Genomic DNA, 966848 nt, shown 5'->3' on the forward strand with positions numbered 1-966848 from the left:
TCAGTTAGGTTCTTTAACCTTTATTTCTACACGATTTTTAAAATATATTCTAGCAGAGATATTTCGTATTAGGTATATTCGGGAAAATATTGTCTGGAAAACCACAGTTCCACCATAATTATGTATTATTTTTATTCACAAAGGGCTAAAACTATTTGTAACAACACATTATAAGGATAATAATTGGATACTAGCTGTTGTGAAATCTAAAGAAAGTTGTGTTCAAAAATTCACAGTTGAAGAGATTAGAAGAATTACGTTGGGCGATCTATCATTTGGGGCTATATCCATTTGTGAATTTCGATCGAGTTTTAGAGAATCGATTTTAGAGAATATACTCCAAAAATGTTGAGTTGAGCCGGCATACAGTTTTAAAGAAGTTAGCGTCTTTGTAAGAATTTTTTAACGTTTAATTGGCTCTCTCAATAAGATCTGAAGTACAAACTTTTTCACAAAAATCAAAATTTTGACTATTCTATTTCGATTGGACATAATTTTTAGCAGAAAAATCTTCTTCACTGCCAGATACCTTTGTTTGGAGGTCCGTCTGGTTATTGGCTACGGGATCAATGGTATCCGTTCCCTTTTTTAAATATTTCTTGAATAAAAAAATGTACGCATTTATTTGATTTGAAAGTGAATATAACATAAATTGAGCTTATTTAACAGCCATGACGTAATTATAGTTCAAACGTACAGCACGAATTTTTTTTATAATAATGCTATTATAGACAGGATAAAAATATAAAAAAATTTGAAGGAACTTTTGGCAAAAAAAGCTGGCTATAACAAAAATACATATCTTGTATCAGTCTCTCATGTCCTGCTTACTGATTGAAATATTATATATGATAAAGCTTTTTAGTATTGAGTAAGAGATAAAATTTAATGATACCTTCCTAAACCAGAAATCATTAGAAAAGTGAACAGCTTTACTGGTTAAGTGGTGAGCTGAGTTATAGAGGATTTACCTATTATTTTATAACAAGAACTTCATGCAAGGCACGTGAGTACTTGATAATTCCGGATTTGTCGAGTCCTCTTACCGTTTTGCTCTTCCCTTTCAGTAGTCCATATATTATATATCACAACTTTTGAATCCCAGAAAATTGTCGTCATCAGCCTTTTGGCTTATAGGGCAGTCTTAGTTTTCATCAGGGCATGGGGAAGTCTACTGCTTCGACTCATCCTTGGTGTGTACCAGTTAATCTATCTTTCGTTGAGGGCCATAAAATGACTCAGACATAGACATGAGACCATGTTCAAGCTAGTTAAAGGAATTTTTGACAGTCACCTATGAAGGATAAAAACCATTGTGTACAATACCCAAGCGAACTTTGATTTCACTGCACGTCATCTCTTCCAAAAATAAGAATCGGATCACCAACTGAAATTGCTCTTTTTTCCTTTTTAAAAGAACACGCTCTTCTGCTGAAATTATTTAAGTACAAGAATATACTACACGAATGATGGTTTCTTTGTCTCCGTGAAGCTAAGTACTTATCGTAGAAGAGTGCCTTCTTGGAGCTAGAAATTAAACCAATCAAGAAGAGATTGCTAAAAGTTCTACAACTTTACCATTTATGTCACGTTTACACTTTATATTACAAATACAAATCGTAGTATATTCTACAGTTTTCAATTCGTCCAAGAATTCTTCAGCACTTGACCTTTGAGGGTAAATTAGGTATTTCCAAAAATTGTAAATTTAATAATGACAATGATATGTCAAAGTTTGTAGTCAACTTTTGGTTGCTTACTCAATTAAATAACTTTTCCTTTCTAGTGCTGATATTCCCTTAATATATAGGCAAGTTGCAGGCGGGTAGTTTTCAATTGAGTTAAAAACTGACACCCATTTCAGCAGGTTCAAATGAGTATGTGTGCAGTGACATATTATTATGTCAAATTAATGCGCCTAGCAACTTTTCTTAAATAAAATTTTCCTGGAAACTTTAAAGTATTTCTTTTGGAAAATAAGTTTCCCTACTTTCTCCTGCCATATCCCTTTAGGACATTTCAAATATTACGCAACATTTCATTGCAAATATCTCCTCCAAAATGCTAATGTTAGCAATACTTTGCTGAGTGAAATTGTAATGCCAACTACCTGGGGACATTTTCGCACTTTTGCGTGCCGTTATGCGCCTCTAAGTGTGTGTATCCTGTGCTCTATTGTTGGATGAAAATATATAGCGATGTGAAAGTATTTTTCTAATCCCTGTAGGATAAAAACGTATTATCGTACTACTATTTTTTCTTAGGAAGACAAAAAGTGGAAACATGCTTCAAATACTCCTACGAGGGTTCCGAAGTCAATGTTTCCTATTATGGAAATTTAAGGCCTCATATATTAGGCGTAGTAAAAAGAAATCCATTACTTTTGCAGAAAATTGAATTCTTTAACTATTACTTTTCGTATCCAGCCTAATTCAAATAATCCATGGCGATTTCTATTATTTGATCGATTTATTCGATAATTGATCCTCCAGAGCGTGGTGCATCTTTGACATCGAAATTACCGGAACGGAATCGACGAAACCAATATTGCGTATGATTTGCTGTATCTAACGCCATTTAGCCGAACCCGATCGGAATTATAGCACGCGAGATACAGATAAATAACGCCATCTATTGGAAAAATAATGGATTTCTGTTTGATTACAATTTTCCAAAATTATACTGAGGATACTAGTTTTCACGTCTTCTTCTTTTAACTAAATTTCGAATAAATTGTCTGTCGCGTTATATGAAGTAATATTCAACATTTTAAAATGTCAAATCACTACCATTGCTTCAAAGTTCAATATGTTAGGGACCCATATTTAAGTTTTAAAATCTGGTTAATTTAAAACGTAGTCGTTTTCTTTATGAATAACATACCTAATTAAGTCTAGAAAGTTGGAGCTATTGGAATTCCGATCTAATTTCATATCTTCCTTGAAAGCCATTGCCTTATCCAAGGGACGTGAAAAAGGCAACGTTTTTACTTGTTTAACAGTCTCTGAGGATTATTTTTCTAGCTTTGGACTTCAACACTTGATGTCGACCAGCTTTCTAGCACCATTTAGGCTTTTCATACCTCCGGTTGTTGTGGAAAACTATCTTGTTATCTTTACCTTCTTTCACCGCTTTATTCGCATAACAAGGGACTCAAAAAAGTACTTTTATTTTTTTAATTTTGATAGATTCCAGTTTTTTGAGCTACTAATATTATAATTAACAGTTGAAATCTTCTTTATCTGATATATATTATATTACCTTTTTTCGCGAGATCTTGTGGTCTAAAGATTTTTTAAAGTAGGCATCGTCCCGCCCTCTAAATTGTTAGATGTGCGTATCTTCCAAACTACGAAAGCCAAGTTTGCTGAGAAAAAGCCTTTTTAGCATCTTTTCATACTTGTATAATGTGAAAATGGTTGAAATCAAACAATAACCACAGCCACACCCCATATAACAGGACGGCAGGAAAGAGCATTATTGGGCTGGTACTGCCCACTTTTAGGTAAAATTCTTTATCTCAATAACTTTTTACCAATCTCAACCAAATTTGTCAATTATTAGTATTGTACACTATGGAAGTGGACGAAATCGGTTAACAACCACGGCTACTTCCCATATACAAAACTTATAAATTCCTTATTATACAGTATACATATAAAACATTAATGAAGTTATTATAGTAAAACTTTGCACAAATAGTGTCCTCAAGGCATTTAATCATACGCCCAAAAACTGTCGGAATCGGACCATAACCTATCAAGCACACATACGCCATATTTGTGGACACCAGTGCATATGGCTGATTTTTTTACGAACTTAACGGCCTGTGAGTTCTAAAATTGAAATTCGGGGATAATATTTTTGTAACAACAGCATGGCCTTGTGCCAAAAATTAGTAAAATCAGGTGAATACTTTCTTTAGCGCCCATATGCCAAATATAAATATATTCGAACTTACGGTTGACTTTATATCGCATCTATAGGTCAATATGCAAAAACTCTTATAGAAATTCCGAAAGGATCTCTTTCTTATAACAGTGTAAATTCATGCATGTAAGCAATGGATGTAATACTATCTACTTTTAATAAAAAATATACGAAAATCCGTATATCAATTTACCTAGCGAGAGTATATAATGTTCGGTTACACTCAAACTTAGCCTCTCCTTACTTGTTTCTTGTTTTTTTTATCAAACCGGCTCTGATTTGATCTGATGGTACGGTTGTTAAAGGTTGTTAGTAAGTCTGTAAACTTTAGATTTAAGGTCATATTTTGGTTTTATAGCGAAACCCCAATAATAGGATTCTACACGGGTAGCTGAAACATGTGTTTTGTTTTGCCGGAAAGCGCCTAAAACTGGATATCAAGTGCTGTCAAAGTGTCGAGAACATCGTCATATCGGTATTTGTCTTGTTTACTTTAGAGATCCAAGATGCTTTAACATTAGTATTAAGATGGTTTACCTTGTCAACTTCGACAAATGGCCAGTTGGATTAATGGTCGGACTTCAAGACACTATTAATCACTATCAAATAAGGAAACGTTTACAACTAGTGAAAAGAGAAATTCGCTCTTGTTATTTACCTCTTACCAGAACTGGCTATTGCGCAAGTGTTGGTGAGTACACAGAGAGCTTTCCTTAAAAAACAGCTATCAATTAAAAGATTTTTTTGCGAATTTCTGAAGTTATTGAACCCTTTTTTCCAAAGCTTAGTTTCCCTGCAGGGTCACTTAGTTACACTCATACAATGCCGGCGTGAATATTGCCAACAAAACAAGAAACTTTTCACATCGAGGATACAATTTGTGCCAAAGGGAATTAGGCATTTTCAGTGTCTACCACACATTCATACACAAGCTTCGCATTTCAAAAAACTGACGCACTCAACCAGCTGCCAATAGAATTTTTTAGTTAAAAGATTTCAAAGTAAAACAAAATTTCGCAATAGAAACGTACGGTTTTTTTTCACAACAATACAAAACTGAACGGCTCAAGTTCAGTGCAAAGAGTCTACACTCATTACATCAAGCCAGTTGGCAGCGCTTTCCAACTACTTTTCACCAATTGCCACTTCAGCGTGTGTCTTAACTGTTAACACTCAACTCGACCCGTTGCTCCCACGGCAAATCCCAGTTGTTCATTTTCACTTCACTCAACAACGGCATTTCTTATTTTTATTTTATTGTTACTTTGCTGCTGTTGTTTTTGTATTCTATTATTGTAAAGGTTTCTTTAAATTCAAATGAGTTGTAAATTATTTGCCTGCCAACAATAGAGTTCCTTACTTACTACTCTCTGGTGCTTTACTCGTTGACTCCTTTTGTGCAACTATTGTCTGCTAGTTGTTGTTGTTGCGTGGCGTGTATTTGTTAGTTTGTGGTCCTCAGTATGGTAATTATTGTTGCTGACTTGTTGGTGATTTGTTTTGTTATTACTATTTGTGTTGCTGTCTGGAGATGTATTGTGTTGTCAACAACAAATTGGTATTTTGTTGTGGTGTAAGTGGCATTTGTTGAAGTAACTTCAGTTAGTGTGCGAAGGATAATACGAAGAGATGGTTTTAGTTTCTTCGTTAGTAAGTGAATTGTCATCAGCAGTTGGATTTTTACTTAGTTTTTGGATTAAATAAAACCAATATCGAGCACATAATACACATACAGAATTTTAGTGTAAAAAACAATTTTCGAAACCCAATCCTGTTTAAAAAAATTCCATTATATTCCTTGGCTTTAAAAACAGTTTTTGAGTTGCATGCTTCTAAAGTGTATCTGCTCAGTTCAAGCAGCTCATTTAATTTTATGGATTTTGTAAGCACGCAAAAATGTAACCAAAATCTTCCATAAGAGTATGGGCACAATTCCAATTGTTGCGCGATGGCGGATCTCGGGTTCATTCGGATTTTTTTATACGCTACTACTACATCAACAATAACGTCTTCGGTGCGCACTGTACGGCGTCTCTGATGATGCGCATTATCCACTAGAGTAAACTTGGTGCGAAACCGACTCGAAGAACCGGATGCTGGGCGGTTATGTGGACCGAATAATGGACGCAGCGCGTGACGCGTCGTTGGAAGCGAACCATTATTTTGATAATAAATTTACACAATTTGCAAAAGTTGTTCCGGAATTAGTCTGTTTATTATAAAATGGCGAACTAAACTGAGTATAAATTTGGTAATAGTATAACAAAAACAACCAAGTCCGTTACTTTAAAGTGTCTCAGACGTTTCCTTCTGGTTTAAATATGGTGGCCAACTTAGGGTATAATGAGGCGAGACGCTCCATAGCAAAATGTTTACAAAATATGTATGATCTTTTTGGGAAACATCCCCAATCTGTTCACAGAGTTAAATTTGAGGTGAGAAAAACAACAGTTTTTGAAACCCAATGGTAATGGTGTAAAAAGTCTCAGCATATTCTTTGACTTTATTGCAGAGTTTTCTACCAAAAGTCTATGCTCAGACCATTCTCATACCTGATCTACATTGAAGAAAATCAATGTTGTGCTGTTGAAGCGCCAGAATTCTGCCGAGTTGACAGTCCTTGGCCGGAAAAAATCCGGGTCTGTTCCGGTTACGTAGGCCCGACTGTTATAGGAACAGATCGGAGAAAATCAATCTCAAAGTATGCTTTAAATTAATAATAATTCACACTAAACCTCTAGATCGGTTGAATTAACTCAAAACGTTAAGTAATCGGAAGAATTACTGTTTATTATTAAATTAAATTAGTAACTGATATCATAGAGTAATTCATAACACATCAAGTAATGAACTTGTAAACCATTTTATATTAAATTAGTATGTTCTAGTTTTGTAGAATACCATTTAGCCGGATTGTGACTGATTGTTGAGTCCAACACTAAGCAAAAACAAGAAAAAACTTTAACTACGGTTGCACCGAAGCTATAATACCCTTCACAAATACAAAGGTTCCATACAAGAACTTGATTCAGATCGTTCAATTTGTATGGTAGCTATATGATATAGTGATCTGATCTGAACAGTTTCATCGAAGAATACATTGTCGCGTTAGGAAATTTCTCTTGCCAAATTTCGTGAAGATATTACGTCAAATAAAAATTTCCCATACAGGCACTTGATTCCGATTGTTCAGTTTGTATGGCAGCTATAGCTAATATAGCATGGTCTGATATCGGCCGTTTCAACAAATGAGCAGCTTCGTCGTGAGGAAAGGACAGGTGTAAAATTTCAGATCGATAGCTTAAAAACTGAGGGACTAGTTTGGATATATACAGACAGACGACCAGAATTTTATAGGATCTCCGACGTTTCCTTCAGGTTGTTACAAACTACGTGGCAATCTTAACACACCCTGTTAAGGGTATAACTATTGTTCAGACTTCTTGAAATCAAGGATTCACATTTATATTATCTGTTATCTGATTGTGTAAACTCACCTTTCAAGTTAGTAGAGATTATACTACTTACTCCGGAAAAAATCACCACTCATATGTGCACATTAGATTAAGTCAGTTGATGATGGTACATACTCTTTACGACACTGTTTGGCTTTGTCTGCTTCGAAATGGATTACTAATATCACTTAATTATGACGGCATAAAATAATAATTATTTTCGTTGAATACGTAGGGCAGAGATTTTTTCCAGGCGAGTAGTGCTTGACTATTCAGGTTATATTATAAGATTTAATAAAAGCAACAACATTATTTATCCAGTAGATGGTTTTAGTATTCTGTATCTCGAATTGTACAAGTGCGAACGGGTTACTCTATAGAACGTTAGAAAAAAAAAGAAAACAAATTTTCAGTTCTAGATGGTCACCAGCGATGAAAAAATATGCAATCTTTTTCAGCCAAGCGGCCTGATGCGCAATTTCGGTTTTGTCTATTTCGGTATTTTTGATGCCAAAGATGCATCACGCTCTAGAAGGCCAATTGTGGAAAATAACGATAAAATAATTAAAATCGGACTGGACGACCGTCACGTAACCACTATTTCGATTGACGCTAAGTTGTGGGTTTCTTCTTACAAGACCTAATATATCAGGTTACATGAAGTTAGTTGATAACGGTACGTACTCTTTACGACCTAAACTATAATCGATAGGGGTTTGTTTGCAGAACTTTTTTGAAATGTATTGCTAGTATCGCGTTTCTTTTAAATGACACAATAATTATTTTCGTTGAATAAAGTTTCTCTATAAAAATCTAATACTGAGTGTGTCAATTGAGAACACTACTACAATTCGAAATATTCATTCAAGACCAGAAAAGAAGGTAGTTTTTACCAAACGAAGAATAGTTAACAATTCAAGGCGCTGCAATCGGCAATATTGACTGTCAGTGATATCTCATGAAGTTTAAAGAGATACACTTTACGCTTAAAGTAAAGAGTATTTTTTAAATTCTAAATTTTTTAAAGAAGTACATTTCACGTTAAAAATTCCTTATACGATTTTCGTACCTTTTTTCTCTTTCTAAATCAACTGAAAAAACAAACCTTTCCAACGATTCGAGGGAGTCAGAGATATGAATTATCTTACGTAACAGTAAATGTGACTTAGTAAACATGTGTACACACACACGTATACATACATATGTGTGAGTACGTGTCATGCTTGCCTTGGGGGCATTGCAAAAGTGTCAGTGGCGTACATGCAACCAAAGGCCTTTGTTGACACATTTCCGCTGCCACAAACACATGCATTCGCACGCCTACATACAAACATATACGAGGTATGTTCTAAAGAAAAGGTGAATTTGAATTTTTTTGAGAAGTACTTATTTATTCATCAATATCTATTTTGTCTCCTTCAAAGTAAACCCTCTCGAATACAATACACTTATGCCAACGATTTTCCAATACTCGAAGCACTTTTGAAATGCGATTTTCGGTATGACCTTTACCTCTTTCTTCGATTATGACGTGATTTCATCAATTGTGTCAAAACGGTTTCCATTTTTGGGAATAAGAAAAAGTCGCAGGGACCAGTTGTGACCCGTTCATTCAACAACTCCTGAGCGATACTTATGTGTCATTGCTTTTCCTCAACATTTAGCAATTGCGGAACAAACTTGGCTGCCCACGTTTCATGCCTAAAACATTCAAAAATAAATTTTTTCACTGTTTTGATGGTTTCTTCGCTTGCTGACGTTGTCGCACCTCCATGTTCATCGACACCAACATCATCTCGGCCTTCTGTAAAGCGCTTGTAAAATTTATAAGCACTTTTTTGAGACAAAGTTGAACACACCTCGTACACATATATATTTTTTCACATTTACAGGCGGCGAATAAAAATATGCGCAGAGGCAAAAGGCAAACAGTTAGGCATATAGATATCAATAAGTCAGTTACATGTGAGGAAGAGAGAGCGTGTATTGTACTTTTTGAAATGTTTGAACGGATATAGAAAAGCCATTTTTCTTCATTTTATTTGCGAAGCGTGATTTTGTGTTATTGTTCTTTCTCCATTTTCTTTTTTTTAGCTTGGGTTCCCTTTCCCAACTCATTGAGGGAGCATAAATTATTGGAAACAGCCTGAAGGTGGGTTCTTTGACACAGTTTTCGGTTGCCAGTACAAATGAGTATGGTTTTGGGAGGGAGTATTTGTTTTTTTTAAAAGCTACTTAGTAGAAAGTAGACCAATATTTGCAAGAAAGTTAAAAATAAATTTGGAGATTTTATTGATTATGATAAATACTCCCTTTTTTAAGTTTATTGAATACTTTAGAATTTAAGCAAGTTTCAAGTACTTTACAATAATATTCATACCTACGTATATTCGACGTAAAAAACAATAATTTTCCATCAGAGCAAAGCTCTCATCTCATCTTGAAAGACCAGTTAAAAACTATTTGGAAAACAGCGGCTGGGTAGTTTTATCTCACCCGCCTTATAGCCTAGACCTTGCTCTATCTGACTATCGTTTTTTTCCGCCCGATGCAGAACGCCCACACTGGAATACAGTTCAGGGTATTTAAAGTAATGTAATTTAATATAAAAACATATAATACAACTTAATTTAATATATAAATATTTAATTTCAGAAAAATCTGTTCAAATATATACAGAATTTTTAAAACTTTAGAAAAAATTTAATTCTACACTTCTAGCAAACTACATTACTTTGCTTATAGCCAGCTACTTCTTAGTTAAAACAATTTCTTCACTCGACGTTGAATATGCATATTAATCGAATTAACTTACAAATATATATGCGCATTCACGCTCCTCAGCTTGGTGAGCACAACAATATATGCTTACTTAATATATTGGTGGGTATACATGAGACAAGGAAGATGTATGCATTGCGCACATTGCACCATCAAAATCACTTAGAATTGCAAATTCATCATTTTGTTGCGAGTGTGGCTACCGAAGTACGGCGCCATCCGATATACTAGAGTTTTGTTGCATATTAAACTAACGTTTATTGTCACTTTTGTTTGTGGCTGCATGCAAATATTGTCGCAGCTAATCAGAAAACAAAATGGAATTGTGCAACTTGCTGTCAAAATGTCCTGTTATATGGCGAAGTGTGCAACTATGACACTTTGCACTGGACTTTTGACATTTGCCAGCACTGACACGACTCGACGACAATGAGCAGACGGCGAGCAGTGCAGGCTACGAACAGGGCAGACATTGGTTGACTCTGCTGAAGATTACAAGCATACTCAAATAAGTTAGTTGGTGGAAAGTTGTGGTTGAGTTGAATGAGGATAAGAATTTAATTCCTTTATGGCTGCCACAAATTTGCATTCGTTTTTGTTGTATGCAAAATTTGAAATGACATTAAAGCTTATACTTGCAAGCTTTAAAAGCTTTATTTTTTTTTTGCCATCAATTGAGTTAATATTTTCCGGTAGCTTGATAAAACCAGCTACGGCCACACTAAAAGTTATTTTGCGCACGCATGCATGAAATTCTACGCAGCTGCTGTCATAACTTGCCCTCTAATTAACTGTTAATCCAACATTATTAGCGTATTTTTAAATTAATTTAATTAGCACAGTGAAAAACTCCACCCGCACACCACTCTCTTCAGCTACCTAAACCAAGGCGCAATCGTATAATCCCGCAATTCGCTTTAACACACCCTTTGCCCACATTCCTGTAATTAATTTAGTGTTTGTCGAGCCATCACGTCATTGCGGCAACTCCATGTTACGTATACGCCAGCGTGCATGAAAAATTTCTATTTTCGTTTTTTGATTGTTTAAGAGAAACTGTGTATGCATGACTTTGCAGATAATTTTTTTTATTATTTTTTATTGGTTTAATGTTTGCGTGCCATTTATATTGTAATAAATGCCTTTTGCTGTGCTACATATGTTTACGTGTTTTGTTTGGAGTAGCAGATAAACACTTTTATTCGTGGTACAATTCTAGTTAATTAATTGTGAATAGGTGTTTATTTACAATTTTTATTAAATTTTTATTTAAATTTTTAAAATTTAAATTACAATTCCGTATGAAAAATATTATTGCTGATTAAATATTTCAACATTTTAAATTTTCATATTGAAATTCATGAACTTGGTGATCATAAATTTTTGAAAATTTTCAAATAATTATACATGTTTACATTTTTCAAATGGGTTACAACTTCATAAATTAAAAATTTTGTAATAATAATTTCTTTTGTATCCATATTATGCTGTTTTTAGGCTTCAGAATAGATCATTTACCGAATATAAATATATAAGGTCTAGTAAAAAGAAATCAATTGAAGAAATTTTACCAATAGAGGGCTTTAGTAATTTGTATCTCTCATTATATAAATGATAGCTTTATGGTATTGAAAAGATAAAATCACGCACTAAAAAGCTTCTCAGATAGTTTAGCGATTGCCTGACTCAATATTGTTTCAGCTCGCGTCAAATATGGATACCAGTAAAGAGAGAACACGATACAATTTACACTTTGCTTCGTTAAAGGCGAAAATGAAAGCCGACGGGGCTGATACTGTAATAGTCAATCACCCAATTTTGGCTACGTTGATTCCGTTTCGGTAATTTTTTCGTCAAAGCTACGCTCTGGAAGGCCAATATCGTCAGAAACCGTTTGAAATATTTTATATAAAGCTGTATGGATGCCACACGAGTTTACGCAAGAAAACCTCATAGACCCAATTTCCATCTGCTAGTCGCTGCTGAATCGCAACAAAATCGATTCTTTTCTGAAACGGATGGTTAGTTCTGATGAAAAGTAACTCACTTACGGCAACGCCAAGTGGTCGAATTACGGTGAGCCAGCGCAAACGATGATCAAGCCTAGATTGATGGAAAGGAAAGTTATGCCATGTGTTTAAAGGGATTAGCAGGAAATCATTTACAATGAGCTGTGGAATTGTGTTCCATCAGGACAGCGCCAGACCACACATATCGATAGTGACTCGCTAGAAGCTCCCGGAATTGGTTTGCGACGTTCTTATGCCTCCACCTTAAAGTCCGAACATGGCACCAGATGATTATTATCTGTTTTTGTCTATGGTGAATGATTTCCTGGTGAAAAATTCGCCTCAAAAAAGGTTGTGAAACTGGATTATCTCAGTTTTTTGCCAATGGATTTATTTTTACTGAACCAAAAATTATTCGAAAAGAGGGAACTAAAACCATAAATATATTATTTTAAAGTTCCAGTACTTAATCATTAAAAACTTTGCGTATACAAGTTCCTATACGTGTTTTTGTAAGACAAAACATCACTGCACCCTTTGCTGAATTGTTTTAGCCTTAGAAAAGAACACATGGACACGTTTATCGTTTCAGTAAAAAGTTATTTTGGTTTGCAACACAAAATGAACAGCTGTGGCTTTGTTAAGACTTCCTAGAAGATATCCCTTAGACACCGAGACTTCAGTTTTACGAAAAATTAGAGGTTAGCCGCTGAACTTCGCTACGCAAAACAAAATATTCACTAAAGCAAATCACTAAAAATAAAGAGGTTCATTTTACTTATTGTTCTCCTGGGCGTACGAATTCGAAGTTTTCTACGGAACAACCGAAAAATATATTACCGCTGAGTAAAATACTGTACGCTTTATAAAGAATAAAACTATTTAGCTATTTGTAACAGTCTGGTAATTTTTTTGTCATTATTGCAGTCAAATTTTACAAAATTTAAAAAACCCATATATTAATATAATTTTTCTGAATATGAAATATTTTATTCTATTTAGCTTGGTGTTGAATACAGTCCTATTTACACACCATTATTTTGTAAAGATTTTTTTACCCTTTGACGCAGTTTTTTTATACTTTAATTTTTTAACGAAGTTAAAATTAATGTCCATCGCAATCAAAGCAATGTAGGCAAAGATCATTTCAGTTTTCAAGAATTATATACTAGAACTTTTGAGCCAAATTGGTTGGTATGGAATTTCACCACAATTAAAATCAACATTTAGTTGTCATTTGAACATTATCTGTATAATGAAACCCATGCCATCGAAAGGACAATTTAGTGTCATTGAATTTGATAGTCTACTACCCTAATGCTATAACTAATAACGATATATAGAAACTATAAAAGCCTATTAGGATTTGTAAGATATTTCTACTTTAGTGCCATCTATCGTACATATTTGTGATTTTTGTTTTATGTGATAAATAAATATCGTTCCGGTTATGTAGACCCGACTGTCGTGTCATACTGCTGTTATTTGAAGATAGCTGAAATTATTTGACACCTTTCTTTGATTCACTAAATTTTGGAGAGAGGAGAATCGATTAAAGAACCGATATGCATACAATTGAACGTCATAGTTATTCAGTGATACAGTAGTACAAAGTTGTACTGTATTTTTTTTCTGGATCTTTTTGTTGCTTTCTAATGAAAATTTTATGTCATGATAGAATAACTAAACTATATAAGAAGTCAGTAGATAAATGTCAAAAGCAAGATAGATTATATACTTGTAATATAGTATAGTAAAAAATATTAAATAAGTGTGGTAACCATACTCCAGCATATAGGTACATATGGTATTTGTAAGCTCAAGCCATGGAATACATATTTGTATAAGGTTTTGAACTCAAATTGATTGTATCTTAAATTTTTTAAACAGGTGGTAACTCTTTAAATAAAAGTTTTTTTTTAATTTGTATACTATTCTTACGATATACCTCCTTCTGCCTGGCTAATATGAGTATGTATTCATCGCCTAATTTTCCAACCATATTCTTCCCCTAATGCGTTCTTGTATCACTTAAGAATATCCTTTTTATTATGTACTTATCATAATAATTTCTCCGTTTTATGCTGAAAGCAAATTCACTTAATCGTACCTTAAGTGAAAATCATTATAAATATCTGTGGTTAAAGAAATGTTACTGAAGCTACTCGTCGCAGGATGAAACTGAAAACTGGCTGCAGCTGTGTGTGAGCGTGAGCAAGAAAATAATTGAAAATCAAATTAAATTTTATATTGTTCAGTTATTCTTTTGTAAGTGTGTTTAGGTGTACATATTGCGTTGGTGTTATAATTTTGTTTTGAAGCAGTCTCCAAATATGGTGAGTAAAAGCGAAAGAGAAGTTACGTGAGTATCAGGAGTAATTATGAGATTAATATAGGCATGAGCAGCTAAGATAAAATTATAATTGTAATGACAAGAAAGGTAGTAATACAATTTTTTTTACGTTAAATATTGGTTTATATCTTTTTGTTATTAAAAATAGTTGAATATAGATAAATGTTGGAAAAATCATTTGATGTATTATATGTATAGTATAATCTCGGGGGTAAACCTTTTCTTTGATTTCTTACTAGCCGTCTTAAGTATTTTGATATTTTAGTCCACTTAGAATTTCAGCAGAATCCTTCCAGAATTCTTACATATGAGTGTAACGGTAGTTTAAAATTAAAAATTTCCCGGGTTCAGAGAGTCTGGCAAACGTTGGTCAGCAATGAGCACATGTGCGGTAGGGAAATGTTTCTAGCCCACGAGTGGAGCTTAGGAGATTTATTTAGTTATTCAATACATGATTTTAGCAAGATAATGCAGTGAGGCTAAAGACTTTAGAAGTAGTATGTATCGGCCTACTATAGCTTATTGCTGAGGTACAAGCTTAATGAAGTACTTGTATGGAAAGCTTTTCATTTGTGCTTCTGTGCAACCGAAGTTAACGATTTTTTTTGCTTTTGGAATAAAGGGTTCAGTTGTTAGCATTTCAGTGAAGAAACCGTAAATAATCTAAGACACTACTTTAGGTATATAGATTTAAAACTCCATAACTCTATACGAAATCGATTACAACATTGGTCTACAGTTGTTTTGGTGCCCTAGATACGAGTATAAGATCGATTTTGGATATTTATGTGCCCACATTTCATGAAACTATCAATAGTTTTGTAAGATTTTTTCTCGTTTATATTTTTATCTTTATTTCCATTTTACACTACAAAAATCAGAAAACATGAAACCAAATAACATATACATTTATTATATCAGTTTTATTAAAAAAAAAAATAAGGATACATTTCAGTAAACAGAGAGAACTGCACCGATATATGGTGTTCATTGTTTCTGAGTAGTCTATGCGAATTACTTTTGAAACGAAAGCGAAATTGTCATTGAGTAAAACAGCACAATTTGTATACTGTAATTCTTAATATCTCCACGTTTGATTAATAATTTCATGATCTCAAGAATCTCAATCTAAGAATTTGGTATTAGTTGTTTAGAGCATGAAAGCTCGTTCAACTCGTCTCTTCATCCTGATCATTTATATATATATAACCCTATATCTAACTCGATTAGTTTTAGGTGATACAAACAACCGTTAGGTGAACAAAACTATTATACTCTGTAGCAACAGGTTGCGAGAGTATAAAAATACCAGATATACAATGAATACAATTCCTTAAAAGAATTCCGAATGGGTCTAAGTTTGGGTGTAATCCTCACTCATTATAGTAATACGAAAATAAAGAGTTTTATATACGTATAGAAAAACCGCGGTGGGACCAAATCGATTCTGTTATCTTCTCTTTTATTGTAAAGTATATTATAAAACGCATTTATGAGAGTGGCTATAAGTTCAGTACATACTTAGAGGTGTTAATTATATATAGGTAGAATCGAACCAACAATTAGCATAAGTAATTAAACTAGAGACAGAATAATCTACACAACTTTAATTAGAGCTTCACATAACTTTTTCTATTAAAGTTAAAAATGTTATAGTTTTCCAGAGTAAATCAATTAAGCAATTAAACTTTTTATCATTATTCGTCTTAATATCATACATAATCATACTGTAGACACTTTGTGCAAGTTGACTCAGCTACCAGTGAGATAACTTTTTCATATACTGAGAATTTAAATCAAAAGAATTCGCTATCGATAATTTTCATATAAAATTTGCTTGAAAATGCAATATAATAGAGATTACTATTAATTCCATAAGGAGTAGTCAGCTTCAGATAATTTTTGATAAGGTAATATATATAGAGCTTATTCTAAACACTAAACTTTCGCGAAACCTATTAAGTAGTTGAGAATTTTCTTACGGATGTTGTGAAGCTTTAATAGTTGGTTGTTTTGGAAGTGGGTCATTCCTTGTCAAATAGTTGGACGCGATCCGCACCGAATAAATTTTGGTGGAAAGTTTTGTCTTATCATAAAACAAAGTTCTGCCAAAGGAAAAAATGTTAAAAAATTTTTCCTAAGAGCCATGCAAAATTGAAAATTTGACGGTTTTTTCGATTTTATGAGTTTATTAATTTAATTTCAGAAACTACTGTATATTAAATAAAGAACACTGGTACGTTTTCAGAGGACACATAGAAGTATGGAGAAAAAATTGTTTTGAACAAAAATTTTAAAAACTACCAAACTACCTTAAAAAATTTTGAATTTTTTCAAAATCGTAAAAAGTAACCATAACATTCAAAGAAATTTTTTCGTTTCAAAGACATGAATTTCGAAATTTCGCACAAATGGTGCCCTTAAGGTATTAAATTTCACGCACAAAAATTGTCGAAGTCGGACTTTAACTTTTTAAGGGGACAGACATCTTTAACATCGAAATTATCGGAACGGAATCGATATTCAATATTGCGCATAATTGGCTGTTACAGTAACAGAACCATAAACCCCATTCACATTTTCAGCCGATTATCGAAGATAAACTGTAAAATATATCTATTTTCTCTTTGCTACTTTGACGCGCGCTCAAACAAAACTGAATAAACCAATAACAAAATTGTCAGAAAAAATTTTTTAGTACAAAATACCATCTATCTAGTCATCTAGTCGGACCCTATCGGACTTATACAACGCGAGATACAGATAAATAACGCCATCTATTGGAAAAATAATGAAATAGGAACTCCCGGTTGACCTTATGCCGCCTCTATCGGTCAATATGTAAAAAATCTTAATGAAATAAAGAAATAATCTGTTTCTAATAAAAGTGTACCCTTTTGCCTAAAATGGCTAATATAAGGGATTAGACCCTAGTCCCTAGTCTTCATATACCGAATATACAGATTTTCAAACATCGGTTTGACCTTATACCTTATATAATATTTATATTGGATAATATGTGAGGTATCTTAATGAAGTTCAGTGAGCCTATATTTCTGGTAATGATATGTTGTAATACAGTAACTGCTTCCGTAGCCTCCATATTCCTAATATAAGAAAATCGATAAGCCTTATATACGTATTTCAAATTTCCGGTTGACTTTATACCGTATATATCGCACAATTTATCTTACATATCTTAGCAAAATTAAGTGAAAGTGGATATGTTATAGTTAATGCCAAAAATGTGCGATATCGATCCTTGAATTGCCCCAGCTACCATTATACTTGTATATAATATTACTTGTATAATAAATTTCATTAGACGATAATGAAAGTGAGATTTCCCACTCGATTATGAATTAAGTTAGATGGATCTTACCACGCTTTAATCTCTTAAGGGCTTTAAAAACAACAACAAATGACTCCGAGAACTATATGTAAGTATATTTTACAAGCGTTGTGGAGATACCACTTTAAAGTAGTGAAGAAAGCACAATGACTAAATCGGCTAAATCTGATCCGAAAATCAGTTTGCTAGTAAAATAACGGTATTTATATGTATTTGTGCGTATGTGTTACATCGTATATTAATTATCTTCTGCCTACGCTAACATTTGTTGCTGTCCTTCGTTTTTATACCTTTACGGGGTTATATCCACTTGTGATTTTCAAAAAATCCACTTTTTTTGCATATTTATCAAAAGTACTTAGTATATTTGAGAATACTATCCGAAAATTGAAGTCGATTCAATAAATAGTTTGGAAGCGTTTTTCTTGAAACGTTGCTTTCAGAGTCGTTGAGGAAAATTTCTCCAAAACCAATCGACTTGAAATTTTCACACGACCTTTTTTGATATATTTAACAGGTAATGATCTAAGAAACTAAATGTTTAATAATAATTCCGAATTTTTCAGGTCAATTTACAATATAAATGTAATAATATAAAACGACGTTTTTGGGATACTGTCAATAATTTAAATTTTGACTAGTCCTTTGATTATAATCTGTATTCATCTATAATGATAATATAATTTTTTAATTTTAATTGTTAATTAATTTTAAGAAGAAAAATTTTTCTCACCGCCAGACACCTTTTTTTCGAAGGTTCTCCAAGAGATCAGCTACGTGAACTTAAGTGTGCAAAATTTTTCTGTAAAAGTTCCCTTTATTTATTTATTTCTTAAATAACATGTCGATTCAAAAAAAAATAAACAACAAAAATCACTAAAAAGGTGTTTTTTGTATGTATGTATATATATAATTTGCTTCCATATTAGGAAATGGTTAAAAAACCAGAAGATGATTTATGTATAGGAATGTGACTTTATTATATATTAGTATGAAACCAGCATTCAAATGATTTTGAATAAAAAAGAAGTGGGTGTACAAATTGAGAGTGATTTCGATTGCCGCATATGTATGTATGTATTATAGATAACTATGCACACATACATATTTATGTCTGCATTTCCATAGCAACTCTTACATAAGAGCAGCTCTGCAACTAGTCATGCTGCTTATGCTGCTCAGCTTAGCTTTGCACTGTTATTTCCAATGCCGCCTTGAAATTCGAGAATAAAAGTTAAATAACCTGATTTCAAACAAGGTTTGCCAAGCGCGCAAGAAGGAATACCAAAACAAATGAAATGAAAAGCAACAATAAAAAATGTGAATTTTGAGACAAGCATATTTAAACGGGTGTGTTTGTGTGTCGGTTGCCGGTTAGCATGCATTGGCGTATGACCTCAGCGCACTAATAAATACCGGCAAATACTGGGAAATATTTAATGGCAACCGAACATGTTGTGCAAACACGTGTTAATACAAGTTCGCTGCTCGACACCAACATGTTCGTGGACTTATGTGCGTAGATTTGTAGAAATTCCGATGCAATCGCCAAAATACTGGCTTAAGTATCTCGTAGATAGTATTTTGTGGCTATGGAGTATATACACACACACCCATACATATCGACAAACAAACTCCGGTTGTGCGTTGTGTTGCGACTCATGGATCACTCGCTAGCCTGTCTGGCGGTCTGCTTCGCATGTAGGAGCTTCAGCGCTACTAAAGTTAGTCAACAACGAACAGCACTCGTGGATAGTTGTTTGCTTGCGGTATTTTTATAATTTTTTATTCGAAAGTTGCTCGGCGCAAACTAACTGAGAATTTTGGTTTGGATTTGTTTATGAATACGGTTAGGAAAAACGACAATAACGCGAGTGCGAAACGGCAAAAGTGAAACGTGATTTTGTTATTTTATTTAAATGGTAATTGAAAAATTAGAATTAAACAGAAAAAAATTTACTAAATAACGGTACAACTTACCTATTTAAGTAATTACTGCTCTCTTTGGCCTGCTAGCGTTATACATACATATATGTGTGTTTGAATGTGTGCCTATTTGTTAATGGGAACGATTTGATTAAAAAGTTGATGGAAGTGATTGAATATTTGTGTGGCACAGTGTTGATTGCAATGTAAATTCACTTGCAAACGCAATGCATATGAACAAGCGCGAGTTGCAAGTGGTGCGTGAATGCAGAGTTGGATTTGTAATTCAGTGCTTGCTGAAATAATTAAGCAATAATCAAGCGCTTAGTGGAAGAACAAGAAATTATTTGTGAAATATTTTAAATGAAAGATATTACATTATTAACATTTATATCCATATATTGTACACTACATTAATTAATTTAAAAATTATATCTTCATAAAATATGAACGAATAAAAACAAGAGTTCAAATTTATTAATCTAACTTACAAAAGAGAAGAAAAAAGTATTTGTTAATTAAACAGAAAAAAAAACGTTTACTTCGGCTGCATCGAATCTATAATAAATACTCTTAACAGGTGCTATTTTTTAGCATAAAAAGGTGTAAAAAGATCTTTATCTTGATTATGCTCGATCAGTTTGTGTTGCAACCATTTGCTATAGTGGTCCGATCTGAAAAATTTGTACAGACATGAGGGTATTGCTTGGGATAATAAGCCGTACCAACTTTCCTGAAAATATCTTGTCAAATAAAAAAATTTTTCATGCAAGAACTTTATTTGGATCGGTCAGTTTGTATGGCAACTATATGCCGTAGTGGTCCGATCTAAATAATTTGTTCGGTGATTGTAGCGTCGCATTGAGCAATAATCCTTGCCGAATTTCGTGAAGATATCTCGTCAGAAAAGAAAGTTTTACATACAAGGATTTGATTTTGATCAGTCAGTTTGTGTGGCACCTACATGTTAAAGTAATTCGATCTTTACATTTGCTTCAGAGACTATGACCTTGCTTCGATCGTTCAGTCTTAGGCAGCTAAATGTTATAGTAGTTGGATCTGAATAATTGGTTCGGAAATTATACCGTTGTATTAGACTTGGTATCTTCTTAAATAAAATAACATTTCTTATAGGAACTTGATTCTTATCGTTCATTTTGTATTATAGCCATATGCTTTAGTGGGTTGATCTGAACAATTTGTTCGTATATTGTAGCGTAGCCTTGGACAATATTTATGCTAAATTCTGTGAAGAGATTTTGTCAAATAAAAAAGTTTTCTATAACAATACGACAACATTATTTTCACCGTTCAGTTTGTATGGCAGCTATATGCCATAGTGGATCGATACCGGCGTGTGCAAAATTTCAGGTTTACATACAAGTATATATGTCTATTGCAGTTAGAGCGTCTAATTGGATTTTATAAATTTTGGAATATTGTTCAAAAGGTATAGTAAAGTAAAAAAGGGATTTATAAGAAGATAATTTTTAGTAGACTTTATAATACTTCATATTTTTTGTATAAGCATTATATGGGAGATAGACTTACAAATATATATATATTTATATTTATAATTCCTGAGTTCATATGCTCCACATTATTTCTTAACATTGATTTCAATATTTTTCAGTTGAAATCTAAAGCTTTCGCACTTTCTGAAACTGAATGCTATGACTCTCCAGTTGACACTCTGTTGGAATATTTTGAAGTACCTTGGCTTTAAATAAAAACTCTGAAATGTCTAAATCCGAAATATTTAGTAAGATCAATCTTCGATAATACTAGATCATTACCAAAATGAATAATATCTTCTTAAAACTGACATTGTTTTCAAAACCGATTTCTGTTAACACTGTGCAACAGCTAAGGTCAATTAAACCAAGTTTTTTGTGCAGAACAATGAAATGTTTCCTCTTGTGGGAAAACGTCAGTCTTTTTTGGTTTAAAGGTATTGGACACAGAAAATTTAAAATATTTTAAATGATCATGATGAAATGTTTTATTACCATTAATAGAGTTTTTTGAGATTTTTGCATACGAGGAATCTGAATCTGCAATGAAAATCAACGTTAGGGTGCATTCAAGGGTAAAAACAAAAACATTTTTTCATAATAATACAAAAACTTGATTAAAGGTCGCATGAGATCGTTCCATTGAAAATTTTTGGAAAAAAGTTATAATCTAAACTTTATATTTTTGACAATACATACATATATTTGCTATTATATATGATTCTTGTAATAAATCAGAAATACGTACAAACATATATACACTTAAAATAGTCTTTACATTTTTTAATTCAAAAAAATCCTTTTAAAATTTTTGGTTATGTTCCAATTTACACTAGTAAAAATTAAAAATAAAAAAATTTCATACATTCAAAACTATTAATATTTTCTTAAATTTTTTCAATTTGAAAGTAACGCAAACTACAGTTTCTATAAAAAATATTTAAAATCATTCTTTACAAAAAAAAAAAATTAATTGGTTACGAAATTATTTGTTTTGTAGTTATTTATAAGCGCAGGTAATTAAAATTTGTTTGGCATTTAATTAAATGTTTTATAGCTGAGACTTCAATTTTTTTAACTAAAAAATCTTAGTTATCGTTATTTGTTTAACATCAATTGAAAGTTTTATTCTTATTAATAATATAATGCAATTTTTTAATTCTTTCATTTTCAGAAATTTTTGTATACAAAAATAAGTTGACAAAACTAATTCATTTGAAAAATCAATTATTGTTTACAAAATAATGATTGACTAGAAAATAATTTTTTCTCCAGTTATTTATTAATGTTTTTGATTTTTTTAGAAACATTGAAATTTTATTTTTTAATTTCAATTTATAAATTTATTTTAAAAATAATTTCTATTAAAAATTTTTTATACCTAAATTAATTTTTATTTAGTAATAAAATATTTATTTAAATAAATTAAATTTGTTTCAAATGTATTTCTTTCTGTTCATTGTTTTTTATATACGTTTACATATGTCTGAGCTTATTACAATTTTTTTTTTGGTATTTCTGGATTTGTGTTTTACTTAAAACTTAAATTCTTTATTAAAAAATTTAAACGAAGTTAAAGAATATCTTAAACTATTAAACTAAAGATTTTAATTTTAAACTCAAACTCAATTTAAGAAGCTTAAATAAACGTTCAAATTAAAAATTTAAACACTTTTGTGAAATTATATATATAAAACAGTTGATTTTATGTATTAACTTAGCTAATGTTACAGGGCAGTTTAAGGGAATATATCCACTTGCAAGTCTGCGGCTTTTTATTCAATAAATTACTTAAAAAAACTGCATTTAAAAAATTTAATATTCTTTTATAATCGGTGCTTCATTTTGAAAAATTTTGGATACCATCGATCACGTAACCGATTTCCAGGAGAACTTACGAAAGAAGCTGTCAGGAAAAATTTTCTGCTTAAAATTAGCTCAAATCCAAAATATAAAAAAATGTATTTGTTACTACTGATGAATATAGGCAATGTGTAAAGAAATAATTAAAAATGCGTAAAAATGTCGGATTCTCAAAAAAGGCGTTTTTGTGAAAAAATGTACATTTCTGAGTAGCTTAAAAAATAGAGATTAGTTTCAAAAATATTTTTTCTTCAATCATTACCTGACAAATATATCAAAGTATCTCCGAAACTATATGCCAGATAAAACATATGTATATATGTGTAAAAAAAAACGATTTTAAGAAATTCTCAACTGGAGGCAACCTCTTAAGCTTAACTCCTTTTCAAAAAATTCCATTGTCCACCTTCTGCATGAGCTGTTCAATGAATCAGTGGCTTTTTGTATTATTTATTATTTGTTTGTTTCCCTTTTAAAGAGCGGCGATTGTGTTGCATGAAGGAAGCACGCTGAATGACATGTGTGGAATTGTAAGCAAAAATATTGAAATTCCATATGGGTTTCCTCCGACACGCAAAACAAATGATGAGTGTGGCATAGAATGCATATGCGAAGTTATAAACATAGATAAATAAATATATTTATAAATATACTTGTACAATTTAGTATGTGCATATATACATACAGTTAAAGACAATTAATGGCGAAAAGTGGTAAAGAATTTCAGTAAAACACACACATATACTCACATACGTACATTTAGAAGGTGAGCAAGAAAAGGAAAAGCAAATGTGCGAATCAGCAGGCAGAAGTATGCGTTATGCAACAACACAACCACCCACAAAACTACAAGCATACGAACATTTAAATATAATATTAACGTGCTTGCCGTCATTTAACGTTCAACATACATAGAAACACTCATTTATACCATTCTACATTAACATGCATATGTATGCATGTATGCGTGTGTGTGTGTGTAGCGCGCATAAACACATTGAGCGTCGAATTATTGGACAGCGCGTAAACCTACGAGAATGTTGCTCAATGTGCAGCGAACTGAAGCATGAACGCCTGCATCCACATATTTATGTATTTGTGTGTATGGGTGCGCGTTGGAGTGATTGCTTGTATGCCCAAATCTCTGAAGGAGAAGCATGGGCTTGCACTGCGAAGATAGTTGAAAAAGCAGATAAGAAAAATGTTATGCAGAAATATAAAAAACAACAACAAAACAAGAGAAACCCACAAGAACAACAACAAAAATTTTAAATTACAACAAAACAACAGCAATAAAAATAACAGCAACAAAATTAAGACAACAGCAACCAAAACTAAAAGTCACAACACAACAATAAAACTGAAAATTACTAAAAACAATCAAATATACAACAACAACAAAATTGTCTAGAAAAAAGTTAAAAAAACAGATTAAGGAGCATTAAAGCAATGCATATACACCTACATATATACTTTTATCTGTATGTATGTACATACAACATACATATGTATATGCTGGCAACAAATTTTGAAGACAGCTCAATATGAAAAAGAATCTCGAAAATGATATGCCATAAAGTAATGGTAAAAAACAGCAAACCCGATTGCAAGCGAAGAAGACTTGTTTTTTAGGCCTGTCTGCTGGTGGCATAGCACCATGCCCATATCAAGCCAAGCACTTACAGTTATACATATATACATACATACATACAAGTACTTACCATATCAGTTCGCTGGTTTTGTGAGCACATTGTAGCATACTTGTTTCTGGAGTCTTGAGAGTCCGTTTGGTGTTGTAAAACCGGTTCTGCTAATCAATGGGGCTCTAATGATCGCTGCAATTGTCTGTAAAGCGATTTTTGTTTGACTGAAGAATGAAGAAGAAAAAGAGTTAATATGATGAGTTTTGTTGATTTTAAGTTAAGGTAACAATAACTATAGCCATACAAACACACATACATACTCCCATGCTTCAAAAATGTGCTCACATTAAAGAATTCCTTAAGTTTAGGTAGTAACTGCGGCCTTATAAGAGTGTCAGGCATAAAGAAAAAATTCTTGTGCTATAACTTAGGCAGTTGTAGGTATGACATTATGAATATGAAAATTAATTTTTGGCACGTTTTCAAGCATTAGTCGAAAGCTTCGCGTAATTTTCATAATACTTCTTTGACTTCAGCCATTTGTGGAGCCCTAATATTGGTTAGTTGCTGTTAATATAGCCAAAGGAGTGCTATTGTTTGAGTCATAACACATTGGGTTTTTAGGTACATTTTAGTCATGGTTTATTAGGCATATATAATGTTAAGATTCATTTGAAAAATGTCATGACGGTATTTTGTTAACTTTCTACAAAGATTTATGACATGCCATATATGGAATACGATTTTTGATTTGGTACAGTTATTTCAAAGAAAATATTATTTGAATTTTATCGGTGCAATATCGGATTAAATTTTATTCATATTTATATATGGGTAGGTGTAAGGTATACTTATTTTTTCATTTCTTAAAATTCTTTTAAAAAACATTAATTTTCAAGAAACCAGCGTATAGAAAAATATTATTAGCAATGAATTTAAAATCTTTAAATATAACGAAATTATAATACCCTTCACAGGTGCATTTCTTACAGTATATGGTTAAGGGTATAAACATCTTTTTGTCTTGATTTAAATCTCTTTCAAAACACTTTTATAGGTGTGATACACTGCATTCCTTACATAAGTCAGTTAGCAATTTAGAATTCCAATTAGCAAAATTCTTGAAATATTACTTGAATTAATTAAATTGTTTCTCAAGGAACTTATAAATTCTTAATTGCGTCAATTAGCAACTTCAAATTTCAATTAGCAAATTTTTAAAGTGCTAGTTGACTAAAGTGAGGTGTTTCCAAAGCATATCCTTAATTGAGCCAATTAGCAATTAAAATTTCGGTAAGCAAAATTTTTAAATGTTAATTGACTATGTTAAAGCGATTTATGGAGCACCTATAAGTCTTTAATTAAGTCAATCAACAATAACAATTTTTAAGTAGGAAGTTTTCATAATACGTATTGACTAAATTAAAGATATTTCTAGAACGCTTTTAAGTCATTAATTGAGTCTATATGCAGTTTCAGAATTCAATTAGCAAACTTGCGAAATGCTAATTTACCAAATCAAAGAGTTTTCTAAAGCAGCTGTAAGTTTTTAATTGAGCTAATTAGCAATTTCAGTAAGAAAATTATCGAAATGCAATTGACTAAATTAGAGGGTTGTTTAGATCATCTGTAAGTTCTTAATTGAGTCAATAAGCTATTTTAAATTTAAATTATAAAGTTTTCGTAACATTTCGACTAAAAACAGGGTTTTCTTAAGTGCCTAAAATCTTTACTTGAGTCAATTAGTAAATTTTCGCAATGCTTATTGACTAAATTAGAGTGATTTCTAAAGGTCCTCTATTTTCTATAGCTTGGATCAGAAAAGTGTGCCTGGCCGTACTTAGGACAACCTTAAAATTGGCAGCTAAGTTTAAGGAAGTTCAGGCAGATAATACTTTTTGGTATCCCGTTGTAGACTTTAGCAATTTTCTCGCAAAACGGAATCTGATATGAAATCTTTCATATGAAAGAGTTTTCTCTTTTTATATAGTAGAGTTCATAAAATTGTTGAGTTGTAAAATTGTAAAATGGTGTATTTCATATATTCGAAACACTTTCAAATAGGCAAACCTCGAATTGAAAAATGGTTGTTTGTTTAATGCAAAGTAATTTAAAATATTGTGTCACTTGGTTTTCAAATATCAGAGTAAAATTATGTAGAAGGTATTCCAATAAAAGTGATATGTTGAAAAAAAACACACACACTTATTATTAGGGAAATTCAAATGTTGTTTTTATTTTTGATGTACAATCGATGCAATTAAGATCTAAATATAACATCATTCAAATGGTCTCCATGACTTCTTTTGTAGGACCGAATTCGATGAACCCAATTTTAGAGTACTGTTTCCACTAAATCAAGTCGTATGTCCTGAATAGCAAATTCAATATTGACTCCAAAAGCTTCAAGATATTCTTGTTTATTACTAAAGACCAATGACTTCAAATAAACCCACAAGAAGTAGTCTAATGGTATTAAATCACAAACTTTTTGGAGGTCATTCAATGTCACAATTTCTTGAAATTATCGAATCTCCAAACTTTTTTCGGAATAATTCGGTTGGTGCTGTGTGGCACATAACCCCGTTTTGTTGGAACCAGGTTATCATCGATATATGTATACCGTTTTTCATTTACAGTAACGGTGTCACCGGCTTCATTTCAAAAGAAGTACGGACCGATGACTTCACCAGACCAAAAATCACACCAAACTGTCAATTTAGGTAAATGTTATGGTTGATCATGAATAATTTGTGGATTTTTTTCGCACCAGATTCTTCAACAATTCGACGAATGGCGAGCACAAGTACGACCATAAAATGGAAATAGCGCATGAAAAGTTGCAATTGGAGAACGATTATTTTGATAATAAAATTGAATTATTTGTAAACAATGTTCTTCCATATATCTTTCCGTGATGAAATTGTAAAAATGACTAAATACAATGAAAAAATAGTTCAAATCATGACACATTAAAAGTGACCGAAACGAGGCTTAGAAATCGTATCATTCCTATTGGAAAAGCCGATATATAAACATTACTTTACTCTAACGGTAGTGTAGCTATTATATAATAAATTCTTTTTTCGAGTTTTCGAATTTATAAAGAATAAGTATTTAAACTGACTATTATGTATTTGAATGAAAACTAAAGTTTTTTCACACATTTTTAAAAGTTCGTAACTCTATTTAAAATGTTAAATATTTCAGTCGCTTTCATAAAAAAGATTAAAATGTGAAAATATACCATATACATTTGGGGGTAATTTTTTAATATTATTTCCAAATATATAAGTATTAAATTCCTTTTGTTTGTTTTTCTTTCTTTGCAGGAAAACAGTGAAAGTGATTTCAATGGTATCGAAATTGTTTTTCACCTTAAAAAAATAAAAAATAATGAATTAAATATTAGAAAAGAGTGAGAAGTGGGAAAACGTATTGATATTAAAGAGTATTATAAGTATTAATGAAAATAAATGAATTAATTTAATCAACGAAGAAAATTCAATTAGTAAATATAATTCAAAAATAAATATACTTAAATAAAATTATAACTTAGAAAATCAACGAAAAATCAATTAGCAAAACCATAAACATAAATAGTATTGCATTAAGGATAAAAATTATCAATTAATATATTAAAAATATTTGTAGACCCAGATATTAAAAAGAAATATTATCCAAACAAACTGCAGTGTAGTAAAATATCCAGTAATTCTACAAAATTACCATAATAACGCGATTAAAACCAAACCACACTTGAATACGCTTTGAGAAATTCCAGTGAAATTATTCAACCAAAAATGCTCGTCAGCTCCAACAACAACACTGCGAACAGCAACAGCTACAATCAGCATAGCAACAGCAGTCACAGCATGACTACAACCAATTCAACGTCCACATCCACACCCACACCAGGTTGCTCCTCGACATCTTCCAATCATACATTATTGGAACCAACAGCCGCTTGGGCACAACTGTCCAATGCAGGCAACTCAGCGTCTTCTTTAGCTGTGGCAGCTGTTGGAGGCGGCCCGGGCGGCTCGAGGCCACCATCACGTGCGCCCTCGATTTTGGATAGCCCCACCTTGGCGCGCGTGGAACGTGCACGCTTACGCCTTGAAGCGACGACGTTGCAACAGCAGCAACAACAACATCAGCAAATGTACTCAAACGGCAGTAGTAGCGGCAGCAATGCAACTACTCTGAATAGAGAGGGCAGCTTGGAGCGGAGCATTCTGGATCCGAAGGTAAGCGAGGACTAGATAATTAAAGAGAAATTCATTATATATATATCATTATATACATATTTTTTTTTATAAATTGAATATTATTTAAGTGAAATTATTTGAATTTCTTTCCTTAGATTTTTTTATAAAACTACTTATATTCGGGAAGTATTTTGAATGTGTAGAATCTGTAGGCAAATAATTTTAAACATAATAATTGAAGAGATAATCATTATTTTTATGTTTATTTATTCTTTTTTATAAATTAAAGAATATTTTAATTAAAATATTTCGATAATATTTTCTTTAGATATTTTTTTCTGAAAACTACAATGTATGCGAAAAATATTACAAAAGTGTTGATTTGGAGAAAAGTAGTATGTTATACAACAAAATTTACATTTTATTTATAAAATAAATATTTTCATTTCTGAAACAAAGAAAATCCAATACTAATATGAATTCCTTAATAAGTAATTTTAAAATTAATTTATAATATAGTCAGAAAAATATTTTTTATTCAATTTTTTTTTGTTTTTAATATTTTTCATTAAAATTATTTCGAAAACAAGTTTGAAGTCGCTGAAAGCTTTATAGGTAGTGATTCATAAAAAGTTCTCATTTTATTTCAATGGCGAATACCATTATTCGGTCAAGCATATATGACAGATGCTATAATGGTTAAAATCTTCAAAAAAAAAAAAACTAATTTTAAAATATTGTTTTTTTTTCAAGAATGTTTTTTCAAGAAAATGTTTAAAAATTAAAATTCCTATCAAAAAGTATAATGCATTTATGCATGAAATTAGTCATAAGAAAATTTGGCTCCCTGCAGATTTTTTTGTCGGTTTAATTGCAATGATTCACGTTTATACTTACGGACTGTATTCAAGTATTTATTATTATGAAATATAGAGACTCTTAAGCGGTTTCTTTTCTCATGTTGATAATAATTATGGAAATTTATAGGACTTGGCGTGAATGACAAATGCATCACATAGAGTTTTGGCAAGTAATAATAAAAATACCAATGCATCATATACATTGAAAAATTACAACATTTTGAAATTTGGAGAAATAGTTTGCAAAAAAAAATGTCTGTAATTATCCTTCTTGCAGAGTTAATCATACTTTGTCTTAGAGCTTAGTAAAGCTTGAAGACTAAAATTGAAGAACTGGAATTGGTTTTTGGTAAAAAATTGCGCTAATTATACATATGTAAATTCAATTTAATAAAAAAGGAATTTTTCATCTTAATTAAAAGAGAAACTTATATCAAATAGCGAGAACTTTGACCTCATGTTCATTTTTTACAACAAATATAAGGAATTGAGAGGAGTAGGATTTAAAAAACGATTAATATTTTTTTTTTTTAACCACCCTAATGTACATAACAAAATAAATATTTAAATGCAATTCCGAAAATTTAGATTGAAAATCAAATGGAAACATTTGACAGGCTCAAATAATATTTAATTTTCGAAGCACGCTAGGTACATTATTCATACATACATATATAAGAAATATGTAAAATTAAGTAAGAAAGGTAAAACATATAGTTTGTACCATATTTTTATACAAAAATACTTTATAAACATTTTTATGCAAAACAAAATTAATTTTAGTTTAATTTTTCCAATAGTGTATCAAAAACTTTTATTTTATAGTTGAGAAATTTAGACTTCTGTTTTAGTAAGCATAATAAAAGTTTGTTCGCTTTCATTTGACGAATTGCATTTTAAGAACAAAAGAAGGAAAGTGAAATTTCTAAGACCCGTAGCATGTTATATAATTTAAATAATGCTATAAGTTATGAAAAATATAATAATATATATTTCACTGAATATTACTTTTACAAAGGATATTCTTTCAAAGGTTAGACTTTCCGAACGAGGCAGCTGTTAAACCAATTATCAAAGCAGCTGTTAAAATGTGACACCTGGGTTTGACATTTCTGTTCCGTAGAACAAAGTTTAATACTGCCGAGATTTATCTCAAAAAATCAACTTCTGTAGTGTATTACTAGCCAATGGGAAACAAATATTCGGAATGGTATTAGTGTTAAGGCTGGCTAAGTTGGAAGCAGTGGTGTAAAATTTTACTGATGGACCTAATAAGGTGAGATTCTCAAAATTCTGATCAAATGCTCGGAAAGTAGTGAGTTTGCCACAAAGTTTGTAAACCCATAAGGAGATATCGGAGACCCTATAAAATATAGATATAAATGATCAGTATATGGTATACGTGAACTAGTCTGCCCAGTTTTTGAGATATCAGTCTGAAATTTTGCATAAATCCTATCCTCCCCAAGAAACTTATCATTTGTTGAAACCGCCGATATTGAACTACTACAGCACATATACTTATGTGTGTACGAGTATATGTAGCTGTCATACAAACTAAACGATCAAAATCTAGTCCTTGTGACTTTTTTCTTGTTTATATATTTTTTGCTTTTAACCTTCTCGTCTTATTTAACTTTTGACATTCTATTCCAATTCGCTCGCATTTAAAAATATGGTAAGGCTTAAATATGATTTCAATAATCACATTATTTATGATAAACCAGATTAGTGTTGCTATTAGGCTTTATAAGATTTTAATATTTAATAGAAAAGGTTGAAATATATGCTAAAATGAATTCATAGGCAAGCTTTATTTGTATTAATACAAAATACTAATATTAACTGAAAATGATTTAAAAAATTATGAAAAATCACATTGTTCAAAATTAAGATGAATTTTATGATTTTTATTGATTTTCCGCGAAACAAAAATTTAATTCAAATTAGTAAAATAAAAAACTACTTACATAAAACGGCAGAAATGCTAATTCCACAAATATATCAACGGAAGCAAATTTTTCATTGTCAAATTTATTTACAACAAAAATAGAGAATATACTCGTACATATGAGTAGTACACACATAAATAAATACCTATACTACAAATAGTTCCGCTAGAAATAGCTCAAAGTAATCACAAAAAACTAACAAAATAAACGGAAAATATTCAAAAATTGCTAGCAAACAGCTGTTTTACAGTTAGGGACTAAACAAATGTTTAACACAGAAAACAAAATCACAGCAAAGCAAAGAAAAATCTAAGCATTAAAATCTAAATAAAAATAAATTTATGTGAATTATTGTGTTAGCTGCTTTTATGTGTTTGTGCGTCGTTTCTATATGACCACGAATTATATGTATATATAGATCTACATATGAAAGCAAACTAATCTAATGCGTTGTTTTTGCTGCGCTGGTAAACAATAAAGTGAATAATAACAAAATAAAAGTTCTCGCAACCCGGCTTTACATTTGGCCAGCAATGTGAGTCAGTATGCCAAATGGTCACGCTCTGAACGCAGCATAAAACATAAACATAAACATGTATGTATATTAAAATGTACATAAGTATGCATATGCAGCTGATAGTGCATATAAAAATACATATATATTACAATACCCTAAATAACTAAATAAAAAATTAAAGAATCTTATTCCTACAAGAAACTTCTGATGAGTTCACCAATGCACTCACATTGTTGATGTCAGTACTGACGACAGTTTACTTGTCAACTGACCCACACTGTTATTCTTAAACAGACACATCTTCGAATTATATTGCTTACATGTGTAAGAATGAAATAGTTAAATCCTTTAGTAGCATTAAATTCGGTTGCACCGAAGCAATAATACTCTTCACAGAACTTGATTCGGATCGATATATTTGTAAGGTAACTATATGATATAGTGATCTGATCTGAACCTTCGGAGATTGCATTATTGTCTTAGAAAATAATTCATGCTAAATTTTATGAAGATATGACGTCAAATGAAAAAGTTTCCCATACAAGCACTTGATTCCGATCACTCAGTTTGTATGGCAGCTATATGCGATAGTGGTCCGATATTGGCCGTTCCGACAAATGAGCAGCATCTTGGGGAGAAAAGGACGAGTGCAAAATTTCAGATCGATAGCTTAAAAACTGAGGGACTAGTATAAGTATAAGACGGACGGGCGGACGGACAGACAGTCGGGCATGGCTCAATCAACTCTGCTCATCATGTATACATTTTATAGATTCTCCGACGTTTTCTTCTAGGTGTCACAACCTTCGTGGCAAACTTAATATACCCTGTTCAGGTTATAATGACTGTCTATGTTGATGATTGTAAAAACAAAAAAACTTGTATCAACACTAATTATCATTTTTTATCTCTTATCTCTTTGCGCAAAAGCAACCCTGTCAAAAGGGGACATATAAAATTCCATATAAGTTTCTCAACAACTGCGCAAAACAATTTTTACTGTTCTTCTTGCCACAAACGATTTCCATTTGCATTTTTAAATTCAGAAATATTCACTGATTGGGAAAAGACGTACGCAGAGCTATTGAGAGGAGGAGATGGAATCAAGTGAAAATTTCTTTTCATATTTTATTATATAATTACTAGGCGCCCTCCGCTGCGCTCCGGGACGCTCGCTTCGCTCGCTCGCCTACGTCCGCTCCTCGCCGAGCGCGAGCTAGCTCGCTCTTATGTTAGTTGATTCTCGACAGCAGCAGAAAACTTTTATATATAATAGAGAGATATTTTTTGTTGCATTCCTTTTTTTATTTATGTATATTATTATTACTAATTTTGATTAAAAGTTTAAAATTTATTCAAGAAATAAAAATTATATTTTTCACTTGTGGTAGACAGTCATAACTGATAAAGGACAGCTTTGATGGATTTATGGTCAGCAATGACTCAAAAAAAGGCATGATAGTGAGCAGCATGGATATATATAGTGAATCTATTCCGAATACCCATTTGTTAAAGAAAGATGCAAACTCACAAACATATAAGTATTTGTGTACATCAGTTTTCGCACAAGGCTCTTAAGAAAATGATAGAAACTTTGTTCTGTGCGCTGAAAAAATTTTTTCAGCTGTGACAGTCATATGACTGATAAAACCTCACTAATAATTATGAACATATGTATACATTTCTGTTTGTATAACACAAGAATTAAAATTATTTTCGTTATAAATGTACATTTCTCATGTATTGAATCATACGAAAAAAATGTCTGTAACTGCATTTATTATACATATAATTTTTGCATTCGTTTTTTGTGGTCGCTGACCCTTCATAAGAATGTTTATATGTTTTTGCTTACAAATTTATTAGCATATGTTTACATTTTGCGTACGAAGCGATTAGATATATTACCAAACTAGCGACCCGCCCCGTCTTTGCACGGGTGCAATACTGATACTAAATACACTACAGAAAAACTGTGAAAGTTGTTTATGGGTATAAGCTATATAGCCTATGTTACTCACTGAAAAAATTATTAAAATCGATCCAGTAGTTTTGATTTATTTATTACTGCCCGTGGCCCGCACGGATTAAATTTGGATTAAACAATTTCCCTCTCCCTAAACCATGAAGATTTCCTGCTATCTTTGGAATATCTAAATGCATACACTATATTTTTACTTACATATTTACTTTTTACATTTTTACCTATTTATTATACTCTCCCAACCTGTTGCTACAGAGTATAATAGTTTTGTTCACCTAACGGTTGTTTGTATCACCTAAAACTAATTGAGTTAGATATAGGGTTATGTATATATGTATAAATGATCAGGATGAAGAGACGAGTTGAAATTCGGGTGACTGTCTGTCCGTCCGTCCGTCTGTGCAAGCTGTAACTTGAGTAAAAATTGAGATATCTTTATGAAACTTGGTAGACATGTTTCATGGTACCGTGAGACGGTTGGTATTGCAGATGGGCGTAATCGGACCACTGCCACGCCCACAAAACGCCATTAATCAAAAACAAATAACTTGCCATAACTAAGCTCCGCAATAAGATACAAGACTGTTATTTGGTACACAGGATCACATTAGGGAGGGGCATCTGCAGTTAAAATTTGTTTTTTAAAAGTGGGCGTGGTCCCGCCTCTAATAGGTTTAATGTGCATATCTCCTAAACCGCTAACGCTATAATAACAAAATTCACTGGAAGCAAATGTTTTTAGCACTTCTATTGACGGTGTGAAAATAGTTGAAATCGGGTGGCAACTCCGCCCACTCCCCATTTAACGGTACTGTTAAAAACTACTTAAAGCGCGATAAATCAAGCACTAAACACGCCAGAGACATTAAATTTTATCTCTGAGATGGTATAAGATGACTTTATAGGAACCGCGTTCAAAATTAGACAGTGGGCGTGGCACAGCCCACTTTTAGGTGAAACCCCATATCTTGAGATCTGCTTAACCGATTTCAACCAAATTCGGTGCGTAACGTTCTTTTCATGTTTCTATGTCATAGTGCGAAAATGGGCGAAATCGGATTACAACCACGCCTATTTTCCATATGACACCATTTTAAATACCACTTGATTCTTTCACTTTCCACTATGCAAATCAAGCAACAATGATTATATCGGCGTAAAACTTTGCGTGAATAATACGATTAAAGTATGCCACTGTTTGACCAAAAATTGTTGAGATTTTGACCCTTCGATTTATCAATGGTCATTGCAAAAGATGTTTTCACTATCATACAATTACTTATCGTAACTGACTTATAATTATTGATACGTTGTCGCACTGAAAAGCACGTTCTCATTAAGTACTGTTATTTTCCTCGCTAGAGAGCTCCGAAAATAAACTCGTCCGATCGCTACTCAATTCATGCTATAGGGAGAACTGCGGTCTCCGACGCGCTATTTATACGCACGCTCTCGCTGCCCCGGCCGATCGGTACCGCCGCAAACGCTATGTCCCGCAGCTTTTTAATCTGTAATATCTTCGAAAATATTCATTTAAATCATATTTTGTAAAGGGCTATATAGATCTAAATTAAGTCAACAATGTATTAAAGATATTTATTGTATTAAAATCACTTCGAAAATTAGCAATTTTTTGTCGTAAACAGTAAATGACAAAAAAAAAGTTATTGTGAGATATCCTGAAGAGATAGATACATATATACCATCGCGGAGTTTTCTGTAGACTGTTTCAACCTTAAACAAAACGGTATTTTTTCACTACTTAATGCATGTCATAATACCTATAAACCTTTCTCTTCAATCACTCTATCTATTGAAAAACCGCATCAAAATCCGTTGCGTAGTTTTAAAGATTTAAGCATACATAGGGATATAGAGACAGAGAAAGCGACTTTGTTTTATACTATGTATTGGTGTGTAACAGACAATTGTAGTAAAAACAAGACGGAAAATCAAATAAATTAATAACATTAATACAATTTAATGCTTGCAATATTAAATAAATAAGATCTGAATAGATTGAAAACGAGCTTGATGCAAAATGCAAATCAAATTTGCAGATAAATTTAAGGTTAAGATTTGCGAATAAAAATATGAAATGGTGCAAATAATTGGGTAGAAAATGTTTATATTTATTGCAAAAAAATGTCAACCATTTAACTTACATATTATATATATAATGAATTGAAAGTTTTGGTTAGCTTAAAATGGGAGCAAATGCTCATGTTTTCTACATACAATTCATATTTTCCTATGGAAGGTACTAAACAAAAGATTCGATATGTAGACAATATTCAGGAAATATCAGATGAATTTAGTGATCAGAGCGAGTAGCAAAAGAAGGCACAACATTAAATATTATTTCGCTAGGAATTTAACAACACTGGCTGGACATTGTGTACGCCACTTTCTGCTGCCAAATGTATGTTCCATTTTATTTCAAGTTGGTATTTAGAAAAACGCTATTCATTATACTTGTAGACTTACACTATATTATTTTCCACCAACCTCACTGAAAAATGTCAACTATACACATTGCAGTTTTCTTTTGCAAGCGTTTTCCTCTGTCTTAGGTAGGTAGGTAGAGTAGATGTCTGACGACGCGCCTAGGCCCTTAGGAGGCCCATTATGAAAACACCGGGACTAAAATCTTCTCACTCTATTATTTCCTCTCTGACCTACACTGTGCTCTTGATGAAGTTCATCAATACAAAAAGTTGTAACTGTGCAACCTCTGAGATTGTCTGCTGGCATGCCTGCCAATTAGATGATGATCTAAGTGATCAGTGATCTGTTAGCACTCCTATTGGGTGTTCTTACGTGAATCCTTTTTAGTTTTAATAGTCTATATTCTATTCATGTCACATTTGCCTGTTTGTTGAGCAAGTTAGGGTTTGACTCAACCCAGATTCAGCTATATATATGTAGCTATAATATGTCTGTCAATCAAATATCTAAAGTAACCAGAGGCATATAAATTTCCTCTTTCTCGGAGTCTAATTGTAGAGTGAAGCCTGCTATGCTTAGTTCGTTTGCTTTACAGCTACCATGGACATCACTATGTCCTGAAACCCATTGCATGTTTATCGTAAAATAGAATGTTAAATGACTAAGAGATCAAGGAATTCTTTCACTATCTTTGATGAAACTCTAAGATACAAAGCCGCTTGGCCAATTGTATATATAAATATATACTTTGTTGTTAGCACACTATTTGTCAGAGCAAGAATATTTTCTTTAATTGCTGTAATAACCATGAGCTCTCTTTCGTTAGCATTAATTTACTGTATACGAGCACTTACAAATTGGTTTGGAAACAGATTTTTACCTTTTTCGAAGTACATATAAGGAAGATTGCTCAGTACAGAACCAGCTGGGCGGAATTTATACACTATTCATATACGAGTTCAATTAAAATTACTTTGATCAATCAAAACCATATGGACCTAGCTAGTCGAATTACAACGATTATATTTTTGACTAATTGTTGTTAACCAGTTGAGCAGCTGTATTCAATATTATGATGACCTTATACCAAATAGTAATAGTTATAGATTACGAAGAACTACTTTTACTCCAAATACAACTATATCTAATACAGAAAGCATTTGGATTGAGTATTGCAGGTTAAGCCGAAATGGTGAATATTATATAAATCATGGGTTGATATTTTAAATAAGATCTCAAGTATTTTTGAAGACTAGAGGCATCGCCGTTACATAAATTTTGTATGATTGGAGAAAGAGTAAGGGATTTCTCTCGACGAGCTGGAAAATTATAATTTTTTGTATATACTTTGAGCTCACTAAACTTATATACTTGAAGATAGTGTAATATATTATATTACAGATTTTTTCAGTAGTCTTTTATTATCTAGTTTACGAGGGAACATATAACAAACATCAAAAGAGGAACACTGAAATGGAAGAAGAAAGATATCAGTCATAAACTTTATGTTATCAGTTAGTCACGAAAGGACTCCCATTTAAATAATCAAAATCGGAATATACTCACATTAGGCGAGACGGATCTGGGTGCAAGTTTGATGCAGGCCCTGGTCAGGTTATGATTACACTGTATTGTGTTGAGCTTTGAGAGTTTTGAAGTAGAAGCATATTGAGAAGTTTGCCTCAAACAGTCCTGATGGTCATATGTTCACACAATCAGTATCTCTTAAGAGAAAATATGAAAAACAGACTGCATTTTCTCACAATTTTCACCGATTTTGTGGTAAGAAATATATATTTTAAAGAAATAGTCGAATTAACAAACGAAACTACATTCCAAAAAACGGTTATAAAGTGCAAAGTTGCAACACGCACACATACATACCTACTTGTATGTATTGTAGTATATACAAGCAGTCACATAATTGCATTTAACAGCACAGTAATAAAATGTAGCGAAGAAGCAAAAAACAATGCGATAAGCAAACATGCAACTGCAAAATCGAGGCCAAAAGGGCAGTCAACTGGCACAGCAAACTAGCGCAATTTATCATCGGACATTTCCTCTTAATTTCTAAATATCCGCCACACAGCCGCGGTGGCATCACCAATAGCAACGAACGCGTGTAATTTGGTGGGCGGCGTGCGAAGGGCCGGACCTCGTTGCGCGGTTAAGCTATTAAACTGCTACGCTTGGAAAATGAAATCTGTGGCAAGTGGAATGTCTGTGTGACGGTGTATGTATTTGTATGTATGTATGTGGAGCGATTTAGCAGTTCATGTTGTTGTTGCTGCTTCTTGCTTTTCCCTCTATATGCGCTTGAATTGAAATTAATTGCCCCTGCCCTCGATATACATTTACATATATATGTATATATATATATAAGTATAAATATTTGTATGTCAGGTGCTCTTATTTAGATTTTTACAAGTTTTAATGTACAAATTTCTCCCCAGAGATTTTAAACGCTTTCCCACTGTAATCATGGTGTGGCGCGCATTTGGTTGTACCTTGAATTGGGTAAATTAAGTTTGCCACAAAGTTTGTAGCACCCAGAAGGAAGCATCGGATACCCTATAAAAGGCTGTTTGAGATATCTATCTGAAATTTTGCACACGTCCTCTTCTCCCCAAGAACTGACCGATGAAAATCAAATTCTTATTTTGACTCCTTTGTGAATATGAAGGGTATTATAGCTTCGGTGCCATCAAAATTAATGTGTTTTCTTATATGCATATATTTATTTTTTTCGGTTTTTTGTGCTTTCCAAATTTTTAACTTTTAGCTGAAACTTTCGCAGAAAGTTCACTTTTAATATGCAGCGCATTACAGTCGTTTGTACTTTTAGCCTACTTTGTCGAGTTTTTAATAAAATTTTTGTTTTTTCTTACTTTTTTTATGTGTTTTTTTAAAGTTTTTCTTTTCTCTTTTTTTTTACTTTTTGCACTAAATTGGATTTTTTTTATAGAAATTAGCTTTTTTCCAGCAAGTAGCAATTTTCTCGCAACGTTTTGCTCTGCTGCACAAAAAACTGTAACTTTATCAAAACTTCCAGATTTTTAACTTTTTTCTATCGAAACACATAACAAACGGCAAAAGTTGCATGCCGCACACAAAAAAATATATTATCGATTTTTAACTTGGCTAAAAGCTAAATCTTTGTTAGCTATGAATTTTATGCAGTCGGGTCCTTGGTAGCATGGCATAAAGTAGAAAGGCTAAGTGCAGGCTTTGTACATGCATATACATAAACAGATAGATTTATATATATCTATAAAGTTATACACTAGGGAGGTACTAAAATCTATAAAACGGGCATTTCTTCACCGTGAACGAGTATATTTGTGATGGCCATTTCAATTTCGATCGATTGGAGAAAGCACTTCAAATTGAGCGTTCACTTTGGCAGCTATATGCTATAGGGGTTCGATCCCAATATTTTGTTCGGATATTGTACCGTTGACTTGAAAAATAATTCATGCTTAATTTACTTTATCAAATAAAGAAGTTTAGTTCAGTTTATCTAGTAGCCATAAGCTATAGTAGCCCGATCAGAACAATATCTTTGGAGATTGTTGCGAGGCCTTGGGTAATAATCTGTTCCGAATTTTGTGAAGATACCTTTTAAAACAAAAAATATTTTATACAAGGACTTGAGTTTGATCGTTCGTTTGTATATCAGCTATATGCTATAGTAGTCCGATATCAGCGGTTGTGACAAAAGAATAGTTTTTTGAGGAGAAAAAGCCGTGAACAAAATTTCAGATCGATATAACAAAAACTGAGGGGCTAGTTCTCTTAGGCTTAGACGATGTAAATTGAAAATAATATTTGCCACATTTAAGAATCACCCTAAAAAACATTATCCTTCTAGATATGTACTTTCTATATACATGGGTATACATACAATATTTACAACCTCATAATGTAACCTTAAACACATATACTCTCATATAGTCACATAGGAAATTGAAAATTGCCCACATGCACACACTTAGTAGATACTCGTATGTAGATAGATGTATATGTAAATACTTGTAAGTATGATTGTATGCACATAGGTTTGTGTAGCAGCCGTGCACAAACATTACTAAATCTATAATGCTTGGCTAAGATATTGCAATGAAAAGCTTCGCTTTGGCAGCGAACTCAATTCACAAACTGAATTTATTAGTTGTATTATATTTGGCTGGTAGCCTGTTTGCTCTTGATTGTGTAATCATGGTGTCCTAGTTGCCTTGTACATTGAAATTTAGCGGTGAACTATAGTAAAGCTAGTAAGTAATTTTATGTATTGTATGTACATACATACATCGAATCCACAAATGGCTTTTATGCACGCATTAGCGTGATGCCTCTGGTAAAAGTTCGAAAGAGAAAGAGTAGAAAGCGATATGGCGAGCCTTGAACAAAGCAAACATGGTTGAAGAAATGGAGACGGAGGCGGCGTATATGTATATATATAAAAGTGCAGAGGTTTATTTAAAAAAAATACATAAGAAAATACCTACCATATATACAATATTATATTCTTATATTTATAAACAATTGGGTTAGGCTAAGATGGAATAGTCTGGTAGTCTAATGAGTCACGCATAGACCAATTTTGATCCTTTGCTATACCATATGGAGTTCTGTTATGCAGTTCCTTTCGGATGTCCTTTCTTGACGCGAATTTAAACTCTGTGTCCTCACTAATGATACCTTTTCCAATGTCTCATACCGTGCGACCCCCAAATGGTTAAAGCATTGCCTTGCCAGTGGGGCAAGTGCATAAGAGATGCTCTATGGCATTATGCGCCTGATGCCTTGCGTTAAAAATTTGGGTAGCAGTTCAACTTTATTATCGGCAGGTGATTCCAGAAGGAATATGAGCTATGTAGACTAACATGTTTAATAACAATGAAAATATTAATATGACTGACCAGATAAGAAATCGTACATGCTGAAAAGTCCAAAAAGGGATATACAGCGTCTACCAATAGGGATCACGTGATTGTGATAGCTCGTGATGGCCATGTTTGTTTACGGATCATGTTTCACGTCTAAACATGGGCACATTGCGTAAACAATTTGGTAACTAAATTATTTGTTCTAGGAGTATGTTAATTGAACATCAACCAGCAACATGCGAGTAGCTCAAATACAACATGCAGAGTACTATAGACGGAATTCCAGCCGAAATGCTGCACCGGGTCATCAAAAACTGGTATAAACTTAATTTTGAGTGTTTTATTTAATGTTATCATCACGTCGTTCTTGTTGGTTGAGCGATAGCCAAGGGCCAAGCCTTCCGTCCTGAGTCCACAGATTACTTTGCTGTTTAGATCAGCTAGTTCATTTTCAGCTACCCCTTTTATGACTTGGCACCTAGATGAGGTATACGCGGTTGTAGACTGATTAGGCTGTTCAGCCGTTCTATAGATCCCTACACCAAAGCAATTAAAGAAAGCTCTTTCAAAGCTTTTTTTTGTTTAGACGAAAAGGTCAATAAAGTAGTTCCCATTCGTTGTAGCTCATCACTCACTTTTTGATCTAATAAGCCATTAGGCATGTATTACGATCGCGCATTCCTTATATAAAAATTCATATTCTAGGTTACCTTCTTTCTCTCTTGTTACAGTACGGGTCTACTCTCTAGCTCTAGCCATGCACTGACGAATTCAGCTATAAACTTTTATTGCGCTAAAATAAAGCTGCGAATCGAAAAAGCAACTAATGTAAATGCAACAAAGTGGCATGATCATAAAGAGTTAACAAAGAAAGAGCTTATCACTGGAACTTCAACCGCAAAACTTTGTGATTGCTTTCATAGAAGCAATATGGTGAATAGAGGAGAGTCGAATGGAAAACGACTAATATACCTTATATACGTGCTTTTATATGAAGTGTCTTCGATGCATATTGTATCCATATTCGCTCCAACATCCATACTTTAGTTCAAACACACAAAAATCTTAATCTTTTTAAAAGTTCTCGGCACAATCCTCCATGGCTGCAGTAAATCTAAAAGAAAATCTCTGTAGAAGATTTTGGCCTGCCAAAATTCGATTTTTGATCAGATCAAAAAATTGGTAAGTCATTGTACGCAGAACCATCTACAAAACATGCAGAAGATTCGAAAAATGCTAGTTCAAGAAAAACTGCTTTTTAAGATAAGCTGATAGAGCTGATGGATCGAGGAGCTACACTTTAGAAGCCTGTAACTCCAAAAATATCGAAAATACGCACTTAAATCTTGGGGGAGTACTTTTTAAAGCTATAAACTGTTAGAATTTCACACTAGGTGTGTCCTTTAAGTGTTCCAAAAGGTTTTAATGGGTTAATTCGTTCCTATTTGTATGATTTTACTTTTATGAAACAGTTAATCTCATTCCAATGTTACATTTTAATGTGATATTTGAAGAATATTCTGATGGATTTTCATGGAGAAATATTTTAAAAATATGGCAATAGTAGCAATTACTACGGAGCGTCACGGAAAATTGCGGGTGAATTGCGGTGCCACTCATAAGTAGATGCTGGATCATCTGAAATCAAAAAATCTATATAGATACTCGCTTTGCCTTAGTAAAGCTGGTAGGTTTTTGAAATTTTAATTTTTCAAAGGTATAAAATTCCCATAACTCCAGTAAATTTTTCTCCAATCGACTTCTAATTTCGACACGATTTTTTTGAGATATTATGCAGTCTTTTAAGACAAAAGTAAAATTCGTAAAAAAGGGTTAATCTTGCTTTTTCTCCAAGTACCCATGTGACTGTTGTATACATACATATGTACTTGGATTGTTGACCGCTACATTCACATTCCTCTCAGCTGATCATAATATATCTGAAGTTCAGCTACCGAAACGTCTCGTGTTGTCTTAATCAATTTTGCCGCATAATTCTGCTTGACTATATGAAAAACATACACACAAAAAATTCTTATTTGCCTTACGATTTAAGAGTTTTATTGATTTCATTTCTGTGCAGTCGATTTTTTTCCATTTTTTAATCTTAATCAATAAAAATGTGTGTTCGTATTTGCATAGCTTTTTAATATAATATAAAGCCTTTAAAGCAAGTGGCGGCCGGCTTCAAACAGAATACATTTCCTGATGATAACAACAATAAAAATCAATTTAATATGCAAATGAAAATCATAATAAAATTTGAGGCCTTACTACTAAGTGGCTACTAAAAGCTTACTCATTCATACATAATCATTCTTTGTTTGGTTTAAATTTTTTGTATATATATTCAATTGTGTTGACCGAAAATTCATTCATAAAAATGTTTGGTAAGTAACATTTGTTTATATGTACATGCGCTTTAAATTAGCATAACTATTCATACACATTTTTTGTTGTTGTACTACCATTAATTTGTCCACATTGTTCAAAATAACTGCACTAGCTGGCAGCCTGTAGGGTATATTCGAATCTATATATATGCCGACAGCCTGTTGTATTGATAGATTACAAGAAAAACTGTGAATAATTTATCCAAAGTGATTGCCCATAAAATAATATAAGAAAATATAATAGCAGAATAAAATAACAACAACAAAATACACCGGAAGTCGCAATGTGTGTAATATCAAATGGAGATGGAAAGGCAGCGTATAAAGTGCGTATGCATTTATTGATAAATAAATGCAGTTAAAAATACAAAGCAAACTGCGCGTAGAAGCAGCACATGCAACAGAAAGATAAAAGCGCACCGATCGTGAGGCAAGTGCCAAGTGTAATGCGTTGAAAATGATAAAGCTGTATAAGAATAAGAAAAAACTTTGGCTGCACCGAAGCTATAATACCCTTAATAAGTGCATTTTTGATAGCACAAAAGGGTATAAAATATCTGTACCAACTTTATTGAAGAAAACTTTGTTAAATAAAAAAGTTTTTCCTACAAGCACTAGAGTTGTTCAAAAGCTTAATTGGTCACTTCGTATGGCAGCTATATGCTATAGTTATCCGATCTGAGCAATTTCTTCAAAGATTGTATGATGTGTTGGATAATAAGCTGTGCCAAATTACGTGAAAATGTCTTTTCAAATAAAAATGTTTCGATCTAAGGACGTGAGTTTGACCGTTCACTTTTTTATGTCAGCTATATACTATAATTGTCCTTTCTGAACAGTTTGTTCGGATATTGTAGTATTGACTTTGTCAATAAATTTTGCGAATATACCTTGTCAAATAAAAAAGTTTTCCAACAACTTGAGCACGATCGGTCAGTTTATATGGCAGTTATATGCTATAGCTGTCCGATATCGATAGTCTCGACAAATAAGCAACCGAGAAAAAAACGTGCACGAAATTTCAGAGTGATATCTCAAATATAATATTAAGGGCCTAGTTAGCGGTACACAGACAGAGGGACAAGCTAAATCAGCTCAACTCGTCACGCCGATAATTTATATATGTATATACTTTATAGAGTCCCCGACATTTCTTTCTGAGTGTTACACAATTCGTAGCAAATATAAATTTAATATACTTTTATGTATTGAGTTGATGTGAAAAACGTCCACCAACGGATGGGAATTCATTATACATTAGAGGTATTAGGTTTGGACCAAGGGTCTAGAAACAATTTCATTTGTATTCAGTGCTAAACCATTTAACCAACAAAAACGGCTTACAGTCAGCTGGAAAGTTGGAAATCCTTATATAAGGTATATTGTTGGCAGCGGAAGGTCTGAGCTGACTACACTAACTCTTGTCATTGCTTAGGTATACTCAGATAACATGCTTCCGTGAACGTGTGGCCGACATATACGGCATTAGGCCTGTTAGAATAAAATATAATAAAATCGTTATAATATGTAGAATAAAGGAATTGTGGTAGTTTGTAAAGTAAATTCACACATTTTCGGTATTAAGCTATAGTATATCCAATTATCTTATATAAAGCTCACCGGAAATTTGAAATTATTAAATTAGGTATATGGAGACTACGGATATTGATCCGTTTTATCAATTTTAGGCATCAAGACATATTATATAATTACCAGATGCTCTCTGAGTTATACCAATATAACTGCCATATTAACCAAAATACGAGTATAAAGTATAAAGTCAACCTGACCATTGAAAATCCATGTATTAACCATTCGGAGATAAACATAGGATAAACGTGATTTTACAAATTTTTTAGCACCAGAGCACATAATTACCAGGAAAAGACGTTTACTAACTTTCATTATTATATCTAACAGATTTAACATACACAGGTGACCCCATATATGGTAAAAAGTACAGCCTGAATACAAGTATATTGGAAAATTACAATAATTGTATTGTAATTTGTATTATTGGTTCATACATATGTATACAAAAATGCTCGTTAGTATTGCAAATAGTTAAACACCTCGCGTTATACTATTTTTCACTAATATTCTCCAACAATTTTGTGTAGGTCGTATCATCATTTGCGAAAATTGTAAAGGTAACAGGTCTCCAATAGTATGCCAGTTTATACCGTATTTATCAATTGCAAGGAAGTCTCCATTCAAGTTGCTGAAATATAAAAGATAAAACACCACCAACGCTGATATGAAAAATTTCTTTACCTAAGATAGCAGTTTTTAAACCACCAACCACTTCTATAATATAGAGCACAATTTTTTGGATCAAGATCATTATCACGATAAGCCGTTGAAAATTTCATTCCCAAATGAAAAGTTAAGGAATCGCCAGCAGTGCCGCTGTAAGTACCCAATTCCTTCAAAACAAACTCCTCTGACTCGGAACCAATAAGAAACTTTGAATATTTTGCATAGTATGATGTGTACTTTTCATTCCTTTTTCTTAATATAATACCAATCTCCTGCTCACAGCTACTAGTGAGTGTGTGCAATTTTTCCAAACCGATCCAATAGCTTTCGTTTATGTCGCCAAATCCCATTTTATAGTAATTCCAACTTTTATAAAAATCCACTGCGTTACTTACACGCCGTTGAACAACCAACCATCCGCCTCCATCAGTGTCCTCATCACAATACACATCCACGCTGCTGAGATTAAGCTGTGGTATCTGAATTTTGTAAACACCACTCTTAGAGGTTGCAGCTGTTGCTTCTATACAACTAGACGGTGTGTATACTGGTCCTCTGAAATAAACCGTTAACAACAATGACTACTACATTAATTAGCTAATCATTTTTACTGTTTCGTAGGTGAAGGCTTTTCGATTTCCGAAGTTTTATTGTCGTTTAAGGGTTGCTTTTCGCTTTCCGACTTTTTAATGTCGGCCTTAACTTCACTACTGCGATCTTCAACGATATTATCTTCAACGACACCGACTTGGACTGCAGAATTGCAAATGCAACCGCACGCTTTACTTGATTCATTATCCTGGGCGAAGCAAAATCTGATCTGGAAAAATAAAATACAATGCAACAAAATAATGAAAGCAAAGCGCAACATTTTTCCACAAGTGTTGTGCGAACTCTTCAGCACCCGAATTAAAACTGCCACTTACTGACAAATGGACTTAATCAAGTAAAGTATTATACATATGGCTTACTTAAGATTTACATAAATGAAACTCGATATAGGTATGTATATAGCCCATACGCAAATTCAGCTGTTTATAAAAGGAATTTATAATTTGTGGGGTATTGCGATAAGAATTTTGTAACTATTTAGTGACTCAGTTTCACAAAGATGAGTTTCGAAACAAGAAAAAACGATATCTTTGGTTGTATCATAGCTATAATACCCTTCACTAATAAAAAAGTGTGCCGTACAAGGACATGATTTTGATGGTTCAATTTGTATGGCTACTATGCTATAGTTATCTGATGTGAACAATTTATTCGGGAGTTATGGCGTTGTTTTGGGTTATACTCGACTTGAGTTGATACTAGAACTTGACTTTTATTAGTCATTTTGTATGCCAGCTATATGCTATAGTTGTTCGATATCGGCGGTTGCGACAATTGAGCAGCTTCGTGAAGATAAAATGGCGTGTGCAAAAATCGATATCTTATCGATATCTAGTTCGCGTAGTTACAGAAAGATGAACATAGTCAAGTCACATCACCTGATCATATATATATATTTTTTTTTTCATACGGTCTTCGACGTTTCTTTTTGGGTGTTACAAACTCCTTGGGAAACTCAATATAACCTGTTTAGAGTATAAAGGTATAGAGTCTTGTATATGAAAATGATCAGTATGACGAGAAGACTTGATTTACGGTAGTATGTCTCTCTCTTTTCCCGTTCGTCCGTCTGCGATAACTTATGATGTAACTCATCAACAAGGGTGCTATGAAAGTTAAATTCAATACCAATTTTTACTAGGAGGAGGGTGATCCATATTCAGTTAATATTTTTTTCCAAGTTTAATATATTGAGACCGTTTATATAATATACTTTATACAAATTTCAATAAATGAAGGGTGTTTTTTTAGACATGTGGTTTTCAAGAAGAAATAAAACGCATAAAATTTAATGTTATGGCCAAGAATTTAGGTTTAATACAAAGATAATAGTTTGCCATTGTGTTTTAAAAATAATTTCGAACAATTCCCTGCCACAGTTGGCCCGTCAGCAATAACGCGTTGAGCATTCTCTTTTAAAGCGGCAATTGTCTCAAGCTTATCTGCGTAGTCCAGTGGCGTTAAATTGCACCATCTTGGAGGCCACGACGCGAGATAATGCACTCACCAAAAGCTTCTTACAATAAATTGATTATTTCTTTGGCTGTATGACATATACATAGCACCGTCTTGTTGGAACCAAAGGTCCTCCACATCAACACCCTCAAATTCAGGCACAAAAAAGCCATTGATTATTACTCTATAGCGTTCCCCAATGACTGTAACATTATAGCCAATGATTTCCTCTGCCCATAGAGCACACCAAACAGTGATTATTTGGGAATGTAACGGCGGCTCGACAATATCTTGTGGATTATCATCAATCTAAATGCGAGAATCCTATTTATTAACGTACCCATTGTGAGCTTCATCGCTGAACTGAATTTTCTTGTGAAAATCGGAATCGGTGGCCATCTCGTTTTGGGTCCACTCACCGAACGTACGACGTACTTGAAAGTCGTACAGCGTAAATTCTTGCATAAGTTGGATTTTGTAAGCCCACGAATATCGCTATATCGCCTATAAAGTGTATTGGTCCAGCACGAGTTGTATTGGGTTATGACGGATGGACTAATTAGGGTCTTCTTCGATACTTTGCTCCACCGCAGCAATAGCGTATTCGGTGCAAACTACACGGCGTCTCTGCGGATGCGCATTATCCACTAGAGTAAACGTGAAGAGAAACCGATTCATGGTTGCACTAATTACCGACTCTGCTGGGTGATTATGTCGACCGAATATTAGACGAAGCGCGCGATGCGTCGCAGGAACCGAATCATAACTTGGTAACAAATTAGCACGATTTGCAAAATATGTTTCGGAGTAAGTCTGTTTATTATGAAATGGAATTACACGATCATCTAATTTTCTTAACATATCTTACACATTTACCGATATATATATAAGCTATAAATCCAAATGGAAGTTTGGAACTCCTACATTAGGTAGTATTGACCCGATTTTATCTATTTTTGGCATCAAGACATATTACTACTTTTAGACTTTTCTACGAAGATAACTGCCATGTTGACCAATATATGAGATAAAAAGTCAACCTGAACTTTACAAATCCTTATATTAACCATATGGTGGCTTAGGGAAGCATTGATCCGATTTTACCATTTTTTAGCATCAGGGCTTACGTAGGAAGGGACGTTCACTTACTTTCATTGTTATATCTCATACATATAACATACGCAGACCGCATTTACAGCTAAAAGTGAAGTTGAATACAAGTAAGGTATATTGAAAAATTAATTGTATTGTAATTTGTAGTATTGATTAATACACTATATAAAAATGCTCGTTCGAAATGCAAATAGTTAAAATGGAAACGTGTTTCTTAAAAACCTCGATTTAAACTGTTTTTCATTAGTTTTCTCCAGCAATTTTGTGTAGGTCGTATCATCATTACCGAATATCGTAAAGGTAACTCCTTTTCAATACCATGCCAGTTTATACCGTATCTATGAATTGCATTGAAGTTTCCATTCAAGTGACTGAAATATTAAAGATAAAGCATAATATAACGCTTATATGCAAAATGTTTTTACCTATAATAGCAAAATTTAAACCACCAACCACCCTTAAATTTTTGAGCACAATTTCTATCTGGATCCTCATCATTATCACGATCAAGCGTTGTAAATTTCATTCCCAAATGATAAGTTAAGGAATCGCCAGCAGTGCCGCTATAAGTACCCAATTCCTTCAAAGCAAACTCCTCTGACTCGGAACCAATAAGAAATTTTGAATATTTTGCATAGTATACGTCGCCAGTATCTTTTTCTAGTTTTATATACAACTCCTGTTCACAGCTACTAGTGAGTGTGTGCAATTTTTCCAAACCGATCCAATAGTTTTCGTTTATGTCGCCAAATCCCAATTTATAGTAATTCCAACCTATAAAAAAATCCACTGCGTTACTTACACGCCGTTGAACAACCAACCATCCGCCTCCATCAGTGTCCTCATCACAATACACATCCACGCTGTTGAGGTTAAGCTGTGGTATCTGAATTTTGTAAACACCACTCTTAGAGGTTGCAGCTGTTGCTTCTATACAACTAGACGGTGTGTATACTGATCCTCTGAAATATACCGTTAACAACAATGACTACTACATTAATTAGCTAATCATTTTTACTGTTTCGTAGGTGAAGGCTTTTCGATTTCCGAAGTTTTATTGTCGTTTAAGGGTTGCTTTTCGCTTTCCGACTTTTTTGTGTCGGTATTAACTTCACTACTGCGATCTTTAACGATATTATCTTCAATGACACCGAGTTGGACTGCAGAATCGCAAATGCAATCGCACGCTTTACTTGATTCATTATCCTGGGCGAAGCAAAATCTGATCTGGAAAAATAAAATACAATGGAACAAAATAATGAAAGCAAAGCGCAACATTTTTCCACAAGTGTTGTGCGAACTCCTCAGCACCCGAATTAAAACTGCCACTTACTGACAAATGGTCTTAATCAAGTAAAGTATTATACATATGGTTTACTTAAGATTTACATAAATGAAACTCGATATATGTAAAGGGTGTTTTTTTATAGGCATAGAACTTTAAATTGCCATAAAACAGCGATGTTTGTTATTTATACGAAAGATAATCTTATGGCATTACATTTTAAATAGGATTTCTGGCATTTGTCCGCCACGGCTGGCTCGGATGTAGTCCAATCTGGACAATTTTCGATGACTTTTTCCATTATTTGTGGCCGTATATATAAAAAAGTGTTTGTGGCTTATGCGCATAGACCAATGAGTTTACATATCCGCACAGAAAGTAGTCGGGCGGTTTTAAATCACCAGACCTTGGAGGCCAATTCACAGGTCCAAAACGTGAAATTAGGCGGTCACCAAACGTGTCTTTCCATAAATCAATTGTGGTACGAGCTGTGTGACATGTTGCGCCGTCTTGTTGAAACCAAGTGGGAATGAAAAAGTTAGTAATTATCGCTCTATACCGATCACCATTGACTGTAACGTTCTGGCCATCATCGTTTTTGAAGAAGTACGAACCAATGATTCCACTAGCCCATAAAGTGCACCAAACAGTCAGTTTTTCTTGATGTAACGGTGTTTCGACATACACTTGAGCTTCAAGCTGACTAGCTTCACTCCAAATGCGGCAGTTTTGTTTGTTGACGTAGCTATTCAACCAGAAGTGCGCTTCATCGCATCATACGATAAAATGAACGTAGTGAGCGATACATATTCCGCACAGAACCATTATTTTCGAAATAAAATTGCACTATTTGCATGCGTTGTTCAGGCGTGAGTCTATTCATGATGAATTGTCAAACCAAACAGAGAATAAATCACTTGACAGCTGTTAAATCGGCCGCCATCTTGAACAGTAATGCCAACTTAAAGTTCCATACCTCGAAAAAAACACCCGTTATATAGCCTATATGCAAATCCAGCTGTTTATAAAAGGAATTTATCATTTGTGGGGTATTGCGATAAGAATTTTGTAACTATTTAGAGACTCAGTTTCCCAAGGATGAGGTTTACCTAAAACTAATAGAAACAAGAAAACACGGCAACTTTGGTCACAGTAGTTAGTAACACCCAAATGGAAACGTCCGAGACTTCATAAAATATATATAATTACGATCAACATGAGGAGCTAAGTCGATTTAGCCATGTCCATCTATCATATGTACGCGCACTTATCTCTCAGTTTATGAGATATCGATCTGTAATTTCGCGCAGACCCTTTTATTCTCAAAAAGCTGTTCATTTGTCGTAAACGCCGATGTGCGAACACTATAGCATAGTCTTAAATATCATGAAAACTAGCCGATTTAAATCAAGTTCTTATATGAAAGCCCTTTTTATTTTACGAGATATCTTCACGAAATGGTTAAGAGCGGATTACTATAGCATAAAGCTTTTAAACAAAGTCAACAATCAAAATTAAGACCTTGTATTGAAAACATTTTTATTTGGCAAGATATCTCCACGAAATTTAGCATGAAAATCATGACACTAATAATAGTTCTTGACCTTCGAATCGGTTGAAACTATTTGCAAAAGTCAAAACGTTGGGGATATAAAATTAAATTTATATAAAATAATATAATTATAATATCTGGCTTTAACCTCTACAGTTCGAAATCGTTGATACTATTTCCATTAGCTCTCTTCTATTCGCCAGAACTTGTACAGTGCTGAATCAAACAAACAAATAGTAGAAATTTACCAAATTTACATATCAAATGGTTAATAATTCACTCGCCCTTGCTTTATCTTTTCTCGATGGAGCGAGAAGAAAAATTGCGATTGATTATTTCACTTGACTTGATGATATTTTTATGACAGTCACTCTGTCGCACACTACTTCAGCAACAACAATTTGTTTCGCTACTTAAATTAATTCAAGCATAATAGGCCATTGATTGTTGAGCACTGATTAATTTAGCGCATCAAGAAGCGCTCTCACAATCGACAAGTAATACTTGTATTTCAAACAGTCACCAACACAAAAACGTGGACCGAATCAGCTGATACGACCTATCTAATGAGAGCGCAATGTAAATGAACACTCACCACCGCTTTTACTGTCCGTTTTTACAGACATTGCGGTAGGATATCCGCGAAAATTGGATTTTTCCCGTACGAATGTGCTGAGAGAGCAATCTCTTGCAACGCAAGGTTGCCAGTCTCGATATTTTGTAGTAATTACAAAATAAACTTGAACATATCTGAAATATTCTGAAACTAACTCAAAATCACAGTCGAATACCTTTATTTATAAATAGGTTAACTATTTTTATACAATCGCAACATGTTGCTATAGAGTATAATAGTTTTGTTCGCCTAACGGTTGTTTGTATCACCTAAAACTAATCGAGCTAGATATAGGTTTATATGTATATACTTACACATAGCCAATGAAGTCTGCGTTCACCCGACTCATATTTTTAAATGAAGTAAAAATTTAAATATGTACAATATTTCAATTCAAATTTTTTACATGTACAAGTATTTCTTTTTTATATTTTTAAGTTCAAAATGCAAAAACAAAAATGAACATTTTTATTTCCATTTTTGTGATAACGGGATTTTAGTGTAAGAACACCACTGAAGCGATAATAACAAAATTAAGTGCGGACAAATGATTTTAGCACCTCTATGAAATGACTTTATAGAAACCGCGTTCAAAATTATAGAGTGGGCGTGGCACTGCGCACTTTTAGGTGAAAACCCACATCTTGGGATCTGCTTAACCGATTTTAACCAAATTCGGTATATAACATTATTTTCATATTACTATGTTATAGTGCAAAAATTCCCATATAATACCATTTTAAATTCCATGTAATTCTTTCACTTTCCACTATGTAAATCAAGCAACAATGATTGTATCGTGGTGAAAGTAAGCCTGAATAATGTGTTTAATGTTTTCCACCTTACCTGTTAATAGTTGGATTTTAGTTTTGAGCTTTTACATTATGAAAAATTATAACTAAGAAACTCTACGTTTGAAAAATCATGTATACAAATTGAACAATGGCAACATTGGTCAAATGAAAACAAGAGAGAACAACTGATTTCTACGTTGCCACTACGGGCATAACTTTTGACAAATTTGATTTGATACGGGCTGAAAGGCGGATTGTCAGTGACTGTTTCTAGCATAGCAGTAGCGAACATTCGTTTATGTAATCATTTAAAAGATTAATTTCTGTGATTTTGTGCGTACATTTGGAGTGAATACAATAATGTTTGAATCAACGATATTTATATGTATGCTTGTATGTGTAATGTTTGAGTCATGGAATTATATACATCTATATTCATATATAGATACATACATACGCATGTAGTGCAGCAGAGCAACTTGCCATTATTCCCCATCCATTTCCTGTTTGATTTCAATAATCATTTATTGTTTATATGTGTAAACATAACTGTAAATATATACAATGACATTTTGTGTACTAATCACGAGTAAAATTGTCTACACATGTCAACGCAACAAAATGCAGCAAGCCGACAAGTCGTCAGACCTCCAACCTGCCAGCATGCTAAACGTTTCCAACGCTTTCAATTGCATCAGCGATGTCGTTTGCAGAGCAAAATTAATGCAGACACGATGCAGATAACTAAAAAACCAATCGCTTTCATATATTGTATATACATACAAACATACATAGATACTTACATAAGTAATGTACATAAGTAATTACAAAGCTGTTTCGCTTCCGGTCATTGTAACGCTGACAATGTCATGCAACGCGTTAACTGACTGACAGACGAACTGGGGAAATATTTTTTTTCGCCATTTGATTAAGTCAACACCACACAGTCTGCACGCCACCCATTTATTTAATAATTTGTTCAACTTGAATTTTTTTCCCAACAAATATTTTGTAGTTTATTGAATTTGATTATAATTTCCGTTTAATGAATTGCAGACAATTAATTTACTGCAAATGTTTGAATTGACAATCGTACCATTCACAAATGCAGAAGTTTCCTTAAAGAACTTGAATTCGATTGTTCAGTTTGTATGCTATACGATTTAGGGGTTCGATCTCGTAAATGTCTTCAGATATTGTAAGGTTGTCTTAAACATTAAGCTTTGCCAAATGTGGTCGCCAAATATAAAAAATTTTCTTACAAGATCTTTATTTGCTAAAGAGCAAAATAGTTTTGTTCACCTAACGGTTGCTTGTATCACCTAAGACTAATTGAGTTAGATATAGGGTTATATATATATAAATTATCAGGATAAAGAGACGAGTTGAAATCCTGGGGACTGTCTGTCCGTCTGTCTGTCCGTCCGTCCGTCTGTGCAAGCTGTAACTTGAGTAGAAATTTCTATACCACTGAAGCTATAATAACAAAATTCACTGAAAACCGACGCTTTTAGCCCCTCTATCGACAGTGTGAAAAGTGAAATCGGGTGACAACCCCGCCCACTCCCCATATAGCGGTACTGTTAAAAACTACAAAAGGCGCGATAAATCAAGCCCTAAGCACGCCAGAGACAATACATTTTATCTCTGGAATGGTATGAGATGACTTTATAGGAACCGACTTCAAAAGTAGACAGTGGGCGTGTCACCGCCCACTTTTAGGGGAAAACCCATATTTTGGGATCTGTTTAACCGATTTCAATCAAATTCGGTACATAACATTCTTCTCATATTTCTATGTAATAGTGCGAAAATGGGCGAACTCGGATTACAACCACGCCTATTCCCCATATAACACCATTTTAAATTCCAGCTGATTCTTTCACTTTCCACTATGCAAATCAAGCAACAATGATTGTATCGGGGTAAAACTTTGCGTGAATAAGGCGTTTAAAGTATGCCACCAAAAGTTGTCTAAATCGAACTAAAACTGTTCAAGCCCCTAGGTACTGAATATGTGGACCTCATTGCCTATAGTTGACTTTTTACCGAAAATATCAGTCAATGTGTAAGATATATAATTCATAATAATAGTATGTCTTTGTGTCAAAAATTGGTTAAATCGGATCAATACCTCTTTTAATATAAGCCAACACCTGAAGTAATTTCTAGGGTTTTGATCCTTGCAAGTTGCGAGAGTATAAAATATTCGGTTACACCTGAAGTTATAACTTGCTTACTTGTCATCATTCAATTTTTATAGAAGCTATATGCTATGGTGGTCCGATCTGAATAATTTTTTCTGCTTTATAGTGCTGCCTTATATATATAATCCAATAATCAAAATGCCAATTTCCTGAGCAAGAAATTACGTATGCAAAATTTTAGAGCGATTTCTCAAAAGCTGAGGGATAAGTTATACAGATGGGGTTATATCGACTTTGCTCGTCTGTCCGTCTGTACATAAATGAACTAGTCCGTCAGTTTTTGAAATATCGATTTAAAATTTTGCACACACCATTTTCTCATTAATGAGTTGCTTCTTTGTCGGAACCACTGATATCGGACCATTATTGCATATAGCTGTCACACAAACTGATGAGTCAAAGTCGAGTTCTTCTAAGGAAAACTTTTTTATTTAAATAGATCTTTACACGAAATTTGGCTGGAATTATTGTCCAGAATAATACTATAATCGTCGAATAAATTATTCAGATCGGACCACTATAGCATACAACTGTTACACAAACTGGTCGGTCAAACTCAAGTGCATGAACAAAAATCTTTTTTAGTTGACTAGATATTTTTATGAAATTTGACAGATTTTATTGTATAAGATAAGGCAATAATTTAGAATAAATTGTTCAGATCGGATCACTAGATCATATCATTCGAAAATAAAGTAATTTTAAGAAAAACTCGTTTTAAAGTATTTTCCGGTACTCACTTTAAAGCTTATATCAATAGAACCAGTCGGAATTTTTATTTCAAATTTGAAAACACATTTTTCAAAAGTCTTACTAAAATTTTTTTTAACAAAACGTATCGTTTTTTTTAACCATCCAAATCTACTTTTCTCCTTAATTTGTTTCGCTGGTTATTTCTTTGTAATTTTTTATTGCACCTTTTTTATTTGCCTACATTTTTTCCCACGTTTTTTGTATTTTTTGTTTGTATTTTTATGTTGGTTTTATGTTTTTTCTATGTATATTTCAATTTATTTTGTTGGTTTTTGTTAACTCCACGGTCCTTAATTAAAGCAAAAACTTACACATTAATTAGGCACAGTTCGCAGATTCTTTAGCACTGACAAAATACAAAAAAGCAACTACAACAACCGTGTCTACAATCAATGATTGCATTTTTATGTGTTTTTGGTTGGCGAGTTGCAATTAACAGAATAAAAATCCATTTCCTGTTTGGCGCTTTTGTTGCAGATAGTCGCGCTTATGTTATTAGTACATTTTTGAGAAAGAGCTTAGCGGCAATACACTTGCATACGTACATATACACATACATATATAAATATATGTATAGAAAATATTCAAAAAAAAAATAGTCTTTATGCGTTTCTTTGGCGCTACTCTTTGAGACCCCAAAACTTAATTTAGCACCAGTACAATACTTGAAGGCATGATTTGCATCTAAGTTGTAGCTTTTTACAACTTTTTCGCATTGTTTTTTGGTTTTTTTCTTTTTTGGTGGACTGGAGTGCTTACATGCTGTTAGCTAGCATGTGAGTTATGTTTTACATCGCTTTTCAATTGTTTACATTTACATATACATGCATACATATAAGGCTGTATATATACATATATGCATCTATATCTTTCCGTATATACATAAGTATATACATATGTACCTTAAATGGTTTGTATGGATATTTATTCGGTGATGTATCCGGCCAAATATTTCGTGGAAATTTATTCAACCAAACATTGTAACGGTCACGGTTCGTTTAACTTCCATTTTCTTTTCTATTGGCAAGGCTTGTTTTCGTTGGTAAGGGTTCGAAATTGTTTTCTGATGATTTCTAGTAAGACTAGTTTTTAGTAAGCAAGTGCGAAAAGAATGCGCAACACTTATAAAATTTCGCTAAAGAAATTTCATAAGACTGATAATCCCTCAACTGGCATGAGAAGAGTATACTCATTGGTTTGTTGTTGCTGGTTTAAGAGATTTTAATGGCGGTTGTTTGAAAATACCCAATAATTAGAGTTTCTTGGCTTGTTGTTGTAGTGACAGTCCCTGACCTATATAATTCCATGTCTGTTTTACTAACGTAAAGCTGACTGTTGAAAAACGTAAAAAAGGTTAGTAAAAAGAAATCAAATTTTTGTATTAAATTGAAGGTTTTATTCAGAATGAACCGATATTCGATATATAAATTAAACTCGCTGAATTCGTTAAGATTTACCATTGTTACTTTTATATCCTCGAGGGCATTCTACCTGTACTATTTTAACTAGTGTTCTTTTGTATTTCTTAAATGAGAACTGGTCTAGTAAAAATTAATTATTTTTATATTATTTCAGAAAGAATTATCGACTACATTGCTATTATTTATTTTTATTTTTTGATATTAAGATTAAAATGATTATAATTTAAGCAAAAATTATTTAAATAGAACATTGTGCATTATAGTGTGGATTTTCAACTAGAGTTGAAACATGTTACGAATATTGCCCTAAGAATCGTTTCATAAGTATGTATGACATCCTTAAATTTTGAATACAACGGTTTGCGCGTCCGATGATGTGTTTTGTGCTGGGCTTTCATAAATTCTTGAGGGCTTAAAACCATTTTCATTAGTTTATGGCACACAGGACTTATCTTTAATCAATTGCGATCTCGATCTCAATGATGGATTTTAAAACCTAACCTAACGTAATTTGGCAATTAGTAACTGGATTTCAAATGTCTTTGCAATTGAGGTTTGAATTGCTGAACATTCTTAATTGCTTTAAGGCCCATATCTGATTAGATTTTCTATACACACGGAATCAAATCGATCGATTTTTCTAGTTTGTCTACCACATTTAAAATTACAATGTTTTTGAAAGAGTATAATTTAGAAATATACTTTAATATGATGAGTAATTTATCTAATATATAATTTAATAAAATGAGTACCAAGATGGCAGTAATAAACAAGTTTTGGCCCAAAAAAGTTTAAAAAAGAACTTTCACCTAAAGTTTTAAATATTGTACAATACATTAAAGCCTTTTATCTAATATAATAATAAATAGACCCATCAAAATTTAGTTCTTGTATGGAAACGACTTTTATTTGTAAAAGCTATTATATACACCATACTTAGTTCCGGTGCAACCCAAGTTAATGTTTTTCTTGTTTTTTCTAGTATAGTAAAAAGTAGTTATGTGAGGGCACACTGGTTTTAAACTGATGAAGTGACTAGTTTACTTAAAAGTTAAATTTCTGAAATATAACCGTTTAAACATGTAACTGATATAGGTTATATCTTATGAATTAGAGAATAGAAAAAATAAAATAATAAACACTCAGCCAATGCTCACAATCACAGCAATTAATGTTCAAAAATAACAATTTGTAATTCATTAAGTCATACAAATAGTTCAAATGCTCGGCGTTATCAGCTTAAATTGGAAAAAGTCTTATCTGAAATATTTAGAAATAGTCAAAGTGAGTAACACTGTTGTGAAGTTTTTACTTAAACTAACTACTATATGTTAGGCTCTCTAGTAGATGATATCATCGCTTCTACCCTAAACTTTAAGAGCGTTAAGCGCACCGTGTAAATATGCCCATACGTAATAACGTATAAATATTTTCGCAATTACGCGATTTACTCAAAAATGTTATTTACCTAAGATATTTCATAGACGTATCGCTTATATTTTGACAATGAAATAATCGCCTTTTTAGCCATATTTGCGCTTGACAAATTCATAGCTGGCATAGATAAGCCGTGAGCTACGTGCGCACGCAATTTAATTGTTAGAGGGAATTCGTGATGCGTGATAGTTGGGGAATGCATTTAAACAAAGAATTATTAGAGTTCTTGAAATGTCACCGAAATAAAGATGGAAATATTTGGAATTGTTCGTAATTTAATGATGGTTGGTTTTGTATATATGTAACTATGTATTTAAGTAGTTTTTGAATTATCGATCTTTTTCCACCCAAAAAGTTGGTCATTTGTCAGAACCACCAATCAAGTCTTCGCGTGAAAAACTATTTCATTTGACCAGATATTTACCAATTTTGGTGTACTGATCTTTTGTATTTGTGAAGAGTATTGTGGCTTCGGTGCAATCGAAACGTTTTTTTCTTATTTTCATTAAATATATTTATTTTTCTTCCTTATTTTGACTTAAAATCGAAAAAAAACTCTAATTTTCAATCGAAAATTTTCATATCGAAATTTCAGATTTTTTTAAAAAGTCAGAAACCTTTTTTTTTTTGAAATCTCCTTTAGTGGTATAAAAAAACATATGCATTGCCATGGTAAGTTTACTTCAGAAATGCAAACAAAGACTCTACCCTAAGGTAAACAGTTTATCAGTAATACAAACAATATGATTTGAGCATTTTATCAGTCATTCATTTCCAAGCAATCATTATGAGTTCACTCTTTCTTGGCTGCAATGACTACTTTTATTTACTATATTGAGACTTGCAGCTTTTTATTATTAATTAAGAGTAGTAGATAAACGAAATTGTATGTGAATAAAATTTGTGTATTCATCGGTAGCAATTATACCCTGGCGTATAATTTAATCACAATATGAAGTTATGATTTACTCTAGACTTAATACTCATATTCCATCAAGATATAATTGGAATTATAATATTTTTTAATATTTTTCAACTACTTAACTATACAAATCAGTTTTTTAGTAAACCATCCACCTAAAATCATTTTACGATTTTTAATTGATCTAATTGTTATTATCTTAAAAGTATTCTCAACCTAATGTGGTAACGTCAAACAAGAGATTTCGTAAAAATTCCCAACAAATTTGTATTAATATTAATTATTATAAATATACAATATTTGGTAGATGAACCTTTTCGTGCAAACACAAAAATCAATTATCGGAAGAAGATCTTGAAATATATTGTAGTTAAACACAATACTCCAATCGGGAGAATGTTAGCACTTACTTCCTTGGAAATTTAATACCGCTCTCTAACAAGATTCGAATTTGCATTTGTAAAACTTAATTTCTTGTCCAATTTCAATATAACAGGCTCTATAATTTAGCTCTAATGTAAGAATTTACCGTTATTTTCAAGCAGGCAAAAGGTTGAGAGTTATTTAAACTAACGAAGAAAGTATAGAGCATTAATATTTGAGACTAAGTTTGCTGTTTAAACGTTCCATTAACGATACGAGAATACTCGTAATAAACTTCAAAACAGCTGAAGCAACCTACCTTCTGGAAAATACTATTTTCTATTAATATAATCACATCATAACGGGTTGTCATAACCATAACGACGGTTACCAATTGTGTTTTGGTCTTGATCATGACCATAAACAAATTGGTTTTCTTTGTTTCTCGATTTTTTTTTCTTCGAGACTTTTGATTCTAAAGAGTATACCACCTGACAGTATTGAATCACAATAATTTTTTTTAACTTTTCGAAAAATCTTCCAGGTTATGTATGAATGTAGGTTATACCAGTTTGTATTGTTTACACTAATTTATCTCGATTTATTTTGTTTATAATATTTATTTTGTTTTTACTACTTTATTTATTTCATACTTGTTTTTTTGTTATACTAGTTAATTTAATTTATACCAGTTTCTTTAGTTTATATTGGTTTAGTCCGTTTACATGAGTTTGGTCCTTTTATACCAACTAAGACAAGGCCAGTTAAATTCATGTATACCAGTAAATTGAATTTATACCAGTTAACTGAATTTATACCAGTTTATTTTGTTGATACCAGTTTATACGAGCTGTTTGTTTGATTCACCATTCAGCAGCAATGTTCGAATCGAGTTATATTTCATGGCAATTTTTTTATGTTAATATCCTTTTATGGAAATCTCTCTCTAAATTAATTTTCTGCATACAAAAATGTAAAAAAATTAAGCCTATATTTTATTTATGCAATTATTAAAAGAAATATTATTTTATTTCCATTTTATACAATATCAAAACAATAAACCAACAACAACAATTGGCCACAAACGTACATACATAAAATACATGGATATTTTTCATTACCAATTGGCTGCAATCATTATAAACAACAACAACAACAAATCACTTGCGTTTACTACATACAGCGGGAAGGGACAGCAGCGGCAGCGCAGCCAACGCCACCATGGCAACAAATGTGGTCGCATATGAAACGTTTATCGCACAATTCGAAAGTAAACTCGACCAGCACGTTGACATTTACACTGCCGAAAACTGATATTGGCGGCAGCAATGGCAAGTGCATGAACCTGAATGGCCTATATCCGGATAGGACGGCGTCGTTGAAGAACGCCATGTTGCATACGCATGCACATGCGCAACAAGTCCACTATAAACCTGATGTGGTATGCAAGAAGAAACTATAATCATTTCTTTTTTCTCCAATTTGCTTGGTTCTTGGTTTTCACACAATTTTATCATCTAAAAATGTATTGATTGGGTCACTGGCATTTGCTGATTGACTGGTTGTCTATTTCAATTGCTAAATGGTATATACTTGTAGATTCATTTATACACGAGGAATGGTATTTGCACATTTTCGAGTAAACACGGATAATTCTTGTAATTGGTTGTGGTTCCTTAAACTTATTGGTTGTAGTTTTTTCGAATTGCTTTGTTTTTATATTTATAGAAAAAAAAATTATCAACAAAAATTTTCTTTTCAAATATTTTTATATTGGTGGTATTTTTGATATATTAAGTTAAACAATAGTAAAATACAAAAAATAATTAATTTGGAATGCTGTTTTAGAATAGTACATTTTGCACAAAACGGTTTTTTATATTTTATATTATATTAAATTAACGGGTTATCCAAGTAGAGGTACTTTTTTCAATAGCTCTTTTTGGACAGATCACGCGTGAGTCGTGTCAAGCTGTCATATTATTTTTGTTCAGTATTGTGTGGCATTTTATAATGGAAAGACTTACGCCTGAACAACGTTTACAAATCTTTCAACTTTATTACGAAAATTAACGTTTTTAAAGAATGTGTTTCGCGAGCTTCGCTCAACTTATGGTCAACATTATTGGCCTACTGAGCATACTATTCGCAACACCATCACCCATCTTGAGACCCAGCATTCATTATTGGATAAATTCAACCGAATAGACTACGTCCCGCAATGAAGAAAATATAGCGGTCGTAGCTGACAGTGTGCATGAAGACCGTGGAGAGTCGATTCGGCGTTGTTCGCAGTAACTCGGACTGACGTATGGAACGACTTGGCGCATTTTACGTCGAGATCTTAAATTAAAAGCGTACAAACTATAGTTTGTGCAAAAACTGAAGCCGCCCGACCTTTCCAAGTAAAATCGCTTTGCTCTTTGGGCGCTTGAAAAGTTCTAAGAAGATCCAACGTAGTCGAACATAACTTTGTTCAGCGATGAGGCCCAGGTATGTCAACAAACAAACTTGACGCATTTGGGACTTGGGATGGAAGAGCTTCCATTTTATCCAGAAAAAACACGATTTGGTGTGGTTTGTGGGCCAGTGGAATCTTCGGTCCATATTTCTTCAAAAATGATGCCAGCGAGAACATAACCGTTATCGTGCCATGATAACCGACTATTTGATGCCTGAAATAGAAGCTCGTGGTATCGGCGACATTTGGTTTCAACAAGACGGCGCGCCACTTTCCACACATCGCATCAATCAATGGATTTATTGAGAGAACATTTCGGTGAGAAGATAATTTCCCGTTTTAGGGCGGTCGATTGGCCACTAGGATCGTGTGATATCGCACCATTAGACTTTTTCCTGTGGGGATATGTAAAATCCAAAGTCTCTGCAGACAATCACGCTTCGATTCAGACCTTGGAGCAAAACATCACGCGTATCATTCGCCAGTTACCCGTCGAAATGCTCGAACGAGTCATCGAAAATTAGACTAAATGGATGGACAATCTGAGACGTAGTCGCGGCCAACATTTGAAAAAGATAATCTTCAAAAAATAAATGCCAATTGATCGAATTATTTCGAATGACAATAAACATTCCCCATACAATTTGAATTTTCTGTGTTTTTTTTTTTTTAAATTGGGCACCTCGTAATGGATCACCCTTTATTTTTATCTTACAATATTTGAAAAAGTTCTTTAGTACATTTTCAAAGAATACTTTTTTTTTTATATACATACATAATTTCGGGTTGATTTATTTTAAAGGCTAAAAAAATTATTAGAAAAGAGAAATATTTCATATAAAATAAAAAAAAATTTATTGAGAATGTCCTTATACAAATCTTGCACTAAATTTTTTTATTTTTTCGACGGATATTTCCTACATATTTTAAATTATTTTATATATTATATTATATCAAAATAATTGATAAACTTATTTTCACATTTTTATACTCTCGCAACATGTTACTACAGAGTATAATATTTAGTTTTGTTCACCTAACGGTTGTTTGTATCACCCAAAACTAATCGAGTTAGATATAGGGTTATATATATATAAATGATCAGGATGAAGAGACGAGTTGAAATCCGGGTGACTGTCTGTCCGTCCGTCCGTCCGTCCGCGCAAGCTGTAACTTGAGTAAAAATTGAGATATCTTTATGAAACTTGGTACACATATTTCTTGGTACCGGTTGGTATTGCAGATGGGCGCAATCGGACTACTGCCACGCCCACAAAACGCCATTAGTCAAAAACCAACAAATTGCCATAACTAAGCTCCACAATAAGATACAAGACTGATATTTGGTACACAGGATCACATTAGAGAGCGGCATCTGCAGTTTAAATCTTTTGTAAAAAGTGGGTGTGGTCCCGCCCCTAAGAGGTTTAATGTGTATATCTCCTAAGCCGCTACAGCTATAACAACAAAATTCACTGCTGAAAACCAACGCTTTAAACACCTCTTTCGGCAGTGTGAAAATGGGTGAAATCGGTTGACAACCCCGCCCACTCCCTATATAACAGTACTGTTAAAAACTACAAAAAGCGCGATAAACCAAGCACTAAACAAGTCAGAGACATTAAATTTTATCTCTAGGATAATATGAGATGATTTTATAGGAACTAAGTTCAAAATTAGATAGTGGGCGTGACACCGCCCACTTTTAGTGGAAAACTCATATCTTGGGTTCTGCTTAACTGATTTCAACCAAATTGGGTACATAACATTCTTCTCATATTTCTATGTAATAGTGCGAAAATGGGCGAACTCGGATTACAACCACGCCTATTACTCATATAACACCATTTTTAATTGCATCTGATTCTTTCACTTTCCACTATGCAAATCAAGCAAACAATGATTATGAATCGGAGTAAAACTTTGCGCAAATAAGGCGTTTAAAGTATGCCAGCAAAAATTGTCTAAATCGAACCAAAACTGTTCAAGCCCCTAGGTACTGAATATGTGGACCCCAGTACCTATAGTAGACTTTTTACCGAAAATATCGGTCAACGTGTAAGATAAATAATTGAAATTCATATTATAAAATAAATAAATGAAACTCTCGATTATAATATGACTTTGTGTCAAAAATGGGTTGAATCCTATCAATACTTCTTTCAATATGAAATTTTGCCAACACCTGAAGTAATTTCTCGGGCTTTGATCCTTGCAAGTTGCGAGAGAATAAAATGTTCGGTTACTCCCGAACTTAGAAATTCCCTAATTGTTTACAAATAAATTTTTCCTACATAACTTAAATTTTTTGAATTGCTTCATTTTCATATTTTAGAAATTTTTTTAAGAATAAAATATGAAAATAATAAATTTGGAATGTCGTTTTAAAATTTAAAATAGTGCACAAAGTTTTGAAAAACATTTTTTTCACATTTTTTTTGACAAATTTTTTCGATATAGTTTATATTTTCTTATTTAAAATAATAGTTGTAATATAATATTGGTAGTGTTGCAGAATTAAAATGCTTTGGTAGTAATTATTTGTTTGGAACTGTAGTTATTCCTATTCCAAAATTTATTAAAATATTTTTTCATTAATTTTAAAATTATTATCATAGTAAATTTTTACACAATAGTTGTATATTCAAATTATATTCTCCCTAATAGATTTTGCACAACATTTTAAAAGCTTAGAAATAAGTGCAGTTTGAAAAGGCAGTGACTGAGTGAGTGAATGCAACACTGCTGCTATCAAATGTCGCCTGTTTATGTACCGCTATCTAATGTTTCACGAGTTACGTTAGATAGTAGAAAGCGGTAAATTTTTCAAACGAAATCGAAATCTTTTTCACTGAGCCTTAATTTAATTGAATTTTATACAAAAAATAAATAAAATAAGTATTTTGTATAAAGTAACTGCAATTTCGTTTCTTTGCTCATAATAATTTTTCACATCTCTAATTTAAAACTCAGAGAGAATAATGTTAGAAATTAATTTCTCAGCTCTTTCACAAATGTAGTTGAGTCATGAATAGGCATTATAGATATACCCTAATTAGGGAAGCATAAATACATAACAGCATTGAAAGTCCAAATTGGACAATTTTTTTAGTATAATACTTCAAAAATGCTGAAATGATTATTTAAGTATTATTTTTCTAAACTATTCCCGACTAAGAACCAAATACAACCCATTTATTAAAAGTGATTAAGATTAGTGATTAGAAGTGATTAATAATCTAAAATAATGATCTTGAGTATAAAACCCTAGGAGTTGAAGTAATAAGTGATAAAATGGCGAGTTACTCTCTGCTATCTAAATTGCCTTTACTACCAGTTTCAAAAGCAGGTCTACATAAGAACCTTACTCTTAAAGAGACTGAAATTTATCTTTAGATTAACCGCGCCCCAAATCAGTCAAAGAGCCCTATTTTAATGCCTTACTCCTGCTTTCTAACTTATTTTTAGTAACAGTTTAAAAGAAGTCCTACATTAAAGTCTTACTACTCGTCCTCTACATTATTTTAACTAGCAATTTCAAAGAGAACCCTCAATAACATATGTACATAGAAATATTCCTTCTTACCGCCTTGCAATGGTTGTAAGAGTTCTAACTGGACATTGTCCGATTGGGATTCACGCAATAAGAATGAATATCTTACCGGATGCCAGCTGCATCAGCTGTGAGTAATTCATTCGAGATATAGTAGAACTTGTCTTCAACATCGATGGAATATTAGTAAGTATAAAAGCATAATTTTGTTATCATACCTCTACTCATATCTATCTATCTATCACGACTCTGATACTGGTAGATAAGTGACAGTTCTCAAAAGGCAAGGTTCTAATGCCGTGTAAGACCAACTCTAGATTAATTATTCTGGTCAAATTTTAAAATTATAAAAAAGCAAGCTCCTCTTGGAAAAGAAAAATGGAATTCCCTGAAACCTAAAAAATCTGATGAAATTTGACCTAGTCTTAAAAAAAAATTACAGTTTAACCTATTTTAACATTCAAAGGGTGAAACAGGAACAGGAGCAGGCTTCTTCTGTAGTAATCCGCAAAGCTGGCCCAGGCCATTCAGCTTCTTCAAGGGGTGTTTCAAGTTATGTATTCTAGAGAAACGCCTAAGGTCTTGGAAAACAAGCAATACAGGGTATACCACAAAGTTACTTTGGGGTAGTGTTGATGGTGGACAGACCAAAAGGTCCCACATTCAGAAAATGGGAAAAGTGTGTTCGTCGGAATACAAAGCATGGGTGGAGGATAATGAGACGTTAGAACATTATCTATGAGAATGCCTATCCTTCAGCCGGATGAGAATGGACATATTGCACGGCTCTCAATAGCCCAATTTAGGAGACATTGGGCAGCTGGGGTGGAAAAGAATCAGTCCTGAAAAATCTTCATACTATCAATCCAGAAGCGTTTAGAGGCGACTTAAAATTGAAAGTATTGGGATAATATGAAGAAGTTAAACGGAAAATAAGGGAAAATGAAGCAACAACTCTGTTATTTCAACGATTTCTTTTAGTCTTGTTTTTTTTTAGGACAACTAGACATACATATGTAAGTATATGTATATGTACATTTGTACACACATTCTGAGCTTAACTTATTAAGTGGTAATCTTAAGGAGTGGAAAAGTTTAGTTAACCGCGTTCTATTTTACTATGTGTTATGTTATACTTCTAGCAGCTAGCTTGTGCTGAATCTAGTTTTTCCAGAGAACTGGAAGTTGTACATGCTGTTTTGAGATTCATGTGATTTTTCTTTATCTATTTACATACATACGTACTCGTATATAAACGAAACATATACTCCTATACACACATTCAGATACATATATGCATATACAAGTATTTCAGGCCAAGTAATTGTGCTTAAAATGAGCTCATGGACATGTAAACAATGTTGGTAAACAAACAGTTTATAACGGTAAAATAAACATTAATTAAAATATCACATGAACATAGAAACTTGCACACATCTTAGACTGCGTCGCGTAAAACATACAATCGTATGTGTATAATTTTAGAAGCGACAAGTTTATAGTGCACAATAATTATTTTGAAGGAAATAGAAGAGAAGAAAATGTTTGTTATGAATAACGCTAGTGACTAGCATGAGTTTCCACCCAGGTGGGAGCGTAGTTAAAAGCAGCTCTGTATAAGATTTCGAATTTCAATAAGAAGCCTCACGTAAAATCATAATAATATAAAAATATGTATTCAAAAGACAGCAGAGACTACTTTCCTAATATAACACACGCTTACCAGATGTGCTCAAAAATAATAGCTGAATAGTTTCCACGCGGTCAAAACTTCACATACTTCCGTTGCTCATATTGTACCTACATACATACATATGAACATAGTAAAAACCGTAAGTTGCGTAAGAAGCTATGGTTCTAAAACTGGTTTCGAGCCATCGATTTTAAAGTCACAATTTAGCTTTCAGAGATTATAGAAATTTACTTCAATTTTTGAGATATCCGAATAAAATTTAGTAGCAGGTGAATTTTAATATTATGCTACAATAAAGAGGAGTCCTTTTAAAAGTTGAAAAGAAGAAAGATATAATATATATTTTATTATAAAGAATTTCATAGTTGTAGGGTGTCTGACCGGTTAGTTTCCAATTTGGGCTGATGCTGTAAGGCAGAAACTCTTAACGGATGCTCATTGTCAAAGGTGTGTTTGGAAAAAGATGAGATGGAGCCTCAACACTTACTTCTTTACTGTTAATACCTAGCGATATAAGCTGAAACATCTTGGATCTCACATCTTATCCTATCCAGGTGATTTTTTATTGGTTTGAGGCCCTTGTCGATATACGAGATTCAACTACAATAATTTTCTGGCTTCAAAAAATGCTACGCCTTAACTAACTTAACTGCCACAAGATAACTAACAGCAGATCCAAGACTATTGCAATATGAGGCACAGAGAAGACTTTTTACAAGACTTTTAAAATGAGAAACATCTTGGTTGCACATTGTCTATCCATATGATTTTAATTTACGAGATCCAGCTACAGTAGTTTTTTGGCTTCAAACGAGCGTAGTTCTTTAATCAACCGAATCGTAGTACACCTGAAAATAGAAGCAAATAAAACACAAATCCGGCCAACTGCTGCTTTTGATATTAGCCTTATTATCTTGGGCTCTAGTTGAATGAAAATGAAATGCTATAATACTTGTGTGTTACAAAATAGTAGCGAATGAGTTGAAAGTAATCAGAAATTGAAGTGCGTGTCTCGTAATCCTTTATTTTCCACGTGTGCTAGGAGATTCTATCAACATAAGCCCTGCAAATTGCTGTCATAAATCTCCTAACCCAAAAATAGCAACAATGATAATAATAATATGGGAAAATTGATGAGACATGACGTCAAAAATTTTCTCGTGCCAAAAATGACTGACAGCCGACTGTCTGCCAGCCGGTCAATTGAGCGGCGCAAGCCACCGCCTCATCTCAAAAATCGAACACTACAAATGCCTTGCAAAAGCCAACACAAATTTCGCATAAACTTCGCATGTTCTTTTTAGCCGCCATTCAACTGTCAAAGACATGTTGTCTGCGCTCTCCATAATTTAATGCCACCTGCTGTCAGCAACGCAAATGGCGAAAGCCTTAAAAAGAGTTTCACTGTGCAACACGCACTCACAACAACAACAACTCTGACTATACGCGAGTTGTAATGTCAATATTTATGTTTATTTTATTACGCAAATATATTTGTATGCAAGCTTTCCATTTCGCTTGGAAATATGCTTTTCCGTTAGCTTTTCTTGTTAGCCTCTTTTGTACGTATGCAAATTTAAAGCAATTTTCGATATTTTTCCTACTCCACGCTTTTGCTTTTCGCAATTTTTCGCAACATATTTGGCACATAGTAATTTTAAATGGAGAAAAACAAAAAAAGAAAACGAAGACGCGTGTGGTTTATTTCCTTTTTATTTCTTTTGGGCAGTGATTGGATTTATACATTGCTAACTGTCTTTCTTCAGAGCTTATTGAGTTTGAGCTCTATCTTTTAGTGTGGTAGTACAATACATTGGTTTAACCAGCGACAATAACGTAGGTTCATATTGACTAAGTGGTTTGTATTTTTATATTCACGCATTATGTTGATAGAGAGTAGCAGATTAGTACATAAATTTTATCGGAAAAGCTATAGAGTTAGATATACATATGTAAATGATCAGGGCTGCGAGACGAGTTGAATCCCGAATGGCTACAGAGTGACTAGGCGAGTTGAATACCGAATGACTGTCCAGCTGTTCGTCCGTCTATCCGTCTTAGCAGGTGACGTGAGTAAATATGAATGGCTGCTCGAGACTCAGTTTGAAATTAAGCCATGAGCTTGACACTGCCAACTTTAAGGAAAAATCTAATAGATCTAGTAGCTCAGGAACTAATCGACATTAACAAGTTAAGAAGTTCAATACAAAGAACTTAAGAGGTGTTTATAGGTATACCGACACCTCAAAACTTCTACATATATAGAATATGAATCGTTGCTTCCGATGTAAGCTTCCGGCTGACGCTGTTATAAAATCTTGAATCAAAAAATCAGTTGTGTTATGTAATACAATGTTCCACCAAAAGCTTGAAGTGATTAGATTACATTTAATCTATTCTTTAGACTCGACTAGACAGTCCGTTGGAGATTTATAAAACAGCTGTTTTTGACTAGCATTTCTTCTCGCCACAACTCTATTAGATCGGCTTCGGCAGTCTCACTCCACGTTACTCTCCTATTTTTATACTCTCGCAACTTGTTGCTACAGAGTATAATAGTTTTGTTCACCTACCGGTTGTTTGTATCACCTAAAACTAATCGAGTTAGATATAGGGTTATATATATATAAATGATCAGGATGAAGAGACGAGTTGAAATCCGGGTGATCTGTCCGTCCGTCTGTGCAAGTTGTAACTAGAGTAGAAATTTAGATATCTTTATGAAACTTGGTAAACATGTTTCTTGGTACCGCAAGACGGTTGGTATTGCAGATGGGCGTAATCGGACTACTTCCACGCCCACAAAACGCCATTAGTCAAAAATAAATAAATTGCCATAACTCCATAACAAGATACAAAACTCTTATTTGGTATTCGGGATCATATTAGGGATGGGCATCTGCAGGTTAATATTTTTTGTTAAAGTAGGCGTGGTCCCGGCCCCTAATAATTTTAATGTGCATGTCTCCTATACCACTGAAGCTATTATAACAAAATTCACTCAGAAAAAATGCTTTCAGCACCACTATCGCCAGTGCGGAAATGGGTGAAATTGGGTGCCAAACCCAACCACTCCCCATATAATGGTTCTGTTAAAAACTAATAAAAGCGCGATAAATCAAGCACTTAACACGCCAGAGACATTAAATTTTATCTCAAGGATGGTATGAACTGACTTTATAGGAACCGCGTTAAAAATTAGACAGTGGACGTGGCACCGCCCAATTTTAGGTGAAAACCCATATTTTGGGATCTGCTCAACCGATTTCGGATTACAACCACGCCTATTTCCCATATAACATCATTTAAAATTCCATCTGATTCTTTCACTTTCCACTATGCAAATCAAGCAACATTGATTTTATCGGGGTAAAACTTTGCGTGAATAATACGTTTAAAGTGTGCCACCTTGTGACCAAAAATTATCTAAGTTGAACGAAAACTGTTCTAGCCCCTAGGTACTGAATATGTGGACCCTATTGCCTATAGTTGACTTTTTACCGAAAATATCGGTCAACATGAAACAAGGCGGCAAGATACACAAATAAATTTAAAACGAGTGTACCATTTGACTTTGCGAGAGTATAAAATGTTCGGGTACATCCGAACTTAGCCCTTCCTTACTTGTTGATACTACTTTCTGCCATTTTCACTTATTTACTTGATATTTCTTTAATTTTTTTACTTCTTATTTTATTTGTTTGTTTAATTTTTTTAATTTCACAGTTTGTGTTTTTGTAGTGTCTAAATCAGCTGTGAAATATGACAAACAGATGGTGTTAAATCAGAGTCGCACAGGAAGATTTCGATTGGATTAGCTTCAACTCTCTTGTTATTTTTGTATGGCGAAATCTTGCTAAAGCTAGTAGATAAGTGAGATAATCTAGTCAACAGCCTAAAACTTGTGATTAAGTGTGGGGGGGAACCTTTCATAAAAAATATATTGTATTTGTATTGCAAAAAGCTGATATTCACGAGGTCCTTTGTCGTCTAATATGAAAATTTCACTTATTACCGACTAAAAACGTTGATGTTCTTTTTTTGTGATTATTTTCAACACAACCGAAAGTAGTACTCTTGCTTTTGTGACATAAGGCCCATTTTTTCAAAAAGGTTTTTAATCTTATTCTCTTTTTACTCCAGAACTTTTTTTCTGAGAGAACTGTACAATTAAACTGCGACAATATAACAGTAATGTCAGTTGCACTTGATATAGAGGTCTATGTAGGCTCAATCTGTTTACTTTTTTTTTGTAATTTTTGATCAAAAAGTAATTTATATGTTCATCCCATGGGTCCACATCAAGTGAGTATCTACTTTGCTATAAGACACAATAAACAATAAACATCCTCGCTTCGAGATGAAACCTTCGTCATTCAAACTTACCCAAATCTAACTCTGTCACATTATCAGCTGATTGTCATGTTTGTTTTGACAACCTGTAAATTGAAAGCAACAAGTACTCTTTTTAGAATCTGTCCGCTTTATCGCTCAACTAGATACTATAAGCATGGCACTTCTTCTTAGTATTTTCAACTCTATTCAAAGTTTTATATAATGTCTAATTAGCTGTTTGTCAATAAGTATGTACTTACGTATGTAGTTGCTTGCACTTTAGATGTCAGGGAAAAGTTTGCTCTGATAAAGCCAGTTGTGTATCGTCTAGTCAGCTGATGTGAAAGCAACAAAAAAACAATTTCATGGACACTGGGTCGATGTCTTCCGCGGCAGCAATCAACTGTCTATCGGCTGAAATAACTAGTTAGTCGCATATTGTTGTTGTGCAAACCGCACTTAAGAATCATTATTCAGAATCTCAAACAACATGCGATGCCGTTGTATCGAGAGCAATGCACTGCACGGACGAGTGGACCGGTAATAATCTTATGAGCGAACACACACAAATCTGGATGCATTTACAGCTGTATGTATGAACGTGTGTGTGTGTTTGTTGTCGACTGCAATGAGTTTTGCACTGATAATAAATGTAAAAGAAATAAAACGGTGAATGTGGAAAAAGTTGAAAGCGGTGTGAATTGGCAAAGAAAGCAGAAGGCGAAATCTTCAGCTTTGATTGACAGTGATTGATATTGAATGGATTTATTGTGTACAAAGTCATGATGAGTGCTGTAAATGCAATAAACATGTGGAAACATAGTTACATGCTTCAATATTCATATAAAGGCTAGCTTATGTGTGTTATTTTAGAAGTTTGAATAAATAAGAAATTGAGATTAAAATAAAATAATACTAACAAATATATATAAAAAAAAAACGAATAATAATAATACAATTTGGAAACTTAGTTCAGTAAAAATGCAAAAAACTTAAAAAAAAATTTAAAAACCAAAAACAGTTAACCATTTAATAAATATTTTTGTCTAACTAGAGTTTCCAGATTTTCTGTATTAATATTTTTGAGCAACTAGGCAAATGATTTCAAAATTCAGCACAAAAAAATTAAAATAATATATTTTGCGAATTTTATTTTCTTTATAAATTATTTCTAAATATTTGACTCCAGGAGAATCTCTGAAAAAAGGTGTCTGACATTGAGCAAAATTTTGCTATTTAAAATAGTCTCAAATCGAAACTCCAAAAAATAATTAATTATAACAATAGATGCTATAGAAGAACTATAAAAAATTTTTGATTTTTGACAAAATAGCGGCTTCATAAATAGAAATTAGTTTTTGTGCAAATATTTACACTTCACTTATCAAAAATCGTATCCCTTCGATTATTACCTGACAATTACTTATATATAAAAATTTCCTGTGAAATTTTCAAATCGATCGGTCCAGAAACCTCTCTCACCGACGCTGAAAGCGTTTCGAGTTTTGAGTTAAAGAATGCATATAAATGAATAGGCTCATAACTCCATAGCTATTTGCGGCATTACTTCAAATTATTTTTAAATTCATAAGTAGATATAGACAAGAATTTGAATGATATCATTGTTTCATATTTTGCCATAAATTAATTATTGAAGTTTCATTTTTGTTATTGCTTCAGGCGGGTGTCTTGGCTGTAACCCTAATTTTATACAGTTGTTAATAACGCACGTCTAAAAATAGGCAATGTAGTATTTAGAAGAGCTGTCTTATGTGCCAAATTGCCATTAAGTTGTTCTTCTTTTCTCACCAAAATTTTAAGCTTTGGAGCTTTGCATTCTGCTCAAATCTCTTGTATTCTTCTATTTTTCCATTAATTTGACTAGCTTTGAGAACAATTCTGGAACTTCTTAGCATTTCTGAAGTGTTACTGGGATACTGTGATTTTTTTTGCGTTCTTTTCTATTAAAGTATATGCTCGACTTTGATGCAAGTATGTAGGTAATGCGCTCCTAATTATAGGCAATTTGAATTTTAAGAGGCACACTTAGTGTGAAATTTTGGAAAAAGTGTTTTTTTTTATTTTTTGCACACTTCGATAGTCTATACTTTTAAAAAATAACATACCGAAATTCAAATGAATATTTAAAATATTTTTGGGGATACATGTTTTTAAACTGTAGCCGCTCAGTTTAATCAGTTTAATCCGCTTCATTAGTTTATCTTTAAACGTCTTTTTCTCGAAGCAGCATTTTTTTAATTTGCTGCAGTGATTATTCGGCGACAAATAATCCAATTACTACAAATTTTTTTTATTTGATCAAAAATTGAATTACGGCAGTTCAATAACGACCAAAGTTTTGAGTCAAATTTAACCTTTTTTTTGAATACGAAGCCCCTTTGTAAATTTTGGTTCTTTTTTTTCTATCGTAGATCATTGTACAGATAATATCTTCTAGTAAAGAAGCGCTGTCGGATTCTTAAAAAAGTATTATGATTATTATTTTTTTTTTTTGGTAACCCTCATTGTGGAAATTCTTATTATTAGAAAAGCTAAATTCACCAAAATGTGTTAGTATATGCACTAAACTTTTTTATATACTTAGTTTTTATAAGGGTTATTTATATAAGTAAATTTATTCATATAAGTAAAATATATTTTGCTCAACTCATCATGGTTTATTCATATATTTTACAATATTTATCTCCTAAATTAAGTAAATTATCTCAACGAAACTACTTATCTATTTTAAGAAACAAACTATACTTATTTAATTATTATTTAGGCAAGTGGAAGTTTTTCGGTGTTAATGGCTGATAAGATCTTAGAATTTATATATACATACGTATTATTTTTGTTTTTTTTTTGCATATTTTATTATTCATTAAATCTAATCACATTTAAATCATTTTCTTATCAAAATTGTGCCTTTACTATTGAAATGATTTGCTAACATTTTCTTTTTTATCTTTTCTTTACAGGTGAGTCTCTCTACTATTTGCTAATTACTGCTAGCTAGACCAATTATACAAACTCTGTCTACACTTACTTACATTTCCAGGTTTTTATACTTACCTACAAACAAAACATAAATTATTTCCATATATAAATTAATCTCTCTTTATTATATTTTGTAAATATACTTACTTATATCAATATATATTAAGACAAACAAGGAAATATTTAAATACCTGCTCGCCTTACTGAAGGCATAGTACTGTGTATACAAAAATCATTTGCATATATGTATATACATATATATAGATGTATTTACATATACATAAATATGTACATACATATACCTATACTACACATATTTGCTCAACCTTATTTCTTAACGCACGCGAATCAAATATATCAAAGATAAAGCGTAGAAAAGACTTAAACGGCGACTACTGTCGCACATTTTTATCTCTTTCAAATACGATAAAGTAGATATGTATATAAGTACAATACATACCTACATACAAGTACATATACAGTAAGTATCTGTATGTATGCATAAATGTCTTCGCACAAATGCCGGTTTTATGTGCGCAATAATTGTGTTATTTTTTATCGTTTTCTTAATGAGTAATGTCGTGTCTTTTCTTTCAGAAATGATAACCACATTTCTATGAATGAAAGTTTATTCATTAAATACCCGTTATAATTTTAGCTGTTAGTAAGTAAGACATTTTGGAAGTCATGAAAAGTATAATTGTTTGAAGTGGTCTGCAACTTTTGACGTAGCGCACAATTGGTGTGAAGTAGAAAAAACTGGACAAAATATAAATTTTTCATTCATTTTTATAAAATTCATTTAATATAAAAATGTTTTGTACTTCAAGTTATCAGATTTTAATATTGTCTTTTTTCAAACAGGGAGCTACGAAGCAAGTGTAGATGTCTTCTAGCTCAAACAGTCACCGACATTCCTCCCTTCCGTACTTACCACTCGCATGGATCCTTGCCGCTCGTATCAAACTAAATTTGTCGAAATTTATGCCCGTAGTTGCAACGCAGAAATCAGTTGTTCTCTTTTGTTTGCATTTCACCAATGTTGCCATTGTTAGTTTTTTAGTTATAATTTTTATAATGCAAAAGCTCGAAACTAAAATCCAACTATTAAAAAAGTTTACCTATTTATAAATAAATGTATAAGACTGTGATTTTGAGTTAGTTTAAGAATATTTCAAATTTATTTAAGTTTGTTTTCTAATTACTACAAAAAATCGAGATTGACAACCCTGTATTGCAAGGGATTGGTCTCTCACTCTCAGCTCACTCATTTCTACAAGAAAAATCCAATTTTCGCGAATATCCTACCTTAAGGTCTGTGGAAGCGGACGGTAGAAACGGTGGTGAGTGTTCATTTACATTGCGCTCTCATAAGGCAGGTCGTATCAACTGATTCGGTCCACGAAATTCCGAAGTACCACTAAAATTTTTGTTTCGCTTTTCTATTAATATCTCTTTACTGTGTAATTCTCAGCTATTTTAAACAAGTTGTAGTTCAAGAGACTGCTTGTGTGCTGAACAAACCATACTTACCTTGACTAAGTTGACCTTTGCTTGGGCTTAAATGATTTCTGTAGTAAAAATTATCTGATCTGATCTTATTTGAATATTGCTTTAGATTGGGGAGTTGGAATATTTCTTTAAACTAGCTATAAAAATTATTTAATTAAAAATAATATTTTTATATAACTAGTTTATTGTACAAAAAGTTCATCGCACAAAGCATATCGTTCAAGAGAAGGTGCGCTGATAGCGCTGAATATGTACTATGAAATCGGTCTAGACCTTCGACAAAATCTTTTCGTAATTTAATGATTTCTGAATATCCCGTTGACTTTTTCCTCATATATTAAATATATCAAATGAAGCTTCTTTGCTTGAGTTTATATCACATGTTTGTATATCTCATTTGAGTTAATTAGGCTGATTTTTATACATACATCGCATTTACCAAGCAAAATATAGAAAATTTGTGTACTCGTATATATATATCTTTGACAAACTATTTTTCGAAGTAAAAACAGTTGGTGAAATAATAAATCTGCTTAAAATAGTTTTTCAGTTGCTTATGAAGAACACTAGTAAATTGAAAGCTACATATACCCTTATTTGATGAATGTAACTGCTTTATTAGTTACTATAAGTATGGTAGTTCTACTTGCTCTAACTCTCTTCGAGATTCTATATAATGTTTAATTATGTGTATATAAAGAAGTAGGTATGTATGTATGTAGGTAGTTGCTTGCACTTTAAATGTCAGGGAAAAGTTTGCTCTGGTAAAGCCAGTTGTGTATCGTCTTGTCAGCTGTTGTGAAAGCAACAATTTCATGGACACTGGGTCGATGTCTTGCCGATAGCCAGCAATCAACTGGCTGCAATAAGTAGTTAGTCGCTTGTTGTTATTATTGTTTTTGTGCAAACCGCACTAAAGAATCACTAGTCAGAATAAGAAACAACATGCGATGCCGTTTTGTCGAGAGCAATGCACTGCGCGGACGAGTGGACCGGTAATAATCATATGAGCCCTTATAAATAATATTGTATATTGTTTTTATATCGTATTAACCTTCTAAGCGAATATAATTATCATTTGAAAATTCCAGAGCTGTGTTGGATTACTTTCTCTGATATATATGATATATAATTTTTTCTATTTAGAAATTTATTGTATTATCTTGACTGAGTTTTGGCTTTTTATAGATATCTTCCAATAAAGGTGGAAAAACAAAAAAATCTAAATTCAGGTGCTTGTCTCCGAGGAAGCGATAACTTTTTATATTCATTTATAACGCGACCTTAAATATAGGCAATGCAATCTTTTAAATATTCACCTCAGAGTATTATTGCCATTTTCGGGTTTTTTCTCAATTAAAATAAATAAATAATTGTCTAATTTTCTATTTACTATCATTTAGAAATATTTAATAGTCAAAGTTTTTTTTTATTGTCAACCGTTATTATGAATATGCTCATATCTGGACGCAGCAAGAACAAACAAACGTGAAAAATTGGGATATAATTAACTTGGAAAACCAACTGGGATATAATTCACCCATCAGGGGCAGTACACATATATAAAGGGTTTTCCAATAGGGATGATATGTCTAAGTGTCGTTTCGGCCACTTTTTATATGTCATGACCTGTAATTTTTTTTCATTGTATTCAGTAATTTATTACAATTTCATCATGGAAAGATATACACAAGAACAACGTTTACAAATTATTAAATTTTATTATCAAAATAATCGTTCTCCAAATGCAACTTTTTGTGCGCTTTTGCCATTTTATGGTCGTAATAATCTTCCACCTGTGCTCGCTACTTGTATTCGTCGAATTGTTGAAAATTACGAATGTACATTTTCTTTACATAATGTTGCTGAAGACCTCAATTTGTCGATTTCAATACGTTCTCACGAATTGGGATTGTCTCAAACCACAACCTGACGGAGTTTGGGAAAGAATTTGAGCCTGCATCTATATAAAATTGTTCTCACTCAAGAACTGAAACCATTGGACCACCGCAAACATCGTGAATTTGCTGATTTCGCCTTGGAACAACTTGAAAACGATAACGATTTTTTAAGAAAATCATCTTCTCCGATGAGGCTCACTTTCATTTGATTGGTGCGGTAAATAGAAAAAACTGTCTATTTTGGTGCGAAGAAATTCCACAAATTATTCATAAAAAACCATTAGATTTACCTAAATTGACAGTTTGGTGTAGTTTTTGGCCCGGTGCAATCATCGGTCCGTACTTTTTTCGAAATGAAGCAGATGACACCGCTACTGTCAATGGAGAGCGGTATGCACCGATGACAACCAACTTCACACATCACGTGCAACAACCGAACTATTGCGAGAAAAGTTAGGAGACTCGATAATTTCAATAAATTGTGACATTGAATGGCCTCCAAAAAGTTACGATTTAACACCATTAGATTACTTCTTGTGGGGTTATTTGAAGTCATTGGTCTTTAGAAATAAACCAGACTCTCTTGATTCTTCAGAAATAAATATGCTATTCATGACATACGGTTTGATTTATTGGAGAAAGTACTCGAAATTGGGTTCATCGAATTCGTTCCTGCAAAAGAGTATCGATTGTATTTTACATTAAATAAAAAAGATTTGAATATCCTTAACAATTAGTGTATTTTTTTGTTTTTTTGAAAAAAAGGTATATTACTTTTATTGGAAAACGCTTTACTAAAGGAGGTGCCTAGTTTTCAAATATTTTACAAAACGCATTTTTTTAGACTTATTTATTGGGATTAATATATATTTATGACATATTGCGAAGGAGAAAAGGTTTATGCATTTATAATTCTTATCTTAGAAAAAAAATTAGTATCACAATGAAACTTTTTTTCTATTTTTAAAAACAAATTATTCTTCTACTTATTTTAGCATGTCAATACACTTTGGTGCTAATGGATGATAACATATTTTTACTTGTACAAATAAATCTTATAATTTTTTGAATATAATCACATTTTCTTATCAAATTCATGTCAGCATTATTAAAATTAATTACTAAAATTTTCTTTTTTGTCTTTTCATTACAATTGAGTTTCACAGCTAATTGCTAATTACTGGTAGTTAGACCAGTTACACAAACTCTGTCTACACTTACTTTCAATTCAAGGTTTTTTATTTAAACACAAACAAATCATAAATTATTTCCTTATATCAATTATTCACACTTAATCATATTTAGTAAATATCCATATAATATTCTTATCTATTAATATAAACAAGGAATGACTAAAATTGACAACATTTTCATATAATGTAATACAAATCTTTATTTAAAGCGCCATTCGCTAGACTGTTTAACAGTATCGACTTCCTATTCATAAATCTAGCTAAGCGTTTGATGCATCTCGTTTGCCACCTCCACTCGACGGCGTTTTTGTAACAGATTCCCATATTATCGTCATTAACAGAGATGGATGAACGACTCGCATGATGCAATATTTTGATGATTTTACCATCTTCACTTGCTTGTGCCCCTAAAATATTTTTGTTTTCTTATCATTCTCCAACAACATTAACCAACAGCTCTTAATTGCCATTTTAACCCCTTTTTGTCGAAGTCGGTATTAATATTACATAAATTTCATACTAAAAAAAAAAAATTATGATTAAGTAGGTGACTTGGAAAATTTAATTAATTTCTATATACACAATGCGAGGTTTTCGTCAGCAGGAAATCGGATAGATTGATATTATGTTATACTTTTTATGAAATTCGTTTTTCCTGTTCGATTATGTATAGTAAACCATATAAGAAGAAGCGAAAGCTTAATGTATCTTTAAACATTGTAAAATGAAGTTAACTCTGCCAAGCGGCGCTAACTTAGCTAAATCAAACTAGTTGTAGTATAAGCTTTTGGGAACACAAAAAAGTGAAAGCTCCAAAAAGAACAGGTCTTTCGATTGCCTTCTTGTGCTCTTTTACATATATACTATATGCGATTTTACTTCGTACTACTGCACTCGCACATGATTTTCTTTTCATCTAACCATCATACATATAGGTATGTTATATATAAGTATATACAAATATGCTTGTAAAAACAAGCTATCTTGGTAAATAAATACGCAAGCATACTAGTAGTTTTCTTGAGTGGCATACATCTGATATCCATCCGCGTCACTGATTAAATAGCCGTTTGGTTAGATGTACTAAATTGCGATTACCATGTCTCCACCTTTTAGCTAGTACACATTTTCTTTAGCACTATTTGCTGTAACTATGTTACAATTACAACAACAACTACTCCTACATATACATATATTAAATTACCTGTTTACCAGCCATCTAGCGGGTTGTACATAAGCGGGTTTATAGCTTGAGTGGTACGTAAGATGCAAGGAAAAAATAAATAAATAAATAAATTAGAGAAATTCTTACTTTTCATTAAAAAAAATTTAAAAAAAAAGTTTTTTCGACAGAATGTAATCAGCACCAAGATCGAGTTCATCCAATAATTTATCCGTTCATAAGTGATGTCTTTTAATGAAAGCCAATTTTGTAATAATGTGACATGAATATAAGAATTTTAGAAAAACTTACAATAAAACTAAGTTTGGCATCTTATAATGATGATATCTATAGCCAAAATCAGCTTTACAATTGTATTGTATATCATCCATAAATATATATACTCAAAAAACTATTTATTTTTTAAAATTGAAGATAAAATATACCAGGTGCAAGAGAATCCTAACTAGTAGATTTACTGGGTGCCGTTTTGTATTTTAAAAATGCGTTCTAATTTCTAAAATTTTTGAAGCAACATTTCTACTTTTTTTTTGATGATTGTCAAAGAAATGTGAGCATATAACTTATAAAAATTGGTTTTAGAATCTGTGATGAAAATATTGACTCAAGATCAGTGTTTGAACATCTGTCTGTTTTCGGATCGTAAGCCATACATAATGTGTGAACTAAATATCCATACCAAATTTAGCCCACACAACGCATGAAGACGCACCCTGTTAAACAAATACAACATAGAAAGAGTAAACAAGAAGAAGGAAAAACGAAACATGGCAAGCACGTAAAATCACGCCACGTAAACAACACAACAAGTATTGGTCTGCAACGGGAAAACCACGCCACTTCCAGCAACACACGCTATCCTAAGGCAACATGTTGCGAACGCGCGAGCAACCAACACACGGCTTTGAATAAAGCTAGCAGGCCGATCATTAGGCAGTCAGCACAGGACTGTAACAGCCTCTGACCGACTCAACTCTTAACTTTCGGTCGCCAACACAGTCTCCTGTGGTCCGGAATAATTTTTTTCACGGCTATACACGATGGGCGGCAAAAATATCCGAGCAGCAGGATATCGGTGTAGTCGAAGCCTACACGAGCGCCGGCAGAAACATCCGGTCGTCGTCGTGCACCCACGAGCATCAACGCACGCGGCAGAATCGTCGTCGAAGCCTACACGAGCGCCGGCAGAAGCATCCGGTCGTCGTCGTTGTAGCAGAAAACATCGACATCCAAGACACCATTTTGTAAAGTTAGACTACAATAAATAAAATGCGATTTGTAGAAAGCCCCATGGTTTACAAATTTATTGTAACGAACCCTGGACACGGCGAGTTCGTTACAATACCCTTAAGAACAAATATAGACTTGTTTCCAAAACTCAACGAAAATTATATTCTTCTTGGTTTTTCAAGAGAAAAAAGTGAAGTTTTAATTTTTAGTGATCAGCTGGTGGTGAGATGGAGCAATTCGAGCTGAAATACTAGTTATAATTAAACAAAATCTCGCTAGATGCTATAAAAAAAAAACAACGTACAACTCAACCGTGATCTAGTAGTCTAAACTAGTCGATCAATATATGACGTTAATTTGTAATCTTAGAAAACAAAAATTCCGTAAAATACCAATGAGTTCATTACAAATTATAGATGCCCGAAATAGGACTCTTTCAAAAGTACCGAATATCAGTATAATTCAGAAAGTATTTGTATAAAAGAAGATATTTAAAAATTAAATTATTTGTAGGATGTTTGTAACACCTAATAGGAAACGTTAGATACCCTTAAAAATATGTAAATAAATAATCAGCGACACGAGCTGAGTCGATTTAGCCATGTCCGTCTACCGGTCCGTCCATCTGTCTGTATATATCAGAATTAGTTTTTGAGATATCGACCAGAAATTCTGCACCCTTCCTTTTCTCATTAAGAAGCCGCTTATTTGTCGGAACGATCGATATCGGACCACTATAGCATAAAGCTGCCATGCAAACTGAAGATCGGAATTAAGTGCTTGTAAGGAAAAAGGAAAAGGGTTATTGACAAAAGCAACGGTGCAATCCGAAAGAAATTGTTCGGATCGAGTCACTACACCTGCCATATAAAATGACCGATTCAAGTTCTACTTGTAGTAACGAATCTTTTGTATTTGTGAATGGTATCATAGCTTCGGTGCTACCGAAGTTAATATTTTTTCCTGTTATTTTGATAAAAGAGTCCGTAAAACTTTCCTTAAAAAATCGTTGTCCACGTTCCTTAGCTTTTTTTTTTTTGCTTTTGCTGCCATAAGCTGGTATATTACCGACTAAGAGTCAGAAACTTTTGAAGAACCTCTATTGAAACTAAAATTTCCAATTCATATAATTTATTTTCCATTATTACTCACTGAACTAACTACTAAGCCTTTTTTTAAAGATTTTTTCACCTTCACAATAAACCGAAGAATATTGTGAAACTATACAAATGTATAATCGTAATTATGAAGGTTCAGATTCTTCCCGACTAATATAAACCTTTTTCACTGTTGGACTCTTACATTTTAAAATCGGTCTATTAATTTCTTGATGGCAAATATTTTATTTTGACTTTATTATTCAGATTCACATAAATTCTCTAATCTGCAATATATTCCACGTTTCATTATCAAAGGACATTACATCTTCTCATCTCTATTTGTTTGTCATTGGAATATAATATTCCGCTTGGTTGGTTCTGAAATATGATCTATCCTTCAACGCATATCTATCAGTAAAGAGTCACTAACTTGCAAAAATGAAGCTGAAATACCTAGAGCTTTCACAGCCATATAAAGCTCTTCGCTGCGATATGAAAGCTTTGTTGCCCTTTCAAGAGTTTATTGTCACAAGAAAGCGCAGTTCTTAAATTTACGCTTTGAGATCAGCCCTCGGAGCTTTCACACATGCTAAAGCTTTCTCTTCCAAGATTTCCGCACGAAGCTTTACTGTACTTACAATTATTTATAGGTACACTTTATGAATTAAAAAAACAATCGCTTTATTACATTTCAATTAAAATTATTGCTTTTTCTATTGACTGACCGTTTCAAACCAGCGCGACTATAAAAAGATGACGCAACTTAATTTCCATAAAATGTTTGAAATTAAATTTTTTGCATGCACTTCAATAGCTAGTTTATTATTACATTTTTTTGGTGTAACACAAGTTCAACATTCGAAATGCTAACAGCTTTCCAATTATGCAATAGATCGCATGCCGACTGCCGGCACATAACTGCAACTTTGCAATTGTAGACGCGCGTACGAACAAACATACAAACATTTCTAATCTTTACAATGTTGCTTAATTTTATGCACTGCTTTCAACATATTCCAAATATTTATACATATGTGCACGTGTGTGCTTGCGGAGATCAGTTGTCTACGAAAACAAAAGCATTGAAAGCAATGAGCTTAATTAAAAGTGCCGTAAGTGGCGCTCAGCTAATGAGTAATAAAAATGTAGCTAAACAGCATTATTCACACACTTGATCCACAGCACAACTGTTGTTGCAATAAAACAAAAACGAAATGTTGTTGGAAAAATGCAAAATAATAATTAAATTAAATAATGGACTATGCGACTACAACAACAAATATGCGTTTGAACATGCGACTTTGGGCATAAAATTAACAGCGAGCGTTTGCTAAGCTGCTTTGTAGCATTTTTGTCATTTCTGTGAGCTGCGGAAAAGCTGTCAAGTTGCTGTTAATCTCAGGTCAAAATTTTTGCTATAATTATGTAAAATTTAATTTATGCGTTGGAAAAGTTTTAATTATCAGGAAATTAAGAAATTGCGTAATTTTTCAACTCATACTAGGTTAAAAATACACTGAGGTAATGAGTGAAGGGGTTTCAAAGATATTTTACCTATATACGTACCATCTGATCAAATTTGACCCGGGCTGATAAAAAAAACTACACTTTCACAAATATTTATTATCGCCTTCAAAATAGACTCCTGAACTGACTCCGCCTCGGCTGGGGCGGCTTTCGACGTATTTTAGCCTCTCTCTCTGTCGCCAACGTAACGATTTTCGAGTGCTTTTTCTTTAACTTTTCGATGTTGTCGTTATTGACACAGATTAATGAATGACTCGCATGATTAGGTCTTAAGCAATTAGAACCGTCTCGTATTCTTTACTTGCTATACTTGTGTTTTCCTCTCTTGTGAAAAAGTTTAGATGCGGCAGCAAAACAAAAAGCTATTTATTGAAAAAAGTATATGGATAAATAATTCAATTGTTATACGAGTTTCATAGTCTCTCTGTTTCATTTGTATACCAGATTAATCCATTTATACTTTGTTTGTACATTCGGCATTATTAAAGTTCTCAGAAATCTAAGCCAACATCGATTTTTTATACCAGTCTCTATCATGTATACCAGTTTGTTCGGTTCAGCACTATTAAAGTTTTTAGCGATCGAAGGCAACATCTATGAAGTTTGTTTATGTTAGTATACCTAAATTACGATCATACCAGTTGGAAAACTTAAAACTCGTCAACGTTTAATGAATCTGGGATAGATTAGTCCATTACATTCAGTTGTTTGTTCAACCTAAATACCATTTATTTAGTGCCAATGGATTTAAGACATATTAGTAGTGGTATTATAATATATATTTAATTTTTTTGAAAAAAAAAAATATCTTTCTGATGAAAAATAACATAAATAATATTTTCTATTATGAAAACTTTTTTATCCAAATTTAACTCACACTGGTATCCGAAATGATCGAGACCTTTTTGAAAATAAAAAATATAAAAAAATTTTACAATTTTTAAATTTCGAGTAACATGCTTGCATAGTTTTGTCCAACTCCCTTAAATAAAAAATAATAAGAATTAGAAATAGGTAAAATTCTATCGCAAGCATATATTATATATATATATTTACATATACGCATTGACATAAACAAGCACTTCAAACTTTTGACAGCGCCACTAATGTTAATTAGCAGCAATTTGACAGTGAGCAGCTGTTCCTGTCTATTCGGGTATCAAGTTGCTAAATTTATTCAAACATATACTAAATGAGTGTTTAAAGTGTAAGCGTAAAAAAAAAATGATTGACCGATAGTTTTTAGGCCGTTGAAAGACGAGGCATTGAGAAATCACTTATGACATACATACATTTACATACATATACTTGTCGGGTTAATTCAAGTTCAGCTGTCACAAATGTCGGCAAATTTGTTGTGTAGCAATGATGATGAAAGCAACAAATTATTTGAGTGGAAAATATTAAGAAACAAAATATAATTACAAAAAAGAATTTACCGAAAAAATATATGAATATAAATATATGTGTGTATATATATGTATGTTATACCAATTTCTTCTGTCCACCAGAATTTAATAATATGAGTAATTTATTTTTTCGTATTTATTTCTTTTTTTCTGATTTTTTTTTGCTCTTTTATCCATTGTATCCATGGGTGAAAGTGGGTGACTTCACAGCTTCTTCGCAGAAAAGCGCAACATTATTTATTTCTTTATTTTTTGTGTGTAATTGAATACTACTCAGCATTCACTTTGTAACTCTTACAGTGCCAACATAAATATTTGACTTATAGTTAAGCCCCCGAGCATATATTACTGCTGCACTCGAGTGATTATTTAAGTACTTTCAGTCAACGCTTTGTTTTATGACTTTTTATGGTCTATTTAGCATTTATATATATGCAAATATAAAGTATAGGCATACAGTGAGATGAAATAGAGAATGGTGCGGGACCTGATTATATGTGAAGGCATGTAGGGCGCTAAAATTTAAAATCATATCCGAATGGCTTAAGAAATTTATGAGAAGCTCTCATTGTAGATAAATAATTCGAGACTTGAACGTGCGTATCAAAATTTATGGTGGCCTGTAAGCTCTCCTAATAGTAAAAACAACTCTTGAATTTTAATAGTCGGCGTGTGCGGTCCAAATTCCATTTATGCCACGTTTGCCTATTTGTTGTTCAAGTTAGGGATTGACTCCACTGAGACTCAGGTATATTCAATTTAGTATCTGCAAGTAGTCAGTAAATTCACTTACTTTCGGAGGTTAATTGTAGAGCGGTGCCTGCTCTGGCTGGTTCATCTGATTCATTGGAAACTATGAATAATATAAATATGGGATATCACTATGTCATGGAACCCATCGGTGGCTTATCGTGAAACAGGATGTTGGATCCACCAAAAGATCATATAATTCCTTCACTATCTTTGATGAAATCCTAAGAGACTTTAGTGACTTCAAAACCACTGGGCTATCTGTGTATATAAATATCTGTTTGTGAGCACAGTCCTTATCAGAACGAGAAGGCTTACTTTAATCAACGTGATCTCCCCTTGGAAGACACTGTAATATTATATGAAGTACGGTTTTACCATATACAGGATATTTTTTTTTTGCATTGAACAACATTTTTATAAGTATGATATATCAATTATTATACATACAAGTATATATAATTTTTCTATATTAGTGCTGAAGCAACTAAGAATTTTCGTTTGTTGAAAATATCCAACGCATGCGAATAAAAAAAATTTTAATTTTAGAAAAATAAATTATGTATTTAATATTTTAATATATACAAAAGTTGAATACCATGATTTTAAAATAACAATAAAATAAAATTTTTAGTTTTTTGTTAAGAAAATCAAAGATTTTAGTTTTTTTTGAAACTTTCACAAATTTTAGATTTGATCCAAATTTTTTGTTTGAAATTGAAACCAAATAATTAAATTTTTTTTAATTTTTTCAAAAGATAAAAATTAGTAATAAAAATTTTTTTTGCTATAATTACTGATTATTTCAATTTTTTCAATAAAAAATGAAACTCATATTTATGAAAAATAAATAATTAAGTTAGGTGTAAAACATCAGTTTAGATATTTTTTGTTTTTGCCATGATTTTGTTTACAAAAACATGATTTCGACATACAAAAATACTGAATGCTTTCGAATAGAAAAAGTCAATGGCTTTAGAAAAATAATTAATATTTTTTAATAATCAGAAAACCAAAAAAAAAAATAACTATGTCAATTAATTTTTTTTATGAAAATTAAAAAGTTTAAATTGAAAAATAAAATTTTTTTGAAATTAGTTTGATATTTTCAAAAATTGTACAATTAATCCAAATTTTTAAATTCAAATTCAAACGCATTAATTAAATTTTTCTAAAAATACATTGTTTCAATAGAAAAAAATATGCTTATGCTATAAATTAATATATTTTGAATGAAAAGCTTATCATTTAAATTTTTTTTTTTAATTAATAATTAATATTATTAATAAAAAATATTGTTTTGCTTTATTTTCGAATATTGAGGAATACATTTAAATTATTGTTCATTAAAATTTTAACTTTTTTTATCCAAAATTAACGTTTAAAGTTTCAAAACACATATAAAATTGAGTTAAATGGCGAGCATCAATTTTGATTATTTATGCTATGATGAAAGAAAAACATAAACTTTTTATACAGGTTTGATTTAAGTGCTATTTCGTAATTGTTTTATAATATATGTTCCACTTTAAATTTAACTTTTATATGCGTTTTAAAATATTAAAAAAAAACTTTTTTATTTAAAAAAATGTCTCTTAAGTGTTTCCGATATGATTCCAATGTATGTCCAACTGACCTTTAAATATAAGATTATTTATAAATAAAATAATTCTTTTCTTTAAGCAAAGCTTTAAATAATCATCATCACGTTATCGCTAATGAAATTAGCGCCCAGCTGAATGACAGATGTCACAAACTTATTGCTCCAACAAACAGACATGTTAACAACACACACATGCACACAATTGCTTCAGTATAAATATATACTACTACAGTTGAGCTGAAATATGTTGCATTCACATTAACAATACGCTAATTGCTCAAATGGGCATAGAAAAGTTTTTAAAAAATACGAAAAAATTTAAAGAACAAATTAGGCGTCAATGACATGAAAATAAACATACATAAATAGCACCTTATGGTAAGAAAGTCATAGCCATATATTATATTTTCAGCGGAACATTTTATATCAATTTTTATTTTGTTGTTATTTCTTTAAAAAACATTTTTTAATTTTTTTTATAATTTTTTTTCCCCTCACACACTTAGCACTAGTGTAACCATAAATATGTAGTGCAAATAGTCCGTAGCGCTCGCATGAGCTCATTAAAATATTCATAATGCAAAATTCCGTTTCAATAAGTTAGTTTGTATGCGTGTATACCATAAAGAAATTGTGGTTTTTTTTCTCAGTTGTTAACAAATCCGGTTTTTTTTTGCTTCATAAATTTTAACAATAATTAACTTGTTTAGCTCGATATACGCTTGTTTATTGCCGCATGTGATTTTTTGCCAGTTAAGCAAATTAAATTGAAGTGTTTCATTTTGGTTACTTTTGTATTGATTATTATTATTTTTTGTTTTTCGAATACAAAAACAAGTTTTATGGTTAAATTTAATAGTCTGGCATATATTTGAAAGTAAAAACAATACTCAGCGCATCTTTATATAATACATCTCTCTCAGCTGGTTTTATACTTGTAGCTATAATAATGAAATCTTCTTTGAATGATCTGACTGTTTGTCTGAAATTTTGGCGGGATTAAAGCAATTAAAATTAAAATTTTTAACACACAACGTAAATTTGGTAAGATTAAGCAATCTAAAAATGTATATCTAATATTTTCAATTAAATCAAAATCAAACAAAAAAAAACAATTTAAGAAGTAATAATTTGGTTTTAAAAACATGTAACCTTTTGAGTTTAATCAAGTTTTTTTTCTAATTTGTGCTAATTTTTTAATAAAAAATTTAAAAATAAAATATTTTCACAAATTTAAGTATTTTTTTAAACCCACTAAACATTTTATCTCAAAAAAAAATTATCAATAACTATCCGATTACATAATCATCACATTAATCATGTTTCTCAAAAAAAAAAAATAGAAATATAGAAAAATATATAATATAAATTTTTTTTTCATCACATATTTTCACAGATTAAATTTTTCTTTTCTCAGAAAAAGTCAAAATAAAAAAGTATATTTAAAAAAAACTTTATTTTACTATGGTAAATATTAAAAATTAAAAAATAAATAGAAAAATAAATAATATAGTTAAAAAAAGTTGAATTTTTTAAATACAATTTTTTTATTTATATTTTTTTTTATAAAAGATTTTTACAGATTTAAATAATTTTTACAACTCAAATATAATATTTTCCAAAACGGTTAACTTATCAATCAATAATCTTAACAAATCAATTGAGAAATTGTTTCCAATAAAAATATAAGAAATAAAAATAGAATTATTTAATTTAATTTGCAGTTTGATATTTTTTATTAATTATGTTTTATTTTCACAAAACATATATATTATTATTTGTAGAAAAATATAAAAAAACAAACACTTCAATTTTTGAAACAAAAATATCATTTGAAATATGCAATAATAAAACTTGATGTTTCAGACCGTAATAATTATATTTAATATTGAAGACCGAATTCAATGTATAACGACTTGATCTGATATCTGACAGCTATTTTTCGTTTTTTTATATTGTTGTACTTGGGGTGCTAATCCCTATGGAATTTAGTTGTCTATATTTCAAGACAAGAGGACAGATAGCCGCAAGAAAGAGTTCCCTTCTCTTCCGTCGAATAGAACCGACTGTGACGGGCTCTCCATAGAGGAGATTATAAAGTCAAGAGTTTGGGTATCAAAAAGCGACCTTAAGACATGGGTGTCCAAATATGAAATTAAATTGGAGACCCTACGAAGTCGTGGTGATCATTTCAAATCAATTACTTCAGTAAGTGTGCCCTACTTTGGCAAACACTACCCATGAACGATTTGCCAGATAACTGATGTATTGTATTTAAACATAGTTCTCTTGTTGAAAAAAGCACAAGTGCAAGAAGCAAGATTATTGTATAGTTGAACACAATTCCTCATGAACTGTTATTCTATTTTCTGTCCATCTGCTTATGCCAGCTTATACGTTTTATACCAGTTGTTGGTTCGATTCACCATTATCCTAGCCATATTGTATCGAATACAACTATTACTTATATCGAACTCATACCACTTCTTATGACTTAAGTTGACTCCAAATATTCTTTTGTTTTAATTATCTCGTATGATTTTTTGTGTCCTTTATTTTTAGCAACATTTACACCGTTTTTCTGTCACTTCGGGTTAGTGGCGCAAACACATACTTACCGTTCGCCTTAGCTGTAAAATTTTTTCTCTACTCTTGGCACGACAATAAGCCGCATAATTGCGACAACTAACAGTAATAATGTGTGGTTAAAAGAGGAAAAAATTTTTATAAGAAATTTCGAAAAAAAATATTATTTAATAAAACTAAAGTTTAACAACTATGTACGCTTTGCGGCGCGGTGTAAGGTTACTGGAGGTGAACGATTGACCTTATGACACCCACGCTGAGCCGCAAACACACGCAGCTATTAAATTTCTATTGTTTAAAAAAATTCTCTAAATAAATAAATGCTCGTGGCTTCATATAATACATATGTACAAATGTATATTTAGCGCATTTAACTGCCACATTTGTAAGTGGAATAAATTTATGTCAGCGCCGCGATTCCGGCATGAAATTAAAACGGCGTTATAAAGGTCACATAGAGATCAGCCGCAGCAGCGGCGCGAACAAGTGCTGGTGTGAGTCATTATTTAGACACTTACATATATATTGTACAATATTTTATAGTGAGATATCTATATATTCTATCAATTTCTATAATTTTGAAATAAAAATTGAATTTATGCAACTATTAAGCTTTTAGCCAGCTGCCTGTTGTTGCAGTAATACAACTCAAATGGTATTAATATATTTGTATTTTATATACATTGTTTGCGCTATAAAAATATTTACAGTTGAAACCTGCTTCCGATTAAGTCATTTTTCTCACTTTCATACGCAAATTCCACGTGCGAGTTGATTTTGCTTTTTGTTTATGTAATCAATGATTCATGTTTGCGGGTGAATCAATTTGTTGGGAGTCATCTGGCCTGCCTGCGCATCATTTTGCAAAATTTCATTTTGTCTTTTTGTATGATGACTAATACTCCCATCTTCGTGTGTTTATGTGGGTGAGTGATTTATTGAGTTACTGTTAGTGGCCATTTGTGCACATGACGGAAGACATTTAAGGAAATTTTTTTTTGGTATATATTATTTTTTTCAATATTAGAGGCTTGACTGCAATGAATGATTTGGTGAAGCTAATCTTCGGATGTCGGGGATGTTCAGTCTGTTGTTCCATTGACTCTCACATTGCTCGAACATCAGCAGCACTGTGGCTCGGGCTCTTCGCTGAGTAGTTATCATTACTTTACCCATCAAAGCAGATTTAATTTTTAATCCTAAATGTTTTCAATAAAAATTCTCAATTCTATTCATAAGTAATTTTTCTCAATTCAAGAATGCTTTGGTGGTCATTTTTATTTTCTTAGTTGACAGTTGAGTTCATAAGGTAATTTTCTTCATAATGCTTTTATATGTGACACGCACAAATTTCTGGTATTGGCATACTTAACTTACCGTCGAAAAAATAATAAAGACCAGGGTTGATAATTTTTGAAAGCCAAAAAAGTCATAGTAGGATGAAACTCACTGGAAAAGGAAGATAAAATAACAAATGAAAGCAAAAATTATTTACGGGCGATCTGAGGTCCTATGCTCCATTGGAAGATACAGAAAATGATGATGAGCTCGAGAAAAGGAAAAGAGGGGAAGTTGAATTTTTAAGAATAAAAACGGTTAATCTCGATTTCTGGCAAAAGTCCTATGGAAAAAAGTAGAAATGCAAAGTAGTAGGTTACAAAAATATCCAATATTTTTAGTGTTAATACTTTTTCACATAACCTCAAAATTTGTGTGATAATTTCAAATAACCAAATTTTTGGAATTTATTTCTTACAATTTTTTTCAAGAAAATTTGGAGTAAACTAACTTTTTTATGACCCAAACACATTGTAATTTTGTGTTTTTGTTAAACATTGGTTTTTTCCTTACTTTGACTTAATATCGAAAAAGAAATCTTCAATCGATACGAGTTTCTATATTTTTTTTTTCACTTTTTACTATTTTCAAAGCCTTCAGCACTGGTGTAACATGTCAATCTATTTCCTTATCTCAGTTTAGCATGTAATGTTATATTCTTTACCAATTTTACTTATAAAATGCTATAAGCTATCTAAAAATCTCATTACCTGGGCACGGAGTCATACAGGTATAGAAGAAATTAAGAAGCGGACGAGAAACACATCAGAATAACCCCTGTTCTGTAAGAGTAAGAGAAGATCAATAACCGCTTTAAGTCTTCTATGTGTTGATAATCGTCACAATAAATATCAAATCAAGTACTCCAAAGCAACTCCATTATTTTAAAAGCGATCAACTTCATTCACAAGACGTTAAACATTAACTTAAGAAGAACTCATTAATAACATTTACTGCATTTACTCAACTCAATATTTTAAAACAACAACATACTAGTTAAGCTGAGTAGATTTAAAATATTTTTCAGTCACAAAATTGTGTAATCGTGATTCATTTGTAGATGTAGGAATATTGCCAATCAATCAAATTACCGTTGACAGTTTTCGTCAGTTGGCAACAGGGTGCAACAGAATGTTAAATTTTTTAAATACGTAGATATACTTTAACACTCAATGAGTATTTGAAAAGATTACTCAATGAAGTGTAAATTTCAAACTAGTTAAATTTGTCAGAGACGGCTCATCAATCAATTAGTATTAGCTACATAATTACGTGGTTATTATGAATGTTGACTTTCAAACGAAGGTAAGAAAAAAATAATGAATTCTGTAAAATATGAAATGAAATTTAGACTCGTTCCATGCATGATATTCTTAGCAAGTCACTCTTTGTATTAAGTAGATACCTGACAAGTCCGCTCTCAGAGAAAGAAATAATAATTTAAGGCTCCCTTAGGTTTACCTTCGTAGTTTTAGATTTATGAGTTTTCGCGTAGTTTAAGATTTGTTGGTTGGATAGGGGATTGAATGGATAGGATCATATTTTCGATCTTTGTTTTTCAGAAACATGATAGCAACTTAATACTTCATTCCAGAACCATATTCTCGATATCTGCTCGATGGTTTGGAGACTTAATATTGTTTCTAGTTAAAATCCTTTGCAGTTCTAACATTAATTGTTGGTTCTCCAAGTCTGAATTGTAATGTGCTACCTTACATAAATGTAATTTATACATCACGGGCCGTTAAATAAACACTATAGAGTTAGGAAAAGCTTCGTTTCAATAATTGTTCAATTTGGTTGAAGAATTAACAACAATTTTAGTTTTTCTTTACATATATAAGCATTAACAAGGTAATATTTATGCTAGCATTGCTCTAAGAGTTGACAATGTCATTAGCAAAATTGTTATGGAAAGTGACGTTATTATAGTGGGCAATGTTTTGGTGTCTCCAGTGGTCAATGACAAATAATTGCTCGTGCGATTTTTCCTTTCTTGTGCTACAACAAACAACAATACGTCGCTTTCACCAACACCAATTGTAATAAATTACAATTTGGTAAGAGCAGAAGATAAACTAAAAGACAATATGATTACATACTTATAAATTAGGGTGACTCTCCAAACTACAATTAGTTATTTTTTGTAGGCTCAACTAACTTAATCCCTACCTGGGCCAAATATATACCATGTAAATTTTTGGACCGATTGGAGGCGTTTGGGAGGTATACTATAATAAAAATTTAGATTAGCCAAGGAAGACTGAATAAAATATTTTATTTTTTACCAATAGTCGAGTCGGTATATAGTAGTATCGATTAGGAGGTTTGGATCCACAAAATTAAAAAAAAAAAAAGGATTTTTAAGAACAACCCTAGGCTAGGTAGGGTAAGATTAAGAGGTCGATTCTAACAAGAATCTCACTTGAACAGTATAGCACGCTGGCCCATTGTGATACCTAAAACTTTTACACATATATTTGATCATAAGACTCTCACACGAAACACCTTAACGTAAATATTTTTTTTATATATGTACATAAAATACTGGCCCATGAAAGCTACGCAAGGACCGTTCGCAACAAAGCGAGATGACACTCTTGGTAGTAATATACACATTTAGGCACATACATATGTGTGCATGTAATTGCCCACTCACGGTTTTTTTGTCGTTTCGCGAAACACGCTTTTTTCGACAGCTACAATCGCTAAGCGTCACCAAAAATAATAATGCCACAAGAGAAGTGTCACGGCCACAAGCTCTTGTAAACACAATAGAAACAGCAATAAATGCTGTGGAATAAAACTTTATTGCCGGAACATACCCTGTGGGAATATTTATGCTAAGACAAATAGGTGGATATGAATCGTTATAACTCATGAAGTACTATAGACTAGAAAAGGACCATTTCTACTAACTTAGCCAAATAGCAGTTTATGATATACTCAAAATTATCATATGACTTTTTATTTATTCTGTTTTCTTCAATTGCATTTCGAAAAATTTGTCTATCCAATTTTTTTTTTGTTTTCAATTTAGATTGTTTAGTCTCCAGATTATCGGATTGTCTTAGATTTTAATACTTTGAAGCCTGTGCGGCACACACAGTTGAGATGATGTCAACGTTGTTTCTGGACGAAAACTTTAGCGGACTTGGGTCTTCTTTTGTAACTCGCTTACAAAAAACAAGAATTTATTTTTTACAATTTTTTTTAAGAAACTTTTCGGCATTCTGATTTTTTTTTAAATAAATATTGAAAATTTAGCCATATACTTATATGAATCAATTTGTGTAATTTAACACTGTTCTTACTGGGTAATAAATTTCCAACTACATACCTTTTTCATACTTTTTTCTACAGCCTGGTTCGCACGTCTTCAATACCATTTATAGATTTAACTTTAAGACGATTGTTATGTGTACTTCTGGAAGTTAATGATTGTGTGTCAGTTATGTACATATGTATGTACTTACCTAAGTACTGCGTAAATATGTATTACAAAAACAAAATCGTTTGTCACCCGAGATTAAGAGGTGATGTAGTGATTTCCTTAAAGACGATTGATGATTTATTTTTTTGTTTCGTGGTCGTCGTTGTTGGGTCTATGATCTGTGAAATTTTGATTTATTGTCAACAAGTAATCAATCAAAGTATTAAGTAACTGTAATTTGTAACGCTATTTTTATTAAGTTCATGCAATCAGGCACGCGTATGTGGGATTTTCCATTCTACCTAAGTATAAACAGATGTTGCAAATGATTATAAAAATTTGTTATAAAACATATTGCTACATATTATATTTATTATGTTTCAAATTGAAAATTAGATAATGTTTAATGTATTATTTTCCATATTATTAAAATTGGAACATATGTTTTGAAAAAGAAATACATTTTTCTAATAAAAATCATAGTTATTGAAATAAAAAAAATTTTGTAAAAAATAAGTAAACTTTTAACTATTTAAAAAATTACAATAAGTAAATTTATATATAAAAAAAAGTAATGAAATTATATATAAGATAAGGAAATGTATACAATTTTTAATAGAAGAAGGATTATACATATCCAACCTGAAATATTAAATAAATAAACTCGTAAAATCGGGGAACAGTGAAATTTTCAATTTCGAATAGCTCTTAGAAAAATGTTTCCAAAATTTTTTCCTTTGGCAGAACTTTGTTTTATGATAAGACAAAACTTTTTATCATTCATTCGTCCAACTATTTGTCGATTTGACATGGAATGAATCCATTTAGAAAAAAAATATTAATAGTAAACAATATAGACACATATTTCCACATCTCCAAAAATTTTAATCCCTCATCTAAAATTAATATGTTGCTCATTCTAAAAATTATCTCACGACATTTTGTACAATTGAGCAATAAAAACCCAGATTGCTCAATAATAATTTGTCAGCTTCGTTATGCCGAGACCAAAATGGCTTCAAAAAAACATATAAAGACTTAAATATCAAATTTGTCAATGGACATGCTTTTTATGGCAAGACGTCACTACAGTTTTTTGTTTTACTTTTCTATTATATTTTTGGTTTACTTTGTTTGTACTGTGAGCAGTTAATTTCCTAGAAAACCGGCTTATATATTATACTTAGTTCTTTGTATATTGAAAACATTTAAATACATTTTAATGATAAAAAATGAAAGTAAAATCTTAAGTGAGTGAAACCTTAAATAACCTAAAAGCGTTGGCAATGATTACATTAACACATAAATCAGCAACTATTGTAATATTTTGGCCGTTAATATATAAAAAAATTTAAAGTCATTAACTTGCGATTTGTACAAGTGGGTTTGAACAATTTTAACTGGTTGATTGCTTTAAAATTATTACTATTAAATATATGTAATTATAGAGACTAGATAACCAAATAAAGTGGGGCTTCTACAGTGCAACATTTTTTTTAAAAGTGGGTGTGGTTCCGCCCCCTAAGAGGTTTAATGTACATATCTCCTAAACCGCTAAAACTATAATAACAAAATTCATTCAGAAAACTGCTTTTAGCACCTCTATTGACAGTGTGGAAATGGGTGAATTTGGGTGACAAGCCCACCCACACCCCATATAACGTTTCTGTTAAAAACTACTAAAAGCGCGATAAATCAAGCACTAAACAAGCCAGAGATATTAAATTTTATCTCAGGGATGGTATGAGATGATTTTATAGGAACCGCGTTCAAAATTAGACAGTGTACGTGGCACTGCCCACTTTTAGGTGAAAACCCATATGTGAAAACTCAACTGTTCAAGCTCTAGGTACTGAATATGTGGACCCAAGTGCCTATAGTTGACTTTTTACCGAAATTATCGATCAATATGTAAGATATATAATTGATTCTAGTGTGGCAATGCTGCCGTTATATATATATAGCTATAGACTTAATGACGACGAAGTTGCAAGGTTACAAATAATAGCAATTTGAAGTTGAGAAGATAATTTCGGTTGAGAAAAGTAATAAATTTTTTTTTGGGAAAATGTTTGCTTGAAAACCTTTTTTGATGGCATTTTTGCAAAACGATACCTTTTTTTAAATAAAATTTATGTTAATATATAGTTAAGAGCTTTTTATTTTTTTTTTAATTGCTGTAGTGAAATAATTTTTGAGTAGAGTTGCCATAATATTTTGTGAATCAGAAGTCAATAGGAATTAATTTGAATAAATGAATCTCTTTTAATTGAGGTAATACCAACCAAACTGAAAATGGCTCTAGAGTTTCCATGTAATTTTTATTTAAACCAATAATAATTAATTTAAATCTCAGTATTAAAATATAAAATATAATATAAATATATTTATGGTATATGTAAATTAATTATATATGCTTACATTATATAATTATAGGGAGTTAAATAGTAAAATGTTTTTGTGAGAACCACGTATTTTTTCATAGAATTATAGACAGTAGTTACTACATATATTAAGACTCATCAATTAATAAGGGTGTTACTTATTTTTCTTAAATATGAAAAATATGGAGAAGGAAACACTGCAGAGCCTATAAAACACATATGTTTATAAATGATCAGCGTGATGAGCTGATTCGATTTAACCATGTCCAACTGTCTGTTTGTATGTACGCAAACAAGTTCCTCAGTTTTAGAGATGTGACCCTCTGATATCGGATCACTATAATTTATGGCTGTCATACAAACTGACCAATCAAAACCAAGTTATTGTATTAAAAATTTTTTTATTTGGCGAGATATATTTACAAAATTTAGCGAAAATATATTCCAAGAAAGCACTACAATCTTTGAACAAATTGATCATATCGAAATACTATGGCATAAACTGATCGATCAAAATCAAGATAAATATATTATATTACTAAGTAACCTTAATTCATTGAAAATTGTTTATATGAAACAACGTGTCTCGAAAAAAAAAGTCTGGCGGTAACAATAACATAATTGCATAAAATTCGGATTCTTTACACTTTTCGGTTTTATGCTTAATATGCTTAAATCTGTGAAAACAAAAGTGAATTGCCAAATGCAACTTTTTGGCAATTATTTTCAAATTTAAAATGCATTTTAACAGTGGAATAAATTGGCTTGGATATGCATACACATATGTATAGTAAATATGTATATGTTTGTCTGCATTGGAGTGTATATATATGTATTTTATGAATGTTTGTACATATATAAATTGTCGGTCAGAGTCAATGCCAGCGTGTGGGCAAAGCCAATTGATTTCGAAGTATTTCTCAGCGAATAATTTCGGAACTAAGCATCGCTATATAATCTGTTTGTATTTCCAATGCATTAGCACATGAGCTAACATACACAGGCGTAGAGCTTACATATTTACATATTTGTATGTATATGTGTATGACGTCTGCAGCAATTTAGTCTGCATGCGTCTTCTTGCAGCCAAAAAAACTTGTTAAATAATAATTATCGCTCTTTTGACTTGGCTTTGTTTTCGCCAGCGGCAACCGTCTACAATAGGCGTTTACCGTTTAGCCACTAGCGTAGAAAGTTAATGCCACTTCAATAAATATTTGGCGGCAAGCAGAAATACACACATACAAACCATTTTATTGCTTAGAGTATTTAAATTTCGTACGGCCTAGCAATCATTCATCATTGCAATTGCACTGGAATATATTTTACGCATTAATTTATATGTATGTGTTCGTTAGTCATGGCCTTTGGCCGCACACACAAACACACACATTTTTGGGTTAGTGGGATTGTGTGCGTACCTGCAGCGGTTCGTCGTCCAAGGATGCCTACTTAGGTCAAAAAACGGTGCCTTTAAAGCGATTGCTTGTGTTGTTGTACTATATATATGAATGTATGTATGTGTGTATTAGAATGTACGTGTATGTATGTATTCAATTTTATTGCAGCGTTTTCTTTCCATGTTTCTATGGCTTCGCATACTACATGTATTTAAGTGATTTGTTTGTCAAGGTCTTTTTCTTTGCTACATTTGTAGAAGTATCTTTTTGTATTGCTGCAAGTATAGGTATATTTAATAGGGTGGGACAATTGAAACCTTTTGCCTGAGATACCCTGAAAATATCATCCGTAATTACGAAAAATACCATACAAGAACTTGATTTTGATCGGCCAGTTTGTATGGCAACTATATGATATATATAATGATTTGATATAAAAAAAAATGTTTCGGAGATTGTATCGTTGTTTTCGTAATAATCCGTGTCAAACTTCGAAAATATATCTACTTAAATACACAAATTTTGCATACAAGGTCCTGATTCCCATCGTTCAGTTTATATGACAGCTATATACTATTTTAGTCAAATCTGAATAATTTATTCAGATATTATAGAGTTTAGATAAAGAGATAATATATGGTATAAAAATATTCTGGTCAAGTTTGAGCTCTTAATATTAATACTAACAAGTGGCGCATTGTGATTTTTTTTAAGTCGACTCATTCGAAAATTATTCGAGATCAAAGTCCAATCTTAAATGGTAACAAATAACTTTTGCAATTGTTTACATTACTTCACAAAATATTGTCTCAATCTAATTTATGTGACTTATATTATTTTTATTCGATGAATTCATAGGAAAAATATTATGTCATCGAGAACGATTGAAATATTTGTTTTGGCTCACCCTAATATATATACATATGTATAATATTGTAGGTAGTTTTCTGAAATGTATTTACACATGCCGCATGCTCTCAAGGGCGTGGGAAAATTTTGTAACAACTCATGTTGCAATTCTTTGGATGCCTCGGCGCTCCCATTGCGGAAGTATTGAACAGAGATAAATACATACATATGAGGATTTAGAATATAATATGAATGAGTATTTCGCATGATTATCGATCTCTTCTTTGATTTATTACTATATATTTCCTATATATACAATATATATATAGATACATATGTATGCACCCATTCCATATTACCCTTCGTTATAAAATGCCAAATTTTTTTTAGGAGGTTTCTTGTTCGCTGGTGGATCACCCGAAAAAATTACTAGTGAACTCATGGTGTTAGCACCTGCATTTCGTTTAATCCCTAGCGGATAAGAGACTATACTTTGTACTCGCTGCAAGCGTCTTTTATTTCCGATTTTTTTTAACTTTACTAAAACTGCGCTTAGGTAATCTTCTTAGTCGTCGGTATCTCGTTACACGATCACCGCTCGGCAGAACGTATCTTCAAAACTAAGTCCCACGAAATCCGGGCTTTCGCAAAGCGATTTTAATACAGCCAACGCCTGTCAATTCGGCAGCATTCCTCCAAATTACTTTAGGGACGATACAGCAAACACATGTTGTAAGAATTTTTTACGGTAAAAAATTTCATGGCGAAAAGATGTAGAGTTTATTCAACGTATAGTCTTGTTTAAACGGAAAATCTGAACAATATTTGTAGTAACTTCACTGTTTTTGTAGCTTTGGAGAGCAGAAGGGTTCCACAACAGATCACTGCTGATTTGCTTTATAAAAGCCTGTGTGGTTTACTGAAATTCTAAAGCTTAAGGACGGAGTATCTAGGAAGTCTATTGATAAATCCGGTTTGAGCCGAAATACGGAAAGCTCATTCACTTATAAAGAAGCTGTCCGCGCATCACAGAGATTCTTGTCTAAGCTTAAAGTTGCATTAATCAGCTAAGGTATTAGGATTGACTAATTGTTGGTTTGGACTTATTCGTTTTACCTAGAAAATGTTAGTTATAAAAGTATTTTTGCGTCTGTATCTTGAAGTTAGGGAACGCAGAGAAAGAATCCATCTGTATGGAGTTTAAGGGTAAATTAAACAGGTCTCTCAGTAGATTTTTCACTGTAGCCAGGTAAAATTTAATTTTTTTTGCTGAGATCTCGTTAGGTCCAAATAAAAATCCATTGGAGTTCCGAGAAAATTTCCTCATTGAGAAACTCACGAGTTAGTAAAGTTAATTATATTTTGTCCTTTGGGTTGAGGTATGGAGAGAGGCTCCATTTCTGTTGAGGTTAATATTCATTTAAGAGGTTATGCTTACTTGTGAGTCAGGAAAAACGTGATATTTTTTTAAAAGATATTTTATATAATACTTCCTTGTTTCCGTAACCGATCTCCAGGAGGAACTCCCAAAAAAACATCCGACGGTGAGGAAGAATTTGTGCTTAAAATTATATAAAATCAAAAAACCAATAACATTTGTTATGACAACAGTTGAATACTGGTAATGATCGAAGAACTAGACAAAATTTTGATCATTACAAAATATCGGCTTCCCAAAGAAAAAAATTTTGTTTTTGTGTAAAAATTTACACTGCAGACTTACTTTAAAAATCCAAGTTATTGTTAAAAACATTATTCCTTCGATCATTTTTTGAAAATTTAATCTAAGAAGATCGCGTGAAAATTGTATACCAATCGGCCAATCTGTTTGACGAAAATTTCATTAACAACTCTGAAAAGAGCGTTTCCAGAAAAACGCGATTTAAGTTTTGGAGCCCGATTACACTAAGTTAAAAATATATACATACATTTATGCCTAAAAACTAAATTTTTTGAAATTCACAAGGGGATACGGGTATAACCCTTGAATTGGTGGGGAGGGGGTTTAGTTTTTTTAGTGTAACTAGGAAAAACCTTTTAATTCCTACAGTTTCTTCCTTGTTAGTTCCAAATATAGTCCATTTGGATCCGGTGTATACGAAGCCCTTACTACTGCTTTCGTGTGATATATTTCGGAACCTGGGCAAAGTAACCAATTTGCAATCAGGAGCAAAGTATGATTCATCCACTGCATTTCAATTTAATTTTATAGAATTTTACGCTACTGTAATTTTAAACTACTATAATTACAGTTTGCCGCCAACTGCGTAATTCCCATTCACTATAAGCTTAGAGCAGCAAGCAACTATGTACCCTTTTAAATAATTAATACAACATGAACTCCATTATGTACACGCCCTGATGAAGGAGCGTGTGCTATAAAAGTATATAAATTTACTAACATACAGTCTTACATATTTGCCTGTTGCCACATGCATTGCAAATGCAGAAAAAACAGAGTTGTCATATATACAAACAAACAGTTAGCCGACGAACCGGAGTATAATGTAAATATTTACTTCACTTTCATGCATTTACGACGATTGTTGCTGACATTCTGTCACCGTCACCGTTGTATGATTAAATGCAGTTATTTTGCATAGACACACATATTTACACACACATGTACATACTTATTTGCATAAGAAAACATTTCCATATGCATGTTTGCGTGTGTAAATTGTATCTCTTCAAGCAGTTGTCGGTAAAGTTAAATAACAACAACAACCCTCTGCACTTTCTGTACAAACAACTGGTGCAAAAAAGTGCAATTTACTTGGGGGACACTAATTGCCAGCACTTAACAGTATACCTACACATTACTTTTTATAGTAAAAACACAAATAGTGGCAAGTCCGACTGACTTCGAACTAGTTTTGACCTGGTACTTTCCGGTCCACTTTCAATCCACTAGGAAAGTATATCATTGATAATTACACTCTTAATAGCTAGAATCGCCGATATCGGACTACTATATACGTTGCGAGTTGCTTTAGCCATCTCCGTCTGTTTGTCTGTCCGTCTGTCTGTATATATACAAACTAGTCCCTCAGTTTTTAAGCTTTCGATCTGAAATTTTGCAGTTGTCTTTTCCTTACTAAGAAGCTGCTCATTTGTCGGAACGGCCGATATCGGACCATTATTGCATATAGCTGCCATACAAACTGAACAATCGGAATCAAGTACTTGTATGGGAAACTTTTTTATTTGACGAGGTATCTTCACGAAATTTGGCATGAGTTTCTTCAAAGGCAACAATGTATTCTTCGCAAAAATTGTAGCCTTTGTATTTGTGAAGGGTATTGGAGCTTTGGTGCAACCGAAGTTAATGTTTTTTCTTGGTTTACTGTAAAGTTTTTACAAGCCTAAGGTTGAAACATCTTGGATGTCATAACTTCAGTCATTGAGCCTTTCTCAAAACAAGTTCTAGCTAGTGGTTCCATCAAAATGTTTAAAAGCTATTTCAGATATTTAGCGTGAACAACATTATCTACTGGGTAAACAATTCGGAGAAGCTTGTAACGTCTTTAAGAACTCTTAAATATAAAAACTATATAATAGTTCGTATATGCAAATATACTTGTCTCCCTGCTAAGGTACTTCTGTATTTAATAAAACTATTCTTTACTATGTATGTATGTGTGTAGCCACACCCGCCGACCGCTTCCGAGTCACTTAGTAACTTATTTCTTTGAGCTAAGTTTCTCGCTAAACGAGCAACATTCTTACAGCTGTGAATTCTGATTTTCTTTTTGTTGTTGTTGCTGGTAGTTTTGTTGTGATATTTTTATGCCTTCACTCAAGAGCCCAGCTGTAACTGCTTGATTGTGAGAATTGTGTCAGGTGAATGTGCTTTGTAGAAATTGTATACTATTTTTTTCCTCATTTTGATAGCCCAGAGTAAGAGTTCAATGCACCAACGACTTGATTAGTTAAGTTTCTGCAAAAGTTTTTTAATTTTATTTTTGGGAGTTTGCGTAATTAGGTGTAGCTCTATTTTATGCACGAGAAGTTAGAGAATTTGTTTTTTCATATAAAATAGGACTTTACGTTAAAGCTCTTACTTTTTAAATTATTTTAATTAATTTTTAGAAAAAAATTTGAAGATTTTTGGTTATTAAATGATAAAAATACATATATAAATTTAAACATTCGTAATATTTCTTAGTATTTTAAAATATATATATTTTTTTTTGCTTTAACGTTTTTAAATAATAAACAGAATTTTAGACCAAAAACAATTTTTAAGTGATAAAAATATATTCATTCATGAATTTTTAAAATTTATTAATTTTTGATTTTTTTCTTTAATATTTTTAAGTAATTGTGAACAGAATTTTAGGGCAAATAAAGGCTTTCAAAAATCTTATTGTTATTTAATTTAATTTTATTAAATTTAGTTGCTTTATTACTTTTTAAGTTTTTTAACGGAAGGTTACCCCAAAGAAATATATAAAAAATAATAGTATAAATTATTTTGTGTACTAAAAATATGTGTATATATATTCCTTAACATTTTCAATACATATTATTAAAAAAAATTTTATTTTTATTATTATTTTTTAATTATTTTTAGCTATATTTTAGATAAAATAAATATGTAGAATTAGTTTTTAAATGCTCAAAATATTTTACATATAATATATTAATAAAAGCCATTTAATATTTTTTATTAAAAATTTATTCTTTTTTGCTGTATTACATTTTAAAATATTTTTATTAGGTTATTAGACCCAATAGATGTGTGAAATATTTTTTTAGTTAATAGTTAAAAAATTTGAGGTATAAAAATATGTATATCTTTTACAATTTTTTATAATTAAAAAACAACATTTTTAGTAAAATGTTTTCTTCTTTTAAAATTTTAAATTTTTTAATCCAGTAGTTAATTAATCAAAATGTTTGTCTATTCTATTATTTCTTAATTAATTAATTGTATTTTTTTCTAAATTTTAATTATAATTTAACCCATTTTCCTACTTGCTGCCTTAGTTTTCGCTAGTATTTTCACTTTTAATTAAATTTATTGCAACCAAAAATCTTTAAAGTTGCCACTTGACAAGCAGACGGGACAACTTTTTCGCCTATGCAAACATATACAACAGTAAATTGTCGTTTTGAAAGCACTTTGCAAGAAGTTGAACGACTTTGGCCCCTTGTGCTGTTACGAGTGTCGTATATTAGAACTGAATATGGTGCAAGCGAAGTGTCATATTAATTGATATATCGTAATTTGATGATTTAATCGAGTATGTGTATATGTATGGCTGGTTAGGTTATTAAATGAATACTCTAATGCCGTTTTAATGGCTTTCTGAAACAGTTTTACAATTTCTAAAAAAATTTTTTTTTGTTCTTTTTTATTTCTTATATTATGAGTATTAGAAATATGTATATATATGGCATAAAATAAAAGAAAATAAAGTAAAATTCTGCTTAATAGGTATGTACCTTTGGATACATTTTTCGTTTAACGTTAATAGTTGGTATCTTTAACTATTCCAATAATTTTTTATGTACTTAAGAAAGAATAAAACAAACAGCGAGACAATACTTGTCTTTGATTCTAACTTCACTGTAATAATTCAAATATACTGGCGGTAGCAAACAAAAATAGAATAGAAAGAGGTATCCACTATATATTGGTAACAGAAAGTGTCAATTGTCAACATATAATATGAACAACTGTTCTCGGCTCGTTGTTAAAAATCGCTTCAAATCAAGTTTCATCCTAAATAACTATCATTAAGTTGACTTTAGCTACCCCACGGCTTCCAATTTATTAACAAAATCAAAAATCCGCTTTGTTTGCTGAATGGACTTTTATTAAGAAGAATGATCATAGGTAGAAGCATTTCTTAGTTAGTTTTAATTTCTGTGTCCAAATCTAAGTATGTAAAGATCGGACAGTAAGAAGATACCTGAGACTGTTGGTAGAAGGTCAAGTTTAGTACAAGGTCAAACACAATGAATATCTGTCGTTTTCTTGCCCACTAAGCCAATGTGCCAGTATTTCAAGCGAATGTGCTAAGTATTGCGATCAGTAGCTCAGAAAGACTCTGACAAAGACGAAATTACGAGTTTTTGTTAAACTTTTGGCCGATATACACATTTATACAAAAAGCTAAATAAAGTTGGGGCTTCGGAAATGACCGCAGCATTCATAAGCACAAATATTTCTAAACCAAACTTCATAGGAAGAAGGGAATACCTCTATATTTCCTCTCGGTAACTGGCTATCTAAAAATAATTTTTCAGACGACAGTAGATTCACTCAAAACAATTTGCTTTAATACTGACCCATCACAGTATCATAACATGCTTCCAATACCACTCTAACCAATCGATCAAGTTCTACATTCATTCTTCAATGGTAATGATATAAAATACCTAGCAGATTAATGAAAAGTAACGAACCTAGGACTAAAATAGATTCTACAACAACAAAGTAACTTGAATTCGAAAAATTTAAATAGATCCTACAACACCAAAGCAATTCAAAATGGTTGACAATTAGGTTTTTAGGTAAGATTAGAGAAATTTTAGAAAAAAAGAGGAGCACGTTTTCACATTCTTTAATCAATAGCTAGCTTGAAACGCTGCTTCGGAATTATAGGAGAACCTTATTTCAAACAATAAATATGTATTAATACTCGTATAAATAATTTAAAGTAATTACATGTATCATAATTTCAATGAACTCATTACACTTTACCTCTCTCTCGTCATCCGTTAATTATGTCGATTATTCGTGAATGACTTTCAATTTACTTATTGAAACTAAATGAGAAGTGAAAGCGTTCAGTATTGAAAGCGGTAACTGTGATGCCAAATGATACCGAAATATGAAATGTAAATTTAAAAGAATTAATTTTTTTCTCACACATGCAACATACTTTACTCCGTAGACATCCAGCTGTCGGGCATTATAAGTCTTTCGGCTCCAAATAACTATAGAAAATATGTACATTTGTTGGTAAATTACATATATTCAAGCATTTAGGTGATTGTAGGTTAGTACTCTGTAGGAAAAGAAGATGGATTAAATAGAAGTGACAACCATTCGCATTATAGTCTTACATCTTAAACGAAACTTTAACATTGGAGTCTTCTTCTGCACGTGAGTTAAAACAAACTTCTTTTTGGTGACCTGAGTTTCAATGAATCAATCATATGTATTAATTATCATGCTATATTAAAATTCGCATAGAGGGAATAACTCAAGAAATGGAGCCACATCTTTTAGCTCTGTTCCTTGTTATAACTGAAATGCAACGTCAAAAGCAACTTTCGGTTCTGGTTTACAGGCTGTCAGCAAAAGTTATTTCCCGAACTAATATTTTAAAAATGTCAATGGTTCAATCGTAGACTTAATGTACTTTTAAAAAAGCAACGCAGTTGAGTTACGGCCCATCCTGATTATTTTATTTAATCATGAGTTTCTCCTTGCTAATATCAGTATCTTAAAATTGTATATCTTAAGTTTTAATGAAAAAACAACAAATCAATGTTATTTTATTGACTTCAGCCTAAGGACGTATGATAATATGTTACTTCATTAAAGTACCAAAACATTTTGTTATTTTAGCTCTATTCGATCGACCAGTTTAATAAATTTATACTATTAGCCTCTTCGATTCGTTGCTCTCCAAGTTTTAAGGCACCGAAGGCAGATTTTACATGTTTTTATGAAATTTAATTTCCAACTAGATATTTCGCTAACGCTGATCCTACTGGGTGCTCCAATAATAAACAAACACATGTGCCATATACTCATATAGTAGTACATATATGCCACATACCTTTGGTATTATTCGAAATTTTCGTTTCACACCAAAAATGAAGGTCAAGTGCGTCATGTTGTTTGGCTTTTGTGTATTGTTTTCTGCAATCACATGTTCATACAATTGTACACATGTAGTAAAGTGTATATATATATACAAGTATAAGAGTATTAGGTATATACATATGTATATGGTAGAGCCATGTGCGCCCTTTGTCGGTACTTGTTTGAGAAAAGATTTTAGTTGGGTGTGTTTAGTGGCATTTAAGAATTGTGACAGGTGGTTGGTGCTGCTGTATTTGTATATATGTATGGTGGATTGAGCAATCGCTTAAATAATGAATTGGTTCACATTCTCTAGAAGTAAAGGACTGATGCTTATGCATTCTAAGCATTATGAGTGTGTATGACAATTTCAGTTATGTTGAAAAAATTATTCAAGACGCGACGTTATACTTTTTGATATGAAATTTACTGTAGATATAAAATCTTCCTCTTAAAATATAATGAATATAAAACGGCAAAATATTCAAATATCGTCGACTTGAAAATACCAGTTATGTTGGTAAAGTTATTCGAGACGCGATTGATATTTCATATCAAAGCAACACTCAGAATTGAAAGCTTTTGCTCATGATAAAATAAAGATAAAAAAGATAAAGTAATGTATCCAAATATAGTCGAATTTAGTGAATAAGAATTAAATTTTGTCAAATTTAGTTTATTTATCAAAACTAATTCCAGATCCGAAGTTAAATTTTATCACAAAGCTTCTGTTCGAGATAAAATAAAGTTATAAAGCAAAATACCCAAATATCGTCGACTTAAGTGAATATTGACAATTTGAGTCAAGCCGATAAAATTATTCGAGACTCGAGGTTATATTTTATACATTTGCTCACGAAAATAAAGATAAAAGATATGCTCATATTTCTATGTAAAATTTCTAAATCCTCAACTTATTCGAGACTCGCAATTGCGTTTTATAGTACTGGAGGCTTGAAGTTGCGAAAATACAAAATTATTTTTATTTTCACTCGACAGCTGAATACCCATAATGGCTTACGTCGACTTAATTAAGTTTTGATATCATGATATGTCATCTCAAAGCATTATATAAACCTTAGAGCTCAAAGCTTGCGCTCAACATAAAATGAAGATATAAAATTAGCTCATATTTCTACTCAAAAGCAAAATATCCAAATATCGTCAAGTTATTCAAGAATCGGAACTGCGATTTATAGTACTGGAGGATTCTTGTTGCGAAAAAATCAATCGACTACGTAATACCCATATCGGTCTACGTCGACTAAGTTTACAGTTATGCTGATAAAAAATAATCGAGACTAGGAGTAATATTGCTTCACAAAGCATACCTTAAAACTAGCAACTTCAATTTTCTACAAAAAAGAAAATAAACTATGCTAAAATTCTTACTCGAAACCAATACCCGCCGTTAAATCGACATAAGCCATTTTAACACATTTTCACATTTATATAAACCTTTATATAAATACTTTTTATCGCGTTAATTTTATCACTTGAAATATACACTTTGTATTGCAGTAAGCGCATATAAAATATTTCTGGGGTGCAATGCGTTAACATTCAGCAGTGATGCGGGTAAACAGGTCGCAGGCAGCCAAATATGGCAGCTTGTTAGACGGCAACAAAAAAAATTAAATAAACAACAATAATATTGTGGCAAAATGTATAAAATGCTTAAGTGAAATTGTTGTTGTTGCAAATAATTGCACTCATTAATATGCGGCAAAGTGCTTGCTGCAATTGTCATTCGAACGACATATATGGCTGGGACGGCACTAATATGGTTAAAGATATTTCGAGATATTGGGAGGCGGCCTGACAACTGCGAGCTTTATACATAACTTTGTGAAAATGCATTGTGCAAAAAAGCAAATATTTTCGCAAAGCAAAAGTAAAAGCAGAAGTAAAATATTTTGAGAAATTGTAGTGTCTTATTTGTGTAAAAGGAAAAAATATGAATATAAATTTAATTCTTTAGTCTAGACAATTAAAAAATAAAATTAAATTTATAAAAACTTTTATTTAAATAATAATTGAAATTTAAATAAATATTAAAATTAAAATTAAAATTAAAACTAAAATTTTAATTAAAATTAAGTAATTAAAGTTGTATTTTTTGAAATTAAATTCATTCATTTGAATGCTTTCAATGTTTACAATGTCTATATGTCTTTCTTGAAAGAAGACATTTTCCTCCTATTTCTACACATTTACAGTTCTCCTAATAGTCTACTTCACTATTTTACAAGCATATAAATATATATGGAAGCCCCGTTCACTATCGCAGACTCAGTTTATGGGTCTACCTTTTTCATAGCAACAGTACAACGGAACGCATGTACTAATCGGAACATCATTCCTTCAGAATTACGAACAATAAGATTCATAATCACTGTTATAAGTAAAAAAATTGTCTTGTTTTCCTCGAAAATTGTCTCTCACATCTGTCTTCTCACTGACCGTTGCAGATTATGCCAATTCATCTAAGTATTGTTTAATTTTTATCGATTCATATTCGGAATAATGTTTTGCAAAGGGTTTAAGAAAGAATTTCTCAAATTTTTATATTCTGTATATCAATCTGAAATATCATTCATCAATTTAAAATGTTTGAAATGTTCTTAACACTTATGTTATCTTGCTTTTACTGGACTGATGTTATTAAACAGAAGTTGAGGGTTATAACCTAGAAATCATAAGCCTTTTATGTGTGTAACATATTCTTTAAGCTCTAGTAGCCTTTTGCCACATCACATATAAAATATATACCTACATATATAGAAATATAAATATAGATATATATAAATACTCGTATGTGTACATCTTAAAGTCATATTTCATATGTTTGCAACATTTTAGTCACATATGCGTTTAACTAAAATACAATAGTTTTGATTTTAATCAGCATATGTGCTATCGTGTGGGTGTTCATAGACTCAACAAACTCACAAATACATATACGAGAATAATATATGTATATATATATATATACATGAACATGTATTTCATATTTTTTATTAGCCATAGATGTTACCATAAAAATTTTGCGTAGTCGAAAAATGCCGCTTTGTCTGGCGAAATACGTCAATGTTGTTGCTGTCGTATTTCTTTTTTTAATGAATACATGCAGACACATATGTGCATATAATATATACATAAGTATTAATTTTTATAGTTAATGTCGTATTGCCATTTAAGTGATTACTACTTCCGGCAGACACATGTGCGCCACGCACACACACTTAAAAACATATGTATGTATGCGAGTAGGAATTAAAAAAACACACAGAGGCGAGGGTGTATGAGTATACACACAAACAATCAGATGTACGGCTGTTTACATGTGTTATAGAGCGCCTTAATGCTTGTTACCTGCATCTCATCTTTACTAGTAAGGTTTCGAAGTAACCATATTGGAAGCAGAAGAATTTGGCTTGAAGAAACGTCGAGTTTTATTTGTGATTTTACTTTCAAGGCGATTGGTTGTTAGCGTTTGTGTGGCAGCAGAAGTGAATTAGAAGAAATAAGAAAAGTTTGTGTATGGAAATTGGAAGTGATTGGTATGAGAAATTGCAAAAACTGGAATTCGGTGTGAAAGAAGAAATTTGAATTGAAAATTTTTTTTTGTTTGTAGAAAGCGTGGCAAGGATTGCAAAGAACATTAATTTAAAAAATTAATTTAATTTCCAAAACTTTAATAAAACCATTACTTTTAAAGTAATCAAAACTCAACAAATATTTTGAAATCTAAAAAAAATATTTAAATTAATCTTTATTAAATGTATTCACAAATAATTTTTCAAAACTTTTTGAAATTTTAAATTTTATTTAAAAATCAAGTATAAACAATAATTTAGAAAAAGTAGCAAAATAAATGCTCAAATCTTTTAAAAATATGTACAGCAAATCAAAAATTAGTTCAATTAAAAAAAGAAGTGAAGCACAAAAGTATATCTAATTAAAAAAATATCAAAAATAAATTAATAATTCTGGAACTCTTTATAAAAATTATAAATATTTTGTAAATTTGAACGCCGCAGCAAGCATCTTGTTTATCGCCAATTTTGTTTAATATATTTGCACATGCAAAAGAAACACCAACTATACACCAATAAACCAAACAATTAAAAATAATTACATTTACATAAACAAAAGTTATTCTGACTGGACGCATATTTATCAAATCCCACATGCCACGCGCCAATTTGGTTTTTTTCACTCTTTGTTTATGTGTATTATTGCCAGTTCAATGCCACTGACGTCAATTGCTCGCTTGCCAAAAGCAAATTGTTACTAAACAATTGCTCATTCACTTTGTTGTTGGCGTGTTTCTGCGCTACTGTAGTGATTTTGTTTAAAATCACCAAAATAAATAAATATTATATAAAGTGCTGTGATTTAAAACACTTCCGTTAATTAAGCAGTAGTGTGAAAAAATTTGCAAACAATAAAAAAATAATATAATAATTTAAGTGTCAGTGAAATACCGAAAAAAGTAGTTAAAGAAACGGAAAGCAAACGCATGACATAAAAACTTCATTTATTGTTGTTATTATTGTTGTATATAAAATAAGTATCGTCCGCGCTGGCAACTAGATATGTCGCCAAATACATTTGTCAATCGTTTGGTATCGGTGAGTTAAAATATTACATACATACATATATATATATATACGTACAATATACAAATGTACACAGAAATATAAAAATATTGGAAAGCAAACCTTAAATTTAAATAAATTAATTCCTGTGAGCACTTCAAAAACAAGGAAGATAGATATATATAATCGATTTTTTTCTTCAAGCTTTTTTAACACCACAAATTTTGCAAAATTATTTTATATCGTAATGGTATCTAATTAGCCCACGTGACTTACGATATTTGCTACTTAAATGGTAGCAGTGCCGATTTTCAAAAAATGCTACATAGAAAAAAATTTTGAAAAAATATTACTTTAATTTTTTTTTACAAAAAAATTTAGAAAAATATTTTTTTCGACAGTAAAGATTTTTTGAAATTTCAACATACAAAAATTATTAAAACTATTATCTTTGGTTTGGAATTTTAGAAATTAAATAAATTTAATTCTGTAATCAAATTTGTTTACAATTTTGGAACACAAAACTTAATGTTTTTTTTTCAAATATCTGATACAGATTTTTTCAATTTTTTGAAAATTTCTATATGTAATCAAATTTGGTTTTATTTATACGCATATTTTAATACAATTTACACTTATCAATCTGATCACAAACATACTTGTTTCTCAAAATTAAAACAATTAGTATTTGTTAAAAAAAAAAATTATTTTCCAATTTTTAAAATTTATTAATCAAAGTTGTTAGATCACTGATTTTATTAAAAATGGCATTAAATAATATTCTACTATATTTTTATTAAACAATTATTTCTTGTATAGGTGTTTTAAATTTTTTATACAAACAAGAGAAATTATGAAAAATTAAGATATATAAATTAGAAAAGAAAAATTCGAAATCTCATATTATCTCTTCAATGGACTTTATTTATTTTTTTAAAATATTTTTCTCTTAATAATATATTTGTATGAAGGAAGCGTCGAAGGCCTTATAAAATATATAGTTATATAAATGATCAGATTGACGAAATAGTTGGTCAGTTTTTGAGATTTTTTATCTGAAATTTTGTACACATCCTTTTCTTCCTAAGAAGCTGCTCATGGGTCGGAACCGATATCGGACCACTATAGCATAAAGCTGTCATACAAACTACACGATCGGTAACCATTGCGTGTATGAAAACCTTTTTCATTTGTTCTTGTAAGGAATATTTTGTATTTGTGCAGGGTATTATAGCTTCGGTGCAACTGAAGTAAACGTTTTTTCTTGTTTTTTAATATTTTCAAGATTTTCTTGGTAACCAAACTCGTTCTATTGTAGTATCGCGAATTTATTGTTAAAAATTATGTAAAAAAAAATATTTCTTTTTAGTCTCTTAAGTGATTTGGGTTTAAAGTTAACAATATTGAATTGCTGATGTATTATAACTTTTATTAATATCTCTTAAAAAAAGAATAACTTTGACATAAAAACTACACTCGAATAGCTGAAATGAAAACTATTTCCCTTTTCGTTCTTCGAAATATTTATATATATAATTAAATTTAATGTTATGGAATTGTAAACCAGAAAATGTAGGAATTTGCAAAATTAATGGACAACGAGTATTATTTTATATTATTTTTTCAAGTTTCAATTGTAAATTTGGCTTTATAAAAAAATTAATTTTATTTTTGTTCAAATGTAGCCTATTAATTCTGCATGAGAGTTTTTTTTTCTGTTTTAAATTTTATTTTACAAATTAAATTCATTTACTCAAAGTCACGCGTTTGGTTAAAAGATTTTTTGCACGATTTTTTAGCGAATTGATTGCACAAAAATGCTTTCGATAATGTGTCCAACCAAAGGAGGCGAGTCACTGCAGTTGGATGATTTGAATTCGCCGTGACTCTGGCGCGGTTTTAATAAGTTAGAAGAGGAATAATGAAAATTACGCGCCTGTCATGTAAATAGAAGAAGGGATAAACATTTCTAAATTCTAAAAAATCTAAAAATTACATAAAATTTTTTGAAAAGCTTGCATATGTATTGGTCTGTATATATTATATACATATAAATACCTGGAATCAAGCACATGCAGATATACATATACTCCTTTTTATGTATAACAAAATATATATGATTATATATTCATGATTATATATTTTTGTACTTTTATTAAAATATTTGCTAAACGTCCTGTTACGATCACCTAAACGCATTAAATGTCATTGAGCTATTGGCAAAAATGTTTAATGATAGCTGAAATTGTCGTTACACTACAACAAAAACAAACATAAATTACACTCATTAAATATTCCACTGGTTAGTCATTGAGTTTTTGTTGGTTTGGTTTTATTATGGGAAAAGGAGGTTAATGCACATCTAATGTTGGCGCTCTACAATCCAAAAAAAGATAAAGAAATTAAAGAAAAAACACAAAAAATATTATATAAAAATACATTTGCTTAAATAAAGCATAAAGGCAATAAAAATTTTACAAACTCGGCAATTTTATAGCATTTTAATTTATATACTTTTTTTAGTTTATAACTATTAACATATTTTTCACTTTTAAAATTATTATCATTTATTTTCCAGTTTATTTCTTAAAATTTTATAACTCAAATTCCTGCTTATACTGAATTTAGTCTAAATCTTCTCCCCTTAATTTAATTATAATTATATTTTATTATTATTAAAAAAGTTTCAAAATATTTTTTTGCAAAAATTTAAACAGAAACTTTATTTATCTGAAAGTATAATATTTCTTCGCTTAATTTTACCTTTAAAATTATTTTATTTTTTTAAAAAATTTTTAAAATAATTAATTTATATTTGTAAATTTTAATAGATAACTTAGTTCAGGCTATTAACATATTTTAGTAATTAGTACATGTAAAAAAAGTTTCCTGATGGAGTCAATTAAAAACTTATCTGAGACTACCACATAAAATCTCATATAAACGTTATATTACTGCACATATATATTCTTAATCGAATAAATTGATGGAATAAATTTGAGAATTTCTGTAATTAGGAAAATTCTGAATATATAATTTACATTTATAATATATTAAACACGAACTTAACTTAGATGGTACCTTAATTAAAATATGATAATTGAGTCAATTAGTGACTTCAAAAAGTATCGTCTTATTATAGTCTTAACACGATTATTACTGGATAAAAGTTCTATAGATGGTAAACCAAATGTCAACAAGTTCAAAATGTAACTAGGTTTGAAAAAGTTATATATTGAGAATTCCTGTTTTTCTCTTCATAGTAAACTGCTATATTCCCATTCAAAAGTAACAGAAATCTCCTTACGATAATGTTATAGCATTTAATAGTACTTTACGAAAATACCTCTGATATTTAAAATTATATGTAACTCGATAAACTCCGAGTTCACTTTCAATCACGCTGTGCTTAACTCAAACACCTGCCTGTCAAGCAAGTACGATAAATACCTATACTCCCAAATATATCTACCTGTATTCTACCACCAATTACTTCTACATTTTTCTACACATAATAGTATACAATTTATCACTGTGCACAACAAGATGGAATGAGCAGCATATGCTCTCTTTTCCTCTTAAGTACGTTTAAACAAGAAAAAATGTTAACTTCGGTTGCACCGAAGCTATAATACTCTTCACAAATACAAGGGTCCTTACAAGAATGCAAGCACTTTATTCCTATAGTTCAGTTAATATGACAGCTATATGCTATAGCGATCCGATCTAAACAATTTCTTTGGATATTACATTATTGCTTTAGGAAATAATTTATGCCAAATTTCGTGAAGATATGGAGAGTGCAATATTTCAGAACAATAGCTTAAAAACCATGGGACTATTTCGTATATATACAGACAGACAGACGGGCGGACGGACATGGCTAAATCAACTCAGCTTATCATGCTGATCGTTTATGCATATATTTTATAGGGTCTCCCACGTTTCCTTCTGGCTGTTACAAACTTCGTGGCAAACTTAATATACCCTGTTCAGGGTATAAAAATAAAAGCCGAATAATTGCGATGTTTTCTAAAGCAGAGCATTCAAACAGCAAATCCTTCAGTTAATGCTGGTATAGTCTCCTGTGGTAAATCATTTCACTCACTTTACTTGACACAGCAACCCCCAGCGGGGTCACAGCTGCCACTGATTTTGTACGAATTGCTCTTTTGAATGCTTCAATGCCGTCTCATATTGTGTATTCTATTCTTTGGGCGCACTGTTGGTTTTCATTGTTATTTGGTAATAAATGATGATGCTGCCAAATATTTGTTTATGTACTACATCCTTGCAACAACAATGTGGCACAAATGAAGCGAAATATGCTAGGAATGAATGCTGTGAGTAAGTGCACGTGAATAATGAGCGGGCATAAATATGCGATTCTCTCATCAACCATATTGCTGTGTGCGTTGCGAAACTGTGGAAATTTATGAGTGGTGGGGTTAGGTGAATGCCTAAATTTGACTGAAATTATGTAAGAGAATTATGTGCGATTTTGAGGGTATATATCTATGTACATGTATTATATATTTAAATATCCTCGAGATTTTGAATAATTAAAGCTCATGCCATAGCAAATATAGCCTTAAGTACTTTGATTATGAATTTTGGAAGAATCCACTTCAACACTGCTATAGGTTGTCATCGTCACCAACACATATTACGAGTTCTTACACATCTAAATTTCATCGAAGTTCATATAAATAATAGGCTTAAAATATGGATTTCACTCTACGAAGAGAAGAAAGAGGAGTACACTCCTTCCAGAGCAGATGTCACTACGAATATATTTTGTCCGTAATTCTCAGGACTCATATTTGAGCAATTAATGTTCGTAATGTTTCTATTGTATTTTAACGAAAATAAATAAATTTATAAGTACCTATGTACCCCTGCGAAAATGATTAGCATATTATAATAGGAAAAAAAATATCTCAGGGCGACAAAATATGTCAAAACGATGTCATGCAAATATTGGCTTTACAATATACTTCATAAAATTTAGTGCTCAAACACGAAAAATGATGAGTTTATTAACATCACAACATCCTCAGCTGATTGACCTATTTTAACATAATGTAAATATTAAAATTAAAATAATACTTTATTTTAATAATATTCTCAAACTCACCTTCAGTACATCTACATTTTTTCTCTAAATCTATTGTAAATCTTTGCTAGGTAGAGTCCTTCGAATTTTAAAAGATCATCGAAAACGATAAAAGCTTTCTTTTTCCTACTTGTCCCAGAAAAGATTTAAAGTTTTGAGTAAATTTATTTTTACGCCTCACTATTTTAAAAAAAAACTTTATCTTTTAGCATCCCTAGCTGGTTCATTAGTAATAATGACGTCAGTACTCGAAACCGACAACAAGTACATCGAAGGTTCTAAACCGTAAATGTTTATTGGTTTTCAAAGAAATCCAGAACCGGATATTGGTTTTTGATTTGGGCAGGAAAAATTGTGACTGCTGTTGCTGTTCTGCACAGTACATATCGTATGTTTAGAATGACTCATGGATCAGTTTCAAGGGTTTGGAGATTGTTTATCGTTTAGATATTGCTAGAGGATTGTTCTGAAGAGATTCAAAGTACTTTGTAGATTCTAAAGCGTAAGGCTTTATTGGTTTTTATAAAAATAGAAAACTGGATATTAGCTTTCGTTTAAGGTACTCAAAATTTAGAACTACTGTAGAGTAGCGCTAAAGATATGTTATATCAAACCTCAGATTATGTCCCTGATATATGTATGTTTTTTCTCTAATACCTCATGTAAAAATTGGAAATTGTTTTTTCGTTTTGATGCTGCTAGAGGATTGTTCTGAGGAGATATTGGAGGTTTAATATTATGTATAGAATTGACAATGAAGCAGTTTTAAGGGTTCCGGTTTGAAACTCCTTTCCATAATAATTATTCCTAGAAGAAACTTCAAGGTTAGGGATATGTTCGAAGTTTTAATCAGAAGTATATTAAAAACATATTGGAATACTTCTAAACTGATTATTTACTGTTAAAAAGTCGACATACGTCAGTACATGTATTCATAAAAAAAAGTTTGTTCTTCCGTACTCCTTTTTTCCAGCAAATTACACTTAACACTCTTTACTTGTCATTCCACCTCAATATAACAAAAAATTAATTTAATTGCTCCAACAAAATATATATACACATAATAACATAACTGTAAACGCATTTCAAAAATATAAATGGTACATTTTTTCCACACAAAACTCAAACCCACTTTCAATATACTTTTTCATTACAGCAATCTCTGCTTGCCGGACGCATACCAGTCGCCTCAATGACAGGTCCAATTAAAAGAGGACTGCTATGGCAACAACGTGATCGCCTCTTTTCGCGCTGGAAGGAAAGGTAAGTGGGGAAAACAGAACAAGAAACACTAAAATAGTGGTGACATTCGTATGACTGTCGCCAAAAAGATAAAAACAAAAATGGCGGCGCCAGCAAAAAACTGAAAATCTCGGCAAAAAATAGCCATCTACAACAATAAAAAAAATGTTGGAACGTGAGATAAAGCGGCATAAAACGAATTGTCAAATAATTAAATTAGGTTCACTTTTTCCGCTGATTGTGCGCTCCAATTGTTATCGGTAGATTATAAAAAAAAATTGGAAAAGTGAAAAACGTAGCCGTACTTTTTATTTTGTTGATCCAACGATAATTAGTGACGCCCTGGGGACAGCTTAATTGCTTTATAGGATTTGGGAGTTTGGTTGCACTTGTGTCTTAATTATTTTTGGAGGCAGTAAAAAGTGGTCTGTCTGACATATCGCTACAAGTTATGTAAGGGGCTTTTGAGTGATACTTTGACATTCTCAAAATCCGGTACTTATTATTTATATAAGCTCATTGTGATAAAAAAATACTCCGAAGCGTTAATCGAATAATCGGAAATTTATTGTGGCACCTAATATCAATTCCCGTTATTTCATTAGGTTCGCCGTATATATGCCTGCCGTAATGTTTCAACCTGAGTCTTGTAAAGGCTGGGCAATGGAGAACAGAGTACCTGCATGATTTTACCTCACCTTCCCCCATAGAATTTTGACAATTAGTGTTCGATAAGATTTCGCATGTACCCGACTTTACTTTTGCGGCAGGAGGAATCTTGCGAAGAGCTAGTAGTTCAGTGGATTTCCTGCGGTCTACTTTAGGTCAGAAGATTTTCGCAGGAGCTAGTTTTTTAACTCGAATCTCAGAGGAGCTAGTTGTTAACTAGCGCCTGCTAAGTTCACGTGACGTCCAGAAGTTCAGCGTTATAATATACCTCCATTTTTAGACTACAAGGTACAATTCAGTTCCAGGACTTTTTAAAAAACGCGGCTTCTAGTGGAGCCATCTGTCTGAAATTGTTATCCCTCAATTGTGTATTCTTCAGTGTTGTCGTATAAAATTTATATAATAGCTGACTTGTATAACAGCTGAGATATCGCGCCACATGTGACATTACATTTGTAGTGTCGGTCGGTAAATGAGCATCGAACAAAGATCCAACATTAAGTTTCGTTTTAAACTTGGTAAAACTTTTACCAAAACTCATCAAATTATGAAACAAGTTTATGGCGATAATTGTCTATCCCTTAGCCGTATTCACGAGTGGCTTAAACGTTTTCAAGAGAGACGGGAGGACTTGGAAGACGACGAACGTTCGGGCCGGCCAAAAGATGTTGTGAACGAAAAAAACACGGAAATTGTGCGTGAATTCATTAAAAAAGAGCCGAAATCATCGCTTAAATATATGGAATCGGAATTATCAATATCCGCAGCGTCGATTTATCGTATTTTGACAGAAAATTTGGGCCTCAGAAAGGTTGGTGCTCGATTTGTCCCGCAGACTTTGAAACAACACGAAAAAGACCTCAGGCCGAAAAAAACTCTTCAAGAGAAGTCTAAAATCAAGTTAATGTTGATTTTTTTTATGATTCCAAGGGCATTATTCATAAAGAATTCGTCCCAACTGGGTTTGGTAGCACGTATTTGTCGCATTCGCATTGCATGATACTGCACCATCTCACCGTTCGACACTCACGACAGATTTTTGACCAAAATTCGCCTGATATGGCACCCTGCGATTTTTATTTGTTCGGAAAACTACATTTGGCCATGAAAGGAAACCGCTATGCTGACGTCGATGCCATCCAAAAGGCGACGACCGCCATCCTCAACGCTATACCGACAAATGACCTAAAAAAGTCATTCGATAACCTTCTTGAACGTGCAAAACGTTGTATTCAGGCGGAAGGAGACTATTTTGAAGGCGACCAATAAATTAAAAAAAAAAACAATTCATATTCGTTTTTAATAAAAGTCCTGAAACTTTTGAATTGCACCTTGTATATTCCATGACAATAGACCTAATTCGTATTAACTTAACCAAACTTTTCGCCTTACAGGTAATGAGAGCACATACTCTGTGCTCATTAAGTGATAGATTTTTTGAGGATCTGTGTTCAAGAGTGTTATATGTATAATCTCACAAAAGAATTTGTCTGGTGCTATTTGAGGTTAAAGTAATATCAGAAGGGCTTAACAGTTAAAAGATCAAATCCTGGCAGTATCTCTTATGGTAAAAATATTTTCCTGTTTTTTGTAGGAAAATTATAAAAAAAAATTATATTTGAAATACGTATATGGATTAAAGCGCATCTTTATGTTATAAAGACATTCAAATATCTTATTGTGGTTGATCTTCAATAATTCTTCATTTCTGATGTGAAACGTGATTCTTTTTCTACAAGTATTGTATTTCTTACTCATTGTAATTCTTTTCCTATTCCACTCTTCTATAGAGATAATTTATAATATTCATTTCATTTCCGTTATTAAATTTTTACAGGTACTTTGTGCTGACACGCGATTATCTGCATTGTTTCAAAAGAGCATCCGGTTCGGCTAATGAGCGAGCCTCTGATATGGGACAATTTATATTTAAGGTAAGTTTGAAACATTGTAAATTTATAGACTTACAGCAAAATACAGGATTATTTTTTGTTCAACTCACCTGTTAATGCACAATATCACTCAAATATGCTGTCATAATTCCTGAAATCAATCAGACAGTTAGCTGTCAGATTCCAAGTGAGCTACAGTAAAACCCTCTTAAGTGCTTTACGAAAAATTCCAGCTTTTTGACGTACTTAGGCGATTAGGGTGTAAGTACTAAGCCCATTTAAGCGGGTTCGGTACTTAAGCGGGGTTTACTGTATATACTGTTAGATATATTGTTTATAGGTTTAGTATTGAGTTAATCAGATAATATTTGGCTACATGAAAACCAGTTTTGATGATTTGAAGGTTTGAGGAATATTGATTTATTAGGGATGCATAATTTTTGCTGAGAATGAAGTATTTATATTTTGAAAAGTGAAATTCTACATAGATAATAGGTGCGGGATTAATATATTCAGGACTTCAAAGTAATATTAAAAAAAAAATTATTAGCAATGAGGAAAATACTTCGGTATTTGTAATAAAACTGAAGCTCCAAAACTTTAGGTAAGGAGTAATTTTTTAGACGTATGGTTTTCCATGAGGCAGTACTTTACTCGGAGTTTGTTAATACCCAGTTGGTTTTCCCTTTGATAATGAATAGACTAACTCCGGAATAACGTTTGCAAATTATGCAAATTTATTACCAAAATAATTGTGCGGCTCCCGGGATGCATTGCGCTCTGCGTCCATTATTCGGTCGGCTCGCCCAGCAGAGTCAGTAATTCGACCGAAAATGGATCGGTTTTGCACCATGTTTATCTAGTAGATAATGCGAATATATTTAGCTATATATTCAGATACTTTCGAGACTTTATAAAATTTACAGGATTTACGAATTTTTTTTATAAATGTACATAATGTGCAAAAATATAAATTAGCATTCAATAACGTAATAATTAGTGTTAAAAAATTTTCGGGATTGGAAGATTTCGGTTTTATGGTATTACCTTAGGGTTAAAGGATTTTGAGTAATCATGTATTTTAAAATTTTAATTTTAAATAAATTCTAGTCTGCAATTTTGCGATAGTAGCTAATTTCGGGATTGACCTACTATTTTAGCAAGAAAATTTTATTTTTACATAAACATTGCCTGTTTTCTATCATTATTTTTTTTATTTCCCACCTTCGTACAATTATTTTGTTATTTAAATGAAATGCATATTTAATGAGGCTTCTCGCAGACAAAAAGATTAGGCGTATCACACGAGGCATTCGTCCAGCGTCCAAAAGTCTTTAAACCCATTAGAATGCAGCCCTTGCCCCCAGGCGCTTCTTCGTGCTTGTTCAGCCAATGAAAATATTCTACTGGCATCTGAACGGTGTCCCATATAAATCTATTGGGATTTTCTAGATTGTTACCAGATGTCCAATAAGCGAATACAAAAGTACTGTTGGGATGTACTTTTTGGCTTTGTATAAAATCTGTAATATTATTGAAGACCGAAGTTTCAAAACAATTTTGCCCGTTTATAGAAAAATCATAAAGAAAAAAGTAAAAACAACTTACCTCTTTTATACAAATAAATAATGAATTTAACCATTTTTTCTTGTGTCTCGAAAGAAACTAGTTGCATATTTTTTTTTTCTTTACAATATTTCTTAGCGTCCTCCCATGATTTCTGTAAATGAAAAGAAGCAAACAAATACAAAATAAAGATTCAAAATTTTTAAATAAAAAATAGCTCGGGTGGTAACCACTTTATTTGTTAAATATTAGATGGACTAGTGAAGTAACTAGTCTTGTAGTATAAAAACATTTTTCACTTTTATCCTTAATTGAATTAAATCGGTACCGTTTCTAGAGACTCTACTCTTAAGCAACACGTTTGATTCTCTCCTAAATTTTATACCGCGTGCCATGGTATAAGCTTATTTTAGATAATATCAATTGCTAGACCAGACTTTACTCGAGAACTTCTCTATAATACGAATTTTAAAATTTGTGTCAAATAATCGAATCATTCTTGATCCAGTAAAAATAATGGCTCGATTTGTTTCGTACCGGATTTTATTCAATATTAATCTACAATACTTTAAGATCTCCTTATCTTGACCGATTTTTATTGTTGCGGCACGGTTGTAGAGTATCAAAAGCTCTCAGACTATAAGCATTTCGAAATTAGCTAAAATGTTTAAATAAAGGTGTATAGAACTATTTTATAAATATACTTACCATGTCATTAACAACCACGTAGTCAGCATTTTTATTAGAAAATTTATATTCGCCTAAAAATAAAGAAAGAAAACCGCAATTTTTTTAAGAGTAAAACTTGACCAGTACTTTTATGTGCTAAAAGTGTAACTAAGAAGCCTAAGACTGAGCTCACACATGAAGACTTTTGTCACTCATTATCGGCAAATTCCAGTTTGGTGTCGATCGTGTGATCGCAATGCTGAAAGAAATATGACGCGAAAGGGATAATGAACCGGTAACTCATATCACATTCTCAAATTACAGTACGTTTCATGTACACGATACATAAAAATATTTTTGATTAGCTAAATTTATCCTTTTTCATAGTTTCCAACACGAAACACGAAGTTTTTCGGGATCAATTCCGAAATCAATTATACAAACTGACCTATCAAAAAAGTTTTTGAAAGTAAACTTTTTTAGTTATCATGGATATTCTAATTTCGTTCCAACCGAAATCAACATTTTTTATTTTTTTTTTTATAAAAAGCTATACACACATTAAAAGAAATTTACACGGAATCAGACATAGATCCCTAAAAAAATATGTGACTTCTGACTTTAATATTCACCTTCTTGCGCTAAGAGGATGGCAAAATAAAATATCAAAATTAACACTTGTAATATAAAAATTTGCCGCGACATTTATATTTTTGATTTATCCTAATTCTAGTACTTGTTTAGACGAAGATGGGAGAAACACTGAGAGAGTTTTCTTGCAGTGCAACGCAATATTTATAATTTCTGATGGCGCAACCAATCTCATAAATTAGCGTTTAATTTTGATTTTTATCGGAAAATTATAAATTTTAAGGTGTGGGTAAAACAATATTATGATTCGTAATTTTAAAAAGTGTCTACCTACTATTGTTTACCTTTGCAACTGGTCGTAAGAACATGACTGTATACTATATGTAGAACTTTTGATTTCTATCTTGTAGGTATGTTTCGAATACTGCCGGACCCTAATCAATGTTTTGTAGTACAGACATTAATAGTCCTATAGATAGATAGATATACTTATTTAGACTTGATCAATGATATATGAAAGGCCCATCGACCTCTCACTTTATTGGGGTAAGCATTTGCTTTTCCCACCTTTTTGGCTTACTATTAAAATATCCTTCGCCACTTCAGCAAAAGTATTTGGAACATATATGTTATATTTTCTTGTTACGAAGCCTTAGTCGAATTCCGAAAATTATATCTGAACTAAGTGGGGGCATTTTAAATTGTATCAAGAAATTTTTTTGTGGTATTAAGAATGTATTTGCTTTATCTTATAAGAATTTCTGATTTTTATTTGGGAAATGTGAGAAAATATTACTTTTTGAGAAAGAAAGTCTCTTATACTAAAGCTACGGAGAAGCTTTGACCAATTTCAATAAATCTTAAGGTCTAGAAACAGCTAGGAAATATATATTGAGACTTCTATGGGAAATATTTTTGGATATGAAATGATGTTCGCCCCTCGCTGGAAATATATATTGAGAACTATGGGAAATATTTCTTGAGATAAAAACATGAAGGTTCTACCTCTCTGCAATCTAATCTGCTTTTTTTTTAAATATCGGACAAATATCGTTAGTTTATTTTGGATATACTTTATTTCTTTAATTCAACATAAGTACCTATATGAAATCGAAAAAAAAAATATTTAAAACTTAAACATTCTTTATATACAAGAACCAATCGCCCGTTTTTAGACCGTCGTATTCATTTTTCGCATGTCATAAAAACAATCAAACATCTTTGCACTTCAAATTATGCGCAAATCAATCAATCAATCAAAGTTATAAATAAAAACAAACCATATATTCTGCGAAAAAAGAAAACGAAGAAAAGAAAATGTTTATAAAATATTTGCTAAAGTAACAAAAACACCAAATTGGTGGCAATAACCAGCTTGTTAACAAATAACCGCGCCGCTGTCTGCTGCTTCCACACCCGGCAGACAATATTCTATTGAAGCAATTTGCCCTAAAGCGCTTGCTCAGCCAATGAACCAAGTGACTAATGCCTTTCTTCTGTTGCTCATAATATTAATTTTTTTCTTCTTCTTCATCAATATATTTCACGAAATTATTTCGTGGCCACCACTTAATTCTGATTTTATTGGGAAATAATATTTTGGTATTAAATTAATTTATTTGCTGGAGCTAACCGTTTGCTCTTGTTGAATTAAAAGGCTATGAATAAAAAAATATAATTAATCATTTAATGAATCAGGCTTGAGTTGTTGTTGTGGCTCAGATGCGCTCTGTATTTTTCTTAATTTTTTAAAAGTTATTGATATACATATAATGTAAGATAGTATGGTATAGTATTAAAATTGTTTTATTGCATGCTAATTAAAAATAGTACTACTTAATAACAAGAGGGTGATTCGATATTTAAGTTTTACTACCGACAAAAAATGTTTTAGTTTTCAGCATATCATTTAAATGATCTACTTCAGAGTAGTTGAAATTTTGATATTACAAAACTCTAGATCCACCTTGATCCAGATGTAGGCTTTAGTGAATAACTCCTTACTCGATCTAGTTCCATCATAATCGAATAATTTTTTCTACTTGATAATAAGAGACTTTGAATATAGATGAGGCAGATATTTGTAAAGCAGTTCATGTAATTTTACTATTTCAATTCTTTTTAAAATTATACTCCAAGTCGAATATTAATGACTATTTAAATCGAACTCAATTTTATTAATAATAACTTTCTATGTTTAGACAAGCGTTTTAGACCATTGAATCGAACAAATTATATCAGTTGTCCAAACAAACTGAAAGCATTTGAGAACTTCTAAATTTCGCCATAAGAAGTACTTTAATAATCCCTTATATTCGATCCAAATGTTTTTTATAAGCAACTATATATTAATTCTGTCTTTAGTTTTGAAAATCTAAAAAAAAATTTTATATTTTAATTTTCGAGAGGAAATTGATGTGTGATCCATCGCAATAATAAAACTGGTTAAACATTTTTTATAATTAAAGATAGTTCCGCTGGTCAAGAGCCAGAATTTGTGCGACTGCGAGAATCTTCTGACCCAGAGTGAACCTTAAAGATCCTCCGAAGTACTGGCTCTTAGCAAAATCTCACCGCAATGGAAGGTGTTCTGACTGGACACTGTCCAATAGGTAACTTGTCGGACGCTCTTTGTCAAATCTGTATGGAGGAAGGTGAGGTGGAAGCATCTTGTCACTTCCTCCTCTATTGCCCGGATTTTACCAAACTGATATTAAAATTAAATTAGCGAAGTTGCTGGGATAGATACCGCCTTTATAAATATGTTGTAAGCTCAAAACACTTCGTCGACCTATGTGGATTTGGGGATCCACTTTTAAAACTTTGTGCGTGACACAATGGACAAATATTTTACCAAGTGAGATCGATCGATTTCAAATCAACCTGACCTGACCTGATAATAGTCGATATTAAACTACTTATACGAATTTGAGAAATATTTTTGCTGCAGCGCCACCTAGCGGCTAGCTTTTGGTTATTATCTACATACTCTTCAATAGATATTTAATAATAAAAAGGAGTTTTATAAAAGAAAACTTTAGTTTCGTAAATATTTATCTACAAAATAATGTGTCTAACAGATTATGGACTCTAGTGGGACCCTGACTAATTGAACTTTACAAGTATACGCCATTGGTTACATCCTATCTTCAGCATTTTTGTACGAAATAATGAAAAACAAAGTACCATTTTTAAGAAGAGTTTGTCTAGCACAGACTATATACTCTAGAGAGATCGTACCTAAACATTCAGCAGAAGATTAATATTAAAAGTCTTAATAGTGTTTTCTATCTAGTCACTATTTAATAGTAAATCTCCTGTTTTTTAACTGACAAATTCACGTCTTATCGAAAGTACTATAAACATGATTTCACTAAAAATTTTGACTTCAGCAACACCTATCAGGTAGAGTTTTTATTTAACAGTTTTTTACTAATTTCAAGTTAGGTCAAAAGTATAAAAAGTCTCGATTACAGCAGAGCTACCTATTTGGTCGATCCTTATTTCAGTTATCTACATCACGTGATTATAACGGGTTATAAATTAAGTTGGAACTGACAGCGAATACGATTGTTAAAAATATTTGTCTGCAACGCCACTTATTGAGAAAAACAAGTACATTTATATATATTTACACACATATAAAGTTGTTTTACCGACATTAGCTGTATCTATTTTACAGGCAATTATTAACAAACCCACTTGTCTCGTAAGAAAAAACAGCCTGACTCATCAAGCTGTGTTGGAAAATAATTTTAGTGTTGTGCTTTTTTCCAAACGCTGAATAAGTTATTACTAAAGTTTTTGTTATTCAAATTTATCTGAAAAAATATTTAAATAAAGCCACATCCATATCAACACAGTGAAATTGCGATTTTCTATGGCCGCATGACTGACCGACGACTTTCCACCGTGACTTTTGACCGCAAGCGCGTGGCTGAGCTAAACTTGGCCTCGCGGCAGCTAAGCGACGCACAAAGTGATGCGCACATAACAAAAATAGATGTGGCAATGTACGTATGTATGTGTGTATAGATATAATGTTGACTGAAGTCGTCTTCGAATTTCACTATTACTTCTTCTACTATACATTAGTTGCCTATAACTCGAGTTGTTTTCTTATCTAGCGTTCGACGTTAATGTTCGCAACTTCGTAATATAATGTTTAGAAAGTCGAAAAACAAAAACTACAATAATAACATTAGCAATGATAAATACCCATGCGCAAAAAGGAATAACCAAAGTGTGAAGTAAAGCAAATGTTTTTGTTTGAACGCACACTAACACATACATACATACATACATGTTTTATATATATATATATATATACTAAATATATACATATGTACATAACACATTTGTTTGTGTGCAGTTCATGCTTAAAGTTATTATCACACAAATTACCTTAGTTCGCAATAAAAATGACCTCTACGAAAAAGTTGAGTTAACGCCTTCGGTCAATTCGCATGCATATGCTTTATCATATATATGTGTGTGTGTGTATTTGAATTGTTATGTGAAGAAAAACGCTGAGTTTTTCGAAAGTTTCTCTAATTTAGCCGTAATTATGGTTAATATTGGCAGTAACTTGAGGTCCATCCTCACTCTATCCTTCAATTCTCTCTATCTCTCTCTCTCTCACTCGTTATCCTATTATTATATATTATTCATGAAATTAGGAACCATAAGCAGAATTTCCGTTCTAACACCTTCACGCTTATAGGCAGTAAATACTTCAGAAGGTGTGGTAGTATGCTTTGTATTCTTCAAAGGCACTGAATTATTAAGAAAACGTCATTCAGTAAAAACGAAGGCATCACTTCGAGAGCAACAATTTAAAATAATTCGTGTTATTCGAAGTCGAACGATTCAATACTAGTATATCAAGTAACACTTTGCCCGGAATCTTATAATATGTCCCTAAAATTCTTAGATTCCTCTGAATTCGACTCACTTCATTCATTTTTAGGTAGCTACAGCATAGTTCTCTGCTTTCGCAGTTTACTGTCGTTTAATACAGAGTTCCATATATTTTTCCAAACTTTGATAAATTCCACAAAACTTAAAAAAAAATAAAACTTTTGTATTAAAACTTGTCTAATTTCTACCAAAAAACGAGTTTACGAGTATAAGACATTTAACCCTTTTTGTGACACGTCGGTTCAATCTATAAAACAGAATAGCTATAAATGGAACTTTTCTTACAAAAGAAAAAAACAAGAAACAACTTTAACTTCGGCTGCACCAAAACTAGAATACCCTTTATATAGTATAAAAATATATTTTTCTTGATTTCGATCGGACAGTTTATATGACAGCTATATGCTATAGTGGTACGACCTGAACAAATTCTTCAGAGATTATAGCAATGGCTGATAACAATGTATACCTATGCTATCTTGAAAATACCTTGTCAAATAAATACGACAACTTGAGTTGGATCGATCAGTTTGTGTGGCAGCTGTATTCTTTAGTTGTCTGATACCGGCGGTTATGACAAATGAGCAGCTTCTTGGAAATAAAGTCATATCTGATCATATCTGAGTATATACATTTAAGACATCATGGCAAACTTAGCATTTCCTGTTGAGGGTATAAAAATTGGTATTATCAGGACATTTTCTTGGAGTCTACTCTATAATCGAAAATTATCAATTATTTTACTAAGATTCATTTCTCAGCACCAAGCCATTTCTTATGATAAAACAAAAACTTTTCGAACGTGACTAACCTAATTCTGCTTTGCTTTGGTACGTATCCCCTCAAAGGAACGGCATTCTTGAGACTAATGCATTGGTTCTAACGTATTTATTTTGTTATCACCAAAATGCCAACAGGATTTGTGATATTGGCGACTTGCTTATTATAGTTTACCTTAAATTACACGAGAGTCTACCGAATGAATCTATCATGTCAGTACAATCTAATAACTATATAATTCATAAAAGACAATTTATGTATGTAATATTTTGAAATTTTTGGGGTATTAAGGCGGATTTCTACGTAGATGGGACGAAAACCTGCTGTTTTTCTAGTATTTTTTTTTCGGAAAGTATAAAAGTATAAAAGGTAACAAGAATGAAATGTTCGCACATAGTGGAAGTCCTAGCGTTCATAAATAAAATCTGAAACATAAACGAAAAATATTTTCTTAATCTGTACACTTTTTCTAACCTGGTATTATAACTAAGGAGAAAACATAAAAAAATCAAAACGTTTTGACTCTTTTTTATTACAAATTATTTTTTTAAATGAACAACTTTTAATATATTTTTTGCAAATTCTAGTACCACGAATGCAAACTCTAGATGAACATCTGTAAAACGCTCCACCGTTTGTCGATAACTTTCGTAAAAGATTTCAAAATTTTGTCGGCGTTTTTTTGAAACATGTATATGTTTGAATATGCAAGAAAATAAAACCGACTTTTTGATATCACAAGATAGAAGTTAGTTTGTAGTTTATGTTCAAAACTACTTAAAACACTGCATCTCTTTGACAGAGCAGTTCTATGATCAATATGAAATTTACATTAAGTCATTAAATTTTGAGATTAAGTTTTTTAATTGGAATTCGTGATATATTTTTTTTTTTATTTTGAGGTCATTGGTTACACAATTTGTTGATATTTTCAAGATTTTAAACTCTCTAAAAAAATTTTAATAATCATTTCCTGTTTTTACTGCCAAAATCTTAATACGGAATTTAGCAAAAATGCATTGTTATAAAAACATAATAAAAAAGATTTAATTTCAAACACTAAAAAATACTTATTTATATAACTTTTTATACATTCTCATTTTCTCATTGCCATCAAATTATTCGCTCTAAAAAATTAAAATAAACATGGACTATTTTCCCACGCAAAATAGCAAAAAAATACTGCAAAGAATTAATTGCACAGTTTGCAAAATTAGAGCAAATGCATACAAACATTTATGGGGAAATAAATGTATAATATGTATGTGCATATATGTATACAGTATGTGCATATAAGTACATATGTATATGCGTTTAATTATCCACAGTTTGGCGCTTTTCCAAGTTCAACTTTTTATTGCGTATTGACGCGATACTAAATTTCCATGCATATTCATTTAATTACTCAGAAAGCTTTATATTAATATGCCAGCTATACTTGGAGACTTTATGGGTATCTGCTTTTCATTCATAATATTTAGCTAGAAGTGCGCAATGAGGGAATTTCTTATTTTTAGAATGGTGATATGCAAACGTTTGGGAAATTTTAGACTTCATCAAAATTCAGAAAAAAAGGGCTAAGTTTCAAATAGAAACAAGTTTCGGAAACAAATAGTTTTTGAAGAAACCAATCAATTTTTTTTTTTTTATAAAAATATATGTATAGACAAAATTTTGTTGTATGAAAAATTTATAATAAAATGTTATAAAAATTACTTAAATTTTTATGAATGAAAAATTGTTTTTGTTTTATAAAATTTATTTTTTACTAAATTATGTATTTAAGTAACCTTGACACTCATACAGAATTAAAAATATAACCAAAAAAATTTAAATAAAAGGATATAATTAATATATGTGTATGCATATTTTAAATTAAGTTTTGAATTTCAGTACTTAACTGTAATACAAAATTTATTTTTACCATTCCTATTCTACTTTTATATTTTGAAATCAATTAATTGTAATTTTAAAGTTACTTTTGGTGCTTTTGTTTTACTTTTTTTACAAAAGAATTTAGATAATAAAAAATTATTTAAAAATTTCAAACATAATAGATATTAATAATTCTAAATAATATTTTGAGTCAAAAATGCCATTATTAAGATAATTTGAAAAATTCGAATGCCATTATTGAACCCTCATACATATTAAAAATTTTAAAATATATTTTAAAATACTATTTTTTATATTAAAAAATTAAATAGAAAACTTAAGGTTTAATTTGTACTACCATACTCTTTTAGATTTCAAAACAGTTAAGTTTTAAAGTAATATTTTAAGAATTTATTTATTTAACAATATATAATTAAAAAATGTTTGTTAATGTTTTGAATATCATAACTTTTAATAATTCAAAAATATAACAAAATATGTTTAAAAAAAATATTTTAAAAAAGTTCAAAATTCAGAAAATCAATTTTACTAATTTTAATTAATTAAAATTTCAGAAAAATTATTTTCAAAATTTCCATAATAAATGAATATTATTGTTTTTTAAGTTTCGATTTAAAAAGTATAATTAAATATTTTTTTAATAAATTTTTTTTTTTTTTTTTAAAACCTTTATTTAAAAACTTCGAATTTCATAGATTTTAAAAATTCTGAAGAATTATTTTCAAATTTATGTTAATAAATAATTTTTTTCATTTTTTAAATTCCTAATGTAAAAAAGTATTATGAAACAATAGATTAAAAAAAATAATTTGAAATTTTAAATGCCATTTTTATATTCTCATTGATTTTAAAAATTCAGCATTTTTTTTAAATTTTGTTAATTTTAGATTTAATGAAAGTTTTTGGGTTTTTTATTTTTAATATTTTCGGTCTTAAAAAATAACATTGAAGCAGAAATTTTTCAGATAAAAAAATATTATTAAAATGTTTGTTTAAAAATTTCGAATTTCAGTTCAAGAGCTTAATGATTTTCAAAATCAAATTGCAAAATTTCTAATATATTATTTCAACAGAAATTTTTCTTGTAAAGACCTATTGTTCAATACTTTATTTAAAAATATGCGAATTCTATAATCTATTGAAAATTTTAGAAATTCAAAGCTTTGCAAATAACTTATATCTAAGCTGTTTATTTGATTTATTTTTAAAGTTTTCGATCTTAAAAAATGATATTCATACAGAAACTTTTAAAGTAACAAAATTTTATTAAGAGCATTTTTTTTAAAATTCGAATTTCAGTTATAAAAATTTTAAAAAAAATTATTTATTAACATAAATTTGAAAATAATTCTTCAGAATTTTTAAAATCTATGAAATTCGAAGTTTTTAAATAAAGTTTTTAAAAAAAAAAAAAAAAAATTTATTAAAAAAATATTTAATTATACTTTTTAAATCGAAACTTAAAAAACAATAATATTCATTTATTATGGAAATTTTGAAAATAATTTTTCTGAAATTTTAATTAATTAAAATTAGTAAAATTGATTTTCTGAATTTTGAACTTTTTTAAAATATTTTTTTTAAACATATTTTGTTATATTTTTAAAAAAATTTTTAAATCGCATCTTATTAAATCACAAATTATTAGAACAAATTATTTTTGAGAAAAAATATTTATTTTTTTTATACTCCCGCATGACATGACGGTTGTTTGTATCACCTAAAACTAATCGAGTATAGGGTTAGATTATTAGGATGAAGAGACGAGTTGAAATCTGGGTGACTGTCTGTCCGTCCGTCCGTCCGTCCGCCCGTGCAAGCTGTAACTTGAGTAAAAATTGAGATGTCTTTATGATACTTGGTAGCCATGTTTCTTGGAACCGTGAGACGGTTGGTATTGCAGATTGGCGTAATCGGACCACTGCCACGCCCTCAAGACGCCATTAATGAAAAACAAATAAATTGCCATAACTAAGCTCCACAATACGATACAATAATGTTATTTGGTATACAGGATCACATTAGAGAAGGGCATCTGCAGTGTAAAATTGTTAAAAAGTGGGTGTGGTTCTGCCCCCTATTAGGTTTAATGTGCCGCTAATGCTGTAATAACAAAATTCCCTGAAAACAAATGCTTTGAGCATCTCTATCGACAATGTGAAAATCGGTGAAATCTATTGACAACCCTGCCCACTCCACATATAACGGTACTGTTAAAAACTACTAAAAGCGCGGTAAATCAAGCACTAAACATGCCAGAGACATTAAGTTTTATCTCTGGAATGGTACGAGATGACTTTATAGGAACCGACTTCAAAAGTAGACAGTGGGCGTGTCACCGCCCACTTTTAGGTGAAAACCCATATCTTGGGATCTGCTTAACCGATTTCAGTCAAATTCAGTACATAACATTCCTCTTATATTTCTATATTATAGTGCGAAAATGGGATTACATGCGATATCGGATTACAATCACGCCTATTTCCTAAATAACACCATTCTATATTCCATCCGATTCTTTCACTTTCGACAATGCAAATCAAGCAACAATGATTGTATCGGGGAAAAACTTAGCGTGAATAATGCTTCTAAAGTATGCCACCTTGTGACTAAAAATTGTTTAAATCGAACTAAAACTGTTTAAGCCCCTAGGTACTGAATATGTGGACCCCAATGTTGACTTTTTACCGAAAATATCGGTCAATGTGATATTATAAAATGTTCGGTTACACCCGAGCTTAGAACTTCCTTACTTGTTAATAATAATTTCCATATATGGCTTTCATAGATTTTCAAAATTTTCAATGAATATTTTCAGTGCTTAAAAGAAAGTTTTTATTTCAAAAATTCCGAAAACCAAAAAAATCATTTCTCTTAATTTCAATCATTAGTCCCAATCAAATAAAAGCTACAAATAATCAGCAATCTCGCATCTATTTAAATTTCACTCCCCACAATTTCACTGAATATCAACACTTTTGTTAACATGCCAACTGCATTAAAATCATTACATAACATATGTATATACCGACATATTTACATAATACACCATAACGTCAAAGCCTCAAATGCAGTTCTCAATCAGCAACTCAACGACTCATTCGAAACATGCGCTGATTGACAGTCTGTCAAGTGGACTAGTGTAATGGTTAAAGTTGCTGTTATTGTTGTCACTATCGATGCTTCTAATGCGGCCACAGGGGAAATCAGCAATTAGTCAAATACACAAATGAGGCTGCGTACTCGTATTGTACTCTTGGTGTATGTAACTCGGATGTTTACCGGTGGGAAAATGTTGACAAAAACAAAAAACTAAAATTCGCGGCATTTGTAAAATTATGCCACAGGAAATTGCCTCACATAGGTTAAGTGCAGTTATTATAGAAACTTAACATCTATGTGACACAATTTAGTTGGCTGTTTGAGAATCCAGTTCAATTTTTTAATATGACCAAACTTTTGAGGTTATAGAGAATTATTTATAGTAAAAATATCTCCTTCTTTTGATTAACTTGAAAGTTGTTAGCAGTAAGGATCCTCCTCCATTAATACCTAAACACTAAATATCACAGAAATTATCTACGAAATCATCTAAGGGGTGATTAGTGCTGAATTATTATTTTCCAACATTAATATATACGTAAATGAAAGAATTCCCATAAAATAAAGTTGAGATCTTCCAAGATTGATACTACAACTTCCGTAAAATTAACTTAATAATAAAAGTTATATGGAAGTCGAGTCTCATCAATATCTACGGTGTAACATTTGTATAGCGACAGCTGCAAAGGATCTACTCTATTTCTTATTAAGGTATGTTCGAGAGCAAACCGAAGTTAACTTACGAATCATTTTTAGACTCATATTTTATCCTATGTCATTCTACCGTAGTAGTTTGAAACCTTCGCAAAATTTTATCGAGGAATACTGAAAATTGACAGGCCTTTGTGCAAAAATCAATCTGTTCCGACCTTCTTTCTTGAAATTTCTTCTGAAAAAAGTTATACAACTTTTACTGGCGCCTTCTATAGCTTTAAATCAAACTATCCGTATCAAAGCCTAACACATTTAGTCAACAGTATATCCTCAAACCAATACTTTAAAGATCGAAATTCAGGAGAAAATAACTGATAAATTTTTATAAAATCCTAAATTTTGCCTCTCTCAGATCTTTTGCGGTAGACGATTTCTGGACTTAGACACCTTTGTAGTATTGGCCAGGGTGTTGGGTGGTATAGAGACCTGGTAAACGCAATAGGTCTGAAAGGCGCTGTTACTGGAGAAGTCGGAAATCTAAATGAACGAGAAGGAACTAGTAAATACAAAAAGCAAAAAGAGTTATGTATTACGAAGAAGTAAATATGGAAATATCTTATTGCCTCTCGGTCCAAAACGAAGTAATTTTGGAATTGAAATACTTCAACGAACTCCGAAAATTATTCTATAGCTAGATATAGAAAATGGAAGGAGTAAGTCGTTAAATGTAAAAAATATTACATTAATCAGATATATTTCACAAATGTATGGTGCAAATTGAGGTTTAACTCAAAAATAATGGTACTAATATTATGAAACGAAGTTAACAGAAGTTAGCGTAATATAAACTACTTTAGGCAGTAAAGGAGAGAAGAGGGAAGATCAGGGACAATTCATCCCGAGTTCGGAGTTTCCAACAATTCATAGCAATCATTACCCTGTCTTTAAAGAATTAGAAAATTTTGGAAACTATGTTTCGGTTCCAACCAATACATATCTAACAATATAGTTCAATATTCCTAAAGCCAGAAGAAAGTAAGTCTTAAAATATATCTAATAGTACTTTTTCACCATTTTATCAAAATTCGATATCTATTTCCCATCCCATCTCTATTTTCCAACTTGTGAAAAAACTGCACCCCTGCATGTTTATGTTAAAGAAGTACATATTTAAGCATATGTATAAATATTCGTAATTCTACTAGGTTTTAAGCTCTCATAATACTCCACTATCACGACTCGCTTGAACCACGCTCGACTATTGCAACACGACAAACAACTGCGCGCCTGGCAATATATTGTATTTACAGCGTGAACCGCTAATTTTCCCAAACTACAACTGTCTTTCCAGGAAATAAATATGGTCTTCAACAAAGCCAAGCCAAACAACTAAGTCATTGTATTGTTTTCTTTTGCGCGCTTTTCCCAAGATATTACCCAATCATTAGCTGAGCAAAGCAAAGCAACAGAAAAAGTTAAGAAAAAACAACTAAAAAACGTTACGAACTGCGTAACTTCATCAGCAATTCCAATTAGGAGGCCGAAACGCCAAGCAATAAACGCCAGGCACGAGAAGCGCGTTGAAATATGTATAACGGGTGGTCCATTCAGAGGTTTACTTTTGGAAAGATCAAAAAATGTGGTATAATTAAATTTTCGAAACAGCAAAGGATCCCAACTTTTATGGTACACAAAATCGTTCTGTAAATTGTTCAATCAGTTCCCACGTCCTTTTTGACAGTTGGACTCACTTGACATTAGCCTAAACATTTAATGGATTATTCACCTACTTTCCGTACTTCAATCCTGAGAAATAATCTAATGTCTGGTAGTAACAATTCCATTTTTTGCAAAATCGTAATCTGTTTACTTAGTTTCCAAGACCGTTTGACAGTATTTCTCTCTCACAAATGACTCACAGAACGTTACCCTTAAGAGCCTTAACAGTTAATGGATTATACATATACTATCCGATTCCGAGGCGGTTCACTTGTTCGACAAGGTGGTTAATAAGTCGACAACCGAACCTGCCGTATAAAGGTTCATTCAAATCAGATAAAGCTTGATTGTCTTGGATATTCGATCAGAGAAAAAGGTATACATGTCTCCATAACTTTGCAGATTAGTTGTTGTTAAGCCGTCGACATTTCGATTTTCCAAACTGAGAAGCATTAATAAAATGGCTTTCAGTTGATGAGTCCCTCGGATTTTATAATTCACTTCGGGCAGAATATTCATTCCGTGAAGTGTTGATGATCCAGCACTGATTCTCACACACTCGAGAACGGTATTTTCATCAGCTGCCAGTCCTTTAAGGTATTAACCCAGATCTGCAAAGTGGTGGCAGCCTCCGGCTAAAGCATGACAGCTTAACATGGATGTTATACATATGAACCACCCAATACCTTCTTTATTTTCACATACCTATATAGACGCTTGCAATGCTCACATTGGGTTGGGAAAACTTCAGTTTGCGCATTCGCAAAGCAATAAATCAAAATTGCAAAAATGCAGTTGATGGTACAACAAAAAGTAAATATAAATAACAAAAACAACAACAAATCCGTTGAAAGAACAGCACCAAAGTGGCAACAACTGGTGAATTGCAAACGGCAAACTTGCGAATTAGTGAACTGTGCAAACGGTGCAGACTGTGGCGCGGCTACGCTAATGAAGATGAACGCGTTTGTAATGGCCAACGCATCTATTAAATGGCTATAAATATGGCAGTGTGTAAATGAATAAATGAACGAGCCCTCGCTGAATGAAATAATGAAAGACCAGTCATAACTTAACTCCCACAATTATCAAAAGCGCAACGGGGGCTGGTTACAATGCGTGTGCGAAAGCGCAGCTTGCTACATAAATGCTGGCAAAGTTGATTGCGTGCGGGCGTTTCATTTCTTTGCGAAACTATAGTAATAAAAATAACAATAATAAATAGGCGGTGATTTTTAATGAACTCATTTTCCATCTTTCTTTTCGTTTGCAGGTGAAGCTGGTCGATGTGGAGAAGGTTGAATGGCTTAATAGGCGCTCATATAGCGCTATCGGTTTGCTGTTGGGACGTGAGGGACGAATTTTATTGCGTTGCGATAACGGTTTGGAAGATTGGTTCGAGTTGTTGGAGGTGAGTTTATCTTTATTCTTAAGTTTAAATTTTTAGAGAGAAAAATGCCTTAAGCGAGTTTGGAGGAGACTTAATTTGCCCGATCTTTCGTTTCGCGGCTTGTCCTATCGCACTGTTAGGTGCTATCCTGTCTTGCCCTTTCACTGCCGGGTGATTCCGTTTACCAGGCGGTGTCTCCGATTCACGCGACTCTGTCTAGAGATGGACGCCATGTTTGCGCCAATTGGTCTATTTGAGGCAGGAGATGCTCTTAAGTTGCTGCACGTATCACTGTCTTAAGAGAGTTTCTCTGGGGACTTGTAATCCTGGAGGTGTCTATAGTGTTTTTTAAGCTGGCACCACTCAGTTCCAACCTTCGAGGATCGTCAGGGTCACCGGAACATTCAGCTGCTGGATGAGTGGACCATCATTCTTTTTACACGCATTCTCGGTCCGTTGCGATTCACCCGAGATTCCGGTCCGCTTAACCTTTCAGAACGCGCGGTCCTCTGGCGATAGGGCATCTACGAAGCCGAACTTTCGGCTTTACTCATACCTGCATCGGAGTTGTTATTGTCCTGTTGTCGGTTTTGTATTACTATTTTAAGTCAAAGAAGAATTTTATTTCACCTCTTGAGTCTACAATTTAACACTCTCTCACAAATCCACAACCTCTCTTTTTATCACCAGGAATGCACCCTTTTCTCGAAGCAACGTCGCCACGCACTCAAAATCGCACAGGGTCCACGTTCGCGCGCCTCACTTGCCGCGCCAGTGTCACATTCCGCTTTGGAATCGCAACACTTTGGTTTGGGTAGCAGTTACTCCAGTGCTTTGGAAGACTGGCTCATGACAAATGGCAGCGGTATCGGTGGACGTAATAAAATTGCTACTGGTTGTGGTTTCGGCAGTAGTGGCACCAATCCGTTCCTTTTCTCCGATTCGGTACCAGACTTGAGTGCCTTGAGCAGCGATCATCATCAACGCACATCGGGTTATTCAACCAATCATTCCACACCACAAAAAATACCATACTCACGTCAAAACGAGAATGGCAATCATAGTCGTTATTCGAACGGTTATGCCTCGCAAAATAATTCATTCACCAATTGTCCCGGCATAAGTGGACCATTCGACTCACCACGTCGCATATTCATTAATAAAGATTTCTCATCAAATCAAGTAGTTGATGAGGAAGCCGATGATGATGAGAAAGTCGAACTGCGTCGCCCACATGCCTATGGTCACGGTGGCAAGCGTAATAATGACAATGATTTGGAGAATGGCAATGTTGTGGATGGTGAATGGTTGTATCGTAAGCCGAGAGCACCAACCGATATGCGTCACTCTGGTATGTATGAAGCAAAACACGGTATATCGGAGGGAGTTTTATTAATTTTTGTTTTTCTTTTCTTTCTGTCGCTCTTGCTCGCTCTCTTATAGTTCAACCAATGCTGCCTACTAACAACAATTACAACAATGCCAATAATACTACAAAAATTCCTGTTACCGATTTGGATCATTCGGCACATGATAGCGGTCTCGATACGCCACCGTCCACAAATCAACGTCCATCCAGTTATCGTGAGATCATCAGTCGTACACCCGTACGCGATGCCAACGAGAGCGTCGTCCGTTCATCACACGGTAATTTGCTTAATGGCAGTTTTCGCTCGAAGCAAATCACTCACCTAACAAATAATTTGAATCAAGTAAATGCTCTCCATAGCTCACATCTGAGCGTACAGGAACGTATCTTGCAAATGCGCAACGAGGAGAATCGTTGGGGCTCATTAAAATCGGATGCTAATCGTTATAGTCACAATGCTCTATATGATCAAAATAAAAATCCCTATCCGGAGAGCACTAATCAATCGCCACAGCGTACACCGTTCAAGAAACATTCACTCATCGGTTACGGTCGTTCAATTAGTCACGATACTAACGGCACAATGAACGGTAATTCACAGATGAAGGGCTCGTCCATATTGCGTGAACGTTTTCAGCATCCCGCTTTGGCGGCAATTAAAGCTTTTTACTGATAAATAGTTATGTATAACGTATTATCGATTATTTTTCTATTACAATAACAACAATAATAATAACTATTAATAATTACATCAATTATTACTATGTATGTATGTAGTAGTAGGTATGCGTTCGTTGTAAAAATAGCTAAATACTCGTAGTGAAAGCTTAAATCTAATATAATATAATCATAAATTAATAAATATGAAATCGCACAGGGTGTTTATAATTTGCGTTTAGTAGAATTGCTGATTTAATATACGAGAAGTATTTTTCTGTGATAGTTGTCAGCGATATTGAAACGAAAATTATTGTTTAATTTTTACTTTTCCTTAATGATAGAATGCCAAAAATTTAACGTAATTACAAACGCATCAATTTACGAATAAACTTGATATTAGAAATGAATAAAACTCAATCGAAGTATATTAGTTGTATAAAACAATAAAAATTTGTATTATTATTTACTTTGGAAACACTGTGATGAGTATGAAAAAAGTTTTATCAGATCGATAAAATTAAAAACTATCGGTACTCCGTAATCGCTATATGTAGTCCCGAAATTTCGGGATAGCAAAAGTGATTCGTGTCAGTATCATTATTTACTTTGACAGAATTGTGGTAAGTGTTAAATCATATTTTTTTAACAGGTTGATCAAATTTTAAAAATAGCATGAACCTGAACAATATTTTATCAGATTGGTAATTTAAAAACAAAATTCGATCCCAAAATAATATTCCTAAAATTTCGCGAACCCGAGATAACTATATGTACTTCTGAAATTCCGAAATTAATAAAAGTGTTTCGAGACTTTAAGTCTCATTAAGTATATAACTGTAATATTTGAATGTACTTCTTTTTGTAACATAATGTACTACTTTTCTGTAGGAGAAATTCGGGATAACCCCTTCAAAAAATGAGACAAGTACGTTCTGGTAATTCCTTGTATATATTATATATGGCAGCAGTGACGAGAAATGTAATTACACCTTAATATTCAATACCCTAATTATTAAATCTTTAAGCTTCTAAATATTCCCTAAAGATTCGACTAATCTCACCCCAATTATATAATATTATAAAAAAAATATTCGTTGGAGACTAATTAATACCTAATTGTAGTCTAAAGATATTTGTTGTAGACTACTTCATTTCGTATAGAGAGTACCGGGTGTGCTCTCTTTAAATATTACTCGTCCAATTCTTTGCAGGAACATCATACGAAAAGATGCCCCGATTTTATATAAAAATCCTTTACACTGTTTACACAGAATACGGATGTTTAAGATGTCTTTCGGTAAAGGTAAAAATCTACCAGAGATATTTCTTAACCAAAAAATTGTGGAATCAATTGAAGCTATAGGCTTAGCGAAGAGCTCCTAGCCAACATTGTAGATACCTGAGACCTGAGTACAAATAATATAGTAATGAGATTAGTTGAGATACATAAGAGTACATACTATTCTTTGTTTGGCAAACATCCGGCCAAAATCCTAAGTAGTATCTCTAAGCGTGGTGGAATAGCCATTTAAGTTTAGTTTAGACTGGTAAGCAAATATAGTAGAGAATTTTTCATGCTAACGAGATTTAACTAAGGAGTAGGACATATTTCAATAAATCTACTTCGAAAAGACCAACAGAAGACAAAACTTTCAAATTTGACCCCTACTTTTTCGTGAGTTAGTCAGATTTATGCTAAAATGTGACGGCATATTATCGTGGTAAAAAATCTGTTTATTTTCCTTCAACAAAACATGTCGTTCGAATTGTTCAGAACGTCCGACTAGTGTTCCTTGACCTATTTGACCCTGCGGATTGAATTCATGATGAACCCGGTAATCAAGGAAACGGTGAGCGTCACTTTGATTTTTTACCGACTTTAACGTAGTTTTGAAGGCTTGGACACATTTTTGAAGCGCCATTCGCTAGATTGTTGAACAGTTTCGAAGACATTCGCACCAGTAATAATGATGAGTTTAATGAATGTAGGGGCTTCAGCTACGTTGTCAAGCATTTCTTTTGCAACGTCGTTTTTGCAAAAGTTTCAGGTCTTTTGCTACAAGTTTGATACTCTAGCTTCATAAATTACCCAAAATGTTTTGAATCGATCCATGAGAGATGTTGAGATCTTCTGCCATATCTCTGATACCAACATCACGATTTTTAAGTTCTTTAGCTTTTTCGATGTGATCTTCATTAACAGAAGTGGATGAGTGACTCGCATGAGGCAAATTTTCGATGACTTCACGACCTTCACTGAATGATTTGTGCCACTCAAATACAAAATTTAAGAAAACATGTTTTAATATTTTTTTATGGTAAAAATACCAGAAGAATATTCGCATCGTAAAACCGCTGTCAAATACAAACTAACGAATGACATAAATAGATCAAACTTCACTCATACCAATTTAGGAAAATATTTTTTTATCGATTCGGTATACATCTGTTCAAGTTTGATCTTGAATGTAAATAGTTGACTTTTGGGGAATCTATCAGTGCTATAGTTCTTACACTATAGCCCATTGCGCTCTGAGAATATTATGTTTAGACAATAGTTTTACGGGTAAGTCTTCTCAAAATTAAAATAACGACAGATTCCGCATTTTCGGTCTGGCAGCAAATATATATAACAGTAAGTTGGTTAATGCCTCGCCCAACCTCCTTATAAGGAAATATAGATTTCTGGGTGGGTTCACATATTTAAATGATCTTTAACATTTAAAGATAGCCAACTACAATTACATGTCTTCGATATTTTTTTTGTCTTCTCCCCATCCCCTCGGCATAGAGTCCAAGGACCGTTTTGTAATTTTTCAAATAGACGGTACTAATTCCAGGAAACAATGGTTATCACCTTTTCGTGGGACAGTGCAGTTTTTCATTATCTTTGATGATATATCCCTTGAAATACTTCACAGTTTTTACAATTTTCATAATTTCGAGCGCTGTTAACACTTAGTTCTTTTAATACTTAGGCTTTCCTTACAATGAAATACTCTTCGAAGATTTTCAATACACTATTTTATAAAAAATTCGCTCTTAAAAAATTAACACCCAAACGTTACCTCAAAATTTAATTTATCTCCCAAATACCCGAAACCCCGAAACTTGTACAGACTTTTTTAAACGAAACATTTTCTATTTGAAATTTCACAATATGAATAGTTAATGTCCTTCCAAATCGAAGTTGCAAGTTGAAAAATAAGATGAATTGTCTGAAAACTCTACACACGACTGCGGAGTATCCATCTTTGCATGGATAACAATCGTATCATCATCAATAACCAGTGTTAAATGGATTGCTGACTGCAGCAAAGCGTCATGATATGTGTTTATCAAGATGAAAGGTATTATCGAGGTGGAGCTAGCACAATATGTACTTATATATGTATGTTTGTGTGTATGTAGATGCATTATAATGCCTCCGGCAGCGCAAAAAGGCGTCTTCTACAGCTCGGCAGGCGATTTTGTAAGTTGGAGCGGTGGAATGATCAGCGTTCAAGCGTAAGTAAGATTCCACTCGTTGTTAGACGCATGCTAATACTGCATTTCACAACAACAACAGGAAATATAGCTAGTGGTGTGAAAGCTTACAGCTGCTGTTTACTGGAAATTTTACATGCTCAGTGGTGACGAAGGTATGCAAAGAGGAAAATAAAGCACACGGGCATATATGTCGAGCTAAGCCGGTCCAAATGCAATTGTGCACGTTGCTGCTATTGGGGAAGTAGAACTACCCGGTGTTGTACATACATAGATACTTAGTGGTGCATGGCTGCGCATTTCGCACGTAGAAATTTGATTGAATTTTCTCGAATGATATAAATTTTTTTTTTATCATTTTGAATATTGAAGAGCACACTTAACGGTATTCAATACGCCCACACTTCACTCAAATTGTCTCACACACATCTAAAGCAATGTGTCGTTGTTGTTGATGCAAATTTTCGCAAAACTTTCAAAGTCACTTGAGCAAACAGCGACTACTTTTGTCATACTCACAAGTTTGCGCAAGCCTTCGTTCATTTAGCCGCGCTGTAATAGCTTTATTTAGTATTTTCGTCACGTTCAGCCACTTGAGCGTCAATATGATGACACCTTACACCATGCGGCGTTCTCATCGGCGGTATCGACGTGGAAATTTTGATCTAAACGTGCTGCCTAGATTACAGCGCGGCGTTAATATTTTTGCTAGGCGTTCTCTGAGCGATATTCTTGCGACGAAAAATTATTGAATTAGTATATTTTTTTCTTTTAAAGAATACTACGTTAAATAGGTGCTATTCTTCTGACTAAAAATTATGTTAACTACCTAGCTAAGCCGATCTGGTCTTAAATTTACAATGCACGTATTTAGATCTTGTTAAAACCGAGGGATTTGCAAAATTAAAGCCCTTTGTATACTCTCGCAGAACCAACATAAATTCCATCAATAATCTAAACCTTGAGATCAAGTGCAGAATAACTCTTGCCAATAGGTGATATTTGGGATCGATAGGTAATTGAGTAGCAGATTCCTCTCTCGACGAACAAAAATTACGCTATAAAATTGTCTCATCATTTCCTTCCGATTATAAGGCGAACTTTATGAGGTTTACCGCGATGGATGTAGATAAGCGCATAAAAATTCAACGAATTCGCTGGTTAGGCCATGGAAGGATCAAGGGCATTTGTGTTCTGGGCCTGGACCTACCCACGATATTCCAATATTATAGTTTTGTAAACAAAATTATTATACGTTAAGTGATCATTTGTTTTAAGGGGCACACCTAGTCTGATAGCCTAAACAAACGTCAATTTTTGGGAATTAAAAAAAAACTACTGTATCAATTATTTTGAAACTTTCAGGGTTTATTTATATATATGGTATATCAAGAATACACAGTGAAATTTTGAAAACAAAAACTTAATATTTTTTTTTAATTTTACGACATCTCCGAACGTGCTAAATAAAAAAGATTATCCACTGCTGCAGTGATTTCGTGGATGAAACATAAAAAACAAAAATGTTCTTTAAACTAGAAGATTAAATCAAGACTTGACAAAATTACGGCGTTTAAAAAAAAATTTATTTTACCCAAAATTCGATTTTTGAACAGATCAAAAAACCGATTAAGTCATTATATGTAGAATTATATACAGGAGGGAACTAAACTACTATCCTTTAAATCGCTGTAACTGATATCGAAATTTTAGTACGTTATTTTTTAAAGCTATTCACTATCGAAATATGAAAATAAAATTTCAAAATTTCACATTAGGTGTGCCTCTTAATTATTCTCTAAACTATGACTTTTGACGTATAAGTTTTGATCATAAGCTTAGACAAATCAACTACAATACATTCTAGATGACATTCTTTCAAATTTCATTAAATCGAAAAACGAAGAACGACGAAGCTTGTAGTTACTCTCCTTTTACTTATCCGTGACAGCATTTCAATTGGTATTGACGACAAAATGTTCAATTATTCTCTGTCTCACATGATTTTTCTCTTGTTACCAGTGGGATTCACACGTTGAAAGGCCTTTCATTGCAACAATTACAATACCATACACTCTAATGTATGTGCGAGCAACCTGCAGCATGTCAAGCGGGAAAAGCTCTTTAAGATATTGAACTCATCGCAACTATTGTCAAATTTACACAATGACAGATTGGCTGAATGGCATTTTGTCGTCGAAATGATAAGCAGGACGAGCATTTATCCACATGCGGTTATATGTTTGCATTTATGAGAGCGGACAGATAGACAGCTTACATGGCGTATGAGCAACAATAGACCATTAAGTGACATATAGTGTGGTAGACTCACCATTACGTTCCGTATACGGCTATACTCACTTTGATTATCTATATATATGAACTAGTGTCCTTTGGGGAAAATTAACTAAATTTATTTAAGCGTATTGTTAAGGGTTTGTAATGGAAATAAATTTTGGAGATAGCTAAGAAGCCCTTAGAGTAGTTTTTGTTACTGTTATCACTTATTTATTTTGACTTTTTATAATGTAGATAAATAAAATAAATACATATGTATTCTCGTATTGGTGTGTTGGCAGGCAAGTTTATCAAAAGCTATATTAAACTGGCGTTTTGAATTAAGCTAAGACAAAATTATAAATTGCTGAATTTATTTCTGAATAAAATATTAAACTAAGCTATGTCACCCACAACTGAATACATATGGTTACACATTCGTGGTTGTGTTTTTTGCATTAAATGAAAGGATTTATTTAGCATAGTTAGAATAATCTAATTTAGGTCAAGTACACATCGTTTTTTTCTATAACTTTTTATTTTGAAGCTAATTTCATAAGTTCACTCTCATAGAAGCCCTCGTCATTATTGGTAAAAATCTCCGACAGTCAACTTTCACGAGCTTTTCTGAGTCAAATTTTTCACCAGCTAATTCATTCACAGATAATAATCACTTGGTACGAGGACAGGACTATAAGGTGGATGAATAAGAACTTCTCAACCAAGTTCCCGTAGCTTCAGGCCAGTCACTATCAATGTGTGTGGATTCGCGTTATCCTGATGGATCTCAATTCCTTCCCTATTGCCCAATTCTGGGCGATTGCTTCTTCAGACGGTCGCATTGTTGACAAAGTAGGTCAAAAATAAGAGTTTGGTCGTAGAAAAGCAGATGCCTTGCCAATCCCACTAAACACATAGTAAAAGCTAAGCGCGATTCAGCCACGACCTTTTTACCTTAGCTCTTGTCGTTAGTGACCAATTTTTCATTACCAGTAACCATCCGCTTAAGGAATGGATTGCCTTGGTTGCGATTCAGTAGAGAATTGCAGTTGGTAATGCGATCCATACGTTAACTCGTGTAGTACCCATACATCGAGCTTCTTTTTGTATCCAGCCGTATTTAAAAGCTTCCAAGCTGTTTATTGTGTAATGCTTAGCTCCTGGGCAAAACAACGACATGGCGAACCGACTCGACGATTTCCATTCCTTTATCGATACGCTTTTCCATAGCGTGGTTTTTGACTATTGTATGGTCCTGCGAGCTGTAATCAGCCTCTTACCGATTTTGGCCACAGCGAAGTTATCTATGCCATGTATCTTTATTTGATAAAAAAGTAAAAGTTTTGGTGTTAAATATTCAAAGCACAATGAAATTTAGAGTCAATAACTGCTATGGTAACAATAAATCTGTCATCTTGTCTAAAAACCTTTCAAAGAGGTTTTCATGAAAGAAGGACGTCAAAGTAGGAAACAAATAAAGTTGGAGAGATAGTACGAGACAATGCGAGAAGAGTTATTATATTTCCAAATTCAAAAATTGTGTTATTGTAGAATGATAAATTACCCCGGAATAATTTAAAAAAATACTGTATACACCAGCTCTAAAAAGGTGGGATTTCATACGTCTTAAGCGTTATACTAAATACTATAAATTAAACCTTTATATATTTAGCTTTGTATTTTTTTTTATTAAGTGATTCTGCTGCTCAGTTTGCGCTCCAATATTTACTATTCTTATTTAATAATATTTCATTATTTTGCCTGCTTAAATCATCAGAAGCTGTCTAATTTTAATTTATTATTTTTAGATAAGTACATAAATCCACAAAAAAATCTTGTTTGGCCTAAAATACACCACAAATATTTAATAAAGAACACCATTGGCCTACATATTACTCAATGAAGTTTGCTACAGTCACGCCTAAGAAATGCGCGCCAGTAAACTTTTCACATAAATCTCTTCACGCTATTAATCAGCAGACAGGCGAGGGCACAAAAATCACTGTTCAACGCCTAAAGACAAGACAATCAATCGATAACAAGCGTTACGTTACAAACCGGGGTTGGGGCAACCGCCATCCACAGGCGTGTAAATAAATACAATTTTCAGTTAAGCGACCCTTTGTGGTGCATAAAAAACGCTTGAACTGGCAAACAAGCAGACAACCGAAAAATAATACCAAAAATCAGCACATGCTCCGCTCTTCTTATTTATCTTTGAACGAAAATCTTTAGGCATAATTTTTAAAGCACGGACGCAGTGCAAAAAAGTGTTGGTGGAAGGTGATGAGCTCATCGATGAAAGCTGGTAATAAATTTTTTTAAGAGAAAAGCATGAAGCCTTGAGCAAAATAACCGAGCAACCGGTTGTCTTTTAATGTTTTGCCGAAATAATGAACAAACTTAATATGGTAAAACAAAGTCTGCGGAGTGGGTGGTGCCGCAAGTTTAAGGTTCTTCCAACTTTGCAAATTAACTGCAGGCAAATATGCGGACTTTAAATTGGGCGAACCACAAAAAATTTAAACGGAAGTTGAGATGAAAGCAGAAATGAAAAAAAATGAAAAATAAGAGGGTCAACTACTTCATATTTTGCTTCAAACGTCTATCAGCGCTTACAATCTACCTACAACAGACTGCTTTCATTTTAAAATGGCAGAAACATCCCTTTTATTAGTGCTTACTAACTTAGTATGTTTAAAAATAAATATAAAATGCTTTTAGAGGTATATAATTGTAAGTGAGTTAGGTTAGGTTCTTTGACTAAACCCAGGAATGCTAGAGGAGTCCTTTGTGAAGCCAAAATACTACAATAGTTGGATTTTAAATCTCGAGTCTGCCTGCAAGTTCACTCCGTCAAAAGATAACAATCACTGTCCTGAACCTCAATTATATAATAAACATAGCAAACATCTAGCCTCAACCTTCTGCTGCTAACCCTACCTGTTGATAAAGAGACGCCGTCAATTAGAAGCTTTAGTATACTCTTATTCTGCGACTATCTCAATAGTTACCCAAGCCTTCACTAGTTAAGAACAAACTCAGTCATGCAAAATGCACTCGGAAACAAAGTACTTTTCGCACAATTCAAAACACTTAACATTTAAGTAGCGAGGAATAGCGCGTACCGAAAATGTTGCGTATACGCACCGTTATACAAATCGCTTTAGTAGTTTCCTTGCAGCTGCCGTAAATTTAAATTTTCCAACAACAAAAATGAAAGCAAAGCAAATAATAGCTAAAATAAAATATAACAAGAATAAAGATTTGAAAATTATAAGGATCACCAACTAAAAGCTAAAACAAAAAGCGACGCTTCCCTCTTAAGTGAAGCAACGTAAAGATTTTCACAAGACTTAAAAATAAACTAAGAAACTAAGTTGTTTGAGGAGCAAAAGCATAGCATAACGTATAAAGAGGCAAAAATATTTGTGTATGTCTGTGTGTGTGCTTACGAGTTAACGGGTATTAACACAAATACAACGTGTTGGCAATTAGCAAAGAAAATTGTAGCAGACAATTTTCCCTGCCAGCAAGCGGAAGCATCATTACACCCGTCGGTTGGCAGGTGTCATAGGTTATCACAGGTGTCTACTTTATCCGGGCATACACTCTCTGTTGCAGATAAGACTTAAGCTGGTGTTACAAACATGTATTTACTTGTAATTTTAGTCTTCGGTGAAATGCTACAATTGCTTTGGTATGTAACAAGAAACCGTTGGGAGCAGGTATACAATAAATAAAGAAGAAATTTTACGCTGCTAATTAGCTGCTGTGGAAATGGAGAAAATTATATACAATTGTTGAAAGGAAAAAATAGAATTTTTTAGTTATCGATGGGGCATTTGAGGTGAAACAAGACTTAAACTACGGATTTAAAGGTGTAAAATCATAGAGATGCAATGGGTGTGGTATATGTTAAAGCTTTAAAATAATTACAAAAGCATTGATATATAATACAATAAATAATATTAAATAAAACAATAAAAAAGTTGTTTATTCAAATTCAAAATTGCTTGACATGTTTAATTTTAAAGTGTATTATAAAGACGAAAATACTTTAAGGTTTCCGAGTATAAATCTTGAAATTTCGGGATTGCAAAAAGTTCGAAATTGGAGATAAGGTATAAATCCACAGTATGTACGCAGTTGTAGTTTTATAGTATATGTACTTGTACTTCTATATTTAATCACATTTTGAATAAAACCATATGTAGAAACGTGGGAGCTATGTGTATACAAATCTGATATCAGGAAAAAAATAATTATTTAGTTTGACGTCAAAATGAATGTCATTGATATCACTAGTATCCAACTGAAGTTATAATGAAAAAGTTGGGATTAGACTGACTAGATAAGAATCTCTTCAATTTTTGTTCTTGTAGGAGATTATTTTAATAACACCCGAAATATAAATATTTAAGTGGCAAATCTGTGAAATTTAAAAAAAAAATATTTTTTTTTTCCTTATTTCGATAGGTTATATCTTAAAAATAACATATATATTACGTATTAAATGGTATTCGAGTTACTCGCTTCTAAAATGTAACCGCTCAGTTCAGTCGGCTTCATCAGTTTATCTTATATTATACAGTAACTACTCGGAGACAAATGATGATTCATGTTCTCTGTATAGTTCTCCTTGCAATGTTCTTCTAGCTTTTTGAACTGATCAAAAATCGAAATTTAGCAGACCAAGAATGACCAACGTTTTCGGTGGTATTACATTTTTTTTAAACGCCGCTATTTTGTCAATTTTTGATTTTTATTTCGCCCGTGAGTCATTGTACGGACACTATCTTCTGGTTTCAGTTTTTTTCATTTTAAAATAATTGATACGGTAGTTGGTTTTTTGAACCTAACATGCCGCTTTTGTTTTTTGTTTTAGGTTGTCATGTAAGGTGCGCTCATTCCCATTACATTAACCCGACGGGTATTTTAACATATGATAATTGAGGTTAATGGCTCTGACTCTCTGTGATAACAAGTTCACCATTAAAAGTAAAACAGCTAAGGAATTGTCCATGCCCGGAATAGAGATATCAGTTGCGTAAAAGTTATTGCAGGAATGATAGAGATAGAGACTATGCCAATTGTTTACCGTTACTTTTTTCGGTTTGGGCTGTCACAGCTGTGATGAAGAGTGTAGAAACAATATATAAGCTGTATCGTAGTGAATTTATAGACGAGAATTTTTTTTTAATTTCGGGCCGTTTGGCAGTGTTCTACGAGTATGTAGCTCTTCTCGTTCGTAAAATCATTATGCCACGATTATTGAAGCATTGAAGACAACACAGGACTCATCTATAAATTTGATCAAAAATAAGATTGGTCAACTTATCTCAACATAGGTCACAGCCATCAGTCAATAACTTAGGCTCACTGACCAAAAAAAAGTAGTTAAGAGTAACGAGATCTCCTGTAGCTAAAAAGCTTTAAAAAGGACGCTTTAGGCCCTAATTAAGTTGGGGTGGCTAGAATTTCGTGATCTTTTTCATAATAATTATTATTTTTTATTATTTAATTTGCACGTCGTTACTCCATTACAAATTTACAGTTTGTTACAAATTGAATGCAACTTAATGAAACAAACAAATGCCTTTCATACAATATGAATGCAAAAGCGAATAAGAAATCAAAAAATATTACATAATGCGTTAAAAATTAAATTTCAGCATATTACGTTTGCAATGTATTAAAATGAAAGCAAATTTGAAAACCCCTTTCTACAAACTTATATCCACTGTACTTTGTAGAAAGTTTTTTTCTTTCGACTGAAATGATGGTGTCGCTTATCCGACATGACGCAAGACACCAAAGCAATATGAAATTCGCCGTTATTACCTACTTCCCCTCCAAGTCTTTTCGTGTTTCTATGGTGCTGTAGCTTAACTTTGTTGCTATTATTGTCTGCGTTGATGGCATTATGATTGTTTCACTTTCTCAACAAACGTGGTGCGCGTTCGCTGGCGAGAGCCCCAGTCGCAGCGCCATTGAAGAAGCGTAGTTGTTGATTTTTGAAACTTATATATACATATATGTGTTCGCTTACCTTAGAGTCATAATATTTCTTTGTATTTCTTTATTTTTCTTCATTCTGTTTGCTGTATCCTTTTGTCGCGTCGCCCCGACAAGCGTTTAACGATTATTGTTCAAATTGGCTTATTTAAAGTGAAAATGGCGAAGCGCTTATGTATTATTTGATTTTAAGTGACAGTTTGAAAAGGAAGACAAACAGTAAAAGGCAAACGTTCAAAGCTCTGGTATTATAATAGATCGTGCCTTTTATATGAGATGGAGCTAAATAAAAGATAAGATTGTAGCAAATGTAGAAGAATAGTTATAATTAAGAAATTATTATTTTCATTACTAAACTAGCAGTGAAGAGATTTGAAATGATTGCTCTTATTGTTAAATGAATGAAATAAAAGTAAATTTAAATATTTTTTTGTTTTATAGCTTTATGGAAATCTTTCTCAAAATTTTAGCAATGTTTGTCTGAATAATAATCTGATCGACTTAAAAATGTTTAAAGGACTCTGACTTAACCGAAAACTTTGAGGTAGTGACGAGAATTTAGGGGAAGATAATTTTTGAGGTTTTTATATCCTTTCTGGACGAATTTTTTTGACATAACCTTCCTAAGCTATATACAAGTGACAACAGGGATGCTATCAGAAAAAGGAAACTGATACTGCTTACTAAAGCAGATATAATCCTTATCGTGTACAACGTCACGTGCTAGAATAAAGCAACATACTGAAAGAGTCTCTGATATGGATTTTGATAGAAAGTATATAACTTTCACTCTAGTTTTGTGAAAACTAGAATGATGCAACGCTTTTCACAGATCACCATGATCTATAAATAGTTTTATGATATTTTATCATAACCGTTATCCCACACAGTTGCTTTTTGGGCACTTGTGTGGACTCTTCATTCTTCTATGACAGTTTCCGGTTCGAGAAAGCATTAACAAAAAGTCGGGTTCAGTAGCAATCATTCGAAGGATTGTTTACCCACTTCCTATCGAGATGAAGGGAATTCTTTGAATGCATTCTTTGAGTACTCTCACAAAAATAGCACTATTAGCTCCAATTTTTTTTCTCAAATTCTTACATCTATCGTGAGAACACACGCAAAGTTACAAGTCATTCTGTCAATTAATTTCTTGTTTACAAGCAATTTGAAGTTGATGTGACAGAGTCTTTTTTTAATATGGAAAAATTTAATATCGCACAATGATTAGATTCTTTGTTTTGAAAGTTTTAAGAGCAAAGAAAATTTATGAACAATTGTTAGAAGTGCCATCACCTTCAAAACGCACCGTTGAATTTTGGGCTGGTGAATTTAAATGTGGTCATACTAGGCTTGAAGACGATATACGCAAAGGACGACCAAAAACCGCAACTACACCAGAAATCATTGAGCAAGTTCATAATGTTGTTAGTTAGGATGCAAGTTTGAGTAAGCGTGATCACCATCGTATTCACCAGATTTGGCTCCCAGCGACTACTACCTCTTCAGAAACCTGAAACAATTCCTTCGTGGAAAGCGGTTTTCGTCGAATGATGAAGCTATTACAGCCGTAGACGGGTATTTTGCAGAGCTTTCGGAAAGTCATTATAGAGATGGCATAAAATTATAGGAGGATCATTGGAAGAAGTATATTGAAGTTAAGAGAGATTATATTGAATAAAAAAATATATTTCGTACCAAAAACAGTATGCTTTTCATTTAGAGCGCAGACACTTTTCAACCAACCTGATACTGTTACACCGTTTTCTTTAAAGAAGAATGGGCCACAATACACCTTTATGAAGCTGCGCAATACATGGTGACTCGTTCTAAGCGAAGTTCCGTCTTGTTGATTATTTTGGATTTGATTCACTCCATATACGGCAATTTGGCTTTTTTATGTTTTTATTTAGATCAAAATGAGCCTCTTCCGACATAAACAGGCAATTTATCAAATTATTGTATTCTTCGGTCATTTCAATCTTTTTTTGGCAAAATTACAGCCGAATAGGCAAATCTAGATGGTCTAATCGGCTTTTTATTTGAACTTAGTACGGAAACAGGTTTAAGTCATCATCAATTATCCGTTGTAATGACCGTCTGCTTCAAGTTGCGCCGATAAATTACGAATCGAGAATCTTGGATTTGCCTGAATTGACGATACAACAGCCGCAATTGTTTCTTGAACACGAACATACCGATCTCGATGGTACGGTCTACTCGCTATACTTCCAGATTCGGCAAACATGTTTAACAACCTCATAATGGTCCATCTACTTGGGGGAGTGCCGTCAAAAGCCCGTCTGAGTTCCCTTTGAACGGCAAGCATTCATTTTTAAAAAACTTAAATAATAACATCCCAAATAGAATAAAAGTAAGTCGATTACTCACACAGAAAAAAGTTATTACCGTTTGTTTTTGTAGCACAATTCGTGCTATTCTCATGGAACCAAATGTTACTTGTGCTATACAAAACCGATAATTTACAACACGCATCCTATACGTTGTTCTATAAAACGACAATTGGACTGATTGAAAGCGAGTCAGTTGACGAATTCAGTATTTCCCTGCGAATAATATGTGCACAGTTAACTACATTGTGCTTCTGTTAGTGCTGTCGCAAGATACTTTTGGCCCAAAGTGGATCGTAAGAGGTCAGTGAGCTATTCGCCCTCAGTAGGAATAGCTTTTCCCTATGTTTACGGGTTCTAGCTGGTCATAGCCCAAATAGTGTCTAGGCGGTAATGTTGGGAATCTAACCGGATGCAGTTTGATAAAACCCTTTTGAAGAAGATAAGTTGTAATATCTCATCCTTTTTAGTTATCTTGCCTTTGCTAGATCAAAGGTCAAACACCTCGGACTATCAAACTTTCAGGCTTTGTCTATTTATAAGATGTGATTAGAGTAGTTAATTGGATATTTTTGTATATTAAACTGCTGCTTATTCTGAAATTACAGAAATAAGACCAAGGAAAATTATGATGGTTTCTCCTGAAAGATATATCAGATTCGCAAACTGATTTAAATCCCAGATCTAATAAGGAATGGAAGGCCATCACAACTCACTCATCTAATACCATCACGATCTATGTGACTAAATTACACTGAATTAAAGTTAGTATAATCTTATAATAAAAACTAATTTACATGATATAATTATGTTTAAGGAAAAACGTGAATTGATCACCGAGATCCAGCGAATTTGCTCTGCCAAATTATTTTTTAATGTTATCTGAAGTGTCTGGTTAACGACGTTAAACTCCAATTGAGAGATGCCCAGTCTGCTTTGAAGGGTTTTTGGGAGTCTACTTTATCACGTACGCAAGTATTTTATTGGCACAAAGATTTCATTAAGGTCGTGAAGCGATCGGAAACATGCCTCATGCGAGTCGTCCAGCTCCCTCTGTTATTGGCGATGACATCGAAAAAGTTAAAACAAAACAGTGCTGAACAATCGCCGTGTTGGCATCGGAGAGATAGCAGGCTAGCAAAGGATCTCAACATCTATTATGCATCGCCTAAACACATGTTGTTTAAGGTTTGAGTATCAAGTGTGTCAATGCCAGAATCTTACCAAAAGACCGGAATCTTTTGCAAAAAACGACGTCGTGTAGAAGTCGCCAAAAAGGAGCTTGGCAAGTTCGTTGAGGACTTAATACTGATGACGTGACGTGTGTTTATGAACGTCGAAACTGTCCAGCAATCTAGCGAATAGCGTTCCAAAAATTAGGCAAAACCGAAAAAACAAATCAGTGAACTCCATCGCGATGCTTATAACAAGTGTTTGAAATATTGGATCAATCATATAAAAAAATTATTATTTAAACACGCCAAAAAACATTTTTTTTTGGCGAATAGTATTAATTGTGGTTCAGAGCATATGAAACACCTTTTTAAGAAATACCCTAATGCAGATATACACGGGCTATATGAAAATTTACATTGCCTTTATCTTTATAACTCATTATACACATTCGTATATAAATATGTATAATATGTATTTATAAAAGCAAGCACACACCTTCCATAATTCACAAATACCCGTCTGTTATACCGCAGCATTTCCCTCCACCATCAATAATGCTCTCTCCTCCTTACTTTATTATTTTATGCATAAAAGTCAACATGTTGCACATTAAATATTTAACAACTGCTGGTTTTATTAGGTCAAATACTATTGTGCGTTGGTTGGGCACTAGGTCAGAAAAGCTGGCCGTAAACAGCTGCTCAACATTTGGCATCTATGTGGGCTTTTCTTTCGCCTTTTGCGAGCATTTCGAGTTTATGTTTGTCTGACCTATTTACAATTTGGTGCACGTGAATTTATTGTTTTTGTTTGCATTTAATTTGTTGTTAAACATGAAAATTTTACAGCGCAACAGCTGTATTATCGTCATACACCGAGAATGGGAGCTGGAGAAATGTGAAGCGAGGTGAGCGAAATCCAAATTAGGTCGTAAACAAACAAAAGTGAGTGAACATAACGGTATTCAAGTCAATGGTCCCTCTGATGCTGTGAAAAATACGAATGAGAGCAATCTTGAGATTTTATTCAATTAAAACTTTTATAAATCTAAAACTTTTGAAGATAAAGTTCACTGTACTCGTATTTGGTTCATGCTTTCTTCGCTTAATTTTAAACGGATTATGTTTTTATTAGCGAATAAATTGAGGGATAATACTAACTAAATGTAAATAAACCAGAAAATTAACAAAAAAACACAAAAATTAATGAGTAGATTAGATTAGATTAGAATGTGAGGTTTTGCACTGCGACCTAGGGTCTATTGTGCCCTCTCCTCCCTCACATGCATTCCCAAAGTCCCAGCATCCTGAAAAATCCAAAAACTTGCTGGGTGCTATTGTGGCAATGTGATCCCTGTTCACAAAAATGGAACCGAGGGCCTTGAGCCTGCGTCTACAAATTGCGGTGCAATCTGGAATCAGGTGTTCTGGTGGTTCCGGCCCCATGTCGCAGAACCGGCAGTTGCTACAAAAAGCTATGCCCATGTTTGACAGATGTTTCTTGAGCCTGCAGTGCCCAGTATAGAGCGCGACATTGCTCTGAAGGTGGCTAGATTGAACCCTCCCAGTAGCAGTTTAGCATGACGCATCCCTGTTGCTTGTTGCCAGTGATTATCCCTGCTCACCCACCGCAATGCATGGTTCTGGCCCCATCCTTCTGAAAGCAGCAGCAGAGCGGGCGAATTCGTCTGCAAACTCGTTACCCCTTTATGTCCCGGCACCCAGATCAGGTGTACAGGGTTGCAAGCTGATAGGCGGTTAAGCCTTCCTATGCACTCCTCCACTAATAGCGATCGAATCTCATAGGCCGATATCGCTTTAAGTGCCGCTTGGCTTTCGCTGAGTATAGCGATACTCTTATTACGGTAGTTGCGTTGGAGATTTATTACTGCACACTGACTTATGGCAAATACTTTTGCCAGAAAAATGCTCGGAAAATAGCCGATGGGAATGGAAAGCTTGGTATGCGGTCCCGCAATGCCAGCTCCAATTCCTTCCAGTGTTTTCGAGCCGTCATTGTGCCACTGAATAGTGCTGCCTCTCAGCAGTTGGTCGAGTATGGAATCGCTCCAGTCCGCCGTACTACCCCTCTGCTGTCATTAGCAGCATGGTATGCTTCGCAGTCTGATTAATAACTAAATGGAGCGGTGTGAGCTCTAGCATGACCTCAAGTGCTGCGGTGGGGCAGGTGCGCATTGCCCCAGTGGCGCGACGCAGGCAAGTCTTTGCAGCTTCGATAGTTGAAAACCTATCGAAGTCTACCCTGCTTTCGATGCCCAGACCACCGCTCCATAAGTAACAATAGGCGTCACGATCATGGTGTACATCCACCTGATGATACTAGCCTTGCAACGCCAGGATCTGCCGGCCAGGCGTCTGCACACCATGAGTGCCTTTGTGGCTTTGGATAGCGTTAGCTTCACGTTCCTATACCCTGAAAGTTTTTCAAGTTCCAAGTTGACAATAAATTAAAGCAAATTCAATCCCTCTTTTTCACCTTTTTTCGGGTGATACCCACCCGGTCTCTCAAATCGCTAGCACAAAAATTTCTTTTTCGGAGATTCCTCCACTAGCACTAGCTCAGCTCTATGTATAGGGTTACTAATTGGGTGTCTCTAGATTTTTTTAAGTTTATTCTAGAATGGGATTTTACAGAATTTCTTCCAAATCTTATGATTGCACTGAAATCCGTAGCTTAATGTGAGAGGAGTTTCAGTAAATTAAAATTAATAAAAAAAAACTATTTGCGGGCAACAATGACCCAATCGCGGCTTAGCAATTTTGGTATATAAGCCATCGAACACGAGGCAATACAAAATATAAATTTCGATAAAGGTATTGCTGAGCTTTCAGCTGCCAAAGCTTGAAAGAAAAATTTTAATTGTATAACCAATCCTTTTCTGTCTTAGTTATTATTGTGTTTTGTTATTTCTTCAATATTACAAATAATAAATGATCCATGTCCTTTATAATAAAATATTAATTGATTTTTACTTTTCTTGGGGTGACACCACCAACTTCCGCACTCATTATTTTTTTATTTCTGACTATCCGAGAAGGCAGAGTCTATTTCTATTTTATTTTTTTGGGTTTTCTCTTTGGTCGGCACACCTTATTAATTTGTTCAAGCCGAGTAGCCACCCGGCACTTTCTCACCCGGTGTTTCTCCTGACCACCTTCATAAAAACCGCCTCGCACATCAACCCTACCGTCACTCTTTTAGGAGGATGATTTCGTTGCGATAATTTATAGTGTCTCACTCGAGGGACTTTTTGACTTTGGGGAGTCATTGACTTTATTCATGTTTTTAACATACTATGCATGGAATGATAGTCGCCGTATGTGGTCCTACGGCTATCTTAGTTACTCGGCCAAGGTGAGGGTTGATGCACGTCCTATTGAGGTGGTGCGTTTAGAGCCGCGCAGCGCAAAGAAGGAGTCGTCGCAAATTATACCTACCTCACCAACTTAGTGATAACGAAAGGGGAGCGTACTCTGAGGCCTGCCAGGGTTTTAACGGGTTCGACGCAACCTTGGCATTAACTCATCAGCCGTTGCTGCAGGCTGCCGCCCCTGCATACTCAAATAACAGAATACCTCGACCACCAGCCCAGGGTTCAACCAATCCATCTAATAGTTCTAAGCTAGATCCGTGCCGAGGTTCACGAGTCCATTGGTCACCCACGATACGGCCCACGTAGGCGAAACTGTTTTACATTGTAAACTTGCAAGACAAAAAATATTATAGGGGATCCTTCAGAAAAAAAATGTATTTTCCATTTTGTCATAAACGTTTTAATACTCTTGCAACATGTACAGAGTATAATATTTTTGTTCACCTAACGGTTGTTTGTATCACCTTAAACTAGCCGAGATAGAAATGGGGTTATGTATATGTAAATAATCAGGATGAGGAGACAAGTTGAAATTCGGGTGTCTGTCTGTCCATCCATCTGCCCGGTTGTCTTTGCAGGCAGTAACTTGAGTAATTCCTTGAGATATCCTAATTACTTACTAATAACTTGGTAAACTTGCCACGCCCACTCCTACTGCCACTTCCCCAATTTAACGAAAACCTATAAATTGACAAAACTAAATTATTATAATTTGGCACAGTAGAAAAAGGCAGCTGCGGGCTAAAAATTTAAAAATAAATTTGCGTGGCACTGCTCTCTAAGAGGTTTAATGTAAATATCTCCTAAACCAGTTAAGGTATAACAACCAAATTCGCTCAGGATAAATCCGTTATGCACCCCTGCACTGTAAAAATAGATGAAATCGGGTGATCACCCCGTCGACTCCCCATATAACAGTTCTGTTAAAAAATGCTCAAAGTGCAATAAATCAACAAATAAATACGCCATAAACATTAAATTTTACACTAACAAACTAACTAACTAACAAAAGGACTTTATAGAAGCCGGAAATTGACATTCCCATGTAACGTTGTGAAAAGTACAACCACTCCTACTTTCAATATAACACATTTTTAAATTCAATCTGATTCTTTCACTTTCCAGTATGCAAGTAAAGCAAAAAATGAATCGGTATAAGACTTTGCACGAATAGTGGCTTTGAGGTACGCCACCTCATTACCATAAATTGTCCAAATATTGGTCTTAAACTATTCAAGCCTACAGATACCGAACGCAGCCAACATTTTATCGAAAATATCGGTCAATCTGTGATGTATATTATAGAAATTCGATTAATTTCTTTCTGATAATAATATGCCGGTATATCAAAAAATGGCTGTATCGGGTTAATAAGTTCTTTAGCCCCCATATACTTAATAGACCTATACTACCTAACTACCGGTTGACTTTGTATCGCATGCATCAGCAAAGTAAATATAATATTATCAAAATTGACTGAATGTATAATACTGAATATACTATAGTTTTATGCCGAAAATATGTGAAATTGGTCTACAAATTACCCAAATATACTACATATGTATATACAGTTGGACAACCTTATGCACCTGAAGGAAGGTATTTTAATCTCTTTGATCCTGGGAAGTTGCAAGAGTATGAAATGTTCGGTTACACCCGAACTTATGTCTTCCTTACTTGTTAAATATTTTTCTATATTGCTTCGTTCGATAGAGAGCAACTTGACAAAACCTTTGCTGATCTAACATATTTTGCAGCCCTTGTGACTAAATATAGTCATAAAATCACTATCACAACACTTCAATTTTATGGCAAATGAATAAATAAATAATGTGAGCACATAAACTATGGGTACGACAGCGAGTGGCGATATGAGATCACGTACTTTCTCGCACATTTACTCGCGCACAATAGCCATTAATGGCGTACGCTTGTATGGCTGATAATAGGCACACACCACATGCACCGCAAGCTTAACTGTTTTTTCTGCTTCTTTCCTCTTTTTTTTTTTTTTGGTATTCCTGTGCCAACTTGCCTTCTGACGTTCTTCCGTTACCCGTCATTGTACTGCCAATCAATGCTCAGCAGCCTATCGCACAGACTTACATATAGAAGATACCATGATGGAGTGTTGAATTCGTCTTGATATCGTCGCACATATCTACTTGTAGCTACACTCAACGCTTACTAATCAAGCATTTCGGCAGACATTTTATTTGCACCAGTGCTTTATTTAATTTCGCTTCCAGCTTGAAGCAAACGAAAATGAAGAAACTTGTCACTTTAATCGCTGCTGGTTGGCCAAATGAAGACAGCTGCCAAGAAAAGCGAAATTTCGAGTATGAAACCGCTGAGGTGGCAATTATTTTTATTGCGCAAGTTTTACTAACATACAAAGCAAATGTACACACACATACAGAAATAGGTACTTTTATCCTTGTGAAAGGCAGCACAGGAGTTATTTTTGTTGTTGGCGACATTTTCATTTGGTGGAAAAATCGGCGAATTCACGTTCATTTAGCTAATGTGCGATTATGTGCATATGTCTGTGCGTATATTAGCACATTTTTGCCATTTCATTTATTATATATTTATTTTGTTAAGCGCAGAACTCAGCTAAAAAGTGAAACGTGTAATGGCGAAAAGCATATGTATGTACACATATAAACATATTTATAGAATGGCATAGTGTTCGAGAAATGCATCGCTTGTTTGAGAAGATTAAGTGGTGGTTTTACACGCTACGTGACTAAAGGTATTCATGACCGAGATAAATAGAGACACTAAAAATGGAGGAATTACACTTAAAGCGCACACGTGGCTGCAGTGATACAAAGAAAATGTGTACATATATATATAATGAAGGATATGCAAAACAATACTAAAAATCGTTTGGTAGAAATTATGAAAGTGTGGAAAATTAAGAGCAAAAGCGGTTGAACGGCAACACAAAATAAAAAATTATTTGCAATTTACATGATTTACTTTCAGTAAGCACCGTCAAAATTCTTTGTGTTTCCTGCGTTCACACGAGGACTCTTTTATCGCTCATTATCGCTAAATTTTCTGCATTTTCTTTCATATCACATTCTCACAGTTTGTAGGCTTAATTTTTATTCTTATTCACCATTTTATAAAATACTTATATTATATTATTCATATCTGTAACAACGGGTGATCCAAATAGAGACACTTTTTTCATTAACCCTTGTTGGTCATTTCATCATGGAAAGACTTTCGCCTGAACAACATTTAAGACTCGTTCAACTTTATAACGAAAATTCACGTTTTGTAAAGAAAGTGTTTACCCCGCTTCGTTTAACTTGTGGAGAACGATTCGGTGAGTAGATAATTTCATGTTTTGGGCCAGTCGATTGGCCACCATGATCGTATGAAATTACATCGAACCTTGAAATATATCATATAAAAGTCAAATTTTTCAACTTTTGGTCTCTTTGCCTTTAGTCGTCTTGCTCTCGTCTACAAAAAACCGGTTTTGGCCACAAAAGAGTCCTCGTGTGGACATAGCTTAACTCTGAATCTATTATGGGATATCCACTTGTGATTATATCCACTTGCAAAGAGACATTTAATTTAACCAATGAAATAAGAATGCGTATTTACATAATTTAATGTATATACCTTAATAATAGGTGATTCATTTTGAAAAATTTTGGATTTCCTTGATCCCGTAGGCGATCTCCAGGTGAACCTTCGAAAAAATTTGTCTGGCGGCAAGAAAGATTTTTCTGCTTAAAATTTTCTTAAAGCCAAAATCAAAAAAACATATTATTACAATAGATGAATACAGCTTATGATCGAAGGACTGGTCAAAATTTAATTTTTCAAAAAATGGCTGCTTCCCAAAACGTTGTTGTAAAATATTTTGCACTTCAAAGTGTATTAAAAAATCGAACTTATTATGAAGAATCTTATTCGTTTTCCTTCGAGCATTACCTGACAAATATACGAGTGTCTGAGAATATCGTGTGAAAATTTCAAGTTGATCGATCGAGCCGTTTCGGAAAAATTTTTTCACCGAATTTGAAAACAGTGTTTCGATAAAAACGCGTTCAAGGTTTTAAGAGCCTATTACTCTCAGATGAAAAATCTTCCAAATACGCTCATATAATCGAAACTATTAGCAGGATCAGACTTAAATTTCGGAGAATATTTTCAAATATATCTACATTCGATATGTATGAAAAAATATTTTTTTTTTAATTCGCAAGTGGTTATAATCTCTTAAACGTTATTTTGAAATGCAATTTACTACATTTTTTCTTTTAAATTTTCATTCAGCTCTTTTTGGTGTTTATTTTGGCATTTATTCTACAAACAACGTATTTATCATGCGATGCCCAATTGCTTTCAACATTACTGCCAACTGTTGCTGCAAAACAGCAGATATAAGAATACTAACTATGATAAACTCTTTGTTTGTGAGTAGTTATTATTATAAAACAATTAGCTTAATTTATCACAAAGAGAGAACTACTCCTGATATAAAAATGGAAAATATTCAGCATCATAGATCTGTGTTTGTGTGTAATCTTTAGAGTCAATGTTTAATAAACTCGAGTTTATAATAAATCAAGTGCAAACTATAGGGCTCCATACATGGAATAGGAAAATGAATGAATGAACGCCATATTTGTATAATTATACCCTGAACAGGGTTCAAGAGAAATGCTAAATAGAATAAAAGGAATGGAACAATTTGTAATATTTTTTGAATTTTGAACCTAAACCTTAAAGTCTCTTTGTATATATATTTTTAGGCATCTTGGTACATTTGATTCATTATAAGGTTGTTCCCCTTCAACAACTTGTTAAGTAACTTCGGCCTAATCTAGTAGATAAGACTTGGTTTGTTTCGTTTCCCTTCTAAATCTAAACTTTCTTCGACCCGTTTCACAACTGAGGAGATTATTTTTTTCTATTTTAGGTCAGCTGTTCTTGTGTGTCATCAGGCATCCTAGGTCCATTGCGCCGTATATGATTTGTGTTTCTTTTAAAGAAGGCTTACTATGCTTTTCATAACATTTTACTTTCTGAATCAGGAGAAAAGTTTTTTTATAGCTTACTCAAAATCAGAATCGGCATATTATTCCTCTTTCTCTCTTCAAGGTGTTCCAAAGGCTTATGTGCGAGTATATATTTACTAAAGCTAAAACAATATAGCAAGAAAACTGTTATACTCTTATATAAAGGTAAAAGTAAACCAAGGTAATCAAAATAAGATGTTTCATATAATTTTTAATTTGAGTTTGTTTCTACAACAACATAGTGTTACATTGAATCATTAGCGAGCAATTATCGCTAAGCATCTTTGTAGGGATTTTATTTTAACATTAATTCATTAATTTGTGAAAATTTTGACATTATTATTGTATATTATGTAATAGGTTAAATTAGAAAACAACCACGCCTACTTCACGTTTTAAATCAAATTTAATTTTTTCACTTCACCGAATATAAATGATGTACCAATAAAGTTATTGGAATAAAACGTTGTAAAAATAGTGCCTTCAAGGTATACCATGTTCGGTCCCAAAATTTCGAAATCGGACCATAACTGTTCAAAACCCCAGTTATCGAAAATGTGGACCTCAGTACCCATGGCTGATATTTTAACGAATATATCGGTAAATCTCTGAAATATATTGTTGAAATTCAAACGTCTGGTTTAAAGCGTGTATAATATTGAATATACTAAGTAATATGAATATAATGGATGAAATTGGTCACCTAATTACCCCATCTTCTTTATACTACATATAATTGTTTCCGTTATTTTAACATGTACCACAGTACACATGAGTTGTGGTAAAAGTTAACGCAATCAGTTCAGATCTTCTCTTAGTGAATCCGACTTTCCACCTGACGTTAAACCGTTTATGTTGGTCAATATGTGTGATATACTTGTATTAAGGAAAATTAATATGAAAAATAATTTATCTCGATTTCGGTTTAAAACTTAAAATATTTTCATTATCTGGTCGACGCTTTTCTCACGTACGCAATATTTTATTAAATTTATTATATTTGAGCTAATTCGGCTGGTTTTAGAACACAAAGCAAAATATACTATTTAAACTAATTGAATTCATGATTTATAACGTAAGTTAATAAAATACCGAATATGAGTGATATCTCTATTCACGGTTTTGTCGAATAATGAATATTCAATTCTTACGTAACATTTAATAAAAAATTTTGGCAATACCTGAAAATATGTATGCCCACGACTTTGATACTTGGAGAGTGAGAATATCGGTTCCATCAAAACTTAGCTTTCCTTACTATAACTAAAATAAATAAAAAAATTAAAATAAATTACTACATTTAGCTAACACTTTCCAGCAAGGTTGCTTCTTTAACAAACAAACAATTTTGCAGTATTCACTTGCAGCGCCTAAATGTATGTCATGCGAGCATTTAAATACTTAAATACAAACAATTCACGCGCACAACGCCAACATATGCGAATACCCAACCGTAAATATAAACAAGGGTATATTGGAGATAACAAACGCATATACTCTCCACTGCATCTCCTCTCCACAAATTTCTATAGACACATTGTGTTTGTGTCCTCCACATGCACGAAGCTGTCAATCCTTCAAAGTACATCCATGGATGAATGGATTTTTGTGAGCTTAAGTATACACGCATACTCACATAAAAATAATGTATATTTGTGCGTGTGTGTTCGCAAAAATGCTTTGCTACGTAAGCGCATATGTGTCCTGAATATTTTATTTGAATCGCTTCTTTTTGTGGCATCTCTTTTTTGTGGCTAGCCAGCAAGTTCCGTGGGCAAACTCATTTTCTCACATTACACCTTCAGTTTCTAATTTTTTTTTTCATTTTTTGCTGTTGCTGTTTGTTTGCGTAGCGGTGCGGAATTCACTCGCCAATTTTCGCATAACTGGCTGCTGTGTGGAAATTGCCATACCATACGGTCGGAGCAAACAAGCGGGTATGTGCACATGTATGCACGTTATGTAAGTGGCTGTAAATGTTTGCCTTGCCTGCGTTTTCTGTCTGAATACATTCGGTATTTGTAAGTGAATGTATTTCTGTACCGCCATTTTTTATATTTTTTATGCTATTTGGTTTACTCTTTTTAAAGCGTTAACATTATGATAGCATACTTCCAGGCGCATAGCCAAGTATTAACGCTCATTTATGGAAATGATAAAACTATTTATGGTGGAGCTCAGAAATGTACCGTGTCCATTGCTATTTCTCCTCTGTAATCATCTTCTTCCTCCTATTTTGAGAGAAGAAAGACTTTAATGAATTGTGTGGAAATGTCTGACACCAAAGACTTCAATCACTCAATCACTTTATAAATACTTGTATTATAATATATGAAGGAAACATACACACAACAAACAAATCGAAATAAAAACTTTTCTTAATCATTCATTTGAAGCAGTATAGTAATCGGGAACAAATATATACTAACCAATGCCTAAGATGTGACGAAACCTGTAACTAGTTTAACTCCATTCCATTTTGAAATTAGGTTCACAATATACCAATATGAAGATGAAGATCCTTACATATGCAATAACTTACTGGAATAATTTCAGCCAGATTGCATGTATAACCCTAAAAATTATGGTAAACTATAAATAGTCTTACCGTTCTAAACTCGGGAGGATACGGTAGTTTCTCTTTCTGTGGTTGTTGCAACTAACATTTACGAAGATAGGCCTAGTCAAGAAGTAATTTTAATTTTGACTTTGGACAGATCATAAACCTTACGGATAATATTGAATGATCGTTCACTTTCAACTTTCTGGAAAAAACGTAACGTTATATGAGTCGATGAGTCTACATTAGACATTACAGATTTTGTAAAGTAACCACTTGCCTTCAGTCACGAACGAAGTAAGCATCTTTTCAATATATCAATATCATCTGATCAATTCTGATCCGGAGTGGCCCAGTTAAACTGCGCCTGCACCCCGAATCGATCAAAAGAAATTTACCCAGTGAAGGTCGGTGTTAATGACGAAAACATCGAAAAACTTACAGAAACAGTGTTTAAGTCATTTGCAGCAGAGAGGTGGCAAAGTTCTCAACATCTCTTATGGATCGAGTCAACAAAATTTGGTTAATGACCTTAGTCTTTTGGAAAACTGACGTGGAGTATATGTCATAAAAGAGACGATTGACAACATAGGAGAGGACCCTACATTTATCAAACGCATCGTTACTGGTGACGAGACTTGTGTTAAAATAATAAAAAAAAAACAAAATTCGCTGTAGGCCACTTGCTCAGAAGCCTATTTTGAAGGCGATATTAAAGATTTGTACTGAGAACTGAAGACATAGCTCTCTTAAAATTAATTGCCTTTGTCTCATCTCTCAACATAAAATAAAAATCTCCAATAAAAAAAATATTTAACAATTATTCGCTAAATAATAATTCGACTATTTTAAAGCCAGCTTTTTATTAAGGTTTCCGAAACTTCGCTTTCTTTGTGATTCTCTCTCCCATTTGTCCTTTTTCTTTATCTTACTGTCTTTGTCCCTCCTTACGTTTTCCTGCAGGAAAATATATTCTGGCAAAGGGCCACAACGAGACTCTTCCATTTATTTCGATCTTGTGCTTACCTCTTTATTCAACTCAAACTTTACACCTTAAATATTTCCATGTCCAAATTCTTTCCCCAGGTTAGAGTGGATCGGTTTTCCTGCTGACTGCTTTGTGAATTGCACTCGATAGCGTTCCAAGTGATTGTGTCTGATCTCGTCTCAGAAAATGTCCGAGCCAAATCCATTTTCTATTGAGAATTTTGTATTAGTCCGTGTTAAAGCCGGTGACGCATCAGAAAATGCGGCAAATATGACGAAGGCATCGGTTTGTGACTTTCAGCTTTTACCTAGGTGTCAGAGGCTACGATGTGCCATATTTCGCAGCCGTATAATAGTGTGGACTTAACATTGAAGTTATATATTTATTATTAGAGATCGGGGAGCTTCAGACCGCATTGAGGATGCCGAAACCTTGCTTCTTTATGGTTCGTGACCTTCTTTATACGGTTCGTAATGTTTTTTTTTTTATCCACTGTTTACAGATATAATACTGCTTAAGAAACAAAAGCAGGAAAATATATCAGAAAATTATTCTTCTGAGAATTTTACTCATATGCACTTCAGGGATAACTTTAAAATCTATATACGAAGAAAAAAAAAGGAACCGAATACAATATATAAAAGGGAAGAACGATCATTTCGAACTGGTATCTAAGGGTAGCTAGAATATCGAATTCAGATCAATAGTGCCCGTCTAAAAATCGTTTTGACTTTCACTACAAGAAACCTATCAAAACAAAGATTTAAAAGGAGGTCAGAACATGAAATATTTTATATTCTTTTTACATTCTTAATCGATTATTACTTAGACTCTCCCTTGAAAAAATATTTTAAAGATTCTTTCTAGAAGAAGAAGTTAATCTCTAAATGTTCCATTTGTAAATAGCATTGCTTAAATTCTTCGGAATTTCTTTCTTACCCCGTTTTTTTACATATTTAAACTTCAACTAACCTCAACTACCCCACAAAAGCACTCAGGAAATTGCTTTAAACAATTGGTCGTCTCAATCGAGAATCTTATCAAATATACAATACAGCAATCAATTGGTTTTAATCAAAACCCGTCTGGCAAACGAACAAAATTGCAACAATAGCAAAAGGTGTATGAGTGAACAAAAACAGCAAATCAACAAACTTGCCAAAAGTACAAGCAATTGAAAAAGCTCTTACGAAATGCAATGTCAATGTTGCACACTTTTTGCTGGCTTACAAGCAATATATATTTGTATATTTGTGAGTATGTCTCATATATAGAATCCTTGATTATTTAAAGAAATAACCCTCTTGTTTCCCCTACGCCACACTTAGCATTTTGCCCACTATTTTTAATACATAAGAAAATTCAATTTATATATATATTTATAAATTGTTGCATTTTTCTATTGCACTGATTTCACAAAATCAAGCATTTTCATTCCATTAGCCAATTTTGTGGGAATTGTTTTGGTACGTGATTTCATTTAAGCTACCTAAATAAATCTCAGAAGCCCTCGTATTTCTCTTGAATATTTAAAGGACATGTACATATATTAGAAATATTATACAATAAACAATAAGTAAATAGAGAAATAGACACGAATATATTATATGGATTGGAAAGAGAGAGAAAACGAAAAATATATAGTTTAACACAGAGATGAAATGCTAAGAACGATATTCTATATATTCTCGCTAACTTAAAAATAAGAGAAAAAACTGATTCTCAAAGAAATCTACATATTACAATGTTTATCTGGTCAACGAAAATATTCATTAATATTGATTGAGAAAGTTATTGATCCATTTCATTTAATATTTTCCCATGTTTAGGGAAACTTTCTCACTTAGTTTCTTCAAATAAGCTCTCTCATAATACAATACACAATAACACTTTTCGAATAAACAAACATTTTAATAGTTCCAATGAAAGCCATTCTTTGATTTTGAAAATTAGCCTACCGTAGATATACCATCTATAAGGTGATTTCAAGGATGTTTAGAGATTTGATAAATTGTTGAAAAGTAAAAAAGGATTTTTAGTTGTTCCAAGCAGACTTAATGGGTGTAAAGGACATCATAATGTATAACGGTAATTCAAAATGCTTGATTAGGCTGAACATCTTACAATTGGATCCTTTACACAATTACGTAGAACCTTTCCTGGTAATAGTACAACTTTTCATAGAAATATAGTATAGGTATTTGAACTGATGGAAAACCGCTGAGCTATTATGTTAAAAACGACAGCGAGGAGATACTCCTTAACTCCTGTGAATTTCGTACACAAGGGTTTTCGTGTGTGTGAGAGAATTAAAAAGAACTGTAAAGCTTTTTTAAATATATCTTTTACCAAGATCCATTCTTTAACTGAATATTCGTAACGAGATCGGGTTGTTGTATCTATGGATTTATTCGTCGACTTTTAAACCGCACGAAACTTTCATTATATAGGAAGCGCTTCAATTTATACTACTAAAATGATATTTAATAGTACCACAAGCTTAGTTAAAATTCGTAAGATTTGTTTCATTGGAAGCGATGAAGGCAAAATCGGTTAATTCGATATCGTATATACCAATGTTCGACAGCAAGACTCCGTGATAATTTCATATACCTTTTCGCTTAAAAGATGGCAGGATATGACGACATCGTCACAATTTAGAAAATTAATTTACTTAGTAAGAACGCGAACCAGAGAAGTATTTATTATTACATGGTATTTAAATTGGTGTCACTTTCAGAAGTCATTATAAACTGGACTTCGACCAGTGATAATCTTCACTCAACACTCGGAGGGCAAGGACATTCAATTGAGATATTACAAGCATTGCTTTAAAAATACTATCTCTCTCACACACTTTCTCTCTTTGTATCTATCTTTCTGTATAACTCTTTCTTTCTGGCTTTCTCTCTCAACTTTCTTACGGAACTTGTTTGGATGAAATGAGAGCCGCAGGAGCACCTGTCCGCCCCTAGGCCATCTATAGGCCCATTATGCTTATAAGTAGTATTCAATTATGCATTGTTCAGTATCTTAGTGGATTTGACAAAATGTCTAACTTTTTTCCAGCCTAATTGCCCAATGTCTTTTAAGTTGGAATATTGAGAAATTCGGAAGACCCCGTCTCTGCCCTGTGATGACCGCTATGATGTTTTTTAATTCCCTTCTATCTAAAAGTATAATTTTTACATCCATCCGTTATAAAGTATACCCTTACTTGCTAGTATTTCAAGGGCTGAGGTGTTTCTCGAGCGTCCAATGCTTAAAACAGCACTTGAAGGAGTTGAGAGGTCCAACTCGTCTCTACATGACTGGGAACCCTTATAAGGTTCATCGAGTTCTTCACTGAAAACCTAATTATTGCTTGCTAACATAATCTTGCACAGTGAGACCTCATGCTGGCACTTGCTGCTAGAAATGGACCCAACATTAGATTAATAAATCTGCTGCAGGAGTTCCAAAATTGAAGAACCTGGGAAGCCCGGCATTCTTTGTGTTTTCTCCAGCTTAGTTTTTTATCTTGGATAACACCCAGATATTTGATAGAGCTCGAGGGTGCAATAGTCTTAACTCTTAAAGATGGGGGTTGAAAACCGGTATTTATTTTTCTTTCCTGTGAAAAGACAAATTTCTGTTTTCTCTGGATTAACAATGAGATCGTAATCCCTTGCCCGGTCGGCGGAAGTATCTTTATGAATCGGAGTAGTCGGTTCTTCCCTGAACAAAGAACTGCAAGGTCGCCGCATAGCAGCCAATCTTAAAGTTGTCCATGTCGAGGAATATTATCTCCTGGCGGGGTTCCACAATTGTTCTGTTGACCGATTATTATACTTTTCTTATCGTATATGGCTTGTCTATTATTTAGCATATGACTCAAACAGACCAACAGGTTTTGGTTAATATCAAAATAATCGACAAATGATATCAATTCAGCCCGAACCCCGGAGATTACTATGTTAAAGAAATCCAGTTGGCAAATGCCGACAACAAGTAAAAGCACAGAGAGTGACAAAGGTATTGAGCAAACGGAGCAATGATATTTAAGTCGCTTGCGCTGCCGCAATCATTGCGATATTAAATGTATTTCCTCTTATATGCTTTATTGTTATCACTGATGCTGTTGCCTTTAGTGACTGCCGTCTGATGCTAGTGTTGATGCGGCTTTGACGAGTTAAGCTGCTCAAGTATGGATTAATGCGAATGCTGGCAGACTGATAGCAGCCATCAGCTGACTGTAAAACAACAAGAAAGCGATGATGGCAACATGACGAAATATAATGAAGGGATTGCTAGCAGTTAAGCCCGCAGCAAACATAAGCAAAAGTAAGTGAGGCAAGTGAAACAAACAAGAAAAGAACGTTAACTTTTGTTATACCGAAGTTATAATACCCTTCATAAGTGCAATTCTTAAAGCATAAAAGGGTATAAAATGGTATTTATCTTGATTTCGACCATTTAGTTTATATGGCAGCTATATGCTGTAGTAGTCCGATCTAAACAATATATTCGTAGATTGTAGCGTTTGATAACATTTAATTTAAAATTACGGGAAGATATCTTGTCAAATAAAAAAAATTTCCATATATGGACTTGATTTTGATCGTTCAGTTTGTATGGCAGTTATATGATATAGCGTTCCGATATTAGCGGTCCCGACAAATGAAAAGCTTTTTGGGAAGACAAAGATGTGTACGAAACCTTAGATTGATATCTCCGAAAGTGAGAGGCTAGTTCGCATATATACAGACAGACAGGGTGATAGACGAACATGGCTACATACTTAGTGGCAATTTAATATGACCTGTTAAGGGTATAAACATAAAAAGAATGTTTGTGCAATGCAGTCGGATTAAAGAACAACAACAAAGTATTTAACAGTACTTTATTGTTTGTGTAAATATTTTTTCCTCCACTGTAAACTGATGACTGATAGCCCGCTGATGGCAGTCTAAGAAAAGTTCCGTAAAAGCAATGGCTGACTAAGTCCAAATATATGTATGAGTTTGTATGTACGAGTTAAAGGATATCAAGATACTAAGAATTTAATGTGCTAACTGGCAAAACCGCTGAAGTGAATGATGAGCTGTAATGACGGTGAGCTCAACTGGCAGCGCTGTTGACGAACACAAAAACAAAACAAAGCACACAAAAAAATTCAAATTTGTTGTTGAAGTGCGCAAATTACATGCCACACATCAACTGGCGAATAGACAACCAGACGAACAGACAGGCAGACTCCGCTGTCTATATGATCTGTTGCGTCTTTTGAGTGAGATAACGACGTATCTAGTCCTATGCGCTAACAACTGTAAGCTCACTAATACATAAGCGCACACACATGCTCAGTGAAATTCTCTAAAAATGACAGCTGTCAGGCGGTTAAGGGTTAAGGCAAATGGCTGCAAGTGTAAATAAAGGAAAAAAGTTGTCTTCAGCACTTTTTTGGTAGCTTGACGGCCGTCTACCGTTAACGGAAATGAAATTTAAAATTTCGCCGTTATTTTTTCTCTTATTTTAGTAATTGGGTGCTGGCCGCAAATTATAAATGTGGACAGCTTGTTAGCAGCGAAGTTGAGTCAAACCGATGGCTTGTAGTCTTTTGGACGGAATGTCTGCGCGCATTCAAGAAACCAACACATGTTTGAATATTTGTATTTTATAGTTGCGGTAGGTCTGTTTTTTGCGCTTCCTGTCAGACAATATAATTTCCTTTTGACGAACACATTTGGAAGCTACTCATTCTCGAGGTTTCTTTTTTCCAGTACATGTTTTGAACGACAAAGTTCTAGTTAGCTCTTATATTATCATTATTTTATATACATGTATATTTTTGTTTAATATTTCAATAAAGCTTGTAGATGACTCAAACTACGATGGTGGTACGATAAGTACTTAGTCCCGCCGCGCGTTGATATTACTATCGCAAGATAAATTTATTGTCATATAACTCAACATTGAGTCGAATACTGTCGAAATTTCAGTCGAATCGTACTCGTAGATTGAAACAAAAAGAGCAATATAGGTTGGTGGTTAATTTCTATTTCTTGTGAATCGTCAATACTAATGATGATCATCCTTCTTTTGTAATCGAGAACACCGTAAAACAGCGACTGGGTTAATCTATAGTGGTAACTGATGGTACTTCTCAGAACTGTGGGTGAGTTATTCTCATGAAAACCTCATTGGCTTCTCCCGAGGGTTACTAGAAGTCCTTCTAGAAAGCGAGGCTTTCTCATTATGATCTTTCGAGGCTGACTGATTGTTCCACTATATAAAACCTGCTGTTTGTTCTTCGAGGAACTACTTTCGACTTGGGTTGGGCCTCGGGCTTATGGACCTTCTAGGAACTACTTATGGTTTGGATTGAGTCACGAAAATTTGCACGCAATGTGTCTATGTCTTGAAGTGAAACATGACGTGGCACACCTTATTTTTTGAAATAGAAATCGGTCACGTCGATTTCATCAAATTCCGGGAAAAAATACAATGAACATCGTTTTATAACGCTCGCTATTAATGGTAACGACATTTTCTGCTTCGTTTCAAAAGAACTAAGGCCCCATAATGCCGCCATACCAGAATCTACACCAAACGATAAATTGTTGGGGTGCAATTGCGTTTCCAGAGCCACACGAAGATTTGACGAAGATTTGTTGACGCAGCCATTAAGCCAGAAATAGGCCTCATCTGAGAAGATGATTTTTCGATTACAGTAGCCACCGGAAAAAAGAAATTGCGTAATAATCTTGAACAATTTCCAAGCGTTGTAACAAATTGAAATGTTATATGATGAAATCGCAAAACTTCCTGAACACACTGACAAAATTTTGCACAAGTCCATAAACTGCCATAATCACGTCATCCCTATTGGTAGACGCTGTATTTACTAATTTACCATCTGATCAAATTTGACCCGGATTTATAAAAAAAATTCACAAATTTTATTAAACCAGTTTTCAAGATTTTTGTAGGTTATTTCTTTCATATAACTTTTTCCAATGGTTCAAAAATACAAAGCACATTTCCAAGTCTTAAGGGATTAACAGAATAAACTTCTCCTGCTTCTTTATTAATTTTATGAAAAATTGCAAGCTGAGCAACATTACATTTGTAAAAGGAAAGCTGAGCTACAAAATAGCTCTCCAGAAATAAAAAGGAATATTAAAGATATTTAAAAACTTCAAAGGCAATAAACGCAGCAAGAGAGAACCCACCGGCTACCCAACTGCGAATGAGTAACTAAGGCGACTTAGTAGGAAAATTGTAGGAAAAAAGTAAATAAAACTGCAAAGCCATTAGGGCAATAACAGCACTATTTTTGCCACATAAGTGCACATAAAATACGGTGGTTAGTAAGCTTCAAACTTTTTCCGCAACAGCACATACAAACACATACATTCGAGTACTCGTAAAAATGATGAATGGGTTGTGCAAAGGTGCGGACAGATATTAAAATTTGAATTTTAGTTTCAAAAGTTTAGAGTTGGAAAGAAAGTAATGCCTGCAGGAAGCTCAAGGTGATATATTGTATCATTTGGTAATAATTTATCTCCAACAAACACATTTACTATGGCTAAATAATGAAGAGAGATAACTTTTAGACATATGTGTGGTTCGAAATGATAAGGTAACATACGAAATGAAAAAAAAATTAAATTTTAAATTTCGAAAAAAGTCGAAATCTAGTCTGATTTCATCCCTCCATGAGATATCTTATATAACATGTTCTCTCAAGAATTATCTTTAGTTTCAAATTGAATGGGCACTAAAACTCCACGTTGATAATAATTTTTTGAAGGAAGTACTGCAATATCTACGTGCTGATATCATGAAAGAATATAGTTGAGTATATGAAGCAATAGGATTGCGTGCATTCGTAAAGTTATTTATTTATTATTACTACCGATCTATATCGATCTGAGCTAAAAATTATTAATATGAAAGGTCGGTGGGACATCCAGACTACCATACCGGTGTTGCGTAATCAATGATCGGCCGGTTGCTGCCTTGTATGTTGCCAAGAACATTTCTTTGTCCTCTCCCCAGATGATGCCGGTTAGCGACTTGAGGATTAAATCGCTGTTCTGTTCTTTAGCAATAATCGGGGTCATGTACAAATTGAAAGTGTACAGTCTGCGGAGTGAAGCTTTTAAAATCTTAGAGATGGCAATAGATGTAGATAGTCAATTCTTTTTGAACACATGCCATCTATTCCATCGTATCTTACAACCATCTATGTATGAGGAAAAGGAAATTCCCTGTGGCGGTTAAGAGAGTTTTGATATATAAATAAGAGGGGGCAGAGGACCCCACCGTGCGGAACCCCCTTTTTAAGTCTTCTAAACTTAGAATTTTTACCTTTTAATATTACGGATGATTACCGATCGCTCGTATAAATCGTGGTCCCCCTCTGGACCTGGAGAGAGCATAGGCTACTCGCTGTTTTCTAGTAACTTTATATGGTTGAATGTATCAATGGCTTTTGGAAAGTCCAATAAAACTAGAATCCCTAATCCTGTTAGAGGATGGTGGTTTTTGATTTAGACCAATTATCTGGGCGTTTATGACGGTCTGATGGTCTTGTAGGCTAGAATGATGAATGAAGATCGGTAGTAGCAAGGTTGCCGAGTTTTCTAAGTTTTAGAGGTGGGATCCCTTTTCCGATTTCTACACATCTACATAAACCACTGATTAAGGACCATGATTAGATATTTTATCCCCGTCGAGGCTTTTACATCAAAATGTTTTTGTCGTCAAGCCCGATAGATTTGGACAATTTGACCTTGTTGATCACATCTTGAACCCCATCGGTGAAAGTATGTGATTCGCAGTCTTTTACGTTTTGTACAGCCGTCAGGGAAGACATATTTTGGTCTTTTGAGTTGAAGAGTGCAATATAGAGGACTTAACAGTAGTCTTACTCACACCAGCAGAGAGTGTGTTCCACACATTTCGTCCACTTATGTTTATTTACTATTTGTCAAATCTCCAAATTTAGACCCATCCTGCGGTAATCACAGTCGCGCTCGTTTGCTTAAACTGCTGCTTTCGTACAGGAACAGGGTGAAATGAACGGTAGCAGCCGCGATTGCCTTGCGGAATTATCATTCACCAGCGATTACGTCCGTAGAAATGTAGGGCGGTGCTTTCAGTAAACTCTGTGAAGCCAACCCAGTTAGTTATGTTAAAGTTAACAAAGGTGCTTTTGTCCATACAAGCGGAGAGGTTTCTCTATCGAGATGATTATGAGCCGATTCATATCTATCATGCGATAGATGCCATAGCTCGCCAGGTTATGCTATTTATTAGACCACCGCTAGCGAACGTAATATCAGGCGAGCGTTTACAAGTGCCCACCTAGTGGAAGCTGCGTCATTCATTGTGCAAAATGTCGAATGGTCTATCTGTTCCGTCAGATCCATGCTCTCTTCATGAAGATCGGTTTTAAAGGGTCTTAGAAAAATATACCTGCGTTCATTAATACTCAATTAATAATATTACATATTATATTATTTATTCTCAAATCGAATAAATCTAAATAAGCTTATCGAAAAGCTCTCGGAATCAATACAGTGTATAAAAAGAAAAATATTTACAATAACATAGATGCACTCCAAAACTTTATACATTTTTATCTGATTTTAACAATGCAACAATTTTCTCTTTTTTTGTTGGTGCAAAACAGCGGAAGAAAACTACTCAAACTGTCACCAGCCGAAAATCTGCCAACGCGATATTGCGCAAGATTTATGTGGTGACCCAGTTCCGTTTGTTGTCGCCGCTATTGTTGCCACCAGCGGTTACCAGCGAGTCAACTACTATATTATAGCCACATTTGGATTTAACACGAGTGCACATGCACTTGAATTGCTTTTATAGCCGCTAGTCAGGCGACTAGTAGAGTAAATGAAAATCGTGATATGAGCGCATGCAATATTTTTTATGGATTTTTCGTACAACATGTTCGTAAGCCTCGTGATGAAGAGTGCGATTGCGTTAAATTGCAATATAAACAACCCTTGTGAGCTTAAATAATTTATACATAAAAAACATGGCGTACAAAAACATGACATCATACATATATGTGACTGGTATATATTGCTATAACTGTTTTTAATTTGTTATACCCTGAACATGGTGTATTATGTTTGCCAAGAAGTTTTTAACAACTATGTAGAAGAAAACCTCGAAGACCCTAAAAAGTATATATACCATATATAAACGAACAACGTGGCGAGCTGAGTCGATTTGGCCATGTCCGTCTGTCTGTATGTACACGAACTAGTCCCTCAGATCTCGAAATGTCGGTCTGACATTTTGTACATATCTGTTTCTATCCAAAAATTCGCTCATTTGTAGGAACCATCGGTATCGAACCACTATAATATTATATACACCTGATCGTTCAAAATTAAGCCCTTGTATAAAAACTTTTTGATTTTACAAGGTATCTTCAGGAAATTTGGCATGAATTATTGATGAAGGCAAGGCTATTACCACGGAAGAAGTTATTCAGATCAGACCACTATAACATAAAGCTGTCATATAAACACTCCGATCAAAATCAAGAAAAATATGTATTTTATGCTATAAGAAATTCACCTGTGAAGGGTATTATTGCCGAAGTTAACGTTTTATCTTTCAAAAAACAAATTCTCAGTGTATTTCACATTAATTCAATCTTTGCCACTTAAATTATTGTAAATGAAAATCAATAATGCAAATATAAATTAAAATGTATGTATATATGCACATATGAAAACGTGAAAATTCCCCCAACCATTTTAGTCCTTTTTAGCAATTGCAGTCAGCACGAATTTCCATATTTTCCGTTTTTTTGTCTGTCTGTAAACTTTTCCACTTTACACGAAATTCCTTTTAGCGAAAGTTGCCGTCGACATTCAACACGAATTTTAATATTAAATTATATTTTATGTGATTGCACCCGTTAAGCGTGTGATATGTTGACGGGGTATAGGTAAATGAAAGGTGTTGGCCTAAGGGTAAAGACAGTAGGCAATAAATTGTTGCCCAATTTTTCGGTAAGAATAATGAAAAGCAACAAAAAGAAGAGGTAATCAATCAGTTATTTAAGGATTCTACAGTTATATGTAACAGAGTACTTTTGCAATGTGTGCTTAAACGAAAAAAATATTTGAGTGGCTGTGGCAACCTATCCAGAAATCAGTTTCCTTGAAAACCATTACAAAAAAGACGTATGAACTTATTGTGGTAAATGGCATGTTGAAAACTTTGAAAGATTTCAGATGGAGAAAGATCCAAAGTATATTATTTTGTATATGTGTATCGTAAAGAGTTTTAGTAGAGAAATCTAGAGTATTGAACAATAATCCGTTTGGTTTATCGTCTACCTTTTAAGCGAAAAACAACAAAATTTCTGGCAAATACATTAAGGATTCTGACCCAGAGATTTTTGCAGAGATTTTTAGAGGTATATTAGTTCTAAGGTCCTAGAGACATTACTGTCAAATCAGCTGTCAAAGTAATGACATATATTTGACATTTATGCTTAGTATATACAGAATTATTATTATACCAAGGTTTTTACCTGAACAACATTTAAAAATCATCTTTACGAAACTTGGCGTACAGTATTGCTCATAGTAGTGCTATATTCTCCGAACATATCAAAACACTATAGTGTAGAGCTGCGGAACACACTTAATACTCAAAATTAAGTTAAAATTTGTTATACCTTTTTGAGCTGTAAGAAATGCACCAGTGGATTTTATTATAACTCCTTCTTTATTAGATCTTAAGAAACCTATTAACTGTTTTTTGTTGTTAAATATTGAAAATTTAAGGCTTTTCGTTAAAAAAGCTCTCGATAAAAAAGTGAGGAAGTGTACGAACGCTTATAGTAGCGAAATAAAATGAAACAAGTAAGGCAGTACTAAGTTCGGGTGTAACCGAACATTTCATACTGCTGTATTTTGTAAGGCTCAAAGCAAGGCAAATACCTTCAGGTGTGGCAAAACTTTATATTAAATGAAAAATATTGCGAAAACTTTCAACATTCGTTATTCGGCAAAATTTTGAATGGATTGCAATAAAATTTGGTATTTCATGAAATTATGTTCTAGCTCATAGACCTACTTAGTTTTATACGCATCAGCTAAAATTATATTAAATTATCTTCAAATAGGATATATGTGATATAAACTCAAACAAAGGGCTAAATTTAATACATTGAGATGATGTGGAAAACGTCAACCAGAGGATGGGAATTCATTATATTAAGAATATGAGGTTAAGACCAAGGCCAAACCTTTAATATAATTTTTTAATTTTAAAGAAAACTTGTTCACTTAATTTCATTAATGTATCACACATTTCGACCAACCCAAACGGTTTAACCCATTAAGTCGAGAAGAGTGTCCTTGGGGCGATTGTTTCAGATAGAATCTGGCGACGCTTCGTCTAAGCCGTAGTTGATCCATAGGTTCATCCCTAGACTGAAAGAGTATTCGCCAAGCATTTGCTATCGCCATATTAATCATGTAGGTAACCAAAACCCACTACCATTTTTTTCCATGAGTACCGATTCGGTACAAATAGACTTATCTATTTCATCGATGCCAGCCATGCCCTTATTATAATTTTGAAATATATGTGTGATCTGATAGAACACCCTCATCGCGCAAAAACACCTCTATATTTCCGTGAAAATCGTTCGACAAGTTAAGCAATACGTTGTCATCATCAAATTCCTCTACTTCCTCAGCGACAATAATGGGTTGTGCGGAAATTATCGCATATTCAATTGAATTGGTGACCTCTTGTAAGCCCAAAAAATTGTTACTGGAGATAAATCTTTGTCTGCGACTAGGACTTAAATATCTGGAAAATCAAGGATAAACTAAGTAACATGCACAAGTGGTCGCTATACCTGAATTGGCACAGTATTATTTTGGATATAACCAATGCTTACATTTTTATTATACTTGTATGTTCTTGCAAAGTATTGTAAATTATTTATTATTTGTTGGACTTTAAATAATAAAAGTAATATGATGTGTATTGAATCGATTTTTTGTCTGTGTGTCTTTATATGAAAATTCAGCAAGTAATTATGAATAAGCCACAAATAATAACAACATTTTTGTAATGAATATTTATACTTTCAACTAGAATGTTTAGAGCCGCAATTGTAAATGTTAAGTGTTTCCAAATTGGCACAACAACCATTTATGGGTTAGAGTCAGTTGGAAAGTTGGGGATCACTATACAGGTTATATTGTATATATATAGATATCTCAAACATTGAGCAATAAATTCGGTAAAAAGTCAACCATCGACACCGGGGGCCACATCTTCGGTATATGGGGGCTTGAATAGTTATTACCTGATTTTGTCTATTTTAAGTCATGAAATGGCATATCTTGAAGACACTCTTTCTGTAAAGTTTTATTTCGATATATTCATTAGTGATGAATTTGTATGCTGGGAAATTAAAAACTCAGATGGAAGTTAAATTTGCGCTATATAGGAAGCAGACGTGGTTTCAATCTGCACTGTAACATAGGTATGTCAGGAAAATGTTTCTTACCAAATTTAGTTGAAATCGGGCAAGTAGATCTCGTGATATGGGTTTTCATGGTGGAGGGTGCCACACCCATCGTCCAATTATTGTATTGACTGTAGACTGTACATTTATATATACTATGTGAGGAAAATATACACACTGTCGATTGGGGTACTAAAAATATTTGCATTGAGTGAAATAACAGTCTTGTACTGCCTCCTGTGTTGCCAAGGAACATGTGTACCAAGTTTCATCAAGATATCTTAATTTTTACTCAAGTTATCGATTGCATGCATAGACGGGACACAGACATAGACGGGACACAGACAGACACAGCGACAGACAACTCGTCTTTTCATCGTGATCAGTTATGTATATATACATAATTCCATATCTATCTCGATTACTTTTGAATAATACAAACAACTGTTATGAACAAAACTATTATACTCTGTGGCAAGATGTTGCAAGATTATAAAAATATATATATCCCGCAATATACATCAACCGAAGTAACTCTGCAAAACTATACTGCAACCCTCACAATTTATACCAATGTTAACAAAAAAAAGTTTGTTTAAATCATCACCGCTTTATGTACATTACCGTTACAACTCCACTCATGTTGCCGCACCGTGTGCACTTCAATACAATTCACTGCACTGCCAAGTTTGCATATTTGTTTGCTTTATATTTGTCTAACGTGGCGTATACGTGACTTGTGCCGGAGCTTTCGGCTTGAAAATGGAATTTGAAATCACTCATACGCACTGTATGACACGGCATGACACACACATGAGCAGGCAAGAGGGGAGAATAATTTAATTTACACTTTTTGTTTTCTAATAAGGCAACTAAAATTGGCGTACGGCAGAAATTCAGCTATCAAGAAATATTTTCAAGTTATTAATTAGAAACAAAAATGATTGTGGAAAATTGGAATATAAATATATATAATAAGCAAACAGCAGGTATATGTGCACAATTAAATTTTAAGTAGATATATGCATATCTACATAACAATTAGCAGTCGTAAAGAAATTTAATTACTCGGCTCCTTTCACTTTAGGCCTAATTTTTAACAGCTTTTCCTTTCACAAAGCGAGCAAAAATAATAAACGTTAAATTAATTTTCAACTGCCAAGAATATTTTATATTACATTCGTCGTAATTACACTAATTAAAGTTAGCAATGCAGATTACAAAGAAAACAAGCCAAAAGAGCGAGCCGTATTTCTTGGGCGGAGGGAAAAAGGGGCAGAGAGAAAGCATAGTTTCGCTTAAAACTATGTTAATGCGAGAAATTTAATTAGCAAAGTTGATTTCCCAGCACAAAGTAACACAAAGCAGCACTAGAATGTTGAAAGCTAAGCAAAGCAAAACTTGGCAAACTCTTTTTTTCTGATCTGCTTAGGGTTGAAATGTAGTTAAGAAATGAAAGCATTATTTTACTTTGTGTACGGACTTGTTATGAAAGCATTATTTTTATACTCTCGCAACATCTTGCTACAGAGTATAATAGTTTTGTTCACCTAAAGGTTGTTTGTATCACCTAAAACTAATCGAGTTAGATATAGAGTTATGTATATATAAATGATCAAGATGAAGAGACGAGTTGAAATCCTGGGGACTGTCTGTCCGTCCGTCCGTCTGTGCAAGCTGTAACTTGAGTAGAAATTTAGATATCTTTATAAAACTTGGTACACATATTTCTTGGTACCGGTTGGTATTGCAGATGGGCGCAATCGGAACACTGTCACGCCCATAAAACACCATTAATCAAAAACAAATAAATTACCATAACTAAGCTCCGCAATAAGATGCAAGACTGTTATTTGTTTAATGTGCATATCTCCTAAACCGCTAATGCTATAATAACAAAATTCATTGGAAGCAAATGCTTTTTTAAAAATAGTTGATATCGGGTGGCAACTCCGCCCACTCCCCATATAACGGTACTGTTAAAAACTACTAAAAGCGGGATAAATCAAGCACTAAACACGCCAAATACATTAAATTTTATCCCTGGGATGGTATAAGATGACTTAATAGGAACCGCGTTCAAAGTTAGACAGCGGGCGTGGCATAGCCCACTTTTAGGTGAAAACCCATATCTTGAGATCTGCTTAACCGATTTCAACCAAATTCGGTACATAACATTCTTCTCGTATCTCTATGTTATGGTGCGAAAATGGGTGAAATCGGGCAACCACGCCTATTTCCCATATAACACCATTTTCAATTCCATCTGATTCTTTCACTTTCCACTATGTATATCAAGCAACAATGATTATATCGGGGTAAAACTTTGCGTGAATAACGCAATTAAAGTATGCCACCTTGCGGCCAAAAATTGTCTAAATCGAACCAAAACTGTTCAAACCCCTAAGTACTAAATATGTGGACCCCAGTGCCTATAGTTGACCTTCTACCGAGAATATCAGTCAATCTACAAAGAAATCTCAAACGAGTATACCATTTGACTTTGCGAGAGTATAAAATGTTTGGTTACATCCGAACTTAGCTCTTCCTTACTTGTTAATATTGCAAGTAAGTAATGTGAAAGCAAAGCTGACAGAGTTTGTTGTTAGAAATTAAGGATAAGAAGAAAGCAAGTATGAAGTGAATAAAAATTAATAAAATATACAAATGCTCTTTTGTATCAAATTTAACTCACTAAGTTTGTTGCTATTTAAATGTTTTGACAAAAGAGTATGACTTAAAGGTAGCGAGCGGCGAAATCGCGAATCAAAAACAGCTTTTAATTGGTAATTTTATTGCGTTACATAGGGAAAAACGCGGACTTACAAAAAAAAACTACATGTTAAAACAAATCTGGCCTTCATGCCAATAGTTAATCCAATTTTCCATGCACTTGTCACAAGGCAGCTGAGATGGCTTTCAGTGCCTTTTTGGAGCGCCATTCGCTAAATTGTTGGACAATTTCGACGTCATATTCATAAAACTATGTCTCGTAACCAGTAATGATACGTTATATGAATGTAGGGTTCTCAGCTATGTTATCGCGTTTTTGCAAACGATTCAGGTATTTTTGTACTAGTCTAACATTGACACGCTTCATACTCAAAACATTAATCAACATGTGCTGAGTTGATCCACAAAGGTGTTGAGTTCCTCTGATTTCTCTCTGTCGCCCACACAACGGTTTTCAAGCCTGTTTCTGTAACTTTTTCGATGTAATCGTCGTTAACAAAGGTAAATTGGCGATTCTCAAAAGGCCAGACTTCACAAACTTCACCAAATGCTTTGTGCCACTCAAATACTTGTGTTCGGGATAAAGTATACTCCCCAAAATAGTTCTGCCGATACCAATATATTTCTCGAATATGAAACAAATCTGGCTATAATTACTGTTTTTGGTGTATATGCAAATTATAATTTGTGATAATTCTATCGAAATCGGTTGAACGACAGAACGTTTATTAGACTTGGTGTTTCTTTATATTCTCGAAAATTTACTGAGTGTTAAAATAATCTCAGACATCGAATAATATAATATTACCGTTTATTGATATTAAAGCAAGTAGACCGACTAGATACTTGAAAATTTTATTCTGTAGTTGGCACCTTTCGAACAAGGACGAAAGAAATTTACTTTTTAGCAAAATTGCACATAATGCATTAATAATAAAATAATTGAATTGTCATTTGAATTTAAAAAAAAATTATTTTGTTAAAACGAAAATCTTAATTAAAAATATTTTTAAATAATACCGGATTGAAAAATAAAAAAATTTCAATCCCAAATACACATAAACAAATATAATATATGTAAAATCTTATTTTTAATCCCAAGTTTTTTAATTAAAAAATGCTTCTTAGGAATTCGACATAGTCAGTGTTGTTTGTCTACTATTTCTTTGTTAATATGAAGACATGGTTATATTTTTTTTCATATTTAGATAGGCTGTATATTTAAAAATAATAATAGTATATTTCTCCAACAACGACTCACCAGTTTTATGAACGGTTATGAATATTAGCAGTATTTGTACAAAATGCAACTTTTTTAAAATCACCGCCATTTTGAAAATTTTCAAATTGTTTTCACCGTAGGTCTTTGTACGGACAATATCTGCTAATATAAAATATTATAGCTTGAACAGGATATATTTAGTTTGCCGCGACTTTTATAACACTCAACAGGAAACGTCGGAAACCCTATAAAGTATATATGTATATATGATCAGCGTGACGAGCTGATTTGATTTCGCCATGCCTGTCTGTCTGTCCGTCTGTATATGCCTCAGAAGTTAACGTTGTTAATTTTTTTTTTTTGGTTTCATCCACGGAGAAAGCCGGAATCACGTCCGCAATGGAGGACCTGTTTTTTAGCAGCATAGAAGATCGCGTGTAACACCAAATATTTTTAATTTTTTTGTTAAAAAAATGTAATCTGTGTTATTAAAATATATATAATATTTACTTGAAGTAAGAATCCATCATCAGCGTGGAACCACAAGCAATTACTCACACATGCAATTATAGCAATTTATTGAAAGCATGAAATGATTTCTATGAGAGTTAAGTTGTAATGTTATACATACATATGTATGTATATATTAGGGTGGGTCATAAACTAACCTATATATACAGAGAAAAAAATACCCTCGGAAGAAAAATGTGTAGCTTAATTTTAGAAGGTGTCGAAAAGCATTCAGAGCTTTCCATATAAATAACACGTATACAAATATAATTAAATAAAAAATACTATAACTATTGAACCATTCATAAATTTGTATGTGCGAATTCTTAAATCATAAATTCAGATAATTGAAAAGCTTTGAAAAGTGAATAAAATAAAAACTACAAAAAATGCGCAACATTTTTACCCATGAACTCGATAAATTAGTTGTTGGCTCACCCTAATGTATATGTATATATATATATATAATGTATGTATTATATATATATGTATAAGGGTAGTGCTAAAACGTCAAATGATGGATTTTTCCAGTCTGTCGTTATAACAGTTAAAGTATCACATATGATAGATGGTCAAGGTTCAGATTACAAAAAAATTAAATTTATTTTTATTTTCAACATCCTTTAATAACTAGTTCTAGTAATAGGTTGAACTTTTAACAAATGTATAGAAAATTGTTTTTCCCTATTTCTGTACCACCCTAATGTACATAAATACACTATTTTCACAAATTTTCACACACGTTTTATTTATTTTCAATTAAAATACTTCTCTTCACTACTACTGTTTTATAAAAACAATTCTCTCCAAATTTAAGTACCACCCTAATGAACGGAAATATACGTAATTTCTCTGCGAATTTCACCACACGTGCACACGAACTAACAGCATTATCCCTCGGTTGAACACCTTCATTTATTAACATCAAAAACTAAACAAATACTACAACTACGAGAACAATAACAACTACCATACGCCAGTGAATCGTTAATTCAAAGCATATTTCACGGCGCCTTTGCAGGTCAGTAAATAGGCAGAGATTTGTGATTTCAAGCAAAAGCAGCAGATATGCAGGTGAAATGTCTTATACGCTACATACATACACATATACATACATAAATACATAGAATATACATCCATACATATATGAGTATGTATACATACGTCGGTATGCGGTTATATGAGCAAACAAATGCGAGTAAACAAATGGCTTTAAGGATGCCATACATAGAAAGCCACACATTCCCACACATATACATATACAAGTATGCATATGCTCCTTGCATTACTTATGCTAGTGTACCTCTGTATGTGTTCATTCCAATTTGGGCTATTCGCTTCACTCCAATTACCCAGAGATAAAAGCATTATAGCATCCACATAAATAATCATATGGGACTCCACTACTCATATATATATATATATATGTATATATGTATTATTGTATAAATACCACAATAATACATACACATTAATACCCATATTAGGCACCGAAAATCCTATACATTCATATACAGTATCATGTAGTTATTTATGTCTCACCGCAGAGTATGCCAACACGGCATGTGCTTCTGGTACCAAAGTACTCATTAAGACGTTAAGTGAATTGTTAATGAACCGCTTGTTACTAAGCCACGCCAAGTACATAATTAAGCAGATTCTTCTGTGCATAACAATAAAAATTATGTATTGCGAACATGAAAGTGAGATCACAAACGCAATTTTGGTGTTAGATAAATTTTTAGATTTCCGAAAGTATTGTATTTGCTTTAAGACAAGTAATATATTATATATACGAATTGGAGACTGGCTAGACAGAAGTTCGTGAGCCTGAAAACAGTTTTTTTTCAATTCTTCAATCCCAGCAAAGTTCATCCTTCTCACTTTATCTTAATACTAATCTTTCTGCTTTTCCACTACACGAATTCGAGTTATGGGCGGAAATTTGAAGTGCTTTCCAACTTTTTGCCTCCAATTTTGAGTGTTTATTGTACTTCTCAGTTTTATTTCTCAATATCCTTGCTCTTAGGCTTATAGTGTATCAGGAAGTTGAACCGAGGATATACATTTTATGCCGACTGGTCCATTTAAACAATGCGGTAATGCTTTGAAGTATGACAACGATAGACTCGTACTAAGAAACTTAAATCTTTTACAAAAACGACGTCGAGTAGAGATCGCAAAAGAGATGCTTGGCAACGTAGCTGAGGACCTTACATTCATCAAATGCATTAATACTAGTGACGAGACGTGGGTTAATGAATATGAAAAATGATTCGAAACTGAAAAACTAAAAATGCACTAAAGGCCTATACAGATACGAGTACAGGACTTCACGATATCTATAATAATTGTATTTAAATTGCTATGGAACTTTTTTGCGAGGTCTTTCACAAAAATGTTTAGTATTCTCTTCATTGTTGAAGTATAAATAATATACTGTGCTTCAGAGTTCCTTAAATGAGAAATTCGCTCTAAACCGCCTACGTCTTCATTAACTAATGTCTGTGTCTTCCAATGACCAGACAATAAAAAAAAGTTTTAGAAAAATGCCGACTTATCTTAATATAGTCTCCTCTTAGCTCGATACACTTGACCCAGCGATTATCCTACTTGTTTATTGTAGTATTCAAAGAAAGTATTTATGGTGGTTGTAGATATCATACGGAGCAGTTCGTAGACTAGTTCAACCAATTTGACCATGATAACGGTACAGGTGACAACTGGTAATTGGTAAAAACAATTCGACATAGCTCTATGGCCGTTTTTTTCCTTTCTTCCCCTCCTTTCCCTTGCGGCCGACAAAACTTCGGATCAGATTCGCCACTGGAGTTCACTGATTCGACTGTCCAACGGCACAACTACCAATGTTTAACCTAATCGTCTTTATTTTACTCGATCTTAACTTAGTCAACCGTTTATTTTCGGGTCTCTAAAAACTGTAACATATCATTAAGCCACTTAGTGAGCGATTCCATACCCCCAGAAGATATCTGGGTATCCGGCCTTAAGAATATACATGATAATAAGGAAGGTCAATTAGAACAAAATAAAAGGTCCACGTCTTATGTCAAAAATAGAAAAAATTATCTATTTAATAGGGAGAATAAAAGTATACAGTATTTTACAGGCATAAAAACAGGTCAAGTGTCTTTTAGATAGTATGCATAAAAGTGAATCTCTAAAGTGATTATATCCGTTGCTGCGAAATTGAAGGTCAAAAAAGGACATTGAAGGGCATAATAATTTTATCGCAGTCCACAAGACCATTATCAAATAAAAGTAAAAAAGAACCATCGTCAATTTCAAATGGGTTCAGTAAAGCGATGAATGCTGTTGACAAGAAACTCTTAACTCTCATGGTAGTGTATTAAAATGATGCCTCTATCTTTGTCTAACCAACCCACCAGTCAATCGCTTGTTTATATTATATATTGTAAGTATATACATATGTAATATAAGTGTGACGATCTGAGTCAATTTTGCCACGTCCGCGTGTATGTCCGTCTTTCTGTTCTTATATACGCAAACAAGTCCCTCGGTTTTTAAGATATCGATCTGAAATTTTGCTCACATTTTTTTATCGCTAAGAAACCGCCCCTTTGCCAGAGCTGTTGTTATATGATCGCTATAGTATATAGCTCCCGTATAAACTCACCGATCAGCTTACACTCACAACAATACCGGAAAATATACACATATTTTTATATATATTTGGATGTGCAATACATTTTTTTGCTGGTTTATGTACCACTTCCGAGGACAGAGGTTGTCGTCTGGACATCTTATTGATTTATAGTTAAGTCACTAGTCGACAACCAGCGTATTTGTTCGCTGTCATTGTCAAAGCCATTGTCAATTTTGAGACATTATGATTATATATAAAGAAATTTAAATAAAAATCGAAAGTAGTTTAAAGCGACAATTTTATTGCGAAAGTTAATTTATTCACAGAAAAGCCTTTTTATTTAGCTATTTATTTATTTTAACTTTTTTTACGCTCTGTTTTTCATAAATGAAACTTTCCTCTGCACTTTCTTTCCTAATGGACAAGAAAAAGACGCGCAAAAATTTGTGCAACTTCTTGGCGCCACAGCTGCAAAAAGCAGAAATATGCAAATACAAAATTTTTTTGACTTTTGACATTTGACAGTCTGACACTTTGTCTGACAAAGCAGACTAAAGTTGTTGATTTTGAAGTGTATTTGGTATTATTTAAAAAGTTGAATTTACTGGCAAGGGAAGTGGGTAAAGTTACATATACTTTTATATCTTGATATTAACACCGAAGAGTCCAAACAGGATGATGCCCAGCCCTAGTACATATGCACATATGGTACGAATGTAAAAATAATTGTAATAAAGGAGATGTAGTATTCTACAAAACACTGGATCTTGATTAACCCTGACTAAAAAAGAGACAGAAATAATTTACATTTCCCTCACATTCCTTCTCTTATTACAAACCTTATTAAAGTGATATATCAGCTTTATAATATTATACCTTCTATATCTCGGTTTATTATGTCAATCCGTTTGATTTACTTCACTTTTTGGTGAATGTAAGTCCGCTTGATTATCTTTAAATAAAGTTTTGAAAACAGTACGCATTTTCAACAACGGACTTAAAAACTCTGAAAAAAAGAAAAAAGAGTAAAAACTTTTTAGAACAACGGCATATAATAGATAAACCATTACCGCAGTATAAACTACATACAAAAATTATACTTACATATAACAAAGAGAAGTTGGTATACTGTAACTGCCAACATTATTGGGAAAAAAACTATTTTTCGGAATGGCATAGTTATTTCTAAAATTTCTAAAAATACACGAATATTAGTTGTTCTCAGTATTAAGTTTGTACAATACTCCGGATTTTCAAAGACGGACTTGAAAAATCTGTATTAATGTGCTAATTTTTACAGATTGTGTTTATTTTAATGCATCATCTTTGTCAAGATGATACCCATGGAGCGAGAACAATATATTATACAAATTATTCGACAAGCGACTTTTTATCAGTTTTAACCGTTTTCCCCGAAAGTATGACTGCCAAGAGCCACCCTCAGTCTTGCAAAATCTGAAAAAAGAAAGTGCTTTGATGTTTCTACCTCACCTTTCTCCATACAACTTTGCAACGCAACAGAATATTCTTATGGAGATATGCCTAGGTATTCTTGGGGAAGCACCTGAACTCTTTCGGGTCTGGCTTAAGTGAGTTCAAAGTAAATTATTATAAAAGTCGAGCAGAGAGGAGCCATCGGAAAGTCCCTCGAGTATCCGGGAAACCTGTTTTAAATTCCATAGGGATTCCTTAAAATAACTTCATATATTCGTAGTTATTCGCCAATCCCCGTTAGGTGTTCCATTTGCTACATTTAATTACACTGAAATTTCACGAAAGCGGAACAAAAGCCGATTGGCTGCTATTAGCCCGAACAAACACAAAATTAATTAGCTGCGACAATACTAATAAATGTTCGTTACATCCATTCACATTCACGGCAGCTAGAAGCCAATTTCGCCTTAAGGTGGTACAATAAGACGTTGAAATTACACATAGTGACAGTTATTAGTTTGAGGCCGATAATTTTCCACATCGCAATATCATACATACCGAATATACTATATATGTATATAACATCACTCACTTCAAGGCAGATTGTAAGCGAAAATTTAATTAATTTGGGCAGTAATTGGCGTGACAGCTCAACAGTTATACATATATGAGAGAAGGCGTGAACAGGTGTATGTGTCTTTAGTTGCTTTTTCCTGGACACATAAATGCCCGAACCTCGAAAGTACAATATTTTCTAAATTAAAATATATACCTTATACAGCTCCTATCAATAGGGATGACGGGATTTTGACAGCTCTGGCCATGTTTATTTGCAGATTTGTGTCAAATTTTGTCAGTAAGGTTTGTCATTTCATCATATCATGTTTCACTTTGGTACAAATCCTCGTGTGGTTTAGGAAACGCAATTTCATACCCAAAAATTGTCAGTTGTGATGCGGACAATCTCTATTTCCAACAAGACGGAACGCCGCCTCATTTTTCACGCTTTAACATAAACACATAGCGTGCAAAGTTTGGCGACTCGTTAATTTCGAGAAATAGCCCAGTCAAATGGCCGCCAAGATCATGCGATTGGCTTACATTTTGTTCAAATCATAAGTGGCATAAAATTATCTAAATAACAAAAACACAGAATCCCTTTTAACCAAATTGTAGTGTTTTATTTCATATTAACATCACGTCGTTCTTTTTGGTAGACCCTGTATATGATTATATTCTTGAGTGTTTGTTTGAAATCAAAGGCACTACGTTAATCCCGATCTGTACTCTTAACACTGTGTGTCAACCCTAAAAAGAATTTCATTATTTATTCAGAAGTTTTCGGGTGAAATACAAGCAGCTTTCTTTCTTTCATTTATCAAAGAGTTTTTAATTATTTTACTAGAGTGATTGTGAATACTGAAAGTTTTTACAAACTACGGGACACTTTGAGTTTTGAGTTCTAGGGTCAATCACATCTACGTCGATAAATCTATCACAGATTGGTAAATTTTTTTTCAACCTAAACTCAAAACAGAAAATACACCCATTAAATCGCTACCTGAGAATACACAATACAGTTTCCGATTTGGATTCATCAAATAATGCATCGACCGGATTATTTTTCCAGTTCTGAATTGTGTAATGTTCTGCTTGCTCTAAGAATATCTTAGTCTCCCTTTTATAGAAAATGCTTTTATTATGGTTCAACATTAGAGTTATGTTACATAATCTGAATTCATGTCTAAAGTAAGACCTTGCTGACAATCGAGTGGCGTGAAATTCACCAAATACATTTTGAACCCGTTTTGATATTAACACTGCTTTACTGGAACTCGTCTTGTTCTTCTTTATCTATTTCTGGTTTATTTATTGATCATATCACATCTAGAGGATCTCTATTTAGGTCTGGCTTCCAAAAAAAAAATCGTTTAATAGGATCTAAGCTCTGAATATGCTAGTGCACAGCTCTAAAAACGAAACTTCGTCGGAATGGGCTCATTTAAAACAAACTTTAATATACAGTCCTGGATTGAACATTTTTTTACATGTGAAGAATTCTGCCAATTGCATTACATCAGCAAAATTCTCAAAGGATGGCCTCCAGGCATATTCCCTACGACAAAGTCAGTGCTTTAAATTAGCTTGTCTGCGCTGTGACAAAAGAAATTGGCTGCAAAGGCAGAGTAATTGTTGGATTGTGAACACTTTCTTTTAGCTTTCAATAAATACAAGGATAAAAAGGATAATTAATTTCTGCCTTCTGCTTAGCTTTAACAGCACTCATTATATGAGCAATGATGTAGTGATGTTTGTAAAAAATAGCGGAAATATATACTCAGAAGAGTTAGTTATATATCACGCCAATACACAATGGAATAATTCAAGTAATAATTTTGCACTAGTATATGCACGAGTATCAAAATTTTATACATTTGACCCATCAACGCTCCAAATTTCTTGACCCGTCTGAAAAATACCTGTCTGGAGGTCTGCAAAGTAAGTATCAGTCGCGGCGATATTATCCTCATTAATTTCTGCCCGATGTAGATCAAACTTTGTGAATCCGACAACGTGGACCAAGACCTTACCTTCAGAACGGGTTAGCCGAGTGAAATGCACTGTTTCTTTTCTCTAGTATGTACCAGTGGATGTATGTGTCATGACGATGACAAAACGAGGACAACCATCTTCCGCTTCCGCTTACCAGTGTTAAAAACTGATATGAAGCGGACTTATGTTTGCATTTGTTGTCTGCAGTGAGCAAACGTAGCATATATCGCGCAAAGAGATTTCTTATTCCCAATATATCTTGCAAGATATGACATATGCGGACTATTGAGCTGCCTACTGTTTCAGCTCGATCTCGTGCACTTTCAATGGGCGGTCTGCCAAATCGCACATGAGAGCTTTGGACTCATTCGGAACACCTGGTCTGGACTTATCATTTTTAAGGGTTGCCAACGAAGGAGAAGGGTCACTAAAATATAACGAATGTTTTTTTAGACTATGGCTTGCGGTCTCCAAGATCGTGTGATTTAACCGCTGCACTTTTTTTGTGGGGATATGCTAAGTCGCTTGATTGTGTATATAATCTCCAGACCATTTACACCCTGAAAGAAAATATTCGGTGCGTTATTACTGACATACAAAGTCAAAAGTGGTCGAAAAATATGCCTCTCGGATGTAATTTGTTCAGGTCAGCCGCGGCGGTGACTCTCCCGAAATCTTAAAACATAAGGGAAAACTCGTATTTTTATAATAATTCTTGGCCACAACATTAAATTATTGCGTTTTATTTCTTCTTGAAAATCACATGCCTAATAAAAACACTCTTTAGTATCCAAGCACTCTTTCATTACCACGCAACAGTAATCGGATCACCGACCGATTATCAACGGGCACGCAAGCTTTTAGACTTAGTCAAAACATAACTATTATGATTGGGTAATAGGCATATATGATAGTAAATTTGTCTTTCTATAATTTCGCCATCGAGCGGTGAGGCTAAGAACTTATCAGACCGTCCGCGTACATTTATATATTGATATATATATATATCATATACATTTGTATATATATTACATATTTAGTTCACAACACAACCCACAAAGGAATTATACAATTTACCCCCTTTTTTTTCTTTTTTAATTCATTGAAGAGCACTTTCGACCGGCACATAACTTCGTTAGCACACTTTTAGGCGCTTACGCCCGCTTTATGTACACAGGTAAGTACTTTCAACCGAGTTTTCCATATTTTCATCCGCAGGACTTTCAAGAAGTTTCCAGTGACGGCAAGTCATTAACGCTTCAATGAGTAAAAACTAAAATGGCAACGCCGCCCATTTGCATACACAACCACACACATACGTACATTTGGTACGTTGCTCATTTACCTGACGTGGTCTAGACGAACACTTAAACACGTTCTGACCAGAAGCTACTCAACAACTTACAACAAACTAGCAGCATCTCACAGTTACTGCCGGTTCTGAGATGGGCGAAGTGGGGTTGTATGAGTATAAAAAAAAGTTGGAGTAAAATGGAATGCGTGTATGTATTTTAGTTGTCACGAAAATAATAATGTGGGCATGGAAAGGGTTTTTAATGAGGGTATTTGAGCAATAAATAGACGAGCGGCACAAGGAAGTGTGATAAAAATAATTATTGAAGAAAGGTGATACCTTTTAAATAATGATGGTTATAAGATTAGTTAAATTAAAAAATAGGAGTTGAATAAAGGAGAGCTGAGAGACAATGAACGATATTTAGTCGGTTTGGTCAATAAGGATAACAAGAGTAATATTGTATATTGTACCTTGTCGAATTTCTATAATAAGCATCTCGTCTTAATATTTATTTACAATATTTATTCTTAAATTCCTTTGAAAACTAAAAGGTAATCAACCCACAAAACGAATGCTGTATATAAACGTCTCAGCTAAAGGCCAAGAGAGCTTCCAGTAGAGCCTTCTGCAAAAGTTAAGAGAGAAACCATAAATCGTCAAGGTATAGGCGCATTCTGGCGAAAAATTCTACTCCCATGGGGTATCTAAGAATGAGACTAGGGCGGGACTTCAAGCAGTGAGGAGTCGTCAAATCTACTTCTGAATGCTAACTTTGCTTAGAACTAGTACACCAAAGAAGTACAGCTTGGAAGACTTCGGGGGGGCTGTACAGTCTTCTCATCATCATACCGACTCAACTGTAACGGACGGTCAAGTTGTCATACAGCTTGTTGGCCCCATCTACGCGAACTGTATTAGATTATATCAGGTACCTAAAACGTGGTATCGTTTATATCACATCCCGAAAAAAACTCTGACCTCATTCCCACGGATTTCAGGTCCCTTATTGGGAAGAAAATATTGGAAAGATTCGTGGACTTGTACATCAGGGGTAGAATTCCGAGGGCAAGTTGTTAAGGGGCCTACCCACAGCAAAGGCATGTCGGTCGATACTGCCTTGCACGCGGTAGGCTCCATTTTCGATATCAGGAGCACCTTCATGATTGTGCAGCCGGAGGCGATAATTAAATACCTTAAAGTGGGGCCAGTGAGGCAATAAGGACATCCTGCAGAATGGGATTTTTTTCCATTTGTTTGTTTTATGGACTATTCGTTTAATGGTAGGGAGCGTGGAAACATTCAGGCACTTTCTCCTCCATTATCTAACCCTTGCAAGACTAGGGATAAACATCGCGGCAGTCATCTGGAACCGGCACAAACTGGTGAAAATTTCGAAATTGGTATTAACTCTAAAACAAATTTGTTAAAAGTCCAAGCGGTTTTCGATTTATGAGGGCCTTTATCATAAATACTTAGACGTTTTAAGTATCCCAACAGACTGACAACTGTCCTAGCGGTATCCTCACTGACTTTAGTCACAGGATCGACCTTTTTACCTAACCTCACCTATATCGCAACCTTCTCTATACTTGAGAAAGTAGCTAAGCTAAGAGATCTAATGACCATCATAAATTTAAAGTTCTATGCAATTTTATATAATTTGGAATCGGAATTATTCAATATTCATAGATTTAGAATAGTTCGAAGAATTGAAACTTTGTATCTACTTAGAAACATTTTTATAGTTCTAGTGGATGTAAGAGTTAGCGATAGCAGATTACGAGGGGGGAATGAAAGGACTGATACATTTTCTTAAAATATTTCGAAGTAATCAGCGATCTATCAACAGAGGTCCTAATGGTAAAAGCCATGAAGTTGTAAACAGAAAGCGAATCCAATATGATCTTGATATCATAAATGTTATAAAAACTATATTTTTACCTTAATAACGAGGACCCTACAGATTCTATGCAATTATCTGTTCTGTGTTTCGAAAACTAATTATTTATGATCTATATAAAGGTATTTATCCCGAATAAGAAAAGAATGTTAATTTTAGGCCAACATTTTAAAGTAACGATTATTAATGAAGACCTTAGAAACCGCTTCACTGCAGACAAATCAGATTTTACAATTATTACTTTGTTCGATGGCGCAACTGAATAGAGACTAAGCTTTGGCTGGACCTTAGTTTTTTTCTGATGCGTATGTTTATACAATTATCGGCAAATATAATAACGTAACACTGAGTAGTATCATAGACATTTTTGCGTGCATTTCTGTTCTCATGGAACTCTGAAAGACTTTTCATTTATGACTTCTGACAAGTAGGGTCAAAGGAGAGCCAAGAAATTACTCGCCAAAGAAACGAAAAATCAAAGCAAAAGAAACCATCAAGAGACATTTCGCAAAGATACATACTCGCAAATTATACACAATCTAAATTCTTATATGTATCTATATATTCGTATGTATGTACGGTGCATTTAAATCAAAGGACAGGCAAAGAAGAATGCTCAGCTGGTGAACGGTCGCCCTGAATGTCACACAATATGCAAGCAATTGATGCATGACGCCTCGAACGGCTATGTTTGAAATGCGAAGATAGCGCCAATGTAGATAAGAATAAGAAAACCACAAAATGCAATTTACTAGAACTACAAAAACAACAATACTAGTAACAGCAACGCAGCGTGTGAAATAGAAAATTAAGTAAACGACAAAAGAATTTGGGCGTTTCCTTAAACCGCTCATTATCTCAATATGCAGCCAATACTTCCGTTACCTGTGTTCGGCTATCATAGCACTTCAAGAAATTGTTGCCTGTTGCGAATCTTGTTTGCGCCGCATTAATTTAACGATGACAAGAGACTGATTGCGCGTCATATTGCTTACGAGCAGAGCAGACAAGTCCTTTAAGGTGGTGAATGGTATCTTGCTGCTTTAATGTCGCTAATGTGGCGACTATTCGCTGTAGTTTTGATTTATTATTTTCTTTCCTTCAAATATATTTGCGCATTTTGTACTTCTGTAAACAAGATGCATAATTCCAAACAGATGGGATCATCCGAAAGCTTTTCTATTCATTTGGAATCCATCTATTTAAAAAACCAGTGCTTAGACTTGACATTTCGGCAGATTTGAAGCTTAGTGAAAAGAACGAAAGAGAGTAGATGGCAACCTGTTTTGATTAGTAGTCTTTATAAATTTCGCAGTTTGTTACTGAGGGCGTTCTCTATTCTGAAAATATCTTAAGACCTACATAGGCATCATTGTATTTTATTTAAAAATTGTGTCAGTCCATTTTATTATCATATTTGGTGCCTAATCCAAACATCCAGTCAAAGTAAATCCTCCTTCACTTACCTTTTTCAATGTACAAGATACCTCCTACTCCAATGAGAAGATCTTGATTTTGCGCTTCATTCCAAGACTAGTTTCGATTTCGATTGAAACGATTCCCTTGATAAAACTAACCCTAAGATGCAAAGCTGTTGTGATGGGCTTTGAAATTGTACGTAAGAACCCGAACTCAAAACACTACGAGTACTTAAAAAAAGTATAAGATGTTTGTGTATTGTGGTGTCAGATGGGACTGAAATAAGCAACATCATATGAAGAGGTCTTTTGGTCAGGTAACTTGTTGGTTATAAGATTGATTCGAAAGGGATATAAATTTAAGCTAATGCCTGGTTCGGAATGACAAATATTTATAATCATTGATTTATCGATAGTTCATCAACTATATATGGCGCGTTTTTGATCGGAGGCACCGGTTGACCTGAAGTGATGCTGTGACCACGCGCTCTAAGCCCTCTATCTCGAAAACGGTTCACCGTATGAAAAAAAATTTTAAACAAAATTTGTAGAGAATTTTGTATTCTACAATATTGATAATAAATACCAATATCAAAAAACCCATAGGAAATGAGATATTTACAAAAAAAGCGCAAAAAACCGATTTTTGTGAACTTTGACCTTGAAATTTAATAGTTGCGTACACCCTACCATATGTAGGTTTTGAGACAACTTTTAGGGTTTCAATATACAAGTATTTACAGACTTACAGCTGGGTATCTGAATTCCGAGGTGAACTTACTATAATGACTGGACTATTAACACCTTTCCCTTGGAATGCAATCAGCCTTTACAGAGGAAGAGCTCAAGTTGTCTTGTTGGATACTGTAGGAGGTTAACCGCTTACCTATCTAGAATCTTTCGCGACATACTAAACGTATGTCCTGTATGCAAAGAGTCCCAGCATAATGCTAACCACCCGTTTGCATGGTCCATGCAGGGTTTTCTCCAAACAGGGTGCACGTACATCACTAGTTCGAAAGAATTACACTGGACCACCCAAGTTTCGATTTCTTTATTGATAATGCAGACGCCTTCAACGACAACATAATTCCTTTATTTTTACTGCAAAGAGTTTTACCCTTTGCTGCAGAATGTATTAAAAAAAGGAACGGGACAGTGAAATAGTTGTGAGAGATTCTTAGTCGGACCCACAATTTTATCCCAGTCACAATATGACGGTAAAATTTAACAATACGGATAGTTGGCGCAAAAAATATTATGTGGAACATTTCGATGTAATAAATCCACATACAAGTATACTCAGCAAATCAGTCAGCATCTTACATACGACTCTTTTCATCAACATTTGCAATTAGATTCAATCCTAAGGGACGTCTAAGCTCTTCCCTCTTCTTGACCTCCTAGTACCCCAAGTCATATTTCTCTATATTGAAATAAAAAATTCTAATTTTTGAATATAGAGATTCTTTTATCTCAAGAAGACCTCGATTATTAAATTTTTTTAAATCGTAATATCCTTGTGGAGAAACTGAATTTTTTGAAGTAACTTAGTTTTTTTTGTTGTTGTTGTAGCGAGCATTATATGTATTTACAAGTTCAATGAGTTAGACATTTTCTAATGAAAAAAAATACTGTAGTAATGTAACAGTCATAATTTCTTTTACGCAGCGATCTGATGGTATGGACGAAAAGAGGAGATCGTCGAACTCCTTTCCGCACGTAAAAAACAACTATGGACACCCCGTTATTGGACCGACCAAGCGCAGCTTCCTACGTTGTGGAACCTAAACTATTCTATTACAAAAAATGTATTTATTAATTTAAAATTATGCGACATGGTAGCACCAGCAAAACCAAATAATCGATAATATAATCGATTTTACTCATTCTCTTCTCTACGTACATAACAAATTTTGTCCTCACAATTTCTCTAGTAGCGTGAATTTTTTTATAAAACATTTCTTCTACATATGTGAATGTTAGAGGTGAAGGCGAGTAAAACAAAAATACTTTGAGATAAAACATAATTAGAAGTTTTTTTCAAAATGTCCGCTGGTTGTTCTCATTCACGCCAAAGACAATTTTTACGCTACGGCGGTAACATACAAGAATTGCGTGAGCAATTACATCAGGAAATCGAAAACAAAGCAAAACGTTGTTCCAACTCAACCTACGAATGTTCAATACCACGTGTCGATGGCTATGAATATTGTATTCGGCATATTTTACAGGATCCCTGTGGAAACTTCCGCCAATGCACTTTTAATTATGGAAACGGCCGCAAATGTGCCAATGCACTACAAAAGCATGACATAAAAAAAGATCCTGCATTGACGACGCTCTGTTTTGAACATAATCGCCAAGCGCAGCTACAGAAGACACATGCAACAGTTGGAAAATTGAAGCGCACCGATACCAATGAAGTATTGTTGAATAATTTAGCACACCACATCAATGTTGAAGATGTACAGCAGGAAGAAGCAATTGCAGAGCAAGATGAAGAAATTGATGTGGTGTCACCGCATGTGGCGCCATTTGGTATGTAGAAATTAAATACGCAAAATTGTATTGTCCTAATAATATTCAATTAAATTTCACAGTCGCATACGATCAGGTTAATAGCCTTAATGCTGCCTTATCGAACATGCAAAAGAGACGGCGCATCCTGGATTATGCATCTGATAGCAACAGCGAAGATAATGAACCACCCAGTATAAACAACACAGCGCGTGGTTATGATTTCAACGAGTCGGACGATGATAGTGCAGACTCTGCACCTGAGGATTTATTGAAGTATTTGGCAAAATGACTTATTAACTAAAAAACATTGCTAACATTACTTTTAAACACTACAGGCATGCTGGCATTTACACACGTGAAGAAGCTGTGCGTATTGCTGAAGCAAAACTCACAAAACTGCAAGGCTTGTACATTGATCAAATCAATAGTTTGCATCACACACTTAAAGAACGTCGGCGTCGCTATTTACAAACCTTGCGTAAGGAACGTGAAATGTTATGTAAGTTTGTGTTTGCAACATTCTTAAATTAAAATATTTTTTATTAATTTGAAATGATTACTACCATTCTTAGGCAGCATACATGATCAATTGAAGGACTCGCCGCGCGAACGTAAACTCTACGATCAACTTAAGGCGCTTAACACATATCATCGGCGTTATGGCGTTGAAGCAGTGCTCTATAAGAAATTCAAAGAAAAGCGTTCGCGCGCCACTGAAGGCTATGCACATAAAGGTCCAGGTTTTACTAAATGTGCCTTCTCTGAGGGTGGCGTTAAGTGCGGTGAACGTGCGATGCCATGCTGTAAATACTGCCGCAAACATATTATGGAAGACAAAAAACAAATACTTTTCCGTGCCTGTGAGGTGGAGAAGAGCGGTGTTGTGTGCCAGGAACCAATACCGTGCATCTTTGACGATGCATCGACTTGTATCTTGCATTTGGCTATACCCGCCCGCCGTCAATATATACAAAAGGTGTGTTCGTCGTAAAAAACAAAGTCTTTTTTTACCTAGTACTAAATACTCTTAATTTGCATATTGCTATGCAAAAAGTTAAATATAATGTGGTATATACCGTAAATACATTTGATGTGTGTTGAACAGGGTTGCGAATATTGCATAAACAGTAATTAAATTACATCTTTTTTATAATCCTAAAAATCTTATTTTTTAACTACAAATACCGGATTTAAAAAAATGTAATCCCAAATAGAAAAATTTTGGTTTAACAACGGCGCAACCCTGGTGTTAAACAAATTAAATAGTACTGCAAAATGCAAAATGTATTTACTAGTTTACCCTCTCAAGCTGCTTATATTTAAACAATACGTACTGATTGTATTTTTATTTGAAAGAAAAAATTATGAATATCGTTATTAAGTTTTCTAACCATTGTTTAGTTTTTTAATTTATTTTACGATTGTTGCACTGCTTTTTGATTTCATTTTGTGAAATCTTAATATTTTGTAATTGTAAATACACATTCGTTCTCCTCCATCTTACAGGATTACCCTAAATATGCTCCCGTATCGTGAAGGAGCGAAATACAGGGAAAGGGTAATTTAAGACTGTGACGTTGTGAAAGCAAAATAAACAAATGCTTAATTATAATATAAATATAATTAAATGAAATGTCCAATTAAAATGTTAATTAACATTGCTTTTACTATGGCCAATATGTTTGTGTAATGTGCGAAAAGCGTTCAAATTTAGGTACTAATTGTAATCACCAAAAGAAAACAAAAAAAAAAAGTATCAAAAGATTGCACAACCACTTAATGGAACTTAATCGTTAAGTAAATAGTGAATTTCACTATATCCATAATAATAGTTTATACCGATTACACAATATTTTTCTTTACAGAAATATGAATCGGAAACTGAAGAAGACGATGCAAAGGAAGAAACCAATTTGAAATCGCCCAGTCAAACGAATGTCAAAACGGAAAGTGCAGTTGCAACATCGCCTATACGAAAAACGGCAATTTCGCAGCGCAGTGAGCCGAAGGCCACAACCTCAAAAGCCAGTAAATAGTTTAATTGTGTGCGCCCAACTAGTTTAAGTTTCAAAATTCAATATTATGTTAAATGTTTTAAAGATATTTTTTAATATCTTACCCTGTTTTAGAAAAATTCCTTATATAAGCGTTGCAATATTTACATGACTAATAAAGTACTAGTCGATTTTAAATACCAACAATTATTTACTCAATATCGTGGAACAAAAAATTAAAAACAAAAAAATATTTGTAAGAAAATTAGCAACAAATGCCTCCCAGACAGTAGTATACTGATTATTTGAATGCTAAAAAATTTACTATATAAAAACTTTTAAATATAATTGCACAATATACATTGATCCGGCAGCCCACGGTTGCTAAAGGGAAGTGTATTTGTGGGTTAAGTTATATTAAGCGGATAATTGTCAATTTATTATTTTAAACTAAAATTTAAGCAATTAAATATTCTGAAGGAAAGAGAAATTTGTAAAACGTGCAAACCCTTAGAGGAACTAGAAAGAGCCATGGCAGTTAACCGATAGAAAGAGAAAGATTTAATTTTGTTGTTGTAGCGGCAGAATTCTGCCGAGTTGACAGTCCTTGGCCGGAATAAACCCGGGTCCGTTCCGGTTACGTAGACCCGACTGTCGTGGGAACGGAGCAGGATTTAATGTTTTCTGCCGCTACAATATCAACAATAATAGATGATCATGTGAGAAGCATTAACCAAAAATATTAGCGGAATATTTTAAGCTACTAGAATACTTTTAGTCCTTTAAAAATTTGGAGGGAATTCATTAGATTATTGTCAACAAATTGCCTGAAAATGAGTCGCTTTATTGGTATGAAGTAAAGAAAATAAAATTGCGCTCTAGTAGCACCACTAGGATCCAAGAGTAGTACAAAATAGCTATAATCGTATTACGTAGAGTTGTTAGTTTTGAAACGCATTGCAAAGTTTTTTTTGAGGAGTAAAATAAATATCGGCTCAAGTTTGGCGAATTCTTCTGTGACAACAATGTGGATAACATATGCAATTAGATTTTGCTTCTAATCGGTTAAAGAACTCGCTACCTCACAAATCACACAATAAAGTTATGGTTGAAATACAAATCTCAATTTGTTGTGACCATCAATCTATCATTAAAATGACAAGCAATACTTAGTATGCTAAAAATTACTCTTTAATATTAACAAAAAAACTAAAATAATAAACTTCTATTATTTCTGTATAAATTTTATAATAGCGTCTTTAAACTCTCTGTTAACTTCACTAAATTTTTTCAGTGACTCCGCCTTTTGCCGTTCAACTTCAATTAACTGTCTTTCATTTTCTTCGCTATGCCTTAAATACTGTATTATCTCCGTTGATAGTTCCTCGAATTTGTCAAGCACTTTCAATTGGAATTGACTTACGCCTTTCTTCTTTTTGCGCACGGTTACTGGCGTAGAAGTGCTTGCATGCGGCGATGCCGGCTGCGAAGGGACCGGTGATGCAGGTGTGGAGGGCGGTACAAACGGCGAGAGGCGTGATGCACCAGATGATTCCGCTATTGAGTAGTACATTTATATTTTAGTATTATAATGAAAATGTGATTTTTAAAAACATTGCTTACCTTGGATGGTTTCCAGTGTTGAATCGCTAAACGAGTTTACTTTGAAACGCCCGATTATTTGATGTACTCTGCCATAATGCGGCCAAGAAGATATCGTTTCACCAGATTCTAACAAATTCGCTTTCTCGATGCTGGATATATACAATATTGAAGATTAAGTTAAGTTCTTTTCTTATTAACATAAGTAATAAATAGCATATATGCACCTACCGATAACGCTGTGAAAAATTGGCCAATTTCACTTGCACCTCCCGCGCATTATATATGTAGCCCAATTTGGCTAACTCTTCTGATATTTTCTCATAAATATGCATATTTTTACGTACTCCACGGAGCTCAACTACGCGCTCTGCCCACAATTCTAGTATGGCCAACTCGGCACCCTCAGTCCAAGCTAGTCGCTTCCTTTTCGGTTTTGGCGCTTTTGGAAAGAGTAAATTTGTTCAAAATAGTAATTTTGTCATATTATTATAAATATTTATAACATTATACTATTAATTTACTCACAAGACATTTTTTCACTCTTCATATTGCTGCTTAATTAAACTAGCAATTAGCGATTGCCTTTTAATTACCCAAGCAAAGGCAAACCTTACAGAGTTGCATTCAAGATTTTATTCGATTTACATTCAATTGAATACTAATTGTGCAATGAAGTTATGCATTCTTATGCGGCAAATTGTGGAAAATTAATTTTTTTAAGCATTTTGTTAATCATATTAATTGAGTAGATTAAAGTTGTACGAATTGAAAGAAAAGTTTAATGTTTATTTGTAAAAACCGTATTTTTGTAAAACACACGGTGACATTCAAATATGCTCAGCGCAGATGCACGCACACGCTTGTCATGGAATTGCGCTTTAGAAATACTGCCATATTTTTGCGGTCAATTTTAGATATTCTTATTTCGTTGGTGTGTTTAAGCCAAAATTAAGAACTAATTTTTTATAGTTATACCATATGGCGTAGTAATAAAACACTTAATTTATTTTTATTTCTCTCCGTGAATAGATCTCGTGTTAACGCAAGAGTTATATTATGCGACCTTTGATAACAATATTAAAGGTTAAGAAGTGGTGTTTGTTAATGAAATGTTTTTTAATATTTTTATTTTTAAATCCATGATTGTTCAATCGGGTGTGTGCGAATAAAAATTTAAAAATTATTTTAAATAAAAATTTAAATAACAAATAACGGAATAACAAAATAAAAAAAAAATATGTCGAATGTTAAATCAATTATCTGTTTTAATGAATTATTTGCAACTCTGCCAATATTTATGTGAAAGTCAAAAATTTTAGAAATTGTTTTGAGAATTTTTTAAATACATAAATAAAAATAATTTGCATTTACAGGACTTATGAAACTTTTATAATCAGCCATTCATTTTGAAAAAAAATCTATTCCCTGTATACAGTAGCCGATCTGCAGGCTCTGGAGGCCTTCGAAAAGAGATGTCTGACAGCGAGGAAGATTTTTCTGTTTAATTATCTCAATATTTTGATTTATACTACATTCGATAACAAACAAAACAAAAATCGATTTTTTGAAATTCACAAGGACCTTAAACAAGACATTTTACAATATTTTTAAATAAATATCCGGTCAATTTAGTCGTGTTTTAGCTTCCGCAGGGAACGTCTCTGATTCGGTGAAAAATAAATTAATGGGAAAGTGTATTATTACAACAATCTTATCAATTTAATAAATTAGTGTATCCAATTATTTAATTTTCTTGAGGTAATAACAACTATTAAGTTACTAAGTCTGTAATAACAAATAAAAACGTTAACGTCGGTTGCACCGAAGCTATAATATTCTTCTGGGTCTCCGACGTTTTCTTCTGGGTGTTACAAACTTCGTGGCAAACTTAATATACCCTGTTCAGGGTATAAAAAGAAGCTTCTTCGTTGGCTATGCAATAAAAAGTGTAATTTTAAATGACGTCAACAGACGAGACTTTGAAAGTTAATGTTTGAGTCAGTGTCCTTAAAATTGATGAGTGTAAACACAAGAAACTTTTTAAACAGTTTAGAAGCTAATGTATGAAGAAAGTTATTGGTAGCGTTTTGAAAGCACACTAAAATATTTGTGAAAACACTGTGTGCTGCCTTAAAAAATATTAAAGTAAACTGTTGCAGTAGGCTTTAATCAGTGTTCCAATGTGAACATAAAACAGTTATAATTGCGAAGTGAATGAATAAACGTAAAAAGTGAAATAGAGTGCAAAATAAGTGAAACGGTTTGAAAGCTAGTGTATAAATTATGAAAAGTGTTGATGCCTGTTTGTTATTTTTTGTAATTGTACTAAAATATTAAAAATATGTTATATGGCTTTACATACAGATACAAAATATTCAGCGACAATCACGTAAGCAAAACAGCTACATATCGCTTTTTGAATAACTAATACTAATCATATTTGATATACAATATTATTGAATGTAGGCAGGTAGGTAAATAAAGTGGCTGTCTAACGACGCACCTAGGCCTATAGGTGGCCCATTGTGATGCTACCGGGACTAATGTTCCCTCACTCCATTGTCTCTGAACCAACCTGTGCTTTTTATGAAGTTCATCAGTATAACTAGTTTTATGTGAGAAACTTCCTGACATCGTCCTGAAATCCTCGACCGATTGCTGTGATTATTTTCCTGCATAGAGCCTTGCATTCGCATAGAAGATATTTTACAGTCTCCTGTTCTTTTAACTCCTGACAACTTCTACAATTGTCATTGCATGATCCACCTAGTCTGCTGGTATGTCTGCCAATTAGACAGTGACCTGACGGCACTACTACTAGAGTTCTTTTGTCATTCCTTTTGAATTTTAATAGGCATGTGCGGCCCATGTTCCATTCATGCCACGTTTGCATGCTTGTTGAGCCCATTGCAGGTTTATCATGAAATAGGATGTTAGATCCACTAATCCATCAAGGCATTCTCTCACTTTCTTTGACGAAGCCCTAGGAGATTTCAGTGATTTCAAGCCGCTTGGCTATCCATATATATAAATATACTCCTGGTTGTGAGCACACTTCTTGTGAGAACAACAAGGCTTTCTTTGATTATTGTGATCTCCGCTTAGAAGACACTGCAGTGGTCTGGTACGCGGAAGGTGATTTTGGTAACTAATTTCTGAAAAGACTCCCACTCGATTATCTATTTTGGACCCATCCGTATAGATGCTTATTCCTGCGTCTCTGTCCACCTTCTCCCTATCCCACTCTTCTCTAGAATATGGGGGATCGGATTTAGTTTGAATTCTATAGGATTTCGAAAATATATGGTAGTGGGTAGAAACGGGAACGTAATAAGTATCATAGAGTGCCCCTTATTACAGTCGACTAATTGGGAGAATTCAGATCAGAGTTAAGATTCAGAGAAGTGGGAATAACACATCCGTCTCGAGGTGTACCCTTTTGGACAGATCTGCACATCGTTGAAGCTCTCAGCGTTGAAATTAATGACCTGCTCGTGAGCATATCCTCAATTAGTTTTCTAAGAGGTTCAGAGATGCCCAGGCTGGATGTTATTGAAAGCACCTTCCATGTTTAAGAATGCAACTAGGGTGTATTCTTTAATCCCCAGAGATTTTTCAATCTCTGCTACCACTGAGCTTAGTGCCGTTTCTGAGAATTTTCCGTTAGAATACGCATGCTGCGAAACAGCCTGTGTTTCTGGGCTTAGTTTGTTTCTTATGTTTTTTTCTAAGATGGATCTTGTTCTGTTAACAGTAAATTATAATTTTTCACTAATCACAGTTAATATAATAGCAGAGAAAAATGTTAAGCCTTTAAGGCTCTATTTTGGATCCACGTCAGCGGACCGATTCCACATTTTCATCCAGCCAAAGACGGTTTAACATTTGACAAATTTGAGTTCATTGTAGGAAGCTAAGTAAACAAAGGGTAGCTCCCTTAAAAAGACCGTAGTTTGACAATTTACTCTGGGAGTAAGGATAAAAGAACAACTTTTCTCTGCTTTATCAAGCATGTATTTTAGTGTATAAAAGAAATTAGAAAGAACTAAGCTCGGATGCAACCAAACATTTTATACCGAACATTTATTCGCACTTGCAAAGAACAAAACCGGGGAAATACCTTCAGAAGTTGGTAAGACTTTATATTAAACTAGGGGAACTACTGCCCCGATTTAAAGCATTTTAGGCAAGAGGATATACTGTTATTTAAACGAGGAATATTCTGAATTTCATTAAGATAGGTTATTATCTGATTTTACCCATTTCACAGTGTATGAAGAAATACTAAAAAGCATTCTCAGCATGTGTGGTTGAGTTAACTACAGCGGTTTGGAAGATACTTAAAGATAGATAAAGAGTTTGGCCAACAAGTATTCCTCATTATCTTGATCCCCTGTACCAAATTACAGCTTTGTATCTTAATTTCGAGTTTAGATATGACACTTTATAGCTTTTCGTTTATACATAATACAACAAAAAATATTAAAATATATATAGGTGTAAATATCAGATTCTTTCAAAAATTGTAGTTTTTCAAAGTTTTCAAAGAAATATATTCGAATTAATATTGAGCCATATTTTATAAATTTATATAAAACATTAAATTTCTTACTGGGTAGGAGTTTTAACCACAAGTATTTATATGTATATAACGAAGTAAATGAGCGCACAAGTGAATAAATGAGTGAAACTTCAAAACAAGAAATACATGGCATAATTACTACTGGCATTTGTTGTTGTTTATTTTATTTTCAATGTATAAGGGCGTTTTACAGCTATGCTGCAACTCTTTGTTTTATTTGTGTTCTCAAATTTATTGTTTTTATTTTGATTTCGACTTTCGCATTATTTCAGCTATTGCTATTGTTTATTTTATGACACAAACAGCAAAAGTGATGTGTGTGTGCGTTCCTTTTAATTTTAATGCCAGAATACTCACAAACATACATACACACTTTTAAGCCTTTCATATTGACATGTACTTGTACTTGCATGCATGTGTGAGTGAATGCGTTTAACACTGCATGTGGCAACAATTGTTGCAAATACAATAAAACCGACATGCTCCAAACTTATCCTTGGCCCATGTGTTCAAGTAATACAGTTCATACAGGTGTATAATTTCATGGTGAACAAGTGTTGGTAGACAATATGCGCGGGCGATGCCTGTAAGCGTTCATACATATATACAAAGTTTTTTGTAGCTGTGAACTCATATAAATTTACGGTTAGTTGCATATGAGTTTAAACATACTTACATACTCACGTTTTATACTTATTTACATACCTATCACGACAGTTTAGTAGTGTAGTGTATGACAAAGATTTAGACTCGAATGCCTCAATTACTCAATTACTAGTGAAACAACACATTGAACACTCAAATTTCGCTGTCATTCTGTTGAAAAACGAAGCTTCTCCATATTTTTAATTTATTCAAGGCATCGTTATATTTATTATTTTTATTCATATTTAACTTCTAGTTACGATAGAATCAGTGCTGCCACCTTGACATTTTCTTATTACATGGTTATGAAGGACCCTGTATGCCAAAAACTTGCTAAATTTTTTTTAAGATGTAACTCACTTAATCAATTGGCTCGAAATTTTAATACATTTTTCTGGTAATAATCGAAGGAATACAATTTTATTATAATAATAATTTCAATTTTTTAACTCACTCTGAAGTGTAAGTTCACTATGTAAGTTTCACAAAAAAACGATTTTGACTAGTACTTCTGTATTCATCTATTGTTTTAATAATTTTTTGTTTTTATAATAATATTAAGTAGAAAAATCTTCCTCACCGCCAGACACCTTTTTTCGCTGTAGAGCAGGCTTTAAAAGGATCAAGGGGTTGTTAAGGTAACCAAGACTTTTTAAAGATTTATTACCGACTACTTAAGTACATTAAATTTTGTAAATGTACATTATTTTTATTTATTTGTTAAATAAAATGCCTCTTGTGGTCTTGTGGATATAAATAACTTCTTATACTATGTTCGCACCGACACAAAATTCGTGTTTTCATAGACAAAGAAGGTTTCACGCGAAAATTTGTGTTTTCATCCATACAAAACATAAAAAACACAGTTTTCGCTGAAAACCCCTTAAAAACTTACATTCCACTCATCATAATCGGTGCCTGCTCTAGTTTAATCGATATTATTAGAAGACATATTTTGCCAACCCTAAATGTCAGTTGACAATTTGTTTACATTCCATAATTGGCCCAAACGTACTCTACAAGAAACTGCTGATGAGTTCACCAATACACTCACATTTGATATGTCAGTACTGTTAATTTACATTTGCATTTTTAAATTCAGAACTATCCACTGATTGGAGAAAGACGTACGCAGAGCTATTGAGAGGAGGAGATGGCATCAAGTGAAATTTTATTTTTATATTTTCATATTTTATTATTTAATTATATATTATAACTAAGTTTGAAATTTATTAAAGAAATAAAAATTATATTATCTACTGCGCAAAAGAATTTTTCACTTCTGATAGCGTTTCAGTCATAACTGACAATTTTCAGCTATGACGGATTTATGGTCAGCAATGACTCAGAAGAAGACATGAGAGTGAGCAGTATAGATATATAGTGAATCAGTTCCGAATACCCATGCTTTAAAGAGAGATGCAAACTCACACACATACGTTTGTTTACATCAGTTTTTGCACAAGGCTATTAAGAAAATGATAGAAACTTTGTCATATTATCCGTTAGATGACCGTCACTGTTCTTGTAGGGTACATAACAAATGTAAACAAATGGAAGTGTGAGCTGTCAATGAAAACTCATCGAAAACACACAATGTCGCTCAGAACGACTTGGGTCCACAATCCACAAATTGTGTTTTCAAGAATATTTCAATTCGGTGCGAACATAGTATTAAGGGGTAAGATCCGTTTAAGATTATCTTCATTTTTTTGTTTTTCTCCAAGTGCAAATAATTTGTTCACAAGAACAGAAATTCGAAATGCATAAAATTCTCTAGCCTAACCAAAATATGTATCATTTATATTTTTTCTGAAACAAAACAAATGAATTGAAGGATTCTAGCCAAACTGCGAATCCAACTATTTAGTTTCTACCATTAAAATTGCCCAAATATCTAATGTCAATAACAGCTAACCATTCAGGGTTTTGCCACCTCTTACTTATTTTTGTGGTTTAATTTGAAATGCAAAATATACATTAGCAATTCTCGGATCATTGACGAGCTCGAGATCAACGTTTCATGCAAATAATGCAACCTCGTTTTACCAATAACTAGTTGAAGACATTCTGTTTTTAATTTGTATTTAAAAAAATATTTAAACCTCGAAAATTACATTTGTATACCATAGTACATCAATTTCTGCCCAAAAACATAAACTTGGCAACACTGAATTGAGTGCCAAGGTAAAGTAGCCCTCAAAATGCTCTCTTATCAGCAGAAAGTGAATGAAAGAAAACTCAATGAAGAAGAAAATGTTAGAAGCGACACACTTTTACATTTTATATTGAATGTAATATTGCAAACGAGGAGGGTTTGATAAGCCTGTAACTTTAGTAATAATACTAACTTTAATTGTAAAAGTACTCTAGATTATTGGTAATTATGCTTCTTCTGCTTAAGTTTTTCAATGAGTTTATTACAAAACTATTTCTGAAATTGAATGTTTTCATCAAGCCAAGTCCTTTCTAGTTGGTGTTTTCATGGACTCGTTTGTCTTTTCTCTTGCGGACTGCGCCCACTTGTAGATGAAGGGAAGATGAACAACCTTTAGGAAGAATAATAAAAGTATGAAAACTCAGAAAATGGAGTCGAATGATTAGAGAATTATTAAAACAAAAATTAAATAATATTAACTGTAAATATATCTTACGTGCGCGTTTTTTTGTTGGATTTCAGAAAAAATAATGAAACTCTTTACAATATTGAAATATGTTTATCAACAAATTTTAAATACCATTGACTTTATTAGCAACTCTCGTGAATTCCTATACAAAATTCAAGCGCTGAAGATAGCCGACAGGCAGAGAAGTGTCAGGGCTGTTTAGCTGGCGGCTAATACATCGCTGTTAAAATACGTTATTATGTTATATGTATTTATTTATTTGTGTGTGTGTGAGTCAAGTTGCTCTAACGCTTGAGAGCGGGAAATTAGCACTCAGATATATGATGTTAAGTGTGGTTGGTATTGCATTTGTTTTATACATATGTATGTATATTGAGTATTTATTAAACTTGACAGTTGTTGTTGGTGGCCTTTGAATATATATGTAAATCTTTATATACGTTTATACTCGTATGTATATATAAAAATTTGGTGACACTTGTTATTGGAGAACAGTTTTTCCACCTGGAAAACATTTCTATTTTTTTTGTTGTGTTTTTTTTATTATTTTGACACTTTTTAAAAGCTTATTTTTTTAAATTTTTATATAAAAATAATTAAATATTTCTAAATAAAAAAATAACATGAAAATAGCACATAAAACACAAATATTTTACTTTTTATACAAAGCCGAGTAATTTAGGTATTACGTATATTTTGAGGTTCTAACTGTAAGAAAAATTTCGTTTGCTTAGACGTCACTGCAATTAACCCCTTTCTAGAACATTGGGGCAAAGATTTTACGATGTTATAGAGTTACTAATTGCTGAATAAAGTGTCGCAGCAAGGCAAGCTTTAAAGATTTCCTTTAAAGGGGCGCTTTCAAAAGCACTATACTTTTATCGAATTGGAGTTGTAAAATATTTGCAGACCAGAAGCTTTATAGCTTATAAAATCATATCCTGCTAAGCTTTCAAATAAAAATATGATTTAAGGAGTTTTAACAGAGTGCAGAGAGTTTTTAGGTGTAAATTTCTTAGTTGGTCTATTCTATTGTAAAGAAAGCTTTGGAGAACTTTGTTTTCTACACCCTAGATTACAGTGCAGGACCCCAGTTTTTCTTTAGCAGCCTACTACAAACTAGTTTTGTCCTGAAAGGTGGTTTCAATGAAAACACCATTTGCACTACACCAATTGAACCTCAAAAGTAAATCAGAAATATTTTCGAACGTTTATTCTGGTTTAACTGATTTATTCCAATCTGTGCAGATATATTCCATTTTGACTCATTCTATTCCTTAAGTTTTACTATGGAAAATTGTGATTATAACCACGTAAATTCGTTGATTCCATCTTCTAGTAGTGTCTTAATCATTTCTTTTGGATACCTTACTGGTTTTTCGACGTGAGATCACTTCTCAAGTCGTAAATTAGTTCTATAAGCATACTTATATACATTTAATAAATAAGAAGTAAGATACTATCTACACATAGAAATCAAATGCTTTTACAGTTATGTAGCTTTTTCTATTTGTACCGTATTTATTAAAAGTAAACATGAACACTTCAGACTACAGCCACTTAAGAGGTTCGACACTGCGTATACGCAATGCCCAAATAAATTAGTATCTACATATGCATATATGTACATATGTACAGAGATGCATACATATATTTAATATACAAATACAAATGTCATAAAACCAAAAAAATATACAATTATTGAACAATTAATGAGTGAGATTTTAGAGTGAATAAAGAGATTTGAGTGAAAGTGCAAAAATAAACCCAACGCTGCAAAAGAGAGTGAGAGAGAAAACACTAAGAGAATATTTATTTCATGTATAAAAACATGAATACATATGAATTTTTGTGTATAATGTACTTGCACATATTTGCTTGAGAATGTGTATATGTATTTAGATGAGTTACATATAAATGTGTATTTGTAAGTTTAAAGCAGCCACTTGTGGCAGCAAGCCAAACAATGCGGGATTAAAATTAATATTTAAGGGCAAATACAATTTATTATTTCATTTCCGAAGTCTTTTAAAGATGCATAATGTTATTTATAGTTCTAGATATTGAATATTGGTTCAGGGAGTTTTATTTGAAGTCGAATGGACTTCGTACATGCAATTTTCTCTTCTCTTAATAAATGTCTTCCTAAAAAGTGTTTCTCAAAATTTTTATTTTACTTATTTTAACTTAAATATTTCTAAGTATATAATGAAACCGCAGGATTTCTTCTATGTATAGAACTCATCCATAAAAGTATTGTAGTATCCATAAAGAAGTACCTAAAATAAGTACTTATTTAAAGGTCCACTTACAAGTCTGAAAAAACATTCTATTTTTGTTTTTGAAGAAACATTAATAAAAATATGTTTCAAACAAAATTTAATGTACCTTAGTAATCGGCGTTTCACGCCCGAAAAAAGATGTCTGGCGGTGAGAAAAATTTTTCTGCTTAAAATTATCTCAAATTTAAAAACTAAACAAATCAATTATTATAATAAATACAGGTAAAGATCGAAGGACTAGTTAAAATTTTTATTTTTGACGAAGTGGCGGCTTTTCAAAAAAATAGAGTAGTTTTTTGTGAAAAAATTTACACTTCAGAGTTGTTTAAAAAATTTAAATTATCATCAGAAATTGTATTCCTTCGATGGTTATCTGATAAACATAACTAAGAAGATCTTGTGATGATTTCAAGTTGATCGGGGCAGTTTTGGAGAAACTTTCCTCACCGACTCAGCGCTTTGGAATAAACGTGTTAAAATTTTAAATTTACATGCAGATTTAAGTGAAATTCGCAAACAGTTTTTTATGCAATTATCTCGTTTGTTTTCGCTGTTAAAGCCATAATGTCCTTCAAGTTCATTCATCTTTATATTTATGTGTGTGTGTATGCAGGAAAGGAAAGGTTGCTATTAAATTTACTTATTGTCTTTGCTTTCCTTTTTCGAGTGCTTTTTGAAGCAAAGTTTAATTGAGCAATTGTTTTAGTTGCGCTCTCGCAAACAGGACACTCTCCCAGTAAAGAGGTTGTAAGAGCGTAAAAGCGCGCGCGCATTCTAAGTGCTCATTTACAAACCACTCAATTCGGCTTTGAGCGCTTCGGCGCCACCCCAAAACCCAACTCTGGTACTCGAACTGCAGTTGTTTACATTTTACCCTGCTAACCTTTGACGACCACACACTCACACATCTTTCACCACGCGCCTGAGACCCACTAACCCACTGTGTTGAGCTGTTGTTACACTTGGTCTTTATCACTGCCGATGCCAACGTTGGCTGCGCCGCGTTGCCTGGCACTTCGGAAAAGAGGCTCGCGCGTTAGCGCCTGTCAAACGACCAAACGACACATAATCGGCAGGCAGATACACAGCAATCACTTGCCTTTGGTGAAATGAAGTATGGAAGGCGCTCAGTGGCTGGCTTTTGAGTTGCAACTTGAGTGAGTTGTTTGTGATTTTGCTTATTTTTGCTGTTGCTTTTTATTACTACGGAGCAACATTTTTTAGTAGTTTCTTGTATATGTGTGTGTGTGGTCTCCACAAGAGTTGTGTGGGTGGCAACGAACCAGTAGACGAGGCAGCGCTGCTGCCATTGCATGATTTCGGTCCATGTACGGCTGGAAAGCGATGCTGAGCGCATTAAGTCGTTTGGGTACAACGAGTAAGGACGCATTTTGTGTAATGCAGCGGTTGACTACGTCGGTTTTTTGCTGTAGCACAGTAGCTTGTTTCTTGTTGTAGTTGTCGCTTGTACATACATACATACATACATGTATTAGTTGTTTAGAAGAAATTAAGAAAGCACACACACACACACACCCATGTAAGCAAGCTGTGTGCGCCTTAAGAAAGCTAGTAAGCAAGGTAGTTGTCGAAGTAGAAGCAGAAGTTGGCTAAAGTTTGAAATCTGCGTTGCATGCCTTGCACAGTCAGCGAGCAGAACGCAACAGCAAAAGTTGTTCAATTGAAAAAGTGCGAAATTTGTCAAAGCGTTTAAGTCGCGTACGCGTTCACAGTCAGGCAGCGTAGTGATTTTTGAAAATTTTTACTAAATTACCGTTATAGTGAGCATGAAAAATAATTGGAAAAAATTGTGTATTTAACAGAAAATAAACGTAACGCGTGAAATTAAAGATATTTTTTGCTTTAAAGTGCATTTAACAGCGATTTGTCGAATTTTCGTTGCATACCTCAAGGGGGTATGCTTTCTCACACATAAACAAGACTTTTAGTGCTGCAAGTTAAAACAAAATAGCAAACCAAGATTTAATACAGAAGCAATCAACGTAAATTCAACAAAAATAATTGCTGTTGTAAATTGTTCGCAAGCAAATGCGTTAATACAGTGCAATTATTAGAAAGTGAAAATTCAACATAAAATATATAAAAAATAAAAGCAAAACGTTTTCTACGAGCGTGTAGAGTGAAAACGACGACAACCTGCTGTGAAAATAAAACACGATTCCCATAATATTCCTGCGTATCCCACAATATTTCTGCTGATTTCGACAATTTCGCTGAGTTGCTGTAGCAGACCGTCTGCTGGTTCATACACACACACACATACATACACATCGATGAAAAATATTTCCAAGTGTTGCTTGGCAGCTAGATAACAGCCACTCAAGTATCTAGTCAAGTGTCGAAACTCTGTGTAAAAGCAGTGCAAGGCAGCAGCAAAGTGTAGAGCTGAAGTGTCCAACATCTTGTAAGGCAAAACGCGTGGCAGCAAGTGGCAGCAAGACGTTGGTTAGGCAGTTAGTTACGCAGTGTGTATTTGCGTGGCCTCGAATGTCTCAATCGGGCGAAAATTAAACGCTGAAAATTAAGAAAAGTCAAATTAGTGAGGAATTTAGTGCGAAATTCGTGCAAGCAAAAGTAGCGCGTGGGAAAAAAGTGAAAGTGGGAGCTGTAAAAAATATCTGGTACAAAAAATAAATAGAGATAAAAAAAAAAAAATTTTGCAACAAAAGTGCTTAAAAGTGTTATTTTTGACCAGTTTATTTAAAGAAAAATATTCAAAGGGAATTTAAAAAATTTAAATTTGAAAAATTAAACAAAATATTAGAAAACAAGTTTGATAAAATTAGAAAAAGGTCGGAAAATTATTAAAAAAATTTGAACATTTCGAAAAAAGTTTTGGAAAAATATTGAAAGCTAAATTTTAAAAACTTTCGGAAAAACTTTGAAAAACGTTTTAAAAAAATTTTTGAAACTAAATTCAAAAAGTTTTGAAAACTAAATTTTAAAAAAGTTTCGGATCAGTTTTGAATAAAATTTGAGGAAACAGAAATTAAATTGTAAAATTTCTTTAAAAAGGAAAAACAAGGAACAAAAATTAAAAAACATGGAAAATTTTTTTTAGCCAAAACTAAAAATCTTGGAAAATTAATTAATTAAAATTTCGATTAAAAAAGAGAAATTGTGAATCAAAAATTTAAAGCCTTGAAAATATAATGCAAATTTTGAAATAAAAATTAAAAATCCTTAAAAAAAATTTTAAATTTCCTTATAAAAATTATAATGTTTTTAACTTGTCGTCAGCAACATAAATCCATCGTAGCAGTCGTTTAAATTTTTTCGCAGCGATTGCAACGCTTTCACGCTGACAAAAGGAAAAGGTGTGCAAAGCAAGTAATTTCTTATAATTTTCATTTACATAAAAATTTGTGTGCATGTGTTTTTTGGCATAAATACATCCTTAGAAAAATACACACACACTTTTAAGCGAGCGAACAACTTTCAAAATTCCTGCAGCCAGCGAATTTCACAGCGTAAATAACACATTTGTCTTTTGTTTACTTTTACTTCCATTCCCATTTTTGTTTTTGGCTTGTGGTTATTTGAGTGTAAATATGCGTAGGCGTTGCGTTTTTGATTAATTACTCTCTGTGTTAGCTAAAAATAAATTGATTTGATTTATTGTTTTTTATAACTGGTAATGTGAGCAGCATTTTTGATTAAGTGCGAGATTTGTGACAGTGAAAATTTGCGTCTGCATAGTTGAAATATGAGTTGTGTTATATGTGAAAAAATATTTCGAATTAAATAAAAAAAGTGCGTGTAGTAAGATAAAAATTTAGTATGTTTTCAAATAATTGTAGGAATCACAAAAATTTAATTTTTTAATTAATTTTGCAAATTTTAATAAGACTAATTTTAATAATTGTGTATAGTAATTATTACAAATTAATAGCTCATTAATAATTAGGTTTAAAATTTAAAATAATTAATTCATTATTTAATTTTTGAATTAAAATTAGTAAAATTAATAATAATAATTAAAATAAATAATAATTTTTTTTTAAATCTCAGTGCTTTTAAAAGTAAGGTAATTTAAAATTTCAATACCTGTAGTTTTGCGGAAGCGCAAATATTTTACAAATTAAAAATTTAAACTTTTGAATTACATACAAATCTTAATTTTACAATTTTCTTAACATGAAATGACGCTTTCAAGTAAAATTTTTTTTAATTTTATTTTATAAGCTTCAAAATAAAAATGTGTTGGAATAAAATAGAAAAATTTTTTGAAATTTTTGAAATAAGTTTTGTAGGACAAAATTCGTAAAAGTTTTGAAAAAATATTTAAAAAGAAAGAAAGAAAAGAAATATCTAAAAGTTTCTAAAAATAGTTAGGAAAAGAAATTGAGGAAATATAGATTTTGAATCAAAAATTAAAAATCTTGAAAAAATATTTTAACACAAAGTTGCGAATATAGAACTGTTACTATTCAAGGCTTAAATTTTTTTTTACGAGCTTTAGTAAAAACAGATATCAAAACAAAACGAAAAAAAAACAAACGAAAAGTTAAAACAAGCCGTGAGTATAAGTATAGCATATATGTATGAGATTTTTATGGAAAAATTAACAAAGGCACAACTTATTTGTGAAAAAAAGTGATAGGCAATAAAATTTTTGAATAATTAAAAAAAGATTTAAAAAATTACAAAAAAAATATATATTCATATATTTGTAGATTTGTTTATACACAAGTTTTATTTTTTTGTTCGTATAAAATTTTTGAAGAATATTATTTCTTTAAGTTCTTTAAAATAGTGCATTTAAATTTATAATTAATTTAAAGAAAACTAAATTACTAAAAGAAAAATTCTATTTTTTTTTAATAAATAATAAAATGAATTTAAATGACAATTTTCAAATAAAGTTGAATATTTTTATACTTTAATCAATGTTAAAGAAACTTAAATTACTTGTTCTTTTATTAATTTGAATAATTAATAAAAATAAATAAAAAAATTCATAATTAGTAATAATAATATATATGAAAAAATAATAATGATTTAAAATTTGACTAACTTGGATAATTTAAATTTAGTGTGAAAAAAATATCAGAAAAAATTTGTTTTATTAAAAACTGCCAAATTTGAATATATTTTACTCTTAATAATTAATAATTTTTTGTTTAATTCAATTTTATACAAAAAATTTTTAACCATACCTGATTATAAAATAAGAAATAAATATAAATTTGTGATTGATTTTTGACTTGAGTAAAATAAAAAATTACCTGTTGATGATCTTTTTGCGAAGTCTGCTACTTAAATTTGTGTGCAAAAAATACATTTAAATTTAATAATAAAACAAGAAAAAACGTTAACTTCGGCAGAGCTGTATTTCTTAAAGCATAGAAGGGTATAAAAAGATTATTTACTGGATTTTTTTCAGTCAGTTTGTAAGGCAGATATATACTATAATAGTCCGATATCGGCGGTTTCGACAAATGAGCAGATTCTTTTAGAGAAAAGGACGTGTGCAAAATTTTTGAATGCTATCTCAAAAACTAAGGGATTAGTTCCGGTATATACAGACAGACGGACAAACAGTTTTCTATAAACATTTCGTTCAAAGCATGTTTTACATAGTTTTTTGGATTAACATTTTATTTATATTTTAGGCTAAATAATTTGAAATAAAATTTGTTTTTTAGAAAAAATTATATTTCCATATTTTAATTTAAAAAATTTGAATTTTAAAAATTCTATTTCTAAAGTAAATTAATATTTTATTTTAAATAATTTTTTTATGCTTAAAATTGTTATATTCATTAATTGTTATAATCATTTAATGAGTTTTTAATTACAGTTAGGCGAACCGAATAAATTTTCTAAACTTTCTAACCATACGCTATTGCGACCAACGTATTTTAGATACATACTTGTATACACATTTACTTGTTAGAATATTTACACACCAGTTAGTCTGCTTTGTTACTTGTTTGTACTAGTGCCTTGGGTATTGTTATCTTCTGCAATCAACTAATAATTAATTTGATACTCTGCTCTGTGGTTCGTAATTCAATGCAACGATGTGAATCGCAAAATGTGTCAATACAAACATTCGTTTATATTACATATTGATTGATGGAATTTTTGGTGGAATCCAAGCTAAACCAGAACCAGATAATTGGCTGGATTTAGTTTTAAACAAAAAATTGAATAAAATTAATGTTGAGTTTTAAAGTAATGGTGTTCGGGTGGTTCTAAATTAAAACAAGTAAGGAAGGCTTAAGTTCGGGAGTAACCGAACATTTTATACTCTTGCAACTTGCAAGAATCAAAGCCGGGGAAATACTTTCAGGTTTTGCAAAAGATAAAATAAAACATGTTGCAATAGAATTCAACATTCATTATTCGACAAAATACAATAACATCATCCTCAAATGTGATATGTGAGATATAAACTCAACCGGATTTAATATGTATATTGACGTGATGTAGAAAACGTCAACCAAAGGATGGGAATTCATTATATTATTGTAGGGATATGAGATTTATACCAAATCCTTACATATTCAGCGCTAAATCATTAATATAATTTTATAGTTTTTAAGAAAACTTGTTCACTTAATTTCATTACAATATCACACATTTTGACCATCCTAAACGGTTTATAGTCAGCTGGAAAGTTGAAAATCACTATACAGGGTGGCAGGGAAAGGTCTGAGCTAATTGCATTCACCTTTGAAATTGTTAAGGTATATTCGAGAATACATTTCCAAGCAATTTTATCAGTAAATAACTCACACACTGATCGATATATTCGGTAAAAGGTTTGTAAAAGTAACAGAAATCATTTTATGTACATATGTAGATAGGAGTAGTATCCATTTTTGGCATTAGTACATATTGCTAACGGAAAAAATACTATCTGAGTTTCATTTAAGTATTGAGGTATACCAGTATGTGAGGTATACCATCACCAAGGAGTAAAGTCAGTAGGAAACCACGCCCGCCCAATTTTGTTAAGACAACTCACAGCCACACCGATTGCACTGAAGACATAATACTCTTTACAAGTACATTTTTTTGTAACACAAAAGGGTATAAAAGATCTTTATTCTGATTCCAATCTGATAAATGAAAAGTCTTCCATACAAGCCGTTGATTCCAATCGTTCAGTTTCAGAAAATTTTCAAAATGTGAAAAGGTATATATTTTGTATGTTTTCTAACATATCAGGTATATTTAAGGAACTTTGTGCGAAGAAACATATTTTCTCTTATCTTAGAGCTCATTTTGAGATTATTAGCTCTAAAGTGAATATAAAAAACGTTTCGGAAGATGTTTTAACATATACCAACTAAAGGAAAATTGATGTAGAACTTTTAATATATACTTTTCAGTTATTTTTTTGCAGATATTATAATTAAAAATAACTAAAAAAATTTATATTTTTAAATTAAAATATTTTATGTTCATACTTACATATATTGCACATATCTATATATGAATCCATGTGTATATAGACATAATTGCACTTACTTCTAACATATGGTTATACTCCAAGGTCTACTAGTGTGCTTGTATGTATGTATGTTAGGTTGTCCGTTATTTCCCAAGTTGGTGTTGGTTTTGCAAACGTCCCCTGAACCTTCAGTTTTTTCCTTAAAAATAATTATTTAGCGAAGACAAGCTCTTTATTTTCAATTTAAACAAAATAATATTACTTTTCCCCTGTACAAGTATATAATATGTGATTTTTGATATTTTGCATTAAAAGAGTAAACTTAAAATCTAGGAAAAATTATACTCTTGCACAAAATTTTCCGCTCTACAAAAAAGTTTTGAATACTTTTTTTCATAAAACTATTCTTTTAAAAGTTATACGCAGTTGCAATTATACCGCAACCGTACTGAGTATTCATACAAGTGATTTATACATTATGTGTTGCTAAAACAGCATGGTGTACTATATGAATACAGTACATTTGATGCATAACTTTAACTGTGTATAATTTTTCACGTAATGTTTGTATGAAAAAACTTAATGAGATTTTAGAATAATATTTTTTCAAAGTTGTAGATTTATTTTATAGCAAAGGATCATATAAAATATATGGGAAAAGACAAGTGACTTAGGCACGATTTAAATTAAAAAGAACGAGCTTGTTTACATTGGATCTTTGTTTAGAGAATAAACTGAAATTTCAGAGGACGTTTGCAAAAAACAAAATAAAGAAACACAACTTGAAAAGTAATGTCATATGTACGTATGTGTATATTTATTTAGAGACTAGACGTCTACTTTTTGTACAGTAGTTAATTTCACTTGATATTGATATAAGTACTTAAATATTTCGTAGAATTTGTAACACAGCCATATATAATTATTTCTGTCTGCGCTAATAGCTGTATCTCCGCTTGTGTGTGCTGAACACCTAGCAACCAAATCAAAAATAATATATTAGCTGTAATACATATTTACACATAAATATATACATACATAATATATAAACACACGATATATGTACATATTCCTGGTTTTCAGCATTAAATTGAAATTCGTTGGAGAAAAACAAATATGAGAACGATCAAATAAAATTGCTCTTGGGTACATGACACAGCAATAAAAAGTGCACTCATCTCTTCTCTTAGCCGTTTGTGGTAAACATAGCGAATGTCTGGCAAACAGTTAAGTGAATGGGTATCTGATATGAAGATGTGTCGGTGGTTTTATGTGCTTAAAACTGTGTCACAGCTATAAAATTTAAGGGGAGAAATGTGTAAATATGTTCAGGAGATGTCTTCATAAAAATAGTAATAATGAGCTGTAAAACTTCATAACTGCGGTAATCAAAGTATTTGTGATGTTGTATTATCAAATTAAAAATAATATTGAAACTTTTCTATGAATATCTCTCTGAGTTTATATGGCAGCTAAATATTATAGTAGTCCGATCTGAACAATTTGTTCGTAGATTTTAGCATTGGCTTGGGCAATAATTCATGTCAAGTTTCATGAAGACATCTTGTCAAATAAAAAAGTTGTCTATACAAGAATTTAATTTGGATCGATCAGTTTATATGTTAGCTATATGCTAAAGTGATCGGATCTGAAAAATTTCTTCCCAGATTATACCAATGCCAAATAATTCTTTTCTATTTTATGAAGATATCTTGTCGAATAATACATTTTTCAATACCAAGACTGGATGTTGAGCGATCTGAACAAGATATTAGATTTTGTTATTTTGTTCGGAGATTGTACCGTTATTTTAGACAATAATTTATGTCGAATTTCATGAAGATATCTTGTCAAGTAAAGAAGTTTTGCGTATAAGGACTCGATTTTGATAGGTCAATTTGTAAGACATCGAAATGCTTTAGTGGTATGACCTTAACAGTTTGTTCGCGTATTATACCACTGTCCTGGGTTAAATTTCATGGCGATATTCTGACAAATAAAAAAGTTTTCCAAATAGCTATCCAGCTATATGCTATAGTATAGTAGTAGTAATAGTATTCCAAAATGGGGGATTCCGACAAATGAGCATCTTCTTGGGTAGAAAAGTACATTTGTAATATCTCAAATCAATACATCTAAAACTGAGGGAGTTCAATGGACTTATTTGGTTCTAAAAATTGTCTCTCTTACATATGGCTTAAATGTAGACTTTGTAGGTTTGCAAAATGGCAGGATTTTATTTGTGTACCCAAAATATTATAGAAATTACAATAAATATGAAGATGCTGCGATAACACTGAAATGTCTGTAGGTATGTACACTTGTAAAACTATACATAAAAAAATAATTATGTAAATATGTACATGTTCATGCATACATTTCGGCGCTTTAACTCCAGACACCCACATAAATAGGTATGAACATAAGAGGATATTGTGTTTGTACATTTGTATTGCTTATAAATAACGTATCGTCACAGACATGCAGGCATCTACACCCATTTCACTACTTTTCATATTCCAAATAATTTTTTCCCCACTGATTTTGTAGTTGTTGGGCTTCTTTTTGATATAAAAGACGTTTTGGCGAATGTTAAAAAATAATTCCATGTACGCATATAAATAAATATATATGTTTTTTGTATACAATACAATACAGTAAAAGGTAAAAACGACATAAATAAAGGGAAAAATGCAAAATTCCAATGCGCACGGTTTAACGGCTGCTAATTGATTCGCGTTTACATTGCAAATTGTGCCATTATACTTGTTGTTGTTGCTTAACAGACAGTAAGTGAACGCTTGAGCGGTTGCAGAGTGTGTCGCGTACTTCAACCTTCATTTGTTTAGGTGTATTTGTGCAAGCGTAGGCAGTGTAACCGTGTAACGGTATCACCTAACTGTAAGCTGTTAAAGCAACAGGCAAATAAGCGCCGAGAATTTATATTATATAAGCACTTCTTTATATGAGCACACCCACGTAGAAAGAAGAGAGCAGACAAAAAGGTATATACACTTCTAATCAAATTTGACCCGGACTGACAAAAAACTACATTTTCACGCAATTAAATGTAAATCTTTTTATCGCCTTCAAGATAGGCTCCTGAGCCAATACAAGCAAGGCAATCCTTAATCGAAATTTCTACATAATTTTTGTAAGCTTCGGCTAAGATGGGCAGCTTCTTCAGCGAATTTTGATTTATAAACGACATGTGTTGAGTCGAGATGTTGAGATTTTCTGCTATCTCTTTGTTGCCAAGACGACGATTTGTTCCTTTGACTGCATATCCTACATATTTGACGAACATATCTAGGAAAAACAAATTTGTTTCGGCTTGCAAGCGCAAAGGACCAGTCCCCGAAAAATTTGATCATATGATATTTTTACAGGGTCTAAGGTAATTTACAAAGGTAGTGACAATTTTCAGGACGCATTCAAAATGACGACTCAAACTTTTATTTACATTTTTGTTATAACTTTGGCAAAACAATTTATCAGAAGGTACCTTTAACTAGAGATCTATTTTTAGCTGAAAGTCTTCAAGTAAAAGTTCTACAATCCCAAATCATAAATTCTGCTAAACATTGGCTTGTTATCGTTTATTTAATTGAATATATAGTGAGCTATGTATGTAGATATGTGATATGCTCAGGATGCTTTAGAGATACATAATTAAACAACCTTTAAAAGTTTTTTACGTGACTAACGTGTGATCTTCACGATCGGTGATCAGATACAACGCCAACATAATTCAATTATCTTCAAGATGGAAATCGTACTTGAACTAATATACAGTCCTTTATTAAGCTAAGTCAACAAAGCGCATTGAGGCCAATACAAATATTACGTTTTATTTCTATTCCCACTTAACAAGAATAAAAGTATTGATTTCTACCTAGGCTTCTCCAACTGTCCGAATCTCACCTAATTTGAGTTGTTAGGGCCGTGACCAGATAAACCTCTACTATTAGGGATAATCTAATAAAAGGGGCCAAGATCTCTCTAGACCTCTTCCAAATCACTTTACGCCAAAAAGATGTAATACCTAGAGATTACAAAAGTTAGCAAATATATCCTTGGGAAAAAACAGTTTAACAGTTTTTAGAATACGATTTTATTTTAATTATATATTTATTGTTTACATTGACCCTTAATAGATTTTTCATGCTATTTTGGGCCAAACTTCCACTATGTTTGAATGAATATTGGAGGTATTGAAGGGACTTATAAAATGGTAGAAGTATTTTATAATTTTTAGAAAATACAAAAATTATTGGAAAAATTGTATGAATATTTAATAAAATGCTGAAACACGTTTTGAACGAAATATAGTTCTACTTTAAATTTATAATTTTTCTGAAAAAATTGTGATATTTTTTTAAAATCTCCAAAACAATTTGATAAATTTTTTTTTAAAACCATAATCCATTATAACGTATATAACTGTAATTGTATATAAATAAAAACAATAATATTTATATATTTTTCAATGTTTTAATATTAAAAACTAACCTTCTCTCTTATTCCGTCCTTTTCAATCACATTTCTGGTGTGTTTAACAAATAAATTTAATCTTATTTGCCTACATTTAGGCGCAATAGTAGAAAATATTAAAAATGTTGAAAATTCGATATATAAGAGATTTTTATAAAATTTAAAAACACAACAAAATTTCACCACATATTTTTACATATTTGTTTTTAATCTTGAAGTTAATTAAAAAATAAATTTTAACTCGTTTAATTGTAGTATTGAGTTTTTTTCATATCCTGAACAGAGTATATTAAGTTTGCCACATAGTTTGTAACACTCAGAAGAAAACCTAATAGGCCTTATAAAGTTGATATATACCATATATATAAATGATCAGCTGAGTCGATTTAATTATGTTCGTGTATATATACTATATACGCGAACTAGTTCCTCAGTTTTTGAGATATAGATCTGAAATTCTGCATACGTCCTTTCACCTTCAAGAAACTGCACTCTTGTATATAGCTGCCATACAAACTGATCGATATAATCAAAATAAGTATTTTGTTGTAAATATTGCAAAATTCACACTTGTTTATTTATTGTATTTAAATCTTCGTATGAGTCGATTTCTGCCGAGTTTTTTCTAACCTAAACTTCGGAATTGCCTGAAAATATAAATAGTAGTAAAATTTAGTACTTTAGGTTGCTTAAGCTAGAAGAAGCAATAAAATAAAAATATTTTTTAAGAGACTCTTCTCTCCTCTAAAAAAATGCAGTTTTTGATACAAAATATTAATTTATATATAATATATATATATGACTATTTTTCACAAATATAAGCACTTTTCCTTTACCCTCAGCCAATATTCGACACTACCATGTCGTGCAACACATAATTGCAGCGCGTGAGTGCCACAGAAACACAGCCAGACATACATACATGCCTATAAACAGCGTGTATACCGTTGCATTAAGTCTGCGTTCGTGCCAAGCCGCCAAACTGACAGCCAGGCAACCTCAGCCTCGCCTTGGTAGTCTACAAACACACACACATATATGCATATGCGTGCTGCCGTGCCTGCTCTTATTGCGCATACGTCATGTATACCCGCTTCTGCATGTGTGTATAGGCAGGTACATCGTTACAGCTTGGCATGTCTAGCTGGTTGCTGCTGATGTGTTGCCTGCATGCAATCTTTGCCTCCGTTTGTTTGCGCCGCTGACAACGTTGTAGTTTGTTTATTTATGTGCGTGCCGTTGTTGTTGTTGCGCCTGTTGCCTCATTGCTTGCTTGCTTGCCAGCTTGTTTGTTCGCTCGTTATGCCTACACATGTGAGTGTGTGTTTGTGTCTGTGTGTGTGGTATATTTTTTGTGGCGCGCCAATATATGTCGGTACGTGAGCGTCAAGTGTGCAATTTCGACTGTACTCGATATTTTCATTTCGCTGACTGCAGCATGCCATTGCCAACTGGCAGTGCCATACACACACTTACAACTGCATCTTTGTCTGCATTTCTGGCGCTTTTGAAGCGGCATCGGTTGTGGCGTGTATTGCACAATTTCCCTACTGCTTTAGCACGCCCTTCGATGTTCGCGTGTCAACATAACGCCTGCTGTTGCTCGCTGCCGCCGCGTGTTCGGCTTGCTTGTTGCATTGTGCAATTACTCGTTCAGACGAAATTAAAAATTAATTACGCTGCTGAAATTGTGCACAAAAATTGTATTTTAATTGTACTCGCGTGTGCGTCAATGCGCCTACAAGTAGGCTTGTTATCAGGCCTTTGTATGTGTGTAAGGTGTTTTGTGCGCACGCATGTGTGTGCGTAACGGCATTTAATCCGCGCTTACCAAAAATATGCATAAACTCAGCTATTTAACCGCTGCGTTGGCAGTTATAGCTATCTATCTGTGTGTCTGCTCATCAGCTTGTGTGTATATCTGGGCGTAACTTCATATTTATACCCCAAACATATACTAGGCAGTTTACAACACCCAGAAAGAAATGTCTGAAATCCCATAAAATAAATATAGATATGATCAGAGTGACTAGCTGAGTATATTTGGCCATGTCCGTTTTTCCGACTGTTTGTATAGACGCGAACTAGTCCCTCAGTTTTAATATATCGCTCTGATATTTTGCACACATACTCTTTTACCAAAGAAATTATTCATTTGTCGAAACCGTCGATATCGGATCACTATAGCATATAGCTGCTATACAAACTAAATGAACAAAATTCATTTCTTGCATGGACAACATTTTTATTTGTGGCGGGTATTATAGCTTCGGTACAACCGAAGTTAACTTGTTTTCTTTCGTTTTTTATTTACTTCTACGGCCTTCGCCAACTCAACGCGTGTATATTTCCTTTTCAAGCCTCATTTGGCGTATTTGCTTACGCGTTTTTATTGGTTGTTGCTGGTGTTGTTGCTTTTTGGTGGCATCTTTCTCTGTACACGTGTATGTTTATTTGTTGTTGTCCTTGTCGCTGTTAATCGTTCGCGCGACCCTCTTTGCAAATTGTTGCAAATTAGTTGTAATTATGTGCGACACAAAGTGGCTGGATTTATATTGCATTTCAGCTTTTGTACTTGTTGTTTTTGTTGTATTCATGTAACACTTAATTTTTCCAGCAAATGCAGATTTATTATATTACACAAGCTGCAAGGATGGATTTGTAATAATTATTCAAACATTTTTATTTCACCGGAAACCCAATCCTTTGAGCGGTTTAATTGACGATTGTTGAGCTAGCATTGTGTCATATAAGTTTTAATTAGGCATATTAATTTTTATTAAGTTCACAGAATATTTGTGTATACTGAGAATAATTTCATTTACATTTTAATTTCCTTAATAAATAACTTATTTAAGTAGGCTGTATGGAATGGATAAAATAGGTAAAGAAGATATTATTCTTATGGACGCGTTTAAGGGGTACACCTAGTGTGAAATTAAAAACAATCGATTTGTTTTCATACTGTGCTAGATTCAACCTTTGAAACTAACAGACTAAAATTTTTAAGCGATATGTGAAATAGTTTTTGAGTTTAGGCCTTCTAAAATGTAACCGCTCAGTTTAATTAGCTTTTTTAGTTTACCTTAAAACGCGATTTTCTCGAGACTACTGTTTTCAAATCTGCTGGAATGATTACTCGAAGACAAATGATCCCATCACTATACAATTTTTTTCTGTATTTTTTGTATACAGTTCTGAATACAACGGCTTCCCAGTTTTGGGTGGAATTCAACCTTTTTTTTAGATGCCGCTATTTTAAATAGTTTACAAGTATATGAAATTTTTAGTTTCTTAAACACAAAATCATTAAATAAACTTTTTTTTTATAAAATAGACGTTTCCGACATGATTAAACAGCCCAACTAAGTTTTGCAAAATTTTGAAAATTTCGTTAATTTTTTACTACTACTTTTTTGAATTCCAAAAATATATTTTATTTGAAAATCTCTCATTAATATAATTTCCTTTACATACTTGATGAGGTTAGATTAGGTTAGGTTAAAACGTCGATCCAAGAATGGGGTTCACCTTGGACAGTTAAAAATCCATTGTAAATATAAATGACTCGCAAAAATCATCAAAGCGTTTTAAGCGGGCCACATATTTATTGAAGCGACTAATATCAATTCTGGCTGTTTCACCAGTAGTATTGCCACTCATAAAGAGGCTTCACTGCGGAGAATTACTGCTACCTTAATGGCAGCCACCTCTATATGAAAAACGCAATAGTGATCCGGTAGCCATAAAACATGCGTTATGGAGAGCATTTTACTTCTAAACTTCGAGCCTCCGGTGAAAAGCCCACTGAGCCACTTTTCCAGCGACTTCCTCCCTTCCACATTTCCATCGTTATGTAAGCAGAGAAAAAGCTATGAGGAGAAACTATGCGACGCAGTGATCTAAGTTTTCAGGAAACAGTTGAAGAAAGAGACAATTTTTGAATTTTCACGCTTTGAAATTTTTGCTCCCAACTTTCCTGGGTCTTATCTGGTAAAACTTCTATCTATTTTACCAATTGACGTCCTATATTTGTATCTTTTATAATTTCTAGATTTTGAATAGCTTCATTAAATAACTTTTATTGAAATATTACTAGACTTTGAATTTTGGGTTGAAATAGACAAACCAATTCTATTAAATATATATAAATAAATATATATATTACTAATTTCATTACATAAAATCAACCTTATTCGGTAGTAATACACTAAAAGAGTCTAGACAATTACGATGACAGGCAGCTTACGGAACTAGAATAGACCCCTGCTTTTTGTGGTCAAGGATTATTGTTTTAACTATGTTTGAATCAGTAAGCTTTTTTAAGGGTCTAAAACTAATGTGTAGACTTTAAATGCGTGACTTCTCTGGCCGGTGTTTGGTTTCATATTCGATTTAGAGGTTAGGTTTCAGATCATAGAATATATACATACTGTTACTGAAATACTTCCTTTTCTGGAATATTATATAGCGTATATATATAAATTAACCTGAAAGGGTCTATGCAATTACTATGAAAGTTTGTTCTACTCTATCGAAGTAGACCCTTGTTTTAATCGCATTTTAAATGGTTTGGGATTGGCAAAGTTACTTAGAAGTCGCTTCTTTTCTCAGTTTCTCATTTTGGTTAGGTTTCATATCAGGTTTTGAAGAAATTTTTCAAATGGTCTAGGGTCTTGTTTTAATTGTGTAATAACTTAACCTCTCTGAGTTATTCATTTTTGAGTTTTTAAGGTTAAGTTTCGAGGCGGGGTTCAAAGGCAGTGATTGACTCAGGCGTAGAATCTACAATTATACCAAGGTACTTAGCTGATTGCATTTCACTGGAAATTTGCTGTAGGGCTTTATTCTGAATCAACAATAAAATTTCTTTATAGATTGTTTTAGACAAATACGACGTATTTCCACTACCAAGGTACGCATACAATTTTAAATGTTCCGCTAAAAATGCATCAAATTCAGCAAGAAGCTCTACTGTTCCAAAAAAACATCCTGATTATGGGGATCTGCTATTCGTTCTGAATTTCATCGAAATGGCAACTCTATATTACACGGTATACTAAATATATATATATATAATATATATATAGTTTTTAAAATGCTTCTTTGTTTGCTCAGATATTATTGATTATAAGTTTACTGCGGACTTAGATATTATCTAAAATAGTGTAATGTTATTTTAGTATTAATTCTTTAACCTCTATAGTTTTCATTGAGGCTAACGTGTTTCAAATTCACTAATTTAAGGTGTGACACAAGCGATCAATTATTTTTGGCATACTACGAAATGAAAAGTCAAAATTTGGAGATAAATCTATCTCTATGACTACTATTAAAGATTTGTGGAACACATCTCCTACAACTCTCTGATGATTCTTATGGAATCCTTATTTATAGAGCATGTATTAAAATTATCGAAGCTGTGAAAAGAAACAGAATCACTCATTTGAACTTTTGTTAAAAAGCTCAATTAAAGCTTTTGTTTGGCACATGTAGAGAATACAACAAAAAATATACCTATAAAATAATAGTTTTATTTTTGCGAAATAACCATTTTAAATTTAAATCACGAAACATCCGAAATAGTCCCACCAACTCACACACGTCTACTAAAATACAATATTTAAATTGATTTTAATCTTCTTCCCTCTGCTTGACAATAATTTGTTGTCACAATTGTGATAATCAAAATATTTTATTCATGGGCATGAAAATGTAAGCCTTTTTATACCGTAATAAAACTTTATCGATTTTCAACCGCAACTAACGGAATCTTCTTATCTGAATTTGGCATCATAAACATTGTATGATAATTGCAAACAAAGCTTTTTAATTAGTTCTAATTTGATTGAGTGGTATATATCGAGGACATTTCAAATTTATTCGCTAAATAAACATTTCACTCAAACATAATTTGGTATTTTAATTTACATTTGTAATAAAATATTTAAAAAATTGTGAGAGAGCAAGTAAATGTAGAGTAAAAAGAGGGGTAATATACGCACTTAGAAAAAAATATATATCCACAAAAGAACATGAAAAGTTAATTAAAATTGACATTAAGGAAAAAAAATGAAGTGTACTCGAAATAAAGTTACAAAAATTTAAAAACAAAAATAAATTAAATAACATAACATATTAAAGGTATGTATTACTTGGCTAGACCCCTGTTAGTCATGTTGCGAAACTCGGTATGCAATTTAAAAAAGCTCCCTTAGCTTTTTAAGAAGGTTCTTAAATTCTGCGACATGTCGGTTAAAATTGTAACATATTTCAAAAATAAATTTTAATTCTAATAAACTTTTAACAAAATAAATTTAAACTAAGTGAATTTATAATTTAAAAAAAAATTGCTATTCGGCGCACGCTAATGGAAGAATAAAATTACTACCGTTTTAATAAAAATTTCGATACTTTTTTAAAATTAAAGAACTTGATAAATGAAAATCGGTAACCGGAATTTTGTCACGCCTACAAAACTCAGTAGTGAAGACCACTTGTTGGCTAAACCTTCCTAAAAAATGGGCATGGCCTCTAAAGCTATATCAAAATTTATTCATAACTAATCCTGTCAATACATCCTCAGTTGGTGTGAAAATGGGTGAAGGCGGATATTAACCACGCCCTTTTCCCATATAACGTTTATGTCGAAATTTACTTAATGCGCTATAACTCAATTATAACTCAGAAATAGTTATTATTGCAGCCGAGATGGTTCCAAGGGCTTTAAAGAAACCAGTACTAAAATTTTACAATAGGTGGGGTACCACCCATCTTTAGAGTGAGAACTAAGAAACTAATAGACCAATTTCCAACAAATTTAGTGTACAACATTATTTTAGTATCGGCATGAGAACGCCTACTTCCTATATGGTGCATTGCAATTTTTAATTTCATATGATTATTTCATTTTAGAGCATATAAATCAAGAACCAATAAAGTTATCGGAATAAACTTTCCCCAAATACTACGTTTAAAATATACTATACCAGGTTATAAAAAATTTCAAATTGGACTATAAGTTTTGAAGCCCCCAGATACTGAACATGTGGACCATAGTGAAATATTGAGAAAATCCTTTCCTAATATTAATGTGGCTTTGTTTCAAAAATGGATAAAATCGAGCCAATACTTCCGCCTGATTTTAAACCATTTTAAACCATTAACATGTCAATCAGTGAGATATATTATTAAAATTTGTAGAAAATCCTTTTATGATAACAGTTTGTCTTTGTGTCAAAAATGGATAAAATCGGGTCACCACGTCCCTTGACCCGGATATATCTATCATAAATATCTTCGAACATCCGATTGATTTTGGTATAACTCATATATCGGGTCCATCTGTGAATTATCTTAATGAAGTTCAGCGAGCACCCATATACCTTATATAAGAATTACAAACTTCTAGTTGGTTTTATATCATATATATCGTATATATCGAACAATATGTAAGATATCTTAATAAAATTAGGCGAACGCATAATACCGGATATACTAAAGTTCCTTTTATTTTACTTTAATTTAGATTTAATTTTAATTTAAATATTATTTTGAATTTGACGTTAGCTGCATACTGGTAGTTATTAAAAGATAAATGTAGAGAAGTATTATAATCAGATAAACAAATTTTTGTCTTTATTTTACTTCGTTATATATTTACCCAAAATGGTTTTGTTTTACACACACATTTGTATTTGTGATTTTGATGCCGTAATTCAATAAAACCACATTCCTAAGTACACATTCAGACATTTCTTTTGCTCGAAAAAGCAAATTTAATGCACACACAGTCACATGCATGCTCGTACGCAACTTTATTGATTTAATAACTGTTTTTAACAAATTGATTTAATAAGTTAGCGAATTAGCGTGTACACGTACGCCGTTTTGTAGACATTTATTTACTCAGAAGTTGTAATTTGTGCAAAAAGTACCAAAAAAAATGGCATTAAAGAAGAAACAGATAAACAAAGCGTGAACACAGCAAACAAAAAGTAACAACAAAAAGAAAGAAATAAAGAAAAATATCGTTTAAAAAGAAACATAATCATAATGAGAAAGTCACCGCCAAAGCCAAGGCAAAGAAGCGGCCCACCATTTTCCAAACGAACAAAACGAAACAAAGTCACATGATGAAAGTTTCTGGCAAAGATGAAACAATGCGCGCCGTAAAGTATGCTAAAGCTGAGCCTTGGCAGCAGCCGCAATATATCAGCGCTGGCGGTTGTTCGCATGTGTGAGTGGGTGTATATGTCACATATCTGTATGTCACATATCTGTATGCCACATATCTTATACACTAGCGCAGTGAGCTATTGTTGTTGTTGTAATTATAGTAGAATTTCGTATTTTTTGTTGCACGCATTAATAAGTTATTTGTTGTTGTTGCATTTTCGTTGCTCAATTTCAGCTAGCGTCGCTTTCTTCTAGGTTGTTCTAGGCAAGTTTTCGTACCGACGTCGCTTCTTCTTCTTCCTCCTTCTCTACCATTTGTTTGTGCACCTTCAAGAATACTTGCGAAGCGTTAAATTTTATCAACTCTGAAGTGCGTGGTTGCCTGCGTGTGTGTGTGGTTGCAAGTGTGGCGATTTTGTGTGTGTTCGGTGATGTGTGCGGCAGCTTTGTCTGCGTTTCGCTTTGCTATTTTTTGTCGTTTTTGCTGCCTTCATCAAGTTCATTTCTCTATTGAAATGTTGTTGTTGTTGCGGAATTGTTTTTGCTGCTGTCACTCGAATTATTCGCTCACACACTCAGACCGCAGCAGCTTGTGTATTTTGCTGTCGTTGTTGTACACTTGCGGCGTTGTCGCCGGCGCGACTATGCTGACTGGCTGCTGTTGCTTTTTGATAAGACAGTTTTTTTATCTGTACTACCTCTGTTGTAACGGTAGACGCAGATATGTATTTGTAGATGTTATATAAATATACATATATACATATATATATATACATATACATATATATATATAATATATAAAAGTTAATGCGCTGCAAATACTGAGAGGCTGTGACATGATGATTGTCGCAGAACATATAGAAAGTATTTATGTATATATATACATACATATGTATATTTATGTACATATGGTATATAGTATGTATGCATGAATGTATATATATTTTAACCATTTCTCTACCCACAAAAATAAAACGCGCAAACGCAGTCTAACACTTAAACTAATACATACATATAAACAATTTTGATACTACCAATATTGTTGTTGTTATTGCTGTAACTACAGCTGACGTTCCGCAAATTCCCATCCCTTCGGAAGAGAACAAAGCTCCAAAGCTATTTTATATTTTGCAGTTTTACTATGACAGCTACAACAAAAACATGTAAAACAACACCAACAAAAATACGAAAAACAACAACAAAGAATAAAAAATATAACAACAACACCACAAACAAAAAAAAAATACAGCAAAACTAACAAAAACAACAACTACAATAAAAACCACAAAAACATGTGAAACAACAACAACACCCCAAACAACAAGTTCGGAACAACAACTCCAGCCATCAGCAGAAAAAAGGGTCCATCTTTGCTGTCTACGCACGCAATATATTTTACCGTTAACCCTCGATTGTCCAAAAAAAAACCGTAATTGTTAAGGTCGCACACGACGGAAGTCAGTCATTCAACTCGGTGTGCTACAGAATATGAAATTTTTTTTATTTATGTGTTGCGGTGTTGGCAATAATGCGCCACTAATTGGTGGAATGGGTGATGGGAGGAGTGACGTTGTACTAGAAGTTTTGGGCAATATTAATTCTGCACAATATTCGTAGAGCCATACTTTGGGAGTTTTACTGTTATGAAAATTGACATTAATAAACGAAGTTTCGGCCTATTAATTGTACGGATTGTAGAGCTATGTACTTATATATTATATAATAACTGTATATGTATATATACGCCGTATATACTATATACATTTGTTTTGTACATATATAGGTCGTTAATCTCTGTCGGAAGAATTTATTCTCTGTTCTCAGATATACTGTCACCCTCTTGCGGGTGATTGCCATTTAAGCTCACAAAATCGTAATTTGTGAGGTAATATGAGATAAATTTAGTTATAAGCCTTATGACCCTGTATTTGCAATGTATATTTGTTTTTATACATTTTATATGTTCATATAATTCTATATGAATCGAGTTTGATGACTCAAAGGCTTTTTAGAACATTTTTTTATTTAATATTTGTATTTGTATTCGTTTTCCTTTAAAAAAAAGACACACTTTTTGTATACATTCCCGCCAAGTACAATAGTTAAACCTTCCTCACGGGTTTCAAATCTTTCCACACAAATATTACATGCTAAAGGACGATGGTTAAAAAAGTTGTAAACATGCGCTAGAATGGTAAATCTGGAGAATAGGGCTTTTTTTTGCGAAAAATGGTTTTATTACCTGAGGATCTCACTGTCGCACAAGAGCTAGTTGTTGACCGAGGACAACCGAGACCAAGCTCGTTCCCATTTCAGTTTACCCGCGTTTCTACAGTACCCAAAATCTCGACAGTCTCATTTTTATCTCTCGCAACATGTTTCACAGAGTATAATAACTTTGTTTACCCAACGTAGGGTTGGTAATGCAGATGGTCGTAATTGGATCACTGCCAAGCCCACAGAACGCCATTAAACGAAAACTTATAAAGTGTCATAACTAAGCACTAAATTAGCATACAAAAGTAGAATGAATTGCTATAACGAGGAGCACCTGAGGTTTGAAAATGTTTAAAAAGTCGAGTATGCATATCTTCCGAACCACTGAACTTAACTTAACCGAATTGGCTCAGAAGAAGTCTTTTTAGCATATCACACTGTGAAAATAGGTAAAATCAGATAACAACCACGCTCACTCTCCATATAACGATTATGTTGAAAATTACTAAAAGTGTAATAACTCACTGAATAAATAAGCCACAAGCATTAAATTTCACAATCAAGATGGTAGGGAACGGCTTTATGGTAGCCGGTGTAAAAATTGGTCAATGTGTGTGGCACCGCCCACTTTTAGGTGTAAACCTATATCTCACGCACTCTTTGACCAATTTCAACCAAATTTGGTGTGTTAGGTTACTCAATTATTACTATTGTACGCTATGAAATCCGTTGACAACCACGCCTACTTCTTATACAATAAACTTTTGAATTTCATCTAATTCTTTTATTTTACATTGTACAAATCAAACATTATTGCAGTTATTAGAGTAAATCTTTGCACAAATAGTGTCCTCGCGGTATTTAATCTTACGCCCAAAAATTGTTAAAACTGGACAATAACTTTACAAGGATCTAATTACAAAATATGTGGGCAGTATTGCATACGGCTGTATTTTATTTAACATCGGTCAGTCTGTGAATTCTTGTATTGAAATTCGGGGAGTATACCAAAAATCGGTATTATCGGGTCAATATCCCATTAGCTTCCATATACCTAATATAAATGTTCCCGAACGTCCGTTAATAAAATAATCTCTCTCTAATAATAGTGTATCGTTTTGCCTGTGATTGTAAATAATAGATGCAATATTTCCTCTTATTGATTAAAATATATACGAAAATACCGTATATCACTTTACTTTTCGAAAGTACAAAATGTCCGGTTAGACCCGAACTTAAACCTTCCTAACCTATTTTACTCTATAGTTATCCATAATAAGCCTACATACCACTTTCTGATATGTAAAAAATATGAGGTTTATACTTAGTAAAACTATTGATGGAGGCTTTGCTTTGTTCTTTTCTGCACTCCGATGAGGATCAATTTGTACAAGCAGTGCCGAAATCGATCTTTCCAAGAATAACCGAATTGATATAAAATATTTATATATTAAAGATAACTGTTGTATATGAAACCGTCTACCTTTATTATATACTCGTACTTCAACAAACTGTTTCTATAATTTGTCTAAAATTGATTTGTTAACGCCGGGTACTTTAAGATGTAAATCTCCTCTAAAAGGTTGATTTATTTTAAGTCCTCGAGATATATTTGGAGACCTTACATTACACTTGTATATGAGATTATTTATATTAAATTTTCTTATATTTCAAAATTTTGAGCTCAGCAAAGATTTGAACACACTAATCACGAAATATATCAGTATGTGCAAGATGGGCAGTATCAAAAAGGTTATTAAGAAGAAACATGCTATAGTTTGCTAGAAATGTAACACTTTTTTTGGAAAGTTCTTTGATTAGGAATACAAAAATCAAAGAATTTTAAGAAAATGAGAGAGTAGATGTGAAAATTTTCAAAATTATTTGGTAAAAGCTTCAATTTCTACATGAAATCGGATAGGTTGTAATTGAATTGAAAGCATTCGGTAAGAATTGGATCCGAACTTGATGTCATTACTCTTATTCTTCTTAACTCTAGCAAGAAAACTTCTAAAAAAAAATACGTTGCTCATCATAAGGTCTAGTGATAAGATACTTATTGCCATTCCGAAAGTAATTTCAAATGCCACTCTCATATTGGCAAAAAACTGAAAGAATTTTTCACAAGCTATTCTGGAGGCGTATTTTTCACCAGCAAAATCATTCGCCATAGACAGGAGGAGGTAGTATTTTCTTGACATTATGCTCGCAACGTAAGGTGGATGCATAGGAACATCCCAAACAAGCTGCTAGAGTTTCTAGCGAATCGTTATCGATATGTCCTGATAGAACACAATTCATCTCCTATTGTCCAAAGCTGCCAGTGTTGGATAACCGCTTCTTCAGTTTGTTGACAGCTCCCAATTAAGAGTCTGGCCGTAGGGCAGGCAGCAGCTCATACTAGATGCAAATCTCACCTGCACATCCCACCAAACACATAACAAAAACTTCCTAACCATCAATCCTGGTTTGACAACTTTTTGCGTTGTCGTAAATGACCACCGCTTGAGATTGTAGTAAGTAAAGCACCAGTAACCATCTGCTTTGGGAATGTATCGATTTAGCAGAGATTCGCAGATGAAAACTCTGTTCATCTTTATTTGTGTTAACTCATGCGACACTCATATATCGAGCTTCGTTTTGAATCCAGCCTTGTTTAAATAGTTCTGAAAGGTTTTTGTGCAATTTTTTCAAGTTCCACAGTGTTTACATAACAGTCGAACTCGGTGTTTCCATTATTTTATTGATATTTTCGACAATTGGTCTACCGAAGCGTGGTGCATGTTTGAAATCAGAATTACCGGAAGGGAATCGATGGCACCAAAGTTGCTGATTTGGTATTCCGGTATCAGGACCATTACTACTATATTACATGACGTAATTTCTCATTACTAGCTTTGTTTCATCATTGACGAGTGCTTAAACAAAATGTGTCAAGAAATCACAAAGCTGACTGAGAAAATTTCTATTTACGAAATCTTATCTTTTTAAAATCATACAGCGTAACACGAACAATCTATGTGAGCGATCCAGCGAGTGCCGAAAGAGTTTTAGTGGAGGTGGAATGGTAACTTAGGATAATTGCACTAAATTCGACAAAAAAGCTCTAAAAAAAGCTTTATCTGCGTTTCGTTCTTCGGTGTCAAAGCAAACCTACGTACATTTAGAATAGTTTATAAATTCCGTGAATAATCACTTACTTATAACTTCACTGTTAGTTTCGAGATTAGAATACTTATTTTATCTTAGTTTAGGTTAATTTGCTTCCTTAGCGCCAGCAAACAGCTTACTAAAAGCAGAAATAAGAGAAAAGCGTACACTGACGAATTTTGGTTGTTAATACACTTTGATATATCATATATGTTCAGTATTATCTTCATATTCCGCATTATTTCGACATATGAAATAGCTGAACTCCTGCGTATGGTTTAAAAATTGTGCAATATGCAATTTTATGTTTCTAAAATTAATTTTCCTAATTGTTTACTTAGAGTTCACCTTTCGTTCATATGTATACAATATGTACTAACTGTATTTAGGCCTTCATAGTCTCTAGTTTCTCTCCCTATATACAATACATAAACATATATATTTTAAGCAAATTTTGCTGGTATCATTTTTACTTTTCTACGCAATAACAAAAATAATAATAATAAAACAACAAACATACAAGAACTCCAACTGACAAGCACCTACATACACACTAGAACGCCTATAATGAGTTTTTTTTTTCGTATTATAAACTCGCATACATATATAGTAAATACTCGAAAATTTCAGGTTGCTTTGCGCAATTTCCCAACTTTGCAGCAAAAATTGTTTTGTTGTGGTGAAAAAGTTGTTACCTCGATGTAGTCAATAACCAGGCGGTCAGAAAAGAAGAATGCTGAAAAAAAAGTTTAGGAATATAGCATTTTCAAGCACATTTTATAGCTGGTATTTCCATTCCATTTCTTAAGTATGGAAGAGACAATGAAAGATACCCAGAAACTATTTCAGTTTTCGTTCTACAACACTGCAGACCAGTTGTCATTCAATATATTGCCACATAGTTGAGAGTCAGAACAAGTGCCTCTGGGTAACTCATATCTCTTAGGGTAGAGAATTGCAAATTACAATCTTCATGGGAAAAATATTACGAAAGGAATGTAGAGAATAAAAAACATTATAATTATATAGCTTTCGTTAAAGATCCATAATGGCTCTGTCCGTTTTCCTTTTAAAATAAATAAATGTCTTGCTTGGTGTAAAAATCTGCTTATTTGAGGCTAGAATTATTATTTGAAGATCTGGTCGAGACTACCAGGCCCACTCGTTCTACATTTGCAGACTACTTATCACTACTACTACAGGACTTGAACTCGTGGCATGTTTCCCTTATGAAAAATTAAACTCTACTCGGTTTACGGAGTTATCAATGTTTCTGGTATCACAAAAAAATGTATTAAAAAGCTCTGACCCTGTAATTTTACTCGCATCTGTTTTCATTTGGCTCATATTTGTTGCTTTTGTGAGTTCAATGTGCCTAAGCCAATGTGTGAGCTATATCTGAGTATCTTAATATATTTGTAAACAGTGACATAAGGTTGTGGAGATTCTTAATCAAAATTATGAAGTAAGCTTGAAGTCAAGCGTGCACCAAAGTCATTGAAATCTTTGATTCTAATGAAGCCTTAGTCCATAAAGGTTTAACAGTAACGGTTCTAAAGCCCTATTTTTATTAGGGATGCAAAATAGTAATCCACTTGTTCAAAAGCTGGATGATGGATAAGAAAGTGTTTGGAATTAGGTTTGATAAGATTTTTAGTCTTATCGAATAAAAAATCCCTGAAGTGATTTGGAAGAATTCCACCGAGTTGACAATCCTTGGCCGGATAAAAATCCGTGTCCGTTCCGGTTACGTAGATCCGACTGTCGTGTCATCTACATTCCATCATCTACGGGCTGTCTTTCCATTTTACTAATTTTTAAGAGAGATAACTCCAGAAAAGTTCACTGGGTACAAAAAAGGGTTAAATATACTAACTACTCCTCTAGTTCTTCATTCAAACATCGATGCGATTCATACATACTTTTCATTTGTTAAACCCAAAGGATGTAATCGACAACAACAAGCAGGAACGAAACGACTTGACTGCCTACCTGCCCTCGGCCTCCGTTCCCTAAACACACACATATGCCCGCTTCATTCCACCTTCCTTCTCCAGCCCGACTTTTGTACTTTTAAGACTACACCTACTCCAACAACAAATATTTAACTCTCAGCGTTTTTGTATCGTTTGCCCTGTGTGTCTCTCGTCCTTTTTTGCTGCGTTTAACTGAAAACTTTTCACTTTTACTTTTCATTGAATTTGATGTGAAAAATTTTAGAGTGCAAATTTTGTCAACAAGTTTTTTTTCCAACTAAATTGTTGCGAGCCAACTAACAGATGCCAAGCTGCCAAACTGCCAGCTGCAAACTGTTGATGTGCGCTGGAAAGGCGATGTCACACGCTGCCTGTGTATTTGGATGTGTGTGTGTGTGTGTCTTGCTGGCGACGAGTGCAGTGCCGAGTGCGGAATTGAAATGAAGTGACAACAATGTTTGGATAAAAATTCCAAAACACTATTTTCTCAAATAATTTTCATCGCCAATGGCAACAACAACAACACCAAAAACAGCAACAATGACGACATATAACGTCGAAAATGCAGCAACAACTTTAATTTAAAGTTGTAGTTATCGAAACGCTTGACATACTTTTGAACTGAGGTTACGATGGCATGCCATTTTAGGTGCATACATTTGTGTGTGTGTGTATGTGTATAAATGTGTGTATGCAGCGGTATATTTGCAGGCATTTTTGTGCCAGCTGCAGGCTTAGTTATTTTCATTATATTGTGGTTGGCACATAAATAACGGCATTAGTTTCGTAATTATAATTTTCTGTGTGTATGCGTGCATTTTGTGCAAAGCTCACTTATTTTATTGCAATGCATTAAGTTTTAGATATTTGTTGAAATCCACTTTAGTTTCAAGATCATAATGACAAAAGTTGGTTGCTTTTTAATTTTAAAGCAAAACTTTTAAATAAAAGCGAATTTTTTTCATGATTTTTTGCTCTGTGTGGAATGACCCTCGATATAAAAATTCATTCCTTGCTCTTTAAAGCTCTTAGAAGATGACCAGGTCTTGGTGGTAATAACTCCATATAGAAGACATATCACCTCGTAGGAGTACGTAAACCTTATTTTTGCGCCTAAAAGCAACTCCGATACGCGAATTTTCAGTTTTTCTGATGCGGTAAATTATATGGAGTTAATTAGATTAACAATTTGGGCGGACGCCAGCTGTTACAATTGTTTCGAAGAAGATGAGGTTAGGTTTGGTTAAATGGATAATCCCCCAGGATTTCAATCAGGATGAAAATCAATCAATCCCCAAAAGATGACGGGGATCACATATGGGTTGATATTTACAGTCCTTTGTGAAGCCAGATAAAAATCCTGTAGTTGGATATTAACACTCACGAAAGCACCTTGAACATATCACAAATCTGCTTAGGTGCCTTATTTCTCTGAGTTCCAACGTATTTTTCCCTAGATCTGGCAAATGTGAGAAAATCGAAAGGTAAATGTTGAGATTATTCTCCCTCACCTTCTTCCAAGCAGCTGGTATAACTGGAATCCGGTAAAATTATCAATCTGATCGCATGAACAGTACTCAGTTAGAGCTCCTACAACTATGGCAAGGTGAAATTTTTTGAGGGTGAAGAGATCACTAGCTCTCTTACGATTCAGACTGGACCAGAAGGACCATATGACTGCACGGTTGCTGGTAGCTGACCAGCACTTGCCGGGCTAGTTTGATGCTAAACCGTCCAGTAGTGAGTCGCGCGAAGCTAGCGGAGCTCTCATCCTCTCCTATTCTGCAGCTGGTGAGACTGAAGTGCCTGACGTAGCAAGCATATGAGCCTTACAGTTTCCGGCAATATCGCTGTGACCAAACAGCCAAACTATTCTAATTATTAAGTAATATCGCCGCCCAACTATCAGAGTGAATAGTCACCTACCGCCTTCCCCTGTCCTTCCATTCTCCAGTGGGACTAATCCTAATGCTCCCTGTTATAGTTTTAACTGGACGGGTGTGTTGAAAGACAGCCACTCTACTTAGGCTCTGTTTTGCTGCAAAAGAATTTCGAGATCTAAGAAATTATGATATACATTTGTAACATATTAGTGACAGAAGACTTTGCGTAAAGTTTAATACTGTGTCTAAAGTGTCATTATTTCTAACTTATATTCATCTTGTGCCATTTAATCGGTTTTTCAAAAATGCGTTCTATCATTATGATAATACTTACTGCCTGTTTGTCACTTTTATTGCGAAATCCATTATTTTTACAAAAGATCAGGTTTTATTATATGGCATTATAAAGCTGAGGCTGGATACCAAGTGAAGATCGATTTATAGGTCGGACGCAAACGATTGTCCAGCCTGCGTTCGGTGAGATGCTATGCTGTGCGTTTGGTGAGATTGGCAGGGAATCGTCAATTATGAGGTGATCCTCTATTCTTAGCTCTTAAATCGGGCCTTTACTGTCAATTGGACTGTTTGAAGGAAGCAATCGCACAGAAGCCGCCAACTAGGTCAATAGGAGATTAATTGTAAAAGTATTCCATCGGAATAACGCCAGGTCATACACATCGATTAAGACGCACCACAAGCTCTGGGAGCTTGGGCGAAAAGTTCTTATGCTTCCACCTTATAGTCCGAACCTTGAACAAAGTGGTTACTAACTGTTCCTGTCTATGGCGAATGATATTGATGGTAAAATATTCGACTGTTACAGTTTTTGCCAACAAGAATGGTCTTAGTAGACAAACCAAGCAAGATACGTTACCACACTCTTCTCTTCATTTAAAATGAAATTTCAAATTATCCGGGATTTAAGGAATCCTTTAAAGAAATATCATAATTTTGCGGCGAGTTTTTCACTCTAACTGTACCTGTATGCCATGAAGAAGAGTTAATAATAGACCCCGTAGAGTTAATTTTGAAATAGTATAACTGTATTAAAAAACTCCTTGTTTTGCTGTTAAAAAATTCAAATATGACTTCTAAAATTATTGCTATGCCATCTCAGCATTAGAAACAACGTTTGGCCACTCCGTTTATTTCATAAGCTTTTGCCTTAGCCATCATAAACAGAAGTTTAACATTTTAGGTTTCAGCTGAGAGCACTGAGTACTAGTTTTATGCTATTTTTAATCTAACTCCCAGTCAATTCATCATACACTTACTCACCAAATACATCTGTGTACCCTTTTAAATCTGTTTGGAGCAGTTAAAAGTGTTACACACAACTACAAAAAGCTTTTACATACACATACATACATATATACGTAAAAACATTTGTTTGTATTCGTTGCTGTTTGGTAGTCGTTCGGCCGTTTTCCTTGTTATAGACATTTGCTTTGAGCTGTGGATAGGTTGTGGCAGCAGCAAAATCCAGACTAAGCACATGCAAACGCATATTCGTTTTCACCACCCCATATCAAGCTAACCAATTTAGTCCTAGTCCTTTTTTGTAGGTATGTATGTATGTGTGTATAGATGATGTTTGAGAAGGACACAAACAAACATATGCTGCTGTTGTTATGCTGTCAATTTGCTTCAAAGTCACCCAGTTTCTAAAGTGGTTAGGAATGGGTCACATTAAAGCTTGTCGAGGGTAGTAAAAGTGGTGGTAATTTACATGTTTAAATTTCCCACTGCAGCGATATGGTCTTGCACTTTATTGTGTGCTATTTTACTTGGTTTTTAAATTCTTCAGCGACTTACTTCTAAATGTTATATTGACATATTTTCGAAACACAAAAAATTGGAATGGACTGTTCGTAAGATTCCACAGCGGACGTTGGAAGGGCAAACGAAGACTTCTTTTATACATTTATTTGATTTCATTAAAAATTTATTTACTTAATTATCCACTTATTTTCCAAAATATTCTGTGTAATTTTAAACACATGGAAAAAATTTTTTAATCATCATCTGGGGAGTTAGTATAGTTATCTCACTAATTCTCAGAATTAGACGAAATTATTAACTCATCATCTGGGCGATTCATTGAAGAGCCTCACTCATTTCAAAATATATGCAGTATAAGCATAAAAAATAATTGAATTAATATTTGAATTAAATTTTTTTAAACTCTTGGAAATTGAAAATCTAATTTTTCATCTACAATTTTTGTGTAATAAAATTCCCAATTATAAGTGAATCTGTCGAACGGAAATTAGCTTAGTCGATGTTTAGTAGTAAATTGTGATTGCATAGCAACATAACTCTGGAGGCAGTGGGATCAATCCCGCGGTAATTTGAAATTGTATATTACTAACTTAGTTACAATGTAATGCAATCTTTGTGCCAAAAAACAGTTATTTATGTATTTACGAGTTTGAGGAGACATAATTACCACCGCTCCTATGGCAGTCGGGTCTACGTAACCGGAACGTATAGTCATTTCAGAACCTAGATATATTTTGATCGCTTCCTTTGATTAAAATCTTTGGTAGTGAACGAACTTATATCCCGGATTTCAGTATTTCTATTCAATATATGTGTTTTCTTGAAGTTATATTAGACTTGGTTGTATGGCTGATCCAAAAAATAAACTTAGAAGTTACTGGTAAGAGACGACCATTCAAGAGATTTACTAAAATTCCGCAATTGAACTTGTTTCTTAAAACAGCTAAACTGAAGACAGAAATTTTGAGGCGGAGTCCAGAAAGGAGAACTTGAAACCTATTTCAAAAGTCAGGCCAGCTTTCTAATTGTTTGGTTACTGGCAAGTACTTTTAGTCATACTCAAAAGCGCGGCGTACACAGTATTTTGTTTTCGAGAAGATGTATTTGGCATAGATACGCTAGCACCATGCTAGCTCTGCTCTTTACTTCGTTCACCAAAGTCAGTTTCGTTCAGTATTTCTTCTAATTGTAACCGGACAGAAAATAGAGTTTGTAGGTAGGTTAATTAGCTGGAGGAGTCGCAGGGGTATCAAACCGCAGGCGGTCGTAATTAATCCATCATCATGGATGTATGAAGCCGATATCCCGTCTCGTAAATAAATGTTTCCTTATGTGATCTCTACAATGTTACTTAGTTCCCTCTTGCCTAAAAGTATAAGATTTTCGGTCTATCCTGCAAGTACAAGGTTTGAGCAGATCTATGGCGCCTTCTGTTATGCAAAAATATTAAAAATTGTAGTTATTTAGTTTGAAGCTATATATAGATTGCAACAGGAAAAGTCTGCTTCAGTTCGTATTTCAGCTTTTGATACATCGCTGACTGGAGCAAGCATAACATCATACAAATTGATCAAATTTGAACCGTACTTGCAAAAAAAAATGTGCACATATTTTAATACAAATCTTTATTATCGCCTTCAAAATAGGCTCCTGAGCCAACACCAGCATGTCAACGCTTAATACAACCTTTCCACACAATTGTCGTCTCGTCGCCAGTAATGATGCGTTTGATGAATGTAGGGTCCTCAGCTACGTTATCAAGCATCTCATTTGCGGTATGTACTCAGATCCTTTGGTACGAGTCTAGCATTAACATACTTCATACCCAAACCATTAACAAAAATGTGTTGAGTCGATAAATAACAGATGTTAAGATCTTCTGCTATCTCTCTGATGCCAACACGCTTTTAAAGCACTGCTTCTTTAACTTTTTCTATTTTTGTCACTAACAGAAGTGGATAGACGACTCGCATTAGGCAAGTTTTCGATGATTTTACGACTTTTACTGAATGTTTTGTGATACTGCAATACTTATGTTCGTGATAAAGTGGACTTCCCAAAACACTTCTGCAACATTTTCAACGATTCCCTAGCCGCGATTCCATCGAAAACAAAACATTTCAATAAAACTCATTGTTAAAATTTTGTCCATGATAAAAATCGCCAGTGGAACTTTCTGGTCGCTAACCAAGAAATAAATTGTATCATAGGTGGGTTCAACTTTTAAAGCGTTCGGTACCAGCAATGGTTATTAGATGTAGATAAAATTTATAAGGATAGTGGTGCAGAAGTCATGTGACGACTGATTTTAGCTAAATTACCTGTCAAGACTTAAAACTCGCTACCTAATATTTTCTAAACTCGGAGATTATTATACATCGGTAAATAAAGCATACATTATACAAAATACTTTAACCAATAACTTTAATGTGCCGGTAAAAAATAGTATGAAATTCCATGAATTTCCATACATTTGCAGATAAGCACACAAACTCCTGCAACCATACATAGGCAAGTATACGAAACTGTTATTCAAGTATTTAAGTATGCAACGCCTTAGTCATGCAGCACATAATTTTCCTGGCTGACAACAAGTGTTGTCATAAATTGTCGCTTCCGCATGTGTGTGTGTGTCTTTTCTGTATTACACATTACATATTTGTGCGTCTGTGCGCGCGCATGTGTTTGCGTCTGCACACACATACGTTGGCATGATTGATAACACGCTGAGTAGACCATACTCAGATGAATATTTTTCGTAAAAAATTTTTTTGCAGTTGTTGTCAACAATAACAAAAACAAGTAAGTTTATGTAGGTGCTACATATGCTTAGGTGCGAGTACTTACATATATGCTTGTTAAATTGATTAAATGGAATTCAATTGACTTCTGCACACACACATATAATATAAAGACACACATATCACACAATGTGTATAAACACGCCGTTTAGCTGAAGAAAGTTGTCAGTATTTATTCATATATATTGCTTTTCGAAATTCTTGGATATGTGTTGGTTTGGAATGAAATTCTATTTTACCCTTCATTAGCTGAGGCAGCTGGCTCCTGCTGCTGCTGCATCATTAATTGGCTTTTATCTATGCCATACTTTTCGGAGAACAATAAATTCCATTTTATTCTTAAGATATGACAAAATAATGAAAAAGTATATTAGTTTTGTTACTACTGCATAATTTTTCAGAATATTTTGAACTTAAAGACGCAGGCCACATGCCAAATATTAAATGGGAGAGGATATTGAAAGTTTAGCAATAAGTGAAATGTTGAATACTCTTTAGACATTCGTAAAATTTTCGTCTAGTATTCACTGGACGAGAATTTTGTTGAAAGTGTTTCAAGTTATAGAGGCAAAGGTTAAGGTCAGAAGAGAACATTTTACTAAAAGGTATACGAGTATAAACAGTTTCAATTTTATGGCACCCTTTGTTGGATGTTTTTGTTAAAAGAAAAAGCAGACGCAGTCAAAAGTTTATGAGTCTCTAAACTCTAAGCCGTGTTATTAAATCTTAAACATAAAACCATAAAGAAGTACTTTCTTTTTCAAAAACCTCGTACTTATATCACACTTTGTTGAAATTTTCCATTTCCGAAAATGGCGCAAGCCGTTAGCATTTCTTGAATAAAAACATAAAATCATTTTCTTTTTCAAAGCCCTCGTATTTGTGTCACCCTGTGTTGGGACATTTAAAAACTTTTAACTGTGTGATACAGTTTCATGTATAAAAACACGGGAGAAGCATTTTGTTCTTCTATTATTTCTTCTTAATGGTGTAATAAATTTTCATGGTTAAAAACATTGGGAGAAGCAGCTTCTTTTTCAAAAGCCTGGTATATGCGTTAAGCAGTGTTTTGAAATTTTCGTCTAAAACAAGCGCAAGTTCTGAAAAGTTTGTGTAACTTGAAACTTTTAACTGTATAATAAATTTTCATGGATGTATTATTCTTTTTGTATTTGCATCACACTGCGTTGGGATTTTTTGAAAATCGAAACATTTAACTGTGTTGTAAATTTTCATGGATAAAAATTTTCGAGAAGCCTTTTATTTTTCTAAACCTTGTATTATAATTACCCTGTGTTACCAATTTTAAGTATACAAAAATAGCTTTCTTGTAATTCGAAACTTTCAGTTGTGTAAAAAAAATTCATGGATAAAATCATGGGAAAATCACTTTTTTCAGAAACCTCGTCTTTCATCCCCCAATGTTCATATTTTTCGTCTCAAAAAAATTGTGTAAGTTCGTAAAAGTTTAATAAATTAAAATCTTTGTGTAATAAATTTCTATTCTAATTCTTTTTCAAAAACCTCATATTTGTATTACCTTGTGTTGTATATTTTTGAATTTCGAAACATTTAATTGTGTTTTAAGTTCCTTAGCATAAAGTTATTTTCGCCTCAAAAAGGATGCAAGCTTAGAATTTTTTGAAACCCGAAACATTTAGCTTTTAACATAAAAATATAGGAAAAGCACTTCCTATTTCAAAAACACATTACTTGTATCACCCTGTGTTGGAGTTTTTCGTACAGGAAATGGGGTCAAATGGTTTACATTTTATTTATCAAACTCTTATCCGTGTTATAAGTCCCTAAAATAATTAGTGCGGTACTTATTTTTTAATAAATAAGAGTTGCTTTACGGTATTCTATCAAATGTGGCATTGATGTCTGTAAACCGTTTTTTATTACAGGCTCATTCCCTTATAGGTTATCTATCAAAAAAGTTGAATATTTTAAGAATTATTCATGGCTCTTGCAGAATCTCATACGTGAGCTTCCGTTTCCGGTTTGAGAAATATTCATACAACTTTCTTTGGTTTTCGTGCTCCAAATAAAATAACCCTACTTGCAAAGAGTTTTGATGCTTTGCGAACTCTAGTGTGACATTGCCGAATGACCCAAACTGTTAGGTTTGATTAGTTAAAGCCATTGGTGAATCCGTCTAACTATCACCCCAGTCGCGTCGTTGTATGTGTTCAACACTCCGCTGTAACATGGAAAAAACTACTAGACAAAACATTTATGTCTAATACAACTAAAATGCCAATAAATATCTACAAAGTTTCGCTTAAATGTCCCAACACAGTCTAGCCAAGTAAGCCAATCGCACAAAGAATTTAAGCAGTGAAGATTTATTCCATAATGCCCTTTCATTGTTGTGGTAAAACGGAGCGGAAAACTAGGTATCCTTTCCGCTATTATATAAGAACCATTTAACAATACAGTGAAAACTTAATATATGAGACAAATTGGAGAATAATTTTGTATCGATAGTCGTCAAAGAAATTATCTTTTTATATTGGAAAGAACTGACTTATTTAGGATAATAGTGAGAGGGATTCTTATAATAGATTACCCTTTAAAAAATCTGGAATATTACATACATTCGACATAGAGTAGTCGTGTGACATGTACGAGATATGGGATGTGGGAGCTGCGAGTGCTTTATTTCGCGCTAGAATGTTTCAGCGATCCAATCGGGGTTATCCCTAGGCCGAACCGAAGAATCGAGGTTAATTAAGGTAGTATAGGATTGGCTGTCGTGAAAATTGTGGAAATATGATTTTTTTCTCCGCTAAGCTGAACTACTAATAAATAGGTGGTCTAGATCGGATTAGGGAATCAAAAACTGTTATTTTGACTATAACCGTTTACAACTTGCCGCCGAGGAATACGATAAATAATATTTACCCACGTATCAGCTCCTACAGTGCAAAGTCGTAAAGCTCTCCTCAAGAACAGGTTGGAAGTAAGAAGTCAACATATTGATGGATTGGATCGAAGAAGACCCGAATGAGGTCATCCGCGCAATAATTAGACTGTGCTCTTCCACTTTATGGAAGATTTTGCTGAGAGATCGTGGTTATCGGGCTTACAAAATAAACTCGTGTAAGATTTGAAGCCGAACGACCATCAAGCGAGTCGTACGTTCGGTGGATGAGCTCAAAACGAGTTGGCCACCGCTCATTTTTACATGAAAATTTTGTTAAGCAATTATGAAGTTAACTTTTAGTTGAAAAGATACGTTAATAAACGAAATTGTCACATTTGGATTAATTATAATCCACAAACCATTGTTGAGACGTCGTTACATATTCAAAAAGTATCTGTTTGGTGTGCTCTATGGATAGGTGCATATTTCTTTAAAAAATTAAGACGGCAATAATGTTAGTCAATAAGAAAGGCTATGCAGTCATGATTATTAACTTTTTCGTGCTTGTATTGAAGGATGTTGATGTGGACGACCTTTGGTTCCAACAAGATGGCGCTACAAAAATCAATTTATTGAACCTAACTTTTGGTTCGCGCATTATCTTGGGTCATGGGTTTGTTGCGTGGCCTCCGAGATCGTGCAATTTAACACCGTTGGAATATTTTTTGTGGGGCTATGAGAAGTCGCTTGCCTACGGAGATAGATAAGTGAATATTCGGCCAAAAATTGGTACTCTCGGCTTTTGGATAGAAGCAGTTTTTATAAGCGGATGGTAGGACCAATACCGGCTGTGAATGGCCCAAGGAGGTTCGGTTTTGAAGAACTTAAAATCTCATAATGGTTCATAAGAGTTAGTATAATATGGAATTTGAAACAACTTTATGGGTTTCAGAGGACTAAATGTCGTAACTTCGGACAAAAAAGAACCAGAAAGAAAGAAGGAAACTTTGAATCGCCGTTAAAATAAATTGATGGAAGAAACTCGTTCAGAACGTTACGTGCCTCATAGATTAAAGTTAAATCAGTAAAATGTTTGGGATACGCAAACCAATTCTTATGGCTGACTTCTTATTTTTCGAGCGATAGAACAACTCAATTACAATTCTGATTAGAAAATATGTAGTGTCGTAAAAAAACGTGTGCCACGTCCTCCACATGCCTCTGTAGATGGGTTAGAGTCACGCATAAACAATTTAGCTGTGTGTGTGTGCGCCACATGCTCCGCCAATTGACAGTCTAACAGATACAAAAGCAAACCGAGGATTAGTAGTAGCCACTACTTTACGGCACTGCCGCTACGGACCAAAATAGAGTACGTGCTGGTGTGAGTATATATGTATATGTGTGTGGCGTGATTGTATACAAAGCAATAAAACGCTTAAATGGCAATTTCAAAAAACGATTTATGTTGCACGATGGCATATGGAGAAAGTACAAAAAACTGTTACAACAGCAACAGCCACAATAACACAAACATATACGCACATGATTTAAAGTAAAAGTTGGCAAACAGTGAGGCAAGTGCCTACAAAGAGGCGCAAATTTGTTGTAATAAGCGCATGTGGGCAAAAAAACGGTTGAGCATTGTAATTCTATATATTTCAAGGTGCAGACACGTTACCTATTGTGCATATGTAGCAATTGTCGCAGCAAATTCTAGCGAAAACTAAACTTTTTCCATCCCCAATAAAGCTATAAGGGCCTATATACTTATTAGTATGTGTCTGCGTGTGTATGCGCGTTGCCCCTGGAATCGAAGTAAATATAGTTCGAAGTAAAATTTCATGGCCAGAAATTGAATTGCTGTTCATTGGCATGGAAAGTGGGTTGCCACAAGCAGAACAATGTGCTTGCAACATAACTTGAGTTGAGTTGATTATGTTGCTCCCTTATTGTAATGTAATCAAAATTACAAAAAAAAATATGCTTATGAGAAGAATTTTTTTAAAAATTAATACTATAATATATATATAAACATTTTTTTTTAATTAATTCAATTTGGGGCAAACTTTTTTAAAAAATTATAAATCTTTCTTAAAGTCAAAATTTCCAAAATATTTTTTTTTGTCTAAAAATTCCATGTTTTTATAAAGCAAAAAACATTACATTTTCTAACAAAAATTTTAATTAAAATTTAATTTAATATACAGATAAATATGTATATGCAGAAGTCTTTCTAAAAATTCTTCCTATTTGGTCAAAACCTTTTAAACAGCTAAAGTTCACGAAAAAAGTAAAATAAAATATATATTTCTAAACATGCACTCAATTCAAAAAATAAAAAGTCGCTCACTTTTCTAATAAATTTTGAGTATACGGTAAAATAAATTAAGAAAAAAATTGTTTATAGGTATTCACTTAATTTAGGGAAAAACTTATTTGAAAGTTTTAAACCATTTAAAAAGTTCCAAATCTCAAAAAACCAAAATTTTGAAAGTAAAATTTTTCAAAATTCATTCCATTCAAAAACCTAAATATTAAAAGGCGCTCAATTTTCTAACAGAAAATTTTGAATCTACATAAAAATATATTCAGAAAATAATTTAAACTTAAAAAAAAATTTAAAAAAATATTAAAAAATTAAAAAAATGTTATTATTAATTTCTTAACCTCACTCAATTAAAAAACAAAACACAAACAATCATGGAAGCTTTTTTAAAAAATTTAATTAATTTTCTGAAAAAAGAATTTAAATTTCAAAATTTTAAAAGCAAAATAAGAAAGCAGAAAAGAAAAACAAGCTACACTTGCTTTGTACCGATTCTGTAGAGGACCATTTAAGTTTACGGCGCCATGAATGGAAGCAGCGTTAAAACTTTCACTCAAAGCAAATCAAAGCGAAGTCAAGTACATGAACAAAGCAATAATGTATGCCTGTGTGTATGTGTGTTTGTGTGAAAGTGCTCAATTTGCAACAATTGGCTGTTTTCAGCAGATTCCAGGCACACAAGCCTTGCTGTTTGAGCCACTGAAAATACTAGGAAGGCAGAGAAAATTCCAGCAGACTCATACATACACTCAAATGTTATTTGTACATGCTAAACAAGTGTCCCGTAAGCAGCGGGAATGAATGATGCTATAGCAACAAACACCTACGCAACAACAGGCTGCAGAAAGTAGTAGAGAAAGATGTGATAAAAGAGAGCGCGAGTTTAAATACAAAACGCACTCAAAAGCTCACAGAGTCAGGTAAAGTGATGAGAAATTTTGGGAGTGAGTGGATTTTTAGTAGAAAATATGTTTATTAAAATTTCGTTTTGGAGTAAAATTACTAAAGTGGATATAAAAAGCACTCAAGAGTAGATTGAGTACAGGGATTGAGTGTAAACTCGTTGAGCATTTTCGCATAAATAAAAAAGTAAATTTTCAACGGAAATAAAATAAATTGTAAATAATACAATTAAAATATAGTTTGAGTGAATTTACTTAAATATTTTTGAGCATAAGAAGAGAGTGCGAAAATTGAGTTGAGTGTTTTATTTCTACTTTTTTGAGTGTTAAAATTATCGTTCTGCGAGGCGAAGAGCAAGCGCTGTATGTATGCATGCTTTAACATCTATAATTGGACTTTCATTCAACAACTGGTTGGTGCTCGATTCGTGAGCGGCAATCAACGACAGAGCGGGCATGTGAGCATAAGTGCACAGCCACGCATTCCAATAGATAAAGTTGCCTCTATTTGACTTTCAAGGGAGTGTGGCGAACATACAGTTATTTATATATGTGTGGAATAGTGGCAGCGCAACGCTGGCCGCAGATGAGCTGAGCAGTGGCAGATACAAACACATAGATAATTTCAGTGATAACGATAACATGGATACACACAGACTACTGTGCTATGGAAGCCATGCAAACAAACTTAGAAGGGGTTGTGGGGAAAAGAGAATATACGTGACAACAAAAGGTATAGAGTATAGATACTGAATGGACGAAAATAAATATATGATGGGAAATTTAGAAATGTATTTAAATATGAAAATTAAAGGGGGAAAGAATTGATTATACAATATATAAACCGATTGCGCCCTTTCTTCTATACAAAATTAAGTGATGATTAGCTATAGCATTCTTGTTTATTAAAATAGTTGGCTTAGTAACCGATATACTAAATTTGACCCGGAGAGACAAAAAAAATTTTGCAGGTTCCTTTTGAGCGTGATGAGTCATAAGCCTCGGCTGCGATAGTCTTTAGTGCCTTCAGCAAATGACTTTTAATGAAATCAAAGGACTATTGGCGCGTTCATCGAGTTGGAAATTTCCATTAAAAAAAAAAAAAACCAAGCACAGGATGCCAAATCTGGCAAATACACTAGCTGAGCCATAACTTATGTTTCGTGTTTCGCCAAAAAGTCAGTCACAATCATGCTAGAATGCACTGGCGTGTTATCTTGGTGAAAAATCCATCAAATTTCTGCTTACAAATTCAATCATTTACGACGAATCGCTTCATGTAAACTCCTCATAACGACTAAGTAGTATTCCTAGTTTCAATGTAGATTCTGTGAGATGAATTCATGGTAATTCACAACACGGTAATCAAAGTGAACGATGGGCATCAGCTACATTTTCGATCGACTTTGACGAAGTTTTTTCGGGCTTACAGAAGCTTGTTCATTCGCTTTCCTATGATTCCTGACTACATTTTCTTCTAACATATATTCAATGTAGCGGCAATCCGAAAAGGAGTACTCTTCTAAAACTCTCCACCTTATTTAACAGTTCTTCCAACATAAGTTTTATATCTACTACTTGCTATGGAATTTTAGTAATAAATGTGCGTTTCGTTAATGTCCATAGTGGTTATTCAATATGTTAAAGATTTGTCTATGTTAAGCCCCTTCTCCAAATTTTTAGGAATGTTAATCAATTGATTTTCAATGGCACTTTACTTCTATAATTTTCTTTACCAGCATTTATAGTTTTCGGAAGCAAAAAGAGATCATTTCTATACAAGTGCATACCTCATTAAGTTGGAGTCTTTTTAGAAGTTTCTGACTTAAGTATTACGAAGGGAGCATACTACTTTCAGGTTGGTTTTGAAGACTTCTCTTAGTGATCCGGTTTTGACTATAAACGGGATATTTTCTGATGAGATTTACTGACCGTGTTATAAGAAGGATGAGGCAGAGGATAGCACTGTTACCTTTTTCTTCAGACTCAATATTCTCCTTAGGGGAAATTGCTGAATCCTAGGGCTCATCATATATTGTAAATAAAAACATAAAAATATATAATCCACAATAAAAAAGACTTAAACTCAAAATAACAGGAAAATGAATGAACATCACTCATCTTCACAACGGAGGTGTGAAATGCTTAAGAAAATACGTAACAGCGTGGAAAACGATTGATAAGAACACATTGAAGCATTGCCTCATCACAAGCAACAACAACGAGATCAACAACAAAGCACACTTGTGAAATCTACAAAGTAAATATGGTTGCAGCGGGAGGATGGCGACAAAAAAATAAAGGACAACGCAAATAAAAATGAAGAGCCCCGACAAAGATGACGACCGGAGACAGCGGCTGCAACGTGCGAAGAAAAAACAGCAAAAATAAAAAACTAAACAAAAAAAGAAATGTAGAAAAAGGCCAAGTCCACATGACGGCCCATCCAATCGAACAGCAATGATGAACGGACCCGGCGTCGGACAAGTTGGTGAAACTTTCTTATGACACAAATGAGAAAAGAAATGAATTGAGAAAACTGTATGCTGACCGATAAAATGTCACGCAAAAAGTTGCGCATATAGAGATAGCAAAAGTTGTATGGATGAGAAGCGTGCCTAAAAAAAAGGACAGCAACATGAGAGAAGAGATGAGACATACATTGTGTTGCAAGCGACATTTATCATAACCCATTTCATGTTGAATTGAAATTAGTTAAATATTATATAATTCTCAGGAATAGGTATGGGCTGAGATTGTAATGTTTTTAATCCGGTCATTTCGTTAAACTTCCTTACTTTTATTTAATTTTATAAAAAACGTGATATGTTGGCCGCGTTAAAAGAAATTCTGTAAAGTGAGATCCACAAATAAGATAAGCTTGGATTACCATGTTGTCGAACGTAGCCCTGGCTGTTTTACTCTACTCACATACCTTCGGGGTGGTATGGGAGGAATGGGCTCGCTGGAGAAGAGGGGCGGTGAGCTTGGATCAAACTTGCGGGGTAGGGTTGGTGGATGAGTGCACTATTTTAGGCTTTCTGACCACTGCAGCGTCTTCCAAGCGGAATTAGCTGCAGTAAAGGTAGCAATTTCTTTAGAGTGCAAATGGTTCACTTCGATAATAGGGCAACGATATTAGCCTTGAGATCGCTGATTGTACGCTCAAGACTATATATACATATATGTATAAACTACATGATTACACTGGTTTTGGCCACAGTAGTATTGCAGTCGCAAGTTCTTTCTGGCCCAGGGTAAATTGTAAGAGGTCTCGTGAGCTCTTCCCCTCATCAAATTTCATCTTGCAATAGTTGTAGGAGGTCTTGGCACGGTCCAATCGGGATTCATGCGATAATATTGATACTTTTACCGGATGCCAGTTGAATAAGCTGCTTGAAAGAAAATGAGATAGGATCATCTCAACATTTCCTACTCGAATGTCCCGCCATTACCAGATTCAGGCTGAAACACCTCGGATCTTGTACTTTTAGATATACAGGAGGAATAGGGGAAATCGAAATAACGGAGTTTTGTGATAGGTTCAAGACACTTTGTCGATACCTTCTCTATTTCCCTTATGAAATTCTATTACATCACTTCCATGAAAGTACGCTAATTAAAATACTTATACCACTGAAGTTCATAGTGGCATAAACATCTTTGAGTACACTAAAAATATCTCGATAAAAATGTTGGCTCCGAAAAGTATGCAATTTATTTTACACCTGTATTAAATTCTTCCAGTCTGAGTTAAACTTTCAATCAATATTGCGAAATGTAATTAAGTAAACTGAAAAGCTCTTAAAATAAGGTGCATTCGAAAGCACAAGAGATTAAGCATACATTCATACCCACATCGCAGTCTGCTCCCTGTTACTTTGTACGCGTTAATTATGAAACTTCTGTTGGCTATTTGAACGATTGCCGGTGGCAAAAGCGCACAAGCGGTCGAACTGATTGGATTTACTGATAAGTGTAAATGAAATGCGTGGGCGTTAAGGTTTCGGTGGTAAATTTTTTAAGCTACTATATTCCGAAGTATACCTTAAAAAGACGGTAAAATAGTTACACTTTTTTAAAAATGAAAATCTCAAGAATGCCTAGCACCAGCAGGTATGAATTGTAATAAATTGTTAGAAACATATAGCAATGTTATACTATTTTCATCAACAGATTACCGGACTTTATTCCCAAACTTTTGCTCTCGCCCCAAATGGGCATATTTTGTTTGTTTGTAACATCGAGAAGAAAATATATTTTATAAATTATCAGCGTAACAAGCTGAGACGATATAGCCATGACTGCCTGCATATACGCGAACTAGTCTCTCAGTTTTTGAGATATCGATCTGAAATTTTGCACAAATTCCATTCTTTTCAAGAAGCTGTTCCTTGTCGGAATCGTCGGTATCGTACCGCTGTAGCATATAGCTGCTACACAAACTCATCGATCAATCTCAAGTCCTTGTGTGGCAAACTTGTTTAAGAAGCGTTATAATCTTCGAATATTTTATTAAGATCGGACTACTTTAGCATTTAGCTGCCATGAAAATTTACCAATTAAAATATAGTCCTTGTATAGAAGAATTTTATATGTGAAGGGTAGTATAGCTTCGGCGCAATCAAAGTCAATTCTTTTTTCTTATTGCAATGTGAGATGAGCATCGTCAGACCGGGACGGAAAGAGAGAATCTATGTACATGCGGTAGTAGTTTTTACGGTATTTGCTACAAAGCTGTTTAAGGATAACATTACCAGCGGGTAATTTTACCGTCCCAACTATTAGCCTGTAATAAAGCTACACTCTCAGATATTTCAATATTTTTATACCCTCGCATATTTCCGTTATCCTTCTTCTAATTTTAATTCATCGACACTTAAAGCTTAGTTTTCGCGGTGGTCGCTATATCTTGTTATTAAGAGAGAAGCTATGCATATCGCCTGCCGAAGATCAATAAAAAATACGATAACAGTGTTGAAATAACTTGTAGATACTCGTTCATTTACATATCATATGAAGAACAACTCGGCGAGATATATTGAAAAGTTGTTCTTGTGAAGACAACTGGTAATGCTAGTTGACTAATATCTAAGAAAAATTGTAGGATGATCGGAAACACCAAAAACCTATGATATTTGATGTTTCGTAGGTAATTTTTTTTTCGGGAATGTTGAAATTATTATTAGTTCTTATCTATAACTGTACATTTATTTGGCTCGTACACTCATTGAGCTCTTTGATGTTTCTTTGCAGCGGGTAGAAGAACATCTCTGGTGCTGTTAGGATCAAATCAAAATGTTTCAAAATTTGTGTCAAACAGGGTTGCAAATAATGCATTAAAAATTTTTTGAATTAATATTTGAATTAAACTTTTTTTATTTTGTGATGAAATGATAAAACTTTTTCTACAAATAAGCTGAGCGTTACTAACTATTTTAAACTATGGAAATATTAAGTGGCACACCTAATGTGACAGTCAAAAGAGGCGATTTTTGAGAAAAATAGTACCTTTAAAATTTTTTTTTATATTTTTAAAGGTATAATAATAAACATTTTAAGAATACAAAGTACAATTTTTGAAGAATTATCGTTTACAACATGGCGGTGTTTTAAAAAAAGTTGAATTTTAGCCAAGTTTTTGATCGTTTTGGATTGCCAAAATTCGATTTTCGATCAGATCAAAAAAACCGGGGGGTCATTGTATGAAGAACTATACGCAAAAAACGCAGAAAGTTGGATAGTGATCGGATCATTTGTCAAGTACTGCAGCAAGCCTTTACAGATATGGAAACTGATAGAGCTCTATGAACAATCGGAAAATTTAAAAAATTGATTTTTTTTTCATTTCACACCAGGTCATGAGGTAATTTCACAGGAGGCCAAGTGAGAAATAAATACTGAGATCATTTGAATATCTGTAGATAAATTTTCTGTGCTGAGTATAAAGCCTCTGGTTTCATAACTCCGTGATACTGATGAATCCGAGTCTGATTTAAGGCATTCGTATCGCTAAAGGCTCTCGTATTGCCCAAGCATATGCTGAGTACCAAAAATTCTATCTACTTTTTAAAGTGAACTCTTCCCCAGTCAGTTCTAATTAAATATTCAAAACACTCCAGCTTTAAGCTTTTAATTTAAACACTATGCTGCAATTTTAAAAACTAAAAGACAACCATAAAATATGTGTTACAAAGCATCCGCACCGTCTAAGTAATATTATGAGCTCGTCGGTTAAGCTAATTCATTCTAGCAGAATCAACATTTTAACAGATTTTTGAATTACCCATCCCGCAGGTCAGTTGCTTTCTTAATTGCTAACGCAAAAGGGAGCTGCAGACAGAAATTAAGCGCAAGTAGTTAAAAACAAAAATAAAAGCAACACACAATAATAAAAATATACACGCATATATACATTTATATATAACAACCACTTTTACATATTTCACAGATTTTTTTGCCATTTATTCCACAAGCAGATTTTCACATTGTTTGCGGCGCTTTCGCTTCCTTTACCTTTCGTACATCCTTTAAAAAAAATGCCGAACAGTTGTTGTTTCCCATTTAACCCCCGCTCACCGTCTTCGTCGTGCATCAAACAAGTTCTTTTAGTCTGATTTTAATGTTTTGCGCGGCTGTGTTTTTGAGTCCACACACACAAATATATACATATATGCACACATAGATGGCATGAAAATAGACGTTTCACGTAGCAGCCCTAAATTTTCCACCCGCCGACTGGCTTGCAAATGCTATTAGGGCAAGTTAAATTCGTTAGTAAACTTTATTTTCAACGCCGGGTGTGTGTTGGTGTACGAGTATATGCATGCATGGCAGCGTGTAGAGGGAGCAGTTTGAGTCTCCATTTGGAGTCGGCTGCAGCTCTGTAATTCTCAAATGTTGTTTATTTACTCACTATGTATTTGTTTGGAGCAAAGCCCTGCAGACAAGTTCACTGCGAGTAGTCTGCTCGGGGTTTTATTTTCATCGGCATCAATAGTTTTCTGTTCGGGAATTACCTTTGTAGCATGGAATATTTCTTCCACGTAGAGGATCTTTACTCAGACGTTGTACTACATTTTTCTTGGCTTTGATTCGATACTTACTTACTTTTGTAAGCAATATAGATCCATGTCATGTCGGTGTAGTTGAAATGCAGGTTTTAAAACTGGTTTTTAGATTTTATTGAGTAGTTTTCTTACATAAGAAAAACAATATACGTCGAGTATAGCCTTGGGGTTTTGAACCCATCGCGGTTGGCAGTCAGCCTTTAAAAGTTAAATTTATTTAGAGTGAGCTGAAAAAGCTGCGTTCTAGGCTTTCTTTTATCCAAAAATATTAATTTAATCTGACGATACATACAATTCGTGTTAATGTTACATAAAATTTATACCTCCAAATCTGTTGTGCAGGCTGTCCCAGGGTGAGTTCTCGATACACGGCTACCTATCTTGACGTTTTGATCCACATGATAGATTTCGAGCGATAAGTATCAACGCAAAGTGGGATTTTAGTAGGCGGAGCTCCTCCGCTGCCTTTCCTATGACATAGACCTATCGACTAATGTGGGGACTGGTTCTGCATTGTTGCATATATTGTTAGCATGAATGGTTCATGGATGGTGTCAAAACACCAGCCATGTTGCTAGAGGGATCATAAACTCTCAGGATTTATGAAGAATTCAATGCAACCCTACAGCTCGGCAACCACAGGTTACCCCGAATCTGTGAACAGGGCAATCGTGCTGCAGAACTCCGAAAAAAATTTGCAAGTTTAAATCTCCATATACAGCTGTGTTCATAAAAATAGCAGTGCTCATGAGCTGCAACTTTAAACTTAATTTTATATATCAAAAAGTAAATGAATGTTCCCAAATTTAATTTTGTTTTAACTTTGTGATTATTTTAAACAAAAACAAATCAATTTATTATTCAAAATGTTAAGTTTTTTTACATTATTAATTTAAACAAAAAAGTGCTGTTTACAGCTGTTCATAAAAATAGCAGTGAGTAATGAAAACAGTGGAATTCGTTGAAAAAAACATTGTTGAACTCCAAAAACCATTTTAATTTGTTTGCTTGGGTTAGTACTTAGTCGTGTACCCATTATTTTTTATTATGGCCTGGCAACTGCGAAGCATAGAATCCACCAAGTCCTAGCAGCGCTTGACAGGGATCCGCTCCCATGATTTTTGAACAACCTTCCAATGCTGTGATCGAGATGTTGGATTTGCATTTGCAAACATCTCCCCATAGGTTTTCAATTGGATTTAAATCCGGAGACTGCGCAGGCCATGACATAAGATCGATCCGCTTTGATGCCATCCAGTTTTGACCAGTTTGCTTGTATGTTTGGGGTCGTTATCTTGTTAAAACGTCCATTTTAGTGGCATTTCCCAATTGGCATAAGGAAACATAACATTTTCTAATATGTTAACATATACAGATCGATCCATGATCCCATCAATCATGAATATAGGGCCCACTCCACTGTAAGAAAAACATGCCCATACCATAATACTCAATCCCCCGTGTTTAACTGTCTTCAAAGTGTACCTAGGACGTCTGACATTTTGTCTGGAGCCCTTTTAACCAAATAACACAATTTTACTTTCGTCACTCCATAAAATATTTCGCCACTTTGTAATGGGCCAATTAAGGTGACTTTTGGCGAACTCCAAACGTGCTTTGACATGTCTGGTGGCTAACAGTGGAACTTTTCGTGGATGGCACGCTTTGAGATTTTGTTCTTTAAGACGTCGCCGAATAGTAACGCCACTAACATTCAAGCTTAAGTCATTTTTTATCTTGCTGGACGATGCAAAAGGCGGCGCCCTGCTATATCGCACAATAGATCGGTCCTCATGAGGTGTGGTTTCACGTTGGATACCACGATTTTCGAGCATTTCTTTAAAGCTTAAAGCATTATGAATAATTTTAGCAGAACATCCACATATTTCTTGGATGTCTTTATATGTTTTTCCCGGGTTTCTTAGTTGCTCTATAATATTTCTTTTTTCAGGAGTACAATGTTTGCCCCTGCCCACTAAGTTAAAAAATATAAATGTAGTTTACTGTTTTAATAATAGTCACTAACACAAAACCACCTAATTTTTATCAATTAAACGTCTTAACAAAATTTTTTTGGCTTATCAAGATACGCACTGCTATTTTAATGAACAGCCAAAGACTGGTGCTTCTAGCAAAAAGAGTTGTTCATTTGCTTAAATCTCGCAAATCTAACGGAATTTTTTCGTTTCTTCATTATACACATTCCATTCTACAACAACAATGCGTAGACGTTGGAATAATCGTAACGGAACTTGAAAAAAAATAACATTACTTGATTGCATTTCTCGCACTGCTATTTTTGTGAACACAGCTGTATATACTTTGAACAGTCAAAGGTTTTCTTAGAGTTCCCTCAAATACTCTACCTTTTGGATCTTTGTTACTGTATACCTTCCTATGTTATGCAAAGATTTAGGCATGCGCAGAGAGTAGAAGGAAACTTCCAACTGTCTGAAAAGGCCTCAAAAATATTGTTACTCCACACATAAGTTTTATTCTGATTTTCATAGCTTTATATTTATCGGTGTTGTGAACTTTTTCCTCATATTGGTTCTTCAAAACCCTGAGTCCCTTTACACTAAAATACTATCTCAGAACAGGTTTTTAAAAATAAATATAATAACTTTCCCCGAATTTTTAATTACAAAAAAAAAAAAATAAATAATTAAATATCAATAAATATAAAATATATTAATGAGTGCAATGCTTTATTGGCAACACTGCATACGAGTAGATATCCGAAAAAATCTCACGAGATATCTGTTTAAAAGCTCGTTTGGTTTTTAAGGGTTGTGGACAGGCTAGAAGGGGTATTGTCGGATGTTAAGACTTTGTGGCCCTTTGTTACCTGGTCTAGTTTACATCATATTTGCTATCGGTATTTGGCCATTTTAAGAGGTCTGTAAGCCTATAGGTGGTCCGGAGTTCGAAATAGAATTCCAATGAACAATTTTGAGAATGTATCAAGTAAATCCAAAATATTTCTATATATGTGACAATTACTGACTTATATCAGATTCTAATTCATAAAAAATACTCTAACTAACGCTAAAATATTTGATCATTCACTATTTAAAACTCAACACCAATAACTAACCACTTACGTCGTCTGACGGAGGTCGTACGAATGTTTCCTAAGGAGAGTTTCTTAGGATGATAAACTAAAGTTATTAAAACAATAGAAGCCTTGTCAAATCAACAACAAAAGAAGTGAGCAAATCAAAAACAAATATTATTTTTTAACCTGCATATGAATCGAAAATGAAGATTTTTAAAATTTTTTAGTCAGGTGTGTGGGGGCTAGGCAAATTTTTAATCCGATTTTGTACAGTTTTGGCACCACGATACTCTCTCTAAGCTTCCAAGATAACTTTCATATGGACCGATATATTTGTCATAAAGTCAACCGGAAAAGTTACCAAAATAAGTATTGAGTTGTTAAACTAAAAACTATAAAAAAGTCCCTAGCTTTTTACACTGAATTACACTTATTTATAATCAGGAATAATTGGCTTGGTTGTAAGATATTAAGGTTTATTAAAGAGCTCATCTCAAGTACAAGGTCAATATTAAGATGAAGCTCAGATTGTGGATCAAGATTAATGTCGGGATCAAGTTCGAAAGCTAGCAGTTTTTCTAACTTATTCTGCGCAGCTTATCGAGTTAAGCGGGTTATAGATAATTAGAAATCATCAAAGTCATCAAAGCTAATTGGATTAAATCCAATTGGGTACTTACTTAAAATCCGTGTCAAAACTTTGTTACTTTAACATTACTAGTAAAATATGTCCTTTTGGAACCTATGAAACCACTATAGTAAAATATTTCCTACTGGGCTTCAGCAGGAGTCATCCTCTTTAATTTTGTTTCTTGCATTGTTCTAAGATATTTCCTACTGGGTACTTTTACTATTAGCCGCAGTGTAATAGAGAGTATAGAGAGTCTACAAAAATTATTCCATATAATTAGGGTTCGTTATGTTGGTTTATGGCGGTGCGCTTACAGCCAGTTTGTGTAACTTTTTATTCGGCATTTGTATGCATAGTATGTACACATTTTGCATTGTTTTTTATGCTGTTTAATAAATATATTTTCGTTTTCTCCCTTTAAATTATGCTCCTCATTTCGTATTTATCTTCATTTGGTTGCCTATTTCAACTACTTTTGATCATTTTGATTGCAAATTAAATTGGCATCAGTTGTCTTGCGGCCCACATAAGTTGATAACTGTAATTTCTTGCGTATCCAAAAGCAATTTGCTGCGCACATACATTTTCCAAACTAATAGATGTTCGACGGGGGCAAACTTGGAAATGGATAAAAAAGAAACAGAAAAGACGCCAAGCGAAGTAAACGAAAAGGGTAAATTTCTTATCAACTAAAATTTATTTAGTCAAGCTGTATGTTAGGCATCTACACTCTACCTCATGTTTTTTAGCTGCCAGCGGCGACAACAACAACAGTAGCAGCTACAGCTACCTTCAAGCAAAGCTTTTACGAGCACATTAAACTCATATTCAACCTTTTGTCTCCAGCTGCGTTCGGCTGTAGGCCAATGTCACTCATTTGACTTTCTGCAATAAAAAAACAAACGAAAAAGACAAGAACCGGCAGCGGTGCAGAACAGAAAAAAAAGGATTACTCAAGCAGAAAATGAAATATCCTTTTGCGTTATTTGTTAGGCTTATGGACCGCTTATACTGCGCTACTATGCCATATGTCCGTCTCTCTAAAGAAAACTAAAGAAATCGCATTCAAAAGAATAATGCCGAGGAATGGGTGTGGGTGGGCGAACCGAAAGAGGGAGAGAGGTCTTGTGCATTGAGCAACTAAAGTGGCTTAGTCGGATTACTTGTATATTTATATGATTATATGTATGTATGTGTGTATTTAAGTATGTGTGTGTGACTTTGAATCTTTGGAATTCAATTCATAAAGAAAATATCTAAGCAACTAAGTAAAATGTTATTCATACACATATGTATTATATATACAATCAGCGCCCAAGTGCTGCACTTGAGCAGGCCTTAAGCGCATTGCTGCCTAGGTACATTCGTATGCTCGTATGCTTGGCTTTCTTCAATCGTTCTTTCATTCGCAGCTTGTTGAAACACCTGTTGGCATTGAAATTCACTACATTTTTTCCATAATAAACCACTTGAGTATAATCTGAATATTTAAAATATAACAAAGTTGTGTTAGCATTTTTGTAAGTGTTGCGAAGTAAGTGGAGCTAGTTGTTGACAAATGTTTGCTAAGCTCACGCGAAGTCCAGAGGATTAGCGCTAGAGCGCAGGAAGACAACAAACACACACCTCGTTCTCAATCCGATGGAATCGGGATAAGGGCGGCCTCTCTTTCGAGATCATCGGCTTTGCCTTTTAAGTGAAATAAAGTTTGAGTAAACATTTTGACTAATAGAGAGTGTGACTACCACTGTTAAGTTCGATCTTCTTTGCAAATTTTGAAAGAGTTCTTTATAACCTCCACTTCTATCAGTCTTTAAACATTATAAGATTTTCGAGTATATTCCTGCGTTAAAACGGCCTGAGTTGGAGTTTCTAAAAATTAAGTCGAGTATTTTGTAAAAACAAATACTGCTAATAATGGCCGGTACCATACCTTACCATACTTTAAAAAAATATGGAAGTTGGCATCTTCTATATCATTTTTAAAATAAAATATCGGCCGGTGCTCTCTATATAGTTATCACACTTTTGATAGTTTCGAATATAACTGCTATATGAGAGGTGGATACAATTATTATTTGATTCCTTCATTTTCTAGTAGGCGAAAGGAAGCATTATAACCGAATTTGATTGATACAACTTTAGTAGTTCCAAGAGTATGTCAAACATATCTAATAAAGGGCGTGCCACGCTTAACTTTCGAGAGTTATGAAACCGCATTTCTAATATGAACCGGAAGGTCAGGTTTGAGTTTCGTAGCTTATTTTTTCACTGATATACGCGTTTTTTGGGCGTGGAAATTCGATTTCGCCCTTTTGCGTTACTTACCTATTCAGGTGACAAGAAAAATGCAGTAAGATTTTGTTTTTTTTATTTAAAAAACGAAAAAAGAGGTATAGCCCTGATTGAAAGTTGTTCTAATTATTTTTTGAGGATCCTGAAATTATATTGTAAATACAGGATACTACAAACTTTACCCATTAATGAATTTACCGGAATTTTGCGACCAAAACTTATGGGGCCCAAGTTATTCATGGATAAGTTATCAATAAATACAAAACCTTGTTGATCAAAGTCACTAACTAGTACCATGACCATATTAAATTCTGTGGAGGTTCTGGACTCAGGTTTAGGTCAGCTATGTTATGATGTGGGTATAGTGGAACTCTGGAGCTGAAGAAACCTCAAATAGATTTTACTAAATATTCTAGATCACTACTTACCAGCTCCTTTCATATCGTATAAGGGTCGTAAAGTTTCTCAATAACTTTCTCTTGAATACTACAAACCTTAAAGCTTTTTATCCGATAACACCAAAACAACCAGGAGACTTATAAATTGTTATTTTACAGGCTATGAATTGCATTCAATACTAGTTCAAAGTGAAAGGCATTGACATTTTAACCCCCAGAGAAATTATTTTCACTTAATCAGATAAGACAAATGCGCAATTTTTCATGCTATTTGTTATTTTCAATGAAAGTATAAAATTCTTTGCAAAAAAGTCAAGGTGTAAAGGTCACACGCTTTAACGTGTTATTGTTTACATTCACTTTACAAGTTTAACCATAAATCTTCTTCAATTTCCACGACAATATGACAATATATTTTCAAGTATTTTGCCAAGTCGGCACAAACAACGAGAAACCTTGAAATATTTGCGTTTGCTTGCGTTGAAAAGGAAGTGCAAAATGTTATGGATTTAGTGCGACGCTTTGGAGGAAGCTATTCTGCTTATACCAAGTACTTATGTGTGTTGCTACCTGCATCCGGATTGCAACTTCTTTAGTGCACTTGTGTGCCCTTGAAGAAAACTGGCTGCAGCAATGCATCGAAGAGAAGTCAAAACAACATAAACAAAACCATAAAGCATTCGACGACAATGACAGCTTTCCGATTTTGCCAATGTAGATAAGCATTCTCTAATTCTTTTGGCACATTTTAAAAATGTGGATAAAAAATTTAACTTTTTTACTTTATTTGTCACCGAATTTAAAATTATATAGTTTCATTAAATAAATATACAATTTTAAGTCATGAGCTGATATAAAGGTTTTACAGCAATAGAGCTTTTGGTAAAAGCTTGCTAAGGCTTTCATTTGGAATTTAATGCAGGTATGAAAGCTTTCCTTAATGGGATAGGTGTATAGATTTGAAGAGATAGAGAACTATACCCGGACGAAGCTATCAACATTATAGATTTGAAATGGAGCCTCTAGAGAGAGATATCATCAGTAAGCAGTACTGGAAATCAGGATTTTCGTGAAGCGTATTCTCGGGATGAACTGTTCTGTTGCCCTGGTTGGTTGGAAAAGAACTTATAGTTGATATGCATGGAAAACAATGAGCTATATTATGGAAAATGTATGCTATGAAGCACTGATTATGTTGAATATTATATTTCATCATGATGATATCGATGCATCATAACAACACTCGGTCTCATGTTGCAAGGCCGGTTAAAAATTCTTTGAAAACAGCGACCAGGAAGTTTTACCTTATTTGCTCTATTGCCCAGACTTTGCCACTCCTGAGTATCATTTGTTTCGGTAGATGCAGGATGCGCTAACTGACATACACGTTTGGTGATAAGGGATATACTTGTAAATATAAAAAAGGAGCTTTTTCAAGAGTTGTTTGGCCGCGGATTAAAGCTTATTACCAAAGTGAAAAAAAACATGAAAAATGCGTTAATCTCCCTAAATGAAAAGATTTTGCTGAGAAAAAGGTCTATTATTGAACGGTTCAAAACAGTGAATCAATAAATTGGCTTGATTCATTCTTGGCCGCCAAGCTGGTGCAGTTCTTTTGGTATGAAATGAGCTTTAAAATAAATATAAAAAAACGTTAACTTTGGTCGAAGCTAGAATACTCTTCACAAATAAAAATATTTTCATACAAGAACTTGATTTTGATCGTTCAGCTTGTATGCAGCTATATGCTATAGTAATCCGATATCAACGGTTCCGACAAATGAACAGCTTCTTGTGGGAAAAAAGGACATGTGCAAAATTTCTCAAAAACTGAGGGACTAGTTCGCGTATATTTCCTCTTGGGTGTAACAAACTTCTTGGTGGGCTTAATATACCCTGTTATGGGTATAAAAACGCACGAATATATTTATATTCCCAATAGAAAGTCAGCGTTGACCAGTATTTAATTGGGACTTCTTCAAAATATCTCTTCAAAATATCTCTACTTTGAACGTGAAAAACCGTATGTATGTAGGTTCAGCAGCTATTCTAAAAATTTGCTCGTTCTGTACAATTTAACACATTTTTCTGTTTAGAATTATATATATAGATATATTATGATATTGTAAACTGTATTAATGAACAGATATAATGCCTTGTTTACACTATAGAATAAATTTTGTTAATTTTGGGGATTTTTGATATAAAAGTAAGTTGTGCACATAATTTTTTTAAAACTCAATGTTTTAAACGGCTTTCAATATATCCAGTTCAGCAACATAATTTAAAAATATTGAAATTTCTAGTAATATAAAAATGTAATGTCGTGTTTAAACTTTGTAACAAATTTGGTTAGTTTAACTTATTATTATTTATTTTATTTCTTTATTTTTTTTAATATCTTTTCACAACACAATGGTTCAAATGACTTTGGTAAATATAATGCCACGTTTACACCATGTCATATATATTGTTATTTTTAGTGATTTTTAATATATTAACAAACTAAAAATTTAATAAAATCAATGTTCTAAACAATGATTCTATTATAGAACAATAACAACAATTATATATTTATTTGTACTGCTCATGGACCTTTGTGAATATTTAAATGCATTCAAACATTTAAAAAATGATTTGAAGCGTAAATACTGAAATTTTTATTTTAGTATTCATATTTTTTTCTCTCCTTTTCCATTTTTTCACTTCACTGTGCTGATTTAACTGCTGATTTATTTTTGCTCTTGTTTTACAAAAATCACGCGTTTGCTGGCATTGAATTCTTCACCGTTGACTTGTTTACACTATTGTTTTGCATATTCGTCATTTTTCCTCGCCGCTGCGATTTGTCATTTAGAATTTATGAGTTTGGCTTGTGATTTTCGCCTCAGCAAACATGGAAACATAAATCTTTACGTAACACAATTACGAATATTATATAAGTGTGTATGCATGTAGGTAAATAGTTAACGTTTATCAAATATTCATAAATGAAAATAAATGCATAATTTATTAATACAATAATTTTAAGAGCAGCAACAACAAGCAAATCATCAATTCAGCAATAAAATAGAATGATTTACTATTTTCTTATTCATAACGCTCTCTTTCTCTTTCTGTCTCTTCCATAGCATACAGCTCTCATCAATGCGCCTGTAAATATTGCAAACCACAAATAAATTTTGAAAATAAAAACAAACAAAAAATCATAAATCAAATGATTTAAAAACGTGCGCACAGTATGTCATAAAAAACACAGAAAATAAATTCAAATAAGCACTAAATTATTGCAAAAGCAAAACTTAAAAAAAGATAATCTATACCATAAATATCATTAAAGCATATACTCGTAAGAAATAAATCATGTGCAACCGCGTGTTCATAAAAATATAGTTGTAAATATTTAAGTCATTTGTAATGACACAAATAAATAAAAAAAAATTTTTTTGTAAAATGAAAATACATTTTTTAAACACATTTATAGCAACAACACTATACAAAAAATTCTCTCGTCAACTTTCGTCTAACGCTCTTGCAAAAAATTGCCCACAAAACCTAATTGGCTTCAAAAAATAACTCTGTAAATGCAACTCTACACACTTTTAACGAAACCACTAAATTTGAACACAAATATCTCATAAAAAGGAATCAATTAAATATCATGCTCACTAAAACTAATATTTAATTAAAAAAAAAACACTTCTCTAAAAATCATCACCTAAAAATTTTCGTTTCTTTAATAAATAAACTTAAAAAATACAACTCTCCTGTTTCATAACATAACTCTCTCTAAAGTTTAAAATTATAAAAATAATATTTCATAACTGCTCACAAATCATACGATATATCTATGCATCGATTTGCACATGCAAAATTTTCCATCATAAAATCGTAACAGAAATTATGGAACAATCATTTCAGGCATTGTGTTCTCATTTACATGTTGCTTTCAAATTAGCTAAACCACAACAAGCGGGATTTAAGTGGCAACCAGCAACAGCGCGCTCGAGTGAAAGACCACAATTGCAAAAGCAAAAGCAGGGGTTTTCAGTGTCACCAACAACAAGTGGATGATCTTGCGAAAACCACATCAACAATACACAAATTAAAAAGATTCGGAAGGTGTCGAATACATTGCAACACTGTGAGGTAAGATATCTAGCAATATATGAGATACATAAAATTTTAATTAAAAAGAATTAAGAAGAAGAAAGAAGTTATTTTTCGAAAAGTATAGTTTCATTTATAAATCCCGAAAATGATAACAAGATGGTACATTCGTTGAAGTATCAAAAACTTGTTTGCGGGAGTATTGAATTTAGAAAAGAAAACAGTTGCAGAATTTATATGTTCTGACGAATCTTAGATATTAAATTATTTATACTCTCATAATTTTATTTTTCAAAAAAGCTCCAAGTTCAAATGAAAGTCCTTCAGAATATATTAAGACATTTAAAGGTTAACAGAGTCACACTTTTCGGTAGCAACTTAATTGCTGAACATAAACTATTTCACAACATAGTTGCTTTAGCGATTCATAGAGATCACAGATCAATAAGTGTTTCAGTCATACTTTTACGATTTTTAGTGTTAGCATATGCCTTTCTTAATGCTCTGAATAAAATATTGTAACAACCTTTAGATCATAGGTAAGAGATATCCATCAAATAATTTAAACTGTGTATCTCATTACATTAAAACTTTCGGTAAAAATCATTCATTATTTTAACTACTATTCTCGAAATTTTTAATTTAATTGGGACTACTTTTGTCCTCAAAATAAAGACGATTTCGGGGATCTCATTTACAAACAGAGTAGAAATATATACTCTTGGCGTTGCCAAAACCCTTAGATGGTTCAAAAGATACTCATATATTAGCGAAGTGCCTTGAAAGATGAACAGAGAGTAAGTGCAACGATGATTACACCCCGTTTTTTCCAAACAACTTTGACAATTTGCATCGTTTGATTAGTATTTAGTATTAGTATTTTTTAGTTTGTTGACCAACGCTTACCGAACCCAAGCGAGGTTCATAGATCTAGAACTTATAGGTCAGCCGAAAACCGTATAAATACTTACAGTTAATAAATATTTTCCTTTTATCTTCAAAAGATTGAAATCAAATACTATAAATCTTTTTTCAGATATCATCAAAGATAAAGTAATGTTTTTGGTAATTTACTTTTTGACACAAATTTAATTTTGTTCCCAATCAGAGATCTTGTTCCTCTTTCTTGTTGAAACCACGTTTTCAGAATAAAGATCAACAGGCACTCTTGATGCTTTCGGTAATATTTGAAGTTCTAATGTTCCGATACAGCCGGAATAGGGTTGATTCAAAAAGTTTAATCCGGAAATTAGTAGATACAATACCTAGATATTCAAAAAGTCAGCTCTGAACATTTTTATAATAATATTTTTTTTCCCCTTTTGTGGAAATTAAAAGTGTGTTTTGTTTGATTTTTTAAAGTAAGGATTGCCACTATAAAGTATGGATTTGTATTTGCATATTAAAAAACTTTAATAAGCAAGATTTATTTAGGTCTTTCGACATCTTGTTGCCATATTGAAAATAATTTTATGATGCCACTCTCATAAAACCCTCGTCTCCAGTCCCAGTCGATTTTTACAAGTTTGTCTTGAAACGAGATTTTCAGCAAGATTATTCGCCATAGGCCGAAACAAGTAGTAATAACTTGGCGCCAGGTCCGGACTGGACTAGAAGGTGTATATATAAGGACATCTCAACGAAGCTTGTAGCGAGTCACTATTAATGTGTGTGACCTGGTGTTGCTTCAATGAAACACAATTCCTCTCCTATTGGCCAAAGCTGGTCACTTCTGGTCGATTGCTTTCTTCGGAAAGTCCAAATATTGACAGAACAGATCCGAGAAAAAATAAAATGAAAAATATATGTCTCGAGTTTATTGAACCATTTGGGGATTACAGTAAAAAAATATTTGCCAACCTTAAATTTTTACTGGGTACTTAAAATCATCAGAGTACGGACACATACGAACTAGAAATGTATGAACGAGTATATTTTCCGTGCATTTGCACGAACACATAAACTGCAATAATTAAATTTCGAGAATTTTCAAACATGTCCGGCAGATGTCAAGCGTACAATCGAGTTTAATTTCAAGCGACATGTCTACATAAGCAGATACATACATAAAACATACCATATAGGGGTAACATTTGCCGAGTGTCATAGTGGCAACTCGGCAATATTGCTGTGCAAGCGTAAAATTTAATTTAACGTAAATCCAATCAAATTCGCTAGCAGCATAATTTCGTAAAGGAGGGAGCATAGAAAACAAAAAAAGGAACAAAAAGCAAGAAACCAAAAAATCAAATAAAATAACCAAAAACCATGAAAAATGCGACGCTGCACCTATGTACGAGCATGCCACTTGGTCAAAAATCAGAGATCGCCAACTGAAAACTAAAAATGGAAAAGAAAAAACATTTCGAAAACAAGAAACTACAAGTGAGGTAATAAAAAAAGTAAAGGAGAAATGTAAAAAATTTCGAAAAATCATAGGCTCTTATTTTGGTCGATTTTAAGCGCTTTACATCGTCAACAAGCTTAGCAGCAGTAGTTGGGAGAGGCTGGAAGTTTGTGTAGATTGCCGCAGTCAGCCAATTTTCGGTTTTGCTTGCCAAGTGTAAAGAACTTAAAACATATATTCTAACCAAAAATTATGAAAAAATCGAGTACAACAATTACACTAGGATCCAACATGCTGCGAAAAACATACATATGTTTGCATGAGGGTGGTCCACATGCCTGGAACAATTTTTAAGCAATATTTTAAGCATTATGCCCTGTGACGTGACGCTCTTTCAATTCAGAACATGAAATAGATTTTTAAAAAATAGATTAAGAGACCACTAAGAGTTTTGAAAAAAAAAAAAAATTTAAGGATAAAATTTAATCAAAATTTTAAAAATTATATACATATACTATACATTAGGGTGCTTCATAAATAATGGAACAAATTAAATTTTTTATTTTCAAACTTAATCTAAACTTAGTATGGTGGTCCATAAATACAGGAGAAATTTTAAATCGGATATTTAAAATTAATCTTTATATCAAGTAGAAAATATGAGATACGAAATTTTGATTTAGAGATGCTTAAAATGGGTAGTAAAGTAATAACAATGTCGGTTCCTGACTGAAAAAAAATAATATATGTGGATATACTTAATTTATGTAGTACTAAATATTACTCTAAATCGGTACTATTGCATATATTATACACACATTTTTTTTAGCTCATACCATTTTAAATGTTGCTCATTGGTGTAAATAATATCCCTCACCAAACATGAGCCCCTTTGTTCTATTCTAAGGGGTAGCTATTTTTATTTTAGTAGAGTATTATATATTTTTGGAGCACCCTAATGTAAACAATATGTTTCGGTCCCGACTTTTAAAACATTTAAGAGGTTACGCTTAAAAAGCAGTATACTTAGAACTTTATGGAACACCCTAATATGTATATATAAATATACCAACATATACTGTTCAACTATATTTGTATTTTAGTTTCAATCATATAATTTTTTTGAGGCACCCTAATGTATAAAAGATATTTAGACAACCCTAATATGCATAAAGAAATATACAAACTTATATTGGGTTGCATTAAAGCCTTCGTTGCACAATTTCCCTGGCGCTGCATATTCTACCCACACATTGACATTGCTGTTCAAATAGTTTTCGTTCCTGCCACTCAGTGTCGACCTAGGCTAGTTGGTGAACCAGGCAACAGGAAATCCTCTGCGGCCAATGCAGTTGATAGCTTTGATTTGTTCACTTGTTATGTTATATTTACCGCTTTCTCACTCGAGTGTAGTCTGGTGTAGGTGTGTGCAAGGGTCTGTTATTTTTTTATGCCATCTCTTTTGCAATTTCCTTTACTCACTTTCAGCATTGCAAGCAGTAAAAATATCATTATCGCTTTTATCGTCATTATCTGTAGTGATTTTGTGCACCCTCGCTGTTCTTCTGCCATTTGACTTGGTCGTTTGGTGCTTCAGTGCTTCAACGATGCTCTGATCAGCAGTGAGTAGCCGATTGTTGTTGTTGCTGCTATTGCTGCGGCAGCTTGTTTTGTCATTAGTGCTGTCCTTTGCAATTCATTTAGCAGGAAATGTTGCTTGATATTGAAAGTTGTTGGCGCAAAAATAGAAATCCTTAAAAAATACTAGTACACAACTGGGGTGTGATGAGCGGGTATTTATAGCAGTGCTTTAAGCTTCGGGTTGGGTATTTTTAGTTGCAGAGTTTGAATTTGCTGAAGTAATTAGCGAATCTGTCTCATCAGAATACACAAAATGCGAGCGAAAACTCTCGGGAGTTCCAGCGTTTTAAGAACACAAAAAAAAATAACTTCCGGAAATAATTTCAAGACATATGTAACTAGATGGCATTCTCAACAATATCTAAAGAATATTATGGATATTTTAGCCACATCTTGGCAGAATTTTTTATAAAAATTACCCTTAGCCAAGTTGATTAAAAATATTACCTTAAATTTAGGTTGGGGGTTGATACTACGACCATTTTCAGTTGAACGTGTGTTTTCTACCTTCAAATCCGATGTACATGCTGCCGAGACTTGTGGATTCAACGAATGTGTTGGCGTTAAACTTGTACACATATTTTTATTAGGTTTTAACTAATTTTTCTTCAAGTAAACGCGAGCTGTTATGCAACAGCATTTCCTTTCTGCGATGAAAGTTAAGGATACCCGGCCGCGGTCGACTGAGCCTAGTTAGCTAGGAACAGAAGGTCACCTAGTCCAGTTCGGACAGTGAGTGAGGTCCGTTGAATAGGAGAGGCTATATGGTTGCTGCCCAAATATCCCTATATTAGATAGTTCTCAATATCTCTTAGTCAAACTAGAAGCATCACTTGATTGTTTATCATTGGTTTCTCCGTTTGATTTAACTAAATCAGACCGTTTTGTGACGCTTGTAACATTTTCCAATCCAAATCCATTCGGTCCAACTTCTGCACTTGGTAACAAGCTACTGGAAAGTATTGTAAAGATAAATTCCGACTCTTAAAGTTTTTTTTCATATTCTTACTTCAGCTAACACAAAACTCTTGATGAACTCTATACCTTCCTCTAAATGGATGGTAGGGCGGCGAGATCGCCCGTACTAACAAGGAAGCCTCTGCTAGAGTCATGGATACCACTAATGGAATCAGCAAATACGTTATATTTTGTTGTTATTTAAAGGTCATAAAGTCGCAATAAAAATGTTTGTCAACTCTATGTTTATCGGATTACATCAATTCGAATACGACAGAGGTAAGCATTATATCGGCAAAATATCTAGAAAGAAATATGCGAATAATCGTATTATCAATATTCAACGCATTATTGGGTTTGGAGATGCACAACAGTAATCGAGTTATATAGTAAGGCATATTCAGTCACTGTCAAAGCACTCAAACTGCTTAAGAACTTAAAGATTATAACTAGAAACTGAAGAAATAAAGGAGAAAATGTGTAAATGCTTTAAGATTTGAAAAAAAGGTATATTCTTCCTGAGCAACTTTAATGAGGAAACCAAAACTTCAGGGAAATTGCCAAGCTGACAGCTTATAAATGTTGGCAGACCTCTAACAGACACACCTACACCCACACACACAACCAACTGTCATAATCATTAACAGTTTTTTAAGACGTTTCTTTCTTCTAGTTTCACTTGTTGAAGAAAAATTTCAGTTTTTCTCTTTTTCTAGGTTTCATTTTGCGGCTTCTGTGGGCGTAAAATTTGTGTTGCAATGCTACGTCTCACTCTCGTGAGCAATGGAAATTTCATTTGAAAGCCGCAAACGCACTTACTACTAATGACAGTTGGAAAAGTGGTAGGCAGAGCGACTGAAGTGGGCGTAAAGCATTTTTATCACTGGCATATGACTTCTTTCTTTTCTTATTTGCCTCTCGTTTAATTTGCACTAAGTAGGGGTATTCATCATTTGTGTAACTATTTTACGTCATACTTACTTAGTTAGCCTGTTTTCTTAGTTGATGTACAATTTTTTGAACATGCCGCTAATGTACATTTATTTAGTTGTTGAAGTGAAGTTAGTTAAAGATTTGCTAAGTAAATAATTTATTTTGTACCCTGGACTCTTGTTCAAGAAATCGCACATATTTTTTAACTTCTTTCTGCACTTAAAAATTTTCTAAAAGACCTCAATGAATAGCTAGTTTAGCCTTCTTCGATTCGCCACTTTTTATTCGCTATATTTAAGTTATGCTCTCTTGACAAATCTGGAATATATGGAGAGCATGAAAGTAGCATAAGCGCATGTCTTCTAAAAGATACTTTCGCTTGTAAAACTTTGACTCGCTGAAGAATGTTTAAATAGCCCAATTGTTCGACGAAAAAAAATTGTTATGCAATCGAAAAAAATTAAACATAATATTCACTCGTTCACTATATTTCATTTTTCTGTATCCAAAGAAATTTCACGAGCATTCGCATTATTTTCTGGAGTTACTAAGTACTGCTCCGTTGCACTACATTAATGAGTGCAACGGGCTTCCTAAACTGGGTGCATCATTTGTGCTAGTACGGTTACGAGCAAATTTAGTGAAATAGATATATGTGGAACACAATAAAGTCGTCGAATTGCATTAAACTTAAATGAAAGAATGCCTAGCAGGTAACTGGACCTTCGACCTCTTTATCCTGCTTCTAATCATCCGCAAAAATGATTCTCGCATTCCTCTCTAGATTTTATGAAGAAGGTGAAGGAGCTACCAGCTAATGTAATGCTTGATAGAAAATTACTTTTGTTCAGAGTTCCTAAATCGTTATGAAATCTACTGTCTTTTCTGATCTTGATTACGAACAGTCACAAATCAAAAAGTGATACACAGGGTCCGCACTAAATATTGAATAACTTTCAAAAACCACCAGTCTTTATTCGAGAAATTTTATTATTTGGGTCTTTTAGAGCCTTATTTGGACTAGTTAGAATATCAATCAAGCGACCGTCTTTTTTATCCATAATAAAATTTGATAATTTTCTATTAATTTATTTTGGTATGAATGCTTGTCCTTCGCTCATCAATGATTCATGGGAAACTAAGGCAAGTTCTGCATTCTGCTTTGCTAATTACTATGTTGGTGATCTCTAACTGTCCCCTGGTCAACAAACTTCGATAAAAAATGGCGAATAGTGCTGTCACGATATTTTTTAAGAAATGCATGATGATTTCAAAGGAACACAACGACTGTTGTCAGTATAAAGTCCACCTTTCATTTCGGTGTGTTTATGTGTTGCGAAGTGATTTGTTGGAATTCATCGGTACTCAATTTAATTGGTTAGCAAATGTCAGCAGTTGTCTTCGACTCTTCATTTAAACATTTTATTTTAAATCGATTTAAGCGAGTATACGGATACCTCATTAATGTAGTGCAACGGAGAGGCCCAATATTCCCTTTCAAAGCGTTAATCGTGTCGGGCTTATCTGTGTAGACTAACAAATTCACATAACGCTGCAAATAGTCCAGCGGTGTTAAATCCTACGATCTTGGAGGTCACGCCACAGGTACAGATACAGACGTTGCCCCGTCTTGTTGGAACCAAAGATCGTCCACATCAACATCCTCCAATTCAGACAGGAAAAGTCATTAATTATGGCTCTATAGCGTTCCCAATCGACTGTAACACAATGGCCGGCGTCATTTTTGAATAAATATGAGCAAATGATTCTTACCGTCTCAACAATGGCTTGTGGTTTATCATCACTTTAAGCGCTAAAATTTTTTTTATTAACGTACTGATTCAAACAAAAGTGAGCTTCATCGCTGCACAAAGTTTTCTTGGCTGCTAAGGCTGACACAATTGCGTAAGTTTCAAAGGACCATAGTAGCACAAGGTTGCACCGCAAGTGCTGCCAGCTTGCTTGAACAACTATTATAGTTTGTTCGATTCGCTACTCTCTAGTGCTTGGGGAATCGAACACAGCTATAGTTATTTTAAATTTATATCCGTAGTAAACTATGATACATCCTGTATGTTAAGTTTCTGCTCTATAAATTTACAAAACCTTCTTTGAAAGGATGAACTGAAGATTAAAAAAAAAATGTTTGTAAATATAATATATGGGCTCCCATCGCTCAAAATAATAATACGTAACTGAGGACACTTTCTGATTAAATACCACAACTGCACGGCAATCAGACTCAAGCTATCACCTGCTGCAACTTCATTCACAATTTAACTTTCTCCAACATTTATTACCTTCTCGCAAGCAATTCACTGCAGTCTTATTTATTTCCATTCACATTTATCTGCAACTACTTAGTTTATTCGCCGGGAGACATTTCGCCCGACATTTTTCTTTAAATATAAACCCTTCCGCAATTTAGATGCTTTCTGTGCCAATTGATTTGATGTATTCTCACTTTGTGATTTCTACACAACCACAATAAACATACTTCTCAAAGCCCACTGATAAACGAGAGCACACTGTATATATGTAAAGAGATTGAATTCTTATTTTCTCTCATTTAGTTTTACCGTAGCTGTGTTGTGTCCAGTTCTTGTTGACAGCCTCGGTTGCTGGTTGTGGCAGTTTATTACGGCATATAAATAACTTTTACAAGAATACAGCAACTGAAATTCCGTATGCAAGAAAATGCAAATGTGTGTGATGTTGGTTTGTCGGCTGTGCCCTATGCAACAAATGCATTCGCTTGCAACAAGGAAATAGAATTGTTGCGGTAGAGTCCACAATCAAGTTTTGTAAAAACGGTTTTAGAAAAATTCTGCATTGTATTTATGTATGTATGTACGTATGCTTGTAAGTATGTGTACGACCTCTCACCTTTAGCTCCATTTAAATACTGAGTATGACCTTTAGATTAATTGAACCGATAGGAACAAAGGCCGGAAATGGATAAAGTGTAGGCCTGAATATAGAAGTATATTCGAGTGTCGAGAAAGCTTTAGAACAATGCGGGCACTGAATAGAAATGACACATAACCACAGCAAAGTGGCAAAGGTGTTCGTGTGCGATAGGATTGTGAAGATTTTTTAAATATTCAGTATACGAAATAACTTTTAATGGATACAAAAATTAGGTTAAACTTTAATAATGACAACAAACAAAAGAAATAACCGACCCGGAAAACAAAAATAAAACAAGTTTAGCTTCCTCATGATCTACAAAGCCCTTAACTAGAGGCATCTTGGAAATCAAAGTATTACTATATTCCAAACATCGAGAATAATTATTTAATAATAAATATATAATTCGACCGATTGGTATCCACAAGCGACTCTAAATATTCAGAGTAACTGTAAATCGAAGGGACCAAATCAGGCGGTACTAGATGCATTGAACTAAACGAAGATAGTCGAATAACAAATTTTTGGAACCATCTCGAGCCATACGGAGAATAGAGGATTAATAATTCCACAGTCTTTCCAAGTTTGCAGAAAGCGTCTAATCTTTTGACTAGCAGTGCAGCTGTTTTTATTTTAAACATTCAGAGATGATTATAACCTTCTCAGTTGTGATGTTACCTTTAAATAAAATAAATTGAATCAATACTATTTCTACTGCATACGTTTTTGTTGAGCTCTTTAGTCAAAGAGGCAAAGATGCCTGCGCCTCGAACTCCGACATTTTCCTTTTGGCAATTTTTTTTTGGTTTGGTCCATGATGAAAGTTTCGATGGTTGGCAAAATATGGGGTATGGGTCTAGTTTTCCAAAAATTCTTCGAAATCGAGTGTTTTATAGCCTTAGTGAAGAAAAAAGTGAAGCGAGAACTAATTACAATTACCTCTCAAATGAAATTACTATTTTTCTTTTTCTCTCTTCCTTTGGGGAAAACCTTTTGACAGTAAATGTTCGTCTAGGGTTCAAAAAGCGTGTGTAACCTTTAAAGATGCGTTAAATTAATGTTCTGATCAGATCTGGGTTGGTTTAGTTTTCTTGTTAAGCCTTAGGAAGGTTTACCAACGGAATCGCTGGAGCTGCAAAGCTGATGAACATTTTATATCGTCGCCATGGTAGGTGTTCTGACTGAACACTCTTGAATAGGCTCACACATAGGAAGGTTACATATCTTGTTAAATGTAAATTGCCAAATCTGTATGGATGAAGGCGAGGTGGAATCATTTAGACACTTTCTTCTCAACTATCCAGCCTTTGTTAGACAGTGGGTGAAACATCTCCGTAGACACACTTTCGACGAACCTGGCAAAGGTTCTGGGATTGATATTAGTCGCTTCAACAAATTTGTGTTAGGTGTTAAGCGCTTCGTTGATCTATGAGGGTCTGGTGATAGTTTTTCTAGGATTTTTGAGAATCACAAAGATCTGTCGTTTGCAGTTTTACAAGTGGGATCCTGCGTTACTTTTGGTGCGAGAATTGGCTTTGCGAGATACCCTAACTTTCAAAAAGATTTCGCATTGAGATACTAATAAAACAGTTTTTTTTTGTGTACATGACTATAGAAATGTGCAACTTTAAGGTGTGACTTTAAAGGTGGCGTAATTATATATAATAATCTATATTTTCGTTTTTTTTTTGATCGAAAAGAAGAATTAGTGTGAGTAGACTTAATGCTAATATTCATATAATCTTGAAGATAGCAGAAAGAGAAGGATTACTCCAGAGTCAAATTATTTAACAAAAAAAAAATCGAGTCAGGAATACTCACAATTTGCCTTCCCGGCGCCTGAAAATGTGAATAATATTTATGATCCTGATACTGTAAAAAACCTCTATCTATCTCCAGAGATAGAAAGGGGGTCATATTGACAATATCAAGCGAAAATGGTTGTAGACGAACAGTGGGCGGTCGCAAACGGTGGTCATGTTTGGTAAAAATTACAGGGTGTATTCTGCTGTGAGCTGTTCCTTGACTGCGAAACACTTGAATCGGACCTGTGCTGTACAACAATTGGACCGTCGGAAGCCGGCTGTCCCTCTGAAAGGATCAGCTTTGACCAAAAGACCGGAAACTCGATTCCATGGGACAACGCCAAGCTACACATCGATAGTGACACGCCCAAGTTTCGGAACCCTGGTGGGAAGGTCGTTATGCATCCTTCTTATATGTACTACCTCAAGGAATACTTTTGAAAATAGACAGTCCCACTTTTGACGAAGATTTCTATGAGTGGCATTATGAAATTTCCTTCAAAATAGCAACAAGTTATCGAACAAAACGGTGCATATATGACTTAATTTTGACTTTTATAACTATGTTTATATTTAATTTAATGCAAAAACCATAGGAATATATTTATCTTTGATAGACGTTATATGTGTATGGTGTATGTAGTTACACTCTATGCTAAATGACCGGATGTCAAGAACATCTTCCAAAGGCCATTAAAGAGCTGTAAAGACGATTTCTGTATATATCTAATTAAAAGCTTAAAATTCGGGAAGGTCGCATATTGCTCTCCGCAATCTATCCCTTATAAGGCGCAATATTAATGACCGAGCTAAGAAGTACATTCAAATGAGCTTGGATAAGTAACGTTTCTTTTGAAATATGGTATAACTTCAACTTGCAACTGGACAATCATTTGTTACGACAACAACCCCCACAACTTGGGCAAACTAAAGCTCAGCAGATGGCTGCTGGAACTTCTAAGCACACTTGGAGCTCGGCAACAATATTTCACATTAATTCATTTCTTAATGTATTTGTAAGTGAGTGAATCTATCAACAGAGCCCATCGGCCATGGCTTGGAGAGCGCAATACATTAACTGTATATGTATAAGTATATGTGCATGTGTTCGCAGCTCTTGATCCATTACTCATTCGCCATGCAGTGTGTCTGCTGAGATGCGAGAGTTATGATGCACGCACACAATAATACAGAAAACACACACACGCACAAGTGACTGCAAAAAGTATATCATATAACCATGCAGTTGCTTTTGGCAGCAAGCTTTTGTCAGCTAGAAGAGCAAAGTAAGAAAAGTGCTAACCACTGGACGCTTAGCTGCATGCACTTCATCATCGCTTGGGAGTTTTGTATTCGTAACTGTATTGCAGTTTTTGTCTGTATGCGTGCGGTGGGCAGAAACTGACAGCCTGCTATTGCTTATGCTAGTTGCATGTGTGCGTGTGTTTGTTATAATTCTAAATGTCAGTAATATTTTTATATGGAATATTTTCAACTTTACTTCTGCCACGCCTACGCAAATTGTTGCTGCAATGCATTTTTATAACCCAGTAAAACATTGCACAAGAATACAAGAGTTTTGAAATTGTTCATAGGAATGTGAAGTGATAGAGATCCGTTTGGAGTTAAACCAACCACAAGAAAAACGCTAACTTCGGCTGTACCGAATCTAGAATACCTGCCGCTGTATGCTATAGTGGTCCGATCTAAAAAACAAGTTTGAAGATTTTACCGTTGGCTAAAACAATAAGCCGTGCTAAATTTCGTAAAGATATCATGTATAATAAAAAAATTGTTCCATACAAGGACTCGATTTTGATAGATCAATTTGTATGACAGCTAATGCCATAGAGGTCCGATATCGACAGTCTATATCTTCTCCTCCATATACCAAATATAATGTTCTCGTTTTTGCCGCCGGACCTTATTTAACTAATATTGAGCTTACTATTTGTATTGATTTTGTATGAAAACCGATTAAATCGGTCTAAATATTCGTTCAGTCTTGAAAAATATCGAAATTATCAGTTTAGGATCTCTATTTGATGACCTTTGTACCGTGCATAGCAATCCATACTCCTGATATTATTATCATATTATGCCCTCTTACGACGAAAAAATGCTTATCTATCCGATAAACGAACATTCTTAACATTTAGTTGCAAGCGATTTCAGACCTTTCTTACTCATTTCAATTTTAATTTTTTTCACTCCGTATTAATTTTTCTCCAACTGGACCATCCTTAGGGTTGCGCTCTTTTCCATTCGCGTCCACCTCAATTGTGTACAAGTGGGCGGCTATAAGGTTTGCATTTTAACGATAATATGCGGCATGCATAACCGCCCACTTCTTGTTGTATTTGTCACATAAAAATGTATCTCATTTACATTCCACTAGCATTTACCGTTCAACAGCCGCGGCGCTTTAAACTGCTTCCGCCTCAAGTGAATGCTTAACCTGTTAGCTTCTCAACGAGACCGAGTTGTTGTTGTTGTTTATTGTATGTTAGGCTTTGTTCTAACTTGAGTAAGTGAAGCCCACGGCGGCTGCCTTCATTCATAGTCAAGTAAGCAGCGGATTTAATTTCTATCTGTTGCGCCACAAAGCGACTTTGTTTTAAGGGAAAAATTAAAATAAGAAAAAGCAGAAGAAGTAATACCAAAGGATGTAACCATAGTGAATATCAGTCTACAATACAACAAACATCCATTCTTTGTTTGTAAATCAGTTTGAAAATCATTGGTTCACTACCGAAGGCTGAGATCATTCTAAGAAATAACGGCCCGGAGATCTATAACAGCGGTGGCAAAGTAAAAAAATTATAATAAATAAGCAAAAAAAATAATATAAATATAAAATAAAAACAAGAAACAAAGTTAACTTAGGTTGCACCGAAGCTAGAATACCCTTCACACTTGAAAAATTGATTTGTGCGAAATTTCGGGGAGATACCTTTTCAAGTAAGTTAGTTTTTCTTACAAAAACTTGATTTTGATCATTCAGTTTGTATGGCCGCTATATGCTAAAGTGGTTCGATCTGAAATATTTCTTCGGAGATTGTGGGATTGTCTTCGGCAATGATTTGTGCGCAACTTTGTTTTTTCAGATCGATATTATATTTTATAGGGTCTCAGGTGTTTCCTTCTGGGTGTTACACACTTCATGGCAAACTTAATATACCTTGTTTAGGGTATAGTAAAAGAAACTAACGATAAACAAGCTGTAGCGGTATATATGGACATAAAACAATTCCTTGAGTATTGTCTTCAGATGCAACATTTTGTTGCGCTGTGTCACAATAACAACTACTGTTATGCAAGTACAAACTTGTATCTGTTGTTGCCTTCCTCATTTCCATTTCTAATATATTTATTTGCTTTTTTGTGTGCTACTGTAATATTAACCGTTGTTTTATGCATGCAAAGTGCAAGTGATATATTGCAAAATGTCCTAGTTTCCCGTTAGTTATACGTTGTTTGCTGTTTTTTGCTTGCCATTTGCTGCAGTCAAGGTGTACACTACTAACTGTGTGTTTTGTTGCAAATAATGTTGCATATTTTATGCTTGATTTGAAGTAGCAATACCTTAAGGTATGCTTAAGTTGAAAAATCAGTTTATTTATTGAAGAATTCTTTGAGCTACTTCTGAGCGTAATTTCGCATATAAATGGGTTGACTCATTGACTGGAAATTAACTGTGCCACATACTGCTGCAGGAGCCGTAAAAATTTACATGATTTATTCATAAAAAATTTATTAAGTCTTTAAGCTGTCAAACAAGTTATGAGAGACAGAGACTTTTTGGCAAAAATTTTGCCTCTGATTGAGCTAGTAGGGGAGACTTTTTTGTTTCGATCCGCTTAAAATTGAGGGTAATTTACCTCTTATAAAGAATCGGAAGTTTAATTGTTTAAAAAATTAATAGGAATGTTTTCCCAAATCATAGTGGAGTGGAAAGGAAAAATAAGTAGCTTTTCGATTGAATGAACTTGCTTACGGAGGTTTCATGTTCTTGCTTTCATCAATGGAAGTCAAATAGAAAGTCCGGGGAAAAATTACCAGTACATTACTATCTATTACGCTAATACCTCGGCTTACCTAGAAAAGCCATTACAGTTGTATATTCCGGATTGAAATTTGCAACGAAAAACTTGTAACCAGCCAGAAGTGAACTTCGGATATCCTATAAATTATATATTTAAATGACCAGCTTGACTGTCTGTCTGTTTGTACTTCCACCCGTCCTTATATTCGCGAAGTAGTCCCTCAGTATTTGATATATCGTTCTGAAATTTCGCACACGTCCCTTTCTCCTCAAGCATCTGTTTATTTGTTCGAACCGTCAACATAGAACTACTTTAACCTATAGCTTGCATACAAACTGACCAATCCAAATTAAGATATTGTATGGAAAACTTTTTTATTTGAAAAGATGTCTTCCAGAAATTTGGCAACAAGGAAAAGCTACAGTCTCAAAAGGATTGGACCAGCATTGCATATACATAGCTGATCTTCAAATTGACCTATTAAAATCAATATAATTACCATCATAAAAGATTTTTTCCTTATTAATAAAAATATTATAAAACTACCGCTGCGCAGGTCCACGTCGAATTTGTCTAACCCATGGCATGCAAATTACTTGAACGGGGATTCAGTAATGGGCAGCTTCGTTTGTCAACTGGTTATTGAGTCCAAAATTGCCTCTCTTGGTACCATTACCGAAACCATGCTGTACTATTACTAAATTTAGTTGCGACAGTTTAGTTTTAGTTAGATATATATTCTTCAAGCTTCGGAAAAGTTCGGACTACCTTAAAAGTATAAAACGATGATTTTATCATTTTTAGCCGTTACCCTTCAAACTGTTTCCATACATAGCAGTGTTTGAACCTAAATATAAGGAGTCGAACTGCAAAAGATGTAATTAAATAGTGACCTGTAGTGGCATCCAATAATGTTACGAGCTGCGATTTCAACATTTCTGAAGTCTCCACTGTTTTTCTTTAATATTCAGTGGTACCATTGATATTATATATAAAAGCAAATAATCAATAACTTTGACCAACTTCTGCCAAAGTACATAGAAACTAATCGAGCTCGTTCTTGATACGGTGAAAGACTCTCTTTTTTTCACTCTTGTCTCTAAAGAGAAGATAAACTTAGTCTCACTGTGTAATGCTATACAAGAAGGGAAAAACTGGGTTCTCAGTGGGAAACTCGGTACAAATCGTTTGGATACCCAGTCAACTAAGTAATTGCGGATTTCACTCATAGATGGCTTCAGTTGAATTTTTAGGTTTGCTGGCGTAGTCCAAATGTAAAACACATATTGTTATTTGATAGTTGGCAATTCAGCTGTCGAGCAGTACAAGAAAAGTTGTTTGATCGGTTGCGTAGTTTTCGTCATATTTAGCTTTTTTATTTTCGCAAAGGGAAAAACGCATCGCAAGCTCACAAAAAATTATGTACTGTTTATTTCGACGAAGCCATTAAAGAACGGCAGTGTCAAAATTGGTTTGCTAAATTTCGTTTTGGTAATTTTTCACTCAAAGATGAAAAACGCTCTCGTCGTCCAGTTGAAGTTGATGACGACGTAATCAAAGCAATAATCGATTCGGATCGTCACATACATGCATTGAAAATCACTTAAAACAATTTGGCTATGTTCAAAAACTCGATATATGGGTTCCTCACGAACTGAAAGAAACGCATTTAACGCAACGCATTAACAGCTGCGATTTGCTAAAGAAACGTAATGAAAATTATCCATTTTTAAAACGAATGATAACTGAGGATGAAAAATGGGTTGTTTACAACAATATCGAGCGGAAAAGATCGTGGAGCAGGCCAGGTGAACCAGCTCAAACTACATCAAAAAGCTGGTATTCATCAAAAGAAGGTTTTGTTATCAGTTTGGTGGGATTATAAAGGAATTGTCTACTTAGAAATCCTACCACCCAACCGAACGATCAATTCTGTTGTCTACATTGAACAACTAACGAAATTAAACAATGCAGTTGAAGAAAAGCGGCCCGAATTTATAAATCGAAAAAGTTGTTGTATTCCATCATGACAATGCAAGGCCACACACATCTTTGGTCACTCGGCAAAAATTATTGGAGCTTGGTTGGGATGTTTTGCCACATCCACCATATAGTCCTGACCTTGCACCATCGGATTACTTTTTGTTTCGATCTTTACAAAACTCCATGAATGGTAAAAATTTCAATAATGATGATGATGTCAAATCGTACCTGATTCAGTTTTTTGCTAATAAAAACCAGATGTTTTATGAACGTGGGATTATGATGCTGCCTGAAAGATGGCAAAAGGTCATTGATCAAAATGGGAAAAACATTACAGAATAAAGTTCCATGAAAGAATTGTCTTTGATTTTTTTTTTTTAAATCCGCAATTACTTAGTTGCCAACCTAATAAATAGAGTGAAGAGCTGCTTCAAGGGTTGTTTAAAGCAATGGACTCTAGGGGAATTTCTCAGGTCTTGGAACTCTACCAGCAGAAAGCATATCATAATATTACTTTGTGATACTGTTGATGGTGTACCCAGGATTCAGACGATTGAGGCGAGATATCTCCCACGACTAATTTATCGAATCTACTGAAAATTTCAATCTACCGCACCCTGATTGCTCCTGTGCTAACATACGCCAGCGAAACTTGAACGATATGCAAAGCTGAATAAAACAAGCTAGAAGTCGAAGTTTGAACGAACGGTGTTGCACGGAATTTTTGCAGCTGTTTGCAATGATGGCTTATGGAGGAAGCGGTATAGCCACGAGCTACAAACATTGTATGAGCACCCCGATATTGTAATAACAATTAAATTAAACAGTCCCCGGTCGACGGGCCATATTGCTCACACCGATGAAAATTATCCTCCTAAGCAAAACCTTCTGAGTAGATGCAGAAATAACAGACGAATAGGCAGACCAAAACTTAGATGGATTGATAGTGTGGACCAAGACGCTGAAGCGCTGGAACTACGATGCTGGAGAACTCAAGCAAAGGACAGATGTAATAGGCGAATTAAATTTCGAAAGCGAAGACCCGCATCGGGTTGTGGGGCTGACGATGATGATGACTGAGTAGCTGGATATGACTTATGATGACCTAAGAGCTGTCACTTGCATGCACCTCCCTTTTCAAGAAACCAACCCATCAACCAACCAGAGGATTTGATAAACAATCTCCTCTGAACTTATGTAATCTAACAGATTTGTCATTTACTAATTTCTTGCAGAATGATCATTTGTCTCATGATCATGTAAATTGTGAATTCATGATTTGAGAACATTTTTTTTATCACGCAGAGTGAAATGCAGTTTCTTATTATGATCTGTTCTTCTGTGTGTTTTTGACTTAAATGGCATCAGGACCCTCACATAGAAGTTATAGATAATTCACTGATGCCTTTGAAGTGAGGCCATCTCAGGTCGTTGTTTGGATTTAAAAAAATCTATGCCATAGAGTCATTGTCAATTAGACTATCATGAGAATATTCGCCAAGTGCGTCAACTCGCATAAGGGACCATATGCTAAGATGAGCCATCATCTCTATTTTTCCGTGAGTTCTTCTCCACTTCAGGGTTTCAATTGAATATGCTGCTAATTATTAAATTTTAAGACTATCCTTTGGGTAGTCTATGGTGGCTCACTTTCAGATTAACTATTGTAATATACATACCTGTCTCTCAAGAAGCAACAACAGAAGTTTATAAAGAACTATATCCGACAATATTCTTATTAGTAAATACTTTTTAATCTTTGGTTCTGCCCGACTCACTTTACTTGTTTTTGCTTTGATATAAAGTTCATAAAAATTTTGTTTTCCATTCCTTCTCTCTGAGTGAAAATTGAACGAGTATCCGCATATTTACATAAGTACACATGTAATTGCATTTCAGACAGACACACACATTCGCTCAAGCCTTTAAGTAAGCTTGTTTAGACTCATGTTTTTATTGGTTTTACTGGCAAGAATTTACATACTCGTTTTTAACTCGTTTGCTATTTTTAGTTTGTCAGATAAATATGGCGAGTGGGCGGCTGAGTACGCCTCTTTGCACACTTTGTGGGAGTGTGGGTTTGTGGGTCTGTGGGGCTGTGAAAATATTTAGTCATCAACAGCTGCATCCGTCCAGGCAGTTTTCAATTTAACAAGTAACCACATACACATAAACAAAAAAAATACTCATATACAGATACACCCACACAAATATTACTCTCAAATATAAACACATATACACACTTATTTCTCCAATGTCCCACAAAGTAAGCCACCAGCTATTTATCCATCCATCAATCCCTGTGTTCAATTCAAGCAAACGTTTAACGGTCTAACGAATAAGCCCTTAACTGTTATCTGTCTGTTGCTGGTGTATGTTTGTTATTTGCTGGTTGTGTTGGCTGTTTCTTTGCCCAACTGGATTTCTGCCTTTCAAATGCGATTTCACTCATGCGCCAAACGGTTTTCAATATTCTCCATTATTGCATTTACTATTTTCGGTTTCTATTTGCATTGGAAATTGATTTTTAATTTAGTTGTTCTCTCCTTTGCTTTGCATTCCATTTTTTTCCAATATTTGTTTGCTGTTTGGTTGTGGATATGTATTTTAAACCATTATATTTGCATTGCGTCTGTACCCTGTAACTCGTTTTTGGTGAGAAAAGGGTGTGTTATGGAAGTGCAAATTTTTTATAGGCATAGCTGGCATAGTCTCAGTTTTTGATATATCGATCTAAAGTTCTGAACAAATTGATTATAATCAAGTCCTTGCAAAGAAAACCTTTTTTTAATATAGGAGATATCTTCTCGAAATTTGGCACGGATTATTGCCCAATCCCTGAACAAATAATTCAAATCGAACTAATATAGCATCGTCATATAAACTGACCCACTAAAATCAAGTTCTTATTCCGAGAGGTTTTTATTTCACAAATTAACTTCATGAAATTTGGCACAAATCGAGTTGAAGTTGTTTATATCAGACAATGTGGCGAGATAGAACTAGCACAACGGTTTCACAAACCGTTGGCCGCTTACAATTTTAGATTTAGCTTAAAAAATTATGCGGACTTACGGGTTTCTTCAGGTGCCGTTGAGTCTAGAAAATATTACTGCTTGGCATGGTTTGCTTGTCGAATGTATTATTTGCCCATACTTTTAATTTACATTTTATTTTAAATGGTGCCAAAGTTAAGGTCAGTAGCTAGCTAACTAAAGAAATATATTGTGACTTTTTGGTTTCCTATTTCTGTAATAGTTTTCTAAGTATTGTATTTAGAAATACAGTATTGTTACCAGGGTAATAGTGCATCAATGTAGAATAAACCCATCATCGGACGAAATTTGTATAAATATTTGGAACTATAACTTATGAACGACAAAAGGGCGATATTACAGAAAAAATCGTTTGTAGTTCGTTTGAGTCCATTGCGTCTGCTATACACTAAAGAATAAATTTGACCCGGCCTTGTCCCTTTAAACAGCGCACGCAAGTCGAAAATTTTTTTTTTCCATATTGACGTCCGAGATTATGTTTTAAACCATAAATGTCTATGAACTACTAATGCCAAATTAATCTACACTGCAATAAATAAATAAATAAATTTTTATACCTTGAAAAAATAAACACCCTATATACGAGTATTTAGATATATACATATACTCTTCTAAATTTTTATTTACAATCCTTGCTATCACTGAAAACGAAATTAATAGCCCATAAAAGCAAAAATTTGCCACTTGTTTGCTTTTATTAACATAAAAAAATATGCTTTGATTGGCTTTGCTTATTGCGTTGCATCCCTATTTCCTCAAATGCGAAATGTCTGTAAAGTAAATAGGAATGAAAATAAACTTGCTTAAAACAATATTAGTATTTTGTCGATTTTTCAAAAGAGTTTCCTTTTACTTTTTTGTAAGCCAAATCGCATAAAATGCAATTAAAAATGCTTAGAGAGATTCCTTTAGAGCGCTTTGGCAGCTTTTTATGCAAAATACCAGTGCTGATAAAATTCGTAGTTTATCTGTTCGAAAATATGACGGATTTCGTGAATTACATATATACTTGTTTGTATTTAAAAAAAAAATTAAATAAAAGCTCTTGCCAAAAATATTTCAAATAGACTCTTACTTCGGCTCTCTGAGAGTAGGTTTCAATAGAATAACGCGTGGAAGAGATATATCGCTCTATCTCATTCACTCGTAACCCGCTTGTTGAAGTTATTTGATTTTAATGAGCCTGGAAGAACATATGGCATCAGACGAGTACTAATTCATTGAATTCAAAGCTACAGAATTGCCCTAATTCATATTAAGATCGGTTCTGTTATAATTAGTCGCCATTTACATTACTTCATAACAGTTTCAACCAGTAGAAGGCGCTTCCCTACTATCTTGAAGAGGCAAGTCTCGCTCTTTTGTTTAACTAATTAGAACGTTGGATAATGCCCAGACGCAGACTTTCTATGAGCTAACAGTTGAATTTTTTAAAATTCAGTACATTTTTTCAACTCGAGTTCAAGAAGGAGAGACTCGAGTATTTCTCAGTTGATGACTAGAGCATTTTAGATAAAATAAATTTAACCGGTTATAGACATTTGCGGGTTGACTAATAACTTACATACAAGTATATTATAAATTCCACAGGTTCCGCCATAATTGGGGATCACTTTGAGGTTCCTGTGTATTTCTTGACTGATTAATCTTATCGAAAGAACCGTTCAAAAAGGAAACAGGTAGTCTGACGCAATTCTTTTGATAAAGGTATGATCATTAAAACATCTAAATCTATCGCTTTCTTCGTTGTGTTTCAAGGATCAGATCAGAGATAAATATCATAAGATTTTGCAAACAATACTTAACTTCTGAAAGGTTTAAATACTTCCAAAATGAAATTGTATGTAAAAGACATTTTCTTGGTTAGCCATTTAGGGTTGACCGAATGATAATTTTATACCATAATTAAAAATATTAATTTATATCTCTTATGTTTTTTGAATTTTCAAAAAGTTTTACTTTTAGCTCTTAGGGTTTTTTAAGTGTTTGTTTTATTTTTCCCCAAAAAGCGCCTTGATGTATCGAGGATGGGTATATGCAGGGAAGGCTACAGCTTACCATATCGATGTGACAGATGGCTCTAGAGCTTAAAAAGTTAAAGCTTTAAATGACAATGGGATCAATAATAGTAGTTCTCATGTTTTTTTTTAAGTTTTTGTTTCAAATGCTTAGGCTTTCAAAGGGTCTAAGTTCCTCTATGGTGGTGAGGAAAGTAAAAAGCTTTAGACTAACAGGTGTCAGTTCTGCTTCTTTCATTTTATAAATATCTGATTGGAAAGCTCTGATATACGTTTGTAATTTAGGGGTTGTAAAGGTTGTTGCTTAAGAAAAGTTGTAAAATATCTGACACAATGGGTCTAATAGGCAGGGCTAATAGCTTTCGTTTTAGGGTTTCTGCTTTATGGATTTATATTCGCGTATGAATTTCAAAAAATCGATTTTTTGGGTTAATTTATCGAATATATTCCGAAAATTTGAAATTGATCCTGCAAATATGGTAGTTTTAGAGATAAGACTTTTTTGACTTAGTGTAATTTGCTCCTAAAACTTTTTTCAGAAAAATATACTTTTATTTTGAGGAAGCCGCCATATTATCTTAAAAAAATTTTTGGACTGGCCCTTCTTCCATTACCTATACTCATATGCAGCAATATTAGTTTTTATACTCTTGCAACATCTTGCTACAGAGTATAATAGTTTTGTTCACCAGACGGTTGTTTGTATCACCTCAAATAATCAAGTTAGGTATAAGGTTATCTATATGTAAATGATCAGGACGAAGAGACGAGTTGTAATCCGGGTGACTGTCTGTTCGTCCGTCCGTCTGTGTGAGCTTTAACTTGAGTAGAAATTGAGATATCTTTATGAAACTTGGTACACATGTTTCTTGGTACTGTAAGACAGTTAGTATTGCAGATGGGCTTAATCGGACCACTGCCACGCCCACAAAACGCCATTAGTCAAAAAGAAATAAATTTCCATAACTAAACTCCATAATTAGATGCAAGACTATTATTTAGTATACAGAATCACATTAGAGTGAGCCATCTGCAGTGTAAATTTTTTTAAGAAGTGCGCGAAGTCCCGCTCCCTAATAGGTTTAATGTGAAAATCTTCTAAGCCGCAAAATTCACGGAAAGCAAATGACAACACCGCCCACTCCCCATATAACGGTACTGTTAAAAACTACTAAAAGCGCGATAAATCAAGCACAATACACGCCATAGGCATTAAATTTTAGCTCTGAGATTGCATGAGATGACTTTATGCGAAGCGCGTTCAAAATTAGACAGTGGGCTGGCACCGCCCACTTCTAGGTGAAAACCCTTATCTTGGGATCTGCTTAACCGATTTCAACCAAATTCGACACATAACGTTCTTCTCATACTTGTATTTCTATGTTATAGTGCGAATATGGGCGAAATCGGATTACATCCACGCCTATTTCCCATATAACCATTTTAATTTCCATCTGATTCGTTTACTTTCCACTATGCAAATCAAGCAACAATGATTGTATCACTTTGCGTGAATAATGCGTTTGAAGTATCCCACCTTGTGACTAAAAATTTTCTAAATCGAACCAAAACTATTCAAGCCCCTAGGTACTGAATATATAAAGCCCAGTGCCAAAGCCCCATATAATAAAGTAAATAAATGAGACTCTCGATGATAGTATGTCTTTATGTCAAAATTTGGTTCAATCGGACCAATACTTCCTTTAATATAAATTTTGCCAACACCTCAAGTAATTTCCCGGGCTTTGATCCTTGCAAGTTGCAAGAGTATAAAATGTTCGGTTGCACCTGAACTTAGAACTTTCTTACTTGTTTCTTATAGATTTTTGTACTTGAGATAAATTTTAGCAGGAAATTGTCCTCTTCGCCAGATACTTTTTCAGAAGTCCTCCTGGAAATCGGCTATGAGATCAAGGGAACTAACATTTTTTGAAAATGACTAGCTGATTATTTATAATATTCTGTACATTAAATTCTGTTAATTCCACAAACAAATTCACAAAAAAATAATTTTTCTGACTCACATGAGGGTATAACCCTTTAAAGGTTCCTAAGTAGAAAACTCTGGCTACGGAATACCATATAATGATATAACAAACTTCTGAAGCTAGCGACCTGTCAAAATAGAAATGGTAAGAGGTCGCTCTACGTTCCTAGGCGTTGTCATCACATCTTCCTGCTCTCAATAACTCGGTTTAGTGGAATCTATTTTAGCTTTTCCAACTTAACAAAGCTTGTCTTTAGTTTCCGGCATTGAGATGCCGTTATATTTGTATGGCCTTTTAAAAAATTCGTTAAAATAAAATTTAAAGTGTTCGCTAGAATGTCATACAACTACTTTTAATTATGTCAAAAGCAAGTATAGATGAACAAATCTAATAAATGGTGACATTTTCACGTAAACGAGCAGCAATTGAATATAGAGCTTTGAGAATTTCATAGTTTAGCAAGCACTTAATGAGAGAATAACTGCGCCATAAACAACTGCAAATAAGTTATGATAGTAATAAAAGCTTATATTGGAAGTAAAAAAAAAAATTGAACAGGACCCCCTAGAACGTTTACAGTTGAGTGAGCGGCATACAAAGGTGCACGGCACTTTGTGCGAAGCTTAAAAAGAAATCATAAACAATTTGCAATGCCTAAAGTGATGAGAAATTGCGATGGCGCTGGCGGCACGGTGACGCGTGACTTAAGTATGCGTTCACCTGTCATGCCATTGAGGACGCATATCAATAAATATCTCTGCATGTGTGTATGCGGAGGTGGTTGATGCACAGGAGCATCAAAAGAGTGGGCAATATCATCTAGCTCGTAGCGCATCAAACCCTTTGGCTGGCCTTCATGCTTATACATGTAGGCCGCTGTATATGCGCGTTAATATATAGGTACACCTACAGGCAACTGCCAAGAGTAGCATGTGACCTCAATTTGTTGATTATGAATATTGATAGTGACGGCGATTGTGGGATGTCGCTACTGGTGTTGGTGTTGTAAGGGCGATGTTCACATGCACATATGTATGTCTGATGTTTATATGCCTGATTCCAGGTATGCTATTGGGTGCTAGTTTGTTGATAGTCGAGCAATTCTGCAGAAATCTTCATTGCTGCAGCCTACCTTTCAGCTGTTGATGCACGTGGTGCGCTGTAGGCGGAAGCGGTCCTGTAGCTGCAAAGTAGAAATGCTCAGTTCGTAGGAGTATATTCCGCAGCCGCTACGTATTTGAGCATATAATATATATATATATATATAAATATACGTATGTATTTTCCTATTCTTTAAAAGAGTATAAGGGCCTGAGGGCGGCGCTAGTTTGTTTGTTTATGGATATTTATATCAGGATATATATTTATTAAGGCAGTACTAAAAGCTTCAAATCGATGGTTTTTTTAAATTCCGTTCAGCTTGCATAACCAAGGTCAAAGTTCTTGCATGCAAAATTTGGGCCCGATTTAAGTTTCTTAAGGATGTTGTTAAAGTGCAGATTGTCTAACAAAAACTCACTAAAATACCGTTAACTTCATAGCTGCGTTTCTTATAACATAAAAATGTATAAACATATTTTTAACTCGATTATGATCTATCACTTTGTATGGCAGCTATATGTTATATTATTCGATCTGAACAATATATTCGGAGGTTAGAGAACTGCTTTGAACAATGACCCATGTCAAATTTTTTAAAAATATATTGCCAAATAAAAAAATTTTCCATACAATAACTTGGTCCAATATCGGCGATTATAATAAACGAGTAGCTTCCTGGGAGAGCAAAAGGCGTATGAAAAACTTCAGACCAATTTCTCAAAAACAGATATGTTTTTCGTATATACAGAGAGGCGGACAGATAGATATAATGTGCAATGTTTAGGGTATTTCAATCAAACTTCGCCGCAAACTTAATATATCAAGTTCCTGGTATGAAAAGCAGTAGTTCGTAGTCCTTCGTACTCCTCTATACATTAGTTTATTTTTTCGTCAAATAAATACGATTCTAAAATTGTTCCCCTTATTTTATTACCACCCTAATGTTTACATTCTATATTTCTAGCTAGCCGACAAGCACGCGCTTGCATAATTTCAATCATGCAATCATTTGATGAATGTTGATTTTGTCCCAGTCCAAGTCCCAAAGGACAAATGCAATTTTACATGTCTGTATGCCGATATGTGGCTGCCGTAGGAGTATGTGGCGGAATAATTGCGCTGCAGCGGGCTTGCAAGAATGCTTGTGGTATAACTTGGTTAGCTAATGAAATTCCTGTTGGTCACATAGCTTGTCGTGACATGGAAATTAGATGCGTTGTTGATCGAACTAAAGGAGTGGTATGACAAATTGATACCATACAAGATTTTGTACCGATTTTCTTACTGCAATCATTGATTACATTTTAATTACATTTAAAATCATAAAAGTTATCACAATTGCAATACTTGAAATTATTGCAACAATTACCACTACCATGCTATAACCAGTCTCAGCATTACCTTTATTACTCTATTACGTAATTTCATTTATTTAAATATGATTACATTATTCTTACATATTGTGCAAATTTACTTAATACTATGTTATTAAATTAAAAAGGGTAATGGTAATTGGTAATGTAATTTACAATACACTATCATTTTATTTATCATTACAATTACAAGTTCCATTACTACTACGCAATTTAATGAAATTATTAAATGTTGAAAGTGTAATGGCAGTTGGTAATGTAATATGAAATGTACTATCGTCGTAATAACTTTTTAGTATAGTATATACAAAAAATCCTTGAAAAATGGCTTAACCTGCTTATTTCTAATTTATATCTAAGAATATATTTTATTAAGTCATTAATATAAGAATACATGGAATGCTCACAAAGATCGTTAAACCTCTTATTTAATCACTTCAATCCAACAGCGACTAATTCAAAATAAGCTCTGCCATGTAACTCCGAGGTGGAAAATTGCCATGGAAGGTTTAAAATTATCTTTAATATTTTATTTAGCGCCGCTTGAAGTTTGTTGATGTGGGAGTTCGTGATAACGGCCCACATGGGCGCCACATAAAATATCATCGCCTGGAAAATAGACTTGATAATATACATTTGGTTAGTTATGCTAATTTTTGATCTCCAGTTTAAAAATGGGTGTAACGTCCATATTAGCATGTTAGTTTTTTAATAATGTATTAACGTTTATCTTACCGAACGGGTTTGGCTTTGATTCTCACAGTTCACTGCTAAAGCTTGCCTTGTAAGCAATGACTGATTTCTGAGTGTCAAAGTCTGATTGTTTGCAACTTAAAGTATCTTTGGTTAAAGCTTGGAACTTAGAGTACCTTTGGTTAAAGTTATCTATTCTATTTTTGTTCAGTTTTTATAAAAACAATATTTTTATTGCTCAGTACTAAACTTTTTCAAATTTTAACGCTTTTATACACGATCAGCATTTATTACCTTCACTTGTGCAACATATCTCTATTAAAAATGGTTTTTGACAGCTCACGAACACATTTCACAATTACTGCAATTAAATAATATTTCATGAATTTTTTCACCATTCAGGGTTGCATACCACACACTACATGTGTTTATGGCAGTTTTAGGTTAAGTGTGAAAAATGTTGCACTTGTGCGCCAAATGTTCAATAAATATTTTGTTTTGGCAAACATTTTTAACAAGGCACTCACAGCCAACATTTTACAGTTACAATAACATTTTACAGTTACATAAATGCATACTTGTGAGAGTGTTAGGTTTTTTTATTATGAAAAATTGCAGTGCTTTATTGATGTGCTGCCTTTTGTTTAAAACTTTGAAATATTTTTTTACGTTTTTCCTCAAAGTTTTTTAAATAATATAAATATTACAAATATTTAGTTTAGGGTACAATTTTTTATTCACGAATTGCTTATTGTGCAATGAATGATCGGAAATTTGTGTAATTTTATAGTCAACCTTAATATGAGCCTAACTATAGGCAAGACTCTTGTTGTGTTCAGGACGTGAACACTTTTTCGATAGAGGCCACCTGCTGAATGGTGGTAGTAAGTAAATGAATGGTTAAACAATGTAAAAATAATTTATTGCCTACATATAGGAGCAATAGTAATTTCTGCATTTAGATTTTGCAAAATTTATTATATTTATCTCGGTACTATTTTTTTACTGCGATTTCAGCGATTTGAAAATATTTTATTAAACTTTGAGGTTCTAAACTTAGGTTGACTTAGGTACATACTTGTACATACTTGTACATATTATAAAATAATTTAAAAATTACAGAAACAACCACAGATATAATTGTTAAAATATAAATTCAAAAGCCTAACTTTATTTTTCAGACGCTTTTTGAATTGTACAAAAATATTTTATTAAACATTTTGTTTTCTTCTTTCGTTTTAGTACACTCAGCCCGCAAAATTTGCTCCCGCAACTGCCAGAACGTGGTTTACCTACCTAAAAAATAAAATTAAAGCAAAACTACAACAACGATTAAATGCAAATATTAAAAATAAATAAATTAGTACAATTGTAGTTACTCATAATTAAACCGGTTTCTTAAAGCGTCATCTAGTAAAAAACAAGTGCAAAGTAAAAAAAATTTCAAATTAAATTTAAGAAATTAAAACGATGCTGTAAAAATTGTGTTCCCACATAGTAGATAAGCGTGCAATCTTATATTAATATTAAAAGTAAAGAAATAAAATAGTACTAAAAAGTGAACATACTAGAAAAAAATAGTACTAAAATAATTAAATTAGTGTTAAATTAAAATTTACTAAAATAAAAATTGTACTAAAACTAGAAAACTTAGTACTAAAATTAAAAGGATCTTAAATTAGAAAAATTTGTTTTAAAATTAAAAAAAAGTAGAAAAATTAAAAGATTAGAGCCAAAAATGAAAATAGCGTAAAAATGGAGATATATTACTAAAAAGAAATATATATATAAATTACAAAATTAGTACTATAAATAAAATCAGTACTAAAGTTAAAAAATTGTAACCAAAAATAAAAATAATAGTAAATATATAAACCATTGGCGCTAAGTCTGTACAACATAGTTTAAAATTTGTATAAACTAGTACTCAATTTATGAAATTAGTGCTAAAAAATTAAAACAACAACTAGTGCAAATTATAATTAAAGTTAGTGCTAAAAAATTAAAAAAAATTAATACAAATTAAACGAAAATAGTGGTAGTGTACTACGATTAATTAGTGTACTAAAAGTTGAAAAATTGGTACTAAAAATACATAACAAATCATCAAAACACATCACTAGGCATTCGATAACAGCATTTAAGTACATAACCACGCGTCTACAAGACACGGAAAAACCTAATGAGTCACACACAAAGAACCAATGACCAAAATATCGCAAGCTACGGCGATAATATTTAAAATCTTTAAAAATATTTCGAGGGCCAAATAAAAATTCATAACGGTACAGGCGTTTCTAAATTATAATACAAAGAAAATATTTATAATACAAATCAAAGCGCTAACGGAAATAACGGTAGCAATCTCCGAGGAATAAGTAATTTCGGTAACCTAACACAGCCACAAAAACAAAGTGTGTGTGGCTATAAGCAAACGCGTTGAAGCGAATAACGAGCGAGAAGTGAGTTTTCGTGTGGAACAAAGCTGAGAGGAAGAACAGAGAGCAGAAGCCCAAAAAAAAAAAACAAAAAACGAAACGGCAAGACAAACAAAGCCGACAGCAAGGCAGAGCCAGCAAATGTAAACAACAAGCTTTAAGTGGTTCAAAATATACAGCGTCAAAGACAAAGGCAAAGGTCAAACTAAACTCGAAGACTTGAAGGCTGACAAATTTTGACGGCGAACAAACAAAACTGAGGCTGCGTAGCACGCTTGCGACCGCAAGAAGTGATTGTTGGCAAAAGTTGTCTTGCGTTGACAGTTAGAGAAAGTCACAGTGCAAATACGCGAACCGCCGAACTAAGCACGCTGAAAAGAGAAGTTCAACCGCAAGCGCATACATTTGCTTGACAGTTAGCGCAAAGATACCAGCCCGAGCCGTCGCATATATTGCGCTAACTATTGCCACTCTATTAACTACTCACGGCAGCAACTGTGAGTAAATAAAAAGCAGTAGCTTGTTGTATTTCGTAAAAGAACCGATAGAAAGAACTATTCCAGCTTCCGCTACTGCTGGCTCGTATGTCTCAAGCAGTGTAACAAAGCTCAACCACAGCGAGGGACTCAAGCGAACAACCAAAGTCTTAGCAATAAGACAATAGCGCTGTAGTTAATTGACAGGCAAAGCAACAGCGCACTCGTCGCAACCGCACAACGCAGGGTTGCATCCGGCATACGAAAAGCACACACCGCGACGACCTAAGGTGTCTGCTACACACGCCAACCACCACTCACATCTCGTCGTGTATTTGCACACTCGTTTAACTTGTAAATTGTGCCGTGGATGCCGTACGGAAAAACGTTGTGAAGAAATCCCGCGGTTCACACTGTGTAATTGTCGCGCGTATTGATTGAGTCGTTACGCGCTTTCGCTGAATCTCCGACGAATTGCAATTTGGTTGTCACCAGCGTGTTTCGCCCACCAAATCCCACGCACCAACTCAACGCGACTCAACTTGTGTGCTTCATTTGAGTTTTGCGTTGTTTGCACAGTAGCTCCGTACCCTAGTGACTTAAACGTGAACTCCGCGTGCTGTCGTTGTCTTACGCTTGTGTCTTTCGCCTAAAACCCAAACCGAATTTAACACGCATCCCGCTCACTTGTTAGCTTCCATTGTTCAGTGTCGTTTGCTTCGCCTTCATCGCTTGTAACACGCTCATCAATCATCGTTCTTGTTGTGTATCCAAAGCTTTCAATACTTAACTCAACATTAGTGACAGCATAACCGCTTTTTGCAATATAATATCTATCAACGAAAGACAACACAATCTCGTCGATCCTGTAACTTATCTTCGAGCACCTGTAGTACTTGCGGCTAATTGTATTGAATCAACATCGTCTCATCCGCAAATATATACATACATACTTGTACCCACCCGCCCACAACATCGACAACAGTTGTACGTGTGTTTATTGCTCGGTAGCTGAAATCTAAGGACATGGACCCGTCGCTGCTTGTCGTGTTGATCTTTCTTGTGATAATTAAAGGTGAGTAAATATAAGTTTTGACTTTTCAATAGCCGCAAGCCTGTTTTTCCATTGAGCTAAAGTTGTTCGTAAATAGTTCTTATTTCTGATACCATTTCTTATTTACGGTTGCCTTGTACCTCTCCATATACAGTTTTCGAGTGTCTTACATTTTTTTCCTGCCCTGCTTGTCATCTTAAGCAATGACTCAGCCTGAGCTTCGTGAAGTTGGAGTTTAACTCTTAAAAATGTTACTTACCGACGTTATACCTATGGAGTTGTTTGTAGTTTCAAATATTTTGTTTGTTCCGCCAAACAGAGTCACAATTATTTTTACATTTTTGTCCGAAGCTCTCATCTTTTCCAAGTTCAACAAGCCCTGTTATTTTCCGAAACGATTTTGAGAGGTTTTCTTATCTACCGATAATAATAAGGTTTGATAAAAGATGGGTCGGTTGAGTCATTATTTTTACACCAACACCCAGGTGTTTGTCCAAGCTTATTTCTGGGTTCCCGTTAAATTTATTAATTTGACACCATGAACATTCTACAAAACTTGAGTCGTCCTCGAATCATACTACGATACAGTTTATTAGAGAGTTTGAAAATGTTCTGAAAAGAGACCACCATGCCATTTATTATGAATTCCTTAATATTATTCTCAAACATGACGCGCTCTGTTTATGGCTAACGTGCGAGTTTATAACGTAGTACGTCAACTATTTAGTGTGTTTTGTGCATAATTTTGTATAAAAACTCGAACTTTTTTATATATTTTTAGCTAACTTTAGTTTGCCATAACTTTTGAGACTCCTTAACACTGTTAAGCGCACAACTTTGTTATACCCTGAACAGAGAATGATTAAGGTTGCAACGAAGTTAGTAACACACAGAAAATACGCCGGGGACGTGAAATGATCAGTGGAACGATCAGCGGGAAGAGATGAGTCGATTTTGCCATAACCGCTGATATCAGACGACTATAGCAAATAACTGCCATACAAACTGACCGGAAGTCCTTGTATCGAAAACTGTTTAATTTAACAATTTTAATTTTTTACAGCATAATAAGAAATGCAAATGTGAAGGCTATTATAATTTCGGTGCAGCGAAGTTAACGTATTTTCGTGTGTTTTCTATTTTTCATTCAGATATTTTAGTTCAGTCGCTCCCTTGGCATTTATGCATGCTAGATTTGTCTCTTAATCAAAACTACTTTTCACTTCCTTTAGCTTCTTCATTTAGGCTATCATTCCTAGTTACTTAAGCTTGTGCTATTATATGTACAACTTCTTGTTCGCGGGCAGAATTAAATAATCCGGCCGCTGCTGCTGTTTGTCTTACTATTCCCTTTCCGTCTCCTCGTTTGCTCCTTCCGTGAGAGTTCTTTTGACGTTTGTTTGTTTAATAATTTCCTATATTTTTAACTTATATTCTGCTATTCCCACTGCCTTTCGACATTTTCTCCAGAGTCTCATTAATTTTAATATGCGTCTATATGTTTGTAAGCATGTCTGTACATAGCCGACAGTTTATATTATATCTATTGCTTTGGCTTCGCCTTGTCCCCGGTTCTTTAGTAATGAAGTGCACGCGGGAAATGTTTGCCTTTATTTACATTTAATTAAAATTATGAAATATTTTAAATATTTTCAATATGTACACAACAGCGAAGTCGATCCTTCAATGTCGAGAGACTAGAACAGAGCTTGGAAAATATTTTCATTACTTTCACTGGTTAGCAAAAACAAATAACAATAAAAAAATAAATACAGTTATTATATTTTATGCCTAGCGCTTCAATTCCGCTCCGCTTCATTTGCGCTTTAAACTCATCAAATATTTCATTGCTGTCCATCCAAAAGGGCGTTCGCGCCGCAGACGAGCCAAGTGAATGAGCTTACATTAGTTACAGTTAACGATTTTTCATTTAATGTTGGCGGCCATTTTTTGCCTTAGGGTAAATGTACATATAAGTGCCTAGATATATATATATTTGTTGCTTTATGTCTACTTTAGCAAGGAAGCTACATATATATGTTTAAATATTACATACAGCGGTAGGTTAAAAAATAGGAACCACAAGTAAAGAAGGGTTTATTTTGGGTGTAACCGAATGTTTTATACTCTCAGAGTTTGAAATGAGCGTAGCAGGGGAAATTCTTTCGGGTGTTAAACTAGGGGTAGTCGTGACGATTTTATTTAATTTTGTCATCCCGATGTATTATTCTCGAACAAACGCTCTCTAAATTTCATTAAGATAACTCACATATTAAACGGTGTAAAGTTAATCGGAAGTTCGAAAATCTTTGTATTAGGTATATGAAGGCTAGGACCATTGATTAGATTTTACACACTTTTGACCCAAGGGCACTTTATTATCTCAAAAAGATGCTTTCTGGATTTCATTAATACATCTTGCAGATTGACCGATATTAGTGGTATAAAGTCAGACATATTCCTTAAAGTCCACATATTCGATATATGGGAGTTTGATTTGATTGAATTTATAGTTCGAATTCGATCACTATGGCGTAAGGGATGGCATACCTTCAAAGCACAATTTCTGCAAAGGTGTGTTGCGATGTTTTCATTGCTGCTTCATGGTAATCCAATTTTGCCCACTTCAGCGGAGTATAAGAATTTCAAGGTAATGCTACGCCCCTAAATTTGTTTGATATTGGTCTAGTAGTTCCTAAAAGTGCGGATATTATCCGATTTCATCCATTTTCACAGAGTAGAAGATGGTGCAAGAAATGGTTCTGAACTAGTTCAGTTGATATAGCTGAAGTAGTTTGTGACATATAAACCATAGATGTCAACATCCTTGGGTGCCAATAAACACGTGTATCTTTCATCGCGATATGTAATTTGTTACTCAATTTATCGTTTGCAAACGGACAGATAGTCACCTGGATTTCAAATCGTCCCGGCTAAGAGTGGAGAGTTCACAAGACCTCTGACTCTCCGGTCAGAAGGATCTCAAATAAAAAAAGTTGACCACTGTTTGCCCAGTCCACTTGAATTCCGTAGCACAACTTGGAACATTTAAACATTTGCCTTGAAAATTTCATTTTCCGGTTATCGAACACAATTTCACCAGTTCGATTTTGATGTAACCTGACACTCATAATAGCCATTGCCCTGTTTTGATGCTTTCTAGTGATTACGACCTTATTCATGAAAAAATTGAATGTTATCTTGTTTTTAAGATAAATGCATATCTAACATTTTGATACATGTCATCTTGTTAGTAATACAAATTTGGTTTTCTAGTCATGATTAGGGTTCTGCGCATGCAAACGTTACGTGATCCTTAATGTGAACAATTATGTGGAAGGTTTTAATAATTATCAAACGTGGAAATATCTTCATTTACAGCCTAAAAAATGTCCCATTTTACTCAATGAAAATCTCTTTTTTATTTCAAAAGTTATTCGCATGGATTACTCAGAAACTATGATTTAATACGCTATTAAGTTTTAAAACAAAACAATTTGACCAAGTGTTTGACTGGGAGGAAATTGTTTTAGTGACATTTGTAAAAAAAATTCCAAACTTAGTATGGAAAAGTTGAAAGGTGGAATATTTGAAGGTGTTGTTGTAGCAGCAGAAAGCATTCCTGAAGTAATTTCGAGAAATGGTGCCGAGTTGACAGTCCTTGGCCAGATAAAAATCCGGGTACATTCCTGTTGATTAGACCCGACTGTCTTGGAAATTGGTCCTCAAATACGGCAATTAATGAAAGATACAGGTTATAACTGTTTCAGAATGTGAAGCTCGGAAAAAGTTTGTGTAGATAACCGAACAGTTGCGCAAAATTTGCTGACAAACTGTCGGATTCTAGGAGCAAATTTGAGTATAAAGTAAGACTATCTCCATAAGAATCTGAAAATTTGTTTGGATAATTCTGGAAATTTTGGTGAGGAACAGGGAGATCGGTTCAACTAGGATCAAAAAGTTATGGAAGAATGGTATCAATGTTGATGGGATCGTCACATGATGTCAGATTACTGCTAGTTTTTAAAAAACGATTGTCGACTGGAAAATTATAAAAAAAAAGCTTATGAAAGGCGTTTTATTGAAATATAACATATGCTTGTCTCTCTGTTTACTTCGATGCCTCCATACTTTTCAAAACAAAACTGACATTCGTCGCCTATTCGTAAAAGAGCTCACTAATCCTGTTGTTGTTGTAACGGTTATCCAGACCCTGTTTCAGTGAAAAGGTGCAAGATAATTTTCATCAAAATCATCTAACAGGAGGCTCAGTTAACATGCTGTTTCGACGGGGTCGGATTATAGGGAAAATAATATTAGATATACTGGGTTCATGGGACATATAAGTAGGAGTTTACTTGCTACAGTATTCAGAACAAAATTGCGCGAGGTTTATTCTAGAATTGCGAGGCAACTCGAGCTCTTCTTTTGCTATGGGCGGTGATTTGACTCCAAGGACGACCCACTTCACCTTCAGTGGGAAGGAATCAGTGAAAGTGTTAATAGCTCCACTGTGAATGGCGCTCAGTCGAAGTCCGTTGCTTACGTAGTCTTGTCAGTAAGCCGTGCAATATCAACGACGTTATCAAGAAAATGACAATTATCACAACAGCCGGTTCTGCGTTACCGAAATTGACCGAGATTTTATCCGACCAAGGGCTGTTATTTCGGCGATTTAACCCTGTTTGAATCGATATGTAGTAACAAGTAGTAAGTAGCTCACTACTTCTATCGTCTGGTACCTTCTTCCTAAGCATAGTTTCGTCTCCAGGAACTGTTGCCGGAATAATTTTCTTTAATAATATTCGAATATTTTGAACTCAGGATGTTCGACTTTTACCTTAAGAATTTATTGGATAGAAATTTAATTTATTTCCGAGGAATAGACTTCAACCGCGTGCACCTTATCTGGGTAATGGGACAAAAAGGTGTAGTCGGTAACGAACGAAACGACTCCGTAAGGAAAATACAGTAGAGAAGGAAAGTTATAAGTAGCGAACTACAGGCATGCACCAGACAAAGCTGTTAATAAGAGTTTATTCCATACAAGGTTTAAGCAAAGTTTCTCCAGAGAAAACTTCAACTTGGTCACTGAAATCTCAAAAAGTGCAAACCGAAGGTTCTGATACATTGAGCTGGAAACTCCGAAACACCTGCTTCTAAATTACGTAGGGATTTCCCCACGAAGGAAAAAGGCTATTGGTTCTATATATCCGAACAGGGAGCACATTGCCTCAAAGACGCTTGGATCCTGGAATTCATCTGAGTGCCGTGCCTTTGTGTCCGTGTAAAGAAGGAATAGCACAATAGACCCCAGGTCGCAGTGCACACCTCAATTTATTTCTACATCTAATAGACTGCTCTGGTAATATGTTAGATCGCGGTTACATCCGGAGTTACAAGAATTAGTACTTCCAATTCGAAATTCTTTTACCTGGAATTGTTACACAAATGTCATTCTATATACCACCAGAGTAAAACATCAGGAGTTGATTACTAGGTGATTATTAAAAAAAAAATTTAAGGGCAAAGCCATAAAAAATTTATATGCTCTTAATTCTCTGGACTTTACTTAACCATACCATTTTGTTTAATAATATTTAATAATTTGCCAAATTGCGTACTAATACTATCTAACACATAATTTGCTGAAGGCACACTAAATAAATGTTTCCCCTACCAAAGGCGAACATCGCTTACCGCAGTTTACGATCCTTCCGCATTTTTATGTCTGCAACTGTAGATCCATTTAGTACTTAATTTGTACGAGTATTTGTTGGTTGTTTATGGCGCGGAATTTTAAAGTACACGAAGTTTAGCTTACCGCCTCTGTAGCGGGTACCGGTGTTTGTGTGTGTATTTGGGGCTGAGGGTACAAGTATGCATTACGCTCACGTTTTATGTTGATCCGTTTCGCCAGCAATAGGGGTATAGCACAAAGTCATAGCGCCAAAATGTTTATGGAACTTAAACGTGAATGGTTTAATAGTTGGATTTCCGCGCAAACTTGTAAACTGAATGACTGAGTGGCTGACTGACTCACTGAGTCAGTGACTGACAGCCGCAAACTGTTGAATATGTGTTTGCGGTTGTTCGGCTCGTTTGGCTAACTATAAATTACCATATATTTGTAAGGTAAATAGCCGAGAGAAATTTCGTTTTTCGTTGGGAATGTTTTATTAGCAATATTACATCAAATAATAATTTCAAAAGCATTAATAATTTTAATAACATACAACATTTAGGTTTAAGTCACACAGTGAAAGTTTTCGGCGGTAAGCTTTCAAATAAAGATTACTGCGTTTACGATGCGCCTGCCACAACTGAATCCTAAACCAACTAAAACACTAATGACATTAAAATATTTTCGTTGTAAGATATCAGGAAAGTGGACTGTAGTGTATAGCCTGATTTGACTGATTTTAAAATTTAAATCGAGAAATAATGAATAGTTTTGGTTAGCAATGTATTTACTATGTAAAAGGGCATAGCCAAGTGTTTTGTTTAAAGCTTTTTACTTTACTTACTGTTTTGGATATCAACTCAGTGAATATTATTGCGTTTTCGGTATCCTTGCGAATCCAAAAGTAGATCAGAAGTAACAACAAGTGGACGACCTGAAAGTTAAACCACGTCAAGCTGTCATGGAGCCCAATATTGAGGAGAGGGTAAAGAAGGCATATTTTGCCTTATATTGCTGTAGAGGAGTTATAGGGAAGAGGTGGTCCCCAAGGGTGTTGTTTTGGTTCTGCAAAACCGAAGTCAAGCTAATAATGTTCTATGGTGTAGGAGGGAAGGTTGGAGGAAGAGTCTTCTGCAAGAGTCTCCGTCAAACTTAGCTTCAGATTACCGGACTACTGTAGTATTTTTCAGGGAGAAGTAAAGCTGCTTCTTACAAGCGGTAATACTAGCGTTGAGCTACAGCGAAATACTTCAGGCTTCGTGCAGAACGGAGTAGATCTACTAAACTACTTACTCTTAGCAAATTTCATCTTGCCGCAATCGTAGCAGTTCTTAATAAATAATCAATCATTTATGAGGGTTTTTATGATCAATTTTGGCAGTTCCCCATAACGAACCGGCGTTATAAGCTATTCAAATACGATCCCTGTTACGATTTACGATTTAACCTAACCTATGAAAAAGTGACGAGCTTTACTTGTGTTGAAGAGTCTCTATATTACTTGAGTTAGCAGAACAGGGTGGTCCCAATAGTTTCTCGTCCGTTTTAAGAATTTAACATGATAAAACTTCAAAAAATGCATAATATATTCACTCGTTCCTTGGTACTCAACTAAACTTGAAGAAAATAAGTCGTTTTAGCAGTTCTTCATATACTGTGAAAACGGTTAAAAACAGGTAATTACTTCCACTCCCCATATAACGGTTATATTGAAAACCGCTGAGAGTGCGATAACTCACTGAATAAATTCACCACAAGCATTAAATTTCACAACCAACAATGGTAGGTAGAGGCGTTATAGGAGCAGATGTAAAAATTAGTCAATGGGCGTGGCAGTACCTGAAAATATTTCCCCGCCTTTGACTTCTGCAAATTGCGAGAGTATAAAATTTTCGTTTGCACCGGAACCTATCGCTTCCTTACTTGTTCATTCTTAATTTTGCGTAAGGAACAAATATTTGTACTCAAGGGCTTTTTATAAAAATAAATTTTGATTTTGGTGTAAGCCAAATACAAATTAAGATCTACGCCAAAATTTAAAAATGTTCCTCTAAAACATCAAAGCAGAAACTTAAAATTCTTTAAGATTTTACGCCAAAATATACAAGTATTTACTAACCATGCGGGGGTTAATAAATTTAATACATTGCATTTTTCCCAAAAGGCACGTACCATTGAATTTTCACATTTCACTGCAACTTTTTATGTACACGAACGGAGTTTTAACATTTTCAATAAAAAAAAATATTTTCATAAGATAAAACTAAACGCCGAAAAATCACACTCACATATCCACGCGTAAAATCGTCAAGCAAACACAAGCAGCGCACATAACCCACCGATCACGCTGAGTGGGTGCGGATAAAGAAAATAATAGTCAGAGCAAGTTGGCAATGAGAGACATTGCCTCGTCAACGGCAGCCAAGCGTTTGCAGACGAAAGTCAACGAAATTGCAAGGATAAGCACTCAGCGATGCCAGCGGTTGCATTGCTTGCAAGAGAGTATGTGTGTACATATATGTACATGGTTTGCCTGTGTTTGTGGCAATGTCATTCATGCCGCACAACGTTGACATGACGCGCGACAACGCTCTCGTATATCCTTACAACAATTTCCGGTGCAACAAAGTGGCTGGCAATATGTGGGGGCGGTGGTGGTGGCACGCATTCACGTGCACACACACATGCATATCTACACATTTTATGTCGGCGTAACTGACTGTTTTTTCCACTTCCTGCGTCGCATTACGCTGCCGCGGCGCTTTTCACTTTGTTATTATTTTTAAATTTTGCTTTTTATTTCGATTTTTTTCTGTTATAATTTTTGTGCTCGCATATATACAAAAATGTTTTTATACCCTGAAAGTATACGCGGCATATATACATAGAAGGTTGCCGGAGACCCTATAAAGTACCATATACTATACTTGTATATACGATAAATGATCAGCGTGTAGAGCTGAGTCGATTTAGCCCTGCCCGTCTGTGGGTATATATGGAAACTAGTCCCTCAGCTTTTCAGATATTGATCTGAAATTTTGCTCAAAACATTTACTTCCCAAGAAGTTGATTGTATGAAAAACTTTGTTATCTTCAAGAAATTTGACATGGATTAATATCCAACTGGACCACTATATATATGCTATATGCTAATAGCTTTCTTACAGATGGACCAAGCTTAATTCCTTGTATGGAAAAATTTTTTATTTGAGAAGATATCATCACAAAATTAGAATGATTGCCCACTTGTGGTACCTGGCATACAAACTAAACGATCCGAATAAAGTGTTTGTACGGAAACTTTCTCATTTGACAAGGTATCTCCACGAAATTTTGCATGGCTTGTTACCTAAAGCATCGCTACAATCTCTAAATAGCATATAGCTGCCTCACCAATTGATCAATCAAAATCAAGTCCTTATATGAAAAACTTCTTTTATTGTGAAGGGTCTTTTAGGGTTCAACCGAAGTAAAACTCCTTATTCTTCATATATTCAGTTTTATTCCGGTTTTTTAAACTTTTTGCATTCGCTTAAATATAAAACTGAAACAATATATATACTGGATTATATATATATTTATATATTGTATTTTTTGTTTTCTTGAATTTTATTATTATTATTATAGCATATCGTGTGATGCCGTCCTGTTGTGCAGTGGCAGTATCACAAAGGATTGTCTTGATATTCACTGCAACTACATATATACTGTGTATCTGTGTGTGTGTCATATAAGACTCCTCCAACACTCACATATGCTTTTATGCCTGTGTATGCATGTAAATATATTTATTTTTATTGCGTTGAAGGTAACACAAGCATTCTTGGCGATTTTCGCCTCTTGACTTTTTGGTCCGCTGTGTAAAATATTGTCAAGCTGGCAACCTAGGAAAAGAAGAAAAAATAAGCAAACCGAATTTTCAGTAGACAAACATTGAGCTCAAGAATAATAGAAGAAAATATATATAGATATAAACATATACCTACTTATATATGAGTGTCCATATATGCTAGTGCTAGAAATGTGAAGCTCTCTTTCGACGAATTGTTGTTGCATTTACAAATACACATACATACAGATTTTCATAACGCATAACTTTATGCACTTCTAGCATCATATTGTTTTAGTCCGTTTTTGGTTGCTTAAACATAAGTTTCGTTTTATTTGTTTAATAGTTTTATTACCGTTATTGCGGGAGTCAAGTTTTTTATTTAAGCAATGCTTGGGGATATCCAGAGTATTAACTTTAGGTTTATATAACCAACTAGCAGCTGTACTTGTAATGTGCGCAGATGAGTTTGCGTGGAGTAAATTTTATTTGGCAATAAATATTTGAGATTTTTTTAGAGTAAACATACAATCATGAAGCATCGAACTGAAGCGGCTTTAGAAGGCGAGAAAGCTCTCAGTGGCAAGCAGATGGAGGACAGGCAGGCAGTCGCACAGGAGCAGATCGTTGACCGACGTCTGCTAAAAGCACGCGAGTCCCGTTGGTGCAGGTTAAAACGCAAGATGTCAATGGAGATCCAACTCGTTCCCGTTTTAATGTGAGCGGGGAAAGGGTGCCTTTTCTTGCTGGCTCGTCGGGTTTCCAGTTACCAGCGATTCTGCTATGACCGGGTACCCAAACGAGTCTGATGATGAAGTAGCTTAATGCTATTTTCAGTAAGGACAGACCCTACTTAACTAGCTTTGAGCACACAGTTAGCGAGCTCAGCGTTAGTATTGCCGCTCTGCTTCACTAAATTAATACACTATATGTGGAACATTATTGACTTGTCTACGGTTTCATAGGGCTAAACCTTTGGTGAGAGTGTCCACCTTTTCCTTATAGCTCCTCTTTAGCAGTATAAGTCAACCGATGCCTGCCTTTTTTTCAAGGATAATCCCTAGGTTTTTCACCTTATCAACAGGTGGGAGACGTGAACCTCCGAATGAAGAGAGAAGAACGTCTGGGATCTTATACTTCTTGATAAATAAAATCGTTTCAGTCTTACTTGAATTGACGGTAAAGTCGCTTCTCATCACCTAGTTGGATACCAAGTTAAGCTTAGCTCGGAGTCAAAATGTAGAAGTTTTTTACCATAAAAGCAGCGTCGTCAGCTTAGCCTATCACCCAACAGCCCCATTCATCGAGCTCTCTTAAAAGACGATTTACCATCAGGATCCAAAGTGGTGGGAGACATACCCATACTACGGGATGTCCCTTTCGATAACTTTGTACTACCCCATTCTGATACGGCCATTCTGTTGCAAAGAAGCGGTACTTGAGATTGCTTTAATCTCTAGAGCCAGTTTTGGGGGCTTTATTGAAAAGTCTTCAGCTCGAAGACCTGAACTCAGTCAACTCCGATGGCCAGCAAGAAGGTTTACTATTCTGAGCTTTAAGGGGACAACAACAGACAACAGAGTCCTACCCACCTTGCTAAATAAATTGCGTCCACGGATATCATCGCATCCTTGTCGGGCGCGGTTGGAAGAGTTGATCGAAGCTTGGGACCAACCAAGTGAGGTTAGGTTTAGCTTCGTAGCAATGCTTTAATTTGCTAGTACACTCCCGTCTAGTTAAAAGTGCAAAAATTCATCTCTAAATGAATTAAGAAATTGACGAACGCACAAAAATGAAGAGCATGAGGAGTTGGCGACGGGACTTTTTCTACAACGGCTTAAAAGCCTAGCTTAAAAAGTATGCTAAACTGCTGGGGTCTAAGTGCCGCAACAAGCTATTATTATCTTCAGAACCGTAAGTACAGTGAGCATCTGAAAGGAACTATGTTTGACTTAAATCCAAAGTCGAGCAAACTGCTGCGATTTAGTTGTTCCAAGCAATTTACAATTTATGTTTACAGTGGGATCTATTTAGCAACACTATTAGCTTTGACAGATGCTTAAACGAGTCTAGTTATCACCGTGAACATTTAAAGAATAACCATTCATAAGTATTAAGACCAATATTAATCTAACTGGAGAAGGTTTGCCACAAGAAGGGAACTCAGTGTATCTCCGTTTCTGAGCTCGTCTAACACCATCTCTAAACATGCCTAAAACTTCCATATTATACAGCGAGTGACAAGTCATTGGAGTAATACAGTTTGGTTCCTTAATGAACAAAATCTTCTCCAAGTCCAATATACATCTTCATGACATCGCCTGGAACTTATAGAAGAAAGAAACTTGAAACACATCCAGTCAGTGAAGTAAGTTGATTTCTAATTTAAAACATTTCGTTAACCGCTCCTGTGCCTGAAGCAGTTACTAGCAGTTATTAATATCCCAACAAGATAATACATCGCACAATTCAATACTGTGCTGATGACATTTGTGGCTTGAAATTCGATTGCTTGAGCAAATTATATATGAAAATCTTAAGCCACTTTAGTTTTATTTTGCAGCTTCGAACTCGATTTAATGTTGCCTGGTCACCCTAAAGATCTATTTCTAAAAGGGTCTGCAGCTATGAAGCCAGGAATATTGCTTTTAAGCGACGACCAGGGGTTTACCTTTTTCACAGAAGTGAAGAGGTGTAACGTCTTTACAGAAGACTCCCTACCAAACCATTAGAGCAACTGAATGGTTACCACGTTGAAGCTACATTTTTTTTTCTGTAAAAAGATTACCTTCGTGGCCTTTGAACGCGTGCTGCTGAAGAAGGCGCTTGTATCTGTTGAGCCCAATTTGCTTTAAGCGCGTTGACCGAGGGTAGGCTCTAATGTAGAAGTCATCTCACATATGTAAGTCTTAACATTGATCTGGTTGATATATATATTTGGCAAATCGGTATTACTTCTCGCCTCTTTATTAATTTTCATATTCTCAATAGGTAAAATTGCTAAAAAAAGTCTCCGTTACAAAATCTTCTATTATTTCAGGTAAACAATTAAAATTTTCTATTAGAGCCGATAACGGTTGTCGTATGTCGATAATATAGATATATTTATAATTGGTCCAATTTGCCTGTTGAGGGGTTATTAGTGAATTTATCTTTAAACTTTGTCGTACTTCATTCAATACTCTTCTTGCAAACATTTCTATTCCCTGAAGTTTAAAGTAAATCTGATACACTTTTCTGTAACTTTGTATTGTTCCTGGTTAAATAGACTGCACATTCCAATATCCGGCTGTAGAAAATCCAATAAAATTTCTGGCGCACTCAACATCCTTGATCGATTTCTATTTTCTCACTTGGTTTCCGTTTAAAGTTGCTACAGCAATAAAATGAAGAAAGCGTGAAATTTATACCTAACACATGAGGGTACTTCGGTTGATGACTGATGATGACATATTTATTTATAAGTACTTTTTATATTGGGAAGAAATATTTGATATACAGTAAGGAGCGTAAAATTTAAATTATGGTGTTAATTGAATTCAAAATCATAATCACATATTAGGGTGGAGCAAAAAAAATATTTTTTTTGCTTAGTGAGGGTAAAATAGTAGATTATAACACTCACTTTTAACGTAAATTTTTTGGGTTTAAACTCTTCACATTCATATAAAAATTACCGAATTTGACGGTTTTTGACTCAAAATTTGTTTTAACGCTTAGGAAAGCATGTTGTCGTTTAAGACTTTTTTTAAAACCATCAAAAATTTTTTTAAGTTAATAACTTTTAATTGACCAGAAAGTGAACTGATACTCTTTACAGCTTCTAGAACACTTATCAAACACTTTTTACGAAATAAAAATTTTAACTCGAAATTTACTTTAAAAGTGATGCCTCTAGATGTAAAAAAAAAAATTTTTTTCGCTCCACCCTATTACATATACATTTAGAACGGGTTATATACAGTTAGAACGCCGAAAAAAAGTGAATTTACCAGAAGATTTTCTGAGAAAACTTTTAAATTTATACTCAAATTATGGTATCTTTTTACACTATTTTAAAATTTAGTACTAGTAAAAATATTGATTTGGAAAGGAGTCACAGCTGATCTCCTGGAGCTCCTCTCAAAAAAGACGTTTTGCGGTGACCACTATATCTCTGAACTGGATAATCTGAAATTAAAAAACCAAACAGATTTCGTTAAAGTAATGTTAAATCTAGTAATTAACCGAAGAAATGAGCAAAATACAATTTTTTAAAAATATGGCGGTTTCTCAAAAAAAAAAATCGATTTTTCACCGAAGTTTCGGCTTTAAATTGTTTATAAACAAAAATATTTATCGGAAAAAAAAAATCTTCGATTAATTACAAAAAAAATATATTTGAGAAGCTCGTGTTATTTGAGACTAATCGGTTTAGCCGTTTTGGAGTAATGTTGTTTCTTACTTTGAAAATACTATTCTGAGAAAAACGCGTTTAAAGTTTGGAATGCACTTTTAATGGACTAAAAACCTCTGAAACGCCGTTTCAAATTTGCGTGTAACTTTGAAAATTCTCACTGGACCGATATGCAATTTTCTGTATGTATTCTTAAATATATGTACATTAAGAAAACAGAAATAGATTTTTTGAAAATTCTAACTGTATGTAACCCCTTATTTCATAGTTTCGGCTATTCTTGAGGATGACTGATTAATCATTCAAAAAGAAATCACTGCAAGACTGTTTTCGCTCTTGACTAACTCATTATTAAGAAAAAACGGTTGATAACACATCACTGAGTAACCTTAACCGATTAAGTTTCATTGACTAATTTAAGCCGATTAATCTTGTCTGATTAGAAACTGTTTTTAGATATAAGTTAATCGGCTATTGCCTTATTAGATTTTAACCCGTATGCCACTACAACATTTTCTTGTTACTACATTTCCACACATCACTTTACTCAGCATGGCTTTATATCAGTCCTGGGAAATGTATTTAGATTTTTGATAAATTTACATGCTTTCAAGAAGAAGGATAGTCTGAATGTAGTCATGGAGGTGAGCTTAATTTTTTAAAACCCGTTTCTTTACTTAAATCTTGCTCTCTAGCGAAATACCTGATTTTTAATCAGCAGTCTGGCGGACTAGATAGGCATGGGATATGATCAATAAGGTAAAATTATTCTTAATCAATCATAATTCATAAGCGATAACAGGTTAATTGTAGGTGGTTAAAATTAACAATTTTACTAATGTGATGAAAATCTCAATGACTTCCCACAATCTCCACGTTACTATGAACATTTCTTTTCTCTCCATTTCTAGAGGTCGGAAACTGTAGAATACTGCACTGTTTATAAATTTTCATTAGATATAAAATAAAGCGGATATTAGAATCACTTAATATTCGATCAGACTAGCGAGTCTGTAGATTACAATGTGGTTGTTGTGTAAGTACTGTAAGAAAAGTATAAGGCAAGTCATAGCTGAGATTCCTTAAAAAGGTTAGGGAACATATGTTAGGTAAGAAGGCAGGCAGATATGATCCTACAGTTAACCAGTAAGAAAATTGACGTCAGTGAATTTCTCTTCAAAAGTTGTTAAGCGAAAAGGTGTGTCATTTCTAACCTCGCTACTGTTCCACAATACCAATTAATCTCTCGCCATCTGAATTTAGAGAACATTAGTTCAAAAGAGCAGAAGATGAACGCCCCTTTTGAACTAAAATTTTCTTCGACCCATCAGAGCTTATAATTTTAGAATCGATTAAACAACTTTCACAAATCAAATATACTATATACTTTCGCATTAAACTGTTTGTTAAATAGTTAAGCCACACTGAGTAATTAGGTAATCACATGTTTTCTTTTTATGAGAGGATCTGTAAGGTTCTATTAGGTTATCTACCATAAATGATAAAGTCCAATCAGAAGACTGATTTTAGAGGCCTTCTGATAAGTTACAAGCAGATGACTCAAAATATGTTAAAATTTTTAATCAAATGATTGAGGACAGATTTCAAATCACATTAACTAAAATTGGGAGAGCTAGGTCCCAATAATCTGTCGGATGATATGTATTGAACACTTGTGTAAAAAATATAGGTCCTATAAATAACAATGGGTATGACCGTACTAAGTTTAATCTGATGATTGATAACATAATTCTGGTGGCTTATGTTGTAATTGTTAACAGATTTGATAACAATTAGCCCCAATAATATTACTGATGTAGGTTTGTTGACAAATAATTTGGTAAGCCGATAACTATAGATACGTTTTATAAGATTGATGATAGAGCTCAAGTCGAACGAGTTCATGTTTCAATGAGGTGGACTAATGATAATATCTTTCTGGTAGTTTAAGTGTATATTTTTGGTAAAAATTAATTGAATGAAAAATACTAAGCAATATGTTCGATTAAGCAGATAAAGGATTATAGGTTGAAAGATAATGTTCAATCTGATGGTTAATTACAGATTTTAGATCATATGTTCGTCAAGGTCCAGCTGGATGAAGATATAATAATATACTTATATTAAAGTCAGTCACTGAATTCCATTTCATGACTGTTTCACAGACAACCTGTAGACACAAATTGTAGCTTACCTATACTAATATATACATATATATATCTGCGAATGTGTACTAGCTCCTGCTGATTTCAAGTATTTCCTTTTGACGGGATTAAACGACAGATCACACCAAAAACTCGGAATCAAAAACATTAAGACAACTCGTAAATAAGTGTGAGCTTTACGGCTTGAGCAGGAGCTTCCACTGCATGCTTTCACTTATGGAGTTTCAACTGCTGGCATCAATTGCGGCGCTACTATTTTCACACACTATGCTCTTATTTGAACTTTTTTTAATTTGTATATATTTTCTTTTATACCCTGAGCAGGAAGAATTAAGTTTGCTGCGAATTTTTTAACACCCAGAATGTCGGTGATTCTAAAAAGATATATGTATATAAATGATCAGCGTGTTGAGCTGAGTCAATTTAGCTAAGTTCGTCTGTCTATCCGTCTGTATATATGCGAACTAGTCTCTCAGTTTTTGAAATATCGATCTGAAATTTTATTCACGTTCTTTTCTCCCCAAGAATACAAGCTGAACGATCAAATTAAAGTCCTCTCTTTTATTTGACATGGTATCTTCACGAAATTTGGCAAGAAATAAGATAGATAAGAAGATAATAATCCATTGCAACAATATCCGATGAAATTGTTCAAATCGGATTACCTGATCAATTAAAATCAAGTTGAAGATCTTTTTATACCCTTTAATGCTATAAGAAATGCATCTGTATAGGGTATTAGGGCTTCGGCGCTGGGGTTATAATTTTTTTTGTTTTTGTTGTAAGACGTAAAGAGATTCGACATTAAAGCATATGTATATGACAGGCAGTAACGCTTACGCTGTTGATGGCAAATGTGGCCGCCACCTGTGTATATATATATGTATAAATGTCTACTTGTAAGCTTGGCTGTGTGTGTGTGTTTGTGGTGCTTAACGGTACACCAGTGTAGTATATTTTACTAACAACTCAATGATATTTAAGTACTTGAGTGGCAGCGAGTTGGCGCAAAAAGTCTGCTGAAAGCATAAATACTTACAAATATTCGGATATAACGGAATAAATATGTATGATATACTTGCATGTATTATATATATGTATATCTGTAGTGGAGTTATGCGCATTTGCTTGTTAGAAAATTCAATTTTAAGAAATATTCTACTTTATTCGCGCGAAGTGGAAACGCAGAAAGTCCGCATTAATAGGAATATAAATTTATGTGTATATGTAAATTTGTATATATATGTGTGGGTAAGCTCTAAACATGCGTGAGCGCATATCATATATTTGCATGCGAAATTGTGTTCATACGTTTACCTGACTGAACAGACAGACACCAATGCGCGTTTTGTTGTGCAAATTCATATACACACACACATATATTTATATGTATATGTATAAAAAAATTTGTATGTATATATGGATTTGTTTATGGCTGCGCTCAGTGCGTTGGTTTAAAACGATTTACGCGTAGGAAATTGAGTTTGTTTAGCAAAGGCTGCCACGACATGCTGCCGCTAGGGGTGCGTTGTGTGCGAAATTTTGTTTTTGTTGTTGTTGTCGTTATATATTGCGAAGCTTTCTCGCTATCAGAATTGGTTACGAGTTGGTTTGCGCTAGAAATTTATAGACTTACGTTGAGCACGTAGCTCGAATCAATTTTCGTTGCTGAAAATATTAGAACTGATGATTGGAACTTAGAGGATGAAAGCCAAAGTGAATTCGTTATTTTTAATCAATTTATGACACATTTAAACAATGTACATATATAATATATATGTTTATGCATGTATTATTTTTTATATGGGGTCTAAGAGGTAAGGTGAAGCAAAAAATTTAATTTTTTTTAATAAAAATTAAATTAAATTTTATTTTAAAATCGGTCGTTTTCTCCTGAGAAAGTACTCATTTGTCGGAAGCGCCGACCACTATGGGAAATAGGTGCCATACAAGCTGGTCGATCAAAATCAAGTCCTTCTATGGAAAACTATTTTTTTGCCAAGACGTATTCAAGAAATTCGGTATGGAATGCAGCGGTGCACTATGTTTTGTAGAGACTTGCCAGATGAGATTTGGACTATTGTGCCTGATTAGGGTATTAGATCTATTTTGCCTTTATAACTAATATCATAGAGACCAGGGGTCTGCCCTTTATGCAGCATTGATACTAAAAATATATCTATGCGGATTAAATACTTGGTATTATTTTTTTATAAAATTTCATTAAATAAAATTTTTAGACATGATTGCCACATATCTCAAATAATTTTTTACTTTAAGTTTATTTTTTTACTTACTAATATGTGTAAAATATTTAAAATATTGTTAATAGTATTTTTCGAATACTTGGCAACCTTTCCCAAAAGTATAGCAGTATAAGTATTGTTGTATATTTTTTTTAGATCCAGTTTGACATACCACTTCACGATAATTAATCCTGTTTATAGTTTGAGGCATATACAAATTTTGAAATATGTGGCAACTCTACCGAATTATATCTTCAAATCAAAGTTTTTAGCTTAATGCTCACATGGTACAAACTTGTTTGTCGTATCAAAAAATATTATTTGGTACCTTTCAAACTTTGTGGGCCTAAAAATTTCAAACTGTGGCTAGTTTTTGCAAAAATATTCCTGGCAGAAATATTTTTTGGCCAGTTCGATTTGATGACGAAACCCGTTTGAAAAATATTTTCAACATCAAGTCTTTAGTTGAATACTTGAATGGTACAAAATTATTTTTCTGTCATAAGTTAGTATTTTTTATCTTTTAAATATTTTTGACAATTTTTTATAGCCAATTTGGTTCGATAAACCATAAAAAATTAATCTTCCCAGTTTAGTCGGATAAAAAACTAAAATATGTGGCAACCTTTCTAAAAAACAATTTTTAACCTTTTATACTGATATATTGTATATAAAGCACAAATTCATCTACCTAATTAAGGAAAATCATTTTACATATTTGAAACTTAAGCTTAACTTTTTAAGCTTTATACTCAAATTGTTGGTTACTATTTTTAAAAATATTACAGAGACAGTTTTTAGCCAGTTAGGTTTATTGGCTATACACCATATTGAAATAATTATATTATTTAATCGTGTTAGTAGAATAATTGAAACATGTGGCAACTATATCGAAAAATATTTTAAAAAGTAGGCGAACCTTGTGATTTTCTAGTTCGTTCTAAAAATCACAGTACCTGAAAAATTAACCTCCAGGTGTATACTATAGGTATTATGTATCCATCAGAAATAAACCGTAGACGGCTTAATAGAACTCAAACAAAAATAGCTGCGATGAGTGTACCATATGGTTGAAACAGTTACCATGGACCATGGACCACTTCTTTGCTGCAAATGAGTAAAGCCGCCGGTGAAATAATTTGAAAACATCCCGCAATGTGTGGATTTGAAGATTTATGCCCTTAATACTTTCGGTAATATTTCAGACACCCCGCAATAATTCATCACAATTTAAATCAGCATGTTTGCCGCAGAAGGTTTAACAAAGCAATGTCAAAGTCACGCATACAGCCATACGTGATTACATCCGACAATAATAAGAAACACAACTGTGACAAAACTGTAAGCGGCATAATGCAAATGATTGTGATTTGTGGCGGCTTAAATGCACACTCACATACCTACACATATACAATATGTATATACAAACATACATTTCAAAGCACCGTCAACTGAAAGAGAGCAAAAATTTCGAAAAGAAAAATTAATGTTAAAATTAAAAGTGCAGGAAATGAAAATCTGTCCGTCATTTATAACTGTGTATTGTTGTATATGTGCTGATGTGTGTATGTGAGTATGTAGAAAACGCTACTCACTATAACTCTGTGTCTCATATATATCGGGTGTTTTTTTTTGCGTTATAGAACTTTAAGTTGGCATTACTGTTAAAGATGGCGACCGATTTAACAGCTGTCAAAGGATTTATTCTCAGTTTAGTTTGACAATTTATCATGAATAGACTCACGCCTGAACAACGATTGCAAATAGCGCAATTTTATTGTGTTATTGAAGATATACGGCCACAAATGTTGGAAAAATTCATCGAAAATTGGGCGTCCAGATTGGACTACATCCGAGCCAGCCGTGGCGGTCATATGCCAGAAATTATATTTAAAATGTAATGCCACAAGATTATCCATCGTTGTTTTATTGCAATTTAAAGTTCTATACCTCTAAAAAACACCCGTTATATTTATAAGTAAAATCGAAGTTTAGCAGCCCAAGGGGTGCGTCTGTTTCCCTGCTTTTACTAAGCATTGCCTACATTTTGGCGTTTAGTACAAAACGACATGAGAATGACAAGCGTATGTTACCTTCAGTTATATTTTTTATACATATAATGGTGACTGTGTTATTTTGTTAGTTGCCTCTCGCTAAGCGCCTTCACTTTCAATTTCACTCTCACTAACTCAATCTTACTTTCCTAAGCTTCGCGACAGCCAGCTCAGCCTACAACGCAACAACGCTGCCCGCTTGTCATGCGGTTAGCGAACACTGGCGCTTACCGAAAATCACCTGTGATTGATGCCGTTGTGGGATTTCGGTTTCGACATGAACATGCCACAAACAAGGCGCGCACATACCGAAAAACCTGAGCAAATATCCAACAATAATAACCACTACAATGCGATGTAGAACGCTTATTATGCGTGGAAGTGAGAGCAAAGTGGTAAATAAAACCAAAATTTTTGTAAAACAAAATGAGCGTGCTGGCAACATTGCACACGTAACGTAAAATGTAAGAAAAAGGTGAGAGAAAACGAAGAGAATAATAAATTTGAATTTGGAAATATCATGCCGCCTGGGAATATGCCAAACTTATTTGCATAAAATACCATAGCGTGGCTGCCGAATGTAGGTTTGTGTTGGCGCATTTTTGTAGCATACATTTAGGCTTTCGTCGCTGTGTCGTTTTTTTGTTTTGCTTCGCCCGCGGTTGGAGTGAGTTGCGCTTCAATAAGCACTCCAACTCACAGCTGATTTTGCATTTTTTTGCCTGCGTGCTACTCAATATGCGTGTTCGGCTGGTACTTTTGTTGTTGTAGTTCCTGTCCTGCTTTGTACTGCCGTTTGTTAATGTGCGTGCGATTTGTTGTTTAGTTTTGTATTCGTTCGGTACCGCAGCACTATGTTTTTCGCTCAATTAGCATTTTCAAACATTGATACACTAATATTGCGTTTCCAGCTTCATATTGTGCGGTTGTCGGTGTATCTTTTTAGGCGTATTCATTTTGTATGCTTTAAGCCGCAGCTTTGAAAGGTATGTTATGGAATTTAAATGTGGGTTTTAGAGATATTTTAGTTCCTAGGGCAAATGAGGAGTGTTTTGAAATAGAATAATGAAATACAAATTTTATTCTTTGGAAATTTTTAGAATTAAATAGCATTTCTCTCGAAACCAGTGTTATCAACTTTCTTCAGCTATGGTTTTCATGTGAATATACAATACAATTTATATTAAAACTCAACAATCAAGAGAGCATATTATCTCTTCGTTCTACATAAAAAGATATTTAGTTATTAAATTTGGTAATCTACCCTGCATTAATTGGAAATAAATGGAGTTTTCAAGAACTATGTACAATAGTTTAATAGTATGGCCAATAATTTAGCTACAATATATTATAAAGATAAGGGTTTGCCATTATGTTAAAAAAATTGTTTTAAGCCTAGAGCCCCAATTTTCGACTAGCTTTTGCAGAAATTGAGGCCGTAAGCTTCATCGCTGAACAAAAGCAGAGCATGGTGCGTCGTGAGAACCGAACCATTATTTTGCTAAATAATTTGCACGATTTGCAAACGCTGTTCCAGAGCAGGTCTCTTTATTCGTAAATGACAAATCAAACTGAGTATAAAGCAAGTAACAGCCCTCAAAAAGACCAACTCCGAAAAAAGTGTTGCGTTATTGAAAACCACACGTCAAAAAACCACACTCGTTATATAAATGTATACATACATATAAAAATGTAGCCTGGATTTCTTTTCGGCCAAGGACTGTCAACTCGGCAGAATTCTGCCGCTACAACAAAAACAACCGTTATTTTCGTCCACCTCCTTTGGAGCCTTAAAACCTGGTTCTCAGAAAAAAGCGTTTTGAAGTTTTTGTTTATAAACAGACTGGTTTGAGAACATTACTGGTCACTACTACCTGCAAGTGACCTTAAATGCCTGCATAGTATAAAATTTGTTAAGGTATAGCTGCTTACCTCGTTTTATTAACGAGACTCTGTGGTTTTAATTTCTTAAATTTATCGAATGAATCTTGCTTACCATGTTTACGATGTCAAAAAGAACCGATTTTTTCAGTATTCACAAAAAACGGGTGATTAGCCCGAATTCCTCGTTTGTATTTAGGGCTGATACTTTAGCATACAAACCTGCCGCAAAAACATTCACGTTTATAACGCGAGCTGCTTGCTCCAAAACAGATGTCCGATATCATGTGAACGGACGCAACGACCTCCATCGCAGAAGGATTGTTTCAGCCTTCGAACTTACCGACTTTAGAGGCCCTGCCAGCGGCTAAGCTAATGCGGGCATCGCTCTTAGGATCATTGTACTTATTGAGCCCCCTCATCGCGACAAGATTGCAAACATAGAAGAGAAGAAGTATATATATTATATATGTGAATATCCAACTATATAAGGGGTAAAAAATCTTTTGTGAAATCTGTACAACAGGAAATTGTATTCGGATATACGATCATTTCCGAATTTTCTATAAATCGACGGATATAAGAATATTCGGTTTATGCAAACGAATAAATCTACAGATGAAGTTCCCAACCCAGGGCTTAGTATATAATTTTTAAGTATTTCAGTTAACAAAAAATTAAAATTTTAAAGAGGCTCTCTGGATATAAAAAAAACAATACTTTTCACGAATGTTGCGTAAAAGAAAAGGGATACAACTTCCTTTATTTATAATAATGGCATTAGAGGATTATATCTATTTGCAAGTCAGAAAAAATGCGTTTTTTGGGAACTTTTTTTTATAGAAAAGCATCTCGTTTAATAAATAAATAAAAGTGAAAAATGTGTTTTAACTTTAGAAGGGCGATTACACTAATTTAAAATATTCTTAAAAATACGGTCATATTGTCAAATATAAGCACAATCGATTTACATATATACTTATAAGCAAAACACAAAATGATGCTCTCGTCACAAAACCAGCCCACTTTAAGCAGGTCGGAGCTTTTGTTTTTCTCTAGCGGCTTAGCACTAGGCGAGTGATTTTTACGTGAGCTTCGTTTACGTTGGTCAAACACTTACACTTGAGTGGTTACAAAACCTTTCTCATTAAAAGTAGAACACTAAAATTTCCTCGAATTAAATACTTGCTCTTAAAGAGATTTACCTTCCAGCAGTTGTAGAGATACTAACCGGGAATTAACCAGTAGGCACACATGTGGTGAGGCTAAAGTTTTCGATGTACGACAAAAAAAGAGAAGTGGAAACATCTCGACACTTCACGACTGCCCAGCTTTCGCTAGACTGAAGTTAGAACAATTTGTATATTATACTTTTAGATATACTAGACGAATTGGCTAGAGACAAGATTAGCTACCTCAACAGCAAATACGTAATATACTCAAGAAGCTTTGTTGGTGTAGAAGAGGATCCTTGGAGTTTTGAAAAGTACAAAAGACCAGTGAGATCCTCGTGATCTCCGTAGCCCCAAAACTAGTTGAAGGCATCTAAGCTAGCTTAGAATCTAGTTTTTGAATCTAGAAGCTGTTGTAACCTTTCATAATCGCTTCGTATTTCTTTACTAACTCTTCAATGGTATTTTTTATGTTTATGTTTTAAGCAATTTCCATTCCTTAACTGATATCTTGGGGGCATTTAAAGCGTTGAATTTGGTTTGTTTTTTCTGTTTAGATAATTTGCTGTCTTCGTTCTTCTTGATGTGCTGATGAGTATTTTGATCTTTTTAGCCCAATCTATTTTTTGCCTACAATCTTTTTATTTGACTGTATGCACAGTTGTTGCTATTTATTTGCATATCCACTTCAGTATAAAATTTGGCATACAGTTAGTTTTTTTTTTAAGCATCGCTCTCATCATCAAGTCTCTTGCCTATACTACTAGTTTGCCGGCGACTGCCATAGAAAACCAACTACAGTTTTACTTATTTTTTTATTACTCCACTTTGTTGTTGTTGTGTTTTTTATGGCAATAAAGTTTTTCTTAAGTTTTTTCCCCTAACTTTTGTTTCTGTATACTTTCGCCGCTCTTTTTATTGTGTGCCGAGTTCTATTCGAATCTTATGTCTGCTGCTTTCATATATTCTGGTATGCACTCAATATTATGCAAATTCAACTCCCATTCCAGCAATTTGAAGTATGCAGTTTTATATTTGGATTATTTTAGCTTCACAACTCGCATTTGTATGGTTCATTTGCAAACTGTTTTGCTTACAAAAGATGAGGTTCTCCTCTTTGTCTTTTTCACTTACAATCTTTTACTCTTTGCTATCTGTCTGTTTTCACCGCATCAGTCTCTCTGACAGTAAACTTTAAAAAATTTCATATTTTTCATGAATTCTTCGCCACAGTCAATTTACCTTAACGTTTGTCTGCTTTTCTCCCTTCCACCTTGCGCTCGTATTTTAATGCCGTTGGGTGAGTTTTTCAGTCAGTCATTGGCCATCTGGTGGTTGCATGAAATTTTACTAACTTGTGCCTGGAGTCGCGATTTACGATTATCTTGCTATATTGTTGTAGCTTCAGTCATTCGACCGTTCGCTTTGTTTTGAGCCTCAGCTTCTTCCCTTTGTTTTATGTCGTCAAGGCGACAAGTAGGTTATCATTTTTAAGGATTATATTTATGTTGTGAGGAGTTTTTAGACAATGCGCGTACTACAAGTGTCTGCTTTTCTTGCAGATAACTGCGCCTACTTCGCTTCCTTTTACCCCTCCAACCTAATTCTGTATTTGCTTTCATATTTACACGGCCGCTCCATCTTTTGACCCATAATCGTCAGCAGCTAGCACTCCTTGGAGCCTTTCCCACCAAGCTCGTCCCGTAATATACTCACTTCCTGTTTATTTAAATTATTTTTTTGTTGTAAGCCAAGTATTTATGTATTTTTGTTTTTAGTTTAGGCATAAAATTTGCATGACGAATGGAAAGGTGAGTGTATAGCTAGCACTCCCTCTTCCTTTTTTCACTTTTATCTCTCCTTAATGACATTCAAAACTCATTTTACTTTTCAATAAAACTGAATTCTGCAGATTTACGAGTTCACATTTGGCTCGCTAGTTTACTTAATGATGTGTTTAAAAATTTAATTGCCTTATGATAGTGAGAGTCGTGAGATTAGCGTTACAGAAAAAATATAGAAAAAACAAGTAAGAAAGGGCTAAGTTCGGTTGTAACCGAACATATTATACTCTCGCAAAGTCAAATGGTATACTCGTTTTAGATTTCTTTGATATTTTCGGTACGAAGTCAACTGGGGTCCACATATTCAGTACCTAGGGGCTTGAACAGTTTTGGTTTAATTTAGATAATTTTTGGTCACAAGGTGGCATACTTTAAACGCATTATTCCCGCAAAGTTTTGCGGTTAGCAGATCCCAAGATATGTGGTTTCACCTAAAAGTGGGCGGTGCCATGCCCACTATCTAATTTTGAACGTGGTCAGAGTCATAATCTTGTATCAGGCGTCCTTAAAGTCCAAACGGAAATATTATAAAACTTCTACCAGTGAGAGAGAGTTCTACAAGCAAACCTTTATATTGCCAACCGGTTATGTACAATAGAAAAGGCTTTATTAAACCAACTGAGTTAAAATTAGAATTCGGATTGGCAAAACAAAAAACACATTTTCTCGCAGTGTAATATAAATCTTTAATATCGCTTTCAAAATAGGCTTTTGAGCAAATATAGCCATGTCAACGCTAAACCCAATTTTCCATACACATGTTATAAATAAGACCTGCCTGGGATAACATTCAAAGCTTTCAGCGAGTTTTGTTGAGATCTTCTGCCATCTCTCTGTCCTCAAAACAACGTTTTTCAAGCGCTGTTTCTGTAACTTTTTACGAGTTTATCGCTATTAACATTGTGCATTTCAAATAATTGTGTTACCGTGCTAAAGTAACTCCCTAAAACGAGTTTGCAATATTTTCAATGATCCCGTAACAATTATTCTATTGGTTGGTGAACAAATAGTTATGCGCATACCACTGTAAAGTTTTGTTGTGGCACTTGCACTAACGGTTAGTGTTAGAAATGAAAAGCACATTTCTTTCTGATATATTTTATTTTTAATTACAAAACATTCTAAATTTAGCACTTATTTAAATACTGTGATAACGATAGCCGTGTGGAGTTGATGCCGAACGAAATAATGGTAAGTGACGGTTACAGGATCGCTGACCTGAAGTGTTAAAACGAATAATGATTCTCTGATGAGGGGCCATCCTTTTTGTTGCTAAGCGTTGTGGGATGTCGTCGTGTGGTAGTGTTCTTAGGCGTGGTGTGTATTAGTAGGGCGCGCCAGTTTTTTCCGAGTAGAATGGAGTGTCATGTAGAGGGAGGCTGAGCTCATTTCCCGTCGTAAACAAACACGAACATAACAAAAGGTTGTACCGATCTTGGAAAAACAGTTTAATCGATTCGGTTTATATGGTCCAAATTTTATCAGAGGGTATTAGCGTCCGTAAGCTCTTAAGCTAAACAATGATATATGTATATATTTCAAAATGCACTTAAATGTATTCAATAGCTTTTAGAGAGTTAGTGGATTATATTTGTAAGTAAAGTTTGAGTAAAACAAACAATAACATTACGATAAAGTAGTTGTTTTCAACGCTCTGTCTACTTTGCAGCACATTATGGAAAGAAACAAATTCTAATAATGATCTAAGAAAACATAAATGAAAACCAATTAACTGGTTGTAGAAGAATGCCTGTCTCTTGTTCTTTTTTAATATGCGCGTTTTATTGCACCTTGAATCCTAAACCAACCGTTTTTATGTGCTACACATTAAGGTCAATGCCTACAAACTAATTGAATATGTAAAACAAAGGTCCCATGAACTGCTAGCATGAATGCTCATACATATTCAGCACTCCGCTGCTCTTTTTAACGAAAGCACGCCTCATTTAATGTACTCTCGACCGATAGCGTAAAAATAATCGTATTTCTTCATCTTCAACTGTGTGTGCGGCCATAAAATGCTAAAATATCTACGCACAAAATATGGCACACACACACACATAAATACACTTATGCGTTTATTGTGCGTGTTTGGTGGCAAAGCTGATAGCATTCATGGCCAACAGCAGTCGTCGTTGCCGCAATGAATACGCCACCATTGAAGCTAATATCTACAATTGAAGCGTACAAGGTCGAGTATTGAATATACATGTGTGTGGGTGTGTTCTAGTGTTTGTGAGAGGGTGTTCGTAAACGGGCCTTCCCTTGCAGTTGTCAATAAGCTGTGAGAAGTACTGTAGCATACCAATAGGCGCATGCACACCAACTTAGCCCACTTTTATCCATAAATGCAATAAAGTATACCGTTAGAAGAGGATGCGATGCTCTCGACAGCCACCAGGGCATATATTCGTTCAGACATTGATTCAGTCACACTTATATACACGCATATACCAACAAATGTAAGTACACAATCGTGCATTCACTCACTAATTCATTCATTTATTTGAGTATATACTTATTTGTGTGTGTATATGAGTAGCACTTTCATGCTGGGATTGGTGTTTGTTTTGCACTTAATGGTGTCTACGTGTGAACAGCGCTTAGAAATATATTTACGTGCCGCTACCTTAATTTCAGCACTGTCAAATGAGCTGAAGCAGCCATCAGCTTCTTCGTCCTCTTCGAACATATAAATTTCAACACTAATTTACGCGTTACCTTCAATGGTGAATGGTTGCTACTAATGCGTATATAAAAGGAAAATTACACTGCATATAAAAAAGGCCGCATACATAATACCGCACCGGCTGGTGGCAACAACAACAACACAGAAGAAATGTTAATTTTAGTTGGAACGATGCTAAAATACCCTTCACAGGTGCATTTATTATAGTAGAAAAGGGTATACAAGTATTTTTATCTTAATTTGAAATGAACAGTTTGTATGCAAACTATAGATTATTATATTGACAACTTGCAAAATAAGAAAGTTTTCCATACAAGGAGTTGAGTTGGATCGGTGCGCTTGTATGACAGCTATATCTTATAGTGGTCCGATCTTAACAATTTGTTTGGAGACTGTAGTGTTGTATTGAAAAATAATCTATACCCAATTTTGTGAAGATATTTTGCCAAATAAAAAAGTTTATCATGCAAAAAATTTATTTTGATCGAGGATGTCTGCAAAATTTCAGATCGATATCTCAAAGACTTAAGGAATAGCGTATACATTGACCGACGGACTTGGCTAAATTGACTCAGTTCGTCACGATGATAATCTATATACTATATAAAGTCTCCCACATTTCCTTCTGAGTGTTACAAACGTCATGGCAAACTTAATATACCCTGTGTAGGGTATAACAATAAACATTTTAAAGGCCATAACATGAAGCACGAAATCAAATATGCGTCTGGCTGTATGTGGGTAATCACTTTTATTTGACAACACTTAAATAGCCAAATGACACGCAAGTTCGCACTAAGGCATCAAAACCCATGTTCTTCGAATGGGTATCAATGCGAAGCCTCAAAAGAGAAAAAATAAAGCACAACAAATTAGTACAGTGAACAAGTGGTACATGCAGTGACCGTAAGAACGGCGGCGCAATAAAAGCAACAAAGCAGCTAATGACGTATGAAAATAGTGACGCAAATTGTCTACTTTTAGGCGTGCTACGATTTTTTTTCAAGACGCATTTCATTTTCAAGGTATGAACTTTATTTATAATTGTTGACAGTACAGATTCAATGTAGAGTTTGGCCGTAGTGGAGCAGCTCATAGTTGATGGTTCTCTGCCAATCTTACCCAGTACATAGCAAAACCTAAATGACCTACGATCCTGGCTTGGCCACCGTTTACACCTGCTGTCCGTGATTTAACCCGCCCGTTTTTGTTTGAATTTGCCGTTATCAAGTAATTTTTCATAACCAGTAATCATCGCTTCAGAAATGGATCGATTTTATTGCGATTCAGCAGCGACTCACAGATGGAAATTCAGTTCCTTAAGTTATTTTTCTTTAACTAGTAGGGTACTCACACATAGATCTTCTTTTTGTATCTAACCTTATATAAATGATTCAAGATGGGTTTTTGAACAATGTTTAGCTCCTGGGCAATCGGAATAGTGCTTACAAATTGATCGTTCTCGACGATTTCCATTATTTTATCAGTTTTTTGGACAATTGGATATCTTTGACTTCACATGTATGGAGTATGTTATGAACACGTATATTTGATGCATTCTCAAATAATAGCAATCACAAAACCATCTGCATGTTACTTTAAAACAAAATTTTGTCTATCTAACGCCATATAGCGTAACCTGATTGCTATTATACAATACGAAATACAGATTACTAAAGCTATGTACATTTTCCTGACCTTATCAAATTTAGAGAACTCATTTCAAATTATGTTCATACAATTAAGTACTGGAACCATATTAAAGTAACCGTCTTATTGGAAATGTTGACTACTAATACCCACTTTATTTCGGTTTCAATTCCTCTGGTTTCACAGGCTGCCATTTATTTTTTGATCAAATTATGGCAAGTTGACAGTCTAGTGAAAATAAGTTATAAGTTATATTTTCACTTCTTAATTACGTCGCCATGAAACACTGCTACAATCAAAGTAATCAGAGTGTTAAATCAAGAACACGAATCCCCGAATGCAACTGAAATACACGTCATCGGAATTGTATGTTGTCAGTTTAGCGTCAGTGAATTTGAAATAGTATGCACCACACATTATTCCTTAATAATGGAATACAGATTTATAATACTCTTTCATACGAGCATGTAACAAGATAAGTATAATAAATTTGATTAGAGAGATATTTTATAGACCGAACGATTTTATATTCTCGCAACATAGTTTTCTTGTCATAGTCGGCAATGTCGGATGACAACCACGCTTTTTACTCATATAAAAAACCTTTAAATTCAATGTGATTCATTCACTTTACGGTATAAGATTCAAGTAACAATGCAATCAGCAAAATAAAACTTCGCACAAATAGTGCTCACAAGGTATTTCATCTTATGTCCAAAAATGGTCGAATACGGACCATAACTTTTCAAGGACTCGGATACCAAATATGTGGACCCCATATGGCTAATTTTTACCGAACGTATCGGCAAATCTGTGAGGTCTAGAATTTTTGATAACAGCATTTCTTGCGCCAAAAGTTGGTGATTTTACTCAATACTTATCTAAGCCCCCTTATATATAATATAAATATTTTCGAAATTCGGGTTCACTTTATACTGCATCTATCGGTCAGTATATAATAAATTTTAATGAAATTCGGAAGGAATCTCCTTCTAATAACGGTGTGCCCTTTTGCTTGAAATGTTTGAAATCAGGGTATGGGCAGCTTTGATCCTTTCAAGTTGCGTGAGTATAAATGGTTTGGTTACACCCGAACTTAGCACTTTCTTGTTGTATTTTGTTGTTGTTGTATTTAAATTTTTGTCATGCAAATAATATAAGATTAAGAGATGAATATAGGATAATAAATATATTCTCTTTGTTTGTAGTTTAGTTTGAACAAATATCACTTTAGTTCTTTCTCTCGGTAACGAAATATTTAATACTCATTTATACAAATAGAGTGATCACAATTTTTCAATACTGTCAGGTTATTTGTATATCACATGTGTCCTTTTATATATGCATTTATCATGCAGATTATTTCCTTTGTTATTAACAGATTTAATTTTTTCTTATTTCAGGTAAGCAACGATTTAACTCTTCTTCTCTATACCGCTATTATATGAGAAGCTAGTAAGTACTAAAAAATGTTATCGATAACTCATTTCTTAACGTTGCTCTCTGAGACAATTTTAAAGAAAACGGTAGATAATCTTAATATTTCGAGGGTAGTTTTTACACTCTTGCAAAATGTTGCTACAGAGTATAACAGTTTTCTTTACCTAACGGTTCTTTGTATCACCTAAAAATAATCGAGTTAGATATGGGGTTATTTATGTATAAATGATCAGGATTATGAGACGAGTTGATCCAAGTGACTGTCTGAGATAACTTAATAAAACTTGGTACACGTGTTTCTTGGCAAAAAAGTGAGGACCACTTCGTAGATGGGCGTAATCGGTACACTTGTTCTCAAGTAGGGAAATAAATGTAGTAATAAAACAAAGACCCTTAAAATAAAATAATATGGTACCAAATTTGATTGTAATCAATTCACCATTTCGTCTAATAATGAAGTTGAACCTTTTAGCTATATTTCTTAATATACAGTTTTGGGGACACCTGAAGGTATTTAGCCGGCTTTGATCATTGCAAGTTGCAGGAGTATAAACTGTTCGGTTATACCCGATTATATGTCCTTACTTGTCTAGCTTAATTGCTGTAAGGTATCGCTCCTAATTACCGTATATAATAATGTTAAACATAGGGGAAATTTATTATAATGGGTATATGGGCGATAAGTCAAGATCTGGAACATCTACTTAACATATTTTTTGTAATAAAATGCATTATGCTAAAAACATTCAACTCAATATGTTTAAAATATAACCCTTTAATCTATATATATACTCCTCGACCGATATATGTACGTGTTCGTATAAACCGAAAAGACGGCAATTTTTATTTTGGGTATAGTTAGGGTATAGGGTGGTTGAGATATTCAAAAATTAAGTTCCAATGGATTTATTTCATAATAAGTTTTGGCAGAAGATCATCTTATATATTCCAGAAAACGTATTTATTTCATTTTACTAAGATAACTCAAATATATAATAAGTGTAAAGACCAACAAAAGGAGGCATATCATTATATTCCACGAGTTAAAAGAGCTAAGTTGAAATTCTACAAAATTGATGAGTTTTTAATTTAAAGAAACATGTTAGAGCGATATTTGAAATCTATATACTCTAGATACTTTTTCACTACAAATTTGAAAAACCAATGGAAGTAGCATACGTGGAAACCTCCACAGACGCACGCTTGTTAATATGATGCCTTTCTTTGTTTTTGTTTGTTTTTTATTATTATTATATATTATTATATTATTGCCTTCTAATCGAGTATAGTTCAAGCCTCCAATAGTATACTTGTAATTTCGCTCTTGCCTTATTGCCTTAATTCTAAAATTTGCTATTGCATTGTTATTTTTATAACTGAGGTTGGGTTGATTCCATTTAGGCGACCTGTCATAACCATAAAAATATATACTTTCCAATTCTCTAAAATATGTTAAAGTCCTTATTTATTCGATGGATCTTACTTGGACAGATATTCGTCCCTTGTGTTCCCCATGAACACGTAAGAATGGATCACCAGGTCCTCATAGATCGACGAAGCGTTTTAAGCTAACCACAAATTTATTAAGGCGGTTAATATCAATCCCAGCGAATTCACTAGATTCGCCAAAGGTGTGTTTTGTGTGACAGTTATATGCTATAGTGGTCCAAATTCGGCTATTGCGACAAATGCGCTGCTGCTTGGGGAGAAAAAGACATGTGCAGAATTTCTGTTCGATATCTGAGGATTTGTTCGAGTATATACACACAAGACCGACAAACGGATATGGCTCAATTGACTTAGCTCCTCACCCTGTTCAAAAATGTATACCTTATAGAGTTTTCGACATCACCTTCTGGGTGTTGCCAACTTCGTGGCAAACTGGGTATAAAAAATTAAATTCTGGATCGTGGTTATTTGAAAGCAAATTGTTATTATATCAGCAGGGTTCGTCTTAAATACGAAATTGAAAAAAAGAAGCAAGAAAGTGTCACTTCAGTGAAGCAACTTTAAGGCTGTGCATATAATTTTATTTTATGTCGCTCCACTTCAAAGCGCTCACTTTTTAATGCAATTATAAACGTATTTCATTTCCAAAAAACACAAAAGTAATTATTCGATTCGATACGGTTTGGCGAAGTAATTGCATTAAAGACACACATCTTTTGTTGACAATTTCTATTTTACACTAGCGCAGAATAGCAACCATACACAGCATTAGTGTGGCCTTGCGTAGTCACAAGCAATTATGCCAGTCAAACTGCGCCGCCCACCGCCCACCAGCCGTCAACTACCAGGCAAAAACTGTTTTTTGTTGCTTTTATTTGCATAAATTAAATTTTGGTGCGGCAACAAGTTTTTGTGTGGGCGCGACTTTTTCACAGCATTATAACCGCAAATGTATGCATGTAGGTTTGCGACACACACACACTTATAGTGTACACATATAGATAAATTTTGTGTTCATTCATTGAAAAGTTTTCGTTATACGAAGGTCTGGAGAGAAATCGAGTATTCGACGTTTTTACTCTTTGTTTGCTATTCGTTGGCGTTGTTGTTGGCTTTTATAACTTTCGGCTTTTGTGTCGAGCGCTTTTTCTACACATTTATTGCATTTTGCATTTACTTTATTGATAAAATGTATATATTATGCGCATATGTGTGCATTTATTGCTGCATTATGCATTTGTGTGCATGAGTGAGTAGATGTGTGCATGTGTGTGAGTTTTCTATAGTTTGCATATTCGGCGACAAATTATTGTGAAATTTAATTTGGCACATTTGCTCAAAAGTTTCACGAAATGAAACTAGTGTTGAAAAACGTTGCAACGGTTGCCATAACGAAACGAATTTAACACATGGATGTACGACTGTATTTATTGTTCGTGTTTCTCGTTTTATCAACAAAATGTGTTTCAAATCGCCTTTTTTTGCGAATAGTTTTATAATGTAGTTAGTTAAATACATTACTGGTTTTCGAAATTTTTAAGCAACTACATATATATTTACATATGTAAAAAATTGTGTGATTGCATCGCAATTCTGTGACGAAACAAAATAACGTCACGATGGAAGTTGATCAGACTAAAGAGACTTACAACATCCGAAAACAATTGAGAAGACTTGCCACCTGTTCGTAAATTTTAAGTGAAAATAAGTCAGAAGGTAGTAAAAAACCACCAGAAGGCTATTCAATTTAATATACTACAAGGGATTCATAAAAAAACAGACTTAAAAAAAAATAAAAATAAGAGAATTTTCACCTGTTCGAAATTTTGAAATGGTGATAAGGTTGTACAATACCACCAAAAGTTTATAAAGTTTAAAATATTAAAAGTTTTAGAATAGGGTTACCAGGCGGTCACAGTAGATTCACGAAAATTTCTGTAGAATGAGGATTGCCACCTTTTTAAATTTTAATGGGAAAAAATTATTACTACGAACGAATTATTTAAATATATAATATATACCCACATAGTAATGCAGTGAATAGGATTAGGAAAATTTTTGTTGGAGGAGAGTTACGATATTTTCAAAAACATGTTTGATAAAATTGTTAATATACACGAATATTTCAATACGGGTAGGCACTAAAGAGGTACTCAAAAATGAGGTACTAAATGTAGACTATAATAAGCGTATACAATAAAAGAAATTCAGAAAGCAAATACATTTTAATATTTATATTCAATGAAATTTTAAATTTTATTACTATTATATGAATATCAAACTAAAAACGTTTACAATTGAAAACATCTCTAGAAAAGGTGTCCAATTCTTTGAAATTTTGAAAACTTCTAATCAATAAAAAACATTAAAAAATCATAAAATTATTACACCGTAGTTAAAAAACTGAATATGTTGAAAAAAGCTGACTCCTAAACCAGTTTCCGAAAAGGTTGGCCACCTGTTTAACAAAGTAAAATTTATGAGACGAATTATTGCAACGTGTGCTTCCAACCAAAAAAGTGTAAGAAAGCCTAGAATTAAAAATATTGTTAAAAGAGCTGCCAGCTGCTTAAAATTATATTTGCAATTAATTATATATAGTTTATATATATATATTAATAAAGATATATAATCCATAACTTAACATATCAAGAAGTTTAGCACCTATCTAAAAGTCATTGGTCGAAAAATGTTTCTCAAATATTCAGGCTGTTTTTGAATACTCACAAAAGATACAATTTTATCGCAGCATCTTACTTGAGAGCTTTTAATTTAAAAGCTGCATTAAATCGACACAAATAACTTCGTCGAATTGCCGTTATGTTTAATGAATACTGGAGTAATTTTAAAAGGTGACTTAATTGAAATTATATGCGTATTAGTAGTCTGATATACTGTAAGCCTTGATTGCCCTTAGAGATATTCAAAAGCGCCTTGAATTTATAAAAGCTTTCAGGGATTATCGGTAGCGTCACATGGGGACAACAACAACAAGAAGGTTTGGTCTAAATATTAACATTTTGGGGAAGAGCCAACTTTTTAACCAAAGGCGGACGGTTTCTTAGTAAATGTAGACAAAATCAATTCTCTTTTGTATAGGGACTCCATCTAAAGAATTCACGCGTGTCTGTGCTTCGGATAACTGTGACTGCAATCGAATTCTGGCACTATATATATATACTTGAATAAATCTTTATAATATCCATATATACATATGGATTAGGTATGTATCCACACATATGACTTTTTACATTTGCTTGTGTGCGTCACTCTTGCTGGCTCTCCTATGACATTAAAGTTTTAATGCATAATCACATTCGTCTTCGAACGACACGTGCGACACAATGCAGCTATGGAACAACAACAAAAACCCACTTACAATTATTACATATTTACGTGTGTATGTGTGCATAAACATGTATGGGTGATAATGAAATGTTTGCGCAGCGCTCTAATGCTTTTAGCATTTAAATTACAACAACAAATACCACAAACACAACGGTCACAATAATAAAAGAAGCGACGAAATGTGTGAAATTGTGGCAGCCGTAGCAATGCCGTTAATATTTATGCCACATATATAGATGAGTTTGTGAATTGTTGTATGTATTGGAGGACTATTGTTGTATGTGTTTGAATATTTGAATGCATGTGTGAATACTTGTTTGTATATGTGATTTATTGTTTGTGCGTGTGTACGTTTTCAATCTTTGTGTCTACGACAGGCGAACCGAAAGGTGAAACATGTCGAGGAAACAAAGTAAATGTTAAAGAATGTGGAGACCAACAATAACAACAGCTTACTTTTTGAATGCAAATATATGTGTATATTAGGGTGGGCAAAAAAACTTTTAATTTTTTTCTTTAGATAATGGGAAAATGTCGTTCAAGCAGACGAACCAAAAAATTTGGTAAAGTTTAAGCTGTGATCGATAAGTTATATGGCAGGTATATGCTTGCCTTGAAAAAAGTTTTCCATAGAATATATTGATTTTGATCGTGCAGTTTGTTTAGCAGCTGTATTTTACACTAGATCCATCTGCGAAATTTTTTCAAAGATTATAGCGATGCCTTGGACAAAAATTCATGCCAAATTTCGTGAAAATACCTTGTCAAATAATTAAAGTTTCCACATAAGGACTTGAGTTTGAGTGGTCAGTTTGTATGGCAGCTATATGATTGTCCAATAACGACGGTTTCAATTTATGATGAGGTTCTTAGGAACAAAAAGAAGTGTGCAAAAAATTTAGATCTATATCTCTTAAACCGACGGTGTAGGCCTGTATAAATATATATAGGTATGTATATACGTATTTACTCCTCAAAGTAAATCACCGCGTGGTTTTCGCTGTTGAGGTTAGCGTAGCGCATTATCCTTTGTCAATTTACAGTTGCTACACCCTGGCATTTATTGTTGTCGCGTAAGCGCTTTGTTGTTTTTGCCACTGGTCTTGATTACGATTACGGAGAAATATCTCCGCATAGTTGCTTAGCCGCAGTTTGCTTGTGGCTGAAAAACAGCTGGCTACCTTGATGACTTGCCTGTGTGTGTGTTTGCACCTTGCCCGCAACGGCATTATGCATCACTCCGTTGTCAACATGACACACACATACACATGAGCAGCAAACACCTGCGTCCACACACAAGTGTCCTTCAATTTATTATGATGCTATGGCAATATGCATGTATATATGTATGCCTGTAAGTATGTATGTATATATTCAGCAAGTATGTGGTAGTAGCTGCTAGCTAGCAAGTTCATCCGTTACCTTGGCTACATTAATGCACTTAATAAAATGCTCAGCTTTCCAAATCCAACTCGGCGCTGTGTGGAGTCGTTAGCGCCAATGAATAGCTCGCGTAATATGAGTTTCATGGATAAGAAAAGGAAGAAGCAAAGCGCCAACAATGTTGTGCGGCATGTATTATTTTAAGTAGTTTGCCATGGTCTTTAAAGTTGGTTGAGTTTGGCGGTTTTGGTGAATTGAGCTTGTGATAATTTAAGAGATTTTATAAAGCATATTCGCCAAATTGGTTAAATCCAGTAGTGAATTTCAAAAAACCGATTTTGTTGCAAATATATCGAACGTATATACATATATTTGAGAATATTCTCGAAATATTTGAAGTTGGTCCGACAAATAGCTTTGGAGATATGAGGGTATTGGTAGAATTTTTTAACTTAATGTAATCCTTTAAGAAAATTAATTTAAAATTGCTTTATCGATCGACTTAAAATTTGCACACGACCTTTTTAGATATACTTCTGAGGTAGTGGTACAAGTAATACGATTTTTGATAATTATTTCGTTAATTATTTTTGATAGTTATTTTTAAACCACTCTGATGTGTAAATTTTTTCACAAACAACTTCTTTTTCGAGGAGCCATATTATGAAAAATTAAACATTTAACTAGTCCTTCGATCATTACCTGTATTGATCAATCGCAAGAGTTTAACAGTCAACGAGTTTAACTTTAGAGTAATATGAAGTGCTGAAGCTCACCACCTCTGGAACTCTCAGAGTCATCTTGATATATCTCTCTTTCTCTCAGTGAACCTTACTTTAGAGTATTAATGAAGTGCTCACATTTTCCGTCCAAAAGTCCAATTTAAGATCAGCAATGTAAAGTTCTCTTCGAAACTGTATCTTCAGAGAAGAGTCAGGTGATCTTTTACCATCCCAGAAAGTTAGAAATATTCTGCAAGTCCTTAGTGATTTGTTTCCCACCGCTTGTGATTGGGCCTCTCTTAATCGCGGGTTTTTTTTGGCAATTGCATCTTGCGTTTCTATTATGAACGGCATATGGCGGCATCATGTATAGCTACTTAGTCAGAACAGTCGTTTCCTAAACTTCTGTGCAATGCGATTATTTACTTAAACCAAAATAGTTTATTGATAACAGGAAACATGAATTGATTATTTATAAAGATGTCTTTAAAAATCACTGAAAACTTGAATTAAGTTTCCAATGCATATAATTTTGGCTGCCTTTTAAATTTAGTTTTGCTTTTAAATATGATTATTAATAATGACTTTTCATAATGAAACACTGAAGCTGAAAATCCAGTTCATATCTGAATTACTACATACTACTTACAGATCCAAACAGGATTACAGCCTTTATGGTATACATAGATAGTATCGTAGAACTGGCCATGGAGGGAATTAATTTGATTTATCGCTTCTGTATTCATCCACATCTCAGTGCTCTGATGGTTATTTCGTCGAGGTTGTGTCTAAGTGTCTAAGAGGTCGGGATGCAATATATCACTGAACCAATTCTTATTGAATGTAGCATTCGAAATTGAGGGATTATATCACAGCATTTTTTAATAGTTCTTGTTTAAATTATACCCCAGCACTGCAGCTGGACACTACTCTTAAGTGAGAAATCAGATAATAGGGAAAAGTCGTTGTTTAATACAAATTTTGAGATGAAAGTAAATAATGTATCTTTGAATGGACGCTACTATCGGGATTTAGTGTATCTTAAGAGTAGTTGGAGAATTTGCGAGTACCTCTAATATAGATTTGGAAGATTCTATGAACATTTTTACTGACAGTAGGGTGTTCATTCACTGTTATTCTGATTTAATTCGTTTTCGTATACTTTTCAACACTGTTGGTGTAGTTTCATAGTTTTAGAAGCTTTCCATTCCATAAAGACCTAGTTGCAGAAAACCTTCATAATACAGAAACATCCTTAGAAGAATATTTAAAAACGAAAGTGTTGTTCCAAATAGTCTGCGTAAGCTGCTGTAGAAACTGCCTCAAAAAAGTGCCGCTATGTCGGAACCTTAAGATCTTCTTTGGTGAATGGGCTGTGACTAGTGATATATATATTTTTTTCTTCTATTTTTTGGCACACAATTGGTGATCTCTTTTAAATATTGATAAATGAAGATTCACGTCAGTAATTCTTCCGTTCGAAGGCTTGTTATATATTTGTTGAAATTTTAAATTTTTCCAACTTATATATACATTTTTTGTGCTCCTTACCTCTATTTATGCAGGTTTGGAAAAAGTGGTTTTACATAAATTATTAATTTATTTTTTGATTTACTGATATCTGGCACATAATCTGTAATACTTTAATTTTCACTTTTTCAATAGGTGGCAACTCTATAACAATTTCTCAGTTCTAAATTAAATTATCTCCGAAATATTCCGACGCCCACACATATTGTGAAATTTCTCGACTTTGCTTGCTTGTCAGGTGGCAACTCTAACTCAATATATTTGAATAAAAGAATTTTTTTAGGCAAATTTAAAAAAATTTTAACCTCTATTGTGTGTTGTGGGTGGGTGGTATAACTGTATTTAAACTATAATTATTTCGTATAACTTCCCTTAACCAAATTAAAATATTATCTAGTTGTGATAGGTGGCAACTCTAACAATTAAAATATTATAGTATATATATATATATAAATGTAACAAATTTAAATATTTTTGTATAATATCCTTTAAGCTAATTTTAATATTTTTCGAGTTGTATCTCCCGCAACAGGTGGCAACTTTATTGATTTTTGTCACGTGGCAACTTTAACTGTATTTAAATTATAATATTTTCGTATAACTTTCTTTAAGCAAATTATAATATATTTCAAAGTTTGCTTTCTTATGACAGCTGGTAACTCTATTGATATATATAACTTATTCATCTTTAGTTCTTTCAACGTGTGATAACTCTATTTCATATATATGTATGTATAATAATGTCACCTTTGTATGTTTTTAACAAATGCAGTGTCACTAAACAGCTCTTTACGAATGTTACTCATACGCCCTGTACCTTTAGTACCTATCAAAGGCTTCAACAAAAGAAAACACTGATGAAAATCGTAATGTTTACGTATGCACACCCACAATCGCAAGTGATAAGCTGTAGTGCATGTTGGTCGTTTTTTTATTGTTGTTGTTGTTGCATATGTAGTAAAAACATGGCAGTAAACAATTTACACAAATCGACATTGCTAATAGAAAAATATCCTTTTGAAACACAGCTGTCAATATTGTGTTTGATGTTTCAAGGAATTTCATGCTACACAAAAGAAAACAAACAAGCAGGCGACTGAGCCAATGTGGGTAAAAGTTTACCGTTGTGTATGCCAGCAAATGGTATTGCTGTATTTTGGGCAATAAAAATAAACAAAGACAAATGGTCAAATCGATTCGCTCAACTGAAATCGTAGTAACCAAGCAAACTAATGTTCGAGGTGAATGCAACTGCTGGTCGGTGGGTAATCGTGTTTTGTTGTTATTGTGCCTGTTTTGTTTCTTTTTGTTTTGATTTTTGAAGGAATCCATTTAGATGAGAATCAATTGAAATGCTGCATGCACCTTTGTGAGCAAACAAACGAAGAATGACAGCAGAATAATGGTAATCGTTGTACTGTATAAAGAATATAAATAAGGGAAGCAAAGAAACAAACCGGTTTCGTGTGTAGAAATTTAATTGTTTTCAGAGTGATTACTGATATTTCGTTTATTGGTTATTTATTTGATCTACCTATATATTTTGTTACTTTAGTTGTTTGCGCTTTCTTTTTGTGTATATGTGTACATACAAACAGGTATATGCCCAAATCACAGTTCTAAGCGAAGTAAAGAAAGCTCCAAACCATATGGCAAGATTGTAAAGGAGAGAAAGATTATATGTCAGCGAGTTTTAAGTCTTTACTAATTTTTTGATTTGGAACAGCCCCAAAAGTGTTCCAAAATGAGCTCTCTACTATGAAAACCATGACCGCCTACAAGCGATCCACCATTGTTTTCACTATGAAGATGCATATAAAAAAAAAACTATGATAAGTATTTTCTATACAACAACACTGACACATCGTTTTAGAAAACAGACCAAGTTAAGAAAGAGACTTTTTCTATTCTTTTCCCAATCTACTATATTCCGGACATACAATACTGTATTGACATTTTTATATATCTAAGATACAACTGAGCTCTACAAAAAACTTACTTTTTCAAGTTAGGTTAGGTTAGTCTGGTAGGGTAATGAGCCACGCATATACCTTTATTGGTGCTTAGCGTTATCAGATGGAGTAACGTTACGTAGTCAACAGTCAGTTACACATAAGGAGCCAACTGAAAAATGTCAGTTTCGCAGCTTGCGTATTTTAAAGGAAAATCCACATAAACAGCACTAAGCTTAGTGGCGGCAGATACTGAAAAAATTTTGCAGGCAATAGAATACACCCTCGTAGCTTTCCTAGACATAGAAGGCGCTTTCACTAACATCCAGCTGAGCCTCGGTGGAATCAACAACACCTTGCTCAACAAGCAGGCAAACGTGGCATGAATGAAATTTAGGGTGCACATGCCGACTATTAAAATGTAAACGGAAAGACATAAGAATTTTAGTACGAGTACTAATAGGCCATTGTCTAAAATACAGACATGCCAGTAGACTAGGACCACCATATAACGACTATTGTAGATGCTTTCAGGAGGTAAAAGAGGAGGAGACTATTAAATATCTTCTATGCAATTATAAAGCGCTATGTAGGAAAAGAATCGTAACCATCGGTCGAGGGTTTTTTGAGGACATATCGGAAGTTGCACAAATGCGAGTACAACTTTTCGTACTCATGAATTTCATCAGAAGCATGGGGTGGTTCAGAGAGGAGCCAATAGAGTAAGGGTACTTTGGTCCCGGTTGTATCCCAATGGGCCTGCTAAAGGCCTAGGTGCGTCGTTGGACAGCCACTCCACCTACCTACCTACGTAAGCAATGAGAAGTAGTCATCCTTTAGAATGCCAGCGCTTGACGCGAATTTCAACAGGTTTTGTGGCCTCACTAACGATACCGCTTCCAATTTCTCATACCTTGTGAGACAAGAATACTTTAAATGTTTCACTGGTTTCCTGGCTATTGAGAATTGCTACAGTTGTTCTTGCTATAGGCAGAATTCTGCCGAGTTGACAGTCCTTGGCCGGATTAAATCCGGGTCCGTTCCGGTTACGTAGACCCGACTGTCGTGGGAACGGAGAATTATTTTTAATTGCTACAGTGTTCTCGATCTGTCGGCCCCATTGTGCAGACGTGTTTCGCCAGCAGACTGTGACCAGTGAGTATGCTATCTTTCTATCGAATGACATTAAGAACTTTATATATTTTTAATCTATCGCTTTACCTATGTTAGTCCGTTTCTAGCTGATATGCGATACTCGAACTTATACTTACTTATACTCTGTAAAAATATCAAAGTGGACATCGAATGTAATCAGTGGTGTTTTCATAGCCCTTTCATAATTAGAACTTCCATAGATTCCTAGCAGATTTATTCTCGCAAGTATTTTAAACCCTAATGTAAGGACGGCGTTGAAGGATAAGTTACTTAGTGCTTTAATTCAAGTTGTTCACAACTCTCATAGAACGTAAAAAACCAAATAATAAAGTATGGTCTTGGCAATATTTTAAATGCTTAAATTTATCATGAAATTGCTACAATATTACTGCTATAATACGAGCATTTTTAAATGCGCCTTCGGTGAAAAAACTATGAACTTTATCAAAATTATTTCTGCATTAAAAATTAGTTTTGTGAGAATGTGAGCTCTTAAATTTTATAATACCAAACATTTCAACCTTAAGTTATTGTCAAATATTAGATAATATTTAGTAGGATTATCACCAAGTAAACTTCTGTCAAATAAATTTAATAAATTAAAAATAAAAAATCTACATATATAAATATAATTATATATACATTACCACTTATTTTGCACATTCTTCAAAAAAGAATTAAAAAAATTTCATTGACTATAAAAAAAAAATATATCTAAAACTTTCGATAAAATAAACCACTGAAACTTTTACGTTCCAAAATAAAAATTCTCTAAAAAAATTAGTTTTAAAAAAATTATAAAATAGTTGCCACTTTTTAGCTCTCTAATTCCAGGGCTTAATTGCAATGAATGAATTTTATGAAGCCTCAAAAAGGTAAAAAAGGAAATTATGTATTTTCTCGTATTTATATATTTACTAGAGTTGCCAACTAGGTTATAAATGATAGTGAGAATTTATAAAAAATACGGTATTTAAAATATTTATGTTGGTATATTTACATATCATTAGTTGATAGAGGTATCTTAATAAATGACTTTAAAAAGCAATAAGAACGAAGAATATATTTTGAATATGAAAAATTTTTTATCACTATAGACTTTGGTTTCGAATAAATATATTTTTATTAGGGTTGCCAAATAATGTGAAATCAATGTTCAACGATGCTTTATTCGCTGAAGGTACTTCAATTCCACGTAATTTGGCCCGAAATACGGTTGCTTATTCATTTGATTTGTTACAAAATTGACTATAAAAGTATGAATATAAATTCTGCATAATTTGAGGTAAAATCAATTTGAGGGTTGACTATAAAATTGCGTACTATTTACAATTTGATTTACCAGGATTGCTATTTATAAAAAAATCAAAATGTTTTTAGTATATAATTTGAGGAATGATTTTCGCTGACTGCACCTCTTCTCCAGCGATTTTCGTAATACTTACAATTTTAGTTACTGGGGTTGCCATTTTTACGAAAAATTATGTAACACTTGGTATTATTTTTTAATTTTAAGTCAATGTTAAATTTTATAACTTTGTGCTCATATCTAAATTGAGTTGCAACGCTGTATTTCAAAAGTAAAGATCTTTTAGATACATTTATATTTTGCTAATATAATATGTTGTAAAAATTATGGAGAGTTTAATTAATGTATTTCAAAAAAAATGTTTAACACTTATTTTCACACATTTACTCTTACAGGGCCTACTATATAAATAACTGCTTTAATAGAGAAATCCTATACAAAACGATTTATCGATGAAAAACTAAATTGGAATAAAATCCATTGACATATTCATCTGCATTTACATGCTATACATATGTATATGTATTTACATACCGTACATAGAAATATATTATATATTAGTACATAAGCACATGGGACTCGCTTGACAGCTTCAATGCCAGCAGCAATATATCGTTGATGTCAGTTAATTTGAATGTTATTTGTACGAGTGTACTTCGATTCACTCCACTTGTTCGAATGTGTGCTTGAGCTCACCAACTAAGAGGGCCGACAGCAGGGAGCATGTAGTTAGCTAAAGCTTTTGGGCAGAAACACTGAAGTAAAATGGAATCGAAAAGAAATTGTGAAAAGAGTAACAAAATGCAAAAAGAATACAAAAAAAAAAATCCAATTGAAAATTGTTAGAAAACCATGTGGAGAGTTCAGACATTTGCAGCACATACATACATACAAATAAGAGTATAATGTATACCCTGAAGGAGCGATCGGAACTTTGAATAAATGAAAATTAAATTTCAATTTCTAGTGATTGACCGTAACCGAGGGAGAAGTATATATTGTACTAGAAAGGAGTTACACATCTATACAAATTAATTTCAAACAATCCCATGTTGGAGAAATACGCAATTAAGAAAAAAAAATAAAAAAAATAAAAAACAAGAAATCAATAATACTTTGTGTTTGTAACTTTTGTCCGAAATCGTTGTGGCCGATTTAAAGAGAAATTCATTTTCCGTTTCATTTTGTGAGCTGAAAGAATTTTTGTACTTCTTATAAAACTAAAAGTAACGTTAAATATTGTAAAGCTGGATCAGATGTTAGTATTCCTTATTGTATAGTTTTAGCAGTTTTCTTTCCTTATTGAACCATCTACCTCCACTAAGTACATACCTAATTCTACATTTTCACAACAATCAAAAGAAAAGCTGGGCAATAACTATTTTTACCACTTTAGCATATTTTTAGCCCACACTTTATGCCTTCATTTTCATTCATATAAGTACAAATGTATTTGTAATCCTCGAAAGGTTTATGAAAAAGTATCGTGTAGTAACCGGTTATATGAATTACAAGTTTGCCATAGTTCCTTACCCTTCTATAAGGAAGCAGGAAGTTTCCAGTAGAGCATCAATTTCTAGTAACTTTTAAGCTCAGCGCATAGTTTTACATAACATAACTCACGACTTTCTGTAAAGATAACTGCTCAGCGGTGGCTTATATAGATGACTTATTAGCTTAAGATGCTCAGAAGTGTTGATTTCTGAATAGCCTTCAAATCAATGCGAAAATGGACAAAACGGACATCTCTTATGCTACTGTATTATTTATAGTGTGGACGCTAAGCTAACATATTTAAATGCCCAAAAATCTGGCTTTGATGCTGACCCTGATCCATATCATATTGAATTATTTGTTAAAAGGAGATATACCGTATACAAATTCGGTTATACTACGTTTTATCTTCATTTTGGTCGGTCAGTTAGATGGCGGCTATATGCTATAGTAGTCCGATCTGACCAGTTTGTTCGGAGATTGTATCGATGTCTTAGATAATAATCTATACCAAATTTCGTGAAGATACCTTGTGAAGTAAAAAAATTTTCCACACAAGACTTGATTTTTAACGGTCATTTTGTATGGCAACTTTTTGAATAATTCTCCGATAGCAGCAGTTCCGAAAAATGTGCAGCCTTTTGTAGTGAAATGGACGTGCGAAAAATTTCAGATCGATATTTCAAACACTGAGGGACTAGACATGGCCAAGTCGACTTAGCTTAAAAGGAAACTACTATTACAATCGTCAATAGAGATCTCGCTTAGATAACCTAGAACACAGGCTAGCTTTGAGTCTACCACAAAATTCTTGAGATTTCTAATATTAGTTTCGGCTACCTTTCCAGGTTTGCCAAAAGTATGATTGCTGAGATGTTTCAACCTCAGTCTTGCAAAAGCTGGACAATGCATATACAATATTATAAAAATGGAATATATTATAAAAATAAGGTTTTGCCATTATGTTTCAAGGCGTTAATCGGCTCTGGCTTATTTGCTCAGACAAACGACTTCAAATAACCCCACAAAAAATAGTGCCGCGGTGGTAAATCGTATGAACTTGGAGGCCACGCCACCAGCCCAAGACGCGAGATTAAACGCTCACTAAAAGTTTCCTGCAATAAATTGATTGTTTCGTTGGCTGTTTGGCATGTAGCGTCGGCTTGTTGAAACCATAGTCCAAAAGGCACGAAAAAGCCATTAATCATGATAAAAATAAATATATTTTGTTAAGGTTACCAAATGTATAGTAATTAATTCATTCAATAGCGATATTTTGTTGATGGAATTATGTGGTTTTTTGGAAGAGCTGCCACAACTTTAAGACATAAAATCAACTTGAGTCATAAACGTGAGTTGAAACTTCTCTCAATTCATGCACATGCACATATCCACGCACACAATTGCATATCAAACTTAAGATAAGTTTCGCATTAGCTTAAGAAAGAGCTGTTGCTGCGGTCTCCGAATTGCTTTGTTGCAATTCATGCACAAATGTGAACACATTAAAAAGCAAATATGTGTGCTTGGAACACAAGTGTGTATTGTTGCAAGCAGGTGGGTGTGGGTGTGTGCGCGTATGTGCATATACTTGGCAAGAATTCACAAAGCTTTCTCGTTTGTTTGTTCGCCATTGGTACAACATATTGTCGTGGTTGTTGTTGTTGCTTTTAATGTGGTTGCTGCAGCAAAAGTTTACTTTCGTAAACTTAATGGTGGTCTTCGCAGTGCACCAACGTAAGCCGTTAACACACTCACACATATACACAAAGGGATGCTCTCTTCTTCTTTTCCCGCCTCCTTGTTGCAATTGTGTTGTATTGTTCAATGTTTACATTACTTTGTCATGCATGTGGCAAAGTGTTCGCAAGTGCAGGCAAGTGTGTGTTGTACTAGCTGCAAACTCCCACAATATGTTGTAAGCAAATAAACACACTCACACAAACTCATACACACACGAACTAACGCAAACAAACAAATAAATAAATAAAAAGGGCATTTACACTTGAATAAGTAAACGGGATACTTCTTGCGCAAATAACGGTAACCCTGTGGGAAATGTCAAGTAGTAAACACTCGGCTTACAAGTTATACCGTTGTATTAGTGTAGTATTGGGAGTAAAGAATGTGGTCAGGTGGTTTATATATTATATGGATATTTGAAGCTTGGAAAGAGTGATTTTTGGTTTGGTATTGTAATTTCAAAAATAATCAATGCATAAAAAACTATAACGCTCATCATAACTATCCTGTTCCTCCAAAGTTATATCAGAATATATTAAAGGACGTCTCTAAATGATCGAACGACTATTTTATATGTATTTATATACCGTATATGTATTAGAGTGGGTCGAAAAAACGAATTTCTTGTTTTTCGCTTGGTACTCTGAAAAATAGGTCCTTAGACACCTCTAAGAAAGTCTCTCCAATGAGCTCTTAACTGTAATGAGAAGGTCCTTATAGTTTTTTTTATGTTATTATCAGATGGAAAAGTTCAAATCTCGCTTCCGACTACTTGAAAAATATCTCTTTAAAGATTTTGTAGAAAATTGAATACTCTTCAAAAAGTCTCTTATGATCATTTTGTAAACCTATTCGTTTAAGAGATATTAATGGTTGAAGTGTGATTATTTAAAGGCAAATCTAACGGCTAATTCAACTAGAGGTACTTTTTTCTTGACAGATCACGTATCAGTTGTGTCAAGCTGTCATGTTATTTTTTTTCAGTATTGTTTGGCATTTCATCGTAAAAAGACTTACGCCTGAACAACGTTTACAAATCATTCAACTTTATTACGAAAATTCACGTTCTGTAAAGAATGTGTTTCGCAAAAGTGATGGTCAACATAATCGGCCTACTGAGCTTACTATTCGCAACATCTTCACCCATATTGAGCCCAGCATTCAATATAGAATAATATTCGACCGAATAGACCACATTAAAGATGCACTGAAGAAAATATAGCGGCCGTAGCTGAGAGCGTACATGAAAAAACGAAATAGGAAGTGATTGAATTTTTTCCCGTTTTCTTTGCATGTGGTTGGTTTGTTGCAACTTTCAACATTTGAATTGACAACGTTTATTAATTTTATTTTAGTGAGCTAAAAATGTTTAGGTAAATTTCAAGTACATTGTTTGATAGTTAAATTTTGTACCATTTTTTTCAAAGGTTAATTAGTTGGTTGAATCAACATCAACAGCATTTCAATTGGAGAGATAACATAATTTCTTCGTGTGTTTTGACGATATCCTAATATTTCTTTTATTATTTGTGAGTTTATTTTTTTCTTTACTTCCTATTTGTAAACAAGATTATGAACATAATTTGTATGTTCGGTGGTCGATATTTATTACTAATCAGTCATTCATTCAATTAACTAAACTTTTTTTGGAAGTGTAGTGTCCGCGGTGTGCACACATACATCTATTTCATCATGTCTTATCGTAAACCGTTTAGAAAGAGAGTACAGAGATAAAGAAATAGAAAAAAATATTTAATTGAGTAGAACACGAAATGTAACTAATACCACAAATTTAAATCTAATTGAAGTTAATGACGTAAAACGTCATGACGGTAAAACGTACATTGGTTGAAATACCGCATAATTTTGATTCCATTCATATTGGTTTTATGAACTTGGTTTGTAGGCATTGCTTAGCTCAGCATTTTGCTTCAGAGCCTACAATGCGTGAAACAAATTCATTCATTATATGAATTATAAATTTAAATTTTTTTTAAATTAATTTCTTTAGATTTTGTTCACATTTTGTTAAAATTCTTCAATTAAATTAAAATACTACAAGTATTCTAACATTGTAATAAATTGTATTTCCTATTGGTCAAATGCGACCACTGGTGACCTTAGTTTTTATGAATTTTATAATTCAGTGAAAAAAAATTACTATCAGAAAACTCATAGTTTTGTAGGTACAAAAATTTCATAGTCATATTGGCCTTTGTAGTTATCCATTCCAGGCATTTGAGAAAAATTAAACTAAAAACTTTTATTCGTTACCTGTTCGGCTTCAGTAATACTATTATTCTCACAAAACAACGTTGTTGTACAATGTTGGTTTCCCTGTTTTACCACCAAAAGAAGAAGGGTGGTAAAGCTCTTGTCGATGTCGTGAGAAGGATTAGTTGTTCAGTTTTAATTTCTCAAAGCAAGTGCTGGTAAATGAAAATGATTATTTACTACATCTCTTTAGTATTATTATACTCTCGCAACCTGTTGCTACAGAGTATAATAGTTTTGTTCACCTAACGGTTGTTTGTATCACCTAAAATTAATCAAGTTAGATATAGGGTTATATATATATAAATGATCAGGATGAAGAGACGAGTTGAAATCCGGGTGACTGTCTGTCCGTCCGTCCGTCTGTCCGTCCGTCCGTGCAAGCTCTAACTTGAGTAAAAATTGAGATATCTTTATGAAACTTGGTAGACATGTTTCATGGTACCGTGAGACGGTTGGTATTGCAGATGGGCGTAATCGGACCACTGCCACGCCCACAAAACGCCATTAATCAAAAACAAATAACTTGCAATAAGATACAATACTGTTATTTGGTACACAGGATCACATTAGGGAGGGGCATCTGTAGTTAAAATTTTTTTTTAAAAAGTGGGCGTGGTCCCGCCTCTAATAGGTTTAACGTGCATATCTCCTAAACCGCTAATGCTATAATAACAAAATTCACTGGAAGCAAATGTTTTTAGCACTTCTATTGACGGTGTGAAAATAGTTGAAATCGGGTGGCTCCCCATATAACGGTACTGTTAAAAACTACTAAAAGCGCGATAAATCAAGCACTAAACACTCCAGAGACATTAAATTTTATCTCTGAGATGGTATAAGATGACTTTATAGGAACCGCGTTCAAAATTAGACAGTGGGCGTGGCACAGCCCACTTTTAGGTGAAAACCCATATCTTGAGATCTGCTTAACCGATTTCAACCAAATTCGGTGCGTAACGTTCTTTTCATGTTTCTATGTCATAGTGCGAAAATGGGCGAAATCGGATTACAACCACGCCTATTTTCCATATGACACCATTTTAAATACCACTTGATTCTTTCACTTTCCACTATGCAAATCAAGCAACAATGATTATATCGGCGTAAAACTTTGCGTGAATAATACGTTTAAAGTATGCCACCTTGTGACCAACAATTTTCTAAATCGAACCAAAACTGTTCAAGCCCCTAGGTACTGAATATGTGGACCCCAGTACCTATAGTTGACCTTCTACCGAAAATATCAGTCAATCCACAAAGAAATCTCAAACGAGTATACCATTTGACTTTGCGAGAGTATAAAATGTTTGGTTACATCCGAACTTAGCCCTTCCTTACTTGTTTTTACTTTCGATTTCATTCGCCCAATTTTCTTGGGCTGTGCACTTCTTAAACGGTTTACAAAAAAATATTAAGCTTTACATTACTGAAAAATATAGCTCTCTTGAACTAAGCTGTTAGCCAGCATAGTACTGTATAGGTATTTTTGGGATTGTAAGTATAATACATAAACATAGTTCGTTCTTATATCTCTTGATCTCGTCATAATATAGAGTTATGGAGTGGGACTCGCGCGTTCTTTCATGATCATTTCTTCTCCAATGTTTTCCAATACGAATTGTTAGCTGGGTACTTTCGGTTTTTCTCAATGCCCCTTGTACATAGTTTGAATTAAGCACTGACATTTCGTTATTTTAAGGCAAACGTGATTCTAGTTTATATTGCTTTGCAAGGGCATCTACAATATATTCACTTCTTCTGACTTGATATATTCAGCTTCTCTTGGAAGCCGAGAACTTCACGGCATAGTCAGAGTGGTCGGCTATGATCTGTAATAGAGATAATTTAAAAAGAAACAAATTTTTCCAACATGGCTGCCATTGTGCTAACAATTGTTTTGTTGGTTTTTTAAATTAAGTTCTAATTTTCAATAGGATTTGAAGTTTGTGTTCCCAATAAGTTAAAGAAATGTAAAATTTTTAAAAATTTAAAAACCGAAATTATTAAAATTTATTGACAAAGAAATGAAGTGTTAGTAGGTTTATGTTTTTGTAATTTATATGCTATATCTATCATTATAACTAACTAAATATATGTATAATTTTCAATATTTGAACAAAAAGTTATTATTATTTTTTAATAGGGCTGCCACCCAACATAAAGAAACTGTTTTAGGTGCACTTTCTATTTCTTTATTATGCGCTACTAAATATATTAGCTGGCATTCATTGTTAATAAATAAAATTTAGCAGAGTAGGGTTACCATTAAACTAAAAAAGTTTTCAATGTTGAAAAAGATTTGAAAAAATTTTTGTGGCAAATATTATAATATATATTCTTACTAAGCCTAAACTGAAAATTCCGTATAGTAGGGTTGCCGTTTGATCAGAGTTGCGAATTTTTTAATTTATAAATTTGGATTGAAAATTAAATTTTCCTAAAATTGGCATTAGAAATTGAAAATCTTATATTTAATGCAAAATGATGAGATTACGTCGTAAGATTTAAACTCTCTCAGTTCTAAGTGAATACTCAAAACGCTATGAGAAATTAGTCTACCTGTCCAAAGGGTTTCAGCTAATGTACGAATACCCTTTTAAAAAAATAAGAACACCGGTTATATATGCTTAGATTTCTACACATAACTGTTTCACTACGAGCGTACAAAATTATATATAAATAGATATAAATATAAACTATTCAACAAAGTTGCTACAGCTCATCGAGCACACCGAGGCGACCACTGCACACTTTGGAGACTGTTTGTTGATCGCCCCACAAGCGCGTGTAGTGCAAGCTCTATAAATTTATATATGTGCGTGTGTGTACTTACACACAAGTACAGTTTAAAGTAATAATAAAACAACTGCGGGTGGCCGAGCGCTGAGTTGGAATGTGGCCACACTGTGTGGTTGCCCAACTAAAGGTTATTTGATATACCATAGCTTTTGTTGTTGTTGTTGTTATTGCTGGCATTTGTCACATGTACTGCGTTTACAAGTTCTGGCAAAAACTAGGAAACAGGTGTACTGACATGCCAAAGAAACAGATATTTGTTGTGTCCATATATATATATATATATATATTAATACTTATGAATGTATTTGAGCAACAACAGCAAAAATCTGCAACAAATGGCAGCATGATAAATCAAATATGGACACATTGCTTGAACGATGGTGGTAAAATCGCATATAAACCGTTACTCTGCTCGATGAAAAGGCGAATGTTTAAAGAAGAACGTATACACTCAGGCGCTGAAGCGTGTGCGATTGCTTGATATGCTGGTGGCAGTACTCAAAGCAAAATCTCTAAGCGTAAGCCGAGGGAGTTGGTTGAAAACAATATTTGTACTTGTACAGTTATATGATTATATATGTATGAGTGAGCGCGCTGTTTGTAAACAATTGGAGTTGGATTGGAAAAAGAGGTAAAATGCCCGAATGTTTTTTCTTTTTTTTTATAAATAATATATTTCAAGTAAAAAGATACGAAGAAAAGACTAAACCGCTTGATATTTTGGTTAAAAAAAATAAACAATTTATAAAAATTTTAAGTTTCACAAATCGACAGCTCGAAATGCAAATGAATCAGCGCTGTTGTATTGCAATTGCCAAAATTGCTGCCACAATGCAACGAACAACAGTCAAAGCAGCAGCGCAGAAGGAAGTGACAGCTGGCAGAATCAGCTGCTGAAAGTGCAGCGGAAGGAAAACGCGTTGAAATATTGGCATAAAATGTTCGCTTGACTTTCTTCTTTAATATCCATTGTAAAAAGGAAACTGCGTGTCGGCAAACAATTTCGCATTCGTTTGTAGTATTTTTTAAAAAAAATTTTATTTTGGAAGATATTGCTGAAAGTCGCCGTAAAATGGAATGGCGTACATTTTTGGTATGTATTTACAAAGGAAGTGAAACTGCAGGCGACATACAGGCGAGTGCTGTCAACGATTTGTCAGGGAAAACTGGAGTATTGGAAAGTTAAAGAAAAATAATTATTTAGAGGTTAAATTAAGTCACGAAAATAAATAAAGTAAGTTAAAGAAATAGAATATAATAAATTAAAGTAGACTAAAATAAAATAAAGTAAAATAAAAATATAATTAAATTAAATACAATAATACTAAATAAAATAAAATTAAAAAGATAAAGAAAAAACGTTAACTTCGGTTGCACAGAAGCTAGAATACCCTTCACAAATAAAAAAGGTTCCATAAAAGAACTTGGTATTGATTGATCAGTTTGTATGGCAGCTATAAGTTATAGTCATCCGATCTAAGAAATATGATCGGATATTGCAACGTTGTCTTGGACAATAATCCATGCCAAATATCGTGAAGTTGTCTTGTCATATGAGCGGTTCCCACAAATGAGCAACTTCTTGGTGAGAAAAGGAAGTGTGCAAACTTTTAATATCTCAAAAACCAAGGGACTAAATTGCGTATATAGATTCGTAAACAAAAGGACAGGCAGACATAACCGTCTCAGCTCATCATGCTGAAAGGGAAGAGGGTCCTGCCACAAGTTTTTTCACACGTTCAAGTCAGTAAAAAAATTGTAATAAAGTAAATTATATTTATGAATGCATATATTAAAAAGCAAATGTACAAAAGTGTATGCGAAATGGTCCCAAACGATTTTACCATTGATCAATAGCAGCTCGAACAGTTTTTATTGGTATTGACGACGCTGCTCGAACGAGAGATATTTTGAGACTCTCCAAATTTCTGTGGAGTATTGCTCTAAAGCTACTGCTGAGTGGTTGGTTCCCTGTGTGCTGAAGCAGAATCTTATTGGAATAGCTAATGCTTTCCATCGGAGCGAGTATTGGTTAACTGCTTTACTGCGCCTTCTGATATACCTTTGCCCCAGTTTTAACTCATTTTTCCTAGAAGTGAAGAGGTGTAACGGTTTTACAGGATACCGCTCACCAAACCATTGCATCAGCATCTGAAGGATGACCAAGTTGGACCCTTGGAATAACATGTTTTGCCTGTATGAAAGTTTTGGTGTAGATATTGTCTTACTTTGCTTATTGAAAACTTCTTCAACAGTGAAATTTTTTCATCTGAAAAAGGGTTCCTCTCATGGCCGTTGTTCGCGTGCCACTAAAGAAGTCGCTTGCATCTGTTTCTTGAAGAGCGTTGTTAGATGATGATCAGTTGACCGACGGAAGACTTTCATGAAGAAATCATCTCGAATAAGTCTTGACATTAACCTGGTCTAAAAAGAGCATTTACTAAGTTATTAAAATGTTTATAGAACAATTTGGCATCAATTGATCTAGCTCAACCGGATGGAAATTATAACTAAAGACCTATACTAGTGAAATAAAGCTACTTATACAACTATTTACTGTTTGTTGTTTTTAGAGCTACCTAAATTTTAAAAGTGTTGATTTGCGACAAGTATAGGGCTTACAATCTATTTCTTGAGGAAATCGAAAAATTGTTAGGATAGCTAGGAGGATGCTTCCAAAAATTGCTAGTGGATTCCATACAAATCTTGTTCCTTCAGAATACTAAGCTATTTGAGTCGCGCATTTCTCTTTATCTTACAAGCACTTTTTCCAATAGTTGTGGCAGTAGTAAAAAAAGGTTTTCCTGCTTTCAATACAGTTTGAGTAGATCTGAGTACTCCGGAGATTTTCTCGGAACACACATGACCTCATTTAATGTATTATAATAATAATATAATACTTTGAGCTAATCACTATTCTGACAAGATTGTTGTACTTACGTTTTCGGAACTGATCTTTCTGAAAATTCATTTGATTAGTTAAATAAATGAGTTTTGTAGAATTACTCACTCTCAAAATTTTCCATTGAGAAGGCATAGATTTTCTCTCCTTCGATAGCCAGTTCGGCTTTAACCCACTTTATGCTTTAATAATACTGGTAAATAAAGTATAATTAAAATAATAATAAAAATATTAAAAAGCAGGCGAAATGTTAAAAAACTTCAAATTAAGAAATATCCACTTTTTCTGACCCTCGACATCATTGGTTGATTGTCACTCAATTCGAGTACCTAGCACATATTATTATAAAAAATATAAAAATGGCCAGCAAACACGCAATCCAAATGTATGCTGTAAACAAAGTTTAATATCCGTGATTTTATATTTAAAATTTTTCTCTCGTGCACACAAGCCATCAAACAGTTTTTTTTTTGCTACGTATGCATATGCGCAGCGGCGTTGCATGTGTGGCGGAAGAGAAAATATGTATGTAGATGTGCACAGCTCTATTTTGTACACACATGCGTTTATATAAATATTTAAAGGTATTTTTTGCGTGCTCCAACTCATGCATATGCGTGGATTTTCATATTTTTCTGCGAGTTCATTGGCACGCCAGCTAGACTAGAGTTCAGTGACTTCGTTGCTTTCGAATTTTTTATTAACTTTTAGAAGAATTAAATTACGAACGTACATACGAATTTGTCCATGGCTTACTAGGAGGCTTAAGACTCACACAGCTATGCCATCGTAATACAGAGTCATATATATATATATATATACTTTAACTTTCTGCTTGTTTCTTTTGGCTTTATCTTATAAGCTCTTGTAAGAGTTTGATTTTTATATGGAAATTGAATTAATACATAATGTAGGTATATATATGGATATAGATATAGGTCTGGTCGAAGTGAGGACCTCAGCGAATACGAAATCATGACTAAATCGTCGAGAGAACTCCTCCATGTACAAATTGAAGGTGATGCATAACATAAAGTAATCATCAGCCGGTTATTTCAAAAGAATCAAATAAGTTGGAGAAAATAGCTGAAAGCACTAAGTCTCCTTCTCTTGTAGAGATCTTAACTGGTGTATGTAGGGATTTTCAATAAATGACAGCAGAACTCTTAATCATATTTATTTACCATAGTGTTGACTTCCTATTGCAAGGCGCAATTAAGCTTTCTTACCAAATCACTGTCACTCCCGATTATATTTTAGATTTGTTCTTGTTAATGTACTGTGTTATTTCCTGATAGCTGGCAATATCTGATAACAGTTGAAGTTATCCAAAGGATAGTCAATTATTTTTGAAACTGGACACCAGATATAGGCCATTTAGCATTAGATTTTGAAGAACTTGTATATATTAAGAAGGTATATTAGAAGGTAGAAAAGGGAAGGTTCGTTTGATTAAGTACATACTAGGTAAATAGGGTATATATATTTCTTATATTATAAAGCTTTTCATCCATATCTCATAAATTTTGCATGCTGACGCGCTCAATTTACATTTGTTACTAAGCACATAATCCAGTAGAACTCTTTTCTGAGTTTATAATTTTTGACAAAAGACAGTTGTGTTCTCTTTATATCTTTCTTTTGCCTCACTTTTACTATTTTATTCCTTTTTTTCAAACTTTTTACATTTTGTGTCTGCGTAATAATCGCAGAACAACAACATTTTTTGGTAGAATGTTTTAGAGTTAGGATATTGTGACACCTAATATATTTTTTTCTTCAAGGGCACTCCATAACGTCGGATCTTCAAAATGGTACAAATCGTCCAAAATTTGTTGTTGTTAAATGAGCAAATGGTCCTTTATGGGCAGGTTTGAACTTTCGCTCCCTCTTTCTTGGCTACATTTTTACTTTCTTTTTTTATACACTTACTTTCACGCTCTTCATATCTATATTCTCTAGAAATGTGGAAATATTTTAAACTTTTTTGTTGTTAAGTGACCAGAACATATACCGGCGTAGAGAAAGTCAGATAAGTAAAGTAATTATACTTTAATAACTCGTGTATAGAATTGCTCTTCAGAAGAACAAACCCATAATTTATAACAACATCGAAAATCATGATATAGCCTTAGTGTATACTTTGAGCATTAAAACCCGAAAACTAATTCACAACAGCTAGAGCTTTCACTTTAACTAGAGCTTTCAATTTAACTAGATCTTTCATTTTAACTACAGCTTTCGCTATACCTACAACTTTCATTCTAACTAGAGCTTTTACTTTAATTAGAGCTTCTACTCTAACTAGAGCTTTTATTGTAACTAGAGCTTTCTAATCGCTTTATCTCAGTGTTTGCTAAAGTCTGAGGAACATAGCTCCGTATACCGCAGTCAGTTCCGACTCCTCTCCAACTCGTCGTGCTTTTGCCAAAGTTTTCTACATTTCATGGCTTTATTTCAACACCGCGCTTGCGGCTTATTGAGTTTTTCGTATTGTATTTAATTATTTCTTTTTAAGTTCCACTGTCTTTTTCTGTTCAGTTTGATTACTTTTTCGCTAACTACTTGGTTGTTTCAACTATTTCGCAACAACTTTGACTGAATGACCTCAACTTCCATTAAGAATCATACATTTTTAATTGAATAGAAAAGAATTATTAAGTTGGCTAACTTTTCGTTCAAGTAAGCATTTCAATGTACATAAGTCAAATAAATGTTAAAAAAGAAAGTTAGCTCGCTTAATGCAAACAGACCTTTCGTTCGCCTGATTAATATTTAATAGAAAGCTAGTGGTGGGGTGATTTGCCATTATTGCGTTCGTATGTGGAGAGTCAATAGAAATGTTGTTGATTTTCTCAAAACTATACAAATTATAACTAAAAGCTTAACTCGACTTAGACTTACTTACTATCGTATAAACGTATATTCCATATATTCCATACCAAATTTCGTGAAGATATCTCGACAAATAAAAAAAAATTCCACACAAGGACTTGATTGTGATCGTTCAGTTTGTATGACAGCTATATGCTATAGTGGTCCAATATGGGTGGTGCCGACAAATGAGCAGCTTCTTGGGGAGGAAAGTACGTGTGCAAAATTTCAGATCGACTATTGAAAAACTGGGGGACTAGTACGCGACAGACAGACAAACAGAAGCACATGCCTAAATCGACTCAGCTCGTCACGCTTATCATTTATATATAAATATATTTTACATGGTCTCCGACGTTTCCTTCTGGGTATTTCCAACTTTGTGGCAAACTTAATATACCCTGTTCAGTGTATAAGAATCAAGTCAAGTATGTTACATCAGACGAGCGCAAACAATGTAAAATAAAACTTTTAATTATTTTTGGAAATTTATCTGCACATACAAATACGTGGCATCCACCTATTTCTCTATCAAAACAAAAAATTAAATAACAGCAACTTTTACTTTTCTTCTCTTAAGCTCTTTTAGCGATTGAAAAATCTTCAAATTTTTATTTTCATTTATTTATGTAGACTTTCTCCCTTCTCCAATTATTAATTTTGGCTTTCCCATTGTTTTACTTGTACGCTTCACAAATTTTATTTGGTTGTTTTAATATATTTCATTTTCTTCCTCTTTTGCTATCGTTGCTCGTAACGCTATTACATTCGTTTGGTCTTGAATATAAATTTATTTAAATGCACATCTTTACACACATATATATTTACTCATACATGGATTTATATCAACTGCAGGGTTGACTGAACCTTGAAGTTTATTCAGCCCTGCCACTACTGTATTAATTTTTTAGCGTAGAAAGTGCTTTGATTTTACAAAGGCCCATTTACAATATTTAATACCTAAATTTAAAAAAAAACAAGTAAGGAAGTTCTAAGTTCGGGTATAACTGAACATTTTATACTCTCCCAACTTGCAAGGATCAAAACCCGGGAAATTACTTCAGGTCTTGGCAAAATTTCATATTGAAAGAAGTATTGATAGGATTCAACCCATTTTTGACACAAAGACATACTATCATCGAGAGTTTAATTTATTTATTTTATTATATGAATTTCAATTATATATCTTCCACACTGACCGATATTTTCGATAAAAAGTCAAATATAGGCACTGGGGTCCACATATTCAGTACCTACGGGCTTGACCAGTTTTGGTTCGATTTAGACAATTTTTTTTGGCAAAATTTCATATTGAAAGAAGTATTGATAGGATTCAACCCATTTTTGACACAAAGACATACTATCATCGAGAGTTTAATTTATTTATTTTATTATATGAATTTCAATTATATATATCCACACTGACCGATATTTTCGATAAAAAGTCAAATATAGGCACTGGGGTCCACATATTCAGTACCTAGGGGCTTGACCAGTTTCGGTTCGATTTAGACAATTTTTGGTCACAAGGTGGCATACTTTAAACCAATTATTCACGCAAAGTGAAAAAATCAGATGAAAGTTAAAATGGTGTTATATGGGAAATGGTGTAATATGGTGGTTGTAATCCGATTTCGCCCATTTTCGCACTATAAGATGGAAATTTGAGAAGAATGTTACGTACCGAATTGGGTTGACATCGGTTAAGCACATCCCAAGATAAGGGTTTTCAGATAAAAATGGGCGATGTCACGTATTTGCAACTCGTCTTTTCATCCTGGTCATTTATATATAAATAACCCCATATCTAACTCGAAACAAAACTATATGCTCTGTAGCAACAGGTTGCGAGAGTATAAGAATTTACCTTCGTACTAAAACCAACTACATTGAGGGTGAAAAAAATTCCACCAGTCATTTAGTCATTCATTCATCGAATATCTTTAATATGTATCACAGAAAGACGTATGTTGGTTTGATATAGCCTACCTATAGGTAGTATAATATATAAATATGAGTAGGTAACCTGGTTGTTAGTTTAAAGGTGGAACCGCGAATATAAAATACTTAATGATAGTCGAACGCCAATATACAGCATCTACCAATAGGGAAGATGTGATTTTGACAGCTCGTGGCGGCCATTTTTGTTTATGAATTTGTGTCAAATTTTATCAGTGTGTTTAGTAAGGTTTGTCATTTAATCATGTCACGTTTCACTTTGGTACAACGCTTGGAAAATGTCCAATATTTTTACCACGTTCTCCGGTGGCTACTGTAAGAACTCTTCGCGCAAAAAGTCATTTTGTCAGATGAAGCCCATTTCGGGCTTAATGGCTTCGTCAACAAACAAACTGGGGGTTATTGGCTTGAGTCAAATTCTCGTGTGATTCCGAAAAAACAAAAGTATCCGCAAAAATTTATTGTTTGGTGCGGATTGTGGTATGGTGGCATCATCGGACTTTATTTTTTTCGAAATGAGGCAGGAAATACAGGTGCCATCAATAATGAGCGATATAACACAATGTTGACCGACTTTTTATCCCGGAATTCAATGAAATCGCCTCATACGATCTCTATTTCCAACAAGACGGTGCACCGCCTCATGTTTTACTTCTAAAGATGGACACATTTCGTGCAAAGTTTAGCAACTCGTTAATTTTGAGAAATGGCCCAGTCAAATAGCCGCCACGATCATGCGATTTAGCAAAACTAGATTATTTTCTCTGAGGGAATGTTAAGTCAGAGGTTTACACCAATCAACCAGCAATACTCGAGAAGCTCGAAGACAACATTTAGCGCACTAAATGGGTGGAGGTATGCAAACGAAGCCGTGTTGGACATTTAGCCTACATTTTGTTTAAATTATAAATGGCATAAATTATCGGTTTTGTGCAAATTTGGAAAAATTTTAACATTACGTTGTCTTGTTGGTAGACCTTTTAAAATATCTATAAAAACATATAAAATATTACAAAAGCTCTATTTTTAGGTAAGCTTTAGGTATTGTGATCTTATGATAACCAAAACCGTATCTCATGAGATGAATTTGAATTATTATTTTTTGAATAAATGGAATACAATTTCATAGTTTACGCAAAGGAGTATGTAAAATGCTGAAAAGTTAAATTGGATATAATATTATTATTCAATTAAATCAAAAAAAAAAGTTAATCAAAACCCTTTTCCCGATTACTCGAAAATACATTTTCACGCGCAGCGCTTTTTATAATACCGGCTTTCACTTCTATTGAACCCTTTTTTCCTAAAACTATATGTAATTTTTTGAATAAAAAATGAAAATTTAAAATTGATCCCGAAATTTCGGGATTAGGAAATTAAAATTCTTTATTGCATTCATATATTGCGATGGCCATTTTTGGTGAAACAGTATACCATAAAACTTAATTTTTTTAAAATAGGCATTCCGAAAATTCTTTATCAATCTGAATTTTTAAATATATAAATGTAGAAACCATAAAAGATCGAAAATTTAATCTGATAACCTGTCGCACTTAAATAGCGTCGTAGTGTCGGAACCTAATTAAATAGCTAACTACGAAATAAGATTTGAATGAATTCAAAATAAAAACACCTATTTTTTAAATACTAAATTTATAATTGACAGAAAAATTTCGGGTTTGAGGAAAGATTTGGTGAAAATTTAAACTTGATTCCGTAAGTTCGGAATTGAGAAAATGCATACTATTTATTATTATATACTACTTTAAATTTATAAGTATAGAAAGCACAGACCAAAAAAAAAACCAAAATTTTAATTCGGATTTATTGTTGCAATTAAACGATGTCGCATTTTAAAAATCAAACGGAACATTTCAGAACCAATCTTATATTTAAAATTTTTAAGTATAGAAAGCGCATATCTTTAACGATGTAGCTTTTTAAAAATCAAGCCCGAAATTTCGGGATCAAAAAAAATACTGAAAAGTTTTTATTGCACAACTTTTGTGAAAAAATATACAATTTAAATTTTTCTAAGTCGGTATTTTGGGATCAATCTCTAAATTTATAAATATATAAAACGCAGCTTGTTTCACTTTAAAAATGTAGCAATTAAGGGATCCCAAAAAAAATTTTTGGTTTGGAAAAAAGTTGTTAAACACACACGCTTGCTGAATATATTTTGACAAAATCTATGTCTTGACATATACTTGTATTTATTAATAGATAAGCAACAAAGTTGTACATTCTTTACTTGTGCAATAAAAAAAGCTGCATAGAATATTTTGGAGACAGATATTTGAAACCTCAGTTCGTGATTTTATTGCTTCCCTACGGTTATGCATATACCTTCACCACTTTGCACTCATTTCGAGAAAAATTGATAGCATGCCAAAATTTTGCTGGTTTATTTATCAGTCTAAAAGCAAGGCACTATAATATTTGTAAATGTTCTAACTTCATTTTATATATTTTACATTAGGCAATACTGTTCTTTTCACCTTCAACTTGCTGTCGGTAAGCTTTTTCCTTTCTGCTCTTTTTTTTCACAATATTAGAAATGTCATACTCTTTTTCGTCTAACTTCTTTTAATAAGAAAATTGATTTCTTTTTTGTTTTTCCTTTTAAAAATTTTCCATTCCATCAACTGTTCATTTCATCAAAGCGGCAGTACTCTGCTTTTACACATTTTTCACTGCTTTCTCGCAACTTTCTCCTTCACATGCATAATTTATGTTTACTCAAGATTGTGGCGCTTATCTACGATTAGTTGTGCGCTTGTTTGCGCCTTGATTTTTTCCCAGGACATCAAACAAATTTCGCTTTCACTTTACTATTTACGTAGCTCGAAGCCTTCGCTAGTCAGACCGCCTGTGTGTATACAATAACTGGTAGTTGCTGTACACATATGTACATCTAGATATATATGTGTATTGCTGAAAGCTTCTTGTGTTTGATTATTTCACCGACCACGCTTGAGGCATAAAAAGTTTTCTATGCGAAATTAGTTTGTTCCACAAATCAAATGTTGCAGCTGCAGCCTCTGCATCTACCTCTTGTCCCCTCTCTCCTTTTGCTCGCTCTCCCTCTCAACTTCTTCTCATCTCTATAATACTATGGCACCCTAAGCCTTCACGATTGTTTTGATTTTTACTTCCCTTTAGTTAGATATCAATCTTCTGCCATTGATGCTGCCAATAGTCATTTTTTTGTGAAACCCAATTTTGTTTTTACTTTTCCTCTCCACGCCGCAAGTAATAGCTTGCAATTTTTGTTTTGTACATTTTTTTTTGTGCTCGCTATAGCTTTTGCTGCTTTACTTTCGCCTTCAGTGCCATGATTTTCATTTCTTCATCTCTTTCTTCTCGTTCGTTCATCTCTTTTGAGAAAAAACAAAATTTTTATATGTCTTTATGTTGTTGTAAATATTTACATTTTGATTCAATTTTCCCAGCGCTTGATAAAGTTCAGCTCTCTGTAGCATTGATTGAGTCATTTATGTTAGGAGAAATTTTTACAGTCGCATTTGGTAACGTTTAGCTTCTCGAAACGTTGGTGATATTTAATAAGCGAAATTGAAGTGAATATTTTATGTTTGTGCGTGTGTGTGTTTACTCATAAAAACGTGGAGAATTAGCCAAGCAAGCTAGCTGTGCGCCTTTTACTTTTGTGGCGAAGGGATTTCCTTTGCATGATTTAATTTGTATGGATTGCACAGTTTGGAATTAATATTAATTATATGTGCTTTTATAAAAAGTAGCCGAAAGCAGTCAATCGAAGTCCCGTGAATATTTATAATATTTGATATCTAAATCCATGATATATACGCCAGCGAACGTATTAAATTACTTCGTTGTAGTATGTATTTATAATCCTTTTCTCTTCAAAAAGCTGCCTCCTTTTTGGTACCGCTGAAATCAGACCACTATAATACAATACATTTCTGTCATACAAATTGAACGATCAAAATCAAGTTCTGTAAGGAAAACTTTTTTATTTGACAAGATATCTTCACGACCTTTGGCATGGATGATTCTCCAGGGCAACGGGATAATATCGGAACATATTCAGCTGTCATACAAACTGATCGATCAAAATCAAGTCCTTGTATGGAAACATTTATTTGTGAAGGGATTATAGCAATGGTGCAACCGAAGTTACGGTTTTTTCTTTTTTTAATCTATTAAGGCTAAGAGGTTTCTTTCAGAGATAAACTTTCCAATGTTGAAATACTGTGTAAATTATATTCGGAAAGCAATAAAAGATTCTGTGATGAAAATAAAAGGGCAAATTTATCAGAAATGCCATGAAATAATAAAAAATTTCTTTTGATCGATTATTTGGTTTTAAGCGTTAGTTTTTTCCCGCTTTACTATACTAGTCTCAAACCTCTCTAACTCTCCATAATTACCTTAATCATATCAGATATGCACTCGGATGGTCTCACTTCACACCAAATCACCAAATGGGTATTCCCCGTAGATGAACTAGCCACACTGAAACTCATCACAAAAATAATGTACGACATCTGAATCCTTCACAGTATAACCTACCACATTAAAATTTTAATATTATATTTGCCTAATGACAGAAATGTAGAGAATTTTGTATATTTAATAAGTCTTCATCTTTATTGATTTTCACTAAAATTTAGAATTCTTTGGAAGTTGGCAGAATTCCTTGAAACTCTGTAAATTCGGGATTAATATATTATATAAACTGCGCGAAAAAAAATTAACTTTTTGCAAAAATGAAATTACAATATTAACTTTTCACATACAAATTTTTAATACAAATTTTTCAAAACTTTTCATTTATATTCAAAATTCCATTATTTCCGTAACTTTATTTTATAATTTTTTTGTTTCAACTGCTCCACGTGTCGACTATTTTCAAAAGCAATTTTCCACATTTCGATTTCATTCAAATTATTTTTTATGCAAATAATAAAGTCTATTATTGACCTATCAAAATATTTCGCAATCCACATTTGTTTGCTGACAAATATTGCATACAAATTATGTTTTTCAAAATGTCACGTACACGGCACAACAAAAGTGCAAGCATGTGTTGAAATGACAATGTATAAATGAAAACACACGAAAAAGATTCATAAAAAACATGATTTTTATTATATTTATTTTTACCAATATTTTCATAAAAACTCTAAAATGTATATTTATTTCAACTCGCCCACAAATATAAATTTATTTATACCCTGAATAAGTATCAAATATATATATATATAAAGATATAAATTATCAGCGTTAAGAGCGGCGTCGAGTTAGCTACGTTCACATATCTGCCTTTATATACGCAAACTAGTCTCTTATTTTTTGAGATAACAATATCCTAAAAAAGGTGGTCATTTCTCGACACCGCCGATATCAGAGCAAAGTGAGACTCGCGACATAAAAATTGTTCGATCAAAAGAAATTTCTTACGTAAAAAACTATTGTATTTGCCAAGATATCTACATAAAAATTGGCAAAAATCATTTTTCAAAGTAACACTATAAAATTCGATAAAATTGTTCAGATCGGACCTTTTTAGCATATAGCTACCATACAAACCAATCGACCAAATTCGAGATAAAGTTCTTTTTAAACTCATTTTTTATTATAAGAAATGCACGTGTGAAGGGTATTATAGGCTCGGTGCTGCCGAAGTTAACAATTTCTATTTTTTTATTAGCTATTGGGCCCAGTCACGCTGGTAAATGTAATTTTCGTGTTTTCCCACTAATTCAGCTAATTACGTATACGCCATGTGGCACGTGCGAAAACAAGCGATGCATTTGGGTTCAGTCAAACTATTCGATTTTTAATAAAAATGTGGTAGTACATTACTGTAGTGTATAACGGCGCCCACCAATGAAATACTTACTACTACCGTGTGACGTACAAAAGTTACGCATATGCCCCTGCATACCTTTACAAGCGACTATATTCGGCATATATGCTCGTAAAATGTATTGTCAGTTCCGTTAACAGAACATTCACAGTAATTTATATTGACGGTGTGTAACACCACAAATATACGCCAGAGAGAATGGTTGGTACACACACACACATATCCGACAAAACCAGTAAATATTTATAACCGCAGCAACATCTAGATCTAACAACCTAACAGCCTTCACGCAAATTGTAAATAGTCAATTCGACACAACATTTATGCAATTGTTTTAGTACGAGTAGCTGGAATATTGGTCACGTGCCTGTTGCTAGACTCATTGTCGCTAAAGTGGGTCAATGACCACATTCCACTAACTATGTGAAAATTCTCCATTTCCGCACAAGTTACACAAGCATGCACACGCATTCGTACATTTACACTCATATATGTATATATTTATGTATATACACGCACGCACTCAACTCCTGCCGCTCAAAATTCATAGTTCACTTATATTTTCCACCATTTTCCACTAGTTACCATTTTATTTTTTATATTTTTGTTTCACTGCCTTCCTCTAATTGGTTTGTTTGCACATTGGGACATATATATACATCTGCAAGTGTTGGTAGTTGGTATGCCAATGTCACATTGTATCACTCGGCACCTGAAATTCACGTTTCACCACCCACATTGCATTCACCACATCATCATCAATCGTTGCGTGCTGCGATTTGCTATCTTTGGTTCATTTGTGTTTAGTGGTTTTTGCGGCGAATGCCACAAATCACCTATCAACTCAGTGGAACTTATACAAATGCATAAGTGTGGGGAGAAAGTGCTACAAATGTGTGTGCATATATGGGAAATTTTTATCGAACCTCATTGTCCATGAGCTGAAATTTTGTATTTATTCAGCGAATTATTGCCCACTTTTAGGCGCAGCATGTCAACATTATTCTTCAGCGGCCCAAATAATGAGTAAATTGAGCGCTATTCGCTGAGTAAGCATTCAATAGAAAAATGTTGAAGAAAAAAATGGTGATAAGGACACAAGTTATTGCGAAAGAAAATGTTTAAATGCGCTGAATTGAATAACTGAGGAGTAAATATAAATTTAGCAGCTTTAACCAGTAACATGAAATTTACAAAAAAATTTATGTGCTGAATTGCGATGAATAACTAAATAATAAATAATACAAACTATTCATGAACGTGCTGAATTCTGTTGAACGCAGCTGAATAGATAACTTTGCGTCTGAGTAACTCAGTTAAAAAAATAATACCATTTTACCATGTCCTGATAGAGCATTAAATTAGCTCAATAAGTTTAACTTTCACTAATTTGTAATAAGCCATTTGAACTTTTCGTAGCAAAAAGCTTATACATACATATCTAACTATTACAACCATTCGTTTAGGCTTAAGCTCTGTTCAGCAAAGTTGGTAAATGTACTAAATTAAAAATACAATTTTTGTTGATAAACATACACATACATATATCACTGGTACGAGGTAAAAGAAAAACTATTGTGTAGCAAGATAGATGTTTTTTAATTGTGCTGAATTAAAATGAATAACGCTCAAAGTACTGAATTTTTATATAAGTATATATAAAATATTTATGCAAATTAAATAACTCTTCTTACAGTAGAATTTCATTCAACGCATATATGCTGAACATATGCGCTTATTTTAATAATTATATACAAAAGTTTTCAACTTGAACCTAATGAGGTGCTCTGTAAAAGGTTAATAATTCTTCTGTATAGAAATTTGCAACCATAAATAATCAAAATTAATTATTTAATACAGTTTAAATAAAATAATGTTTGCTTTATGTTCAATGCACTTTTTGCAAGCTGAATAGAACCTTTTATGATAGGTTAGCAAACATAAAACTTTGTGCGATTTACTGAATAGTAAAAAATAATTCTATCGTACTTCTAAGTTCATTACCTAAACTCAAATGAGTTGACATTATTTCAGCTGAATGGTGTTTAACTTTAGCTAAATTTACGGTAATGAACACATTTTCGTTTTTTTTTTGTATTTTGCCAATAAATTTTGTATTGACATAAATCAAACCTAAAAATCAGCTATTGACAAAGCTGACATAATGCGCAAAGTGGCTTATTAGCTGAATGGCGCTAAATTGTGTTTAATAACATACTAACGATTATTTCATACCTCTGAGCCTAAATACTTGAATATAAATGACAATATTTGAGCTGAATAGTATGTTAAATTGGCTGAATTTGCGTTAGTGAAGTCATTTTTGAAAAACCGCGCGAAATTTTCGTATATTTTCTGGTATTTTCAACAAGTTTTAATTTAATAACACTAGCCAAACGTAAAACTTAGCTACTATTAAAATATTTTATCTTTATAGTGAGAATGAGTGAGTGAGTGATTTATATAAAGTGACACGTAATCTGTGTTATACTTCTAACTTGTCTCATTTCTAATCTAAAAAAAATTTGCTGATTACCTTATGTGATGCGCGGAACCTAATGAAGTTATTTTTGATAGTCTGCAACACATTTGCTGATTTCCATTTGTAGTAAACTTGCAATGGCATTATCGGAAAGCTTTCAATACAAAAAATAATAATAGTTAATGCCGACATGAACTTAACAGTGTTTAACGGTTACATTTTATGTTCATTGTGTTGATTTTCCCTATGCCACACTTTTTTGTGTTTCTCTCTTTATTTGATTTATTTTATTTTGCTTGATGATAGTGCTGTCGAAACCGTCATTAACAGTATTGCTTTTCCCGGTACTTCTTAATTTGTTTTGCGTGTGAGACGAGTAGTCACTGACATTTTTATATAAATGTAAGTGTGGTTTGGCAATATCTTTGCAAAGTTTTTTAAAGCAAAGCTTAAGTTAAGTTAGGCTGCCTAAAATTACGTGTTTACGTTAAGTTATGTTACTCTAACTTAAATTCAGTTAATTTTAAGTTTTGCTAAATTAACATCGGTCAAATCAAGTCAATAACGTTATGTTTAAGTATTGCTAATTTAAGTTAAGTTTAAGTGCTGCATTATGTAAAGTCTAATAAGGTTAAATAATGGGAAGTTAATTGTAAGTTAAGACAAATGAAGCAAATCTTTAGTTTAGTCAGGCTACGTTAGGTAACAAGTTAAGTTAAGTTAAATGCCTTTAATTTAAGTTTAAATTTTGCCATGTTAACTTATGTAAAATCTACCCTGGTTAGTTTAAGAGAAGTCAAGTTAAGTCATTTTAAGTTAAGTTGAGTTAAAGTTATGCTGGGTTAAGTTAACTCAAAGACTTGTCTGAGTTTACAAAAAATGTCTATATAGATTAAATTTTTTATTGGTTCTATGTTTTTAAAGCATTAACGGTAATTACTTAAACATAATTGCCCTTTAATAACGATGTTCATTTTCTTTCTTTAGTTTTACTTGTTGTGATTTAAAACCGTCATATTTTTTCACATAAGTGTCGTTAATTTTAATAAGTTTTACATTTAATTTCCTTTGCGCCATAAAATATGCCACAATTCGTGCTGCATTATTTCCTCTCGAACTTTTTTTTTGCCTTCATTCATGCTACTTTGATTGCCATTCGTTTTGCTTAATTTCCAATTTATTTTTCACTTTTTTATTGGAAAGCAGTTTTTTCATTCGTGCACACAGTTGTTTAGCTCGACTCAGTTTACTCGTATACATACTTTATACATATATACATTCATACGCGCCACACTCACATATCTTTGGTAGTTGGATATTGGCTCTCCTGTTTACACTCGGCACTTATTTGCTTCGGTCACCCGCCGTCTGCAATCAAGTGCGAAACATTTTGTGCAACAACTTTTTTTTTTGTATATAACGCTACAAATATACTCATATATAGCTAAGTGTACATGACATATGTTTTTATTTGTGTCGGATAATGCCGCAAAAATACAAAAATAATAGGAAACTATTATTTTGTTGGCTCAGTTCTGCCATTGAGAGCCATTCTGTCATTTCATGATTTCCACAAGTTTCTATATGAACATACATATATGTGTATATAAATATATATTTACACGTTTATATGTTTATATAATTTATATATACATATAGGTGTATCGAAATATGTTGTGTTTTTGTGGTTGTTGTCTCCGAAGTCTGTTGACCAACTGATTGCTAGTTTTGCTAAGTTTATTGATATCGTCATTGATAACTAATAATAACATTCAACAAACTTTATAGAGTTGGAAGTGCGATTATATGTGGGGTATACTAAGTGTGGTAATTCTGTGGCAGACGTGCGTTGAACTAAATTGCTTCGACACTATTGTTTGCACCATCGCCTACTTACATATTCGTTTATAAATACCCAGTTTGTGGAGTCTATTCTATTTGCCGTTTAGACTCCTTAAAGATATTAATATGAAAAGTCTTTTTTTCAAGAGTATTGTTACTCCGATATATACAGAAGGTTGAAATGCATCGGTCTGTTTTTACTTGTTCATCTGTTAACTCTCAAACTAATCCTTCCATTATCTTATTTCGATATTTCTAAAAGCACTTACAAATGAAACCGCAATCTAGAAGTTCCATACAAAAGATGTAGCACACGAAGGGAACTTCTTGCATACATGCAGCAGTGTGTTCCGAATAAAATTAGGCGTAAGAACAAGGATATTTCGTATACATTTATTCCAAAACCTATTTCCCAATCCATCCCTCAGCTAAAAGTAAAATTATATATCTGATCTCGTAGGCTTTAGTAAGCCGGCGAAACTTAATAATTAATTTTTCACAATATTGAACACTCAGTGCGGTTTTTTTACAAAGAGGCGGCTACAAAAATTTCTTTCTGTAGACGTTGTCGTATTTCAATAGTCTTAAAAAATACGATACTTGTGAGCACCCCTTAATCGTTGTATGTCATATTGTAAAAAATTTCTACACTTCACCAGCTGGTACTGAAAAATTAAGAATACTAAAATTTCATAAAAAATTTACAAACATAAAATTAAAGCTTCTTTATGTGAAAGCTTTCTTTATGTTGAAATGGATACAACAAAATATTTTTATATATCACTTTTCTTCAACTTAATTAACCTGAATATCGTGGCTTCCTTTCATATTATTATAGAAATTGATGAAAATTATTTAATTTATTAATTTTAGACACTTAAACGTCAATAATAAAAAAGTAAACAGATGCAGCTGATTTTTATCAGACTCAGAAAACATACCTCGCCGTGTTGTATTTGTATTATTTCAATTTTGTATGGGAAACAACAACAGTGTTCATATGGCAGTCTTAAAAAAATAAGACAATATGACGATATGACACCTTGTGAATTAATTATTGATCTTTACACCATCAGTGGTTAATTAGAAACAAGATAAGAGCATACCGGTAAATAATAAAAAAGCAGCGGCTAAAGGTCTAAGTGAGCTGAATCGCGGTGAATGGCTATAAAACCCTAAGACTGAAGCAATTTCAAACAAACAATCATGTCGGAAAAAAATTAAAAATATGTTAAATCAATTATTTACAGTTACGCTGAATCTAGCTGAATAGATAGTTTTTCGACTAAACAACCTGGAAAAAGTAAAAAATTACCAATTCTATTGGTGGTTATTGGTAATTGTTGTTGCTGAATAGTCTAAACATTTTATTATTAAATGACAGCTAAAATAGTTTGTTAAACAATTTTTGTGAGAACAGAAATTAAAAAATCTGCTGAATTGTACTTAAAGGCAATATAATATAAAAAATAAAGCAACTTCCACACATTGTGTTGGAAAATATCTATAGTTGCGTTGAATGTAGCTTAATGGATAGTTTTGTAACTAAATAACCGATGGGAAAAAGTAAAAAAAATATAAATGCTCTGTTGGTGTGCTGAATTAGTCTAAAGCTTTTCACTTTAAACTAAAGTGTAAAAATTAATTAACGTTTACTTTCTCATTTTTAATTAAGGTGTAATTCAACAATGTTGATAAAATGCAAAAACTTCAATTGTTTTTAGATGTTAGCTTTCATAGGAAGAAACAAAAATGCCGTTTAGAAAAATAAACGCTCTTAAATTGTGCTGATTTCAGCCGAATAGCGTTATAATTAAATTATAAATTTTATGACAGCTGAATAAAGCTGAATTGAAATATAAAAATTATATAAACACTTTGTATACAATTTGTAAATAACTCTATTTAAGAAAAACTTTAAGTCAGCTGGTGTGCTAAATTATGTTTAATTGAATAAGTATAATAGTATTAAACTTTTTAAATCACTTTTTACCTTATTGCCATTTTTGTAAAGATATTTGATGTCTCTTTGTGAAATATATATTATATAAATTTTCAGATAGTAATTAGGTTGAAAACTATTTGGATATTATTATTAACAAAAACGACAGCATTTCTCATATTAAAAATAACTTTTAATTAGTTGCGAAAACACTGTTTGAGTTGAGCTGAATAGGAGAATATTGCAGCTGAATTGAATTTTTATGTTATCGAATCAAACATCAAACTCAATGCAATTTGCTGAATTCCGCTGAATTCGCTGAGTTGTGCTGAATTGTGTTATATTGCAAGAATTAGTTAAGTTTTGTACACACCTTAAAAAAACTTTGTTTAATTTGAGCTGAATGGTATATGTCAACAATGGAATTTGAGTTGGAGAAGATATTAAGATATTTTCTATAATGAAATTTTATTTTTTTTTGTTTTAACAGTGAACAGAAATTAAACTGGGGAATTAATTCAGAAAAATCTCTCACAGCTCAGTTTTTCACTTTACTAGCCTTTGATAAACAACCTTATTATTGTACTTAAAATCGAAGTCTGAGTACTCAATAAGGTTCACATTTTGTGCATTAAGCTACTTTGTGACCAGAGATGCATTTTTTGGTTTATTGTCGCGTTTAAATCTTCAAAGCTAGTTCAAATGGTAACAATAATTATGTATACCTCATATTGATAGCCTCTTATTCTCTTGTACATACTTGTGGTAAGTAGTTTCTTGCTTTTTGATATTGACATCAAGGAGTTATAAAGCGAAAAAGTTGATACATTAATAGGTCGTTATACAAATAATTTCATACAGCAAAAACGAAATATTTGTAAAAATATTTCAAAACTCAACTTGAGTATAAAAAATTGTCAAATAATTCAACAGCTTATGCTATAGTTTTTTATAATTTTAGCTTTTACGAAACCAAAACAATCATTTTTTTTACTTTCGATATTATTATTTCTTGACTTTTCGTTTTTTTTTTTTAAAGTTCCATTCTTGCGGTTGGTCGCTACTTCCATTTGCAATAATTTAATTTTTATATGCAATTTATATGCGGTTTTTCCTTTGGCACTCTTTGCCCCTATCTCTGTCTTTCCAAAGTTTATGCCTTCATACAGTGCAAATACTTTTATTGGTTTTTCAGCTATTATTTTTACACTTGACGATTTCCTTTATTACATTGCCAAATGATATTTCGGTTAGTTGGCAGCCTACACTTTTGGCTCGCCTGTGTAATGAAATTTCACACTCGTTAAAATTCTTTGTGTTATGACTTTATTTACAGTTTAATTTTAGGTGTTACATTATATCCGTTTGCTTCAGTTACAGCGGACGGAGGATTTTTGTCAGCGAAGTTTTTGGCACGGAGCTTCTTTTTCTTAGCATTTTTTTAGATTTTCGAATGATGTAAGATATAAAATGTATGTAACGAAAGGTTAGTAGTATGGTTATTAAAAAATATTTACTAAAAGTTATTCTGACACGCCCACTTGTTCTTTAAATAAATATTTTGGTACCAGAAAGCAAATTTCGGACCAAAAAATTACTTTCTCGCTACTTTACTTAAACTAAAAATAACAATACCTATTACTTGACATAAAAAATCTACGATTGCATATTATCTATGGAAAGACGGATACGCTGTTTCGAAGAAGCAAAGCTTTAATGCTCAAAAAGCAGATCCCAATCAAAGGAAAGATGCTCCGAACAAAATGAGAAGCCTTATTTTGCTCAACTAATTATTTCTCGATAAGGCTCATGCCTCATGCTCATGCCCATAAGAAAAAAAGTGTCAGATTTTGAAAAGGAAAGGGCTAAGTTCGGGTCATTTCCTCATTGATTGATATATCTGTTGTAAAGTCAACTGGAAGTTGGAAAATCTTTATATTAGGTATATGGAGGCTAAGAAAAGTATTGACATTTTAACATAAGGGTATATTATTTATGAATTTAAAATATATCTTATAGTTTGACCGATATTTTCAACTAAAAGTCGGCCATATGCACTGGGGTCCACATTTTCGGAATGTGGGGGCTTGAACAGTTATGTCTCGATTTTGACCTTTTTAGACCCGAAATAGCATACCTCATAGCCACTATTTGTGCAAAGTTTTAGCCGAATATATTTATTAATGTGAATTTTAAAATTGTGTTATATGGGAAGTGGGCGTGGTTGTAGTCTGATTTCGCATGTTTTGACACAGTACATACGAATGTTAGGGTAATTCAAACCATTAAGGTTGGTTGAAATCAGTAAAACAGGTCCCGAGATATGGGTTCTCATCTAAATGTGGGCGGTGCCACGCCCATGTCTCTGGTGCGTTAAGTTATTGATATATCGCGCTTTTGGCAGTTTTCAATAAAACCGTGATATGGTGAATTTAGTTATTGTAACGTGGTTTGTTTAGGAGATATGTATATTAAATTTATTAGATTATATTACTTATCCACAAGTGCCCCATGCTACCGCGATTACCTCCGCCAAATTACAGTTCTATATATTAATGTAGTGCTTAGTTATGGCAATTTATAGGTGTTTGATTAATGGCGTTTTGTGGGCGTGTCGGTTGTCCGATTACTATCTATGCACTCGTCCTCACTCATTTTGCCAAGGAGTACGCGTGCAAAGTTTCATAAGGATATCTTAATTTCTACGTTTTACAGATAGAAGGACAAAAAGCCACTCGGATTTCAATTCGTTTCGCCATCCTGATCATTTATATATACATAACCCTAAACAACCTTTAAGTGAATAAAACTCTTACACTCTGTAGCAACATGTTGCAAGAGTCTAAAAACATACACTTCTGTTTTCTAAAGTGATTTGAACAAATTTAGGATCAACTATCAGCAAAAATGTTGCAGCTCCCGAAGGCTTAAGAATTATTATTTACTAATAAAAACGCAAATCAAGTATCAATTTCATTGCAATAACTGATTACTAAAAAGTTCGTATATATCGAAAAAATCCAACCGAGAGGCTCGATTTTCCAACACTTTTTGCAGCAATTAGGGTCGTATGTCAGCAACAACGCGCCGAATATTCTTTCAAAAAGCGTCAATCGTGTCGCGATTATCTGCATAATTAAGCTACTTACCATAATCCCATAAAAACAAGTCCAGCGGTATGAAATCGCATAAATTTGAAGGACACGCCTCTCATGCTATTAGCATGATATAAAGGAACATATTTAAATTATTTATACATTCTTGCAAATATAAAAAAATTATATTATTAATTATGGCAGTAAATAGGAACTTACGCAGTCTTCTTCTGCACCCAGTATTACAGCTAACTAAGTAACCACAACACTAAAAAGGCAATAACTGTTTTTTATCAGTCTTTCTCTCTCTATCTGACCACAAACAACTGCGCTTATGCGCCTCTTTCACCGTTATAGTGTCATTGTAGACTTTCTTACGATCAGTAGGCCTGTCAGTATGACCAACTGCTGTTTATTTGCAAGTGAGTAACTAAAAAAGTGATGAGCAAGTGAAAGCACACTTGAAATTGCGTGAAATTACCTTAAACGGGATTGCAGCTGTTTGTGGCTGTTGCGAGTCTACCGTTAATGCCAACTATTAAATTGTTATGTCTGCTACGCACACACAACTACAGCATTTTTAAATGCCTCAATTCTTTTTTTATTTCAACAACATTTTTCAAGGTCATTAACCCAGTGCGGTGCCGCTTGCCACACTTCAATGCCACACCGCACTCGCTAGCAATTGAAGGCAACATTGGTGAGTTTTATGTGCCCTTCTCATGTATTTCTCTTTCCCTCAATTTTCATTGCTTCTACCTTTTTGTTGTTGTGCTTTCTTATATTCTTATAATAATTTTATGACATTGGCTGGTTTGCTCATACAAGCCAGCAGCAACTGCGCTTATGGATTTTATTAGCCTTGTTACTGTCGCATTTTGTTGTTGCTATTTTAGCTTGTTTCGCCGTTATTATTTTGATTATTATTACAGTGGCTGATGTTGTTGTTGCTGCTGTTGTTATTAAGCATTTAATTACATTTTTGACATTAAAATTACTTGTGTTTCGCTGTGGAGCGACGGTATCGTAAAAATGTGTATGTATGCGTGCTGCTGTGGTGGTGTAGGCGTGAGCGCTTAAGCTGTTGGCAAGCCAGCAGCGAGTTAATGTATACATTATATATGTACACATTATATATCAATATGTATGTTTGTGAATGTGTCGCTCTGTATTTATGTATATGTAATGTATGAGTACTTGTATGTGACTAAAGCATTCATCCACCAGCTGATTCCCCACAGTGGTTGAAAACGTTAAGTAGAGTATAGCAATTCTGGATTAAATAATATACTTCTTTATTTACATATCTGTATATCTTTATCTATATACATTCCATTACAAGTTTATTGTTTCTTTACAAAGGCCACTGATATTTCAAATTTTGCCCTAAAATTAAGGAAATGATGTAAACACCCTTTTTAATTTAAACAGTGCCATAAACATATTTCTTTTCCCATGTATATAATATACGGTTTTTTTTTGATATTTTGCAGTAAACATGTAAGCCTACAGCCTTGAAAAAATCATATTCTAGTACAAGGTTTTCCCATCTAAAAAAAGGCAGCATTCATTCTCTGTTGCTCATACGACATGGTGTACTCTATGAATACTACATTTGATGCGTCTGTATGAAAAAAATCTTTAAAACCAATTTTATACAGCGAAAAATTTTGTATTCGAATATTACTTTTTCAAACTTTTAGTTTTATTTGCTTTGGAGATAAAAAATTTAATGCAATTGATCAAAAAATCTCATTAAAAATATACGGAAAAAATTAAACGATTTTGGCACGGTTTAAATTGAATATAAACTGCTAGCTTTTTTTAGGATAAAAACTGAAACTTCGGTGGCGTTTGCAAAAAACGAGTCAATTTAGGAAATAACGGACACCTCAATACAAAATTTATAAAAATTAGTTGTCACGTTTCCGCCGGCGTAGATCAGGACTTTTGTATGTTAATTCCAGCCACCCAATCGGACCACTATAGCATATAGTTGCCATACAAATTGAACAATCGTAGTTAAGTGCTTGTATGGAAAACTTTTTTAGTTGGTTAAATATCTTCAAGAAATTGTCATGGCTTATATTCTAAGGCAATGATGCGATCTCAAAAGAAATTATTCATATCGGATCACTATAGCATATAGGTGCCATACAAACTGAACGATCGGAATAAAGTTCTTTTAGGGATTTTTTTGTATTTGTAAAAGGTATATAGTACGTTGCAACCGAAATTAACGTTTTCATTTTTGTTATTGTTGTTTAACCACGCGCCTTGCCTGCCCCTTTATAACCTGAGATCGCTCGTAAATTCCCTTCTCCCTTGAAGCTATTGCATCATTACTATGTACTTTTTTCACTTTTTACCATTTTCAAAGGCGCCCGCACTGGCCTAGCTGGGGTAATTTGAGAAAAACTGGATATTTGAAAATCTTTATAATGGATATATGGGGGCTAAGGAAGTATTAACCAGATTTTAGTAATTTTTGACACAAAGAATACTTCAAATTAAGATCTCGATTTTGTTTGGAATTTATTGCTACATTTAATTGTGTTTCAGTGTGCAAGGATTTGTATACAAACTCTGTATTCTATATATTTGCAAATTTTACTCGATCTTTCGAGTTCTCAAATTTACTTCTAAATGAAATTTACAGCTGACAGTTAATATTTAAAAACAAACCACTCACTCGCTAACAGAAATTAAATACCTGACAAAATTTAAAAAAGTGACTGTTATTTTTCATTATTATCTAACATTTGCTATCCAGATGGACTCGCTCACAATTTTGAAACAAAAAAAAAATATTTATATGTGTGTACTTTTTACGAAGTGCAACATTTTTACCCCGACACAAAAAAATGTCATAAAATTGCTAAACATAAAAGAGAAGCAAAATAGTCGAATAACAAAAAAAAAGGAAAATATTTGTTTATTTAATGTCTGCAACTCATATAACAAAAAGTATTTGTTTGCTGTCTGAAATAGTTTTTAATTAAGAATTGTTGGAATATTAATTGAAAATGTTATAAAATTTTAATTAAAATTTTGGGACAAAGTAATAAATAGAAATGAAAATAATCTGAACGTTTGAAATTATGTGCCATTATATAATTTTATACTTACGTTATACTTTTATGCTTAAGATTTATAATCTGATATTTTTATTAAAAAAACAAAACATAAATAAAACAATATAGACTCAATGACCTTGTATTTATAAAAGAGTTTTTATAACTTTAATATCTTCATTATTTAATGAACAATATGTAGGTTTACTTTTCTTTGTTTATGTATTAAATTAGATCAGAGTAGATAATTATACAAAGCAAAAAAAAGCACAGTGGGTTGAAACCCATTGGAAACGAAGGATAAAAAATAAAAATTAATAGAAAATCAAATTTCGGATGACCTGTGGTCGTGAAGAAGATGGGGAGGGGCGTTGAATTTTTAAGGGTTAAAAACGGTTTACCTCAATTTCCAACAAACCTACGAGTCCTATAGAAAAAATTATATTATTAATTATTATTGTATTTGATTTAAAAACTAAATATTGTGCGCTAATTATTTGCATATTTTGTAATAGACCATGATATTTATACATTTAAATCGGTTGATATATTTTTAAACAACTGTCAAGTTTTGCGATACTATTAATTTTTTTAAGAACTTTAATAATTTATATTATAGAAATTGTATCTTTAAATTTTTTTTGACAAATGGCAATCCTTTTACAAACTTCTTTTGACTGAGCAATCAATAAAAATACTTTGATATAGAATATTTTTTGATTATTGTCGTATGTTTTATGATATACTTGTGGGTGATGAGACTCTTTAACCATTTGTTCGTTATCATTTCCTTGGCTTGTACAGAGCTAAAAAAATATGCTTATGTTTCCAATGCTCGAAAACCGTTTCGCAGAAATATTAATTCACTAACAATATCTAAGGTTAGAACTTAAATAGGTGCCCCAATAACAGTTGCCCTATGCGAAAAATGCAGGTCAATTTCCGAAAGTTGTAGGAGCTTCCCTTCAGCTAAAGGAAGTTCGATGACTTATCGAGAGATCAAGTTGGCTGCACTGAAGCTTTAATAACCTTCAGAAGAGCCTTTCTGATAGCAACTATACGTGGAATTAAATTTGAAGACGTCACTGGTCAACGATTTGCAGCCAACGGAAAACGCTTTGCTACTTTTTTCCAGTCATGTTTATTGTTTTGAAAATTTCAGGGTATATTTACACATTGGTTCCACCCTTCTTCATATATAAAACCTAAATATATAAAATTCTCGTTAAATTTTAAGATATTCTCTGTGAAAATCAAAACCAAATTTTGATCGGTTTTGGCTTGCCAAAAATAGATTTTTGATTAGAACAGACTGATAGGTTATTGTGTATAATTATATACAGAACAGCCAGTAAATTCGAAAAATGCTGTTTCGAGAAAAACGTTTTCAAAAATAAACCGGATGATACCGGATTAAACTGAGCGGCTACTCTTAAAATGAATGTAACTTAAAAACTATCTGAGATATCGTTTGGAAATTTTAGTACGTTATTTTTAAACGTATAAACTATCGAAATAAGAAAAAAAGGATTTTTGTCCGTGCTTTGCGTGGATCGTCTTCAAGCCTAGTACAACCACGTTTAAATTCACCAGTCCAAAATTCGACGGTGAATTTTGAAGGTGAGCATTCCTAATACACTTCTAACAATTGTTCATAAATTTCCTTTATTTTTAAGCCTTAGCAAAGAATCTAATTACTGCACGATAATCAATTTTTTCCATATTAAAAAAATACTCTGACGCGTTAACTTCAAATGGCTTGTAAACACAGAATTAATTGACAGAATGACTTGTAACTTCTTGGGCACAAATATGTAGTTATATTATATGGTATTTTCATTTAAGCCAACCTTCTTTTGCTTATACTCATGTTATCACTTGAGCAATGAGGTGTTGATATTAGATTATCTAATAAACGCAAATACTCCCAACTTTATTAGAAAAAGTACTTCCTCATCACTCGGGAAGTAAAGAATTCAAAATGAAATGAATGTTCAGTGCAAAGAGAGAGAGAGAGAGAGACTTTAAAATTAACTAATTGTCAAATTCACAGTATGAAACTCAAATTACTCAAAATTAATAACATTGAGAGACAAAAACAAAATTGAAACATCAGGCTTGCGGTAAACAACAATAAAACCATAGATCATCAAAGTAAATAGCAATATGGGTAAACTTCAGCTGAGCGCTGTCGGAACCTAAATAAACAAATACAAAATTTGTTTTTTTATTATTAAAACGCACACTCAAATACTGAATTGGTGTCTTGCTGACATCTGAAAGGTAAAAACTGTAGAGGAATGAATGATAGTCAAGCATGTTTAACGGTAAGAGGGAACAATCATAGCTGTCGGAGGAATGAGAAAAATTCAAATATGGTTTCGCACTACTGACACTGAGCGGAGTGACTGAAAGAATTTATGGAAAAGCAAATATAAAATGAAATGACTGTTACGCGCACACACACATACATATGTATCAATGTACGTGAGCACAATTTTATAATTTTATGCTCTAGTGTCGTGCATGAATTTAAAATGTGCATATTTGCATAAGTTCGCATATACATATCTCTTATAACATATCTGCATATGTATGTGTGCATGGTACTATTTGCAATGACTTTATTAATAATGATGCCTTCATATGAATGTAGCATAATTTTGTTAATAAAAGTTTATTCATAAAATTTTTATTGAAGTCTTGAAAGTATAAGGACTGCCATGGCAATCAACTATTCATATGAATTCATAAGTAAGTGTAGAGAGTTAAAATATAAATTTGAATTGCCATAAGTGTAAGCATAGATGATTTGACTTACATATTGTGTACATATACAAAGCGCATTTGTTGAATATTTTAAATTTAATTATTTAAATTTTTTGTTTCACGTTTTTAGCATAAAAAGTACACTAGCCATATAATTTTGTCCGAGTCCCGTAACAAATTTATTTAAAATTTTTATTTCAGCTTTTTAAACGTATAAAGTTCTATAATATTCTGCCTAAATCACGAAAAAAATTCGGGATCCTGAAGTTTTAATTTTCAAATCCTAAGATTTGCGGGCTCAAAAGGTGTTTAAATACTTAATGACGAAAGTTATATAATATTCTGACTAAATCACGAACAACTTTCGGAATCACGAAAATTTCAATTCCCGAAATCGTATGAATTAAATGTGTTCAGATGCTACATGGATTAATTCTTATGCTCTTATTTTTGTGGCACACATATTCTTAACAAGTCCTGATAAAATTCAGAAAGCAGTTAAGTGCTTAATGACGAAATTTTTATAAAATATTCTGCGCAGATCTCGAACCACTTTTGGTATCACGATACTTTCAAATCCCGAAATTTTATGAATTAAATGTGTTCAAGTGATAAATGACTTAATTATTATATCCTTATTTTGGTTGCATACATTTGGTTTCCTAAACTTATTGCCTTCACTTTTTAACCATGTACATATACCACACATATATCATATACGTTGACTAATCTATTTTGTCTGGCTAAATCTTGAAACATTTTTGGGATAAGGAAACTAGGTTATGTTAGGTTAGAGGGTCGATCCTAAGAAGGATCACACTTGGACAACTTAAACGCCGGTCCGTTGTGGTACCCAAAACTCCTATGAGCCGGATCAATAGACCCTTACATGTCGACAAAGCGCTTTGTGCCTATGACAAACTTGTTGAGACCATTATCTGTTTCGGCCAAATCTTCTGGTCCGCCAAAAGTGTGACTGCCGAGATTTTTCAATCTCAGCCTAGCAAAAGCCGGACAGTGGAGGAGAAAGTGCCAGGATGTTTCCACCTCACCCTCCTCCATACGGGTAGTATTCTAAGCCGCTGAAGCAAAGATTGACGGAGGGCTCTTTGCGGAAAACCCCCCCTCCAACTTTCCCTCCTAGCTTCGATCCATCCGTGAAAAAGCTCACCGCGCCTCATCTCCATCGGCTTCTTCCCCCCACATCTCCCTCGTCGGGATATGAGCAGAGAAAAAGCCGCCTCGAGTGGCCGCTGTGACGCAGTGATCCGGACCTTTTCAAAAGCCCAGCTTCCCTGAGCCTAATAGCACACCTCGCAGCAATGCACCTACCGGCAATGCCCACAGGTGCTACATTTAATACAGCGGTGAGAGCTATCGTTGGGGTGGTTCGCAGTTCACTGGAGATTCCGATGAGCGCCGCTTTCTGGACCCACTCAAGCTTTTTAGCCAGGGTAGTTTTTCCGAGCGCTCTCCACCAGACGAACATACCATAGAACAATATTGGCTTGACTACGGTTTCGTAGAGCCAGAGCACCACCTTCGGTGAGAGTTTCCACATTTTCCCTATAGCTCCCCTGCAGCAATATAAGGCGACCGATGCTTTCTTGACTCTCTCCTCGATGTTCGGCCTCCAAGAAAGCTTTCTATCAAGGATAAGCCCTAGGTATTTCACCTTATCAACATGTTGAAGACGTGAACCACCGAAAGAGGGGAGAGGCACATTTTGGATCTTATACCTCCTAGTAAATAAAACCATTTCGGTTTTACTTAGGTTGACGGCTAGGTCGTTTCTATTTGCCTAGTTGGATACCACGTTTAGGTACCCTTTGTTGAGCTCATAGACGGTATGCAGGAATTTACCTGTAACCATAAGAACCACATCATCAGCATAGGCTCTCACCTGACAGCCTTGCTCCTCGAGTTCTATAAGTAAGCCGTTTACCACCAAGATCCAGAGCAGTGGGGAGAGTACTCCCCACTCCCTACGATAGTTCTGTCTCAAAGAAGACTAAAATTGAGGTGTTTGAGGTTAGATTCCACCTCAAACTTTTCGAGGGCTTTAACCACTGCTTTTGGCCGCACGTTATGGAAGACCCCTTCGATGTCGAGAAAAGTGACCACTGCAAATTCCTTGTGCAACAGCGCTATCTCCAGCCATGACACTACATCATGCAAAGCAGTGTCGACCGACCTGCCCTTGATATAGGCATGCTGCACCTGTAACAGTTTACCCCTCGGTATTCTGCACCCATGATGGGGGCCAGCCAGCTACATGACACCTTAACCGTACGCTGTAGTTGCACCGGTATGATGCCATCAGGACACGGGGACTTGAAGGGCTTGAATGATTTCAGCGCCCCGGTAAGGTGACGCTCATCTAGAAGGTCCAAGAAGTCTGTACAGACTTCCTGAAGCTAACCCAGTGGCACTTCTTCAATAGAGCGATTCAGCGGAAAATGAGTATCTAGGAGTAGCTTCACCGACTCCTCGCTACTCGTAGTCCACCCGCTATCTGAATTTCTTAGATACTAGAGCTAAATTTTCATTTTGTTTTTCTATTTTTGTTTCAAACAGTTTGCATTGAAACTGAAAATCAATCTAACAATACTCAAAATAAAAATATCGGGATCCCGAAATCTTGATTTAAAACTGTGTTCATGCTTTAAATTCCCGTATATTTTTTTAATTACACTATACATACCACAAATGAGTGTCAAAGTTTGATATTAAAAAATGTGTTCGATAAAACAAAAAAACGTACGTTTTTACGTAAAAAAAAGTTGTAATTTTGTTAAAAATTCCGAGAACTTTCAGTCTCTGAATTTTAAATTTATGCTAATAATATTTAATTTGTTGTATATTTTTACCACAAAAATTAAACATGAGTAAACTAAAAATTTTACAAATAAGCCACAATACATTGTAAATAACTTCTTTAACATCTACGCTATATTCTCGTTGATCAGCTGAAAATTCTTGCTTAAACGTTTTTGTTGCATTCCAGTTTACACCCTCCAAGTTTGTATCCCTTTGCATACTCCACTTGCGGTCATCCCTTACTTTATTCACTGCTAAGCCCCACACAGCAGTTGAGCGTAAAAGTTTTCACATAATAATTCCCACAAATAGCAATAAAATTAATTAGATTCCACAGTATTTAATACTTTCATAGCAAATCTGTGTACCTTCATCCTCTCTCCTTGCAGATTACTTACGCTCACGCTTAGTTTGTTTCAGTGCGCTGCTCTAATATTTGCTAGCTGCTTACAGGCGCATTCCACATTGTTGTTATTTGTGTCAATGTGAATGAAATGCTCCAGCTCACGCCCATGCAGCAGCTGCGACAGCGTGTCAGGGTTTAGTGTGCGATTTTACGAGTTTGCTAAGCTTTGTGCTGCTGTGTGCGGTTCGGTACGCGTGGGCGTATACGCAACATTTTAAGTACGATTTCTATTGTTACATTACGGACATTGACATCGCTGGCCTTCAGCTTGCTGCTTTCGTGTGCATAAAGATGAGGTGTGCGTGGCAAGCTTTGTCTTCTAACAGTTACTTAAAGGGTTGTGTTTTGCGCGTTGTATTGCCTTAGTTTGGCGCTATTGTGTCACAGGTGCGAGTTCGTGCATTTCTTTGATTTCAAGCCATTGTTATTTTGTTGAATTCGTTTTTTTTTCTTTTTTCTTTTATTTTGATGCAAGGTGTGTAAAACTTAATATTTTTTCTTGCTTTTTCATGGAACTGCCAACATTTAGAAGAAATCATACGCCTGAAAAAAGAAAAAACCCTCATTCGACGAAATTTATGTGATTTTTTGGAGCTTGTGCTTCCGAATGCTTTGCTTTTAAAAATTTTTATCGATACAACTGAACGTTTATTTTAGCTAGGACAGTAGTACGTTAGTTATCGACCTTGAAGTCGATTTATATAGGCGTTTTAAAAAGTTTTTCCATTTTATCGTTCAAGTAGATTTGCTGTCTTTTTAAGTGCAAAAAGTTGATGAAAAGCTGCTTGAAATGATCTCACATATTTTTAACACCCAACTATAGTTTGTCCAACATCATAAGTTCATTTAATATACCCAAGATAACTCGCATATTGACCGATATATGTGGTATTAAGCCATTCGATAGTTTCAGTATATTTATACTAGGTATATGGGCGCTAGGGAAAGTCTAGACCCGATGTTAACCACTGTTGACGCGAAGACACATTATTGCCCAGAATATATAATCTCTAAATTTTACTAAAATATTTTAAAGATGATTTGCCATCCCGATTGGAGAAAAAATACCTTATATAGACGATAAGATATTTACATCGAACTTTTAATATTTTTTGTATTCAATTCCGCAAACGACCGCCTCATACGGAGCCATCTGACGATCCCTAACTTTATTGAAATATAATGTAACCAAGGTACACTGGAGAAAGTGTAGTTTCCCAACAGTAAAAGAACTTTTCAAATCCATTAAGTTGTTTCGAAGCCTATTAAATTCGGAACTGGAAAAATCTTTAACTTCGAAGCTATAATACCCCTCAAAAATACAAAAGGTTCCTTAGAAGCACAATATTCCGATCGTTCAGTTTGTATGACAGCTATATGCTATGGTGGTGCGATCTGAACAATTTCCTCAGAGATTGCATTACCGTCTTAGGCATTAACCAATGCCTAATTTCATATAGATATCTCGAATAAAAAATTTTCCATACTAGCACTTGATTCCGATTGTTCAGTTTGTAAGAAAGCTATATACTCCAGTGGTCCGCTATCTCCCATTCCGACAAACGAGCAGCTCCTTGGGGAGAAAAGGTCAGGTACTAAATTTCGGATCGATATCTCGAAAACTGAGGGACTAGATCGTATATATACAGACAGACAGACGGACATGGCTAAATCGACTCAGCTCATCATGCTGATCATTTCTGTATATATTTAATAGGGTCTCCAACGTTTCCTTCTGAGTGTTACAATCTTCGTTTTAAACTATGTATACCCTGTTCAGTGTGTAAGCCAAATGCTCTGAGGTCCTCATATTCGTTAATTGGAGGCTTAAAAAGTTATAAATACATTTCGACCATTTTTAATGAAGAGATGGCATAAGTATATTGAGAGCGCTATTTGTGCAGAGTTATATTTCGATAGAACTTTTTTCACAGGCAGTGAATTTAAGTTGCCACGTGAAACCAGAGGAACACTTGCGCAAATTATTTCTGGATATTGAGTGGATTAAACTACAACTTATACATAATATATACCGATATAATAAATATATGACACTAATCATCCTTTTGAATGCCCTGCTTAACCCACTCACTTATCAACCCTTTCCTTATGACCCCGTCGAAACAGCCCGTTACCTTAACCTACCGTTAAAGGATTTGCTGTTAATTTTGTGCTACATGCTCCAACAACAACAACAACAAAAGTTTAAAAACTCTCTCAGAAATATGCATCGACATTTTTTTTTCTCTTAATTCTTTCTATATAAGACCTATACGGTATATAAAGTCATATGACTGCAATTTCAGGCAAATATTTCCACCCTCAAACCATCGTGGTGGCACAAAATGGAATTCCCTTTTGAAAGTCCATAATGTCTACATAAAAAAAAATAATAAACATTTTAAGCACTTAGTACTAGCATACTCAATATATATTGTTCGTTTATGAATATTAATGAAGTATAACAAAGTCACCTCTCCACAGAAGCCAATATAGTAGCTCACAGACACATGTAACATATAGCACGGAAAAAATGCATTTTCAACTAACTGAGTGTTTTGTGGTCGAAGTTTGTCAATATTTTTTTATGGCAGCGCAATTTTCACGCTTTTGCCTTTTAGTTGGAAATAAATAAAAAAAGAATAAAATAAAGGAGCAACAGCAAGCAAAGCAAAAAAGGAGCGATGCGAAACAAAATGTAAAACCATTAAAAAGTGAAAATATTTTAAAATTTCTACACATTTAAAATTGTGGTCAAAAATACTTCGTCATATGGCTGCGACAGGGGAGTGAGCTGGAAAAATAAAAACGAAAAGAAAATGAATAAAAGTGCAAGAAGCCACAAGAATGTTTTTTAATTACATTTTCAATTTACGAGTATTGTATTGTAACCGAGCACCAATCAAAACGGTATGAAACGATTTAAAGTGTTGAAAGACAGCTTTTCGCAATGGAACCCTATTAGGGTAAAAAAACAAAGAATTTTGATTCATACAAATGGTAGAAGATTTTTCAATAAAAGTTGGTAGAAAAACAAAATTTTTTTTAATATGTATGTAATTGTAAATCGGTCTATCGCTAAAATCAAGTTAGGTATTCAAAGTTACTAAAAAAATATTCATAACTCTTCATAATTTTAACGTCAAAGTTATAAGTCTTCAAACCGACAGCAATCGATAATGTTTTATGCATAAGCCAGTAATTAGAAAAATGTTATGTTTCCATATCTTCAACACAGCACCATCAGCCGGATTATTTTTTTACCGTGGAGTAAACATAATTTTTAAACTTAGTCAGTCACGCCTTCAGATCGGAGGGAATAGAAAATATTTTTATCCCAAAAAACTTTTGTCAAATATCCCACATATATATTCCAATAAACAAGCACATTGTCTAAATAAGGCTTTTTCAGAATTTCGATAAAATCGTCATCTCCCGGTTATATTTTTAAAAAGGTTATTTGTTTTGAAATTTTTTCTTCTCTAATAGATAACTTATAGGGATTTCAGGTACTATTTGGGTAGGTTTGGGTATCAAAACCCCTTCAAAATCGGAGATTTATAGTTCGTTAATAATAAAAGATTGAAGAAAAAATTAATTTAGTTAATAGATAGATTCATTGAATTCGCTACTATCATAAAATCAGAGCGCGGAAAATATTGTAAAATTAAATTCAAAAGAGTTTAAGATGTAACATCAATATTAAAAATATGTTAACTATATAACAGATCTGTTGCTTAAACTTTTGATAAAAAACTTTTTTTAAGTTATTAATTTTAAAAAAATATAGCCGAAAAGGAGCTAAGAGACCAGAACCGAAAAACCCATCAAAAAGTGATAAAATTATTACAGCACTTACGCATTTTATACCGTTCAGTCTACAGCTCTACCTGCCGGATGCTTTTGTTTTCACTAATGGACCACTCTTAATACTGACAATACAGTGAAACCTTCAAATCGGTGGTAATAGTACTAAGCAAAGTAAATTTTCCTACATGGTTAATTGTGGGGGGGACACAATTATACTCTATTTCTGATCGCATGAGGTACATAGCTATGTATGTAAGTACATATATATATTTAGCAAAGCTTTGCATAGTAACCGCAGCTTTCAATTTGAAAGCAACGTGTCAATCACCGTGTGACCGCAAAAGCATTTTTCGCACATACTCTTAAGTATACCGTTATGTTTACATTTTAACGTCAAATCAATGTGTGTAATTTATATAGTTTCAAAGTGTGTGGTTGCATATATGTATATATATATACTCGTAGTTATATATGCTTACATGAAAATGGCTTATGCGGTTACGATGTTAAATTATAAGATTACTTCTTTATTGAATTGATTTACACCAATTTAATTTACAAGTGTTTTTTTTTAATAAAATATTTGTGTGTGCTTTTTTGTATATATTGTAATACAAGATGCGATGCGACTTCTTAGATTCATTTATTTGATTAAATTTTTATTAAGTCGTAAAGCTTTGTATTCTATAAATGGGATTAACTTAATAGAACAGTGGAAATATTGGTAGTAGAATTAAATTGGTCATAGAAGCAGTATAAGATACATCAATCATGAACATCTGCTATTATATTCAGAAGGTATTAAAGTATAGAAGTATATTGAATAAGCCCTTAATAAGGCATGTTAAGTGCGAGGTCCGTCAGTGTTTGAATTATCGAATCGAAATTTTGTAAATGTAAATGTTTTGTCACAAAAAAACCTGATTACTTGTTAGAACCGCTGTTATGGGTCCACTATAGGACATAACTGCCATTCAAATTGATTCGTCAAAACTAAGTCCTTGTGTGGAAAACTTTTTCATTTGATGAGATATCTTCTTCATTAATTATTTTTGAAGGCCACGCTAAAGTCCATAAAAACTGATTGAACAAAATCAAGTTCTTGTAAAGACAACTTTTTTATTTTAAAAGTTATTTTATGAAAATTTGGTACATATTATTGTCTAAAGCAACGCCATAATCATCTGAAGATATTTTTACGATGGGACTACTATAATATGTAGCTGCCATACAAGCCGATCCATCAAAATCCACATAAAGGCCTTTCAATATTCTTCCGTGCTATAAGGAATGCCCATGTGAAGGGTACTACATCTTCCGTACAGCCGAAGTTAACGTTGTACTAGTTTTCTTCAATACGAGTATAAATTACACATGAAAAGAGAATCTCGGTCATAAGCCACAAACTTAGCCAAGTATATATACCAAATGCGCATTTCATTATTATATTTATGGTACGCTACTGTGTAACGGTTTTTAAGTAGAAATAAATCGGTTTAACTTATGCTTTGAAAAATTCTTCATACGCCCTGTCACACCGCATACATATTGTTGAGAGCACCAGTGCATACAGTGATCACATTTTTATATGAATTTGACGCCAAACCGCAATGTCAAAAGAAATACGCAAAGAACAATTGTACATGATTTGAACCTTTGTTATTATTTCTTATGTTTTGCTTCCCGTTGCACATTTATGCGTACACAATCTAGAGGCAATCAGGGAAATGTCAAGCAGTTGGATGAGTTTGATTTTGATACGGCGGAGACTTGAGTCAAACTGACTGGCTTTAGTGGGTCAAGTATGCCAAATAAAATGCAAAACTCATAAATATATATGAGCTGCTTGTGGATATGATAACACTGTATATGGATATCTATACTAATATTATAAATGCGAAAGTCCGTTTGTTTGTTAAGCTTTCACGCAAAAACTACTTAACAGATCATCATGAAATTTTGTACATATACTCTTAGAGGTGTCAGAATGAACATAGGATACTTTTTATTACAAAATTTATAAATTTTTTACGAATTATTAAAAAAATTATTTTGGAAGATTATATATGTTTGGAAAATAAATTTGAAAATTTTGAAATTGAAAAAAAAAAGTTTGGCAGAAATGATTGTTTGTCGAAAAAATTAAAAATGAAAAAAACATAAATGTATAAAAAACGTAAATCAGAGAAATAACACAAATATTATTAGTTACTCTTATTAAATATAAAAATGCCTCGAAAGCGGAAATTGGCGCTGTCAAGAAATTCTACGCCGGTGCGTAAGGCTAAAGTTACACGAAATAAAGAATGTGAAGTTCAAGCAGAGCTGAGAAGGCAACAGTAAGCAGATCGACAACGTGTTTTGAGAGCAGCTGAAACTTCTCATCAGGCACGAGTACGTTCGAAAAGACAAGCTAAGCAGCAGGAAGCTAGAAGAGCAACGGAAACGCAAGAACAATTGCAGGCAAGAAAAATTAATGATGCAGAAGTAAGAACCACGCGTCGTCGTAATTTAATAACTAAGAATTGGTCTGTATTTATTGGTACTGGTTTTCAATATGATCCTTTAGTTGAGTATTCTAATCATCCCTTAATTGATTTGGGCTCAATGGATAAAAAATGTCAGTATTGTGATGCTTTTAAATGGAAAGATGAAAATGCTGGAATGTGCTGCAGCACTGGTAAAGTTTCACTTCCATTACTTGGTGAACCAGAAGAACCTTTAAAAACTTTATTGTTTAGTGTCACAGATGAGTCAAAACGATTTCTAAGTAAAATAAGGAAGTATAATTCTTGCTTTAAAATGACATCCTTCGGAGTTGATAAAGTGATAAGAATGCCAGGATTTTCACCAACCTTTACTGTACAAGAGCAAATATATCATCAAATTGGATCACTATTTCCAGGAAATAATGATCAGCATAAATTTTTGCAGGTGTATTTTATGGGTGATGAGCAAAATGAAGTAAATCATCGTTGCCAGTATATAGATGGAGTAGAAAGAGAAACATTATTAAAAATTCAACGAATGTTACACAGTCAGAATGATTTGGTGAAAATTTTTAAAAGTGCGATAGACAACTGGCCTTCAGATAATTACAAAGTTGTCATTTATGCTGATCGAACTCCACGTGGTGAACATGAGAGGCGTTATAATGCACCAATGGTCAATGAAGTTGCCGTTTTGGTTCCCGTCAAGTTTTATATAGAATAGAATCCGGCAAAGGTGGAGTCTTCTTTCTCGATGCACCAGGAGGAACAGGAAAAACGTTTTTGCTCAACTTATTATTAATGTACATCAGAAAAAACAGACAAATAGCAGTTGCAGTAGCTTCTTCGGGTATTGCAGCAACGCTTTTAAACGGCGGCCGTACGGCACATTCCGTTTTGAAATTACCATTAAATCTTGCACAGGAAGATTCACCCAACTGTAATTTCAGTAAAAATAGTTCTCGAGGTAGGATGCTGCGAGAATGTAAGCTTTTAGTGTGGGATGAATGTACAATGTCTCACAAAAAGGCTATAGAAGCTTTAAACAGAACTCTTTAGGACCTGCGAGATAGTACGGATGTAATGGGAGGAATGGTAGTTTTACTGGCTGGTGATTTTCGACAAACTCTTCCGGTTATACAGAGGGGAACACCAGCAGATGAAATTCAAGCATGCTTAAAATCATCAAGCTTATGGTCGAGAGTTGAAAAACTCAGTCTCAAAACGAATATGAGAGTGTATCTTCATAATGACGTGGATTCGGGACTTTATGCTGAAATGTTGTTAAAAATTGGAAATGGTTGTTTAGATGTTGATGCTGAAGGTTATATATCACTTACAAGAGAATTTTGTAATTTAGAAGAAAATGATGTGGATCTCATTGCCAATGTTTTTCCAGAATTGCAACAAAATTTGAGTAGTACCCAGTGGCTGTGCGCAAGAGCAATATTAGCAACAAAAAATGATGTATGATAAATAATGACATTTTGAAAGAGGTGAAAGGGGAAATGGTGGAATATTTGTCAATGGATACAATTATGGATACAGAATTAAGCACATCATATCCTGTTGAGTTTTTAAATTCATTTGAACTGTCGGGTGTACCATCACATAAGCTTAAATTGAAACTAAATGTACCAGTAATGCTTATGCGAAATTTAAATGCTCCTCTGCTATGTAATGGAACACGACTTCGGATAACGAAATTGGGACAGAACATACTTGGCGCTACTATATTAACAGGTGTTGGTAAAGGAAAAAGTGTGATCATACCTCGAATTCCAATTATTCCCACTGACCTTCTATTCAAATTTGAAAGAGTTCAGTTTCCTGTCAAGCTTAGCCTTGCCGTAACTATAAACAAAGCACAAGGGCAAACATTAAAAGTGGCAGGAGTGCATTTAGAAAAGTCATGCTTTTCACATGGTCAACTATATGTAGCCTGTTCGCGTATATCTAATGCCCGAAATTTACACATATTTGCACCAAACGGAAAAACGTATAATATAGTTTATAAAAATATACTGGATTAATCATCTATATTGCTTATTTTAAATTGTTCCATTTCTAAATTATGTAATTTCGTTATAATGAAATATATCTTTGTTGTATTGATTCAATAAAGTATATTTTAAAATTTGAAAATTCATTGCATTTAGTAATCCCAGCCAAGCAATAAAATATATTCTTTATATGGATCCATATCTACTATAATGATATCAGTTATTTATTTGATGGATTCGATGCGAGCGAAGCCGCGGGTAAAAGCTAGTATACTATATATGTATATATACATACATACTTTATATGTATGTATTAGTACGCTCACTCTTTATAAATACACAGCTTCTTGAAGGCACAAATATTTATGCGTGTGCTTATATGTTGCAATACTCTCTGGTCATTTGCACCATTGTGACAGCTTTAACGGTGCTTGGTACTTGCTGACAAAAAGTAGTATTTTTCAACTGCAGCGCAAGCAACAAGCAAACAGGTCTTATTTTGGCTAAAATAAAATAAAGCTCAGCAAGATTTTCTGCATAAATTTGGCTCAACTTTTTTCATACTATTTCTTGCTTTCTGCAACTTCATGCCTCATTTTCCGGATTTTCATGCAACATTGCATGCGCCACAACTGGCTGTGGTTATCTGCTTGCAGAGGCACACACATTTGGCATATATCTTTATACAACTCCGAGTGTGGCTGTATGCGCTATGCAAGTAAACGTTCGCGTCACATGATACACACACAAATGGAGCGTGAGTGCGGTATTGTGGCAAGTCTGGTGGAACGAATGAATTCTTCTAGTTAGTTTTTTTCTCGTTTTCTGGCGGATTTTTGAGAGTTCAGTAAAATTTTCAATTCGCCTTCAAAAGCTTTCAAAAAGTTTCGTGAAAAAGTAAAAATTAATATAAACATTAAACATTCATTTAAGTAATAACTGTAAAGCCGGAAATATTATATGTTTCTTAATAATTAAGTACTTTTTTAAAGCTTGAGTAATTATAAGTAGAAGTAATGCGGTAGCGTAAAGCTAAATGAGGTCAACTACAGTTTATTTTCAACGTACTTTAATACATAATTTTTGTTACAAATAGCTTCCTCTAGCTCTGCTCTATATTTATACATATTTGGCTTATCTATTTGGTTCTATTGTACTGTACTCTGTACTCTACCCTATATATTCTAATCTACTCTTAGTAATATTGACTGTATTCTTCTCTACTCAACTTTCCTGCTCGTTTTTACTCTATACATAATACTTTATACTACCATATAGTAATGAGTATATTTTATAAGTATATTTATATTCAACTTATCTTTAAAATTTTACTACCCAAAAATTTAAATATTGTTAAAATTAATGCTGTAATTTTTTCTCTTCTTTCTTCCAGGTAAGTTTACAAATAGCAACTACACATATGTTCAGCCTATAATAAAGCCCACCTGCGGCAATCGTGAGTAAAAAAATCAAGCAGTCGCGCCTTAACCAAAAAAAATATTTGTTTACAAATACCCAAGCATCGGTACCAGGTTTTGTTGATTGAAAACTGAAAATTCTATAAGCTAACTAAAAAATTTCCTGGAAATGGTAAAATTCCAAACAAAAATCTATTTTTGCTAACCTTTACAACTTCACACGTAGAACGCGTGCGATGCAATAATGCTACGTGTTAGATGCTGGCGGGGCTGAAGTGCAAAAATATTGCGCATCAGCACGTATGGCAGCAACAATTTTTCTTTTTTAATTTTTATACGTTATGTTTGCTGAGGATTTCGTGAGGTGCGGCTGCGTTATACATTGTTCGTACTTTTTCATTTTCCAATTTTGTTGTGTGAGCTAATGGTAGTCTGTCAAAAGTCAACACAAGCTGCAATAACAAAATGTGAATCAATTTTTAAAGAATAGAAAAAAATTAAGTAAATATTTAAAAAAAAACGTTATAAAAATTTAAAAAGCTTCAAAGCTGCGAATAGAAGCCAGTACAGGTTTAATATCAGACCTATTTTTTGTCATATCCGAATTTTCGAGAATTGGCAACATTGCAAAAATTTCGATATTGTGATAGCATATTTTAGGTAAATTTTTTAAAAAGGTGAATATTCACAACGTGGAAAAGTAGAAATATTTTATGTCTTAAAGTTGGCTAAAACAACAACATTGCAAGTTTCAATATTACTGTAACTTAATTTAAGGACAATAATAGCATAAAAGTGATTATCTTGGTGAAAAAAATTAAAGTGAAGAAAGAGGCTATTCAAACATTTAGGTGACCGCATGTATAGAAAAAAATTACTTAATTTGGGCAACATTTTAATATTTGTACATATGTATATGCTCTACACACGAAACGGATAAAGAAAAAAAGCTGAACTTGCAGTAAACGGTAATTTATGAAGGGCTATTCTGAAAAAAGGGTGCTTATCTTCATTATACTTCCGTAAGTTGCTCTTATACTTAGAAAATCCTTCTTTACAATTTTGCTTAATCTTAAAGCAATAACTATCAGTCACTTATGTCCCGCACCTTCAAATTTGATACCCCACCCTTAATAATTCCTTTGATTCTTAGTAAAAACTTTTTGAATTAGTTATCTTTTCTCTTGCTTTTGATTAAGCTATGTCTTGTGTGAAAAAAGCCATAAAGGAAGTGATTTCGAAAAAATATACAAAATTTATCTAGCCATTTGGATTGGGGAAAAATTGGTTTCACTAGGCAACTATCTAAGCTAAAGTAAAATGTGGGATAATATAAAGTTTTATGACGGCAACTAGTTGTACGTGCGGAAGGATAAGAGACACGGCAAAAATGCTGACACAATTTTTACTATCACAATAGGCTTACTTGTATTATTTATTTAAGTAATAAGGGAATGTTAGCTGGTAACTGTAAAATGAAAAAAAAACTATAAAATACGAAAGTTGAAAAAGGATAACGGAACAAACGTAAATTCGATGAGGACGCAGAAATTTGCTACGAATTTGATCGTATGATACACAATGTGGCGCTGAGAATATGTGCGTGAATCTACTTTGTTACAAAAGTGAAAATTTTAAATATAAAGGGGTCCTTAAAATTTTTAAATTATAATTTTTTCAGTCCTATACGCTCAATCGGTAATCAGAAGGTTATATCATTCGATATAAGGAAAATTTAGAATATAAGGATGATCCTTACGAAACGTAAAGAATATTTTTTCAACTCTTTATTTTAAATCCATAATGATAAAGTTAAATAGTATCTTAAAAAAGAAAATTAAAAATATTAAGATAGTCAAGCCAATATCGGAATCTCCGGTGCACTGCGAAGCACACCAACGATAGCTCTTAATGCTACTTTAAACATAGCACCTGTGAACATTGCTCGCAGGTGGATTGCTCCGAAATGTGCCTTAAGGAAAGCTGGGCATATGAAGAGGTCCGAACAAGTACATACCATAATTCTCTCCTCTTTCAGCTGCGTTCTCGAAAACTTGGATCACTGCGACACAGAGGCCACTCGAGACGGCTTTTTCTCTTCTCATATTCTGACGAGGCAGATATGGGTGGGAAGAAGCCGCACGGATGGGTCGATGCTAGGAGGGAAAGGTGGAGAAGGGATTTTCTGTAAGGAGCTCTTCCTCAATCTTAGCTTCATGCTACCGGACCACTTTTGTGTTTTTAAGGCGGAAGTGGCTGCTATCGAGGTGGCGGTAGAAGTACTGCTACGAAGTGCAGCTTCGTTTAGAGAGGTGAGCATTGCCTACGACAGCAGAGCGACACTACTAGCTCTGAGCCCGGGCACGGCTCACATCGGAATAGGATCGAGTTGAATCTCCATTAACATCTTGCGTTCTAGGTCTGGACCAATGGACCTCGCGTGCATTCAGCAGACGCTGGTCGACGACCAACTCTTGTGTGACCGCGAGATCCTTCTGGCTGGGAAAAAAGTTCATCTCGCCGCTATGGTAGCAGTTCTCACTGGGCACTGTCCAATAGGCACTACTGTGGTGCGGCTTAGAATACTACCCGATTTCGCCGAAAGCAAACAAAATTCAATTCTCCACATGGAAGCACCACCCTTAAGTAGCCATGTACGACATGCACTAACTGAAAGTGTGTTACCTAAACAAAACCCATTATTTTCACTTTCACAAAGCAACAAAGCAAATTAACTTTAAAATCAGGGCCAGCGCGTGGGTGATGGCAACTGACGTACAATGGACGTGAGACAGAAAGCCGCTGTAACACACAGACACTTGCGTGTTTGATTTGAGTGCGTATGGTCAGTTGTTGGCGCCCAAAACTATGCCAAATGTTACACACCAAAAGCTTAGTAGTTCATGGCAGCTGGAAATAAAACAAAAGTCGGATAGATAGTGTTACAGAATCGTGCCACAGTGGTGTGCGTTTGGTTTTTATGCAGTGTTTTGCGCGCGCTGGTGCCACAAGAATCTTTTTTCGGCTAGAATGTGCTCCTAAAAATAGTTTACAGTTTAGATTTACAAAGTACATGCAGCAGCGACTCCGGACACGACCAGGCAGTAAGTCGGTGGGTTGCCACAAACAACAGGCTACTACAGATCTCCAGCTGAGATCTATAAGAGTTTCCGCAAACTGGCAACTCTGCAAAATTTCGGTATATATTTTTGTACCATACTTTAAGTGCTTTAGTTCAAAACATCTGGTTAAAACTTAAGAAAAGGAAGCTTCAAAGTTTTGAAACAACTTATAATTATCTCATGAAACGATAGTGTGTTCTGAAAGCTTAAAATAGTGCGTAATTTTCTCGATAATGCTTTCTGAATGCTTCAAAGATGGAAGCCGAAATTACTTCAAATATCTTGTTTGAAGCTTAAAGCTTGGAAACCCCTTATAATTTTTTCGTGACTCAACCGAGAGTTTGGGATATTTGAAATATAAAAACCAAAATTATTTTTCTTCAACCGTGTCTTCTGAAAGCTTAAAGTAAAAAAAAAGAAATTAGTTTCCTTCACAATATTTGTTTAATGCCTAATACTTCTGCCCTACGTTTGGAACAGCTCGTAACTCGATCGTAAGCTCGCCATGCTTAAAATAAATAAAATATAATTCTTTACAAATATCTTGCTAAAGTTAAAAGCTTCCACACTCAGCTTTAAAGTACCTTGTAATTTTGTCAACCGTGTCTTCTGATAGCTTAAAATATGGAAGCTAAAATTATATTGCATTTGCTCCAAATATCTGACTAAAGCTTAAAGCTTTCGTCCAAAGTTTGGAAACAACTTAAAAATTTTTTGCGACTTGATCGTGACTACAAGTTGCTCAAAATATAGCCAACAAAAATTTTTTTTTCCAAATATTTCGTTTAAAGCTTTAAGCTTTTACACTAAGCTTTGAAAAAGCTTATAATTTGCTCAAACGTATCTTCCAAAAGCTGAAAATATTTCTATCAAAACTTCTTTATATCGCCAGAACTTGCCTAATGCTTCAAGCGAACGCATAATCGAACAGCCCAAACAATAAACAAAGCAACAACAACAACAATAAAAACGAAATATGTAAACTAACGTTGCGGTTGACTACTTTTGACTTTGAATTTTAAGCTGTGCGTCGCCGCAAAATAGTCAAACCGAACCACGGCTCGTTTGCCTACGACACCGCACTGCAGCTTTACCCAAACATACACATACATATATGCATGTGTACGCCTAACTATGGCCTATGTGATACTGGGTGCACTTTTGTTTTGTTTTGTTTTTCCACTGTTTGGTTATTCAATTTCGCAATAGCCTCAATGGCGGCGATACTTTGTGAATAACAAAAGCGTAACTAAATTACATAACACACACACATACTCACAAACACTTTGTATGCAAGCCAAAAAAACTTTAGCGGCTTTTGATGTCGGCATGTGTTTGGTCTGGTTCACTGGCGTTTCACTTTCGATTTTGGCGCTCATCTATGTACTAGTGTCTGTGTATATGTGTAGGCCACAATGCTGCTTCTTCTTTATCTTCTAAAGAAAAAAATAATTTTTTCCTGTTTTTAGTGGCTTTGCCGGGGTTTCCTTTTCTATGTTGGCGTTACCGCTATACCTTTCAAGTTTATCTACCATTCTTTTCATTGCCAATACAACAAAAGCAACAATGAATGCACGCAAGTAGTAAAATAAGTTTAGAGGAAGCGAAAAAAGTGCAACAATAGCAACAAACAGCGCGGTTAACAAGCTAACAAAGGCATTTACTTTCTTAACTTAGTTTATCAGGCTGAAAAAATTATTTTAATGGAAAAAAATGAACAAAAAATTAAAATAAATAAATAAAAAATAAAAAAGAAAACAAAAACAATACAACAAAAAAACATGAAAATAAAAAAAAGTTTTTTTACAACCAAAGTACTTTTCTGTGTGTAATGTATCCTTTTTTAGGGCAACGATTAAAGGCATAGTAAAAGCTGTTAATACAAACACGAGCTGAAAATTAATATCTCCTGGGAAAATTGTTTGCATTGATAATGAGTAAACGAAAACCGAAACTGAAAGTTGCTTTTTTGTTAAACGTATCGAGTTCAGTAATGTATCGTCGACGTATCTTTCAGCTGACACCTTTTCTATCATACACATTTTCTTCCTATTTCTTGATGAAGAATCTTGTTTACCCACACTGTGTTTGTTGGTCGGTGATGCCATGGAAACTCAGAAAAAAAAGAGAGTGATCTCTTCTGCTCCAGCCATCGATTAATGAACAAAAATGTACAAAGTTGATGCTTTCGAGAGGTGATGATTCTAAATTTTTGAAGCAAACTACTATAAAACTGATGGTAACCTTATTTGAGTTCAAAGGACTAATAAGAACAAGGTTGCGATCTCTTTATTGAACAGCACGTACCTCACTAACTTTTCTTGAAGCAGAAACAAAAAACTTAAATTAATTTGAATGTGAATTTAGTATAAAGTAAACACTTCCTATAGCTTAGGTTAAGTTAAGTCATAGGATTTATGCTCCAGAATGGATCTTACACTAAAATATGTTCGCCCTTTGTGTTACCGATAAACTCTTAAAAGTAGAATACCAGATCCTCATAGATCGACGAAGCATTTTGAGATTACCACACACTCTTATACAATTCTTGCAAAGAGCGTCTGGCAAAATATCTAGCCGCATAGCTTAGTTTGGAGGACCCATTACAGTTCATTCTGAGTCAGTTGCTCACAGTCAGCGAGCTCAAAGCCATTAAAGCTGCTCGGCTATCAGAGAATTTGGTCTGTGGTTTTTCCGAGCGCAATCGACCAAACAATGACCTGATGAAACATTATTGGCTAAACTACGGTCTCATATAGCTAGAATAACCCTTCCCAATTGCTCCTCTACAACAGTATTAGGTGACCGATACCTTCTTCCCTCTCTTCTCGATGTTTGGATTCTATGAGAGATTCCTATCTAAAATAAGCCCCCGTTTGCTTGCTTCAAGAATAATATTCCGTGAAATATTTCATATTAAATATTGTTTTAAGGGTTTATAACTTACTTAACACCATTCCCAAATTTCTTCTTTTCAGGCACTAAGGTTTTTATAAAGATATATTCACTGCTGCGCTGAAAGCTGCGGTCAGTTACTAGATTTACTATTTAATAAAATTTGGTCCATAGTTTTTGATATGTTATCTTAGCTATGACGAGTTATACCTGAATTAATCTTGAAATATTTGGGGTATTAATCTCATAGCAACCTTATAAAGAAGATAAGTATACATATCCAAGAGGACCCTTAACTCCACAAATACTTTTATAACATCTATCTTCGTTTTAGACACATTTTTTTGCTAGTGAAAGTAGTGTTAGAGCACTAGTTTCGAGTTGGTATGAAAAGATGAGGGAGTTGATTATGTGTTGCTAGGAAGTGATTTCTGTTCTATCAATGTATTAGTCACTAGTAATCTTAAAAGCCATATTTGTCCACAGACTCATATAATTCGGTTTGAGCTCTAAGATATAGCTGCCTGTATAGTTCATCAACTTGAATTTGATGAAGTTAAGATACTTTTAATCTTTCAAGCATCTGCTAGACAGAATCTCCATTTCTGGTATAAGCTACGGTTTAATAAAATCGGAGCAGCAAAAATATACAGCTCCAGAAGTGGGCCTACGTGTGGATAACACCTGATTAAATCATCATCAAGGAGAATCTATTAATCCCTGTTTTTCTGATATATGTCAATATGATTATCTTTCGAGAAGTAGAGCTTGAGTTGATCCACAAGATCTCGATAGTTTTATCAGTTTCGAAAAGGCGCATATTTTATAAAATATCATTTTATACCAGTACAATTGTGATGAGAGTCACCCTTGAAAAGATCAAAAATTTCTTGAGCGTTTAGTTCGCCAGTTTCTTAAGATCAGATCAGATAAAGTGATTGAAGATACAGTAAGGGTCAATTAAAGGTCACCCTATGATAATGTTGGATTATTTGCATTCTCCTCTTCTCATTAATGACAATCGCATCTCACCGTTGACAGGTCTATGTTAAAGAAGGCCATATGAAGAAAGTAAACAACAGTCATAATACTTATATATTTTATAGTAACCACATGGCTATATTGTTGGATTTTAACCATTTAGGAAAAAGTTCATTAAAGATTATCAGGGGCTATAAATTTCTCATAATCTGGTGATTGTTTGAGTGGCAGTCTTTGGCTGGACAAAAAAAATGTGTTTGTTTCAGTTATGTGGAACTTACCATCGTGGCAACGTTTTACAAAATTTTCTTTCTTATAATTTTACGATTACTTGATTCTCAAAAAATTGGTAATGGCAATCTGCCAAAATTTAAAATTCCACAAGCGATCTTCAAGCATATAATTCTCTTATTTAACGATCAGAAGCCTTAGAGAATATTATGTTACAAGGGGTAAGAATGACCATATGTATATGTTACAAGGTATGTCAGTTTCAGACTTGCCTCCTTCGGAATGTATAAATTCCAATATATAACATACAGTTAATTTTTAGCTCTTTTGCAGCCAAACTTTTTCTTCTTTGAGTTCATGTCATGAATTTCCGAAAAGTTTTAAAAGTGTCCTCCTCCCGATGACTAATAGTTTTAATGATTTTTATGCCGTGAACCATTAAAAACTACCACTTTGAAAGGAGTATCTTCAACTAAGAAGATACAGAGGAAATATAATAAATATTTTTTTACAATGTTTGTCGTCTTCTCTAGGATTCACTGCATGTGTACTTTTATGTTTGAACTCTATTTTTTTCCAAAAAAAATTATTTGTGAATGTGAAAATAATGATATCCAGTGAAATGATTATAATATGTGTATGTATGTTAAGATTGTATAATATCCCTTTGTTCTGACGTTGCCATTTTTATACCAGTTGTTTGTTCTTTCGGCACTTGCAAAATTTTAGCACGAGACAGACATTGTTCGATTTTATATATACATTTAATTTTTTTACCAGGTTATTTGGTTTAATTAATTTTTTTTTCGATTCACTACTCGCCAGATTTGGCACCACGGAAGCATCGTACCATATACCTATATGAGTATATATATCCTATTAAATTTCTATTGGTTTATACCACTTTATTTAAGTTATACTAGTTTATTTGACTTCTTCCAATTATTTGTTCAATTCGCCACTTTCAAAATTCTGGCAGAACGAAGGCACTATACCAATAATACATATCTTGTTATGATTTTTATGTGTTTATACCATTTATTTGATTATTTTTTTTACTCTCCACTCGTCAAATGTTTGCTTAACGAAGACATCGTATCTCTTTGTATATATAATATTCAATCTCTACATGTTTTACCAGACCAGTTTATTTGACTTATACAACAACTGGTGGTACGATTCGCCACTCTCCAAATTTTGGCATAACAAAGACAGTAAATAGTCAATTACTAATTAGCATTAAATGCAATTAATTAACGGTTTTTGATTTAATAAATATCAAGCTCATTGTATTATAACTAAGCTATATCCTTTCTCTCCACAAAATAGCAAACAAAACTCCATTTGTAATTCACACTATTGTCTTACTTAATTCATTACGCTTGTATTGGTATTATTGTCATCACTAATGTCATTATTATTTCGCTACCAACATTTGTTTTTGTTTGTATGTATATGAGGGTAACTAACATTTTCGCTGCTTCGCCGCCGCCATTAAACGACTTTACTTTGATTCGTTTGTAATTATTACGGTAAATTGATTTCTAAGTAGCAACAAGTGAATGCAGCGGCAAGCAATTAATATCGCGATGCGACTCTTACGCACACACAAACATACATATACACGTTGCTTGAGTCCTACATTAAGTCATACTTAAATGATGAAATATTCCGGTACTTGGAAGCTCATTCATTATACACCGCTGAGTGGCTTTCAATGCAATGATTTATGCACTTCGACGACGAGAATAATAGTGCTGATGAGAAGACCACGCGATACGTTAGTTGAGTGCGATTTCTAAATAGCAATGTGGTGAAGAAGTGCTGCGCAGAGAAGAAAGGAAAGTTCGGGAAATGCAAAAAAAGAAAAATAGCAGAGGAAAGGGCTAAGTACATTTCGATGTTTTATGAGCGTTCAATTGTTTTCACATTTGTTTTTGTTGTAATATTTTGTTATAGTAATGTTGTTCGTGTTGTTGTAATATTTCTCTTGTGGCATTTTTTTTGTTTTTGTAATTTTTTGTTGTAATTTTTTCTGTTACACATATATATTATTTGAGCTTTACGCTTTTCTCTCATTATGCGTTTTTTTCGATTGTTGTCACATTAAGCTTATTGTTTGTTGTCAACAAATTTTTTACTCGTGTGCCCCGTCTCTTCTCAACGAACAGCTTGTCATTTTTATGCGCGTCATGGTGACGTATTGAAAATCAAGCAGCCAATCAATTATGAAAGCCGCCATTGTTGAAGGGTTGACAAACAATGGAGGAAGGTATAAGAAGGCTCGGATAATAAGCAGCTGCATGAAGTGCCGAAGGAAGATAAAAAAAACTAATAATAATGAAGAAGATGAAGGAAAAAAATTTCACAACAAAAGCTGACAACTGAAAGGAGAACAATATGATGCTTTCCGAAAGCACACAAAGCTCTTGGTATGTGTGCGTTCGACCAGAAATACGTTGTAGTTGTTATAGTTGTTGCAGATTTTGATTTTGAAATGAGCGCGCCTGACTTTGGCGAAAACGTCGTAAATGAAATGACTGTTTGAAAATCAAGCGTGCGTAAAATAAGTTTTCTTAACCCTTGCGTATATAGTTGTAGCGCGCTCTCTCTGCCGCACGGTCTCACCTTGCTTATATTGAAGCATCGCGTATCCTCTCTCTTCCGTTTACCACTTCTTAACAATACATTTTTTTTTTGGTCTTGCCACTTTTGTTGCGCAAATGGTATATAAAAATTTATTGTATTGACAGTAAAAATGTTTGTTGCAACAACAAAAACACATTTATATCAAAAGGATGGAGTTAAAAATTGCGCAGAAAATGAATGCTGTCAGTTGATGTAAACTGAATAAAAGGAATTAATGTGAAAAGAATGAAGTTGGTGGGAGTTGTGGTATTATCTGCTAATAAAGGTTGAAGATTACATAAACGGAAGACCTTTCTTCTTTAATGTAGGAATACATGTTGTTAATATTGGTAGCCCGCACTGATTTTTTTAAAGAATCCCTTTCAAGCTTCTATTAAAAACAAAACTTAGTAAAAATATGCGAAGGGTAATGAGCTTTAAAACCTTTATTTACGGTTATCTTGGCGAAGCCAGAAATCACGTTATATCCTTTGTACATATTTTGATTTATGTGAGTCTTAGTTGGGTTCTAAAACAGCGAGATCAAGCTCTGATGATCAAACTACTTTTATATAATCCTACCCGCGCCCAATTCATCAGCCTATTTATCATTGGCTAGATACTCTCGCGAGGCAGGGCTTATGCTTTTCTGTCAATGCAAATGCTTCAGTTTTCAGTACTTTCGCTATAACCCTGTTGTTACTCTAGTACTATTGAAGGGTCTCTTTACCATTAGTACATTCTTCTGAAAAATGCTGTTAGACTTTGGTAGACAAAGAGGTAGAGAAATATTTAATTCCTGAATAATATTTCTAAGTCTACATCTTAACTTATTTCGGATTGAAAGCGACTAGATTTAGGCGACTATTTTGTTATTGAAGATAATTCTCAGGTGAAAACGTTCATTGAAGATTAATTTCAGAATAGTTCTTCGGACATTCCATTCTTTTGTTAGCTTAGCATCCCAGATATCAGTTGTAGAAGTGTTTTGGAAGAAGACGAGGTGAAATCGTTTCAACACTAAGGGACCTTGAATCTCACCCTACAAATTTTCAATTGAACGAGCAGAAAAAAATAAAAAATGGCTAAACAGATATGTAATGGTTTCAAGGCGCTGTATAAAGGAGTTTTTTGGCTTCAAAATACTGCCTTAATCAGTTCAAAGGTGATCCTTTTTTCTTCAGGATGAGCTATCGTGCTTAACCTAACTGAACTTATGCAGAATTCCATCATATTGTCTCAAATTTCAATTGCTACAATTTGAAATGTTAAATCACAACCAATAAATGCTCACTGCAAAGTCACTACTGCAAAATCAGTGCTTTTCCAGTATTTTCCACTTTAATAATGGACAAGACATCAGAATGGTAAACATCTTAACGGTTAAACTTTTTTCCATATACGAATTTAGAATGACGTTTGGAGGCCACCTGGGACTTTGATGTGATATATAAATATTTATGCCATTATTTACGCAATAGTAACGAAAATTATTAAAAATTCAATCTTATAACATAACCCATATTTATATAGGTACACATTTACATATGTATATAGCTATTTGTATGTATATATGCCCACGCAACGACACACAATTTTGCTGAAAATATGTCAGTTCATAATTTATGAGCAATAACGCTGCCATTGAAGCGTAAAACCAACGAGTAAACGAGTATACGCAACAAAAATGACTACAACTACAACAACAGCGGCTGAAAAACAAGTGCAACAAATGCCAATAAAAAAAACAAAACAAAAGACAAAAGAAAATACATGAGACGCGCTCAAAGAATCCGGAACACTAGAGGAAAACATATGTATAGCTTAACAAGAAAGCATGGGCTAAGTTCGGGTGCAACCGAATATTTTACACTTTTACAACCTGCAAAAATCGAAGCCAGGGAAATTACTTCAGGTGCTGGCAAAACTTTATATCAAAATCGAAAGAATTAAACATCCATTATTCAATGCAATCGTTAATTAATTACAATCAAATTTAGTATCTTCTTGACTTATATTGAAGGCCATTATCTTAGAATCAGTTTTATTGCTACATTTTAGTTCGTGTCAGCAAAAATTATATTAAAACACCTTTAAATGAGATATGTATAACTCGATCGAAAAGGCTAAATTGAATATATTGAGCTTATGTAGAAAACGTGAACCAGTGGATCGATTTAGACCAAGGTATAGACTAATTCCATTTTAATTCTAAACCACATAATATTTTGGAACTTGTCCACTTATGTTAATTTCACTTAAATATCACACTTTTTGACCAATCTAACGGTTAAAAGACAGGTGGAAAAACGGAAATCATTGTACGTGGTATACTGCCTAGAGCGGGGACGGACTGATTGCATTAATTTTGACATTGCTCAGGTATACTCGAGAACATATTATATTTTGAAGCATTTATACATAAATAATACTCACTGACCGACATATACGGAATAATACTTATTAGAATATCGAAAATAATTATAAGTAGTACATTGGATTTGGGGGTATGTAGTATCGACCCGAATTTATCCATTTTTGCGAATACCACATCTCATTAATAAGCCACACTAACAAAATGCTTCCTGGGTTTCATTAAGGTACCTCACATACCATCACCAATCATATGGAGTAAAGTCAGCCGGATGTTCGAAAATCCTGATATTAGTTATAGGGGGGCTAGGTCAAGTTTTAGACAAGGCGATACACTGTTATGAGTAAAACACGCTCTTTCATTTTAATTGAGATAACACACATATTGGCCGATATATGCAGTATAAAGTCACCTGGAAGTATGAAATTCTTTATATTGGGTACTCGGGGGCTAAAAGAGGTCCCAATTGAACATATTTTTGACATACAGACATACAAGTTATTATTATCAATAAAGGACTATCTCTGAATTTCAGTTATATATCTCAGACATTGACCAATATTTTCGGCAAAAAGTCAACTATAGGCACTGGGGTCCACCTATTCGGTACATAGGGGCCTGAACAGTTTTAGTTAGATGAAGGTGCCACGCTTAACAAGCTTTACTCGTGCGAAGTTTTATCCCGATATATTTATGGGTGCTTGATTTGCATACTGGAAAGTGAAAAAATCAGATGGAATTGGAAACTGAGTTATATGGGAAGTAGGCGTGGTTGTTGTCCGATTTCGAACATTTTCACACTGAATCATAGAAATATCAGAGGAATAGTATATACCTATATATAGTTTAGAGGGTGGGGCCACGCCCATTTATTCAAAATTTTCCACCCACAGGTGCCCCTTGCTACTACGATCCCTTGTACCAAATTACAGTTCTATATTTTAACTTAGTTATAAAAATTTATAGGTTTTCGATTAATGACGTTTTGTGGGCGTGGCAGTTGTCCGATTACGCCCATCTTCAAACTTGTCCCTCCTTTATTTTTACTCAAGTTACAGCTTGCACAGACAGACGGACGGACGGATGGATACAAACAACCGTTAGGTAAACAAAACTATTATACTCTGTAGCAACATGTTGCAAGAGTATAAAAGTATATATGTATATATTCAACACCCAAGATAGAGATATCTTATATATGTATATATACATACCCAACAATACACAACTTTACTACAACACCAAGAATAATAAAAAAACAATCGCAAAAGTTCTTCGGCAAGCAAAAGACTTAGAAATGGAAGAAACAATTGCTTGGAAATAAAAGCAGAAAATAACGGTAATAAAGTCTTGTGACAGCGCAGCAGTAGAGAGAAGGCAGACAATACAAAATACTATTGAAATATGAAAGCTGAGATTGTTTGCGTAACAAGTGGAAAATATTGGAGACTCACTAAGAAAGCCGATAAGGCCAGAGGAAACAGAAACAATATTTTTCTCGCTTCTGTAGTATTAAGCACAAAAACAGCTACGCACACACTCACATTCCGATACTTATATATTTATACTAATACATATAATACTATATACACTTAATGGACAAAATCGCTCCTCTGAATCGGAAACAATGTCGCACTACGGTCTATAAAATGTCAAAAGGAAATTGTCGAGATTTTCTGGAGTAGTCGTATATAGGCAAACACAGGCCGGCAAGCAGGCACAAGCAATTCAAAGAAAAAAATGGTAGTGAGGCGTGAAGAGGCAAAATGGTCTTATGAAGTGAAAACAATTGTTGTGGGTTCGAAAATATTTAATTGTTAGTGTAAGAAAGGACTGCTTTTTATATTTCATATGCAACATAAGTAGAAAGTATATTCCATATACATAGGTAAGGTTAGGTTTTTCTCAACTTCATAGCGTTATTTTTACACAATGGCCATAATAAAGCCTTGAAGCCTGGGTGATGGTATCTGAGATACCTTAAAGAAACTCAGACCGCGTTTATTTCTGATCGCGTAAGTACTACACCTAGCTCCATATACCCAATATAAAAATGTCAAACTCCCGGTTGGCCTTATACCGTATACCATATATCTGTCAATATGTAAGATATCTTCGGAAAATTATTGGAACGTATACCACTAGATGTAGTTCAATGCGGAAAATGTGTGAAAGCGGTCGACGAATTATCCCAATTCTTATATACAAACATCCAATAGGCGTGTTTTATTTGACCAGCTTGGACCAGTTGGAGAGCCTAAAAATATTAGGTGCACAAGTAAGTTCCCGCTGTTTGTCAATACGGAAGATAACGTTTTTTCTTATTTTTCTTAGTTTTTTCTAACACCACTTAAATTTTATTAATATTATTGGCGGAGGATATAGCCATATATCTCCCAACTTATTTAGTTAGCCATTCTCTGGCCGTCAATGAAAGATGATGAATACGCGCAGACAGCACTAATACACAGACATAAATGAACTTATTTATTTAGAGCAGTTAATTTTTTATGACAACCAACGCCAAAAACAATTACAAACACATATTTGCACTGACAAGCACATCAGTTTCGAGCGCACTCAAACACGCAAACAGCAAATACATATATGAGTAGTATTAGCTAAACATTTGATGTGCTCACAATGCTCAGGTGTACTTTGCCACCACACACACACACATACACGTGCTGACTATGTGTTTATGTGACGCTCGTGTTGACATGATTTATGATGTGCCATTTATAGTGGTGACAATTGGGCGCTATTTTCCCACGTAAGCGCCGCTTTTACCGCAAGGAACGCAGTGGCTTTGGTTGTTATTTTGCGCGGTTTTTTGTAGTTTTTTTCTACGCGTCGCAAATCCAAGTACATTTTGTATGGTTGTATATATGTATGTATGTGTGTGAGTATTCGTTGTTGGATCTACAAGTACAAACAAGTTGCTGACAAATCTTTGTACATCCACATACATAAATATTATTTAAAACGTATATATATAACGGTATATGCGCGTTTTGAGACATGTGTATGTGTAGGTATATGTTTGTGTGTGCGCGTTTGATTAATTTTCACGCGCGGTTTTATTTATGAGCCGCATAATAAACACACATACCTACAAATATAAACAATCAAATTCACGCACACCTTTACAAATACACATACAAACACAAATATATAGAATAATATATTTATACGAGTACACATATATATGGCACTTACATATGTATATATGTACTTTCAAACATTCATCAAAGCCACCAACTCTCTGAACGGGCGCGCTCGATTTACCCCCTCCAACACACCTGCTGCTCCGCAAAAGTCCTTTATTTGTTTGTTTGCCTTCGCGTTTATCGGCAACTCGCTCTGTCGTTCCTCTGTGTTTGCCGCACTGTTTTACATGCCAGTGATTACTTTGAAATGCGTGTGAAAAAATCTTCCACTTTCTTCTTTTTTGGCACATTTTTTTATTGACATTTCTACATTCGAAATATTGCCTTGTTATTGCTTCCTTGTTGTTGCTATTGTCGGTTTTTAATATTGTGTGCTACGTAGTCTTTTATATTGCGCCATTTTTTATACATTTTTTCTGCGAGTAAATTAATTCGTTTTCAATAAGTAATATTTTATACAATTTATATACATTTTTTATTCCCGGAAAGGCATAAAAGGTTTACAGTTTATGAAATTAAACCGAATGAAATAAGCATTCATATATGTTACAATATATGTATATACCATATATATAATAAAAAAAAACAACGTGTACATGTGTATGTACGCACCAAAATCAAAAATTGTATTTGTTCATATGTACAAGAACAACGTGATGTTAATATGAAATGAAACACTCAAATTTGATCAAAATGGATAATGTTTTTTTTTTTTATGCAGATAATTTTAAGCCATTTATGATTTGAATAAAATGTCACCCATTGACGGCAATTTTGATGACCCAGTGCAACATTTAGGCTGGTGCGCTGAATGTTGTCTTCGAGCGTTGCTAGTTAATTGACGTAAGCCTTTGATTCAACATACCTGCAGAGAAATAATCTAAAGGTGTTAAATCGCACGATCTTAGTGACCACTTGACTGGGCCATTTCTCGAAATTAACGAATCGCCAAACTTTGCACATAACGCGTCCATGTTTAGGCGTGAAACATAAGGTGGGCGCCGTCTTGTTGGAAGTAGAGGTCGCCCGCGTCGATTTAGTCAAATTCCAAGGAATAAAGTCGGTCAACATCGTGTTATAATGCTCGCTATCGATGGTAACGGTATTTCCTACCATTTGGAAATAAATGAGATCCGATTATGCTATACCACAATCCGCACCAAACTGTCAATATTTGTGTATGCAATTGCGTTTCCTGAACCACAGGAGGATTTGACTCACACCAATAGCGACAATTTTGTTTGTTGACGAAGCCATTACGCCAGAAATGGGCCTCATTTAAAAAAATGATTTTTCGATGAAAAACGTCGTTGGCCTCAATACTAGCCTGAACGCCAGCGTACGGTATCTCCTTCACTACGGACTTTCTTTGACAGGAAAGTGGCACACTCCCGTGGAAATTATAATCACTTTCGAATTTCCGTTGTACCAAAGTACAACAAGTCTTACTGAACACAATGACAAAATTTTACACAAGTTCGTAAACAAAAATGACCGCAACGACTTATATTAAAGTACATAAAATATAGATGATATCATGGTTTTTTTGTTTTTTCAAAATTTCCATTCGAGAATTATATATATTCGCGAATGCTTGTTATTTTATCTGATAATTGCTTAATCTTGAAATATAAAATCATAGAAATATACCAATCACAAGATATGGTACATTGATCAATACAGTTTTAGTAGATAAAATAAAACTTTAGAATTGTTTACTTACTTTAGTTACTATAAAATATTAGCTAGATTTATTGAATTTAATATTTAGGGCGACGAAGAAGTAAGTAATGGAATAGTTGAAGTTCAAAAAAGTTTTCCGCTGAATATATTGAATATGAAGGGTTTTCCAATAAGAGAGACATGACACACTAATTAAATTCAAATGTTTTTTATTTAGTGTGAAGTACAATCGATACAATTCTGAATATAACATCATTCAAATGGCCTCCAGAACTTCTTTTGCAGGAATAAATTCCATGAACCTCATTTTTGAGTACATTTTCTACAAAATTAAGTCGTTTGTCATGAATAGCACGTTCAGTATTGACTTCTGAAACTTGAAGAGAGTCTGGTTTATTGCTAAAGACCAATTATTTCAAATGACCCAACAAGAAGTCTAATGGTGTTAAATCGCAACTTCTTGGAGGCCATTCAATGTCACAATTTCTTGAAATTATCGAATCTCCAAACTTTTCTTGTAATAACTCGGTTGGCGCACGTGCTATGTGGTACCGTTGAAAGGGAAATGTTTATATTATCTACGTATATGAATTCTTGAAACTTTAACTCGCTAAAGCTTATCTAAGTCATCTATGTATGTATTGAATTGATTGAAGAAGGAAATCGTAAAATTTTAAAAAGTTAATTTTTTAATTTAAAAAAATAAAAATTTGCTGGATAAAGGCTTAATTTTCCTTGTTGGAACCAGATGTTGGCAAGATCAACTTCTTCCAATTGCGGCCATAAAAAGATGGTTATCATCGATCCATACAGGTGTCTATTGACAGTAATGCTGTCAACAAAAACCACACCAAACCTCCCAAATTTTTACTTTTACTTCTCACAAGCGATGTGTGTGGCTTGTCGTTGTACTGATGGATCCTCTTCTTTTGGCCAAAGCTGGCCACTTCTGGGCGATTGCTTACCTTATACGTTCCAATTTCAACAATGATTTCAGGAAATTACTTCTTCCCCTTGGAGTACATATAAATGTAAAATTCTTTTAGTTGATATATTCCTGTAAGACGGTAGGAGAATCAAAAGAATTGAAGCATTTAATTTATTACTCAAATTGGGTCATATTTAAAACTAAAAATTTCCTTTTTTGGAAAGTCAAACTTAAAGGAACCTTTGCTACTCTTCAATGTAAACTTTAACAAGGTTCTTTTCAAGTTTCTTTCAAAAGCAAGCAAAAAAAAATCTCAGTTATTTGCGGTTTGGCAAACTTTTCTCACAACTCACGTCTTTAATGCCAATTTTTGCACTATTTATTTGCATGCCTTCCTTCCGCACACTTTCCATCATTATTCAGTGCGAAGGTCGATTATGTTGTAATATTTATTTCGGCACTTTACTTGTGAACTTGCAACAAACTTCAAAGACCACACATATTTTTCGGGGATTGTGGGTGCACCGAAATGAGTGTGGGACACCATTACTGCCGAACAATGTGGGCGCCACCAAAAAGTTACACTTGCCACAAAAACTACTTGCGCACTATGCATTTATGTAGAGATTGTTATGTATACTAGGCGTTATGTGCTATGTGCTGCATTATGTTATGTTTTGTGTACTATGCGGGCGGATAAGAGTGTGGCGGCGGCTGGTTAAAGTTACTTTTCTCTTGGTTGCAACGCGCACTTTTAATTTCTTTGTAACGGTTTCATTTTTATGCCTGCACTCAATGGTTCAGAGCAAAAGCGGCAGCGAGAGAGAGAGAGATGGAAAAAGAGGAAAGACCGTATAGCAAATGGTTGCAGAGAGTTGCGCAGTTGTAAAAATTAATTTTACGGATTTGGAATGCTAACGGCGTAGGGCAGTCGGTTGAGATGAAGAGCGGCATGGCGCAAGGGGTAAGAGCAGAGGTGCTCGAAAAGTAGAGGAACATGAGCTTATGAGAGATATTGCAATTTCGCGCAGCCGACCTACTGACTTACACGCTTCAGGGGCAATGTTGCTGGCAACAACAATAATGAAAGTAACACGGACAACTAAAACAACAAAATAATATTTAACAACGAACAACAACAATAACTAAAAACCAAAAAACACCTAACAATCGTCTTTGTATGCGAAATTGTGCGCCACACTTTGCTGCTGTTGTTTTTGTTGCCTTTTTATACCCTGAACAGGGTGTATTAAGTTTGCCACTATGTTTGTAACACCTAAAATGAAACCTTGAAGACCCTAAAAAGTGTATTTATAAATGATCAGCGTGACGAGCTGAGCCATGTCCGTCCGTCTGTACGTCGGTATATAGGCAAAGTAGTGCCTCAGTTTTTGAGATCTCCACCTGAAATTTTGAACACATCCTTTTATCACGAAAAGTCTGCTTATTAGTCGGAACCGCCGATACTAAAGCATATATCTGTCGTACAAACCGATCGATCAAACTCAAGTTCTTGTATGGGAAACTTTTTTATTTGACGAGATATCTTCACGAAATCAAAATCAAATATACTTGTAAGATCTTTCTATACTCTTTTATACTATTCAAAATGCACCTGTGAAGGGTATTATAGCTTCAGTTCATCCGAAGTTAACATTTGATCTTGTTTTTGCAGTTTTTAACTGTAGCTGGCAACACGCTTACTACCACTTCAAAGCTCTCGGTAACAACTGATTTTTGACGGCGCACAGTAAAATGTTGCAACTTGGCAGCCGTAAGGTGGTGCTAGTGGCTCTATTATTAAAATCGCTCGGAAATGCAGTTAGAGTTGGCGGCCAGTAGAGATTGGGACTACGAAAATCAGTGGCACACAAACAACAATGCAATTGACCTTAACCCAATTGCGCCGCAGCAGCTGCCTGGAGGTGTTGTGTTGGTGGCGGTGGTTGTACTTGTAAGTACTCTGTTAAGTACTTACTCGTACACCTTCAAAAATGCGTACTTGCACTCAAGCTTAAATGACGAAAAAGCTGGGGTAACGCTTTTGCAGCGGAGCAAGGCAGTGAATTATAAGAGTCGTAAAGAAATATTCTGCATAAATTTAAGTGTCCGCAATGACAATGGCTAAGTTGTAGCTTAGAAATAAAATGGCCGTAGGTTTTCAAGGGCTGGGTTGAGAGCCCAGAGATGTCAGAAAATCGCTGTTTATGTGTAAGCTGCTGTTCTTAAAGCCAAAGTAATACCAAAGTAAGAGTCACAAATAGTTAAGTTTTACGTAATAATACCCTTCCTATATATAAGAACTATAATTTCCGCATTGAGAAATGATATCTGAGTAATGGGTGACATTTAGACGTGTAGTTTCAATGACACAATTATTTTTACGGAGTTGGTTTTTTTAACTGCTGTTATTTGTTTTTAAGGCAACTTTTTGGACAATTTTGCGGAGGATTTTGCATTTTGTGCAATATTTGAAGGTGAGCACATTACATGGCATGGTTTTATACAGAGATAAGCTTGAGACGATGGACGCCTTGGAAGGGAATATTTGACCCGTTACTGCAAATAAAAAAATTGTCGAAAGCTGGGCCACTTGGCTGAAATTTATTTGAGCCAGCCTCATCACATCTATAAAACAGCACCCTATATGGGAGCTAGAAGAAGTATTGAAACTATTTTAGGAATTTTTAGCTCGGGGTCACATTATTATCATGAAAAGCCGTTGAATTACAGAAAAGTATCTTCCAGACTGACAGATTTTCGTTAGCAAATCCGACAGACGTACGAAAATCATCATAGTCGGTACCACTTGGTTTGATTTATACTATTTCTAAATTAGCATTGCTCCATAGCTTAGAAACAATAATTTTGCTAAGTTCTATTTCGTTGTATATATTGATATTGTATTTATATATAATATATTAAATTAAAAGAATCTGGTACCAAATTTGGTTCAAAGGGATCTAGTATTTGCTCATATATGGGTTTTCACTAAAAAATGACACGCCCATCGTTCATTGTCTTATCAATTCACATCCAACCCTGCCGTACCTTCTAGTAGCAGAGAACGTATATCATAGAGAAGGTTTATGGAGCGCAAAATAACAGAATTGAGCATTGTTAGTGTTAAATGAGAAAAGTAATGCCAAATTCAATGTTAAGAAATGTACGCTTACAGATTCGTATATGTAGAATGCGCAAACGACTTTGCATATAATTTTAAGATATTCTGCATATACAGGGCGGCTCACGAATCGTGCTACAAAAATAAACCGTAATAAGTTGCTTATTAATTAATGCATTATATTAATATTTTTTAGTATTGTATAGAAAATTTTATTTTATTTTATACAATTAATTATTTCTCCATGCTCAGCCACGCATATGCGACACCTAATTAAAAAATTAATGCGGGTTGAAGTCGGGATTGCCTCAAATATCTATTTGATGGACTGCTTCAGTTCAGTCAGATTTCTGGGTTTGATTTTGTACACCTCTTGCTTGACATACCCCGATAAGAAAAGATCAAGCGGTCCCAAATATTCTTATACATATATATGTATATGTATAATTATATATATATAAACAATAATGAAAGTACCCATTAAATTTGTTAATTTGTGTACATGCAACATATGCATGTAAATATGTACACTCATTGTTTCATGGGAAATCAGAACCATATACACTTTTACAAACATACATCGCATATGGGCCAGTGCAAAATCAATCCATATTCCAATACAACGTGGCATGCGTAAATGGAAACAAAGTCAACATGTCATGTGCTTATATACGGCAGATGTGTGTACAAAAATTTCGAATATTTACGTACGTACATTCTTTGACATATACAGTCAATCCTGGTTAAGTGCCAAAACCAAACATGCACATTTTTTTTGCTTTGTAGTACACAAGCGATTGTGGTACTTAAGCGAGTGGTACCAAAAAAACTAATTTCTATGTATTCAAAGACGTGAGATGCAGCAAGACACAGGCAGATAAAAGGGATTGGAGGAGTGGTACTTAACCGAGGTTTACTGTATACATAAATATAAGGAATATTGAGTATTTTTTTTTTAATTTCTTGAATTGTAAACCGACAAATATACTATGTTATCACTTTTATTCTAAAATATTTTAATACTCATATTTGCGGGGTTGCAACTTTTCCCTTCTAGAGGGAACACCAGAAATTTGTTAAATTTATGATTTTTAGCTTTTCCTTCGTCGCGAAAAGGCACTTATAGGCAAGCGCATGCTCGGGGAGATGTGGGGGTGTCTGTTTTTATGAATGAAGCGAGGTTGCTTGTTGAAAGTACGCCTGCGTTCATGAATGAAAATGTTGTTGTTGTGTAATTTGATATAAATTTGGGCTTCGGCTATTTGGCTGACAAATAGATTTGTGACGATTGTTGTCTTGTACTTGTAGAAAAATGTTTGCACATATGCACATATGTATATCTTGTAATAAATTTAATCTCTACTAGTAACAATTATATTACAAAATATTTATTAGGAATGTATATTATGTAAAAACAAAATAAAATCATTAAATTCCCAAATTGACTTAATATAATATTTTGAAAATTCCATAATTTAATTAGGCTTTTCAGTTTGGCATGCATTCGTAAAAATTCGCATAATGATATTCATATCAATAAATATGTTTGCATATAAGCGTATAAAAATATAAGAAAAAAAGGCTAATATGCAGCTGTAATATCAAAGCAAGTCCCTGAGCATAATTTTTATTGAATGCTCAGCTCTGTTCACTGCATCAACAAATCCAGCAGTAAATATTTCACATTAAGTATGGATATAGCTTTAGAAATCTACCTATATGCAACCTTTTAATGGACCGTTCATCCCACTATTTGAATAGACAAAAATGCGGTACATGATTGCTTCGATTTTTCATTTAACTGTCGCTCTTTAAGATTTCATTGGCTTTTCGGCAATGTCGTGCATCTTTTTCCGATCTCCAAGTGCATTAGTTTTTATTTGATACCCCATATGTGGCTTTGTAACTGGTGCTTTTTTAATATTGTACTAAATTTAAGTTCAAAGTTAAAGTTTATGCAATTGAATGAATGAGCGGCTGTTACGGCAATAAGTGGCAGTACTTTTTCCACATCTCATGCTCCTAAGTGTCTAACTGTTTTACTGAGAAAGAAGTGGAAATCATAATATCTATAGCACCCGAGGTATTTCATTACATGAGACCAAACATTCCCTCACTCAAAACGCAACGAACTAGGAGCGACTTTATCTATCTCTCTCGGCAGACACTCGCTTTCATTTTCTTCTCTGGGTTGATCTAACTCAGCAAAAAAGATTTCTTTTGCTAAACAGTTTCCGTAAGACATCGAAAAATCTAAAACGTGTCAAAGCTAGACCCAATCGGAGTGTGGAATCGACACACTAATCACCTTGGTCGGGTTCGAGGCCAACCTCAAAACCTCTGCCGTGCTATGGGTCCGGCACCCGGTACTGCCAGTAGAGTACCCATCAAACTCAATGACTGGTGACATTTGTCGCTTGAACTTCAAATGTCTTTTCTTTACAAGGAATTTCATTCAAAGTCTATAATATCAGTTCAAGCTGAGTATTAAAGCACTATTTCTGACATAACTATACTGATATTTCTTGGCAAAGCTGATAAACAGAAATAGTGCATATGGATTTTAGTCTCCTCTTACGACAGGCATACTTTACCGCTAGCAAATTCTAACCCCTGCCCGCTGGGGGAGGTCAAACGTTCAGTAAGAAATACTATTATACCTGGCTGTTTTGTCCATTGAAGCTATTAAAAATCATTTGTTGAAGACACTGAAAGCAATCGCAGCCACGGCCTATAACAAATGTGTGGAATATTGGAACGCTTAGCAAGCTTGTATTGGCTCAAAAAGAGCCTAAGCATTTCGAAAGCGATAATAAAGATTTGTATTAAAATAAGTGAAAATTTTTATGTATGTCAGTTCGGGTCAGACTTGATCAGATGGTTTTGATTTTAAAATTATTTAGAAATTTGGTGGCAGCGTACGTAGCATATTGTTTTTGTATATTGTCCCAAATAAGTCGGTCTTGTATAAATTGGAACTTTGTTTTAGAAACACACCCATTTGTTTTCGATTGGAAAGATGGATCTCACGTAGCCAACCTAAAATGAACTTTTTTTTTGAAAGTCTAATGATATGACAATACATTGAAAGGGCACATAATGATCCTTCTGACATATGCCTTACCTTTCTCTTATAAAGTTCTACTGAGCCCACAGGCATACTCACATGTGCTTACATACTTCTAATTGTCTATTCTTTAAAAGTATTTAGGGATATTGGAAATGTCTAGTGGAAAACTAAAGTCTGACAAGCAGAATACGCGACAGCTTTTTATAAGGGAAAGGTCACACTACCAAGAAGGCAAAATGAAGTGGCACTAAATAGGCCACTATTAATAGAGAACCCTGTATGTGTTTGTGAGCGTGCGCGCGATTGTTTGCAGCTTACGCTTAAGACATTTTGACATGCAACATATTGCGTCTTGTAGATTTAACATGCCACATACAGCAGTTAATGTCACTTTCACTGCTTTTGACCTCAGCGACTTGTATGACAACTACAACTACAGCAACTATTGTTGGCACTCATTTGTTGTTGTTGTTGTTCCATTTTTGTTGTTCAGTACGCTTAAGTGTGAATTATATGCCTGCTAGCCCAGAGTAGGCAGACAACTCGACTTTCTTGCCATACCCGACCTCTCCCCGAACGCCGACTCCCGACGACCAGCGAAACTTTAGTGTCAGCTCGGCTCGGTTTGTTAGGCAGGCCTGCTTAAACTTGTCATTCATTAAAGTAATTGGTGTGGAGGCACGACATGCCGGAGCGATTAAAATGTTGAAAAAGTAAATGCAAAGCGGCGAGGGGGTGATTAGGGGCAGGCGTGTGGTTGAGTCGGGTCGAGTTGATGTGAAAGGCTGCCGAACACATACACACTCATACACTTTCTATTGTGTGCAGTGTATAAAAAGCCTTTTTGTGGCAAGCAGCGCTGGTTGAAGTGCCTTGCTACACCCCCACACCTTTTAGTTTATTACAGCAAGAGTTTTGTATTGGTGTGAGTAAAATATTTGTAACGAAATTAGGAAAAGCAGTAAGCTGCTGTAGGCGTGTGGTTTGACTGCTCAAGATTTTTAAATTGCAACAAAATACGGAATTTTGGATATGTAGATGTACAAGTATATGTGTATACCCTTTAAAACCTATATATGAATGATTAACGAAACGAGCTGAGTCGATTTACCCATGGCGGTCTGCCTGTATATACGCGAACAAAATATTACCTCAGTTTTTTAGATATCGATCTAAAATGTTGCGCACGTTTTTTTCTTCTTTAAAAACTGTTCATTTGTCGGAACCGTCGATATTGGACGACTATAGCACTTAGCTGTTATACTTGTATAAAAAACTCTTTTATTTGACGAAATAGCTTCTCACAATTTGGCACGGATTATTATCCAAGCCAATGCTACAATCTTTGAAAAAACTGTTGAGATCAGAGCAGTATAACGTATAGCTTCCATACACACTGAATGATCAAAATTAAGTTATTGTATGGAAAACCTTTTTGGTTGTGAAGGGTATTAAAGCTTCGGTGCAGCCAACGTTAACGGTTTTTCTTGTTTTTGCATATGTACGTGCATACATATATACTTGTGTATAAACGTGTGTCTTCATGGCCCGTTGTTAATAAACTTTAATACCTAGAAGTCTATGTTAAGGCGTTATGACTTTGACATATACTCGCATAATTCACACATATGCTAGTTTGTAAGTGTGTGTGTATCTGCTAAGTAGTTGTTATACTTGTTGTTGTTTGTCTGACAAAATGCTTCGTTAAGTTTTTAACAGTAATGCTGTTGGGAATTAAATTCATTGTCAGCGCTTGTTTGGTAGTAGGTCTTTGTATGTGTATGTGTGACTTTTGACGCTTTTGGGCGTCGTACCTTTTAAGGGCTGTCGAACATGACATAATTAAAAGAGATTGTCAACGAATGTGAATAGTTCCAATTTCAAAGAAAATTAGAAAAGTCAAAAGTGAGCTTGGTCTTTAATTTAACTAAGGAAGATGACAGCTTTGAGTGCCACTAGAGTTGTGACTTGTGACAAACAGAAATAATTTGTTTCAACAGAAGGCGAAAAGAAAAGAGTGCTCGGGCTAATGTACCAACTTTTCCTATTCGGTATATCCCGCATTATATGAAAAACGATTGTGGTTCGACTAGTTTACGAACTCATACATGTTATAAAAAGTGTTAAAAAATCAACCAATGAGCGAGTTCGGTAATAAAAACCCTTCCTAACCTAGGGCTTTTTAGGTTACTACCTTATAAGGTCTTCAGGGATACATTTCCGTTGACGAAACTAGAAAAAATCCGATATCTTTTCCTTCTCATTGCCCATATTTATTATTTTAAACTATAAGGGGTATCTTGGAGCAGTATGCTAAAGTAGTCCGCTCAAAAAAATATGGACGGAGTATCCAGTATTGTCTTGGACAATAACTTATGTCAAATTTCGTGATGATATCTAGTCAAATAAAAAAGCTTTCTTTTCTATATCCTATAGTGGTCCGATTTCGGCGATTCCGAAGAATAAGCAGGTTTTTCGAGGAAAAAGGACTTGTGCAAAATTTCAGATCGATTGCTCAAAGAATTTATAAACATCACTCAGTGTATACAAGTTAACATCTGAAGCTCAATTTAAGGAGATTCTACTTAAAATACACGCAATCTAACAGAGTTAATCTGTTGATAATGGGGTAAGAACTAATAAGTCTCTGAAAAATTAAAAATCATATCCAGGAAGATCGAAACCTTGAATTGAATATTGGGGTAGAAATCCTTTGTAAGGTTTTCTCAAAGAATGGTGAAAAACCAAAGAGCCCTACCATTTTCAGACTAGGAGAATCGGAAACAGCTATGACAGAATGATTTTCTCATTTGTCGGAGCCGCCGATATCGGACTACCATAGCATATAGCTGGCATACAAACTTACTGATCAAAGTTCTTGTAAGAAATATTTTGTATTTGCTTGATGTTTAGCTTCGGCCGAAATTAACGTTTTTTCTAGTTTTTAGTTAGACTAGGGCTTTTTTCGTACACACTAGATTAATATGATCAACTTTAACTTAGACTTTTTATCTAATGTACAGTCTTCTATATTCAGATTTCACCAGTTAAAGTTGTTGCAATTTTTGATAAAAAAATCTGTTCTCTTTAAAGCATCTGACTTATTTGATGACTTATCATCTAACGATTAGTTAAAGTAAATATTTTCCGTTCAGTTCCACTAAATCGTGTCATTAGAGCTTCATTAGCAAGTGTATCCACAACTTTGTTGGCAATTTGAAGCTCGTTGGTGCACCTTCAAAATGGCTGCGATGAGTTGGCGAGGAAACTACTATTAAAACTAAATATGGAGCGCCACAGAACAAGCGAGCAGCAAGTAAGTGAAAGTGTAATTTAATGGCTGACGGATGTACATACATCCTTAGAGCAGTTGATGTGCTCAAGGTGAGCCAAGGTTGCACGGCACCCCGGCCGGGATATGTAAACGAAGTGTGGCGAGTGCGGCGAAGAGTTGGTGGTGGTGAATATACATATTTTGCTGTTGTTGTTGCTTGGTTACTCGATGTATGTTTGTATATATGTATAAATGTGCATGGCAATTATTTGGGTGATTTTAGGTAACAATTTTGCTGTGTTGTTTTTGTTGTTAAAATAAAGTTTGAGCGCCATTAAGTGCAATTTGATGAAGCAGACCTTGATTAGGCTGCTGTCATCAGCAGTTCAAGCAATATTATAGTATACAGGAAGCTGGGTATATACTCGTATGTATCTCAAATTGCTGGTGAAAAAATCAAAAGTTACAACAAAATCGCTTATTGCAATGACACGACGGCTGAACTTTTCATAGGTGATCCGACAACAAAACATTGACAAGTAAGACTTGACGAAAGTGGACGTGCAATATAAATAAAAAAATACTAATGTCGCTGCAACGTGGACTCACACCACTACTCAACACCGTATTTATACATATTGCTGCCACAATTTTTTCGGCCTACAGCTTACAGCTGGCTGTCGCGCACTACGGGCCATGACGCGCCTTCAAACATCAATTAACGATGTTGCAAACTGGTGTTGACACAAAAGCGGTGGGTTACGGCAACTATTAGTGGCGCAACGTGAACCCCTCTGCAGTCACAAGCGTAGAGCAGCGCGCCCGGCCAGCAACCGGTGAGTAGCAGCTCTGTGGCGGAATGAATGAGTTTTTGAAGCATCATGTGGTGTTGTGGTTGTTTTTGTAGCCTTCGCTGTTGTGACTGACTGCTTGCTAAAAAGGTTAGTTACAAAAATTGAAAGTCAGCAAGAGCAATTGTCGCGACCTCACCTGAACGAGGTGAAGGTTGTCACAATGTTGAGCGCTGCAACTGCTCAGTGATGAACTGATGATTCGCGCTTTTACACCTACAAAAGCCACAGACGCGCGCGCTTGCCACTTGTTTTTGTAATAATGTGCAGCAGCTAAGCGGCCGCAGCGTTGACACGAGCTCATTTTGTGTGCCGCGCGGAGATGCCTGGACGGAGCGCGCCATTTGGTTGTGAGAAAAATTGCGCAATTGTTGAAAAGTTTTTAGAGGACGATGAAAGTGCTGAAAGACGCCCTAAGACGATTTCACCAAAAAGAGATGAAATTATGTAAAAAATAGTGTGACGCACTATACGGGTTGGTATGCGTTTGTGCTGGAGATTTGCTTAATGAGCGCTGTGACCCGCGTTGGCCGGGGTGCGCTTTTTTACAGGTGTTACTTATGACTGGGTACAGTGGTGTGATAGGTGGTAATATTGGCATCGTTAGATTCGAATAAAAAAAATTGCAAAATTATTTCGATTATTTTCCGAGGAACTCATTAGATGCTGCAGTCCTTTTGACATGACTGATTCTGGTACTTTCTGTGAAATTGAAATGTAATAATTACAGAACGCACTACCTCCAGATCCTAATTCAACTTATTCATTCCGCTTTTCAAAGCTGTAGCTCGAAGTCTTGCGAGTGCCATGATCTGGCCCAAACCATTGAGCGAGTGCAGTTCTGAGGAAGTATTTCGACTTTTTCCTCAGTAAGGAGCAACATTCTAAAAGTTAGGGGCAACACCCAAAATAAAACAAAAAAGTCGTTAATTTCGGATGCACCGAAACTACAATACCCTTCACATGTGCATTTTTTGTAGCATAAAAGAGTATAAAAAGATTTTTATCTTGAATTTGATCGGCCAGTTTGTATGTCAACGGTACGCTATAGTGGTCCGCTCTGAACAATATATTCGAAGGTTCAAGCGTCCCCTGAGATTATAATATATACCAAATTCTGTGAATTTTGTCGAATCGGAAAGTTTTCCATACAAAGACTTAATTTTCATGGTGTATCCTACAGTTACTCGATATCGACTGCTGCACTAAATGAGCACCTTTTGGGGAGAAGAGGAAGCATTCAATATTCCAGATCAATATCTCAAAAACTGATGAACTACAAGTAATTCGCGTATATACAGACAGATAGTCGGACACACACCGACAGACAGACGTACATAGCTAATTCGACGCAGATCGTCGAATCATTATTTATAAACTTTATAGGGTATCCGACGTTTCTTTCTGGGTGTTAGAAACTTCTTACGTAACTTATTATTGCCTATTCAGGGTATAAAAATGTGTGCGGTATATATTGAGCTGTTTGGCTCATCTTATAAGTAGTATTTTAAATTATTTAAAAAGGTTTTACCTATAGAAGTTTTCACATAAGTCACTCACTTAAATTTGCTCCCAGCTTTGGTCGCTCGATTCGATGATACTTGTTGAAGTTGTTAGCACTTAACAATCTATGTTGCAGATGACTGGAAGACTCATTCCCCATCTTTTGAAATTTATGCTGCAAGAGGGTTATCTATATGGAGAAAATATTAATATTAGTTTTGCCTTTAGCTACTAAATATGAAGAGGAAAAGTCCACAAATATAAAATATCTATAAAAATTATTGAAAGTTAAACATTTTTAGTGCTACCAGACTCCCATAATATGGCCACTTTTAATCTACTCAAGGTAATACTACTGAAAATTATGAGATAAAGTCTGCTTTTGTGATTTTTAGTATACTGATCATTGCTAGAAGATAAAATCTTAAGAAAGACATGAGTACTAACTGAAAAATATTTACATCACTTCGAATTTTTTCTTTTCTTGACCGTTTATAATTATAGAGGTTATAGGAGCTTAAAAATACTCTTTACATTTATAGACCTGCCACCGATATCTTCTTATATAGCAAATAACCAAAAAATATTATATGCGAATTCTGTTAAGCAAATTTTAAACTTGAAATACACTTACAGAATTGGGTTGCCACATTTCTGGAATAAAAATAATTAAATACAAAATTTCGGAATTTCGAATGATGAAATTTTTATTAAAGAAATTACCGGTTATTTAAGAAATATGTTAGGGATAGACAACTGTTCCAAATTTGTAGTAGTTTATAGAATAAGATCATGTAGGGTGATTTCCTATTGACAACCTTCAAGCAAATTTGAAAGCCCTAAAAATATTTATATACTAATACCAATGTATGTGATAATGAAAATTATTCGACCGTTTTAACACTTTATAAAATATATTTCTGAAAGTTTTAGTAAAATATTTGACTTATGGTGTTGCCATCTGCATTTAGAATTAAAATAAAAGAAATTACCATAAATACAAAACTCAAGATTTTTAATAAAAAATTTGGTAAAAGAAGTTGCTCCCTTTTTTAAAGTTTATTAAAAAAAGTTTCTTGAGAAAATTTGCAGTACTATGTATATAAGAGTTTTGGAGTTGCCATCTGCTTTTGCAGGGTGACTAAGAATAGAATAGCAAAATTAGTATAAATTGTTTCAAAAAGTTCAAAATGTGTAAGCCCCTGCAACATGTTGCTACAGAGTATAATAGTTTCATTCACCTAACGGTTGTTTGTTGCACCAAAAACGAATGGTGTTAAATATGGAATTAATTTATATATATGTATAAATGATCAGAATGACGAGACGAGTTAAATTCCGAGTGACTGTATATCTGGATGTCCGTCCATGCATGTGATTACTTGAGTAAAAATTCAGGTACTGCAATGGAACTTGGAACACATGTTCCTTGACACCCAAGGAGTGTTGATATTGCTGATGGGCGGAATCAGACCTTTTCTACGATCACAAACAAAAAAAAAGCTACTCAAAGTGCGATAAGTCCACATTTAAATTCGCCAAAGACAAAAAATTTTATTTAAAAACCCATATCTCGGGACGTACTGGACCGATTTAAACCAAATTCGGTAGGTAACATTACTCTGACATTCCTACATTACAGTGCGAAAATGGTCACAGTCATTGTATTCCGCTAAAGTGCATCACACCTTATAACCAAAAATTGTCCAAGGACCAATACTATTATATTTAAGCCCCCAGATACCGAATATATGACCGCTGTTTCCTATTGCGAACTTTTTACCGAAAATATGGGTCAAACTGTCAGATATACATGTATAATTGAAATTCGAAAAGTATTTTCTCTTTCTTGGATACTTACAAGTTGCCAAAGTATAAAATGTTCGGTTTTACCCGAACTTAGCGCTTCTTTACTTGTTAATATTGTAAATTTTTAAGAGATTTGTCACTTTATATATATAAAATACACATTTTTTTTTTAAAGTTCAAAGCTTTGAATGTTTCAGAGTTATTAAAATATATTTTGGAGTAACCACTTTTTTAAAATAAATTAATTTGTTTCAAAAAGTTAAAAAAAATTTAATATTGAAAACTTTTTTAAAATGAATCACATTTTTTTTTAAAGGCTCAAAATTATGAATAGTTTAGAATTTTTAAAGAGGAGTTGCCACCTTTTTTAAAAATATTAAGGATGTTGGAGTTATCACTTTTTAAAAGTAAATATAATTTGTTTCAATATTTAAACAAATTATTTAGGAAAATTTTTCAGAGGAGCTGTTACCTCTTTTAAATAAATATAAATTGTTTCAAAAAGTTAAAAAAAAATATAATGTTGGAAATTTTTTTGAGAACAGTTGGCTGGTTGAGTGGAAGCAAGGAAGTGTTAAAATTCATTCTAAGTTAAAATGTACAGTTTACTCTTCAACTCGCATTTTTTAACAATATTTCTACAACCTCAGCACACGGTGCATTGCTGCTCAGGGCGTTGCCAACAGCTGTTTGCAGAAAATATTTTTTTCAATTCAATATAATACAAATATATACATATATATATTTGCTGTGTGTGAGTGCCTCTTGAAGCTGTTAAGTGCCCGAGGCTTTAAAAATGTCAATGCTAATGCACTTAAAAGCAGAAGAACAAACGTGAATGACAAAAACTTTCACTCACACACCAGCGACGCGCATGGCGAATGAGCAGGGTTAAGGCTCCTCAAAGAGCTATTCATACAAAGCTACAGACATATTCACACATACATAAAAATACACATTTACATATAAAATATAGTGCGTTGTTGTTGTAGTTGGCCGAGGCAGCATGTCGCGTTGTGTGAAAACCGATTCAGAGTGACACTAACAGCGCTGCACATGAAATGAATTACAGTGGGCAGCAAAAGCAACAACAACAACAAATCAAATAAAACATAGCAAAGCGCAATAAAATGATATACAAAGTAAAAGTGGCGACGGCAGTAACGGTAGACAAGCGTGCGAGCAGACAAGCAGGTGGCAAGCAGCCAGACAGACAGCAGCAGTTGACACTGACAGTTGGGCGCGTTTTGGGCGGCGACAAGTTATTGCTTTTTGATTTTTTACTTTCTCTCACTCATTTATTTTGTTTGTGTTGCTGTTGCTGTATTTGTTTTACTCTAGTATTGCATGAGGCGTGACATGACCTTGTGAGAGTTGATGCTCGAGCTGTAGGTGGCGCGCAATTTCAGCTGTCAGGCGTAACGAAACCTTGCACACACACGAGTGTCGCATGTGAGAGCTCAACTGACACACATACACAGACGCAGGGCACGCACGCTTATGCCCGGGCATGGTTGATGGCCTATCACTTCGAAATTTAAAAGCTATAAAATATTATATTAGTAGACATGGCAATAAATTGTGAAAAATCACGCAGTTGTTTTTATTTTTGGTTATGGGGGTAATGGAAGCCATTTTTTTACCCTAAACAATAAATATTAAGCTTGTAACACCTAGAAGGAAGCTCCAGAGACCCTATAAATTGAATATATATAAATGCACAACGTGACGAACTGAGTCGATTTAGCCCGTTTGTTCGCCTGTATATGCGGTAACTAGACCCTAAATTTTTGAGATATTTATCTGAAATTTCGCTAATATCCTTTTCTCCCCAAAAATCTGTTCATTTGTCTCAGCCGGCGATATCGGTTCACTGTAGGGTATAACTGTCAGTAGAAACTAATTGTTCAAAATCGAGTCCTTGTATGAAAAACTGTTGTATTTGACGAGATATCTTTACGAAATTGGGCGTAGGTTATTGCCTAAAGCAACGCTATAATATCTGAAAAAATTTTCTAGATAGAACCACTCTATAATATAGCTGCCATACAAGCTGACCGATCAAAACAAGTTCCGGTATGGAAAGCTTTTTCATTTGACAAGTTGTGACCTAAAACCTCGAAAGAACTTCTGAGTAAGGATCTAGGGAACGATAGTGGCGGTATTACTATCTCAATTAGTTATGACCAATAAGTGAGAACTCTTACGCTGTCAAATATTATAAACAATTCTATTATTCTCTTTCTCTAACTATTTTCTGGTACAAATTCATTAAATGATTTTCAACCCGCAAAGCATATTTGGTCATTTCTTTCGAAAGCTAGAACTCCGCGGACCTGGCTACAGAAGCAGCCACAGATCCTGCGAATTATGGTTACACACCTCTTGATCGATTATATGACTTCTAATGCAGGGTTTCTGAATGGGGAAACTCACTAGTTTCCCTTATACATTTTGGAACCCCGACCCAGTTCCCCAATGCCAAGACCAATGTTCTAAACAGATCTTCATTTCTTAAAACTTTTTGGGTAATATTTAAAGCTTAATATTAACATAAACAATTGTTGTTTGTGTTTTGTGTCTAATTTTTTATTCAAAGGGCGAGGTGTCATTAATTGTATTCAGATCTCATCTGTCTTATTGTAGCTTCAGCTAAAGATACTTTAAAAATTTATTAAATTTTGGTCCGTTTTGGTGTCCCAAAATTCAACTTTTAATCAAATCAAAAAACTAGTAGGTTTAACATAATTTTCCTACCATAGAACTAGATCTTTTCTTTGGTTTCATTCGTCTTTAACCTATTCTGAACTTTCTCATACTACCAACAATACATTTCTTAACCTTCAATTTCAGTGAAAGGTTCTAGCATAACAATAAGTTCCCTTTGTACTTAAAACGGCATAATTTTTTTCACATTCTTTGCAATTTCATTCTAAACTATGCACTCCGTGTTAGCGGTTACTCACTTATTTCGTGATGCTCAAGCGAGAAATTAAGGTTACAGCGGCAACTAAATGAGAAAGGTCAAAAGAGAAAGATGAATACTTAGTGATATCAAAGTAATTCGTTCCAAGAATACACCGTTCTAGTTAGGTAAAAAACAAGTTCAGTGGAATTTTCGAATTTTATAACAAAAAAAGAATGAAACGATTACTTTTGTAAACTCCAATGTAAGAATAGTAAAGCTAGTGCACCAAACACCTCACTATGACAGCATGTTGCAAGTGCACATGCAATTTGTTGCAGAAAAGTTCAAGGGTTGTTTAACATTTATAAAGCAATTAAAATTTAAATGAGCGTTGGTTTTTGTTTTTGCTTTTGCATTGCAGAATGCACAGAAGCATATTGAGGAGAAAGGCGTTCGCTTTCGTAATTCTGTTTACATATTTACATATATGTATTAGTTATATGTACAAACATATGTGTGTGTGTGCTGTGCAAGCGCTAACTTGAAATTTTGACACTCAACACATTGCAGTACTCAGAAAGTTGGGAAAACCCAAGCAACCAAATGAAATTTTGAGACTTTGAAAATCTGGAATATGACAGCAAAAACCTTAATTTGAGAAATTAATTTCACACTGAGAACTACTTGCTGATCTGAGATTTAAAAGACGATACCTCTGGTGCTCTCTTATGTATCTATAGGGTCACAATATTGAGTCTTTAAATAATTAGGCTAAAAATAACTAGTTGTCTAATACAAGAGCTTCTCTAGACGAATCCAAATTAAAGAAGAAAAAGCAAACATGGCCTAAGACAAGAACTGAGGTCCATTGCACATCTCCTTTGTATGGATTCCCGATCATAGGAAGATTTTTGACAGCTACAGCGACAGCGACAGCGGAAATGCAGACGAGTTAACTAAGTCAGGAGTCCCTCTGTAGAGAGCTTTATAAAAAAAAATATTAAGATCCATAACCAAGATAAAGAAACAGATATGGTTTAAGTATGACAGGACCAGAGTTTAAGACTTATTAGGTCCAGGAGAAGTATATACAGATTTACAGTTACTATAAGGGACACTGACCAATTGAAGAACATGCGCCGGAAATGTGTTTGCCATATAACAACTTTTACCGCAGCCGCAAACAAGCAGGGAGTAAAGAAAGGGTTTTCCACTTTCTCTGTGAATGTGCTCTATTATAAACCAGATATAAAATACTTTGAGATGGTCAGAAATCTAACTTTGAATGGATGTCTACAAAAAGTATAACGAAAAAAATGGATGAAACTACTTATTCATTAAAAGTACCAAATGGTTTCAACGCAAGAATGAAAAATAATAGCAAAAACAAGGTGGTGGGTACACTCCTACCTATCCACCTACCAGATAGAAGGTCATCTCTTTTTTACTTCCGAAACTAAATGCATTTGTGCTGGAGTTTCCATATTTCAAGGGTTAATTGGCTAAAGGTAGGTGGACAGTGAGAGTTCATCAAAGACCAAAACACTAGAATGGAACATTTGCGTTGCTGGAACGAATTTACTCCGCATTTTGAAGGATGCTCTAAACTTGTTTCTGAATTATCATTCAAAATATTGCCAACCGAACTTAAATGTTGCTTGGAATGTGGTCCTTCAGTCACTTTCCAGGGAGAAAAGTTGATGAGTGCCGAACCCCATTTCATACTTTTTGGCTCCGCGATTTGGCAAAACTGTCATAATCGGGGTATAGAAAATCCATTCGAATTCAGTGAAATTTTCGACCACTAATTTAAAAGTTACTGTTTGCTCGCCGAAATAGTCGAAATAAATCGATATTGGTCGATGTCGGCTCATTATGTCTGCCATAAATGCCGCAAAAGGCTTTTGATTTCACAAAACGAGTACCACTAAACCCCTGCCATTTCGCAATCTAACTGTTTTCTGAAACTTAAGTTTTCTGAACGTCAGATGTCCAGGCTCCAGATTGACTTGGCCCTCAGATTGGCAGTTTTAGGTCCCTTTAAGTTATTTTTGCGGGGTTATTTGAAAAGCAAAGAGTACGTCAGCAAGTCTCGGGCCACCAATGAGCTCTGGACAAACATTTGTGCCGAAAACATCGCCATACCGCTGGATCTGTTCAAAAAAGTATTGGAAAATGCTGTCTGTTTAATATTTTAATAATTTTTATACTTTCATAAATTTACAAATAACTCCAAAGCTATTCTAGCTTTCTAGCCTTTCATAAACTATTCAGTTTATTATGTAGCTGAAATTCTTTTCCCCATGTGCAAATATTTTATTTCTCGTTACTAGTTGGCAACCTAGCAAAGCACTGTAGGCATACAAATAACCAAAAAACGTTAGATATGCTAAGTTTGTTGCTCCAGTGCAGTGTGTTTCATGAGCAAACAGTGAGCACAAAAAGGGTGAGGAAATGTGAGCAACCTAGTGATATGAATTATAAAGGCGTATGAACAATTTGCCAACTATGTAAATATATTTATATATATATGTGTATATAACTGACCGTCAGCGCTACCAGCAGAGCTAACCAGCTAAATTGCTTTATTTTTCATATGCATGTGAATCCTCAATTGAATGTAGGTGCGCTTGTGCGTATACATTCATTTGCTTAGTACAGTCATTTAAAATTTCACTTTCCAACACTTGTGCGACAAGTTGCTAACTCAAAATTATGCTGAACTACGCAATCAAGTACTTCAATCCAATATTTCACACGCAGTACAGTATGGTGGTTATTTATTATTTATATATATGTTCATTAAGGTGCTTCTTAAATGAACGAAGAAACTTTTTGCGGCATATTGTTTTACAATGTATGGCGATGTTATTATGGTCACAAACAACTGTGTGCTAATCAATAAGAGCCCCATGGTATTATACTATTATAAAGATTCAGCCCACCCTAATCATCTGCAATGTTGGTACACGATTTGTATGCCAAATTTTAGAAATAAGTTACATTGGTTACATTTAATTCAGTCACATACCTCACATTTGTATGTTTTTATTGTCCGGGAAGTCCACCATGGGAAGTTTGATAGAGGTTCAAACCACCCTAATCATTTTAACTAGGCGTAACTGTGACACCCCACTTACCCAGTTTTGATCTTGAATACATTACACATAGGTTCGGACCACCCTTATAATCTAAAATTGAAGTAAAAATTTACGTATTTTGTCAAAAATTACAGTTGTATGCGTAATAATTACTTGATTACCTCCTTTTTAACTTAACTCTTTGTAAAAAAATTGTCTTAGTATTTTTTGACTTCTCGCAGCCTAAATATTGGGAATTTTGACAAAAGCGTGGGCTGTCTTAATCATAATCTTTTGTAAATAAAATACAACATTCTCATTGATTCGGCAACATTATCATTGATTCAAAAAAAAAATTACAAAAATTGTTAAATATACGTTTTTAGACTCACCCGAATGCACTCATAAACGTATATCAAACAATATATTGCTATATCGCAGCACTTTCTTGGTCAGCGAACTGCCCAAAACCGTCAACACTCACTCAGTCACTTCGAAAAAGATATATGCATATCTATCCCTACCACGCCTTCCCCGTTCCGCAACACGCTCACTTAATTCCCTGGCCATGCATTGCCTCACATTTCAGTTGCTCCGTTTACTTAGCAACTTTATGAAATATTCAACAGCGCACGGAGTTAAATCAACGCTGACATTTATGATGATTGCCATGCACAGTCGCTTAACGGAATGGCATATGTACGCCGGAACAAGTGCTTGTGTGACTGTTAGTGTTAGAGGGTGTGGAACATTGTACAGCATATAAGTCACGCCATTACAAAATGGTATTTTAATTTTGGTATATTTGTATCTGCGTGAATGTGTTTGCTCATAACACACCTTCATATTTATGCCGTTATTCCCATCTGTCACATTGTAGCACTTTCCCTCGATGTCTATAACTAAGCTTATGCTCTCACCTTCTCACCTATATTATTGGGTTTATTCTCCAAGAACGTAATGCATAATAATTACTTACACCGTTAGACATTGTATTTTCTTATTGAGTCTTGGTTATTGGAGCGATCTTTGCAGGCGTAAGTGGTCTATAAATTATTTACATTACTATGCTTAAACAAAAAAATTTAAGTTTGTGCTGAAGTGGTGGAACTTGAAGGAGAGTTGTGTTGTAGCCTTCTAATTTGAAATGTAGGTTTATTGTGCTCTGCGAGTTTTGACCCGATCCTAAACGAAATGGCAAGTGTTTGTATGCACTTTCTGCTCCAACATTCTCCATATAGTTGAAATTTTGAGTAGGTACAAAAAAATAATGATTTGTTCACTAAGTCCACGAAAAAAATTGCTAGGTGGTATGTTGATACTACCGATAAACTCGATAATACTCGACAAAACCGTTCTCGAAAAAAAATACATTATTTTTGCTTGAGACTGAATATTTGCGCGTAATTGACTCCTAAAGCACCAGAATACACATTTTCGGCCGTATGGCTTTCGTTTATGCCGTAATCGAAGCAAAACAGAGATACAGATTACTAAAGCCGATATAATAAGTTCATTGCTAAAATAATATATTTCTTTTCACTAGACCTTAGATATTAGATTTAAAAGAATAAACATACATACCTTAACTTTGTAGTGCATTTATTTAAGAAAGGTGGTTCTAATAGCTTGCATATTACAGAGGACTTAAACTGCAATCCATACAGTGAACATTAGAAATCATTATCAGTTCAAGGCAGCAGTTTAAAGATGTTCCAAAAATTTTAGTTGTTTTGTTTTTCCATTAAGGCTTTCAGAAGCAAAAGAACTCTTTAAGAACACCAGACCCAACACATTTAGGCTCTTCTCTAGATATGGTTTAGTTTACGATAGAATACGCTTAGTTCAAAGAGTGTTGGCCAATATCTTGGTATTATGTTGTTGTATTGACATGAAATTAAATAATATCTACACATACCGTAACTTAAAAGTTAGAGGCATCGCAAAAGGTTGGGACTCTCAGCTATTGAAGTGGGGTCCTTAGTGACTAATATCAAAACGAAAACTCCAAACATACTACATTAATTAATTAGTCAATTGACCACATGAAACTTTACATCTCGAAAATTTATAAATTAGTAATGTATGTATGTAATACGTAATGTACATTTTACATTAAAAAAAAGCTGAATAAAAATCGTTTCAAATGGGAAAAAAAATATTTGTTTATAAAAACGTACATTTTGTTTATAAAAAGTTGAAAAATGAATGATTTATCTCATTGAAAATCTGAGTAAAAATCGCAAATAATATGTCGGCTAGTTATTTTTATATAGAAATACTTTTCTTCGTATGCCAAATGTTCAAAAGTTGAAATTTTGAAAATTCATTAGTCCAAAACTTTTCGCATTGAGTCGCAATAAAAAAAAAACGTTTTTAAAATTCTCTTCTAGAGGAAGAAAAAAAATATTTTTTGTACGAAATTTAATATAAATTCCCATGTTCCCGCTTTTATATACGGTAACTAGTCCCGCGGTATTTGAGTTAATCTGAATCTGAAATTTTCGTTTTTCTCTGTTGCTTCTTTGGTGAAACCGCCGATATTGAACCTCTATAGAATAAATCCCATACAAACTGACCGATCAAAACCAAATCCTTACATGGAAATACTATACTTACAAAATTCGGCATAGAATATTGTGTAGGCCGAAGCTAAATTCGTTTTGTTGTTTTCTAATAATAGTTTGGTTATCCCACAGAGCTTGTAGAAACGGTTTAGTTAAACCCATAAATACAATATAGATATTTTTGTTATTCTTGCAAAAAAAGGTAAAATATTATTTAATATATATTCTGTATGTATTCAATACACAAAGCACAAAACAGCCTCTATTTCATAATAGTACCAGATAAAATATGTGCTTATATACAGATGGAGTTTTGTATAGGTTTTTATATATGTATATAAAATGTTTTGTATATATATACATACATACTTATTAATAAAACGTGTATTCATTCTCCTAAATCACAAATACATACATCCCTCAGACAGTTACGAGTATCAGCCCGAACGTCAGACAATCGCAATTAATGAGTTGAACTTCTGTGAAAACTTTCTTTTATCATTCATTCATGTCCAACCACTCTTCAAAATTCAGTACTATTCGTACATATTTATGAAGAAGCATACATATATAGATGTACACATTTGTGTATAAAGATTTATAAGTATTTAGTTGAGTACAAAGTTGAAGTCATCCATTTAGTCAGTAGTCTCAGATTCGAGCGCTAGTGTCGCCTTGAAATGTATTGTCTCAAACAAAGCAAAAAAGAAAAACAACAAAAAAATATTTCTCTTTAAAAAACATTATTTCATCTTCATTTTATTGTGGCACTTTGCCGGTGGGCTGGTGCGTGAGTGATGGCGCAAAAAGTTTTTAACAAGTCTACACAGCTGCGTCGCATAACTTTACGGCAAAGCGCCTGTCGCCGCCCGCCCAGCCCGTCCACGCAGCGGCGTCGACTCAGTGCGCCGAGTGCTTTTGTCCAACATGTGCTTGCTCTCGAGTGTCCACGAAGACATTTTGAATTTCAATGAATCACGCCATGCGGAATACTTGTTATGGCGAATCACTCGAGCTTCTCCTGTGTTGAAAACAATAAAGTATTCCTACAAGTGTTGGGTAAGAGAATGTATAGTTGTAATTTTTGATGATGAGCTCAAAACAGACACAGGTATTTTGTAAGCTCCATATGACCGGATGTAGTAACAAATTTTGACAATGATGTTGTGCTATGCAGCACAACTACGACTCACATACGAATAAATGTGTTTGTGAACGGCTTGTTGATTTTCAAATATGTCAAATGTCTGCCAAGAAATTGAACTTGATTTTTTCTTTGAAAGTGTAGAATGTTAAGTGTTAATACAAATGTGTCTTATTCTAATAAAAATTTGCGAACTCTATACTACTATATTTAGCCAAGTTTCAAACCAAAAGTTGGTTTATTTTAGCATAGGATCCTTTTAGAACCCTTTTATATAGCAAAAACTTTACACAAGCGCTATAGACACGCGCTGGTTTTACTACGCAAAGGCCATAGAATTTTCGGGCATGTCTTTCAAATTTAGTTGTAAAGTTATCATTTTATACTACAAATATTTAGTGGAAAAATAAGCATAAATCCATGCTTATGCAAGTTTCAATCCACAGAGCGGTTTCTAGATGCCTACGTAAACAATATATGGCAGCTAAAGTTGTTAAAAATGCTTATTTCTATAAGCAGAAGCAATTTCGACAAGAATTTAGTTACAACACTTATTCATACCCTAAAATAGAACTAAGTGACATACTCAATACCAGGGTCAACTACGGAGAAGATACTCAGTCAAATTACTTCTCTAAGCGATCGTATGTTGTAGTGTAAAGCAGAAAATGATTTCAAGTTGAATATGAAGTTCTGGAAATGACTTGTTAGCTCTGAAAAAATTGATCGACACATTGTCAATAATAACTCTAGACGTTTCGTTTTCATGACTTGTTTTTGTCATTATTTTATACATCACTAGTCACTCCTTTAAAATACAGTAGATACATTATAAAACCATAATAACTGCTCTAAGATCGATAAAGTTAGACAAGTTCGATTACAAAAGTATAATAAAAGATAAAAAAAAGTCAGATTCTGTTATTAAGTTTAGTCTAAAGAAAAAAACTTTGGAAGGTGAAAGCTGTAACTACCAATAGCCTCACGGCTGCCATACCTCTGGTAAAGGACTATTAATTCTTAGTTCACCAAGTTCACTTCTTCAGTCCTCTTCCTTCCCTAAAACATCTAACTTGCTCGTTAGCAAATAGTAAAAGTCATTCATATATTTGAAATGGTCCAAAGGATAGGAATTTCAGTGAGGGCATTCTGCGTTGAACGGAACAAATGGTAGTCAGAAGGAGTAATGTCTGGGCTATAAGGCGGATTAGATAAAGCATACCTTCCGCTGTTTTCCATAATAGGTTTTAACCTGTTTTGCAAGATGAGGTGAGCTATGTTATGATGAAAAATTAAATAAAAGAAAAAAAAACTACATCTTTTGGTAGCGTTCAAACAGCACTTCTGACATTTTAATTCGTCTTTCCAACATCTGTTGGCTTCACTTCATACGGCTGTGGTATTTCGCTGTTTTTAAACATTTTTAAATGTTGTGTTGTATAAAACACTTTGTTTTTAGTCTTGGTTATTCCTCTGCAAGTACTAATAGCGCGTTAATATCCACGTACAAGCTTGTATATATGTGATACAAAAAAAGGGAAACAACATATCCTCCTTAATGATTTCGTAAAGGTACGAGGTTATCATGAGCTTATTAGAATTTATAGTTATTGCCTTTATAAAAACCATATCATAGCCAAAAGTACTTTTAAAATAATCCATAATATAAGTGTGTATACCACTGATGCTTACTTATAGACCTGAGCAGACTGAGAATATCTGTAAGTTATTGTACACCTATCCGAAACTACTTAATTGCTTTAGTTTATTTCAATTCAATTTAATGAAAATCAAAAACAGGGTTTTACATTTTTAAAAGGATCTGCTACAGGGCATACATACTTGTACACTCATACACCTCGAATGCATCTCGGCTGACGCTGCTCGTATGTAGGAGTTTGCCAGTGCATGGGTGTTGATTTGTGGTACATCAGAGATATGTTGCTGGAGACTAGCGTGCTTAATGCAATATAATAAATTTACCTTAGTCGCCGTGGCGTATCCAGCTGCCAGCTGACGAATATACAGTGCTTTGTCAAGACTAAAACCGCCCATACACTCGAATGAAAGACGCAGACGCGCCGCTGCAGCAGGCTACATGTGTCCACAGGGATACAAATGCGCAAGCAAAAGCAACCACAACAACAAAAATAAAGTACTAAACAGAAGATCTGGCGAGCTCAGAAGAAATCACGAAAACGCATTGTGGGCGGACAGCTGGTTGCGCGATGCTCGTTGAGTAAAAAAAAATGTGGAATGAAAGTAAATAAATTTGGAAAAACAAATAAAAGAAATGTTTAGGTAAACCATACGTTGGTCTTTCTGACTTTTGTATCTTTTATATTATTTTTTTGGTCTAGCGTACTGGAAACAGTATTAGCTTTTACCAAATGTGACAGTTGAGTGCTCGGATTGATTTTTATACAGAGCTCAATATGTTGCCTAGAGGAGTTTTTAAAGGTTATTTTTAGTAGTGAATAGGAATATGTAGGTTGGGTTGGAGAGTCGATCATAAGAATCACACTTGGACAGCTCAAACGCCGGTCCGTTGTGGTACCCAAAACTCCTATGAGCTGGATCAATAGATCCTTACATGTCAACAAAGCGCTTTCTGCCTATGAAAAACTTGTTGAGACGGCCAATATCTATTACGGCCAAATTTACTGTTCCGCCGAAAGTGTGATTGCCGAGATGTTTCAGTCTCAGCCTAGCAAAAGCCGGACAGTAGAGGAAAAAGTGCCGGAATGTTTCCACCTCACCCTCCTCCATACAGTTTTGACAACTACCATCGGGTAGTATTCTAAGCCTCACCGCATGAGTTCCCATTGGACAGTGCCCAGTGAGAACTCCTACCATAGCGGCGAGATGAATTTTGTTCAAGGCGAGAAGATTCCCCGACCTCCTGCGATCCACTCTCGGCCAGAAGGATATCACATTCGCGCAGGAGTTGGTCGTCGACCAACGTCTGTTGAGTGTATGCGGTGTCCATTGGTCCAGAGCCAGAACGCAAGACGTTAGTAGAAATCCAACTCGATCTCATTCCGATGTGAGCGGGGCACGGGTGACTCCCCTAGCTAGCTCATCGGCTATGCAGTTGCCAGCGATTTCGCTGTGACCAGGCACCCAAACGAGCCTGATCTTAAAGTAGCCTCATGCTAATTCTACTGAGGACAGACACTCCTTGACTAGCTTTGATTGTACGGTTCGCGCACTCAGGACTAGTATTGCCGCTCTGCTGTCGGAGTGAACGCTCACCTCTCTAAACGAAGCTGGACTTCGTAGCAGTACTTCTACCGCCACCTTGATTGCAGCCACGCCTGAAAAACGCTACAGTAGTCCGATAGCCTGAAGCTAAGATTGACGGAAAGCTTCTTACATAAAACCCACCTCCAACATTCCCTCCTAACTTCGACCCATCTGGAAAAAGCTCACAGCGCCTCTTCTCCAGCGGCTTCTTCCCACCCACATCTCCCTCGTTGGAATATGAGCAGAGAAAAAGCCGCCACGAGTGGCCGCAGTGGTGCAGTGATCCAAATTTTCAGGAATGCAGCTGAAGGTCGTTTACCGCCAAGATCCAGAGCAGTGGGGAGAGTACCCCTCCCTGCGGAGTTCCGCTATTAACCTTTCTGGTTAACTTGGTACTATCCCACTCCACTACGACAGTTCTGTTGCAAAGAAGACTAAAAATGAGGTGCTTGAGGTTCGATTCCACCTCAAACTTTTCGAGGGCTATAACCACTGCCCTTGGCCGCACGTTACTGAAGGCCCCCCCGATGTCGAGAAAGATATCCACATCAAATTCCTTGTGCAAAAGTGCTTTCTCCAGCCGTGACACTACATCGTGCAAAGCAGTGTCGACCGACCTGCCCTTGATATAGGCATGCTGCGCCCGTAACAGTTAACTCCTTGGTATTCTGCTCCTAATGTACAGATTCATAAGTCTCTCCAGCGTTTTCAACATAAACGAGGATAGGCTGATGGATCTGAAATCCTATGAACCGAAATGAGAGCTTTTACCGGTCTTGGGAATAAGCGTAACCTTAACCTGTCTCCAGGCCTTCGGGACATGGGCCAATAAAACACAGTTCGCGTAGATGGGGGCCTGCCAGCTGCATGACCCCTTGACTGTACGCTGTAGTTGCGCCGATATGATTCCATCAGGACCCGGGGACTTGAAGGGCTTGAATGATTTCAGCCCAGGTAAGGTGACGCTCTTTCAGAAGGTCCAAGAAGGCTGTACAGCCTTCCTAAGGCTCCCCCAGTGGCACTTTTTCAGTAAAGCGTTTCTGCAGAAAATGAGAATCTAGAAATAGCTTCAGCGACTCGTCTCTACTCGTTGCCCACTCGCTATCTGTATTTCTTAGAATACTTGTATTGCAAATAAAAAGGTCTACACCACAAATAAAATCAAAAAGTGACTCACCTCTTGCGTATGTGTCCGAGCTCCCCCGGATGGTATGCCTTGAATAGGCATCTGTGCTTATTAGAACCGCGGCTCCTTTACCGCTGGCCTCTGCCAGAGACCTCCTCAGCAGGTCCGGAGGTGGCTCCACCTCGTCGTCGTGCGGCATATAGGCTGAGACAAGTCAGAATTCTCTAGCACTGTCCTCCAGCTTAGCAGTGACGTCCTCGTTGCTAAAATTAGGTAAAAGAAAAACGTTAAGTTCGTTTCTGAATATGTATAAGTAACTAAATATACAAGGAGTAGATAATTGATTAAATTTTATAGGGTGCCTACTTTTCTTTTATGGACCATCGGTTTAAAACCTTCCATGTAAAAATAAAAACATTTTTGATTTAACAACTCGATTCTCTATTCCATTTTTTGAAAATTATTTTATTAATTTTCAGAGGAAAAGTTGAGTTGGTGATTTCTTTTAGGAAATCTGATGCAAGATTTCTGAATAAATATCTCTGCGTCCCTGAATTAACTCTTAATATGGGTTATGAGCAAGATAGAATTTCTACAAAAAGTGCTTCGAATATCTGAGTCTTGTAGACCAACCTTTAGATTAAATTTTAAACCTGCAATCGATTCTATAGGTTAGGGTAGGACAGAGATCACAGTAATCTCACTAGGAAAGTTGCATGTAAGTATGGAATAACGACTATGCACTACGAGCCTGTCACAAATTTGCTGTGGCAGTGTAGCAGAAACTGGTCTGGTTAGGACTCTTACAATTACAGCAATATTATTCTAGCTAAGAGCAAGGATTTCAATTGATTTTTCGCGTTCCACACTGTGTCAAGGCGAGTTGTTAACAAAAGCACACTGAATTTACACGAGATCTATAGATCCAGTTCTAGGACAATGAAGCACATGCTGTTTTCCTTCTACAAATTTTCTAATCTGGATCGCCCTATATTAATATTGTCTATGTGTATAAACTTATTAGTCTCCGCCAACACGACTTCTTTGTAGGATTTTAGAAAAATTGTCCAAGGTTTTTTTAAATCGGATCGCAATAGTTACAGAATCGGTTTAGTTGCAAAATTATGGTTTCAATTTATTTGGGATTGTCTTGCTGAGGTATGGACATCTCAGATCCTTCTTGAGTAGCTTTTTTTCAATATAGTTCAAGACTTTATCGATACCATACGGTTTTGTCTGTATTTAGTTCATCCGTTCATTATTACCTGTTATACCCTGAACAGCGTATGTAAGTTTTTGATGTTTGTAACATCCAGAAGAAAACGTAGGAGACCCTATAAAATATATATATATGGTATAAATGATCAACTTGACGACCTGAGTCTATTTAGCCATATCCGTTTATCTGTCCGTCTGTGTAGTTTAGCCCCAATATACCTAATGGACAAATAGTCGAGTTTACAGATTTTGTACCGTACATATTGGCAATATATGAGTTATTTTATTGAAATTGAAAAACCGTGTTTCTCTAATATAGCTTGAAATGGATAACATCTAGTTGACTTTACTCCTTATATATTGGTGATATGATGTAAGGTACCCTAATGAATGTAAGTTAATAAGACATAATTATCATTCCATTCAATATTTCCATATGAGTCAATACTTTCTTTAGCCCCCGAATACCTAATATAAAGATTTTCGAACTTTGGGGTGACTTTATACCGCATATATAATATCAGCCAATATGTGAGTTATCTCAATGAAAATGAGAGAGGGAGCATTTCATTAGAATGTGGCATGTTAATGGTATGTGGTATTCGCAAAAATATATAAATTCCCAATATACCCCTTTGAATAATTTTTGTTTCTTCACCTGTCTTTTAACCATTACGGTTGGAGCGCAATATTTAAAGGAAATTAAATGGTCAAATTTTCTTAAAAATTATGTGATTTAGCGTTGAATTAGAATGGAATTGTTCTATACCTTGGACCTCATACCCATGATCTAATAAATTTCCACTGGTTGACGTTTTCCACATAAGCTCAATATATTAAATTTAGCCTCTTCGATCGAGTTAATATAACATACATATTTCTCTTTTCAAGAAGTTTTAATATAATTTAAACTGACACGAACTAAAATATATCAAATAAAACTGAGTTTAAGATAATGTCCTTCAATACAAGTCAAGAAGATACCAATTTGCAACAGTATAAAATGTTCGTTTTCACCCGAACTTAGCCTTTCCTTACATATTTCTTGTTGTATTTTTTCATTGCTTAGCTCGCCTTTTCGTTTCCTCCGCTTAAATTCGAAACCTTTTCAAGGACACTTGCCAAAGTTTTCACTACATTTGTAGAGAACAATAATCTAATGAAATAAAAGTCGCAATCGCAGACAGCGGTAATGAGCTGCAGATAAGCCAGGTGGGACTTTGCAGCCACTCACGAAAAGCATTTGGTATAGCTTAAATAAATAATGAAAATAAAAGCAGAAAATAAAATGTCGCAAAACGCGACTGGCGGAATAAAAGAAAAAAAACAAAATTATGTGAAAACTGCTAACAATAAACGAAGTGACACATAGAAACAAAGGCACAAAAGAGACAACGATAAAGCTTTCAACAACACACAAAGAACAGGAAAGTCGCGGCAAAACAAAGTGGCTAAAGAAAAAACTGTAATACACAAGAAAATTAAAGAAAAATACAATAAAATAAATTAACCGCGAAGGGGCTATGTAGAATGCAACACCTAGAAAGAGGGCGAAACTGGCAGAACGAGCCGCCACAAGACGAAACGGAAGACTGGGGAGCACAAGTAAAAGCAGACATTTGGAGAGGTGGTGAAAGGGAACATAAGCAGCGCTTTCTACAACGAAAATGAAACAACAACAACATACGTAATACGCCAGCAAATAGCGCGACGGGCTCACTCGCATACGAACATACATATGTAGTGAGCAGCATATTTTGCTGACTTGGCGTACAGATGACACACATTTACTGACATTAACATATGCGCATACATACGTAAACCCACATACATTCACACACACACATTTCTGCGCGAAACTTCTGCGGCAAGTTCATGCTCACAGACTGACAGACGCTTAAACTTGCCCGCTAACTAAACATACAGCTGGAGCTGTCACATGTTAGAATGAATCATATGGCAAATATGCGCACTCACACATACACACATATTTACGGTATGTTGTGCATAAATTTTGTGCGACTTAATTTATATGCAAAAGCATAATTTATGTATTTCGTAGCAAAACTTTTCATTTCGTGTCGCCCCAATGGCGGTCACACTGGGAACACAGAAGATACGAAGGAGACATGCGTACATATCTAAATATGCCATATAAGAACTCTCACTTAGTTTGCAGATTCTCGTCTTATTTGAAGGTGATTTAAAGCAATTGTATATCGAATTTTAAATAATCTGAAAACTAAAATGGAATATTTTGCGGAGTTAATACAAATGTAGGCTTCTTGGAAGCTTAAAAATATATAATTTACACAGATTTTATGTTACAAATTCGATTTTATAAGGGCTAGGGAAAGCTGGTAGCTAAAGTACGATAGAGACAACCTTAAAGGCGAATTAAAGCTACTTAATACGGAAAAAGTAATAACCTATGATAGAAAATTTTCATCGATCAGTTTGTATAGCAGCGATATGCTATATATCAGCTCTATACTCGGCAACATTTCTCAATATTATTTGAAAAATGTCTTCGATCGCTTAAGCAATTTTTAAAAGATCTAGATTTCAGGCCATAAGAATAGTAAGGCCTATGCGAACCGCAAAGTACATACTCGCTATCCATTAGAAGCAATATAGAGCTGTAGTCGTAGCTACGATGTACCTCCATATTTAGCTATAGCTCCCAGCTTCCAAACATAGAATGGCATTCCTCGCAATCGGATTTCAAAGTTTTAATTCCTGTTTCGTCATTTTAAATGACAGATGGAGGTAACATCTGTTACAGTGTATCAGTAGTGTCTCTCGCACTATCCGAAAGCACTATGGAAATTTTTAGAAAAATGAATGGTGAATGGAAAGATGGTTGTTATTGCCCCACATTTGTAGAGCGTATCTGTCTCTCCATCGACCTTTACTATTTCTTGGTCCTTTGTATGGTTTATTCGTATTTTGCGACTTAAAAATTAAAGATGCACGACGTTCGGAAAGGTAAATTTCCGAAAATACCGTTATATACCGTTAAATATCAAATGCCCTGTTGGGAATCATTGCTGAATCGCTACAAAATCGATCCAGTTCCGAATCAGATAGTTACTGGTAATAATCAGAATCAATTACGACAACGGATAAAGAAAACAGTTCTGCTCGAGTCGCGGTGGGTCGGCGCAAGCAGTGGCTCAGCCAGGATTGACGGACAGCAAGGTTTTACTATATGTTTGGTGTGATTGGCATGGAATTATCTATTATGACCTGTGCCCCTACAGCCAAACTCGTAATTCGGACCTGTGCTATCTACCATTTGACCTTCTGAAGAAAACAATCGCCCCATACCACCTTTGACAAATAGGAGAGAAATTGCGTTTCATCAGGACAGGCTCCACTCATCGCTAGTGACTCGCCAGAAGCTCCGAGAGCTTAGTTTAAAGGCGCTTTTGCATTCATCTTTTATTTCAGATCTGGTACCAAGTGATTGCGGACTTGTTCCAGTGTGTGGCGAATGTTTTTGCTGTTGAAAAATTTACTTAAAAGTAGATTGTGAAAATCTTCAATAGGAACAAAGGTTTATTAGAGAGTATATTATCGAAATTTTTGAACAAAACGGTGCATATGTGATCAAAATTGTATCAATCTTACTATGCTAAATAAAACCTAAAATCCTAAAAACGTAAATGATTTATATTTACTAGATTTCACATTGCTTGAGTACAGCCTTGTAGTATACATGAAATGGCCGACCCTTGTGTTGCAACAGCTGTCAAAGGTTGGTTGTAGGAGCTTAAATATTTGTCGAATATACAAGTATGTTTGCGTCTATTTCATAAGGCGTAAGAGAAGTACTATTTCCATACAACAGAGCAAAGCGCGACGTAAAGTCACAGTTATAGACTTTATTGGTAGAAATTTAAAGAAGTAATATGTAGGTCAACCCATGAGCAAGTAATTGCCGTAGTTCTTGGTATATATTTTGTATTAATTCGGTTAGGTTAGGCTAATTCCAGAGATTTCGGGGATTACTTTGAATAATTGAAATACTGGTCCTTTATGATGGCAAACATTTTTAAATACAGAAAAAAGATCTTCATGTATCAACGAAGCGCTTTTAGCTAATTACAAATATTTTGAGACAACTAATTTTGATACCAGCTAAATCACTCGGTGCATAGAAGATATGAAATTCAAGATATTCCAACCTTGGTCTAGCGAAAGTTGAGGAGTTTAGAAAAAATAATCGAGTTGTTTCTACTTATTTTTCCTCGCAGATACTTAGACAATTGGCGTCCGTCAAAATTTGTATTATTTTTTTTGTCTCGTATTAGATTTGCGACTCGTTATCAGTCTGGCAATACAGAGACTCTTATTTTAGATTTTATCAATTTTCCAGTAATTTATACTCTCGGTATTGTAAGCCAGAAAATATAATTCGGTGTTGTCATATTTTTCAACATATATTTCACATACGTTCACATATTTACTAGCAAAACATTTTATTAATGATTTAACACACTTTCATTTCCGCATTTTAGTTCACTCTCATTTTCCTTACGCTCGAGCACTAAGCTATAGAAATCTTCCAACACTACCCCCTCACAAGCTTTCGGCGCGAAAATCCAACGCAAATTAAATTAAAATTCACGCCCATTAAAATTTTAATAAATTACACACGCAACTACAAAGCTCCACTCAAGCGCCGAACACCGCACCGTGCACATATATGCATACATTGTATATAATATACAAACCATTAAATATAACCATATATAGGTATACATTTAATATGTAGGCAGTGCGAAGCATTACTTATACGCAACGTATTACAGCGTTGTGTTAGCATTAACCACATTTTTCCGCTTAACTACACTGGCAGCTCGTGTACCGTCGAGGGGTGCTTAAGCGTGGATTTATAAGTGCGCACAGTCTGCGCTGCGTTGTTCGCATATTGGTGACCCCATTGGCGGAGTTGCCGGAGTGCTACACATGAGACCTTGATAATTCTTCGCTGGAGATTGTCAACCACTTGCGATGCGTTGTGGAGTGCGGCGCGCGTTAGTTACAATTATCGCTTGGGTGGTTGTTGTTTTTTTAGAGCATCTAACATTGTTGGTAATTTTAATTTATAAATGCGCGCGCAGGCGCACATGCGCATTGGGTGCGCGGCGTGTAATTAATTAAATTTAGAATAACCTCTGTTTGCCTATTTGCGGCTGTTACCGATTAAGCTGCCTAAATGTTTGGCTAAATGCGATAGTAATGTAACCTAAATGTGGCAGATTTATTGGACTTGCGTTAACATGTGTGTGTGTGTCTGTGTGTGAGGTAAATATTTTGTGCGAACTCTAATGAAACTAATTGAAGGCTGCAATTAATGAATATAAATTATTTTATAGGAACATGGGGAGTTTATGAACCTATTTATGATTTGCATATTAAAATACAATGTATTTATTATCAAATATTACTACATATTTGAATTTGATTTAGAAATTTAAAAATTTATATATACCAGCGCATGCATTTTAACAACATTTACTAAAAAAAAAAATTTATGGCGTTGCCACCTTATTTCAGAAAAGTAGTCCTAATAAATTAAATATTATTTTATTTTATTAAAAAAGCTTAACGCAGATATACCAGCACATGCTTTTAACAAGGTGTTATCGAAAAAAAAGTATGGCGTTGCCAACTTATTTCAAAAAAGAAAACACTGCAAATTTTGAATATTTATTATTATAACTAGTATTAAAGAAACCTTAAGTGACCCTTTAGCGCCAAAACAAACTACGAGTCTGCATTTGAGTAAGGTTGTCACACATATCACTTTTCAAAACACATATATTCAACTTAAACGAAAGTGAAAACTTTAATAAAACTTTAAGCCAAAAGAAAAAACACTCAGAATTCATTGGAACAGACTAAATTAACTGTGTTTATATAGTTGCCACTTGACCACAAATAAAAGCAAAGTACAAGGTGTTGCCACACTTATTTAATTTTAAACATATATATAACGAACTAAATTGTTAAAAAGTACATTATAACATAAGAATCCCAGAAAATACGTTTCAAGAACGTAGTTCAAAAAAATATTTTTATGGAATTGCCGCATAACTTTAAATGAAAGTTAGGAAGCTAAGCTAACAAAGCTCTATAAATCTATATGTACAAATTTTAGTTAAAATGTAAAATATTATTTTATATATTTGTATCAATGCCTTTAAAAATAGTTCATACAAAATTTTTTGCAGATAGTATCTATAATAGTATACTAATATAGTAGAAATCAAATAAAAAAGTTTTCCATACAAGAATTGAATTTTGATCGGTCAGCTGATATACAAAGCTATATTCTATAGTGGACTAATATATGCGGTTCCGACAAATCAGCTGCTTCTTGAGGAGAAAAGGACGTGTGCAAAGTTTTTTGTTAAGGTTTCATCCACGGGAAAGGCCAAAATCAGTCATCAGCCTTATTTAATGCCGTCGGAAATCGCTTTTAACTCAAAAATATGTATTCCAATAAAAAAAATAAATTCAAATAATTTATTCAGAAGTTTTTGGCTTAATTCCCAAAAGATGTCTGTTTTTAGCCTGTCACGTGTGCCCCTTTCAAATTTTTTGTTTTATTTTACAACAATTTCTCTAACTAATTTTGTTGTTTCGTTATCTTTACAGGTAAGCAAATAGCCAAACTATTACATCTGGGTATGTATTAAAACAGGAAATAACTTATAATTTTCAGATACTAAGTTAACATAAGTTATTAAGTTAAAATTAACTTAGCCAGAAAAGTGTCCCCACCATACAACGTCTTCTGTAATACATTTTTTTTATCTCACAGCTAATATTTATAATTTAACAGACAAAGTGATAGTGTTTTCTTTACGAGAATCATCTATCCTCTCTGCTTTTTATTTTTTTACAGCGTTTTAGGTCAGACGTCAGCTACTCAGCTCTTCATCTCTTATTCTACTTATATGTATATAAGCTCTCTCTCAGTCTTTCCCTTTCATGATTTCAAATTTATTGACATTTTTGAATATCAGTTCAGAGTGGAATAATTATTATATTCTTCGAACTGTTATCTCTTATTGGATTTTGCTTGTATTCTTTTCTATATTCATTAACTTCATTCATTTTCACCACGCTATAAGAAAATTCTTTTTACATAGTATTAATACTCTACTCCTTCTTTTATGTTTACCACCGAAAAATAAATGTGAAATTAACAGATTGTTGCACATTTGCTTGCCACCCATAGCTAAAATCTCTAACGCTATTAATTCAGCACCGACCAAATTCTGGCAACCTTGAACTCAGTTTTACCAAAAGGAATAACAAAATAATAAAACAAAATATATTTTAATTAACTTTTTAATCACTTGCAACCACAAATTACTTGTGCCTTCGTCAGGCGAGCCAAATATTAAACTAAAATCTACACACACATGTTGAGACTTACACACACCCACACACTCATAAAAACAGCGGCAAGTGCTTTGCACACAACCCACGAAGCCATTAAATCCCGCTACTTTTACAGCTAAACGAATTTTGTTATTATTATAATTTCCATGTATTTTTTATACGTCAATCTTCGTGCCACATCGCGTGTGGCAGACAACGCTAACATGTGTTGCACCATGCAAGCTGCACGTACTGCTAGTAAAACAAACAAAAAATTATGTATGGATGTGGAGAAAGAGGGTAAGATGAGGGTAAATATGAAATTTTTAGCTGAACAATCAAGGTGAAGCAACAAAATTAAAACACCATGTGGGCGGGCGCGTAGTGAAGGATAGAAGTTTTATGACAATAATCGCAAGAGTGTGCATTGCGAGGGATTTAAAGTCGCAGCTTAAACGGGAATACAGGCTGCTAGAATGCTGGAAGGTAATAGTGGATTTTACATTTCTTCAAAATACTGCAAGTTCGCATAAGCTGATGCTTTGAAGCACAATTATTGCATAGAGTAATGTAGAAAGTGTTATATTAGACCTTATGAGGTTTTTAGTGAGGGATGTACCCATCATTAGAGCTTTCTGACAAATACATATTTTTAGACTAACAGATCCAAAACTTTGAAATGCAGACTCTTTAACATAATTGTGAAAGCGAAGACCTTAATGTACACTTAGTACTAACTACAACACATCTTATCTAATCTGATCACAAAATCCTGGGGATGTGCCTTTTATAAAGACCAGCATTTTATTACCTGTTTAAAGATTTAAACTTGAGCGAATCAACATTCGAAATATACCATCACCGTTAGTTTCTACCACTCAATCATATAAGATATGTATGTTGTATATTCTAAAACCTCAAACCGGCGAATCAACCGTCAAAGGCTGTCAAGTCGAGAAAATTTCAAAAATTATTGGTTTAATATTTTATACCGCTACAACAACAACAATCAATCAATCCTTATGAGGTCTAGCAGACGTAATGTCACACTGATTAAAACCATGACCAGAGTATATTAAGTTTGCCACGTAGTTTGTAACACCCAGAAGGAACCGACGTATACTCCCTAAAGTATATAGACATTTCAGTCTTTCTATCTGTCTGTATGTACGCGAACTAGTATCTAAGTTTTGGAGATGTTGATCTGATCCTTATTCAGAAACCTAATTCCACTTAGAAGATTGTTAATATCAAACAATTTAGCTGGAATGACTGTTGTCCGAGTAAGTTTTCGGATTTATAGTTGTAAATATAGTTGGTATAAAAAAATCAAGTTCAAACCTTAGAAGCTCTCACAGTCGAGCTTTAGTTTACAGACGTTAATGATGTTCAGATTTCTCTAGAGATCTAATTTAATATATCTATATTTTGTTTTATCGTGTATCTCGGGATTTTGAAACGAATTTCTTGTCTGATATTCTCGAATATCGGGACATTTGTATGTTTGGCTATATATACATATGCAGTTTCTAAATAGCCCTACACCAAAAGAAGATTTTGATATACTATCCAGTTGTTGTTGTGGTTAGTTGCAAGTTAATTGCCATCAAAATCATCTAACGGGAAGGAGGAAACGTTCTGTTTCGACGGGGTCGGATCATTGAGAAAAGGATGCTAGATAAGTTGTGGGGACTCATTGCATGCAGAATATAGATTTGGTAAGTTGGGGTCGATTTTAGATAAGTAGATTTTTAACCTGATACAGTATCCATTAAGAAGTTGCGCAAGGGTACTCTACATTCACGAGGCAGCACGAGCTCTTCTTCTGCTATGGATGGTGGTTTGACTCCAAGGAAGCCATTCATTGGAGGGTAGTCAGTGAAGGTGTTAATGTTTAGTGTGAATGACGTTCAGTGCTTTTCTGAAACTCTTTACGTCTGAATCAGTCAAGGAATGTTCTCCTGATGCTCCAAAGAGGCGGTTCCGCTCCAAGCAGATGACGGTAAGGATTATTGCGAAAGCGAAGTTCGTTGTGTTCCTTAATCGGAAGCATACAGGCCTCACTGTGTATCGAGTGCAGTGTTCCGACAGTCTGAAGCTTTTGCGTCTGCCTCCGTCTACATCCAGGCGACCATACCGGTACTTCTGATTGCCTTCTATGTTGTCAATGACGTTTCTTGTTTTCCCCCAAGTGCCGACGGTTCGTAACTTTGGAAATAATCGCTTTCGTATGCGGAGTGAAAGAGTACAGAGTTCACCTAATTTTCCGGCCAAAATTTGAATACCATCAAAGTTCGAGAATATGATAGTCATGAGCTTTGCTTAAAGCTTCGTACAAAAATTGACAAAAAAATATCAGTATTTCAAATTATCAACTAATAATATGGAAATATAGATTGTTTAGGTAGGTAAGTAGGCTGGATATCTGACGTCGTACCTAGATAATTTATAGTACTCATCACTATCACCATAGAGGCTTTTCGAACCTAAGTAAAATACACCGATGTTTTCTTTTTGCAAACGATTTTTGCTGTGGAATTACATATTTACGTAAATGACTAGAAGATCGCTGTCAAACCTAATTTGCTGATACTGAATTCAGAACCCAATTTTAATTGTGCTGTTATTCCCAACTACTATAGGGCTATGAAAAGAAGAAGGGAAGTTTTCGGAACAATTTTTCTTTTGTCAAGTTTTGGAGAACAATTTTAGTAGTGCACCAATCCTTACCCAAGACATCAACCACTGTGTTATGAATCGCCTATAAAGTTAGGGCTACTGCTAGGATATCAAAACCAGATTGTACTAATTGAAAAAAAAGTTTTCGGTTAAACTTCTTAATATATTCTCTCATATATCTGTTTGCGGTTCTGAAGCTTCAATTTAGGATGAAGAATAAGCAAATCAGATAAGATTAATCCAAATTTGAATACCCAAACTCGGAAGTAAGCTAAGCATATTTAAAGAAGCCGAAGAAAGGAAACTGAAATAAAAAGCAGAAATGAGTATAACTAAGCTGCATTCTGGCATAAATAGGATAGATGCACATTCGAATTTATGTATAAGTTCTTTTCCATGTTTTCCGTCAATTAAAATGGAACATAGTGTCAGTAGCAGGCGTCTGACGCGAAAAAATATAGAACACAAAAGCAACAACGAAGATTTTATTTTTGCATAACGAGCGAAAAAAATTAAAGCACTCATTGCACGCGCTGAGGTAATTGTGCGAATTTTTGCTTTTTCAATGAACCACAACAACAGCAATAGCAAGAAACAGCTGTGGCAGCATCGACATCACAGTCCGCAGGTGAGATCTACTCAGCAGCACCAGAGAATGTGCACACGTGAGTCAGTGTCAGTCTGGGGGTTGTCGCTGCAGCACCCATCTAATGCCATAGGCTACCTGGCGGACTCACAGACTGATGGACTGACTGAGTACTTGCCATTGCTGTGCGCTTTTGAATGGCAATTCCTTCTACTTTTCTTCCTTTTTTAAGTTTCGTGCAGCTGTCGGGCGTATAACTAAGCTGATTTGCTACATCTTCTCTCAATTCTCTTTTTCTTCTCGTTTTCTGCCACTTATCAGATACACACTTTTACTTTGCTTTTCTTTGACTAAAAAGCAAAAGTGCCAAAGTAGCAGTCCTTTTTGTTGTAAAGAACCTTGAACTAGGTTTTTACCCATTTGTTGTTGTTAGGGTGTTGCATGTGCTTTTGTTGTAGACGCTTAAATGCATAACAGCTGGTTGGCGGCCTATTTATTGAAGATTTTCAACTTTAATACATAATGTTAAAATTTTAGACTTTCTTTGTTGTGTGCTCACCAACTGGTTATCGGTGCTCATTTTTTGTCACCGCGAATAAATTTTATAGTTTGTACAAGTATACAGTGTAGATTCTTAAAAACGGTTCGATAGTATTTAGAGGTGCCTAAAATCATAGCTGCAGGGACATACTCGGAAGGTTGCATATGGTGCGACCACTAGATTTATAGAGGTTCCAATATTCGTACTCATAAATCTTCGAGTAGTTGACGTGAACAAAATTATTTTGATTTAAATGGATTTTGTGAATATTACTAAGGCTAGGCACATAGCCACCCTTGATACCCGAACTATAAGTAAATACCATATATAAATAAGGAAATACAACCGCAAGGATCTGTGTGATGGTGTGGTGAATTCATTCGATGTCAAAGATGACTGCAAGACAAATTTCGTGAAGGTCCAAATCAGGTGTTGTTCCAGAAATTATTAATGCTGTGCGCAAACTGATATTGCACGATCGTCATGTGACCTATCGGGAGATTGAGACAACTATACAACGCAGTAAATTCTGAGTGATACACAACCATTTGTTTACCAGTTGTCTTGCAAGAAATCAAGAAAATCCAGCCTCGAATAGGAATCAGTCTTTGCCACGACAATGCGAGCTCTCACAAATCAACTGAAACAACTCCATTTTTGAATACTCAAACCATAGATTTGATAAATCGTCCACCGGTTAGTCCTAACTTGGCAACGAATGACTTCATTTTATTCCCGTTCATAATAAATAATCTAAGAGGTCACCGTTTTTCGAATCTTGAAGAGGCGGTTAATGCATTCAAAACGCATGTTTTGAGGCTCCCTCAATCAGAGTGGCAAAATGGTTTCGACAATTGGTTAAAATGCTTGCAGAAGTGTATATATCTTAATGTAGAATATTTTCAAAAACAATAAAGCTAATTTCGATGATTAATATTTATTTTTGTTGTCTTATCTCGAATTATAAAAGGTAACTCTCGTAAATGATCAGCATAACGAGCCATTGTTCATCTGTCTGTATATACTTGAACTATTCCCTTTGTTTTTGAGATATCGGCCAGAAATTTTGCACACGTCTTTTTCTTACTAATACGTTGCTAATTTAGCAGAACCGCCGATATCGGATCACTATAACATGATGCTACCCCACAAACTGAACGATTGAAATGAAAAGCTCATATAGAAAACTTTTTCATTTGACGAAATATCTTCAAGAATTTTAACTTTTTATAAGTTTGCAGAATTACAGTATTTATTATTTGGTTTAAAAACAAAAATATATTTATATAATAAAATAATATCTGAATTGTATTATCAATTATTTATATATACATTTTTTCAATAATAGTTTTATGATAAATTTTGTTTTCAATGTTGTAGTATTTACTTTGTTCAAATCCATAAATTTTCAGTTCAAAATATGTGTTAAATAATATAAATAGTATTAAAATTTTTAAATTAAAATTTGTATACTAATTTTATTATCAATATTTGTTTGCTTTTTAATGAAAAAATATTGTTTTCTAAGAAATAACTTTTAAATAAAATTATTTATTTTGTTTTATGTGATTATTAAATAGCAAAAGACAAAAATAAACACGATTGTTGACCATTAAAGAAGCAAGAAATTGCAAAGCGAACGATTTTTTTCAGAAAAATATTTTATAATTGAAGTGTAGCTAAGTAAAACTCGTATATTAAATTTATAAAAAATTCTTTAAAATTTACTTATTAAAATGTATATCAACAAATGCCTAAAAGTCTACAGAAAGCGGTGCTATTTACTTTTAAGCATTACTACACTTTTGCTTACAATGCACATATAACATATACATATATACATATGTGTGTGTAAGTGCACCTGTACTTGATCTTAAATGCAAAGCAGCGCTCATATAAGGCGGTTGAATGCTTGCGAATATTTCAAAAATTTCAATTTGCATGTGTGCGTTGAGCTGTGCAAACATGTGCAGTTAATGCAAGCGAAGTCGAGGGCTTGCTTGCTTGCACGAAAACTTTCTGCCGGCTTTGTAACGCTTGAACGGCTTAAATGACAAGTAAAATCCTAACACAAATGGGCGCTAAAGTATCGGGAGGCTAGCATACATACACACATCAATACATACACATATATGTGAGCTTAAACTCGAATTTGAATCATTGAAATGAGCGCTGTTTCTTCATGCGTAATAAGGAAAAAGTAATACACATTCGTCTGGGCGCGTGCAAGTGAGTTCGGCAGCTGGAGTTGAGACGCTCAAAATGAGAAAGGGTACTCACATACTCCAAGTACCTATGCGCATAAGCCGTAGTGAGAGGACTCCTTGCGCTGAAAATTTGTGCAGATCTCGAAAAACCACAGGTAGCATGTTAAAGATAGAGAGAGGGGATAGTGTGAAGGGGAAGAAATGTAAAAGCAAAAGTCGTTTCTACACGACTTGGCAAATTGCTGGAAGTGCAGCATATTTTAAACGGTACAAAGGCCAAGAAAGTAGCAAACGAAGTGCGAGTGTGAGTACAAACGGTGGTTATGAGCACTTCAAAGCACTGCATATACCATAAAATACCTATACACTAACGGGTTATAAGTATTTGTAGTACAAAGAGCGTGCGAAGCTGTAAGCTTATTCTGCCTCATTTCAGTTCGAAAATAATGTCAAGGTTTTGTGTTAGCTGACTTTTATTTGCTCAAAAACCAGTCAAATTTAGTTGTTTACAGAAAAGTGGAAAGAAATGATAAGAATGGTTTCAAGGGCAGTGCGGCAAGTCGATGGATATAGTATTTCAAGCACTTTTGGGTATATCATTTAGGCTTCAATGGCCTTGATTTTTCAAAATTATAGATTTTCTCAAGGAGCTGGTAGTGGCTTGTTGTCTACGCTTAAACTCACTTTTAGTCAAAATTTGATGGTGAAGTAGATGAGTTATTGTATTTGTTATGTAGTCTATACTCGTAGTATCCTTTTAGCTGAAGAAATCAAAGAACAATACTTCTAGTAATTTTTGTTATCTCCTAAGTCACAGATTGTTTTAGGAAACATAACCAGCTTACAGATTCTTTCAAGAAATTTCATGGTTTGATTTAGTCTAACCTCATTTTTCTTATAGAATAACCTATCAGCAAATCTTTCAGACTATGAGGCCACAAATAATTTAATAGCATCAATTTGTTAAGTTTGCTACGTTCATTTCTTGTTCATTGCGCTGGTCTCACATGTTTCTGTTGAGACATATGCTTCCTCATTGATTTTAAACAATCTGAAGTCTATTGGAAGAACAAAACTTACGTCCCTTAGATATATTTTTTACATTCCCAGGAACACTTAAGCAAATCGCAGCACAGAAATCCAAAAAAGAAGCATCAGGTATACCTGTACCTCACGTAATCTTCGTTCTTCCATTATGACTATCCCTTAGTCCCAGTGTCGTTAGTGGATCCACAGTTTGAACTTATGACGCAGTTAAATGAAGTGTGATATTAATATATCAAATGGCTGATATTATTTCTTTTGAAAATAACCTAAAAATTTTCAGAAAAACAGAAAAAAGCGTTAACATCGGCCTTCAAGTCCAATTAAGTTTATCTCATAAGAAAAAAAACAAAATTTGTGTAGATCTTTGTCTTGATTTTCATCTGTGTTTTTGCATGGCCAGTTATATAATATACTAACCCGATTTTGGAGAATTTGCTTGGAGGGTATACAGTTAACTTGGATAATAATATATGCCAAGATATCGTGAAAATATCTTATCAAACCAAAAGTTTTTCCAAATAAGAATTTTATTTCGATCGATCAGTTTGTATGGCAGCTATATCCTTAAGTGCGCCGATATCAACGGTTTCGATTAATGAGCATTTTCTTGGGGAGAAAAGGATGTTTGAAAAATGTTAAATCCATATTTAGAAAACTTAGGGACTAGACTAGACCAACGGACATGTATAAATTGTCTCAGGGAAATATTTATCAAATATTCAACATATGTTATAAATCAAGGTTGACTTTAGTCTGACCACATCTGAATGTGTCAATAGATTTGGCTGAAGACGAAATAAACCAGGAGGTCCGCGTATTAATTTGTCTCCATTCTCGGCGTAATTAACTAATAAGTAATCGATAAAATCGTAATATGTTTAAAATCTAAGGACCCTTGTCATTTTACTCTGACAATTTTTAATCAATTTCCGAACAGTTTCTTGAATCTAATCAAAGCTACAATAGTTCTAAAAGCATTTCATTTTACACTTTATTCACTCTTCATAAAAAAAAGGTAGAGAAACTGTGCTCCATAACAGTCTTCGCTGAATTAATCAAAGCGAAAGCTTTCTTACACAGAATGTAAGCGCACAAAAAAAAACTAACAATTACAATAACAGCAACATTTTTCCACGCTAACGAATTTAATAATTCTCCTTAAGACCTGACGCAGCTCAATGCTTGAATAAGAAAAGTACGAAAAAAGGAGGAAAAATGCACTTTACTACCATCATCTTTTACGCAAATTCCGTGGCCTCTTTTCGTCTCACTCGCTGCAAAAGCGCTCGACACAAAGCACATCAATTGTGCTTAAGTTCATTGGTGCAACGATTAAAGTCAGCGTTTTGTGTGCGCGCTCTCGCTGGCAATGGCGTGCAAAAGAAACTGAAATCCCTAATTAAAGCTCACCTAGACAACGATTTTCTGCTGTCAGAGGTTCCCCTTTCCTTCCATAATGAGCAACAGAACAGCGGCGCCAGAGCGATGGGGGAGAAGGGAATGAAAAATGAATGCTGTGATGCAAAGTAGGAGATGATCAAGTGCAAGAAAAGGGTAAAATTGTAAAAAAAAGGTACTGAAGGATACAGTTGCGGCCAGTACAATGAAACACTTCGACAGAAACACTTCGATATTTTGTTAATGGAATAATTTTTGAAATCTATTAGACGTTTCAATCGAAAGAAGATCTGATCTAAACCGTGCTAGATAGATAAATACTTAGGACAGATTATCGATTCCCATAAGATCATGTACACTCGATTCAAGTAAAAATCTATCTTTATAATCCAGCGAGAGAACTAGCGATGAGCTATACTCATACATTTTACAAATGCTAGGTGCATTTCCAACTCCGTTTTTAGGCTACCATTGCGTAGTGCGCTCCACAATGGCTTTGCAGTAGAGCTTTTTAGGTGCTTTGGTGTTATTCAGACTCTACATAAATATGTAAAGCTAACTTAAAGTTTTATTTGTATTTAAATACACTTATTGGACCTTATTAATGTGGTTTTATACCTAATCCACCGTAGATCAGATTTTTAGAATACGCCAAATATTGGAGAAAATCCTCGACAAACAGGCACCCGCTATCACCTTTGGCAATAATTTGGTATCCCTGCGAAACTCATATGAAGACTGAAGTTGAAAACAACCAACAGCTCGGTTTCCGAGCCGTTCGATACCAGGCAAGATTTTAAACAGAGTCATTCTCTCTCGTGCGCCTACTGGCCAACGCAGATGATATTGACATCATAAGACTTATCAACAAATCCGGCACCCTTTTCCGGCCTAAAAGAAGCGAAAAAGGTTGGTCTTGTGGTGAACGAGGGCATGACAAAGCCCTTGGTGTTTAAACACAAGGAGTCCTCGCATCTTGCGAACTATGTCACTGTTGACAGCTGCAAACTTGAAAATGTTACGTACTTTGTTTATCTCGGCACCAGCAGAAATTCCTCCAACAATCTAAGCCAGGAGATCAAGCGTAGAATAACTCTTTCCAACAGGTGCTACTTTGTGATCAGTAGGCAAATAAGATACAGATTCCTCTCGATAAACACAAATTACGCTCTATAAGTCTCTCATCATTCCTGTCCCATAACACGGCGCAGAAGCATGGACTATGACGAACCGAGATGAGAAATTGCTTAGAGCATTTGGGAAAATGGTTCTCTACACGATCTTCTAAGCCGTTCGCGTGAGCGATGAGTACCTCGAACTGCATAAACTTTACGGAGACATGGATATAGTTAAGCACACAAAAATTCAACGAATGCTTCGATTAGGTCATATTGTACGCATGTAAGACGAAGATCCAATAAAAAGCTCTTTCGATTCGTGACCCATTGGTTCACAATGAAAAGAAGGGCGTCCACGCATCTAATGGAAGGACTAAGTACTTAGAGGGTGCCGTGACTTCGCAAAGCATAGAGGCAGCTAAAAAGTTCTTTCAATCTAATAGTTGGTTCAAGAACATATACGTATCCCTGAAGTACAAATTTTCTTTATTTCTTCAATTTTATTAAAGTTATTGAACTCAAATTTCATCACATTTACCGAGGAAAAATGGAGGAATTATACCAGCAGTGAAGCTTGGATGTCCATCTATGTTTACACTCTCGATTATATAAGTATATTGCAGCGTTAAGGTAAAAATATGTTGGTACGAAACATTTGTTGTGAACGAGCCTTAATTTTTTTCCTGTCAAACATATTCAATAACTTTACAGTCATTCGATTCAGAGATAATGATTTCGATGTGAGAAATGAAGAACGTGAAAGCCCACCAAAAAAGTTTGAAGACGCTGAACTGTTAGCAATATTGGCTAAAATGATACTTTGAGTCAAAAGCAAATGGTTGCCATGTCAAATGCTGCACAACAAACAATTTCAGATCGTTTGAAAGCCCCAAAAGTGTGGAAAATGTGTGCGATATGAATTGAATGAAAGACAAATGGAAAACCGCAAAAACAAGTGTGAAATTTTGCTGCAAGGACACTAAAGAAAATCAGTTTGCAATTGTCATATGAAAAATGGATTTATTTTAGAAATCCTAAACGGAGAAAATCATGGTTTAATCCGGGACAATCATCAATATCGACTGCAAAAACAGATCGATTCGGTAAGAAGGCAATGCTGTGTGTTTGGTGGGATCAGAAGGGTGTGGTATATCAGGAGCTTCTAAAACCTGGTGAAACTGTTAATACTTATCGCTATGGATAACAAATTATCAATTTAAACTATGCATTGGTCGAAAAACGGCCAGAAGACATGGCAAATCAATTTTGTTACACCACCATGCACCTTTGCAAAAAAAAAATCGGTTGAGGATACAGTCCAAGTATTGGCAGAGAGCTGCTATCCCACCGTATTCACCAGACATGGTTTCATCCGATTACTATTAGTTTTCGCCGATAGACGCATTGGCTGAGCAGCACTTCGATTCCTACGCAGAAGTCGAAAGTAGGGTGTCTGATTGGTTTGCTTCAAAAGGCGAACATTTCTATTGCCATGGTATCCACAAATTGTCAGAAAATTGGCCAAAATGTGTAAAAAGCAATAGTCAATACTTTGAATAATTTTTTTTTACTTTCCCATTCAATATTAGTATTTTATTTTTACATTCTATACAGGTTCACCTGGTACTTTATTTCGTTCCTATTTCATTGTTCATAACTGTAAAACTAGTAAAAATAAAATATAGCCTAAGTCGACTACGATTAAATGAAATGTTATTGCAATAAATCTACAAAAACACCAAAATAATATAATATATGTTTTTTTGAAAAAAAGAGGAACACTTGAGAACGCTCATTAAAGTAGAGAAAAAATAAGCGCGAATAATAAAAGAGTGGAGCCAAAACGAGGCAAATGAAAAAACTACTGCAGATATGTTAAGTATGAGGAAAATTAAGTAAAACTATATAAAAGAAAATGAGGAGCATACGAGAAATTTGCGCAGATCGAGCTAACGGTTAAAGCAAACAAGAAAAAAGGAAAGTAGCAGAAAGCGAAAGACTGATCCCTCAAAAATTGCCAGCTTCAACCGGCGACATTAGAAGTAAATGCTTAAGCAACAACAACAAACTAAGGAAACAATTCGTGAATGAAGAAATTGAGATAGTGAGGAAGGGGTAAGAAAAAAGATGACAAAAATGCAAGAAGTTGATTAAATAAGCAGCAAACGGAATTGCGTAGAGTTGATAAACTTAAGAAGCATCCGCCAGCTATTGAATGACAAAAAAGAAAAAAACGTCCAATTCAGCTGCAGCAAAGATAAAATCCTTTACAAGTGTATTTCTTATATCATATGTTAAAAGCATATAAAATGATCATTAACGTGATATTGATTGGTCATTTTTTATAGCAGCTATTTGTTATAGTGGTAGTAGTGATATCTTGTCCAATAAAAAAGTTTTCCAAACACTTCCAAAGCACTTGAGTGTGATCGATCAGTTTGTATGGCACCTAAGCTATACTGATCCCATCTGAACAGTTTCTTCGGAGATTATATTGTTGCCTTGTATAACAATCCAGTCCAAGTCTTGTGAATATACCTTGTCAAACAAATAAGTTTTCCATACAAGAACTTGATTGTGTTTGTTCAGTTTGCATAATAGCTATAGGTTATAGTGGTCGATCTGAACAATTTGTTTGTAGATTGTAACATTGCTTCAGGCAATAATCCACCCTAAAATTTTGTGAAGGCACCTTGTCATATAAAAAAATGTTCTTTACAAGAACTAGATTTTGAGCGATCAGTTCGTATGACAGCTATATGCTCTAGTAACCCGATGTCATTGGTTCCGACAGATGAGCAGCTTCTTTAGGAAAAAAGGACGTATGCTAAATTTCAGAGCGATATCTCAAAAAGCGATAGTTTGATACTCAGGTCATCCGGCTGATATTTTATGATCACTCATAACACGGTCTCCGTAGCTTCCTTCTGAGAGTTACAAATTCCGTGACAAATTTAATGGACCCTGTTCAGGTTATAAAAAGAAAGTACAGGCAAAAGAAAGTAGCGACAGCAGTAACTTTAGAAAAAATTTGAATAATTACAATAAAAACAACAACATTAATAAGATTTATTTTAACAGCCGTCAAATGAGCGGAAATTGCACACAAAATGCGAAAGTGTTTGAAATAATACCGTTAATGATGTTGCGCACACTCACACACACACTAGTTCTGCCGCCAGCTGTTGCAAGTCCAGCAAGGTAACTAGTAAATTACATAGAATGCTGTTGGTAAACTAATGACATAAATTTTCGACGACTAGCTGACATAACTGCTGCAAAATGATGAAAAGTGATGCGAGGCGCCATAAAGTATGCAACACGAAGTGTGCAATTTGCCAAAGCGCTGGTGTTTAGTGTTGTTAGTGGCATTTTAGTGACATGCATATATAAAATGAGCACATACACATGTATATATATTATATTTATATACAGATAAATACATATATACATATCTTATTCATACACACATGCATATACAATATATTTATGCACACAAACATTTATATGCATAGAGTTTTTCAAGCTCTTCAGAACAACTAGCTATTCATAGCCGTCTCAGCATCACTCAAGCATGCTGCCAGCTGGCTGCCTGACTTCCGAGTCGAACCGAATGCAGCGAAATGAAATTAAATGCAGTTTGTCTGGCATTTTTATGAAAAATGAGCTCGAGGGCAAATATAAGGTAACAGCAACAAGCGAAATATATAATATAAAAAAAGGTTTAGCTACTCTTGCAAACGCCAAGCGAAGCGGAAATGCAGTTTTAGCGGACACTTGCTGCAAAACCAACAAACAAAGCAAAGAAGACAACAAGGAACAACAACAGCAACGTCGAATAAGCAAACGGTAGCCAGCGAGCAAAATAAATAATGACAAAAAAGTGACAGCGAAAAAACCAACCAAAAGTGGCAGTCACATAATTTATGGCGTGCAGCAACAAAAACAATAATAACAACAACAGCGAGCTATAGAAAATAACGCAAACTGAAATTGGCGAGAAAATGATGGAGTGTCGTGTGCAGGGCAGCTGCGAAGTAGTTGTTGTTGTTATTGCTGTTGTGCTATTGCACAGCTGCCGGTATAACGGAAATGTCATAGTAGCGCAACAAATGGCTGCTGCAATAGCAACAGTAGTATATTTCACTGGCAAAGGAAGAAAGAAGATAGCAGACATAAAAAATAAAAAGAAACGTTGCTTGCAACACGCTTTACACAACGCTGGTATCTTGTGGCTTGCCCATAGCATTGAAATGCTCAGCATTTAACGCAAATTGCTAACGTTTTGCGTTGCTTATTTCGGCATTTGTTTGTGAATTCGGCAAAACTGCTGCTTCCTGCACTTTTATTTCATTCGCATTTCTCTGATAGCACATTTTACTAACTAAAAGTGAAATACAACAACAACAAAATTCATAAATAAATGTTAAAATGGGTGTATTTATGTATTGCTAATACTTTCCAAGTGTTGGACAAAATCGCATTAGCGCTGAAATGCAATATTCTAAGTAAGCCAGTTTTTACGACTTTTACCTATGCTGCCAGCAAAACACGAAAATGTTTAAATGTTCACAAATTTCTATTAAAATTTACATGTTTATGATTATGTTATTTGTAGGAAGTGATGTATGCGGTTGCGTATACGTAACAGCTTGTATTATAAAAGCTAGTTGATATCAAAAGAGGAAACCGAAACAAAAACACTTCATGACATCAACTTGACGATTTGAATAAAGGCTGTATATGACATCCCACATCAACATAAAGAACATATTACTGAAGTAAATGCTCATGTATTATTAGTATAGTTTGAACCGAAAAATTTTAAACTTTAAAGCACAGAGTTAATGTCATAGTCATAGTCATATATAGTCTCTCAGTTTTCGAGATATCGATGAGAAATGGTGTACACGGCTGAGATATTATCTGGAAATTTGGAATGGACTATCGGTGGTGGTGTATTCTTCCAAGAAATAGTTCAGATAGGATGACTATAGCATATAGCTTTCATACAAACAGACCAATCGTAATCAAGTTCTTGTAAAGAGTCTTTTGTATTTATGAAAGGTATTTTATCTTCGGTGCAACCGAAGTAAACGTTTTTCTTTGTTTTGCATTCACATGTTGACAGGAGATGTTATTGGGTCTTTGGGGATTACTATATGGTAGCAATATACGCCCAATACAACATTGTTTTATCTGCATTTCGATTTTCTAAGACGAAACTGTCCTCCACGTAATTAAATGCCAAGAAAGATGTTCTTCCTCAACGAAAGTTTGAATACCTTCTTTTCCCCATAATAGGCGAGTAGACATTATTTTCCCTTACTAAAGCAGTTTTCAATTACAAATAAGATTAGGTATCAACAAAATACTTGTATGTATTCTAGTAAAATAGCAATCGTTTTTCTTTAGCATATGCAAGGGTTTGTTCGATAACTAGTTGCCATTTTGAAGTTTATTCCATAAGGTCACTCTCTTATTGGTAAGAAAATGAGACGGTTGATTTTCATAAGCTTCTCTCTAGGTGGAGACTTCACCAGCAAAATAATGCATAATTGACAGGAGGAGGTAATAATCACTTGGCTGCAGATTCGGGCTATAAGGTAGAAAACCTCCCAACCTAGCTTCCGAAGAATCTGGCGAGTCACTACCGATGTGTGTTACCGTGTGTGAATGTTTTTTTGTACAAAATCTTATCTTTCTTGCGCCGAATAGCATTACAGGGGCATATTACAGCCGTCTATTGGCAAATATAATATAAGATTTATTTTTACCAGACCATTTTAATTCATCTGAGATATGTGGCATAAACATAAGCTTTAATTAGTTAACAAGAAAGCTTTATGTTATACTATACATACTTGACTTTACGGTTGTACTATAAAAGCTTTATGCGTAGTCCTTTATTTCTTAGTAGGAAAACAATTTGCAAATAAATTTTCAAGCAGAAAAGTAGCTCAAGAAGTTAGATAATTTGACTTTAAATATTTCTGGAACATATCATGCGTATGTATGCATTAATTCGTGCGGTTTTTTTACGAAAATTAAGACTTTATTGTGAAAAAATTGTTATACATTTAATGTTCAAAGTATTGCCCATCGGAAGCTATGATGTTTGCCCATCTTTCTGGCAGTTTGTGGATCCCATCCCAAAAGAACTTCTCCGGCTTGGAGGTCAAGAAAGAATCAATCCAATTTCTGATACCCTGTTCTGAAGAGAAGCGTACTCCGGTGAGGGCATTCTGCATTGATCTGAACAAGTGGTAATCGGAAGGTGCTATGTCTGGGCTACAAGGCGGGTGAGGTAGAACTTCCCACCCACAGTTTTCCAAATAGTTTTTAACTGGCCTTGCAACATGTGGCCGAGCGTTGTCATGATGAAAAATTATTGATTCGTGTCTGGTCGCATATTCTGGTCGTTTTTCCGCGATGGCCTTTTTCAAACGAATCAATTGTTTTCGGTAGAGGTCCCTATTGATCGTCTGACCCGATTTCAATAGCTCATAATAGAGCACACCCTTGTGGTCCCACCAAATACATAGCATAACCTTAGCAGCATGGATATTCGGCTTTTCCGTGGATTTTGATGGTTGGCCGGGCTTCACATACGATTTCTTGCGCTTAGGGTTATCATAATGAATCCATTTTTCATCGCCAGTGACAATCCGATGCAAAAACGACTTCTTTTGGTGGCGTTGAAGCAACATTTCCGACATGCAGAATCGACGTTCGACGTCTCTTGGCTTTAATTCATAAGGCACCCAATTTCCAAGCTTCTGGATGAATCCTAATGATTTTAATCGTCTGAAAACGGTTGCTTGATCAACTCCTAATACTTTTGCAAGTTCTTCTTGCGTCTGGCATGTATCTGCGTCGAGCAATGTCTCCAATTCTTCGTCTTGAAGTTTGTTTGGCTGTCCGGGTCGTCTAAGTCGAAATTTCCACTGTTAAACCGTGCAAACCAATTATTTCACGTTCGTTCGGCTAAAGCATGGTCACCATAAATGTCCAGTAAAATACGATGGCTTTCGGCAGCACTTTTCTTCATGTTAAAATAATGAAGAAGAACTCCCCGCAAAAACACTTTATCTGGTACAAATTTCGACATTTTCAAATGAATGAAACAAATTGTTGTTCACGCTCAAACAATTTATATCTACTGAAAACGACGCGAAATTGCAGTACCTTTGAAATGAATATAGCCACAGATGAATACGACGCGAAATAATACTAGTAGAGCCCTCTCTTAGAAAACCGCACGAATTAATGCATACACCCAATATTACGACGTTGTACATCGATTAAGGAGTTTTTAGACAATTTACACCACGATAATGTATGGAAATTCATTACAATTACCGGTTTACATTTTCTTATGTGTCTATGAATATATCTAAAAGAAGACATGTTGGTTAAACTTTGAATGATTTGAGGAAAACTTAAGTAAACGCTGTGGAAACAAATGGTTTTATGAAGTTGAAGGAGAGCCAATAATGACAATGCCAGTGTCATTTGATCGAGTAAGATTACCTCAACTTAATCAAATGACACTTCCACCTTATCTTCGAATAACAAGTGTTGTCTGGTATTCTGAGTGTGATACTGCTTACTCTAATAAATAATGACTACGTTGAGGATCAGACCAATTATAGATTTCCTAAGCAATTTTATTAATTTTTTTCACTTATCTCATTTGTTTTACTTTACTTATTGTGCAAGTGAGTATGTACTTATTAAGGAGTACGTGCATTTTCCCCTTTCACGCAACTACATCGTACCACTCACCATGCATCATTGTACAATAACGGTGTTAACATTTCAATTGCATGTAAAGTACACACCCACTTGTGCGATTGTTCGTCACACAGCTACTTACACACGAGCAGTCAACTGACAGTACAAGTTTTCAAGAGATTTGCGTGTGAATGAATAGAACTGTTTGGCAGTGCATACGTGCGTGAAGGCGTCCATCATCAATGCCATTCTTCTTTGTCGGTCCGCCTCCTTAGTGCTGCAAGCATCTCTGCCATCAAGAAAAAATAGTTTCCTACCGATTCTGTAAAGCCCAAATAAATGTGCTTTTGTCTCATTTGTAACGGTAAATGTACAACATGCTGTAATAAAACATGTTCATTGAGTTCATCCATCTCGAGCGATGCCATGCGAAACAGGCGGGTGTTGCCAACTATCTGTTAGGTCCTCTAAAGCTACGATGTGAGTCCGTCCGTCTCAATGTTGCTCGTTGGCAGTGCCAGTCTGGCGGTTGGCGGTGCTTGTATGACTATATATTCAACATATTGTATATTATTATGTCTTCGCGTATAGTCGTTGACGTACGTGTATAGGCTGTTGAGCGATAACCCACAAGGCGACGTGAAATATGTGGCAGCACCGAGAGGATGTGGGTGTGTGCATGTGTGAAAAGGCAAAATGCCGCAATGATTGTTTGATTGAGTCGTGTGGTGTGTTATTAAAGATAAATTGAAGATACACGAGTATATACATACTTATAATATATCACATTTAGTTTAAATGATTTTCCACTGTATACTTGTACATGTTTATTTAAGTGGACCTCCTGGGGTTCGTGATTTCTGCGCCTTTAGTTTTCCACTAGCCAAGACAGTAAAAAATAACTCTAACAATAAGAGTTAAAATTGGCGTCATCATACTCTGAACACCTCGAATACTACGATATAAAGCCAATAGAAGTACTAGACCTCAGTGACCATTATTGAAAATGGAAAGCTTGTAGAGTTATAAGTTTAGAACAGCTTTGCATAGCTTAGTTATCTTGTCTTCCTTTCTTTTTGTGGAATTCGAAAATGATAGGCATGATCGAGCATGATTAGGGTTTCAATTTAATACAAATTCATGTAATTCACATTGACAATGACAAACATAAAAATAATAATCGTTTATCTCCACTTAGTTATTCACACCTTAAACACCCATAACTATTTCATTAAAAATGAATTTATTTACACTTACAACATCTGACAAGAAGAATGATGTGTGCTGTCAAATTCGGAGCGAAATTTAACTGAGTGCTACTACATCGACATACACACATGCATAGATACTCTGGGTATTGTATGTTTCCCAGTTTACATGTTACCCATATGCTACCATACATTTTATGTTATTATTGTTGCCATGTATGTTGTTGCTGCTGTCACTGTGTCAATGTGGAAGCTTGGAGTATGGCTCCGGTCCGCTTGTAAGTTGTTCACTGTCATTTCTGCCTCTCCCCACGTACACAGATATCTTACTTTTGTTGTTATTGCCTTTATCTTTTACTCTTTTGTACGTCACATGCCAGAGGATGTACGAGTAGGCATGAACTTCAACTTGCACCGCCTTGGTGTGGTCATCAAGTAGTCAAGCGTCGAACGACAGAGAAGTCACTCTGCTGGAATATGCACCATGTTGTGTCTTCCACACCCATTATCAGCCAAAAGTAGTTGGTGGGCGGGACATCAATGAGATGGTGTGTTCTATATACAGTAGCGAGTGGAAAATGTGCGGGGTTATTAAGTTTCTGGGTGTTCGGAGGTAATTAGTTATTATCGTGTCAGCAATGGTCATATGATCCATCACACTTCTGGCAGATCTCATGACTTCTATTAGGTTTTCCCTACATTTTCAAGTTCATTCCGCTGTTGTTATAGCACGAGATGAAAGAGACTCCAGCACCTAAAGTTATGGTCTGAGTATTCCATTGATGTAGTTTCAAGCTGCGGAGGACCAAACAATACGGGAAATACTTTAACTGGTAGTCAATCCTTTCAAACAAGTACTTGAGTTATACGACAACTAACTGTACATACCGGAATTCATTTACGGATGGATCAAAGAAAATTAATGTTTATTTTTAATCAAGAACATCGTGCTATATTACTACAGTGAACTAGAGCAAACAACAAAAATATTAAAGAACTAGCGAAATTATAAGGTGGTTGTTAGGGCTACTAAATCTAAGTATCAAACCAATTAGCTGGAAGAGAACGGGCCGACATGGTGTTGTTAAGTCCAATCGTTAACTTTTTCCCCAAACCTGTAATGTATCTTCACCCTTTACCTTTGATTGTTAATCATGAAGTAAGCTTCTTAATATTTTAATTAGTGTCTACCTTCAATACAAGATAATAATTCCACAGGCATTTTATCGAACATATCTTCAGCTTTACTTAATGGCTTGTCTATCTATTTCTATCACTCTAGCTGGATTTAACAGCTTTCTTTACTTAAAAATTTCTAAGAGAGTGGTGTAATTTTCTGTTGAGAGTCGGATACTTTTTGATGGAGAAATTCGGAAATATCATGATTGCTTTCGGACGTAGCAGTGCACTTTTTCTGCTCACTGTGTCGTGCGTGTCTCGCTGTCTGTTAAACAATCTGTAAGCAACATGACTAACTGTCAAATAAAGATACACCCTTGATATTTTGTTTATACAAATACATGCATATAGTGTCTTCGCAGCTTGTCAGCCCAGCTTTGCTTGCCATCATGTTATCAGCACGCCTGTCTGTTTGTTGGAAAACACGCACCAATGAGTATTAAAATTTAATAATACTATGAAAACAATAACATTACCATGTACAGTCTACAGGCACTGTAGGAAATTCACTACAGCAGCTGTACACTTAACAGTATTTGTGTGTATCAATAGGAAATATTGCTTAAGAAGGTATTTGGCATGTAAACCTGCAACTACTGCAACATTTACAAGCACAATAAAAACAAGAAAAACGCTTTCTTCGGTTGTACCCAATCTATAAAACTTTTCACAAATTCATTTTTTATATAAAAAATATATGGGAGCAATATGCCCTAGTAATTCGATCTGAAAAATATATCCGGGCAATAATCTATGCCGAATTTTATCATGATGCCTTGACCAACAAAAACGTTTTCCGTACAAAAACTTGATTTTTATTGGTGAGTTTGTATGACAGCTATATGTTTTCGTTGTTCGATCTAAACAATTAGTTCGGATATTGTAGTGCTAATTTATACAATAATATACAATATATGTCAAATTTCGTGGAAGTATCTTGCCAAATATAATAGTTTTCCATACAACGACTTTAATTTTATCGGTAAATTTGTATGGCAGCTATTTGCTTTGTATTCCGATTTAAAAAATATGTTCGGAGATTGTGACGTTGCCTTGGTAATAATCCCTGCCAAATTTTGTAAAGATATAGTGTCAAATTAAAAAGGTTTTCATACAAGAACTTGATTTCGATCAGTAAGTTTGTATGGCAGCTATAGTGCTCCGATATCTGTAATTTCGACAAATAAGCAGCTCCTTGAAGAGGAAAGGATGTATGCGAAATTTCTGATGAAATTCTTTAAAGCTAAGGGACTAGTTCGCGTGTATACAGATCTTTTCAGGCTATAAATATTTATGTTATGTGTTCTTTTTTATATGTTCACTTACATTTAGCACTGTATTATTTGTGTACTTTTTACCCAATATTTCCCATTAGTTTCATTCATTCATTTTTTGGCTAGTCACCAGCAACTCCCAGTGGCTCTGTCTCAAGTTTGTTTTCTCTTTTGTTTATTGCCCTGCCCTCCTTCGTTCTTTTTGGATACTTTTGTATTGTCTTGCTTTGTGTTAGCCTCGTAATAATAAATGATGTTGTTTATTAAATAGCATGTCAGACTGTTATCCCACATGAATACGTGCGTACAACAATAGAAATCAACACAAAAACACCAACAACACCGGCAGCGCATGCTCACACGCATGTGATAAGTGTTCTTTAAACTTACATGCATGCAAATATGCTCGTGTATAAATGATGATAAGCGAAAATTTGTGCTCGTACACTATCAGCTGGTTTACAGAAACTTTATCTCTATTGGTGTTTCTTCGAAGCTTCTGGTGTGAATGTTTGTACGAGTTGATTTGGATGTATAAGTTATGTAAACTACTACATCAATGCTTTATTTTGGAGAAGAATTTTGCAAAATTGATAGGAAATAACAATGTGTAATATGTCTATAGAAAAAATTAAATAGTATGTGAGACAATTTTTAGAGCTTAAAATAATGAAGTACGTGTCTATTCCCTGCAAAAAGTAAAACAAGTCCACGAGTGCAAGATTAGTCAGAAAGATACATTTGATTAATGGTAATAATCATTTTCAAATGTTTATGGTTACTTTTACTACAATAATTATTATACCTTGAAGAGATTTATTATACTGGTTTACGTGCCTGGCTACAGCGGTATTGCAGGACTGGTACTTTAGTCTCAATAACTGCGGAATGAAAAGCAGGAGCTCCGTTGGGCTCTTGTTGTAGTGAACTACTGGATCGTTGGGAATTAAACCAACTCATCAAACGGTGATCAACTAGCTGCAGCTCTGCAATCGCATGGTTCTTCCGGCGCAAAGTAAATCGTAAAGGGTTTTGAGAAATCTTCGCTCTCAGCAAGGTCCATTTTTCAATGGTTGTAGGAGTTCTAACTGGACACTGTCAGATTGGCATTCATGCAGTAAGGTTGAATATATTACCGGATGCCAGCTGCATCAGCTTTTTGACATCCAGATGAAATACCGGGAATATAAATTAAATACCTAGGCATAATTGTGAAAGGTTCAGGGCATTTTACCGATAGCTGATATCCTACTTTTCCTCTAGCTTCACAAAGGACGGTATATAACAGTCTAAAGGAGATCTCACGCCAAGCTGAGGGCTAATAATTTTTAACCTAACCTATACCCGAACTGACAACGAAAAAAATAACCTTTTCACTTATCTTTATACAATCTGTATTATCGCCTTCAATATAGGCTCCTTTTGGGCCAATAAAAATTCAGTTTTGTTGCACAGTTACGATGTTCATGATGATTTTCAAGCACAGTTTCTTTAACTATTCGTTGTTATCATCATTAACAGAGGTGTATGAACGACTCGCATGAGACAAGTTTTCCATGACTTCACGGCCATCACTGAATACTTTGTGCCACCCAAATACTTGTATTCGTTTACTTCTGGAATAATTTCAAGGATTCGGTAGCCGTGATTCTATCGTGCTTTTTTGGAGATTTTTCCCTATAGAAATTACTCCAGGTATACTCTCTTTAAGAATTAATCTCAACATTTTTGGAAAGGCTATGAAGTGTTGACAACCAGTCAAGAAACTCATTTGGGGCTAGAATCCGTTTAAACTTGGTATTTATGAATAAACAATCTTTAGAAGAATAAAAATCTAGCTAACATTCGGACCAGAAATATACTCAATAGGTGGCGCTGGTATCAAAATACGCTCGAAACCAATATTAACCATCCAATTTAATATAGGTTTGGATCACACATCTAATATATAAATGAAATTATCCGGCCAAGAAAGAAACCTCAAAGATTTTAAAGTCTGAAAGATTCCGACGTGTTTATACCCATGTATAGTAACTAACTACAGTCTAACATTATGGCTATGAATATAAATAATTTAAAGATATGAAAATAACCGACAGATATTTTCATATCTTTAAAATCTGGACCTCAACTACATGGAAAGAAGAAAAACTGAGCTTTCTAGCTGTTTAGAAAAATGTAAAATTTATTTCCAAGAAAGGCCTGAAGCGACACTGTAGATGATAGACTACATCAGCTATATTATGGAAGTTTTTGGAACAACTCAACAACAAGTTTATGTCGTCTGATTGTCTATTTGTTAAAATCTACATTTGGCTTGAATGTATTGAATTATGTATTAGATTTTGACGCGAGCTTGAGCGTTCACTGACAGTTCATTACTTTCATTCAGCATTCAATGTGAAACATAAGATAATTTTGCGAATAAATATTACTTTGGGAAATACCGAAACGAAAGTGTGTTTTCAACGATAATTTGAAGAAAAAATATATTTTTTGAGAGTGGTGGAGCCAATGGTATTGAAAATCATTTGAAGACAAAGAAGCACAAAAAGGCTGCAAATGCTTCTCCTCAAACTTCAATCACTTCAAATTTTTTCATCGGAAAGAAACCACATTTGAATTTATCGGCGATAGAAGGCACGTGGGCGTACCATACAATTGATGAGAATTAAAGTTTAAGGTTTATTATTTAAAAAATCATATAACAGCAGTTATCGTTCGATTTAAAATTTTTAAAAATTGTTCTTCAAGATCAAACTACTGCGCAACGAAAACATTTTAAACCTGTTTCCAAACGAAAAAATCAGAAGATTGCTAGGAATATCTAGAGGCATGGACTCAACACTTTGCTCATGTAAAACTATTTGGTTGGGTGTTACTCACTGATAAACTCGACAGAGAAAAATTGAGAAAATTTTTTTTCCTCACAGAAAATAATATTTTTATATATTTATATTTTAATAATACTTCATATTAGTTCGAATAACTCACTTATATTTCTCAGTATATATTTGACAACCGATTGATGAGTGGAACAAGGAGCAGACATCCGTTGACAAACGTGTGATTCAATGTGTTACTTTTCTGTTAAAGCAAAACATACCATATTGAGCTTTCAGAGAACGTTGGATTTGATCTGACACTACCAGGATCAACGGAACGCATATTTTATACCATAACAATCGGTTTTATCTGAGAAGAATAGTTTAAAATTTTCTTGTTTGGAATTTTCCACTCACTTAAAATCGTACCCCGAGCTTCTTCGAAAAATCAGTCAACAAGAGAAAAACGTCAGACCGAAGACGTCTTCAACAATTCCGAAAACACTGTCCACTTCATCAACTGATATAAAACCGTTTAACTAGACAGTGATTGAATCTTTTAATCATTTTTAATATTACTTTGCTTTCTCTTTTTTCATTTCCATTCTTTTTGAATAAAATTGTGTTGCTCTCTCACCTATTATATGTCGCGATATTAAGTGAATTGGAAGTGAGATATGGAAAAAATCAATGACTAAAACAAGTAAGAAAGGGCTAAGTTCGGATGTAACCGAATATTTTATACTCTCGCAAAGTCAAATGTCGCAAAAGTCGTTTGAGATTTCTTTGTGGATTGACTGATATTTTCGGTAGAAGGTCAACTATAGGCACTGGGGTCCACATATTTAGTACTTAGGGACTTGAACAGTTTTGGTTCGATTTAGACAATTTTTGATCACAATGATCAGATCTCAGGATATGGGTTTTCACCTAAAAGTGGCCTGTGCCACGCCCGCTGTCTAATTTTGAACGCGGTTCCTATAAATTCATCTCATACCATCCCAGAGATAAAACTTAATGTCTCTGGCGTATTAGTGCTTGATTTATCACGCTTTTAGTAGTTTTTAACAGTACCGTTATATGGGGAGTGGGCGGAGTTGCCACCTGATTTCAACTATTTTCACACTGTAGGCAGAGGTTCTAAAGGCATTTGCTTCCAAGGAATTTTGTTATTATAGCATTAGCGGTTTAGGAGATATGTACATTAAACAAATAACAGTCTTGTATCTTATTGCGGAGCTTAGTTATGGCAATTTATTTGTTTTTGATTAATGGTGTTTTGTGGGCGTGGCAGTGGTCTGATTATGCCCATCTGCAATACCAACCGTCTCACGGTACCAAGAAACATGTCTACCAAGTTTCAAAAAGATATCTCAATTTTTACCCAAGTTAGAGCTTGATGACGGACGGACAGACAGTCACCCGGACTTCAACTCGTCTCTTAGTTCTGATCATTTATACTCTGTAGCAACAGGTTGCGAGATAATAAGTGGGCTTGATTTCCTTAATTTTCAATAGTGTTGCATTCTTGTTAGGAATCTATTGTAATTTAAATTTAATTAGAAGTGTAGAAGTCTTTTAATTAATATAACTTTCTAGACAATTAAATTTAATTTGTTAACATTTTGAAAAAAAGAAATTGTCTTATCTCTTCAAAATCATGCATCTGAGCTGCTGCTCTGCGGTCTAAGACAATTAACGCTAACTGACATTGGCCACATCGCGACAGGCGACATGAGACAACCGACATCCAGCACTGACACATGACACCAAAGGATATTCGCAGATACACAAGCCACATATGTATGTAGTGTACGTATGTGAGCTACAGGACGCCCCTCACACAGTTAGCTAAGCAAGCTGCAAGCAACAGTGAACACACTTAGCAGGGGAAAATGGAAAAAGCTACTTCTAGAATAAAATAATTGAATTGTGGCAAGCTTGACAGTCGCTCATGGCCGTCAGTGAGCTCATTAAGTGAATGTACATACGTATTATAGATGTACATATACATATGTATGCTTGTGCGGAGTTTTTTTTTTCTCTCTTTTTTTTAATATTCAATATTAAATTAGCTTATATAATTATTTGAATTCATTTTTGAGATCGTTGTGCAAACTGCAGTGCATGTGAGTGTTTGTAATAGAATATGTGTAATTACAACCACAACCAGCAAACTAAGCACACTAGCGTGATTCAGTTATTAATTAAACTCTGTAATTATACAATAAAACTCAAAAGTGAATTTATATATAATTTTTACAATGAAAATTGAACTCTAACGAGTTTTAGAATAACAAGTTTTGAAAAAATATATATATTTTAATCAAATTCAGTCATACAAGTACAAACTAAATTTTTTTGTAAAAAAAAATAAAAATTTACTTTTAATTTGCACTAATGAAAACATATTTATTTTCGCCCAGAAATTCAGGCTGCCATGATTAACAATACAATTTTCTAAAATAACACAGTTGGTATAAGGAACGTTCGATGTTTCCACTTACCACCTACATGTTGATTTCACAAAAGCGAACGACTGATAGAATATTCTTAAGTTAAAAAAATCATTAAGCTCAGTTTTAAATCTCACTTCAATGGTCAAATAAAGTTTTGTTACTCAACGAAAGCTTTCGCTAGCCTCACCAGTACGATGCATATTGGTCTTAAGTAGTTGTGGAGCTTGGAAAAAAGTTTTTGAGCTTTCGACGTCAATACTTACTATCACAGTCTGAAAACGCATTTTAGTGGAGCTCTCAGTATACAGATTGAAGTTGAATTCAACCTTCATTACCATGGCTCTTACTCAACTGTTGCGGCTTGATTACAATAGACAACATTATTTTTGGGTATGAGTCGTACCGTACTTGTACGCTTTTGCAAAAAAGACGACGAATAGCGGTCGCACAGGATATGCGTGTAAACGTAGTTGAGGACGCTACATTCATCAAACGCATCTTTACTGGTGACAAGACGCAAGATTGTAAATATGTCCAAAGTCTCCAACAATTTAGCAAATGGCGCCGAAACCGCAAAAAGAAACCGTTAAAGTCTGCCAAAAATCAAGGTGATGCTCACTGTTTTCTTGCATTACGGTGTTGAGGTTCACCATGAATTCATTCCACAGGGTAAAGGGGTCAATAAGGAATAGTGCTTGGCCATTTTGCGGCATCTACGTGAAGTAATGCATCCTCATATTTTAACCGACTTTTTGTGACTGACTTTTTGGCCAAACACGAAGGGAGAGTCATCGCTTAATCACCATATTCGCCAGGTTTGACTCCTTGACACATTTTTCTGTTACCCTTCGGGGAACTTGCCATGAGTTCATTGAAGCCATTAAAAGTCAATTACTGAAGAAACTGAAGGTCATCACAGGCGAGGCTTATAAAGTATAAAAAACTGGATTGAGACGTGGCATTTTGAAGACGATAATAGCGGTTTTTATTAAAATTTGTTAAAATGTGTTTTTTTTAAGTCCAGGTCAAAAATGATGGTGTAGCGTATAGTATATAATCTTGAGTCTTCTATGAAATAGCCAGGTTAAACCTGCTAAGCCTCCGTTTTATAAAACATCATTTTACTACATATACATTCATACCACTCAAACTGCTATAATATTGGCGCACCTTAATACCACAAAACATACCTCAGAATACTCACAGGATCATACCATAAACGAAGACCCCACAAATGAGAACACCACACCTATTTTCAACACAATTCTATACTACAACTAACAAAGGATGGTCCCCACAATAGACGATCCTCATTCAAGACAATAGTCATCGTACGCGCTATATATGGTATATAATATATTATATATAGGTATAAGCTCGTTAATCGTGCGCTTCTATGGGAATATCGTCAATTTTAGTTTATGCTAACGTCAGCTAATATTTTTTTCTTGCATATTCTTCACCTATTTTTTCAGCAAAGCATAACAGTTTTCAGTTACACACTTAATTTCCCTTCTTCTGTACAGTTTTTTCCACACCTAGGAATATACATACCATAGTGATGTAGTGTGACATTTAATTATGCAATTAATGACACTACGTCCTTACCTATTTATCACTCTCTCTATCTCTCACACACTACTTCACCATTTCACGCTCTCAAAGCACTTATCACGACATGATTTTCAATTTAATTCTTACATGTTCCGGTGTTTCCTTTTTAATTTTTTGCTGTCCCCTGAGCAATAACCTTACCCTCCTTAACTCTCCGTCTATTAGCTGCTCTTCAATTTCATTCTTGCAACTCTCTTCTTTTCCACCTGTGAAATTACCCTGTGTCAGTATGTATGTATTTATTTGCGAATTTGCTAAGTAGTCTTGCTTCGGGCGGCATAAGTTAAATGAGGCATTTAATAATTATATAATGAATAATAGGAAATTTGCTTCCTTTACTACGCCCATTTAATTAGTTAATTGATTTCAATTTATTTGTTGGCAGCGATGCCAAAGAGTTGCAATGCTGGTAGCGTTTTGTGCCCAAAAGGTTAGATGGTAAAGTCTAAGAGGAGAGGGAAAAAGAGAACGACAGCGAAATTATATGACTATTGCATTAAAGAAAACAAGATGACTAATATACTTTATCGATTTTATCTATTTACGATTTACATTAGGGTTTTAATTAGGGGTTTAATCAATTAAATATTACCGCGACTGCGAAAACGAATGTATCTGGATCTCTTGTTTACAAATAGAATGAAAAATTCCAAATATATACTGTGATTTTGGATTTTAAATTTTTCTGTGGTAATTACAATAATTCATTAATTGGTCGTACAATATCTCTGTAGAATGCCAAAAACGTCACTGTATTAAAAATCACAAAATTAAAGCCAACCGGTTGCGCAAAGATTGTTTTAAATGGAATATATATTACAAAACCCGTGCCGCATATAATCCCTTCTACAGTTAGGCAGTAACTTGCTCAGACCCCGGTTACCATTATAGTAGATCGATCTCTCCGGCCATACATACGGTATAATTCTTTAATTTTAAAGCATAGCTCTTAAAAAAATCGTTAACTCCTTTGTATATTGGTTATCCATAGCGCTGAAAATTAGAATCTTTGATGTCTGATTCAAGCCGTATTTGATGGTCTTTAGACCATCACCATATTTGAAGGAGTTTAGACTGATGATTAGTCAGTACCCTAATTTTTCGCTAAACAAACAACTTGCGCCTTTGGACTCTTTCCAATCTTCATACCATGGTGACTTTATAAAGAAAACTGGTTTTTAATTCAATTTATGCAAAAAGAAAGACATTCGGTTTTCAAAAAGAAATAAAACGAATATAATTTAATTTTATGGCCAACAAATTAGCTTAACTATAAAGATAATGATTTGCTATTGTGTTCCAAAAATAATTTCGGGGAAGTTTTTGCAGCGATCGTCCACATCAACATCTTCCAATTCAGACACAAAAAAGTAATGAATCATGGCACTGTAGCGTTCTCTATTGACTGTAACATTATGATCGACTTCACTTTTAAAGAAATATGAACCCATGATTTCGTCTGCCCAAAGAGCACCCCCAAAGAATTACTTTTTGAGGATGTAACGGCGTCTCAATAATGGCTTGTGGGATATCATCACTCCAAATACAACAATTTTGTTCACTAACGTGCCCATTGAACCAAAAGCAAGCTTCGTCGCTGAACAAAATTTTCTTGTGAAAATCGGGACGGTGGCCATCCCGATTTGGGTCCATTTACCGAAGGTGCGATACGCTTGATGTTCGTTTGGCTTCTATGCCTGAACAAGTTAGATTTTGTAAGCCCGTAAACCAAGATCCTTTCCAAAATCTTCCAAAAAGTGAATGGCACACTTATTAACCACTAGAGTGAACATGGTGCGAAAGCGGTCCATGGTTCATCGAATTACAAACTCTGCTGGGCGATTATGTCGACCGAATATTGGAGGCTATCTCTCGGGATCTTACTTATTATGGTTCTATAAAAGTGATCGTTTTACTCCTGTTTGAAAAAAAATCCGAACTGAATTTGATTCAGCAGACGAACTCTATGTAAATATTTATCCGATTTTAAATATTATGTGAGGAAGCGTGGATTTAAGTAGAACTCTTTGGTTTTTAAGTACCGTCTTCATAATTGTGTAATCGCCTTATCGTTAGTCGAATGATTCTCGGTATTCCTTTGTTCTCTTTAGACTTTTTATACTGTCGCAACTTGTTGCTACAGAGTATAATAGTTTTGTTCACCTAACGGTTGTTTGTATCACCTCAAACTAATCGAGTTAGATATAGGGTTATGAATATATAAATGGTCAGGATGAAGAAACGAGTTAAAATCCGGGTGACTGTCTGTCCGTCCGTCTGTGCAAGCTGTAACTTGAGTAAAAATTGCGATATCTTTATGAAGCTTGGTGCACATGTTTCCTAAAACTGTAAGACGGTTGGTATTGCAGATGGGCGTAATCAGACCACTGCCACGCCCACAAAACTCCATTAATCAAATACAAATAAATTGCCATAACTAAGCTCCACAACAAGATACAAGACTCTTATTTGGTATACAGGATCACATTAGGGAGAGACATCTGGAGTTTAAAATCTGTTAAAAAAGTGGTCCCACCCCCTAATAAGTTTAATGTGCATATCTCCTATACCACTGAAGCTATAATAACAAAATTCACTCGGAGCAAATATTTTTAGCATCTCTGTCGACTGTGTGAAATGGGTGAAATCGGGTGACAACCCCGCCCATTCCCAAGTAAAAAATTAAACTTTAGTGGCGCCATCTATATGTCGACTAGTGCGTTGGAATCTGCTATCTTTTATCGACTTCCAGTAAAAATTTCATGACATTTCATCTATTGGAAGTTACTGCGTTTTAAGTGTTAGTATGTTTTTGTTATCGGTGCGAAAATGAGCTTCGAACAAAAAGCCAACATTAAATTTGTTCACAAAGAATTTGTTCCACCCGGCCAAAACGTTAATGCGGTATTCTACCTTGGAATTTTGAAGCGTTTGGTGCGCCGTATCGTATCGGCCCAAATATCGCGAAGATGGAAGTTGGCGTTTGTTGCACGATAATGCGCCGTCTCATCGATCGACACTTGTGGCCGATTATTTGACCACAAATCACACTCCCCGTATTCACCTGATATGGCACCGTGGGACTTCTACCTTTTCGGAAATATGCATTTGATGTATTAAAGCAGAAGGAGAATATTTTGAATAAAATTAATTGTTTTTCATAATGTCTGTCTTTTTTTTTTAAGTCCTGTTTACTTTGGAACACTCCTTGTAAAAGCGCGATTTGATTTATACTAAACAAGCCAGAAACATTAAATTGTATCTCTGGGATGGTATAAGATGATTTTATAGGAACCACTCTCAAAATTAGATAGGTGAAAACCCATATCTTGGGATCTGTTTAACCGATTTCAATCAAATTCGGTACATAATAGCGGTCTCAGAAACGCTGCCTGGGGACTTAAGTTACAAATTTTAAAAACAACCAATTTATTCCTTTTTTATTAATATACCCCAAAGCTTTCCACAATTCCACATAATCTAGCGCAGCTGAGTGATCCAAATCTGTTTGGTTTGTTTTTTGTTTCGCAGTTGCTCATTTTTAATTGTATCCACAAAATTGCAGTAAATTAAATGTTATTGTCAATTATCAGGCGCCACATTCATAACCACAGCGAGTGCCACCAGCCAAGCGGTCGCTACTAACACCACAAGCACGTCGCCACAATAATTATGCAAGCAGCGGACCAAAGCCAGAGGTGGAGAGATCTAACGGCGGACCAACAAAGCGAATGAACAAATCATAGGAAAAGCACGCACGATGGAAAAGAAAGCGCCGTTAGATACTAGGCGACCACACGAATGCCAGAGCTACTGCAGGAAAAAGTTATAGAGAACTAGAGTCTATGGGGGCGCGGGATAATACCGCGAGTTAGTGCCACAATTCATGCAATTAAAATATTATGAAGTAAAAAAAGTTATCCGCAATGGTAATGCAACTAAAGGAGCGCAAGAATTATGCGTGCTTTTATATACCACAAGAGACCTATCGTGGAGACGATGTGTGTGTAACAGTTGCGGCACAATGTGATGTAGTGGCACTAGCAATGTCAGCGACATCAGTTGGCAGCGATAAACTCCATTAGCGTCGCGCAACAGAATTGCTACAAAATTAATTATGCAATTGCGCGAATGTCACTCAAAAACGAGGCACAGAACGGACCTTCAGCCAGAAATAGGCGGCGGCATAGTGTACTGAGGGACGGCACACAGGCCAACTGCAGCTCATAAATATTGCCGGAGTGTACGCATTGCGAAGTGGCGGAGAGGCGGTAATGAGATGGCGCAGAGAATACGGCACGAAAAATTGCAAAAGAGCAAAATTACCATATTTAATAAGGGGCAAGCGGCGAAGCCAAGCAGCAGTTGCTAAGTTTCAGAAGAAAACAGAGAAGAGCGGAGAGGGAAAAAGTGAGGAAGTGGAAGATAACGAGTGAGAGGAGCACAGTGATGGAAGAGGAGAGCAAAAGAATATGAGATTTTCTGCATTAACCAACGAAACGGAACAGTGTCAGTGGCATTGCTGTCATACTGCTGGCGAACCAAAGTGATCCAACCGTCAGCTTGTAAGCAATGCGTGGATTATAGTTTAATGAACTTGTCAGTGAATGGTCACTGGCAGTGGCGACAATGCTGATGATGACGATGACGACAAGCAACTGCGCTAAAATTGATAGCTAGTGTAGCAGAGACGAGCGGTGAGAAGCTCTGTGTTGAGCACGAAAGGATTTGAATAAAATCGCAGCTGAAGAGCCAAGGTGGCGGACTGGACCAAGAAATTAAAAAATCCGTATTTGCGTGGATATATATGTATGTATACAGACGTAAGTCTTGTGGTCCATAGAGGCTAGTAGCTCGAAAAGAAAAGTATGCTAAACTGTGAAGCAATGAGGGAAAAATATGAAGGCGCGTTTTCAGATAAGTCGAGATATTTGTATGTACATTCGTATATTGGGTGGGTGGAAGCACATGCGACTGTCCGCAATTAAAATTTCTGCACACATCAGCACATTGTGGACGAGGCGAAGTGAGTAGAGCAGAGAAATGAGCAAGCCACTAAGATTTGGTTAAAGTTGTAGTTGTTGGCTAAACCAAGAACCTGGAGACAACAAAAACATTAAACCAATTTCAGTGTTACACTTGAACAAATGAGCTGACGCCGTGCAATTGTGTGTTGTGGAGAGAAAGTAACTTCTGCGTCCAGGATGCGTGTGTGCACTTGTTTGCTTAGTAAAGTGGAAAATTTTAGCACGATTGCGAAGGCCGAACCAATGTCCCGGCCACTACTATCTTCGCTTGCTGTAATCGTCAAATTTATCTCGAAATAAGCAGCTCATTAATCTTTGTCGTCAGCAAATTCGTGTAGCATTTAAGAGAAATTTCATTGTTCGCTAGCCCTGCAAGTGCTGACTTCTTGTAATTGTTTTCGGTTTGCCATGTTGGTGCTACTGGTATTGAATTTTTGCACAGCGCGTAGTTTAACTGCTAAAATTCTTCCTGGTGGCTATAGTAAAGAAGGATAGTTTATTAAAAGGAAATAGGGCTGTAAATCATTAAATTTTCATAATGAACTTGCTTTAAGAACACTATAAATTCGTCAATTAAAAACGGTTGTGGAACAGGGTTATGATATCATCTTCGGCCTTGGATTGGTAAGTAATTTCAACGCTGGAAGCTTGTTATCTCCCCTTCTCTTCACAATGAATAAAATGTTGTTAGATCTAGAAAAGAGGGGTGTATATGTTGTGGCCTACGCTGATGATGTGGCGGTTTCAGTTGGAGGGAAATTCCAAGGCCTTCCCCCTCGCTAACTTTATGCAAACAATACTGAACGATTAAAGCCTATCAATAGGAGAGAAAGCAAGCTACTTGGGAATACTTTTAAATAGGAAGCTATCAAGGAAACCAAGGCTAGGGTAAAGAAAGTAGCCAAAGCACTTTAGACCTGGAAAAGAATGGATGTGCTCAAATTGGGACTAACGCCTCATGTAATTCATTGACTCTACATGATAAGGCGTATGGAAAGCATACAAAGAACAACAAGTATGTATATGTGTCAGTAGAGCTCTTAGAACAACGCCAAGTCAGACACAAAACGATGTATTATATTTACTGCGAAAGCCAAGCTTTGAAATCATTAAAGTCTCTTAGGATTTCACCGAAGATAGTAAAACAAAGTCTGATCTAAGATTATATTTCACGATAAACTTGCATTGCGTTCCAGACCACAGAGATTTTATTGGTAACTGTGAAGCAGAGGAACTAGCCAGTTCAGGCACCACCCTACAATTAGACTCCGATAAAGAGGGAGAGATGCATATGCATCTGTCTACTTGTAGATATTTAATCGATAAACCTGTTATAGATATAGCTGAGTATCGGTGGAAACAATCCCTGATTTGTTCAATAAGTAGACAAATGGAATGACATAAGAACTCTAGTGGGAGTGCTAACAGGTCACTGTCTTATTGGCAGATATGTCAGCTGTCTGGGGATACCAATACGACGATTATTGTAGAAGCTGTCAAGAAATAGAAGAAGAAGATACTGTAGAGCATCTTTTATATGAATGCAAGTCTTTTTATAGAAAAATAATGTCTACTACCGGTCGAGGGTTTCTTGGCGATGTCTCGGATTTTAACACATAAAACTTTTTAAATTGATGAACTTCATCAGGGACACAAGGTGTTCAGAGTGTACATCATAGAGTGAGGGGCTTCTATAGGTTTAAGTGTGTCGTCCAGCATCCACCCTTCTTATGAACTTCACCAAGTTAATGTTGACCAACTTCTGATTTTTGAATACATTCCGCTTTGTTCAAAATTCACATTTAATGCAATTATTAGACCTTAAATGTGTATGCTCATTGCATCTACATTTTGATGATTTTTTTTGCGACACATATTCTGGTTACTTTGGTTTGGAATATATACGAGGTGTGTTCAAAAGAAAAGGTAAATTTAGATTTTTTTGGAAAAGTACTTATTTATTCATCAATATCTTTTTTGTTCCCATAAGCGTTATCTCCCTCGGATATAATACACTTTTGCCAACGCTTTTTCCAAACCTCGAAGCACTTTTGAAATACGCTTTTCGGTATGGCATCAGCTCTTTATTCAATTATAACTTAATCTTATCAAATGTGAAATGTGAATGGAAAATTACTTTCTTTCATTGGATTCTTCAGTTTTGGGAATAGGAAAAAGTCGCAGGCAGCCAAATCTGGTGAATACGGTGGTTTCCGTTTTTGGCTAAAAAATCACTCCTGAGCGATACTAATGCGACATTGCTAATAATTAAAATTTAGCAATTTTAGAACAAACTTCGCTGCCACACGTTTTATGCCCAGATGGTATCAGCCGATTGATATGCCAACATCCTCTACAACTTTCCAAATGTTGACTCGGTGATTTTCAAGAACAATTTGTACATTACATTGTTGCTTTCGGAAATAACTCATACGAAATTTCATGAAGGTATTACGTAAAATAAAAAAGTTTCCCATACAAGCACTTAATTCCGATTGTTCTGTTTGTATGGCAGCTATATCCGATAGTGGTCCGATATCGGCCGTTCGGACAAAGGAGTAGCTTATTAGTGAGGAAAGGACAGATCGATAGCTTAAAAACTGAGGGACTAGTTCGTATATAGGTATATAGCCAGACGGACAGACGGACATACATATGGACATGGCTAAATCAAGTCAGCTCAACATGCTGATCATGCATGTATATATATTATATTATAGGGTCTCCGACGTTTCCTTCCTACCTTTACCGAAACGTCAATTATAGGTTGATAGTGCATTAAAAGTGCGTAAAGTTATATAGAGATCAAAGAACTTCTGGAATTTTATCATCATCAAATATATATCATATCAAAAAATGTACTTCCTCTCTTCATTTGAGCATTTTATGTTATAATAGGATTTGATATATAAATTAAACCAAGTTCGCTATCAATTATTTATTTATTGTTTTTCAAATTTGAATACAGCTAAAAATATCATTCCACACATTAATGTTATATTCAATTTTATTTAATTTCAGGTAAGCAATCCATTCCAAAAAAAAATTCTAGGTTGTCTGAAGACGTTCAATATTTTCAGTAAGTAACAAATACAATTTTTAAGAATTCAGTAAATAAGTAACTAAATTTTTACTTAGTATTTATGGAAAATCATGTAACGTCATTCAGCATAATTTAGTTTTTCCTTGCTTTCCAACCGATAGCAATTAAGTGTACTTCTTATTCATTACCTCAATGCCAATTAATCGCTTATGATATTAAGAAAGTGGGTCAATCGAACACCAGCGGTCGTTGCTGGCGGCGAAATTTCCGGCCGATTATTTATGTATTAAATGGATGTTTACGGCAGGTGCTTATGCAGCGCACAACAGCTGTGAATGATGCCTGAGAACACATGAAATATTAACGAAATTAAAAGTTGCGCGTACGCCTTGTACGACCCAATAAATTAGGCTACAAACGCATATGTTAATTTCAGAGCAGGAATTTAAAGTGATTGTAGTAAAACTATACTAAACTTATGAAAATATGAATGTTGCAAAAACGAGTGAACAGCTGAGGTCGACTCCTGTAGCGTTGCAAACAAGCAAGTCGGCAGAACAACTAATTAATACACGCATGGCAAATGAGGGGAAGCTTTTACTTGATGGCTGTTAATTAGTATGTATGTGTAAATGTATATGTGTTTATACATGTATGTGTGGGTATACTTACCTTTGTTTGTATTCATGTACATGTGTAAGCCTGCATCATCTTAGTGCGGCTATTTGTTGCTAGTTCTGACTAGCTGTTGCATGCAGCAAGCAACATGTAGACTAGCACCGTTAGTGCAACTTCAGTGCCAACTTTTCATACAGATTTGCACTTATGTGTGTGTGCACTAGCTGATTGTGCTGTTATAAATTTAATAGAAAATTGTGCCAAAGGAAGTTTAGTGCTGAGTTGTTTTGCATGTAAACACAGATCGGCATACACGCACATATTGAAGTTTTCCATGGCCACATGTTTGTATGCATTTCAGTATATAAGTGTATACATGAACATATGTATAAGCGAATGTGTGCAGTTTGGCCAACATATAGCACACAACTGGCATTTAACCTAAAAACTAACTCAAGTGTAGAATGTCGCCGACGGCGGGTAAATGACTGTACATAAGCAAGTCAGCAAATATACAAGTACATGTGATCGTATTTGTGGTCAAAACAAATTGCATGCACCCTTATGCTATTAACATAAAATTTAAGCAGTAAAGTCGATGGCAGATTAGTTGTATAAATGCGACATTTTTAAAGGGAGCGATTTAAGAAAGAAGGCGAAAATTCATTAAACAGGACTTTTTAAAACTGTCTTAAATTTGTTTAAATGTGGAAAAAAATATTTGTGAAATGCCAGATAAAAATTTTGCTATAATCTATTCAGCTAGTCGGCAATAAGCATACACAAATATGAACTACTCCATAAATATTTTAAAATTTATAAAAAGTTGACAATATAAATACATATATATATAAAATGTCTTAAATTGACCAATTGAATGTAACGAAATAGTGCTGCCATACACTTGGCATATTCGAAACCTATGTATGTAATTTATTTATTTATTTTTTCCATTTAAAAGCTTATTACACTATTATATACACTTAACTAAAACTAGTTTTATATTATTATATGTAGGTGGCAACTAACAACACAAAATGTATAATGCATTTTTCTTTATAAATTTTTAAACTTAAATGTTTCTTCCTAAATAAGTGTTTATTAATTTTTTTAAAAAGGTGGCAACTCCGTAGATCAAATTGTTTTATATTGACTATCTCCAATATTTCTTCATTTTATTTTATATTTTTTTGTTGCTATATTGTTACAAATTGTGAATCTAACATTAATAATTTTTTTGTTAATTTCTCTAAAATTTGCAGACATAAATTGTTGGCATTTCTTCATTTAGAAAATCTAATTTAATTAAAAATTTTTCAGTAACTTAGAAAAATAAAATTTAATACTATAATTTGATATCAAATACAATTTTTACTGATATTGCAGCCCGTGTCATACATGGTTAACAATTTACATTTTAAACAATTTTAATAAAACACTTTACGTGACCTCCTTTTTTAAATTTCAAAGTGGCCGATTTTTAGAAAGCGAACAGCCCTGACTTGATTTATTTCTTGCTATATTCAGCGTGCAATGCCATCCAGAAACACTTTTATCTTAATCTTTGTTATTACCCTGAAAACAACGTTTCGAGCAAAAAGTTTTGGAAGCCCATTACACTAAGTTAAAAAGAGTCCTTCAAATACCTCCATATTTCCAAAACTTATTGCTGAACATACTTCAAGCTTTCGGTGAATATTTTGAAATTATGCTTCTTCTTCGTTATTGCCGTAGATACCGCTTACGCGGTTATAGCCGAGTTAACCACAGTTAACCACACATTGAAGATAACAAGTGCAGCCAGGTGCTTCTGCAACTTATCTCTCTAAAATAATTCAAGTCTTTTTCCTCCTCTGTTTTCGCTGTCTTTTCATTCGCTGAACTTTCGACAGCGGTATTTGCCGTTGCCAATGCGCAAAGGAATATAACTCTTCCGCAAAATCTTTTTGACGAACACTCCTAGCGCAGGCTCATCAGATGAGAGAGGACATTACTTTTCAATTACCTTCTCAGTCTAAAGCAGCACATGTGGGCAAGAGTGATTCTGCGTTGGATTTTAAGGCATCATTGACATTTTTGTTGGTAATAATGATGGTTTCAAGATTGACGAAATTGTCTATCTATCTAAGTTACGACTTTCAATAGTGACTGCTAAAAAGCTGATGCATGCACTTTGTCAGAGCTCGGCCGGCAACCTATCTGCCCCTGAAGCTTGGTTCTTCTTAAGGCGAGTAATTGCTATTCGAATTTCTGTATAGGCGGCCAATGAAACATCTATTCCATCGTCATCAATGCGATATGGGTTGGCCATATCTAGGTGTTATACTTTCATTGCCGTTCAGCAGGCAGGATAAGTGTTCATTCCATAAATTCAGTATACTCTAAACATCAATCGCTTTATCAACTCTTTGAAGCCTACAAATATTTATATGCGAATTCTTATATATGCAAAGTTTTTTGAAAATTACCACTTGGCGAATTCACTACAAACCTCAGTTGTCAAGCGATTTCATATTTTATTAAGAAGATGCCAATAAAGTGGCATAAGTATAGGTAAAGATTAATCGCCTGCCACAACTTATCGCCAGCAATAAAAAAAGTTTTAACTCATATGAAATGCCGTGATTTCCTGCAGAATGGACTAGTTGCTGTGGCAAAGTGTGCAACTTAGACAAACAAATTTAATTACATGCCACAAAAAAATAAAATTAAACACAAAGTTGTGCAGAATGTTGTGCAATAAACCAATACTAATAACCACACACTTCGAAATGTGCGAGACTTAAGAGTTCAATGCACTTAACGGGAGCATACGGAACAGTTATAAAGGCTGGCGGCAAGGCTTGTATTTGTATAAAAATAAACAGCAAGCACAGCTTTGTTGCGGCAAGTGTATAAATAAAGTAGTAATAACAACAATGAGAACAAGAGCATGATGATAGGAAGTGGAATGCCATAAAAGGTAGCGTCGTTGGCGACGCGTACGTGTCTGTCTGAGGCCATTCAGCATGTGGTTGCAAGCGGACGGCGGCACAAGCGCATATAGAAATATATATGTATGTATATACAACAGTGCAGACATGAATATATATAGGTATATAAATGTATATGTAGCTCACTTATTCAAATGGCTCGCTCACACTGCTCCCACTCTCACCTGTGCTTTATGCGCTTGTTGAAACATCTCGGCACGTTTATTGCGCCCATTAAGTACCGTAACCGTCTCTCAAGTGCGCGTGCACTTGTGCGGACCCGTGCGCTGTAGCACTGTTGTTGTGACGCTGTTGTCGCTTGGCTGTTCGCTGAACTTTTGTTAATGAAATATAATAGAATTATGCCAGAGGCACTTAGGCTCACACCACCTTGTGTGTACACATGTTTGTGTGTATTGGTGCAATCATATTTGCCTTGACGCTTTGTGGCGAATTGTATGCAGCCCTATCGTCGCCATGTGGCAACTAGACCACTTATCGTTTCCGCTGTTGCGAATTGGCAAGTGTGGCGCTGATAGTCTGCGTTTGTCGCAAATAAAGTATGGTGGAAACTCTCTTTGGTGAAATACGTCAATATCTCATAACATCATAATTATATTTCCATTATTTTTTCCCATTTGAAGCTATAACTTGACTTCAATTAATATTTATTCTAATTTCCTTGTCTTTGAGTGCATCCGGATGCTTTTAATCATTTTTAAATGGCTTCTAGTTCCATTTTCCCGTTTCTCTCACGTTCGCTCAGCTAGAGCATATTCATTATAACTTCCGAACAACAAAAATACTATAAGTTGCGGCTGAGGTTTTCTTCCTATTAAATTATTGAAGTAGAACTTCCCATAAAAAACACTTTTTAGGCATAAAGTTCGGCATATCCGTAATAGTATATCCGAAAATATGGAAACGCACAAGGACAATAGCTTTCCAACGCATGTTCAGAATATTGGAACAATGGAATAATAATCTAGTTACACCATCTCTTAGAAAACCACACGAATATATATCTAGATCCATAAAAATAATCTTACCTATGCTTTGACTAGCAATACGGATCTTATCCGCTATGGTTGCCTTTTTTTTAGAAAATTTTAGTCAATAATAAAACAACTGTTTTTTCAACGTGTGGTTTTCAATGACACAATACTTTTTCGGAAATGGTCTTTTTGACAGCTGTTATTTGTTTAATACTCAGTTTGAGTTGCAATTTCGTAATGAAGAGACTTGTTTCGGAACTACGTTAGCAAATCATGAATTTTTATTACCAAAAATATAGTTCGGTTCGAGCGACGCAGCGCGCGCTTCGTCCAATATTCGAAGTGGATAATGCGGATCGTCAGGGACGCCGTACAATGCGCACCGAAAACGATATTGCTGCTGTGGGGCAGAGTATCGAAGAAGACCCGAATTATTCTTCACTATAATATTAAATTATATGCGTTTTATTTCTTCTTTAAAACAACCCCTAACTAGAAACATAGCTTTTATATCAAATTTATTAATTATTATATATTTAAACGAAAATTTTATTTAAAAAAATATTATTTAATAAATCTAAAGACCTCCAACAAGTTGCAAGTATATAGGTATGTATATAACTTTTAGGTTTAATAGAAAAAATTGTAATATTTACTAACACTTCAAGCTTAAAATATACCCTTCCTTCTTAATTTTAAACTTTTTCCACAATTCTTTAAGAAATTGACAATCTGTGCATGTGCTTAAGTAACTGTAGTTTGCTACTCCAGTCAAGTAATTTTCTACCAAGAGCAGCCATAATATGCAGGTTCATGGCTCTTTTCACTTCATTCTTGCTGGGTGTCACTAACAAATGCTGGTTGTAAGCAGATATCAACTCTGTGGCAATGCCGCTTAATGCTTTCAATACTGAATCTTGTGAGATGTGTGCGCTGATAACACCTGAAGCAATTAAAAGTTGTGTTTTCGTAAAAAAAGATATATATTACAATTCTTTGCGAGCGCTATGTAAGAAAGTAATGAAATTAAACGAGGCGGAAGTAATGCGCTTTGAGGTATAACGCTATTTTAAGCGCACACAAATCGCACAAGTACCGGTAGAAGTAATGGTAAGTGTATGGGATATATAAAAGAGTGTTTGGTGGCATCTATTTTACGAATGGAAAAGTTATTTCTATTAAAGGCTTAGCCTACAAGTGTCTTCCTTGCAGTTGCCACAAAATCCAATTATATTTTTCAACACATATCACCGCCTACATACACGCTGAACACACTTATCTGCAACAGTTTCAACACCACATATTTTCACAAATTTCTTATGGTTGTTGTTGTTGTTGGTCTTGCTGTTATTGGCTTGCTTTTTATTACTTGCCTCTTCTTTCATCGCCAAGTCTTTGCCATAATGCTTTGCTCATGCCACACGTGCCAAACGGCACATACAACTATGTATTTTTATGTGTATGTGAATACCGTTTATTCCAATATATTTACATTTATGTACGTGCGTAATCGGCAGTAAAACTTTTCCCAATTCTTATCTGCCGGCCAAAAGCAGACAAATTAAATTGGTCGCCATAATGATTTAAGCATTGATGAAAGATAAGCGAGTAGAAAAACATTTGCGTCTTATCTGTGGAAATATTTATTATAGGAATGTTTAGAAAATCAGTTTAATTATTAATGGATGTCATAAACATTATATTTTCCCCATACTTTTTATTTCAAATTTTGAAGTGAACCCAAAGTTCGTTAAGTCGCGTTGAAGTTCTAAATTTGTCAAATGGCAACCAGAAAAGGTCCTGAAATAATATAAAAGAAAATCTGAAGTTGTTCCAAATGAAGTTCCGAAAACAACTTAGAATTATACTGAACATAGAACCCATAAAAGAGTTAATGTGGGCGAATAATAGACCAAGTTGACGGAGATACAGTCTAAACAAATTCGAAAATCATACCAAAAAAGTGCCAAAATCGACTATTCGCCACGGCTTTAACCCGAAATAGTTCGGTTGAAGTAGTGTAACAGTAAAAGTGTAGTTCTAAAGTTGTCCGAGAAGTACCAAAATATACCCAAAAGTCCAAAAATTATACGAAAGGGTTACGAAGTGAACTTTTAATGATACCATAGTGGTCATCCAGTAGTGAAAGCGTAGTTCTGAAGTTGTTCAAAAAACAATGTCGAAAAAGCACAGAAACGGTTAGAAAACACTCCCCAAACGCTCTTTGGTCACAGAGTGAACACGAAATAGTCGCATAAAATTTATAAAATAAAACAGATACCGAAATATACCCAACAGTACACGGATAACCTAAAGAGTCGAAGTGAACTGACAATCATACCGTAGAGCAGTTATAATGGTGAAAATTATGTTCCCAAGTTGTTCAAAAAAGAAAAGAACAAAAAGAAGAGTAGAAAAAATTATTTAATGGTTCCACAATAGACCCAAAAAAGGTACAAAAAAATTTGTCGATAAAATACTGAAATAATTCCAAGCCATTCCATTTTAAGGTGAAATCCCATAGCTGCCTAATATTGCCTTGATATTAATATCTTACATTGTGAAAATCGGCAAAATCGGGCTATAACTATGTCTGTTTCTCATACACTACACTTATAATTTCCATATGATTCTTTCACTGTAAAATATATAATTCAAATACCGGTGAATATATCGGAGAAAAACTTTGCACAAATAGTGGCTTTGATGTATGTTATCATATGTGTTAAAAGCTTTGAAATCGTACCAAAACTGTTCGAGCCCCCAGACGCCGAATTTGTAGACCAAACAAATACGGCTGTATTGAAGAGAGCGTACAGAGCGATTCTTTTCCCGATAATAATGTGCCGAAAATGTATCAAAAATGGGTAAAAGGAGCTTAGCGCACTTTTTAAATATTCTATATGTATATATATATATATATATATAAGTATATGAAAATTTAATTGTTTAAGTAAGGGACAGCCCTCGCCTATATGATAATAATCTCATACATATGTATATTTTTTTCACACATAATTTAAAAACGAGTTCCAACCCTTAAATTTCAGTTTTTCACATTTAAACATGAACTGTTCTCCCGTTTTAGAAAATTATATTTCTGCTAATCGTCGATTAAAATAAGTTATGTTGAGAGGATGATATTCGCTCCTTCCTTCGTTTTCCATATTAAAAAGAAAATAAATTTCAAACATCTTTTCCACAATCGAATATTTTCCTTTAATTTATTTCTTAAAATGCGTCACTCCTCTAAAGCCTTGCTTCATTGTCCACATTTCCATCTGCCATTTTAGTTTTTAACCTTTTATTTTTAATTATTTTCTTGCTAATCCGCTCGGGTCGGCTGTTGCAACCTGCGTGGCATTCCTTCTGCTTAACTTTTTCCGTAATTGGGTCAAAGCGGCAACCGCTTAAGTTATTATGTAATATTCGCATTTTTAGGTGATCCATCTTTCCTAAATCTTGATTATTTTGATTTGACAAGCTTTCTTTTATGAAAGTATATAAATCTCTTTGATGCAACTGAAAGATATTTGCCAACTTTAATATGATTATTTTAATATAGCTGGTAGGATTATTTTTTTAATAGAAATGATGTGAATATTTCGTCATTTATCTAAATGGATATTTTATTTTATTTATTTTTTGTAAGAAAGTTGTTCTATAAATTTCATAAATGAAGCACTGAAAGTGCATTTACGGCTTAACTGAGTAATTTTCAAAGCATACTTTTAGGCTATATTTTTTACACTCAATTCCATTCACTAGAAGTACTATCTACACTTCTCATTTTAATCACACAATTTTTACGATATGTAATGCATGCTTTCTCACTAACGACGTGTAAAAATCATAAAAATTACTATATCGCTGTATCAAGGATGACGTGATGAGCGACTCTATCATTTTCATTAATTTTTCTCTCGAATGTATTCCCTACATTTGAACAGCTGATATCAAAAACTACGGGATATCGGAAATAAACCAGCTTAAACAAGGTAGGCTAAACAATATTTCAAGGAAACGCAGATAATAACACACGTATTTAGGGTCATATATGGGTGTTATGGGTTCACTCGGGAACCGAGCACCTTAAAATAACAAAGAAATGCGAAAGTGATATCATTGTGCAATGCTATAAAAAGTTTTAGTTTCGACAGCTCTCAATCGAATCAAAAAGTTTCATATCATATTCTTGCCTGTACTATTTTGATCAATCACCGCGACTTTCCAACTGATTTCGATGCAATTTATGTTGCATATACCATACATTTTATTCGAACTGAAAAGGTATAGTAGACTCGGCAGACACTGTTGTTAATATATTTAATATGTGAGTCTTTAATATTGGTGCGTTATAATCTTAAGAGCCGATAGATGGTGTCGTAATCAAGATTGAGTCCACTTTAAATTTTATCTATTATTTCTGAACTGAACCGATCAACAGAAAAGTTTTGGCAGGGCAACATTTTCCTGGATGAACTAGTATTAAACTTAAATATTTCTTTAACCATAAAATTTTCACTACTTTCCATAAATCCTTCCAAATTTCAAACCCAAGGACATGAGACGACGTTCTTCCTTGCAGGATTGTATAAGTTATACCACATTCATATGTCTACTGAAATTAATAACAGAATATCCGAAATGTAATAGATGGATACTTTTCTGAACCCTTTGTTTTCCAGATCGAACTGTTCAGCATTGACAGAGTTTATTCTCGAGTACCTATTAATAAAATTTAAGTTTGCGGTAGCCCTTTAATTCGCCAATATGATGTTCTGAAATCTCTCCTTGATTAGATTAGTATTGTTTTGACCTTAATACCTCAAAAACGGATCAGCTGGTGAAGGTTGGGTACCCTATAAAGTACATATATATATCAATTGTCAGCAGTCAACTTGGCCAAGTGTATCTGTCTGCCATATATTCGTAAACTAGTCCTTCAGTTTTTGAGGTCCAAGAAACTGCTCATTTGTAGGAATGGCCGAAATTGGACCCCTAAAGGATATAACTGCCATACAAACTAACCGATCAAAATCAGAACTACTTTTACGTAATACACTATTTCAATCTGTGTAGTTCATACTTATAAACTCCTTGGGTATAAGTCTTACCAGAAACGCAATCTACTTGAATTTCGTCAAGAGGTTTATTTGTTGTTTTACTAAGTACTTTCGGTTGGAAATCCCATCACTTCTGGTATCTGTGGGCTAGATTTTATTTTGTGTGTCTATAGATAAAACGATAATAACTAGAATCTCTGTGGGTAACTCGGATAATATAATGTGGGTACGCAGTCACAAATGTATAGAAGGAAACCAAAAGGTAGACGAGTTGGCTCGCTCAGGGCCAAATATGAACACAATTCTGCTAAGCTGCTTTAGACCATTCAGCCCTTTCTAGAGGAACACCTCCGATCTTGAAACTTTAAGGCATACTTTGGGGTAGGGTTCATGGTAGACGCACCAAAAAGCTTTTATTTCTAGACAAAAGGAACTTAGTAATATTGTATGGGTCATCACACGGAACCTACCCTTAAGATTCCACCTTCGCAGAGCAAGATGAGATGTTGGAACATTATCTTTGTGAATGCCCAGCACTCAGCCGACTGAGACGGCATATCTTCCACGGCTCCCAATGCTCCAACCTAAGAGATTTTGGATAGCTGGCGTAGAAAAAATCAGATTTTTTACCAATATTTTTTACCTGAATATGGTTTTTTGTTACCAACTGGCCCAAACAATGGGCCTAACGATGGCCTAAGTGCGACCTGCGGTCTGGCGCTTCTGCATCTCCCTGAACTCTAAAATCAAATTTTTGCCTTTCATACTTTCATGTCGTATTTATTATTGTATATTCTCAGACATACAAAAAAAACTAATAGGAGTTGTACAAGCCACGAACGCCGCAATTAATTAAGCGTTAGCCTGGAAGCCTTACATAAAAAAAAATAAAACTAATAATCTATTGTATTATACAAAATTTCAGCATTTTCAATGACTGATTTTACTAATACACAATCAAGAAGTGTAATCAACTTAATTTCGCACACCGTACAATTTAATTACAACCAGTTACCACAACAAGCGTGCAAACATACATATGTACATATGTATCAGTGCGTCAAAGTATTAATATGTTTCTTTCTAATCACGCGCCACTCGGCTACAAGTGCACTTGTACATGCCACACACCGTCGAAACACTTCAATATTACCGGCGATCATTGCAAGCATTCAAGTATAAGCACTTCGCGCGCTCATACACACACACACGCACACATATACATACATATATATAGCGTAAGGATGTGCTTTAGTATACATTACATTACTGGAGTATACCTTTCGGCGAAATAGCGTCACTACACTTAGTTGCATTTCCTGCAACACGACGAGATCCACATTCCGCATATGCAACACTTGGCGGGCAACAACATCACAATGGCGGCAAATATCACGCTCGTAGCGTGAAGCTGTTGCAAGGGTTCGAGTGTTTCGTAAAATTATAGTCGTAAATGTTGTAACAACAACAGAAACATAGTCGTAAAATAAATTTACTTAGCAAACGGTGTAGCCATATCATTTGAAGTTTTTATCGTACAATAATTAAATTCATTGAATATGCTGTAAGTAAATGGGATTTGGGCGTAAAATTTGTAGTGTTGATGAAGTAACTTAGTTCAATACCTGTGGCAAGATCTCAAGCTCTGAAGAAGAGGTAAGAAGCTAAAGCTGTCATATCCATAGTTGGACAAAATGTGTTCTGAAATCCGTCTTAGAACCGATATTCCAGCTCAGAAGACCATCCGACTAGGCTGTAGTCCCCAAGTACTACTGGCCATATGCCATCCTAATAGCAGCCACTTCTGCCTGAAAAACAGATTCGATCCATTCGTGAAAGTGCTCGCTGCGTCTCTTCAGCAGCGACTCCTCCCCAATCACTTATCCGTTATTGGTATGTGAGCTGAGAAAAAGCCGCCACGAATAGGGTCTGCAATGCAGTCATCCAAGTTTCGAGGAAGGCAGTTGAAGGAGGAGAGAATTTCGGCGTGTCCTTGTTCGGACATCTTCATAAACTCTGCTTCCCTCAGTCTTAGAGCGCAATTTGCAGCAATGCACTTGCCGGCAATGTCCATGGCTGCTATGTGAAAAATGACATTAAGTGCTATGTTTGGTGTAGTCCGCAGTGCATTTCTTAGCGAGTGTAGTCTTTTCAAGCGCTCTCGACCAGACGAATACATCATAAAATTCACTACGGTTGCTTAGAGTCATAATACTGCCATTGGTGAAAATTCTCAGCTTTTCCCTTCACATTGGGCTTCCATAAAAGTTTTCACGGACAAGCCCTTATCAACAGGTTGAAAACTTGAGCATGCGAAAGAAAGAAAAAGGACGTCTGGGATCTTATCTTTTTCAGGTATCGATCTGAAATTGAGCACATATTAGGCTTATTTGTCTGAACCGTCAATATCGGTCCTCTATGGCATATAGCTGCCATTCAAACTTACTGATCACAATCAGTATGCAGATCTTCATAAAGATTTTGTTTCCTTATTAAGTACTCCTTAATATCAACAAGTGAACTAAAAAATATTTGAACAGATTCGCAATCCTTCGCTTTTTTGAATTATGATCAAGTATCAGAAATAATATCAGATAATCAAGTATAAAGATAGTATAGATTTTTTTAGTCCTTCGGCAGTGCACCAAATACTGGGAACTGGACTGTTCTATCCCTTCTGAGATACAATAGAAAACAGTTAATTTAACTGCTGCTGACTAAAGCCTTCTAGCGGTTTTGTTGAGGAGTATTCCTATTTTATAATCACCAGGAACTCTGGAAGGTTTCTGCAAGTTCATTATACTAAGAATTCTTTGACATTCGATTTAGCTTACAATAGTGAACTTGAAACAAATAATTGTAGGTTTGAACATCTATATGAGTCTGTATTGCAAACACAGTCACACTTAGGTCGATTTCAGCCATCGAAATTTTTAGCTACTGGTGGACCAAGTAGTTTCAGCATGAGATTCCTCAAAACGAGGTCATCGAGAATCCCTCTCCAGCAAACCGAAATAATTAAAAGAGCAGAAATTAATTTTTCTTTGAACATGGTTATAAATAATTACTAATATGGCAACCCCAACAACAGATACGGCGCACACAAAGCAGAGAAATAATGGCAAAAAAACAACAACGTTTTGCATTAACACTTTCAACAGCTGCGTTGACTAGCGCTCTTATACTGCACATACACACACTCATATACATATTTATACATATGCACTCACACACGTATACGAACACACATATGAAAGCACAAAATATTGCTGGCAACATATCAGTATTTCGATACAACATTTTTTATAATTTATTCTCTTGTTGCTGCCAATACAAAACGCGCTGCTCTTCACTTTGCTATTGCTCTTGTTTTTGGCACTTGGCCAGCAAGTGTTCTTGTTGTTATTTTTTGTTACAACGCTTAAGCTTCTTTCGCTAACACTTGTGTGTGGCATTTTCCGTTCTCGTTGTTGTTGTGGCATAAACAGCATTTGTTGAAAATGTTTTTGTATTTAATTGTTTCATTTTTGTTGTTGTAGTGTTTATTTTTATTTTTTCTGCATCATTCCAACATTTCACTTGTTTCATAAATTTCCGCTTTTTTATTAAAACATTTCCCAGCCGTTGCCTTTGCACACACACAAACCTTTTTATACCCTAAACAGGGTACCTCAGTTATTGACATATCGATCTGAAATTTGGCAAATGTTCTCTTTTCCCAAGGAATCTGCTCGTTTATCGGATATGCAAATCTTAGACCACTATAGCATAAAGCTGCCGTACAAAATTATCGATCAAAATCAAGTTCTTGTATGGGAACCTTTTTTATTTGATAAGATATCTTCACAAAATTGGGCATGGATTATTTTTCAAAGCCACAGTATAATTTGAAGATAATTTGTTCAGATCGGGTCACAATAGCATATAGCTGCCAGACCAACTGAAGTATCAAACTCAAATCCTTGCTTGGAAAACTTCTTTATTGTTCAAGATATCTTCATGAGATTTTTCAAAGATTTTTAGCCTGGAAAACGCTATAATATCCGAAAATATTTTTCGGGTCGGATCACTAGCACCCATAAAATCTTATCGATCAAAATCAAGTTCTTCTGTGAAAACTTTTTTATTTGTGAAAGGTATTTTAGCAGTTGCAGTCGAAATTAATATTTTTATTATTATTTTAATTCTCTGTTGTTCTTGTTGTTGCATATTTTACATTTTTATGCCGTGTGAAAGAATGCCTTGTTGCCGTCGGCCTGCCAACTGCCCGCTAACAATCGTTAACGCAGTCTACAGTTGCTTGTTGTGCTGTCTCGTTAAGCTTGCCAGCAAACTTACGTGCTTTGTTTGTTGTCGTTGTTGTTCTTTTATGTCGTTGTTTTGTTTTATTTTTTATTTAAGGCGGCTGCCACTCGCTGTCTCTAAGAGTGAGCGTGTACAAGTGTTGGTGTCGTCAGGTCGGCAGTTATTATTGTTGCTGGTGTTGCTTTTGCCCTCTTCATTCACTTCATTTTATACACTTGACATATGTAACGAAAAAGAAAATTTGCCCTATGGCGTTGGCTGTTTGTTGCGAGTTGTTTATATAAATATATCGCGCTGCTTAAAGTTACATATGTAAGTATAAATATATGTATATACAAGTATATGTATATAACTATATAAAATATATAAATAAATATAAAAGCATGCCCACTTGCCATTGTTAGAAGCCATAAGCTCATATGGCTGTTTTCCTGTTGTGTTTCCCATTGCTTTCTCTCTTTAATGGTTGGTTTTTGAAATTATCACCCCATGGCGTATGAGTGATATTAATAAAACACGCTCAAAGTGTACGACTCGACACAAGTGCAACAGTTGCAATAGGAAATAAAACGTGTACCTTATTGAGCCAAACTTGAAAAAGCTTGAAAACTGATATCTTACTTTATTTGATCACTTTAAAATAATGCCAAATATTATATTACAAATACACATACTATATTAAATTCGTGCGGTTTTTTTCCAAAGTGTATACGTTTACATTTGAAAAAGATGTACAATAGTATTACTCAACGTAAGGCCCATTTCAAGCTATAACATATTCTCATCTTTTTGGCAATTTGTGCATTCCACCCCAAAAGAACTGAGCTGGTTTTGCCACAGACTTAATCTGTAAGCAACTGGCAGCAAAGTCAGTTATATATATAATATATTATATTTATATATACAGAAAGCCAAACGCCATTGATCTCTTTGTGGATATAACATCCTATTTCCCGATAAACCTGCAATGAGTTCAAGGAAATAGTGATATTCCTGATAACAGTGAAGCATAAGAACTAGCTAGGCACCATCCTACAATGAGACTCCGATAATGGGGTAATATATGTATATGCCTCTGGCTAATTTAGATATTAATCGACGAACATATTATAGATATAGCTGAGTCTAGGTTGAAACAATCCCTGATTTGTTCGATAAGCGGAAAAACATGGCATGAATGGAATATTTGCCGTATTAATAATTTAAGATCTTTTATTTAAAACTTTAGCAATATTTTTGAAGGAATCTATATACAACGCTACAAATCCGCGAAACTTATGAAGTCCATTTTAACTGTATGGTATCTTTTGTTTAACTTCACATACATACAAAACCTTTCATTTCATGCTCTAAAGTGCATAAATTTGTAAATTTGATAGGTATTTATGTATATGTAATTAGGTCTCAACCGAGAATTATTATACCTCATAGACTTATGTGTAAATACTCATTGCGTAGACACCATTAAGCTAAGTATATAATAGGCGTAGCTGATATAATATTAGAAATCCCGCTATGCACAGTGCGATTATGGTCAATACCCAATTAGAGATTTGAATATCTTACGTGATTTGCTGTCAGATAATTTTGAAGTAGTGCTAACTAAGTGATGGCAAATGTGTCAATGTGTAGGAGAACTAATTTTTTTATACCATGTAAACAATCCGACAAGGCCGGAATGAGTTAGTCGCAAAGAAACATGTTTGAGCATGTTCTGTGAGAAGGCTAATTCCACCTTTTTGTTCTTGAAAGCTCTTAAATTTTTAATCAGGGTACTAAGTAACTGTAAAGTAAAGAATAAATATACAAAATAGAGTGAAACCCAATTTAGGAAATTTTTAAAAGCAGTTGAAGCCAAATTTATAATTTTTTTATAGAAAACATTATGGTGGCTAAATTTTTTTACACACTTGGAATTATTTTTTAAATAATCGATGATTTTAAACTGTATCTCAAGAATAATATTGTATACTTATTATTTCGTTATTGTTCCCTTTTTTATTTTAGTTTTTACAATATTGTAGTTCTGTGTCTTTGCTTATTTGCGCTTCTCATTTTTCCCACCAGAATTTTACACTAATCTTTATAATTTTGTTGGATTATTATAACGACATAATTTTGTTTGATTTCCGAAAGAAGTGAATAATGGTTAGATTGTCATATGCAGGTTCTGAAATCATAACACGTTCGAATGATTTGGTCGCATCTGAGAACGGCAAAAATGATTCTAACATAAAATATATATATACTATGAAAAATTTAAAAAATATTTATATCATTATGTTATAAAATTTGTCAGACACGAAATTCATCCTACTTGATAAGCAACATGGAGTACAACTTGTCATTTTATTTGTCAAAAAAACGAACTTCACTTCATATTCTGAAAAATTGGCTTGCAAATACTTCAAAAAAATCTCACAATTCAAGGACTTTAATTCTTTCGATTTCCCTCTTTTTCCTTCCTGTTAGAAGAAAGATTCACATATCAGTATTTACTAGCTGTTATTAATATCTCATATAATATATTCTTATTACATTGAATTCTGCCCTATTGTCTACTGTAACAATTTTTCGTAAACCTAACCATTCAAAAGTTTAAAGTTATTTATATTAAGACATATTTCTCATTTATCGCGAATTTTATAACTTGCTCCAAAAAATTATTATGCTCGATTTTTTTTGTAGAAATTTTAATTTCCTACAAATATAGAAGACGAGATATTTTTTTTAAATAGTGGATGCTGAGTTACGAATGTTTCTTTCCAATAATAAGGAAAAAATAGAAAACTGAAAAGCCTTCATACTTTGAGTGAATTTTTTTCAGGTGTCAAAAAAGAGTCGATTTTATGACCTAGCTTAATTTATATGTATGTGTATAAAGATTTGCAACATCTGCTTAAATTCACTTCCATAACTATTCTTGTTCGAATTTACTACCTAATTGCAAGCTTCCTAGTTAAACCATTGATTGGTAAATAATTACTACATATTGGAATTGTGCATCGCTACATACACATAATACATCCATATAAATGGTAGCATCTGACTATTTACAGTTAATGCTTATCAGCACTAAGAGCAGCTTTGGCCGAGAGATTTACCATAAATATATGTTTGAAGGTAAGTTACACATGCTCAAAGCAGATGTGACAGTTTAATAGCTCTTACAGTTACAACAAAGCTACCGAAGTGCATTCCGTTTATATACTCTACAGCGCCTAATTGTATGCTTCAGCATGGCTAGCATATGGCAGTTAATTAGAGACGTTGAAATTTGTGTGATATGTATGCGAACGTCTTAGTGTGATTTTAAGCTGACAAGCAATTGACTATGTGAAAAATTAACCTATGCATTGCAATAAATTTAATTAAAATACACTTCTGGACAAGTACTCAATTTCAAAGTAAGCAGAACAGTGTGTTCTAATTATTTTTATATTTTATTAGAAGTTGAATACATGTTGTAAATCAAGAGCATATACAAATTAATATATTTATAAATAAAGTTTTAATAATTTTTAATCTGTTGACTTCAAGATCCTTTCAATATATTTTTCGTTTTAAAAATTGTCCTTCCTTTAAGCTCATATATATTCATTTCTTCTATACTGGTAATAAATCGTTAGATAATTCTGATAATAGGTTAATTGAGTTTAGTTTACTGCGATAACTTTTTACCCTTCAAGTACATATTAATACGTATCATCTCGAATTTCAAAACTTATCCAATAAATGGCTGAACTCTCCTTTCCAATCAATTTGAGAAGCTTAAATCTGAACCTCAAATATTTCGAATTATATTTCCACTATTTAGGAAGAAAACTCTCCCCGTTCAAATAATGCATTAAACAAATAGTATTAAAAATTTTAAATTCACACGAAAATCCAAAAAGTTTCTGGCGTTTACATAAATTTTAAATATTTAGCTTGTGACGCTACTTTGTGCAATTCAACACGTGCTTAAGTTAATTTGCTAACCCCAAGCGTGCGACAAGATACTTCGGCTAATACACCCATGCAGATAGAAAAACACACACCCACATAGTTAGAAAAATACACATACGCACTTGCATTTTGGTATTTGTTTAAGGCACACACAGCCGCCAGCGTATTTGGCTCACTCATACTGAAACAAACTTTCTTTTCAGCTGCTGCTCCTTACACACACACTTCGGCTTATCCCTGCCGCTAACCGCGCTTCCTTCCTTACTCATTTCCGCTTTGCGGCGCCTATAGATATGATACTGTTTATATGTTTGAGCCGAGCATGCTATGGCTTATTAAAAATGCCCAACGCAAATAATCCTTTTTAATGTCTTTCTTCAGCCCGACAAGCTTTCAAGTAGCTGCCGCTAAAGGACATCAACTTACAAGGCAGCTTGGCTGCATGGCTAAGCAGCTGCTGCAGCTGCTTGAGTTGGACGCTTCGTTGGCGGCTTTACTACCTACACAACAGACGAGACTTGTAGGCTCGTTGGCTGATCGGCCTGTAGGCATTTGGAAAGCATTACAGTGCCACCTCTCTCCCTCTGCCCCTCTCCGCCCCTAGTATCGTCCTTTCATGACTCAGCCAATCCAAGACTTTCCTTTATAGCCGCGTTGACTTGGCGGCTTTAAACCTATTAGTGTAGCCACCTTTGCACAATGCTTTTTAAACGCCTTTTCGCTGCCCATTCGTATGCTTTTCATTAGATTTTCTTTATTGCACTTGTTGCTGTGAAAAGGCCGAGATTTGCATTGCTGTTGCATCCACATATAAATTGTGGCAGCTTTGCGCCCTTGCTTGCTCATTTCGCAAATTGTTTCTGCTGTTGCTTGCGGTTGCTTTCATTTGGCTTTGAACGTTCTTGCCAAGGTGTTAAATGTTGGCTTTGTAATATGCACAACGGCCGCTTTTTATGGCTTTTGTGGTTGCCGAATTTTTGCACTTACATTTTTGTACCGAGAATTTTGAAAGATAAAAGGAGATGAGCTACAGTTCAAAGCAAAAAAATAATTTATACAAAATAAAGTGACAAAGTTGAATGCAAGTGAAAGTTTTTGGTAAAAACTTACTAGTCCTAAGCTTTACGGTTTTGTTTCTCGAAAGTACTTGCTTTTTGGATGAAATTGTGTCTTATGAAAATTAGGTTATTTTTGAGTAGGTCAGATTAGCTCCCTTCTCAATAGACTATCTCGTCATTGGAGTATTCGATGCTATTATTTTTATTATTGAAAAAGGAGTCTAACCGGTCCCGTTTCAGTTAGTTTTGTCATTCTTTTGTGAAGCAAATTTTTCCGATGGACCATGCTCTTATTTATATAAATAAATTTCTCATTGATTGATGTATACTATAAAATACAGTGGATGGAGCAGCAGTTTGTAGCCTGGTTCAAAAATGTGGTTGTGGCAACGATGAAGTTGTGAACGTATGCCTTGCCATCTTAGAAGAACATTATTTCCTTCACCATTTGGGACTGTTTTTATACTCTCGCAACCTGTTGCTACAGAGTATAATAGTTTTGTTCACCTAACGGTTGTTTGTATCACCTAAAATTAATCGAGTTAGATATAGGGTTATATATATATAAATGATCAGGATGAAGAGACGAGTTGAAATCCGGGTGACTGTCTGTCCGTCCGTCCGTCTGTCCGTCCGTCCGTCTGTCCGTCCGTCCGTGCAAGCTCTAACTTGAGTAAAAATTGAGATATCTTTATGAAACTTGGTAGACATGTTTCATGGTACCGTGAGACGGTTGGTATTGCAGATGGGCGTAATCGGACCACTGCCACGCCCACAAAACGCCATTAATCAAAAACAAATAACTTGCCATAACTAAGCTCCGCAATAAGATACAAGACTGTTATTTGGTACACAGGATCAAATTAGGGACGGGCATCTGCAGTTAAAACTTTTTTTAAAAAGTGGGCGTGGTCCCGCCTCTAATAGGTTTAATGTGCATATCTCCTAAACCGCTAATGCTATAATAACAAAATTCACTGGAAGCAAATGTTTTTAGCACTTCTAAAAACTAACTAAGAACTAACTTCTTGAAAATAGTTGAAATCGGGTGGCAACTCCGCCCACTCCCCATATAACGGTACTGTTAAAAACTACTAAAAGCGCGATAAATCAAGCACTAAACACGCCAGAGACATTAAATTTTATCTCTGAGATGGTATAAGATGACTTTATAGGAACCGCGTTCAAAATTAGACAGTGGGCGTGGCACAGCCCACTTTTAGGTGAAAACCCATATCTTGAGATCTGCTTAACCGATTTCAACCAAATTCGGTGCGTAACGTTCTTTTCGTGTTTCTATGTCATAGTGCGAAAATGGGCGAAATCGGATTACAACCACGCCTATTTTCCATATGACACCATTTTAAATACCAGTTGATTCTTTCACTTTCCACTATGCAAATCAAGCAACAATGATTATATCGGCGTAAAACTTTGCGTGAATAATACGTTTAAAGTATGCCACCTTGTGACCAAAAATTTTCTAAATCGAACCAAAACTGTTCAAGCCCCTAGGTACTGAATATGTGGACCCCAGTACCTATAGTTGACTTTTTACCGTAAATATCGGCCATTGTGTAAGATATATAATTGAAATTCATATAATAGAATAAATAAATGAAGTTATCGATAATAGTTTGTCTTTGTTTCAAAAATGGGTTGAATCGGATCAATAGTTCTTGTAGCCCTCATATATCTAATATAAATATTTTTGAACTTCCGCGGGACTTTATACCGCATATGTGAGTTATCTCAATGAAAATGAGAGAGCGTGTTTTACTCATAACAAGATCAAATCGGGTGAAAATTTTCCTTAGCCCCCATGTAACTAATATCAGGATTTTCGAACATTCGTCTGACTTTACTCCATTTGAGGTATATATGATTTCCGTCTTTCCACCTGACTTTACACCGTTCCGGTTGATCAACGTGATATTTTAACGAAATTAAGTGGAAAAGATTTCTTAAAAATTATGTGGTTTGACGCTGAATTAGAATGAAATTAGTATATACTAAGTCTAAACCTCACACCTTCATATAATGAATTCCGATTCTCTGGTTGACGTTTGCTAACCTAAGCTGATATATAAAATTTAGCCACTTTGGTGGAGTTAATATCACATTCATACTTATGTATATCTCACTTCAAGCAATAAAACTGAGACTAAGTTTATGGCCTTTAATATAAGTCAAGAAGATACCAAATTTGATTGTAATTTAATCACGATATCATTTAATAATGGATGTTTAATCAACATTTTTTAATATACGGTTTGGAGGAATTTTCTGGTCTTTGATTTTCCCAGCTCACATGTACTACTTATGGTATAATTTTTTTCGTCAATTTGATAATTTAATGAAATTAAATGGACAGTTTTTCTTAAAAATAATGTATATCGCTGCATATGAATGAAATTGGTCTAGACTTTGTTTAAACCTTATAACCCTAATATACTGATTTCCGCTCCTCTGTTACAACAGCAACCTCATATACCCCACATATTAAATCTAACCCATTTGGTTCAGTTTATATCACATATACCATGTTTGAGTTAAATAGCTTCTTTTTATAAAAGTTAACATTTCGGAGAAAAAAATAGTATTGACACAAAATAAATCTATGATCAATAACATAAGTTAATAAGATACCAAATAATAATCGAGAAATGAATGTTGAATTCGCAACATTTTTATACTTTCGCAACATGTTGCAACAGAGTATAGTTTTGTTCACCAAAGAGTTGTTTGCATCACCTAAAGTGATAGATATAGATTTCTATATACATATATTTCTTCTAATATTTGGTGATAATCAGTGGTTAGGTATATTTTCTCAGCCATTATGTTGAACTTATTATAAAATATACCAGACAACAATGCTAAAAAAGTTTCTTAGAGTGGTGGACTTTGTATAGAGCAAAAAAATCTTTCTACAAAAAATTGCATGAAATAAATATTAGTAATGTAGTATCAAAAGCGACACATTTTAATATGAAGGTCATGAAGTGAGCTGTAAACTCAAGAAAATTACATTTTTACCTAGCGCCGTTGGCAGCTTATGAAAGGTTTAGATATTAAGACAGAAAGAAGAAAATCTACATACCTGTTCTACATATGTGTATACCATAATTAAATTTATGTAAGTTATTGTTAATTTAGCCTTCATGGGTAGACCCTTCAAACTATGGTACCTGTTTTAGAAAGCGTTTAACAAAAGTAATTTACGGAGGGATTTTCCGAGAACTTAATTTCAATACAATGAAATAAACTACTAATTTCTAAAATATAAATATAACTAAATATTATGTATTCTTATGTTAGTGAATAGCTAAATAATATATAGGTATACAAAAGTACGTAAGCTGTACCAACATGTTGCAAGAGTATAATAAATATCAGTACACTGTGTTTGTAGTTTCAGTTTCACTAGATGTCTTTACAAGCAAAGTGCTTAATTCAAACTAATTTTAGTGTATTACACGGTACAGTGTACAGTGACGAGCAATAGCATAGCAAGGACTTACAAGGAAACAGTGAAAGAGAGCAGCACCTAGGATCCAACTTTTAACACCCGGACGGACTGAATTATATAAGTATTATCCATAAGTATTTTATATATTAACCCATTTATTATTAATTAATTATGCCTAGATTAAGTAGAAAATCTATATTACTAAGTCGTCTTCAGAATAGAAGACGTATGAGAGTTCTTCGTGCGAACTCTTTATATAGAGATAGTGAGCAGTCACAAAATACTGTAAGTCACGCTAATCGTAGATTAGATTCCGATGTACGTCTGTCCGAACAAATAATCAATACAAATCAACATAGAACCAGGCGGGAAAATCCGCAAATTCACTCTGAAGAGCAAATAGGAAATACTCGAGGTCATAGGTCTCGGCGTGAAGACCCCGAGTTTCGATCTGTTGAGCAAATAAGAGATACTCGAGGTCATAGGTCTCGGCGTGAAGACCCCGAGGTTCGATCTGTTGAGCAAGTTGCAAATACTGTTCAACATAGAACAAGGCGGCAAGATCCCCAAATTCGCTCTGAAGAGCAAATAAGAGATACTCGAGGTCATAGGTCTCGGCGTGAAGACCCCGAGGTTCGATCTGTTGAGCAAGTTGCAAATACTGTTCAACATAGAACAAGGCGGCAAGATCCCCAAACTCGCTCTGAAGAGCAAATAAGAAATACTCGAGGTCATAGATCTCGGCGTGAAGACCCCGAGTTTCGATCTGTTGAGCAAATAAGAGATACTCGAGGTCATAGGTCTCGGCGTGAAGACCCCGAGGTTCGATCTGTTGAGCAAGTTGCAAATACTGTTCAACATAGAACAAGGCGGCAAGATCCCCAAATTCGCTCTGAAGAGCAAATAAGAAATACTCGAGGTCATAGATCTCGTCGGGAAAATCCTGAGGTACGTTATGATGAACAAAGTAGGAACACTAGGGATCATAGAGAACTTCGCGCAAGAAATCCTGAGTATAGGAATTTAGAGCGCATTCGTGATCAAATGCAAAGGGAACATGCAAGAAGAAATCCTGAAATAAGGAGAGAGGAGCGTGATAGAGAAACACAACGTCGACAGCTTAGTAGGAGGGGTATGAGGGAAGAAATTTTGAATCAGAGACGTCTTAGACAAGGTCAAGTTCGCCTTCGTAGAGATAACCCACTCAATAGACAAATTGAAAACCAAAGGCAGTCCCAACGAATCCGATTAACGAGAGAAAATAATGTTATAGAAACTGATAATAGTGGCAATTTAACAGATTTCAAAAACATTTATTTCCAAAATATAAATAAGGGCCCTACTGAAATATGTATTTGCTGCGGCGGCTTATGGTTTGCACACCAAGTTCGCAAATTAAATTTCGAAACTATTGCGCAAGGTCACCCGAATGCTGCATCCGCCTTCTTTTTAATGCAAAAATTTCCTTCAGAAGATGGAAATTACAATTTTTGTGCTACTTGCAAAAATGCGATTGTTAAAAAGAACGTTCCAAAAATATGTTTAGCTAACGGTCTAGACTTTCCTGAAATACCGGATTGTTTGAAAGGTTTAACTCCAATTGAAGAACGTCTCATAATGCCTAGATTGCCTTTTATGACAATCCGTCCGTTAGGATATCAAGGTCAGAGTTTGCTCAAAGGTGCTGTTGTTAATATACCAATTTCTGTTAACAATATTGTGACATCTCTACCAAGGTCCTTTGACGAGGCTCATGTTATACAAATTCACTTAATAAGGCGTTTGGAATACAATCATGATTACATGATCGATACCATACGCCCCGCAAAGATTATGGAAGCTTTGCAGTTCTTAGTGAATACCCCTCTGTATCGTGAGCACAATATACATATTAATGAAAACTGGATTTCAGAATTTAATAACCAAGAAGAAGTTCCGTTTGTTGCATCTGCAGAGGATTCCCGATTGGTTCAATCTTTTCATGCGGGACAAACTTCCTATGATAATCCCTCAGGCAATAATATTCCCACGGGTCTTTTACCTTCAGAGCTAAATCCAGGCAGTCAAGAAACTCTTTTGGACAATATTCCTGTAGAAAACTTAGACTATAACCGTTTAGTTATAGCGCCAGGTGAAGGACAAAGATCAATTGACATAATTCAAGATAATAATTCAGAAGAGTTGTCATTTGGAACAATATACGTTGGGCAGAAGCGTACATGCTCTGAAACGTATAGCAAGATAATACGTTCTGAAATTCGTCGTTTTGACAGAAGAGCGTGTACCATTCCAAAGTTGTTCTATGATTACAAAAAATTAGAACTGCTACAAATTAAGAATAGTACATCCATTTGCCTTAGAAAGTTTTCAGGTCGCAACCGAGTTACGGCCCAAAATCTATTAAACGAAAACTTTGTTCAAAACTTGATTCAACACGATGATGGTTACAAGGTTTTGAAAGGCGTTAGATCCTCACCTGCGCACTGGGAAGCTGAGAAGAAAAAGGCAATCGCTATGATTCGCCAATTTGGGCTTCCAACCTTCTTTATCACTTTATCGGCTGCAGAATCTCAGTGGGTTGAGCTTTTGGTCATCCTCTATAAAACTGTTGATTCTAAAGATATTTCGGAAGAGGAAGCCAACAGTTTAACAACCCAAGATAGATATCGCTTAATTCGGTCAGACGCGGTTACTTGTGCTAGATATTTTGACTACCGCTATCGACAAATTCTTAAGCTTTTTAAAGATAACGCCGGCATTTTTGGAGAGCATTTTGTTACAAATTTCTACTGGAGAGTGGAGTTTCAACAGAGAGGTTCCCCGCATGTACATGGCATGTATTGGCTTAATAATGCTCCCAGGATCAACCTTCAAGATCCTCAGACATTCCCTGATGTCATTAGTTTTATTGACAATTATATTTCTACTGATGGTTCGATCAGCCACTTAGAAAATTATTTGGGTTATCAAAAGCATAACCACAGTCGGTCTTGTACTAGGGAAATAAGAGGACAACAGTTTTGTCGTTTTGGTATTCCATATCCACCAATGCCTTCAACGCAAATACTGTTACCTCTTACAGAAACAAGTCAAAATTCAGAAAGACACAAGGAAAACTTTTTCAAAATTCAAAACGTTTTAAATTCAAATATGACTACAGAAGACATTTCTAATTTAAACGATTTTGAACACTTCCTGTCTGATAGTAGAATAAATATGTCTTTTGATGACTATTTGTTAGCCCTTAGGTCAAGTTTAACAAAACCCAAAATTTTTCTAAAAAGAAAATTACAGGATCGTTTTATAAACGCTTATAATCCTCTGATTTTGGAACTCCATAGAGCAAATATGGATATCCAATATATACTGGATGCATATGCTTGCTGTTCATATATAATTAATTATATTAACAAGTCTAACAGGGGAATTTCTAGGCTCTTAAATGAAGCTATATCAGAGGTAAATGCTGGAAATTATACTATTAAGCAAAAACTTAAACATATAGGTCACAAATTTATATCAGGCACAGAAATATCTGCACAAGAAGCAGTATATTGCTGCATTGGGCTCCATCTTTCGGAAGCAAGTAATGCAGAAATATTTATAAATACCTCTCGACCTGAGGAACGTGTTCGAATGGTAAAACCTAGAGCGGAACTTCAGAACCTTCCTTCAGGTTCGACTGAAATATTCGTAGCCGGTATTTTAGACCGTTATGTTCAAAGATCCGATCAGTTAGAAACTCTTTGTTTAGCTGATTTTGCATCTAGGTATAAATATTTTAAATCTAGTAGAAGAGCACAAGATAGTGATCATGAAGAAGAAGAGAGGGAAGACGATAATTTACCAGAAAGCGGGGTTGTCATACCTCTTAAAGACGGTAGCGGTTTTGTGAAAAAACGTACCAAACCTTGTATTATTCGGTATAGAAGGTTTAACCCAGATTTGGCCAGAGTTGAGTATTTCCGCGAAATGTTAATGCTTTACTATCCTTGGCGGAATGAACAGCAAGATCTCATTGAAAACGATAATGAGCAGACTTGCATAACACATCGTATTATAATTGAGGAAAATCAAAGTAAATATGATGTTTTTGAGCAAAGAGAACTTGAAAATGTTCTAGAAAGTCTTTATAATGAAATAGACTTGGACGAAGGTGCTCAAAATGAACTACCTATCGTGGAAAATGAGTTCAGAGTGTTGGCACTTCCAGAAATAAACCCAAATATAAATTTGCTAGACTTGCATGGCGAAGATTCAACAGATAATGGCACTGAATCTGATTGCAATATTAGACTTATTAAACTACCCCCTTTAATTCCAGTTGAGGAATTATTTTCTTTAGTTCAAAGTCTAAATACTAAGCAAAGAACCTATTTGACACATTTGATGCACCACCTAAAAAGAAATCTCCCATTTTATGAGTTCATTGGCGGCGGTGCAGGTGTAGGAAAGAGTCGTTTAATATCTGCAATATATCAAGCTCTTAACCATCGTTACAATTCTACACCTGGATCCAATCCAAGTTCCTTAAAAGTTCTTCTTTGCGCACCTACGGGTAAAGCAGCATTCGGAATTGGTGGAATGACCCTTCATTCAATATTCTCTTTACCTGTTAATCAGTTGAATAGAGAGTTGAGGCCACTTAGCAATGACACAGTGAATTCATTGTATTCCAGACTTATCGATTTAAAATGAATCATAATTGATGAAATATCGATGGTAGGTGCTCGTATGTTTAGCTCTGTTGATGCGAGATTAAAACAAATTTTCAAAACAGACAGCCCCTTCGGTGGTATACCGATCATAGTGTTTGGTGATTTGAAGCAACTCTCACCTGTTGGAGATAGGTGGATATTCTCTCCTAATCCCAATGATGCATACAGCACTTTAGTTGGTTCCCCTTTGTGGGGGTTATTTAAACACTTTGAATTAACAGAGATAATGAGACAACGGGAGGATCAGGCCTTTGCAATTGTATTAAATCATATGGCATCTGGTACTATGACAAATGAGGACATATCACTCATTGAAACTCGAGTAGTTAATTTCGAAGAAGTTCCCGATGATGCCATACATTTATTTTGGTCCAATGAAGAGACAAATAATTTCAATGCCCTTAAGCTCAGTCGAATCCCAACAGAAGCTTTCCTTTCAACTGCAAAAGACTCAGTTAAAGGAATTGGTATAAATGAAAGTGATAATATTTTGGAAAGAGTTAAACTTTTCAAAACTTCTGAAACGCAGGGACTGCCCTATGAATTGACACTAAAAACCTCCGCCAAATATATGATTACAGTGAACATAAACACGTGTGATGGCTTGGTTAATGGGGCAGCTGGACAACTTATGCAAATTGATTTCCATTGTTCTTTTCCAACAATTCTGTGGATTAAATTTTTGGAACCTTCTGTTGGTTTGATAGCACGATCAAAAAAGCCTCATCCTCTAGAAAGTTCTTGGACACCAATTGAAAAAGTTCTAAAATCTTTTCAATATAAAAGAAATGAACAAATTTCAATTGAAAGAAATCAGTTTCCAGTTGTGCCGGCTGAGGGAATAACTATTCATAAAAGTCAGGGTGCCACATATAATAAAGTTGTAGTTCATACTCGACCCAGAATGCCTAGAGCTTCAATATATGTCGCTTGTAGTCGAGCTACTTCTGCAGAAGGTCTATTCATCATAGGAAATTTTATTCCTCCTAACAAATTTTCTGAATCGGATCCCGTATTTAGGGAACTGAGGGAATTGAACACAAATAAAGCTTTGACAACAAGTTTCAATTTTATGATTTCCCGAACATCAGGACATCAAATTTTATTCCATAATGTTCAGAGTCTTCACGCTCACATTAATGATATAAAAAGCGACTGTTTGATGCTATCTTCAGATATTTTATGTTTTGTAGAAACTTGGAGTTATCCTTGCGAAAATTTTGATATACCAGGATTTACTCCAATTAACGAGCTGAGGATAGATAGCACGAAAACAACCAACAGAAATAAACGGGGCATTATAATATATGCAAAGCATAGTATTGCTTGCTCTATAGAATCAAAGGCTGTAAAGAAAATTTATTCAGGCCGCAAAGTTTTAGAAGCGGTTTTGTTTAAATGTTTCAATATTAATATTCTGGTTCTATATAGAAATTCAGCTTACTCTGTCAGACAATTAATTGTAGAACTTCAGGAAGTCCTTACATCTGAGTTAGGCAATCAAAATGTGCTAATTGTTGGAGATTTTAACATTTGTTTAATGTCTACAGGGACTGCAATACGAAATCTGCTCCAAGAAAAAAACTTTAGTTCCCTGCTTGATGCAGAATATTCAACTACACCTGCCGGTACACAAATTGATTGGGCATTTTCAAACATGGATCCTTCCCGTGTAAATGCAATTACTTTTGAGACAGTACACAGCTATCATGATAGTATTTGTGTCTCTATTTCGAACTAAAGTTTTCAGACTTAGTGCAATAGTTCTTCATTTTTTTTTTTCCAAATATAATCGAATTGGAATGGTATAGGAATTTTGACAGTAGTTTTTAAAACAATTTTAAGAAAAATATGTAAATAATCTAATTAAGAAAATTTAAATTATAAATATATGATAGAAATTAAATAGTATAAGGAAAAAAGAAATATAGATTGGATATATGTGTAAGAATCTCTACAAAAATTTATGTTTAATATTGTAAATATTATATACAAATTAATATAATAATATTATATCATTTTTAAAGTTGTTAATATTTATTATTTTTAAGCTAAACATGTATAATAATATCGATATAATAAATATAAAATGTTATTCATTGTTCAAAACCGATTTCTTTTCATACTTCTCAATACAGTTGTAATGCATTCTATATAAAATCAATTATAAGCGTATACAAAAAGCACAAGAACGATTTCTCATAATTTGAGTAAATTTAGTTTACAAATTGCTCTAATTATTTTCACTGTAAGTGAAAAGTAAATAACTAAGGCAACAGTTCCTTCTTCTAATTATTAGAATACATATATAAAGAAGTCTCAAACGAATATACCATTTAACTTTGCGAGAGTATAAAATGTTCGGTTACATCCGAACTTAATCCTTCCTTACTTGTTCTTTTTTAATGTTTTCCTTCTCCAGGTAGTCGGTGTAGGTCATCTAACAAAGCGCGGTCGCCGGGTGAAGTTCATTACCTCGATTGTTATTTGGCCTCTGGTGCTTACGAGAGGTTTCAAATTTCCTCGACCATTACCAACAGACAATGGACTTTGCTATGAAGTGGTCTCATGGGTGCACTTGTGGTCCGAACGAAGTAAATGTGACATCCACTGTACTAACAACTTTATTGTAGCAAATATTTCTTGTAATATATGACCCACGTATCGATTCCAATTACCAAATTGCAAAAGCGATATATTTTGAATTTCAAAAAATCGAATACATATTTATCGAGAATATTCTCCGAAAATTTAAAGCAGATCCAGCATAAATTTTCGGATATATGAAGGTATTTGTAAGAGTTTTAAGCTCAGTGTACTCTCAAAATTTTAACAGTGTTTTTCTCGAAACGCTGTAGAGTCGATGAGAAAAAAATTTTCTGAAACAGTCGAGCCAATCGACTTCAAACTTTTAAACAATCTTCTTATCTATATTTATCTGGTAGTGATTGAAGGAATAAAATGTTTGATGATAATTTCGACAACAAGCTCTGAAATATAAATGATTACACAAAAGACGACTGTTTTTTGCAAAGCCGTAATTTTCTAAAAAATTGCTTGTTTTTAGATTTGAGAAAACTTTAAGCAAAAACACCTGTTTCGGTGGTCTTCCTGGATATCGGCTACGGGATCAAGAGAATCCAAAATTAATCACCGATTATTAAAGTTCATTAAATTCTGTTAATGTACATTTTTTATCTCTTTAATACATAAAATGCTTTTTCAAAAAACAATAGAAAAAAATCCCAACAAACACGTTATTCTGACCTGCAAGTTGATAAGACCCCTTAAGTAACTATAATCGAATTCATATGTATTCTTCGGATATTTATACCCTGAACAGGGTATATTAAGTTAAGACCTGAGTCGATCTAGCCATGTCCGTATGTCTGTCCGTCTGTATGTATGCGTACTAGTCTCTCAGTTATTGAGATATGGACCAGAAATTTTGCACACGTCTTTTGCTTACCACGACCCTACTTATTTGTCGGAACCTCCGATAGCGGACCAGTAAAGCATATAGCTGCCATATACCTAAAACTGAACGATCGGTATCAAGTACCATATATGGAAAGGCTTTTAATTTGCCGAAATATCTTCAAGAAATCAGGCATACATTTTTACTCATTGGATCGGTGCAAAATTCGAAGAAATTGGTCAGGTCGGACCACTGTAGCTTATAGTTGTCATATAAACTGACCGCTCACAATCAAGATAAATATCTTTTTATACTCCATAAAAAATGCACCTGTGATTATTATAGATTCGGTGCCGCCGAAGTTAACATTTTTTCTCGTTTTTACATATTTTAACCTAAAATTGCCCCAGTTCCTTAAAGTTAAACAAAACACTTCTTACTAAAAGGGCGTACTCCAATGATCCGGAACTAAGAGGTATCGCACGGTAATCTGAGACATAGTGCAATTATAGGGAAATGTGTCTTAAGATTATTGGACGACATTGCTGTAAATATAGATCATAAATAATCATTCAAACTGACGCTAAAAGGGTAGTTGCTTGCTTGGATCGCGCAAAACCCCAACAAATTTGCAGACTCTCCAGCTCAAACTCCAGTTGTACAGCTGCTCGAGAGCAAAGTTGTGTAAACAATTTCGTTTTTCAAAGGAAAATTATTATTAAAATATTAATATTTCATTTTTTATTAATATGCATTAAAATCCTGGAAAAAACGTGGAATGAAAGCCTTAATGAGTATAATGCAAAAAATTAAATTTTAACGCGCCTACGTGCCGTACAAATATAAATACCAATGCAAATAAATCAACTTATGCTCGCTTACACACACAAGCTACATTTGTATACTTTGCTGTTGTTGTGCCAGCATTTAAAAAAGCTTAATTGTATAAGTAAGACATCAGCTATTTAATAAACTACTTACGTAACGAGGAAATCGCATCTTTAAACAACATTATTTAACGGAGCGCATGATTGATTTTAATAATTTATTAAGCTTTCGCACTTACACTTGCGGCCTGCACACATACACGCACACGCTTTTGAAATAGTGAGCTACAGGCTTACACCAGCTGAGCGCGCGTTCGACTGCTTGATTGACAGACTGTGCTGATTGCTGGATACGCATGTCTGGTCGCCTGGCTGACATTTTGCACTCAACGGCAAAAAACGAGAAAATATCAAAATAAAATAATTACAAGCAATGAAATTTAATTTGCCATAAAACTACGCGGCGGGCGTGCCACACATTGCAATGCAGAGCGATATCGACGGTGTCGCTGTCCGCGTGATGGATTAATGATTTTTACACTGTGAAAGGTTTTTTTGTGCTTTTTTATGAATATTCGTTGGCTGACGTTACATGGGTTCAATGAGCTCTAAGATGAGGCAAAAGTACGGAGATATAAATTTTTAATATTTTATATTTTAATATATATGGTATAGTTAAATACTATATGTATATATATTTTTCCACAGATGGCTTTAGTAATCTGTATCTCACGTTGTATAAGTGATATATAGCGTAAGAAACATAAGATTTCGTCATAAAAAAACTTATGAGCCAGTCATTGTTATTTTTTGACTCAGTATTGTTCGAGCATTCGTTAGAGATGGACACAAGCAACGAGAAAATACGCCACATTTCACATGCGAAAACACACGCCAAGAGGCTAAAAGTGTGAACAATTCTTACGGTTTTGATACTGTATAGCCAATTTTGCACAGTCTTGGTATTTTTGAAGAGTAAAATATCGATGAAATAATGAAGAACGTCTAGTCCTACCATCATGTAAGCACTAATTCGATCACCCATAAGTTATACATTGTACAAAAATGCATTTGAAACCAACCTTTAAATAATAGGCTGGATATAAAAATAAGTTCGATGTATGTGTGACACACGAAAAAGCCTCTTGGTCAGGAGCAGTTATGTGCTGGCGGTGAAAAGTGGGTCACTTATAAGATAACGTCAAACAAAAAAGATCGTGTTTAAATCGCGTTGAGTCGACGCAAATGGGAACCAAGTTAGGATTAAAGTCAGGAATGGTTTGCTATGTGTTCCGTGGGATTAGTAAAGAATCAAATACTATGAGTTTTATATTCAAACTCTTAATTCAGACCTGTACTGTCAATAATTGGACTGTCTGAAGGAAGCAACCGCTTAGCTTAGAAAGGGTTTCTATGAGAATGGCATAATGAAATCACCTTCTATATGACAAAAAGTTGTCGAACGAATCAGTGCATATTTGACCTAATCCAATTATTCAAACTATGTTGAAGAAAATCTGAAGAATAATACGTAAAAGTTATCTGGTTCCAACATCTGGTTTATCTGAAAGTGTTGTTATGTATGTAGTAGGAGGGGTTGCTATCAGATTTTCCCCATTTTCAAACTGGAACCAAAAGCTGTCATGATATAATATTATTCACAAAAGTAGTTAAGGATGTAGAAGATTTCACCCAAAATCGATATCAAGCCTTTTGACCAATTTTTATGCCGATTCACATGAAAACCTGCTGTTAGATCCCAAATTTATGGTTAAGTGTATTGCTGAGGCGAAATTACATATCGCGGGAACTGCTCGGCTGATTTTATAAACCACATGGCATTCTTCTGATATCTATATTTTACAGAGCGAAAATGAAGAAAACCAGGCTACAACCACACCTACTTCCCATATAACACATTTTTGAAATCCATCTGCAGAAATAGTGCCTTTGAAGTGTGTCATTTTGTGACTTAAAATTGTCCAAAGCGAACCAAAACTATTCAAGCCCCTGTGTTCCGAATATTTGGACCCCAGTTCATATTGCGAACTTTTCATCGAAAATATCGGTCGACCTCTGAGATACAAAATAGAAACTCAAAGATAATCCTTTCCTGATTATAGTATGCCTGGTTGCCGAAAATGGATTGAGTGGGATCAATAATTCCCTTAGTCCCCATATATCTAATAGACAAATTGTCGTGTTTACGGCAACCTTTATACCGTATATCTTTGTGCTTTGGAATTGGGTAAAAACTTGCCCTAATCCCCATATAATATCAAAAAATTCGAACATTTAGTTGACCTTACTCCTTATATATAGGAGATAGTATGTGAGGTACCTTATTGGATGTAAGTTAATAAGTTACAATTATTAATGTAATCCATTCACAATTTCGTCGAATATTGAATTCTTTCGCAACATTTAATATAAAGTTTTCCTAACACCTGAAGATATTTAGCAAGCGTATCAAGACCAAACTTAGAACTTCCTAATTTTGTATGTCTTCAATTTTGAAGTTTTTAATATGTTCCCTAAATCTATAAAGAAGATAAAACCTCGCGGACTTTTCAAAAATCTTAAAATTAGCACTATATCCTTTATCGATTAACGACATTTGTTGGGCGTTGATATGGTCCGACTCCGTATTAACGTCTTAAGAGAACGTTCCAAGAAACATGTGTAAAGCCGTTCCGTCATCCTGATCATATTGATAAAAATAACTCTGCATTTATCCCTATTCTTTTTAAATGTTACAAACAACCGTTAGGTGAACAAAACTATTATACTCTGTAGCAACATGTCGCAAGAGTATCAAAAATATCCACTCTCTCTAAGAAAATACAACCTCCATAACTGGTGTGCTCTGCAAGAAAACTCACAAATTTTACTTGAAAGATGTCCATTTATATTCGATTAGCTACTGCTGATTGATATGAACGCTCTTCTTCATATAATTGTAAATTGGGTTGAACCGTTCGAAAACTCACGCCTACGCAAAAATTTATAGCTACCATAAATATATAATCACAACAATCCTACAATCCTCTATATAACGGGTATAACAACTTTTTACCGATAAACTTTCTTAAAAAATTTCGTTTTCTCCCGATTTCAACACTTTCCTTCTCTTAATTTTCCATCTCACTTGACATTTGACTAGCAACAAGTTTATGTTTACGCTGTAGTTGTTATGTTCAACGCCGTCACTACCGGTTGTTATAGTTTAGCATTCAAAATTTGAGTTTATTGTAAGATACTGTAGTTTTAGTAGTGAACAAGAAAATTTAAATTTTTTTTTTATTTTATTATGTAGCAGATATCATGAAATGTGTTTATATTTATTTCCACTATAAATACATTAATGTGTAATAAAAGCGTAAAATAAATTATATATATATATTTTTCTAAGATCCTTTCATAAAATAAAGCACAATATTGAAAAAATTTGCTCACTTAAAATATACTCACATGTCACTGCTGAGCTTTCCTGCTATCCCATAACATGCAATGTATTCCGTATTATCAGTCCGGTTACCGCAAATGCAGACTTATCTGTTAAACAAGTGTCTAAAGATTGACAAACATACTGCCTTTGCTGAGAGTTTGTGTTGCTCTGATTGTTGTCTCAGTCGCATGTCATGTGGTCATGTCAGCATATTGTTTCAGCACGGTTGCCATCCAAACACAATTACAAGAATTCTTGTCCGATTTTTATATACCCAGTAGGAATAGGATAAGGCTATAAGTAATTGGAAAAACTGTTTTTGACATTTGGTATATTTTTTCAGTATATGAAAGAGAAAATTTTTAGTCAAAAAATATCTGTCATTAAAGTTTCCCATTTGCAAAAAAATTTTTAAAATATTTTGGACTCTCCCATGAAACGGTTTAATAACTCAAGCATAGCAAACTATAGTCCGATGTTAAGGCTAAATAAAATAACGGTAAAAAATGGGTAAGGCGGAACGCCTCCATCGATTAATGCAGCAGTCTTGCGGACTTCAAAAGTGTACCAATCTCAGGACTATGCATCATTGAGCTACACTCCGGAAACTTACTTACTAAGGGCTGCAATATAGAGATTTGGTTTACAACAGCTTTATTGAAGATCCCTTCACCAAATACTCATGGTTAAGTACTTAACTCTGGTTCTAAGAGTCAAGTAGGACATAGCCACATTGGTATCTAATAAACATCATATATTTCAAATAAAAATCTGCACTTTGAAGGTAATATATCTAATTACTGTATTATGTCCTTCTGACTAATGTTGCGAAAAATATAGAGATCCTGAGGAACCTCACCTTGAAACACATGTGAAATCAAGGAACCGCTGATAACCTTGAAGCATAAAAATCAGATATAACATTAGGTAGGTGTTCGCTCACCTTTCTATGCTTTTTGAGTGCCAATGTAGTATGTTAGGAAACAACAAAATAAAAATTGGAAGTTATTCTTGACTAAAATTAAACTTAGATCCATATAAACTAATAAACGTTTTGCCACATAATCTTTCCAAAATGGACTAGTCTGGCACTAGTCTAACAATTAACTATATCTATTACAAATAACTGTTTCAATACCTGGAATCACAATGACACCAATCCACCACCATTCAGTTTGTAACTAACCGCCACAACAATTGTTGCCAGTTGTAATAGAGATCTCCATAAGCACACACTCTCACTAGCTAACACATATAAATAGAAGCTCATACAAACTCTTGTGGCAAGTGTGCGTGTGTGGCGCTCAGAGCAAATTAGAACATGCAACGAGTGAATTGTTGTAAACATTTGTGGCAAACATTTTGCAAGAGTGCAAGTAGTTTCCCGTTATGTGAATCGGAGTAAACGGAATGTGAATGCTTTTCTACTTTCATTTATTTCATTGAATAGTTCTGTTAACCAGTAATTTGATTTGCTGGGAAGCTAATCACAGTTGATACTCTTAAATGCGGAATTTAATTATTGGTTTGAATAAGGAAGCTGACTAGAATTTGTATACTCAGCTCAATATATACAGCTCGTCTGATCATTTACTCTCGCTGATCATTTTCCATATACTCGTGTTTATTATAGGGCCTCTGACGTTTGAGCTTTATCTTGGGCTCTAACCTGTAGCCGTACAGTTGACAAGAACAGAATATTTCTTATGATGAGATAATGATAGGTACAATAAAGGTAAAATGTACGTCCAAGCTAAAACGTCTGTATGTTGCAGAATTTCTAAAGTTTCCCATGAAAGATGTAGGGGATGGTCGAAATACGATCATCCACCTTCTTTGTTTCTATCCTTTCCCAATTAATTTAAAGAAGATCGGATCAAAAAGGAGGATGAAGGAAAGATAAATCAGAATAGATAGAATAGAATCAGATCAAAATATTATAAAATGTGTGTTCCGAGCAAACCAATGTTGCAAAAGGTCAGGATTAGCTTATTTTTCTCGAACTTCTGAAGCCATTCGTTCATATGCTCAAGGCAAATAAATATATGATTTTAGAGGATACCTTCCAAAAACCAAAAAATTGCTTATTGCCTCAATCTCTTGAAAAAACACAACGTGTGTTCTACAATTGTATAATAATAGAACACGAGAGGCATTTTTCAATATACGGATGATGGAAAGCGGAATCGAGGCGGGAAGTGTATATAATTAAGGAAAGTTTAGTAGGCCGTTTTCTTGAGGCATCATCAAATCAGAAATCATATTTATGCTTTGAAACCATTCCGCTAAGATTGTTTCATTACCTTTAGTCGCATGCAATAAGTTATCAAATCCGGAATTTCGCTCCCATTATCATTTTTTTCTCTATAAAGCGCTTGGTAAGCGTGACGCTTGCTTCAGTGGAGCTGCTACTTGTAAAGTATGCATTCTTTTATATTCTTGAGATCGCTCTTACTTGATGTTGTTGGAAGAAATATTGTCCTTAATTTTGAACATGGTTATGATCGGGATCCGAAGTTTCTTTCTTTGCAAAATTATGTAAATGGAAGTATTGCCTTTGAATTCTTGTTTTTTTTTGTGCTACCCTCCTAACATCAGGTTTACTGGTTACAGTAAGCAAAGATTAAACTACTTTTGAATTTTTTCATGGTTATGGTTTTGGAAGTAGATGGATTTGAGTTACGGATATCTGTGTCCGCTTTTCTTATTTTTTTTTTTGTAGTCCTTGTCGGTATCCAATATTCGTTCTTTGCAACAATTGTATGTGAAAGGGCTTTGAGCCTCTTTGAGTACTAGGTATATCAATAGAAAAAGTCTTGTGGTATTTTTATAATTTTAAGATAAATTTATATACACTACACACATTTTTACTCACTTAATTTCCAACATGTTGTGGCCACCACGTGCTAAGTAAACGAAAGGATTCAACATGCCGCAAAAGAATATTCACACGAACAGTGCAAATAAATGTCCCATTTGCATAATTTAATTTTAAGCCATGAAATCTCATTAAACTAATATATATCCTTTAAAACCTACACACGCAAAACTATATATAATAGTTTACTAAGAAATTTACCAGAGGCAACGCCACAAATTCATGACTGCTCATAAATTATAAACGATTATATTTTAGTGAGTCAAGTCAATCTATTTGGAATTCCTTCCTTAACCATTTTATGCTTTTATCGCATGCCACATTCGGTGATTAACTGGAACTGCAACAACAAAAAGCAATTTAAATTTAAATTTATGTGTTGACCAGCCAGCGACAGCCGAAATTAGACAGGGACATAGGATTGAAGTAAGCAAATGGGGAAAACTTTAAATAACAAAGTGACATCAATTTCGTTATTATTTATGTAGGTAGTTACATAACATACATACCTTTGTATATTTTTCTATGTGTGCGAAGAAAATGTGAATGACCAGCTGTAAACATTTACAGTGTAGACACGAATGTACAATATATAGCAAGATATAGAAATTTTCAAGGTCGCAAGATAAGAAATTTTCTGTATGTACATTCTACACTCAGAGAAAAAAAAACCCACGCAGTCGAAAATTTTCTAATATTCCATTTTTAAACTATTACTATTCGCTCAAAATACGCTATTTGTCTGATTTGGCTTTTTTATTAAGTGACTACATTGGTTTACCGTTATTCCTAAAACCGTTAGTTTCTTAACGCGTTTATTTCAGTACTTGCGGTAATTTCTTTTGAGTCAGTTGTAAACATAAGCAAAGTTGAACATGGTGTTGTCAATAGAGAAGAAAACAGAAATCATTGCTTTATATAAAAACAAATTATCCCAACGTCAAAAAACTCGTGAAATGGACATATGTGATTGGAGTGTGCGCAATATTATTAAAAATTATACGAATTTTAATTATTTAAATCGAAAAAAGAGTAGTGGGCGTCCAAAAAAAGTAAAAACTCGTCATGAACGACAAATCAATCGCTTTCGACATGCTCAATCAATTCAATATTTTACGAAACTACTGGGGTAAAAATAACTACACGTTCTATGCAAAATGTCTTGAATAATCTTGGATTACGAGCGCGACGTTCACCCAAAAAGCCACTTCATTACCCGAATGAAGAAACAGCGGCTAGAGTGGCTAAAATCACAAAAAACTTGGACTGCATCAGACTGAACAGACAGAAATGCCACAGTACGTCGTAGGAAACGAGAGCGTTTTTTGGAATGCTATGTTTTACCTCCCGTAAAGCATTCGCCCTATATAATGGTATGGGGGCCTATAACCTATAACTAGAAAAATTCATTGAACACACTCAAAAAGTTTATTTTCCGGATGATTCACCCCCTTGCCATAGAGCCAAGACGGTAACTAAAGCGTAAAAATATTGAAAAAGATTTTTCAATAATTCATTACAAACCCTTACAGGTTACAAACTAAAAAGTTTTTTACGGAATTGAGTCTCTCACGAGGCCAGGAAATAGTCCAGATCTCAACCCAATTGAGAACTGCTGGAATTATATGGGCAAAAGGATAAGATAAAAGCGTCCAAAAAGTCTAAAAGAAATGGAAAAAAGTATTGAAGCTATCTGGAATGAAGAAATTTATAAAAATTATCTTCAACGCTTGTTTGAATCCATGCCTAAACGAATAGCCAAGGTTATTAGGAGAAGAGGGTGTTCTACAAAATACTAAGAATTTTTTTGTAACAAATAATTTTATTTTGATTTGGAATGTATTCCATTTTTAAAATCAAAACATATGAAACGCAAAATATGTAAATAACTTCTTTAAAAATTGTATTATTGTCCATAACAAATTTTAGTTCTGTGGTTTGTTATGTGTGAGTGCTTGCATTTTTCACTAAAACAATCGTTAAACTATAAGCTGATTATATAAAAATGCTTTAAAGATGAAGTGAATAAAAAGGATTAATACTCGAGAAAAACTGTCTAACTTAAGATAACATAAACCTAAGTTTTGCGCTATATATAGTCACTCTAAAGTGCGTGGGTTTTTTTTCGCTGAGTGTATATATGGTGACATAAGTTTCTTGAATGTCCATTAAAACTTATGCTATTTTAAGAATATTTAGAGCGAACTTGGTCTAACAGGTAGCAGTCGGAATGTGAATAGAAAATTTAATTTAAGTTAAACATCCGCTTTAAAAAAAATAGTTAAAATAAAACTAGCAGTCATAAGAAAAATGTAAAGAAGAAGTAACACTGTACTTAAAATACGTCTCTAGAGATGCAGAACACACATGTCAAATACATTGTTAGTCGTAATTAGTCAAAGAGAAAACAAGTCATTTTAGGATGAAAGTTGCAACAACTTAAACCCACAGCTCACTATTATGTTTAATTTTTTTTTATACAATGAAAACACATACATACATATGTATATATGTCATAGGTGTTGTACTATTGTCAATAGCATCATTAAATTTGGCATACTACCCATTAGTCACTAAGTCCAGCACTAAAAGATATGCAATAAAAACAAGAAAAAACGTTAACTTTAGTTGCACCGAAGCTAGGATGCCCTTCATAAGTAAAAAACTTTTCATACAAGAACTTAATTTTTATCGGCCAGTTTGTATGGCAGCTATATGCTATAGTTGTCTGATCTGAACATTTTTTTGCCTTAATCAATAAATCATGCCAAATAAAAAGTTTTCTACAAGAGCACTTGATTCCGATCGTTCAGTTTGTATGACAGCTATTAGACTTACCTTTTTTACGTCATCCATTTATTTATTTGCCTGTCGACCATATTACTTGGAACTAAGCTTGACTGGAAAAGTTTATTCTCTCGAAAATTCACTCTTGTCTCGCCACACACACTCTTTCTCAATCAGAAGCTTAATCTAGAAATCTAACGCATTTCTAAACGTGTGGTTTTCATTAAGACAATACTTTTTTCGGAGACAATATGTTTGGACAACTGTTACTTGACTTACTGCGGAACAATGTTTGCAATTCGTGCAAATTTATTACCAAAATAATGGATTTGCTCGCGCGACGCATCCGGCGCTGCGCCTAATATTCGGTCGATATAATCACCCAGGATAGTTGGTACTCTGGTAGATAAAGAGCATCCTCAGAGACACCGAACAGTGGATCAGTGTTCTCATCCACTTTATCGAAGATTTTGAAGAAGGATCTTGGTTTGTGGGCTTAAAAAATCCAAGTCGTGCAAGAATTGAAGCCGAGCGAGAATCGACCACCGAGCGCCACACCTTCGGTGAATTGACCCCGAATGAGATGTTTTTGAACAGCGATGAAGTTTACTTTTAATTGAATGGGTACGTTAATAAATAAAATTGTCGCATTTGGAGTGATGATGATCCTCAAGTGATTGTTGGGACGCCGTTAAATCCTCAAAAAGTCACTGTTTGCTGTGATCTATGGGCAGATCGAATCATCGGTCCATATTTCTTCAAACACTAAGCTGGCCGTAGCGTTACAGTTAATGGGGAATGTGTGCCTGAATTCGAGGATGTTATAAGGACAACCAATAAGATGGCGGTACATGCCATACCGCCAACGAAACAATCAATTTATTGAACGAAACTTTTGGTGGGCTCATTTCCTCGCATAGTGAGCCTGGGTAGTGTCCTCCAAGATGGTGCAATTTAACGCCGCTGGGATATTTTTTGATTTTGTATGTAAAGTCGCTTGTCTACCGTGATAAAACCGAGACGATTCACGCTATGGAAGATAATATTCGGCGCGTTATTTCTGGCATACGGTCCTAATTGGGCAGGAAGACATTAACGACGAACCTTTATCTTCATAATAAATCTAAATTCTCGGCCATAACATTAAATTATACTCGTATGCGTTTTATTTTTTCTTAATTACCAAATGTCTAAACAAACACCCTTCATAAATCTGGCCCAGCTCAAATCCTGGCACTGTTAAAATTGTTCCCCTCTTGCAAAAGTACACCCACTATTCGAGGGCTGACGGTGTGAAATTCGGGTCCAACTTCTATCGGGAGTTAGTCACGCGTTTATTATTCCACTTACAAATGAAAATTCGATTTCTAGAACTGAAACTCAGTGAAAGTTTGGCATGAAATTTCATATACCCAGAACTTCTCTTCCTAAATGCTTTTCGATTCAACCGATTTAAAATCAGACTTCAGTAGGTAGACGCACAAGCGATATTCTCCTCCTAAAATACTAGAGAAGTAAACCAACACATCGCCTCAAAATCAAAACCTTTAACAGCAGTCATCACCCTATGATGCTGAATTAAACGGTACAGCAAACATTTTCGTGCCATTAGAATATATTTTCCTTTCCAAATTTCACTCCATTTCCATTTGCATTCCACACACTGACTGCGCGCACTCAATTCGGCTTGACTTTGTGGTGGCTTTTCTGCGATTTTCGTTCAATTTTCTGCGGATGTGCCACAAACAGAGCAAGTTGCATATTGCATGCAACACTTGCTAGGCCTACATCATTCGTGCAACATTTACCATGAAATTCCAATTAACTCCACAACAAATTCCCCACTAAAAGAGATTTGCTTCTGGCGCTGGGCCTAAAATGTGCGGGGCGAATGCTTTTACCAAAACTAAACGTGAGCACTTTCCCTGGCACTTGCGAATGTCACGGATCCATTGGGTCAACGCAACTCACTTTTTAAACACTTTCCAATGAAAATTGGTGATGGTGTTGCCACTGCTGCTGCGGTTTTTAGTTGGTCTACCATGGTGCTTAGTGCTAGCGTTGCGGCATGCATACTCGTACTACCACTTTTGGGCTCGTGCCTAAAATGCTTCGTGCATAATTGATGCAAAAAACGTTGTCAATGCGAATTTTATTCATTCCAAAAACAACTGGTACTCTACACTGTGGCATCCAAAGACAAATACATAGCTATTTATGGGAATGTGTGTTTTCGTATGTTCGGTTTAAGTGAGAGCAAAGTTAGATATTTTTCTTTTTGGTTCCGAGAAACTACAGGGAGAATACAAATTTGGCACTAAAATATATCTTTAGTGACCTAGAACAGATTTTTAAAAGTAGTCCTGGAGCTGTGATCTCCATTATCGCTATAATTCACGTGATAGATGTTCGATCAACTACCGTTCGTGCTTGAATGATTATCGAATACTTCGTTGATTAACTCAGAATTAAACAAGGAAACAGGTACTGTGAAGCAAAGTATTGTCCCTCATTTCTTGAAACACAACTTTGGGAGCTGATATTGATGGATTTCAAGGCTAGGTAATTTAGAGTAACAGAATCCACCGAAACTTACAATAATAATAACAGTTTATTTGTTGTTGAACATTTAAGTCTTAAGCAAGTTCTTAGTCTACTTATACATAAAGTTAAAGACAGTCGCTACCAGATCTTGTAAAATATTACCATGGTTCTTCGATAAGATTCATTAAATATATTACGAGCTGAAAAGAAATTTTTGAAAGATAAAAGTTAGGTCAGACTATATTATGATTTCAAAAAAATTTATGAAATATTTATTGATTTCACAACTTATAATATTATAAGAATGAGTTCGTAGATGGGCGTAACTGAATTTGTCTATACATTGGTCTAAACTTTATATCCCTAATATAATGAACTCCTCTGGTTGCCGTTTTATACATCAACTCAATATATATTAAATGTAAGCTCTTCGGTCGAGTTAATATCACATACATATATCTCATTTGAAGGTGTTTTTTAATATGATTTTAGCCGACTCGAACTAAAATATTGTTTAACAATAAAACTAAATCCAAGTTTATGGCCTTCAACTTTTGTTAAGAAGATACCAAATTTTATTGTTATTTATGTATGCTGAATTTTTTTGCAACATTTTTTAACATAGAGTTTTACTAACACCTGAAGAAATTTCCCGTGTTTTGATTCTTGTTGCAAGAGTATAAAATGTTCGGTTACACCCTTACTTGCTTTTTAAAGTCAGGCATCTTAAAAGTGGTTAGTTCCGCCATTTACAGAACCATGTTTGTAGAAGCGAAGTAGATAGATTAGATCTTGTTCTAGAGGCTGAGCAGAGGCGATCAAAAACTTTGCTTCGACGATGAAGCTGAAGAAGCAGCGATGAAGAAACTACTTTCCTGTAAACTCTATAGAGATTAGATTTTCCAAGAGCTAAAAATCTGACAAATCAAAACAATTAAACAAGTAAAAACTCAACAGCTTTGGTGATTATTCGAAATAGATATGACCGAGCTCAAAAATGATGTATTCTTTTAAGAGCTTATAAAGTCCATGAGAAGGAAAGTTATACTCGACTTAACTTTAGGTATTTTTTTGAGAATTCTGTCCAGAGTATGAAACTATTTGGTAAACATGGAAACAAAATTGTTATGAAAATTTTTTAAATTGCCTAAATTACTATTATAAAACATTCTATTCTCTTTAGAACAACTTGTACATTTACTGTTATTAATTTAGTAACCGTTATTCTCGCACTGACATGCACGCATTCACAGCGATTATCCTCTGTCACGAAAATCACTGAAAACTATCAAATCGAGTAATTTTTTGTATTCGCCTCTTTTTTTATGACTGAGAACTCTACAAGCCGATTTAGCGTTGAATGCCACGTTCCATTGCAGCCACAATTGCTTTTTGTTGTCACTTGCTCTCGCCGTGTGAACTCTACCAAAAACACTGTCTACGTTTAGACTCATATATGGTATATACTCGGTGATGGTACGTGTCGCAGTCGGACTGATGGCACATGGCTATAGATTTGGCAATTTCACATTTGTTTGCAATAAAAACACGTAGACAAATTGAAAATGGAGTGAGAGGAATCTTTAAAGTGCCTGTGAAAAGAAGAAATAAATCGGGGTATATGAACGGAATTAAAGGTTTGGATTTGAAGATAGAGCCAAAGAGAGCAGAGGTTCAATGGAAGGGGAAGCAGTTGAAAGAGATACGGCACTGGCGGGACTCATGGAAGCCTTCAATAATGGTAGTTAGACTTACCGAGCGCGTATTGTGTGCTGTTTTCCCAAATACGTTCAGTTAGAATTGCTGCGAGTGGCCGCAGGGACCACAGTTTGCTCAGCTCTTGACATAGACGTATATACACACTGCGGGAAGTAAAACGCTCGCCTAGGTACTTACTCATTGTGCTCACGTTCTTCAGGCTAGTTGTTTTTCCGTTGCTGCTTTCATTTTTTCATTTTTCGGGTCTCACGTTTTCTTCATCAGCGCACCAAGCCTATTTCTCATTGCAAACTTGTTCGTTGCACTGCCGGCACCAGTTGCTTGCCTCGGTTGCATGCACCCTTTTTGTTCGTTCTTTCTTCATTTTTAGTGGTATTTGCTGACACTCTTGCCTTCTGTTGTTATTGGCAAAGGCATTCTCACGCCTGCTGTTGTATCGCATTGTAGTCATAATCGAGACGCTTGCGAAATTTCAATTTCAATTCACTTCGCTGCTGGCTATTTCCGGCACTTTACCAACCGTATAACGTGGTGGCCGCCGATCCATTATTATATTTTTCGAGATAGATTTTTTTCTTTGCTTCTGCGAAAGTTGAGTTTTGCAATTAGCAAAGTGCCAGTGGTTCAATTGACATTTTTTTGGTATATAAATGTTATTTGTCGTTACTGGTTTTGGGTTGTCTGCTGTCCATCGTAATTATTTGTTATTATATGCGAAAGATATTGGGAATTCTTAATAGACACTGGAACAAACATCCGTAACTACGCTTTAACTTTTTTTTAAACAACAGATATCTCACTTGGACAAGTTAAGGGTCCATTGTGATATCTAAAACTTCTTTGTATCAACAAATTCCTTTGAGCCTATCACAAATATGTTAGGGCGACTAATATAACTTTCGGCTATTTTGCCTGGTTCGTCGAAAGATTGACTGCCGAAATGTTTAAATTTCAGTCTTGCAAAAGCTAGAAAAATGGATGAGAAAGTGCCTAGTGCCTAGTGCTAACCTCACGCGAGGTCTATAGATCTAGTAATAAAATACAAGAGCACAACAAAAATCCAACTCGTTCCCATTCTGATGTAAGTAGGAAAAGGGTGCCTCCAGGTAGCTCATTGGCTTTGGAATTTCCAGCGACTCCGCTATGGCCAGGTACATAAGAGAGTCTAAAAATGAAGATAATCGTACACTGAGCGAACACAACGCTAATGTTTCCGCCCCCTGTCGGAGGGAATGCTCACCTTAATGGCAACCGCTTCTGCCTGAAAATCTCTACACTCAATAGATAGCCTAATACTAAGCTTGACCGAAAGCTTCTTCAAGAAAACTACCCCTCAAACCTTCCTCAGTTTTACGTATATATGAGAAAGGTCACTGCAGCTAAACTCAGGTTAACTGGACCGATTGTTTTGAAAAATAAAAAATTACTTCATTTTGAAGACAAAAAAGTAATGAAAATTTATCTAAGCTATACTATACTAAGCTATTAAGGGAAATAATTAGGGCAAATCAGGGTGATTGAAAAAAGAATAAAAGCTCTAAAGCCAATAAAAAACGATCAGAAATATTGACTTCTTTGTATAAATAAGTACTCCATAGATAGATCTAAAAATATACAAGCAGAACAGAAGCCTTCTTCTGTTGCTGTCTTTACATAGGAGATAGGTTTACACTCAGTGGCTTAAATTCAGTCTGTCAGTTTCAGATCGAAGATAAACTTTAAGGTTAATCATGTAAACGTTTAACTTTGGGGTTATTAACCCTGTAGTAAATAGTCAGGCATAATTTAGCTATATTAGTAATAAATTGGGCAAGTGATATACCTCCCCTTATCTCCTAGCAAAAAGTTGTATATCTTCCAACATAAATCAGAAACTTGTGATTTCTTAACACAACATAAATTTATCTTCCCTTAAAATGCAAAATATTTCACACATTCTCACCACTCATAAAAATAAAAATAAAAATAAGTGTATGCATGTATTATATATGAAAAAGACCATACAATTTTTGCAGTCTAACTGTATATAATAAATGTCGCTGATGTGCTTGTGCAGTAACCCTCGCTTACTTTTTTCCGCCTTCGTCGCATAAAAAATGATAAATGGCTTTGTGCTGGATGCCTGGTAGCGGGTTAGCGTTAGTCTAATGTGGTGGTGATGACTATTAAAATTATAGTGTTTAAGAACCGTAATAAAGTTTCATAGAGTTTCAGTGCTGAAATTATTAGATATTACTTGATATAAACAGGATGAATTGAAAGGAGGAGAAAAAATTAAAACTTCGTTTTAAATCAGAGCAACTGAGTGCCATCCAAACAACGGATAATAAATTAAATGAGATTTTTGTCATGACTGAGGATAGCTTTTCTGTGGAAATACTTCTTAGTGCATCTTTTAGAGGGGTACACACTATTTCAATTTAAAACTGTCATCTTAAGACGTTCTAAAATGAACCAGATTCATCTCTTATACAGAAAATAGTTAGGCAACTCGTAAAAAAAGTTTCCAAAATCTTTAATAAACATCTTTAAGTTTTTATGTATCCTTCGAGCATATGTATTATTCCATGGAAAGTCGATCGCGGCCGGGTTAACAATTTATGATGACATACAACTATGATGTAGGCTTAAAAAACCTGGTGTTTAGTTCTGTCTTCATTAACATGGAGGAAACAAAGTGAACAGAACTGGTGATGATGACACTGGTTACAGTGCTTTTGTTGTCGTAGATATGCGATCAATTTTGACCATATTTGTGCATACGATACGCGAAACTAGCAATGATTTTATATGTATAAGTTGCTCTCATTTACTTTAAAATTTCATCATTACAAAAATCAGTCAGTCAGCATAACAATGTGAAATATTAATATCTGCATGGAACTGATATACATATAGGAGTCTTTTAGGGCATAACACTTTTAAATGGCGAAGAGGTTCATATCCGTTCTAATATTTTTCATAATCAATATCAAATATAGTAAGCTTTTAGAACAATTTTGTCTATAAATTAATATGACAGTGAGATAATATACAACTGAAAAAATCTTTGGCACTTGGTTTCTAAAAACTTTAATTTTTAAACAACAGTAGTTTCTTAAATCGGTTTATGGTAAAGTAATCAACTAAGAAATTTAATCTGTGGCGTACCTTGCACTCTTTTCAAAAATGCTTTTAAAAACACCCTATAGTAACAATATGACATATTTCCATTCAGATAACTTTAAAATCTTTCAGGTTTTCTAATGCTTCTTTATATGATCATTTTTGAAAACTTTCGTCTGAATACTGTAGAATAACCTTAACATATTGCAACAGTGTTATATAAAAGTAAAAGTAAAGTATTCAGAAGTATACATATATTTTATTTAGTTTTCAAAAGGAATACATGTACTCACCAGATTATTTTTTACTATCCTTTTTATTCGAATTCGAAGTTCTACCATTTTTTGGGTTTCGTTAAGTTAAAATTACAATATATATGCTTAAATCTTTAAAATTAAGAAATTGTTTTATCAAACGGAACTTCTTACCTAAATGATTGAAGCCTAGAAGAACTATACAGGTTGGTTGAAAAGTTTCTGGGCTTGAAAATATACTGTTTTTGGTACGAAATATATTTTGTTATTCAATATAATCTCCCCTTACTGCAATAAACTTATTCCAATGATCCTCCAATAATTTTATGTCATCCCTATAATGACTTTCCGGAAGCTCTGCAAAATACCCGTCTATGGCTGTAATAGTCTCTTTACTCGACGAAAACGCTTTCCACGAAGTAATTGTTTCAGGTTTCTGAAGAGGTAGTAGTCGCTGGGAGCCAAATTTGGTGAATACGGTGGATGCTCAAGCAATTCATACTTCAATTCGTTGAATTTGGTCACTGTTAAAACACCTTTGTGAGCAGGTGCATTGTCTTGATGAAAATAATTTTTTTATGCTGCAAACCAGGTCTTTTCTCATGACTTTTTTTAATCCAGCTGATCCAAAAGGCTGCAATAATATTAAGCGTTGATTGTTTTATTTTTCTGCAGATAATCAAACAACAAAATTCATTTTCATCACAAAAAGCTGATGCCATAATCTTCTTTGCTGGTCGTTTTGACTTCACCTGCTTTGGAGCTGAATAAACCAGCTTCAGTATACTGTAAACGTTCTTGTTTCAAATTGGGATCATGGTATTAGATCCAGGTCTCATCCATAGTTATAAAGCGATGCAAGAAATCGGTTTTATTCTGCTTAAAATATTCCAAACTGTGCTGAGAAATTTGTTTTCGATCCAGTTTTTGTTGAATTGTTAACGAATGCGGCACTAACTTTCCAAATAGCTTTTTCATATGTAATTATCCATGTAAAATATGAAGCACTCGTTCGTTTGAGATGCCTATGGTATTAGCAATTTCACGTTTAGTCAAACTTGGATCTTCACTAACAATATTATGAGCTTGTTCAATGATTTCTGGTGTGGTTGAGGTTTTTGTTCGTCCTTCGCGTGGATCGTCTTCAAGCCTAGTACGACCACGTTTAAATTCACCAGCCCAAAATTCAACGGTGCGTTGCGAAGGTGAGTACTTCTAATACACTTCTAACAACTGTTCATAAATTTCCTTTGCCTTTCAAACGAAAGAATCTAATCACTGCGCGATATTAATTTTTTTTCTATATTAAAAAAATATATACTACAGTAAGTTAAAGTAAAAGTTGTTTTACTATAAATAATACTAGGGGGGTAATTAGAAACTTAGAGGGTTAAGTGTTTTCTAAAGAGAATTACAGGTATTTAAAGGGTTGAACAGGTAACAATTTTAATCAAAAATCATCAGTTTTTCTTTACACATAAATAAGAATTTAATGAATTTTTTCAGCTAAGAATTCAATTACAAAAATTTCAAAACTTTCGACTTGTCACTGATGCAACTGAGTTGTTAAAATTTAAATTGAATACCAAATATTTCTCACGCCTAACAGGGCGTTACGCCGAATTGCAGCAATTAACTTAACTAAACTATTTATCGCCAGCCAACAAAGTCTACTAACAAATGAGCATTTCCAAAAGCTGACACTACAACCAACTAGAACTACAGCAACAGCAACAAGAAGAAAGTGTGGCAACAACAGCTGGTTGCGTGCTTGCCGAGCGAGCCAAGTTTTGCAGGCGCTAAGCGATTGTTGGCAACAACTTTTACACAAGCGCCGCGTTAGGGGCCAAAGCACAACAGAGAGTGGAGAATAAGCAGTGAAGATAGAGCAACAAAGCAGGCGAGCGAACAAAGCAAAGCAATGCAAGCGCAGTCAATCAGACAGTTTGCCGTTTAGTTGAAATAAATATGCCTTTTATTTGTTTAAATGCTTTAGCATGAAATTGCGATTGTGTGAATGTGCCAGTGTGTGTGTCTGTGGAACATTTTATTGCACACAATCGTTGAAAAACAATTTGCTGCAAAAGTTACACTTGCAACGACCTGCAACATATTATGTAATCTGCATGCAATTCCTCTGTGTGTGCGTGTATATATGCGCCGTCGCTTGTTTGCCAATTTCACACATTGAAGAATGTGGCAACTTCATTGCATTCACTTTAAATTGCAATTATCATAAAGTATTCCTAGTTTTTGTTGTTTTTCTTTTCAAAGTTATTTCATTTATTTTCGGTTATTTATTAGCAACCAAAGGTTGAAATTCAATAACTTTGTAAAGATTTCTCATTGCACGCACACACACTCAAATTTATGGGTTTGTGTGCTTATGTGAGTTGTGCAAATATTTATTTGTTGCATAAGGATCGCTGTAACGAGGACAGCAAATTTATTAACTTGCTACTGAATAATTGTAAATCTTTAATTGTGTGTGTGTGTGCCTCTGTGGTGTATAAATATGTACACAACGTAAAGATATATTTTTGAAATTTTCAATTTTCTGCCTCATTCATACAAATAAGCAGCAAAGATTAATCTATGTAAGCAGGTTTTATTGATATTTGAATTAGCTTACATACGGTACTTACGAATAGTATTGGTACTTAGATTTTCCAATTGAAAAGAAAACGTTAACTTCGGCGGCACCGAAGCTATAATACACTTCACTGGTGCATTTCTTAAAGCATTAAAGAGTATGAAGAGATTTATGTATTGATTTTGGTCAGCCAGTCTGTATGACAGCTACATCTCTAGTGGTCCGATTTAAATAATAGGTTCGGAGATTATAGTCCTAGCTCAAGCAATAATTCGTGCCGAATTTCGTGGAGATATCTTGTCAAATAAAAAAAGTCTTCAATACAAGGACCTGATTTTGAAAGGTCTCTTTGTATGGCAGCTATATGCTGCAGTAATCCAATTTGATCGATATATACGAATATTGTAACATTACCTTAGATCATAAGCCATGTCACCATTCGTGAAGATGTCCCGTCAAATGGCAGCTATATGCTATAGTGATCCGATCGAAACAATATACTTGGAGATTGTAGCTTTGCTTAGGAAGAGAATAATCTCTAACGAATTTCGTGAACATATCTTGTCAAATATAAAAGCATTAGGCACAAAATTTGATTTTAATCAACAAACGAAGATAGCTAAACCAACTCAACTTATCACGCTTATCAAATATATAATATATATTTTATAGGGTCTCCGACATATAAAAGGGCATACAAATATTTTTGATATGAAATATAAAAGTACGTTAAATCGCTATAAAGATGTCTGAAGCATTAAATTTTATCGCAAAAACAGTAAATTTTATGAATCGATAAAAAAACGATTTAGGCTTTTCACCACACATTTCAGATGAAATCTCATACCTCATCAACTACACCTTCAATTGTAATTAAATTTGATTCACAAAATTATTTTGAAATAATTATATTACAATGATACTCACGACTCCAAATTATCGAAATCGGACAGTAATTTTTTAAGCTCCCAGATGCCGAGTTTGTGGACCACACTGTCTATCCCTTCCCTCGATAGTCGGGCCTAAGTAACCAGAACGGACTCGGATTTTCATCCTGCCAAGAACTCGGCATCATTATCAACTGAAAACCAATTCATCTACTCTTTCTAAAGTACTAACTAAATCTAAGGTATCACAATATAAAGTTCTTTCTAAAGTACTTAAAAAAGAACTAAAGTACTTAGGAATGAACTGAAAGGTATTTATTATAAAGTACTTTAAAAAGAACTTAAGTAATCAAGAAAGAACTTGAAGATTTGATGTCTTGGATTCAATTAGATAGAGACTAACTGGGGAATCGGGATCAGATTAGTAGTCATATTTTATCTAGACCTCCAACTTTTCAAATTTACTGGAGCTAATAAGATTATATAGTTTTTTCTACCCTCTGATCCCAACAGGAGAAGGAAATGAGCTATATAGCTAAAGATTACAACTTATTCTGTTATCTTCAGCCAATAATTTGGACCACTTTTTAGCTCTCGAAAGCAGCTTGGGAATTTTGGTTAGTCTTCTAATTCAGAAGTTCTGACGAGTTGTACTAGGTGACGAACACTTTCGTGCGGCAAGTGAGCGATCATCTACTAGGGGTTTCATATTAAATGTGGAAAGAAATGAGCTTATTCTCTTAATAATTGTAGAGGTATAGTGTCTCTAGTCTTTAGAAATATAGTCTATAGACAAATGCATGATGAAAGTAGCTGAATTACTAAAAAAAATTACAAAAGCTGATGAGATTTGTAGAAACGTTCAGAAAGAGAAAACTGGCTTTTTTGTTCATATCCACTTTATTTGGTCTTCATTTGATGATTTAATAAATTTTTTTTTTAAATATATTTTTGCACAAAAACTAAAAAACTTTGACCAAGCTTAGTCAACACTGTTTTTATTAGTTTACAAATATACCTTGCAGTGTATCTGTAAATGAGTGAGCTGCCAAGGCAAGAAATCCATACAAATTGCCCTACATACTCAAACAAGCATAAACACTTGCCTTACTCTGCAATAGCAATTAACAAAAGATTGCAGACAAATTTTGTTCAGCAGCAATAATAACGATAATATCAACTACAGTAATAATAAGAACAACAGAAACAATTGCAGGCAAATCCATAGTATCAACTACATTAACTTATGGATTTTATTGCGCTTCGGCAAATTCAATTGCAGAGACAAAAGCAAATAAACAAAACAAATACGTAAATAGTTGGAATTTCACAAACACAAAAGTTGTTGCAAGTACATACAGTGCATCAGAAAAGTAAGTATGCACTATGTATGGGCGTAAAAAAGTCAAATTATTTCCGAAATAAAAAGAAAATATTATTATACAATAACAATAGCTCATATTATTGCTTTCAGATCGATACCACTCACATATCCCATTATAAAGAACCGTTGGATTTTTTCAGTAAAAAGCAAAAATCAAGTCAGATATATGACTTTTACCTTTTCAGTATGTTTTCGACTGGCACACAGTATTTATCAGCTTAAACTTATTTGATGTTAAAGAACGGTGTATTATCACCCACAAGATATAGGCGAACCCAAAGAAAAGTGCGCGAAAAGTGAGTACAGAAACCAAACTATTCGTCGAGTGCTGTATGATGCTGGCTATCATGGTCGTAATGTTCGTAAAAAGCTATTTATAGGCAACACCAACAAGCAAAAAAGTTGACGTTTGTGAAAGAGCACGAAAATAAAGATGAAAATTTTTGGAATTTTTTAATTTTCTTGAATGAAAGCATATATAATATTTTTGGCTGGGATGGACATGAAGAAATTTGAAGAAAAGTAAATACTGAGCTTGATCCACGAAATATGACTGCCACGGTAAAATATGGTGAAGGGTCGGTCATGGTATACGGGATGTATGGCAGCATACGGAGTAGGCAATCTTGTGTACATTGAACATACAATGAACAAATATGATTAACTTAATATTTTAAAATCAAAGTTTAAAAGAAACTGCGGCCAAATTGGAACTTGCAAGATCATTTGTCTTCCAACACCACAATGATTCAAAACACACCGCTAACACTGTTAAGGAATGGCTTTTTTGCAAGACACCCACAGAAGTAAAAACACCAGCCCAATCTCCTGATGTGAACCCTATCGGGCATTTGTGGGATTATTTAGAAAAAAAATCAGACACCAAATAACCCGCAAAGAATCTTTAAGAGCTGCGTTAACCGCAGAATGGGGTAAAATTCCATCTTCAATGACCCAAAAACTGGTAAAATACATGCCACAGATTGAGTGCAATTAAAATATCCAAAGGCTATCCAAAAGTATTAATGGTCCATCAAAGATCAAAAGTAAACCCGTTTGAACTATGTTTTTGCAATTTATTCTTAGTGTATACATACTTTAGTGGCGTAATTTTCAGCTACTTAAAATATTATTCTCAACTTTGAAAAATTGTTAATTTAAGCGTCTGTTTTTTATTGATTTTGATTAAAATGTGAAGTAATTGAAAAAAAGTTTATTATTATTACTTTTAAGGTTTTTTTTTTCAGTGCAAAACAAATGAACACAATGCATACATATTTTTGTGATGCACTGTACATACAGCATAATGTGCCACATTGTTAGACTATATACATATTTGCCTGTCTTATTTACGACAAAGTATTTCATACAGCAGAAATGTGTGTGTATGTGTAAAATATTTGCTAAGCATAATCTGAATTGGTAGCAGAAAATATAAAATGAAGAATTTGTTTACAGTTCATAGTTGATAAATACGCCTACAAACGAAAATGTCGCAATTGCTGTGTGATATGTGTTAGAATGTCATACTTTACTTTGTTGAGGGTGACCAACGGGGCGTATGAGTGATCAATTGGTGACATTGCTTTGATGATATCAAATGCATGAAATTCGATCGGCATTCTTATGTAAACATAATCACATATACATATGTATGTATGTACATACATATAGAGTACATACTCGTACATATATATGCTAAACACATATGAACTTATCTAATAATAAAACAAATTGTGGGTAATTAATATTATCAATAAAATCTTATAATGGCGTACAAAAAAAATGCTGCCACATATTTTCAATTATATAATATTTTAATAAGAAGTATTATAAAAACCGGAAGTTTGTTTATACAAGTCTTATTATATAATAATAAGAAAATACCTTTTTTCAAATGAAACATAAATGTGGTGTTATTGGTTTCTTAAATCTTATAAGTTCTGTAGTTCTTCCAAATATAAACTAACTGTATAAATATTCTGCTGCACACTTCGGCGTATGAGCGACGTTGTGAGCACACACCTTCTCTGCCATGGAAAAGTTCATCAAACCCATTTCGCCACTCAGTCAGCAGCCAGTAAATAAATTTCCCAGAATTATGCGCCGCCTGCTATTAAAGTGGCCTACACGTAATTTTAATGCCATTTTTAATTATTTTATTTACGCACGAACCCCAAGCAACAACAAAAATAAATAGCAACGACGCACCACCAGCGAAGCGCCATATAATGGCTATGTAAGTGTATAAAGACGGCGCCTTGAAGTATGCCAGTGAAAGCGATTTCCATTTGTTTTTCACAGCGCAATTTTAATGCGCTGACCAAACACAAGGCGGCCATTAATCAGGCGGTCGCTTTATATTGTAAACTCGAGCGTAAACGTTTTATTGCCACGCAATAATGGCACAGCGCAGTCTACACGCCACACACACACAAAGACTACTTACTTCTAAGCGGAAGCTTTAGCAGCAGCAGCTTAAGAAAGTAAACACAAGAAAGCAAACGCAGTGAAAAATTTGTCTAAGCTCATGCCGCGATAGAGGTGTAGAGTGGTGTGGGAAAAGGGCTGTGGTCTAAGTTGGTTTAATTTATGTAGCCATTATTAATACCAATAACGGACAATAACAACGCAACTGCCAGCAAAAACAACAACAAGTTGTAACACAGTGACATAAACATGAGCAAGCAACCCATCATGTACACCCCTATATATACGTACATACTTATTTTACATGTACGAGGCAGCAGTAAAGCTTAAGTAAAATAACAAGACACAGTATGAGCTTCGGTTGCGACTTTTATATTAGCAAAAAAAAATATTTTAAAAAATTGGTTAATAATTTATTTGTTAAAAATTAAAGCAGATTCGTTTTCAGACTACTTTTGAAGGCATCAAAAGGTATTTTTAATAAATTTAAAAAAACAATTTATATTTTAAATAAAAATTTCTTTAAACATAAGATCAATTATTGTTACTAGTAACAGTAAAATTTTTCTAAATAATTTTGGCAAAAAATTTTTTTATACAAGTGACAACCTTTACCAACCAGTAAAAACTTGAACTTTAACATCCAATTTAAAATATTTCATAAGTTTTATAAATCTAATTTTAAAAATCAAAACAGGTGGTAACTCTTCTCAATTATTGTAGCAAAAATGTGTTCTACCTTCCATTTAAATCCATTGCATACATTTTTGTAAAAAATTTTGTATATATCTTTTTATCAAGGTGGCAACCTTTTAGAATTTTTTCTACAACATTAATTTTAAAAATTTTTAGCAGATTTCATATATTTGACAAATTTAATTAGACAAAATATATAAATAGGCAACCCACCAAAATTGTAGTTACAACAATATGTTATGTATTTAAATTTTCATCAATTTCTTTTCCTATTCCCTTCCAACCTTTCTTAAAAAAATTTCGACAATATTAACTTGTAAACTTTTAAATTTAAATCCGATTCTATATTTCATAAATTTAATTAAATGAACAAATTTTTGCAGGTGGCAATACTTTATAATTATTATATTAAAGAATAAAATTTATTTTACTTCCAATATCAAAACATTGCTAAAAATTTGAGTTTGTATTTTTTTTACTTAGCTGGCAACCTATCTCAAAAAAATTTTTCACTATGCTAATTTCTTAACATTTTTACTTTATTGCGCATTCTATAATATTTCAAATATTTCATCAATTATTTAAGCAAAATATTTAAAAAGGTATCAAACCTTTTTTAAAAATTTTCTACTGCAGTAATTTGTAAACACTAATGTGTTTTTTTAACATTAAAATCTATTTTATAATATTTTGTCAATCTAATTTAATAAATAATAAAAAGATGGCAACCTATTTTAAAAATAAATATACGAAAATAATAATTTTTAATCACTTTTATTTTAAAAACCATTTTATACATTATATGATTTTAAATTAGATATAAAATTTTTAGGCAGTTGGCAATAATTTTCAATTATTGTTATAAAAATAGTATTTGTTTTTCTATCAATATCATTAAGCATGAATAAATTTAGTTGAATAGAAATTTTTTAAACGGTGGCAATGCTTTTTTGTTAATGTTGCAAATAGTATTTATTTTACTTCCAACATCAAATTCATTTCCTAAAATTTGTCTGAATAACTTTTTTAACTATGTCGCAATCGTTATTAATATTTACAAAAAAAATTTTTTCGCCAATGTTGTCAATTTATTTATATTTTTAATTGAACAGGTGGCAACTCTTGCGAGCAATAGATATCTTATACATTTTTTAATTCAAATTTTCAAATAGCTTGCAGCAAGTCAAAATTGTATTTCTCAATTTTCCAAGTATTGTACCGAAAACCCTAAAAAGAACTTATAAAAAGCAGTTATCCTTTAGGTATACGAGTACAATTAGAGTCAATTGACAATATTACCGCATAAGTATTATTTCAAAAGATTTTTTTTCGCCTCATAAAACCAGTAGAGCTGATACTCGTACATATGTATATGAATATCTTAATTTGGAAAGTAAAATTTAAACCACAAACTCTGTTATTCAAGCAATTTTACTGCAACTACAATAGTGAACTGCTTCCACTACTTTTAAAGATCAGATATGCCAGCAATTACAAACAGACCATGTAAAAGTCGTGAAAAGAATTACTTGAAAAGCATTTAGGGAGTATATAAAAAGCAATTTCTCAATGAATTCTGGAAATAGAACAATCCTTGAATACAAGAGAAACTATATAAAGGAAATAGCGCACTTAAATACGATTGACTGCTTTCGAAGCGTCAAAGAGTTGCAGAAAGGCATGCAACGCTGTTGATTTCGGTTGTAAAATGCAACAAAGTTGAACGAGAGTTTGTAAAAGTTGGAGGTGGATATAAAGTAGCAGTTGTAATTTTGAAGAAATAGACATTTGTTTAAGATAAAAGTCAACGCAGAACGGATAACTAATACTAAGACTGTTGGATTTAGTAAAACAATTGAAATATATCCTTGTCAACAAATTTTCTGTGAAATTATTGGCAGTTAGATATCATTAAATTTGACATTATGAGAACATCGGATAATGAATCTATAAAATATATCATGCTCGTGAAATATTCCGAGTTAATATGGACAAATGGTAAATAGAAACATGCTTTGCATAGCTTAGTAAAGAATGTTATAAAGAGGTTTCAACGAAAAATATTTGACAGCCAATTTTTCGACCAGCGAAATTTTTAAAGTTGCTAAGACAGTAAATGTGGGAATAGTTCATATAGCACTTATCGCGCTAGTATCTTCATCTGGATATCGTAAAGATTGGATTATATAGGTCATAAGAAGTTATGAAATTTTGGAAAGTTGAGTCAAAAAATGTCTGCGGGATTGGAATTAAGAAAACTCACCTTTTAGTAAATCGTGCTTTTCAGTTTTCGTTTAATAAAATATTAAGTTTCGAAAATCTCAAGAGATTTTCATAACCCTAAGGGTGAACTCGCAATGACAGTTTTAAAAAGACAGCTAATATTTTCGAATCAAACTCAAAATGGTAACATAGACGTATGTGTTAAGTCGTCTCCAATATTCCGTTGCATAGTTTATATATATATATACACATATAGGGACGTAGAGAGAAAAGTGGAGCCCAAGAAAGTGGTCGACAAAAACAATTTTTTTTTTATAAAAAAGTTACCAAAAATTCGAAAAGTTTCTATAAAAACAAACTTTAATCAAAAAACAAAAATTTCGCTTATTTTTGGTAGGAGAACCTGAAATTGAACATGCAGAAGTCAAACCAAAAATCGAGTCGAACAGTGTACTGCACTACAATTGTAGTGAAATGTTGTAGAAAAAATCTGCGAAACATTATTGCAGAGCACTGGGAACCCCTGCGAACCACGGGGCCGGAGAAATCGTCTTCTCCTTCTCTCCTCTTCATTGTATACGTCTTAATGTTGTATATAGATAAAGTAAATAAGTCTTTAGCCATTTTTTTTATATTTTCATTTATTTTAATTGTATATCTGTGGATAATTTTTAACTTTATACAAGAAAGTCTCACAGGTTTAGTATACACTCCCATATATTTGAATCTACTCAACTACAAATTACAACCTCTCTAAAAATATCTGGTCTTGTTTAAATTCCTTGCAGACTCATATTATTGTGCTCTCACATAAATTGTACGCCTCAATGAACACTGCAAAAAAGGCATTCCAGTTTGTATATGCATGCATACATATGTAATTGCGAGGCATTTCAAGCCTCATTAACTGTTGCATATGCAACAATTATACAGATAGGCAAGCAACTTATGCAAATAAGGGCGCAGAGCGTTTTTTTTATTATTTTTTAAATACACACCTTCCCTGCCTTTCTTGACTTCGGATGCTTACACACATTTAATAGTATATGTATATTCAGCTGCGAGGCACAGCTTTGGCTTATCCAGATACGTTTCCACTTGATTGCAATCGATTTTCATTTCCTTACGTCGCATAACAATTATCTTATGTGGATTTATGGCTTCAAACGAAAGTTCAATTATTAGATGTGCATATGTTATTTTCTCAGTCTCTTGCTATGGCATAGCATGACTAAGAAATACAAAGAATATACATATTTCAAAAACTTCACAGATATTCCATATTGAATTTGAGGAAGGGTTTTTGATAATTAAAAAATACAGATTAGACATTACTAGTAAATCCGAGACGTCGGAGGCAACAATTGTTCGACCTAGTTTTCAAAAGTCATGAAAAGGAAAATACCATAGTATATACAATATTTATTTTTTATATTATTATATATTTTTAAAAGGCGCAATATCTCTAATGGACCTGACAATAAGCATGTGGTAATCAGGTTCCATTTTCTTCCATTACAAAATGACACAGATAATCACCAAGTCTCTTGGTGGTGTTTTCAAAGCGGAATATTTCAACGAATATTTGAATAACTCTACTCTTCTAAGATTTTACTGAAACTGAGTGCTTCTGAAATTATTAGATCAAGAGTAGGTACAGTTTTCATTAAACTTCTACCATTCCCTTATTATTCAGCTAATTCTTTAATTCATACTCAAATAATTTTATATTTCAACTTACAACGGGATTGAAATTTTAGTTCGTGTTTTCATGAAAATTATTTGTAGAAGCATGGTAGTCATCTAATGCTCTGAGGGCAGTTTGGCAGTTACTGTTCAATTTTTGCCAGGCCGCCAGGTCTTACTATTCTCCGCAACTTTTGCTATTGCAAAGACCTCTTACTAGTTCTACTTGTTGTCATTGGTCTTATATTATGAAGAATAGTTAAAGAGAACATATTTTAAAAGATACCATAATCGCATGCTGCATGCCATCCACTTGGTTCGTTGTGGGTTCAAATTCAGACTTTTTGAATGATCTGAAATGCCAAAATCAGTAGAGCTGACTTTGTTTCATTTCACATCATGTGAGCTCCAAGTTTCATAACTCAATCTAAAGAAGCGTATTTGACACATAAAAGTTGTCCCTGTAACACATAGACTTAATGCTTTTTGGAATTATTTAAAAAACGGTTTTATTGCGGTTGATTAACCTGGTTTTATTATGTGTGACCGTCTTTGTTGTTGTTGCAGCAGCAGAAAAGTATCCCTAAATAATTGACAAATTGACAGTCCTTAACCGGGTTCTTGTCCAGAACAATATTCTTTTCCTTATGATTTCTAAGTTCGTGTCTGATAAGAAGACACCTACCTCTGGCACTTGTACTACAATTATCTTCTAGCCCATTCACTTAAGTAATTTAATAAAATATCAAAACCTTGTTTTTCCGATTTGTGCCACAAAACATTAAGCGTAAACTAAATAAGTGAAAAATCTAAAACAAAAAAAGAATTCGAAAAAAGTCAAAGTTCCACTCAACAGATTGCCTGCATGGCAAACAAAAGGTGAAACTTGCAAAGTTTACACAAACTGTCTGCCTACAAAAGTATGTACGAACATCTGAGTTGAGTGTAAGTTTTGGGTGCAATTTAATTATCGCCGACGCTGTAACTCGTAACCGCGCTAAAGACAAATGGCACATGGCGTACGCCCAGGCAAGCAAAGAGAGCTGTTACGAAGGCGTCGAAATTTCAGAAAAGTTAGTAATTTAAAGTAATTCTCACATGTGTTCGTGTTTGTAATCCAGGAAGCTTTGTGTCTAGCTGCAATTTTTAAGTAGCTTTGGCTGTTGACTTCACACAATTGTTATTGTAATGCATGGCATAGAGGCTGCAACATTTGTTACAAGCATTTTTGAGTTCATATGTGTGGGTGCGCAGCAACTGTTGTTGCTTGATTCGTTGATACCGACAGGCGCCTTGAAATAAGAACTCCACTTCAATATTCGGAGGATAAACTACAGTGGGATAATACCATAGAAAGAGAGCAATTGGGGAAAGTATGCAATTATAGGTTAGGTTAGATCGTTGGGTTGATTCTCGCGCCACAGACTCTCAATCTCAGGCTGGCAAAAGGTTAACAGTGTCTCCATACAGCTGTGACAAAAAGCCAGCTAAAACACCTACAGTTGCGGCGAGATAAATTTTTCCAAAAGTGGTTCACTTTGGATATCTTATGGTTCACTGTGAGCGAGAAGAATCTCACAGCCACACAAGTTTTAGTTGTTTACCGGTGCTTGCCGAGCACACGGGAAATCCAAAGGCTCATATACCTTTTTACAATAGATTCAACCTTTGGCAGGCAATGGCAATGCCGTGAATTTAGATCTGATATCACATAAAATCCATCACTCGTTTGCAAATATTACTAAATTCACTTGCCGAGAATTATCACGCCTTATATAACAACATTCAGACGTTCACCGCACCCTTGCATCACCTATTGATCTTTATTGGTAAACTTAAAATAGCCGTCTCATTTAAAACTCTCACAAGTGCCTTGAATATATTCTAGAAGTTAGAACATAAAATATCAAATAATCGTATAATACGGCAGTCTGTATTATGACACAGTGAAGTGTCAAACCTTTTCAAAATATATTAGGTCTCAACTAGGATTTTTCGAAACAAATGGGAGCTAGTAAGAAAACCAATCATTGAAAACTACACTTTTTGGTAGTTTGAAAAGTCATCCCACAAATTTGAAGACTGCGGACCAAATTTTTATAATTCTGATCGAAATATACGTAGAAAATAATGGTCGCTTGTAAGGAAAAAGGAGAGCTTGAGACTAGTTTCTATTTCATGGCTCTGCTTTCTGTGTACTGGGCGCTCGGAAAAATTATATATAGTAACAATATTCTTTATAAACTCTCAATATACCTTTTAGTAATTCCATTTAAATAAACTGTTCCCTATAGGATTGGATAGCAATGGATCCAAGCAATTCTTCATGGTCTAAAACTAATCGGGGTGATCTCCACAAAATTTAATTTTTTTGTTTGAGAAATTTATGTATTTTAAACTAATATCCAATAATACAAAAAGTGTTTTATTATAGGTTTATTTAACAAGGCATTTTGCTTTCTTTTTTTTACAGGTAAAGTTATAAGGAAAATATTTCTCTTGATCAACAACCAAATTTTTTAATAGGAATCTACAAAACTTAAAGTTAATATTGTATGAGTAAGTACATTTAAAAATTTTATTACGGTTTCTACCTATTAAGACTAAGGTATATAGGAATATTTCTCAAGTTTGACTTTTAAAGAATCAGTTTTGAAGGAAGAACAAAATCGCAGCCCTACAACTTATGCGGATTGTTTTTTAATTCCCTGTTTAAGAACCCTTTCAATAATTCTATATAAAGGTTTGTTAATCGTTTGCATCCAAACATTCTATATACATATACATCCAAACATTCTATAGATATATATATATATATATATATCCTGAAAGAAGATAGCTACTTTGACTGTTTTGTTGAGTGACGTTATCTTTACCTTTAAGAATATCCACAAGAAAAATAATTCAACAATGATATTATACTACACTATACTATAGATCTTCAATTACTAATTATGAGTCCAAGCTTTTGGTTTTTGTAAACATATATCGAGTACATATGATACTAGTATCATTTCGCCTATATACAGACATATTTATAATTATTAGTTTTTTGAAGCACATTTCCACCACCTAAAAACACTGTGTGCCACATTTCCTATCTATCTTCGTTCATTCATTTCACTAAGTGATCAAATCTCTAGTGGCGGTGAGATATTTTACAGCGAGACCAATAAAATCAAGCGCGGAGAACCACAAAGTATTGCCAATTCAATTCAATCAAGCGTCACTCTAGCAGCTACGCCCCAACAAATCGCATCTACAAGGCTGGTTGCAAGCCAAAATGCTCGACAAACAAACAACTCATGAATCATGGCCGCTGAGGGCATTGAAGTGCCGAAAGATGTGGTTTGAAGTGTGGATACTTGAGAATAACAAAAAACACCTAATTTTAGGAAAGGCGAAAGAAATCGAGCAAATAAAAAATTAATAAATGTTTAAGTTGGCGTTGTGAGTACGAAAAGAAATTCGTAAAATAAATAATTCATAGATTTATTCGTTTCCTGCAATCAGTGTAAAATCTTAAAACTAATTAAAATTTTATGTTAAGGGATCAACGGTTTGGTAGTCAACTTCAGTACTACTACAACTAGTTACCGGAAGCTACGCCATTCATAAATCCACATGTTATCAGTGAAAGTATCAGCGGATAGTTTCCAGGAATAAAGCTGCATCCTACAGCGAATTCGCAGCAGTCAAAAAAAATATTGCTTGGCATGAAATACAAGATACTTGCTTACTTTCTGAACGGAGTAAAGAAAATATTATTATTTTTTGCTTGAATGACACAGTATTGTAATCGAACCTACTCCAATTCAAGTGACGTAAGGCGCTTTTTAAGTACCGAAATAAGCTGAATTTTTAAGGGCAAATATAGAGTTAGTCCGATTAGAGAATCAATAACATTATAGAAAATACAACCATAAGGACTAATATAATTATTAACCGAGCTACCAAGAACTGATTGGGTTATATAAATTTTACTTAATTTATATTTTATTATAAATTATTGACTTTGCAATACATTTAGGAAAGGCGCTGCGAACCCCAACCTCCCTGGATTTCAAGCCAGATGAAGTCCCTTCTATGCGCTAAGGCTAAAAAGCAGAAACCTTAAAACTGATACTAACTATTAATTCCTGTTTCATACTTCTTGACCATTGCAGCCTCTTCCACAGTGGTGAGTATTCACTCGGATACTAGACTCATAACATTTGCCATCAAGTTAGACTAGCTTGAGTGCCTAGTTACAGCGGAATTTCAGGAAAATGCACGATTTGTGAGCTCGCAAGGTTAGCTACCTTGGTATCACTAGCTGCAGAATGGGACTACTACTATTGGTGAGCTTCTATCAGCTGTACAGTAGCAAAATATTTCTGGCCAGAGGTCTCTGTATCCAGCAAAGTTCACCCTTCAATGAGTGAAAGAGTTCTAACTTGATACTGCCCTATTGGGATTCATGCGGTAGGATTGAAAATATTACGGGATGCTACTCGGCTGTCCTATTTTTAGACATCCAGGCGAAATAGCGGAGGTGAAAGTGAAGCATCGAAGCACACTTGTTATAGGTTCCAGGCACTTTAACACATAATGACGATAATATCGAAAAAACCTAAAAAAACAGTGCTTAAAAATCGTAGTGTTGGCATTAAAGAGATTGCAGAGGATCTTAGCATGTCTAACTAATGGTTAAGTTTTTGGGTATGAATAATGTGACCATTTATTTTTCTCCTCAAGTCGGGACGCTGTGTGAATAAAAAATGCTTGGTATTTTATTACTTTTTATCAAAAAAATTAAGACGATAGAAACAAAATAAATAATTGACTTACTTTGTACAAAAGCAATTTGACATAGTAATTATGTAGTAGTATTAATGCTTAGCAAACAAGAGATCTACATTTATTGTACTGCGTTATTATTTCATTTTTCAATTTATCTCAAGTCTATGTAGTTGTTTTATATTTGTCAGTGGAGCAAATCAGTTTTAAAATATCAGGTCTAGTTTTTCAAGTCGGAATGTAGCTGATTGCATGATTTTTCGATATTAGTCTTAGTAATCAAAATGGCTTGGAAACTTAACTGAGTTTTTTCGCTTCTACTCGAACACTGTAGATATAGAAGAATGAATAGATTTTTACAATGATGCATTCAAAATCAACAGGGAGAAAATCTGCGGCTGTTTTTATAGCGTTGTGAACTACATGAGCTGCACATCCGATTCCAATGAGCTGCCTTCCCACCCTTTGGTTCAATTTTGCGAAGACATTATTAGCCCCTTACCTATTCCTTTCTCCTCTCCTCTTTCCTCCAAAATTGGAATTCGTATTGTCTCCACAAAATGCAACAATTTTCTTGACCAAAACATTAGCACATAATACTTCCATCAAATAGTCGATAATTAAATCAGATGTTTCTCCTGGCAGTTCTCGAAATTCTAAAATTTTGACCCCTACACCCTCATGTGGTAAAAAGTACCTTACTACAACCGGAAATAATTGTTGACAAATTGTAATATTGGCAAAGTTGACATAATAAGTTTGTCGTTATGAGACGTTTCTAAAAAAACTGGAAGATTTAGTTTCTAGTTTTGGCGAAAGCGGGGCACAGTCTCTTAGGGGACAGTGGGACAGACAGCTTCAAATCAGGACTGTCCCGCCCAAATCCGGACGTATGGTCACGTTAGGTATGAAGAGTGTCAAAGCGAAGCTGAGGACCCATCATCATCAAACGCATCATTACCGGTAACGAGGTAAGGCGTAATGAATATGACGTCAAAACCGAAAAATACCAATAAATGGAAGATTTCCTTGCTCCGTTACCATCAACTGCTTTAAAATTGTTTGAGAGTGAATTGGCACTAAGAGCATACCAAAACTAAGAAAGGAAGAAGAGGAGAGTAGGAGATCAAAAGCAATGATGTGTTTAAGACCGATAGTATCGACATTTCTTCCAGCATCTTGAAGACCCATACAAAACAATAAAGAAAAGTAAAACAAGAACCAAACTAAAGACAAAAAATAAAATTAAACAAAACTTCAAACAAAGCTCAACAATTTAATTATCAAGCGAAGCTCTTAATCAGCAAATCACAGTCTTCGAAGGTTCAAGCGCAAAAATTTAGATTCTATGAAAAATATGACTATGTATGTGTGCACTTGCTCTTTGGGTGCGGCTACTAATGTAACTTAAATGGAAAACTGCAGTACACTTTCGATGCCAGATAACTTTTTAACTATGTTTAATTAAAACAAACAGAGCCCGCGTAAAGAAAAACGCGAAAAAATGGAAGCGAAAAGAAACAACGAAAAAATTGCGCGCCAACTGCAAAAAAACAACAACAATAATGAAGACATAGCAAACATTAAAACTTGGCGCGACCAACAACTTAACGTTAAGCAGCATAAAATGACAATAATAATAACAAACAACAGCAACAACAATAACAGCTATAACAACTGACTACTTGTAGTATCTTGCCCAAGCTGCTTCAAATCAAATCAAAGCGTAACTGACGGAAGTCGAACGGAAGGATGAGTTTAAGTGCAAAGTAAACGTCGGAAGAGAGTCGTGTGGGGAAAGTGCCACGAAGAGTGGGCAACGTTTGCGCGCAGTATGTAGTTGGATAAGAAGAGTTAACTTGAGTTACTTTTATAACAAAAGTGCATATAATACATAACGGCGCTAAATATAAAAAACAAGTACAACAACAACTAAACTACATAATAAAAGCAACAGCTGTAAAAGCAATAGCAAAGCCACTCTCATCCACGCTGCGTGCCAAAGTTTTCATATTTTAATTAAGTAATGGTTTAGCGGCAAACAATGCCTCTGAAGAATAAGTGGACGAGTAGAAAGTGCTGCAAGAATCACTTTTGTAGATCAAGTATATCAGCACTCACACAAACGAGGATGCATTTGTTTGTGTAGGATTTCTGGTACAAAGGTCATACAATAAAAGAGATTTGCCGCCCCAAGATACGAGTCAGTTAATTGTCATCAATTACTGCTATCATAATATTTGCAGTGAGCAGAGAAATTGATGTTTTCTGTCGAGTTTGAGAAGATAATTTCGACTATTACTTCCTTATTGGAGTATATTTGTAGTTTATTTTAACGTTTAGAATAAACATTACCACTTTTTATAAGGCCAAATTTCATTTAATAAATCTATAGTAAATATAAATCCATTATTTTTGCAAAAGTTCGAAGGTTGAAATCCTAGTCCCTATAAAGAACTGAGACAGTCAATTTTCACAAACTTCTATTGAGGCCAATTTTTCATCGTTCATCATTCCCCATAGGCTGGTAAAAATCACTTAATGCCAGATGCGGACTATGATATAAATTAGAACCTCCAAACCAAGATTCTGAAGCTTCTGGCGAGTCTCAGTGTGTATAGTCTAGCGTTGTCCTAATAGAACACAATTCCTTCCTATTGGCCAAAGTGATTGCTTTCTTCAGACGGTCCAATTGTTAACAACACAGGTCCAAATTAAGAGGAGAACAGTACAGAATAGATTATTCCGTTTTCGCTTGGCATTGTTGTAAGTGACCCACTTTTCATCGTCACTAGAAAACATCCGCTTCCGACATGGATCGGTTTTGTTGCGATTCAGCAGCGATTTGCATATGAAAATTCGGTCCATAAAGTTTTTGCTCGTGTGGTATGTGTGCCAACGAGCTTCTTTTTCTATCCAGCCATATTTAAATAGTTTCAAACGATTTTCAGTTTAGTTCATGAGCAATTAAAACAGTGCTAACAAGACGACAATCGGTACTTTTGACAATTGGCCTGCTAGATTGTCGTGCATTGACATCAAAATTACGGAAGACTACAAAATGGAAACGACGAAACCAAAATTGCACTTAATGAGCTGTCAAAGTATCAAGACCATATACTCTATTCACATTTTCAGCCACCTGGCTTATTTTTTCACCTTTATCGAAAAAAACTGTAAAATTTGATGCATCATCCTCTTTGTTATCAAGCAATTACAAAACTGTCTAAAAAAAAGTTTTTACGAAGTCTTATACTTTTAACACCATATAGCGTAACTCGATTGCACTTATACTCGTATATCTATTAAAAATATAATGATTTCTACTAGACCTTATTTTAAACTGTGCCAATAGGATCCTGGTAACCCAGTTACAATAAATCTATATAGGTAATAGTTTCTGGCGCTCGCTCTCGAAAACCGTATTCAATATTCACCCTAGGAGTTAAATTTTCAAAATATTATTTATAATTAGTAACCCCTTTAAAAATATTCTCAAATTCTACAAGGTCAATCGATATCAATAAAATAATCTACGGACTCATTTCGCAAAGCATCTAAAGATCATTTGAGGCCAGATCCTCAAACTTGGGTCTGTGAAACTTTTCTACTTTTCTAAAGATTTAAAGTTTAACCGCCACAACTTTTCAAAGAACTCCACCATACAATACCTCTTCTACCATCAAATTTACACCCTTGATGTTACTTTGCCATTGGTTTTGCCTTCTCCTTTTGGGAGGCATCGCAGGTAGTTAGCACTATAATGGAGGAGTCTGCATCTGAGTATATGTATAATTGTGTCAGGTTTAGTAGCTTGTTCAACAGTTTTCAATTCTACCTTTATGTAAAGCCTTAACATACTTGCGAGTTATTCCATTATCCTTATATATATCCGATAAGGATAAGCGCCATCGTTCATACAATATCAGCCATTTTTGTCTGACTTCTGAAATCAAAATTGATTATACTCTACAGTGATCCACTACATTGAAGGTAGACTATCATTTAAACCTTTCAACACTGAATCTGGATTCCAACTACATCTTCTTTAGGATTTTTCGTGAAATATTCTAAAATAACGGTGGTTGTGCTTTTATTTGAGTGCAACTTTTCGCAATAAAGACAACACACCAGAAAGGCAACCTCATCAGAGATAACTCTCCATTAAACACTCCCCATTAATGAAATATAGAATAACTTCTTTCTGTACTATACATTTAAAAATCGTTAAATAGATGCTGATCGATTTTATCCCCTATATTATTTTATCATGCATAGTATATCTAATTAAATATTCACTTTAAATCTAAAAATATTCCCAATATTTTTTAATATATTTGTTGCTGGTACTGCTGAAGCGGTTTCCGTGGATGAAACCTAAAAAAATATCTCTCTACAACGCCGTAATGACCGTGGCCCTACGATCTAAGTAAACCATTTTTTTTTTTACCCAAAATTATGATCGTTTTCTTGCTGGAGAAATTCGAAAATGTAACTCATCAAATATTTGAAATATGTAATTAAACTTTTAGTACGGTAAGAAAAAAAAGCTTTTAAAAATTTCACATTCCCATATTATGTTAAGCTGATCACTGCACTATTGACTAATAAAGGTACGCTGCTATTTATTTGTACCTCACACTCCCCTACTTCAGCTTTGAGTTATACGTTTTTCTTGTGAATACTCTTTTTATTAAATTTAGCCGACAAGAGACTGGTTACCCCGTATATTAGATATGCTGTGAATATCTGTTTTCCTCACTACTGAAATAAATATATTTAACATACCAAAACTTCACTATATATCTAATTTTGTATGTATAGTTTGCTCCTATTTTTATTCCTCCAAACACTAACCTCACCTAATTGGGTAAACGTATCTCAGGTCAGCAAACTGCAAAACCTGGGCTGCTGGCTCACTGAAATTTCAACATTTTTTAAGTGTAAATACATGCACATTTTCAGTTATAATTCTACTTGTATGCATAATTTTCTGAAAATTTCTTTATACGCTACCGCTTGCCTTTTCAACTTGTGTACATTGACTTTTTTATAGCTTCATAATAAAAAAGATGACTGTATATACTTATAGTTATATATACATGAAGTAATAATAATAAATGATGCATGCGGGTAGCTTGAAAAGCATAGTAGCATATTTTTCGGCGAACAGACAAGAATAATGGAATTAAATTCACTATACATGTGTACTTGCACATTTAAATACAAATGTTTGAGTGCTATAATTTTTACATATATATGTGTTCGAGTGTAAAATGTATGTACATATATACATACACTTTCATTATGCTAAACTTCGTAAGCTCGCTTGCCCCGAGCAGCTTACTTTTATACATTTAAATGTGCTTCAGTGCTCATACATACACAGCCATATCTATATATTATAAATATGTACCTCTGCACAAACATGTGTGAGTACGAGGTACACCCTTTTCGGACATCAAATTACTTTAATAAAAATTATATGCTTTGTTTGTTCTGCTGAGCGTTGCCAAAAAAGTATGACAAAGTTCTTTCGCTCTCTCACTCGTCCACTTAACAAAACACAGTCACGTATGAGAGTATGTGTAATCGTAATTTTTTAATTGCAATGCAAGCACTTTCTCCTTGCCTTATTATAATGAAGCAATTTCACTTACTTGTTTTCACAAGCAGCTCCAAGCGCAGAGATTCTTGGCGGCCGCTCAAAAGGTACTGTTTCTCTTGCACTTGGCCGACAACACTGCGTATACGTAATTTTTTTTAAATATAATATTTGTTAATTAAAAATGTATAAGCGCTCGTGCATGAATGCAAATTTAGTATATTTCAAGAGACGAAAGTCGGACTGTGGTGTTGAGCGGTTGCTTGATTATTTGAAGATAGCTCAAGGTGCGGGATAATTGCATTTTTAAGTTGGGAACCAAAGTGCAGATTTTTCCATAATAAAGGAGTGTCAAGTTTTTTCAATGTCTGCAAAAATTATAAGAAAATATTGCGTTGCTAATAATTAATTAAATTAAATTAATTGAGCAAAACGTGTTATTTCATAATATGGAAACATTTACTTTTAATATTTATCTATTTGTTATATTGGAAATATAAACTGGTTGAGCTGAAATGCATTGCAACTTGATTTCAACTTAAGATAAATATGCCTTGAATATAAGAAACATATAATTTGTCTTAACCAATATAAACACATTATTTTTTTAATTTGTGCCATTTACTTTTGCCTAAGTCGGTTTTTAACACACAAAAACTATTCAAAGTCATATCAATACTTAAATATTATAAAATTCCAAATTAATACAAAATTTTACTCACTGACAGCAACCCTTTAGATTTCTTTGCTTTGTCTATTTGTTAGCTGAGAAAACCTCAAAATTCTTCTTAAATATTTATTTTGTATAACTTTTAAAAAATTACAAAATTAAAAATAAAGTTACAGTAAAGCTTAGTATCTGCTTATATATATATATATAGTTATAATATTGCTTACCTTTAGACTCAAATTAAATATTTCATGTTTTTTCAATTATAAATTTGCCAACGATTTTATACGATTAGCATTTTAGTTGGACATAGCCACAATTAATAACAAAAAAACAATCCGATCGTTCAGCTTGTATGACAGCAAAATGATATAGTAATTGGATCTGAACAATTTCTTCGAAGATTCTGTTATTGCCTTAGATAATGATCCGTTCTAAATTTCGTGAAAATAAATCGTCATATGAAACAGTTTTCCACACAAGCACTTTATTCCGATTGTTCAGTTTGTATGGCAGCTATATGCTATAGTGGTCCGATATCGACTATTCCAACAAACGAGCAGCTGCTTGGAGAGAAAAGGTTATATGCTAAATTTAAGATCGATATCTCAAAAACTGTGCGACTAGTTCGCGTATATACAGACGGACGGACAGACGGACAGAAAGACGGACATGGCTAAATGAACTCAGCTCATCATGCTGATCACTTATGTATATATTTTATAGGGTCTCCGAGGTTTCTTTCTTAGTGTTACAAACTTCGTGGCAAACTTAATATATCCTGTTCAGGGTATAATAAAAATAATAATAATGATTTTCGACTTAAGCAAGAGTGAAAATTTTTATGAAATCGTGTACTGACACTCTATTTTTTTAAATATTATTAAAATAATGATAACTTTCGAAAGTTGCCGCAGTATTTTTCGAAATATATAATTTTTATTTTTGTCGAAGATCTGACCTAAACCCTTTATAAGATCTATCATATACTTAAAGTTCTCCGAAATGTGATATAAACCATTGAAATAAAGATAAACATAGAGGATGCCCATATAATGACAATTTTAGTAACTGACGTTAAGTTCGATCTCGAACTTTAAAGGCAAATATTTCGATTTTGAAAGAAGAAAATCGAAAATAATTGGTTAGGTCCCAAGCCCAGTTGAGGGTTGCCAGTGTTATTTATGGAAATATATTTGTTTCAATATTATTTACGTAATATAAATTTAGATGTAAGTACGCACAAAGATTTTGCTGAAACTGTTTATATTGGAAAACCTTTGCAGAGATTGCATAACCTTTAAGACCCGAAAACGTTCAAGGGTTTTTAAATGCCTAATATAATATAAATATATATATACGTATATGACTCGAAAAATGCAAGAAATAAATTTCCGACAATAATTGCCTAGAAGCTGTCAATGCTCTGGCAATCTCTTGACTTTTTTCTTTACACGGGATACAAATAAGGAATAATACAAAATTTGTTAGACTATAAGAAATTTAGAGCCTTGAAATGTTCTGTTGAAGTATTCCCATACAATTCTATTATTTTCAACTTATTAAATATGCAAAAAAATAACGCAGCAACCCCACAAAAAAAGGTGATAAAATTGGTGCGTAATTTCTGGCGCCACATACTTTTATTAGTAAATTTGTTCTGAAGACTATCTTCTATCTATCGAACCATTTTGTGTTATAACAAATACCGAATCACATTAGTGCCATTTTTTTACATAAAAAGTGTTCCAGCAATTTTATTTAATTTACAATTTACAGATAAAAAAACTAATATCCACATACAGCTGTAGAAATTGTTGCATAATTTCGGGAGACATATGGTTTCAAAATTTTTTCTGTAGACTTTTGCAATATTTTCAAACAGATTTGGTCTTAAAAATCAAAAACAAAATTTTACAATGAAAATTCAATCTATCATTTAGGCTTTCACAAAAAATATATAGAAATTGTTTATCCTTTCCTGAGAGGTTAATATGTTTCCGAAGTGCTGTATAAATTTTGTGTTATTTGGACCAATAAGTTGGTTGAAGAAAAAGGTATTTCATCATGTTTTCTTATTCTGCTAAAACTTATATGTGAAAGTTTCAAAACGACGGTTTCAAATTTATTTCGGTCTAATAAAACCATATACAAAAACAATATTACATTATATAGTCAAAACTTTTCTTATCCAGAGTGGATGTTCACTCCCTACCGATTAAAATTCCCTCGGCTTACAAACAAATGTGCACATCTAACTTAGAAAGTAAACAAATCTACTTATTATTTGCATCTAATCACTATAAATATATGTACTTAAAAATCTCTTAAATGTGTATGAGCAATAAAAAGGTATCTCTCAACACACAATTGCTCAAATGTACCCAAAATATTCAGTTATATATAAACTGTAAACATATCTGCACTTTCGTTTTTGTCACGAACTCATAAATTTAGACGTTGAATTAAAGTAAAATAGACAAACTAACAAAATGTATACCCAAATTATGCACATAACTTTTTATGAAGAAAAAGTGAATGTAAACTTTTTATTAGTTTAAGTATATCATAAAATATAGTTATTTCTCCAAAATACGTACACATAAAAGTGCATATATTAATGTTGCCATATTTTGCTTTTTCATTTGAAATTATTGCTAGCATATGTTCGTATTCGCAGTGAAATGTAAGAGTGATTTTTTATGCGTAGTCAATAAATAAATATTAATATGGGAATGTGCTCATAAAGGTAATGATAAATGTAGTTTCGAATTTTTATCAGCATATGTTTTATATTTTATGATCACTTGTATATAATTCGCTACTTTTGGTGTCAATTGTCATAGAGGTGAAGTTAGGAGTAATTAAAATTAATTTCAAATCCGGGACGGTTTTTTTTATTCACCAATTTTTTCAATATTATAATTCACTGAAAATCGCGACATATAATAGGTGAGAGAGCAACACAATTTTATTCTAAAAGAACGGAAATGATAAAAGAGAAAGCAAGGTAATATTAAAAATTATTAAACGATTCAATCACTGTCTGGTTCGATTGTTTGTATATTAGTTGATGAAGGGGACGGCGTTTCCGGAATTGAAGATGTCTTCGGTCTGACGTATTTCTCTTGTTGACTGATTTTTCGAAGAAGCTCGTGATGCGAGTGAAAAATTCCAAACAAAAAATTTAAAATTATTCTTCTCAAATAAAAGCGATTTCACGCTGCTGACTTGTAGGCGAGTTTTTTCGTATGTCCACATTCTGTTAATGGTGGAAAATATGCATATTCAGCGACCTCTAAAAGCTCAGCGAATGGTATGTTTTGCTTCAACAGAAAAGTAAAACATTGAATCCAACGTTTGTCAACGGATGTCTGCTCTTTGCTCCACTCATCAATTGTTTGTCACCTATATACTGAGAAATATAAGTGAATTATTCGAACAACTTATGTGAAGTAGTGTCTGATGCTTTCAAAATATTATTTTCTATGAGGAAAAAACGTTCTCTCAATTTTTTCTCTGTCGAGTTTATCAGTGTGTAACACCCAACCAAATAGTTTTACATAGCAAAGGGTTGAGTCCATGCCTCTAGATATTCGTAGCAATCTAATGATTGAAATATTGAAGACAATTAGAAATGAGAAAACAAAGTTTGAGGTGTAAAATGAAATATTTACTTCGAAATTGCTTCGCCTCTACATCAAATTGTTCAAGTCATAGTTTCCTTTCTACAGGTTTCCCATTTCCGCTTTTATTTACAACGGAACGTAAATGTGTTGGTTGGATGTTTGGGAACTGTTTATTTAATAACGCAAGTGTTGGTAAATTGCAACTGCTGGAATATGATCGCCTTCAATACTCTTTACTGTTTCTTCGAAAATCATGGCCAAAAATTACTGAAATAATAATTTGGAATCGTCATAAGTGACTCTCACAAAAGGATATTATTTCTTTAAATTCGTTTTGTTTCGACATTTAGACAAAGTAATATTTATTAGTACATATTTATGCTTCAAATTCACAAAATTATCCTTTGTTTCACTTTGAATGTTAAATGCAAGTAATGAGCTGTCAGTGAACAACGCTGACGTTCGCGCCAAAATCTACTACAAAATTCAAAACATTCAAACCGAATGTAAAATGAAAAAATAGAACATGGGCTATCTACATTATTGTATTTTTTTCCGTTTATCAAGAAATTTTCTTTTTCTTTAATTTCAAAACCCGGGACGGCCGAGAAGTTTAGCTCGAAATCCAGCACTGTCCCGGCTAAGCCGGTATGAATGGCCAGCTGCATTGTCAATTCCTGGACATAAAGCTTTTGTTGGCAGAATCATTTGAAATTGTAAAATATTAAGTCTTATGCCAAATTAATTTATTTTTATATGACTTATATTTTCATTAATTGTGGTAACTCTGTTCAAAAGTTAAATAGATAAAAACCTTAAAATATTTTTTCCAACAAAATTTCTACCTAAAACAAAACTTTTTTTTTAGATATTTAACATGAACAGGGTTTTTGTTGTTAAGTTTGCCACGAAGTTGGTAACATCCAGAAGCAAACGTCGGAGACCCTATAAAAGATAATATATACATAAATGATCAGCATGATGAGCGGACCACTATAGCATATAGCTGCCATACAAACTGAAAAATCGAAATTAACAACTTTTTCATTGGACGAAATATCTTCATGAAGTTTGGAATGGATCATTAACTAAGGCAACAATGAAATCTTCGAAGAAATTGTTTACATCGGATCACTATAGCATATAGCTGCCATACAAACTGAACAATCAGAATCAACTGTTTGTGTGGGAAACTTTTTTATTTGACGCAGTATCTTCACGAAATTTAGCAAGAGTTATTTTCTAAGGCAACAATATAATTTTCCAAGAAATTGTTTAGATCGGATCGCTAAAGCTATATAGATCAGATGACTATAGCATATAGCTGCCATATTAACTGAACGATCGGAATAGAGTGCTTCATAGTAAGGAAAGGGCAGGTGCAAAATTTCAGATTGATAGCTTAAAAACTGAGGGACTAGTTCTGAACTATGCATAGTTCTCATTTCTTTGAAAGAACTAAATTTCTTTTACTAGTTAAGAACCACTTTCTTCCAGGAAACATGACAGAAGATGTTTTCAATTAACGAGCCTTCGACTTACATTATGTCACAATCCAAGAATGGTGGAACTGCTTTAGTATAACGCTGCCATCTAGCGGTTGATATAAAAAAAGAAAAATTTTGCAGAAACCTTTTTCAGTTGTGTTAAAATATGAAATAAATATGGATGGAAATCGGATAAATTTTGACCGAAAACAACATCCTAAACATAATTTAGAAGAGATGATCTGTGTAGAAGTTCCTTTTTAGATTACCAGCGAGTTCAAGAGATATCTACAGCGCAAGAGATACTCACAGCTGTATGCAAAATGCTTGTCTTTTTCATTTTGATTGTTTCCTCCTGTAGTTTATCTATTATTTTGCAGTTAGGCCGTTCCCACTCTTATAAAAGAACAACAAATTATTATTGGAATTTGACTTCAATAGTTCAAATTGAACTCCATCACTCTTGCTAGATGTTTCTTTTCTCTAATTAGAAGTTTTCGAAAAAATTAACACCAGTGGTTGGTGCGTTAGATGACAGTTAACAGAAAAATAAGGACGATAAGGATTGCTGTCTTGGATACGAGCTGTTCAAAAAGTCAAATTTTTTTTAACAGTAGAAACTATGTGGAGTTATCAGAATTTTTGGAGCCCGAAAACTTTCAATTTTTTTTCTACACATGCATTAAGTTTTACCATTAAAATATAATTCGTTTTAATAACGACAATGCTACCTAGTTTAGTTTGAGTCTAGTCCGAAAGAAAATTGGACGGTTTCGAAGGCCCTTATATAGAGGAAGTGAATATACTCAGAGCTTCGCAAGTTTATCTTCGTCTTTCGTTAATGGAAATATCTTATAGGAAGGGAACTTTGACACTTAACGTCCGAAAAAATGTTCAACCTTACTTCCTGCACGCCCATTGGTCAATGTTCAGTAAGAACACCTAAGATAGCTTTAAGAGGAACCGTACTGAGAGCAAGTAGTTTACTGGATCTTCTGAGTTTTGTTTTAGACCAGAAAGATCTCGCAATCACACAGGTCCAAGTTATTGATCAGCGCCTGCTAAGTTCACGCGAAGTCCAGATGTCCAGCGCTATTACACAAAAAGACAATGGAGACCCAACTCGTACCCAAGACGTCGTAATCGGACAAGGGTAGCCTCTCGGTCGAGCAAGGTTTTTACAGTTCCCAGCAATTCCGTTATGACCTAGCACCCAAACGATCCTGATATTAAAGTAGCTTGATGTTATCGATAGTGTGGACAGACACCTCTTCACTAACTTCGAGGGCACAGTGAAAGAACTCAAAGCTAATCGACGGCAGAACGCGTCGAAGTGTCCCCCTAAAGCTTCGACCCATCCATGAAAAGGCACACTATGCCATTATCTATCCCAGCCATCTATTAAATTTTTATTGGCATCAACATGCCCCTCGTCGAAATGTGAGTAGAGAAAAAGCTATCGGGATTAGACTCTATTTAATTTATTATGTTCCAATTTGGAGTCTTTCATACACTTAGCTTCCCTGGATTTATACTTCCTGCTTAATTTCATTTTCAGTTTTTTTTTTCATTTTCATCTTTTCAGTGTTACTTACGTTGACAGCTAAGCCGCTTTTCTTTTTACGAATTCGAAATCACATTGAGGCAACCTTGAGTTTGCTTGTAAACAATAGTTAGAAACTTTCCTTTTACCATAAGAGTAACGTCCTCAGCTTAGACTAGCACCCAACAGCCGCGTTTTTCGAAATCTTCCAATAGGTCATTTACCAATAAGATTAAGAGCAGCGGCATGGGCAATCGCACCTTGTGAGGAGTCACTATCGACCTTTCTTAACGTCATTCCGTCGCAGAAAAGACTATACCTATATGACTATATGTTTTACCTCAAATTTTTGGTGGGCTTTATCACCTCCATAACTGGAGGCCCGCTCGTTGTCGGGAAATATTTTTAAAACTCCAAACAATAAAATAATTTAATAGGGTTATATGTAGTAAATCAAAGTTAAACATTTTGTTTACCGAAATTTAAAATATATGTATTTTTTATAAACATATAAAACAAATACCACAATTTTCACTACGCTCATATAATTTCCAACTCATTCAACATCCGTTAATTTTAATTTGATGGCCAAGTGTTATTTCCGCTGTCCATGCACAACCAGCGCATATGTTATGTTTCTCAACTTATCTAATTGAAAATTAAACGGCAAATAACACATGCAATTGCCATCAGAACTTCTCCCCTAGAGGGTTTTTATGAGGTAATGACATATTTACCAGCACATATATGTGTCTGTACATATATATCTTAGATATATATATATATATATACATATTTAACTGTGATTATGTCTGTAGCCAGTCAGTCAACCGCATAGCAATAAAATTTATACAGCACATCATAACTGTCGGTCAAAGCGAGTTTAATGTACGCCATTGCATACCACTAGGCGTATGAGTAATAAAATGCGCAATGGTAGAATTTTTATGGCAATGTGTGATTGCAAGTATATGCCAATTTCGGCGTTCATTGGCATGTTTATGCTTATATGTGTGTTCAGTGTGCAAATATTTACTTTGTATTTGTATATAATACATATACATATATGCTTATGTAGGTGTGTATTTTTACTACAACCGCCTTTGGTTGCCCACGCTACGTTTTTATGTCTTTAAAATTTCGTATTTTATTTTCTAATTGTAGGTATACAATTTTTCTGTAACCACACACATTCTGCTTATTCTTCTTCTTTATATAGTTTTATACCCCGAACCTACATATGTATATAAATGATCAGCGTGGCGAGAGTAGCTGATTTAGCACCATATCCATCCCATATGTCTGTCCCTCAGTTTTTGAGATATCGATCTGAAATTTTACGGACCTGTTTTTCTTCTCATAAAGCTACTCATTTGTTTGAGCTGACGATATCGGACCACTATAGCATATAGCTTCCATACAAACTGCTCTGTTAAAATTAGGCCGTGGTATAAAAAATAAATTTTTTTAAAGATATTTACACACTACAAGCTTCGAGAAAATAAGTAATATCGGATCACTAAAACATATAGCTGTCATACAAACTGTCCGATCAGAACCAAGTTCTTATATGGAAAACTGTTTTATTTGACAAGATATATTCACGAAACTTGGCGTAGAATTGTTTCTAAGTCATCGATATAGTTTCAGAAAATATTGTTAGTATCACACTGCTCTAGCATATAGCTGCCATGCAAACTGACCGATCAAAATCTTGATACAGGTATTTGTATGCCCTTTTATGATAAAAAATGCACCAGTGAAGGGTATTACAACTTTGGTATAGCCGAAGTTAATACTTCATCTTGCTTTTATATTATTCCTTTTTTTTTTTGTTTTTTTTTTTTTGCTTCTTTTATTTACCCACAGACCAAAAACGTTGAGCGCTGCTGCTTTTTGCTACGCTTCAATGAAATTTCACCGCCAAAAAAGTGTGCGTTTATTTGTGTGGTTTTTTTTATTTAGATTCATTCATAACCACATTTTTATGTTAACTTCAGCGTGGTATTTACATTATATGATTCATAAATATACTTACACACACACATTAACATATAAACATTCACACATTTATACATATTGTATACGCGCTCTACCATATATACTCGTATACATATATGCCTCCCTTTTAACCAATATACTCTGCTGCTGCACAAGTATGGAAATATGCGAATGGCTCTGAACCGTTTTTATTGTCCTTTGTTGTTGTTGTAGTTGATGGTAAATTTTTTAATGCTTTTATTAGAAAATTTTTGCATATATATAATTTCACATATACATATTTAGTACCGCTGTATAAATACATTATGTACTACTGTAAGTTTCCACTTACAACTTTTAATGAGCCCTTCTCCACCCTAATTCTCATTTTTTCCTGACCACAAGCAACGATTTAAAATTGTCATTTAAATTTTACCTTTGGCAAATATTAGAAACACTGTAATAAAATTTTAAGCCCCTGGCAGACATTTTGTCGTCGGTCAGCAACAAAGCAAATCTCTTAACATAAATAATTTAATGCTCCATAAAGTGGGTACTAAGTTGGGGATATCAACATTATAGTATGTGTAGCTGCGTAGCCTCCACCTCATATGTTTTTTAGTATGTCGCAGTAATTTCAAAGTTGCTCTTTAACTATAACTAGCGGATAATAGTGTATGGTTGTGGACTGAAAACTCACTCACTGTCTGGTCTTAACATGTAATATGTCTTTTGTGGTTTTGAATTGGCCTTAATAGTTACCATTGTAGTCTACAAGAATTTTTATGCTTGCGTTGAAATACTTTTGGCAGGTTTTAGGAGTCTACTTTGCGGTTGATAAATAGTTTTCAAAAAACAGTTGATGGTTGATGACTTCGATAAGATTTGACAGAAAAACAGACGGATCGAAGTGTGTATTGGATGGGAGCTAACAGATAAATAATCGAAAGTTGGTTGATGTCTTAGCTAAGTACTATGGAATGTAGTTTCATGTTTCTTACATATTTTGAACGATTATACAGCAGTTATATAGTAAGACGCTTTAAAAATTTATTTAAAAAAATCGCTGCTAGATGACATAGACTCTAATATAAATAATATAGTAGACGAAGGCCGTACAAAAGCTGTTTATATTTCAAGGACTTACTCTAAATACTTTGCTAATACCTACGCTTCGTAGGATTTCGATTGTAGTGTTCATTAGCTCTGTGTTCGACCAGCTCACTAACTTTTAATTTATATTTTTTGTATAATTTTACGCGCTCTAAAAGCAATTCTCTTCCATGTAGAATCGATGCGTAGGAATTCTCTCTTTGGTTATTGTTCTATAATCTATCCACTATTATGTAACTATTATCCAATAGACATCATCGGCTGCTCTATGAGCAATATCTGAAGCTGGTCTTATAATTAGAAATAATGGTAAATCAATGAATTCGCATCGATTCTAATATTATTAAGCCGTGCTCCAATACGTATTTCCAGACAACTGTAGAAATTGATACATTTGTTAAGCACAATATACTTTACGGAGCTTTGAGTTTCCTATGGCCATGTCTTATTTCCATTGTCATAACATGAAAAGAGGGAAACGTCGGAGATGTTATAAAATATTTTTTATTTATTTATTCAATTTAGATATAGTATACAAATATAATATCTAAAAAAGAGAACACTGGCTGCCAGGGCCTACGGCTCAGCTTTTCGTAATGGTATTGTTATTATCATTATGTTATATTATGGTCTTTGTCACGTGCGAAATTTATTTATTTTGATTTATGTACACATATTTTTTAATTAGATTTTCTTTCTTAAGTCTAGTTCCTTGAAAAATTGGTTTATTATATCGATGTTAGTTTTTGTGATGTTTGTAAGTAAATCACTTGGAGCAACTTGCCCGAAGATTCTTTCTCGCGTCGATTTTAATTTTTTGCAGTCGTGGATTAGGTGGTCTGTGGATAATAATCCTTTGCAGAAGGGACATGGTTTTTTGGGTGTCCCTGTCAAGAGGTGTTCGTGTGTCAATTTACTGTGGCCTATTCGTAAGCGAACCATTATTGTAGACTGCTGCCTTGGGGTTGTTCTTGGGTATGTTGCCCGTGTGCCCTTAGGGTTTAATGTGACGTATCGATGGGGGTCTTGCTGCCACTCTATTTCCTTTTTTTCAGCTAAACTATGAGCAATGTAATTTGACAAATCTTTTGGTTCAGTTGTGTGAAAATTTAGGTACGCTGCTTTGCCTGCGGAACGTGCGGCGGAGTCGGCGAATTCATTTCCGCTGATACCTATATGACTTTATGTCCATATAAGTTTTGTTTTTTTGCTGTATCTGAGAAGAAAATGTCTGATGTTGTTTAATAAGGGGTTGTTGTTGTAAATGTTTTTCACCGCTTCGATGACGGACATGCTATCAGTGCAGATTGCAAATTTCCGTTTGTTGTGGCTTGCAAAATCCAATGCTTGTTTAATGGCTGTCGCTTCCGCTGTAAATATCGAACAATATGGTTCGAGTATGCCTCTGGCGATCAATGATCCGTCTTCATGTACTACAGCAAATGTTGTTGTAAACTCGGTTTTGGAGCCATCCGTGAATATCATATTCCAGTTTTGATTTTTATATGAAACCGATAAGTCGTGGAATAATTTTCGATGAATGACAGGGTTGACATCGTTTTTATTATTTTTGTGGAGTGTGATGTCGTAGCTCGATGACTCAAGCATCCACGGTGATTTTTGGGAGGTTTTTGCTTCTGTGCCGTGCTTACTGATTTGTAGCATTTCGCAATAACTGACACATCTGCAGATAGTTGATTTTTTTTTATAATTGCGTTTATGGGTAAAGGAGTTAATAAATTCCGTATTTAAGATTTTATTTTGTGAGTTAACCAGCTTTGGGATGAGCTTATAGGTGGCATCACGCAGTCTGTCTTTTATGGATGGTAGTCCGGCCTCCGCTAGGACCCATTTTACAGGAGATGATGCGTTTATTTGGTTTAGGTTGGTGTTTGCGCACCATCCGTAAATTGGGAGTCCATAATCTAGTGACGTTTATTAGTGTATGAATATTTATAAAGGATTTATTTGATGTAAGATATTTGATGATGTTTAATCTGGCAGCCAGGTTTTTTCTTATGCTAATACATTGTTTTCTAAATGTAAATCTTTTATCGAAAATAATTCCTAATATTTTGAGATCATTTACAATTTCGATAGGTTTGTTTTTGAACATAAGATTAGTAGGGTGACAATTGGTTTTTTTGCAGATGTGTAAAATTTTACATTTTTCTATAGAGAGGGACGCGCCAGAGTGCAGTCCCCACATTTCTAGTTTTGTTAATATGTTTAAAAATATGTTATTTACAATTTTTATATCTTTGATTTTAGTGAAAATTATAGCATCGTCTGCATAGAGCGAAAGGCTTATATTTTTATGTTTTAGTATTGTATTTGATACTTGTTCAAATGATATGATAAATAGTACTACTGAAAGTGGTGATCCTTGTGGAATACCATTGTATAGGTTGAAATGGTTTGACAAGGTATTATTTATCCTTACCCGAAAAGTGCGATTTCTCATGAAGGCCTTTATAATGTTAAAGGTTTTCTGACCAACGCCCCACTTTTCAAGCTGTGACAATATCGTATGAATTCCTACCCGATCAAACGCCTTTTCGAAGTCTGTCGATAATACAGTGACATGATTTTTTGTCGAAAGAGCGTTTGACGCGTAATGTTGGATGTGAAGCAGAGAGTCTATCGTGCTTTGCTTGCTTTTGAATGCCACCTGATTATGACTTATTAATTTGTTAATGGTTAAAAACCACATTAGTCTTTTAGCCAAGATTTTTTCGAAAATTTACTCATGCATGGCAACAGAGAAATTGGGCGGTATCCGCAAATTTCAATTGTAGGTTTATTGGGTTTGGGTATAGGTAAAACAATTGCAGAGCGCCACGTGTGAGGGTAGCGGCCAGAATCGAATATATTGTTAAAGGTGTTTTTGCGTCGGTGGGAAGATGTTTGAGCATGGGGTAGGATATTCTGTCATATCCTGGGGTATTCCCCTTTGAATGCTGTAGAGCTAGTTCCAATTCTATGAATTGATTTCAGAATCTAGATCGATTGCTGTTTTTGATGTTGGCTGAAAAATGTATGATTTGGCTATAGTAACGCTTTTCGCAGCCTTGTACTCTGACGAAAAATTTGAGTCATTTGAGTAATTTGACCACGTTTCTGCAAAAGAATTTGCTATTTCTATTGAAGAAGTAAGTAGGCTTTGATTGTAGTTGATTGACCTAATTGGTGTATAGGGGACTCCTATTAACGATTTTATGTCAGCCCATAATTTCTTTGGTGTTGATGGCGGTGATATGGAGGCTGTAAATTTTTCAAAGCTTGCTTTTTTTGCTTCCTTCACTGTGCGCCTGAAAATAGCATTGTCTCTTTTGTAGCATATAAGATTTTCGATTGTTTGGCAATTTTTGTAGTTATGCCAGCTGTTTTGTTTTTTTTGGCGTAATATATTTAATTCGGAATTCCACCAATGAGTGGAGTTTTTGTGGAAGGACGGACTTGTTTGGGGAATGGATTCGTTAGCAGATTTCTTTATGGCTTTTGTGATTTTGGCAATTTCTTGATTTATGTTAAGGCTCTGGAGATTTTTGAAGTGATTTTTGGATATTGATTGGTATAGGCTCCAGTTTGCTCGGTCAGTAATGAATTTTGGGGTAGGTTTGATGTTTTCAAAGTGAAAATTTGTTGAGACGTTTGTTTGTATCGGGAAGTGGTCACTGCCATACAAATTGCTATTTATGCTCCAGTGGCATCTTGGCAGGAGGTATGCCGAGACTATGGTGAGGTCGACGTGCGTGAATGTTTTGTGGGTGGAGTAGGGGATCCGTTGTTTAGGACTGCTAGGTTCTCCTTAAGTACTACGTTTTCAATTTTGTTTCCTCTACTATTTGTTTTATTCGATCTCCATAGTGGGCTCCACGCATTAAAGTCGCCTGTCAAGATTATATGGGATTTTACTTGGTAAATAATCGATGTTAAGTCATTTTCTGTGAAAGGTTGGCAAGGTGGAATGCATTGATTTATTACGGTAAAGTTTAGGTTTAAATTAATTTTTATTGCGAGTGTTTGGACATATGAGTTGATTATTATACGTTGGTGAGGGATATGGTTTTTCAGAAGAATGGCAATGCTTTGTTTTGCAGATGAAATGGTATTTAAATTTAAAAAGTAGCCGATGTATGGTTTTGGAGTTATTCTACTGCTTGTGTTTAGAGGTAAATGTGTTTCTTGGATGCAGATAATGTCAGGGTTTTTGTTTTTTATTAGTAGTATTAGTTCGTCGTAGTTGTTTATATAACCGTTTATGTTCCACTGAATTATTTTCAATGTCATTTTTTTAAGAGAAAATTAAGAGGAATATGTTGCTTATTATTATAATTAATGTGTTAAAAATCTTTGTATAAATTAGGTGAGTCTGATGCGTCGCTGTTAGGTGCGTATGTGTTATCTATAAAATGCGTTTTTTCGTTTATTGTTTCTGTTTGGTTTCTAGTGATTATTCCTGTAAAATCTAATGAGTGTTTGTGTGTTCCGATTGAGTTGAGACTTTTGTTTTAATGAATTTCTGTAATGAGAATTGATTTTGAAGTAGTTGGTTGAGGATTAACTAATTCGTTGCTTTGTTGTTGTCCATAATTGTAGATGTTATGTTTTGTGAGAGTGACGTTTGCTGATTCAGCTATTGAATCTATTGTGTTTCTGTTTACTGCCGTAATGGAACGATTATCGTGAGTTGCTGATACCAATGCAGCGTAGGTGTGTGTTGTGGTTGTATTGGAGATGTTTTTTTTGTAGTGTTGCTTTGCTTCGCTCATGGAGCATTTGTTTTGTGTTTTTATTTTTAGTATCTCTTTTTGCTGAATGAACTTTGGGCAGTCTCTCGAAGAGGCTGCGTGCTTATCAGCGCAATTCGCACATTGGGTACGAATGCAAGTCGTTGTGACATGGGGGGGGAGATTGCAGTTTACGCAGCTTGGATTATTTTTGCAGTGTTTGGCTGTATGGCCAAGAATCTGACATGATTTGCATCTCATTGGATTCGGAATGTATTCTCTTATCTTAAGAGAGTACCATGAAACGTCAATTTTACTTGGTAGTTTGTGAAGGTCAAATGATAGCAGCACTACTCCGCTAGGTAAAAGGGTACCATTTACGTTTTTTTTAAATTTGTAGACATCTATTACGTTTTGGGCCTTTAACTCTTTAATTATTTCTTCATCTGAGATATTGTTTAAGCAGGGGGCAAAGATTGTTCTCTTGACAGTATTTAGATTAGTATGTACCTTGCATGTGATAGAGCATATTCCCGGTAATTCTTTTGTACGCACAAAACGATCGGCAATTGCTTTTGATTTTACTAGCAGCAGAAGGTTTCCGTCTCTTATCGGTTGTATTTTTGTAATCTCTTTGCTTATTGCGTACAGTGCTCTGTTCACAATTAAGCAAGAGTAATCGGACAATGACGTGTTCCGATCAGCTGCGGACACTACTATGAATTTTGGGGTTTGCTCTTTTACCACTGGCAATTCAGGGAATTCGAATTTTTCATATGTTTTCTTTTTTTCATTTTTGGGGTATTATCTAATATTGCAAACCTATTTTCGTTCAGGTTAGGGGGTCCTGGGGCCATTTTTTCACAAGGAATCGATACGAATTAGATTCGCTAAAAGCGATGCGCGCACCTTAAGAAAAACAAAGTAATGAAATAAGGTGGAAGCACTTGTTACGCACTAAAGCACAGAAAACTAAATTAGGTTACACCGAGTTAATTATCAAACGTGTATTCGTCGCGAGTGATAGCCGATGACTGTTATAAAATAACATGTACTTAGTCTTGCTATAAGTTCTGTTACGAGTTCAGGGCGTTATAAAAATTAAACTATAATTTATTCGAAAGTTAATTTTATTTAATTATATATAATTCTATTCGAAAGTCACTATTTGGTTTTACACAAGCCCTCAAACGATTCGACCATTAATCAATAGCAGTCCACAAAGTTTCTATCGAACCAAAGATTTTTTGAGACGCTCCCAATTTCTACAGAGTATTCGACAACCCATGTTCTCCAACTCTGGCCATAAACTGTGATCCAATGGATTCAAATCTGGACTTCCTGACGGCCAATCATTTGCAGCTATGAAACCAGGAATATTGCTTTCCAGCCAATGCTGAGTGGTTCTCGCCTTGTGTGATGGATCAAAATTTTGTTGGAAACCCAATGCTTTTCACCGAAGAGATAAATGCTTAACTGTTATACTACGGCTTCTTGTTGGCCGCGTACCACTGAAGATGCTGCTTGCCTCTGTTGAACCTAATTTGCTTTAGCCGCGTTGTCAGATGACCCGTTGACAGACTGTACGCTTTTATGCTTTGCTCGATATAAACATTTCTCTTGACATAAATTTCTGTTTTCAATAGGGATCTCTGCGAATGCTTTCGCGAACAGTTTTTATGGCTGAATTGGTTCGAACCAAGTCTGTAAGACTGCTTCACATCAACTGTAGACGTTTGAGAAAAGTGATCAATAGTGCGGCAAACAAACATTATCGAAATATTGAATTAAATGAGAAGCTCATTTGTCGGAACCGCCGATATAGAATACAGCAAACTGACCGATTAAAATCAAGTCCGTGCATGGAAATCTTTTTATTTTTGTTTTTGAGAAGTTATTATCACGATATTAGAACTACTTAAGGCAATATTCCAACAAAGTTTTTATTATTATATTACAACCACGCCTATTTCCCATATAACATCATTTTAAATTCCATCTGATTTTTTCACTTTCCAGTATGCAAATCAAGCAACAATGATTATATCATGAATATTACGTTTAAAGTATGCCAACTTGTGACCACAAATTATATAAATTGAATCAAAACTGTTCAAGCCCCTAGGTACTGAATATGTGGACCCAGTGCTTACAGTTGACTTTTTACCGAAAATATCAGTCAACATAGAACAAGGCGACAAGATCCAAAAAGAAATCTAAAACGAGTATACCATTTGACTTTGCGAGAGTATAAAATGTTCGGTTATATCCGAACTTAGCCCTTCTTTACTTGTTTTTAAAATATTTTTTTTTTTTTTTAATTTTAATCCAGTCCAGAATTTTCTTTGCTTTAATTTTATTTACTTCATTGTTTATTTGATTTATTCACAAACATTTAGCGCATTTGCGCCCAACTGTCATACACCGTTCAGCAGCTGTTGCCAACTTTCTTACAGCAACAACAATTCAAACCCTTCACATGAGAAAAAAACACTAGCGGATAAATGTAATCTCATAGTCGTGTTGCCGTTTGGTGCCTATTATAAATATGCATTTCTTAAATACTTCTCAAAAACTTAGACGCTCTCGTCGGCTTGTAACTCTTTCTTTGCACTCGGCCGTTCGTCGTGCAACACTTCGATGAAACTTTTAACTTTGTGTTTTTCATTAAGTTTTAATGTGTTTCACCCTTGACGGCATATTAAAGCAACATTTTGCGGTAATGACTTTTATTTGTGTTGTAGATGAGTGAGGAAACATTATAAATAGCATACTTATAGGCGGTGCGGCGCACAAACACAAGCAAATTCGAAGATTTCCGTGCGCTCGCAGAAATTGCTATCTAAATGTTTATATATATATATACGCACATGCTATATTTATTCGTACATACATATATACATGTGCGAGCTAAATGTCTGGCAGTATGTGCACCCATAAGTATGCCTTGCTTCAAAGTTGCGTGTACATATAATAGCGGCTTTAATTGCGCTACAAATTTGTTGGACTAAAACAAGTCAAATAAATTTTGCCTACCTCTTGTGATCCTTTTGCGCCTTGCACAATTTGTTGTATCTTCTCTTGTCGCAAATAAATAATGTCTGGTTTTTGTTTTGCTTCCTTTGCAAACTTTCTTTTTTTCGCATGAGTTTCTTCTTTTCTTTTATTTCTATTTGAATTTTTCACAAAGTTTGTCTGTCGCTAGCATTTTATCAGTCAGTGTGCTTGCTATTTCTCTCTTACTTTGGCCAATATACTGTTATGTAGAACGCTAAACTGTTCTGGAGTTGCGTTTTGTCACGTTTTGCTTATCAGTATCGCCGCTCGTTAAATATTGGACAGAAAATGAGAAATGGAAATGAGTTTGCAAATGTCGATGCTTTTGGAATAAAATTAATTACGAAAATTACTGTTTTAATTTCACTAGCCACGCCCACCTTTCATATTGTGACAGCGGAAATGAGTCATACGCTTGATTTTATTAAAAATATACTGAACCTAGGTGGTATTTGATAGGTTCATAACTACATGCGCTTACCTTGGGAAGAAATCAGAACTCGAGTAAGTACTTCACTCTAACTGTTCACAGACATTCTTACAATAAAACAAACCTCCACCAACTACGGGCAAATTGAATGTGCTCTCGACATCCAGATAAGGTTAGGTTAAGTAAGATTGTTTTGTGTAACCAGATGAAAAAACTCATATAGTTGAGTATGAGAGCCTTGAACGCACAAATCTGCTTAGGTGATTTATTTTAATTTCCTATATTACCTGGATGACTTAAAGTATAAGATCCGAAGTTTTTTAACCATGACCTGACAAAGGCGGGACATTCGAGGAGGAAGTGTTGATATGATTCTATCTCAACTTCTTCCAAACAGCTGATGCAACTGGCATCGGATAAAATGTCGACAGTGTCCAGTTAGAACTCCTACAGCCATTGAAGAATGGACTTTGCTGATACTTAAGAGTTCACTAAACGTCTTATGATATACCCTGGACCAGAAGAACCTTGCAACTACACAGCTGCTAGCAGTTGATCAACGCTTTCTAAAATTGCCTGAGACCCAACAACCAAGTAGTGAACCACCCAGCACCAAATTAATAAGCTTTGACATTACCTGCAATACCGCTGTGGGCAGGCACCCAAACTAGTCTAATGCTTAATGCTAATATCGCTGCCTCACTATCGGAGTGGGCACTCCCCACTCTGTTTTTGGGCTCCGCTCCAGAGCAGTGGATTTACGGCTAACTTTATGGCAGCCACATCCATGTGGAAGATGCTGTAGTGGTTAGGAAGCCTAGAACTGGAGCTAATGGATAATGCCCGGCCGTGTAATCCTTCAGCAACCATCCCCGCAACCTTAATTCCATCCGTGAAAAAGCTCACCACCCCTCTCCTCCAGCGAGTCCTTCCCTCTCATTACTCCTTTTAAGGTATATGAAAAATTACAGCCAGGGCTAGGCTCCGCAACCTGGTAATCAGGATAAGATGGTGGTATATTTTTTTTAATGGAAAGGGACCCCTAAATTGTTCAGAATTATTAAAAAGGTACTGAAAGAACGGTCTTTACAAGCACAATGGTACAATGTCTGCTGAGAAGACTATATAAGATTTCCAAAACTTAAAGACCATAGTGCTAAAATATAAACCACACTCACCGTGGTTTTTATAAAACCCTTTCCATTTGCTAGAAAAAATGTATGACCAATCGGTTATTGTCAAACTAAACAAAATATAAAAACAAGAAAGAACGTTAACTGCGGTTGCACCGAAGCTGTAATACCATTCACAAATACAAAACGTTCCGAAACGTTAGAAGAACTTGAGTGCCGATCGTTCGTGTATGAGAGTAGTTCACGTATATGAGTATTGCTGTGACTCGATCTGAATAATTTTTCGAAAACTAGTAGTGGTCCGATATCGGCCACTCCGACAAATGAGCAGCTTCTTGGTGAGAAACGGTCATGTGCTAAATTTAAGATCGATATCTCAAAAAATGAGGAACTAGATCGTATATATACAGATAGACGGACATGGCTAAATTGACTCAGCTCATCATGGTGATCATTTATATATTATATATATTTTATATATTGATATATCCTGTTCAGGGTATAACAAGTCTCTGCTAACAGAGTACCATCTGAGGGTACTAAGAAGTTTCTGTCCAGGAAAAATGATCACAATTAGCTGAAAAGTGGAAAAAATCTTATCACTTCAAAGTACAATAGTATTAGGCCCTGTTTCTGGTTATGTTCTTATCAACATCTATGTTTCAAAATCTATTTGGTGCAGGACTCTTCTGTGACATTATCTACATAGAAAAATGGTTTAAACCAAGAGGTGAATGTGTGAGCTTGAATTCGCTCTATTTTTGAGAGTCCATCGATAATGAAAGTGACTAATCAGATCAGCACTCAGCTCAAATTTGACGATGTATGCAAAGTCAATAGTAGGCTTAGGATGTTGAACTTGGTAAACATTCTTCATATATCAGATATACCCGGTATAAGCGGACGAAGATCAAATTTTTCAGCGATACATCCGTGAGTATCCAGCATTAGTCCTCAGTTTTTGAGAAAGCGATCTGCATACGTCGTCTCTTCCCCATGAAGCTGCTCATATGTCAGAAAAGCTAACATCGGACCCCTATAGAATATACTACTATAGATGGCATACAAACTGATCTTTCTTGTAAGGAAAACTTTTTTATTTGACAAAATACCCTCACAAAATTTGGCAGAGATTGTTTTTCAAAATCATATCACAATCTCTAAACATATTGATTAGATCAGATTACCATAGCATATACATAGCTGCCATACAAACAGACAGATAAGACTTTTTTTTCTCGACTCTTTTATGTTATTGTTCTGCATATATTTGCCACTCTCTCAGAAAGTAATGATCGTAAAGATTATTAAATATTATACTTTGTAATTCGTTCCCCTGCTTTATTTTAAAATGTGAGCAAACCGTGCTTAGAGGGATTATATGCTGTACTAAGCCATTACTTTCAAAGTTTTCGAAGGAAAAGCGTCCATAGAATCAAGTTTTTCTAGAGGAATGAGAAGTTATATTCAAAAGCGTATAATTTTATCCAAAAAATCTCACTAATTAGTAATCTCAATTAACATAAAATGAGTAACTTCAATACAAAAATAAATTTCCTTCTTCAATTTTGCCACCGAAATATTCACTTATATGCTAGATAAAACCCAAATCGGAAAAGAGAAAATTTCAAAAATTTCCTTTCTATGCACTCGGTCTGTCGCTTCACAAATATCCGGGGCATTGTATACTTGTTTCATTCCCAGGTCATTGGCAATCTAATAATTAAACAAAATTACTACATATGTTTATGCACTTAAGAAACAATTCCCACATATATTTAAGTAATATTTGCGAAAACTCAATGGGACGTCGGCAATGCGAGTATGTGGAAGCATAACCACCACTGACGCTGCCATTTAGTCTAGCAGCAAGCCTTGAGCGCGGCACAAATTAACGCATTTATATCTATGTATGCGTTTGTTGGGGTGGTTCCAAATAAAATAAAACGAGGACTAAATATTTCATACGTGGGAGACGAACTTTGGTTGTAATGGTCCCAAATTTGGGTTATAACATAGGGTTTTAAAACTCGGATTATCCAACGAGTACCCAAAACATTAAATTCCGATTGATCTCAGTCCCAAAAAAGCTTATAATTACTAGGGTTGAAGATATCACTTATTAGTAAATTTTTGGCTCCAATCTGAGAGGATAAGATTAATTTGAACTTTAACCCTTGTATGGCGACATGCAAACATCTCCAATTGAAATACAATTTGTTGTGCCATTACGATTTAAGAAATCGGAGTTAAATTTGCATATATTTCATACGCAGGCTTTCTTTTGAATACATATAAATAAGTTTATTTTTGACTAAATTTTGAGCAAAAGCAATGTCCCATTAGTATCGCTCAAGAGTTGTTCAATGACGAGAACGATCCGGGTTTGCCCAAACGGGTTATAACTGGTGACGAAACGTGGGTATATGATTATGACGTCGAAACCAAGGATCAATCCTCCCAATGGAAGCTGCCAGATGAGCCAAGACCGAAAAAGGCACGCCAAGTTCGATAAAATGTGAACACTTTGCTCACTGTTTTCTTTGATTACAACGGTGTTAGCCAAAAAGTCGTACAGATAATTAAAAATACTACAAGGAAGTTAGGCAACGTTTGCGTGAAGCAGTACGGCTCAAACGATCGGAATTGTGAAAAATAAATCGTAGATTCTGTAATACGATAATGCACCAGCTCACACATCAATGCTTGTTCGAGAATTTTTGGCCGAAAACAATACCGTAATCATGCCTTAACTACCATATTCACTAGATTTGGCTCCTTGCGACTTTTTCTTCCGACTTCAAAAACTGAAGATACTATGAAAGCAGAGCCACAATTGAAGATATCAAGTCAGAATCGAAGAAAGAGCTGATGGCCATACCGAAAAGCGCATTTCAGAAGTGCTTTGAGGATTGGAAAAAGCGTTGGCACAAGTGGAGAATTACTTTGAAGGGGACGAAATAGATTTGATGATCAAATAAGTATTTTTCCAAAAAATTCAAAATCACATTTTCCTTTGAACACACCGCGTATCTTATACTTGTGTTTAGGTTTTTTTATGATACCAGGTAACGTAATTAGTCTGAACTTTAACCCTTGTATGACAGTTCTCAATCCAGTCCATCTCGCGATTAAGATCTGATATTAGAGTTTTCTATCCACACTTTTGTACCACCTTAACTTCCATACTTCCACTCATCCACATATGGTGTAAGCACTTAGTTTCAACAATTCCAGCTGTGGCTGCCGGGTGTCTATGCACCAGAAATAGAAAGAGCAAAGGGAATAATTGGAACAGCTGTTGGCATAATTTCAAATGCTTAGTAAACAACAACAAAAACCCCAAGTAAGGAAGGGCGAATTCTGGTGTAACCGAACATTTCATACTCTTGCAACTTGCAAGGATCAAAGCCGGCGACAAAACTTTATATTAAGAAATGTAGCTAAAAGGTTGATCTTCATTGTTCGACGAAATGGCGAATGGATTACAATCAAACTTGATATCATATTTACTTATTTTGAAGGTCGAAGACTCACATAGTTTTATTACTATATTTTACTTCCCGACTGATTGCATTAATTTTTGACGTTGCTCAGGTATACGTGAAAACTTATTTTCAAGCAATGTTTCAAATATTATATATAAATATAAACATTTATTTATAAGGAGTAAAGTCAGCCGGATGTTTTATAATCATAAAACTCAGTTATATGGGGGTTAAGGCAAATTTTCGCCCGATTTTATCAATTTTAGGCACAAAAATACTCTGTTATTATACAATTTTTAAATTTCATTGAAATAACTCCCACATTGGCCGACATATGTATATATTATAAAGTCAACGGCAAGTTTGAAAACCTATTAGGTATATGGCGGAAGTATTGATACGATTTAACACATTTTTTCCACTATGGTATATTATTATCAAAAAAACATTTTTTACGAATAAAGTTGTGTTATTTGGGAAGTAGGCGTGGTTACTGTCCGATTTCGTCCATGTTTACACTGTTATAAGCAAATGTCAAAACAATCCTATATACCAATCTAGTAGGTTCGGAGATTTCAACAAAACCGTTATATGGGGAGTGGGCGTAGTTATCATCCGATTTTACATATTTGCATGCAGTCGCGAGAGGTGTAAAAAGTATATGTCATGTGCAAACTTTGGTAATAAACCTTGAATTATTTGGGAGATATAAACATTAAACATATTAGGGGCGGGGCAACGCCCGCTTTAAAAAGTTTCAAACACTGCTGCCCGTAACTATTGGGATTTATTGTACCAAATTACGGTTTTGAATCATAATTGGCGGTTTTCGATTATTGGTGTTTTTTGGGCGTGTTAGTATCCGATTACGCCCATCTAAAAACATGTACTAACTTTTTTGCCAATGAACACGTGCACCGAGTTTCATGACTTACACGTATGGACAGACTGATAGACAGACCCACCCGAACTCAACTCGTCTCATCATTTATATCTATATACATAACCCTATATATTACTCGATTATTTTTAAGTGATACAAACAACCTTTATGTGAACAAAACTAAGATACTCTGTAGCAACATGTTGCAAGAGTATAAAAACCATAATAATAACCGTCGACATAGCAATGCCGTAAAAGTGCACGCATTTAATTTGGTTAGTACATGGCTAGAGGATATATATGATTATATAGAAATATATGCATATTCATATATTCAGATCTACGTACACACTAAGGTGTATGTTATTTCTCAAGTGGGTGATTATACCCTGAACATGGTATATTTAGTTTACCACGAAGTTTGTAATATCCCGAAGGACTCCTCGGAGACCGAAGATATTGGCAATATTCGAAGATATTATTTAAATCGGATCGCGGACATATAGCTGGCATACAAACTGAATGATCGAAATCAAATGCTTGTATGAAAAATTTTTCATTTATCTCTTCATCAAATTTAGCGTGGGTTATTATACAATGTAACCGTGCAATCTCCAAAGAAATTACTTGAATACAAACTGACCAATTTTTAAGCTTTAAGAAATGCACCTGCGAAGGGTATTATAGCTTCGGTGCAGCCAAAGCTAACATTTTTCTACTATTTTTATTTTTTTCTGCAAACGCCCCCTGAAGTCTAAATTTAGTTTACGCTGTCTAATTTTATGGCAAAAACTGAGACTTCAGAAGGCATGTGCAAAAACAAACCAATTAAAAAAGAATAGATACCCTAATACTCACACATACATACATACCTACAAAATATACATAAAAAGCTTGTATTTCAATCTCTGTGTACACTTGTGTTTTTTAGTTAGCACAGTTGCTTGCTAACAGGAAAATATGCGGATATATTATGTCGGCAACTAGCTGACACTAACAACTAAATGAGTCTACAAAAACAACAACCATACGCTGTGCTTACTATCTTTTGTGGCATTCGTTTGTGGTTTTATTAATACTGTTGTTGTTGCAGTTTGTTGTCGACCAAAACATTTATAACTAGCAGCGCACTCGTTTTAGTCATTTAGACATACATATACATATATACATATGTAGCGGATATTGTTATCAAGTGTAAGCGAAACTTCTTATTGGTTTACGTGTGTGTGAACTAGAGTGTAGCCGGAAATGAAATGAGCAGCCAGCAGGCAGTGGGTAACATTCAAAAGATTGTATACTGTTGCTGCTTACTCAAAGCTTATATACAAGTAGTATATACCTATGTACGAATATACATACTCGACAAGTGCCTGATTTTTTCAGATAATAGACACAATACTCCTGGTACCATTATGTACCATACCCAGAATTAACAGTAGGTCTGAAAAGTATCGTATCATTTTAATGAAAATCATATTTCTTTTGATTAAATTCAATTTTATTATTCTACATTGATCCACTCGAAATCGATATACTCATTAACGCCACCTTTTTAACGTTTTTTAGTGCAATTGGTTTTTTGCTGCTAAGTAAACGCGATTGCCTCTCCACCGTCGCAAAATATAATTAATCAATTAGGCCTCGCAACAAAGCTTCTGCCCTCTTATCCACGGGTGCTATTTGCAGAATAGCCTTGGGTGTTTGACACCTATTTTCCAAAAAGCTTTTATATAATCAAATTTTCATCAAGGATATGTCCAACACCTTTCTTTGAAATCTTTAGATACGTAAATATATAAAATGATTTCTGCAAAGTGATGTATGAAATATAATTAGGATCTAAAAAGAACGTATAAAATTTACTCTTTTAGCGTTTGTTGATGATGATTTCTAATGTCGTTTTGCTGATTGGTCCGCTTAACCGAGAAAGTTGGTATTGCGTATCAAGTTGAAAGTCTTAAATTTTATCAACTTCGTATCTCAAAAACGTCTACCTTTAAAACTAGCTGAAATTAATACCTTACATTTTTCAATACCATACAATAACTTAAAAGAATGGCAATAACGACAACTACTATATGGTACATTCCAACAAACATACCGAAATCAAGCTTAGTATAAATATTATTCTTCATATAGGGCAATACAGGCAATCCAAACTCCATATACCATATATTAGGGTTGTATGGTTTTCAGTTTCTACCTTGATTTGTACCCATTATATATTTTATAAATCAGCAAGGGGGATAACTTCGTAAAGTTAGATCGAAATGACTGAGTGTATATAGATAATTTTGGATTACATATACCTTCATTTTATTTACATAATTAAAGAAGACGAGATAACTTATTGAAATTAAATTCCATTTCCTAACGTGATATATACAAGTATAATGATTGAATATGTTAGTCAAAATCAGCTCCGAAAATTCCTTAATATTTTGCAGAGATCTTGAGAGAGAATAGTTCCCACATCAAACATTAGCATGTTTTACGGAAGCAAATAAATCTCGATGTTACATGTTGATACAGAGAATAATAGTTTTGTTCACCTAACTGTTGTTTGTATTACCTAAAGGTAATCGAGATAGATATAGGGTTATATATACATATATAAATGATCAGGATGACGAGACGAGTTGAAATCCGGTTGTCTGTCTCTCCGTCCATCCGTCCGTCAGTCTCACTGTGCAAGTGTAGCTTGAGTAAAAATTTAGATATTGTAATCAAACTTGGTACACGGTTTCCTTGGCAAAATAGTAAGAAGGAGCATCGTAGTAATAAGGGACACCTGTGGGCTAAAAATTTTGAAAATGTGGGCGTGACCGCGCCCTCTAAAAGGCTTAAGCCATTCAAGCAATAACCAAATTCGCTCCGGATATATCTCTTAAGCACCCCTAGCGACGCTGGAAAAATTGATGCAATCTGATGATAGCCCCGCGCATATCAGTAACTAAATACGCCAGAGACATTAAATTTTACCCCCGAGATGGTATGAGAAGACTTTATAGAAGCCGCGGTCAAAATTGGACGATGAGCTCTTTTAGATGAAATCACATATCTCAGGACCTGTTCGACCGATTTCAACCAAATTCGGTGCGTAACATTCTTTTGACATTCCTATGTTGAAATGGGGGAAATCGGACTACAACGACGCCTCCTTCTTGTATAACACAATTTTAAAATCCATCTCTTTCCAGTATGCAAATCAGACACCATTGAAAGTATCGGGATTACACTATGCACGAATAATACCTTTAAAGTATGCGACCATGCGATCAAAATTTTCCCAAATCGTTCTAAAGCTGTTCAAGCCCATAGGTGCCGAATATGTGGACCCCAGTGTCTGTAGTTGATTTTTTACCGAAAATATCTGTCAATGTGTGAGATGTATATTTGAAATTCAGAGAAGATTTTTTTTGTAATAATATTATGTCTGTATGGCAAAAATTGGTTGAATTAGGTCAATACTTCTCTTAGCCCCCACACACCAAATATAAAACTTATTGAACTTCCGTTGACTTTATACCGCATATATCGCCCAATATGTGAGTAATCAAAATGAAAATGAGAGAGCGTATTTTACTTATAATAGTGTATTTTTGTGCCTAAAATGAATAAAAAAAAGGGCGAGAACTTGATCTAGCTCCCATATAACTAATATCAGGATTTTCGAACATCCGGCTGATTTTATTCCATATGATTGTGATTACTTAAATGTGATTTGTGTACTTAAATGAAACCCTGGGAGCATTTTATTGGTATGTGGCATGTTAGTGGTATGTTGTATTGATAAAAATTGATAAAATTTGGTCAATACTATTGTACTCATAATGATTTTCGTTATTCTAATTAAGAAGAATTTCTTCAACATATGGTAAATGCAATGTCAAAATTAATGGGCTGATTGCATTGTCCCTTTCTCTATCTGCAATATACCCCATAAAATGATTTCCGTATCTCCATCTGTCTCTTAACCGTTTAGGTTGGTCAAAATGTGTAGTATTTGAATAAAATTAAAAGGACAGGTTTTCTTAAAAATTATTTGGGTTAGCGCTGAATTGGAATGTAGTTTAATTAATTTTTTATTAAACTAAATTTAGCCTCTTCGATCGAACTATTATCACTACATAGGTGTTTTTTATATAATTTTAGCTGACGCGAACTCAAATATAGCAATAAAACAAAATTTAAGTTTATGGCCTTCAATATAAGTTAAGAAAATACCAAATTTGATTGTAATTTATTTACGATTTCATCGAATAATGGATGTTTAATTCTTTTGCAACATTTTTGAGAATACATTTTTAACCAACACCTGAAGGAATTAACCGAGCTTCAATATTCGCTAGTTGCAAGAGCATAAAATGTTTGATTACACCGGAACTTAGCCCTTCCTTACTTGCTTAAAATTATCGGGTACTAGATCTACCAATCAAGTTTTGGATATTATAGTGTTGGTTAAGTGGTTCTAAAATATTTTTCAATCACCTCTTCTCAACCTACCATAGTTTAAGAACCGTCATGCGTTCCTTGTTAAGTAAGTTAAAATTTTGTCGGTAAGAAAATAATTATATTTATTGCATTCTAGTGGCATTGACAAGATAATCTCATAATATAAAAATAATAAATTATACTGGACCTTAAAATTATACATACAAGTACTAATATATATATTATTTTTGTTAAGAAAAGTAGATGTGAAAATATTATCCAACAGCTTACTTATTCCTTTCCAATTGATTAAGTTTTAATGCCGATATTATTATCCCAACCCAAATATACATATCGTCCACGCATTTACTAACTTTAATTCCCGTGTCCCTGGTATTGAACAATCCTCCCGTCATTGTTCACCGCTGCTTCATTCTACATAAAAACATAAATAACATATATGGTATTTGTGTTTGTGTTCGTCAAGCCGCTTTATCTCTTCAAGGTTGAATGGCTAAGCCTAAAAGTATGCTTCAATATTTTTATTGCATACACCTATACATACATATATAAATGTGTTAATATGTGAGCTGCGAAGTATCCTAAGGCCTTTCATAGGCTTAAAATAACCATGGAAAGTTACAAGAGAATAAAGAAGAAGCAAGCATGAAGAATAGCGTGCAAAATGCGCTTAAATAATGATAAAAGTTGCAAGTGAAAAGAAGCGTATGTTATGCTTAGCCACAATGAGAAATGTTTGGCTTAAATGTGTTTAAGATGACAAATGCGTTTAAATGCTTGAATGAGTAAAAAAGTGGGCAATCAGCCAAAGCAGAAGAATGAAGCGATGTGAATGACGGTCAAAAATGGTAGAGACTGGTGGTGGTAAGGTAAGGGGAACTACATATGCTGCTGCAGCCAGCCAACAGACGTTTGAGTTTCTTCACAGAGAGTGTATTAACACAATCCTAAAATTTTAGATGAAAATATTAGTTTGCCTCGAGAGACAAGGGTTATCTTATCACCCTCTTTACTCAATAGTTCGTTATTTGTTATTCTATTCATTTATTCTTATTTTGAATCTTCATCGACATACCAAGTCTAGTTTCAAATTTAGTAAATCCACTCAATTAGTGATTAGTAAACCTCTTTGGATACCCTTTGTGGAAAGGTGCGATCACATCGAAACAGCTCGCTCCCTGGACCTTCGATGATATCCAACTAAGATGTTCGTAACAAAGAAAAACAAAGCAAGAAAAAACGTTAACTTCGGCGGCAACGAAGCCAAAATAATCTACACAGGTGCATTTCCTATATCAAACAAAGCCATAAAAGATTTTCATCTGTCGTGTTTATGGCAGCTATGGGAGTTCGATATCAGTGATTCCGAAAAATGAGCAACTTTTTAGCGAGAAACGGACGTGTTCAAAATTTCCGAAGCACCTCCTTCCAAGGTATGAAAATTAATCGAATTATACACCGGTGTCCAAGTCAAATGGTTGAACAGGTTGTATGTAAAAACAAAAACAAACTTTAACTTCGGTTGCACCGAAGCTATAATACGCTTCAAAAAAACAAAGGGTTCCTTAAAAGAACTTGATTCTAATCGTTCAGTTTGTATGGCACCTATATGCTGTAGTGATCCGATCTCGGAAGTATATTCACGTATATACAGACAAACAGACAGACAGGCGAACATGGCTAAATCAACTCAGCTTATCATGCTAACCATTTATATACATATTTTATAGGGTTTCCCTCTGGGTGTTACAAACTTCGTGGTAAACTTAGTATGCCCTATTCTGGGTATAAAAAGCTTGCCGGCACAACACGAAGTCCGATTCCACTTTCGACTTCGAGCACTTATTTTTTGAAGTAAAAATACCTTTATGCCACCTTACAGAAAAGAACCTTGTTTAACAACTATTAGACTCACAACATCTTATCGTACTTGGAGAGGATGGAGAATGTTTCTGAAAGTGTTAGTAAATATAGTAAACTTAGATTACTACTGAATAGGCTTCGCGGAAACTTAACCAACATTGTGCTACTATTTTTTCGACATCCTTTTGATTTAAACAGGATGGCAAGAATGAGCTCTTTGCCCTGAGCACCCTAAGCTTGTCCACGCAGTAAAGTTCAGAACCTTACCGGATGCCAGTTGTAACAGATGCTTCAAAGAAAACGAAGTAGAAAAATATCAACAGTTCCTTTCATGATTATCACGGCTTCGCGGAATCACGGGTGTCTTGCTCAACTTCCGTTTTGCACCGAAATTCATAAATTGCTCCAAAATTTCCCGAAAACTACTTAATAATTCTAATCGGTCGCAATGCAATGAGTACACACATACTTTCACTTAACATTCACTTCAAATTAATCTTCTTGCAACTACCAGTAGTAAATTACCGCTTTAATGAGTACGCATAGCAGAAGTCACTGCGGCAGATTTGCCAAAATTACAAGCACAAGTGCGCACTTAACTAATTTTTTGCATATTGTGCTGCAATAAAACTTTCCATGCACCGAAAAAAGCAATAAAAACAACAAAGTCAATGTGAGAAGCAGGACATGAAAAATAAACCAGTAATAAAAGAGCTTGTAAAGTTTAGCCGCAAAGGGCGGCATGTGGCAAAAGTATTGCATATGTGAAGGCGTGTAACAACTGCAATCACAATTATAAATGTTGGCTGTTGTCGTCTGAGATGTATTAATGAATTTTAATATTATATATACGTAAGGTTTAGGACTTAAAAGTACGCAAGGTATTAGTATTATTATAGTTGCTATTTATATGTTTAATTACGGAAATATTAATATAAGAATTAAATGAGGAATGAATGAATGTAAACATACAAACTATAATCAAATAAATTAAACTTTGTATTTGGTAATATTACCAGCCGTTATATGTATAATGATATGCATTTTTGTGGTATATGGCAGTTGAATAAAAGTATTCAGCAAAAGAGCAGATGTGCTGAATTTATATTGGAGATAAACGACAAAAATTGGTCATGCTTCCATACTAAGAATAAGAACAAATTATTACTGCAGGGGACCGATATCATCTACATCACGCCAAAAAATGCCAATTTGTAAATTTATAAACCTACGAAGACACTCGTCAGAAGCATTAAATTTAACCGCAACTTTACCCAATATGACACAATTTTTAATTTAATCAGTTATTTCCCAATTTCCCACTAGATAAAATAATGGAAATTTCAAGCCCTCATATATCGAATATGAATGCGGATGAGCTTTTATCGAAAACAATCGGCGAGATATATCAATGAAATGAAGAGAGCGTCTTTTCCTGATAATATTATATTATGACCTTTTGTAAAAAGTGAGTAAAATCGGGACAATACTTATACTATTAGGTGCGCAACTAACTTCCATTGTTTTTGTAAAAATAAATGCAATTTTACTGTAAGGAAATGGTTACAAATGACTTAATCGAAGTATTGCCAATCGCTAGTCACAACTTTTCCCCATCTTTCTGGGAATGCTCGAATACCATTACGTTCATCTTGTGATGCTATAGAAGAATCTGACCATAGACCGGAACAATTATTAATCGGAGAGTGTAATATCTGGTGAATATGGCGGGTGGTGTAAAGTTTCCCATTTAAGTGTTTGCAGATAGGTTTTAACGGGTTTGGCAACATGAGGCCGAACGTTGTCTTGCAGCAGAATCACATATTTTTTCCAGCGCATGTAGTCGCTTTGAAATGGCTTGGCGGGTGACTCCCAATGCTGAAGCAAGCTCTTCTCGCGTTTGACACGCATCCTCATGGAGCCACGTCTTCAAACCGATGCAACCAATCACGGTACGTTGTTTCACTTGAGTCGTCAACTCCGTAAACTTTTTGGAGCTCCCGACGTGCTTTAGCCGCCGATTTCTTTAATTGAAAGAAGAAAATCAACACTTCCCGCAAGTTTCTTTCTCAAATGTCTAGGTTAAGTTTATCACTTTTGGAAGTGGGAACTTAGTATATATGTAGTGCAATAAAAAGGTAATAAAAAGGTTTTTGAACTTTCGGTTTACTTTGTACCGTATTCAATGGTCAAAAATCCGATATTTTGATTTTATCTATTATCTTCATAAAATTGAATGAAAAGATATGCGAAATTTTAATGAAATTAAGTTTACATGTTTTCTTGACTACAATATCGTCAAATCTTAATTAAATATGAATAAAATTGATACAGACCATAGTTTAGATCCCGTATACCTAATATATGATTACCGTGTTTTTTCTTTATTATTTAGCAGAATATGTACAAAGATCGTTTGGCTTGTAAGATATTTTACTGGCATAAACTGCACATTTGAATCTCAAGGATTATTTTTCCCCTAAAACAATTTAATGCACATAATATATTAAATTTCATTCGGTAGTAAAAAATTTCAAATAATCTCTGATGTATGTAAAAGTTTTGGTATGAATATTTAAATGTAAATATACTACTCACTACATGTTTCATAATATCAACTCAATTTATTACTAAATACATAATTCAGGTTTATACAATTGCTGATAATCTTAACTTTCTATATTTTGTATTTTCAGGTAAGCTACTATACAAACATGACAGTTTAAAAAGCAATACAAAAGTATGAATGTTTCTCTCTTCACTGGTATGTAAATTCACATATTTTTAATTAATCTGAAACTCAAAATAAAAGCAAACAACTGACAGCTTATAGTTGCGTATTTGCTGAGATTAAATAAAGTTGTCAAAGACGATTAAATTGTGAACATTTCTTCCAGCATATCATCTCACCATTACTCGAATTTTAGTTTACCGAAAATCGGTTCAGTTCGGTATAATAGGGTGATTTTTATACACCTTAAAAAATGTATAAGTCACCATTCTGGCAGAATCATTCAGAATTTAGGCTATTGATATTAATGTGGGGAGTTTAAAATCATCCATGAAAGTCATCTCAACATCCTCGCATATGCTTGTTTATCGTGCCTAAAAATTTAAGTTTTTTGGTCTGTCACCCATTATCACTACCTCAAAATATGTTCTGATATACCCTGTGTTGATCGTTTTCCAAGACCTGAGGTGTTCTTCTAGAGTCCATCGCAACCTCCTTGTGGAGGCTAAATGGCCTGAAGCAGCATATGAATACTGCGGACCCGGTTGCCCCGAGCACGTCAACTTGTTAAACTTAATGAACTTGCTGCTTAGAACCTTCTGAGTACTTCGCTTTGAAAAGCTAAACTATAAATTTAATTTAGCTTGAAGAAGAATTCCGTGTGTGGGTTACTACAGAATAAGCCCGCTCTTGTCCTTATTGAATTCATTGGCAAATACGTAGATTTCGCCATTGGTAATGTCAATCAATGTTCTATTCGTTATGTTTGACTACCAATGGATCCCCTTTTCCTGATCACATTGACTATCAAGCTCGTTTCTGTATCAAAATCGAATATAACATGATGAGCTTGGATTCAATAGCCTAGAATGAGCCGGTTGGCCATAATTATTACATCATACTTCACTTGGATTTATATTGGATAACGAGGCTGACCATATTCTTAATTGAAGTGGTTTTCATAGCGACTCGTATTCTCTGCAATCAAGCCTGCTGCACCAGAGGTTTGATGCGGCACTTTATCATTAGTGGCTTTTTCCATACCAAAGCATCATATGTGGGATGGATAAAACTAGTGTAAAGCCAATATATATGTTATCTTCACATTAATTTTCGATCAAAGATAAGCCCTGGATATTTGAGAGAGCTCGAGAGCACAATACTATCGTGCCGCTTAATTTTCTTCAAAATCAATATCACTTTCGTAATTTAACCCCCCATAAATTACGAAAGTTTTGTCTTTCTTGTAAATAGAAATATTTTTGATTTTTTCCGGATTAACAGTGAAATCATGACCCTTTGCCCAGTTACCGGAGATATCAATAGTCGGAATAAACGATTATGGTTTATTGAGTAGAAGTTAGAGTGTTGATCAAGGTGACCCAAATTAAAGAGAATTAAATACGTTTTAGTTTTTAGATCCTATGTTCCATCTGTGCACTATGAGAAATAAATATTATATATACATTTTGGAGTTTCCTTGGCATAAAAATTACAATTAACATGCAAAATCCCTAAATCAACATTCAAACTTGCTTCTCATATATGATTAATATAAATTCAAAACTACTAATGACTGCAACAATAAAAGCTACAGTGTACACTACTACTAGCTACAAAGTGACAGCCAAAAATCTACAAAATTTTCTTTGATCCTTGACTTATGCTTATGCGTGTTTATGATATGAAACACCTAAAAGTATGCTACAAATTCTTGCTTGGAATAATTTACATAAATACACACAGACACAAAGCACACTTTAGTTGGTAGAAACTGTTATTTTTGCATAATTAAAATTTTTTTCTTCATTTTAATCACTTCTGCCTCACACCTTCTTCCGCAGACACACAGCCATACGCACGCAAGCAAATTACAAGTGCCTTTTGTCACTTCAAAGCCACTTTAGTAGAGCTCGCATCCTAAAAATGCTGAAAATCTTATGCATTCCGGCAGGTGTTTTATTAGAATGTGTTAGCAGGTGCGTGTATGCTTTTGTTTGTGTGTAAGTGTTTTCATATGCATGTGTTGTGTGTGTTTGCCGGCTGCTCATTATTATGGAAATTTACAACTTAATTGCTTTTCAACGAGACAAAGGAAACATACAAAAACTCGAACACACTAATACACAAATGAGCTACGTGCATGTGTGTGTATGCACGCAGAGTGTTAGCTGCACTAATAAAAATTCACAAGAGGGACGCATAGTTTTCGTGAGTTTATTTAGACTACCTACTAAGGAAATAACAGTTACACCAACATGTTCTTTTCATTTACATTCACCGTCATTTTTTTAGTGTCTATTCATTTGACACTTTGTTGTACTTTTATCACGTACTTTCTTTTATGACAGAAAAAGTAAATTTTTTTCGGTGGACTGTCCTGGGGTATTCTATTGAAATGTTAACTTTTACAATTTTAAATTTTAAAAAATCTGTATATGTAGGTATATGTTCGAAATGGCAAGTAACCTCCTGCGATGTAAGACAACCAATTATAATAAAGGGGTTGCCACTATTTTTAAACTGATATACTGGCATAGTTAAAAAATTTCAGTCTTGGGCTCGAAATTGCGAAGTGAATAATAAAAAAATATTTGAAACATTTTCGAAAAAATTTAAATAAAATGGGGTTGGCAGATTTCTTAAACTAATTACCTCAGTTAAATGTTTGTGTTTAAAATCAATAATCTGAATAAAATAATAATAAATCTCTAAAAGTATTGAATTTGAGAAAATTTAAATAAAATAGGGCTTCCACAATTTTCCAACTCATATATAACTAAAAATTTTCAGTTTTGGGCTCGAAATTGCGAAGCAACTAATAATAAATTTTCGAAAAATTATTCAGAACTAAATACATGAATTAAAAAGATTTAGTTTTTTAGCTAAAACTCAAAGTAAAAAATAAAAACTTATTGAAAATTATTTCACAAAATTTTATCATAAAAAAAGGTTGCCGCCTACTTATATAAAAATTCTGTAAAATAATATTGCAAAATCAACATTTTTTAACAGAAGTTTCAATTAGCACGACCAACATTTAAATAGCTTTATTTAAAGACATTTTAAATAAAAGTTGCCACCTGTTTATACAAAAATATAAAAACATATTAATAATTCTAAATTTAAATTAAATTTTAAATTAATTTTTTTAACACATTTTAAATTTAAAAAATTTTAAATATAAAAATTTTTAATAAATACATTTATATTTTTGAAAGGAATTGTGTTTTCAATATATCAATCGAAATATTTTTTATTAAGGGTTGCCAACTTCAATTACTAAATTTTATTTTAAAATTAATCTTAAATTTTATTTTTAGGATAGTTAGCTGTAAATATTAATTATATAAAACAGAGAGTTTCACTTAAAATAATTCTAATTTTTTGGTTTGCCACCATTGGACAAGAAAATTATTATACAAATCATACTAATTTACATTACCAGTACATTTTTTGTATACTCCATATATTTAGTCGATCACTATTAAAAAAAGTTCAAAAACCATTAACTGTACGATAAAGTAAATCTAAGGTATAAATTATTATTTCTTTTATCCTAAGCGGTACAAATATGTACATACACAACAACACCCGGAAACAACACCGCTATTGCCAATTTACCAGATTCACATATAAATGTACTTTTGTAGCAATAATGTTTTTCGACTTTGTTAAACCAGAGCAATTCTCTATTATATTCTTCTTGTCAGTTAATAAACTTAAATAAAACTCCGGAACTGCACCCTTTCATGCCCATACTCATTTAAACACTTTAAAACATAAAAGACTTGTACTAAATACTCGCCTGGGAGCGCTCAAAATGTTTTTGTAATAGAAATAGTTGTGTTGTCTATTTGTCTTTGTGCGCTCGCTCCCTTATGAGCCTCTTTAGCACACCTCATTATTTTCTACTACAGGTGTTTGTTCCCTACAATTGCACAGTATCAACAATGTCAACAAGAAAACTAACAGAGCAACAAAGACTCCCAACAATTGCTTTCGCCATTATCATTATCGTTGTTGGTAATTGCAGCTTCCGCAGCGTCGCCATAAAAGAAATAGTTCAAAGGTACTGTACGACTACAAGTACACGTGTGCTTGTCTTGCCAAATAGTCTATCTCAAAGTACTCCTTTACCTAATTGCAATTGAATAAAATAATTTTCATGTAGTTTCTGACGAAAGTGAGCACTGTGGAAAAGTTCTGCTTTCGATGTTTGTAAAACACAAAAGGAAACGACAGAGACCCTATAAAGTATACATATAAGGTTGGAAGGTATCTCCCTTCCGCTTTTTTGCTCTTCATTCAATGCTTTAAAAAAAGTGTTACAGTGATCGGATTTAGTTTAAATATGCGCCGTTTTGTTCGATGATCTGTTTCCATCTAGACGGCAACTTCATAATACCTTCCTCGTAGAAGCCCCCCTCCTTATTTGCGAAGAATTCGGACAGCCACTTTTCACAAGCCTCTTTTGAGTTTAACTTCACACCACCAAGGGCATTCGCCATGGACAGGAACAGGTGGTAATCACTTGGCGCTACGTCCGGGCTATATGGTGGATGCGATAAAACCTCCCATCCGAGCTCCCGTAGCTTCTGACGAGTCATCAACGAAGTGTGTGGTCTGGCGTTGTCCTGGTGGAACACTACACCCTTCCTGTTGGCCAATTCTGGATGCTTCTGGTCGATCGCCTGCTTCAAGCGGTCCAGTTGTTCGCAGTAGATGGTAGAATTAAGCGTCTGGCCATATGGGAGCAGCTCATAGTGGATGATTCCCTTCCAATCCCACCATACACACAGCAAAACCTTCCTGGCCATCAATCCCGGCTTGGCCACTGTTTGGGACGATTCACCGGCCTTCGACCACGACCGTTTTCGCTTGATATTGTCGTATGTGATCCATTTTTCGTTCTACATTTTTTATTTTTTAATCTTTGATAACAGGCATTAAGTTATCTGATCTACTTATTTTAACGCCGGAAAATAGTTGTTGAGAACTGCTGTCGAGTTGACAGCTGAGTAGGATATTCAGATAAGTTTGAGCAACAAGCTCAAGAATTTCTATTAAATTCCTTTAAAAATACTCTCTTTACTAATTCTGCTCCGCTAAAACACGCTGCATCCTCGCTGGATCTTATTGAAAAATGTCTAAAAAGCTAAAAATTGCAATTTAGAATGCTAATGTAATATTTTTTATTAATTTATTTGGACACTTTAGCATTTTTGAATCTATTAGAATTTTGCCTTTTATGCTAATTTAATTAATTTACTTGATGTGAGTAAAAAAGAAGTAATTTCTTACTTGAAGACTACAAAGAAAGACATTACTTCGAACACACATGAATATCTTCGTAATTATATTATCTCAACTAGGTTATGTACGTACGTGTGCTTGAGTGAGTCGTAAAAACACATAAAATTTGCGATGACATATTTTTACCCTCTCCCCCAACTATATTCGTCCAGACAAGGTGGCATCAAACAAAATGCGGAGCTGTAATTAAAATGTATCGTTTTGTAATTGCTGCAACAATCACATGAGTATGTTGTTGTAAGGATTTGGCTGTACATAAGTTGTTGTTTTATTATTGCTTAATCGTTATTATTGTTGCGTTTTAAAGAAAATAAGCATAAAGGTACAGCGCCAAATTAAAGACGAAGGAGAAATGTGATTGTCGAAAGGAAAGAAAGACAGACAAAAAGGCAACAACAATAATTACGACAACAAGAAGAAATGTGAACTTTGGTTGCAACGTAGCTATAATACCCTTCACAAATACAAATGTTTTCCATACAAGAACTTGATTCCAATCGTTCAGTTTGTATGATAGCTGAATGCTATAAGAATCCGATCTGAACAATTTTTTCGGAGATTGATGCATTGACTTGGGCAATAATACGTGTCAAATTTTGTGAAGATAGCTTATCTTATCAAATAAAAAAGTTTTCCAATGGAATTTGATTTTGATTGTTCAGTTTGCATGACAGTTGTATGCTATAGTGGTCTGATATCAGTGGTTGCCATAAATGGACAGTTTCTTAGAGAGAAAAGAATGTGTACAAAATTTTAAACCGATATCTCAAAAACTGAGGGACTAATTTGCGTATATACAGACAGACGGAAAATGCAAATGCTGATCATTTTTATATATTTATAAATATATATTTTGTAGCATCTTCGACATTTTCTTCTGGGTGTTATAAACTTAGTGACAAACTTAATATAACCTGTTCAGGATATATAAACAACAATAGCAGCCAAGAAGGAAACGTGAGTAATCAAATAAAATGCCAACTAAGGAAGAGAGCTGGTAATAATAACATGAAATTGAAGTGATGGCAGGAAACATACGACAATAACAATAAGTAATTACATGTGGCGTAGATAGCAGTCTGATGTAGCCTGATGAGTGGATGATTATTTTTCATATGAAGTACATATACGAGTATATGTTTGGTCTGCATGTAAGGAAAAATACTGTTGACACAATGCCGTACAAGTGTACGCAAATAATTATACATATTTATTTAGGGGTATATATATATAAACAAACATACACACATTGAAAAAGTTGTGTATGCATATTGCTTTGGTCCGTCAGCTTGTTATGTTAAAGCTACCCGGGCGTATGAGCAACATTTAATAAAATTGTGATAAAAGTCATAAAAAGCAATTTAAAAAACAACAAAAAAATTAATAAACAAAAATCAAGATAAGTATTATGTAGTAAATGGAAACCAATGTTGTTGGTAACCCTGCTGCTAATCACACGAGACACCCGGGGTTCATTTAAGCAGACTTGTGGGATGAGCACAACAAATGCAACATAAATAAGAAACATGTGTGCGGTAAATGTGGTTTATAAAGCAATTAAAGTGAGTTAATGAAATTATGAAGAAAAATTAATAAATTGCATAATATAGATTAATATATAAAGCGAAGAAAAACAATTTCGTATAAAAAAGCCGCTGCTCAAGAAAAGACGAAATTTATGCAATAATAATGCTTCTTGAGAGCACAGTAGCTGATTTATGATAATAATATAGATTATTATATTTTTGAATATCCGCTTATGGTCTGGTAAAACTGGAATTGATTTCAACCTAATTAATAAAATTTAGAATGATAACTGAAAACAAACAGAATAAGAATTTTAATTTTATCTGGCAAATTCACAAGAGATGAGCCCACTATGCCTGTGAGAGCGATATAAACTATATAAATATCATATCAGATTCATCATCTTCTTACCTTGATATCATTTAAAACAGTTAAATTCATAATAATATTGTATAAACGGGCTGAATCTGGTTAAGGAGTACTGCTAGCGTGCGTAGCGCGTTTATCTTAAGGCCGAAAACGACCACATTTAAAAAATTTCAAATTTTTTTGAGTGTCCCATTTTGTCAATTTTTGATTATTTTTCAAACATAGGCCATAGTAAGGACAATATCTTCTAGCAGAAAAGTTCGGTTTTTCAGTTCATTTTCAGTTTTTTCAAAAATAATTTTACTATATATTTTTAAAATATACATAACTATATTTTTGAAAATTTAAAACAATTGTCACAATAGTTTTTTTTTAATTCCCAAAAATCGCCTTATTTTTAAGTCCTACCCTTATTTGTCAACTCCTTAACATATTTTCATAGTCGACATATCAAATAATTTTAATAGAAATATCCAGCACTATAAGCACTCCATACAGCTTATTGTTTCCAAAGTAGTCCATCTGGAACCGATCATAAACTAGTCCGAAAATCTATTCACATTTCTTTTAAGCTTTACTCAAATAGTTTTTGATTGGTATATAAAATGAATACCAATATATTATTGCAGAGATATATATGTATAATATTTTAATAAATAATAATTTTAATATATCTGTAAATTTTTGAGATGGGTTGTTAAGCCGATTTGACTCAATAACGCGTTATTAATATATAAAGTCTGTATATAATATAAACGCTATTTAGATTAAATAATATATCCCTATTGACAAAAAGGTTTGAATACGCAGATTTCTTAACAGAAGTCATACATTGCTTTTCCATTAGATTATGTTCGCAGTAAAATCAAAATCCACGCAAATTTCTAGACGAAAGCAAAAAAATGAAAAAAATAATTTTCCATTATTTTTTTTGAAATATAATTTTTCACCTGAAAATCAATTTGCAATTTGATTCCTATAAAGCTCTCCTATATCCTGGGTATAAAATTTTATGTCGCTGATGAATTAAGTTAATAATATATTGCACTTTTAGTAGTTTTTAATATAACCATTATATGGGGTTTTGGCGGAGTTATCATCCGATTTCACCTATGTAGGTTCACACTGTCGTAAGAGTTGTTAAAAAACTTTTCAAAATATATTTTCCCGTTAACTGACAGCAATCGGTACCGAATTATGTATGTATTATATCGACTCTCATGTAATCGACTCAATGTAATTATTTTTATTCAAAATCTGTTTCGTTTATTTAACTACCAATACAATGTACAAACACGTAACTTGAAAAACTTTTAATTGAAGGTAAATTCTACTTAATGAAGCAATTAAATGAATTGCAAACATAATGCAAGGTGTATCCTTTAGTATTTCAAATATGTGTCTGTATGTATCATTTAATGGCTTTTTTGTGTCTGCCAAAAGAAAACTTGTAAATACACTTGCTTGTACTTTTTATTGTATATCACACACAGGCATATACCCTGTAGGAAAATAATTAATGCTTTTGATTAATTACTGGAAAAATGATTTTAAGCAAGTGGAAAAGAGACTAAACCATAAAAAAGTATATGAAATATATACTTATGCCACTACAACAAAAACAACTCCTTTTTCCTACCGGGTATGTAATTTTTCCACTCGCATATGTAATTTGTAGGTGTATTTAATTGTCGGTGACTTTTAAACTTTGCGCTGTTTTGCATACACACAGGCATTTTAACATATTTAAATTTGGCCCGGGTAAACACTCACATCGCCCGCCTTTGATGATTTCACAAACTGTGCTACCTTTTGTAGAAAGAGCCGATATCAAAAGTAATTAAATAAACTTCTACAAATGATTATTTACCAGCGACATATGCTTAGTAATTTCTTACTTTTAAGTGTAAATTAAAAGCTAAAGACACATAGAGTATAAAATGAATGTAAATTAAGTGAAAGTGGTTCAATTAAAAAATTACAATCGATGAAAGGTGATTTTTTGTTTGGAAGGCCTTATATGAGCTTAAATCTTTAATATATATAGCTTTAAATATTTTTGTAAACAGCAGAAATCGAGATTTATTTAACAGAATCACTATCAGTTACAAAAATCTATTTTTTTATCTTTTAGAAAGGTGAAATACCTAGTTGCTGTGGCGAAGGTGTAGGGAAAAGGATGGGACTTTCATCAAAGGTGATGTTTTGGCCCTACGAAATCTAGTCAAACCAATAATATTTTACGGCTTATTCATCTGGAGAGCGCCTCAAAAGGCTACACTCGCTAACAAATTGGTTCAAAGAACGGTTCTCATCGGCACTAGATGCCAGTTTACTCATAGCACCCGTGAATCATTGTGCTCACTAACTGTGTGCTAAAAGCTAGCTAAGAAGTGTCTGTCCTCACTAGAAATAGCATCAAGCCACTTCATCATCAGAATCGATGAGCTAGCCAGAGGAGCTCCCATGCCCCACTCAATGGGAGCGAGTTGGATCTCCATTGTCATCTTTCGTTCTAACACTAACCCAATGGAATCCGCGCGCGGTTAGCAGGCACCGGTCGACGACCCGCCCCTGTGCGACTGCAAGATCCTATTGACCTAGAGTAGAACGCAACAGATCTATTGAACTACTTGCTACTAAGTTCATCTTGCCGCAATTGTAAGGGTTTCTACTGGACAAAAATCTTATTGAAAGCAATTCGATTTGTAAAGGAGTTATGATCTATTATATAGGAGTTTTAAGTACCACAATTAACCGGCGTTCTAAGCTGTTCATATGAGAGCCCTTTTAGGATGAACCTCTTCATCTAACCTAACCTACGAAAAAACATGTAGCCCGAAGACTTATAAAATGTCAAACTTTTTTCTTCAATTGTACGTAACTGTACTTATATTGCTGAGATATTGGCATTTTCTAAAACATTCAGATTATGATACTAGGGCATAAGAGGAAAAGTTAAAGGTGTTCTCTTCCAAAAAACGTCACTTTGCACGTAAATTATAAACTTTATTTAACAAAATTAATTACAAATTGTGAGAAACGTATGAGTATAGCTTCACATACACACATATGTACTAAATTTAATTAAATTTACAGTTAAAAGTAACAGACTGAAAAAGGCTTGTTATAAATACAACAAAGCTTTTCCATTTAAATAAGATTGTGTTCTCACTATAAGAAATTTCCTACTTTTTACAAGGAAATAAAAAGTGATTGGCGCACGACGAGAATCTTTTGATGGAATAGCATCTTCAAAGTGGTCAGAACGATCAAATTATTTTTAATTCTATGAATTATATTAATTATATTAATCATATGATCGCCAAATACTTACAGCAAACTCAAGCAGAGATCATATAATCGCATACAAGTATTAGAGGGGTAATGTTGTTGATTTGAGTAATACATGATAAATAATGCTTACACATGGTAGAGTTGAAGTTATGAATGAGAAAAATTCTTAAAGCCTTAAAAATTTCGGATGAAAATAAGTATAATTAAATAGAGCCGCTCTCTCACATAACATCATTAGATCGCCGAGACGACTTTCGATCTAAGGGCATTAATATTTAAAACAATAATAAAAAAACAATTAGCGATGTCATTTATAATACAAAGAAAACAAAGGATAAGGACACCACGCTGCTTCCCAGAGGAGCTCCTTATAGGGCAACAAAATGTCTGGAAGAAACTACCACAGTCATTACGTCACATCCTCTTCACGTCACATGCTACTCACGCTATTGAACAGAAACTTATTGATTATACTATGAAACAATTTTTAAAATCAATATACATATACGTATATATATATATATATATATATATTAGGGTGGTTCAAAACAAACTAATGTTTTTCTTTCGAACGCATTATCAGCTCTTTATTGTGAAGGGAAGGTCCTCCGCCTTGTAGTTTTTAATTTGTTTGTTATCAGAGAGACAAATTCAAATCTCGCTTCCAACTATTGGAAAAAATATCTCGTCTCATCGATTTTGTAGGAAATTTAATGCTCGAAATATCAAGCTAAAAAAAATTCGATATAATATATATATATGCTAAAACGTCGAAAGAATGACTCTAGACAATAACTAAGGAGCTAAAGCACAAATACGTTTGAGTTTGGTTTACACATTTTTTTCAAGAGTTCTATGAAGATCGAAAGCAAGGATTTCGGTATCAATTAATATAAGCTTAAAATACAAATTTTTAACAAATCAATATGTGAACCCAACACATCATCCATCGGATTATAAGTATATTAATTATGCCCTGAACAAAGTGTAGTAAGTTTGCCACGAAGTTTGTAATTTAAGCCATATTGTAAATATGCGGTCTAGTCGCTCAGTTTTTGAGACATCAATTTAAATTTTCCTCACGTCCATTTATCCTTAAAACGCTGAACATTTGTCGGAACCGCCGTTACCGGACCACTAATAATAATCTGTAATGGATCTAAAGCTGCCCTTGTATGAAAACTTTTTATTTCACAAGATATGATTGTGCAGATGGGATCACTATAACATATAACTTTCATACAAACTGACCGCTCAAAAGCAAGTTCTTGTATGGAAAACTTTTCTATTTGACAAATTATCATCACGAAATATGGCTGTTAATCCGTTCCGTTTCGGTTGCTTAGAGGCGACTGCCTTGGGAATGGTCTATTTTGTTGTTATTATTGTTATTGTCTCTAAAGTTTTGACAGTCAAACATTTTCTCATTGTGCCTGGACCTTGAATATTAGCAACAGCAAATCAAAATTATTTTCATTTTCACATTAACATAGTCCAACTTGTCATTCAATACCCAAACAACAACTGGAACTTGAAAGCTGGAATAATTCAAAACTGACAGCAACAATTTAACCAAGCGTGATCTATAACATCCCTGCAACAAATGTACATATGTAGAGCATATAACTGAATGTGTTAATATTTGCATGTGTTAGTAAATATGGTATATGTGTATGAATAGAGCAATTCGAACAAAGACATTCAATTGATGTATATACGAGTATATTAGCGTATCCGTTATTTTCCAAGTTTTTTTTTTTTTTTTTGCAATCACCTCTTGAAGTTTCAGTTTTTGCCCTTAAAAAAATAAACCAACGTAAAGTGGATCTTTATTTTCAATTTAAATTATACCCAAATCATATTTTTTTCCAATTATATACAACTTTGAAAAAAGGATATTCTAATACAAAATTTTTCTAATTCTAATTTGCTTCTAGTGAATTTTGTTATTATACCATTAGCGGTTTAGGAGATATGCACATTAAACCTATTAGAGGCGGGACCACGCCTATTTTAAAAAAAAAAATGTTAACTGCAGATGCCCCTCCCTCATGTGATCCTGTGTACCAAATAACAGTCTTATATCTTATTGCGGAACTTAGTTATGGTAATTTATTTGTTTTTGATTAATGGCGTTTTGTGGGCGTGGATTACGTCCATCTGCAATACCAACGTTTCACGGTACCCAGAAACATGTCTACCAAGTTTCATAAAGATATCTCAATTTTTCCTCAAGTTACAGCTTGCACGGACGGACAGACAGTCACCTGGTATTCAACTCGTCTCTTCATCCTGATTCATTCATCATTTATATATATATAACCCTATATCTAACTCGATTAGTTTTAGATGATACAAACAACCATATTTATTAATATTTAAGGGAGTTATATTATTAAGGTCACCAACTCGTCAATATGTATCAATAAATCTAATGGCATAGCTGCTGGCGTTATAGTCGAATGCAAATTAAATAATTCACCTCACAGTAGAGCTGATAGAAAGCGCTTTCGGAGACAATAACTGTCACTCTATGTATATATAACTATTCCAATATGTGCGTTTTAACACACATATGTATTAACATGTGAATTATGCGATTTAATTAGAGCAAGGTCAATAAAGTGCAACTACTCTATATATATAAGCCAGTATATTAGCGCAGAAATCCATTTTAAGCAGGCATACTGTTCCTGCTGACACACTTAATTTGTATGCTGATTTCAAAATTTTGCAATGTAAGCAAATAAAAGTAAACAAATGAATTTATTTACTAATTAAATACAACAAATAGTGCATACTTAATGAATTTTTGTCATTTAAATAGCGCAAGGCGAGTTAAAGGCTATGTTGGTGGCAACTAAATGCATGCATGTGTTTGTGTGTAAGCGTGTGCCCTGGCATTAGTGCAAGCTATGCTTTTAATGCGCTGCATTACCTTTCAAGGTCTATTTAATTTTATACAACAGACATTTGAAGGTCACACAATGTGAAATTAATGCATTAATGTAATTATAAATATTGTACTCGTATACGCAATTATTGATAATTAATTCGAACAATTATTGCATTTCCATTAATAATATTATGCTGGCATAATAGATGTAAACAAATAGTTGCCATCACAGCTTTACGGAGAATGAAGAACATTGTTAACACGCATTGTTGGTGGTTTTCTCATTCTAATAAATTTGCACAAAATAATCAAAATATTTACGAGTAGTACAAGGTAGTGAGAATATCAATGTTTATTCTGAAAGTGAAAATAATTTTAAATGAGAACAAAAGCAAATAACAATTTAATACAGTTATTACTAATTTTTTCCTTTGAAATATAAAAACTTTAGGAAAAGCCAACCTGTGGAATTTCAAATTAAATAAACAAGAAAAAACGTTGACTTCGGTTGCACCGGAGCTCTAGTACCCTTCACAAATACAAACTATTCCTCACAAGAACTTAATTTCGATTCACTTGACTCCGATCGTTCAGTTTAAATGGTAGCTATATGCTATAGAGGTCCAATTTCGCCGATTCCAACAAATCGGTTTATTAGTGTGGCAAGTACAGATCGAGTTCGGATCGAACGTGTAAACTTAATATACCCTCGTGAAATGCGTAAGTTAGGGACAAAATAAAATGTGTTTATAAGCAATTTAAGAACACCAAAATATTTTTTAAAAATATAAAATCTAGTAAAATGAAATCCATTTTTTTTAATAGACGACTATAGTAAGAGAAAACAAACCATATTTCAAAATTTTTCTTCGAAAGAGGCAAAAACTCAAGTCAGGTTAACTAAATTAAGAGGTTTTCTGAACCTCTGGAGCACGAAAATGATTATACCATAGTGCACATTATTATCTGCTCTTAAAGATATCTTGTATTGGCAGAAAGAGGGAAAAGAGCATAATTTACGCATAATGGTTATAAGAGTGGTTTTCAAATAAAAACAGCTATCAAATGGCGATTCAGAGACAAACAATCAGTTCGTTAGAAAAAAATCCTAATTAAAGTCGTTCAGATTTCTTATTATATTAATTTCTACGGAGGTTTGACTTCAAAGTTGGTTTCAAAACCAACTCCAAACACATTTCAGACAGCCTTCAAAATTAATTCGTTTGAACAAAATTCACTAGTTTCTAAAGACATAAATGCCTTTTAGAAAACTAAAATTATTTGATAAATGCACTATCTTTCTCTCATGTATATATGTATCTGTCTGTGTTAATAGAAATTTTTTGAATGTTTACGTAAATTTATTAAGATCCTCACCATAAATGATTTGCGTTGGGGTTGAACACCTTACGCTATTTGAAGCAAAATATTTCGTCTCCTGAATTTAATCGGAAGAGCTGACTCTGGGCAATTCACTTCTGCCTGAGTTCAGCAGGTTGTAGTCGACTAAGCATTTTGATACTCTTACAATATGTTGATATGCACATATCTTCCGAACTACAAGTACTAAAGCCAACTCAACCAAACTAGCTGAAAAGAAGTCTTTTCAGCATTTCTTTATACACTGTGACGAAAATCAAATAATAACCACGCCAATTACTAAAAGTGCGCCATAAATCACTTAATAAATTAGCCATAGGCACTGCCCGTTTTTGGTGAAATCCAATATTTCAGAAACTATTTGACCATTTTCAACCGAATACGTTGTGAGAGGTAGCTCAAAATTTTTATGATCCACCGTGCAAATGGGCGAAGCCGGTTGACAACCACTCCAATTCCATATAACAAACTTTTAAATTCCATCTGATTCTTTTACATTACTGTATACAAATCAAACATCGATGCAGTTATAAGGTAAAACTTTGCACAAACTGTGTCCTCAAGGTATTTAATCTAACATCCGAAAATTGTCGAAATCGGAATATAATTTTTCCAGGACCCATGCACTAAATATTATACAAGTATGTGGACACCAGTGCGTATGACTGACTTTTTGACAAAGATATCAGTCAATCTGTGGGATATATTATAGAAATTTGGGGAAAATGTTTCTTTGATAATAATATATATTCGTGCTTTCGTCAATACTTCCCTTAGCCCAAATACCGAATATTAATATATTGAAGCTTCCGGTTGACTTTACCAGTACCGGTATGAAATGGCGCTGGTTTATGAAAATGAAATACTTATTTTGAACGGGAAAGTATGCCGCTTCTATCGGTCAATATGCAAGAAATCTTGTTGACATTCCGAAAGCATCTCTAATAATAGTAGGGGTATGCAGACCAGCTTTTTTAATTTGTTTGTCGTTATTCAGTAGTTTTTACGTGCCTTTTGTTTTTGTAAAATTAATGGACTATCGTTCTACCGAGTAACGAAGTACCAGAATGGCAAGCATAATAACTCGTTACTTGGTAACATCAAATCAGCTGTTTGGTTTACATTGTTTGCTTAAAAAGTTCATTTGATTCATTGCGAAAAAATACATTTCCTACTGCAAAATAATGTAGAAAAATTTTTCAAAAATAAGTCTTAATAATGCTATTTTAGAATAAAATATACCACACAACTGAGATAGAGCTAAAGTATGTACACGGTTAAGTGTTTAAAAGAAGTATCAACTAGAGAATTACCAGATTAGCACGTTCGGTCTGAACAAACCATAGAACGTAGATTCAGCTGAAATTACATTAATTCAACTATTTCAACACGTTGATATTTTCAACTGTAATTATAAAGCACACATTAACTGCGTCCACATATTCAGTACTTGGGGCTTGAACAGTTTTGGTTCGATTTAGACAATTTCTGGTCCCAAGGTGGCATACTTTAAACGTATTATTCACGTTTTACCCCAATATAATCATTGTTGGTTGATTTGTAAACTGGAAAGTGAAAAAATCAGATGGAATTTAAAATGGTGTTATATTGGAAATAGGCGTGGTTGTAATCCGATTTCGCCATTTTCCATTTTCGTACTATAACATAGAAATATGAAAAGAATGTTATGTACCGAATTTGGTTGAAATCGGTTAAGCAGATCCCAAGATTTGGGTTTTTACCTAAAAGTGGGCGGTGCCACGTCCACTGACTAATTTTGAACCCGGTTCCTATAAAGTCATCTCATACCATTCTTTTAGTATTTTTTAATACTACCGTTATATGGAGAGTGGGCGGGACTGTCACCCGATTTCAACCATTTTCACACTGTGGGTAGAAGTGCTAAAAACATTTGCTTCCAGTGAAGTTTGTTATTATAGCTTTAGCGGTTTAGGATATATGCACATTAAACCTATTAAAGAGCGGGACCACAGCCACTTTTAAAAAAAAATTTAAACTGCAGATGCCCCTCCCTAATGTGGTCCTGTGTACCAAATAACAGTCTTTTTGTTTTTGGTCAATGGCGTTTTGTGGGCGTGGTACCATGAAACATTCGTAATGATATCTCAACTTTTACTCAAGTAACAGTTTGCACAGACGGACGGACGGACGGACAGACATTCACCCGGATTTTAACTCATCTCTTCATCCTGATGATTTATATATATATAACTTTATATCTAACTCGATTCGTTTTTGGTGATGCAAACAACCGTTAGTTGAACAAAACTATTATACTCTGTAGCAACAGGTTGCGACAGTATAAAAACATTTACTTCGGTTGCACCGAAGAGTTAATAGCCTTAACAAATACAAAGATTTCTTGCAAGAACTTGATTCCGATCGTTCAGTTTGTATAGCAGCTATATGCTATAGTTTGTATACATACAGACAGACGCACATAGCAAAATGTTCCTTACAAAAACTTGATTCCGATCGTTTAGTTTGTTTATCAGCTATATGAAATAGTGATCTGATCTGAACAATTTCTTCGGAAACTAACTTGTTGTCCAACTACTTGTTGAATAACTCATGGCGAATTTCGTGAAGATATCTCGTTAAATGAAAAGGCTTTCAATGCAGGCACTTTATTCCGATGGTTCAGTCAATATGGCAGCTATATGCTATAGTGACCCGATCTAAATAGTTACCAAAATTCCTCAAATAAAAAAGTTTCGCATATGAACAACGGCAGTTTGTTTGTATGCAAAGCATTTTTTTAAATATATAACTTCCAAACTTGACGATATATTCGACATAAAACTTGTTAGGAAAACGAAATTTATTATATGCAGTATATGGGAGTTAGAGGCAATACTGACCCGTTTTTGTCTATTTTTATAATTACCACATACATGCCACAGGCTCAACCCATTTTTGACATACAGATATACTAGTATAGGGAAGGATTCTTTCTTTTTTCAATTATATATCTTACACATTGACCGATATATTCGGTAAAAAGTCAACGATAGGTACTATGATCCATATATTCGGTACCTAGGAAGTTGAAGTTTGTTTTTTTGTTCGATTAGGATAAACTTTCGTCATTTGGTGCCATACTTTGACTATTGGTGCAAAGTTTTAATCCGTTATATTAATTGCTTCTTGATTTATATACCGGAAAGTGAAGGAATCAGATGGTATTTAAAATTGTGTTATAAGGGAAGTAGGCGTGGTTGGAGTCCGATTTTATTCTTTGATTTGTCTTGAGCGAATAAGCACATTAATCTTGTTAAAGGTTTTTTTAAAAAAAATTCTAAACCGAAAATGCACCTCTCTAAAGCGATTCGTTGTAACAAATAGCAGTCTCGTATCTTATATATTGGTTTTCGATTAATGGCGCTTTGTGGGTGTGGCAGTGGTCCGATTACAACCATCTACAACACCAGCATTCTTATGGCTCTAAGAAAAATGTGAAGTTTCATGAAGATATCTAAAGTTACAGCTGGCTTAGACGGATGGACGGACACTCTCCAGAATTTCAACACATGTCTTCATTCTGTTTATTTGTATACATATATAACTCTATATCTAACTCGATTAGTTTTAGGTGATAAAAACAACCGTTAGGCGAACAAAACTATGATACTCTGTAGCAACATGTTGCAAGAGTATAAATATATTAATATTAGTCTTCACTTAGATGATCAGGTGGCAACCCTATTGTATTTTCAATCATCCGAGAAAATTAGTGCATAACCAATATTAAAGTATTCAATTGATTAATAAACAAAGAGGTGATAACTCTTTAAAAAAATGTTGCTTACAGTTAGCTGTGCTTATTTATTTTTTCATGTTTTAAAATTCCAGTTTAGAAACGGGTGGCAAACCCACTGTAGTTTAATTCAATCAATTATCCCATGAAATTATAAAAACCTAAATTTTTTCATCTTCTTAGTTCTAATGCATATAATTTCGCGACTTTTTAAATTCACCGAGATCCCCTCAACTACAATATATTATATACATGCGCCTGCACTCGTAATCTACAATTTATTACATACATAGCATTTATTCAATATTCAACACGATTGCATAAATCAAATTAAAGCGCATTTCATGAATGGTCACAGTGGGAGTGCCTAACTGAAATAAATTGTAAAGCACTTGTTCTACAACAACAAGGCAAGTATTATGGCGCATTAAGATGCAATTGTTTCCACAACAACAATGAGCTCTTTGCATTTCCGCAACTATCATATTACTTGCTGCTTTTGCATCCGCACAACTTTCACTCTTCGCGAAAAGAAATAAAAAACGCGGAAATAAAACAAAGGACGAAAACAAAAAGCAAAAACAAAAAACGAAAATATGCACCGAAGCAACGCGTAAAAAGCTGCAAGAATTCAAAATGAAATCAAAAGTACCGAAAGGACACATGCTACAACAAATAACAACAACAAAACGCTCGCACTATTGTACTCTAGTACCATACAACAAGACCACAGCGCCATGTGCTCGTAACGGCAATGCAGTGTTGCAACCGTGGCGATCAAAAATTTAAATAAATGCATAATTTAACAGGAAAGGACAACAGTGACGAAAGAAGGTCGGCGGATTGGATTGAGTGTAACAAAAGAAATTAACAATTCACGGGCGACACACAGCGGGCATATTAGCATATAAGTAGGTTGCTCTTAAAAGGGTGTTCGAATAGGGAGCGACTTTCGCGCATACATCTTGGGAGACATCAAGACTGTTAATATTTGCAATAAAACTTACAAATAGACATATATTTAATACTGACATGTTAGCTATTTCATACTTACTGAACATTATTCACAAATTACCGTCAATTCGAAGCTCTCGTTAAGCCATGCTGTTGTCTTATACTATGTTCGCACCGACACAAAATTTGTGTTTTCATAGCCAAAAGAGGTTTTCACGGGAAAACTTGTGTTTTCATGCATACAAAATCTGTCAAACGAAAACACAGTTTTCGCTGAAAACCTCTTGAAAACTTACAACTCACTTCTGATAGCGTTTTAGATATAACTGACAATTTTCAGCTATGACGGATTTATGATCAGCAATGACTCGGAAAAAACAAAAGAAACAAACAAAAAGAAAACAAGACTCTTAAGAAAATTATAGAAACTTTGTTCTGCGCGCTGATAAAATTTTTTCAGCTATGACTGTCATATTACCCATCAGATGACCATCACTGTTCTTGTAGGGTACATACCAAATGTAAACAAATAGATGTTTGAACTGTCCATAAAAAATCATCGAAAACACACAATGCCGGTCAGAACGACTTTGGTTCCACAATCCACAAATTGTGAGGATTTCAATTCGGTGCGAACATATTGTAGTATTATAAAGAAATACAAGGTGTACTAAATACAATACAAACGAAAAAATTCGCCATATTTTATACTTTCTCTTCGATTGAAGGGGAAAAATCAAGCCAGGAGACAGAAGATGTGAATAATGTTTATGGTTCTCATACAAATTATCTTCTATAAATAGTTGTTTGTCTATTCTGATCAACAAAAGGTAGGTCTTACAAACAGAGAGTCCGACTATGCCTAATATAACCATGAAAATTCAAAAAGCTTAAGAAAATCAACTTTATCTACACTCAGAAGCCACCCTGAAAAGATAATATGTTGTGTAACTTTGAAAACTTTCTTCGTTAACTGAGCAGTTACTTCATCCACAAAATGAGCCCCGGTTCAGAGGGGAACATTGTTAAATGAAAACTGCCAATGTAGGAAGATGGCTGATTACCGGCACCCGATAATAATCAATCCAAGGTTTCTAGAAGGCTTTTCCCAAAGGGAAGGAACTTCCAACATTTATGCGTGGGATTAAACTTCTTATTTACTCATGTTTATAATATTTTACCTACTTATTTACGAACGAATTTCAATATCTTAATATCATGCAACTGGTATAAAAATCCGTCCAGTGGTTTGAGTCTAATCAGCATTCATAAAAACCTAACTAAATAAATGGGAAATGATCTTACAGATAATGATCCTTAGGCAGATGCTTATGATTCCAGAAACTCTACATTTCACAATATTAAGATTTAACATATCTTTTGTCGGTACTCTTAAAACAAAGTTTTCTTAAACATTGATCCAACTTATTAATTTTAGTGTTCTGTTATTTAATTCTGTATGGACCGCAAAATTGAATTTCCAGCGAAGTCTAATAAATCTGCTAAATTTTGCTTCTACAGCGAAGTAGAAAGCCGACAAACTTTATGGAGAACTATATACGAAATGCATTAATATGCTTCTTCATCATTCATCATCAACATCATTGAAAAGTATTTATATCATTCCCACCACATACATCGATTTTTTATTACATAACTTAAGAAAAAATAGAGAACTGGATGCCTAGATGAACGAGAAATACGAGGCTAAAACAATACGAAATTAGATTAAATCGAAACAACTACAATAAATGAAACAAGTCCTATGGAAAGATCTAGTTGTGTGAAATGTGTAGATCTGGCCACTGCAAACTGGTAAAACTGAGAAAGGTTCAAAGTTCTACTTACCGCTATAAACACAGAACTGTAAATATTGTCCCGGAAAAAGTGGCACGCACAAATCACGCTAACGGAATCGTTGAAAATGTTACATAAGTATTTTGGGGAGTCCACTTTATCACCAACATATTCAGTGGAGCTCATTAAGTCCTTCCATGTTAATTACAATGACATCAAAATCATAGAGATAGCAGAGGAGCTCAAGTCTCTAATGGATCGACTCAACACATATTTGTAAATATGTACTTTGGGTGTTGCTGAGAACCCTACATGCATCAATCACATCATTACTGGTGACAAGACGTGGGTTTATGAATATGACATCGAAAATCTCCACAATCTAGCAATTGGTGCTCCAAAACTTACCCGACAAGCAAAAAAAAAATGCTGTGAAGGCACTGAAGGCCATCTCATCCGAAGCTTATAACAATTGTATGGAATATTGGATTAAGCGTTGGCTTACTAGTATTGCTTGAGCTTGCTTGAGACTATTTTGAAGGCGATAGTAAAGATTTGTATTAAAATACTTGAAAATGTAATTATTTTATCATTCCGAGAAAATTTTATCGAATAAATTCAATTAACGAATTAAAAGAGGAATTGATTCTGACAATCCTGACGCTTAGAATTTACAAGCCCTTTATGAAGCACCCTCTAACAACATTTAACGACATGACAATAGTGTCATCGTGTTCGATACGAGTACAATACAATATACAAAATAAATTGGCAAAAGGCGCTGAAAGCTAGCGGAGCGGAAACGGAAATATGCTGCAATGGACCAGTAAATATATACAAAAGAAATAAATATATAAGATACATACCGTTACATGCATATGTATTTATGTAAATGAATGTGCTGAAGCGCTTCCTAGAACAACGAAAGGACAAGGTTATCCAGCGCTGCATTTTAAAAATACATTTGCGCAGCACAGAAAACGCGAAAGAAACAGGTCCTAGGGACGCAACAGTGAAAGTTAATATTGGTTTGACTTTAAGGGCGGGATATTAAGACCTACATATCTGTGAGCATACTTATGTAGTATATAAAACTGCACGTGCATGGAAAACGACAGCGAAAGACAATTCCCATTAAATTTAAAGAGAGAGGAATTGGCAAATTGCAACGGTGGTCAATAAGTGATTTCTCCGAACGCTCGGCTCAGCTGAGCTTAAGTGCAGATGCTGGAAGGGCTTTTGTGAAGGTGTTTAAATGCAAATTCCGATGCACCAAGGGCTATATGGCAGGTGAAAGTGAGATTCGGTGTTGTCGTGTGCGTGTGCGTAGGAGATTTGTGTGTTGAGTGTATTTATAAAGGACACGCGTATTGATGACAAGGGCGACAGAGAATTGGGTCATCCGCACATGTACACTGGAACTTACACTCTTACACCAACATTACACACACACACTTGGACAACCGGTTGATGTAGGCAGACAGATGGCAGAGATTTCCTTGAATTGGCATTTGTGTGATAGGTCTCGGAAACGAAAAATTTACAAAAAAATTTACATTAAATGTCATATGTCAAACTTGAAATGGGAGCTTTCATTGACAGTTTTAACTTTTGACATAAAAATGAATTTCAAAAGCTATTATACAATACATAAATAAAAAATAAAATCTTATACAGGGATAAGATAATATTCTAATCTATCAACAAATAAAGGCCATCGGTGAACAGATCTCACTGACCCTTCTCTTAAAATATAATATGACCAAATGCACAAATTTCACTAAGAAATTTAGAGTTACCCTACAGCAATGCTGGTGGGAATTCATACCTAACCTGCTACTTAGTGAAAGCAATAGAGAGGTACACCGATGGCCCGACAACGTTAGATGGCATCTTTGCGGATTACAAAGATTGTAGAGAATATATGAAGCACGAGTTTTGTTAAGACAATTTTTATGAAAAGCTCTTCGAAGAGGATCTTTTGAGTAGGCATGTGGTTAGGAAACACTTTGTAGAATGGCTAAATAACAGTGTGGTTCATATGACTGTTTTGGAAAACGTTTTGTAGAGTGCTTCTATGGGCACGAAAGATGCTCTCAAACTTATAGAATCTGGGTACTTAGGTGACTGCGAGTCTGGACACCCTGCAATCCTCGCACACTTTGATTTCATTCTAAAATACTTGAAATACCAGGTCGCCGAACCTAGCCCTGGTTACCTTTACTCTGGTGACAGACCTTCGTGAGAGGTATGAGAGAAAATGGCTCGCTGGAAAAGAGGGGCGGTTAGCTCAAAGCATGCGAAGAGGGTGGGTAGAGCAGTATACTGTCGGGTACTATTTTAAGCTTCCTAACTACTGCAGCGTCCTCCAAGTGCAAGTAGCTATCACAAAGATAGCAGTTGATCTACTACTCCGGAGCGCAACCTCCTCAGAGTGGTCACAGGAAAATCCGCATCTCAAACCTTTTTATAATGTTGCCTCAATAGACATAATGAACTATTATACTAACCTCCTTTGCAAAGAAGGTAACAGAGCCTCTATCAGACCCCTCTATGTCTTCATTTATTACCTTTAACCATTACTGATGATACATATTACGACGTTCTATACTAGCTCTTAATCGCATCAAGATAAAATAAACTTAATTAAATATGGTGATCCATTTCGAAATTCCCACTTTATTAAAGAAAAAAACACAGAAAAAATTTATTGGGGAATGTTTATTATCATTCGAAAGAACATTCATAGGAAAAGTCCAACGGTGTGATATCACACGATCTTATCGAAGTTATCTGCTCACCGAAGTATTCTCTCAATAAATCCATTGATTGATGCAATATGTGGGAATTGGCGCCGTCTTGTTGAAACCAAATGACGCCAAGATAACGTGTTTTAATTTCAGGCATTAAATAGTCGGTTATGATGTCGCGATAACGTTCGCCATTGACGATTACGTTCTAACCGGCATCATTTTTAAAAAAATATGGACCGATGACTCCAAAGGCCCACAAACTACTCCAAACCGTTGTTTTTTCTGGATGAAATGGTAGCTCTTGAATCTCTTCAGGCTGCTCTTCGTCCCAAATATGGTAGTTTTGCTTGTTTATGTACCCATTGAGCCGATATGTCGGCTTACAGGACGTGAATTTTCGTAATAAAGTTGAACAATTTTTAAACATTGCTCAGGCGTAAGTCTTTCCATAATGAAATGCCAAACAATACTGAACAAAATAACATGACAGTTTGACAGTAAAAAAAAGTAGCAAAAATTGGATCACCCGTTACTATTCTTTTTCGACTTTCCATTTTTTAAACTAAAATAAACCAAGTTAAATAAATGGGAAATGATCTTACAGATAATGATCCTTAGGCAGATGCTTATGATTCCAGAAACTCTACATTTCACAATATTATAATTCCAAATATATATCCTTTAGTAAATCTCCTGTCAGCGCTACTTAAAGCTGTGGATTATACAAAAGCAAAATTCTGCAATTATTTATGGCCTTGAAGTTAGGTCTTTTATAGTGGTGATTAAATGCATCCCAAACTTCTTCAGGACATTGTTTGGATATACATATTATACTGTAATTGTTCAATATTCCTTATACTTCAGCCGAACTTCAAATAATACGTTCTCTCTAAATTCTCGCCAGAAATCCAAATTTCAGTAGTTGTTTAATTACATTGATGTTTTTGGAAATTAAATTATATATATGCAAGATATAAGTGATTGCGACAGCAATTTGAAATTTTCAGCAACACAAATTTCGAAAACCTGTTTTCTTTCCAAATTTAATGACTTCCCTTGAATTGCCGTTCATTTTGAGAGCAAATATTATATTAGAATTTAAATTCCACTGAAACTGTCAGTACTTTCAATACCCGTTGTGCTGTCAACACTTCGACCGTGGCTGTTTTCAACACAATTTGTCAAAGCACACACACATATACACACTGTTGAACTCAACGAATCATTTGACAGCCGAGCTATGCAACGAGATTCACAAACAACTTCAAACTGAATTGGTAAGCCGACCACAATGACAGTTACATAACTATACATACATAGAAACACATCCGAATACATTCGCATAATTCATAACAGTAATACAGAAACAAATCGCAATAACACCTTTTCATATCTTGCACTAGCTGCATTTCTACGCATAATTCTCGGCCGTCCAACTTCAGGGGCCATCAACACCATGTTAATGGATTTGTGCCTGTCAAACTATTCCGCATAGCTGTACATATAGCTGTCAACGCATTTCAACGTTTTCTCAACCCAGATGGACTGTTGAGTGCTGACAGATGGCAAGTGCGCTTACTAGATATGAGATAATGCATAGATTTGGTCTTTGGGGTTATCAGAAAGTATTTTTATTAGAACATTTCTGAGAAGTATGTACATAAAATGTAAGTTATTATAGATCATTTATCGGTAATGCGGTAACATGTCGAATCTGTTTTTCAAAATCTCTTGGCCTAAGAAAGAAAGCTAGCAAAATACGAAGATTTAGAAAAAAAAAAGAAATTGAGAGATATTGCAGAGGACCATTCCTAAATACCAAATTTGATGTTATTACATGAATTTTTTTTGAACGTGTTGTTTTTAAGAAAAAATCAAATGCATACAATTTATTGCTAAGGCCAAGAATTCAGCTTTATCATAACGATGAGTGTTTAACATTATGTTTTAAAAATGACCCCAAGTGACCGTCGCGACTGGCTCGAATAAATTCCAGCAGAGAGGCCCAATTTTCCAACACCTTTTGCAGCAATCGGGGCCGTATATCAGTAGTAACGGGCCGAATATTCACTTCCAAGGCGTCAATCGTTGCGGGCTTATCTGCGTAGACAAGTAACTTTACATAACCCCACAAAAATAATCCATCGGTCTTAAATCACAATACCTTGGAAGCCACTTTACAGCACCACGACGCGGGATAATGCGCTTAGAGATTATCATCACTCCAAATGCAACAATTATGTTTATTAACGTACCCATTCAACCTTAAGTGAGCTTCATCGTTGAACAAAATTTTCTTGTGAAAATCGAGATCGATAACCATTTCGTTTTGGGCCCATTCACCCAACGGGCGATTATGTCGACCGAATATTGTTCTGGAGTGGTTCCGCAGTAACAGCTATCAAAACGACCAACTCCGAAAAAAATATTGCCTCATAGAAACCACACAGGAAAAAAAAAGCATCCTACTTCCCTCGAGGAGATTCTCAACTTCGACAAATACGGTTTGTGAAAGCTTAACTTGAACTTTTTCCGTATGCGAAAGATTTCTAAATATTTTCAAGACTAATAAATAGGTTTAATAGTATGTTAAAAGACAGATCATAGCAAACTATTAATTAAATTTGGATTTATACTAATTCCGCACGGAATAACTGGTATGGTAGATTCTTATTAAACCAACACAGGTTCTTAAGAAGTTTGCAGGGAAAACCCCTTTTTAACGTAGTTAAACTCTAATTAACTTATTACGCCTCTGTTGCAACAATTTTATATGAGAAAACGTTCATAAAAGAGTGTATAGTATAGTATAAAAGAGTAATAGTGTCTCTTATTTTCTATACAAAATACGACATGGAAAAAAACTGATCTGAGGTATATAAGTATTTACGTTAATCATAAATTATTAGTAGAAAGTATTCCTACACCTTTCCATTCTTCATTCAAGTTTATGATTTATATACCGCAAAAATGAAGAAGACACGCTTTTGATATCAGGGTTGGCAGCGTATATGACAAAAGTTACTGCATTACCGTGGCAATTCACCTGCTGCAAGAGAATTAGCAACCGTCAAGCCTATTACTCCTACTAATATTGACTTCCCCGATGACACCCCATCAAGCTGTGCTGTTGCACCATCAAAACGATACCTACTATCCACCACCTTCACATTCATGACAATTGGAACACGGCCACTTTGTTGTGTTAAGCTGTGAGCACCGGTAACCTTCATGGGCGCAACAAAAGGTCCTGCACTTACGCAATGCGCTGTCAATATTTGCTCACACTTCAGCGTTGCGCTTTGCATTTTGCTGTTTTCGGAATGCTGCCAATTAAGATTTTTTCTTTTTATAGCGTTTAATTTCTGTTCCACCAATGCATTGGACTCTTTGGCACTGCGTTACATTTCGGCCATGGATTATCCATGATTTCTACTTTGATTGAATTTTACTCAATCACGCTAATCAGGTGCTCGTTAGTTACCGACGCACAAACGAAATGGCAAACACGTGTGCCGTTTTAATGGCTTTGTTGAGTGAGTTGTCATCGGGTTTGTTTACTTAGTTACTGCTTTTTGCTCTCAAACGCATTCTCAATAGATTGGCAAGTGTTGCGCACCCATTAACAGTGTTGCCATATTTATTTATTTGTTTTATTTTAATGAACTATTATTATACTGATTATAACTATTAGTATTATTAAATACTTCGGAAAAAAATGTATGTTTAAACAAACGTAAATAAATATGAGTCATTGAAAGGAACTACAATAATGTTTAAAATTTGAGTTGCGATATAGAAGCTTGGCAGAGCTACCCTCTCCTTCCTACAATAAAAAAAAATTAATTTCATATATTTACCAATAACCAAACCCCTACTCCGTATTTAATACGTTTAAAGTAAAGACTGATCAGTATTCATTTCGAAATGCTCACCACTAAATATCATATTTATATCTAACTAGACAGCTAACCTAGTGGGGAATATAATCTCGGAATTTTTGGCGTTCCTGCTTAAAAAAAATTATTAAAATTTTCACTTTCCGCGTTCCCAATTTAACCTGCGATGTGAAAATGTCGAGCACATTCTATGGTGAGACCACCGCATAGTCTCCTCACCCGAAGCAACAAAAAAAGTGGTCCCAAATCTCTTTTCCCAAATATTCAGTTTTAAAGAATATTGCCGAGTCTTCTACTCTTACTTTTTTATCTACTAACCTCCTTCTGCTATAGGTATGTACAATTTTTGTGACGTGAAACATGGCCGACATTCAAACTATATTTTGTACTAAGAATCGAATAGGACAGAGATAAGCGAATTCTTCAAAAATCAAATTCCGGTTCATTTTTCTGCAGAATATTCTCTGATTTAACATTCTATCATTTTTTCCCACAAAAAAAATTCGAATATGCGTCTAAACGATCTCTGCAGACATACCTTTAAAGGTCGGCAATGACTTCTCTGTCAACTGTTATATCATTTATGAAGATAATTAGTTACTCAATGTGCACTCAAAATTAGTTAAGGATTGTCTGACCTCACTATCAATAGCATCAAGTTACTTTATAAGCAGATTTGTCTAGGTGTCTGGCCATAGGGAAATCGGTGGATCGTACATCGATGTGGGACCTACATCGACCGCCGTTACAATATTGCGCTCTAGCACTGGACTTCTGGACTTTACTTGATCTTGACAGGCGCTTATAAACAACTAGCTCCTGCGCGACAACGAGATCCTTCTGTTCTTACTAAATAGTAATTAACCAATAGGCATTCATGCGGTAAAACCGATAATTTTGTCGGACGCTAACTGTCAAAGTTAAATGGAGAAAGGTGAGGTAGAGACATCCAAGCACGTAGCATATCAAACTTTTGGCGAACATAGCGAAATATCCGGAATTGTTATCAGGCCCTTTAACAAATTTTCGGCCGGCTAATAGCGCTTTTTTGAGAATGTAACAGCGTACTCTGCTGATAAGTTTTTGCATGGACCTTATAAACCTACCTAACATAGAAAAACCATTTAGTTATGAGAACAGTAAAAACTAACTTTTATTCTACCTTTGAATACCACTTTAATGCAACTTTTTTTAATTTTAGCAAAGAATATTTATTTACTGCTTTAGAATTGAAGAAATGTCTGGAGGGTAAAAGTCTAGAGGGAAATAATCAACCTCGAATCATTCTAATACGATGCACATCAAGTTGATCCTTAGTTATCTCGTTAGTACATCGGTCTGTTTCCTGGGATCCAGAAAAGACCAGAGAAAATCATTTCCAAATAAGAAGGAGGTATATGACAGCTTTGGGTTTCATGGATACAATATAACTTATATGTCCCTATTTCTCTCGTTCATTTGCATTTCACATTATAAAGAATATTTTTTGTAGAAATTTTCATAAGTCGCAGGTCTCTGAGTGGAGACGAAACGAATGTCTAGGAGCTTTTTAGTTATGACTTACCTCATTATATGGCACTGGTCCACTTTAATTGCGTGCAAGCCAAATCAATAAAACAAATGTCTCAAATGGATACAACCTCTGAAAAATTAAATTAGGCAGTGAAATGCTTATATTGGCTCAGTAGCCCACATGGCGTTAATACAGATTTGAAGTAAATAACTCGAAAATGTAATTTTTTATCATGAGTAATTTTTGATTAGATGGTAAAGCTTAACCGACTTGGCGGTGTGGTAAGACTCACGATATTTCAATGCTATTTTCAAGATTCCGTCAGCTTTCACACAAAACTCAAGTTTTTTTCCAGTGACTTTCCGTTCAGCTAAAATTACGCAACAAATTATGTTATTTTTCACTGAAACTTCGACGCTGTTTGTCGCTTCCTCTTCCAATCCGTTCGTCACTTTTAAACTCATTTAAAACATATTTGCACATAATTAGACTTATGTCCAGTTTGCAATTAGCACAGCGCTGCATTAGCTGCCAAAGTATAATAATTACAGTTGAATGATGAGTTTTGTATTTTGCGCTTTTGGAAAAATACTTCAATATCCATTTGCTGGCTGGTTCTCTAACAATTTCATAATTCCACTTTCGTTGCCTTGTGCCAGTACAACAAAGCATTTTCACTGTTGTCGTCACATTTTTTAATTTTTTTTTAAATATAAAAGCTACTTGCTTTATTTGTTTAGCATTTGCCTATTAGTTGTTATTATTGTTGTTGTCATTTGCGTAACTGTTTTACTCAATTTATGATGTTGCGAAACATGATTTATGGGAGTATGTATGTATATGTGCTTTTTTACTATTTGTTTGTTTGTTAGCGAACTTTTAGTTTTGCCGTTTCCCAGTTGAAGTGTCTTGCAAATTTTCCAATTATTTAGTTTTTCTCATAAAATGCAATTATTTATTTTATTTTTCGTACACTGTGTTTTTTTTTTCTTTTTATAATGAAAAATAATTGGACACGTTTTCAAATGGTGCTTACTCAAACAACAGAGCAGGCATTATACAAGAAAGCTTCGACAATAATTGCATTTGGACCTTGCTCTGGAAATAATGACTTTGCTTGACCTTGTGCCATTGTCTAATTAGACGATTATCAGAGAAAAACACATTTTACAGTTATGAAAATTTCATCGCAATTCAACACGTGTAGAGGCTATTTACTAATAGCATATTTGCGAGAGTGATACTGCTTAAGTTTCCCAAACTAATTTGTATGATGCTCACTTAGGCATCTTTTATGAAGCAATTAAAAACTAAGACTTTGCCAAGGTTGAGTGTCTTTGCAAATATCAAATAACTAAAAACAAATAACGCTTTAAAGTTCAAGCTAAACATCTTGAAATGAATCCTTTTAATATTACACATTGCAAGATTGACAATTTTAATGAAAGGTTTGACTAAAGAGCAAGGTTAGAAAATATTATCACACTGTTCACATTTCACATTTTTCCAGTATTTACAGTTGTGTAATTAGCTTGGTTTATTTTAAATTATCTTCTAATTGTACTATAACATACAGGAAGTAAATAGTTAATTCTCTCGCCCTCGAAAAGCATCAGAGTCAAAGTGAATATACTAAAGATTTTTTAGCGAATATTTCCTATACTTCTATAGCAACAGATGTTCGCTTTATATCGGTCCCTACACGCTCTCATTCTCCTTCTGTCAGGCCACAGCGATATCACAGGTAACTGTAAAGCTTACGAGATGACAAGAAAAGGCACCCTAGCCCCGCTATCATGGGAATGTGTCGGTGCTCCTATCTCCTCGTGTGTTCTACTATTGTATAACTGGGCTTCGCGGGAGCTTGACCATCGCTGGGCTACCATCGGTTCATGCGCTGTCGCAAGATTCTTTTGGTCCAAGATCGATCGTAAGAGATCCAGTGAGGTCTTTGCCCCCATTAAGGCTAGCATTTGCCTAGTTGTGGGGGTTTTAACAGGCCATTGCCCTGACGGCGTACATGCTGTAAGGTTCACAATCTTACCGGACGTTTGCTGCAGAAGCCGTATGGAGGATGACGAGGTGGAACTAACCAACACTTCCTTCTTGATTGTCCCACGTTTGCGACATCAATTCTTAAACGCTAGGGAAGTCACACTTTTAGATTTCCCACCATGCTGGTGGGAATAGAAACTAAACTCAGCGTAAGCATATTTGTATTGCCCACAAGGCGCTTTGCAGACTTATAAAATAGAATACATTAGTTTGGTTTTTATGGCTATAAAATCGACTGTAAAGTCCAAGTGCGATCTGTGGATCAGCCATCGAATCCTACCTAACCTAACCTACTGCATTTTCGACTAGTAAAAGCATTCAGGTTTTCCTAAAAACCATCTCATTAAATCCTTGCACCATTATCGTTCTACCACCATAAATTAGGCTGATCACGAAGAGAGACTGATAAAAGAGTAAATTAAATTACTCAATCTTACAACATTCCACAAACCCCATTTAAGAGTTCATATGTATATAATGGACTCTCATCTTTGCGGACATTGAGTCCAAGATACTACTTGTAGTATGTGAAATAGCCCGAATTCATAACTCTCAAAAGAAACCTGCGAAGCAAGGAACAAATACCCGAATTACTCTCTCGAATTGCTCTCTTTATAGTTGCCCCTTTTTTGGGCTAAAACTAACTTCGGAAAGGTTCTCTTTTGGTGAACATTTGCTAATGATCGCTATCAGCAGAGGTATGGCACTGGTAAAGATTTATTTCATCCGTGATCAAAAACTTTTTGCGATCTACGAAATTGCCGTCCGTTACGACGCTGGTAACATTATTCTTCGCAGTTGAGATGAAAAGCTCAACAAAAACTTCTACCTCATCTTGTTGTCCATCAACACTAGATTCGCAATCGTTAATTCAGACATTTGCTTTGACAGATAATTTCGATGTATACTTTTGTATAAGTTTGAGAACATCGAGGCGAAGTAACGCAAAGCAAAGCAACATCTTGAGCAACTCTCATATTTTTACGCTTTGTAAAGCAACAGTTGCCATTTTTATTACAAAGAAACACAGAAAGCAAAGCGTTCATTCTGACAACTTCTGCTTTTTGTGCTACGTTGTTAAAGAATCAATTCTCAAGCAAAGCGAGGAAAGTTTTATGTGAATCGATTATTAATATTTTTTAGTAATTCCTGACCCATCACATTATCTAAACCGAAATAAATAAACCAAAACTTGTTATATCATAATTTGGAAAAAATAAATTTTGTTGACCATATTTACTTTTTCTTTTTGTTTCAAATTGGTACGGTTTGTTGTTAAATCATCTCTAAATTTCTGATTTGATTTACAAATATAACCTAAGGAGAATTGCAATTAGGTTCATAACGAATTAAATCATTAAATTTATTAAAATTATTTTTTACTTGAATCTTTATCTCTCACCATTACACTTCCAGAAAGCTGCCAAGGACCACACGAAAAACGTCTACTTAACCACCTACTATCCACCTATAATACACTCGAGCGACCCGTAGCAAACGAATCGGAACCGCTGGAAGTCAAATTCGGTTTAACGCTGCAACAAATTATTGATGTGGTAAGTGTTTGATAATCCAAATTTAGCACCAACACTAAAACAACAACAGCTTTTAATTTGAAAACAAATTATTTTTACAAGAAAACAAATCAAATTAATTTTATCATAAAAAAAAAGAAAAAAATAGAAAAAATTTCACAGCAAACACGTTAATGGAAAAATAGCCAAAAATGAACGGAAATTTGTTACCGAAATTTTGCATTTACGAAAAACTAAAATATTTTGATTTTAAAAATTTGCAAGAAAACAAGTTTGAAAATATTAATGGATCTAAAATTTTTTATAGGACGAAAAGAATCAGATTCTTACCACAAATGCGTGGTTAAATTTGGTAAGTGACATGTACCCGTACAAAAAATCTTTACTATTTTTTGTGTTGATAATTATAGTAACAAAAAAATATATTAAAATAAAATTACTGGAAAATGAAAAGCGACTCTACTGGTTTCAACGCAGCTTTCTTCTTAAAGTACACTTACTTTTCTCTATACTGATGTTAAGTTCTCAGCGCAAACATTATTTTTGAATTAAAATTTTGTGTTTTTTTCAAAAGCGCAGATTTTACACTTTTTCACAAGGAATACTCATTAAAGTTTTATGTGTACTACTGAATGTTCTATTTTAAGTGCAAGCTGTTTCTAAGCAAAAAAATCTGTTTTCTAGTGAGCTAAATTTATGTTGAAATAAGGATAAAATTAATAAAAGCTAGATATACCAAATATAAACAAATGGAAAAACAAAAAAATCATTTAAAATTAAAAAAAAAAAATAATTACTCGCTCAAACTTGATTTTAAATATCTTCAAAAAATACTAGAAGACAATTTTTAAAAATATAAGACAATTTCATAATGTTCATAATTTTTTATGAGTTCTGTTACAACGAAGACTCGAAATCATTTTTGTTACTAAACTACTCGTATTAGAAATATCACTTTTTTATAAAATTTAATTATTTTTTGGCTCAAAAATATTTTTTCCTATCAAAATTATTACTTTTTCCCGTTCGCCATATCACTTTTGTATAAAATTATTATTATTATAATTTTTTTTTTTTAATAAAAAATAATTTTTTACCAAAATTATTGCTTTTCCGTATTCTAAATATCAATTTATTTTACAAAATTAATTTTTTTTTTACTCAAAAATAGTTTGGATCTATAGAATTCTTGCAAAAACATAAAAATATATTTTAATAATAGGTTTTTACTCTCCTCATCACATTACATACCTTTTTATAATAGTTTTATTTGCCTAAGAATTGTTTGTAATACCTGAAACTAATCCATACGTATGTCCGAGCAAGTGGAACTTGAATAAAAATTGAGATATCTTGAACATTGTTTCATGTTGCTTAGCACTCTGATAAGGTTGTGCCAAAACCTATAAAATGCTATATCATAGGTTATATTGTAAATCCGATCCTCGCGTCAAAGGTAGCGCAGAATCCCACTGGTCCTTTATGACTCCCAAAACTCTTAAATATGTATTAACACACCCCTTAGATGAGTCCACCTAGTTTTCTTCCATACAGCTTTGGCAATTTACATCCGCCAGGATAAGTAACCTTACCGTATGTGAGCCTTTTGACAAAATTCAGACTGAACGCCATGGTGGCAAAACTGTCTTGCTAAGACGAAATAGTTTAGAGGACCTCGTTCGTTCCACTTTGAAAACCTTCACAGTAGCACAAGGTCTGGTTGTTGACCATCGCTTACCAAGCTCACGGAAGGTTTATAGATTCAACACTAAAGCTCAAGAGGACAGCGGAGTACCGACTCGTGGTCTATCTGATGAAAAGAGTTGCGCATAAATTGGTGGAAATATTTGACAAAAGGCATCTCCATCTCCATTTTCATTTGAAATCCTAAATTTATAATCGGACTAAACAAACCAATTTCAATTTATTCTGAGATTCTAATATCACAGTGTAAAATGGGCGAAACCGAAATACAGCCACGCCTTGTTCCCATACACCATAATTTTAGAATTCACTAGATCGTTTCACTTTATCAGCTCACATCCAAAAATCGACCTATAACTATGCAAGCCCCAGATACCGAATATGTGAACATCACTTCATACAGAAAATAAAGTTTAATCTGCGTATAATATTGGTATAATCAGAAAGCCTTGGGTCGCCATATACCCAATGTAATAATTATTAAACTTCTGGTTGACTTTATACCGTATATATCGCCCAATATGTGGGTTATCTTAGCGAAATTGAGTGAAATCGGTCCGCGAACTACCCCAGTCCTTATATACTACATATAATGTTTGTCGTTATCATAGTGAGCCTTATATTGAATACGAAATCTGTCAAAATCTGTCCAATTAGGGATTATCAGAATAAGATATAAGAATCCTATGAAGTATAGATATTTTATTTTTTTACCTTGTCCGCGTCCGTTACGCCCAAAGCTGTTACCATATTTGATGGAACCACCGATATCGGACAAATATATTATATAGTTAGCTGATCGTACCACACAAGTCCTTGTAAGGAAACCTTTTTTATTTTACAAGTTATCTTTACGAAATTTGGCATAGATTATTACACCAAGTATCGCTATAATCTTCGAACATATTGTTCAGATCGGATCACTATAGCATATACTGCGATTTAAACTGACCGATCAAAATCAAGAAAATGATCTTTTTATACCCTTATGTGCATGGAAACCTATCAAGAGCATTAGAGGCAAATTTAAGGATTTTTATTGTTTTTACTTGATTTTTTTTTTAATTTTTGTTAACTTATTATTTGGTTCTATATTTTATAATTAATTTTTTGTTAATACAATTTAATAAAATCAATTTTACAATTTTTGTTCTTGATAAGTTTTATATATAATATTAACTTTTGAAATTTTTCATTGAAACATTAAAGATTTGATAATTTTATTTTCACTAATAATACCTCATTTTTAATTTCTTAATATCATTACATTCCCCCTGCATTTCATTATTATCGAAATGTATTGCTATTCAAAATGCTTCTCCATTCATTTGATCATTACACAGCTTTCCACTTGCTCGAAGCATTTGTTATACTCGGTGTCAACTTATGCTGGAAAATTCAAACCAAATGCCTCATTTAATTCAATTTCGCAAATCAACAACAACAACAGCAACAGAAACAATTGAACTGTCATGGCAACGGACCATTCACATTTGGTCGTTTGCTTCGTTGAACGCAACAAAAGTAATTGACGTTAATTTGAACAGTTCGGCGTAAATGTGCGTAAATCAAAAATGTTAAAACGAAAACAAAAACATGCAACAACAATAACAAATATGTGCCACGAAGCGCGTCAGATTGCAGTTGTTATGAAAGAGGTCAGTGTTGTGTGGCTATAACTCTTTGAAAAACATAATATGGCGGACACATGTGGCTACCCATTCGAACGTAATCGTGTATATAAATTTCACCGCACATATTTGTGTTTGATCAGGTTAAGTTTAAATTTCTACACAAAACTATGTATAAACTAGCTTAGAAGGCAACGGTTCTTCCAGAATTCAGTGTTAACTGAGCCCAGTTCGCTAGCATACCATACACTATCCAGTAGCAGGGAATAAGTACTCTGAAATGGCTTCGACTAGTTGACTTACCCCGAATTTCGGGCTTTATAGGTTTTCCTCATACGGAACCTTGTTTTTATACCCGACCCATCAAAATAGAGATCTTGTTTACTATTGTTTTAGTGGAAGAAAATATTTCAAACAAATTTTGAAGAATTCACCGAGGCGGTTTACTTAGCAAGTTAAAATCCCGAACCATTTCGGTTACATACATTCGAATGTGGTGTTTTGTTGGACCTTTTGGACAGAGTCGGTTCTGCTGAAATTTATATGGGCTCACTTAAAACATACATTTCTTCCCCCTGAAAATGAAAAGGCCAGAGGAAATTTAATGGATGTCTATATAAGTGATATTTAGGTTGCCTATGAGGTGCTGCAAATGAATGGTCCTTATCCAGCTCTGAGTTTTATATATGACTTTAAATTTTGTATCTACCTTGTAATGATCAAAGTATAAAATATCCAATTATTATGAAGGTTAATCCTTTTCCGAATATAGACCTCTGTAAAATTTTTACACAAAACAGTTTCTTAAACCCAGTAGAAGCCAGTCGAAGCTGACTCTTCGAAAATCGTAAGTTTTTTTTTATCGGAAAACCCATCCAAAACTATTAGCTTTCTGGTCCTCTTACTGATCGTTTCTGACAATATGCACTTGGAATTTAGTCGATATGTTCAAGTGTTCTATTCTTATTGTTTTGTTTGATTTTAGTAGCCAGTTGAAATTGGTACGAGATACCGTCTGACCCAAACTTAGGACTCAGATTTTTAAACTTGGTATTCGGATTGTATAGAGTTCCTCACAATGCACCAGATAGTTAACTATTTCAATAAAAAAAACTTCTGAATCGAACCGATTGTTTTCAAACTGAGTTACTTCTATTAGAGTGGAGATCCTTATTAAAAGAATGCAGCGTCTACCATAACTCTATTTGTACGGGTATATACATCTCTTTGCCGATGACCAGAGCTGTGGGTAGCAACAAATATCCGTTATAAATTCCTTGTTATGTAGGAATTTCGCTAGAACAGAATTTAATTCTTTCTGACTGAAGGACTAACTGAAAGTGTTGCAGGTACTTTATGCATATTGAGATCTGCTCTCCAAATAGTTTGGTGCACAAAGCTTTGCGCTCCTCTAAAACCACCGTTCGTTTTCTAAGAAGACTTGTTCGATATTAATAACGGATTATCTTGGCTCTACTAAGAGTTCAACTATTTGGAAGATGACGTAGTGCACAGAAAACGCGTCGGTGTTTGGAGATCAAGAGCTAGCATATAACACTTATAACTAAAAGAAAACTATCAGTGTTCTACGAAGTTAAATTTAAAAGAGCAATTTATTTTTCGGGTTTAAAGAAGGCGGAAGCCCCCCAGGAATGTTTGCTATGGAAGAAGAAGAAGAAGGCATTTGCACTTACGCAAGCCACTGAGTTCGATTCTTAGTTTCCATTATTCTTCTTCTTTTCTTCATTTCTTTTTTCCCAAAATTAAACAATCCACACACATTCGCCCCGATCGAAGCCAATTAATTTGTATTGAAACAGGGAAATATATGAACGATCTGATAGTTTGTTGTTATACAAACAAAGGGGAATTATTCATCAGGTGTGAGTAACCATACAATAAAGCCATTTTTTAACAAATAAACTTGGCAGTAAATAATGGCGATTTTGTTTCGAGGATATGCATACGCGTATATACATACATACATATATTTATATGTACATATGTGCATAATAAATATATATTTCATTGTTGGTATATGTATAAAGATACCGTTATTACACGAATGAAAAATGTGTTTTGCGGTTGATTTGTTTTCTGTTTGTTTATTGTTATTCCTCCATCGGCACTAAATTGAAAGGCCATAACTTTGCAAAGGAATGCGTGCCAATAAACAAAGCAAAGAAGGCAATAAAAAATACACAATAGAAACAACATGGAAAAATACAATATTTAAATGTAACAGATTATTACGTCATGTATACAATATATGTTCTGTATAAGTCAGAAAATTTATCAAAAAGTGGAAATATATTGCACGCTACTAAAAGAATAGAAATTTTACCGAAAAATGCCAAAACTCCGAAATGAATTATTATATCAAAATCAAAAAGAAAAAACAAAGACAACTAGAATGACGATAGAAAAATATTGAATGTTGGCCACATATTTGGAATACGCAGTCAAAACGGGTTACTTGGCAGCACTAATTGAAACCGGGCAACCGGAAGTGACATGGTTGCTATGAGTGCTCGAAATGTGAATGAAGGGACTTGTAAGCCATAAATATAGCTGCGCAGAACCATTTCAGTAGCTGTACAAATGTATTTTTGTAAAATTAATGGCTTGGTTGCTGAAGTTGATTTGCTATTTTGAAAATTACGGGTAAAAATAATTATTTCAGTAGTTTTAGCAATTTTTCCAGAATAATATTTTTTTAAGAATACATATACATGTAAAAGAGGTAGCATTCTTAGCTTGCTTTCCATAGCTTTGGACACTCTTATGTTAGTGATAAAAGTCTAACATAATATTCTAGAACCTTGGTTGTTGGAAATGAGTTATCTCTATCTTAACGGCCAACTTTTTTCAAACAGCAATTTGGCCGAAGAAGCGTTCGTTCTAATTAATTAACTGAAGTCATAGCGATCTTCTCTGGGAAATTCTTTTCGTTTGTTCAAATATTATATTCAAGATATAATAGCTCTACTCAGTCCTTTTATAACCAAAAAAAAATGGTACGGGGCGTTGAACAAGATCAGTGACAGCAGTTATGCGTGGAAACGTGATATTGGCAATATTTATTTTTGGTACCACAAAATGCAAGCAGAAATATCCCCCAAATAGTTCAGAAAAGCATTTCTCTCCCACTCGGGAGGTTGAGCACAGGCTTGTTCAATATAACAGAATTTTTAGTTTCTAGGATGTTTCCTCAGTCTAACATTTTCACTACCACCTTTCAATGGTTGTGGAAGTTTTAACTGGGTCCGATCTATATTCATGCAGTAATATTGAATATTTTGCCGGATGCCAGTTGCACCAGCTGCTTAGAAGAAAATGAGATAGAATCATCTCAACACTTCCACCTCGAATGTCTCGCCTCTGCCAGATCAAGGCTAAAACACTTCGGAACTCACACTTTGACCTTAGACAGTGTTTTTAAATCTTTTAGACATTTCAAATACTTTATATACAAAGTTGGTCAAATTTCAGTACAGAAAAAAACTAATTTTGCTAACAAATATGTTAATTAATTTATGTGTACTACAATAGTTAAAAAACTTAAAAATTTACTAAAATTATGAAAATGAGTCAGTGCTTCGAGCAATTAACTTACATCTAATTTTATAAATTTAATTAATTACCACAATTGAAACATTCAGTTAGCTTTAATTTTTGGTTCTCTGCTATTGATTTGGTTTATTTAAAAAATTCTATAATATTTTTCCAAACCACATTTGCGTTTTGTTTCGAACCGCAAACTAATTTTCACACAATAATCATAATCAACTAACAGAAATGAGCAAATTAGAGAAAAAATAAAATACATTTTTTTTATACTTCAAATAAATGCAAACGCTTAACAAAATTGCACTGGCCGCTGCTTTTCAATGGCAAACAGCAAAACTATTTGATTTTAAGCTTATAATGGCAGGCAATAAAATAACTGTAAATGTATAAGTATATGTGCTCATGTACACAAGCTCTTTTGTTAAGCCAAACCATAACAAGCTAAGCGTAATTTTTCACGCACACACACGCCCACACATTCACACTTACAAATATAATAAACAAACCTTAACACCGCATTGTGCTTTTCACGCTCGCACATCACAGAAGCAAAAATAAAAAAAATAAAATAAAATTTCTATAAAGCTGTGTGTGTTCATTAATTAAGGGCTCTTTTACTCTTACATTTCTATTAATTTTTTTCTTGTTGTAACTTAAAAGAATAAAGCGTCGCAAATTAAACGCAATAAAAAGTAAATGCAAGAAATAAACAAAAAAAGTACTAGCTTAAGCACAACTGATAAAGTTAATTATTATAATTGAATGAGTTAAAATATTATAAATTAATTCACAACAATTAAGTTGTTTAAAGGCAAAAATAAAAATTATAAATTAAATAGTATTACATACACAAATGCATATTTGTGTGACGACATACGCTGTAGGAAAAGTGAATTACAAAGCACGCTGCAGAGAATACTAAATTTTTGAGTTCATATTCTTCAAAACTCTTTTCGACTCAGAATAGAAAGTTAGGCTAGGTTAGGCTAGGTAGTTGGCACTTTGTGATACCCCCCACACCTAAATAGTTGGTCGAAACGTTTTGAGCTTATCACACATTCTTTAAGGCGCTAGAAAATAACACACAAGGAAGGCCCAAAAGGGCTGATAGTCGGATCAGAGTGAAACGGAATGATGTAGGGCCGTACAGGATCGCCAAAGGCCCTGTAGATCTATGTATGGCGTTTTGACATTTTGGAGATTGTAAGATGTCTTATAAAAAACTAAAACCATCTCCATAGTGCTTAAAAATTACTTTCAACTATTAGTTCTGTTCGAACTTTGAACTCCCTAATTGAGACCGCACTCTAACCAATATTTAAAAAAAAAACACTTTTCAAATACTCCTTAACCGAGTGCTTTTCCATGTTTATTTCTACTCTTCTATCTTTTACTTTTTGAGGAAAATTATTATGAGAGAATAATACGCGCATACTTCTCATTCCTAGTATTACAAGCTGTGTTAAATTTAACTTTGTGTTCAGTAGTTAAAATAAAAAACCAGTTGGAAGTTTCCTTCCATCGTTTAGGCCTTTTAAGACTATTGCATATATGCGCTCAAAAGCCTTTAATTTCCTACTGGGTGTGTGGTTCCCACATAGTTTTGTGAATTAGCTTATATATAATATTTATATAATCAAACTATGTCTCACCCGTTTGTATATTGTTTGTTCGTCGTAAGCATTTATATTTGAATGTGTGTTTACTTCTAACGGAATCAGTATATATTTTTTTCAATTTTTTTCCATATTGTCTGGAATGTTTATGATTAATAAGCGGTACTCGGTATATCCACATACAGGTGGTATCCAATGCATTCGTATGACTATTTCACAATAGAACTGACTACAAAATCATTTGTAAATCATTTGTATGTCTATATAACCAGATTCAAACATCCTATACCCTTTTGTCTAAACATCATGCAGAAAGGAATTGGATGGATCAGATAAAAAATAAAGATTGGGCAACACTGATTCGTTGATGGAAAAAAGTATTACATTTAATTTCTAACTATGATTTCTAATCTCTAATAAATTAATAATTATAAACGCCTTGCTCTAAGTGAGAGGCATCCGATAATTTAACTAGAAAGCTGAGACACCTTCCTTTCTTAGAGCTTATTCTACTGATAAATAATAATAGTAGGAAAGAAGATAAAAAAAAATTAAACAACAGAAAGACAACAGTTTTTATCGCCAATTATGTTACAATAAACAACAGCCAAATTATTTTTAAAGCTGCATAGTTCACCATTTTTAATACCTGGTTATATATATATATGAATTTGCATTTCAAAGAACCTGCTATTCAATTGGCCCATTTTTAAACATACGTGGAATTGTTACTGCTGTAATGGCAAACAATAACTTTCACATAGTTTCTGAGATAGCTTCTGAGCCTGCAATAAAGATTTTTAAATCAGTTTTTGATTTTTCATCTCAAAACAGTATTAGTAATCTGAAATTTGAAGTTTTTTAATAAAAATAAGAATTATTATTAATTGTAATAATTACTATTATTTCAATTTTTAATTTTTTAAGATAAATATTTTTAAGAATTTTCAATTTACTATTAATCATTTTTAATAAAAATATTTTTTTTTGTAAACAATAAAATACAATTTTAACTTTTTTAGAAATATTTTGTTTTCTACTGCTTTTAGTTCCATATACTCCTTGATTTATTTAATATCTTCGTCATCACAAACTTTTTTTTCATAAATTTATTGCATAACCAATTATTTCTTTTCGTTAAACATTTAACTATATGTTTTACAAAAACAAAATATTACATAAATATATTTATCTAAGTGTGACGTCGCTATGTTAGAGCATCAATTAATAAAATAAATGTGTTTAACTTATAAATTGTGATGCCTTTGTGTTTTATATAAAAATATATATTTACTTGTATTTTTATTTTACTGGGTACATGTCATGTGAAAAATGTGAATTTAATAAACAATTTTACAGAGTCTAAACTGTTTTAAAAAATACGAAATGAGTTTCAGTGCTAAAAAGAACAAACTAATTTAAAGTCTAACCAAACGCATGCAAATTAAAGTTTATTAAAAAGGATAAATTTAAAAAAAAAAAAACAATAACAACACACGTTTTACTAAACTTTTTATTGTTTTTTGCACACAAATGGAGCCAGTGTTAGCAAAACGAGCGCAAAATTAATTTAAAATTAATTAAGTTAAAAAATTATTTAAAAAAAAATTTTTAATTTAAATTAAAATTCCTTTTTAACTTTAACTCAAAATAAAAGAAGAAATTTAAAGATTTAAAAAAAATTTTAATTCCAAAAAATTAAAACAAAATTTTATTAAAAAAAATTACAAATTTTTAATATTATGCGCTTTGTGGTTTGCTATATTCTACTAACTTTTTGTTACTTATATTTCAAATGTCAACGCTTTTTGGCACGCTTTTGTTTTTTTTTAAGCAGAACAAGTTTTTGCTAACAAATTCATCAAAAATATCACTAAAAAAACTTTCACTCAAAAATTGCCGTATTTCACTACAAAGCTATATTTATTAAAATAATTTTGTAAATAAGTGGGTGATTGCAATTTTTAAAGCATACAAATATGTATTTTTATCCGCAAGTTGTTTTGCTGTTTTTTAGGCACACAATTCGATTATGGATTTCGATTTGCATACAAATTTCAAAATAATTGATGGCAGCTGCTTAAATTGCTTTGATAACTAAGCGATTGATAAAGCTGCATAATAAATGCTATTTTTTAGACTCAAAACTATAAATGTATGAACATAGAATTATTTATGATGATAATATGTTTTTAATTAACTTTTTTTCGTTGGCTGTGTTGTTGTAGTTTTTTCTTTGAATTTTTTTTTCACATAAATTATATTATATATAATAATAGTATGAGGTTAATATCTGCAGCATAGACGTTCATTTGGCTAGTTTTTTGTAGAGAAATTCGAGGTTTGAGTGGATCAATGGATGGCAATTTTGTCTTCATGAATTTTAATATGCACAATTTTAAATGATCTAAATTTAATTGCGCGATTAAAAAGTTATTTGGAACTAAATTGCGTAATTTTTTATTAAACGCTAAGGATTACTACTGAATATAACTTCAAAATATTTAGTTTCGAACTTTATAGGCAAAGCAAGCCAATTCACAAAGAGTTCCCCAACTTTTAATAAGATCTTATCATACGAATGAATCTGCTATACAATAGTACAACTTGGGCGAACAAATATTACAACTTTTAAGTGGTTTCTTATTAAAAAGGTAAAATACAATTTACATATTATTTGGTTAATTAGCTTTATCAACACTATTGGGTTTTGGTCTGACACAATAGAGCCTTCCAGGCGCTTCTGCTACGCATGCGCTTTTTCTTGCCCCGTATGCCAAGTTCCTTCACTGCTTTTTTTACTTTATTACTCTATCGCAGAGACGGTCTACCTCTACGTCTTTTACCAAAGACTCTTGCTTCGAAAACCATTATCGCTACTTCGTAATATCCATCTACATAACAGCTCAAGCCAGCCCAGCTGCTCGATGTTTATTCCCTGGACAATGTCAATATCCTGGAACAGCTCTTACAGCACGTCGGTTGCCAGGAAACGATAGTAGTCGTTAGAACGTAAAGGGACAAATTCTTTCATGGGACTTTTTTATTCAACATTGCAAGCCCCAGCTCATTACTTTCTGACAATGCCCATGCATCTGCGCCGAATAGTGAACAGGTACTATGAGCGACTTCTTTTTTGGTATATCCTGAATAGGGTATATTAAGTTTGCACGAAGTTTGTAACACCCAGAAGGAAACGTCGGAGACCCTATAAAATGTATACATAAATGATCAGCATGATGAGCTGAGTTCATTTATATATACGAACTAGTTCCTCAGTTTTTAAGCTATCGATGAAATTTTGAACCAGTCTTTTCTCACTAAGAAGCTGCTCATTTGTCGAAACGGCCGATATTGGACCACTATTGCATATAGCTGCCATACAAACAGATCAATCGGAATCTAGCACTTGTATGGGAAACTTTTTTATTTGACTAGATATCTTCACAAAATTTGGCATGCGCATGCTCCGTATTCTGCCGTTTCCACTTCCGAAGTTCAGTAGCTTTGGCTTAGCTATTGGTAACAAATGAAGCCTTTAGAAGAAAACTGTAAGTGTTTGCTTAGTACACATTAATATTCAAAGTTTCTACGTACTGTATCAACGATAAGATATCAGCTTCAACTACTACTAGCACATCTGAAGGCCATTACCTTATAATTTTTTATATCAGGTTTGAACTGCAGGTAAATCATTATGATCTGCTATAACTAGCAGCAAAAGATATTCTTCAAGTATCTTAGCGAATGCTGAGGAATCGTCAATCTGTAACCGGCTGAATGTCTAAGTTAGAACGCGACTTAAAGCTTATATTCCATATCTTCAAAAGAAAAGTTTTAAGAAAAATCTTTGAAAGAATCAAAGAAAATTACGAGTGACATACAAGTATAAGGTGGAAGAAAAACCAAGATCAACGTATAAACGGCGAAAACATTAATAATTGTATCAAAGTGATTAGGATTGCGCGGCCATGTGACAAGAATGGACACTAAGAAAGCGCAGAGGGAAATTGTTGAAGCCAATGTATTCTACACTAGGGCAAGGGTAGACCAAGATCGGGAAGGATCGATGAATTGGAGGTAGACATGTCTTGAGATCATATGTGCAGCACGCTAAAGTTCGCAAAAAACTGTAACGCCAAAATATGATGATAACATTCAGATCACACCTACAAACTCATCTTTTATTTTTGAAGTTGCAGTTAAAGAATATGCGGCCTTCCTTTTTTATGACTATCAAATACAAGGCTTCCTATGCTAAGATACTGTATAAAAAAGTATTAATATCTCTCTTATCTTCTTCAAAAAAAATAAACGTCTAGCTAGACAAGAAGAAGACTAAATCAGAAATTCTTGAAACTGTTGTGGAGGGGATGGAATGCCCCAATTAGCAAAATAATGGGACAGTCGACTTCAACTCACAGAAGACAGACGAACTTTTCTCGAGCAAAATCATTCGCTGTAGACAGCAACAGATAATAATCACTTGGTGCCGGACTAAAATTTGGTTGCATTAGAACCTACTGAAGCTTCTGGAGAGTCACTATCGATGTGTATAGCGTGGCGTTGTACTGATGAAACAGAATTCCTCATCCACGGGCCGAAGTTGGCCGCTTCTGGACAATTGCTTCCTTCAGACAGTGCAATTGTGGATAGTACAGACCTGAGTACTGCTCGTAGGGACCAACTCAAAGCAGGGAATCAGCCAATCCCACTAAAAATATAGCAAACCCTTGCTGACCCTTGCTAATCCTAGATTGGCCACCGTTTGCGCCAACTGTCATAAGTGGGCCACCTTTTATCATCAGTAACAATCTGCTTCAGAAATGGATCGATTTTGTTGCGCTTCCCAGCGATTCACAAATGGAACTTCGATCCATAAGGTTTATTTTTACCTTAACTCATTTGAATTGAGGTTTTTTATATTCAATTTAAATGGTTTTTTTAATACAAAATTTTGTTTTTCTACTGCCATTTAGTATTGCCGATAAGCGTTTACATAACCCGAGACACAGTTTACTAAAGTCATCTATTGAAAAGATTATGGATTTTTTTGTACTAGACCGTATTTTTAGAGATCCCATTTTCAATAAAACATTATGAAGTACATATGTTGAACTCAATGAGAGAATATCCAAATATTTTAGCCGTTGTGTTGTGTCGGTGAGGGTCCTATAGCAACCGTTAACACTCAACGCTAAATATGGCATTAAAAATTGTTCTGGGAACTCAATAAATGGAAGTTCATATAAAAATTCGTTTTCCGTATCCCTTCTATTCTGCGCTATAATCCACAATCTCCACTGACTACGGCACCAAATTAGCAATCAAAATATGCAGTAACCGGAATTTCCTTTGAAAACTGCAAATATCACATGACTATCTGGGAGTTTCTTCTTCTGCTTCTTCCGCATTTAGCTTTCAACACTGAAACTTAGTATGCTGCGGGAAAAATGCTAATGAGTTTTTGAGTGCAACATAGGGGTGGCGCCAATGCATAAATAAATATGGAAAAGGATATACCTGTAGCTGTGCATGTGGGTATGTGTGTGTATGCGCATGAATTTAGCTACCTTTGCTACAGCTTGCATGCAAATGCTGCAACTTGCAATTTATAGCTAAGATAAGATGTGCTCCACACACACGAAGGGATCCTTACGAGTTATTACACACATGCAGACGTATATGTGACTTGTACTCATAAAGATTTGCAAGCAACAGCTGCCTTCTGATTGCCACCGAGTGCGTCTATATGTATGTATGAGTGTATGTGTGTGTGTGAGTGTGGAAAAGAAATTATTGTCGCAAGTCATCAACATATTGTAACATGCAACACATGGCGCAGCATAGCAAAGTGGAAAATTACAGGTATTGACTGCTGTGGTTTTCGGCGCTCGCAAAGGACTTCTATATATTTACATATAAAATTACATTTATATACATATGTACTCTTTATATAATATTAGCAGTTTTAATGCTTTACCCTCAACATTTTCGGAGTCTTTCGTTGCCGCTGGCATTGCTGTTTAATGCTTGCTGTGGCATACTTACAGGCGCTCAACATCCTGCGCACAATCGATGACAATAGCTAATATCTGGCTTTGTGCTACGCTATATGAACGCAATCGGGTATGTTTAATGCATGAAAAGTGAACATATGTACTCGAAATTTTTTTTCGAAATTAATGAAAACTCTCTTAAATTCGTTACCTTATCCGCAGCAGCCATTAGCTGCAGTTATTAATTTTAATGAGCAAATTTCCCGGCTCTTCAGGCAAATGTTGTAAGGATGGCACATGCTACACAATAGCTCTAAATTTATACTTACGGTTGTGTGACGGATGGTTTATAAAATTTAATGAAGAAGTTTTCCTTCAGAAATTTTAATTTTTTAAGTCGTTCTTTTTGGAAGGCTCCTCTTTTTAGTATTGTTTGCCTTTTAAAAAAATTTAATAATATAACCCTAACGAATTTCGTGCTTCGTCGTCGAATTTGGAACTCCTATAGAAGAGCCAATTACTCAAAGTCTAGTCTATGACACCCGTTTTTTATTGGTTCTACGCAAGTCATCCATCTCACACTAACATGTGGTGCGTTGGTGTGGTGAATTACGGGCACAATTAAAACTACTTCAACAAGCACTCTTTCTCTAATTTTCGATACTATCGTTTTTAACAGAAATGCGTAGACGGCACTCTATCAAAGACAAGATATGCTCCAATGCAATGTATACTCTCCTAACATTTTTTACAACTAAGCCCTTATGAACAAACTATAATTGGACAGCAGGGATTTTTGAGTAGACTTACCGTTACATCCTATTATTATAGCTCGAAAAGCTAGCAAAACGTCCTCCAAAAGAGTATGTTATATTTAAAGGTTTTAAGGTCGAAAAAACTCTACGCATTCAGAGAGAAAGAGATTGGGTCAATATCTCAAAGGAATGATTTTTAAAGAAATAATGAATTGCCGAGCTTCTTCTACTTTGTTAAAAACGCATATACATGGATTTCATTTGGAATGACAAAAAAATTTTTGGTATTATTTTAAGCTCAACTCACTCCTGTTTGGTGACTTTTGCGTCACAAATAATTCTATGGCGACTTCGATTTCAAAAGACTGATATTATCCCTCACGTTTATAGCGAGTAATTGCTCTTAAAGTTTACGACTACACGGCAAAGTCAGCTCGTTAAGCTGAATACAAACATAACTGCACCAACGGCTTGTCCATTATTATCTGCTACTCCTCCGTTGCAACCTTCACACATTGGTCTTCACATCCACTTGACACAACAGTCGATGCATCGTCTTCAACAGCCGTTTCCTTTAATAACCTCTACACGTATTGCTTTTGTTTTCCACCCACATTTTTCTTCCCTTTTTCGGCTGTTCATTTTGCGGCTTCAACTATAGTGACTTCCTTGCAACTACTAACTATTAGCGCTACCACAACTTGCCTTTCTTGCCTTGAGCACCCGTAGGCGCTTCCCGATGCTTCCGTGGCAGGGTCGCATAATTTTGTCAAAACTCCCTGCAGCAAAGTGTTGTTGGAAGTATACTGCTACGTGTGTTTTGAAGTATGTTGCAAGTGCATTTAATGTGTCTCACGCCATTGATGTCATTGATGTAAAGGTGTCATTAATGTAGCACCTGCTTATATTGCCGAGCTGCTGCGACATAAAGTGCCGACGGCATCCGGTGGATGTTCACAGGCGCTAGTGCAACATGCATTAATGTATATACAGGCGAATGAGTTTGTGTATATGTTACATGGGTGGTTGAGGAAAGCGTGTTTGAAAGTCTTGAGGTTATGAAGATTTCACAACAACAACAACTCTGAAGAAGTTTGTGTGGCAAAGTGTGGCATGTGTTCGGCAGGAATGACGGAACAAACACACATACCTTATTTGCACAAATACTTGAGTGAATATACTCCTCGGCAAGGCTGCCATATAAATTTCATCAGCATGAAAGTTGATTTCTCGCCAGAGCTGGAATACAAAACATTTTCTAATTAAACCAGCAATCTGTTGGCCCAACATCTTTTACAATTTCAACATTTTCAACAATTTTGCTCTTTTTCATCACTTACTGAAGTTTTCGGGCCACATTCCAGTCAAAGTGTCATGTGTGTAGGCATAACTGCATACTTTAGGGAGGTTCCTCAAGGTGAGCAGAAGATTTTTTTTTACAACAGTTGAACTTAAACTCAATTCCTGTAAGACAATGCTGTAGTCGAAGATACTAAATATATATTTGAACGATCTATAATAGACGGTTAAGGCGTATCGCACAGAGGTCAAACTGCAAAATTCACTTTGGAGGCTCATAAATACAAACAATATATATTTGAGTAGCTCAAATCGGTATTTCATATATAATATGAACACGTCTTCTGGAGGTCGTCAAAGTAGTCGTAACGGCGATAACCTCCACATTTGACACAAATTTTTGCCCTGCAACTAACTTTTTCATGTTTTGGAAACAAAATGAAGTCGCACGTGACTAAATATGGATAAAATGGTGGATGCAACAACAGTTCTTAGCTCATAACTTCGTCTTTTGTTATAGTAGGGGAAACAGCGTGAAACTAACCTATTCCCAATGCATTTTCTCCCACGAAACTACAGCATTAAGTATTATTTCATGGGATAGAAAATCACTTTTAAGTCTCCTCTATAGTACGGACTAACTGACGCCTAATCTAATGTTTGTGTCTAGTTTTGTCAGAATAAGAACTAACGCCTCGCTGCACCTTTTCATTTATCAGGGGAAGAAAAGAGTCCTCGTCATTTTCGGTGTAGATTCGTCGGGTGAAGACAACTGTTTCAACTTTTCCTTGGCCTCTGGTGCGTACCAGAAGATCTCTGTTTCGTTTACGGTGACGAAACTCCTTTGGACAGCGCTTAAACAGCGTCAAACATACGGTCTCAACAATCTCGAGGATCTTCAATCGGCGATCTGCCAATACGAGATCAACGACTTTTGTCTGGTTATACTCCAAGGTATACATTTTCGTAGAACCCCTATCAAAGGCCGGCATACGACCATGGTAAATCTTGTTAAACCTTTTTTTAAAGATGCCATAGAAGAAGAAGAATCACCGTCTACAGCATCCAAGTGCTCATTGATTTCCCAAAGTGTTTTGCCTTCCAAAAATAACAATTCAATCACCGACAGGTATTGCTATTTTAGAATTTTCCCAAATTCTCTCAAAACTCGATGCCTTAGCGGGTAACCCTGTGTTATATCGCTGCATACCCACCTTAGCTTTCTTCAATAGGGAACCAACCTATAGCAATGTAAACTAAAATAATTTGCCTAAAATATCTTCTCCCCCACCCTAATATGTAAAGCGGGCTATATGTGCATGCTACATGCGCCTTGAAAACTTTTACAATTTCGAAGCTATTAGTTGCCACAAATTACTTCTAAGATGACTGAAAGTTCTTCTTTTGCTGGACTTTATTGTTGCAAAAATAAAGGTCAATAGCGTAAATACTATGTATTATATATGTATGTTATCGTATGTACGTATATATATAGTACTTACGTAGATAAAATATATAATTATCTGTTGTTGTTGTTTGCTGTGTGCACAAAGTTTCCACTCAATTGTTATTGTGGGAATTCACCGCAATTAAAAGACGTCGATAGTGCTGCGTTTCCCGTTGAAAATTTCGTTTTTTTGGCTTCTTGGTTGTCACTCAAATATTGTTAAACGAAATAAATTGGATTACGTTGCATGCCACAGCATAAAAAAGTAATTAAATTGCGCATTCGGGCTTGTTGTTCAGATTTTTATTGAAGCCGGTGAATCAAGGAAAAGATCGTTTGTGAAATATTTTCTTGAGTACTAACTGACAGTTCGAATACCTAAGCGAGGCTACAGTTTCTTTGTCCAAAATATCATATTTTTATATGAAAGTATTCTTCAATATCGAAGTTATTTAAATAGAAAAATTTTCCTCAGAAAAAAGTGGTTGTATCTACTATCTCCAAAAGTTCCAATTACTCTATATGAACGAAGAGGAACATCTTGTCGTTTGCTATTTTAGATTGTCTTAGATGCATTATTTCGACGCCAAAAGCTTTCGTGTTTGTTGCAAGTTCATGCCAAATATGTATGTTCAGAAGTTCAGCATAATATCCGCATTGATTTTTTTCGTTTTTCATGGTCAATAATATCACGTCCATTTGAAATTATTGTCGGCATGCCTCGGAGACTTTCGGTTTTCAGTATAACACACCATCGACAAAGTTCCTACATTATTCTGAGTCCTATGTTACTCCGCCTTAAAGTGTAATTGCATGGAGTTCAGTTTTGTTTGAATACGAGGCGAAATTACAGCACCAACCAGCGGGCGAATAGACCTGTAATAACTGCTCCGAGTTCCATAAAGAAATTATCGGAAAGAAGAATTGACAACTCTCAGTAAATCAATCTTAAAAGAGGTTCCTCCTGATCTCTAAATCATGATTTGTGAACTATATACCATCTCGGACTGGCGAAAAATATTTACATTTTCACGTATTTTAATATATAATATAATATTTATTTGTAATTCAAAACAGGTTCCGAAACCAATACAGGCTTGCCAACCCTTCAAACAGTTTTCCATAAACTTGCTATAAGCCTCTGCTGGAAAATGATGAGCTCGAGAAATTGACTGAATGTACTACTCAAATCTTTATGTTCGCGATAAAGTAGGCTCCCCAAAAGGCTTCTGAAACATTTTTAAAGATTCTGTAATCTGGCTTCCATTGGAAACACAAAATTTCAAGTAAACGCGTTATTTAATTTTATTTTTCGTGGTAAAAATCGTCAGATAAACTACTCATGTCGTAAACAAATAGCAGCCAAACCTACACTAATTGACATATGGCGATCACACTGCACACGATCATAAAAAACAGTGTTAATCTGAGAAAATATTTTTTATCGATTTGGTTTGTGCCCGTAATTTATATGGATCTTAGGCAAATTTGATCGGATGATATTCATTATATCCTAATCGTTATGACCTACTTTCAGAAATCTTTATATTTAGATTATTTACATATGAACTGTACTACGATGAAGTCTTCACAAAAATGAGCTTTTTCCAGAACTTTAAATCAGAATTGATTTTCCACTTCTATCGGACCACCTTCAAAGGATCTGTATTATCAGACTCTTTAGTGATTTTAGAGCATTATGACTCTCATCATACTCTCAGCAAGAAAACAGTCTTACTTATAAATTTTATCAACCATGTTTTGTATGTATTTCTGATATCGTAGAAAACTGTTCACTTTGTTGTTCAATTATCTTATAAGTCAACAGAAGAATAATGAATAGCTTCGTAAGCCGATTATCGGCTAATTTTCGGATTGAACTAGTAAGACTGCATTTAAAAATGTTGCCGTACCACTGACAGAATTTTCTTGAAAATGTTATGACCCTGTTTCCTTTTAAGATAATTGACTTTAAGTAATATTATTAAAGAAAACTTAATTATTAATTGCCATTATTTGACATATATTTTATGACCAAAACTCATTCATAGATACTATTAGAATGACACAAGGTTAGAAGTGTTAAAGAGAATTTGAACCCCTATCTAGCAAAAGTTTTGTTGAGGTTTCCGCTTTAGTCCCAACTACTCTTAGGAAACTATTCCGTTCCCCGACAATCGGGTCAACATAACCGGAACGGTTCCTGATTTATATCTGACTAAGGACTCCACAATAATCAGTGAATATTTTTTGCCTCCACAGCACCTGTAGAAACTCTTTCCATTCCACTCAACACTATTCAAATCTAAGTACGGTTTTGGAAATGCACTTGAGGTTCGGATTGCATACACTTCAATCACAATCTCAATCTCTTATATGCCCCATTTATTACCTTCTCTGTTTTACTACTTTAAAAGAAATTTGCCATAAACTATAAAAACAATTAATACAAGCAAGTTTAACTCACATTAAAAAAACTTTAGACTTTCCAGAAAGTATAAGCGATCTTACGACTGAATATCAGATGCCAGCAAAAACACGAATTTAAATTGAGTTCACACGCATATCGGCAAACTTCCTCGAAAATCATTTTCAATTAAAACTTGTCAAATTACTTTTAAACACTTGACAAATTATGCTGGTCTAAACGCAAAAACTTGTGTGACCCCAACTCTTAATCCACTTTATAAACTTTGGTGCCACGCAGCGTATGTATTAGTTAGTGTCTCGATATGGAAATCTTAACGAACTTGCACTTAATATGCTTACTAATCTCGATATGGCAGCACACTTTAAAAAGAGACACCCTCATCAATGGCTACTCGAGACCAAACTTGCCGCACTTGAGGCGTATAAGAGCAACACTAGGCTATGAGGTGGCTGTGCAGCACTTAGTTAGTTTATATAACCGTTAGCATTTATGTTTGCTAGTGTGTACCTCGTTTTAAACTGCGGTGTTTATCCTCACCACAACTCAATAAAAGCCATTTTCACACGACCAACCGCATGGCGAACAAATTGATACGCTGGCGCGCAGGATGAACGTGAGATGAGGATGCACGCATGAATGGGTGCGGGCAACTGTGTTGATATGTAAATGTGTGTATTAAACCAGTAGTGAGTCGAAGTTGAGTCAAACTGTGACAAAAGTGGTCTAAGTTTTACTCGTATAACTTGACGCTTGCAACTTACTTTAATGCTTGATGAAGCATGGCCTCCAAGTCTTGATATGCTGGATGTGAGAAAAAATAAAACCCCATTTTCGATTTTTTCTCGGCCGTATCAACAAGCCGCAATTTATCGAGGAAGAGGTTTATAATTTTTTTTAAACCTTAAGATATTATAACGCCCCAGTAGCAGCTTTGTCTAGCGCAGGCCTGGTGTTAGCTGGCAGTATTTATCTCTGTCCACTCTCTTTTCTTATGTGGGGACCCCGAAAAAGAGTCCGGATCCCACTACTGTGAGGCGGGTAAGCTTGTTAGCCAGATCATTCCCGACAGTACCTTTGTGCTTCGGCACTCTCCAGTAACTGATTGTTTCTAGCGGTTTCTTAAATAACTATTAGTCGGTTTTATTTAAATCTCAGTGCAACTCTTGACTTCTTCATTCTCTTACTCATCTCTTACTCACGGGCTTTAGGTGTCATTCTGATTATCGTACATTGTTTCTGATCTGTTATTAATCTTCTATAATCATTAATTCTGTTTATGTAGCACTAGTCGGTCAACTTCCGAAACTATTTAGAAACATGATCAGACCTTAAAAGAAAGGTCACCAAATATCTGAAAGCTTCAAAATGCTTCGTTGATATAATAGGATCCTTTTTATCAATTCTTAGGAGTGCTTGGCAACATAAATGACCAAATTCTATTATACTCTCAAGTTGGTCGTTGAAAGCTCCAACTCGAAGCAGAGAAGTTTGTGTGAAACAAACAAGAGTGAAAAGCAAAAAGGTGTTGCCTTATTTTTCTAGATTTGGGCTCTTTAGCTAAAACGGCATAAGCAACTCTCATGTCACTAAAATATTTAGAAATACCTCATTCCTCTCTTATCTTTTTAGTATAGCGTGAACTGTTATTAGCTTTTTCGATTCTATCAGACCGCCATCTCTTTGCACACCTCACACTACAATCGGTATAAAACATAATCGATCCATTCAATGACCGATCTTTCGAATGTATGCCTGAGAGTTGAGTTGCCTATTTGCTTCAAGAGTTTAATGTAGGATTGAGACATGATTGAGGTTAGGCTTCCCAACCTATATCCACGTCTCTCGGTTCGAACTCTCCTAATCTTTAAAAATTTTTCAGTGAGTGAATTCGAGCCAACTATTCTTACTGAGTGCCAGAATTACATATTAAATATAAGTCCTCCACTTCGCCATAGTTCAAATCGGGCCACAAACCTCTTTCTATGGGACGACTCTTTTGATCATCTAATATTCTACATACATGCACTCATATTCAGATATTATATAATCTTATGCACAAAGCTCTTGGCCATTATAATGAGTTTAGCTTGACATTATCCACTACGGCATTGAACCAGCAGATCCGTTGTAACCGCAACAGAGCGTAACACTTAACGATGCCAGGAGGTGTGATGTGTTCGCACAGCCAGTACGAAGGTTGATCTTCTAGTTTATATAATACTCACATATACTAAACTTATACTATTATGAGCATACATACTTAAATTTGCTGAAGTGCGATTACCACATTCAACAACTACAAAAGTTCAATCTACCATGTGGTTGCTGATATCGAAACACTTAAGTACATGTGTAAGTACCTAAGTTCCTAGGTACACATCCGTTAGTGTTCTTCAACTTCTTAAATGTCGCGCAGAAAAAATGTCTAGTTTTCCAAATTATGCCCCAGAGATTAGCTAATGCGAGAGTAACGGATATGAGAATCGCAAGTTTTGCAAGGATACGGAAGTGTACTTTTTTAAATTATAGGGAAAAGAGCTAAAGTTTTTTTTTTACTTTTTTTTTGTAGAAAATGCGCTTTAGCATCCGCTAGCACTTTGAAGTCATTTGCAAACCTTTTTTCTTCACCTCTCATTTTTCTCTCCTAGTGGTTTAGCGTGTACCACTTCATATACTTTTCACGCGTATGCTTCTCTCACATTTGTTTCTGTCTGCCACTTTTGCTTGACTTTTCTTCCCATATGCACATTTTATATACATGTAAGTATGTAAAATATGCCTAAGAGATTTCTATATACATTCATTTGCATTCAAGCGTGACATGGTAAACCAAGCAGCGGTAAAAATGTCAAGTCAAGTGCAACGTTTAACCTCACAAACACGAGTACTCTTATATACGATAGCTATTACAAGTACAAGCCATTTGAGAAATGTGAGTGTGAGAAGAGATACAGGAATAATTTTTGGTTTCTAAACTCAACAAACCCAAGAGACTACCAAATACTATCCTATAAATATTTAGAGATTATTAAAGATAGTGCACCTACACTTCGTCCTCCCCGGGTTTTTTAAACATTCTTACAAACAGTTTTATGGTGTCGCTCTAAATTGACAAATGGGACAAATTTAATTTTATAGTTTTTGGTTTTGAAATGTTTAGTCAAGACGATATCTGACCATAAGCGTCTACCACTATCTCACAAAGTAAGATTATTTACACTATTCTTTACTCAGGTCAAATTAAAATAGTACTACAGTACTCATAACAGACCCTACAAATATTTTTAATTTCATCAGCTCAATTTTCGTGAGAGATCATTACTGAGAATGTCGTATAATACCGCTTGAACAGTGTCACTCACAGAAATTATGATCCAAAGCTCGTCATTATCAGCTCATCTCTAGCATTATCACTATTCCGCTCTGTCTGGCTTGTGGTTCCTTAGTCCTGTAATAAAAATTAATACCGCAAGTGTCTATCGATATTTCGATGTTGTTGAGTACTCTTTTATTCGATGTTTTTGTTGTAGTGGCAGAAAACATCCATGAAGTAAATTGGAAGAATGCTGCCGAGTTGACAGTCCTGGACCAGATAAAAATCCGAGTCCATTCCGATTACGAAGACCCCACGGCCATCGGAACGGATCACTCAGACTGAAACAATGATATCATCTCTAAACACAGTGGTCTCTTCCTCCTTTCCATTTTCTCTATTTTTTTCTCCCGCCGACCCGCGTAATGTTTACTGTATTCCCTATTTAAAAATTTAATTCTCTTTAATTAATTCTTTGCTTATTCCCATAAATTGGAGAACTTATAGACTTTTTTAGATTCACGAAGTTGGCTTTATACTCTTTCTAATAACTACAAAATTATCTGAAATTCAAAGTTCGGGTCATAATTTTCTGCAAAGTGATGGTAATCGCTAGTTTTTCTTGCACCTATTCTGCATTTTGAGTGATCAGCGTAGATCAATTAACAGCGCTACAAGAATTTGTACTTCATCTCATTATTCATTGTTTCGGAAGGAATGAATTCATTCTTTTCATAGAAAAATCATATAACGAATATTTATCTCGTCCATTCAATTACAATCATTAAAATCCAAAAATGCTTCCAGATTTCCAAGTGTGGAAGAACGGATAACAAGTTCATACTACCTGCAGATTACAGCTGAACATTTCAGCAGACGTAGGGATTATTAAAATTTAAGTTAAATCTTTATCCGTTATCGATGATATCATAGTATAAGGTATCAATACTTACCTCTACAGAGAGGTAGCCATCACGGAATCATGTAGTTTAAGGTGGCCTTTGGTCATTTTCGAGTACTTTTTACGAAGCACTTGCTTCTATGAATGCATTTCTGGTGAACAGACTGTGCATGATCTTAAAAATCCCTCTTCTTTTATTCGCTTTTTCGATAACCTAGTCCTGAACAATTTATTTGCGAGCTTTGGTTTCTAGACAAGCTCTGAAGCAGACTAGGTACTCTTAACATAATACTTCGCATTGGTGTTGATACTAACCGGATAGTTAGTAGAATCACTTAGCAACAGAAGATCTACGGATTCCTTCTAAAAATCGTCGCAAGTGTCTATAAACCGAATTGAAAGCTTCTCCATCTCCCTGTACAGTGTATATGAAGTTTGTCACAAAGCTTTTAACTCCCAGAAGAAAGACCCCACAAAGTATAGTATATACAATATAAATGATCAGAGGGACAGGCTGAGTCGATTCAGTCTGTCTATCTGTATATACGTGAATTAATTTCCCAGTTTTTAAATATCGATCTAAAATTTTGCACATGTTTTTTCTTCTCAAGCATATGAGCAGCCCACAAAATGACTCTGAGCTAAGTGGAAGTGACGAATAAACAGTCCTGCTGTCAGATAGTGAAGATCCAAACTAGCACATCTTCTTTTCCGTTATCTTCTCTTTCTCTGCGCTTCCTTCTCAATGCTCTGAGTCACTACTCGGTGTCTTTGCCTGAATATTATGCAATTAAATGCAGCGATTAAATTTTAGCAGCATTAATACACAATTGCTGCTGTTAACAAAAGCGATTAATGTCAGTACGAAACTTGGCCAACTAAAATGGCGCCGCAGAAGAAAACTGCAGGAGGAAGGGACAAAAATTAAACGCAGTCAACACAAGTAATTTCTGTAGCTGTAGTGAGCGTGCATAACTGTGCTTGGAATGTACTGCTTCTTATAGCTAACAGTGCATGCTTAATAGCGAAAAACAAGCTATTCACTTATACCGCTACCCCCAACAACAACACCAGCAACAGCCTGCAGTCATTCTCACTTGCAATGCAATGCACCCCTCTCACTCTGCGCTCTCTTCCCGTGTACTTTTTAGTTTTGAGTATATACGAATGTGTATGTTCTTCTTTTACAGTTATTCCGTTGCTTATTGCCACCTCTTTGGCTAAACGCCATCTCGAGCGTAATGTGGCTTTTGAGTTTTGTGTCAACTTTTGTTGACATTCGCACTTAGACTTTTTTGCCTCACTTTGCTTTGCCTTTGCTCGCTCCTGGCGTTGCCACAGTTATTATTATTGTTGTTATTGCTGCAATCAGTGTGCTGCTTTGGCTTTTATTGTTGCTTATTTTGGCCGGTTACTGGTTGCTTTGCGCACTGTTGCTTGACTGCCACCAAAAGTTTTAACGGAATCTTTTTTTTTTTTGTTGTGGTTATTGTGCGCTTTTTTCTCTCATTTCATCTTAATATTTGTCACTTTTTCTTCGCCATTTCTTGTGCAGCATTGCTGTTGCTGAAATCTGTCGGCGCCGAAATGTTTTATACGAATTACCAAAGCTATGCCATTTCATGCCACATGCCACACCACTATCATCTTGCCACAGTTATTGTTGCTGTGATGCGCGTTTTTAAGGAAAATTATCTTTGTTTGTGGCATGGCTGCCATTTCGTGGTGTTGCAAGCGACACCTACTTTTTGCTGTTTTTTTATTTTTTCCGTTTTTTCCATAAACATACATACATATCTATGTGGCAATATTTATCGTCTAGTCGTTGTGATATTTTAATGTCACTTGCAACAGCATCATTTGTTACACAATTCGCTATCAACAATCATTCATTTTTGGTGAAAAATTTTTCTTTTCTAATTTTGTTTTTAATTTTATGCTCTCGGAACATGTTGCTTCAGAGTATAATAGTATTGCTTATCTAACGGTTGTTTGTATCAACTAAAAATAATCGAGATAGGTATAGGGTTATATACTTGTATAGAGTTGAAATCCGACAGAATGTCTGTCCATCCGTCCGTCCGTCCGTTCGTCCCTCCTTCTGTCAAGCTGTAACTTAAAATTTAGTTATCCGAAAGAAACTTGGTACAAGTATTCCTTGGCAAAAAATTAAGGACGAATTCGTAGATGGTTGTAATCGGACCACTGCCACAAAACACCATTAATCGAGTACCAATAAAATGCCATAACTGAGACTTAAATTGGGATATAAACGGTAATTTGGCAAAGGTTCCATATCTGCGATTAACCAAATTCGATTAGCAAAAATTGTTTAAGAACCCCTATCGACAATGTGAAAATTGAAAAAATCGAATTATAACCCCGCCGTCGCCCTATAGAGCGGACATTCAATTTTACCCCCCGGATGACACAAAAGAATTTTACAGAAGCCACTTTCAAAATTGAACGATGGAAGTGGCTCCGCCCACATTTAAATGAAAAACCATATATCGGTACCTGCTCAACCGATTTGAAACAAACTCCACAGGTAACTTTCCCATGATATTCATAAATTGCGGTGCCATAATAGGCGAAATCGGACTACAACCACGCCCACTTCTCATATAACACAATTTTAAATTCCATCTAACCCTTTCATTTCCCAGTATACAAATGAAACATTAATAAATATATTCGGATTAAACCTTGCACAAATAGTGCCTTTGAGGTATGCCATCTCGGGTCTAGAAATCGTCAAAATAGGACCATAAGTGTTCAAGCCCTTACATACCGAATATGTCGACCCAGTATGGCTGACTTTTAGTCAAAAATAATGGTCAATCTATAAGATATATCCGTTTCTTTGAAAATAATACACTCTTGTGTTAAAAATGGGGTCAATCGGATCAATATTTCCCTTAACCCTCTTAAACCTGATATAAAGAATTTCGAACACCCTGTTGAATTTATATCACATATATCGGCCAATGTGGGAGTTATTTTAATGAAATTGAGATTGATTTTTCTTTCTTATCTTTGTGCCTAAATTAATCAAATTGGGTGAAAACTTTCCTTAGCCCCCATATAACCGATTCCCAAGATTTTAAAACGTCCGGCTGACCTGACTCCATATATATGTTTATAAAATTGCTTTCAAATAAGTTCTCAGCTATACATGAACAATTTCAAAAATTAATGCAACAAGCCCTTTCATTTCGCTGCCCTCAATATGCATTTTATACCGTTTAGGTTGGTCAAAATTTATGATATTTTAATAAAACTAAGTGAACACGTTTTCTTAGAAGTTATAAAATTATATTAATGATTTGGGGCTCAATGTAATTGAAATCAGTTTTTTAATATTGCCCATTTTCGGTTACACCCGAACTTAGCGCTTCCTTACTTGTTTTATTTTTATTTATCTCTCAGTCACTTGGCAACTCTTACTTCTATGTCCGTAAGTTTTATTACAATAATACTTCCGTGGTGTCTTCTTATCCGAAATGTACAATTGAAATCGCACTTATAAACAATATTATGTCTCCGTTTTGACATCTGTTACATAATAAAGTAAAATAATAATAATAAAAAATTTGTATTATTTAACTTTCAGTAGGTTTTTGGTAAAAAAGAAAGGACATCTACTTCTTAAATAAATTCCTTTAGCTTTTCTTTTACTGTTGTAGCGGTAGTCAGTGTCGTTGATAGTCAAAAAACAAGAAAAAATTTGGCTTTGACTGCAGCGAAGCTTACTTAATACCATTCGCATGTGCAGTCCGATTTCTAGATTGTACCATTGCCTGGGGTAATAATCCATTTCGCGCCGATATATGATGTCAAAAAAAAATTTCCGATCTGTAAAATTGCTTCGTAGATTATGTGCCTCGGGTAATATTCCATGCCCAATTTCATGAAGATTTCTGGCAATTGACTCAGCTCTTTACGCTGATCATTTATATATGGGTCATTCCATCGAAAATTAACATTCAAACATTTTTTTCGTACAAAAAATTTTGATTTTGTTTTCTTTGAGGCAAAAAATTGGACACGTATTTTTTATTTCGACTCAATATGAAAAATTTGGTTAATTAAATTTCAAATTTTGAAAAATGTATCTTTAAACATTTGTGTATACGAAAAAAAGTATTTCATTATAAAAATAACTAGCTGGCCTGTTCTTTATGCAATTTTCTCTGCTTTCCAATGAAATGCTTTTTCAAATGTGGAACTATTTTTGTTCAGTTTTTGAATTTGAAAAATGTACACTAGGCTCTTTTTATAAATAAAGTTAAAAATAGACCAACTAGTTATTTTGTAATGTATTTCTTCGTATACGCAAATGTTTAAAGGAACTTTTTTCAAAAGTTAAAATTTTAAAAATTCATAACTTCAAAATTTTTCATACTGATATGAAATAAAATATACATGTCCAATATTTTCCTTAAAGAATAGAATGCTTCTGGATACGTGGTTTGATTGCTGTAAGTTTGTCGGTCCCTTATATAAGATTTGCACCTTGTTTGCTTCTACGTCCAAGCCCCTTTCGACATATAATGAAATTTTTTTTTTATTTAAGATACACTTTAAGACATTTCCAGGCGGATTACTATAAGAAAGCAAGGCCCTGTCAAATTATGAAGCATGTGTCACAAAATAATACATCATTTTGACAACCGTAAAAGTAAGCAATTAGTACACGATTTTCCGTCAAACGTTCCGAACCTTTGCTTTCAGTTACTAGTGACATTTCTTTTGTTGTTTTCTTCTTTTACATATTCGTACCTTAAAAGCTTTTCACGAAAACCCAAAATATGAGTATTAAACATTTAGTGCTTAATTGAGCTTCCCCTTAGATTTTGTTCATTTGGTGTATAAACTTACAAAGCTATCGAGCATTCCTAAAACTGTTTTGTTACTTAATATATTCTTTAGATAATTCTAACGGAAACATGGTTTTCGAACTTAAAATCTCCATCATTCAGAGACTGATTTTATATTTTTAATTATACAGGGTTTCTATTATATATTTTATACCTTGTTTTTAAAAGTAATAGCTTAGATTTAAAGATCCGTGAAGTGCATGCTTCGAGTTTCCTTCAAAACTCCTAACTCTAAGCTCGAATGATTCATTCTAAACGAGATCAAGTAACAGAGTGGACAAATCTTAAGAGTTGTTCAATGGCGCTTAGTTGGTGGTCTCCGATAAGTACAATGAGCCTAATGGTGACTTGAAAGGCATCACTTAAAATAGACGATTTTTATTAATCATACAAAAAACCAGGTGTTCAATTATTTATTAATTGTTTTAAAAAGTTAGGGGTATATTTATACGAATTTTAAGAATTTAGAGTAAAATGTTTGAAAAAATATATTAAATATTACTCGAGTTAAAAAAATGTATCCCCTAGAAGATATTGTCCGGTTGGAAAAGCCCAAAAGTTTAAAATTGGCAGCGATTTGAATTTTACACAACATTTAGGTCGTTTTTGGCCTGCTAAAATACGGTTTTTGATCAGTGCACAAATTGTTTGGTCACTGTATGCAGGACTAATATGGTATATTAAAAAACATGCAGTACTACATGATATTGGTTGAATCATTTGTCTCCGAGTAATCCAGCCAGCAAATTCGGCAAATGCTGTTTCCAGAAAATTGCGATTAAAGATAAACTGATAGAACTAAGCGACTATACTTTAGAAGCTTGTAACACAAAACATATTTGGAATAATCATTTAAAGTATGGTGTTTTAAAGGTATAGACTATGTAAATATGAAACAGTAAGTTGGCTCCTTAAATGCGGTCGTACATTCTTTCGACCTCCTTTTCAACTAGCGAACCAATCACGAAACAATGGGGTATTATATTTATATTAGTGTTTTCACATTTACGCAAAAAGCAATCACCAAATTCTTCAATAACCATTACCGAACGATGAAAAATTTTCCCAGCTTTTTTTTGGTAACTTTTTGTTATCTCTTGCTTTTGACTAACACAGTTGATAAAATTTCCCGAAAAATGTTTTTGAGAATTGAGGAAAATTAATAATTGGAATAACGCTGTACCATGTAACCTGCTCATTTTATGAACCAATGTATTATATTCGAAAAATAATTCAACCAAAACTCACCTATTTTGCAAATGATCAAAATGTATTTATATTACCAAAAGTTCGTAGAATATAAGATTAAATGTTAGTAAGTTACAGAAAAATCAGAAACACGTTAAAAGATTTTCTTCATGGAATTATTTCATACCACAATTTCTATGGGTAAACACATATGATATAAGTAGAGCCAATCGAAAAATTGAGGCAATTCACAACATTTTAACTGCTGTTCGATTGCTTTCAAATCCCAGAAGCAAAGCATCAACGGAAAACATGTACATAGTATATGCTTCAAAGGCAGCTCGCCATGACTTCTAACGAACATACGACTACTACATACTAAATACATACATATTTATACATATATGCCATATATATATATACTTACATAGATAAATGGTAAATGTACATACATGGTCTTCACTTAACCATAGTATTCACAACTCTATTTGAATATTCGACAGTTCGTTTTGGGAATAGCACCAATGCAGAACATCCGTTGCATGGCCAGCCGACTAAAAGTCACACCAAAATACTAAACAAAAATCAAATTTTCTCCTCTTTCTCTGAACAATGTGAACACAATAAACAGCAAATGAATCAACAAGAGCAGTCCGGCAGCAGGCAATTTGGACAACAACGCAGTGGAGCAGTAAAAATGCACTTCATCACTGACTCCTTCAGACACACGTACACGGTACATGTCTATGTGTTAGTATGGGTATGCAGGGATCCCGATGTATTGAATCATATACAAGCAAGTATATATTTGCCTAAATAAAAGTACTGTGGTCCAGCAGAAAATTAAGCAAGAGGATTATTTCAAACAATTTTATGATGTGAAGCCCAGTCAAAATAGTTCTGGAATAATAATATTCAAAGCAACCAAAAATTATCCCTCTGATCTTCCTATCCGATGAGAGATATTTCTCATCCTCTTACGATAACTCATGATTCTTTCAATACTTCAGCCTCTAAGGGCTTTATATAGTACATTCAATTCCGTTTCCTAGGTATGCTAAAGACCGAATAATATCCAGTGCAGCATTTACTTAATCAGGAACAAGAGACTGCCCATAAGATGATATTACGTACCGTTCGTGTTTTTGTGTTTGGTATTATTTTTGAATACGTCATCATGGTATAAGAATCATCTAAAACCAATACAGTTTAGACCTCAGGAATACTCTCTTATAAATATTGCAAAATTATAATCAGTTATGATAAAATTTAAATCATAGTTATTCTCTCTGAAAAGAACAACTTGAGGCGATCCTTGAAGAAAGCAACTAATTTAATTGCCCATTGATGCTTCTCGGGACCATTCAGTTAACTAACTTGAAGTATTCTTATAATTTGATATACTGATGAGAAAATGATTCATTACGACAACCTCGCTTTGACACCGATTGTAACTTATGTATATGTAGGTAGTATCTATCTTCCATCTAAGCTTTAGTACAATGTATCCTGATAGTGATACACAGAGGAAGAAAGAGATAGAGAGAGTGAGAAATATATTCTTAGTGCTCACATATAACTGAACTTTACTCTCGTAGAATTGAGATGAACATCGAATGAATGTTCAAGAAAATTTATCAAATTCATGTTAGAATTTCGGTTAGTAATTTATTGGATAAAACAATGCAACAATGATAAGTTTTAGAAAATTTGAGTTTTCTAAACCTTCTATATCCCAAAGATTTCATATATAACTGGAGTTACAGTTAAAAGGGTATCACTTTAGTACGTGAAGAAAATCATTTAATATATTAATTTTTTACATTCTTCTAAAGTTAAACTCTCTGCTGGCCCTAATCACCATTGTCATTGGCATATGTGTATGAAATTAAGTATGGGCTACTCAATAAGAAATGAAAAAGGGCTTTATCGTCTTATGGGAAAGTAAACGAACTCATGCTTTCATTAATAACTTGCAAGCCTGTCATTTGCATATTTTCGTCCTTGACAAGGAATAAGTGAAAAATACCAGAACCTCTACACGTACATCATACACAAATTTAGGGAAATTTACCAGAAAGTTTATAGTGCTGGATGTATGTGATTTTTACATGCAGTAAGTCGAGCAATTTACGAGAAAATCGTGTGACAACAAAATGACAAGGGTGTGAGGCAACTTTTGCAAAAAAACCAACACACAACAATAAAAATAGGAATGTTAAACGGTCATTAAGGTACGTTACATCGACAGTATAATGACACATGTCATTAGAATGTCATTGGCGATATGACATAAGTTTGAAAATGTTTATGAGTTTTGAAGAAAATAAATAGTGTTTTTATAGAAGAGTAGACGAACAAAAATATAATACTTTTAGGTCTATAAATTAATATTTTGAAAAGTTTGCAGAAAGACAACGATGAAGATAGCGTGAGAGTTAGAGCGAGAGAGAGAGAGAGATAGAGTTGGAGATAAAGATAAAGGTAGAGATAGAAAAAAATATAAGGACAGATATAAAGATAGCGATGGAGATGGAGATTGAAGCGGAGATAGAGATTGAGATAGAAATGGAGATAGAGATAGAGATAAGGACAGAGATATAGACAGATATAAAGATAGATATATTGTAAATACAAAGATAAAGATAGACATAGAAACAGAGATAAAAATATACATAGATACAAATATGGGGGTAGTGATAGAAGTAGAGCTAGAGATGGAAAGTAGTGTCACATATCCCCTGATACTCTTCAAAAATTAAAAATACAAAATCTTGGTTTTGTTCCATCAGCTTATATGACAGCTATATTTTATAGTAATCTGAATTGACTGCTACAATTCTAAGATTATAGCGCTTGGACACTAATCCACTCCAAATTTTGTGGATATATATTGTCAAATAAACAACAACAAATGAGCAGCTTTTTTGAGATAAAAGAGAATGTGGAAAACTTAAGATCGATAACACAAAAACTGAGGGACGCGGCATGGACATGGCTCAATTGAATTGTTACTCCTCATTCTCTAACCTCCTATAAAATATCATTACTCAGTGACATCGTCACCGAACTACATTCAATAAACCATTATATATCAATAACATGTCAGTTATTGACACTTAACGGTTTCCGAAATGACTTTTGGGACGAGAAATGATGTGTGTACAAACCCACTCTCGTTCATTTGTATGTTTATTTATTTTTTACAGCTAGTAAATATGCATTTGAAGGCAAGCAGGTGTGTCATATTGTAGGTAAACAAATATATTTATGGAATATATTAGTACTGCGCAGGAAAATAATTTCGATGAAATGCGATAAAAATCGCATACTGATGCATATCCACATATATATTATATAATATGTGTGTACTGCAAGCAAATTCATCGCAAAGTAAACAAATATGGCGGGCATGTAAACGAAACAATTTTACGAATCTGCTGTCAAAGCGTACAAAATAATCGTGTTGACAGCTCTCGCGTTGCATGCGCAAGAGGGGCGGGTGTGAGGACGCAGTATACAAGTATAGGTAGTTAAAACTACATATGTATGTATATACATACATATATCTACATATGTAGTATATGATAATACATATATTTGTATGTATTAAAGTGACATTCATATGTGTGACTTGCAAAATTGTTAGTATGTTTATGCTTTGCCACATCACTTGATCCATGTCTGATTTTAATAGTGTTTGTAACCTTTGCCAATGCTATTGAAAATCTTGAATGTAAAACAGCGAAATGTTTTAATGGTGATGCGTGCATCTAAATGTATGTAAATATATATGTATGTTAATATATATATATTTGTGATGATAGATAAAAATAAATATCGAGGTGGGAAAAGATATTGCTTTATGTTCAGTAAAACTTCATTTTAATTCTTTTCGTAAAAAAATTTTACATTTTATATCCTACCTAAGCCAGTCATTTGATACTGATTTTAGGAAACCCTTCGAAAATAAATTTAAAGAACATTAGGTGACTAAAATAAGGTCATTTAGACCCATTATGAGATTACATTATTTACTAACCAGAAATTGCACGTTACCAACTTTAAGCGCGCTATAAATTAGATCAAAAATTACTTGCCAAAACTCCAGCCAGAAAGCATTTTAAAATTTTTTTCAACTTTCCATTTCTAACCGTCTTTAAAAGAATATCTTAAATTCCGTATTTCCAACATCAACTTTTCTGTCAGTTCACTTTAATTTTCACCGGGACCGCAGCAAGTAGAGTATACTAACAGATCTATAACATCCAAATACCCAAACAGGAAAAGTTCTGTAATTCTTTCAGATTAGTGTACATGTGCTTTTCTTTGCCCTAGTGATCAGCATATAAAAATTCACTGCAAATTTTACGGAATATTTCGCACAACATTGCACATTTAAATAAACGTAAAAAAAAGAAAATTTTTTCACCGACTTTAAAGACAGCGTATCGAGAAAAACGCTTTTAAGGTTTTGGGAACCGATTACACTAAGTGAAATTTTTTTTACAATTATACTCATATCTCTGAAACTATTTTCTGGATGATATTCAAATTTTCGGAGAATACTCTCAAATATATGTTCATCGAACCAATCAATTTTAACAAGTTGGTATAACCCCTTATTTCAAAGGATAATTTAAAAATCCTCTTTTTTCGCGTATTTGCAACGCTCGCATTAATTCGCACTTGCAACGCTGTCTTGATCCACCACTTACTTCTTAACCTAAATATCTTTAGTTTTTATTAATCGCGCAATTACATTATGAAAATAAAAATAAGCAAAAGAAGCAGCAACTTCGATAACGACAACACTTTAAATGCAATTTTCCTCAAATGACAGTGGAGTTCCTTGCCGCTTTCAAGTCATTTTTTCGCCACAACTTTCTGACTTGTCATCAGCGCTCGACTATCGTTTTTATAAACGGTTACTTACTTTGCATATGTTTAGTATACTTGTATGTATGTGTATGTATATACATAAGTGTGTGCGAGTGTATATGTATAAATATATTTATATATATATAGATATATATACGTATTTGCATGTGTTTGTGCTATATTTTCACTACAACGCACATGTCTTCATCATTTATCACGGTGTCATTTTTCTTTGCGCCCTCTTTCAACACTCTTACTTCCTTCTTCGTGCCCTTCACTGGCACTCGCCAAGCCAGTAATAAATTGTCAAATGTAATGCGAGTGAGTTGGCAACACTTAAGTTTGTATTGAAAAAAGGCCAAATTGTTTTTAAATGACTTTGTAATGAGCGTCGATTTTGGATTGGGATTTGGGTGTGTAATGTTTTGGCAAAATACGTCAATTATGCAAAATCATCGAAGGCGCAAATGTACGAGAATTTAATGGAAATATACATTTTGAGTTGTTGTTTTTAAAATTGTCAAGGTCATTTGAATTATTTATCGATTTCGTTAACTTATAACCATTTTCGTAGGTGTCATATTTGGTTTTTCAAACTGACAATATTTGAAGCACTAATAAAGCCAAGTCCACCACTTTTCGGTCAGGCCAATGCAAAGGGTGATTCTTCATGTACTTTTTAAGGCTGGGGCTTTCGGAGCTAGAGAGCTTCGGACCACCACGCTTTTTTATAATTTTTTATTGATTTATGTTACGGTTGCCAAAATTCAGACCTAATGACATGAAAAAATCTCCCTTAAGAGCAGTTGAAAATGATTCAAATGTTATCAATTATGGTAGATGATGAACCTTGCCACCCATCAGCTAAGAAATACCTAGTCAAGAGGTAAATTTTACAGCTATTTAATTAACAAACATATTGAGATCTAATAATTTTTCAAAAGTATTATAACATTTAACTTTAGACATTCGTATTATATGTTAGAATTTTACGAAATCATATTACATGTATTTGAAGGAGTTATGAGATTGTCCTTGTTACAAACTGGTTAACCAATATTTCCAGCGCCGAGTATTTTTTTCTTCTACTATAGTCGAAATAGATAGCCTGGAAGTATAACGCTGCTTTATTACTTTGTAACCACTCTATTGCTATTCTGATTTCTCCATTAAAGATTTGATGATGATAGAGGTTCGAGTGAGGGCTTTCTTATACCTCTTCCTGATTTTCTCACTACTGCTGTCACGACACGACATATTAGAAAAACTGTACTTTATTACATCAAATATATGATGTATAGTACGTTATAAATCAGGTTTCCTGATTCATAATTGATTGGCCCTGATCTTGAAATCTACTTCCTCTTTTAACGATAAATTACTCATTTAGAACCAGTTATGATTATTTTTATTACTTGCACCTCAAGATATATAAACTTCCAATAATAAAAATATTATTTATTAACCCAACTTCCGGCAGAATCCCTCTATGTACAAAAGAAAATAATAAACCAACTCTTCAGAAATGTAAGTGTTCCGTGGACAAACATTTAAGTACGTAGAAAATAATAAGGATGTAATAAGGATAATATGATAAGGATGAAGTTGACGATGAAGTTGAAGATGAAGATAAAGAAGAAGTTGAGGATGAAGATAAAGATAAAAGTGGAGATGAAAAAAAGATGAAGGATGAAAATATAAATGAAGTATAGATGAAGTAGAAGAGGTAAGCGAAGATGCAAATTAAAGATGAAGATGAATGTAAATATGAAGATGAAGATAAAGCTGAAGAGGAAGATGAAGATAAAGATGAAGATGAAGATGAATATTGAGATGAAGAGGAAGAGGTAAGTGAAGATGATGGTAACCATGAAGATGAAGATAATGATAAAAGCAAATAACTAGCAAAGTTCAAGCAAGAAGAAAGAAATATTAGAAAAGGAACTAAACTAGTTATAATACAAACTTTTTCAATTCCATCTTTAGTTCCAATTGAAATTGTTACATCAATTAATAATTTGATTACAACATATCAAAGAACTGAAAGTACTATGGGTGTATGTATATATGAATGCATATTGACAGAGACAATAAATGCCATATTGCAGCTTCTAATCAAATTCGCAAAATTTTGTCAATGACCCAAAACAATGCCCGAAGCTTTTACATGCAAATGATAATTCCGAATGCAATTAAAATATTTTCTGGAAATTTGTACAAAATTTGAAGGAATAGAAATGCCCTTTGCGGCATGCCGGCAATTTGATAACAAGTTAGTTGCAACAAAACATAACAAGTTAAAAGCAAATGAATCTTCGAAAAGAAAACCGTATTTTATTACAGTATTAGTTTTAGTACAGTATTGAAGGTTTCTCAATTTCATTACTTATGCACTTCATAATTGAGAATATTGCTTTGGAAAATTTAAAATAATAAATGTGCGCAAATTGCCACGACGATAGTGAAAAGCATTTGTCGCCGTTATTATTATTACAACTGTGAAGCAAGAAAAGTGATTTTGAAATCATAGAAAATTGAGGTTTACAAGGGAAGATGTTTGCAACACATTGCTTTGGGAGAAAATTGAATTTTGCAAGACATAAAAATACATATACATACATACGTACATACACACAAATACATATAACCTATCACACATTGAAATGTTGAAATGAAATCCGCAACGCCAATCTTGATGGAAATATTTAACAAACGACCGCAATTTTGGAACGTAAACGAACTCACACACACAGACATATACACATTAACACTTCCTCAATTCGAACAATTGGCTGACTATGCCATTATGCCTAAATTTTCACAAAATCTCGATTGCGCTCATATTAAAATAAATGAAATGATTTTTACAGTCTGATATGAAACAATGGCCGCATACTGTATTGTCTATAATACATATCGACAATTATTTGATTGCTGCAAAGTTAGAGATTATGCCTTTTCTTGTTGCTATTGTTGAGTACACTGCAACAGTTATTATTGTTGTTGTTGTAAGCCAAATTATAACAATGTTGCGGCAAGGAGACGTTTAAATGCGCCAGCGCAGGGCAATAAAATACTTGTACACTTGTACTTAAACACACACACTCCCGTGAATGTTACCGCTATCAAGTTGTATGTATTACTAACGGCACTCCGAGCGCTAAACGCTATTTATTTAATTGGAAACGCCGGCATTATCATTCTCCAGCGGGCAGCGAGTGCTTGTGTAGCCCTTAATGCTTAGGTGTGTGTGTGTGTGTGAATGGGCTCTTGAGCGCCTGCTAACAACAGCAAGCCTGCAAATCCTTGCCAAATTTAATGAACGACTGTTGCATTCACAGTCCAAATTGAAATGCGCAACAAAAAGGTTTGCTTTCGAAAATCATGGAAGCGCTTACAAATTTACACATATACAAATACAATATTCACGAGTATATAGGTTTTTACTCACCCCGTTAATCTACTCCGTGCATGTTTGATTCGCTGGATTACTCCGCTTATCATGTCGCTGTAGTTTCATGCAGCTATAGGCGGAAATGTTTAAAATTACACCAGAAAAAATCACATCATACATGGTGCTTTTAAAGAGTTATCCTTAAGATGCACACCTAATGTGAAATAAAAAAAAATATTTGTTTAATATTTCGTTGGGATAAACCTTTAAAAATAACATACTAAAATTTTAAATCGATATCTCAAACAGTTTTTGAATTTCAATCTTCTAAAGTGTAGCCGTTCAGTTCAATCAGCTCCGTCGATTAATTTTTAAAAGCGCTTTTTCAAAACTACATTTTTCAAATTTGCTTGACTACACGGAGGTAAATGATCTGATGACTGCCAAATATTTCTGCAGTTCTGCCCGAAAACTGTTAGCAAAATCAGTTCAATCAATTTATATCATTCTCTTTCATGGACACTTTTGGAAGTCCGCAATGAAAGTTGAGTTTTCCTTAATAACCTCTAAATCAACCAATTAAATTTTTAAAGGAGAAACACGAGATCGTTAGGAGTCTTTGACTTTGAAAAAATTTCGCTAAGAACCTTCGTAACTAGTTTTCTCTGTTTTTTCAGTAAAAAGTGGGATTTCCGAAAAAAAAAATTTTAAGAATCATCCTTTTGGAGTTAACCGTTTACAAATAATATTTCGAATTGTAGCTAGTCAAGATTTTATATCTAATTATATAATATTATATAATTGAGAAGGCGAAACTCTCGGATTATTGTTTCGACTGTATTTGAGTGCGAGTTATCTTAATAAATAAAATATAAACCTAATAAGTTTTAAAAATTCAAAAGCCCGATCGAATCATAGGTATCTGCAGGCGAAGTCAGTTTGTTTTATTGGAATGATGTATGGAGTTGGAAGTTTCAGAACGCCTTTAACCTAGTTTGCCGCGCACTAACATATCAAATGTGTGATGGAAGACGGGGTGTAAACAAAGACAGACCATCTCTCTTCTACTGTTCAAAAGTTGAGGTTGGTCCGATCATTGCGTTTCTCTTTACGCTTACGATTGATTCTCATAAAATCGTAAATTCTTAATCTTTCAAGAATTAAGCGAAAAGCCACAAATTGTAGCAAGCTTAAAATGTGCATACCTATATAAAGCGCCATATAGAAGAAATGCAAAAAAAAACGTTACATTAGAGTTTAAAAGCATTGATGAGCATTTCTGAGTAAAGTTCTTAACTGTACACATGGCGTACGAAGTAGTGAACTCTGTGAAGCTTAGTTGACCTTTCACTACTTGCTGCAGCCCCTTCGACATGGATGAACACAATTTAATGCAAAAAATGTGTGCGTGCGCATGGGTGTATGTGTGTAGGTGATTGATTGAAAGAGTTTTAGCATCATTATAATGTGTTATTCATTGTGCTTACCAAAAACACAAAACTACAAGTGCAATTATATCTTGAAGCAACCAAGAAATGGAACGGAAAGGATTTCGACAACATTTTTAGATTTTCAAAGGAGACTTAAAATAGATTATAAAAAATTATTCATATGTTTTCGAAAAAAAAAATTATTTTTTCAGTTTTCATAAGTACAGTCATGCAAGAAGCTTTACTAGTTGAGAGCTTTCAAAAATATTATTTAGGTATTACAGCATTGACAGGATAATAGGTTTTCTAAGCTGCAAGACAATTTAAAATTTATGTGAAATAGAGAAGAGAGAAATTTAAATAAAATAAAAAATCAATTCACATTGTGTTAATCCTAAACTATTTATGTAAAATGCTCAGTAGAAGAAAATTCTTGAAAATCATAATATTTCCACAGAGTGAAATTGAATTGAGCTTGTTAGATAACCATGAGCATTTCATTAATTTAAATTAAAAACGAGCAAAATGCCACTGGTTTGTAAAAAGCTGAATGCAACCTTTATTCTAAAACTTACAAGAGCTTTCACCAACAATATAACGAAACCACATGTTCTGTAATATAATATGTAATTTTATAGCAATGAAATGCATTTTCAAATAAGTTCCAGTTTGCACTCCTAACGAAATGTTCGCAATATGATAATTACGCAAAGGAAGCTTTCACTTATTCTCAATCACTAAAAAAGCATTTCACTGTTGAAAAGCTAGCAAAGCGTGTGTGGCTTGAAGGTAGTTAAACAAAGCTCTGCATCTTGCCGAAAAGCTTTCTCTTAATAACTCCACTATTACATGTCTCTGAAGAGAACGATTTTTATATTTTTTATAGCAAGAAATTTTTGACCACTTACATATATATCAAGCCTACACATGCATACCTAATGTGATTGTGATTTTTAAGAATAAACAAAAAACAACTGTATTAATTGTTTTAAGATTATATTAATATACATATGTTTAAAAAAACTTTTAAGCAAAAAATTAAATAATTGCTGCAGTGATTCCGGCTTTCTTCGTGTATAAGACCTAAGAACTCGAAAAACCAAAAGTTGACAAAATGCCGTGGTATGAAAAAATGGAATTTTACCCAAATTTTTGATCTATTGTGACTTCCCGAAATCCCATTTTGGAGCAGATCTAAAATTGGTCAATCATTGTGTAGAACACGCAGAAGTACTTTATAGTAAGTAATCAATCAAACAAATTTAATAATTTTGTTTTGAGAAAAACGCGTTTAAAGATAAACTGATAAAGCTGATTGGACTGAGCTGCTATATTTTTGAAGACTGTAACTCAAAAACTATTGTGGGTACCGATTTAAATTTTTAGTATGTTATTTGTAAGTATATAATCTATTAAGTATTGTTTTTCTTGTTCCGCTCTGGGTGTGACCTTTAGTTATGTATTTTCATAAAGCTTTCATAATAAATATTTTAAGTAATGCCGATTTCTTTAATTAATAACAATTAGCAAAACATGTTTTTTGGACAGAATGTAGAAGAATTTAACATAGTTTAAACGTCGCTGCGATACACGTATGCTGCGGTTAACAATAAGCTTTCACATAAATTATAGTGAAAGCTTCCATGCTAGGAAATATTGTATATGTGATTATATTTTCCCACATACAAGCTTATAAAGGAAAATATTTTAAACCTCACATCCAATTGTATTAAATAAGTCTGTTTAATACTAAGCTTTCGAAGCTTTCACCATAAACAGTTTTTTTTTATACATGTGTATATTTTTACATGAACGTTTATGCTGCTTTACTTGAAAAAATAAAACAAGTATATATATTTTTAATAATACAATAAAAATTTAAATAAAAAATGTTATAACAACAACAAAAACGTATTTTTAACAGGAAATTTTGTTCGACTTAGTTTGTGCCAACAAATTGTGTGACAACGAAAAATTTAATATACAAAATCTCTCTTTCGCTATGCAAACCATCTAAGCTTAAACGCTTACTTGCAACAAAAAAACAACAAAACTAAGATGATATATTATATAAGCTTTACAAAAAATCACTCATACGCCGTTGCGCCTGGCTCACAGCTTAAGCATTTGTTTGTGACAACTAATAATTTTATTACTAAACAATACACAATTACTTGCCCAAATTTTATTTTGCACTATTTACTACTAACATTTAAACAAAGCAAAAACAAAACAGAAAACAAGCAAATATAATATAAATCTAAACTGTTTAAATATAAATAAATGTCGTTCAAATGTTTGTGCGAATTAAACAAAAATTTGTTATTTGTGTCTCTGTTTTTTCTTTTATTCGTTTACTTTATACTCCTCTTCCAAATTACTAAAACAAAAAATTCTACTCTAACTATTTTTTTATAAAAAAAAACAACAAAAACAATATTTTTTTGATTTCTAAATGTCTTTCGGTTTTCAATGTTTCTGTTTAATTTACTTTTCTCACTTTTTTTGGTGTTCCAACATTTTTTGTTGTTGTTATTTATGTTTGTAGGACGAGAAGAATCAACTTCTTATAACCAATCTTTGGCTTTCGTTGGTAAGTTTCTACTTAAAAATGACAAACTTAAACATAAACTTGATAAATATTTATAATTATAAATATAAAAAATATTTTCACTAACTAATCATATCGTTCATTAAATTAAAAAAAAACAACACAAATCATGCAAATGGAGCGGCACTAAATTGCAGTAGAATTAAAAAAAATGTGAAAAAAATCAAGTAACTTTATAAACATATAATAAAAAAATTTAATATACGTTATTGAAATTTTGTGCCACTTCACGCCTCATAATTTACACATACGGCTTCTTAGTTTCTAAACTTCAATACTTTTTCCTGCTACCCACTTTTACAATAATAAAAAGGCATTTAAACAGTCTTTTCACTCCTTTTTGTCTCATGCTAGTTTTCTTTTCTGTACTATACTCCTATATTAGTATAAACTAGTACTAATTTTTGTAATCCCTAATCTCTAAAATTTAATACCAAACTCTCTTCTACGGAAACTTTATATTGTATATAACTAGTTTTTAACTAATTCCATACCCTACTATTCCTAAATATAATATTATATATTGTAGTAATTATTACAACAATACTGTTATAGTCGTTAGCTATCTCTGTTTGGATTCTACTTAATTCTGACTTTTCACTATCCTTTTCGTTATAACTTACACTTCATAGAATTATACTCACTGTAAAATTAATATTTATAGCTTAATTAGTGGACGAAAATCAGTGAGTTAAAAGAATAATATTAGGTAAGAAATGGCAATACCTTACGGCAACCTTAACTTTTACTAAATCTCTTCAAATATACAAGTCTTCAACGATAATAACACTTATTCGATTTCGAAAAATTAGTTTGATACTTTCAGTACAAATACTTCTCATCGATCATGTTAGTAGATTTATGTTAGAACGTGAAATATAACGTGAACATTCGAAGCGGGTGGGTCTATAACATGTACAACTTAAAGCACTGTTCATTTAAAGCTATAACTTTTTCCAATCTCTCTGGTAATATGGAGATTCTATTACAAAAAAAACCGGCCCTGATTGGCGGCCAAAAATGAATCAAGTAAATTTGATTTAATGTGAAACGTATTCCAGTAAGAGCGTGCGGTCTGGGATATAAGGCAGGTGAGACAAAACTTTCCATTCGCTATTTTCCAAAGAGTTTTTAATCGGTCTTGCAACATGAGGCTGAGCGTTGTCAAGATGGAAAATTATTACTCATATCTAGTTGCAAATTACGGGTGTTCTTCAACAATCGCTCGACTCAATATGGTGAATTGTTGTCGCCAGCGTTCCCCATTAATCGTCTCACCCGGTTTCAAAAGCTCATATTCATTACACATCACAACCCGATGTAAAAACAATTTCTTTTTGTAGCGTTCAGGCAGGATTTCTGACATGCAAAATCCTTCTTCTACGTTTCTTGGCTTCAATTCATATGACACCAAATTCCTTTGCTTTTGAATCTATCCAACTGCTTTGAAAGGGTTTGAAATGGCTGCTTCAGTAACTTCCAATGACTTTGCAAGCTCTTCTTGTCTTTGGCAACAATCTACACCGAGTAATGCTTTCAGTTGCTTATCTTCAATATTTTTGGGCTGCCGAGAACGTTCATCGTCTGCCAACCCAAAATCACCATTTTGCACTATAGCTCGGCTATATCAAGTTCATTATAAACTTCCACCAACATACGATGGTGGTTCTCTCATATTAAAGTAATGCGGAAGAGTCACCAGCCTTTCAAGCACAAAGTTCAACATATTTGAGTGAAAAAAAGTATTGTTGTTTACGCTTAAAATGAATGGCATACACTACACAGCAATAGTTGGAATCTAATCTAGAGAAAAGAGCTGAGAAAGCCTTGTATGAAAATATTCGGACTATCAAATTTCAATCTTAATTCAAAAGACAATTTATTCATATTTAAACTAGCCACTATTTAATATGCAATAGGCAGCTTCAAGCCTTATAAAACGCCGGGACCAGACGTTTTATTCCCGACTTAGTTACAGCAGTCCCTGAGCTACACAATAAACTGGTTAACAACCATGTTTAGAGGGGCACTAAAATTAAACTATATTCCATCGATATGGAGGGAAGTCAAGGTGATATATATACCAAAGACTGGCAAAAGCTCACACATTAATCCAAAGGATTTTAGACCAATTAGTCTTTCATCATTTCTTTTAAAAACGCTGGAGAGACTAATAGAAATACATATAAAGGACATACTAAACCCAAGAAAAATGGCAGTTTCGCAGCATGCGTACTCGAAGGGTAAATCCACAGAAACGGCACTAAGCTCAGTGGTAGCAGAGATTGAAAAGTCTCTGGAAATAAAAGAATACACCCTCGTAGCCTTTCTAGACATAGAAGGTGCCTTCAACAACATCCAGCCGAAGGCCATATTGAGCGCGCTTAAAGATCTGGGCATCTCTGAGCTGGAAGCTTCAACGATGCACAGATCTGTCCGAAGGAGTACACCCCAAGGAGGCGTGTTATCCCAACTTCTCTGGATCCTGACAATGAATAAAATGCTTGTGGGTCTAGAAAAGAAGGGGGTACATGTTGTGGCCTATGTTGATGATGTGGCAGTCTCGGTTAGGGGCAAGTTCCCGAACACCCTCGCTAGCCTTATGCAGACAATATTAAACGATATTAATCGATGGGCCGTATCATGCGGACTGAATTTAAATGCTAGCAAGACAGAACTAGTATTGTTTAAAAGAAACACCGTACTCCAGAAATTACGCCGCCATTTTTAAATGGCACCAGGCTAACGGTAGAAGATAAAGCAAGCTACTTAGAACAAATTTTGGACAGGAAGCTTTCTTGGAAACAAAACCAGATGCGGACTGACACCACGGGTGGCTCACTAACTGTACACAGCAATTGTAAGGCCGATCATGACCTACGATATAGTAATATGGTGGCCAATTACAGAAAAGAAATATGCGATCAGAAGCATAGAAAGTATACAAAGAGCAGCTAGTATTTGCATCAGTGGAGCTCTCAGAACTACGCCAAGCCAGGCACTCAACATAATTTTACACTTGCTGCCAACAGATCTGTATTGCAAGCAAATGGCAGCGAAGTCAGCTCTGAAACTGAGGGAATCCTCCCTACTAGTCGCCAGCAACAAGGGGCAGTCTATGATACTTAGAAAGGGCCAGAACAGGCACCACCCTACAACTAGATCCCGGTAAGCAGGCCACAAATATGTATATAGGAGTACTATCAGGCCACTGTCTAATAGGCAGACATGCAAGTAGACTTGGCACGCCATATAACGACTATTGTAGAAGCTGTCAGGAAGTAGAAGAAGAGGAGACCATTAAACATCTTCTATGCGATTGCGCAGCACTGTATAGGAAAAGAATCGCAACCATCGGTCGTGGGTTTCTTGACGACGTCTCGGAGGTTGCATAGATAAAACTTGTCTCGCTGATGAATTTCATCAGAAGTACGGGATGCTTCAGAGAGGAGCCAAAAGAGTAAGGGGATCACAGTCCCAATGGTATCACAATGGGCCTCCTAAAGGTCTAAGTGTGTCGAATGACAGCCACTTTACTTACTTACCTACCTAATATGCATTAATTGAAAACTCACTAATAGAATCGTTCATTCTTTGATATCTTGATAATATAATATCTCGATTTCCACAAATCTATGTGAAGTTTCTAAAATGATGATGTAGCCATTAAAGGTTCATAGAAGCACTCAGCTCTCAGTAGACAGTACAAAACTCCAAAGTTTTTGCTAATATGGAAAGCAAATCATAAAATACATCACCTGGAGCTTAGAGGTGATTTGAGACTTTCTCCTTCATTTACCCAATTCAGGCTCATATCATAAATAGAAACGATGTTCGCTAAAGCATCGAGCAAATAAGGAGTTATTAAAATAACTAGATCGCTTGCGAGACCGCTGTCAAAAAGTTAGGATTTAAAAGCTTGCCTCTATAACTAAATATTTTCTAATTTTAAAGACTGGTTGTATTCCCCATATGTATCTCGGAAAAATTCTTCCTAAAGTATTCATTAAATATTTTATATCGAATTTCAAGTAGTCTTTCTATATTAATCTCTGTTCAAACATACTAATTGTAATAACATATTCTATGGAACGAAAAATTTTGAGAAAAATCTCGGATATTTAAAAGGTGCTTGTAATTACCTGAATAGAATAAGTAGAAATGTATTGTTTTAATACATAGTATACCTTAGTTCCAAAAGCTTTAATAGCCTATTAAAAGTTTCTTAATTTGTATTGTAGTTATATGTGGCCGTGTGTGCTAAATTATTAAATCAAATCGCTAAAAAACCCCTAAATAAGTTGTAACATAAATCAAGACATTGTAAATAATTCAAGCACTTTTAAATCAAAAAGCTTTTTCGCTTTCTTTTATTTTCCAACTTACCGCTCCTTACTATAAATTTGGTTCATTGCTAAAATTTTGAAAACTTTTTACACTAAAGTAGCATAAATTAATTGAAATTTTGTAAAAGCTTTTTGTATATGTAATATTTTTAAACTTATTTTAACAATTTGTAATTTTTTTTTTAGACTTTAATTATGTTTTATTACTAAACGTTTTGTTGAATTGCTTAACATGCTATAAGAATCATGTAAATTAAAGCTTTCTGCATGCGCTTTCTTTATAGCTATAAAAAAAAATATATTTAACTAAATTTTATATAATAATAAATAATAACTAAAATATATTTATTAAAATTATTATAATAAAAAAATCATATTTAAAATAAGATTCTCTTGAGTGATAAGTGGTGATGTTGGTAAGAATATTTATGACAATGAAAAGAAATGATAATTTTTCTACATATAACCTTATCAAAAAGTGTTATAATATATAGAGCATATGTCTATAAATAAAATAATAGAATTTTAAATCTCTACCAGAATTTGGCTTGTTTATCAGCTTATTTACAAAAAAAGTATTTATAATAGTTTTCTCCGATTCGCCACTCGCCAACCTGCTTTTTTTCAAAAATTGTATATCTAGTTTAGTTCAATGAAGAATTTATGTGAATACCTCATTACAGTTCTATAGAAAGTCACTTATAGCATTATATGTTACCAATCTATTTGATTCGTACCAGCTGTTTGTTCGAGACGCCACTCTCAAAAGATAACTAATTAAATTACTTTAACTTAACGAGAGATACTTCTTTTGAGAAAAAGAGAAAGATATAAATACAGAAAGCTGCTTTTTTTCTCTGTCATTACACCAATTTCTCTTAGATTTATGCCAGTAGTTTTTTTGAATCATCAATTTTCCAATGTGATTTTCAGTAATAGTCCTCTAATAAAACTATTTTAATTTGAAGGAGAGTACATCTCTCCTGAATTCTCAATATCGATTGGGGTCACTGCTTTTGAGAAAAAAAAGAGTAGTATTCAGAATTGCTATTCAATCTTTAGCTCATGATACTAATTTATATGATTTATACTAGTTGTTTATTCTGTTCGCCGCTCTCCAAAGATAATTCTAAGCAATGACTGCCTAATGAAAATATTTTAATTTGACGAAAGGTATTTTCCCACACTCTAAATATCGATGTGGAATTAGAGCTACAATTAACAAAAAATACAGACATTGTGATATTGATAACATTAAGAAATATGTTCTAAGTGTTGATTTGTGGAAAAATGTGTTAAGAGTTTAAGTTATGACATTTTGTGTTTTAGCTACCATGCTTTACCTTTAATGGAGAATTATCTTGGAATTATTATAAGAAAGTTTCTTGCAGTCAGTCTATATAGAAAATAAATTTGATTTTACAAATTCTTACTTACATACATATATTAGTTTAGATTTCAGGAATGAAAATCTTACAGTTCTCAATTTTCATACGAAATTTATTTTTTCGATATAGAAAGGCAAGTTATATGAACTTCAAAAACTGCCCTTAGCTTAACCCTTTAGGTACAATATTTCATCATCTCTACTCACTCTTCATTGGAAACAATTCAGTGGCAACAAAATTTCACTATTGCGGCGCGCTGGATATTTGAGAGCAATAAAAAATTAAAAAAAATTATATTTATGAGCCATTTTAAAATCTATAAAATATTCCCATGAGACATCATTTTGCTTATTGTTGTTTATTTTACTATTTTTTACACGAATTTTACAACTCCTCCGCATACTGAAACTCTAAAGCTATTTCACTTCAACCAGAGGTGATAAAAAAATTATGTCGCAACACGATGCTCATACTTGTATAAGTAAGTGGAACAAAATGAAAAGAAAAACTTATGCAACGCTACAGGCTACTGTGTTGCACGGGAAATTTTGCGAGAATTTGTCACTAGCGACTAACTACACATCTAACTAGGCAAACGAATGAACATTACTATTAATATGTACCCAGTAGAAAAAAATTGCGAACATCTCTATGTTACAAGTATATTGTATGTAGGTTTATTAAGGTTGTTTAACGAGTGCAGCGGAACAGTATTTCTTTTCAAACGTTACTAGGTATTAAATGATTTTTAATAGGTATATAACAAATTTGAAGCCAGTCCGAAACTAGTCCCGAGAACTATAGTTACTATACTATAGTTTTGCTAAAAAGCAATCAATTATTATTTATAGTATTTTTCAGCCAAAAAATTGGAATAATATTATAAAATATTATTAAATAAAACAAAATTTATAAACTTCACAAATAAATAAATATTTTTCAAAAATTTACTGAATACACAAAAATTTTTCAATTGTATAAAAAAATTTTGTTTCAAAAATTTTACAATTTTTTTATTCATATTTTAATGGTTTTAGATTTTCAATTAAATGCGCTCGTTATAAATGTAATATGAATGCCAAACTGAGCAAAATCAACGTGTACTGCCTAGTCTCTAGCTAGCCCGAATATATATATAGCTGATTTGTAACAATTAATTTTCAATGTAAAAGTCAGCTGGATTCATACTGAGGTGTACTAGTTGCGATATAGTCCAAAATTTACCAAACTGAATAAAAAATTATAATAATTTAATATTAGTTTAGTAATTTTGTATACTAATAAATTTAAATAAATATTTGCCTCCTAAACTAAACCACTTCCCGTCTGGACCAAATGGTACTAGTCAACCACAAGTCATCAAATAACTAGTATAACTGTCATGTATAGTATTCCATACATTTATAGACCCACACACCACATATAACATTATTACCGCAGTTGCCGCACACTGCACTGCGCCGTCGTCACTATTTGTGCCATTCCGTCAGCATCCTTCCGTGTCAGCATCCGCAGCGGCATCCTGCATTGCGTATGCGAAGCGCTCGCTTTTTTCCTACTTTTTCTACAACAATGTTGCATTAAAGTATACTTGTTGGAATGCGAGAAGTTGTAGGACATTTTGATAAACAAAAAACTCACACACGCGCCCACCCACACTAACACATTAGAGTCTACAGTTGCAGTGGGCGAAAGCGGCGCCAGCGCGCTTCCCCTGCGAGCACTTTCTGATGCATCATAACAGCAAAAGTTGCAAGTGCAATATATGCCAAAAAAACTATACATATGTACAGGTTTGTATGTGTGTGCTACATAAAAACCGTTATAGGCAAAAAACAGCACGTAATAGTAACATTTGCTGGCGACATTTGCATCCGCAGTGAAAGTAATTAAATTATTTATTTAAATTGATATTAAAATTGGTGGGTTAACGGTACCAACAATGGCAACAAGATAAAATGTGAGCACAATAGCGGCAAAAAAGTGCATCAAGGACGACAATAAAATTGGTTAACAATGCAACTTCGGTGGGCAGCGCAAAAAAAAATCCTGAAATACATATTTATTTGTATATTTTTCTGTTTTATTTATATTTTCATTTAATTACTTTTTGTTTCTTACCTTTTTTTGCATATTTTACATATTCGTAAGTATTTTATTGCACACTTTTGTAATGCAAAATGTATAACTGTCAGTTGTGTCATTTCCTCATGGTTTTCAATTCATATTTAGTTAACACATTTTTCGCAGAAATTTACATACGTACATAAAAATTTACAGTGCACCATAAATTCATTATACAAATTTATGTGTGCGCGTTTGGCAATGGATTTCAGTGGACTGAGATTAGATCAGATTTAAAGAGGGATAAAAAAAAGTCCGCCATTTTACACCAATGTGATAGTAATCAAACTATAAATAGTGGAAAGCTATATTAACTTTGTATTAAAAAGACTTCTTGGAGAATTTTTTAATTTCTTGACACAGTATTGTTTGAGTACGCTTCAAAGATGGACACCAGCAAATAGAAAATATGCCAAGTTTTACCGTTATTTCTCGAACAATTTTTATGAACATAATACTACTTGATAGTACCTGTTTTCAGTTTCATATATACCGTTCGGGGAATATTAATGTCAAAAGTAAATATCGATAAAATAATGGAAATTATCGAGCCTGACCGTCATGTAAGCACTGTTTCAAGGAAGGTGCCACGCTTACTTCCTTTAGAACCATTTAGATAATGCTGGATACAAACATCTGAGGACAAAAAGCTCGAATTTCCATCTGCGATAATCTACTGAATGATAACAATATTGATTCAATTCCATGAATTGATGGTTACTGGAGATGAAAGGTAGATCACTTAGGACAACGTCAAACGAAAACAGTCGAGTCGAGTAGTCGAATCGCGGTGAACCGGTTTTTACGCAGCAAACCCTAAAATTAGTAAAAAAAAATAAAAGATTTATGTTTATCAGGTCTTATATGATGCACTAGTTGGTGCTTCAAATTTTCTTTCCTATCTGAATTGATTGTCACTAAATGAGTCCAAATAGAGAAAATCTTATAAATTTTAGCAAATCAGAAGGTTTAACAGTTTAATATAAGAGTAATAATCGCCGTTCGATATTGTGTCGCAACGAACACTCCATTCAACCTTCATCACGTAGGCAGCAAAGATCTTATAGACTCAAAAACTGTCGCCAGTAGAAGACCTAAGCTCTCACTAGTAAATAATATGAATGACTCGTTTATTCACTGTAATTAAAATAGAACAAAAAGAATTAGATGTAAAAAATGTACCGAAAAATCAAAAAACACCAGTAATGTTTTTTTGGCGGATTGCATTTTCAAAGCTTCTTCGTCTTCTGGTTTAAGTTATCTTCGTTCACACAAACATAAATATGGTGTATACTTTTACCCATCCTCAAATACCAGTAGAAAATAAATTGTTATAGAAGCAACAGGTGCGAATAGATTTAAATTTCTTCGCAATCCAAAGGTATATTTGTGGTTTCCATAGCTTATAGATCTACCATATTATATATATATTTCTTTATAGCTAGTCTAGCACTTTTTCTACGAAATTATATTTAAAATCACTGATCGTAAAAAGGTCCCAACTTTTTCTGGACATTTCTAGACAAACTGGTGACAAATTTTTGCAAAAATATAGCATACAAGACCCTCCGGCTAAAAGCAGCTTTTAAGCAGTATAATAAAGTATATTTTGACTCACGAAGTTAAAACACTATAATGTTGCATTTATATATTGTTTTTATGTGTCAACCTACTAACTCAAAAGAATATATTAAATTCGACACAAAAATATATCAAATTGATTAATCCACTAAGTGCGCAACACTTTTTTGACTCACTGTACTTTATTAAGTATTTAAGGCAATATTTATTTTACTTATTCCGCCTTAATGGTTGTTATTATAACAGAGCCGAATGTTATTGTTGCCGTTTTTCGACCGCAGCGCTGCAATTTTTTCGCGCTGTCAGATCTTTGCGCTGTGGTTGCGGTTTATAACACGAAATATATTGAAATAAATATATATATTTTTTCGTTTTGTGATTTCCACGGGCTTTTTCAATGCCAGCACACAACTAGCGCAGCGTTTAACCTTCAACTGATTTTCAGTGATGCCAGCAAACGCTTGACCATTTGATATTTCCATATGACAGGCAGCTGACAGACACATCATTTGATTGTTTATTATTATTATTATTATCACTATTATTTTATGTATGCATAGCTAGTTGTTTATGTGCGCTGCTGTGTTTTGCTGTTTATTGGGTTTTTTATAAACTACCTGTCGGTAGTGACAGCGGCTTGATTTTGTGTAATTATTTGGAAATTTAAATTTGATGTAAGCTTTTGACAGGCAAACAACAGTTATCATGAGTAAGCAGAAGGAAATTTAATTATGATTTATAAAAATAATTTTTTTTTTATAATTAAACTGTTAAACAAATAATGATTAATAAAAAAATCTAAATTTATTAGTTTGAGGTATTGCGACATGATAAGTGAGGTTTATTAGTATTGTCATAGAGCGCTGATATAAGTAGATTAATAAATAAAAGTTATTCTATGAAAATAATTTATTACACTTTGTATATATTATTCATTCAATTCTAACGCCATGGCGTATGAGCGACCTTAAGCAGTGTGTGAAAGAAATAACATGTCACCTACACGCCATGTCGCTACATATGAAGGTTGTATGCGTTGCGTGCGCTAAGATATGTGTTAGATATAAAATATATATTGATACTTTTAAACGTTCAGCAGTTGATTTAATTATATTTTTAAGAACATAAATGCAGTAATCAACAGTTCTCTCTAAATTTTTCTCAATAGAATAATAGTTGTAAGACTCATATACTTGTTGGTCATAATTTAATTTTTTTTGCTTTTGCCAAGGGCAAACTGCGAAGTTCACATACATATAATATATAAAGTTAGACTTTTTTCAGAATATTCACATGCAAAGGTGTTAATTTAATCTAGCTTATGATGGCGTTATCAAAGTTTAATCAGTTGTTTTAGGTTAGCTATGATTTATCAAACACGTCCTGATAAAGTGGACCCTTGTCCGAAATTTTTCTCAATAACACAAAAGTAGGTTAACATACAACTAGTTTAAGGAAACTTTCTCAAATCATAAAACCTAAAATTTTTTAAATTTGATTAAAAGTCCCAAAATAAGTTGGGTCAAGAACTCAAGTCTCTTGTACGGCCATACCTCTTTAGCTTTTTCGCTCGACAGTTTAGTTTCACTACTCTGTTTCGCACTTTTTATTAGTCCAATCTCACGACGTATACTCATCATTTCAGGTCCGAAACTGTCGCATCCAGCACCTTTTGACTTGTAGCTTAGTCTAATTTCAAAGAGGCAATGAGATTTTAACTTCTCTATCTCGAATTTTTTGTAAGCTTTTCAACGAACACAAATTTTCATATGAAGGACTATGGACTTGCTACTCACATTTTAAATCTTGTTTTTATAACTTTCTAGAAAATATCTATAATGCAGTCTAAGGTGAAATAGATCACAATAAATTAGGGGATTCACAGTACCTTCTTCATTGCAGTCGAAGGTACTATATTTAAACACCTTGTAATGTTTTTTTTAAATTTTATTAGGGCTTTCTGATTCCTTTTTTCAACATAAAGCTTACACACCTTGTTTCTGCTCCTAAATACTGAGATTGTCGCTGATTATCCCTTTGTAAATAAGCATAACTTATCTGAACAAAACTGAGCCAATTTTAGTTGTTCGGTTTCACTCAATTATTGAGCTTGTTGTTCCATTTTTTTTTTTTATTGGTAAAAATCGCCAGACAAACTATTCGTGCCGCAAACAAACAGCTCAACTCATTGATTTGAACGGAGCTGCCATCATCTAAAACTGAACTCCGAACTCTACTCTTAGATCTAGAGATGCATCTTTAGCTGATAAAACGTGATTTTCCTCAAATCCATAGAGTCCCAAGCATTACATAAGACTAGTAGGTCAACTATATATAATGCATATGCGAATCTACATAAATAAACTATATATCAAAGTCAACGATTATTAAAGCCATAGACGTGAAAGTTTTCGAAGTAAGCAGCATGTATTTCATAAATAAGTGCATTAAACTACAATTTCTAACACAAGGAAGGCTTTCTTCTTGAGGACATTGACTTCATCATCCCACATATTGAATTTCAAAAATCCGTTGCAATCATTTCGCCGTGTCTTTGAACTTTAAGTCATTAAACTTTAAGCAATTAAAAAATATCTGTTAAATTTAGATTTTCATTTCATTTCATTAATTTTTTTTATTCTCTGACAGAGCAATTTCACAAACACCTAACTTATTTATACTCTTAAAAATTCATACTTAAATTCTGCGTTAGGCAAAAAGGTGAAACCCGATTTCTGCCGAGTCGACCTTAGCTGACGAAAACCTTTCAGCGTCATATAGGCTTATAAAGAAATATTAAAAGAGAACTCGCTTATACTTATATGAGTATGTACTTACCTCTGTTAGATATATACGATATATGCTACACATGTACATAGTGGGTCCCATTTTTTGTGTCTCATAACCCGCTTGGCGAATGCATTGAGTAGCATAATCCGATAACTACACACGCACACTGACTTACAGCCGTCATACCTTTAACGCCCATGGGCTTCCATGTGGACACATGGAAATCAGTTTTGCATATTTTAAAGATTTCGTTTTTGCATTTTAATGTCTTTTTATAAGCTCGTTTTTTTCTCAACAGTGTTAACTTAAAATATAATATTTGTATGAATATCCTCGTATATTGAATACTATAATAAATTATTCTTTTGCAAATACCAAAAATTTCAAAAATTATACAAGTATGAGTCACAAATTCCTTTAAGGGTAAATCCTTTTAAAATTCGATTTGGTGAAGACAGCAAACCTTTATGTGCCTCTAATAACTCGTTTCTTATTCAACAGCAGCTAGGCACTGAAAGGTAGGCTATACTTTTGAAAGCAAAAAGCTGAGATATATGTAATAACATTACTGAAGATTAAGTTGACATATTTACAAAAAGTGGGCAAGTCCACAAAGTCACACTTGTTCTTTTTTCTCAGACTTTTACCCATTCAGTTGTTAAGAAAGTGGCAAACGTGTTCAAATTAATTGTTAAATTTAAGAAAAAATCAATATCAAACTAATCTACCCACAATCAGTGCCAACTTTCAACATACTAATAATTTCCAAAAATAGGTTTATTAAGGTGGCAACTCTGCTAAGTAAAAGTGTTGTTTTTAAAAAATCTTGATCAAACATTGCATCTATTTCAAGCTACTATTCATTTTCAACTAACTGTTACTTTTGAAACAAACCAAACAGGTGGCCACTCTGCAAATAAGTAATGCTGCCTTTAATAACGCTTGTTCACACATTGATTATATTTTAAGTTACTGTTCAATCCTGGCTACGCTACAAATAAATAATAGCAGTATTATTAAAGTTTTTTTCAAACATAGTTTTAATTACTATATATGGAAATTAAATATATCATTAAATTTTACCTAAAATTTTTTTTAATTACATACATGTGGCAACCCTTTTTTATTACATTTCTCTCATATACTTACAAAAATTTCATGTTTTCAATTATACAATCTACCCGTATTCTTCTCAGTAAAAATCTCAATAACCACACTACTTCATTATCTGCCGCCTCTAAGTAGGCTACATTGAAACATCACTTGTTATGTTAACCCACTTTCTCAGCGAAGTTAGCCACGTGCAATTATCATCGGCAAGAGCTTAAGCAATAAGTCAAAATATAAATATTGGAAAAAAGTAACGGGTTTAATGTCACTGCTTTCACTTTGTTTCAACATATTTCACACTCATTAAAATTAATATACCTTTGCTTTCAGACACAAACTGCCACACGAAATGTGTTATTGACCTCGCAGGCAGCAAGCGTAATTGCCAGTTCAAATATCCGCTCATTGAAGTATGCTTCGCAGCAGTTTCTTTTTATTTTATTAAACCACTTTTACGATATAAATATTATTTTGTGCTCTTTTCGTGTATATGGCGCCATTGGTTACATTATTGGCAATCACTGTTAGTAAATTCGGCGAGAGAATGGAGTTCTTTACATCGTAGTCGAAAAATTAAAACAATAACTGTTTATGAATGAAGAAAGACCTAACTATATTTAAAAGAAGACAGGTTGTAAGTACAATAGAATCCTAGTTAGTATTACTAAATCTTCTTTTACTGATTCCATTCAAGAATTTCAGAGAAAATAGCTAAATTATACCTTTAGGCGCAAAATTATTTTGTCCTTAAAAATCATTAAAAGTTGAAAGCCAGAAATACTTAATACAATCCTTAAGCAAATAAATTATTAAAAAAAGTTGCCAACAGCTTTATTTACTTGCCACCCGAGCAACAGTGTGACCATCTTCGTTTCAATCATTTACTGTTTATTACCAAGATTTTGGCATTGCGGCTTTCGCAAATGAACCACAAAAATATTTTGCCACAAGGCAAAACTTTCTCTCGACTGCCTACAAACTCCTTTTATACTTGTACGCTTCCTGCCTGAATGAAGGCATAACTTTGCAAAAGCGCCTTAAAATATGCTATCCATACCCCCAGTCATTATTATGACTTTTTTGTCGCTGCTAACAACCATAAAAGATACATACATATACATTTCCTAAACGCAAAACATTTCCGTTACTTTTTTCATATATTTTACAACAACAAGGCAAATCCTTTTTGCCAGCTATCTGGCAGTTTGCCGCTTTGACGCCTCAAGTATTAAATATTCTGTGATTCTGTTTCTTTTTCAACTCGTTACATCCTTTCCTTTGCCTATGCTTTGAAGCATAGTGTACAATATTTTTTTTTACTTTTTGTTTGTATTCTTTCATTTTGTCACTCCTTATTCAAACAACTTGTTTACAAACCAAGAAACATGACCGCAAATCACAAGCGCACAGACATAGGCATGTAGAAATTCGAGAACGTAAAATATGTACAAAGTGGTGAAATCCTAAAACTATGCTACAAAATGTAATATGGTAGAGAAAAAATAAAGTAAAATTCGAATTGAGTTGTGAGATTTGAAGCAAGTAATGGATTGGAACACAGATAATTTAACTCAAATATGAAGAGAAATAGACAAATTTTTTTTTACGTTAAAGGAGTGGCATCGACTATCATATCTGGTTTTGTCTTTTTTCATTTTTTTTTTTTTTCGAAGTTGTAGTAAAATGTATTAGAAATTAAGAATATTTAATAGTGAAATGCATATTTTGGAAATACCGATAATTCAGGTTTTGAAAATGTCAGTCTCGAAAGTGAACTATAATAAAAATTATTGTAGTCAAATGGAGTTCGAAATGAAAATATTTGAAAGCGAAATTTTCAGTCCCGAAACAGGTTTAAAAAGATTCATGCTTCTTTTTTTACAGAACTGACAACAAAGTGAATAGAAATCATTGTTGAAAATGTTGTAATGTTGAATATATGTCACTCAATATATAAAAATGGAAAATCACGAATTACGGTAAATTAAGCCAGGCTTTAAACGATTACTCTTTATTTTTATCATTATTATTTTTTTTTTGGCAAAAATATAATAAAACCTATAAAACATTTTTTCCTAAATATATATTTTCCAAATCCCGGAATTTGGTTTTGAAACACTCAGTCCCAAAACCAGGTTATAATAACACTTGAAGTTATGAGAAAATAAATTTTAGAGTTAGAATTTATATAAAAATATGTATATGGAGAGTCCCGAAAGCTCGGAATATGAAAAGGCTAATCCTGAAATTTCACTTTTTTGTTTTTTGAAATTTGATGAAGAAGATCAGTACAACGCTACTACTTAATTGTTGATGTTGTATTTGTTGCAGTAGTACTTGTGTAGCTTCATTATCTACATAAAATATTTCCAGAAATAAGATTCGCCGCTGAAGAAGATGTAACGATAATAACTAAATTTAGAAAAAAAACTCAACGATTTTTAGACATTTTTCCAGTATGCAAAATAATTTTCTCTCATATACCGAACATAAAGTCAAACACATGTCTTTATCCTGACAGCTGCTTTGAAAGCTATGCTACTAAGAATTTATAGACCCCAAAAAAACACCATTTGCAATCAAATTCGATTGCGAATACCGTCGATGTGGCTGTAATCGAATAACACCAATCATTAACGTTTAATAACGAACAGAAAGGAACTATATTCGCGATCGTTAAAAGGGTAATTAGCATCACCACTTCTCCATTGAAATAAATTTAGCTTCTTTAAGCACTTGAAGTGAAATTACGCTTGTCCACTAAGTTTTATATGTTTTTAGGCCTTCGAAATTAAAAAGCAATCTAAATAAATTGCGTAGCTCGTCTCCCAAAAGTATGACATTTTTTGAACTATTAATATATTTTTAATAAAGCATGAAAAAATTATTTGAATATGCAAAAATAATAAATAATAAAATAATTAATATCTGTATAAATAAGATTTATAGTAACCAGAAACTTAATTTGTAATTTTGGTATTTTAATTTGTTTAAAAAAAGAAAAAACAATTAGTTAATATTTATTTCTTTTTCTTAAAAGTTATTATTGAAAATTTTAATACTGTATGTATACTAATGCAATAACAATGTTCCCATTGTTCAATTTATATATATGATTTTGCACACATCTAGCTTTTCAGGCAGAATTTTTCATAATGAAAATATCAAAACTAAAATCCAACTATTAGAAATAGTCTACCTATTTATAAATAATTGTATTGGATTAAGATTTTGAGTTAGTTTAAGAATATTTCAAATATATTGAAGATTATTTTTTAATTACTACAAAATATCAAGACTCTCAAGCCTGCGTTTTAAGAGAGTAATCAGCTGACTCGTTTCTACCAGACAAATCCAATTTTTGTGGTTATCTCACTTTACGAACGGTAGAAGCGGTGGTCATTTACATTACGCTCTCAAACGATAAGTCGTGTCAGCTGATGGTCTACGGTTTTACGTTGGTCACTAATTGAAGCATTATTGATACTTATGTTAGCAAGCCAACTTTATATAATAATAATTCGTAAGTGGTATGTTAATTGAGATTTCTCAGCATAAGTGTCAATCCTAATTCTGTTTTAGTTCGAAATGTATCTTGATTATAACTTCCTGCCGAACAATGCCTTAAGAGAGATTTCAGAGTTTGACATTTATAAATATAATAAAATGTTTAGTTCGTTTAATACTTTTACGAAATAATTAAAAAATCATAATTAGTTTCGAAATATTTTTCTTCTTCGTTATTATTATCATACTTTCCTAGTTTTTTGTAGTTTTTAGAAAAAATTATAGTCAAATTATATTTGAATAATATACTATGTCAAAATTAAAAAAATTCACTGTTTCATACACACATTTAAATATTGAGTAATAAAAATAAAAAAAGATTAATTAATTTTTTGTATCATTTTGAAATTTTATTTTATTTATTTATTTTGTTGTCCTTTTTCTAAGACGGCTTGATTGTAATTTTGCATGTAGCACTCATTATATATTATAATGTAAACCATATACTAATCTCTTCAAAAAATATTCTTTTACATTTTGTACATACATACAAATATATATATTTATATTTATACTATTTTTTATGCAACGAGTATTTAATTATTAAAAAAAAAACTTTTCTGCTGCTCTTCACACATTTATTTGTGATTATAACCCAGTAAAATTGTCTCCAATGCATACATTTCTTTTTTATAGTACTCATTTTATTACGCCATATTTTCTTTAAAAAGTTTAATGAACTACATATTGCTTCATAAAATATACAAAAATACGCATATAAGCTGCATTTCGATTGCTTTTGTACAAATTTTTTTGCATTCTCCTAAGTTTCATGCTGCTTATAAACCATAAAGAAAAAACTCTTTGTACAGATTTCAGTCGCTTTTTTCATAAATTTTCATAAGCCAAAATGTCGCAAATTCATTTTTTATCTAATTGTAGTTAACATCATATTTACATAGTATATAAACAGGTATACGAGTATGCCTAATATTTATTATATTATATATTATAAATATTTAGTTTGCCAAAAAAGACTTATAATATTTATATATTAATATTTATCAGTATCGTATATTAGGAAATATCATAATTTTATCTTATTTTGTAAATATACTATAAGATTTCTTGCAGTATTTCCGCGATAGTGGTTGAAGTTAGGTTAAACACACAGTGAAGCCCTAGCAGTGAAGTAGTAACCAGAAACTATTGTGACAGTGAAATAGATTCACAGAGTTCCACGCAATTTCAAATCTTCAAATAAAGGAAACTCCTATCTTAGAAAGTGTTTTGCTCTTGAATTCACTATAGTTTTGGTCAAATATTAATGTCATACACTAATTAGTAAATCATGAAGTGTTTTTTAAAAGGTAGTTCATTTTTCATTGGTGTAATAAATTTCAAAATTACTGAGCTTTTATGTGGACCGCAGGATCAACTAAAGGAGTATGAAGATACACTATTCTTAGAAAGTTTTTATGCAGAAGAAGTAAAATCCATACCATAATTTAAACTTACTTCAACAATAATCCAAAGCCATCAAGGGATTTGAAGTGCAATGAGATGGTCTAATATCTGAGCTCTCAATCACTATGCATATTAGGATAAGAACAAAATCCTAAGAAAACCTTTTCTTTTTTCTTAAAAACCATCAGACGAATCCTTTTCGCTTCGCTTAGGATCTCACTAAATCTAATAAGTTTCAATATCTGTTGATATTCGCAAATTTCACAAAGTTTTTCTGAGTTTCTTTTTCGAAATACCAGCTTTTTTAACTGCCAATATTTATTTTGTCGAATGTGGAATACGTCTTTGTTAACATATCATATCAGAGTTTCTAAGAGAAGAGAGACATTTATCCATAGAAAAAAAATTTTTTTACTGTTTTATCTCAAACTTGAGCTTTTAGCCGAGCTTTTTGTGAAGATGTTCAACTATTTGACGAAAAACCCGTGGGTAGTAATTTTGCGGGAATCGATATATAATATATCTTACAGGTGCTCAAGATATTTAACAAACATTAGAGTAAAATTACGAGTCTGGAATTGTCCAAATATATTTTATATCACTAACATATAAGAGCTTTCATAAAGCATTCATTAAACTTATTTTTATTGCGCAATATTTTGTGATAATAAAAAGCTTTATTGCAAGAAATCGTATAGCTTTAAGTATGTATTGTAGTAGCACATAAAAATGTATCGCATATGGCGTACACTTTATGATAATTTGAATTAAACGAAAAAAACAAACCATCATAAGTTTTTTATTTACCAATGCTATCTTTATCTACTCTACTCAATACTCAACTTCTCCATGCTTAACCAACTAACACAAATGCAATTATCATAAAAATAACAACAACAAATAGGAGTGGAATGACTATAATTTACGATGGAATGAATCGGAATATGGAGGCGTGAAGGATTTGCGGATAACACCAAATAAGCTGTGGAAACCGGATGTGCTGATGTACAACAGGTAAGTTGCTGGGGGAACAATAGGAATAGAAAATATAAATAGTTAGGAAGAGCGAAAAAAGAAAAATATGAAAATAAATAAAATAAAATAAAAAAACAATAGCATCAATATAAAACAAGAAAAAGCTAAAAAACAACTCACTAAAAAAGTAGTTTACTCTTGAAGTAATAAGAAAAGAATCGAGTTTGAGTAAAAAAGATAGGAGATAACAAAAGTTTAGGTGCAAATGCATTAAACTTACGCCAAAAATGATTTTTTTTTTACACGAATAAAGCTTACTAATATTACGCTAGCACACTTTTAGGGGGATTTATTTGAATACTACACATCATTCATAAAACGTATGCTTAGATATTAAGCGAAAAGAAGCTTGCATATAAATATTTGTTATTTATGTTGACTATTTTTATAAATAACATAATCAAAAGCTCTTTTATTCGGAGTATAATATAGGAAAATATTAAGCAAAAAAACTGTTTTTGCCAACAAAGGTAAGCTTACATTTTGTATATGTGCTCAGCGCTTTTTAACTGTATTTATATAAAAAATTTAACAATTTACTTGTAAGAAACTGTTTTGCATTTCCAACTGCATCAGAATTGGAAGTAATAATACCATTATTGCGTTTTTGATTTCAGAGCTTTCCGCTTTCCCATTATGATTACTTATAATTTCTTCGTTTAGTTGGTTACGCTGTTAATACATAATGCACTTATATAAAACTTCATTTAATGCAGAATATTTTTACTTATAGAACGCATACCTTAAAGTTTTTCTAGTTTTGTTGTATATACAATTTACTTGCATACCACTTTGCACTCCTTGTTGGAATATACATTGAGTGTAAGAAAAATTTGCACTTAAAATGCATTTTTTTTTCGTTTTGCAAGTAGCTTTTGAAATAGTTGTTTGCGTTCTGTAAAAAACTGTTATTAATTCTCTGTTTATGTTCTAAGTTCAGTTGTGTTGATTTTCGAAGTTGCTTGAGTTTTGTTATTTAAAAATTTTGTGAATGAGTTTCAATATTAATTGAAAGTTTCAAAGGCGCCAATATTGTGTGAAAGCTCCAGAAGACTTTCAACGCTTCGGTATGCATATTTCAAGGCAGGTATTAAAAATAAAGAAGCCGTAGGGCTTTTATAACAAGAAAATTCGAAACAACGGCATATTCACCAAAATATGTGAAAGCTCTAGCCAAATGCAAGAGATGTAATATGTCGGCAGTATAATAGTTATTTTTTGATAGAATGTCAGTCCCACGTTTCAGTTTCTAATCTTAACAACAAAATTCAGGAAAAGCTGAAACTTTTGTGGAGCTAAAGTTTAGGTAAATCTTTCGATTCAAAAATCTGTAGGAAAATCTTAGTTAATATTTAATATATATAATTGCACTATGAAGCTTAAAGAGCTTTCATAGCATAAGAATATCTACCTATATTTGAAAATGCAAAATTTTAAAGCTTTAGGGTCCACTTAAGCTAAAGAACTTTTATGGCTACCAGAAATCTAAAATCTTCATTCGAAGTGTCCATCTACATATATTTTAAGGTGGAAAATATTAAAGCTTCATAATTTATCTAAAGGACTTTCACAATATATGTAAAGTTACTAAATAAGAGTAAATATTCGAAAGCTTCATTCAGAACTATCCATCTATATATATTCGAAAACGAAAATATGAAAGCTTCGCAATTCACGCATGTAAGTTCAAAGAGTTTCCATAATACTTCTTCACTTGGAAATGAAATAATATAAATTAATATTCGTAATTGAAAAAGCGCAAAAGCTTCACAATCCACCGCTTTGAAATATGCCTCTCTAAGCGCATGATCAAACGAAAGCAAACAAATGATATTTTTCATTTATCATATCCACTCGCTATTTCTACAATTCCGCAGAATTCTAATAAGAAATGCAGTAATTAAAATAAAAAGCAGTACCAAGTTAAATAAGGATATAAATTGTATTTAGTTTTATTTTTCATTATCTTTTATAATTCCATTTAGGCAATATTAAGTAAATTTATTTTTATTCATGATGTTTTTGATAAAGAATCACTAATTTGGCATTATCTATAAAAAACATTTTAATTAATTTATTTTTTTATTTAATTTATTTTGGCTACTGATGTATTGAAACCGAATTTGCAAAGGCTTTACATTTTTTAATTTATGCACTAAAAGAGGCTATACTTGATTAAGGATGTATATACATACGACTATATATAATATATCTACTCACATAGGTGAAATAGGTATAGGTGTCATACTCGTTCTGGAAATCCGTGTGATTTTTAAAAATCTTAGAGTTACTAGTCCGTGCTACTAAAACGTCATAATCAGATGTTATAGTTGATACCAGAACTTACCACTCCCATTATATTCTTAGCAGGATGTTCCTCTCACTTTTGTATAGATTACAAAAGTTCATCGTTAACTCAAATTTCTAACCAACAATTATTACTTACCTAACAATTTTCATTCGTAGAGCTTTGAGAGAGCTTTGTAATAACAGCTTTTAAGCTAAACTTAAGGTTTTTATTGAAAAAGCTACAATATCTTTTTGGAATCCATTATTACATTCGAGATCAGCTGTTCGTGATGAGCTCATTTCGGATTTTCTACCAAGCAACTAAAACTTAATTCTGTGTTTTAAGAATTCTTTCACAGAAATTAGAACAGCTGTCACTTATTCCAGGATAGGTCGATATCTAACCTCATTCGTTTTTAATAACTCCCATCTATCTATATATCGATTTATCTGTATATACACAAATTAGTCGCTCAGTTTTTGAGATATCGATCTGAAATTTTGCACACATCCTTTTTTCATCAAAAAGCTACTATTTATAGGAACCACCGATATCGGACAACTATAGCATACATGCATATAGCTGTCATACAAACTGAATGACCAAAATCAAGATAAAGATCTTTTTATACCCTTTTATGCTGTTAGAAGCCACTTTAAATCGTGCTTCACTTAAGTTATTACAAATTGGCACCATAACTGTAATACTTATATTGATTACTAAGTGGGAGATAATTGTCTAACAGTTTTTTAAGCATTTTTTCAAGTGCTTTAGCTTAATATTCATACAATAGAGCCATAATATTAAAAGCTACAAAGAGTCACACAAAAATCAAGTATAGCCTACTTTTCAGCGCGCAGCAATTTTCACCATATTTTTTATTTACGAACATACTTTGATTTTATTCTTATATTTCATATTAGCTGTGAATATTATCATTTTTTCTTATATTTCATGGTTTTTACAACTATTACTATGCATTTTACAATTACAATTTTTTAAATGTGTCTTTGTTGTTTTTCACATACATAAATATAACTCAGTGTGTTTTGCGTATATTTCTTTGTTATTAAAAATGAAAGATAATTAAATATTTTCACCAATAAATATAAACACACACACACAATTGCTGTTTAAATGCTTCCACAAAACTAACGACAAAATAAAAGCATTAAACTACTAACAACTAAAAAACATACACCCATTGTTGTTGTCTAAAACAAAAAATGTTATATAAAAACACATATATATTCAAAAAAATTTTTTTTTGGTTAATAAAATGAACTAAACGTCGAAAATTTGTTTGATTTCAATAAGAGTAGTTTACACGCAGTGGTCTAGTGGGAGTGTACATTGTCAGCTTGCCGTTTATGTGGGCCTCACATTGTATGTCTGTAATTAAAAACGAAAAACTAAATAATAAATAGAACAAAAAATTTTGGATTGTGCCAAGCAAACACTAATAAAAACGTAACTAAGTTTTGAAATACAAACTAACACATTTGCTTAAAAATCCACAATAATTAACAACAATATGCCATCTTTTCTAAATAAACAAAAAATATATGCTAAATAACTAAAGTATTACAGTTATTAAATTATAAAAAAAAATTAAAAACAGAAACTTTGCTTACTTAATGCCAACAACACCTAGAGCACACCCACACATACACCTACGCACCCAAAGGTTTAACCAGCATATTATGCAAGTTATTGTTACAAACAAAAACAAAATGTCGAAAAAAAAAATGTTTGCGAATTGCCAAACACGAGACCACAACCGAAATGTTTGAAATTATCCAGCAATGAAGGAATGCCAAAAAAAATTCCAAATAAATTTGTTTTTTGAAAAAGAAGGAAAAAATACAACAATTTCCCATTGAAAGCAAAAACCTGCAAGCAAAAGCGCTTAGCACCTTTGAAACAATACGCTGGTGTAATATAACTGGTTAAACGGTCAATACTTGAATTTATTTACTCAAAAAAATTCCAATAATAAAATCACGAAATAATCATAAACCATTGCATGCTTTTGGGCGAAATAAATTACAAGTATTGCACACGATAAAATCAAATCCCTCAAAACTAGAGTAGTTGAAAGCAAAACAAAAAAATAAAGCCAAACGTTTAAAAGCCGCGCACTTCAATAACAAGTGCCGCATAAATAAAGGTAAAGATTTTTTTAAACGCGCGCCATAATACCGTTAAATAAATAATATCTCATGCAAAACTTACACAATTAAATCAACTTGTGATTAAATAAGTAAATGCATAAAAAAGCACAATAGCATAAAGCAAAACCATAAAAAATTGCAGCAACAGTTATTATAAAAACAAAAAAAGAAAAAACAATTTTTATAGCTTCCAATTTACATTAAAAACAAGCGTTAAAAATCATATTGACACAGGCACACATTCATACAAACGCCGGCGGACAATATCGAAAGGCCTGCAGGAAAAATTATTAGTTGAGGTTTTAATACATTTGATACTAGTGCTAAATAATCAACAGCAGTTCTTATATAGCATTACTTTGAGTAATTATTTTTTAAATTTCAAATTAATGTACAAAAAATACCAAAAAAATTTCCAACTCTCTTCATTGAAAGCCGAAAGGAGTATTGAATACAAGAAAACTATGCAAGTACAATTGTCATACATAAACTAGTTCTAAACTTGCACTAAATTTGAAAGGTTAGTTATTTTTTATCAATGTTACAATTGAACTACAATTTTTCGTAGTGCTAAATTCAAAAATTTACGATTAGTATAATTTCCATTTATTTTCGGCAAGTTCTCAACTTGTACTAAATACCAATATCAATTAAAAATAAAATTTCCTAACTTCAATGTAAGTTCTAAACTTGTACTGAATATCAACATCTAAAATTTAAAAAAATAAGACCTGCCGTCATTCCCTCTTTAATACCAAAATGAATAATGAACATGCAAAATATTTATTAGTACAATTTTCATGCACTTTGAGTTACTACTAAACATGTACTAAATTTTTAAATTATATTAGTCAATGTTTTAACGATTAGAAGAAATTTTTAATAGTAAACAACTTTTATCTAGTACAAGATTCAAAACAAACCAAATTTCATAACTTTTTTATGAGTTCTAAACTTGTACCAATTATAAAAGTTTTAATTTAAGAAAAGTAGTGATCATGACATCTCTTGTTTAGTATAAATTTTATGCCCTATGAGCCCAAGATCCCGAATCGGACATCACCTTTTTAAAAGCATTAAAGTACAAGTAGTAACATAGCAAAGAAAAAATTTCTTAAAAATAGTCATAGTTCTAACAATGTGCTAGACATAAAAATTTTGTTAATAAAACAACTTGGGATTTTTTTTGGATTTACACTAGTAGCAGATAAAAAATGGTATTAGGAAAACTGATCTAAAATATTACAAAACTCGAATTAACTAATTTTAATTAAACTAAGCTTTTACTAAGTTAAGTGAAAACTCACACCTTTAAAATCTTGCAGTTCTAATTTAGAACTAACTTGCAAACTCCAAAAGCTGTTTTGATATACATAGATACAATTGCCTATAGTATAAACTGCTAGTCACAGTCAGAATTGAATGCTTCCAAATTTATTTTACAAAGCTCTTAACTAGTGCTAATTTCATGTAGAACTATTTTCTACATTCTACAATCCACTATCTACTCTGAGTCACTATTTTGCAGTACAAAAATAGTACTAAATTCTATAATCCACACTAAAGCGAATTATTTCAATTAAATTATAGGTTTGGTGTAGTACTAACTTTCAATAAAAGTTTGAAACTCTCCAAATCACTTTATTACAGTACTAAAAGAGTATTAAATTCTAAAATCCGCAGTAATGATATTTATTTAAATTAGTTTGTAGTTCACAGTTTTTACAGTACTGAAAGTGTATTAAATTTTAAAATACACTCCAAAGCGATTTATTTCAGTTTATACACAATTATGACGCAGTACTGAATTCTAACTTAAGTTACTCAAGATATTTATTTCAAATTTTTATCAGTTCAGGTTTTGTACTAAATTTAATAGTTAAGATTGGTGGCAGTCAATGCCTTTTCAATAGTACTAAATGTGTACTAATTAAAGTAAAGGGACTACCAAACAATATTTCATAGTTTTAATGAAGTTCTAAATTACAAAAAGTGAAGTTAAAGTTTTGGTAGATGTGAGTTAGTTCTAAATTACACATTATCATAAAGTTCTGATAGTTCCAAACCAGTCTAGAGTCAAAAAGTTAACATTGAAGAACAATTTGCTGAAAAATAAATTAGTACTAAATATTTTAAAAATCTGAAAATTTCATCTCTCACTTGTTATCAAACTAGTTCGAAACTAGTTACTAATACACTAGTTCCGAACCAAAATTTTTTTGGTTTAGTCACGTTTTTCCTGCTGGCTCATCATCTACGATAAATAACGCAATTTTCTGCACAAGCACATATCCTATACACCAATACATACTATCACACAAACGAAGAAATGCGCCTCCACCCTGACCCTTACTGACCAATTCATCATCATAACAAATTTCACACCTCAGCTTGCAAATAATTTTATGGAAATAAAATGCAAACACTACCGCATATACATACTGTTATTTTTCCATACACACACATATGTATATAAAATTATGTATTTAAAAAAAAGTAAAAGCATATTAAAACAATTATAATAAAATAAAAAATCTGTATTAAAATGAGGCATTACCAAGTATTGTATTTGTATGATAATATGTATTCAAATAAATTAAATTGTTGCCTTCATTTTTGTTGTTGTGGTGATAACTTTTTGTGTTGCTTTTGTTTATGTTATTGTTTGATGAAACATTTAATTTACACACGTATTTAAGCTCGCGTTCGGCAAAACGGATTTGTTGAGCTTTTCAATACCGTTAGACTGTTTTCGTTAAAATTTTTAACACTCAAATATTAGTTTCTCGCAATCGCATACAATTACAGTTATATTTACAGCTTCCATATACCATTTGCTTTGCATTTCGTTTATTTTAATATGTTGCCACACCATGTGGTTGTTGTTGTACACTTTTTATTTATAGGCGCACACAAAAAATGTTAATAATCCAGCAAAGCTGCGAATTTAATTACGTTTATTACAACGTGTGTTCGAAATAATTAGGTTTTTATTCAATTATTGGAATTTAAGTTAAGTAAAATTAATTAAACTAAAATTAAAGTATTCATAATTATATAATATGTTATGAACTAGCTAAATACAAAATCTAAATATTTTAATAGTAAAATGCATTAACTAAATTAAATATAATGAAAATTTAAGCTTCTGACTTGAAAACATAATGCGCCATAAACTCGAATTTAAAAATTAGTGTTGAAGCAACTCTGCGTTTAATTTGACTTCTTAACCAGTAAAGGCACACAAAATATGGGATCTTTGGAGAGTTAAAGTTCGGTTAACACCGTTGTTATAACTGGTGTTTATTGTCAAACACCAAAATGACATGTAAATCCAAGTTTATGGCAAATTCTGGAAATCAGCTCTTCTCTGAGTACTTTCGAGGTTGGACATACGGATAAATGTTTAAGCAAGTAAGCGTTTAATTTGACTTTATTTTTGCCAGCGAAGGGAAATTTTGTAATCGCTTCGGAAATTTATCTACAAGGCTGGATTGTATCCTCATAAAGAGCAAATATGGGATGTTAGGAGAGCATTTTTTTATTTGGTTAACTCCGTTGTTGTAATTAATGTTTAGCGACAAACACTGAAATAACGTAATGAAAATTATCTCAACTACCAGTACCTTCTAGGACTCGAGTTTATACAATCTGCGGTTAATTTGACTTGCTTCCCAGTGAAGGCAAATTTTATGGTCACGTTATGGTTGTACAATTTCTTACAAAGCTGGGTTGTATCCTCATAAGCACCAAAAATATGGGATCTTTGGGGAGTTAAAGTTCGGCTAACACGGTTTTTATAACTGGTGTTTAATATTAAACACCAAAATGACGCATAGACCCAAGTTTATGTCAAATTCTGAAACTCAACCCTTTTACCTCTTGGTATCTCTACATAATCGCAGATAAAATGAAAAGCTAGTTTCTCATTTCCAAGACTTCAAAATACTTCAACAAAAGTTGTTTTGGTGGTCTAATTTTGCCTAGTGAAAAATTTTAATTTCTCATTATTTCTTCTACTACCAGTCAGGGCTTCTATTGCTGCATTTTTTAAAAAATTAATATCTTAGAATCATGGCTTCTGGGCGCTGTTGATTCAATTTTCTCCCTATTCGGAGAGGCAAGGGCCTTATTCCTGCTTCTGTAGATCGCTATGCAGTCCAGAAGTAATTACTCCAGAGTTTTCGGATCCATGTCACCAAACTGGCAGTTTTTACAAGAGACTACTTATATAGAATAAATATTTCTAAGGTCAGAAATGACCAATGTAGAATGCCACTAGTAACCGGAACTCATCTCTGGGAAAGCGTTATTAGTTGTTTGAACTGCTGTGAGGTTGTAATCTCACATTAGCAGAGGCGTCCGACGCATGCCTGTAGATTGTTTCCAGTATCTTTTCCTGGCCACTATCTCTTACTTACGGAATAACTCCTTTCGTTTAAGTTCGTTGCGATTACGTCATTATGACCGGGCCCTCGGTTAAGATGAACTTGGTTGCACACTAATAGGCTGTTTAGCCGTTCTCTGCATTCCTACACCAGTAGTGATTTGAGTACCGCTTAACTATCTCCAAATATAGCAATACGCTCATTGCTATAGTAGCAGTGCAGATTTCTCTATATATTCTATTCTATACACCAACTTATATGTTAGTAAAACCTTCCGCTTGAAAGATACTAGGAAGCCGTCCCATGGGTATGGAAAGTTTAGTGAACCTTCGAATCCCGCGCCGATGCCAATCAGTTACAGCTAGTTACTATTTAGTTTTTTAATTACATCTCAGTACTCGAGTCTATTCCAAAAAAACAAAATACAAATTAACAAGCTCACGAAAATAGGCCAAAAAAAAAACTTTAAAATAATATAATAAATATTTTTAAATATGTTTAATTAAAATAATCATAAGTAATAAATTTAAAGCTAAATCTAACACATTAGTGCGGCGTTATTTACATAAATAATATCACATTACTATTTGCTTCTGTGTAACACACAAGTACTAATGGTAGTAACTAAAGTAAAATAATTTTTATATAAAAATTTTCTGCTTTCTACAAACTTTTGAAATAAACTTTAAACTTTGAACTTTTAATTCACTGTACAGAAAAGTTGCCAAATTTTGCACTTTTCAAACCATTTTTCATATAATCAACAATAAAACAAATAAGCTAAATACTAAACTTTACCGAACATTCTCCATTTAAAAGCCATTTTAAAAAAGCTTCATCAAATTCAAATCAAAAAACTTTTCAAAGGAATGAGCTTACAATCATCAAGCTTCACTGACAACTAAAACGCACTAAGCACAAAAAAAAATTTAAAAAATGTATAATAATATTCATGCGTAAATAATAGTTTTAGATTTCTTGGATACATGACGTCAAACAATTTTGGGTAAGCCTTAAAGTAAATTTCATTGCATATTTGTTAAGACACATAATAACAAACACGCGTGCATAAATTTAGCTGATTGTTAATGTTGTGAGTGTTTTATATAAATGTTTAAAAATGAAAGTTTACAAACTAATATAAATATTTATGTTTAGATGATAATGATTGAGAGCGCCATTTTGTACCGTCAATTGGGACTACATACTTGTATACGATAGCCAAATGTATTGCTTGAATGCAATGAAAGCTTGTGCTAGGAGTTTCCTTTCTTATGCGAAAGCTTCAGATGAAAGCTCATGAATTTTTTGCGAATCTTTCACATTTGATTAAATTCTTTTATGCACAAGCTTTAATTTTTCATAGTAAAATTGAAAATTGCAAAGTGGCACTAACAATAGTTTAGAAAATAGCTTTATTGTCCATAAAGTTTCATTAAAGATAAAGTTTTAACAATATTGTACGTGTTTGATATCAAATAAATTATTTAAATGTTAAAAAAAATTATGCCTCATATAAATATTCAACATTTACATATACTTTTTGCCGTATTCAGTTTTTTTTTGTATCTTCAGTTCGTCGTCATTGTCATCCTTAACGTCGTGATTATATATTCTTAACGGTACCATAATATATACATGTCATAGTTTTCAGTGTTGCTTGTTTGACGTTTTCAAACACATTTTAAATATACTAACAAAAATACTTCTAATACAATAATATTACAATCGCTGATATGTAAGTGTTGCCTGCTCAAAATTTCTTCATTCGTCTGGGAATATGTGCCGACACTTAGATATACTAATGCACAGATCCATATATGGAATATTTGTTTCGATTAAAATTATATTTTAAATGTTAGTTTAGCAAATATGAGTGAAGAAATTTGGAGCCTCTTAATTTTGCTGATTTCCGTTTAATGCTGATATTCGCAGCGTTGGGTGGGCACAATTTTGTTGTGAACGAATTGGAAATTTTACACCCAGGAAATAATATTTAATTTTAATTGATATAGTGGGGGTATTGTGGTAAATTTTTTTGTTACTAATTGTTGATACAAACGAACTAGACCGATGAAATTTTATCAGACCTTTATTACCATAATTATGTCGTTTTATATTTCAGTACGTCCCAATGTATTACGCGCTATAACTTTTTCGAGTCGAATATTCGGAATTCTCCAAAAAGGGCGCCTATACAGCGAAGCCTTACGTGACTTGCCAATAAATTTTAATAGACTTTTCAAATCTTAATCAATTAATTCAATTTCGAATATAGCAGAATAGTCATCAGATACAAAAAACCGACTCTACATTGAGAGCCCAGAAGCCTTTCCATACACCATTAGTGTAATTTTATCCATATAATGTCCTAACAAGGCATATTTATTCTGGCATATGGAAAATTAATGCTCACCATAACTTTCTCAAATCATTCCTAACTTCTCGGTATGTTATCTACCTAATTCACATAAAGCTTCTTCTTTGGAGAGAACACAAACCTTCGCTAGTTGCCTCTATAATATGCGACGTCACGCCAGTATTACAGCCCATGTGCAGACAGTACGCTAGGTCCTTCCTCGGTACTCACCAGGGTCAGAGCATTCGTTGGATTTTTATGCGCTTAACTATATCCACGTCTCCGTGGAACTCATACAGTTCGTGGTTTTATGCTCTTTGATATTCATCACTCACGTGGATGACCACGAAGACCTTGCGGAAACCAGTTATCTCGGAGTTACCTACTCCAAGTGCTTTCACATCTTGGTTCGTTATCGTCCATGCTTCTGCGCCGAGTCGATTTTAGCACCTCGGAACAAACGTCTACCACATTGAAAACGTGGCTTCCGTCTAAAAGCTCTCTATTGTCGGAGGTGTTTTCGTGAAGGCTAAATTTCCCAACCGTCGACCCAAAGGTGCCCCCTTGGCATATAGTATATAGATGCACATCGGTATGTTATGTTCTTTGCGTGTTTGCTGTGGTCATCAATGTTTGAGGAGGTCAATATCCGAGGCTTTCGTGTTCCTTTCATTGGAATTATATTTTTACGTGGCGGGTCCCAACCGAGCGGCACAATCCCAGCTGAGTATAAAGTTTATATAGCGGGCCGTTTGCTCCAATACAGCCCCAGAGTAACTAGGCGACCCCATTTACACACTTATAAAGCTTATTAAAATATATTTCAAATCATTTTGAGGGTTTGTGATAGCACAGCAGGCTAATGAAAATCACTTTTCAAATTTTTGTTCTTTTAGCCGGAGTCACAAAGGATATTTGCAAAAGCGCTAAATGAGTTCAGAAAAAACCAATATACCCAAATTGTCTTTACCTAAAGCCATTAACAAGTTGTGTAATTAATTTTTATTTGACAATAATTGTATGTTGAAACCTCAATGCAACCCTGTCAAGTGTGTTCAATTGGAAAAGAGAAACCCCTGTTCAGTAAAGCAGTTGTCCAAACACATGACAAATACCCAAATTTTGTAGTAAGTAATTCAAACTAAATTGTGTATATTTTAACACCAAACATAATTTACGCAATTAACGTTTTAATTGTCTCAGCTGGCAGACTTCTTTGAACTTGGAAATAATCATAAGTCATTATGGCGATAGAAAAATAATAGACTACATTAACTCTTTCAGTAAATTGACTTCAAATCTAAATAAAATTGATTATCCGTCATTAAAGTAAATACTTGTAGATTGCCAATTAGTTCCTTAACGTAGTCAATTAGTAAACTACAAGTATCTAACAATCTATTATTGGTAAAAAATTTAGAACAAAATCTAATCACAGTCTTCATGGATAAACAATAAGTTTATTGCAGAATGTGAACAGAAGATTTAAATAATAGACGATTTTGTTTAATTATTTTATATAGTTTTCGCCTTCAAGATTATAAATATATATCTTAAGTTTATTTAAATTTAATTTTCCTGCACTTCTTGTAAAAAAATTCGAGTGAGCTAATATGTTTTGCTGCTATTACTTTATTTAAATTTTCTGTGCGTAAAATTTCCAATTTTCTCAAATTTGATCGTAAGAAATATTCGTATTCACAACAGAAACAGACCGTTTATTTGTTTCGAGTGCCATTTAGGTAACGTTTAAAGTGGTTTTTGTAGACAATATGCTGCAGTACAATTATAATGATAAAAGGTGATGCATATTTATGTATGATATTAAAAAAATATATTATATAATGCGATATTTAAAAAAGCACAACTTGTTTATATGAAGTAACAATATACTAACGGATTTTTTATATTACGACTATCAAAAAAAACTTCGAAATTTGGACGTAATTCATTGGAAAATTTAATTTTTATTACAATATGTATTTCAAATAAATAAATTGGTGAAAAATTTTTGATAAAAATTGCTTACGGTTTTTGTTGACATGATTATATAAAAAAATAATAATAATTAGATTGGTAATTCCTTTTTCAAAAATGTATCCGACTTTTTTTTCAAACTGTTATCATAAATAATAGGAATAGGTAGTAATCACTCGCTACCAAGTCGGACTATAAGAGCGAGTCACTGTCATTAATCATTGTCCTGATGATGAATCACAATTACTCTCCTATTGGACAAAGCTGCTTCCGGGCGATTGTTCCTTCACGGTCCAATTCTTTATAGTAAGTAAAAGGTTGGGCGTAGGGGATAGTAACTCTGGTTAGGCCTCTCGAAATCCATAGACAATTTCGAATATTTTATACTTATTTTCTCTCTGCAAGTGACCATTTTTGACGCGTGCTCAATCACTATTGAGTCAAACAATGGGAAAACTATCTGAGCAATATTTCTAATACGAAATCGTATCTTCCTAATGCCATAAAACGTAACTCGATCACTTGATATTCTTCGAATGTAAGAAACAGTTCACTATAGCCATCCATTGAAAAAGTAATGGATTTATATTTCTAAATCGCATCTGATCGCACTTGACTGTTCTATATATTGGTAGAGATCATCTATATTGGTAGAGATCATCCCCTCTGCGCCAATATCCCATTTCGAACTCGTCTGTATAGATTGGGTTGGTGCCTTTCTTACCTATATGTCCTCTCGTTTAGTCCATAAGGTACACAGTATCATTTTTATTCATTATTGAGAGCTTTTACAGAGTGCCATTTTCATCTTAATGCCTTATCCAAATAACAACGTAAGTGTTTCGGCTTTAATATAAAGTTTTTTTTACATACGCAATAGGATACATACAACTTCTGTACACTAAACTCAATGATTATCTTTTAATTTAATACGATTATAACATTTCTCAACTAGTACTTTACCGTTGGACTGTAGTAGTATTGAAAGTGAAATAACTATTATCATGACTCTCTTTCTTTAACATCTTACTAATCTTTTTTTGTAGGAAAAGACCCAATAGAGCCACCACGATATCGTCCGAGCAAGCTATTACCTTCACAATACCATAGTTAAATTTAAGTAGGCGATTAAAGTAATCCTTTATAATAATTATTCGTTGCATTTATACGTAATAATTTTGATATTGAACAATGTAGTGTACCTATTTCTATATGAACTTGATTAAAATTAATTCTACAAGAGATGAAATATATATTTACCTATAATTCTTCACACGTCCTTATCTTTCAAAGATAGCCAATTACAAACGGATCGGTCATTGTATGAAAAACTGTTTTAATTGACAAACTTAAAAAATAGTGACGTAATCTTCGATTATTGTTCAGATCGGTCCACTATAGCATATAATAGCTGTCATACAAACTGATCGATCAAAATCAAGTCCTTGTATGGACAACTTTTTTTTATTTGGCATTTAATACAAAAGAATTAGATTCTCACAAATAATACCGTTATATCAAGTAAAAACTTAATAAAGTACAGTAAACACACCGCAAATAAACCTCATTTTGCGTGTCAAACTTGCAACACTAAAAGTTATGCATACTTGCCACATGAAAAAATTGCACAAATGAGCAACTGCCACAAGCAGCAAAAAGAATTTTGAAAAGTGAGCGACTAAATGCAACAAATAGTAAAAACACACAATGCAAGTTTAGTAAAATGGAGGAAAACTTATACCAGCAAGAAAAAAAAACTATAGTAAATTAAAAGTAAAAAAACATACGCTTGTTGCAACAAAAAGCCTGCCACATTGCATTTAAAATGCACCACCTGCCGTAATGCTTTGCACTTTTTTGTAATATGTTTATAACTGTGCGATATACTTAAATTTGTTGCTTATCTTTTTGCAAATTTTTTGTATGCTGCCAAGTACAAGGCTTAGGGCAAACAAAGCGGCAGCAAAGTAGCAACTGCTTATCATTTAAATGCAACATGCAATGTCGCTGCCGTTAATATGTATATATGTACATAGGTGTATGTGTTTTTGCTTGTAAGCATAGCTTTGACACACACTCTATGTTCCATGCTGAGAAAAGCAGAAAAGCACACTGCTTGCGAGCCCTGCGGCAGCAACAACCGCAAGTTCCTAGGTATTTAAAACAGTAGGTAAACAAAATGCTCTCTGTGGTGCAATTTGTTGAATGGACAACAAAACAACGAAAAACATATAGAAAACCTGAAAGTAAAATTTATCAAAAACAAAAAGTGCAAAAAAAGTATGAGAAAAAGCGGAAAGCAAAATGAATTGTAGCAACCACAAACAGATGTGTCAGGCAAGTTGTTTAAAAAACTGTGAATTTCACCGTCAAAACCAAGCACTAAAGCAGCAACAACAACAAAAGGAAAAAACAAAAAATTAAGTGCCGTTGCGTGTGACCACCTGTCCAACGGTACAAACGAAATTTCGTGTATTAACTGTAAAAATTCGTAGTACTAAAAATAGTAATGCCTCGCTCACTCTCAGTCTCCCTCTCCTCTCATAGCCGACAACTCCCTGGTGTTTCGTAACCATGCAGTAACATTAATGTCTATTTTACTGTTATGTGACCATTGCATTTACCCCACTTATACATTTAAGTCAAATAAAGTGTCTTGGCTCAAGCACGCGCTTACCACGCTCCCTTAAGCACAAGACTCTGTCAGTGATACACACACACGGACACACACTTATATTTATACAAATTGTACACATTTTACACCGTTACAGTTGCAACTCTGAAGGGCTTTTAACAAGTTCGTACTCCACTTGTGTATGTGTATTTGTTTGTGGCACGCTGCAAGGTGTCACACTACAAATGTGGCAGCGCACAACTAAACCTCAACTCATTTTCTATCCCACGGTCGCACTCTGCCATTCATTCATACAACCACTCAGCCGCTCGTTCATTCATGCAGTGGCTCAGGCAGCAGTCAGTCTGGCTAACTCTATTCATTTGGCATTTCACACATTTACTATGTAAAGCGGTTGGTAATTACGAAATTTTTTTTCATTAGCAACACTATTACTTTGCTTGTGAAGCGTCACTCATACGCCTGGTTGGCCACTTGTATTGCATACATACATTTATTGCGTATGTGCGTGTGTGAGTTGCGTTTTCAATCGCTTCCCCTTTTAGTGCGCTTAGTAGCTCACTTCTATCTGATGCGAGTGAAAGTATGTTCATTAGGGTGGAACCTTTTATAAAGTAATAGAACCGATACAATTTGGGAACTTTAATGGAAATAAATGAATTTGAAATATTAAATTAAATTAATTCACACAAATTAAATTAAATTAAAACAAATTACAATATTTTTTTAAATTTAAATTAACTCAAAATTAATATAATCAAAAATTTTAAAAATAAATAAAATTGATTTAAACAAACTAGTTGATTGATATCAAAACAAATGTATTAAAAATTCAACTAAATTATATTAACTAATTCAAACATACAAGTATTTAAAAAATATTATTAGGTCAAACTAATTAACACAAATTAATTTAAACATTACGCAAAAATTAATGAAGTTACAACAAGCAAGTTATTAGCATTAATTTTCATTTAAATAATAATTAATTAACTATATCAAATTAAATTGGCTCGATACAAATAAAAAAAATTATAATTTCACCATTAAATTATTTTAAATGAGATTAACAAAATTTAATTAAATTAAATAATTAAATGAGCTTAAGCAAAAAGTATTTATTATTAAACTAAATTAAATGTAATTAATTAAATTAATCGAAAAAATTATAGTTCCAATTAAATAAAGTTAAATAAAACTAATTGAAATAAAATAAGATAAAATTAATTTCATGGAACCAAATGAAATTAACTTAAATGAAGTAAATTGAATTAAATCAGATTAAATTTAAATGTTTTTAATTTATTAAACAAATTTAATTAACCATATTAATTCAATTCAATATAGTTACATCCTGTTATAATAAATTATAAATTGCTAAAAATATTAATTAAGTTAATTAAACTATATTTCAACGAATTAAATTAAATTAAATTACATTGAATTAACTCAATTAAATTTCCAAAGTAAGGTTATTTGAGGCCGTTTTGCTTACTTTTTTTATTAAAAAAAGTTAATCAAATAAAATTAAACTAATGCATATTATACTGAAATTGCCCAATTGAGATTATCGGAAATTTTGAATTTTTTGGTTTTGTGGAATTTCATGATAACTTGTTCTCCAACGGCCGCTTTTATAAGCTATGGCTATGATAATCCTTAATCATTAAGATTAAGAAGATTAGATTAAAGATTCTTTATCTACAAGTATACTTCAAATAATCGCCAAACTTGAAACCGAAGTAGGGATACTCTCTGAATGCATTCATAACAAAAAAAGTTGTGAAAATTGTCAACTATGTTTTTCATAAAAGAGGAAAATTTGCATTGAATTGAATTTGAAATAATATTTTATTTAATTTTCCTTTACAAATTGTTATACAAATTTCTATAATCTGCCTGATCTTGATCAAAATATTCAGTTCTTCATTCAAAAATCATTTGTTCACGCTCCCTTAAAATATAATATATTAAATGTTTACAATATCAAAAGATATTGTGCTTAAGAGAACCCCTAATGTAACCAGAGCTATTATATATACGTATATGTATGTGTGCAAATATTCACTCAGTAATCTGTGGTAATGTTGGCAACATATTTTTCTGTAAACGCAAGGATTTCAGATTTGGCACGACCACCTGACGCTCGCTAGCTCGTTCCTTCGCTGGCTGCTCTGCCTTTTGCCAAGCGCTAGCCATTTGTTTCAATCACACATACACATACACAGGATGGTACATGTATACTTACACACTTGTTGGTTTATTTACTCAAATTGTGATTTATTTGAAATGAAAAACAGAACTACAGCTACACATGCACATGCACATAACGGTTTGAGGCGCTTTCATTAAATACAACTAAGCCACAGCTGGCGCTTGAAGCCTTTTGTTCTAAAGATAGAGTGCAAATGAAGGGGGGATTTAGGAATTTAAAATGTTAAATTAATTTTACGGAAAATCTATGTGGTGCTAATGTAAAGCTTGGTAGTAGATAGCGGTGATATTTCATGGTTGTAGATTTCGGTATTACAAGATGGGTATAAAAGAGATATAGCTATGAAAATTTTGATTTCTTATGGCTAATACTAAGATTTACTTAATAGTAATCAGGATTGCACATAATGCTTAAAGAAAAATTATTGAAATAGCACCTTAAGTATTTTTTTATTATTTTGTAATGCTGAAAATCTTAATTAGAAAGTAATTTCATATTTCTATAACAAATACCGGATTAAAAAATTAGAAATAAATTTGTATCCCAAATACCATATTGAAAAATATAAAAAAAAAATTAAAGCCGAATATAAAAAAAAGATAATCCAAAGTTTACAATTAGAAATTAAAAAAAAAATAGTGTTTGGAATTTATTTTTCGCGGCTCTTAGCGATGCCAGATGGAATTGAGTGTCGTTAAGTGGTTCATAAGAAGTTGTCAACCTTCGGAATGCCAGCGCTTGACGCGAATTTCAATAGGTTCTGCGGCCTCATTATCGATACCTCTTCCAGTGTCTTACATTTTTGAAGCGTTGTCTTGCTAGTGCAGAACAAGTGCACAAGAGATGTTTCATAGCTTCATACACATCTCCTGCAGTCATCTTGATCTGACAGCCTCATTCTGCAGACGTGTGTCGCCACCAGACTGTGACCAGTGAGTGTTCCCTCCATGTTTCTACAATTTCTTCTATCAAAAGTGAACAGCAACTTTGTATATTTTTGATCTACCGCTTTGCATATGATTCTTGCATTTGGTCCCGATGGATCATTCCCATGCTTTTGTCTAGATCGTCATAAACACAATGCTTGGGTTTAACAAAGTCGGTCACGTCATGGGAGACAACCGTACACCACTCTTAGCGATCTCGTCCATTATCTCATTGCTATCGATTACTTTTTGAACTGGCACCAAGTCGATATCTGTAATAGTTTTCAAATTACAGGCTTCTAAAGTGTAACCGCTTTATCTTTAAAAACTTTTTTCTCAAATCTAGATTTTTTGGTAGCCCAAAATCCGAAAAATGTTTGGATAAAATTATATTTTGTTATTAAACACTTCCACTTTTCCAATTTCTGAATTTTCGGGAATGGCGGGAATTACTGCGACAGTGGAGGACCTTTTTTAGCGCCATCGAAGATCGCGTGTACCTCGAAAAATACTTTTTCTCTTCAATAAATTTACTGTGTATTCATTAAATATGTATAAATATACCCTTGCCATTTTAAAAACATTGATCAAGTAGTTTTGCTAGTTCCCAAAAATCTCCTTTGTTTAGGTTGTCACACTAGGTGTTTTTCTTAAAAATTTTAAAATTGATAAACGGCTCATTCAAGTGTGGCCCAGCTCAGCCCAAAAATCACCAAAAAGAACAAAATTTCACTAAAATTCTAATGCCATTTGAAATCTAACTGTTATTTCCCTTTAAAGATAAGCACAATTTCTAAACATTTAAAACTAGTTCAACGCCTACAGGCTTAGGCTGCAAGTCAAGCAATTTAAAGCGATGCCATACAATCGAACGAGCTCTGCCTAATTCAAACTGAACATTAATAGCCAACAATAGGCGAGTATGTATATGCGCGAATAATGCGCATTAAATGTTAGCATGGAGTATACAATTACAACTACACAAAACGCATATACAAAATACAACAAAGTTTTATCCATGTGTGTGTGCGTTAATTTATTTTCTAACAAACTCGCCAATGCGCAAACAACAAAGTGTTCAAATACCACCAAAGTTACAGTTTAGCACACACACGCGCGCACACTTGAAGCCTATAAATATTTGTTTGGTGTTGTATTTGTTTCACTGCCACTATTTATCGCTTTGCTGTGTTATTGGCGCCGAAACTCACCGAGCTACCATCATTATTCACTTTGTGGTTGATTATTCGCCAGCAGCAAACATTTAATTAAACGCTAATAGTTTCATAGAGATGCGTGTGCAGTCGCTTGTATAAGCGCTAACTGTTCGAATGGTAAATATGCGAATGTTACAGCAGATTTTTCATATATGCATATAGTGTGTAGTTAGTTGAAACCCTGTAGAAAATCTGTATAGTTGTAATTTAAGAGCACTCAGCGAGTATGCGGAGATGTTCTCAGAGATTTAAATTGAGATTGTGAGGAGAAGGAGCATGTCCACAATAACACCTGATTTGCTAATAGAAAATTAATCCAGTCAGATCTACATACTGACCCGAATCGCCGAATTTCGCAGATCTAAAGAATACATATTTTTTCGATTGAAGTTTTGACATATTTTGTAAACAGTCGCAACCCAGGATATATACCTATATTGAAGCCTTTTATATAAGCGCCAAAATTTATGCATTTATTATTATTCTGCAACTTATAATATAAAATACTCAAAAGTAAAATCTCTTAAACTGGCTAGGAGTCTACAAAACAATGACATTTTTCAACTTCAAAGTTTTATAGTATTGCCCAAATGTAGGCCACATTTTTCCCTGAAGCTTAAATATTTAATAATGTGCATTTATATTTATTCTCTAGCTCTTTCTAGTACGAAATATGCAAGAGTAAAATATACTCAACATACTTAAAGGCTATAAAAAATTTAAGTTTAAATTAGAAAGTCTTCGAAAGTAAAGTTTATTTTACTAAGTGTATCTGAAGCTTGTGAAATGAAAATATCAAAAATAAATTAGGCAGTATTTTTAACTGTATTAATAAAAATTCATCACATGAACAAAGCAGTTTTCCTTCTATCTATGAATACATAAATAAGTAGAAGAATATGTGGTTAAAATATATAATATTTGCTGATACATGAACTTTTGCTAAATGAGTTTGTTGTTGATCTGCCGCAGAGAACTTGCACTTACACCAATGTTACTCGCGACTATAATAATATTTTGCATATGTTTAGTATGTACAATATTTATATACTAAAGTCTCTGAGCTTTTATATAAGTATTTAAAGGCACCACTATATAATTTATATTGTAATTTTATTTTCCATACAAAGAGCCCACGATATGAAAGCTATGAATATTTCAATAGCCACAGTATGCAAAAACTCAGACCTCGCGTTATAATTCCTAATAGAAAAGTGCATTTCAAATGTTTCAGCTGCAGAATTTTTATTAAAATAATACTAATGGATATATTATTATAATTTTGATATATCTATTTTCTGTTTGATTTTCTTCTTGAAAATGATGACAACTTGGTTTAAAGTAGTTTTCTTTTTTTATCAAACTGTTCTTAAATACTTTTTACTTCAGATTACTTCTTTATTTACGTGTCGCAGTAAAATTTACTTTTCAAAAAGTGACAACTATTTTAAATTTAATCAAATTTCAAAAGAACCATTTTCTCGTTGCGATAACGCTTTCGTGAAAACATTTTGAAAAATAGCTTTGGTGGTCCATGCATATTACCTATATGTGGTATATAGAGATGTATGTACACATGATTATATACACTACTACATATACTATATGTATGTATATAGGTATATATGATACTACATACATAGATATATGTATATATGTTATGCAAACTGTCGAAAATGCAAATCAAATTCCAATTTGAATACTTTTCTCTCATTTCCTCTTTCTCTCTCGCTCTCTCTTTCTTTTCTTCATTTCTCTCTCTCTCTCCCTCCCTTCGCTAGAAGCGAGTTAAAAAAATATTTGAATTCCTTTATGCTCTACGCTATATCGAACACATATTTGTTCTGATTCTATTAGCGTTCTCCTACAGTATGTTATAAAGGGTCTAGGCAAAACCTCCAATGGAAATACGACAGATACCCCCAACTAATCAAAATTTATAGCAGAAATAAATTAAATATTTACACCTAGAAAGCCAGTAACCAAAGTACATAACAACAACAAAAACAAACTCAAGCCAACTCGTGCTGAGCATATTAATTAGTTAGGAAAATAATACACTCTAGTTGGTATTTATGTTTATTTACAGAGAAAGTAAATACTTGTAGTTTAGCTTGAATATGTACTATACAATATATACATATACCATATATCTCTCTATCTTTTCTATGATTAATTTACTCAAATATATGTTATTTGCTTGTAAAACACAAGGAAAAGGTTCTTCTTCTCGAAATACGATTAATATTTGAGCAGCTTCAAAAATAATTATTTGTATCTCAAAGTCACTAGTGTTGGATACATAAAACTTGGCAACTTGAACCTAGTGTGTTTTGAGAGATTACATGATATTCCAAGATCAAGCGTTGAAGAAAGTCGAGTTGACAAAATTATATTTTGGCATCAATATAGCCCTCTTTGATAAAATTTTCTTAAAACATTTACGATCATTTTCGAAAATAGATGTTGCTTGAAAATAAATCTGAGTCTCGGATGACGAGACGAGTTGAATTTCGGGTGACTGTTTGTCTGTCCGTTTGTCCGTGCAAGCGATAACTTGAGTAAAAATAGAGATATTGCAATGAAACACATATTCCTTGGCACCCAAAAGGAGTTGGTATTGCAGATGGACGTAATCAGACCACTGCCACGCTCACAAAACGCCATTAAACGAAAACTTTAAAGTGTCCTCTTCACCCTAAATGGTTTAATGTAAAAATAATCAAAGCTTGCTGAGAAGAAGTCATTTTATCATCTCTTTAAACCCTGTGAAAAAGGGTAAAATCAGATAATTACCACTCTCACTCTCTTTACAACGATCCACCTTAATGTGAAATCTTATATCTCAGGAACTATTTGACAGTTGTTGTATGAGGTTTTCCACACATTCCTTATAGACGCTGTGAAAACACCTTCTTCCCATACAACAAACTTTTAAATCCCATCTGATTCTTTCACTTTAGTGTATACAATTCAAATATCAATAAAGTGTTCAAAATAAAACGTTGCTTAAATACTGGACTCAAGGTATTTCATATTACGTCCAAAAATGGTCAAAATCGAGCTATAACTTAAGTCAAAAATGGATAAACGCGTCAATACTTCCTTTTCCCAAGATCTGGCCCTTGTTCCTAAAACTGAAGAGGCCCATGAAAGGTCAATGCTACGCTCCGAGTAAGGAGATAAAAGCTGTATCGAAGAAGAAGCTGAACAAGATCACAAAAAAAGACCTTTTTAAGTGCTTTGAGAATTGGAAAAAAAACATTAAAACATTGCATTATATCTAGGGGTGATTACTTTGAAGGGGACAAAATATATATTCATGAATAAATAAACACTTCCTTAAGCAATACAAAATACCTAATAAAAATATTTTCATCAATTAGTAAAAAGTCTTAATGAAATTCAGAAATTTATTCTCTTACCTTAAATGGATAAAATCACGGGCATACCCTCCCTAGTTTAATATCAAGCTTTGCCACTAACTGCAGGTGTTTCCTAGAGTATGAAATGTTCGGTTACATCCGCATTTAGCCTTTATTTGTTTAATTATTTCTTATTTTCGGTACCAAATTTCTTCCAGGTTCATTGTTTTTGGTATTCATATAACCTTAGCGGAATGTAGAACATCATTTAAGACTTGTTGATTCGCTTGTCGCAGATTCGAGCACAACGAAATTTACTAGTTTCCTCTAACGCAACACTTTGAAATTTTCTCCAAGTTTCTAATTCCCCTGATCTCCCTCTCTAAGAATCCTGTTATTTTCCACCTTCTTCACTTTATTGTGGACAGTTTGAAATAATTCTAGAAATTTATTTTTATACCCATCATTCTTAGATATTATCAAATCTCTTTTCCTTTCAAAGAAGCGACGACCCATACAACATATAACTGACCGCTCCAAATCAGGTTCTTATATGGAGACTTTATATATTTATCAAGATATCTTCACGAAACTTGACACAGAGTATTTCCGCAATCTCTGAACAAATTGTTTAGATCAGGCCTCTATATATTATAGCTGTCATGTAAACTGATCGACCAAACTCATCTTCTTGTATGGAAAACTTTTTTTGTTTGTTTTTTTCTTGTTTTAAAACTTTTTTGTTACACACCCTAATACTCAGATATATGTGCACATATGTACACACCTTAGTAGTAAGCTACATCTCGCCAACTCCAAACCAAAGCTGCTGGTTAAAGCTTCTAATTTTCAATAAATTTACGGCAGCTACAATGCCCCTTATTTAAACACATAATATATCTATAGAAATACCAACATACTTTCAATCACACCCATACCTTATGGTAATTTCAACATATTTAAAGTTACACCTTACAACAAAGTGGCCAGAAGTTGGTCAATAAATATCAAGCAGTGCGGCTGGTGGATTACAATACACACAGCTGACTGCATAAATACACAAGCCACAAACATACACCTACACACATATATCCAGCAATTCATTTAAATATGGCCATTTTGTGTCAATACAACAATGGCATATTAATACAGCGCATTTGTAAGATTGTATGCGTACACTAATTGGTGCACAAAATCATTCAATCAATCATTCAAAGCATCTCGTCTTAATTACGCCGGTCTTCTTACAATACACAAACAATTGTGTAAACGTTGCCTACAGTGAGGACACACATACCGACGAGAATTCGCAATCATTCCTTCATTTCGCGGTTAAATTCCCTTCGTTTCCTATCAATGGACTACTACCGTTAATTTGCAGCCGGGCATTGATTTAATTCTGCATGAAAAGAAGCAAAGAGTGGCGCTCAAAAGGACTATATATAATATATACATACATATACATAAGTGTGCCCATTATTTCTCAATCTTTTTTTTTTTTTGAAGTTTTAGTTTTTGTCTAAAACAATCCTACGTAAACAAGCTCTTTATTTTCAATTTATATTGTGCCCAAATCATATTTCTTTTTTCATGTATGCATTATGGCATATTTTTATATTTTTCATTAAGGAAATATATATAATATATCTAGAACTTTTAAAATAGGATATTCTAATAAAAAATTATTCGCTCCACAAAACTAGTCTTAATAATTTGTTTCATAAACAAAGCGGCTCAGTTCATTTATTGCATAATTTTAACTGCGTTTCACTTTTAAAGGAATGTTTTTATGAAAATTCAGACCTTTTCTGAAGAGCAAGAAATTTTGTATTGGAATATCACTTTTTCAATATTGTAGATTAATTTGTTTTAGAGATACAAAATGTATTGCAAAATATCAAAAAATTCCTTGTTAAATAAATGGGAAAAGTAAAATAAAAATAAAAAGCTTGTTTACTTTGCATAACCTTTTTTGGCAAAAAACTGAAACCTCAGGGTCTGCCAAAAAAAAAATCTATTTAAGAAATAGCGGACACCCTAATATACGACTACATATAATGTTTATATGCAAAAGATCTCTGACTAGTTATGAACGGAATATATATAAGCACTCGTACTAATCCACATCAAACTCTTGTTTCTGTTTGCAATTACGTTGCTTATAATTTCCCGTTAATTTGGCTTTAACTCAGCCGTAAGCTATTAGACTCAATTTCAACTCAACCTCGCTTTCGAAAATCCTCTCTTTGCTCTACGTTGTCTATTATTTATGATTCGCCACTTATTATGCATTGATTAACCACTTCCTTTAGTCATTTACTTTTACCTCTAGTGTTTGTTTAACTTTCGTTAAATGCGTGGGCGTTTAGTTTTCCGATGAGATTGTCAGGTGGCATCTGTCATTTCAGCAGAAAATTGAGTTTCATTCATTTATTCTTGCTCATTTCGTTGTAATTTGTCTTTACTACATTAATCTTTCATTTGTACGTTGCTAATCAGGTTGCAACAGGAGATTGTGCTTCTTCTTCGACGTATTTCAAGGTCGAGCCTTGCGGTGTTATAGATTTTTCTCCGAACTTAATGCAGTTTGGTTTACTCTGAAATGAATTCCTTTAGCTCATTCTTGATTATCTGCTCAATTCCAATACTTGTATACGGCATTTTGTTCTCTTACATTAAACTTTCCTTTGTTAACCAAAATTCACAATCCGGGCTTAGGTTTAATACAAGCGGGCAGAACTTTACATCCAGGTCTTACTTCGGAAGGCGGAATAAAATGATTGGCTAATCACTAGGAAAATATAAAGAGAACTGGACTATAGTGATCTTTCTGACTAAGAAACTATTTTTGTTGTAGCAAAGAACAGCGCTTCAGCAATAATATTGGTATTGCGGGCATGAGAGTTTTTATCCGGATGTAAACCTGAAATCGTTGCAATTTTGTATCCAATTCTATAAGGACCGACAGACAATGTAAAAAGGAAGCAATTTTAGACCCTCACCTAATTCTACACTCCATACTTCAACTACTCCATGACAAATTTGTTAGATTAAATAAATCTTGGTTTTTAATGAGTTTTGCAATTCAAGACCTACGATTTGAGACCCACTTCTAGACCTTTTCTACTTTAGCAAGTGACTGATTTTTTAAATTCGGGTTCATTTCGGTTTCGTAGACCAGGCTGACGTGGAAATGGCTAAGTATCCCATCCTTATCCTCGGTTGTGGATAACCGAGTATGATCGGATAACTTAAATCCGACTCCCATTCAGCGGTTCCGAAGTGAACTTTATCGTCCCCTTTTTATTATTATGATGACAAACTACGTCCCCACTTCAAAATAACTTTTTAAAAATCAGTGTTCAAAAAAAAATAAGTATATTAAAATTTTTTAATGAAATTTTCGATTCACTGATACCAAGTAACAGATATCCCAAATACCATTGTTTCCAATATTTTCAGAACAAGAAAATTGGATGTGTTTAGGAGATTGTAAAAGTTATCACCTGAAGTGCAGAACTGTTACTCCAAGAGATATTTTAAAATCAGTTTGAACGCAAAGAGAACTTCTTAGGATGTTTATTTGACACTTCTAAATATTTCCATAGTCGTCCGATAAGAACTTGGCGAAAACGAAAAATTAAAAAATATGGTGATCAATTTCACAAGATAGTTTCCTTTTAGCTCGTCAAAATTGACCCAATGATACTTCAGTTTCTTTAACTTGTCTGGCCTCCGTAATGGTGAACTTATCTTACGACTGAAATTTCTGCTCGGTCAGTGACTTTTTCAAGTTTTTTCTGCAATTAGGTGTCGAATTGATGCAAATATTTATTTGGCTTAATAGAGCGTCCGTAGCCATTACACTTCCCGCCGAAAGGATAGTTTTGGTCTTCTTCGGAGTAGGTTAGCCGAGTAAAGTCTAAAGTTTCAGCTATTACTTGATCTCTGGTTTATACCACTAAGTCCAGTTTAGTTGTCTGTGACGCAGCGACGCAGAATCTTCTTCGGATTACACTTAAACTGATTTGAAGTAGACTTACAGTTGTAATTGTCGTCTGAAACGAACAAACCAGCCTCGACAAAAGCTTCCTCATATTCAATATTTCATTTAGTATGAATATACCTATCTCGCGCACTTTCAGTCGGTGGTCTACCAATATGAGGTCGTGGTTTTTGGTCACGAACAACCTCCGTTATAGTCGTTATGCCATACCCATCAATAAGCAATAAAACTACATTGAAACTCGAAATTTCTACGGTGGCCTCATGAAAAAGGTTAAGACTCACTTTCTAACATGTTTAAATCAGTCTTTAACAATATTTTACCTAAGTTATATTAAACCTATCAAAGAAATAAACAAGTCGATGAAAGTTTTGTTACACATTCGCAATAAACCACATCACTGAAAGCTTTGTTAAGTGAACACACTTTCCATAATAATTCTAAAAGACCAGACTAGCCGATGTCCCTACACTGATTATACTAACCTACAGGATTTCAAAAGATGGCTAATAAAGAATCACAACGTAGTTACCACATAAGCAGAAAAAGAGTATAATGAAAACAAACGAAAAGAGACAACAAAGCTAACAACCGCCACAGCATTCCTTCAAATGTATTGAAAGTAGACAATCACAACGTACAAACAATTCATATTGATTAGCACGTGGCTGTCACGACGCATGTCCAGCTGACGTCGACGCTGTTTGGCCTAATGAACCGTTAGTGCGCAGAATAATTGAAAGCTTTTGTCTGCGTACTATTTGCCAAGTAAAAGGAGGCCGCTTGTTACAAATAATGGGAGGCGGTGGAGGCTGGTCTGAAGAATAGAGTTATTCCTATATATATGCATATATTTGTGTATAAATAAGTACATATTAGGGTGAGCCAAAAAGCAACCCTCGAATTTATGAGTTAAAACCCTACATACAGAGAAAAAACTATTCCTTCAAAGCAAGATTTTTAGCATAATTCTAAAAAGTATTAATGAGCATATCAACAACTAATCAATTTAAAGTAAAAATACTATAACTTTCGAAACGCTTAGGATAAAACATTTTCATCGCGGATTCTTGTAAAGCATAAAATTTCCCAAAAAATCTACCTCAGCTGGATTTTTATGCCCTGCACAGGGTATATTAAGCTTCCCACAAAGTTTGTTACACCCAGAAGGAAACGTCCTTCTGTATATAATACTATAGCATATATCTATCATACAAACTGGCCGATTAAAGTCAAGTCCTTGTTTAAAAATCCTTTTTAGTTTAAAATTGGCATCGATTATTATCTAAGGCAACAATCTCCGAACAAAGTGTTCAGATCGGACCACTGTAGTATTGTATATAGCTGCCATACAAACTGACCGATCAAAATCGAGATAAAGATTTTTTTATACCCTTTTATGCTATATAAGAAATGCAGCTGTGAGGGTATTATAGCTTCGCTGTAGTTAACATTTTTTCTTGATTGCAATTCAAAAGTTCGTTAATTCTATGTATATACTTAAGTCATTTTGACCCATAAATTGAACAGGTTAGTTTTTGGCTTACCATATATATATATATGTGTTTATGCATGTATATAAGTCACATAGTGTCTATAAGTGTAACTTACACACAGTTATTTTTCCATTTGCAACAATTTGTCTATTTTCTTTTCACTTTATAGGCTAACTACGAGTTAGCTATTCACGCAAAAGTACATTCAATAGGTCCAGGTAGATATGTATATATTTATGTATATACGTACACAAATAGCTGCATTCCACTTTCGCTTGGAAAATTTCTTCTTGGTCGCATTCAATCACTGTCTTTTCCTATAAATTTCTGTGTCTACTTTCGGCGACAAATGCTTTTAGACGCGTTCTAAATTCACTACTTTCGAAAAATTTGTACTTCATGCAGATTTTTCTCGAAATCTTTTATTATCTTTTTTTTATTATTGTTATTTTCTGCCAAATATGCCTACTAACCTGAATACGCTAATGTACTCGATTTTCTTACGTTTCAATTTTTACATATATTTTACGGCATTAGGTCCACTGATCCACTGTCGCGCCTCAGCCAGCTATGCATAAACTGTATTTGGTCGATTTCCAATGATGTCCGCTCACATTTTAGGTCAAATTCTCATGTTCATGTACTTGCGCCCATATTTCTTACTTACTTTGCTACGTTTTTCTTCATGTTCAGCTGCTACCTTTTTGCCTTCTCTCACTTCTTTTTACATCCAACACAGCATTTTTTTGTTGTATTCCCATTTTCCAATGCGTCCTGTCCGGTAAAATGTTTGCTATTCAAAGAACGTTTCGGCTGTCGATTCGTAAATACTTTTCACATATACATATATAGACCTACAAAGCAGTAAAAGCCAACAGAGTTTTTACCTATCTACGCGACCAATATATACATATATATATATATACACCTGATGTCTGCCAACACAATGCGTGCTCTTACTTCATTGCACTCTGGGTTTTTTCCACCACATATACCGTTATACCGTTACAGCGCACACGCACAGCTGCTCACATACAATTCAATAACTGCTTTCGTATTCTCAGCATCAATCTATGGCGATCAATTTTTGTAATTTGTTTATTGAGATTTAATGCCGTTCACCTAGGTTTATTTGTAAGCAGTGTATTGATGTTATTATTGTTGTTTTATGTTTTTCTTTTTCGTTGCTCTGTTTCTATTTATCTGCCCAGACAGGAAATGTGTAGCAGCCATTGACTGATTTTAGTTGATTGCAAACGTGCTCTTCTAACCGTAAAAATTTCATGCTGTCCGCTTTGAAATCTGATTCGTTTGCTTTTGTTGGAATGAAACAACAGCTGTTGCTACATTGCAGATAGAAAATAAATTTGAAATGTTAACTTCATGGAAAAAAAGCACAAAAATATATAAATCTTGAAAATTGAAATTATGTGTACGCAGATTTAAAAACTCTAAATAACTAATAAAAACCAATACCGGAATCTAACGGGTGATCCAAGTAGAGATACTTTTTTCGATAGCCTTTCTTTGACAGATTACGCGTGTCAAGCTGTCATGTTATTATTGTTCAGTTTTTTCATCATGGAAAGACTTACGTCTGAAATACGTTTAAAAATAAATTTAAAACTTAACGTTCTATAAAGAATATGTTGCGCGCGCTTTGCTCAAGTTATGGTCAACGAAATCGACCTACTGAGCGTACTATTCGTAACACCATTCCCCATCTTGAGACCCAGCATTCATTATTGAATAATATTCGACCGAATAGACCACGAAGACCGTGGAGAGTCGATTCGGCCCCGTTTCTCGGACTGACGTATAGAATGACTTGGCGCATTTTACGTCGAGATCTTAAATTAAAAACGTACAAAATAGAACTTGTACAAGAACTGAAGCTGCTCGATCTTCCCAAGCGACATCGCTTTGCTCTATGGGCAACTATTTGACGCCTGAAATTAAAGCTCGTGATCTCTGCGACAAGACGGCGTCACTTCCCACAAATCGCATCAATCAATGGATTTGTTGAGAGAACAAATCGGTGAGTAAAGCCTAAAGTCTATGCGGACTATCCCGCTTCGAATCAGGCCTTGGTGTAGAACATCATTAGCCAGTTACCAGCCGAAATGCTCAACCGAGTCATCGAAAATTGGACTCAATGAATGAACCATTTGAGACGTAGCCGCGGTCAATATTTGAAATCTGGAGGTTCGTCGAGTCGTGGTGGTGCTAAACAGGTAATTGATGGTGCTCATAAAAGCACATAGCATTTCCTAAGCGATCCAAGATGCTTGATCTACATAAGAGGCGATTTCCGGTCGCTAGAGGTCACCATGGTGTAAAAACTATATGCACGCTTTCAAAATCGGATTGTCGCCCACCTGGTGGTACTAAGTGGATATTTGATGGTATTAACAGAGCATCTCATGTTGTGCTTATGGCTGACTTTTTACCGAAAATATCGATTAATTTGTGAGATATATTATTGAAATGTTTAGAAAATCTTTTTCTGATAACAGCATGGCATTTTATCAAAAATACATCGCCTACCTATGTTTAATACAAATATTTTCGAAACTCCGGTTGACTTCCTACCAAATATATCGATCAATATGTGAGTTATCGTAATGAAATTCAGGGAGCATCTCTCTTTGATAATTTTCTGTCCTTGTATCGAAAATAATTTTAATAAGATTTGTAAAACTCCTAGCCTCCATATATCTTATAAAGTGAATCCCAATATTCCTGTTGGCTTTAAGCAGTTTATTTAGGTCAATAAGTGCGATATTTTAATGGAATTTAAACTACTAACTTCATGTGAATGTAATCGGTTGAGACCAAACCCGTAATATATCGGTATCTGCGCCTCCAGTTACTTTTCCTCATATATTTATATACTTAAAAACTTAATTCAGCTGAGCTACCCCAGATTTGGATTCCATGCCATGAGATCGGTCTAAATATTACTTTATGTATGAGCTGCTTATTCTTTAAACTGAGGTGGGATCTTGACCTTAGGAGCCAGCGCAGCTGAGCAAACCTTGACCTACGCTGAGTTTTCTTGATTTTTGCGTGGTCTTTCGATGTACACCTCCCTTCAATTGTAAGCCCCAGATATTTTGCTTGTGCTTGTTGGTACACTACTTTCATGGACTTTTTGGCATTGAAGTTAATGTTCCATTTGGTGAACTACAGTTGCGGAGCGATCAATTGCATTTGCAGTTTACTGGAAGGGACAGTAGGTTTGCCACTTCACAAGAAATGCAGTGTCATCCGCGTATGTTGCTGAAATTGTGGAATCAGAATTCGTCCCTAAGAGGTCCCCTGTGTAAAGAATGTAAAGCACAGAGGCCTTGGGATACACCAGCGTACGGGTCCACACCAACCGAAGTTAACTTTTTTTCATGTCTTAATTTTCACCAAATATTTCGTGTTAGAAATATTGCAGTTCACTAAAATATTATATTTCAAAATCTATTTTCGGACGTTTCCATTTAACAAATTGATTTAAACCGCTAGCATAGCCAACTAACCCGAAACCGTAGAAAAATATGAAACACAACACAAAATTATTTCACCTTTATTAAAATTAACGACAGCGTAAAATACTGCGGCAACCAGTAAAACCATTACCTCAAAATTGCATTGAAAAACAAAAGCGTCAAGAATATTATGGCAATGAAAATGTTTTCCCACGAAAATCAAAGCAAAAGCGAAGACTTTAATGAAATGTACAAAAGCAAAACCATAAAAATAAGTTGCAAACAAAAAAAACGAAAGAGTTCTTCCAAATGCTGAAGAGATTGCAAAAATTTCGAAATAATATTAGTAAATAAAAAATTTGTTCATGACATTTGCGTGGCATCAGCTGGACAAGCAAAAAGTTGCAGCCGCTTTGCTTTGGTCGCGCAGAAAACCACAGCCAAGTACGAACACGGGTGTAGAGCGGAAGGTTAAAAGAGAGTGTGTTGAGACGACAAAGAATCGAGAAATGCCATAAGTTTTGTTTGATTGCTAGTTTTTGCAAAGTGTGTCGAGTGGTTAGTATATTTCAGTGGTTTTTCGCATTTCATTTCTATAAGTATTTTAAGGAGCTTTTAGCAGGTGAAAAAATTAATTTTAGATTTCGTTTGTGACTTAAATTTCTATTTTAAATTAGCGATTATTGTTTTACTTCACTTTTTTGAGAACGGCGCTCTAGTCAAAAATAAAATTAAAAAACTCATAAAAAGGTTTAATCGCTTTCTTCAGGGCTACCAAGTTTTGTTCTACAAATTTTAGAGATTTTTGGGGTTGATTTAATATAGCTTTTTGGATTCGGTGCTCTCAAAAGCTTGGTTAATGTATGATTGTCAAATGTTCGTAAAGAGTTCGACTTCGACTCTATGTCTTAATTATTGCCGCTCTTAATTCATCGAGATTTTTGGAATCGATATTCGCTCAAGAGTTGTCAACTTGTTAACATTGGTCAAACTTATTTATAGAATATTTTTGGAAAGTAAAGGGTACAGGGTACAACAATAGTAAATAAGAAGTGATCGATCCCAACGGATTTCGATACCATCCGTCTCTTATGAATTCGCTTTTATTGAGGTTCAACTCAGGAAAGGTAACAGACGATATTATAATGATAGTTAGTGTTACTTTTAGCTTGCAAGGGTATATTAAGTGTGTCTTTCCGTCTATTTGTCTGTATATACACATAGCTTCCCAGTTTTTGGGATATCGATCTGAATGAATTGGCGCGTCCTTTTCTTCTCAAGAAGCCGCGCATTTGTCGGAGGTGCAGATATCGAACCACTATAATATATAGCTGCCATACAAACTGATCAAACAAAGTCAAGTGCTTATATGGAAAACATTTTATTTCAAAATATATTTACATGACATTGACATTATTATCCAAAGTAACACTACAATCTCCAAATAAATTACTCAGAATTGACGGATTCTAATTAAGTCTTTGGATGGAAAACTTTTTTATTTCAAAAGATATCTCTACGAGATTTGACATAAATTATTATACAAATCAACGCTAAAATCTTCGAACAAATTATTCAGATCGGAGCACTTTAGCATATAGCTGCCAGACAAACTGACCGATTAAAATCAAGTTACCGAAAAAAATTGTATTTGAAAAGATATTCAATTTGTATATACATATGTACATATACACCATAATTCTCAGTACCCAATTTATACCAGCCATATTCAATACCTCTTTTTACCTTTCAATAAGTTAATTCCCTCTCCCATATTTCCGTCTGCATACCCAGCAACCATATACCTACCGCTCATAGCTCGCGAATTAATTCTCACTTAATGGTGCCTGCATTTTGCCCCAATATTTCATTTTATTTCACTTCACGACATTTCCTCTTCGCATAATCTTTTCGCTGCAATTTACTTAATGTTGAACCACGGGAACCTCCCTGAACGCCGTCGGCTACTTTGCAAGTGCGATCTTTATGCGCGGTCACTCCGTTTATAATGCATTACTACCCCTTACACTCCACTTTCTGACATAAGGCTGCAGCCAAAAAATCACGTATGGTAATTTGTGCCAGTCAGCCTCGATTTCTGCAGGTGAGTGTGACTGAAGTGGCTTGAAACAGCAGAAAGAAGGATGGTAATGGGTCTGCCGTAACAAATTTAAATATTTTAATGTTGAATATTGAACATAGCTAATTGGTAGGGTTCAGTTGTGAAGCACACATATGCTTATATGTACGTTTGTGTGGGTGCGCACTTTCTTTTCAATAATTACTTCCGAGCGTGGGGTAACCTTAAATATATATTTCTATACATGTTTTCGTATTATTGCCTTCCATTTTCCCTTCGCATCTACTTTAAGCAGGCACTACCATTCACTCATTCACTTATAGCCCCGCTCACCTTTCATTTGCATTCATGCAAATTTAATTACAAACCATCGACAAGAAAGGTCCATCGATACACGTATACTTGCCGGCTGATAGCGGCAATCATCACCGTAGCCACTCAACGGTGTTCGGATAGTCATCAACTTGGATGGTCATCATAAAAAGTGGGTGATTGCAATTACCCAACGAGTGAGCTGAAGTGTTGAAGACGAAATGCTTCAAAAGAGTTTCAAAACGAAACGAAGAAACAACACAAAGACATACGTATATAAATGAGACTACAAAATTCTGTTTAACATTCAATAGGGGGCGTGTAAGTAAATTTTTAATGAAGATGGGTATTGTAAAAGCATGCCTAGCATATTAGACGGTACATATTTTATATACACATATATGCGCATATTTGTATAAGTATATGGAAAATATTTTTTTTACCCCAAACAGGATGTATCAAGTTTGCCACGAAGTTTTTTATACCCAGAAGGAAACGTCAAGAGACCCTATAAAATATATGCATAAATGACCAGCGTGACGAGCTAAGTCGATATCCGTATATATATACGCGAACTAGCTGCTAATGTCCTTTTTCTTTTCAAGGACTACTAATTGTCGGAATCACCAATATCGGACTAGTATAGCATATAGCTGCCATACAAACGGATCGATAAAAATCAATGTTGTAATATTTTTCAGTTTACAAGATATCTTCACGAAGACAGACATAGATAATTGTTTAAGGCCAGACTACAATCTCGAAAGAAATTGTTCGAACTACTAAACATTTAGCTATCATACAAACTGATCGAGTCCTTGAAAAATATTTTACTTGAAAAACTATCAACACGAAATTCGGCATTAATAATTGTTTAGAACAGGGCTGCAAGCTCCGAACAAATGGCTTAAATCGATCTGCTATAAAATAAAGCTGTTATACAAATTGGCCACACAAAATCAAACTCTTATATGAAAAACTTTTTATTTGAGCATAGATATACTTATTGTATAAGGCAATGCTACAATCTTTGAATATATTGTTCAAATCGGACAACTATAGCTGTAGCTGCCATACAAACTGATCGAATCAAGATAAAATACTTTTTATACCCTTCATGTTATGATAAATGCACCTGTGCAGGTTATTATAGCTCAGAAACATCACATTCAGCTTAGCTGCCTTACAGCACACATATTTACATCCAAATATACTCCACCAGTGTATTTAGCATGTTAGAAGTTATTTACTCACCAACTACCGCTGTAATCCTAGTAATGAATATTTAATAATATTCAGTCAATTTTTCCCTCTACTAACCAAATTATACCTCATTTGATTTTGATGGCATCATAATCAGTGAAAATCGCCCACTAAAATTTTAAACGCATATTATTTGTAATAGAAAATACATAAAATTTAGTTTTATGTAATGGTCTGCGAGGCACATGGATATTTTGCTTTTATAGCTCTATATATTTATACATTCCACTATGCGCATGTATACATGTATTAGCTGTGGTGGCAAATGCGGCCAAATAACTGACCATTTAATATTATATAAAGGCTATGCAGTGGCGTATGAGTAACATAAATGTTGCAATGGTTGGCTGGGGCGTATGAGTTAATGTTAGATTCAGTATAATGCTTTCGAATATTCTTTTCCACGATACTAGCCTATATATATATACATATAAATAACCATACTATTTGTAGGAAATACTTATTGACTGATATATCTGAAAAAGTTTGCCGTGGCGTATGAGTAACACTCTTTTTTTAAGTAGATGGGGCGTAAAAGATACTTTTATTTTATGTTGAATGACCTCGAACATTCTTTTATACAACATTATTCGAAATATTATATGTATATTCTAACAGTATGAAAATGAAATAATACTAGGATAACAGAGCACATGAATAACTAAAATAAATGCATACATATACATTTTACTTTCAAAAATTTCTAACCTCAGTCTACGCCTAAATAATTTCCTTTTACTATAACAGAAAACATTTCAAAACTGAAAAATTTAATGTATTCGAAAAAATCTACTCACGCACTTGCGACCTTCCGAAAGCGACCTTCCGCGCTTGTTACCTCACAAAATATAAAAATGCCCACACACACTGCTATAATATGAACTCCCATCCATTCGAACCACAGCACTTTTTAACTTGTCAGTTTCATATTTCGTCGTGCCGTTAAGCCGCCGAAAAATGTCATTGCTCCAATTAACCCAAATCTTTAGATATCCATTAGAGCAAAGTGCACTGCTGTCAGTGACGCATTTTTGTGGGAAGTGTTAATTACTAAATGTTGTTATCCGTTTGTACATATACACATGTATTCGTATGTACGAAAATATCCATGCGTAAAAATAAAACGACCTACATACGTTATTAGTTGCGTCGATAACAGATTCACTTGTCGATTGTCAAAAAATGTCCTTTAAACTTCTAATTTTACTAATAATATTGCTTTTTCAGACAAAAATTTTTTCAAACGCCTTTCTATAATAACAATATAGAAATATTTTACCCTTTTTTTAATATCAAACCAATTAAAGTTTTCAAACTTGTTTAGAAAATTTTTTCTGGTTTGTATATCGAGTACGATTAAACCACTTTGTAATAATAATTCGATGCAAAAAATCATGTGGCAGCACTACCCGATAACATATACAAAAGAAAATTTTCTAAAACATGTTTATTTTGCTAGAAATATTCAATTACTCAACTTATTGTAAAAAATTAACTGGTGGCAACGCTCCAAAAAAAAATTTCTCTCAATCATCTTATAGCTTATCAAAATTTTTTTCAGACACCTTTCATTTAGAAAAATATTGAGCATATTTTTTTAAATTCATTAAACAGGTAGTAGCCCTGCTCGAAATACGTACTAGAAAAAGTTTCAAACTTATTTACTTTGATGCCCATTTAGTAATATTAATCAACATAATTTATTAGAAAAAATTTATTAAGTGGCAACTCTGCTTGATAATATACATGTACTGAAAAAAAATTTTGAAACCAGTTGAATAGCGTATTCGTATTCAATTGAACAACTTAATTAAGTATAAAAAACCAACGTGGCAGCATTTCTAAAAAAAATTCCGCTCAACTGTTAAATATCTTATAGTTCCTTAAAATTGTACTACAAGTATTTCATTGAACTTATAATCTTATAAAATAATATATTTAAATAAGTGGCAAACCTTACGCAAAAATTTTCCAGAAGCAATTTAGAGAAAAAAATTTAACAGGTGCCAACACATCACATAAAATCTTGTTCGACTTTAAAGAACTTTAATATAATAGGATCATATCGCTGATTTGGCTATTTTTCAGAATAGAAATATTTGAATAAGTGGCGATCATACTCAAAATTATCTTTGATAAAACTGTTTAAAACTGTTATTTTGTATCACTAGTCAACTTAATTGTGTATAGAAAATTTTAACAAATGGCAATCTTTGACAAACAAGTTTTTGTTCAACTGTAAACTGGTTTAAGCAGCAATAGTACTTTAATATTTCTTTTAGATAAATATTAAATTTTTACAAAACTCAAAATTTTATTCCCGAAATCCTAGGACGGTATTCTAAAGCCAGCCCGTTTAAAATAAAAATGTTAGACGGTTGCCACCTGTTTTCAAATTGTAACAAAAAATTATTGTTTATGTTAAAAACTAGTTTTTAAATTTATGTTCTAAAACAGTTTGCAACATTCCTTCACCGTGTGTTTTCAAGCACATACTCACTCTAAACTCGCTTAATATTTCAAAAGAAATATACTTTCATTTAAGCCAAATTTCTACAAAAACTTTTTTAGCTACACAAAATAATAGGAGAAAAGCTCAACGCAAGAACTAACCTTAAAAATTTAAACTTTTCAGCCAACCCTTCAAAGAACCTTTACCCACATCTTTTTATGTTTCGCAAGAAACTTTCAGTAGCATTGAAATCACTTAAGCTTCTCTCACATAAAGAAATATTTAAAAGTTTTCGAAAAATATTCACAATAAACTACAAAGACTTCAAGGCTAGCCATATTCATAACCTTATGGACGTAGTTATGCAATACAACAAAAGTGAAAGCAGCAAACACTTAAGTAATCCATTTCGTAAGGTTGAGGCACACGAAAGACACGACTTGAAGAAATTGCTCAATATAACAAAAGACATTTCAAAACTTCCATGTAACCGCACAACAATAAATACTGCTAGTGACAACAACAATCATTGTCTGGTTTTCATCGTCGTTGTTTGTTATTGTTGTTGCACGACAAACTAAACATGCTGGCATTTGCTGCAGTCGAACAATTTCAAATTTCAATTACATTAGTGTTGTTGGCGCAGTTGTTTTTGCAAAATGATCTTTGCCTTTGAATTGTGTATGTGTATATAGAGATATCAGAAAGATATCAGTTGTTAGAATAGTATTTGGTAATATGTATGTACACTAGGGTGAACAAATGTTTATTTCTTCGAAAATCTATCCTTCCTGTATTACTTCCGAAAAAATATCTCATTTGGCAACTCCCAAAACTTATACGATGATGACTTTAGGTTATTCAAGCTCCATTAGCTTTCTTAATTATAGATAACATTGTCTCCAGCGCCAGCACTACAACCGACAATATTTGCAATCTGTCCGTATCATTTAGATTTAGTCCCCTTAGCAAGTCATCCATTGAAATAAATCTCTAAAATCGTAAAAGGAGTGCTTTATAACGACTAAAAAACTATCTCTTATTTTCAAGACAAGTAAAGACTTTCGTTTCAAACAACCTTAAATATAAATTTTTTTACGAACGTCAAGTAGATTATTTACGAAAACCTTTAAATATTACCGATTTCAATCTCGTGTCCTCTCCCTCAGGCTCTTGAAGTCAAGTAGATATTTTCTTTTCACACGTCGTGCTTGCACTTTGTCGTGGGCGCCAGATTACGGTTTCATACCCTCGAGTGTAAAATCTTTTCGAGCCACTTTTAATACAACCGAATAAATATCCGAGAGTTTTCTTGTTGACGCCTCCATGTTCATCAAGTCTTTACTCCAAAAACTTTTAAATTTAAATTTATCTCTACCGTCGACTATCTCAGATTCTTCAAGTCAAGTAAATATTTTCTTTTCAAGGACCTCTAGTCCATGCCAGACTACGATGAGTAACCAGCAAAAGCAAAGTCGTGCTGAGAGTACCTGTCTTATGGATATTTGATATTATTCTACAAAATGCTCGTATTCGGATTTGAAAACACGAACTAATTATACAAATGATTGATGACTTCAGCCTCATGTTTGCTTACAGGTGGATTAAATAACCTCAAATTCACAGGATTACTGTAGAATCTTAGATTCTTTTCTATATAATAGTTTCAGAAAGAGTTCCAAATTTACTTTTTGGTCCGTGTCAAAAATCGCTTTCCTTTAGAGCACCTGTGGCAGCAAAAGCGATTTATTTCTTCCAAATGCAATCTGCATTTAAATCGTACGCGACAACTGGGAATACTCATGATCTATAAACGTTCTCTGAGAGTACAAATCGAATCGAGAATTTTTTGCGGCAGCTTTTTTGCCATCTCTCAGTCAAAGCAGACAAATCAGCCACTCCTTCAAAGTCTTCGTCTCGAATTTATGTAATTGCACTTTATTGGAAATTTTACAAGCGGATTATTGTGGCAAGCAAACATACAAACATTCACACATACAGCAGTATGCAACACTCTTTGGTTTTATGTATAACAAACTTCTCAGCAGACATTACATTGTGCGCCGTTGTTGCATTGCGACACTGTTATTGCTGCTTACCACCCGTTGCGCTGTCTTTCGATTTCCCAAACAGCCGACAGCCTTCAGTTGCCGCTGCGTCACTGTTGTGTTGTTGTACAAGTTTGCATACAATCGTAATTTTGTGGTTTCTTTGAGGGCTCTCACATATGTTGGCGCGACTGCAACTGCCTGTTGCTACATTTCCTTTTGCGCCATTAAATATTATATATTTCTTACACGCTATTTTTTCTTTCCTTTGTTGCTGCCACACGCCTACAGCTATGTCATCAAGTTTCTTTGAACTTTTCGCCATCATACTATCTGACATTGCGTCTTCGCATAGACAGAGCAACAATTCAACAATTTCGGATGTGTGTATGTACCCAGTAGGGACATCTGACCACTTAGAAATAATTCAAGAGTAAAAAGCTGTTTTTATCTTAGCACATCTTGCTCACAACTATCAAATTTAGAAAGCGATACCGACGTAACTGATTAAGGCTTAAGTAACTCACAAATCGATTACCAAACCACAGAAAGCCAGTCTTATCTGTTACCTTCACCATCCTTAGGAGATCGCAGACCTCTGCTAACTCCACAGGAAAATTTAGTATTCAAAGAATCCTTTAGTAATTTTCCAAGAAAAACATAGATAACCGATAATTCTCAGCAAAAATTTCAATCGTTGGCCCTTAAGCGCATTAACTTCTAAACGAGTGTCATTTCATACCATATAAAACCTGAGTAGTAGTCAAACTAATAACTTCTTCTTATTGGGGCGTTACTCTCAATCACTTATGTATGTATTCGTACATAGTAGTTGTGATAAAACTCAACTTCTTAGAGTGTTTACTGAGCACATGCCTATATACAAAAGTGACAAGTTTTCTTGATACTACACTACTTAGGAAAACCCATTTCATCCCTTTCGCATAATAATTGCTTTTTACTCTATAATTATTGGACTCACATATCGCAGTTTGCAATCGATTTTGTCAGACAACTTTACAGTGACAATTTACAACAGCTTTCTTTTAGTTACATGCCGTTTAGATAGATAGTAAGGCAGTTGACTGTAGACATAACATCACTTCTTACTAATAAAAGACTTTAAATTTTAATGTAAGCAAGTGAATATTTTGTAAGAGTTATTAGATGCAATTTTTGTTTTTTATAGCACTAGTCCTTTTCACAGACTCTTTATTTGTTTGTTGAACTCGGAAACAAGGCTGAACTCGTGCGTATCGCTTAGGAGTGGGATAAGTCAGACTTGGTTAGGTTACATTAGGAAATCAGGCTGATAATTGGTGATATTACGTATGACCCCACTTCGACAGGCAGAAACGACGGTCCGTTGTGCTGCCCAGAACACCTAAATATCGATCAAAAAGATCATAGCATATCAATAAAGTGGAACATTGACTCGTTCCTAGTTTGATGATATTGGGGTAGGGCTGCCCTTTCTTGCGAGCTCATAAGGTTTGCAGATTCCATTTTGATTAGGCAACCAAACCAGTCTAATAACGAAGTAACTTGATACAATTGCTAGTGAGGTCTGATACTTCTTAACTAACCTTGAACGCTCTATCAGCGAGCTCAGGACCAGTATTGCAGCACTGTTAGAAGAATGAATGCACACATTCTGCATGATGTTTCACTTACAACCACTTCTGTTTGAAAAACACTACAGTTTCTGATAGCATGAAGCTAAAGTTAATGGAGAGCTTGAAACAAAAAACTCTCCTTCCACACTTCCAACTGAGTTTCGTCCCATCTGCGAAAAGCTCACTCCGCCACTCGTCCACATATCTGTTGAGGGTATATGTGCAAAGAATAAGTGGTAGTCCTAAGGTAAAGTTTTCACGACACAGTTGTTCTGGTTATTAGGTAGAGAGTCGAATCTACAGAGGACTTCGGGATGTCCTTGTGTGGGATCCAATATGTACCCAGTTTCTCTGAGTTGAATAGCAACCTACGCAGCAATGCACATTCTAAATACCATATGTGTACGTTTAGCGCCATTGACTGTGGTGGTTATTATTTGAATGATTTACTACTTGCCAAATCTTGTAGAAATAGAATAAGGTTTTAGATCTATTGAAATTCTTTCGATTTAAAGAACAGAAATACTGGTGGAGATTACATTTTACCATAGAAACTTCTCCTAAGAGAATACAATGATTGATGATGATATTTATATAGTTTTTAATTTCGTCTTCTTCGAAGGATTATGTAACATCTCACCGGCGCACTCTGGTACTCTTATTTCTATAGGTGTTAGCTATTCATATTCATACCATGTGAACTGAAGGGTTGTCAAAGATGGGTACTTTCGGTATCCTTTAAACGCTAATCTGCAACCTAGTTTCGAATACCATATAATCATAATATACACAGAGGAAACAGATATATATACTGAAAAGGCGAAAATCACACCTTATACCTCAAACAAGGACATTATTGGTCAAAATATGGGTCCTGACGTTCTAAAACCGACATTTTGGTGTATAGAAAAAATAATGCGTTATTAGTGTCAAATCGAAAGTGATCGAGAAATCTTAAATTCCGACTGATTTTTGGTCATTATCACCTACTTTATAAAGTAGAAATATTACAGACTAGGTACTGAATACGTGGCAGTAAAGAAATTATTTTTATTAAAGTATTCGAAAAGTTTGGAATTTTTGGCACAGACATATTCTGGTATGGAGTTGCCACCTATCAAGTAATGCAAATCTAAGTGAAACAAAATATGTGCCAAACATAGTCATTCAGGAATGCCTTCTGAAGAGTATACGTGAAGTTTTTTAGTTGTTTTACTACAGGGTTGCCACATATTGAAAAAAAATTAAACTATTTAAAATTATATTTTTGTCTTCTTTAGAAACTAAAGCTGTCGTTTTCGATAGATATTGGTAGAAAACAAGCAGAAAAAGCCCAGGCATGATAATATAATATATATTATATTATATATTTTGAAGATTTACATATTTGCCATAAGGGGTTATATCCTTTTGTAAGTCAGGAAAACGCGTTTTATAATTTTTTAAGAGGATTTTAGGCATTTTTTTTTTTTAATTATTTCAAATCCAGAAGCCAATACAATAGGTTATAACAATAGATAAATACAGGTAATGACGGAAGGACTAGTCAAAATGTTGATTGTTGACAAAATCAGTGCTTCCCAAAAAAAATTATTTTTAGTGCAAAAATTTACACTTCAGAGTGGCTTAAAAATCGAAATTATTATTAGAAATCTTTTTCCAAAAATCCTTATATGACAAATATATCTATGAAGGTCATGTAAACATTTCAAGCCCGGAGAGATTTTCCTCATAGAGTCTGAAGACCGCGTTTCGAGAAAAACACGTTTTAAGTTTTGATAACCGGTTACACTAAGTTGAAAAATTCTTACAAGTACGGTCACATCTCCGAAACTATTTATCGGATCAACTTCAAATTTTCGGAGAGATTCTTAATTATATACAGTTGATATACTTACATGCCAAGAAATCGTTTTTGGAATTTCTCAAGTGGATATAACCCCTTAAAATAACGGGAAAATAAATGTTTTTAATTCAAGAATATTTTATCAAAATTTTTTTTATTTTATTAAAGTTACTATTTTCTCTGTAAAACCTCTTACTTTAACCACAAATATGCAAAATAGTTTTTATTCCCAGAAAACTGCTTATTTTAAACAGCCACAGCAGTTCATTCATAAGTATTAGTCGACTCTAGCGATTGGTTTGAAAGGATTACGTTATTTAATATGCATATAGACTTCGATTCAGCCCAGTTTTACGTGCAAATAGAAAGGGAGTGTGAAACAATTTTCCATAAAGCAAAGCGAACTAAATTAAATATTGATTTATAATCGGACCAAATATTTTTTATAGCACTTCATAAAATGAAAAACTGCTCAAATCATACCAAAAGCCACTGCTAAGCCATAGAAATTAAGTAATTTTCATTTGCAGCACGGCACACGATGAAAGATAACGGAGTTCAATTTTCAAATCTGCAAAAATATTTCACTTTTTCCGATTTATCATTTAAAATGAGAATCCGCTCAATGCTTGAATGGTTGATGCACTTTGAATGAGCGCGTCAATAACGGCACCTGACAATGCCAGCGCACAAGTGGACAACTAACTATAGTCATGTGGCAACACCACCAACAAATCAACAACAACATAATAGTGTTGGTATGATTTGGCATTAAAACTGGCGGCTCGAATGGATGAAAGGATTGAAATCAGCGATGCAACTAATGTCATAGCAATTTTAATGAAATATGCATAAAGTGGCAAGGGGAGGGCCCTGGCGAGAGGAAGGTGTGAAATGCGATGACGAGCAGCGGCAACAACAATAAGTCCCAAATGACCAGCGGCATGTACATACGATATGGCAACCTTATACATATGCCAAACAACTACATAAGCACATACCGTTATATACATATATCATATCGGTATATACAACCATAACATCATCATATATGCATAATATTATATACACTCTTTAACGGCTATGCTGTTGGCGTTGAAAATGCTGCATCAATTACCTAACATGATTAGTGTATGGGGAGGTGTAATAACAACTAACAATTACAACAACAAACATGCATAATAACAAGCGATAAAGTATTGTATACAACAAACAATACTCAAATGAATGCTTGATTATACATTGTTTGTTGTTGTTGCTGGCAGTAAATTATGTTGCTTTGGATGAAATCAAATACACATGAAAATGCAACATTGCAATCAGTGAGGACGTCAGTATGTTATAGCGTTTGAATAGGTGGACATGAGTGCTCATAGGTTGACAATTGATTTATTATATAATGCATCACTAGCGGCTAACTGTGACTAATAAAAGTCATATAGGCGGAAAACGTTCATGTACAAGAAAGCTCGTTAAATTAATTTGCACCAAAGCTATAATACCCTACATAAATTAAAGAGTCAGTTTGTATTGTAGATATATTTTATACACAACCGATCCGAACAATTTATTCGCAAATTATACCGTTGCCTTGCACATAAATTCGTAGCAAATTTCTTGAAGATATCTCGTCAAATAATTAAGTTTTACATACGTTCAGTTTACACAGCAGCTGTATGCTATAGTGATCAGATCTGAACAGCTCCTTCAGAAATTGTACCGCTGTAATTAGGCATTAGTTCATGAAAAACTTTGTGAACACATTTCATCAAATAAAAAAGTTTTCCATACAAGGGCTTTATTTTGATCATTCAGTTTGTAAGGCAGCTAAATGCAAGTGATTCGATCAGAAAAACATATTCAGAGATTATACCGTTGGCTTAGAATATAATCTATGCCAAATTTCGTGAAGATATCTTGTCAAATATATAATATTTGCATACAGGAACTTGAGTTTGATTGTTCAGTATGTAGGTCAGCTTTGTGCTATAGTTTTCCGATATCGACAGTTCAGACAAATTAGCAGCTTTTTGATGAGAAAAGGACGTGTGCAAAATTTCAAATCAATGTCTTCAAAACTGAGGGACTAGTTCACATTTATATAGACAGACAGACAGGCGAGCACGGCTGAATCGACTCAGCTCGTCACGCTGTTCATTTCTATTTATACATTTTTTTAGGGTCTACGACGCTTCCTTCTAGGTGTTACAAACTTCGTGGCAATCTTAACATACCCTGTTCAGGGTATAAAAATCCGTAATAAACAACTACAATAACAGATGTTGTTTACGAATAAATGTCAAAATTGCATAAAATAATTTGACGGCTGTGTCATTTAGTGGTGTAAACTTATATGTCAAATTGCTGTCATTTGATTGGCTCAATTTAAAAAAAAAAATTCTGATTGCTGCTATTTTGAGGGTGTTGGAAGAGTGAAGGATGAAAAAGAACTAATTTAAAATTTTATTTATTTTTGTGAAGATGTACACATACATTCTTACCATTCAAGAAACCTTGATGATAATACATCTCCTACATATTTTTCTCGAAATGAGATTGCTGGTTGGTGGCTGCTTAGTTGGTTGAAAAAGGAGGCACAGAAGCGCCAAATCGCAGGCGATCGCAATTTAACCATCAATATACCCCTTGTGCTTCAGAGTAATAACCACTTAAGCCTTATCTATCAACTCAGTGAATTTGATAAAATTCGAAAATAAAACGTTTTCTCCACACTATCTCACCAATTTTTTTTTTCAAAGATATCCCGTTTCAACCGGAATCTGGGCACTTGCAATGTAATGTTTTAGCGTCTCGCAATCCTCCACGCATACTCTGTGCTATACCGATTCTATTTTACCATTATCTTTTTATTCCTTCTTTTTTTATATAACTGGGTACCCAGATGATTCTGTTCCTGTTTCAGCATTTTATCCATCGGTGAATACACAGATTTCATGGTTGGTACTTCAATTAAAAGAAGAATAGAACTGAAAGTTAAGATATTGTTTTGGCATAAATGAAGATTAATATCTTCTGAGAAAAGAATAGAGTGGCCATTCCGCAGATGAGAACAAAATAGGTTATACAAGGAACGGTTCGAGGACTCTGGCTCTGTTTGAACGGTTCAATTTAGGTCCAATATATATCATTTTCTTCGATATTTTGTTCTCATTTTAAAGGTTAAAAATCTGCATAAAAATCTCAGCTTTTTCAACCTAAGAAGCTTATGCAGTGCATCTACTAATCTCGTTATCTTCTTTTGTGTTACGATTACAATAGAAATTCCAACTTTCCCACCTGTTTTATGCTTTTCTGTCATTAAACTGTCATATATTTAGAGCTTTTGAATCAATTTCTTTCTTTTTTAAATTAACAAATAATACAAAAATTTGCTAGTTGAAAGTTCTATATACGAAACAAAACGAAGTCCGCAAGAACCATTTATAAAGCTGACTGAATAGCGAAGAGCGATATAGAAAGACGAAGCACTTGGCAGCTGACGACGTGTAATTGAAACCATTGAAGCGATTTATGAAGCTTAATAATTGACGACTTCACCAAAGGAAGACTTAGAAATACTTTCACACACACATTCAAAGACACAAATACAAGCGAAAATAGAGCAATCAAAGCGTACAGAGCTCAACAGCGCGAACCAAACGCGCATCAAATGAGCGGAAACAATATGGCGGCAATAAATTGGCTGCTAGCCAGCTCTGGTTTTACCATTGCCATCGCCGGGCCACTGTCACACAAGCTTGGTCAAACGCAGCTCACCGGCTTAGAGGTCTTCTGCATCGCAGCGCCACTAACCGGCCATAAGCTGCATGTATATTTACATGTGTATGAGTGTGTGTTTGTGTAGGAGTTGTTCGCTGGTCATCGGCTGAGTGCTGCAACTTGAGAGCCATGCTCAACCAGCCATGTTATGGCATAGTGATTTATTTGATTTACGAGCGCAAATGTAAGTCCACAACTGAAAAGTGAGATTATTGAAGGAAATTATTAATGACATAATGCTGATGGCAGACGCTCAATCGGCTTTGCAGGCAAAAACAACAAATGACTATACGAAAAGTTCGGGGTTATAGACGAGTGTTAAATATATGAATATGTGGATGTATGTATGTGTGTGAATTTCCAATACGGTCTACAAAAGCGTTAAATGTCACACAGTAGTCAATTAAATTATAGAGATAGATTAAGTGACTCGTAAGTAATAATCACGGGGTTAACGTTTTGTATTCTGCCCACAAAAGCTTCGGAAGCTTTTAAAAAGTGTTTCATTACATTGCGTTTTGCATTACATATACGTAATGTAAGTATTGAAAAATATAAATTATTATTACAAAATAATAGAACAATAATCGTCCTAAAACAGCTTCGAAAGTTTTCATAAACTATTGTATTTTTTACAACACTTATATATAAATATTGTATTTTATGCGTTGTTAAAATTTAGATACTTTTTAAAAGCTTTCGAAATCACACAAAAGCTTCGAAAGCTATCATAAATTATTTAAATTTTTAAGCATCTTATATATATATAAGCATTTTAAGCATTGCTAGAAGTGAAATAATTTTTAAAAGCTTTCGAAGCTTTTACATGATGAACCGCAAAGCTTATTTACATGATATTAAATAGTTTTAATTTCTATATATAGTGTTATAAAAATGTAAATATTTATAATAACCTAATAATCGTCACACAAAGACTTCGAAAGCAATTATAAATTATTTATATTTTTACAACACTTCGAAAGCTTTAATAAATTATTTATATTTAAACAACACTACAAATAACTATGTTAAACATTTTTAAACATTAAATAATTTTTGAAAATTTACATGACTCAAGCATTATAATTCAATGGATATACCATATATGTAGCGTTAAATGCATACGCAGTTAGTCACCGAAATAAATCCCATTATAATTTTTTTCCTGTATCAACGCGTTAATCTCTCCAAAGCGCGTGCCCTCACAAATAACGAACGCTTAGTTTAACGTTTTTGAAAACAAAGGTTATTATTGCGCTGAAAAATTAGACCGCACCAATATTCAATTAAGGCTTAGTATATGTGAATTTAACAGCTTTAATTGTATTAAACGCAAGGACCTGTACATTAATTCGATTCCATTAATTTGCCACAAATGTAATTATGCTAATTTAGCGCTGGAGTAAACCACATATGCTAATTATTTACAGATAAACTCAAATAAATCAGTAAATTAAATTCCAGTGGATGTCAGAGGATTTAAATTCATTGCAGAGTGCAATATTTTGTAGTTGGCGTCTTATAAACGTATATAAATTTTCTAAGAAATACAAGGGTGGTTGTAATTATGGGAGAGTTGCTATTTATTTATACCTTTGGGTACTTCCAGTATTGTTGCGAGCTATCTAACATTTCATTTCGAAAGTGTACTTATATTTTCATACAGATACTCAGAGCGTATATTTGTGAGAGCTTTATTGGTCGAATTGAAGATTGAAACACAATACCAAAATACAGCGAATTCACCAAACTTACAATAAACAAACAATTTGACCTGAAAGTTTCGCGGCTACTGAATTAATTCTAACGCTATCTTCATAATGATGAAATGAGATTAGCTGTTTAAAGCTATTTTCGTATACTCTCGCCTTAAGTTAAAACGAAATAGTGGAGCGAATTTTGAATGAAAGTATCACCAGTTCCCCGTTTCGCTGTAGTTATGATGTAAATGATTTCTTAAGTATAATCAGTCCACCTTAACGGAGAGAATTCCGACATCCGACGTACAGACGTACCGTTCGCTAACAATTTTCGCTCTCTCACATTAAACATTCACCTTTAAAGTTTCTACATTAAAATCTTTCTTCCAGTCGTCTGACAAGCCATTATTGCAGACTGGGAAACGGTCAGGTCAAAATTCTAACATATTTTTTATTTAGAATTTAAACATGTTTAGCGTTGCTACTGTAAATCTATTTTGCTTTTTCTCGAATGGCATTACTTTCATAATAAATCTCAAGACAATTCATGATTCGCCAGTTATACCCCAAGCATTTTAAATGTAGTATGAATGATTTACCTGAAACACCAAGAACTTCGGACCAATACCTTGTTCGCTGACATAGCCTGACTGATGAGTTTACAGTTCTTAGTCATATCGAAATTTGGACCCATTTTGACCGTTCTGCCATTTTTGCCTATCTTGGGAGTGGAGATGCTTCTGATGGAGGTACATGGCTCTGCAAATTATAGCATCTTATAATAACGTCTTTTAATAACCGATGCTTCCGATGTATCGATACATGCAAAGTTGCGAATCGAACATACAAGTTTTATACAATAGAAATAAAAAAAGTTTTCAAAAGAATAACCTTGTTGCTCTTTTTGCATACAAATTTTTATTTTAACAAAAGCGCAGTGATGTAGATGTACTGTGTAGATATTTATGGCCTGATAGAAATTTAAGCTCTGGCAATTTAGATTGTAGGTGCCGATGAGCTCGCAAGAAAGGGTGATCCTGTTCTCTTGCGCTCTGACACTCGATCTATGAACCTAACGCGCATTCAGCATGCGTTGGTCAGCAACTAAATAGCACCCGTTGCAAGGTCCTTCTGATAAGAGATAAGTAGATAGTAGTTCTAGCTAAACACTATTCTAAATTATTCTTACGTTGATATTAGAAATCTCCTCGGACGACAGCCGTAAAATGTATATGGAAGAAGGCAAGTTGTAAACATCTAGAGACTTTCTCCACCACTGTCCAGTGTTGCTATACTGAAGCTCAAACATCTCTGTATTCGTACTTTCGGCGAATCAGGCGCAATACCCGAACTGGCATTAGCCGCCTCAACAAATTTAAGGCAGGCGTGAAGTGTTTAGTCGACTCACGACGGTCTTATTTATCCATCCTTAGTAGTTGGTGACATCACAAAGCACCGGCGTTCTTAGCTGTCCAAGTAAGATCCTTCGCAACACTTGTCATAAGCAAAGGACGTATTGCCTAACAAGAACTTACTCAGATCACAAAACAAAAAACCGCATTCACCAATTTAAGCATTCTTCTTGAGCATATTTCATACCCTAAACAGAGTTTATTAAGAAAATGTCGGAGACTCTATAAAGTATATATAAATAAAATATTACAACTAATACGATTTATATAAATATTCAAATATATAAAAATTATGTTAAAATGATTTACAAGAAATTGATAACGAAAACCAAAAAACAAACCGTTATGGCAATTTGAGTTGAGAAATATATGTTTATATATCTGAACTTGTATAATCAAGTTGAGCTTTCCACTAACTTATTTGATGAAACCATATTATATAAGTATTTCTAAAATAGCTTTAACAAATTTCAGATATAAGACGAGCATGAATACTAATTTAGATAAGTTTTATATTTATTTACATCTTATTAATAAGTGTAAACACATACAAAGCTCCTATTAATTCGCTTAAGCTGTCAAATAGTTTAAGTATATGCTGTATACACTTAATATGCGCTATATTTATAAGTATTTATTCACCTCTAAGTATGCAATTAATTTTACGTTAAGCAGATTATCATTTGAAATTACAAACTTTTTTCGTGAGTTATTATTACTGGTATGCATATACCTGTTTAAAAAGCATATGCATATAGTTCAATATATATTTATATCAAAATAATTGTATCTTTTTTTCTATATACTCACATATATGTGTATGTTTGTATATAATGTAAAATCCTACAACTCAACGCTAACTTGTTATACTTCATACTATATTTAACTATATAATATTACAATAACAAAAAACACAAACGAACAAAATCACTCACAAATCCCCAAACACCCAAATCCTTCACTTAGATTATCACAAAGTTGGGCAACAAAAGTTAATCAGATTGCTGCTAGTGAGCTGTGAATAATTTTAGTTGCCAGCAAAGTAGAAAAAATATAAATATAAATAAACATACACACATTTATTTGTTTGGAGTAAAGTAAATAATTTAACAAATAAGTAGAGAAAGCAAAGCAAGGATTTAAGCCAAGCAAAGAAAGCCGTTAAGTAACATAAACATTGAAATAAATTGAAAATTAGACAAAAAACTAGCAAGTAGCAGGCAAAAAAAAGCATAAAGTAAATGATAAAATACGCTTCAAAGAAAATACCAAACAAAAAAACCGCATATAAATAATTGAAAAGAAAGCGCATTAAATTATATAAAAACGCTATGATTATAATTATATAGCGCGGATGAGGGATTCGATGGCACGTATCACACCAACATTGTGGTCAAACATAACGGCAGTTGTCTGTACGTGCCCCCTGGTATCTTCAAGAGCACATGCAAGATAGACATCACGTGGTTCCCATTTGATGACCAACACTGCGAAATGAAATTCGGTAGTTGGACTTACGATGGAAATCAGGTAAAGTGTTAATGTACAACACATACATACATAAATTAATACATAACTACATATTACATGCCAGTAAACATAAGCATAATGCATAGAAAGCAACACCCACACACACACATAATGAGGCAAGACATTTCGCAAGGTTGCAAAGTCAGCAGAAGCTTAACTCACTCAAAGCAAAAGCTGCATTAACGCAAATGCAAACGCTGCCATGAAAGCACATTTTAAATTTCACTCGAAAGCTCATGCGATACCCCCACGTACTTGTGCGAAAGCTTTTTTACATCCATTGACATTTATATATTACTTCAAGTACATACATATTTATTTTTAACTTTTATTGGCATATTTTTGGTTAAATAAGTTATGATAAAGCTCTTCAAAAGTACTACTAAATTACCAAATACTTAAGTTGAATGCTTTTTTACACCCATGGACAATTTTAATTGTTTTTTTTATTTTAACTTTAATAATTATATGATAATTCACATGAAAGCTCATACGAAAACTCGAACTCACTTGTGCGAAAGCTTTTTCACATTCAAGGACCATTTCAATTATATTTTTTTCAAATTTTATTTAAATATTTTTGGTTTAGTAAATAAAGATTAAGCTTTACAAAATTACTATTAAATAATGTTTTATATTGATTGTTTCATATTTACAAATTTTATAAGACGCTTTATAGCTGTTAAGTAAATAAATTAATAATTGAATCAAACAAAAACTTTACATATACTTAAATCTACGTTTAAACTTAACTCATACCATTCCCATTCTAAGTCAAACTCCTTAAAACCCTATATTCTAATAATAAATAACATCCAAAATGAAAGAAGTGAAACTGAACTGTTAAGTTTTAGCATGAAAACTGCAATCGTCTCTAAAGTTTTACCCTCTTTATTTATATAATTTCTAAAAAAAAAAATTTGAATAAAAACTAAGTAAAATATTTCTGATATTGTTTTGAAAAGAAAGCTAAAGTACTTATAAGTAAGGTAAAAGCTTTTAAGACTCTTTATTAAAAGCTTTCAAGCCAGCTTGTAATTTAACATTAAATAGTTAAGTTTCAACGTGGTTTAGACTTATCACGTAAAGTTTCAGAAATAATTTATAATCAATAGAAAATTTTAATAAAACAAAGAAAAAGTAGAAACATCTGTGAAAATAAGATCACCACTAAAATGTATTTAGTATGACAAAAACTAATCTAAAAATATTATATATACTTTAATTAACTTTTCCTACTTATACTTCAAAAATTTTATCAACAAAAGCTGGCTCTTCCATGAAAGCTCCTTACGCATAACAAATAATAGTTTACAAATAGAAAAAGCTCATGAAAATTTCTATTACCAGCTTAAACGAAAATCCTTAAAAGCTTTCATACAAGTCATTGAATTTCCTTATAGAAAATGAAAAATAAATGGTTATGCCAATTTTAAAACTTCCATAGCATGGTTGATCCATTAAAAGATATCCTTAATTTCTAAATTCTTTAATTTTTAAAATTACGTAACTTCTAAAAATCATAAAAAATACAAGTATTAAAAGCCAATCAATAATAGATACACCAAACTATTTATTTATAAAAATATTATTTGAAAAAAAGATGAATCATTAAAATTTTACAAAAATATTTTTAAAAAAATAATTATGTTTAATATTTATAATTTTCAACATATGTAGACAAGTAAAATTTGAAAGTTTTACCTTTATCTATCTTTATCTATTTATTATTTATTAATTTTAATTTTTCACACTTGAAACCGCTACTCTAACTGCTTCCTACTATTACCTATCACCATTACTAATGACCTCTAAGGCCTTTGAAATCGCTAAATACTTGATACTCGGTCTATAGTACAAATGCTTATTTTTCTCAACTACTTTACCTACATTATATAATATAAATATATTTAATGAATACCCACTACTTTTTTCGTAATTACACAGCTATTACAGTTATTTATCATTTTTCTTTGAATAAATATACTGCAAACAAACTTGAAACATGAAAACAGTTCACTGCGTTTTTGTGAATTGCAAAACCAAAACACAAACAGAAACAAAATATATGAAATATTTAGCGTAAAAAATCAGCCAACTGCTTAAAAAACTACAGGGTGTTGACAAAAAACTGTCAAGCGTTTTGGTTTGATAGTTTTCTGTTGACGTCCAACGCACACAAACCGAAAAAATGTGGAATGAAAGTTAGGCAACCGCTAATTGGAATCATGTGTGAAATATGAATTTTTTCGAAAAAAAAATTTCAAATTAAAATTTGCATAATAATCGAAAAAATTTCAATTTCAACTATTTTGCATGGAGAGAAGAAAAATATATCAATTTAATAAACCGCGCCCAAATTTTTTGCACCAAAATATACAAAAAGAAACACAAGTAAAAATTTGGACGTACGTAACGACTCTTAATGGAAGACAAACAAATTTTTTACTGCTCTCTCAAGGTGGAAGACGCGAGTGTAAGCTTGAAATAATAGTTAACTTACAGTTAACTAGCGCTCTCGCTCTCTCCCCACACAATTTTCATTTGCGAGAGCAGTACAAGCGTTTACTGGTGTATACGTAAGCTAGAAGTGTTAAATTACTTAACACCGTTCCAAACTGCACTAAAAATTAACCCATAACCCTGTACAAACACAAATAATATTTTACGAGCACATTCTTTATCTCTGAGTAAATCACCTTTATAAATTGCTAAATTATTATATAAGTAGACATTCTCTGCAGACATACTGGCAACCACAGTTTTTTCACAGCTGATTTGACAGTTGTACGAGAAATTAATTAATTACAAGAGGATTTAAAATATACTTGAAAAAAACTCGAAAATTATCAACTGATACAAATCTTATATATTTGAACTATTTACAAACAAACTGGATTTCAAGTTTATGTATATTTGATAATTAAATTAACTAAAATTTATAAATTTTAAAAATAAAAATTTGCTAAAAGACTTAGCATTTAAATTTATGCAAATGAATTTTATAAAGGTTTTTGGAAAAAAGGGGCTTAAAAAAAATTAAATACTCTAATTTTTCTTGCTTATAAAAAGAAAAAAATAATTTCAATATTTTTTCAGAGTTTTTGTTTATCAAATAAAAATTATCTACAACCTAACTCGTTAATTCAACCGTCAAAGTGCTGTCCTCTCAATTGCTTTATAAAAACTAATTATCGTTAGAAAAACAGAATTGTTTAAATTATGTTAAATGATGTTAATAAACACTGAAAATTTTTCGAAAAAAAAATTTCAAAAATTTAAAACAAAACTCAACATTCTCTTAAAAAAAATTTCGAACATATGTTTTATTTTTGTTCATTTAGAACATTTTTTCAAAATATAATGGTATAAAAAAATCAAATTCAACATTTTTGAATAAATCCTTATTTCTTCAAGTTAAATTATCAACAATATTTTTGACTCGTTCATACAACTGTCAATGTGCTGTAATTTTTATGCACATAGTTGTACCAAACTTTTCTCCCACACCACTTCCGCACCTCTTTCTTCTCAATACTTTATACACTTGGCAAAACACGCTTTCACGCACTCCAAACTTACATAATACATTTCAGAAATATACATACCTACATATGTGTCGTTGTCTTCAATGTTGTCATGGTTCTTTTTTACAATTTCTCTTTGTAAAAATTAACTACTTTGTATTAATAATAAAAAACGGAAAATATTAATAAGCAATTTTTAAATTCTCTCTTTCCCTACTTTGCCTTAACCGGAAATAAACTATAAAAACACTTATTGTCAAAACAACACAAACACCAACAACATTTTTAAACCGTCACAAATGCAACCCTGCAACCTTTAACCGCATACAAATGAATATGTTTTGTAAATTTTTGTGTTTGCACAAAATTTTGCAAATATCAAAAAAATAAAATAATAAAACCGCAACACGAAAAATATATTATATAACAATAAAAAAACAGTTGGATTTGGTTTTGAATTCCGAAGATGGAGGGGATCTTTCCGATTTCATAACAAATGGCGAGTGGTATCTGCTTGGTTAGTAAACTTTACCATAACTTTTTCTGTGTGACTTTTCAATGTTTTTCATTTCTTTCATCAAGTGTTTTTTTACAAAACTTTTGATTGCCTTATTATTTTGTAAGTGGCTGTGCTAATAAAATTTGAGTATACAAAATTTGCTACGCTGCTTTACCTAAATTTTAATTTCATAGAAGATATCGAAATTTGTGTATGAAATAAATTTGTATGCCTGGTAGTAATTAGAGATTGAGACTCGAAGTAAATTAGTGATTTTGATTTTTTCGAATAAAAATGGAGATTTTAGGGTTGCCGAATCATATTATAATAAAATAAAATTGAGTTAAATTAAATAGAAAATAATAAATTTACATTATATTGAATGTAATAAAAACAAAACTATAAAATAATTTTAAATTTAAATAAAACTTTAAATTTAAATTGCAATTTCAATTACAATTGCATTTAAAATTAAAATCAAATAAAAATTAAATTCAAATTAAAATAAAATTTCAATTAATATTAAATTTTGAATTAATATTAAAATTAACATTGAAATCAAAATAAACGTCAAAATTAAATTAACACTAAAATAAAAATTATCATTGAAATTATAACAAAAATAAAAACTTAAATTTAAACTATAACAAAAAAAAAATAAAAATTAAATGGTAAATCTAAAAAGTAATAGAAAAAACCAAGAAAAAATCACGAAAAAATCACGAAAATGTATGATACTCGTATTGTAAAATATATAAATTTTTGCTAATAAATTTTTTTTCGAAATATGGGTTAATTTCAAAATATTTACCCATGAAGACGAATTTAAGTCGAGAATCTCCATTTTTGATAAGCTTTAAGTGTGAAATTGATTTTTATTGTTTTTGCAGTAGGTAATTGCATTTAAAAATTAGAAATAATAGAAATTAGAAATATTGTTTTTTTATGATTTCTCGATGTATGCTGAATGTTTTCAACTGTTTAGTTTCAATTCAATTCTCACTAATCAAGAACCTTCTCTTTCTCTATTTCTTTCTCTCTGCAATTTGTTGAACAACAAAATTTTACTACCTTCTTCCCCGCAAAATTGCAACTTGTGTTCCCCCTAACCCCAAAAATTGTATATTGCCACACATATATATATATATTTATGTATATATTATATCGATAAATAAATAAACCATTCAACGTTGCAAAAACAATGGACCAAATGTGGCTAACTGAAAACAGCAATGCCTGGGAAGAAGAATACTATTGTCTACGCGTGCTGCCCGGAACCCTACGTGGACGTCACATTCACGATACAAATCCGACGACGTACATTATATTATTTTTTCAATTTAATTGTGCCGTGTGTGCTGATATCATCGATGGCTTTATTAGGATTTACACTACCTCCCGATTCGGGCGAAAAACTAACATTAGGTGAGTAACCACAACAAAAACTAAATACTATATTATATGCCATTGATTTTAAATTGAATATGTTTTGAAAAACTTTCGAATTATTTTACACTTTTGATTTTAATACGTACATATGTATATAAAGTTTCTCAAGTAACATTTTCAGATGCGCAATTGCCAAGTAATGGTACAATAAAAGTGTAAAGTGGTAAATAATATTTTTTTAAGAGTTTTCAAAGAAATATCGCAAAAAGTGAGATTATAGTCCAGATCGATTTTTTATGTCAGCTCAGCTCAAATTATTACCTTAGTCTACGGTAGCGAAATGAGGAAATGCTGGATTATAAATAAATCTAAAAAATAGTGTTTTAAACAATAGACAACAATTTAAATCCGTAATTAAAAAAAATGCATGAATTGAAATAATTAATTTTCTAATTATGGTTAAAGTTGGAAAGATTTGCGTGTTGGGATAGTCAGGTGCTTTTCGTAGAGTGTTCAAACTTCACTTTTTTCTTTGGTAGATCTCCAAAACAAACTCTCAACAGATGTAAGATGTAAGATGTCTTGGATCATATGACCACTCAAAATTATTATCTGTAACCTAAATCCTCTTTCGGGTTTCGGAGAAAGGCCAATAAGCGCATTTCATTGTCGGAAGTGAACCTTATATCCTACACACATTTGTATTTCTAAAATTGTATCCTTCCCGAAATAACTATAAACCTAGTACCATTAGGTATACCTTGTCCTTCGGTGCTCCACATCCAGTCAAAAGTCAACTGAGAATGATTCCTATGAATAGCTGACAGTCAATGCAGCGATTTTTCATTATTTACCCTTTCTGGGGGTGGCTGTGAGTCTCTAAATGCCCAAATTTTACTGTATATACTATATGGTATATCCCATATTACTATCCAGAAGCTCATAGCTCCGTCTTAAGAGCTTTTGAGATTTGCAAGTTTTTAAGAAGGAATCTTAAATCAAAAAGTCTTACAAGACATGCATATTTGTTCCAAAATTAGAGAGAACTCTCAAGAGAACTCAAGCCAAAGTCTAGTTCAAAAGCTTCCACATAGTAGTTTTACCCACGCTAAAAGGAATCTTCAGAAAGTTTATGTACACTTCAATGGCAGTAAAATAGAGCTGAACGAAGTACTTTCATATTTTTCTTATCATTGCTCTTTCGAACTAAACTGATTTATGAGTATCGTTTTTGATGAAGAAGATAAGGATATATAGTGCCACTCTTAAACAAAAGATGTTCCTGGCTGTCTTAAGATCTTGATCTACCAATATAAGGTCCCGCTTTTAAAACTTTTTCGGTAGGCCCCCCCTTGGAACCTCTAAACAATCTTTACTTACAAATAGTAGCTCCCACCTCTAAGCCCACGTAACAGAAACTGAGTTAAAAATTCTTCCCAGCTTTAAGCCATAATTAACAGTTACTAATTAAACTCAACAAACTATTTCAAAAAAAAATTAAAAATACTAAATGATAAAAAGAATACTAAAATAATATAAAGAAAAATTTAATAAAAGCTAAACAACCTCAAATCCTGAGTATTTTGGAACTTCCCCAAAATGCCAACTGTCACATGACGCCGGAAGTGTCTTTCTACACTATACATTTGCAACCTAAAGAGGATAACGTGCTTACAGCAGCACCAAACAGCCAACGCTTTATGCAACTCTACATAGTAACCGTTAATTTGTGATTTAATTTTCTTACCAATAGTGATTTCTTTTTTTCTTTTAGGTCTACAACACCAGCATTTTTTAGAACTCGTATGCAAATACATATATATTTTCCATGTTCATTTCTGCGAGTGTATTTTTATTGAAGCATTGTTTTTATTGTTTTCTTTTTTATTATCTCTGATTGCAGGCGTAACTATACTTCTATCCTTAACAGTATTTCTAAATCTTGTCGCTGAATCCATGCCGACAACGTCGGACGCTGTCCCCCTTATAGGTACACTGCCAAAAAAAATAAAAAAAAGTAAAAAGAAGAAATTTAGACGAAAATTCACAATTAGAATGCTTTGAACTAAAACTCAAAAACAGAACTTAGTTGCCTTAGATTTATGGAAAATCATAACTACTAACATACAGTAAAAGAATTCATACATATCATAACCTATAACTTGTACTTCCGCAAAAGCACAACAACTAACTACACACACACATACATATTAACACATTGTATTAGCTGAGTATATGACAACTTCAGGAATGAGACTTATATCTATTATTCTGCATTTGGTTTTTTCAGTGATATTTTTTTGTCTCCTTTTAGTGCATTTTTTTTTTAATTTTTTCTCTTATGATGTGTGCTCTTGGTGTAGATTCTCATTAACATACAGTACACAAAGGAAAAACTAACAATGTGGTTATAATATCAATTATTATGAAAAGAAAATATGAAATATATAGTTTTTTACGAATATTTTACATTTAAAATACAATGGATTACGCTTAAGTTAAGCACGATTTATTGATTTATCGACTATTGAATAGAATATACACCATTTTCTTCTATAATTTTTCGAATTTTAAAGGTAATTAAGTAATGCCGAGCTCATAGAAACCCTCGTCCCTATTGGTACAAAAATGGGACAATCGATTTTCACAGGCGAATTTTGCATAAGCAATATCTTTCGTCATACAGAAAGGCAAACTATTAGGTTGGCCTTGATAATCTCATCAAATACATAGCAAAACCATTCTGACCGTCAATACTTGGTTTGGCCACCGTTTGCGCCAGCTCCCTGTAGTTACATCAGCTCATGTTGATGTTCGCTTGACGTTGTCGTAAGTGACCCACTTTTCATCACCGGTGATCGCTTCAGACATGGATCGATTTAGCAGCAATTCACCGATGAAAATTTGGTCCATAAGATTTTTTTATGTTAAATCGTGTGGCACTTTCGACTACATCGAGCTTCTTTTTATATCCAGCCTTATTTAAATGGTTCCAAGCGAGTTTACCTCCTGAGCAATCGAAGCAGTGCTTACATTACGATCGGCCTCAGTAATTTCCATGGCCCTGAATAAATTGTCAGATTTAGACATCTGTTATAGCTCTAGACTAGCTAAAACTCTAAGAACGAAATTAGTTCCAAGTGAAGCCCAACTGAGCACTATTTATCAATTCATTACATGTGATGAAATTTTTAAGCTTTTTCCTAGCTGTTCAATTTTTTTTTAATTGGAAAATCAGCTAAAGGCTATATATTCACAAAGGCTAAGTTTAAGCGTCTCAACATTCCCCGTACTTGACCTGTATTCTGCAAATTCCACTTTTCCAAATTTCTGAAGGTGAAATATCCGGAGACGTCAGGAGTAAAGACCCATTAATGAACTCAACTATGTTAGTGATGCCGCGTAATACCATTTGCGTTAGCTGGTCAAGCAAAACGAATTCTGAGACAATGGAATTTTAATGGCTTGAGACAACTGATAATGCTATAATACTTAAATTACCGTTTTATGACATGTTCTTATGAAATCGTAGTCGAGGAACAGTATGTCGAACACACAAAAGTCAATAATGATTTTATAAAAACATCCAGATATGCCAAGGGTGGAATAGTTTCTATGAGAAATTTGAAATAATTGAGTCCATGTTTGGAAGTTAGTTCTATTCTTTAAAATTGTATAGCGCTTTACATGTGAATGACGTAATTGTGGAAAATTGGTTTCATTTGAAGAAGGAGAAAGTTTCGTCTTATTAAGCCAATACATCGTTTCACAAATCAATGAAAACGCAGGCAATATTACATAAACTGTAATGTAGAGGTTATCGCCGAAACTGAGGTCTGTTTTGAAGCAAAAGACCAGTTCTACTACAGGGTGCTACAAAAATAAACCGTAATAACTTTTTTTTTAATCAATGCGTTACATTAATTTACATTTATTTTTATTGTATAGCAAATTTTACTTTCTTTAATAAGTAAACAAATTTTTCTCTCTTATTGAATAAAGAAGAGAAATTAATATTATTTAAAATATATTTTTATAATCTTATAATACACGTAGGTTATTCAAGAAATTTTATCATTGAAACTTTATCTCTGGTCCCACATTTTGTTGTGGATTCTTGTATATCATTATTCCACTCTGATATTATATCAGTTGTAATCGCCAGCCAAGAAAAGTGGAAATTTTTTACTATAGATAATCCGATTGAAATATATAATTTCAATTGTATTGTTCAATTCAAACGAGACACTCTTTCAAAAGGTGGGGTAGCTATTTACCAAATTAATAATAATGTTACTAATATTATGAACCCGAATATTGGATAATTTATTTGTTATTAATTAATCTCCATATTTTTATTTGCCATTAAAAAATTGTAAATGTATATTAGTTTTGAATCACCGTACTCTTCAATTGATATGTTTCGCTTGAGATATGCGAAAATACGCCTAAAACCATGCAAAGATTTTGCGCATACTTTGTGATCGTGTAAGGTTTATTTCCGTTACGGAATATCTTAATTTGGTCGCCGCGCTCAAACCCCGCGATAGGAGCTATGCTTAAAAGTCTAGTGCAGTCAGGTCAGGTGACCTTGGGGGCCAGTAGAAAGTGGAGTTTCTTAATATTAAGTTGTTTTCAAATTTTCGTTGGAGCTCCGCTATGTGTGCAGTTGCTCCGTCTGGCTGGAACCAAACGCTACACAGTTATCGTCTTCTTCGGTCGTTTCAATAATTTTTTAGCAAAATTTCAGGCGAATGGACAAATCTAGAGGGTTTTACCGGTTTGTTATTTGAACTTTGTACGGAAACAGATTTAAGTCATTGTATATTATATATCATGAATTATCCGTTGTAATGACCGTCTACTAACTCCAGGTTTCGCCGATAAGTTGCGAGTCGAAACTCTTGGATTTGCCTGAATTGCCGATGCAACAGCCGCGATTGTTTCTTGAACACGAACATACAGGTCTCCATGGTATGGTCTTCTTGCGATACTTCCAGATTCGGCCATCTACTCGTGGGAGTGCCGCCAAAATCCCGTTGAATTCCCTTTGAACGGAAATGACAGACAGCAAAGCATGGTTCCGCTGCACTATTCAAACCCTCTTTTCAGTATCTCAAGCATTCATTATTAAAAAAACAGTCGATACTCACACAGAGAAAAAGTGATTACGGTTTATTTTGGTAGCATAATTCGTGAGCCACCCTGTACAAAAACTGTATCGAAAAGTCAAAAGGTGGCTATAATCGATTAATCGGCAATGACAATCAATGACACATACATAGATATAATATGTTGTGTAACAAAATCAAACTTTTCAACTTAAATAAAATTGGGGTTTCATCTACTACTACATAGAAACTGACCGTATAAAATCAAGATAAAGATCTTTTTATATTATAAGAAATGAGCCTGTGAAGGATATTATAGCTTCGGTGTAGTGTGGGCGTCTTCTTATTTCTTAGTATCGCCAAGATTTATGGTAAGAATTATCGTTTTGATAGATATGTCCAGTATTCATCACTGTTCGGCAAAATCAACTTCACTGGGTATTAGACCGAACTAATGTTTTTCGAATGATTGAGTCATAAGTAAAAAAAGCAATGTCTGTATTACTTGTAGTTAAGTTCCAAAATTGAAATATGAGCCTTCGAGGTTCGAAATTGAGCTCATTGAGAACATCACTAATGATAGTACGTAAGTTACCAGAGAAGTAAAAATATGGATCCATAATCCACGTTTTTCTCTTATTTGAGTGCTATATTTTTCTGTCAAGCTTATATGAGAGATGCTACAAGCGATCAATATCGGATCTTAGGAAATTTCAAAACAATTTTTTTTTATTGGTTTAATACCCAGACAAGAGTTCTACAGTGTAATAAAATTACACTAAATTCAATAAAAAAATAATCGTTTCCTTAGTTTTAACATCGAAAATAAAACACTTGCTTTGAATATTCGAACGAACAATGGATCAAAAATTATAAAAAGTAATAACAGAAAATTTGTTATTAATATATAAATAATAATAATAATTGGTAATATTATCACCACATGCTCACACAAACTGAAACCCTATACACTAACATTGTACAAGTAATCCATAAAGCGTTCCGGGAAGCTACCACTTAAGCACCCCCAACACACACTCACAAATTGCAAGACTCTTATTGATGACCACAACAACAACAGATTCTCAACACTGCTATCAATTTTCAGCTATTTATATACATATATATGTCTTTCATTTATTGTCTGTCTGTCTTCCACGAGTACTTTTTGTGTTCCTTGACAAACACAGTTATGTGTCAATTATTCTAAGTATTTATTTATACGTTACATACTTCGTGTAATGCAAGATGTCGTCAGCACAACCAAACACTTCCAGTGCAAGAGAGATATGCAATTACAAACAAAAGCAAAAACAACAACAACAATCCCGCTTATGTATAACCCAAATATTAGCAAGCAAAATTCTAATATTGTACACCAAAGCAAAACACAACTGAAGAAACGCCAAAGTGCATATTTAACAGCAATTTACTCGTAGCTTTTATTTATGTTTTATTCATTTGTATTTATTCATTTATATCCTTTCTGCTCAATGAAGTGTTTTACTATTAACGCCACGACACTTTTTTATTGCATTTTGATTTGTTATTGTGATTAATATGACAGATGAATCCCTTTCTTACCGATGATGAATGAATGTATGAAAGTCATGAATAAAGAAGATGATGATGATGAAGAAACAGAAGACTTAGATTGCTTGAATTTGTTGTATTTCTTTCACTGTTTTAGTTGCTAGTGACAATAAGCGATTCTACATTTACTTATTAACATTGACAATTTAAGTAGTCGATTTGTTGATTATGTGTAAATATTGAAGTCAGAATTTGATTTATGTGGACAACCTTTACTAATTTTCTAAATTGGTAGGTTGAACCCACTAAAAAGTAAAGATATTTTGATTAATTAAGCAGAAAAAACAAGATTTATTGGATCACTTGCGAATAAACTTGCGAAATTGCAAAAAAACGAGGGCCTAGCACTGACTAAGCTCCCGCAAAGCCGAGCTATGCAGTATTAAAACGCACGAAGTGAGACGAGCACCGACCCGTTTGCATTTTACGGATAGCAGTGCTAGGATGCCTTTCCTTGCTAGCTCGTCAGCTTTGCAGTTGCCTGAGATTGCGCTGTAGCCTAGCACCCATAATAATCTTATCACAAAGTCATTCTGTGCCATTGTTAACGAGATTAGGCACTAATTAATCAACCTTGAACGCCCGGTTAGTAAGTTCGAGGCTAGTATCGTCACATTTCTATGAGAGTGGACAGACACTTCTCTGAAGGAAGCTACACTCTGGAGCAGTAAATCTACCATTACCTTAATGGCAGCAACCTCGGCTTGAAAACCGCTACAGCAGTCAAGAAGTTTGAAATGAATCTTTATTATCTTTTCAAAAATAGGCTTATTTTAAAACAAGCACTTGTTATAATCCTCGGCTGGGATAGCTTCAATGGACTCATGCAGCATTCCTCGCATAGGTCGGTAAAGCGTCTTGAATCCAACACAATTCTACTTAAGCGTATTGGACCCATAGTCCGAACAGATACTTTTACAATGTTTTTTTAAAATGGTCGTTTCATATCTACATAAATCAGATACTAAGCCTTGAACACTATTTTATTGCAATTTATATAAAGAACACCTTTTAATGAAAGGCGCTTCAATAACGGTCGTCCATGCCTCGCCTGGTAAAGACTGGACACGTATTTAAAAAGGTTTGTCGAAGAGGCTCAACTTAACAGTTACTTTTTCGACAGAAAAGGATTTCTAGTTACCAGGTAAACTAGGTCAAGATAAATAGTTAATTTACGTTAGGTTAAAGTGGTTGGCTTTCACGCCATACATATACCTACAGGTTTCTGAAACGCCAAATGGAAGTTTATTATTAATACGAGCTGAAGTATACGTGGTGCAGGACTTCAACGCTTTTTGCGAAGTTTACTAAAGACTTGATATCTAATACTGATATTTCCTACAGTATCTTGAACTGCAAAGCCGAACATAAGCAGGGGAGGTGCTCCAGCATCCCTCTCATGCCTACTTTTCTGTACTTTCTACTTGTGTCATCGTTAATAATGCCCGCTCGCATGTGATGTCAGTAAGATGTGACCTATGAATAGGTCGTCCTGAAGTCTTTTCGAGACCGTATGAGTAGAAAGCTTTCGTGGTTTCCAACCGTTCCCTTGGACATAATCTTGGCGATCCTGCACGCCCTTAAGACATTCCATATCACCCTGATCCGTCGATCAGTCCTTTCGGAAATTGCGCTGTGTATCGTTTTTAACGACTTGAGTATTTCCTGAGCTAGTTCGGTAATCAAGCGAATAACACTATTGGCAAACTCATCAGCTATTTCGTTTCCCGGGACGTCTTTTTGGCTTGGAACCCAGTATATCTACTGCTACTAAGGACATTTTCTGACAAAATGCGATGTGAGATTATTGTTTTAATTGCCGCTTGGCTATCGAAGTATATATTAATATTCTTAACGTCATTTCCTGCTTTGTTAGCTATCTCAGCAGCTTTCGTGACTTCTACCTAAAATATACTGCAAAGCAAGCTGCTGGAATAGCTTGAAGGGTAGCCGGAGATCCAGCTCCGCACAATAGCTCGCGGCGGCCACTTGGACAAGATAAAAAAAATTATAAAAAAGTCATGAGAGCCAATCTAACCGTTGACAAATTTACTCCACCTTAATAATTGTAAATCGAATATTGGATCGCTGTGAGAATAATTTTTCTATAGATACAAAAAAAATCGTGAATATGTAGTTGTTTTCAATAAAAATTGGAAAAAAATCATATAGAGTTAAATATACCAAACCAATAAAAAAGTAGATTTTCAAAAACAATTTTGAAATCAAAAACAACAAATTGACCACTAAAATTGTTCAATAATTTATAATTTTGTGCTTTAAATTTTATTACAATTTTATGATTTTCGTAACACCCTATACATATTGAGAATGTAAATACATAATTTCCTCTAATTAATTAATTAATTTTTTTATCAAATAATTTTTCAATTAGGTGCATATTCAGTTACAAAGTCCAATTCTAGAATGCGAATAAACCTTTGGCACAACATAACCCCACTAAAAACCAAAAAAAGCAAGTTGTAAATATTTATTTAAAAGCGAATTAAACAGAATCCAACAAAAAAACCTTAATTTCGCTACCAGCCTTCAATCATTCAAAATATGCAAAACAAAAAATCGAAAACGAAACAGTATAAACTAGTTACAAAAATATACAACAACAACGTAAAATATTTACCAAAAAAACAGCAAATAAATTACAACAACAACATATCAGTGAACAATGAAAAATCTGTCAGCTAAAAAACTTTCACCGTTAGCTTGCAACTTGTATATAAACGCCTTTGACATTCAGAAACTAACTAGTACAACAAAAATAATCGTACATGTCTACACAGTTATCGAGTTCATTTTGTGTAAATCTTGCGCTTTCATCTGTCTCAAATCTCATGAGATCAAATAAAAGAAAAGTTATCGCGTTTGTATATATATACATATCCGTATTGACATTTACATATAGTACTATATACATATATTCTACCGAAAATGCTTATTTTACTCATGAATGGTATTTTAAAAATTCAAAATATATTCATATAACGTTTTTAGCTGAAAATCCGTGCGATCTTATAAATAAAGTTGTGTGTCATTTGATACTTGGTAATGATTGAGGAAAGTAACTACAAATACGTTAAAAATATTCAAAGACAATGAAAATTTGCCTAAAAAAAGTGTACACGTTGAAATAAACTACAACAAATCAAATATTTTTTAATTAAATATGATAATACTGAGATTTCGAAAATATGAGCGTGATGTGTAACTGGCAAAAAGTCATTTCTCTATAATATATAATATATTTACTTATATAATGTAAAACTGTAATAAAAATTAAAATAATTTTTATTGTTTTGAATTAATTTTCAACCACGCTCATGTTTTTTGGAAAATATACTTTCATTCCTTAACTCATGCGCACATTAAATGTCATTACTCATCGTCGCTACGCATTTTTTAAAGAAAACTTAACCTGAAAATGTGTTCGTGTTGAGTTTAGAAAAAGCTGCGTTGGTAGGTATACAGGCTTACAAGTGCTCTTCTGTGTTACTGATAAAAATTATATAAATGAAATTATAATAAAATTTTATATTTCTTACTAATTTTAAAATTATACATAAAAATATAACCCCCAAATGTGATACTGGGATAAAGAGAAATGCTGCTATTAAGAAAAAAAATTTAAATATGTTCAACATAGTCAAATATAGAAAGGTTTTGAAACTAATCATAATTAAATAAAAATTAATATAAACTCAATATAAAAGAGATGGAGAAATTAAATTTAAATTTCATAAATGAAATCCGATATGTTTTAGGACTATTGTGATATATACAATAGAAACAAAATCTGAATTTATATGCGTATTCTAACCTGAAAAATATTTGATAATAGTCAGGGGTAGATTAGATTATGTTAAAAGGTCGATCTTGTTACAATCGCAGGTATCTCACTTGGAGAACGCCGATCCACTGTCTAAAACAATGTATATTAATCGTGAAATACCTCATAATACGACAAAGTACTTTGAGCATACCACAAATTTCTTGAGACGGCTAATATCAGTTTCGCCTATCTCTTCTGTTTGGACGGAGGTATAACTGTAGTAGTTCAGTGGATTCTGCTATAGCCAAACACCCAAACGAGTCCGATGGCTGGCTGTGTCCACGGGTACTATATGGAGAATGGAATGTCATGTCATGGTTAATGCACCGTAGATGCAATGAGAGCCGCTCTTTGGACACGTTTTAAATTCTTAGCGAGCGTGGCTTTTTGAGCGCCTTCTACTAAAGGAATACTTCTTAAAATCTGACTCTATACGGGTCCTATGGTCACTATTAATAAGCATTGGCTTTTCATGCTAACCACCTAAACACTACCTTTGTGTAAAAGTATCACCCGTTATTTGTTCGACTATAGAAGTTGTTGCGCTTCTGCAAGCGTAATATTCTTATCTACCGCAAGATCGATTTGATTTCATGTACGTTAGATAGAGATATCACACTTTTTCGTAAAATCACTTCGATATTCTATTGTAAAGGCTAAGTTATAAAAAAAGTGAATATATGCGTATATTACATATTTTTTAAAAACTAATAGCAATTTTAGTGGCTACTTAAAAAGCATATAAATAAGAGATTTTCTTTAAATTTAGAATTTATTTGATGAAAGAATTTTCAAAATCTTGAGGTGAAAACATCATGATATAAACGAAAAATTTTATAACAGCACTTCTTTTTGTCTGTACAACAAAATTACTATCATGGAGCCAGATATGATAGCCGTTTTCGATTTGTTACTATGTTTAAAAATTATCCCTTCTCGCAAAATTGAAAGCAACTATAAAGATTCAGAGTTAAAAACAATACAGGAGGGCATGTCGATATACTATTAAGGTGATTCGATTATGGTAATCGCCTATACTTTTTATAATTACTGGTTCGTTTCGGCACTCTCGAAGGCATGGCAAATCGAAGACGGCTGTTACCTGTTTGATAAGATCCCTAATTATTAACACAATATATATTTTTTACACAAATAGTATATATTTATACAAAATACTTAAAACCTACAAAATATATCCGAAACAAGTCAAAAATTTACCAAAACTATGCGTAAGTACAATGAAATACATACATGAAATAAAGAAAGTCTAATTCTTCACGTCGTCAAATAAATCTAACACTCTGCAACTCTCCTAATAAGCACACCACAAATGATAACACAGATTTACCTCAAACGCACCAGCCGAAAATATAATAAGAAAAAAATACAGAAAATAATTTATGCAAATTCACCGCAAAACACAAAATCACAGCTAAATATTATGAAAACAACCATTTAATACCAAAATATAATCACATTCTGAGTTTATAAAAAAGTAATACATACACTCAAAATTTTATAGAACATAAAACAAAAAAAATATTTTTAATTTCATTTTGATTTCCATGGAAATTTTTTTTTGCAAAATTTCCAAAAAAAATACTAAAAAATCAAATGAATGCACCTACCATTAAAATAAATTACTAAAAATTTTGATTTCACGCTCTCTTATATTAAAGCTGATTACTTTAAACTGCCAATTAAATAAAAAATTTAAAAAAAAAAACTAAGCAAAAAATTATGTTTTAACTAAATAAAGTTCAATTTAAACTAAACTCAGTAAATTAAAATGTGAAATTAAAAACAAATTAACATTTCAATACTTTAAAAAACCACTGTATATAAAATTTAAATGAAAATATTTTTTTAAATAACATTGAATAAAAAAGTCAAAAGTAGTTGTTTACAAAAACAACGCTTTGACACATTTATGTAACTGTAATTTTCGCATTGTACAATATTTAATATTGATTTTTGACTATTTTTCAATTTAAATATAAGAATAAGTTTTTTAAGAGCATACTATTTCAAAAAAAACTCACTTAGCCTTAAACTCGTATTCAAGATGGTAGAGTTGCAACTCCACATAATATGCGAACATCATAATGTCGTTCATATTATGCCATTTATCAAAACTCAAAAGCAAAAATTACTTCCGACCAACTACTGCCGCCAAAAATACGATTTCCTTTCATACCCAATGTACCCCTTTTACTACTCAAATATACAAGTGCTAATACCCAAATATAGTATTATGCTTAAGATTCATAGTCTATGGTTTTTCGTTGCTTAGGTTTTGATTTGAGGATAATTTGAAAAGACAAATTAATGTCTCTTCTTTCAAGTGCCAGAAATTTATATCAGGTTTTTTTTTGAGTCACCAAAAGTTGAAAATGTTTTAATTCAGTTTGAACTTTGCATGAGCCACTTATTGGTATCCCGGATCAGAAAATATTTCCAAAGACTAGACAAAATACCGATTCATAGATAGTAGTAAGACTTTCTGTTTTATGATCCCTAAATAAAGTAGAGTTTAAAATAATAATGCCGAGGCAAACTTATTTTATTAATTTTAGTACCGAATAGATGAATGGCCAATAGATAGAGATCGGTAGCAAGCGGATCTACTTCCATCCTTGCTTAATTGAAGAGATTTTATTGATTCCTTGAGTAAATATGTATTAATACTTAGCATGAATAACGTCGAAGGTTTGCATTCCGCCTCAGCCAATCTATGAGTACCCAATTTCATTCTATTAATTTTTAGAACGATTTCTGCTGTGAAATTGTTGGTAAAACTACAACAAAGCCTTTCTTCAAAAACAGTGCTATAGGTTTTAGCATTAGCTGTTGTTCTAAAGGCTTTTACTTTTATCGTAATTCTATCTAACCATATCGTGAAACCACCAGCCTTCCTAATTCGAAATCTTTCTCGACTATGTCGTCTGCCGAAAAAGCTCCCTGAAATAATGACAAACATAACTATTTTCCGAAAAATAATTTTAAAAAGAACTATTAAAAGTAAACTACATATATGGTTAATATTAATTTCAAGAGTAACATACAAGTTTTGCATAGTGAGGAAAGTCACGCACACATTATTCTTATGGCATATTTCTATAATCCTGAAAATCGGTTAAACTGAACTCTTACGGAAAGCTGAAACACATGTAAATATTCTTTGCCTAATTTAGAAGAAGACGTACGTGGCATCTATGTTATGAAGTATGTTGAATATTTATCATGGATCAAAATTTTAAAGGTGCCCGTAAAATACGAATCAACGGCGACAATTGACAAACACCTCGTTTAAGACCAAAATAACCGCTAGAAGGTGAAGACGAAAATTAACATCTTAAAGCGTTATTTTGAAAGATTGTTCTCACTTATTGCTTTTCTTACGAAAAGATACACACATAAAAGGGCTTCAGAAAAGATACCAGACAAGTGTTATTACTCTTTTTCCAAAGAAGAGAAATATTTCCAAATTTAAAAATTGGAGAAGAATAACACTGCGTTTACGGTGAATAAAATAATATATCATATTATCCACAAAAGTGAAAAAGTACTGACTCGTTAATGCAGGAGCAAGTGATTGTAGAGCAGTCGGTAGAGTGGCGCACTCCTTTCTATCTGTGCCTTTTCGATTTTAAGAAAGCGTTCGACACTTTTAAACGAGATGGGGAGGGAGCCATAGCATGTAAAAGAATTCTTGAAAAAATAAACTACCTCTTAAAATAGTTGTATTATTTAACTTTGTTTTGAATCTGGTGATGCGACAAGCTTGTTGAGTGGAGGCATATTTGAAGTTTACCTTGAAGATTTGGATTATGCGGACGATATTCGTCTGTACAGTATGCAAAAATTCTTCAACTTAATACATTGAGTGAGCGAAATGAAAAATCGATTATCCTGATATTCTAAACTCATCATGAATAAAAGCGAAAACGAGGTGTTAAACGATTCTATCGGCTGTTTTTTGAGATTGTTAGTTGGTATATAGATAGATTTAAGAAGGATTCTGCAAGTATTTTTCACTTTTATAAAAATGCTGCAATAAAAAGAACTCTGCGTTGACGAGCTTCTTTATTGACTTCATAGCTCCTCGGAATCAATGTAAAACTAACTCTCAATCAAAATGGATTTCTATGGATGCATTCAACGCAACTCAGCTTGAAACTGCATAAAAGTTGAAAGTCTACCGATCTGGGGATTATGGCAAGCATGCTACAATTTGAACTCATATGTGCAGAGTTCTGCCATTCCTTAGATTGCCGCTCATGTGTTCGACTACACCACACTCGCTTAAAGCGCACAATTTGATTACTCCATAAGTCAAAGCACCAAAAATAGACAACTTCAGGTATATTTCCGTATCGACACAAATGGGTCAGACGCTGAATACCATTTCCGTTACCTACATATCTACACTTAAGTATGTAACCGAAGTGAAATGTTTACCCCACTTCCGCAGCTAGATAACTGACTCGATGGCAGACAACGAAATCCCTGCAGACTGTGTCTGTGAAAAGAAATGAACTCTATCCATCACACAAGGGATATTGTAGAGGCACTGAAATGACGGCCACTCAGCGTCAGTTCTGTTGGTTCAAAACTAAAAAAAAAAACAAAAAACACAGTGTTGAAAATGAAGTGCAAAATGGTGTAAATGCAAGCCAAGAGGAATGATGCAGCACGTGGCTACAACGACTGAAGGTAAAAGGTTGATAAACACACACCGGTAGACAAATAGACGTAGTCAATATCTATGGGAATGCGTGAAAGACAAGTTGCGAAGTACTCATTTCGCAACGCGATTGAATCGGACGCACGCTATAACGGCTGAGCGCTGCAAAGCTTTGAAGACCGACGAAGAAACGAACGCTGCAATGAATAGTTGGCTATTTAATTTTTCTGTACACAGTGGCAGGGTTCGACCGGAAGAAAAGCAAGCTGTGTAGCAAGGTGATGGCAGCTGTTGGTGTTACCCTGAAAGTCCTAAGCGTTGCAGCAACGATGAAGAGAGGTGAAATTTTTTTTTCAAGTGTTAACAACGGAATGCATTTCCACGCCTTGGTCGACGCACATTGTGAGAAATTGAATTGCCTGCATTTAAGTGCTTTTGTAGAAACTGATATATTTATATACAAGTGCCGCTGCAAGTATGCATAGTTCCATGGACTAGTGAGTATGACGTCCTGACTAAAAGTGTCGAAGCCGGCAAATCAGTACAACAACCAGAAATCGAGTATAACATTCAAGTTGAGTATATGCACTCACTTTGGCCAGCTTTAGGGCAGAGCTCGAGTAGTCACAGTCAGCCAGTCAAATCTCGGCATACCTGCGGAGATCATGTGACAATTTGAGAGCTTTTACTTGGAAATGATGACTTGTGTGTAGGTTTTGCCAGCTCCAGCTGACTTAAAGTTCCATTTAGTTTATTTCCATAAAATTTGTATGAATACTTCAACAATATCAGAAAAAAGAGACATTAAGGACTTAAACGTTATACTTCTGCTTCTATTTTGCTGAAATATAAAATTCGAACAAGCCAAGCTCAATCCTTTCTTGAAAACATCATGCAGCTCAGAATTAAAGGCTCATAAATTTATTGCCGATCTTGAATTATCCAGTCGCCTATAACTGGTATAAATGATCGCTCTAATGTTGATTATCCTTCTCTCGGTCGGTTTTAGGCCACTTATTAGTTCCATCCCTTGTCAAACTTCTGTCATTCACCGATTGTTTGGCAAAAATCTAGCAAGAACAGATACCAGTATAGAGCTCTTGGATCTCTTCGGATCTCATTTTTGTAAAATTCAACGGTACTAGGTATTCTAGTAATTAGATTGGATTCTGAGAGATAAATCTGTTCAAAATAATTGTGTCGCGTTTACTTAGTTTCTGATATCGTGTCTTTTCCCTGTAACGAAGTAAAAGCTTGACGAGGATTAGTACTCTCCAAAGAAATCTATTTGTTATTTTAAAACCTTTTGTCAGAAGGTTTTGCGTGTAAAGTATGTTATATACATACCTTAGCAAATTGAAACTATTTTAGTACAACTTTAATAATCACAAGTATACGTGCAGATCGAATTTAAAAAAACTTTTTCGCACAAAATATCAATGTATTGTTATTTTATTCTAGCGCCGCCGTAACTTAGTAAATCTACTTGTATTTGACCTTTTTTTTCTTGAAAATATAGGATCACTTGAAACTTTGTATGTCCAGAGTAAATAGCCTTAATACAAATAAGATTATTTCTGCTATCATTTACACCAGCCAACTGCCAGTATGCAGTCACATTCACAAACACACACTAACGACTCTGCACTTGACTTCCTCTGAACAGATATTCTTTCACACCACACCATACCGACGAAGCATCCCATGCCATTTTCCTGCGCCGCACTCAAGTTGGTAGGAAGTAATGCGTCGAAAGCCTTTTAAAAGTTAGAAAAAGTTCATTTCGACGTGTTGTTAAGATTTTCAACGCATCACTGCTGGAATGACTTTTGTTGAAGTTTAGAAAATTATATTCATTTTGTAAGTATTTTACATTTTTAATGTGGACATTGTGAAGTGCTTTGGATTTTATTCCGTGGATCTAGGTCCGTGGTTTAATCATTAAAGTTTTTATATTTGAGGAGACAAATTTGATTGATAACTTAAACAGAGAACTCCTCCTAGAGAAACAGAGAACTCCTCCTTACAATTTTTAACCACGAGCAAGAAAGATAGATCCAAGAAAAATTAGCCTCTTATCACTGATTGATATTGAACTCTAAAGCCAAATCGAAGCCTCTTCTTTTCTGGTGTGTATCGTACTTATACTACTTAATTTTTCGATCTTAAATGAGTATATTTATAAACCCATCTCGAATTCTTTACTTAAGTTGTTCAAATCGATTATCTGAAAAAAGAAGATGTGGAAAATCAGTTCAACAATGAAGCGTTTGCAGGTCAAGCTAATTCAAACCCCGAAAGTCTACAAAGAGCATACCGGCTTAAAAAATTTACCAGCAAAGTTCTCTTCCCAAATTGTCGACGGATATAAAGAGAATTTCACATACAGTTTAAACAATAATTCAGCGTGAGCTTACGAAAAGCATCCACCACTGACTAACTATTAGGCTTCATACACTTTTTGACAATCACAATCAGTATCCACTTCTCGATAACTAGAATCCAAGCTGTTGCCAGAAAAAAAATATTTTGAACTTAACTACTTATCGAGTACTGTTAGAATACCTCGGAATTTTGGTAAGAAAGGTTCTGCCGAATCTTTATATATGGACAATGTTGACACTAAGAATATCTCGTAATTGGTGATTTACCAAATCCCTAGCCACACTGTAAGGATCCACTCAGTTCGTGAACTTTGAGCTCTAACACAGTGCGGTCTTATTTTTTATATTTTGGGAAAACATGAGATCCAGCTATAGGAGTTTTTTGGCTTTACAAAAGGCCATAAAGTCTTACCTTGCCTAAAACCATCTGTAAATACCCTTCTCATCGTTTCAATTAGTACGTTTCATTCAATACGAACTCGTACATATCAAACTCCTCTTTTAACCTTCCATAAATAGGTTTTGATTAGTAATTTGTTTTCGCCGCCCTAAAACACATTTCTTTGTTTACTAGCAGTATGAGGAGAGAATATTATATTCTACTGACTCTCTCTGTATCTTTCTTAGTAATTGTACCGATTCGTCATTAGGTCCACAAGTTGTAAGCCATCTAATCAAATTTGACTTGGACTGACAAAACAAACTACATTTTCACGTATTGTAATACAAATCTTTATTATCGTCTTCAAAATAGGATCCTAATCCAATACAAGCATGCCATCGCTTATTCCAATTTTTCATACAATTGTTATAAGCGGAGGCGATAGCCATCAGCGAGTTTTAATTGTTTTAGTTTCGAATCATTTTGGTCATATTCAAAAACCAGCTCGACGCCAGTAGTGATAATTTTAATGAATATAAGATCTTCAGCTAGGTTATCAAGCATCTCTTTTGCGACCTCTACCGACGTCATTCTTGCAAAATGTTCAGTTCCTTTGGTTCGAAACTAGCAGCATGCAACATGCCCAAAACATTAACCAAAATGTGTTGAGTCGATACATAAGAGTTGAGATCCTATTCTCTCTGATGTCAACATGACGATTTTCAAGCACTGTCTCTTTAACTGTTTCGATGTTATCGTCGTTAACAGAGTTGGAAAGACAACATGAGGGAAGTCTTTGATGACTTCATGATCTTCACTGAAGGCTGTATGACACTGAAATACTTATGTTCGTGATAAGGTAGAGGTTGGTTGAAAAGTTTCTGCGCTCGAAATGAAAAAAGCCTAGTTTTGGTACGAAATATATTTTTTTATTCAATATAGTCTCCCTTAACTTCAATACTCTTATTCCAATGATCGTCCAATAATTTTATGCCATCCCTATGATGACTTTCCGGAAGCTCCGCAAAATACCCGTCTACGGCTTCTTCATACGACGAAAAACGCTTTCCACGAAGTAATTGTTTCAGGTTTCTGTAGAGGTAATAGTCGCTGGAAGCAAAGTCTGGTGAAAAGAGTGGATGCTCAAGCAATTCGTACTTTAATTCGTTGAGTTTTTTCATTGTTAAAACACCTTTGTGAACTGGTGCATTGTCTTGATTAAAATTTTTTTTTTGCTGCAAACCAGGTCTTTTCTCACGCATTTTTTGATACAACTGATCCAAGAGGCTGCAATAATAATCAAAATTGATTGTTTTACCTTTCTGCAGATAATCAATCAACAAAATTCCTTTTGCATCCCCAAAAACTGATACCATAACCTTCTTTGCTGATCGTGGGTGAACAACCAGCTTCAGTCCACTGTAAACGTTCTTGTTTCAATTTAGGACCATGGTGGTAGATTCAAGTCTCGTTAATAGTTATGAAACAACGCAAGAGATCGGTTTTATTCTGCTTGAAACGCTCCAAATTTTGGAGCTAATATTGCTATTTCTTGGTGAGACCAACCAACTTTTAAACCAACCTGTAGACTCCCAAAACACTTCTACATTCGTGATTCGATTGGAAAGACAACATTTTAAGCGAACTCGTTTTTCAATTTTCTTTCAATCGCCAGACAAACTTTACTCACACTAATCGACATATGGACTTCACACGAATATTAAAAGATTCGGAATGTTTGAAACATAATTTTGCAATGAAAATAAAAAAGTTTTTCAAACTTTCAAAAGGCTTTTTGAGCTCATCGATTTTTTTGTCATTAATATTGCATCTAATTGGTTATTTTTGTATGGAAAACATTTGAAAACCAAACAATCACATACTGTCATACATACATACATACATAAGTAATATATATATTCACACATACTCACAACTTATTATAGCTGAATGTCAGACATTTGTCGCCATACTTTGACACAAGCATTTGTGTTTAAAGAAAATTTTTGCAAATAATAGAAAAAAAATTTTTCTAAAATTATAAACGGAAAATCACTTACACTCAAACAATAAATATATTTTTAAAGTTAAAACAAATATATATAACAACACGTTTCCACTTTTTCAATGTCAATGGAGTACGAAAAAACGCAGAACACCAACAAAACGGCACACAATATTACAACAAAAAATAAGTAAACAACAAAGTTTGATATGAAAATCAGTGAAAAGTAAATGTTGCGCAATATTAAATAATATTTATGTAAAAGCAAATATTATTTATGAAAAAAAGTGAAAAGTAAAAACAAAATTAAAACAAAGCTTTGCGCCACAATTTAACATAACATAGTTTGATATTTTTTTAAACTACTTACTACTTAATACTACTTACTACTCGTATACTTTATTGTTTGTTCAAAATAATTTTCTTCTTCTTTTTTTGTCTACAATGTCTTTGTTTTTTCTGTTACAGGAGTTACAATTCTTCTATCGCTCACAGTGTTTCTCAACCTTGTAGCTGAGACATTGCCCCAAGTATCTGATGCAATCCCCTTGTTAGGTAGCGATTGCATTTAAAAATGCAAATTTTTTCACATTTTTTATCGTAAATAGTTAACAAACATAAAAATATTACAAACAAAAATTTATTTACTTATACAAGTAATTAAAAAAAAACAATTACCAAAACAATTTCAAATACATTTTCCAATTACCGCAAATTATAACTTATTGTTATTGTTGTTGTTATTACCTTATATTACTAAAAAAAAGTACTTAAACCAGTAACGAAAACAAAAACAAAAACAACCCAACAAAATAACTAAATGGCATTTCAATTAACTAAATAATCAAAAAATACAATTTGTGCCAAAATAATTTAAATGTTCGTTCGTTTTTGTCTACTAAACATACTCGTACTATCGCTACTATCCACCACTCTACTACTACTATTACTACTACTATCGCTGCTACTATTTTTTTTTACAACTAAGTACTACTAACTGCTAAATTATTACGACTAATCATTGTCACCTTAAAAAAAATTAATTATAAAACATAAATCTGTGTTTAGCTTCAAGTAAAAAATCCAAAAAAAAATTACAATAAAAATTTTAATGTTTATTTTAAAACATTTTCATTTAGCTGCGGTTATTTGTTGTGTTTGCTTTTTTAAAATACACCCCACCAAATTATAGGACCAAGAGCTTTAGTAGCTCAATATGCAGCTGACCCTCTTTAATCATAAGTCCAGAGACATAAATATAAGTTATAATATCTAAACAAAAATTAAACATGTTTACTTATTCTTTTAAAATAATCATACAATTTCCTCAAGAATCCGTGACACCCTGTATCTACTCAAACATAAATCATTTCTTAAACAACATTAAATAAATTTTCCTATGAGAAAGCAAAAATTATACAGAGTTTTTGCGCACTCTTATTTCATACACGTATACTATGCCCGAATAATATTAGAAAATTGCCAACTATATTTAAAGAAGCCCAAAGGTGTACAAATAAATTTGAAGGATTGCCAACGTTATTTTTATGAGAGAAAACTTCTAACCAACCTATCAAAATATGCACAAACAGCACAAACCTTGCATTTATATACAAACTGAAAAAACCCGAAATCCCTCATGCCCATTTTTGAAAATATACTGATATAAGTGATATGTACCTATAACTTATACAAATTATGTTAATATAATAACTCACAAATGTGCTTTTAAAAGCTTTTACATTTTCCATACTTATATACAAAAATGTCCTGGCACTATGAAAGATTATCAAAATGACTGCAAATGCCTTTCAAAAAACCAAATCCGTTTGTACCAAAAAGTTCCTTCAACTCAATAACTAAACTTTAGTAAACCCACTTTAAGCAGACTCAACAAATATGTAGATATTATTATCGTAAGCCCTTCAAATCATCCAAATATTTTGTGACAGGAACATACATTTTTAACCCAGTTCCATAAATCATCTTTAAATGCCCATTTATTTAAAATGCTATCGTTATCTATTTTTCTGTTAACCCTCCAAGCGAAAAAACAATTTAAGAAGAGTTACACAGTATTTGCAAAAACTTTCATGCTTCAATAGTAAAAACCTCAAAGCAAAGTTGTGGCAGCAATTGAGGTCGTATATCAGCGTCGAATATTCTCTTCCAAGGAGTCAATCGTCGCGGAATTATCTGCTCAGACAAGCGACTTCACATAATCCCACAAAGCGGTGTTAAATCGCACGATGTTGGAGGCCACGCCATAGGCCCAAGCCGCGAGATAATGCGTTTACTAAAAGTTTCTTTCAACAAATTGATTATTTCGCTGGATGTATGGCATGTAGCACCATCTTGTTAGAACCAAAGTCCACATAAACATACTCCAATTCAGAAACGAAAAAGTCATTAATCATGGCGCCAAAGCGTTTCCCATATACCGGCTTCATTTTTAAAAAACTGCCATTGAGCACAACAAACAGTCACTTTTTAAGCTACAACGTTGTCTCAATAATTGCTTGTGGATTAACATTGCTCCAAATGCAACAAATTTGGTTTATTGTCGTACTCATTCAAGCAAAAGTGAGCGTCATCGCTGAACAAACTTTTCTTGTGAAAATCGGGATCGGTGGCTATTTCCTTTTAAGCCCATTCACCCAACGTCCGACGCTCTAGATGGTCGTTCGGCTTCAACGAACCGAACCATTATTTTAGTAATAAATTTGCACGATTTGCAAACGTTGTTCCCTAGTTAGTCTCTTCACTATGAAATGGCAAACCAAACTGAGTTTAACTGCTACTTCTGTCAAAAAAACCAAATCCGGGTTGCATTATTGAAAACCACACGTCTAAACAAAACACCCGTTATATTCGAAATTCTTAAAAGAAGATGTTGTTTCATAGCAAGAATTTTCAATATAAGGTAAAGAAAGAATCTCACAATAATATCAAAAAAGGTCCTGAGGTTTTGCTTTTATGAATTCGCTTTTAGTATATTTTAAGAATCGTTTCATAATAACTTTGTTTTCAAATTTATCAAATTACTTAATAAGATTGTTGAATGAATTCAGAAAAAATATAAAATTCTCCAAGAAAACAAAGCTTTAATTTCCATATAATGAATAAATATGCTGTATATAATATTTTACAATGAAAAATATAAGTCAAATTGTCATCTTCTCAAGAAAACATAGATTCTAAGGCCAGACCTTAATCACGCCTAATTATATCTAACGGAGTCAAATCACCATCCCCTCATACGCTTTTAAAGAAAACATAGACTTTTAAAGCCAAGATAAGCTTTTGTTTTAGTAAATTGTAAAGCTTTTACTAACCCCAAAAGACTAGGTCCATTGTGTTTATCAATTTCCATAACGTAATGTAATTTCTCAAAATCTCAAAACCACAACTTTGCGTTTTTCGAAAAAAAAAATTCTTACAAAAAATATTCCAAAAATTCCACTAAACTTCTATTCTAATATTTTCAAGCTTCCCCGTATTACAAAAGATACTTATGAGACAGATTTCAAATACAAGTTAACTTGGGAATCTACTTGTGAACTTAAAAAGCTAACTCTTAATTTATTTCCTATAAGTATGTACATATATTATATATATTGACTACTTAGTAATACTTTCAAACTAAAAACTTTCATTCAGTAATGTTCCGATTTAGCTCTTTTGACTCTCAAGTAGTTTCGCTGTTTGTTTAGCTTTTTCATTTTTTTCGACTTCAACTCTATCTTCTTTAGAGCGTTCTCTTGCTCATTCTTTGTTTAATTTGTAAAAATGTTCCTCTTCAACTGTCTCCAACACTACTTCTATTTTCATTATCTATCTCTCTATTCTATACCTAACTCTATATTCCATTTTTATCTTCTATTTGCTATATCCATGCCTGAAAGCAACTCTGTGACTCTGCTGCTATCCTACTTTTGCACGCTTATTTCATTTCCAGCACAATGCACTTTTACTCATATTTCCAATTACTCATTTGCTCTTACTAACTACTCAATAATCGGCTCATAATATGTAACCAATCACATGGCTTCTTTATTAAAGCATTTCACTTCATGACATTTGTATCGTTCACATTGTGTGTGTATTTGTTAATTTTTTTAAATACTTTGTTAATATCAATTAATAAATATTATACATATACTTTAATCACATATATATATATATATATATATAATATTCGATTTTGCTAATAACTGCATATTCATATTCAGTATCGTTTTTGAGTCACACAAGCCTGACCCATTTATGGAATGATATTTTTTGATAGCGAACCTTTTTTAAAAACATTCTTTGTTATTAAAATATAGTTTAGACTGAGAAAATGATTTTAAGTATGTATAAATAAGTAATTGAAGAATTTTAAGTGTTTATCCGAAATGCAAGACTATTTTGAAAAAATATTGTAAAAAAATATCATTTCATTATCAGAAAAGTATTTATAAAAGTAATAAACAATTTTTTTTATAAGCTTGCACTATTGGGTTTTTAAGCTGGGTCTTTATAATATGTATATTAGTAATTCTATCATTCAGTGTCTTTAATATAAATATATACTATACATATTATGCTAAGCTAAGTTTTTTAAATAACGTAAATCTTTAAAATTATTTTTAAAATATTTTCTCATTTTATTACTCACTTATAGTCAGTAAAAATTTTGTCGGTAGTATATTATACATAATATCATCTAATTGTCGACTTTAAATAAATATGTGTTCCTAAAAATATTTTAGTACAAACTTATTATTTTCTTACTGCCGAATGAGCAGTAATTATAAAAATGTTGCGATTACTTCTAAGTTTAAATAAGTATTTTTGTAAATCTGATACAAAATTTGTTGCAAAAGTTCAACACAAAAAGGTTCATATCAAAAATATCATTAATTTATATGTCATTTTAATTATAGCGCAGTTCTGGGCTCTAAAATTTCTAGCCTTACAACATTTTTGATTTTATTTTATTTTTAAATTTTGTATTTTCGTATCAGCATTTTTTCATATTTCACTCAATATTCTGCACGCAAGTGTAAAAAGAGCAATCGCGCTTCCCTATTGGCCAGTTTCTTCTCACACACACTTATAATTGAGAGAATAAAGAATGTAGGACGAACGAGTTTCTCAAATGCTCAACTAACCGTTGATTAATTTAAACATACATTAAGCTAGTTACTTTCCTCGGCAGAAGCTGTTCAAAAATATGACAAATAATACTACCACTATATCCATAAAGACCAAAATTCTTTCATATGAATACCAGTTATGCAATTTGTTCCAAGTTCAGGCTTCAAAGAGTAAGATTTAAATCCATGTTAGCTAACTTACTCTATAGGAGAGTTTTAAACTGTCTCGTGTCTCTCCAAAATACGTGGCAGAATGTAATATCAACGATCATCTGCAATACTTTTTCCATAAAGTTGCAATATTATGATATCTAGTTAAGTGATACATTGAAAAAATCATTGCTATCCTTAAAATATTGTAGACGTTTTTAATCAGTACTCTAAAAGTTCATTTTTTATGAAACCTAAAAGTTCAATTTCAATCGAAAAATATTTAGACAAAACTCACGACATCATTAATAATTTCATTTAATATTTATTTTTATTTCCTCCTCGCCAACATATTTCATTATCTACAACAGTAGCTTTCTCTTTATATATCTAGCTATCTGTCTTTTTCACCATCTCTCCTTATATGAAAAAGAATTCTCTCATTTTCTCACCTCAGTTTCTCACATATTTTCATACATTTTACTTTATTTAAAATGGCGTATACACTAGAAAAAATTTAACTAATAAAAATTTAAAAAAATAAAGCATCTCCCAAATTTAAGTTTTAAAATATTATATAATTCAAAAGCATTAAATAAGTTCTGATTAAATTAATAATTAATTTTTTTTTATTTTGAATGCAGCTATTGGGTTTCATTTAAGTTATCATTTCATTAATTTTCCCCCATACGTTTTAAAAAAGAAATTACTCTGTTTTATGATTTTTTCATAATCCTTTTTTTCTTCCCGACCTGTCCCTATGATGTATGACCCCTATCTCATATAAAACACGAAGTGAACGAAACACCAATGATGGCATACGAATGAAAAATTGTCATAATTCTACCTGTCTTGCTCTTTCCTTCAGAGTTTTCATAAAAAACTTATCTTAACTTATATATGGAGCATAGAAAATAGTAATATTAATGATTTTGGATTGCTAAAACACTTAGCGAAAACAGCTGATTTATCATATCAAATCATAAAATTTTTTCATCTTTGTTTCTCTGTTTTTCGCTCTCAGGGCTGCTTTACTCAACGTGTAGTTAAAACGCGTTGCTTAAGACGCTCAGTTGCGTTTCTCAAAAAAGATCACCGAAAATTTTTTTTTTCTAGAAATATTATAAATTAATTTTAATTTGAATACTTTATTTTATGCAAATTTTTTTACAGGTGTTACAATTCTGCTCTCACAAACAGTTTTCTCTCTATTGGTTGGTAATGTCATAACAAAGACGAGCGAGGCCGTGCCGCTGTTAGGTAGAGTCTGAAATTGATTATCTTAAAATATTTGAAATTGCACTCAAAGTGATGAAAAAATTAAAATTCAGTAATGATATATACAACTTAATAAAAAAAACGTATATATGCAGAATAAATAATGAAGAAAATTAAATATTTCTAGAACACACTTTTCCTCAGCTAAAACGGTGAACGAACACTCTCTGGCAGTTTGCATTCGATAACTATTATTTTAAGCGATTTGCAACACTCAAAGTAGAGCTATTACGACTATTTGAATTTTCATCTACTGCTTGCATTAAAAAAAATCTTTAATGACAACTCCATTCTAAAGATTTAAACCCAAAATTATTAAATAGATTTGGCAAATATTTTTAACTAAAGAAATCTTTTTAAAAATATGACATTGTTGAGTAAAACTTAATTACGGCTTTTGTGTTGTATAATACTACGCGCATGCTCACTTTATGCTCACGTCTTCGCTCACACTCTTCACTCTACTTGGAACCAGCTTGACATTGCTATCCCCGATTGTACAACCAAGTAATCCAAATGCTTTAGGTACCATACTTTAGATACTTTTTTTGAAAAGTTGTTGATTTTTTTCCACAAATAAAATTAAATTAAGGTATTTTAATTCAACACAAGATAAAGAATTTTAATTTCGTAAATTTTTTTATTTGTTACAAATTAAATATACATAACAATTTTGATATGAATTTACTCATATATAAAATAAAAAATATTACATTGGAACATAAAATATAAGTAAAAGAAGTAATCGCAAACATTACGAAAAATTATGGTTATTTATTATTAGTTCACCTGCATAAAATTCCGAGTGTATAACGAACCAAAAATCTCTGACTTTGAATACTCTCTATTTATTCCTAACGAATTTCGCGTGACCTAATAAAAAATATGTAGGGTCTGTAATAAATGCAAAACTTATTTCAAAAAAAGTGAAAAATTTCACCATACAGTACCCAAAAATACAACGCAGTACAAGTACCCACCACAGTAATTATTCTAAGAATTATGAACTGGGATTTAAGCTCACCACCCACATAGAAGAAAAATTTCGTTCACATTTGTTCTAATAAAGAAATATATAATGAATGTACAATATTATATAAAATACTGAACAATATTATGAATATTATGCGTTTACAATTTATGTGTTGAGATAATAAATTATACAGATATATTTATAATGAGCTCAATTGTTTTTCAAATCAGGTATCTTTGTTAAATGCCAAAAATTAAATTTGAACACAACAACCTCGTTTTCAAGTGTCGAAATATACTAATCTACCTACATTCGTTATACCATATGCTGATCTCTTCAGGTACAACTAACGTTTTTGGAGGATATTCATAAATTATAATGCCAGAAGCCGCATATATCGACACTCAAGCAGTGCCTACATAATTTTAAATAAAATGATATATACTGATATACCATCTGATCAAATATGACTCGGACCAACAAAACACCTAATTTACACGTACTTTAATACAAAATAGGCGCCATACATCCATTTTAAGTTTCAGATGGGATGGCCTTTAGCGATTTTTTTTTTCGATTTCGGCGTATTTTTAGAGCGCCAATAGCTAGGTTGTTTTAAAACATATCATATTCACGCCTAGACACCAATAATGATGCGTTTGATAAATGTAGGGTTCTCAGCAATGTTGACAAGAATTTCTTTTATGGCCTCTACGTATACTCGACGCCGTTTTGCAAAAGATTTTGGTATTTCGGTACGAGTCTAGCATTTAGACATATCAATCGAAATGTGTTAAGTCGAACCATATCGATTAGATATGTGGCGATTCTCTAATGCCAACACAATGATTTTCAAGTACTGCTTCTTTAGCCTTTTCGATGTTATCATCATTAACAGAGGCGGGTGTGCGACTCGCAGGAGGCAAGTTTCTTTTCAACCAAAAATTTGTGTTCGTGATAAAGTATACTCCCCGCAAGACTTTGATTGATTCCATTGGAAACACAAAATTTCAAGAAAACTCGTTCTTCATTTCTCTTTTCATGATTACAAAGAGATCAAACTTCATTTGTACAGACAAATTTTGTATCAATCTAGGCCATAAATTTTAATCGAGCCGGTTTGCGAGCGCAGGTTAAATGGACCAGTCTGGGTCAGGACAGAGGGTATGATAATATATATTTTTACATAAACTAATGACAATTTGCTAACTTGACGGCACAAACATGTAAAAATGAGCGTATCGCCTCAGTTATCATAACCCATTCAAATCCCTTCAGCGGAAATTTTCTTCATATCGTTATATCTCCCATCGAATTCGCTGGCTCAAAATGGTATAGCCCACATCCCAATCAAATTTGGTATGTTAATCAGTTCAACGAAGTCGATAACTGTCAATGGCAAACGATGCGAAATGATAGTAATCAGTAAAACTTGAACAAAATATGTACAGATCGCCACGATCACATAACCGGAGAGAGCCATCGAAATTATCACCCCCATATTTTTTTCTGGTGAAGTTCTCTCTAGGTTTAAATTCATGGTAATTAACAATAAGCCGTTATAACTGCGTTAAACATTTTAAGAGAACATTGAGAGAACTGAAAAATTAGTCTCAGAAATAAAGCACAAACGTGCATATGTTTTCACCAGACATCCTAAGAAGCTGGGGGAATTACAAAAGTTATAATTATAGCGGCAAAATTTATTAGTTTTTATTATTATTTTTATAGTTTAGTTATCTGTATAATAAATCATAAATATTTTTGAAATGACAATAAAACTCAATGACGGAGATGTTGACATTTAAACGCAATATGAATACCTTTTTTAAAAGTCTATTAATTGTGTTATTACAGAAAATGTTGCCAGTTTCGAAAAATCTTTGAATTTTATTTATGGACTTATAGCAAATTATAAAAATTTTGCTATAGAAATCTTTGAATGCTTATATTTTTTACCACAGCTAACTTTTAATTAGAATTATGTATATGATATTGCAAATCCGCAGCACTAGCATTTCAATTGCAATTCAAGTTGAAAAAATTAATAAAGTAAAAAAATATTAAACAATTACAACAATAATTAATGAACGTGTAAAAAAAAATTTTACACAAATGCTACATTTAATAAGTAAATAAGTTTAAATAAAACACTTAAATACTCATAAATCAACCAAGCCACCAGGGTGATCAATAAATAAAGCTTTTCAGTAACAAAACACCATCGCAATATGTTGACACACACAGTGTTTATGTGTAATTACAGTCATGTAGTAAAGTAAATGCACTTCGTTAGTTCATTCAGTGTTGCATTTTATCGTACATACTCTTGCATAGCGCAAAAAAGCTTACAGAAAGCTCACTGGCATACACGGTTACACTACTCACTTGTTCAGCTAAGTATTTACGACAATTAGAAAGCTTAACACGCCGAATGCGATATGCGTAATAAAGTGATTGTGTAAAATTCCTCGCTTCCAAGTATCAAATATGACTTTTTTTCTATATAACGATAGTAAATACTATGTAGTATAGAGTTTGGAAAAATTATTACAAACTTAAAATAAATAATAAATTTTAAACAATAAAAATAGTATAAAAAAAGTTTAAACTTTTTCAATACGTACACAAACTTTAAATTAAACCGTTGTATTTTAAAACAAACAATAAAACCGAACAAAGTAATTTAAAATAATTGATAAGCTTTGCATAGCAGTTTTATAAAAAGTTTCACTGTAGTTTGGCGCCTCTTTTAACAACACTGCAGTTTAGTTGATTATTAAATTTACTTATTGCTAAATAATTTTAAGGTTACATTTTTTTGCTATATCATCTTAAAAATGCTGCAATAATTAACAGTAAAATATAACTTAAACCTTTTTTGAGAATTGCGATTGCTAAAAAAATAATAATTTTCTTTGCTTAAAATATTTTGCTTACAAAATACAAGCACCTGTATCATTAATTTTTGCGGAACCTGTTTCTTATTTTTCAATTTGAGTTGAGAGCTTTTGTTTCAAAATTTTTTACTATTTATAAATATTGTTTTCCCAACTTTTTATGAATTTTTCTAACACAGAGTTGTATGTTGAATTATTATTAAATATTTTTAATGCAGAGTTGCATGCTTTCGCACTTACTAAAAATATAGATGTATAAATCATTTAAAATATAGGTATGTATACATATTTATAAATAAATATTTTATTTTAAACCTTTTACTTTAACTATTTACTAACTTTTGTTTTTTATTACAATCGACTAATTTACCCAATTAATTTTTCTCTAATAATACTCTCTCCAAGAAAAAGCCTGGAAAGTCATATTGTCATCTGTTCCTTTCAATAGAATACACCAGAGCTATACTTTAGTCACTAAATAGTTTATCCGTCTTTTAGCTTCACTTACGAAGACTTTTTTCTCCTCTCTGAAGCATAGGGCCTCACAAGATGGCGCAATCTCACACGACTGGTGATTGGCGTAAGACTGAGAGATTAGTGGAGAAATATGTGCGTCGTCGCCCTGCCGCATTCATTAAGGTTTTATATTAAGATAGTGAAGTTACTCGAGCACAGTATTGGAATCGATAAAATATATAAACTTTGATCATAGTTTCTCTTATCCATTGTGTGCTTCTAGTCAAACCGGCTCAGCAGCAGCAGAAAAGATTATGTGTGACTAGTGTGTAAAATCAATCAGCGTAAGATTCAGCCCTATTTTTGACATGAAGGTCTACAACGCATACTAGATTACAATTTTTCTCAACTATTTCAAAACGTCGTCGATAGTAAAATATTTTTTTAGCCTCAAGATTAGATGCAAAACTATTCCCTATCGGATAATTAGGATAGGTGATGTTGAGTTCATTAGGCTTCGAACAATTATTCTCCGCATTTTGCTATGGACCACAATAGAGACTATTTTTAAATTTAGTCGTATCTATCTTCTATAATCAAAACAATATATATTAGAAGCCTTGTAGCTGTACGTACATATATCTATAATACGTATCTTGGAAACTTTTTCGGACTGCCAAAAAACAAAATTTGCATGTATTTTTATCCGCTGAGCCAAAAGAAGCATCCTATTTTCAATACACTTTTTATAAGCCTCGGCTGGGATAGTCTGAAGGCACTGCAAATTTTAGTTTTTTCGGTTTCAAATCTATAAGCTCACGTCTCGTCACTAGTAAAGTCAAAAACCGCTTTAGCGACCTCTACGCAACGTCGTTATTGCAAAAGATTCAGGTTTTTTGGTACTGTCACGCTTTAAACCTAAAAATTTAACCAAACTATGTTTAGTCGATCTATAAGAGATGTTGAGATTCTCTGATGTTATCCTAATTAACAAAGATGACTTCACCATCATCGCTGAATACTTGTGTTCGGGATAAAGTAAAACTATAAAATACTTCTACAACATTTTCGACGATTCCGCAGCCCTGATTCCATGGAAAACACAAAATTTCAAGTAAATTTTCTCTCTATAGTAAAAATCGTCAGGCAAACTGCATAGAAACATAGAAAAGGTTATACCAATCGAGGAAAAAACTTTCGATTCGATTTGCGCGCGCAGTTCCATTTAGACCAGAAATATATTCAAATTTTGTCAGGACTGTTTTCTCAAAACTTTCAATGCTTTGTTAGAAGAACTCTAACCATATACTTATCAATGAGGAGTAAGTAATGGAAAGTATTATTCTATCACAACTATCTTGAGGGCTTTCTTCTTAATCAATATATTTGTATTTCTACATAAATTATACATGCAGTAGTGGAATAGAGTCTTTCGCTCATAGTCAGCGCCAACTTATCTGTGTTTATAGGAAGGAACTCTGCTTAGTAAAAACTCTGTTTGTATATAACATATGCTTTCATTTGAAAAATTTTTATCCTAATTTTTCATTTTTATTTACATATACGATATACATATATTTTAATTTATTGCAGGGGCATGGAATATCATAATAATTCACAAAGTCGTATATAATTGTAAATAATTTAGAGTCACATGCCTACTAGCTTAAAAGCTTAGCTTAGCGCTTTTCTATAAACATATATACATATGGATAAGCATGTGAGTGATAGCATGTTTCTACTAACCCACAATATCATTGCATCCGAAACGCTTCAAGTTCCACTACACATTACTACTTAAATACGCTATATACTTGTAGCAACTCTTTAGACTGTCTTATCATTAATTATATTATTAAACAAATCATAAAGGTTATTTAAACATTTATACATTTAAATATGTTATTAAAATTAACTACTCAAAAAATATTTTATAAAGAAATACGTTATGTATATAGTATAAATAAATCGTAATAAATATTATCTAATTGAAGCTTTTAAAAACAATAACTAATATATTTTCTTCACCTTTTATTTATAATTTTTTCTTTGAATGAAATATATTTGTTTTCGAAAATACGCGCACAATACGAACAGGCACCTACTTCAATTGCATCATGTTTATGGTGGCATCATCGGTGGTGCTGACGGTTGTTGTGCTCAACTATCATCATCGCACGGCGGATATACACGAAATGCCGCCTTGGGTAAGTAAGGAAAAGCGAAGAAGACAATGCGTGAAAGCTCATAGTTGTTTAGTAAAAGCTTCGCATACGTGTTAAAGTTTAAAAGCCTTGCGTATAACTTTTTTTAATGTGTATTCTCTAAAGTCAAAGTAAATTAATCTTCATAAAATAATATATTAACATGCGTTCCACCATACACCATTAGATTAAATCCGTTTTCCTGCAATGGCTGCCATGGATTTTACGTATGGGTCGTCCGGGCCGTAAAATCACACGAAAAACAATTCTACTAAGTAATCGCATGAAGGAATTGGAATTAAAGGAACGTTCTTCCAAATCGCTACTAGCCAATGTGCTGGATATCGATGATGATTTCCGGCATACGATCTCCGGTTCACAAACGGCGATCGGTTCATCAGCGTAAGTACAAGTGATAGGCAGACGTTCGTTTGATCGCCACAAGCGAAATTCTCTCATTTTCAATTTACTTTTGTTTAAATATCTTTTTGCACTTTACAGAAGTTTCGGTCGCCCCACAACGGTGGAGGAGCATCATAACACAATAGGTTGCAATCATAAAGATTTACATTTGATTCTTAAAGAATTACAATTCATCACATCACGTATGCGTAAATCCGATGATGAGGCGGAATTGATAAGCGATTGGAAATTCGCGGCAATGGTTGTGGATAGGTGAGTAGTAAATACATATTTTATAATGATGAAACTATGTTCGATCTAAAAAGAATTATAATTTACTCTCTTTAAAAATATTTTAAAAAAAGAATGAAAGAATGAAATGAATTTTCAGCAAACAAATTAATTCACTCAGAACTTGATCCGTTTTTACAAATCGATTAAAATTCGCCCGGCACAAAAAATATTTTTCTAGAAACTGCCAGATTTACGGAGCTTGAAAATTTCATTATTACTAGGACTTACTACTACTTACTTCTAATTTTAAAGAAAGTCAAACCTGCTGAGTCTCAATACCAACCAACGAACATACAGTAGTCATTTAAGTTTCCCAATCTTATTGTCGATTTAAGATAACTTCTCCCTACATATATCTATAAACTTTTTTGATGAAACCACATTATGCTAAGTATAACATCGTCAAATTTTATATTTTACTCTGTAATCGATATTACCAAAAAGGGGGAACCATATGTTAGGGATGAAAATAATAATATTGAATATAGGTAATATACAAGGGAATTTTTTTATCTGAACTTGTCTGACGAATATCTTTATACCAGGGCAAAGGAAAGTATTGACTTTTTTCACTATGAGAGTACGGTGACTGAGCGATTACTCCTGTTTCATGTTTAGTCAAGAAGGCTGTCACAATCATACTAGAATGTGACGGCGCATTCAAGCATTGCATAAAATGTATTGAGTTCATCCATATAAGATATTGTGATCCTTTGCTATCTCTCTGATGCCAACCCGACGATTTTTAAGCACGGTTTCTTTAACCTTTTGCTTGTTATCTTCATTAACATTAACTACAAGTATAGTAACTATTCATTAGAGTTTCGATAACTTCACGACCTTTACTGAATGCTTTGTGCCATTTGAATATCAATGTGTTCGTGATAAAGTAGACTCCCCAAAATACTTCTTCTACGTTTTCAACGATTTCATAGACGTGTACCCATAGGAAACACAAAATGTCAAGCAAAATCGTAATTGAAATTTTTTTTCATCGTAAAAATTGCAGTCAAATTATTCACTTCGTAACCAAACTTTACACTTACATAAAAAGGTTCTAGCAATCTAGGGAAAACAAATTTTATCGATAGTTCGGATCAAATATAGCAAATGGTATACATATCCCTAAATCGATCAAGGTTTAGGTGTTAAAAACAACCGTTCAGAAGAATATTTATTAACTTAATTAATTTTGCCAATTCATTATTTTTTCTTAACTGATCCTATAAAGAGGCACTAGTAAGTAAAGCTCGCAGAACCCGAATATTTCATAAAATCCTTCATTTGAACACTTCAAGCACATATGGATATAAATAAAATGGAATTCAACTATTTTGTATACTTTGACATTTTTAAAATACCAACAAATGAGAACTGCTCAAAAATCTCCCATGATTCACTGAATTAATTGTTGTCCTTCAACCAAAGCTTTCTATCCTCAATTGAGTTCGGGCTAATAACTTTTCATAATCTCAATTAAATTCAAATTAAAAGTAGTTTATGGTATTTCTGGCAAACGACAACTATCAATTAAGAAACATGTAATAATAAATGTAATTTGTGCATAATTGAACATTAGTCATAAATATATAAATTTAGTTAATAATAACCTGGATACACTTAGTTCATACATACAAAATCTGCATGTACAGAATATATAAGGACATATGGCTTATAACAAAAGATAAATGTGATTGCAGTTAAATTAGTTGCTTTTGCACAATAGTAAATTTTTTATGTGCAATGTGACTTGTTATCAAGTTGTTGTTGAGTTAAATTAGCACAAATCTTTTACATGAATTAGTGTGCGATTACTCAAATAGTTTTCCGTCCTTCATTCATGGTAATTTTTAAATTTAAGATCTATATAAAAGGAAATACATTATTTTTCCATAAAATTGAAGGTTGCATTTAGCCTAATTAGAATTACCCGTTTTGATCGATAACTTTTTGCCATTTTTAAGGCAATTTCATAATGCTACTTCCTTGGAAACCCTCGTCACTATTGTGTCCCAGTCGCCATAGACAGAAACAAACAGTAATCACTTGGTACCAGGACCAAACTATAAGGGTAGATGATTCTCTGGCAAAATCCCATAAAACAGGTAGCAAAGCCTTTCTGACCGTCAATCCTGGCTTGGCCACAGTTTGCGCCGGGTCACCGAGATTCGATTACGACCATTTTTTTTTTTTTTTGTATCCAGCTTTATTAAATGGTTTCAAACTGTTTAGATGATAGGCGGACTCGACCATTTCCATTATTTGATCGATATATTTAACAATTGGCAGAGCGTGGTATATCGTTGATATCAAAAGTGCCGAAACGAAATCAAACTAAAAGCTAATGAGGAAACATGAGTTGCTCTCAAGTCTGGTTCAAAGATTTATCGAATTTGCGATATGTCATAAATACGGTGTGTTTTAACGATACCGAAAGAGCGCCACTACCCCATAGGACTCTTGTAGGGTGTTCCAGTGCTAGAAGATCTCAACTGTACTCGTTGTAGAAAGAATACATGTCTGTAGTTGCAAGTTCTTCCTGACATTTACAATCCAGATTGTATAGCAAGATTATATAGCAAGAGAGTTCGATGCCCTTCTTTCTGAGCATTAGCTTTTGTGTTCTTTTCAATAATACGACGTAGTGAATACTCTATTTTCATAGGTAAATGATGATGATACATTTCTGACATCCATAAATCTTTCGCAGAATTTATTTTACTAACTCCCCACAGTTAGTTCAAGTTTTCTGTCGTCGTCAACACTTCAGAAATATTTATGCGAGTCATATGACAATGGTGCTAAGAATTTTTTGTTCAGTTAGATGTTATGGGAATCAAAGAGATTATTATTTTTATTCATAGAGATTTGACATCAATCCCAAATTTACTAGATAGTGGAAAAAAATGTACAAGTATATCACTCTCAGCCATTTATTTGTAGGATCGAAATTATGCTGCCAAAATAATCGATGTAAAAAAAATATATAAGAGTTCTGGCAATTTATTCAATAAAATAGATACATATATATTATTCGGAGTCGAGATATCAATTTGGGCTCTTCGTTGACAATCGAAATAAAAATGTATATATGTTATTTTTGGCTGTAGCGGTTTCGCTTAAGAAGTTGAGGTTTAGGGAGGGATTTTAAAAGCTGCTTAATGCTTTTAAGGACCGTCATAGTACACTAACACTTTTAACAACTACTTTATTGCTACTACAAACAACCGTTAAAACAGCAAAATTATGAGTATAAAGTATTCCATACAGAGGATCTAAACTACTTTACATGCAGAAAATCTACTTACAAACATAAAGTAAAGCTTAATCCCAACTAACACTTAAGTTGGTGACTTATTACATACAGAAATAGTTATATAGATATATAGTCTTGTGGTATGTTGGTATATACCAACAGAATAATATACATTTGTAACAGTGCACTAAAATTGGACTTAAGTACGTCTCATAAACGGATACGCCATCGAAACCCGCCTTAAGTAGCTCACATTACGAAATTGCATCCCTTTCGAATTCACTTAACGACAGTTGTTGTTGTTGTTGTGGATATGAAAGCTTGCATGGACATTGTAAGGCTCAAGTGAGTACAAATAAAAGCACATACAGATATATGTGTACGTAAGCCCGCTTATAGCCCACTACTTTCGCAGACTTAGACACTAATCGCACTGTGTGACACCATAAAATTGAACTGGATACAGTTGTAGATATGTTCAGTACATTGCTTTCCTGGTCGAAGTTGCAAGTTGGGTGGTGTGGCATTTTGGTCAGCCACAATTTTGTTCGCGCTATGTAGTTTTCATAACGATTTATATTATTGTTATTGAAAATGTTCAATGTGAGAGCAAATACCACTAGCTCCTACTAGTGGCTTGTGTGTTTATGTCTCCCGGGATCAATTAAATTTGGCACTGAACTCCTTTTGAGCATTTAAAGATTACTGTTCGGCTTTACGGACACTTATAGCTTCGATTATCGAAATGCGATCGAAACAGATTTGTCTGCATACTTCGCTGGAAATTGATGCATAAGTACAATGCTGAAAAGATTTTAATACCAATTGGCATTAATTGATTTAGACAATTGAACACATACACTTAAGCAATTTAGTAGTTGTACAAGGGTGCCTGATGGATAATTTTAGGCAGCTCAATGCATAATAAATGTACACATGTATATTTTCGCTAAATTACATAGCATTAGCTTTACGTATATTATAATAAAGTATTCGATTTAGCGCTCTCTGATTTTAAGAATTTCCTCCTTAACCTCAATTTTCGGGTGCACAACAGTCTATAAGTTCCGGTCGAAAACAAAAAGCTTCACTAGTAAATTTTGAAACCCAAAAATATATATTCGTCGTAACGGGGCGGAGTTGAGTCCATGACTAACACTCGGTAGCACAGGAGTTCAAATCCCAGTCAAAACTACATCATACAAGATCAAGTAAGGAAGGGATATGTTCTGGTGTAACCGAACATTTTATACTCTTAGAACTTGCAAGAATCAAAACCCGGGAAATTACTTCAGGTGCTGGCAAAACTTTATAAGTAACAAGTAAGGAAGTTCTAAGTTTGGGTGTAACCGTACATTTTATACTCACGCAACTTGTTTTTGGGCTATCGACACAAGTAGTTCATCCTGATGATTTATATAAACAACCTTTAGGTAAACAAAGCTATTATTTTAGCATTGGCTAGACAATAGTTCATGTCAAAGTTCGTGAAGATACCTTATCAACTAAAAAAGTCTTACATACAAAGACTTAGATTTGATTGGTCAGTTTGTATGACAGCTATATATATTCTATAGTGGTCCGATATCTGCCGTTCCGACGAACAAGCAGCTTCTTAGTTGGAAATGGACGTGTGTAAAATTTCATATCGATATCTAATATTATTAATTAGTAGCATATGTCGTATATTTTATAGAGCTTGGTGTTACAAACATCATGGCAAACTTAATATACGCTCTTCAGGGTACAAAAATCAACCTACTAACAGTGGGAGAAATGGCAAAACTGGCGGAGCTTTGTTAATAACTTCAAAAAAAATTAACAAATTTTAAGTGTAATGTTATTTATAGAATTAATTGTTATTAACAAAAACTTTATCAATTAATTCGATTACTTTCGTTTTTTTCTTAAATGTCTTTCTCAGCTGTCAAAAGAAACTGCTTGACCTCGTCATCTATATGAATGTTTTTAGGGTACCTCAATGTACTTTTGGATTTTGAGGTTATGAGAATATCCGACGAAACCAATAGAGCGTGCATAAAACCTTCTATGGTGTAAAGTCTCGAGGTTTTTCGAGTGTGGTTCAGCATATAATTGCGTAAATCTTTGCATCTTGCTGCAAGCGCATTTCTGACATCATTCCAATTGGTAACGAAACATTTTCAATAATATCTGCGCCATGTATTAAAATTTTATGAATTGATTTCTGCTACAAAGGTTTTTGCAGTTTCCCAGGTATATATGCGAAAAGCCTCTACGTTTACTGCATACCTACAAGCCCTTTCGAGCAGAATTACACTAAATCTTTAAATTTATTCCACTTGTACGCCAGTTAGCATAGAAACCGAAGTCGGCTGCTCAAAAAATGTTCTTGTAGTATAACCGCTGTTTGTGCCATTGAAATGTCCACCAAGATACCCATTTGGGTTCTCAGTTCATGTTGAATTTTTCCTTTGTTGCTTCAACAATTTTTTCACTTTCTCCGCGAACTTGCCAGTTTTTTATTGGTAGTCTGAAGGCAATATGAATTATGCACTCGAAACACCATATCCAAGCATGTAGTGTTGATAATCCATATTTGTACAAATGTTCCTCTTGTTGCCGCAGGCGAACCACATTCATACTGTTCCTTAATCTTGGAGTTACCCTACAAATTCCGCAAGCCAGTGATGATGACTCCGCTACGGCATTGAATATTTTTTCGAAAATCATTATCAAATAGAATTTATGTTCTACTTGCAAACGATTCAATGTTGTTGGCAGAATTCGTATAATTTGCCTCTCAACATTTTCTACTCGAACTAAGTCCGCTGACTCATTTTCGAAAATTATTTTTATTGTTCTGTAGAACCGACTTGAAGAAGGTCGATTAGTTTGCCATAATATTGAGGATCCAGTTTTTATTTTGCAATACAAACAGCAAATAAATGTTCAGAAACACTAAAGCTTTGCCGGTAAATAAAGTGGTACTGCTACCATCTCACCCCCAATTAAATATGGTTTTATACAATCGTTGTTGAGGTTCTTAAAAACGTTGAAACACGTACAACAGTGTTGTCAACAAGGTAAATTCACTTCTACTGATTGTTCAGTTACGTGCATACCATTCGGATAACACGCCCTTTTACTTTTAGCCCAAACATCGTAGCTCGAATAAATATTGCAGTTTCATTCTTTAGCACCATATTGCATCAATGTGAATATAAAAATAAAAATCGAACCAAAACTTCCTCATATGTATAAGGAATAGAAGCTTTTGTGCCATCATCTAAACTTTTAATAATTTTTGAAGCTATTGCAGATTCTGAGCTCAACATTGAAACATCTTGCGAAGCATTCCTTTTTCCAGCCTTGTAATGACTTAGGCACGTTACTACCAATAACACTTCGTGCGAGGTGTTATCAACGACAGATGAAATTTTTTTTTGTTTGAGGCTTAGTTGCGCACGGTGAAAAAGGTTTGCGTATACGTTGATCAATGGCTCCTTCAGAGAAAATTAGATCTAACCATTCCTTATTATGCTCTTCAAACAATGCGAAGATACTGTGACTCGTTTTCCACTAATCCAACAATTTACTATCAAAGTTTCATAATTGTTTTTGAATTTGATGGTATTGCTCTCCGTTAAATTTTGAGGGATCAATAACAACAGAATACACATGATTTTCAACCACTAAAAATTTGTTTGTTAGTACTGGTTCACCGTGCCAAATTAAAAAAGGGTGCGTTTCGAGACTGGTATTGTACTAAAAAACGCAAAAAATCAAAAAGTTACAAAAACCTAATAATTAATTAACTAATTTTCAACCTGACATTTTCAACCTGACATAAGCAAAAGATCATATTTACCTGTGGTATGTTGATACTATGGCGCATCGGTCGAATCCATCCAGCTTTTATTCCACAGAATAAATGGGTTACCTATGCTAAAACACTTTATTAGAAAGGGCGGCAAAAAAACGCGATTGGTCACTAAAACATATAAGCACAAATCACAAAAACATTTTTTTAATTTAATAGATACCTAATAATTTCAATTAAACCACTAATCCAAATAAATTATTATACAAATAACAAAAATAATATTTTATGCGTGAAAAAAACTGTATACTATGGAAGAGCGCAAAAATAATTAGTACATTTGCTTAAACATATGATAAGTTTGAAAGCTCACAGGTGGGACGCAAAATAAATCAAAGGAAAACCAATAATCCATTGATTTGTTAGTAGTCAAAAGCACAAAGAAATTTGGCGGGATTCGAACATTTATGATTTCGCTAAATCTCCGCCAAATTGGCCATTTCTCTCACTGTGCTACGATAAGGAAAAAACCCCTCATATAAAGCAGTTGAAATCATGTAAGGAGTTGGTCTACTAGAAGTCTGTTAGCATAACCATTATCCGAAAAGTTCGCTTTGTCACTTCAATCAGTTTTAAAGCGAACTTGAAATCGTGTGAATTAGTGAACGAATGACCTGTCAATTTTCATTAATCTACCTCAAGTTGTCAGCTAAATGGTTATCTATTGTAACTCGTAAAACTCGCTTAACAATAATAACAATATTACGGTCGCGTCTATGTAACCGGAACGGATCCAAAAGGCTAATTAACACAGAGGTATCATTCCTCAAAGTTAATTAGGGAACGTTTACTTCAACAACATTTATTAACGAATAATACCTATAAACTTTGAATAGAGGGATTAGTAACAGAAGATTTAAAACAGACAACTCTCTGCGGTTATCCATAACTTCCAGTAGTATTCAATGTGGTGTCAGCCATTCAATGGGGTCGGTCTGCGCCGAGTTGGAAAGAGAAATCTAATCAGGACTTGGCTTCTTTCAGAGTTTCGAATTGACATACAGAAAAATAAATTTACGCGCCGTTGTGAACTTGACCAAAATCGCTTATAATAAATGTTACCCGCTTCTATCTTTCCACAACAGGTTTTAAAGAAAATTAAAGAGTGTTTATTACAATGGGATACTGTCTAGCCAAATTTAATTTTCAGGAAAGTTTTTTTCTAACATTCTTTTTTTTTCTGATTGGTCTGGTCTGACTATTATCTAATAAATATGGCGGGATCTTGAGCTTAGAAGCCAATACAGCTGCAAAAATTTTAACCTTAGGAGGATTTTCCTGTCCTTTTGTCTATTGTAAGCCCCAGATGTTTTGCACCTGTACCTTGTGGCTAGTAGCTGACCACTTGGGCTTTTTTTCATGCTTCAGAGTATACACCACTGAGAGTCAGAGTTGATCACTAGGATGTACGATGTGTAAAGAATGTAAAGAACAAGAACTCTGTCTTGAGGTACACCAATCTATATAGGTCTCAGATACGACTCAACATCACGACGAACATCAAGGGAAAACTGTGTTCACAATTTTCCATTGTATAGTTAAGTATTCTAATATGTGGCAATAGTTTTTTCAATGAATAGAAAAGATTTTACTATATAGGAAATCATTTTCTGCAAATTTTCATTGAATAATTGCTATAGAGGTATTAAATTATAGTTTTTGTTCTATTTACTTTCCTTGCTGGCATAACTGATTCAGACTATCAGACAGCCTGATAAATTCTATTCGTTTTTCGACATACATTTTTTCAACTTTTGTTGGTATTCGACTTATCTTTTGCTTCAAAATGGGACCGGTCAAACATTTTAATAATATTTTAAAGATAGTTTATGAAAATATAGAATATGGTGTCCCATAATATAAGCATAAGCAGGTATTTCATCAATTTTCTTATATCGTACGTCAAAAGTACGAGTTTATTGCTATTGGACAGCTCCAAATTGTGCTCACACGTCGTCATTTCGTTCTTGTTTTCGAACGATACAGTGCGTTACCCCCAGGGCCGGCCCGAGACAATTTACGCTTAGATGAGCTTATATTACCTTAATAACAAAATTTAACAAAACATATAACTTTTGAAAATTATTGACGATATTTAAAAGGATTGTAATTAGTAGTATATTAAAAAAAGTTTTTATTTTAATATTTTCGGCAATTCAATTTGGCACGATATCTATTATTTCGTTTGAACAATTATCATTTAAAACGTTCAGTGATATATGAATATGTATTTATGAGAATTTTTCAGCCAATATCTTTTACTTTATTTCATATATCTGAAGCATCTAATCAGTCAATCCACTGTCAGTTAATTATTTTTTTCCAATTTTTTACAATGTTCCAAAATGACTGTGTGTGTAAAATTTTGCAACTGATCAATATTAACACTAGAACTACGAACCGGTCAAAATTACCGGTTGCATCATTTATTTATATCATATCCTCTTCTTTGCTATTTAATATTTTCCGATAATGTCATGATTTTTATTAAATTTGTGTATAGAATAACATTACAGATTTTTTTGTTCTTACGCTTCTAATTTTCAGATAGAGAGAGGTATTTGAAATAGGTATACGGTAAATCTTCGTAGTTCTAGTGTTAAATACAAATCCAAAAGCTTCATTGACGTGTTTCAACTGATCGTAACTTAAAACAAATAAATAAAATATGTAAAGAAAATTAACTAAATTGCCGCGCCAAAATTTTTCCGCCCTAGGCAATGGCTTAACTTGCTCACGGACGCGCCGGCACTAGTCACTACCAAAATTTTTATAATTGATGTCAAATGTCAAACTTAATTTTACGATAATCCTTAGTTGTTTTGTGACTTTTTAATTTTAATTTATCACAACGTAAGAGATCGAACATCAAAATATATAGATTGAATTCTAGTGGCTTCCTCTCATTGAAATTTTATACTGTTATTTTATGGGAACAGAAAGAAAAGAAAACATTAAAAGAAAGATATTAAGGGATCACAGTAATCCACTTGATGCACCAGAAGAATCGTATTTGAAATTTAAATTGTATTTACTTGTAAGCTTGCTTGTATTTACATGCTTACTTTACAGATTTACATCACATTGTCGACTGAATAAAAACGCATTTGTTATAGTGTTAAATTACGTATTGTAAATCCTCTTAAAAAGTATAAATTTTTTTCCATAAACTTAATAATTATGACATGATTTATTCTTATGTTTCCCCTATAGAAATAAAGATAAGTAAATTCGGAACAATAAAATTTTATAATTTCTTAATTAACATTTCAAGTCAATCAGCGACTATCTTCTTGCTTCGTTTCTGATAGCAAACCCGATACAAGTTCTGTTTCAACATTTTTTTATCGGTTTCAATTCTGATTCCGACAAATATCGGATTCTACAACTGTATTTGTATAGAAATTTCTTTGCATTGAGATTAATTCAATATTAAAAAAGTTTGAGCATATTTAAATCATCAGTACTTATAATAGAATGTAAGCTACTCAAAAGTAAAAATGTAGGCAGATTCCACGTTGTCCTCTTATTTTATTGGTATATAACATTTTCAGTCAAGCTTATATGATAGATGCTATAAGAAGTCAAAGTCGGATCTTTGAAAAAAAGTCAAGTTTTGTATTTCAAAAACACTTTATCGAATTTATATATACTAAGCCGCATTTCATTTTTAAAATTGCCTGTTAATTGTTTTTGAACCACCCTAATAGTATTTGATTTTATGTTACAGTTAAAAAACATAACTATAATTACATATATAATAATATAATGTCAATAACCACAACAAAATAGTAATTATAATCGCAATGCAAAATTTCCTCTCTTTACAGATTTTGTTTAATTGTTTTTACGCTCTTTACGATTATCGCAACAGTGACCGTTCTGCTGTCGGCTCCACACATTATCGTGCAATAAGCCTAAATTCATACGAGGTTTAAGCATAAGCCTAGGATAGACATATGGAAATTGCGTACTTTAAATGGAGAAGAAATCTTTATTTTTTCCAGAAGAAAAATCACTTACATACATACTTACAAAAAACAGCAAATTAAAGAGAGGAGCAATGCAAAGTCAAAGAGATTTATCACTTACATAGCTGTAGTTTAGCGAAGATGATGAGACTACTCAATAATTAGAAAATTATAAGAAAGGCAATTGAAAAGTTCACAAAAATTAATACAAAAAAATTGTTAATTAATTATTTAAGAAAAACTGAAAACTAGTTAAAAATTAGAAAACAAAAATTAAATAATAATTTAAGAAAATAAACAAAACATAAAATATATGTATATACAAGTAATAGTATATAGGGAATCTGGCAACAAAATGGTTACTTAATGCAAGCAAATTGAATTACTTTTATGACATGATATAAGAAAAACTTCAAAACAAACTGCCGTACACAAATATGTTGAATATTTCGAAAAAAATAATATTGCAAAAAATTAAAAAAAAATACAAGCCGTACACTATAAGCTATGCTAAAAAAATATATACATACATACTTACATATTAGTAAATTTATGTGAATAGGAAAAATTCTATACTGCATACAAAGAAAATAATAATTGCATGCGATAAAGAAAAATATGCTAGCATGAAATAAAAAATACAAATTCGATAAAATAGAAAATTACTTTTCAATTAATGCGTTCATTATAGTGTAACAAATTGTTGTTTTCTTATTTTATAAACTATTTAATAAGAATGTTAAAAATGTCATGCGAGAAAAATAAACAAGAAAGGTGCATGTAGACAACTGCAAGGTAATTATTTTTTTAATTAACATAGCGTAATATTAAAAATAGGTAAAGTAATAATTAAAGTAAATTTAAAATATGAAATTAAATAGAAAATTAAATTAAGAAAAACAAGTAAAATAATAATTGAAAAGACAGAGATTGTTCCTATGAAACATAGAAATACACAAACACTCACACAAAAGGGCATAATTTCATACAAAAGTACTCGAAATTCAAAGCGACAAACAATTAATGTGAGCAAAAATATATTTAATTACAAATAAAATTAATTATAACATATAAGGAAATGAGAAAGTGTTGCATATATTGAAGTAATAGGCGCATAGTGAATACCCCTGAATCTACAGACAGACACAGGCAGTGTTCAAGGCAACCTTACAATTTGCCAAGAGCTACCCAAACAACACACGAGCGCAAACATTGGTGCATTACTCACACACGACTACAAATCACACAAAGCATGGAGCGATTGCTGAGAGCGTTTCTGTTAAATTAAATGTAAAACGAGAGCACAAATAACAGTACTATACTAAAAAAAAAAAAAAAAAAAAAAGCAAAAATCTGAAATTAGTCAAGAAAAAGTATGTTAGTGACCAAGAGAAAGTGCGAGCGAACGAACGCGAAAGAGATAGTGCGAACGATAACGAGTTGCAACAAATTAAATAAGAAAAAGTGAGACAGACAGAGAGAAAGAGAGAGAGAGATATTGAAATATTTTTTATGTGCATTTATCTTTGTAAAGAATTTAATAATACGAAGAAATGATAAAGAATAAAATTTATAAACACGGCATATGCATAGAAATAAACATATGGCAAAAGATGCATGAGAGAAATATTGCAAAAACAAAAGGGAAACAAACACTAGACACGAAAGTGAGTAGAGTACGCCTGTTATTTGAACTCGCAGCGGTGTTAAGTGGGAGAGGAACAATAATAATTGCAGGTGCAACAACTATATATATAATATACGATGGACATTAGCAAAAAAGTAATGAAAACACTATACTGCATACAAAATTTAAAAAAATTAAAAATTATGAAAAAACCAATTAAATAATGTTGAAAGAAATAAGTGCACACAATAAAATTAAATTTAAGCAGTCAGTGACTGAAATTAATTTAGTGCAATAAATAATAGAATAAAAAGAAATATTAGAAAGAAGACCTGAAGAATGAAAGGTTAAAGCAGGAAAATTAGTTTTTTATTACAGTAGGAAACTTACTTTAATTTTTCATTTGCTTGCACAGAATTCAAAAAAAAATTAATTCATTAGTAATAATCAGATCAGAGTATAAAATACATAGTTTAAATACATATATACTTTTTTTTTTTAGCTGCAATTATTAAAATGATGATGTTGCCAAAGTTTAATGAAATTTCAAAAAGAAAATTTAAAAATTTTAGTTAATTCAAAATATAATATATTATTATTTATAGTATAAAAGCTGCATTTAAAAGGCGATATTTTTTATATTCGAATCTCTATTTTGTTTGCAAACTGATTTTAATATTTTCGTCCATAATAATGTTACTCATTATTTAATTTAGTAAAAAACGAAACGCTCGTAATTTATTTTTGTTAAAATTTCAGAAGATTTTTGATAATATTAATTGCCGAATGGTTTTTCAAAACAATTTTTCTCACTAACTTTTTAATTTTAATCTAATATATTCAAAATTTAGTATCCTTGAAAAAATCGAAGAAATTTTAAGTGAAAGTCGATGAAAAAGAAGATTTAAGTATATTTGCAAAATTTATAATTAATTAAACTTTTATTTCTGCGCTATTTCGCCTTTCCGACCCCACTGTACTGTAAAAGTTTATAACATTATATTGTGTTCTAATTATTTATTAATGGAACATAAAAGTATACATATAACATTATAAAATAATTTTTAACACAAGCCTTTTTTTCATGATATATTAATGCATTACAAACAAAAAGTTGCTATATCAGCAAAAAAAGATAATATTTTTTCATAATTAGTTATAAAATATTTTTGAATGTTTATACTCTATGTGAAGAATTTTAGATTATGTAGTTAAAAGCCAAAAAACAAGTATATGTTTTTTCTAACTTTTTTTCGAATTTCTCCTTTACTTTTATTGACAACAAAAACAATAGATTGTTCTAATTAAACCAAATTAAATAATTTTAAGCCATTTAGTAAAATTCTTTCTGTATTAAATGTTTATAGATGGTTTACTAATCTGTATTTCGCGATTGGGTAACGCAATATGGCGTTAGAAAAATAAGATTTCATGCAAAAAAACTTCTTATTTTTGTGATTGCTTGACTTAGTATTGTTTGAACACGCGTCATAAATGGACACCAGCAAAGAGAAAATACGCCATATTTTACAGAGTTTCCTTGATAAAGGTGGGAAAGCAAGTCAGGCGGCACAAAATGTGAATAACGTTCATGGTCCTGATACTGCAGGAGTCAATCGTCTACTATGAGCTGTTCCTCTATGGCCAAACTCTTTCGGACCTGTACTGTCAACATTGGGAAGCAATCATAAGCGGCCAGCTTTGGCTAATAGGAGAGGAATTGCGTTTCATTAGGACAACGCTAGAATCTCCGGGAGCTTGATTGATGGTTTCTAATCGGGTTCCGGTCCGGATGGTTTCAGTCCTAGCACCAAGTGATTACTAACTGTTTCTGTGGTGAATGATTTTGCTGGTGAAAAATTCGCCTCAAGGGAAGCTTATGAAAATCGACTGTCTTTCTACCGAAGTTGCAATACGAAATTAACTTCAAAATGCCAACAAATTTACCGAACAAAATGGAACATATTTCAATTAAATCAGATCATTCTAAATATGCTAAGTAAAATCTTCAAAAAATCTAATGGACTTCTTTTTACTAAATTTTATATATACCTTTATAGAGATTTTCCTTTACTGGAAAATGAAGATTGGCGTAATCCTCAAAGTTATTTCCAAAAAGTCTTACATTTTAGACTTTTCGTCTTACCTTAGGCATTTTTAACAGGTTCTTTACTGTGTTACAATATTTTAAATATAAAAAAAAAACAATTTTTGTTTTAAAAGTTGATTGTTTACAAAAACTTCATTGTAATTTTTATGAGACGGATATTGTTGCTTATCCCTTTAAGATAAAATTAGGGATTGCCAACATTGTTTTCAAAAAATTCAACGTTAAAATATTTTAACCTTTTCTGACTCTTTAGTAAATACAACTATATGTAAAAGTTATAAAAAGTTCATTACAAGGGTTGCCAAGTTGTTTTATTTCTAAAAGGTCTTCAAAAACCTTTTAACACTGGAGGCAGTACGCTGAATACTTTCTTCGTATGAGATGCTACGGTCTACATCCCAACTAACAATGAAATGCGATTGAAATGTCTCACAGCAGTAACCCTGTAGCTACTGTCACCAATTTTTTATATGATATAGATTTTATTTTAAATTTCAAATAGCAATTAAAACCTTTTATTATTAAAGGCCAGTACAATAATTGGTTAGAACTATATTTCGTTTTAGTTCTAGTTTTAGTTTAGTTTAGGTTAATAGAGTTTCCTATAAAATTATTCCTTAAACAATTTCAATAGAGTATTCGTCAACTTTTTACTTCTCTTATCTTTTATATGTTTATTCTATTTATCTATTTATCTTGCTATTTTCCATCACTACATTGGCAAAGCTTTCTACATTCAGTCCAAATCTATTTGCACAAATTTTTTATCACTTGATGTGGACGCTAAAAATCTTGAGCTTTCAATGCATTTTATCTATTACAGTTAAACGCGCTCTAAACTTAGACTAATTAGTGCTCTTGCAGGTCACAAAATTTAGTAAAAAATAACAAATATACACATGCACACACAAAATTATATTGAAAGTTATGTAAGCTTCTCTACAATTCAAGCAAGTAACGAAACGAATACGATCCCCACTTATTTGCGTTTGTAATGAAAATCCCTCCACCAGATAAATGATAAAAACTCAACTGATAACTGTGTACTTTAATAGTTATAATACTTTTTAAAGCAACAAATTTTGCAATCAAATTTTTCAAAAACAATGAACAAAAAATCAAGGTTGTTTACGACGAGACCCACACTTTTCATAAAAGGTACATAAATACTCGTATAAGTACATATATGTATGTATGTAATACTTTCCTAAAAAACACTTAAGTAATTACTTTTGCATTGTATAATATTTATAACTATTTATCTGTAAGTCTATATATATACAACTTACACATGAGTGTAGAACCCGAGCTCATTTACGTACACCATAGTGAAGAAAAAACAACTATAACAAATATGTTGTAATAATGCTTAGTACTTATTGGGTATTGTAGTTACACTAAATACTATCTTTTACAACAAATCGTGACATTTTTTTCTTGTGCAAACAAATTTGTAGCAAGCATATTTCTTGCGCACAAGTGTACGGTATGTATAGTTAGATAGCTGCGCGTACACTGTGTAACACTACCCAATGGTACATACTTACATACATACTACTAATGTCTTTCAATACGATGAACTCTTAGCAAATTTTTATAAAAATATTTATTGTACGCGTGTTTGTATGTATGTGTTGTTTCCATTTTTTTTTTATAATAACAAAACAAGCAAACTTTTAATTAGCAATACACTTTTCTATGAAAATGTCTACATGTTAAGTATTAAATCTTAGAGCTAACTCCTACTGTAATCTCAACTTACTAAGTATTAACAAACTAATTAAAAAAAATACTATTTAACAATAAGTTAGAGCTAAGGCGCGTCCTTTTCCAAAACTAAAAAATAATATAAGAAAATTTATAAAACAAAACCAATCACAGCCGAAAAAGGATACCAAAGACGAATTTAATTAACAAACTGAGGCAGATAATTAATATACATACATACATACATACACATTTAATGTATAGGGTGGGGAAAAGTTCGCAACTAACTTAGAAATTATTCTGTATGTAAGCAGCATAGAAGGTGAATATTTTTGAAAATATTTTAAGACATTCAATTACAAAAACACATGAAGAAAAATTACACAAACAAAAAAACAACAAAACATGAATACAACTAATTATGCATCTACTTTTCTCGTACACTGTATATTTTCGGTTCAAATACCTAAACATCGATGCTGAATTATGTATAATGTGCAGCTTCAAATTCATTTGCGAATTCAAATTAAAGTACGGCGTGTGTGCAAAGTAAGTTATGCCATTGATAAAAGAAAAAATATATATACACATATACATAAATATATATATTATATATATAATTTTTATATATGATTGTTGTTGCTAGTTTAATAAATATATGAATGCATAGGCAAAATTAATAAGTGAAACGGAATTATTTAGGTTAAAAATGTTACCAGTATACTCATATAAATATATAAAAAATTAGTATTGAAAAAGAAATTCTACGAACTGATTTCCACACAGCTACAGTTAGCCGGTACACTTGTTTAAACAATACACAACATGCACAGGCTCTAATTAATTAATTATTATATTTTAGTAGTTACAAGGTGTCAATGTGTGGTGCAAAAATTAAGCCACTGTTTCTAGGGTCACGAAAAATTCTAAACGCTTAAAATGTGCAACTTTAAACTTTTTTCAAAATTTTTTTCCAAAATTTTAAATTCAAATATTTAATAATTAATTCGTAAATTTTTTTTTTTTTGATAATTACTTTGAACTTTTTTATACGAATATGAACTTTCCAATTAGCATTTAACTCAGAAAGACATGCTTGTGTTTAGGAACATATGTATTTTTATTTTTGAATTGTTTTGACTTTTAACATAATTAAGATATAAACTATCCTATCTTTAAAGTGGGATAAAACTGGACATTGTGTGCTAAATTTTTTTAAAATCGGTTCAGTAGGTAGGGAGTTAACTCCGGACAAAAACTTAACATGTAACTTTTATATTTATAAATTTATTAGCGTAAATAAACTTGTTCAAAAAGTGTTTGACACAAAATTAAATTTCAAACTATAAAAAAAATATTGATAGCTAACAACTGAGTTCTAATAAAGAAAAATCAAAATTTTAATTTTTTCTAAATCACATAATATTACACGCTGGATTTAAATGCATTTTCGAGTGAAATAATTGTTTTGAAGTTAGTATGACTCACATACCATAGTTCTTGATTAGTACCTAAAAGATTATCCCATTTTTTTTTAATTGACTGAACGATTATTTGAATAGAATACTAATTGGCATCATTAAAACGTTAATAGAACCGAATTAATCACATGAAAAAGTAAAACTGATTTACCCAAGAATATTTATTTTATTGTTCATTAAAGATTATTTGTTTTTAATAAAATTTGAATTTTAAATTTTTGTGAATTTATTTAGCTCATATAGTTCTTCATTCCTTTTCATGCATAACCTTTTATATTCCTCCTAATATATTTAGTTGACTGCGAGACTATATCAATTGAATACTAATTGTCTTCATTAAAACGCGAATTGAGCCGAATTTATCACACACAAGTGTAAAGCAGAATTACGGAAATAGTATTTAATTTAATGTATATTTTTTCTTAATTGTCCTCAATAAAACGTTAATTTAGAACCTCAATTAAATCTAAATATCAAGAATATAAATTGTATCACAATTTCCGTTTTTAATTAACTTCCATAATTCATCATATAAAAAAATCATAATTGCACAAATTATATTTAATTCAATGGTACAGTATTCCCCGGATAATTGGGCTTCAAAAATTGCACAATAATTAGCTCAATTAACCAGGGAATCAATTAACCGATACTCGTCTAATGGAACAATTCGTTCAATTACAGGATACCAGCTTAATTGAACAACCTAAACAATTAAAAATAAAATCATATTTGCCTATTAAGTGATATTTTGGCTTTAGTAAAGATATTAATTAACTTTAAACGGAAACAAAAGAACAAAAATAAGACAATACACTTAAATATTTAGAGATCTTTGATTTAAAAAAAATAAAATTAAGGAATAAAAAAATTATTGTTAACTTGAGAAGTCTGTAATTTGCTTTTATATAAGTACTGTTCAATCTACGTGAAATAACATGCGATTCCATATTCGATAATTCACATAAAACCTTGTTTTCCAAATAAAAATATATTTGAATTGCTTTACAGAGATAGTTACTAACTGCTGCTTATCACAAATGCTGGAAAACATGTATGTGTGGCAATGTCAGATTATTTTTTTAACAAAAGTTTATTATTTCTTTTCAATAACACATATTTTTAATCAATTATACGCGAAAACCAATTTCAAAACCAGGTTCAATTAAGCAAAAAATGTTATACCGACCGATGACCGATCAAGTGGTTAAAATAAGCGGGAAAATCAATTAACCGCGGATCCATTAAGCGGGGAATACTGTATATATATTTAAATTATGTCATAATTTCATTTTTAATTAAATTTAAAAATTCATGTAAATTTAGTTCTTCAATTCAACAAATAAAATTTTTAATTTAACTGTACAATCCCTAGAATACAAATTGTTATAATTTTGTTTTTCAATCAATAAAGCTTTATTTATCATACAAATAAGGCATAAACTGTGCAATTAATATTCAATTGATTTTATAGCAGTTCGCAATTAATTAATTATACGATTAATTTTTAAATGAATTTTAACCGAGTTATTCTCATGACAACGTTAATTACCCTGAACTTGCTATATACAAATTGTTAGCTTAAGGAATACTGGTCGTGTCAGAAACACCTTATTAACATGTTTATTGAGACGAATTAGCTATAACATATACTTTTCTTAATCCTAAAATAATGTTAATTGTCTGTTAATCCTAATATAATATTATATTAACGAGCTCAATTTGAGTAACGGATATTCAATTTTTAACTACGCAATATTATTAAAGAAAAAACATAAATGAAGTAAACTTAAACTATTTTGATGTAATGCTTTATTAGCTGTTATTTTCGTACAAAGCCAGGTTGCCTCAGCCAATTGCCTTAGGTAACCATGTTCACTAGAGTAGCGGAGAGCAAAACAACCGAATTTTCGTGATTTGTATTAGCTAACAAGGCCAAGGTCCAAAGTAGAGTAAATTTGTAATTTTTCCAATACAAAAACTAAAGTTTACTTTGCGGAAGACAGACTTGAAATGATACGTGTTTCTTTAGTGTATTTTCTCTCCCCGATATTCTCTATTTGGGTTTGACAGGACATGTTCTTTCAACATACAATTTAAATATTATTAGACACAAATGAATGTACATATACGGGCCTCATAGACATAAGCAGAAAAAAGCTAAATTTTGTAAAGAAAATTAAGAAAAATGCATTCAAAATTCAAAGTGTTGTATGTATAAGGGCTTTTATGTATCAAAATTAATAGATTTAAAAAAGAAAGATTTAAAATTTAAATTTAAATGAGAATAAAATATGATTCTTTTAAATGTCATTTCGAAAATTGCAACATTTTGTGCAAATAGACTACACAATGACACCCTGTACATTTTTTATATTTTATTTAAATTTTTTTTATTTTTTGTTAAAGCAAAATGGCGAATACAAAATTATAACGAATACGTCGAATTTGCACAGCAAAAAAAAAAATAATTTGCAAAAGTTGTATTTAAAACATATATAACTGTATACGAGTATGTTAACACAAAGTAAATAAAGAGCATACTCTATGAATCCATGCGGGAGTGTACACGGAATATATTAATTATTTTGCAATAAGTAAGTAATTTTTAGGATATTTGAAAATCACTAACTGAATAATGGATTAGAACTAGACAAGTGTTAAGTAATTGTTATGATTTGCACGAAACAGTTGTACCAATTAAAGAGAACAGTTAGGAAAACTGTTGTAAAAACAAAAAATGTTTAAAAATAAATAAACGCTAAAAAATAATGCAATTTATATTTAATGAAATCAATTTTTAAACTAATTTATTTGAGCGTAACTACATTGCACAATCAAAAAATCAAAAATTATTTAAAAACCTGAAGAATTAAAAACCCAACCCACCATAAATATAACTATAAACAGCAGCAGCAATTCATAATTTTTTGCAAATACCCAGCCATAATTTTGATTTATTTAACATATCCACTGTTGAGCTTAATATTATTATTATTTGTTTTTTAATATGTAATAAATAGTTTATTTGATAATTAATTTTAAAAATAAAAATGTGCGACCAATTTAATAATTTTAAATTATAAATATATATATATATTTTTGTTTAATTAAAGCAGAAATAAAAAAATAAATACAAAACAAGTACCAAATACTAAATTGCATGTAAAAAAAATTAAAAGCATATAATTAAAACCAGAACCAGACAATTAATTATATCTTCATTTAAAATATAGGTATAAATTAAAGTTGCAAATAAGTTGTAATGCATACAATGTCTGTTGTCGATCGATCGTTATTGACAGACAAAAAACTGTTTCGTCACATTGACGATAATTAAAAATTTAAATATTAAAATAATTTAACTAAAGGTATTAGCATAAAATTAGTTTATGAAATTGATGAAAAGAATAAGAAGTGAGAGAAAAAATTAATTAGAAAATAAAAAAGAGAAATAAGAATAAAAAATTTCTTTTTGGAAAAAATATAACGCAATAAATTGTATTGTTTTATTTTTTGCTTGCACGGGGGGATTTCCCAAATTACGGGGAAACTCAATTATTTAGGCTGTGTTCAAACGAGGAAACTTTTTGCATTAACGACAGCTTCTCTACTGGTGCTTAGACCGAGTATACACGTGTAGACTTTTGATTTTTGATTAGCTGGTTGTTAACCTTATTGACACTTTTCTAAAATATTTGTATTATATTATTCAAATATATACCTATCCATTTTATCCGTATTAAGCGCTTGATCACTTTATTTTATTTTATTACAAAATTATCGAACGTAGTGGTCAATATATACATCGTCTCTATTGAGGGGAGGTCTAGGCATTAAACGAAATTTCACCTGAGAGCATGTTTTCATTCAATTTTATTAAAATAACTGTCAGATTTACAGATATTCTTGGCATCTAGTCCATTAGAATCACGAGAACCCGTATGTATAATACGTGGGTGTTGAGTAATTGATGCACCGAAAAAGATTGAATTTCGGTACCCAACCATAGTATATCGAAGACCATATGTTCACTTAATTTTGCTCCGTTATCTTACACCGAAATATACGATATAAAGTCTACCGGAACTAAGAAAATCTTTATACTAAGCATATGAGGACTAAAGGAAGTAAGGATCTGATATTATATAAATATATATTATATTTTTAGCATATTATTACCAGGAAAAGATGCCGCCTTAATTTCATTAAGGAATTAACAGATATTTTCAGTATGTTGTCATTAATAAGTACTGAGGTCCTCATACTGGTGGCCTTGAAACGTTATAGTCCGACTGTAACACAAAAATATCGAGAATATGATAATACATTAAGACCAGAAATTTTCCGGAAATTGTTGGCCCACCATTCCGGCCATTTACGACGGATGTTTTCTCGCAAACGTCTCAAAACGCTCAAATGATACTCTTTATTGACCGTTTGTCCGTGATTTCATGGTATAACATATTGCTACAGAGTATAATGAACGATTTTAAATCAAAAACTCGTTCAATACCATCGATCAACCACCATATTCACCGGATTTGAGAATTGAAGGCGATCCCGGACCTGGGCCTACAAGGGATGTTTCGATGATTGGAAAATGAGGTGACATATGTGTATCGCTTCAGAAAGAGCATATTTTGAAGGCGACAAAATAAATATTGATTAAGATTAAAAATTTTTCGTTTTATTTACAATTTCCTGAAACTTTCTGGTCTCAATGTATATAACTATCGAGTAGTTGTTGAGTTTCGGGATTTGTATGTATAAAATTTCAATTTTGTTGATTAATTTGTAGCTTAGTTATATCCTTTTTATTAAAATTACGGTTATTGTATATGAATTTTGGGTAGCCGTGACTTGTTGAGTTATAACTTTTTAAAAATAATTTCATTTAATATGTTTACTAATGACAATAAGCACCTGATCGCAAAAACCTTAAAAGATGGAACTACTAGTTACTTAAATTTGTAATAAAATTATATTTTGCTAAATATTTAATATTTATGTTTTTATACTCTCGTACTACTGCTACAGAGCATAACAGTTCTTTTTTATTATAAATTTATGAATTTCAACAATATGCGGCGAGTTCGTAAGCGTCTATTAGTTTTTTGACTACTAGTTGTATATTTAATACTAATTGTGGACACCTTATTAAAGAAATATGTGATGTCTAAAATATGGCAACTAGGTTGTTCATTTCGCCGCGGTATTTTGTTTGTCGCTTTGTATTTAGTATAGCTTGAATTTATTTTTATTAACACTTGAAATCTGTCCTAAATATGGATGAATTTAGTGAACTGTTAATTTGTAAAGTACAGACTCATCCCTACCTCTATGATGATCAACATAAGGAATATAAAAACCTGAACGCCAAGGAGCAAGCATGGAAAAAAATTGGAGAGGAATTAAAAATGTCGCGTAAGTATGAGCTTTAATCCGCAATGTTACTGAGAAGCTTACGCGGGAATTTTTCGGCATCATCTGCAATTAATGGTTACAATGTTGAAGTTTATTTAGTCTACGAAAAGTTATTTATGAAATTTGTACGTATATGTTGGTAGTCAAATAAAAATTAAACTTATTTACTTTTTAGCTATGAAAGTCAAGGCAAGATGGAAGAATTTACGTGACTCCTACGTAAAATACAAAAATCAACTGAATAAAGTTAAGGACGCTGCCGAACATGAAGCTGTGAATAATCGCTATTTAAAATGGACTGGTCGATCATATTTATCATTCTTAGATGAAACTTTAGCTCGACGTTCACTTTCTTCGACCCATGTACATTTAAAGCCCGAAAGTAGCGCCTCTTCGCCACCAACGAAACGTGCGACAAGTTATGATAATGACGGGCAGAACAATAAAAAAGCCAAAATGGATAAGGTGAAGAAGAAAAGTTCAAATAAAATTCGTTCAACTTTGAATACTTTAACCATCAAACGGCGTCATGAAAAGCCATACAAAAAAGAAGCTCAACCAATTGAAGAAAGTGCTCCATTAGTACTCAATGCAAAGATTGAAAGTTTAAATATATCACCAGAAAACTGCCTTGAAATTTCCACCACAAACGGCATGGCAACGAAAGACGGCATAGATTCCGGCACTAAATCAAATGACACTGACTTAATGTCACATTATTTGGAGGATAAGCGAAAATGTCAAGCACAAACTGGAAGCGGGGCAAGCGATGCTGTTGACCATTTATTTAGCAGCTATGCACATACATTCCGAACTCTAGCGTTGCGCCAACAGGTGAACATAAAAATTGAAATGGCAAAACTTTTCGCCATTGCAGAAATGGATAGTCTGCAGTAGGAAATACAAATAACACTTTGCTGTTGGCAAATCAACATATTTCTTTATTGTTTTGTATGTAAATGAAGTATTACTGTTAAAATAGTAAGTGTACACATAATATGTATTGGATGTAAAAATATTTTTTTTAATGACTGCACAGTTATTTCTTCTTTCTTACACTTCTTTACACTCGAATTCATAAAATTTAAATAATTTTCATAATAAAAAAGGGAATTTTTATTGTAATATAATATTGATTTGAATTTATATTGTCTGCTAAAAAATTTGTAGTTTTGGTGAATTTTCTTTTTATATACTAAACAGGGTATATTAAGTTTACCATGAAGTTTGTTATGCACAGAAGGATAGATCATAGACCCTGTAAAAAGATATATGTATATAAATTATCAGTATAACGAGCTGAGTCGATTTAGCCATGTCGGTCCGTCCGTCTGTCTGTCTGTATATATGCGAACTAGTCCCTCAGTTTTTGAGATCGATCTGAAATTTTGCACACATGCTTTTCTCAAGGAGCTGCTCCTTTGCCGGAAATCCAGTTGTTATGGGATATATTTTGTATTTGTGAATGGTATTAAAGCTTCGGCAGCTTTTTGTTTGCAGATTAGGTCTATAACTTCAATCATCAATTAAAATAATTGGTTGATTCGTAATTTCTTCAAAGAACATTTTTATTACTGATAAAAAGAACATTTACATTTTTGATTAACATTCAGTAAAATACACATTCGTAAAATGAAACGATCAAATATAGTCAGGAAATAATTAAAAGACTGAATTTAAAGCGCACTTATAAACGAAAATAGAAAATCTTAATAAACTTGGTTTCAAAAATTCTTTGAATACATTAAATTAAACGTGAGAAATATTACTAATCTAAGCAGTAATTTAACAATGTTGCGTTTTATATTTATATATATAACATTTTAGAAATGCATTAGTGAGTATGCTCAGAGTGAGACACAAATATACCAAAATGAAACTCAAAGATTTCAATGTAATTAGTTAAAAAAAATGAATGTGAAAGGATTAAATTAGATTCTTTGAATTTGTTTTGAAAATTTCCGAAGGAGGTGGCAAACTTTTATGGCTACATGAGGCAGAACAGTATATATATTTCTATTACATATTTAGATATTTATATATGACTTTCTCCCCACTACAAAATTAATGGGCTTCTTCTTGACCTTTCTTCGCCGACCACTGCAAGTAATTCGATTGAGTTGCTGCTTCATATTCCTGTACCAAGCAATCGACAACATCGCGTGAATCATCCAATTCAGACAAATCATCTTTAAAAATATCTTCACGCCTAAATTGATCAAGAAAAGCGCCACGCTTTTTAAGTTTGTCATATTGTCCAAGCGCACGTTCAAAAAGCGAACAAATACTGGTGTGGTTAGCAAGCATCAATCCTGAAACCCGATGACTACTCTGTACGTAAGGTGATGAACGTGATAACGCTACTTGTATGCTCGCAGGTCCCCAGGGAATGAACTGTGCTAATTTGCGCTCTCGAATACGTTGCAAAGACTTATGCACCTGAGTAGGGTCTACTTCTCCCTAAACGCCAATAAAAATTATAATTAACAAATTCGACTAAAATAGTTTTACCATATGTTAATTGGTAACTTACTTGTATTATATTCAAAATTGAAATATAACAATGATGGTTGGTTTTGTCAGGTCCCGTAGATACCATCATATTTTTTGGTTGTAATAGGCGACGCATAACGTCCAACACTGTCGTTTTGCGAACATTAACTGTTTGCTGAAAGAAAATATTACGAATTTTTATATTTTCACTATATTTAGAGTACAACCTTACATCATTATCTGTCGTCAATGGCGTATAACCCGTCATTAAGAAATGCAATTGTGGTGTTGGTATCAAAGGTGCTGTCAAACCAATCAGATTATTATTCATATAGGAAGGATAACGTAATGTTGTGGTGCTGACAGACATTATAGTCGAAACCAAAGTGTTGATTTGTGTAAAGCTAGGATTTTGTATATGTAGCCGATCAGTAGCAATGCGATTTAGTGCCGTATTGTCGAGCACTACAACACAATCAGCGCAGCTAGTTAATCGACGCAATGTCAACAACGAGTTATATGGCTGTACGACAACATCACTGATCTCGTCCTGATTGGGGAAAACACTGTATGTTTGTATCAGCTTTTTTGGAAAACGATCGGATAAACGTTCCATAATGTAAGAGCCCATACCAGAGCCAGTACCACCAGCTATTGAATGACAGAGCACAAAGCCCTCTAAAGAATCGCTACCATCTGCTTCGCGATCGATGATATCGAAAACCTCCTCTTGCAGTTTTTCACCTTGACTATAACCGGAAGCCCAGTTATTGCCAGCGCCACCGCCATGCTTCGACAAATAAACATTTTCCGGATTATAAAGCTGCAATTAATATAATATATTGTAAACAAGTGTGAGTTTTTAGAGGTAAATATATACGGGAACCTTTGTGTATGGCGAACTCATTATAGAGTGAATGACGCGTGGTTCCAAATCCAATAACACAGCCCGTGGTATATAATGATCATCATCCGCCTGATAGAAGAAAACATCTTTGCGATCTACACCATCGGTAGCAAAATCTTCTAACACACCACTCGGTGATATACCGTGTTCGAGGCATAGACGCTTCCAAAACTCAAAACCAACTACAGGAAAACAACCAAAAAAAAATTATTAGAATTTTAAAAAAATATGTATTTCTATATAATAGTATAGGTACATAAGTATATTTGCGCCAGAACTAGGAGCAGTCTTAACATATGCATATGTGATACACACTTTGATTGCCGCATTGGCCCAATTGCAATGTAATTATCTCGCTTGGCATTGCTTCGTTGATACAACTTTCAACTTTTATATAAAATTTACATTTATATTTCAAACACACAAACTTGTTTGCTTTAATAAACTTTGGGAACGAACAAAATTTTTAAATTTAATTGACAGAAGCTACTTAATGTTTTGGTAGCATTTGCATACTTTGTTGTTTTCGGATTTTGCGGCGAATTTATATTGACAATACGATAGTAGTAGGCATTGTATAAATCTACTAGGCTTATACAATGGTAGTAGGCTATCAAAAATTAATGTAAAGTACCGAATTTTTTATGTTTTATTAATAAACCCTTATTTACAACTTTCACAATATAAATATAGGAACGACAAATTAGCAATGAATTCTTTACCCCATTATTATAACCAAGCATCTTATGGAGCTGGCAACGCTGCATGATTTCATATAAATCAACATACAAATGTTTATGTTTTTTATCAGAGATAAATTGTAATAATTTGCTACTTATGGAGAAGCTTGTTATTTTAAAAGAAGTGTTTAATTTACTTTTTGATGACAGTGAGGATGAAGAAAGTGATAACAATATTAAAGTGATTAAAGCACATTTTAAAAAATGTAAAAACAATGGTGGTAACGCAGTTTCTAAATTGCCTACCCACAATTTTGAGCAGCATGTTCCAAGCAAAAATGATGAGGATTCCGTAATGGTCAATGGTCAAGAGAAAACAAAGGAAAATTTTGTAGAGGATATAGTACCAGAAATGCCCGATCAAAATTTTAAACAGCACTTTCGTGTAGAGCCGGAAGTGTTTAAAATAATATGCAAGGATATTTACCCATTCTTGTATAAAAAATATGGCCCTGGACGAAATGCCCTTAAACTAGATAAACAGGTGCTGATGACTCTGTGTTATTTAGGGAATAACGAAGCATTACGGTACAACGAATAAATTAAATAAAATTGTTAGTTTTATATATAAATATTAAATTTTTTCAGATCAATATCAGACAAATTTGGTGTTTGTACATCAACGTCATGGAGAATTGTTTCTAACGTGTGCAACGCAATACTTAGATTAAATGAAGAGAAACATATTATTAATTGGCCAAATCGAAAATTAGCTGAAAATACTTCAAAACATTACTGTGATATTTACAATATACAAGGTAATTCGAGTATAAAATATATTTAAATACATGGGATCGAGTACAATACAATAGATTAAGATAAAACGAGTTTTTTTTTTTTTGATTTTAGGCGTTATAGGATGTGTAGGAATTTGTCATATAAAAACCAGAGCACCAATTAATTCCAGGAATTCATATAAAAATAAAGCTAGAACTCACACTATTCCGCTACTAGCAGTCTCGAATGAAAAAATGGAATTTATATATTACTATGCGAACGAGTGTAGTTCATTGGATAATGTTTCATTAATGAAAAGATCTGGATTGGAGTGCCGAATGAACTCAGGTTTTATCAATTTCCAAATATTAAACAACACTTAATTACATTTTAATTTTGTTGTAGGTACTTATAAAATAACTAAGGATCAGCATTTATTAGGCGATTGCGCTTATCCGTCAAAGACTTGGTTAATAACTCCATATCAAGAAAAAGAAGGCAGCGAATTAACCGATGAGCAAAAAATGTTCAACACAATGCATTCTCAATGTCTCGAAGACATTAAACGTTCATTTGTTATACTGAAAGGACGGTTTCAACGGCTTCACTATATAGATAGTCTACGTTCTACCGCAATAACCAAATTCATTGCTGTTTGCTGCATTTTGCATAATATCTGTCTGCAAAACAGCGATATTTTAGATGACGACATAGAATATCAAGTTGAAGAGGAAGTTGATAATGTATTACAGAGACACAAGGATGATACAGAAGAGGTGGATTGTAAAAGAGACTTACTAATGAATTTATTATATGAATAAAAATCACATTAGAAAATAGTATACAATTATTCTATGATTAAAAACAGTATGTGGTTAATGTTGTAGGTATGTATTACATTCTATCTACCATTTTCTCAAAAATTGCAAGAAACTTTTTTGCCATTTTCATCTTTTCTTGGTGCCGTCTTTCTCTTGCGTCCTCCAAACTTTCGCAGCAACTATAAGATCTTTGACATCCTCTGCATTCGTAATAATTTCGATCATCATCACTTATTCGCCGACTTCGACATTCTTTACTACATCGATCTTTATCAGCAATTCTAGACCTCGCTCTTGCGTCATTGCCTTCTTTATCGTATTCCTTCCGAAATACCTTACTTTTTCGGCTTTCAATACCGATTCGGTTACGATTACGAGTTCCAGCACTAACATCCTCCGCACTACTATACTTTTCATCACTATCACTTCGAAGCCTTTTACGGGTTTGTCGAAAAGTTGATATCTCCGGCTCTATCGTATATTCAACGAAATCAAACTCGGTTTCACAACCCGTAGTAAACACCTCATTAGATTTTGCAGTGACTGAAGGTTTTATCTCTATATCTTCTTTAAGAATTTCGTGAATTTGGTCATAAAACTCCCAACTTAATTTTGTCTCTGAATTTTCCATCTTTAGGTATGTTCTCTTCAGCCCTTTCCATTTTGATTCAATTTGGTCATAAGCCAAACTTGTCCCAATTCGATTGTTAATTTCCTGTGCAATTTGTTGGAAAGTAAATTTCTTTACGCCACTTTGTAATTGGTGGTAATTTTTGTTTATCAAAGAAATAAGCAACGACGTTGTGTTTTTGGACCATTTGAAACCTTGAAAAGTATTAATTGCTTTCTGTTAAATTAAAATATAGCTTTTGAATTGAGTATATGTATAATCACTTTTAAAATTAGTTTCGCTATGTGCCATTATGTGAGTTTCTTTTTTAACTCCGTGTAAGATTTGATCTTCAGAAAAAATTCTCAAGTTGTCCTTTAAAGTGCTCTGGAACAGACAAAATACTGGAAATATTCGGAAGTGGACTAATTTTTAATTTTAACGAAAATATTAAGGTAAATTATTAATTCAATAAATACCATTGTAAATAAAAACACAAACAAATCCTATCAAACGTTCTGATATTCATGAGAAAATACCACAAAAACTAGAGCACTTTCGATAACAATTACATCTTTATCGATTAAAGGCGCCTATCACTTTTGTTTAACATCATTTATTTTATAGTTTCTTCTTATACTAAATAATTTCCCAAAAGAAATTTTTCATGTTAATATACATTTATTTGTTCGATAATAAGCCTAATTCACTTAACATTATCCATTTGCTGATACGATACTTAAGAATCGATGGTTAAAATAATCGAGTATATCTGGCTATTTGAACCGTATAAACAAACACAACAGCGTAGCCGCACAAAACTTTGCCAGCGACCACCAGTGAAAGGATATAATTTGAATATTTTTACAGATCAAATTAGTTATGTCCTCAACAGAAAAGGGACTTCTTTCTGATGGCTGTCGAATAGCATCTTTTGTGGTGCTTGATTTGGAAACAAATGATTTGCCGTATAATTTCTCGAAAATCGCTATTACTGAATTATGCATGTATGGTTTTTCAACTAGTGAATTGGAAACAGCACCAATAAAATTGGAAGAGATAGACAATGTAACATTAGAGTTCGACCGACCGCGACATTTGCATAAGCTTACAATGCTATTCAATCCAAGACGACTTATACACCCGAAGGCTGAGGAAATTACTGGTAAGAAAAATGTTTAAGATATCCTTAATATAATTGTGTACATATTATTCATTATATTTCCCAAACAATATTTACAGGTTTGAGTAACTACAGTCTTGAAAAGGAGTCACATTTCGATGAGAATGCTGCTGGTATTATCACAAACTTCCTTAAGCATATGCAACAACCTGTATGTTTGGTCGCACACAATGGTGTTACGTTTGATTTTCCGATAGTCAAACAGACGTTCAAAAAGTTAAATTTAGTATGGAAAACGTTAAGTTTTTTTTTTCTTTTCTATATATTATTTTTTTCTCTGTAGAATCTGCCGTGCGAAACCCTATGTATAGACTCCTTGCTTGCATTTCGCGTTTTGGATCAACAATTGCAACTCCTATCTTCACCTACCGACATATATGATTCCAGTGTTAGCCGTACTGATAAAGATCAATCCGTAATAACATCTAATTTTGATAACACAAAAGAGACTGTTGTGGAGGCAAGACCGACACTTTTAGACCAACTCGATGCTGAAACAAAAATAGACTGGCGAGCACGTAACGAAACAACACCTAAACGACCCATCGTTACAGGTGTAAAACGCTCGCATACCGATAACTCAAAAAGTTTAAATAGTTCTTTTAAATCAAAACGATCACTCTTTACAAACATTCGTCTTGACAAATATCCACCAAAAGATGTGTATAAGTTGGAAAATATGTATAAACGATTTTTTAAGAAGACACCCAAAAATGTGCATTGCGCTGAAGCAGATGTGGAGACTTTGATGCATTTAATGCGAGTGTATGGGAGTAGTTTCCTTACATATGCAGAAAATAATGCGGTTCGTTTCGAGGATATATCACTAAAACGCTGACAAAAATAAACACGATATGGAGTATCACTCGGCATACCTGTTTGCCCAATTGACAAACCAATATAAGTTAAGCATGCTATTATTATTTTATTATGGAGCTACGTATGCAATTGTTATGGATCAGTGATGCAATTATAATTAACTATATTTTTGATACCTTGGACATTAAGAAGACGTAGTAATAAAACATACAATTGTTTTGCTATGAAAAATCTGGACATAGTGTACCAATTGTTGCAAGAGTTTGCCCCGTTTCATATGATTAATATAATATTGTTTCTTCCCATTTTTCTAATACCCTATTTAAACCCAACACGATTAGGTTTCCCAAAATAGTGCCAGGAACAAGAGAGGCAATGCCAGTTTGCTTTATTTTCGTGCATTTGTTTGTTGTAGTTGTAGCGGCAGAATTCTGCCGAGTTGACAGTCCTTGGCCGGAATAAACCCGGGTACGTTCCGGTTACGTAGACCCGACTGTTGTTGTTGTTGTAACGATTATCTAATCCCCGTTTGGGTGATAAATTCTAGATTCGTTGTCGTCGAGGTCATCTAACGGAAGGAAACGAGCTGTTTCGACGGGGTCGGACCATAGGGAGAGGGGTGTTAGATGAGTGGGGTTTGTTGGGCATGCAAAGAGGTGGTTAGTGTCAGGGTCTATTCTGGATAGGTAGGAGTTTAACCTACTACAGTATAAAGAACGAAGTTGCGCGAGGGTCACTCTAGATTCGCGAGGCAACTCGAGCTCTGTGTCTGCAATGGGTGGTGATTTGACTCGTATTACGCCATTCTGCGAACTTTGGCAGTTATCGCGGTCGTATGAGGAGTGAAAGAGCACAGACTGTCCAAAGTGACGCCTAAAATTTTAGGGTTATTTACTGTCGGAATTTTTGTGCCATCGACTGAAATGTTCAGGTCCAGTCTGGACTCCTTTGTCCAATTGGTGAAGATGGTCCCTGTGGATTTAGTGGGGGAGAGTGTTAGGTTCCTTGCAGAGAAGAAGCGAGAAAGATCAGAGAGGTAGCCGTTTACTTTTGAACACATGCCATCGATTCCATTGCCCGACGTCAATATCGTGCAGTCATCTGCGTACGAGGTCATTGAAATTCCCGCTGGTGGAGTTTTGAAATATAGAAATTAAACAGTAGCGGGGAGAGGACACCGCCCTGCGGAACCCCCTGTTTAATTTTCCTGAGTTTGGAGTTTTGACCTCGAAATAGTACGGATGAGTGCCGACCGCTCAGGTAGCTCATGGTCTACCGCTTCAGCCCTGGAGGGAGCGTTGATTGTTCCAGGTCCTCAAGTAGCGTTGCGTGATTGACTGTGTCAAAAGCTTTTGACAAGCCCAACGCTACGAGGATCGTCCTCTCGCAGGGTGGCTTCTGGTTCAGCCCATGAACTATCTGGGCGTTTATGACGCTAAGTGCTGTGGTGGTACTGTGCACTTTACGGAAGCCATGCTGATGGTCTGCTAGGCTCAGGTGGTGGGTGAATGGCGGGAGTAACAAGGCCTCAAGTGTCTTCACTACTGGGGAAAGGAGAGTTATCGGGCGATAAGACTCCCCTTTGTTGGCGGGTTTCCCAGGTTTCAGCAGTGGGACCACTCTTCCGACTTTCCACACATCGGGTATTTGAAGAGTGGATATCGACAGGTTGAGAACCTTGGCGAGGTAGTTTACTCCCGGTGGGCCTAGGTGTTTTAACATCAGCATGCTTATTCCATCAGGGCCGATGGATTTAGACGATTTCGCCTTTTTGATGACACTCTGAACCTCCCCATCGGTGAAAGTAAATGGTGCGCAGTCTTTTGGCATTTTGCGCAGCCGTCGGGTAACACATCGTTTGGCCTTGTCGGTCGAAGGGTGCAGTATAAACTGCCGGCTAAAGTAGCTCGCGCACTTCTTCGGGTCCGAGCAGGCATGGCCATCGAATTGAATTTCAACCCGATCGTCATGTCTCCTCGGATTTCACAGGGCCTTGACAGTAGTCCGAAGCTTACTCACACCGGTGGAGAGGTTGCAGGACTTCAGGTGCTCTATCCATTTTGTCCGCTTATGATGATTTACCATTTGCCGAATCTCCAAATTGAGATCCCTTATTCGGGGATCACAGGGATCGGCATGGCGTAAGATGTCGCGCTCATTTGCTAATACAGCTGCTTCGGCTGGGAAATTAGGGCGGAGTTCCGCTATTCTTCCAGCCGGTATGAAGCGAGCAGTAGCAGCAGCGATCACCTTGCGGAATTGACGCTCGCCAACGATGACGTCCGTAGGAATGGATAGTGCGTTGAAGGTGCTCTCAGTAAATTCTGTGAAGCCGACCCAGTTAGCTTTGTTAAAGTTAACATAAGTGCGGTTATCCACAGAAATAAAGTCAGGAGGTTTCTCGATCGAGATAATTATGGGCAGATGGTCTGATGCAAGAGTTAGCATAGGTCGCCAGGTTATACTATTTATCAGACCACCGCTAGCGATGGTAATATCTGGCGAGCTATTACAGGTGCCCATAATTCTGGTGGGGGCTTCGTCGTTCATTGTGCAGAATGTCGAATCGTCTATCTGTTCCGCCAGCTCCATCCCCCTACGATCGTTTGACAGGCAGGAATGCCAAAGATCGTGATGCGCGTTAAAGTCGCCTAGCACCAGACGGTTTTCACCACGAAGTAGCGCATCTATATTCGGGCGATATCCTGTTGGGCAACATGTAACTGGGGGGATGTATATATTAAATATTTCGAGCTCGACATCGCCTGACCGGACAGCTATACCCTGACATTCTAGGGTGGTGTCCCTGCGGTCGATATCAACATCGATTTAGACGATATTGCACGGTGTTGTGCAATATGAAGGCTAGGCCTCCACCATTATCCCGCTCGCGATCCTTACGTAAAACGTTGAAACCTGCACAACTCAGAAGATCTGAGCGGCTGTTTAACTTGGTTTCTTGGACCGCAGCTATCGTTACGCGCTCCCGGCTCATAAATGCAACTATCTCCTCGATCTTGCTCTGGAGTCCGTTGCAGTTAAATTGTAAGAGTCGCGTTTGTCGCGGGTGTCCAGTCGTGATCCTGGGGGTGAGTGGGGTGCGTGTAGGTGGTGGTTGTTGCAGCTGTGCTATCCGCATGGGTGGTTGTCGCACTGTGGTGTTGGTTGGCGACGCCACTGTATGTGATTGCGGGGGCAGACTCCTACAGCATGGGGCAACATACGACGCACTCCACTCTCGTGTGGTGCGCAGGCCAGAACATGACAGAAAGTGCCAGCACGGGTCAGGAGGATACGGAGCAACCCTGCTGCTAGGCGTTGCTCCAATGACGACAAACTTAATCTAAAACTTACCGATCCAAACAGGGTTAGATCGTCGAAATAACAGCCCTTGGCCGGATAAAATCCGGGTCAATTCCGGTATCGCAGAACCGACTGTCGTGGGAACGGGTGCATTTCTTTTCTTCTCTTTTGCCTTCCCCGCTGTGATAATAATGTAATATTTCGATATTCTTGTGATAGGTAGAGTTAAAGGTGGTTTGTATTTCACGAAGTAATCGATATTAAAAATAAGAGAAAACATTTACTTCAGCAGCACCGAAGCTATCTGTCAGTTAAGTTTTGGTTAACTCAACGGAAAGAAGGAGTCTGGTTGATAAAAAGACATTGAGAAAACTGTTCTTAATCAGCTTGCATTTGGTTGTTGTTCACAACTGCAGCTCTTTTGAGAGCATTTCTACTTATCAATAATATTCGCTCAGTGCGCAATCTCATAATGCCATTGAATGAATTAATTATGCATATATGTACATATCCGAATGTGCTCATTTTCACGCTGATTCATATCATATCATATTCATACACACGAAGCTTAATGTAGTTTACTAGATATGCATATTAACCTGTTAGGAAGATTCTATTACAAATTTGACAGAGACATGGATATCCAGTAATCAATTCTTGTGGTTTTTTTGTGTAGGGGTTGCCTTGTCTGTTGGCAGAAAAACTAGGCATCGCCATCAACATCGTTCATATGACAATTGGGTCTACGTATCCAGAACGGATTTTTATCCAGCCAAGGACTGTCAACTATGTAGTATTCCTCCAAATTACTTATCGATTTTTTGCTGCTATAAAAACAACAAAAACATCTAACGTCTCTTAATTTAGATCGTCGCTCTAATCCTTTGACTTTAATACTATATACATATATAACTCTATTTCTATCTCGATTAATTTTAACTTTCACAAATAACCGTTAAGTAATCGAAACAAACATAATCTAAAACATTTAAATGAACTAATTCCACACTAGGAAGTATGGATTGCATATTCTATAATTAAGTTTGCCCTCAGCTTTTGAGATATCTATTTGAAATTTTACACACGTTGTTTTCTCCAAGAAGCATATATGGAAAACTTGTTTATTTGACAAGATATCTTCACTAAATTTTCCATATATTATTATCCAAGGCAGCGTTATAATTTCGCATCACTATCGCATATGGCTGCGATTCAAACTGACATGTAAGGTTGTCAAATATCTCCCTTCCGTTTTTTTGTCTTTTGAATTTCGCGGCTATGTACAAAGCGCTACAGAGCTCGTATCTGGCAACACTATACATAATTTGAAAGGTCTTGACATAACCTACAAAACAACGCTATGCATGATTAGTTTGGATATTGCGTTCAACAGTTATAGACGTGTAAACATGGAGTTCACTAACGCCGAAATTCGCGCTATTTTAAAGTTTTCCTTCGTTAAAGGCAAATCCGCTAGAGAAACGTACCGTGAGATTAATGGTGTTTTGGGGGATGGTACTCTATCACTTCGAACCGCGGAGGAATGGTTTCGACGATTCAGAGCCGGTGAAAACGAAACCATGGATAAGCCAGCCGGCGGAAGACCTGTGACGACAAATACCGATCAAATCATGGAATACATCGAGTTAGACCGGCATATGGCATCTCGTGACATCGCCCAGGAGATGGGAGTTAGTCACCAAACCATTTTGAACCATCTGCAGAAGGCTGGATACAAAAAAAAGTTTGATGTTTGGGTGCCGCATAATTTGACGCAAAAAAACCTTCTGGACCGAATCAACGCCTGCGATATGCTGCTGAAACGGAACGAACTCGTCCCATTCTTGAAGCGGATGGTGACTGGCGACGAAAAATGTATCACATACGACAATATCAAGCGAAAGCGGTCGTGTTCGAAGGCCGGTGAATCGTCCCAAACAGTGGCCAAACCGGGATTGACGGCCAGGAAGGTTTTGCTGTGTGTTTGGTGGGATTGGAAGGGAATCATCCACTATGAGCTGCTCCCATATGGCCAGACGCTTAATTCTACCATCTACTGCGAACAACTGGACCGCTTGAAGCAGGCGATCGACCAGAAGCGTCCAGAATTGGCCGACAGGAAGGGTGTAGTGTTCCACCACAACGCCAGACCACACACTTCGTTGATGACTCGTCAGAAGCTACGGGAGCTCGGATGGGAGGTTTTATCGCATCCACCATATAGCCCGGACGTAGCGCCAAGTGATTACCACCTGTTCCTGTCCATGGCGAATGCCTTTGGTGGTGTGAAGTTGAACTCAAAAGAGGCTTGTGAAAAGTGGCTGTCCGAATTCTTCGCAAATAAGGAGGGGGGCTTCTACGAGGAAGGTATTATGAAGTTGCCGTCTAGATGGAAACAGATCATCGAACAAAACGGCGCATATTTTAACTAAATCCGATCACTGTAACACTTTTTATAAAGCATTGAATGAAGAGCAAAAAAGCGAAAGGGAGATATATGACAACCTTTATCAAAATCATGATAAAGTTTATTTACTCTCGCAACTTGTTGCTACAGAGTATAATAGTTTTGTTCACCTAACGGTTGTTAGTATCACCTAAAACTAGTCGAGTTAGATATTGGGTTATATATATAATATATAAATTATCAAGATGAAGAGACGAGTTGAAATCCGGGTGACTATCTGTCCGTCCGTCCGTCTGTGCAAGCTGTAACTTGAGTAACAATTGAGATATCTTTATGATACTTGGTACACATGTTTCTTGGTACCGTAAGACGGTTGGTATTGCGTAATCGGACCACTGCCACACCCACAAAACGACATTAATCAAAAACAAATAAACTGTTATAACTAAGCTCCACAACAAGATACAAGACTCTTATTTGGTATACAGGATCACGAAAATGGGCGAAATCGGATTACAACCACGCCTATTTCCCATATAACATCACTTTAAATTCCATCTGATTTTTTCACTTTCCAGTATGCAAATCAAGCTACAATGATTATATCGGCGTAAAACCTTGCCTATAGTTGACTTTTTACCGAAAATATCGGTCAACATAGAACAAGGCGGCAAGATCCACAAAGAAATCTAAAACGAGTATACCATTTGACTTTGCGAGAGTATAAAATGTTCGGCTACATCCGAACTTAGCCCTTCCTTACTTGTTTTTATACGATTTTATGCTGTAAGAAATACACCTGTGCAGGGTGTAAGAATATATTATATGTACGTTTGCCATGAAAGTTTGTTACTGTCTACTTACATACATATTTAGCTGAACGTATTTTTGTTAAGTTTTACAGTAGTATACATTCGTTATTACGCACACCTCTTTTTGTCTAAATTTGTAGAACAAAATAATTTTTGAATTTTGAAAACAGAGGATTATGTATTTATTAATTTTCAATTTAAAGGGGTACAAAAATTGATTTAAAATAACTTCTTTTTGTTTCTTTTAATCGAAAAGTGTGTTCTAGTAATAAAATGTAACAAATCAGTAAAAAGTACAAGTTTATACTTCAATTTTAGTATTTCATGTGACCTCCTTTATTTTGAATGATGCAAAAAATTCGATTTGGCATAGAATCAGCTAGCCTTTGTAAGGTTTCTGACGCGATCTCATCCCAAGATTGACGAATCGCATTTCTGAGTTCGAGAACACTGTTGTATTGTTTTCGATTTGAATAAACTTTTTCAGCAAGCATACCCTAATGGTTCTCGTTAGGGTTACAGTCAGGACTACATCCGTATTACTCCCTCACTTCTACAGGTTTTGATCGCAATTTGTCGGTTCGAATAAATTTCGCCTTTCAAAGTTTTAATTACATCTGATTCAAAATTAGAAAGCCTTGATCCTTTACCCAAGACTATAAAAACAATCACAATCATTATTTTTACATTAATTTAACTAGATTGAAAAATTTGCGACACTAATCTTTAAATTACCTAAAATATTAAAATTTTACACAAAAATCTTCAAATTGTTGTGTGTACGTACAACTTATTGCTTGCCACAATAAGGAAAGTGCTGTTATCAAAAGAATTTGTGGTGTCTCACATTCCTCAACTATAGAAAATTCAGGCTATATTCAAAACATTACAAATTTTGAAAATTATCATGGCATAGTGACTAATATGAGTCCAAACAGTGTTTGCGTATAAACGAATGCCTAACACTATATATCCGCTATCAGGCAAGGGATTCACTGCAATTGCTCGCTCTTGGTATAAACTTTCACTGTCGAAAATATATATCGCATTCGCACTGGTTTTCGCAACGCTTGCAGTTCAGCTGCTCAGTATTATGGACGAGAGTTTACAGTGCAATAACGAGCAACGCATGATAGCCTCTTTCGTTTTGCTCAAGTTAAAAACAAAAAATAATGAAACAAAAGATTCGGCTTTAAATTTTTCCAAAATTGCGATTGATGAGTTTTGTATGTTCGGAATTTCCAATAACCAATTCGAGACGAAATCCCGAAATAACATATTTTCTTCTAATGCAAACAAATTAGTGATAGGACCTATCTACAAATGAACATATGTGTATGCATACACAAACATACATTTAAAAGTACATATACACAAATATACAATTTAATCTTCAAAACAGGACCGAATGACGATGATCTTAAGGAACACATTGGTAATACTTTCATACAGTTCATCAGGCATTTGCAACAACCTGTTTGCTTGGTTGCAGATCTGGTTTGTTGAACCAGTTGAAACCGAAACTATTTGAGGTGACCATCACTAATCCTTGGATATTCATCTCAAATCTATCGAAGAAAAATTAGTAGCGAAAAAACCAACAGTTAAAAGTTTAAAAAAATTAAAAAAGAAATTTCATGTATAAATGTATAAAATTCATTGAAATACACCAAACGGTTTTCGCACTACCGTGGGTACAGTTCAAAAAAACATAGTTTTGAGCAAAACGCATTTGTGATTTACATGAACGTTCTAGAACGCTCGAGCACCCTTTGCTAATTACCAAATAGCTCGAAGATATTTGTCGGATTTACTTCAAGAATACTTCTAAGATATTAAACTTTATAAAAATGCAAAAAAATTCTTAATTTTTTTATTAAAAATTCTGACTACCCCTAACGCTTTAAACTTGCCGAGTGTAACTGTTACTTTGTATCTCAAAAACTTTACTTTAATGCCGTTATTAGATAATATACAATTTTTCATTTTACCGATTAAAATTAATAAAAACAAAAAAAATCGCCAGGTAATTGATATGCTAGAGAGATATTTTTGTTATTTCTATAAGAGCAACATATTTTTAATTAAGTTGTGTTAATTAAGTTGTTTACTAGGTACTGATATTGAATACCTTCCCTTAAAAAGAGACAAAGAGATTAAACCAAGATGATGCAAAACGTTGAGAAAGAACTTTTATGGCAATGAAGAAAAATCTTTCTCATCTAAAAATTGTAATTAAAACGCAATGTGCAACATGTTGCTACAGAGTATAATAGTATCTCCTAAAACTAATCGAGATAGATATAGGGCTATATATATATATATATCAGGATGACGAGAGGAGTTGAAATCCGGATGTCTGTCTGTCCATCTATCTGTACAAGCTGTAACTTGAGTAAATATTGAGATACCGTAATGAAACTTGGTACACATGTTTCTTGGTAAAAAGGTAAGGACGAGTTCGTAGATAGGCGTAAACGAAAACCTATAAATTGCTATAACTAAGCACTAAATCAAGATAGAGAACTGTAATTTCGCAACTGGCATTGCAGTAGTAAGGGGCACCTGTGTAATCTGTGAAATCACTTGTCTCGGAACCTGCTCGACCGATTTTAACCAAATTCAATGTTTAACATTCTTCTGACATTTCTGTATTGCGGAGTGAAAATAGGAGAAATCGGATTACAACCACGCCTACTTCTCATATAATACAATTTTAAATTCCATCTGGTTCTTCCATTTGCCAGTATGCAAATCAAGCACCAATGAATATATCAGGATGCAACTTTGGACGAATAGTGGCTTATAATAGGCCATGTTATGAACAAAACTTGTCGAAATCGGACTACAGCAGTTCAAGCCCTCAGCTACCGAATATGTGGACCTCAGTTCCTAACGTTGACTTTTTACCGAGAATATTGGTCAATGTGTGAGATACATATATAATTGAAATTCAGAGAGGACCCTTTCCTGATAATAGAATGTCTGTATGTCAAAAATGGGTTGTATCAGGTCAATACTTCCCTTAGCCCTGATATACCTCATATAAGGATTTTCGAACTTCCGGGTGACTATATACAGCATATATCAGCCAATATGTGAGTATTATGGGCGAAAACTTGACCTAGCTCCATATAACTATTATCATGATTTTCGAACAGCCAGCCGACTTTATTCCATATGATTGGTGATGTGAGTTACCTTAATGATACCCTAGGAGCATTTTATTAGTCTTTGGCATGTTAGTGGTATGTGATATTGGCAAAAAATGATAAAATCGGGTCAATACTACCCCCAACTCCCATATACTACTTTTAATGATTTTTGTTATTCTAACAAGTTTTATGCTGAATATGTCAGTTAGTGAGTATTATTTATACACAGGGTGGCTCACGAATCGTGCTACAAAAAGAACCCGTGATAACTTTTTTTCTGGAGTAATCTATAATGACTTACACCTGTTTCCGTATAAAGTTAAATAACAAGCCGGTTAAATCCTCTAGATTTGCCAAAATATGATTGAAATGGCCGAAGCAAACAATAACTTGATAAATTGTCTGTTTATGTCTGATTAGGCCAATTTTGGTCTAAACGGAAATGTTAAGAAATAAAATAGTCGTATATGGAGTGAATCAAATCCAGAAATAAACCACGAGACGGAAGACCGAACCTCACCCAGAACGAGTCACTGTGTGGTGCGCAGTTTTATCAAGCTGTATTGTCGGGTCATACTTCTTTGAAGAAAACAGTGTAACAGTAACTGTCAATGGGCACTGTTATGTAAAAATGTTGAATGAGCTTTTCTACCCAGATGCGTCGAAGACGTATCCCTTTCAATGGCGTTTGGTTCCAGCAAGATGGAGCAACTGCACACATAGCCAGACCGGTTATTGCGGAGCTCCAACGAAAATTTGAAAACAAATTAATATCAAGAAACTCCACCTTCCGCTGGCTCACAAGGTCACCTGACCTGACTGCACCAGCCTTTTTTATGGTGTTATGTCAAGCAAGAGGTGTATAAAGCAAAACCCAGAAATCTGACTAAATTGAAGCAGTCCATTAAATCGATAATTGCGCCAATCCCGACATCAACCGTTCAGGTCGCAATAAATTATTTTCTAATTAGGTGTCGCATATGCCATAAAATGATTTTCGTCTTTCTACCTGTATTTAAACCGTTCAGGTTGGTCAAAATGTGTGATATTTTCATGAAACTAGTGGGACAAGTTTTCTTAAAAAGTATGTGGCTAAGCGATGTAAGTCAATTGATGAAATTTATTTATTATATCAATTTTTGACAGCTAAACGTCAACAATAAAAAAAGTAAACATATATAAAGCTGATAGAATAGCACACTCAAAAAACATACCTAGCTCGCCGTATGGTATTTGTCGTATTTCAATGTTGCATGGGAAACAACAACAGTGTTGATATGACAGTCATAAAAAAATAAGACGATATGACACAATATGACACCTTGTGGATACCTTAATTTAGTTGTATCTGTGGTTAGAAATGAATTTATGCAGTGTAAACCAAATCGCCGCTATTTCAACATAAAGAAAGTTTTCACATAAAGAAGTTTTAATGTTATTTTTGTCACTTTTTTGTGGCATTTTTGTATTCTTAATTTTTCACTACCAGCTGGTGAAGTGGATAAATATTACACAATATGACATACAACAATCAAGGAGTGCTCACAAGGGTCGTATTTTTTAAGACTATTAAAATACGACATAAGACGAAGCTTGTGAATTGCCTAAATATATTATGAATTCCTTTAAAATATCTCACATATTGACCGGTATAAAGTCAACAGGAATCGACATATTATTTTCATGAATGCTCTCTGGCTTTCAGTAAGGTACCTCACAGATTGACTTATGTTTTCGGTAAAAAGATAGCCATAAACATTGAGGTCCACATATTCGGTATCTAGGAACTTGCAAAGTTATCCCAATCCGAATTCGACAATTTTTGGACGTTAGATCGACAGTTTGAATGCAAAGTTTTATTAAAATTATATTATATATATTATTAAATTAAAATACCAACATCTCGTGGGTTTTCATCAAGATATCTTAATTTTTACTCATGTTATCGCTTCCACGGACAAACAAACGAATAGACCGTCATTCAACTCGTCTCGTCCTCCTTATTATTTATGTATACATGACCCAATAACTATCTAGAATCGTTTTAGGTGATACAAACAACAAAACTATTATACTCTGTAGCAACATGCTGCGAAAGTATAAATATCAGTCACTTTGGAGAATATATCAATGGAATGAGGAACGAATCTTTTTCGGATAATAATGTGTAATATTAAAGTAACTGTATTGTGAAGTAAATCTAAGTTGGTGATTTTTGTTTGTTTGTGGAGCTGAGCAATTTTAGATCTTTTAGACAGAATATTTCCGCGAATATTTGTAACGAACTCATTTTTAAATATTCTAATTAGAAATTTTGAAAATTCTTTAAGCAATCTACTTCCAAAGCAGATGGTTCACTACAATTTAATAACCACTAGAAGACCCCGTCAACGCGTTGCTGTGGCTAAGGTATACATTAATTATAAACTATTCAATGTAGTAAAATTGTATTTGGATGGATTACTTCCAAATTTGACAATGATGGATACTATATTCTTCGATTTGTTATTAAACACAAATAAACAAAATATATTATGTTGATTTGTTTATTTTATTAATTTTACAAGTATATTAAATTTTGTAACAAATGAATAATTTTCAAACTTGTTAGCTCATAACATTTGAGATAATGAAAGAGGGTAGATCATTCTTAATTTTTAACAATAACATTTATAGTTTTTTATTATAAACAAAACATTCTCAAATTTAATTTAATTCAGCTCTATTCGTATCGTACATTCTGACAGTGTCATTGGAAAACATAGCAAGAGCACAATTTTTTTATTAAATTTTCCAGTCAAATTGGTTGCTACAATACAATAATATTTCCAGTAATGTTTTTGATTACCAAACCGTTGCAGAATTGAAGTGGGTTGAAATTACGCTGAATAATAATAGCTGAACAATTTTCAACCGAAGATTACGTAATGTTATTCCGAGTATATCTATATAATTTACTTTTTCATTATCATCAACAGTAGCGAATGATAGCCTGACAACAAACCCGATTAGTGAGCCAGTTATGACCCAAATAATTAATTTTTATTTTCAGGAATTCACGACCTCTCAATTAATTAAGCCTTTTTCGTAATGCACTGCGTCTTTTCTTGCAGTTCTATTCTACTATTCCCAATATCTAAAAATTTCTATATTGTATCAGTATGCAATTGTTCGTACATATTTATGGTCAATTGGAGTGTTTCAACATTTTACGTTTAAGTCTCACATTGTTCTGTGTAGTGCTTCAAGAATATTTGTCAGCCACTATGCACTCATCTCAAATTATAATTGAACTTTTTATCAACACTGCAGCCATTCCGCTATTTTTTTTGCTAGATATTGCGTTTAGTTTGTTATGAATGCCTGTGCGTCATTTGCCCATAATCTAGCAAAGTAGCCGCAATGCCTTGGCGATGCATCTATCAAGCGATTTTTTATTGTGATATTAAAAATGTATTACCGGTTCCACGTGGTCCGGTTATATACCATATGTATATAAAAATTACTGTACTCTTGCATCAGCTATGGGTTATTATTATTATTATTTTAAGTAATAAAATATTCAATTGATTATTACATGAATTTCAAACACATGCTTATATTTGAAATATAATTTTTGCATTTATGAATTGTGTTGACTTTTAACATGAAGAGAGTATCCTATGTCCGTCCTCTGGTTCTATGTCGCACCAATTTACAGTCAAAGCGGTTCAGCCGTTCTTGAGTTATAAATAGTGTAACTAACACGACTTTCTTATATATATGTATATATATATATATATATATATATATATGCATAGAGATTACGTATCGTTTGTATCGGAGTATTGAGAACCATTTAGATATCTTAATGAAACTCAGGCAGCATCTGGTAACAGTATGCCTTCATTCCGAAAATGGGTAAAGTCCGATCAAATATTTGCTCTAGCCCACATATATTTACTTAATATAAATATATTCGAACTTCCGATTGACTTTAGACTGCATATATCGGTCAGTATCTAAGAAGTCACATTGAAATGCAAAGAGAATCTTTCCTAATAACAGTGTACCCTTGTGCTTAAAATGGATCATATAGTGTGAATACGTCCCTTAGGATATGTCTCTTTAGGATTTTCGTTATCCGGTTGACTTTTTCCATATAGATTGGTCAATCTGTGAATTATCTGACTAATCTAATGACGTTTCGTAATGCCCAAAAATTGGTATTAATGAAACCCAGAGAGCATCATTTTTTGTTTGAAAAAGATATGTACCACCCATTTACCGAAAATAAGAATTTCGGACTTCCGATTAGCTTCATACCATATATATCAGCCAATATGTCAGGTAAGTATCTTATATATCATTAAGTGAACGTATAACACTGGATATACACTAGGCAGAAAAAGAGCACCGTTTGGGAACATCGTACAGTAACCCAAGCTTAACAATGTCTGCTGTATGCTTCGGGTTGTTATCTTGTTGAAAATAGTATTCCCTACCTAGACCCAATTCGTCCACGCTTTGCTTCAAATTTCTTTTTAGGACATTAAGATAGGCATATTTGTCCATAATGGTCTCTATAAATTCTAATCGGCCGACACCATTACTACTTATGCACCCCCATATCATTGGCTGACGACCACCATGCTTCACAATAGGCACCAAGTTTTGCTTATCGAATGCCGTGCCGATTTCCAGCCCTACAATATTACGCCCCTTATTTCCTAAGATGCAAAATTTGCTCTCATCGGAAAAAATGAGTTACTGCCAAAATTCCGCGCGCTTGTTCAAATGTTCAATACGCTTTTGCCTATAAACTAGCGATATAAATGGCTTCTTGCGTGTGACGTGCCCATGATACCCTGCTTTTTTTGAATTTTACAAATTGTGTCAGTGCAAAAGTTGTTTTTTTAATTTACTCTAACATTTTCAATTTTTGATGCAGTAAGTCGGGTGTTTGTTTCACACTTTGCAGAACGTTACGGGTTTCACGCAATGTTAGTATTGTTGGCCGCCCTGGACGGGCCAAGATACAAATGGCCGATCTTTTGATAATTTTTAATAATTTTTTGAATGAAAGAATGTGTTCTTCCCACAATTCGACCGACTTCACGGTACGTTTTTCCTTCTTTAAAGAGTTTAACTATTATTTCCCTTTCAGAAGAGCTTATTTTTTGCCTTTAAGCGTCATAGCGTATTTTTATTTTAATGACAAAGTGAAAAGAACAAAACTCTTTTAAAATTGCTTATTTTATGAAAAAATTAAAAGTACAACTTTCCAACACTTTTACCCTTGGCTCTTGCGTTGAGCTCTCAACTGGCACACACTCTCGTAAAATAAATGAATAACTTGCATGTAATTGGCGATCAATGTCATAACAATAGAGCGCAAGCTACATATACTTTTTCTTAAATTTTAAATTGTATTATATATATTTGTATTATCATATTTCTTGGAAATCACTTTAAGTGTGGCGATAAGTGAACGCGTGCCGTTCATAAACTTGTACATACTTATATGTACATATAAAGATTAATCGTCATAATAATAAAACAACGCTCACAGGTGTTTAGTAAGTTAGCGTTATAATATTGTTGCGGACATATATGTATGTATACACATGTACACAATGTGGTATGTTTGACACTATTGCACAACGTAAACAATGAAAATTGAAGAAAATTGCAATTTTGTTATGAATTATCGGAATTTACATCAATTCAAATTCATAACGATTAAAGAGTTTTTATACTGGCGAGAGCAGTTGTATATGTAATGTATTAGTTGTACTTGTATAAAGCTACAATTTTTAGCCATTTGTTTTAATGTATTTTTTTATTTACCTATGCGATATTGATCTTCGAAAATTGTATGATGTTTACGATTATCAGAGGAGTGAGTATGCAAAAATATGCTTCCATATGTAAAATTATAATATACAAGGCAAGGGCGATTTGAGGTCCCTTCCAGCTAATAATTCAAGGTGAACTGGGCGTTTTAGCGATCGTGATGTTCGCCGTGATCCTTCAAAAGCGAAAAACAATATCAGGTAGATTAAAAATATGTGCTGACATGCAAATCTAAATACTCCAGACATTTCTACAAACTATATATGTATTTTTTTTATATTATGATTTTCTTCTGTTAAAGGTAGTAAAATTTCAGGTACAAGGGTAGGTTAGAGAAATTTTGCCTTTAACTAAAGTAACTTGATTATTCTTGGCCTTTATAAAATTTCCTAAAGTTTTCCATACAAGGACTTCATTTTGATCGTTCAGCTTATATAACCGCTATATGCTACATATAGTGGTCCGATCTAAACAATTCCTTCGGAGATTGTACATGGAGAATAATCCATGAAAATTTTCGGGAAGATATTTTGTCAAAAGAAAAAGTTTTCTATACAAGCACTTAATTCCGATCGTTCAATCTGTATGGCAGCTATATGTTATAGTGCTCCGATATCGACGGTTCCAACAAATGAGCAGTTTCTTGGGGACAAAAGGACGCGCACAAAATTGAATGAAATCATCGATCTTCTAACTTTTCGATACCGTTATAGCAGCTGTGCTGGGGTTCTGCTGTAAAATATACGTCATACTCTGTGATTATTTCTTCATTCTCGCAAAACATATTATTAAAAACGTATTATTTTATATGCAAAAGTTCGGTTATTTTTGGGACAGACTGTTTAGTAGGTTTGTTCACCTAATGGTTGTTTGATTGTAACAGCTAAAACTAATTGATATTATAGGATTATATGTACATAACGTATGCGTGCGAAAAAAATTGGAAATGTTTAGAATTAGGTGACCATATTTTTTCCGCCAAAATCACTGAAAATCGTGACATATAAGAGGTGAGAGAGCAACACAATTTTATTCAAAAATAATGGAAATGATAAAAGAGAAAGCAAAGTAATATTATTGTAAAATGATTAAAAGATTCAATCACTGTCTGGTTCGATTGTTTGTATATCAGTTGATTAAGTGGACGGTGTTTCCGGAATTGAATACGTCTTCGGTCTGACGTGTTTCTCTTGTAGACTGATTTTTCGAAGAAGCTCGGGATGCGAATGAAAAATTCCAAACAAAAAAATTTAAAATTATTCTTCTCAAATAAAAGCGGTTTCACGCTGCTGACTTGTAGGCGAGTTTTTTCGTATGTTCAGTTAATGGTGGAAAATATGCATATTCAACGATCTCTGAAAGCTCAGCGAATGGTATGTTTTGCTTCAACAGAAAAGTAAAACTTTGAACCCAACGCTTGTCAACGGATGTCTGCTCTTTGCTCCATTCATCAATTCATTCACCGTGCCACCTATATACTGAGAAATATAAGTGAATTATTCGAACAGCTTATATGAAGTAGTGTCTGATATTTTCAAAATATTATTTTCTGTGGGGAAAATAAACGTTTTCTCAATTTTCTCAGTCGAGTATATCAGTGAGTAGCACCCAACCAAAATAGTTTTACATGAGCAAAGTGTTGAGCCCAGGCCTCTAGATATACGTAGCAATCTCCTAATTGACATATTGAAGACCATTAAAAATGAGAAAATGAAAATTGAAGTGTAAAATGAAATATTTGCTTCGAAATTGTTTCGCTTCTACTTCAAATTGCTTCAAGTCATGGTTTTCTTTCTTCAGGTTCGCCATTTCCGCTCTTACTTGCAACGGAAAGTAATTGTGTTGGTTGAATATTTGCAAATTGCAAATGACGCAAGTGTAAATTGCAACTGCTTGAATATCATCGCCTTCAATTTTTTTTATTGTTTCTTAGAAAATCATGGCCTAAAATTAATGAGATAATAACTAAATAATTTCTCCATTTTGGAAAAATTTCAGTTAATAAAAATATATTTTCAGCTGTTCAGGAAAAAAAATTAAACAGAGTTTCGATAGGATTACTGAAAAAATGGCATATACATCTGGCTTATTTGAGGAGTGAAGAAAGATTTTTCCCAAAGCTTCTCTCAAGCCAATGAACCGAGTTTTGCAGTAACCAACCAGTTGATCGTATTCGTCTTCAGAAATCTCGCAGATTGACTTTAATGCTTCTGTGCGAATGATGTGGATATAAACTCTGTGTAGATCTGAACAACAATGCTCTCTATTTATACATCAAGCATAACTTGCGTTACGAATCGCCCTATGCACGTTATGCGCTGCACAACCTACACCAACTATGTTCGATTTTAATTTCTTTAATTTTGCAAAAACATTTCCTTCACTTTTACGATCAACGCGAACGAAATTAATTGGCGCATTGTCACCACAGTTAGCGATCAATTTATCAGTTAAATCAAAATTTTCCAAACCTCTGACAAAAAAATTTAATTGGCGAACAAATATTCAAGAAACTAGTTTCGAGATCTTCCTCACCAGCTTTTTTTTTTCTTTCTTTAAGTTTTGATGAAATCTGTATCTTCTAGTATTAAACCTTTCCAAAATTGCTATTGAACTAATTCAGTTGAAAATATCGTTACACTGAAAATAATATATTGGGGATATAACTATTTTCGTGCGCTTTTCAAAATTTAAACGTTCATTTAAGAAAAACATGTATTATTCAAAGCATTGGCAATCTGAAGCTTTAACATTATCATATCTTTCTGGCAATTTGTAGATTCCATCCCAAAAAATCTGCGCCGACTTGGCGGCCAAGAATGAATCAAATTAATTTTTAATACCCTGTTCTGATGTGAACCGTATTCCAGTGAAGACCTTCTGCATTGAACGGAACAAATGAGAGTTTTTCAAAAAGTTTTTAACTAGTCTTCACTTGGACAGGAGGCTCACATGGAGAAAATATATATCCAGTAAAATAACTAGCATGAGAATAAGAGCAGCGAATTTAAACTGGCTTTTAAATAAAAATTCTAAACTTAGCCTTGACAATAAAGTTTTGTTAAACAACGCGGTAATAAAGCCGATTCAACTGTCGGGAACGATCTGTGCAACTAACATTGATATAATACAGAGGTTCCAGTCAAAAATTCTTAGAGCAATAACGAGTTCACCATGGTACATTCGAAATGAAAATATTCACATAGATCTTAGTATTATGGAAAAAAAGATGTGGAGGACAGCAGGAAGAACTATGACCTTAAACTCCGTAACCATCCGAATTCATTAGCTCATTAGCTACAGTCCTGTAATCAAACACTTCTTCTTAAAAAGGAAAGATCTATCAGTCTTCTAAAGAGCAACGAAGCACCAAACAGACTCAATAAGAACCTTGAGCTTGCTTAGTTTTAATTAGATTTAATATTTTATTACTTATTGTTAGGCTTTGAGCAAGCAGATTCAATACGATGACTTTCGTCTGACGTTTTCTTAATATTATAGTAATGAAGACACCATCTCCACAACTATCTCTTCAATGTTACTCTGAAACACATTCCAATGAAGATTGATAATAATTTTGGAACCCTGGAACTCTTGTAAAACTAAAAACATACTTACTTTACCTAATTTATTTGTCAAAGATCTTATGATCTCGTGTTTTATTATGTTTTAGATAGCACTTGTACCATCTTGTACCAAAATGTCTACATAATTATTCCCTGAACAGGGTACATTAAGTTTGCCATGAAATGTGTAACATCCAGAAGAAAACGACGAAAACACTATAAAATATATACATACATATATAAATGATCAGCGTGACAAGCTGTATACATATTCGAAAACTAGACCTGTCTTTGAGCTATCGCTCTGTAATTTTTTACACGTACTTTTCGGACCACTATAGCATATAACTGCCATACAAATTGATCAATCAGCCCCGTGCGAGAACCACTCAGGTTCTCCTGGTTCCTCCCACAATCTTTTCCGTGTGTCAGACCGTTATACACCGGAACGTCACTTCAGTCAAGTGCAATTCTTGCAATGGCTGGTGTCACTTTCATGAGTGGAGTGCGTCGTATGTTGCCCCATGCTGTAGGAAAGCAAACTACACCACAGTGCGACAACCGCCCATGCGGATATTACAGCTGCAACAACCACCACCTACACGTACCTCCCTCACCCCCAGTATCACAACCGGACACCCGTGACAAACGCGAATTCTATAATTTAACTGCAACGAACTCCAGAGTAAGATCGAGGAGATAGTTGCATATATGAGCCGGGAACGCGTATCGATAGCTGCGGTCCAAGAAACCAAGTTAAACAGCCGCTCAGATCTTCTGAGTTTAGGGGGATAGAGCTGGCGGAACAGATTGACGATTCGACATTCTGCACAATGAATGACCTGAATTATAGGCAACTGTAATAGCTCGCCTGATATTACCATCGCTAGCGGTGGTCTGATAAATAGCATAAGCTGACGACCTATGCTAACTCTCGCATCAGACCATCTGCCCATAATTATCTCGATCGAGAAACCTCCCGACATTATTTCTGTGGACAACCGCGCCTTTATTAACTTTAACAAAGCTAACTGGGTCGGCTTCACAGAATTTACTGAGAGCACCTTCAACGCACTACCCATACCTACGGACGTCAGCGTTGGCAAGCGTCAATTCCGCAAGGTGATCGCTGCTGCTACTGCTCGCTTCATACCGGCTGGAAGAATCACGGAACTCCGCCCTAATTTCCCAACCGAAGCAACTGTATTAGCAAACGAGCGCAACACCTTACGCCATGCCGATCCCTGTAATACCCGAATAAGTTATCTCAATTTGGAGATTCGGCAAATGGGAAATCAACATAAGCGGACAAAATGGATAGAGCACCTGAAGCCCTGCAATCTCTCCACCGGTGTGAGTAAGCTTTGGACTAATGTCAAGGCTTTGTCTAATCCAAGGAGACATGATGACCGGGTTGAAATTCAATTCGATGGCCATGTCTCCTCGGGCCCGAAAAAGTGCGCGAGCTATTTTAGCCGGTAGTTTATACAGCACCCTTCGACCGACAAGGTCAAACGATGTGACGACGGCTGCGCAAAATGCCAAGACTGCCCTCCACTTACTTTTACCGATGGAGAGGTTCAGAGTGTCATCAAAAAGGCCAAATCGTCTAAATCCATTCGCCCTGACGGAATAAGCATGCTGATGCTAAAGCATTTAGGCTCGACAGGAGTAAGCTACCTCACCAAGGTCCTCAACTTGTCGATGTCCACTCTTCAAATACCCGATACAAAGGGGAGTGTTGTCGCCCGATAACAGTCAATTACACAATGCTACTTGAGGACCTAGAACAATCAGCTCCCTCCAGGGCTGAAGCGGTAGACTATGAACTACCTAAGCGGTCGGCATTCATCCGTACTGTTTCAAGGTCAAAACTCCAAACTTAGAGGAATTAAACAGGGGGTTTCGCAGGGCGGTGTCCTCTCCCCACTACTGTTTAATTTCTACATTTCAAAACTCCCCTAACCACCAGCGGGAATTTCCGTGACCACGTACGCTGATGACTGCACGATATTGACGTCGGGCAATGGAATCAATAGCATGTGCTCAAAAGTAAACAGCTTACTCTCCGACCTTTCTCGCTTCTTCTCTGCAAGGAGTCCGACACTCTTCCCCACTAAATCCACAGCGACCATTTTCCCAAACTGGACGAAGGAGCACAGACTGGATCTGAACATTTCAGTCGATGGCATAAAAATTCCGACAGTCAATAACCCTAAAATTTTAGGCGTTACATTGGACAGTCTGTACTCCTTCACTCCTCATACGACCACGATAACTGCCAAAGTACAGAGCCGCAACAAAGTCCTCAAATCGCTTGACGGCAGCTCTTGTTGCAAAGACAAAGAAACGTTGTTGACAACATACAAGGCAATCGGCCGGCCGGTCCTAAACTATGCATCACCAATATGATCGCCTGGATGTAGTGCAACGCAGACGAAGAAGCTTCAGACTTGTCCGAACACTGCACTCCGGAGTATCACGTAATGCCTCTTAATGTCGCCAATAGAACACCTGCACAGTGAGGCCCTGCTTTAAGCGGAACCGCCTCCTAGGAACATCAAGAGGTCCTTCCTTGATTACGTCGACGACATCAGACAGTACGCCGACCAGACTTCGGACGCAACGAACTATAGGCAAGCACTGACCCCCATTCACAGTGGAGCCATTAACACCTTCATCGACTCTCTCTCAGTGAATGGCGTACTAGGAGTCAAACCACCATCCATAGCGGACGTAGAGCTCGAGTTGCCTCGCGAAACCACAGTGACCCTCGCGCAACTTCGTTCTGGATATTGTAGCAGGTTAAACTCCTACTTATCCAGAATAGACACCGACATTCCAAACATATGTCCTGCATGCAATGAGTCCCCGCATGAAACTAACCACCTCTTTGCATGCCCAACAAACCCAACTCATCTAACACCCTTTTCCCTATGGTCCGACCCCGTCGAAACAGCTTGTTTCTTGGGTCTCCCGTTAGATGACCTCGACAACGAAAGTATTACTTATCATCCAAGCGGGGACTAGGTAACCTTTACAACAACAACAACATCGATCAGTATCAAGTCGTGGTATGGCAAACTTTGTTACTTGATCAGAGAACTTAGAAGAAGTTCTAAGTCTAACTACCGATAGATTAAGGTCTTTTCTCTTATGGTTGTAGCAGTTATTGTAAAATAGATTTTTTTTGTTTTCATATAAACAATTTTGGTAGTTTTAACGACGTTTATATTTTATTTAAATATACAGTTCTATAAATAAATAATAATTTAACTCATAATTTTAACTTAAGTCACTGCAGCAATGCTTATTTAAAATATTTGAAGTAGTTTTTTTTTCAATTGCTTTTCATTTTTTTCTTTTCGCTAATGGCCAGAATGGCGTATATAACTAATAATGTTTATTATATATATATGTATATGTATATACATATGTATATTTGTTATTATTTTTAATTATTATCTATGTGCACCACGGTACTCTTGCTAACCTTGCCTCATTGTATTAAAATAAAGTCTTTCATATTTGAATGCTGGCCTTAATAAGTTAAATAACTGTGAAAAATATGCACACACAACTATTATATTTTTGTTGGATATTACTTTATTATCATTATTTTAGTTTTTGTTCTTTTTTCACTAAGCAAAAGCAATGCAATTACTGAAATGATCCAAGTTTATCACAAGTGATAGATAGTTATTTTTTAAGTGTGTAACACATATGCATACATATATGGCACACACTTGTGAACATACATAAATACATATGCAATGTTTTATGCACTTTTATGCATGGGGCATACTTATTAACATAGGTTAGCACCATTTTTATGCCATTCTTTACCATTTTTGCAGCGATTTTTTTCTTAATTTCTTTTGCTCTGCTCTCTTAACTTTAATATACCCAATTCTTTATATTTTATTTGAAATAGGGGCATAATGTGCATTCGTCAACAAAACTAAACATGTATAGTTTGGCGAGAATGCAAAAAAAAATTTAAATTAAATAAAAAGAATATTTTATTTACATCACATTGTTTCATTTAACTACAAACTAAATGTTTTTAAGTGTCGTATTGATTTCGTTTTGCGGCAACGAATAGCGAAAGACGATTTTTAAGGAAGTGGAGCGAGACTAGAATTAATTTTAAATTAACAGTGCATATGCGTGTCGATGTTTAGCCAGTAGTGACTGTTGTCGTAACCATGTTAAAGAAAGAGTTGTATAAAACACTGTCCAAAGTACTTTTTACGTTGGCCTGTGCTGTAAAATCTTAATTAACATATGTAAGTGCCTACTTAAACCTCAACAAGCTCGGTTGCACTACTCAATAAAAATAAAAGAATAAAAATTAACACAAAAAATTATTTAAAAAAAAAAAAATAAATAAATATAAATTTAAAAAAAAATTAAAAAAAAAAATTTAAAAAAAAATTTAAAAAAAAATAAAATAAAAAATGTATAAAAATTAAAAAATAAAATAAAAAATGTATAAATATTAAAAAAAAAAATAAAAAATGTATAAAAATTAAAAAAAAAAAAAATTACAAAAATTAAAAAAAAATATTCTTACAAAAAATTTAAAAATAAATATTCTAACAAAAATTTAAAAAAAAGTATTCTAACAAAAATTAAAAAAAAAATTATTTAACAAAAATTAAAAAGGAATATTAAAAAAAAAAATTAAAAAATATATAATATAAAAAAAACTATTTATATGCATTACACAATTGTACATAAATAAGCTTTATGTTTAAGCAACAAAATAGTTTCATTTTAGTAATGCACTACATTAGAATCAATCAAATTGCTGACTTTCTATGTCTAATAAAATATTTTTTAGTAATGGAACTTTTTAGCAGCGTTTTAACATAAACTTTCCCTCATTTTCAGGAATCTACGTACGTAATTTTTCATTAATAGGCGTTTACAAATAATAATTAAGGAAAAATAAGCTCATTCACACATTGAATGTTTAAAATTTTGACGTAGTTTAATTATTTTTAAGGAGCGTGAAATTTTTATAACAAATATTTAACGTTACTTACAATGGAATTGTATATTTGCATTTCGCAGTAATAAAAATGCTAGCACTTATATGTAAAAGCAGCACAAGGCTATGTTAGCCATGCATGTACCTACTAAGGATTTCTTGAATGTTACTGTTGAAAACACACACAATAATGAACGCGTATTAATTCGGCAGCATTCCTCCAAATTACTTCAGGGATGTTTTCTGCCGCTAGAACAACATGCTATGTGTGTGTGTATAAGAAGTGCCAATTTGTTAAAAACCAATTTTTTACAGGCATTCAATAAATTGTTTTAATATATACATATTTATATTTACACTAGTTTCAAAACTGTTGCCATAAAATGCGAATTTTAAACTAAGCGTATAAAGTTTGTAGGTATAAAGTGAACTCACCGTGGCAGTATTAAATATTAACTTGTGTATGGTATTTATTGCTCCGCCATGTGAAAGTAAGTGTACATATGTATATGTTCAAAACTTAATATTCAATTTCAATAAATTAATATATAAACAAGAATAGATCGATACAACATAAAAACAAATTTCTTAGGTTATGTGATAAAAATAAGGTAAATAATAAATATTTATGCGTGCGGTACAAATCACAAATAGTTTGCGAATGCTTGAAAATATTTTAATATGACTTGTAAAAGTTTTTCCACTCCTCATGTGATTACACATTTGTTGTGTTAGCTACGCCTTGTGAAGGGATACACAACGTATAGCATAGATATTTCATCTATTCATATACTAACATTTTTGTTTGGAATACATAATAGCGGGATTCTCATACTCTTGTGTGATTCCACGAATCTTAGATCAAAAGATGCAAGCGCACGATAGTATCTTATGGTATACAAGCTCAAGAGAATCCCCCTAATGGCTATCAAATGCGCTACATAAATAAGTGCACCAAAAACAAAAAATGTTATTAGCCTACTCATAGAGACTTATTCACAGCTTCACTATCGTTGCAAATAATTCTTATTTATATACATAAACACGCGAGAACTTTGCGCTTTCGACATCTTTGCTGCCTGCTTGCAGCACTACAAGCAATTTAGATTAGATGTTTGCTTATAAAAAATAAAACTGTATTCATTTGCAAATTTCTTCGTTAGTTGTTTAACTTTTTTTCGACTATGCTCTGTCATCGTTTAGCACTCACTATTCGTTATCCGTTTATAGCGATTAATCCTCGCTTCAAACACTGTCAAACTAAATTATGTAGTAAATATTATTATATATTATCATCATACTTAAATAAGCACATTTAGTAAAATAAGTAGTATAAGTGCTCTACAGCCAGCCACCTTTACGTCCAAAAAGTAATGAACTCACAGTTCCGACAACTGCTTGTGTTATACTTTGTTGTTCTCGCGTTTCACGTACTTTATTGTGCGCACCCTTCTTCGTCTGTGACACATCTGTGATAGTGGCATTTGTCATGTTGCTTTTGGCTGCCGCAGACGTTGAGGGTCCGGTCGAAACTTTTCCTAGATCGGGACGTACACGTCCACTACCACCACCAGCACCATTACCATTGATCGTACCTAAATCTGGTCGTTGACCACCAATACCATTCTTAAGATTGCGACGGGACTTTTGTCGTTGTAATTGCTTTATACGCGACTCGGTTGTGCTTGTACCATTTGTGGGTGCCGCTGTCGTGACCGTTGCCGCAGTCACATTTTGTGTGATATTTATTACTGTATGCTGTTGTTCGTTTTTAACAGTTCTTTCGGTACTTATTACGCTTGAAATCGATTCTGTTTCCACGCTTTCATCATCGCTTCTTGCGCATGTACTGGTCGTGGTGGGCGTAGTCAGTCCCTTATGTAGCACGGTTTTTATTTGATCACGATCGAAGTGTATATCGTCCACTACGTTATTGGCGCATGTGTGCAGATTCTTAAGACTAATTAATTGTGCCATTGGACTGGAGCTGCGACTCGCTATACCGCTAGCCAACTGGGACATAGAATTTGGTTGTGCTACTATAATATTCTCTAAACCAATACTCTCCACCTTCTCGACCAGTTTTAGTGAACGTAATGCACGTCTCTCCAAGCGCGATAGCATGATTTTTTGTTGTTTTTGAGCTAGATTACGATTCGGCCTTTCGATATCGCCGATTAGTTTGCGTCGAATTAAATCTGCACCAGTCGACAGAATGCCGAACAATGGTTCAGGTGATGCTGAGCGTGGTGGTGAACCCTCTGAAAGATATAAATAAATAATGAAGTGAAGTTGCGAAGTAAAATACATTCATAAAACATACAACATGCCACGTGATGAATAATTTTTTTGTATTTTGTGACTCATACTGGTGCAAATATATTGTGCAAACAACACGTTGTATTCTAACTTACCGGGACTATTGCAGGGCGTAACAGTTGGTGTGAAGTTCGGTCCAGCGGGTGTATTCAGCGCACTTGGCGTTACAGCCTTGATACCACGTTCGTTTAACATTGAAGCCAATCCAAGATTTACCGAAAACGTCGAACAGGAATTCTTTCGGGACAGTCCACCGTGTGGTGTGGGCGGGCAACTTGGTTGACGCGATGTCGATGCGGAGGCCATACGTGATGACAATTGTGACTGTGACAAGAATGACAAATCATTCAAACCGTCATCGGGATGCATTACCATGCTCGTTGTATATGTAAATGTACAGCCAGACGCTTCGAATTGCTTCCCCGGTAAGTCATCGCTTACATCCTCCTCCACATCGGACAATGTATACACTTGCATGCCCAAATCGTCTAGGCCACGTCCACCGCGTATGGTAACACCGGGTCGTTCCTCAAGTAGGCCACTTAATGTTGGCGTTGCCAACCTGGACCAATGATGCAGTGTCTGTGAACCTTCTATCGGTTTCACAATTTGCAATTTTTCCGGTAGCCGCCATTGTTGCATTGATGCCGACATATTCGTGGATGAAATTCCCGACGAACCTGTCGACATAATACTATCTGGCGTGCGTAAACCTAGTGGAAGTGTATTTGTGGTGGTTGGCTGCTCATCATATGAATACGTACCAACTGGAGCATAGGAGAGCATAGCACGTCGTGCCAATACTTCAGCGGGTGTTAGGCGTTTTAGGGCGGCTTCCAAGTCTTTAGCGCCTGGTGCACCAGGCACACCACTTGGTGCCGCTGGATAGCCGTCGTCCGATTGTGATGCCAGACTTTCGCATGACAAAGTCTTCAGACCCAGAGTATTGTCATCGAAGGCGGCACCACGATACGGCATCGCCGACATCCGCGGTCCGACGCTACTGCTCATTGCCATTGCGCCCAGTTGTGTCATCGACGAATTGCCACTATCCATATAATTGCCAGTTTTGCTAGCACATCGCACTGTTTCAAACACCCGCTTATATGGTGGTATAGCACCAACGCCTCCAAATCCATACGCGGACCCTGCGTTGCCAGCACCACCACCATATATACCGGGCATTTGTGACATTAAACGGCCCATACGATCTGCACGTTGCGTATCACCCGAAATACCGGAATCAAGACTATTTTCAGAATACATTGATGACTCCATTAATTCACATTGCAACGATTCGGGCTGCAGTAAAACAGAATTCGATATAAAAGAGCTACGCGCCTGCGGCATTGTTTTCTTTCGCTGATTACGCAATTGTTCTTGAGCCTCCTGCAGTAAAGCCAGTACTTCCTGATATCGTTGCTTGAATTCAAGTAATTCCACTGCTAATGAATTTTGGTTCTCCTTAGTTATATTTAAAAGTGTTATGTGTTCGTCATTGTCGTGCGTTAATTGATGCAGCCTCATTTCAGCTTCCGACAATCTCGCTGTTAAACTGATTATCTGTTCATGCTGCAAACGATTCTCCTCTCGGAGACGTTCCAACTCCAGATTCATGCTGTCGTAGCGACCGTTCGCTTCGTTCAATTGCGACGTTATGTCTTCCATAAGTTGCCGTTCCTGCGCCTCAACATCATCGGTTTCTGAGGCAAGCTGTAAGGCTTCAAGTTTCAAACTTTTATTCTCATCCTGCAATGTAGCAATTTTCTTTTGTAGTAAATCCAAAGTAATGGATTTGGAAAAGGTGGGAGTATCTAAAAGATAGAAGTAAGTATAATTGCATTTAGAGTACAAAACAAAAACAAATACACGTGGGTGTACAGCTGGAATATTACCATATGTACCACGTATCATATATTACATTTCCCTACCATTTTCACTCCCTTCGTCAGAGTCATTTGTCAAAACAGCAATAAGTTCATTTTTCTTGTGTAGTTCATGAACTAGTTGAGCGCGATCCTCATTCGAAGCTTTCAAATCTGCTTCGAGCTCAGTAATTTTGCTTTCAAGTGCATTATTTTGTGTTAAAAGTTCTTTGCCAATTTGTACTGTTAATTCTAAGTCCTTTTCTTTTTCTTCCAGCAAGCGGGTCACAGCTTCTATGTCATCATATGCGCGCGTCATTTGACTTACACGGTTTCCACATAGAACTGAAAATAAAATAAAATAAAATGTGAAATAAGTCCAATTGTATTAAACATTTTAGTAATTAAGCATATGTATTAAAAATAAATACTAATTATGCACAAAATTGTGTATCTTAAATAATTACACACATATATTATATCAATTTCCTTAGAGAATAATAAATGTGTTTCATAATCAGAAAACAAATTTTTATAGCTATTAGAATTTGTGTTCTTTTTTACTTTGTTAATGATTTTCAAAATGGTTTCTATCGACAACCTTAGCAATTATTACATCGTTTGTAATTTTTCCTTTTTTCAATATTTTCAGCAATCGAAAACAAGTTCTTCTTATGACTTTTACCGCATACCATTATATTACATATTTTTTAAGCGCCGACTAATTAATTTTTCTATTAAAAACAAACAACAAATGTCAATACTGAGTGACAAAAGTATGTACATACAAATATTCATTAAGCTTAAAGCAAAGCCGGTATATATTTCAAACATTTGAAAACCATGTTGTTGTTGTAGCATCAGAAAACATTCCTGAAGTAATTTCAAGAGATATTAATATATCTATTTCAAAATAGCTATTTGAAAACCATAAAACTAAACGCTTATTTGTAAAACATTATTATTAGTTAAACATTTTACTACCTTCGTAAAGTAATTGTTCGTTCTCAAGTAAAGATTGGTTATTAGTTTGTATTTGGGAAAAGTTAAGATCAGCTAAAGCAGCATTTTCAACTGTATTTAATACTGCATTGGTAAAAGAAGATGAAGTACACAATATTTCGTCCTCATACTCCAATTGCGCAGCATCCACGAAGTCTTCATTACAATTTTCAAACCATTGAAAATTCGATTCACTGTTAATATTGAGGTTTGTGACGACAGCATCAATATTTGTATTCACTACCACTACGTTTTCTACTTCACTCTCCAAAGTGTTATATCGATTTTCTGGAGACAACGATGCGTTGCGTCGATGCAGACGGTCATTACGTTCAACGTAACCACTGGAAGCGGCATTCTCCATTGTTTTGCATGCCAAATAGAAAGTTAAATTTGCACGTATTTAATAGAATTATGTGTATTTCAAATAGCCACACATTAATTTAAATTCATTTTACGTTTTGATCGGAAGGCAAAAAGTTGTCAATTATATAACAGTCCCACGGTGGCTAATTTACTTATGCTGGCAAATAGGTATGGAAAATTTTAAGTCAAATAAATAATACTGAAAATCAAAAGCAAACAGTTGAAATGTCTGTTTAGCTTCATTACATTACTATAATCACAGAAATTTATCGCGACGTTCTTTTCCAATTATATTATATATTTTAAAAACGAGTTTAAACATTTTAAATTCTGACGCATCATATTTGCCTAAACACAACACTTGACTAGTTATTGGATTCGGTTAAGGGGTGTGCAAAATTACTGGAAAATGCAGGATTTTTGACAAAGTGAAGAGAACTTTAATTGTTTCCACGCTTGCGCTATCTTGCAAAACCAAGGGATGCCAAATTTATGACTTTAAATATATAGGTACATAAATACGACATTTAAAATTCATTAGTATACAAGTAAACACATCAAAATACAAAAAAAAAAAGTTTATTGAAACTTGTATATTAAACCTTTGTGATACTCACTTTATAACAAACCGTACTTCAAATATTTCTATACATATGTGTGCATGTATTCTTATATTTACTAAAATGCTAATCGCCTTTCTTAACTATGCTAATATAAGTCGGCAGAGAAAAAAAGATCCCAAATGGCATCGGTCTCGTGACGCACTTTTCTCAAATACTACAAAATACAACTTCAGATAAAAAAAAATCCGTTTACTCCGTTTAAAAAATAGACTTTTCTATCGCGAATGAAATTTTCGCTTTTCGTTTCACAAAATTACTGTACATAAGAGTTAAAATATGTATAATTCTAAGCTTAAATTGAGCTCACTATTATTTTGCAAACACAACTTCCTATTCGCAAATGTTCATTGCTTTATTAATAGAGAATGAATATTGGAACAAATGTCAAAAATCAATTGGCAACAGTGTTGTAGAACGTCAAATACATGAAAATTAAACTCGAACATTGAATACAATACACAAACGAAATATTGACATAATTCATTTACAGCACAACCCAACAAGTCACGACTACAGAAACTACAATGCATTAAAATTAGCGTGGAAACTAAACATACACACCGCGTAACTCATAACCCCGTTGCGTAAGAAAGGGATGAACGATCACAGATACACAAAGATTCGGTTAAATTTGACTCTTCGGCTGAACCGTTTAATTGGGGTGAAGTATATTTGCTCATAAAGTGTACTTGTTTGTATATTAGTATGTAGTGTACTATACATTTAACTTTAGTATTTATTTACCAATAATATACAATATTTTATATGCTAAACGAATATTTACCTTTTCATTATATAGAGAACACGAGAGCTTCAGATTAAAAACTTATGTACATATATGTTATCTGATATATAACTAGCCTCAACGTTTCAAATATTTTAGACATACCAGATAATTTTATGTTAATCAAGTTTTTCGTTATCAGTTTTAATATTAATACATGAGAAATTTTATCGGTAATATTTCAACACAATATTTTCACACTTGTCAACACTGTCGAACATTCCAGCAAATACGTTCCAAAATGGAATGGTTGCCAGATGTTAATACATAATGAAAAATAAAACATTATTTGTAAATAATTCTACAGTAAAACTTAAGTTAAAAAACTAATTTCAATATATTCTTTATAGTATAAGTTAAGGCGAATTGATATTTCAATATTAAAAAAAACAACGAGTTTGAAAATATTATCCCTTCTATTACTAGTAAGTTTTAATTTGATTGCAATCGCGGTTTCGGGTGGTATAAAATATATATAATTGGAAATCTTTTTTATTTGACGAGATATCTTCACAAATTTTGGCATAGGTTATTGTCAAAGGTGACAGGACAATATCAGAAGACATTTTTTAAATCTGCCTACTATAGCATTTAACTGCCATACATCCTACCCTATAAGAATGCAATAAGAATTCATCCAACAAGGATATTATAACTTCCGTGCAACCGAAATTAAGGTAATATTTTTGGTTCAAATAACGGGTGATACAAGTAGAGGTACTTCTTTTAATAGCCTTTCTTTTACGGATCATGCATGAGTCGCGTCAAGCTGTCATGTTATTTTTGTCCAGTATTCTTTGGCATCTTATCATAAAAAGACTTACGCCGAAACAACGTTAATAAATCTTTCAACTTTATTACGAAAATTCACGTTCTGCAGAGAATGTGTTTCGCGCGCTTCGCTCAACTTAGTCTACGTAATCAACCCACTGAGCGTACTATTCGCGACGCCATCACCCATCTTGAGACTCAGCATTCGTAGCTTAGTGTACACGAAAACGTTGGAGAGTCGATTCGGCGCCGTTCGCAGCAATTCGGACTGACGTATGGAACGACTTGGCACATTTTACGTCGAGATCTTAAATTGAAAGCGTACAAAATACAGCTTGTGCAAGAATTGAAACCACTCGACCTTCCCAATCGACATCGCTTCGCTCTATGGGCTCTTAAAAAGTTCCAAGGAGATCCGACGATTTCGAGCCAAATTTTGTTCAGCGATGATTCCCATTTCTGGCTCAATGGGTATGAAAACAAGCATTGCTGCATTTATGACAAGGAGCAACCTGAAGAGATTCAAGAGCTGTCATTACATCCAGAAAAAATATCGCTCCATATTTTTTCAAAAATAATTCCGGTGAGAACTTAACCGTCAATAGCGACCATTATCGCGAACCCTCGCGCAACTTCGTTCTGGATACTGTAGCAGGTTAAACTCCTACTTATCCAGAATCGATCCCGACATACCCAATATATGTCCTGAATTCGATGAGTCTCCGCATGACACTAACCACCTCTTTGTGTGCCCAACGAACCCCATTTATCTAACACCCATTTCCCTGTGCTCCGACCCCGTCGAAAGAGCTCGTTGTCTGGGCCTCCCGTTAGATGACCTCGACGACAATCAAACTATAAATTACCACCCAAGCGGGGACTAGATAACCGTTGCAGCAACAATAACCATTATCGCGACATGATAACCGACTATTTGATGCCTGAAATTGAAGCTCGTGATCTCGGCGACATTTGGTTTCAAAAGACGGCGCCACTTCCCACGAATCGCATCAATCAGTGGATTTATTGAGAGAACACTTCAGTGAGCAGATAATTTCAAGTTTTGGGTCGGTCGATTGGCCGTGTAATATTACATCGATAAACTTTTTCTTGTGAGGATATGTAAAGTCTTTGATTCCAGCCTTGGAGCAAAATTGAAAATTGGACTCAACGGATCGACCATCTGAAACATAGCCGAAGAAAGAGATAATTTTCAAAAATTAAATGCCAAAAAATGTTCTTTCGACTGATAAAAAACAGTCCCCATTAAATTTGAATTCTCTGTTTTTTCTGTAAAAAAGTAGGGATCTTGAAAATGGTTCTCCCTTTAAATATTTAAAGAATAGAAATTATATTAACTTGTGATAAATCTATGCACATACTTAAAAGAGATATATCGGCCAGTATTTTTATCAGCAGTGAAATTGATCAGCTTTAAAGCTTACTTCTTAAAGCTTTACGTCCTCTTTCACCGCATAAGGTAATCTGAAAACGCATGCAATAGCAACTACTACTACTATACTTTCAATTGACACTTAAAAATTTCTATTTGAAAAAAAGTCATATTTATTTATAATTAAATGGCTACGTGTACATAAGCACAATCACTCGATAAAGTGTGACTTTTATTGAAGAATACTTAACACCGATTTCACATATAAAGATTAGTTGCAGTAGAGGGTACAGATAACCATCGCCAAATTTAGAACGGAAACCGCTTTAATGCTCTAAATCACAAATGCGCAGTAAACTTGACTTTTATTTAATTATATGATAAAAACTTGTATACTCTTTGCAACATGATGCAAGCGTATACTTATTGTAAATACGTTATGATGCATACCTTGTTCTGAGTATAACGTCCTTACAACTTTTAGACAGTTCTTTCCATCAGAATTTCTAGCAGCATGATACATTAAATCTTGTTCACCATCTTTTGAATTTTTTTCCCGATAATCTTCCCCATTTTTTATATGTTGACCTTTAGACACAAAATCGCATAAAAGTGATACAAATCGAGGAGAAATATTGTAACTTGTCTTGTTTGCAGCTAGCGTTCGTACACGTTGCATTGCTTCCAATTCAAGCTCCAAATGAGTAGCTGGTTCTTCGGATTCACTGATTGAGGTCAATGAACAGCTACCGCTGCTTAAAATGGACGTATCCACTTTAAAGGACTGCATAACGCTAATAGCTTTTTTTGCATTGCATTCAATTTGGGTTTGTAGCAATTTAAAGGTGTTTTCAAAACCTCTACTTGTTTGTGATGGCTTTGCTGTTATTAATAAGGATTTTTCCGATTTTTGATCAATTATTGATGAAATGGGTGATGACTGTGCTGATGGTGTCGATGTAGTGGAATTAAGAACACCTCCCTTAAAATCTGAGCTCACATCAAACGATGAAAAATCCAAAGGAAAAATATTTGTTGGTGTACATTCAGTAAATGCAATACTCTTATTGTCCTCGGTATCATCAGCATTGCACTTTCGGCGCTTCGAACAAATATCAGAGTCACCATATTTAAAATCGGTTGGAGCAATTATATTGCTTTGTGGCACACTTATATTTTCATTCGACATACTTTTTTTTTAATATATGTGTTCATAATAGTTCGAAGGTAGTATGATTTTAACACTACCGCGTGTTCTTATTACCATAGATTTAATTTTTTTTTTTTTTTTTGGCACAATTTAGAATTTTTTTTATTTTATTGGGAACACCTTATCTTATCTTTAAACAAAGAAAATGTTATATTTTACACACTTATCATCGCATAAAAATAATGCATATGCATATATTAGCGATACCTGTTATATATGCCGCAAGCTAACTGGTCAGTCATTTGTAGATTTTAATTGAATATTTTTAATATTTATGTTTTTCATCCCTAGCGTAGCATTTTATGAATAACACATAGGATGTTTGTCATACGGTTAATTTTTCTTTGCATCTGTAGATCTGACAGTCATATGGAAGTTTATTTACTTATCATGACGTAATGATTATCTTTGCACTGACTTTTTCTTGGCATATGACAGCAACGGAAATTTGTTTTAGTTTTATGGCTAATGCTTCAAATAGTCACCATCGCAAAACCGTGGACCGAGTCAGCTGATAACACCTATCTTATGAGAGCGCAATGTAAATGAACACTCACCACTTTCTAGAGACCGTACAGTAGGATATCCGCGAAAATTGGATTTTTCCGGTAGAAGCCAGTGAGCTGGGAGCGAGAGAGCAATCTCTTGCAACGCAGGGTAGTAATTAAAAAAGAAACCTAAATATATTTGAAATATTCTTAAAATAACTCAAAGTAACAGTCGAATACATTTATTTATAAATAGGTAGACTATTTTTAATAGTTGAAGTATAGCTAAAAAGCTAAATGTTTGAAAAATCATGTACAAATATGGTTTGATCCGGGCGGTAAGTGCGGAATGTCGGTGACTGTTTGAATCATAAATGAAACAATACACGAAAGCACTTATGTATTATATATGTACATAGTTCTATAAGTTCAATGAAAATGTGCAAAGAAAGTCTTTAACAACTGAGTGAAATGGCCAAATTGATTCATAAATGAGTTTCAAAAAACTTGTTATCATAACAATTACTTTAAAAAAAACCTTCAACGCATGCCATTATCATTCCAATTTAGATTAGAAAAAAATTCATATATATATCTGGTTTAGTTGCTTATCAGATGCAAGAATTAAACAACGAATATATCAATGCCACTCATATACCACATATAAATACAATTATGAATAATGCTACGTGGGAATGGTTTTATGTAACTCAAAAGAATACATATAAAAAAAGTTGAATGCATTAATAATTATGTTCCAATGTCTTTTTAAACACTAAAATTTCGCAAATATGCATTTCAGTCGTTGTTGAACTAAAGTCGGTTGACCAATAACCAAACTATGCAATACAGTTATTGGTTAAGTTTATACTGTGAAAATGTTTGCTTCTTCTGGAGTTCCACCTTGTCTTTGAACTAGCCCCATCAATAAGCACCATACATAACAATTAATAATTTCTCAGTGTTAGATTTTGTCATACGTTGAAGCATATTTTCACGTGTTACACATCAATATTGCTATTTAACACATTTTTAACAATTTCCACTGGAATCTTTAACACTTAAGCCAGTTGGCATTTATTTATTTCGTTTACTTCAAGAACAACCTCAAGACATTCCAATGCACTAAAAAACGCGGATAATAATTGTCTACGCTCCCAAATGAACACTGAGTGGACGGTGGAATGAAACAAATTGCCGCAACGAAATTTCTTCAACACATTCCAATTTCAAACAAAACTAAACTAAACAGCTCAGCAGAAAACACGAGTAAGTAACGTACAGGGCTGTATTTTAATTGTTTTTAACCGGCGATCATTGTATAATTTTTTAAAAAACATATGGTATTATAAATTTCATTTGTAAAAGCTAATAAACATTGATGATAAAAATGTAATTAATAATAATCATTGACACTTATCTTGTCAAACATACAATCCACTACATTATTGTATACATACACTGCTATATCAACATTTACAGTAAGGGTAACAAATAAAAATGTGTACATTTTATCAGAACGTAAGCAAAATAGGGACTGCCAGTAAAACCTTTATACGCAGGTTCACTTGCTTATTGCAGTTTTATTGAACAAAATATTAATAGTATACATTTTATTTGTCTTTAAAACTTTTTTATTAGACAAATTATATAATTATATGGCTCTTTTAAGCTCTTGCAATATTGCTATGTTATAAGCAAGTGGTTATGTGATTGAAGCATTTTTAAATTAAAGAGTTGCACGAACATATGTGTAATATTTTATTTTTAAAAGACAACTGACATTGTTTCTTCTTGGTAAAAATTGTTTATGCAAGGTAACAACATTCCTTGATTTTTTGAATATTGAATTGATTTTTCTTTGGAATATTATATTGTTTTGCAAAGCTTCTTAGTTTTGAAAATTGTATTCAGAAAGCTGAACACCAGACAACCGCTACTGTACGTTACCTAATACACGTTCTATGAAAATTTTAGACATTTTCTTTTTTGTTAAACGCACATCGTTACATAAACAAATAGGCATAATGAATTAGAAAAGCTTTGAAAATTTAAGTATCAGTCATTCATATTTAAAAATAAATATCACGTACACCTACATTGAAGTATACGATGCATGAATTTGTATGTATGTATTTAGATAAATAGATTAGGATGTAAATATTTATTTTGCAAGCAATATGCCAAGTTATGAAGTTCGAAAGAGTAAAAACTCTTTAGAAAAGAAATAAACAGAATTTGACTTATGTATTTGAAGTAAATAAATACAATGCAAGTTACAAGTTTTATCACCGTATTATATAATTTTATATGATTGAACTCCCAAGTACTGACCCGATACACTATTTGTGCAATACAATATTAAATAAATATATTAATGGTATATTTGTTGCTTATTCATTGTTATTACATATTGAGTGACTAATGGAAAATCGCCAAGATATTAATATTAGTTTTTACAAAATTAATTATAGAAATCGCAAATCACTTACTTTTTCTACAATAACAGTCGACTTGGAATAAAGTATTCTATGCAAGTCACGAAAAATACGTTCGCTGTGTAACAAATAAATCGGACTGTACGGAAAACTAACTAAAAGTCGTTAATTCTCAGAATTATTTATAGTTATCGCAAATATTATTTAATTCTTTGCAGGTGTACTTCGAAACGCAGAAGACAAATAATGTTTTGCAGTTGGCTCTCAAATGAACTGCGAAACGAATGAGCGTTATATTTGTAATTTTTTATTATATGATTTCTCTTTTTTACTTCCTAACTTGCAATACTCTAAAAGAGCTCGAAATTCGGGTCAATGTCCAGCTGGGTTAAATACTGCTACAAAAACGTGTTTTGATTTTAACGGAAGTTGTACCGTAGCGTAAGTGAAATACAAGTATTTATTAAGATAATAAAACAAAAAACCAGGAAACATTACAATACTATGTTTCAGTTTAAAATTTACCCACAAATTATTCCTCCAAGCCGGAGAAGTTCTTTTGGGATGGGATCCACAAACTGCCAGAAAGATGGGCAAACATCATAGCTTCCGATGGGCAATTACTTTGAACATTAAATGTATAACAATTTTTTCACAATAAAGTCTTAATTTTCGTAAAAAAACCGCACGAATTAATGCATACACCCAATATTTTATAGAAATTGAAATTATTTAGGCAGCAGGGAATACGGGTTTATAAATTTGATCTGTTCTGCCTATGCAAAACATTGTTATACGAAAATAAACAATGTTAGATGTATTAGAGAATATAAGAAATTTTTATCCTAACGCGTTGTCAGCTTAGGTAAGTATAAGGTTATCAAATTTTAGGAGCCCCTTTTTAATTTATATACAATAAAATAGTTTTCTTTTGTTTAAATATGAAATATATTCATGTACTTGTAACAAAATTTAAAAAATTACTAGTAAAATCATTTATTTCTACAAATTTTGAATTTATAATACAATATTGGGTCAGCATACAAATTTTAACTTTCAATATTATTTTTTTCTACGCGTAATATGCTTAATTAAGATAGTTTCTGATTAAAATTTTAAACAATTGTGTGAAAATTTTTTTTAGAAAGTTCAAGTTCAAGTTTTGCTCAAGATGTTCAAAGATAAATTGTTTGAAGGCTCAGTAAATTGCTTGTTGCAAATTTACTATTAAGAAAACATTTTAAAAATACAATATTAAAGACAGTGTAATTACTTCATAGTGTATTTAAACAAAGCTATAGCAATGACAACTAAATTCAAACCCATTTAATGACCGAGGCTGTAGTTGCATTAGAGTCGATAATACAGTTCATTTATCATTTAATATGCATTTTATAATTGTTTATTTTTTATTGTATACAAATGAAACTAATAAATAAATTAGCTGCGAACATGAGAAAAGATAAGATAAGGTGGGAATTAAAACGAAAGCACAATATATAAACATTAAAAAATTATATGAGTTCAATTCTGTTTGGGCAACACTAAAATTAAATCAGAAATATAAAAGCGTAGACTGCAGTTAGTGGAAAATATTTTAAACTATTCTCTGCATCTTGCGCAGTCCACAATTAAATAACAGTATACATGGTTTGAATACAATTCAATTCTACTCCGACAACACTACTGCATTTAAGATAGTAATAAAGAAATACTAAGCTGAACTAAATTCGATTTCGGAAAAACGTTAAGCAATTAAATTTTTGTTGCAGGATAAAAATTGTCCTAAATAGTTTTAATGCGGAGATGACGTCTGCTGACACCCTCTTGGCTGAATAAAAATCAGGGTCCGTTCCGGTTACGTAAACGTCGTAGGAACGACAACGTTTGCATGAATGCTATGGTACATGCGTAGACCCAGAAAATCATACTTAAAGAATTCTTGGTTCTTTAAAAATCAATTTAAATATAGTATTTTATTTGAGTTTTTAATAGAAGTTAAGAAATTAATTTGTTTGAAAAAATTGTAGTTACTATAAGTTTGTTGGATCAATATGTTGCCAATTTTTCAGCCTAAAAATAAGCAACATTATAAATTTGCAATTTATAAAAAAAAAATGTTCTATAAATCTATATAACAAAAACGTATATGTTCATTTTGCTTAGCATCTTTTAGGCGCATTTTAATTTCAAACTATTGCTGTGGTGTGTAAATAGTGGTTCAGTTGCGACGCCAGCTGAACGAATGCAGAGAGAAGTACAATCAGAGAACTTAGAAGAATTCATTTATGTTCTCTGGTACAATATCAGGTAATTCCAATAAAATAAAAATAATATATTAAAATAGTTTACAGTTCGGCAAAGCTAGCTTTGATAAGTCATATATACGTTTTTAATAATATAGATGAAAATACCTCTTGTAAAGAAGGTTAAGATACTCATGAATAACATCGAAAAATCTTTGTTTTTCGAATGTTTTGTTAGAACTTTCATATCTTAAACGGTTTCAAATTTTATATACATATTTTAAAGAAATTTTAATTCGGTCACCGCGCAAAATAATATGTGAAAAACTAATCCAGGTAACAAATGAATATAAATATGTATACACATATGTACATACATAATTTATTTGTATAAATACGTAATTAATTGTAAAATATACTTACGAAAATAATTAAGCGTCTCACGTGTCTGCTCTTTGGTTAAACCTAAACCTTCTGTAGGTATTTCTAATGCTGGTGCAGGGACAAACCAATCCTGATTGGAATACCCAGAAAAGTCAGTTAAGAAATCGGACCGTACTTTATATTTAGGGATTTGTTCCTCCAATAGGGAAAATATCTCAACCTCAGGTATATTTTCGCTACTACATAGTTCTGAAATAAATAATTCGTTATTTTTATTTTTTAATATGGTAACATTCATATGTATGTACATATAAACGTATACATATCCATATATAATGTATGTATGCATGCATTTAAAAAGGTTCAAAGGACCAAAATGGTAATGCTATGATAATTTACTATTGGTTACTAAGTGATACCTTGTGAAACCAATTAAAAATTTTTACTTCCTTTTAAAAATATTGCTACATACATTTATTGTATATATGTACATATGTATATATGTACGTGAAATATTTGTGTTTTATACCTGTGCAACAGCTAGCATCGACCATTTGCACTGTAGCTTTGACATTTTGTTGTTGTTGTGTAAGGCGCTTCGTTGCTAATTTGGGTAAATGTTTATTAAGAGTGGCTTGTGCGGATGGACTTAGCGGAGCGGAGGACCTCATAGGCGTTGAAAGCATAAAAATGCTTGATTCCTAAAAAAGTCAACCACATTTAGAAATTAATTTCAATAAAAATACCGTACACATAATATATTTATGTGTAGCGGTGACTACACTTTACAATACTAAATAATTAAACTAAATTTCCAAATACATAAGATAAAATTATTATTTGTGTGAAAAAAATTGCACTAGACTTTACAATACTAAATAATTAAACTAAATTTCCAAATACATAAGATAAAATTATTATTTGTGTGAAAAAAATTGTACAGGCTCAAACCAGATTTGTATGATATCCAAATAAATAAAATTTTCAAACCATTGAAAGTGTTTTTATTTTATTTACATAGATCTATCAACATAAACAAAATAGTATGGCTAGTAATTTACTTGTTGTGTCTGCATTTCTACCCTCGTAATGTTTCTATTTGCTAAAGTTTATAGGATGCTTGTATCTTATTTTGTAGCTTAGTCAACCGGCTATAACCCTATGATTATGCATACAAAAAATAACTCTTGAATTAAATGCTTATATTGATTGCCTGCACTTCTCACTAAACAAATCTATTAGATTAATAGTCTATAGATTGAGAGATATCAAAGTGTAGAAGCTTTAGTAAATATATTTATATGTGTATGCATAAATACATAAATATATATATGTACATATGTGCATGCATAAATACATAAATATATATATGTACATATGTGCACCAACTCATTTACATAAACATGTTTACCATAAATTTAAAAAACCGCTAAATGCTAAACTAAAATTATATACACATGCCCCTGCAGTTAAGGCAATGGAAGAAGTGCTAATTAACTTCTTACTCCATTCGCCACTGAAAAGTTTTTTTCGGCGGCACACCAGGCGCCATATGACAAATTATACAGCGCTTTAGTAACGAATATATTTGCCATTATTTAGTTCAAAATCACGCTTTGCTGTTTGGTAAATCTTTGCTGCAAAGGTGAGATAAGTAAGTTGCCTACGTGCAAATATGGTGATACCCCAGCTGCTCCATCAAACATTGACGTTTGCGCTTTCCTATTGATCATGAACTGACTTCATATGTTTGTAGCTGTACTCAGACCCATATATTCATAATTTAATGTTATACTACAAAAAAACTCACACAAAATAACCAAAAATTGTAAAAATAAAGATTTCCTTACTAATTACAGATAGGTATGTATGTACATAAACGCAATAATAATAAAATAGCGGCGCAAGTATGGACCTTAGTAATATAATATTATATATCATACAAATTATGTGTACCATATTCGATATTTTTAAAGAATTACAAATTGTTTCCCCGCAATGTTTATACATATATAAAGCAGGTGGATCTACAGACGCCGTATGGATTCCGAATTTTTATAGAACTGTAATTTTAAAAGCATTTCCTCCAAATAAAGTGGGAAATATTTTATTCCGATCCAAAAATTTCAAAATGTATATTTTCTGCAGAAATATTTATTTTAGTATGGTATGGTTAGTGGTCATCGCAGAATAAAGAGGAACTAAAAATAATTGTTTCACCTATGTCATTTAGAATTACTATTTTTGATAAGTAACAACGTAGAGCTTAAGTAAATAAGATAGAGAGAATATAATAAATTACTCATATATTATCATGCTTTCGATACGTTTATCGTTTTCATTTCATTGTAATATATTTAAATGATTGTGGGCTTGTGACTTATAAAGCCATACAGTTAAGGATCTAAGTTGCATAATAGGACTGAGTATTTGTTTAAATATAATAACAAGTTTCTGCATATATGCATACAGAATGCACGTGTGAACACAAATGTTTGATTAAAATCATAACAATTCGCAACAAATGCAAACTGTTTACTTTTTGCAAAATTTTATTTCTACGATCATGCAGTATCAAGTGCGTATAAACTGTCAATTCCGTTTTTTTCCTACAAATTAACACTTTTTGAAATTTTAACCAATTATTTGTGCCAAACAAATACAACTACTGTTGCGGCGCTCTCATTAAATAATTAATGAATAGACCAATATAGAATTCAAAGCAAAGCAAAAAAAAAAAGCATCTACAGTTCTTATATAAGATAATAAGGATAAAAACAACCATCACTATATTATTTAAAACTTTGGACAAGCACAAAACAATATTTGCGTGAAAATCACACTTGTGTGTAGGCGTTTGTGGCACCGAACGATTACAAAATCATTTCCACACACCTAAAATATACGACAAAATAATTTTCTAACTCAATTTAAATACATTTTTATTACCATTGTCTTTTTTTATAATCCAAAGAAATATATCTAGTGAAACTTCCTATCCTTGTTTCGATTGACAAATTGTACAAACTATTTATTGAAGTATTAAGTTAGAGCTTCATTAGAAAAATCGAATTTTCCGCTTTTCATTACGAATGACCGTCTTTTATTATTGTTGCAATTGCTTTATTCGTTTCTACTTAAACGAGGTTCGCGTTTTTCGCTTAGCACACTGGATTCGATTACGCACACATTATTTTCATTTCTATTTCTCCATTTTCACTTCGTCTTGCCGACACAAAACTTATTGCATATAAGAGTAAACTTTTTAAAATAAAAGTATATTGCCTTAACTGTAATCTATTTGCACCAAGAAAAACTACGTCAAATATTTTCGTTTAAATATTGATGATTTAATTGTGCGAAACTAAAAAAAGAATGTCCGCAAATGACACTGGACAACGAAAAATTACTGAGCTATGTTTAATTGTCACTGAATTGAGCTCTGTTCAGTGAGCTCTACTTCAAAGATGTGTTCGAACGGAATATTAATTGTTTTTGAAAGTGACAATAGCAGAGAATGTAGATTATTATTTTATATTTTACATTCTCTGACAATAGTAGAGTTTGACAAAAACTTTTTTTCTTTCGGAGAAAATGAATTTGAAGAAGGGTTGCCACTTTATTATTAATGAGTATGACAATACAGCCTGTAATTTTTTAACAGTAAATAATTATGTGAGATAAATTGTCAGCTCTATTTAATTAAAATCCTTTAAAGCCAATATATGTACGTAAATAGAAAATATTTGTTTTATATATGGTATATCATCAAATTGCAAACTGCTCATACAAAGCGACTCATTCCATTTTTTCAGTATTTTTAATATAACGATTGCGACCAACTTGTATTGAAGGTAAATTTTGAATAGATGTCTAGGACACTCATTTGAAAATAGTAAGAACCTTTTGAGACTCTTTGCTTTTATGCGTTTGTATGTATATACATCAGTAAAATGAAACAGCTGCGATTTTTTGGCGGTTCATTGATTTTAAATTGACAGAATCATTTTTTAAAACTTTTTTTTTACATTTTTTAAAAACATTGGAACTAAAGCTTCGTGTAAATGAGTTTTGTCAGATGAGTCAATTTGATCATTAGTCGTAGTTAAAAATTAAAATTGTGACGGAAACTTACAGGTCTTGATAATTACCATCAAGGCGTATGGCTAAACAAATGTTAAAATATTGATAATAAAATATTTAATAATAAAATCCCGTTATCACATAAATGAAAACAGGAATATACATTTTTGTTTGTGCATTTTGAACTTAAAAATATAAAGAAGAAATACATGTAGAAAATTTCAACTGAATTACCTATTTACATTGTGTTTTTACTTCACTTAAAAAAATGTGTCGGGTAAACACAGATTATTGGCTTTGTGTATATAGATAGATAGATATGAATAGAGGTATGCACCGCGACCTATGGTCTATTGTGCCCTTCCCTAAGTCACAACGACTCGTCTAGCCCCAGCATATATATGAACTTTAGTATACTGCTAGGTGCTAGCGAAGCGATACGATCCCTGTTGGGAAACATGGATCCCAGGACCTTAATTCTGCGTCTGCAAACTGCTGTGCAGTCCACTAGCAGATGTTCTGGGGTTTCCGGCTTCATGTCACAGAACCGGCAGTTTGCAGAAGAGACTAAGCCCATGTTGAATAGATGTTTATTCAGCCTGCAATGGCCGGTGTAGAACGCGGCAAGTAGCCGGGATTTATTTCTCGGGAGATTGATTACGGTTTTAAACCGTTTAAGGACAAAACCATCCATCTGCAACCTGGCATGGCGCATGCCTTGGAGATGTTGACAATGTCTCACCCTGCCCGCTCTTTCCTCTTTACGGAGCAGCTCCTTAATGGTGGGTGGACCAACCGCTATGCATGGTTCTGGTCCTACCATTTTTGTAGGGGCTGCAGAGCGGGCCGACTCGTCAGTCAGTTCATTTCCAGCTATTTAGATACATATGCACAGATATCCTGCGGAAAATAGTCAATGGACACGAATATTTAACTAACATGATTTTTTCAGTCCAAGTTATTGACATTTTATGAAATTACTGTATATATAAATACACCAAATTTAGCATTAATTACTGCTGCATCGTTCAAATTGTCAACTATGTTGTAGTTTTAGATATTCCACATACATATATACTTACATACATTTCGTTCCAGTCAAAAAAGAGTGAAAACTTTTTAAAGTTTATATATAAAAAGTAAGCGGTAAACTCTTCATTCATTTAAAATAAATTTAAACGCCTTTTCTTTATTGTGGTGTTCAAATATATGGTTATGTATATTTTTACATTTCAAAGTTATAATATTTATATTTTTATTAAATTTCAAAGTTCTACTAAAATACAAATTAGAAGAAAAAATTAGAACGATTAGATTATAACTAGGCAGATGTTTAATAAAACCCCATGCAATTAATCAGCAAAGAACGTTGTGTCTCTATAAAAACGATGCGATGTGATAGTGGATCGAATATCTCTTCTAGCATTGCGAGAGCAGGAATGCATGGTTAACATAATGTGAACATGCTCAAACGTCCCACCGATATATAAAATTTGAAAGCCAATCAGCGCTACATATACTTATGACTAATAATTTTTCTTTTTAACTTTATTCACCCGACTTTCGTTTTGAGGCTAACAAATTAACTGCTGTTATCGCATCCGGAAATAGAGAGTGGTAATTCAGTAATGGTACATAGGCTGCGGTAATGACGCGACCCGCAAACCAACGTCCATGTAAAGCATTTACTGCCAGAACAGCGGTGGTTATACTTGGACATTTTACATAGACATTTCCCGTTGGTGATGCCTTGTCAACAAAAATATGTAGTACGCCGCCATGTTTGGAACATTCATCAATGACATCGTCACGTATTTCACTATCCCATGCTGGATTAGTTTCTGTGCGGGGATCAAACATATTAGATAGCATGAAACATTGCGTAGCTATGGCCGGAGTTTGAGTCTGAGTCTGAATTGGTGCTGGTTGTGGTGCAGTAGCTAATAAAGCGTTGGCTGCAGCTTGAGGTACTGCCAAACCAGCACCCTCTGCTAATTTAAACATCAGTTGCAATCTACCAGTCGCACCCAGGTCTATGCCGCTTCGATCCATTTCATCGGTATCCAAAGAAGACGTATTCATATCTAAACGTTCAGTCACATTTCCCACCTTCATGGGTCGCCCTGCCAATTCAAAGCCGTTTAGCTGTTCTAAAGCTTTTTTTGCATCATCCGCATTGTGATACTGCAATAAGTGTTATTATTAAAATGTTCTTTACAACAAGAAAATTTATTAATTGAAAATTTTAGAATATATAAACTACCGTAATAAATCCGTATCCTTTAGAACGCCCAGTCTCAGTATCCATAATTAATTGTATGGAGTCTATTTTCCCAAATGGTTCAAAAATGCCTTTAAGCATATCTTCAGTAATGTTAAAATGCAGCGATCCTACATATAATCGCATAGGTCCAGTGTGATTCTTAGGTGTGAACGTGGGTACAGCATTTGCAATACGATTTTTTTCAGCCTGTGTATGTTGTACAGAAATTGGAATGCCCAGTAGTTTTTGACCCGACAAACCCAGTGCTAGTGCAACTGATTCTGGGTCTTTGAATTCAATGTATGCTATACCTTTGAACCGTTTCGTTTTGTTGCAGGTTATTAAGCGAACATCTCGCACTTTTCCGACACTTGAGAAAAACTCTTCCAAGTCGCGGGCACGAATGCGTTGTGACAGTTGCATACAAAATACGGTACGGGCATCCCGTTCCTCAGGACTGAGATCAGCACGCGGAGATCGATCACCCAGACCGTTGGGTGGTGTTCTGCCGCGACGGAACGGTCGTGGAGAATTGCTTCGCCGCTTGGTGCTGAAAAATGTCATATTAATTATTACAATTCTTAACAGTTGTATATAACAAGTTCAATTCTATGTGTATTTATATAGAGTTGTACCTTCTTTCTCTCGAGTTTGATCCAAATCCTGGTCGACTACCTTTATATTCCCGAATTGGGCTTAGTTTTTTATCTTTTGAGGGGCGATCTCGTGTTGGAGAACGACTACGTTGTCGTTCGGAGCGTGGTCTACTACCACGTCTTTCTCTTGAACGACGATCACGTTCTCGTGACCGGCTACTTCGGCGTCTGTCCTTGGAACGACTACGTCGTTTCTCAGCATCACGGTCACGTTCCCGATCTTGTGATCCATAACGGCGTTCGCGTTCTCCATTACGTTCACGATCACGTACGCGATCTTTGTCACGGGTGCGATCCCTATCCCTAGAATAACGACTTTCGTCTCTATCACGATGACGATCGCGGTCCTTTGATTTGGGCCCTTTTCGATCATCTGTAGTACGTGGTGAGCCCGAACGACTTCTAAAAATTGCAATAAGACATATTAGAATATTATAAAAAAAAAAATAATTCCTACTAAGTACTAACCTTGAATAATGCTTACGTCCATTGAAATGTGCCGATTTGCTTCCACCCTTGCTACTGCTACTCTCTTGATGTTCTCTGTATGGTGACTTTCTACTGCTGGCATCGTGATCTCCCCCTCGACTGGGTGCATTCTATTTTACATATATTTATAGGAGAAGGAAGTGTGGTAGGACGCAATTGACGTGCAAGTTGCGGTTTGCCGTCAATCGAATTTGGTTCGTTAAAAATTTGATGTTGAGCGAATGAGAGAAAGCAAATCAAAGGAATTAGTTAGATCTTTTTTTCTGTAAAAACATACAATTATTTTTTGTTTAATTTGCAGCAATGGGCTTAATTTGATGGCTAATTTCCCACCACTCAATCGTCCATTGCTTCAGTCATTTACATTTGGTTTTTATGTATTATGATTTTTTATTTTTATTCATTATAAATATGTTTTTTATTGATTTAATCATTTGATGTAGCATCTTTCTATTGCAATATACACTCTTGTTTATTTGCTTGCTTCAGAATATTCAGTGGAACCTTCGCTCGGCAGCGAAATATCTCACAAACATATTCTCATGCAATTTGCTCAAGCATTCGATTTCGATTCGAAAAGTTGAAGTGGTATTTTATTGTCATATTTTTGGGGTGAAGTAGGTAGGTGGTAGATAATGTGAATTGGTTTTGCCCTTCAAAATCCTGTTTGTTTAAGACAAGTGCTGCCACACAGACGCAAATATGTACGAGATTATCTGAAATTTAGTTCACGTTCAGTTCATTTTATATTTTAAAACGTTTCAAATGTTTGATTTTTAAGATATAATTATGTATGTATTTTAAGATTTAGCACAAAAAGAAAACTTAGTTTTTGCTTGACATACAAAATGCATCGATACAAATTTTCTTAGTAGAATATTATACTTTTTTTAGACGAAATATTTTTTTCTGGCGCATTCAAACTTACCAAATGGTCTCCGGCTTTAATCGTTAGAATGACCAAAACAATCACTAGCAACAAATTGAGCTTTTACGATTTCTGCAAAGACATTTCACCCTTGAGAATTATTTCATATTTTTTCGAGTTATGAATGTGTCTTTTTTTATTTTTGTATCTTTTCAAATAGGATTATCCTGAGTGGTTGATGAGGAAACATATAGATGTGAGCAACCACATCATTTATTAATGTGCCAGCAAGAAAATTAAAAATTCCAAAATAAAGGAAAAAATACATACATACATACAGGTAGCAAATATAACCCGCCCAAATTTGTAGCACTATCTGTGTAAATCTTCCATTGATCAATATATGCAAAATTACATTTAAAAAATTATGGAAATTATAATTATATTAATATTTGATTTTCAAATCATCAAATATATTTCCCATAAAATATGGTATACCACAATACGTGGTTTAAAACCTCAACATCTAATTCATAATACATAATAAATCATTAAAATGTTACCCAAATGAAGGTTCAATATTTAATTAAGACAACTTTCATCAGGAAGTAAGTTACGCGAATAAATTACCATATTAAATATTAAAATATATAAGCCATGAAGATTTTATATGGTAATACTTATTAACAGTAAATAATCGCCTTATTAAGCTCTTCCGAAAATCAGAATATCTATGGGTCTATCAGGTCTTATTTTCGTGTAAAGAAAACACAGACAATTTTTTTTATGGAACTTCTTTAAGACTCAGTTGAGAATATCAAGGTTTGTAACAAATATGACTTATTAATTAATTTAGAAAAACTGCACATAACATATGAATGTTTAGCAAAATTTTTTAGTGTTTTGTTTGCGAAACGAAAATAAAGAATTTAGTAAAAACAAATATATTAAAATAAATAAATTATTATATGTTATTTTTGAACTCAAATCTACGACTAGCTGGAGATAATAGTCGCTTTTAATATAAGTATATAAAACGTCCTCATAATTAAGATTTATTAATTTGTATTAAAGAAAAATGATTTGGAAATTACGCAGGTTAGAGAATATACGTTGTCAAGCCCACATAATTTTTTTTTTATATAAAAGTTTGATTTATTTCATTAATTTGTCTAAAATTGGTACACATAGTAATGACTTTTTTTTTGAAATAACCTTAATTTTTATACTAGAAATTTTGTAATCAACCCACAGAGTATTTGTTCGGGATATCAACGGTGATAAACGCAATAAGACAAAATTTGTTCAATGACTTCAAAATCCAATGTCTGAACTGAATTCTATAAATCCACTTTAATTCTCCAATATAATATAATTTATTTCATGCCAGGTATTAGCATGCTTGACTCTATAAAACATTAAATATTTTTAATTAATATCAATATAATATAGCCTAATGGATATTTATGTATATATTTACAAACCTAATCCCTTTAAGAACTAGTTTATCATAAGTACTTGTAGTTCTGAGTTTTTCACTCAATGTTTTTATAGAAAATTCATACACAATACTACGACTTCTGAAGTTCCTATGATCCAACGATAAAAATGTGCACCACCTTAGTCACAACTCATGCCCTACAAGTTATAGACACGTTTATGATTTAAACCGTTTTTGATGATGTTCAAAATTTGCAATCTTTCTAAAAGCATTAGAATAAAATTATGTGCATGTTTTAAATTTTGTTAGATTACAATTTCTTGGCTATTCGTAAGGTTTACAATTGTTAGAAAGCTGCTTTTGACTTTATTCATCAGAGTATAAATAGAATATAGAATAATTTCTAAGAGAAACAAAGTCTTTTAATAATTTTCATACTAAACTATTTTTGGGGCAGCATTTAAACAAAAAGTGATAATTAGTCGGCAAGTGTTGCACGCACTACACATAATAAATGATTATAAAAACTTTTGGTTTGATGTATTCAGAAATTTAACATCAGCTGTGTTAAGAAATAAGTTTCACAAACATTTTTCATAGATATGCTTTCCCATAATTCACATTTTTAGTCAAATCTAGTTCGTTTGACTATCGAGAAACACCTAAATCGGTGTTCAAGCGTAACAAGTTTTTATATGCAAGTGCTTGTTGTATTTTGCTTTTGTTCTACTCAAGGCTTGTCGAGTGTTAATTCATGTGTACAATTATATACTTCGAGAACACACAATGTTCTCTATAAATGCACGGTAATGCAATTACCTTGATAGGATGTTAGGTAAAATGTTACATGTTAGTGAACCTTAATATTTTAGTAACCACTTTTTACCTTTCCGTCAGTATTTATATTTTGTCAATTAAACGGGATAAAGTATGGACAACTTTCGTGTCGTAAACTTACATTTTTAATGTATGGTGCTTCCAGCATAGCTTCGACATCAAAATCTTCGGCCATGTTGTCTGGTTAGATTGCTTGCTCTCTTCCTTCTATTGAAACCACGGATATTTATTTATCTCAATTCCTATTTTGTAAGAAAGGTATTTTATACTTTGAAAGTTTGTGCTCTTTTAAACAACACAGTATACTTCTTTGATGTTTTAAAACGTAAATAATTTGTATACTTCACGCGACGAAATGAAAAAGCATGGAAACTTCTATTTTTCTTATCGAAGTACGAAGGTATACGAAGAATACACGACGCGAAACGATACGAGGCTCGATTACTATCGATTAATTCATAAAATGCGTTAGTAAAGAACGTAATAAAGTGAATATGGACAGCAGAGACGCTACAACAATTTTTTAAAGTTATAAATTATTCTTTATATAATTTATCGCAATATTGCATACCAGTATGATAACAAAACGTTAGTGAATCGACTTAATCGTAAGTTTGTGATTTATTGTGTACAAGAGTATTTAAAACATTTATTTTAATATACACAAATGTTTGCAAGCATATAAAATGTTTTGTTTTATTACAATAAAAACGTAAATAATTTACAGTTAGGTGACTTGTTAATTTTCGTTTTTTATCTTATCGACGTAAAACATTTCAGCGTTACTGCTTAAAACAACATTGCCTACTAGGCAATGAACACCACCCATACAGTAAATTCTCGAGGGTTGGCCAGCAATCGAGACTTTATTTATACATGAAGGCAAATACTTATATAGTAAATAACATCACACATAGGAGTGTTCAGCATAGCATTTGTTATAATTTAAGGTGGTCATCGAAAATTTCAAAAGTTAAAATATAAGCTTTTCTATATTGTTTTAGCTAAAACAGCGAGTATATAACACTACATTTCATTGGACTACAACTTGAGAAAAGGTTAAATCGTGGAATATTAATATGTAAATACCGATCAAGCATCGTTGTGTTTGTTTACATCCCAAATTTTGCAAGGTTTTGACCATAAATTCAAATTGCTTGTTATAAAATAAAATCTGTAATATATGCTAGAGCTTAAAGATATTCCATATGAATATATTATTTATAAAAGAAAAACATAAAACACTGGTTAATTGCCCAACCAAAAGTTTCAACATAAAAATTTGGCAAGTGAAGAAATAAAAAAAAGTAGTTGAGTCACCACTTTTAACACTTACGCAGGGACAGGTGAGTGTTGCAAAAACAATATTGCCTAAATTTTCGTATTAGGGAGATATTTAACCATTACACGGGTGGGACGTAATATTGATCATCCAATATACCACTTGTAAATGTAGGTAGTGTGCGTTAAGGAAAAATCTATCAAAGTCGTGATGTCATATTAGAAAGTGCTACATATTTTGGGGGATGAAAATTAAATACACATTTAAAACTAGGAATTTATTGTAAAGCACTAAAAGAGCAGTTTCAAAGCGTTGAAATACATATGAGAATATCAATGAATGAATTACACATGTAATTTAATGTATCGCTTATAACATGAATGCCAACTTTGAATACAACACTGTGATCAGCGAGAAAAATTGTTTAAAAATTTTAGTATTTCTAAAGAAATAAATAAAATATTTACCATATAAATAATACCTAAACAAAAGTTTAACATTTCAACATTCAAAGCGTATTTATATATGTTATTCAAACATACACTTTGCTAAATTTGCGACTTTTGCATTTTGCAAAGTATTAATAAATAAAACTTTGATTTATAAAATTTGTTCGCCTTAAATATATTTAAGTTACATGCAGCTATAGTTTTATGAAAAATAGATTGAACATATTGATTTCTGTTAGTAAAACCTATTCATGTAGTAATTTCATGCTTTCATTTTGAAATTTTTTCATGTAAATTATGTTTTCCTTTCGTAATTACTTAATTGACAAATTGTGCATTTATGTGCATATCCGATTTAAATATTGTATTCCATTTTACTAAAATCATACATATAATCAGAGCCGCAGAGAGAAAACCGGGGCCCTAGAATGATTGTAGTGAATTGTTGGAGAAAAAAATATGCAAAACATTGTTGTAGTGCACCAGACCCTCTGAGAATTCCGGGCCCAGTAGGAATAATTCCTGACATCCCCCATTTCTCCTTCACTGTATATAATGATAAACATTAACCCTTTTTCTTTTATTTACAGCTAAAAGAATAAGGCAAAAATGGAGGACTACAAATTTCTTTTCAAAATTGTACTTGTTGGCAATGCGGGTGTGGGGAAAACTTGTTTGGTGCGCCGGTTCACACAAGGTTTATTTCCACCTGGTCAAGGAGCCACCATCGGCGTTGATTTTATGATCAAAACTGTGGAAGTTGAGGGTGAAAAAATAAAGGTACGTAAATAAACCATTTCAACAATGATGGTGACCTAACTAATATTTTCATATTTACTGTTAACGTATAGCTACAAATATGGGATACTGCAGGTCAGGAACGTTTCCGATCAATAACCCAAAGTTATTATCGATCAGCACATGCACTGATTCTTGTTTATGACATAAGCTGTCAACCGACATTCGATTGTTTGCCCGACTGGTTGCGTGAAATACAGGAATATGCGAATTCGAAAGTTTTAAAAATACTCGTTGGCAATAAAACAGATCGCGATGATCGGGAAATACCAACACAAATTGGTGAAGAATTTGCTAAACAACATGATATGTACTTTCTTGAAACATCAGCCAAAGAAGCCGAAAATGTTGAGCGCCTATTTTATGAGATAGCTGCCGAGCTAATTGATCAGGCGCGCAGTAAAGACGGCACAAATGTAAATAAAACTACTGCAGATGCAATTGGACTTGGTAATTTTGGCACAAAAGCAACTCAAAATAGTTGTTGTAGCGGTTTTAGCAGCAATACTAGTCAAACAAATAACGAAAACGGTAACAGTAGAAGCAACACTTAGGTAAAAGTGATTGCAAACATTTATAAATATTTGACGAACATGGCTTTTAGAAATATATATATAAAATTAAGGTTGAAAATGAACATGAATCCGTAGTCATACAAGTGTATGTAGCATGAGGTATCCTGGTTAGTTGTATATTTGTTTTAAGAAGCATCATTTTAAGTTGTTTAATCACGAAAAAGGCATACATCTATTATCGTTTACACTGCCTTTAAGTACCCTTAGTTATTGAAATTATTATATAATTTTTAAGTTTATTATTTTCTGTATGTGGTCTATTACAAATCATTTATATAAACCATAGCTTAGAGCCGGCTGTAGTCACAACGGACAAGTAGGATGTACCGAATCCATTTATACAAACTAAAAAATTATATTTTTTTGTATTGGACCGAAACCATATATAAAATTTCAAATTACAATTAAGGTGGTTGAACTTACGAAAATAAGCCAAATGAAAGCGAATCTAAAAAAAAAGAATATTTGTATATACCATATACAGGCATACATTTGTATTTATGTGAATGCAAAACATATGAAAATACATTTTTAGATTCGAAACTTTTGAATTAAGTACCTTTTCAGAGTTAAAATTTAATTTAGCGCTATGTAATAAGTCAAAAAATATTTCAATCTGACATATTGATGGCAACTTTTAATTAACACTTCAAGTGTATTACTTTTATCCGTCCTGGTAATACTATTTTCATTTATTTGTTAAAGTATTATGCTTATATGGTATTATACCCACAATCAACACAACACTACTAAAATATTATACTATTTACAAGCACATCATCACAATATTTTAATGCAGAAAGTAGTCTAGTAGAAGTATTAGTAGTAGAATCAAGGACATACCGGTGTTGGATCAGCCAGGATTGAAAAATAAAACAAACAAAAATATTTTGAATTTTTTGGAAAAAGAAAATTTTGAAAAGAAAAATGTCCGTCTAAAAAGGCACATGGTAAATTGTTTTTTTACCACATGAGGAATATTTCTATACATTTTAAAGCAAATCGGAGGGGTGACCTAATCGGTTTTATACCCAATTTATACCTTTTAATTAAAATAATTTAAACAATTTTGTATCTTTGCTTTTTGTTTCTATAATTATAATTGTTTTATTGGATACGAATCGAGTTCACAAGTCTTAAAATTATTAAACTCAACTACCATATTACAATGAATGCAGATTAAAATAACTTGCAGGACTGCAGTAAGGTATAGGACTGACTGCCTTCATGTTCCTCAAAATCATAAGTCCAACTTTTTACGAATAGTTAAAACTATATTTACAATGGTGACCAAAGCCGTCTATTTTAAAAAGGTGCAAAGATTACTCAATAATATTCGATTTAATAAAAAATTTATTAAAATAACGAATATTTACACATTTAATGTACTTTAGCCAGTTTTAAAAACACATATAGAAATACAATGTACAGGAACTCCTTTCAAGAGTTACTTTTCGTGAATATTGAGATTGAATAATTTGATATGTCTCCAATTAAGTTCAAGAATTTAATTTATAGTTGCCAAGGTGCTAGTAAAATTTAAGTATATACATTTTTAGTATTTTCTTAAATTAATATTATGATAAAAATTAAAAAAGAATGACGCGCACAAAATAAAAAAAGATTAGTTATAAATAATATGTATTTTGAAGAAGATAGAATGAAAAAGTATGTCTTTTGGATATCGTATTAAACTTCATAAATCGATGCGTATACAATAAAATTTTAACAAACCTAACCTAAAATTTTTACACAAAAGTTTATCATACCAACTAAAATGAAAGTTCAAGAATTTTATAAGCATGCAATTTGAGTACGAAAAACGTCGGAATAGGAGAACATTAAAAGATTGTTAAATTAAATTTCTTTTTTTACTAAATTTTTTGGTTTTATATTAATTATTTATAATTAATTTTTTTTCAAAATTTAATAATGTTAAACTACCGTTTTTAATAAAAATATATCAGTTTTTTTTAACATATGAAATAACATCAACAATTTATTTTAAGTAAATTAACGGAAATATAGTAAGATAATTATTACAAACAACAAATTCAACTAAAGTTAAGAAGTCAAAAGTTTCGATAATATTTTAAAAATATTTAATGAACATTATAATTCTTAGGGCATTTAATTTCGTTTTTTACCTATTTTGCCTTATATTATTATTGGTAATATCACAAATAGAATTTAAAGCTTCTGTGAAAACCCAGTAATGTTAAGCAAAAATGAAGAAAAATAGTTTACAGCCAAAAAATATGAGTTAGCCAACTATTTTAATTTAGTATATAATTTTAGCTTGTAACAAATGATGTTATAAAATTTGTAAATTATACATTAAATATTAAATGCACGATAACTAGTATAACATTATATATGAATATAATTTTATACACATCACCACTTTATACACTACTACTTTTTTATTTTGTAGTAAAAGAAAACAAAAACAAAAATGTGTTTATATTATGTAAATGTAAATGTTTTAGTATAACAAAAATTTAAATTTTGTGCAATTATTAAAGAATCATTCATGTATTCACTAATGGATCTCTTTTTGCAAAACTATAAACTCAAAAAAAAAAAGAAAATGATATTTAATAAAGAAAACAATAAAGTTAACTTATGAAAAGAACAAGAATGTCAGTTATAAATTATGAATAATGGGAAACTCATTTGTGTGTTGCCGTTGTAATACTGTCATTGCAATCGATGTATTTTTACTGTGGTAATAGGCCTTTCACTAACATTAACCCACGTCGTTGTGCTGTTATATAATAATTGTTGTTGGAGCAGCATAAGTTATTCGTACTGTGGTTAAAGTACAAGTTCAAATATAAATGTATTCAAATTACAAAGTTTCAACTGCACTCCTATATCGCTGGGGATTGTCGCCCACTGTTCGCTTATACGATGTTCCATCAATAAGCAACTCAATATGTTTCTGTAAATATGCAAGCATAAAAGATTGCAAAATCTGCAATAGAAAAATATAAGCCTGAGTCTGAGTTCATTAAAGCTATAATATCCTTCAATAATAAAAAAAAATTCATACAAGATCTTAATTGTGATCGTTCAGTTTGTATGATAGCTATATGCTATAGTGGCCCCATCTGAACAATTTGTTCGGAGATTGTACCGTAACCTTGAATAAGTCGTACCAAACTTTGTGTAGATATCTTGTCAAACAAAATAGTTTAGGTGGTACCGACAAAAGAGCAGCTTCTTGTGAAGAAAAGAACGATCGATATCTCAAAAGACGGACAGACAAACGGACGTGGCTAAATCGCCTCAGCTAGACGCGCTGACCATTTATATGTATATTTTATACGCTCTCAGACGTTTCCTTTTGAATGGTACAAACTTAGTATACCCTGTTCAGATTGTTTGTATCACCTTAAACTAATCGAGTAAGATATAGATATATTTTTAGCAGATAATCATCTCGCCCTCTCCTCATATAACGGTTTTATTAAAAATTACTTAAAATGCGATAAATTTATAAATAAATGTGTCAGAGACAATTCTTACAATTGAACGTTGGGCATACCACCGCCCACATTTAGGTGAAAACCTATATCTCGGGACCTACTCAACCGATTTGAATTCAGCAGACAACTTTATTCTGATATTCTTATGTTACAGTGCAAAAATGGGCAAAATCCGACTACAACCTACTTCCGATATAACACAATTTTAAATTCCATATGATTATTTCACTTTTCAGTATACAAATCAAGCATCAACGAATATAACGGAATAAATCTTTGCACGAATAGTACCCTTGAAGTGTGCCACCTTATGATCAAATCGAACAAAATACCGAATATGTGGACCCCAGTTCCCACACCCGACTGTCTACTTAATCGGAACGGACCGGATTTTTATCCGGCCAAGGACTGTCAACTTGGCAGAATTCTGCCGCTACAACAACCCCAGTTCCTATTGCGAACGTTTTATCGAAATTATCGTTCAATATATGAGATATATAATTGGAATTCGGGGAGAGACCTTTTCTGACAATATTATGTCTCTATATCAAAAATGGATTGAATCGGGACAATACTTCTTTTAACAACTAAAGAAAGATGTTTAAACTTCCGGCTGACTTTATGTTATATACCATATATCGGCCAATATGTGAGTAATCTTAATAAAATTGAGCGGGCGTATTTTTCTCCTATCAGTTCATCTGTGTGCCTAAACTTGCTCTAACCCTCATATAACTAATATCAAGATTTTCAAACATCGGGTTTACTTTATTCCTTAAAAATTGTTGATGATATGCAAGGTACCTTAATGAAACATCTGTTTCTGTTAATAATATGTAAATAGTAATGCCAAAACTAGATAAAATTGGGTCAATACTACACCTATCTCCCGTATACCTAATAAAATATTTTCAAACTTCCAGTTTGCTTTATACCGTATTTATCGATCAATATGTAAGATATCTTAGCAATATTAAATGAACGTATAATATGGAATATATGTATATACTTTAGATTAATGTCGAAAATATGTGAAATTATATTATACAACATATAACAATTTTTTTTTAACAAACTTACTATATTAATGGTTTAGTAATCAACATGAATGGACTTGGTCTTGCCCTTGGTCTTTATCTCATATCCCTAATATCATCAATTCTAATTTTCTGCTTGAAGTTTTGCACGTTAATTATTAAATTTACCCTCTTCGGTAAAGTTCATGTTAAGTACGAGTATATCTCATTTGAGGATGATTTTAATACTCTCAGTTTACTCTGACGGGAAGTAAAATATAGTTTTAAAACTAATTGAGTCTATGACCTATAATATAACTTAATAAAATACCAAATTTGATGGTGAATAATGATGATTTCGTCGAATAATGAATGTTGAATTCTTTCGCAACATTTTTTAATATGAAGTTTTGGCAATACTGGAAGTTATTTCTCCTGCTTTGATCATTGCAAGTAGCAAGAGTATGAAATGTTCGGTTAAACCCGAACATAGCCCATTCTTACTTGTTTTCAACTTATATGGAGTTCTCATCCCTTCATATATAATTAAAATGCACACATACATTTCGATGCCTTAGTTTTATATATATTTTATTTTTAAATATTAAAGGGACAATTTATTTGATCGATTTGTAAAGCGATAAAATACATGGATCACAATAAACCTTGGTTGAATAGTTAATTTGTTAAAGAGGTGTGGATAATATTACTTTTCTGTTTTATGAATATTTATATAAAAATATATATTTTATATGCGTAAATGTTAGTAGAAAATTTGTAAAATCTGTTACGTCCAAACTATTATAGATTTATATGTTTATATATATATATATAACTTTGTGTATGTATGTTTTATATAAATTGCGATAGATAGTTCGCATTTATTGCTTATTCTTTATACTGATGTTTTGTGCTATTCCTCAATAATACCGTCCACTTCAATATTAACAAATATGTTATTCTTTACACATTATGCAAAAATATAATTAAAATATAAATATAGTATATAAATACAGTGTATTTATAAATTTTATGAATACATTTGATTCATATATACGGTAAATATAAACGTATAAATATTCAAAACAATTTATATATGTACATTAAAATAATTTACACTGATATATATGTATGTATTAGCCCTTTTTCGTTGCACTTTTTGAAAAATGCACTTTAAATGGATTTTGGAGTTATTTTTTCTTTATTACACCAATGTAACAAATAAATATATATATGCAAATTATAAGCATACATGCATTTCGAGTTTATTGTTTTTCCTTGGCATATGTTATTTAAATCTTCCTCGACTGTGGTGATGTAAATATGCCCACAACATGAGGGTTACTAGGACACTCAACTAGCTGCTCCTTTTTCATTGTAACATCAAAGCATTCAAGTTTCGCTGTAATATTGTATCTTTGACTGAATTAAATACAACTTTCATATTTCGTGTGTCTATGGCAGTGGTGAAGTGGTGATAGATGCGGCTTTGTGGACTTTTGTGCACACTCATAAACATTTGCAATGTAAAATTTTGCACATCGAGCAGTGAATGTGGGTTCCCGCTGAATTGGGGATAATACCAGCGGATATCAGTCTCTGGATTGCGTACTTTTTGCTCAAGCAAATCAGTTTTGTTTAGAAATAGTATTATTGATATTCCCTTAAACGTATTATTATTCACGATCGTGTCGAATATGTTTTTCGATTCCTCCAATCGGTTGGTTTTTCTATTTATTAAAATAAAAGTTTAGGAAATAGCTACAAATTTTCCTTGAATTAATACATTACCTATCTTCAGCGAGGACTTGATCAAACTCTGAACTGGAGACTAAGAAAATGATCGATGTTACTGATGAATCAAAACATTTTGTCCACTTTTGTCGTTGAGTACGCTGGCCACCAACATCAACAAACACAAATGGAATGTTCTAAAAGGAAAGATTTGCTATTTAATACCGTATTGCAAATAATGCAATAAAAAAATAATTGAATTAACATCTTAATTAAAAATAATTTTCAAATTTCTAATCACAATTATATAAATATTCCAAAAAAAAATAAAAATAAATCTTTATCCAAAGTTAATAATTACAAATAGAAAATATTGAATTTCGGATTAAAAAGCTAATATTTGATTGAAAGATAAAGAAAATGTTGACCCAAAGTAAATATTTAAAAATTAAAAATGAATTTTAAATTATTTTGCATTTGCGTAGGTCGTGTTCTACCATTTTGGTTATCTTTTAAAAATGATAGCTTACTTTCAATAAAATATCAACATAGTTGATAAATATGTATATATATATATATGTTAATATTTTATATTTATTCCTCTTCTATTAATTAGATTAATGCAGAAGCCTTTGAAAATGATAAAAAAAAGAAAGAAAATCGTAGTAGATTGAAAGCCAGGAAACGAAAGATAAAATTACAAACATTAAAAGAAAAATAATTTACGGGCGAACTGAGGTCGAAAAGCGGAAGCATAGGGGTGTGGTTGAATTTTAAAGTGTTAAAAACGGTATATATATATAAAGTTATATGGCAGTGTTGTAGGTAATGCAAAGATCTATAACTTTTGTGTACATACTTTTTATGTGAAATATTCAAATAACCCAGTTTTTGGGTGTAAACTTACCTTCTAATGTCCCAAACACACTGTATTTTTTTTTAATTGAAATATTTTCTTTTTCTCAGTAAACGCAAAAAAAGACCCCGCTAAACAGCTAAAAAAACGATTCAAAACTGAATTTTTTAATTCATCTACCTATCTACTTCGTAGTAGCAGTAGCAAAAAAAAGCAGGTTTGAATTTTGTGGGGTCTTCTTTTTCCGAGAAAACCTTCCATAGTAATGTATGTATGTTTTATACCATCAGAAACTAGAGATTTTAATAAATTTTAAGCTTACTGACTTTTTAAACAAATCTGAAATTTCGACTTGAGATTTTTTGATTGCAAATCAGAGTTTTTTTTAGATATTAAGTCAATAAAGGAGAAAGAAATAAATATTTTAAATTAAAAAAATACAATGTGTATGGGACATAAGAAAGTAAGTTTACATCAAATTTCGTGAAAGAACCAAATTTTTTATAAACTAAACTTTTGCTAAACCATTTTTAATCTAGTGTATAAAAATTCAACCCTGCCCTTCTACTTCCTTTTCCCGACCACACATCGCCCGTAAATTATTTTTCCCTTAATGATTGTTATTTTATCTTTCGTTTCCGATGGGTTTCATCCAACTATGATTTTTTTTAGTCTTCAAAAGGTGTTTTCCCTGGTCTATATTTACTTTTTACAATTTTTTAATTTAAAAATAGTTTAACAATTTTTTATTCAGATTTTGGGATTAAATATTGAGAATTTACTTTTTAAGCCATAAAATTTTAGATAAGAAATTCGCAACCTAGTGTTAATTTAAATTTACTTAAACTACTAAAAATTAGTTAAATAATGTATTTGTTTATATTCAGGCGTTTATAATATAGGAGCGATATTGAGATTTTAACCGTGTAAAAAGAAATGTTCAACAAATGCTGTTTGGGTAAAGAAATTTTGCAAAGGAAGTCAAATTTAATTAATGCGTTTATAATATACAAGTATGTAGGTGTTTTTATGGATATTGTACTGCTGCCTTGCCAAATAAAATAATTTTCTATACAAGGGCATAATATGGATCATTCGGTTTCAACAAATGAACAGCTTCTTAGAGGGAAAAGCATGTATAAAAAGTTTCAGGTCGATATCTCAAAAGTTGAGGGACTAGTTCGCGTATACTTCTGAGTATTTCAAACTTCGTGGCAAACTTAATATATCCTGTTCACAGTATGAAGACAGCTTATTGTAATATTTAGTTTGACGAAGAATCACAATTTAATGAAGAGTTTCAGAACAAAATAGTTTATAATATATGAAATGATTACTTACTTGTATTTTTACACAAAATTCATAAACCCCTTTGGTTGCTTTCCGACAATGCAAAATATCTTTGTGGGTTGGCACATAATCATATGTAGAAAGGCGGTCAACATCATTTAGAAAGTAACTGACAGAATCACTCTGAAAAGCATATGTAAATGTAAATTTTTTTTCTTTTACTTTTCTTAATATATTTTCTTACAATTTGAAATTCTCTTCTCCTTTCATAGGCACGCCTTATACCACGATCTTGCCATAGTCTCCGAATGTACGGAGACCACTGTATAAAATTATCAATTTCTACATTACTACATTCAATTAATTTGGCGTAATTTGCGTCGTTTTCTCTTTCGTTGTTTTCCCAAGGGATTTCTAATTTCTGCCGTGCGTCAATCAATACTTGCATTCCTGTAGAAGTATGTATATATCAGAACTTCTAATAACAAATTAATCAAAATACAAAAATTACGGTATGCATACCTCGAAGTACGTTTTGATATATCACATATTGGTATTCGCGGATTAGTTCGGGTTCAAAATTAATACCGTGTATTATACGCATTTGTTTGAGGAAAGTCGATTTTCCTGATTCACCAGCCCCCAGAAGCAGAAGCTTTACCTAAAATATATGTAAGATATATATATGTGTTTTATACAATATTTATGTTAATGCATATACAATTGTTCAATTAACATGCATACGTGTATCTGTATAAGTTTAGATACGTATATGTAAATACACTGTATATAAATGCATTATTTACCTGACGGCGAAATGTGTGCTTTTCTTTTTCCAAAAATTTGTCGATCTCCCGAGATTTATACCGTTGTTCCAATTCTTCAGGTGTGTTGCGTAAACGTACAAGATACGAAATGAATTTTCCACAGCAACGAAGGCAAGCAAATCTTGACGCCGCAAGTCCATTACCCTGGCTACTTGTACTGTACGGTTCAGAGTCACGTTGTCCTTCCATCAAATGTGCCATTGTTCCCATTTCATTGTGCGTTGATGTTAGCGTAGCGCTGCGACGAATCGCTGCGTCACCACCCATCTTGTGTATATAGGGCGGGGCAAGGCCGTTCCCGAATCGCCTCTTCTTAATTAAGCTACCTTATATTTGTTCTCCAAAGTTTCGGGATAAAACCCTTACATTTAAATATTTTGCTTATTAATTGCAAACATTTCAACACAATGATATCGCCTTGCATCCAAGCAGCCTCCTTTAGCATTAACTAATCACAATCCCGCTAAGCTGCTGCTGCTTTTTGCTGCAGCAGCCCTTATTCCGGAGCAATGAAGTATTGGTAAATGTTTACGATTTTGTTAACTGATTAGAAACGAAACGCACTTTCCTAAAAAGCATACACAAGTGAATATATAAAATTTGACGAGGGCACGTTTATTGTTTTTTCGTACATCAAAACAATTTTCGTAGTTGCACTAAATTTCACTTTTATCCCTGTCTCGACCCTACTAACGAAAACAGAGACATCTGACGATGTGTCATTTTAGGCGACATCTTGTGGTGAATATTAACAAAAGCAATGCGGAAAATTAGTTGTTGAGACAGAGAATGTAAATGAAGTAAGTTCTCTGGTTGAGATATAAAATGCAATTCGTAAATAAAAACAATTCTTTTTATATGATATAGATATTAAATTATAAGAAAATTTCCAATTATTTGGGGAGTTTTTAATTAATTGCAGGTGCAAAACCTTGTATGGGTTAGTTGATGCCATGAATTATATTATTTGAAAATTGAGATAAGTTAATCAATAATTTAAAACTTGGCACATTAAATAAATTTACGCGAATAGAACTATAAACAGAGAATTCTCTGCAATAAAGTTATAAAATAGATATGGGGTTTTGATTTCTTCTTTTATAAAAATATTTTGAAATATGGCAATATATGCATAAAAATGCACATATGTCAAAATGTCAAATATTTTGATTGGGTTGTGGAATTTGTACTCAGTTTAATAATAAATTCTCATCTTTAATAATATTTACGGAGGAAAGTTAAAAATGTTTAATAATACAAAGAATGTTTTTATTTCTGCAAGTCGTATTGGCACAATCAATCCATTGTGCTATAGAAGAGATATAAATGACGTTTTAAGTAAGTAAAAGAAATAATTAGCCGGTTAATTGCTTTACAAATTTCAAGGACATTATAATCAAAATGTAAATACTTATAACCCGTCCGCTGGCTATACAATAATATACATACATATTTTGGAGTGAATATGGGAACATATAAATGTGCTGAGAGAATAAAATCGAAATATATATAATATAATATAAAAGTATTTAGTTTCAATTCAATTATTAAATTTGTATACACTTAATAATACCTATATTTTTTACAACAAATACCTTTTAATGGTTTTATCAAGTCAATATGAATGGATCCTCACTTCACTTTCAGGAACATGTTAGAAATGTGCTCCATATAACTGCAAATTTTTACCGACAAGACCCCAAGAAAGGGGGTAAGTAAATTATTGAAAAAACAATACAGAGCCATGTCGAAAAAGCATAAAAATAAAGAATAATATTCGAAGTCAATGACCTAATGGAATTTACGTACATGCAAAGGGAAATTGCGTCTTAAATAATACATATATAGATATACATATACATATGTATATATAGGTACATGTATATAGCATGAAAAATTATTTTCCTGTAAAGACAAAATCTGCGGTAAAACTAGGTGTATGAAAACATCTGGCTAATATTTTTAATAAATTCGAGGGCATTGCAATGTTTATTCATAGATAAAAAATACACTACTAATTTTTTAAAATACATATACAAATTCACAATTATGTGGGTATAGAAATGTGGAGAACTGTAGTACAAAGCAAAAGACACAATACAATGGGAAGCATTTGGAAACAAAAAATTCTTTATTTCTTAAGATACTGTGTAGTTGCATGTTGAAATATATTGTACTTACTAAATATATTACGTTAATGAATATAGTGTCTTTACGAGTATTCAATTAATTTTTTTTTTTTGTTCTGAAATCAAAACAAATTGCAAATAACGATAACTTACAAAACAAATCAAATTTCAGATTTTTCTGCGATAAAGCCGTTGCATACAACTGCTGCACGCCCGAATAAGACACGTGTTGCTGTGTTACCTTTGCCTAATAACATCGATCCAGCTGAGACTACACGCTTCTCACCAAATCGTACAAGAGATATAACTGGTCCTGTGATACTATCACAACAAGCCCAATCTGTTTTGTCCAACATAGACGTCACTGCTGATAACACAAATACAGCAACAACCGCTCCAAATACTGGCTATGACGCACAAGATCCTCATGTACAATCATATGATTGCTTTGGGGCAGTTAGCCTTAATGCTGTGATGCAAAGCAACGTGCCAAATCCATATGGTGGAATGCATAAATTCTCGCATTTAAATATGCCAGGCGGTCAGTGGTCACAAGAGGGTAAATTCATGTCGAACAACTTACATACTTCCCATTACACTAATTTGCGTAAGGATGTGCGTTCAGACTGGATGACTTATGATCAGGATTTTGACATCAATAAAAAAGGTATGCCATTTCAATGAAATGCGAAAATTTATTGCATGTGTGAATGTATGTAGCTATACAAGAGTAAGCAGTATGAATATTTGAAATTATTGAGCATTCTTCGCGCTGAACTCATTCCGTCAATTTAATATAGTCTAATAGCAAATGCGACATTGCACGTTAATTCCAACAGCAACAACACTTTCAATTCAAAAATTAACGCCAAGCCAGACAGTCAAACGTTATTATAGTACGCAAACTGATGGAGATAAATCACCGGCGGTGCTGAGTAAAAAAGAGCAACTTAAAAAGGCATTTAAAGACTATGGATCCACTGTTATAGTATTTCATGTAGCTATATCATTAGCATCACTTGGCTGCTGTTATTTACTAGTTTCTGGGTAAGCAATAAAAACAATCGGGTTGCGGGTACTTTCATAATTGCACACGTTGATTATCATATATCATTTGCTTATGGTTATGAGTGGTGTTTGTTTTTATTTGTGACTGTTAATGCATGTCATTATAGTTTTATAATCTTAACCTGATTACATGATTAGCTAGTTATATTATTACCTAAATTCAATTAGATTGTGTTGTTGTCGTTTGCAGCGGCAAAATATTTTCTCACATAATTTTGGTCCGTACCAAATAGTTGACCCGATATCAGGGTAGCTAATTTTAAAATTCAAACATTTTGATTGATTTATATTTTCAATTTTGAATTCCATCTTGGATAAAATATTTTTTGCTATTTTTAATCTAGATGTTTGGAATTGAAAATTAAATTTTTCATATTTAAACTTCAGAAAATTTGCTATAAAAATGCAACTGTGAAGGGTATTATAGCTTTGATGCAGCCGATGTTAACGCTTTTTTTTATTTTCAAAATCAGTTTGGTTTTAAATCATTTTTTTCCAAATACCTATTTTTTCGCTATATTTATATAACTCGTAACTTTCGCTCGCATTGAATCCTTTAAATAAATATCAACGAATATTAACAAAACCAAAAAAATAAATACACAGTATTTATATTATACCGTGATGATCATTTTCGTGGTTGACATTGTAACCAGAAAACCCTAATTTTGTCTAATTTACACTTATGATGCATTTTGGAATTTTTGGACAAACAATCATATCAGCAAAATTAAGTTTTTCAACTTTTTTACATTGTTTTTACCAACAGGTATGATCTGCCACATAATTTTTTTCACAATTCGTAAAAAATATTATTTTTGTTAATAATAATTATCCCATGTCCTTTCTCATGCCACTGGGAATCTGTGTACAATTAAGTTTATGGTGTGACAGCGTAACAAACAAACTTACATTCACATTTATAATATTAGAATGGTTTTGATAAATAGAATATTTAGTTAGTTCTAACTATTTATTGAAATTGAAATAAATGTGTGAAACCCTGTCCAATTAACCGGATTGAAACTAAATTATTGTAAAATACTTGTTGTTTATATGTTCGGTAGTTTTTTTTATGTCACACTATTAAATAAAAAAATATATATTTTTATTTTGATTGATAAATGTGAACATATACATATTTTTCGGTTTCACAAACGATAAATTTAAATTCTACTGAATCTAAATTCTTAAACAGAATGTAAAGTGATTTTTTATAACGTTCATTAATTCTCTAATAACAACGCCAACGATATACTACGATTGCATGCTTTGTTTGTACGTATGTATAAGTAACAGCTGAAAAAGTGCTTAATTGCCTTCGAGTGAAACGCGTAGTTTTCACAATTAAGAATATCATTTAATTTACGTTCACAAATGTTAAAATTTAAGAGCCTATATACATATGTAGTGTACATACACATTTATTATATTGTAAACACTCCATTAATCCTACGTTGGGAAATTTGATCTAATGACAATGTGTTCATAGACATATGTACATATGTAGATATATCAAATTAATTACTGTTGCTTTTTGTTTTCTTGCAGAGGAATAGATATTGTGCCATTACTGGAGCGGCTGGGTTTTGCATCGTCAGCGCTAACGAATAAAATAACAACAGGTGCAAGCACGTTTGTTATTGCATATGCTATACACAAAGTATTTGCACCCGTGCGAATAAGCATTACATTGGGTGCCACTCCATTTATTGTACGATTCATGCGTTCGAAGGGTTATATGAAGCCACCAAAAATATAAAATACAAACGAAAATATTTTGTTTTTAATACTAACACACTAACAGCAATACATATGATAACTTGTATAATATTATGATCAAAGCAAACAAAATATATAAACATGCATACATTTACACTTTTTATTCGTTTTGCTGAACACATTGTACGCAAACGTATTATTTTACACATATCAAATTGTCGAAATAAAAAAAATTGCCTTATTTTTAGAAACTATTAAACGCATGTTAAATTCTTTTGTTATAATAAATAAAATAAAAACCAACAGAAATATCTGCAAGTATAATAATGACAAATAATATAAAAAATCTTAAGCTAAAATCATTATTTTTTACACGCTTTTTAAGAAAGTAAAGGTTTTTCACCTCAGCCTAATAAACCGTTACTTAAAACTGAGAATTAAATACAAAAAAAAACATTATTCGAATATATACATATTTTTTAAATCGAAACAAGAAAAAACGTTAACTTCAGCTGCGCCGAAGCCTTAATGTCCTTTTCTTATAGCATATAAACTAAAACTGGAAACGTAACAACATCAAATCCGGGGAAATACCTTTAGGTGTTGGCAAAACTTTATATTAAGAAATGTAGCGAAAAGGTTCAACTTCATTGTGCGACGAAATGGTGAATAAATTGATCAAATTTGATATCCTATTAACTTATTTTAAAGTTCATAGCCTCTCTTGGTTTTATAACTATTTTACTTCTCGTCAACGAAAATTATACTAAAATCTATTTATGGTACTTTTAGTAGTTTTTAACAAAACCGTTATATGGGGAGTCGGTCGGGTTATCATTCGATTTCATCCATTCCACACTGTCAAAAAAAAAAGTCAAAAATATGCATTTTGTGCAAATGGCTCGAACGGTTTAGGAGATATATACATTCAACTTATTACGGGACGCCCACTTTTAAAAAAAAATTTCAACCATAGATGCCCCTAACCCAATGCAATTTGTTTTTCTGACTCTTATCTTATTGTGGAGCTTAGTTATGGCACTTGATAGGTTTTCTTTTAATGGCGTTTTGTGAGCGTTGCAGTGGTCCGACCCCATCTACAATATCGAACTTCTTATGATGCCAAGAAACATGTATACCAAGTTTCAAGATATCTTAATTTTTACTCAAGGTACTGCTGGCACGTGCGTATATACATACATACATACATGTTGCAAGAGTATAAAAAATGTCTTTTATAAAGATATTTATCTTAATCTTGATCGGTGAGCTCGGTCGGAGATTAAAACGTTGCTTTGAACAGTTATCTATGAAAAATTTCGTGAAGATAATTTGGCAAATAATAATCTATGACAAATTTCGTTTAAGATATTTGGTCAAATAAATTTTTCAATACATAGATTTGATTTTGCTCGCTATGTTTGTATGACAGCTATATGCTATAGTGGTCCGAAATCGGCAGTTCCGACAAATAAATAGCTTCTTGGGGGGAAAAGAACGTGTGAGAAATTTCAGATCGATATCACAAAAACTGAGGAACTAGTTTCGGATATAAGGTAGAAATATAAGGAGTATTAAAAAGTGGCATCTTAAATAAAATGATGAATCCAATTTTTGAGTGAACGCATTAATTAAGTAATTGTGTACATGGTAATCACTCGGTGAGTTGTGGGCTCGAATCTGCGCCTTAATGCTCTTTCTTTGTTATCTGTTGTGGGTGACTTTAGTTTTGAACTACCCCATATGGTTATTAAGGTTACAAAAACCGTTTAAGACAATACCACAAACAGAAAGCATTGCCATGATTACTTAAAGTTCGTCGTTCGAATACTACTTATAATAGGGGTCATTGTATCTTTTAAATCTTATGTCTATTCTTAAAGAAAAGATATTCAAATATAAAATACCATCTATGCCAGCCACACTGTCAACTCAAAAAAACTAAGGATTTCTTGTATACAAAATATTTACTTTATTAACTATTCGCGAATATTACTTTTAAATTTAAGTAAATAAGAATGCATTTAGTAGAAAAAAACGCAGTTCTGTATATGAAAAATACAATTAATGCGCCTCGTTGTCGCATTGTGCTTGTCTCAATTTTTCTTCTTTGGCTTTTTGTCTATTAATAAATGGCATGAAACTCCAAAGGCTGGCGCCACACAATAACGTTAGTCCCAATGTATGAAACAGTGGACTATAGTCCATAACTGCTTCATACCAAACGCCACATAGTGGTGGTCCAATCAATTGCAATATTCCATTTACAAATAAGCTAATGCCATAGGATGATGTTAAACGCTCTTCACCCAACATATCAGCCATTATAACAGCAGTGATGCCGACATATATACCAGATGCGAGACCAAAAACGGCACACCAAAAACTTAGCATACCATAAGTGGTGGCGAATGGTAAAAGCGCTAGCGATAAACCGGAAATTGCAAGGCCTCCAATGAAGTACCATGTCTTTGGTATTAGGCCGAGATCCGAAAGGGCCGATCCACCAATACGTCCAATAAGATCCGTAGCCGAAACAATTGAAATCAGGTATGCTGATAGCGATTTATTAAAGCCTAATGCTACACCATAAGCTGGCAGCAATATAATAAAATTGGTGTAACCAATGGCATTTGTTGAATTCGATATTAGTATAACCAAATAAGTAGGATCCTTTAATAGGCTGAGATCGAAGAATTTTGAGCGTGTAGACGTTTTGGGTTCGCCCTTATCGCCAACAACGTCACCCATTAAACTTTCACTAGCTGCTGCGCCAGTGCTACTACCCATCGAACGCAACGATAGGTGTGATGAAAACTCTTTCGGCTGAAAGGACAATGTGCTGCCGTGGTATGGTGTACTTACATACTGAAAACTACTCGTGGAAGGCGAACGTCGCGAAAGACGATTTTTAGAATTGTTGCGTAAAGCATGGAGACGATCGAGTTTATGGCTGGAACGACCGCCCTCTGGCACAGCATATAACGATGATTGTGAATTCAATTGGCCGGGCGTAAATGTTTGATTGCGTTGTGGCAAGCGGACGGGTGTGCTAATTTTTCGTGTGCGTGAGGTTGGTGCATATTCATCTTGGTGCTTACTGCAATTTTGTACTACCGCAGCTGATGCGCTGCGCACGAATTGATTGTCCTCCAAAAGTGCTGGTGGACTGTATGGCGGAAATGGTTTTGTACCCACATCGCTACAACCATCATGAGATTGCACGTCGTTATTTATAGAGCCAGCTTCGTCTACGGTTTCAAACTTCAATACGATGCCAATATCTTCCTCTTCGATATCTTCAAGGGCATTCTTGTTTTTAGGTACTCGAATCATATGTTGTTCCACGGGCTCATAAAATATGGCGGCAACAAATACATTTAACGTTATACCACCCATTATAAGAACTGCACCTCTGCAATATGAGAGAATAAAAAAAAGTAATATATTTGAATTTGGCATGTGTAAATGAAATAAGAACAAGAAAACATATTAATTTCGGCTGCAGCGAAGCTATAATACCCTTCGCAGGTGTATTTCTTGTATGGCAGCTATATGCTATAGTAATCTATATTCTGAACCTTCTTTCTTCGGAAATTGTACTGTTGCCTTGGACAATAATTTGTGAAAAATGTCGCATCAAATAAAAAAGTTTTCCAAACAAGGACATGTCTTGGATTGTTCAGTTTGTATGCCAGCTATATACTATAGTGGTCCGATATTGGCAGTTCCGTCAAAAATGCAGTTTTGGGAAGAAAAGGACGAGTGCAAAATTTCAGAATGATATATCAAACACTGAGAGACTAGTTCGCGTATATATATACAGATGGACAGACGGACATAGCTAAATCGACTCATAATTTATATTAAATATACATACATATATTTTATAGTCTCCGCCTTTTACTACGGGGTGTTACAAATTTCGTGGAAAACTTTATATACCCTGTTTAGAATATAAATATTATTATATATAGTAATTTACCTATATCCATAATTTTCGAGTAGCCAACGCAATACTGGTGGTAATATAATGGATCCAAGCGCGCTGCCCGATATGCAAAGTCCATTGGCTAGTCCACGTAGTCTAACAAAGTATGACGTCACTATATACACAGTTGGCGGAAAAGATAGACCGGCACCAATCCCCACGAGAACTCCATAACTATGGGGTGTTTGTTTTAACTCTAATTAACGCATCCATGAAAATCTCGTTCATTTACCTTAAGTACAAATATGCTACAGATGAGGCCCAAAAAGACGCGATCATACCAAATGCCGCTGAAGCACCACCCATTATCGTTACTGTTCGATATGAATACTTAACAGATAATATACTGGAGACGGGACCTGCAATTGGTTAGCTCAAAATGAAATATCAAACTTTTAGATATTAAAAAAATGTATATCTATGGAAAAAATTAAACACTTTTCTAACCTAACGAACTATATAGGAAATAACAAAGAGCGGGTATCCATGCTCCTGTCGCCGGGGACGCTTCGAATGCTTCCAAAAACTCAACAAATAATACACCAAAACTCTTAATGGTACCCGGTATAAGTATATTGACCATCATGGATCCAAGTAATACCAGCCAACCCCAACCTCCATCCGGTGGAACCAAGTCATATTCACTATTGTCTACATTTGGTTTGGTATCCAATAAACTAACTGCAAATATAATTAAATAAATGTCAATGAAATATTAATGGTAGGTGATTTTTTGTAATATATTAGGTGTAGTAAAAAGAAATCCATCATTTTTCCAATAGATGGCGTTATTTATCTGTATCTCGCGTTGTAGAAGTCCAATCGGGTTCGGCTAGATGGCATTAGAAAAATGACATTTCGTACTAAAAAAGCTTTTCTGATAGTTTTGTGATGGTTGATTCAGTTTTGTTTGAACGCGCGTCAAAGATGGACACTAGCAAACTTTTTCTTCGATAAGAGCGAAAACGCTAGCCAGGCGGCTGAAAATGTCAATAGCGTTTATGGTCTTGATACAATTATGCGCAATTTTGGTTTCGTCGATTCCGTTCCGGTAATTTCGTTGTCAAAGACGCACCACGCTCTGGAAGACCAATTATCAAAAAAATCGTTCAAATAATGGAAATCGCCGAGTCCAAACATCGATTACGATTGTTTAGGATCTAAACATTACACAAAAGCCCGTTTGGAACCATTTGAATAAGGCTGGGTACGAAAAGTAATAATTAAAGCATTCAATTTCAATCAAAAATAATAGATTTCTTTTTACTACACCTAATATAAAAAGCGGCACATTTTAATATGTACATACAAACATATTATATGAAATTGTGCAGCTTACATAAAAAAAATAATTAAGTTGTTTTGAAAAGCAATTATTTGTTTGTTATAAAAATTGATATTGAACAAACATTAATTAAGTCAATATAAGCTTGGTGTTATTTTCATACAGATATACCTGTGTATGTACATATACCATATATTTGAAGCGAAATTACCTGCTTTATCACATGATTCGGTAGCTCCGTTAACTTTCAATTTATTGCAATCTGCGTTAGAATTCTGCTTTTTAGTCACAGATACGTCTTCTCTTGCCATTATCTAAAAAATTGTAATAAAGTACATTTAATTTAAATGCAAATATAATTTTATGTAAGAAAGAAAATAATTAATAACTAAGCGTTTTTAAATAGATTCAGTTCTGAGTATTTTGTCATGTAGTTTCATGTAAACGACCGCCAAACTAACATTTTTTAATTCTCAGCGCGTTATTTAATTTCTTGATAAAAAATGAAAACAAAATATTTAATTTTTATTTCAATTGCATGTATAGTTGAAAATAAAAATATGTCAATAAGTCAGAAATTAAATTGATCAAGGTTAATGAGAAATGGACTTCTATAAGTGCTAGAAACTTTGTAAATATTCCTTAATTATTAGTTAGGGCAATATATGCATGCATATTCATACATACATATGTATGTATGCGGCACTGAAATTTGTTTCTTGTAAAAAGTAACGAGTTTCCGTCTGTGTGCACATACATACAAATATATGTGTGTAAATGCATTAGAGGAAGACGCCAGTGTCTATATTCAGTTCCGATTCCACCGACCCCTTTGTTTGTCAAATTTTGATGTATATAAATACATACATACATATATTTATATGGTAGATTCGGTTCATCTTTAGATATGTAATGTATGAGTATGAGTGTATACATAATAAATAATTTAATATTGCAAGATGAATATTAATTAAATTAAATAAATATATGTACATATGTATATGAACTGTTTTAAATTATAATTACATATTATATATTCCCTGATTAATTTCTCACTTTTAGAAGGAATTCTAGGAAAATGAAATATGTAGTGAATCAAAATCTCTCGCCCTTCTCTAATAGGAACTTATTGTATCTAAACAAACATTTGTATGTACATTGTTGCTTTGCTGTAATTACTGTTCGATAGTAAAACTGATTTGCGATCAATGGCAAAGAAACCAAGATAAGCACAGACAAATATTGAAGTACATGGTACGTTATTAAAAACTAAGTGATCGATTCATAATAATTAAAAACAATTTTAATCGGTTTTATAGTATTAGGGATTTTATACCCTGAGCAGAGTATATTAGGATTGCCACAAAGTTTGTGACACCAAGAAGAAAACGTAGGAGACCCTATTAAATATATATTTATATATAATATAAAAGATCAGCGTGACGAACTGGGTCGATTTAGCAAAGTCCGTCTGTATATACACGAACCAGCCCCTCAGTTTTTGAGATATTAGCAGCTTTTTGGAGAGGAAAAGAAGTGTGCAAAATTTCGTGTTGATATCATGGACGGACGGATCGACTCAGCTGATCATTAATACATAAACATACACACTTTAGTGTCTACTACGTTTCCTTTTGGGTGTTACAAACATCGTAGCAAACTTATTACACCCTGTTCAGGGTATAATGAACACACTGTTTATATATGGTATAACTTGAATAGCAGAGTGCATTGTAGCCTAACAAAGTTTCGTAAAATAATGTCATTTAGTTATATGATAAAAATAATTAAACTACATTTATCTGCTCTGTATGTTTTCTTATCTGATAATGTTCATACAATTTTTTTGAAAACACCCACTTACAAAAAGCAGTCAATAATACATAAAGCGAAAGAATATCTATTTCAAAAAAATAAAATAAAAAGTAAAAATAGTTATACATTGGAGGAAATATTGATTCATGTTTTATCTTATAATTTTTATCCGGCTATATGCCTTCTTATATACATATGTATGTATATGTGTATTTATATAAAATTGCTATGATTGAGTGCCTGTTGTTGGGGCCAATTTGAATGTTGATAACGTCAACGTGCTAGTGTTATCATTTGCAAACTATGTACAATTACATCATTGAATCCCCTTAAAAATTAATTGATAAACTATTTTGCAGTGCATCAATTATGAAAAATAATTGATTTGCTTTTGCTAAACAACAATAAAAAATATGTACACATATATGAACAATACTTCTTTTGGATCAGCCAGTACTCCAACGTAGACAAAACTTTAAACATTATTTTCCTAATTGATGATGCCAATGTGACCCTGCTTTATTATTTAACGATACGGAATTTTATATTCACATCACAAAGTTATAAACACTTAAGCTATGTATACTATGCGCATACAGAACTATTTTTTTATTTCCTTGCAATCAATTCCTCTAAATTGATAATCGAAACATTTTACTATTTTTATGTGGTGAGTTTGTATATTCTACTTGTTCAAGTCATATACGCACATTTATCGACAACACCAACAAGACATCACTTATTAAAATTGCGGTTTAAAGCGGTTGGCGCCGGATTTATCACCCCCTTCGGTATAGAAACTCATCTGCTTCTGCGTTCAAAGAAAATGCTACTGACCCCATTACGTCGACAGCGCATGTTCTCACTTTATGAAGTAAGAATACAAAGGGGAAATTTCCAAAAAAAAAAAAAAAAAAAACACTCAAGTCGCAAAAGAAAAAGCAAATTTCTGTCATTTGATTCAGCTGCTTCAGCGCCAATTAGCTTATGTAGCCGTTACCATTATTATATTATATGCGGTTTGAAAATGATTCATTATGAAAAGAAATCGCGTATGTATAAGCCTATGCTGTTATTTTTATACGCATATACACGTTCATAAATACGATTTATTAAGTAAACAAGAAAAGAACAACACAAAGCGTATGAACATACGCCTTATGTATTCCAGGGTCATCAAAACACAAAACGCGGTCTGTATTCCCCTTCTCCATTTCCGTTTTACTAGCAAACAATAAAAATCTTCAAGCACCCGTACTTGTTACAATGTCATTTCGTATTCGTGTGTTTTATTCATTTTTTGTCTGTTCTTGATTTAATGCAAAACTGGATTATTAAGTATGCCTATTCGACCCTGACCCCGTCTGTTTACATGCTCATATTTACTTAACAAATTGCACGTTCTCGATATCCTTCTAACCGAGAGTACGCACAAGCAACTCAACTCATATGCATTACTTTACAAATCACTGAAAATGTTCAACGCACCTTATTACTTCATAACAACTTACCTCATTTACGAACTTTAAATTCGTCCAGTTACAGTTATTATTATGTATGTAAGTATTATTTTTCTGCATTAATTGCATGAAAAAATCGTCCGTCACTTCACCAAAAACATCACTATACTATGCGAAAATAAAGTATTACAAAAATAATAAAGTAACAATGTAATAATGAAAGAAAAATCACAATCACTGTGCTCCTCGGATTCCACGCATCTTCGCTGCTGCTGTTTGTCCAATGTTGCCGTACTCAGATATTATCCCCCAAAAATATCGAAAAACGATAAGTGTTGCGGGTAACAATCAGCTTATGATAACACAAAATATTTTTTTAGATATTAGATGCAGTGATATTTTGTATTTAAATTTCTATGTAATAATGCAGATAATTACTTGTATATACCTAATTACACACAATCGAAACAATAGCACAAAACTCGACAACACTGTCATATTGATTCACAATAGGCAATGCGAAGGTGTTGTTTAAAGTTTAGTGAATAAAATTTATATAATGGTGACATAATTATAATGAAAGAGGTTACATAATGTTACATATGTTGATTGGTAACCAAACAGCAAAAGTAAACAATACATTTATAATATAAAGAAATTATAACACAAGTAAATTGTGTACTTTTTATATTTGCCATTCTTTAAATGGTTTTAATGACATTGTTCACAATAGAGTTTTCTGTTTTAGGCTTGCAACACAATGTTTCAGCTGGATAAAGCTAATAGCGTTGCCGTTTTGGATCGATCAGACTAAAGTTGGTGTTTTCATTCGACTTTGGTAGTTTGGTTAGTAGGCAATATTTTTATCAGATGTATATAGAATTTGATTTGTTCTCTCAAAATTGGATATTATCTTGTTTGCTATTCATACTAACTAAAAAATAGTTATGAATGGGAATCATCAGCTGAATGTATAGGAAATAAGAAATCTAACTATAATTCCATTAGTTCTATTAAAGAAAAAGGGGTTCATGAGCGAAAAAATACTTTAGATCGTAACAGGGATCTTACTTGGACAGCTTAGAACGGCGGTCCGACAAGGTTTTTAGCCTTACCGCATAAATGCCTATTGGACAGTCTCCTGTAAGAACCCCTACGATTGCGGCAAGTAGTTCAGTAGATCTCCTGTGATATGCTCTAGGCCAAAGGGATTTCAATAAGCAACACTGAAAGCTATATCAAATTTTTAAATTCGTTAATTCACATAATTGATATTGTAAATTCAAACAATAAATTGTGAACTAAAAGTTTGCATTTTCATTGCTATATTATTTGCTTTTTCATTTAAAATAAACATTATTAAAGTTATTAATAGTACTAAGATAGTTTGTCTAACTAACTAAATGATATCTATATACTCCGGAAATACATATAATATTATTTTTAAAAATTCCGGAAGTTGACTTTTTGAGTTGGGATTGATGGTATAAATAGGGTTAATTAGTGTAAAACAATTAAAATCTATTTTTGAAAACTCATGCTACGTTATAGTATGATATTTAAAGAATTGTCTGTTAAATATTCATGGACAAATATTTAAAAAATACGGCAATGGCAGCAATTACTCTGAAGCGTTGAATTGCGGTGCTGAAATATCGGAAATAAAAAAATCAAAATTATATCGTCAGATAATCGCTTTGCTCAGGTAAGGCTTAAGGGGGTTTTTCTAAACTTCAATCCTTAATTTTTTTGAAGCACTGAAGGGAAAAACACGATTTTTTTATGAAAGCGGTTAATGTGTTACTTTGAAATTTAAAATATTAACAAGTTATCTAGTAAATTATGTATAAAAATATTGCTCAAAATTTCAAAACAATCGGTGCAGTAGTTTTAAAGTTATATACCATATATATGAGGGGTAACGACTTTTACAACGTGAGTCGTTGGGAAAACGCTTTAAATTTTTGAAATGATGTAAGACGTTCATTCAAGACGAAAAAGAAACCCCTAAAAAAGTTGTTTCACATCAATTAAATTAAAAACATTTAACGCACTTTGCTTCACTATCTTTAAGTTTAGGTGGTGATTAATTACCATTAGATTATTTGTGATATCACGAGTAAGCGATAAAACAAAGACGTTCAGCGCAGTCAATGCGTTTATTAAAAATACTGAGCTTTTAAGTATTGTTTTTGAAAACTAATTAATTTCGAATTATCGTTAAAAGCAATACCGAAATTCAAAAGAAATTATTAATTTTTTTAATTAATTTATTTACTTTTAATTATAATATATTATTACTTTTATTAAAAGCGCTATGCGTTACAATCCAATCGACATGTTTTTAATTTCCATTCGGAAGGAATCGAAAAATTGTATATTCTCTATAGATATACAGTAATTTTACATTTTTTTTCACATTAACCCATTATATTCTGATGTTTGTTCACTTGATCCGCAGTGACACATGTTGGTATAGCATTCGACCACTTTCCATTTTTTAAACATTTAAGGACTTTAGCACCACGTAATTCAAGACCAGCGTCGCAGGTAAATGTAATACTCTCACCAATTGCATAATAAAATTTGACAGATGACATACGACCGCTGATAGCCGTGCCTGTTAAAGAAATTAAATTCGATTAACTGATATTTACAACATCCAAGTGCGAAAAGTGTAAAATACCAGGATATGAACAAGCTTGTACACATTTCGGCAATCCGCTCGACCAGCGTCCATTATCCTGACATGCTATTATCGGTTGCCCTTGCATCATGTACTCTGGATTACAATTGAATTGAACAACATCCCCTGCGCGGTATGGCGTTGAACCTTGTGCATAGCCATTAAGTGGTGCGCCGGGATTTTCACATTGTACTTCAACACATGTTGGAAAGGGCGTAGCCCATTCGCCGGTCGGTAAGCATATAGCCTCGGCGGGGCCACGCAAACCATAGCCAGAAGCGCAAGAAAATGCTGCTCTACCACCAACTTCACGCGATAAAACCGCAACACGCGGCGAACTGATATTATTCGGCAAAGGAATATCACCGCATTCGACACTCTCGCAAACTGGTAGTGGCGCACTCCAATTGCCGCTGGGCAGACAAAATAGTTCTGAAGCGCCAATCAATGAATTTCCATTTGCACACGAGAGCAAAGCGCGTGTACTTAATTTGGTGTCATTCGTATTTACAATAAGACCACGTCGTTGTGGTATTTCTGGACAATTTATGGCTTTAACGACCACTTCTACAGAGTGTTCATGTCTAGCCGGAGTTTGACAGGAATAAACACCGGTATCTTCATCAATTGCATTAAATATGGTTAAACGGTATTCTAGTGTTGCATCGCGTCCCGCATCAGCCTCGGTGACCCAACCCTCAGAGTAATTTCTGAAAAAAATAAAAATCAGTGTTTACGTATGTACATACATATGTTGAATCTTAGTTGTCTCATATTTACCTAAATTCATGGCTCACATTCCACTTGGGATTGCCAAATCGTCTCATCCAAAGACATTCCATGTGTAACGTTGTACCCGGATAGACAATCAGCTTTCCATCATTACTCTGCGCTATCGGCCCATTTTGATGTCTAAATAATATTGTTGGCGCCTTTTCCACTTTTTGGGAGATGTTTACAAAAAAATAAAAAACACCAACTATTTTTTTTTAGTTTCTTACTTGCATAGTCGTTTTCCTGATTCAATCCATAGCAAGTTGGCTTATTGCCTGTCCATTCGGAGTGTATACAAGTTCGTTCATTGCTGCCAACCATTGAAAACTTTCCTATGTCCACACATCTATACGGAAGTGGAAGCATTTTTGATAAAACTCTTTGTGAGCTCGTTAAAATAATTTAGGTGGACGAAGTGCCCAACCGTTAGATCTCCTTGGACATCAATTTATACAGATATTTATAATCCAAAGTCCCGCTTATACTTACCGTGATATTATTGTGGCACCTGGTGGAAATTCCACTACATCTTCCCGTATTTCGAGATCATTATAAAAACTAACCACATTTGGTTCATTGTTTTTGAACAAGCATGTTCCATTCGCTGCAAAGAGTGAAGAGAAAAATCTATGCATTTCATATGTTAAGAATTTTCTTATAATTTTATTACGAAATGTTTACCCAAGGCTAAGACCATCAGCGTTCGTTACCATCCGGATATCTGGGTCATATTTTCACTTTAGGATAATATACCATCAAATTTGATCGGGACTTCACACAAACCGCATCAATAAAATTTTTTCTTAGATTGGTACAATCTTTTTTTATATTCAAGGATTTATTGAAAATGTTGCAGAAATGTTTTGCGGAGTCTACTTTCACTACGAGCACCAGTATTTGAGTGGCACAAAGCATTCAGTGAAGGTCGTGAAGTCATCAAAAACTTGTCTAATACGATTTGGATGGACGACTTTGCCTTTGATAAGACGATAACATGGAAAAACTTAAAGAAACCATTTTTGAAAATCTTCGTGTTGACATTTCATTTGTTAAGATACGAGATATCAGAGGATTTCAACATCTATTACGATCGCCTCAACATATTTTGGTTAAAGTTTTAGGTATGAGATGAGCTAATGCTAGTCTCATACCAAAATACTTGAATGGTTTATAAAAACGACGTCGATTAGATGATAGCTGAGGATTCTACATTCATCAAATGGGTCATTACTCGTAAAGAGAAGTGGGTTTATGAATATGGTGTCTAACCTGTCCAACAATCTAGTGAATGGTGCTGCAAAAATGAGCCGAAACCGAAAAAACGAAAGTTCGCTAACGGCATAGAAGGCTACCACAGCTGAGGTTTATAACGAGTGCATGGAAAATTGGATTAAGAAATGACATGTTTGTGTTGGATCAGAAGCCTATTTTGAAGGCGATAATAAAGATTACTATACGTATAGTTTTTAATACGACTTTATACTAAGTATAGTAATTATACTTAATACTGTCTGCGAATATTGAAATATTCAGAGTCTTCAGATTTCCTTTAAGTTTTTTGATATTGGAATATTCCGTTTATACGGATAGTTTGGATGCAATTTCCAGGAGTTTCTTACATATGAACTTGAAGCATTTGCAGAGATATTACAATCATATTCTCGAATAACAAATTTTTTTGACTTTAAATATTTGATAATACTTACCGCAATTGTAGGAGCGTCCAATCCATTGGCCATTCTCGCATATTATTTTCCACGTATTCCTCTCTCCGGCAGCACTCGGTATGCAATTAAAAAAAATTTCGGTGCCGCTTTCGTATACACCCTCGATATCAGATAAATCAGTATTTCTAAAATAAAACATCAACACAAAGCGCACCGAAAATAAAATTTCATAGTTTAAAAATATTTCATAGTTATTTAAAAATACGGTTTTGGAGTTGTAGTATTACGCCCGAAACTGTGGAATAATGGACCATTTTAATATCAGATCATTGGAACATTTTAAAGGCGGGAAATGTCAAAGCTGTGGAACGTCATGGGGTATTGGGTAGGAGTGCGGTCTAGATAGAAAGACAAGTTTCGTTATCATCTTGTAAAGGTGTAGACGTCATTTACGACTCTGATTCGAACGGTTGTTGACCGCCATACAGCATAGACTTGATATACCACTTTTTAGGCTTTTAAAAATATCAATAAATTGGTAAAATAATAAAGGAAGAAAAAAGCGTGAGTCAGCATATAAAACTTCAAACAAACTATTCTCGAAACTGCATTTTTAAATTGGGGATCACTGTCGTTGATGTTATTTGCGAAAAATGAATATTAAGCTATAAATGTACGTATCCGGTTAAGTTTTTATTTTGTTGCAGACAGGATGAATTCCTAGAATCATCGTCGCCCGTTGAGAACTTATAGTATAAAATTTTAAGTACACTCATACGTATGTTTTTTTAAAGCCTTCAAGTAAGAAATTCGATTTCTTTTTCTATACTAACAGAATAAATGTTTGATGTTTGGATGAGGCTGTAGACTGTCTCTATCCCTAACCCCTCAATAGTGTGGTTATTGTAAAAAGAAGCTAATAATTACTTGTATACCAAAGCACCATCGGCTATGCTCGGTGGACCACACATTTTCAACTCTTCAGTCACATTCTCTTCCGTTGCATTTGTCGCATCTTCCGATTCGGAATTATCAATTTTTAACGTTATAACATGATTCGATTTTCCATTGCCATGCGCTTCAGATGGAAATTCCTCGCGTGATTTGCGTTGGCCCGTTTCACAGTGTATATTTTGTGGACTTAGGATACCTTTGTTACAGCTCATTTCAATGGGCATAGCATTTGTTGAGTGGTCGCAATGAGCGCTCACCGTACTGCCGTGACCAATTGTAAGTCCGGATCGGTAGCCACCCTAGATCAAGAGATACAAGTCTTGTTAATCACAACAAAAAAAAGACGACGGCACGCGATTACCTCGTAAATTATGCCAGGTAGCGTCGGCAGTGTACATGGTATGGATACACATTCGGAAAATGCATTCACCGACCAACTGCCATGAGCGCAACGCAACTGTGCTGAACCCTAAAAAATAAAATACTTATGGTAAACGAAATTTTTGTTAAGTAAACTAGTTTAGAGACCTTTCTTACCTGTATATTAAATCCATCGTCACATTCGAGCGTTATGAATTCGTTTGATTCAACTTCTTCATAGGTTGTCAGTGCTGTTAGTGTAGGCTTATCGGTAAGCGTTTTCGTGTTCGCTTCCACTTTGAAGTATCTACCATTCTCGACGGCCGGTACCAGGCAAGGTGCTACAATACATTTAGTTATTATAAAACAATTTGTATGGTGTTAATGTAAATGACTTTCCTGGACATTACCTGAGAGGCATTTAGGCGTATCAGGCTTCCAAATGCCACGTATGCAACGCGCGGTCGCATTTTCACCTTTTATATTTAGTTTAAAGCCTGCGTTGCATTCTAAATAAAGCATAATACCAACACTATTGCGACCAGGTGCTTTACCCGGTCTAACCACCGTTATATTGGAGAATTGATCCCAGTTAACATCCTCACATGGTCCACGTAAACGCTTTCTGCCCTCCTTCGACTCCAATTGATCATTTGTGTCATCATCTGGTGCAAGTGGCGACAATGTCGTTGGACTGTTAATGCTGCGCTTGCGTCGTCGACGCACAATTTGTGACTTAAGTTGTTGTATCAAATCGGTTTCGTTTTGAGTTTTTGGCAAATTGCGAAAGTTGTTAAAGAAATAACTTGCCGAGTTGCTGTCGTACAGTATATTCTCATTAGCAATCGGTTTGTTGGCAAGTACACTATAACGGGAATTTTGATTGATGTTAGGTAGAGGTATCTTGGTAGATACGCGATGTGATAGAAAATCGTGTTCGTCATTTTCTAGACTTAAGAAATCATTATTCGATGTTCGCGACTTGTGTGTAGCTTTGTAACGTGTGACCAGATCGGGATTACTATAGGTATTGTACCAACGTCCATCTTGTACTTGTATTAAATTGGTTGGATTTCGGAAATCTGTCGGGTTATGCAATCTGCTGTAGCCAAGTAAATTTTTGACGTAATTTTGATATTTCTGCTTGATCTTCTGATAATATTTGGAGTATGCTTGATCGATCTCAGAAGGAGTTCGTTTGATACGTGTTTTGGGGAAGGTGGATATGTCTGAAAAAAATAGAGTTGCACATTACAATAAATGGCTTGCAAAGTTAATATTGTGACGCGGTTTTCGTTTACTTTACTAGGATGTATAAAAAAAGGTTGTGCCAGTCTAGGATATTTTTATCGATTCGGGTTGCGCCTGCAGTTTAAATAGACCAGTCCTAGTAAAATTTCATCAGATGGTATGTATAATTGAGTAACATGATTGGATTTTTGACATCTACTTATATATATATATATATGTGATATTTAAAACAAGTCACGCGCATATCCAAAAGCCACGATAATTTGATACTCAGACAGACAGTAGTCATCCAAAATTGAATTCATTATATATATACAGAGTGCATATTTTTATAATGGTATTGACAAACCGATTGAAATCGTTCAACTTGTCTCACAAAATTCGGCAAATTAAATTACCGTGTCGAATTTTGAAACACTAAGTAAAGATTTGTACGACTAGAATGTTTTACCTAACGGTAAAAGTAGTTCTTTTTTCTTCGGAGGTTTGCAAAAGTCTTCCGATATGCCGGTTCTGACAAATCATTAACTTCTTAGGGAGAAAAGGACGTATGCGAAATTTTAGATAGATATAGAATGACAACCCGACGGCCACGGTTGAATCGACTTTTATATATGCATACATACTTCATAGGATCTCCGACGTTTCCTTCTAAGCGTTACTAATTTTGTGGCAAACTTATCTTGTCCATGATATAACTATAGATAATCCAATTGGATTGTGTGGATTTTAGACCCTTCTCTTTAGGAAATTTTAGTGTAAATTCTATAATAAATCGTCAAGGTTATGAATACGCTCACTTGATAAATTAATAATTAAGAGGAGGATTAATATATGCGAATAATTTACGACCGCACTATAAGAAGCAAAACTCTAGCCCCTTTATAGACATCCAATTTACTAATGTCCAGTTAAATTATTAAATTGCAAATGAGCTTTCTCACCAGAATTTTGTTTGAGTGCTTTTAACGATTGTTGAAAGTTTCCGTTTATTATCTCATCTAGCTTTCGTTGCAAATCTCGTTTATTACGTGATAAATATTGGGAGCGTAAATAACGCATTTGTATAGAACGTCGTTTTCGATTCCAACGTAATCTCGGATGTTGCCCAAGTAAGCATTGCGGTAGTTCTAGAGGTCGCCATTTCCCACCAACACAAGTGGCCCCTGGTGGTCCTATCTCCAGAACATAACCTTTATCACAGTCATACATTATTTGTTTGTTATTAACGATCTGTAAAGATATAATATTTATGTATGTATATACAATGAGAGAAGAATAATTATAAATTTTCTGATTTGCCCACCTTTTTTACATACGGTCTATAATCGTAGAGGCCCATATTTCCGACAAGCAATACCTTGCCGTTAGGTATATAACCGGGAAACGAACAAAACACTTCTTGACATTGTGGTGTTTCACCGGTCCAATTACCGAATGAACATGTTAGAACATATTCATTGGGATCTGTGACATCCTTGCCCTCAGGACTAATCAGCTTGAAACCGTCTTTACACTTAAATCTAGCCTTCATTCCGTGTTCCGTTTTCGGTGCGAGCACCATGCCATGCTTAGGTGGTCTCGGCATATTTTTACAACGTGCAGGTACACAACGCGGTATAATACTCCAAGTACCGTTATTGCATGTAGGTGGACTTAGTAGTGAGACGGGGAATTCATAGTTTTCATCACACTTCACCTCCAAAGCAGTGCCATGTTTGACTTTTTCAACACCGCTACTCGAAGTTGTGGGCGATTGTGTAGTTGTGGGCGTAATAATGGTGGTGCCATTTTCATCGGTAATGATTTCAACAGGTATTACATAACCTTGCGAAATGGATGGTACAACGCATGGTGCTAAGCATTCGGGTAATGGATTACGCCAACGACCATCGATTTGGCAAACACTGGACGAATGTCCTTGTATTAACATTTCCGGTTGACAGCGGAATATTATGCTCGCCCCAAGTCCAGTCCCAGCTTCGATGTTCTCAATCCAACCATTATAAAGTACACCAGGATGTCCGCAGTTAATTTCTAAATCACATAGAATAAATATAATTAATTTTAGGTTACACATGTTTGTGATTATAAATAAATGTATATTATATGTATATAAAAGGACGATATCGAAAATATCTACTCTGACAAAGAGAAATATCAAAGATATTTCTATTTTAATTAAAAAGATTTTTTAACAAATTTCTGTAATATTTCTCATCGCGAGTTTTTTGAAATTTTGTGTCTCGACATGAATTCAGGGCCACGGAATGAAATGTTGGAGTAGTCCTTTGGGAATCTACTTGGAGTAGCACTAAGTGCCACAAAGCATTTAGTAAAGCTCGTGAAGTCAACGATAACTGGCCTCATGCGAGTCGTCCATCCACCTCTCAACTTAATACATTTTGGTTAAGTTTTTAGGCATCATTACTGGTGAGAGACATGGGTTTATGAATATAACGTTGAAACTATCCAACAATCTAGTGAATGGCGTTTCAAACATGAGCAGAAAGCGAAAAATCAAAATTTTAGGAAGGCGCAAAAGGCCATCCCAGCCGAGGCTTATAACAAGCGTATGGATACTTGAATTAGTCTGTGGCTTGTGTTGGCTCAAAAAATGTCAATTTTGAACGCTATAATAAAGATTTGTATTAAACGCGAAAAGTTTTTTTTGTGAGTCCGGGTTAAATTTGTATGAATAACTAAAATTCAATTTTTTATAAGGCATGCATACCTTTACAAGTTGGCAGGGTTCCACTCCACTTCCGATCGGCACCACATCTACTACTACTTTCTCCTACTAATGTATAACCGTAACGGCATTCATAACTTACCACTGAGTTGTAGGCCATGGTGGTGTATGTAGCTTTGCCATTTCGTGGATTTTCCGGTGTCGGACAGACAACAGATGTGACCACTTAAAAAAGAGATACGTGATAATTGAGTTATTGTAATCACACTTATAAGTTGAGGGGTTGTGGAGGTCAATAAGTTCAATTGATACAAAATTTATTATTTCGATATTAATTGTGCTCATGCAACGGTAAAAAATATTGAAGACTTTACATTGCATGAATACACCTCCAATTTTCGTCACAATATGGCAAGTTCTATAATCTACTTTAAGCAATACCTACACATCTATTTACTACAGCAAAAACTAGTTAACTGTCCTTTTTATCGGTGTTTAAAAGCATGTCTTCTATAAAAATTTAGTTGACTGTGTCATAGGAATAAATGACCAGAACGGAAGTACTTCTGGCTTCCGTACCAATTAAAACGGAGTAGATGAGTTCTTAAAAGGTATTTATTGTTATTGTTGAAAGAGCAAACAGACCTGACTGGAATGAGTCTCGACTGCAGCTATATGTCTTTTACTAACTATGCATGTAACTAAATCTGAATACGTAATCGGCCAAAGATTTGCATCCAATGGAAAACCTTTTGTTAGTTCTTTCTAGCCACGTTGTTTGATCTAAACAACAATCAAGGCAAGTTATTAAGGAAAAATGCTCTTTCATGAAGAATCGTGATTTTGATAAGTCAGTTTCGAATGCAATTATAAGCTATAGAATATACTATATTCTTGGAAAATAATCCATGTTAAATTTCGTTAAGATACTTTGTCAAATAAAAAAGCTTTCCATACAAAAACTTGATTTTAAATTGTCAGTTTGTATGACAGCTATATTATCCAATGGTCTAATATGACCAATATATTCGAAGATTCTAGCATTGTCTTCGACAATAATCTATGTCAAGTTTTGTGAAGATATCTTGTCAAATAAAAAAGTTTTCCTTATAAGAACTTGATCTTCATCGGTCAGTATGGATTGAAATTTTATGCTATAATGGTCCGATCTAAACAATATGCTCAGAGATTATAGCAATTGGACAATACATAATTCATGCCAAATTTCGTGAAGATAATTTGTCAAATGATGTTCATATCGATATCTCAAAAACTGAGGGGACTAGTTCGCGTACGTACAGACAAACATACGGACTTGGCTGAATCCAGTCAGATCGTCACGTTAATCATTCATATATGCTTTATACGATCTCCGACGTTTCCTTCTGGGTGATACAAACTTCGTGGCAAACTTAATATACCCCGTTCAGGATATGACAACAAATCTAAAATGTTTGCGACTGACGTTGATATTCTAATTTCTTGCCGATGTTGCACATGATTATTAACAACAATAAGTTACCGCAAATTGAAAATGTATTCAGATGAAAATTAAGTGAAAGTTTTGAATGAAATTATCTGCTAGCCAAATGTAACTATGAATAAAACAACATTTTTGTTTCGTTTAATTATATATGCGTATATATTTGCGGTAACTTTATTTGTAACATTGTTAATTGAACATTTAAACCTGACAACAATTAGAGTTTGAAGATTTTCTGCAAGCAACAATTATTGCAAATTATTTTATTGAAAGAACGCACAAATTATTTCTTTTTGTTTTCATTTTTAACTGGCATTGTATTATATGCGTGTCTTTATTGACATTTTCGGAATTTCTGTAACTGCTTTTTTATAGTGACTTGTTTGCCACGATGGTATTATTATCATTTTTCGCTAATATAAAAAAATACAAATTAAAATAATAAAGTTGTATATTAAAGAAATTAAATGAAAATTTTGGTTTGTTTTACTTACAGACACATGTGGGCAGTTCCTTTGGCACCCAGGAGCCATCCGATTGGCAGTAGCGTTCATGTTTACCCACCAACTCATAGGTATTGCCACAGTTGTAACTAATTTTACAACCGAAAGTGTAGCATTCACCAGCATGCCAGCCATAAGCTGGATCTGGCGGCTGTCCACATGATCTTGCTGCAAAGTGAAGAAGTTTACGCTTAATTTTTAAAATAGTTCAATTAATTAATATCTGAAAGTAGACATTACGTTCGCATTGTATATCCGGTCCATACCAGCTGGCCTGACCATCAATGGCTAGACATTTGGCACGTGGAAATCCATTTGTTACATAACCAGTATGACAATGATATTGAACGGTAGAATCCAGATCAAAGGTTTCCTGTTCGGGTAGCGCTGAATGGCGTGCATGCTCTATTTGCGGTGGTTTGAGACAGTAAACTAAAAAACAACAATGGAAGCAAGCATATCAAATTCGTTAAAACTGAAGTTTTAAGATAATAAAAAAATTCAAAAATTATATAAGCATATTTTTAGGTTATATTTAGAACTATGAATATCTATGTATCCCAACTAATGTTTGTATAATTCGCTACAAAATAGACGAGCTAATTTACCATCATAAAATAAAACTTAAGATTATTCATTTAAAGATACATATTTAAGCTAACCTTTCAACCTATATCTTCACTCAACTTGATTCTGAAAGTTTAAAATTTGAATTTCATATTTTAGACACTTTACTTATTAAAGCAGCTGTGACAGCGAACTCAGTAATAATTTAAAACAAGTACCCTCAAGTTTTGAAATAGCATAAAGCTGCTAATTGGCGAAATAGTTCGCTTAGTTAGTAGTATATTTTTGAAAATTACAGTTAATCTTAGTAATATTCAAATACTTTAGTGTTGATTTATTATGTAAAGGTTATATCATGGTGTCAAAAATTAGTTTCAAAATTTTAGAAAAAAGTTGAGATCGTATAAGAAAGCTTTTATTAATCCGTAGAGATATATTTTCTCGATCTTGATTAAAGAAGGAAACAATATTTTATATACATATAAAATCCTATATATCATTGCAATATATTATATTTACTGTTAACGCATTACAGGTTAAATTGTTACAAAGTCAGGTGAATTAGAACCTGTTTCAGATGTTGAATGACAGTTATTTACAAAATGTCTGCACCAACACATACAGATAGTGTACCGTATTATTTCTAAATTTCGTAACTCATCTTGAGAGCAGTAAGCCTTAACATTTAATTTTCGGTATGGATTCAGGCATAACAAGCTTATAATTGTAAATTTAAAATACTTGAACTATCATTTCGTAGTTTGACAACATAATTTTCGTTTTATCGGAACTAAAAATTAAGAAACGGTTATATTAAAAATGGTGTCATACTACGAAATGACATTTGATTTTGGAATATTTAAGGTCTTAAATGCCTATTTATTTAACATAATTCAACAAATATTTCAAAATCTAAACAAAAATAATAATATCTTTATAGCCTAAATATAATAACTTAATAAAATAAATCGCCTGTGTGTGTAAATGTGACATTATTTTCATTATTTTAAAATTGTATTCGTTTTAACTTACTATTCTGTTTACATGCCGGTTCAGCGCCGGCCCAATTGCCATCCGCCTGACATAGACGACTCTGTAGTCCAACAACATGATATCCATGGGGACAAGAATATGTAGCACGTGCTCCAAAATGCCTACCTGCGACCGTAACTTGGCCCAGTGATGGCTGCGCGAGCTCAGGACATTCTCTATCTGTAATTATTAAAAATATAAAAGTTTCTATTACTATATGTAGTATATTTATCATGAGATTTTAAAATAATGTTGAGTTTACTACTTTTACTTCTCCATTACTACTCTCTAAGGATTATTTTTTCGCTTCCAATTTAGGTATTAAATCTGCAGCATGACTATGAAACAATTATTTCAAATATTTAAACTTTGGCACCGCTTACCTGGCTTAATACAGGACATACCACAGACACCATCACATAGGCACTTCTTCTTTTTACTCTTACAGTCCTCATCCGAGGAGCATTTTCTTAAACATTTCTGCCCGAGTAGCGTTGCCTGCTCCTCATCTCTTGGACATTCAGTGGATGGTGAATTTCTAGGATTCTTATAGACACGTCCATCATCGTCTACCTCAGACGAATCGTCGTCTTCGTCCCAATCTTCATCTTCGTCATCTTGAGGAACCTCTGTTTGCGTTTGTGTTGGTACGGAAATAACTGGAATATGCAAAAAATAAGGGAAATAATTTATGACAAAGAAAATATTATTAGAAATTTTATAATTATTTTTTTATTTAATTGAGTCGTGTTTCATAAATACACGCCTACGTTTAAGTAATTTAATTTGAGTAAAATATCATTTTTCAGTAGTGCAAAATTTTGAGTTGTTGTCAAACAACAACAGTAACAATCTTTTGTTTTGCAAAATTGCAGTTGTAAACTTTGACCTACATACACACGCACACATTGTCTGCGACATAGTTGAGATATTAGTGGTGAAGGGCGACCCTTTGTACACAGTATTTACTGACTTGCGCACAACCATATTATGCTTATATAATGAAAATATATTTTTAATTTTTTTAACTAAACAAAATAAAACTGTTTTAAAGTTTCAATGCAATTTTTGATATTCGCTCATGAAAATGTTATATATTAGTTATCTTATTTAGTAAATATGTACCTTTATATATGAGAACTGTCACCAGCAAGAAATAAATCAGCAATTTATTCATTATTACGTTTTAAATTTTTGTAATGGACTTTTCAATGTACATTAAATGCAAATAAAAAAACGTTCCTTTTCAATTTACTCGAATCGTTATATGTATATTATTTTATTTTTAATTATGTGCGTTTAGCTCTTTTAAATTAATTTTAGTTAATGCCATCGATTAAATTGACTTGTTTTTCTGATGATGCTGGAGCTTAAACTACACACGATGGTTATAATAAGTACAAATTGAGGTGAGAAGAGAAATGCTGTCTGTTGACAGTCTGCTCAGATGAGCTTAGCTGTCACACAGAAGCTGTGAGACGTTTTTTTGGTGTGGTGAAGGATGAATCTCCTTGTTTGTTTCACAGGTAAAATAGAATTGAAACCTGAACCGAAATTAATAGAATCTAATTAGCAAATATATGCGTTATGACATCTTAAAAAAGACATAAAAATCACTCTGCATACGAAATCATTCGCTATTACTATTTTCAAAACTTTGTCTTATGAAAGTCCTGTAAAACTTTTAACGATTCTTTAACATTTACTAACGATACGATTTCTTAGCTGTATCCCCATTTCGATGTTTTATTTTACGAAACCACCGTTAGATGATTTCGATAACAACAGTTCAAATACTTACCTATATTAATGGCTTATATATGGTCACGCAATCAATTATTTTTCCAATAGATGGCTTTAATAATTTGTATTTCGTGTTTTATAAGTGCGATCGGGTTACGCTATACTCTTATTATTTGACGGAATATTGCTTGAGCATGCGTTAAAGATTGACACCAGCAAAGAGAAAATGTGCCATATTTTACAGGTTTTCGTAGATACAAGCCAATCTAATACTTTAACATGCAATCACTCGAAATTTTGGTTTCGTCGATTCCATTTCTGTAATTTTTTTGTCAAAAATGCACCTCAGGTCAACTGTCGAAAATATCGGTAAAACAATGAAAATCGTGGGGTCCGACCGTGATGTAAGCACTGTTGCGATTGCCCAGGAGCTAAACATTACAAAAAAAAACCATTTGGAACTATTTAAATAATGCTGAATATAAAAAGAAGCTCGATGTATGAATGCAACACAAGTTAACCCAAAAAAGCATCATGAACCAAATCTGCGAATTGCTGTTGGGTCGCAACAAAATCGATCCATATATGAAGTTCCTGGTGATGAAAGGGGCACTTACGACAACGTCAAGAGAAAACGGTCGTGGTCGAATCACGGTGACCAAGCCTAGATTGACGGTCAGGAAGGTTTTGCTATGTGTTTGTATGATTGGCAGATTGGCAGATACTATATCAAAGGAATTGTGTTCTATCAGGACTAGACCAGGTCACATAGATCGATAGTGAATATTGAAGGCTATTATACATCCACCATATATTCCGGAGTTGGCACCATATTCTCTCTCTTAAAAGTTTGGTTTGAAAATATACAAAAAATCGAGCTACAAAACCGAATCGATTAAAAACAATCATTAAGAAGAAACTTGTTCCGCTAAAATAATCGTATAAAATTTCCTGCTTTGCGTCTGTGTGCATTCTATCCCATTTCCGACTAACATCTAAAAGCGTTCGTCCTTCAGCAATTAATTTTAAACTTACGAGTTAATTTCGGTCATGAAAAAAACTATTGTCGTACCTACGACAATAAGGTCTATGTATCCGGAATAGACTCGAAATAATATTCGCCCAGGAAGTTTTTTAAGGCAATCGAATCTCTGTAACCGGAAACTCTGTAAACCTATTTGCTCAATAGTACTCTAAAATAAGTGAACGGAATCACAAAACTTCGAACTCTCAAGCATAGTCCCTTACAAGTACATATATGGTATATATTACCTATAGCTTTCAATTAAAAAGTCTAGCTTTAGAGCCGTCCCAATCTCATTTCTCTTGTTAAAACCAGTACGCAAGAGTGGCCTCAGTACCTTCAGTTTTGGTTTCGACTAATTTTTGGAGCTTTATTCGTTATATTCATAAATTCACATCTCGTCTCCAGTATTGATGCCGTTGATGAATGTATGGTTCTCAGCTACGTTGATTTAGGTCTTTTGGTTCGAGTTTGACACATTTAATACCCAAAATATGAAAATAATCAATGGATAGACGAATCGCAGTAAATGGCTGCCAAACACTTACTAATTAATATATAGAGATCAAACTTCACACGAACATAAAAAAGATTGTACCAATTTTGGAAATTTTTTTTATCAGTCTGTGCTAATTTTAATTAGAAGACAGACAAATATAAACAAAGTTAAGGTCTGAAAATTATTAAAATAATTTTTTAAAATATTATTTAATTTTATTTTTTGGGATTTTATTTATTCATAGCGAGCTTTTTTGCCGTTATATGTATATGAATACCTACACTAACAGTCTACCTCATACTTACAACACCTCTTGACGTCGCTGTATCACTGTGCCACTGTGCCACAGTAACAGTCCCTGCTAATTTTTGAAAACTGTCGCAGGCTATTATCAGTGACTTTTGATTAGCAGTAAGAATGTCATAGGCACACAAATATTTGCCAGCTCCATGACATACACTTACAAGTATACAGTTATGTTTATCTACATTTTTATAGGTAGTATGTATTCACATATGTACATGCATACATAAGTTAAGTATGTATGTACGTTATTTGTGTACACCACTTATAAATAAATGGGTATAATATCAAGAAATTAAGAAATATGAATTTTTTGAAGCGCCAACCGATTCGCCTACCGACACTTGTGCATACTCACATAAACATATACACACATACGCATATTCGCTGTTACATGTGCAGTTGTTTTCATTATTTTCAATCTTCGCTCACTGTCGTATGGCATACCTTGCTCTCTCATTTAATAAATATCTCCTTTTCGTTGCTCTTTCGAAAGCTTCAAGCACACATATTAAGCTCTAAAGCTTCGTATACAACATCTAAAAGTATAAGTAGTTTTTATTTTATTTTCTGCAATCAGTATGCAGTGCATAAAATTTGTGAAAGACGTGAAACTAAAAAACAAGTTATAATTAAATAGGAAATATTCAAATGTAATAAATTTATATTAAATATAAATTGCACTAATGCGGCGTGTAAAAATTATTATGGAAGTTATAAAATAAAAATACAGTGGTCAATAAAAAAAGGACGAACTGAAAAATTGAAATTTTATTGAGAGAAAATGTCAACGTTTGAGGCTATTTTATTAAATGTACCACAGAACGATATGTATGTAGTAGCGCGTTGATTGTCGCACGGTACCCAGCGCTCCCCTAGTGCCAAATCTTGTTGATGCTATTAATTGATTTATTAATACGGCACTAAAATTTAGTTTAATAAAAATATATTAAATTTAGAAAAAGTTAAAATTTACTTTGCTTATGTGCATATACATACATACATTTATGCAGACGAATATATGCATATGTATTTATGTACCGGACGAATTTTAAGTGTGTATTTCTAAATGCTTATACTTACCTATCGAAATACATACCATATATACATACATATATATAATTGTACAACCATAGATATGTATCAAAAAATCTGCTATAGTGTTATTAATAGAATTATTTGTGTTTTAAATTGCGATAGTGCTTAACCTGACCGAATTGAAGCGTGCAAATTCAATAAATTTAATTGAATATGTAATATATACATACATATAATATATAACTTTATCAGAAATGAAAGTTGCAATCAGGAAAATCTAAAGCAGAAAATATCATAATGTGTATACAAAATTGGATACTGTTTGAAAAGGCAGAAAAAACAACAAAAACAATGTATACATGCGGGGTTGAAGGTAGCGCGGAAACGCCTCTCCCACAACCTACTTACAACCATGTACGTGTGTAGGTACCGAGCACTACTAACTCTGCTATGTAATATGTATATAAGGGGGTGCGGTGCGGGCGTTCAAGTACGTTTATGTGTGGCATATCAGAGCATGCGTTTCGCTAGCGGTCTTCCCTGAACATTTGTTGACCTGTTGTACGTGTATTATTATTTTATTTTACTTTTTTTTCATCCTTCTATTGCTAATAGGGGTGGCGATACTAAGTAATTGCTATATAAAAGATAGCATGGCAAGGTGAAAAGCAACAAAACCAGCAAATCTATTGTGAGGCAATATGTGTACATATGGTACAACATACAAGTAGAAACATATATGTATGTATATCTCTTTGATATTATGTCAATAAATATTGGATCTGCGAGATTGCGGCTAGACCACAACAATGCATCCTGCTTGTGAAGTGCAACGACATTACACTCTTGCAATTGTAATTGCAATAACAATCAAATACTACTTCCCATTTATTTGCAGTTTAACTAATCGTCGCTAAAATAGCATAAACGACTTAATTGAATAGAAAAAACAAAATATATATATATTATAAAAATTGAGAAAAAATGGGTAACGTTTGCAGTTCTGGGGACAAAAGAAAAAACGACAGCATATCAGAGAAATCAGATGAGTAAGTAAATATATCTACCATATACACATTTGTATATAGATCTTTGTTTATATTTTAAGAAATATTTATTTTACTTGTCGCTGGCCGGTTGGAAGTTAGATTCAGCTTGATTACGCCATATGGTTCTTGAAGTCACTCAAATGCTTGTAGACGAGATATTTTATGAAAAAGTGAAAATTTAAACCAAATTTAATCAGAAGTATATACTACTTGTATGCATATACATATACATTTGTATGCATATATTTTTTTATAAAAATATATAAATATTATAGGTAACTAAATATTAAATAATGACGTCACTAACAACGGGCTTGCCGAAGAGATGTGTTTTTTTTTTATTTAGTTAGTATTCGCTTTGTCGACCTTATATTTATACTCTCGCAACTTGTTGCACAGAGTATTATAGTTTTGTTCACCTAACGGTTGTTTGTATCACCTAAAACTAATCGGGATAGATATGGAGTTATCTACATATGTATTAATGATTAGGGTGATAAGACGGGTTGAAATCCGAATGACATGTCCGTCCGTCTGTCTGTGCAAGCCATAACTTGAGTAAAAATTGAGATATCTTGATGAAACTTGGTATAGGTATTCCTTGGTACCCAAGGGGGTTTGGTATTGTAGATGGACGTAATCAAATCACTGATAACTCCACAAAACGCCATTAAACGAAAACCTGTGTTCAGTTCGGTAAACGAAAAAGTGTCATAACTAAGCTGCAAATTAAGATAAAAAACTATTGCTTGGTGCAGGGTACCGCAATGGTAAGGGGCACATGTGGGCTTAACTGTTTTTTTAAGTGGTCGTGGCCCCGCCCTCTAAATGGTTAAATGTACATATATTCCAAACCACTGAAGCTATCTCAACCAAACTTACTGAGAAGAAGTATTTTTAGTATTTCTTTATACTATTTGAAAATGGGGAATATCCACGCCCACTCTCAATATAACGGTTGGAAATTACAAAAAGTACGATAACTCACTGAATAAAAGAGCCAAAAGCATTAAATTTCACATCCAGGATGGCAGGGAAGAGCTTAACGTGAGCCGTTCTAAAAATTGGACAATAATACTTCCCATACAACATAACTTTAATATCCATCTGGGTTATACACATCAAACATTAATAAAGTTATTAGGGTAAAACTTTGCATAAATAGTGTCCTCAAGGTATTTAATATAATGTTAAAAAATTTGTTGAAATCGGACTATAACTTCAAGAACCCAGACATCAAATATGTGGACACCAGTGCATTGGGCTGATTTTTTACCGAACATATCGGTCACTCTATGAGTTCTAGTACTGAAGTTCAGGGTGAATATTTTGGTGATAACAGCATGCCCTTATACCAAAAATAGGTAAAATCGGCTCAACATTTCCCTTAGTCACCAAATAACTAATATAAATATTTTCGCACTTTCGGTTGATTTTATACCGCATCTATCGGTCAATATGTAACCTATATTAATTAAATTCTGAAATAATCTTTTTCTAATAATACACTAGTGTATCTTTTTGCCTGTGATTGTAAATAATGTTCTACTTTCAATTAAAATATATACGAAAATCCCGTGTATCACTTTACTTTGTAAGAATATAAAAAGTTCGGTTACACTCGAACTTAGACCTTTCTTACTTGTTTTATATTAAGTTGTCACGAAGTTTGTAACACCCAGATGAAAACGTCAAAGATGCTATCAAAATATATTTATAAATGATCAGCGTGATGAGCTAAGTGAATTTAGCCGTGTAAGCTTTTATTTAATTAAGCTTAGATTAAGCTTAATTTGACATCGACGTCATTTGCTCCCCAAGAAGTTGCTCCTTGTCAATTTTGATCAGATGGTATCTTTATAAAAACTATTTTTTTCCTTATAAACCTTAACTGGGATCACAGGCTGTTTATAAAGATTAGAAAGAACTAGCAAAATGTTTTCGTTGGATGCAGATTTAGTTATATGTACATATAGTTGTTATAAGGAATGATCCTATGAAGGGCATTATATCTTCGCTGCAGTCAAAGTTAACGTTTTTTCTTGTTTTTAACAAATTTTGATTCTCTTGAGAGTATAAGGAAAGTTATATATTATTTTGCATTTTTGTTTTATTGTAGATTAAATTAAGGTAGTAGTCTGGTAAGTTGCATTTTTTTAAAGCTTTTTTGGGAATATTTTATTTGAAAATACAAAATTCAATCAGTTTCATTTTGAAATATATTAATAATACTATCTCAGAGTATTCCAAAAAAATTATTTTTGTCTTTTTTTTTTGAAATTTGTTGTTTTGTAGCACTGAAGTGAGCGTTTCAAAAAAACAAGGAGTTGGCAGGCACCATTGATTTGGTCGCTTGAGGACATCTGAAATAAAAAAAATTAAAAAGATTATTGTTCTGTGAGCTTGTTATTCTCGTTGGTTGGTTTGTGTAAACAATTTCGTTAAAAAATAAAAAAATGGTTGGCTTCAAAAAAAAGGTACATATTTTTAAGTGGAAATCGGGCTGTAAAATAAAAAAAAGATCCTAAATCCTGCGGGAGCTATTGATGAGTAGAATAACATATTCAGCCCAATCGGTTGTATAAAAAATTGTTTATCATCCGCGCCGACCGTAAGAATGTTGTTTCTAGAAAAACGCGTTTAAAGTTTCAACAACGAATTAAATATGTTTCATAGAATTATATTTATTATTATATACAAATCATACTATATACCAATTGCCTATCTATGGTGCGTATAATAAATCTTCAAATTCTTCATAGGCCCTTAAACGACTCTTAAACGAACAAAATTATGGTATTTTTTTATAATTACGTCCTTTGGTACTGAATAATAGCATCTATTCGCATACGGCGACCTGCTTTAGCTTTTGTGTAGTTATTTTAAAAAAATGTCTATTAGGGCAGATATGTAGTACATAGATGTTCAAAGAATACAACGCGTCTTATGACGCTGATGGTAGCATTTAATAATGCTTTTTTATCAATAACTTCGTTTGTACAGTTAATGCATACATATACATATGTACTAGAGACTCAAGTGAATTCCACAAATTTTTTCTAGCAGGATAAATATAATTGTATCGACCACGTTAGCTACTTTAAAAATATTCAATTAATTTTTTATGACTATAATGAAAGAATAAAATGAAATTTTAATAACTTTTTAATTTTGATTTCTTTAAAACGAAATAAACTTTTAAACTTATACATTACCAGTTGACTAAATCAAATGCGGTGCTACCGTATTCCAATAGGTTTAATGTAGATATCGCATAAACTACTAAAGCTTTAACAACCAAACTCGTTAGCATCTCCTCATACAATATCAAAATGGTTGATATGTTATGGTAACCACGCCCATCCCCCATATAATTATGTTGAAAACTACTCAAAGTGTTATAACTCACTAAACGAACACGTTATAACCACTAAATGTTATAGCAAACATTCTGCATAGGAATCGGTGCATAATTGGAAAATATACGTGGTACCGCCAATTTTTAGGAGAAGTTGTATACCTCAGTTACTATTCGACTAATTTTAAATTTGGTGCAAAAAATTATTTTGATATCCTTATGTTACAGTGTGAAAAACTTACTACCCATAAAACACAATTGTAAGATTCATCTGATCCTTCACTTTGCAGTATATACATAAATAAGGCATCAAAGAAGATATCGGAACATCAATAACAGTATCTCCAAGGTATGCTATATCACGTCAGAATGGCCGAAATCGGATCAGATTTAGATCTCAATGCACATTACAGACTTTTTCCAGAAAATATCGGTTACTCTGTCAGATATATTACTGAAATATGGAGAGAACCTCTTTCTGATAATAATGTACTCTTATGTTAAAAATTAGTAAAATAGGGTCATTAGTTTCTTTCGCCTGTATATACTTAATAATATATAAAAATATTCGAACTGCCGGTTTAATATGTGTTATTTTTAATGAAATTAAGTGAATATCTTGTAACATGGTTTAGCGTTGGCTATGAATAAAATCTGTTTTGATCTTGGTCTAAGTCACATCTTCTTATTCTCTGGTTGGCTTTTTACTCAAATACCTAATATTTAAATATAGCTCTTTGTTCGAGTTTATATCAGATATATAGTATTTCATTTGTATCTTGGACAAAAATAAAATGTTGTAATAAAACTATGTGATCAATAGTATAAGTTGATAAGAATCCACATCCACTCCTGGTTTCGTCGAATAATTAATTTAGAGCTCATTTGAAATATTTCTAATGCGCACAATATAAAGTTTTGTCAACACCTGAATTAAAAAAAAAGTATTTTCCATATTTAAAAATAACACACTATATCCATGTCTCAAATAGCTTTTGAGTTACCATTATCACAGCTAGCACTTTATAGTTAATCCCGTTTTTCTCGAAACATCATTCTTCAAATTTGCTTATGTGATTACTCGGAAACCAACGACCAATCCAATCAGTTTTATAATTTGTTTTAATTTTATCACTGTATAAACAATATCTTTTGGTAGAGATTTTTTTAGATTATATCCACGAAGAAGGCGTTTTTTTGTAGCTCCAAAATATATATATAATTTATACACGCACACGTCAATATTTTCCCAAGCAGCTGCTTATTTGTCAGAACCGCGGATAGTCCGATATCATACAAGTATAGCTGTCAGACAACTGAACGATCAAAATCATATCTTTATATGGAAAACTTTTTTCTCTGACAAGATATCTGTATGAAATTTGGCATGGATTATTGTCCAAGAAATTGTTCAGATCAGACTACTTTAGCATATCGCTGACATCTAAACTAACCGATCAAATCAAGTTCTGGTATATCAATCACTGTAGCATATACTCGTACATAGCTGTCATACAAACTGATCGATCAAACTGATCGATCAAACTGAAATCCATGTATGGGAAACTTTTTTATTTGTGAAGACTATTGTATGTAGCTGCGGTGCAACTGAAGATAACTTTGTTTCTTGTTTTTCTAATATAATAAGTGAAATTCAGGACATCCTTAAAATAAAATTTTACATACACAATTTTGAATAGAATGGATGTTGCTTTATTGCATAAATATGTATACATGAGCGAATAAAGTGAATTTATGAAGAAGAAAAAATAACATTACCTTTAATTTCAAATCATTTGCAGTTCCTCACCGTACCAAGAAACCAATAAAAAGGAAATTCAATTAGCATCGGTTGGGAATAATAGTGAAAAACTTGCGCCTTTGGCAGATCCAGAGCCAGTGCCATCAGACGTGTCCTTCGCAGCAGCCGCACCAAATGAAGCACAACAAACGCCCAACGAAGCCAATAAAGATGTTATTAAAGGCAATCAATGCCTGGAGAAGGGTATGTTATTAATTATTATGATGAATGCGTACACATACTATACTTTTGTACATATGGTATAGCATGCATAAAGAGCGATTTAAAATTTACAAAGGTTTTAATATATGAGTACGCTCAGTTACTAGTATAAAAATGGCCCTAATCCGGGATTGACCACACCCATTCAATATAATGGTATCCTATAAAAAGAATGAAAGAATGAAAATATACCTATAATGGTAAAAGAGTAAAATTTAATAGAGATGATGTTATACTAGATTAGAAAATTCTTAGTAATAGTAAGAACTATCCGATTTAGGTTAACAGAACATATTCTGTTCGATAACTTGTTGGCATTTTGAAGGTAATTTCATAAAGCCACTCGCATTGAAACCCAAGTCCCTATTGGCGAACAACTTGGACGGTTGATTTTCAAAAGCGTTTCTTGAGGCAAAGTTTTCACCAGTAAAATTATTCGCCATAGACAGATACAGGTAGTAATCAATTGATGCCAGATTCAAACTTAAAGGTGGATACATAAAGTCTACATTGCTTGGCTTGCGTTTTCGCATGTATTTAAGAAAAACTATGAAAAATGTTGACGTATATGACTTTGTTGGTGTTCAATTTTGAAACTTGTTCAAACCATAATGAGCCAAACATCCACAAACCGTCTGAAATGTTCTTTTAGTACGAAATATAATATTATCTTTCTAAAGCCTTTTTGCGTAACACGATCGTACGATACATATTACTAAATCTCTAATCATCTATTGGAAAAATAATGCTTTTCTTTTTACCAGACCTAATATAAATATTTTACACCGTACATTTGTGAGAAAATCTAATATTCGGTTTTGATCAATTTCATCTCCTACTTAATCTCAATGCCAATGAATTTTTGTGAAGCAAATTTTCCTTAGACCTCCATACTTCGTTATAAACTATTAGCTGGCTTTAAACAGAAAAGATTTTTCAATATTCTTTTAAATCGATTTGGCGAGGCGATTTTTTAGAGTAACTAAATTTGATCCTAAAAAAAAACCTTTCTAACATACCATATTGAACTCATTTTTGGTGTAGGTCGGTTTATAAGTTTATTGCGCAAGGGTCCCAAACCAAGACTATACAGTTCAGGACCGAACCCAATTTCTGCACAGGCTTAGTGCGCCATTCTTTCGACTAACATAGGCTAGTGAAATTTTATTTATCGTCATCGTAACTATACAGATTTAGTCTGATTGCAAAATATTTCAATTCGACATCAAGCTCATATGTATATATATTTATTTGTTTTACAGACTCTGAAACTACCACACCACAAGCTTTGAATGCACCTTGCGATATTTCAAATCAGAAAACTGCACCCAACAATTTAGCTATTCTTCAAGGAAAACCTCCGCCCGGACGTAAAATCGAAAGGGATAAAAAAATTGTGATTTATATTTTAGCGAATAATAGTCCCGAGTACAAAAAACACAAACGTGTTATACATAGTCTCTTCAAGCAGTTTGTAACAAAATGCCAAAGCAAAGGTTTTGATTTCTTAATCTCGGATGTGCATGAGAACGACGTTGGAGCTAAGAAAGACTTCGGTAAATTGCTAGAAGTTAAGCGCTGGACGCAAAGCCCACAAGAAGCACAAGGAGGCCATGAAGAGGCTGCAAATTGCTTATCAGAAATTTCTCGACACAATTCCACAGCTTATATCATACCAGTACTATTTCTGGGCTCATCACTCGGCACACCTATGTTGCCATTGACCATTGAAAGTCAAGATTTTACGTCGGTGTTGAGTGTGGCCAGTGAGGAGGAGAAAATACTTTTGGAAAAATGGTATACAATAGACAATTCATATCAGCCAATGTGTCATCGCTTGTATACCCAACAAATTGATACATATTCCACCGAAGTTAACGATGAATTGAATCATTTGTTGGAAGTACTACTTCGCCTATTTTCCGATGATTTAAAAGACTCATATTTAACAACCGTGGTTGAACAAGAGATTAATAATACGGTACTTATAAGTCAAGAGCACGCCAAACGTTGCATTTGGATACAGACTGGTGCACAATATACAAAACTACCCGAAAATGCCTCGCAATTAGATGCAGAAGTTTTAAGACGAATCACCAAAGTATATACTGAGCTGAAAATGCATCTCTCTGAGAAAAATCTGATTCGAATTTTACCCACTATGAATATTTTGGATGAAGAACTGACAGCCGTTATTGAAAATTTACTGGATAAATCGATAACGTCAATTTTTGAGGAACATCAAAACAAAAACAGTGTACCTTATAACACTAATGGCGTGGATAAGGTACTCTTAGAGGAAGTACACCTAATTGCACACTACTCCAAGATATTGGCTCAAAATTCAGCCAATTTTGATATTATGAATGATGTGAAAAGGTAAAGTGGGGTTACCAACTTGTTTTGCTTCTATATTGTTAAATATATGCTTTTCCACAGATACCTTAAAGACAACACACAATGGCCCTTAATAATATCAGGAGCCAGTGGCTGTGGGAAGAGTGTGTTAGCTTCTAAGATAATGGAAAATGTTCAAAGATGGAAACCAGATGCCCATTTGATATTGAGGTGAGAATCGTATAATATACCCTATATAGTTTTAAATTCATTACCGAAGTGTTGCTATTAGAATTTAAAATCATAACACAATAAAATTAGGTTGTAAATGAGGTTTAACTTAAGACCCAACTTGAGACGTAAAGAAAACTTTTATAAAACAAACAAGTAAGGAAGGGCTAAGTTCGGATGTAACCGAACATTTTATACTCTCGCAAAGTCAAATGGTATACTCGTTTGAGATTTCTTTGTGGATTGACTGATATTTTCGGTAGAAGGTCAATTATAGGCACTGTGGTCCACATATTTAGTACTTAAGGGCTTGAACAGTTTTGGTTCGATTTAGACAATTTTTGGTCACAAGGTGGCATACTCACGCAAAGTTTTACCCCGATATAATCATTGTTGCTTGATATGCATAGTGGAAAGTGAAAGAATCAGATGAAATTGAAAATGGTGTTATATGGGAAATAGGCGTGATTGTAGTCCGATTTCGCCCATTTTCACACTATGACATAGAAATATTAAAAGAACGTTATGCACCGAATTTGGTTGAAATCGGTTGAGCACATCCCAAGATATGGGTTTTCACCTAAAAGTGGGCCGTGCCACGCCCACTGACTAATTTTGAACGCGGTTGCTATAAAGTCATCTCATACCATCCCAGAGATAAAATTTAGTGTATCTGGCGTATTTAGTGCTTGATTTATCGCGCTTTTAGTAGTTTTTAACAGTACCGTTATATGGGGAGTGGGCGGAGTTGCCACCCGGTTTCAACTATTTTCACACCGTCAATAGAAGTGTTAAAAATATTTGCTTTCAGTGAATTTTGTTTTTATAGCATTAGCGGTTTAGGATATATGCACATTAAACCTATTAGAGGCGGGACCAAGCCCACTTTAAAAAAATAATTTTAACTGCAGATGCCCCTCTCTAATGTGATCCTGTGTACCACATAACAGTCTTGTATCTTATTGCGGAGCTTAGTTATGGCAATTTATTTGTTTTTGATTAATGGCGTTTTGTGGGCGTGGCAGTGGTCCGATTACGCCCATCTGCAATACCAATCGTCTTACAGTACCAAGAAACATGTCTACCAAGTTTCATAAAGATATCTCAATTTTTACTCAAGTTAGAGCTTGCACGGACAAACGGACAGACGGACGGACGGACAGACAGTCACCCGGATTTCAACTCGTCTCTTCATCCTGATCATATATATATATATATATAACCCTATAAAAATGTTGCGAAAGAATTAAATATCCATTCTTCGATGAAAGCTTGAATAAATTACAATCAAATTTAGTATCTTCTTGACTCATATGAAGATTAATAACTTAGACTTAATTTGATTGCTAAATTTTAGTTTGAGTCAGCTAAAATTATATTAAAAACACCTTTAAATGGGATATATGTTTGTGATATCAACTCGACCGACGAGGCTAAATTTATTATATATTGAGCTTATGTGGAAAACGTTAACCAGGGTATCGGAATGGTATAAGTGTTATGGTATACCTATAAAATTGTCCACTTAATTTCACTACAATATCATCATTTTATGGGGTATATTGAGGATAGAGAAAGGGTCGGGCTGAATGGATTAATTTTGACATTGCTCAGATATACTAACGAACATATTTGGAAGCAATTTCATATATAAATAATACTCACTGACCGACAAGTTGGTGGTACTATTGACCCAATTTTATCTAGTTTTGCCAATACTACATACCACTAACATGTCACAGACTAATAAAATGCACCCAGAATTTTATTAAGGCATCTCACATACCATCACCAATAATATGAAGTAAAGTCATCCGGAAGTTCGAAAATCTTTATATTGGGTATACAGAGGCTAAGGGAAGTGTTGACTCGATTCAATCCATTTTTGACAATGAGACATACTATCACCAGGAAAGGATTCTCTCCGAATATCTCATACATTGACCGATATTTTCGGTAAAAAGTCAACTATAGGCAGCGTTGTCCACATATTCGATAACTAGGGAATTGAACAGTTTTGTTTCGATTTGTATTATCCGTGCACAGTTTTATCTCTATACATTATTTGGTGCTTGATTTGCATACTGGAAGGTGAAAGAATCAGATGGAATTTAAAATTGTGGGAAATAGGCGTGGTTGTAGTCCGATTTCCCCTTTTTCGTATTGTCACATAGGAATATGAGAAGAATGTTATTTAATATAATGATTTGGTTGAAATCGATCAATCAGGTCCCGTCCATCGTACAATTTCGACCGCGGCTCCTATAAAGTCCTCTCATGCCATCTCGGGAGTAAAATTTTATGTCTAGCATATTTAGGTATTGATTTATCACGCTTTACGTAGTTTTTAACAGGATTTCATCCATTTTCACAGTGTCAGGTGCCCCTTGCTACTGCGACCAAGTGTGCCAAATTGCAGTTCTATATCTTAATTTAGAGCTTGATTGTGGCTATTTATTGGTTTTCGATTAATGGCGTTTTATGGGCGTGACAGTGGTCAAGTTTCATGAAGATATTTCAATTTTTACTCAAGTTACAGACAGCGTGCACAGGTAAACGGACAGGCAGACATCCGGATTTCAACTCGTCTCGTCATCCTGATAATTTTATATACAAGTATATAACCCTATGTCTATCTCGATTAGTTTTAGGTGATACAAACAACCGTTAGATGAACAAAACTTTTATACATTGTAGCAACAATTAGCAAGAGCATAAAAAGGCACATTTATATATAGAATTTAATGCACCTTACTTTAATAATCCGCGATTTATTATGAAAAAATTTGGATTTCCTTGATCCGGTAGCAGATTTCCGGGAGGAACTCTAAAAAAATGGGTCTGCTGATGAAGTTTTTTCTGCTTAAAATTATCTCAAATTTAAAAACCAAAAAAGTTGTTTAATACTATAGATGAATACAGGTACTGTTTGAAGGACTAGTTAAAATTTTGGCGGCTACCCAAAAAAATCGTTTTTGTGAAAAAATTTACACTTCAGAGTAGCTTAAAAAATTAAAACTATTATTAAAAAGCTTTTTCCTTCGTCTATTACTTTACAGATATATCTATCTATCTGAAAATACCGATCCACTATCAGTTTAGCCGTTTCGGAGAAAATTTCCTGACTGACTGTTATAACAAGTTTATAGTTTTGGGAGCCGATTAAACTACGTTATCATTTTTCTACAAAGGAAGTTTACTTTTGCATATAACATAGCTAAATACCATTTATTACTCAGTGTTGCTATATTCAATGCCGAGAGCAAAAAAATAAGTCGAAGATAGCGACGGTGATTTTTAAGCTAAACATACCTAGATATGGTGAGTTAGCAAGAATTTAGGTCTTCAGAGCATATTGCTTGTTTCTGATACGATTGGATCTAATTTCTGCAGTATTCGATAATGATTTGTATAAAAGGAGGTTTGAAATGAAATTTACTACATGTCACTTAGGTCATACGCAACTTTGCAAAATGTATATTTTATTAAAAACGCATATTAAAATTCACGGTTATACTTTAAATATATATCAATGACTTGGTAAACACTTGTTATCACGTGGATTTTGGACTCAAAAAGTATATGGGGATTTTTTATCTTGCCCTTTCCGAATGCCCTAGCTGTCTCTACATACTTATTAAATAGTGTCTATCTAACATATATTTTAACAAGCTTTACGCGTATACCCTTTCAGATTTGCGAACTTGACAGTCCGATCATCCGATCTAACATCTTTATTGGGCTCCATAACAGATCAACTGTCGGTTTTGGTTAACGGCGAGCAATGTAATTGTGATCACGTAAGTTTTCGATAAACCTTTAACGAAGACAAGAAGTAAACTATTTGATATCTTTTTATTTCAGTCCATAGAAGGTTATTCAACTGTACTGAAAGAGCTGCTGGAAAACAAGGACTTTTTCGTAATCATTATAATCGATTCGTTGGATGATATAACGCAAGATGAAACTTTAAATTGGTTGCCATTACATCTGAACAGCACTTCTAAAGTGATACTGACCATAACCGAAGCAGATAATAAAGAAGAAACACCAATGTTGACCAACTTGTGCGAGCTCGGCATACCCAACAAGTGTTTCATAAAGATGAAGCAATTTACCGAGCGACAGTGGAATGATATTCTTAGTTCCGGTGGTAGTGAATTTTACGCGTCCAATGGTGCACTCAAGTTACCCGATGAATGGAAACTATTGCGTGGCAAAACACCGTTACACGCCAAATCGCTATGGTGGTTAGCTTGGCTGTCACACATGTCCATTAGTATAACCGATATATCGGATGTGTTAGATAAAATGCTGCAGATTTTGGAGAGCAAATTTCAAACGGAACACGTCGAGTTGATGCTGTTGATTGTGACCGTATCCGAGTGGGGTATACGCGAAAGCGATTGTCTGGGTATATTTCAAAAGCAAACACAATTGGAAGCGCAGGTCGCTTTTAAGATATGGTCGAAATTTTGTTGGTTAATGGGTCCAATGCTGTTATTTTTAAAAAATATTCGTATAGCTGATAAAACATTTAGAAATGCTGTTTTCAAGAGGTATACACACAAAAGGTGGCTGGTACACAAAACAATACGTGACTACTTCGATCGTCAACAGAGCATACTGCCAAATTCAACCGGAAATGGCCATTTAACAAAGTGAGGAAGATTTTTCCGCTCACTGAATACTTTTTTCTAATTCTAATGAATGCTTTTTTGTTTTTACATTTGCAGTTACAATTATCAAAAGTACTTAAAACTGCCTTATCATCATTTTTGTGCCATAGTTGAAGATAATGCAACAACCGAAAAAATTGAAATGCTCTTCAACTGTTTCTACTTTACCGAACTTCAGTGGATTGCCGACAAAGTTCACTCTAACGGTCCGGCGTATTTAATGCATGATATATTAGTTTCGGAACAACTCGCGAAAATTACCGAACAATCGTGGATTCATATAACATTTTTAAGAGATTTTTTAAAAACTTACATGCGCGAACTAAATTATGATGGACATCAATTTTTTACCTTAATTAAATATTATCTGAAAGTACGTATACGTGATGATGTAACGTTGAAAGATGATGAAAAGATTCGTTCGTGGCTAGAGTTCACCAATGAGATAGAAATACCATTTATGGAAATATTGAATAGTAATTTGGGTTCAGACGAGGACGCATCTACTAGCAGTTACGATGTGTTGGTCAATTTGCCGCAAAAGGGTTACTACGTGGCATCCATAAGTACCGAACGTGAGGAAATATGTATATGGGACGTGCAGAGTTGTTCGCGTGTACGACAATTGTTGGACATATCGCAGCCAACTTCTATGTGTCCCGTCGGCAGTTATGAAGCGGCTGTATTATGTCGACGAGAAATTAAAGTGATCAATCTGGATGAGGGAAAATATAAGGTACATGCCATTTTAATGACTATTGAATGGATTTCAATTCTAAAAAAATAATTCATATCGAGGTAATAGGCTCATTATCGGTACAGGTATACAGTTCGAACGGAGGTGAAAAATATGATACACATCTTAGATAGTATAATAACATACGATAGTGAATAGTCGTAAGCGGCCATTAAAGCTATCCGCTTTTGAAAAGGCATTCAATAGTCTTTTAGTAGCAAATTCAGTAAACAACGTTTGGATACCCTGTCGTATAATTGGCCGGTCGATTAATCAGCTCTCTCAAAATCTGCTTGAATCAATAGATGTTAGAAGAACAACTCAAGTTTTCGAAATCTCCATTATAGGTCTTACCACTAAATTAGTTGAGGTGGTCAGAATTATGGACAAACCAAATGGCTTCTAGCTTTGGAGAGAGGAAATTGGCTATTTTGGTAGAGGTTATCCAAGAACATTTGCCCCTGAAGGCCATCTAAGTACGATGAAACGTTGGAACATTATCTTTGCGAGCGCACGTCTTTCAACAGGTTGAGACAGAATATCTTCCCCGACTCCCAATATTCCTATCTAAAATTGGAAAGAAAGAAGTAGATATTTTATCAAATCTAGCCAGTTCAGAATGTGGTGCTTAGTCGGGACTCACTCGAGGGTATAATGTGCTGGACAATATGATGTCTTAAGTGCGGTCGCTTGTGTTCAAACATTATTTCATTCTGTTCCTTCAACCAACCAACCACAGATTATTTTTATCCAAGAAACCATATTCAAGAAGAGACACGAGTTCTTCGAGCAAGGCCGGACCAAACGTGAAAACGATCCAGAACGATTATTAAATCGATCGAAAAAAATAAATCGTTTGACATTATGCACTGCGAGATCGTTATGAAGGAAAAGAAAACTCCATAAACACGCTGAAATAGAGTAGGTTCCGAAAAAACATTAAATAAATGTGAACAGTAACCTTAGCTTAGCTAAGGCCAAAGCAAACAGGAGCTTAAAAAGTCCGTGTAATCGTTAATGTAATGTAATGGCATCATTCACAAGAATCGTGTCCGTAGTCCAGGTATCCCATACAATATGTGTATCGTAGTTAACAGAAAAGCTTAGCCCAAGCAGAAGAATTTCAAAACTGGAAGATTGGGTGGAGGGGGTATAGCAAGAAATTTCAAAATCTGATAGCTTTTGTGGATAATAAATAAGTTACGTAAAACGTCGTTTTGAAATATTCACTCAGATTATTTACACCTGAGCTCCGCCATAATTGAGTTCCTTGGATATGACAAAATATAGCTAAGAGTCATTATTTTCTGCATTCTATAGTTACCTCTTTTATTCACATATTTTCTCATATTTTTAGATAACTTTGAAAGGTGTTATGAATCAGAAAATGCCATATTTTGGTTTACATGATCAAAACCACGTGGTTTGCTTGTCGCGCAATCGCATGTATGTGCATCTTATGAATTTAGAGTCTGGAGACTGTGTTATGACTTTTAAAGCTGGTGAAGATCGATTTCTTAATTCACTTTTAGTGTCCGGTGATGGACGGTAAGATAAAACTATATAATTTCCCATATGTAAAAATAGTTCAAAAACTATACATACGTATTATTTTTCTCTAGTATACTCGTTTGCGGCGATGAAACACAAAAACCATTTCCGCTTTTGGTTTGGCATCTGTCACAGAAGAAGCTCCTCTACGATTTGCGCATTCCACATCATGATTTCATTACCTCGCTATCGGCCATTACATATGAGGGTTCATATGTCTGTGTTGTGGCCAAAGAGTTAAATGAACCGACACCGAATTTTATTGTCGTATATGATTTACAAAGCGGTACATTGTTTAAAAAATGGAAACCAGCGTGTAATACAGTCTCGTTGGCGATATCACAATCGAATGCTTGCGTCATAGCTGGTTTAGAAGATGCGAAAATATTAATTTGGGATTTGATAACGGGTAATTGTCGTTCAACTTTGGTTGGTCACAATGCACCGGTTACATTCCTAAAATTAGATCCATTGGGAAAGGTATTGCTGTCACGTGATAAGGATGGACGTGATAACTCCATACGCGTATGGGAACTGAATACAGGTAATAGTATACTAAATGTCAATATCATACTCTTAATGCATGTATCTATATGAGACCCTACTTAAGTACCGTACTTTGTTATAGTATATAGAATGCTAAAACTCTTATAATAGAGGTTTTAACTATCACTGTCAAATTAGCCGTAGGGAATAAGTTGATCCTTATTGTGGAAGATGGTGATATGTTTGAGCGAATCTATATTTGCTGTGCTTATTGGCTCATTAACTTACACCCTGTTCTGATGTTGATCGTATTCAGAATCCAGAAGGGGCAACGTCTGGGCTATAAGAGGGGTGTTTTAAAACTCCCCAGTCGCTGTTTTCCAAATAATTTTTATCCGGTCTTGCACCATGAGACCAAGCGTTGTCTTGATGAAAAATAATTGCCTCGTGTACAGTCGCAAATTTCGGGCGTTTTTCGACAATGGCTTATTTTAATTTAATGAGTTCTTATTGGTAGTGTTCCCCATTAATGGTTTCACCCGATTTTAGAAGCTTATAATACAGCACGCCCTTATGACCCCACCATATACAGAGCATTAGCTTAGCGTTATGGATATTCGGCTTTGTCGTTGATTTGTCTGGTTGGCCAGGTTTCACATATGATATTTGGGATTATGGTTGTCGTAATGGATCTATTTTTCATCACCGGTCATAATGCGATGTAAAAAAAACTTTTTCAGCTTCTTTCAAAACAGCATTTCTGACATGCAGAATCGTCTTTCAACGTCTCTTGAGTTCAATTCATGTGACACCCACTTTCCTTACTTTTAAATTTATCTGGGGGCTTTAAAATGGCTGCCTGAGTGACGTCTAAAGATTCTGCGAGCTCTTCTTATGTTGGGCAACAAACTTACCGAGTAATCTTCCAGTTCCTTTCCCCTTTTGTATGGTAAATCGTGCAAACCACTTTTGGCACGTTTGCTTAGCTAGACCATGTTCGCCATAAACTTCCACCAAAATATGATGAGTTTCGGCTGAGGTTTTCTTCATATTAAATATAATGAAAAAGAACTTTTCGCAAAAACACTTTTTCAGGCACATATTTCGAAATATTTGAGTGACACAAATTTTTGTTGTTGTTTATGCTTCATATAAATGACAAATATACATACAATAAACAGAAAAAGACGAACAAGAACCGTATATTTCCAACGCATAATCGAATATTGGAAAATGGAATAAAAATTAAGGAAAACTTATTAATAACGTGTAATATTTAGAATAATGGATTTCTGGCATTACATTAGTAGGATTACCTTTGTAAATTACAGTTTCGAAATATTTCAAACATTAAACATTTTTCAATATTTAATTAATTTACACTGTTGGAGATTTTTCCTACTTTCGTTATTATTATGACTAATTATTCACGTTTAATTATTAATAATTCAAATATTAACATATATTTTTAGGTAAATCACTAGCCGTTTACAAGCCACCTGGCCAAATAACAGCGTGTGAGATACTTCCAAATGGTGCATTTGTAGTCGTAGCATTGAAGAACAGAACTGAACTATTGACTTTGGCTTTAAAAAATTATGGAGAAGCTCCAGATGATAATTGTTACTTGTATGGCAATCAGGATAACCAAAATAAAACTTTTTATCTTAATTAATTATTAATAACAAATATTTTTAATTTATTAAGTTAAGTAATATATTATTATTTTTAATTTAACTATGACACATAGGTATTATTTATTAAGAAAAAAAAAAACAGAAACAAAAACAAAAATTAAGAAATTTTAGTACGCACTTAAGCTTGTACAAAATATTGTTACATCCTTATACTAAGAAAAACAAATGAAAACACGATATCTGCATAAATATTTGAGCATTATGTATTTTCAAATTGTAAAAAACAAAAAAGACGTTAGAAGAGTCAGTAATTCGAATTCAATTTAAAGCATCACTTTATTTTACTTGGAATAACTTTAAATTCTAAAGAGCACTTCATAAATAAAGCAAAATCAGACTCTTCAGCAACTAGAAATTAAATTCTTGCAAGACAATTTAGATTTTATTCAGTTTAAATAAAACTTCAATTTACCTTTAAGAGTAAAAATAACAGTTTTGCATATTTGCAAAAAAATTTTTCTATGTGGTCCATTATTTATTTATCATTAAGTTAGTGACATTTGCATGTAATGAATGTATGTATGTATGTGTACGTAATAGCAATTCAATAAACTGTCACGTCAAGTAAATTTTAAGCAAAAAGTAACAAAAAAAAAAAACGGAAAATGCATACATACAGGTCGGTTGAAAAGTTTTTGCACTCGAAATGAAAAAAAAAACTGTTTTTGGTATGAAGTCCGCAAAATACCCGTCTACGGCTGTAATAGCTTCTTTATTCGACGAAAAACGCTTTCTACGAAGGAATTGTTTCCGGTTTCTGAAGAGGCAGTAGTCGCTAGGAGCCAAATCTGGTGAATAGAGTGGATGCTAAAGCAATTCGTACTTTAATTCGTTGAGTTTTGTCATTGATAAAACACCTTTGTGAGCAGGTGTATTGTTTTGATGAAAAATGATTTTTTTGTGCTGCAAACAAGGTTTTTTCTCACGAATTTTTTCATCCAGCTGATCCAAAAGGCTGCAATAATATTCAGAGTTGATTGTTTTACCTTTCTGCAGATAATCAATCAACGAATATACATAGTTATAAAACGACGCAAGAAATCGGTTTTATTCTGATTAAAACGCTCCAAATTATGCTGAGATATTTGTTTTCGATCCAGTTTTTGTTGAATTGTTAACGTGTGCGGCACTAACTTTCTAAACAGCTTTATTATATGTAATTCTCCATGTAAAATATGAAGTACTTGTTCGTCTGAGATGCCGATGGCATTAGCAATTTTACGCTTAGTCACACTTGGATCTTCACTAACAATATTATGAACTTGCTCAATGATTTCTGATGTGGTTGTGGTTTTTGGTGTCCTTCGCGTGGATCGTCTTCAAGCCTAACTCAAAATTTAACGGTGTGTTTTGAAGGTGAGGACTAATCATACACTTCTAACAATTGTTCATAAAATTTTTTTGCTTTTAGACCTTTCAAAAAAAAGAATCTAATCACTGCGCGATATTCAATGTTTTCCATATTAAAAAAATACTCTGACACCTCAACTTTAAATTTCTTGTAAACGAAAAATTAATTGACAGAATGACTTGTAACATTGCATGCGTTCTCACGACAGATGTACCAACTTGAGAAAAAACCATTTTGGGTGGTACCATGCTATTTCTTTGTGAGAGCAGACACTTCACAGCCAACCTGTATGTATGTATGTACATTGACTGTGTTCATATCTGGCTCGAAGTTTTGAAGTCTGGGATTTCATTATCCTTTGGATTTGTTTTTAGGCAATAAAAAATAAAAAACAAAAACATAAAAAATTAAACAAATTATAATTATAAAAACCTAGTGGTAAAAAACTCGCAGACTAAAAACACCGGTTGAATACACAATTTATTTTTTGTTTTGTTTTAATATATGTACATATGTATATGTCATAACTTCTATAGTTCTTTAAGTCTTAAGTACCATTTTCATTTTTCAGTTCTTTTACATAGTTTCAATTTAAAAAATCGCTATTAATGAAAAATTAAGATCAATAACTGAATAAAATCACTCGAAGCTATTCTCATAAAAATATATTAAAAAATGAATTTTTTCTCGAAACCAAATATATATACATATATAAAATTTGACCCGGACATACAAAATTTTTCCTAGATTGGTACAACCCTTTTCACTGCTCGTATGAACTTTGATCTTCAGATGTCAATTAGTATGTATTTCGCAGTTTGGTTTTCACGACGCGAAAACGGTCGGTTTTTGCCGTGGAAAAAAATAAACAACGAGTTTAATTGAAATTTTGCATTTCCAATGGAATCACGGCTACGGAATCGTTGAAAATGTTACAGAATCTACTTCCTTAAGAACAAAAGCATTCAGTGAAGGTGGTGAAGTCATTGAAAACTTACCTCGTGTCTGTCGTCCATCCACCTCTGTTAATGAGGATTATATATGTAAAAATAGTTAAAAAGGCAGTGCTTGAAAATCGTCGTGTTGGCATCAGAGAGATATCAGAGGATCTCAACATATCTTATGGATACAACACACACTCAACACATTTACGTTAATGTTTTGGGTATGAAGCGCATCAACGCCAGACTTGTACCAAAACACCAAAATCTTTTGCCAAAACCACGTGGAGTTGAGGTCACAAAAGAAATGCTTGACAACGTAACTGAAGATCCTACATTTAACACATCATTATTGGTGACGAGATGTGGGCTTATGAATATGAAACAGGACTTATGAAGATGTCGAATGTCGAAGGAGCTTATTTTAAAGGCGATAATAAGGATTTTTATTAAAATATGTTAAAATGTAGTTTTTTTTTTGCGTGAGAACCGTAATCATATTAGTAACTGTTGCTGAGCTGAAAGTTTGTAGTTGCCAAAAATAAAAATTTTGACTACTGTCGATAATTCCTTGTACTCATCTTATGTTACAAAAATGTTTTCTGGTTTTTGGGTGAGATAATTTTAAACAGAAAAATCTTCCTCATCGCCAGACATCTTTTTTGGAGGTCCTCATGGACATCGGCTACGAAATCAAGGGTATCCAAAATTTTTCAAAACGAATTGCCGATTATTAAAGAAAGTTAAATTTTGTAAATGTACTTTATTTTTATTTATTTATTAAATCAATGTTTTTTAAAAAATAAAAAAAAACGCGTTTTTCTTACTTGCAAGTGGATAACGTTAAAATATGGAGATTACATTATATTTGAACCATAATCCTCTCCGTCCCTCTTTGATATTTGCTGGATAAATGACATACATACAAACATATATAGAAAGATAAGGAAATCGGAAGCGGATGAACTCTGATTTGCTTTACCAAACGAGTTTTAGTTTCCAAATCCATGATCTGCGATGTTATTTAATATTAGCTGACGTTTACAGTATTTATCGGAATATATATGTATTTTATAACTGTTGAAAACATATGCTTATTCAAATATTTCTTTGCACACACACACCAATTCACACTGCCTTGCATAAAAAAATGTCTCTGCCATTTCTCGCGGATGTTCCTTACTGGGTGATTTAAAATGGCCATGCTATACACCACAGTATGGTGACTTATTCTCTGCATTTCAATTCAACACAACAATTTATTATCAACATATTTTTGGATAAGATTTTATGATTGTTATGTTTCTTATATACGCGTGGGTGTACACTTCACCTAACGAGCACAATTATTAGTGTTTCCACTTTATTAAGTGATATCAGAGTTTTAAACTCAAATTACTTAAAATTCTATTTTTGAATTCTTAGTGTGATACACAATTCAGAATTAAGGTTTAAATAAAAAATGTCCTTCTCCCTCGTTAAATATAAAACTTATATAAACTCTTTAAATCGATAAATTCATGACTAAAGTTATTATGCGCTTTTGAAGTATAAAGTTGAATTACGGCTATTGTGTATGTTTACAAATGTCGTTCAAATATTCTTTAAAACTGTATCAATTTAGTTTGTATTTGGTTAATTTAATTTTTATAAAATAATAAATTCACATAAATCATTTTGGTGTGAAACCCCCTATTATTTCTCAATATATTGTGAATCGTTCACTAGAATATGTATTTAGAGAAGGCCCACTGCACACATATATAATGTTATAGTTTTGCGAACGCATTAATTTAATAAACTCAATGGAATTACAAATAATAGTAGAAATTAGTGTAAAAACATAAACTAAACTAACATAATACAAATAATTAAACAAAAATGTTATTATTACTTTTTCATAGCTATCAAAATTTCTTTTATTTTTTAATTTTTGCTATTAAAATTTATGGTTTTTACCCATTAGAACCCTCAATACTTTTTGTCGACCAAACCCGAAAAATGTAGTATTGGCAATCATTGTGAATTGAGTGGAAGTAGAATCGATATTCGAGACTGTCACAATTATTTTATTCAATACTCGTTTTTGTAAAGAGATTTGATTTTCTTATACATCGTCTGAGTGTGTCGTAGAAAAAAAATATTTTGGATATTAATCTGTCGTTGTGTGGACCAAGGGGTCCCTACAGTTTATTAAAAGCCAAACACAAAAGAAAAAATATTGCAATCAGCATTCGGTATAAGTGCATACAATAATAATTAGACCATAAATTTAATACCTTAGTGCAGTGGTAAATATTTCGTATACAAAATACAATTTTCAGTCACATTAATAAATGTAATAACTACAATGGCGTGTAGTGCAAATAGACCATCTTCTGTTTGATAAATTGTTCTCAATTTCCTATTGTGACGGGGTACATAGAAAACCCAAACAGTGTAGGTTGTGGAGGTTGTTATTGGTGTTAGCTGCACGATTAGAACATAGAAATGTTCTCTTCTCAGCATGTCTGTAGCAGCAACTGCGATGATGATGGTTACGATTTCACAAAAAGCGAAAATGCAGGGCGCTGGAAAGGATTATTTATACCGTCCCTGAGAAAGGTTTGTACAAAGAAACTGTGCGATTGAAATATAAAAAATATGAATGTAATATAAATATTAAAATTACTATTGAAGGTGCTAGAACAAGTGCACCCACGCTTATCGGCCAAAGAAGATGCACTTCTGTTTGTGGAAACACTTTGCTTGCGCATTTTAGCAATGTTATGCGCTAAGCCACTGCCCCACACTGTACAGGTAAAGTGAATACACTTTTTAAACTAATTAATTGATATAATAATAATAATACATATTTCTCATAGGACGTGGAAGAAAAAGCGAAGAAATCATTTCCATATCCAATTGACCAATGGGCTTTAAGTGAAGCCAGGGAAACGGTTTCCTCCAAAAAGAAAAAATGTGTGCTGCCAACTGACAGAGTACATAGCATGTTGCAAAAGGTTACAATTAATATTAAATTTGAAAGTTATCTTTGATAATGAAGTTATTTTAGAAAAATCGTCATTTCTAAGCACATATCTTTATTAATGCCGACTGAGTTTTCTGTGACTAACATACTGGAGATTAATACACCAAAAGTTTTAGGACTCATGTTATAAGTAGTAAAATTTTCCCAAAATAGCTTTTAATTATTAATATTAGCAATTTCTAAATTTTAAATTACTATTATACCCTAAATTGGCTTATTAAGCGAATTAATCAATTTTGTGTATGTCCTTTTTCCCCAAGAAGCAGCTCATTTCTCTGAACCGCCGAAATCTCACTGCTATAGCATAAAGCTACCATTGGACGATCAAAATCATGTCTTTGCCACAAAGCTTTTTAAGCAACACTTATTTCCAAAAAATCGTACAAATTATTTGATAAATTCCTATCATATAATATTTTTTTTTTTATTTAAATATTTTTATAAAAACTTTCGCCTAAGTCTAGCTTTTACTTAGGGAATGCATTATATCTTGCCATTTATTAAATAATGACATAATTTCTTTAACAGGATGTGCTTCAATACAAAATCGACAGCAATGTTTCTGTGTTCCTGGTGGCAATATTAGAGTATATATCTGCAGATATATTGAAATTAGCCGGCAATTATGTGCGAAAAATAAAGCATGTGGAAATCACAAAAGAAGACATTGAAGTAGCAATGTGCGCTGATAAGGTGCTAACAGATTTGTTCTCACCAAATGAGATGAAATCAAGTAGCTTAGCAATAACGCTTCCAACACTACCCGCGCAACGGGCTAGTACCACATATGAAGAAGTGGTAAAAGATCTCATTAATGATGAAAAACAGTATCAACGTGACTTGCATATGATAATACGTGTTTTCCGCGAGGAATTGGCCAAAATTGTACGCGATCCCAAAGAGCTGGAGCCTATATTTTCCAATATAATCGATATTTATGAAGTAACTGTAACGTTACTGGGCTCACTGGAAGATGTTATAGAGATGTCACAAGAGCAGAGCACACCTTGTGTCGGTAGTTGTTTTGAGGAATTGGCAGAGGGCGAGGAATTACATGTGTATTCGAAATATGCCAATGAAGTGACTTCGCCAAAATCCAAAGAAGCACTTCAAACGCTATTAGCTAGAACAGACGTGAGTATATTTATATATATTTCTATATAATTATCATTAATTAATGTAAAAATTGATTATTTTATTTGTTTAGGCAAAGTCGCTAATGTCAGCTGGACATGGATTTCGTGATGCTGTTAAGTATTATCTTCCTAAATTACTTTTAGTGCCGGTATCGCATGCTTTTGTTTACTTCGATTACATAAACGTGCTGAGAGAGCTCAGTCGTTCTGAGGATGATATAGAAAGCTTCAAACAAGTGCAAGGTCTATTATGTCCTTTACAAAGTGAACTCGAAAGCATTTTGGGTAGCCTACCTAAGTAAGTATAATTTATTACAGCATAATATATATGTACAATATATTTAATTTAAATTTATTTGATCGATAATAGTAGTGGAATTATTTTACAAAGAAGCTCAAGTTCTATTATTAAAATTTTAAATTTATCTTCAGCTATAAATTTAGCATTAAAAATTTATAGTTTTTTTTTTTTATCAGTTGTCAATTTGTTTAACAGCATTTTTAGTCATAGGTTCTCTCATTTCAAATGAGGCATATAATCATATTTTCATAAAGAGGTTTCCATATACATTTGTCTACGGTCTTTGCAGACAACGTAGAGCACAAAGAACCAAAATAGTATGCAACAAGGTACTGAGGAAATTAGAATAAAATTAAAATGTGAATAATTTTTACTAATCATAATATGATTTAGCTGGGTAAATTTTTTGATTGATTGATTAGTTTATATTCTCTTTAAAGGGACCATCCAATCTTAATAGTATTTGTATATATCAAATTAAAAAGTAAAATAAGGTTTAAAATAGTATTCTAAATTTTCTTATTTATTTTATTTATTTTTATTAATTTATATTTCTGAGTACATGTTACTTCAATCAATTAAGACAATCGGTTTAATCGAAGCGGTTACGCAACCTCGGCATCATACATCACCAAAAATAGATGCTAGTTACAGAATTGTAGGATTTCGTGAATTTTTTCAAAGTATATTATATGCAAATTAATTAGTTTTAATCGAACAATTTTGTTTTGCTGAAACTCTACCAAACTTTCGGGATATTTAAAACATTTGTAACTTATCAGAGGTAAATTAAGTTTGCCACAAAGTTTGTAACACCAGAAGTAAACGTGGGAGATCCTAAAATATGAATTATATAAATAATCAGCCTTACGAGCTGGGTCGATTTAGCCATGTTTGTCTCTATATACACGAATTAATCCCTCAGTTTTCGAGATATCGATCTGAAATTTTGTGTGTTCTTTTCTCCCCTCCCTCTAGTTTTCATACAAAGTAAACGATCAAAATCACGTCATTGTACAGAAAACTTTTTAATTTGGCATAGATTATTGTCTAAAGCAACGCTACAATCTCTGAATAAAGTGTTCAAATCGAACCGCTATAGCATATAGTTCTGTATAACTTTATATCAGAATAGAACTATTTTAATTTATTATTATGTTATTAAAGCATTTTCTTAATATATATATCAATTAATTTTATAGTAAAATATATCTATTAACTTTTTTATATCATCAAATTACACTATAATTTTAATTTTCAAACTTTCAGAGAAACTCACGTGCCATTGAGTAGTCGCGCTCGTCGCCAATTAGCTATAGAGCGCACAAGAGAACTACAAAACTCAGTTGAGCATTGGGATAAAGATGTGGGACAAAATTGCAATGAATTTATAAGAGGTATATTTAATAATTGCTTTCTATTTATATTTAAGCCATAACTGTTCTCAACTAAAATTCCAGATGACTTTCTCGGTAAATTGGGTTCCGGCAAACGGATAGCTGAACGTAAAGTTTATTTATTTGATGGTCTCATGGTCCTCTGTAAAGCGAATACAAAACGACAAGCCACCTCTAATGGTGCACCCTGTTTTGACTATCGCGTAAAGGAGAAATTTTTTATGCGACGCGTTGAAATCAATGATCGTGCCGATACGGAAGAGTTGAAACATTCATTTGAAATAGAGCCTCGCGTACAACCGCCAGTTATACTCACTGCACGTAATGCTCAACACAAAAACGACTGGATGGCCGATTTAATAATGGTTAATACAAAGTCTATGTTGGATCGCATACTTGATAGTATATTATTGGATATTGAAAAGAAACATCCGCTGCGGATGCCTAGTCCGGAAATATACAAATTCGCTGAACCTGATAGTCCAGAAAATATCGTCTTGGAGGAGCGTGAAAGTGCCGGTGTGCCACAAATAAAGGTAGCACAAATAAATTTTGCTCATTTTTTATTAAACTAATTTTTCTTTTGCTCATTAATAGGGCGCTACACTGTACAAACTAATCGAAAGATTGACCTATCACATATATGCCGATCCAATGTTCGTGCGCACATTCCTGACTACATATCGCTATTTTTGCACACCACGCAATTTGTTAACGTTACTAATAGAACGTTTCAATATACCTGATCCAAGTTTGGTATATCAGGATAATGTACAGGGTAACGATAAGGATGCATTGAATTGTGATACAGATAAGTTGCATAAAAATTCGCAACGTGAAGACTGGAAACGCTACCGCAAAGAATATGTGCAACCGGTACAGTTTCGTGTGTTAAACGTGCTGCGTCACTGGGTGGATCATCACTTTTATGACTTTGAAAAGGATCCAACACTATTGGAGGAGCTGGAAAAATTTTTGGGTTTAGTAAATGGCAAATCCATGCGAAAATGGGTGGATTCCGTTTTGAAAATCGTTCAACGCAAGGTAAGCGCTTCATTCCACGTTGCATATTTTTCAATAAAATCCGTTCTTTTTCTCTTTTTACAAAGAATGATCAAGAGCAAAGCCATAAACCTATTACCTTTGCTTATGGCAATAGTCCGCCACCAATTGAACATCATCTCAATGTTCCTGAATCTGAAATTAATTTGTTAACGTTACATCCATTAGAGTTAGCGCGACAATTGACATTACTCGAATTTGAGTTATATAAGAATGTGAAACCATCCGAGCTAGTTGGTTCACCGTGGACTAAAAAGGATAAAGATGTGAAAAGTCCAAATTTACTAAAGATTATGAAACACACCACAAATGTGACACGTTGGATTGAGAAATCCATAACGGAAGCGGAAAATTATGAAGAGCGTGTTGCTATAGTGGCGCGTGCCATTGAAGTGATGATGGTGATGCTAGAATTAAATAATTTTAATGGCATACTTTCGATCACTGCTGCCATGGGTAGTGCGTCTGTGTACCGTTTGAAGTTAACATTTCAAGGTTTACCTGCACGCTACGAGAAATTCCTAGAAGAATGCTGGGAACCAAATGATGGCCGTTTGAAAAAGTATCAAGAACGTTTGCGCTCAATAAATCCGCCATGTGTGCCATTTTTCGGTCGTTATCTCACCAATATTTTACATTTGGAAGAAGGCAATCCGGATTTTTTACCAAATACTGAGCTTATAAATTTCTCCAAACGTCGAAAAGTGTCCGAAATAATTGGAGAGATACTGCTTTATCAAAATCAACCATACTGTTTATCGGTCGATACAAAAATAAGGGTTAGTGCGCACGTTTTCTTTTTCAAAAAAAAAATTGTAATTACAAAATTAAATCAACACATTTTTCTTCATATAGAATTTTTTAGAAAACTTGGATCCTTTCAAGGGCATGACAGATACGGAAATATCAAATTATTTGTATCATACCAGTCTACGCATAGAACCACGCGGTTGCAAGCAGGCGCCTAAATATGTGAGTAATATAAAAATACTATTTACCCATTATAACTTTGAAATAATTTTGTGACTTATATTTCAAAATTTGTATTCCACTAGCCACGTAAATGGGCCGCAATCACGCTAAAATCGCCTGGCATCAAACCACGCCGACAAAACAACACTAGCCACAACAACAGTGTAGGCGGCGGTAATGTTAGTGGCAATTCCTTATTGCAAGCCTCATCCATATTTGGTGTACGCAATACGTCACATGGCAGCCATATAGCGGAGACGGGCCATTCAAATAGTAGCAGCATTGGTAGTGGCGCGCTGGTTGATCAGCATAGCCCAATTAGTTATAATACACATATGAGCACGCACACACATGCAAACACAAATGCACAAACTTGTGCGACGAGTGTACATACACTCGAACGCAATGGAGAAGCACAAATGTGGGCGCACAATGCCATCGGTGGCGGTCATGCTGGTCATGGTACTGAAGCTGTGGTTAAAAATGAATTTCAATATCCCAATGGGGAGGATGGTGCACACACAACGGCACCACAGCTACCGAAAAAGTCAAACTCGTCGGTAAGCTCGACATCGGCTGGACCGAATGCCTGGAGTGGCGAGACTGCAGCATGCGCTAGCAGCACAGAAAAGACAACATACACACCATCGTTTGGTGAAACAGCATCAACACGCTTAGATAATGTATGGAGCTCAATTGATGGTATATATGTAACGCATCAATCACCGCACAAACAACCGTTAAAGCACAATACCGTGCTGAGTGAACATGCCGGTGAAGAAACTACGCAATCGTCGCCATTATTGAGAGTGGTTAGTCCAGGAGCTGATGTCAATACGACAAATACGCGTACACCATTCCAGAATGCACCACCACATCCACACAAATTTAGCTCCAATCACTTTAGGTGAGTTCAATTTTTATAACCCTAAATATTTATTTTCTTATTAAGAGCTTAGACCAGTCTAGAGCTCAAAAAGGCCTAACCCCTTATTGTGAGAGCAAGAAAAAAGGAATCGAATTTCTCTCTTTATCTTATAAAACATGTATTTAAATGTATAAACAATTTTATATTGGCATATTAATACAAAATGTCGGATACTGGGCCAATCTTCGGAATCACCGTTTTCAAGAAGGTCTCAACGGACAACATTTCTAGATATAGTTTACTAGATAATTTTACGGTGAAGTTACAGTTAATATTCTCCGAGTATTATCGTCACAAAATTTGAAAAATTCTTTTTTCACTATTCTGCCAATTGAATAATATTTTTTAACCGTAATTTATTAATAAAAAAATTTATATTTTTAAACCTAGACTTGGTTCGACCACTAATTTACTCTTAACAGCGCATATGTCACGAAGTTCGTAACATCCCAAAAGAAAGTTCGGAAACCTATAATAAATGATGCCGTGAATGCCATGTCCGTCTGTCTGTCCGTATGTCTATGTATGGATATGCGGACTAGTTCCTCACTTACTGAGATATCGATCAGAAATTTTGCAGAACTCCTTTACTCATCAAGAAACTGCTCATTTATGAGAACCGCCGATAAGACCCCTATAGCATATTGCTGCCATAGAAACTGATCGATCAAAATCAAATCCTTGTATGGAAAACTTATTTAAACGACAAGATATCTGCACTAAATTTAGTAAGGATCATATTCCAAGGCAACGGTGCAATATTCGAACAAATTGTTCAGATCGGACCACTAGAATATGGCTGCCATTCAAACTGACCTATTAAAATCAAAATAAAGACCTTTTCATACCCTTTTATGCTAAGAGAAATGCACCTGTAAAGGGTATTATGGCTTCGGTTCGGCCGAACTTAATTTCGTTACTCTAAAATTATTTTATATACTCAAAATTATCTCTTGCCACCGGAAAGTATTCATAAACGCTTACTCCGTTACAGCTAACGATAAGGTTCAAACAGCTTTTCCGCTAAATTTACCAATTATAAATTCTCAAACTGTACATATTATAGAAATGAAATAAGGGTTATATGTTTAAAAATTCTTGCTATAAAAGTTATAAGGTTCCAAGCAAGCCAAATTAACTTTTGAAATATCTCAATATAATCTATAATTTATCGGAACTAATAAATTCTCAAAAATTATGATTCTATTTTAGTCCAACTAATACTGGAACATCTGTAAGTGTTGCCTATGTGGGCAGTGCAAGTCCTCAATTGCCGGATGTTGACTCGGGCAATTCTCCGTTACCTGTTTCACCGCATGTGAATGTCCCCTCCCCGCTTACCACTGAATATCGTTCCGTACCGCCGCCATTGCCGCCACGCAGAAAGGAACGCACTGAGAGTTGTGCTGATTTGGCGCAAAAGAGACAAGCGCCTGATGCACCGACTGTAAGTACAACAACAACTGTTAAAAATATAAACTATACCTTATTAATATATGAAATTAAAAAGTTTTAATAAACAAAATATTTGTTTTTCAGCTGCCACCACGTGACGGTGAGCTTAGCCCACCACCGATACCGCCTAGGCTACATTTTTCCGTTGCTCCATGTCATCGCAGTCATACAAACGAATTTAATGGTAGAAGCAATTTATTGCTACCAAATACAAGCAGTATTATGATTCGTCGTAATTTGGCCAGTGAGAAGCGTTCATCAACGGGTGCCAACAGTGGTACACAATCTGTGTCGATGAACACAGCAGCATCGATGGCACTACACTCAGCAACTGAGACAACGTCATTATCGTATTCTCTATCAAGAAATCAATCGCAGTGCCCGTCATATCCTCAATTTTCGCAGCCAACAATCGCTGCAAGTCATCTAAATGCTGGTACTTCGATTTCGGTGTCAACGTGGGATGACCAAGCCATATCGCCTGCTCTCAGCTCGTCTACAACGACATCACCAATGACACCAATGACGCCAATTTCTCCACACATTCCAGCCGGCGGCGTACAAGTATCCGATACACACTCAACAGTAGCACCGCCTTATCATAGGTACAAAACGACAGCGATTGCACAACATGCAACAGGTGTTTCTACTTCTATAAATCCATATACAACAGCAATGGCACATCAGCAGCATCAACAGCAACAGCAGCAACACCATCAACATGATCAACGCTTTCCACAACCAATAGTTAGTAGTACGCTACCAGCGAAATCGTCTCCGAAAGATTTCTTTCCCATAACCGAAGGCACACCTAAGCTTCCACCAAAACCTAGTCTTAGTGGAAATTTTTACAACTCCTCAGGTAACCACAATGCAAATATATGCACAGCACACATTGCACTAATTTGAAAAATAAATTATATATTTTTTGGTTTGTGCTCTTACAGATAAAGGTACGATGTTTCCTTACCCAAGTACAAATCAAGATTAATATTTATTGCCTGGCGATGTGATACGGACGAAGATTTTTATCCACTCAGCAAAATATGTTATTATTAATGTAAATATTAAACTGTATTAAATGTAGAAGATAAAAATAAAATATTATAGATTATTGTTAGAATAAAACTATATAAAATTATTTTGTTTTGTTACTTGGGAAAAATATTACCTAGACTACAGTAAATTATTAAGTAGTAATATAACGAGTAATAATTAAACTTGCGAATTTCATAATTAAACAATTTTTATTAAAAATTGAAAATTTAATTTTCAAATGCGAAAACGAGGGAAAAAATTTTAAATATATTTTTTTTTTATTAAAAATTGAAAATTTAATTTTCAAATGCGAAAACGAGGGAAAAAATTTTAAATATATTTTTTTTTTATTAAAAATTGAAATTTTTTTTTCAGTTTTGGAATTTACATTTTTTTGCGTACCCTGTTATCTACCATTTTGAACCGAAGCTCGCACTGAGCCATCATCTTCAATATTCTAAAGCAGTGGTCGGCAAATTTAAACATCTAAACGTATTGCATTTTATAATTTTTTATTTCTGATTTTGAGTTCTACATTTTGTTAAAAAAATTTTTTTATTCGAAAATTTTTTTTTACTAGAATTTTCAGTCAGGTCTAAGTAAATGGAGTAAATCCCAATTTATGTCCAATAAAGCGCTGTTACCAACTTATATTTTACCACTTTTTAAAACTATTTCGAAAAGTTTTATGCTGCTGGAACAACAACAACAATATATTGTATATATTACCACCTAAAGTTCAAAAAGCATATTCGTATATGTATACTATATGATATGATCTGTATAAATATATAGCGGCTTAAAATTGAATCAATCAGTAAAAAAGCTTTTTTATCCCGCTGTTTAAGGCTACTACGTTCCGATTCTGTTCCGATGTCTCCATTGGTGCTTGATATATATATGTACCTTTAGGGGCACATCTAGTGTGAAATTTTGAAAATATCTATTTTTTTCATGTTTCGATAATTTATACCATTAAAAATAACATACTAAAATTTTAAATGGATATCTCAAAAAGTTTTTGAGTTACAGCCATTTACAGAATATCCGCCCAGTTCAATCAGCTCCATCAGTTTATCTTTAAACGCGTTTTTCTCAAAACAGCATATCTCGAATTTTCTGAAATGATAACTCGAAGGCAAATGATACGATCATCGTGAAATTTATTTCTGCCTGTTCTGTATATAATTCTACATACAATGAACTACCGGTTTTTATATCTGATCAAAAATCGAATTTTGGAGTTAATTCAACTTTTTTTTAAAACGCGCCATTTTGGCAATATGTATCGAAGAATATCTTCTAGTTTAACGATAATTTTTTATTTTTAGGTTTCATCCTCGGAGAAGACCGAAATCACTGCAACAGGGAGAACCTTTTTTTATATCGCCGTCGGAGATCTCGTACCACTAAAAAAATATTTACGGTGGTATGAAAACTGTACCACTTATTTGGACATTTTTTCTTCACTTTGTGTGCGCTGCTATTATTTTCTAAAAAAGAATTACATCAGGTGTGCAAAAGAGATAAATCTATATGTTTTATAAACTCGAAAATGGTACACGAATGAATCATTAAGGGTGTTTCCCGCCATTTATGATATTTTGCCAATGAAGCTACATGCAAGTTAGGTATACTGCAAATTTTCATAAAAAAATGTTTGTTTTCAGACTCCGTTGCGGTATTTGATGACCAAAATATTCAAGAATTCTTTGATACATGAACACATAATTCGCAAGAAATTTTCGATAGGGACGGCGAATCAATGATTAGATTCAAAGGTACTATCCAAGTTATATAATTGAGAGCTTGTACTTCGATAATTTTTTCACTTCTTACAATCTGATTGTGTAACTGAAAAAACGGTTAATAAATAGCTACGGAAAAGTGCGCCAAGATCTAAAGTTTCTTCCGAACAATATAAAACTTGACAAGCAGTTAAGAAAAGATAAATGTGATTGGCAAATTAGCAATTCAGGATTAAAGTTTATGAAGTGGATTGACAAAGAGCGGTTACAGCCTTATTAAACTTTCGAATAAAATTATCAAGGTGAATCAACGCCAAGGAGATGGTTCACTAAAAGAAATCGATAAGCCGGATATTATACACGATTATAATATGCAAATGAATAACGTTGACAAGTTGAATCAACTAAAGAGAAAAATAAAAGGAAAACTGTAGGTCGCATAAAGAAAAATAAACCGTTCGTAGATCCTAGCACACGATCCTTATCATCTCACCAACCAGTTAGAACCACTTCACGTAGATGTGCGTACTGCAGTACGAAGGGACAGCTAAGAAGGACTCAGTGGATGTGCTCAACTTAAAATCTGCCACTTTGTCTCAGCAAAACAAAATCCTGTTTCAATGAATTTTATAAGTAAACCCAGCACATAATGTGCGGTGGCATAAAAATTGTATCACGTCCTTGAACAGAATCCAGCAAGGATAAACATTTTTTTTAAACGTGTTTTTAAATAAGTAGCTGAAAAGAATGAAATCACATACAATTAAAGAGTTAAATGAAGGAATCAGATGGAATATAAAATTGTTTTATATAAGAAGTACTTGAGATATTACATTTCAACTAAAAGGGGGCGGTGCCACGCTCATTGTTCAATTTTTGATCGGAGTCTTATGCAGCTCTTCCGTACCATCTCGGGTGTGAAATTTAAGAGTAAAAGTTACTTATAAGATGTTGTTTAATACTTTAGCAAGAAATATAGATTAATACTTTCAACAGCAAAGTGTTGGAATTAATCAATTAAGCGAAAGAAGTGAGGGGTGTATTTTCTATGTTTATATTTTTATAATCAAGCATGTTCTAGACATGACATTTTGTCATAAGTCACAATTTGGTACGCTGTGTTGTTGAAATGGAAGATTTCTTATATGAAGATCTTTATTTTGATTTTGATCGGTATCTTGTGTCCATTGAGTACAGAGTCTGCTCCTATGTTTCGGATCATTGTCTTCTTGCAGTATCTAATCAGGGCTATTTTTGCCATCAGCATTTCAGCTGACTTCAGTAAACCCTTTTTATACAGTTTTATCATTCTAACAGAGAAGCATTCATAAACATGCACCTTTTGAGGGTGCTTAACATTTCTTTGAATAAATGTTTGTTTCTCCTTTTCTTAGCTAATCACGTTTCAAAGGGGTTGAAAAATACAATAGACAACTCTGCGTTTGATACCAGATCTCTTAGGTCTCTCTGTATTGTATTTAGAGATATACCTAATCCCTTTTCAAGCAAAGTTTATTAGTTTCTCTAAGACTGAGCAGTGGTTTCTTTTCAAAAAAAAGAACACTAGCTTTTACCTCACTCTTAGATGTCACGTGATTCCTTCCTCTTCCTGGCTTGTTATAAGTTTCCAGTTTATCCATAATGGTCAAACTACCTCTTCACAAATGTACAACTCGTATTTAAATCCATTGCAGTTTTTTTAATAGTCCCTTTAAGATGCTTCGTCAGAAATGCTGCTTTTAAACGATTGGTATACTGATCGGAGTGACTCGTAAGGAAGATCGAAAAAAACCGACGGAATTGTACGCGTCAGTGATAGCGATTGAACATGTGTTAGTTTGCAATAAAATAAATATACTGATCGCGGAAAGGAAAAACGTTACTTTTTAAACGCATTGTTATGTCTTTCTAGTTGGCTTACTCCCGTGTTTATCGGTTATATGTGAGCTATTTAAATGACATTAAGTGGGCGTGGTATTTTAAACATATTTTAGTTTGCAGTAAGAAATTGATGAAAACTGTCCATGTGATATCTTAACCCCTTAACGCTCTCATACCCAATACAATGATTTTGGTTTCATTCTGATTGCTTTTATAAAAATATATCGATGAGATATTTCGATTAGCATTACGTAATTCGATTATTAAAAAATATGATATCGGTATATATAACGGTTATGTTAAAAACTACTAAAAGTACTATAACTCACTAAATAAATGACACAACCAGGATGGTAGAGCAGGGGCTTTTAGAATCTGGTGTGAAAATCAGACAAGGGGCGTGGACCTGCGCACCTTTAGGTGAAATCCTATATCTCAGGAAATACTCGACCAATTTCAACCAAATTTGGTGTGAGGTTATCCAACCATATGGTGAAATCGGCTACCACGCCTAGTTGCCACTTTTAAATTCCGTCTAATTCTTTCATTTTATAGGATACAAGTCAAAAATCAATAAAGTTATCAGAATAAATCTTTGCACAAATAGTGCCTTCAGGTATTCCATTTTCCAAAAATTTGTTGAAATCGCACTATAACTTGTGCTAAAAATGGGTAAAAGCAGGTCAACACTTTTTTATCTCCCATATACCTAACATAAATATCCGGTTCACTTTAGAACACATCTATCGGTTAATATGTAAGAAATCTTAATGAAATTCAGAAAAAATCTTTTTCTAATAACAGTATATCCTATTTCCTTAAATGGACGAAATCACGGCGATACTTTCCTTAGTTTGATATAAGGTTTTACCAAAACTTGAAGGTGCTCTTTCGCCTTTGTTTCTTGCAAGTTGCTAGGGTATGAAATGTTCGGTTATACCGGAACTTAACCCCTTCTTACTTGTTATATATTTTTAAAAGTTCTTTTGACCTCATAGAAATGTATGTACAAAGGTAAAAATGCATTTAGATACATACCTACTTTCAATATCTATTAGTGCAATGTTACGCAAACCGTAGGACACGGATGTCTTAATTAATTTTGCGCTTAATTGTAGGTACAAGTATAACAGTGCAAGTTCGCAGCAAAAACGCGTCCACTATTGTCTAAAAGAGTGAAGGGTAATCGGGAAATGCAACCGAATGAATTAATTCTGATATCAGAATTTATTCAAATTAATCAAACAGGGATTTACTTTTTGTATTTTCAAATTCCAGTATTACACAAAAAAGTTCCTTTTGCTGAGATTTAAAAAAATATGTTCTAATTTACTACATACATGTGAGAAACCTCATCTAAAACCATTTAATTTTTAAGTGTTACCCAGTTAGAAGGAATACATTTTTACCCACATAAGCTTTTGGGATCTACATATACGAATATTTATTCACTTTATTTATACATGATTTCCTATAAAATTCCAAGGTGTTTTATGCAGTTCAACATCAGCATTATCCGATTTTTTCCTGTGTATCTCGATACATCCCTCCTTCAAAAATCATTTTTTTTTTAGGGCTTTAATCATAATTGATCCATCTTTTTTTATCAATTGATATATGTACTAATTTTGAATGGGAAAGTAAAATAAAATATTCAAAGTATTGACCACCTTTCTGGCAATTTGTGGATACCATGACGCCAAGGAGATGGTTCACTAAAAGAAATCGATAAGCCGGATATTATACACGATTATAACATGCAAATGAATAACGTTGACAAGTTGAATCAACTAAATAAATACTACGAACTAAATAGGACAATTTCGAAAATGGTGGCACAGAATATTTTTTTACTTCCTTGATGTTGCAGTCGTTAACGCTTTTATTATTGCCAAAAATACAGGGTACCAATCACTACTTAAGAACTTAAGACTCGATTTAATTTCAACCCTATGTAACAACCCTCATATTTAACACCTACTCTTGCAAAGAAAAATAAAAGGAAAACTGTAGGTCGCATAAAGAAAAATAAACCGTTCGTAGATCCTAGCACACGATTATTATCTCATCAACCTGCACATAATATAATATGCGGTGGTAATATTGTACTACGTCCTTGAACAGAATACAGCAAGATTTTTACATTTTTTAAAATAAATAGCTGAAACGAATGAAATTAAATACATTTAATCAAATAAATGTTTGCTTTTTAACGATTTCATATAGTGCACCGGACAGAGTTAATACGAATTCGTCCATTGTTTTATTTTTGAAATAAAATGATAATCATTTGAATGTGAGAAATGAAGAACGTAGAAGACCACCGAAAGTTTGAAGACGCCGAACTGCAAGCAATATTGGATGAAAATGATACTTTGAGTCAAAGGCAAATGGCAGCCATGTTATGTTAAATCTTGCATAACAAACAATTTCAGTCCGTTTGAAAAATATGTTAAAGATCCAAAAGTGTGGAAAATGGGTGCCACATGAATTGAATAAAAAACAAATGGAAAACCGAAAAAACACTTGTGAAAGAAAATTAGTTTTGCATGGACTCGTCACTGGCGATGATAAATGGATTTATTTTAAGAATGCTAAAAGTCACATCGACTGCAAAATCAGATCGATTCGATAAGAAGGCAATGCTCTGTGTTTGGTGGGATCAGAAGGGTATGGTATATCATGAGCCTCGAAAACCTGGTGAAACTGTTAATACTAATCGCTACAGACAGCAAATGATCAATTTGAACCATGTATTGATCGAAAAACGACCAGAATATTGTTACACTACAAAGCAAAATCAGGATACAATCAAAGTACTTGGCATGGAGTTACTACCCCACCCGACTTGGCCCCTTTCGATTACCATTTGTTTTCATCGATGGGACACGCATTGCCTGAGCAGCACTACTATTACTATGCAGAAGTCGAAAATTGGGTCTCTGGTTTGCTTCAAAAGAGGAACAGGTTGATGAGATAATAATCGTGTGCTAGGATCTACGAACGGTTTATTTTTCTTTATGCGACCTACAGTTTTCCTTTTATTTTTCTTTGCAAGAGTAGGTGTTAAATATGAGGGTTGTTACATAGGGTTGAAATTAAATCGAGTCTTAAGTTCTTAAGTAGTGATTGGTACCCTGTATTTTTGGCAATAATAAAAGCGTTAACGACTGCAACATCAAGGAAGTAAAAAAATATTCTGTGCCACCATTTTCGAAATTGTCCTATTTAGTTCGTAGTATTTATTTAGTTGATTCAACTTGTCAACGTTATTCATTTGCATGTTATAATCGTGTATAATATCCGGCTTATCGATTTCTTTTAGTGAACCATCTCCTTGGCGTTGATTCACCTTGATAATTTTATTCGAAAGTTTAATAAGGCTGTAATCGCTCTTTTGTCAATCCACTTCATAAACATTAATCCTGAATTGCTAATTTGCCACTTTCGATTTCGGCGCACTTTTCCGCAGTTATTTATCTACCGTTTTTTCAGTTCCACAATCAGATTGTTAGAAGTGAAAAAAATAGCGAAGTATAGCTTCTGATTTTTTCCACATTAATTTGAAGTTAATTCAATAACAACCCCTTCTCCAAGTTTTTTTTCGACCAGGTCTCCTATTTTGCCGGTATACATAGATCTCGAAACAATGAACATAACCACTGCTATCACATAACATCCAAGTAGCTTCATTGGCAAAATATGATAAATGACGGGAAACACTGTTGATGATTCACTATTGTACCATTTTCGAGTCTATAAAACATATAAGTTTATCTCTTTCACACCCCTGATATACTATTTTTAGAAAATAATACGAGCCCTAAATCGGTCGAGTTGCCACGACACTAAAACGGCTTTAATTTAAATTTTGAAAAATTCTTATAGGGAAATATTTTTGAATATCTAATTTATCGAAATATGAAATGTAAATCGTTTTTTCAAATTTCTAGACAATAATACCACCTTAAAGCTTAAAGAAAATGTAATCAGTCCAGACCGTCTCCCAGACCAGTATGCTCAATATAGTGATTCTGATCTTTCCAGTTAACTTTTACCGTTTATGTTGGTCAATATCGCGATATTTTGATTAAATTACAATAAAGAGTCATGTTTACATAATCAAAATGTGGTATAGTGCTTAATGGTAATGAAATCGGTCTAGACCTTGGTCTAGGTCCCAAGCTTTAATATAATGATTTCGAGGCCATTGGTTGCCTTTTCCAACCATACTACAATAAAAAATCTGTAGTTGAAATTTGGGATATCGGTATATTTGATAAGTGTTAGTTAGGTTAATTTTAAGATAGGTAAATATGTACATATCTCGGACGTAAATCAAAATTTGTAGTAAGTTAGTCTATGGCAAATCGTATAAGTTAGTAATATACCAAATATGATTATAATACATTTACGATTTCTCGAATGAATATTGAATTCTTACACAACAAATTTTAATACAAAGTTTTATCAATACCTGAAAAAATTTCAACCGCTCTGATCTTTAAAAATGCGAGAGCATAAAAATTCGAATACCCAGAAAGTTAGTCCCTCCTGACTTGCTTAAGAATAAGCATGTCATTTTTTATTAAGTTATGATATACTTGTAATATTACATATGCTAACACCCTAACGAATAGTATTAATATTGACTGGTAGAATACCCCTTATTCTTTACATGTTATAAGGAAACTCCATTCTTAATGCACAACCAACGAAACAAAATACTAAAAAAAAGAACAACGAGAATGACACCTTTTCGCATTGGCAGTGTTTTACAAGCGATCTATTGTTTCACAACAATAGCGACTCTTACAGGTTAGAGTATGCCTTAGACCTTTGCACATGCGCTGACCCACTTTAGGCACTTACTATACACTAAGGATACGTTGAGCTGACAAACGACGATGACAACGAGATACGTATATTTTCGATTTCCAAAAACTTAGAGACTCTTTGGATATTTATACCGAACAAAGCAATACAAACTAGTAAAAACATTACTTTGCTCTTTTACACTATGCCCTGATAACGCCTTCTTTAATGTTTCCCAGTGCGAATTTAAATTCGTACAAATAAAGTGAAAATACATAATTTGAAATGGTTAAGATTTTGGAAACAGTTAAAAAACGTTGGCCATAAGTAGCGGCTCTTTGTCTACTATAACGCGTTTTTTCTGTATTTACCTTAAGGTTACGCCAATGTTTTTATAATTTTCTATCAAGACGACTTAAGTAACATTTCGTTAGATATTAAAATAAATATAGTTTAAAACAAGAAAAAACGTTAACTTCGGTTGCACCGAAGCTACAATACCCTTCACAAATACAAAAGTTTCCTTAGAAGAACTTGATCCCGATCGTTCAGTTTGTATGGCAGCTATATGATATAGTGATCTGATCTGACCAATTTCTATGGAGAATAATTTGTTGCCTTAAGCAATAACTCGTGCCTAATTTCGTGAAGATACCTCGTCAAATAAAAAAATGTTCTATGCAAGCACTTTACTCCGATCGTTAAGTTAATATGGCAGCTATATGCTATAGTCATCCGATGCATACAATTTCTTCGGAGATTAGATTAATGCTTTAAATAATAATACATGCCAAATTTCGTGAAGATACCTCGTCAAATGAAAGAGTTTCCCATACAAACACTTGATTCCGATTGTACAGTTTGTATGGTAGCTATATGCTATAGTGGTCCGATATCGGCCGTTCCGACAAATGAGCAGCTTCTTGGGGAGAAAAAGAGGTGTTCAAAATTTCAGATCGATATCTCAAAAACTGAGGGACTAGTTCGAGTATATACAGACGGACAGACGGACGGACGGACAGACAGATAGACATGGCTAAATCAACTCAGCTCGTCACGGTGATCATTTATATATATACTTTATATGGTCTCCGACGTTTCCTTCTGGGTGTTACAAACTTCGTGGCAAAATTAATATACCCTGTTCAGGGTATAACAACTTTAAAATTTTAAATTTTCCAGTAGCTATAAACTTTTATTATGAAATATTTTTTTAGAAACATTTGCACATTCAACCGCAGTGTTTTTCAACAATGAAATTTTTATTCATATTTATAAAGAATACTTTTATGATCGTTGGCCGCATGCAACTGAAGAAGTCGCTTGTTGAGCCTTATTTGGTTAAAGCGCGTTATCAGAACATGACCTATTTTCTAAGTGGATTTCTGCAAAAGCGTTCGCGAACAGTTTTTATGGCTGAACTTATCATATACTAAATACAATGAATTTTGTCTTTTGGGCTTTATGTCGGTATTAGCGCAAGCATCAATTAAATTAAGTTAGGATATTTCAAGTAGCTCTTTGTGATTCGGTAGTAAAAAATATTGATATCGATACAGCACTAGCTAGGTTAATATAGAATTTGATGCTAGTTGGTTTGAAGAAGCTAAGTAATACCACGAAATATAGAATAATTTAAACCCATACTAAATCTGAATGTAATTGTTTCGCAATGTCATATGCTCAGTTCACATGCAAAAAAATTTTTATAACATTTTCTAACACCTGAGAAAATAAATTGTGAGTGTACTTGTATAACAAAATGTTCGGCTAGATCTTTTTTACTTGTTTTTAAACCCTGGATAGGGTTCATTAAGTTTATAACGAAGTTTTGAACACAGAGAAGGAGTCTTCAGAGATTAGATAATGATCAGCGTGAGAGCTGACTACCAAACGGTAGAAAAATTAAAATTCTGTCAAAATTTTACTTTCCAATGGGTACTGCAAAATGTAAAATTTGTTTACACCATAGGACATTTCTTCACCCAATTCAACACAGCTTAAATACGCAAACTATTCCCTCAGTTTTCGAGATATCGATCTGAAACTTTGCACACGTTCTTTTCTTACAAAGAAGCTGCTCATTTGTCGGAACCAATGATATCAGACTACTATATGTAGTATAAAGCTGCCATGGATCAAAATCAAGTCCGTGTATGGAAAACCGAAGTTTACGTTATTTCTTGTTTAATAGAAAACCTAAAAATATTTCCCTTGCAAATTGCAAGAGTATAAAATGTTCCAATGCACACGAACTTAGTCCTTCCTTCTTGTTTAAGAATAAACATGTAATGTTTTCATAAAAAATATTGTTGCTTTATAAAATTATTGATATGTTACAGGTTCTAACAAATAGTGTTTTGTTAATATAGACTGTTAGAAAACCTCTTGAGAAACACATAAAAAATGAATTTTAACAAAACACATTTTTCTGTTAATTGAAATATTTGAAAGTATTCTTTACTCCATTGTTAATGCACAAATAAAAAACCGAAATACGAAAAAAGGGCAAACATAGTGTACAATATCTTTACGCGTTGACAGTGTGTTATGCGCGATCTATTGTTTCACAACAATATGGTACCTAGCGACACTTACAGGTTTGCGGATGCCTAACACCTTAACATCCACGCTACCCACATATACACATACACGTTATACGCATACTTTACACCAAGGAAACGCTGCCAGACGTTAATGGCGACGAGATACTTAATTTTCATTTTCCAAAAACTTATAGACTTTTTATACTCTTGCAACATGTTGCTACAGAATTAGATACAGGGTTATATATATATATAAATGATCAGGATGACGAGACGAGTTGAAATCCGGATGTCTGTCTGTCCGTCCGTCTGTACAGGCTGTCCGCAATTTGAGTAAAACATGAGATATCTTGATGAAACTTGGTACAAGTGTTCCTTGGCAAAAAAAGTGAGAACGAGTTCGTAGATGGGCCCCATAACTAAGCCGTAAATTAAGTTATAGAACTCAAATTTCAACGATTCACATTATGGAGGGGAATTTGTCGTTTGAAAATCTTTAAAAAAAGGGCGTGTCCCCGCTTCTAATAAGTTTAATATATATATCTTCCAAACCAATAAAGCTATATCAGCCATTTGTACAGGATAAATTTTTTCAACCCTACTTACGACAGTGTGGAAATAAGTTAAATCGGATAATAACCCCGCCCACTCTCCATATAACTGTTTTGTTAAAAATTACTAAAAGTGTGATAAATCAACCACTAAATGCGTCAGAGACATTCGATTTTAAATCCACGATGCCACAAGACGGCTTAATAAGTTCAGGTGTCAAAACTGAACGACGGGCGTGGCACCGCCCACTTTAATGTGAAATCCTATGGAGGAAATCGGACTACAACCACGTCCACTACCCACATAAAACCATTTTAAAATTCCATCTGAGTCTTTCAGCCCCAAATATAAAGATTTTCGAAGTTCCGGTGACTTTATACCGCTTATTTAGACCAATATGTGAGATATCTCAATAAAAATGAGAGAACGTGTTTTGGTAATAACAGTGTGTCTTTTTGCATAAAATGGATAAAATCGGTGAAAACTTTGATCTAGCCCCTATATATCTAATATCTTAATTTTAAGGTACCTTAATGAAACCCAGAATCATTTTATTTGTACGTGGCATGTTAATAGTATGTGGTATTGGCAAAACTATATATAACTCGGGTCATATAATGATTTTCATTTTCCTAACAAGTTTTATGCCAAATATGTCGTTCAGGTTGTATATTTTAAAAATTGCTTGAAAGTATGTTCTCAAGTATACCTGAGCAATGTCCAAAGTCATACAATATTGTCGCTTTCTCTGCCCCCAATATACCCCATATAATGATTTTTGTCTTTCTACCTAACTTTAAATTTGTAGGTGAGTTAAAATGTAATATTTTAATGAAATTAAGTGAGCAAGTTTTCTTTAAAATGATATGGGTTAGCACAAATAGAATGGAATTGGTCTAGAATTTAAGATGTTTTTTTTAATATAATTTTTGCGGACGCGAACTAATCTTCGAATAATGGATGTTTAAACCTTTCGCAACATTTTTTAATACAAAGTTTTTCCAGCACCTGAAGACATTTTCCAGGTTTTGATTCTTGCAAGTTGCTGAGTACAAAATGTTCGGTTACACCCGAACTGAGTCTTCCTTACTTGTTTAATATTGTTCCCAAACAAAGCAAATACAAAGAAGTACATTGCTTAGCGTTTTTTCAAAAGCAAAAGTGCGAATTTAAATTAGTACCGATAAAGTGAAAGCGCATAATTTGAAAAAGTTAAGAGAAACATGTTGGACATAACGGGGCATCTTGACAGGCAATTTAAGATTGCTAAAAATCTTCATCTTTCATGCCATAGTTAGCTATGATGGTCATTTTGAAAGTTTGACAGAGCTGTTTTCATTTCCATACAAATTTTGAAGAGGCAACATGTGATGTCAGCAAAGATAAAATACCAATGCCCCGCTTTTTATGTTGCGAAATTTGCAATTTAGCAAAGCAATATTCGAAACATAAATTTTAACAAATCTGGAAAATAGTGATTATATATATATATAGGTATATACGTATATAGTTAATATTTTAATGATAATTGTTAGCATATATGAATATTATTGCTCATATTTAATTACTAAACGGGTAAATAAACAGTGCAGTATGCAACAAATATTTAAGTCTTAAAATATGAAATCTTATTTTTCTAAAAAATCCATTTGTAGATCTACTAGATTTCATTCTATACATACTTTTTTGTCATCCTCATAAAACCTATAAACGGTACAAAAGCTCGAACACACGCTATATCAGCTCGAACATACCCGACGCCATTTCGAGATTGATGATTTCATGATGGCAAATGCCCATACAAGAACATTGCAATGTACATTGCCTGTGGAGATGCGGCGTAAGTAACGGCTCTTTGTCTGCTTTGACGCTTTTCTTCTCCATTCAAATTCACTAGTCCTTAAGGTTACTTCATTGTTTTCCAAATTTTTTATTAACACGACTTAGGTTGTGGGCCAAACGGTAGAAAAATTAAAATTCTGATAGTGAAAGTGAAATTTTGACATTCATTTATTCGTAACTATGCATTTACTTGTACTTACGAGTATGTTATTATTCATCCCCTTCAGTACAGAAGTTATGCTTTTAATAAGGAAAGTTGTTGTCTTCTTCTTTTGCATTTTTATTATTTAAGTAAGAAGAAAAAATTATATTTTTGTCGTTGATTAGCAGATCAAAATGTAAACTACAACGAACCTAAGGATTGGATCAGCTGCGAGTCTCAAAGAAAGAGTATGGTCGGGTTTGTCGGGTTGCAAAGGAAATATTTAAAAAACATCTCTCATTAATTTTTACATTTTACAGGAAGATGTCATAAAGTATGCAATGAAAAAATATTTAATAAAATTGAAGTCAATAATATGATCTCTAAAATAAACTTTTAATATGAAGACATACATATGTAAGTATGTATAGTAGTGGGCTAACACGTGGCCTAAAATTCTCAATTAATATCAAATCTTCAAATTAAGTCATTTTTATAGTCACATAATATTGTAACTAGCAAAGCAAAGGTTTGCTTTTAGTTTTATTAATTTTGCGAATATATTTAATAATTTAATTATCAAGACGCAATTGCGTCATTTGTCAATTGGGACAGCATAATATAAAATTTGGTTACACCATAGGAAATTTTCACACCCCACCACTAAATGTAACTTGACCACATGTACGCCTATAGGACAGTGTCCATTCAGAACATCTACCATGGCGGCGAGATGAAAGCTCTCCTCTCTAGTAAACTCATCGGCATTGCAATTCAAGTCCTTGGTCTATTATTTATATACAAGTATTATACTATCAAATAAACAATGTTTTCCGCAAAAACTCAATTTTGAATAATAAATAAATAAACTAAACAAGTTGACTTTTCGGTTAAATACAATAATTGTTCCGTCTTATATAGAAGCAACATGTTACAGCCCTTTTGCCTTTGAATGGTTTCAAATATTGCACAAAGTGCTTGAAATTACCACTTTTAAAGAAAGTCCCATACAGTCAGTGAGGACCCACTGAACAAATTTTATTCTTAAAATAAATTGACACATAATTTTAGCCCTCAGCTAGTGTCACTTTACAATATATATCAAGCATAACTTAGTATTTTGGAATACAATTTTACACTAGTAGTGGCTCTAATGCATGGCAACTTTCATCTATAAAGGGTCGTAATCGGAATATATCGAATATAATAATCTTCATGCCTATATCTGACTTAATACTGAAAATATCACTCAATATGCGGGGTATCTTAACAAAATTTATATAAGTTAATAAGATATCAAAAATCTATCTAAATATTTTAAATTCAGTCTACAAATGTCCTATTTTATTCCATTAAAATCTCGCTTTGTTTTTCAAAAGAAATTCGCATGTACTCAGAAACAATATGTCACCAAAATTCGCAGAAATCTGTTCAGTCTACCAATGAATGAAGGGTATCAAAGTTTCTCAAAATGAACTCAGTGTGATAAAGTAATTTGTCAAAGCATCTGATGAGATCGTCATATGATGGCTGGTTCTTAAAATAGGTGAAATTATAATAGAAATGTTTATAAAAGGCGTTTTATTAAAATATAACAAATTTTTTGGATATTTTACTCGCTGTTTACTTTAGTGTCACCTTATTTTTTAAAAACAAAATTGACATCACAAATATATGTATCTGTTATTTATTCATTTGTTTTGATTTTTGTGATATATAATATATAAATGAAAATAAAAATAAACGAAAGCAAGTCTTACCAAATCATTGATATTTTCAAGATTTGTGTGCTCAATTATGTATATCCAAGATCGATCTTATAACTAGGGCAACAAAACTTTTTTAAATATAAATTTAAATGTTGTTTCTGCTTTTGTGTATATTTATTATAATATTTTTTAAAAGTCTTTGAGCTCATTAGACACATAACCACGCAGGTAAAACATTGTTTTAAATACATACAATACATACCTACTTTTAATACCTACCATGCAACGCGAATCGTTGGCGGACGAAGTTTTCCAATTTTCTCGGTAAATCTTGAGTTCTCTTGCACTTAATTGCATAACAATGCAAGTGCGCAGCAAAAACGCCCACATCTTTACTCAGCTATTGTCCAAACGCGTGAAGTGCAGCCGCTTAACACGCATACACAAATAAGCATGCATTCCACGTATGTATAAGTGAAGGGATTACCAGGATTGCAAAAAAATAGCAAATGTTCTACCTGGGCAGTGCCACTTGATGTCGAGTTTTTACTTTAAAAGCCACTGCAGCCGTGCTCTAGATCATCAGTTCTTTTTTACAACTGGAGCATATCGTAAATAGACGTTCCAAATAACGTTAAGGCGAAAAATATAAATCAAAATATTTTGTTAGCCACACGTCGTAAATTCTGAATTTTGTGTTTCTACATAGAATTAACTTTATTTCTTTAAATTAAATAAAGCACTTTTTAAACGAAAATTAAAAGTTTCGGTTATAGTATCAATTTTTTGAAGCCATTGTGTAACAAAAAAATGTTTAATTAATAAAAAAAATTAATAACAATATGCATTCAAATCGTGCTTTCAACGAGAATGAAGAGAACAGGTCGCCGCTGCCAGTGCGAATTAGTCTCCATTCTATTCAGGTAGAGCCACTCGATTTGACGATGCCTAGTACGTCTAGGAACAGAAGCCCAATGATTCAACGATTTACCGCAGCAACTGTTACACCAGTTAACGCTCTTTCGCGGCCACAACGGCAGGAAACACAAACACCGACGTCGCATATACTTACAGTGATCACACCACCTAATACACCATCGATTAACATTATTTCACGTAAACGCTCACTCAATAAACTGATGGGTAACCAACCAAGTCAACAACCAAAGAAAGTGAAGCTGAGAAAAAACGTACCATCTATTACAGATGAGATCAGAAAATACATCGATGTCCGTACTATATTGGAAGATGGAGAAGAATATGTCATACTTGGTGCAAATGGCACTAAAGTCCACAAAAAGGATTTACTCCAATTAAATTGGAGCAACCCAGGGACTGCGATAACGCGCAAACTCTTGACATATGTTTTCGGTCAGGAAATATTGGCGACGCACACGTTATCTGGAAGGCCATCTCCGGCGTTTTTGGATGTGGACAAACCCGAGAAGGGTCAACTGAATCCAGTTATGATAAAGGATATCATAGAGTTCATGGTAGGCACCAAGGGAATGATGTCGCGAGAGGTGAGAACATCAGTAACGACCAAGTGTGCCGATGAATGTAAAAATCGACGTCGAAATGCACTACCTCCAGCTTCAGCTGAATCTGCAACAAATTTTACACTTGAAACTTAAGCTACAACCTTTTGAAAGCAATACGCACAAAAATTGAGGTACGCAAAAATATGGAGTCCACCATATGACTTCTTATTCGAAGAGGCAAACTACTCTCAACAAACGGAACCAATATACCCTCATTATCTTCAACTTAATATAAAAGCTCTGCTAGCCGATGAATCGAGACAACATCATGAACTCGATAAAAATTACTTAGTATTTCGAATTCTGTATCCGGCTAAAGTTATAAGAAAACATAATATAACATATAATTTAAGTAAGCAGCTGGTGGACTATCTTGGGCCAAAATATATTTCACAATAATTATTAGTTCTAGATTAATGTACATAATAGCGCCGTTGGGGGTAGAAAGTGTTCTATATAATATTAAAACTATATTAGCTTCAAGTATATCATCTTACGTTTTCAGTTTCTGACCACAATAAAAGTTATCTGGTCGTTACAATTATTAGTTTATAAGCCAATATGATTCCTTGTACTACTTAAGATAGCCATTAGTATTATAAATAAAGTCAATTTTAAATAAAGTAAATTAAAAGAAAATATTTTCATTTTATATATTCTATATATGTATAAACGCTTCAGTATTTTTTAATAAAACGTTCCTTCAAATGAAATTTAAATAATATATTATATATTTGTATTTATTACTAATATAAACTCAAAACAATTTTATTCAAATTGTAAAATTTTGTAATTTACAATATTTAGTATTTTTGACGTAAATCTGTATGGTGTTGACAGTGAACCAAAAAAAAACTTGTACAGCGAGATGGTTTGTCTTTGAAAAAACTTATCTGCTAAACTATTAAAAATTTTAAGTTGCATTAAAAAGTGAAAAAACCTGTTTTATGAATTTTCATAATGTAATTATTATTAATTTTTAAAAATCCAGTTTTCTCCAAAAAATTAAATAATCCTAAATAACTCCTTTTTCGAAGACCAAAATAAAACTTGTACAGCTTGCATAAATTGACATTTTAACACTTTTTAAAGAAAATTAATACTTTGTATGTACACCTTTGATCTCTATCATGGTTTGCAGTCTGTTATTCATAGAATGTGTAAGTTCAGGAGGCATATTTACCGATATTGCAGAGTAACCTTACCTCATTTTTATTATCAACTTTGCCCTCTCGTAACATAGGCCCACAGGTGTTCAATGGGATTCAGGTCTGGAGTCTGGGGAAGATTGTTGTACAGCAACCATTCCTTACCCACTAAAGCAGAATGCTTGGGGTCGTTATCCTGAATTTAGCTGCTGACGGAGACAAATTATTTTTAATATTGCGAAGTAGTCCACAATTCCTTCTATGAAAACAAGGTTACCGACGCCATTTGCTTCCACTGCACACCTTTTACTGCCATTGCCCCACACAATGCATTCGCTACCATGCTTGACAGTATTATTTAAATTTTTATCTTTCAGCACTTAGACTGTTTTACGTCATACAAATCGACGACCATGAGGGGATATTTTTATTTTTTATTATCAAGAAAAGACTTCCATAATGTATTTCACAGATTGACCCACATTTTCCCTTCCATCTATTTTCACACCGTTGGTAGGGGATTATAGGATTTGTCCTTAGTGAATTGCGCTCAACATTTTTAGACAAAAGGTGCCCTTGCTACTGCGGTACCAAATTACAGTTTTATATAATATCTTAATTTATTGCTTAGTTATGACAGATGGACGGACGGACAAAAAGATAGTCCCTCGGATTTCAACTCCTCTCATCATCCTGAGCATTTATACATATATACATAACCTTATATCTGACACGTTTATTTTTAGGTGATACAAACAACCGTTAGGTGAACAAAACTATTCAATGTCAATTAGTTATATGTGAGCTACGGGAAATATTGACCCGATTCAACATCGATTAATTTTGGACATATAGTCAGGAAACGATTCTCTCCTAATTTCAATTATATATGTCACATATTGACCGATAAATATTGTCCGATTTTGACAACTCTTAGACCTGAGATGGCATACTTTAAAGGCAATATTTCCTTAAAGTTAAAGTTAAAAAAATCAGATAGAATTTAAAGTTGTGTTATATTCTTATTAGGCGTGGTTGCAGGCCCATTTTCACAGTGTTCACAGTTCATGAGTATGAGATTAAAATATCTCGGTAGACACATTTTTAGAGAACCTAGCGAAGTGGCTAGGAGTGATATTAATCGACTCAATAAATTTGTGGTAAGCTCAAAACGCTTCGTTGATCTATGAGGTGATGTACTTTAAAGAGTTTTTTGGGTAACACAAAGGGCACATATTTGTCCATGTGAGTATCCATTGATTTTGGATCAACCCTACGACCTAACCTGTCTTCTTATGTACCAAACACATTGTAATTTTTTTATTTAAAATATTAAGGAAAACCCCTTATTTCGATTAAAATCGGCTTTATGTTTGTTACTTGCAATACAAAATACTATATCCTCAATCGAAATAATTTGTGATACTTTTATTGAAAATAGAATTTTTTACGAGTTATTTATATGAGAAGCTTTGAACGCTCACCGACACTTTAAAAAATTAATTTTAATTTCAGGCATATTTTTTTTTTCTGTATATAGGTTCATTTTAATCTATGAATTCGATAGGTTAGTTTTTGGCTCACTTTAATATCCATGAGAATCATAACAAATGAGAGTATATATTGTCTTTTACTATCTATAAAACATAAATAAACAAAAAATTGTACAAATTTTCAAACAATAAAGCACAGTTGCACTCTTAAAATAAAATAAAAGATACTTTGATTTAGAAATGAATATGGAAACTTATTAACTTTATTTGGTATTCTTTTTGAAATGTAAAATTTCATTTTCCTTGTTACAAGCAAAACAACCCTTCCCCATTATTAGTACTTGAAACAAACCCAAATTCATTTCATTACCATTATATATTTTATACTACATACACATAATACAAGTAATTAATTATTTGTAGATATTCATAAAGTTAAATATTTAATCTACAATTTTTTTACAAATTACAACCAAGGGCTTCTATTTCATCAAGGAAGTATTTCATATCGTCTTTCGTAAGATTTGAACTTTGCAAAACTAATCGGAAGAAATTCGGTAATTGTCGTAGGGGTTGGTAGGTTATCATCATTGATCCCTTCTTGATCATACCCTCTTTGATCTTTGGTGCAACGGCATTTAGTTTTTGATTAAACAAATCGCCACGTTCCATATTTTGTATACTGGGTGGAATATACCAAAAGCTAATATTTGTGCATTCGGGCTTTTCCAGCACCAATTCAAATCCAGGTCGCTCTCTGATCAGTTCAGTGATGTATTCCGACATTTTAAACGCCTGATTGACATGTTCCGCCAGTCCATTTGTACCCTTTGCCTTCCACATAAACCAGAATTTATAGACATCCGCACGTCGTCCGCATTGTATGTGTTTATCTCCGGTGTCAAACGATGTATCATAAAATTTATCTTTTTGGAAAAGATATGTTGCATTTGTGGAATGACAATTGGTCAGTATATCCTTATGCCGTGTGAGAAATGTTGAGCATTGCTGTGAGGCGATCAACATCTTATGTGGATTCCAGGTGACAGAGTCAGAGCTGAGGAGAATTAAAAATATTTAAGTTAAATTAAATTTCGGATAAAAAATAATAAAATTAAGTAATAAATACTAAATCTTGTTCTAACCAAAGTAAGGCAAATGTTAAGCTTTTGGGTGTTTTGAAATTATGAAATGTTCAAGGTTTAGTGAATTGCAATATATTATACAGGTACAAATAATATCGCAAACACTGAATGACATACATAAAAAGATTGTGATCCAAAAAGCTACATGAAAATTAAGATGCATGGCTTCTTATTATGAATTAAAGTCCAAATAAGCTAATCCGTGTTATGTAAATCAAAGTTAGGTTAGGTTTTATTTAAAAATGATCTTCGCGACGTAGATCACGCGTGCACAATTGCAGACGCTCCCGAACAAATCGCCTTGAGCCCTTCACAAAGCGGTTGTAGTGACTAAATTCGTTTCCAATTACTGTTCTTAGCTACCTGGAGATTCAAGTACGAGTATGAGATGACTAGTCTGTCTTACTTGATTGTCTAAACAAAAGTGCTGTGATGATTCTACCTCTCCATCTTCTAATGTGAACAGGTAGCATGCATCCAAAGTTATCTCGAACGAATAACTTCACGGCATGTGTTCATCACTTTGACATATTGGACTATTTGGCACTCGAATATACAACTTTTTAAGTGTGGTATAACATTCTGCATAACGAATAGCAGAAATCATCGAGAATTTCATGTGGTCTAAGATCATAACTCTCTAACCAACGAACTAAGGCCAATATTTCAGGTCTCATGCATAAAACGTGACCTTAAACTTAGACTCAAATGTTCCTATTGAATGAGTTCAGACTCAGATAAATTCACTGGAGCTCAAGCCCACTTATCTTTTCAACGCAGAGAGCTTCCCTCTCTTCTGTTAGCACCAGCTGTTACTGCATTAAATATTTATATCCTGAACAGGGTATATTAAGTTTGCCACGAAGTTTGTAACACCCAGAAGGAAACGTCTGAGACCCTATAAAATATATACATAAATGATCAGCATGAGCTGAGTTGATTTAGCCATGTCCGTCTGTCTGTCCGTCTGTCTGTATATATACAAACTAGTCCCTCAGTTTTTATGCTATTGATCTGAAATTTTGCACCTGTCCTTTTCTAACAAAGAAGCTGCTCATTTGTCGGAACGGCAGATATCGGACCACTACAGCATATAGCTGCCATACAAACTGAACAATCGGAATCAAGTGTATGGAAAACTCTTTCATTTGACGAGGTATCTTCACGAAATTTGGCACGTATTATTACTTTAAGCATTAATCTAATCTCCGAAGAAATTGTATATATACATCGGATGACTATAGTATATAGCTGCCATATTAACTGAACGATCAAAGTAAAGTGCTTGCATGGAAAATTTTTTTATTTGAGGAGGTATCTTCACGAAGTTAGGCACGAGTTATTGCTTAAAGCAACAAATTATTCTCCACAGAAATTGGTCAGATCAGATCACTATATCATATAGCTGCCATACAAATTGAACGTTCGGAATCAAGTTCTTGTAAGGGACCTTTGTATTTGTGAAGGGTATTATAGCTTCGGCGCAACCGAAGTTAACGTTTTTTCTTGTTTTAAAAAGAGTTTGCACTCCGTTTGTATTATAATATATTAAGGAGTTAAATTAATTCAATAACTAGATACATTTTCTGCTGAATGTTTTATCGGGCTAAAGGAAGGACACGCCAAATTCTACATATTTTTTAGGGTTCAAAGTTACTTAAGGTTGTCTACACCTTGTAGCCTTCATATAACACATTAAATATGAATTCATTTATCTCAAATATACAGTAATTTAGCATATTCCAGATTTAATTCGTACTAATTTAAACACAAATCTTGTAATTACCGCTCAATCCCGTTCAATAAATGACGATATTTGTTTGTAACTAGTGCACCACCACCCCAGGCTGCATCGGTGTGAAACCACATGTTGTATTTCTTACATATATCAGCTACACCGTTCAAGTCATCGAATGCACCTAAAACCGTTGTACCGGCCGTTGCAGAGACCATTAATGGGCGCGCGCCTTTATTTATGTAGTGCTTGACTTGCATCTCAAGATCGCCAATATCCATTTTACCGTATTGATCTGTGGCAATTTTACAAACACTTTCGCTGCCGAAACCCATGAACATAGCCAACTTTTCGACGGAATAATGTGCGTCTTGTGAAGTGAAAATAATTAATTGTTGACCACCAAATAATCCATTTTTCTGTAAAGAATATATAAATGGAAAAATAAGATTATACTATAAATGTATACTATGTATTTTTAAATTATTATTATCATCATTGATATGTTGTGTACATGTGAAAGCAGAAGAGCTGACTTCTCCTTTAGAAAAACTGAAAAGTAATATGAGTAATTACTTATACGCACTGACGACTTTGGTACTTTACTTAACTGTAAGATTATAGGTGTTGTTGTCGGTAAAAAATTCCGGCACAAACAATGTTGAATTTACTATAATGCAAGGCCATGAATTGTTTTGAATAACTTAATGATTATACTCCACGTACGTAGATGGCACCTCACATAGATTTTTCTTAAGAGGCTTTTCAGACCTTTTTCGCTAGCGGAACGATTGGGCTTTGGTTTCTCATCATCATTAACGTGACTCCATAGCGCTTGAGCCATTTTCATACAGCGGTCCTGACGACCGAAATTAAGCATATTGGATCAAACTTCATTGACTAATTTCTCTTGATCATGACATTTGAATAAACGTAGGTTGGGTTAGACTTGGATAGCTGAGAACGCCGCTCCGGTAAAAATACCTAAAATATCCTAAGTATGGATCATAAATACCCTCATAGACGAAAAATAAGCTTTGAATCTGTCACAAATGTTTTTAGGAGGCTAATATTAATTTCGAGCTCGAGGAAAATAATTTATCTACATTATCAGATAGCTTTTGTTAAGATTTTCTACATGGGTGCAAATCTATTAATGTTCTCAAACGATGACGATTTTCCAATACCATCGTTTCCTTCTTGGCGTACGTCTAGTTTTTTATTGATTGACTGCTCAAATACCTAAATGTTTTTACGCAATTCAAATATTTCAACCACACCCCACAAGTTCTTTATAATTACGTTATCGGAATGCGATGTAACGACGGCCATTTCGATCTTCGAAAGCAAATACTAAATTCCTTTTAATAAATATATATATACATACATATTTGCAGGCAACAATTACTCATACCATTCATTGATTGACTTACACGTGCATAAGACTTGCATGCGCCACATAATTGCACAATTTAGGTTTAGGTATGTATGTACATTTGTAATCCTTTCAGAATTCTCGGAACCGTACACATGCTACCATATATATATAATATGAATGTATAATTGTATTCACATGTATACGTAGAAACCCATTCAAAAATTAATCTTGAACCATTAATGACAATAACATTGACTTTACAACACTATTGTTTCGTACATATTTACATATGTAATTGCTTTATTAGGTTAATTATCTGTTATATACACAAACATAAACGTTATACATGTGTCTATTAATTTTCTAATTGTACTTGTATATATAGCTACGTTTGTATAAAGATATATATGTATGTGGTTCTTCAAATTAGCATGCATCAATATAGTGTTCGAAACCACAAAACGAACCTTCGTACTAGACACTCTTCATTTAGTATATGTACACATATATATATTAGTGGACTTTAAAACCCCAAATTATACAATTTCTTTTTTAAGGCATAACAAACGCCCACTTTTACATATACCATATTATAGATAAAATATAGAAAGAGTATGTAATTGAAATCAAATGTGTTTTAGAAATTCGAAAAAAATAAAGGAAATTTTAATATTTTTAAAATTTAAGGGTACAAATTAAAATTACATTTTTATAAAATTTCAAGGAATTGCATAAAAATTCTAATATTTCAAAAATATAATATTAGTATTCAATACCACATATACACAGGTGTACAACATAAACTTTTATTCATTTACACAATTTATTTTAATTTCCAGTTTGAACTTGTTTTTCACATCAAACTGGTATTCCTACGTAAATATGTAGCCTTTCCGATTTAAAAAATAGTCATTTAATCAGTAATTTATAATTTGTAAAACTAGTTATTAATTAAATTAAACTATGGATGAAAAATTTTAATTTTAATCTGAAAATTTAAATTAACAAAAGTTCACAACTTGAGAAAATATTCAGCTATCGTATTTTATGTACTTTAAACCACAATTGTAGAGAGTTTGGAAAATTTGTGTCTAGCAGAAGTGAGATTATGAGCTCATCCATGACTTCATTGTTGTATAGATTCAAATTCGAAAGAACGAACAGAAATATAACACTGCCCATTGACCTGTGATAACCATATCTAGCGACTATTTATTCCATACCTCTCTTTAACACTTAAAATTAAACATCTCAAACATGGCTTCCGATATGTCCTGTCTTCTCAAACGCTAATCTATCAGTTTTGAGATATCGCTCGGAAATTGTACACACTAAAGGTACTTTGACTTCAGTGGAACCGAAATTAACATTTTTTAAACTGGTAGTCAAACGTTATTATCAAAATATTTGCTATAATTTTAGATTTTATTTCGAACACTATTTAAAATTACGACCCCCGAATCACACACACAAAACTGTGAACCTAAAATGAGCATATAAAGATAGCTGGATACTGACAATTTTTTGTTCCGTGATTCATCCAGAGAATTCATTTTATAAGCTATTCTACCTTTTTTTGTGCCCTAAAAAATATGTTAAAATAAATTAAGTCGTCTTAGGCTCTTAGGCGTCTCGAATAAGTTCTTCAAATTGAGATATATCGTCTCACATAATTTAAGTTGACTTCAGCTACTTTAGCATATGATCACGTATATGTGTCTTATAAAAATATATATATAACTACTAACATGTATTGAAAATCTAAAAATCGCATGAGAATTCTATTTTAAAAATTTATATATATTTTTTCGATCTATGCTTAAAGAATGTCTTATATATGTGAGGCAAATAATTTTCAGTAAAAATTAATATATATTTTAAAGCTTCGAATACATATCATACACTCATCTAATTATGCTCACATAAAACATTTTCACACTTTTACCCACCTTAGTTTCCGGTGCATATTTGTAGCGTGCACAGCTGATGCCATAACCGTTAGCAATTGAGCCACCTGGACAGAAAATGCCATCGCCATAACCATCATTTGGAAAACCGACAATGCGACGCATTTCCGCCAACACTGTCTCCTCCATAAGCGTAAAAATCGGTGCCACCTCATAAGTATACACGCTGGGATTCAATGCGTCCGTTAGCCATTGACCAATCAAAGCATAAACATCTACACCGGAATAGAGTTGATTTATAAAGTACGGATGTCCGGTCTTAACCGAATACTTAATTGTTGCTTTCAATAATTCAATCAGTTTGGCATTCGTTTCCGGTTCCGCTTTCAAATTAAAATCAAATAATTGCTGTAATTCGCTCGGTGCATGCCACTCCACCACTTTACTGGCACGATTTGTGCCTGCCAGCACAGCCGATTTGATGATTTCATCCACGCAGTTGCGTATGAAACTCTCAGAGCTAACGTCAGGATGTCCGGATACGAATTGTGCAGATGGTAGCATGTCAGCCATATTATTATTATTATTGGTGGGATTGGCGTTGTTGGTATTTGTTGTGCCGTTGTTCTGTTGCGTCTTCATTGCTGACCCTTTAATATCTGCGCCGGGAATATCTAAGCTGCATGCGCTGGCATTTGTTTTAGCTGCATTCAACGTTGCGGCGCCTGCCAGTTCTTTGTCAACGCTCTGTAAATGCTTTTTAAATATAGACTCATTGTAGTGAGTGGGTAGACTATTACTGGCCAACATTTTTGCGCTTGTATTAGTTTGTTTTTGATTTTAAAATTTTTCTTATTTTGCTTATATATTCTTTGTGATTTGTTTGTTTTGTTTCTATTTTGTTTTTACTGTTAATTTCGTAACCTTCAACTATATAGTTAGTCTGCAGCCCCACACAAGGCGTATGTGGTATGTTTATTGTGGTATATTGGTTGGTGAATGGTCATGTAATGCACGGAGACCCACTGAGTTTCACGAGATTTGATGCTTTTTTCGTCGATGCAATTTAATTTGTAATAGTTTTTATTTTACTTTATACTTTGTTTATACATACATATGTACACTTTTTGCTTGAATATCACAGTCACAAATATTTATTATATATTTTCGCTAATCACTTCTATATCAAAATTTTTTTAGTACGAAATTTCCTTTTATATATAATAATTTTCTTTTGAACAAAACTCTTTGGTTGTAAGTTTTTCAGTTTCAGATGAATAAACGCGTTGCAATTAAATTACTTCACGACGATCTTAACAACAATTCGCCACTTACCAATCTGAGTGTCCGCCAAAATGCGCTGCTGCTTTTATAAATGCTCGCACTTGCAAGATCGGTCTGATTGATCTGTGTAAACCGAACGTTGGGCACTTACATAGATACGTACATACGGACATGAGCACTTCGTGCATTCGTTTTGACTCTAACGTATTTGCTTGTTCCTCTGTCGCCGACGCTGCTTAATCGATGTAAGTTCGCTGTAATTACTTATTTGCTATATGTAAATGGGTATGTATGTATGTAAGCACTATGTTCGCTCACAGAGAATGTTACACCTGCACAGTTGTCGCATGCCATCTGTTGGTGGCGATGTACGTCGCCTTACATACCTACAAATGCTTCTAGGTATATGTATACATATGCATGTATGCACCTATACCATGCTTAGTTGACGAATATATGTATCTATGTGTGTATGTGATCGCGTAGTTTCGTGCCACACTTATGCACGAGTTATTAATGGTCTGTGGACTTTCCCGTATAATCAGTTTGAAATTCGCACATTTCACTAATGCAATTAATAGGCAGTAATTACTTACTCGATTAACATGATTACATATAAAATATAAAATTTTTATATATTAATATATGCAATTTTATAGTTATAATATGCAATTTTATAGTTATAATATGCAATTTTATAGTTATAATAGTTTATAACGTAAATTGTCCATATAATAAGGAAGAGTGACACAATCGGTAAATAAATAATTGAAAAACAAGATAAAACGTTAACTTTAGTTGTACCAAAGCTATAAGACCCTTCACAAATAAAAAAGTTTCCATACAAAAACTTGATTTGGATCGGTCAGTTGAATGACAGCTACATATTTTCTATAGTGGACCGACCTGAACAAGTTGTTTGGAGAATGTAGCCTTGCGTTGGACAATAATCTGTGCCAAAGAAAAAAGTTTTCCACACAATAAGTTGATTTTGATCGATTTGTATAAGGACTATATGCATAAAACATCGTTGGTTCCAACAAATTAGCGACTTCTTGGGGAGAAAAGGCCATGTGCAAAATTTTAGATCAATATCTTAAAAACTAAGGGACTAGTTCGCGTATATACAAACAGACGGACGGATCTCCGACGTTTCTTTCTGAGTGTTACAAAATTCGATGATTTTATTCCTTAAAATGGTACTTGTTTTTATATAATCGGTACAAAATTTAAATTTTCTAAACGAGCATTCTTCAGAGTATTTCGATGGGAACCTTCATCAGATAAGAATGGTGCAGATTAATAAATAAGAGCAGGGAATTTATTTAATAGGGTCATACCACATAAAAACAGATCAAAACTAAGGAAGTCCTACAAAGAAAGTAAAGATTACTCGAAAGAGAGCTAACTCTAGCTCCAAGTATTACATAATCGTATTAATATATAATATTAATACATGTATATTTATATAAATATTATTTGTGTACCTTAATTTATATTGTATATAATTCCCATTACATAACAAAAATCTCTGAGCACTCTAATCCATTTCAAAATTTAAGGACCACCCTTGGTGAATGATCATATACCAACGGTACAGGTTTCCAATGTTTTTATACTCTCGGAACTTGTTGCTAAAGAGTATAATAGTTTTGTTCACCTAACGGTTGTTTGTATCACCTAAAACTAATCGAATTAGATATAGGGTTATGTATATATAAATGATCAGGATGAAGAGACGAGTTAAAATCCGGGTGACTGTCTGTCCGTCCGTCCGTCTGTGCAAGCTGTAACTTGAGTAAACATTGAGATATCTTTATGAAACTTGATACACATGTTTCTTAGTACCGTGAGACGGTTGGTATTGCAGATAGGCGTAATCGGACCACTGTCACGCCTACAAAACGCCATTAATTAAAAACAAATAAATTGCCATAACTAAGCTACGCCAAAGATACAAGAACAAGTTATTTGGTTAAAAAGATCACATTAGGGAGAAGCATTTGCAATTAAAATTTTTTTTAAGTGGGCGTGGTCCCGCCCCCTAGTAAGTTTAATGTGCATATCTCCTATACCACTGAAGCTATAATAACAAAACTGATAACAAATGCTTTTAGCATCTCTATCGACGGTGTGAAAATGGGTGAAATCGTGTGACAACCCCGCCCACTCCCCATATAACGGTACTGTTAAAAACTTCTAAAAGCGCGATAAATGAAGCAATAAACAAGCCAGAGACATTAAATTTTATCTCTTTGATGGTATAAGAGGTTTTTATAGGAACCACGTTCAA

At 33.5% G+C, this 966848-nt stretch overlaps 23 protein-coding genes, 3 long non-coding RNA genes and 1 pseudogene across 52 annotated transcripts; 14 read left to right on the forward strand and 13 right to left on the reverse strand.

Moving 5' to 3' along the window:
- Nucleotides 1-19594: 19594 nt before the first annotated feature.
- Nucleotides 19595-142429, forward strand: LOC106616310 (uncharacterized protein DDB_G0283357). Of its 3 annotated transcripts, XM_070106800.1 has the most exons (8): nt 19595-19802; nt 28159-29076; nt 62056-62313; nt 120017-120123; nt 122609-122705; nt 139834-139971; nt 140641-141301; nt 141394-142429. In XM_070106800.1, the coding sequence occupies exons 2-8, from the start codon at nt 28630-28632 to the stop codon at nt 141990-141992; spliced, it is 2307 nt and encodes a 768-aa protein (XP_069962901.1). In that variant the 5' UTR covers nt 19595-19802; nt 28159-28629; the 3' UTR covers nt 141993-142429. The 3 variants fall into 3 exon arrangements, with proteins under 3 accessions (XP_069962901.1, XP_069962903.1, XP_036217716.2); XM_070106802.1 differs by lacking the exon at nt 62056-62313 and having other exon boundaries at nt 19596-19802; XM_036361823.2 differs by lacking the exons at nt 19595-19802; nt 28159-29076; nt 62056-62313 and adding an exon at nt 113727-113777.
- Nucleotides 46031-47266, reverse strand: LOC106616961 (fibrinogen-like protein A). The gene is made up of 3 exons (XM_014233901.3): nt 46954-47266; nt 46358-46897; nt 46031-46304 (listed from the first exon to the last, which is right to left on the reverse strand). Exons 1-3 carry the CDS (start codon nt 47211-47213, stop codon nt 46148-46150), a joined length of 957 nt encoding a protein of 318 aa, XP_014089376.2. The 5' UTR covers nt 47214-47266; the 3' UTR covers nt 46031-46147.
- On the reverse strand, nt 49636-50854 carry LOC106616940 (fibrinogen-like protein A). Its single transcript, XM_014233878.3, has 3 exons — nt 50541-50854; nt 49948-50484; nt 49636-49893 (listed from the first exon to the last, which is right to left on the reverse strand). The coding sequence occupies exons 1-3, from the start codon at nt 50798-50800 to the stop codon at nt 49737-49739; spliced, it is 954 nt and encodes a 317-aa protein (XP_014089353.2). The 5' UTR covers nt 50801-50854; the 3' UTR covers nt 49636-49736.
- LOC106616797 (snaclec A8) lies at nt 123858-125660 on the reverse strand. Its single transcript, XM_014233683.3, has 4 exons — nt 125531-125660; nt 124938-124990; nt 124272-124383; nt 123858-124186 (listed from the first exon to the last, which is right to left on the reverse strand). The coding sequence occupies exons 1-4, from the start codon at nt 125601-125603 to the stop codon at nt 123927-123929; spliced, it is 498 nt and encodes a 165-aa protein (XP_014089158.1). The 5' UTR covers nt 125604-125660; the 3' UTR covers nt 123858-123926.
- Nucleotides 142430-201391: 58962 nt separating the features above from the next.
- LOC106616497 (KAT8 regulatory NSL complex subunit 2) lies at nt 201392-204215 on the forward strand. Of its 3 annotated transcripts, none has more exons than XR_001330685.3 (6): nt 201392-202041; nt 202104-202296; nt 202359-202522; nt 202596-202999; nt 203530-203815; nt 203889-204028. XR_001330685.3 is itself a non-coding variant. In XM_014233174.3 (5 exons), exons 1-5 carry the CDS (start codon nt 201549-201551, stop codon nt 204057-204059), a joined length of 1425 nt encoding a protein of 474 aa, XP_014088649.2. In that variant the 5' UTR covers nt 201392-201548; the 3' UTR covers nt 204060-204215. The 3 variants fall into 3 exon arrangements, 1 of the variants encoding a protein (XP_014088649.2); XR_004976310.2 differs by having other exon boundaries at nt 203530-203820; nt 203889-203992; XM_014233174.3 differs by lacking the exon at nt 203530-203815 and having other exon boundaries at nt 203889-204215.
- Nucleotides 204216-205186: 971 nt separating this feature from the next.
- On the reverse strand, nt 205187-206257 carry LOC106616852 (myb/SANT-like DNA-binding domain-containing protein 1). Its single transcript, XM_014233764.3, has 4 exons — nt 206148-206257; nt 205851-206061; nt 205641-205771; nt 205187-205574 (listed from the first exon to the last, which is right to left on the reverse strand). The coding sequence occupies exons 1-4, from the start codon at nt 206167-206169 to the stop codon at nt 205246-205248; spliced, it is 693 nt and encodes a 230-aa protein (XP_014089239.2). The 5' UTR covers nt 206170-206257; the 3' UTR covers nt 205187-205245.
- Nucleotides 206258-302179: 95922 nt separating this feature from the next.
- nAChRalpha6 (nicotinic acetylcholine receptor alpha6) lies at nt 302180-791118 on the forward strand. Its single transcript, XM_070106803.1, has 13 exons — nt 302180-304167; nt 624931-625070; nt 625357-625401; nt 687317-687426; nt 739833-740013; nt 743982-744057; nt 745270-745464; nt 747332-747418; nt 765906-765992; nt 778433-778542; nt 778727-778941; nt 779041-779214; nt 790184-791118. The coding sequence occupies exons 1-13, from the start codon at nt 304119-304121 to the stop codon at nt 790266-790268; spliced, it is 1554 nt and encodes a 517-aa protein (XP_069962904.1). The 5' UTR covers nt 302180-304118; the 3' UTR covers nt 790269-791118.
- Nucleotides 716900-717928, reverse strand: LOC118680709 (uncharacterized). Its single transcript, XR_004976312.2, has 2 exons — nt 717383-717928; nt 716900-717325 (listed from the first exon to the last, which is right to left on the reverse strand). It is a non-coding gene; the product is annotated as an uncharacterized lncRNA (long non-coding RNA).
- An 11330-nt stretch (nt 791119-802448) lies between the features above and the next one.
- LOC106616805 (uncharacterized) lies at nt 802449-803806 on the forward strand. Its single transcript, XM_014233697.3, has 2 exons — nt 802449-802676; nt 802852-803806. Exons 1-2 carry the CDS (start codon nt 802538-802540, stop codon nt 803571-803573), a joined length of 861 nt encoding a protein of 286 aa, XP_014089172.2. The 5' UTR covers nt 802449-802537; the 3' UTR covers nt 803574-803806.
- A 409-nt stretch (nt 803807-804215) lies between these two features.
- On the reverse strand, nt 804216-806610 carry gammaTub23C (gamma-Tubulin at 23C). Of its 2 annotated transcripts, XM_014233346.3 has the most exons (5): nt 806392-806606; nt 806056-806258; nt 805402-805992; nt 805210-805344; nt 804216-805136 (listed from the first exon to the last, which is right to left on the reverse strand). In XM_014233346.3, exons 1-5 carry the CDS (start codon nt 806438-806440, stop codon nt 804741-804743), a joined length of 1374 nt encoding a protein of 457 aa, XP_014088821.3. In that variant the 5' UTR covers nt 806441-806606; the 3' UTR covers nt 804216-804740. The 2 variants fall into 2 exon arrangements, with proteins under 2 accessions (XP_014088821.3, XP_036217719.2); XM_036361826.2 differs by having other exon boundaries at nt 805210-805992; nt 806392-806610.
- Nucleotides 806611-806741: 131 nt separating this feature from the next.
- On the forward strand, nt 806742-808380 carry LOC106617582 (putative nuclease HARBI1). Its single transcript, XM_014234882.3, has 4 exons — nt 806742-807344; nt 807405-807574; nt 807666-807881; nt 807939-808380. The coding sequence occupies exons 1-4, from the start codon at nt 806842-806844 to the stop codon at nt 808352-808354; spliced, it is 1305 nt and encodes a 434-aa protein (XP_014090357.3). The 5' UTR covers nt 806742-806841; the 3' UTR covers nt 808355-808380.
- Nucleotides 808311-809548, reverse strand: LOC106617604 (uncharacterized). Of its 4 annotated transcripts, none has more exons than XM_036361830.2 (3): nt 809444-809548; nt 809249-809368; nt 808311-809179 (listed from the first exon to the last, which is right to left on the reverse strand). In XM_036361830.2, exons 2-3 carry the CDS (start codon nt 809274-809276, stop codon nt 808428-808430), a joined length of 780 nt encoding a protein of 259 aa, XP_036217723.2. In that variant the 5' UTR covers nt 809277-809368; nt 809444-809548; the 3' UTR covers nt 808311-808427. The 4 variants fall into 4 exon arrangements, with proteins under 4 accessions (XP_036217723.2, XP_036217722.2, XP_036217724.2 ...); XM_036361829.2 differs by having other exon boundaries at nt 809249-809389; nt 809444-809533; XM_036361831.2 differs by having other exon boundaries at nt 809249-809351; nt 809466-809503.
- A 19-nt stretch (nt 809549-809567) lies between these two features.
- LOC106617590 (DNA polymerase III PolC-type) lies at nt 809568-811197 on the forward strand. The gene is made up of 3 exons (XM_014234894.3): nt 809568-810129; nt 810207-810373; nt 810431-811197. The coding sequence occupies exons 1-3, from the start codon at nt 809847-809849 to the stop codon at nt 810983-810985; spliced, it is 1005 nt and encodes a 334-aa protein (XP_014090369.2). The 5' UTR covers nt 809568-809846; the 3' UTR covers nt 810986-811197.
- Nucleotides 811198-824965: 13768 nt separating this feature from the next.
- On the forward strand, nt 824966-833207 carry LOC138856117 (uncharacterized; annotated as a pseudogene).
- A 2278-nt stretch (nt 833208-835485) lies between these two features.
- Nucleotides 835486-854372, reverse strand: milt (trafficking kinesin-binding protein milt). 5 transcript variants are annotated; one of them, XM_014234114.3, is made up of 6 exons: nt 854221-854372; nt 851459-851630; nt 850969-851178; nt 839291-839569; nt 837455-839173; nt 835486-837301 (listed from the first exon to the last, which is right to left on the reverse strand). In XM_014234114.3, exons 2-6 carry the CDS (start codon nt 851613-851615, stop codon nt 836382-836384), a joined length of 3285 nt encoding a protein of 1094 aa, XP_014089589.3. In that variant the 5' UTR covers nt 851616-851630; nt 854221-854372; the 3' UTR covers nt 835486-836381. The 5 variants fall into 5 exon arrangements, with proteins under 5 accessions (XP_014089589.3, XP_014089572.3, XP_036217727.2 ...); XM_014234097.3 differs by having other exon boundaries at nt 853879-854371; XM_036361834.2 differs by lacking the exons at nt 850969-851178; nt 851459-851630; nt 854221-854372 and adding an exon at nt 844614-845361.
- LOC118680711 (uncharacterized) lies at nt 845501-848982 on the forward strand. The gene is made up of 4 exons (XR_004976314.2): nt 845501-845606; nt 845670-847130; nt 848518-848740; nt 848813-848982. It is a non-coding gene; the product is annotated as an uncharacterized lncRNA (long non-coding RNA).
- Nucleotides 854373-856170: 1798 nt separating the features above from the next.
- Nucleotides 856171-861979, reverse strand: Caper (RNA-binding protein 39-like protein Caper). Of its 2 annotated transcripts, XM_036361890.2 has the most exons (6): nt 861873-861979; nt 861688-861808; nt 858400-858530; nt 857911-858333; nt 857276-857825; nt 856171-857196 (listed from the first exon to the last, which is right to left on the reverse strand). In XM_036361890.2, exons 2-6 carry the CDS (start codon nt 861739-861741, stop codon nt 856561-856563), a joined length of 1794 nt encoding a protein of 597 aa, XP_036217783.2. In that variant the 5' UTR covers nt 861742-861808; nt 861873-861979; the 3' UTR covers nt 856171-856560. The 2 variants fall into 2 exon arrangements, with proteins under 2 accessions (XP_036217783.2, XP_069962905.1); XM_070106804.1 differs by having other exon boundaries at nt 861688-861915.
- A 75-nt stretch (nt 861980-862054) lies between these two features.
- On the forward strand, nt 862055-867311 carry Rab30 (RAS oncogene family member Rab30). Of its 5 annotated transcripts, none has more exons than XM_014234278.3 (3): nt 862055-862174; nt 863888-864077; nt 864149-867311. In XM_014234278.3, exons 2-3 carry the CDS (start codon nt 863907-863909, stop codon nt 864647-864649), a joined length of 672 nt encoding a protein of 223 aa, XP_014089753.1. In that variant the 5' UTR covers nt 862055-862174; nt 863888-863906; the 3' UTR covers nt 864650-867311. The 5 variants fall into 5 exon arrangements, with proteins under 5 accessions (XP_014089753.1, XP_036217828.1, XP_036217829.1 ...); XM_036361935.2 differs by lacking the exon at nt 862055-862174 and adding an exon at nt 862373-862624; XM_036361936.2 differs by lacking the exon at nt 862055-862174 and adding an exon at nt 862373-862516.
- A 2430-nt stretch (nt 867312-869741) lies between these two features.
- cta (Guanine nucleotide-binding protein subunit alpha cta) lies at nt 869742-874538 on the reverse strand. The gene is made up of 6 exons (XM_014233155.3): nt 873864-874538; nt 873580-873718; nt 873302-873507; nt 873109-873240; nt 870969-871108; nt 869742-870907 (listed from the first exon to the last, which is right to left on the reverse strand). Exons 1-6 carry the CDS (start codon nt 874149-874151, stop codon nt 870550-870552), a joined length of 1263 nt encoding a protein of 420 aa, XP_014088630.1. The 5' UTR covers nt 874152-874538; the 3' UTR covers nt 869742-870549.
- Nucleotides 874539-874598: 60 nt separating this feature from the next.
- LOC138856280 (uncharacterized) lies at nt 874599-874958 on the forward strand. Its single transcript, XR_011395444.1, has 2 exons — nt 874599-874684; nt 874752-874958. It is a non-coding gene; the product is annotated as an uncharacterized lncRNA (long non-coding RNA).
- Nucleotides 874959-875050: 92 nt separating this feature from the next.
- LOC106616534 (uncharacterized) lies at nt 875051-879062 on the forward strand. 2 transcript variants are annotated; one of them, XM_014233227.3, is made up of 4 exons: nt 875051-875222; nt 876186-876680; nt 876853-877060; nt 878633-879062. In XM_014233227.3, exons 1-4 carry the CDS (start codon nt 875129-875131, stop codon nt 878841-878843), a joined length of 1008 nt encoding a protein of 335 aa, XP_014088702.2. In that variant the 5' UTR covers nt 875051-875128; the 3' UTR covers nt 878844-879062. The 2 variants fall into 2 exon arrangements, with proteins under 2 accessions (XP_014088702.2, XP_014088711.2); XM_014233236.3 differs by lacking the exon at nt 875051-875222 and adding an exon at nt 875490-875595.
- Nucleotides 879063-880751: 1689 nt separating this feature from the next.
- On the reverse strand, nt 880752-887623 carry hrm (solute carrier family 16 member hermes). 3 transcript variants are annotated; one of them, XM_014235261.3, is made up of 6 exons: nt 887406-887623; nt 884291-884393; nt 883242-883475; nt 883027-883153; nt 882789-882968; nt 880752-882218 (listed from the first exon to the last, which is right to left on the reverse strand). In XM_014235261.3, exons 1-6 carry the CDS (start codon nt 887481-887483, stop codon nt 880868-880870), a joined length of 2073 nt encoding a protein of 690 aa, XP_014090736.2. In that variant the 5' UTR covers nt 887484-887623; the 3' UTR covers nt 880752-880867. The 3 variants fall into 3 exon arrangements, with proteins under 3 accessions (XP_014090736.2, XP_036217781.1, XP_036217780.1); XM_036361888.2 differs by lacking the exon at nt 887406-887623 and adding an exon at nt 886605-886709; XM_036361887.2 differs by lacking the exon at nt 887406-887623 and adding an exon at nt 884541-884639.
- A 1980-nt stretch (nt 887624-889603) lies between these two features.
- On the reverse strand, nt 889604-902730 carry Hasp (Hig-anchoring scaffold protein). 3 transcript variants are annotated; one of them, XM_014233634.3, is made up of 18 exons: nt 902449-902730; nt 901707-901982; nt 901324-901503; nt 899965-900156; nt 899716-899892; nt 897781-897963; nt 896353-897083; nt 895991-896279; nt 894206-895024; nt 893973-894136; nt 893797-893904; nt 893409-893734; nt 892521-892666; nt 891304-891418; nt 891042-891160; nt 890821-890980; nt 890041-890750; nt 889604-889974 (listed from the first exon to the last, which is right to left on the reverse strand). In XM_014233634.3, the coding sequence occupies exons 1-18, from the start codon at nt 902498-902500 to the stop codon at nt 889775-889777; spliced, it is 4947 nt and encodes a 1648-aa protein (XP_014089109.2). In that variant the 5' UTR covers nt 902501-902730; the 3' UTR covers nt 889604-889774. The 3 variants fall into 3 exon arrangements, with proteins under 3 accessions (XP_014089109.2, XP_014089099.2, XP_014089119.1); XM_014233624.3 differs by having other exon boundaries at nt 894191-895024; XM_014233644.3 differs by lacking the exons at nt 889604-889974; nt 890041-890750; nt 890821-890980; ... (8 more) ...; nt 896353-897083; nt 897781-897963 and adding an exon at nt 899351-899634 and having other exon boundaries at nt 902449-902708.
- A 2718-nt stretch (nt 902731-905448) lies between these two features.
- On the forward strand, nt 905449-925506 carry LOC106616836 (uncharacterized). Of its 5 annotated transcripts, XM_070106805.1 has the most exons (12): nt 905457-905545; nt 906546-906671; nt 906829-906979; nt 912140-912342; nt 913623-914739; nt 914800-914928; nt 918623-918728; nt 918793-919589; nt 919665-920343; nt 921701-921891; nt 921966-922438; nt 923853-925506. In XM_070106805.1, exons 3-12 carry the CDS (start codon nt 906915-906917, stop codon nt 924053-924055), a joined length of 3963 nt encoding a protein of 1320 aa, XP_069962906.1. In that variant the 5' UTR covers nt 905457-905545; nt 906546-906671; nt 906829-906914; the 3' UTR covers nt 924056-925506. The 5 variants fall into 5 exon arrangements, with proteins under 5 accessions (XP_069962907.1, XP_069962906.1, XP_036217758.2 ...); XM_070106806.1 differs by lacking the exon at nt 906546-906671 and having other exon boundaries at nt 905449-905545; XM_036361865.2 differs by lacking the exon at nt 905457-905545 and adding an exon at nt 905569-905723 and having other exon boundaries at nt 906546-906979.
- Nucleotides 925507-928376: 2870 nt separating this feature from the next.
- Sos (Son of sevenless) lies at nt 928377-937792 on the forward strand. Its single transcript, XM_014234664.3, has 14 exons — nt 928377-928973; nt 929049-929168; nt 929234-929371; nt 929929-930534; nt 930608-930834; nt 932107-932234; nt 932298-932770; nt 932832-933278; nt 933344-934075; nt 934152-934268; nt 934352-935175; nt 936409-936643; nt 936736-937513; nt 937599-937792. Exons 1-14 carry the CDS (start codon nt 928860-928862, stop codon nt 937640-937642), a joined length of 4983 nt encoding a protein of 1660 aa, XP_014090139.3. The 5' UTR covers nt 928377-928859; the 3' UTR covers nt 937643-937792.
- A 15719-nt stretch (nt 937793-953511) lies between these two features.
- On the forward strand, nt 953512-955404 carry LOC106616787 (early boundary activity protein 1). Its single transcript, XM_014233672.3, has one exon. It carries the CDS (start codon nt 953767-953769, stop codon nt 954556-954558), a length of 792 nt encoding a protein of 263 aa, XP_014089147.1. The 5' UTR covers nt 953512-953766; the 3' UTR covers nt 954559-955404.
- A 2059-nt stretch (nt 955405-957463) lies between these two features.
- Nucleotides 957464-964623, reverse strand: b (glutamate decarboxylase-like protein black). The gene is made up of 3 exons (XM_014233572.3): nt 963314-964623; nt 960038-960405; nt 957464-958163 (listed from the first exon to the last, which is right to left on the reverse strand). The coding sequence occupies exons 1-3, from the start codon at nt 964079-964081 to the stop codon at nt 957566-957568; spliced, it is 1734 nt and encodes a 577-aa protein (XP_014089047.3). The 5' UTR covers nt 964082-964623; the 3' UTR covers nt 957464-957565.
- Nucleotides 964624-966848: the final 2225 nt, after the last annotated feature.

The sequence above is a fragment of the Bactrocera oleae genome, chromosome 3, assembly GCF_042242935.1.
Source record: "Bactrocera oleae isolate idBacOlea1 chromosome 3, idBacOlea1, whole genome shotgun sequence".
NCBI classification, from domain to species: Eukaryota; Metazoa; Arthropoda; class Insecta; order Diptera; family Tephritidae; genus Bactrocera; species Bactrocera oleae.

Coding starts and splice junctions, on each gene's coding strand:
- LOC106616310 (XM_070106800.1), top strand. CDS start 28,630: ATGCTCGTCAGCTCCAACAACAACACTGCGAACAGCAACAGCTACAAT. Junction 29,077..62,055: donor GGAGCATTCTGGATCCGAAG/GTAAGCGAGGAC, acceptor TACTACATACAG/CGGGAAGGGACAGCAGCGGC. Junction 139,972..140,640: donor ATTGGTTCGAGTTGTTGGAG/GTGAGTTTATCT, acceptor TTTTATCACCAG/GAATGCACCCTTTTCTCGAA.
- LOC106616961 (XM_014233901.3), bottom strand. CDS start 47,213: ATGTTGCGCTTTGCTTTCATTATTTTGTTGCATTGTATTTTATTTTTC. Junction 46,898..46,953: donor AAGCCTTCACCTACGAAACA/GTAAAAATGATT, acceptor GGTTTATTTCAG/AGGACCAGTATACACACCGT. Junction 46,305..46,357: donor TTTAAAAACTGCTATCTTAG/GTAAAGAAATTT, acceptor TTTATATTTCAG/CAACTTGAATGGAGACTTCC.
- LOC106616940 (XM_014233878.3), bottom strand. CDS start 50,800: ATGTTGCGCTTTGCTTTCATTATTTTGTTCCATTGTATTTTATTTTTC. Junction 50,485..50,540: donor AAGCCTTCACCTACGAAACA/GTAAAAATGATT, acceptor GGTATATTTCAG/AGGATCAGTATACACACCGT. Junction 49,894..49,947: donor TTTAAATTTTGCTATTATAG/GTAAAAACATTT, acceptor TTAATATTTCAG/TCACTTGAATGGAAACTTCA.
- LOC106616797 (XM_014233683.3), bottom strand. CDS start 125,603: ATGTCGCGGCAAATTTTTATATTACAAGTGTTAATTTTGATATTTTAT. Junction 124,991..125,530: donor CATCCTCTTAGCGCAAGAAG/GTGAATATTAAA, acceptor CTTTATTTTTAG/GCGAATATAAATTTTCTAAT. Junction 124,384..124,937: donor ACGTGGTTGTTAATGACATG/GTAAGTATATTT, acceptor TTTCATTTACAG/AAATCATGGGAGGACGCTAA.
- LOC106616497 (XM_014233174.3), top strand. CDS start 201,549: ATGTCCGCTGGTTGTTCTCATTCACGCCAAAGACAATTTTTACGCTAC. Junction 202,523..202,595: donor TAAGGAACGTGAAATGTTAT/GTAAGTTTGTGT, acceptor TACCATTCTTAG/GCAGCATACATGATCAATTG. Junction 203,000..203,888: donor GCCGTCAATATATACAAAAG/GTGTGTTCGTCG, acceptor TTTTCTTTACAG/AAATATGAATCGGAAACTGA.
- LOC106616852 (XM_014233764.3), bottom strand. CDS start 206,169: ATGAAGAGTGAAAAAATGTCTT. Junction 206,062..206,147: donor GAAGAGTGAAAAAATGTCTT/GTGAGTAAATTA, acceptor TCTTTCCAAAAG/CGCCAAAACCGAAAAGGAAG. Junction 205,772..205,850: donor AATTTTTCACAGCGTTATCG/GTAGGTGCATAT, acceptor GTATATATCCAG/CATCGAGAAAGCGAATTTGT.
- nAChRalpha6 (XM_070106803.1), top strand. CDS start 304,119: ATGGACCCGTCGCTGCTTGTCGTGTTGATCTTTCTTGTGATAATTAAA. Junction 304,168..624,930: donor CTTTCTTGTGATAATTAAAG/GTGAGTAAATAT, acceptor TTACACTTCCAG/AAAGCTGCCAAGGACCACAC. Junction 625,402..687,316: donor CAAATGCGTGGTTAAATTTG/GTAAGTGACATG, acceptor AACAACAAATAG/GAGTGGAATGACTATAATTT.
- LOC106616805 (XM_014233697.3), top strand. CDS start 802,538: ATGGATGAATTTAGTGAACTGTTAATTTGTAAAGTACAGACTCATCCC. Junction 802,677..802,851: donor AGAGGAATTAAAAATGTCGC/GTAAGTATGAGC, acceptor TTTACTTTTTAG/CTATGAAAGTCAAGGCAAGA.
- gammaTub23C (XM_036361826.2), bottom strand. CDS start 806,440: ATGCCAAGCGAGATAATTACATTGCAATTGGGCCAATGCGGCAATCAA. Junction 806,259..806,391: donor GGGCCAATGCGGCAATCAAA/GTGTGTATCACA, acceptor GTTTTCCTGTAG/TTGGTTTTGAGTTTTGGAAG. Junction 805,137..805,209: donor CAATTTTGAATATAATACAA/GTAAGTTACCAA, acceptor ATTGGCGTTTAG/GGAGAAGTAGACCCTACTCA.
- LOC106617582 (XM_014234882.3), top strand. CDS start 806,842: ATGATTTCATATAAATCAACATACAAATGTTTATGTTTTTTATCAGAG. Junction 807,345..807,404: donor GGGAATAACGAAGCATTACG/GTACAACGAATA, acceptor AAATTTTTTCAG/ATCAATATCAGACAAATTTG. Junction 807,575..807,665: donor TGATATTTACAATATACAAG/GTAATTCGAGTA, acceptor TTTTGATTTTAG/GCGTTATAGGATGTGTAGGA.
- LOC106617604 (XM_036361828.2), bottom strand. Junction 809,180..809,248: donor TAGCGAAACTAATTTTAAAA/GTGATTATACAT, acceptor ATACTTTTCAAG/GTTTCAAATGGTCCAAAAAC.
- LOC106617590 (XM_014234894.3), top strand. CDS start 809,847: ATGTCCTCAACAGAAAAGGGACTTCTTTCTGATGGCTGTCGAATAGCA. Junction 810,130..810,206: donor GAAGGCTGAGGAAATTACTG/GTAAGAAAAATG, acceptor CAATATTTACAG/GTTTGAGTAACTACAGTCTT. Junction 810,374..810,430: donor CGTTCAAAAAGTTAAATTTA/GTATGGAAAACG, acceptor TTTTCTCTGTAG/AATCTGCCGTGCGAAACCCT.
- milt (XM_036361834.2), bottom strand. CDS start 845,352: ATGTCGAATGAAAATATAAGTGTGCCACAAAGCAATATAATTGCTCCA. Junction 839,570..844,613: donor GACGTTATACTCAGAACAAG/GTATGCATCATA, acceptor TTTTATTTTCAG/TTCTATGTGGAAACCGTGTA. Junction 837,302..837,454: donor TACGCCCTGCAATAGTCCCG/GTAAGTTAGAAT, acceptor TATATCTTTCAG/AGGGTTCACCACCACGCTCA.
- Caper (XM_036361890.2), bottom strand. CDS start 861,741: ATGGCCGAAGATTTTGATGTCGAAGCTATGCTGGAAGCACCATACATT. Junction 858,531..861,687: donor AAGCACCATACATTAAAAAT/GTAAGTTTACGA, acceptor TATGTAAAATAG/AATGCACCCAGTCGAGGGGG. Junction 857,197..857,275: donor AAGGATACGGATTTATTACG/GTAGTTTATATA, acceptor CACTTATTGCAG/TATCACAATGCGGATGATGC.
- Rab30 (XM_014234278.3), top strand. CDS start 863,907: ATGGAGGACTACAAATTTCTTTTCAAAATTGTACTTGTTGGCAATGCG. Junction 864,078..864,148: donor TTGAGGGTGAAAAAATAAAG/GTACGTAAATAA, acceptor GTTAACGTATAG/CTACAAATATGGGATACTGC.
- cta (XM_014233155.3), bottom strand. CDS start 874,151: ATGGGTGGTGACGCAGCGATTCGTCGCAGCGCTACGCTAACATCAACG. Junction 873,508..873,579: donor ATATCAAAACGTACTTCGAG/GTATGCATACCG, acceptor ATACTTCTACAG/GAATGCAAGTATTGATTGAC. Junction 870,908..870,968: donor CAAGTCCTCGCTGAAGATAG/GTAATGTATTAA, acceptor TTTAATAAATAG/AAAAACCAACCGATTGGAGG.
- LOC106616534 (XM_014233227.3), top strand. CDS start 875,129: ATGTTTAATAATACAAAGAATGTTTTTATTTCTGCAAGTCGTATTGGC. Junction 875,223..876,185: donor AGATATAAATGACGTTTTAA/GTAAGTAAAAGA, acceptor ATCAAATTTCAG/ATTTTTCTGCGATAAAGCCG. Junction 877,061..878,632: donor TGTTATTTACTAGTTTCTGG/GTAAGCAATAAA, acceptor GTTTTCTTGCAG/AGGAATAGATATTGTGCCAT.
- hrm (XM_014235261.3), bottom strand. CDS start 887,483: ATGCAATTAATGCAGAAAAATAATACTTACATACATAATAATAACTGT. Junction 884,394..887,405: donor ATTTAAAGTTCGTAAATGAG/GTAAGTTGTTAT, acceptor ACAATTTTTTAG/ATAATGGCAAGAGAAGACGT. Junction 882,969..883,026: donor GTAGCATATTTGTACTTAAG/GTAAATGAACGA, acceptor AACACCCCATAG/TTATGGAGTTCTCGTGGGGA.
- Hasp (XM_014233624.3), bottom strand. CDS start 902,500: ATGAATAAATTGCTGATTTATTTCTTGCTGGTGACAGTTCTCATATAT. Junction 893,905..893,972: donor ACGATGGATTTAATATACAG/GTAAGAAAGGTC, acceptor TTTATTTTTTAG/GGTTCAGCACAGTTGCGTTG. Junction 892,667..893,408: donor GATGGTGCTTTGGTATACAA/GTAATTATTAGC, acceptor GTTTTATTTTAG/AAATACTGATTTATCTGATA.
- LOC106616836 (XM_070106806.1), top strand. CDS start 906,915: ATGGGTAACGTTTGCAGTTCTGGGGACAAAAGAAAAAACGACAGCATA. Junction 918,729..918,792: donor AGCAATGTAATTGTGATCAC/GTAAGTTTTCGA, acceptor TTTTTATTTCAG/TCCATAGAAGGTTATTCAAC. Junction 919,590..919,664: donor GGAAATGGCCATTTAACAAA/GTGAGGAAGATT, acceptor TTACATTTGCAG/TTACAATTATCAAAAGTACT.
- Sos (XM_014234664.3), top strand. CDS start 928,860: ATGTTCTCTTCTCAGCATGTCTGTAGCAGCAACTGCGATGATGATGGT. Junction 928,974..929,048: donor TTATACCGTCCCTGAGAAAG/GTTTGTACAAAG, acceptor TTACTATTGAAG/GTGCTAGAACAAGTGCACCC. Junction 935,176..936,408: donor TTTAGCTCCAATCACTTTAG/GTGAGTTCAATT, acceptor ATTCTATTTTAG/TCCAACTAATACTGGAACAT.
- LOC106616787 (XM_014233672.3), top strand. CDS start 953,767: ATGCATTCAAATCGTGCTTTCAACGAGAATGAAGAGAACAGGTCGCCG.
- b (XM_014233572.3), bottom strand. CDS start 964,081: ATGTTGGCCAGTAATAGTCTACCCACTCACTACAATGAGTCTATATTT. Junction 960,406..963,313: donor AATATGCACCGGAAACTAAG/GTGGGTAAAAGT, acceptor TATTCTTTACAG/AAAAATGGATTATTTGGTGG. Junction 958,164..960,037: donor TTATTGAACGGGATTGAGCG/GTAATTACAAGA, acceptor AATTCTCCTCAG/CTCTGACTCTGTCACCTGGA.